Source organism: Heptranchias perlo, chromosome 2, assembly GCF_035084215.1.
Source record: "Heptranchias perlo isolate sHepPer1 chromosome 2, sHepPer1.hap1, whole genome shotgun sequence".
In the NCBI taxonomy this organism is placed as follows: Eukaryota; Metazoa; Chordata; class Chondrichthyes; order Hexanchiformes; family Hexanchidae; genus Heptranchias; species Heptranchias perlo.
This window is the reverse complement of record NC_090326.1, coordinates 64,162,665-65,285,994: the sequence shown is the minus strand read 5'-3', so window position 1 is coordinate 65,285,994 and position 1,123,330 is coordinate 64,162,665. Positions and strand designations below refer to the sequence as shown.

The 1,123,330-nt window shown below is 42.7% G+C and overlaps 7 protein-coding genes and 1 long non-coding RNA gene across 17 annotated transcripts; 3 read left to right on the top strand and 5 right to left on the bottom strand.

Annotated features, from left to right (window-relative positions):
• Positions 1–19,506: 19,506 nt before the first annotated feature.
• Positions 19,507–149,785, bottom strand: bcl2b (BCL2 apoptosis regulator b). The gene is made up of 2 exons (XM_068001949.1): positions 148,046–149,785; positions 19,507–25,941 (listed from the first exon to the last, which is right to left on the bottom strand). Exons 1-2 carry the CDS (start codon positions 148,526–148,528, stop codon positions 25,807–25,809), a joined length of 618 nt encoding a protein of 205 aa, XP_067858050.1. The 5' UTR covers positions 148,529–149,785; the 3' UTR covers positions 19,507–25,806.
• Positions 149,786–174,066: 24,281 nt separating this feature from the next.
• Positions 174,067–212,651, bottom strand: kdsr (3-ketodihydrosphingosine reductase). Of its 6 annotated transcripts, none has more exons than XM_068001928.1 (11): positions 212,302–212,651; positions 208,457–208,546; positions 203,711–203,767; positions 202,368–202,433; positions 201,144–201,239; positions 198,845–199,036; positions 196,760–196,843; positions 195,542–195,625; positions 193,942–194,043; positions 186,419–186,514; positions 174,067–174,964 (listed from the first exon to the last, which is right to left on the bottom strand). In XM_068001928.1, exons 1-11 carry the CDS (start codon positions 212,476–212,478, stop codon positions 174,872–174,874), a joined length of 1,137 nt encoding a protein of 378 aa, XP_067858029.1. In that variant the 5' UTR covers positions 212,479–212,651; the 3' UTR covers positions 174,067–174,871. The 6 variants fall into 6 exon arrangements, 5 of the variants coding, with proteins under 5 accessions (XP_067858029.1, XP_067858033.1, XP_067858032.1 ...); XM_068001932.1 differs by having other exon boundaries at positions 174,067–174,846; XM_068001931.1 differs by having other exon boundaries at positions 186,423–186,514.
• A 15,149-nt stretch (positions 212,652–227,800) lies between these two features.
• Positions 227,801–259,332, bottom strand: LOC137339830 (vacuolar protein sorting-associated protein 4B-like). Its single transcript, XM_068001927.1, has 11 exons — positions 259,123–259,332; positions 253,585–253,696; positions 248,396–248,543; positions 244,201–244,262; positions 241,242–241,361; positions 239,796–239,952; positions 238,702–238,850; positions 236,720–236,801; positions 235,227–235,446; positions 230,974–231,114; positions 227,801–228,639 (listed from the first exon to the last, which is right to left on the bottom strand). Exons 1-11 carry the CDS (start codon positions 259,147–259,149, stop codon positions 228,538–228,540), a joined length of 1,320 nt encoding a protein of 439 aa, XP_067858028.1. The 5' UTR covers positions 259,150–259,332; the 3' UTR covers positions 227,801–228,537.
• Positions 259,333–259,441: 109 nt separating this feature from the next.
• LOC137333662 (uncharacterized) lies at positions 259,442–266,919 on the top strand. Its single transcript, XR_010965957.1, has 2 exons — positions 259,442–259,506; positions 265,811–266,919. It is a non-coding gene; the product is annotated as an uncharacterized lncRNA (long non-coding RNA).
• A 94,658-nt stretch (positions 266,920–361,577) lies between these two features.
• dnah5 (dynein, axonemal, heavy chain 5) lies at positions 361,578–588,842 on the top strand. Its single transcript, XM_067995817.1, has 78 exons — positions 361,578–361,772; positions 368,098–368,182; positions 372,396–372,559; positions 374,403–374,621; positions 379,077–379,214; positions 381,502–381,678; positions 385,233–385,346; positions 386,306–386,413; positions 386,674–386,796; positions 393,370–393,585; positions 394,454–394,561; positions 395,333–395,418; positions 396,429–396,750; positions 397,660–397,866; positions 399,178–399,349; positions 404,232–404,377; positions 407,619–407,793; positions 408,094–408,336; positions 408,940–409,130; positions 409,233–409,332; positions 409,962–410,104; positions 413,307–413,508; positions 415,840–416,075; positions 416,749–416,967; positions 417,315–417,377; positions 418,506–418,744; positions 424,025–424,265; positions 425,701–425,900; positions 426,171–426,324; positions 427,457–427,620; positions 431,061–431,217; positions 433,796–434,008; positions 434,679–434,903; positions 435,879–436,051; positions 439,624–439,802; positions 443,552–443,739; positions 449,399–449,593; positions 450,271–450,405; positions 450,845–450,952; positions 453,024–453,177; positions 455,161–455,307; positions 463,717–463,958; positions 464,652–464,828; positions 472,534–472,738; positions 474,456–474,598; positions 475,771–475,905; positions 477,040–477,162; positions 487,098–487,311; positions 488,127–488,350; positions 490,200–490,398; positions 492,005–492,177; positions 494,936–495,066; positions 497,202–497,355; positions 500,753–501,020; positions 502,203–502,434; positions 503,222–503,336; positions 505,336–505,512; positions 506,303–506,506; positions 508,065–508,244; positions 509,553–509,690; positions 513,193–513,328; positions 520,426–520,742; positions 523,767–523,922; positions 535,238–535,420; positions 536,767–537,010; positions 543,127–543,241; positions 545,951–546,141; positions 548,038–548,159; positions 552,061–552,210; positions 553,877–554,122; positions 561,650–561,869; positions 565,935–566,140; positions 567,164–567,367; positions 567,928–568,143; positions 571,369–571,581; positions 578,158–578,310; positions 586,032–586,266; positions 587,987–588,842. Exons 1-78 carry the CDS (start codon positions 361,578–361,580, stop codon positions 588,136–588,138), a joined length of 13,917 nt encoding a protein of 4,638 aa, XP_067851918.1. The 3' UTR covers positions 588,139–588,842.
• An 11,043-nt stretch (positions 588,843–599,885) lies between these two features.
• On the bottom strand, positions 599,886–700,557 carry LOC137339773 (RING finger and SPRY domain-containing protein 1-like). Of its 5 annotated transcripts, none has more exons than XM_068001922.1 (14): positions 699,949–700,556; positions 658,953–659,005; positions 654,528–654,640; positions 644,819–644,945; positions 639,059–639,117; positions 634,865–634,931; positions 631,815–631,946; positions 631,251–631,366; positions 627,685–627,828; positions 621,848–621,959; positions 619,355–619,457; positions 614,129–614,281; positions 609,678–609,782; positions 599,886–604,644 (listed from the first exon to the last, which is right to left on the bottom strand). In XM_068001922.1, exons 1-14 carry the CDS (start codon positions 700,152–700,154, stop codon positions 604,545–604,547), a joined length of 1,590 nt encoding a protein of 529 aa, XP_067858023.1. In that variant the 5' UTR covers positions 700,155–700,556; the 3' UTR covers positions 599,886–604,544. The 5 variants fall into 5 exon arrangements, with proteins under 5 accessions (XP_067858023.1, XP_067858025.1, XP_067858024.1 ...); XM_068001924.1 differs by having other exon boundaries at positions 699,939–699,957; XM_068001923.1 differs by lacking the exon at positions 627,685–627,828 and having other exon boundaries at positions 699,949–700,557.
• An 8,294-nt stretch (positions 700,558–708,851) lies between these two features.
• Positions 708,852–730,358, top strand: cfap90 (cilia and flagella associated protein 90). Its single transcript, XM_068001921.1, has 3 exons — positions 708,852–709,208; positions 725,761–725,877; positions 730,127–730,358. The coding sequence occupies exons 1-3, from the start codon at positions 709,089–709,091 to the stop codon at positions 730,283–730,285; spliced, it is 396 nt and encodes a 131-aa protein (XP_067858022.1). The 5' UTR covers positions 708,852–709,088; the 3' UTR covers positions 730,286–730,358.
• Positions 730,359–738,819: 8,461 nt separating this feature from the next.
• LOC137339741 (adenylate cyclase type 2-like) lies at positions 738,820–1,107,746 on the bottom strand. The gene is made up of 25 exons (XM_068001920.1): positions 1,107,549–1,107,746; positions 1,100,110–1,100,307; positions 1,049,237–1,049,398; positions 933,170–933,319; positions 911,513–911,667; positions 888,343–888,454; positions 885,871–885,998; positions 878,561–878,719; positions 846,823–846,955; positions 843,315–843,491; positions 834,080–834,123; positions 832,373–832,453; positions 815,208–815,277; positions 814,600–814,697; positions 809,174–809,258; positions 805,299–805,436; positions 788,239–788,355; positions 780,001–780,185; positions 778,893–778,977; positions 773,249–773,407; positions 769,535–769,681; positions 764,967–765,074; positions 748,296–748,410; positions 746,848–746,972; positions 738,820–739,032 (listed from the first exon to the last, which is right to left on the bottom strand). Exons 1-25 carry the CDS (start codon positions 1,107,744–1,107,746, stop codon positions 738,880–738,882), a joined length of 3,282 nt encoding a protein of 1,093 aa, XP_067858021.1. The 3' UTR covers positions 738,820–738,879.
• Between the last annotated feature and the right edge of the window lie 15,584 nt (positions 1,107,747–1,123,330).

Genomic DNA, 1,123,330 nt, shown 5'->3' with positions numbered 1-1,123,330 from the left:
AGCCAGTTCAAGTTCCATTAGAGTCCCATGTACTCCATTGGCTGCAATTTGCATTTATTAATGAGACACCTGCTGGAGCTCCTTAGGGGCCTCAACCACCATTAAAACCGGGGTGGTTAAAATCGCAGGTCATCAGGAATGGAGCAGGAAATGGAGCCACTCCATTTTAACTGGTCCCCTGCTTCGTTCCCGCCAATCAGGGAGGGTTAAAACTGCCCCTCAATGTTGGCTTGTTGTGAATTCCCAATTAAACATGAAGAACTAGAAATTCCAATGGTTTTTAGGGCAGAAACCCAATAGATCAATAGTTGTGATTGGAATTCGGGAAGTAGCTTTAATCCGCTTGCTTTGTGCCCCATTTAAACTCCGCCGTTAGTTTCCCTGGAAGTGAGGGCTGGAGGAAGATCTGCTTTACCAATAGTGCAGCCATGCAACTGAAAGGTTTAGCACTGGATGACGTCCTAAATTCCACCACTTCTGTTCCAGGAACTGTCCATCTAAGATCTGAAAAGTGAGCAGATGGGAGCGAATGTCAGTCAAGGAATCCGCACAATTTTCCTGTTAATTGAAATAGAGGAAAATCAAGTAAGTTCATTTAGAGGCGTGCACTCCAACCTGCCTGATTTTCCAATATTCACCGTGCCCAGGCTATACAGTGCATCTGGGCAAAGAACAGAAAAATCTCCCCGATAAAGTCATTACATTACTATGGAGAGTTTTCTCAGCTGATGAATCAGTCCTCCTCCATGTTGACCACCACTTGGAAGGAAGCACTGAGGGTAGCAAGGGCACAAAATGTACTCTGGGTGGGGGAATTCAATGTCCATCACCAAGAGTGGCTCAGTAGCACCACTACTGACCGAGCTGGCAGAGTCTTGAAGGACAAAGCTGCCAGACTGGGCCTGTGGCAGGTGGTGAGCGAACCAACACAAGGGAAAAACCTACTTGACCTCGTCCTCACCAATCTACCTGTCGCAAATGCATCTGTCCATGACAGTATTGGTAGGAGCGACCACCGCACAGTCCTCGTGGAGATGAAGTCCCGTCTTCACACTGAGGACACCATCCAACATGGTGTGTAGCACTATCACCGTGCTAAATGGAATAGATTCAGAACAGATCTAGCAGCTCAAAACTGGGCATCTATGAGGCGCTCTGGGCCATCAGCAGCAGCAGAATTGTATTCTAGCACAATCTGTAACCTCATGGCCCGGCATATTCCTCACTCTACCATTATCAACAAGCCAGGGGATCAACCCTGGTTCAATGAAAAGTGTAGAAGAGCATACCAGGAGCAGCACCAGGTGCACCTAAAAATGAGGTGCCAACCTGGTGAAGATACAACTCAGGACTACATGCATGCTAAACAGTGGATGCAACATGCTATAGACAGAGCTAAGCGATTCCACAACCAACGGATCAGATCAAAGCTCTGCAGTCCTGCAACATCCAGTCGTGAATGGTGGTGGACAATTAAACAACTAACGGGAGGAGGAGGCTCTGCAAACATCCCCATCCTCAATGATGGCGGAGTCCAGCACGTGAGTGCAAAAGGCAAGGCTGAAGCGTTTGCAACCATCTTCAGCCAGAAGTGCTGAGTGGATGATCCACCTCGGCCTCCTCCCAATATCCCCATCATCACAGAAGCAAGTCTTCAGCACTACAGCCGGGATGTTGTCTGGGCCCAAGGCTGAAGACTCGTGCTCCAGAACGAGCTGCGCCTCTAGCCAAACTGTTCCAGTACAGCTACAACACTGGCATCTACCCAACAATGTGGAAAATTACCCAGGTATGTCCTGTCCACAAAAAGCAGGACAAATCCAATCCAGCCAATAACCGCCCCATCAGTCTACTCTCATTCATCAGCAAAGTGATGGAAGGTGTCGTCGACAGTGCTATCAAGCGGCACTTACTCACCAATGCTCAGTTTGGGTTCCGCCAGGACCACTCGGCTCCAGACCTCATTACAGCCTTGGTCCAAACATGGACAAAAGAGCTGAATTCCAGAGGTGAGGTGAGAGTAACTGCCCTTGACATCAAGGCAGCATTTGACCGAGTGTGGCACCAAGCAGCCCTAGTAAAATTGAAGTCAATGGGAAACAGGGGGAAAACTCTCCAGTGGCTGGAGTCATACCTAGCACAAAGGAAGATGGTAGTGGTTGTTGAAGGCCAATCGTCTAAACCCCAGGACATCACTGCAGGAGTTCCTCAGGGCAGTGTCCTAGGCCCAACCATCTTCAGCTGCTTCATCAATGACCTTCTCTCCATCATAAAGTCAGAAATGGGGATGTTCGCTGATGATTGCACAGCGTTCAGTTCCATTCGCAACCCCTCAAATAATGAAGCAGTCCGAGCCCGCATGCAGCAAGACCTGGACAACATCCAGGCTTGGGCTCATAAGTGGCACGTAACATTCACGCCTGACAAGTGCCAGGCAATGACCATCTCTAACAAGAGAGAGTCTAACCACCTCCCCTTGACATTCAACGGCATTACCATCGCCGAATCCCCCACCGTCAACATCCTGGGGGTCACCATTGACCAGAAACTTAATTGGACCAGCCATATAAATACTGTGGCTAAAAGAGCAGTGATGTGGAGATGCCGGTGATGGACTGGGGTGGACAAATGTAAGGAATCTTACAACACCAGGTTATAGTCCAACAATTTTATTTTAAAATCACAAGCTTTCGGAGATTATCACCTGACGAAGGGGATAATCTCCGAAAGCTTGTGATTTTAAAATAAAATTGTTGCACTATAACCTGGTGTTGTAAGATTCCTTACAAGAGCAGGTCAGAGGCTGGGTATTTTGTGGCGAGTGACTTACCTCCTGACTCCACAAAGCCTTTCCACCATGTACAAGGCACAAGTCAGGAGTGTGATGGAATACTCTCCACTTGCTTGGATGAGTGCAGCTCCAACAACACTCAAGAAGCTCGACACCAACCAGGACAAAGCAGCCTGCTTGATTGGCACCCCATCCACCACCCTAAACATTCACTCCCTTCACCATCGGCGCACCGTGGCTGCAGTTGTACCATCCACAGGATGCACTGCAGCAACTCGCCAAGGATTCTTCGACAGCACCTCCCAAACCCGCGACCTCGACCACCTAGAAGGTCAAGAGCAGCAGGTACATGGGAACAACACCACCTGCACGTTCCCCTCCAAATCACACACCATCCCGACTTGGAAATATATCGTCGCTGGGTCAAAATCCTGGATCTCCCTTCCTAACAGCACTGTGGGAGAACCTTCACCACACAGACTGCAGCGGTTCAAGAAGGCGGCTCACCACCACCTTCTCAAGGGCAATAAATGCCGGCCTCACCAGCGACGCCCACATCCCATGAACAAAAAAAAAATAAGCACCCGTACTGTCAACTAACATTGTGCTTTTAAGCATTTCTCTCCCTATCTGTTAAAACAAAATAAAACATGGCATGATTAGTAGCCCTGGTTCCAAAAGTGGAAAACATTCCCTATTACAACAGGTTAAAAGTAAAACAGTTTCTTACCTTAAACAAGGTCAAGGGTTCCTGGAGACAAACAGTATGAATGCTGCAGAGGGATCAGTGAGTTGTAACTCAAAGATACGAGAAGAATAAATAGAGAATTGCAGATAGAACAAGAATGCTGAAAGTCCAACTACAGGAGATACTGGAGGAAAGTGAGCCTTATACACCCATGAAGTGCAGTATAATGATGTTATGGGCTATTTTGTAACTTTTCCAGAATCTAATCTGGTTAATGTTTTACTTCTTTGGTAGCGAGTTCAACTAGCTTTTAACGAGTAAGATGAACTTCTTATTTCAGGGGCCCCATGATGCAGAGAGGAGGGTGCTATTCAGCTAATAGTGGGTTTGCTCTACCATCAATTTGAGTCTCTCTTTGGTGCCCGAAGCTTCCCTTCCTCCCCGGCTGCATGACTCTGCAAACACCAATCCTCCTGGACTTGCCTTGCTGCCAGCGGCCTTTTTCTGGAGTTCTCCCCCATATAAATAGCTTGGGGGGGGGGGGGGGGGGGAAGAACATGTGTAGCTACTTCCTCACAGGCACAGCTCGCAGTGTGTGTGTGCTGCATCAGGCGTCCAGAGAAAAACATCTCTCACACCGCATTATTTGTCTTCATGTTTATTGGGGGATGGCACAGGTGGATGTTTGAAGGTTGGTGTATTCACAGCAGTAGCAGTAGATTTTGCTGCGTCTGACAGACTGGGCCTGCAGCAGGTGGTGAGCGAACCAACACAAGGGAAAAACTTACTTGACCTCGTCCTCACCAATCCACCTGTCGCAAATGCATCTGTCCATGATAGTATTGGTAGGAGTGACCACCGCACAGTCCTCGTGGAGACGAAGTCCCGTCTTCACACTGAGGACACCATCCAACATGGTGTGTAGCACTATCACCGTGCTAAATGGGATAGATTCAGAACAGATCTAGCAGCTCAAAACTGGGCATTACAATGGTGGTGGACAATTAAACAACTAACGGGAGGAGGAGGCTCTGTAAACATCCCCATCCTCAAGTCAGCCCAGTATTGGAAAGGTGCTCAAAGTTTAGTCTTTGGGGGTAAATTTCCACGTAGGTTCTCCCGCTCGTCTGTTATAACATTGGTGAAAGAGCCACAGAAACGGTGTTCACAACACTTTTCTCGGGGTTTCCGCAGCTTTTTCACCGAAGTTACTGCGGACGAGTGGGAGAACCCAGCGGAAATTTACTCCCCGGGCGCATAAATGAGCTATACTACTCATTTTCAAATAATGGATTGTACAGCACCACAAGTTCACCTCATGTTTAAGCACAGTGAAGAAAATTATGCTGTTCTTCCTCAGTGAAATAATCAAACGACATTTTGAATAAAAGTTGAACTAAATTATAAAACTTGCACTGATAATCACAGATCAACAATGCTGGAAAAAAATGTTTTCTGTAGATAACCAGTTACATTTAGGTAGGATGTGCTCAAAGAATATACTTTGGAGAGACTTATAGAACCAAACTTATAAAAAAGATTGAGAGGACAAATCATGCTGATCTTTAACTTGCTGGGATAATGATGGAGAAGAGGTAAGCAGGCAAATTGATTCATCGACTTGGGCTGTCAGCACAAAACTATTTAAAAATTAACAAACCTCAAGCAAGGCCAGAGATTACAGGTGCAGATATGCTGCCACTTTTGTGCTGATGCAGTGATTTTAGGAGTGCATCAAACATAAAAGTGACTCAGGTGTAAGCTCCTGATCTGGTGTTTGAGTGCACAAAGGCCAAGTAATGTGAGACCCCCCCCCCATCCCCCAAAAGACCTTTTAGTACGAAATTAAACGTGCACCAAACTACAGTATAATGCCAGTCCAGTGCAAATTTTGTGTGGAATCATTTTAATGTTAGGACAAAACAAACACTCCCACAATAATGCAGACCTGAAGCTCAGTGCTGGTCAGACTAAAGTAGGTCTGCAATATAATAAAGGTTTTCAACAGCAGGTTTGTAGCTGCTCCTTCACCTTCTTCTGTCGCCTCTCTCCCATGGTCTTAATCATCACCAAGGCCGTCTCTGACCACTTCCTTGTTTGTCACATCACACATGTCCCCCTACCCTCCTTCAACTCCACTTCCTTCAGCATCCGGTCCTGGAAAAAAACTATCCTCCAAGTAGCTTACAACTGCACTTTCAAATTGCCAACATTATAGCCTTTCAGCACAATATCACTGCTATTGATTTGCTCAAACATTCCCACACCTCTACTTTCAATGCTATCAATCCCAACAAAACCTCAGTGTCTCCCATTCCTGTCGTTCTCCCTGGCACATCCCTTAAGTTTGGTCCCTCAAGCACAAGGGGTGCAAACTTGAATGTACCTAGCACATGGCTTAGCCACCCATCACAAGAACTCTAGGGACTTGAGCACAAATTCTAGGCTAACACTCCAGTACAGTACTGAGGGAGTGCTGCACTGTCGGAGGTGCCGTCTTTCGGATGAGTTGTCTGCCCTCTCAGGTTTTTGTAATAGATCCTATGGCGCTATTTTGAAGGAGAAGGGGCGTTGTCCCCAGTTTCCTGACCAAATTTTATCCCTCAACCAACACCTAAAAACAGATTATCTGGTCATCATCACCTTGCTGTGGGCATATTGGCTGCCACAATTTTTTTTTAAATTCGTTCATGGGATGTGGGTGTCGCTGGCGGGGCCGGAATTTATTGCCCATCCCTAATTGCCCTTGAGAAGGTGGTGGTGAGCCGCCTTCTTGAAACGCTGCAGTGCGTGTGGTGAAGGTTCTCCCATAGTGCTGTTAGGAAGGGAGTTCCAGGATTTTGACCCAGCAATGATGAAGGAACGGCAGCATATTTCCAAGTCGGGATGGTGTGTGAATTGGAGGGGAACGTGCAGGTGGTGTTGTTCCCATGTACCTGCTGCTCTTGTCCTTCTAGATGGTAGAGGTCGGGAGTTTGGGAGGTGCTGTCGAAGAAGCCTTGGCGAGTTGCTGCAGTGCATCCAGTGGATGGTACACACTGCAGCCACGGTGCGCCGGTGATGAAGCGAATGAATGTTTATGGTGGTGGATGGGGTGCCAATCAAGCAGGCTGCTTTGTCCTGGATGGTGTTGAGCTTCTTGAGTGTTGTTGGAGCTGCACTCATCCAGGCAAGTGGAGAGTATTCCATCACACTCCTGACTTGTGCCTTGTAGATGGTGGAAAGGCTTTGGGGAGTCAGGAGGTGAGTCACTCGCCGCAAAATACCCAGCCTCTGACCTGCTCTTGTAGCCACAGTATTTATATGGCTGGTACAGTTAAGTTTCTGGTCAATGGTGACCCCCAGGATGTTGATGGTGGGGGATTCGTCGATTCCTACATTTACAACGGTGACAATACTTCAAAAGTACTTTATAGGTTGTAAAGCACTTTGGTACGACCAAAGGTCATGAAGGTGCTGTATATATGCAAGTCTTCCTTTTCTTTCCTTTTTTGCTTATCCACATCAAGCTCTCCTGTGCTTTACTATCCTCTGTCAAAACTGCCCATTATAGGATCATTCTGGAGGACAAAGGTAACCCCAGGCTTCTTCTCTGTACTACTAACGTCCCTCTCTACCCTCACCTCTAACAAGTATAAAGAACTCTTGATTTCTTTGATACCAGGATAGAGACAGTCCATTCAGCTGCCTCCGCTACATCACCCCTTCCCCTTTCACAACTAAGTCATCCCCCAACCCCATCCCACTCTAACCCTGAACTTCTCTCTAGTTTCTGCTCTATCTCCCTGCCCCTGTCATCTCCAAGATCATCTCATCCAGGAAACCTCTGCCACATTGCTACTAAACTCCTGATTACCCAATTTCCCTGACCCCATGCCAGCTGATATTGTAAGTGGTTCACCCTCCTCAGGCACTTCACCCATCCCCCCGCCCTTCCAAAACCACTTACATTAATGCCATCTTTAAAACAACACCCTCGACCCCTCTGTCCATGCTAATTACTACCCCATCGACAACCTCCCTTTCAAGTTCCTTGAATGTGTTATTGCCTCCGAGCTCTCTGTCCATCTTCAATGCTTTTCCTTCGTTATCCAATTCTGTGGGATCGGTTTCACTCTTACCTGTCCAATCATAGCCAGAAGATTTTTAACAATGACAACTCTATCAACACCCAGTATTCTCGCCTCCAGGATCCATCCCTAGCCCCTTCTCCTCATCTACCTGCTGTCCCTTGACGATGCCACCCACAGACATGGAGTCAGCTTGCACAAGTATGCTGATAACACTCAGCTCGACTGCTTTACCATTTCTCTCAATCCCTCCACTACCGCTGTGCTGCCAGACGGCTTGTCCAACATCCAGTCTTGGAGTTGTCTGAAATTCCTCCAGCTAAACTTTACAGAATACTGAAGCTATCAACTTCAGGTCTCACCACAAACACTTACCTTGCCATTGACTCCGACCCTTCCCTAGCCAGTGTCTCGGGCTGAACCAAACTTTTCACAATCTCCTTGTCCTGTTTTATCTTGAGCTGAGCTTCTGATCCCATATCCTTTCCATCACAAAGATTGCCTACTTTCACCTCTAACATCGCTGGCCTCTGCCCTTACCTCAACCCATCTGCCACTGAAACCCTCATTCATACTTTTGTCACTTACAGACTAAACTATTTCATTGCTCTCCTTGCCAGCCTTCCATCCTTCAACCTGTGTAAACTTCAGCTTATGCAAAACTCTGCTGCTTCTATCCCGCACCGTCTGCTCACCCGTCAACTCTGTCCTTGTCTTTAAATCCCTCCATGACTTTGCTCCTCTGTATCTATGTAATCTCCCCCAGTTAATCATACCGGGAGATTGACAAATCGATGCCCAGTAGCATTTTTCGACATTCATTGTGTTTATCAATGATGCGTAACATGAGCACCACCTACAACTCGTGAGGGCAATCAAACCATGGCCAACTTGAACTTACCAATTCATGAGGATATGCAGATCCCTCTAAAGACAGTCCTGAAATCTCACAAACCTTTTTGGGATCAGTCTAATGCTCTTAAAGCAGCTTCATTGAATCCTGAGGCACATCAAAAGGAGTTCGGGGATAATGCTAATGTCCCAAGCAATCACTTGATTGCAAACCCCACAAAAGAACTTCCAGGCTGCAACCTACCCGGATTGAAACATTTCAGAACCTCTCATGACACATGCAGTCATTTTTTACACCTCTGGAAAATGGGAGACAATGTACAATGTGACTGTGGACACCAGTTGCAAACTATGGACTACCCTACAAATATTCTGTGCCAGAAGCATTTTAATGGCCTCACCAGGTTAGACAACGTGTCCATGAAATTGTGAGAATAATGCTAGTAACATTAAGACCATCATCCAAGATGATATATTGTAAAAGAGACGAACGAGGTAGTTGGTAAGCACAAGATACTCTCACCAGTCTGCAAGGAATGGTCACAGATGCAGCTGTTTTTCACGAGAGATAATATGGCTACATTGAAGCAACCCCCTCCAATGAGCTTCTGACTGGACCCGGAAGACATTGGATATCTATATGTTTGTGTACTATTTTCCATGGAGGTCTCCTACTGTCTGTTCTATATGGTGGTTCATATTTGTAACTGTCCTCTCTGAAAGAGGATATTAGAGATATCACAGATTTGCGGAATGGTTAACTGAGAGCAAGGCAAGGAATCATGAAGGGCTTTGTTGTTATGCAGATGGAGAGCACCCTTTTCATTGGAAGCAGTAGGTGATGATCCACTGCCTGATGGCACACACTGCTGACAGCTGGATTGCCAGCCTCACCTCTTCTGTCTCCTAGGCATCTTTGTCCTGATCAAGGGATTGATTTCCTCCCTCTTGAAATCCTTGTACTGTACTGCGGGCACTCTCTGATCTGTCCAAGCAACAGAATTCCGCTAATCTGGTCACTTTATTCTGGTAGTCCACAAGGCTTCTTTTTAACCTGATTTCAGCCTCTGTCCTTGGATGAGGCAAAGGAGTCATCAGCCAATGTTGAAGCGGGTATCTCGGGTTCCTATCAGCCATCCTGTCACATTGCTCTGGCTGAACACTGCAGGTATCGATGGATTGTCCGAGATGAAATCATGGCTACTTCCCAAGTAGAAAACTTTGGCATGCAGAATGAGATACCTTACATCAATTCACTAGCTGCACATTCAGTTGATGGAGTGGATGGGGCTTTCAGACAGAGGCTTTATTGTCACATGGATGGCATCAATGGCACTTGTGGGAATCCAGCCTCTCTGAAGAGGTTCATAGCTGGCTCTCTCTCTCTGCTTTGCCGGGTCCATGTGGAAGTGAATAAACTCAGATGCGTCCCTGAACATGGTATCCGTCACCTGCCTAATGCAGTGCGGAGTGATTGATGGGACTAATGACACCAGAGACCACCTGGAGATTGAGTAAATACCTTTAAATACTCAGATACTGCAGCTTTTAAGTATTAGAGATGAATTTCAGCCAAAACAGTGTTGCAGAACCGCTTCCTTGTGTAACCTTTCACCTTCCCCATCCTTTCCAGCCTCTGGGATACCGTACTGACCCATTGGTGGTAATTTGTAAGGGTGGTAAATGGGCAGAAACTCAGGGGAATCCAAGGAGGTAAAGGTCACACCTCCTCTTTCATCTATATCCAGCAGGCCACTCAGGGGGGGTCACCGGAGGTAAATAATGGTGGTCAGTTTTTAGGACAGAGTTTCAGCCGAAGGCCTCTCTGCCCGATTTTACTTGTCAGACTGTCTCTACATGACAAAACAGAAACTTTTTGTGAAGAAAATCCAGGCCTAAAAGTCAATGTCTTGTAAACTTTCAAATACTAATTATTACATTTGGATAGATGATGCACTCAACCCCCTGTGGTGTGCAATTGTCACAGAAAGCTTCTAGTGGACTCTGCTAAATCTCTGAACATCAGCAAGCAGTCAGACAGATTCCGTCTGGCAATTCTTCAGATCCTGGATTTGAATATGGCTGATTTCACCAAGCTCAGGAGCAGATCCACCAGGAGATATTGTAAACTGCTCACCACGAGTATCGGGTGTCCAAAATATGTAATGCTTATGGACAGGGTCAGTGCATCGCCCACGGACATGGCTGCAATACTGGAAGAAGTTCAATGACCTCACGAGAGCAGCAAAGGTGAGTACACCTCTTCATTTCTCCACCTATCTCAGCTGCACTTCACAACACTCCTATCACCCACCACTCTCAACAATTAGAGAACTATAGAGTAGTGATAATGGGGGACTTCAATTATCCCAATATAGACTGGGATAGTAACATTGTAAAGAACAAAGAGGGGGAGGAATTGCTGAAATGTATACAAGAGAACTTTCTTGATCAGTGTGTTTCTAGCCCAATGAGCAGGGAAACAGTGCTGGATCTAGTTCTGGGGAATGAAGTGGGGCAAATGGAGCATGTTTTAGTCGGGGAGCATTTGGGGAGCACTGATCATAATATCACTAGGTTTAGAATAGTTATGGGAAAGGACAAGGAACAATCAAATGTAAAAATACTTAACAGGAGGAGGGCTAATTTCAGTCAGTTATAAAGGGATCTTGCCCTGGTGGATTGGAATCAAAAATTGGTAGGCAAAAATAGTAATTGAACAATGGGAGGCCTTCAAGGATGAAATGGTTCAGGTGTAGAATAGACACATTTCCAAAAGGGAGAAAGGAAAGACATCCAAAGCTAGAGCTCCCTGGATGACTTATAGATATAGAGATTAAATGAAACAGAAAAAGGAGGCTTATGACAATTGTATGATTCACAATACTGTAGAGAATCAAACTGAATACAGAAAGTACAGAGGAGATCCAAAAAAGGAATAAAAGGGGCAAAGAGATTATGAGAATAGATTAGCAGCCAACATTAAAGGGAACCCAAAAGTCTTTTATAAACATAAATAGTAAAATGGTCGTCAAAGGAAGGGTGGGACAGATTTGGGACAAAAAAGATCTTCTTGTGGAGGCAGAGGTAATGGCTGAGGCACTAAATGAATACTTTGCATCAGTCTTCACTAGAGAAGAGGACGCTTCCAATGTAGCATTAAAAGGAGGTAGGAGCAATATTGGATAGGATAAAAATAGATAAAGAGGAGGTACTTAAAAGGTTGGCAGTACTCAAAGTAGAAAAGTCACCTGGTCCAGATGGGATGCATCCTAAGTTACTGTAGGAAGTAAGGGTAGAAACTGTGGAGGCTCTGGCCACAATCTTCTAACCCTCCTTCGATATGGGGGCGGTGCCAGAGGATTGCAAAATGACACCCCTATTCAAAAAAAGGGGAGAGGGATAAACCCGACAATTACAGGCCAGCCAGTCTAACGTCAGTGGTGGGGAAACTTTTAGAGACAATAATCCAAGACAAAATTAATTGGCACCTGGAAAAGTATGGGCTAATAAATGAAAGTCAGCAAAGATTTGTTAAAGGAAAATCATGTTTGACTAAGTTGATTGAGTCCTTTGATGAAGTAACGGAAAGGGTTGATGAGGGGACTGCAGGTAATAGCGTATATGGACTTGCAAAAGGCATTTGATGAAGTACCACATAATGGACTTGTTAGCAAAATTAAAGCCCATGGGATTAAAGGGACAGTGGCAGCATGGATACAAAATTGGCGAAGGGGCAGAAACCAGAGAGTAGTGGTGACCGGTTGTTTTTCAGACCGGAGGGAAATATAGTGGTGTTCCGCAGGGGTCGGTATTAAAACCATTGCTCTTTTTGATATATATTAATGAACTGGACTTTTTTTTTTAAAATTCATTCACGGGATGTGGGCATCGCTGGCAAGGCCAGCATTTATTGCCCATCCCTAATTTCCCTCGAGAAGGTGGTGGTGAGCCGCAGTCCGTGTGGTGAAGGTTCTCCCACACCGCTGTTAGGTAGGGAGTTCCAGGATTTTGACCCAGAGATGATGAAGGAATGGTGACATATTTCCAAGTCGGGACGGTGTATGACTTGGAGGGGAACGTGCAGGTGGTGTTGTACCCATCCGCCTGATGCCCCTTGCTCTTCAAGGTGGTAGAGGTCGCGGGTTTGAGGGGGGGCCTGTCAAAGAAGCCTTGGCGAGTTGCTGCAGTGCATCCTGTGGATGGTACACACTGCAGCCACTGTGCGCCGGTGGTGAAGGGAGTGAATGTTTAAGGTGGTGGATGCGGTGCCAATCAAGCGGGCTGCTTTGTCCTGGATCATGTCAAGCTTCTTGAGTGTTGTTGGAGCTGCACTCATCCAGGCAAGTGGAGAGTATTCCATCACCCGTTTGTGCCTTGTAGATGGTGGAAAGGCTTTGAGGAGTCAGGAGGAGTGTCACTCGCCACAGAATACCCAGCCTCTGACCTGCTCTTGTAGCCACAGTATTTATGTGGCTGGTCCAGTTAAGTTTCTGGTCAATTGTGACCCCCAGGATGTTGATGGTGGGGGATTTGGTGATGGTAATGCCGTTGAATGTCAAGGGGAGGTGGTTAGACTCTCTCTTGTTGGAGATGGTCATTGCCTGGCACTTGTGTGGCACAAATGTTACTTGCCACTGATCAGCCCAAGCCTGGATGTTGTCCAGGTCTTGCTCCATGCAGGCATGGGCTGCATCATTGTCTGAGGGATTGGGAATGGAACTGAACACTGTGCAATCAGCGAACATCCCCATTTCTGACCTTATGATGGAGGGAAGGTCATTGATGAAGCAGCTGAAGATGGTTGGGCCCAGGACACTGCCCTGAGGAACTCCTGCAGTGATGTCTTGGGGCTTAGACGATTGGCCTCCAACAACCACTACTATCTTCCTTTGTGCTAGGTAGGACGCCGGCCACTGGAGAGTTTTCCCCCAGATTTCCAATGACTTCAGTTTTACTAGGGCTCCTTGATGCCACACTCGGTCGAATGCTGCCTTGATGTCAAGGGCAGTCACTCTCACCTCACCTCTGGAATTCAGCTCTTTTGTCCATATTTGGACCAACGCTGCAATGAGGTCTGGAGCCGAGTGGTCCTGGCAGAACCCAAACTGAGCATCGGTGAGCAGGTTATTAGTGAGTAAGTGCCGCTTGATAGAAAGTGTCGACACTTTCTATCAGCTGAATATCAAAATTGATGCCCTGTACTAGTTAACAAAATATTGTTCTTTGATTTACATTTACATACAGCATTAACTCCTTACACATCAACTCACACTCACCAACACTCAACGCAACTTCAATCAGATCAATTCACACTCACCAATACTCAACGCAACTTCAATCAGATCAATTCACACTCACCAACACTCAACGCAACTTCAATCAGATCAATTCACACTCACCAATACTCAACGCAACTTCAATCAGATCAATTCACACTCACCAATACTCAACGCAACTTCAATCAGATCAATTCACACTCACCAATACTCAGCACAACAAACTTCAAATCATTTCATCATTTAAGAAATTCAAAATGCCAAGTTTTAGGTGATGATCTCATTTGAATTTGAAATGGTCATTTTCTATAAGAACCAGAATTTTACTTGGCCACAGCAAAAGTCTGGTTTCCACAATTTAATTTAATGCATCTGTGCACATTGGATTGATTAATGTTGCTGAAGTTCCACTGGTAGATTGGAGCAAAGGACAGAAAAGTTCAAGGCTGTGGTGATCTTAGCTGCCACTAATAGTCCCATGCCTGTGGTAGAGGTTGCCTGGAGTTCAGATTCAAGTGGGTGCTATAACTATCATGGCCTCCCTGCTGCAACAGAACTTGCAATGACAGCTTTTCTCAGTTTTTCCCAGGTAGATGTGCCTGCATTTGTAAACACAGTTTGTGTTACAAAAATCAAAAAAAACTTTACATTCACATTCGCAAAACCAATGTATGTCCATTGGCAGGATGCAGTAGTCACTGACCTTCAGCTTTATTGAAATGAACCTGTGTGACAATGACCAGAATAAACAGTACAAAAGTCCATTTGCACAGCGGTGGTAACCGTGGCTCATTCAGGCTTGTCTGTGTATAACATGGCAATAAAGGTCAATGGGCAACATGTTATTTTCCTCAAAGACCTTTAAAAACTGAATTGCTTCTCAATGTTTGCATGAGGTACACATATAGCTCATGATTCAGTTCCCCATCCTAGAAAATTTAGTTACATTTCATGTCTTGGCTCTCATAAAATGCTCTCCAGATCAGGTGATCTGCTTGTAGGAAAATGATAAGCAGGAACATTTGGCATTTGGCAATCCTCCTGTTCTTTGAGCCAGGTCTCTGTTATTGCAACTATATCATGGCGACATGTGCCTGCAGCTCACCAACCTTATTTACCACGCTGCATGCATTTAGGCACATGCACCCCAAACCCATCGTAGACTCGCAGTTGTTCCTCCTATTTCTGAATTATTCTTTATTCTAGTGCTATTTGTCTCTTCCAGTCCTGTGTGCACCTTGTTTCTCCCCTCTAATGTTTCACCTAGTGCCCATCCCTGGCCAAATTAGTTTAAAACATCCCCCACAGCATTAGTTAACCTCCCCGCAAGGACATTGGTCCCAGCTCTGTTGAGATGCAACCCATCCGTCTTGAACAGGGCGGTCCTGCCCCGGAACTGGTCCCAATGCCCCAGGAATTGGAAGCCCTCCCTCTTGCACCATTTTTCCAGCCATGTGTTAACCTTTCTTATCCTACTATTTCTATGCTCACTAGCGCATGGAACTGGGAGTAATGCAGAGATTACTACCTTTGAGGTTCTGATTTTGAACTTCCTTCCAAGCTCCTGAAACTCTAACTGCAGAACCTCAACGCTTTTCCTTCCTAGGTCATTGGTTCCCACATGGACCACAACTTCTGGCTGTTCCCCTTCCCCCCTCAAAATGTTCTGCACCCTCTCAGTGATGCTTCTCTGGTGCCAGGGGACAACACACTATGCGGGTTCACAGGAGTGGTTGCAGAAACACCTGTCTGTCCCCCTGACTCTTGAATCTCCTATACCCACTACATTCCTACACTTCGCTGTACCCCACTGTGCAGTCCTTTGCCCCACAGTGCCATGCTCCAGACTGAACTCCTTTGAGGTGTCGTCATCCTGATCGGTATTCAATACTGAAAACCTGTTAGTGAACGCCACACTCCTGGAGGATTCCTGCACTGCCTGCCTCTTTCTACCCTGCTAGATGGCCACCCCCTTACTGTCCTGAACTCTCTGTGGCTGTGGGATGACCAACTCCTGGAACATACAATCCAGGAAATTCTCAGCCTCCTGTATGCCCTGCAGCGATGCCAGCTGCTCCTCAAGCTCAAACTCTTCAGTTTGAGTTCAAGTAGTCATATTGTGCTTTCTACTCTGCCTCAACTGTGTTCATTGACAGCAGATTTTTTTTTCCCTCTGTCTACCATCTTTTTCCTTTGGGAGTATATTAGAATTTAATTAGTAAACTCCATTGAATTTACAACAGCCTTTTACATATGGTGTTAACATATCTTGTAATTAGGAAAAACATACTGGTGTAAACATCAGTGCAAGCCGAATATCACATTTGAGCTGATTAAGGAAGGCCTGTTTTCTTTGCTACATTTTAACAAACATCTGCAATCAAATGGTGTTATCAATTTGATGTAATTTGTTTCAACCATTACACATTGACGCCGGTTCAAATTCACATGGATTATTCAAGCTAAAAATATGCACTAAACCTAGCTGCACATGTAACCAATCTATCATTTGAAATCAATGCGTGCCTGTTGATTGAGATAATTAGAACCTTTAATTTTAAAAAGGGACAGTATTTACTTCTTCAATTTGCTGGATACTGGCATCTATGATGGTGAGGACCTTAGCAGGAGGCCTAGTAGGATCGCCCATAACAATTTTGGCTGAAAACACTTGCAAACACTTCAGCCTTGTTTTTTGCACTGACATAAGGAGCTGCACCATGGCTGACGATAGGAGTCTCCTCTGTGAACATTCCAATTAGCTGCCTGGTTGTCTACCACCATTCATCACTGAATGTGAAAAGGCACTGGAGCTTTGCTCTGATCTGTAGGCTGTGGTACCACTTAGGTTTGTCTACAACCTGCTGCTTCTGGTGTATAGCATGCAGTTAGACCTGCGTTGTAGCTTCACTAGATTTCATTCTAAGGTATGCATGGTGCTGCACCTAGCATGCTCGTCTATACTCCCTTAGGAATCTGGCTTGATGGAGATGGAAAAGTGAGGAATGTGTTAGATCACGAGGTTACCAATTGTTGTGGTGTACAATTCTGCAGCTGATGGCTCACTGTACTTCATGAATGCCCAGTTTTGGGCTGCTAGATCTGTCCATAGTCAGTCCCACTTAGCATGGCAATAGTGCCACACTACATAATGGATTGTATCCCCACGGTGAAGATGAGACTTTGTCTTCCTAAGGTCTGTGCAACGGTCACTCCTACCAATACTATCATGCAAAGACATGTCTGCCACAGGTATGTTGGTAAGGCAAGTAGATTACTTCATAGTGGTTTTTTCAGCACCAGAGGTACTCCTTCTGGATTTGGTCAACAGTAGTACTCCTAAGCCATTGAAGTCCCCTTTTATGCATTTGTTGCCCTCAGTGCTTCCTCCAAGTGTTGTTCAACGTAGAGGAGTACGGATCTGTTGGGGGGTGGGGGAGGGGGAGAAGAGCGGGATGTGGTAGGCGGTAATCAGCAGGTCTTTGACCTGACGCTGCAAGATTGCAAGGGGTCCAGACTCATGTGAACTCAAGTCCAAGCTCACCCAACTGTTTCTCACCGTGCCCACACCTCTAGTAGGTCTATCCTGCTGGTTTACTAAGACAGGGGTGAGGATGGAGGAGCCTGGGGTGTTAACAGATAGTCGTAATCACAGACAAAGAGAGAGAGAGCGCGCAAGAGAGAGCGAGGAAAAGCTATTTAGTTCCTCTGTGCATTTCTTGTACATTAAATGTTGCTTCCTCTAGTTGAACCACGGGGCAGGTTTTGCACACTGAATCACAGCAAATATCAGAAGTCAAGTCAGTTAGAACACACATCTATACAATTCATGGAGGAAAATCCGATGGGTTCCTTCACAGGCGTGTGCTCCCACCCACCTGACTTCCCGATATTCTCTGGACCCAGGCAATCCAGTGCAATTAGGCACAGACCCAAGAAAATCTCCCCTAACTAGTCCTATTATAAGAGTGAGGAAAAGTCAACTGAACACAAAGGCTACACATGCACAAAGCTCCTATTGAAATAGATTACCCCATGGTGATATCCCTCCCCCTCCCCAATGGAAAAGTGTGTGTGCACACGCGCTGAACTTCTTTCTACCAGTACTAATAAGCTTCTCCTTCCAGCTGCAGTGCTTATGCTGTGGGTAATTTTACTAACGGGAGGAAGAAAATATCTCTTGGTTCTTACCCAGCTCAAGCCTTGAATGCAAATAAAGCAGTTTCTTAAAAAAAAATCTGCATGGCACCTTTACTCTATACATTGCATTGTGTAGGCACCTGCATAGCACTTCAAAAAAAAACACATTTTTGAAGCGTGCGAAAGATACGCAGTTCGGATCAGAAGGCAGTCCTATTGTTATACCTGTGGGTTATGCTACTGTACAATTAGTTATTTGGCAGCAAGGGCACACTCCTGAATCCATGTGGGGATCACAAATTCATAAAACATACCCACCCTGTAATGATTACTTTTTCAAGCTTTGCATTCTGTAAAATAAAACACTCCTGTAGTGATGAAAGGCTCCCCATTTTTGTGCAGCGATGAGAGTACACATGGCTGTATCTTTGCACTTTTCATCTGATGTCAACAATTTTTTTTAATATAGTCACAGGCCATTCACCTGCACGTTTTAAGAAGCTTAACTTATAAAACTACATCTCAATACAATTGAAAATTAAGGAAGTCCTAGTAGCTGGGAAACAGGCCATTTTTTTAAAAAGGGCAACAAAACAGATCTAGCCAATTACAGACCAATTAGTCTTCCATCAAAATAATGGAATCGAGCAGGAGTAACCTTCCACATTACCTGCCCAATGATAGCCTGGTAAACAGCAGCCAACATGGAGGGGGAAGGTCCAACCTAAGCAATTTCTATTAACTTTTTTTCCCTGAGAAAGTGACATTCTAAATGGATTGTAGAAAGCTCTACGACATGATGTATCTTGGTTTCCAAAAAGAATTTGACCGACTATTTAAGCTCAAAGATAGCACCGAGGACTGAGTTATGAGGGAAGATCGGAGAAACATGGGCTTTTGATTGTGAAAGGAGGTGACTTGAGAGGTGACCTTACAGAGGTACATTAGATAGTAAATGATGCAGGAAAGATGAATCTGGAATATTCTAACTAAATCATGTAAATAAGATGAGGACACTGGTTCAAACTAGTAAAAGGCAAATTTAGAACTGATAGCAGGAAGTTTTGGGTAGAGTGGTGGAGGTAAAAACCCTGGAATAATTTAATAGTTGAATGTGGAGATGGTGGTGGCAGGGGGGAGGGGGTTGAGGCAGGAGGGTCTTTCTGGATGGTTGAGATAATCATCATAGAATTATAGAGCACAGAAGGAGGCCATTCAACCCATTGTGCCTGTGCCGGCTCTTTGAAAGAACTATCCAATTAGTCCCATTCCCTTGCTCTTTCCCTGTAGCCCTGCAAATGTTTCCTTTTCAAGGAAAGATTAGCCAAATGGCATTTCTCATCTGTATATATCTTAATATATGAATCAAGTAAGAAAAATATAACAAATAAATTGGGAATGGCTAGTAAGGATTATTCAGCCTTCCACTCTCAAACTTACATTTCTAAAATCAATGCCAAAAATACTCAGTACAACATAGTGTAATCTTTCCTCACCAGCTGGCTTTGAGATGCAGCAAATCAAGCACCGCCATCCTTCCTTGCCCCCAACTTCACATTTATTTTAATCCCGAAACTGTGCCCCATCAAGGCTTCAGACCTTCATTTTTCTCCAATCAGACTGGATGACTATATACTCTGCTCAACAACTTTAAGAATTCAAGGAAATGAAGGCATCAATAAAAACTTAAAAAGCAACATGAAACAGTTTGATTTTATTCTGTGCAAAAACTTCTATTACACTAATAAAGTGAATGGAGTAGCTTTAAGCAGATGTCTGCAGTGGCAAGTTTTTGACAGCTATTACAAAACAATCACACATAAGTATATTAAAAAAATGTAAGTATTTTTGTTTACAAACTCAGTCTGTATAAGCATTTACTACACAGAAATCACACATGTTTCAGATCTTTGAACAGAATTATGGAACTTTGACACTTTTCACACTATATTTTATAGAAACTTATATAGGTCATATGTAGCTTATAGGAAGTTTAGGCTATATACATGTCAGGTGGCCTTTAAAAATATTTTTCCCCCATAAGTTACTGTAAAATGTAGGCCCAGTTACTGAGCAGCCAAAGGGAGCCTGTGTACTTTATCCAGGCGTGTAGCATTCCCAGGTCTATGAAGATTTTCATATTTAACAGGATAATGGACAGGAAGTAACACACCTAATATAACATGGGATTTCACAATGCTGTTTGAAAATGGCCACCAAAACTGTATGAGCATGTCTGTGCTAGGATTATTCTTCCTTGGCACACAGGACTGCAGCTACCTCTAGTGCCTGAGAACACACTTCTTTTCTCATATATACTTTTTCCTCCTTATATTTCCTACTTTGTATTATGTGTACAGACACAGGCTTGAAACACCGAAAGTTTGATTCTGACCATAATCCTTTTGGTACATTTTCAATCGTGTGCACAGGAATGTATATAGGAAAAGCATTTTTTTTTAAACAAAATGCAGGAAAGAATATAGTTCACCAAAGGAAAAGTCTGATTGCATATCTGGCAACACCATATCAATCTCCTGTGAGTCCGTTTTTTTTTTAAGTATAAAGCACATACTTGAAAGGATTACAAACTCTCAAACTCTAATAAATCTCATCAATATTTCGAACAAAATTGGGGCTAACTTTTCAAGATATGTTTTTCATGCATTTAGTTGGAAACACTGATCTAACGTGGGGGCGGAGGTCACACTAAAATTTGAATGTTGACCCCTTTCAGCCTTCTGCTGCCATGGTGTTGTGCTCAATCGTCCACGGAGAGGGCAACAATCCTTAAATATGCTGCAAACAATATTACAAGAAAAGACTACATTGACACAAAGCCAATGGCTCAACATGTGAACTTCTGAAAAATTTAAGTTCTACCTAATGTACAAGTACATCGCTCTACAATGTCTGTTAAATACTTCATCAGCTGAAAAATCTAGTTGTTTGTGGTTAAAAACAAAAAAAAAGATTGAATTAACATTCAATTTATATACAAACCATTTACATCCAAAGCAACTTGTAAAGTACCAAAAAGGTGTTTTTTGTATATCAAGAGCATGAATAAATGAAACCCATTTTCAAAATTTGAATAACCAAACAAGGAAAACCCACAGAAACCACTCAAGGGCAACATAGTTACAAAAAAGTACTCAACAACTGCCATCTTTCATTTGTGTGATGTCATTTTCATTACAAAAAATATTTAAGTCATCAATGTGAGCAATAATAAAACACAGCCAAGCATATAAAATGTTTAAACGTACTATAAAAATCAATATTGATCAGGTTTTGATTCTTCGTACCTGGAACCATGATATATCAATTCTATAGCTACCTATGTTCCATGTACAAACAATGGATTATCCCATTCACTATTACATCTATCAATTACTGATATGGGTATGTTCCCATTACCAGTGTGCATTTAGATGCTTTGCTAAAACATTCTAATTGAACTTGCATGTTGCTTCATTAAACTACTTTAATGAAGTGGCAGACAACCCACTCAATCACAAATCGCTTCTAGCCTCCTTAATGCTCAATCTGTTGGATTAAACAGTGGCTTTCAGTTAGAAAAACATCTTCCCACGTTTTTTTAAAAAAAGAAATATCCTCCACATAGTAATCTCTTCCAACTCGAGCAACATTAATACCACCAAGAGACAAACAAGCATAGCAATGCTTAAATCAATCATCTTGGATTACAACTGGATTAGCAAAAAAGGAGCCAAATCAAACTAAGCCATGTAACTTGAGTTTAGTTTGGTGCCTTGGACTAGCCACCTAACCAAATTCTCCATGAAAACAAGTGCATACCTAATGAAAAATCAAAAATAAAATATAACCCTTGTTTTTTTTTTAAAAAGCCAGGATACCGACACTTTTTGAACCTAAACCTGTCAAAGTGCATTCTGTCAGAAAAAGACTGTTCATCATATAAAAAGTAGATATCAATGTGACTTCTAAGAAAAAATAATAACTTAATGGGAAACCAGTAATTTTGTCAGAATCACTTATCCAATTGCCATCTCTTGGCTGTACTACAACTGGCCTCAGCATTGATGGACTAAGATGGGGAATTAAAAAAACAGCAAGATTTTTTACTTCTGATCTGATAAAAGACCCCTTACAATTCCAGTTGGAAGTACATTTGATTGAGAATCTTTTGGTTTAAAAAAAAATCCATCAATAATTTTCTATATGCTGTTGACGCATCCAACAAAATAATGCATTTGATGGAGTGTGCTAAAATCAAATAAATTTCAGGACAGGGAACAAATGCAATAAATGTACTAGTTGCAGAGGGCATATCCATTTTATCCACAATGGTGAACATGCGAAATGTCATTAACTATTGAATTGTGCTTAATAAAAATTATTGGTAACAATTAAGGAAAGATTTCCTCCAATTATATAAAAAAACATTACTTTCTACAAAGAATTATTGTAGAAGTTACAGCTATTGTGAACACTTGTGTCCAGAATTACTGCATATAGAACAGATATTTGCATACAGGCTCGTAACGCCATATTTAAAGGACCACTGAACCCTTTCAGAAAAGTAGATCTGAGTATTCCAGATGCTGGGAGACAATATTTTCATCAACATCAGTTATATAATTTATTTTCATGTTCCCCGGGTGGCTCAGACATTGTTTTGTGGCATGAGAATAACTGTGCACATTTAATAGACTAGAAATCAAGTAGTACTATGGTATAGGGTAGAAAAGGCTGCTTAATTGGTGCTGTACATTTTGTAGCAAGGATTGTACTATATTGTAACGGAAAGGTATACTTCTACCCAAGATCAGACCTGGGCATCCTGACTATTTTGCATACTGGAAAAGGGGTTAATTTGATATTGTCACTCCTAGGCATCTAGGTTGAACCATGACGGTTAGGAACATTCCAAACAATAAATCTAGCCTCTTTTCCTAAATTAAAGCAAATGCATACTTTGGGCTGGGTTGGATTTAGATTTCAGAAAAACAAGCCAACACCTTGCATATCTGACTTCCCAACTGAACTAAGCTTTTTTTTCTGCTCATTTCCCCACAAGCTATTGTCCAGATTTGTAATTTTATCAAATAATTAGGACTCACCATGGTGAAAAAGTGCACACAGCGGTGAGTGCAACAACACAAGAGTATATAAAAATTCTACATCAACAGTAAGTCACAGAAAACATCGGGGCAGAACTTACTCAGTTCATGCGCCATTCCTCAATAGCGCATGCGCATTAAAGCCCCGAAATCATGAACTTGCTCCGATTGGTTCACCGGCGTTCTGACAGTTCCGAATTTAAGGGCCACCTATGCTACAATCACCAAACATTCGTAAACTTACCCATCTGCCCAGCTGGAATGAAGATCTTTATGCCACGAGAAGGTATGCTCAAAAATACCAGCCCTACACTACTTTTTAAAAGCGCAGTGACTTATAATGTCAGCAAAAGAACAAAAAATTAAATTTTAAAAATGTGGAATGTGTAATCATTCTTTTTAATATTTTTTGATCATTAAAATTAAAACAAAATTGAACTTTTAATTTATGTACGTTTCAGTACATTCTAAATTATTTCCTTGCCTTTTTATAATCATGTATGTTTTGTTAAATTTTTTATTTAGACTAACACAGGGAATGTCACTTTAAATGAATGAGTATTACTTGCCGGCTTGAGGGCGGGGCTTGCAATCCCACAGTTTTTGCACGTGCACATGGCCTGCGCTGATCTCGGAGCGCACCACTGGAGAAGATTTCAAAATTCAGCCTACGCAGCGAGTACATTCGTACTTTTTATCCGCAGAATGTGCGGAGAATCGCCACGTCGGTCAGAGCAAGTTCTGGCCCATTACACCCAAGACACAAAAGCATAGCTTCTAAAATGACACGGTAGCTTCCATCCTGTAATACAAATAACAAGTGCACTGAAGGTGCACAAACACACAATACAATCCTCAAAACAGAAAATTTTTTTACACCCACATGCTTAAAAAAAAACATTTTTCTAAAATGTGTTTAATTTTCTTGACAGCTCTATCACTCCATATGAAATTACAATACTGTTAGCTTACTGATGATTTCAGTTGTGCTCATTCCTTCAAGTTACATTCACTTTGTCTTATGAAATGCTGGTAGGTTGAAGTTGGTTGTTGTCAGTAGATGGAGCACTACTGCAAATACAGTTCGCTTTTTCTTTTGCATCTGTTCATCATTAATGACCATAATTTACTCATGTTTCAGGCTTTTTGGTGGATGCATTAGAAGCAAGTTCATGAGCTGGAAAGCATTAAAACACAACAAAAGTTTTGACATTTTAGGAACAGGAGTCACCCAAAGAAGTTTAGTCATACTGTAAAGGATGGTGAACTTTCCAAAAGGTCCCTGAAATCAGTTTCTATTTGAGAATGTCACAAAAGCAAGCTTGCTGGTGTGGTATTTTCTACGAGACAAAAATCACAGCCTTCCTTGCATCCTGGTATCTTTGAAGAGTGAGAATGTTCTAGATTTCATTTGAGAGCAGAATTTTGCAAAATCATGTCATACAGCCAGATGTTTGGAAGTCAGTTCTGTTTGGGAAACTATCTGTATGTCACCAGCACGGTCAGTAAGTTCAAAACTAGCTGCATTATCCAAAGCAAGCAGATCAATAGTATCTTATAACCTTTCCACAGCAGCTATTTTGGAATTGCCCTTTGGTATTTACTCGATTTAGAACTGGTTAATTATTCTACGACACTTACCTAATAGCAGCCTTTCTGTTTAGTAAGAATTTGTAAACTTTAAATAAAAATAAAAAAAAACTTTAAGTTAAAGTTTAAGAGGAACTGGAATGAACTTTCTAGGGTATGTTTTTTTAAAAAAAGCTCACACCTATACAGTGACCATGGTTAAAGTAACATTAGAAAAGCTTTGTGCTGATATCTAGAAGCTCATTAAATATGTTCTTCACATTAAATCATAAAATATTCGACAAAAATGACATTTCAATCAGACACTGGAAAACAGTTACAGGCTTTTCAGTTCACTTTTAAAAATTAAATTTTACCATGGCGGCCTTTGGTAATATTAGCAAATTACATGAGCAATCAATCATTTTTGTGGGTTTTTTTCCTTAAGTGCCGGTGTATATTTGCAAAACTGATAAAAGCTATTCTTCCTCCTGTCCCTCCCAGTTTTAATTTTCTTCCTGAATTGTTCAGTACTGGTATCAGGTACAATTCCAATTGCAAGCAGCTCTAAATACAAGCTAAGTATCATGTTTCTACTCTATATAAGAAATCCTGTAATGCCCGTTTGCGATTCAGTGACATGATCAATACATTTCCATATGTTCAAGTCACAGCACGTAGAATTTCTCTTCAGCCATTCCAGGAAGCTCTGTATATTGGTAAGTCTTGGAGGTCATGAGTGATTTCTAAGTGGAATTTTTTTTTAAAAGCCATGAAATCCCACTTTCATTAAAAGGGTTTTGGTCAACTTAAGCCTCGGCTCCCAACACTTTCTGTAAGTAGGTTATCGTGCAATCCCTATATTATGTCGTACACTCATCATAATTCATACAGTGTCCAATTGTCAAGCACTACATTATAACCAGTGACAGTGTATTACAAGGCAGGGCCAAAATCAGGACTCTTGCTTCACACTTCCATGCAGGCAACATCCCAACGCCCTTAGTCGCATCACTATCTTGTAACGCATTCCTTTCTATACGTTATGAAATGTAGATTCCAGCCAGCCTCAGGAAATCCAACCCACGGTGAAGTGTACTTTTAGGATTTGCTTCACATTAACATTTTCATGAATCAACTCATCACAAACTCCACCACCAAATATCATAAACATATCTGAAATATTTCTAAGGTGTCAAAAGGGCTGATAATTTGATCCCATTAGATAAAACAACCTGTCTGTAACATGAAAGCAGCCTAAGAAACTTTTGCAAGCAGTTCTAATAAAAATAAACTCGAACAATCGTGGCTAATACTGGTGGGCTAGATAAGCAACGGTTATACAAGCCCCCACAGCAGCAATGCCCAAGACAGTCCGAAGAGAAGGCCATGGGATGTCGAAGAGAGGCTGCACATTGTTTCCATAAAGGTCCACAAAGGCATCCTGAAAAAAAGGAAATAATGAAAATTAGTGCAGAAACAGTTCCAGAATCAATAAGAAATTTAAAGCACTAAAATAAGATTACAGTGTGTCCCATAGGATGTTAATACAGCTTCTTGTACAACGGGTAGAATTTAAACAGCCAGAGGTCACTCTAAATGCACTCGTCACAAGATTTTGGGTGCTGAAGTCAGCTCATAACATAGTACTGTAGTGGTTATGGTAGTGGACTAACAACCCACAGGCTGAGAGTTCAAATCCTAATTTGGTAAATTGTGAAACTGAATTCAATAAATGTGCTAACCTGTGGGCAATGAAAGTTGCTACATTGTCATAAAAATAGTTCACTAATGCCCTACCTAATGATCTGACCTACATGTGACTCTAGTCCATACTATGTGGATGATTCTTAATATCCTCTGAAGTGGCCTAGTTGCCACTTTGTTGTACAAAACAATCACTATGCCAGAACAACTAGGAATGGGCAATAAATACATCACCCATATCTGGAGAACATCTTTAAAAGATACATTACAGCAGCCTCACATTTAACATGGAGTCAGTTTTTAAAATAAAAGAATTATATAGCGCCTTTCACGACCTCAGGACATCCCAAAGCGCTTTACAGCCAATGAAGTGTAGTTATGGTTAATGTAGATTAAAAACAGATAGAAAGAGTTTCTATAGTTATATAAAAAGAAAAAAAGGGTGGCTAAGGCAAACATAGGTCCCTTAGAGGATGAGACCGGGAAATTAATGGTGGGAAACATGGAGATGGCAAAATTGCTGAACAAATATTTTGTTTCAGTCTTTACGGTAGAGGACACTAAGAATATCCCAACACTGGACAAACAAGGGGCTCTGGGGGGGTGGAGGAGCTAAATACGATTAAAATCACTAAGGAATTGGTACTCAGTAAATTAATGGGACTCAAGGTGGATAAATCCCCTGGACCTGATGGCTTACATCCTAGGGTCTTGAGGGAAGTGGCAGTAGGGATTGTGGATGCTTTGGTAATAATTTTCCAAAATTCTCTGGACTCGGCAAAGGTCCCGGCAGATTGGAAAACTGCTAATGTAACACCCTTATTTAAAAAGGGTAGTAGGCAGAAGGCTGGAAATTATAGACCAGTTAGCCCAACATCTGTGGTGGGTAAAATTGGAGTCTATTATTAAGGAGACAGTAGCGGAACATTTGGATAAACATAATTTAATAGGACAAAGTCAGCATGGCTTTATGAAGGGGAAGTCATGTCTGACAAATTTGCTTGAGTTCTTTGAGGACATAACGTACAGGGTGGATAAAGGGGAACCAGTGGACGTAGTGTATTTAGACTTCCAGAAGGCATTCGACAAGGTGCCACATAAAAGATTATTGCTCAAGATAAAGAATCACTGGATTGGGGGGTAATATTCTGGCATGGGTGGAGGATTGGTTATCTAACAGGAAGCAGAGAGTTGGGATAAATGGTTCATTCTCGGACTGGCAACCAGTAGCCAGTGGTGTTCCGCAGGGGTCGGTGCTGGGTCCCCAACTCTTTACAATCTATATTAATGATTTGGAGGAGGGGACCAAGTGTAAGATATCAAAGTTTGCAGATGATACAAAGATGGGAGGGAAAGTAGAGAGTGAGGAGGACATAAAAAACCTACAAGGGGATATAGACAGGCTGGGTGAGTGGGCGGAGATTTGGCAGTTGCAATACAATATTGGAAAATGTGAGGTTATGCACTTTGGCAGGAAAAGTCAGAGAGCAATTTATTATCTTAATGGCGAGAAACTGGAAAGTACAGCAGTACAAAGGGATCTGGGGGTCCTGGTGCAAGAAAATCAAAAAGTTAGTATGCAGGTGCAGCAGGTGATCAAGAAGGCCAATGGAATGTTGGCTTTTATTGCTCGGGGGATAGAATATAAAAACAGGGATCTTTGCTGCAGTTATATAAGGTATTGGTGAGATCGCACATGGAATACTGGATACAGTTTTGGTGTCCATACTTAAGAAAAGACATACTTGCTCTCGAGGCAGTACAAAGAAGGTTCACTCGGTTAATCCCGGGGATGAGGGGGCGCACATATGAGTCGAGGTTGAGTAGATTGGGACTCTGCTCATTTGTGCTCAGAAGAATGAGAGGCGATCTTATTGAAACATATAAGATTGTGAAGGGGCTTGATCGGGTGGATACGGTAAGGATGTTCCCAAGGATTGGTGAAACTAGAACTAGGGGGCATAATCTTAGAATAAGGGGCTGCTCTTTCAAAACTGAGATGAGGAGAAACTTCTTCACTCAGAGGGTAGTAGGTCTGTGGAATTTGCTGCCCCAGGAAGCTGTGGAAGCTACATCATTAAATAAATTTAAAACAGAAATCGACAGTTTCCTAGAAGTAAAGGGAATTAGGGGTTACGGGGAGCGGGCAGGAAATTGGACATGAATTTAGATTTGAGGTTAGGATCAGATCAGCCATGATCTTATTGAATGGCGGAGCAGGCTCAAGGGGCCGATTGGCATACTCCTGCTCCTATTTCTTATACTTTTGCATATTTCATACACGCCAAAGAATGATTGTATCCATCTATTCCAGTAAAGAGGAACAAAACAAAGTCCTTACAAGTCTCACAAGTCAGTCTTCTCAAATAAGTTAAACTTTGAAGAGCAAAAATGTATTTTGATAGAATTCTCATGAAGAAAATCTTTCAACCAGTAGAGGGCCTAGGGGATTCATGAAAATACTGTCACTCAGGTTAACTTAAAATATATATAATGGAATTATCCAAAAGTTACGAGTTATAGCCATTTATAGCCAAAACCTTTCAGCAAGTTCCTTTGTCTCTCAAGTTCTCAATATTTGAGGTCTATAAAGACAGAACAGAAAGCAATAAGACCTTAAAAATAATGAATTCCATTCACGCATAAATAAAATCAGGCAGATGGCAGTATAATGGAAAGGTGAAGGACCATAGTGTAGAGCACCACCAAGGTTGAATAGAATAAAAGACAAAGAGGTAAACTAGGGAGCACTGATTAGGTGGTATCACACTTAGGTCTTCCTTTTCAGTATTATTAAAATAATGGCCCAGAACTTGCTCTCAAAATAACAGAGACTAATGGCGCTTACCGTTGTTTATGCGCAAACCACGCAGCAACTTCAGGCAAGGGCAGATGCGCAGTTAAACGCAGAAATCCAAACGTTGCTGTCCGAGATGCGCTGCTCCGCCTTTAGCTTCGTAAAAACGGGATCTTACTGTTTGCCTCACCATTGAAATGCATTGAATGGCATGAAGTTCCTGTATTTGCGCGGTAGATACGAACTAAACTCGCCACAGAAAGTTAAGTCAAGTCATTTCAAGTCCAAGTAACCTTTCAATGATGTGATAAGTGTTAATTACTGTCAACCTCTCTGGCACTGAAAATCAACAAGTGTGGAGTCTTATTCCTTCAGTTTTTAAACAGTTGGAGTTAAAAAAAATTAAAATTATTTTTTAAAAACTTTTTCTTTCCCTCTTTTTTCTCTCTCTCTTAATCCAAACTTTCATTCCCTCTCTATTTCTCTTTCTGTACCTGATTTGACATTGAATTCACCCACTCTAATTTACACTTCCTTCTCAGTCCTTGTGCTGGTAATAATCAATCAATCAATCAGATTGAAGGATTGTGACAAGGAGATATACAGTTGCTTGCCCTGTTCACTACGATCCCAGATGCCCTGTAGAGAGTGCCAGGCCATTTCCATCTCACATTTTCAGCAACTTGCAGTGCAAAATATCATTGAGATTAAACGGGCAAGTCTAACTAATGGCAGGCAGCATTCATTGACTGGCTACAGCAAATTCTGGGCCAATAAGGGAGGCAAGGAGTTCCACAGTTCCAAGATCCTGGAAAAAATTAATTATTGCAGAAGACTGTGTGTAATGAGCAAGGCCACCGACTTGCAATTTTCCAGAAAAATGGAAGCAGCGCAGGATGCAATCTCCAAATCATCAGTAAAAATCGTAGACAATCCAATAATCCCATGTAATTAAAAAGAAACATGACTGATAGGGTCTTTGGTTTATGGTGACTAATTATAAATAAACAGAATCCCAATAAACACCAATCGGGTGAAAGTCTCCTCTATCTGCTGACCGTAAGAATCCTATGTGAAATGAGTTTGCTCCGTCTCAGTTCATTCCTAGCAGGTACAGGCCTTCAGCATAGAAAGGTCTCAACAACTTGAATTTATATAGCACCTTTAATGTAGTAAAATGTCCCCCGTGCTTATTTGGGTCTAATTGGCAATGTCAGGCCTAAGGATGGTTAGTACATGAAAATGGGAAAATGCCACCTGGCACTGTAGAGAGGTGTCTCTTCTGAAGTTGGAACTGAGGAACATTGTTGAAGTAGTATAGAGGAAGCTTTACTCTGCATGTAACTGGTTGTACCAGGCCTGGGAGTACTGCATACAGACAATACCCTGGGTACCTCAAATGTTCCGTACCGCAGCACCAAAATCCCTCACCGTGATAAGCATAAAAGCAAAAAAAACCCCACAAACTTTGACTTACAATCACCATAAAACAGCAATCTTGTTGATGGGTATTGATTTCAACATGGTTAGGATATAGAAGACGAGGAGTGAGTGGGTTTGTGTATTTACAACTTAAAAGGAAGAGAGGCAAGTTCAGAGATCACTGATCAGAGCAGTATTGATGCCCACCAGTATTAGCCACGATTGTTCGAGGTGTTTTTTTATTAGAACTAGACAGAGAAAAAGTTTTATAAACACAAGGAAAAAAAAAGAGGCTTTTCTCAGAGCATTTTTAAAAGTTTTTCTCTTGAAGCTGATCCTTCCCCCAGCGACGCCCACATCCCATGAACGAATAAAAAAATATTCTCCTCATCCACCAGATTTCAGGCATTAAGTGGATTTGGGATGGCACCTGGATTTCGAACAGCTAAATAGCAGTAATTTAGAAACTGCTTGCTATAATTTATATATCTCTATAATACTTTTAAAAAGTCTGTTTTAATGTAGTGACATGCATCAGTGCCATATTTTCCCTTCAACCAATCATATCACAGAGCCAGAGAGAGAAAAACCCTTCAGCCTTGACTCAGTGGCAGCACTCTTACAACTGTCAGAAGGTTGTGGGTTCAAGACCGAGCACATAATCTAGGCTGATACTTCAGTGCAGTACTGAGAGAGTGCTGCGTTATCATGTTAAACTGAGCCCAAATCTGCCTGTTTAGGTGAATGCAAAAAGATCCCATGGCACTATTTGAAGAGTAGGGGAGTTCTCCTATTGCTCTGGCCAACATTTATCCCTCAACCAACATTAAGAAAAAAAAAGTTATCTGTTCATTTATCTCATTGATGTACACAAATTGGCTATCATGTTTGCCTAAACAACACCAATGACTAACTACACTTCAAAACTAATTCACTGATTATAAAGTTCTTTGGATGTCCTGTGACATGAAAGGCACTATATAAATGCAAGTTTGTTCTTTCTTTCAACCAATTAAATCTCAACCAATCAGAACCTAGAGTCTACCTACCCTTCAACCTGCCCAATCAAATCTCAGAATAGCGAACCAATCAGATCCCAGAACCATCTCTTTTCTGATTGGCTATTACATTCTACCAAAGTAAATTTCTGTCGCATACAACCACTCTGACAGTTCCTCACCCACCCACCGTACAGCCTGAAAAATAAACACAGCACATAATTAACACAGTAAAATAATGAAAACGAAAGCACAAAGTTACCCATAAATTTACCCCTCCTATTGTCCAATCACTGACATCTAGTTCCCTCCCTCTCCTGCCAACAAAATTAACAGCCTCAACCCAGGTACAACCTCCTTGCCCCCATATCAGACAGCAACACATTTGCCAACACTACTACTCTCCAGGCCCCAGGCCCCCTCTTCCTAAAACAGCATTCTAAAATCATGTGCACACAGAAACCTCCATCCCTTCACGCGCTGTCTCCCTCTTTGTACCAACTATGGCCATTATGCTCTCTCTAGCTTGCTGCCCCCCCGTTGCTCTCCACTACCAATGAAACCTCTGTTTATGTCCAGCCAGCTGCCCACAGCCCTTTACTCAAAGGTCCAATGGCTTTTCTGCTACACACTCCCACCACTTCAGCCTCACTCCCAAGATTCCAGCCCAGCCCTACCACCTTTTGTTACATTTTACTTGCTCAGCAGCTCCTGAGTTCAGCCTCAAGCCTATCTAAACAGAACCTTTGACCACCCCCCCCAGCTCAGATTCATTTAGTCCCACACTACCAAGGACTTTAATAAGTACGGGTGAATCTAGAAAGACTCATCAAATTTTGGCCCAATTTTTACTAACTGTAAAAATGTCAAAGATTGTACAATTAGCAGAACATCATTGCAGAGACGCAAGTGGCAACATATTACTCATTATCTTCAATCCTGAGCGTGCAAATGGCCTATTAAAAAACCTAATGTGTCATGTATTCCAAAATGGAATTATTAAGTTGGGAAATTCTTCAACATTGGCCCAAAAAAACAGAAAACCAGCAAAACAGTGACAGGCTAAAAACACTGAATTCAAATCACTTTGCTATGACTCCTATAGTGCTTGGAGATTAAGAGAAAAACAGGGAAGGGAGAGAGACCGAGCACATTACCACCTTTCCTGCCCTGCACCATCATCCCTTTTGTCATTTAATCACTCGTGCCCTCTACCCTATCGCAGACCTTCCCTTTTGTTCTTGCCTCCCCTCCCCTCCCTTCCCTGGCTCTGTACTTGCTCAAAAACTTTAACTCTTAACATCTTCCAGTTCTGACGAAAGGTCTTCGACCTGAAACGTTAACTCTGTTTCTTTCTCCACCAATGCTGCCTGGCTTGCTGAGCTTCTTCAGCATTTTCTGTTTTTATTACATTGCCACCATGTCCCATTGGCTACACTGCCGAACAAAAGAATTTTGTAGCTACATAGTCCTGAGCCATCCTCTTCCCCATGTTATGTGCACAGATTTATTCAGGTATGTAACTGTGGGGGTTGACAAGAAAATCCATTTCCTTGTCTACCTGCAGTGGGAAAGTAAAGCTCTTGGGCTGGGAAATTCCTTGGCGCTGCTCCCGCTACACGGCAATACTCTGCCGGACATGCTCACGTAAATGGGGATTCTGCCCCACTTCTGCCACAATAACCATTTCCTGCATTAAAACAGCGGCCACACTTCAAAAAGTACTTCATTGGCTGTAAAGTGCTTTGGGACGTCCCAAGGTCATGAAAGACGCTATATAAATGCAAGACTTCCTTCTAACTTTATTTTTTAAACCGCCAGCGGAGTGGGAGCAGCTTTGAAGAACTTCCCAGCCTTGTTTTCGAGGAACCAATCAGAAACACTTGCCCCACTGTCTCTGAGCACATCTCCCACAAACTTTTGTCAGAAGCTTCTTTCCAAATACTAGTGAAAACGTGTATCCATTCACCCCTTTCCACACCAACAACTATGTAACCCCTGACTCACAATGTACAATGCAACTGGAGATCTACTAGGTTTTTTTAAAAAATAACAACCTTCAATTAGATACCAGCCTACTTTGAAATCACTAGTTTCACATGAATTTTCCTACTAAAGGGAGCTTTTTTGGTTCACTGTTCATTTCTATGGACTTCTTTTGTTTCAGAAGTCCAAGAGAGACAGATGTACAGGCCAATAGGTTTTAAAGCACTAAACAGTCTGGTAATATTTATCACTATACTACTGCTCTTTAGCGATCTTATATTGGTTTATTTTCCTTTAGTAAATAATCAAGTAAGATGTGTTTCTGGGTATAAACTGAAATAGCTAGTCTCTAATTCCTCAGTCTTTTACCAGTTTACAAACTACAAAAATTACTTCTCTATATACTAAGGGGAAATTAAGAAATCATGAAGGTAAAGACTGTTTAAAATATGCTCCTTTAAGAAACACTTGCTGTTTAGTTACCACAATTCTTTTCTAATGTCCTGAGTTCCTAGTTCACCCGATTGCATCTTGATTTTCAGAGTTGTGGTTTCAATTTTCTCTCCTTAAGCGGCCTTCCATCCATTTTCTCTCTCATCCTTCCACATTAGGGCCAATTTTCCTCTGCCATTCCCTGCTGATTACAACAACTTGCATTTATTTAAAACGTCCCAAGGCACTTCACAGGAGGGTTATCAGACAAAGTTTGGCATCGAGCCACATAAGGAGATAGAATAGGTCACCAAAAGCTTGGTCGAAGAGGTAAGTTGAAGGAGTGTCTTAAAGGATAAGAGAGAGGTAAAGAGACAGAGGTTTGGGAAGGGAATTCCAGTGCTTGGGGCCTAGAAAGCTGAAGGCACGGCCGCCCCTAGTTGGGTGAAGGAAATCGGGGGCGGGCAAGAGGACAGAATTGGAGGAGTGCGGAGATCTAGGATGGTTGTCGGAGGTTACAGAGATAGGGAAGGGCGAGGCCATGGAGGGATTTGAACACAAAGATGAGAATTTTAAATTCGAAGCGTTGCTGGACCTGAAGCCAATATAGGTCAGCGAGCAGAGGGAGGGGTGATGGGAGAATAGGACTTGGAGAGAGTTAGAATAGGGGATGAGCGTTAGAATACGGGATGAGCTCAAGTTTACAAAGGGCGGAAGATGGGAGGCCAGCCAGGAGAGCACTGGAATAGTTGAGTTTGGAGGTAACAAAGACGTGGATGAGGGTTTCAGCAGCAGATAGGCCAAAGCAGGGGCAGAGACGGGCGATGTATTCGAGAGGCACTATGCCTGTTCAAGGAACAGAGAAAGGACACGTGGCCCCTCCCACTTTTCCTCTTCACTGCATCCAGGAACTGAGCGTTCCCCAGGTGCAAAAAAGATGAAAATCCACCCTACCTAATATACAAAACGACAAACAGAAAAACACAATGGTCCCAATTTTAAAAGGGGTGTGGGAACAGAGCGCACAATCACCAAAGCGGGCGGTGCAACCAGAGAGCCCGGGGATATGGAGGCCCTGCCGATCTTATTGACAAGAGGTTGTTGCTATGGCAAACTGCCTTGCTAAAAAGGCTGTAATCAAAATAAACAGTGTAACTAGTTAATGATTTACACATTTCAGAAGATTTCATTCAGTAACTGAATGTCCTGTTGTATTATTAGCTCACCATTAGCAACGTAGGTGGGTAAAGTGAAGCAAAAAGGAAGTGAGAACTTCCTGATGAATTAAGCGTTGAGAACAGCTGGTCAGGAAGTGACTTTATTTCCCTGGTTATCTCTATTGGTTCAACAGGATATCCTTGCTGCATTGTGTTGAATGAAGCAGAGCGAGGGTTCCATTTAATGAACGGGAATGCCCTATTGTTTGCTTGTTAAAAAAAAATATATATACACAGTCTGCATCTGTTAGACCTGTACCACATGCTTCTCCAATTCCAAACACTGACCCCAGGCTTTTGGAGAAATCAAACTTGCTATAATTCGAACAAACACGAAAAACAAGGAGGAATTGAGGTTTGAGTAGTCGTCTTATAACACGTGTACAGGGGTTTGTACAAACGTCAAAAACTGTGGAGGGCAAAAAAAAATTCTGGGAAGTCAAACTGGCTTTATATCCTTCGGTGCTTCGCTAGATAGGAGGTAAATGAAGCCAACATTTACCCAACAACAGAGTGCTCCTCACATCATCAGTTTGAAAGACGCACAAGTTCCTGCATTGAAGGTGAATGTCAGTAGCATACAATTTAGGTACTCTCATCGCTGACCTCTGCAGGGTCAAATAAAGTACAGTGTATGTCCATGCTTTAGACAGGAGATGGTAACACTGTACGCTCCTATTTTATTGTAAACTGTACTGCTTACCAAGCCGCTTGTCTGGCTCATTAATATGACCTGGAGTTGTAAATCCTCTCATTGTGGTCGGGATTTTTTCCCACTCAGCTACATAAAACGCTGGAAGCCAATGCCCTAGTGAGCAAGGTGATCCTAGTTAGCCCAGCAGTGGTCCTAGCTGACCAGTGCACAATGCTGGTAAACAGTCTGATTTTAGCTAACTCAAGAAAGAAAAAAAGAAAAATGAATTTGCATCTATATAGTGCCTTTCACGACCTCGGGACATCCCATGTCTTTACAGCCAATTAAGTACTTTTGAAGTGTAGTCACTGTTGTAATGTAGCAGAGGCGGCAGCAAATTTGTCCACAGCAAAGTCCCACAAACAACGTGATAACGTCCAGATAATCTGTTTTAGTGCTGTTAGTTGAGGGTAACTCTCCTGCTCTTCGAATAGTGTCATGGAATCTTTTACATCCAACTGAGGGAGCAGACAGGGCCTCAATTTAATGACTCATTTGAAAGACAGCACCTCAGACAGAGCAGCACTCCCTCAGTACTACACTTAATTGTTGTTGTTTTCTTACAACGAAACCACCTTTCTCATCTGAACTGAATATCGGTGCCTTTGCATATGTATTTCTTCAATTCCTCCAAAAGAAACCCAAATGAACATTAGATGAGGCAGCGTTTGGTTCAAATCATTAAGCTGCTTTATTCCACAGTAAGGTGAGCATACAGTGCTTTAGTTTGTTCAATGAATATAACCTTTCTCTGCATAAACATGAAAATAATGAATGCAGTATGTTACCCAAATTCCACGAGTCATCTTACTTGACTTAAACAGACCAACTCCTCGAAACCTGGATTTTCTGAACCTGCCTCTCTTAGGGCCTCAGCTGCAGCTTCTGTTGCAGAAGTTAGACTGACTTTGGAGGTGAGTGATCTTCTGCTTTATTTTCTGACTGTGAACAGTCAGGGAGAGATCAAAACCTTCCAACACAACGTAATTGATAAAACACCTCACATCTAGAGACAAGCCACCAAAATTCCTTATTATTTACAGTCTACGAGGAAACAATACCAAGGCTAGGTCATCAGCATCTTAACTACCTACCATCTTGGACACCTTTACTTTTTACTTGCAATAATATATTATGCTTCAAAAACACAATGTTTCAAATAACTTTCTCCAATTCTTTTCTATGGAAAAATGGACAGAAACATGTGTGTCTCACGTGGGAGGAGAACTTGTAAGTGAGGTGTTCCTGTGACATCACTGTTCTTGTCCATCTCAGTGGTGAAGGCCCTTTGGCTGGGAGGTGCTGTTGAAATAAGCTGGGCGAGTTGCTGGAATGTGTGGTGTAGATACTACATACTGCAGCCACAGCCTACTGTTGGTGGAGGGGCTGAATACTGAATCCAGTGGTAGAGCAGCAATCAAGCTGACAGCTTTCTCCTTGATGGTGTTGAGCTTCTTGAGTCTTGCTACAGCTGCACCCACCTAGGCGAGTAGGGAGTATTCCATCATGCTTCTAACTTGAGTCTTGTAGATGGTGGAGGGGTTTTTGAGTGATCTGCATTCCTGCCATTGGACTCCCCCATGTGGAACAGACTCCCAGCCAAAGCAGTTTAGATGGAGATAATAAACCGGGTATGGAAGGGTTGTCTTATGAGGAAAGATTGAACAGGTTGGGTCTATACTCATTGGAGTTTAGAAGAATGAGAGGAGATCTTATTGAAACATACAAGATTCTGAGGGGACAAGATAGGGTAGATGCTGAGAGGATGTTACCCCTCATGGGGGAATCTAAAACTAGGGGGCATGGTCTCAGAATAAGGGGTTGCCCGTTTAAAATGGAAATGAGGAGGAACTTCTTCTCCCAGAGGGTCGTGAATCTTCAGCATTCTTTACTCCAAAAAGCTGTGGAGGCTGAGTCATTGAATACATTCAAGGCTGAGTTAAACAAATTTTTGATCAGCAAGGGAGTCAAAGGATAAGGGGAAAGGGCAGGAAAGTGGAGTTGAGGTAAAAATCATATCAGCCATGATCTCATTGAATGGCAGAGCAGGCTCGAGGGGCCAAATGGCCTACTCCTGCTCCTATCTCTTATGGTCTTATGGTCAAAGAAGGGTCCGGATAAGTATATAAGCTCATGGATTGAAAATGCAATTGAAGGCTACAGGTTTAAATTGAAATAATTAAATACTCCAAAGAGCGCAATGATTCATGTACCGCTGGGGCTGAGGGAAGGTAAAGTTGAAGTCTGTCGAGGACAACCAGCCAGAGTTGAATAGCAATAGAGGTTGAAAAGATGCAGCTGGAATTTTTATTATTCATCATAGAAACAGTAGTCGTCCATTCAGGCCCTCAAGCCTGTTCTGCCATTCAATGAGATCATGGCTGATCATCTTTGAAATTAAGAATATTTGCACAGAACTTTCCTTAGGAGATTAAATAGGTGGGACAGAGACATTGTACATGGTTTATGGAATTTGTTCCACGATTTATGTTCTTCAGCTCCTACCTCAACAATGGAAAATGGAATTGTGAAGCACAGCAACCTTGCTTTCACTAACCACCTGAAATGACCTGCCAACTGCTTACTACATATTAAGTATAAACATTTTGGTTAACATAGGAGGGCATGGTAGAAGCATGGAGATAATGCATGATCCATGTGCAAGCACATTCAGTTCAAACAGTGGATGAAAGAATCAATTTACTAAATTTAGTTGGGACTTCAAAATTATTTCAACCTGTGAATATCAACCCAGTTACCACAATGTTGACACTGACTAATGTCAAACAAGGTCTGCCTGCTTAATTATATTACTAGGTTAAACTAGTTCAAAAAGGTATAATTTTTTTAAAAATTGACAAATCAAGATAACAGCCCCAATGCCCCACAATATCAAGGCTGAACGAGTAAACGAGAAGAGCTAAATCAGAAACTACTGATGATGTTGCTGTAGTTTTAAAAATTTGAAAATTGTAGGAGGGAGGACAGGCAGATGGTGTGCTGCCAGTAGTACTTGGAGTACAAAAAATACAATTAGCAGCACAGGCGTTAACCAACTTATTTTAACTTAGTTAATGCATCCACTACAAGGAGTGTTCAGCATTTGCCCGCTAATGTTTCCAACAGTAATTTCTAAGCTATGGTAAATAAACTCGATTGTTGTTTACGTTACAATGCTCGTGCCACTCGAAACGGTGACCGTAGTAAGTGCAGATTACCTGGGACGTGGGAAAACTCTTGGGCGGGTCTGTCATTAAAACATCACCGCAATGGACAATTACTAACAAGTAGAGTTGAAAGCAGGTTGGGATACAAAATAAAACATTTGTAATTCACTCCGGTAGTTTAGGATCGCATTGGAGCCCCTTATATTTTTGCCTAGTAATTCCTTATTATTGAGTATAGTATAGCAACATTTAAATTATTGGTTAGCTCAGAGGATGTGTATATCCTACCTGTTGTATTTATAATTATTTTAAAACTAGCATAACAGGGTACCTGTTAAAGGAAACTGGAACACAAACTCTCTGCCTCTCACTTTCCTGCATATCATCACCTTTCCTCACTTCTTTCCTATATCTTTCTACAGGCCATTCCTTCCCCACCCCGAGCCAAATACAGGAATTTTCATAAATTTTGGAAATTTTTCTCCATCAATGTTAATAGCACTATGCAGACACATAAAAACCTCCATATAACAAGACTAAATAGCAGTCAATTAAATCATGCACTATAAACAATTGGGGTTGTTTAAACAATTTGAGGACACACCTCATCATTTCCTTAAAGTGGTTGTTTCCTCTGTCTAGTATCTAGCTCTATACTCTTCAAAACCAACCTCCTGGACTAAAATAAATCTTTTTTCATTCTCTTCACAATGTGCAAATCATTAGATGAATGATCATCCCACTTGTGTTTGAAAATGCAAATTAATTAACTGTCCGTCTAAACATGGAGGTCAGTTTAACCTGTTATTTATAGAAACAACTATTATAAATGATTGTAAGGACTTGCACAACACCAGGTTATTGTCCAACAGTTTTATTTTAAATCACAAGCTTTCGGAGCTTTCCTCCTTCCGTCAGGTGACGAAGGAGGAAAGCTCTGAAAGCTTGTGATTTAAAATAAAACTGTTGGACTATAACCTGTGGTTGTGCAAGTCCTTACATTTGTCCACCCCAGTCCATCACCGGCATCTCCACATCATTATAAATAATATGTAACTAGATTTTCAGACTGCCTTTATCAAAGTTCTGAACAAAAGGCTGCTACATAATCTTATAGTGGGAATGTAAACAGGTTAAAAAAAATTGGAAAAATGTAGGAAGCAGTGTGCGTGCGTGCAAAAAAAAAATTCACTCTCGGGATGTGGGCATCGTTGGCACGGCTGACATTTACAGCCCATCCCTAATTGCCCTGAAAAGGCGATGGTGGAACTTCTTGAATTGCTGCAAACAGTTTGATACAATGATGCGACTTGCTAAGTCACTTCAGAGTTCAGTTAAAAGTCAATCACATTGGTGGGGTACTGGAGTCACATATAGGCAAAACTGGGTAAGGACGGCAGCTTTTCTTCCCTAAAGGATATTAGCGAACCAGTTGGGTTTTAATGGCAATCCAACAGCTTTATAGTCAATTTTCTTTTTATTTCTAGACTTTGAAAACTGAATTCAAATTCTCAAACTACCATGGTGGGATTTGAACTAACATTCTCTGGATTACTAGTCTAGTGACATAACCACTACATGGCCATATCCAGAGTGTTAGAAACTCTCTGGTTTCTAATTTTCATTCACAACTCAATCAGAAATCTAAATTGGGCAGGGGGAGGGGGAGGGGGAGGGGAAGGGGAAGAGGTGACAGTCAAATCCGATACAGCCACCAAGTAGCTACGTTTGCCTTTCCTTTCCAGAAGATGGTCAAAAACCATATGACCAGAGGTCTGGTCCGAAACGTTACACTGAAGCCCTGTCTGACCTCTCAGATGAACCCATGGCACTATTCGAAGAAGAGCATGAGTGTTCTGGCCAATATTTATCCTTCAACCAACATCACAAACAGATGATCTGGTCATTATCTAATTGCTATTTGTGGGACCTTGCTGTGTGCAAATTGGCTGCTGTGTTTCCTATATTACAACAGTGACTTTGTAAAAAGAAGTACTTCGGGACATCCTGAGGTCGTAAAAGGCGCTATATAAATGCAAGTTCTTTCTTACTTTAAAACTCAAACTGAATCGAACAAAGTAGCTCGAGAAACACTGGGATTCAATCTAACAACTTTCTTGTTAGCAGTGATACAAATTACTGGGCCTTCCAGGAAAAAAAATCTAATCTGCAACTTGGTCAGTGACCAAGTCCTTCAGAGGTCAAATATCAGGATGCATTTCTAATGCAATTACAGGGATAAAACTCTTCCCCACCCCCAGGAAGACAAAATGTCTTAAAATTGAATGCAGCACTGAAATGAGTGAAATTAGCATCCTTGAGAGTGCCCTGTATACTCCAAATAAATAACTTGTACTAAGGAATCTTAAGCAGCACTACAAAGGAGCCATCATTATTACTATTATACTATTGTTTAAGAACAAACAGTTTCAATTATGCAAACAAAACAAAGCAAAAATTCAGGTGCAGTTTACTTCAGGGACGAAAGGTAACCTTGTACGAATTAATGGCCCACAGTCCCATAATATACAATTGCTAGAACATGTGAACAGCTCGAGACGAAGCAGATCACATGCAATTTTGCCAAGGATTTCCCTAATGAGTCAAGAATCATTTATGGGGTCACCATTGACCAGAAACTTAACTGGACCAGCCACGTAAATACTGTGGCTACGAAAGCAGGTCAGAGGCTGGGTATTCTGCAGTGAGTGACTCACCTCCTGACTCCCCAAAGACTTTCCACCATCTACAAGGCACAAGTCAGGAGTGTGATGGAATACTCCCCACTTGCCTGGATGAGTGCAGCTCCAACAACACTCAAGAAGCTCGACACCATCCAGAGCAAAGCAGCCCGCTTGATTGGCACCCCATCCACCACCATAAACATTCACTCCCTTCATCACCGGCGCACAGTGGCTGCAGTGTGTACCATCCACAGGATGCACTGCAGCAACTCGCCAAGGCTTCTTCGACAGTACCTCCCAAACCCGCGACCTCTACCACCTAGAAGGACAAGAGCAGCAGGTACATGGGAACAACACCACCTGCATGTTCCCCTCCAAGTCATACACCATCCCGACTTGGAAATATATCGCCATTCCTTCATTGTCGCTGGGTCAAAATCCTGGAACTCCCTTCCTAACAGCACTGTGGGAGAACCGTCACCACACGGACTACAGCGGTTCAAGAAGGCGGCTCACCACCACCTTCTCACGGGCAATTAGGGATGGGAAATAAATGCCAGCGACACCTACATCCAATGCACGAATAAAAAACAATGAAATGCTGAGACACAAGTTATTACTAAGAAATGCCAACATAAATTCTTAATCTAAGGTTGGTATTGAAGGAGATGTTAAGCAGCAGTCAAACATTTCCTAATTAGAGAGGTGAAGGAAAGGAGAAAACAAGTTATGTTGGGTCATTTTTGCACCCATCTCATCACACAAATAAGGATGCCTGGGAATAAGTCAACTTTCTGCTCTCTCGGGGAGTAACCTATCTACACCTCCCACACACACAACCTCCACCACCTAGAAGTACAAGAGTAGCAGGTACATGGGAACACCATCACCTCCAAGTCACACATCACCTTGACTTGGACAAATACCACCATTCCTTCATCATTGCTGGGTCAAAATCCTGGAACTTCCTACCTAAAAGCACTGTGGGAGAACCTTCACCATACGGACTGCAGCAGTTCAAGGCAGCCGCCAGTTTTAATGGGTTGGGGGAGCAGGCAATTAACCTGTTCTCGGGTCTGTAATTTAAATATGTTAATGAAGCTACATGCCTCAGAGTTTAGCAGACTTTTACATATAATGGCTGTGAGCCGGGTTTCCCAGGTGAGGACAACCAGATCCAGCAAGTGCCTTTCCAGCACTGCTTGTGGGCCAGGAGGAGGAGCAGGAGTGCTTCCCCCCAGCCCCCCAAGCTGACCTGCTTCCCTCCTTGCGATCTGCCTCCCTCCCCGCGATCGGGACTTCGGCACCCACACCCCCCCCCTCCACGATCGGCACCTCACCCCTCACCACCCCCCCCGCCCCCCCCCAGATCGGCACTTCATCCCTCACCCCCCCCACCACCAAACGATCGCCCTTCCTCCGTGATCTCTTTCCCCGCCATCTCTCTCTCTCTCTCTCTGGCTGCAACCTTCTAGCGCAGGCCTTCCCGCCCAACAGCCAGCCAGCCTCTCAACATCCCAGCTGTAGTGCTGAAGACAGTACGCACTGCAGCCATGGTGCGCCATCTACAAGATGCATTGCAGCAACTCGCCAAGGCTTCTTCAACAGCACCTCCCAAATCCATGAGCTCTACCACCTAGAAGGACAAGGGCAGCAGGCACATGGGAACACCACCATCTGCACGTTCCCCTCCAAGTCACACACCATCCCGACTTGGAAATATATCGCTGTTCCTTCATCGTCGTTAGGTCAAAACCCTGGAACTCCCTTCCTAACAGCACTGTGGGAGAACCTTCACCACACGGACTGCAGCTGTTACAAGGCGGCGGCTCACCACCACCTTCTCAAGGGCAATTAGAGATGGGCAATAAATGCCGGCCTTGCCAGCGATACCCACATCCCATGAATGATTTAAAAAATTTGCAGAAGCCCTAACTATAATCTTCTAAAATTCTCAATTCAGGAATCGTTCCTTTAGATTGGAAAATTGCATGTCACTCCGCAATTTAAGAAAGGTGAGAGAGGGAAACCAGGGAATTAAAGACCAAATTTAGACCTGTTGTTGGGAAATTACTAGAGTCTATAACGATAGAGTGACTGAACACCTTGAAAATTTTCAGCTGATCAGAGAGAGCCAGCATGGATTTGTAAAGGGTAGGTCATGCCTGACGAAGCTGATTGAATTTTTGACGAGGTGACTAAAGTAGTGGACAGGGGAATGTCTATGGACATTGTTTATATGGACTTCCAGAAGGCATTCGATAATGTTGCTCATATGAGACTGTTAGCTAAAGTCGAAGCTCATGGAATGGAGGGCAAATTATTGACCTGGTTAGAAAAATCGGCTGAGCGGCAGGAGACAGAGTAGGATGGGCAAGTATTCAAACTGGCAGGATCGACTCATGGAGTCCCACAGGGATCTGTTTTGGGGCCTCAACTATTCACTGTATTTATTAAGGACATAGATGACTGGATAGAGAGCCACATATCCAAGTTTGCTGATGACACAAAGATAGGCAGCATTTGGACCTAAAAAGGATAGATCAGAAGACTTTCTAAATGCTGAAAAGCTCAAAACAGTGGAGGTCCAAAGAGACTTTAGGGGTCCATGTACATAGATCATTAAAATGTCATGGACGGGTACAGAAATTAATCAAAAAGGCAAATGGAATGCTGGCCTTTTTAATCTAGAGGACCAGAATACGGGGCAGGTAGAAGTTATGCTGCAGCCATACAAAGCCCTGGTTAGACCACACCCAGAGGCGTGTGTTCAGTTCTGGGCACTGGATAGAAAGGATATGTTGGCCTTGGAGGGAGTGAAGCGTAAATTTACTAGAATGATACCTGGACTCCAAAGGTTATATTACGAGGAGAGATTACACAAACTAGGGTTGTATTCCCTGGAATTTAGAAGATTAAGGGGTGATTTGATCAAAGTTTTCAAGGGGAACTGATAAGGTAGATAGAGAGAAACTATTTCCGCTGGTTGGGGAGTCTAGGACTAGGGGACATAGCCTAAAAATTAGAGTCAGGACTTTCAAGAGTGAAATTAGGAAACACGTCTACATACAAAGGGTGGTAGAAGTTTGGAAATCCCTTCTGCAAACAGCAGTTGATGCTAGCTCAATTGTTAATTTTAAATCTGAGATGGATAGATTTTTGTTAACCAAAGGTATTAAGGGATATGGGGCTAAGGTGGGTATATGGAGTTCGGTCACAGATCAGCCATGATCTCACTGAGTGGTAGAGCAGGCTCGAGGGGCTAAATGGCCAACTCCTGTTCCTATGTTTGCAAATGACAAGGAAAATAATGACATATTGTCTCGGTGCTTTGTCGTATCCAAAAAAAGGGCACAATTGAGTGACAGTTCATCAGGTTATGCTCACAATTCCCCATATTGCAGAGCTACAAATCTTATCTAAGCCACTATGTATAAATGTCGAGTGGCAGCCAGGTATTCCTCCAAAGCAGGAGAGGAAGTTCTGGAAGGATAGTAGTCACCAGGATCCTCTCGCAGACCTTATAAAGGCAGCACTGATGGGGAGCAGAATGAATAACTTAGGGACAAAATAAAAGACTCACATCATAAAGATGTAATTTGCAGCAGACTGTTTTTACTGCTATGAGCTGCAAGTCAATGTCTAGGGCTTTAAAAAAAAAAGTTTAAAAGAGTACTGTTGTCCTTGAAAAGTAATATGGAAAGCTTTGTTTTTAGATATGCAATAAGGTTTATGCCAATATAACATTCTTCTGTTGAAAAACATAAATTACAAAAATGCTACAAGGTACTTCTGTACTTTCCTTCACCAACATCTTGATCATTTCCCTTTAATAACGTCCTGTCATCCATTTACTTCCTCAATACTATGGATACTATCAACATTGCAAGTACAGAAAGCAATGTTGCAACCAACAACGGGAGAACTATCAACTAGAATATGGCAAAGTGACAAAAGTAGCATTCCGAGGCAAGATGTCCAAAAAAGGAAGTGCACCGTACATTCAGAAAGTAATTACATAACAAGCTTGTCCTCGTCAAATTATTCTTTAAATGGCTCTCACAGGTTTACATTTGAAACACCAATAAAAACAGACTTCAGCATTTTGTTACTCAAACAACCTTGAAATCTGTACCAGCCGTACAGTGTAGCCTGGATAAAAGTTTTAAAAAATAAAAAGGTTGGTTTGTAGAACTGGTGGGGAAAGGGGAAGTGAATGTTGTTCTTTGATAAGGATGACCCAGGGAGCTCAAAGTTTGTTAAGTGCATCAATTCATCTCCTGTTTAGATTCATGTTGGCTTTCCTTTACAATCTTTATTTTCCTATAAGCCACTTTTATAGTGATGGGAAAATAAAAGCAAAGGCATCATCAGTAACTGGTACATTATCACTGCATTCGCAGAATGGAATGGAATAATGCCACCTTTTCCATTTATCAGTACAAAAATGATACACAGTAGCTTTCCAACAGAAAAAGTATTGATAACAGACTCCACCACCCCCCCCCAACCCACTAATCCAAGATATTTTCCACTGCTGCACTTTTAAAAGGGGTGCTGAGATTCACCAGGAGAGAATGTATGAGAAAGTACCCATTTTAAACTGGACTTCATGCTTTGGGACAACGTCCAGGTGAATGTCTAGAAAGATTAAAGAAGCCAAGATTAAAAGTTTACTGGACTACATTCCGCAGGCACTGATCACACTCTGGTATTTCACCCAAGTACTTGTTCTTCCTGTGCGGACATAGATAGTGAATGCCGATAGTCCAGTCAACCATGATGCACAGCACATAATCTTGTCTTCATCTGACATTCACGCACATCAACTTTCTAGCAGAGGTCACCAGGCAGCAGTCACCTTCCTGAAACAGAGGCATTGAGGCCTTTTTAGCATCCCTATCACCACCTTGGCTAAAATCAGATAACTTTCCTGGTCTAAATGGCTCTGTTCCAAAGGGGACAGTGCATTTGCCAATCAAGCTATCAGGAAGCTCGAGAGGCAAAGATTAAATTTTCTCATCTTTGTTTCAATGTGATACCACTTCAACAACCTTACAAACTGCATGCAGAGACTGTAACAAGTTAGTTTTCATGGGACCTAAGTTCCGACAGCCCAATGTTCTGCTCCTTTGGGCCTCAAAAATAATTTCAAACTTACTTTTGCTGGGCCTCTTTGGCTCTCTTTCCCGTGGAACTGATCGGAACGTGTATAGTGCACACTCCGACCAGTTCGAATCTAAAGTGGCAATTGGGGTCCTAAAACCCCAATTTGTATAATAAAAGGGGCCTACCACTTGAAACAGGCCGGCACTTTCGGCCCCTTTCAAAATATCACCAGCAGTAAGGCTGCCAACCCTGTTTTGAGGCTGTTAGTGCCCTGTTAATGCCAGGAAAAACAAGTTAAAATCGACCCCTAAGTGTCCTATCTGGTGCCAAAATTGAAGTAGTGGAAATCAGAAACCCATGGCAGAAATTTAAAATAGATTTTAAAAGCTGCAGGCTAACACGCAAGGTGTATTATTAAGCTCGTAAATATGTGGGCAGAACACAGAGTCAGTAAGGATTAAACCATACTGAGAAACCAAGCACTCAGGAACCCAAAGAGACACTATGTCACAAAATTTTTGTTTGCCTGTTGTGGATTTTTCAATTTATAAATTGCTATTACTTCTGGTGGTGTCATGTAAAGGGTTAAATGACGGGGCATGCAGTGGTGGCTACCCCGCCAGGCAAAACCTAACGGGATCAGCAGCCAGGGCCAGAAGAGGTCCAGCAAAGTAAGTTTTTAAAATTTTATTTTTGGTTCCCTTATGTGCTAAGAGGAGCAGTTGTACCCCTCCGGGTTCTACAAGGAATCCTTGGGCCTCCCCTGCACCAGGCTTCCTCTCCCATCCCCCAAACAAGAGTCCCCTCCTACAGCAGATATCTTGTGCCGGAGACTGTAAACTTACTGGAAGTGCGAGCTGATAACAGCACGGAGAGGGCAACGGGGCACCTGGGACCTTAATGAACAACAGGACCAATAGTGTATCTCCCTAACCAATGAGATTTAAGGATTAAGAAACAGGAATAATGGAGAAGGAGGGTGAATTAGAGCAAATCAGGTACAGAAAGAAAAAAATAAAGTGAGGGAAAGAAAGATTGGATTTAGAGAAAAGAGACAAAGGAAAAATAGCAAAGAAAAATTTTTAAATATCTCCAAGAAGAATTTACTACATGCAAGAATGAGACTCAATAGTTTAAATTGTTCCCTTTCTGGGCCGGAGTGAGTGATTGATTGGCATTGCATTAACAATCACATTGTTAAATGGGTACTTACGCTGTTAATTATGAGCCCTAACTTTCTGCGGCAAGTTTAATGGACAATTAATATGCAAATCCAGCAAGTTCTTAAAAATAATGAGGCAGCTAAGGGCGAGATGCCGTTTGAGGGAGGCAAATGACGTAGCGGCGTAAATCGACCAGCAAGTACTGGAGATTCACAACTCATGCTGTATCTCTTCTTCCCCTGAACTTGCTGGCTGATTTGCGCGTTAATAATGGCGTGCGTCGTGAACTCACCGTTATTTTTCCAGGAAGATTTGGCCCAATATGATCAAGAGGGATACAGGTTGCAAACCCATTTAAATACATAAAGCTGTGCTTTTTTTGAGCGAAATACTAAAACAGGTTGCATTTTAAACCAAGATGATCAATTAACAATCCCACTAACTGTTGAGCAGTTCTGTTAAACGAGCTGTAGAACATGTTTTTCAGCCAATCACAACCCTTTGTCTCTCCCTATCCGTTTGTAGTGGAACAAATCAGATCATATTTTCATTGTACTTTCAAATACTATCAAAGTTTAATAATAGGATGTCAAACCTATAGTGAAGCAGTCTAGGCAAGAAACAAAATGACATTTTTAAAGCACACTTTACATGTATATCACTAAAGGTTGTGATTTAAAAAACTTGGGATAGAGAAGGAAACTTGGCAGAACAAAGTGAAAGATGATAATGAAGTTGAGCGAGTACACCTGTTTGGATCACTGCAGAAGAATGTGTGTGACATTGTTTTTTTGATACTTTGGAAACAGATCCATAATAGACAAAACAATAGTTCCACACATTTCAATTTTATAGCTGAAAAAAAATCAGTACATATATTCCATAACTTCAGTACTGCAGTACATTTGATCTAAGTCTTTGCATCCAGGATTTCTTAATCTTACCTGTGCTGTCAGAATTTGAACTGAGGACAGATGCTGCCCAACTGGAAACAAGAAAAATAAACTGAAAGGAGTTTCAGTCCAGATCACCTGTGTGCCTCGCAATGACTGATTCAACAGTAATGGTTTGCAAAGAGGTCGCCTGCCTGCTTGCTTGGACAAAAGAATTATGTGCAACACCAGAAAATCAAAAGAAAAAGGGCAAAAATAAATAAAATACATTTTTTTTTTTTAAAAGTGTACAATTACATTTGATACTTAATCTTTTAGCAACAGGATAACTTTCATGGAAGGGGAAGAGGAAGGAGGACAAGTATGATAGAGCACGACAGAGAGGGCAACAATTTAACAGCAACAGCCGAAAGAGAAACGTTTTTATTTGAATACCACCCGCCTACATGTACAGTTATGACTGCTATGTTGAACCACAAACTCAATCATAACTAAATCAGACAAGGGAAAATTTCAGAATGAATTTTATGAAAACTGGTAGAAGAAAACAGTCCCTTCGAAGTACAAAATGACAGATCATGTGGTGACAACAAAAAGTGAAACTCATCACTTTGAAACGATGCTGCACATTCTACACTTAAAAACTCACAAATCGATACAGGGAACTTCCAGTAAAGTTTTCTTCAAAAAAAAAACATCAATTCAAGAGGCACGCTTGGATTTGAATTTGCTTGCAGTGTACACATGAGAAGGTAGCATCTATGGCATTAGGCCTAAAAAAATTACAAAACATTCAGAACATGTATTTCACACATAATCAACATTCTTGAAAGTGTCACACTGATTAAACAATCAAGAGAAGGATAAAACCATGTCACATGCAGATAAGTTCTGCTGCTAAGCAATTTAGAGGCAAAACGTGACGCATCAATAACTTGCATTTACAATTGCTTCTAAAGTAGAAAAACATCCCAAGGTGCTTCACAGAGACAGTCAGAAAAATTGGTGCTGAGCCAAAGGAGGAAATATTAGGAGGGGTGAGCAAAAGCTTGGTCAAAGAGTTGGGTTTTAAAGAGGGTCTTGAAAGGAAATGGGAAATGGAGGGGAGGAGTTTAGGGAGGGAATTCCAGAGTGCGGGAGCTAGGCAGCTCAAGGCACAGCCAATGATACGGCAAAGAGAGTGGGGCATGCACAAAAGGCATGCACAAATTCAGATGAATGGAGAGCTTGTGGGGGATTGTAGAGTTGGAGGAGGATACTGAGGCAGGAAGAGATGAGGCCATGAAGAGATGAGAATTTTAAATTTAAAACATTGGGGAATGGGGAGCTAATGTAGCTAATATGGGCAGCAATGTTCTGGATGAACAGAAGTTTACAGAGGGTGGAGGATGTGGAGCCAGCCAGGAGAGCATTTAAATAGTTGAGTCTTGAGGTGACAAAGACATGGATGAGGGTGTCAGCAACAGATGGACCAAAATAGGGGTGGAGGTAGGCAATATTATAGAGATGGAAATAGGTAGTATTTGAGAGGAGGGGGAAATCACAGAATTATAGAAAGTTACGGCACAGGAGGAGGCCATTTGGCCCATCGTGTCTGTGCCAGCCGAAAAAGAGCTATCCAGCTTAATCCCACTTTCCAGCACTTAGTCCGTAGCCCTGTAGGTTACAGCACTTCAAGTGCTCATCCAAGTACTTTTTAAATGAGTTGAGGGTTTCTGCCTCTACCACTCCTTCAGGCAGTGAGTTCCAGACCACCTTCACCCTCTGGGTGAAAAAAATTCTCCTCAGCTCTTCTCTAATCCTTCTACCAATTACTTTAAATCTACGCCCCCGGTCACTAACACCTCTGCTAAGGGAAGTAGGTCCTCCCTATCCAATCTATCTAGGCCCATCATAATTTTATATACCTCAATTAAATCTCCCCTCAGCCTCCTTTGTTCCAAAGAAAAAAACCCAGCCTATCCAATATTTTCCCATTCCTAAAATTCTCCAGCCCTGGCAACATCCTCATAAATCTTCTCTAGTGCAATCACATCTTTCCTGTTATATGGTGACCAGAACAGTACGCAGTACTCAAGCTGTGGCCTAACCAATGTTTTATACAGTTCTAGCATAACTGTCCTGCTCTTAAATTCTATGCCTCGGATAATAAAAGGAAAGTATCCTGTATGACTTTTTAAACCACCTTATCTACCTGTCCTGCTGCCTTCAGGGATCTGTGGACATGCATGCCAAGGTCTCTTTGTTCCTCTACACCTCTCAGAATACTCCCATTTATTGTGTACTCCCTTGCCTTGTTTGCCCTCCCCAAATGCATTACCTCGCACGTCTCTGGACTGAAATCCATTTGCCACTTTTCCGCCCACCTGACTAGTCCATTGATATCTTCCTGCGGTCTACAGCTTTCCTCCTCAATATCAACCATACGGCCAATTTTTGTATCATCTGCAAACTTCTTGATCAAGCTCCCCACATTCAAGTCCAAATCATTAATATACACCACAAAAAGCAAGGGACCTAGTACTGAGACTTGCAGGACTTACCACTGGAAACAGCCTTCCTGTCGCAAAAACACCCGTCAACCTTTGCTTCCTGCCACTGAGCCAATTTTGGATCCGACTAGCCACTTTCCCCTGGATCCCATGGGCTTTTACTTTTTTGACCAGTCTGCCATGTGGGACCTTGTCAAAAGCCTTGCTAAAATCCATGTAGACTACATAAAAGCGTTACCCTCATCAACCCTCCTTGTTACCTGCTCAAAAAATTCAGTCACGTTAGTCAGACACGACCTTCCCTTTACAAATCCACGCTGACTGTCCTTGATTAATCCGTGCCTTTCTAAATGACGATTTATGCTGTCCCTCAGAATCGATTCCAATAATTTGCCCACCACCGAAGTTAGACTATCTGGCCTGTAATCACTAGATCTATCCTTTTCTCCCTTTTTAAACAATGGTACAATATAGCAGTCCTCCAATCCTCCGGCACCACACCTGTAGCCAGGGAGGATCAGAAAATGATGCTCCACTATTTCCTCCCTTGCTTCTCTTAACAACTTGGGCTATATATCATCCGGGCCTGGCGATTTATCTACTATCAAAGATACTAAACCCCTTAATATTTCCTCTCTCGCTATGTTTATCCCATCCAATATTTCACACTCCTCCTCCTTAACTACAATCTCGGCATTGCCCCCCTTCTTTTGTGAAGGCAGACGCAAAGTATTCATTAAGAACCATACCCACATCTTCCGCCTCCACACATGGGTTACCTTTTTGGTCTCTAATAGGCCCTACTCTTTCCTCAGTTACCCCCTTGCTTTTTATATATAAAACATTTTTGGGTTTTCCCTAATTTTACTTGTCAGTATTTTTTCATACCCTCTCTTTGCTTTCCTAATTTCCTTTTTAATTTCACCCCTGCACTTTCTATACTCCTCTAGGCCTTTGCAGTATTGAGCTCTAGGTATCTGACATAAGCTTCCCTGTTTTGCCTTATCTTACCCTGTATGCTCCTAGTCACCTAGGGGGCTCCAGATTTGGCAGTCTCACCCTTTTTCTTGTGGGAACATGTTTACTCTGAACCCCTTGAATGCCTCCCACTGATTTACCTTCAAGTAGCTGTTTCCAGTCCACTTTTGATAAATCACTTATCAGCTTAGCAAAATTGGCCTATCCCCAATTTAGAACTTTTACTTTTGTTTTATCTTTGTCCTTTTCCATAACTATGCTAAATCTAACTGAATTATGATCACTACCAGCAAAATGCTCTCCCACTGCCACTCCTTCCACCTTCCTGCTTCACTCCCTAAAACTAAATCCAGAACTGCACCCCCCCCACCAACTCTTGTTGGGCTGGCTACGTACTGGCTAAAAAAGTTCTACTGAATGCAATTTAAGAATTCTGTGCCCTCTATACCTTTTACACTGATTGTATCCCAGTTAATATTAGGGTAGTTGAAATCCCCTATCACTGCCCTATTGTTTTTGCACTTCAGAAATTTGCCTACATTTTTGCTCTTCTATCTCCCTCTGGCTGTTTGGGGTCTGTAGTATACTCCCAGCAGTGTGACTGCCCCTTTTTTGTTCTTCAGCCCAACCCATATGGCCTCTTGATCATCCTTCTAACATATCATCCCTTCTCACAGCCGTGATTGTTTAACCAATATTTCCACCCCGCCTCCCTTCCATTTTTATCCCCCTCTCTATCTCGTCTGTAAACCCTGGATATGTGGTAGGAAGTTCGGCTCAGGGTGGAATAGGACGCCAAGGTTGCAAACAAATGGCTCAGCCAGAGACTGTAGATAGGGAAGGGAATGGAGTCATTGGCAAGGATCAAAGAGATTGCTTTGGTCTTCCCAATATTTAGCTGGGGGAAATTGCAGCTTACCCAAGACCGGCTGTCGGACAAGCAATCTGACAGCACAGAGGCAGTGGAGAGATCATCATAGACACATGTTGGTAATATCAGGTTTGAAACTTACACCACGTAGGACTCACCATTATACAAGATAAATCAGGCTGCATGCAGCAAGGATCAAGATTAATACACAAATGCAACTGCTAATAACTACTTTTTTCACAATTGGGAATCATCATCTGATATTTATGCACTCAACCTATTTTCTCCTCAAAGTGCCAAAAATCTCTTTCAAACCCCCTCCTTTCCGAGAGTGGGAAACAAACATCAGACCTGCAGATTTCTTGGAATTTACAATCAATGCTATTGTGCAAGTATCAGACAGTATGCTTCAGTATGCTAATGTAACACCCTTATTGCTAATGTAACACCCTTATTTAAAAAGGGTAGTAGGCAGAAAGCTGGAAATTATAGACCAGTTAGCCTAACATCTGTGGTGGGTAAAATTTTGGAGTCTATTATTAAGGAGACAGTAGCAGAACATTTGGATAAACATAATTTAATAGGACAAAATCAGCATGGCTTTACGAAGGGGAAGTCATGTCTGACAAATTTGCTTGAGTTCTTTGAGGACATAACGTACAGGGTGGATAAAGGGGAACCAGTGGACATAGTGTATTTAGACTTCCAGAAGGCATTCGACAAGGTGCCACATAAAAGATTATTGCTCAAGATAAAGAATCACTGGATTGGGGGTAATATTCTGGCATGGGTGGAGGATTGGTTATCTAACAGGAAGCAGAGAGTTGGGATAAATGGTTCATTCTCGGACTGGCAACCAGTGGCCAGTGGTGTTCCGCAGGGGTCGGTGCTGGGTCCCCAACTCTTTACAATCTATATTAACGATTTGGAGGAGGGGACCGAGTGTAACATATCAAAGTTTGCAGATGATACAAAGATGGGAGGGAAAGTAGAGAGTGAGGAGGACATAAAAAACCTACAAGGGGATATGAGTGGGCGGAGATTTGGCAGATGCAATACAATATTGGAAAATGTGAGGTTATGCACTTTGGCAGGAAAAATCAGAGAGCAAGTTATTATCTTAATGGCGAGAAACTGGAAAGTACTGCAGTACAAAGGGATCTGGGGGTCCTAGTGCAAGAAAATCAAAAAGTTAGTATGCAGGTGATCAAGAAGGCCAACGGAATGTTGGCTTTTATTGCTCGGGGGATAGAATATAAAAACAGGGATCTTTGCTGCAGTTATATAAGGTATTGGTGAGATCGCACCTGGAATACTGCATACAGTTTTGGTGTCCATACTTAAGAAAAGACATACTTGCTCTCGAGGCAGTACAGAGAAGGTTCACTTGGTTAATCCCGGGGATGAGGGTCGGACATATGAGGAGAGGTTGAGTAGATTGGGACTCTACTCATTGGAGTTCAGAAGAATGAGAGGCGATCTTATTGAAACATATAAGATTGTGAAGGGGCTTGATCGGGTGGATACGGTAAGGATGTTCCCAAGGATGGGTGAAACTAGAACTAGGGGGCATAATCTTAGAATAAGGGGCTGCTCTTTCAAAACTGAGATGAGGAGAAACTTCTTCACTCAGAGGGTAGTAGGTCTGTGGAATTTGCTGCCCCAGGAAGCTGTGGAAGCTACATCATTAAATAAATTTAAAACAGAAATAGACAGTTTTCTAGAAGTAAAGGGAATTAGGGGTTACGGGGAGCGGGCAGGAAATTGGACATGAATTTAGATTTGAGGTTAGGATCAGATCAGCCATGATCTTATTGAATGGCGGAGCAGGCTCGAGGGGCCGATTGGCCTACTCCTGCTCCTATTTCTTATGTTCTTATGTTCACTAAATGTCCATCTAGTGACCCAGCTGAACACCCAGACTACACCTGTTTGAACCATTGGGCCAGAAGAATCCATTAAAGGGAAGCATTGCCTCTATTATTCAGTAGGTTTGTGTAATGTGCATTCAATTTAAATTACTCCTCTAATTAAGCTCATGTAAAACATCCTTACTTTTCTACTTGTAAGGAAATAAATTCCAGTCTCAAGATATGGACTGCTGCAAATCTTCCATACCAAGTCTCTCACCTGGCCGAGGGCAATTCCACTGATGAATGCCCATGCGAAACCAGCTCTTACTGTGGTGAATCTGATTAATTACCTGTCGATCCCAGCACACCGATGATTTGAAAAAGTTCAGCATCACATGGGACTCCAGTTAACTTTATTCAAATAAATAAAGTTAAGGCGGTGAAACCTGTAAACTACAGTCACTTTAGGGACTGGCTTCGGCTGTCCTTTTTTTGTATGTGGCCATATTTTCAAAATGGTCATTTTATGTACTGTTAAATTTTCAGTAGAATGGAGAGTTCCTTACCCAGCATCCATAGCGGCAGAGAAACCGCTCTAACCCCAGGATACAGCCCTGCAAGAATTCAATCCCAGAGATCGAGAGGTTTCTCTGCCGCTATGGATGCTGGGTAAAGAGCTCCCTATTCCACAAAAGCTGTTTCTTTCACAAAACCCGCTGCCGCCTTGTGCTAACCTGCGTGTCCCATGTTTTAAGTTGTAAAAGGGCTTAGTGCATTGAAGGCTGTCTGTAGTTCGTAATCTGCACGTGTCCATGGTTTCAGAGTGCATCTTGTATATTTTACCAAGTTATTTGGGCCTCCCAATAAGTGCCTGTTTTTTGGGAGTGTCCGGTGTACAGGTTACACTGCAGCTCTCACTCTGCACACGTAAACAAACGTAAGTACCATGAATTCCATTTCACTATTACTAAAGTAATAGTATTAATATTAAAGCAAGAACAGAGTAAAAAGTTTGAGTTTGTGAAGAAAAAAAGCCTCTCTCCTTCTCAGATCTGTGTCTGACAGAATCTGATTTCTAAGGGCTATAACATGGCACTGCTCCATTGTGCCACTTGCTCTTCACATTTTTTTATAGTTTTTTTTAAAAAGTTTTACAACGTAATTTTCGGAAAGAGCAACTTAGTTTTAAAAAAAACCACAATGCGGTAAAAATATTTCAAAATTTGTGAAGGTCAACGAGCAGACTCAAATTGAAAGCATGCAGTGGATAGTGTGAGTCATACATTGTTCACTTGCATTTGCATTTGGTGAAATCCCTGCACTGAGCCAGAATTAGCAACGAGTGCACCACCTTGGGCTCCCATGGCGACAATGCTGGTCTAAATTTAGACACTTTTGTGATTTTCTTAAATAAATTCAAGCGTGAGAATTATGAGTGAAGATTGTATCTATTCCTGTATTACTAAATTACTGGTGGACTAATTCATTTCACTTAAAAAAGAAATTGATGTCGAGAGTTAAATTTAGAAACACCGGAAACTAGCTTTGTTGTCTCTGAGTTCGATCTGTTGAATACAACCTTGTGCCCGTTAAAAATAAACTATCCCTTTCCCTTCCAAATTATGATTTTTTTTTAGGCTTCATTGGCACATTGAATAATTACTGAGCTGGGCAATTCTTTAGTTTTAGCCTAGCCACTGGGTTTTAAAAAAAATTAAAAGGTGCAAATAAACAGATCAGCTTGATTAAAAAAAAAATCAGCATGCGTCATCAGCAGCAAGTCAACCCCCAAAACAAAAGCAGTCTCAGCTGGTTTTGGGGGGGTGGGTGGGGGGCACTGCTATTTACCAACTGAAGTAGTACTGGTACATGGCCATTCCTCACAGTAGTACAACACTGGGTGCCCCAAATTCAACAGCATCACTCTAAGGCGCATCTGTTGGCACAAAGATGCACCTGGAGAGGTTGCTTTCTCCAACACCTTTGTAGGCAGTGGAACCATGTGACAAGGTAAACAATGCCAACAATGCCTCAGGATGTCCCACAACTGAGTGTTGCCGACTGGCACACTCCAAGGTCCAGGAGTACGTGGTGCGGGACGCATTGAAACGAGGTGCGACCTACGCAAAGGCCCTATGGGGAAAGGCCACCGCATAAAGCCATCCCCCTTGTATTGTGCAGAATGAATTAGAAAATAAGTACAGTGCTTTAAAATTGTAATAATGAGAACATAGTGTACACTATCTGCACTGTATTGCTTTGAACTGCTTTGCTGCATTTTGTGTCCTTTATTTGAACTAAGTATGTGTATCCTTAAATTTTAATGGAATTAAGTATATTTTGAAACAAAAAAATGTCTAAGGATGTGTGTAGAGGCCCAGTACGCAAACATCAAGTGTCACCACATTCTTAGTTTCTACCTGTCCAACACACTGAGAAGGCTGGGTCTAGCCATGCTGGCCGAGCAGGCGCAGGATATTCCGTCCAGCTGGACTGTTCCTTTCCCCCCCCCGCCCCCCCCAAACCTGTCCCAAATGGAGAAGTTCCTGAGGAGGACCCCTTCGACCACAAGTCCGTCAGACAGTGGTCGACATGAAATGTTTTGAGAGACCTGCAAGGAAAGGAGAGGGTGGACTCGATCAAGTTCTTCCCTGACCAGTCAATGCCATTTGGCAGAACGTCTCATCCCCAGAACTGACCAACAGGCACCAGGATGTAGCCCGGATGGTGCTAAGAAAAGGCCCTCCTAGTGCGGTCCTTCCAACACGCACAGAATCTCAGCACCAACACGAGCTGCCCTCGAGGCTGTGGTGGTGCTGAGACCTTCATCCACCTCCTGATGGGCTGCCCCTTTGCGCAGAAAGTGTGAAGAGAGATGCGTTGGTATCCGTCCCAGTTCATCCCAAACAGTTCGATAACACAGGACGCTGTGCTCTACAGGCTGTTCCCTGGGGCTCACACGGAGACAGATATCATTTTTTTTTTATTCGTTCATGGGATGTGGGCATCGCTGGCGAGGCCGGCATTTATTGCCCGTCCCGAATTGCCCTCAAGAAGGTGGTGGTGAGCCGCCTTCTTGAACCGCTGCAGTCCGTGTGGTGACACAGACCTCTTTCATAGCTTAACTCAATGTAACCTTCAGGAAAACACAATCAACTTGCCTTCTCTGCCATAACTTTCTATGATTAGACCATAAGAGATAGGAGCAGGAGTAGGCCATTCGGCCCCTCAAGCCTGCTCCGCCATTCAATGAGATCAAGGCTGATCTGATTTTTACCTCAACTCCACTTTCCCGCCTTTTCCCCATATCCTTTGCCTCCAATGCAAGTATGTTCTTCCTTAAATAAGGGCACCAGAACTGTACGCAGTACTTCAGGTGTGGTCTCACCAGCACCCGGTACAGTTGTAGCATGACTTCCCTGCTTTTATACTCCATCCCCCTAGAAATAAAGGCCAACATTCCGCTTGCCTTCCGGATTACCTGCTGCACTTGTATGTTGACGTTTTGTGTTTCACGTACGAGGACACCCAGATCCCTCTGTACCGCAGCATTTTGTAGTATTTCTCCATTCAAATAATATTTTGCTTTTTTATTTTTCCTCCCAAAATGGATGACTTCACATTTTCTCACATTATATTCCATCTGCCAAATTTTTGCCCATTCGCTTAACCTGTCAATATCCCTTTCCAGATACTGTGTCCTCATCGCAACTTGCTTTTCCACCTATCTTTGTATCATCACAAATTTGGCCACAAGACACTCTGTTCCTTCATCCAAGTCATTGATCTCTTGTAAATAGTTGAGGCCCCAGCACTGAGCCCTGCGGCACTCCACTGGTTACAGATTGCCATTTTGAAAATGACCCTTTTATCCAGACTCTTTGGTTTTTGTTAGTTAGCCAATCCTCCATCCATGTCAGTATATTACCCCCAACACCATGAGCTCTTATCTTGTGCAGTAATCTTTTATGTGGCACCTTATCGAAGGCCTTTTGGAAATCCAAATATACTGCATCCATTGATTCCCCTTTATCCACCCTGCCCGTTACTTCCTCAAAGAACTCTAATAAATGTCAGACACGATTTCCCCTTCATTAAACCATGTTGATTCTCCTTGATTGTATTATGAGTCTCCAAATGTCCTGCTACTACTTCCTTAATAATGGATTCTAGCATTTTCCCAATGACAGATGTTAGGCTAACTGGTCTATAGTTACCTGCTTTCTGTCTCACTCCCTTCTTGAATAGCGGTGTTATGTTTGTGGTTTTCCAATCCACTGGGACCTTTCCAGAATCTAGTGAATTCTGGAAGATTACAACCAATGCATCCACCATCTCTATAGCCACTTCCTTTAAGAACCTCAGATGCAAGCCATCAGGTCCAGGGGACTTGTCAGCCTGTTCTATGGAATCCCATCTCTCCCCACCCTCTCTCCCTCCCAGTAGTAGCAGAACTGAATTGGTAATTTACTTTCTGCTCTACCAAAACTATTAAGAACATAATAACATACAAGACTGGAAAACACCATTCCAGTCCATCTGGCTGACCCCAGAGTACAAGAACAAAATATGATCGAGGTAAGGCTCGCTGGCTTTCAATGGTTCATTGATTCAACGCAGTACACTCACTATTTTGATGTACTTGTCAGTGTGGATGGAACAAATCCAGTCATCTTTGAGTCAACAGAGTGTTGTGCAAATACTAAGTGGCAGAATACAAGTGGTATTTTATTTCAGGACTGGACAGTGCAATCAAATGTGGAGCCAGCTTGGATTGCCCAATTTAACAATTAGGCTTTTATTAAGATTTTTTTTGCAACTACTGTGGCTCATACTGCCTATGTGAAAAAGGGAAAAAAATCCCTTTTAAACTTCTGATTTAAAATAACCAACTAAATCAAAAAATATGTATATCATTTGTAAATACAACACAAACACAAATTCTTGGTGTGGTGGTGGGGGCAGCTGATTTTTTTCTGTTTGCTATTTGTAACAAAACTGATTCATTTATAATTGGATTCACATTTATGATTTCACAACAAATCATGAACAAAGTAAATTTCTCCCCCTTCATAACATTAATTTAAAATTGGAAAATCTGAACAGGTCAGCCAGTTTTCAACGATATAAACAGTAGATGATATTTAACTTGCAATATCCTTTTTTTTTGAAGCATGGGATGCGGTCAAGTCATTTTCTCCCCTTCAACTTTTGAATCTTCCCATGTACATACTCTCTCAGACTTCTGTTGATGCTGCTCTGAAGCTGGATGAAAGGTGGTGCATAAGAGCAGCCCAAGTTGACTGACAACAAACTTAAAATGTGAAAGAGTGCAGACGCAAAGCCATATCCTACCAGCCCATACTGCATGCTTTAGGACTCCTGCATGTGCACCACAAGGCATTTTTTTTATTATGGAGTATATTTATTTGTGTGTAGCAATGCTTTACTTCCAGCTTTAAATTTCATTTCTCGCTGCAATCACTTTTTTGAAGTTACTGAAACATTATTGATGGTCTCCTCATACAGCAATTGGAAAAAATTGTGACCAAGGTAAGTTTTAAGGCGTACGAGTGATTTTTAAAAAAGGCTAGGATTTACCAGTTTCCGTATGTTGCCAGATGCTCTAGCAAGTCAGTGGATACAATAATCTTAGAAAACAGAAAAAATGCATGCAAAGCAAATGGAGGAACTGACAAACTTCTCATGAAATTCAGCAGATTTTTTGATATCCAGAAAACTTCATTACATGAACAGCTTCTCTAATTCTGGGCTGCATTTCGAACATGAGTCAGTGACATCATCCAAGAAATAGGGCTGTTCCTAAAGCCGTAGAATCCAGGTGAAATTCTGCCCTTCAATTTAAGGACCCTCCTACTCTATAAAGCTTGATCAACTTGGAAGATTTCAATTTGACATCAGTGCCTCCGACAGGTGGTGAACTTGACAACCAGTAAATGTCAAAGGCAATAAATTGAGGTTGTTCGGCAATTGGGAGGCTCAAAACTGTGTTCTATATATATTGTCAAAGCTATATGCTGCACCAATGAATTTCTTGTGGAATCCCACACAGAACCACAAGAATTCCCACTAGATCATAAGGCACCTGAACACAACACCTGATCAGCCCCTATTTTAGAGGAAGGAGGTGATACAGAATGTGAAACAATAGACGAACTGCTCAGACTGAACAGCTTACAGCTTGTTGCCCACTTCTGTTACCTTTAAGAGGCTCCTTAAAACCCACCACATGACCACCTGTCTTAATGTCTTCTTTGGCTCGCTATCAATTTTTAAGAACATAAGAAATAGGAGCAGGAGTAGGCCAATTGGCCCCTCGAGCCTGCTCTGCCATTCAATAAGATCATGGCTGATCTGATCCGAACCTCAAATCTAAATTCATGTCCAATTTCCGGCCCGCTCCCCGTAACCCCTAATTCCCTTTACTTCTAGGAAACTGTCGATTTCTGTTTTAAATTTATTTAATGATGTAGCTTCCACAGCTTCCTGGGGCAGCAAATTCCACAGACCTACTACCCTCTGAGTGAAGAAGTTTCTCCTCATCTCAGTTTTGAAAGAGCAGCCCCTTATTCTAAGATTATGCCCCCTAGTTCTAGTTTCACCAATCCTTGGGAACATCCTTACCGCATCCACCCGATCAAGCCCCTTCACAATCTTATATGTTTCAATAAGATCGCCTCTCATTCTTCTGAGCACAAATGAGCAGAGTCCCAATCTACTCAACCTCTCCTCATATGTCCGCCCCCTCATCCCCAGGATTAACCGAGTGAACCTTCTTTGTACTGCCTCGGGAGCAAGTATGTCTTTTCTTAAGTATGGACACCAAAACTGTATGCAGTATTCCAGGTGCGGTCTCACCAATACCTTATATAACTGCAGCAATACCTCCCTGTTTTTATATTCTATCCCCCAAGCAATAAAAGCCAACATTCCGTTGGCCTTCTTGATCACCTGCTGCACCTGCATACTAACTTTTTGATTTTCTTGCACCAGGACCCCCAGATCCCTTTGTACTGCAGTACTTTCCAGTTTCTCGTCATTAAGATAATAACTTGCTCTCTGATTTTTTTCCTACCAAAGTGCATAACCTCACATTTTCCAATATTGTATTGCATCTGCCAAATCTCCGCCCACTCACCCAGCCTGTCTATATCCCCTTATAGGTTTTTTATGTCGTCCTCACTCTCTACTTTCCCTCCCATCTTTGTATCATCTGCAAACTTTGATATGTTACACTTGGTCCCCTCCTCCAAATCGTTAATATAGATTGTAAAGAGTTGGGGACCCAGCACCGACCCCTGCGGAACACCACTGGCTACTGGTTGCCAGTCCGAGAATGAACCATTTATCCCAACTCTCTGCTTCCTGTTAGATAACCAATCCTCCACCCATGCCAGAATATTACCCCCAATCCAGTGATTCTTTATCTTGAGCAATAATCTTTTATGTGGCACCTTGTCGAATGCCTTCTGGAAGTCTAAATACACTACGTCCACTGGTTCCCCTTTATCCACCCTGTACGTTATGTCCTCAAAGAACTCAAGCAAATTTGTCAGACATGACTTCCCCTTCGTAAAGCCATGCTGACTTTGTCCTATTAAATTATGTTTATCCAAATGTTCCGCTACTGTCTCCTTAATAATAGACTCCAAAATTTTACCCACCACAGATGTTAGGCTAACTGGTCTATAATTTCCAGCCTTCTGCCTACTACCCTTTTTAAATAAGGGTGTTACATTAGCAGTTTTCCAATCTGCCGGGACCTTTGCCGAGTCCAGAGAATTTTGGAAAATTATTACCAAAGCATCCACAATCGCTACTGCAACTTCCCACAAGACCCTAGGATGTACGCCATCAGGTCCAGGGGATTTATCCGCCTTGAGTCCCATTATTTTACTAAGTACCAATTCCTTAGTGATTTTAATCGTATTTAGCTCCTCCCCCCCTAGAGCCCCGTTTGTCCAGTGTTGGGATATTCTTAGTGTCCTCTACCGTAAAGACTGAAACAAAATATTTGTTCAGCATTTTTGCCATCTCCATGTTTCCCACCATTAATTTCCTGGTCTCATCCTCCAAGGGACCCTTTTTCTTTTTATATAACTATAGAAACTCTTGCTATCTGTTTTTATATTTTTTGCTAATTTCTTTTCATAATCTATCTTCCCTTTCTGAATCAATCCTTTAGTTACTTTTTGCTGTCTTTTGAAGACTTCCCAATCTTCTATCCTCCCACTAAGTTTGGCTACCTTATATGTCCTTGCTTTTAGTCGGATACTATCCTTAATTTCTTTACTTAGCCACGGATGGCTGTCATTTCTTTTACACCCTTTTTTCCTCAGTGGAATATATATTTTTTGAAAGTTGTAAAATAACTCCTTAAATGAACACCACTGCTCATGTACCGTCTTACCCTTTAATCTATTTTCCCAGTCCACTTTAATCAATTCCGCTCTCATACCATCATAGTCTCCTTTATTCAAGCTCATTACGCTTGTTTGAGAACCAACCTTCTCACCTTCTAATTGGATATGGAATTAACCATGTTATGGTCACTCATTCCAAGGGGATCCTTAACTAGGACATTATTAATTAATCCTGGCTCATTACACAGGACCAGGTCCAAGGTTGCCTGCTCCCTTGTAGGATCAGTTGCATACTGCTCAAGAAATCCATCCCTAATACACTCAATAAACTCTTCCTCAAGGCTGCCCTGCCCAATTTCTGTCTGATAACACTCCTGTGAAGTGCCTGGAGATGTTTTACTATGTTAAAGATGTTATATAAATGCAAGTGGTTATCACCACTCTAGCTGAGGCCCGAAAGGTTGTTGGTAAAGTATTGCACCCTGCAACAACGATCTTTCAACTTCCAGACCAGACAAATGTGAGTTACAGACTTCAGAAATGTGGAACAAGTGACTAAAAAGTCCAAGACACTTGTTTTCTACAAATATTTCTGGTAATATTTTAGCTATCATCATGAATCTAGAATAGTGGTTACCAAACTGGAATCTCTCATATAAACCAGTTGACCCAGGTCAGCCAGGGCTATCAGATTTCTGTCTGAGGCCAGTCATATCAAGTGCCAGGAGGACAATGTCTCAAACTCTCTATTATACATGTTTTGACTACATTTTAGGACTTACCAACACATTATTTATATTGTTGAATACTAATAAAAACATTTTCTGCACAAATAAGAGTTTTCCTTTGGGTACCTGATACAGTCTATCAGAAGTTAAGATAGGGGGTTCCTGGTAAGGCATTTTAATTTGCAGGGGATCCCCCATACAAAAGTTTGTAAACCACTGGTGGGAGTGTTAACATATTTGTGTTTTCTTATTTTAATGCCGTGCTGACCGATTCTACATGAAAGGACTGTCCCTGTTCACGCTCCTCCACCATTTCTGCAATGGGAATGGTATGGCAGAATTTCTATTTACAGGCAGGCCAAGTACAGGTAAGAATGGGGCCCAACAAAAGCGTCACTAAAAAGGCTATATACACAACAGCAAGCTCAGAAAACCAAGTCTGTAGTTTATGCTGTCCCGTGCAGAAGAGAAATACCAGCTGACTCATTTCTCACCTTTGCGACTCTGTCCAAGACCACAGGGACTGCATGGTGTCTTAGTCGGCAACAGTGGCTTGTGCTGAGAACACAAACCTCAACTCCGCCACACACTTTTTTTTAAATAAAACGGTAACTTGAGGGGAATTCTTGAAAATAGACAACATTGTACGATGAGCTGGTAGATATGCAATTTTTACAATACGAGCACTATGCCATCTAATACACAATGACCCCAAAATTCCCAATAGGGGAATCAGCAGAGCCCCAGAAAAAATGGCAGAGACCTGGTGCATTGTTTCCAGGCGTTTCCTGGTTGTTACATAGTGGGCAGAGCCTCAGTCCATCCCTTCCAAAGGCAAATGATGGCTGAGCAGAAGGAGCTTCAGGGACCACCTATGCCAGGTGCTTCTGTTCCTTAGACTGGACTAGGATCAGACATATCAGTGGAGGATAGTTTGCCATGTGAGCTGAGGCATACCAGCCTTCACAAGGGTGGATGTGGGCTCCATAGGTGGGATTCTGACAAGCAGCAACAGCTTCAAGCAATGTGCAAGAGACTGCACAGCTGAAGAAGCTTTGAAGATTTTTTTTTTAGATGGGGAGTGGGCTAGAAGTGCCCAAGAGCAAGAACAATTATACTTTGGCGATCACACCACTTGGGAGGAGCCCTAGATGGGTACACCTAACTATGTTGGAAGAAGAATATTGTGTTTTTATCTCTATGTCCATCTTCCTTCCTAGCTTGTTCCCACATGTCCATCCTTGACATAAGAAAGTAATCTAGCAATTCTTAAATTTTTGGGCCAACTCTCGCCAACATCTTTGGATCCATTTTTTGTTAGAAGAAACATTGGCTGTATAATTTGCATTTATTATTTTTTTCTAAAAAAAAGGAGGACCTGTATCATCTTTTGGTCAAAAGACCAATACTGCAGATGTTGGAAATCTGAAATCTTTTAGGCAATGCTATGAAAATATTTCTTATGCTACATCAAACATCAATCTTTCATTCCTGGTTAGATATGGGGCTAGGACAGCTGTAAACCGACACAGTGACTACACTGCTAGCCCCCTGAAAACTGAGGTCAAAGGCTTCCTCAGGTCATACACCAAGGCACTGTTTACTAAAAGCAAAATTACACTGATCCCCTTACACAAGCACTAGCATCATTATTTTGTATTATCCCACCATCACACTAGCAGGTAGGTGGTTAAAGCCACAATAAACATGGGTTCCTGAATTTTAATGATTCAAAAAAAATTTAAGGGTTATGGGAGAGTCTGATGGTAAGCCCCATAAAAGCGGTGTCAGTCAACTGTATAAGTAATTGTAGATTTTTATCTAGCTTGACTCTCTTTTTTAAAAAAAGTCCCTTGCTTGTTTTCTTCAGTTTTAGCAATGGGGTCCTATTCTCCCCCCCTCCACTGATTTTCTCCTGGTTTTATACACTGAAAATAAAACCTGAAGAAAGGCTCAAGTTTTTAAATTGGCAACAAAAACTGATTTTAATGATCCTTATATAAATGTTACTTAATCGTAAATTTTCAGATAGCTGAAAAATCAAGATGGTGGCTCAAATCATGTTCAGAATTTTATATAAGCAATTTGATTAGTCAGTTTCTGCTACTTACCATTTTGGGATTGGCTGATTTGAAAGAAAACTTCAATGATTTAATTGCTTTGTTTTCTGTTGCTTACCAACAATTGTATCAAACTCCTTTTAATTTATTCATGGATAGTCAACTGGGATGTTTAGTTAAATGGATATTTAATAACTTAACAGGTGAATGCCAATCATCTATGTCCTATGGGCGTGTGACGCTTTGCGATGTGGCACCCTAAAGTGTGAAGCCTCCGAGACTGTAATTCTCAGGTGAGACATGTTTAAAAGACATGATGCAATGGATGCGCACTAGATGTGAGACTATTATATAGGTTGTTGTCCCTGTCTGGTGCAGCCAGAGCTACTGCTTGATGCAAGGTACATAGCACTCACAGTAAGTATATCAACCATTTCTTCCTCCTAGAGGCAAAAAGGTTCAGTTTTAGATTGAAGGTGCTATTTTCAAAGAATTGCTGCCTCTTGTCTTCTTTATTAATAGCAACATAGAGTACAAAAGCAGGGAAGTTATGCTAAACCTTTATAAAACATTGGTTTGGCCTCAGCTGGAGTATTGTGTTCAAGTGTTCAATTCTGGGCACCACAATTTAGGAAGGATGCCAAGGCCTTAGAGAGGGTACAGAAGAGAATTACTAGAATGGTACCAGGGATGAGCGACTTCAGTTACGTGGAAACACCGGAGAAGCTGGAGTTGTTCTCCTTAGAACAGAGAAGGTTAAGGGGAGATTTAATAGAGGTGTTCAAAATCATGAATGGGTTTGACAGAGTAAATAAGGAGAAACTGTTTCCAGTGGCAGAAGGGTCGGTAACCAAAGGACACAGATTTAAGGTGATTGGCAAAAGAACCAGAGGCGACAAGAGGAAACTTTTTTTTAAAAACACAGCAAGTTGTTATGATCTGGAATGCACTGCCTGAAAGTGTGGAGGAAGCAGATTCAATAATAATTTTCAAAAGGGAATTGGTTAAATACTTGAAGGGAAAACATTTTACAGGGCCATGGGGAAAGAGCAGGGGAATGGGACTAATTGGATAGCTCTTTCAAAGAGCCGGCACAAGCACGACGTGCCGAATGGCCTCCTTCTCTGCTGTATTGATACCATGTGACAGTATTCTTGGCAAAGATATCTTGGTCCAGAAAAAAGAAAAAAACTACTTTGTTCCCTGGGTTCTAAAAGATACGGTCACATGCAGAGTTGTTGCTATTCCTCACATTCACAGCAAAAACTTAAAATCCACAGCAGCAACGATTTTTGTTCCAAAATTATTAAGAGTGGCACTCAAGACTCTGACTAGAAATGCTGAATCATCGAATTGAAATGGATTTTATACCACATGTAGTATGTAACTAGGTAATGGGTCAACTATCACTGCTACCATTTCTCGGACCTCACTTTTCTCTCAGGTGCTCTTTTTCTTTCAATCTGGCTCTCTCGTTCTTCAATCTGGGGAACGTCAGATAACAAAAACCAAAGTTAACAGTTGGACCCATAAATCCAGACAAAAGATTCTAAATCAGGAATCCTAAAAGACAACAGCACCAACTGTTGCAAGTAGTACTAATCTGATTAGACTATATTCTTACAGGATGGTGAATCCATTTGTCAGATAACATTACTTAATTTTCAATTATGTGATTATGAATCAGGCAGGATAAACACGTTATCACCAAAACTTAATGATCAAATACACTGTGTGACGGCTGTATGAAAATCTTCGACTGAATCCTCCAGTGGGTTCACACACATCTAAGCAAAACTGATGGAATACTGAACATAGCCAATGAAACACTATAGAATAGTCTCACAAAAGGAGATCTCTTATTAAAATGACATAATGCCTTTTAAACCAAACTGAGCAAGAGTCTTTTTTAGCGACTAGTTTGTGAGACAACCACATTGTAAACCACTGTTCTAGAAAATTCTCCAGTTTTAGACACAACAGGAAACACTTGTCGAATATTTTAAGCTTGCTACAGTTCTTGAGCCAAAGAATGCACAACCCATAATACAGGCACTCAGTAGTTTGTGGGCAGCCAGCTGCAAGTATTCAATTACACTGCATATGGACAGCATGTGGAAGAATTTTCTAGTTGAGTGATGTCATATTGGCTTCCTAGAGACAGTTTTCCACAAAGATGGTGGTTTTTGTGAAATACACTTTCTTGCTCGTGATATCCTCCACCCTCTTTGAGCTATCAGTTTCACAAACCAATACCAGTTGGTAGGTCAAGATCTTATCCCTTGAAAAACTGTACATGGTAACCCTATTCACTGAATTTTACTGGGCAAATACCAGGACAGATTAAATTACTTCTACATTATCTATAATAAAGACAAACAAGAGCATAAAATACCAAAAGTCTCATATGTAAAACAACTTTGAATTTCCTTTAAATAACCATTTCACTGGATCTTGGCCTGGTCTCTAGATGGAGCAGTGAAGTAGTAGAGTATTCCTTCTCAGGCAGGTGGGTGAGGGGAGGAGAAAAGAAACAAGCTGGAGAGGTTTAGAGGATCAGTCACAGCTGACAAAAATCAAACTCCTGTTGGCTGATCATAGAGCATCATTAACAGCTGTTGACCCGGCTCATGAAGAGGCAACAATGAGGATTTGGGGGATGGGGGTAGGGAAGTTGTAATAAGCTCAAAAAGGTCAATGAACAATTCAGTAAGAGTCTAAACTTTAAAAGCATTGAGCGACTTCATATTAACTTTAATATCAGTGACTTGAAAAAAAACTGAATATAGTTAAAGAAAATGATATATAAAATAGCCTATTACATACACCATTTTGACTGAAAAAAATGTCGAGCATCTGTCAGGAAGCCAAAATCTGGTTCGTACTTAAACTGTGATCTTATATTAAAGGATGTTGAGCATGTAAAAAATGAGTCTGTTTACAGAGTTAACTACATTATACCACAGGAGTGGATCATTGCTATAAAGACTAGTTCTTATAGGACTGAACATATGCTTTGGTCATCGACCTGAAATTTTAACTGTTTCCCTCTCCACAAATGCTGCCTGACCTGCTGAGTCTTTTTCCAGCATTTTCTGTTTTTGTACACTTTATCTACTTAGATTTCAGTTCAATAGTGAGGGAGTGCTATACTGTTGATGTTGCCGTCTTTCAGATAGGATGCTACATAAAAGCTCCATCTGCCTGTTCAGGTGGACAGAAAAGATCCTAAGGCACTATTTTAGGAGAACTCCCTACTTCTCTTCATGTCCTGAACAACATTTATCCCTTATCCAAAACAACCAAAAACGATTAACTTGTCATTCATTTGCTGTTCCAAAATTGGCTGCTGTGTTTGTATGCATAACCACAGTGACTGCACTATTGGTTGTAAAGCACTTTGGGATGTCCTGAAGAGGTGACAAGGCACTACATAAATGCATTCTAGTTCTTTATTTACTTACTGTTCACAACTATCACTACTTGGAGCAGATTTTTTTTTAAAAGGGTCACATTTGGGGCTATGAGTGAAGTTTAGAACTTTGTTTCCACTTCTTGTAGGAGGACTGAATACTCCTACATCAGTTATTGTTAGACCATGTTAATGTTAAAATGCAACGTCAACTTCAACCTCAAAGATCATCCTCATCTCAAGCAGATGTTATTTCCACTTCCTGCACATTCTACTTTCCACTGCCAGAGAACTAAAGCCTTGTTTGTGCTCTAGTTACAATTACCTGGACAGCACAAGACAGACACACAGAATAATGTTGGCTACAATGCAGTAACCACATTACATTACAGTTCCTGGCAGACAAAGCCAGACCAGTTTTCTCAAAATTTAGCCAGAAATGTTGTGTTGCACATACCTACTCACATGAATACAATCACTCCAAGTTTGAGGGGAAAATGAGAGAACTGAGTTACCGGGGCACATTTTATCTAGCTGTACATATCTAACATGTACTTGCTGACAACAGTCTATAACAATAATATAAAGTTGTCACAATTCCCATGGCTTTGTGCTAAACAGTCTCTTGAATTCAGTGTCACTAGTCACTCCCATAAGTGGACCTAGCGTCCTCCATGATCTAGAGTGTATTTTTTACTGCCCAATATCTAGTTAAATGATAGGGTGTCCCAGAACCCTTACTCTATACACCAGCTACTGAAATAGTGCACGTGCTGCCATGAGAACCCTCCTCCCTTTGTGGAAGGCGGAGTGAAAAACCATTCTATTGAGGCACAACACAACTTCAAACCGACAACTCGTTTATTTTACATAAAATACACAAACAATACACAATTCTCACAATATGAAAAGTCAATCATTCTAAGCTGCCCAGTTATGAAAAATAAAGGCACAAATTACTCCCTAAACATGAGATTTTAGCTTACAGCAAGCCTTCCCTGGAAATAAGATGGGTTTAAGTACATAGAATTAACAGCACAGAAACAGGCCATTTGGCCCAACTGGTCCACGTTGGTGTTTATCCTCCACACGAGACTCCTCCCACCCTCTTCATCTAACCCTATTAGCATAACCTTCTATTCCTTTCTCCCCCATGTGTTTATCTAGCTTTCCCCTAAATGTATCTATGCTATTCACCTCAACTACTCTTTATGTGGTAGCAAATTCCATATTCTAACCGCTCTCTGGGTAAAGAAGTTCCTCCTGAATTCCCTATTGGATTTATTGGTGACTGTCTTATATTTATGGCCCCTAGTTCTGGTCTCCCCCACAAGTGAAAACATTTTCTCTACATCTACCCTATCAAACCCTTTCATAATCTTAAAGACCTCTATCAGGTCACAATATCATAGTAGGTACAACACGAGGGGAAGCCATTTGGCCCATCGTGCCTGTTCCAGCTCTTTGAAAGAGCTATTCATTTAGTCCCATTCTCCTGCTATAGCATCACAGTAGGTACAGCACAGGAGGGGGCCATTTGGCACTATGCTTACAACATAGAAATCTGAAACATTTCAGGATACTTGCATCTAGTAATTGCACCAGAATAAAATACCTGCATAAACACTGCCCCCTTTGAGTGAGTGAGGTTTCATCAGTAAATTTCAGTACAGTGATACTTCCAGCAATTTTAAAAGCATCATAGCGGTTGCTAGAGAGTGAGTGCTAGCCAACTTTCTACAGCAACTGCATGACGTCAGCTTGTTCTGACTGTATACATACCGAAGGTCCCATAGTTCCTTCATTACATAAAAGCCAGAGATTAGTAAGTACATATTTTAACAGCTCAGGAAAGTTGTGTGTAAATTTTTATGAGCAATTTTCTTTGAAAAATCTGAAGTTACTGACAACTGAATTTTTTTTTCAGATGAGAAATGCACATAAGCAAGACTGACAAATGTCTCATGGCCACAGTGCAGATCAGACATAGGTCACCCCTCAGTATTCTTTTTTCTAGAGAAAACAGCCCCAGCCTGTTCAGTCTTTCCTGATAGGTATAACCTCTCAATTCTGGTATTAATGCACTTATCAGGAGGAAACAAAGGCCGGAACATCTAACTTTGGTGGGGGCATAAAACAGGCGATATCGATTTTCCTTTTTATTGAGGTTGAAAGTTGTCCAAAATTCCTTAAAAAGTGAAGTAATAGATTTTCCTCCGAGGAGTAGAATCATAGAATCTTACAACACAGAAGAAGGAGGCCATTCAGCCAGTCGTGCCTGTGCCAGCTCTTTGAAAGAGCTGTCCAAATTAGTCCCACACCCCAGCTTTTTCCCCCCATAACCCCGCAAATTAGTTCTCGTCAAGTACATGTCCAGTTGCCTTTTGAACTTTCCTATGGAATTTGATTCCACCACCATTTCAGGTAGTGCGTTCCAGATCTTAACTACCCTCTGTGTGAAAACATTTCTTCTCATTTCCCCTCTAGTTCTTTTGCCAATTATTTTAAATCTATGACCTCTGGTTACCAACCCATTTGCCAGAGGAAATCGTTTCTCCCAACTTGCTCTATCAAAACACCTCACAATTTTGAATACCTCTATTAGGTCTTCCCTTAACCTTCTCTGCTTTGAGAACAATCCCAGCTTCTTCAATCTCGCCACATAACTGAAGTCCTTCATCCCTTGTATCATCCTGGTAAACCTCCTCTGTACCCTCTCCAAAGCCTTGACATCCTTCCTAAGAAGTGTGGTGCCCAGAATTGTACGCAATATTCCAGCTGAGGCCTAACCAGTGATTTGTAAAGGCTTAACAAGACTTCCTTGTTTTTGTATTCAACGCCCCTATTTATAAAGCAGAGTATCCATATGCATTCTTAACCGCCTTATCAACTTGTCCTGCCACGTTCAAAGATTTGTGAATATGCACCCCCAGATCCCTCTGCTCTTGCACCCCCTCAGAATAGTACCATTTAGATTATGCTGCCTCTCCATGTTGTTCCTCCCGAAATGCATCACTTTACACTTATTCGCATTAAATTGCATTTGCCACGTGTCTGCCCATTTCACCAGTCTATCTCCTCCTGAAGTCTGCTACTATCCTCCTCACTTTTCACTACTTTGCCAAGTTTTGTATCATCCACAAACTTCAAAATTGTACTCACTATAACCAAGTTCAGGCCATTTATATATAAGAAAAGCAATGGTCCTAATACCAATCCCTGGGGGACCCCACTGCATACTTCTCTCCAGTCAGAAAAGCATCCATCCACCATTATTCTCTCCCTCAGCCAATTACATACCTAAGTTACCACTGTCCCAAATAAGTTTGTTATGTGGTACTTTATCAAATGCCTGTTGAAAGTCCATATATACACATCTACTGCACTACCTCTCTCTGTTATTTCATCAAAGAACGCGGTCAGATTAGTCAGACACGATTTACCTTTAGCAAATCCATGCTGGCTGTCCCTTATTAACCCATGCTTCTCCAAGTGTGAATTAATTTTTTCCTTGACACTGATCTCCAGTAATTTTCCCACCACTGATGTTAGACTGACTGGCCTGTAGTTACCAGGTTTATCCCTCTCCCCTTTTTGGAATAGGAATGTAGCATTTGCAATCCTCCAGTCCTCTAGCACCACTTCCATATCTAAGGAGGGTTGAAAGATTGTGGTCAGAGCTTCTGCTATCTCTACCCTTACTTCCCTCAGCAACCTAGGATGCATCCCATCTGGACCGGGTGACTTGTTAGCTTTGAGTGATGCCGACCTATTTAGCACCGCCTTTCTATCCATTTTTATCCTATCCAATATCTCTACTCCCTCCTCCTCTACTGAAACATTAACTTCATCATCATCTTTTGTGAAAACAGATGCTAAGTACTCATTTAGTACCTCTGTCATGCCCTCTGCCTCAGAAGAAGATTTCCTTCTTTGTCCCTAATCAGCCCCACCATTCCTTTAGCTTTCCATTTACTTTTTATATGTTTATAAAAGATTTTTGCATTCCCTTTTATGTTATCCGCTAATCTTCTCATAGTCTCTTTGCTCGTCTTGCATCGTTTTTCAATTTCACCCTGCACTCTCCTACTGTATTTTATACTTGACATGTCATAAAACTTCTTTTTCTGTTTTATTTTAACCTCTATTTCCTTTGTCATCTGGGGAGCTCCAGCTTTGGATGCCCTATTTTTCCTCCTTCCGGGAATATGCTTGGTTTGTATCCGAACTATCTCTACCTTGAAGGCCTGCCATTGCTCATTTATAATTTACTTGGCCAATCTTTATTTCCAGTCCACCTGTGCTAGATCCCTTCTCAAATCACTGAAATTGGCTCTCTTCCAGTTGGGTATTTTCACCTTTAATTTTTCTTTGTCCCTTTCTGTATCTACTTTAAACCTAATTATATGATGATCACTATTACCCAGATGATCTCCCACTGAAACACACGCCACTTGCCTTACTTCATTCCCTAGAACTAGAGTACAGAGTACTCCATATTCACATTCCTGAATCTCACCTTATTAAATAGGCAACATAATCACTATAATTTATTTGAGAATCCAGAGAATGCACAAAGGCTGTTCGAAAGGGACCAATCAAGGAAAAAATAAAGACACAAGCCAATCTACCCCCAGGCTTCCCAAAGTCACTCTGAATTGGCCATCAGGAGGAATAAAGCAGCCCTACTCAACCAATTCTGCATCACTGAAAGAAAAATATTAGCTTAGTCTCAAAAGGGACGTTTTCTTCATTGCAAGTCCACTAATGCACTTTTTTGTAGCAATAAAACAGCACAGATAAGACAACAAGATGACAGAATATCAAAAAAAGGGGAATAATGAATATATCAACTGGAAATATTTCAGAACAATTAATAGTGAATCATCTGCTATGATGGAAGAGTTAGGATGCCATAGGAGTCTGCTTCAATAGGCCAAGTAGCTTTTGCTTATGTTCTAAAAAAAATTAAGATGCAACTATCCATACAAGATGTACAACTAAAAAAAATTACATTGCAGTAAAGAATTTGTTGACTGGACTAGAACGCTAGCAGAGTGAAATAGTTAGATAACTCCGGTTAATTCGAAAATGTTTTTGCTCGAAAAAAAATTTGAATTAACCAATACATTGAATTAAACGATTTCAAAGTAAGAGTAGACTACTCATACCAACAATGTGAGCTCGCTTAAAGGTCCTTTCACCTGCAAGATTTCAGCTCCAGACGATGATATATGAAAGCTTTACCACTCTGCTGGCTACAGCTCTGTGAAATAAGTATGGGTAGCCCCAACCCAGTTCCAAAGCACAAAACTGCCCATAATTTGGGCCTAAATTGTCAATCTCACCTCACAAAATCACTGGTACAGAAAATGGAAATATCACACGAGTGCAGTAGATGGTGCTCTCCCAAGGTTGGGGTTAAGTGATATTGTTGGGACACAGTACAGGAAGCTGTATTTTGCATTGTGCTATTCACGACCTGGGCGTGTTCGATGTTGACACTGGGTGCAAAAGGGGAAAAATATTGGGGTGGAAATTTATCAGCATCGGGTTTCAGGTGCGAAGGCGGCGAACTGGCCGCAACTTGGGTCCAAACCAGGAGGCCCGAAGTCTAATTTCATGTAAATAATATGGATGAGCTGCCAGCGCCTGTCGCTCCTCCACAAGCACCTAGTCCAATCTTGCTCTACGCTTTGGCATGCAATAATAGCATTATTTCAGATCACCTACAATCTACATTAAAGTCCCTGTAGTATACTGCACCTTGTATAAATAGCTTTAGTTACTTCCACAACCTACTCACTACATGAGCAGAAACTCAGCGCGGCGAGTCAACTCAACCGATACACAAGATGGGCAAACAAAATAAACAAACACAGCCAACCACTGTGACCTCTGAGTGCTGGCAATTTCCGTCCCATAGGGTAATTATCAGTCCTAAGACTATTCAGCACGTGTAACTCAAAAATATCAGGGTGTGGTTCCATCTTTAAATACTCCCGGTGGTGGGTGGGTGGCATGCTTGAATACAGTATGACTCATGCCTATCTTCAGCAGGGAGGGGCAAATCCTCTCTTTTTCTCCCTCCACCCCACTATACACCATTTTGTCCATTCTTAAACAAAAAAAGGGAAAACTTTGGGAGATATAGAATGTATTTATGGAACTTGATCTAGTTAATGAAACCAGATGTTCCCAAACTGGATAAACAAAGATAGCTTGGACAGCTCAAGGGTCAAAAGGTTTGTTCATTATATTCATGCAATGTGCGCCTCACTTCAGTTAACGTTAAAGATTTAATGCTTTTCATTGTTCCTACAGTACAATGAAGACTAAAGTACATTGAGAATATATCAAAAGGCCTGATTTTCAAAGCTGTGAACTTTTAATAATGAACAGCTCAGAACCTAAGTCTGAATTCTGACACTTAAGCAGGGAGCAGATCCACTGGACAGTCAGCAAAAACAGCCATTAGGATACACAGCAATCACACTGCTTCCTAGCTCACCTCAGGCCCACATTATCCCATTAGACTACAAAACGGAAACAGATGTTTTTTCCACTTCCCGGACCAACCAGAGATGAAAATTTATTTTAAATCATTTACTTTGATTACTGCAGTTCTAGTTATAGAACACTAGTCAGCATGTTGGAAGTCAAACCGTGCAACATGATGATTGCACAAGTTCAGAAAATAATACATGGTACACTACTTTCGTGGAAAGACAGTTTTGCTATGCACGTAAGCTGCAATTTACAAGCGGAAAAAAAGGACACACAAAGATAAATGAGACACACCTTTCAGCTCTCAAGAAAAATAATGTTATTTAGAAACTACTTCAAACAAATGTGCAAGTTAAGACTTGGCCAGGAACTGAAGCATTTATAAAAAAAATAACTTTCCCAAACAAGTATAACAGAAGAAGTGTGATTCTTACTTGGAGTGCTGAATTTCCATTGCAACTTCTACTTGATAAATACAAACGTAGGCACCAACAACCACATCTCATTATTAGTCACTCATTAATGCAATGCTGCATTATTTTGAATAAGTCTGGGTTTCAGTAATTGAGCAGTTATAAAGTCTACTGTAAATTGTCAAACAGGAAGCAAGGCATCCATCGCAATTTATTCACTCAGCAGTTACAACTGCTAACACGCGTTAAGCACTGTAAAGAAGTTGTTGCATTATGTACAAGCTGGGTACAGTCACTTTTTTCTAGGCAATAGTTTTACATGAGCTCTGCAGGAAGCTCCAAGATGTGACAAATGATTGTATTGTAACAAAACCACCCCATTTCTTAGAACGAAGATATTTACCACTACCGGTGTTCTTAGAGTTCGAGTAATGCAACCTAGCACTTTAACTAATTATAGTCAATGAAAACCAAGGTTCCTGCTCACCTGGGCTTTAATTATTTGCATATTCTGGACCAATGGCGCAATAACGGACATAGCGGAGTGCAGGGTTTTGTAACATAAAACAAAATCTCAGTCATAACAAAAAAGGGTTTCCCCCCCCACCCCTCCCGCCAACCAGGACTGCAATGATACACATCAGTAAATCAGAAGAGTTTTAAAATCAGCTTGTGTAAAAAGCCCCTGTCCTCTATAAATAATTCTTCCTAGCTTAGCTACTGTTTCAGTTTGACTTTTGGTCAAGATTACTGAATATATAGGTTGCCAAAAACAAACATATTTGTAGTGAAATAATCTATAATTAGGATCACAGAGATTTTTTTAATAAAAGCTCTAGATCTCTGTGAAAGTTAAAAACACAGGAGATGTAAAAATTTCACGTCAATGTATCAGACAAATAAAAACATGCAAATGTTGTTATGTACAAAGTTAAAAATCTGTAGTTACATAACAGATAAATTTCACTGAATTATAATCTTTTTCTTCATACCCTATTTTGGGCACAATTTTTTTTTAAAACACACCCTTAAATTCTACTCCAACATACATACAACATCCTGCATTCTCCAGCAACTATTTAGCCAGGCTATGCCAAATAATACCACTCTGTAACTAGCTGCTAGAAGATGGGATAACAGCCAACTCAAGATCAGTAACAGATGCAAATACCTATTTAGATTAAGGGGCCAGCAGCTCAGAGTTACACTGCCAAAGGCATGTCACCTCCCTGCCAGGGAATACAATAGTTACCAGCCTCTGAATGCAAGTTAATTTTGAGGTAGCCGAAAGCAGACTGTTCTACTGGCTCAGTAAACATTTAAAACAATTACAAATTAAGTTTATGAAGGTTCTTGGGTGGGACAATCCATGAGTTTTTTTTAAAACTTTGTACTGCAACCAGTGTAAATCCAAAAGTGGGTCGACCTTTCAGCAACAGGCTCACACTGTATCCCTAAATTAGGCTTGGCACTGCTGAAACTGCTTTGCGTCAATGAAAAGTGCATAGTATAACTGGCCTATAAAAGACAGGTTGAGCCTTAATTTTATGCTTACAGTAGTACCACACTAATGCCATAATCATGCAACACATTTCAGGGCTAGTTTAGACACCTAGACCCAAGTGAGTGAGTCCCAAAAGTCAAGAATTAAAAAAACCCGTAAGTGCAGCACATGGGACAGCGAATAGCAACAGTGCATAAGGTTTTTCATAAAATGCATAACTGCCAACCATTCATTCTGCGAGTGATCAGCGTGTCTCGCTCTTCTTTGAGCGACTCACGTTGCCTCAAATGTTCACTTATACCCGAAGATTTAAATCGCCCCACGAAAGATCGTCATTTATTGCTTCTGCACATGCGCGGCATATCAGCACAGGCGCAGACAACGGAGGGGGAAAGAGAGAAACATTTGCAAATACAGCAAGTGCACGCTGCTCTGGCAAAACTGTCCCTTCCCCTTTTCACCTCCTCTCCCTTCACAGTTGGAGTTATTAAGAAGATTTAATTCTCGGAGATACCCACAGGAGTATAAGTTTTTTTTTTTAAGATTTGCTGCACAATCTACTGCTAATTAGGATGATGCTCTTAGCACAATGACATCTCAATATACAACCTCACAAAGATACTGCCATCAGTAGTTTCTCCAACGCACCTATAGCAGGACTTTAGCTTCTATTATGGTCAGTATGTTCAAAAATTCCCCATGATTGATAGTTGCTGACATACTTTCAACCTGCAGTAAAAGCCCTGAGCAACAGACTCAACACAGAACACAAATATGAATTTAGTTGCTTCGAGGAATATCACTGTCAATACTGTTGTAACATTTTCAGCTTTCAAAATGCTCAGTTCTTTTCTTTCGTACCTGTGTAAGTGATTTTCTGTATATTTCTAAAAGTAGAAATAGGGACTTGCATAATGTGTAGCCTACGTGAAGTAAAGTTGGCATTTTCTCTTCTCATGGCTGCCTTCCTTGGCTTCACAACATCAGGGCAGTGCTGTGGACAGGGACACAGTTTAATCGAACACGAAGTGAGCAGCAATGAGCCACGCTCACACTTAACAGCACAGAGAGGGCTTTAAATAGGAGCCCGAGCCCATCTTATGATTCTCACATACATGAGCCAAGGTGAGTGGCAACCCAGCCCTGAGGATTTAAAGAGGTCCTTAAATCCCGTTTTCACGGCTCCCAAACAGGGGCTGGAAAAGCTGATGTTCACTCCAAAAGTGGATGGTTGAAATTTACATAAGGCTATTGGATTTCAGTTTTCTCAGAAAAAAACTGCAGAATATGACACTAACATGCCAGTTTTAAAGCTGCATTGGTGATAACCTGGGAAGAGTCAAGTAGCCCAAGCAGAAACAAAGGCAAACTCTTTTTCGCCAATATCAACTGGCTCCTCAGACCTTCTCCCACCTCATCCCTCATCCTCACCCGACTCAAAATGTGAGGAACTCATAGGGGACAATAGCATGATGGGGATGTGGCTCATATTGTTGGGTGTTAAGGCCAGAGGTCTACTCTCTGCCCGATGTATCTAATGCATCCCAGTGCAGCTGGCCAGAAACTGGAAGTCTGTATACCAGATGTGTGCAAGCCTCATTAAGGCCCCAGAAAATGGTTAAATTAGGAAGCTTCCCCATAATGAGACTGGAGCACCTGAGTTACACTTCACATCGTGGTGTTCCAAATTGAAACACTCTTCAGGGAAGGTATGAAGTGTACCCTCACTGGCTACATTCCATACCCTCACTATCCCAGTAGTGGTAGGGATGGGATGAGTTTTGTTGCTGGATGGTCCTCTCCATAATAAAGAGACACCTTCCATTATTAACACACTTGGTTTTTTTTTGGCTTTCAATGACTCAAGCTTCAAGCCAGCCCATGGCTGCAAGAAGAAAAAGAAATAGTAGGAATTTTCAGGCAGCCAGGAGCCCCTCACTGGCTGCTGGCATTTCAACATTCCAGGTCCCGCCCATTGTGGCACTCCCAACATAGTGTGAAGGAGCGCTACTAAAATATTTAAGTGGACTGACCTTGTATTCTCATGTGAGGTAAACTAATTTCCATGCAGGAAGATGGAGCAACTAATGATTACATCAGCCCCCATGGATGTGTGTGTGTTCACAGCCTAGCCCTGAACATGCATCTTTCTCTAGTTTCTCTCCTATCTCCCCTCATGCCCTCTCCGAACTCATCTTGATCATGAGACCCACCTCCTGCTCCCTCGACCCTATTCCCACCAAACTGCTGACCACCCAACTTCCCTTCCTGGCCCACATGTTAACTGATATTGTTAACAGTTCCCTCTCCTCAGGTATTGTCCTCCTCCCATCAAATCTGCCATCATCACCCCACTATCCTTGCAAACTACCGCCCCATCTCCAAACTCCCTTTCCTCTCAAGTCCTTGAACGTGTTGTCGCCTCCCATATCTGTGCCCATCTTTGAATCCCTCCAATCAGGTTTCTGCCCCTGCCACAGTACTGAAACGGTCCTTAATGTCACAAATGACATCGTATGTGACTGACACTATGCTAAACTATCCCTCCTCGTCCTTCTTGACCTGTCTGCAGCCTTTGAACATAGTTGACCACACCATCCTCTTCCAATGCCTCTCCTCCGTCATCCTGCTGGGTGGGACTGCGCTCACCTAGTTCCATTCTTATCTTTCCAGTCATAGCCAGAGAATCACCTGCAATGGCTTCTCTTCCCGCTCCTGCACCTCTGGAGTCCCCCATGGATCTATTCTTGGCCCCCCTCCTATTTCTCATGTACATGCTGCCCCTCAGCATCATCATCCGAAAACATCAGGTTCCACATATATGCTGACGACACCCAGCTCTACCACAGCACCACTTCTCTCGACCCCTCCACTGTCCATGTTTTGTCACACTGATTCTTCGACATGCAGTACTGGATGAGCAAAAATTTCCTCCAACTAAATATTGGGAAGACCAAAGCCATTGTCTTTGGTCCCCGCCACAAACTCTGTTCCTTAGCCACCGACTCCATCCCTCTCCCTGGCCACTGTGAGGCTGAACCAGACCGTTCGCAACCTATTTGACCCAGAGATGAGCTTCCGACCACATATCCTCTCCATCATCAAGACTGTCTACTTCCACCTCCCTAACATCTCCTGACTCCACCCCTGCCTCAGATGTGCTGCTGAAACCCTCATTAATGCTTTTGTTACCTCTAGACTGGACTATTCCAATGCTCTCCTGGCTGGCCTCCCATCTCCCACTCTCCACAAACTTGAGCTCATCCAAAACTCTGCTGCCCATATCCTAACTCGCACCAAGTCCCATTCATCCATCACCCCTGTGCTCGCTGACCTACATTGGCTCCCAATTCAGGAACACATCGATTTTAAAATTCTCATCCTTGTTTTCAAATCTCTCCAGCCCTACAATCCTCCAAGATCCCTGCACTCCTCCAATTCTTGCCTGTTGCGCTTCCCCAATTTTAATCGCTCCATCATTGGAGGCCAAGCCTTCAGCAGCCTCGGCCCTAAGATCTGGAATTCCCTCCCTAAACCTCTCCGCTTCTTTACCTCTCTCTCCTCTTTTAAGACACTCCTTAAAACCTACCTCCTCGAACACACTTTTGGTCACCTGTCATAATATCTCCTTATGTGGCTCGGTGTCAAATTTTGTTTAAAAATCACTCCTGTGATGCAACTTAGGAGGTTTTACTACGTTAAAGACGCTATATAAATGCAAGTTGTTGTTGTTCAAAATTAAGGCCATCTGCATTACATCCCTGACTATCCCCAAACTCCCTTTCACTTTGCCCATCTGTTCTCCTTCTAAACATGCCCTCACCCAGTTTCTTTGCGGTTTCCCTTCCAGCATTCCCTCAGCTCACTTAACTCATCCTTGAAACTAACTATCTGCTCCCTTGATTCCGTCCCATCTTAACTCATGAACCAATTTCACCTCCTCACTCTCACATTTGCCAATATCAACCTGTCTCATCTTGCATTTCCCCCAACCTCATTCAAAACCAACAAATCCACTCCCCTCATTGAGATGCGCATCCTAAGCCCCTCCACTCTATGTCAATCTTTGCTTTCCTCTCAAATCCTGGAACATTTTGTTGTCTTGTAACTACATTCCCACATCTCCAATTTGACTTCTATCCTGACCATAGTATCACATTGGTCAAAGTCACAAACAACATTCTGTGCACCTATGACTGTGGCCACCCATCTCTCTTCAACTTCACTGTCGCCTTTCACAGAATCAACCACTTCATTCTCTTTCTCTGCAGTCAACCTCCGGGGCTCTTACCTGATTCAGTGCAATGTTACATTGCTGCTAACAGCTTCTCCTTCTCTACTTGCAGAGTGACCCGATGTACCTTCTCTTCGCTATCTACATGCTACTCCTTAACAATATCATACACGAATAGCTTTCATGTTTGGTGTCAACACCCAACGCTACCTCACAGCCTCCTCCACTGATCCAAAGGCTGTTGCCACACACTCATCCAGATCTTGATGTCATTTTGAAACAGAATTTCCTCCAGCTCAATGTCGGTAAAACTAAGGCCACCTTCTTGATTCCAGTCAACATTTCTGAGTCTCTGGCCTCGAGCCAATCAACCTCCCCAGCTACAACCTCGAACTGAGTCAGAAGTGTGGAACCTTGGCATCCTGCTCAATTGGAAGCTCAGCCTCCTCCCCTCATCGGCTCCATTACCAAAACCACATTCTTCCTCTGCAACATTCCTGCCTTCATCCTTTTTCTTCCACTCTGCTGCAGAAACCCTGATCAATTCCTTCATCACCCAAAGGCTCAATTTCTCCAATGCTCTTCTACCTGGCTTCTCCACATCAACCCTCCAAAAACATTATTTCATCCAAAATGCTACAGCCCACAATCTCAACTGCACTAAGTCACACATTTCCATCACCCCAGTTCTCTCCACCCTATCTTTGCAATCTCATCCTGCCTTACAACTCTGCACACTCTTCTAACACCAGACTTCTTGTCCAACCTCACTCCCTGCACTCCATTGCTGGCAATTGCATATTCAACCAATGAGTACCTACTGTCTGAATTCTCTACCCTCTTCCCTCCACCTTGCCACCAAGTTTCAAAAATATCCAAGCCCTCTATTCGACTGTGTTTTTGGACACCCATCTTAATCTCTTCATTCCCCTCCCATTGTATCGTGCTAAGACACTTACCCTGCAGCCCGAGGGAGGGAGAAAGTGAAATTTCATCATGGAGTGAAAAATAGCCAAAACGATAAAGAATCTTGCATCTTTAAACAAGAATCTGCTATATATTTTGCCATTGCTCATGAAGAGAACTTAGGAACCAAATTATCAAGTAAGCACAATACATTTTCAGTCTTATACAATTTTATCTCCAACAAATCATTTTTCTTTCCCTGGTCTCTAGAGAAAAATGAGCTATGTGAGCTTAAGGACTGGGCCATTCAGTGGATTAGCACAATCCTCTTTTAACCTAATACTTATGTTTCAGAACAGGCAGGATCAAAGGATAAAAGTCTCCTTTCTCTATGCTGGCTGCAGGGTTCCTTAAAAAAAAGTTGGGTAATATTCAATCTCAACCAAGTTTCTATTTGAAGTCAATCCATAGCACAAGACTGCCTATTGTTTACCACTCAAAAACCACTAAATTGTCAACCTCAGTCAGAGGCAACCAAGTTGGTTGGAGTGAGAAATGGAAATGACATACTGGTGCAGTGTTAAAATTAGAGTAAAATAGGAAATAAAGGTTTACGCACACTACACTTGGGAATGTTCAATGCTGATACTACAGAAAGTCCCAAAGTCTACTGTACCACAGACTTGATACCCCTCACCTTGAAAAACAAAAAAAAAATCACACAAATACTAGATGTATCTCATCAGACATTAACTTTTTTTCTTAAATGTAGGTCATTTTTAGCTACTATAAAAATGGGGAAAGTGCAAAAAAAAAGACTAATTTTGTCACTGTTAAATTGTAATTATAATTTAACAATTATTACATTTTACAAGGGCTAAGGTCCCTTGAAGTTTTGCTATTCCCATGATCATCGCAAATTTGTGACACTTTGAAGTCAAATCTGCAACAGTTTACTTTTCATTTGAAATAAAATATATTATCTTTCATTCCCAATTTGCTGCAGATCGATTATCTGGGGAGGAGACAAGAGCAGCTGTGCACCTGTACAATTACCTACTTGAAGATAATCAGGCAAATGACAGTTTTGCCACGGGAAAGTGAATTTTAAATATATTCATATTCTTAAGTATTATCGATAACAAGGACATTTTTAAATATACTAAAACTGTCACACATACATATATATATATATATATATAAAAAATACACATTTTGAACTATATTACCAACCATTCATAGTTAATCAGCCCAAAACTAGTAATGAAAATTGGAATTGCTGTTTAGTTTTGCATTCTGATTTATTTGCCCAGTTGGGCAACTTTTGGATATAACATCTAATATTTTCCATAAATGCAGTGCTCAGTCTTTTTGAAAGAAAATTGCATATTTATACAAACATGCAAAAGCATTTGATATTCAAGTCATTTCTCCATATCTTGGAGGAACATCAATACATTATATAGGTGTCTGAAAATCTGCATATGTAACTGGGCCGCATATTAGATTGAAAACAATTGTCCTTTCACTTCTGAATCTTGGTATGAATCTAGTCTGTACTGATGCAACAAAGGGTAATGACCCTACTTGAAAATCTCCTTTAATCCAGGTGACTTTATGGGAAAACACCTCAACATCTGACTTCTCTTAACCCACATTTTTGTAAATCTGAGATGACAGCACAAAATTATTCTTAACATGGCTGTGTGAAAATTAAATAAGCAGTTTCAGTTTCAGAGGTCACAAGGATAACTCAGTTAGGAAATGGAAAAATTCAGTCAAGCAAAGTAGAGGGTGCACTTCTGAAGCTGAGTTTAAAGCACGTGTTAGGCAGAAAGGAACCAAGTGGTATATTGGGTAACACAATGGCTTTTCACCTCTGGGAACTGGGTTAAAACCTTGCTCAGACTAATCTGTCTGCTGGCTGTAGAGTCCTATGTGAAGTGAATTTGGACAGTCTCAAATCAAGTTCTTAGTGGGATTGGGCCTACAGCATAAATCACCTGTAATTGTCAATGTCACTCAGATAGGCCCAAGAATAGTAGGTATAGGAAATGAAAGACATGCCATATTGGTGCAGTGGGGGGCACTGTTCTCAGTTTAGGCCAAGGCCCATTGTTGGGCCAGAGTAGAGTGTGTTTTACTCTAGCTAGCTATGCTTTAAGTGATCTAGGAATGCTTATATGTGCACTGGGTAAGTGAAATGGAAACTGTTCCATTCCACAGCACCAACATCCCTCATCAGGATGGAACAAGTTTATAATTTTGTTTCACAGTCCACAGAGGAAATCTTATCCCATTGTTGGGACAGAGTAGAGGAACTTTGCTCTGCATCCAGTCTATGGTATGCCTGACCTAGGAGTGTTGGATGGTGCTAATGGAAGTGGAAGACAACATAATTCTACTTCCCAGCACTAATACTCATCACTTTGATGAAAACAAAAATACAACACATTTTTGAAACAAAAGTCTCTGAGAAATATCATGGGAGATCTGCATATGTACAAAGGGAGGTTACACTGTAGGAAGGGGAGAGGACTACATATCTACACTGAAAGAATTTGGGGAAAAAAAACCTTGTAAGAGATCTCTCCTAGAAACAGATGTTTTTGATTGGTTCCTGAAAAACAAATGGTGCTTTCCTTACCCACTACAGCCAGATGAATAAATAAATACTAGTTATATAAGTCAATCGCTTTGTAATGCAGGGAGCAAATCTTTACTGTCCATTGGTTTAGGGTGTAGTTTTCAATAGGGAATGCCAAGTGATATGCAAAACTTAAGATTAAACTAATATTCACCAGAATGTCTTTACCAAATATCTCTGCAACAATACTTAGTTACTGAAAGGTTCCACTAAAATAAAGAATTTGCCACTCCATTTTTAACCAATCCCACTAAAATGCTTGTTTATCTTTCAGTTTTCAGTTCTGACTATGGATTACACCCATAAGATTAACCTAACTTTTCTCTTTACGGATACTGACGGACCTGTTGTGTATTTCCAGAATTTTCTGAGATTGTTTCTTATGTAGACAATGATTTGTTTTACATTTGGAATTACAAAACAAAGAGCACAAGTGTTCTAAACATTCAAGTCTGTCCCTCTCTCTATTAGACATTTATTGAAATTAAAAGTTCATAAACATACAATATTTTAGCCCAAGAAAGCTTCATGATTACTTCTCAGTTTGTTTTCAATTCATTTGGAAAAAGAAACAAACTGACATGCTATTACAGAGCAACAAACAGATTTCAACTTTTCCACTAGAAAAGTACAGTGGGGGAGAAATGTTTTGCCCATTATTCAGGTGTAAAACAAGGAGAGAAACTTAGCAAAATCGGGCCAAGACCTCCCAAGCCCGATCTGCACCAAAGTTTTGGCAGCCACCATTTTGGATTGGGCAACTCGCCCATCTGCAACAGGCATTAGGCCCTTTAAATATGGTAATCAGGAGCCTAATGCCTGCTTAAGGACCCTGATGCCAAATTGGGCAAAAACTGGGTGGAGCATGCGCTGAAGATGCTGTGCTCATTTTGTTCGTGTCTACAGTGGCCTAAACAGCAGTCCTTAAAAGGGACTGCTGGAAGCCACTGAAGAGGCAGCAAATTTTCCGGTTTCCACTTACCTTAATAGAGCCAAAAGGAGCAGGGGTGAGGGTACCAGAACTGAGAGGGTACAACTATCAGGAAAGACTGAACAGGCTGGGGCTCTTTTCTCTAGAAAAAAGACTGAGAGGTGACCTGATAGAGATCTTTAAAATTGTGAAGGGGTTCAAAAGGGTAGACAGAAAATGTTTCCACTTGTGGGGGAGTCCAAAACTAGAGGCCATAAATATAAGATAGTAACTAATAAATCCAATAAGCAATTCAAGAGAAACCCTTTTGCTCAGAGCGGTGAGAATGTGGAATTCACTACCAAATGGAGCGGTTGAAGTGAATAGCATTGATGTATTTAAGCGGAAGCTAGACAAGTACAAGGGAGAAAGGAATAGAAGAATATGCTGACAGAGTGAGATGACGTAGAGTGGGAGGAGGCATGTGTGGGGTATAACCACCAGCATGCTCAATTACTGTGCGGTAAATTCTATATATAAAAAAAGGAATGCCTTTCAACATTTCCTGATTTCACGGCGGTTTCCCCGCAAAAACCCAATTTGTCCCTCATTGTTGTAAACAATGTTTTGAATTTTAAATATAAACAAAAGAACAGGTTTTCAAATCATCTTTATCTGTCTGCTTTTCTTTCAGAGATACTCACCTATATCGAGAATGTTAAACTGTTAATGTAGCCTAAATGTGAAACTTTACAAAAAAAAAATTGAAATTAATTCTCCATCTTGTTTATAAACTATTTGGCAAAACAAAGGAACTCAGAAATAATAAAAGCATAAGGACAGAAACCCTGCCAGTTACAGTGAGAGAATCATATTCACGCATGTTCAAACATATTAAACATGCTTAAATAGGGCATCCAAGGAACTCACGCACAAAAGACAAATTTTAAGGCAGGATTAGTCATGTTGTTTGGGAAATATGTAATTTTGTTATGTGACAAACCTTATTTTGAGCTCAGTCAGCAAGCTCAGGAAAACAAAACGTTGGAAGAAAACATTTTCCAAGTGTTTCAGTGATTTGGTTTAACTTCACCTTTCCAACAAATCTGCATATGGCAATTATTAATGAATTTGGCTAATCGGGTGGAAGAAATTTGAATTAAAGTGGTACAAATTTGAATAAGAGCCACTCAGCTCTAATACAAAATTATGCAAAGTAGAGATAAGTAGAATACAAGAGGTATACTAGAATGCATCACCTGAAGTGTGATGGACTGGATCCACCACTTTTAATATATTACTAATGGACTACTCATGGCCTTGCTCACAGCGAGTTGGATTTGTAGTGGCTAAATAAGTCAAATTGCATTATTACATAGTATGCGGTGATTCTTATTGGTATTTTCAAGATCAAATTTTGCAACTCTATTTTTCCATGATAAATATAAATCAATAGCCTTGATTATTATTATATCTTTGTTCGCATATGCAATCAATTTTATCTCATACCTTTTACAAGGCCCAGGACACACACCAAGATGGTGAGTAACATGCACCGAGCTGGAGATTGGTGCTATTAAACAATCAGATACCTAAGAGGGGCTCATGGACTTTTGCAGCTGTGCTTGGGAGTGGGGGTTCTTGGCATTGATAGCACAGGGAGGTGGGCAGTCCTGAGTTCTGACTGACATGAGGTGGGGTACCTGGGTTTGGCAGCAATGTGGTGGGATTGGATAACAATTTTTATCTGAAACATTTTTGCTCCAAAAAGGTTCTAATATTCCCTTCTTTTGTTTTCTTTTACCCACACAGCTACAAAAATCATATTGGGCCACAATATGCTGTGGCAGGGCATCTAACGGCGTCGGCCGTTAGTTAGACTTGCCCGTGCATGTTTAGGTTTTTTAAATTTTTTGCATGGCAAGTTGCTGAAAGTGCGAGCTGATAACATTGCAGTGAGAGAAACAGGGCATCTGGGACCTGAGTGAACAGGGCAAGCATAGGTATCTCCATCAGGTCAGATTGAAGGATTGTAAAATTAACAGCATAAGGACTGAGAAGGAAGTGTAAATTAGAGTGGGTGAATTCAATGTCAAATCAGGTAAAGAAAGGGATTAAAAAGAGGGAAAGAAAGATTTGACAGAGAGAGAAAAAAAGACAAAGTAAAAAAAAAAATAATTTAAAATTTTACATTTTTAAAATCTCTAACAATTAAAACCTGAAGGAATAAGACACATTTGTAATAGTTAATTTTCAGTGCCACAGAGGTTGATTGGCAGTAATTAACACTTATCACATCATTAAAAGGATACTTAGACTGAAATGGACAAGACTTAACTTTGTGGCGAGTTTAGTTCGTATCTACCGTGCAAATACAGCAACCGTGCCATTTAATGCATTTCAATTGTGATGTAGACAGCGAGATGCTGTTTTCACAAAGCTAACGGCGGAGTGGCGCATCTCGGACAGCAAGGTTTGGATTTCCCATTTAACCATGCATCTGCCCTCGCCTGAAGTTGCTGTAGCATTTGTGCATAAATAATAGCGAGCACCATTAGCTTCACTGTTATTTTGACAGCAAATTATGGCCCAATGTTTTCAATTGAAGTATGAACATAGCACAGCTATTCAAAACTAGCCTTCATCTATGTAAAATGTTACCTGAAAAGCTGCCAGAATTCAATTCCATTTTGTTTTCGTTTAGAACTGAAAACAATCATTGTCTTCAAAGCATCTGTTTATAAAGAATAATTGTTTTTGAATTGTGACAAAATAAAGCAGACAGTGGTAAAGCCCCCCACCCCTTGTCTGGCTGGCAATTGTCTCTAACGCATACTCTGAACTAAAACTACAAAAAGTGATTAACAAAAGAAAAACTTTTCTGAAAAATGAATTTGGCAGATCATTTTCAAATCATCTGGCAAAACTAAAGAAACTCAGGAGGTCCTTAAACACCATGAGGAGACATACCCTTCCACTCACACTGAGAATCCTGATGATGAATGCTGGGAAACTGCATACTGCAAATGCTGAGATTACAGCTTCTCCCTGCAGCTGACATAATAATCGCTGTGGGGGAAAATATCAAGTCTAACGCCTGGCTTTTGAGAGGAGCTGAGATTTTCAACTAAAAACATTAATGAAGATATTCAATGACACAAAGACATTTTTTTATGTTTAATCATGTTATTGTTAAATATATCGTCAATTTAAAGTTTTATGATAGACCTTATTTTGACCCTAGTCAGCAACAATTTACATTTCTATAGCACCTATTGTACAGAGAAAAATCTCTGAAGGCTTTACAGGGTAACGGATAATGAGTGGACACCGATCGGAAGAGGGTCTGGAGGGGGCTAAAGCATCAAAGTTGATCTTAAGAAGGTGTTTGAAGGCAGTGGGGGAAGTGATAAGGCAACCTGTTTTCTCATGCCTCTAAAGTGCTACTGAGGGAGTACTGCACTGTTGGAGCTGTCATCTTTCGGATAAGATGTTAAAGCGAGGCCCCGTCTGCCCTCTCAGGTGAATGTAAAAGATCCCGTGGCACTATTTCGAAGAAGGGCAGAGGAGTTATCCCTGTCCTGGCCAATATATATCCCTCAACCAACATCACTAAAAACAGATTATCTGGTCATTATCACATTGCTGTTTTTGGGAGCTTGCTGTGTGCAAATTGACTGCCATGTTCCCTGCATTGCAACTGACACACTTCAAAAATGTTTCATTAGCTGTAAAGTGCTTTGGGACATCCTGAGGTCATGAAAAGTGATATATAAATGCAAGTCTTTCTTTCTTTACCTTTTTTAAAAAAAAAACATTAAAGGCATTATATAAATGCAAGTTGTTGATGTTGAAGGAGAGAGCTTCAGAGAGTGGGTGCAAGGAGCACAGTATGAGAAGTGGACCAACATCAGAAGACCAAAGGGTACATATGAGGTTTGGAGAGATTGTACAGGTACGGAAGAACAAACTCTGTTGAGGTACTTGAGGGCAGTGAAAAGGTCAAGGATGAGGAGAAACATTGAGCAACAATCATAGTCCATAAGGTGTCATTGGTGACTTTAACTAGTTTAGTTTGTGTGCTTGGGCAGGCAGAAGCTTGATTGGAGGGCTTTGAAGGGAGTAGTGATAGAAGTGGAAGTGTGGTTGTGAAGCAATTATATATTCTAGTACTTTAGAAGAAAGGGAAGGTTGGAGATGGGGTGATAGCTGGGGAAGATGGAGGGTTCAGAGTAGGTTTATGAAAAGTTAGTTAAGGAATGAGCATGAGGAATAGGGAAAGGTTGGTGTTATCTGTGTTCATAGGATGAGAAGGGGACGTTGGATAGCTCGAAGCTGGGACAGATAGAGGGGTTAACTGACCAGGTGGCGAGCGGTTAACTGAGCAGGTGGCGAGCTTTACAGAAGAGATATTTAGTGACAACCAGGGAAAGGAAACAAGGGAATGCTCATGGGAGGGTAAGAGAGAGGGCGGTTGGAGGGGAAAGAGGATAAGGAGGTGGTTTGAGGGATTGGCCCTAGGGAAGCAAGAAGAGGCACTAGGAAAGGTGATTAGGGCAATTAGGGTGATGGTTAGAGAAAAGCCATCAGTGGGAGCGGCGATGGACGAAGGATGTTTAGATGGAGGCTCAGGACAATAGTAAGTTTATCCAGGAAGGATAGAGAGTCTGAACCAGTAGAGGGCAGAATGGGATGATTAACAGCAAGTGGGGCTGCTATAACTGGATAAATATTTGAAGCAAGGCTATAGGGAGAAAGTAGGGCAGTGGGAGTAGTTTTGGATTGCTCTAGCAAAGAACCGGCATAGACACTATGGATGAATGGCCTCCTTCTGTGCTGTGAACATCTATGGTTGTAAGTAACACTGGGTGAATTCATCCACAAGTCAATTAAGAGACTGGAGACATTGTGGCTCGGTATGTTCTGCTGATTGAGAGTTTGCAAATGAGTTAATTTGTTTCTTTATACTCTTCACCACCAACCCCCCCAAATTTGCTTTAGACACAGACACACACACACACACACACACACACACAGCATCTGACTTACCATGAGCAATGCCCTCTCTATACTTGGATCAATCTATATTAATACTATACAACTAGGATGCACAAAAGTCATACTTTGTTACAGATGCAAAAGGAACAAAGAGGAAAAAAATTGTTTAACACTGGATGCTTCTAACAAGTACTTTACACTTTGTAAAGTACCCTGACCAAATAACAATTAAATCATAAGTGACCTGAGCTCACGTTTTACTTAACTATTAGCCTTTGTTGTTGTAAAAAAAAACACCGCTTGAGCAGAATAATACAGTGCATTACACTGTATAAAACTCCTACACTTATAAAACAGTTCATCATCTGACTTACCACCACTGGTAAGCAACACCAATGGTAGGTCAGCTACTCATAATAAAAACAATACATTTGCATGCATTTCCTCTCATGTCACACTGCCTGTGACACATTTAATTACAGGCAAATTTCTTGCAGCTAACTGGGGGAAAAAATTGTATGAGCCAACAATCTTTTTTTAAAAAAAAGAAAAAGAAAGCCAGTCATTTGGAATGTACAGGGAACTTACCCCAGTGATAAAAAGTACCTGATTAACACAAGATTTATAGCATCATAGAAAGGTTACAGCACGGAAGGAGGCCATTTGGCCCATATAGAGTCCGCGCCGGCTCTATGCAAGAGCAATCCATCTAGTCCCACTCCCCTGCCCTATCCCTGTAGCCCTGCAAATTTTTTCCTTTCAAGTACTTATCCAGTTCCCTTTTGAAGACCATGATTGAATCCGCCTCCATCACCCTCGGGCAGTGCATTCCAGACCCTAACCACTCGCTGTGTAAAAATGTTTTTCCTTATGTCACCTTTAGTTCTTTTGCCAATCACCTTAATTCTATGTCCTCTGGTTCTTGACCTTTCCGCCAATGGGAACAGTTTCTCTCTATCTGCTCTGTCTAGACCCTTCATGATTTTGAATATCTCTATCAAATCTCCTTTAGAGCAGAGAAGGTTGCGAGGAGAACAACTCCAGCTTCTCTAGTTTATCCACATAACTGAAGTCCTTCATCCCTGGAATCATTCCAGTTAATCTCTTCTGCACCTCCTTTAAGGCCTTCACATCTTTCCTAAAGTGCAGTGCCCAGAACTGGACACAATACTCCAGTTGTGGCTGAACCAGTGTTTAATAAAGGTTCCATCATGACTTCCATACTCTATACCTCTATTTATGAAGCCCAGGATCCCACTTGCTTTTTTAAAACTGCTTTCTCAACTTGCCCTGCCACCTTCAACGATTTGTGTACATATACACCCAGATCTCTCTGTTCCTGTACCCCTTTTTAGAATTGTGCCCTCTAGTTTACATTGCCTCTCCTCGTTCTTCCTACCAAAATGTATCACTTTGCACTTTTCTGTGTTAAATTTCATCTGCCACGTGTCCATCCATGCCACCAGCCTATCTAATCCTTTTGAAGTCTATCACTATCCTCCTCACTGTTCACTACCCTTCCAAGTTTCGAGTCATCTGCAAATTTTGAAATTGTGCCCTGTACACCTAAGTCCAAGTCATTAATATACATCAAGAAAAGCAGTGGTCCCAGCACCAAGCCCTTTAGAATTCAGAATTCAAAATATCTGTTGCTTATGACTTACAAAAAAACCTCCGCAGTAACACTTCCAAAAAGAATAGTTTGACATTTTTCCGGGTTCCAACTTGCAGTCTGAAGAACAATCAAACTCTGCTATCCCTCACCCTGCACCCCTTCCCTCACCCCCGTAACCTTAATCAGAAATTACTTGATAAGGAAAGTAAATCAATTAGACTTTGTGGCCTTAAGGAAAGATAGTTTCATCTTAGCAGGATAATGCATTGTGCATTACATGGTATAATACTCCTGTCCTTGTCTATCAGCATACCAACCGAATTACCACGAACAATGCTATGGAGGATCCACTATATTAGAAATGTTACACATGTTTATACTTCAGACTAAAAATACATTTTTCTTCCTTTCGGAGACCTCATGGTTCAGATGTCAAATTTGTACCAATCTTTTTCAAACCTATATAAGATTCATACCAAAATAAAGTATCAGCATTTCTAGCTTTTAGATTGGGTTATCCTGTCCACCATAAAATACAAAAGCCAAATCATTGCCATTGTCATGATAAAGATGCTGGGGCCAAAAATCCATGGGCTTTCCAGTGCACTCTTGGCACACACACACACACCACAAATCCCGCAGAAGGGCACAAATTAGGCCGGGACCCAATTAAGCTAATGTAGGAGTGAGTGTCCCCAGAATTAAGGGCACCCAGGCAAAGAGCTCCAACTCACTCACCAGCTAGAAGAGTGGCTATCCAGTATGCCAAGTGGGATCAGGCATACCAGCCCTTCCAACAGGAGAATTGGGCCTACTGGGGTCCAGGCCTGGATCATGATCTAAACCAATAGAAAAATTTTACCCAGATACATTTTGGCCCCCTTGCAAAGGGGGCCACATGGATTCTTGCAGGCCCCTGGCATCATTCACTGGATCCAGGTCTCTGCCAGGATTCACAGCCTCCTTTAAAGGAAGGTGACAGAGATGCACCCTTAGTGGCACCAGTAGCCACCAAGGTTTTTTTAATTTAAGAGTGCCCTGTAACCTGAAGAACTTTAGCGGAGTCAGCAGGTGCATCCCAGCACTTACGCCAGGAGGTCAACCCCATGGGCTTTCGGCCCCACTGAAAGAATAGTAAAATCAAATGATTAAACCCAAACTAAGTACGTCATGTCCTGTACACACACAAAAATGATGTGTTTGGCATTGGAATTGGCAGTACGTTCTCTAACCATACCATATCTGTCAATCATTATTGAGAAGCTAAAGTTTTGAATTACAGAGTTAATGTTCAAGTTCTAAACTATATTTATTTGTAGTCTGATGTATGCTAAGTAAAACATATAAGATATAATACTCCTCAGGACAGTCCCAGATTCTAAGTATAATGTTCAAATCTGAATGTGGTACAATGACTACTCCATCGACTGCTGTAGTCACAATTTCCAGCTAGTTGTGCTTTTACTGTAGGACTGACTCATTTCTAATGCTTAGACCCCCCATGGAGATATCCATCTGGCATGGAAACTAATAACACCAGCAGCCAATTGAAAGATTTTTGGATCAGAGCTGGAGGAGATTATGCCAGCCACAGGGAGCTTGCATGATTACAGAGCAACTCTGGGTTGATACATATCACAATTTTCAAGTTTTTAATGCTAGATACTCAGGTTCAGCATTGCCAGTCATTCCCATAAATGGGCCTCGTGTCACCTATGGTCCAGACTTCTCCTTGTTCTGTCCAATATTGAGTTAATGGCTAGCATGACCCAGGGATCATAAGAGAAGCCTTGTCCTGTATTACAGCTACTGAAATATAACATGTTGCCACATGAAAGAGAGAAAAGTGAGAGAGAGAAAGAGTAAGAGAGAAAGAGTGAAAGAGAAAAAGAAAAAAATATTTTCCTGTTTTTTTTTAAAAACTACCTCTGTGCTACTACGATCAGCATGTAAGGGGTTAAATTTATGTCGTTCAAGGTTTCCCGGGGAGGGGGTTTGGGGAGAGTTTCACGTGTCCCATCATAGACATGTCAGTAATGGCACTACTTATGCAAGTTACTGTACCTTTGAAACAATGGGAAGACCCCAGGAAGTCAGTTAGCTGAAATGATCACATAATTGATAAGGTCATGAATAAAGATGGCCTCCTTTGTCTTCATATGATACTCATGATGTGGAGATGCCGGTGATGGTGTTGTAAAATTGTTTACAATTGTCAACCCCAGTCCAAGTTATAGTCCAGCAAGACTATAACTTGGTGTTGTAAAATTGTTTACAATTCATATGATACTACAGAGGTAGCCATTCTGAGAGATTAAATAAGTCACAGAAACTATATTGTCTATACTCAGACTGGAGTGAAAGCAAGAGAGGGTTCTATCTAACTCTCATGCACAGAGTGAGTTGTGTTTCACAACAGCAGCAAGAAACAGTCTGTCTAAATGTCTGAACCCACTTAGCTTTGAAAGGCTTAGCTAGAGACATAAGCCTATGTTTAGAGAGCCAGTGATTTGCATCTTTATTATTTTTCATAATCGAGAAGCATAGGAAAATGAACAGTCAAAAGTTTAAAAAGTGCAAATCTTTAGCATGGATAATAATCTGTGTCCCAAGAGCAAGAATCACAGTGTTAAGGCTTCAATCTCGAAACAGCAAAGAAAACAAAATCTTGTAAAACTTGGGAAAGCTACTACATTAACAATAAGCATGAAGAATCATAACAAAATTAACTGGTGTGGAACAACAGTACAACTGCAGGAGGAAAAACGTCTGATCCCATAGCAGCAAACACCAGAGATCATCACAGGATCTGCATGACTATTGTGAGAATGTCAAGTCTCAAAGTGACTGATGAGATTTTCCCCCTTCTGGCTGCAGCCTAATCATTTTCAATTGAAAGCTGAACAAATGAGGAACAATTACATTGTTATTTTTATGTAGACTATAATGCAATTTTCCAGTTACTGTAAGTAAACTAGAATAATAATTATGCCTCACTTCTCGTGGTTTTCTTTGTAAAATGTCAGTGAAGCGTAAGTTTCATTATCTTGTACTGCCTTATCTTTATTGGTCGGTGTTTGACAGTTATACCTTCATGTAAATCACTTTCTCATTGGTAATATCTCAACTGCTAAGGTGGGCTAAAACTTTGCGAACAATTTAGTTAAACCCAACAGACTGAATTAGCGACTTGATGAACCGATAGCGACATAGCCACTAAGCTTTAAATACTAGGAAATGTGTATTCTTAGAAAAAAAACACACGCTTCTCAGCAAATTCCTGATAAAACCAACGACAGAAGAAAACCACAAGCCACCACTGCACCCAATATATATATATATACACACATACACACACATATTTAAAGAGACAACGTGCGACATAACTTGGCCTACATCCTTTAAAAATTCAAAAGCAATTTTTAAAAAAAATTCTGCAATACCTAGCTTACAATTGTTCATTGTAACCTAAATAACAGCTCAATAGTTAACACCAAGTGAAAGCTTTACAAAGCCATTGGGTAGGTAGCAACAATTTGCCTCAATGTGTACATCATAGGATTATAACTGCAGCATTGTAAATCAGTATGACTATGCGCGTGACCATGAGTTCAGTGACACAAGCCAGTAGTTTAGGCACCATAACCATTAACATTATAGCTTTCACTTCTGTTATCACATGGAATCTGAATGTTCTGTTTTGAAGTTAAATGATCGCATCTACAAATAAAGGACCCACCACTAAGACCTACCATTGGCAGCAACTAGGTTATTGTTCACATGTCTTACACATCAGTAAACATGAGGAAACATCACAAGACTAACTTGGTAAGAAACTGCTTTATTATTTTAGTAAGGGAAACAGAGGGGCAATAGTGGGAATCCTGTTTAAAAGGCATTTTGGGTAATTTTCCCCCCCTTCTTTGGTCATCGTGTACCATCCATGGCGAAGGGGATGTTAGGCACCATCCTTATATGCCTCCATCAATTCCATTCTGAAGCTAGCTACTAGGATATGTTTGAGCTTGGGGGTGACTTTCCTTTCCTTCTGACTCTTCCTCCCTCTCCATGGGGAAGTGCCCAAGTTGAGGAATCCAATGTGTAGGAGCGATCCCTCAGCCCTTTGATTTTCTCTTTCTACAAGGAAATGTCTGGCTTCTGTTTAGCTATGCAACTTCGTGCCTTGGGTACTAAAGCTGCATCTCCCCACTGGCAAGGTCCCATACTTCAATGCATGTTACCATCATGCTCCCTCCATGACAGCCCACTCCCACGTTAAAGCTTTGTTCTCAGGTTCCTGTTGGTCTCAGGAATGTGAATATGCAACCGAGTCTGCTTCAGAACCGGTGAGATCAGCATCTTCAAATTAAGAGTACAGATAACGGGAGTAATTTTAAAAACAGTTGACAATGGTGTAAAACGGACAATATTGAATCGGCTACCTGTTATAAACCCCATTCAATTGAAGTCAGTGGAAAGGGAAATCAGATATCGCCTGTTTTACATGTTGGCCAAAAGTTAAAATTACTCCCAACGTTTGTAATCTGGAAAATATTAGCTTGGTTTGAGTTCCAAAATTCCCTTTAAATTTAACCGCTGAAAAATCCTGCCACGTCTGGAAGTTGTAGTCAGATATTTGAAAGCATTTTACTATCAAGATACCAATAATTTAAAACCCTGTGATGCAGTATAATTAATGCAATTTACTCATAACTTATTTTATTTACAATTAACTCCAAGTTGTGCACCTACCCCTCTTCAGATCAAAACAAAATATTTGAGAATATAAATAGAGGCTTCAAGATAAAGACGACTGTGGGGGAAGTATATTACTACTACTTCCCCAAAGTAACCTCCATAAGGCCACATGGGCCTGACTAAGATGACTACAGGATGTTGTCTCACAGTATGGTCGACAGTTTTAAAAAGTAAACAAACAAACAAGTTACATTATAGCACAATAACTAAAAAGGAAACTGGTAGCAGATAGTTATTTTGGAACATTCTTCATTTTTAAAAAAAAACTGCAAGGTCATGCAGCTTAACTATTTACAATATGTATTTTCTGTTCCAATCTATGATTTTCTTTACTTCAAAATAGCAGTACTGATTTACAAAAATGAAAGGATTGGGGGCCAATTTCACTAGGGTCTTTGCAGTGAGTCTCAAACAATCAGACCCCCTCTTTGTACCTAGCTCTGCTCTAGTGATTTTCAAACTTCTCTCCAGGAGGGACTCCCTGCCAATACTGGACTCCTGCCCTCATTTCCAAAAAGACATCAAGAATGGTCATGGTGGCAGACAATATGTTTTATTATTAGCGTAAAGAAACAGAAACAACATGCTAATCAATGTAAATTTGATGAAATGTGCACAAATCTAATGACCTTGGGGATCCCTTCATGGACCCCATGGTCCAGGAAACCTCAATTTGAAACCTATATTGCACTTTTATAGTTATTTTTCCTTTAAGAAATCACAGTCAGTGATTTATAATATGCACCTCTTAGTCAATTCTTCCAAATTCTGTACAGGGCAGATTTCTCTCTTCATTGCACCTGGGAAACAAGCGCAGGGGAAAAGGGACAGAGACCCGTTATTTCAGGTCTCTGCACGGCCCTTGGATGTTCCAAAGGGCTCGCGGCAGGAAAATCACGATTTCCTCTGACAGGTTGGACTTCAATTGGGGTAGAAGTGCAGAGGGGCCTCGGTGGGTGGATACATAGGTCATTAAAAAGGTGGCAGCACAAGGAGATTAGGCCATAAAAATGGGATCTTTGGTTTGGTATTAAGAGGCACAGAATAAAAAAGCAAGATGGGGAGGTTGAATTAATTAATGTTAATTAGGCTCTGTTGGATAATAACTTTGGATGAATATAATCAACCAGAATGGAAAGAGTTAATCAGGTTAACAGCAGAATTATGAAGTTTACTAGTGTAATACTGCCAATGCTATGTTTTGTTTTTTTATTATTGTAATTGTGTAACTGTTTAACTTTTCATTTAAGAAAAATAACAGTTTGTCATTTTAAACCAAAATATTTTGAAAAAACTAATCAATGTCTGGAATGTTTGAGCAAATGCTTTTGAGGGAAATGCTGAGGTTGGATGTATGAAAGGGGTCTGTGTACCTGTAAATTCAATGACTCCTAAAGTTAAATGGCTATCAAAAAGGGAGAATATGCAGGGTAAAAAAGATAATTGGTGTTTACCAGTGCTGACTGCAAGTACATCAGAGCATAAAGTCAGCAACAGGGGTGCCAAATGCTCAAAGTGTAATAAAGTTCATATGCAAGCTGAGAGAGTTACAGCAGAGGTATCACATATTAGTGATAAAAAAGGGTATAATAGGGAGAAGGCCTACAGCTATATGGGGAGCTACAGCAAATCCTCCACAGAAGAAAGCTTCAACTGGCGTTGTTCCCAGGACAGAGATAATCACTGTATCTATGCAGTGTAATATTGCCCCATGGCAGGAATGTAGCGTGGTGTCTTCTTACTGTTATGGTTATGTTGTTGCTTTGCTGTTATACTTGAGGGTTTGTCACAAATAAAGATTGAATTGATTTTTAAATGCATACATATGTGTAGTCATGTCTGAGTCGAGAGGCCTGAACCCAAATTATATTTAGAGACTTGGTACATATCATTTGGCTAACAGCTGCAGTCGGAATACTGCATGCAGCTTTGGACAAGCAGTTATAGGAATCATGTAAAAGCAATTTAAAAAGTGCAGCAGAGACACACTAGGGTGTTAGCAGCAAAGAGGGGTTACAGTTATGAAGAGACTTGAGAAGCTCGGGCTTTTATTACTAGAGCCAAGTAGTTTAAGGGGTGACCTGATAAGGATCTTCAAGATTATGAAGTTACAATTAGGTAAAAAGAGACAGATTGTCTATTTGTCAGTGAGATGGTATAATAAAGACAAGTTAAGATCACAAAGCAAATTAAAGGGAAAAAGTGGCTGGAATGTGGAATTCTCTTTCACAAACTGTTGTTGAAGCAAAGCCCATAAATTCTTTTAAAAGGATAATATGAGAAGTTAACAGCAGAGTGACTAGGCAGCTCATGGAGAAAAACACCACTGCAGACTTGATGGGCCAAATGACCTGTTTCTGTGTTGCGACATTCTATGATTTTAAGTACAAATCATAAATCAGAAACGCTGCTTGAAATATTGCAAATCAGTGGAGTTGAACTACAAATGTTTTTTTTTGGCCAAACACACAGTGTGGGTGGCTTAATATTGTGAGGCAGAAAGAAAGGAGCATAGTTCTTCCAATAAAACGTTCAACATTAAAATCATATGAAAACAGAAAAATGACAAAAGGTTTTGCTCCAAGTAACAAAAGTCATAGCTGTGGTTTCCTCACAGTTCTTACATTGAAATCCTAATTAAATAACCCCTCTGCTAAATTGCTTAGAAAGAAAGACTCCTTCTCACCACAATTGTTATTACCACAGACCTGCTGAAGCCTGTGAAACATTTCAGGAATTCAGTGAAGTGTGCAGCGTGTTTGGAGTTCAAGCCAGAGCAACGCTAAGAGGCTCAGTTAAAAGAAAGGAGAACAAAATGAAAACAAACCTATGGACCTCACTTCACAATATTCTCATCTTTGTCTGGAATTTCACAGATAGCATTAAAACTATATTTAGTGTACAATACAGCATTTTAATTTGAATGATGCAATGGGCAAGATTTTCATCTTCACTGCCTTGGTGTCAATCTGGCAGAGTGAATTGCCTACTTTTATAGAACCCACCCGATTTTCATTCCATTGATTTCAATCCACCCTGCCAGATCTACCCAAACATTGCCATGTTGTAGAATTAACTTTCATTTGAGCTTACTTATATTGAAAGCACTGTGTATGGATAAACAAGTTTTAAAAAAGGCACTGGGATGAAGAGTAATTAAAATGCTAATGAGCCAAGCTTTAATGTTGGGTCCTATTAGACTAGATGATAAATAATTCCTTAGCCTGCCTCAACGATTGATAAACAAAATGCAGGCGATTAGTTAGGAATTATTTTGTTCTAAGATACGCAAGGTGATAACTCATTGATTGATGTGAGGAAACGTGGTGTGTTCGTTATTTTATATTATTGCACGGAGACAAGTTGCACTGATTGAACAAGCGAGTCTTATCATAACTGTTGCTCTATATATTCACTTGCTGTGAAATAAAACAACTTAACAATTTGTATCTGGCTTTGTCTTACCAGGTGTCTTCGAAAAAATTGATGCAGCACATGTGCAAGACACAAATATCCAGTACAAATCACAATATGGTACTAATGTTGCACCCTGGGTCACTATCATATAGTTAGGTATTAGGCAGTACAGCCTCACCCCTAAATGCCAGATCACTTACTGGAGTGACCAGCACTGCTGTACTTAAGAATGTTGAACGTAAAACCTAAACTTGTAGCAGTCAGTTTGGCTCACTTGGTAGCACTCTGAACCGAGTCAAAGTCATGGGTTCAAGCTCCATGAGCATTTAATCTCGGCTGACACTTCAGTGCAATAGTACGGGAATGCTGAATTATCCTTCATAATAGACATTAAAGCAAGACCCCATCTGCCTGTTTAGGCAGCCATAAAAGATTCCATGGCACTGTTCAAAAAAAGAGTTCTCACAGCATTGTGGCAATGCCCCCAACCAACACCACCAAGACTGGGTCAAATCCAAAACATCAACTTGTCTGTTCTCTCCAGAGATGCTGCCTAAGTGTTTCCAGCATTTTCTGGTTTTGTTCCACCAGAACCAAACCAACTGGCCATTCAATCTCATGCTTGTTATGGGGCCTTGTGCACAAATTGGCTGTTATGTTTGTCTACATTACAGGGATTGTACATTGTTCATTAGCTGTGAAGCTATATGACGTAGCACAACAATAAATATTTCATATCCTGTGGGGAAAATTTGGTGGAACCCAGGCTTGACTGGCTATTATGTCAATAAGGAACAATATATCCATGTATATATTAATAGAAATGAGTCAAATACAGATTCAAATTGCTTCACAAATTACTTAAAAAAATCAATTATAATCATACACAAGAATATATCATGGATTTATAGTTGGTGTATTTTTTCACTTGGTTAACATAATGAAAGTCTCGCCCATGTACACGATTCAAGAGTCTTTTCAAAAACAGTTACCCAACTTAGAATCAGAATCTATTGTATTTTTAAACTATTTTTACCCAGTGACTATTATGCTGCTCCAAATGACCTAAAAAAAACACACTACACAGGGCATGGCACAACCTTGGTTTCTTTCCTTCTAATTCACCCTGAACAAGATTGAAGGCTAGAAACGTCAGCCCCAGGGGGCGGCATTCCATGGGTAATTGTGGCAGGAAAAATGGGGCAGACTGCCACCACCCTGAACAGGTTAGTAGATTTTCTCACCGATATTTATCCCGTACCACGAGATGCTCCAACCAGTAACTTTGTTAAAAATCATGACTCTCACCAAGCCGTGATAAATAAGTTTGCATCTCAGTCAATGCTACAATTCAAAGCAAGATCAGTCACCACCGCAATCCATCACAGGAGCAAGCAGGCCAACCCAAATACTGGAACTTAAAATCATTCTTGAAAGCTGAGCAATTATGTTTAACCTGCAGACCTATTAAAAAATAAATATACCAAGAAGGCCATTAGTCTCCATCTGAGAAAGGATGCTACAGCTTTTAACAAATAGAAGGAAGAAAAACAACCTGTACTCCTGTAACAGTTTGTCCTTATCCTGGCAGCACAGAACTTCCTTTTTAGATTATAGAACAAATTAAGTTTCTAGATATGTAATTCTCACAACCTTGTTGTCAGATTAAGTGATATGGGTAGGGTACATGTGATAGATTAGTAATAATTCAAATCAGTGAGGTTTTGAAGACAATGAGACACTGCATCCTTTGTGGCAAAGATAAAGTTTAAAAGGTGGCACAGCTTTCCACCGCTGGATCATAAAATTCACACCCAAACATTGTGCCGTATGTACAGGGTGACATATTAAATATCTGTGTGGTTACTGGATTCGAAAGTTCAATCGCAGCTTTTGAGTACACAGTCTAACTGACAAATTGAACTCCCTATCTTCAAACTTAACTGAGGACAGCCTACAAAAAAATAAAAATTGTGGTCTCTATGCTCCCCTCTTAACCCGACAGTTGAAATGTGAGGTTATCGCCAAACTTGTGCTGCCCCGTTCCGTGGTCCAGCTTCCATCCCATCCCTGCTCCTTACTCTGCTACCCCAATCTCTGGCTCAGCTACTATCCCTGCTCCTTACTCTGCTCCCATCTCACTCCCTACTCTGCTCCCACACTCCCTGGCTTAGCTTCCATCCCTGCTTTTTAATCTGTTGCATCTCTCTGTGATCCAGCTTATTTTTGCTTACTTAAATGGTGTAGAACGGAGGATTGGATGGTCAATTGAAGGACAACCTGCATCATCAGTTCTTTAAGCTTGCAAGCAATTCCCCAGTACAGTGTATTATATGAAAATAAATATATAAATAGCTCGGTTTCCCTTCTCTCTCTTTCCATCCCTCCCCCCTCCCAACATACACAAAATTTACTGATGTGGTGAAATGGTGAATCCTCAAAGATCTTGTACACTATGCATATTGTGGGCTCCTAAGTAACTGAATTAAAAATTGCAGAAATGCAAAAAAGAAAGACAGGTGTTATTTGGTCAGCAGTGCTGGGTAATCCCCATATTCAAGTTAGTCCCCTTTTAAAGCAACCATTTTTGATAAGCACTGAATTGAATATCTGAAGGTGATGAGTAAAACCACCGTATTGCAATTAACTTTTGATTGCAGATCAAGACACAGAAAAGGGGACTTTTCCTTTCAATGATTCACTTAACAAAATGTCACAATCTGGGCAAATGCTTAGTCAAACAGAAACTTGTGGCATTTTACATTTCATGCGCTCGTAGAACAGCAGAGGTGAATGTCATAAGTATAATTGCACTACAATGTAAAAGTTCTGGTACAAAAGGAGCATATAATCAACATAAAAATAAATGCCGGAGAAGTAAATTCAATTAATGAACAAATATCAAGGTGACTTTGCACATAACTGTCTGTATTATTAAAAGCATTGTGTCTATTTGACATTATGCTGTAGTGTGGTAGAGTTCTTTCAACCAATCAAATTTCAGAACTTCCAATCACGACACAACGAATATTGCCCACCAACAGTATTGGAGAGAGGCAAGCGCCAATTAAAATAGTTTAAAGCCATTCAGTATGGTGCTGAAGGACCCTAGTTCTGTACAGTTAGTTAATCACAGCCAAAGTGGCAGTATAAACACTACAATTGACCTCAGCATTTCTGGGATAAGGAAGTTGAGAAATTAAAATCAGCCTGGGTTCCTGCTTCAGATCACTCGCCATGGTAGAAAATGCACGTGTGCGGACGTTTGGTGAGAACAGTATCATGTTTTGGTGGAACACCCTCAAAAGAAAAAAAATCCTTTCATTTATATAGCGCCTTGCACGGCCTCAGGATGTCCCAAAGCATTTCACAAACAATGAAGTACTTTTGAAGTGTAGTCACCATTGCAACGTAGGAAACACGGCAGCCAATTTGTGCACATCAAGGTCCCACAAACAGCAATGAGATAAATGAGCAGATAATCTGTTTTAATGATGTTGGTTGAGGGGTAAATATTGGCCAGGAAACCAGGGAGAACTCACCTGCTCTTCCTTCAACAGTGCCATGGGATCTTTTACATCCACCTGAGGGACAGACAGAATCTTGGTTCAACATCTCATCTGAAGGGCAGCACTCCCTCATTACTGCACTGGAGCGTCAGCCTAGATTTTGTTCTCAAGTCCCTGCAGTGGGGCTTCAACCCACAATCTTATGACTCAAAGGTGAGAGTGCTACCACTGAGCCACAGTTGACACTAAGGGGTTGAATACTGTACCAACATTCATTGTCTATGTGCACGACATGATGGATGGCCACATGGACTTGTTACTGGAGGTGCACTCTTCGGAAGAGGAGAGAAAAAAAAAAATCAGATTGGAAAAATAAAAGTACATGGTACAACATTAAAAATACTGTGTTGATCAAATGGCCAGGTTGCACAACATACTAGAGCTTTATTATTCTATACAATGGAGTAGTACGATGTTGATTTGTACTCTATAATCCATCACACGTTAGGGTTATTGAGACTGGAGGGAGATAATAAAATTGATGAGGGAATCACTTTGGACCACTATCGCAAGCCTCTTAGCGGACTAAGTTTCAGAATGGCGCCAACATAGGCCAAGGGGGCTTAGGATTGGGAGAAAGCATCATTCTTTTTGTCCAATCACTCCCTTTATTACTAGGCTTCATCCATTACAAGGTCTCTTTGATCGAGGCCAATGAGCAAGACATGGGGAGACACAGAAAAGGACAAAAAAAAAATCTGTTGAAAAGTGAGGGCTCTGTAGAGTGATAAACCCCTTTTAATTGAACAGTGTTACATTTGAAGGAAAAGGTTAACTGTGTCCCTTTTAAACATTAAACTACAGACATTGGAAAAGTTTTCAGGAATTTATAACAGGGCTTGTAAAAATAACTGATAAACCATTGAAGAATGAAACAGGACATGAGGCCATAAACAAAGTAAGAGGGGGGCCTCCCACATTCCGATGATTTGAGATCACTGCACGTGGCCTTAACTATACCAAAGAGACCGAGTAATGAATGAAGCCTGGTAATAAAGGGAGTGATTGGATATTAAGAATGACACTTTCTCCCAATCCTACGTCCCATTGGTCCAAAAAAAGGTAAAAAAGACTTTGCAATGAAAACAGTCTCTCTCTCTCTCTCTCTCTGCAGTCAAAGTGCTTATAGCAAGGTCCAACAGTAAGAAAGAATGACGAGCTGATCAACTTTCAGGAATTTTTTTTAAAAAATTCGTTCATGGGATGTGGGTGTCGCTGGCAAGGCCAGCATTTATTGCCCATCCCTAATTGCCCTTGAGAAGGTGGTGGTGAGCCGCCTTCTTGAACTGCTGCAGTCCGTGTGGTGAAGGTTCTCCCACAGTGCTGTTAGGAAGGGAGTTCCAGGATTTTGACCCAGTGACGATGAAGGAACGGCGATATATTTCCAAGTCGGGATGGTGAGAGACTTGGAGGGGAACGTGCAGGTGGTGTTGTTCCCATGTGCCTGCTGCCCTTGTCCTTCTAGGTGGTAGAGGTCGCGGATTTGGGAGGTGCTGTCGAAGAAGCCTTGGCGAGTTGCTGCAGTGCATCCTGTGGATGGTACACACTGCAGCCATGGTGCGCCGATGGTGAAGGGAGTGAATGTTTTGGGTGGTGGATGGGGTGCCAATCAAGCGGGCTGCTTTGTCCTGGATGGTGTCGAGCTTCTTGAGTGTTGTTGGAGCTGTACTCATCCAGGCAAGTGGAGAGTACTCCATCACACTCCTGACTTGTGCCTTGTAGACAGTGGGAAGGTTTTGGGGAGTCAGGAGGTGAGTCACTCGCCGCAGAATACCCAGCCTCTGACCTGCTCTTGTAGCCACAGTATTTATGTGACTGGTCCAGTTAAGTTTCTGGTCAATGGTGACCCCCAGGATGTTGATGGTGGGGGATTCGGTGATGGTAATGCTGTTGAATCTCAAGGGGAGGGGGTTAGAGTCTCTCTTGTTGGAGATGGTCATTACCTAGCACTTGTCTGGCACGAATGTTACTTGCTACTTGTCAACCCAAGCCTAGATGTTATCCAGGTCTTGCTGCATGCGGGCACAAATTGCTTCATTATCTGAGGGGTTGGAAATGGAACTGAACACTGTGCAATCATCAGCGAACATCCCCATTTCTGACCTTATGATGGAGGGAAGGTCATTGATGAAGCAGCTGAAGATGGTTCGGCCAAGGACACTGTCCTGAGGAACTCCTGCAGCAATGTCCTGGGGCTGAGATGATTGGCCTCCAACAACCACTACCATCTTCCTTTGTGCTAGGTATGACTCCAGCCACTGGAGAGTTTTCCCCGATTCCCATTGACTTCAATTTTACTGGGGCTCCTTGGCACCACACTCGGTCAAATGCTGCCGTGATGTCAAGGGCAGTTACTCTTACCTCACCTCTGGAATTCAGCTCTTTTGTCCATGTTTGGACCAAGGCTGTAATGAGGTCTGGAGCCGAGTGGTCCTGGCAGAACCCATACTGAGCATTAGTGAGCAGGCTATTGGTGAGTAAGTGCCGCTTGATAGCACTGTCGACGACACCTTCTATCACTTTGCTGATGATTGAAAGTAGACTGATGGGACGGTAATTGGCCGGATTGGATTTGTCCTGCTTTTTGTCGACAGGACATACCTGGGCAATTTTCCACACTGACGGGTAGATGCCAGTGTTGTAGCTGTACTGGAACAGTTTGGTTAGAGGCCAGTCTAGTTCTGGAGCACAAGTCGTCAGCACTACAGCCGGGTCTTGTCGGGGCCAATAGACTTTGTTGTATCCAGTGCACTCAGCCATTTCTTGATATCACGTGGAGTGAATCGAATTGGCTGAAGACTGGCTTCTGTGATGGTGGGGATATCGGGAGGAGGCAGAGATGGATCATCTACTCGGCACTTGGTAGCAAACGCTTCAGCCTCGTCTTTTGCACTCACGTGCTGGACTCTGCCATCATTGAGGCTGGGGATGTTTACAGAGCCTCCTCCTCCAGTTAGTTGTTTAATTGCCCACCACCATTCACAACTGCAGAGCTTTGATCTGATCCACTGGTTGTGGAATTGCTTAGCTCTGTCTATAGCATGTTGTTTCCGCTGTTTAGCATGCATGTAGTCCTGAGTTGTAGCTTCACCAAGTTGGCACCTCATTTTTAGGTACGCCTGGTGCTGCTCCTGGCATGCTGTTCTACAATCCTCATTGAACCAGGGCTGATCCCCTGGTTTGTTGATAATGGTAGAGTGAGGAATATGCCGGGCCATGAGGTTACAGATTGTGCTGGAATACAAATCTGCTGCTGATGGCCCACAGGGCCTCCTGGATGCCCAGTTTTGAGCTGCTAGATCTGTTCTGAATCTATCCCATTTAGCACCGTGGCAGTGCCACACAACACGTTGGATGGTGTCCTCAGTGTGAAGACGGGACTTCATCTCCACAAGGACTGTGCGGTGGTTACTCCTACCAATACGGTCATGGACAGATGCATCTGCGACAGGTAGATTGGTGAGGACAAGGTCAAGTAGGTTTTTCCCTTGGGTTGGTTCGCTCACCACCTACCGCAGGCCCAGTCTGGCAGCTATGTCCTTCAGGACTCGGCCAGCTTGGTCAGTAGTGGTGCTACCAAGCCATTCTTGGTGATGGAGTTTGAAGTCCCCCACCCAGAGTATATTCTGTGCTCTTGCTACCCTCAGTGCTTCCTCCAAGTGGTGCTCAACATGGAGGGGGACTGATTCAACAGCTGAAGGAGGGCGGTAGGCGGTAATCAGCAGGAGGTTTCCTTGCCCATATTTGACCTGATGCTATGAGATTTCATGGGGTCTGGAGTCAATGTTGAGGACTCCCAGGGCCACTCCCTCCTGACTGTATATCACTGTACCACCACCTCTGGTGAGTCTGTCCTGCCCATGGGACAGGACATACCGAAGGATGAATAAAATCCTTGGTTTAAAGTCGTATTTATTGCATGATGTTTGTATGAATTGTTAAATTACTAAATAATCACATTGCGAACTACTACGTGTATAATGGGTAGGTTAAGGTCATATGTATTGTTTAATTTTGCTTCATACATGCTTGGATGAATTAGTAAATAATTACTTCTGCTTAACAAAACTACCACGAGTGTGACTTTCTTTGACTTACTATTGTCCAGATTCAAGAATCACTGGAAACGAAAATAAAAGATGCTCCATGTTATAGCTCCACCGAGATCTGCTGGCATTTTTGACACTATTCATTGCAGTTACGTTATATCGTAACATACCAAGTATGCTCAGGTTCTCACGTAAGCAGACATAAAAAAAAGAGCAACAATTTATTTGTTTCTCAAGTTTTGGCAGATGCTCAACAGCAAGGGTGGTGATGGCATGATGAGCCTAAATAAAGTTGGGAAGAAATCCATTCTGGTGAATCTTGTCATAAGGGAATCAAAAGGAGGCATTACAATAAGAGAACATCATAGAAATATAAACTGGTTGAAGAATTGCAGGACACAAACCCACTTCCTACTTATGGGTTATTCAGGGTCCAGTATGTTCTGTCACCTTGCCATCTTATGAACACTGTATTTTTAAGGTTGCAATCCATACTTTGGTTTTCCCCTCCTAAAAGCAGTGATTCATAATAGGACTTAGTTCTTTGGACACAGGCAGCTCTCGAGTCCTTCTTCCAAGTATCCATTTTGTATTTTTAAGTATAGACATTCTTCAAATGCAAGTGTTGGCAAAGTAAAAAAAAAATCCATAACCAACATTGTTGCCTACATATATCCTAGATATTCCTTAAGGAAATACTACAAGGTGGTTGTGTTTTTGTTTTTAAAAACTGAGGTTACAATCAGACACATCTCACTAGAATGGTCGCGCACAAGCCAGTTAGATGGCGATATGTGAGCACTCTCAATGCACCATTTACTTTATGGGGTTATCTTTGATGCAAGAGCATCATTGTTTACTTTTACACTATTACCTCTAAAGTACAGTGACCTATTGCCTCCAAAAACTGTAAACTGCTACCGCCAGCAGCATGCAGATTGAGTCTGCTAATTTGGGTCTGGCTACCGGAAGGCTGAACTTTCAGGCCACCTATACGGGTCAGCAATGCACTTTCACTGGGAACAAGGTTATATTACGAACCACTTCCACTGGAGGTACCTCTGCTATACAAATGAAACTGTAATCACTTCCACACTTAGGACTGGATGGATGTGGGTTCCCATCAGAAATTATCCACAGTGACATGGCTGAGGTGCTGAATGGAAGTCACACATAGCCTTTTACGTACACACTAAAAAGAAGCAAATAGGCAGTTTTAATTCCAACATTCAATTGGCAGCTCACTCACTTCTGGGCAGAATGCAGTGGGTTCAAAGTGCACATCTGGTCTTGAGCACATAACCTGGGTTGAAACTCCTGTGCAGTACTGATTTAGTGCTGCATTATCAGAGGTGTTGTCTATTGTTGTTGGAAATTAATCAATATGGAACAGCTTAAAAAATAACAGGTTCGCCTATGTTTTAAGATCATTTATTGCTTTCCAATGTGTCCCAGCTTTGCCTACTTCAGCTAATTATATAAATTTGCCAGCAAATGGCCAACCAAAAAAAGCCACCCCAAATATGAAGAGGCGAATACACAACAAATCAAATAAATACACAACAACAAATCAAATAAATACACAACAACAAATCAAATAAATACACAACAACAAATCAAATAAATACACAACAACAAATCAAATAAATACACAACACCCTGCAGTGAATGAAAGAGAAGTCAGATGGATTTTTTAAAAGGCTGTTACAGGAAGAGGACGGGGTTGGTATTCGGAAAGTACGAGACCAAAAGGCCTGAACGACCACCTTCATCTGAAGCTACTTGTGATTCACATTTTCCAAGTTAAGTGATCAGTGGGCTAAAAAATTGGAATGTTTAAGGATAAGACTCTACTTTTACAAAAATGCGACAGCAATGGAAAACTTTGAAGCTGCAGATTTTACTTTTAGTGTACAACACAAACTAAATTAAACATATTCTCAACACTGCTTAATCCAGATTGGGGACAGACATCTACAAAACAATGCATTCAGTTTTAATACAAAGTTTAAATATTACTCTATTTCCTGTAACTGGTCAAACCAATCAAATATTTGAAAAGTTCACAAGTCTCTCATGACCTGTGAGACAGATCAGCAATCTGTCTTGTTTTATATCATGTAACAGGCTTGTGTTTTTGTATGCCTTTGAGTTCTTGAAGCTGGTTTCAGTAGCATAACCACTTTAATAGTGCAACTGCATGCTGGGAGAGCCTTTCTCAGCTGTCTGTTGCTCAGTATCAGGGAACAGATAAGTTATAGAACATAATTTTGTCATTTTATACTTAAGTGAATGGAACAATTAATAAAAATATATTAAATTGCCTGTACAGCAATGTGCACAGCATCCAAAATAAAATGGGGGAACTGGAGGCAATAATTCAAGGCGAGGAGCCAGATATAGTAGGGATAACTGAAACATTATTAATAAAGAACATGACTGGCAGTTAAATATTGCAGGATATAACATTTAGAAACAATAGGAAAGGAAGGGGGGAAGCTATACTAATTTGAGATAACAATGACAGTAGAATAATGACAGTAGAAAAGGGGACATAAGTAATATTAAGATAGAAAGAGAATCCAAATGGATTGAGACAAAGACTAAGGAGGGATCGATCACATTAATAGGGATTTTCTACAGACCTCCTAATAGTGAAAGGGAAGTGGAGGAAGAAATATATAGACAAATCTATGAAATAAGTAAAAGACATAGAATAATAATAATGGGAGAATTCAACTACCCCCAAATAAACTGGCCAAAAGAGGTAGGGAAAGGGGAAAAGGGAAAAGGGAATGGAGTTTTTACAGTGTGTTCAGGATTCCTTCCTTACCCAATATGTAGAAGTCCAACAGGAGAGGAATCACTGCTGGATTTAGTAATGGGAAATGAACCAGAGCAAATAAAAGAAGTAAGCATTGGGGAACATCAAGGCAATAGCGATCATAACAATACGGTTTAAAATAATCATTGAGAAAGACATAAGCAAGACAAAGACCAAAGAAATAGAGTGGATAAAAGCTAATATTGAGGGGATGAGAATGGAACTAAGGAAGGTAAACTGGAAAAAAAGACAGAGATAGAACAGTAGTGGGAAACATTTAAAACTGTGATCAAGAGAGTTCAGGAGAAATATATTCCTCTTAAAAAAACAAACTAGCCAATAATGCAACACCATGGATGAATAAAGAGATGAGGGTAAAATTGAAACTAAAAAAAAAAGCATATACTAAGTATATAGACAATAAAAGAGGATGGCAAAAGGGAATACGTAGGGGTTAGGAAAGAAGTCAAAAAAAGTTAGGAAAGCAAAGAGGAACTACAAAATTAAATTATCGAGGAATATAAAATGAAATAGTAAAGTACTCTACAGACACAAATAACAAAAGAAAAAAATCAGAATAGGGATAGGGCCACTAAGGAATGCACAAGGTAAACTCACAGGTAATGACAGCGAAATGGCAGAAATATTGAATAGTTACTTTGGGGGTGATTTTAAACCCCAAAACGGGTGGGTTGAGGGCGGATGAGAGTTGAAAATAGTTATTTTTTGGGTCGCGACCGCAACACGGCTTTATTTCCGGGTTTAATGTCGGCGCATAAAAGTACAGGCTTCCCTCTGGAAATGCCGAGTCCAAGAATTTTGCAGTTGCAACCCAAAAAAACAAACAATTTTCAACTCCCACCTGCCCCCAATCCACCCATTTTTGGGGTTTAAAATCACCCCCTTTGTCTTAGTATTTACTAACAAGGCGGGTATGACATTAGGAGAGATCAAAAAGGATATAAAGACATTTAAGATAGAAACGGGGGGGGGGGGGGGGGGTGGGAAGATAATTGATAAACTAATCAAACTTAGAGAGGATAAAACCCCTGGTCCGGATGGATTGCAACTGCGCATATTAAAAGGAAGTTTAAGGGAAGAAATAGCAGAGGAGATAAAAAGGGAATAGTGCCAGAGAACTGGCACACAGCTAATGTTATTCCTATATTTAAAAAAGGGAGATAGAACAAGTCCAGGGAACTATAGACCAGTTAGCCTAATGTCGGTGGTAGGAAAGATAATGGCATCTTTACTCAAAGATGTAATAGGAAAAAAAAAATCTAGGAAACAAAAGTAATAGACAGCATGGATTTCAGAAGGGAAAGTCATGGTTGACCAACCTTATTGAATTCTTTGAAGTAACGGAAAGAGTAGACAAGGATAATGTAGTAGATGTAATATATATATGGATTTTCAAAAAGCCTACAATAAAGATACCACAAACGCATGACTAAGGTCAGAGCAGATGGAGTCAGGGGACAGGTAGCAGAATGGATAGTAAATTGGCTACAAAACAGAAAACAAAGAGTAGGGGTTAAGGGAAGCTACTTAGACTGGCAAAAAAGGTGGGAAGTGGTGACCCACAGGGATCAATGCTGGGACCACTGTTGTTCATAATTTACATTAATGATTTGGACTAGAGAATGGGAAGTAGAATTTCAAAATTTGTGGATGACACCAAATTAGGAGGAGGTATAGTTAATACAAAAGGAAGAATGCAACAAAATATAGGAATACATTAACAGACTTGCAGAATGGCCATGTAAATTGCAAATGAATTTCAATATAGATAAGTGTGAGGTGGTACATTTTGGTAGGAAGAATAAGGAGGCCACAAACTGCTCAGATAATAAGTCTAAATGGGGTAGAGGAGCAAAGGGATCTAGGGGTAGATACACAAAAGTAGCGGTGCAGGTTAATAAGGTTATTAAAAAAAAGCAAACCAAGCATTGGGGTTCATTTCAAGAGGGATCGAATGGAAAACCAGATACCTTACGTTAAGCTTGTATAGAACCTTGGTTAGACTGTACACAGTTCTGGTTTCCATATTATTAAAAAGGTAGAGGCATTGGAGAAGGTGCAAAAAGGAGCCACAAGAATGATACCAGACCTGAGAGGATATACGTATCAGGAAAAGCTGAACAGACTGGAGCTCTTTCCTCTAGAAAAGAGAAGGCTGAGGGGTGACCTGATAAAGGTCTAAGATTATGAAAGGGTTTGATAGGGTAGACGTAGAGAAAATGTTTCCACTTGTGGGGAAGTCCAGAACTAGAGGTCATAAACATAAGACAGTCTCTAATAAATCCAATAGAGAATTCAGGAGAAATTTCTTTACCCAAAGAGTGGTAAGCAAATGGAACGCACTACCACAAGGTGTAGTTGAGGCAAATAGGCTTTTAAGGGGAAGCCAGATAAGCACGAGGGAGAAAGGAAAAGAAGGATATGACAATAGGATTAGATGAAGAAGGGTGGAAGGAGGCTCATGTGGAGCATAAATGCCGACATAGACAATTTGAGCTCAATAGCCTGTTTCTGTGCTGTAGACTATGTAACTCTGAAATACACGTCTCGTCTAATGTGTTCATGTGTCACTTCAAAAGGAAATTGTCCATGCCCTGATGAGGTGTGCTGCAAGTATATCACAGATAAATGGCATTATTGGTGCTGACTAGCCCACTAGAAAGAAGAGCGTACAATGGCAAGGGGCGGGGGGGGGGGGGGGGGGGGGGGAAAAGAGGAGGGCAGGGAAAAGTCAGGTGGCCACCCATCATGGCGGATATGCTGATCCATTAGGTATAAACAACACAATCAAAAATGTTTGTGTCTTTGAACCCAATTTTGATTGACAGACTAGCCTTTTGTGAAGGATTGCCTTGGGATGTTTTACTACGTTAAAGGCGTTATATAAATGCAAGTTGTTCCACTTTGGACTTCAAAGCAATGAAGGCATATAATTATTACAATGTATCAAGGCTCTTTAGTGAACCTCCACTTCACCAGGCAGCTGAATAAGCTGGGGCACTGTTTTGATGTGTGTTCCAAGTTATGAGAATTATTCAAGATTAAATAAATGTATTTTGAAACAGTTTTAATTACTGGTGAGAAATCAAGCACATTATGACAAGGTCTGCAGCAGTTCAAGAAGACCCACCACCACCTGCTCAGAGTAACTGGGGATGGGCAATAAAAATGTGGCCTTGCCAGCATCACCCACATCCTGAGATCAAATTAAAAACAGTTCCCCTACTGTAATTTAGTGAACTCTGCTGCATTTGCTTTAATGTGGAGATGCCGGTGATGGACTGGGGTTGACAATTGTAAACAATTTTACAACACCAAGTTATAGTCCAGCAATTTTATTTTAAATTCACAAGCTTTCGGAGGCTACCTCCTTCCTCAGGTGAACGATGTGAAAATGAAATCCTCGAAATGGAATTATAAATGCGATTTCATTTCGAGGATTTCATTTCCACATCGTTCACCTGAGGAAGGAGGAAGCCTCCGAAAGCTTGTGAATTTAAAATAAAATTGCTGGACTATAACTTGGTGTTGTAAAATTGTTTGCATTTGCTTTAATTTATTTAATTTTACTTCTTCATAAACTTAATTTGTAGTTTATAGCCTGATCTATATATTTTGCCAGAATATTGACCCATCTGTTGGAGAGAACCAGAGAGTGCAAGGTACAAGGCATCTCCCATGCATCCTAAATTATCAGATACTTTATGTATAAGGTCAAGCTTTAGTTCAAAGGGAATGAGGGAGCAGTCCTTTGTGCTAGGCACATGAGGAGTTATAGAAGGGTACTTGAATTGTAACAACAGGTGCGAATGTAATAGTTCTTCCTATGATGAGCATCATCTTTTTAGTGGGTTTCACTCTCACTTTTGCTGCAACACAATTTGTGGTACCTGTGCCCAAGTTGGAAAGAAAGCACTATTAAATGTAAAGTTTGTACAAATATACACATAAAAATCCAATTGAATTAAATGTCAAACCGGTTCAGTCTATTTCTCCCTTACCCCTCTCTTTTGAAAGGAGCAACTCGTCATGGAAGTACAGATTTATGGGCACCAGAAGCTATCCAATTCTTTGCACAGGTGTGCCTTTATTGTAGTCACTTATCTGCTAACAAGTGAAGTATAGGTGCACATATTATGCAGGCAGGATGCAGCGTAGGGATTAAAATTGGGATGCTTCAGTCCCAGCTTCACCACCACGTACACAAATCTTGATGTGACAGGTTAAGACCCTATCTTAATTTTTGCCACTTCACTCAAGTTCTTTACACATACTACAACGAACCACATAAAAGCAGCATACAAACAGCCTATGCTTAAATGTTCCCAATGAAAGAAACAGGTTACAACTGTGCTAGACCACCTCACTTCAATCCTCCACACCCAGAGGAGCAACTGGTGAAAGTTCAGTTTCTGCAGCACCGAGTCTTTCCCAGCTGCTAATTATTATATATGGTTACCTTGATGAAAAGGTTTTACTTTATCTTTTCTACTTATTATCTCCAGTAGAGCAGAAAATCAAATGCTGTGACTAGCATACAGTTGAATGAAATTGATTCCAAGTTATATAAAGTTATAGATTTTTTTTTAAAACAGGCTGCTTGCCACATATCAGATCAGAATGCCCTTGGATTCTTTGGCAATGTATTACAATTTAGTTCAAAGTTTAATATTTGGCCCATAGCAATTTTAAACTATTTATTTATGGGTCATTGTTTCACAGCAATTTCATTGTCTTATAGAACAATTTTCACATAAATCACACACCCAATTCCATGGGTGTTCACAAGCCAACTAAGCATTTGGAAAGAATTTGCCAAATGTGTCCATGACCATATTTGTTGTCCTCTAAACACAGCTGTGATAAAAATATGAAACTATATTCCAAAGCAGATAATAAGCACACCAAATTCCTATCACATGCTCAGAATGTTATACAACAACTTTTGGGCAGTTATGACTTGGTTTTCAGATTCATACATATCAAATGGTTTAAGATCATTCCCAACCTAGGGAGCCCACTTTCAGACTTCTTGTATTCACTAATTGCACAGATCCTAATCAAGTTTCAGCAGACTCACAATTCAGAAATATGCACATCTCTTAATTAGTTTCTGGCATGAACAAAAGGAAAACCATTTTTACCCCACTTAAAGTGCAGATCAAAACAACGCTTATAATTTGTCAGTTCAGCCCACCCACCTGATGTAAACACAGCTCCCACATATATACTTTTTTTTTAAAAAATGTATACAGCGCTAGAGTACACCATTTTTGGTATTGATGGATAAGAAAAATATCTTAAAAGGAAAATAAATAAAATCTGAAAAGACTTCAAAAAACAATTCCTTAAAGGCCAATTATTATCACGTTAACTTATTCATTCATATTGCTTACACAGTAATGAGACACTGAAATAAAAAAGGTGCAAAATAATAAAGTGAAATGACATTTTGCACAGCAATCTATTTTGATATGCTATAGTACAACCATTTAATGTTATGCTAAAGCTTTTTATTCAAAACAATTTGAATATTGCACTTTTTAAATAATTGATAATACTTGTGCAAACTAACGGCAGATTAATATTGTTCAGATCCTCAATACCTGCAGCTTCAGGAGATATCAAATATATGCTGCTAAATACAATACATACTTTATAAATCATACATTCTCACTGTAGATAGCCAAGATTGGACAGTATTAGTCTGTTTCCAACCAGAAAGTCATGCGTTGGAAAGTCTTAGTACTGACTATGACTCCAATTCCATTTCCTTAGCTAGGGAAGTATCACCAAAATGGAAGGCATTCTATGTCAAAAAGTACCAAAAATTGAAATAATGTGTCTTCGTCTCATTCTTGCAGAAGACTGTGACGTGGTGAACAGCCAAAAAAAGTACAGAATGAGAAAACGCCATTTGGTCCAACAAACCTGATTACTATCCATCCTACCATGGACCGTACCCCACTCATTTAGTAACTGGACACAAAAGTTCAGCAAAATTTCTGCCAGATTCCCAAAAGGTATCCAAATCAAATTCTAGACTATATTCCTCCTGCAATTAAATCCTGGGGTGGCTATTTTCCCACAGATAAAATTTCTTTGGTCAAGTGAGGGAAAAGTAAAGATGGAGAAAAGAAATGAGATACAAGAAAGTTATAAATGCTGTTTCACTTCTGGTTCTTGGGTATGAGTCCAAGCCAGACTGAATGTGATAATAAAGAAGCTTATCCTTCTCTGATGGCTCTTAAACAAAATTATCTGTGAGCAATCTCAACCTAACCTTTAGTGGGTAAAATCTCAACACAAAATCTGACAGTTTAGCACTAACGTAATAACACTAATTGGCTATTTCCCCCCAAGATAGTCCATAATGATAACTGAAGGAAATTGAAATGCTGCCGAGTGCAAGAGTGTCTGTTTATGAGGCTGAAGTTAAGCATATTGTTTGGGTAGAGTACATTGCATCGAATCCTATACCTGTAAGGACTTGCACAACACCAGGTTATAGTCCAACAGTTTTATTTTAAATCACAAGCTTTCGGAGCTTGTGATTTAAAATAAAACTGTTGGACTATAACCTGGTGTTGTGCGAGTCCTTACATTTGTTCACCCCAGTCCATCACCGGCATCTCCACATCAATCCTATACCTGATCTGGAAGCACTTAATACCAGCATGGTACCAAAAATGGAATATTGTTCTCATCAGCACTGACATCTTTCATTCACAAACACAAAAAGAAAAAAATGCACACCAAATCATAGCCATATTACAAATCACTGGGTTATTTAATACATGTTGAACCTATTTTCAGAAACATTTTATTAAATGCAATGTCGGGTAATGAAATATCGATATTCAAACAAAAATGCAGTATGAAAGAAAATGTCAGAGTACAGTTAACAATAACTGGATTAGTGAAAAATATCAAATTGCTGCACACAATTTAGCAAGATTTTGCCCCCAATGTAATCTTACCCATGACAGCAGAAAAACTGCAATTTCTTTTTGAAACCACTAAATTTTGTATTTTTTTAAAAATCATTTCACCAAGTAATGCCACACCAAATCGTTTGCAAATAGTGTTACTTGATTATAAGGCAATCATTTGGACCGAATAGCCAGAAGCCATGAAAAAGTTTTGCATCAAAGTTTCTTTTAAGCACAGGAAAATTGGAGGGTTCTTGCTTCTTTAGAGACAAGAGCTTTCCATTTCCAATTCTACGGTAGCATAATGGTTATGTTATTGGAATAGTAAACCAGAGGCCTGGACTACTAATCCAGAGAGTGCAAGTTTAAATCTCACCTTGGCCGTTGAGAATCTGAATTCAGTTTTAAAAATCTGGTTCCAACAAAAGTGACCATGAAGGTGTCAGATTGTTTAATAAACCAATTGGGTTTTTACATGTCCCTTAGGGAAGGGAATCTGCTGTCCTTACTCAGCTTGGCCTATAGGTGACTCGGATCCCACATCAGCATGGTCGACTCTTAACTGTCCTCTCAAGGAGCCTAGCAATAAATTCTGGCAACGCCCACATCCCAAGAATGAAATGAAAAAAATAAATACATGCTACTGACACAGCAGTTAATATCAGTTTCTTGCAGTGATCTTCTACAATAACATTCTCCTTCTACATTATACTGCAAACTACAAAAAGATACAATGACAACACCTTGTACAACAACAACAACTACTTGCATTTGTATCACGCCTTTAACATAGTCAAACATCCCAAGGCAATTCACAGGAGAGTTATCAAACAAAACTTGATGCCGAGGCACATGGAAATATTAGGACAGGTGGCCAAAAGCTTGGGCAAAGAGGCAGGCAGGCTATAAGCAGCGTCTTAAAAGGAAGAGGGAGATGCTGAGAGACTGAGGTTTAAGGCGGAAATTCCAGAGCTTAGGGCCTAGGCAGCTGAAGACATGGCCACCAATGGTGGAGCAATTAAAATCAGGGATGCGCAAGAAGCCAGAATTGGAGGAGCGCAGAGATCTCAGAAGGTTGCAAGGCTGGAGGAGGTTACAGAGATAGGGATGGGTGAGACTATGAAGGAATCTGAAAACAAGGATGAGAATTTTTTTAAAAAACGAGGTGTTGCTGGACTGGGAGCCAATGTAGGTCAGCGAGCAGAGGAGTGATGGGTGAACAGGACTTGGTTTGAGATAGAATACAGGGAGCAAAGTTTTGGATGAGCTCAAATTTATGGAGGGTGAAAGCTGGCTAGGAGACCATTGGAATAGCCAAGTGTAGAGGTAACAAAGGCATACTAAAAACAGTAAGTAGTTCAGTTTTTCACAAACCAAGTATAAAATTGGACCCACTGCGTTCACAATAAACTTTATGATAATAAATGGCACTTGAACAGGCGACAAAATATTTTTGCTACATTGCAAATAAAGTCAGCAACAAGGCCACCCAAAAGAAACAGTCCACATTACAGACTGGATGCTCAGGAAGGGTTCCACCCATGACCTTTTCAAAAATGATTTAGCTTTCACCACGGTGGGAGGATTACACATCAGACTGTGTTATCAAAGAAATAAAATGTAAGAAATACCGATAACTGCTTCACAGGGTGTGGATGTTCACAACAAAGGTCATCTCTGAAAGTGCCTAATCTGGTGATTTGTAGCTTACATGGCATTTGTGTGCCTTCCCATTCTCGACCTATTCTGTAAGAATCAGCGGAGTTAAAAAATTCCCTAGTCTCAATTACACCCACTTACTGCCTAAGCAGCATCTTTCCACTTACTCAGGCAAGGTGCATATCCATATGTATAAGTTTGCAATGCAAGCACACAATCAATCCCAATCCTTCACCAATAAGATACAGCAACTCTATGGTGACATAGTCTGAGTTGTTGTCATGGTGATGCAAGATCAGCATTGGCAGTTTTTAAACCTGCAAGTCTTTTTTCTCTCTCTCAATATGGCAAATAAACTAACATCATGACATGAAAACACTTGGTCAGTGATCATGTTGGGAAATGTTAGGTGTCCGTATCACACAGAGCATTGGTGCCTCGATCATGCTGATCCTATGGAATGGCAAGGTACATTTTTCTGCTCGCAATTTCCCATCAAGCAAATTTGTGCAGCCAAGACCATCAAAGCAAACAATTCAGAAGTAGCCAGGATTTTCTCCATTCAAGGAGAAAGGAAAGTAGTCTCAATACCCACAATTACTATAAGTTTATCCACATAAAGACAGCATTTTACACTGAAAACAGGTGGATGTATATGCAGTTTAAAAATATGAAAAATGACATTACTCTTTTACAGTTACTGGCAGCCAAATCAAGGGTAAAGGTCCAAGAACAGTTTGCCTATCAGCCCTCTCAGATGAAAGGGGTGTGGTGTGAGAAAGCAGCATTTAGATTATATGCGCTATATGGGATGTTCTCAAATTCTCAAGCCACATGTCAGTCAGAGGATCCAATGTTTAAATGGTAAGCTTAGCTCATACTTGGAACGGTTACCAGGCTGTAAGCACCCATGATACTAACACATGATTAAGCTGGTGGCACAAATGACTAAGTTGAGTGATTTTTTTTAAATTGCTATTTTAATTGTCATGTGAATTTGAAAGTTCAGGTAAACAGAGGCAATAACAGCATGATGCATTGACAGTAATTTGCAATTCATACACAATAATGAAGAAATTGGAAAATATGAAAAACAGAAGTTAGCCACATGACATACAACTAATGCATCATGAGATTAAGTTTTAGTGTGCAACTGCAGTGTAATTTTCACAATGAATTAGTTGAATTGTCTGGATTCTAACCAAAGGCTTTGATATGGCACAAGGACTGATCAGTCTTCCACCCCTTAATCCAAGTCAGAAACAGTATATTTCAATTATAATGAAGATATTTAACTTGCATCCTTCTGCAACTTCATTACTTCTATAAATGTATAATAAATACTGCACACTGACCATTATCTTGTCCTGTTGTTTATAGAGGGAGAAATGTCTATGTAATCTTGCAGCCTTTGACAAACTTATGAACGAATCCCAAGTAATTCCCCAATTTGTTTTGATAGTTACAATATATATGCACTGCTCAAGGTAAATTTATACTCTATTGACCTAGTTTGATAGAAAGTGACACTAAGCTACCTTTACATCTATGATCTAAAAATCTATGTTTAAAAAAAGTCTTGCATTTACTATGCCAGCATCACACTGTTAGATTCAAAACAACCTTTTAAAAAAAGGAAAAAAAGCCATCATTTCACCACCCTGTGTAAAGCAATTAAATCTGTCTTTTACCCTCTTAAGTTTAAAGCTATGCTCCCTTGTTGTAGAGTCTGTAACTATGTTAAATATATCGACGTTTATATCCTTTAAGATTGTGAATACTTCTATACAATCACCCCAAAGCCTTCTCTTCACTAGTATAAGCATTCACAGCTTGTCCTCATAACTCGGGTGCCTAATCCCAGCCATCAATTATCTACACTACGCCCTCTCCAATGCCTGGATGTCTCTCATAATAGTGACCATAACTTCACGTAATACTCCAGATGGGACTGGACCAGCACTCTAGAAATTCAGCAACACTTCCGGAGATTTGTGCTCTATTCCTCTAGTGAAAGAATGAACGAACTTGCAACTATATAGTGCTTTTCATGTCCTCAAGATGTCCAAAGTGTTTCACAGCCAATGAATTATTTTTGAAGTGTAGGCACTGCTATTATTGGATAGCCAATTTGCACACAGCAAGGTCCGATGAACAACAAAGAGATGAATGTTTTGGTGGTGGTATGTGAGGGATTGTTCAGGATACCCACTCTTTGAAAAAGTACCATGCAATCTTTTACATCCACCTGAATAGATAGACGGGGCCTCCGCATCATCTCAGCCAAAAGATGGCACCTCTGACAACAAAACAATCCTTCAATACTGCACTGAAATGTCAACCCAAGATCCTATTTGCTCAAATTACCGGTTGCCACACATTGTGCTATGGCTTCAGAAATTAGTACCAGCAAAGCCCTCTCCTGTATTGTGTCCAATAGAATATAATTTTGCTTATGCCATTGTTTATTATCCTTTCACAATCTCATGACACTGTACCTGTCTGCATTAAATGATGTGTGTCACTCATCAGCCCAGCTCCCCAATCTATCTAGGTCTTTCCATATTTGATCAGCAGTCCATCCCAATTTAATACCATCGGCAAACTTAAGAGTTTTGTTTCTATCCCCACTTCCAAAGCATTTAATTACCTTATAAAACAGAAATCGCCCCAGCACTGTTCCCAGGAGCATCCACTTATTACCTCCTTCAATGATAAAATCCACCCTTCGCTTATGCTAATTTTCATGCCATTTCAGAAGCAATCCACCTAGACCATGCCTTCTGATTTTTTGGAAGAATCTCCTATTTGGCACTCAAAAGCTTTGCTATAATCTTAAAAAAGTTAACTGAGTTCTTCCCCTCCACAAAAGGTTTTATATCTCAAAAGGAACTCTAAAAAATTTACCAGGCATGATCTCCCTCCCATAAAGCCATCCCGAGTCTCTCTTATGTTTCTGTATTTCTCCAGGTGGTTCACAATCCTCTCCATTAGGACTACTCCAGTATTTTCCCTTCAATAGGTGGCAAGCTGGTCAGTCTGTAGTTCCCTGCGTTATCTCTCTGGTGTCAAGTTCCCTTTTTTCTCCAATCTTCTGGCACAGTTCCTGTTTCCAATGGTTCCTTAAAGATGCCCAAATATATTCCTCAAATCCAAAACAATCGTAAAAAAAACCCAGTCATTCCATGAAGAATTCTTCTGGCTTGGATCCAGAAACTTACAAATAGTTACAACTATCTTGTGATTGAACTCAAGAGTTTACAAGCATCCTGCAATTACCTAGATCTGCCCAAGCCAACAGTGAGTGATTAAAAAGGGACAGGCCAGAACAGCAGCTAAACATCACAAACTTGTTCCTAACCCTTGGCTACCATTGAGTTTTGTATGAGATTACAGACAATTCATCAGATAAGATGAGAGCTTTTTGATCAATCATTGTAATGTAGGACAAAACTGCTGCACTCTCACATTCTGTCTCTGGTTTAATTTACTACAGGTATAATATTTTTATCCATTAGACCGTAAGACCATAAGAGATAGGAGCAGGAGTAGGCCATTCAGCCCCTCGAGCCTGCTCCGCCATTTAATGGTATCATGGCTGATCTGATTTTTACCTCAACTCCACTTTCCCGCACTTTCCCCATATCCTTTGACTCCCTTGCTGATCAAAAATTTGTCTAACTCAGCCTCAATCATCCCAATCGTCCAAAATAATGAGAACACACAAATGCATTCTGATAACATGAAACATGACTAGTCTCACAAATAAAGATGCAGCTTTCCATTTACCATAAATTTATATCGAGGCAAGCCGTTTTGTTTGCAAGAGTTAGGATAATAGAAGTCGACTTATCTAATAATGGTACACTCCCGCAAATATTCCATTCCCTCTAACATCAGTACTGCAGTACAAGTACTACACCAAAAGCATGATTTTTTTTTAATATATAAACTTAAAATTTTTATGAATTAACGTGACTAAACACCTATGCACATTTCTCCAATTCTACTTGCAATCACATAGGAGCTGAGTGAAGAAGAAAGTTGTGCATTGTTTGGAATCTAAAAATGTATGAAAATTAATACATTTCTTACTATGAAGATGGACTGAGGTACCTGCCTTCATAGGGTCTGTATGAAGTGCCCCAATGTTTATCTCTGGTATAAACGTTTTGCCAAGCCTGCAGCAACATCCACAATCTTAGAAAAAGCAATATTGACGACACTGAGTTACTTCATTCTCCAAACAGCCAGCTAGTGGGCCCCAAGTTCTAAGGCTGCCAAGACTTCCTCTTGCCAATGTGTCAGCTCCTTAGAGTAGCCAAAGAACTGTAGGGCTTTCTCACTTTTCAAAATAAAACATCTCTTACTTTCACAGAAAATATGATAACCAGTAAACTTCTAGTGATGTCTATTCAAACAAAAACAAGTTACAAAAACCTATGCTGCAGCCTCTTTGGGTGGGTCTGGAACATAGGAAAAAAAAAGTTACTGGCTACCTGATCAGAGGGACCTTGCTTATGTTCAGAAAAAGCAGGTCATGTCTCATCAATTTACTAGATTTCTTAATGAGATTATAGGTCAAAGAGATTTCTGCACTCCTCCAATTCTGGCCTCTTGCTCATTCCCGATTTTCTTTGCTCCACCATTGGTGGCTGTGCCTTCAGCTGCTTGGGCCCTATGCTCTGGACCTCTCTTTCCTCCTTTAAAAAGAGTGGGGGATTGCAAGGACAGGTTGGTCGAGGAGAGCCACCAATGTAACCTGCAACCTCTTAGCCAGTGGAGGTGCATCAAAAGTCTGAATTTCTAATCAGTTATTATGCACCAGAAGCAGGTCTGATTGGTCCAAATTCCACTGTTGGAAATCAGTGGGAATTCAAACACGTGCTGAGGTTGCTCTATGCGAGCCTGCGTCGGTGTGTACTTTTCCTTTGAATTTAAACTTAAATTTGCACAGTTTCTTTCAAATTTAACAAAATTCAGACTTTTGATTACTAGTCTACCATAGTAAAGCAGGAAGACAGTGAGTTTGCATCAGTGGCAGCTGCAGGTATTCACCAGGTAAGCAGTGTCTTTTCACAAGATTATAGTTTGTTACCAGTCCAGATGATCCTTGCCTGAATTAGTATCTGCACTGATCTACCATTTCAAATTAAGTGTTAAAATCAGCAGGGCCTCCATGTCCCCAACTTGTCCAGGTGCACCGTCCACTACCAGGCTTGTGCGCATCCTTCCCACCCCCCGTTAAAATCGAGGTCTTGGTGTTTGATAATTCCCACCCCACCGTTAAAATCGAGGCCTTGGTGTTTGATAATTGTGAAGGAATGGAGCCTTCAATTGAAACGTAAAGTTGAGTATATTGATCCTGAGGAAGGAAGAAGTAGAGCCGGGAAAAGGAAAAATAGGAAGTACAATCCTTCCTGCTTGGACTTGGGATTCACCTTTACTGGTTCCTGCGAAAGTTGGCGACCGCAATGTGTTGTTTGTGCTGAAGTTCTTGCTCAGGATAGCATGAAACCAAGCAAAACTAAAATGCCACTTGGAGACCAAACATCCTGCCCTCAAAGAGAAACCACAAGATTTTTTCAAACGAAAGCTCTTTCAACTTAAAGGACAGTTAAAGGTAATCGAAGTTCGATGGCTGTCTTGTGGTAAAGTTTTGGCAAGAATCTGCAAACTCAGGGAGCAGTGTTGCATGTTTTTGATTGACTCTGAATCACGACTTCACCATCATTTCCTCAACCAGCGCTTCCAGGTTATACTGGGCTATTTGGCCAACATATTTGACAAGCTCAACAAACTTAACCTTTCTTTACCAGGGAACAGTGAGGCCAACTGCAACATCCCCTGACCAACAGGCTACAACACATTCAGCCAATGAGCCAGTGAGCTGCTAACAGACTATATATGGACACATCCTTGCCGTAAATACTCCACTAGTGTTAAATTATCTGAATATTTGCGATTTCCCCAGTGCATCATACTGCGAAAATATTGACCAATATATCAGATCAGGTACAACAACAATTTGCATTTGTAAAGCATCTTTAACATAGTAAAATGTCCCACGGTATGACATAGTGGAAATGTAACACATTTTTTAAAAAATTATAAAGGGTTTTGATAGGGTGTATATAAGGAAAGCCTATTTCCTTTTATGGGGAGTCAGTGACGAGGGGTCATCAATTTAAAATTGTCACTAAGAGACAGAGGAGAGAGGTTAGGAAACATTTTTCAGAGAGTTAAGGCATGGAATGTTTGAGGAAGTAACCATTACACAGAGGTGGATTAACGCACAGGTGGGACCCCGTGCAAATATGGAGTTCCTGGGAAATCTCATCATAATGCTGAAAAACTGCATACAACTGCTGGAGCAAATTCTAGCACTAAAAATACTGTCAGGAGTAGACAAGGGAGAGCTGCCGGATTTGTTAGAATTTGAATACTGACACTGGCTCAAGGGGTTGAATGGCTTACTCCTGTTCTTATGGCACTTGTTGTTGCAGCTCATGTGTTTTAATGGATCGGCCGGGGTTGGGGGCGGCGGGGGGGGCGATGGACTGTGCAGGAGTATGGAGGGGACCCAAATGTTCTTGATGCCCAGGGCCTCAAGAATTTGTAAAAATTGCAATTTCTGAGCAAAAATTGGATAAATAAATATTTGAAGCAAAGGAGAGAGTGGGTAGTGGGATTAGTTCTGGATTGTTCTAGCAAAGATCCGATACAGATAGAATGGGTCATGTGGCCTCCCTTGATTTAATTTTCTATGTTTTCCAGAGGTGCTTTAAATCATAACATTGTTATTGGACTGAAGTTTACTAACATGCATCAGATATTTTGTTGACCATTTAGTCCGGACTTGAAAAATATTTTTATATCTTTGCATGTTATGCTTTATGGTATAATTAATAAAATGTTACAGTGGAGGTTCCTTCATGCTGTTTGGGATAATTAGAAAATTGGAATGAGGAGTCTTAAGTGGAAAAAGAAAAGCACAATCTCTACAGAGTTCCAAAGGTTTTCAAAAAGGAAAGCTACCTTAATACAATGAAGTCAAATATTGTATCTAAATATTACATTGTGTTCATTTTGAAAAGAACATTTTGAATCAAAGGATGTAAACTTTTAAAATATTTCAGAAAATAAGTTCTTGGCTCATGAAAATGTACAGCTCTGCCAAACTGCAAAAATAAAAAAGACACACACATTACTAATATAAAAAAAGGACCTTCACATCTATAAATATACCATTGTGCAGTTTCATGGCCCTCATGAGTTGGATAAGGTGGCAAAAAGTTGTCTTGAACAATATTTCAAGGTTTTCTATTTAGAGACTGCTTTTTGTGTCTTTACAGGGACTGTAGTTCAAACACAATTTAGCAAATATTCATTTAAAAATGTAAAGTCAAGCAATAAACTGCTCAGATAGTAGTCATGCCAATTAGTATCCCAGCAGATGGCTCCAGAATTCCCAGTATTAATTAGGGAAAACAACCCGAAGTACTGCATCACATTGAAATGCAGTTTTGATGCCCCAAGGGACAACCTTTAAACTCAATTTTGCATTTTCTGAATTGATTTATATCTCCAAAGATCAGATCATCAAAAATGCCTTGCGAGTTCCACTCACTCACCCAAGGCTTTCAAAACGCAATTCTTTTACCAAGAAATTTTATTAAAATATGTGTTTAAAAGCAAAAATAAAAAATCCACTATTTCAATTACTGATACTCATATTCCTTCAATAGATTTACTTTACAAATGAAGTAACTACTACAATTACTGGAATTCCTCCCAGCCCTATTAGTAGGTTTTACAAAGAGATACACAAAGGCTGGTTAGTACTGAGCTGATAGATACATGTATTCATGTGACCATTTCCACAAATTCACGTAACCATTTTCTACTCTGTCAAAACATCATTTTGTATCTAATTTGGCAAAAAAGTTAATTTAAACCTCAGCTCTAGACTTCTACTCCAGGTGCCAGACTTGGTTCTAATTTATTTTCCTGGAAGTGTTATGGAGATCTGGGAGTACCCCCAAGGCTAAAGACAAACAGCCAAGTGGATGGCAGCTGGATCATGAGGTCTGTATGTAGGGGTACCGCAAAGGGAGGCCTTGGAAGAAAAATTTTTGTTAGAAGCATTTTACATGAGCTAAGGTTTGCCTGCTACCCATTCTGAGAATTTCAGCAGTTGATCAAACTATTTATGTTCCAGTGCAAAATTTTAAAGTGAAGCTGTTATAAAGGGAGTCAAACAGCAGCCTCAATAACTGCCTGATACTATTGACAAAAAAAGTACACTTCAAGATTACAACTGCCAAAAAAAAAATCACCTATTAAGACAGTTACTCTGCCAAAGATTGTTTTTTTTAAAAACAGAACCAAACGAAAACATTGATTCAGAATTGCTGAACCTCACGCTGAATTAGTTTTTTTTTAAATGGAAAGCTGTGATTTAATACACTAATAATAAACACTGCATGGTAAATTGCTGCCAACACTTTCAACTCCAGCATTTGTGCATCACACTGGATACCTATAAGCATCATTATTACATAGCCACCCAAGGTCTCAAGGAGGCAATGCATTCACACAGACATTGTCACTTTCAAAAGCACACACCGCCTAGTGGCTGTTTTGTCACAGGCAATAGCAGAGGACTGGGAATTAGTTCACTGCCTGCCTCCTTGACCAGGAAAACCCACAGAAGTGAAGAAAATACTTTTAAAGAATAAAGCTTTTCTTTAAGTACACCAACATGAATCTCTGTTAAATAAGTTCATGTAGGGGAACAGTCAGGGGGAATTACATTCAAATATATGGGGGGTGATTTTAAGCCCCAAGAACAGGTGGGTTGGGGGCGGGAGGGAGTTGAAAATAATTGTTTTTTGGACCACGACGACAACTACGACCCGGCTTTATATCTGGGTTTAACGTCAGCGCGTGAAAGTACAGGTTTCCCACTGGGAATGCAAAGTCTGAAAATGTTGCGGTTGCGACCCAAAAAAAACTATTTTCAACTCCCACCCGCCCCCAACCCACCAGTTCTCGGGGTTTAAAAATCACCCCCATGATGTTCAAGGTTGGCAATGAATCGTTTGTACGTATAAAAAGCCCGAAACAAGATGGACCCATAAATGAGCAGCATTATTTGTTTGATTTATATTTCTCTTTCATTTAAAAGTGACTTCTCAGGGGTCATAAACAACGTGATTTGATGGCACTAAATAATGGAAGCCGAATGTTACCGGGTAACAGGCATCAGATATCCATTACCCGGTAAGCAAGCTACTGTCCTGAGCCACGACTATAATAGCAGACATTTGGATAGACTATAAGCAATTTTTTTCTAAAAATCAGATAGTTATTACTGTGCTATGGTCTGCTTCACAGTGGAATGGCTTCACTCAGCTGGTGTGTAGTGATCACTTACATCTAGCATTGACCAAGTCCCCAGTCACCTGAAAACAAAGTCAACAAAACACCATTTGCTTACATCAGACAGTATCCAAGCAGCCTTTCACTGAAATCATGAAAGAGTATGATGTACAACTTATATTTATATAGGGCTTCTGATGAGAACAACGCCTCAGAATGCTTACAAAGTTTGGTCATACTACCAAGCTAATTGAAACAGTCTTGAGCAGAAAGTTGCTGCCTTAGCATCCCATATACAAGTCAAAAGATCCAGATTCAACTAAGCTCAGACAAAGTAGATTATATTTAGTGATGCAGAGCATCCTATCAAAACAGCTGAACGTTGGCATTGACTCAGAGCCCTTGATTTAACAAAAGAAATGCCACAGCATTGGCCAAAAAAAAGGAAATGCTTCAGTGGATTTAGGGGAAAGTCATGGAACCTTACATATACACTATGCTTTATTCCAAAAAAGACCCAGAAGTTTACTAAAAGTACAAATTCAACATCAGCTCCAAACTCATGATTCACAGAAAGGTTCCAAGGGCTGGTGGAAATCTCTTAAGGATGGAATAGGTGTATAAGTCAGAGTTGTTGAGCAACATATTTGCCAAAAGGACATCTGAAATCCAAGATCAGGTACCAAACATTTCAAAATGTAGCAACCCAATTAGCTGAACCAAAGATTAGGCACAAAAAAAAGTGAAAGATCTTTTTCAAAAGCTAGATTAGAGGACAAGCGAGTGGAACTAACAGTATAGGTGCTCAAAGCCTACTGCTATTCCTACATTTTAACTAGTATTGTCATCTTAGTGAAACAAGAAACCAAGTCTATCCACAAGAAAGCACCAAACAGCGAGCTTTAAAAAGACAGGTATTCTGCAAACGATCATGGCAAACCTCACAGAAACTAGTGCGAGCACAAACTATTGCAATATTTCAATTACAAAAATCCATTAAGCTGCCAATTATGCATCAGAGCAAAACCCTAACTTGTAGAAAGGGAGCAATCCTATCTACCACAACAAATAGTAATACCCATCAATATTTGTAGCCTTTGAAAGAGATTTGTACCAATAAGTTGGCCACCTGTCACTCAACTGGTGGGCTACTAAACTGAACCTGTGACTTCCTCAGAGGATATAAACACCAGGTTATTATAAATGAATATCTTGCCTTATCACAGCGATGTCTTAGGTGACTTGACACCATTACAAACTCAGGTCCTACCATAGATACCTTTTCAGGTTCAGTAGCATCAGCCACTCCCGTAAGCATTCCGAATATCTTACTTTTATGAGTGCTGATGCACACGATGCTATATCTACTTGTATGATAGCAAAGCCCAGAGATGCAAAAATAGCATCACCTTCTGATTCGGACTGGATCCTTGAGTCTTCTGCACATGTATTTCTTCAATCTCTCTGTAGGCAGATCGAGTTAACACTAGATGAAATGAGGCTTGGTTCAAATCATTAAGCTGCTTTATTCCACAATAAGTTGAATGTACAAGACAAGAGTTATAATCAGATTCATAGTTCAAATGACACAACTTATCTTGGCGTAACAACATAATAATTAAACACGCTAAGCTACCCAACTTCAGTGAGTCATATTGCTTGACTTAGACTAATTACTCTGTATTTCAGTTATGAGTTAGCCTTTTCTCAGGCCTTTCTGCCTTAGCAGCTTCACTGTTGAGTGCAACAGAATAAACGAGGTGTCTGTAACTTTGCTTTCTTATGCTCACAGTCAAAAACAGATCAAAAACCCAACACAATGGGCATGAGGTTTTTAAATAAAATTGGAGGGAAGCTACTGAACTGCATATTTCTTTTGCCATCTAGTAGACAACATTAAAGCTACCTTTTTTGCCATAAAAAAGATCAGGAATACACTGTGCTTTTAACAAACATATAAAGTAACTTCAAAAACAATCCACTTTGTGAAAAAATGGTCAAAAGATCCCAAACTGCAAGTTACCAAAAGTGACACTGTTCACCCATCTGAAATGCAAACAGCACCTGAAATCACTGAAAACAGACAGACAAAACTGGATGGGGGCAGACAAATGGTACATCATCTTCCGCAAGAAGATCAAATCAATAACTCAGTCAAGAAAAATTGACTTCAGATTGTCCACGTACCTTTAGAAGAGTTGCAAACTTCACTTCTGCTGTTTAGTGATCACATCCGACTGACACCATGCTAAAAAGGCTAGAGTGTTCAGCTCTATCAGTTATCATCAATATCAATGTTCTACAAAGTCTACATTTGCCTTTTGTCTTTAACTACTAGGTTCAAATTCAGCCCAGATAGATAAGGGGATGAAGATTTCCTCTCACTTTTCTTAAAGGATGCCATAGGAACAAAAGAGTTCTTGCTTTAAGACTCAGTATAGTCCAATGTCGTGCAGAATCAGTGGATATCACGAGGATCATCTACCCCATTCCACAATCCTCTCTAATAGATGTGAAAGGGCGTTAGTTCTCTACGAGAATATAACCAGAGTAAAAGAGCAAAAAAAGTGATTAATTTTCAAGCTAGACTTGCATGTTTTTTTGCCAAAAATGCAACACTTGCTGCAACAGCACCTCAACATTCTGCACAAATCTAAAATTACTTCATATAGAATGTCCAACAATTTCCTTGTAGAATTATCTCCTGAACAATGTAGTCTTTGAACCAAGCACCTAACCCAGCAAAAGCCCAGGAGGCAAACTGAAAGTGTGCTTCTTTTATAAAATTAAAATATATTTGATAACCCTTCCTATTGAGGTAAAACCAGATGGCAAGATAAAGGTGACAGTACCACTCTCCACCTCTTTTGTAAATGATCTGACAGGTGTAATTTTTTTTTCTTTTACTTTTATTTTTTGGAGGAATTGCACTAATATTTTGCTCTTGGTGAAATGGCAAAGCAGACATGTATTGCTCTAGTATCCATTGTCCATAGCAGTAAATAGAAGTCTACTTCTAATGTGATTTCACCAGAGGACATTGAATCCTGGAATACTTTGCTAAAAACTGCTCAGATATGGAATTGTATTCCTATCCAAGAGTACACTGCCACAATGCTATCCTGTACATTTCATATCATGGGAAATTTTGCTGCTTGTTCAAAGTGTTGTGGGGGGAGGGGGGGAAAAAATCACTGGGCTCAATTGCAGCAAAGACTAGGAGCACGATACTGGGGAAAGCCCAGATATAAACCAGAGAAAATCTATCAGAAAATCCTGAGATACTTTATTAGCTGGTATGTCCCAAATCCACCAACTTGTGTGTTCATTTTGAGAGAACGATAAGGCCAGAAAACATGCTGATCACTAACTTAAGTGCGATGAGCTATGTTCTGATGAAAAAGTGAGCAACTGCACCAAGGAAAAACAAGATTTGAAGAATACTAGCCGTTATTTCCAGAGTTCAAATTGCAACAGAGGGACATTATCACAGACCACATTATCATAATTATACAAGAACGGACAAAGACACTCCATGAATTAACGGTGCCTGTGACGTGGATGAAGATCACCCCAAGCACTTTACTGCAGGCAGAAAAGGGGCAACAAAATAGTTTTGCATTATGAGAGTCGAGATTTTTGAAAGGCCTCAGGCTTACTAACTAAACAGCAGCTTTGATGAAATTCTGGTAATACCAAAATCAGAGATTCAATGTATAAGCATGGTCACAAGAAACTGAAGCCAGAATATGGAGACATGCTGGACATAATTTCAGGAAGGTAAAGGGAAGATCTTTGACTGGTCATTGTATGACCTGTCAAACCAAAAATCAGAAAATGAAAAAGCTGCTGCTCTTGAAGTCAAAAAACTGAGACATTAGCAAAGTTGATACTCACTCAATTGCTAAATTTAAAATGTGAGATAGATAGCTTTTTGGCAACCAAAAGGTATTAAGTGATATGGGCCAAAGGCAGGTATATGGAGCTAGATCACAGATCAGCCATGATCTTATCAAATGGCAGAGCAGGCACGAGGGGCTGAACGGCCTACTCCTGTTCCTATGTTCTGCAGAAAGAGGTCTTATATCTGAAATTGCTATCAAAGACCAAGAGCTAAAGAAACTAGCACACTACAATCCTGTTATGGGTAGCAATACAGTTTACTGGAGATGCATGAAAGCTTATAATCAGAGGATATTTACTCACACAAAAACCCTCCTTTACACTAACGTTTGACTCTTTTAAAAAATACCTTTATTACTTGTGCAAAGGTGCTTTTCGATAATGACAGTGTTGAGACACTGAGCAACAAGAAAGAAACTGCCTGTTGCACTGATCATCCACCTGGCCTATAAAACTGTGCTCTATACTCACTACCTGACAGCCTATTAAACACAGATGTCATTTTTGCCTACTGAGCACCAAGACGTTCAAGAATAATTTGAATCAGGAGATTTCTCTATTCAACTGGGGTACAAAATGTTTTTGGAAAAATTCCAGTTGACCAAGTATTAGAAGAAATGATCAAAGATACAACAGTCCAGGTGTCATAACAGAATTCAGTCTTAAACCACAAACCATCAGTAGGTACTACTACCTTACAAAAGCACCTTTCTAAAAGAGCTTTAAGATGCTAATCTTGAATCACTTATCATAAAGATGTTCAGAAAACAAGAGTTTCAAAAAGATAAAACTAATGTCAAAACTCTTGAAGGCAATTGAATCAACCCATTCAATGATGAGCAACAAATACCAATTGCCCCTCAACTGATTACGGTTGCACCACCTGACATTGCTGCAGATCTTACACATGCACATGATGCTGGAGAAAGGCACATCAGACAGAGGGAACAATGACTTGAAAGCAATCCACCAAAGTTGTGATATAATCTTGAATCTAAGGTGAAAAAGCATTCATCAACTTCAAGAAGAAAAGTCTTGTATAGATGGTCATTTTGAAGGCTGATCAGAATTTGTTTACGCACAGAAATTAAAAAATGAGAGATGTGTTGGCATATCCACTGTGTCCTCTGCTGTGGGCTTTAGTTATGTTGGACGAATCTGAAGATAGTCTCCAAGAAAACTGCAAAGAAATATCTTCACAGCAGAGTCACCTCTACAGCCATTTGCCTGTATAAATCAATGCACAAACCTTGTACAAAAGTTGAAAATAGACCATAGAACATTTAAAAGATTTAACAGCCAATTCTCTATTGCTAACCCTGCACAAAAGGACCAGGCAGTGAAAGATTAGATGTTTGATATGTACAGGGAAGAATATATCATGAAAACAGATGTAATAGAGGATCAGCCCCAGGGGTACAGTTCAGGAACATAGTCCTGTGTCAAAGTCTAACAAGAAGGAAGTTCCAAACAAGTAACTCATTAACTTTTTCCTTGGAATGTGGAAGCAACCAAAGCACAGAGGAAAGCTCTGAGGGAAGGTTTTGTTGTTACCTGTAGAGGTGATTTTTACAAGGTGACTGAAAGCTGCACTGAGGTGAATCTAAGGTTACATTTACACTACAAGCTTAGCATCAATGCAAAGTGGTTTTGGTATTGTACAAACTCTTAAATTTGTGTAATGCAAATTAGGAATTAAGATCCTCTTCGAGGGATTCTCATTCTGCTGCATTGGCCCGGATTCCAGTTAGGGTTGCATTTCAACTATAACTACAGTGTTGGTGTGAAGCAAGCTGATGCTACAGTTATAGCACACAGGAGGAAGCAGATACCCAAATCTTCTTCCATACAGCAGATGCATCCTGATCAGGCTATGAAGCAATAACAATTGCCTGAAGATACAGATGTCTTCCTCTTATGCCTGGCTTTCACTGTTAAGATTCTCTCAAACATAACAGAAAAATGGGGCAAAAAAAAATCTGTAAATATATCAAAAACATGGGCAGACATTTGTATGTCTCTAATTGCCTTGTATGCATTCACAGGTTTCATACCTTGAATGCCATTATTCGCCTTGGAATATTGCTGCTAAAAGGTAATAAGAATACCAAGAGACATTCCAGCAGCTAGGGGGAATAGGGCTTACTTCCTCAGGTTTATGAGAAGCTCCAGTCATTTACTTGCATCATGTATAGTTCCAAAGGTGGAAAGGATGAGTTAAAAGTACAAACTCTTCTGTACCAGGAATGGAAATATTGAATCCTACTACTTGCCTTTTTCTGCTCAGTGCCTGTGCAAACACTGCCTCTGCATCAACTATTAGGCTCAAATCTGGAAACAGTGCATTGAGAACTCCCCTGTAAACCCACATCCTGCTGGTCATGGCTGAAGAGATACAATAGGGGAAGTCTTGCAATTGACTTGGATAGATAAGTACTAGCGCCTGAATCTGTCCCAAAATTACTATCATGCAAGTTGGCAAGAACATGCAAGATGCCTGGTTGGCTAAGCCTTGTTAATGGAAGTATATGGAGCCATGCAAGTTACAAACCTACAGCAATCAAGTAAATGGGGTTGATGCCAAATTAACAGATGGAGACTGACAACTGAGTGACTAGACATCTTCACAACATTAAATGTTTAAACAATGGTTGTTAAAGTTTAGTTTCCAAGTTTAGAAGTGTTACAACAATATTTGTCTGCAATATACAAATGGTATTTGAAAGTATAAATGTAATGAGGTTGATGAATTATGAACATTAATTAGGAGGAAAAACAAACATGTGCCTTCATATGGTTTCATCTGTTCATATTTCATTCATTTTCTCTTTCAGTGAGGTCTAAAGCAATGTAAAAATACTTCTCCATGCACTATATGTAACAAAACTATTAACATATCCTTTATAAAGCAGATTTATGATTTTGTTCCACATAAGGAAAATCTCCTATTACAATCATGCTCAAAGATCAGGCATGGTACAATGAGTGCATACTCAGTTAACCTTTAATATAAAGTTAGTTTTTTTTAAAAAAAACTTTAAAAGGTTCAATTGCTGCCTATTATATAAAGGCATAAATTTCAGCCATACATCTTCTCAAAAGGGATGAAATTATGTCCCACAGGTGGCATCAATAGATCAAATTTTAGGCCAGGACTCAGACTAGTGCCATCGCCTGGAATTTGTAAACAGGAGTTGAAAGTAATAATAGCCATCAAATGGTGTGGTGAGTACCTTCATCACACTGACTGCAGCAGTTCAAGACGACGGCTTGCCATCACCTTCTCAAAGGCAATTAGGGATGGGCAATAAATGCTGGCCTTTCCAGCGATGCCCACATCCCATGAATGAATAATAAAAAAATGCTGAATGAGGGTTGCTGGTGCATTAGGCTATAGGTAACCTTGGTATTTGTTGCTGGGAGCACAGAGTACAAGATACATATCATTTGCTGGAGCCCGAGGTACTGATTTATCAGTTGAGGGGGCTAGTAGGTGATCAGCAGGTTTCCTGGATGTGTTTGACCCAAAGCCAAGAGACTTTATCGGGTCTGGAGTCAACATTGACAATTCCCAGGGCCACTCCCACCAGACTGTAAAGCACTGTGGCTGCTCCTCTGGAGAAACAGGTTATACCCAAGGATGGTGACGGATGAATCCAGGATGTTGACCAATAGATAGGATTCTGTGAATACGACTTTTAGGCTGCTGCTTGGCTCATCTCTAGAGCAGCTCTCCCAACCTAAGCACCCAGATGTTAGGCAGGTGGACTCTGCAGGGTGGACTGGTTTGAGATTTTCTTTAGTCCTGATATGAAGCCTTGGTTGTTGCAAATTTTCTTATTATTGAACTTTATAACGATTTTCTTACAAGTGAATGGCTCGCTAGGCCACTCCAGAGGGCATTAAGAGTCAACCACATATTTTGGGATTGGAGTCACATGTATGTCAGACAATAGGGCTGGCAGGCTCCCTTCTCTGAAGGACATTAGTGAAACATTTAGGTTCTGGCAATCTGGCAGCTTTCATGGTCATTTTTCTGGTGCTAGCCCACAAATTACCATATTTACTAAATTCAAGTTCACAACTTATGATTTGAACTCATGACCTCTGGGATGCTCATCAATTCCATGAGCATGAGGCTGCCATACCCGTTTTAGTATACTACTAACCAGCGAGAGAGAGGGGGCTTACAAACAGGAAATTGTGACAAGTTCCATGAATTACTAGTCTTGCTGCTTTAAAGATGCATCCATAAAAGAAAAAATGTCTCTCCCAAATACAGTCTTCTGATTGTAAATCAGATCCAGGGGGTGGGGGAAGATTCTCCCAGAGCAGCTGCCATCACAGTTCACCACATCTGCTGCTTTTCTCAAGCTCCAATGGTCATAATTTTACAATTCTGCACCCTGCTTCAACCCCCATCCCTGCTATACTGGCTGCCCCACCCACCCTCTGCTGTGCTCCACTCCTGCTCCTTCTGCTCCACTCCCCAGCCCAACACACACGGTGCTCTGCTTTCCAGCTTGGAATAGGCCCACACTAAAACATACAGCTGCACACCAGACCCCAGATTAAGCATGAGCAATACCACAGGTGATCAGTTAGTACATTTTATAATTAAATTTAATAAATATGTTATTCTGTGAGATCATCTTGTTTCTGGATGTGGTGCAGGGCACTACGCCATACGAAAGCAATAACTGTCTTGTTTACTTTTTTTTCCTATTCAGAGTAGTTATCTGTTCATCAAAAATGAATTGTTACAGATATCCAAAACTTTAAAAACATTTGTAAATCAGACCAAGAATACCAGTTTGTTCAACTGTGTAAGAACAAAGAAATCTAAAAACAGATTAGATTCGACCTAGATCACTTTACTGAGAGATGCAGGACCATTCGCTGGGTACTTGACCAAGTCTGAATGTGAAATATGGGACTGTTCACTTTGCCCTACAATTAAGGTTACTGTAGGGCACTCCAGAATAACCCAAAAGGAAAAAAATAACTAATCTGTTGTTGCTCTGCATATCTGGTAGGTCAACCCAAATCAAACAGGTGTCAAAGTTTTCAATGATGATGAAAAATTACCTAGGAAAGTTCCATCTGAAAAACTGCATTCAAAACATTGTGGTAATTCTGCAGCTGTGAACAATTCTGGATTACTTCCAGAGTTTTTCTGAATGCTTCCTTTGAAAACATTTGCTGCTTTTCCAGCTCAACCTTAACGAACATACTAGCATTTCTTTAATAAAATTAGTTACGTACAATCAATTTCTATTGAATACCTTATGAACAGCCTTATTCAAAGAGGCATTCTGTAAAGCAATAGAAAAAAAGTAAACAAAAACAGTTTAGTCATTGCTTTCACGTGGCATAGTGCCCTGCACCACATCCAAAAACAAGATGATCTCACAGAGTAAGAAAACAAAAATCAAATATCAGATGTAGGTGTTTTGTGGGTTGTTGAGCTGAGTAGGAGGTTCGCAGCAACAACCCACACTTTCTTTCCCAGTTATTTTATCTGTGGTTTCTTTAAATGTCCCACTAACTGCATATCTCAACACCTGCACATTTTTTTCTTCCTTCTCCCTCACTCCCCCCCCCACAAATACGCACACGCATGTGCATCCTCCAACCAGCTCAGCTGGTATCAACCTCCACACCCACTCCTCCTTTCCACAAAACCACTGCTGCTTTTTCTAAAAAAAAAATCTTAAGACAAGATTTGCACCTAATAGAGAATTTGTTCTAGTAAATGCCTGGTTGTTTACTTTCAGTTAGTATGAATAGCCTATGGCAGAGAATTTGATACTTGTGGGAAACAAGATAAAATTAGCTCATTGAATTGAAGCATTATGTTGAAAGTGCATTCTAGGAGGTTTGTTTCCAAATATAAATGTACATTCATATGACACAGTATAAAATCTTCAATATTAACAGCCAGATTACTATTGGGTATTCTTTAATAGTGAATAACGTGGTAAAATGCAAGCATTTAATAAAGTGTTCCCCAAAGATGCTCAAAGCTTTTGACACTGCCTTAAGCACACTGCAGACTGTGCATCACATTCAGAAGTGAACTCAGTGCAGATTATGCGATAGTCCATTTAACTCAATACAGAATATTAAGTATAGAATGAGATGACTGTGATGGAAGTAGAGCTCAATCTTGCTTCTACAGGTTGCTCAAACCATAAAATCTCAATAGGGCAGCTTTTCTTCTCTGGGTGCCTGATCAGGCGCACTGTATCGGAGATGCACTGTAGCCATGAAGTCTGGGGAACTCCAGGCACCTTGGGCTTGCATCTAAAAAAATGGGAGTATCTATAAACATAGCTGCAGGCATTTCTGGTCTATAACTGCATATTGAAACTCCTGGCTGCTGCTGGAGACCGGAAGCTAGAAGGTCTCGAGTTGCATCAAAACTCCCTGCGGATTTCCTAAAAAGTAATTTTTGACTTTCCCATTTTTGTCTTCAGCCTGCCTCAAGCACCTCCGCAAACCTTCTGGTCAGCAGAGGCTCGGGGCAGACTATAGTGCCAGGTTTTTAATGAGTGGGTTGCCATCAAAATGAGGTGAGAGGCTGGGCACACCCCATCCCACCTCATTATACAAGTTCTTTATCTTCTATGAAATTTTAGATGGGCCAATATATTATGAATCTAAATATGCTGTAAATTTAAAATTAAACCTCGCTACCTGTTTGAAAGAAATTCATGTGTTGGGAGCGAATTACATATTACACACATACTGTCTAGAGATGTATACATTTCTGTGGGGACTATATAGCCAGTCTCTCAGAGGGTAGGTATTAAATGCTTGAGAATTTCCCTCCTGGCTTTTAAATGTTGAAATCATGCAAAGCCAGCAAATGCATAAAGTTCATTAAAGGTTGTTCGCTGGAACCAGCTATTTGAGTTGAGTGTCAAAAGCAAACGTGAAACCTGTCAAGATTGAAAGGCTATAATTCACACTCTTTAACCTGAAAAGGAAAATTGATCGATAATAAATTGCCTGTCTAGGGAGAAGAACTGCTTTGACCTAGGGTGGCAAAAGCCTACGTGAAGAACTTGATGTACGTCAACATCACATTCTCCAAAAGATTCATAAAAGTACTAAGATTTTGAATACTTATTATTTTACCATTTAAAGTTATATGTAAGTCAAGCCTTGTATTGCAGACATTGTGTAAATAATGTGATCATTGGTTTTAGCCTGAACAGAAAGGATAAGAGTGCATGGTGTTTAACCCATGTTACAGCTCAGTAAAAGGATAATTGTTAATCCTGTGGCACACTACTCCCATTCATGGCACCAATATCATAGGAGATACGGGTCTGCCTCTGGAATCTGCATTTTCCTATGCACACAAATAAAGAGAGCTCGAATTGTATCTGCACCATTCAGCTCTGAATTTTCTCCTTCCACACGTCACAATTGATCATGTGCTCTATCCAATTTATTTGATTTCCCCGAAAGACGTTGAGAACTATAAAGTAAAACTCCAAGAAAATAAAGCTATGATAAATTTATTTATGGACACCCTCCTCCTAATGCAACTTTACTGAAACTCCAGCATCTCTTCATCTATAAATCTTTTGGTAGATAAAAATTACACCCCAAACCAAAAAAAAATTAATTCTGAAGTGTTTTCCAAAGATCTCACTAACAAGGGGAGGAAAGAAAAATCTTGTTTAAATGACAGATTGTAGTAACAATAAGTTTAATGCATTTGTTTACCTTTTAAGTGCTCACCCAGCCATTGGGTATGACTAAGTGACAGCAGCATGCTGTCTTAGTCACACACTCACACATGCATACGCAGCTGACTGTTCTAAAAATGTAAACAACTGTAGCAAACTTTTGTGTTACTTTACTCCCAAAATTGAAAACAGAATTGGAGACCAACAAAAGTTCTGCCAAGATTCTAATCTCAATAGCACCAAAGAAGAAAAAAAAGACATTGTGCTGGTAACTCAATTGGTCCCTTTTCAGAGTGGGGCTATGAACCCTGCAGACTACACCATAAGCAGCCAACCTAATTCAAAGAACATTGAATGCTTCAGATCTCATCTCTCTATGTCTCCAATAGTTTCAATGCCCCCTTCAGCCTGTTGGCTCTCAAGCACCATCTGCAACAAAATACTGTTCATGGCCAAATTAAGAACACTACTGTGCTTCTTCATACTTTATGCACACCTCTCCATGAAAAAAACACAAACCACCACATTTAATTCAACAATGTAAACATACTTTCTCCAGGTCCGTTTACTTTTTTTTACAAAAACCGTAAGTAATTTCAAATTTTTCCACTAGATGTATAAATAAAATACACTATGGCCAGTTTATTGTGAAAATCTCTTCACTCAGGAGACAGTTTTGGAGCTGGAAAGTTACTTGGTCAGCAGCTTCCTCACAGACAGAAGAGCATTCAAAACAGCTGGCAGTATGGCATCCTCTGCATACTATATTGGTGCATATCCTTTACTTACCTCCTTTGATCAATTTTTCCAACAGAGAACTAGGACAGTAAATACCAATTCATAAAATGTGAATTATATACTTGTAAATAACCCATCGTCTGGGCAGAATATCCTGCTCCACACCTATGCAAATTTTATACAAATATATTCTACCCAGGCTTTCCTAGATTTGTCCAGACTACATTTCCATGGAACAGGTCACAGGAAAATCTATTTATTCAAAACAAAAAGGCAAGGAAGCACATAAATTTGCAAACTTATATTTTGAATAAAGTGTAGACATTTCTTCACTCACTTGTACCTAAAATAAGATGTTAAATCTATACTACTGCTTTTAGTTTTTCTTTCAAATAGTGAAGAATGTCAGAGAACCATTCAGTGGTGTGCTTTTACTTATCACAAGATTTTTCTAAACTGAATTCCGTTTAAAAATATAAAAAAGGAAACATTGGATCAGAAATAACTTAGATCAAGGAATAATCAGATTTCTCCCCTCCCCTCCGAAAACAGTGGGCAACTTGCAATTCTATTCATGAAAAGGTAAAAATTTACAGGGCTGTGGGGAAAGGGCAGGGGAGTGGGGCTAATTGGCAGCTCGTTCAGAGAGCTGGCACAGGCAAGATGGACTGAATGGCCTCCTTCTGTACTGTATTATTCTATGATTCTGGCCCATTCCAAATAATTAAATAAAGCAGGAGACAGACACAGGGCAGATTTCTGCAATAAAGTCACCTGTCTACTGATTGTGTCCTAGTATTTTGATTTAATCAATCAGTAGGCAGGTGACTATATTGCAGAAATCTGCTCTGTTTTCTATTAAATCTACAAAAATTTGAATGGGGGGGATTCAAGAGAAAAAAATATAAATCTCAAGATGCTCTAGTTATAACAGCAGTCTGCTTAATCAGCAACATTCCTGTTGTATAAAACTGCCTCTTCACACCATCATATACACTGCACTGCAGCAACTCGCCAAGGCTTCTTCGACAGCACCTCCCAAACCCGCGACCTCTACCACCTAGAAGGACAAGAGCAGCAGGCACATGGGAACAACACCACCTGCACGTTCCCCTCCAAGTCACACACCATCCCGACTTGGAATATATCGCCGTTCCTTCATCGTCGCTGAGTCAAAATCCTGGAACTCCCTTCCTAACAGCACTGTGGGAGAACCGTCACCACACGGACTGCAGCGGTTCAAGAAGGCGGCTCACCACCACCTTCTCGAGGGCAATTAGGGATGGGCAATAAACGCTGGCCTCGCCAGCGACGCCCACATCCCGTGAACGAATTTAAAAAATACAAGATCCAACACTATATTGGGCCATAAATCCCAACATTCTTTACTATACTTTTTTCTGCACTCAAGATTTTAAAAAATAAATAAGCTTTTAATGTTATGAATTTTGTATATCTACATATTTCCAGTAAATAAAATAGAATACACAGTGGGTAACAATGATATTTGTTTACTCCACTTGTAGCTGTGTCACTTGTAGGTTATTAGATCTTCCTTATGAAATAAACAGCATTACTCAAGTCCTCATTGCACTCAATTGGACTACAAATGCAACTTGGGCTGATAACAGTTGGCTATAAAAGTATGGCATACATATTTAATATAATTATGTCACTGTGCTACAACCTTTAAATTGTCACACAAACACACCCTGATTTTGCTGCAAGGGCTGTGAAACCACCTTCTTAGTGGAGTCCTCTAATGGAATGTTCTCATGGCCAAAACATTGCCAATACTTCAGCTAAAAGCTCAAAAAGACTAAACATAAAAACAGTTATCATTTTCTTCTTGTGGATCATCCCACTTATTCCTAAATGACAATCTGTAACTTTACATTTTTATTTCTGTTGTATGTAATAATGCCTGTTGATTATCCTTGTTCAGCGGATTTGCAACAATCATTCAACACTCAAGTATGAGCAGTCTAACAAGATCACTTGATGAAACTGTACACACTGTAGGTAGTATTAAGTGGTTGCCACCAAGCAATGGCTTAGATAGAATTTACCACACCATTCCACCACTATCCACAGTAAAATTAATGATGAGGTTAAACATAGGAAGGCACTGTGGTTTGCAAAACAAATATTTACCTGTACACAAACTTAGAAAGTTTTAAAATATTTTTCTTCTAAGTAAAAATTTTGGCTACTGAAATGTTCCAAAGGAACTGATGTACTCTTACTGGATGCAATTGTCAACTTAAAATCAACACAAAAAAACTGAAGACACACTCAATCTGGTCAATTCATAATGTACACAACTAATACATATATGCAAGTTTTCCATGGTTTATTTGATTGTTCTGCTTGGATATCTTCCAGTAAAGGTGGGCCGTAATTGGAAAAGGCTTGACCTGATGTCTTTCCTTCATCCCATGCCAAAAATATAAAATTCCAGGAAATTCTATTGTCCTAATCTGAGTATCAGTTTTTGATCCCTAATCTTTAGACTATTAAGATATACTGCAAAAGCAATACTTAAAAGAGTAATTCAAACATAAATCAAGTAAACAATTTTAAACTTTGTTAAATTTAATATAGTCCTGTTCACAAATCTTTTGCCAAGATCCTGGAGTAAAACAGCAATTTTACAATAGGATGTGAGTAAAACAATTCACATACTGACATTTTTCTTTTAAAAAAAGGAAATTGTTTAAAAAAAACCTCAGGTAAGTACCTATCTGAAAATTTTTAGTCACACTAACATAATTGCTATCCAAGCTTAGATTTACCACAGTCAATATCTGTGGCACAGAAAGTTGCTGCATTAACTCAATGGGTCTTGAAATGCCATGGATCTTGAAGCTATGATCATTGTTGCACCATCAAAGGAGATGCAGAGAGCGCAGAGACAAGGGAGGGAATGGATTTGCATAGAGAGAGAAGTAGACAGATATCACCGACTACTATCACATAATTAGCGGCTGGCTCAAACATTGACTAGGTAAAAGCATGGCCGCTTGTCTGCCCTTGGAATTGGGGACTGGTAACATGGCAAGTAGATGGGGGGGGGAGGGGGGGTGATAGAAGACTTTCGTGCACAAGATTATTAGGTTCAATAAGTGGCAATGCCTCAATCCTGTTCTACTTCTATATCCCCTCACTCCCTGAAATTATGGGATCAGTGTACATATCCTAGTACTCTGCTGTAAAGCACTAATCAACACACACACACACACACACACACACACACTTGATAGTTGCTGTTTAATAATAGTTTTATTCCCTCTTTCAAGTAAAAGGAAGTCACAATACAAACCATGTAAAACAACTGAAAGTAATGGTACTGGCTGACTATGCTTGTAAGAAAAAAAAATCAGACAGCTTTTGTATTCATATAGGATCTGTGCAATGGTGCCTTGATGCTTGTAGTTCTTTCAGATGATCAAGCACTCAAGTCAGCAATACAGAGAAACTATGAGAATAAAACAGCTGGCCAACTCTTTTCCCTTATAAAACTTAACAAGGGAGCATCAGTGTTGTCTATGGCCTTGATTGTGGCTTTGTTCATTTGAAAACATTACTTTAAGAAGACGTGTTTCCTACATTAAACGGTGACTACACCTCAAAAGTAGTTCATTGGCTGTAAAGCACTTTGGGACATCCTTAAGTCGTGAAAGGCGCTATATAAATGCAAGTTTTTCTTTCTAACACACAGTCCCCTTACCAATTATTCACTCAAACTGGAGGCCAATTCCAACTAAATTTTAAAAAGGTGCTTACAATTATGTAAATATTTACACTTAGTATTTCAAGGCAGTTTTGCTGCACAAATTAAACTGAAGTTAAAGTTACTAAGGAAGTTCTCATTTGCAATTGTTAATGATGCAACCTTGAAACTGATCATCCATAATTGCTTTCTAAGATTTAACTGAAAGATTAATTATTGAAATCAAACATGCTAAAAGTCCAATATCCTGATATATCGTAACTACAACAACTGAATTGACTCATCAGAATTTTACCTTGAATTCATCCTTGGTAATACACTATGGTCTGATAATACATAAACAAGATATTTTGCAGAAAGATCTGGTGTGGACAGATGTCTAGACGTGGGAGGGAGAGGGCTCAAAGATTTACACGAGGGTGGACAATAATCCCCCAAAGCACATATGTTGCATTTGTTGTTGAGCAGAGTAATACCCAGAACCAGACATAATGCTGGCTTAACAGTAAATACAAGTGATTAAAATGAAGTCAATAGAAATATTAAACAGTGTTTTGTTCACATTTTTACAATTAGATTTTACAGCATTCAGACTGTTTGAAAACAGTTCTTAGTTTCTTTGTATGGCTACTTTTGGGGCAAAATATGGTTTAAATTTTACTGATTAGACTGTTGACTATTAATTTTAACAGTTAATGCACTCTGAAAATCTACTGATTTAAAATCAAGAGATCACAAGTGTTTCCTGGACAACATTCAAGAAATTTAAAGAGACAGGAGTGATTCTGCTACAGTTTCATTTCAAAGATTAATACATTCAGATTATTAAATTGCATCATTTTTAATTTCTAAGCAAACTTTAAAAATGTATTCCCATTAAGGACCAACATAAATTTTAAGATGTCCTGGCTTATTAAACAGATTGAGAGAGAGAGAGAGAGAGAGAGAGAAATTTATTGCAGTAATATTCTAGTGCACTCACAAAAGATTTCACTGACAAAAGATTCAGATATTGTGTCAATTGTTGATAACTTTACACAAAGCTACTCATTTACTGTAATCACTTAAAAACCATCATCCAGGCTATCCCACAGATGCTAAGTTATAGGTCAGCCAAAATCCTAACACGATTCTTGGAATGTGAACTGTTCTGTCAGTCTCTGTTGTATCACAACAGACCAAACTTATACATATAATGAATGAAGTCATCACTCCAACTTTCACCCAATGTGCGAAAAGTGGGTTGTAATATATCTTGCACGTGGAATATCTGGCTGCTATTGGTTTGGAGTGACACACTATAATTTATACTTTTATAAATAAATAAATACATACTAGAAAAGCTATCAACATAAACAGTAGAGGAATGTTTGTTTAGACAAATAGGAATGCATTCTATAGCTTTTGAAAGTTTTTACAATAAAACAAAATTGGTGGGGATGGATGACAATGGTCCATGTCCTTTCAATGCAAACTGAAGAAACAACATAGACTAAAGATCCAATAGAAATATTTATTTTTTGAACAAGCCAGCAGACAACAATGTCATGCAATAAGAAAAAAATGCATTTATGTAGACATACAAACAAATAAAAATAGATACAACCACATGGCTTCGCAGACATTTACAAAACCACACACAGGTGGATGGTGAAAGTAAAAAAAAAGTGGTCAGGCAAACGATACGTAGGTGAATGTAAAGGCAGCACTCATATGTAGTAGGTAGATATATATATGTAGGTGATGTAAGTGGGCAGGAAGGGAAACTGAGGGGCAAACATTTTAGTGAGTAGGTAGGTGGGTGGGTGGGTGAGTAGGTAGGTGGGTGGGTGGGTTAGGTGGGTGGGTGGGTAGGTAGGTGGGTGGGTGGGTGAGTAGGTAGGTAGGTGGGTGGGTGGGTAGGTGATACAAGTGGGCAGCAAACTGACCGCCACACACATTTATTTGCAGGTAGGGGAAAAGTCGTGCAGATGATGCAAGTGGGCAGGCAGACAGAGACAGAGACAGAAAGTCAAGACTGACTTCCTCGCAAACACACACACAGGTGGGTGGATCGGTGCTGGTCACTTTTACCTACCCAGTCTCCGTTGGCGCGGATCCAGTCGGTGAGGCTGCTATCCAGGTAAGCGGTCATCCAGGCGGCGATGTTGTCGACAAGCGATGCCATGTCCCTCCTCTTGACGCTCTCCACACACAGGGTGCCCCCGAACACGAAGAAAGCCACGACCCGGCCCCAGTTGACTCCGTCGCGGAACAGCTCCTCGGCCACTGCCTCGAAGCGCCCGTGGGCAGTGTCCGGCTCGAAGCGCATCTGCAACGCGATGCCGGCGAACTCCTGCTGGTATTGGCGCTCGAAGCTGTCGCCCACCTCCCTCAGGACACGGTGCGCTTTCTCGGCGGCGGCGGAGGCAGCCCGGGGGCGGCGGTGGGTGCTGCTGCTCCCGCTGCCGGGGGTCGGGGAGCCGCCAGCAGAGTCTAGCGGCTCCTCCCACACATAACCCTGCCGGGAGAGTCGGTAATACAGGTAATGACAAACCAACTCACGGCTGCTGTAAGACATGCTCGACCCAAGGGAAGGAGAGGGGGGGATAAGATGCAAATTCAAATAAAATGTTAAAATCCTATTTCAAAACCAACAGCAGCACATCCTTGGAACCGCCTTCGAAATCCACTTTATTGGGAAGTAGCTGTTTTCTCTCTCAGGTGATTGTTTTAAAAAGGAATAATGTGTCAGCTTGGCTACTTTCCGTCTCTTCGATCTTATTTAAATGTATTTTACTCCTCCAAACATGCTCCTTTTTTTAAAATTAGGGGGTTTTCAATTTTCTCCCAAATAAAATTCTCTCTCGTTTAAAAACTGTTTGCTCCTGATTTTTTTTTGTTTGTTTTAATTGCACCTTCCTCTGCTGGAGTAATAAATTCTGCCTCGGTTAGTTGCAAATTGTTCTTCTGGTTTTAAACACACATTGTCTCAAAACATTTACTGTCTGAATTTGTGACACTATCTCCGCAGCAATAAAACTGAGCCCGGTAGAGATGGTTGAGATTTCCAGCTCCCTCCGCTGAAGGAAAGAGGAATTGGGGGTTTTTTTTTCTCTTCCCCTCGTTGCTGGGGTTTTCCTGCCTGATTTCAGCCGCCCTCCTCCTAAAACCTGACGTGTATTTGTAGCAGGAGCCGAGGGGAAGAGGGACCTGGTGCAAGTCTCTCTCTGACAGTCACTCAGTGAGCGCTAATCCCAGCTGTCGGGGTTCCTCTTAGGGGAGGTGGGGAGGGAAGCGGCTGCCTGCTCCCCTCACTGAGCGGCTGGAGGTCCGGGTCCGGGTCCGGGTCCGGGTCCAGGTCCCCTCGATATTATCACGGGGCGTTAGTTTGCAAAGCAACGCCAATGCAGCCGGGGGGGGAGCTCAGGTACTCCCCAACCCCCCGAGCTTTTATTTTCGTTTCCTAAATCCTCTGCAAAAACGCGGATCACTGCCCACCCCCCGACTCCTGAAAATCCGGAAGAGAAGGTGTGTCCTGTGGATCCCAGTCACTTACAGAGCGGGCTGCAGACAGACAGAGAGAGGAGCCGCTGAATTACACCCGCCTCTCCTCTCCTCTCCTCCGCACGAACTCGACTCGACCCAGACCGCCGCCTCACCCTTCTCGAGTTTGTGCACAAATCTCTCTCATTTTCGCTCTCTACACCTCATTTTCTTCTTCAGAAGGCACGTAATTTCCTGTACGTCATCCTGCTGCTGCAGCATGTTCATTCACTAAAACATTTCTTTCAGTGAAAGAGTGGGAGGCGCCAAAACGCGCGGCCACATCGGTCCGACCCCGCTCTTTTCTTCTTGGTAGAGGACGCCGTCGAATCGCATCGTGCATTGCCGAAGCTTAATCGTCCTGATGAGCGAGTTAAGAGTTGGAAAGAAAGGAAAAGGACATGTGTGTAATTCACAATTTCATCAATGCTTTCGGGGGCGGGGCGGTCTGTAGAGAAGAATAGCGCAAGAAAATTGCATTCTCGATGATTACAAGCCAACTGTGAGTTACAAGGCTCCCCTTCATTGCAAGGACGCTGGTGTAAACTGCAAAAGGAAAGCTCCGGTGGTTTATGAACATTGTCAGCGGACTTCCCTAAACTCATTGATGTATATATGCGAACTGTATTTTTAAAAATAGTTTAATACTTTTCTTACCATTTCTTACTATTAGCCAACGGGGTTGTTGGAAACAGTTGCACAGAAGACGGTATAATATGGATGAAAGAGCAATAAAAGTGGAAGACAGTGAGCCTAAAGGTTCAGTTCTATATCAACGTTGTCATTATTATAGTGACAGTAAATAATCTATTCCGTATAAGTATAGAGGATAGGTACAAGAGGTAGGGGTTACAAGGTTAATCCAATCAGATAGTATAAATCACTTGAGTGGGTTCCTGACACCTGAACCCAGAGACATCAGTTCTACAATCCATGTTACCACTCAGTCAGCTGGGTGACAGAATCTGTATCATTCTCTCTGTACATTAAAAGCCTTGGCTCGTCTACGTGATTACGTAGTGTGGTGTCCCTTGGACCAATCAGATTGCCGTAATAGACAGCAGCCCCAGGACCATTGCCCATTCACCAATCACATCCCACAACTTTGGCCAATTAGATGACAGAGGAGCAGCCACCCATCAGCAGGGAGAGGGAAAAATCTAATTCATGCAAATCCACGATCAAATGCGCCTGAGGTCAACTTCTAAAAAGATTCTTGGAATGTAAACTGTTCTGCCAGTCTCTGTTGCATCACATCATGCTGACCACATACAAACAAACAACAGACCAAACTTGTATATATAATGAATGAGGTTATCACGCCAAGGTTTCACGCTGTGCTCCCATGAGGTCAACTTGTTACATTTATTTTTATTTGGTCCTAATTTATCGGCTCATGCATTATTTACTATGTATTGTACTCAGGATAACGCACTTAGCCTATGGGTACAAGGCAGCACGTTATTGACACAGTCCGGACAATTATTCTATATCTATAATATACTGAAAAAAGTTACATCTTCCTCTCTACAAAACCTTAATTCTTGTCACATTATGTTACAGTTTTTGTCACAATTTTCTCATTATAAATTCTTATGTCCACACTTAGAACGGTCACTGCCTATGTAAAGTAGGCACTACCACTGTAAATACAGCCTCGCACAAATGGTGCTGCTCCAGTGCCTCAGTCTTGCATCGTCCAATTCTTCAGCCTGCACTGCAAATAAACTCCTCTGCTCTAACCAACTATGTTTCCCAAATTGCCATAAACTTTGCTAGTTAATTCTAAATAATAATATAAGATCGAAGTATTAAATAAAAAAGGACAGAATAGATTACTTTAAAATGAGGACTGAATTACGTCTGATTGTCTCCACCCTCTAATCCCACTTCACCTGAAGAGTTGTTAGTCTTGACTCTCTATGTGCAATGCCAGGGGAAAGTGTCTAATATTAATATGATATATGCACCTGAGGAAATTGTACAATATTATTTCATTTTCAGCAATTATTTGTTTTTTTGCCAGGAGCAGTTTTCATAGCAAATAGCTGTGGACAGTTATCTCTCACATTCAAATCTTACGATTTAAACTTAAATACTATTGTATCAGATAATTTGAATTACAGTCATATCAGTTTGTATTTCACTGCATGTTCCAATTAAATAAAATAACCTCATCTTTTCAAGATTCAATGGGAATCCTTGTCTATGAAGGAAAAACAACACTTACAATTTGCTTTCTATGGAGATAACTCCTACGATCGCTGGCATGAGGCAGGACAAAGCAGCCCTCTTAATTGGCACCCCATCCACCACCCTAAACATTCACTCCCCTCACCACTGGTGCACGGTGGCGGCTACAGTGTGTACCATCCACAGAATGCACTGCAGCAACTCGCCAAGGCTTCCTCGACAGCACCTCCCAAACCTTGACCTCTACCACCTAGAAGGACAAGAGCAGCAGACACTTGGGAACAACACCACCTACACGTTCCCCTCCAAGTCACACATCATCCCGACTTGGAAATATATCGTCGCTGGGTCAAAATCCTGGCACTCCCCACCTAACAGCACTGTGGGAGAACCTTCACCACGCGGACTGCAGCGGTTCAAGAAGGTGGCTCACCACCACCTTCTCAAGGGCAATTAGGGATGGGCAATAAATGCTGGCCTTGCCAGCGACGCCCACATCCCATGAACGAATAAAAAAAAGAGTTCTTTAAATTATTGCAAGCACTTCAACTAATGGCCCAGAGTGTGATGGTTTTTCAGTCTATGTTTAACTGTAAATAATTACTGTCTGTGAAACAAGCAGTAGTTATTTTTTAGCAAATTAGCACTGCAATTATACAAACCTTACTTCCACTCATTGAGTTTTGGTCACGTTTTGCTATGTCAACATTTACCATTCAATTTTGCTGTTATCTCTCATAATGTAATGCAAACTCTGGTCACTAGATGGCGCTGCTGATGGCGTTTCTGAAGTCTCTTCCCCCAACTCTCACCTTCTTTATTTATACAATATGGATATATAAAAACTTACATCCATCAACTGATTGTGAAAAACACCACAGGCAATTTAACAGTGTCTGTACATTTTTAAGCTGGGAGCAGGAAAGAAAAATGGGGGTCTAAATTTAACATTGTTGCACCTGTTTTATGGGCCTAACCCAGGTGCAACGGTAACCATTTTAGCAGTGCAGAGGCCCGCGTCCGATCTTAAGTATTATCTGTACAGCAGTTATCTACTTAGCAGCAGTCAGTATGGATTCAAAAGGGGAAGATCCAGCCTGACCAATGTCCTCCACTTCTTTGCGGAAATGACAACCCAAATAAACTGTGGTAAGCCCTATGAAATGATGTGCCTTAACTTCCAAAAGGCTTTTGATAAAATTCCGTATGAAAGGATATTAATTACACTCAAAGTTGTGGGAATTCAGGGCAAACCATGGGAATGGATAAGAAGCTTGTGGAATAGTAGGAAACAACGAATACTTGTTAGTGGAGTTATGTCAGAGTTGGGGGGGTACTGAGTGGGGTGCCTCGGGGATTGGTGTTGAGACCACTACTGTTTCTAATTTACATAAATTACTTGGATTCAGAAACTCATAGCACCAAACTAAGAAGGGCAGTGGAATCTAAATAAAAGGAAAGCTTTGAAAGACGAATCACATGATATAATGATAAAACACAGTAACAGATTAGTGAAGCTTTTACTAGGTTCCCATCAAAACCACCAGTTCAAACTCGCAATTTTGTCGATGTGAGGGAATACCTTGAAAAAAATCTTCTGTATCTTTACAACCTTGAACAAAGTAATTAAGAAACATAATGGGCAAAAATCCAAACTAGAACAGCTAATGAGGCCCCTGTCCAGACTAAACAGTGGTCCTGAGGGATTTTGAGACACTAAAAATTGCATAAATCAAAAAGTATATGAGCCAAAACAGGATATGGTTTTATTTGTACGGGAACTCACTGAGGACAAACCAAGATTGTGGAGTTAGAACAGTGGTTATCTGCTGTGGAAAACTAAATAGAGACCACTCTGAAGGTAACTGATGCGCAAAAAAGGCAGGGCATTGGATAAACTGGATGATTTGGAGAACTGTTCCAGAACAGCAATCTCCTTTTAAATGCCTGGCAGAGAGGACACTTGAAAAGAATGCAATACCTATCTGCAAGACATTCTGCCCAGGCTTCTGGGACTTACAGAAGGGTTACCTAAGACCGAGTAGTGATCATTGGAAGATTTTCACTGATGTGTCACACAAGCAGCAAAAGCATCAAGCTTTTTGAATGACATCAAGAAGATCTTTGTAAGGATGGGCTTCAATATGACCTCCTCTATCTCATCCATCTGAAAGTCACAGGCTCTCATTAAGAAACATGGAAGAAACATTTAAGAAGTTAGCAGTGGATTTACCAAATCTCTTTAAAACAAAAGGGCTCGTTTTAACTACACCGCACCCAATGAGGACAGGACATGCAGGTGTTAAAATAGAGGCAACATTCTTTCCTCCGGGTTCGTGCACACCACTGCCCATGTCCAATTTAACAGACATTTCAGGCAGCATGTTAGGCCCTCGCTGCGGGTGGGTGAAGGCCAATAAATATGCAAAAGTCCCAGTCCTATAACGCAAATAGAACCCTGTTGTGATTTTAATGTGAAGTCATACAAGTGGTGCCCAGTGCGAGAGTCAGTAAGGCAAGCAGGAGCAGACCCAGAAGAGGGCTTTGAAGGTAAGTTTTTTAAAAGTTTTCTTTGGTTTCCTTGTGGACCAGAGGAGCACGAATGCTCCACTGGGCCCGCCCCATAAGGAAACGTTGGAGCTCCCCTGTCCTGGGGTCCCCTCTCCCCCAATCACGATCGCCTCCAGAACCCCCCACAATCCACTTTCCTTAATGCCGGGAACCATTACCACAAGTCTCCTGCAGCAGCCTTTTCTTTTTATTCATTCATGGTTTGTGGGCGTCGCTGGCAAGGCCAGCATTTATTGCCCATCCCTAATTGCCCTTGAGAAGGTGGTGGTGAGCCGCCTTCTTGAACTGCTGCGGTCTGTTTGGCATCTGCCACCTGAAATCCTGCTCTCGCCCGCCAGCCAGATAATGATTTCCTCTAGGATCAGGCGGGGAATCACCTGGGAGATGTTAATGAAACCCAAGAGTTAAAATGGCCCAAGTCTCACTCCAGTGCGTTCATGCAAATTTGACACTCCAAGTTAAAATCAGGGCAAAGAGTAAAGAAATCAGGCAATCTGTGTGAGTGGCATAGCAAAGTGTGGTTTGGAGATTTGGACTTGAGGGGTTTATGATAGTGTTTAGAGCGAACATTGATTTGGGGAGAAGGGAAAGAAAAGAGATAAGGCTTGGCAATTAAAAAGATTATTCGTTATTCAGCTATTCCCATTCAGGGAAAGGAAAGGGACAAGTGATAAATCCATTATCAATTTATATTGTGGAGATTGTAACATGTAAGCTTGGTGGTCCTTTATGAGAAGTTTGTTTGACATTCTGGGGAGGAAGGGAAATCTAAGGGTCAGTTCCTGGGATGTGTTGTGTAGATAGCTCGGAAATTAAACATGACTTGGTTTGAATTTCAAGGGAGGCTGGAAGGGTCTCTAGGAAGTATTCAGTCCATTTAATTAGCTTTGGGGCATTTATATATGTATATAGATATATAGATAGATATACACACAAACATGGGGTGCGTGGGAAGATTGGTGGCAGAGAATAAGATCTAGTAGCTCACCAGAGTAGCCACGCAGTCGCTGTTCATAAGATCACAAAATTGATACAAATATACCACCTCATTGATCCAGAAAAAAAACCTACAGATCCCATCACAGCATCCACCATTTCCAATCCCATGGTTTTTGTCTCCATAAACCTATCCAAGTCTCTTCCACGTATTGATCACTCTGTGCAAAGAAGTTGTTACCAACATCAGTCTAATTTTGCTTTGTGCCAGTTTGCACATGTGCTTCCTGTTCTATTGTCATGATTTAACTTGGGTTAGTGTTCACATTTACCTTCTCTATATCATTTACTATCCTATACCTTTAAGAAGTCACCTCTTACCCATCTCCTTTTAAGGTTGAAAAGTCTTTCCTCATATCTCAGTTCTCTGATTTTGCATGCGTCGGCTCGAGTGATCGCAACTGAATTGAAGGCCCTTAATGTTTCGCATTACCAAGCTGCGCAGTGGGCGCACTGCGCACCCGAATGACATCCTGGGAGCTGGAGTATTTAAAGGACCATTGCAACCATGGATTTTGAAGGAGAAAAGAGGAATTTGAAGAAATGGAGCTGTTAACTGTACCGTCTGCGTAGAGCCTTTCCTGCGCCTCTTGCGCAAGAGGTTGTCGGGACTGGCTCTGCGCGAGCCGGGCGTGGAGGTCGTCCTTTCGGCTTACGCCGACGACGTGCTCCTCATGGTCACCGATCCCCTTGACTTGCAGAGGATGCGCGAGTGCCAAGAGGTCTACTCTGCCGCGTCCTCCGCAAGAATCAACTGGGAGAAATGTTCCGGACTCCTGGTGGGTCAGTGGCGGGTGGACTCCATGCCGGAGGAGCTCAAGGCTTTCGCCTGGAGTACCACGCACCTCCGGTACCTGGGAGTCTACCTTGGCCCTGCCGAGGAAGCCTGGCCGGCGAACTGGGTAGAGCTGGAGGCCAAAGTCACCGCTCGCCTGGCGCGCTGGACAGGACTGCTCCGAGTGTTATCCTACAGGGGTCGAGTGTTGGTCATAAACCAGCTGGTGGCCGCCATGTTGTGGTACCGGTTGGTCCCTTTGACCCCCCCCCCTGATTTTGTCGCCAAGATTCAGAGGAAGTTCGTCGACTTCTTCTGGGCCAAAGGGATGCACTGGGTCGCTGCCGCGGTACTGAGTCTCCCGCTTAGGGAGGGCGGTCAGGGGCTGCTGTGCGTCCGCACCCAGGTGGCAACTTTCCGCCTTCGGACGCTGCAGCGATACCTGTACGCGGAGCGTCCTCTTAGATGGCGTGCGCTGGCGACGTATTTTTTCCGCCAGCTGCACGGCCTGAACTATGACACGCAGCTCCTGTTCGTCTCGCTGTTGGGCGGCCGCACGTCTTTGCAGGAGCTGCCTGTCTTGTACCAGGATCTGCTCAGGGTCTGGACCATGGTCGCCTCCAGCCGGAGCTCTCGCCCGTCGGGGGTAGCGGCCGTCCTGCAGGAGCCGCTGCTCGGGAATCCGTTCCTCCGCGATGTCGGCTTCGGCCGCTCGTGGCTGACGGAGCGGAGGGCTGTGGCCGGTCGGGTGACCAGAGTCAGGAACATCCTGGATGGCGGAGGGTCGGGTTGGCTCGAGCCGTGGGCGCTCGCCGCTCGCATGTCCTCGTGGCGTGCCGGGGACGCGGCCGCCGCCATCCAGGCGTTGAAATCGGCGCTCGGCCCTGACTCCACTCGGGGTGTGGAGGCGGCTCAAGCGTGTGGAGCCATCCTGTCCGACCTGACCCCCGTTCGGACGGAATTCCTCCTCGGCGCCAAACCCCGGAACCTCCCTCGGAGGGCCGCGCCTCACAACTTGAGCCGTCTCTCGGAAATTCCCTCCGTGCCGTTTCACACCGCGCGGAGGGATTTCCTGTACGGGCTGCTCCTGCGCACCATCCACTTCCTCGCCCTCGTCTCTCGGCCGGACACGCCCTGGCGTGCCATCCTGCTGTCCGGCGGAGACGGGGGTCCCCAGTGGGAGGCTCTCTATACGGGGGTCCTCCCGTGTTACTTTGGGGATCTGGGGTGGAGGGTGTTGCACGGAGCAGTCCCGTGCAATAGGCGGCTACGCCATTTTACGGACACCCAGGCCGCTTGCATTTTCTGCGGCCTGGAGGAGTCCGTTTTTCATTTGTACACTGGGTGTGCGAGACTGCAGCCCCTGTTCCATTATTTGGAGGGGCTGCTCCTCAAGTTCTGGCTGCACTTCAGTCCCACGCTCCTGATCTTTGGCCGCCCGGTGAGGAGGGGGGCGGGCAGGTCGGTGGACGTCCTCGTGGGCCTGCTCCTGGGCTTGTCCAAGGTGGCTATCCACAGGTCTAGGATGCTCGCGGTCCGTGGGGGCGGGCGCTCGGCCTGTCTGCCTCTCTTTCGCGGGTTGCTCCGTGCCCGGGTGGCCCTGGAGATGGAGCACGCGGTGTCTGCCGGCACGCTTGAGGCTTTCCGCGACCGGTGGGCACCGCAGGGGCTGGAGTGCATCCTGGACGAGGCTAATAAAGTTTTAATTTGAAAAATTGGTTTTGGTTTCTTTGGGTTTTTAGTTTGTAAGCACACCCCACACCCCCCTTCTTATAAAAGGGGGGCCTAATTTGGAAAAAAACAAGAAAAAAAAGAAAAAAAAAGAGAAAAAAAAGGACACAAGTCTCCAGCTGTGTGTTCTGAGAAAAAAAAATGAGTGAGACCTTTTGACTTATCTTTTAAAAGAAAAAAGCTGTTAATTGTATCCATGTGATTTATATCAATTATTGTTGATTGTATTCAGGTGGTGTGTATCAATTGGGAACTCTCTTGTATCCATTTATAAGAGAGCTGATCTAGGGTGTGGAGCTCTGTGAATAAAGGCTTGGAAGCAACTGAAGAGTAGGCTCTCGTATTCTATCCTTCACCACCTAGCTATCCAGTTTGTAACAGGAGCAACAAAGGACTAAGCCAGCACCCTGGTTTAATGACTCTTTGCTTGAGTTGCTACTGGCTGGTGTGAGGAGCAGGAGGGGCATATTGTACCTGGGTGATAGGAGGAAGTGCCCTGCCACCAAGAAGGCCTGGCTCAAGGTGGCAGAGGAGCTGAGCAGCAGGAGCACCGTGGCAAGGACGTGGGTGCAGTGCAGGAAGTGCTTTAGTGAACTAACCAGGTCAGGAAAAGTGAGTACAGTTATTGATTTACCTACATTCTGTGTTGCACATTGCCCCCCTTCTTGCTCTGTCTTGTCAAGCTCACTCCTCACACCCACTTAAGTTTCATCATCAACTTACCTTCACTTTCTGTGCACTTTCTCACCTCCCCATTTGTGAACCCACCACTCTCACTCACCCCAATCCTGATGCAATGTGATGAATCTGTCTGATACTCGCTCTCTGATGCATCTCTTTCATTGGCAACCTCACCCAAAGCATTGCATCCATCGGGTGACCATGTCACCCTCACTCACTCACACGTCTGTTCTTTCTCCCCTTGTAGGAGAAGAGCGCAAAATGCATGGGAGAGGAGTAGGACTGGAGGGGGGCTACCACAAATAGTGCCCCTGACAGAGGCAGAGGAAGCGACCTTGGAGCTCAGTATGGTTGAATGCTTGGCTATCGGAGATGGTGAGACTGGCAACCTGCAAATGTATGGTGACAGAACTTTAACATCCTTCAAGCACATCATGAATTGATGTTGTCAATGATCGACCTGTTGCACACCTCAGTATGTTGATCGCAAACTAACTTGTGCGATGATTCTTAATATTGCTTTATGTTCTCTTCCAGGAGCCTACCAGGATTGATGAAGAGGCAGGCACCATGGAAGAGGATGATTCCTCAGAGGAGCTCCATTCCTCTGAGGGTGCACCGTCACATCACATCCAGCCATGCATCAGCACAGGTACTGGCACTTCAGTGGGTCCTATTAGAGAGCTAGTTTGGGTTGTCACCTGGTTATTCATCTCTCACAATTGAGCATGAGCAGACACTGGTGGCAGGGGCAGCTGTGGAGAGTCCGCATTGGGGGGCGCACTCTTCTCCAAGCTCTGCTCAGCTGGACATGGATGCTGAACCCCGGGGGCCATCGTTGAGATTGAGAATGATAGAGGTACAGCTGCACTTTTGTGAGATACTGGAAGACGTGCTATGCACACACTCCGCAATAGCGGAGAGGATGGAGGAGTTCACCTCCAGCATTAGTGGAATAGTGACGCAGATAAGTGTAGGAATGTCTGCGATGGAGAGAATGGCAGCCTCCGTTGAGCTTCAAGCACGGCTCACAAATGAGTCCATTCAGGCCATGACAATGGCCATGCGGACTCAGGAGGTCAACTTTTTTGCAACCTTAAACAGGCAGACAGATACTTTAGCCATTGCCTTATAACACGTCACAGATGTGCTCCAAGCTGTTGTCCAGTAGAGTGGTGGGAGTGATGTGACTGTGCCCCTGGAGAGGGATAATGGTGAAAGGGGACATGGAGGTGGGGACTCCAATCAAAGCGCTCCCATGTCTCACCCGTTGTCCCCTCCTCAACCAGTACCCACGATGCTGCTTCCTCTCCCGATAGCCAAGTCTGCCCCTGCACAGGTGCAGGTGGAGCAGTCTTTGGTGGGGCCCTCATGGTCTCCAAAACCCAAAGGGCGTAGGGCGAGAGCATCTCAGCAGTCAGGGTGGGGACCTGAGCAACCTGCCACTACCTCTGCTGAAGCCACAGGGGATGCACCACGTGGAAGTAGTAGGAAGAGGAATGCTAAGCTTTTGTAATCACCAAGGGTATGAACAAGATGTCATGTTTTTCATTTATATTTGTTTTTCTCTTGCATGCACAATAAATGTTATAATTGTCACCACCACTGCCACATCTTGACCATTCGTGAGTCCCTTTTGTGAAAGTGTCCTTTCATGTGCTTCAACATGAATGCCAAGACTTGATGCCACCCATCGGGTGCGTTTACAATGGCTATATGTGTGGTTGAAGGACTGTTTTATGCAAGCAGAGGGCTGTGGACTGGTGGTGGTGGAGATTGTTCCAGGCGGTCGGAGTAGTTCACTGTCTTCCTTTTGCAGATCTCCTTATGAGAACCTATTAGATATGAGTGAATCCCTGGCATCACGAGCAGCCATGTGTGCCTCTGCTCTGCTGATGGGTTGCCCATCTTCATCCTCCTCCTCTTCCTCACTGTCTTCTTCAAAGTGGCCGGCAGATGCGGATGCTTCATGAGCTCATTGGAGCTCCTCCACCTGTAACCCTCTCTGTTGAGCGATGTTGTGCAGGACACAACACACAACTATTATTCTGCACACCCTCACTGGCGAGTACTGAAGGGATCCCCCAGATCGATGCAGGCACCTGAAGCGCATCTTCAGCATTCCTATGGCTTGTTCAATGACAGACTTGGTGACGATGTGACTGTCATTGTACTGCTGCTATGGTGGGGTTTCTCACGGGTGTCATGAGCCACGTCTGTGGGGGTATCCCTTGTCTCCAAGGAGCCAGCCCTTAAGTCTATCTTATGCGTGGAAGAGGGCTGGGATGTTGGACTCATGCAAAATGAAGGCATCATGGCAGCTACCAAGGAATCTGGCACACAGCTGTAGAAATCTCCTCCGGTGAGAGCAAACCAGCTGTGCATTGTTGGAATGATATCCCTTTTGGTTGATGAACAGGCCTGGCTAATCTGCAGGTCCTTGGATTGCTATGTGTGTGCAATCAATTGAGCCCTGCACCCGTGGGAAGCTAGCCAGAGAGTTGAAACCCACTGCCCTCAATCTGTCTGATATTGTCGCAGGGGAAGTTGACATATCGGATGCCCTGGAAAACCAGCCATCTGTGACCTGTCATATACACTTATGTGCAGACGACTGAGAGATCCTGCAGATGTCACTGGTAGCACCCTGGAAGAATCCGGAGGTGAAGAAATTGAGGGCAGTGGTGACTTCAACTGCAACGGGCAGTGCGTGGCTACCAGGCCCAGCCAGGAGCCGCTCTGCATGAAGGAGCCTGCAGGTGTCTGCGGCCACCTTGCAACTCAACCTCAGCCTGCATAGGCATGGCTCCTCAGAGGTCCAGGAAGCTCAGCCTCTGCCTGTAGACTCTCCCACGTGGGTAGGGTCTTCTGCGACCTCTGCCCCTCCGTTGGTCCCCTCTTTGCTCTTCCGCAGGTTCTTGTGGTGCTCCTTTGCCCTGTGGAGCTGCAACTCCCAGAACCGCACGCTGTGCCTGCCGTGGATGCTGATTTGCCTCCTCCTCAGATGTACTGCTGAGTAAATCCATTGGGCGTCCTACCCTGATGTTATCAGTTTGAGGGGGTCCAAAATGTAGGTAAATATGTGGGAACACAAAACTTCTGAGTATGAACAAAGAAATCTCAGTCTAAACACAAAGAACTCCCAGCCAAAGGTTTGTCTGAGAGAACTGATTGTCCTGCTGCAAAAACTCACTTTTTCTTCACGTGTCATCAATCACTGGTTTAAAAATCCAAATCAGGGCCGGCTGCAACTCACCTCCGTTTTCATGGCGCTTTTCAGAGGCCATGGGAGACACGTTCAGGTGAAGTTAAAATGGTTTGTGTAAGTCAGTGCACAAAAAGTTAACAGTATTAAGTACTTTAAATACCTCATATCGGCCTGTCAGTTTTAAGTGCCCGCTCTGAAAACAGGATTTTTACTACCCACCCGCCCCCATTCTTGGGAGTTAAAATTTACCCCCATATTTATTGATGGATGAAGATGCTTCCCAATGATATGACCATTTTAGCTAAGTAACCTCTGGAGTCTTTGCCATTGTCTCAAAGTTACAGAAACTTACACAAAGAAACAGGCTCAAGGTTGGCGTATCTGGTCTCCCTTGGGAACCATTCTATCACCATGATGTAAAATGCTGGGGAGGATATGCAACAATTCCTATTATTTCCCAATTACTACAGAAATAGTCTGGATTCCATGTTGGTTGCCTTTAATATTATAAGAAACATTATAAACTAACAAATTCCGTTCAAATAAACATACAAAACCCAAAATACTTCACACATTCTATAAGTCCCTGCCTGCCTCTTTGGATTCAACTACCCGACCCCCAAATTTGGTATAATTCGGGAATTTGACCAGTTTATACTGAGCTCCTGATTCCGGGTCAATAATGCGGTCGGGAGGAGGTGTTTGAGTCACAATCGGAGGGAGGGGGTCAGCGGTGGTCGGCAGAGGCCCACAGTATTAATGTGGGGTCGGGAAGAGTCCTGCTTCTCCTGGCTCCACGTTCAGGGAAGTATATTTAACAAGCTTACCTTTTTAGTGGAACCCTGCAGCGGTCCCTTCTAAGGACCGTCTGTTAGGCTGCATGTGGACCTTGTTTTCCAAAATGCAGCCAGTGCTGGCTCCAGTGCTGGCTGTGTCAGGACAAACCAATATTGGACATAAGCCTAACAACTGTTACAGGCCACATTTACATATGTAAAGGACCTGATGCGTCTTTACGATGTGGGTCCGATGCCTTTTTTTTTTGCCTATACCAATAGGTTGGGCGTTGCACCTCCGGTTTGTAATGAGCGTGCACCTCCTGCCCGCCATATTGGAGGCTCAGGCGCCCATTTAGTGCCCAAAAGCCGTGCGCAGTGAAATTGATTTTCTAGGCCTATCTGTATTGAATCTCCTCATCATTTTTACTTCAGGCATATGCCCTCAAAGACTGCGTTTCTCCAAAGTAAATAACTAACTCTTTGAGCCGATCCTCAAAAACACTAAGGTTTGGTATCATCTTGGTCACCCTTCTCTGCATCTTCTCCAAATCTTCGATATCTTTCACCATATGCAGGGACCAAACCTGGACACAACATTCCTAGTGCTTTCCCAATAACAATTGCTTGTGGAACTTGAATGAGTGAACTCTCTAAGTGATCTTTTGTCATATCCCATATAATGTTTCCAAAAGCTACTGAAGTCAAGCTCACTGGCCTAGAATTTCCAGTACCTAATTTATTCCCTTTCTTAAATAACGGGACCATATAAACCACCCTCCAGTTTATGGAACTAATTCAAGGAGCTACTGAATGTATAAGCCAGTGGCTCACATACAACCTTCCCCATTTCTTTGAGCCCTCTGGTCCTACAGTACTATGAATCTTATTGCTACTACTACAATAACTTGTAAGTTTCTGAGGTGTCTCTCCCAACTCTATCATCATCTTGTATACAAAGCAAAATTTATTTTCATTAACTGATTGTGGGCAATGCCTTGAGAAATTTAGTAGTAACTGAAAAAAAAAACCTCACCAGTACTATAGCAACTATCCACTGTCCTTTTTTCTAATGTCATCTTAGCATTCATATTACTGGATTTAGTTATCCTCAGCTGTTTTTTATACTTGTCCCTATTTTCTTGACAGTTGAACCTTTAATGCAAAATGAAGTGCCTTTTTTAGGTTAATTTCTCCAATAACATTAGCCATTTAGGCTTCACTTTATCTTGAACCGTCCTTTCTTCCCTAAGGATATACAAGGCATTCTTGTCCTTCAGCAGTGATAACCGTATCACAATTATAATTATCCAATGGCATATTCCAATGTAACTTCTCCAAATGTTAAAATGTAGCCCTGCTGAAATCAGGCACTAACATTTAATTATCAGCAGTATTGAGTCACCCCAGCAACTGAAATCTAACAATACAGTGATCACTATTGCCCAGATGCTTCTCCACATGAAGCTTAGATATCATGTCAAGAACACTAATTACTAAATTTAATAACTTATCCTTTCTGGTACACTCCCTAACATGTTGAATAAGGAAGCAATCATTAACTGCATCAAATAATAACTTCTGTCTTCTCTCCTCTGCACTTGGTTGCTCCACATGGGACCACTTAAGGGGAGGATAGTTAAAATCCCTCATGATAACAATGATACATTGTTCTGCTGTTCTTCTAATTTGTTCACAAAGTTCCTTTTCCTGTTCTACCTGTCACCCTGGATGCCTTTCACATGCGACAAGAGCCAACCTTGGACCAAACCCATGCTTCAGGTGCACCCAAAACTGTTTCAACTCCCTCCTGCTAACCAATATCTTCGACCTTAATTATAATTATATCCTGTACTACTACTAAAGTTACACCTGCTTCTTTATGACGCAACCTGCCTTTAACAGAATATTGTATAATTTTCCAACTGTATTTCTGCTCCATCACTATTATCCAATCAGAGTAACCAATTTTATCTCAACTCTATATGCAAGCAAATGGTTGTAATTCCAACATTTTATTTCTAATACTTCCGGCATTAGTATAAAAACATTTCAAGATATTCGATGAATGCCTTATTTGGTTTGCTGTGATGACCATTGTCCCATCACAAATCCCATCTTTGTCTCTTAGTATGCTACGATTAACACCACCCAGCACTAGGGATTTGTTTGTTTTTGATCCAATTAGCCTGTCTAGAAATTCTCTCTCGTTTATGTTGAAGTCACAAATCCTACTTGAATTATTTCTGATGTCTTCTCTAGTGAACACAAGGAGGAGAATTGACTAATTATAGATTGCAAGAAAGGGGAAGGGAGAAAAGTGAGATCAAACCAGAAGAGGGAGGCTGAGTTAGGGCTTTAGGGTTATCTTTGGTTTGTCTGATTACTATATAGGTTTTTTATTTTTGGCGTGGCATCTACTGTGTTCGGGAGAGGCTGTAAGTAGCTTGTAGGTTGATTTTAGCCAGAAGTGGTTCAAGAGTGATCAAGGGGTCTTCAGACTTTGAATAGAGTTATAGCATTCAGTTATTCAGAAAAAGTTGGATTAGATATAGTCTGCTTCCCTTAGTGTCAGTCTTGGATCGTGGTAGCACTATTGGCTCTAAGTCAGAAAATCATGGGCTTAAGCCCTAATTAAGAGCATGAGCACACAAAATCCAATGTAGTGTTGCATTGTCAGAAGTGCCGCCTTTTGGATGAGACATTAACCAGAGGTTTTGTTTGCCTGTTCAGGTGGATGTAAAAGGTTTGAAGAGCAGTGGAGTCATCCTTGCCAGCATTTATCCCTTAACCAACACCTCCAAAAATAGATTATCTGGTGATTTATCTCACTGCTGTTTGTGGGACCTTGCTATGTACAAATTTTCTGCGCTGTTTGCCTATATTACAACAGTGACTTCACTTCAAATGTACCTCACTGGCTATGAAACACTTTGGGGCATCCTGAGGATATCAAAGATATATAAATGCAAGATTTTTTCTTTCTTAATTTAAGAAAATGAAAGAGGGAAGGATGGCTATATAAACACGTGTCTATTTCATTTATAGTTGAACATTGTGAGATAGATTATAGTGGTATGGACAAAGTCACTCTCGGTGACATATATGCCACTAATGCTGGTCAGACAGATTTCTTGCAGGTGGTCTTCCTTTAAGATTGGAAAAATACCAAACATCTATTAATTGGATAACAGATTAAAATCCCCATCTACAATCAGTTTCTGGATGGAGATGTAAGGACCTTGTGGAGGTTAGCATGATTTTTTTGGAGCTTGGTGATGAAATGGGCCTAATAGGTATATAAAGGTTACAAACCCACCCCCCCCCCCCACCCCACTTCCCCAAGATTTTACCTATTAATCCTGTGCACGTCACTCTGCTTTTTGAGAGGGAAACCAGGGAATTATAGACCAGTTAGCCGAACATCTGTTGTGGGGAAAATGCTGGAGTCTATAATTAAGGATAGGGTGACTGAACACTGAGAATTTTCAGTTAATCAGAGAGATCCAGCATGGATTTGTGAAAGGTAGGTCGTGCCTGACAAACCTGATTGAATTTTTTGAAGAGGTGACTAAAGTAGTGTTCAGGGGAATGTCAATGGATGTTATTTATATGGACTGCCAGAAGGCATTTGATAAGGTCCCACATAAGAGACTGTTAGCTAAGATAGAAGCCCATGCAATCGAGGGAAAATTTAGGACTTGGTTAGGAAACTGGCTGAGCGAAAGGTGACAGAGAGTAGGGATAATGGGTAAGTAATCACATTGGCAGGATGTGACTAGTGGAGTCCCGCAGGGATCTGTCTTGGGGCCTCAGTTATTCACAATATTTATTAACAACTTAGATGAAGGCATAGAAAGTCTCATATCTAAGTTTGCCGATGACACAAAGATTGGTGGCATTGTAAGCAGTGTAGATGAAAACATAAAATTACAAAGCGATATTGGTAGATTAGGTGAATGGGCAAAACTGTGGCAAATGGAATTCAATGTAGACAAATGTAAGGTCATCCACTTTGGATCAAAAAAGGATAGAACAGGGTACTTTCTAAATGGTAAAAAGTTAAAAACAGTGGATGTCCAAAGGGACTCAGGGGTTCAGGTACATAGATCATTGAAGTGTCATGAACAGGTGCAGAAAATAAATAATAAGGCTAATGGAATGCTGGCCTTTATATCTAGAGGACTGGAGTACAAGGGGGCAGAAGTTATGCTGCAGCTATACAAAACCCTGGTTAGACCGCACCTGGAGTACTGTGAGCAGTTCTGGGCACCGCACCTACAGAAGGACATATTGGCCTTGGAGGGAGTGCAGCGTAGGTTTACTAGAATGATACCCGGACTTCAAGGGTTAAGTTACGAGGAGAGATTACACAAATTGGGGTTGTATTCTCTAGAGTTTCGAAGGTTAAGGGGTGATCTGATCGAAGTTTATAAGATATTAAGGGGAACAGATAGTGGATAGAGAGAAACTATTTCCGCTGGTTGGGGATTCTAGGAGGAGGGGGCACAGTCTAAAAATTAGAGCCAGACCTTTCAGGAGTGAGATTAGAAAACATTTCTACACACAAAGGTTGGTAGAAGTTTGGAACTCTCTTCCGCAAACGGCAATTGATACTAGCTCAATTGCTAAATTTAAATCTGATAGAGATAGTTTTTTGGCAACCAAAGGTATTAAGGGCCAAAAGCAGGTATATGGAGCTAGATCACAGATCAGCCATGATCTTATCAAATGGCGGAGCAGGCACAAGGGGCTGAATGGCCTACTCCTGTTCCTATGTGCTCCAATGTATATTTCCAAACTTATAGTTTGGGTGTCACAAGAGATCCTGAATATCACAGATAACACCCGAATAGCGATCTCAGCTGATGCCGATTCCCTTGTATTCAGTTTCTTTCCTGAAAACAAGAAATCTTCTTATTACAGCAGGGGGTAGCTGAGTAAATAGTTTTCCTATGGGACTTTCCAGCTTCAAGATTTCAATTATATTGCTCCAAGATTTATAATTGGGTCATTTGCTACATAGAAAATAATCCAGCAGTGCATTATAAGGTAATAGTCTAACCAAGTAACCATAAACAGTGAGAATGAAGCTTGAGTAATTCAAAAGTCAATTTTTATCTCAAGATTAGATTCTGGCGCATCCTGACATCTCTAGTATCTTTTTTTTAAGAAACAAGTATAGCACTTATACCCACAGCATTTTATTTAACTTTTTAATCCTTTTTATTACTGGTGATTGATGAAGGTGTGTGTAGCATGTCTTTGATGTATGTGAATCTTCACAAAAAGTTTTAAAGCAGAAAAATGTTTCATGTTGTGTCAATTATGTGCAATATCATTGCCAAAAAGGACACACAATTCTTTTGACACCCCACATAAAATAAAAGCTTCCCAAACACTTCATGATGGCATGGCAACACTCTGTTTTGTTGAAAATTTAAGTAACATTAATCTATCATTTAATGGCAGGGTTTACTATAGTCAGTGTATGTTGTAAAACAAGGCTGCTGGTCAGTACTGTTAATACATGCATCACACTCCATATGACAATCCGTAGAATGTAGATTATGCTACCCTTATATGGTCATTTACAGAGTGTAGGGAATAAAAAAAATAATTCTGGAGAAGAGCTGCAGTTTCACTTACTCGGTATAACAAAAGTTAGGCACTATGGAGCGACCGGGTGTGGGCGTGCCTGCAAGTCCGCACATATAGTAAGTTACCAATATCCACTGTACCGTCTGGAGGAGACACAAGGAATAGACATCCCCACACTGAGGAAAAGAAAATCTTTGCAGGCTGCTCTCATGTACCTTTGAGCAGCCAGTCACAGCACAACAGAAGCAGGGCACTTATCTACCCCCTTGCCTGGGGATGTTGCATGGCACAGAAAGAGCTGTGTGAGAAAGGGTTGGGGGAGAACACCCACAAAACAAGAAACACTTGCTGGAATCAATTAGAATAGAAAAAAATGTTTACTGACAATTTTAAATTTCTGTAATTACTGTTCGTAATCCATTAAAACTAATTGGTATGGTTGACTTATGAGTTAAAAAAAGAGAAAAATCCTTAACTCCAGAAAAGTTTGTTTTAAGATTTTAAAGTTTATAGATAAAATGAGATATTGTTTGAAAAAAATTGAAGGTTGGGGGTTTTACTTTAACTATATGAACAAGAGAACTCAAAACGGATATCAGCAGCTTCATTGGGTAAAAACAGCTGCTTAGAATCTATTCAATTTGTTTGCTGCATTGGTGACTTACAACAGCTGCATGAACACAGATGTTGACAATATCTTTTGGAGCTGTGTTTAATAGGTTACAATGTCATATATTAATATCTCTTTAGTATTGAATCCAAGGTCAATGTGCATTCCACTGATGGCTAAGTGAGTCAGCCTGCGATTTTATAGACCAAGAAAGTCCCAATTTTGAATACTAGTCCGTGCTGAATTAACTGACCTGAGTCTGAGAACTGGAGACACACAACAATTGAATGCAGCATCCTTGGGCGAGCAAAGATGTGGGGAGGGGAGAAAGAATCCACTAGGGCTCTTGCTTCTGATCACTATCCAGACCTGTGCCTGAATGTGGACATTGGGTGAGAAGAAAATTGGCTTGTCTGTACTGCATCTCTCCCCAACATCCCCCCCACCTCATCAAATAGCCTATTGACATGGAGGGTGAAACTTGACTTGGGCGGTAGCCACTGACTTCAATGGAAAAGAAAAGTGGTCGGTATGCAAAACAGGCTTGCAATTTGCCATCGCCAGCCTAATCGCTGGTGCCCAGGCCTCAATCTTGCAGTTGTCTCCTAATAACGTGCCAAACTTCCAGCTAGGTGTTAGCTTTGGCTCAATGGTAGCATTCTCACATCTGAGTCATAAGGTTGTGATTTCAAGCCCCAGTCCAGGGACTTAAGCACATAATCTAGGCTGACACTTCAGCATAATGCTGGGACTCTGCTGCACTGTCGGAGGTGCCGTCCTTCAAACAAAATGTTAAATTGAGGCCCCATCTGTCGTCTCAAGCGGACATAAAAGATCCCATAGCACTATTTGAAAAAGGGCAGCGGAGTCTTTCTGGACGATATTTATCCCTCAAATAACATCACTAAAACAAATTATCTGGTCATTTATCTCATTTCTGTTTTTGGGACCTTGCTGTGCGCAAGTTCCTTCTTTCATCTGTCCACTCACTTGTTGGGCCCTATGTCTGCTTACCCCTTTCGCAGCCCACCTGGCCAACCATCCCGCCAACGCAGTCACCCATAAGTTTGCACTCAACAACCTGCTCGCTTGCCCCGTCCACATATTATACCTTTTATTCTTCTTGCTGCTGAAATCCACTGCACCTCCCATCAACCACCCCCCAGTCAGCAGCATTTTTCTTCCCCTCCCCCCTCACTGAGCAGCCTTGGGTCCTCACTCCATCCCCACCCACCCTGACCTATCCCTCCCAACCCCACCATGCCCTAGTTTGCGTTCCCCAACCCCAAATATAGCAGCAATTGGCCACTTCCAACCTCTTGTGCTGCCATTTAACCCCCCAGCACCAGCCATTGTCCACCTTATCACGCGCTTCGCCCTCCCCACTGACATGCATTGAGCTCCCATAACCCCTTCCCCACTAAGCAGAGGAATGAATCAATCCATAACCCCCTCCCCCCATGACAAGGAAATTCTCATTGATGGTGGAGATATATCTGTCTTTTTGAAGTTATCAGTTTTGTTTTTTGCACCGTCCTGTAAACAAGGTTATCTTTTCAAACAGCTGCTGCTGTTCTGCTTCAAATGTTCAAAATATGAGTTTCTAATAGTGAGAGTTAACAAATCGTTATAAATCCTGAAAGGTAATATTGCATTCTATGCTGCAATTCACAGAATAAAATACTTAAAAGACACAAAACTTTCACTATTTTAGTGTTTACTTTATTTGTTCTCCATACTCTCTTGACATTGCCCATTGTAAGTCAGATAATGCATGGTTTTATAAGCATTGGAGTGTTATGCCATAATGTATTATTCTGTTAGTGTTACAGCTACAAGGTCTAATTGTTAAGTAAATGGAGGCTCAGCTCAGAGTTTAACTGTCATTTGACCAGGCAATTTGACGGATTGGAAATTGCCTGGAGATTGTTTTGCATCTTCAACAAAGTTTGACATCTGCATATGCTAGATGTTACTATATCACTAAGAAATCTTCAGTGGTTGTTATGGTAAATCAGATGTTGTGCTGCTTTCTAAGGATAGGAGGGGACTATGGTGTAATACATGTTTTTAAAAAAAGCTAGAATTAAACAGAGCTTTGAAGAAGTTAAATTCACAGGACACCAGGACTAGGAGATAGAGATTAGGATTCAGAGTGGATGTTGGAACTGGTGTGTTTCAATGATTGTTAGTTTGGACATTTTAGTTGTTCACATCAAGTCATCTGAGTTCAGCAGGTATCGTTGTCAGGGAAGTCTGGAGAGATTTTGCTTTCTGAGGCCAGAATTAACAAAACAAAAATCACATCCAGGGGGCAGCCAAATCTAACAAGAGGAGAGAAGGCAGGTCTGGACCTGGTCTGTAAATTCAGATATAGTGGTTTTGTTTTCCCAGATAAAAGCTGAACCAAAGGAAATAAAACAAAAAGTGAATATTCCATCTGCTATTGGGGATAGCGTGGTGTGTTTTTGTTATGGGGAAGTGTTGTAATTGCCACTTTTGTTCAGTCATATTTGTTCTGCAAAATAAACCAGCATCTTGATTTATCAACCTAGTCTTAGTATAGTGTTCATCAGTTCTGCCTATCAAAGATGGGAGAAGCATACGTGAAGAGACAACATACAGTTTGTACATTAAGAGGGACATTGTTACATTCCCTAGGTTATGCTGTTGCATAAATAGATATTAAGCAACACGAGTCAACTCACGTAATAAGTGTGGGATCCATTTTTGGGAGTGACCAACATCACAAACTGGGAAGATATCTATGGCAGATCTAAAATCTGTAACACCACATCATGCAGAATGTATTATTCTGCTGCTAAGATGAAACTGTGTCACTTGAAGACCACGAAGTCTAATTGCTATTAAATAAAATACTGGGTACGGTCAGAGTTTAAGTGTTGTTCAGGATGCAAGTCACAAACGTGGCTTTATTAATCTTAACTATGATTGCTGAAGACAGCCTTACTCTGGTATTTGCTGTAGCTGAGTACCTCTGAACTTAGCAATCCACTGCCACCGTTTCTTCATGCATTTTTTTTTAGAAGTCATAACATAAACTTGAACCTGAAACTTGGATGTGATGGACAGAAAGTGCGATGTAATGTTTTTACGATATTAGAAGTGAATATCCTGTGACACTGTTTACGGTGAGTCAGAGTAATGTTTTCTCCTGTTCCCCCATGCTCCAGGCTTCCATCTAATCATGACACCCCCCCCCCCCCATGTAAGATGGGTATAGAGGGATATGGGCCAAGTGCAGGCAATTGGGACTAGCTTAGTGGTATAAACTGGGCGCCATGGACATGTTGGGCCGAAGGGCCTGTTTCCATGTTGTAACTTCTATGATTCTATGTCCTCACTACATCAGCAGTACCACCTCACTCCCTACTTGTTATCTACACTATTGTTACTCCTATGCCAAGTCAACCAACCTCTATTGTTTCTGTCTTCAGCATCCTCTCAGTCTCCCCTCTTTGTTCCACATCTTCCAGTCTCCTACCACTCACTGCTCCACTACTGAATCCTGTGGTCATCCCTTTCTCCCAGTTCCTTCAGTCATTTCCTGCGTGCTTGTGCACACTCTAAAAATTTACATATAGAATCTTTTTCCAAGTGTTTACATAGGCAGTTTCCATTGTAAATGTTGACATAAAAAGCATTACAGGAAAGTCCTGAACTGCAAATTATCTGCAAGACTTTTAATATGTATAGATATATTTACAATTTAATTTGCTAAATATGAATTAAATAACATCTAAACTTTCTACACAACAGGCATGCAAATAATAAATGTGAATCATTTCCAGTGAATTAGATCTTGTTAAAAGCAGTTTCATATACCAGTTAACATTCAAACTTAAAATATGGATTAATGTAGGTAGTTTGATGTACAATAAGAAACATCACCTCACTAAGATAGGTAACTGTTAACACTCTGACCGGCCAACGAATTTAATAATGTAAAATGTTACTAATGCTGAGGGAAGACCAGTGACAGAAGTAGCAGCTGCTAATAGTGTAACAAAAGAATGAGAAATAGCCTGGTATCAGAGAAGCAGAGGATGCATGAGGCACATATAGCTGGAGATCACGGAGATAGGGAGTGGGGAAGGCTAACAGGAAGGAAACGGATCTTAAATCAATTTGCTGGGGCTTGGGGAGTCAGTGAAACTCGGCAAGGATGGGGCCGATGGGATTGTGGGCTTTAATATGGACAACAGAAGCCATGGCATTCTGAATGAATTGAAGTTTATGGAGGGTCAAAATAATAGGCCAGGAAGAGCATGAGCGAGAAATCCAGCCTTGAAGTGATCATGCTATGCATTAGTTTTGGCATTAGGGTAGGGGAAGAGGAAGTAAGGTCAAAAGGTGATAATTGTCTTATAATGGGTCAGATTTGAAGAATCAAATTGAGTTCTGGGTTGCACAGCATGTCAAGGTTCCACATCTTTGAGCTTAGCCTGAGGCAGCAGTCAGAAGGGTTGCTGGGAGTCAAGGCCAAAGCACATTGGTGGTTTCCAGGAGGATCCCAAGAGGATGGCTTCAGTATTGTCCACATGTAGCTGGAGGATGTTTTGGCTCATTCAGATCAATGACAGATAGCAGTCAGTGAGAATGGCAACAGCCCTGCTATTAAGAGATATAGAGCTGAGCACCACCAAAATTTGTATCCTAAAATATATGGCATTTGGATTTGCAACATTTTCACTACCTACAAATCTTGTTTGTATAAATTTAGGGACTTGCCACTAAAAATGTTTGAGAGTTAGAAAAACCTGTAAACTAGTAAATATACAATATCACCATCTAGTGGCTAAATACAGATTGATTTGAACAAGTTGCGATATGATTGTCCTAACTGTGCCTCGTCAGTATTCCTGCTGGTTGTCATGTCCTTTGCATGGGACAGAAGTGAAGTTACATGAGAATGTCATCATAGAACAAAAACAATGTTTAATACTGTTACACAATCCTCCTGCTTTTGGAACATGCCATCCTGCACAGTGCCCTGGTCAAATGACAAGGTGGCACAGGTTCTAATTAGTGAGATAAATTTAGAGCTGCCATCAGGAACTCTTTCTCTACATAAAGAGCAATTAACACAGAATTCTAGAGATAAAAACCCTGGAATCATTTTTTAAAAATAATGCTTTGTTAGGAGGACTATAGGTCCATTGTGAATGGGCTAGATAGCCTTTCATATTTGTATTTATCTTGTGAAAACAATTCAGAATTTAGGGCTAAATTACCATTTGCTTTTTTAAAAAAAAATTTTTTAATCTTTCCAATTTTTGAAGTTTTAGTAGAATATGGGTGTTGGCAAAAAGGAAAATACATAAATTAGTTATGAAAATTGGTGCTAAAAGATGAAATGAGATGCTACCAATGGTAAGTGGAAGAATAAACATTTTTAGACCACAATTCAGACTATAAATGACAAGACAGATTTATTGAACAGATGAAAGAAAGTTAAAAACATAACAGTGCGCAGTACAAACAGCAATTACAGAATTAGAGAGCAGGTTTGAGACACAAACCTAATCCAAACAGAGAATGCTAATTAACCTTTCCCATTATACTGCAGTCCTGATCCAAACATTAGAAACTTAAAAAGTCATGCATTTTTCCAGATATAATGGTCACAAATACAGTACATTGTTAGTATGGGTTAAGGGCTCTCATGCTTTTAAATAGTCAGTTTTATTCATGAACAGTAAAAATTTAAATCAGGATATTTAGGAAGAAAATTCTGAATTACCCAAAGTTTAAATAAGGAGTTAAAACAGCACAGGAAACAGAACATCCAAGATTTTATTTACTATTTCACCAAACATCAAAGAACATAAGCAGTAAATATTTGAAATGGAATAGCAACAATAGCAATTCAGTCTCATATTTTTAAAACAATATAAAAATATTCAGGGGTAACTGCCATTTACTATTGAGGTCTAAAGAAGCTATGACTCTCCTTGAGTTTTCTACAGGAATATTAACCTTCAAAACTGACTGCCATTTTACATTACTGCACTTTAAAAAAAAATATACACAAGTAAATGGAGAGCCAAATTAGGTTTGACTGTGCTTTGGTACATGAATGTAGTGAAGCAAAGGGGTTAAATACAGTTTATTCCTCCCTCTTCATTTCTCCTTTGGTGAGATCCCAAATCTCAGGCAGGTCATCTTTGGAGGTTCATCACCGGAGCCTCTGAGGAAGGAAAACTTAGTCAAAATCAGTGCGGTGCACCATCACACCTGGTAATGGACAGCTCAAGAGCAGCATAGAAGGAGCCTCTGGAACCAATCACCTGCCATGGCACAGTAACCTAAGAAAGCAGGAGGAAATAACTTAAGGTTGAGACAGGGCCAGAAGAACAAAAATTGGGTCTCCAGCTTTGCAATCAGTGTGAAGCCAATATGTGAATTCTGCAGTACTGAGTTTATGTTACCAAGCATAATAGGCTATATATAAAAAAAGAGCCTCCCTCAGTCAGCAATTTGATTTAGTCCACAAATCAAGCAGGCTTTGCTGTAATTTTCTGCAGGTTTTAGTACTCTTTTCTTCCACACCTCTTCCCAAGAAAAGGAAGGGGCATGCAAGTGAACCCAATTACATTTTTACAGCCCGCCGCAAAAATACTTCAAAAAGCCAAGACTTCGATACGCCATAGGTGGTTTATGCTCTAATTAGGCTGGGTTTTTTTTGTTAAATAGGTTGTTTTATTTTTCAAATAAGAGCATTAACAGAAAATCTACACAAGTGAATCACAGTATGAGTTTTAGTATATTTTCAGGTGCAATGTTTGATACACATTTACAATACATAGCTAGAGTGAAAATATAACTTCAAAACTACATACTGCAAACTTATAAATTCTGCCTCCTTCACAAGCCAAGTTTCTTATCTATAAAATGAGGGGGTAGAAAGAGAAGGGAAACAGAAAGCATAAATAGCTGGCAAATAACTAAATCTTAAATGCATCTTTCAATTGCTGTTTATAGAATAGTTTGCTGTACAGTATTCATATTCCTAGAATAAAACTTTGATAAACTGAAAACAAATTAACCCAAGTTCTATTGGGCTGAATTATACAAGATATTATAAATACAGTAGAGAAAGGAGGCTAGAGGAAACCCAACTTTAGTTATTCATTTGCTTAGCATCCTTAAGCACCTTTATTTCAGATACCCTTTAGGAATGGTTGCAACAAGAAAAAAGCCCGAGATGCTGCCATACCATTATAACAGAATATTTCTATAAAACTATCAATCTTGCAATATCTAAAGTGCAATTACCAGAGAGATACTCTGAAGTGTATATGGCCAAACATACTATGCCCAAAAATAAATTGATTCAGTTAATGTACATTTGATGCAGTTCATTCTTTAATTTAAAAAAAAAATTAATTTTTTAAGACCGGTACATAATTTGAGGTAACAAATGAAATAAAATTTGTGTTGCGATTCTTGCCTGGACATTATATAAATAAATGTAAACCAAATAAAGTGGAACTTCCCTGTACAATTTTCTGCTTGATATAATTGGTGCCTTATACATTAAAACGACAACAGCTTGCATTTAAAAAGTGCCTTTAATGTAGAAAAAACATCCCACTGTGCTTCACAGAGCAGACATAAATGGATGCTGATTCAAGGGAGGGTGACCAAAACGATGGGCAGATGGGTGGATTTTAAGGGAGGGCCTTAAAGGAAGAGAGGGAGGCAGAGAGGCGGAGGAGTTTATGGAGGGAATTCCAGAGCAATAATTGACTTCAGCATCCCTGGTTATGGAAGGGAAAATACCCCAGGTTTCCCACTCCTGGTCACTGTCCAGTGACCCCTCCTAGGAGTGTGCACGTTTGGATGTTTGTTGAGGACATAATTGGGCTCAGCTTTGATCCCCACAAGTGGTTAAATTGCCTGTTAATGCTGACTATCAAGGCTCTTACATGACTAGATTGTCTAGCTTTTGGATTAAGTCAATAAAGCCCATTAATTCAAAATCCAATCCTTGATTTTCCACATTGGCCCTCCTCAACTCTCCACTTCATGGCTTCCTTGTTTTAATGCTCGATTCCCCGGTTTTACAGTGAGGATTTTACTTTGCTTTGGCTCTAGATCAACACTGCTCCTCAAGAAAAAACAAAAAAGGAAGTGCTGACAAAATACCAAATTTGGTGCAAACAAAAAAAAAATCACCAGAAACCCTGCACATGAATAATGACTGCTTGGGTGACATCTATTATGGAACTATTCCCCAGCATGTAGTCCACACTTTCAGGAGAGGAGAAAGGGGAGACAATTGGCACAAAAAAAGGTAGCCAACAAATATATGCCCACATAAGAAAGAAGCTTAGCCCTAATAAGAATCTTGAACTCTTTACCTAAAAGTAGATACCCAAAACCTTGATATGATAAAGATCTCACAGCTGGAAGAGCCATTTTAAAATGCTGCTGCATTCAAGAGTGAATTGCATATGTTCACACATCAATAAAACCATGTGAAAAGTTCAGTTGTAATGAGACAAAATACAACAGCAAACAAAAACTGTGCAAGTAGTTTGTAACATTTTTCTGTAAGATTTTCGTGATCACTTTCATAAGTGTTATAAAATTTCACTCAACCATCGTATAAAATGCTCACTGCCCATGAAATAGATCTTGACTAGGTGAGCACATAAGGGCTTACATTTTGCTGAAAAAAATATTGGTGTGTGAACAACACATGCCATTATTAATGTGCAAATTGGCCAGCAACTTGTGGTGAGGAAGAGATACCACAAGTTGCTGGCCAATTCATGCCGCTCCACCCTTGGCCGCCCCGTGATTTTCATGAAGTTGATGCATTTGCACATTAATTGTTCATTACACTCACCACAGGAAGTTAAGTCTAGTAATTAACAACTTAAACAAACTTAACAACATGATAATTGTCAATGACTACCAATCAACCTCTCTTGCCCAGAAAGAGAATAATTAAAAGTATGGCGTCTCATTCCTTCAGGTTGTGAATTGTTGGAAATGTTTTAATTTTCTTACTTTTTCTTTGTCTTTTTCCCTCTCTATTTCTCTTTCTGTGCCTGATTTGACATTGAATTCACCCACTCTAATTCACCCTCCTTCTCAGTCCTTCCTGTGTTTATTTCTCAATCCTCTAATTTCACTGGTTAAGACTGTTTGTCCCGTTGTTCGCCAAGGTCTCAGATGCCCCGTTCCACTATCAGCTCACACTTCCAGCAACTTTGTGCACGTTTAGGTTTTAAAACTTTTTTGCTCACAAACGAGTCTACCTAACAGGGCACGCTGTGTGATGCCTCGCTCCAGCAAAATCTGGGCCTATGTCCGAAAGTTTGGTCAGTTAGCACAATTTTTTTTTGCCAGAATTGATTTTATCTGGATATGTACTGAACCAATAGTTTATCAGACCTAATCAGATAGGTCCTATAGTTGATATATATTTTTTAAAAACTATATATTGGATGCTGTAATCCGCAAGTGATTAGTGCAAGGCAAAATTTTTAATGTGTAAAAAATTCAACACATTGTTACAGTATTCAAAAGCAGAACAAATTGAAAATGTATTCACTTTTTTTTAAAAAAGCATACCTGTGTTAAATTGCAAAATTGCATTCTCAATTACTTAAATGAATCTTGCACATTTTGGTTTACCTGTAGGTATCTGCCAATATAGTCTACATATTCCCTCTAGCATAATCTCAATAGAACAGAGGCAGGCAAAAAAAAAAATTCTTCTGTCTACTAGCTGTAACTGTCTTGGAATTGAGCTTGGCAGTCTAAATGCAGGTCCTAGGTGTACATCAGCCGAACTGCACAAAACGGTCACTAATCGACAAGCTCATTCAAAGGCCACAGGATAGTTGGTGTGGAATGTTGTTGGGACAGAATAAATGGGAGCTTTAGGCTGCATCTGGCTGTGCTATACAGGACAATGGAGTACTTGATGCTACTGGGTGCTTAAAAGTTCCATTCTCCAGCACTAATAAGAACTTACTAAAATCTTGAACTTATACAAGATCTTAGGCTGAAGTATTGAGTTAATGTTTTCAGCACTAGATTATAAGAAGGATATAAAAGCAATGGAAAAGGAGCAATGAAGATTTACTATTAGGGATAAGGGGTTATGGTTTTGAAGAGACTTCTGAAGTTTTTTTTTCGCTAGAGCTGAGAAAATTAAAAGGTAACCTGATAGAAGTCTCAAGATTAAGGTGGTAGTGATGTCTTTCCACTGCCTGGAAAGACAACAAAAAGGGCACAAACTTAGAATAATCAAATAATTGGGGGAGATGTAAAAAAAATTCTTCTACTCAGAGGGTGGTTAGAATATAGAATTCTTAGCCACAACCCGTTGTAAACTCTCCGTAATTCTATGTAACAAAACAGAAGCAGGCCGATCGACTCAACTGGCCTACGTTGCCATTTATGCTCCACACGAGCCTCTTCATCTAACCCTGTCAATATATCCTTCTATTCCTTTCTCCCTCATGTGCTTATCCAGCTTCCCCTTAAATGCATCTATGTTATAAGAACATATGAAATAGGAGCAGAAGTAAGCCATACGGTCCCTCGAGCCCGTTCCGCCATTCAATCAGATTATGGCTGATCTTCGACCTCAACTCCACTTTCCCGCCCAATCCCCATATCCCATGATTCCCCTGGAGTCCAAAAATCTCTCAGCCTTGAACATATTCAATGACTCAGCATCCACAAGCCTCTGGGGTAGAGAATTCCAAAGATTCACAACCCTCTGAAGAAATTCCTCCTCATCTCAGTCTTAAATGACCGACCCCTTATCCTGAGACAATGCCCCCTAGTTCTAGAAAACTAGAAAAATTCACCTCAACTACTCCTTGTGGTAGCACATTCCACATTCTTAACACTCTTTGGGTAAAGAAGTTTCTCCTGAATTCCCTATTGGATTTATTAGCGACTATCTTATATTTATGGCCCCTAGTTTTAGTCTCCCCCCACAAGTGGAAACATCATCTCGATGTCTACCTCATCAAAACCCTTCATAATTTTAAAGATCTCTATTAGGTCACCCCTTAGCCTTCTCTTTTCTAGAAGAAAAAAAAGAGTCCCAGCCTGTTCAGCCTTTCCTGATAAGGATATCCTCTCAGTTCTGGTATCATTCTTGTGAATCTTTTTTGTACTTTCATCAGTGCCTTTATATCCTTTTTATAATATGGAGACCAGAACTGTGCATAGTGCTCCAAGTGTGATCTAACCAAGTTTAACATAACTTCTCTGCTTTTCAATTCTATCCCTCTAGAAATTAACCCCAGTGCTTGGTTTGCCTTTTTCATGACTTTATTAACCTGCATCGCTACTTTTAGTGATTTGTGTATCTGAAGCAGAGTTTGTAAATTCCATCACAAGGACTCTAGGGGAATCAAGGGATATGGGGATCGAGCAGGAAAGTGGAGTTGAGGTTGAAGATCAGCCATGATCTTATTGAATGGTGGAGCAGGCTCAAGGGGCCACATGGCCTCCTTCTGTTCCCATTTCTTATGTTCTTAAGAGAATTAGTTGTTTGAAAAAGAGGATTACTAAAAGGGTATGTGGAGCAAGCAGGAGTGCAATTAGACTACGTGGCTCACATGGAGAAAAACATTGGCAGAGACTTGATAAGTGAATTATAGGAACATAGGAACAGGAGTAGGCCATTCAGCCCCTCGTGCCTGCTCCGCCATTTGATAAGATCATGGCTGATCTGTGATCTAACTCCATATACCTGCCTTTGGCCCATATCCCTTAATACCTTTGGTTGCCAAAAAGCTATCTATCTCACATTTAAATTTAGCAATTGAGCTAGTATCAATTGCCATTTGCAGAAGAGAGTTCCAAACTTCTACCACCCTTTTTGTGTAGAAATGTTTTCTAATCTCGCTCCTGAGAGGTCTGGCTCTAATTTTTAGACTGTGCCTCCTACTCCTAGAATCCCCAACCAGTGGAAATAGTTTCTCTCTATCCACCCTATCTGTTCCCCTTAATATCTTATAAACTTCAATCAGATCACCCCTTAACCTTCGAAACTCCAGAGGATACAACCCCAATTTGTGTAACCTCTCCTAGTAACTTAACCCTTGAAGTCCAGGTATTATTCTAGTAAACCTACGCTGCACTCCCTCTAAGGCCAATATGTCCTTCCGAAAGTGCAGTGCCCAGAACTGCTCACAGTACTCCAGGTGCAGTCTAACCAGGGTTTTGTATAGCTGCAGCATAACTTCTGCCCCCTTGTACTCTAGTCCTCCAGATATAAAGGCCAGCATTCCATTTGTCTTATTGATTATTTTCTGCACCTGTTCATGACACTTCAATGATCTATGTAAATGAACCCCTAAGTCCCTTTGGACATCCACCGTTTTTAAACTTTTTACCATTTAGAAAGTACCCTGTTCTATCCTTTTTTGATCCAAAGTGGATGACCTCACATTTGTCTACACTGAATTCCATTTGCCACAGTTTTGCCCATTCACCTAATCTATCAATATCCCTTTGTAATTTTATGTTTTCATCTACACTGCTTACAATGCCACCAATCTTTGTGTCATCGGCAAACTTAGATATAAGACTTTCTATGCCTTCATCTAAGTCATTAATAAATAATGTGAATAATTGAGGCCCCAAGACAGATCCCTGCAGGACTCCACTAGTCATATCCTGCCAATGTGAGTACCTACCCATTATCCCTACTCTGTCGCCTTTCACTCAGCCAACCTCCTAACGAAGTCTGTACTTTTCCCTCGATTCCATAGGCTTCTATCTTAGCTAACAGTCTCTTATGTGGGACCTTATCAAATGCCTTCTGGAAGTCCATATAAATAACATCCATTGACATTCCCCTGTCCACTACTTTAGTCACCTCTTCAAAAAATTCTATCAGGTTTGTCAGGCACGACCTACCTTTCACAAATCCATGCTGGCTCTCTCTGATTAACTGAAAATTCGAGGTGTTCAGTCACCCTATCCTTATAGACTCCAGCAATTTCCCCACAACAGATGTTAGGCTAATTCCCTGGTTTCCCTCTCTCTCTCTCTCTCTTTTCTTAAAAAGCGGAGTGACATGTGCAATTTTCCAATCTAGAGGGACAGTTCCTGAGTCTAGAGAACTTTGAAAGATTAGAGTCAGGGCATCTGCAATGTGCCCACCTACTTCCTTTAAAACCCTGGGATGGAAACCATGTGGTCCTGGGGATTTGTCACTCTTTAGTGCTATTATTTTCTTCATTACTGTTGCTTTACTTATGTTAATTTTATCGAGTCCCTGTCCCCGATTCAATAATAGTTTTCTTGGGATTTCCGGCATGCGATCTTCTTTTTCTACTGTAAATACAGACGCAAAGTAATTGTTCAACATGTCCGCCATTTCCCCATTGTCAATGACAATATCCCCACTTTCAGTTTTTAAGGGGCCAACACTGCTCCTGACCACCCTCTTTTTCCTAATGTAACTATAAAAGTTCTTTGTATTGGTTTTGATATCCCTTGCAAGTTTCTTTTCATACTCTCTTTTTGTAGCTCTTACTATCTGTTTTGTGACCCTTTGTATCTTTCCCATTCACCAGGATCCGTGCCATTTTTTGCCTTTTCCTTATGTCTTATACTGTCCCTTACCTCTTTAGTTGTCCATGGCTGTTTTTTTTGGCAAGTAGAGTTCTTGCCCCTCAGGTGTATAAACCGATTCTGTATCTCTTTAAACATTTCCCACTGATCATCAGTCGTTTTACCCATTAACAGATTTGCCCAGTTTACCGTGGACAGTCTCTGTCTCATCCCATTGAAGTCGGCCTTACCCAAGTCTAGAATCTTAGCAGCTGATTCACTTTTTTCCCTTTCAAACACTACATTGAACTCGATCATGTTATGATCGCTATTAGATAGATGTTCACGCACAGTTAAGCCGTTAACTAAATCTGTTTCATTACTCATTACTAAATCTAGTATGGCTTGCCCCCTTGTTGCCTCTAGGACATACTGCTATAGAAAACTATCCCAGGCACACAAGAAATTCACAACCTTTGTGTCAGTTTCTATGCTGTAACATTCTATGATTCTATGAAATGGTCCCTTTGATGTTGACACTGTGCTGAGACAGGTCAGTGTTCATCTAGAATTTCAAAACAGTTGTAAAACTAGTGTCTTCTGTAGAATGTCAAGTAGAATGTCAAGCATCATGGAACTAGCAGATATGAGGAGCTAATGTTTATGGATTAGGCAAACTTTTCCTGTCTGATTATAGTTAATTCTCTGAAGATATAGTTAACGAGAGGGGAAAATATCACACCCCTCTAAAAATCTCAGGCTTACTGGATACCATAAGACTGTACTCTTGGTCACTGACACGCAACCAGAGATCAAATAGCTGGGCAACCCTCAATTAAATGCCAATGGCTATGGTCTAATGAATGCCTAAAGCAAGGTATTAGAACTGAAGAAAATTGCATCAAAAGGCAACTTTCCTTTTAAAATTAGCCTTATTTAAAAGGGTTTAAGAGAATACAGTACACCTAATTAAAATGGAAGTACTGAACTTCAATCTTCATATTTCTAAACTAAAATTAGATAGTCAAAGATAGTCAATTAAATCTCAGCTCCAGACGAAATGGCAGAATCAGAAAATATGGGTAAATCGCTGGGTAACTGAATCTGACTACATCACTTGTCAGTGTGTGATATAGTACAGAACGTCAATTTTTACGCTCTAAAATATAATAAACCACAGAATCATTATCTCAGAAAATATAATTGCAGCAGGGGGAATAAAACATATTTACTGTATACCTGCTTTCAGAAAGATATCTTTTAAAAAAAATGTTTTTGAGCAGATTATTGAAAACATTAGGCCTGTTTCTAATAATGTTGAGTGCATTTCCTCAGGGCTTTCTAATGGCTCCATATCCCATTTAGCTTTCTTACTACACATGCATACTTTTTGCTATTTTCTTCAGTTGCAGCCAAATATAAGTTTGTGAATATGTTTGCAGTGTTGGACTTGGAAGCATGTTAGCCAACAATGCATACTTCAGTGAATTTCATTCCAAAAGGTGGCAGACATTATATAATGGAAAACAGTTGGGCTAATTTTAATCAAATATCTAGATATTGGTGTTTTCTCCCCTTTCTTTTAAAAAAAAGTGGTAGGAGAGAGACAGCAACAGTACTCAAGGGTGAGTTTTGGGAATATTACAGTACTAGAAAAATAATGGATTCTCTGTTGCTTGATACTTTTAAAAAGAGAAACAATATAACATCCAAATATAACTGGGTCACCTATTACACTGGCAACTTTCCATAATATTATCTGTTTTTACCTCCTTCCCCACACCCAACTATATTCCTGGGGCTAATTTATACACTGATAGGAAAGAAAGAGAGAAATGGGATGGTAAAATGACTGCCTGGCACTAAAATTTAAAAAAAGCACATTTTGGTGCAATCAAATCATTACTCTTGCATTTAAATATTGAAGTGATATAGCACTGAAAGAACTTTCAGTAAAACAAAAGGTTTTTTGTTTCAGTACAAGGTAGAGTCCATTAACACTAAATGAGTATTGTGGTCATGCTGAACAAGCTCAGCTCATTTCAGATCACTTTAAAAATAGCAAATGCACCTCATCAACTGCTAGCTGTTAATTAAAAACTGAAACTAACAGGGTTTTGCTATAGAAACCCAAGTAGTGTTCTGAATCAACGGCATTGAAACTTGTGTTGGGGGGGGGGGCTCTCTACAAATATTGACATTCCTGGGGACCCTCTGTCCTCTCATCTATCTAAAAAGGAAAACAGTGCAGAAGATTTAAAATTATTATAGCAACAGAAGTAACATGTCACTGTCAACCAATACAGAAGCTGCAGAATTTTGATGACCTCACGGTCCCCTGCAATCACTTGAACCCCAGTTTCAAAACATGTGCTGAGGTCATGAAAGGCGCTATATAAATTCAAGTTCTTTTGCTTTATGTTTATGTCAAGAAAATGATCTGATAAACCAGATCATACTTGTGGATTCAATACTGTCCACTCTATGCCCATGTTGGCTAAATTGGGAAAAATAAATCACAGTTAAAATATATTGCTGATTAAGTGGCACAGACCTAATGGAATTGACTAACTAAATGCAACTTTTAAAAATAGGCTACATCTAGTAGCAATTTTTTTTTCAAAAAAAGTTTTAAAACATTCCAAGATATATCCTCTCTTTGATAATCATCACCTTATGGTTCAATATGGTATCAGCCTTGGCTCAGTGGTAGCACTATTGCCTCAAAGTCAGAAGGTTGTGGGTTCAAGTCCCACCCCAGAGACTTGCGCACAAAATCTAGGCTGACGCTCAACAGTGTAGTAGAGGGAGACGATAAACAAAGGCTCCATCTACCCTCAGGATGACGTAAAAAATCCTATAGCACTATTCAAAGAAGAGCAGGGGAGTTCTCCCCCGGTGTCCTGGCCAATATGTATCCCTCAACCAACATTAAAACAGATTATCCGGTCACAAATTGTTTGCCGTGTTTCCCTACATTACAACAGTGACTACAGCCAATTAGGTACTTTTGAAGTGTAAAGAGCTTTGGGACAACTTGAGGTTGTGAAAGGTGCTATATAAATGCAAGTTATTTCATTCTAAGTTCTTTCAATGTGCCAATTATGGCATTACCTATTTTTACAACCAGTTTTTTTTGTGGATTAACAAGACTTCTACAGAAACTGATTATAGATTTATACAGAAACAAAGACCACTATCAAGTGGGAATATTAGATTATAAGGCTGCTGAAATTATGATAGTGATCACGTGAATGCAAACAAGTTTAAAAGAAAAACTCTTACTTATTCAGCAATCTTGGATGATACATCATACTGCATTCTGATACACAGTTTGGCTACCTCACAGGAGAGAACAGTAACTGCAATATAAAGTATTTTATTCTTTTGTTTACGTAACTCAGTTTATGAACAATTACTCAATCTTAATTTCAAACTCTAATCAAATAGAAAATAAAACAGTTACCACCGAAGGGTCATGAACTTAGGGAAGACTTTTTAAATTGGGTTTTGATCAGGCTATTCACCAAATACAGTGTTGGGAGTCACAGCTGAATGATTAGTAACCAAAAAGCACCTCCAACTGAACATTTGGTCAACCTGTTTCCAAAACTGTGCCAACTGTCTATGGTTCTGGTACAACAAAGAACAATCTGGTTATATTCAGCCGGCTATCAGTTAGCAAGCTCTTGCTTCCCTCCTCCTCTCCTTCTCCCCCCCACACACAAAGTTGCAAGACCAAAAAGGGCAAAAATCACATTTCCTCGCTGAATCTAATGAAACACCAGAAGCAAACGGGTGCACATAAACCAACTAAAGCAGAACTTTCTGGTTTAATCCAGTTGAAGGAGGGGAGAAGGCGATTGATGACAAAAATAGCATGTGTCAGCACAATACATTTAAAAAAAATAGATGCTTTGTAGCTTTTCACATGCACTCCTGCCAATCCATGCTGGTTATAAATCATATTGCAATTCCCATTCTAGGCAACATCAGAGCCACACTGCTAATATACCATTAACTTGCATTTTGTGCTCTTCTCTCCCCTCCCTCCCTTCCTCCTCCCCCCAAGGCCTGTTGTCATGGAGACAAGGAATGGAGAGGCAAGGAATAAAATTATTGTTCACCGAAACATCTCCTTCAATCATTCATCTTTCAAAGTCTGATTCTTGGCCTCCAAATCAAAACGGAGGTTAATCCTTCTTTTCCAAACCTACACACTTTCTTTGCTGTATCATGCAGCGGCGTACAATGCTGTCGAAGCTTCCCAAGTAAAACAGAGCAATTGTGCGGAAAAGGCCCATGGTAACGATCTACAAAAAAAAAATCCATTATTATGTCAATGTTGAAAGAAACAGAACTGTTGCTAAAATTTTACACTGCAATTACATAAAGAGTTCCACCGCCTCCCCTCAATTTACTTGACTAGTTAAACTACACTGAATGGTCTGTCAAATTTCCATGTACATTTATTTTGACTGTCAGTACACTTCACTTGCTAAAAGAAAGATTCCACTCCCCAGGAAGATTAATCCAAACAATACAAACCATCCATAAATTGGAGAGGAAGAAAAAAAAAATGTAAAAAGAGCACAATACCACCTAAAGCAGGCAGGTTAATTTAATATATACGCTGACAAATGTAAGAACTGAAATTAGATTCAAGTTGGTGATTAAGTGAAGCAGAACAATGCTACAACTAGATCACATGGCACCTCCATTCCAAGAGATAACACTGACACCCAGTAGTCACCTCACTTACCCCTTCCACTGGGAAAGAATCTAGAAGGAACACTAAGTTAGGTTCAAGAAGACACACACCCCTCACTGTCACCAAGGGGTAGCAGCAGTGCAAAAGAAAATACATTCATGATACATACATACTTCTAAGGGGGAGGGGGGGGTGAAAAAGAGAGATCAGACTAAAGCTGCGACATCCACAGTAATTGAGGCAGTGCAAATGACGATGTTGTTGACAGTTTATTGGGAGACTGCATAGTGCATAATTGGATATTGGGCAGTTCAGGCAGCAAGCTGAACGTGCTGTCAATTAGTGCCTGCAACACAACTCTTCCTGGCTGTCATGGCCTTCGGCAGGGGTATCTTCTGATTCAATCTCGATACCGCCAAGTTCAGCCAGGCCTCCTCATTCATTGTCTCCATGATAAGACCTCTCTGACAAAACTGTGCAACATGCATCAGACTACTATTATCTTTGAGTCTGTGGCAAGTCTATATATGCTTCCTGATCTGTCCACAAATCTTATGCTCCACAATTATGCTGGTGGCCATGTGTCATTAAATTGCTTTTGACCTTCTGTTCATGGCAGTCTCATGTGGATCACAAGAATATATAGTATCCTTGCTCTTGTAGTTGTCATCTGTCCACTCCTTCAAATAATATAGGCATGGCGGTTTGCCTCAATGAATGCATTCTGACTCTGGCCAGGGAAGCAGGTATTCTCTTACATGATGTTAGTTCACACAACAACTGATTAAAAAAGTGAAAGATGATGCCCCTTTAAGACATTTTTAATCTCAGTGACAGCCCATGCAATTTTCTTGTGCCAATTAAAAATGGCTTCCAAATGCACTGCCATCAGTTGCTCGCCCTGCCCCCAGAATAAGCAGCAGATTACCAGAGAACAATAAAATATCTCCAACAGAAACAAGGTATGGTAGGATGGGATCTTGGTAAATGGAGGATGCTTGAATTGGAGAATGAAAATTGTACCAGGTACTTCATCTTTCTTCCCCAAGGTCATACAGAGTCCAACAACAACACAGGAGCTGGCAGAAGCTTGAACATGAGACATCTGCAGCTGGGATAGATCTCCCAAACTGAAAATCATTTTCAGTTGATAGACCCAGACTCAAACAACAATAATTAGTATGAGGATTGCTCCAAGTTCTTGATCTAGATTTTAACATTAGCCTAAGAAATCAAAGACAATTTTGCAGAATTGCTTTTAATCAAACCCTAGGGCATTCTGCCAGCCAGATGGCAATTAGGGATCATAATTGGTCTACAAAGCTCAATTACTCACTAGATATACTTACAGCTATCATGAGAGTTCTTTTGGGATCTTCATTGTAGGAACAGGATTCAAATCCTGAGCAGTAGCCTCTAAACCACTTCTCCACTTGATAAATAGCTGCCATGTCAGCATTTAGAGGCATTAAAGGACCAAATAAAAGCCAGTTTGGCTATAAACAGGGCTGTTGGCCAAAGTCCAATATTCCACCAGTTGAAGCCCAGATAGAAGAGGTAAGGGCAAGTGCTTCTCCCTCAACTGAGTTCCTTCCTTGTACTTTTTCTGTCATAAGGTTCCACAGGTTGACCTCCAGTATATTGCTGTATTGGTCTTATTCATAAGGCAAAGAACATGATGAGGCTATTTTACCATGGGGAGGCATCACAGCAGAGTCCAAACCTGTCCTCATGCAAAATGCACACTTCCAGCAGTGATTGGTGGATAGCAATCAGGAGTAGGAACCCAGCCTCATTTTCCCTTTCCCAACCTAAGGTAGCACGCTACCTACTGCCCCACCCAAGCTCAACCAACTCAGTAGAGTAGGAATTTCAATTAATATGTGAGGTTTTGTTACCCAAAGTGGAGACTGCAAGACAGATCCTCAAACTCTGTCACACTAGAACAAATAAATCCAAATCTCTGGTCAAAAGACTGAGCAGGTATTCGGCATGGTTGAGTGGGTTCTGTTCTCTGCTACTAAAATCCAAATCATGGTTCCCTCACGTTCGAAACATGATTCAATAGGTCACTTAGATTTCATAAGGTTACCAAGTCTCCCTTATTCTAGGAATTCATTCAAATGTTTCCTACCAGTTCCAAGATGCAGAAGATGAGAGCCAGAATCTACATGGGAATTTGTTCTGAGGTTCCACATGGGAATGGAATCAACTTCTCTTACTGCAATTATACAGGGCCTTGGTGAGACCAAATTTGGAGTATTGTGTGCAGTTTTGGTCTCTTTATCTGAGGAAGTATGTCCTTGCCATGGAGGGAGTGCAACGAAGGTTTACCAGACTGACTCCTGGGATGGCAGGACTGACGTATGAGGAGAAATTGGGTTGACTCGGCCTATATTCAATAGAATTTAGAAGAATGAGAGGCGATCTCATTGAAACATACAAAATTCTAACAGGACTAGACACAGGGAGGATGTTCCCGATGGACAGGGAGCCAGAACCAGGAGTCACAGTCTCAGGATACGGGGTATGCCATTTAGAACGGAGATGAGGAGAAATTTCTTCATTCAGAGGGTGGTGAACCTGTGGAATTCTCTACCACAGAAGGCAGTAGAGGCCAAGTCATTAGATGTATTCAAGGAGATAGATATATTTCTTAATGCTAAAGGGATCAAGGGATATGGGGTAAAAGCGGGAACAGGGTACGGAGTTAGATGATCAGCCATGATCATTTTGAATGACGGAGCAGGCCCAAAGGGCCAAATGACCTACTCTTGCTCCTATTTTCTATGTTACTATGTAACTGGACTGAAGGTACATTAAGCATACCAGGGGTAGAAGAAAAATATGAAGTACCTCAGAAAATAGGTTGTTCTATTGTCCCAGATGCTTGTCACTTTGCCCTCAGAAGGTAGCTCAGCAGCATATACACTAAGGGAATCAAGGGATATGGGGATAGGGCGAGAAAGTGGAGTTGAGGTAGATCAGCCATGATCTTATTGAATGGCGGAGCAGGCTCGAGGGGCCGTATGGTCTACTCTTGCTCCTATTTCTTATGTTCTTATACTGATCATCACCAAGGATAACAGTGCACCACTGGCACTGTTACCGAAAGAAAAGTCCTTAGTACTGCAACCCTTCTTTTTGCAAAGGAGGCAGATATGGGCCCCAGCAGGGAATCAAAAATTCTTTCAGGAAAACAGTCAGTAGCATCACCATTACTAGGCATTACTCATGATTGGCATACCAATGCTAAAGACTTTTTCTTGCCACTCCATCAATGCCAACAGGCAAGGCAAGGGACTTAATAACAAGGTATCCAGTAATTAGCACCAGTGATGATCGCATGGGAGCAGAAAGCTCAGTACTAAGTTTGCATTCGAGGTGGCATTGGTTGTTACGGCTGTGCTTTTGTAGGGACAACAGGATTAATCTAGAGCGATGCCTCTTTTTAGATGTGTAGTTATTGTGACGTCAAAACAGGTATCTTCTAGGAATATTGTCCTTCATGATTTTGCCCCAAGTTGGACTGGCCTCACTCCCGTCGGAAGCCTTTAAGAATGAACTACTGGTAAGTTGAAACACCTAGGATGTTTTCCTATAAGTTAAAAGTGCTATATAAATGCAAGTTGTTGTTCTTGTGTAAGTTAATCTGGTGCAACTGCAGCAAAATCTTGACAATAGTATTCAAAATGGAATAAAATATGATTTCTAGGAAAAAATATGCACAAATTGGGGTGGGGGGGTGGATATTAAAAAAGTCAGAGCATGTGGAGTCAGGGGACAGGATAGCAAGCTGGTTACAATACAGAAAACAGAGTAGGGGTTAAGGGTAGCTATTCAGACTGGCAAAAGGTGCGAAGTGGCATTCCACAGGAATCAGTGCTGGGACCACTATTGTTCACAATTTACATTAACGATTTGGATTCGGGAATCAGAAGTACAATTTAAAAATTTGCGGACGACACGAAATTGGAGGGTGTAGTTAAAACAAAAGGAAGAATGCATTAAAAGGCAAGAATAAACTTGCAGAATGGGTACATAACTGGCAAATGAATTTCAATATAGATAAGTGTGAGGTAGTGTATTTTGAAAGGAAGAATAAAGAGGCCACATACTGCTTGGATAATGAGAGTCTAAATAGGATCGAGGAGCAAAGGGATCTAGGGGTTCAGATACACAAATCACTAAAAGTAGTGCCACAGGTTAATAAGGCCATAAAAAAGGCAAACCAAGCACTGAGGTTCATTTCTAAAGGGACAGAATTGAAAAGCAGAGAAGTTTATGTTAAACTTGTATAGTACTTTGGATAGTGCTATGAACAGTTGTGGTCTCCATATCATAAAAAAGGATAAAGAGGCATTGAGAAAGGTGCAAGAAAGATTCACAAGAATGATACCAGAACTGAGAGGATATACTTATCAGGAAAGACTAAACAAGCTCTGGCTCTTTTCTCTAGAAAAAGAGAGAATGCTGAGGGGTGACCTGGTGGAGGTCTTTATGATTATGAAAGGGTTTGATAGGGTAGACGTAGAGAAATTGTTTCCACTTGTGGGGGAGGGGGGAAAGAGTCCAAAACTAGAGATCATCATCATAGGATAGTCACTAATCCCAGCAGATTGGAAAACTGCAAACGTAACACCCCTATTTGAGAAGGGAGTGAGACAGAAAGCAGGTAACTATAGACCAGTTAGCCTAACATCTGTCATTGGGAAAATGCTAGAATCCATTATTAAGGAAGTAATAGCAGGACATTTGGAGATTCATAAAACCATGTTGACTCTCCTTGATTGTATTATGAAGGGGAAATCATGTCTGACAAATTTAATATAGAGGTCTTTGAGGAAGTAACGGGCAGGGTCCGGATAAAGGGGAACCAATGGATGCAGTATATTTGGATTTCCAAAAGGCATTCGATAAGGTGCCACATAAAAGATTATTGCACAAGATAAGAGCTCATGGTGTTGGGGGTAATATACTGACATGGATAGAAGTCTGGCTAACAGAAAACAAAGTTGAGATAAAGGAATCATTTTCAAAATGGCAATCTGTAACTAATGGGGTGCTGCAGGGATCAGTGCTGGGGCCTCAACTATTTACAATACATATCAATGACTTGGATGAAGGAACAGAGTGTCTTGTGGCCAAATTTGCTGATGATACAAAGATAGGTGGAAAAGCAAGTTGCGATGAGGACACAAAGTGTCTGGAAAGGGACATTGACAGGTTAAGCGAATGGGCAAAAATTTGGCAAATGGAATATAATGTGGGAAAATGTGAAGTCATCCACTTTGGGAGGAAAAATAAAAAAGCAAAATATTATTTGAATGGAGAAATACTACAAAATGCTGTGGTACAGAGGGATCTGGGTGTCCTCGTACATGAAACACAAAAAGTCAACATATAGGTGCAGCGGGTAATCCAGAAGGCAAACGGAATATTGGACTTTATTTCTAGGGGGATGGAGTATAAAAGCAGGGAAGTCATGCTACAACTGTACAGGGTGCTGGGGAGACCACACCTGGAATACTGCGTACAGTTCTGGTGCCCTTATTTAAGGAAGGACATACTTGCATTGGAGGCAATTCAGAGAAGGTTCACTTGGTTGATTCCGGGTATGGAAGGGTTGTCTTATGAGGAAAGATTGAACAGGTTGGGTCTATACTCATTGGAGTTTAGAAGAATGAGAGGAGAGCTTATTGAAACATACAAGATTCTGAGAGGACTCGATAGGGTAGATGCTGAGAGGGTGTTACCCCTCATGGGGGAATCTAAAACTAGGGGCCATAGTCTCAGAATAAGGGGTCGCCCATTTAAGACGGAAATGAGGAGGAATTTCTTCTCCCAGGGGGTCGTGCATCTTTGGAATTCTTTACCCAAAAAGCTGTGGAGGCTGAGTCATTGAATACATTCAAGGCCGAGTTAGACAAATTTTTGATCAGCAAGGGAGTCAAAGGATATGGGGAAAAGGCAGGAAAGTGGAGTTCAGGTAAAAATCGGATCAGCCATGATCTCATTAAATGGCGGAGCAAGCTCAAGGGGCCGAATGGCCTACTCCTGCTCCTATCTCTTATGGTCTTATAATAAATCCAATAGGGAATTCAGCAGAAACTTCTTTACCCAAAGAGTGGTAAGAATGTGGAACACACTACCACAAGGAGTAGTTGAGGCAAATAGCACAGATGCATTTAAGGGGAAGCTAGATAAGCACATGAAGGAGAAAGGAATAGAAGGATATGCTAATGAAGTAAGGAGGGAGGAGGCTCGTGTGGAGCATAAATGCTGGCATAGACCAGTTGGGCCGAATGGCCTGTTTCTGTGCTGTAGACTCAATGTAAAATAAGTGTGAAAAAGCATTTGCTTGGTATTCTTTGCTCATTTCCCCATTAATTTCATTTCACCTAAACAAAATTAGAAAAATAAAACTTCATGACAAATAATTTATTTATTTAGATTGCTTTAAATAGTAGAAACAAGGTATTGAAACCTCAGTGATCAGAGGAGCACAAGCATTAATAATCTATTGCTGGGAAATATCTGGACAGATTAGAGGGGGGTTCAGGCAAGAGGCAGAGAGATCAAAAAAAGAGCAGCAGAAAGATGGGGGGGGGGGGGGGGTTGGGGAGGAGAAGATGATATGACAAATTGGGAATTTCAGCATGCTGAAATGGAATTTGGTGGCTAACCATTACATAGGCATCAGAGTTGTTAATAAAACTATAATTCCAAGTTATGAGTAGCCTTTTGATGCTTCACTGGAGAGGAAGAGGGAACACACTACAGACCACACCAGACATCATTTTTGTGTACAGCTGAAATCTTGTGAAACGTACAAAAACTGTGAGATTTCAGGAAATTGTCCAAGATTGCACATCTTGTCAATTTTTGGGCAAAAAAAGAGCAAAAACTGAAGAATATTTTCAAAATCTGGATGTTTAAAAAAAATTGGTCAAATAATTAAATCAAGGAATCTCACTCATCACTAAGTTCTATTTTTACTTTTGTTCTAAGAAAAGTATATTCACATACCTGCTGAAGACCCTCTGTAATAGTAGTGACAGGAGACATACCACAGGTGAGTGAAGACAGCATGTACCCATCAGAACCAACCGAACTGTTAAAGTTTCCTTGCTAGTTACGGGGAAGAGTAAGAGAGGGGAAAGACACGTTTAAAATTTTACGAAGTATTTAGCGATAGATATCTTTTCTACAATAAATTGAGCTCAGTACTTTAATTGTATAAACAGTACAATTACAGCTATCACACTTCAATATTTATGCAAGACAATACAGTAGCGACATCATTGTACTGCACGTTAAAATCGTGCCCACAAGTTTACAGAAATATCACATCACTGGCAGTCAAATGGCATCCTCTACACAATCCAAAAATACCATGAAATGTGAATTAGGCATGGCAAATCATTAGGATAGATATGTCCTGGTTGTAAACTGAGGACAGAAAGACAATAAGTGAGCGTCTGAAATTAAACTTGTCTGATTACACTCCTGTGAAGTGTCTTGGGATGTTTTTGTACGCTAAAGGCGTTATATAAAAGGCAAGTTGAGACGTGAATTGCTCAGCTCACATAAGCTCAGTCAGACACAGCCAGGCATTGTGGTAATTTTAGCTAATTAGTAGCAAATGTCTCTTTCCAGGTTAAAATAAAAAAATCACTAGATTATGAAAAACTAAAGATACCATTAAAAACACCAAACACAACAAAAAGTACACTGAAGTAAATACTTCTTTACCAAGTTTGATATTTAGGAAAGGAAATAACAGTTACTCTTTCTTTTATGTAATAATTTTACTGGTGTTGCCACACTGTTTCACCACACAATACATCACTAAGTCACTCAACCCTGCCTCCTTCCCCCAGACCTTTCAGATAGATCAAACTTTTTTTTGTTCTTGATGTGGGCAACATTGGCAGGACCATATTTATGCCCATCACCAGTTGAGTGGTGGCAGCGATTGTTTTTACAATTGAGTGGCTTGCTAGGCCACTTCAAAAGGGCATTAAAATGCGACCATATAGTGCGGGACTGGAGTCCCACGTACGCCAGAATGGGCAGGATCTCCATTCCCTACAGTACATTAAAGAACCAGTTGGGTTTTTAAACAATAGGCCAGTAGCTTTCTTGTAATTTGTGGCTGGCATCAGAAACAATTAGCCAGATTTGTTGAATTCTATTTCACAAACTGGGTGGTAGGATTTGAACTCAATCTCTGGGTTGCTAGTCCAGTACCTTAACGAGTACAAGCCCACAGCCTTTTCAAACATTACAAAGTATAAACTTACTGACAGAAGTGGTTGTGTTACACTTTTTTTTAAATTCCCCATGTCACATCACTTCTTGGCAGAAGGCAGACAGGTGGTCTTGACTTAGGCCTGACAATATCATTCTAACGGAGTACAGGAGATTTAAGACAGACATCAAGGGGTTCAGGCCAATTTTTCCCTCATCTTGTTTAGAGGAGGAGAGAAGAAAAAAAAGTGACTTTGCCTCCTCCTACCACCTTCTACGACAAAATTTTTTTAAACAATGGCATGTGGCCAAACTATAGCTATAATTTACAAGCTCCTCAAATAAATTATTCAGATTTGCCTGAAGAGACACTTACCACAGCATCTTTTACAATGGTTTTTGCCACTTGGTCTGGCTGACATAGTCCTGATGTTTCAGAGATCAATTTGGTCTCCAAAGGCTACAAAACAAAATATTATCAATTCATACACCAATTCTGAAGTAAGGAAGTGAGAAAAATACACAATTAATTGTTTATGGGAAACCAACAAGCCAGATAATATTCGAATATGATATTTAAGTGAGCAAGCAAAAAGTCCCAAAATAGTTTCTAATCATCCTAATTAAATAAATTTTTTTCTCATCTTCAAATTTTACATAGGAGTGACTTTTTCTCGTTAGCAAACTTCAGCTTTCTTTTGTTTTGTTAAACACACCCGAAAGTGAGATCATTGTACAACATTGCCAGTCACTAATGGACTACCTTCAAATTTTTTTAAAAAAATACAGGAACTGGAAATCTCACTACAGTTTCAATTCAATTCTTGAAGTGTCCAATATATGCAGGTGGTACACAAGACAGACTTTGCTGAATGCCACAATCCCAATATTAAAATCAATTCACTATTAATACAAAACACTACAATGCAGATAGTTGAGAAAATGTTGCAAGAACACTTGATAGTTGGCATTACAAATTCAGTGACAGATGGAAGTCATTAGAGAAGGTAACCTTGCTGAGGTTTGCACTTGACTGAAAAGGTGAGCTTGGGTTAGAACAAAAGATTTGTAATATAGTAACTACATTCCACTTACAGGACCGTTTTAAAAGAAGTCTTCACTTCTACAACAAATACATCACATTTAATACAAGCCTCAACACCCCCTCACCAAGAAAGATTAGGTTTGTATGGTATATTGTCCATCAGTGTCTGGACTCTGTGCAAGACAAGCAGTCGTCTTCTTTAGCACTAGAAAATCTTACATGTGCTCCGGTTCTGTTTGACTTTTTTTCTATGGGAAATTTGCTTAGAAACAAAAAGTCACTCCTATGGAAAATATGAGAAGTAAATATCTTATTTTTACTTTCAAAGTAAGAACAAAAAAGGAAGAGAAGAATCTCAAGCCACTCATGCACTTCCTTACAGGACTGCGTTGGGAAAGATCAGGAAGCAAATATCTGCTTTCTCAAGCACACTTGGTGCAGAAGTGATCGAGAAAGGGGATAGAGGAAATATATCAATCTTTCCTCCCCCCCCCCACCACCCCCCCCATATAAAAAAGGCCAGTTTCTTTTAAAAAATCAACTGTTTACCTTCCCTTTATTCTCTTCTTGAAAGCCAGGTGTGTCTGTGTCAGGAGGGTAAGCAACCGTAATATAGATATTGTATGGCTTCACCTAGAATTAAAAAATGTAAACAAGTAAAATGTTGGTTAGAACATGTATAATACTGTACAATCAAATCTGGCAAGCTTGATGATATAAAGAAACTAAATAACTGCACTCAGGGATTACAGTATTGGAGCAATTTATACATTTCTTCTCTACACCCAATAACAGCATTAAGATATTCTGCTTAAATACAGCATGATGCTCAAGATGCAAGGTAAAGCTTACATGGTTTCAAATGAGCCTCTATCAGAGCCATGGAAACATTATGGTGGTGAATTAAGTTGTATTCTTCTAATATTGTGCTACTATATTTTAGGTATTCAGAATAAAAAATTAATGTAAAATAGGGAAAGTGATAGAAATTAAGTTAATCAAAAAGTAACTGTACTTGAAGGTTTTTATATAATTGTAGAGTTTTGTGAATAAAGAGAATGAGAATTAAATTCTGAAACGTAGAAAATATCAAAATGCCTTAACATCTATATGACATATGAAACCTGTAATTCGTATAGAGTAAATATTTTTATACAGTGTCCAATGTCTTTACACACAGAAAATATGGTCTCTCTCTCATCTGTTTGTTACCTTCCTGTTTGAGTGACATCTACTGGCACAACAGGGAAACAACAGCCAAGTGTGGCATTTCCATAGGAAAGGTTTACTTAGTTTTCAATGGAGTGTGACCTATGCAAGAATATATAAAAATATACACATGCATTTTGTACGCACAAAATTTTTTTCATAGTATACAGCACAGAAGGAGGCCATTCGGCCCATCGTGCCTGTGCCGGCTCTTTGGTAGAGCTATCCAATCCCCTGCTCTTTCCCTATAGCTCTGCAAATTTTTTCCCCCATCAAGTATTTATCCAATTCCCTTTTGAAAGTTATTTTTGAACCTGCTTCCACCACCATTTCAGGTAGGGCATTCCAGATCATAACAACTCGCTGCGTTAAAAAAAAGTTTCCTCATGTCGCCTCTAGTTATTTTGCCAATCACCTTCAATCTGTGTCCTCTCATTACCAACCCTTCTGCCACTGGAAACAGTTTCTCATTATTTACTTTATCAAAACAGTTAATGATTTTGAACACCTCTATCAAATCTCTTCTTAACCTTCTACTGCAATAAGAAAAATCATTAACATGTCCATCTAGCCACCAAGATGGTTTGTTATTTTTCCTCCACTTATTTCCTTCTTTCCGACTCACGCCATTTTCTAGCTCAAAAGAAACAAGCAACAATCCTCTTCAAGTTCAATCTCATTGAAACATATAAAATTCTGACAGGGCTAGACAGACTGGATGCAGGGAGGATGTTTCCCCTGGCTGGGGGGTCCAGAACGAAGGGTCTCAGGATACGGGGTAGGACATTTAGGACTGAGATGAGGAGAAATTTCTTCACTCAGAGGGTGGCGTACCTGTGGAATTCTCTACCACAGAAGGCTGTGGAGGCCAAGTCACTGAATATATTTGAGAAGGAGATAGATAGATTTCTAGACACAAAAGGCATCAAAGGGTATGGGGAGAGAGCAGGAAAATGGTATTGAGATAGAGGATCAACCATGATCATACTAAATGGCAGAGCAGGCTCAAAGGGCTGAATGGCCTACTCCTGCTCCTATTTTCTATGTTTCTATCACCTTGTCAAAGTCACTTTTTAGCTAGTTGCTGTAGACACAAAGAATGGTCTGCAGTAACTTTCCCAATCTTCCCACCCCAAATTCCAGAGAGAGAAGTGGCTGAACTTCATTTGAATATTTGACTAAGGCAGCCCAAAAAGGAGAGAAATATTTGTATTAGGAAACAACATGCTCTAGAAAAAGGCTGGAAACAGCCCAGTAATTCTCTAGAAATCATTGAGGAGACAAACATCTGCTATTTAAACAGAAAGTTTTGGCAACAGCATTAGCCCTCAAACAGTGAGGTCAACATTAATTTGCCTTATCTGTAGAGAGAAAAAAAACAAAGTACAAGTAGATGTGAAACAAACAGAAAATTGATACACATACCTCCATTTGCAAAGATTCAGCTAATCCACGCAGAGCAAATTTGGATGGAGAGTAGGCTGTGTATCCGAATAACCCCACTTGTCCTGCCTGGGAGGACACAAACACTATCCTTCCCATCCTCCTTTCCTTCATGGTGTGAATGACCGCCCGAGTGGGATAAACACTACCCAGATAATTGATCTCCATTAACCTCTGGGAGAAGGATAGATAATACTAATCAAAACAGTACTCAACTATTTAAACTGTCCAGATAAATTAAAAATACAAAACTTTGCAAAAACTGGCACAAAAATAGACCTGTTAACCATCCACCTTCTACACTGACAGGGTTTTGAACCCAAAGTTTATGTTTAATGTTGAAAATGTGTGGAGCTGCCAGTCTAGTCACTTTCAGTCCAGTAAAATGCACGTACATTCCCAGCCTGTGCTTGGTGAGACAGGAAGAGAGTAATTCATGCACTGTTATAAAATGCCGTTACTATTGGCTAAGTTGCATGTCTGCCACAGACTCCAGGGCTGCACTGCATAAACAACATCTGGACTACAGAATGGACTATCCAGTAAGTATTTACAGTTGTGAGTGGTCATCTTTTTGGGGTGGCACCAGCTTCTTTAAAGCTGCTGAGTCAACCTTTGGTAGTTATCGAAGTTGGCATGTATGTGAATCGCCCATGACATGACGGATACCATTATACTTGCTGGTTGTGTCAAACAAAAGGATCCAAAAAGGATTCTTCATGAGTTGGAAACTCAACTATGCCACCATGGGTAGTCATGTTCAGACATTCCTAAACAAGGAGGGGCTAAAAAAAAAAACAACTTCTCTATGCACTTCTTAGCAGTCACTTCTAACCAGCAGATATGTTGGCAGCAGTTCACTTGCCATCCTTCAGGCTTTGGCCACAGATAATGTCTACATCAAGAAAAGAGAAGCAAACACAGCTAGTTTTACTTCTGACAGAGTTGATAGACTGTCAGTCATCAATCAGGGTTGGATTGGAACCCAGGTCCAAGAAACCACTTTCTAACCCACTGCACCACAACTCTTCAAAAGACTGAAATTTATTTATTTGCCAAGTGAATTTAATTTCTCGCAAATAGAATAAACATCTACTGAAAGACGTTTGGAAATGACTTAGCAGGATTCATTACAACATAATGTGAGAAAAACAGCAACAGGTTTAGATTTGCAAGTAAGGCAACCATATATTTAGTGAGCGACAAACCGACAAGTCATGCCCACAAGTGGAGTTAAAGAACAGTGTCACATCGATCTCTTGAAGGGCTCCATGTGTAATATTTCTAAGTTTTTTATTAAAGGGGGAAAAACTATTGCTTCACTAGTGATGGACGTGCAAAATGTGATTTCCCATTTCTTCTTGTTTTATTAAAAAAAAATCAAAGAAAGTCACAAACCATGTGTGATCCCTAATTGCAGAACAGTGAAATGACACACACCATTCATGATTGAAGCATTACACTGGAAGCAAGTCAAATTTTAAGCACAAAAATGAACAATCTTATCTTAAAACCAATTTAAATCAAAACTGTGTTTTAGAAAATGGTGTTATTTTGAATCGATGCATATAATAGCAAAAATTGTTTTAATACTAATTAAAGCAGTTGAGCCTGTCTTAACTAAAATGTAGCTACAATTCAATATTTCCATCCACACACAATACCCACACTTAGGAGACTCGGGTTCTAATTTTGCTACTCCACTTTAAAAAAAACAAAATTCTTCTCTTTAGATCGCTCTGAGCATTGATCTGGTCTTCTACCAAGATAAATTACTCTAATACCAGGCCTCTGCTGCTCTTGTCCCAGTCACTGGGAAGTGCGAGAATGCAGTCTGAGATTCGAGGTTTGTCAAATGGCACAAACAAATTAGAGGAGTGAATCTGCATACTACCAATTAACAGCACATTACGTTAGAGCACAAACACAATGTGCAATCATGCATTTTTTTTTAAAAACTGGTAGTACATCATATTTCAAAAATTTGACACCTTATTTTGTGAACCCCAAGCCATTTTATTATTCGTGCCCAAAATTATTCACAGTTGCACACTTTAGCAGACAACGAACACCTGAGGAATCAGAAGACCTTCAAACTATGCCCGTGCCTAAGGTAGGCATCCATTTTTTTCAAGGAAAAAAAGGGGAGAGAAAGGATATTAAGTATTAGGAGTTGTGCAGCTCTAAAATAGTTAAGTACAATGTAATTTGCAGTAAACGTTCCTAGAAATTGTTGCATTTTACAAAAAATAATTTTAAATTTAGTTTTTAAATTACTCACTCTGAATAAGCCAACTTCAACATCTTCAAACTTTGCAGCAACTGATATTCCAGCACAGTTTACGAGCATGTCTACTGGTCCCAGCTTCTCTTGCGCCTAGTGACACGTTAAATATTAATAGATTAATGCTTCAGGAAAAAAATGTTTGGTTGAGAAACGGGGAAACAGATTCCCATTTCTTTTAACTGTTTGGTTAAAGCTCACTTCAAGGATCACTAAAATAATCATTTTTCATCCAGACCCTGCCTGAAAAAAAAAGTCTCAACTATTGGTTTCTTTTTTTAAAAAAAAACTCACTCTCAGATTTATCAAACTTAAAGTAAGGTTAAAAAAAAAACTATGAACCTGTTGGTGGTGGGGGAAAATGAACAATACAATTAGAGAAAGTGTCGCTATTTTGTTCAGACTCTGGTTGGCTTTTAAACCATATTATTTAGCAAGTTCTCCTCACTAGTCTCATAACAGGGCTGCTCGGAATTTGCATAAAACAAGCAAAACAGAATTAGGACAATGATGTACAATATACAGTAGCAAACTTCAAAAAATAACATTTGTGGTTGACAGCAAAAATGGATCTACATTTAACTTCCTTCTGCTCTTAGCAAGGTATGGTTATTCCAATAGGCAATCAAAAAATATTAGTTTAAAAAAAATCTAAAGTTTGTTTCTTGGAGCTGTGAAGCTATCAATTCCCATACCCAACCCCAGTTGTAACTAACAGTCAGAGACACTGGTTTTACATGGGCTTCAGTAGCTTTCAGGCAGCATTCTGCGATTCCAACACCTTTGATATGCGGTAACTGAATAAGCCAAATTCCACTTTTACATACGATTACAAAGTTTTCTGGGATATTGCCAGTATTTTGGAGTTTGCTTTCTGCAATTCCATGCATTTTTCTGTGAAAGCTGCAAATCAGCAGCCTAATTGGTGTCTCATTTACATTGCAGCATCGGATTGTTCAAGACAGGAAGCCCCGACTTCAACAGCAAATGTAATTTAAACGAGGCCTAGAGAATTAAAGACATCAAGACAACAACGCGAGATCACGGCACGTGTGGCTGTCAATACATTTAGAGTGCACGGCTGTTTCCATAGCACTGTAGCACTAGCAGACCTAGTTACTGAACCACTTCTACTAAGCATAAACAAAGTATAAATAGGGTCTACTATATCGAAGTACGTGTTTAGTATGTTTGGAAAAAAGGAAACAAACGCAAACGTACTTGTTTAATCACACTTTGCACTTGTCCATAGTCTTTTGATACATCAACAGATATACACAATACTACCTGTGAAACAAAATCAGAAGATAGTCACTCTCAAAAGTGCACTTTGTAAACAAGAGCAGCACAGTACACAATATCAAAGAATACAAAAACAGTACAAATATCTCCTGAAACTATCATGCAAATGAAAGTCTATACAACTATGCAAGAAGGAATCAACTGGGAGTAGTTGGAAAACAAGTGACTACACTATGAAATTGATTGCATGGGGGGGTGGGGAGAAGAGGGCAAGACAGCAGGCAAAGAGGCACGCAAGTATACGGGGAGGTGAGTGCTGCATAGGAGAGTGGGAGGGATGCAAGGGAGCACAAGCGAGTAGAAACACAAGGGAGCATAAGTGGGAGTGCGAGACAGAGAGCATGCGGCAAGGAGGGTGGGGAGAAAGCAAAAACACTTCTGCTCAGCAATAGATTGCCTACTTCTGGGCAATGTGGAGTATAGAAAGGAGTCAACAGCATAAAGGGTAAGCCTTTCCCCAAAAAGGAACAAGACAAAATAAAAAGTGCAATAGTGACTGGCTACCCAAAGAGAACGCAGCAGCATACCCAGTAAATTTAAAGTGAATATGCCCCACTTGCAGTCACCTGGGCCTTTACACCCTGCAGAAATAAAAACCAAGAACCAACCTGGTAGAAATACTGATGCTATGGATGGTTAGTATTTAACTAGTCTTAAAACCAGCTATTAGAAAGTATATTTTAACCTTTGCTGACACTAGGAACATAGGAACAGGAGTTGGCCATTTAGCCTCTCGAGCCTGTTCCACCATTCAATAAGATCGTGGCTGATCTGTGACCTAACTCCATGTACCCACCCTAACCAAAAGGTATTAAGGGATAAGGGGCTAACAAAAAAAAACCATCAATCACAGATTTAAAATTAACATTTGAGCTATCATCAACTGCCGTTTGCGGAAGAGAGTTCCAAACTTCTACCACCCTTTGTGTGTAGAAGCGTTTCCTAACTTCATTCCTGAAAGTCCTGGCTCCAAATTTTAGGCTATATCCCCTCATCCTAGACTCCCCAACCAGCAAAACCATTTTGCCAGAAACTGAATTATATTCATATTTGCAGAGCTACGCAATTTATCCTGCCAAAATGAAAGCTTTCTCATTCCCCAATCACAAATGAACTGCTCGATTTCAATAAAATGTCAGTGAACAAAGAAGCTACTTAGAAATACAACGGTTGCATTTAAATCACAAGAATTCCACAACCAAACACGCACAAAATGCTCCAGTATACAGCACTCGAACAGCTTACTAGTCTTCTACGCCCACCTGCTTATCATTAATAGAATGCCTCTTAATTTCCTTCTTTGCCTGCAGAAGTTTGCCCTGGAAAACAAACATACAAAAACATTTTTAGACGGCCATTTTTAAAAGTTCAGTAAACATTCGTGACAGCATATGTTCAAGCGGAGCTCTGTCTCTAACTTCCTAAAGTCTAACTGTTAACCAAGCCGTGGGTGATTCAGAGTTTAACTCTTGTTTAATCAATAAACGTGGCAAATTGGAATGTGCTGGTTAATTTGTGGCTCCAATTCAAGAAGCATTTTAAGATTGTTTTGCATTATTTTTAAAAAGCATGGTGTTTGCACATGCAGACTTATACTTTTAATAGAAGATAATTGCTCCCCTCCAATAAAAGAAACTCAAAACAATTGTTACCATTTCAAACTGAATAATCTGTTCCAGGTTATAATGATGAAAATACAAACACTGACTAAACAAAAAAGACTGTATGTTCTCTATTGTATCTCTAATAGGATTGATTAGATTGGTCGAACAACATTTTCTAGTTTTACCCATAAGAGACTTAATCAGGACTGTTGACATTATTTGCAATTACTTATAAATTCCTAACCCCGTTCCAGTGAATTTTCTTAGGCATCCCAGCAGCCACCTCAGAGTTAGAGCAAGTAGTAACAGGCTGTAAACGAGTACCTGGTAAGGAAGAGCTTTCAAGAAACACTGGCTGAGCCACCCATTAATTTCTGCACAATTACTTTAAAATCTGGGATAGCTACCAAACTGCTGGAGAAATTTCTTTAAAAGCAAATTACCATCATTGTGATGGGAGGGGAAAAAAATCTTAAAGCTGAAAGATTTACTATAATGCCATGATTAAAAAGGACACAACTGCAACACGTCATTGACAGAGGGAGAAAAACCTTTTCCAAAACTTACATGTGGGGTGGATGACAATGCTCCTATAGAATAATTCTGCATGCTACAGGAGTTTTCCTTCATTTTAATGCATGGACAAGCAAGTATTCCTTGAAAAGTCTTCCTTATAATATGTGTTGTACTAAAGCTAATTCAAGCCATTCATACCATCTATCTAATATAGTAAAAAAATGTATCTACACACGCTTCCTGTCTATAAAATCTTACATCAGGTTATATTTTTGTCTCACTTGTGTCAAATTCCCTCTCCTCCCCCCACCCCTCCCTCCATCATCAATTCCTATGTCCACACTTATAATGGAAGCTGCCCATGTAAACTTTGTGATGTAATTACACCATCCTGACACTGGTGGTGCTGTTTTGCATCTCCCAGCTCCTCAGCCTGGAGAAACTCCTACTTCCCAAATAGTCAAGTTTTCCTACATAACTATAAATTCATAGATATATGCATATCTTATGTCAGCAGCACTTCCAGTCGTCATCACATTTTTGTTCCACTTTGTCAACTCCCCTCTCTCCCCCCCCATTATCAATTCCTATATCCACATTTACAATGGGGTTTTCCTATACTACTGCAACTTGCATTTATATAGCGCCTTAATGAAGCAGTCCGAGCCTGCATGCAGCAAGACCTGGACAGCATCCAGGCTTGGGCTGATAAGTGGCAAGTAACATTCGCGCCAGATAAGTGCCAGGCAATGACCATCTCCAACAAGAGAGAGTCTAACCACCTCCCCTTGACATTCAACGGCATTACCATCGCCGAATCCCCCACCATCAACATCCTGGGGGTCACCGTTGACCAGAAACTTAACTGGACCAGCCATATAAATACTGTGGCTACGAGAGCAGGTCAGAGGCTGGATATTCTGCGGCGAGTGACTCACCTCCTGACTCCCCAAAAGCCTTTCCACCATCTACAAGGCACAAGTCAGGAGTGTGATGGAATACTCTCCACTTGCCTGGATGAGTGCAGCTCCAACAACACTCAAGAAGCTCGACACCATCCAAGATAAAGCAGCCCGCTTGATTGGCACCCCATCCACCACCCTAAACATTCACTCCCTTCACCACCGGCGCACTGTGGCTGCAGTGTGCACCATCCACAGGATGCACTGCAGCAACTCGCCAAGGCTTCTTCGACAGCACTTCCCAAACCCGCGACCTCTACCACCTAGAAGGACAAGGGCAGCAGGCGCATGGGAACAACACCACCTGCACGTTCCCCTCCAAGTCACACACCATCCCGACTTGGAAATATATCGCCGTTCCTTCATTGTCGCTGGGTCAAAATCCTGGAACTCCCTTCCTAACAGCACTGTGGGAGAACCGTCACCACACGGACTGCAGCAGTTCAAGAAGGCAGCTCACCACCACCTTCTCGAGAGCAATTAGGAATGGGCAATAAACGCCGGCCTTGCCAGCAACGCCCACATCCCGTGAACGAATAAAAAAAAAACATAATAAAACGTCCCAAGGCATTTCACAAGAGCGTTATCAAACAAATTTTGACACCGAGCCACATAAGGAGATATTAGATCAGAAAGAGGTAGGTTTTACGGAGAGAGAGGTAGAAAAGCGGAGAGGTTTAGAGAGGGAATTTCAGAGCTTAGGGCCTACACAGCTGAAGGCACGGCCGCCAATGGTGTAGCGATGAAAATCAGGGACGCGCAAGAAGCAAGAATTGGAGGAGTGCAGAGATCTCGGAGGGTTGTAGGGCTGGAGGAGGTTATAGAGATAGGGAGTGGGTGAGGCCATTTGAAAACAAGGATGAGAATTTTAAAGATCAAGGTGCTCCAGGACCAGGAGCTAACGTAGGTCAGTGAGCACAGCGGTGATGAGTGAACAGAACTTGGTGCAAGTTAGGATACGGGCAGCAGAGTTTTGGATGATCTCAAGTTCATGAAGGGTGGAAGATGGGAGGCCGGCCAGGACAGCATTGGAATAGTCAAGTCTAGAGGTAACAAAGGCATGGATGAGAGTTTCAGCAGATGAGCTGAGACGGGGGCACAAATGGGTGATGGAGGTGGAAGTAGGTGATTTTGGTGACAAGAGCAGATATGTGGTCAGAAGCTCATCTCAGGGTCAAATAGCACGCCAAGGTTATGAATGGTCTGGTTCGGCCTCAGACAGTGGCCAGGGAGAGGGATGGAGTCGGTGGCTAGGAAACGGAGTTTGTGGCAGGGACCGAAGACAATAGCTTCGGTCTTCCCAATATTTAGTTGGAAGAAATTTTTGCTCATCGTCAGACAAGCAGTGTCATAGTTGGGGGGGGGTCAAGGGAGGTGGTAGTGAGGTAGGGCTGGGTGTCGTCAACGTACACGTAGAACCTGACGACGTCTTTTCAGATGATGTCGCCCAGGGGCAGCACGTTGATAAATATATAGGCTTATCATTCTGAATGTGCAATCACACCAAAAGTTTCCAACAAGTCACTGAAAATGCTTTGATTTTCTTCCCCACCTTCAGTAACTGAAAGCTCTAATGTCCAAGTTTAAACAAAAATAAAGAATTATATATTTCACAATAACATGTTTACATTTATCCACTGAATTCTCGTGTGCCTTCCAGTGACCAAAGATTTTATTTGAAGGCTTCATCCTCTTCCAAAAGCCCAGGCTTGGAGTTGATATTTTTGCCGAAGTCTATGACTCTTGAGCTGAATTTGAGTCGAAGCAGACAAAGACACCCCCCTTCTGATCTTCCAACTGCTCTTCAATTCCCAACCAACCAGAGAGGTGGAGAGGCAAAGTGGTTTAGGGAGGAAATTCCAGAGCTTAGGGCCTAGACTGCTGAAGGCACAGCCACCAATGGTAGGGTGAAGGAAGTGAGGGATGCACAAGATGTGAGGAGTTCTCGGAGGACTGTAGGATTGGATGAGGTTACAGCGATCAGAAGGGGAGAGGCCATGGAGGGATTTGAACACGAGGATGAGAATTTTAAAATTGAGGAGTTGCTGGACCAGGAGCCAATGTAGGTCAGCAGGCACAGGGGTGATGAGTGAATGGGACTTGGTGTGAGTTAGAATTCAGGCAGCAGAGTTTAGGAAAAGAATTAGCACAAAAATAGTAAGAAAGGGATAACTTTTTTTTGTGATTTATCTTCAAAAAAGTGTAAAATTCAAATTGTTTGTTTAAACAGAGCATTTTCCTTGCTATTGAAGAATCAATTATTCTATGGGTGTTTCTTTGACTCGGAAACATAACAGCTTCAGACAGTAATTTTTTTTGCATGTACATCTATTTCAATTTTAAAAGTTTTAGCCTTAATACAAAATTGTAACCAAATATTTAACATAATTAAGTTGTATAATGCTAACCCAATTAAGTTTGGGCAGGCAAATCCAATTCAAATTTTATCCTTATGCAGGCACTGCAGATCTAACCAGGGATACAAATACAAAATGATTTTAAAAACACCAGGGAGAACTATTATGATGATTGTTACTGTATACCATGATATCTGCTTTGTGTAAAGAAACTGGACCATCTACAACTAGTATGCACAGTGTCTATCGTTTTGGTGTTAAAATATTTTTCAGTATTGAAAAAGGTCAAGGTGACCCTTTTTCATTCAAAGATTTCACCTGTATCAATTCCCAACTCTATTCTGTAAATTGGAATATGTAAAAAAAAGTCAAAATCCTTCTCTTTCCCCGCCCACTTCCCCCACCCATTCACCCTTTCGTACAACCTGATTTAAGGAACAAATTGATTCAATCTCAATGCAAGTATATTTATCACTGGTTTGGGCAAAGGCATTTTACACCAAAACAATCCTACAACAATAAAAATATAGCATTCAGGCAAATTCCTATTAACTGTTCCAGTCACATACCTCATCCCGAGCCACCAGGGTTATAAAAGCACCATGCTTGAAGCACTCGATGGCAATGCATTTCCCAATACCACTAGATCCTCCTGTCACCTATATGTAAAAAAAAAATTAAGATTCACAGTAAATAAAAAAAACATTTCTTATGGATCAATGGGTGAATTCTATTGTAAGTCAGTCTTTCTGTAATTTATATTAAAAGCTATTCAAATACAGCCTCCCAGTAAATAAGGCAATATCCACAATCAAGGTACGAGGTTTCACGCTTGTTAACATTCTGGCATAAGGAAATGCAGTATATTAAAATGGGAGTGGGGTACTAAAACCTTGTAAACACATATGTTGGAATCTATTACCAACATATTATATGTGCAAATTGTTTAGTTTCCTTCATTTCTCCCCCCACCGACCTTTGATCTTTAGGTTTATTTTCAGCAACTATTTGCTTTTCTTATCTTCACAGCAACACTTGCAGAATAATGAAAGTATAAATGACTGAATTGAGTTAAGATTTTTTTGTACCTAGAGTACATTTAACATTCGTAGTTCAACATAAAAACAGTAAGCAAGGCATCAGTATGCTATTGGAGAAGAACCGACCAATAGCAGCACTGGAGACAATACCAGTGGTGGCACCAGGTTGTAGCAGAAAAACTACACTTGAAAACTGGCTTCTAAATTCAGATCCATTTATAAAAAAAAACCTCAAGTCTCATAATACACACTATTCCAAAACAGTACTAGGGGGTGGAGGGAGAAAAAAAAAAATCAAATCGAAGACATAGGTTTTTTTTTAAGGACGCTTTTGAAGGCACGAAAAGTGTTAATAAGCTGAAATGATTTTGGAAAAGAGTTCCAGAGGTCAGAGGCATTATGGCTGTAAGGCCAGCCTCAGATTTTAGGGAGGGGGGAAAAACAAAAAAAGAGGGCAGTGATCCAAAGTCAGAGGAACGGAGGGTGCAGGACAAATGGCTGGAAAATATTTCACCAATTAGAATGGGGTGAGGCTGTGGAGGAATTCAAAGAGTATCTTGAAATTGATGCTGTGGCACTAGGAACAAGTACAGTTGAACAAGGACAAGGGTGATATGTGTGTTTGCAAGTAGATTCAGGCCACAGCACTCTGCATTCGGTGAAATATGCAAAGAGACCATTTCAGAAATTGATTCTTGAGAGGGAAGGAAGTAAAGAAAAGAACATTTATATCACCTTATCATATGTCAACAATATATCAATAGCAATGTCCCAAAGTGCTTCATATAAATTAATTACATTGTGCAGTTACTATTATGTGGGTAAACATGGCAGCCAATATGTGTACAGCAAGGTCCCACAAACAGCACTCAGATGAACGACCTGCCAATCTGTTTTTGGTAGTGTTGGTTAAGGGAAAAATGTTGGGCAAGACAATTCTACTCTTTCAAATAAAGCCATGGGATCGTCAGCTGCCTGATCCACCTGAGCAGACAAATGAAGACTCAGTTTAATGTCTCATCCAAAGAATGTCACTTCTCTCAAGGCAGCACTCCCTCAGTACTGCAGTGAAAGCATGGAGGAGAATTTCAGCAGCAGATGAGAGTGTGAAGAACAGGCATAAGCAGGCAATGTTTACATTGGACAATTAAAGAGAGGAACTACAAGAATGTGGTGCCATTGAGGTGGATGGAGGGGTCAACAATGTCAAAGGCAACTTAGAGGTCAATGACAAGGAGGAACAGCAAGCCAAAGTCACAGTTACATGGGTTATCATTGGTAACTCTGAATCGGGGGTGGGAAGAGGAGGACGGTTGTGAATTTGGGGAGCCAATGTGGTGGGAGAGCTTAAGGGAGGTGCGAAAAACACCCAGAAATCAGAAGAAACAGGGCAGGGCATGCTTGGAAATTGCCAAGAATGAATTGATGCACATGGTTGTTCAGCCAGGGGAATGGCGGCATGTGTAAACAGGCAGGGTGATGTCAGGAAAGGGGCGGGAGCTAAACAGACCGTCCATGTGCCAGGTTTCAATCAGGTCCAGAATTGAATTGCTCTCTCCTGGATAAGATTGTGAATAGAGAGGAGCATGTTTGTAAGAGTGCAGACATTTTACATGATGGCAAAGAGGGGATGGGTAGCAACAGACTTCCTGGGGGAAGTGGAAAAGAAAGTCAGAGGACACATGGGTGAGTTCACTGGTGTAAAATCGGAGGGAATTTGGGATGGCAAACAGTTTGTAAAATCGGCCCCCCAAGGAACAAAGCAGGAAAGGCATGATGGAGGTTAGGCAACTCCGATGGCCACAGACCCAGTATCATGGTGTAGCTTAGAATATCCAAGTTGCAGCAGAGGGAGGCCATATGTCCAGGGCAGACAAGAACCTATGTGATGGCAGGGAAGGAGACGCAGCGATAGGTGGGGATTGGAATTATAAGGGGTGTGGTCAGTGAGTAACAGAAGGAAGAATGTGAGCAACAGAACAGAACAGGAAAAAGGAGAAATGCAGGACAAAGATACAGAGGACCTCGGATGAGAGTCAGCCAAATACTCATGCACAAGCAGACAACAAATTTTAGAACAAATCAGAACAGTGTTTTAATTTCAAAAATGATCAGGGAATTAGTTATAATACTTTATTGTGAAATGTAATACTTAATGCTCTATTCCAGGAGGCACATTAACTCTACATAATTAGTCCACTGAATGAAGCATTACAGTACCTTGTCACCAGTGCTATTACTTATAATCCCTTAATTATAATTACACTTTCAAAAACATTAAATATTTTTTGGAATATGAAAAACATCACAAAGAATTGTCCTTTCACTTCTTAGTTGAATCCAGCCCTTGCAGATGGGGCAGCCTTTTTGTAGTAGAAAATGGAAGCTCATCCAACATGTTACTACTAAAGATCAAGTATAGCTTGATAGATTAGAGAAATATAAACATCTAAGTTGAGGATATTATGCTCAGAACTGTGCTAATCACTAAGTACTGCTATACAATTACTAACTGACACCAGAAGGTATGTTAGAACAATGTGCAAACAGTTTATTTCAGCATCTTGATCTCAATTAGAAAATACAAATATACCAAACAATGACAGCACAATTCAGGCTCCAACAAGATATGACAAATCTGAAAGGTGCAAACCTTGCACCTACAATTCTCCACACAGTGGGTTCCTAAACTGAACTATTCCCTTGTGAACAAGTGCAAAGCACAGGTCTGGTATTGCTCGAATTTAAAAAAAAGGGAAGAATGTAGGAAAGGGTAACAAAGGGCACCAACTGTCCTCTCAGGAACATAATGACATGATCAGGACAAACTATAATATCCTCAAACTAAGTAATTTTAAAAAGCCTTTGGAGTCAACATTAAGCCGGAGGTTAAAAAAAAAACAGGGGAGGGGAGGAAAGCAAAGATCTGCATTTTTTTTAAAGTGGGGAAATAAGTAACAGGTGAAATATAGAACACTGCTTATAAGTAGTGTATAAAAGTTAAATTTGTAAAAAAAAAAGTGGCAGAGAGGGAAAGCAAGGGAGTAGAAGTTGTTTTCCTTCAGAGAAAGTAAACATTTAAGACAGAGTTTCTTGCCACATACAACATGTTTAGCGACTCCAGCTGAAGCGCTTATTATTTAGTCCCCTGTAGCTCTGGTTGTGCAATGTGCAGCAGGACTCCCCGGACAGTTCCCTCTCCCTCTCCCTCTCCCTCTCTCCCGGGGAGTGTTCGGATCCTCCTGCTCGCTCTTGTTTACAGAACACGGAGCGATTGTCTCATGGAACGTTCGCAGCGTCCCCGGGGATTCCCCCCACACTCTCTCACCGCGCGCCGCCCACTATCACCTGGATCGAGCAAAGCTCTCACTCACCACAACGTGCGACCCATTCAGTTTGAGTGGCTTGGGACTGATGAGCGGGGAAACCATGTACAACAGCAGGACGAAGGCCACGATGAAGGCCCCAACCACCAGCAACATGACGAGCAGTAGCGGCCTCCAGCCTGAAAGCTCACTCCACAGAGTATACCCCTCCTCCAGGAAGAACATTTATAACACACTGCAAGCGCTCTCAGTGACGGGAAGAGCCAGAGAGGAGGAGGAGCTGTTGGTTTAATATCAACCCGGTAACCCTCACGACCCTATGGGGAGGGGGGAAGGGGGGGAAATAACATGAAACTTAACGCCGAAACCACAGCGCACCAATCAACTGCCCGTGCTGGCTACCAATAGTCGCGGTCTGGCACCGTGCACATGCGCAGCAGCCCACGCCTGGGAGGAGTTGTCGTCTTCCCTGTATTTGCCTATTTTAAATAAACCAATAGGGGTGACGCTGGGTTGCTCCAGTGTCACTAACAGGAAGACAAGTGCCCCCTCAAACTGAGGAGGCACCCCATATACTAATAATTAAACAGAAAATCTGATTAAGCTAAAATAAGACACTCTATCACTTGCGGAGACCACCTACTTTGTGTCTTGCCAATTTTGTTCTCCCCAACTCAGGGGCAGCGGCCAATTGTGTGGATGAGGTACACTCTAAATTTTGCATTACTTACTTTACGTCATGCTCGGATTTTGTACCTTTTTGCCAAGCCTCAACGAACCCTCTTCTGTTCACTGTCATTTATAAATTTAAGTCTGAGCAAGTTTGAAACACAATGAAGTAGGTGGAGTCAGACTGGTACAGCATGGAACACTAGTGATTAAGGACCAAAGCAAGACAAGGTGATGGGGAACCCTGTAGTGCTGTTAACTGGGGAGCATCCAAAAATACTGGAATAAAAACACTGCTTTGCCCTCTCCTACAACATGTAGTGGAAATCAAACAAGAGTTACTGCATGGTGAAGTTATGGGTAAAAGAAAGAACTTGCATTTGTATAGTGCCCTTTGTGTTCTCAGGATGTCCCAAAGTGCTTCACAGCCAATTATTTACATTTGACTTGGTTACTGTTGTAGAGAAATATGGCAGTTAATTTGCACACAGCAAAATCCCACAAACAGCAATGGGATAAGTGACGAGATAATCTGTTTTTTTCATGATGTTAGTTAAGGAACAAATGTTAGTCAGGACATCAGAAGAACTCATACGCTGTTCTTCAAAAGTGCCATGAGATGTTTTATGTCCACCTGAAGGACGGACAGGGCCTCGGTTTAACATTTCATTCAAAAGTCAGCAGCTTCAACAGTGGAGCATTAAAAAAAAGGCGTCATTCTGACTGAACTTCCAGTCGAAAAAAAAACAGTGGAGCATTCCCTCAGTACTGTACTAAAGTCTCTGAAGGTCACCAGATTTTTGGAGACAAGTGTGTAATCTCAACTTAAGAGACATGGGAGAGAAGCTCCTTGACTTAGTAGTAAAAGTACCTAGATGAAGAGGTAAGGAAATACCAGAGTGTGTGGCAATTGCAAAACTCCAGCAAGCAGTAATGTTATTACCCAAAGAGATCTTTTTATAGAATCATAGAACAGCACAGGAGGAGGCCATTTGGCCCGTCAAGTCCATTGCAAGAGCAATGCAGCTAGTCCCACTCACCCGCCCTGTCCATGTAACCCTGCACATTTTTTCCCTTCAAATACTTAATTCCCTTTTGAAAGCCACTATTGAATCTGCCTCCACCAGCCCCTCAGGCAGTGCATTCCAGATCATAACCATTCGTTGTATAAAAAGTTTTTTCTTATGTTGCCTTTGGTTCTTTTGCCAATCACCTTAAATCTATGTCCTCTGGTTCTGGACCCCTCCGCCAATGGGAACAGTTTCTCTCTATCTACTCTGTCCAGACTCTTCATGATTTTGAATACCTCTATCAAATCTCCTCTCAACCTTCTCTAAGGAGAACAACCCCAGCTTCTCCAGTCTGTGCAAGTAACTGAAGTCCCTCATCCCTGGAATCATTCTAGTAAATCTCTTCTGCACTCTCTCTAAGGTCTTCATATGCTTCCTAAAGTGCGGTGCCCAGAACAGGACACAATACTCCAGTTGTGGCTGAACCAATGTTTTATAAAGGGTCTTCATAACTTCCTTGCTTTTGTACTCTATGCCTCTATTTATAAAGCCCAGGATCCCTATGCTTTCTTAACCGCTTTCTCAACCTTACCTGCAACCATCAATGATTTGTGCACTTATACCCCCAGATCTCTCTGTTCCTGCACCCCTTTTAGAATTGTGCCCTCTAGTTTACATTGCCTCTCCTCGTTCTTCCTACCAAAATGTATCACTTCACACTTTTCTATGTTGAATTTCATCTGCCACGTGTCTGCACATTCCATCAGCCTGCCTCTGTCCTCTTGAAGTCTATGACTATCCTCCTCAATGTTCACTACCCTTCCAAGTTTTGCGTCATCTGCAAATTTTGAAATTGTGCCCCTGTACACCCAAGTCCAAGTCATTAATATATATCAAAAAAGCAATGGTCCTAGTACTGACCCCTAGGGAGCACCACTGTACACCTCCCTCCAGTCTGAAAAACAACCTTCACCACTACTGTCTGTTTCCTATTACTCAGCCAATTTCGTATCCATGCTGCCACTGCCCCCTTTATTCCATGGGCTTCAACTTTGATGACAAGTCTATTATGCAGCACTTTATCAAACGCCTTTTGGAAGTCCATATACACCACATCAACCAGATTGCCCTCATCGACCCTCTCTGTTACCTCATCAAAAAACTCAATCAAGTTGGTTAAACACGATCTGCCTTTAACAAATCCATGCTGGCTTTCCTTTATTAATCCACACTTGTCCAAGTGACTGCTAATTTTGTCCCGGATTATCATTTCTAAAAGTTTCCCCACTTACGAGGTTAAACTGACTGGCCTGTAGTTGCTGGGTTTACCGTACACTCTTTTTTGAACAAGGGTGTAACATTTGTAATTCCTCAGTCCTCTGGCACCACTCCCCCCACCCCCACTCCCCCCATATCTAAGGATGATTGAAAGATTATGGCCAGTACCTTCACAATTTCCACCCTTGCTTCCCTCAGCAACCTAGGGTGCATCCCATCTGGATCGGGTGACTTATCTACTTTAATTACATCTAGCCTTTCTAGTACCTCCTCTTCATCAATTTTTAGCCCATCCAGTAGCTCAACTACCTCTTCACTTACTGTGATTTTGGCAGCATCTTTTTCCTTGGTAATGCAAAGTACTCATTTAGTACCTAAGCTATGCCCTCTGCCTCCACTTGTAGATCCCATTTTTGGTCCCTAATCGGTCCCAGCTCTCGTCTTACTACCCGTTTACTGTTTACATGCCTATGAAAGACTTTTGGATTCCCTTTTATGTTAGCCGCCAGTCTATTCTCATAATCTCTCTTTGGCCCTCTTATTTCCTTTCTCGCCTCCCCTCTGAACTTTCTATATTCAGCCTGGTTCTCACTTGTATTATCAACCTGACATCTGTCGTATGCCCCTTTTGTCTGCTTCATCTTACTCTCTACCTCTTTTGTCACCCAGGGAGCTCTGGTTTTGGTTTCCCTACCTTTCTCCCTTGTGGGAATGTACCTAGACTGTACCTTTCTCCCTCGTGGGAATGTACCTAGACTGTACCTGAACCATCTCCTCTTTAAAGGCCGCCCATTGTTCATTTACAGTTTTACCTACCAATCTTTCATTCCAGTTTACCTGGGCCAGATCCGTTCTCATCCCATTGAAATTGGCCCTCCTCCAAGTGAGTATTTGTACTTTAGAATGGTCCTTGTCCTTTTCCATATCTAATCTAAACCTTATGATACTATGATCGCTGTTCCCTAAATGCTCACCCACTGACACTTGCTCCACTTGGCCCGCCTCATTTCCCAGAACCAGATTCAGCAAAGCCTCCTTCCTCGTTGGGCCAGAAACGTACTGGTCAAGAAAGTATTCCTGCACACACTTCAAAAATTCCTCCCCCCTTACTTACGCTACAACACAAAAATTGCTGACGTGAACCTAAGCGTAGTTCTAGAACATATTTGGATTTTGGAAATAGAGATAAGATTTATATGCTCAGAATAAAAGGACTGTATTAAATGTTTAATCCCAGAACAGCAAACGCATACCTGTGGAATGCTCTAGTGATGTAAATCCTATTCCCAAGGAATCAGGTTTGAATGAAACATTTTGTGAAATGTCTAACTTTTGGAAAGGTCAACTAGTAGATTTGATAGGAAAATACTGCAACATATTTTACAAGGATAATTTACAATATGGCGAGGCCAGAAACATTACACTTCACATCAGATTCAGTTAAAAGATGAAAAACCATTTTGGCTGCCATACTGTAGAGTTCCACTTTGATCATTAGAAAATTAGACATTTCCTGAATACAAGGACGAAGGGGCATTTTTCAGAAATTTACCAACAAATAGTCTTTTCCTCTTATAACTGTTTGGAAGAAATACAGGACGTAAGAGTTTGTACAGACTTCAAGAAAAAGACCTTCAAGGGTGCATGCCCTATACCTCACCAGTGTCATGTTTCAGCTGCAATGGGAGGAAACACTGTATTCCATTTTTGAGATCAGAATTACATCAGCTTTCCCTATAATCTGAATAAACTTTTGGTCTTTGCGTCCAATGAAGGGGGAGGGAAGAGGGGAGGTGGAGATGAAAAGAGGGGGGGAGGCAAGGGAAGGAGGAGAGATGGCAATGGGGAGAGGAATGGGGATGGGTTGGCAAAGCCAAAGAAACAACCTCAGAGAGGGAGGGAGAAGACACCAGCAAACCAGGTCCACATTTTCATCTCAGTGGTTGGAGAGGTGGTGGGAACAGTGGTGAGCTGATTCTCCCACCGACAGGGCTGGAATTTCTGCTCAACAGAGGAAAACTCCTCTTTGTTTTCCCAGGCCTAGGTTTTCCTCTCAATGGGAAGATGGTGTACTCTTCCTTCCTGTAGGGGCAGATTTTCTGCTCTGTTGAGTTTGAGGGGAATTGCACTATCCAAAGGTCGGATTTGATACTCGGGCCTCATTTTCCTGTTGCGGGTGGGGACGGGGAGTTTAGTGTACAAGGGTTAGTTATGCTGCTCAATGGGGGATAACGGGAAATGACGGGCAGGTGGTACTCTGTACACATGATGGCTGAGGCAGAGGAGGATTTAAAATACATAAAACCAAGAGATTTAAGGTAGACAAAGGGTTGGGAAGGTCACACATTTACATCTTTAGAACTGGGAGAGGAATGGTAACAAAGTGCTAAATGCTGCTTCCTTCAGGTTCAGGTCTAGGTTGGAACAAGTAGGTGATCTTGGAATTCTTTCAGGTAAGTCACCAAAATTTCAAGGGGCCAAGATGGAGGAGTTTAGGGTCAGTACACAGTGGTTGTCGCCTAACATTAGTTAAGTCCCACTATTCTTAATAGGCCACATAATGCAACCCTCATTGCACCACATAGGGGCATAATACTAGTGAAACATTCTGACCACTTATCCTTTTAAATGGAACTAGTCTTTAGTCATTTACAACAGCATGGTAATAATCAGGCACCAAAGGTGTCACTTTCTGTGTCACCCTCTGAACTTTTTGGGACACATCATACATCTGCAAAGAGTGGTGATTGACTAAGATAAATTGACTTTCATATCAGGACTGTAGAGCCTAAGGAAATTCAGAGCAGTGGAGAAGAGGAGGTTCCAATTATGGGTGCCTTTATTTTTTAAGATTGAAGTACTAAAAAGAATCCATGATCAAGCAGGACATCAGAGCCAGCAAAGAACCCCCAACCTATGCAAGCAGATTCTTTTGGGCAACCTAGCAGAAAATTAACAAAGAACATGTGACAAGATTTATAACATGTACTGAGATAAAACTTGCAAGCCAGAGAGCAGACTCTACTGGAACTAATTCAAGCCACTTGCTGCTAGAGATGCACTGTTTGGACCTCTGGTCAGCAGAAAATAACACTTCTGGTAATGGACCACCTTACAAAAATGGTTCACGTATTTCCTTGTACCAATCAGACCATTAAGCAGGAGGTTCAGAAGCTATGGGACTACATCTTTTGCACATATAGATTCCCAGAATAGATACAGACAGAGGGACCAACTTTGAATCTCAGTTGATTCATGAGCTGTTGGAGATAGCTGATTTGGAGAAGTCAAACACCACTATTCATCACTCAGCAGGAAATGGAAATGTGGAACAATTTAACCAGATGTTTGCCATAGGATCGCAGCTCAGCCTCCTCGTTGCAACAGTAAGTGGCCTCAAATGTTAAGTACACTTCCCTTTGCTTAAAACTGTATGTAAAACAACTGGAATTACATAATTTTATTTTGTGTTCAGGCAGATTCCAAAACTGCCTGTAGATATTATGTTTGGTTACGTCTTGCAGGATGAGTGAGTGTAGGTTATGGTTCATGCATCTTGGGGTAGAGTTTCTGCTTGTTTACACTAGTAATATCAGCGCAATGTGGACGAAATCGGCTGAACCAGCACAAAAGATCGGGGAATCTTAGACGTAAGTGAATTACACCCAAAACCACTTATGTTCGCATTTTCCGCGATCTTTTACGTTGGTTTAAGATTCAATTTGCCTGGATCAGACCCCGCTCACAAAACCGGCCACACCTCCAGGTCAAAATTGCGAGATTCTGCTGATTGCCCTGGTTAGGAAAGACTCTTCAAATTTCATTCATTTTTTCAGGCATGTTTTAAAAGGTTTTTCATATCAGAAAATAAACTATGAAATGGTTCAGTATTATTTTTTAAAGTCATTTTCAGTTATTTTAAATCAGGTTACTCACAGGTGGAGGACTCATTAAAAATGCTTATTTTTGGTGATAAACCCAATTTCAGCTGTATGAATAAAACTACACCACGTTACCACTCTTGAATACATCAAGGAATACTTTTTAATGGAAAAAAAACAATTACATTCTATTACGCTGCCTGACTGCACTAGTTCATTGAAGATTTTAGGTGCAATTTCCCGATTGAGCCCAAAGTGGAAATTCTACCCCTTCAAATATCTACGCAAAAGTCTTTGTGAAACTTTGATTAGCCCAGAAGAATGATAGCAAGGAGTTTCAGTGTCAGAGAGAATGGCTAAAGGCAAAATGAGCTTTACTGGGAGTAGGCAATTAAGTACTTCTTGCTAATAAAATGAAAGAGGATAAACAAAGCTAGCTGAACAATGAGAATTGACTATGTACCAAATTCTAGTACAAAAAATAAAGGTTAGCTCAACAGATGAAGAGTGTATGGTACATAAGAATCTTCTGACCAGTTTTCATTGCCAGACTAAAGAAAGCACAATTCAAACAGAAGACGTCATTAACCACTCAGGAGCTTTGGAAGAGATCATGCCTGAAATAAAATCAGCAATGAGGCAGAAAACTGCTGTGACAAAACTCAAGAGTGACTCTGAATCTGACTCAGAAATTGAGTCCAAGTCAATGGCAATATCTAATGTTGCTGATACAACCTTTAATATTAAGGATTTGATTGACAGACTGAGGCTGAGGCATACTAAAACTAATTGGGAAATGCACAATGTAAACCCACCTCATAATCTTGAAGAGTCTCCCAGCTCCTAAGCATGTACTGCAGAGAACCTCCTAGGCTGCAACCAACTTTATTTCTCTGCTTCCCAAATTGCCATAAATCTTTGTCAAAATATAAGAAAGGATAGAATATATAACTTTAAAATAGGGATTGAATTACATCTGTACACCCTGTTCCAATTACCCGCCACCCTCTAATTGCCTTTCATCTGAAGACTACACTTGGTCTTCATGCCCCATGTCCAGCACCATGGAAGATCGACTAACATATATTAAATAATTAAGTGGTTGGTAGAACCTTTGATGCACTGCATTATGCAGTAGAGATGTATTGAACCTTCAATTCATTGTAGCGATGTAACTGATGAAAATGCAAGCATAGTTTATGAATTATGTTGTTTACATTTTGTTTTTCTTATTCTTGCAATTGTGCTTTTAAAAAAAATTCTGAGAAGCGGCAAGTGAAATTTTGCTTTTGAAATTTTGCATTGCTTGTTTTGTAACAAGTTGTGAGTTGGATTTCTTAATATATATTTGAGGGAAAACACAAAAGCAAGGACAGCAGAAAATGGGTCAATTTAAAACAGTGAAATCCTGGAAGGACTTTACCATTATTGGAGTAACAAGGGTAGTTCTAGATTTAAAAATTCCTGAATTGAGACATGAATTTAGGCAGGAACTCTGGTAACATTAAGTGCTATTGCAGAGACATTTGGTAAAGAAGGAAGGTAGCTTAATCTTTTCTTAAGGTTTATTTCCCAATATAAAAACCCATCGCATTAATGGAACAATTTTCTTATCCATTCCATTTCAGTAGGTAAGTCTGCTTTATTTAATCTCCCTTTGATCTGTGAAAGGTATCATACTTTGCATTAATTTTGCTCAGAACCTTGTATTTTGTGCCTCTAGTAGACAGAAGGAATTATAAGGCAGAATATTAGTATCCGACTTTCAGTTTGCTGACCAAATAACTATTTCCCAACAGCCTGCTTATTCAATATCTTTATCGTTGGCCTGGCCTTGATTAAACTACTTCTATGTAAATAAAAGTTAGCCAACCTTGGCAACATGTGTACCTAAGTGAAAGAAAGAGTGAAGTACTAATATAAAAACAACATCTTGCATTTATATAGCACCTTTGACATAGTAAAGCGTCCCAAGGCGCTTCATAGGAGTGTTATCAAACAAAATTTGACACTGAGCCACATAAGGAAATATTAGGACAGGTCAAGCTTGGTCAAAGAGGTAGGTTTAAGGAGCGTCTTAAAGGAGGAGAGAGAGGTAGAGATGTTTAGGGAGGGAATTCCAGAGCTTAGGGCCTGGGCAGCTTAAGGCACTGCCGCCAATGGTGGAGCGATGCGCAAGAGGCCAGAATTGGAGGAGGGCAGATATCTAGGTGGGTTGTAGGGCTGGAGGAGGTTACAGAGATAGGGAGGGGCGAGGCCATGAAGAGATTTGAAAACAAGGATGAGAAATTTAAAATCGAGATTTGCCGGACCAGGAGCCAATGTAGTTCAGCGAGCACAGGGGTGATGGGTGAACGGGATTTGGTGCGAGTTAGGATATGGGCAGCAAAAGTTTAGATGAGCTCGAGTTTATGGAGGAGAAAGGTAATAAAACTACAGAAAGACAATGCAAATACCCATTGAAGCCATCTGGTTTCATAGTGGAAAGTAGAAGGGCTTTCTTCCCCCTATAAAACTAGCTTATCTCAGCCAGAGCAGCAATTGAGCCATTACGGTTGGCCTCAGTGTCACTGGATTAGAAAAGGAGAACAAAATTAGCCATTCCTGAGTGCCAGTGATAGCTAGAAAGTTGAATTTTGCAATCCAAGCTTGTTTTTTTTGCAATTTAAAGTTTGTTTTGAAATTACACATGTATCATAAATAAAATACATCATCAATTCACACTGCACCTACTGTATATACATATTCAACTACATTTGAGCACAATGCATTCTAGAAATAGCTACTAAATATATACCATCTGTACTCCAGCTACATTATACATGTTCCCTATTCCTCTAAGGATCAGAACTACAAATTGATTGTGACAAAAATGGAACATTTTGTCTATGGCCCAGTGGTAGCACTCTAGCCGTTGAGTCAGAATGACATGCGTTCAAGCCCCACTCCAGAGACTTGAGCACATAATCGAGGCTGATACTTCAGTTCAATACTGAGGGAGTGCTATTGATGATGATGTCTTTCAAATGAAACATTCAACCAAGACCCCATCTGTCCTCTCAGGTGCATGTAAAAGGCACCATTGGAAGAAGGGCATAGGAGTTCTTGCAGTGTGCTGACCAACATTCATCTCTCAACCTTCATCACTAAAACAGATTATCAGGTCAGTTATCTCACTGCTGTTTGTGGAACCTTGTGCACAAATTGGCTGCCGTGTTTGTCAACATTACAACAGTGATTACATTCCAAACATCTAGTATTGGCTGTGAAGCGCTTTGGATATTCTGCAGTCCTGAAAGGCGTTAGTGAAATGCAAGTTCGTTCTTTCTTGTGTTAACTTGGTTGTGGTTCCTTTAAGCCAGTCACAGTGCATAGGGAGTTAAAACCAGCTGCATTCAGAATCATGTCCCCAGCCTAACTGGATATAATGTTGTAAGGATCACTAGTTGGTTCAGTCTCAGAGAAGATAGCTTCAGGAGAAAAATCTTACAATTCAAACACAAACAACTGTGTGATTTGCTTAGTTATGCCATAACTAGCAGCTCCTTTTGAATTTAGCTGACAGTTATTCAAATCCATGAAGCTCAGCCACTGTTTTGGAGGTAGTGCAGTCAGTCTGAAACTTTGAAGTGATCAGATCAAGTCAGTTAGCTCTCACAGTTGGTAAGAATATAAGAGGAAAAGAATAATTACATATAAAAGTTAGGTGTAAAATACATAATTTTGTAGGTGCTGTGAACCATTTATTATTTTTGTATTAAGGAGTTAGCGTAATCTAATAGCCACTGTAAATATATAGTTTATTAGTTATTTATTCACTTTTTGATCTATTGTTCAGAAACTTTGTTTGGCAGTTATAGCTAAAACAAGTTCTGGTATTGCGCTATTCATGTGCTTCTCAAAAGACATGAAGCACAAGATAGATTTCTTTAGCTATTGGGATCTAAGAAAAGATTCCGTTTGTTATCATGAACACACCATCAAAACTTGTCTGGATACCAGAACCAGTGAAGATGCTCTCAACTATGAGACTAATCTAAATATGAAGCTGAAATATGAAGAAGAAAAGCAGAAAGGACACACAAATGTAATAATTTTTTAATGCATGTGGCCAATCCAGTGACTAGACCTACTTTTCTGTAAGGCTGAACAGATGTGAATCCTTCTTCAATGCAGAAAAGTATGAGGTGATACATTTCAGTAGGAAGAACGAGGAGAGGCAATATGAACTAAAGGGTTCAATTTTAAAAGGGGTGCAGGAACAGAGAGATCTGGGGGTATATGTGCACAAATCAATGAAGGTGGCAGGGCAGGTTGAGAAAGCGGTCAAGAAAGCATACGGGATCCTGGGCTTTATAAATAAGGCATAGAGTACAAAAGCAAGGAGGTTATGATGAACTTTTATGAAACACTGGTTCGGCCACAATTGGAGTATTGTTTCCAGTTCTGGACATCGCACTTTAGGAAGGATGTGGAGGCCTTAGAGAGGATGCAGAAAAGATTTACCAGAATGATTCCAGGGATAAGTTTCATGCATAGATTGGAGAAGCTGATGTTGTTCTCCTTAGAGAAGGTTGAGAGGAGATTTGATAGAGGTATTCAAAATCATAAAGGGTCTGGACAGAGCAGATAGAGAAACTGTTCCCATTGGCAGAGGACACAGATTTAAGGTGATTGGCAAAAGAACCAAAGGTGACATAAGAACCAAAGGTGACATAAGAAAAAATCTTTTTACACAGCGGGTGTTTGTGATCTGGAATGCACTGCCTGAGGAGGTGTTGGAGGCAGATTCAATCGTGGCTTTCAAAAGGGAATTGGATAAGTACTTGAAGGGAAAAAATTTGCAAGGCTACGGGATAGGGCGGGGGAGTGGGACTAGCTGGATTGTTCTTGCAGAGAGCCGGCATGGAGTCGACGGGCCAAATGGCCTCCTTCCGTGCTGTAACCATTCTATGATTCTCCTTCTGTGTCCTGGAAGGGTAGCAAGACATTTTCATAATGTCCTTAAGTTTCCAAAATACTCCCCTTACCTAGGTATGAATTTCAACTTTATTTTCCAGTTATACCACAATTCCTTTGGAGGCTATAGGGTCATAAAATTCACAGCACAGGAGATCATCTAGTCTGGCATAGCTGTGCCAATGCTAGCTCTTAGACTGGAGCGGTCTATTATAATTGGATTTACCCATCCTTCCCCTGTATCCTGGTGTATTTTCATTTTCAAATACTTATTTGATTTCCTTTTAAATTAGGGTGGGCTCTTGTAGAATGCGCTTCTTGGTGGCATTGGATATACCTCAATGTCATCCCATTGGTCTTTTCAAAAGAGGAAGCTTCTACAGAAATGCAAGGACATTGACAATATCCGCAACAAAGGCAGATGTGTCTCACCAGGCTAAAAAATCTGATGTAAGGAATGTCACACCCAATCATTGTGCCCCACGGTAACCCATGACTTCCAATGAAGCAGGATCATTTTCAACAGCACTTCCCAAATCCACAACCTCCATCACCTAGAAGGATAAGGGTAGCAGGTACATGGGAACACCATCACCTCCAAGTTGCACACCATCCTGACTTGGACAAATATCGCCGTTCCTTCATCGTCGCTGGGTCAAAATCCTGGAACTCCCTACCCGATAGCATTGTGGGAGTACCTTTACCACACGGACTGCAGTGGTTCAAGCAAGCAGCTCATCACCACCTTAAGGGCATGGGATGGGATAGGCAATAAACGCTGGCCTCGCTAGTGAAGCCCATATCCCAAGAATGAACAACATTAAAAAAATCACACACCCCCACCCTCCAATTACATGGCAACATTAGCCCCCCCCCGCCCCCCGAGAGGGAAGAAAATATCAAGAGTCCTCTTCCAATAGCTGCGGGAAACGCCACCTTACTGTCACGGTAATGTGTCCATGCATAGACTACCACAGCAATGCAAATAGCACCCAACCCTCTAGCTAAGTGTGACACCCAAGAAAGTCCCCATCTCAGACATACCCCTGGTTAAACACTATACTGCCCTCACATGGACCAGGGGTAAGGATGCCAAGCCCTAACAACATTCAGGAAAATACATTGAACCTATGAAGTCACAGCAAATGGTCAATTACTGGGTGAGGAAACAGGGGAAAGATATACAGTCTACTCCTAATTCAAAACTGTTTAATTTAAATTATCTGGGAATTCAATTTTTTTAAGCACTAAATTTTCACTTTGCTGTTATTTATGTTGCTTAATTCAAATTATTGGATGATTCCATTTTTTTAATACAAAAAAACTTTGAATTACCAAGAGCATACTGTACACGCAAGGACACAGGAGTACTGCAGGGAGCAAACAGGCAACTCCTTTACTTGGGACATCAATGTAATAAACAGGAGCTGTCCCCTCTGTGGATAAACAGTCATTATAGGATACTGGGCACAACCAGGCCCAGCTATAGCTGAACACGAAATGATCACAGTGATGGGACTAAATCGTCCAATCAGTTGTATGAAAAAATTTGACTTACTTCAAAAAGAGCAAACAAACTTGGCATTTCTGCAGGAGACCCACCTCACCTCCTTAGAACATGCCAAGCTTATGAAGAACTGGGTGAGCTAAAAAGCAAATGACTCCTATTTATCTAAAAGCAGAGGAGTGGCATACTGATCAACAAGTATCTCCCCTTCAGCGTGGAGATGACCATCCCTGAAGAGGCGGTCATTCCATCCCAATAAAGAACCTAATAGTGGGAGAGCAGATCACAGTCCTCAACATACATGCCCTGAACGTGGGCTCCCCCAAATTCCAGACAGCAGCATTTTTCTCAATTTTGCCCCACTTGACAGGCACGATTGTGAGAGCAGACTTAAATTGTAATCTTTATCCTCAGGTAGGCCTTCCAGAAGACATGGGCTGGCCAGTCAGAACTATTGAAGAATGATGTAGGCTTGGTACGCATGTGGCAAGCCATGCACCTCAGAGAAGGGATTAACTTTCTATTCAAACTTACACAAAACACACTCCAGATTGATTATCTATTTTAGGAGCAAGCACACCTATCCCCAAGCAAAAAGCTAACAGAGCTCATAGACATTTAAAAAATAATTGTTCTTGGGCTGTGAATGACACTGGCAAGGCAGTAATTGTTGCCTATCCCTAATTGTCTTTACAAATTAAGAGTCAACCAGGTAGGGTTGGCAGGATTCCATTCCCTGAAGAACATTAATGAATTAGTTTTACAACAATCTAGCAGCTTTTCATGGTTATTTTTCCTGGTGCCAGCCCACAAGTTACCAAATTTATTGAATTCAATTTGATAACCTTGTCAGTAGGATTTGACCTCATGACCTCTGGGTTCCTAGTCCAGTACAGTAGCCACTAGGCTACCATATGCAAATCATGCAATCACCTTCCATCTCACCATCAATCTACCATCCCCACCTCCAACATTGGCATGTAAACCCCACACTCCTCAGTGTTCGTGTTTACATCCAGCCTGTAAGCACTGTATCTCAAAGAACAGGAAATTCAACACCCCACTGCTATACTCTGGGAAATTACCAGTCCCTAAGGGCCATTTGATTGTCTTCTCTGCCAAAAAGCACTGAGAAATGTGAGCCCAGAAAGATTATAGACTGAAGGAAAGCAGAACCCAAGAGGGTTGCCATAAAATACACCAATTGGGGAGCAATGAGGGTGCCCTGATACTAGCTACAGATGAACTGAACAGTCAGTTATCAGCAAGAGTTGAAAAACTCCTCCAAAACACCAGGGCTAAATATTATGAGCAGGGCAATGGAGAATCTCATAGCGTACATCCAGTGAAATCAAGTACAGAATCGAAAACTCATGTCAATTAAGGCAAGCTAACCTACAAACCACATAGATCAGCAGGGAATTAACAGACTTCTATGCTTCACTAAACACCTTGGTCACAGGCCATTGCACAGAAAACACAACCACCAGCTTGCAAACCTCTCCCTCCCACTCATCCAAGAGGAGAAGCAGTCATTAGATTTCCAATCTCAGCCGAGGAGATTCATACGGGAATCTGGGAAGTCACCAATGATTAACCAGCCAAATTCTACAAAGTCTTGCTTCCTAAACTAACATTTCTCCATATTAAAATTCTTCCACCACACTGAAGAAACATCATAGGTATCTTCCACAATCACATTAACAATCCTACCCCTTGGCTCATTTCATAGACCCATCACTGCTCAACACCAAGTACAAAATACTGACTCAGGTTCTAACACTAAGCTGGACACAGTCTCATCAGGCTTAGTCCATGCTGATCAATCAGGGCTATCTCTCAAACTAACAGTAGATGCTTATTCAATGTAATGTACCACCAACACCTCTGCCCTAGTACTCTCCCAAGAACCATGGAAGGCATTTGATCAAGTGAAGTGGGAATCCCTGCTCAATATACTCAGCCAGCATGTTCAACAAATGGATTAATATCCTATACATGAACCCAAATCTGCCTTCTGCACCAATGGCCTCAGCTTCCCCACATTCTCCCCTCCCAATGGGGGACCAGGTAAATTCATTATTCTGCACAAAAATAAAACACTTTCTCTCCCCCCACCCCCAACCATTATACAAACAGATTTAAATTGCTGGAACAACCTGCCCATATCATTCCTGGGAAGAAGAAAGTTCAAAGTTCAGTAAATAAAAATACTCAAATGAGAATTTCAAAACAGGATAGCATTAGGTAGATGTAAGTTTTATTTACAAATAAACAGAAATTAAACAGAAAATACAAGGATTTAAGATTCCGTGACCCTCAAACAGGTTTCTATTATAAAAAAATCTACATGTATGGAAGTTGCTCACTTCATTCATATTTATTTGAATACAAATAACTATGCGTAAGTAGTCTCCAATACAAAGCTTCAGGTTTATTTTTTATACACATCAGTAGGTAATTTTAGAACGCACCTGAAGTACGATGGAAAGGTCTAATCTTATGGGCAGTACAGTTATTAGAACTCATGTGCAAATAGTCTGTTTAAAATGCCCCGTTCACAAAGTGTTTAGAATGTACTACTAATATCCAAGATTATTTTACATTTCATAAGGCCAGCAAATTGGTTTGTACAGGGTACTTAGCTCATTTGAAAACTATCAATTGTTCCTGTAATGTTTAAATATTATTCTAAACCCTTGGTACCTGCATTATGTTTCTCAACATGTTAGATTTTTACATATGTAATGAGAACTAGTTTTATAATAGACAAATGTAGACTTTAAGATAATATATGTAGTCTTAAATCCAACTGTATATAAAGTCCCATGGCCTCAAACACAATAGCACTTCACCTTCCAATAATAAAATGATGAAAAAAATAAACTTTCACTATTGTATGCAATAGATTTAAGTGAATAGAAAAAAAGATGTACAAGAAAAGAAAAATATTTTGCAGTGCAAATTAAGTTCTTATGGTTTAGCCTTCCTGACCAAAGTCATTTGTGAATTTCTTCAATTTCCTCAGATCCTCGTCATTAACAGTTGGTTTTATGCTTGCTAACGATTGCACCATGTCAGGCTGTTGAAGAAAATGGAAGGGGAAAATGATAAAGCACAGATACAGACTGGCACAAACAATAATCTCTGCAGATAAGACTTTCTTCAGATACCAAGTTATTGTTAAATTGCAATTTTTAGGAGACTTTCACCTGCATTCTACTAAACTGCTAGAATTGACCAAAGTTCTTTGTAAAGCTGTTACGTTTCCAACATTTGTTTTTATAATTTTAATAGGAATTGAATTATTAAAGTACTCGACAGAATACTTCCTATGCTTTTAAAAAAAAGTATTCTCAAAATTTGTAGAGATTCAATCTAAGGGCAACAAATATTTCTATTACTGCACATATAAAAGGGTAAGAAAAACACAGGCATTTTACCTTAAAAGTTATCCCCATAAAACTACACTACTTGTTGAGACATGCTTCTCCATCATACCTGGCTTTCCTTTATTCTCCCAGACTGATACAGCTGTATCAAACACTGTACAAATGAGGACTAAGTGGAACTCCATTTCTTTCATGTTCTCTGCAGAGAGTATGACCAACATCAAATAGCAAGCAGAAACGCTCCTACTGCCTGTAGGATTGTGTGTTAATTAATGGCTGGAAGTCAACATTTCAGAGCACAGGATTGGCTAATGCAATACTGTGGGCTCAAAGAGCGCATGCACACTATATCCAAAACTAGCACTGCACAATTGGTGAGAAGCCAGATGTGACTGAAAGAGCTGAGCTCACCATCTCAAGTGGCAATCACGAGACCAAGGGGCAAAAACAGTGACTGAATAGTTTACAAGATGGATATGGATAAGGAAAACTATTTGGCCTATTCTATCTCATTCATTTGGAAAGAATCTCAGTTTCCACATTAAAGTACCTTGCTGTTTCTTTAATGATTCCAGGGGTTTTGCCTTCATTAGCTTACCTAGATATTAATTTTACACGATCATTTTTTTGTGAACTTCCCAATACTGGTCCTAAATTAGCATAAATACGTTCCTGTGAAGCGCCCCAAAATGTTTTACTATGTTAAATGCACTATATAAATGCAAGCTGTTGTTCATTGGTTTGAACTTGTACCTCCTTGTCCTATTGTCAGCTTAATCTGAAATCGTGGTCCAGATTTACCTTTTCTATACCATCAACTACCTTGTATATCTGAGATCCCCTTTCAGTTGCCTCTTTTCAAGTTTTGAAAGGCCATGGCTCTCCAGCTTTTATAGATTCTACGGCTCAGTTTTGTGCCTTTGTGTCACTTCCAATATTCAAGTTGTGGTCTGACTAGAGCACTATATAGTTTAAGCATGACTTTCTCTGATTTGTATTCCATTATTTTACTAAGCAGTTCAGCAATTTATTTGCTTGTTGAATACTGCTCTGCAGTGGTAGTAAAATCTCATGCATGCTTGTGTACAGTGGTCCTAAAGCATTGCAAAAGGCCGAAGTCAACACTGAGCACTTCAGGAATTGAACAAAACACAAGGCCGAGACTAGTAAGACAGAAGATGCGTGTGACAGGGGTCCTGAAAAAATGTCAGTGAGGAACATGGAAAATTTGCATATCTATAGTCCCTAAAATGGTGAGAATTTTAAAAGGGAGAAGTAACGGGGAAATGGAAAATTCCTGGCACCCAAAGTTTTGGCTTTTTTGAGGGATGTGATTAATTCTTTTCATCATGAAATACAGTCAGTTTGTGAAAAGTAGGCTTGCCTTTATGCAGCACCTGATCATATCTCAAAATATCTCACAGCACTTTATATACAATAATTACTTTAAGATGCGAGTAATGGGGGCAAACACACAGCCATTGTGTCATTTTTGACTGGCTCAAATTTCATATTTACTAAAAAGTAACCAATTAGCATGCTTCACATCCTATGCTTATTACATAGAATGTACAGCACAGAAACAGGCCATTCAGCTCCACATGAGCCTCCTCCCTCCCTACTTCATCTAGCCCTATCAGCATATCCTTCTATTCCTTTCTCCCTCATGTATTTATCTAGCTTCCCCTTAAATATATCTATGCTAGTCACTTCAACTACTCCTTGTAGTAGAGTTCCACATTCTAACCACTCTCTTGGTAAAGAAGTTTCTCCTGAATTCCTTATTGGATTAATTAGTGACTATCTTATACTTATGGTCCCTGGTTCTGGTCTCCCCCGCAAGCCAGCTGCCAAATTATTATAGATAGATATTGCAAACTCTTTCAATAAGATTCTTTTGGATAGCCATGGTTTTAAACACTTAATCTTCTTGACATGCTATGAGAGGGGGGACTATAAACAACCAGAGATCTATCACAGGCTAAGGCATAATAGTAAGTTCTGTAAAAATAAAGACCACTTGCCATGGAGACTACAGGTTCCAGAAGCTTATCCCCTGGAACATCGATCCACGTCATCTCCAAAGCATTGGGATCACCAGGTGAACATGGGGTTAGGAGGTCATCCATAATCACAGATGGATCTTCAGGTGAAGGACCTCTGACCTACAAGTTTTTAAAAAATGGCAATCTATACTTATCTAATATGCTGCAAGTTAACAATATGTCTAACATTATAAACTTGTAATGCTGCATCTATACAGTGGCTAGAGTAGAAATGTTAACAGGGCAAAATCTCTACGCAACAAGCAAAATACTGCGGAAATCTGAAATAAAAACAGAAAATGCTGGAAACACTCAGCAGTCAGGTAGCATCTGTGGAGAAAGAAACAGAGTTAACATTTCAGGTCAATGACCTTTCATCAGAACTAGCTGCTAGCCTATAGTAGTCAATTGCTGAGATGTTATGTGTTTCTGCAACCACTATTTCAGAACAGTTCTAAGACAGACATCTCAGGCCCTAACTTAAGATTGCTATGACTGCTAAACTTGATACGTCATAACTAACAATAAACAAAATTTATTTTGATTGGGCCAAGTCTGAACAGTAGAAATTACCTATTTCTGTTCAAACAATTCATCAAATAGTATTCACATTGGTGAGATGCTATGACCTAACCACAGAAATATGTATGTAAACATGGAGCATTCTAACAGTGAGCTATCACATGCGGCAGAATTTTGTGAATACAAATTTTGTTGCTTTGAATTGCAATAAAAATACTCATTAAATTTTAGCATTCTAATTTTTTTTCAAAAACTAACATTCTGAATTCATGTGCTTTCTCATAATAATCGATAATAATTAGAATTTAGTGGAGTTTAATGGAACAGCATGTTGGTGCATTACTCGGCTGCGACAAAATGGTAGATGCATTCTGCCCATAATTTCCTACACAGCAAATTCCTTCTCAAATCTTTTGTCAAAATACTAAGCAAAGGCTACAATAACTAATATGTCTAGAGTGCGCCTACACAAGAAAAGCACCTGTGCACATTACAGTGCCGAGGACGTAAGTGGCTACCAAGCAGGAGATAAATGGAAACTTAATGGGGATTAGGGAGGATAAAAGCCTGGTCAAAGAGAAGGGTTTTAGGAGATCCTTGAAAACGTGAGAGGAAGAAGCTAATGTTTCAATGGTGAAAGAAAGCAGCTGTGGCAACTGATCAGATGTGGGGGTTGAGCAAGATGCCTAGGCTTCTAACCTCCAGACTTAGCCTTAGGTGGCAGTGGGAGTTTGATTAGAGTCCAGACCAGGGCAGATAGGTGCTGGCTTGAATTGAAGGGAATGAATTCAATTTAACCAAACAGGAAGCTGGAAAAAATTGAGATTTATCTTAATATCTGATAGACAACTGGGAGTTTAGCAACAGTCTAGGACTCAATAGTAGAGGCAGAGGGGTAAAGCTGGGTATCGATGGTGCATGTGTAAAAACTGAATCATTTGGATGATGTCACCAAATGTAGCTTTGTAAATGAAGAGGAGGAGGGGTAAGGAATGGAGCTCTACGGCATACCAGCGCAATGTGCGAATACAGGAAGGGAAACCATTAGAGGAGATGCAATCCTTTTGTTGCAACAAATATGAGTGCTAAAAAATGGACAGCAGAGGAGAAGGGTTGGAGGCAAGGCAGCTCCTCATTGAAAGAGAATGTGGACGTGAAGCAAAAAAAAGGGCGGACGACTCATTTTGGGCACTATTCTCCAATTTCTAGCAGCTGATACACATAAGTCAGAGTTAACACCTATGAAGAAATGGGTCATGGCAATGAGAGCTGTCACCTTCAAAGATTTGTGTAAATACATCCCTCAGGTTCTCTACGCACATACGAATTAAGAGCAGGAGTAGGCCATTCGGCCCCTCCAGCCTGCTCTGCCATTTGGTAAGATCATGGCTGATCTGATTGTGACCTCAACCCTACTTTCCCGTCTGCCTACTATAACCGTTGACTCCCTTGTTAATCAGGAATCTATCTAACTCAGCCTTAAAAATATTCAATGACCCTGCCTCCACCGCTCTGAGGAAGGGAGTTCCACAGACTCACGACCCTCAGAGAAAAAAATTCTCCTCATCTCCGTCTTAAATGGGAGACCCCTTATTTTTAAACTGTGGCCCCTAGTTCTAGTCTCTCCCACAAGGGGAAACATCCTCTCATCATCTACCCTTTCTAGTCCCCTCAGGATCTTATATGTTTCAATAAGATCACCTTTCATTCTTTTAAACTCCAGAGTATATGGGCCCAACTTGTCCAACCTTTCCTCATAAGATAACCCCCTCATCCCAGGAATCAGTTGAATGAACCTTCTCTGAACCGCCTCCAAAGCAAGTATGTCCTTTCTTAAATAAGGAGACCAAAACTGTACACAGTATTCTAGATGTGGTCTCACCAATGCAGTGTACAACTGTAGCAAAATATCTCTACTTTTATATTCCATTCCCCTTGCAATAAATGACAATATTCCATTTGCCTTCCTAATCACTTGCTGTACCTGCATACCAACTTTTTGTGATTCATGTACTAGGACACCCAGATCCCTCTGTACCGCAGAGTTCTCCAATCTCTCTCCATTTAAATAACATACTGCTTTTCTATTCCTCCTGCCAAAGTGGACGAGTTCACATTTTCTCACATTATACTCCATCTGCCAAATTTTTGCCCACTCACTTAACCTATCTATATCCCTTTGCAGACTCCTTATGTCCTCTTCACAACTTACGTTCCTACCTACCTTTGTCATCAGCAAATTTAGCAACCATACATTCGGTCCCTTCATCCAAGTCATTGATATAGATTGTAAATAGCTGAGGCCCAAGCACCGATCCCTGTGGCATTCCACTCGTTACATCTTGCCACGCTGAAAATGACCCATTTATGCCTACACTCTGTTTCCTGTTAGCTAACTAATCCTTTGTCCATGCTAATATGTTACCCCCTACATCGTGAGCTCTTACTTTGTGTGGTAGCCTTTGATGTGGCACCTTGTCAAAAGCCTTCTGAAATCCAAGTACACCACATCCACAGGATCCCCTTTATCCATGTTGCTTGTTACTTCCTCAAAGGACTCTAATAAATTAGTCAAACACAATTTCCCTTTCAGAAAGCCGTGCTGACTCTGCCTGATTGCATTGAGATTTTCTAAGTGCCCTGCTATAACCTCCTTAATAGATTCTAGCATTTTCCCTATGACAGATGTTAAGCTAACAGGCCTGTAGTTTCCTGCTTTCTGTCCCCCTCCTTTCTTGAATAGAGGAGTTACATTCGCTGTTTTCCAATCTGATGGGACCCTTCTAGAATCTAGGGAATTTTGGAAAATTAATACCAATGCATCTACTATCTCTGCAGTCACTTCCTTTAAGACCCTAGGATGAAGTCCATCAGGTCCTGGGGACTTGTCAGCTTTTAGTTCTAATACTTTTTTCAAAACTCTTTCCCTGGTGATTGTAAATGTTTTAAGTTCCTTTCCCTTTCACCTCTTGATTCACAATTATTTCTGGCATGTTACTTGTATCCTCTAAAGTGAAGATCGACGCAAAATATCTGTTCAATTCATCTGCGGTTTCCTTATTCTCCATTATTAATTCCACAGACTCTCTTTTGAGGACCAACGCTCACTTTACTTACTCTTTTCCTTTTTAAATTTCTAGCTAGCTTTCTTTCGTATTCTAATTTCTCCCTCATTATTCTTTTAGTCATTCTTTGCTGTTTTTTATATTCTGACCAATCTTGTGGCCTGCCACTATTCTTCACGGAATTGTATGCTTTTTCTTTCAATTTGATACTATCTTTAACTTCCTTAGTTAGTCACAGATGGTACGTCCTTCCCCTGGAGTCTTTCTTCCTCACTGGAATGTATCTTTGAGTGTGTTATGAAATATCATTACATGTCTGCCACTGCATCTCTACTGACCTATCCCTTAACCTAAGTTCCCAGTTCACTTTAGCCAGCTGTTTCCATGCCCTCATAATTGCCCTTATTTAAGTTTAAAACACCAGTCTTAGACTTAGTCTTCTTGCCCTCAAATTGAATGTGAAATTCAATCATATCTGTCCTGCAGTCCCTTTAAAATTGTACCATTTAGTTTATATTGCCTCTCCTCATTCTTCCAACCAAAATGTATTACTTTTGCTTAATGTAATTTCTTTACAATTATCTGTCAATAGAATGGCTAACTCTTCCCTGAAAATTACTGCACTCTATTTTGGTGGTACCGTACCTTCTTGAAATGAGTAGCTGACTGAACCTTCCTGACTGGCTGCATCAAAGCATCTCGTACTATGACACTGATGTCAGCTCCAGAATACCCATCTGTTTTCTTTGCCAGTATCCGATAATCTTCATCTGACAGACTGTTTTGCGTAGTTCCGAGGTGCAATCTAAACATTGCAGCACGAGCAGCCTGCTCAGGTAATGGAATGTAGATGCGTTTCTCAAATCTGGAAAACAGTTTCAGTATAAGAAAGAAATTATGTTATGCCAAAGGCACCAGTGAGAGTGAGGTGCATTAACTACCTTACCAGTGCCAACACAATTTGGTTAGCAGTGGTGGTGATCACTTCCTGTAAAACTGAGTATCATTATGCATGCAGAGATGTGAGACTATCTGCATAATCCCATCCACGGGATCAAATCTATATATCAGCACTGTTTTACTAAGTTGGGGGTGAGGGGTTGAATTCACATTGGTAAGTGGTTAGACAGGACTCAATGCACATGATCATTTGCATGTCCCAACAGAACACGATTCCACCATCAAAACGTCAATTTAGATAGGCTTCACTAGAAACAGTTTATGTGCAATGATTTAGGATACTATGGTATATTAAGAATTAGATACCAAATTTACATTAATACTAGAGTGAATTCAGCACCAAATTCATTACATAGCAACAGCAAAGCCAAGTTACTATTAATCAGGGCTTTCTCAAAGTACCATAATTTTTTTAAAAAGTGAATAAATTCAAAAACAGGAACCTGAAAACTATTTAAGTATAACATATGCTTATAACTGATTTCCTTAAGATAAATTAAAAGGCCACAAATATCTTCAAAACACAATTAAAGATCTCTGCAGGGGAGAATCTCATTTATGATTGACAAGAATAAAACAGACCTTTATAGTGTCTGCCTTGCATGTTTAAATAATCAATCTTACAACAATTTTTATTTATGCCAAAAATGCATCATCCAACAGAAATTTGTTATTTTAAAACATAAAATGTGAACAATTTCCTTTTTGCACCTAGTGACAGCATCAAACATTTGGGATTAGGTAAAAGATTATTTTAGATGCAGGCATTTAGGATTTCCCTAATCTTCTCTCCTTTGAGATGGAAATGACAAAGGAGTACCTCAGGTGGTTAAACATATCATTTCATATCCAACAGTCACAGCTCTGTATACAATCACATTATTCAACAGCAGTATGAAACATGCAACAAAAAAAGTGAATGTTCTCCTTTGTTAAGAGATAATTGTGTTAGTGAAAGGCTGCTCTGTAATTCTTAGCAGTGCAGCACTTCACAAGGGGATGCTTTCAGTTGTCATGACAGCAGGTTTGTCAATCAGAAAAGGAAGCGGCATCATGTTTGTATGCATGCTAACTGAGTCGTAATTTGTTTACTAGTATGGCTAATCTTTTGACAGATATTACTTTCATTTACAATGCATTACTGAACAATATATAACAGTTGCAAAAACACATTTTACCTTCTTCTTATGGCAGAATCTAGAACCCATGGGATATTTGTTGCTCCAAGTACCAAGATTCCTTCATTATCTACTCCAACACCTGTCAAAAGTTATCAGTAGTTTTATTGTATAACATGCATTATGTACATAACAGGACATAGTAGGAATTTAGAATAGTGACAAGATGAATTTCATCTTTTCAGAAACTGGTCATGTTAGAAATTCCATAAAGTGAGATTTAGATTTAAAAAACTAGGGCATCAACTATATCCTAATGCTATAGTTAGACATGTACTAGTTAATGTTCAGGTTCACAACTCAGTGATGGGTCAGATGATTCATTAAAAAAAGATTGCAGTTCACAGGAAAGCAAATTTTCAGCAATACATATTAAGGTTAAAATATTTCAATAGAACACGTCAGTTTCTACTTTCACAAATCACAATAAGTGATCAATTCAGACATTGTCGATTTTGATATAAATTATGTGGTAGGGCAGGAGTAACGCTGTTGGATAGAAGCATTACTCTAGGGAAAGGACTGTAATTGAAAATGCTACACAGCAGTAAAATTAGATCAAGAGTTTTTCTAGCTTTTGATAAAGATGTACAAGTTTAAAGGTTTTCTAGTGGAGAGAAGTGTTGCATTAGATCTTGATGGGTGTTCTTGGTGATTACAGCTTTCATCTACTGATAGACTAAGCAAAATTAATATGAATTGTCCAGCTTTTTAGATGAAATGTTTCCTAGTGGACCATATTTATTAAATGAAAGCACTATAAAGCTGACAGTATTATACTGCAGAAAATGATAAACCTAAGTCACATTTAAACTGTAATGTCTTAGTTATTCAAACATTTTCACAAAACAACCTGGGAGCATAGGTGGTTCCCAGACTGGGACCTATAGTCCGACACACACATGGCAAACAGTTGCAAGCTCAAATTATGAAGTGTCGCAGAACTGAACTTGCTGCCAACTTTTCTTCCATATGCCATTTGGAACCCAAAATTAAACTGCAGCTTTGTAGTCCTTATCTTTTAATTTTGTAGTTTGTTAATAAAATAAGATACATTGCTGAACACTTTATACTGACATTACATTGATTTGAACACCGAGGAACTGTTGTGCTGTTTTAATATGACAGGCAGGTATAAGCAAGAACATTTTATGATGTTAAAGGTGCTATATAGATGCAAGTTGTTATCGTAATATCTACATAGTCAGTCACATAGGCTTAACTGGCTGATCTCACTGCTTTTTGGGAGACATTGCTATGTCCAAATTGGCTGCCATGTTTGCCTACATAACAATGACTACACTTCAAAAAGTAATTTATTGGCTGTGAAGCACTTTTGGATGTTTTGAGGAAGTGAAAGGTGCTATATTAATGCAAGTGCTTTCATTTCTTTATTTCAGTTTTTTTTAATAGATGGAGGCTTTGACTGCAAATTCAGAACATGACATGATAGACAAAATTAATAAGCCCCAAGTAGGACTTAATTAGGATTTTTTTCTCTTCCTGAAGTAGTAGCTAGGTGGAACAGACTCCCAGCAAAATCTGTTAATGCCCTGTTGATTAACAGCTTTTAAAAGAACTACATAAATATCTGGAACAAGTTTCAGGGTTGCAAGGATAAATAAAGAGGGGAATCACAGGCTCTGTATAGCACAATAGTTTTGCTGGCACCACAGAAACATAAAGTCAAAGAAAACAACCAATCAAGAACAAAGGATGTAATATTCGTCTGACATTCTGGAGTTTCACTTAATTTGCTTTTGGGACAAGTAGACAAAGAGAAACTTTAGAAACCTTTGCTCAGAAGGTTAATTGGTTGGATAGAGTCCACAATAAAGTGGAAGCTAGTGGAATGAATGGGGTTGATTGCCTGAATGAACTTTTCTGATGCTATGCTCTAAGTTCTTATATTCTACATACAACTTTACACTCTCAAACTACAAACAAGACTACTTCTTGACTAATCCCTAAGAGATGCTTACCCTGCATCTGAACCAAGAATTCAGTTTTAATACGCCTTGCAGCTTCACTTTCATTTTCACTCCTTGAGCCACAAAGAGAATCAACCTCATCAATGAAGATAATTGAAGGTTTGTGTTCTCGGGCAAGCTGAAATAAATTCTTTACCAACCTGGATAAGGCAAAAAATGTAAAAGTTGATTAAAAAGCTACAGTAATTACAGTTGGCAATGGTTTTTAGCAATAATTGTTCCTGTGGCGTAGCCACCAACAAATGCCCCGAGATGCACCTGATATTTGAAAGGTCTTACTTAGGGTATGCCCTTCCTATCCACAAATCATACTTCCTGTTTAATCGCATTTTTGGGTCAAGAGTTACCAACATAAATTGCTGTGTCAACATTCCCCATTCAATTTTGCCATGTCAACTGCCACAGTGTAGTTGCAGGCTCTAGCCACTGGCGGCTTTGTGGAGTGAGATTCTGAAGTCTCTCTCCCAATTCCATCACTATCGTGTATGTATGTGTGCTTGTATATGTATCTGCCACATACACAATATAAAAGTTAATCAACTGATTGTGGGGTATGCCCTAGGCAATTTAATATTGTGTTCCTTGCAAAGGAGAAGCACAATTTGAGAATTTTATTTAAAACATTTTTTTTAAACCTAATCAAAACAAAGTACAGCTTCAAATTAAAAAATAAAAACAATGGTTTGGAAGAGAAATGCACACAAATACAGCATAACATTGGAGAGTTCAGTGTATTCAATATAATTTATGCCATTTACTGAATAAACATCTGCTTCTTTATAGCTTTATTAGAATTTCAAAAGACTGTTGACTGGAAAGTAGCCTTCTGATACTATTACAAAGATCCACACTAACCCAACTAGCCTCAGAGAGGGCAATTGCATTAACTACTTTGACATGTTAATTTCACTTTGAATTTGGTAACACTTCTGGTCTGGATTGAAATGGCACAAAAGACATGAGGTGCAATATCCTGTTTGACCCGAGGTAGGAAAATATAAAATTGCCCATTATCAATTCGCAAGTAAGCAGTTATCAAAGTTACTGATTCAAAGCTTCATACAATGAACAGGAGTGAAACTCACTTTTCACTTTCTCCAAGCCATTTAGAGACCAAGTCAGAGGAGGAGATTGAGAAAAATGTAGAGTTATTTGCTTCTGTTGCCACAGCTTTTGCCAGGTAGGACTTGCCAGTTCCAGGAGGACCAAACAGAAGGATTCCTCTCCATGGAGTTCGTTTACCTGCAGAGAGATCTCTTTACATTTGAAATCTAAAATCCTGCTACAAAAAGATCATCTTTCCAGACGTAACTAAGTAAACATATGTGGAAGCTACATCAGGTATTACTCAAGAGTTGGAAACCTAATTTCATATCACCTAGTGAAATAACAGGTTATAATCATACTGGAAAAGAGCACAATAGTCCAAATTATCTTTTTAAGACACATGAGTGTAACAATTTGGTCTTTATCTGTATTGCCTGAATTGTTTTTTTTAAAACTTACAATATTTCTATAATGTTCAATTCATCAATTTTCTCAATAAGCTGGTAGGTTGGTGTACTGTGGTGATTTGAAGTGTTAATTATCAAACCAGAGAGGCTGTGATGGTTAGTCCATTATAGACATGCTAGCATCAATGTTGCTTACGTATGCAAATTGTTGTGGCTTTGAAACAATGGGAATCTCCTAGAGGTCTATTATCTGAAATTACACAGTCATTGACAAGCATCTCAAGTTATCAACACACATTGTCTTCATTTAGTGTTGATATAGACAGCCATTTTGGATTAAACAAACAATGAGAGATATGTTGTTTACCCACAGTTCTAAGGATAACCCAGTCTCGAGCCTTTGGGGGGCTGAAGCCCGATTCAATCTTCAGTTTCTTTCACAGTCCTTTGGAAAAAGCAAAAACTCAAACCCTAACAGGGTGAAGGGACACAGACCCCACCTTCAATTTCTCCTGATCCACAGATTGAATACTGAAATATTCTGAAAATTGCACATACGCAGAATGTACAGATGATAATGAAAGCACTCTAACTTTTGAGGTTGAAGTATTAGTCGAAGTATAGGCTTTTGAGACAGTCTGCGGTCTTGAAGTAAAAATTTAATAAAGGTATTAAAAATACAAAAATGAGCAAATGTAATCATGTTATTGTGAAATATGTAATTATTGACTTTTTAAATTTTATTTATTGGACTACAGAAATTAGAGAAAAGAATGAAAGAATTTTTTTCCTCCAGAGATCAGTGATTTATAGAGAAACAATAATACAGCACCCATTTAGTGATTTGACAGGTTATAGTGACAGGTCAGTGCTGTCACTTAACACCAATATTCCCATTAGAATGTCACTGTGGCATAGTAATAGTTATAGATAAGTGTGACAGGTAAGTGTTGTTATTTTAACATTGGAATTCCTATTGGAAATGTTTATATAGCATGTTCCAATGGAGCGCATGCCCTATGCACGATTTTTAAGAGATATAGATAGAGATGTTCAGTTCTGTGAAATGTTACCAACCTGTAAAGAGATGAGGAAACTTGATGGGCAAAATCACAGCCTCCTTAAGAGCTTCTTTGGCACCTTCTAGACCTGCAACGTCATTCCATCCCACATTTGGCTTCTCCATAACAATGGCACCTACACAGAGAAAAAGGAATTTATAAAGATAAAAGAAACAGGAGTTCAGCAGAGTTGCATTAGGGATCATCATCTTAAAAAATATAAAGCAGTTCAAAGAATGATTTTCTTCCTTAATATGTTTTATTTTGGATATTCACAGAATTTACGATTTCCATACTGTAAGGCAGCTGATATGGTAATTAGTTCTGTGTATTTAAAGAGTTAAATCAAACAAAGTAACAGAAACAAAACAATCTGCACTTATATCGTGCCTTTAACGTCAAAAACTTCTCCACAGAGGCATGAAGAAAATGAACACCGAGCCAAAGGAAGAGAAATTAGGAGGGGGTAACAAAAAGCTTGGTTAAAGAGATAGGTTTTAAGGGCGGTGTTAAAGGAGGAGAGGGAAGTGGAGAGGCCAAGAGGCTTAAGGAAAAATTTCAGAGTGTGGAACTTACATGGCTGACTGCATGGCTGCCAATGGTGGGGATTCACAAGGGGCTAGAGTGAGAGGAACGGGGGGGGGTGGGGGGGGGCAAAAAGGTGCATAGAGCTGGAGGAAGTTACAGAAATAGGGAAGCACAAGGCCATGGACAGACTTAAGACTAGAACATGAATTTCAAATGAGGCTTTGCGGTTCCAAGAGCCAATTTAAGTCAGTGAAGATGGGGCAGATGGGTGAGTGGGACTTGGTGAACAAGTAGCAGAGTTTTGGACGAAATAGAATTTATGGAGAGTGGATGATGAGAAGCCAGCAAGGAGAGCAGTATGAGTAATCGAGACTGCAAGTAGCTAAGACACACATGAAGATTTCAGTGGCAGAAAAGCAACTGGGAGCTAAAACTGATCCAGACTTTCTCCAATTGGTTAATTTTTGAAAAGAGGGCCCTTACGTGAAGCTTCTCTTACAAAGCAGGTTAGTCATAAACTTGCAGGATGCTGTGATATATTGTGATACAACCAGTCATTAATGGATAAAGAATTGATAAAGCCAGAATACCTGAATCAAAAAACAATTACAGCACTTTTAAACTAAAAAAAATCAAAGGAATCAGAACAAAAAGTGCAAGTAGTATGTGCAGAGAAAAACAATTCCTGCTTTTGTCTAGTGTTCAATTTATCTAAATCATAAACCTAAGTTTGAAAAAAGACGAAGAGTCAAAACAACTTTGATCTGCTCCTTTACGGAGGTGTTGAATTAGCATCCAACATTCCAGGTGCTGTCTAAATTTCAAATGCTCTTAATATATCCATTATATATTGGGCCTGATTTTGCTCTGAAAATAATAGCGAGCCTAACAGAGCTCACCGTTATTTCAGTGCATTGATAGAGCAACTTTCAGCGACCGCACATGTGCAGTTAAACATGGAAATCCGGAGGTTGCTGTTCAGATGCCCTGCTCCTCCGCAAACTTCGCAAGAAGCACATCTTGCTGGCTGATTCACCATTCAAATGAATGGAACAGCATGAAGTTCCTGCACTGACATAAGCACACTTTTAATTTAATTGAAGTTTTTTTAATTGAAGATCTGAGCCTCTCCCAAAAGCCTGGGCTTGGATTTGATATTTTTGCCCAAGGCTGTGACTCTGAGCTGAACTTGGATTTTGCAGGCTGAGCACATACAGGGTGCCAAATTTCAGAGTGTGTGAGATCTTTAGGCTCACGAGTATACCCACAATGAAAGTTCAGTCTGCCTCCACCCCCCCTCCCCACCATACCACTCAGCCCAAAGCCAGGAAGCCTGCAAGTTCTATCCCTGGTCAGTACTGAATTAGCTGATCTCACCCAAACCAATGGAAGGGCAGTTCAAGTGCCTCAGTGAGATTGGGCTTAAGATAGTGGGGAGGGCAATAAAGGAAATTAAATAAAAACAACCATGGCTCCCATCCTTGATTGGTATCTAATGAAACCTGGGAAATATGCATAGCCATCAGATGAAACACACATTGGACATGGCTGTAGTACTGTACATGGTGAAACACCTGCTAATAGAGGAATACTCTCAAAGTGCAGGTTCAAGTTTAGGTATGAGGTCCTCCTGCATTCTCTGTAAGCCTGATAGAAAACTAAACAAATTGCAGCTCAGACCCCATTCCCAACACCACTCTATTGGACAAAAGAATTATGCAGCCATATGATTCTGAGCCAGCCTATTTCCCCCTTCCTGAGCTGCCCATGCCTCCATGTATAAGGGGAATAAATTTCACCAGCAGAGCTTCTGTGGAATTGTTCAGTGAGCCAAAGATTATGGTGTCGCTAGGTGTTGGGTGCTGACAGAGTGAATAGGGCCACTGAAAAGGTTTGGAAAGATGTTTGAAAGATAGTGAAGTGTTTTTTTTAAAAATAGTTCCTCAGAAATTTGAGCCAATCAGCATAATCTTTGACTCACTGTCAATGTCATGGGAGAACCACCAAAATATAGATAGAAATAGATATAGCAAAAGAAGAAACAAAGGCATTAATTTACAGTACACAGAAAAAAACTCTCCAGGACAAGGAAACAACAGACATATCACATCTGCATGCTCTTAACTAACTTTCCCATAGAATTCTGATTTCTAGCTTGAACAATTAACTATTGGATTAATTCACCCAATGTTTACTTATTAATTAAGACATTGTAGCCTTAAAGAGTTACACAATAACACTTAAGCAGCAGAATAAGTGTGTTTTACATGAGTGTTCCTGAACTTATAAATCCACACAACCCCTGACTTACCGTGAGCAGTGCCACGGGAGATTTGCCAATAAAAAGTACATCTTTTATACCTGATAATTTCATACTCAAATCAGTAAGAAATTACAACTGAACAGGTAGGGAATGTAACAATCAATTCATAAGTTAGCCTAATCACCTTGTAGCTGACTCTGTAATTTCTTCTTTTCTGAATTGTCAGCCTCTCCATCACTCTCATTCCTGCAATAAAAATCCAAATAAAACCAGTTGAAAGGAGAAACCTATGGCTTCTTTTATACTATGCAGTGAATAATAAGCATACATTTTAAAACAAAAGAGGCATATAAATAAGAGGAACAATGTTTATATCCCAGAACCAACTGTGCCACAGTAGTGATGGGATGCAGGCTCAATTCTCCACTTTTCTGAGTCCTAACGTCAATGTGTACGATGAGGAGGCATCAACCAGCAGCCAAGCGCCCTCCAAGGATGAGGGAGAAAGCAAGAAGTTTCATGGCAATTCCTAATCCACATATACCTCTGATAGCTAATTCACAGTGACAAATGGCCTGTCCCTTAACCACTGGTTGTGTCATGCCTATGAAGGCCAGGAAGTCAGTAAATACTCTCAAGAGGAGAAAATATTAAATGTACTTTGTCATTTTGGCCCTAGTGCACAATCTTGTGTGCAAATGAATCAAAAGAAATTTTATTTTCTCGGTGCCCAGTTGATACCTAATCACCAGTACAGAATCATGCAAGTGAATGACAGCTTCCCTAGGAACTCTCACGATGTCTTCATTATAAGGCAATCATCTGTGCCATCCTTATTTGAAGGGGAAGGAAGAGTGGCTCCTGGAAGAGCTTGACTGATGCCACTCTTGCACAAACCATAAAAAGCACAGTCAAAAACTCTGTGCCTAAGCGTCTGGCACCATCCCCCTTCCTGGGTCAAGATCAACATGATGTGTAATTTCGACCCTGAGCGTAGCTCCACTCCGTCACCAAACCACTTACTTTCATCTCCAAAGCATCTCTAGTCTCCATCCTTCCTTACCCCCACTTAGGCTGACATCTTCATCCATGCCTTTATCACATTCAGATGACTTTTCCAATAGCATCTTCCCACGCTACAGCTCATCCACATCGCTGCTGTCCGCATCCTACCCTTCACAAGGTCCTGCCCACCTATCACCCCTGCGCTTGCCAACCTCCATTGGTTCTCTGTTCCTTAGCACATCAGTTTTAAAATCCTCAATGTCAGATACTTTTAAGGTTTACCTCCACCCTATCTCTGCAATGTTCTCCAGCCCTATGTCCCCGTTTGCATTCACCTCTTACAATCTTCCATTTGTGGATTATCCCCTTCCTCTGCTCAGTGTCAGACCCTTCAGCCATCTTGTTCCCATACCCTCACACTCAAATTCTCTCCCAAGCATTCCTAGTGGTACTTCAGCTGGTCATCCTGGCTGCTGGCCTTAGTGACTCCTTGTTATACTGAACAAGCTATGAAATAAACAAGCAGCAAATAAACTGTAGATGCTGCAAATCTGAAGCAAAAACAGATGATGCTGGAAACACTTTGAAGATCAGGCAGCATCTGTGGAGAGAACACACACATTAACTCCTCTATTCTCTCCACAGATGCAGCCTGACCTACTGAGTTTTCCCAGCATTTTCTGTTCTTGTTGAACGCATGAAGTGCCTACCTCTTATTCTGCTGCATAATGTGCAAAATTGTTTCACGTGCCAGGTTTTCATAGCTGAATCCTTACTGGAAGTTTCTGGAATTTGAGTCCATGTTACCGTTGCTCTTATGCAGCCCAACGTAAATAGCCAGATTTGTATTGTAGAAAAAATAAAGCTACAGAAGCTGATGTTAAGCAGTTGACTCTTACTGTATGAACAGCTACCACTTGGTTTTAATTACCCTTGATTTGGGCAGCAACGTTGACAGTGCATAGAAAAAAGACAGCTGAGGGGCTAGTCAAGTGCAAGAGCACATTTTAAGCTGCTTTTATACTGGTTTTTTAATTCTGAATCTAGGAACTGGCTTAATGCATTCTTAGACTGTTAAATCCGTTTTCTGTACAGCAGCAGACTCGCAGTTCGATGACTAAAAATATATTCCGGTCTTCAGTTAATCCCTAGTGCTGAGAATCATATGCTTCAGCAGTTATAGTCTTCCTTTCTGTACAGGTCACACATTGAAATACATATAGAATCTGCAGCACAGAAACAAGCCATTCGGCCCAATTAGTCTAAGCTGGTGCTTACATTCCACACATGCCTCCTCCTGTTCTAATGATCTCTTCCTGCCCTGCCCCCATATCCCTCTATCCCCTACTCCCTCATTAATGTATCGATCTTTCTTCTAAATATGTCAGTGCTATCTGCTCAAACCATGAATGTGGCAGCGTGTTCCACATTCTCATCACACCTGCTTAAACAAATTTCTCCTAAATTCTTTATTTGATCTGTTAGTGGCTACCTTGTATATATGGGTCCTTGTTCTGGACTCATCCACAAGTGGAAAGTTTCTCCACATCCACCTTGTCAAATCCTTCATAATTTTAAAAACTTCTACCAGGTCTCCCCTTCCAAAGAAATTAGCCCCAGCCTGCAGTTTCCTGCTAGCATCCTCTCAATTCTGGTAGCATCCTTGTAAATCTTTTCTGCACTCCCTCAGTGCTGCATAAATTGTCAGTCTACATTATACTATGGTTTTTTCAGTACTGTTCGCAATCCGAGCCGGAAAACTATAGCATTAAAGGTACGCATTCCTTTTAGGTGGTGGTGCCTTTACTAGAAATCAGTAACTAATTACATTTTGGAAATTAATTATAAATGCGTTATATATTTAATACTTCACCTTAAATGTTTTTGCTTTTTGCTCCAGAGCATACGTTCTAATTTATCAGGGTGCAAACGACCCTGACAAGGCTGCATTTATTACCACTTAGTTGCCCTGAGGTGGTGGTGGTGGTGGTAGTAGGTCGCCTTCTTGAACTACGACCGTGCTTGTGCTGATGGTGCTCCCACAATGATGTTAGGTAGGGAATTCCATGATTTTGACCCTGTGACAATGAAGGAATGGCAGTACCTATACATGTCAGGATGATGTGCAACTTTGAGGGGAACTTCGAGGTGATGCTGTTCCCATGATGTTGCTGCTTTTGTCCTTCAGTGATAGAGTTCATGGGGTTGCGAGATGCTGTTGAAGTAAGCTTGGCAAGTTGCTGCAGTGCATTGTGAATAGCACATATATACATGTCTGTGTATATAATTTTGATTAGTACCAAGAAATTTTACACCACTTACAGTTTATCTGTCAGTGTAGATTTATTGCTATAAACATTCTGAGCCAAGCTGTTCCAGTGCAGCCACACAATGGCATCTACCCGACAATGAGAAAAATTGCCCAGGTATGCCCTATTTGCAAAAAGCAGTAAAAATCTAACCCAGCCAATTACAACCCATCTGTCTCCTTCAATCACCAGCAAAGTGATGAGGAATCATTAAAAACGCTATCGAGCAGCACCTGCTCACTAATGCTCAGTTTGGGTTCTTCTGGAACCACTCAGCTCCAGACGTCATCACAGCCTTGACCCAGATATAGAAGTGCGGAGAAGGGAGAGAAACTGCCCTCAACATCAGCTCAAACTACAGAATGAGTTGGATAAAATAAGTAAGTGGACAGAACAATAGCAGATGAAATTTAATGCAGACAAGTGTAAAGTACTGCAAATAGGGGGGAAAAGTGACATTTGTACTTCGTGAATGGTGTTACAATAGCCAAGGAAGAAGTCAAATGAGACCCAGCAGTTTTAGAAAACTTGCGCTCAACATGTCCAATCAATGCAGAGCAGCAATCAATAAAGTCAACAGACTGTTGTATTCTACTGTTCTGCCTGCGTAGTTCAAGTCAGAGGAAGTCGTGATCAGGCTGCATAGTTCCCTGGTCAGACTGTTCTTTTGAGTACTGTGTCCAGTTATGATCAGCATGACACAAGGGGGCATCCAAGCTCTAGTTCCAGTGCAGAGAAAAGCCATGAGGAAAATTGCTTAATGTCAAAGGTTCAAGCGAGTAAAAGGTAAATTTACAAGTGATGTCAGGAAGTTCTGCTTCACACAGCTAAACAATTCAGATTTCCACAAATATTAATGCAGACAACACCCTGGAATTTTTAAGAAACATTTGGATGCTGAAATGGGGGAGGGGAACTTTAGGATCTCTCTGGATGGATGAATAGACTTCCTCATACATAATTATCTTGTGAATTGTAGTTACAAAATATTATACTGCATCTTGTCATGCAAAACTGCTGACAAACATTTCATAATAGAAAATTACAAGACACTTATATACATACCCTTTGTCATCATTCGTGTTTGACTCTTCAATAGGCTTTTTGACCTTTTGTTTTTTTTGCAGATATTCCTTTAGTTTTTCAGCTCGATCAAGGTATTCTGTACACTTTGCTCGAAGGCTCTCTTTTGCTTTAGCACCTTGAGCTTCATCTGACATTTAAAAAAAATTAAAAATTAAAATTCCACCTACTAAAATGAAAAAGCAAAACAATGTGGTTTACTACCATCAAGAAAACCAGTTTAATCAGTTCTGACGAAAGGTCTGCGACCTGAAATGTTAACTGTTTCTTCCTCCACAGATGCTGCCTCACTTGCTGAGCTTTTCCAGCATTTTCTGTTTTTATTTCAGATTTCCAGCATCTGCAGTATTTTGCTTTTGAAGAAAACCACCTACCTGCACTACAATTTTTTCAGCTCCTGTTTTGTAATTCATTGTGGTTTTCTAGAGTCCTATAAACCCCTATTTAGAGAAGTCTGCATGTGATGAATGGGAAAGTGCTCACTAAACCACTCTTTACTAATCTTGAAGACAGGCACAACTAATTATTTATCACCCCTCCCCTATTTTTTTTAAATGTCTAGTTATTGCTCAGAGACTTGGATGGGAGGCAAAGGGAAAGCAAAATAGGAAAATGCACCCAATGTCAATTTCTATAAGATTGACAGAGTTCAGTGTTACATAGAATTTACAGCACAGAAACAGGCCATTCGGCCCAACTGGTCTATGCCAGTGTTCAAGCTCCACACCAGCCTCTTCTCACCCCACTTCATCTAACCCTATCAGCATACCCTTATATTCCTTTCTCTCTCAGGTGTTTATCTAGCTTCCCCTTACATTCATCTATGCTATTTGCCTCAACTACTCCCTTGTGGTAGCGAGTTCCACATTCTAACCACTCTGAGTAAAGACGTTTCTTCTGAATTCCCTATTGGATTTATTAGCGACTATCTTATATTTATGATCCCTAGTTTTGGTCTCCCCCATAAGTGGGGACATCTTCTCTGCATCTAACCTATCAGACCCTTTCATAATCTTAAAGACCTCGATCATGTCACCCCTCAACCTTCTCTTTTCTACAGAAATAGGCCCCAGCCTATTCAATCTTTCCTGATAAGTATAACCTCTCAGTTCTGGTATCATCCTAGTAAATCTTTTTTGCACCTTCTCCAATGCCTCTATATCCTTTTTGCAATATGGAGACCAGAACTGTGCACAGTACTTCAAGTGTAATCGAACCAAGGTTCTATACAAGTTTAACATAACTTCCCTGCTTTTCAATTTTATCCCTCTAGAAATGAAACCCACTGCTTGGTTTGCTTTTCTTATGGCCTTATTAATCTATGTTGCTACTTTTAGTGATTTGTGTATCTATCCCTAGACTGCTTTCCTCCTCTATCCCATTTAGACTTTTATTTTCCAAGGAGTATGTGGCCTCCTTATTCTTCCTACCAAAATTCATTACCTCACACTTGTCTATATTGAAATTCATTTACCAATTACACACCCATTCTGCAAGTTTATTAATGTCTTCCTGTATTTTGTCGCAGTCCTTCTCGGTATTAACTACACCCCCCAATTTGGTGTCATCCGCAAATTTTGAAATTGTACTTCCGATTCTTGAGTCCAAATCATTTTAGGTAAATGGTGAACAATGGTGATCCTAGCATTGATCCTTGTGGAACACCATTTCCCACCTTTTGCCAGTCTGAGTAACTAACCATTAACCCCTACTCTGTTTTCTGCTTTGTAGCCAGCTTGCTATCCTTTCTGCTACTTGTCCCAACTCCACATGCTCTGACCTTAGTCATGAATCTACTATACGGTACCTTATCGAAGGTCTTTTGAAAATCCAAATATATTACATCTACTGCATTATCCCTGTCCACTCTTACTTTTTCAAAGAATTCAATAAGGTTGGTCAAGCATGACCTTCACTTTTGAAATCCATGCTGACTATTCTTTACTATATTTTCGGTTTCTAGATGTTTTTCTATTACATCATTGAGTAAGGATTCCATTACCTTTCCTACTACTGACGTTAAGCTAATTGGTCTGTAGTTCCCTGGACTGGTTCTATCTCCCTTTTTAAATAAAGGAATCACATTAGCGGTCTGCCAGTCCTCTGATGATTTTTTAATATACATAGAAAATAGGAGCAAGAATAGGCCATTTGGCCCTTCGGGCCTGCTCTGCCATTCAAAATGATCATGGCTGATCGTCTAACTCAGTACCTTGTTCCCGCTTTTTCCCCATATTCCTTGATCCCTTCAGCATTAAGAAATATATCTATCTCCTTCTTGAATACATCTAATGACTTGACCTCCACTGCCTTCTGTGGTAGAGAATTCCACAGGTTCACCACCCTCTGAGTGAAGAAATTTCTCCTCGTCTCCGTTCTAAATGGCATACCCCGTATCCTGAGATTATGACCCCCGATTATGAATTCCCCATCCATCAGGCACATCCTCCCTGCATCTAGTCTGTTTAGTCCTGTTAGAATTTTATATGTTTCGATGAGATCACCTCTCATTCTTCTAAACTCTAGTGAATATAGGCCTAGTCAACCCAATTTCCCCATATACGTCAGTCCTGCAAACCTTCGTTGCACTCCCTCCATGGTACAGACATCCTTCCTCAGATAAGGAGACCAAAACTGCACACAATACTCCAGATGTGGTCTCACCAAGGCCCTGTATAACTGCAGTAAGACATCCCTGTTCCTGTACTCAAATCCTCTTGCAATGAAGGCCAACATACCATTCTAATTCACCTTCCTAACCGCTTGCTGTACCTGAATGCTCGCTTTCAGCGACTGGTGTAGAAGGACACCCAGGTATCGTTGCACCTCCCTTTTTCCCCAATCTATCACCATTCAGATAAAATCTGCCTTTCTGTTTTTACAACCAAAGTGGATAACCTCACATTTATCCACGTTATACTGCATCTGCCATGTTCTTGCCCACTCACCCAACTTGTCTAAATCACATTGGAGCCTCTTTGCATCCTCCTCACAGCTCACATTCCACCCCAGCATTGTGTTGTCTGCAAACTTGGAAATGTTACATTCAGTTCCCTCATCCAAATCATTGATATATATTGTGAATAGCTGGGGCCCAAGCACTGATCCCTGCGGTACCCCACTAATCACTGCCTGCCACCCGGAAAAAGACCCGTTTATTCCTACTCTCTGTTTCCTGTCTGTCAACCAATTCTCAATCCATGCCAGTATATTCCCCCCAATCCCATGTACTTTAATTTTGGACACTAACCTCATGTGGGACCTTCTGAAAATCCAAGTACACCACATCCACTGGTTCTCCCCTATCTATTCTACTAGTTACATCCTCAAAAAACTCCAGTAGATTTGTTAAGCATGATTTCCCTTTCATAAACCCATGCTGACTTTGTCCAATCTCGTTAATGCCTTCCAAGTGTTCTGTTATCACATCTTTTATAATAGACTCTAGCATTTTCCCCACTACTGATGCTAGGCTAACTGGTCTGTAATTCCCTGTTTTTTCTCTCCCTCTTTTTTTAAAAAAAATAGTGGGGTTACATTTGCCATCCTCCAATCTGTAGGAACTGTTCCAGAGTCTATAGAAGTTTGGAAGATGATCTCCAATGCATCCACTATTTCCAGGGCCACTTCCTTTAGTACACGTAATAGTGCCTCTGCTATCTCATCCCTAACTTCTTTTAAATGGGTGGATGCAATCAATTCAGACCAGGAGTTATATCCTCTCTAAATTTGATTAATTTATTAATTATCTCCCCCTTTCTATCTTAAATGTCTTTATATCTTTTTTGATCACTTTTTCCAATGTCATATTCATCTTGTTATTCTCCCTGGTAAATACTGAGACAAAGTAACTATTTAATATTTCTGCCATTTTGCTGTCTTAACCTGTGAGTTTATCTTGTGCATTCCTTTTTGGCCCTATTCCTATCCTGATTTTTCTTTTGTTCTTCATGTGTCTGTAGATTACTTTATTATTTCTTTTTATATTCCTTGATAATTTAATTTCGCAGTTCATCTTTGCTTTCCTATTTGTATTTTTCACTTCTTTCCTAACCTCTTCGTATTCACTTTTGGCATCCTCTCCTTTATTATCCAAGTGCTTAGTGTATGCCTTTTATTTTAGTTTCAATTTTACCCTCATAACTTTATTCATCCAGGGTGTTTCATTATTGGCTAGTTTGTTCTTGCATTTTAGCAGAATATATTTTTCCTGAACTCTACTGATCACCTTTTTAAATATTTCCCACTGCTGTTCTCTTTGACAGTCAATTTTTTTCCCCAGTTGACCCTCCCTAGTTCCATTCTGATTTCCTCAAACTTAGCTTTTATCCCCATCAATTACTGTAATCTTTGTTGTACTTATATCTTTCTCAATTATTTTAAACCTTATTATATTGTGATCGCTATTGCTTATTTAAAACCTTATTGCGTCCTCTATGCTTACTTCTCTTACCTGCTCTGGTTAATTTCCCACTACTAGATCCAGCAATAATTCCTCCCTTATCTCTCTAATGAAAGAGCTTATTCATACTGCTTAAAAAGACTTGCTATCACTCTCTAACTTAAGGTGCTTCTATATTATACAAAATCCTTGCTAGCACCACTGGCTCTCAAATCAAAGATCTCGTGTAGCTAACTGCAACCTGAAGGCAAGTGTGTTTGATTCATTAAGATCAGCTGCTAGGATGACCTATTAAAAAATGGGTCTTCCTGGACATTGGCCGTGGCAAAACCAGGCAGGTTTATCTTCAGATTGCAACTTGCTGCACCAAAACTACTGCTGGCATGGGTCTTGCGTAATGCAAAAGCAGAATTAGTGATTAAAGAGCAGGTTCATTCTCCCTCATATAACTGCATGTTCTTGCTTTCTTTAATAAGGGTAAACTCCAATTCCATTAGCATGAAGATGACAATCTGTTCCAGTTTCCTCCATCCAACTTGAAAAATCTTTTATACATAGCAAATCTGTAAATGATTATAAAACATGTGATACCCATCAATAATGGACTTAACCACTGAGTTACTGTTCCTTAAAAATTAAGGTGACATTTTGTGCTTTAAAAAAAAATGTACTTTGTTTTGGAGTTGTAAAGATATGCCAATAGAAAAACCATTGTGAAAAACCTGCAGCGAAATGTAATGAGTGGAGATCCTTTGATTAAATTGCTTACATTTAACAACATGCAAAAAGTACTGCACTGCACATTGGTACAACCGTAGGGCTTCTTCATAGTTTCCTCCTTTATCTTCTTGAGCAGCCTTGCTTGCGAGGTCTATACCTTTCTATGAAGAAAAACAAATTTAAACAATTATCGTTACTACATTCTAAGGCATCATCCACTGTTACCTAAAAGCTAGAATAATTTAAACTGCCTAAATTTGAAAGATCATGGATCTTCAGGATGTTGATGAGGAATTACTACAAGTATCAAAACTTCTCCAAAATCACTAGACATGAACCTTTAAATTTAATCATAAGATCATTATGGACGAAGATGACAATTCAGCCCAAAGTATCATATAGTAGGTACAGCACCAGGCGGCTATTCTGCCCATCGTGCCGGCTCTTTTAAAACCTATCCAATTAGTCCCATTCCCTTGCTCTTCCCCATAGCCCTATAAATATTTTCCCTTCAAGCATTTATCTAATTCCGTTTTGAAAGTTACCACGGAATCTGCTTCCCCCACCCTTTCAGGAAGTGCATTCCAGGTCATTACAACTCGCTGCGCAAAAAATGTTTCCTTATGTGCCTCTGGCTCTTTTGCCACTCACCTTAAATCTGTGTCCTCTGGTTACTGACCCTTCTGCCACTGGAAACAGCTTTGCCTTATTTACTCTGCCACCTTCAAAGATTTGTTTACATACACCCTCAGGTCTCTCTCTTCCTGCACTCCCTTTAAAATTGTACCATTTAGTTTATATTGCCTCTCCTCATTCTTCTTACCAAAATATATCACTTTACACTTCTGTGTTAAATGTCATCTGCCATGTATCTGCCCATTTCACCAATCTGTATGCCCTCCTGAAGACTGTTACTATCCTCCACACTGTATACTACATTGCCGAGTATCGTGTCATCTGCAAACTTTGAAATTATACCCTCTATGCCCAAGTCCAAGTCATTAATATATCTCAAAGAGCAGTGGTCCTAATACTGACCCCTGGGAAAGACCGCTGCATACTTCCTTCCAGCCTGAAAAACAACCATTCGCCACATGTGCACCCATGCTGCTACTGTCCCTTTAATCCCATGGGCTTTAATTTTGCTAACAAGTCTATTATGTGGTACTTTATCAAATGCCTTTTGAAAGTCCATATACACATCAACCACATTACCCTCATAACCCTCTCCATTACTTCATCAAAGAACTCAATCAAGTTAGTCGAACATGATTTTCCTTTAACAAATCCAGGCGGTCTTTCATTTATTAGCTCATGCGTTTCCAAGTGTCAATTAATTTTGTCCTGGATTTTTGTCTCAAAGTTTCCTCACCACCGTTATTGGCCTATAATTGACGGGTTTATCACTCTCCCCTTTTTTAAACAGGGGTATGATATTGCAATCCTCCTGTCATCTGGCACCACTCCCATTTCTACGGAGGATTGGAAGACCGTGGTCAGTGCCTCCGCAATTTCCACCCTTACTTCCCTCAGTAACCTAGGATGCATCCCATCTGGACCGGATGATTTTTCTACTTTGAGTACTGCCAATCTTTTAAACTTCTCTTTATCTATTTTTATCCTGTTCAACATCGTTACTACCTCCTTTACTGCTACAATGGCAGCATCCTCTTCTCTAGTGAAGACCGATGCAAAGTATTCATTTAGTACATCAGCCATGCCCTCTGCCTCCACAAAATTATCTTTTTTGTCCCTAATCAGTCCCAACCTTCCTTAGACTACCCTTTTGCTATTTATATGTTTATAAAAGACTCTTGGATTCCCTTTTATATGAGCCGTTAATCTAGTCTCATACTCTCTCTTTGCCCCTCATTTCCTTTTTAGATCCCCACTGTACTTTTTGTATTAAGCTTGGCTCTCTAATGTATTACGAACCTCTCATTTGTCATAAGCCTCCTTTTTCTGTTTCATTTTAATCTCTATATCTTTAGACATACAGGGAGCACCAGCTTTGGATGCCCTTCCTTTCCCCCTCATGGGAATGTGTCTACTCTGTACCCAAACCATCTCCTCCTTGAAGGCCTCCCATTGTTCAATTACTGATTTGCATACCAATTTTTGATTCCAATCCACCTGGGCAAGATCTCTCTTTAACTCGCTGAAATTAGCCTTCCTCCAGTTAAGTATTTTCACATTTGGTTGTTCCTTGACTTTTTCCATAACTAGTTAATCCACTCAGAATGACCCTAAAACTCCCCCCCCCCCCCCCATTGCAGCATCCTGTGCTGGAAATAAGAACATAAAAAATAGGAGCAGGAGTAGGCCATCGGGCCACTCGAGCCTGCTCCGCCATTGAATGAGATCATGGCTGATCATCTACCTCAACTCCACTTTCCCGCCCGATCCCCATATCCCTTGATTCCCTTAGTGTCCAAAAACCTATTGCTCTCAGCCTTGAATATACTCAACAACTGAGCATCCACAGCCCTCTGGGATAGAGAATTCCAAAGATTCACAATCCTGAGTGAAAACATTTTTCCTCATCTCGGTCCTAAATGGCCGCCCCCTTGAGATTATGCCCCCTAGTTCTAGACTCGCCAGCCAAGGAAAACGGCCACTCAGCATCTACCCTATCAAGCCCTCTAAGAATTTTATACGTTTCAATAAGACCACCTCTCATTCTTCTAAACTCTGGAGAATATAGGCCCATTCTACTCAATTTCTCCTCCTAGGACAACCCTCTCATCCCAGAAATCAATCTAGTGAACCTTTGTTGCGCACCTATTAAGGCAAGTATATCATTCCGTAGGTAAGGAGACCAAAACTGTACACAGTACTCCCAGGTGTGGTCTCACCAGAGCCCTATATAATTGCAGGAAATGTTATACTTGGAGAGAATGACGACAAATTTTATAAAATATCACCTTTTGAACACGTTGTTACATTTTTGGGTTTTTATACAATATTTTCCTTGGAGTCAGCATCAAAGATCACCCTGGAAGTAAGCCCTCGCTCCTTATGACCTGGAGTGGGCATTTGCTTACACGATATCTAAGTAAATGCAGCAAGCCCAGGGATTGAACAGAGAATGCTTCTCATTCAGCATAATGGATAGATCATTGACCACTATGTGGTTTCCTCATCCTCAGAAAGGTGGAATAATCATTAAATCAGACTGTAGATTAAGTTATTAACAATGAAGAGTCACCAAGGTAGTCTCAATGCTGCGCCCACACAAATGGAGCTACTGGTGACATCCGTGATCATTGGGGTAAGGGAAGATAGTTGAATTAGGTAGGGAAGGGATCAAGGGAACATGAAGTGGATCTCAGAGGGGATTACCTAAGTGAGGATGGGGGATAAGTTACAGAATAATACAGGATGAAGTTGCAATTGAGGCTTAGACACCACAGATAGTCTGAATGAGATCAATAAGTCCATACAAAAATGCATATTTGCAGTCACAGACCCTTAACTGACAGCCTCTACTACCCTACCTAAAAGTCCATTATACATATTGATCACTCTTGTGGGAAGAATAACATCCTGCATCAGGCCTAAAGTTGCCTTTTATTAATTTGAACCTTGTTCCACTATCATAGTTTAGTTTGTAGTAATTTTCTGATTTACCTTTTACTATCATACAAACTTCTGGGAGCCCATCTTAGTCACCTCCTTTAAAGATTAAAAAGCTTAAATTTTTCCATTGCTCATAACTCAGTACTCTGATGTAGGAATCAGTCTCAATCTTCTCTGCACCATCTCCAGAGATTGAATGTCTCCCTTGGGTATCAGTGACCAAAGCTGTTCTCAGTACAATGATGTCAAGCGAGATGAGAGACTGGAAGAGACTTCCCTCCCCACACCTCAAATAAGCAATATTTATAGAGCAATTCAAAACTAATCCCACTTCTTTGCTCTCTCCCACAGGCTTGTATCTTCCTCCGCTTTCTCTAGAGATGGTGGGAATTGATGACTGTTCCGGAGCCATCACAAGGTAATTACAGATAAGGGAAGTCATTCAGCCCATCTTTCTTCATTCATCCAGAAGGAGCCTATAATCTCTCCCAACGCAAAATCCAACTATTTCTTAAATGATTACAGGGTTTTTGCCTTCGCTACTCTATGCAGAAGTATGTTCCATTGTGTTAATTATCAGTTCTGGTGCCCTTATTTAAGGAAGGACGTACTTGCATTGGAGGCAGTTCAGAGAAGGTTCACTAGGTTGATTCCAGGTATGAAAGGGTTGTCTTATGAGGAAAGATTGAACAGGTTGGGTCTATACTCATTGGAGTTTAGAAGAATGAGAGGAGATCTTATTGAAACATACAAGATTCTGAGGGGACACGATAGGGTAGATGCTGGGAGGATGTTACCCCTCATGGGGGAATCTAAAACTAGGGGGCATAGTCTCAGAATAAGGGGTCGCCCGTTTAAGACGGAAATGAGGAGGAATTTCTTCTCCCAGAGGGTCGTGAATCTTTGGCATTCTTTACCCCAAAAAGCTGTGGAGGCTGAGTCATTGAATACATTCAAGGCTGAGTTAGACAAATTTTTGATCAGCAAGGGAGTCAAAGGATATGGAGAAAGGGCGGGAAAGTGGAGTTGAGGTAAAAATCAGATCAGCCATGATCTCATTGAATGGCACAGCAGGCTCGAGGGGCCGAATGGCCTACTCCTATCTCTTATGGTCTTATTGAGTAAAAAAGAATTTCATTATATCAGTCCTAAATCTTCTTTTACTAGTTTGAACATGTGGCCCCTTGTCCTACTGCCACAATTGAAAGCAATATTGGGAATTATCCTTTCCGTATCCTAAAATAACTTTGCTTGACTACCTTTGGAATCAGGGAGTATTTGTATTTCAACTCTTCATTGATGTGTTACATACCTGTAAATAAATGAAGAAAGGCTCACCAAGTACCTTGCTTTTTTCATGAACACTGCCCTTTCTTTTAAAGTCCTCACTTACTAGCCCTTTCTGAATGTGAACATTTAAGATGAAGAATAAAGTAGTTTATTCCTTCCCAAGGAGAAGTAACACATTAAATGCACTCGGGAGGGAGGAGGCTGGTGTGGAGCACAAAGGCCGGCATAGACCAGTTGGGCCGAATGGTCTGTTTCTGTGCTGGGGACTCGGCCGTTCGGTTTTCGCAGTTTTCCAAAGAACTGGAGACTCGGATGTATACCAATCTCACTTTCGGTGTGCGTGTTAGTGTTTTAAGGGAGGGGCTGGTGGTTTCTCTCTAGTTTTTTTTTCGCCTCTATTCACTTTTCCCTCTTCCTGTGGCACTGCCTTTTTAGCAGTCACGTCATGCGTTTAATTGCAGGCTGAGCCTCTCCTCCCGCTGCAGCTTCCTTCTTCACTCCCTGTCCAGGCCGCTCACAGGCTGTGTGAACCTTCATTTCAAACTCGCTCTCTCGGCTGTTGACAGCAGATTTCTGGACTCTCACCCTCCTCCCTCCCCCTCCCCTCCCCTCCACCCCCCCCCCCCCACGGTTCAGGAGGTGTGAGGGGAGGGGAGGGGAGTGGGGGAGAAGCCCCGGACCCGCTCAGCGCCGCTCCGTCCCCCTCACCATCGTTTACCTGCAAGTTGTTACTGTGGGCGGCCATTTGTCCTGCCTGTGCGTCTGGAGGCAGCTGTCCGAGGTGGGACGGGGGGAGACGGGGAGAAGATGAAATGAAGCCTGAAGCCCCCCGGGGGCGAATCTGTACAAAGTTGGAGTCACTTTTCTCACCGACCACTTCTTCCGCCTCCTGCTGCAAACCCAAAACACCGACCACTTCCGCGCCGTCCGCAAAATGGCGACGCAATTTCCGGCAACAGGCCTGGTAACGGCCGCTCTGCGCATGTGCCGACTCCCATTGTGTGCCCAGACCTGGAATGAGTGGGGAGTGGGGAGTGGGGGGCAGGAGTCAGGCCTGGCTCTGAGTCATGAAGGTTTAATGGGTTCAAGCCTTACAGTCCTGGTAGGCTCTTTATAACCTTCTGCGCTTAACATTGATTGCAATGACTTCAGATCATAACCATTTTCTCAGACAGCAGGTGCTGCTAATGGTTTTGCTGTTGCCATTTGCAGCTCCTCTCGACCCATCTTTTGTTTCTTTACTTGTCCCATTACCACCCTCCTTGCCTTGTGCTCTCTCCCCTTTTGTCAATTAAGTAGTCCTGCCCACCACCTTATCACAGACTTTCCCTTTTGTTATTTCCTCTCCTCCCCCCACTTTGCCTGGCTCTGTACCTGCTTAAAAACTGTTAATTTTTTAACTTCTTCCAGTTCTGACAAAAGATCATCGGCCTGAAATGTTAATTCTGTTTCTTTCTCTACCGATGCTGCCTGACTTGCTGAGTATTTTCAGCGTTTTCTGTTTTTATTTTAGAAAGAAAGGCGTATTTATATAGGGCCTTTCATGAACTCCGAACGTTCCATAGTGTTTTACAGCCACTGAAGTACTTTTTGAAGTGTAGTCACTGTTGTAATGTAGAGAAACACAGCAGCCAGTTGGTGCACAGCAAGGTTCCACAGACAGCAATGAGATAATGACCAGGTTATCTGTTTCATTGATGTTGGTTATGGGATAAATATTGCCCAAGAAACGGGGGAAAACTACTCTGCTTCAAATAGTGCCATAGGATCTTTTATGTTCACCTGAGAGGGCAGATGGGGCCTCGGCTTAATGTCTCATCTGAATGACAGCACCTCCGGCAGTGTAGCAGTCCCATAGTACTGCACTGGAATGTCAGCATGGATTATGTGCTCAAGTCTCTGGAGTGGGGCTTGAACCCACAACCTTCTGACTCAGAGGCAAGAGTGTCTCTGAATCCTGGATTGACAACTGGGGTACATGTGCCTGATGGGAGTGGAGTAGCAGTCCCCCCACCCCCCTCATTACATCTGGTTCTCCTGATAAGGCTAATGACCTGTCCATATAAAAAGGGGCTTTGGTATGGAAGCATTTCAGAGCATGTTGGTTGTAGAGCAATTGAAGAAATAGGTTGACTCCTGCCAGTAGGCATCGAAGAGGAGAAGTACAACAGAAAATGGATGAAATTGTTCAGGTGTAGTTCATACATGCCATCCATCGGCTTTTTAAGCCCCTTTCCCCTCTGCTGTTTGCATATGCCTAGAAGGTAGCTGATTTCAGGCTGTCTGATTTCACTCTATAAGCCACACTACCTGTTCTGTGCATGTGCAGTATTTCAGCATGAGCAGGCAGAGAGCCAGATAAGTAGTGCTTTTTGGATTTTTTTTGTATCTTTTTGCCAAATTGTGCATAAAATTTAATAACATCCATCACAACAGCTGTTTAAGGTCTGGCACACAATGTAATGATATAAAATTTCATGTATGTCAACTGTTCATTTTTTATATGGGCATTAGCATTTGAGGTACCTGTTTGCAATTGTGACCTGAACTCCTTGTTCCCTCCCTCAGCCAGTGGTGGAAATACTGCTCAGTGGGGGAGGGAGTGTTTGTTAGCAGAAATTATACTCAGCATTTGAGGGGGATGTGATAAGCTTCGGCATCAGAAGAAAACGTTCGGGAACATTCAGCAATGCTAAGAATGTAATATTGGTTTCCAATTCTGAATCACGGTACATCTAAAAATGCTGGAACACGAATCAAAAAGTATCACAACTCAACATTTCTAGGGGGGATTGTTTGCCCCAGAACCTTCTAGTATATAAAATTGGAATGTCAGAACTCAATTATCCCCTTGAAAAATTTTTAAATTCACCACTTCAAGATTACAGCTTTGTGTACTTCTGTTGCTCCGCCCCCCCTCCATAATAATTCAACTGATGGGATATAGGGTACAGCTGCAGTTAATATCATAACAAGTTCATGTACTATTGCACTCCATTGTAACTACTTCTTTTCTATGTCTTAAATGAGCCCATTTACATTTCAGTTTTCAATAGAGAAAACTGAACTGTGGAGTGTAATTCCAAAACACTAATAAAAATCGTGGAGCCAATGTTATAAAGAAGGCAATTTACTTATTCAGCTGTATTAACCCAGTGGCCTTGGTCATAGGTGTTTATTCGGGATTGTTTTACAGTTGTACATTGTTTTTTGAGTTGTCAGCTTTTTTGAAGCTGTCTGCCAGCTTTTCTAGTTTTGTAGGTGGATGTATATGTCACAGTCAAGTCTCACTCGACACATTTTTGCTTTTTTTTAAATGTCTGAACTTTTATTGAAAGTGGTCCAGTGGTATCGGCATCAAAATTAGAATGATACACATTTCCTGCTAAATGCACCAGCATGAAAATCTCTGCGGGGATACAGGGATATGCTTTTAACTTTACATAAAAAATTGTATATTTTGGTTAACATCCCAACCAGAGGAAATAGTCTTTCTCTATTTACTCTATCAATATTCTTCATAATTTTAAAAACTTCTATTAGGTCTCCCATTTTTTACTTTACAATTGATTTTTTTATTAAAGAAATTGGAAAAAGAGGCCGTTTAGCATCCAAAAAACGGGCGCTGCGTGGTCAAATTTCTAGGCCTTCACTTTCAACACCACCACAGTCTACAAACTAGAATTGTTACTGATCATACGGGAAAAACAAATCACTCGAGTAAACACAGTGTAGCATTGTGTGCCATTAATAGAACAGGAGGAGGCCATTTGGTTCATCATGTGTCTGCCGGCTCTTTGCTAGAGCATTCCAAAAATAATTCCCCTGCCCTGCTCTCTCCTCATAGTTCGTATCTTTCTCTGTGTCAAATAGTTATCCAATGTTTCCTTAAAATAAGTGATTGTATGTGCCTCAACTACTCTCTGTGGCAAAGCATTCCATGCTCCATGCAAGACATTTATTCTCTCCTCACACTGGTTTTAAATTGCTGACCCTTCATCAAAACTTCCCCAACCAGAGGAAATAGTCTTCATTCAATCTATTAAAACTCTTCATAATTTTAAAAACCTCTGTTAAGTCTCCCCTTAACCTTGTCTGCTCCAGTAGAAATAGTCCCAGTATCAGAAGTCTATCCTCATAACTATAGTTTCCTATCCCTGACATTATCCTGGTGAATCTATGCTGTATACTCTTAATGGCTTTAATACATTTTCTATAATGGGGAGCCTAAAACTGCACAGTGCTTAACTGTTGCCTAACAAAACGCATCATTACTTTTTTACCCTTGTACTCTATCCTGTTATTTATAATCCTATTGGCCCTTTTTAATGGCTTTATCGACTTGCACTCAAATTTTCAGGCAATTGTTTATTTGAACCCCCAGGTCTCTCTGTTCATCCATACTATTTTCATTGAGTGTCTGCTCCTATTTCTTGTTTTTTTTTCTTTCAAAATGTAATACCTCACTCTTACTGATATTAAATTCCATCTAACACCTGTCAGCACATTCTGTTAACATGTCTAAGTCTTCATGAAGTCCATTACAGTCTACATTGTTTGCCAATCCTCCTATTTTTGTGTCATCAGTAAATCTTGAGATTATGTTCCATTTACCCAAGTCCAAATCACCTACACCAAGAACAAATGTGAGCCCAGCACGGGCCCCTGGGGCACACCACTTTCAACCTGTCTCCAACATCCATTTACCCTAAATCTTAGTTTCCTGTCTGTCAACCTGCAACCTGCCTGCAATTCCTGCACCATGTGGGAACTTCAGGATGATTCATGTGTCCTGGAGGGCCACATGTGCAGAAAATGCCTCCGGTTGCTCAAGCTGAAGCTGAGGGTTTCTGAGCTTGAGGGGCAGCTGGAGTCACTGCAGAGAATAAGGGAGGCTGAAGGTTTCCTGGATCGTACGTTCGAGGAGGTGGTCACCCAGCAGCCACAGAGAGTTCAGGATAGCAAGTGGGTGGCCATCCAAAAGGGTAGGAAGAGGCAGGCAGTGCAGGAATCTTCTGGGTGTGTGGCACTCTTAAACCGGCAGTGAGGGTGACGAAACCTCGAAGGAGTGCAGTGCTGACCATGGCACCAAGGGGCAAAGGACAGCACAGTGGGGCACAGTGAGGTGTAGAAATGCAGTAGTCATAGGGGATTCGATAGTCAAGGGGACTGATAGGCATTTCTGTGACCGCCAATGTAGTCCTGCATGGTGTGTTGCCTCCCTGGTGCCAGGATAAAGGACATCACGGAAAGGGTGCAGAACATTTTGTGGGGGGAAGGGGAACAGCTTTTAAGTTGTGGTCCATGTGGGTACCAACGACGCAGGAAAGAAAAGGGATGAGGTCCCATGGTTAGAGTTTTAGGAGCTAGGGAGGAAGTTAAAAAGCAGGACCTCAAAGGTACTAATCTCTGAATTACTCCCAGTGCCATGCACTAGTGAGTGCAGAAATAGGAAGATAAGGCAGGTTAATGCGTGGCTACAGAAATGGTGCAAAAGGGAGGGCTTCAGATTATTGGGGAATTGGCACCAGGTTGATAATAAAAGTGAGAACCAGGCTGAATATAGAAAGGATAGAGGAGAAGTGAAAAAGGGAATAAGAGGGGCAAAGAGAGAGTATGAGAATAGACTGGCGGCTAACATAAAAGGGAATCCAAAAGTCTTCTATAGGCATATAAATAATAAATCGGTAGTAAGAGGAGGGGTGGAGCCGATTAGGGATCAAAAAGGAGATCTATGCATGGAGGCAGAGGACATGGCTGAGGTACTAAATGAGTATTTTGCCTCTGTCTTTAACAAGGAAGAAGATGCTGCCAAAGTCACAGTAAAGGAGGAGGTAGTTGAGACACTGGGTGGGCTAAAAATTGATAAAGAGGAGGTACTAGAAAGGCTGGCTGTACTTAAAGTAGATAAGTCACCCGGTCCGGATGGGATGCATCCTAGGTTGCTGAGGGAAGTAAGGGCGGAAATTGCAGAGGTGCTGGCCATAATCTTCCAATCCTCCTTAGACATGGGGGTGGTGCCAGAGGACGGCAGAATTACAAATATTACACCCTTGTTCAAAAAAGAGTATAAGGATAAACCAGCAATTACAGGCCAGTCAGTTTAACCTCAGTGGTGGGGACGTTTATAGAAGTGATAATCCAGGACAAAATTAATGGTCACTTGGACAAGTGTGGATTAATAAAGGAAAGCCAGCACGTACTTGTTAAAGGCAAATCATGTTTAACTAACTTGATTGAGTTTTTTGATGAGGTAACAGAAAGGGTTGATGAGGACAGTGCGATTGATGTGTATATTGACTTTCAAAAGATGTTTGGTAAAGTGCCACATAATATGCTTGTCAGCAAAATTGAAGCCCATGGAATAAAAGGGGCAGTGGCAGCATGGATACGAAATTGGCTAAGTGACAGGAAACTGAGAGTAGTGGTGAACCGTCGTTTATTGGACTGGAGAAAGTTATACAGTGGTGTTCCCCAGGGGTCGGTACTAGGACCACTGCTTTTTTTGATACTTTTTTGTTCATTCGTGGGATGTGAGCATCGCTGGCAAGGCAAGCATTTATTTCCAATCCCTAATTTCCCTTGAGAAGGTGGTGGTGAGGCGCCTTCTTGAACCGCTGCAGTCCGTGTGGTGACGGTTCTCCCACAGTGCTGTTAGGTAGGGAGCTCCAGGATTTTGACCCAGCGACGATGAAGGAATGGTGATATATTTCCAAGTCAGGATGGTGTGTGACTTGGAGGGGAATGTGCAGATGGTGGTGTTCCCATGCACCTTCTGCCCTTGTCCTTCTAGGTGGTAGAGGTTGCGGATTTGGGAGGTGCTGTCGAACAAGCCTTGGCGAGTTGCTGCAGTGCATCTTGTCGTTGGTACACACCGCAGCCACGGTATGCCGGTGGTGGAGTGAGTGAATGTTTAAGGTGGCGGATGGGGTGCCAATCAAGCGGGCTGCTTTGTCCTGGATGGTGTCGAGCTTCTTGAGTGTTGTTGGAGCTGCACTCATCCAGGCAAGTGGAGAATATTCCATCAACTCCTGACTTGTGCCTTGTAGATGGTGGAAAGGCTTTGAGGAGTCAGGAGGTGAGTCACTCGCTGCAGAATACCCAGCGTCTGACCTGCTCTTGTAGCCACTGTATTTATGTGGCTGGTCCAGTTAAGTTCCTGGTCAATGGTGACCCCCAAGATGTTGATGGTCGTCCTCACAGAAGCAGAGCAGGAGGCTCTGGAACTGAGCCGCAGCCTTGAGTGCCTGTTCGTCGGGGATGCCGAGACTGGCACCCGATAAACGGCTGGTGACAGAACTTTAACTTTCAGCACACACAATAGCAATTGATGTTAACATGCCTTGCCATCTTCAGCACCTCAACATCTGTCATCATGCTTAATATTGCCTTCTGTTCTCTTACAGGGCTTTCAGCGCCCGCCATGACGGCGGATAGCGATTCCTCAGAGGACCTGCCGACCTCTTAGTGACATGGCACTAAAGGTACAGCTTCTAGTTAGATACTGAAAACAGGGCAGCCCAGGCTGTTGTCTTCTCCAATATTAGTACCATTCTACAAAAGCAAAATAGTGTGGATGCTGGAAATCTGAAATAAAAACAGAAAATGCTGGAAACACTCCGCAGGTCAGGCGGCAAATGTGGAAAGAAAAACAGAGCTAACGTTTCAGGTCAATGACCTTTTATCAGAACTGCCTATAAATATCATGGAGATTATCTGTGATCAAGGGTGGATCCGAAACATGAAGGTTGGAATTTAAATTGGAATCCATGTGGAATAAGTCAGAGCCGAAGACAGTTGCTGTGAAAGTGAGTTTTAGCAAACTCATGATAAAACACGAGAAGGGAAACAGATACCAATGAAGGCGAACAGGGTAAAAGAGACAAACTAAAATACCATCAGAAAGAAGAGCAGAACTTCTTCAAGGTGGGCATTCCTGGAAGAGAAGTGGCCGTGAATTAAACAATAAATCAAAAGCAAAATATTGCGGATGCTGGAAATCTGAAATACAAACAGAAAATGCTGGAAACTTTCAGGAGGTGAGGCAGCATCTGTGGAGAGGGAAACAGAATTAATGTTTCAGGTCGATGACCTTTCGTCAGAACTCAGTACTGTTCTAATCTGCTTGCAGGATGAAAGATTTAAGTGCATCAAGTTTTCTTTTCTTCCTTGTAATGGAACATTGTACTTTAACACAATCACTGCTTGTTCAATGCAGGCAGGTGAATTCTGAGAGTGACAATAAGCACATGGACTCAAAACTCATGCCTTCTGATTGAGGAATACAACATTACTGAGGCTGCTTTAGTCTGGAGCTGAACCCAATGTGTGTGAACAAGAATGAATATTCTAAGTTAAAACTGTTACTGTGTAACGTCTGACAAATTTAATGAAGTTCTTTGAGGAAATAACAATGTTTGGATAAAGAAAATGCCATGGATGTTGTGTATATGCATTTCCAAGAGGTGTTTGATAAGTTTAAGTCATGTGATATTAAAGGACATGTGGAAACGTGGATAGGAAGTTGAGTGTTAGGACCATTGCTCTTCTCAATCTATATAAATGATCTGGACTTAGGTATGGGCACAATATCAAAATTTGCAGAAAACACAAAAATATGATGCATGGTTAATTGCGAAAAAGACTGCAAACGACTTCAGGAGGATATAGACAGTTTGGTAGATTGGGCAGGTACATGGCAGATGAAATTTAATGCAGGGAAATGTGAGGTGATAGATTTTGGGAGGACATATATACTAAATGGAAACATTTTAAAAGGGGTAGAGAAGCAAAGAGACTATAGGGTTCTGATACTTTAAACACGGAAGGCCAAATTGATAAAATTGTAAAAAGGCATATGTTTTATAATTACGGACACAGAGTTAAATCGTAAATAGGTAATGCTAAACTTTTGCAAATCATTGGTTATACTGGTTAGAATATTGTGTCCAGCTTTGGCTGCCCTACTTTAAGATTGCAATGCCATGTAGAGGGGGCAGAAGAGATTTACCAAGATGATACCAGGCTTGAGAGGCTTTATTTAGGAGGAGAGATTAGAGAAATTGGGGCTCTTTCATTAGAACGGAGAAGGTCAAGAAGAGATCTGATAGAGGTGTTCAAAATTATAATGGGTTTTGATAAGGTACATAGTGAAAATTATTTCCACTGGTCAGTGAGTCAGTAACCAGAGGGCATAAAGTTAGGATCCAAAACAGCAACGCTAGTGTTTAGGAGAACTTTTTTGTAAATAAAGAATGAACTATTTAGCGCCTATCATGACCTCAGGACGACAACAACAATAACAACAACGACTTGCATTTATATAACACCTGTAATGTAGGAAAACATCCCAAGGCATTTCATGGAAGTGAAATCAGACAAAAGAAATCAATACTGCTCCAAGGAAGAAGATATGAGAAGGAATGACTAAAAGCTTGGCCAAAGAGGTAGGTTTTAAGGAGGGTCTTAAAGGATGAGAGAGAGGCAGAGATTTAGGCTGAAGGCATGGCCGCCATTGATGGGGCGAAGGAATTGGGGGACGCACAAGAATCCAGAGTTGTGGGATTGCAGAGTTCTCGAAAGTTATAGGGCCGGAGAAGGTTGCAGAGGTAGGGAGGGGCGAGGTCATGAAGGGATTTGAACAAGAGGATGAGAATTTTAAATTGGAAGCATTTGGGGACTGGGAGTGATTGTAGGTCAGCAAGCACACAGGTGATGGGTGAGCAGGATAGGATACTGACTGCAGAATTTTGGATGAGGTCAAGTTTATGGAGATGGAGGATGGGAGGCTGTCCAGGACTGCATTACAATAGTTGAGTCCGGAGGTGACAAAATCATTAGGGTTTAATAGCAGATGGGCTGAGGCAGAGGCAGAGATGGACAATTTTACGGAGATGGAAGTAAGTGATGAAAAGGATATGGGATTGGAAGCTCAGCTCAGGTTTAATTTGCATGCCGAGGTTGCAACCAGTCTGGTTCAGTCTGAAACATTGGCCAGGTTGCAGATTGAAATGGGTAGCGATGGAACAGAGTTTGTGTGTGGGGGGGAGGGCGGGGCGGGGCGAGGCGGGGGGGGGGGGGGCGGGGGGGTTGGCAAAGACAATGACTTTGGTCTTCTCAATGTTTAATTGGAGGCAATTGCACTCATCCAAGACTGAATGTTGGACAAGCAGGACGGGGCAATGGAGGGGTTGAGAGAGGTGGTGGAGAGGTAGATAGGGTGGCCAGCCCTCCTGGATTGTCTGGGAGTCTCCCGCAATAGGGCATGAATCTCCCGGGCACTGCAGTCCAGGAGAACTTCACCTATTAAATTTCTCACCACAGTAGAGCACTCACCCACCCTCGTCACAGTGAAGTCTCCGGCTCAGTAATGTCAGTGCCTCACCACTGCAGGTGACCTTCGCTTACTGGGATTTGCCAATTTTATAAGTATTACGACAGTTTGTTTATAGAAGGATTTTGTATGTACTTGGTCATAACCATATATAAATGTCAATTAATGAAATACTTGCTTCATGTGGTGCTAATATCAGAGGATAAATGTGAAAATAAATGGGAACAAAGTACTGATCGATACTCCAATGCACTACAACAATCATTTTCATTTATATAGCACTTTTAAACATAAAAAAATCCAAATGCTTCACAGATAGGCGTAAGAAAAATTGACACTGAACCAGGAAGGCAAAGATTAGGATGTGCTACCATTCAATGCACCTGCTAATCATGGTATTACTAACATGACACAATATACACATTTTAAAATGATGCATCAATGCAGTATGAGGGATTCAACTATGTTTTTTTATGAAATAACATTAGCATGCTGATAATATTTCAGTGAGATGATAGGAGCAAAGTAAAAACAGCAATTAGCAACCTGGAAAATCCATAGAAGTTTGGGGAGATGACATTGCATCCATCTCCTAATCTCAGTACTGGGAACTTTCAATACAGTTTCCATTTTCTGCAAGCTCAGTTACCTTTTTGGAAAATATAGTAATTAATATAATAAGCAATGAAGTGAAACATAAACTCAAACTGATTATGGACACATATGCTACGATGTGATACTTCTCATGTTTTTATAAATGTGCACTACTTGTTACATTGATCCTTTCTGAACTGGAACTGACCTTTCCTTCATTCAAAAAGAATTAGGTTTGTTTGGTATTGTTAACACTTAACATCAGCTTCCAATCTCTGAGGCTTCCACTGGTTCAGATCAAGAAGATTCATTCCAAAGCTGCTCAACAATAACATTTCAACTTGAATGAAATTAAATTAATAAATCACTTTATACAGTGCTAAAGTATTTTATTAACTCTCTTCAAAATTCATTATTTCCAGGAACCACATGAAGATGTAAATTGAAGAACAGGTGGAAATAGATTTAGATTATTTGACATATTTTCATGACTTATTTTTTAGAACCATAGAAAAGATACAGCACAGAAGGGGGCCATTCGGCCCATCATGTCCGCGCTGGCTCGAAGAACAACCAGGTGCCCATTCTAATCCCACCTTCCAGACCTGGTCCGTAGCCCTGCAGCTTACAGCACTTTAGGTGAAGGTCCAAGTACTTTTTTCAAGAGTTAGTGACAGATCTGACTGTAATAAGTGAACCAACATTAACAAACATATGTTCAAAATTCTCATTGTAGAGCATTGACTTTGGCATACTGTCTGCAGTGAAATGTTTCAAAATGCTGCATTACAAACAATTAGAATAAACATTTTGGATGTCCCATTCAATTGAAAATAAAACATAATCAAAGTGTAACACAACCAATGAACAAAATAAATTATTTACAAAACAAACAGAGGAAATGATCTGTTAATTTAATGTAATAGTTAGTATATATCAAAATACCAAGGCCCATTTCTAAATGCCACCAATGGCCTTTTTCCACTCCTAAGCAGTACCCAAATTCAGTGACAGACTTAGGGACGGTGTTGACATCATAACAGGCCAGCCAGTGATACTTTGGAGCAGAACCAAGTCCCCCAGTGGCATTCAGGGGAATGATCAAATTATGGGCAGCACTCTGGAGCAGGGCTAGTTTAAGAAGCAGTGCTATATAAACCGGAAAGGCTTATTGCAATGTTGTAGCCCACATTTACCACTAAATTCTATAATCAAATTGGCTCCTGTTGTTGCTGAATCACCTGATACGAACAGTAGGGCAAATTCACCAGCAGTAGGAAAGTTGCAAATGGTAATAGAGGTAATTCTGTAGTGTAAAAGATTTTAGGAGGCAGTGAGAGCAGTAGCAAGGCAAAATGGATTCGAGAGAGCAAGGGAGTAGTGGCTGAATGATCAGCCCAAAAGAGGACAGGGAACAAGCTATAATCCAGAGTCAGAGGAATGGAGGGATTTGAAAATAAGAATGAGGGTCTAAATCAACTGACTGGGGTGCAGAGAATCAGTGGAGCTTGGCGAGGACTGGGATGATGGGTGTGCAGGACTTAGTGTGGGAGAGGATTCAGGCCACCGAGTTCTGGATTAGCTGTAGATTGGGAACCACGAAGGAGGGAAGGTTGGTAAGAAGAGGATTTGGGAAATTGATTCTCGAGGTGATGAAGTCAGGAGTAAATGTTTAGGGAGCAATAGGGGTGGTCTTGTCAACGGATTGGGTATGGGGTTTAAAGTTTCGGGTCAAAAAGACATTGAGGTACCGCCAGAGCCAGGAACAGTAAAGGCTGAAGTGCCGGAGGCATGCAGCTGGTGAGAGCTAAGTACAAGAAGTCCCACCGTAATCTGTTCCTTGAACTATGCTTTGCTCACACCAATGGTAATTTGATTGCTGGGCCGGAACGATGCATCCACTCTGATAAAGCGATCGGATAGATTCTTGCTCAATATTGAGACTTGCTGCATTTCACACTTACGGTTCTCCAAACTTGCCGGATTTGCAGTCTATTTGAAGAACTACATAACTGCCAGAGTACTTGGAAGCTGCCTTATTAATAGCTCTGCATCACTTTTAACTCCCATGACCAAAAAAAAAAGGTTGAAAATGCGCTGTAAATCGGCAGAGAAAGGGCACGGAGCAGATTAAGGAGAAATCTCCGACTCTCATCAGTGCAATTCGCACAAGGACGTCTGGGAGAGCCGAGCCGTTTTATACGGCATCTTTTGATGTTGCACTAAAGCTGAGGGGACTGTCCTGGCGAGTGAGTGAGTGAGAGTGAGTGAGGTGGCGTGTACCCGAGGTCACTGCTTGTCCGTTTTGTCCCTTCAGCTCGGTCCCCAACCTCCTGCAGAGCGGCCGTTGCCTGGATACTAATCCTGTTGTATGGCCAGCTTGCCTGAGGTGCAATAAAGTGGAACAGCACGAAGGGAAAGAGAGAAGTAAACTTCCTTCAACACATCAGGAGGGGGGGAGAGAAAAACCCGAGCTGAACAAAGAAACAAAGTAAACTTTGTACCAGAGAGCTAACCAGCCGCCGGCCAGTGTAACTTAAAGTGAGTGGGAAACGAGCCAGTAAAGAAGGGGGAACATGCCCCCCCTCCCTTCTCCTCTGCCTTCAGAGAGTCAGTGAAACCATCAATAAAAGTGCTTAAGTTGTCAGTGCCCAGAGAATGGAGGAGACACGAGGGTCGCGCAGGATCATTCGCTCAACAACCGCGGCCAGTCTGTCCCTGAAAGCGGGAGTCGCAGGTCTCAAGAGCCAACCCTCTCACCCCATATCACCGGTGGAGAATATCAAAGAGATCAAGGTTTGTCAAAAGTTTCCCCTTTCTTTTAAGCATCAATAAAAAAAATGAGACTTTTTTTGTTTGAAGCGACTGAACTGCCGAATCACGTTGTCCAATTTTTCTCATAATGTTTATTAAGATGCCGCGTATTCCATATCTCGCCTTGAGAAATTCCCCGGTGATGGAAGTTTGCTTGTAACACTGATGATTTCTGGGCCCCAGGCAGCGCAGTTTATGCACAAGACTGCCATTTCACTAGCTTTGTGGCGAGGAAGGCTTGTACTTAGCTTGGATTAAATTTAAATATGTTAGATATATACTTGAAAAGGAGAAATTTGCAGGGTTATGGGGAAAGAGTAGGGGAGTGGGACTAATTGGATAGCTCTTTCAAAGAGTCGGCACAGGCATGATGGGCTGAGCGGCCTCCTCCTGTGCTGTATGATTCTATGATTCTAATTACTCTGTTACCCTTAAGAGAAGTGTACTAAAACCGTAAGCTATCAGCATTTAAATTTTGGTTACATTTTACAGATGGCATACTCATGTTCCCAACAGAACTAGGCCCAGGTAAACTATTGATGAATCTCAAGACCTGAATTGTACCCTTCTCAATCTTTTTTCCTCCAATGAAAGCAAGTTCAGTTCTGACCTCACCTTTCATAGATAATGCTTGGCTGGGGACTGATTGGGGGACAACATTGAATAATACATGAGCAAAAGTGTAACATTGGTATATACAGAAATAATTACAGATAGTACATTTTATACTGTAGGCCAGAAAATGAGAATCAAAATGTGGAAGGCATGCAGTGGATTAAGATGATTTAGCATGTAGTGATCGAAAAAATGTCTTCTGAAAGCAGAGAAAAAAAGATAATTGGTTCTGTTCTTGTTATGACTACGACTGCAGGGATATATTAATGAGTTAGTTTAAGACTCTCTGTTTGACTGTGGCAGTGTGGTTGAAACAAATATTTGTTCAGCACAGAATTAGCCACAGCACGTGGGTGAGGAGAAGATAGATGTTGGGATTTAAACATTTAGCAGCCCTTACAAAGAAAGGAAATCATAATAAAATCTTCCTTTTTATTAGAAAATGTTCTTTAGTGTACATAACAGTTATATATTCATACATTGTTTTCATGGTATACATAGTTGGTTAGCTATGTATAAAATGGCAGATGACACCAAATTGGGAGTTATAGTTAATATTGACAAAGTACAGGAAGACATTAATAAACTTGCAGAATGGGTGTGTAATTGGCAAATGAATTTCAATATAGACAAGTGTGAGGTAGTAATTTTGGTAGGAAGCATAAGGAAGCCACTTACTCCTTGGAAAATAAGAGTCTAAATGTGGTAGAGGAACAGAGGGATCTGGGTGTACATTAGTAGGTAAATAAGGCCATAAAAAAAGCAAACAAAGCACTGAGGTTCATTTCTAGAGGGATAGATTTGATTAAAAAGGAAAGTTACGTTAGACTTGTATAGAAACTTGATTAGATCTCACTTGGGAGTACAGTGAACAGTTCTGGTCTCCATATTATAAAAAGGATATAGAGGCGCTGGAGCAGGTGCAAAAAAGATTTACTAGGATGATACCAGAACTGAGGGGTTGCACCTATCAGTAAAGATTTAACAGGCTAGGGCTCTTTTCTCTATAAAAGAGAAGGCTGAGGGATGACCTGATAGAGGTCTTTAAGATTATGAAAGGGTTTGATAGGGTAGACATAGAGAAGATGTTTCCACTTGTGGGGGAGACCAGAATTAGGGGCTATAAATATAGGATAGTCACTAATAAATCCAATAGCAAATTCAGGAGAAACTTGTTTACCCAGAGAGTGGTTAGAATGTGGAATTCGCGACTACAAGAAGTAGTTGAGGCGACTAGCATAGATGCATTTAAGGGGAAGCTAGATAAACACATGAGGCAGAAAGGAATAGATATGTTGATGGGGTTAGATGAAGTGGGGTGGGAGGAGGCTTGTGTGGACCATAAACACCGGCATGGATCTGTTGGGCCGGATGGCCTGTTTCTGTGCTGCACATTCTATTTAATAAGTAATTTAGAATGACATGGAGTGAGCCTTTTGTAATAACTTACAGTCAATCTAGAAGACTTAATTCTAGTGAATAGTATTAGTATTTAGATGTACTGTTACAATTGCCCATTGCTTTGACATCCATTGGATTTTGTTTGGCTGTTTTGTCATACTTTTACGAACTTGCACCATCGGATGGTTTGGTGTGTGTTCTTCTCTTGTAGTGTCTAGCTATATTGGCATGTTGGTGGTGTGTTAGCCAGGCAGTGTTGATGGAAGTCATCTCCTGAGCTGAACAATGAAGCCGTTGTTTCAAGTAAAAGTAAGTGATGTAGACGTGGTGTCTGGTCACAGGAATAGATACAGATTGAGATGATCAAATACTCCATGGGACACAATGGTTCCTGTGCCACTGAGATATTGGCAGCTGGAGGAGGGGCTGTAATCTGCAGAAGGTAGTCAACCAGTTTTGAATAATGAAGATGTGGGGATGGATGAATACTCTTGAGTTTTACTTCATTATTTTTGGAGATTATGTAATATTTATGCTAAACGTTCCCACTGGAGATTAACTGGTTGAGGGAAACTCTGTGATAGTGGAGGCTGTATACAGTATGCAAAAGAAGAAGCCTTAATGGGCAAAATGGCCGTTTATTGTTTCATGCTTTATTATATTGTTATGATTTCCCCTTCACTCGGTGCCCTCTACAGGGCAGCTGGGACCTGTGTGAACGGTGCAAGCAACTGTCTATCCCCTTAACCAATCAGATTAAAGCATCTGATGAGCAGTGAAGAGTCAGAACTAGGAAGTGTAAGTTAGAGGGAGTGAATTCATTGTCAGATCAGGTACAGAAAGCGATATAAAGAGGGGGTAAGAAATATTGAATTAGGAGACAAAGATAAAAGAGAAAGAAAGAAAAAGTAAAACAGTAAAAATTATTATTTTTTTAAATGTCCAACAACAATTAAAATCTGAAGGAATGAGACCTCACACTTGTAAAAGTTAATTTTCAGTGCCAGAGAGGTTGTTTGGCAGTAATTAAGTTAAAAAAATAGTGCCTAGACTTAAATGACTTGACTTACCTTATTTTGGCGAGAATAGTTTATATCCATCAGGCCAGTGCAGGAACTATGCGCTATTCCATTCATTCATGGCGAGATGTTGTTCTCACAAAGCTTATGGAGGAGCAGGACATCTGGTAGAGCAACTTCCGGATTTCTGCATTTAACTGCGTATGTGCTCTACTATTTGTACATAAATAACGGTGAGCGCTGATAGCCTCATCGTTATTTTCACAGCAAAATCCGGCCCATTAATTTTAGATGATGCACCCCTCCTTTGTCCTTTTTCTCATGTACCTTGTGATGGGTTGTACTGCATTATTAAAACTAAGTGATCTTGTAGCGTTGGTGAAAATTTAAAAAATATCATGTCTTTTCTCCATGTAACAGTCTTGTTTCCCACCCTCACATTCCTTCGGGCACCTGTCTCCCACACTCTAATTATTTCAGGGCTCCCTATCTCTGTCTTACTTTTTATCTTTCATTCTGTCTTTTTCTCTGTATGGCTGTCACATAGCTTTTCTTATTGTCTCTGTCTATCTCTGTCTCTAACTGTCTTTCTCACTCTTTTTCTCCCTCTTTCTGTAAGTCTGTCTTCCCTCTGTCTCCATTCTCTTTATGTCATTCACTCTTTCTTTATACCTGTCACTTTTCCTCCATTTCTCTCTGTATGTCTCTTTCTGCTCTCTTTTTCTCTATATGTTTGTGTGTCTCTATCTCTTTTATTCTTTCTTTAAGGGATTTACAAATAAGGGTAGTGAAGATATGTGAGGAAAGATTTTCCTGGCTTTGCACCCAAGCTCAGTGGATCATCTGGACGGAGCGTCGGCCGGTAAGGAACACATCCAGTTTTCCAAAGAAAAATCCGTCAGGCTCCTTTATAGGTGTATGCTCCGACATGCCCAATTTTCTGACATTCACTGCATAGTCCATGCGATCTAGTACGCCTGGGTACAGACCCAGGAAATCTCCAATTAGACATAACCCATTGATTAGTTGTAACATTATCCAACAATGTAGGAGACATTGTTAACAAAAACAGAAAACGTTGGAAACACCTCGCAGATCAGGCAACATCTATTGATAGAATAAAAGTCAATGTTTCAGGCCTTTCCTCAAAAGTGATGATCAGATTACAGATTATCAGAATTTAAAAAGCAACAGAACAAGGGGGAGGGATAAAAGTACACAATGACCACACATGCAGGAAAATAAATACAATGGTCTGTAATACATGATCAAACACAAGAAGAGAAAGAGGTAGCAATGAAAGTAAACAGGGTAAAAGAGACAAACGGAAATCACGTAGAAGAAAGGAGTAGAACTTCCTCAAGGTAATAGGAGTGCTTCTGAAGTACTCAGTATTTCGGTTAGTCAGACATTTACATGTCATAGTAATGCCAATGAGGGTATGCTGGCATAGGTTCCTTTGGGGAGAAGAGCTTCCACCAGTGCTACATCTTCCAATGTGAGGTAATTTGACCTCTCTGTATGGATGCAGGGGTGCAGGAGCAGGCAGACATAGAGCACCTCTCAGGCAACCTGACCTACCTGTCATCCCTCTGTAGCTCCTCTTCCTTTTCTTTCAAACAAGTCAGCTCAGAGGATTCCAATTAGGAAACATATTGGTACCAGATGATGGAGGCAGAACAAATTAAAAACAACTGCCAGCTGGAAAAAATAGGTACAGAAATGCCCATAAAAGTATTTAACTTACCTCTGTCCTTAAACAACTTCCTGCCTGAGCTACCTATCCCTAGAAACACTGGACACTGTGGGGGCAATTTTTATATGTAGCGTAAATTGGGTGGATCGTGGCCAGGGTGGATGGAATCGGCATGGGCCTGTTCTGTTTTCGTGGCTGGGCTAAGTTTGAATTAAATTGCCGAGCTGCCTGTGCTAATTGCGCTCCCTATAGACAGCTTGCCAATTGGGATGGCAGGAAATCCGGCTGGCGGCCATTACTTACTGCAGCACCTTAAAGGGGAGATGCAGATCTTGATAATGCATAGAGGACAATGACATTCTGAAGAAACAGGGTCCCCAGATTCTTGTATGCAATGGTAAAGGTGATCGTAGACTAAGTCAGCAGTAGGAAGGAGGTTCTCTTCCTCTCCTATGGGTGTTGGGCGCCCAGAGAAATTTTTTAGCAGAAATGGCAGAGCAAGTAAATGCCACAAGTACTGTCCCCATGATCTGTAGTGCAGGAAAAAAATTAATAACCTCACCAGGACTACCAAGGTAGGAACCCCTTAACATTGCACTTATGCCGGGAGTTTCTTTGGTGGAAGATCAGCGGAAACCCATTTTTTGCGATGTATTCAGGGTTTCCTTCCCTTTCCTGTTTCCCTTGCCTCTCCTTAGGTCAGGAAGCAACACTTCACTGTGCCTCCTTCTCCTTACACTCACACCCTCAAAACCTACTGCCCGTACAACTACTGCTTCCTCTTGGCCGCACTTGCTGCTTCTTTCTGTCATCATGCTAAGCTGACTCATACACCTTGAAAACCTTTCAGCAGAGTACATACTAACCCAATTCCACTCTTTTTGCAGGATATGCTAGCACACAATAGAAGGGAGGGTATGAGAATAGGTGAAAGTCTTGTCACTATACAGATCTTGATACAAATGGAAGAGGCTGCCATCAACATCATTTGCAGAGAGATGGCACAAAACAACATAGATGAGCAGGCTGGGAGCCAGGTACAGCAGTGTGTTTGGGCATCTGCCCGTCCTTTTCTCTTTCTACTTAACTCTCTCACTCACACACTCAGCATGACAATCTGGTGCTGCATTGTGCTGCCACTCAGTCTGCTACTTCTTATTCTTGCCACTATGTGCTAACCATTGTCCCTCTTCCCTTTTGCTCAGTCCATCAGATGTCGCAGTCCTTGCAGTCGCAGAGACTGAGGAGGAGAACCCTCCTGAAGATGCATAGATGTTTTTTCCCTTCCAAAGCACATAAATCAGCATCTGTGTGGTATAGATAGCAAGTTAGAGGGATCTGACTCACCGAGCACAAGTGGGAGGTCGAAAGGACGGCACAGGAAATAGCTCACCGGTGGGCAGCTTGCATCCTGGCTTTGCTGAAGAGGACTGAGATGCAGACTTTAGGGGCCTCGCCTTTGAATAAAAGATAGTTTCTTTTTTTTAATTCATTCTTGGGATGTTGGCATCATTGGCAAGGCTAGCATTTATTGCCCTGAGAAGTTGGTAGTGGGCCTTCTTCTTGAACTGCTGCAGTCCACCATGGAGCATGTGATCATCTCAATGAATGCTGTAGCTGAACCTTCCCTACAGGAGTCTGTGGCACCAGTAATAGCATCTGTCAGGGATGCTCATACTGAAGCCATGAAGGCTCTGGGCTCAACCATCTCCTGTGCTTGGAGAAATCAACAGCCCCTGCAGCAGTGTGATTTCTCTCCCATTTCAATGGACAAACTCTTAATCACAAGTGTTTTCTATGCTTGAAGCTCGCGAACAACAGTAAAATTAGGCTGATCCTGGCGATATGCACAAGATCAGTGCACTATGGTTCGGATGGCCATGATTTACAGACCATTCCACTTCTAGCCAGGCTTGTAACTGGTTTGGAAATTGTATGCACATCTGTGTCAAAAATCTTTACTTTCAACATATTATAGCCTAAAGCTATTTCAAAAATAGTGCAGCCATATTTTTAAAAAATTGGATGTGGGTGACACTGGCAAGGCAAGACAAGGCTGCATTCATTGCTCTTCCCTATTTGCCCGAAGAAGGAGTTCAGTCTCCTTGAACTGTTGCAGTCCTTGTGGTGATTGTGCTTCCAAGTGTATTCTCTCACTGTGATGGTGCACCAAATTTAAAGTGAAGTGTAATTAAAATGCATTGTTAGCCAACCCTGGCCAGCTTGCATAGCCCAGTAAATTTCTTCCTCATCTGCTCCCAAGTGAGATAACATTAATGCGTTCAGCCACCTCCATCCAAGCTACTCTGCTGCTGCTCTTTATTACAGGTTGGCTCCCACCTTAAAAAAAGGGCCACCCTACTCTGCAGCAACATCTGTAGAAAGACCAGCAAAGCAGTGTTGCTGAATGGTAAAGTTCTCCTCAATTATCTGCTTCCAGTACATTTCCACCCCTCGGTTGCAGAACAGTTTTAAGGATGACCATCTGGCACCCGAGAATCTTTCTCCTGACCCTGTGCAACTCTCAGCATGTCATGTGTTGTGCACTAGCTGTTAGTCTTAGCTCAGTGATAGCACTCTCGCATCTGAGTCAGAAGTTCAAGTACCGCTCCAGAGACTTGAGCATTGACACTTAAGTGCAGTAGTGAGGGAGTGCTTCACTGTTGGAGGTGCCATCTTTTGGATGACATGTTAAACTGAGGCCCCGTCTGCCCTCTCAGGTGAACATACAAGATCCGGTGGCACAATTTGAAGACGAGCAGGAGAGTTCACTCATAGTCCCGGCCAACATTTATCCCTCAACCAACACCTAAAACAGATTATATGGTCATTTATCTCACAACTGTTTGTGGGACCTTGCTGTGTGCAAATTGGCTTCCACGTTTTCTACACTACATTACAACAGTGACTACACTTCAAAAGTATGTATTGACTATAAAGTGCTTCGGGATGTCCTGAGGTTGTGAAAGGTGTTACATAAAGAGAAGTCAGTCTTTCTTTCATTCACTAGGAGTACCAATTATTTGTTATAATGAGCTGACCCTGCATTATACTGTAAGTTCAGTAGGAAACATCACAAGCATGCTCAGCATTCCCAGCACATTATCTGTCCCATAGTGTCTTAAAGCACTTTGAAATACATAGAATTACATATAATTTTACATCACAGAAACAGGCCATTCGGCCCAACAGGTCAATGCTAGTGTTTATGATCCACATGAACCTCCTCCTATCTTACGTCATATCATCCTATCAACATATTCTTCTATTCCTTTCTCCCTCATGTACTTATTTAGTATCGCCTTAAATGCATCTATGCTATTCGCCTCAACCACTCCACGTGGTAGCGCGTTCCTCATTCAAACCACTCTCTGAGTTAAGAAGTTTCTCCTGGATTTCTTATTGGATTTATTAGTGACTATCTTATATTTATGGCCCCTAGTTTTGGTCTCCCCCACAAGTGGAAACATCTTTATGTCTACCCTATCAAACCCCTTCCTAATTCTAAAGACCTCTTTCAGGACTGAGAGGTCTTCTCTTTTTTAGAGAAAAGAGTCCCAGCTTGTTCAGTCTTTACTGATATTTGTACCCTCTCAGTTCTGGTATCATCCTTGCACTTTCTCCAGTGCTTCTATAATCATTTGTTATCAAAATAAATACAGTTGTTATTAAAATAAATGTGCAGCTATTTTGCATATAGCAAGATCCCAGCTTGAAATTCAAAACAGCTCTTGTTTATTAGGTGGGGTTGTTCTATAAATACAGCTAAAAACATCCAGGATAGGATTGATTCCGTTGTAATTGGAAGCTTTAATATTCAAACTGCATTATTTTTGCATTATTTTGCAATATTCTTATGGTTTGATGCTGTGTGGGAATCTGAGTGAACAATTGTGGCTAAAATATGCTGAATTGTATTTGTAACTGTCTTCAGACATTTAGCTATTCAGTTGCAGTACTTATTTTCTGCTGCTAGGTGTCACTTATGCACTTTGTAAAATGTTTTACAATGTATTTACAGAGCACATGTATATAATATCCACTGGAGACAGTTACAGTGTCTCCACATTCTGTAAGAGAAGACTTAATTTCACCAGTGATTCATTTGCAGTAGTAATTTATATTGGAACCATTAATTAAACTGTGCAAAAGTATGTTAATTCATTAAAGAGAAAACACTTCAGCAAGCACACTGGGGGAAAAATTGGATAAGGGCCGTTTTTGGGCATTTCCTAACTTCACTCCTGCATGTCCTGGCTCTAAATGTTAGGCTATGTCCCCGAGTCCTAGTATTCAAGTCTAGGAGACCTCCAAAAACTGTTACAAATGTCTCGGCAGCCAGAAGCAATAAACCAGCTACTAATCTGTAAATCCTGCAAGGTCCCTTTAAATAGCGCTGGCGGGTGGAGGTCCTCCAGGCACTCTAAGGCACGTTCAGATGTTCGGGGTTAAGACTGTGCGTTGAGTTGAGCGTTAAGTCTCAAAATGGTGTCTATCACTTTAAATCAGCATTGCATACTGATTGAAGCCATTTTCTCCCTACTTTACATGATTCCAGCATTTGTTATCTGCGCCTGCGCTAACTCCTATACCAAGATGTGTCCGGCACATGACACGCTGGAAACGTGTGCGCGCATCCAAGACGCCATCTTGGATGCCAGAGAGACCGTGTAGTGCTGAAACAACAGGTGCTACACAGCCCAATTCAGCACCCATGATGCATGCAGATACTCTTGTTATTGTAAATGCTTAATCTATTTTAAACAGATGAATAAAATAGAATTTTTGAAATATAACAAGCCAATGCTACAATTTTGTTTGCAAAGGTATATCGACAGACAAATAGTTAGCTAGAAATATTGCATATGGAAGTGTTGACACTGGAAATTGTAGAGGAGTCAGTGAATCATTCAACTGTTTCACCTGAAGGAAAGTGAAAGTGAATGATGACCATGAGGAAGGGTTTATAGAATAATAGAATCATAGAAAGTTATGCCATAGAAGGAGGCCATTCGGCCCATCGTGTCCGTGCCGGCCGATAAAGAGCTATCGAACTTAATCCCACTTTCCAGCACTTGATCAGTAGCCCTGTAGGTTACGGCACTTCAAGTGCATATCCAAGTACTTTTTAAATGAGTTGAGGGTTTCTGCCTCTACCACCCTTTCAGGCAGTGAGTTCCAGAACCCTAGCACCCTCTCAGTGAAAACATTTCTCCTCACCTCCCCTCTAATCCTTCTACCAATTACTTTAAATCTACGCCCCCTCATCACTGACCCCTCTGCTAAGGGAAATAGATCCTTCCTGTCCACTCTATCTAGGCCCCTCATAATTTTATACATTCAATTAAATCACCCCTTAGCCTCCTCTGTTCCAAAGAAAACAACCCCAGCCTATACAATCTTTCCTCATAGCTAAAATTCTCCATTCCTGGCAACATCCTCGTAAATCTCCTCTGTACCCTCTCTAGTGCAATCACATCCTTCCTGTAATGTGGTGACTAGAACTGTATGCAGTACTCAAGCTGTGGCCTAACTAGTGTTTTGTATAGTTCTAGCATAACCTCCCTGTTCTTATAGTCTATACCTTGGCTAATAAAGGAAAGTATCCCGTATGCTTTTTTGACCACCTTATCTACCTGTCCTGCTACCTTCAGGGATCTGTGGACATGCACTCTTAGGTTCCTCTGTTCCTCTACACCTCTCAGTATCCTCCCATTTATTGTGTATTCCCTCGCCTTGTTTGTCCTCTCCAAATGCATTACCTCACACTTCTCCGGATTGAATTCCATTTGCCATTTTTCTGCCCACCTGACTAGTCCATTGATATCTTCCTGCAGTCTACAGCTTTCCTCTTCACTATCAAACACATGCCCAATTTTTGTATCATCTGCAAACTTCTTAATCATGTCCCTTACATTTAGGTCGAAATCATTAATATATACCACAAAAAGCAAGGGTCCCAGTACAGAACCCTGTGGAACCCCACTAGTCACAAAATACCCGTCGACCATTACCCTTTGCATCCTGCCACTAAGCCAATTTAAACTAGCCACTTTCCCTTGGATCCCATGGGCGTTAACTTTTCTGACCAGTCTGCCATGTGGGACCTTGTCAAAAGCCTTGCTAAAATACATGTAGATTGCATCAAATATGCTACCCTCATCGACCCTCCCTGTTACCACCTCAAAAAATTCAATCAAGTTAGTCAGACACCTTAATAAATCCATGCTGACTGTCCTTGATTACTCCGTGCCTTTCTAAATGATGATATATACCGTCCCTCAGAATTGTTCCCGATAATTTGCCCACCATCGAGGTAAGGCTGGCTGGCCTGTAATTACTAGGTCTATCCTTTACTCTCTATTAAAACAACGGTACAACATTAACAGTCCTCCAATCCTCCAGCACCATGCCTGTAGCCAGGGAGGATTGGAAAACGATGGTCAGAGCCTCTGCTATTTCCTCCGTTGCTTCTTTTAACAGCCTGGGATAAATTTCATTCGGGCCTGGCGATTTATCTACTTTCAAAGATCCTAATCCCCTTAATACTTGCTCCTTCACTGTGTTTATCCCATCCAATATATTTGCTCTGAACCCTCACCATCTCCCCCTTGATTGTCTCCCACTGCTCTGACACTGATTTACCTTCAAGTAGCTGTTTCCAGTCCACTTTTGCTAAATCACGTCTCAGCTTAGTAAAATTGGCCTTTCCCCAATTTAGAACTTTTACTCCTGTTCTATCTTCGTCGTTTTCCATAACTATGCTAAATCTAACTGAATTATGATCACGACCAGCTAAATGCTCTCCCACTGATACTCCTTCCACCTGCCCAGTTTCATTCTCTAAAATTAAATCCAGAGTTGCCCCCTCTCTTGTTGAGCTTGCTACGTACTGGCTAAAAAAGTTTACCTGATTGCGCTTTAAGAATTTTGCGCCCTCTGTACCTTTTACACTGATTGTATCCTAGTTAATATTAGGGTAGTTGAAATCCCCTACTATTACTGCCCTATTGTTTTTACACATCTCAGAGATTTGCCTACATCTATCTTCTATCTCCTTCTGACTGCTTGGGGGTCTATAGTGCACTCCCAGTAGTGTTACTGTCCCTTTTTTGTTCTTTAGCTCAACCCATATGGCCTCATTTGATGATCCTTCTAACGATCATTCTTCCTTACAGCTGCAATTGTTCCCTTTACCAATATTTCCACCCCCCCCTCCCTTTTTTATCCCCCCTCTATCTCGTCTGAACACCCTGTAACCAGGAACGTTGAGCTGCCATTCCTGCCCCTCTTGAAGTCATGTTTCAGTAATAGCTGTGACATCATACTTCCACGTGTCTATCTGTGCCTTCAGCTCATCTGCCTTATTTACCAAACATCTTGCATTGAAGTATATACCATTAAGCACTGTCAAATTCCTTTGTTGTCTATTTTCTAACCTTTGTTTCCTCTGCCTTCCAAACTCGCTTACTAATTTTCTGCCTTTCATTTCCAGCTCTGCTTCTCTCCCTTCTGAATCTATGCACATGTTCCCATCCCCCAGCCAAGCTAGTTTAAACCCTCCCCAACAACACTAGTGGCTTGTACAGATCGCACCTCCACCAGAACAGGTCCCAATGCCGCAGGAATCTAAAACCCTCCTTCTTGCATCATCTCTCCAGCCACACATTCACCTGCACTATCCTCCTATTTCTATGCTCACTAGTGCATGGCACTGGTGCGAGCAGGGAGAGAGCGCGGAGAGAGAGAGTAGGGATAAAAGGAGGAGCGGCATTGGTACCGATATGGACCACAACCTTTTGCTGTTTACCCTCCCCCTCCAGAATGTTCTGCAGCCACTCAGTGACATCCTTCACCCTGGCACCAGGGAGACAACATACCATCCCGGACTCATGTCTGTGGCCGCAGAAACGTCTGTCTGTTCCCCTAACTATCGAATCTCCTATCACTATTGTTCTCCTGACCTTTCTCCTCCCCCGCCCTGTACAGCTGAGCCACCCATGGTGCTATGAACTTGGATCTGGCTGCACTCCCCAGAGGAACCCTCTCCCTCACCAGTATAGAATACTGGTTGGAGAGTGAGATGTATTCAGGGGACTCCTGCACTACCTGCCTGGTCCTCCTTGTCTGTCTGGCGGTCACCCATTCCCTCTCTGCCTGCCACTCCTAAGCTGTGGGATGACCACCTCCAGAAACATGCTTTCCACGTAGCTCTCAGCCTTGCTTTGCACTGCAGTGACGCCAGCTTCTGCTCAAGCTCTGAAACCCGGAGCTTGAGCTCTTCCAGCTGACGACACTTCCTGCACATGTGGTTGTTCAGGACACGGGAAGCATCCTAGAGTTCCCACATGGCACAGGATGTGCATTCAATGGGACTGAGGTGCCCTGCCATGCCTCGATTTATTAGATTACTACTAAGCCTACCAGGAACAAAAAAAACAAAAAAAAACCACTCACCAGCTACTCACCAATCAGCTCCCCTTGTGCTGACGTCACTTTAGGTTTTTTTTCTTGCAGCCGCTCGCCGCCGCTCCTCCTTTTATCCCCTCTCTCTCTCCGCTCTCTCTCTCTCCGCTCTCTCTCTCTCCGCTCTCTCTCTCTCCGCTCTCTCTCTCTCCGCTCTCTCTCTCTCCGCTCTCTCCCCGCTCTCTCTCTCTCCGCTCTCTCTCTCTCTCCGCTCTCTCTCTCTCTCCGCTCTCTCTCTCTCCGCTCTCTCTCTCCCCGCTCTCTCTCTCTCCGCTCTCTCTCTCTCCGCTCTCTCTCTCTCCGCTCTCTCTCTCTCCGCTCTCTCTCTCTCCGCTCTCTCTCTCTCCGCTCTCTCTCTCTCCGCTCTCTCTCTCTCCGCTCTCTCTCTCTCCGCTCTCTCTCTCTCCGCTCTCTCTCTCTCCGCTCTCTCTCTCTCCGCTCTCTCCCCGCTCTCTCTCTCTCCGCTCTCTCTCTCCGCTCTCTCTCTCTCCGCTCTCTCTCTCTCCGCTCTCTCTCTCTCCGCTCTCTCTCTCTCTCCCCTCTCTCTCTCTCCCCTCTCTCTCTCTCCGCTCTCTCTCTCTCCGCTCTCTCTCTCTCCGCTCTCTCTCTCCGCTCACTGTCTCTCTCCGCTCTCTCTCTCCGCTCTCTCTCTCTCCGCTCACTCTCTCTCCGCTCACTCTCTCTCTCTCTCTCCGCTCACTGTCTCTCTCTCTGCTCTCCGTTTTCTCTCTCTCTCCGCTCTCTCTCTCCACTCACTGTCTCTCTCCGCTCTCTCTTTCCGCTCTCTCTCTCTCCGCTCTCCGTTTTCTCTCTCTCTCCGCTCTCTCTCTCTCTCCCTCTCCCTCTCCACTCACTGTCTCTCCACTCACTGTCTCTCTCCGCTCTCTCTTTCCGCTCTCTCTCTTTCCGCTCCCTCTCTCTCCGCTCTCCGTTTTCTCTCTCTCTCCGCTCTCTCTCTCTGCTCTCTCTCTCTCTGCTCTCTCTCTCTCTCCGCTCTCTCTCTCTCTCCGCTCACTTTCTCTCTCTGGACTCTCTCCATTCATTCTCTCTCTGCTCACTCTCTCTCTCCGCTCTTTCTCTCTCAGCTGTCTCCACTCTCTCTCTCTGCTCTCTCTCTCTGCTCTCTTTCTCTGCTCTTTCCCTCTCCGTTTTCTCTCTCTCTCTCTCTCTGCTCTCTCTCTCTGCTCTCTCTCACTGCTCTCTCTCTCTCCGTTCTCTCTCTCTCCGTTTTCTCTCTCCATTCTCTCACTCTCTCCGTTCTCTCGCTCTGTTCTCGCTCTCTCTGTTCTCTCTCTCCCTGCTCTCTCCGTGCTTTCTCTCCCCACTCTCTCTCTCACCGCTCTCTCTCCCTGCTCTCTCTCTCTCTCCGTTCTCTCACTCTCTCCGTTCTCTCTCTCCGTTCTCGCTCTCTTTCTCTGTTCTCTCTCTCCCTGCTCTCTCTCTCTCTCCGCTCTCCCTCTCTCTGCTCTCTCTCTCTCCCCGCTCTCTCCCCGCTCTCTCTCTCCCCGCTCTCTCTCTCCCCGCTCTCTCTCTCCCCGCTCTCCCTCTGCTCTCTCCCCGCTCTCTCTCTCTCTGCTCTCTCTCCGCTCTCTCCCCGCTCTCTCTCTCCGCTCTCTCTCTCCCTGCTCTCTCTCTCTCCCCGCTCTCTCTCTCCCCGCTCTCTCTCTCCCCGCTCTCTCTCTCCCCGCTCTCTCGCTCTCACCGCTCTCTCTCTCTCTCCGCTCTCTCTCTCCCCGCTCTCTCTCTCTCACCGCTCTCTCTCTCTCACCGCTCTCTCTCTCTCACCGCTCTCTCTCTCTCACCGCTCTCTCTCTCCCTGCTCTCTCTCTCTCCCCGCTCTCTCTCTCCCTGCTCTCTCTCTCTCTGCTCTCTCTCTGGCTGGTCTCGGGCCTCTCTTGCCGCTGCTCCTCCTTTTATCCTTGCTTTCTCTCTCCGCTCTCTCTTTCTCTCTCTGCTCTCTCTCTCTGCTCTCGCACTGGTCTCCTGGTTATATGCTGTGTTTAAAACTTTTGAAAATATAACATCATTAACCAAATTGTAGATATAAAAAGAGAGACTGCAATTGCTGGTAATCGGAAACATACAGAAAATGCTGGAAATGCACAGCAGGCCAATTAGCATCTGAAAACAAACGGTAGATTAACATTTTGGATAGAACCCTTCATCAGAACTTACATGTTCACCATTTTCTCTCATAATAACACTGATTTAATTCATATGAAATAGTATACACAGCAAAAAATATTTATGTACATTAAATGTTTACTCCAGTGCTGGAAAATGCACCAAATAATGGTCAAAAATCAAAACTTTCTGTGGGTATGAGCATGTCCCAGGTCTGCCTTTTTAAAAAAAATCTTGCATCCTCATTGCTTGACTCATTCCTATTCTCACCCAATGGCTGCATGTTGGTACTTTCCAGCAGGGGGCACTGGATACCAATCAGGAGGAGAAATCCTGGATGATTTTCCTCTTTCTTGCTCCAGGACTACTGAGGCCAGTTGTAGCATTACAACTACCCCAGCTGTGATCAGCTAATTCAGCACAGACCAAAAATCAAACTTGTTAACTGGTATGTATGACTTTAGTATGACACTGGCAATGCTTTTTTCCTAACTCACTGCTAAGATAACCTATTATTATCATACTCAGCAGAATTTAAATTAAATAAATAATAGAAGTTTTCCAGGTCATTCCAGGGAAACCTTTGTCTATGCATTTGGGAATTAATTCTCTTCACTCCCCCCTCCCTTCCCCACTTTTGCCTAATGTCTGTTATTTTCTTCCTGGCCTGCTCACAGATCCCTACCACTGCTTCTTGCTGTTTCCTTTCCTAAGCATGCATATGCATTCCCATCCCTCTCCACCCTGTGACTTTTCACTGCTCTCCCTCCTAACACTGCTCCCTCCTGTGTCGTAATGTGTCAAGCCTCATGCCAAGCACACCTGCCATTCATCCCACTCCCCACTGCTAACTTGCCCCTGTTAGCGGTACCTCACAGCCCCACTTTTCTACTGTTCCCAGCTCTCACTCTCCCTCCCAAAATGTCCAACACCTTGCTATGCAATTTTACCACTACCACATCTAGCACCCCCTCCCATGGCTCCCGTACCCTGCAACACCCTTCCCACTCACATCAGCTCCTTATATCCAATTACCTGTGTTTCCAAAAAGCAGGAATGCCTTCATCAGTGCTTTCATATCCCACACCTCTTTCCCCTTCCTCTCACACCAAAGGATTCTTTCTCCTTGGTCTCCCAGTTCCAGTGCTCCCATGCTCTGATGTTGATACCAAAATATGGTACCCCTTTTTCAGTGCTCACAAACACCACCAATGCCCTCCCAACATCCTACAATCTGGTTTTCTCAGACCCTTGTGTCCTCTCCCCATGCTACCACACCCATGACCTCTCCATACTACTGCTCCACATGAGTCTCCTCCCTCTCTACTTCATCTAACCCCACTATGATACCCTTCTATTCCTTTCTCCCTCATGTGCTTATCTAGCTTCCCCTTAAATGCTTCTATGCTATTTGCCTCAACTACTCCTTGTGGTAGCGCATTCCATATTCTAACCACTCTTTAGGTAAAGAAGTTTCTCCTCAATTCCTGATTGCTTTTATTAGCAACTATTTTATATTTATGACCTCTAGTTTTGGATTCCCCCACAAGAGGAAACATTTTCTCTGGGTCTACCCGATCAATCCCTTTCATTATCTTAAAGAACTCTATCAGGCCACCCCTCAGCCTTCTCTTTTCTAGCAAAATTAAAGCCCATGGGATTAAAGAGACAGTGGTAGCGTGGATACAAAATTGGCTAGGGGACAGAAAGCAGAGAGTAGTGATGAACGGTCGGAAGGAAGTTTACAGTGGTGTTCCCCAGGGATCAGTATTAGGACCACTGCTCTTTTTGATATACATTAATGACCTGGACTTGGGTATAGAAGGTATAATTTCAAAGTTTGCTGATCACACAAAATTCGGAAATGTAATAAACAATGTAAAGTGTAGTAACAGACTTCAGGAGGACATAGACAGACTGGTGAAATGGGCAGACACATGGCAGATGAAATTTAATGCAGAGAAGTGTGAAGTGATGCATTTTGGTAAGAAGAATGAGGAGAGGCAATATAAACTAAAGGGTACAATTTTAAAGGGGGTGCAAGAATAGAGATACCTGGGGGTGCACATACGCAAATCTTTGAATGTGGCAGGACAAGTTGAGAATGCCTTTAAAAAAGCATATGGGATCCTGGGCTTTATTAATAGACGCGTAGAGTACATTCTGGAGGCGGGGGGGTGAACGGCCAGAGGTCGTGGTCCATATCGGTACCAACGATATAGGTAGAAAAAGGGATGAGGTTCTGCAGGCAGATTTTAAGGAGTTAGGAAAGAGATTAATAAGCAGGACCTAAATGGTAGTAATCTCCGGGTTACTCCTGGTGCCACGCGCTAGCAAGTAGAAAAATAGCAGGATAGAGAAGATGAATGCGTGGCTGGAGAGATGGTGCAGGAGGGAGGGCTTTAGATTCCTGGGGCATTGGGACCGGTTCTGTGGGAGGTGGGACCTGTACAAGCTGGACTGTTTGCACCTCAACAGGGCCGGGACCAATATCCTCGCGGGGAGGTTTGCAGTTGCTGTGGGGGAGGGTTTAAACTAGCTTGGCTGGGGGATGGGAATCTGAGAGTAGATTCAGAAGGAAGAGAAGCAGAGCTGGAAATAGAAGGCAGAAAATTAGTAAGCAAGTTTGTAAGGCAGAGGAAACAAAGGTTAGAAACTAGACAACAAAGGAGTTTGGCAGTGCTTAATCGTATATACCTCAATGCAAGGAGTATAATGAATAAGGCAGATGAGCTGAGGGCACAGATAAACACGTGGAAGTATGATATCTTAGCTTTTACAGAAACATGGCTTAAAGAGGGGCAGGAATGGCAGCTCAACGTTCCTGGTTACAGGGTTTTCAGATGAGATAGAGAGGGGGATTAAAAAAGGGAGGGGGGTGACAATATTGGTAAAGGAAACAATTACAGCTGAGAGGAGGGATGATATGTTAGAAAAAGCATCAAATGAGGCCATATGGGTTGAGCTAAAGAACAAAAAAGGGGTAGTCACACTGGTGGGAGTGTACAATAGACCTCCAAACAGTCAGAGGGAGATAGAAGAGCAAATATGTAGGCAAATTTCTGAGAAGTGCAAAAACAATAGGGCAGTAATAGTAGGGGATTTCAATTACCCTAATATTAACTGGGATACAATCAGTGCAAAAGGTATAGAGGGTGCAGAATTCTTAAATTGCATTCAGGAGAACTTTTTTAGCCAGTACGTAGCAAGCCCAACAAGAAGGGGGCAGCTCTAGATTTAGTTTTAGGGAATGAAGCTGGGCAAGAGGAAGGAGCATCAGTGGGAGAGCATTTTGCTGGTAGTGATCATAATACAGTTGGATTTAGCATAGTTATGGAAAAGGACAAAGATAGAACAGGAGTAAAAGTTCTAAATTGGGGAAAGGCCAGTTTTACTAAGCTGAGAAGTGATTTAGCAAAAGTGGACTGGAAACAGCTATTTGAAGGTAAATAAGTGTCAGAGCAGTGGGAGACAATCAAGGGGGAGATTCGAGGGGTTCAGAGTAAACATGTTCCCACAAAGAAAAAGGGTGGGTCCAACAAACCTAGAGCTCCCTGGATGACCAGGGTGAGATAAGACAAAAATGGGAATATTTCAGACACTAAGAGCTCAATACTGCAGAAAGCCTAGAGGAGTATAGAAAGTGCAGGAAATTAGGAAAGCAAAGAGAGGGCATGAAAAAATACTGGCAAGTAAAATTAAGGATAACCCATAAATGTTTTGTAAGTACATAAAGAGCAAAAGGATAATTAAGGAAATAGTAGGGCCCATTAGAGACCAAAAAGGTAATATATGTGTGGAGGCAAAAGATGTGGGTATGGTTCTTAATGAATACTTTGTGTTTGTCTTCATAAAAGAGGGGGATGATGCAGAGATTGTAGTTCGGGAGGAGGTGTGTGAAATATTGGATGGGATAAACATAGTGAGAGAGGAAGTATTAAGGGGATTAGCATCTTTGAAAGTAGATAAATCGCCAGGCCTGGATGAAATGTATCCCAGGCTGTTAAGAGAAGCAAGGTAAGAAATAGCGAAAGCTCTGACTATCATTTTCCAATTCTCCCTGGCTACAGGCGTGGTGCCGGAGGATTGGAGGACTGCTAATGTTGTATTGTTGTTTAAAAAGGGAGAAAGAGATAGACTAAGTAATTACAGGCCAGTCAGTCTAACCTCGATTCTGAGGGACAGCATAAATCGTAATTTAGAAAGGCACGGGTTAATCAAGGACAGTCAGCATGGACTTGTTAAGGGAAGGTCGTGTCTGACTAACTGGATTGAATTTTTTGAGCAGGTAACAAGGAGGGTCGATAAGGGTAATGCGTTTGATGTAGTGTATATGGATTTTAGCAAGGCTTTTGACAATGTCCCACAAGGCTGACTGGTCAAAAAAGTAAAAGCCCATGGGATCCAAGGGAAAGTGGCTAGTTGGATCCAAAATTGGCTTAGTGGCAGGAAGCAAAGGGTAATGGTTGACGGATGTTTTAGCGACTAGAAGGCTGTTTCCACTGGGGTCCTGCAAGGCTCAGTACTAGATCCCTTGCTTTTTGTTGTATAAATGATTTGGTCTTGAATGTGGGGGACTTGATCAAGAAGTTTGCAGATGATACAAAAATTGGCCGTGTGGTTGATATTGAGGAGGAAAGCTGTAGACTGTAGGAAGATATCAATGGACTGGTCAGGTGGGCAGAAAAGTGGCAAATGGAATTCAACCCAGAGAAGTGTGAGATAATGCATTTGGGGAGGACAAACAAAGCAATGGAGTACACAATAAATGGGAGGATACTGAGTGGTGTAGAGGAACAAAGGAACCTTGGAGTACATGTCCACAGATCCCTGAAGGTAGCAGGACAGGTAGATAAGGTGGTTAAAAAGGCATATGGGATACTTTCCTTTATTAGCCGAGGCATAGACTATAAGAGCAGGGAGATTATGCTAGAACTGTATAAAACATTGGTTAGGAACAGCTTGAGTACTGCGTACAGTTCTGTTCACCACATTATATGAAAGATTGCACTAGGTGGGGTACAGAGGAGATTTACGAGGATGTTGCCCGGGCTGGAGAATTTTAGCTATGAGAAAAGATTGGATAGGCTGGGGTTGTTTTCTTTGGAACAAAGTAGGCTGAGGGGAGATTTAATTGAGGTATATAAAATTATGACGGGACTGGATAGAGTGGATAGGGAGGACTTATTTCCGTTAGCAGAGGGGTCAGTGACCGGGGGCACAGATCTAAAGTAATTGGTAGAAGGATTAGAGGGGAGCTGAGGATAATTTTTTTCACCCAGAGGGTGGTGGGGGTCTGGAACTCACTGCCTGAAAGGGTGGTAGAGGCAGAAACCCTCAACTAATTTAAAAAGTACTTGGATGAGCATTTGAAGTGCCGCAACCTACAGCGGCTACGGACCAAATGCTGGAAAGCGGGATTAAGCTGGATAGCTCTTTTTCAGCCGGCATGGACACAATGGGCCGAATGGCCTCCTTCTGTGCTGTAACTTTCTATGATTCTATGGGCACTAAACTGGGCCGTGTAGCGCCCGTTGTTTTGGCGCTACACGGCCTCTTCAACATCCAAGATGGCATCTTGGATGCGCACGCACGTTTCCTGCGTGACGTGCACCAGACACCTTCTTGGAATAGGAGTTAGCGCAGACGCTGATAACGAACGCTGGAATCATGTAAAGTAGGGAGAAAATGGCTTCAATCAGTGTGCAACGCTGATTTAAAGTGATAGACACCATTTTGGGACTTAACGCTTAACTCAACACACAGTCTTAACCCTGACCATCTGAACTTGTCTTAGAGTGCCTGGAGGACCCCCGACTAGCGCTATTTAAAGGCACCATGCAGGATTTACAGGTCAGTGGCTGGTTGCTTGCCTCTGGCTGCCGAGACATTTGTAACTGTTTTTGGAGGTCTCTGAGACTTGAATACTAGGACGCGGGGACATAGCCTAACATTTAGAGCCAGGACGTGCAGGAGTGAAGTTAGGAAATGCTTCTACACGCAAAGGGTGGGAGACATTTGGAACGTTCTTCTACAGACGGCAGTTGATACTAGCTCACTTGTGAATGTTAAATCTGAGATTGATAGATTTCTGTGAACCAAGGATATTAAAGGATATGGGGCTAAGGTGGGTATATGGAGTGAGGTCACAGGTCCACCATGATTTCCTTGAATGGCGGAACTGGCTCAATGGGTTAAATGCCACTGCCACTTGCTGCCTCCTGATTATGCGCCACCTTCTCCTGCAAGAAAGCGGAACGTGTGTCTGGGTGATGTGCCTGTCATGGTTGAATAGCTGCCAGTGTGTGTGGCCTATGAGTTGTGGGTGGGCAGCTTGAAACAGTGGTAATGTGTAAGCGTGAGAGGAACCATCTGATTGGAAGAGTTGAGTACTGATGGAAAGAGATTTTTGGTATGTGGGTGTAGTGTGTGGTGCAGTTGGTAGGAGACGCCACTTGACAGTTGACCTCACTCACCTTGACCACTCATGTCAAAGCATTGAACTTCTTCCCGCATTGCATCCATGTTCATGATGCTGTGTGCCTGGAATTGACTTTGTCCCCCGCTGCCTTTTGAGTATATGTCTGGAGGGCCTCTTGCTCCACTGCCCCCACTCCCCAACCTGCGGACATAGGATGTCCCTCCTTCTGTCCACCTCTTGTACCCAAGGTCTCCAGTGCATCAGCAGGGAACCTTGGTGCATGGACTCTCGCAGGCCCGGTACCAATTCAGATCAGCAGATTGGTGAGGTCTGGCGTGCAGATTGGAGGATGTGGGATTTAGTAATGCACAACCTTTATTCAATGTTTTAACATAACTCATCAGTGTGTAAACATAGGGATAGGACCTGCATCTGTGTTTTACGTGTGCAATGTTTGATCTCTGTTCAGACTCCGTGCAGACAGTAGACTGTTATTTTCAGCAAATAACAGGTAGCAGCTACCTTTAAGAGATTTCTAAGAAACATCCTCCTTTTAAGAGATTGTGCTCCCTCTGGTGATCGAAAGTGCAAATTGCATTGAGTCCATGTGCAAGGCCTGGAAAGGAAGGCTGATTGCAGGGAAGTCCTCGGGTGAGTCCAAACTTGCGTCCTGCCTGCGGAGGGGACATCAGGTGCGGGGTACTAGTGCATCCCCCGCTCAAAACGGACCCTAATCCAATTTCTCCCCCTGAGAAGTTTTGCTACAGTTGTACAGGGCATTGGTGAGACCACATCTAGAATACTGTGTGCGGTTTTGGCCTCCTTATTTAAGAAAGAATATAATTGCTTTGGAGCGGTTCAGAGAAGGTTCACCCGACTGATTCCTGGGATGAGGTGGTTGCCTTATGAGGAAAGGTTGGACAATTGGGCCTGTATACATTGGAGTTTAGAAGAATGAGAGATGATCTTATTGAAACATATAAGATCCTGAGGGGACTAGAAGAGGTAGATGCTGAGAGGATGTTTCCCCTTGTGAGAGAGACTAGAACTCAGGGCCACAGTTTAAAAATAAGGGGTGTCCCATTTATGACGGAGATGAGGAGAAATTTTTTCTCTGAAGGTCGTGAGTCTGTGGAACTCCCTTCCCCAGAGAGCGGTGGAGGCAGGGTCATTGAATATTTTTAAGGCTCAGTTAGATAGATCCTGAGTTGATTAACAAGGGAGTCAAAGGTTATAGTAGGTAGACGGGAAAGTAGGGTTGAGGTCACAATCAGATCAGCCATGATCTTATCAAATGGCAGAGCAGGCTCGAGGGGCCAAATGGCCTACTCTTGCTCTTAATTTGTATGTACGTATGAATGCAGAAACGATGCATTAACCTATTCCTATCCCTGATCCGTTTCCTCGATTTCATGGGGCAACATAGGATCGACCAAATCCTTCTTGTTGGCAAAGATCAAAATAACAACATCCTTATTTCTTGGTAGCTGACAATCTGGTGCAGCTCCTGCCTGGCCTAGTCTATCAGTGAAATCCACTATGAAGATTAACCCCTCCATGCCCATTTAAGCAAAAATGGATCCAGTATTATACTTAAATAAAAATAAATAACCCTTAGGAACTCAAAGCATGAGCAACAGAACATTCAGTTTCAAAGAAATATTGTGTGTCCATTTTCCGACACTTTGATATGAAGGATCCAAACTGTTATTAACACCTCAAAGGAAGAATGTGTCACAATGCAAGAGGACATTAATAAACTTGCAGAATGGGCGTGTAATTGGCAAATGAATTTCAATATAGATAAGTGTGAGGTGTTGCATTTTGGTATGAAGAATAAGGAGGCCACACACTGCTTGGATAATAAGAGTTTAAATAGGATAGAGGAGCAAAGAGTTCTAGGAGTACAGATACACAAATCACTAAAAGTAGCGATGCAGGTTAATAAGGCCATAAAAAAGGCAAATCAAGCAATAGGGTTCATTTCCACAGAGATAGAATTGAAAAGCAAAGAAGTTATGTTAAACTTGTATAGAACCTTGGTTAGTCCACATTTGGAGTATTGTGCAAGTTCTGGTCTGCATGTTATAGAAAGGATATAAAGGCATTGGAGAGGGTGCAAAAGAGATTCACAAGGATGATATCAGAACTAAGAGGGTAATCTTATCAGGAAAGGCTGAACAGGCTAGGGCTCTTTTCATAGTATCATAGTAGGTACAGCACAGGAGAAGGCCATTTGGCCCATCGTGCCTGTGCCGGCTGTTTGAAAGAGTTACCCATTTAGTCTCATTCCCTTGCTCTTCCCCCATAGCCCTGTAAATTTTTTCCCTTCAAGTATTTATCCAATTCCCTTTTGAAAGTTACTAGTGAATCTGCTTCCACCACTCCTTCAAGCAGTGCATTCCAGATTATTACAACTCACTGCGTAAAAAAATGTTTCCTCATGTCGCCTCTGGCTTTTTTGCCGATCACCTTAAATCTGTGCCCTCTGGTTACCAACCCTTCCTTATTTACTCTGTCAAAATCGTTCATGATTTTGAACACCTCTATCACATCTTCCCTTAACCTTCACTGCCCTAAGGAGAACAACCCCAGCTTCTCCAGTCTCTCCACATAACTGAAGTCCCTCATCCCTGGCATCATTCTAGTAAATCTCTTCTGCACCTTCTCTAAGGCCTTGACATGCTTCTTAAAGTGTGATGCCCAGAATTAAACACTATACTCCAGTTGAGGCCTAACCAGTGTTTTGTAAAGGTTTAGCATAACTTCGTTCCTTTAATAGAATCATAGGGGGAAAAATTCGATAAGGGGCCGGCGCTAACACCCCATGGCCGACAGACCCTGTGCAGGCAGGACGCAAGTTTAGACCCAAGGGAGCACTTACGTGCAATCAGCGTTCCTTTCCAGGCCTTGCACGTGGAATCAATGCAATCTTTTGGAGGGAGGATGTTTCTTAGAAATCTCTTAAAGGTAACCGGTACCTCTTATTTGATGAAAATAACAGTCTACTGTCTGCATGGGAATGAACGGAGATCAGACATCGCACACATAAGACACCGATGCAGATCCCATCCCTATGTTTACACATTGAATAAAGGTTGCGCACTACTAAATCCCACATCCTCCAATCTGCACTCCCGACCTCACCAATCTGCCGATCTGAGTTGGTACCAGGCCTCCGAGAGTGCATGCACCAAGGTTCTGCTGAATCACTAGAGACCTTGGGTGCAAGAGGAGGATATAAGGAGGGGCAGCCTATATCCTGGGGGCGGGGGGTGGGGGGCGACGGCGGAAAGAGGCCCGCCAAACATATACTCAAAAGACAGTGGGAGGCAGTGGGGGACGAAGTCAATGCCAGGCGCACGGCATCATGAACATGGATGTAGTGCAGGAAGAAGTTCAATGCTTTGACATGAGTGGGCAAGGTAAGTGAGGTCAACTGTCAAGTGGCGTCTCCTAACAACTGCACCACACCTACACCCCCATCACCCACATACCAATAAACTCTTTCCATCAGTACTCAACTCTTCCAATCAGATGCTTCCTCTCACCCTTACACATTACCACTGCTTCAAGCCGCCCACCCACAACTCACAGGCTACACACATTGGCAACTATTCAACCATGACAGGCACATCACCCAGGCACACGACCCGCTTTCTTGCAGGAGAAGGTGAGAAGGTGGCGCATATCAAGAGGCGGCAAGTGGCTGTGGCATTTAGCCTCTCGAGCCTGTTCTGCCATTCGATGAGATCATGGTGGACCTGTGACCTAACTCCATATACCCGCCTTAGCCCCATATCCCTTAATATCCTCGGATCACAGAAATCTATCAATCTCAGATTTAACGTCTGCGCTAACTCCTATACCAAGATGACGTCTGGCGCACGTCACGCAGAAAACGTGTGTGCGCATCCAAGAGGCCACCTTGGATGTCGGAGAGGCCGTGTAGCGCCGAAACAATGGGTGCTACATGGCCGCCCCTCTACTTTTATATTCCATTCCCCTTGCAATAAATGACAACATTCTATTTGCCTTCTTAATCACTTGCTGTACCTGCCTACTAACTATTTGTGATTCATGTACTAGGACACCCAGATCCCTCTGTACCTCAGAGTTCTGCAATCTCTCTCCATTTAAATAATATACTGCTTTTCCATTCCTGCTGCCAAAGTGGACAAGTTCACATTTTTTCACATTATACTCCATCAGCCAAATTTTTGCCCACTTGCTTAACCTATCTATATCCCTTTGCAGATCCCTTATGTCCTCTTCACAACTTACTTTCCTACCTACCTTTGTGTCATCAGCAAATTTAGCAACCATACATTCGGTAATCATCTCAGGAAAATGACTCTGTGAGATAATGACCTGGCTAAATTAAAACTATGTATCATCACTTCAAAAGCAAAAATAGTACAATCAGAAATTTTGTTTTCTGAATTGATTCAATTGGATTAAGTTTTAGAAAATCCCATCCTGTACAAGACAAAAAAATACTTAATGAAAGTGATCTGTGCTTTTACAACAGGCTAATTCTGACTCCCAGATCCTAATGTCAAACTCTACGCAGCCAGAAATTCTCAGGGCATGGGATAAACAGGAGACCATGAGGGGGGAGGGGGGTGGGTGGGGAGAGAGGCGGGGTGGGTGGTGGTGGGAAACAAAGTACCCAGGCTTTGTAGGAAAGGAGAGATTCTGTCAGTTCTGTTCTTGGTGGAAATGCTACTGTTTTGTGACCAATTTCTCATTATGACTGCAAACTGCTGCTTACTGCTTTGTTTTGTTTTCAAAATATACAATAACACTTCCTTAAAATGCGATTCAAAAGAGGTCTTTTTATTTTTAAAGTATTTTAAATAGGAAATGTTGGAGACAGTATCTACATTCTTTCACTGCCCTGTTTTAATTGCAGTTACCTGTACTATTAACCGTAGCTAGTGAGTGTGAGAGACTTTGAGAATTTTTTGATGGAGCTCAGCCTGATAAAGTTTCAGAAGCACAGCTTTGCCGTATGATTTTCTGCTCTTGCCTTTTTGCAAAGGGTCTAAATGTAAGCTGCTTTCTTCAAAGTACTAAGCGTGTGATTCAGAGAAAGGCTTTATTTACAATAATGGTTTGTCAAACTGGAATCCACAGATCCTTTGGTCATCTTTGAGGGATTCCCAGGTGATTCACAAGGTAGTAACTACGAGAGGAGTTTGGGAACATGAGTGGAACTGAGAGGCGATAGAGCAAGAAGTGACACAGTAAGGGAGTGAGCGAATGAGGGCAGTGCCGCAAATGTGCGATCTGAAATTGTACTGAGGAACAAGGTGCAGAATAAAGCAGCCAGAAGAGGTTCACATGAAACTGACAATGAATTTTGAGGAGCATTTGAAGAAAACTCTTTGGCTCAGATAGTTATTGCCTCTGATGATGCACTTCCACGGCTTGAGTTCCTGAAATAATCCTTAATGTCTTACAACAGGAGCCTGCAACTCCACAGCAGCAGTGATTTCCCTGCCCAACACAATTCAGCTCCTTTAACGTCAGATGGCAGATTCTGATGAAATTCATAACTAAGATGACTATGATCATCACTATCATCATCATGGGCATAATCTGCTCGAATTTGCAGTAAGTCACAGAAACACCAAATGGAGGTGTTAATTTTCAGAATGTTTAAACAATTAAAAATGGTTAGAAAACACAGCTGCAGTTTTATTCAACACACCTGTAGATAAATAACAGTAGAAATAGAAATCTCATTACTAGTCGATGACACGTCACAGGCCACAAATCATGTTGCATTGTGCCCTTTTCTAAGTTTTCGGACAAAAGGTCCACACACTTGTATCAGTATTTGCAGGGGTTTCACTATACATTTAAGTTTGAATATTACTGATGTACAATAAAGTAGAGATTACCTGGCTGCAGATGGTTCAAATTTATTAATTGATCATGTCCTTGTTGTCCTTGATGATGTTTTTACATAATTATAATATTGTATTTGTGTGTGGACATTGAATTTCTTTTCAAGACTGAGGAAAACTATACCCACAATAGGTAATCTAACGTCATCAGGATCTTCTGATAAATATGCTGTTCAAACTCAGTGATGTACACATGATGTATTGATTAATAAGTAATTGATAAGGAGTCTGTTCATGATGAAGTATATATTGAAAATATTGCTGGTAACCACTCAGTTGTTTTGTTCAGAAAGATCTTGTCCTTATAATTTCACAGTTTTAATTTCCTGAAGAAATTTGTCAATCAGTAACCAAGTGACAGTGCTTTATTGCAGGCGTTACAGTGACCATCACTCTACATTAATGATCTTGTCTTTTAAAATATTATTTTTATTCTTCATATAGAACAAAAATAAGTTTAAAACTGTTTGAAATCTAGTAAATGTTTTTGAAGGAATTGCAGAGACCTTTCTGATGACATTGATACATAAATCACAAGTGAGCTGCTTTGAAGAAAGTAATACTCATTGAATGAAATTTATTCTTTCAATCTATGAAGATAAAATGGCCAAACTCATTTTATATTACTATGACGTGATTAACTGAAGTTTGTGAAGTGTGGAAGTAAGGACACTGGTGGAGAATATATGAGAAATTCAGATGATGCCAACATGGATTTTGGTTTCAGCAGTCAACAGGGAATGGTGAAATAGGGATATCCACAGGTGATGTTCCAGAGGTGGAAGAAGGTATACTTGGAGGCAGATTGGATGTGGGGTTGGTAGCTCAGTTCAGTGTTGAACAGAATGTGGAGGTTGGGCATCACCAGTCGAGCCTGACCAAGTAGCCAGGGAGGTTGATAGAGTCAAAGCAGAGACAAGTAGATACTGGTGAGAGCTGAACGGGATAGTTTCACATTTGCCAACATGAGATTTAAAAGCTTTGACTCATCCAGAGCTTGATGTTGGACAAGGAGCTAGGTATTACAGGAGAAGTTAGTGGTGGTGGTGGAAAGGTAGATTTGAGTGTTATTGGTGTACATATGGAAGATGACCCCAGGTTTCTGGATGATGCTACTGAAGAGAAAACGAGGGGGATCAAGGGTGAAGTCCTAGGGCACATGGGAGGTGACTGTATGGGCATTGGAAAAGCTTGCACACCTCCCTACTTTATGTGCTTCATATTTACAATTAGAAGATGGCAAAAGTTAATCAAAAATGTGGAAGGAAAATTCTTTACAAAGATTAAAACTAAAACATGACTAATATTTAAGAGGAAAAGACTAGACAAAAATTAGACTAGATTTCTTCTGAGGGCTGTGGGATTAGTTTTCATCGTTGTTGTTCCTGGCTCAGAGCTTCATGCACTGGGAATACATATTGGAAATTCATTAAAATGAATGGACAGAAAATCATGGGGGGTAGGAACGCTTTTCCAAATTTCTGTTATATGCTCTCAGTGTGGTATGCGTTACACTGGGAGTGCTAAGGACAATCATTTACTGTAACTAGAATAAGACTAAAATTTGAAATAGAGAGCGAAGACTATAACTTGTTTTTCCTACCGAAATGTATCACTTCGCATTTTTCTGTGTTAAATTTCATCTGCCACGTGTCTGCCCATGCATCAACCTGTCTATATCCTCTTGAAGTCTATCACTATCCTCCTCACTGTTTACTACCCTTCCAAGCTTTGTGTTGTCAGCAAATTTTGAAATTGTGTTCTGTACACCCAAGTCTAAGTCATATATATATATCAAGAAAAGCAGTGGTCCCAGCACTGACCCCTGAGGAACACCTCCCTCCAGTCCGAAAAACAACCGTTCATCACTACTCTCTGTTTCCTGTCCCTTAGCCAATTCTGTATCCATGTTGTTACTGCCCCCTTTATTCTATGGGCCACAATCTTGATGATAAGCCTACCATGCGGCACTTTATCAAACTTCTATCAAATTTCCCATTAACATTCTCTGTTCGAAGGAGAACAACTCCAGCTTCTCCAGTCTCTCTACATAACTGAAGTCCCTCATCCCCAGTATCATTCTAGTAAATATTTTCTGCACCCTCTCTAAGGCCCTGCTATCCTTCCTAAAGTGCGGTCCCAAGTATTGGTCACAGTACTCCAGCTGGTGCCTAACCGGTGTTTTATAAAGGGTTAGCATAATTTCCTTGCTTTTGTACTCTATGGCCCTCTTCCTGCCTCCATTTTAAAATTGAGCCCTATGCCTCTAGTGATAAAGCCCAGGATGGGTGGGGGGGGGGCATTGAAAATTGTCACCATTTCAGACCCACCTCCAATCCGCCCATTTCCGGTTTTCGGGCTCCCAGGAGGCGGGTTGGGCTTTAAAACCTTTCAAGGAGGCTTCAGGCCTCCATTTTTCACTAATTCCCGATTTCAATCCCGGAGGGCTGGTATTCCCAGACCTTCTGTTTTATGCCTCGTAAAAGGAGGAGAAAGGCCCGAGACTAACAGGTAAGTGCCTAGGAAGGCAAAGCTTGTGGGCCTGGAGAAGGAGGAGTACTTCTCCCAGGCACAACAAGCCTAACTGCACCAGCACCCCCCCGCCCCCCCCCCCCCCCCCCCCGATCACGGACCCCCAACCCCCGATCACGGACCCCCGACGACCCCGATCCTCCGACCCCGACTCCGACCCCGATCCTTCGACTCCGACCCCGACTCCGACCCCGATCCTCTGACTCCGACCCCAGTCCTCCGACCCCGATTCCAGTCCTCTGACCCCGACCCCGATCCTTCGACCCCGACCCTCTGACCCCGATCCTTCAACCCCAACCCCGATCCATTGACCCCGATCCTCCGATCCCGATCCTCCCCCTCAATGATCGCGTGCCCCCGCAATGACCCCTGATCCCACCCATCCCATGGCTCGTGACCCCCGTGCCCACCTATGCCCATGCGTACCCACTTATGCCCACCTGTTCCCCTTGCCCACCTGTGCCCCCGTGCCCACCCATGCCCCCGTGTCTCCCCCCCCCCCCCCCCACCATCCATACAAACAAAGACTTACCTGCAGACTTACCTGAAGACGTCCTTTTCCTGGCTGCTCTCCCGTCCGACTGAGACCAGCCTGTCATCAGCTGGTTAGTCGGAGGGGAACCGACAAAAAAAAAGACGTCCTTACGTCAAAATCGTAAGGACGTCCGGGAATCCCCCGTACTAATGGGTTTCCCGACCTCAATTGGACCCACCCCACCCCCTTTCTGGCTCCGTTTAAAATTGGGTCCTATGCCTCTAGTAATAAAGCCCAGAATCCCATATGCATTTTTAATAGCCTTCTCAACTTGTCCTGCCACCTTCAAAGATTTGTGTATATGCAGCCCCCGATCTCTGTTCCTGTACCCCCTTTAAAATCGTACCATTTAGTTTATGTTGCCTCTCCTCATTTTCCTTACCAAAATGCATCACTTCACACTTCCCTGCATTATATATAAAGTTAAATGCTTTCTAATGTGGTACACATCACATGCACTGCATGTATGCTGGGCTGTATTGGTGACATTTTATATAAGGAGTTCAATTTAATCAGTATGTTTGCTTTTTTCTGTAAAGAAACACTGTTGTTGCATGCCCAGCATAAGAAGTTCACTTCAGAAAGTTATTGGAACAGCAAGGGGTGAAGGTGACTATTCCTTAAAAGTCAGTTCAGGCCAAAGAGCATACAATGAAATATTTTGACATCTGCTAGGAGGAATCAAGTAACTGCAACTGAAACAACTCAGAATTTGTGTCACCAGGATGCAGATGATACTGTGAAAGCAGAGGTTAACACATAACACATAGACACAGTCCCACGAGGGAGAAAGGAAGGGAATCCAAAGTTAGAGCTACCTGGATGACTAAAGAGATAGAGATTAAAATGAAACAGAAAAAGGAGGCTTATGGCAAATATGCAGTTCACAATACAGTAGAGAACCAAGCTGAATACAGAAGGTACAGAGGAGATCCAAAAATGGGAATAAGAGGGGCAAAGAGAGAATATGAGAATAGATTAGCAGCTAACATAAAAGGGAACCCAAAAGTCTTTAATAAGCATATAAATAGTAAAAGGGTAGTCAAAGGAAGGGTGGGGCCGATTAGAGGCAAAAAAGGAGATCTTCTTGTGGAGACAGAGGGCATGGCCGAGGTACTAAATGAATACTTCGCGTCGGTCTTCACTAGAGAAGAGGATGCTGCCAATGTATCAGTAAAGGAGGAGGTAGTAGCGATAGTGGATAGGATAAAAATAGATAAATAAGAGGTACTTAAAAGATTGGCAGTACTCAAAAGTAGAAAAGTCACCCGGTCCAGATCTTAGTTTACTGAGGGAAGTAAGGGTAGAAATTGCAGAGGCTCTGGCCACAATCTTCCAATCCTCCTTAGATATGGGGGTGGTGCTGGAGGATTGGAGGATTGTAAATGTTACACCCCTGTTCAAAAAGGGGAGAGGGATAAACCCGGCAATTACAGGCCAGCCAGTCTAACGTTGGTGGTGGGGAAACTTTTAGAGACAATAATCCGGGACAAAATTAATTGGCACTTGGAAAAATATGGACTGATAAATGAAAGTCAGCACGGATTTGTTAAAGGAAAATTGTGTTTGACTAACTTGATTGAGTTCTTTGATGAAGTAATGGAAAGGGTTGATGAGGGTAGTGCGGTTGATATTGTGTATATGGATTTTCAAAAGGCATTTGATAAAGTACCACATAATAGACTTGTTAGCAAAATTAAAGCCCGTAGGATTAAAGGGACAGTGGCAGTGTGGTTACAAAATTGGCTAAGGGACAGAAGGCAGAGAGTAATGGTGAACAGTTGTTTATCAGACTGGAGGGAAGTATACAGTGGTGTTCCCCAGGGGTCGGTATTAGGTCCACTGCTTTTTTTGATATAATTTCAAAATTTGCAGATGACACAAAATTCGGAAATGTAGTGAACAATGTGGACAATAGTAACAGACTTCAGGAGGACATGGACGGACTGGCGAAATGGGCAGAAATATGGCAGATGAAATTTAACACAGAGAAGTGTGAAGTGGTACATTTTGGCAGGAAGAACGAGGGAAGGCAATATAAAGTAAAGGGTGCAATTTTAAAGGGAGTGCAGGGTCAGAGAGACTAGGGGGATGTATGTACGCAAATCTTTGAAGGTGGCAGGATAGGTTGAGAAGGCTGTTAAAATCATATGGGGATCCTGGGATTTATTACTAGAGGCATAGAGTACAAATACAAGGAAGTTATGCTAAACCTTATAAAACACCACTTAGGCCTCAGCTGGAGTATTGTGTTCAATTCTGGGCACCACACTTTAGGAAGGATGACAAGAATATAGAGAGTGTGCAGAAGAGATTTACTAGAATCGTACCAAGGATGAGGGACTTCAATTATGTGGAGAAATTGGTGAAGCTGGGGTTGTTCTCCTTAGAGCAGAGAAGGTTAGGGGAGATTTGATAGAGGTGTTCAAAATCATGAAGGGTTTTGATGGAGTAAATAAGGAGAAACTGATTCCAGTGGCAGAAGGGTCAGTAACCAGAGGACACAGGCAAAAGAACCAGAGGCGACATGAGGAAACATTTTTTACGCAGCAAGTTGTTATGATCTAGAATGCCCTGCCTGAAAGGGTGGTGGAAGCAAATTTAAAAATAAATTTACTTATTCTCGGCCGGCACTGACACTATGGTCTCCTGTGCCGTAAATTTCTATGATTCTATGAATAACTTTCAAAAGGGAATTGGATAAATACTTGAAGGGAAAAAATTTACAGGGCCATGGGGAAAGAGCAAGGGTGTGGGACTAACTGGATAGCTTTTCACAGAGCTGGCACAGACATGATAGGCCAAATGGCCTCCTTCTGTGCTGTATGCTCTATGAAACTAATATGTTACTTTCATCAAGAAAGATGAGATAATGTGAAGGCCAGAAAGTATATTAACAACTGTTTACAAGATATTTGTGATTCAAGTATATAAGCTTCAACCCCTGAAGTTATAGCTTATATACTTAAGTCACCAATATCTTGCATCTGAGCATCTCCAGTTTATATGGACAAGAATGGAGCCTGATTCAGTAAACAAGCCACCACACTTTTTACTGCGTGTCATTTATTTGATCTAGCGCAGGCTGGATGTAGAGTTGCCAGCATTAAATTTTTGATGTGATTCCCTGCCTATAAGATAACTGCAGCTAAATAAGTGAGCATTTACTTGGACAGCCTGCACAAACTTTGATCAGCAGCACCTAAATAGTATGGGAAAATGAACACAACGATTTCAAAGCTTTCAAAAAATGTGTTCATCTGTCTACATATTCCTGTGAAGTGATGTGCTGAATCAAGCTTTTCTAAATATGGAAACGTGGTGTAGTATTTTCTCCGAAAAGCTTTGCATGTATAATCACCTGCGCAAAACAAGGCATGCTTAAAGATAAATGTACTTGAATTGTACTTGAAACATGTCAATGTTTAATTTCCTTATTTTGACCAGACTGGATTGCTGTTTTTTGTGTATTAACATTATATTGATCACTGATTCCAATTGCTTAGCAACATTGCCTGGACCTGTAAATAAAAATATAAAATATTCAAATTGTTTATTTCTGCATTATATTGCATGTAGTTAAACTTTGACATGATGTTTCTGATTTTAGCCATAACTGCTCATGATTTCTGATAGAACTTGCCCTAACAGTTCACTACCTTTAGACACACTTAAATCTGCAATAGCTAAGAGCAAGCAGTTCAGGTCAGTAATTTCTTAAAAGAAATATAATGGTATTGATGACATTTAGGAAGTGAACATTGCTTGCAATGGGAAAAATCTTTAAACTATTTTGTATTTTATTCTTTACTAAATTGTTGACTTTTGGCTAACTGGATCAGAAGCTTTATACAATTCCCTCACTATTTAAACACAGACAAATACTATGTAATTTATCTTGGAGTAATTTATGAGGAAGCTGGCAGAGGATACAAAGTTCTCACCATTTTTCATGGTTGATTTTGTCTGTTTTACTGCTGCTGTTTTCACACCAGGCTAGTTTCATGAAGCTAACTGAGAGCAAAGAGAATTAGATTGGTTGAAAAACATCAATCTCATCAAGACAATAGATGCAAAGCTATAAATTTAAACTAGTCAAGAAATTGAATGTGAAAGTTCTCATACTTTATTTTGGTTGTTGCAGTACTTTTTCTGGGTTTTTTTCTGTTTTGCCTTTTTACAGTTGGAAATGCTTCACTGTTGCTTGACTGACTGAAAAGAAGCCTGAATACCAGTCAGCACTGAGTAAATCTGAGTAAGATTCTAACATTCTGTTAAACATAGCAGTAACTCTGCCTTGCTTCTGGGTAGTGATGATACTAACGGTTACTTTAGGATTGCAGAAGTTAGTTCTGGTTGGATTGTTAGGTATGGATGGGTGTTTTGAATGTGTTTCACGCTAGATCAAGAAAAGGTGAATAGGCACCATTGCTAAACATGACTGCTTACTTTTCTTTTTAAAAAAAAAAGCAGGTTGGAATATAAATGTCTGTTCGATGGCAAAAACTTCTCTCAATCTCTTGTCAAGAAATTGTTCATCTGAAGGCAAGTAAATTACTTTGGATACTGGACAGTTCGCTAACATAGAATGTCTCCAAACTTTTTTTTAGCTGCATCTTTCTGAAACATTTGATAGAACGTGTATTTTTCATGAAATGACCTACATGTGGGACAGCTGCTTTCTATTTGTTTTTTACTTGCTGAATTTGTTCTTGAAATGAACAATTTTCAAAACAGTGTTTTAATTAAGTTGTCTAATTTACTTTGCAATTATTCAAGTAATGTTGCATTTTTTCATGATTTTGATTAAATACTAATCTATAACAAAGCGCACTGTTTATATTCTTTTAATCACAATGTTAGTTTAGTTGCACTTGTGAATACACAACGTGCCTATTGCACTATATTTCTGGGCATTGGTTTTGAATTTAAATGCTGAGCTTGAAGTTTAGGAGTCAATATGCAGAATTGCTTTATTGCTTTAAATTGTTGTAGCCAATGATTCTTGCAAGCTTATTTATGGAGGGAAAGGAGGGTGGGGGGTGGAGGAAAATAATTCTATCACTGTATTTGTTAACATTTATCAGATTAAACTTCATTTGCTATTCGTTTGCTCAATTTCATGACTGATCTAAATTCCCCTAAAAATCATTAACGTCATCCTCTATGGCTATTGCTTTCTTTGTTTTGGTGTTATCTGCAAAATTGGTTTCAGCAGAGTATTGGTCACTCTCCTCCCAGATGATGAGCCTCCATTTCTCTTCCACAGAACATTCTAAAAGCATTCAGCAATCCCTTCTGTGTTGCCATCAGGGTTCATCTCTCAGCATCATACACAGGTATTCACTGGACAAGCCCCATACAGTTTTTATGTACAGCTGTTGTGGTCTATCATAAACACTTACATTTGTAGCAGCATGTCTCTTTCTCACATACCCCTTTACTTGTATAAAAGCTTGTCCAGCACCACCATCTCCTTATCAGCAATAACCACTTTCTTCAATCATCCCTTATGCTTCTATGCCCTTCCTCATAGAAGGGGAGTAATTTTGGTCTTTGGAAAGCTGATATTGAGCTCCCATTTATTTTCTGCAAGCTTTGTCATCATGGTGGTGGCAACCAAAAATCCACAAATTCATAACATCATCTACATATGCTATAACCTTCCTTAGGACCTGGCCTACCTATACATCTTTTATGCTTACTGCCTTTGGTGTTTCTGCTTCTCATTGCCTTCTTCGTGATATGATAGTATTGAACAAGATGATTGATAAGGGACCGGATTCTGCTGTGAGTGGCGAACGAACAGCACCAACCGTTCATTAGATTTGCACTTGCCCGTAGACTTTCTATGAGCTTTTGCACGGCAAATTCCTGTAAATTAGAGAGCCAAAAAGCGTGGTGCCCTCTACAGGGCATCTGGGACCTGTGTGAACAGGGAAAGCAACTGTGTATCTCCTTAACCAATTAGATTGAAGCATGTTAATAAGCCATACAGAGTCAGAACCAGGAAGTGTAAGCTAGAATAGTGAATTCAATGTTAAATCAGGTACAGAAAGTGAAATAAAGAGAGGGTAAGAAAGATTGAATTAAGAGACAGTGATAAAACAGGCAGAAAGAAAAAGTAAAAAAAAGCATTTACATTTTTTTTTAAGATCCAACAATTATTAAAATCTGAAGGAATGAGACTCCACACTTGTAAAAGTTAATTTTCAGTGCTAGAGAGGTTGATTGACAATAATTAAGACTTACCATGCCATTAAAATGGTACTTAGACTTGAAAAGAGTTAACTTGACATTTTTTGGTGAGTTTAGTCCGTATCTGTCAAGTAAGTGCAGGAACTTCACGCCGTACGGGAGCCAGACAGCAAGATGCCGTTTTTGCGCAGCTTTTGGAGGAGCATCGCATCTCATACAGCAACTTCAGGATTTCCACGTTTAGCTGCGCACGTGCGGTCGCCGAAAATTACTGTCCAATTTGCACATGGATAACAGTGAATGCTGTTAGCCTCACAGTTATTTTTACAGCAAAATCCGGCTCATTATGTCAGTCTGAGAGTAATTGCACTCTGCAGTAGTTAAAGACTTGAGACAAATGTTACTGATCTTTTTGATGTCATTCATCATGATTGGTCACAAAATGGCATTCAAACCTTAGGGAGAAGTATTATAGACCAGTTTGACAGGCAGTTGTGGATTATAATGGTAGCACTTGCTTGTTCTGATGTGATTATTTATTTTGCTTGGTAGAAAACAATTTCACAGTGGTCCTTCCACTATCACTACCCAGTTGTTCTCCAGCATCTGATTAAGTAATTAAAGTATTGTTGCTAGTTTTGGAAGAAACCAGGGTTAATAGTTCACATGGCTAATGAAAGAATGAGCCTGGGTCATATTACTAAGTGTTGCCACTTTGAAGGCTGTATTTAATGTGCTTCATGCTGATTATTTTCATGTGTACAGGAAACAATATCTATTATATATTTAAAAATGCTAAGTGGATTGCAACATTCCATTTCAAAGTGCATTGAAAACTGCTATGTCAGGCTCATTCGATGGCGAAATCCATTATAACAGTGGCAACATTTACCTGCAATACCTGCTATGTTTGTAGGTGGCAGTGTAGTAGGAGTTTCTAATGTAATTGTGCTTTGTTTGTCAACTAACGTTACGTGACAGCCTAACTCTTGGATTGGGAATTTCCTTAGAACTGCTCCCATTCTACTGCTGTAACTTCACCAGAAGTGCAGCAGAAACCCAATTTATGGGCTCGATTTTACCGTCGGGTTTCCTGTGGGTTTCCAGCGGGGGGGTCCCGAGAATCTCGATATCCAGTCACGTGACCGGATCGCGCCACGATCCCGACCACTTCCGGGTTCCCCGATGACGTGCGGGGCTGCGTGCGCGGCCCCCACTGGTGGGAATCCTGCAGGCAATTAAAGCCAGCGGGGTTCCACTTGAGTGTACTTACCTTGCTTGTTGAGGTCATTAAATGAGCTGAATCAGCTGTCAAAACAGGAAGTGTGGGATTTTACCTTCAACGCAGAGTGTTTCACACACTGGGGGAAACAGTCTCCCTCCAACCAGGCGTGTTGCAGCCAGCAGCCTGTGGCAGCTGCCAAGGTGCACTCCACGGGGGTGGGGGGGAGAGCCCTCACCCACGCAGGAGGCCACCGCGTCACATAGGGCAACCCCTGCCCCCCACCACCCCCCCGCCCCCCACCACCCCCCCGCCAAGCCAGGGGACAGACCGACGCGAAACCGCAGCCCCAGTCCGAGGAACCACCCACCTACCCTGCACAACCCCTCAGACCAACACCTGCCAGATGGGTGGTGCGTGGAAACCCTCGGAGGACGAACAGCATGACCAGCCCCAGCAGCCTCGCAGTCCATGCCGTCCGCCGCAGAGACGTGGATCCCCCCAACACGGTGTGGTTGCACGCCCACCTGCTCAGCAGGAGGGAGGGCAACCACAGAGAGAGATGCGTCGCAGAGGGCACTACCCTCGCCACAGGGTCCACAGACCGAGGCACAGCTCCCCGGACCTCTCCGAGCAGCAGTGCACACGGAGGCGCAGATTCACTCGACATGTAGTCGTGGAGATCTGCAGGCTCTTTCATGCCGAGCTGCTCCTGGCTGGCCCCAGCACCATCTGCTTACCTGTCGCTGCCAAAGTCACCACTGCCCTCCACAACTTCTCCTCCGCATCCTTCCAGGGTGCAGCCGGGTACACCGCCGATGTCTCTCAGTCGTCTGCGCGGAAGAGCCCTGCAAATACACCTGCACCTACTCTGCAGTAACACAATGGGTGGCATCAGTGGTGGGTCCTCATAGTGATACCCAGGAGCGGGCATTATTGGACACAACAGACAGGATTCGCGGAGACATGGCAGTGGTGGTGCCAATATAATGTGTGATGTTTGCTGCTCTGAAATTCAATATATGTAACACCCATGGCAAACCCTCAGACACCCTTGTGCGTCCCCTTCATGCTCACGACACGTTTGCCTTACGCTGCCTACTGCACATATGTGATGCATGCCCTGTGGCTGCAGCACAGGTGGTGGCAGGTTGAGTGAGGCTGGCCGTGAGGGAGATGCATGAGAGGGTGAGTATGGGATAGAGCCATGAGATTGTATGAGGATTGGGTTGCGTGTTAGTGGCGGGTGAGTACTGGCGAGGTGAGTAGGTGCAGGTAAGATGAGGATGGGGTTTGAGTGGGTATGAGGGGTGATGTGACAGAGTAGTGTTGGCGGTGCTGAAGGAGATGTGGGGTGGGGGCAGTGTTGTGGCAGACGGAGTGTAGGGGAAAGACTACGTGTTCTCACTGTGGCTGACCTACTGCGGTCATTGGAGCGCCTCCTGCACTGTATGCAGGTGGGCGATATGTTGGTGGCGCAGGTGACCCCCTCTGCCACCTCGAGCCAGGCCTTCTTGGTGGCAGAGGCAGGCCGCTTCCTCCCGCCTGCCGGGTGGAAGATCTCTGTCCTCCCCCTCCTCCTCACCCCATCTGATGATACCTGGGGTGAGGCATCATTGAACTGGGAGCAGCCTTCTCCCTGGGCTGCTCCATGCTGTAATTTGTTCCATTGGTTGCAGCATCTGTCAGTGGAGGACTGCCCCTTTAAGTAGAGAGCCTCCAGCTGACAGATCGTACTGCGCATGCGCAGCCCGCCCGACGCGCAGACCAGCAGCGCGGACCCCGGAGGAGCAGGTAAGTGGCTCCAATTAGTGGATTGCCTGCTACGATCGCGCGGGCAACCCACTAATTTCACCGGGCGCGGAGGCCACGCACCCGAAACCCAACCCGCTGGAAACCCGCAGACCTGCTAAAATCAGGTCCTATGTCTCTAAACGGGGTTTCCACAGTACTTCCTGTGAATTTATGTCAGGGGGAATGAGAGCAGTTTTGAGGAAATTCCCAGCCTTTATATTTTATTCCTACTCGTCAATCTGTTGCATTGCAGACAGTGAGTTGGAAAATGGTCTGTCTGTTACCCGCCTGTGCTGTATTTGAGTTGCTATTTCTTTCTCTGTCACTCATGCCTTCTGCTTTTGTCCCTCTTTCTTTTGCTTCTTTCTCCTTAACTCTTCCGTTAAAGACCGAATGTTTTTGTCTTTTTCTTTTTTCGCTTATTGGGAGGTGGTGAGTGACAAGGCGTGCTGCAGCATGGAAAGGAACCACAAATGGCCATAGGCTGCATTTAGGGTGAAGGCTATGGGGAAAATGTGCCCCTCAATGGCTCCTTTCCCATCCCCTCCCCCAATTGTGCATGCTTCCTCTCATCCCCTCACTCCAATCATGTCTCCTACGCCTTTACATTCTCACTATGCCTGCCTCTTCCTACTAATCCCAATCCTAACACTACCTGTATCTCTTCCTTCCTTATCTATTCCTGTCCAGAGAAAATTGGATATTTGATCAGCATGGTTAATTGAACAGATGCTGCCTATTCGAGGCAGTCATTAAAGTGTGACAGGTGATTTATAATGTCACAAACACATTTAAAATGTGATATGTGCTAGATTCAATAATTAATTATATAGAGCACCTGGTTGTTCTTCGAGCTGACGCGGACACGATGGGCCAAATGGCCCCCTTCTGTGCTGTATCTTTTCTATGGTTCTAGGTAGATACTGGATTTAATTGTTGCACTTTTATTCCTTCAGGTTGGTTTCAATGTTCCTTTTGGAGAGAATGTAATTAATACATTTGTATGACTCATACTGAACCCAAGCTAACCTGTACTAATGACTTTGTGAGGAGATGGGTGGTCTAAGGTCAACAGGATCGGTGTAATGAACATGAAACAGCTACTGGAAGTGCAAATTGCATCACACTTCCTCTAATTTCCATTGCATGACCCTTTTTTTGCACTGTGGTGATAACTTCTGGAGCTGTTAAAATAATCTCAATGAAAATGCTGAACCTCAATTTGGACCATACTTGAACTAGCTTGAATGCTATGATATGAACATTGGGTCCACAATGTTATAGATTGTTCAGTGTATATAGATGAAAAGTTCTCTTCTCCCCTAGGTAGCTCTACGTCACCATTCATAAGAAATTAGAAATTTCACTCAACCATTTCATTTAGTCCATAGGAGTCAAATCTGTGCTTATGGTGATGTGGAAAAGAGCATTTTAAACTTAGCAATGATGTCCTAGTCACATCTAAGACAACCTAGGTACTTCAGTAGGCTTCAGATTTTATGAAAACCATTTCTAGCATTTCTTTGATTCTGTGGGATAGATTATAATTTCAATATAGTGAAATAATGACAGCAGGTAACTTTTTTTTATCAAGTCATAGTTGTTATTTTGATGAAAGTAGTTGATTTTCCATGGTGTTGCACATGGGAAGTCAAGACCAAGGGCACTATTCAGGTCAAGCAGGGATATAGAGCAGGGGATAATTCGATCAAGGGGGTTTAAATGCCTAAGTGCTGCTCCATGGTTGAGGGGGGAGGTTTTAAGGTTAAAATGCAGGTCAGTGGGGGTGGGGTTCCTGAGGCCATAATGCTACTTTGTGAGGAGATGGGTGGTCTAAGGTCAAAACGGGATGGGGAGGTGGGAGGGGTGTTGGGGGGATGAACTGAGATGAGAATGCTTCTCCATGTGAGGGGAATTTAGGGCAAAAAATATGCTCCAGTGGGATTGGTCTGGGGAGAGCTGCGCTGTTGTCATCTGGATGAGATGTTAAACCGAGGCCCTATCTGCTCGCTCATAAAAGATTGCATGGCACTTTTCAAAGAAGAGCAAGAGAGTTCTCCTGGCATCCTGGCCAACATTTATCCCATAACCAATATCACTAAAACAGATTATCTTGTCATTTATCTCATTGTGGTTTGTGGGACCTTACTGTATGCAGGTTTGGCGTTGTGTCTCCTTACAATACAAAACAACTACATTTCAGAAGTACTTCATCGGCGCTGAAGTGCTTTGGGATGTCCTGAGGTTGTGAAAGGTGCTGTATAAATGCAAATTTGTTCTTTCTTTCTCTTGTAAAAGCCTTATTTATATTGAAACTGGGATTGAGTGAACCTGGAATATTCTGTATTTGAAGCCTGTTTAACTGACTGCAAATTTTGAATTCAACAATGTCTTTACCCTCAGCATGCAGTAATGCAATGATGTCATTACAACATGTCACTCTACTAGCAACAGAAATGATTAGCAAACTAGACTTGAGAAATCTGAGGGGCAAAAGACGTATCAAGGTTGTTCTGCAGGAACCCAGAGGAAGAGACTAAAGGGGTAATTTTCTAACCTCATGCCCCCAGCAAGCGAGGAGGCGTTATTTTAAATGGTCTGGAGCAGAAAACCAGACCAGTTCAGTAATGCCCACACTGATGATGTCTAGCAATTAGAAAGCAGATTGTGTGGAAAATTTAGAACACTTTGGTTTCCAAATTTCCAGTAAAACAGAAACATTAATTTAAAATAGCACATGGTAATTTCTGATTGTGCAGGATTGTGCAGTATCCTACACATCCAGTAGAAGGTGCCAACAGATTTCCCAAACATACTGGGCTCAATTTTGAAATGGTGGCGGGTTGGGAGCAGGGGAGGTGAAGGTGCGCGTGGCAAACCCAAATAAACTAACCTTACTGTTTCCGATGTGATCGCATCGTAATTGATGGTGATTAACAGGCTGGCTGTCATCAGGAGTTGCAACGCGGTGGGGGGCGAGAAGGAGGGAGAGCGAGAGTCATCCAGCGCTGGAATGGAAGATCAGGGTGGGGGGGGGGGAAGAGTGGAAGATCGGGGGGGGGAAGAGGGGAAGATCGGGGGGGGGATGGAGAGGAGGGTGAAGAAGGGGAGATCGGTGGGGGGGTGTAGAGGGAAAGATCAGAGAGGGAGACATCAGAGCAGGGTGGAAAGGTAGGTTGATTTTGGTGTTTTAACTTCATGCAATGGTTTTTTATGTAAATTATTTTGTTTCGTTTTGCCTGATCCGGCCCTTCATGCCTGGTTTCATCAGGCGTGAATCAGAAGCAGTGGGAAAGCCGCCCAGGTAAGTTAAAAATCGTTCTAAGTACGTAATCTGTCACAAGTAAAGTGTCTTAAGTACCTCTTTAACTATCATGGCGGGACTTCCGGATTCGGGATGCCCGCGTGCGCACAGGTGTTGGACGTCGGCGGGTTGGTGCCGGGCTCCGAACTCGTTCGGGATTTCCGTGATTTTCGGATCCCCCCCCGCCCCCAATGCACCCGCAATTTCCCAGGAAAATCGAGCCCACTGATTTCAGTGATTTAGTTAGTGTGACCGGTTGGTTCAGAGTGAAAATAAAGCAGAACTGAGGAAGCAATTGGAGAATTAGGAAGAATAAAATTCAACATTTAGTTTAAAAAGGAAACAATTAGAAATATAAAAAAAACAGAATAAATTCCAAAATCCTAGAATTTTAATTTTTCTTTCTTAGATCCCTACTCTACTGATGACCGTTCCTTTCTTCATTCCAAAATGGTGAGGCTGTCTGAGCTGTAGATTTCTCAGTATGCGCTGTGCAGTTTCCGACCATTTAAAATAACGCCTCCTTGCTTGCTGGGGGCACGAGATTAGAAAATTACCCCTTTAATCTCTTCCCCTGAACTGGAGCAATCCACTACAACAATGCTTCATCTCTGATGCAGTCAAGAATTTTGCCTAATGTTCAGTTGAATGTCAGTTAGATTGGAGTTTAAACTCACATCACAGATAGCAGGCCCGATCCCTTTTCAGTAGAGCTAGTGATTGTCAAGCAATTTGAAGAGCTATTTTGAAGTGTTTCATAGATTGGAATAAAAATGTTAAAGTAGTAGTGTACTGGTGTAAAAGAATGTGATTGATATCTACATAGGACTAGTGTAAATAGTGATCTTGTAATTTCAGTTCCTAATGTACAAAATGTTACTTTTGTAAGTGTTTCAGCTATCATGTTTGAAGGAAAATAATGGATGTAGCAGACTATAAGCATTTTAAAAATACTATTTATCCTCAGTTCATGAGATAGAAACATTCCTTCCAGCTTTTAACTTATGTGCATCTCATCCATCTTATAAAATTTGGAAAAAATATTTGCTATACTTTTCTATTAGGTAAATATTATAAAGTAGAGTAAAGCATGACTGGGGATTAGGTGGTACAGTAGGTTGCCACTTTCATATTTTGGATTAGGGATTTTAACAGGCTTGGTGAAAGGATGGACATCTCTTTCTGCTGGGTGGGGGAATCTACATGTAATGAGGTTGGGCATTCTTAACCCAGTTCCTAAAGAGTGAGGGCCCAAAGCACTGAAGTGTTCACAACTTGGGCATTGAACTGGTAATCTTTCCGATAACAGCCATAAGAATGGTGGGTGTTGGAAATGGAAAAAGTCACACTGTGGATGTTCTGGAGATTGGGGTCAAGGCACATTGATGGAGTAGACTGGAGGGAACCTTCTGCTGCAGCTGGCTGAGCTATTCCTGTGGGTGCTTGATGTTACCAAAAGTGGAAGAAATGTTCCATTGCCCAGTGATGCTATCCTTTACCTTCAGGTGCAGAAAATGAATAAAATTATAAAAGAGGTTTTCCACTTTGGCACTACCAACAGGTATCTTCAATTTGCCCCGGGACCTGCACTGACCCTCTGGTCATTAAGGATCTGGGGGCTAGCCATAGAACCAGATTTCACCAGGCACCTCTGCTCAGGGGAGCCCAGTGAGTGTAGCTTTAGAAAAATGAGTCTGGAGGCCAGCAACGGCCCCAACTTGCTCATTAACATTGGACTGTGGGGCCTTTGCCGACCACAGCCTGCTTTGGCTCCCTGGCCTGTATTGCCCCCAGTTAAAGGCAGCCCGGATGTGGCACTATGTTCCCCTTGAAGGCACTGTACAGTCAGAATACTGCATACACTATGAATTGGAAAGTATACTGTGATAAAATGTGAGAGATTGTACATAAAAATATACAGTGACTTCATCAAATTTATATAGGAATTTGCTCTTTATTGTAAACTGCCTTCATAAAATCTATGTGAATTTTGCCAATAACTTCATAAAATGTAAGTGTATTTTCCTGAGATCCTGATAAAAATAAATGTCGTCCTAGATATTGTTATAAATTTAGGAACATGAATAGGCGTAAGGATCCTTCTGTTTGCTGTTTTTTTACAACTTTTGCTACAAATAGAAAGGATATATTTTCCTCTGTTCACTACTAGTAGCAAAAAAAATGGTGTTAAATGGGAAATTCTGGTTTGTATTCATGACAACTTTTTTGCTGACATTAGCAAATAGCGGAAAATATACCTAATAAATTCCATTATAAAATGTGACCTGAAAGGGTCAACAGTGTGCATTTTAATGGTTAACAGTTGTATTACAAAGTGGAATGGTTGAAGGTTAGTGATGTGTTATAGGTCCCAAATGAAATATTTCCCATTGAGTTTCATGGGACTTCAAATTTACAAACAACAAATTGTTCTTAATGATTTACAGTGTTTGCTAAGCTGCAGGAGAACTTATGTACAAAGTCGGAATGTGCTTATATGTCTCCTGCACAGCAATAAAGAATCATGTTTTCCTCTCCACTAATCTTAGTAAAAAAGTTGACATGAGTAAAAAGTGATGTTGGGTGTAAGTATGAATGGTTACTCCCAATGTTCAACGCCACTCAGAGGATTGCTACTCCCCCACAAACGAATTAACATCATTAGCAAAAAGTGAGGTAATAAGACAATTTTTACTTGTTAAATCCTTTTTAAGAGCATTATTGATTCATAGCATTCTGGAATTACACAGTCAAATTAAAAATATATTTTACTCTAGGCCAGATCTGGAATTAGTTTAATGAAAGGGAAAATTCCTAAGTATCACATCAGCAGTGCAATAAGTCAATAGTATATAGATTTTTTTTTTCTAAGAGAATGAGTATAATGGTCATTGGAAGGTATATCATAGTGGAGTAGTCATGATGTGGAGATGCCGGTGATGGACTGGGGTTGACAATTGTAAACAATTTTACAACACCAAGTTATAGTCCAGCAATTTTATTTTAAATTCACAAGCTTTCGGAGATTTTCTCCTTCCTCAGGCAAATGTTTGCCTGAGGAAGGAGAAAATCTCCGAAAGCTTGTGAATTTAAAATAAAATTGCTGGACTATAACTTGGTGTTGTAAAATTGTTTACAATAGTGGAGTAGGAGTAGGAAGAGAGGACAGCCCAGGAGTGCAAATGATTTAGAAGGCGCATGACACATCGCAGGGTTGATCTCCTGGCTTGGAGGAGATGGAGGAGTGAGGGGTATACCATGCAGTGGGGTCAGAAATTGTGGTGGTGTATAGTTCTCCTGCTGATGGCCCAGAGCGCGTCATGGATGCCCAGTTTAGTGTTATATATCTGTCCTTAGTCTAATCCAGTTAGCATGGTGGTACTGTCACACTACATGATGGAGGGTATCCTCACTGTGAGGATGAAACTGTGTCTTCACAAGTACTTTATGGTGGTCACGTCTACCAGTGTTATCCTGACCAGTGTGTATCTGCGATAGGTAGTTGGTCTGGACATGGTCAAGCAAACTATTCCCTCATGTTGGTTCCTTCAGCACCTAAAGCAGGCCCAATTTGGAGTTATGTCTTCAGAACGAGTATAATGGCCTCCACCTTAAACAGTCACTCCCTCCACCACCGGTGCACTGTGGCTGCAGTGTGTACCATCTACAAGATGCACTGTAGTAACTCACCAAGGCTTCTTCAAAAGCACCTCCCAAACCTGCAACCTCTACCACCTAGAACGACAAGGGCAGCAGGTACATGGGAACAACACCACCTGCACATTCCCCTCCAAGTCACACACCATCCTGACTCGGAAATATATCGCCGTTCCTTCATCGTCGCTGGGTCAAAATCCTGGAACTCCCTACCTAACAGCACTGTGGGAGAACCTTCACCACACGGACTGCAGCGGTTCAAGAAGGCGGCTCACCACCACCTTCTCAAGGAAAAGTAGGGATGGGCAATAAATGCCGGCCTCGCCAACGACGCCCACATCCCATGAACGAATAATAAAAAGAAACTCAACCAGTATGGTCAGTGGTCACACTACTCAGACACTTTTGGCGATAGGTATTGAAGTCCCCCACCCAGAATGCATTTTGCGCCTTTGCTTCCCTCAGTGCTTCCTCCAAGTGGTGTTCAATGTGGAGGAATGCTGATTCTTTAATTGGGGTGGGGTGGGGTGTGGTAGGTGGAAATCAGCAGGATTTTCCCCTGGCCATGGCCATGTTTGACCTGAAGATGTGAGACTTCATGAGATCCAGAGTCAATGTTAAGGACTCCTAGATCCACTCACACATGACTGAATACCACTGTGTCCTCATCTCTGGTGGGTCCACCTTGCTGGGGGGACAGAACATACCCAGCAACGGTGCTGTTGGTTGAGAGGTATGACTCTGTAAGAACAACTGTGTCAAGCTGTTGTTTGACTCATCTGTGGAACAACTCTCCCAGTTTGGACGTCAGTCCCTAGATGTTTCGCACTGTTTCTGTTCATGCTGAGAAACCACTGGCATGGTGAAACAAACAAACAAGCACAGGCACACTTTGTTCAGTATTGCCTTTGTTCAATATTGCCCAATCCTATGTAAACAAATTACATGATATATAACCTGAAGCCTTTTGTTTCTGTTTCAATTTGTGGGAACCCACAGAGTTAAATTAATTACATCTAATAATTCATGCCTAGTTTAATAATACTGAAAGTGGACATGAATTCTAATTAGAAATTAGACAGCAATAGCTTTCATGGAAAATATAAATAAGGTGAGCATGGTGGTGTATACCACTGATTGAAATGCACAAATTCCATATTGCTTATTTTTGATATTAATGGCTATCACATATGCCACTTTCATGGTAGAAACAATAATCTTGCACCACAAACAGTTCAGAGCATCAGTTACTAAAATTACTTTCACATCATGCCACCAGATATAATGGCCCCGATATTTACGGGGAGACGGAGAGAGAGCGAGGGCCCGTGTCTGGACGGGAGACCCGGAAACTCCAGGAAGACAGAGGTCCCCCCGAATTTAATGACAAGACCTCATTAGAATCTTTTTTACTCTGTTTCCCACCCGGCAGCCGGCCAGATTGAGAGGCTGGCCGGCTGTCGGGCGGGTAAGCCTACTGTAGAAGGACCCCGACAATCGAGAAGATCGGGGGTTGGTGGTGGTGGGGATGGGGGTGCTCGGATCGTGGGAGGGAGCGAGGGAGAGATCGCGGCGGGGGGGGGGGGTGGGGAGAGATCACGGGGGTAGAGATTGTGATCGGGGGGAGGAGAGGTAGTGATTGCAGGGGCGAGAGATAGAGAGGGTCATCAGATCGCGGGGAGGTAGAGATCGCGGCAGAAGATCTGCTTGAGGGACTGCAGGGAAGCACTCCTGCTCCTTCTGGCCCACTAGCAGTTCTGGAAAAGCACTTACTTGCTTGATCTGGCAGCACTCGCCTCCCTTTAGCTGTTAGGTTTCCCGAGCCCAGGGAAACCCGGCCCGCAGCCGTTACAGGGAATTACAGACCAGTTAGCCTAACATCAGTAGCGGGGAAAATGCTACAGTCTATTATAAAGGATGTGATAACTGAACACTTGGAAGGTATTAACGGGATTGGACAAAGTCAGCATGGGTTTATGAAAGGGAAATCATGCTTAAAACATCTACTGGAGTTTTTTGAAGATGTAACTAGTAGAATAGATAGGGGAGAACCAGTGGATGTGGTGTCTTTGGATTTTCAGAAGGCTTTTGATAACGTCTCACACAAGAGATTAGTGCAAAATTAAAGTACCTGGGATTGGGGGGAATATACTGGCATGGATTGAGAATTGGTTGACAGACAGGAAACAGAGAGTAGGAATAAACAGGTCTTTTTCCTGGTGGCAGGCAGTGACTAGTGGGGTACCGCAGGGATCAGTGCTTGGGCCCCAGCTATTCACAATATATATGAATGATTTGAAGGAGGGAACTGAATGTAACATTTCCAAGTTTGCAGACGACACAAAGCTGGGGTGGAATGTGAGCTGTGAGGAGGATGCAAAGAGGCTCCAATGTGATTTAGACAAGTTGGGTGAGTGGGCAAGAACATGGCAGATGCAGTATAACGACGATAAATGTGAGGTTATCCACTTTGGTTGTAAAAACAGAAAGGCAGATTATTATCTGAATGGTGATAGATTGGGAAAAAGGGAAGTACAATGAGACCTGGGTGTCCTTGTACACCAGTCGCTGAAAGCGAGCATTCAGGTGCAGCAAGCAGTTAGGAAGGCGAATGGTATGTTGGCCTTCATTGCAAGAGGATTTGAGTACAGGAACAGGGATGTCTTACTGCAGTTATACAGGGCCTTGGTGAGACCACATCTGGAGTATTGGGTGCAGTTTTGGTCTCCTTATCTGAGGAAGGATGTCTGTACCATGGAGGGAGTGCAACGAAGGTTTACCAGACTGATTCCTGGGATGGCAGGACTGACGTATGAGAAGAGATTGGGTCGACTAAGCCTATATTCACTATAGTTTAGAAGACTGCGAGGTGATCTCATCGAAACATATAAAATTCTAACAGGACTAGACAGACTAGATGCAAAGGATGTTCCCGATGGCTGGGGAGTCCAGAGCCAGGGGTCACAGTCTCAGGATACGGGGTATGCCATTTAGAACAGAGATGAGGAGAAATTTCTTCACTCAGAGGGTGGTGAACCTGTGGAATTCTCTACCACAGAAGGCAGTGGAGGCCAAGTCATTAGATGTATTCAAGAAGGAGATAGATACATAATGCTAAAGGGATCAAGGGATATGGGGAAAAAGTGGGAACAAGGTATTGCGTTAGACGATCAGCTATGATCATTTTGAATGGCGGAGCAGGCCCGAAGGGCTGAATGGCCTACTCTTGCTCCTATTTTCTATGTTTCTATGTTAAATTTAAACGGCTGCCAAAATCTGAGGATTGGAGCCTCATTTAAATATTATAATCACTGATCCACCTCTCCAGAGCATGTTACTCAGCCGCCCCCCCAACCCGCCGCTGTAGGTGCGTTTGCGGCAGGTTGGGGTCGGGTTTCACGTTTCTAACGATTTAATCCCCTCCCCCCGCCCGACCCCCTCCTGTCTGTCGTGGGGGGTTAAAATTCCTCCAGCAGTGTTAAGAGTAAATTTTCTCATGAATCTTTAAATTTGATCACTTAGGTGGAGCTTGTGGAGATGAGGTTGGTCTGTTATAAGACCAAGAGGAAGTCTTGGGTAACAAACATAAAAGCATGTTGGACAGTTTTGTGGTGTTAACTCTGTTTATTTTGCTGACCAGAAAAATTATTGCACAGATATACCAAGTGCGATGTGATGACAACATTACCTTCTTCTCTGAGGATGCTGCAGAATCTGTTAAGTGATAAAATAATTCCATGTTGTTTGCTATCATTATTATGCATTTTCACTGTAAAGGAAATAGCCAGTTGAACCAAGCAGATCATCAGCCAACCAATGTTTGAAAATGTCACCTTGGAGAACGAGCGTGTGAAGGAGAAACACCAGAATCAGCTATCGGTGATCAAGTAACAATATCTAGAAGCATTTTTGTTTTGAACCAGTTTCTGACCAGGTCGTTCTTATGAGTAAGAAGGCTACGTTTTGACACAATGGTGTGTATTGTCACATTATTGGTGAAAATCTGTAATGCTGCAACTCCGCCCATTTACACATTGTGCGTAGCATATTCCTGACCAGAAATGTCTATGGAAATCAATTAGGTTAGCAATTAGTGCAGTGCAGACTGCACAATGAACCAGTAAGAAGAGCAGAGATTAATAGGAATTGATACAAAAATTCTTCTGTACTATTATATAGTGTTTTGATTTGGTAAAGTCACGAGGTTGAGTTTGCTCTAAAGAAGTTTATCAAATAATTATGTGTTTGATGTATGAAACACCAATGTGTGTTACTGATCAGTATTGTTGAAGAAAATGTGCTTAACTTGCACCAACTCCCGTTCACTCATCACGCCTGTGCTCGCTGACTTACATTGGCTCCCAGTCTGGCAATGCATCAATTTTAAAATTCTTATCCTTGTTTTCGAATCCCTCCATGGCCACACCCCTCCCTATTGCTGTAACCTCTTCCAGCCTTACAACCCTCCGAGATCTCTGTGCTTCTCCAATTCTTGCCTCTTGCGCATCCCTGATTTTCATCGCTCCACCATTGGCGGCCGTGCCTTCAGCTGCCTAGGTCCTAAGCTCTGGAATTCCCTCCCTAAACATCTCCACCTCTCTACCCCTCTCTCCTCCTTTAAGATGATCCTTAAAACCTACCTCTTTGACCAAACTTTTGGTCACCTGCCCTAATATCTCCTTATGTGGCTCAGTGTCAAATTTTGTTTGATAATCGCTCCTGTGAAGCGCCTTGAGACCTTTTACTACATTAAAGGTGCTATATAAATGCAAGTTGTTGCTGTTAAAATAAGAGATTTTAATGATCAGAAATCCAAGTGAGGAGGAAGATATACAAAATGGCCCAGAAATTCAGTGGCACCATGCCCGCTTTTCAAGTGCAAAATTGACGGCTAAGCATCGAATGTGGCGGGTGGGGTTCGTTTGCTCATTACACGCCAGCAGTGCACCGCCCACTATATTGGTAAAGGCAGAAAAAAAGGCATCCAGGGCCCACACCTGAAACAAAAAGGTGTTTGGCCCTTCGCATATGCAAATAGGGGGCCTAATGCCTGTTTGAGACCCTCTATGCAAAATTGAGCTGCCCTGAATGCTGCTCTGCTGGCTGCGTTCAAGAAAACGTGATCTACATGTTGCATAACCAGATGTCCTTAAAGGGACCTCTGGAGGCCAGCACCAAAAAGGTAAGTTTAAAAATATACTTACCTCAATGTGGAGCCGGGAGGAGCTGGACTTATCCGTTCCAGTGCAGGTATCACTGCCTGCATCCAGTTCGCACCGGCACAAATCCATTTCCATTGTTTTCTTATACTTTGTTATGACGTTCCCAGGAATACATTTAATACATCAGGTTTTTAGCAACTCTTAGTGCAAAAGCAATATATTTGCTTTTAATGTATTTTGCCTCCCTCAAGTTATTCGTAGTTGGATGTGTCAAGGAGACTGGGTAGCACAGTGGAAAGTGCACTAACCATCCTTTCATCTCTGGGACTGGGTGTGAATTTAACCTAGATGAAAGGGATGAATCAATTTCCCCTATCTCTATTCTCTCTCTCTCTCTGTTGTAAGCCTATCTAAAATGAATTGATCAGTCTCAACCCAGCTCCTAATATCGCTCCTCATACAGCTCCTCCTAATACAGCTCCTCACACTCGCTCACCTGACGAAGGAGAAAGCCTCCGAAAGCTTGTGATTTTTAAATAAAACAGTTGGACTATAACCTGGTGTTGTAAGATTCCTTACATTTGACAGCTCCTAATAGGCACGAGTACACAGCACAAGAATCTCCAAAATTTAGTAATCATTAGCACTGAGTTAGCAACCTTGCTCAGAACAACCACACCACCTCAGAATGGCTATTTTGGGAAAGGCTGCAGTGGGAGATACTTTTCTGAGACTGGTATTGAGACATATTGTTGGAGTAGAAGAGCAAGAACTTGAATACATAGTTAACCTGTGCTATTATACCTGGGAGTCATTGGGGCCGATTTTCGGGTGATGGAGCGGGTGCGTTGGGGGCAGGGGGGGCTCCGAAAATCGCTGAAATGCCGAGCGGGTTCGGAGCCCGGCTCCAACCCGTTGACTTCCAGGTTCCCCAGTGATGCATCCGGTTGCGAACGTGCCTCCCGAATGCGGGAGTCTCACCGGCAATTAAAACCAGCGGGATGATAATTTGCATAGTTTGTCCAATAGTTGAGGTACTTGAACTACTTGATTGACTAGACATTTTGGCAGGGGTACGATTTTGAAGCATCCTCAGTGTGTTTCCTGTGCTGTGAGAAACACTCCCTGTTGCAACAGACGTGTTTCTGCCAGCAGCCAGTGGGAGATGCAAATGCTAATTTGACAGGTGGGGAGAAAACGTCATTTATTGCAGCAGGGCACTCTGTCACTTCAGACAAAGTTTTGGCTGCAAGATCTTTGTGTTTTCACTCAAAATTCTTACTTTCCATCCAAAACTCTGTTGTGCAAACATATTTAACTACTTTGCGGACCCCCTCAAACTGACACAATCTGGATGGGGGGGGGCGCCATAGCTGCATTCACCACTACATCCGAGGACGAGCAACATCACCAGCCTCGCCAGGCACGCGTCCACCTCCGCCACGTGGAGCTCCACAACACAGCGCTGCCCCACATGCACCTGCATAAGAGCACGGAGGGCAACAGCAGAGAGAGCGACCGTCGCAGGAGGCACTACCCTCGCAACAGCGTCTACAGACCGAGGCTCAGCTTCCTGGACATCTCTGAGGAGCAGTGCATACGGAGGCTCAGAGTCAGTCGCCTGGTGGCCACAGACATCTGCAGCTTCCTTCATGCCGAGCTGCCCCCGGCTGGGCCGAGCAACATCTCCTTACCTGTTGCTGTCAAAGTCACCACTGCCCTCAACTTCTTCGCCTCCGGATCATTCCAGGGTGCCACCGGGGACATCGCCGGGGTCTCTCAGTCGTCTGCACACAAGTGTATATGGCAGGTCACCGATGGCTTGTTTCGCAGGGCCTTGCAGTACGTCAGTTTCCCCATTGATGACCTCAGCCAGACGGAGAGGGCAGTGGGATTCCACGCTGTGGCTGGCTTCCCACGGGTGCAGGGTCTAATCGATTGCACCTATATAGCAATATGAGCACCTCCAGACGAGCCAGGACTGTTCATCAACAGGAAGGGCTACAACTCCATCAACACTCTGCTCGTTTGTGACCACCGCAAGAGGTTCCTTCACGTGTGCGCCAGATACCCTGGCAGCTGCAAATATTCCTTCATCCTCTAGGAATCCAACACCCTGCCTCTCTTCCACGCAACAAACACCTGTAAGGGCTGGCTCCTCAGGGACAAGGGATACCCCCTGCACACGTGGCTCGTGACACCTCTGAGCAGCCCCATCACCAAGCAACAACATCGATATGACGACAGCCACATCACTACCAGGTCTACAATTGAGCATGCTATAGGGCTGCTCAAGATGCACTTCAGGTGCCTTGATCGTTGTGGGGGAGCGCTTCAATACGCACCAGACAGAGTGGGACGCATTATAGCCGTGTGTTGTGTCCTGCACAACATGGCACAACAGAGAGGGATGCCATTTGAGGGGGCCCCATCCACATTTGCCACCCACATAGAGAAGGAGAAGGAGGGGGAGGCGGAGGAGGAGGAGCAGGAGCAAGGTTCACTCGGTTAATCCCGGGGATGAGGGGGCAGACATATGAGGAGAGGTTGAGTAGATTGGGACTCTACTCATTGGAGTTCAGAAGAATGAGAGGCGATCTTATTGAAACATATAAGATTGTGAAGGGGCTTGATCGGGTGAATGCAGTAAGGATGTTCCCAAAGATGGGTGAAACTAGAACTAGGGGGCATAATCTTAGAATAAGGGGCTGCTCTTTCAAAACTGAGATGAGGAGAAACTTCTTCACTCAGAGGGTGGTAGGTCTGTGGAATTTGCTGCACCAGGAAGCTGTGGAAGCTACATCATTAGATAAATTTAAAACAGAAATAGACAGTTTTCTAGAAGTAAAGGGAATTAGGGGTTATGGGGAGCGGGCAGGAAATTGGACATGAAGCTGAGTTCGGATCGGTCAATGCCCTGTGGGTGGCGGAGAGGGCCCAGGGGCTGTGTGGCCGGGTCCTGCTCCTACTTCTTGTGTTCTTTAGATTTGTGGTTGGGATCAGATCAGCCATGATCTTATTGAATGGCGGAGCAGGCTCGAGGGGCCGATTGGCCTACTCCTGCTCCAATTTCTTATGTTCTTATGTTCTTATGTAACCCATGGGCAGAACAGCGGCTCACTTGGCTGCTCGTGAGGCCAGGGAGTCACTGATATGTTAACGGTTCTCCTAACATCAGACAGTATGAAGAGTCCAGTCCTCACCACTTGGATAGAGCAGTGCCCACACCAGCAACCCCTCCCCCCCCCCCCCCACCCCTCCCTGCACAAAATAGTCCTGCAACTACACATACACCCACTGTAGAGTGACACTGTAGAGTGGGTGGCGTCAAGTGTCGACGTTCATGGCGAACCTCATGAAAGGGTCTTATTACAGAAACCAGTCAAACATGGCCAAGACGAGGCAGTAGTGGTGACAATAATAATATTTAATGTGAGTTTAACAAAAAGCAAATATAAATAAAAAACATGACTAACCGCCAAACACCCTCGTGCATCCCTTTCGTGCTTACAAAACCTTCGCCTTTCGCTTCCAATTACTTCTACGTGGTGCATCCCCTGTGGCTGCAGCAGAGGTAGTGCCAGGTTGCTCTTGTTCATGCCCTGACCGATTAGATGCTTTGGGCCTACGCCCTCTGGGTTTTGGTGCCCTTGAGGGCCCCTCCAAAGACTGCTCCACCTGCACCTGTGCAGGGGCAGACTCGGCCACCTGGAGAGGAGGCAGCATTGTGGGTACTGGTTGAGAGGGGGGCAATGGGTGAGACGTGGGGGTGCTTTTAGTAGCATCCCACTTCCATGTCCCCTTTCACCATCTTCCCTCCCCTGGGCCAGGCCCACACCACTCCTACCACTGCTGGACGACAGTTTGGAGGACATGTGTGAAGCCTTGTAAGACCACTGCTAGTGTATCTGCCTGCCTGTTTAAGGCGACAGACTGTTGTTCACCCTGAGTCCGAACGGCCGTTATCAGAGTCGGAATGGACTCATTTGTGAGCCGTGCTTGAAGCTCCATGGAGGCTAGCCTTCCCTCCATTGCAGACATTCCCGCACTTACCCGCGACACTTATCTCAGAGATTCCCTCACGTCTCTGTGACACTATCTCAGAGATTCCCTCACATCCCTGTCACAGTATCTCAGAGATTCTCTCCCATACCTGTGCCACCATTTCACTCATGCAGGAGTTGGACTCTTCCATCCTCTGCGCGATTGTGGAGAGTGCGCATGGCACCTGTTCCAGCACCTCACAAATGTGCTGTGCCCCTCGATCATTCTCCTTTTAAAAGATGGCCCCCAGGGTTCAACATCTGTGTCCAGCTGAGCAGATCCTGAAGAGGAGTGCTCCCACTGACGCAGACTCTCCACAGCTGCCCCTGCTCGTGCTCACGTGTGTGGTAACTCACCATGTGCGACCCCAACTAACTGCGGAATGGGACCCACCGAGATGTGTGTATCTGCACTGGTGGATGGTTCGCTCAATTGTGACGATGCAATCTCAGAGGTCGGCAGGTCCTCTGAGGAATCACCCTCTGCCGTCACAGTGGTCGCTGAAGACCCTGTAAGAGAACAGAAGCCACTGTGATGAGCATACTGAGGTGCTGAAGATGGCAAGGCATGTTAACATCAATTGATATTGTGTGTGCTGAATGTTAAAGTTCTGTCACCAGACGTTTGTCTGGTGCCAGTCTCGGCATCCCTGACGGACAGGCACTCGAGGGTACGGCTCAGCTCCAGCGCCTCCTGCTCTGTGAGGACGATGATCTGTTACAGCCCCCCTCCAGTCCTCGCCCTCTACCGTGCTTTCTGGGCTCTCTTCTATAAGGGGAGAAAGTACAGACGCGTAAGTGAGTGATGTTGACCTGGCCAACCGATGAATGCATTGGTTTGGGTGAGGCTGATTGTGAAAGAAATGCATCAGAGGGTGAGTATGAGACAGAGCCATGATATTGTATGAGGATTGGGTTGAGTGGCAGTGGTGGGGTGACTAATGGGTAGGTGAGGATGTGCTGAGGATGTGCAGGTAAGTTGAGGATGAGTTTTCAGTGGGTGTGAGGGGTGATGTGATAGAGTAGTGTTGGCAGGGCAGAATGAGTTGGGGGGTGGGGGCAGTGATGTGGAAGTCAGAGTGTAGGAGCATGAGTAAGTGTATTCACTTTGGCTGACCTAGTTAGGTCATTGAAGCACTTCCTGCACTGGATCCGGGGCGGGAGATGTTGCTACTGCTGGTGACCTCCTCTGCCACCTCGAGCCAGACCTTCTTGGTGGCAGAGGCAGGGTGCTTCCTCCCGTCCACCGGGTAGAAGACATCTCTCCTCCTCCTTACCCCATCCAGTAGCCTTTCCCCTGTGTTGCTGCATTATGCTGTGTGGGTGTTTGCTCCAGGAGCAGCCATTGGAGGACTGCCCCTTTAAGTAGAGCTCCTCCAGCTGACAGCCTGTGATGCGGGTGCGCAGTCCGCCCGGTGCGCAGCTTTCAGACGGCAAATCTGGAAGCCATGTTAAGTGGCTCCAGTTGATCCGCGATCGCATGGGAAACGGATAGATATTATTGGGCGGGTTACCCACTCGCCCAGTCGCCCCCCACCCCTGCTGCTGTCCCGCCTCCCTGCTAATATCGGGGCCATTGACACTGATATTGGATTCAAGAAGTATTTTATTTCCCAGCGCAGACATCTCTCAAATTGATGAGCACAATGGAAAAATATTCACCAAAAAAACAAACTGAATGTATAGTCAAATCACTTTTGTGAGATAATTATGTTGCACAATGAGATGTATAATTGTACTGGGGTACATATGATGCTTTTTGTTATGTTTCTTTAAAAAGTTGTAGATCGCTAATAAATGTTTATCAGTTATGACTGCTGGAGCTCTAAATTGGGCCGTGTAGTGCCTGTTGTTTCGGTGCTACATGACCTCTCCAACATCCAAGATGGTGTCTTGGCTGTGCACGCACGTTCCCAGCATGACGTTCGCCGGACGCCATCTTGGTATAGGAGTTAGCGCAACTACCGAATGCTGGAACCATGTAAAGTAATGAGAAAATGGATACAATCAGTGTGCAACGCTGATTTAGAGTGATAGACACCATTTTGGGTCTTAACGCTCAACTCAACACACAGTCTTAATCCCAACCATCTGAATGTGTCTTAGAGTGCCTGGAGGACCCCCACCAGCCCTATTTAAAGGGACCATGCAGGATTTACAGGTTAGCGGCTAGATTATTGCTTCTGGTTGCTGAGACATTTGTAACTGTTTTTGGAGGTCTCCTATACTTGAATACTAGGACTAGGGGACATAACCTAACATGCCAGGACTTGCAGAAGTGAAGTTAGGAAATGCTTCTACACGCAAAGGATGGGAGAAGTTTGGAACGCTCTTTTGCAAATGGCAGTTGATGCTAGCTCAATTGTGAATTCTAAGTCTGAGATTGATAGATTTCTGTGAACCAAGGGTATTAAGGGATCTGGAGCTAAGATAGTTATATGGAGTTAGGTCACAGGTCCACCATGATCTCATTGAGTGGTGAAACAGGCTCGAGGGGCTAAATGCCACTTGCTGCCTCCTGATATGTGCCACCTTCTCCTGCAAGAAAGCGGGATGTGTGTCTGGGTGATGTGCCTGTCATGGTTGAATTGCTGCCAGTGTGAGTGGCCTGTGAGTTGTGAGTGGGCGGCTTGCAACAGTGGTAATGTGTAAGGGTGAGAGGAAGCATTTGATTGGAAGAGTTGAGTACTGATGGGAAGAGTTTGTTGGTATGTGAGTGATGGGGGGGGTGTAGTGTGTGGAGCAGTGGATGCGGCTACTGGTGTAGTTGGTAGGAGACGCCACTTGACAGCTGACCTCACTCACCTTGACCACTCATGTCAAAGCATTGAACTTCTTCCTGGACTGCATCCATGTTCATGATGTTGTGTGCCTGGCATTGACGTCCCCCGCTGCCTCCCACTGCCTTTTGGGTAAATGTCTGAAGGGCCTCTTGCCCTTCCCCTCCCTGCGGATATAGGATGTCCCTCCTTCTGTCCCTCCTTCTGTTGCACCAAGGCCTCTAGTGCATCAGCAGAGAACCTTGGTGCACGCACTCTGGCAGGCCTGGTACAAACTCAGTTTGGCAGATCGGTGAGGTCTGGCATGCAGATTGGAGGATGTAGGATTTAGTAGTGCGCAACCTTTATTCAATATTTTAACATAACTCAACAGTTTGTAAACATAGGGACAAGAGTTGCATCTGTGGTTTTGCATGTGTGATGTCTGATCTCCGTTCAGACTCCGTGCAGACAGCAGACTGTTATTTCCAGCAAATAACAGGTATCAGCTACCTTTAGGAGATTTTTAAGAGACAGCCTGCCTTTAAGAGATTGGGCTGCCCCTGCTGGTGGAAAGTGCTAATTGCATTGAATTCTTGTGTCAATGCTGATTCGGCATGCTGCTTGAAGGTAAGTCCTCAGGCCTCACAAAAGTCTCGTCCTGTCTGCACAGGGGCCATTGGGCGTGGGGTAATAGCGGATTGTGCTACCCCCGCCCAATAATAGGCCCTATCCAATTTCCCCCCCCCCCCGAATTTTAACTCGGTGGAAAGTCAATAGATATTGTATATATAAGTCTTTAGAGATTTTGGAAATGGAGATAGGCGTATAGACCTTGTTGGCTTGACAAACATAAGTAAGCAGTTTGCTATGAATTGTTTGACAGTTTGGAATTTGGGGCGTTGTGCATTGCAGCGTCTGAGTATAAAGGCACTGGAAACAATTAATGTTTTCTTTGCCTATGAATGCCATTGTTTTTGTTCAGTTTAATACATTGATTAAATAGCTATACTATTAATCTCTGAGATTCACAAAACATGTTTCAGAATGTGAAAAAGCCAGTTTGATTGCTCAGGCATTGCCAGACCTGACATCACTTCTAGGGACATTGAGGTTGCGTACTTTCTAACTGATTGAAAGTTCCAATATGTTACATGTAACACAGAATTTAGTTGCAGTATGATGTCGAGAGCTGGTAGAAAACATCTCTGGAGGCAAAGTATTACGCGAGTACTGAAGGTAAGAATATGTCTTGTTTCATGTGTCAGAATGTAAGTATGTGACTAGAGTCTCTTCAAGTTCAAGTCATGGACTATACATTTAAAATATGAGAAAAACTCTGAAAGGGAGCAAGTCGGTACCTGTTGTCTGGAATTTTCCTCCAAGCATTTCCATTATTTACTATGTGAAACAAGTACTTTAAGTTTTAGATTAGATTTTAATCTAACATCATTAATGATCTCTCATCAGACACTGGAACTTTTAACAAGTTTTTATTAATTCTTCCTTAGTACTAAATATCTTTAATGCTCCATTGATAAATTAAAAGCTGTAAAATCCATTATTGAAAAAAGATATGGGGTATATTTTCTGACTGACACTGTTCCCATAATAAATGCTTGTACTAAATTCCTCTGTGTGCTTTTTCAACGCAAGCAGTGAAATTTAGTACAAGTGATCAGAAAATATACCCCAACTTACCTAGAATTGTGCAGATCTTGGTGGTAGTAGCAAATATTCAAACGAGAACTTTGAAGGCCGAAGTGGAGAAGCGTCCCGTGTGAACAGCAGTTCAACATGGGTCAGTCTACCCTAAGACAAAATGACATCACCAATTAGCCAGGAGTATTTTACTTTTTGGCTTTGGTGATCTGAAAACTAAAAAATTCACCAATTTGCGAATAACAGCAGTGTATTTATGGCTCCAATTTCGCTCATTACTGCATTTGATTCTTTGTGGCTATTGCAGCTCTTCACTACCCCACTGATAAACTCTTAATTTGTTCTAAAAGTGCATTTCATTCATTTATTAGAATTGTTTCCTCTGGCTAAATTTCAAGTGACCATTTAAGTGAGATGCAATTAACTTAAAAGTGAGTAACCAGTGAGTAATTTTCAAATTTAATTTCTAGTACTAATTTGAACCCTGATCTATTTTGAAAATCTGTGCGTTGTTTAGAAAGGACGAAGTCACTAAAACCGCCTAGATTTCTAGTAAGGTAAAACAAAAAGATTATTTGAGGAAGTGAGGCAGCGTGTTGGATCATCCAACATTCAGTTACAGCATGGTGTGAGATGGGTTTGTGTCTGCAAGCCCTCGCACAGCTGATTCTCTATTTTAGCTGCATTGATGTGCTATATTGCTGAGCAGAGAAAAGGGGAAATTGGAGGAGTAATTATCCCCCATCTCATTCCCATGCACCTTCTAGTAGGTGGGTCTCACAACATTATGGAGAAAAGCTGGGGGGAGGTCAGCCGACGGCCTTCTTGGCCACAGATGGTGCTTGATTGGGGAAATCCAATTAGGAAAAGGGGTGAAGATTAACTTAATGTAGGGAATGTTACCTCACACACAAAAAAATATTTTTTTCAGTGGAAAGGCGACCTCAAGTTAACTTCCATCCAATAGCAATCATAAGTATTTCTTCTTCTGTTTTATTGGTTTAGCTCTTGCTAGATGCTCTTGAATTGCTCCCATAATGACAAACCACTATTAAATGTCAAGCCAGCAGACGTACAATTACCAAGATCATGCTCCAGGGTTTTTTATAAAAAAAAGACTGGAATCACATGGACGGCATGGTGGCCTTTACATCTAAATCTCTTGTCTGTTTAACCTTGTGGATGACCCAAAAGCTGAAGAAAGAGCTTTTCAAAGTGTGTGTGTGAGAGAGAGAAGGACCAATAAATAAAAATAGAAGAAAATAGAGACAGGAAAACTGAAAAATGGAAATGGAAAGAAATAAGCAGAGATGGTTGATGATGTGTGTGTGTGTGTGTTAGAGGGAGAAGGAGGGTAAATTGAAACAGGTGAAAGCTAGAACAGGAAAAAAGAACTGCGTACAGTTCTGGTTTCCTTATTTAAGGAAGGAAATACTTGCATTGGAGGCAGTTCAGAGAAGGTTCACTGGGTTGATTCCGGGTATGGAAGGGTTGTCTTATGAGGAAAGATTGAACAGGTTGGGTCTATACTCATTGGAGTTTAGAAGAATGAGAGGAGATCTTATTGAAACATACAAGATTCTGAGGGACTCGATAGGGTAGATGCTGAGAGGATGTTACCCCTCATGGGGGAATCTAAAACTAGGGGCCATAGTCTCAGAATAAGGGGTTGCACGTTTAAGATGGAAATGAGGAGGAACTTCTTCTCCCAGAGGGTCGTGAATCTTTGGAATTCTTTACCCCAAAAAGCTGTGGAGGTTGAGTCATTGAATACATTCAAGGCTCAGTTAGACAAATTTTTGATCAGCAAGGGAGTCAAAGGATATGGGGAAAAGGCGTGAAAGTGGAGTTGAGGTAAAAATCAGATCAGCCTTGATCTCATTGAATGGCAGAGCAGGCTCGAGGGGCCAAATGGCCTATTCCTGCTCCTATCTCTTATGGTCTTATACCAGCAAAGGATGACCAAAAAATTGATAAAAAGAGAGAAAATAGAATATGGAAGTAAACTAGCTAGAAATATAAAAACGGATTAGAATCATAGAATCATAGAAGTTTACAACATGGAAACAGGCCCTTCGGCCCAACATGTCCATGTCGCCCAGTTATACCACTAAGCTAGTCCCAATTGCCTGCACTTGGCCCATATCCCTCTATACCCATCTTACTCATGTAACTGTCCAAATGCTTTTTAAAAGACAAAATTGTACCCGCCTCTACTACTGCCTCTGGCAGCTCGTTCCAGACACTCACCACCCTTTGAGTGAAAAAATTGCCTCTCTGGACCCTTTTGTATCTCTCCCCTCTCACCTTAAATCTATGCCCCCTCATTATAGACTCCCCTACCTTTGGGAAAAGATTTTGACTATCTACCTTATCTATGCCCCTCATTATTTTATAGACTTCTATAAGATCACCCCTTAACCTCCTACTCTCCAGGGAAAAAAGTCCCAGTCTATCTAACCTCTAGGATTGTAAGAGCTTCTACAAGTATGTAAAAAGGAAGAGAGTAGCAAAAGTAAACGTTGGTCCCATAGAGACTGAGACAGGAGAAATTATAATGGGGAATCAGGAAATGGCAGATGCGTTAAACAAATATTTTGTATCTGTCTTCACAGTAGAAGACACAAAAAACATACCAGAAATAGTGGGGAGCCAATGAGAATGAGGAACTTAAAGTAATTAATATCAGTAGAGAAAAGGTACTTGAGAAACTAAAAGCTGATAAATCCCCTGAACCTGATGATCTACATCCGAGAGTTCTAAAAGAGGTGACTGCAGAGATAGTGGATGCATTGGTTATGATCTTCCAAAATTCCCTAGATTCTAGAACGGCCCCTGTGCAAATGTGACCCCACTATTCAAGAAAGGAGGGAGAGAGAAAACATGGAACTACAGGCCAGTTAGCCTGCCATCAGTCATTGGGAAAATGCTGGAATCCATTGTTAAGGAAATGGTAACGGCATTTCGAAAATCATAATATGATTATGATGTGGAGATGCCGGTGATGGACTGGGGTGGACAAATGCAAGGAATCTTACAACACCCAACACCAGGTTATAGTCCAACAATTTTATTTTAAAATCACAAGGGCAAAAGAGTAACTAGGGAGAGAGTAGGGCCTCTTAAGGATCAACAAGGTCATCTATGTGCGGAACCACAAGAAATGGGTGAGATCCTGAATGAATATTTCACATCGGTATTTACGGTTGAGAAAGGCATGGTGTTAGGGAACTTGGGGAAATAAATAGTGATGTCTGAGGAGTGTACATATTACAGAGAGGGAGGTGCTGGAAGTCTTAACGCGCATCAAGGTAGATAAATCTCCGGGACCTGATGAAATGTATCCCAGGACGTTATGGGAGGTTAGGGAGGAAATTGCGGGTCCCCTAGCAGAGATATTTGAATCATCGACAGCTACAGGTGAGGTGCCTGAAGATTGGAGGGTAGCAAATGTTGTGCCTTTGTTTAAGAAGGGCGGCAGGGAAAAGCCTGGGAACTACAGACCGGTGAGCCTGACATCTGTAGTGGGTAAGTTGTTAGAGGGTATTCTGAGGGACAGGATCTACAGGCATTTGGAGAGGCAGGGACTGATTAGGAACAGTCAGCATGGTTTTGTGAGAGGAAAATCATGTCTCACGAATTTGATTGAGTTTTTTGAAGGGATAACCAAGAAGATAGATGAGGGCTGTGCAGTAGACGTGGTCTACATGGACTTTAGCAAAGCCTTTGACAAGGTACCGCATGGTAGGTTGTTACATAAGGTTAAATCTCACAGGATCCAAGGTGAGGTAGCCAATTGGATACAAAATATGTTGTTTTTCAAACTGGAGGCCTGTGACCAGCGGTGTGCCTCAGGGATCGGTGCTGGGTCCGCTGTTATTTGTTATTTATATTAATGATTTGGATGAGAATTTAGGAGGCATGGTTAGTAAGTTTGCAGATGACACCAAGATTGGTGGCATTGTGGACAGTGAAGAAGGTTATCTAGGATTGCAATGGGATCTTGATAAATTGGGCCAGTGGGCCGATGAATGGCAGATGGAGTTTAATTTAGATAAATGTGAGGTGATGCATTTTGGTCGATCGAATCGGGCCAGGACCTACTCCGTTAATGGTAGGGCGTTGGGGAGAGTTATAGAACAAAGAGATCTAGGAGTACAGGTTCATAGCTCCTTGAAAGTGGAGTCACAGGTGGATAGGGTGGTGAAGAAGGCATTCGGCATGCTTGGTTTCATTGGTCAGAACATTGAATACAGGAGTTGGGATGTCTTGTTGAAGTTGTACAAGACATTAGTAAGGCCACACTTGGAATACTGTGTACAGTTCTGGTCACCCTATTATAGAAAGGATATTATTAAACTAGAAAGAGTGCAGAAAAGATTTACTAGGATGCTACCTGGACTTGATGGTTTGACTTATAGGGAGAGGTTAGATAGACTGGGACTTTTTTCCCTGGAGAGTAGGAGGTTAAGGGGTGATCTTATAGAAGTCTATAAAATAATGAGGGGCATAGATAAGGTAGATAGTCAAAATCTTTTCCCAAAGGTAGGGGAGTCTATAACGAGGGGACATAGATTTAAGGTGAGAGGGGAGAGATATAAAAGGGTCCAAAGGGGCAATTTTTTCACTCAAAGGGTGGTGAGTGTCTGGAACGAGCTGCCAGAGGCAGTAGTAGAAGAGGGTACAATTTTGTCTTTTAAAAAGCATTTGGACAGTTACATGGGTAAGATGGGTATAGAGGGATATGGGCCAAGTGCAAGCAATTGGGACTAGCTTAGTGGTATAAACTGGGCGACATGGACATGTTGGGCCGAAGGGCCTGTTTCCATGTTGTAACTTCTATGATTCTATGATTCTATGATTTTAAAATAAAATTGTTGGACTATAACCTGGTGTTGTAAGATTCCTTGCATAATATGATTAGGCAGAGTCAACATTGTTTTATGAAAGGGAAATCGTGTTAGACAAACCCATTAGAGTTTTTTGAGGATGTAACTAGCAGGGTAGATGAAAGGGAACCAGTGGATGTAGTATATTTGGATTTTCAAAAGGCATTCGACAAGGTGCCACATAAAAGGTTGTTACCCAAGATAAGGGCTCATGGGGTTGGGGGTAACATATCAGCATGGATAGAGGATTGGTTAACGGAAGAAAATAGAGAGTAGGGATAAACGGGTCATTTTCAGGCTGGCAGGCCATAACTAGTGGGGTGCCGCAAGGTTCGGTGCTTGGGCCTCAGTTATTTACAATCTACTTAAGGACTTAGATGAAGGGACCGAGTGTAATGTATCCAAGTTTGCTGATGATACAAAGCTAGGTGGGAAAGACAGCTGTGAAGAGGATACAAAGGGCTCAAATTTGAAATGGTGGCGTGTTGGCAGCGGTGGGGGAGTGGTGAAGGTGCGCGTGGCAAACCCGAATAAACAAAACTTACCATTTTTGACGCGATCGCATCGTAATTGATGGTGATTAACGTGCTCTCCGGGTTTCGTGCCATCAGGAGCTGCAAAGTGACGGGGGGGTGGGGCGGGGAGAGAATGGGAGAGATAGAGAGACGTCATCTGACACTGGAATGGGAGAGGGGAAGATCAGGGGGGGAGAGGGGACGATCGGGGGGGGGGGGGGGGGAGAGGGGACGATCGGGGGGGGGGGTGGAGAGGGGAAGATCGGGGGCGGTGGAGAGGGGAAGATCGGGGGGGTGGAGAGGGGAAGATCGGGGGGGGAGAGGGGAAGATCGGGGGGGGTGGAGAGGGGAAGATCGGGGGGGGGTGGAGAGGGGAAGATCGGGGGGGGTGGAGAGGGGAAGATCGGGGGGGTGGAGAGGGGAAGATCGGGGCGGAGAGGGGAAGATCGGGGCAGAGGGGGAATTTCAGGGGAGAGGGGAAGATCGGGGGGGTGAAATAAGAACATAAGAACATAAGAAATTGGAGCAGGAGTAGGCCAATCGGCCCCTCGAGCCTGCTCCGCCATTCAATAAGATCATGGCTGATCTGATCCCAACCACAAATCTAAAGAACACAAGAAGTCGGAGCAGGACCCGGCCACATAGCCCCTGGGCCCTCTCCGCCACCCACAGGGCATTGACCGATCCGAACTCAGCTTCATGTCCAATTTCCTGCCCGCTCCCCATAACCCCTAATTCCCTTTACTTCTAGGAAACTGTCTATTTCTGTTTTAAATTTATCTAATGATGTAGCTTCCACAGCTTCCTGGGGCAGCAAATTCCACAGACCTACCACCCTCTGAGTGAAGAAGTTTCTCCTCATCTCAGTTTTGAAAGAGCAGCCCCTTATTCTAAGATTATGCCCCCTAGTTCTAGTTTCACCCATCTTTGGGAACATCCTTACTGCATCCACCCGATCAAGACCCTTCACAATCTTATATGTTTCAATAAGATCGCCTCTCATTCTTCTGAACTCCAATGAGTAGAGTCCCAATCTACTCAACCTCTCCTCATATGTCCGCCCCCTCATCCCCGGGATTAACCGAGTGAACCTTCTTTGTACTGCCTCGAGAGCAAGTATGTCTTTTCTTAAGTATGGAGACCAAAACTGTATGCAGTATTCCAGGTGCGGTCTCACCAATACCTTATATAACTGCAGCAATACCTCCTTGTTTTTATATTCTATCCCCCTAGCAATAAAAGCCAACATTCCGTTGGCTTTCTTGATCACCTGCTGCACCTGCATACCAACTTTTTGATTTTCTTGCACTAGGACCCCCAGATCCCTTTGTACTGCAGTACTTTCCAGTCTCTCGCCATTAAGAAAATAACTTGCTCTCTGATTTTTCCTGCCAAAGTGCATAACCTCACATTTTCCAATATTATATTGCATCTGCCAAATCTCCGCCCACTCACCCAGCCTGTCTATATCCCCTTGCAGGTTTTTTATGTCCTCCTCACTCTCTACTTTCCCTCCCATCTTTGTATCATCTGCAAATTTTGATATGTTGCACTCGGTCCCCTCCTCCAAATCGTTAATATAGATTGTAAAGAGTTGGGGACCCAGCACCGACCCCTGTGGAACACCACTGGTTACTGGTTGCCAGTCCGAAAATGAACCATTTATCCCAACTCTCTGCTTCCTGTTCGATAACCAATCCTCCACCCATGCCAGAATATTACCCCCAATCCCGTGATTTTTTATCTTAAGTAATAATCTTTTATGTGGCACCTTGTCGAATGCCTTCTGGAAGTCTAAATACACTATGTCCACTGGTTCCCCTTTATCCACCCTATACGTTATATCCTCGAAGAACTCAAGCAAATTTGTCAGACATGACTTCCCCTTCATAAAGCCATGCTGACTTTGTCCTATTAAATTATGCTTATCTAAATGTTCCGTTACTGTCTCCTTAATAATAGACTCCAAAATTTTACCCACCACAGATGTTAAGCTAACTGGCCTATAATTTCCAGCCTTCTGCCTACTACCCTTTTTAAATAACGGTGTTACATTAGCAGTTTTCCAATCTGCCGGGACCTCTCCTGAGTCCAGGGAATTTTGGAAAACTATCACCAAAGCATCCACAATCCCTACTGCCACTTCCCTCAAGACCCTAGGATGGAAGCCATCAGGTCCAGGGGATTTATCCGCCTTGAGTCCCATTATTTTACTGAGTACCATCTCCTGAGTGATTTTAATCGTATTTAGCTCCTCCCCCCCGAGAGTCCCCTGTTTGTCCAGTGTTGGGATATTCTTAGTGTCCTCTACTGTAAAGACTGAAACAAAATATTTGTTCAGCATTTTTGCCATCTCCATGTTTCCCACCATTAATTTCCCGGTCTCATCCTCTAAGGGACCTATGTTTGCCTTAGCCACCCTTTTTCTTTTTATATAACTATAGAAACTCTTGCTATCTGTTTTTATATTTTTTGCTAATTTCTTTTCATAATCTAACTTCCCTTTCTTAATCAATCCTTTAGTTACTTTTTGCTGTCTTTTGAAGAATTCCCAATCTTCTATCCTCCCACTAAGTTTGGCTACCTTATATGTCCTTGTTTTTAGTCGGATACTATCCTTGATTTCTTTACTTAGCCACGGATGGCTGTCATTTCTTTTACACCCTTTTTTCCTCAGTGGAATATATTTATTTTGAAAGTTGTAAAATAACTCCCTAAATGAACACCACTGCTCATGTACCGTCTTACCCTTTAATCTATTTTCCCAGTCCACTTTAATCAATTCCGCTCTCATACCATCATAGTCTCCTTTATTCAAGCTCAGTACGCTTGTTTGAGAATCAACCTTCTCACCCTCTAATTGGATATGGAATTCAACCATGTTGTGGTCGCTCGTTCCAAGGGGATCCTTAACTAGGACATTATTAATTAATCCTGACTCATTACACAGGACCAGGTCCAAGGTTGCCTGCCCCCTTGTAGGATCAGTTACATACTGCTCAAGAAATCCATCCCTGATGCACTCAATGAACTCGTCCTCAAGGCTGCTCTGCCCAATTTGATTTGTCCAGTTAATATGATAATTAAAATCCCCCATAATTATGGCTGTTCCCTTATTACATGCCCCGACTATCTCCTGATTAATACTTCTTCCAGCAGAGTTGCAACTATTAGGAGGCCTATATACTACGCCCACTAATGTTTTTTTTCCCTTATTATTCCTTATCTCCACCCAAACTGTTTCATTATCTTGATGCTTTGTCCCAATATCATTTCTCTGTATTACAGTGATTCCTTCCTTTATTAACATAGCCACCCCACCTCCCCTTCCTTCCTGCCTGTCCTTCCTGATTGTTAAATACCCTGGCATATTTAATTCCCAGTCGTTGTCACCCTGCAGCCATGTTTCTGTAATGGCCACAAGATCATACCCATACGTAGTTATTTGTGCCATTAACTCGTCCATTTTATTACGAATGCTACGTGCATTCAGATAAAGAACTTTCAAATCTGTTTTGTGACGCTTAGTTCCTGCTTTTTCCTTTTTTAACACTTTACCTATTACTCCATACCTTCTGTCCCTTCCTGTTACGCTTTCCTCTCTCTCCCTGCTCAGGTTCCCAACCCCCTGCCACTTTAGTTTAAACCCTCCCCAACAGCACTAGCAAACACTCCTCCTAGGACAGCGGTCCCGGCCCTGCCCAGGTGCAGACCGTCCGGTTTGTACTGGTCCCACCTCCCCCAGAACCGTTTCCAGTGTCCCAGGAATTTGAATCCCTCCCCCTTGCACCATTCCTCTAGCCACGTATTCATTTGAAATATCCTCCTATTTCTACTCTGACTAGCACGTGGCACTGGCAGCAATCCTGAGATTACTACCTTTGAGGTCCTATTTTTTAATTTACCTCCTAACTCCCTATATTCTGCTTTTAGGACCTCATCCCCTTTTTTACCTATATCGTTGGTGCCTATGTGCACCACGACAGCTGGCTGTTCGCCCTCCCCCTCCAAAATGTTCTGTAGCCGCTCCGAGACATCCTTGATCCTTGCACCAGGGAGGCAACACACCATCCTGGAGTCTCGGTTGCGGCCGCAGAAACGCCTGTCTATTCCCCTTACAATTGAGTCCCCTATCACTATATCTCTGCCACTCTTTTTCCTCCCAGCCTGTACAGCAGAGCTACCCGTGGTGCCAGGAAGTTGGCTGCTGCTGCCTTCCCCTGATAAGTCATCCCCCCCAACAGCATCCAAAGTGGCATATCTGTTTGAGAGGGGGATGGCCACAGGGGACCCCTGCACTACCTGCTTGCATCTCTTACTCTTCCTGGTGGTCACCCATTCACTTCCTGCCTGTATACCCTTTACCTGCGGTGTGACCAACTCGCTAAACGTGCTATCCACGAGTTTCTCTGCATCGCGGATGCTCCACAGTGAGTCCACCCGCAGCTCCAGCTCCGAGATACGATCGGTCAGTAGCTGCAGGTGGACACACTTCCCGCACACATGGTCGGCAGGGACACTGGTAGTGTCCATGACTTCCCACATCTTGCAGGAGGAGCATATCACGGGTGCGAGGTCTGCTGCCATGACTTGCCTTAGCTTAGTTACCCCTTTTAAATTACGTTGAAATTAGAAAATGTTAACTATACTAGGGACCTAGGTTCACTAAAAAAAAAACACTATCTGCTATAAAACCTGCAGATCTTCCCTTTCTTATTACTTTACTTACAGTAAAATGGTAGAAATACTCACCTGAACCTACTCACCAATCAGCTGCCTCCCCTGTGCCGCGTCACTTTCTGACTGGTGACGTCACCCCGAACTCTGCCGCTGGTCTCAGAGTCGGGGGAGATCGGGGGACATCAGGGGGGTGAAGAGGGGGAGATTGGGGGGACTTCGGGGGGTGAAGAGGGGGAGATCGGGGGGACATCAGGGGGAAGAAGAGGGGAAGATCGGAGAGGGAGACATCGGACATTGGAGCAGGGTGGAAAGGTAGGTTGATTTTGTGTTTTAACTTTGTAGAAAGGTTTGTTATTTCATTTATTTAGTTTTTTTTTGCCTGATCCGGCCTGTCACGCCTGGTTTCACCAGGCGTGAAACAGAAGCCGTGGGAAAGCCGCCCAGGTAAGTTAAAAATCGTTCTAACTACCTAATGTGTCACAAGTAAAGTGCCTTAAGTACCTCAATGAGGTACATTTGGCTCTTTAACTATATATAGTTAATGTCCTTTTTAGTTCAACACTGTATAATAAATACTATCTTAACCCTGAGAATATTTTTGATTTAAGCCCTTTCAGCTTGTTAAAGACTTCCATCACATTTACAATGAAGTTCTGTATTTGCCTTGGTACTTTTTTTTGGGGAGGGTATATTGTTCATGCCTTCCTTGTGAATACTTTGAAGAAGTAATTATTCAGACTATTTACCACTCCACTTCTGCTAGAGCTTCCTTACTGGGTAACACAATAATGTGCAAAACCAAATCAGTTCTACATTTAGCCAAAGATTGCAAAATGAAAATTTGGATATGGTATTCTTTCAGCACAGCACTTATTCACAGGAGGCTCCTCACAGATATTTTGCAATCTTCACTCTGTTTTTCTTGGTGGTTACAATCATTGGAGTTCACCATGATTATTGTAGGGGAAAATTAGGCATTACAGCTATCATGGACTTTCCGTTTCTTCGGTGCAGAGCTTTATCCTAATGTGACAGTGGCCTGAATGACATATAGTTATAAATCATTGAATGCAATGTTACAGTAGAAGTAGAAAAGTCAAAGTTGATCTAAAACTAAATCTGGAAACACAAAACATGTGCAATCAGTTTCCTCATCAAATGTGGTTAGTAACCCGTCTTAACTCAAGACATGTTGTCAATTTAGAAATCTAATCCAGAGTGCTAATAGCATATGGTGCTTTTTTAATTTAGTTTTGTCACAGTTTCTGCACTCAACAAGTCTAGGCTTGTTTGCTGTTTTGTATACATCATTGTTGTTGACAAGCCTGACTTTAGAATATGTTTCAAAGCAGATTAATAATACTTAGCACATTCTCACAAATAAAGCTGTAGGTCATGCTGTTCTCCATGGTGGGTGGTAGCAGAATTTACCCTCTGGAGGTGGAAGCTCCACCACTGTTATTTCCCCTCACAGTGCTGTATAGATTAGTGTATGTATTTTAACGTTTGAATACATGCCAATCAGCCTAATGTCAGTGGTGGGGAAACTTTTAGACAATAATCTGAGACAAAATTAATTGTCACTTGGGAAAATATGGGTTAATAAATGACAGCCAGCTCAGATTTCTTAAAGGCAAATCATGTTTGACTAACTTGATTGAGTTCTTCGATGTAGTAACGGAGAGGGTTGATGAAGGTAGTGTGGTTGATGTATATATGGAATTTCAAAGGCATTTGATAAAGTACCACATAATAGACTTGTTAGCAAAATTGAAGCCCATGGGATTAAAGGGGCAGTGACAGTGTGGATACGAAATTTGCTAAGTGACAGAAAGTGGAGAGTAGTAGTGAACGGTTGTTTTACAGACAGGAGGGAAATGTGTAGTGGTGTTCCCCAGGGGTTGGTGTTGGGACCACTGCTTTTTTGATATATATTAATGACTTGAACTTGGGTGTACAGGGCATAATTTCAAAGTTTGCAGATGATATAAAACTCAGAAATGTAGTAAACAATCTGGAGGATAGTAACAGACTTCGGAAGGACATAGACAGACCGGTGAAATGGGCTGACACATGGTAGATGAAATTTACTGCCGAGAAGTGTGAACTGATACATTTTGGTAGGAAGAATGAGGAGAGGCAATATAAACTAAATGGTACAATTTTAAAGGGAGCGCAGGAACAGTATCTGGGGGAGTATGTGCACAAATCTTTGAAGGTGGCAGGAGAAGTTGAGAAGGCTGTTAAAAAAGCATACAGGAGCCTTGGCTTTATAAAAGAGGCATAGAGTACAAAAGCAAGGACGTTATGCTGAACCTTTATAAATCACTGGTTAGGCCCCAGCTGGAGTATTGTGTCAAATTCTGGGCACCATACTTTCGAAAGGATGTCAAGGCCTTAGAGAGGGTGCAGAAGAGATTTACAGGAATGTCACCAGGGATATGGGACTTCAGTTATGTGAAGAAACTAGAGAAGCTAGGGTTGTTCTCCTTAGAACAAAGAAGGTTAAGAGGAGATTTAATAGGGGTGTTCAAAATCATGAAGGGTTTTGATAGAGTAAATAAGGAGAAAATGTTTTCAGTGGCAGGAGGGTCGGTAACCAGAAGACACAGATTTAAGGTGATTGGCAAAAGAGCCAGTGGCAAGATCAGGAGACATTTTTTTACACAGCGAGTTGTTATGATCTGGAATGATCTACCTGGAAGGGCAGTGGAAGCAGATTCAATAATAACTTTCAAAAGGGAATTGGATATATACTCGAAGGGGAAAAAATTTGCACAGCTACGGGGAAAGGGCAGGGGAGTGGGACTATTTGGATAATTCTTTCAAAGAGCCGGCACAGGCTGTATCATTCTATGATTCTATTCTGTGAATACCTGATGAGTAGCATTTGTGCCTTGTAGTGACCAATTTACTCAACCATCAATGGTGTTCACTGGGTGGCCAGGCCATCAAAGAAGTAATTTTTTTAAAGTGCATTTTTATATGGACTATTTATGCTGAAATATGGCCTAGACCTTAATTCATCAGATAGGATTTTCATTATCTTCAGGCCTTCTCCTTGGAAACAGTAATTAGATGTTTCGTTGCTATTATTTCTGAACAAGTTAAACTCTAACAAGTTAAAATCGGCCCTCCTGTGTTCCTGAGTTTGCTACTGCTGACACTTGATAGATAAAAAGAGAAATTCCAGTATCTTTGAAATTTTTACCAGGCAGAACACCAGTTACTACTAAGAAGCAGATCTTTAGTGGTATTTCTTGTAGTTTTATTGCCCACTTATTACCTAGAAGAAAACTGCACTTTATGCAGTAAAGGTATTCATAGTGGAATTCATTTTCCAATGAGAGCTTAAACCCCTTGTAATCACTTACCACAAGTGAACTAAACCTATAAATTTAGCCGGTTATTAGGGAACAAGTCACAGTGGGAGAAAAATTGGATAAGATCCGTTTTTGGGTGCGGGTAGCGTGATGCGCTATTACCCCGTGCCCAATGACCCCTGTGGAGGCAGGATGCGAGTTTCGGCCGGCCCGAGTACTGACCTGCAATCAGCATTCCATTCCGGGCCTTGCACATGGAATCAATGCAATTCGAACTTTCCACCAGCAGCGGGAGCTCAATTTCTTAAAGGGAGGATGTTTCTTAGAAATCTCTTAAAGGTAACTGGTACCTGTTATTTGCTGAAAATAGCATTCTACTGTCTGCACAGAGTCTGAACAGAGATCAGACATCACATACGTAAAACACAGATCCCTATGTTTACACACTGATGAGTTATGTTAAAACATTGAATAAAGGTTGCGGACTACTAAATCCCACATCCTCAATGTGCATGCCAGACCTCACCAAGCTGTCGATCTGAGTTGGTACCAGGCCTGCGAGAGAGCATGCATCAAGGTTCTTTGGTGATGCACCAGAGACGTTGGTGCAAGAAGTGGACAAAAGGAGAGACATCCTGTATCCGCAGAGAAGTGTGGGGGGGGGGGGGGGGTGCAAGAGGCCCTCCGGACATATACTCAAAAAGCTGTGCGAGGCAGTGGGGGACGAAGTCAGTGCCAGGCGCACAGCATCATGAACATGGATGCAGTGCAGGAAGAAGTTCAATGCTTTGACATGAGTGGTCAAGGTGAGTAAGGTCAACTGTCAAGTGGCATCTCCTACCAACTGCACCATGCACTACACCCCCCATCCCCCACATACCAACAAACTCTTTCTATCAGTACTCAATTCTTCCAACCAGATGCTTCCTCTTACCCTTACACATTACTACTGTTTCAAGCCACCCACCCACAACTCACAGGCCACACACACTGGCAGCTATTCTTTTTTGCAGGAGAAGGTGGCGCAAATCAAGAGGCAGCAAATGGCAGTGGTATTTAGCTCCTCGAGCCTGTTCCACCATTCATGGTGGGCCTGTGACCTAACCTCATATACCCGCCATTGCCCCATATCCCTTAATACCCTTGGTTCACAGAAATCTATCAATCTCAGATTTAACATTCACAAGTGAGCTAGCATCAATTGCCATCTGCAGAAGAACATTCCAAACGTCTCCCACCCTTTGCGTGTGGAAGCATTTCCTAACTTCACTACTGCACATCCTGGCGCTAAATGTTAGGGTATGTCCCTGCGTCCTAGTATTCAAGTCTAGGGGACCTCCAAAAACAGTTACGTCTGTCTCGGCTGCCAGAAGCAATAATCCAGCCACTAACCTGTAACCTGCATGGTCCCTTTAAATAGCACTGGTGGAGGTGGGGGTCCTCCAGGCACTCTAAGACACATTCAGATGGTCAGGATTAAGAGTGTGCGTTGAGTTGAGTGTTAAAATGGTGTCTATCACTTTAAAGCTGGATTGCACACTGATTGAAGCCATTTTCTCCCTACTTTACATGATTCCAGCGTTCGTTATCTGCACCTGCGCTAACTCCTATACCAAGATGGTGTCTGGTGCACGTCACGATGGAAATGTGCGTGTGCATCCAAGACGCCATCTTGGATGTCAGAGAGGCCGTGTAGCGCCCGTTGTTTCGGTATTATTACAGTACTTATGTTAATACAATTTTAATTAAACAAAAACTAAATCATATTTATTCATCTTGCACTTTCCTCCAATTCTGTTTTCTGTTCTATTCACTCTTTGTTCTATTTTTTCATTTAAATTTAAATTTTACTTTTTCCGATCCAAATTGAATCTAATTAATTGTTTGTATACACGTTTTCCCTTTTAAAAAAAACCTTTAAAATGTTTACTTACCACCTTTCTTCTTAACCGGGTTGTGTTTCATTTTGGAGATGAGAGACATTTTGAAAAATTTATGCTTTAACTGCCTCCACCTTTTTCAACGATTACAATTCAAATGTTAGCGATTGACTTTGGTTGCTTTGGGGAAATTTCTAATACATAATCGTGCAGGAAAAGAGGAAGGGCTGTTCCCCTGATGGCTCAGCTGTTTAAATCAGTAAGTAGATGAATCATAAGGACCAGGAAGGTTCCAGGTTTGGTCTGTAGTCTGTGCTGAGTTATCTGATTTCATTTGGAGCAGCAGTTGCAGAGTTACAATTGGCTTCATCATCCCGCAATTTGGAGAGGAAAATTGGCAAGGATTCCTATTCCTCATTACTGTCCTGTGATCACTGGTGGTTACGTGTATGTGTGGGCATCAGATATAGGCAGTATTGGGGTCAGCTGTAATGCTCCTGAAGTTGTAAAGTTTGCCAACCCTTACTATCTAGATTCACATGTGAATAATAAATAGTTGGGTGGGAGAGAGGACAGTAATTGGACAGTGACTGGTGCAGAGTTCTGAATGATACACTTTGCTTTTATTTCCTATTGCTGGACATACTAGAATGGACATAGGAATTGTCTAAAGTTCACATTGATGTAATTTGAATTTAGATTTGGAAATTGTTTTAGAATTTCCCTTTAGCTATCGGTAAGAAAGAACTTGCATTTATACAGTGCCTTTCAAACTCAGGATGTCTCAAGGCACTTCACAGCAAATGAAATACTTTTGAAGTGTAGTCTCTTTTGGAATGTTGAGAAACACAACAGCTAATTTTTCACAGCAAGGTCCTGCAAACAGCAATGAGATAACTCACCAGATAATCTTTTTTTCATGTTGGTTGAAGTGTAAATGTGGGCCAGGTATTCAACATTAGACACCCATGAAACACTGACACAGTTATGACCTTCTAGTATTTCTAAATTCAATTTGATTATAATGACTTGACTGTTGTTTATAGCAGTACGTGCCCCTTTTTGAACAAAGCCCTGCATATCTGTGCCTAAAATTCTACTTCAGTGCTATTATATTTTTTCCAAATGATAGTTTCTTACAGGCAACACAAACATTATCTTGACTCGCAGCACTTCAGGGATAAAGGTCAGACATAATTTGTTGGGAAGCTTTGTTTCTGATAATTTATTGGCTTCTCTCCGTTACTAAGCAGCAATGTTATTGCAACTTACTATCCTGTTCTTGTTAAAAGGTTCAACAATGTGCTGTTAATTTGTGAATCTTTGCACTATTTGCTTGTCCATTTTGGTTTACCCGAACCCATTTACCGAGTGCTTTTGATTGGATCAGTACCTCAAAATATATTTGTTGTTTGATATTGGATGGAACACAAATCAACATGGGTCGTACACAGCCTGTATCATGCTGGGAGTGGTTGCTTTTATTACAGCTGCCATTTGTAAACTCCTACTGAGCAAGGCGAAATGAGACTGAATTTAGACAATGAATTAACACAAAACGGCAACCATTCAATGGCCATTATATTAATTTGTCCTCCCCGCAATAGCCAGGAATGATTATTGAAAATGCAATTATAGACCTATAATTACTTAACTACCGTAGAATTTACAGTTTATCAGGTGTTTGAAATGGAACACACAGTATGAGCGAGCTTTTCTGCTGGTTACATGCTGTTTTTTTAACAACAGGGAGCACAATGAAGAAAGATTAATCACAGGTTTCTTCAGCAACAGCTATTTTTGGAGTCTTATGTGGTATCACACAGTGAATGGCGTAGGCTGTTAATAGTGATAACTGAGCTATTGGTTATATAAAAATGTCTGAAATGAAGAAACAGAAGGACAAAGGGGAGCCACAGTCAACAATTATATCAAACACCCAGATAACAGCTTATAAAGTATGTGGTTAACAGTAAGCATTTTTAAGCTAAAATGTTGTACCAGTAATTTGAACTGGTTGTTGTAAGAAGTTTCTCGCTGTTGGTCTAAAAGACAAGACATTGCTGTACAGTGCACAAAACAGCATTTTAAGGGATTTTTATTTTCTGATGATCCACTGTAGATTCTGGTAATCACCTTATAGATTATTACTTGATAAAGTTCAGTGATTATATTGCAGTAGTTAATCCATCAGTGAGCACTTAGTTCCACATCAACAGCATGGGGTTTTCAGATTATTGACATCTGCCCAGATAGTAACCACGGTCAGCAAAAAGAAAACAAGGAAACTGAAGCAAGAATCCTCCCTAACATTAGAAAAAAATGACAGCTAAATGAGAATGATGTCAAATCTTTAATCTTATGTTGCCATCCAAAACATCCCGTTGACCTTTACATTTGAATGGGAGCAAGGTAATTGTATGCAATATTGAAGTGGTAAAAGGGATTAAGATAGGTGTGTTCCCTAAATATTAATAAAATGATGGGGGGTAATTTTAACCCCCAAGAACGGGTGGGCTGGGGGCGGGTGGGTAGCAAAAATTGTTGAATTCTTCAGTGGGACCGCATCCCGGCTCCAATGTGTCCACTGGGTTTAACCCAGGCGCCTTAGGATGCGCACGCAACAGAAACCCAGAAGTCCAGTCCCCACTTAAAGCTGGCGGGCTGATACTTAAAGGGGCAAAGTACCTCACTGCGATAGTTGAGGCACTTAATTTTTTGTGTATTAGAAATGTAAAACGCATTTAACCGTACCTGTTCAGGTTTCCCATCGCTTCTGATTCACGTCAGATGAAAGAAGGCGAGAAGGGCCGGATTCATTGGGTGAGAGCCTTTATTGCACTGCTTGTGGGCCCAGAGGAGCAGGTGTGCTTAATCCAGGCCCAACAAGCTCACCTGGCACGACAGGACCCCATGATCGCCCCCATTAATGGGAGAGATTTGGTTAAATAGTCGTACAATGTCCCACGCTGGAAGTACGCCGCCTGAAACATTGGATCAGGCTCCTCTGTAGGCGTCAGTGCACGTGCCAGAAGTATGTAAAACAGTAATTAAAATATTTAAATAAAGGTCCTAATGCTTGTTGTTGGATCCTTTTCTGAAATTTGGCTGCCCCAGCACTAGACTCACTATGTGATAAACTCACTCAGCAACTTGTGGCTCTAAAGGGCAGCTAGGACCCTTCAGCAGCACTATTTAAAGGGCTCATCCATGACATTCTGGTTAATTGCTGTTTTGATCTTTTAGGCAGCTGGTTAATTTCTTGGTGTTTTTTGGCCTATTTTCTTACCTTTACAACTTAATTCTGACATCTGAGAAGAAATTTATGCTGGTGATGCACTACTTTTGGTTGCTTTCAAATTAGTTTCGCTGCAGTCATGGGTAGGGCTGCCTTTGGGGCTAGGGGACGAGGGGGAGCAGCCAAGAAGATAAGAGAGAGCAGGAGCAGCAGGGAGATGAGGGAGGAGGAGCTCATTCCGTAGGAGGCCACACTCACAGTGGGTCTACAGGGGGCACTTCTCCTACCTCAACTTCACTGAGGTGCAACATCTCAGGTGCTTGCACTTTATGAAGGAGGCTGTCATCGAGCTATGTCACCTGCTGCAGCCACAACTTGGGCCTCGCACCAGGGCAAGGACAGCATTGCCTGTGGCTGTCAAGGTCACTTTGGCCCTTAACTTTTATGCAGCTGGCTCTTTCCAGGCTCTAGCAGGCGACATTAGTGACATCTCCCAGTTTGCAGTCCACTGTTGTATCAAGGAGGTCACTGAGGCTCTCTGTGCCAGGAGGAACACCTACATCTCTTTCCCCATGGACAGAACAAAGCATAACGAGAAAGCACTAGGCTTTGCCTACTTTTCAGGCTTCCCCAGGGTGCAAGGTGCCATAGACTGCACCCACCTTGCCTTGCGTGCTCCCCATCACCATCTTGGCAATCTTATTGAATAGAAAGGGATTCCACTCCCTCAATATCCAGCTTGTTTGCAACTACAGGCAGCGCATTATCAGGACTGAGCCTGGTTTCTTGGCAGCAATCATGATTCATTCGTCCTGTGCCAGTCCTCTGTGCCACCTTTATTCCAACCAGGTCACAGGCTGGCTACTGAGCGACAAGGGCTACCACCTTCAGACTTGCCTCATGACTCCTGTCAGGGACCTGGACATAGCTGCAGAGGTGGCCTACAATGAGAGCCATGCTACCACCAGGAATATTATTGAGCAGACGGTTGGCGTGCTCAAGCAATGTTTGTGCTGCCTGGACCATTCAGGAGGAGCTTTGCAGTACAGTCCTGAATGGGTATTTGATTTGTGGTCGTCTGCTGCATGCTCCATAACTTTGCAATCATGAGGGACCAACCCTTACCATCACCTGGGCAATAAGAAGTGTAGCAGGAGGAGGAGCATGAAGAGCAGGGGCAGCATCGACCACCAGTGCCCCAGCTGCCAGAACTCTGAGAGCAACTCATCCAAGAGCGCTTCACATGAACCATCCCTCCCATCTCCAACCCACCAACAGACCCGCAATCCTTATCACTGCCATCCTTACTACAACCATCCGATCACATTCCTTCAGTCCAGTCATTTGGATCTTGCTCTCATTTCACCACATATATTAACACTAAAATCAAATGCAGAAAAAACATGTTATCCAGAAACTCAGTTCCATCTGTGTATAATAGTTAACAGAAATAATTAAGAATCACCCTTGTGTGCAGGTACTCATTTGCTTATCCTAGTGCTCCTACAAAATGTTTTCCTAGTGTTTCCCCAGTGGCTACAGCTTGGGAGGTGGAAGGCAGCTGAGATTCCATTGAGGACATTTCAAATGGCCATGGTGGGCGACCTCGAGGAGCTCTGCTCCTTGAGGGCCCAGCTACCGACTGCAGCATCTCAGTGTGGGCCGGGGCAATCTGGCCCAGCGTCGCTGGCAAGGCTAGCATTTATTGCCCATTCCTAATTGCCCTTGAGAAGGTGTTGGTGAGCCGCCTTCTTGAACCGTTGCGGTCCGTGTGGTGAAGGTTCTCCCACAGTACTGTTAGGACGGGAGTTCAAGGATTTTGGCCCAGCGACGATGAAGGAACGGCGATATATTTCCAAGTCGGGATGGTGTGTGACTTGGAGGGGAATGTGCAGGTGGTGTTGTTCCCGTGTGCCTGCTGCCCTTGTCCTTCTAGGTGGTACAGGTCGCGGGTTTGGGAGGTGCTGTTGAAGAAGCCTTGGCGAGTTGCTGCAGTGCATCCTGTAGATGGTACACACTGCAGCCACGGTGTGCCGGTGGTGAAAGGAGTGAATGTTTAGGGTGATGGATGGGGTGCCAATCAAGCGGGCTGCTTTGTCCTGGATGGTGTCAAGCTTCTTGAGTGTTGTTGGAGCTGCACTCATCCAGGCAAGTGGAGAGTATTCCATCACACTCCAGACTTGTGCCTTGTAAATGGTGGAAAAGCTTTGGAAAGTCAGGAGATGAGTCACTTGCCACAGAATACCCAGCCTCTGATCTGCTCTTTTAGCCACATTATTTATGTGGTTGGTCCAGTTAAGTTTCTGGTCAATGGTGACTCCCAGGATGTTGATGGTGGGGGATTCAGCGATGGTAATGCCGTTGAACATCAAGGGGAGGTGGCTCGACTCTCTCTTTTTGGAGATGGTCATTGCCTGGCACTTGTCTGGCGCAAATGTTACTTGCCACTTATGAGCCCAAGCCTGGATGTTGTCCAGGTCTTGCTGCAACGGGCTCGGACTGCATGTCTTACTGCCGTGGTGACCCTTGAGTAAGATTTCCCTCTCATGCTGGCTGCTGCAGGTCCATGGGACTCTGGGAAACTATACTATAGGCTGGGGTGCAAATTTCCCAACCATGTTTCCTTAGGACCCTACATCTTCAAAGGAGACCAAATATTGACTTGAGGGTCTCCATGCAGTAAGAAACTTGATTATTTTTATTAAAACCTAAAAACAATTTTGCTTAATATTATTTTCTTGTATAAATGGGGAGAACGCTTTGAGCAAAAGTCTTTCCCTTTTTCTTTAAATCGTTTTTATTTTTGTGAAAATATTTTTTTTAAACAATAGATTAGTAATAGCAATCACTTCTTACTTCACGCTGTCCGGGACATTTAGTAGTGGGGTCTGGTCTCCCACAGGAAATAAATTCACTACCACCAACCTCCCTGCCTGGATTCTCCACCAACCATGGGCCTACCATGGGGTGATACTTCAAAAGCTTCTGATCATTAAGGTTTCCAAAAGATCTGGCCTGGAGCAAAATATTCACGTTTCAGTTTGACTGTGAAGTTGTGAAATAGTGCACGTCTCCCTCATTATTGAACTTAAGAAGGCCTTAGGTGGCAAAAAGCAGTTTTTTGACTAACATTTTATAAATGTGCACTATTGGAGGTGTAGAAATGGTGAGAGCAGCAATGAATATTGATACTTAGGACTTTCTATCTGCATGCCTTAATTTTCTACTATTTCAATAAAATCAACCAAGCAGGAATTACAGCCTGCTGGTGGGTGAATACTTGGTAAATTATTACATGTTAACAGAGAGTAAGTAAAGAAAGTAGAGTCATATCTTTTTGCCTCCTTTTTAAGCAAATTTCTTCCTCCTTTCCTTCTCTCCTAGAAACATTGAATTCTTGCTGGTTACTGTGTGTTTGGTTCTGCCCACCTCCCATTATCTTGCAAAGGTGGCTATCTTCATGTATGAACCAGACGATGAATGTCAGCAAGCTATTTAACCATGCATGGGTCATCTTTGCTGAGCTTGCTCCTACAGTTATCTGTCTTCCACATGTGCACAGCCAGCAGGAATTGCTGGATAGCAATCAGGAAAGAGGTTAGTTGTCAATTCTCCCCTCCCTAACCCAGGGCATTAAGGCCTATCGTGGTACACTGCCACTACTCCTACTGACATTAACCAACTCAGCACTCACTGAATACCAATGCTAGGACTTTCCTGTTCCATATGGTTCAACTACTCAGGCGTAACTAGATGAGCTACTGGGGAGTGGGGGGGTCACATTTAAATAACCTGGAGACATCACTGACGCGATGGACAAAGAAATTTTGAAGACATTACCGACACGATGGACGAGGAAATTCAATTAATGATACATACTTGGGTCTTTAGAAAGCTTTTGACGGGGTTGCACATTAGCGATTAATCACATAAGGTAAATGATCAAAGAATAAGACTGGATAGATAATTAGCTTAAAAAAGGGAACAGAGGGTAGACATAAGTGGGAACTTTTCAAAGCAAAATCTCCAAGTTTTGCAGATAATACAAAAATAGGAGGCAGATTCAGAAGAATTTACAAGCTAGAAATTCCAAGGTGGGAGAATATTCCTGCTGGCATAAATCTGTTGAGTGGGAAATGGAAAGCCATTTCTTCAAGAATTTGCTGGGTCCCCATTTCAAATGTGCACTGTGTCATTTCCCAGCCCATCTTTGTGTGTATAGAAAGAGACCCAATCTATACCATTGATAACATACATGGAGATATCCATTGGTTGGATCATCTTCTCATCTCAACCAAGGATGATAATGTGGATGAGAAGCGAGAAGAAAATGAAAAAAATGGCAAAATAAGATTAACAATTCAGAGCTTTTTCTTTGCAATGCACAGATTTCCATCCCTGTCAGCGTGATGATGATGGAAAACATATTTGTGTATGTGCGTGAAGTTAGCTAAGAATTAAAAAAGCCATCCATTTGTGTTGACTACAGCAGAGTTACTCAGCACGTCTACATTTAAACAAATCAGCAGTCATGTCTGAAGAGTGATTGGAGAGATAACGTAGTTTTATACCCACAGGATCAATGGTGTACTTTATTTTTGTTTATCAGTGTTTGACCATTACAACTACAACTAAGAACACATTGTATGCAGCCACAGACCTATTCATTGAGGTCAATGTGGTACAGTAGGCGTGGTCAAGAAAATACAACAATAAATCTTATGACCATTGAATATAAAAGGACTTTGTAAATTAGAAAATGGTATGGCAATTGAAGGGAATAAGTGGTGTAGTGGATTAGCTCAAGATAACAAGATGAAAGTCTCCTTTCTTCCAGTTGTGCGTGTCCTGAACAAAATGAGATTGGATATTTTTTCTTAAAGTGCATGGGCCTGGAACAGAAAGAAAAATGAGCAGACACCTACATTAAAATAACAACAGCAAGAATTTATGTAAATGCTAACAGGTGTGCCAAAAATAGAACACAGAGGAACCAAACACATAAGTTGGTAATTTCATTCAGAGAAGCCATAGTGTAAAACTTTCCATTTGTGGGAAATGGAAAGTTTTACACTATTGCAGTACAGGATGCCTTTTCTGAGACTGATGACGCATGTTGTGGGGGAACAGCAAGGAAAAAGAAAGACTTGCATTTATATAGCGCCTTTCACGATGTCCCAAAGCACTTTACAGCCAATGAAGTATTTTTGAAGTGTAGTCACTGTTGTAATGTAGGAAACACAGAGCCAATTTGCACATAGCAAGTTCCCACTAACAGCAATGATAATGACCAGATAATCTGTTTCAGTGATGTTGGTTGAGGGATAAATACTGGCCAGGACACCAGGGAGAACTCCCTTGCTCTTCTTCAAAATACTGCCATTTTGTTTTTTCTGTTCACCTGAGAGGGCAGACAGGGCCTCGGTTCAACATCTCATCTGAAAGACAGCACCTGCAACAGTGCAGTACTCCCTGACTCTTCATTACTCCCCGAGTGCTGCACTGAAGTGTCAGCCTAGAATGTGTGCTCAAGTATCTGGAGTGGGACTTGAACCCACAATCTTTTGTCTCAGAGGCATGAGTGCTACTCATTGAGTCACAGATGTGCTATAGCAAACCTGGGAGTTGTTGATGCAGACTGTGACAGATGCGGGATTCCGTCATTTTGGAAAATATTTTCCTATTAAACCTTTATACTTTGAATTTAAACTGGAGCTCTGTCAGTTTATTCTGAAAGAATCTCTTATGTCTTTGTTATGAGGCCTAAATTTAAGCAATACACAGTCCTGTCTGGGCAACAGTTGCTAACTCAAGGAGAAGTGACTCTTCTTGTTTATATCATTGGCTATAAACAAAACCTATCACGGTCAAGGTCGTTTATCTACTATCTCTCTTTTGTGAAATGATAATGTGAGCAAGTTTTCCGTTGTAAAAAGAAACAAAGCTTATTTTCTGTGATTGTCACAATCATTCTCCTTCTCTTCCGAGCCTGGTGGCACATGAGGCAAGCCATTTCTTCCACTGTTTTACATCCAGCAGATCATGCTCTGGGTTGTTTCCATAATGAAGACCCCTTCTTATGTGGACAGGTCTGACGAAGGGGGTCACAATCATTAAGGGATGAAAATTCCATTAGACCTAATAAACGTTTCTGTAATCAATGATGGGTTTGCCATCCACATCTCTTATTTGTTCGGGAGAAAGAAATAATTAATATAATTAGAATCATAGAATTTTAAAGTGCAGAAGGAGGCCATTCGACCCATTGTGGCTTTGAAAGCTATCCAATTGGTCCTGCTCCACTCCCCTTTCCCCGTAGCCTTGCAAAGTTTTCCTTTTCAAGTATATATCCAATTTTCTTTTGAAAGTTACCATTGAATCTGCTTCCACCACGCTTTCAGGCAGTGCATTCCAGGTCATAACGACTCGTTGCGTAGAAAAATTCGCCTCATCTCCCCTCTGGTTCTTTCGCCAATTATCTTAAATCTGTGTCCTCTGGTTACTGACCCTCCTGCCAGTGGAAACGATTTCTCCTTATTTTTTATATCAAAACCCCTCATAATGTTGAACACCTCTATTAAATTTCCCCTTAACCTTCTCTGCTCTGAGGAGAACATTCCCAGCTTCTCTAGTCCCTCCACATAACTGAAGTCCCTAATCCTTGGTGTTATTCTGGCCTGGTGAGAAAGAACCAGAGCTCCTTCAAAGAAAACTGGCCTCAACTTCAAAGGAAGTGATGGCTATATCTATAGAAGAGTGTTGGAAAATATTAATACTGCTGCTAAGAGTTGTTAATCCTTTTCAATAATATTCCACATGGTTCAGACATGAGTGTGCTCATAACAGCAAGCTTTATTACAGACCCAAGAACGATGTTCTAATTCAGTTATATCAAACAACAAGCATTTGTACAACCTGGTTTTTCCCGTGGACTTCAAGGTGATCAGGCATGGCCTCTGTAGGGTTGTGGACGTTCGACTGTTCTTAGAGCTCTAAAATTGGGGTCCCACATACCCTGTTGTTATATTATTCGGCTGCAATGTTCTGCTGATACAGTTCTATGGTGCTAGACTGCTTCAGCAGTCTTTCAACAATCAGTTCTATGGTGCTGTTTCAGCAGTCTTTCAATGATCCATGTAATTTCAATTCTTCTTAGTAATCACATCCCTTATCTAGCTGCAGACTTCATGACCCAGCATGTCTTTGTCAATCCAGAGGTGTGGAGCTCCAACTCCACTAGCACCGTCCTCTTGGAAAAGCTTTGGGTTTGTCAGGGTACTTGACTATGTTTTGGTATAAACCATATTCTTACAAACAGCCCCAGCATGCTTAGTTCAGTCAGTTTAACTGTTTATTTTCCATGTCACAGCAATGAGAGACAAATTATTATTTTGGATTTATAAACACTTTGTTCTAAGTTAAGTGCTAGAATCATAGAAAATTTACGGCACATTCAGCCCATCGTGTCCGCGCCGGCTGAGAAACGAGCCACCCAGCCTAATCCCACTTTCCCGCATTTGGTCCATAGCCCTGCAGGTGCTTGTAACAAATATGACTGGTAGTTTAGCCTGAACTATATGGCCCGAAAATTTTCCTCCACTTTGAAGAGATATGGGGAGTTAAATTGCATAATCCCCGAAATCAGACGCGGGGGTCGTGGTGTGCAATTAACCCGCGCCCGATCGTTGAGGTGCAGGCAGCAGAGCAGCCGAGCCGACCTGCGCTGTTGAGTGGCTGCTCACCAGCAGGGGGCCCCAATATTGCTAGTGGCTAGCATCACTTAAAGGCAGCCTGCACCTCTTAAAGGCAGCCTGTACCTCTTATTTGCAATACGGAAATCAGACATCGCACACGTAAAACACAGATGTAGGTCCCATCCCTATGTTTACAAACAGTTGAGTTATGTTAAAACATTGAATAAAGGTTGCACACTACTAAATACCACATCCTCCAATCTGCACGCCAGACCTCACCAATCTGCTGATCTGAGTTTGTACCGGGCCTGGCACCAAGGTTCTCTGATGATGCACTAGAGGCCTTGGTGCAAGAGGTGGACAGAAGGAGGGACATCCTATATTCGCAGGGAGACAAAAGGTCCTCCAGACATATGCTCCTGAGGCAGTGGGAGGCAGTAGGGGGTGAAGTCAATGCCAGGCGCATAGCATCACGAACATGGATACAGTGCAGGAAGAAGTTCAATGCTTTGACACGAGTGGTCAAAATGAGTGAGTTCAACTATCAAGTGGCGTCTCCTACCAACTGCACCACTTGCCGCATCCGCTGCTCCACACATTACACCTCACCATCACCCACCTACCAATAAACTCTTTCAATCAGTACTCAACTCTTCCAATCAGATGCTTCCTCTCACCCTCACACATTACCACTGTTACAAGCCGCACACCCACAACTCACAGGTCACACACACTGGCAGCTATTCAATCACGACAGGAAAATCATCTAAACATCTTGAAGAAAACTCACCGACATGCGTCCTGCTTTCTTGCAGGAGAAGGTGGCGCAAAACAGGAGGCAGCAAGTGGCAGTGGCTCCATGGAACATGAACCTGCTGTCCTCTCTCAGGATCACAACATTCCTGTCCCACCCCTGCCACTCTGCCAGTGCCCTTGCCTGTCAGCTAGTCAGCCCACTCCAGGTAGAGTATTGAAACTTTGTCATAGGAAGATAGGAACAGGAGTAGGCCAGTTAGCTCCTCGAGCCTGTTCCGGCATTCAGTGAGATCATGGTTGATTTGTAACCTAACTCCATACATACCCTGTAGCCCCATATCCCTTAATACCTTTGGTTAACAAAAATCTATCAATCTCAGGTTTAAAATTAACGATTGAGCCAGCATCAACTGCCATTTGCAGAAGAGCGTTCCAAACTTCTACTACCCTTTGCGTGTGGAAGTGTTTCCTAACTTCATTCCTGCAAGCCCAGGCTCTAATGTTTAGGCTATGTCCCCTGGTCCTAGAATTCAAGTACAGGAGACCTCCAAAAACAGGTACAAATGCATCAGCAGCCAGAAGCAATAATCCAGCAACTAACCTGTAACTCCTGCATGATCCCTTTATATAGTGCTGGTGGGGGGGTCCTCCATGCCACTTACGATCTGTTCAGCTGTGCGAGGTTAAGACAGTGCGTTGACTGGAGCATTGAGTTCCACAATCGCATCTGTCCCTTTAAATCAGCATTGCACACTGACCTATCGCATATTCTTCCTACTTTACATGCTGCCGGCGTTCATTATCTGCGTGTACGCAAATGCCTTTACCAGGATGGTGTCCGGCGCACATCACAGGCGCTACGTGGCCCAATTTATAGCCCATGGAGCACGTGATGGGCATGTCTTCTGGCATGAAATATCTTGGCAAAAGGGTAATTATAAACCTTGTAGCACACGATCCTATTCACTCCATCCATAAGGTTATAAGTTTTTGTTCACGGGTGGCACAGCTCTGCCTTTGCAATGTGTCTTGTTACTGTGAGCACAGATAAAACGAGCTGGGAGAAAGCCTGAATTGTAACACTGAAACTGTGTTTATACAAAGGGGAATAACTTCTGGAGGTGAATTTCCATAGGGATTCTCTTGCGCGTTCACAGCGACTTCACTGGAAGAGCTGCAAACACTCCAGAAAAATGGTGGATGATAGGGACACCCCCCGTGGAAATGCACCCCCTCTGTTTTTTAGCATATCCATCAATGTGATGATTGCATAAATTCACCCACCCCAAGACCGACAAGTGTGCATTTTTGATGTAGTATTAATGTATATTTAATAACTTTTGTTCTAATAATCTGTTAAGCTGCTATAGTATTATCACTTATATTTTGTTAATGTTGCAAAACATAATAAAATTACCATAAAGTTGACTAAATGCTACGTTATTCACCCTTCTTCCATTCAGACATCATAAACCTTGGGCTTATAAGCTTTTGTAATGATATATATACATTGAGAAAGATACAATATATGGTTATGGTGATTGTGCCATCTTGCTGGATATGTGCACTTTAACACTGTGCAAAAGTGTTGCCTGACTTCTGAAGTAAGAATCTACAAAGTTTGTATATTTTAGAAGTTAAAATATAAAGCAATTTTATTGTTTCTTTTGGTAGCTTATAATGAGGAGCGTCTAATTACACACCACTGAATGTTCACTTTCTGTGAAAACAGGCACCGTTTGTCATCCAAGAAGATGTTTGTGGTTTAACTAAATCATGAGACTTGCAGTTTTACTGCACCTTTGAACTATCATATGCAGGTTGTGTAGGAGGTGTATTACAATGTGAATAGGTGTCAAAGCAATCAGATAGGTGTAATCGTGTAACTTTAAACAAGGAGAAGGATTTACATTAAGGTAGCACAAATTCAAAATGTTAAATCTTTTTGGTTTTGTTTGCAAGTTTTGTAACTGCAGTAATTATCTCTTGCAGCAAAAGCTAAAAGAGGAGCGAGAAGCCAAGCGGGCTCAGTTGGATGGAAGACATGACTACATGTTGGGGGTTGTGGCCTCGTGCCTTGGACTGGAGAAAGCTGAGGTGGAAGATGCCATTCTGGAGGGTTCCCAGGTAAACCTAAGCATTATTGAAATGTTTTAAGCTAACAAGAAGAATAAAGTTTAAGACCTGGAATATGGGGGCAGAAATTGCATCCGAAATAACGGAGGAGCTCAACAGTGCTCTCCATTTTTAATGGCGAATCGAAGGAGCAAGTTCCCGCGTTTGCACATGCGCACTAAAATGCGGAAATCGTGAACTTGCTCCTATTGGTTCACCGGCGATTTGACAGCTGCGACTTAAAGGGCCATCGCACGCTGCAATCATTGAAATCACTGAAAAATCGCAAACTTGCTCATCTGCCCAGCTGGAAAGTAACTAATTATGCTACCAAAAGGTACGCTTAAAAATACCAGGTCTAAACTAAGTTTTAAAAGCTCGATAACTATGACTGCCAAACAACTAAAAATTAAATTTAAAAAATGTGGATTCTCATATACTCCTTATTTTGATAGTTTTTGGTCGTATAAAAAATGTAAAACTTAAATTTTTTTTAACTTTTCCCTTCCATCTATTAATTTAATTGAATTATTCTTTGACTTTCTATAAAAAAAAATTAAAATTTTTATTTACAATTACATACAGAATACTAACTTTAAATGAATGAAGTCTGCTTGCCTGCTTGTGGGTGTGACTTCTCTTCCTGACAGATTTTGTGAGCGTGTCTTCCAGTCTCACAGACTGGGCTAGAAATTGGTTCGTGTAGCGCCCGTTGTTTCGGCGCTTCGTGACCTCCCGAAGTTCCAAAATGGTGTCCGGAATGCGCAGGCACGCTTCTCGCGTTAGAGCGCCAGATGCCAACTTGGTAAAGGGTTTCACACATGCGCAGATAATGAACACCGGCAGCATTTAAAGTAGGGAGAATTTGTGTTAGATCAGTGTGCAACGCTGATTTAAAGTGATAGGCACCATTTTGGCACTTAAACCTCCACTCAATGCATTGTCTTAACCACAAACACCTGAACATGTCTTAGAGTGCCTGGAGGAACCCCATCAGTACTATTTAAAGAGATCTTGCAGGTGTTACAGGTTAGTTGCTGGATTATTGCTTCTGGATGCTGGTAGATTAGGACGTGTTTGTTGAAGCTTCCTATACTTACAGAGTTGCTACAGTATATTTGAGAGTGGTTTGGCAGGTACTGCCTTATGGTTGGTGTAATTTACAACAGTGTTTGAACAAGATTCCTGCGACCATGGGTGGTCTGCTAGGGCTCCTGCTGGGCCTAGAACATGACTGGGAGCCCACAGAGAGGCCACGCAGAGCAGGTCAAGCTGCGAGGAGAGGGACGAGGAGGAGGAGACGCAGGGAACTGAGCAAGAGGCCATATCCCATGAGGGCCTTCAGGGAACACTACTCTTACCTCCAGATGAGCGAGGATCAGTGCATCCGACGGCTGAGGTTCACCAAAGAGGTCATGACGGAGATCTGTCACCTGCTGAAGCCACAACTACAACCTCAGAGCAGAGCAAGTGCAGCATTGCCTGTGGCTGTCAAGGTAACTGTGGCACTGAACTTATATGGCTCTGAACCCTTTCAGGCCTCTGCTGGCGAGCTGTGCAACATCTCACAGTGTGCAGTGCACTGCTGCATAAGGGAGGTCATGGAGCCACTATACGAGATGTGCAATAGGTTCATCACATCTCCTCTTGATAGAGAGAAGCTGAACGAGCGAGCATGATGGTTTACTTGCATTGCAGGCTTCCCCATGGTACAGGGTGCCACTGACTGCACGCATATTGTCATGTGTGCTCCACATCTCAACTTGGCCATCTTCACGAACAGAAAGGGGTTCCACTCCCTCAATGTGCGTCAGGTGTGCGACCACTCGCAGCACATCATGCAGGTCAATGCCCTGGCAGCAGTCACAACGCCTTCACAATGCGCCAGTCCAACGTCCCAACTATTTTTGAACCGGCTTGGCAAGTCAAAGGCTGGCTACTGGGTGACAAGGGCTATCCCCTCATGAGGTGGCTCATGACACCGGTCAGGAACGCAGGCGCGCATGCAGAGCGGGCCTACAAAAGGAGCTGTGCTGCCACACGCAATGTCATTGTGCATACCATTGGCATCCTAAAGCAACTCTTCCCCTGCCTGAGCCATTCTGTTGGAGCCTTACAGTACTCAGCTGAATGGGTGTCAAGATTTGTCGTGGTATGCTGCATGCTACACAACCTCGCCATTATGAGGGAACAGCCCTTGCCACCGATTATCCAGCATGACCCTGAACCAGAGGAAGAGGAGGAGGAAGAAGAGGCTGAGGGAGAGGAGGAGGAAGAGGCTGTGGATGAGGGGGAGGAGACGGAGTGGGAAGTGGAGGAAGACGCATGGGGGCAACAAGGAACTCTGGCCCTGTCTGCCAGGGCTCTGGGAGCTGAACCTGAACCGTGAGCGATATCAATAACGTGAACGACATCTCCCAAGTCACCAACAGTCCTACACTCCCCACCTGTCCGCTCCCACATGACCATCAAATCGTCCTCCTTATGATTACACATTGCTTCCTCCCTCAGCTCATCGCAAAAATAAAAACCACCACCAACTGCAAATTCAAATTCACATTTAGAAATTAACACATGAAATTATGCAAACAAAAGGAGACTATTCACCCTTGTGCATTCCCTTAGTGCCTATTATTCGTGTGCCTTTTCCTTTCCTAGTGCTCCTATGAGGTGCATCCCCAGTGGCTGGAGCATGGATGGTGGGAGGCTGCTGGCCTTCAGTTGAGGAGCATGCAGATGGCCTTGGAGGACGACCTCGAGCAGCGCTGGACTAGGAGGGCCCGGCTTCAGACTGCACCATCTTGGCATGGGCTGCAGCAGTCTGGCCTTGCTGGCTGATAGGCAACAGCAAGGGCACTGGTGGAGTGGCAGGGGTGGGAGTAGGAATGCTGTCGTCCAGAGAGTGGACAGCAGGTTCAACTGCCATGGCACCACTGCCACTCGCACGGAGCAGTGCCTCAGCACTCCTGGTGATCTGCTGGAGAACGGATTGCTGGAGTGCTGTGATGCCCTGGTAGCCCCGTTCCACAGTGGTACCCAGATCCATGATAGCAGCAGGCTGCGCTTCCATAGCAGTAGTCTGAGCTGCTATTGCAGCAGTCTGAGCTTCAACCATAGCCTGCAGACCTTTGATCACATCGGTTTGTGCTGCCATGGCAGCTGTTTGTGCTGAAATGGAAGCTGCGACATCGGATATCAGGCGCTGCATCATGGCGGGTTCCACAGGTCTGCTGATGGAGGTGATCGCCCCTTCCATGTGGGAAAGGATGGGCTCCAAGCTCCACGCAAAGCCCTGTGCCAAATTCGAGGTGGACTCCTCCATGCCCCTTGACATTGTGCGCAGGCTTTCTGGCAGGCTTTCCAGTGTACCAAGCATTTGATGATGTACGCCCATCAGCCGTCTTCTGTAGCCTGGCCCATTGAAATCATCATCTGGCACCTTGGCAGCAGAACCATTGTGTGACCTCACCCTCCGGCGAGCTGGCACCTGCAATATCCAATCCCCCCGCCCCGGCTCCTGCACACTTGTGCTCAGTGACTCACCATGTGCAGAACCCTCCTCTAACCTAGCCTCTAAAGGATGCGCAGTGTCAGTCTCTGAGCTGGTGGAAGCAAGTGTCAGATCAAGTGACAGTGCGGTTTCAGTGTCCTCCTCCTCCCTTCCTCCTCCCTCCCTCCTCCCTCCTCCTCCCTCCTCCTCCTCCTCCTCGGATGGTGCCAGCTCCAGTTCTTGGGTATTTGCAGTGACCAATGGAAACAGGTTGAGCTGTGCAGCGGGGAGAGGAGCAAGTAAGACATGCGTACTGACACCATCTGCAGCACGTGAGTCAGAAAAGATTGTGGGATGAAGGAGATGTGGGAAACGAGTAGGAGCATTAGGTATGCAGAGACCCCCTTCGTCGGGACCTCCAGTGGCCACGGGTTCAGCAACAGCTCGGCCAATGATCCTGAGCACTGTCTCCTCCAGGGGTGTGAGGATGTGTAAGCGTGCCCGTCCTCCAGGGGTGTGAGGATGTGTAAGCGTGCCCGTCCTCCCTCAGGTCTCTCCTGCTGCTGGCTATTAAGTGCCACCTTCTCCTGCAAATCAGAGGGCAGTGTGTCAGTGAGTATCCTGCAAGGTGTCTGGGTGATGTGCTTGTCATGGTCCAATAGCTACCAGTGTGTGTGACCTGTGAGTGGTGGTTTTGTGGGCTGCAAATGTGGTACTATGTGAAGGTGAGGTGCAGCATTGCATACGGATGGGCAGCGTTTGTTGGTGGGTGGGTGACGGGGGGTGTCGTGTGTGGAGCAGTGGTGCACTTGGTAGAATGTGCCACTTGACACTTGCATTCACTCACCTTGACCACTCGTGTCAAATCATTGAACTTTTATCGGCACTGCACCCATGTGCACGGTGCAGTGCTCCTGGCGTTCAGCTCCTCGGCCACCGCCTCCCATTGCCTCTGCAGCTGGTGTCTGGAGGGTCTCCTATCACCCTGCAGGTACAGGATGGCCCTCCTTCCGTCCACTCCCTCCACCAGGGCCTCCAGTGCGTCGTCAGAGAAAGTTGGAGTGCGCTCTCTTGCCGGTCCAGCAATCCTTCCTGCACCCTGCATTGCTCTCATTGAGTGTGTGCACCTCCCCTTTAAGAGGTGCAGGCTGTCTTTAACTAGTGCTGGCCACGCCCCATTTCAGGCCTACTGCTTGTGTTTGCAGCCTCTAAACAGCGCGGGTAGCTCTGGCTGCAAGTAGAAATCATATTAATGACCAGGCAGCACGAATCTCAGTTGCCGCCTGCATCGGGAGCACCGGGTACTGGTTAATCATGGACCGCGATACCCGCGCCCGGTTTCAGGGGTTATCGAATTCAACCCTCACTGATCTATGCACATCACCTTACGCTGCTCAGAGGCTGAGTAGATCGTGCACAATTTTTTAAAAGTTCAAAATCAAGCAAGTCAATGCCACAGAGCCCGCAGTAAGTACATTCGTTAATTTAATTCGCAGGAGCTGCAGCGATCGTTGCCATGGCCCTCTGTGCAAGTTCCGGCCGATGATTTCTGATGTTTGCCAGTCTTGCTGCAGCCAGATTTTGACTGCATTTTTGCTCATCACCAATGCGGCAAATATACTTGAATAATATATTGCATGGCTGACATAATTGTACACTTTATTCATAATGAAAGATAAAAGGCCTAACAAAGGCCTACAAATTGGCTCTCATGGCATTGTGCGCATGGATTTCCACTGGAAGCATGGCTGGTTGTGACTTCCACCCACCCTTGTGATCCAGTACTGAACCAACTTAATTTTCTGTGGTCACCCTAATTTGAGTATCATGGATGGGATTACAGTGGTATTGCTGCCTGCTATTGGAAGTTTGTTGCTGGGGGCAGGGGGAAGAAACAAAAATTGGATGGGTTCTATAAAGGGTGGACGATCCGCTGCGGCAGGCAGCGAAGTTAAAATTTACCTTCCACTGTTCACTGCAAAGCTGTCAGCTTTGGTTCAGTGGTAGCATTCTCACCTCTGAGTCAGAAGGTTGTGGATCCAAGACCCATTCCAGAAACTGGAGTGCATAATCAAGGCTGGCACTTCAGTGCACTGCTGAGGGAGCTCTGCACTGCCAGAGGTGTCGTCTTTCTGAAGAGACGTTAAACTGAGGCCCCATCTGCCCCCTCAGATGGATGTAAAAGATCCCACGGCACTATTCGAACAAGAGCAGGGGAGTTCTCCTGGTGTGCTGGCCAACATTTATCGCTCAGCCAACACCTAAAACAGATTACCTGGTAATTTATTACATTGCTGTTCATGGGACCTTGCTGTGCGCATATTGGCTGCCACGTTTCCTACATTACAACAGTGACTACACTCCAAAAGTACTTCAACAACAGCAACAACAATTTGCATTTATATAGCGCCTTTAACGTAGTAAAACATCCCAAGGCGCCTCACAGGAGTTTTATCAAACAAAATTTGATATCGAGCCAAATAAGGAGATATTAGGACAGGTGACCAAAAGCTTGGTCAATGAGGTAGGTTTTAAGGAGCGTGTTAAAAGAGGAGAGAGAGGTAGAGAGGCGGAGAGTAAAACGCTTTGGGACATCCTGAGGTTGTGAAAGGTGCTTTCTTTCTTTCTTGCCATAAGTGGAGGGGAAATTTTTAATTTACTGCAGTCTCCTTCACGAATGGAATAAATGTTGCTTTCAACTTCTTAACAATGTCCTCGGTTTTTTAAATTCATGTGATTTTCCATCAGTTAAAACTATGTCCAAGAATATCTAGCTCAGAATACAATCGAATACTTTTATTTACAAATTACAATTTCTGGCCTCCCTGGTTTCTTTTCATTTTACAGGTTGAACGTATAGATTCATTTTTTGCCTCTGGAGGGCTTCCTCATCTTATGTTTTATTATCAAGAAATGGAACCAACTGAGACAGGTAAAGAAAATAAATAAAAGATTAAGTGAACTAATCCTGTCCCTTGCTATCTTTGTATAGTGATTTAAAGGTCAACAGTAAGCATTTTTATGTCCTCGTTTTCTTTCAGTATTACTGATAATAGAACGCATTATCTTAAAAAGCCATCCAAGTGACATTGTTGATAAACCGTTGCCTAGGAACTAAGGTTTGATACTTACTGCTCTTATGTGCAATTAGAAGTCTTTATCATTGCACAGCTCTCTGGTAGCTTGATACGATTTGAGCACTTAATCAATTAACTGAAAGTCTCTAATGTAATGATTCAATAGATGCTTGCATTGCTATCTATCACAATCAGTGCACAATATTGGATCCAGAGAGGCTTATGTTACGTTGAGAATTGAACTGTCTGTAATTAGACTTTCCTGGAAAGCAAAAAGATTTACTTTGATGGTATTAAGATGCATTTTGCTTGTGAGCAAATCTTTCTTTCCTATTTATTGGTTGATATTTCTGAATGACGTAAAGAACTATTATTATTAGAATTATTTTGATCTGTTTAGCATTTCTTATTCCTTTTCTTGGCAATTTTCTCCCCATCCGTCTTGAAAGCATTGATCCCTTTGCTAGGGTACAGTTCCATGTGTACTGGTTACCCTGTGATGGCTTGTCTCTAGTGCCCGTTATTCATGTGTGGGCCTTGACAGTGATATCAGCAGGCTATTCAACAACTGGAGGCATTACCACAGCACAAGTCCAATTCTGCCCTTGCCCAACTTCCATCCATGTGAACATTGGTGAATTAATAGTGGTCAGGAGCAGCAACATTGGCTAACTCAACACAGACCGGAAATCAAACTTGGGATCTCGGCCTGTATGACTCAGCTACTCACGAGATAAACTCACTAAGCTAACGTGAGCTATCCAGTACTTGCTAAAAAATTGTCACTGCTGTTGAGGAATTTTTAGAATTGTTGAGAACTGTAGTTTTTACATAGGCCATTTTAGAACAACCCATCAAACTTCTAAAAAAATATTTAAATTTTAAATCTCCTGTTTAAATGCCCAATATTTAATACCTGCCTTGTTAAATGTCCTGTGGAGCTGCAGTGTGTAATATTGAATATAGAGTTGTGGTGATTGTGCTGGAGTAGCAACCCAGATGTTTGGGAGTTCAAATCTTGCTGTGGTAAATTGTCATATTGAATTGGCACCAGAAAAAATTGACCATGAAAGTTGCTGGATTGTCATTGTCAAACTGAAACTATCACCTATGCTGGTATGGAACAATCTGGATCGTGAACTACAAATAATGAGATTTTTTAAAGTTACTCAAGACTCTCCTTCCACTTGGAGTCATTGGAGGGAAGCAGCTACTAAGTTGGCTGCTAGCCTGGATAAAATTGCACTCAAGCCATTCTCATTCTGACATCTTGTCCAGCTGGGCATGATTACCACAAAAACCCTGCTTATATCTGGTTAGCCAAGGCTAGTGGAGCACAAAGACTTATCACATTTTAAAACCCACTTCCAGGAAAATCCTGACAATGCTTCTTTTGATTTGATAACGTGTTGGTTTAACAAATAGTTGATACAGTATATTCGTACACTTTTGATATTAGGATCAATGGGGGGAAATTTGACTTCGGCAGTAGCACAGAACAGGTGATAGCAAATCGGCAGCCTGTTGTACACCTCACTCGAATTTCTCTTCCATTGCCTTCACTCCCAATATCTTTTCACTATGTTTTTTAAAATAAATTATTGAAAATGTTTTATGCATTCTGGTCATCTTGTAATTGGAATTAAACATTTAATATGAACACAACGGGCACAACAGATTATTGACAGAGCACCAAATTGTTATTTGAAGGGCTCAAGTTGCAATTTCAGTCTCTACTGATATTCAAGCTGCCCTCATCTGGTGAGTGACTTAAAACACTTTACAGTATTGGAGTGCTTCCTCACAGGGAGGAAAGGCAATCAAGGCCAGAGCCACATCACAGAAGCATAGGCCTGTCTGTGAAACACATACTAACATCGTTGGTGACTAAGGAGAAATCAGCAGCTTATGACATCCCATAATAAATAAACAAACAGAAACGGAAAAAATTACTAGCGGATCTCCCATGACGTTTCTCGTGGTGAATCAGAATATACATGATATAAAAACAATGTAGAGGATAACACCTGGACCACTGATTTACAGTGGCACAATTAGTCAAATTCCATTTTTATTAAGTGGTATTCTGGGATTTCTCCTGGTGCTTTGGGAATTGGATTCCATGGGGTAAATTTTAACCCCTAAGAATGGGTGGATTGGGGGCAGGTGGGGAGTAAAAATACTTGGTTTTCAGAGCGGAACGGGATCCTGGCTCCAACACGCCTACTTCTGGGTTTAACCCAGGCAGGTCTGTCTGCGTGTGGAGAGCAGACACCAGGAAGTCCTGTCCCCACTTAAATCCGGTGGGCTGTTATTTAAAAGGGCAATGTACCTCATTGAGATACTTGAGGTACTTAATATTTTGTGTATTGGAATAATAAAATGATTTTAACCTTACCTGTTCGGGTTTCCCATTGCTTCCCATTCATGTCAGGTGAAAGCAGGTGGGAAGGACCGGATCCATGAGGTGAGAGCCTTTATTGCACTGCTTGTGGGCCCGGAGGAGCAGGAGTGCTTCATCCAGGCTCAACAGGGTCACCTGGCTGACAGAACCCCTGCGATCGGCCAAACCCCCCCCCCCCTTGCTGATGCTCCCACACCCCCTATACATGATGGACCCCACCTACCTCCGGCTCTTTACCCGACCTCCAGCGACCCCTGATTTCTTCACGAGCCACCAGCTCTCACAGGCAGTTTGTTGTCCAAGGATGAGGGGCGGGGCAGGAAATCTAACAGCACCTATGCAGAGCAGAGTGGAAATTATAAGTTAAAGAGGGAAAGACAATTATGGTAGGGGTGAAATATCATGTTCCTCCTGGCCCCACAAAATTCTTTTAAAAAAATTGACCGTTTCCATTTTTGTGAGCGGCTTGCAGCGGTCCCTTTAAGGATTGGTAAGGTTGCTTTATGCCTATTACCAATGGAAGGAGCATGTGGTGTGCACACTCTGCCCATTTGTACTTCAAAATTGTGTTGGGGTCCTATGATGTCATACGACCCCGATTTACACATTACAAGTAGATCTGAAACAGGCAGGTGCCTGGGCCGCCCTTGCAAAGGCCCCAAAATGGCAATGGGTGGATCAGGAATGGGAACGGGATGGTAAGTTCAGCCCTGCAATTTTCAGAGTGCTACTGCCTCGCCCCCACCTGGCTCTGAAAATAGGTCCCTTGGTATTATTGTTAGCAGTGAGGGGAAGTCATGGGCTTGACAGCACTGTCTTGTAACTTTCGAAGAGAACTCTGTAAATATTAAATTTGGTGTTTTTCATCGGCTCTTGCAAGTTTTCCCTGTGTCTGAACCTTTGCCACTCTTTCTCTCTATCTCCGGAATTGTGTCTCACAGGTATCAGTAATTAGAATGTTTCTGTTTTCTAACTATCAAAAAACACAGATGAGAATTAGGTGACAATTAGAAGCTTTATATTTGTTTTCAAAATTCAATGCCTTTGTTTTAAAAAAAACTCAATTTAGGATGTGGAAGGACAATCTTTTTCTTTCTCTATCTTAGTCTTATTAACTTTCTTAAATTTATGACCCCAGACTGCTGGCCTTTGATCCCAGCATAAGTGGCCTGCTGGCGACGTTTGCTCCTGACTCTGCCAAAGTATACGAGGTCATGGGGAGGTCACTTCACCTGAATGTTGCTGGTGGGTGTCCTTGCCACTAGGAGTGCATCTCAGGCATTTGCCATCTGGGAGAGACACGGAATCCTAGGGTAGGCTGCCTACACTGGAATGGGGGTGGAGGGGGGCGGTGATGCAGGCCCCCTGGAAACATTCTGTAGTTGTCCCATTGGTCTTCTTTATACGGGGACGAAGTTATTTCAAAAATTTTGAAATCTTTGGGGCTCCAAGCTACAACTCAGGCCCAGTCCCCAGGTGGGCATCACTTGCACTGGCCAGGAGACCAGTATGCTGATTCTCAGATCAGTGATGAGGAACCTCTCTGCCATGCCCCCTAATTAGTAGTGGACCATGCTCGGGGCTAATGTCCAAGCAGAACATAAACACTGAAAAGTGATCTGTTGTCAGTAAATATTGTCATAAATTGTTAATTTATTTTCTAGTGCACATAGGCCTTCTTGGAGCAGGGACAAATCCTAATACAGGACGAAGCAAGAAACTAAAAATATTTGTAACTGAGGGGAAAGATGTAGCACTCACTGGTGTATGTATCATTTTTCTGCGAGCTAGTACCTCCAAAGCAATCACTGTAGACAACGTACACAAGGTAAGAAATAGAATAGATTCCACAAAGCACATGTTACAATTTTCTTTTGTTTTGGTTAACACTTCCATCCTTTTATGGTACTTCCCTCTCATTCCACTTCTGTTCCCTGTGACATGTCTTAATTACAGCCAGTGAGGCAGGCAAACTACTCACAAGCCTCGATCAATACTGCTTTCAGACCAGCTACTTGGAGGGTCTTAAGAGCAGCCCATGGAGGGCTATTCTTAGCTGTTCCACTATGGGAAGGGGTTTGACCTTTGCTCAGTGCCTCCTCATGGTGAGAAAGCAATGATTGGTAACTCTGCATGGGAGATTGTGGGCATCAACTTATGTCCTCCAAAGTTGACATCAGCTAGAAAGCAGTAAAACAGTGGTTTTCAGGGAATGTCATTACTTCTCTTGAAATCAGAAATGCGCTGTTGTGACAAATAGAGACCCATACAACAGCAAAAGATACCATAGATTTGGCCAAGGCAAACCTTTCACTGTACTCCAGAGATTCTGGTATTGCTGCTGATGCTGGGAGTCTTTACTCATTTGTTTCATAATATTATGCCACATGATAGTAATGTATCCTTTAGGAGCCAACAAAATGTTTTTTAATAGCAATTAAATTGAGAATACACAAATTAATCCATATGACATGATCTAAAAGAAGCTGAATAATCTAATTGAAAGCCCACGGGATCCTAGTCTTTAATTAGATGTCATAAGAAAAATGTTTCAGATGATAATTTTCTGTCTAGACTTCAATAATTCGCTGCATCCTTTCCTTACCTTTTTAGTTCCTGTTATTTTTCTCCCTTCCTCTCTTGAAAGGTGGTGAATTATGCTGAACATAAGAACATAAGAAATAGGAGCAGGAGTAGGCCATACGGCCCCTCGAGCCTGTTCTGCCATTCAATAAGATCATGGCTGATCTTCGACCTCAACTTCACTTTCCCACCTGATCTCCATATCCCTTGATTCCCCTAGAGTCCAAAAATCTATCCATCTCAGCCTTGAATATACTCAACGACTGAGCATCCACAGCCCTCTGGAGAAGAGAATTCTAAAGATTCACAACCTTCTGCATGAAGAAATTCCTCCTCATCTCAGTCTTAAATGGCCGACCCCTTATCTTGTGACTATGCCTCCAGTTCTGGACTCTCCAGCCAGGGGAAACAATCTCTCAGCATCTACCCTGTCAAGTCCCCTCAGAATCTTAGATGTTTCAATGAGATCACCTCTCACTCTTCTAAACTCCAGAGTTTGGTTCTATAGGTAGGACCAGCCTTCCAGTAACACAAAAAAGATTGTATTTTTCACGTGTAAGCCTAGATGTCAGCCTTGGCTCAGTGGTAACACTCTTGTCTCTGAGTTTGAAGGTTGTGGGTTTAAGCCCTACTCCAGAGACTTGAGTACATAATTTAGGCTGACATTGCAGAGTTGCTGTCTTTTGAATGAGATGTTAAACTGAGGTCCTGTCTGCAGTCTTAGGTGGATGTAAAAGATACCATGACACAATTTGAAGAATAACAGGAGTTCTTCTGGTGCTCTGGCCAATATTAATCCCTCAACCAACATCACTAAAACAGATTATTTCATCACTTTTTCTGGTCTGTATATGCATTTATACAGTCCCTGTTTTCAAGGGCTACAATCTTTGTACTCCTAACGCTCTTTCCAGATGTCATTTGCCATCTTAGAACATTTTTTCCAACACGACAGTCTCATAAGATTATGTGATTCCTGGAGTAATGCATGTGAAAACGATGTATAGTATGTTAAAGGAAAGTTCTAAATACAGACTCCATTTAAATACTAATGACTACAGCAATTCTTTGTGTTAAAAAATTCTTAGGATGTAAATTTCAATGTCCTTGATACATCTGATGTTGGGCTGCTGAAAGCTGTAGAACACCTCCTGTCAGAAGTGTTTGTTCCCGCTTTGAAGAAGATGAATGATGGTTGGGGAGAGCTGAGTAGTCCTCAGGCAAGCGCTGTACGCCAAGACTTCCTCAGCTCGTTGGATGGGTTTGTGAGCGTTCTGGCTAGTGCTCAGGAAAGCCTGATGGAAAAAGTAAGCGATTGCTCCAAAATGCATTTTATTTTCATATTAAAAAGTTTCATCACTTCAGTGTTTCTTTAAAGGGTCCTTCTTTGTCTACATGTTTTAACAATTTAATGTTGTAGACACAAAGATAAGTACAAATGATGGAGGCGATTCGTTCCCATCTAGCTCATCCTTCCATGTTTCCTCAGTCACGCTGTATAACTGCCACTGGAATGATTCCAGAGTGTTTTTGGGGAGGAATTTTAACCCCCCTGGAACGGGTGGGGTGGAGGGGGGAAGAGGAGGTTAAATTCTTAAAAATGTGAAACCCGATCCTAACCCGTCACGAACTCGCCTACTTCTGGTTTAACTGGGGCAGGTTGGGGGGGCGGGCGAGTAACCTGCTCTCGAGAGACGGGTCAGTGATTTAAATATGTTAATAAGGCTGCGTGCCTCAGATTTTAGCAGCCATTTAGATTTAACGACTGCAGGCCGGGTTTCCCAGCGCTCAGGAAACCCGACAGCTGAAGGAAGGCAAGAACTGCCGGATCCAGCAGGTAAGTGTTTTTCTAGCACTGCTTGTGGGCCTGGAGGAGCAGGAGTGCTTCCCCCCGGTCCCCCAAGCAAACGTGCTGCGATCTGCCTCTCCGCGATCTACAGGCCGATACCCCCGCGATCACCAGGCTAACCCCGCCTCCCCACTGCGATCCAATGCCAACCTGTGATCTCCAGGCTGATCCGTGATCTCTTTTCTCCACCCCCACCACCACCACGATCTCTTTTCTTTCCTCCAGCCATGTGGGTCTCGAGCCCCCTGCGATTCCTTCCCCCCCCGCGATTTCTTCCCCCCCGCGATTTCTCCCCCCACCGCGATTTCTTCCCCTCCCCGCGATCTCTTCCCCTCCCCGCGATCTCTTCCCCTCCCCGCGATCTCTTCCCCTCCCCGCGATCTCTTCCCCTCCCCGCGATCTCTTCCCCTCCCCGCGATCTCTTCCCCTCCCCGCGATCTCTTCCCCTCCCCGCGATCTCTTCCCCTCCCCGCGATCTCTTCCCCTCCCCGCGATCTCTTCCCCTCCCCGCGATCTCTTCCCCTCCCCGCGATTTCTCCCCCCACCGCGATTTCTCCCCCCACCGCGATTTCTTCCCCTCCCCGCGATCTCTTCCCCTCCCCGCGATCTCTTCCCCTCCCCGCGATCTCTTCCCCTCCCCGCGATCTCTTCCCCTCCCCGCGATCTCTTCCCCTCCCCGCGATCTCTTCCCCTCCCCGCGATCTCTTCCCCTCCCCGCGATCGCTTCCCCTCCCCGCGATCGCTTCCCCTCCCCGCGATCGCTTCCCCTCCCCGCGATCGCTTCCCCTCCCCGCGATCGCTTCCCCTCCCCGCGATCGCTTCCCCTCCCCGCGATCGCTTCCCCTCCCCGCGCCCCCCGCCCGACCTCTTCCCCCGCGCCCCCCGCCCGACCTCTTCCCCCGCGCCCCCCACCCGACTTCTTCCCCCGCGCCCCCCGCCCGACCTCTTCCCCGCCCCACCTTTTCCCCCGCGCCCCCCGCCCGACCCCTTCCCCCGCGCCCCCCGCCCGACCTCTCCCTCCCTCCTCTCTGGTCTCCCCTCTACCTTCGGTCTTCCTGCCCGACAGCGGCTGCCAGGAGGGAAACAGAGAAAAAATATTCAAATGAGGTCCTACCGCTAAATTCGTCAGGACCTCCATCTTCCCCGTATTTCTGGATTGGGAACAATTGTTAAGTAAAGCTTAGTGAGGCTCAACTCAGTTTGCACATGTGGAATATCGCCCATCCACTTCTAAGATGATGGGGGAAAAATTGGATAAGGGCCGCTTTTGGGCTCAGGTAGCGTGACGTGCTGTTACCCCGGGTCCAATGATCCCTGCGCAGGCAGGACGCAAGTTTCAGCCCGCCCCCAGGACTCACCTGTAATTAGCGTTCCATTCCATGCCTTGCACATGGAATCAATGCAGTTCACACTTTCTACCACCTGGGGAGCTTAATCTCTGAAGGGGAGGATGTTTCTTAGAAATCTCTTAAAGGTAGCTGGTTCCTGTTATTTGCTGAAAATAACAGTCTACTGTCTGCACGGAGTCTGCACGGAGATCAGACATCGCACACGTAAAACACAGATGCAGGTCCCATTCCTATATTTACACACTGATGCGTTATGTTAAAACATTGAATTAAGGTTGCGCACTACTAAATCCCACATCCACCAATCTGCATGCCAGACATCACCAATCTGCCGATTTAAGTTGGTACCAGGATTGCGAGAGGGCGTGCACCAAGGTCCTCGTCTGATGCACTAGAGTCCTTGGTGCAAGAGGTGGACAGAAGGAGGGACATTCCTATATCCACTGGGGGGGGGTTGTGGGGTCAAGGGAGTGAGGTCAACTGTCAAGTGGCATCTCCTGCCAACTGCACCACTAGCCACATCCACTGCTCCATGCACTACACCCCCATCCCCCACATACCAACAAACTCTTTCCGTCAGGACTCAACTCTTCCAACCAGATGCTTCCTCTCACCCTTACACATTATCACTGTTTTAAGCCGCCCACCCACAACTCGCAGGCCACGCACACACTGCCAGCTATTCAACCATGACAGGCACATCACCCAGGAGAAGGTGGCGCATATCAGGAGGCAGCAAATGGCAGTGGCATTTAGCCCCTCGAGCCTGTTCCACTATTCAATGAGATCGTGGTGGACCTGTGACCTATCTCCATATACCCGCCTTAGCCCCATATCCCTTAATACCCTTGGTTCACAGAAATCTATCAATCTCAGATTTAACGTTCACAATTGAGCTAGAAACAACTGCCGTCAACCGGAAGAACATTCCAAACTTCTCCCACCCTTTGCGCGTAGAAGCATTTCCTAACTTCATTCCTGCACATCCTGGCTCTAAATGTTAGGGTATGTTCCTGCGTCCTAGTATTCAAGTCTAGGAGACCTCCAAAAACAATTACTAATGTATCGGCAGCCAGAAGCAATAATCAGCCACTAACCTGTATATCCTGCATGGTCCCTTTAAATAGCGCTGGTAGGGGGTTCTCCAGGCACTCTAAGACACGTTCAGATGGTCAGGGTTAAGACTGTTCGTTGAGTTGAACGTTAAGTACCAAAATGGTGTCTATCACTTCAAACAGTGTGCCATGCTGATTTAAAGCCATTTTCTCCCTTCTTTACATGATTCCAGTGTTCGTTATCTGTGCTTGCGTTAACTCCAATACCAAGATGGTGTCCGGTGCATGTCACGCAGGAAACGTGTGTGCGCATCCAAGACTCCATAAATTGGGCCGTGTAGTACTGAAAGAACAGGCGCTACACGGCCCAATTTAGCACCCGATTTCTCCATTCATTCCCCAAAAAGTGAAAAAAAAATCTGGTCTGTGTATATTCGGTAGTCTTCAAGGCACATGGTTTTATTTTTTTTTAAATATCGAAACAAATCCAATATTTTTATAATTGAACATTTATAAATAGGCTTTGAGATTTTTAATACCTAAGGTTTCTGAGCTGCACATTTGAAATTTTAAAGCCCCTTTCAGTGAGTTCCATTCAAGAACTTTTCAAGCACAAACTGTGACAGAATTTTTAAAAAAAGATCTGAAGTATTGGTTATCTCACTGACACTGGAGAAAAGATTTGATATTACACTGCGATTATAATTTACAGACCAAATAACAGGAAAAAATAATGGGTCCTTTTTAATAACCATTTTATGATTTCAATGTTTCCTGTTACAAATGTTTCTGTTCTGGGGGATTGTTGGTTTTCCATTGAGCCTAAAGGTGACAATTCACAACAGTCAAAGTAAAAATCATGTTACACAACTTTGAAGGATCACCTAATAGTATAGAGTAGTTTGAGCATAATTCTAGGCCTACAAAAGTCGTAGATTGCACCAAGTGTTACAAAAGATCTTTCATTTAAGGGAAAGAAGATATTATGAATACATTGGCTTTGGTGGGTGAGGAAGAGCTGTTTGAACATTTTCCTCACTGACTGCATGGAAATAAATTTAAGGGCACGGAATATGTGCTTCACATTACAAATGAGCTGGAGACTGACCTTGCATTGCTTTCAGGTTATATGAGGCTTGGATTTGAAGGACTTGGTTGAGATCAGATCAGAATGCCAATGCTTTATTTCACTTTAAGTTGAACTATTTGTAACTTATTAACTCCAAATGACTACGGCTTTGAATTTACACTGTGTGAAGATTAGCATACAAACATTTACATCATTTTTATTAAATTATTGCTGGTGAATGCCTCCATTAAATTAGTGGACAAAGGAATATCATACAAACACATTAAGCATTCATATATGATCATTGTTGATTGGAAAATGTACCCCTTAATATGAATGTGTTAAGTGTTTGTACACTAATCTTTGCACAGAGTAAATTCAAAGGCCCTACAATGACTTGTTATATATTACTGTAAAATGATTATTTTGTTTGATTGTAGGTGAACCTGAAAGAATGTGAGACCTATGATTTGAGGCTCCTCAAAGGCCCTTCAGATTATTTGTCCGTAGCCAATAGCACTGAAGCCTTAGAAAAAATTGAAGCCTGTATTAAAGTGTGGATGAAACAAATTGAGCAGGTAGTGCTAACAAATCTTCTATCTATTCTTAAGAAAAATTCTGACAAGTTAAGAATCTTATCCAAAACGAGCAGATGCAATGGTGGTTGTATTCTGGGGCATATCTCCTTGGCACTCAAAATACCAAGCTAAATGGATGGATAAATGGATACTGTTATCATAGATACTTGCAATGAATAGAGAAAAATTTCTGTAGATTTTGAACTTTTTCCTTGATTTAACAAGTTATAGTCTCATATTCCATAACAGTCTTTACATGCAAAAAAAATTATGTGCTCAGGTATTTTTGGATAACATTATTTTGTGGTTAATTTTCTCCTGGAGCTTATTTAGGTAATTTAGCTTATTTAGCCAAAGTATGTAATTGTTTACATGTAGGAGTATAGGTGACTGGATATGACTAAGATCAAAAGCTTACCTTTTAAAATAGCATTTTTCTCAATTTTTCTTGTGTTTTCTTCCCCAACTTGATTCCCCAGCATGGGTTTACTTTTGACGGGAGGGATCAACCTGTCTTCGGGCCTCACCAAATCTGTCCTGCATCAGTATGATTGTGGATGTATATACATTATGTCAGCTAAATGTCAATTCCAATTTTCCCTCTATAAAGGCTTGGCTTTTCATCTCTCTAGCTGAGATCAAGGGCTCAATTTTGCAATGGAGGCAGGTTGGCAGCGGGGGGGTGAAGGTGCGCGTGGCAAAAACCCAAATAAAAAAAAAACTTACCTTTTCCAACGCGATCGCGATGTAATTGATGGTGATTAAAGTTCTTTCTGGGTTTCGCACCCGGCAACCCCCGAGTAACAGGCTGGCTGCCGACAGGAGCTGCAACGCCGGGGTGGGGGGGGGAGGGCGGGGCGAAGAGGGAGAGAGAGGCGTCACCCGGTGCTGGAACGGATGATCAGGGTGGGGGGGGGGGGGGCGAGGGGAAGATCGGTGGGGGGGGGCGAGGGGAAGATCGGGGGGGGGCGAGAGGAAGATCGGGGGGAGGGCGAGGGGAAGATCGGGGGGGGGCGAGAGGAAGATCGGGGGGAGGGCGAGGGGAAGATCGGGGGGGGGCGAGGGGAAGATCGGGGGGGGCGAGGGGAAGATTGGGGGGGGGCGAGGGGAAGATGGGGGGGGCGAGGGGAAGATCGGGGGGCGAGGGGAAGATCGGGGGGAAGAGGGGGAGATCGGAGAGGGACATGGGGGCTGAGAGGGACATTGGAGAGGGAGACATTGCACAGCGGAGCAGGGTGGAAAGGTAGGTTTATTTTGTTTTTTAACTTTGTGCAATGGTTTTTTATTTAATTTATTTAGTTTCTTTTTGCCTGATCCGGCCCTTCCCGCCTGGTTTCACCAGGTGTGAACCGGAAGCCGTGGGAAAGCTGCCCAGGTAAGTTTAAAATCGTTTTAACTATCTGCTACGTCAGAAATAAATTACTTTAGGTACCTCAGTGAGGTACATTTGTTCTTTAACTATCATCCTGCGAACTTTAATTGCCTGCGGGACTTTCAGATTTGGGAAGCACGCGCGCACACAGGTGCATCTGTGGGAAACCCGGAAGTCGGGGGGTTGGAGCCTGCTTCCGAACCCGCTGGGGATTTTTGCCATTTTCGCAGCCCCCAACGCACCCGCAATTTAATTTTAAAATTGAGCCCCAAGTGTTGACTACACAGGGACTTGTAGGATTAAGCTGCTCTATAGTACAGCATGCCAGCTACACTGCGCTAATGGGATTTCCGACCAAAATAATTAGACAGATATTTTTACTGGCTTTGGCAGTAAAACAATATTGAAAAAATTAGCATTTTCAGCAAGGATTTAAAAAAACTTTTAAATAAGAATTTGGAATTCTGCATTTATCCTATTGCTTTTTTTCAAATGTTTCTCTCCTCCCACCTTCTCTCCTGAAAGCATTCACTCCTTGCTGTGATATAGTTGTATTGTGCCAGGTGCCTCTACTGTACCTCATCCAAGGCGCTCTTATTTATAGCAGATATAATATGGTGCAAAAGTCTATTGAAGCTCAACACCAACAAAAAGGTAGCAAATCATTTGGAATCCACTGCTGGAATCGATTCGAAAGTTTGATCTTTTTTGTTAAATCGACCATTTATGTTGTGCCCGGCAGAAAACTGGACAAGACTACCTCAAAACATGATAGTATTGGGACTGAATAACAGAAGACTTCAATAATGGTAGCACAGTGAGCAGAGTATTGGTGAAATTGGTGTCACTGTATGAGCATTGTCAATATAATACTGAATTTGTACTTTCCCATTCAACATTACCCTGCAATTCTAGGTTCTTGCTGAAAGTGACCAATTGCGTAAGGAAGCTGATGATCTAGGTCCACGTGCAGAATTGGATCACTGGAAGAAACGAATGTCAAGGTTCAATTATCTGCTAGATCAACTAAAGGGACAGGATGTGAAGGCAGTACTTGGAGTTCTTACAACAGCAAAATCTAAACTTCTTAAGGTGTTTCCCCTCATTTTTCTCATTGCTTGAACTTCACGAAAAATTAGGAAATGGGTGATACAGTGGGTTAAAATTCTATCTTTTAAACCTCTGGTACCTATGTGAATTCAGTGTAGGCTAGTGTAATGAACATGTCCTCTCTCTTAACAGTGAGGTTCCTAAGTGAATTGAGTTCAGAGTAGTGTCAGTTTACCTTTTGCTACTAAGGGTAAATTGACACAACTTAATCCATAGCACAAAACTGTCTAAGTGCTTTTGAAAGTGCGCATTCTGTTGCAGCTGCCACGCCAGTCAAATGAAGTTATGTTCATCTTACGTGTGCCATTAGTGACTTTCTATAATTTGTTTTGTGCCGTTTTTTTCGATTCTGTGTAATATCATTCTGAATTCATGAAATTTGTGTCTTTATTTAATTCATTTTGCCAAGCTCCATCTTTATTTAATTAATTTATTAGTTGCCAACTGTGTCCCACTTTGTTTAATTTATTTTTCCCAATCTCGATTCCGTGTAATGCTGCTTTGAATTCATGAAGCCTGCATCTTTATTTAATTTATTTAGTCGAGTTGAGGAAGTAACAGAAAAGGTAGACGAGGGTAATGTAGTAGATGTAATATATTTGGATTTTCTAAAGGCCTTCGATAATGTACCGCATTGTAGACTCAGAGCATGTGGAGTCAGGGGACAAATAGCAGAATGGATAGCAAGCTGGATACAAAACAGAAAACAGAGAGTAGGGGTTAATGGTAGTTACTCAGACTGGCAAAAGGTGGAAAATGGCGTTCCACAAGGATCGGTACTGGGACCACTGTTGTTCACCATTTACATAAACAATTTGAACTCGGGAATCGGAAATACAATTTCAAAATTTGCGGACGACACCTAATTGGGGGGTATAGTTAATACGGAGGAGGACTGCGACAAAATACAGGAAGATATTAATAAACTTGTAGAATGGGAGTGTAATTGGCAAATTAATTTCAATGTAGATAAGTGTGAGGTGGTATATTTTGGTAGGAAAAATAAGGAGGCCACATACTGCTTGGATAATAAGAGTCTATAAACAGGATAGAGGAGCAGAGCGATCTGGGGTACAGATACAAAATCACTAAAAGTAGTGACACAGGTTAATCAGGCCATTTAAAAAAAAAAGCAAACAGAGGACGGGTTCATTTCTTGAAGGATAGAATTGAAAAACAGAGAAGTTATGTTAAACTTGTATAGAACCTTGGTTAGACCACACTTGGAGTACTGTGTACAGTTCTGCTCTCCATATTATAAAAAGGATACAGAGGCACTGGAGAAGGTGCAAAAAAGATTTAATAGGATGATACCAGAGAGGTTACACCCATCAGGAAAGATTGAACAGGCTGGGGCTCTTTTCTCTAGAAAAGAGAAGACTGAGGGGTGACTTGATAGAGGTCTTTAAGATTTGATAGGGTAGACGTAGAGAAGATGTTTCCACTTGCGGGGGAGACCAGAAATAGGGGCCATAAATATAAGATAGCCACTAATAAATCCAATAGTGAATTCAGGAGAAGCTTCTTTACCTGGAGAGTGGTTAGAATGTGGAATTCGCTACCACAAGGAGTAGTTGAGGCAACTAGCATAGATGCATTTAAGGGGAAGCTAGATAAACACATGAGGGAGAAAGGAGAAAGGAATTGAAGGATATGCTGATGGGGTTAGATGAAGAAGTGTGGGAGGAGGCTCATGTGGAGCATAAACACCAGCATGGATCTGTTGGGCCGAATGGCCTGTTTTTGTGCTGTACGTTCTATGTAATTCTATGAGTTTCATGTTTATTTAATTGCTGACTTTGTGTCCCACTTATTGAATTCATTTTACCTGAATCTGTGCCAAGCTGCTTTTCTTGCCCATTTTTGTTTTTACTCCTTCTTATAGGTTCACCCTGGCTGCTTTTAGTTTCAGAAGCCCATGTGTTTAATTATTTTATTTATTTCAGAATTTCATACCACATCTTATTTAATTCATTTCACCTATTTCTGGTAAGGCTACTTTTAATATTTGAAGTTCCCCTGTTTATTTAATTGATTTATTAATTGCCAAGTTCTATACCCCACTTAATTTTACCTGATTCTCTGGTAAGGCCACCTTTTAATTCATGAATTCCATCTTAATTCATGAATTCCATAAGGTACAAATGCAGGAATTTATAAATTGCCTGCATTTGTACCTTATTGTATTTAGTTAATTTCACCCTATTCTCTGGTGAGTCCTCTTTTACTTCATATATATGTTATAATATATCTCATTTACTGTTTCGCAGAATAATGGATGGTCACAAAATTCAACCCCAAAAGCGCTGGTAGATGTCCCACAATATTATGTAATAAAAACAGAATTTCAGTTAATCTGTACCATCAGTTAGTGGTCCTAATAATACATTGTACCTTTAATGGCATAACACCCCAACTGTTACAAAATAATATATCCTCTGACTCATCGTGAGCAATTCTGTGGGACCCCTGCTACTATATATAAGAATATTGTACATTTAGCATCTGTCACACTCCAGAAGTTAGACTTTGTTTTGCTTCTTTAACAATCTTAAAAAAGAGTAAGAAAACCAGTCTTTTTATCCTGGGTTCTTCTGACATGGAGCCTGTAATTTACAAGGAATTTATTGACCCCTAACTCACTGCAGAAATTTACAAGCTCCTGCAACCTCATAGACTTCCACAGGGAGTACTAGAGTAGTGGCCTTAAAGGGAAAATCCAGGGTAACAGATAAATGTCACCATAGTCCTCCAAATCCCACATTGCTCATGAGCAATGCCACGGAAGATCTGTTAGTAATAGTATATATCATTTAAAAAAAAACTATCAATGTTCATTAATTACAGCAGTTATAGGGAATGGGAGCATTTTCCTATATTATGCACCTACTTCCATGTTTTTTTTTCCTTTCTCTTTTTTAGGCTTCCAATACCACTTCTAAAGCCACTATTAGGAGGTAGATGAAAGCAGTGGGGGTTGATTTTTCTATGTTTTTTCTCCTCTCTTGGGGAAATAGCTTGGACTCTGTTCGATGCTTTAACAAAACAGATAGGCAGAGAGTGCGTGCTCCACATTTAATGACTTGCAGAGGAGCACCCAACATTTTGCCGCACAGCACATTGATGCACTAATACACTGTGCTATCATTTGTTCGAAAGTCATAAATCTATTTTCAGCAACACTAAAATAATCCCTTAGTTTTGTGACAGATAAATACCAAGCTCTTTAGTCTTACTTTTGTCTTTACTTTAAAAGGTCAACTTTGTTAGGGTTATGCTTTAGTAAGATGGAAAAAAAAATATTTTTTCCGCAAAATTTTTGATTTTCACAAAATTCGAAAGTTCTTTGCAGGATGCTGGTGTGCAATTTGCCATAGTAACGACATTTTTTTTGGAGTAGTGTCAGGCTATTTGAGGCTTACTCGGGAGGTTATCTTTTTGAAAATAGTAGGGAAGAATTTACTATAGTACAAATCACCTTTATCTGGCTTTCTTACTTAGTCAAAATAATTCTGTATTGTGTATTGTAATTCTAGACGTGGCGAGAGCTGGACACTCGAATCACTGATGCAGCTAATGAGGCTAAAGATAACGTGAAGTACCTGTACACACTAGAGAAATTCTGTGATCCGTTGTACAACAGTGACCCTGTAAGTAATTACAATCTCCTACTGCTTATAATAAATGGATAGTATTATAATTTTTTTTATGTTGCTCCACAGTTTTCCTTTACTTGCAGTCCACATGTTTCCTCTTTTATCCAAGAGCATGAGCTGTCTGGATCACAGATCTCTTTATTGTTAATACATTTTCATTGTGTATCAGATTACAGTTCAAGGGGAGCTGGAGGAAAAATGTCCGTATTTCTCTTTGCTGAGAAGAAATTCTTAGTTATCTTTGATGATTTACCTTGTAGTCTAGCTGAGAACTAACCAGATTTTCTATAACTAACATGCTTGTTTGAGTGACAGACAGTCATAGGGCTCAGAGTCATTGGTAGTCAAATTCCTCATTTGCCATGAGAGTCCCTTTGTTACAATAACATCTTTGCATCTATATTTATCCCACTCCTTTACTCCTTTGTAGTGGTTTGAATTTACACTTTGTTATGTGACATCTGTAAAAAGTGGTTTGCTATAAATTATGAATATTATATAGCAAAATTAGAAGAATTCAGACAAATATAACTTTTTAAAAAATTTGTTCATGGGATGTGGGCATCGCTGGCGAGGCCGGCATTTATTGCCCATCCCTAATTGCCCTTGAGAAGGTGGTGGTGAGCTGCCTTCTTGAACAGCTGCAGTCTGTGTGGTGAAGGTTCTCCCACAGTGCTGTTAGGAAGGGAGTTCCAGGATTTTGACCCAGCGACGATGAAGGAACGACGACATATTTCCAAGTCGGGATGGTGTATGACTTGGAGGGGAACGTGCAGGTGGTGTTGCTCCCTTGGACCTGCTGCTCTTGTCCTTCTAGGTGGTAGAGGTCGCGGGTTTGGGAGGTGCTGTCGAAGAAGCTTTCAATCAATGAATAACAATCTTACCATTTGAGAAAATTGGCACTGAACCTTAAAAAGGATTTAAACAGACTTGTGTTTTAAACTTTAATGCAGGTTTCCATGGTGGAAGCGATCCCAGGATTGATTAATGCGATTCGAATGATTCATAGCATTTCCCGTTACTACAATACTTCGGAGAAGATTACCTCTTTGTTTGTGAAGGTATGACACTAAAATTATGATGTATTAATTTTTTTTAGTTTATTGATGAAGTTCTCTTAAATGAGAATACAGAAGGAAAGCAAATAAAATAACATGCTCTCAAGTGGCCGTCATTTACAGTATATTGTTTTATGTTTATGTTTTTAATAATGCATGATTTGTACCTTAAAATAAAATTAAGGAAATGAGAATATCTAGTTCAATGAGAGTATTTTTTTCCCACTGAGTTGATATTAGCACCTTGATTTGTTGATTTGCAGGTGACCAATCAGATGATAACAGCATGTAAAGCACACATAACAAATAATGGGACAGCTATAATTTGGGATCAATCACAGGATGTGGTGGTTAAAAAACTGAAGTCTGCCATTCAGTTAAACCAGGTAATAATGCTATTCTAAAATAGTTTAACCTATTACTGAGAGAAATCATAAGGATGCTTGGGATTGGTAATGCTCTTCTGAGATTGGGATTAAGCCATTTTGTTAGGGTAGAGGACGGAGTGCTTTACTTTCCATTTGTCTTGTATTACACCTGTCCTGGTAATGTTTGAGGGTAACCATGAGTGACAAAAGTGTTCTAATCTCCATTTCCTCAGTTCCCCAGTATTTGGCACGCTTTTATGTCAACCTTTTCTCTTATAAAACCCTATGTTCACATTTATAATGGAAACTACCTATGTAATCTTGTCACTCTGTAATTGCACAATATAGCCCATGGGGGCTCAATCTTATCTGATCCCCATAAATCGTTAAAAATGCTTCCAGAGAGTTTATCATCTGCTCTTTTTTCATCAGTAACTGAAATTTCTAAATTAAGAGTGTAATTAAAATTTTAAAAATACCATATTTCATAATAACAGGAGTACATTTGTCCATTGAATTTTATTTTTAATGCCTTCATCCCAAAAGCATGGGCTTGCACTTGATACTTTTGCACAAGCTGTGATACTGTAAACTAGATTTGGATTGTGCAGTCTGAGCATGTACAGTATACCCATTTCTCAGTTTGCATCAGTAGTTGCATCAATATTCCAGTCAGTTGAACTGATGGAATATTTTTCTTCTGCTTTTAGCAGTTTCTGTTCAGTTATTTTTCAAAATTGTTTGAAGAAAAGTTAGAGGACAAATTTCAAAAACTTTATTCAGGCAAAGTTTATACTAAAACAGAGAGACTGTGTGTTTTTGAAACAGAGATTGTGTGTGTGTATGAGAAAGAGAGCAAGAGAGAAAATGATTGAGAAAGAGAGCGAGAGAGAAAATGATTAAAAAAGAGAGCACTGATCACATGCCTGTTGTTGCTTTTGTTTTGTGATCTACAAAGTTCAGAAAGCTCATTAAACTGTGAGAGAGACACACACTACTTTTTCATCTTAATTTGACTTAATTGTTCCAAAAACACAGATTAGTTGAATTTTGAAGCAAACAGCCTCTAATTATAAGAACATAAGAACATAAGAAATAGGAGCAGGAGTAGGCCAATCGGCCCCTCGAGCCTGCTCCGCCATTCAATAAGATCATGGATGATCTGTTCCTAACCTCAAATTTAAATTCATGTCCAATTTCCTGCCTGCTCCCCGTAACCCCTAATTCCCTTTACTTCTAGGAAACTGTCAATTTCTGTTTTAAATTTATTTAATGATGTAGCTTCCACAGCTTCCTGGGGCAGCAAATTCCACAGACCTTCTACCCTCTGAGTGAAGAAGTTTCTCCTCATCTCAGTTTTGAAAGAGCAGCCCCTTATTCTAAGATTATGCCCCCTAGTTCTAGTTTCACCCATCCTTGGGAACATCCTTATTGCATCCACCCGATCAAGCCCCTTCACAATCTTATATGTTTCAGTTTGTGGATGGCCCGACGAGAGAGGGGGCAAAACTTGACCTCCTCTTGGGAAATAAGGAAGGGCAGGTGACAGAAGTGTTAGTGAGGGATCACTTTGGGACCAGTGATCATAATTCCATTAGTTTTAAGATAGCTATGGAGAATGATAGGTCGGGCCCAAAAGTTAAAATTCTAAATTGGGGAAAGGCCAATTTTGATGGTATTAGACAGGAACTTTCAGAAGTTGATTGGGAGAGTCTGTTGGCAGGCAAAGGGACGTCTGGGAAGTGGGAGGCCTTCAAAAGTGGGTTAACCAGGGTTTAGGGTAAGCACATTCCTTATAAAGTGAAGGGCAAGGCTGGTAGAAGTAGGGAACCTTGGATGACTCGGGAGATTGAGGCCATAGTCAAAAAGAAGAAGGAGGCATATGACATGCATAGACAGCTGGGATCAAGTGGATCCCTTGAAGAGTATAGAGATTGCCGGAGTAGAGTTAAGAGAGAAATCAGGAGGGCAAAAAGGGGACATGAGATTGCTTTGGCAGATAAGGCAAAGGAGAATCCAAAGAGCTTCTACAAGTACATAAAGGGCAAAAGAGTAACTAGGGAGAGAGTAGGGCCTCTTAAGGATCAACAAGGTCATCTTGTGGCGGAACCACAAGAGATGGGTGAGATCCTAAATGAATATTTCACATCGGTATTTACGGTTGAGAAAGGCATGGATGTTAGGGAACTTGGGAAATAAATAGTGATGTTTTGAGGAGTGTACATATTACAGAGAGGGAGGTGCTGGAAGTCTTAACGCGCATCAAGGTAGATAAATCTCTGGGACCTGATGAAATGTATCCCAGGACGTTATGGGAGGTTAGGGAGGAAATTGCGGGTCCCCTAGCAGAGATATTTGAATCATCGACAGCTACAGGTGAGGTGCCTGAAGATTGGAGGGTAGCAAATGTTGTGCCTTTGTTTAAGAAGGGCGGCAGGGAAAAGCCTGGGAACTACAGACCGGTGAGCCTGACATCTGTAGTGGGTAAGTTGTTAGAGGGTATTCTGAGAGACAGGATATACGGGCATTTGGAGAGGCGGGGACTGATTAGGAACAGTCAGCATGGTTTTGTGAGAGGAAAATCATGTCTCACAAATTTGATTGAGTTTTTTGAAGGGGTAACCAAAAAGATAGATGAGGGCTGTGCAGTAGACGTGGTCTACATGGACTTTAGCAAAGCCTTTGACAAGGTACCGCATGGTAGGTTGTTACATAAGGTTAGATCTCACGGGATCCAAGGTGAGGTAGCCAATTGGATACAAAATTGGATTGACGGCAGAAGACAGAGGGTGGTTGTTGAGGGTTGTTTTTCAAACTGGAGGCCCATGACCAGCGGTGTGCCTCAGGGATCGGTGCTGGGTCCGCTGTTATTTGTTATTTATATTAATGATTTGGATGAGAATTTAGGAGGCATGGTTAGTAAGTTTGCAGATGACACCAAGATTGGTGGCATTGTGGACAGTGAAGAAGGTTATCTAGGATTGCAACAGGATCTTGATAAATTGGGCCAGTGGGCCGATGAATGGCAGATGGAGTTTAATTTAGATAAATGTGAGGTGATGCATTTTGGTCGATCGAATCAGGCCAGGACCTACTCCGTTAATGGTAGGGCGTTGGGGAGAGTTATAGAACAAAGAGATCTAGGAGTACAGGTTCATAGCTCCTTGAAAGTGGAGTCACAGATGGATAGGGTGGTGAAGAAGGCATTCAGCATGCTTGGTTTCATTGGTCAGAACATTGAATACAGGAGTTGGGATGTCTTGTTGAAGTTGTACAAGACATTAGTTAGGCCACACTTGGAATACTGTGTACAGTTCTGGTCACCCTATTATAGAAAGGTTATTATTAAACTAGAAAGAGTGCAGAAAAGATTTACTAGGATGCTACCGGGACTTGATGGTTTGACTTATAGGGAGAGGTTGGATAGACTGAGACTTTTTTCCCTGGAGAGTAGGAGGTTTAGGGGTGATCTTATAGAAGTCTATAAAATAATGAGGGGCATAGATAAGGTAGATAGTCAAAATCTTTTCCCAAAGGTAGGGGAGTCTATAACGAGGGGGCATAGATTTAAGGTGAGAGGGGAGAGATACAAAAGGGTCCAGAGGGGCAATTTTTTCACTCAAAGGGTGGTGAGTGTCTGGAACGAGCTGCCAGAGGCAGTAGTAGAGGCGGGTACAATTTTGTTTTTTAAAAAGCATTTGGACAGTTACATGGGTAAGATGGGTATAGAGGGATATGGGCCAAATGCAGGCAACTGGGACTAGCTTAGTGGTATAAACTGGGCGACATGGACATGTTGGGCCAAAGGGCCTGTTTCCATGTTGTAAACTTCTATGTTACTAATAAGATAATGGCTAATCTGATATGTTTCAATTATCACCTATCTCCTTTGGTATGTTGACAGCTAGAAAATATTAATGTCCAATTAGTAACACATGTGAGACCACAGGGAGCTAGAGAATTATCACCAGTGTTTTGTTGATAGTTAGAATGTTTACATTTTCTTACAGATGTGTGTGTGTCCATCCAGGATCTAACGATAAAATACCAAATGTCATATGTACAAAGATCTCTTTTTAAGTCACAAGATAATGCTGCTAGACATGGGTTCTCTCACCTAGTGCTGCCAGGTGATCGCATGCTTACTCCTCCCCTCATCATGACAAACACCAATGAGTCGATGGTAAACCCCCCACAACGGGCAGGAGAGGGTCAGGGAGGGAGGTTAAGAATTAAAAATTGGGGAACCCGTCCCCAACCCGCTGCGTACATGCCTGCCGCCATTTTTATGGCGGCGGTTTGCGAGCTGTGCTTGTGTCCCACCATGGAGAGGAGAGACGCTTCATTATAATATTTAAATCAGGCTTCTACAATGCAGTTGAGAGCCTGATTTAAATTTAAATGTTGCCGGCCGGGTTTCCCAGGGCTCGGGAAACCCGGCAGCGAAATGGAGACGGCAGCAGGCGGCTGCAGAAGGTAAGTGCTTTTTAGAGCACTCCTTGTCGGCCGGGAGGAACAGGAGTGCTCCCTCTGGCCCTTTAAGCAAACCTTCAGCCACCCTTGTGCCTCCAACCCCCGATCTCGAGCCTCCTGCCCTGCAATCAGCAGGCCCCCGCCCCTCCAACCCCCGATCTCGAGCCTCCTGTCCTGTGATCAGCCGGCCCCTCTACCAAGCCCCGTTCTCTTCCGATTGCTTGTCAATCTGGCCGGCTGCCGGGCGGGAAATGGAAGAAAAAAATGATAATGAGGCCCTGCCGTTAATATCGGCAGGACCTCCGTGTCCTCAGGATGTCCGGGTTGTCTCTCCGCTACCGCGCTCCCCCGCTCCCTCCCTACCTCCCCGTAAATATCGGGGCCCAAGAATCTATCAGTGAACCAAACCTCATATTCCACCTCTAATTGTGCCAATTTTCATGTTTACCTACCACAGTTCTGCCAAACACCAGATTCCTCTTCCACAGTAATACACATCACAGCCCCTCCCCCACTATCTTGCTACAAATCAGCAGCAGCTCTACAGCAATACTGTCAAACTCCAGGACCATTTTCCAATGCTATCAAAGCCCAGGACTGCCCTCCATTGCTACCAAATTGTAGGACTGCACCCATGTAAAACTAAATCCCATTCCCAAATTCCAGATATCTACCTCCATCTGGTGCATCTTGCTCACCATATTATTCTCCATTCTCAGCTTTAAAAATGATAAGGGATAAAAATTAAATACATAAGTAAAGGAATATATATATATATATATATATATATAAAAGCTCCTCATTTACAGCTAATGGGCAAAGCTGTGAAATTCAGTCTCCAAAGCACCAGTAAAAATGCAAGAATACTATTTGATAAAAATGGAATTTGATTTCTTTAGCCAATTTGTTCCCCTGACTCACCGCGAGCAATGGGAGATCTATTTGTAAGATATTTCAATTTTGAGCCTTCCCGTTGTTCGCGTATTAAAATATGTATGTCTAATGGATCAAGTTACTATCAAACCAATTTACATTCACAGAATCATGATGAGCAACAGCATAGGCAGTTTTCTGATTTTGTTTATATTGAGAATAAATCAGCATGGAGAAGAAACTCCACGTTACACCGTATGGTAGTAGATTATTGAAAAGATTAGAGAGTTAATTCTGCAACGGGACATTGTTAATGAGCATTTTGTTTGTAATAACAAATCCTAGCCAAATCATGTGATTAAAATGATCAACTGAAATTAAGCAGATCCATAAAATATCTACTCAAGCCCATTGACTGCAAACACAATTCTCACGTGCTGCTTAATTTGACAATTGTATCTTTAGTAATTGACCCTGTTGTAGCAATCCAATCATTGTAGGGAAAGTGTACAGATGCTGATATAGTTCCCACAAAAGTACTTAATTTGGGGTAGTTCCATGATCCCAGCAGGGAGGCACACTCACGGAGTATGGGTTGAAAAATTGAAACTACAGTGTTGTAGCTCTCACTCTCCAACCTGCATTCTCTTCAAGTCTGGCTCCCTGCAGGGAGTTTGAGAGTGTATCATTTACACTTTTATGCCTTTTTATAGTTTACAGACATCTATTAAAATGGCAACGAGCTCTTCCCTCCCCCATAAAAAGAGGGACAGCACATATTGCTATAAGTATTGTCTAGTGAGTACATATTTATATAGTTAAATGTAGGGGCTAACTTCATAAGTGGAAAGTTTAAGATTCGTGCCAGATGAGTTTTCCACCAACATCATGAGCAAGAAACCAGTATTGTCTTTTGGGTAGAAAATCAAGCTGAAGAACTATATATAAGTCCAAAATTGGAACAGCTTATCACCACTTCACATTCCTGGCTTTTGGGAGCTTCTTCCTATCTCTGTTAAATGACCTGTAGGATTACCATCATGACTGTTTTGAATTACTCCTAGAATTTAATTTGTTAGATGTCCAAACTGTAATCATGAGGTAGGTTAGTTCCATTCTAGAAATCTATGTAACCCACAAATGAAGTCATTCGCTTATTTCTATTCTGTGTTGTTTCAAATATTACAGATAATCTGCATTTTAAAATTCAGTCTGTTTCAAGGTATTGTATTTTATATTTTTCAGGAATATCAACGCTGTTTCCATAAAACAAAACAGAAACTGGAACAAAACCCAGCAGAGAGACAGTTTGATTTCAGTGAGATGTACATCTTTGGCAAATTTGACACATTTCAAAGACGCCTGAATAAAATTATTGATATGTATAGCACCATTACTGCATACACTGCTCTCCAAGACTCCAAGATTGAAGGACTGGAAGTGTTGGCTACCAAATTTCAGGTACTGCCTTGAACCCTGGTGTAGAGAAAGAAATGCTATCGGGAAATTGTTTTGTTATGACAACTAAATAATTGCTTCCATTCTCAATATGCAGTGGAGTAGAGGGATGAAGTACTGTGTCTCTGATTCCTTACAGTGAGTTACCAGTTTCAATTATTCTGTCCGGGGATGGGGTGGTGGTGGGGGGTGCAGGGTAGGGGGAGGGGTTGCAGCAGTAGCTGTAAGTAATGATCCTACAGTTGGAGATTGGAGGGATAGTAACTGGTTGCTCTTGTGTTCCACTTGCAGTGTTACATTACTCTGAAGCAAAGTCAGTTGTCCAATTTCTCAGCCAAGGAATAATGCATTGCTAGGTTGTTATGGAAAAGAAAAAAAATACAAGGCAGCTCTTCAAAATAAACAAAAAAGACAAGTATTTTGTCACCTTCAGAATTCCTTTTTATATCATTCTCACTCTCAAATATCATCCTTTTATTCAACAACTTGCCTGCTCTTACGGAGTCAGTATGGTTCTAATATGATTTTGCAAGCCTGCATGCATGAATATCTAAAAATAATGAGGGTTTTTCTGATGCAAGTAACTTGTGAGTACATGTAACAGTTTTCTTGCAAGAAAGCAGGTACACCAGATAGACCCATTGAAATATAGATATCCGTTGACTGTATTGTGTGCGTTGTCTTTGTCTTCCCAAAAGAGGAACTCTATGAAAAATGTAGCTACCTGAAGCCCATATTAAATTCACAATATTTTGCTTGGCTGAGGTCACATGAAAAAATAGGTAAGACAGAAATGTTACTGTTGGAGGCTTGATGGGGTCTGCTACCATCACAGCTGTTTAATAATGTTCAATGTTTGGTATTGTTTCAGAGTATTGTGATTACTTTGAAGAAAAAACAGTACAACTTCCTAGATCAGAGGAAAACTGATTTTGACCAAGATTATGATGAGTTTTGTAAGGAAACCAATGATGTACATGTAAGTGTCTCTAAGTTACATCAGTAAATTAATACCTAGTGTATTATGCAGAAAGCAATGATCTTTTTTCTATATATGGAGTTCCCAAATGATAGTCATCTAGAAATTTATAAAAATATTTTTTCAGATTCCTCTTTCAGCATTGTTCAGGTTGGACAGAAGTTCCTCTGAGATTTGCTTCCAGGACGGTCTATTTTTCTTGCTCTTTAAACCAATTGCGTAATGTTTGCCTTTTGCTTAGCAATTCAGCTCAATTTCCTACCTTGAAAGCCACCTAATTATCCCTGCCTTCCTAGTTCTTAGTGAGATTTCTTGTTGCTTCTAAGACCATTGAGAATCTCTAGTTTTGCAGAAATTAAAAATTAAAAATGCATTTAGAGTAGGAGCTGCCTAATTAAAAATTCTGTTAGTGAGGTGGCATGGCTGCTATAATACTAGGTTATAAGATGCAAATATTGTTCACATCTTTGCTTTATGCAGTTGATGTGTTGAACCTTTATTTCAACATGGATTTCACAGGAGGAAAGAACAAAGCACATTATTGATTGAGTTTATAGAAGCGATATTGTACATTGAGACTATAATTTATTTACATATACATAGGCGCCGTATTATGATTTTATGAACACGTGCTATATATTGTGTTTATGGGTACACATACTACATTTTCATTACTTTTTATTAATAAGTAACAATGAGGTTTTAATGGTTTTTCAAATTTTTCATATTCAATATTAAAATCTGAATTTAAATATTCTTTTTGGTATACAGTCCCAGCTAAGGACATTTATAGAAAACACCATTGAAAAAATACAGAATACAGAGCGAGCTCTGACGTTACTTAAGAAGTTTGAAAGGTAATGTAATGTGTTACAGTACCTTTGTGTGGACAGACCTGGTTTGTGCTATTTCAAAGGTAAGAAGGTAGCATTTCTACGCCATGGGAGTGGAATTCTGGCATAGTTGTAAGGAGAGGTGTCACAATTTGAATGGAACCCAAATAAGCTGCCTAGGAAATACTGGTCCAAGAAGTTTTGTGCCTCCACTATTGGTGGCCATGCCTTCAGCCATCTAGGCATCATGCCCTGAAATCCCCTCATAAATCCCTCCGCCTCTTACCACCCTCTGCTTTAAGACGCTCCTTAAAACCCACATCTTTGTCCAAGCTTTTGGTCACCCCATCTAGTACCTCCTTTGGCTCAGGGTCCATTTTTTTCAGATTGCACCTGTGTGAAGCGCTCTGGGATGTTTTTCTACGTTAAACACACCACATAAAACAAGTTGTTGTTGATTCCATCCTGTTTGTTAAAGCTGACCTGTAAAATTCCGGTGGGGGCTCAATTACTTTTGTAACACCAATGCCTTCCTTGGGAGCTGAAGATTATAAAAAGTCATCTTTAGCCTGAAAAGGCCTTGGCGTCCCGCTGAAGGGTTGCTATAGGCTGCTTAGATTACACTGATGGATTGAGGCAGGCGCTGCTGATGCTCTTACAGGTATGGGTTGCACCCCGACCATATAAATCCCTCTGTTCCCATAATTTGAGATGGGGGTCTGAGTGCTCGACTGAGTGGACTGCCCACTCCGCCGCACTTTCACTGCCAGAGAAGGCCCATTAAAATTTTGAACCCTCTATCTTCTACCCCTTGCTCTCCACACATCAAATAAGACAGTACCAAAAAATATTCACTTTGTAGCAAAATATGTCATTCTGCAGACACATTTGTTCTGTTATGTGAATGTAATAGAACTTAACCGTATTTAGTTAACAGCTTTCTTTTCCCCTTAAGCAGAGGTAAGAGCATTATACTTAATTAAAACAGGAACTTTGTTTTGGTGGTTAATTTTTTTAACATGCTATCTGTCCAGACTTGGAATATCAGATCTTGGTATAGATGAAAAATACCAGAAGATTCTTCAGAACTATGGACGTGACATTGAGATGGTGTCCAAACTTTACACCAGACAGAAAAACGATCCGCCTATTGCACGAGACATGCCACCAATAGCAGGGAAGATTCTGTGGGCACGTCAACTTTTTCATAAGATTCAGGAGCCAATGGAACTTTTCCAGCAACAGCCAAACATTCTGCAAACAGCAGATGCCAAACGCATTGTTCGCAACTACAACAAAGTGGCAAAGGTTTTGCTAGAATACGAGGTGTTGTATCACCGAGGCTGGCTGAGGCAGGTAATGAAAGTTAGACAACAAAACACTTCATCAAATCTGTGCTGCTTTTCAAACATTAAATAATGACAACAATGCGAACTATGTAGAGAATATATCGTTTGGAGAGCTGTGAGTACCGTATGCTTGTGTGAATTATGACAGCTGCAACATTAGTGTTTTACTTCATGTGAAGCTGTGGGCATTCATTATGATCTGTTCCTACAATATGTAGAGTGGGATTTATATATTTTTTCTATGCATAAAATGTAACATTTTAATCTTATTTTTTAGTCAATTTTGGCAGGATTTCTAGTGTGACTGTCATCAGTTTGATGGTATATCATCATGTAGTGTTTTCTGGATCATCATTTTGAGTTTGGAGCTTAGAGTGAAGTTGAATTGAAAATGTTATTAAATTCTGCTAGTGATGATCTGGTAATGCTTATTTCAATGGAAGGCTGCACAATAATTATAATTAAAGGGAACAAAGTGGGACTCATGAATTTTTTTTTGCAACACAATTGGTCAACATTGTGTGCTACTCAGCATGTTGTTTGAACCTGGGGCCTTGCTAGTCTTATGGCTCAGGTACTCAGTGGGTAATTTCACTGAACCATTAGAGGAACCTTATGAAGCAAAAGATGCAGCAGCAGTTCTATGGTGGCATAAACTTGCTGTTATGAACTCAACATACTGTATAAATTAAAGGCATTTGTCACAGTGATAGTAAACACAGTCTTCACCTGATAATTGAATAGAACCTTTATTGCAAAAAGAAAATATTTAGAAATTAATTTGAGCCCAAATCTAAAATGCTGATAATTGTCTTTAACGGGCTTTTTTGAGGTGATATAATGAGCTTCATGCAGAAATCGCTCCAAAAATGAAAAATGCTCTTTCTTTAATCTTTGCTTTCATCTTTTCCTTTAGATTGAAATAGCGAAAGCAGGATTGCAGGCATCATTGTTGGTGAAAGCTCCAGAGACAGGAGAACTGTTTGTGAACTTTGATCCTCAAATCCTAACTTTAATACGTGAAACTGAATGCATGGCTAAGATGGGTCTTGAAATTCCACCATTTGCCAAAATATTTCAGCAGAAACAAGATATCTTTAAAAAGAACTATAACAGACTCCAGGTAATGTCTTAAAGTGTAGCAGGAGATTAAAAATAGACATTTTTACAGCTTACTATATTACTTCCATGAGAGGAGATTTTCTTCTGTGTGTACCTAACAGGCACAGCATACCTGAGGTGCACTGGACCTGAGAGGAAGCAGCTGTCCCTGTTTTTTTTACCCTAGTCTATGCAAATGGATGGGGGGATCGCCAGCTACAGGCCCATCCCCCGATTTTTTAACTAGTTTGTGTATGTTTCAGCTTGCCACCAGGGCTCCAGCATACTCTTCAGTCTGGGGCAGGCTATTGCGCTGGCTTTCTAATGGTTGGATCAATTGGAAAATGGTGCAGGAGCCCTGTAATGCTTCTTTCCACCTCATTATAACACCAACACTGTGCCTGTGCCTACTACAGCTGCAGGCTCATTTACACAGGTTGGGAAAACCCCAGGAAATCCCGGGACAGCGCAATGTGAACGCCCATTCTTCTGGTGCAGGGAAGAGGAAAATCTCTCCTATGGTATTAATTACGCTCTAAATAACACTGCCAGGAAGAAAATGCTCCTTATGATATCTTTGGCATTTACATTTTTAAAAGAACTACAAAAAAGGACAGAAATAAAGATGCTGGTGTTAAAATTAATGATTGTTCTTTGACACTAAGGTAATTGTGACAGTCTTTATACATCTTTTGATAAATGATCATGGTATCAATCATGTGTAACCCAAAATTTTACAGATATGAGAGAATATGTAATGTTAGCAGCTCTTTTAGAAAAGTTAAACACAAGTGACTTCAAACCAAATTAAGTTGACTGTAATGATTCAGGAAGTGATTTTCTTTATTGTAATTTACTGCTGTCTATCTACAAACATACCCTTGCAGTCCAAGCAAATTGAAATGAAATACTGATCTCTTAGTTCCTCACCACAATTTGTTATTGCACACTTTTTTTTTAAACTTAGACCTAATTTGCCTTTTTTTTCCCCCTGATTGCTTGTCATCGTGAGGATTTGAAAACCCCTTATTACTAAATGTTACAGTCAAACCAAGAGTTTGCATTTAAAATGAAAATTTAGATCTGACTTTTATTGTCTCAATTGCTAATAACTTACCTACTTTGTGGTCTAAACAAAGATTTCTTTGCATGTCAGTCACCCCACCCTTACAATATAAATTGTATTCCAGTTTCTTATCATTGAGCCTCTATAAAGCATCTTGTTTTGTCTGTTGATTTTGTGTTTTCTTTATATCACCTTGCTTAAATGTAATAGTGCAACCTATCTGTATTTTGAAAGCTAAATTGTGCTTTCCTTTCCACATACCTTTAGATGACTTTATCAGAAAACAAAAGAGTAAGATCAAAAATTCAGAGTTCATTTGAGCAACTGATGGGTCCTCATTTAGTCAAAGTGGATAATGCAATACAGCCAGGCTTGACTTCTCTCAATTGGACTTCTCTGAACATCAACAAATATCTGAACAGGATTTCTGAAGCTTTAGGTGAGTTTATTTTGTTTTTGTAACACACCTATGACCAATAACTAAAAGTGTGGGCAGATTTCTAAGTGTGCTGCGTGTGGCGAAATTGTAAGCTCATTTATAAAGACTAGGTTTATGATTTTGTTACAGTGCTCAGAGGAAGCCTTATCCAAGCCAATTCAATGGTGGAGGGCATCTCTTCATGATGCCCATTGATCTATCTGAGCAGAAAACAGTAGCCATCTATAGCATTACAGAATCCTTTCATCATGGTTACCTGTAACTACCCTTCAAATTGATTGGACCATGATTGCATCTTAGAGTTGAGACTCAAAAATCTTCTTATCAATAGTAGGAGCATTCATAATAGATGTTTCTATTGGGCCTACAGTCTACAATAGTGACATCTGCACTGTATATGCCATTAATGTTGCTGTGTGCTTAACAGGAGACTTCAGTGCAGACAACCAGTACTGCATGACATCACTCATGGTAGATGACATTGCATAGCTTTCAGTATATGCACGAGGAGTTAAGTGACTGTTCAATATGTTCCTGCTGCTGTCCCAGCCTCCATTTCAAAGCAAGCTCCTAGGGCCTGTTATACCATACAACTCAGGATGGGTCCTCAATGTGCTGGTCATCGGCTTTGTACCAACTGGCCTCTCATCGTTTACCATCACCTCTACCTTTTTTCACCAATGCTCAATTCTTTGACAACATTACTATGTGTAGCTCTGTGTTGGTCCCTGCTTCAAGTGGAGGTGGTAACAGGTAGTCCGTTTTGGGTGCAGCTGGTGATTGACTGGGTTCATTTTGCTTTGTGAAGAGAGAAAACATCAATTATGAGTACGTAAACATACTTAACCATTTAGGTACTATATTGCACTATTATGCATTTGTGCACAATCAGTGTGTATGGACATATGTGATCACATGCAAATCATTAAATCTGGTTAATATGGCACTTGCCACTAGTTCTTTTCCTCCATGGAAATTCCTACAGGATATTCTCTGTCCCTTTGTGGCGTGTATGATGCAGTTTGCATAACCCTACTATTTCCACTTCTGATTCTTTGTTTGCTACATAACTTACTCGCATTCTTTGTGTTAATACAATGTTTTTGCACATATCTTTTCTCAGTACTGTAATCCCTTGTATGTGCTGTATGCTACTACATTAAAGCCATATTCATATTCTTGACTTTTTGCTCTTTCACTTATGCCCCTTCCACAACTGCTCCATAAGAACATAAGAAATAGGAGCAGGAATAGACCATAAGGCCCCTCGAGCTTGCTTCGCCATTCAATAAGAATTCAATAAGGCTGACCTTCGACCTTAACTCCACTTTCCCGCCTGATCCCCATAATCCCTTGATACCCTTAGTGTCCAAGTCCCATAAATAGTGTTAATGCTATTGGTTATATCTTGCCGTGTTTCTGCCTCCTTTGCATACTAAGGAACTGACTTCCCAACGAAATTTGTTTGTATAGCTCTGTTACTGAGCACTTGCAAGGACGACAGTAAAACCCCTTGTTTCTGCCGCTGTTCTGAAAATGGGCCAGTGCCGAAAAATGCTTGGAACTAGGCCCATTTCTATAAAATACATTTATTTTGCTCTGGTTTTAATTTTTGATTCCAGACTTTGAACATATTATTGTTTTAGAAAATTGTGTATGGAAGGTTTTGTTGTACTGACCTTGAAAGTATTGTGTTATTGTTCAGCAAGGGAACAAAGGAAAGATTTAGGTTATTGAAAGCTAATACGTGTGTGATCTTCATAACAAATCGTAGACACCTTAAAGTGGGTTATTACGAACTTTTAAGGGAACTGTTAGCAATTATAAGCCATTATCTTTATAGGTTGTGTAACCCAAATGCATTGTAATCCATAAAAAATGGTTAGTAGCCTTATTTTTTGCCAATCAAAATGGTGACTGGATGTTATTTTCTTGCGGTCAAGTTCATGAAACATATTCGATAGTGATACCTGCAGAAAACTAGCCAATCACAGCGCACGTGTAATGATGTTCCTTTCACATTTCTCAAGTAGCTAAATTGCTGCTTAATAGGCGTAACTGACAAAACATTTGGTAACCCAGTTGTGGAATGTCCAAAACCATTGCATATACTTTCAGTGCAAATGTAGATAATGGCAATATACTCACAAAGTTCTGTCTTCCTAAAAAGAAAGTCCCAGATCTAAAATAGATTTTGGTCCAGTTTAGAGGCTGCAAGATACACTTCCCTTATCAATTGCAGAAAACTCAGTAGGCCAAGTGATGCACATGTTACAGCTGTTTAATATCTTCATATCTACAGCTGTAACATGAGTTTACTATCAAATTACTTGTAGCTTTGTGATCCTGAACCAATATAGAAGAGGTGGGGCTCGATTTTTGGACGTCCGAGCCGGAGGGTTCGTGGCGGTGGGGGGGGCTCCGAAAATCAGGGATTTCCGGGGTAGGTCCGGAGCCCGTCTCCAACCCGCCCACTTCCGGGTTCCCCAATGACGTGCTTAGATGCGCGCGCAGTCCCCGCATGCGGGACTCCCGCCGGCAATTAAAGCCGGCGGGATCCCACTTGAGGCAATTAATGTGGGAGTGTTTCCCCCTACTGGGGGAAACACTCCCAGTTCAAATGGACGTGTTGCAGCCACTAGCCTATGACAGCTGCAAAGGTCCATTTGACAGGTGGTGGGGGTGGGGGGAGACCCTCACTCATTGCAGGAGGCCACTTTGTCACTTTGGACAAAGTTTGGCCTCCACCACCCTCCTCCTAACAATAAAATTCACCAACTTGGAACTTGGAACCTCAATCCCAGTGTGCAGACACATTTACCTACCTTGCGGACCCCCTCGAATGTGCATCGTCTGGATGGGGGCTGCCATAGCTGCAGTCATGACCTCCTCGGAGGACGAACAGCATCACCAGCCTCGCCGGCCACGCCGTCCGCCTCTGACACATGGAGCCCCACAACACAGTGCTGTGACACATCCACCTGCACAGCAGGAGGGAGGGCAACGGCAAAGAGAGATGCGTCGCAGAAGGCACTACCCTCGCCACAGGGTCCACAGACCGAGGCTCAGCTTCCTGGACCTCTCTGAGCAGCAGTGCACACGGAGGCTCAGAGTCACTCGACATGTATTCGTGGACATCTGCAGCCTCCTTCATGCCGAGCTGCTCCCGGCTGGCCCGAGCACCATCTTCTTACCTGTCGCTGTCAAAGTCACCACTGCCCTCAACAACTTCTCCTCCGCTTCCTTCCAGGGTGCCACCGGGGATATCGCTGACGTCTCTCAATCGTCTGCACAAAAGAGCCCTGCAAATACACCTACACCCACTCTGCAGTGACACAATGGGTGGCATCAGTTGTGGGTCTTAATGGTGATCCTCAGGAAAGGGCATTATTGCACAAACCAGACAAGATTTGCAAAGACGTGGCAGTAGTGGTGACAATATAATATGTAATGTGAGTTGATCAGAAATCAAATACAAGCAAAAACCATGACAAACCTTCAAACACCCTTGTGCATCCCCTTCATGCTCATGACACGTTTGCCTTACGCTTCCTACTACATATATGTGATGCATGCCCTGTGGCTGCAGCACAGGTAGTGGCAGGTTGAGTGAGGCTGACTGTGAAAGAGATGCATCAGAGTATGAGACAGAGCCATGAGATTGTATGAGGATTGGGTTGAGTGGTAGTGGTGGGATGAGTACTGGCGAGGTGAGTAAGTGCAGGTAAGATGAGGATGAGCTTTGAGTTGGTGTGAGGAGTGATGTGATAGAGTAGTGTTGGCAGTGCAGAAGGAGATGTGGGGTGGGGGCGGTGATGTGGCAGATGGAGTATAGGGGAATGAGTAAGTGTACTCACTTTGGCTGACCTACTTAGGTCATTGAAACGTTTCCTGCACTGTATGCAGGTGCGTGATATGTTGGTGGTGCTGGTGACCTCCTCTGCCACCTCGAGCCAGGCCTTCGTGGTGGCAGAGACAGGCTACTTCCTCCCGCCCGCCGGGGGGGAAGATCTCTGTTCTCCCCCTCCTCCTCACCCCATCCAGTAGGACCTGGAGTGAGGCATCATTAAACCTGGGAGCAGCCTTCCCCCAGGCAATCCAAGGTAAGTGCCTTCAATTAGGCTGCGATTGAGTGCGGAGCACCCCGAATTCACTGGTCGCGTTACCCACGTGCCCAGTCAACCCCCCGCCTCCCTCCTAATATTGAGCCCGCGATCTTGATGGGTAGCTTACAATATTAAGATTAACTATTGTAAGATGCTTATCAATTATTTTAAAAATTTCATTCCTTTCTATTCCCTTGTATAACTAACCTCTATTCTGAATGTGTGCTCAAGAGTCAGTTTTGATTTACATGGCTCCCTGGCCAATTTTCTCAGGAAAGATCTTCAACATGGCTTTCACAGTCCTTATCAAGCCAGAAGTAGGAGAGTAGCTTTAGATGGCTCACCTGCAGATTTACTTCCCCGACAAGGGAACAACAGACATATACCCTACTGACAGTAGAGATGAAGAATCCAACACATAGGGGAGATTTTACTGGATCGTCTGGGTACAGTCAATATCGGGCAGTCGGAGCTCAAGCCTGTAAAGGAACCCACCTGATCTTCCTCCATTTAAATTAATGAGGAAGATCAGATGTTTTTTTTTCAGGTGTGTATTCCGAACCACCCAGTTTATATTCACTGTGCCTGGACAATCCAGATCCAAGAAAATCTCCCCTAAAAAATCATAGGTGTGACCCTGCCATTCTGTGGCATATTGGAGCACCTACATGCTGTGCCATGCACCACATCAACAATGCTTACTTTATTTTTAGAAATTATCGACAGCCTTTGATAAGAACCTCTTTGGTTTTAACTATCTATGTGACATCCTGCAGATGAACTTGAACTTTTGTTGAATCGTGTGAATGATTTGATAGAATTTCGCATTGATGCGGTACTTCAAGACATGAGCACAACACAGTTATGTAAACTACCAGAGGAAGAGCCTATAATATGTGAAGAATTTGTACAGGCGTCTAAGGTATGTGTAACGCGCTTATGAACTATCCATGTTCAAATTGAAGGAGCCACATAATAGTTTGGTTAATTTTTCTAGGGCCAGGAATTTCTTCAGAGCTGCTCCTGCTCCGCTGCTGTAACTTCACTGGAAGTACGGTGGAAACACTGTTTACACACATAATAGGGGTTTCTTCCGCATTTCCAGTGAAGTTACGGCGAAGGAGCGGGAGCAGCTCTGAGAAAATTTCTGGCCTTGGTGTCTGGTCAGGATTTAAAGACTGCAGCAAGCATATCGATATTGACCTTTACTTTAGGTCATCAAATTGTGGATAACTTCCTGTTGCAACCACTTTATTCATGATATTAGGGGTGTATTACAAGAAATTCCTTCTTATTCTACCTAAAGACACCATTATTATGCTGCTTAATCAAAATAAAATTTTGATTAAACAGCATAAAGATAAAAAGGAAATATAAATGTTTCCAATAACAGTAAGGCTTAACAATTAAATGGAGACAAAACACAGAAGGAAAACGTGACAGGATAGTCCTTTCTAGGTGGCAACTCGTACCTTTTAGTTGCCAAACAACAACAATATGCATTTATATAGCACTCCTCATGTAGAAGAATGGCTCTAAACACTTCAGTAGGGAAAGAGGAGAGCCGAGCAGGAGACTGATAGATTGGAGGCCGGCTGGGTTGGGGGAGCCAAAAGCACAGTCCAAGAGTTAGGGTTTTTAAGAGGTCTTTGAAGAATAAAGAGAAGTAACAAGTCAAAGTGATTTTTGTAGAGTGTTTTGAAGACCAGGTCGTAGTAGCTGAAAGATCAACCTCTGGTGGTGGAGCCGAAGGAGTGGGAATAAGAATAAATCCAGCGTTGGAGAAGGAGAAGGTGCGGGCTGGGATATATGACTCTGATAAGATGAGGTGAAGCTGTTGAGAGATTTGAAAATAAGGCATAGACTTTGAAGTTGATGGGCTAGAGGACAGGGAGCGAATGGAATTTGGCAAGGACAGAGGTGATGATTGTGTGAGACTTTGCATGGAATGAGCCATTGTAGTAGATCTTGGATTTTCCCATAGTGAGGAAGCACCATTACTGTTTGAAGTAGTCAGCATTGATCTGTTGGTGGATAGCCAGGCCAGTCAATTGCAACATGTCTGTAGACCATAGTTGGCTATAAAATGGTTAGACCTTCTTAAAATAGACAAAGTATATGGTCTAGCTACCTTGCCACCATGAGTCTTTGCAGAGATTGGGAGCTTAAATTTTAGCTTTATTTACATCTTTTTAAATTAGATAAATTTGGTGGCGATTCCTGAGGATTTTGCAGTGGTTACTATAACTCTGTAATGCAATAAATTACTCTGAAGTGCAGCGACTGTTGTGAAAGAAAATACAGCAGTCATTTTGTGCGCAACAAGACTGCACAAACATTAATGCAACGAATTACCAGTTAAACTGTTGGTGGTGGTTGAGTGTGAAATGTTGGCCACAAAATCAGGAGAACAGTTCGCTATTCTTCAAATTGTGCAATGGGATCTTTAATCTCCTTCTGAAACACAGGTTTAAGATTTCACCCAACAGCAGCACCTCTGGTGATGCAGTGTACCAGACTGTGAGCTGGGGGTTTTGTGCTCATGTCCTGGAGTGAGGTTTCAAACCACAACCTTTTGGCTCAGAAGCAAGACTGCTACCAACTGAGCCAAGCTGACATTATAGGGAAAGCTTTGGGAAAAAATCTGAGATCTGCCCAGTGAACTGTTGGAAAATCATAATGATAGACTGTGAGGATTAAGGAAAGGGATGTTTAAAAATCAACATGGAGTTTTTTGAAGACAAAACTGGCATGGTGAACAGGAGCAATTTTGTTAATGTTACGTATTTGGATTTTCAGAAAGATTCTAACAAGGTTCTACATCAATGATTAATGGCTAGAGTAAGGAATCATGAATAGGAGGTAACGTAGGTTTTTTGATTGATAATTGGTTTTAAAATGAGAAATTAGATGGTTGCCATGAATATAAACTTTTCAGGCTGGAAAGAGACTATGAACAGGATACCCCATGAGTTGGTCTTAGCAGTCTTGCTATATTTTTATATAGAATTAATGACTTGAATGGCAGTAAGTAAAGTCTCCAAGTTGAATTTAAATCTTTTAAATCACTGGTCAATGGGGGTTATAGTGGATAAATCCTTTGAAACTGTTGATGCAGTACATAGTTGCAGCAAAAATGGCAAGTAGCTTAGTAGTCAGGAGTGGTAATCCTAGCCAATTTCCCCCTCTCTAGTCCATGGGTGCTGAGGCCAACAATATTACTGCTGTCCTGGCTGAGGTCAGCTAACGTGGCACAGGCCAATGATCTGAAACTACGACCTCACTGAAAAATGGCTAAGGTAGTTTGAGGGAAAAAGGGAATACTTGAAAGTGATTTCAGCAGTGTTTTCAGTAATATGAAGGGAATTGACAAAATGGATCCAGGCAAATTGTTCAGTAAGTTAAAATGAACAAATATGAGTTAATGCAAGTTAAAAGTGGGAGGTTAGAAATGAGAGAGGGAGTTAGGCAGAACTTTTTAACCAAACGGTACAAAATATGTGGAATAAATTACCAGGGAAAGCTCGTGAAATGAATGGTATAAATGGGTTCAAGAAACAAGTAGATGTGTTTCTTAAGACGAAAGGGATTGAGGGATATGGGGTGTATTTTCCAATTGGCAATGTTCAGGTGAGAACACTTAGCATGCTCACACTGCATTCCTCTATGTATGTGTGTTAGTATTAAGCAGGCAGTAACATGAAGTAACCGGTTAATGCCTGACTAAAAATCATACACAGAGGAATGTTAATAAGTGTATTAAATGTTTGTACCTACAACTCGTCAATTGGAAAAAATACCTGCTAGTGAGAGAGAAAGTGCATAAAGTTAATTATTGGAAAAGGGAACATACTTGTTGGACCTAATGGCCTTTTACCATTCTTAAAATTTCTTGTGCCCCTATGTTGTTATGTAAATGCCAGCTGATTAAGGGTGTGCAATTATAGCAATAATACACCTATATTACTGTTAGGCATATACTAGCTGATTAAGGGTGTGCAGGTATAGTAAAAATACACCTATATTACTGTCAGGCATATACTAGCTGATTAAAGGCATGTAAATATAGTAATAATACACCTGGGCACATACCAGGAGCAGCAGTTTCCCAATTCAGCACCTTTCACACATTAGTGATTTTAACGTATGTCATTTTGTGACAGGAATTGTGCGTGAAGGCTGCCCAAACACTGCACTGTAAAAGTTCTTTGGTTGAGGAAGCAGCTAATGAACTTATAAACACATTACTGGATTTGGAGCCTTCGAGTAAAGGGGAGGAGGAAAAGTCCAAAGGTGGTAGTGGAAATGGGCACCAAAAAGAACTTGATGATAATGAAGGTAAGAAATAAAAATATAAAGAGATTAAAGTTTGGGAGCAAATTCTACATAAATTAGGAAAAGGCAACAGGCCTTTATCACTTTTATTTTTCATAGTTCAATTGTGCAGGAATGACAGAAGATGTGGTATAGTTATAGTTTTTATTAATGCAGTTTATTGCAAACAATTTTTAAAGTTAGTATTTCATAAAAATTAACAAAAGACACAACATAGACAATAATTTGCACTATGATATTTGTGTAAATACATTGTTAGTGAAAAAAATAGAACAACTATAATCCGTCAAATATTTCTTACAGCTGAAGAAAGAAAATTTGAGAAACGCTCTTTCTCCCATAATGCAAGCCAGATAAGCAATGGCCCCCCATCTCCATTAACAAAAAGGAAAAAGAAAGACATGATGGAGATACTAGAAGAAGAAGCACAGGAACTGTTGTCCTACTTCAGCCACCGCAATGTGGATGCATTGCTGAAGGTCACCCGCAACACTCTAGAGACCATTCGCAAACGCATTCATTCATCATCACTCCCTTATTTTATAGGTATGGTGTCTGTCATTTTGTCTATTAACTATCTGATTTCTGCTGCAGATCCCAAAGGAATTTTAGATCTGCATATGGACTGTTTATTGTGGTTTGTCTGAGCTAAGCATAAGTAAAAACAAAGTAAAGACTAAGTCAGTGCGGTGCAAACAACATCCCATTAGCAGCTCAAGTGGGATACTGCAGATCCTGTAGCTGCTTACTTCGCAATGATGGGTGCTGGCAGATTTTTACACACATGCTCAAATACTTATACAGAGCGCAGGTTAATAGCTTGCATGAATTTGTTGATTTGAGAAAAACTGACAGAATACCAATAAAAATAGAGCAATGGGTGCATTTTATTAAAAAAATAATCTGAAATATATATTCAATTTAGATTATTGGCCATCAAAATTTGCAGATAAAGAGACAAAGTGATGTGAGACCACCTCTTGGTAATCTTGCTTTCATTAAGATCAGCCTGTAGCAGCAATGTTACAGTGCAGTTTTGTTGTGGAAATAATAAAACTACATAATTTCCAAAGCAGTTTTTAAAAATCTTCTTAGCGGCAGACTGGCCTCCTTTAACTTTTTCAATACATATTTTGATTTTTCAAATAGAAAATGGCCACTCCAGTAAACAGAAGCAGTCGAGCCATCCTATCTTCAGAACTAACATTACACTGTCTATTCCCAATATAACTATGATACCTGCACTGGATGAAGTACAACAAGCTCTGAATAGAACAGTGGAGTATATCATCAGTGTCTCCAGAGGAGTTGGCCAGTGGAGTAGAGAGAGAATTTCAAAGGTTTGCTTTGATCTTTATAATAACTTTATTTTCTGCCTGCTGAATAGTATTCTATATCAGTGTCCATTTTCTACTAATAATTGCTTCTTCTTACATGTGTAGAAAAAAATGAATGAAAGAAAGATTGTAGCAATGAGGCGTGGCAGCAGAGACAGTGATTCTGAAGATGGAGCACCAGAAACTACAATCAGAAGTGTTCTCGGTAACACAAATTTCAAGTGCTCCAAATTATTACAAAATGCATGCAATCATTGATTCGTAGAACGTAACAGCACAGAAAGAGGACTGAAAGAGCAATCCACTGAGTCCAAGTCCCATGCCCTTGCCCCATAAATCTTTGATTTTCAAATTATTATAACTTTAGAAGCATATGTGTTGGAGAATATCTTTAACTGCAGTCTCATGAAGTTGGGTCTGAAAATCAAAGCACTCAGCTTTGTCAGTGGCAGGTGCTTCAATGAGCAGCTGAAGAGAAACAGAAAGTATTGACATCTTTTCAGTTCTGTATTTGTCCACATTTTGGTAAAGTCATTAGTCATTTTCACATATCTGTACTAGCTGGTACAATCAAAAATAAAATTTCTTCCACCAGGTAAGACTGAAATCAAGTTGATGTTGGGACAGGGAGTACTTAACATGAAAGTGTTTCCACATGCAGTAATGTGCCACTTTATTAAACCTTATTTATTTACTGATATCTGGAATGCATTATTTAGTAAATATATATGTAGCTCATTTTAGTGTATCTTCCTGATGTGTATATAAGCTACAAGTGAACAAGAGCTGATTGCCACAATGTAATCTCCTTTAATTGGTTGTCTACTCTTTTAGATGGCAGCATCTCAGATATCTCTGCATCTGTGAACTTGCTCATCCCTGTCCAAATGAAGAACTACTACAAATGTGTTTCAGAGAACAAGGAGATCATTAAACTAGGATCTGTGCTTAGTACAGCCATTAATTCCACTAAAAAGGTAACTTTGCTTCTTTTGAGAGCTGGGTGGAGTGGAAGATTTATGTCAAATTTGCTATATATGCACGTTAAAAAGTGGTAAATGTTACAAATTAGTACACGTATCAGGAATTCAGATGTGGAGGTCTGCATGCCTGCATGGTTTTCTGTCCATTGATTTTCCAATGTGAGCAGCTCTGCACTGGGTGTGATGAATGGCAACATTTATCCTATGCAATTAAACTAGTGTTTACTGTGGGACCAATTATAAGTGGCATAATATTTTAAAACATCTTAGTAAGAATCATAGAATGCTTTAGTGTTCTGTGTAAAATGAGGAAATTTCTAGTTAATTATAACTGTAGGGGCAAAAGAGGGAGAAAACAGTAGACGGAGCCCTGGTTTAACTGATTAGTGAACTGTTAATGAAGTGTGAAAGTATTGGTGGCTGGGTGCGTTTTAATTGGCTTTTTTTTAAGTGATATTTGTGTTTGAATTGGCTGATTTAGAAAGCAGCAAAGCGATTAGCAAGAGTTTGACTTGAACTGGAGTTTAACACTGAAGCGCGTCTGGATTAGTCTGTTTGCGATGTGTACATGTTGTGTGAGAGATTGCAGTCCCTCTTCCACTATTTGAAGGTAGTCATGATGTGGAGATGCCGGTGATGGACTGGGGTTGACAATTGTAAACAATTTTACAACACCAAGTTATAGTCCAGCAATTTTATTTTAAATTCACAAGCTTTCGGAGGCTTCCTCCTTCGTCAAGTGAAGATCGTTCACCTGAACATCGTTCACCTGACGAAGGAGGAAGCCTCCGAAAGCTTGTGAATTTAAAATAAAATTGCTGGACTATAACTTGATGTTGTAAAATTGTTTACAACTATTTGAAGGGGCTGCTCCTCAATTTCTGGCTCCTGATTTTTGGCCACCCGGTGAGGAGGGGGGTAAGCAAGTCAGGGGATCACCTCGTGGGTCTGCTCCTGGGCCTGGCCAAGGTGACCATCTGCAGGTCCAGGTTAGACGTGGCCTATGGGGACGGTCGCTCCGGCTGCCAGCCTTTCTTCCGCGGCATTCTCTGCACCCGGGTGGCCCTGGTGAAGGAGGGCGCGGTGTCTTGAGGCCTTCCGTGACCAGTGGACACCGCAGGGACTGGAATGCATAGTAGACACTGATAATAATGTTGTTATTTAATTTGCTAAGTTTCCTTTGTCTTTTGTATGATTTGGGTGTTTATTAGTTGTCCCCCTCAGGTGCACTGTTGTTAGATTTCTTTTATTTTGGGTTGATGACACTGTGTCTAAAATTGAAAGACATAAAAAGCACTGAAGGGTAGTTGGCTTGAAGCAACTTATATTTAGTTTTAGAATCCATTTAGTACAGCAGGACAGTGGAAGCCAGTATTGTGTGAACTTGTGTGATGTGGGAGTTTCTGAAAACCATCAGTGTCCAGGACAAGCAAAGGTGCAACAAGGTAGACTTGATTGAGTTCAAACTCACTGAGCTTGAGAGACAGTTGGAGACATTTCACACGATATGGGAGGGGAAAGGTTTCTGGAGCACACATGGCAAAACGAGGACAACCCACAGCTAGAGTGGAATAAAGCAGAGAAAGGGAAGTCAGTGACCATTTGCTGGGAGGGAGAAAGGACTTGGGGTCATTGTACATTGGGACATATCCGGGGCTGTTTAAGTACAACTAGTGACATGTCATGGATTACCGTGGTCTCGTGGAGCTGATTGATTTAGAGAGTCTGGGAGGAATTTGCCAGGGATTTTCTGAAATTTGCCACATTTCCCTATTTTTGCCCCTCCCAGAAGGCTATGTAAGAGATTGCAGAGTCTAACAGATAAGGTGAGCAGTGAAGGACCTGACGGTCTTTTCTTACCTTTCTTTTCACATATTCTATATAACAACAACAACTTGCATTTATATAGCACCTTTAACGTAGTAAAAGTCCCAAGTTACTTCACAGCAGCGATTATCAGACAAAATTTGACACCAAGTCAAATAAAGAAATAGTAGGATAGGTGACCAAAAGCTTGGTCAAAGAGGTAGATTTTAAGGAGCGTCTTAAATGATAAGGGAAAGGTAGAGAGGCGGAGAGATTTAGAGAGGGAATTTCAGAGCTTAGGCCTAGGCAGCTGAAAGCATGGCCACCAATGGTGGAGCGAAGAAAATTGGGGATGCGCAAGAGGCAACTATTATTACCCATATAATTGTTTATTGTAACTTGATATTACTGCAGATGAATGTAATTGTTTACATGTTAAGATTTTCTGTGTGATCTACTGGTAAGAAAATGTGATAAAATATTGAAAACTCCTACCTTAGACATTTCTGTGTAATGTTTAGATTAGTCTAGCCAAGGAGATGAACACAGCAAGCAGTTGCAAGCTTTCAGGCTTCAGTTATTGTAGCTTAAGCTACCTAGTCTGCAAGAAGGTTATGCACACTGTAAATGAATACAGTGGAACCTCCACTTTTGACACTCCCAATCATCTGCTGTCCTGATCGTCTACTAGAATTTAAGGAGGCAAAGCCTTGGATGAGAGGTTGCTTCATTGTACAGCTTGTTTATACCAACTTACTCCTGTCTGATGCAAATCAATCTCTCAGCCCAAGAAAGATCAAATTCAATTTATGTTATTTGTACTGCGTTTATATTCATTCCTGTGCTTCAGTTATTGTACTACCAAAAACGCAAGACCAACATTTGGGCATACTGATTATCTATGAATTCACAGTATCAACCAGCAGGGTCCCCCCCCATTATGGTAGATAATAGACGTTTCACTTTACTCAAGGGAACACGCAAAAGAAAGCATATGAAAAAAGAATATGTATATGTAGTGCCTTTCACTTCTTCAGGATGACCCAAAGCATTTCACAGCCAATGAATTATTTTGAAGTGCAGCCACTGTTGTTATGTAGGCAAACACAGCAGCCAATTTGAGCCCAGCAAGATCCCACAAACAGCAGGGATAAATGACCAGTTAATCTGCAGTTGATCGAGGGATAAATGTTGGCCAGGGCATCAGGAGAACTCCCCAGCTCTTCTTCAAATAGTGCCATGGGATCTTATACGTCCACCTGAACGGGTAGATGGGTCTCTAACTACCTTTCTGTAAACTTTATCATAAATCAAGTATGTTGGAGAATGTAGTAGTAGCATTTCCTCAGCCCCTGTTTACTGACCATCTTTCTCACCTTTTCCACTAAAGGAGGTTCTTACCGCTCTGGAACAGTTCAATTGTTACCATCATATCTGGCAGAGAGAGAGGGAAGAGACCATTCAGGACTTTATGAAAGGGAGCCCTCTGCTGTCTGAGTTTGAATCACAGATTCTTTACTATCGGAATTTGGAATCAAAGATCAATTCTGAGCTGGAATACATTTGTGTTGGAGCATTGGCACTTTACACTGGTAATTAAAAATATTACAGTTTAATAATAATCCATTCATTTGCAGCAAACATCATAGTATTTTTTAAAAGGAAAAGCCCTGTGAATATGCATTATTTTATAAATTGTTTCTCCTGATGAATCTAAGATGGTGTGCGTTCTTAGTATATGGAAAGTTACCTGGAATAGATATTTTTAAGTGTCCCATTTCTGAGGTACCGTACTTGCTGCATTTTCTAATCAATGGAGCTTATATGGGATGCTTTTTCCTGTTCGATTATTCACCTAAGTTGCTCAGTGGCAAGTGGACTCGAGTTAGTGGATCAATGTTGGGGTAAGGAATTTGATATTTTTAAATCAATGTCAATCAATACTTTTATGGCAATATTTTTTTCAGTATACTGTGGGTAAGGACTTTTGAAAAGAAACCTCCCCTCCATATTTTTCTTAAGGAATATCCCAGGGAAGTTTTGCAAAAGTCATATTTGTGTTCTGAACCCTGGTAACTAAAAATAAAAAGGGAAAACTGTCTTCAGTTCTGATGAAGGATACGCATGTGCAATATATTATCCGGATTTTTCTTGTTCTCGGTACCTTCAAGTTTTTTTTGTAAAAACCTACATAGCTCCATGTACAAGCAAAAGTAAACTATAATGATGATGCAGATCCCAATATAGAGGATGGCTGTTGGTGCAATTAATGGGATAAGGCTCAGAAATACAATTTCTGTGAATGATAACAAAAATATTTATTTAAAGGAGATTTTTAAATGGATATTGGGCTATTAGCATGATGTCTAGAACAGTGAAATTAGTGAAACAGTGCACTATTTGCATCAGGACACATATTTCATCCACTGTGTGGAAATGCACATTGCTTGTCAGCAGCTGACACACCTCCAGAGCTTTATATGAAACAACTTCATGATATCAAGGCGAGTGTCTCACCTCCTGACTCCCCAAAGCCTTTCCACCATCTACAAGGCACAAGTCAGGAGTGTGATGGAATACTCTCCACTTGCCTGGATGAGTGCAGCTCCAACAACACTCAAGAAGCTCGACACCATCCAGGACAAAGCAGCCTGCTTGATTGGCACCCCATCCACCACCCTAAACATTCACTCCCTTCACCACTGACGCACAGTGGCTGCAGTGTGTACCATCCACAGGATGCACTGCAGCAACTCACCAAGGCTTCTTCGACAGCACCTCCCAAACCTGCGACCTCTACCACCTAGAAGGACAAGAGCAGCAGGTACATAGGAACAACACCACCTGCACGTTCCCCTCCAAGTCACACACCATCCCGACTTGGAAATATATCGCTGTTCCTTCATCGTCGCTGGGTCAAAATCCTGGAACTCCCTTCCTAACAGCACTGTGGGAGAACCTTCACCAAACGGACTGCAGCGGTTCAAGAAGGCGGCTCTTGGGCAATTAGGGATGGGCAATAAATGCTGGCCTCGCCAGCGACGCCCACATCCCATGAACGAATTTTTAAAAATGACATTATCACTTTGGGGTGTTTACTGGGGCTAAATAGCACACTGAATTCTGAACCCAGTGTTCTAAATTCATGGTGTTAACTTATTGAATAATTGAAATTGGGCCAAATTTGACACTTTGGATTTAAGTTTGTCAGACCCTATAGAAAAACAGATGGACAGCTCTCATGTTGAGAGTGATAATATTCTCTTGAGTATGTAGGGTGACATTTCAATCATGTATGTTTGCCTGCTGTCATTGCAGCAGACAGAAAGCAAGTGATGTGTTTTTTATTAAATCATTTGTTTTACAGTTTTAAGTCTATGGCTAACCAGCAGTATACAAATAATCAGATTTTAAAATGTTTTAAAACTTATTTTCAAAAAATGATATACTTTGTTACAGAAGGGAGCATTATTATACCAGTTTGGTCTCTTGAAGCTGATAGAGAGACCTTGAATGCCTAATGACGGGGGAGGATCTGTTATGGAGATATGGGGTAAATTTTCAACTTGCTGTCTGGGTGTAAAACTGGCGTTGTGGATCGATATTAAAAACTGCCCAATTTTAATTTCCATTTATTTCTTGGCACTTCAATCCCAACATCATAGAACAAATTAACCTAAGCCAAGGAGTACAGATAACAACCATTGTCATGTTGACTTGTTTTTTGCAGGGTTCAAATTCAGACTTTGATGCAAATTTCAGTTTCTGTGAAAGCAAATCTAAATCCAAGTCAGAATTAACAGCCAGCAATATAGGAAGGCACATGCATTTATTTGGTTAGCAAGTATGTCCTATTCATCTGAGGCCAATAGAGTAGTACAGTCATTATGAGTAGAGCATTACAAAGTTGTTGCATTTTTCAGCTGATCTCAAAATGGCGTTAACTTCAGAAACCAAAGCTTGGATGACTGATTTGGGTCGACATTGCAATAAAAAATATCTGACTGAGATGGAGAACATTTTTACATTCATAGAAGAAGTCAGTAAAAAACTGAATCGACCTATCAAGGACTTGGATGATATTCGAATAGCCATGGCTGCACTCAAAGAAATAAGAGAGCAGCAAATTTCCATTGACTTCCAAGTGGGACCCATTGAGGTAAATCTTTGTTTCAGTTTGGAATTGCTTGATTCCTTTTATCTGCTTGCTTATACGAGAAAAACAACATATAAAAGATGTTACTAGAAAATAACAGATGGTGAGGAACATATAGCACACAAAGATTTTTTTATCGATGTCAGCTGAATCCTATAAATGTGTTACACCAATGATTTTTCCCTGTTGGGGAAAGTATATATTGTACAATTGAAATTGTATCATACTGCAATTCTTGGTGCAGCATTGCAATGTAATGCTGCTGGTTCAGGATGGTATTGGAGGAAATCTAAGAACTCCCAAAAGGAAGGTTTTGCTTTGTTTCACTTTGCTTCAGTGACGGGTGCAAAGCATGTTCCAACCCCTTTTTTTCCAAAGTTTTTATAGAGCCTTTAACCATTTGAAAAGTGAGACTGTTACCATAATTTTTTTCAACTAGAAGAAACTGATGTGATGCATGCAAGCAGTGTGACTATGGCTCCCCGATCACAACACTGCTGAATGTTGTTGGTACTGCAGTTCTACGCCCAGTATAGAGAGCATTAATGAGCCCTCCCATTCAATTTCTGCCATTGGAGTTCTTCACATTTTCAGTTATTTTCCTGTCTTGTAGCTAGTCACAGCCATTATATTAAATCAAACTGTGCCATGCAAATTATTTCTGCCATTTTGATAGGAATCCTATGCGATGCTAAACAAATATGAATTGCTTGTGGCCAAGGAAGAAATAGAGAAGGTGGACACTCTTCGTTACACTTGGGAAAAACTGCTAGTGCGTGCAAGTGAGATTCAGAATGTACTAGTTGCCTTGCAGCCAAATTTCAGAGGAGAACTGATCAGCAATGTGCAGACATTCATCGAAGATTGTAATCAGTTTTATGTAGACTATGAAAAGGTACGCCTAAATAAAAATTAGTGCGAGTGAATCAACATCTATGCTTTGCTGACTTAAATATATATATTCTGTATTTAAAATTCATTTCAGTTTTACTTTCCATGTAATCTATTTTGAAAACCATTAACTGTTAAACATATTAAGGTTTTCAAATTGCAAGAAATGTGGAATGATATATTTTAAAAATTTTGATCTTATGGCAACAGCTCAAAATGTACAAATGTGATCACTTCGTGATAATAAGCATTTGGAAACTTTAACTATTATAACATTTCGTGATACTTAACTGTTCTACAGTGAAAAGATTGGCTCTTTAGTAAGTTTTATTTTTATTTACTTTACTACAGGAAGGACCAATGGTTATATGTTTGGCTCCACAGGATGCAAGTGACAGGCTCATAATTTTTCAGGTATGTTCCCACCTGTTATGGCCACAGCATTTATGGACATTTTCTATGTATGGTCCATAGATTCCTAGGTTTTATTGAATTCAGTTTCATAACTCACTATGGTGGGTTTTGAACTCTCAAATCTCCAGGCTGCTAGACTAGTACTCTAATCACTATAATGACAATTCAGCTCATAGCATAACAGAAGCATAAAAGGTGCTGGGGAGCATCACATTTTTACAAATTTTCCTTCCCTCCTTCTAGAGAAACATGGGCCCCAATATTTACAGGGAGGGAGCTGGGGAGGCCAAAGACGGCTGAAGAACCCGGCAAGGCTGAGGATGTGGAGGTCCTGCCGAACTTAATGGCAGGACCTCATTATCATTTTTTTTGATCCGTTTCCCACCTGGCAGCTGGCCAAATTGACAGCCTGGCCAGCGGCTGGGAGTGAAAACCAACGGCAGTAGGCCACAGCCGGGGACCCTTGGGGACCTCTCTGGCAATCGGGTGGGGTGGGGGAGGAGAGATCAGACATTGCGGTGTGGGTGGGGGGTTGGAGAGAGAGGAGATCAGACATTATGGCTTGGAGGAGGAGATCAGACATTGCGCCTTGGAGGGAGAGCGAGGCTGCAATGAGCAGCAGGGAGGCTGAAGGCTTCCTTAAGTGGCCGGTGGGGGAGCGCTCCTGCTTCACAAGGAGTACTGGAAGAGGCACTTACCTTGTGGAGCCGGCAGTTCCCACTTCCCTTTCATTGCTGGGAAACCCATGCAGCAACAGTGAATTTTAAATCGGGTTCCCAATTGCACAGTGGGAGCCCGATTTAAATGTGTTAATGAAGTGTCCCGCCTCTCCATGGTGGGACAATTGGACGCCACGATATCCACTGCTGTAAAAAAGGCGGTGGGCGCGTGCACAGCGTGTTGGGGACGCATTTCCCATATTTAACTCTTTAACCGCCCTCCCACCTGTCGAGCTCATGGTCTTTGCTCAATGCTTTTAGTATCATTGACTCATGTAGGGAATCTCTGGTGCACTCATTTTCTATCACTCCATAGCCCAGCTCATCAGTTCACTAATGTTTGATACTTGTGTGGTTTACAAAGATATATATATATATATATATATATTTTATTTTGTTTTGCTGCCAGAATCAATTTGACAACCTGTTTCGCAAGTATATCACATACACAGGTGGTGAGGAGCTGTTTGGTCTTTCTGTCACTGAGTGCCCTCAGCTGCTGGAAATAAAGAAGCAGCTGACTTTACTCCAGAAGCTATATGGGTTGTACAACAATGTGATCAATACTGTCAGCGGTTACTATGACATCCTGTGGTTAGAGGTCAACATTGAAAAAATCAACATCGAGCTTATGGAATTTCAGACCAGGTAACTATTAAGTTTTGGAGAAGCTGCTCATTATTGACGTACTTTGTCACCTAAAAATTGTCATTGTGCTGTGTTATTTTCCATTCACAGGGCTTCTCTATGTTCATATGGGGCTTTTTTTTTAAAGTACTGTTAAACTAAATGTTTCTTTACAACAACAACGTGCATGTATATATCACCTTTAACATAGTAAAACGTCCCAAGGCACTTCGCAGGAGTGATTTTCAAACAAAATTTAACACCGAGCCATCTAAGGAGATATTAGGACAGGTGACCAAAAGCTTGGTGAAAGAGGTAGGTTTTAAGGAGTGTTTTAAAGGAGGAGAGAGAGGTTGAGGGGCGGAGAGGTTTAGGGAGGGAATTCTAGAAGTTAGGGCCTAGGCAGCTGGAAGCGCAGCCTTCAATATTTCTTTGGCCACAAATATTCTACTTTCTGGCCATTTATGCCATTCTTAATTTTCCAGAACCTTCAGGAACTTAATTTTAAGTCATGGGCTATTAGTGTATAACGGCTTGCATGTTTGAAATTCCTATTTTAATGGAGGTGTTAAACATTTAAATGAATTAATTACTCCATTAAAACAGCAGAGAGAGGTACTTCAGATGAGTGTGCTAGTACCTTACAGCATAATTTCAGGGCCTCAAACCCCATGAATGATTTAAGTAGCAAGTTTGAGTAGTTAGAATGTGGCAAGTAATGCAAATTATTTTTTGATTTTACAATATTTAATTTGCTAGTAAGCACAACTTCGTACCCTTGCAGGAGCCAATATTAGCATTCCCTTTCATTTTGTGTAGTTACTCTCAAAGAAAATAGATTAGACAGTTCCCTCTGTCGCTGCTGTTTAAACTGTTGAAATAAATGTGCAAGCAGCTTTGCATTATGTTCTGATCCTAAATTGTATAATGTAGGATTTTGTTAGTCAAATGTACTGGGAAAGACCGTATGGTACAATATATTAGAACATTTGTCTTTTCACCACTAGGACTGGGTTTGAATCCAAGCTCAGTCTGAGGTGATGAAAGCTCTTTCTTTTATGGCTGTAAGAGTCCTAGGTGAAATGAGTTTTTACAGCTTCATTCCAATTCTTGATGGGTGAAAATTGATAACATAAATCTACAAATTTACCAATAAAATCGGTACCAATTGACACTAAATTGGCAGCTTCATTCTGCAGTGTTCAGTGCAGTCAACCACATCATCCTTTTCTGTCTTTGCCTTGTTGTCTAGTTCTGTGGGATTCCCTCACTTGGTTCCACTCTTATCTGTTCTATTATAGCCAGAGCATCTCTAGCAAAGGCTTCTCTTCCCTCCCTTGCATTGTCACCTCTGGAGTCATCCAAGGATCTACCCTTGGTCCCCTCTTATTCCTCATTTACATGCTGCCCATTGACAACATCATCCACAGATATGGGGTCACCTTCCACATGTACGCTAATCGCACCCAGCTCTAATTATCTTCCACCAATTTCTTGACCGCATGACCACTTCTACGCTGTCCATGCTTGGTGAATCTTAACTTTCTTCAGCTCAACATTGGGAAAACTGAAGCTGTCATTTTTGGCACCCACCACAAACTCTGCTCCCTTGCACTGATTCCATTTCCTTTCCTGCCGTTGTCTTAGGCTTAACCAGACTGATGCAGCCTTGGTGGTTCTGTTTGGGCCTGAGCTGTTTCCGAAGCCATATCCTCTCCATCACATGGACTGTTTATTTCCATCTCCCTGATATTGTCCAACTCTGTCCCTACCTCAGGCGATCTGCTGCTGAAACCCTCATACATGCTTTTGTCACCTCCAGACTCAATTGCTCCAATGCTGTCTCAATACCTGCTTTCATAAACTCCAGGTGCCCATGTCGACGTGCTTGTCAATCACCCCCATCCTTGCTGACTTACAATGGCTTACCATCCCTTAGCATTTCAAATTTAAAATCCATGTCCTTGTTTTTAAATCACCTACCATCATCACCTAACCCCACCCTATTTCTATAATCTCTTCCAGCTCTAGATCTCCTTCTGAACTCTCTGTTCATCTGACTCCATCTATGCATCCACCCAACCCTTTGTCTCACAATTGTGGTAGACCCATCTCTTCTCCACCTCTCTTTTCTCCTGTAAAAGTTACTAATCTTTTCTTGGCTTGGTATCAATTTTTCCTCATGCCTCTGTGAAGCCCTTTGGACGTTGTTTACATATAAAGGGCTATAAAAATGCAAGTTGTCATTGCTGAGAGATCATAAGGTGATCTTAAACTGACTAACTTTTACAGGAGAAAAGAGAGGTGGAGAAGAGATGGGTCTACCACAATTGTGAGACAAAGGGTTGGGTGGTTGCATAGATGGAGTCAGATGAACAGAGAGTTCAGAAGGAGATCTACCACAACTGAAATTAAAAAGGAAATTAGGAAAGCAAAGACAGGGCATGAAAAAATATTGGCAAGTAAAATCAAGGAAAACCCAAAGATGTTTTATAAATACATTAAGAGCAAGAGGATAACTAAGGAAACAGTAGGGCCGATTAGAGACCAAAAAGGTGACCTACATGTAGAGGCAGAAGATGTTGGTACAGTTCTTAATGAATACTTTGCATCTGTCTTCACAAAAGAGAGGGACGATGCAGAGATTGTAGTTAAGGAGGAGGAGTGTGAAATATTGGATGGGATAAACTTAGTGAGAGAGGCAGTATTAAGGGGATTAGCATCTTTGAAAGTAGATAAATCATCAGGGCCGGATGAAATGTATCCCAAGCTGTTAAAAGAAGAAAGGGAAGAAATAGCGGAGGCTCTGCCCATCATTTTCCAATCCTCAATGGATACAGGCATGGTGCTGGAGGATTGGAGGACTGTGAACGTTGTACCATTGTTTAAAAAGGGAGCGAGGGATAGACCGAGTAATTACAGGCCAGTCAGTCTAACCTCGGTGGTGGGCAAATTATTGGAATCAATTCTGAGGGACAGGATAAACTGTCACTTAGAAAGGCATGGATTAATCAAGCAAAGTCAGCATGGGTTTGTTAAGTGAAGGTCGTGTCTGACTAACTTGATTGAATTTTTTGAGCAGGTAACAAGGAGGGTCGATGAGGGTAGTATATTTGATGTAGTCAACATGGATTTTAGCAAGGCTTTTGACAAGGTCGCACATGGCAGACCGGTCAAAAAAGTACAAGCCCATGGAATCCAAAATTGGCTCAGTGGCAGGAAGCAAAGGTTAATGGTCGACGGGTGTTTTTGTGACTGAAAGGCTGTTTCCAGTGGGGTTCCACAGGGCTCAGTGCTAGGTCCCTTGCTTTTTGTGATATATATTAATGATTTGGACTTAAATGTAGGGGGCATGATTAAGAAGTTTGCAGATGATACAAAAATTGACCATGTGGTTGATAGTGAGGAGGAAAGCTGTAGACTGCAGGAAGATATCAATAAACTGGTCAGGTGGACAGAAAAGTGGCAAATGGAATTCAATCCTGAGAAGTGTGAGGTAATGCATTTGGGGAGGGCAAACAAGGCAAGGGAGTACACAATAAATGGGAGGATACTGAAAGGTGTAGAGGAAGTGAGGGACCTTGGAGTGCATGTTCACATATCCCTGAAGGTAGCAGGGCAGGTAGATAAGGTGGTTAAGAAGAAGGGTACAGAGGAGATTTATGAGGATGTTGCTAGGACTGGAGAATTTTAGCTATGAGGAAATATTGGATAGGCTGGGGTTGTCCTCTTAGGAACAGAGGAGGCTGAGAGGTGATTTAATTGAGATGTATAAAATTATGAGGGGCCCAGATAGAATGGATAGGAAGGACCTATTTCTCTTGATAGAGAGGTCAATAACCAGGGGCATAGATTTAAAGTGATTGGTAGAAGAGGGGAGCTGAGGAAAAAAATTTTCACCCAGAGGGTGGTAGAGTTCTGGAATTCACTGCCTGAAATGGTGGTAGAGGCAGAAACCCTCAACTCATTAAAAAAAATATCTGGATGTGCACCTGAAGTGCCGTGACCTACAATGCTATGGACCAAGTGCTGGAAAGTGGGATTCGGCTGGGTGGCTCAATTCCAGTTGGCGCGGACACGATGGGCCGAATGGCCTCCTTCTGTGCCGTAAATTTTCTATGATTCCATAAGGATGGCCGGTGTGGCAAATTAAAATGTCACATTAGTACATTAGTGGATATTAAGAGGATCTACATGATATAATTTATTTTGAACATAAAGCTGTAGTTAGAATATGCAGCATTATACTTTAATGACTTTGTGTCCTCTAATCACTAAGCATAATGATGATTTAATGAACAATTTGGAGAGCTCTAGAATGCTTGTTAGGTCTCCTATTTTAATTTGTAGCATAGTAGGAGGATAAGGCTCATATGAATCTATCACTATAGCTACATGCTGGGACTAGCAGACTTCATTTGTGTTTCAATTTCTGAGTGATGAAAACTACAGAGCTGGATTAGGGATGCAGCACTGGTTATGTACTGAGCAAATCAAAGAATCTATTTATTAAAGCAGGAACTCAGAATCCCTATGTTGATTTTAAAATTTAGTTGCACTAGCCCTGTGCGGTTAGATTTTTTTTTTCTTTGCTTGATGCACGTTTTTCATGCCGCTGCTGCTGCACGAAGTATAAATTCCCATCGACCAACCAGTGAAATTATCGCCACTGTCATTCTCATCCATCATGCCAATATTGTCATATTTTGTGATTTGGCAGAGTTTCAATAACTTATCTTGCAATATATTTCAAAATTAAATAAAGTGACTTTCTCCTGGAAAATGCAAGGATAATCATTCCAATTATTATTTCAGTTAGAAAATCCTTCAGCTTATTTCACAATACATAACTCCTTTGGGGCACATTGTTGGGTTAATTGAGATCAAACTTTAAGGTAATTTTACAAATTTATGTTCCCTGCATGGTGTTTTCCCCACTGGGAGTGCAACTCTGAACTTGGATGAAAGCACACAATGATGTTCTGTTGTAAAATCGTGGAAGTGGAAGCACAAATTTCTGATATGTGCTCCTAGAAGATGGGAATCTAAAATTCCCCCTTTTTATTCTACAGCTTAACTTGACTGTAAAGTACTTAATAATGGCACTCGATGCAAAAAGTGAATGTTCCATCCTCCAACACTAACATCCCTTGCCTTGATCATAAACAGAGAAGAAATTCTGAAAATATTCTATATAGAAAGTGATGGCTTTGATGTTATAAGTAACAATCTAAAATTAACATATTTCTGAGTGTTGCTCACCTTTTTATTTGCATTTCAATTTATTTTCTTATACTTCAGATGTCGCAAGCTTCCTCGTGCGTTGAAAGAATGGCAAGCATTCCTGGACCTGAAGCAGACCATTGATGATTTCAGTGAGTGCTGCCCACTCCTGGAGCACATGTCAAACAAAGCTATGATGTTACGGCACTGGAAGCGAATTGCAGAAACCACAGGGCACAGCTTTGATGTGGAAAGTGAAACTTTCAAACTGAGAAACATTATGGAAGCCTCAATACTGAAATACAAAGAGGAAATTGAGGTATTTGTTGTATGTTAAAAAGTGGAATGTTTTTGTAAGATGCATAGCCTTAAGGGAATGATACAAATATCCGATTTTGCAGTTGGATTACCATAAAATATTGTCTGCTGCAACTATAAACATCACTTGTATTTCACTCCAAGATTACATGCTGTTCAGATCTTCTGTTGGAGATATCTTTCAAGAAGTTGGTATAGACAACTTCCTTTCATTATACTCTTTGTGCTGTTAAAAAATGGGTGTATTGGAAGCCTGGCCTGTATCCATTAATTTGCTTAATTATCTTAATAGGATCTTCTATTCATGAAGCCATCAGGTCCTTTACAAAAGATAAAATAAACATGCAACAAACTCTAGTGGCAATCTAAAGTTATTTAAAACAGGGGACAACAAAGTAAATGATTAAGCATTTACTTGTTTTAAAAAAGGATGAACTATCTGGCACCATTTAATCTAAGGTCTAAAACCAGCATGTTCTTCAAAATTTGGGATTGTGCTAAGACCCATAATGATAAATATTGCCCTATGACCATAGCTCGAGGGGCCGAATGGCCTACTCCTGCTCTTAATTCGTATGTTCGTATCATTATGTTAGTATACATGTCATTCTATCCCTCTTGCAGTCAATATAGGAGAGTGCTCATGAGTAACTTTGTTTGACCAATGTCCAAATAAAAGGTTTTTTTTAACGAGAAGACCAGATCCATAAAAATATGATTAAGAATCAAATCAGATGTTTCCGATTTATTTTGCGATTTATACTTAAATAATAACATCACTGCTGCTTTGTATATAAAAGAATTTTTTTAAAAAAGTTAATGTGCAGGTGACTTGTCCATCAGGACTTCATGGCTCTATGCTGTGGCTGGTGAATGGGGGTAGGGCAAATGCAGGCTTGACTTCCCCCACCACGTAGTTGCCAATATTCGCTACATTGCTGTGGGCAAATGGAAGCCAGACATCTCTCTGCAGGGGGAAATTTGGGAGGGCATTTCCCAGATGTTATTATATGTACACTAATGCTGGCTTATAGCAGCATCAGTGAAGCCCTGGGAATATGTAAACCATTTCTTCATCAGCCACAAGTGGTTTGTGGTCTGGAGAGACCAAGCATGAAAGTATATTTGATAGAATTGACTTCAATTCTTATGATTTTAAGGTGCAGAATAATAGGTTATATTTACCAACACTCATCATCTGGTTCCACATGTCCACTAACTCACCATTCTTATTTTTAAATGCGCATTTTGAAAATTAAAAATGCTACCAAAAATTTATTCATGTGCACATTTGAATAAGCTGTTTTGATTGCATGATGGCTGTTTCAACCATTCATGTATTGTCTGTACTTAAATACTTGCAGCAAAATGGAGGAATTCCTCACAAAAAAAATCTTCCAGTTGAAACAACAGGTATCTTTGTTTGTTTATTGCAGGATATTTGTATTAGTGCAGTGAAAGAGAAGGACATTGAGCAGAAATTGAAGCAAGTTATAGCAGAATGGGATAGCAAAACATTCACCTTTGCCAGCTTCAAAACACGTGGTGAGCTTCTGCTGAGGGGGGACAGTACATCAGAAATCATTGCCAGTATGGAGGACAGTTTGATGGCCTTGGGCTCACTTATGAGTAACAGGTTAGCAGTGCACACATATCTTATTCATAATTTTGACTCAAATTAGATGGCTGTTCATTATAATAACAGATTTTCATGGGTTGTTTTAGATTTTTTTCAAACCATTCCATAATGTAGATTAATCGTTCTCTTTAAATATGCCTGATAATTTTTTAAAAATATTATCCACTATGTTGATAAAATGGATGGGTGTAGAAAAGGAATTATACAAATGTATTTCATATTGGGTGAATTCCATTTTGATTGTATTGTACTTTTGTTCAATGCCAGGTACAATACTCCATTCAAGGCACAGATTCAGAAATGGGTCCACAATCTTTCTAACACAACTGATATTATTGAGAACTGGATGACTGTACAGAACCTATGGATTTATTTGGAGGCAGTATTTGTAGGTGGAGACATTGCTAAGCAACTCCCAAAGGTATGGCAGTGGCTGGTATGGAGTTTTGCTTGTCTAAAATCATCAGGTTCCCGAGGATGAAGCCAATTCTCAAGCTTTCCCATGTGAAGGTGAAATTTCACCTTTGGAAGCTGCCAAAGTTCATGACATATAAATAAACCGATGGCAATGAAGATATGTGATGGGCATAACTAAATTTATTGATCTCATTTCTAAGGAATATAGGTCCTGTAATATTGTAAAAGAAGCTACTCTATTTTTAATGCTAATTTCTATAACACTGTCCTCTGCCTAGTGTTCTGAAGTATGTAACATTGTCTTGTGGAGAAATCCAGTTTGTAGTAGTATTTTCTATCTCCATGTGGCTGAGATATGCTTTCTCCTTCCCACTGTGCTTGGTGATTAATAGTGGATGGATTCTTCAGTAGAAGTTAATGTGGAAAGGACACAATCTTGAACGAGCACCCTGTGGCACAGTGTGGCAGATCTCTACTATGCTGTTTCATTGTGCTACCAGTCCAGAATATTGGCTTCCGACATATTGGGGTAGAAATTGGTATGTGTTGCTCCCGTTTTTCGAGTGTAAAACGGGTGTAGAGCATACCAATTTAGCAGTGGCACAGCCTGCATCCAGTCTACCCAGGCATTGGTCCCACTGCTAAATTCGTTGGGCTCTTTTTTTAGACATCTGGGACGAACACCTAAAGCAGGCATTAGGCCCTTTAAATATGTAAATTAGGAGCCGAACGCCTGTTGAAGAAACTCATTGAGAAATTCGTCGGCAATGAGTAGGGAAGACATCGGGCCTGCCCCGCTTAGGATTCTTCACTCCCCGCGGCCATCAACGACAGGTAGAAATAAAAGGTGTATAAAATTCTGAAAAATATATGGAAAAAACAGGATGTGAAGAACTATAAAGTCAAGCAGAGGAAGGCCAAGAAACACAAGAGTTACAAAGAGGGAAGATGAAGGTAATATAGTGGAAAATGTAAAGTTGCAAAGTTTATGTATATCACGAGCAAGAGAACATCAAGGAACATTGGACGGTTTACCAGTGACATTGGGAATATTGTTGAGGGATAGGGAAGGGTCAGAATTACTAAATCACTATTTTGCAATTGTTTTGACCATTGTCATTCTACTTTGCCTAAAGGAAGCCAAACGTTTTTCAAACATTGACAAATCTTGGGTGAAGATCATGACTCGGGCTCATGAGACCCCAAATGTAGTGCAGTGCTGTGTGGGGGACGAAACCATGGGCCAGCTTTTACCACATTTACTGGAACAACTGGAAATCTGTCAGAAGTCTTTGACTGGGTAAGACTTCAAACCGATGAGCTGCCATTATCTCAACTGATTCAGTCAAATTGATTCCGACCAGATTTTAAATTCTGAAATCTAACTCAGGTCTTTGAAATGTGCATAAGACTTATTTTAGTTTATTTATTGTTTGTATTCTTGAGAACTTAGTTTAATCTTTTGAGTCAATAGTTTTTTTTTGTTGCGATATTACACCTGTAAAATTATTTTCTTTAAATTTTAAATGTTAAATAATAGAAATACACAGCACGGCAAAACATTTCTATTAGTTTTCTCTAGTTGGACTAAAACCTGTTAACTGTTTAATTTGAATCCTCACATTGTGAGAAGCAGAAGTTAAATGTTATGGTTGTCTGTGTCTTCCTACCTTCTGTTCTTCCTATTGACCGCTGTTTTATTATCCCCACAACTTAAAATTCTTCTACTTTGTTTTTCAAATCTTCTAATGTTCTGCTGTTACAGCAATAAATTTCATTTGAAGAGAGATGTGTTAGATGTGTTGTAAATAGTCACAAGCATCGGGGGCTAAATTGGGCCGTGCAACACCTGTTTTGTAGGTGCTACACGGCCTCATAAGGACGCAAAATGGCATCCAGAATGCGTGTGGTCACTTATAGTGTGATGTGTGCTGGACGCCATCTTGGTAAAGGTGTTTGCGCATGCATAGATAATGAACGCCGCCACCATGTAAAATAGGGAGAATATGCTGTAGATCAGCGTGCAATGCTGATTTAAAGGGACAGATGCGATTGAGGAACTCAATGCTCCAGCCAACACACTGTCTTAACCTCGCACAGCTGAACAGGTCGTAAACAGCCTGGAGGACCCCCCATCAGCATTATTTAAAAGGACTATGCAGCATTTACAGATTAGTTGCTGGATTATTGTTTTTGCCTGCTGAAGCATTTGTACCTGTTTTTGAAGGTCTCCTATGCTTGAATACTAGGACTTTAAAAAAATTTGTTCACAGGATGTGGGCGTCGCTGGCAAGGCCAGCATTTATTGCCCATCCCTAATTGCCTTTGAGAAGGTAGTGGTGAGCTGCCTTCTTGAATCGCTGCAGTTCGTGTGGTGAAGGTTCTCCCACAGCGCTGTTAAGTAGGGATTTCCAGGATTTTGACCCAGTGACGATGAAGGAGCAACGATATACTTCCAAGTCGGGATGGTGTGTGACTTGGAGGGGAACGTGCAGGTGGTGTTGTTCCCATGTGCCTGCTGCCCTTATCCTTCTAGGTGGTAGAGGTTGCGGGTTTGGGAGATGCTGTCGAAGAATCCTTGGCGAGTTGCTGCAGTGCATCCTGTGGATGGTACACACTGCAGCCACTGTGCGCCAGTGATGATGGGAGTGAATGTTTAGGGTGGTGGATGGGGTGCCAATCAAGCGGGCTGCTTTGTCCTGGATGGTGTCAAGCTTCTTGAGTGTTGTTGGAGCTGTACTCATCCAGGCAAGTGGAGGTTATTCCATCACACTCCTGACTTGTGCCATGTAGATGGTGGAAAGGCTTTGGGGAGTCAGGAGGTGAATCACTCGCCGCAGAATACCCAGCCTCTGACCTGCTCTTGTAGCCACAGTATTTATATGGCTGGTCCAGTTAAGTTTTTAGGGGACATAGCCTAAAAATTAGAGCCAGGACTTTCAGGAATGAAGTTAGGAAACGCTTCTACATGCAAAGGGTGGTAGAAGTTTGGAACTCACTTCCACAAATGGCAGTTGATGCTAGCTCAATTGTTAATTTTAAATCTGAGATTAATAGATTTTTGTTAACCAAAGATATTAAGCGATATGGGGTTAAGATGGGTATATGGAGTTGGGTCACAGATCAACCACAATCTCATTGAATGGCGGCACAGGCTCGAGGAGCTAAATGACCTACTCCTGTTCCTATGTTTCTATAATAAAGTTTCAATACTCCACAGGGAGTGGGCTGGCTAGCTGACAGGCAATAGCAAGGGCACTGTCGGAGTGGCTGTCATCCTGAGAGAGGACAGTAGGTTCATGTTCCATGGAGCCACTGCCACTTGCTGCCTCCTGTTATGCACCACCTTCTCCTACAAGAAAGCGGGTCGGTGAGTATCCTGCAAGATGTTTGGGTAATGTGCCTGTCATTGATGAATAGCTGCCAGTGTGTGTGACCTGTGAGTTGTGGGTGCGTGGCTTGTAACAGTAATAATGTGTGAGGGTGAGAGGAAGCATCTGATTGGAAGAGTTGAGTACTGATTGAAAGAGTTTGTTAGTATGTGGGTGATGGGGGGTGTAGTGTGTGGAGCAGTGGATGAGGCTAGTGGTGCTGTTGGTAGGAGATGCCACTTGACAGTTGACCTCATTCATCGTGACCACTCGTGTCAAAGCATTGAACTTTTTCCTGCACTGCATCCATGTTTGTGGTGCTATGTGCCTGGCATTGACTTCGTCCCCTACTGTCTCCCACACCCTCGGGAGCATATGTCTGGAGGGCCTCTTGCTCCCTGCGGATATAGGATGTCCCTCCTTCTGTCCGCCTTATGCACCAAGGCCTCTAGTGCATCATCAGAGAACCTTGGTGCACGCTCTCTCGCAGGCCCGGTGCAAACTCAGATCAGCAGATTGGTGAGGTCTGGCGTGCAGATTGGAGGATGTGGGATTTAGTAGTGCGCAAACTTTATTCAATGTTTTATCATGACTCAACAGTTTGTAAACATAGGGACGAGACCTGCATCTGTGTTTTATGTGTGCAATGTCTGATCCCCGTTCAGACTCCTTGCGGACCTGTTTCTTATATTTTGCAAATAAGAGTTGCAGGCTGCTTTTAAGTGGTGCTAGGCACTTGCGCGATATCGGGGCCTCCTGCTGGTGAGACGCCACTCAACAGCGTAGCTAGGCCTGGCTGCTTCCAGCAATCGGGTAAAACAGCAGGCAGCACGAATGTTAGGTGCTGCCTGCATCTCAACAACTGAACGCGGGTTAATCGCGCACCGTGATCCCTGTGCCCGGTTTCAGGGGTTATCCAATATAACCCCCATCCTGTTTGTGAACACTAACACATTGGGGTAGAAATCCGTCTGGACGATAGTGCAAATCGGGCACTGTCGTTTCAGCCGCCTGTTATACGGCCCGCCCAATATTCAATTCCTTTGAAGTCATCGCTACTGAATATTGGGCATTTTGAGCGACCGCCGAATTTCTACCCCATTCCCGCTTTGCCAGATTTTAACAAAACTTTGTCAGTTTTAAATAAGATTGGGTATCTGTAAACATCCTGTAATTTCACACTGGAATAACTATTACAGCTTTGTTATGGACTTTAACCAAATCAGAACTCACACACTGTGCTACGTGTACCTCTACTGTAATAGAGGAGGTCCCTGCAGAAATCCAAACACTCAAAATTTTGGGCCACCTGCAGCCTCTCTTTGAGAGAGTTCATTGTTTTCACTTTGTTTTTCTTGTTGTATCACAGGTACCTGGAAAAGAAACGGCTGCTATTTCCTCGGTTCTTTTTTGTATCTGATCCAGCACTTCTCGAAATCCTTGGTCAGGCTTCGGATTCTCACACCATTCAGGCACATCTGCTGAATGTGTTTGATAACATCAAAACTGTCCGCTTCCATGACAAGGTAAGGTGAAGAAGCAGGGAATTAAAATGAAATCTGTTCATGCTTTTTATCATTCAATGTAAAAAAAGTTGAGTTTAATTCCCCTTTTTATCTGTATGAGGACAATGGAGGGCAGATTTTTCTGTTATTGCGCTTGGGCATAAAGGATCACCTAGGGGCAGCGCATAAAAGAAAATCAGGCAGGGAGGATAGGAACATAGGAAATAGGAACAGGAGTAGACCATTTAGCCCCTCAAACCTGTTCCGCCATTCAGTGAGATCATGGTTGATCTGTGACCTAACTCCATATACCGGTCAAATAGCATGGAGCCATCTAAATTTCTGTCCATTCATTTAAATGAATAGAAAATCGAGCAGTCTCTATTATGCACATGCAATTCTCCCCACCTGATTTTCATTTATATGATCCCCTGGTGACCTTTTATGCTAGATTGCAACAGAGGAAAATCTACAGAGATTTAGGGGTGCACAGATCGAAAAAATGTAGTAGTCAGGTACAAAAAATAATCAAAAAGGCTAATAGAATGATAGCCTTTATATCAAGAGGGCTAGAATATAAAAGGGAGGAGGTTTTGCTACAGCTATACAAAGCCCTGATTAGACCACATCTGGAGTACTGTGTACAGTTCTGGGCACTGCACCTTAGAAAGGATATATTGGCCTTGGAAGGAGTGCAGTGCAGATTCACCAGAATGTTACCAGGGCTCCAAGGGTTAGATTATGTGGAGAGATTACATAAACTAGGTTTGTATTCCCTGGACTATAGAAGGTTAAGGGGTGATTTGATTGAGGTTTTTAGAATTTTGAAAGGAATTGATAGGGTAGACGGAGAGAAACTTTTTCTGCTGGTGGGAGAGTCCAGGACAAGGAGACATTACTTTAAAATTCATAGCCAGGCCATTCAGGAGAGAAGTTAGGAAACACTTCTTCATGCAAAGGGTGAAGTGTGGAACTCTCTCCCAGAAAAAGCAGTAGATACTAGCTCAATTAATAATTTTAAATCTGAGATCGATAGATTTTTGCTAGCCTAGGGTATTAAGGAATATGGAGTTAGGATACAGATCAGCTATCATCTCATTGAATGGAGGAACAGGCTCGAGGGGCTGAATGGACTACTCCTGTTCCTATGTACAACAAATTTCAAAGAACACTTCGGCATTTTATAATGTGTGTTACCTTTAATGGGGAAATAGTAGTTGCTCATTTTTTCTGACTTTTGGTTATTTTTTTCCCCTCTTTCCTCCCCCTCCCAATCAAGCTGTACGAACCATTACTGAGCTGATAAGTTTTCATAAGAGGTCAATGCAATTGGCAACAAGGAGACAGATGATAGAAGTCTCATTTCCTCCTCTCACTTTCTAGTAAAATGTTTCATCTCTGTTCACTATCTTCCCCAGTGATGTGGCTGAAACTGAAAACTCGCCCTGTGGGAACTTCCTAGAAATGTTAATATCCCAGACTATTAGTATACCAGACTGTTAGTGTGCCAGTGTGGTGTGCCACCATGCTACTTCAAACAGTTAACACAAATTACATTTATTTATCCTGCATTACATACACATAGAATTAAACACGAAATGTTCATGAAAAGCTCAAACTGCCAATTAAAGCAAACTGCTCAAATTGAAGAAATGGTCCAAAAGCAAAATGTTTGAAAATGATAATTAGTGCATGTCTAAAGTTTGGTGAGTTTAATTCCATAATTGAGTTTTATACCCTATAAGTTGCAAAGTTGCTTTTCTGTGTTTTTAGTGTATTGTTAAAGTATAATTACTTTAGTATACTCTGAGGAGGGGAAAATCCTGCACGTGATGATCACTGTTCTGCTATGATTGGTTCAAAAACATCATTAATTTTGATGAATAAAGGGCACCATATGATGCTCACAGGAAACTTCAGTAATCTGATCAATTTGTTAATTCTTCTCAATTTTAGACAAAAGGGTTCATGACAGCACCAAATTTTCCCCATATGGTACCTCACCCTTTTTGTGTTTTTCAGATGTAGCTCAATTTTTTGTGCCTTCTGTCAACCTCAGTACTGTTCTATGAAGCCTGGGTGAAATGAGGTATGCATTATGGGGCTAATTAGGTCTTCCAGATTATTTTGTCCTTTTCCCTTCTGACATAGTGCTCTATTCAGAGAGCTGCTCCATCTTATGAGGCAAATTTCCAGAGACTGTGCTGCCAGTGGGGCTTTGTATGCAGCAAAGGTGCACTGGAAAATTGTATGTATAGTGTCCCTGAGTTTCAGTCCACTGAAGTAAATGGATGGAGAATTAGGGAAAACGGGTCCACGATTTTCCAATATGTGCTGCCTGCATGCAAGGCTCTATCCATAACACGGGGACACGGAAAATTAAACCCTGCATCTTTGCTGAGAAATGGGAAAACTGCCCTTGGACCGTAGCTGAGCTTGAGTGATCAACACAATTTGAAATCAATAATCTCTGAATCATTAAATGACTGGGCTTCTGAGAACTGTTATGTTGATTTGAAGTTATGGTTATATAGTGACCAGGAGACTTTACAGACTCAGTACTGAAAATCAATGTGTGTATGTATATGTATATTGACAGGCATATGACCGTATTTTGGCTATTTCTTCACGTGAGGGTGAAATCATTGAATTGGATAAACCTGTCATGGCAGAAGGAAATGTAGAAGTCTGGCTAAATGCTTTACTAGTGGAATCTCAGAAATCACTTCATCTGGTCATTCGTTCTGCATCAATGAGCATTCAGGACACCACCTTCCAACTGATTGAGTTTCTTAACTATTACCCAGCACAGGTATACTTCTGATTGAAAAGTTGCAATATGCTCTCAATTTATTTGCAGAAGCTGCAGTAATGATTTTATACCAAGCTCATTTCACTGTGAAAAAAATAATTTTATTACAATTCTCTCTTCTCACATTCTTTGTAAAATTAACCTTGTAAAATTAACATAATCAGGAAGCAGTTTATGTTTTGTGAGGATCGAGTGCATTTCAGTTTATCTGTTTTTTATTGCTCTTTCATGATCACTTTTTAAAGATACAGTTAGAAACATTTTAAGATAAATTTTTAATATACCGTTGCTGTTTAAATCTGTAACAGCTTATCTGTTTAAACTAAGGAGCTGGCTGTGCTGGAGATTGGACTTTTTTTTATCTTGCATCCCATGATGGAATCAACCCTTTGTGTACTAAAGGAGGATTTTAATCAAACTAAAAATTATAACAACAATTTGCTGCTGTTGGAAGAGCATAATGGGTCATACTTATTCATTTTAATGAAAAACATTAGGAGTAAACTTGCTGGTAAACTTGCTGGTAAACTTGCAGAAACATTGCATTTTTTTGTTTGATTTTAGAATTTAATATCAAACCCACCCTATCTGTTCAACATTAAATATATATTTTTTAAAAATCACTCAATTTCAGATTGTGTCAAACTTCATTTTATTTTCCTATCTGAAGGTTGGCTTGCTTGGAATTCAAATGATTTGGACAAGAGATTCAGAGGAAGCATTAACCAATGCCAAGTATGACCGAAAAGTCATGCAAAAGACCAATCAATTGTTCTTAGATTTGCTGAATACCCTAATCGACATGACAACAAAGGACCTGAGTGTTATAGACCGTGTGAAATATGAGACTCTTATCACTATCCATGTGCACCAGCGAGATATCTTTGACGACCTGGTAAGAATTAAGATTAATAGCTTGCCTCTTTATTAAAGCAGAATAATGAAATTGTTTGTCTGATGGAAGGTTTTGTAATGAAAGTTTGAAACCTAATATATTCTTTGGTGAGATTTTGACAGTGATGGAGGAATAAAGTATAATGGCAACAATGATTACCCAGGATAATCTATTTTTTATTATTTTGTTTTAGGAGAAACATGTAATGTGCAAAAGTATATCCAGCTATCTTTATTTGGTTAGCAAAAAAGACTGATAAGGCTTTTAAAAATCTTAATAGGAGAAAATTTGAAGACAAATTAATAGTTATATCTTATAATTTTCCTAGACACAACTTCTAATCTATCAAGACAATATTTGATGGAATGCAAATCATTCCTGTCTCTGTGTATTTTGACCATCACTGTGCATGTTTGATTCACCATTAGGATTTTTCAATGATCCCAATGTCTAATTTTTCACCATTGTGGTAAATTTGGTTAAAGACTGTAAAAGACTTTTTCAGATAATGTTATTTTCAATGTAAATACATCCAAATCTCCTACAGGTCAGTCCTTGTCTCTGTGGAGAAGATTATAGGAACAGGAGTAGGTCATTCAGCCCCTCAAGCCTGTTCTGCCATAAAATCAGATCATGGCTGATCTGTACCTCAACTCCATTTAGCTACCTTTCATCCATATCCCTTGATCCCTTTGCCTAACAAAAATCTATTGATCTCAGTCTTGAACGTTTCAATTGACCCAGCTTTTTGAGGAGAGAGAGTTCCAGATTTCCATGGAGATCCATAGCTTTTTGGGGGTGAGAGTTCCAGATTTCCACTACCCTTTTGTGTGAAAAGTGTTTCTTGATTGTCCCTTCATGTTAAGCTAGATGTAAAAAGCTTCTATTTTCTCTCTTCAATTGAAGAGGCAAAGATACAGAGGTCAGCATGAGCAATTTGTGGTCTGTAAACTATGTTAAAACTTTGTTTTGCAGTGTCGCTTGCACATCAAAAGTCGTACAGATTTTGAATGGCTGAAACAATGCAGGTTCTATTTCAATGATGACTCAGACAGGATGTTAATCAACATTACAGACGTTAGATTCACGTATCAGAATGAGTTCCTGGGTTGCACAGACAGACTGGTTATAACACCCCTCACTGACAGGTGAGGAGACTGAACAGCTTAGCACTCAATTGTCGGAGACTAAGAGGCCATAAATCCTTGGGATGAGATCCTGGTGGTTATGTTAGAATTGCACCTGCCAGTGGCCTCCAGTGCTGAACTCTGCTGGAGTTTGTGAGGTCATTGAAGGGTATCTAATTTTCATGGGGTAGGCGGGCACAAGCGTCACTATGGATGCATCTCCGGCGCCCGTCTGCCTCATGCAGCCAGAAACTCTGGCGTTCATCCATCATTGGGAAGGGGAGCAGGATGACCAACCGCCCCCCACCCCCCCCCCCCCCCCCCGCCTGACCTGTTCATGTTCCCCTTGAGCAAAGGGTTTGATGTTGAAATTTAAAATAAAATTACCTGACATCTCTTTAGACATCCTACAAGCATCCCTAGCTGGGATCCCACTGTTGGGGGCCCACATCTGTCCATGTGGTTGCCGGTATGCATCATCTTGCTAGGCATAATATCCTCCACAGAGATATGCCAGGTTCTGACTGAGGCCAGTGAGTGAGAACTCTGGCGTAGAGAGTCATCGCCCCTTGATCAGCCATCTCAGCGTCATTCATCTTGTAAGGGATGGACAGAAGTTTACCCAGTGAAGAATTATGGTAGTAGACTGACATAATCTTGAGGAATTTCAGACCCCAACTTCATTGCTTCTAAACAGAAAATTGTGAGATTAATTCCCAGCCCTATTTATTCCTGATTTAAATATAGAGGGCAATGTCAGCACTACATGTCAGGGTTTGAATCCAGTGTAAATTGATGGGAGGAAGGCTCCCCTGCTCATTGATTGTGATAATTCTATGAGAAATGACTGGGCAGTCCTAGTTCCATGTGACTACGGGCCTGCAGCACAAAACTGTCTCAATGTGGTACTAATTGGCAATTTCATTCATAGAGGATATCTTAAGTGTGAGAAACGGATTATGTCACACTGTTCCTCTGCAACTGGAGCTTAAGCATGTTGGGACAGAGTGGAAAGAGCTTTGTTATGCATCTAACCATGCTTTACTTGACTGGGAATGCATGATGCTGACATTGGATTCCTGAAATGGGAAAATATTCCATTTCCCAGCATTAACATCCCTCATCTTCATGAACAAAAAGTCCATTCCAAAAGAGTTTTAAAAATATGAGGTGTAGCTGTTCATTTTGAGTAGTGCAAGAATAGTGTTGATGATGACAAGCAAGATTTTGATTGAAAGTTAATATCAATTCTTTGTGCACATAGAATCATAGAAAGGTTACAGCAAGGAAGGAGGCCATTCGGCCCATCGAGTCCGCAATGGCTCTATGCAAGAGCAATCCAGCTAGTCCCACTCCCCCACCCTATCCCCGTAGCCCTGCAGTTTTTTTCCTTTCAAGTACTTATCCAGTTCCCTTTTGAAGGCCATGATTGAATCTGCCTCCACCACCCTCTCGAGCAGTGCATTCCAGATCCTAAACACTCGCTGTGTAAAAAAGTTTTTCCTCATGTCACCTTTGGTTCTTTTGCCAATCACCTTAAATCTGTGTCCTCTGGTTCTTGACCCTTTCACCAATGGGAACAGTTTATCTCTATCTACACTGTCTAGACCCTTCATGATTTTGAATACCTCTATCAAATCTCCTCGCAACCGTCCCTGTTCCAAGGAGAACAACTCCAGTTTCTCCAATCTATCCATGTAACTAAAGCCCCTCATCCCTGCAATCAGTCTAGTAAATCTCTTCTGCACCCTCTCCAAGGCCTTCACATCATTCCTAAAGTGCAGTGCCCAGAACTGGACACAATACTCCAGTTGTGGCCGAACCAGTGTTTTATAAAGGTTCATCATGACTTTCATACTTTTGTACATTATGCCTGTATTTATAAAGCCCAGGATTCCATCTGCTTTTTTAACCGCTTTCTCAACCTGCACTGCCACCTTCAACGATTTGTGCAAATATACCCCGAGATCTCTCTGATCCTGTACCCCTTTTAGAGTTGTGCCCTCTAGTTTATATTTCCTCTCCTCGTTCTTCCGACTGAAATGTATCACTTCGCATTTTTCTGCATTAAATTTCACCTGCCACCTGTCCGCCCATGCCACCAGCCTGTCGATATCCTCTTGAAGTCTATCACTATCCTCCTCACTGTTTACTACCCCTCCAAGTTTTGTGTCATCTGCAAATTTTGAAATTGTGCCCTGCACACCCAAGTCCAAGTCATTAATATATATCAAGAAAAGCAGTGGTCCCAGCACCGACCCCTGGGGAACACCATAGTATACCTCCCTCCAGTCCGAAAAACAACCACTACTCTCTGTTTCATTACACACTAACCCACTAAAGCAGTGGTGAAGTTGCAATTTTCATTAGAGTGCCAGGCTGGAAGGGCCAACTCTTTGCTTGTAAGTACAGGGGTAGTCCTCATCTGGTTTTATCAAATGGCAGTAATGGTTTGTTCAAGACACAATTCTACTTGCGTTTTTAAATTATCTATTAGGAGACAGTCCATTCATTCGTGCATCTTCCATAGTCCCCACCAAAACAATTGGCAATGTAGAGTATAAGCCACCAAAAACCTTGGGAATAATTTTCAACTTCACCACCTGGGCAATATTCTGGTAGAAAGGATCATCTGGCCATTGTGGAACCCGCCTAATTTTTGCTCCATTGAAATCAATGGAATGAGAATTGTATTGTTTCCATAAAGGGCGAGTGATTCGTTCCACCAGGTTACTGACCAGTCAGGGCATTTGAAAATTACCTCCTTTGTTTTAGTAAAGTCATTGCAAGGTTATATTTGCCAGTACTTAAATTGTAAAGTAATAGACACAGTGATTTAGTGTTGTGTGTCACAGAGCAAGTTCATGGTGTTAGCAATTCTTTTTGTCAATTTATATTTTTCTTTCTTTGCACTCGTTAAGGAGAGATTTTTGTGTGTTCATTATATACTTGAGAAAACGGCCCACTTCCAGTTTTAGCACCTAATGTTAGGATCAAACACCACCAGGTCAAGTATAACACAGCCAGACACTCCTCCTGATCTGCCTTGACAAGGTGCCTCAGCCACATTCTGAATGAAATTTGTATTGAGATGGCACTTTATTCGTTTCTCATGAATGTTTCATAGCACACCAAGAATTACTTTGATGTGCAGTCGTTGTTGTCATGTAGGCAATTGAATTAGCCATTTTGCACACAACAGGATCACACAAACATCAATGCTGTGAATGACCAGTTAGTCTTTTTTTGGTTTTTGAGGGAACATTGTTGGCCAGAACACTGGGAGAACTACCTGTTCTTTGAATAGTGCCATGAGATCTTTAACATCCACCGGAACCTCTGGAAAAATACACCTCTGGCAGTGTAACACTCCCTCGGTATCCCACTGGAGTATCAGCCTTGATCATACACTCAAGTCTTGAAGTGGGACTGGATCCCACAACCTTCTGGATCTGGGGCGAGAGTGGCAAGTCACTCAATTGGTAGCATTCTTGCCTCTGATTCAGAAGGTTTTAATAACACTTAACATACAACAAGCTGATTATTTGTCTAAACAAAATAGGAGAGCTTGTATTATTCTCTGTTTATTTCAGATGTTACATTACTCTAGCTCAGGCACTTGGAATGAACATGGGAGGAGCACCTGCTGGACCAGCAGGGACAGGCAAGACTGAAACTACCAAAGACATGGGCAGGTGCCTTGGGAAGTATGTGGTGGTTTTCAACTGCTCAGATCAAATGGACTTCAGAGGACTTGGGAGGATTTTTAAAGGTGACTAATTCAATTCAGATTTATGCTATTGCGTTATGTTAATGCTAGTTTTGTTTAGCTTAGTCTGTTTAAATTCAAAAAAACACTGACAAATAGTACAATTTTAAACTTACCTCATTTTGCTGCTAATGTGTTAATGGGATCATTACATATTTTTCTCCTTAACTGCTTCTTTCGTCTCCCTGTATTATGTACTATGCATGGCCAAGAAGACTGGTAGGTGATGATCTGCTGTAAGGCCTTTGTCCGTGTCTTTCTCAAATTGGCCACTAGATGGAACACAAAAACTCTGTCAATGATTTTCCCTTCCTTTTATGGGAAGCAACTAGCTTCTGCTTAGTAGCTTCTCACACGGACATCACAAAGCTCAGTCTGTCATGCAGGCCTTATTTTACAACTCAATCTAGCCATTGTTTATCCGTTTTCTACACCAAACTGACATTCCTCTACTCTTTTAGGGATTCATTTGGTTCTTTTTCGAATACTACAACTGTGATGGCGTAGTATTCTTCGATAGACTAAAAAGCTGTAATCTAATTGTGTTTTAGCACAAAATACTACTGTAACTCACAAATAGTTCAAAGCATGTTCTAACAATCTCTGCAAAGCTAGCAGAAAGCATTGAGTTTGAGATGCATTATTCCTGTGTAGATGAAATGGTGCAAAAGAATTAGTGCTCGGACCTGGATATTAGGGCAGTGTTATATATTAAGTTCAAGTTGCTTAGAGCATGCAATGTGCCTTTGAGAAACTGCAAAATTTTTATTATGTAAAATATACTGTATTTTATCTGCATCTATTTTCATTTGTAAAGAAAGAACTTGCAATTATATTTGTAGCCGAAAAATGTTAACAGAAAGTTTACTGTGCCTTTGGTTAGGCATTTGGCCACAGATGGCTTGTAATATTTTTTTTATTCGTTCATGGGATGTGGTCGTGATTGGCGAGACCAGCATTTATTGCCCATCCCTAATTGCCCTTGAGGAGGTGGTAGTGAGCCGCCTTCTTGAACCGCTGCAGTCCGTGTGGTGACGGTTCTCCCACAGTGCTGTTAGGAAGGGAGTTCCAGGATTTTGACCCAGCGACGATGAGGGAACGGCGATATATTTCCAAGTCGGGATGGTGTGTGACTTGGAGGGGAACGTGCAGGTGGTGTTGTTCCCATGTGCCTGCTGCTCTTGTCCTTCTAGGTGGTAGAGGTCGCGGGTTTGGGAGATGCTGTCGAAGAAGCCTGGGCGAGTTGCTGCAGTGCATCCTGTGGATGGTACACACTGCAGCCACAGTGCGCTGGTGGTGAAGGGAGTGAATGTTTAGGGTGGTGGATGGGGTGCCAATCAAGCGGGCTGCTTTGTCCTGGATGGTGTCAAGCTTCTTGAGTGTTGTGGGAGCTGCACTCATCCAGGCAAGTGGAGAGTATTCCATCACACTCCTGACTTGTGCCTTGTAGATGGTGGAAAGGCTTTGGGGAGTCAGGAGGTGAGTCACTTGCCGCAGAATACCCAGCCTCTGACCTGCTGTTGTCGCCACAGTATTTATATGGCTGGTCCAGTTAAGTTTCTGGTCAATGGTGACCCCCAGGATGTTGATGGTGGGAGATTCGGCGATGTTAATGCCGTTGAATGTCATGGGGAGGTGGTTAGACTCTCTCTTGTTGGAGATGGTCATTGCCTGGCACTTGTCTAGCACGAATGTTATTTGCCACATATCAGCCCAAGCCTGGATGTTGTCCAGGTCGTGCTGCATGCGGGCTCGGACTGCTTCGTTATCTGAGGGGTTGCGAATGGAACTGAACACTGTGCAATCATCAGCGAACATCCCCATTTCTGACCTTATGATGGAGGGAAGGTCATTGCTGAAGCAGCTGAAGATGGTTGGGCCTGGGACACTGCCCTGAGGAACTCCTGCAGCAATGTCCTGGGGCTGAGATGATTGGCTTCCAACAACCACTACCATCTTCCTTTGTGCTAGGCATGACTCCAGTCTTTGGAGAGTTTTCCCCCTGATTCCCATTGACTTCAATTTAACTAGGGCTCCTTGGTGCCACACTTGGTCAAATGCTGCCTTGATGTCAAGGGCAGTCACTCTCACCTCACCTCTGGAATTCAGCTCTTTTGTCCATGTTTGGACCAAGGCTGTAATGAGGTCTGGAGCCGAGTGGTCCTGGCGGAACCCAAACTGAGCATCGGTGAGCAGGTTATTGGTGAGTAAGTGCCGCTTGATAGCACTATTGACGACACCTTCCATCACTTTGCTGATGATTGAGAGTAGACTGATGGGGCGTTAATTGGCCGGATTGGATTTGTCCTGCTTTTTGTGGACAGGACATATCTGGGCAATTTTCCACAGTGTTGTAGCTGTACTGGAACAGCTTGGCTAGAGGCGCAGCTAGTTCTGGAAAGCAAGTTTTCTGCACTACAGCCGGGATGTTGTCGGAGCCCATAGCCTTTGCTGTATCCAGTACACTCAGCCGTTTCTTGATATCACGTGGAATGAATCGAATAGGCTGAAGACTGGCTTCTGTGATGGTGGGGATATTGGGAGGAGGCCGAGATGGATCATCCACTCGGCACTTCTGGCTGCAGATGGTTGCAAACGCTTCAGCCTTGTCTTTTGCACTCACGTGCTGGACTCTGCCATCGTTGAGCATGGGGATGTTTACAGAGCCTCCTCCTCCCGTTAGTTGTTTAATTGTCCACCACCCTTCACGACTGGATGTGGCAGGACAGCAGAGCTTTGATCTGATCCGTTGGTTGTGGAATCGCTTAGTTCTGTCTATAGCATGTTGCTTCTGCTGTTTAGCATGCATGTAGTCCTGAGTTGTATCTTCACCAGGTTGGCACCTCATTTTTAGGTACGCCTGGTGCTGCTCCTGGCATGCTCTTCTACACTTCTCATTGAACCAAGGTTGATCCCCTGGCTTGTTGGTAATGGTAGAGTGAGGAATATGCCGGGCCATGAGGTTACAGATTGTGCTGGAATACAATTCTGCTGCTGCTGATGGCCCACAGCGCCTCATGTATGCCCAGTTTTGCGCTTCTAGATCTATTCTGAATCTATCCCATTTAGCACGGAGGTAGTGCCACACAACACGTTGGATGGTGTCCTCGGTGCAAAGACGGGACTTCGTCTCCACGAGGACTGTGCGGTGGTCACTCCTACCAATACTGTCATGGACAGATGCATTTGCGACAGGTAGATTGGTGAGGACGAGGTCAAGTAAATTTTTCCCTCGTGTTGGTTCGCTCACCACCTGTCGCAGGCCCAGTCTGGCAGCAATGTACTTCAGGACTCGGCCAGCTCGGTCAGTTGCGGTGCTACCGAACCACTCTTGATGATGGACATTGATGTCCTCACCCAGAGTACATTCTGTGCTCTTGGTACCCTCAGTGCTTCCTCCAAGTGGTGCTCAACATGGAGGAGGACTGATTCATCAGCTGAGGCAGGACGGTAGGTGGTAATCAGCAGGAGGTTTCCTTGCCCATGTTTGACCTGATGCCATGAGATTTCATGGGGTCCGGAGTCAGTATTGAGGACTCCCAGGGCCACTCCCTCCTGACTACATCACTGTACCGCCACCTCTGGTGGGTCTGTCCTGCCGGTGGGACAGGACATACCCAGGGATGGTGATGGAAGAGTCTAGGACATTGGCTATGAAAGGAAATTGATGTCTTCCATCTATTGTGGATGTCTTGTCAGCTATGTTCAACATATGTTATAAAATATAATCATTTATTATTTATCTTTAATAGGCCTAGCACAGTCTGGGTCCTGGGGTTGCTTTGATGAATTCAATCGTATTGACCTACCAGTTCTCTCAGTAGCTGCTCAACAGATTGCTATAGTACTGACATGCAAAAAGGAACGGAAAAAGAGTTTCATATTCACAGATGGAGATTCTGTAGAAATGAATGCTGAATTTGGGATTTTCCTTACTATGGTAAGTGACATCCAGTTTATTAAATAATGCAAACGAAGAGGACTACACCAATGCAATTTGTAAAAGCACAGCTTGCTTATTTTAATATATGGTGCATTTAGCTAGTGTAGCATATCACATATGCTGCTCATTGCCTTCTGTGATACTGACTTGAATATATCCAGCACTCTGTAACTCAGGCCTGTACACAGACTTTCAGGAAAGGTGGTGGCAGTCAAGACTGTAAACTTTGACCTGTTCCTTTTTTTAATCGAGTCCAGAAATATTAAAACTGTTTGCAACACATTAAACCCATTTTGAATCTGCTGACTTAGGAACATAGGAACAGGAATAGGCCATTCAGCCCCTCGTGCCTGCTCTGCCATTTGATAAGATCATGGCTGATCTGTGATCTAACTCCATATACCTGCCTTTGGCCCATATCCCTTAATACCTTTGGTTGCCAAAAAGCTATCTATCTCAGATTTAAATTTAGCAATTGAGCTAGTATCAATTGCCGTTTGCGGAAGAGAGTTCCAAACTTCTACCACCCTTTGTGTGTAGAAATGTTTTCTAATCTCACACCTGAAAGGTCTGGCTCTAATTTTTAGACTGTGCCCCCTACTCCTAAAATCCCCAACCGGCAAATAGTTTCTCTCTATCCACCCTATCTGTTCCCCTTAATATCTTATAAACTTCGATCAGATCACCCCTTAACCTTCGAAACTCCAGAGAATACAACCCCAATTTGTGTAATCGCTCCTCGTAACTTAACCCTTGAAGTCCGGGTATCATTCTAATAAACCTGCGCTGCACTCCCTCCAAGGCCAATATGTCCTTCCGAAGGTGCGGTGCCCAGAACTGCTCACTGTACTCTCGGTGTGGTCTAACCAGGGTTTTGTATAGCTGCAGCATAACTTCTGCTCCCTTGTACTCTAGTCCAAGGCCAGCATTCCATTAGCCTTCTTGATTATTTTCTGCACCTGGTCATGACACTTCAATGATCTATGTACCTGAACCCCTAAGTCCCTTTGGACATCCACAGTTTTTAACTTTTTACCACAGTTTTTAACTTTTTACCATTTAGAAAGTACCCTGTTCTATCCTTTTTGATCCAAAGTGGATGACCTCACATTTGTCTACACTGAATTCCATTTGCCGCAGTTTTGCCCATTCACCTAATCTATCAATGTCGCTTTGTAATTTTATGTTTTCATCTACGCTGCTTACAATGCCACCAATCTTTGTGTCATCGGCAAACTTAGATATGAGACTTTCTATGCCTTCATCTAAGCCGTTAATAAATATTGTGAATAATTGAGGCCCCAAGACAGATCCCTGCGGGACTCCACTAGTCACATCCTGCCAATGTGAGTACCTGCCAATGTGAGTACCTACTCTCTGTTGTCTTTCGCTCAGCCAACTTCCTAACCAAGTCCGTATTTTTCCTTCGATTGCATGGGCTTCTATCTCAGCTAACAGTCTCTTATGTGGGACTTTATCAAATGCCTTCTGGAAGTCCATATAAATAACATCCATTGACACTCCCCTGGCCACTACTTTAGTCACCTCTTCAAAAAATTCAATCAGGTTTGTCAGGCACGACCTACCTTTCACAAATCCATGCTGGCTCTCTCTGATTAACTGAAAATTCTCAAGATGTTCAGTCACCTTATCCTTAATTATAGACTCCAGCATTTTCCCCACAACAGATGTTAGGCTAACTGGTCTATAATTCCCTGGTTTCCCTCTCTCTCCAATCTAGAGGGACAGTTCCTGAATCTAGAGAACTTTGAAAGATTATAGTTAAGGCATCTGCAATGTTCTCACCTACTTCCTTTAAAACCCTGGGATGGAAACCATCTGGTCCTGGGGATTTGTCACTCTTTAGTGCTATTATTTTCTTCATTACTGTTGCTTTACTTATGTTAATTTTATCGAGTCCCTGACCCCGATTTTCTTGAGATTTCCGGCATGCTATCCTCTTTTTCTACTGTAAATACTGACACAAAGTAATCGTTCAACATGTCCACCATTTCCCCATTGTCACTGACAATATCCCCACTTTCAGTTTTTAAGGGGCCAACACTGCTCCTGACCACCCTCTTTTTCCTAATAAAATGTCTTCGTATTGGTTTTGCTATCCCTTGCAAGTTTCTTTTCATACTCTCTTTTTGTAGCTCCCACTATCTGTTTTGTGACCCTTTGTTGATCTTTGTATCTTTCCCATTCGCCAGGATCTGTGCCATTTTTTGCCTTTTTGTATGCCCTTTCCTTATGTCTTATACTGTCTCATACCTCTTTAGTTGTCCATGGCTGTTTTTTTTGGCAAGTAGAGTTCTTGCCCTTCAGGGATATAAACCGATTCTGTATCACGTTAAATGTTTCTTTAAACATTTCCCACTGATCATCAATCGTTTTACTCATTAACAGATTTGCCTAGTTTACTGTGGACAGTCTCTATCTCATCCCATTGAAGTCGGCCTTAACCAAGTCTAGAATCTTAGCAGCTGATTCACTTTTTTCCCTTTCAAACACTACATTGAACTCAATCATGTTATGATCACTATTGGATAGATGTTCGCGTGCAGTTAAGCCGTTAACTAAATCTGGTTCATTACTCATTACTAAATCTAGTACGGCTTGCCCCCTTGTTGCCTCTCGGACATACTGCTGTAGAAAATTATCCTGGACACACTCAAGAAATTTACTACCTTTCTGACAGTTGCTAGTCTGCTTTTCCCAATCTATGTAAAGGTTAAAGTCCCCCATTAACACCACTATGCCTTTCTTACACACTTGTCTAATCTCTGCGTTTATACAATCTCGCACGTCAGATCTGCTGCCAGGGGTCCTATACACAACTCCCACAAAAGTGTTAGATCCTTTCCTATTTCTCAATTCAACCCATAAGGTCTCTGTTGGCTGCTTACCTCTCGTTATATCCTCCTTTATCATTGAAGTGATTTCATCTCTAATCACTAAGGCTACTCCTCCCCCTCTTCCATTTTCCCTATCTCTCCTGTGGACCTTATAACCCGGTGTATTTAGTTCCCACTCCTGACCATCCTGCAGCCATGTCTCAGTAATAGCTATCATGTCATACCCTCCAATTTGAATTTGAACCTGTAGTTCATTTAATTTATTCCTTATACTCCGTGCATTTGTATATAGAACTCTTAGTTGGGCCACACACCCTATCCTGACCTTCAGCTTTGATGCTGGGTTAATTGCCTTACGCCTTCTAGTTTTCACTTTATCTGTAGTGTCTAATGTACACTTTCTTTCTGCTGCTCTACGCTTTTCCCTTTCACTTGTTCTTGAACAACTATTTGTGCTATTTGTATTGTAAATTTCCCTGGGTCTTCCCCTCCCTTGCTGCTCTCAACTTTACTCCCTTCTGACTCCCTGCTCAGGTTCCCATCCCCCTGCCACTCTAGTTTAAACCTTCCCCAACAGCACTAGCAAACACCCCCATGAGGACATTGGTCCCAGTCCTGCTCGGGTGTAACCCGTCCCGCTTATACAGGTCCCACCTTCCCCAGAACTGGTCCCAATGTCCCAGGAATCGAAATCCCTTCCTCCTACACCATCCCTGCAGCCACGCATTCATCCTGTCTATTCTCCTGTTCCTATACTCACGAGCACGTGGCACTGGTAGTAATCCTGAGATCACTACCTTTGAAGTCCTGCTTTTTAATTTATCTCCTAACTCCTTAAATTCACCTTGCAGGACCTCATCCCTTTTTTTTTACCTATGTCGATCATCATGTAGGACTTTATCAAATGCCTTCTGGAAGTCCATATAAATAACATCCATTGACACTCCCCTGGCAACTACTTTAGTCACCTCTTCAAAAAATTCAATCAGGTTTGTCAGGCACGACCTACCTTTCACAAATCCATGCTGGCTCTCTCTGATTAACTGAAAATTCTCAAGATGTTCAGTCACCTTATCCTTAATTATAGACTCCAGCATTTTCCCCACAACAGATGTTAGGCTAACTGGTCTATAATTCCCTGGTTTCCCTCTCTCTCCAATCTAGAGGGACAGTTCCTGAATCTAGAGAACTTTGAAAGATTATAGTTGAGGCATCTGCAATGTGCTCACCTACTTCCTTTAAAACCCTGGGATGGAAACCATCTGGTCTTGGGGATTTGTCACTCTTTAGTGCTATTATTTTCTTCATTACTGTTGCTTTACTTATGTTAATTTTATCGAGTCCCTGACCCCGATTCAATTAGGTGAATGGACAAAACTGTGACAAATGGAATTCAATGTCGACAAATGTGAGGTCATCCACTTTGGATCAAAAAAGGATAGAACAGGGTACTTTCTAAATGGTAAAAAGTTAAAAACAGTGGCTGTCCAAAGGGACTTAGGGGTTCAGGTACATAGATCATTGAAGTGTCATGTACCGATATGGACCACGACTACCGGCTGTTCACCCTCCCCTTCCAGAATGCCCTGCAGCCACTCCGCAACATCCTTGACCCTAGCAACAGGGAGGCAACATACAATCCTGGAGTCTCGTTTGCGGCCACAGAAACGCCTATCTGTTCCCCTTGCAATTGAATCTCCTATCACTATAGCCCTGCCACTCTTCTTCCTCCCCTCCTGTGCAGCAGAGCCACCCGTGGTGCCACGAACTTGGCTCTTGCTGATTTCCACAGACAAGGGATTAAACCTGAGACGTTGCTGGTGTATATTATTAAAAGTTTTCTATCTGTAAGAATGTATGATTGCAGTATTCATTCAACAAATCAGATCCCAGAACCAAGGGGCCACTGTCCCTTTGGCCGGTAAGATCCTAGAACTATGCCACCGGAGACCAATCAGATCCCAGAACTATATCTGTGGTGTAATTTCTAATTGTGATAGGTTATTTTCATGAATTAACGATCCTATCCAACAAAAGAATTCCTTGACATACAACTGCCATGATAGTTCTGTCTCTGCCCCACTTTTGATGCAGGCTTAATCTCGTTACGATTCCAGTACCATGCCATTGTCTTACAGAATTAAAGCTGACATGGATGTTTTTCCGCCATGTTTATCTGACCCTTGGCTCAGTGCAACCTGATCCTAAGCTCATCCTGATGCACCACACTCCTATAACAACCTGAGGTATTTTCCGATATGGCCTTAGCCTAAGCCTTGTTCATTGTATGGAACCTCTTCTTTCCTACTTGTTCATTGTCCAACCATTACTACCACACTCGAATGCATCTTGCTTTGGTCTTGGTCCCAGCATGCACCTTCTACCCCAACTCCATGTCCCTACTTTGACCTGAAGTACTTTCCAATAACCTTTGCTCAGCCCAGGCCCATGTCCCAGCCTAGAATACCCTTCCCTGCATGAGCCTGAGATATTTTTAACCATTCATCTTACCCTTCTCTGAGCTCCAACCCCACACCTGCTACAGAAATACATCAGTTCCTGGACAACAGCTATCCATGGTTTAAAGGGAATAAATTTGAGGTGGATCCTTCTTTTTTATGTTCAGTGGGTCTTATATATTTTCTGTTTGCATTCAACTAATTGATCCAACATCCCTGGTAGTCATGTGGTTGTTTGGTCATATAAATAATGAGTACAGTAAAAAAAAAATGTGTTTCATCAACTGTGTTGTCAGATTCTTAAGAAATAGTCTGATGTTTGTGTCTCTAAACCTGTAGAACCCTGGCTATGCTGGACGCCAAGAGTTGCCTGAGAATCTGAAGATCAACTTCCGCTCTGTTGCTATGATGGTACCAGATCGTCAGATCATTATTCGTGTTAAGCTTGCCAGCTGTGGATTTATTGACAACATAACTTTGGCCAGGAAGTTTTTCACCCTGTACAAATTGTGTGAGGAGCAGCTTTCTAAACAGGTTTGTGCACCCCAGTCTAACCATGAGCACTGCTCAATAACATCCTTTATCAAAATAAAAGGGTAAAGTTGCAGTTTTTCACATCGTACTACAGTGTTTGTGTATATGTGTATATGTATCACATTCTAACTTGTTGCCCACTTTTTCTCCCCATGTGGGAGGAGCATCTTCTGCAGTATATGTATAACCTGCTGTCGAGCTTTCCCCTTGTGCTGCTCTGAGGTCGCCATTAAAAGGCATGTGACAGTTGCTTGATGATGGATTTCATTTTGATTCTGCCTCGTTCACCCCAAAAAATTGTTTTATTCTGAAACTGGTGTTTAAATCTACATGTTTGTGTAATCTTGCCTTACAGTGTTTAGCATTTAAAAGTTTCAGGAAATATTTTTGAAGCTAATAGACAACGCTGTCGTTATTGAAAGCTCTAGGAAAGCAATGGAGTATCTGCATAAGTTAGATTTTACATCATCTTCAAATTCTAAAGGGTAAATTCACTGCTTCTAGCAGGGAGCTGCATCGAATGAAGTGCAAGTCAGAGAATCTGCAATACAGCGTTGTAGCCCTATTTCTGACGCACCTTCGTTGGGAATGCAACTTCTCTTTGTGAATGCTGGATTGGTGAATTTACCCTTAAATATAACCTCTAAATAAAATGTTGCATTATGTGCCCGTACTAGGTGCATTATGATTTTGGCCTACGCAACATCTTGTCGGTACTGCGCACTCTTGGAGCTGCAAAACGAGCCAATCCCAATGACACAGAGTCTACCATTGTTATGCGCGTGCTTCGAGATATGAACCTCTCTAAGCTGGTAAGTCATGTTTTCTGTTGACACATTACAAAACAGAGCAGAAATAACTTTTACACACAACCCAAAACTGACCTTCACTGTATTTGTTTGCCAGAGTTTAATTGCTTTCAGCAAATATCAGTGCAAAAATCATGTACAATATGGCTAAGTATTAAAATTTTCTTGTATTTACTGAATATGTACTGGATCTAAAGACCTTTGATGGCTATTGGCCCATCAAAGTAAAAAGTGGTACAAAAATGATCAAAAAATGATGTTCTGTATTCAGCAGTGCTTCACAGTTATTCAGGAGCAACAAACAGAACGCTGGCAATCATTTAATTCAGATATCTTTGTGAAAATATTTCTGTGTTGAGTAATGTTTAATGGGGTTAATAATAATGTCTTCTGTTGTCCAGTAACACTGATTTACTGTGTCAAAATGTTTAATTTTTCCTAGATTGATGAAGATGAACCACTTTTCCTGAGTCTGATTGAGGATCTGTTTCCTGCTATTCAGCTGGACAAAGCAGGGTATCCGCAATTGGAGGCTGCCATAGACAAACAAGTAAAAATGATGTAGTGATACTTGGCCAATATCAGACATGAAGCACATTTTCAACTTTTGTTTTCAAAGCTACAGCAGTTATAAATTTACAAAACTATTGTCTAATTCTACTGTATCTACAAATACGAAAATGTAAAAGCTGACAAGGGTACAATAATGAAAGGAGTCATTAGTTATTATCCTAATTATGATAATTGTATCTAGTTACTGTTGTTGACTTCTCTTTTGGTCATTGCACATTTGGAAGTGTTAAAAACAGTAGCCTAGAAATTGGATTGTGCCCGAATTGGGGCATGATCCAGGTGCATTCCACTCTACGCGCACCTAATAAGGCAGCAGTACCATGGCAAATTGGTCCACCAGCCTGATTAAGATAGTACCAGAAAGCTGTAAGTACCAGTCACCCAGGAGGCAGCTCGCTGGTCGCGTGGGGGTTGGTAAGTGGGTGGGTAGCAAGAACAGCCGGGGAGGGGTGGGGAGAGAGGCAATTAGGAGGGGGAAGCGGTGGCCAGCAGCGGCACCTAGTTTTAATGTGGAGCCTGGAGGAGCACTCCTGCTTCTCATGGCTCCACATTAAGGTGAATTTTTAAAAAAACTTATCTTTTTAATGGCAACCAATTTCCGGTTTAGGGCATATCACAGCCGTTAGGCCCCTTTTTAGCCAATTCAAGTGGTTTAACACCTGTTTTAGGCAGCCTCCAGGGATGCCTCTGTAATGCTCGAACCAATATGCTGGTGGATGTCTTTCCTGCTCTTTTTGGACATGGGAAGTTGGCTCCCTAAATTGGACCTTTTTGCACCCGTTTTCCACCTGGAAAATGGGCACAAGGTCTAATTTAACCTCCAATGTTGCAGGATTTCTGTTGTATGCATGTTCTTAGGACAGTAGTCCCTAGAGAGCTTCAGGAGTAAATTTTAAGAATTAGAACTCCTGGCATGAAGCCTCGCTCAACAAGAAGGAAGATTGGTCAGTTCAGCATGAAGGTCAGCAGATCCCACAGTATTTTTTTTTATCCACAATGGAAGTTGTGTAAAAACGCAGTTTCACAGGATTTTTATAATAAATGACAGCGCCTAAAATTCCAATTTGTTTCCTGGTTGACAAACCCTGCTGTTTTCTTTGTTTTTTCTCCACTCATTATCCATCATTGTTTTCTGTGCTTGCTTTCTCTCACTACCATCTCTCTTCTCCCCATTGCAGTTTGTTTTCTAATGACTGGATTAAGAGGCAAGGAGGGTAGAGACCGAGAAAGAAAGCAAAGTAACAGTTGCACCAAGGATGGTTGTTATTGAGAGGGTTTGCTGCGTGTTATTTCACTGATGTCATAATAAAAAAGTGCCATGGTTTTAGCAATTACACAGTTGTTGTAACTATTAGAACAATAGCTATTGTACATACTCACATGTAAGAGTAGAAATGTATGCCCTTGTGTTGGGATAAAAATGGGGGTGCAGGGGTTGTCTCCTAATCTCTCCTTACTGCTCATCATCCGTTTTTCATACGCCTATCTGTTAAGTACCTTTGGGCATTCTTTATATTAACGGCACTATATAAATACAAGTTTCCATCCTAATTCATAACTTTATTCCATGATTCCACTGTGAATTTAAAATCGGAGGCAGACCAGCAGTATAGATAAAGAGAGAGGAGATTTAAAATTAGCAGCAGGTGCCAGGACTGAAGTTGAGAGAGAGTGTTACCATTTAAATATCACAGTAGAGTTATAGCTGTGTGGAATGCACTGGTTGGAATGAGAAAGAACAGAGAGAAATGATCTGTGGATATCAATTGACATAAAGGTGAGAGCTTTGGTGCCCAGCAACTTTATAGTGTTGGCCCTTATCTTAGTCATGGATTTATTTTTGTTGTATATATGTTATGTATTTATTAGTCTGTATGGCTACAGTTTTAAGTTAACTTCATATTATGGACCATTGCAGAAGTGTGAATTTGAAATGACTATGATCTGTTAACTGTTGAATTGCTGAGCAGTAAAATAAAAGTGAAAACAGTAATTTAAGCTCTGTTGTAAATTTACAACACTCTGAGAATATATTCGATTTTATTTAGGTTGAAGAAGTAGGGCTTGTCAGTCATCCTCCCTGGAAACTCAAAGTTATTCAGCTGTTTGAGACACAAAGGGTCAGGCATGGAATGATGACTTTGGGACCCAGTGGAGCTGGTAAAACCACCTGCATTCACACATTGATGAAAGCTATGACAGGTAAGGTAGAAATGGATCAAGAGTTAAACAAGTCTATGAGTCACTTTTATTTCTGCATAAAATTTATTTTATTTGGAGCTTTGAAAATATTGGGAATGCTGGGGTGACAACTTTATATTTTGAACTAAAGGACATGGTTTGAATCCTCGATTGTTCCAGGTGTAAATTTGAGGTGAGAATGGTATTACATCAAGGGCATAAGAATAAGAGCAAAATTACGTAGAGGATCACCTCAACAATGTTTGACTAATTCAAACAAGTTATTCTAACCTTGTCTAGATCATTGATAAGGTCACTTTTGGAATAGTAGGAGAGGTTTTCCAAATGTGTGCTCCCAATGGAGCCTTGCCCACCAGGAGTACATACAAGGAAATAGTGGACATAATCCCCACAATTTTCTGTCTTAGTATCAAAATTTCCCCAAAGGCATGTATTTCGGCCATTGTACCTTCAGAGGATCATCAATACAATGGAGAGATTTTACAATATACTGTGTCACAGTATAACAGTTTTGTAATAGTACAATTTAAAGGTATTGCTTTGATCAACCAGAACATGAAATAGTTCTGGCAGGTAATTCAATTATCAATGATCGTCACCTCGCAGGCCTTGACTCTAACTTTTTGATTCAATTCTAGATATAATCTGATGTGATGAAGCATCCAAATTATCCATTAAGCTTTCAAATGTTATTTCTGTGACACTGAAATACATTGAAAACAACTGCTTTGAATCTGCTTGCAGGCACAGGCCACCAGGTGGCACTGCAGAGCTCCTATTTGGTCCGCTTGGGCTTCCCACCGCTGTCATTTCAGACCATGGGTTCCCCCTGCCCCCGCCCCCACCCCCCTCGGCCTGTTTGGGCCTCAGAGACATGGGGGTGCAACGAAAGAGGGAATAGGATGACATTTATAAAAAGGCAGATGAGACAGTGCGAGTAGGGGACAGCAAGAGAAAGGGGATAGGCTTATGCTGGGGCCGTGCACGGAGAGGGGATAGGAAGCAGTGGGAGAAGGGGACAGAAGACAGTATCTTCCTGTCCTTATCAAATGACGTTGTCCAACTTCATGTGGTAAAATATTCTTTGAAGAGTCTTCTCTAGAATTATAATGAGGAATCAAACAAATTCTACAGCCTGTTATTACTTTACTAGCAATTCATTTCAGATTATGACAATAGTGTGTGAGGTTTTACAAATTCGCACTCCCAATTCGGAACTTTGAGCAAGTGGAGTGCAAATGTGGCATTCGAACACAGATGTCAGTGGGCCCTGCATAATTTCTCATCTATTAAAATTAATACTGATACCAGAATGATACCAGGGTTAAAAGGGTTAAATTATGAGGACAGGTTGCATAGACGAGACTTGTGTTCCTTTGAGTATAGAAGATTAAGGGGTGATCTAATTGAGGTGGTTTAAACTGATTAAACGAGTTGATAGGGTAGATAGAGAGAAACTATTTCCTCTGGTGGGAGAGTCCAGAACAAGGGGGCATAACCTTAAACTTAGAGCTAGAACTTTCAGGGGTAATGTCAGGAAGCACTTCTTCACGCAAAGGGTAATGGAAATCTGGAACTCTCATCCCCCAAAAAGCAGTTGAGGCTAGGTCAATTGAAAATGTCAGAACTGAGATTGATAGATTTTTGTTAGGCAAGGGTATTAAGGGTTACGGAACCAAGGCGGGTAGATGGAGTTAAGATACAGATCAGCCATGATCTAATTGAATGGCGGAACAGGCTCAAAGGGCTGAATGACCTATTCCTGTTCCTATGTTGCTATAATGAATGGGAAACCATGCAGGCAGCATGACCACTGTACCCTAATTGTGGATATGTGCTCATGTTGCACGAAGCTCTGCGCCAGGAGAGCTAATTCGTAAAATCTACTCCCAAATGGAAGTGCATAGAGAAAGAACAAATTGACGAACAGTATATGGATGTGTAGCATTACTTCCATTTCATAATTCTACTTTCACTTTACAGATTGTGGTCAACCACACCGTGAGATGAGAATGAATCCAAAAGCCATCACTGCACCTCAGATGTTTGGCCGGCTAGATGTAGCTACAAATGACTGGACAGATGGTATCTTTTCAACTCTGTGGAGAAAAACTCTCAGAGCAAAGAAGGGTAAGGTAGCAACCATGCATTAGTAGTAAGACCCAGTGGTGCCAAACTGTAGCCTCCAGGCTCATACACTTGCATTCCTCCATAGTTATTTTTTTTTCTGAGGGTGGCTGGAAATACAAGTGCTCATTTGTTAGAAGCCAAAGCCAATATGAGAAAGCCGGTGCCTTCTGCCTACTTCAGGTGTGAAGGCCCCTTGCTTTTCTGGGTTGGAGCTGCTTGTTGCTGTAGTTTCTCATGTTAGTGTTTTTTTTTCTAAATCCTGAATATAACATTGTCAAATGTTTTGAACCCTAATTGAACAGCTGTGCAGCATTGCATTCAGTCAGTTCCAAGGTTCTCCCTGCTTTATGATATCTTTAAAATGTTTTTTTTTGGCTCACCATAAATGATTCAATTTGGTAGTCTCTCTTCGCCCATTCTGATAACATGTTCTGTTCATTTCTGCTGTGCATTGATCAGCATGGACTCAATGCCTTGATCTTGTGCATGGGTGACTGCCTTGGCGTTCAGCATTTTGTCCTGCCATTTTTGTTCATGATGGTATGAAAGTGCCATAGAAGATTCTTATCCAGTTCAACTGTAGCATCAGTTACTGCTCCACATGTCAAAACAGGGTGGAACTTGGGAATGTACAGGACTGGAAAAGACGATTGCAGTCCATCTGGCCAGTCCCAGTTTCTAGACATGTCCCATGACACCTGATATACCTCTCTTATCAATTTTTTATTGAGGTACTTATCCAAATATCTCTTGAATTTGCTGGTACAATCAGCTCCCACTGCTTCCCATATATTGACCACCATCTGCGTCAAGTGGTTAAATCTAATTTGTCTTTTAATCCTCGCTCTTCTAAGATTAAGATTTAGAAAACAGAAAAAGGAGGCTTTTAATGAATGTAGGGTTTATAATACAGTAGAGAACCAGGCTGAATACAGAAATTACAGAGGAGATCTAAAAAAGGGAATAAGATGGGCAAAGAGAGAGTATGAGAATAGATTGGCAACTAATATAAAAGGGAATCCAAAAGTCTTTCATAAACATATAAATAGTAAAAGGGTAGTCAAAAAAAGGGTGGGACCGATTAGGGATAAAAGGGGAGATCATCTTGTGGAGATAGAGGGCATGGCTGAGGTACTAAATGAATACTTCGCATCCATCTTCACTAGAGAAGAGGATGCTGTCATTGTAGCAGTAAAGGAGGAGGTAGTAACAATATTGGATAGGATAAAAATAGATAAAAGATTGGCAGTCCTCAAAGTAGAAAAGTCACTCAGGCCAGATGGGATGCATCCTAGGTTACTGTGGGAAGTAAGGGTGGAAATTGTAGAGGCTCTGGCCAAATTCTTCCAATCCTGTTTAGATATGGGGATGATGCTGGAGGACTGGAGGATTGTAAATGTTACACCCCTGTTCAAAAAAGGGGCGAGGGATAATCCCGACAATTATAGGTCAGTCAGCCTAATGTCGGTGGTGGGGAAACTTTTAGAGACAATAATCCAGGACAAAATTAATTGGCACTTGGAATAGTATGGGCTAATAAATGAAAGTCAGCTCGGATTTGTTGAAGGAAAATCACGTTTGACTAACTTGATTGAGTTCTTTGATGAAGTAATGGAGATTGTTAATGAGGTAGTGCAGTTGATATTGTGTATATGGACTTTCAAAAGGCATTTGATAAAGTACCACATAATAGACTTGTTCGCAAAATTAAAGCCCATGGGATTAAAGGGACAGTGGCAGCGTGGATACAAAATTGGCTAAGGGACAGAAAGCAGAGAGTAGTGGTGAATGGTTGTTTTTCAGACAGGAGGGAAGTATATAGTCATGTTCCCCAGGGGTCAATATTAGAAACATTGCTCTTTTTGATATATATTAACGACCTGGACTTGGGTATAGAGGGTATAATTTCAAATTTTGCAGATGACACGAAACCTGGAAATGTAGTATACAATGTGAAGGATAGTAACAGACTTCAGGAGGACATAGATAGACTGGTGAAATGGGCAGACACAGAGCAGATGAAATTTAATGCAGAGAAGTGTAAAATGATGCAGTTTGGTAAGAAGAATGAGGAGAGGCAATATAAACTAAATGGTACAATTTTAAAAGGGGTGCAGGAACAGAGGGAGCTGGGGGTTCACATACACAAATCTTTGAAGGTGGCAGGACAAGTTGAGAAGGCTGTTAAAAAGGCATATGGGATCCTGGGCTTTATTAGTAAAGGCATAGAGCACAAAAGCATGGAAGTTATGCCAAACCTTTATAAAATGCAGGTTAGGCCTCAGCTGGAGTATTGTGTCAATTCTGGGCACCACACTTTTGGAAGGATTTCAAAACCTTAGAGAGGGTGCAGAAAAGATTTAGTGGAATGGTACCAGGGATGAGGGACTTTAGTTATGTGAAAAGACTGGAGAAGTTGGGGTTGCTTTCCATGGAACAGAGAAGGTTAAGGAGAGATTTGATAGAGGTGTTCAAAATCATGAATGGTTTTGATAGAGTAAATAAGGAGAAACTGTTTCCAGTGACAAAAGGGTCGGTAACCAGAGGTAACAGATTTAAGATGATTGGCAAAAGAACCAGAGGTGACATGAGGAAACATTATTTTACGCGGTGAGTTGTAATGATCTGTAAGGGTGGTGGTAGCAGATTCAATAGTAATTTTCAGAAGGGAATTGGAAAAGTACTTGAAGGGAAAAAATTTGCAGAGCTATGGGGAAAGAGCAAGAGAATGGGACTAATTGGACAGCTCCTTCAAAGAGCCAGCACAGGCACGATGGGCCGAATGGCCTCCTCTTGTGCTGTACCTACTATGATACTATGCTCTCTTGTTGAATCTGCGACTATGTTAGACATATTTATATTTATCTTATCTATTCCCTTTAGGATTTTGAATATTTCTATAAGCAGCGTGATTGCCTTATGTTTGGGATGTCCTCAAAATGCTGACTATCTACCTATACAATAGTGTAACCCAGGGTTGTAACAAAAGCACTCTCTTCTGATCTGCACAAGATATTTATGTCTTTCGCTGTAAGACCACCGCTGAGCCTTCTCTTCTCCATTGTACACATTCCCAGCTTGTGTAGCCACTCCTCATAACTCAGGTGGAGATGACTTCAGTATTTCTGACACTTGGGTTAAAAAGAATGCATTGTTATAGAATTTAAAGTTATAATATTTATTTTATCATCCTTTTATTGCCAAGTATTGAACATTTTTCACATTTTAGCTTTTCAAGAACCTGTTCAAAGTTAAATAGTTTGTAAATAGTATTGTGCAATCAAGTTGTTTAAGATTGTCACCCTGGCTTGCAGGTGTATAGCATACCAGAGTAAGCCAAGTCAAACTAAATTCAGAATCTAAAGAGGCCTGAATTGGTCCAGTTCCTGAATATGTAAGTTTGGCACTTGAATTGAATGGCTTTACAAAAAAAGAAGAAAATGGTGGCAGCTATGAACAGTCTTACTAACCCAAGTACAAAATTCCTAACTGTTGAATCAGTTGTCAGCTCAGTATTTGCTTCCTTGCCTATGGGTAAAATAGCATTTTTTTTGTCGTAGGCGAAGGAGATAACTAGTTCATCCTGACTCTTGTGTTTACTGGCAGGGCACTAGTGAGTATTTCTAGTTCTTGGCAGTTTAGTGTGAGGGGAGGTTATGTTTTTGATTTAAAATTATGTGTTAATGAGTCTGGCACTGTATTCTCTGGTGTGCATAGATACAGTCTGCTGCTGATGATTCAATGTCATGACACTAAATGCACTAAAATGTGAATTATCCAGTAATTTGAATTAACCAACTTTGAATTAAGTGTAGTAGACTTTATATGAGAGGCACCCCTGTATCATCTGGCAGTCTTTTTTGTTGTTTGGGAAGAGCTACTCTTTTTGTTGATCGCAGCGCAGGGCTAGCCTTGCTCCAGGAGACAGCCGCAGAAGTCAGAGTTCCATGAAGTATAGGGCTCCATGCACCTGAAGAAACACAGAGGGCCAAGGCGACTTCAGACACCATTGTGACTTGGATACATGTCACCATTCCTTCATCATCGCGGGGTCAATATCCTGGAATTTCCTACCTAACATCATTGTGGGAGCACCAACATCACAAGGACTCCAGCGGTTCAAGGAGAAGACGCACCACCAATTATTCAGGGCTGTAAATTCAGTCTTGCTGGCGTTGCCCACATCCGGAGAATATTTTCTTTAAACGAGGAGGGCTTGATGGGTTGGCTCCGAGCACTTTGGACTCGGGTAGGGCAGTGGCAAGCGGCACGTCAAATGATTCTAGGAGTTTCCCAGTCCAGGGAGGCCTGGATATTGGAAACCAAGGGGAGTTGGAGAAGTTGCAGCTGGCCAACCACATTTGTGGGCTCAGACAAAGGCAGACAGAAAGGTTCCATGTCACTTCACGGACAGAATTTAAAAGTGTACCATATTCTGGGAGAATATATTCAATCACAAAGAGGAGATGGCAGAGCTACACTACACCATGTGCAGGATGAAATTGCCTTATGTGGCTTACCTGCTCCAGGAGGTGATGTGGGAGGACTCGACCCATCTGGGGGCAGGGCAAGCTGTCCATTGGGCACAGCTACCTTGTCTAGGAGGCGAACAGACAGGTGGAGGCAGCCTGTGGTGTAACTAAATTCCTGACATGAAGCTGGGGGGGACATGATGATCTAGCCACAGATGCGGCACAAATGATTTGGGCCCACCAGAGGTCACAGGCATAACCCACCACCCAATACCTGGAACTGTAGTTGGCCCAAGGTGTCAGGCAAAGGGATTGTGTTCCCATGCAGCTCGTGGGCTTGTAGGGTTCGCAAGGATCAACAGTCAAAGTGAGGAACGCAGGGCTCACATGAGGGACCTATCCATGGGAGGTGAACACATCATGTTTCGGGACCTTTTGACCATTTTTCCACAGAAAATATTTGTGAAACAAATTGCTTTTAATGCTGGGTTTTTAAAAGCGTATTGTATTCACACTACATTTAAAAAGAGGCTCTGAAATGATAGGTTGTTAAGATGCCACTAAGCTAGCATTGATGTTTCCCCATGGATTATAAATATTAATCAATTAATTAAACAGTCTCAGTAATCAAAAAACACCTCACACCCATTGTGGTTAAAAGTCATTGATTTATTTTCTGGCTGTGAACAGTGAGAGATAAAAACACAGACACAAGCCAGGGTATTATTAGAAACAGAATGCTGGGAAGCAGTCAGGCAGCAAAGGCTGTGAGAAGGTTGGCGTGCAGGAGAGAATGGATAAAAATTATCTTGTTTATGTCAAGCCGGACAGCCCACTGACGCAGGAAAGCATGGCATTCTGCATTTCTTTATTTTGCATTATTACATGAAGATAAATTGTGCTTTCTGAATTAAGTGAGTTGAATCTTAACTGCTGTTTGAAATCTTCACCTCACTGTGAAATAAAGAAGGTTATTAATTCGTATCAGCTCTTGCCTCACTTAAGTGTTTGCTCGATCCTCCTTCCTAAAGATTGAACAAGTGCATTTGCAAAAGTAATGAATATCCTATTCAGGTCACAAGGAGGTACTATTGCTACACTCCTGAGTTATGCTATCATGCAAGTGAATATAGGGCAGTGTGAATCAACTCCCACAAAAACAGCACAGACTGCTTATGGGAGCAACTGGAACTACTGAATCCAAGAAAGCGTCTATGGTAGACCTGAATTTGTAACACAACCATTGTCAGCATCCACTAGCTTAAAGACCGGCCGGCGTACCATGGCTGCAGTGTGTACTGTGTACAGGAGGCACTGCAGCAAGTCGCCAGGTATTCTTAGACAGCACTTCCCAAACCCGCGACCTCCACCATCTAGGTGGACAAGGGCAGCAGGTGCATGGGAACACCATCACCTCTAATTTACCCTCCAAGTAACACACCATTTTGTCTTGGACAAATATTGCTGTTCCTTCATTATAGCTGGGTCAAAATCTTGGAACTCCCTACCTAACAGCATTATGAGGGTACCTTCACTGCAGGCCCCTCACCATCTTCTCAAGGGCAACTAGGGATGGGCAATAAATGTTGGCTGTGCCAGTGACATCCCACATTCCAAAGAATGATTTTTAGAATCCATTATTCCTGGGTCAAGTAGAGCACAACCACATAGAAGATATAGCTCCTGTGACAAGAATGGAATATTTTTATCTGTGATATATCCTGATATTAGCCTCTTCCTTTGCCATGTTATATATAGGGATAAGAAAGTCTGTTCACTCAATACCCTTTTTTGAAACAATTGGGTTGAATTTCTTCAGGGGTTCTCTCAATCTTCTGCTGCAACTTCAGTGAAAGATCTGCAGAAACCCCAGGGAAATTACGTAAATGCCCTTTATGCTGTTTCTTGACAGATGAAATTTAACGCAGAAAAATGCGAAGTGATACATTTCAGTAGGAAGAACGAGGAGAGGCAATATAATTTGGAGGGCGCAACTCTAAAAGGGGTACAGGAAACCGTCGGATCTGGGGGTATATGTGCACAAATCGTTGAAGGAGCAGGGCAGGTTGAGAAAGTGGTTAAAAAAGCATACGGGATCCTGGGCTTTATAAAGAGAAATGTACGGAGTCATACAACACCAGGTTATAGTCCAACAGCTTTATTTGAAATTACAAGCTTTCGGAGATTTGCTCCTTCGTCAGGTGAGTGCTGACCTGATGAAGGAGCAAAGCTCCGAAAGCTTGTGATTTCAAATAAAGCTGTTGGACTATAACCTGGTGTTGTACGACTCCGTACATTTGTCCACCCCAGTCCATCACCGGCATCTCCACATCATTTATAAAGAGAGGCATAGAGTACAAAGTATGGAAGTCATGATGAACCTTTATAAAACACTGGTTCGGCCACAACTGGAGTATTGTGTCCAGTTCTGGACATTGCACTTCAGGAAAGATGTGAAGGCCTTAGAAAGGGTGTCTTATCCATTTTTGCCTAATTATGCCTCTGAAATGTCTTGGGATGTTTTTCTACATTAAAGGTGCTATATTAATGCTTCTTGTTGTTGAATTCTCTCTGTTTCTAGCAACTTTGAAGCAAAAACAAGGCACTTAAGGGAAAGCAAGTCAGTCAGTTTAAACATTGCGAATCACTCTGAATCTTGTTGTCTTTGGCATTGCAGAGGAGAACTGATGATATCTGGATTGCAGACCAGTAGCTGGCCTTTCATTATTCAGTGGTAGATTGAATTGAGGGGAGAAATGTAGAAACAGGAGAAAAATAAAATGTGAAATGGAAGATAAGAGACAAAATCATCTGATTGTTTAAATTAGCAGCAGTTATTTGCTTTTAAAGAAGAGGTGAGGATAAAGTTATATTTGTAATTGATAATAATGGTAGAATTAACTGTAGGAACAAAGTTAGGTCTTCCCTTTTGTGTAAGGGTGATGTGGAGATGCCGGTGATGGACTGGGGTTGACAATTGTAAACAATTTTACAACACCAAGTTATAGTCCAGCAATTTTATTTTAAATTCACAAGCTTTCGGAGGCTTCCTCCTTCCTCCTTCCTCATTCACCTGAGGAAGGAGGAAGCCTCCGAAAGCTTGTGAATTTAAAATAAAATTGCTGGACTATAACTTGGTGTTGTAAAATTGTTTACAAGTGTAAGGGTGACAATGAGAACGCAGTACGGTGGATTCATGAATGATTGATTAGTATGTGTGCGCTGCACTGCTCAGTGTTACCATTCTCCTCTCTGCCTTAGAACGTTTGAACCCCATACCAGGAGTTTGATCTCATAATCTACGGTGACACTCCAGTGCATATTGAGAGAGTGCTGTATTGTTCGAGGTGCTCATCTACCTGTTCTAGTGGTTCAGGTGGATCCTGTAGCACTATACAAAGAAGAGAAAGGAGTTCTCTTGGTGCCCTGGCCAACATTCTTCTCTCAACAACATCACCAAAATTAGATTAACTGGTCATTTGTTGTCTCATTGCTGTTTGTGCGGTCTTGCTGTGTGAAAAATGACCACCTTTCTTGCCTATATAGCAATGTGCTAGGTATTTCAAAGTAATTAATTGTATCTGTAGAGCTTGGAGACATTTCTGAGAGGTGTGATAAAATGCTATCAAAATACATGTTGTTTTGTGATTGAGAGGTTAAAGATTGAGCACTTAGAATTCAGCAAAATTGCATTTTAGTAAATTGATAAACTTTCTGTTAAAGTATCTCTAAATAAAACAAATTTCAATTGAAAGCTGACTGTATACCACCCAATTTTTGTGGAAGACCATGTTGTTACTGCACATTACTGATTTAAATGAAAAGAAAACTAGTGGGAAATGCAGTTTTGGCAAAGGCTATATTTAATGTCATGATACTAAAATAAGACAATAGTACATGGACCCTGGTGTGTTAATTAACATTGTTTATACTGCAGGAGAACACATCTGGATTGTACTGGATGGTCCTGTTGATGCCATCTGGATTGAAAATTTAAACTCAGTGCTTGATGATAACAGAACCCTTACCCTTGCAAATGGCGATCGTATTCCCATGGCTCCAAACTGTAAAATTGTTTTTGAGCCGCACAACATAGACAATGCCTCGCCTGCAACTGTTTCTCGCAATGGAATGGTCTTCATGAGTTCATCAGTCTTGAACTTCAGCCCCATCCTTGAGGTATGTAAGTCATATCTCAATTTTCATTTTCCTAGACTGTGAATAAACTGTTGAAGTAATAAAACTTATTTAATCCTTTATTTAATTTAAACTGTTTTTGGTATAATATATGATGTTGAATTTCTGCCAGGGTCCTCCCAATCATCCGCTGGAACTTCATCGGAAGATCTGGAGGAACAGCGTAAAAGCTATTTACGCCCTTTCTCAAGGTTTTCCACGGATCTTCTGCCGAAGTTACAGGAACCCATCAGGAGACCCCTAGCAGAAATTTAATACCTTTATTGTTAAGATAGCTAACATTTAAAGTTGTAGTTAATGCCATATCTACAAACAAAGTAAGTAATACTGTACAGAAATCATTCACTGGAACTTTTAACTTCAGGAGGACATAAAATGGGCAGTAGCAGCTTGTATGCCCGTTATACACCCGGCCTAATTTTCCTTTCCAAATCGGCGGCATGTATAATGGCCAGCTGATCCACTATCGCCCATTTTATGTCCCCACCAAAGTTAAAATTTCCACCCCATTTATCTCATTACAAAGTTTGTGTCAGAATTTATAAAATGTTAAATATGGTGATTTGTGATATGTTTGCTTTTTGCACAGTTTAAGTACACATACATAAACAAAAGCTAAATTGTATCTTGCCTAGTAAATTATGGAAATATTTTTCTTCGACTTGTTCGACTTAGGGTTGGCTAAAGAAACAGTCACCACAGGCAGCTGAGATTCTACGAAAGTTATTTGCAGCATCCTTTGCTGAGCTGTATCGTTTTAGTATCCAGTCACTGGAGTATAAGATGGAAATGTTGGAGGCTTTTATCATCGTGCAAAGCATTAACATGCTTGATGGCCTTATTCCCCCAAAGGTGGGTAAATGGATTCAGTCTACATCATAATGATATACTTGCTCAGTAAAATTATATAAAAGTTCTGCTCAATGGTAATTTTGGTTTTCACTGTCAATGGGATACTTGGGTAATACATATAATGCTAAAATTTAGCTACCTATATAAGTAAAAGACTTTCACCTAATAGGGGCCACATCTTAAATGTATCTGAAGCATTGTAAATATCTGACACACTTTGATGATTGGTTTAAATAGCCACTATCCGTTCAGTGTTAATTGTATCCTTGTGATTTATATCAATTAGTGTTAATTGTATTCAGATGGTGTGTATCAATTGGGAACTGTCATGTATCCATTTATAAGAGAGCTGATCTAGGGTGTGGTATGGGTTTAAATGTGGATCTCTGTGAACAAAGGCTTGGAAGCAACTGAAGACCAGGCTCTAGTATTCTATCCTTCACCACCTGGCTATCCAATTTATAACATTCAATTAACCACATTCATTTGTTCAAATATCCAATTGTCATTAAACAGGTAGGAAAAATTACCACTATCAATAATAAACCAGCGATTTTCATCTTTGCAAAATCACCAATGTCCCCATCTAACCCCCATCACCTCTGAACCTTTATCCATGCCTTCGTTACCTCATGGCTTGATTTCACCAAAGCTCTCCTGGTAGATCTTCCACGTTTCACCCTACATAAATTCCAACTCATCCAGAACTCTTAGTAATATAGGAACAGGAGTAGGCCATTCAATCAGATCTTGGCTGATCTGTATATTAACTCCATCTACCCACCTTGGTTCCGTAACCCTTAATACCCTTGCATAACAAAAATCTATCAATCTCAGTTTTGACATTTTAAATTGACCTAGCCTCAACAGCTTTTTGGGGGAGAGAGTTCCAGATTTCCACTACCCTTTGTGTGAAGAAGTGCTTTCTGACATCACCCCTGAACAGTCTAGCTCTAATTTTAAGGTTATTTCCCCTTGTTCTGGACGGCCCCACCAGAGGAAATAGTTTCTCTCTATCTCCCTATCAACTCCTTTAATCATCTTAAACACCTCAATTAGATCACCCCTTAATGTTACATGCTCAAGGGAATACAAGCCTAGTCTATGCAACCTGTCCTTTCCTTTTAGGCCTGGTACAATTCTGGTGAATCTGCTCTGCGCCCCCTCCTGAGATGTGGTGCCCAGAATTGAATTTAGTACTCCAGATGGGGTCTGTTTATGTAACATAGCTTCCACCCCTTTGTATTCCAGCCCTCTTGAGAAAAGGCCAACATTCCATTAGCCTTCTTAATTTTTTTTGTACCTGTCCACCACTGTTCCCTCTAAGCTGTGTGCGCGCACGGCTGCCCAGCCATCTGCTCTGGGCCGCGCGCTTAAACATTCCCTCCACGCACCAAACCAGTGCTTTGGCTCCTCTCCCACACTGACCAGTCCCCAGGCCCCTCTCCCACACTGACCAGTCCCCAGGCCCCTCTCCCACACTGAGCAGTGCCCGGACACCATGCCCTTCTCCAGCTCTGCCTCCCCGGTCCCCAGTGCTCCAGCTCCAGACGGGCTGCTCTGCCTCTGGTACTGGGGAGTGTCCGGAGGTCCGATCCTGTGGCCTCAGTCCCAGCCACCGCATTGTTTACCACGTTGTTAGGAAATGCAGTTAGCGAGCAGCTGATTGGCTGCACAGAAACCAGACCAGGAAGTAAAATCAAAATCGATGCATTTGTCAGTGGCCAATCAAAGACCAGGCATCTCCACCCAATCAGACGAGACCAGACATATCCACCCATTCGGAGGAGACCAGGCATCTCCACCCAATCAGAGACCAGACATCTCCACCCATTCGGAGGAGGCCAGGCATCTCCACCCATTCGGAGGAGACCAGACATCTCCACCCATTCGGAGGAGGCCAGGCATCTCCACCCATTCGGAGGAGGCCAGGCATCTCCACCCATTCGGAGGAGGCCAGGCATCTCCACCCATTCGGAGGAGGCCAGGCATCTCCACCCATTCGGAGGTGACCAGGCATCTCCACCCATTCGGAGGTGACCAGGCATCTCCACCCAATCACAGATGAGGGGCCCATACATAGAGGCAGCCAAAACTAATGAGACCTGCAGGATGTATAATTGGAATGCAATAATTTGTTAAACCCTGCTGAGGATTCAATTGGGGGGGGGGGGGGACAGAGGGGAGAGCTTTAATTAAACTGTTCGCTATCCCCAAATTCACACTGACTGACTTGACGGCTGTTTTTTATTTCTGACTCAATTTAATAATTCTGATTGCAAATGATTTATTTCTGTTTGAATCAGTCATTAAGCTGATTCAACAAAAAGCTGATTGGATAATTTGTAATAAATTATAACGAGACTGGTCTGCTCAATCTTAATGCAACTTAAGAAATCCATTTAATAAATTATATAAATTTATCAGCCAAAATAACATTAAATTGTTACAATTATCCATTAGTTCTGTTTGTCATTTACCCTGAATAATGTTTTCTAAAAAGATGTTCGATTTAAAGTTGTGATTTTTTTTTTACTATGACGCACAAACCCAAATTCACTCTGCACATGGCTGAAATAAATTAGAGGGAACCTTGCTGTCCACTAGCTTTTAGTGATTTCTGCACTTGGACCCCTAAATCTCTCTGCTCCTCCATAGTTCCTAGCTTCTCACCATTTAGAAAAATACCCTGATCTATCTTTCTTAGATCCAAAGTGAATGACCTCACATTTTCCCACAATAAACTCCATCTGCCACAGTTTTGCCCACTCACCTAATCTATCAATGTCCCTTTGCAACTTTCTGCTCCCATCTACACTATTTACTATGCCACCTAACTTAGTGTTGTCAACAAACTTAGATATGCCGCTCTCCAGTCCTTCATCCATGTCATTTATAAATATAGTGAGAAGCTGAAATCCCAGTACAGATCCCTGAGGGACACCATTGCCAATTTGAGTACATACCCATTATCCCTACTCTGTCTCCTACCTCCTAACTAATTTCCTATCCAAGCCAGTAGTGCCTCCAATTCCATGCACTCTCACTTTTATTTACAGCCTCTTAAGTGGAACCTTGTCAAATGCCTTATGGAAGTCCATATAAATAACACATCTACCACATTGGTTACCTACTCAAAAAATTCAATTAGGTTCGTTAGACATGACTTACCCTGTACAAATCCATGCCGACTCTCTCCAATCAGCTCTTCTGTTCATAGTTACCCTGCAATCCTATTGCCCATGTCTTGGATGATCCCCTATAGCTCCCCCCACCACCCCCACAAGTGTACCACTTTTAAATTCTTGTTCTTGTTTTCAAATCAATTCATGGCCTTGCGCCACCATACCTCTGTGGTCACATCCAGCCTTTTACACCCCCCAAACCTTCTACTCTGGGCTACTCTCTCCTCTCCACTCCACCAACAGTGACAGAGTTTTCAGCTACCATGTCCCTGCACTCTGCCTTTCTTTCCCTAAACCTCTGCCTTAGCAGCTCTCTCCCCACTTCCAAAAACCTCTTGATAACCTACCTCTTCAACCTTTATTCACCTCCTGTAATGTCTGTCTAAGTGCTTGGTGTCCTTCAACTTCCTGTATAAGTGTACTCTGCTGTTATGGAACCATACTGCAGCAAGAAATTAACAACTTCAGGAGGAGAGGAGAAAATTGGCATTAAAAAATAAATCACAAGATGAGAAAACCTGAGGTCAAAAATGAAACATTTTTGTTTCTGTTAAATTATTTATTGGGCTTTTTATTGTTGGCCACAATGTACAAAGGGTTGCACTTTGATTGTCTGAGGGAGTTTTTCAAGCTGAGTGGAATTTACATGATAATCTGGCTAATATTGACATTCAAATGGCATTACCATCACCGAATCCCCCACCATCAACATCCTGGGGGTCACCATTGACCAGAAACTTAACTTGGCCAGCCATATAAATACTGTGGCTACAAAAGCAGGTCAGAGGCTGAATATTCTGCGGTGAGTGACTCACCTCCTGACTCCCCAAAGCCTTTCCACCATCTACAAGGCACAAGCCAGGAGTGTGATGGAATACTCTCCACTTGCCTGGATGAGTGCAGCTCCAACAACACTCGAGAAGCTCGACACCATCCAGGACAAAGCAGCCCGCTTGATTGGCTCCTCATCCACCACCCTAAACATTCACTCCCTTCACCACCGGCGTATTGTGGCTGCAGAGTGTACCATCCACAGGATGCACTGCAGCAACTCGCCAAGGCTTCTTTGACAGCACCTCCCAAACCCGCGATTTCTACCACCTAGAAGGACAAGAGCAGCAGACACATGGGAACAACACTACCTGCACGTTCCCCTCCAAGTCACACACCATCCCGACTTGGAAATATATCGCCGTTCCTTCATCGTCGCTGGGTCAAAATCCTGGAATTCCCTTCCTAACAGCACTGTGGGAGAACCTTCACCACACGGACTGCAGCGGTTTAAGAAGGCGGCTCACCCCCACCTTCTCAAGGGCAATTAGGGATGGGCAATAAATGCTGGCCTCGCCAGCGACGCCCACATCCCATGAACGAATAAAAAAAATATTTAGACTTGAGGGCAAGGCAGAGACATGTGTAGTTCTGCCAGTTCTTGGTATTCATGTCTTGTTCACATTATATCTGGGTGGGGACTCATTCAGCGGTCATTCGAAGTATTTGACACAGATCAATAAATCAAGCCTTCTCATTCAATTCCCAAGCATCCTAGTTAATTGACATCCTCAGGTAATAGTTTTGGTTGACAGCTGTGTGGGTCAGATCCGTGAGAGCAGCAGGATCTTTGATTCCTCGTTGACTCTTTGATGGACAGCTCTGAGGCCAGGGGCTTTTATTTGTTAGTCGTTGCTCAGGCCACCAGCCAGTCAGCCAGCAGGCAGACTATTCCAGCCCGTAAAACGAGAGCAGCCGGATTCCAAGGATCAATTTTATGGTGCAAGGTAGTGCAGGAGAAGCGCCTTTTGACAATTCAAATTGAATCGTACAGGCAGTAACTATTGTAAATATATCATTTATACTAACTACTTTTCATTTACCCATTTAATGTTAAATACATTAATTTATTGGTTTATAGCCTCATCCATGGTCTGAAGTCATATATTCAATATGCCAACCAAAGATGAGGAAGTTATGTTCCTATGTTCATGTAATAGCACTGTGACTTGTTACATTTACCTAAATTTCGGGCACACTCTGGTTCCAAGCAGATGCAAGTTCTACTTATGAGAGTGATAAAATTCTAAATCCAAGTAGTATATCTGGCGTAAAACCCAATAATGTAACAACCACCTTCTATTTTTGGCTTATACATTGAGCATTTATGTCAAGATCCCCGAACCCAGCTCCTGCCAACCTCCCGAAAATAAAAAAAAGGTAACTAAATAATGAATTAATAAAACAAATTGGAAAAAGGAAAAGACAAATGGCACTGATCCATTCTGACTCGGAAGGAACACCCCTCCCCCCACCGATCAAAGCACTTCACAGAATCAGGCTTTCCCTTTCTCTAATCCTCACCCCCACAAAGATGAGTATTCACTACTATAGTTTTGTAGACTTCAAGGATAGAGAAAATAAATTTATTGAATCACCCTTTTAAATATTTTCACCAGAATATATTTTCCACTCCTACCTATCTGATCATTGCCAGAGCATCTCTGCCAGTAGTTTCTCTTCCATCCCATGCATTGTCATTTCGGGAGTCTCCCAAGGATTCATCCTTTGCCTCCACCTTTTCCTCATCTACACGCTACGCATTAGCAACATCATATGCAGATGTGGTATCAGATTCCACATGTATGCTGATGACATCTGGATCTACCTCTTCATCAATTTTCTTGACCCCTCCACTGTTTCTCTGCTGTCAGACTGCTTGTCTGACATCCAGTCTTGGATGAGACACAGTTTCCTCCAGCTAAACATTGGGAAGACCGAAGCCATCATCTTTGGCTCTTATCACAAAATTTGTACCCATGCCGCCAATTCCATTCCCCTTCCTGGCCACTGTCTCTGGCTGAGGCAGACTGTTCACAACCTCAATGTCCTATTTGACCCCGAGCTGAGCTTTTGACCCCATTTCCCCTCTATCACAAAGATCACCTACTACCACCTTCGTAACATCATCCACTTCTGTCCCTACTGCAGCCAATTGCCACTGAAATCCTCATCCTTACCTTTGTCACCTCCAACATGATTATTCCAGTGCTCTCCTGGCTTTACCTTTCATAATCTTCAGCTTATTCAAAACTCTGCTGCCCAAATCCTATCCCACACCAAAGGAGTAATTTTAACCTAACTTGTGTGGTGGGAAACGGATGGGATTGGATTGGCCATCCGTTTTATAACCCGCCCGATTTTACTTTTCCTAGACTTCAATGGAAAAGTTAAAATCAAGTGAGGTGTAAAACAGGCAGTCGATCTGATCCTGTCAGTTTCCCGCAGGGTGGGCTAGATTAAAATTACCCCCAAATCCTGACTGATTATCATAAAAGAAAGTCACTCTCCTTCCTTGTTCTTAACCCCACCCCACCCACACCACCCCTGTTCCTGGGTCTGTAGCTAAATTCACCATATGGTATGAGCTGTACAGACCTAGGCAGTGAGGTTGCTACAATTGGCATTAAAATGTCTGGGCTAGGGAGGTTAAAAATTGGAGAAAGTTTCCAGTCCTGCTTATGATCCACTGATTCCTGCCAGAAGTGCACACATTTGTACACATGTTCCTGGTTAGGGCAAAGTATGGGTTTATCTGTGATAATCCCTAGACACTTGTACATAAAGAATGGTCACTTGGGCATAGTACTGGAGGGCCAGTGTTGGCTGCACAACTGTAACCCAACATGAATTACAGCTGTTAGATGAGGGGAGAAAATCAGAGGAAAAGTGGAAAGGAACAAAGCCACTTTTTTAAAAAAAAACAAGACGAGTCTTGCAGTGTAGACAGGAGGATAAGTTCACCCATCCCATGATGGCCCCAGCAGGAAACCATGTTCAAAGGGAGTGTGGGCTGGAGATAATGCTACAATACTGTAGCGTGGATTTTTTGTTAGGGTGAATTTACCATATATATATTCCTTTGCATAGTTCCTGAATAGAATGTGTAGCATTTCAGTATATACTGTAAATGGAATTTCCTGCTAATAATCTTAGTTTCTGTGAATGTTCCAGGATTTTTTGCCATTAATGAAACATTTCAGCATTGAAGGATATTCACAGAATGTTATTTAGAAAATAATTTGCTTGGACACTATTGTATAGTGCATGCACTGGTCATTTAAGTAATGTTAGAAAAATTACAAATATTCAAAGTAAAAAAACTTATTAAATGCCAGCTTTGTTTCTCGGGAAAACTTTTCTATGATTTCAACAAAATTGTATTGGAAAATATTGTTGAATTGTCAACATGTTCCACCAATACTGTCTTTAGGGGATCATTGACAAAGTTTAAAAACCTTTAAAAGGTTCTTGGAGAAAATGAAAATATCTGTATCACAGAAGGTGCAAGATACATCAGCCAGAAGGTGTCATATTGTGAGTGTACCATGAATCCCACTAAATTAATCAAAATTGCAAAGGTTTGTTTTGTTAATGATTAAGAGATCAACTGTAAACTGTTATGTAGAAAATACGTTGTAATAAAATATTTTGTATCCAACATAGTAACTAAATTATTAACTTTTTAGGAGCAAGCCGGGGAAGTGACTCGAGTACATTTGGAGAGACTGTATGTTTTCTCACTGATGTGGAGTATAGGGGCCCTACTGGAGTTAGAGGACAGAAGGAAAATGGAACATTGGCTGCGAACACATGAGGCTATTCAGCTAGATCTGCCGAGTATCCCAGCAGGGAGTGAGGACACAATGTTTGACTACATTGTACATTCTGATGGTCAGTACCAAGATAATCTAGTCAATGAACAACTCTAATTACTTAGGCTATTAGGTGGAGCATCTTGAAATAGTGGTGCTCTAGCATGAGAGCAAGAGGAGGAGCTGACCTAGCTGGATCTCTGGTGATATTCATAAGGAAATGAAAGGGTGCAAGGTCAGACAAACCTAACCAATTAACTGCATGCTGCACACAAACATTGAATGGGTTTATTTTTATTTTTTAATACATTTTGATATACTGTCCATTCATTAAACATCTTTGAACATTCAACATACTACGTATGCTGGTGCCACATTTGATATTCTGAGGAGTAAGCTTCTTCAGGCTTGCCATCAATGACATTCCATTATCAGAAAACAGGCAATGGACTTGTGCGGACCAAAATGTAGCTGAAAATTACTAAAAAATAATGCAGAGGGCAGTTGAGTTTTATGCCCCAACTTTAACTTGGGATCTGGTTTTACTGGCGGGACTGGCACTGGGTATCATTGCCCCAATCCGCAGTTAAAATCAAGTTGGGGTCGGAATGATAACATTGGGCCCCAACATTTAAATATTGATGAAGCCCCCCGCCTGCCTGCGGTGGACGCCTTCCCCACGACCAAAGCCGGTGGGTTTAAAATGGTGGAGGGTGCAAAAGCATCGGGAACACTGCGGGAAGCGCCCGGCTGCTATTTTAACCACCTGCCTGTTCCATTACCCCCTGGAGGGGGTGGAGCAGCACGGTTAGAATTGAGCCTTTAGTGTCTGTTCAATCTGGGATGTACCCTCACAAAGGATTACAATTTTGCATTCTGTTGCTCGTGCTATAGTTAGTGCGCTGTCTATTGAATAATATGTAATCTACCCTCTATCACTCTTTTTGGAAGCTGCACATTTCATGTCTTCTAACCAAGGCTTGCCAATAACATGGCTTAAAGTGAGGAGATAAAGTCCAGGTTTTATAACAATGATTATAGCTATTACTGAGAGTCATGTGCATAATATTTTACAATTGCCTCCCTGAAGAATGGCATGAATGTACTTGCTTAAAAAATCCATGAGTCGAGATCAGCCTGTTTCCATACAAGATTCAATTGCAATACTTTTATCTCTTTTACTTCTTTGGTTCACAAAAAATTATTGTTATTGTCATGAAACATCATAACAATTTGGGGAAAAATGAGTAATTATTCTTCATAACTATTCTCAAAAAATGTTGTTAACATGTTCTTAGAGCAGAAGAGACATTAGTGGGAGGTTTAATTACTCATCCTGATGTTGTTTGTGAATAAACCCGTCAGGCTTGAAAAGTAAGATGATTTATTTTACTGGCTTCTTATGTTTCTGGTTTTTTAAGCTTGGACTAATATCTTTGCATTCTTTCTACAGCATATTATATATGCTAACACTTTTGTCCTGAAAATTGAGGGCTATTATTGAATAAGGTTATTCTGTAAACCACAGCAGAGAATGCGTTGGATTAGGTCATTAATTTCTGATGATAATTGAATACATTTTCAATGATCGAGCTTCTCTTTATGTTATGATCCAAAATGTAGCTGATCAGTAGAAAGTATGAGGCTGGAGCAAAGGTTACCTGATAATTAATTGGTTGACTGGACAAGGCATGAATAAATTGATCAGAATTGTCAAAACTGTTCAATTCCAAAGAATGCAGTGAAACATTTGTTTCTTAATAAATAATTATTAACTGTATATATCTTTTAACTAGGTAAATGGTTGCATTGGAATACAAATGTAGAAGACTACATTTATCCCACTGACTGCAGTCCAGAATATGGCTCCATCCTTGTGCCTAATGTAGACAATGTGAGGACAAATTTCCTCATCCACACAATTGCCAAGCAGGGAAAGGTAGGATAATTTCACTTAATATTGATTTACTGTTTACTGTTCTACATCATATTTTCTGGCCAGTAAATAGGTGAATAACAAATTGGATCAGCTAACAGTTCATAAATGTTTGCTCTCCTCATTTTTAAATCCTTGCATTTTTTGGTAAGCTGGTTACATATATTTGTTGTGATTTTAAAAAAAATTCTTGGAATATGGTCGTTGCTGGCAAGGCCAGCATTTATTGCTCATCCCTAGCAGCCCTTGATAAGGTGGTGATGAGCTTTTTTCTTGAACTGCTGCAGTCCTTGTGGTGAAGGTGCTTCCACAGTGCTGTTAGGTAGGGAGTGCCAGGATTTTGACCCAGCAATGATGAAGGAATAGCGATAAATGTCCAAGTTGGGATGGTGTGTGACTTGGAGCGAACTTGGAGGACATGGTGTTCCCATGCACTTGCTGCTCTTGTCATTCTAGGTGAGAGGTTTGGGAGGTGCTGTCAAAGAAGCCTTGGTGAGTTGCTGCAGTGCATCTTATAGATGGTACACATTGCAGTCACGATGCACCGGTGGTGGAGAGAGTGCATGTTTACGGTGGTGAATGGAGTGAATGTTTACGGTGGTGGATGGGCTGCCGGTCAAGCGGGCTGCTTTGTCCTGGATGGTGCCGAGCTTCTTGAGTGTTGCAGCTGCACCCATCCAGGCAAGTGGAGAGTATTCCATCACACTCCTGACTTGTGCCTTGTAGGTGGTGGAGAGGCTTTGGGGAGTCAGGAGGTGAGCCACTCACCGCAGAATACCCAGCCTCTGATCTGCTGTAGTAGTTACAACATTTATGTGGCTGGTCCAGTTGAATTTCTGGTCAATGGCAACCCCGAGGATGTTAATGGTGGGGGATTCGGCAATGGTAATGCCATTGAATGTCAAGGGGAAGCGGTTGGACTCTGTCTTGTTGGAGATGACCATTGTCTGGCACTTCTGTGGCGCAAATGTTACTTACCACTTATCAGCCCAAGCCTGGATCTTGCTGCATGCGGGCATGGACTGCTTCATTATCTGAGGAATTGCGAATGGAGCTAAACACTGCAAATCAAATAGTCAAAATAGTCAAAAAAAAGTTTTCCTAGTGCATTAAAAAATATTGCTTAATATTGTGCTGGTTTTTCTACTACATCTCCTTACTTTTTTTTATCATAGGCCGTGTTACTGATTGGTGAACAGGGTACAGCTAAAACGGTGATCATCAAAGGATACATGTCAAAATATGACCCTGAGTCCCACATAGCCAAGAGTCTCAACTTTTCGTCAGCAACTACTCCACTAATGTTTCAGGTCAGATATCATTTCTCAAGTCGCCTGGTGCTACAAATAAACACAAAATTAATTGCATGAATAACTAAAACAAAAATATTAATGAAACAAATAATTGGGTATATATTTGAATTTGTTGTAATTGTATGCAGCGTGATGATGCAGTCTAATTTTATATTGTGCTGCTTTGTTTAATTACTTTTCAATAAATGATTCTAAGTTATTGCTTTCTTCTTTAAGTCTCCTTCCCATATAACATACACACTACCCAGTGGAGTCAGGCAGCCAGGTAATCAGCGCTCAGATCTCTGAAAGGATACTAGAAGGTGTGACAGTGATGCAAATCAACTCTATTTATGTTTTTTCGAGGAAGAGGGGAAGCAAAGGAAGGACAGCAGGCAGGGGAGGTTGTAGTACGTTGTTAACCTAGAACCCAGATACACAAGCTGAGGTGCACTTACCTGGATTTGTCAGACAACTATGCCTTCATAGACAGAATTGTGCTGCATTCTGGAGCCTGACCTCCAGACAAACTCCACCAAGGGCACTGCACAGCCAGGGTATTGTCAAGGGTCACCACAGCATTTGCGTTTTATGGCTTAGCCTCATTCCAGGGTGCCCCATGGGACATCAGCAACATCAGTCAATCTGCATGCATACAGCAAACAATTTCATCATAAATTCCATGGACATTGGCAACAGCATGAGAGAGTGCTGCACCTTTTCCAAATGGTAAAATTTCCCAAAGTCCACGGTATTATTGATGGCATGAATTTTGCAGGGCTATGTCCCATGCCCGAAGGGTGCAGGAAGCAAGTCCGAAGCAATATTGGGTCAGGCAATATTAACTACAAATTACACATAAATTTATTAAAAAACATAATAAATATGTGTAACTGGCATACATACCTTTTGGGTGAAATCATAGCAGTCTGTTTCCCTGTTCTCCTGGTATAGCTGAAGAAAATGATGCTGCAACTTGAAGAATCACCTCATTAGAATGAGTTACGGTTTTCTATCTGAGGGGAAATTTAAGATTTATTGTTGCCAAAACCAATGGAAAATATTCAGTGTTCTGCCTAAAAAGAGAAATCATGGCAAAGTATCCATTATGATTACATAGAGCATATTTAAACAGTTGACTTTGTGTTACAGCGTACAATTGAGAGTTATGTTGATAAACGTATGGGTACGACATATGGTCCACCTGCTGGGAAGAAGATGACTGTCTTTGTTGATGATATTAATATGCCTGTGATTAATGAATGGGGAGATCAGGTAACTAAGTAGAATTGCATGTTGTTAATCTTAAACCTAAAAAGATGGTGCATTGATTTGTCAGCCTACAGAGGCTATTTCAAAGTGAATAGTGTACATTACAGAATGTGTTTCTTGAAGGATCAATTTTTTGTTACGTTTTCATGCAGGTACAATAAATAAATATTACAAAACAAGTCACTTTTTGATTCAACTTGCCGAAATATAACCTTTAGCTATGCAGAAATATATAATGGAAATCAATTTTTAAAATAAAAATAAAACTTGGGTGGCATTAGACCATGTAATTCATCAGTGCCATTGGCATGAGTATTATATCACCTGATATGGTTTATTTTTCTCATGTCATGATTCCCTGTCATATTTTTAAATTATTCTGCTTTCACTGTTTGCTGCTCCAGCTGCACCTTTACAGGTGACTTCTTAATGGAACATTAAGGCTGGGAGACTTTTTGGGGATAACTTTAACTTTTAACGATAGTGTAAATGGGGTGATATTGTTATGACTTGTTATAATGGGCGGCCAATCCAATATCACCCTGCTAACACTCTCGGCAAATGTTGAAATGACCCCTTTGACTCATAGCTCGTTCTGGAGAGGGCAGTAATGGTTGGTCTTAATGCTTCAACTATGGTGAACGCCAACCATAGAACACTGTCTCATAACAAACATTCAGATTCTCTACATTTCTGATTATGGCGTAAGCATCTGTAGGGGCTGCATATAGTGTTTTGCCATCCATTATTGCATGTTTTATATAGATAAAAACTTTTATTTCCCTTACCTTATTTCCACAAAGACAACTAGATTTGATACAATGTATAATTGTTCTGCAGAAAATGTTTAATGCAATTTCCCAGTTCTCTCATCCATGGCCTAGGTAGGCTGTGCACCAAGCCGTAGGGGCTAATATTATTTGGAAACAATCATTGCTAGTACCACTCGGTGGTCAGGTTGTAAGATTATTTGGCCAATTTGCTTTCTTCAAGATAGGAACACGGGGTTAAATTGGACTGCATAGCATCCGATTCTCAGGCTCTATGCTGCCCCATAAGGCCCCAAAATGGCGGGCAGAAGCGTGTGCATACTTCCAACAGGAAGTGCGCCACCCGCTCTATTGGAAGGACAAACAAGAGGCGTCCTCCACTCACGCCTGAAGAAGGTGTTATCATATTTGCATATGCAAATAAGGGGCCTAACACCTGCTTCAGGACCCTGCTGCAACATTGGTTTGCCCCGAGGCAACCAGCGCCAGCACTGGCTGCCACTGGCAACCCTAAACAAAGTTAAGTACTTACTAAGTAAACACCCGAGCACTGCTGCTGCCAGCACCCCCGGCCTCGACCTCCGATCTCTCTTCTCCCCACCCGGCCTCAACCTCCGATCAATCTCCCCATCTGCCCCGACCTCCGATCTCTCTTCTCTCCATCTGGCCCCAACCATCGATCTCTCTTCTCCCCACCTGGCCCTGACCTCTGAACTCTCTTCTCCCCGCCTGGCCCTGACCTCCGATTACTCCCTGTTTTTTTCAAAATATTAGAAAATGTTCAGACTCTTACGGATTTCTTCTATAACAGCAGATGTGCTGGGATAAATACCTGCTGTAAATATGCTGTACAATAGTTGCTCCCATGTCTCTGATCCAATATCCGGGGCTTCTTGAACCTCACCACTTGTGTTAACAAAAATGGGCTTTCCCAAATTTTACCCCCAGATACCATTATCTGTCAGCTCTACCAAAAACTGACAGTATTCACTCATTTGGCTGAGGCAAATCATGGGCAGTTATGACGCAATCTTCTCCAGTTGGGACTTGGGCATTTAGTTTATTGAACGTAGGAAGGAAAAGTGGAGACAGAGTAAAGTGGGTTGGTAGATTAACCTGCCATCTCTGGGACACTGATTTGAATCTGTCTAGACTGATGGTGTGATGGATTCCTCCCTCTGTTGTGCATTGAATTTGGCCAGTCTAAATCTAGTTCCTAGCTAGTATCGGTCCACGGGTACAAACTGCCCTTAAATTTGAATGAATTGCCATCAAGTTAACAGCTCTGAATCAGAGGCCGTGGAAAGGCTGATGTGGGGGAAATGGAAATGTCATGATGCTGTGTTGAGAAGTGCTCATTTGATGTTGAAGCCAGGGTACTTTGTTGAGCGAGAACGGTTGGAGCTTCACTTTATATCCAAATGATGGTGTACCTAACCTGAGAAAAAAGAGTCTTGCATTTATAAAGCACCTTACCACATCTCTCAGAAACATCTCAAAGGTCTTCACAGACAATGAATTAATCTGTGTGCTGATTCGATGTTCTGTTTGCCTGGGCACACAGCAAGATTTCACACACAGCAATGAGATAGATGAATGACCACTTGATCTGTTTTTAGCCATTTTGGTTGAAGGAGGAATTTTGGTCAGGATACCAGGAGAACTCCTTACACTTTTTTGAATAATGTCACTGGATCTTTAATATCAGCAGAAAAGGCAGGTAAGATCTCAGTTTAATATCACACACAAAAGGACGGTGGCTCTGACAATGCCATGCTCCTTCACTGTCGCACTGGAGTGTCAGCCTAGAAGATTATAGAGTAAAGTTTGCACATTCACGCTCCCATAGGAACAGGAGTAGGCCATTTAGCCCCTCAAGCCTTTTCTGCCATTCAGTGAGATCATTGCTGATCAATGATCTAACTCCATGGGCTCGAATTTAGCAGGCCTGCGGGTTCCCAGCGGGTGGTCCTCCGGGAGCGTGGAAAACGCGGACGGCTAATCGTGTGCGTCCCCCACGCGATCGCGGGATAATTGGACCCATTAAGCCCTGCTTCCGGGTTCTGCGCTCCCCAGCTGCGTGCCGGCCGGCTGCGCATGCGCAGTACCGTCGACGCGATGTAGGAGCTCCAGTTAAAGGGGCAGTCTCCCAAAGCCCCTCCTGCTACAAGCAAGCGGTTTGAGACGATGGCTCAGCAAAGGGGAAAGGCTGCGCCCCGTTTTTCAGATCTGGCACTGCAGCTGATGCTGGAGGGCGTGAGGAGGAGGAGTGAAACACTCTTCCCAGAAGATGGGCGCAAGTTCCCTGCCGCCGCAACCAGGAAGGCATGGGCAGAGGTGGCGGCGGAGGTGAGCAGCAGGGGCAACACCCCAAGGACTTGGGAGCAGTGCCGCAAGCGCTTCAATGACCTGACTAGGTCTGGCAAGGTGAGTACACCAACGCACCCTCCCACATCCCGTCCCCACCATCACGCCAAGCAGATCACAACCCCCTCCTGCACAGCCACCACTGCGCTCCATCAGCAATCCTCACAGCCACTCATTCACCATCCTCACCGTGCACGCAAGCACCCACCGTCCCTGACCCCACCCGAACACTACCACACACCCCAATCCCCATGCAATGGGATGGGCACGTGGCCCACGCTTCCTCCCATCCGTTGCGCGCCACGCTCAACCCAACCACACCGATGCTCGATGCGTCTCACGATGCAAGACGCACCCACTCACACATCTGTGTTTTGCCTTCACAGGAGAAGAGAAGCAAGAACAATAGGGAAAGGGCACGCACCGGAGGTGGGCCGCCGCAAGTGGTGGAGCTCACCGACGCAGAGGTGGAGGCACTCGACCTCGCCCGCACGCGACATTGCCTGTCGTTGGCCGATGGCGAGTGTGTCGCTGCCGAAACGGCCGGTAAGGGAAAGCTGACACTCAACACCCATGATCGCGAGTTACCGTCTCATCACCTGCCATCAGGCGCACTGTCAAGTTGGTCCACATGCCTCAAAGTGCCCTCTGTTCTCTTGCAGGTCCGTCTTTGGGTCAAGCGAGCGTGGAGGGCGATTCCTCAGAGGACATGGCGGTCTCTGAGGGTGCATCGTCACATCAGAGCCAACCATCCACCAGCGCAGAGACACGCACCTCGGTGGGTCCCCCTCGCCAACTAGTTGGGGTAGCACTTGGTGAGTCACCGCGCACGAGTGAGCATGAGCAGACCCTGGTGGCAGGGGCAGCCGTGGAGGGTCCGCGACGGAGGGAGCACTCATCTCCAGGCTCTGCTCAGCCGGACCCAGATGCTGAACCCAGGGGGCCACCAGTGAAAAGGAGAGTCGTCGAGGGCCACCAGCTAATTGCTGAGGTACTGGCAGAGGTGCCGCGCGCATTGTCCACAATAGCGCAGGCGATGGAGGAGTCCAACTCCTGCATGTGGGCATTGGTGGCGCAGGCACAGGAGGGTACCGGCGACACAGTGTCGCGGGTAGGTGCGGGACTGTCTGCGGTGGAGGACAGGCTGGCCTCCCTCGAGCGTCACGCACAGCTCCAGATCGAGTCCATGCAGGCCCTGACAACGTCTGTACGGATTCAGGGTGAGCAACATTCCGACGCCACCAACAGGCTGAGGGATACACTAGGGGTGGCCTTGCAAGGCCTCACACATGCCATCCAAACTGCCGTCCAGCAGGGTGGAAGGGGTGATGTGGGCCGAGGCCAAGAGAGGGATGATGGTGACCGGGGACATGGAAGCGGGGACGCCTCTCAAGGCGTCCCCACGTCCCACCCGTCGCCCACCTCTCAACCAGTACCCGCAATGGTGCCTCCTCTCCAGGTGGCCGAGTCTGCCCCTGCCCCGGTGCAGGAGGAGCAGTCTGTGGAGGTGCCGTCACGGGCACCGAAACCCAGGGGCCGTCCGCCAAAAGCATCTACCCGGTCAAGGCAAGAAGACGAGCAAGCTGCCACTACCTCTGCTGGAGCCACAGGGGTAGCACCACGTAGGGGTTCCCGGAAAAGAATTGCAAAGGCCTTATAATCACAAAGGGAATACACCAGGGTGTTTATTATTTTGTACTTTTTTTCTTATATAATGTCACATTCCAGATATTAAATAGTCTATTCTCACCACTCCTGCCACCTCTCGTCCATTCTTCCGCGGCTTGTGCAATAGTTGCGTTCCGTGGAGGCCATCATGACGGCGAACACCTGCTGCCACCCATTGGGCACACTGCTGTGGGTGCAGGATTACTGGCAGCACTCTTCAGTGGAGGGGGCTGGTGTGGCCGCTCGCATGTGCAGGTGAGGAGATGCGAGCACCTCGCAGTGTCTGACTCTAGGAGAACCGTTGACGTATGAGTGCCTCCCTGGCCCGGCGACCATCCCGGTGAGTCGCGGCTCGGCGCATGGGTCGTCCAACATCCTCTGGCGCGTCCTCCTCCTCCGCCTCCTCCTCCTCCGCCTCCTCCTCCTCCTCCTCCTCCTCCTCCTCCTCGCCCTCGCCTTCCTCAATGTGGGTGGCGGGTGTGGATGGGGCCTCCTCCAGCGGCACCCCTCTCTGTTGGGCCATGTTGTGCAGGGCACAGCAGACAACTATGATTCGTCCCACTCTGAATGGTGTGTATTGGAGCGCTCCCCCAGAACGATCAAGGCACCTGAAGCGCATCTTGAGAAGCCCTATGGTCTGCTCAATTGTAGACCTGGTAGCAGTGTGGCTGTCATTGTACCGACGCTCCGGCTCGGTGATGGGGTTCCTCAGAGGTGTCATGAGCCACGTGTGGAGGGGATACCCCTTGTCGCCGAGGAGCCAGCCGTTGCCGGAGTTGGGTGCCTGCAGGATGGGCGGGACGGCGGACTCCCTGAGGACGAAGGCATCGTGGCAGCTGCCGGGGTATCTGGCGCACACGTGTAGGAATCTCTGGCGGTGGTCACAGATGAGCTGGGCGTTCATGGAGTGATACCCCTTCCTGTTGATGAACAGCCCTGGCTCATGCGGAGGTGCCCATATTGCGATGTGGGTGCAGTCGATTTCACCCTGAACCCGTGGGAAGCCGGCCATGGCATGGAATCCAACCGCCCTCTCCATCTGGCTGCGCTCGTCCATGGCGAAGTTGATGTAGTGGGAGGCCCTGTGGAACAACCCATCGGTGACCTGCCTTATGCACTTGTGTGCAGAGGACTGACAGACCCCGGTGATGTCCCCGGTGGCACCCTGGAAGGAACCGGATGCGAAGAAGTTGAGGGCAGTGGTGACTTTGACGGCGACAGGTAAGAAGATGCTGCTTGGTCCATCAGGGAGCAGCTCGTCGTTAAGGAGGCTGCAGATGTCGGCGACTACCTGGCGATTGACTCTGAGCCTCCATATGCACTGCTCCTCGGAGAGGTCCATGAAGCTGAGCCTCGCTCTGTACACCCTGTGCGGAGGGTAGTGCCTCCTGCGACGCATCTCTCTCTGCGGTTGCCCTCCCTCCTGCTGTGCAGGTGGGTGTGCCGCAGCACCGTGTTGGGGGGCCCCATCTCTCCGAGGCGGACGGCGTGGACTGCGAGGCTGCTGGGGCTGGTCATCCTGTTCGTCCTCCGACGATGTCAACGCACCACCCATCTGGCAGGTGTTGGTCTGAGGGGTTGTGCAGGGTAGGTGGGTGGGTCCTCGGACTGGGGCTGCGGTTTCGTGTCGGTCTGTCCTCTGGCTTGGCGGGGGGTGGTGGAGGGCAGGGGTTGCCCTATGTGACGCGGTGGCCTCCTGCGTGGGTGAGGGCTCTCCCCCGTGGAGCGCACCTTGGCACCTGCCACAGGCTGCTGGCTGCAACACGCCTGGTTTGAAAGGTACTGTTTCCCCCAGTGTGGGAAACTGACTGCGTTGAACCTAAAATCCCACACTTCCTCTTTTGACAGCTGCTTCAGCTCATTAACTGACCACAACGAGCAAGTTAAGTACTCTCAAGTGGAACCCCGCTGGCTTTAATTGCCTGCGGGATTCCCACCAGCGGGGCTTGCGCGCGCAGCCCCGCACGTCAGCACGGTACCCGGAAGTGGCCGGGATTTCGTCCGAATCCGGTCACGTGACCGGAGATCGGGATTTTCGGGGCCCCCCCGCTGGAAACCCGCAGGTAACCCGACCCTAAAATCGAGCCCCATATACCTGCCTTAGCCCCATTTCCCTTAATACCTTTGGTTACAAAAATCTATCAATCTCAGAATAAAAATGAACAATTGAGCTCGCATCAACTGTAGTTTGCGGAAGGGAATTCCAAACTTCTACCGCCCTTTGTGTACGGAATTGTTTCCTAACTTCACTCCAGAAAGTCCTGGCTCTAATTTTGAGCTATATCCCTTAGCCCTCGACTCCTCAACCAGTGGAAATAGTTTCTCTCTATCTACCCTATCAGTTCCCCTTAATATGTTGAAAACTTCGATCAAATCACCCCTTAATCTTCTAAATTCCAGGGAATACAATCCTAGTTGTAGGCTTGTCATCAAAGTTGAAGCCCATGGAATAAAGTGGGCAGTGGCAGCATGGATACAAAATTGGCTAAGTAATAGGAAACAGTGGTGTTCCCCAGGGGTCAGTGCTGGGACCACTGCTTTTTTTGATATATATTAATGACTTGGACTTGGGTGTACAGGGCACAATTTCAAAATTTGCAGATGACACATAACTTGGAAGGGTAGTGAACAGTGAGGAGGATAGAGATAGACTACAAGAGGACATAGACAGGCTGTGGAATGGGCGGACACATGGCAGATGAAATTCAACGCAGAAAAGCGTTAAGTGATACATTTCAGTAGGAAGAACGAGAAGTGGCAATATAAACTAAAGGGTACAATTCTAAAAGGGGTGCAGGAACAGAGAGATCTGGGATTATATGTGCACAAATCGGAGAAGGTGGCAATAAAGGTTGAGAAAGTAGTTAAGAAAGCATATGGGATCCTGGGCTTTATAAATAGGGCCATTTGGTACAAAAGCAAGGAGGTTATGATGAACCTTTATAAAACACTGGTTCAGCCACAACTGGGGTATTGTGTCCAATTCTGGGCACCGCACTTTAGGAATGATGTGAAGGCCTTACTAGAATGGGATGCAGGACTTCAGTTACGTGGATAGACTGGCGAAGCTGGGGTTGTTCTCCATAGAGCAGAGAAGGTTGAGAGGAGATTTGATAGAGGTATTCAAAATCATGAAGGGTCTGGACAGAGTAGATAGAGAGAAACCGTTGCCGTTGAACCAGAGGACATAGATTTAAGGTGATGGATAAAAGAATCAAAGGAAAAACTTTTTTATGCAGTGAGTGATTAGGATCTGGAATGCACTGTCTGAGGGGATGGTGGAGGCAAATTCAATCGTGGCTTTCAAAAGGGAATTGGATAAGTACTTGAAAGTATAAAAAATTGCATGGCTATTGGGAAAGGCGGGGGAGTGGGACTAGCTGGATTGCTCTTGCAGAGAGCTAGCACGGACTCAACGGGCCGATTGGCCTCATTCTGTGCTGTAACCATTCTATGATTCTATGATTCTAGTTTAACCCTTGGAGTCCAGGTATCATTCTAGTAAATCTATGCTGCACTCCCTACAAGGCCAATATATCCTTCCTAAGATCCGGTGCCCAGAACTGAACGCAGTACTCCAGGTGTGGTCTAACGAGTGCTCTATATAGCTGTAGCATTACTTCGATCCCCTTGTATTCTAGTCCTCTAGATATAAAGGGCAGCATTCCATTAGCCTTTTTGATTATTTCTGTACCTTTCCATTACATTTTAATGATCTATGTACATGGACTCCTAAGTCTCTTTGGACCTCCACTGTTTTGAGCTTTTCACCATTTAGAAAGTGCTCTGATCTATCCTTTTTAGGTCCAAGGTGGATGACGTCACACTTATCTACATTGAAATCCATCTGCCACAGTTTTGCCCATTCACTTAATCTATTAATATCTCTGTAATTTGATGCTTCCAACTACACTGCTTACAATGCTGCCTATCTTTGTGTCATTGCCAATCTTGGATATGTGGCTCTCTATCCCATCATCTAAGTCGCTAATAAATACAGAGAATAGATCCCTGTGGGACACCACTAATCACATCCTGCCAATTTGCATACCAATTTGAATGGGCCTAATTTTTAGGCCCATTATCCCTTCTCTGTCTCCTGCTGTTCAGCCAATTTCTTAACCAGGTCAACAATTTGCCCTCAATTCCATGAGCTTCAACTTTAGCTAACAGTCTCTTAGGAGCAACATTATCGAATGTCTTCTGAAAGTTCATATAAACAATATCCATAAACATTCCCCTGTCCACTACTTTAGTCACCTCTTCAAAAAAATTCAATCAGGCTTGTCGGGCATGACCTACCCTTTACAAATCCATGCTGGCTCTCTCTGATCAGCTGAAAATTTTCAAGGTGTTCAGTCACTCTATCCTTAATTATAGACTCTAGAAATTTCCCGACAACAGATGTTAGGCTAACTAGTCTATAATTCCCTGGTTTCCCTCTCTCACCTTTCTAAAGGAACGGTTCCTGAATCGAGAGAACTTTGGAAGATTATAGTTAGGGCATCTGCAATGTTCTTACCTACATCCTTTAAAACCCTGGGATGGAAACCATCTGGTCCTGCGGATTTGTCACTCTTTAGTGCCATTATTTTCTTCATTATTGTTAATTTGTTAATTTAATGGTGAGTACCTGTCTCTGATTCAAAATTAGTTTCCTTGGGGTCTGCAGCATGCTATCCTCTTCCTCTACTGCTCTCTTGATGCAGAGTTTTACTTGCTGGGATCACATATCAGGACTTCATGCATGGAGATCAGTGCTCTGAAATGAATGGACACAAATCCTGCAGGGCCTATATTGTTGGCAGGCAAAGCTTTGTGCGAATATATGACATTTACTTGTGTACTCAAGACATGGAGATGTGATTGAACCTACAATTTTCTGACTCAGGGACATAAAAGTATTATAAACTGAGCCAAGTTGTTTGATAGTGGGAGCATGAAAATGTTGCTTTCCCCACCATTTACATTCCTCACCTTGATAAGTATGAAAATTCACAAAAGAAAGACTGCTGCCCAGGAGCATCCAAATCATGATGACTGTTATAAATTACAATCTATATTCTGAATAGAGTTTGCATTGCCCTGTCTCTCAGTAAGTCCCTAGGACACTTAATATTGCTCTCATTTTAGGTCACCAATGAAATTGTACGACAACTGATGGAACAGAATGGTTTTTATAATCTTGAAAAACCAGGTGAATTCACAAACATTGTGGACGTCCAGTTCCTTGCTGCCATGATCCATGCTGGAGGAGGTAGAAATGACATACCCCAGCGCTTGAAGAGGCACTTCTCAATTTTTAACTGCACGTTGCCGTCTAACTCTTCAATCGATAAGATTTTTGGTAAGGAGGACAACAATACATGCATCTGGTGATTTATCTCCCCTTTTAATTAGTTTATCAATTGAAGAAAAATACATTTCAAAGTCTGAAACATTTGGGGGAGTTTTAACCCCCCCAATGATGGGCAAGAGAGGGTTGGGGGTGGGGGGTAGGTGTTAAATCGGTACAAATGTGAAATCCAACCCCAAGAACTCGCCTACTTCTGGTTTAACCGTGACGGGTTTGGGGGGACGGCCAAGCAACCTACTCTGGAGAGGCGGGTCCGTCATTATAATATTTAAATGAGGATCCGTTCCTCAGATTTTGGGAGCCGTTTGAATTTAACGGCTGCGGGCCAGGTTTCCCAGGGTTCGGGAAACCTGGCAGCTAAAGGGACAGGAGAACTGCCAGATCCAGCAGGTAAGTGCTTTTCCAGCACTGCTTGTGGGCTTGGAGGAGCAGAAGGGCTCCCCCCTCAGCCCCCGCGATCGGCCAACACCCCCCCCACCACAATCTTCAGACCCTCTCCACGATCTCTCCCTCGCTGCTGCGCTCCAAGCCCTCCCCACTGTGTTCCGATCTTCTCCGATTGCCGTGGACTGTCTCCAGCTGTCCCTGGCTGTGGCCTTCTACAGCTGGCTTTCTTGCCTGGAAATAGAGTAAAAAAAATGCTAATGAGGTCCTCCTGTTAAATTCGGCAGGACCTCGGCCTTCCCAGGATTTCCAGGTTTCCCGGCCACAAACATGCTCCCTCCCCTCCTCCCCGTAAATATTGGGGCCATTATTACCAAACCTAATTAGCAGAAAATCTGAGTTTCTGATGTTTGTCTTTTTAGGTGTTATTGGAACTGGCCACTACTGCACTGAGCGGGGCTTCCGTACAGAGGTGAGATCTCTGGTAACCAAGCTGGTATCAATGACCCGCAAGCTTTGGCAGATGACCAAGGTAAAAATGTTGCCCACACCAGCCAAGTTTCACTATATCTTTAACCTGAGAGACCTCTCACGGATTTGGCAGGGAATGTTGAATACCACTTCAGAGGTTGTCAGCAGTGAAAGCGTAAGTATTGTTTGAAAACTGTCTTCTATAAACGTTTTTCATTTCAAGCCAGGGGTGCTTATCAGGAAGTTGTGCACCTCCAGCCTATGATTTTCTGCCCCCTAAAACTAATGGACAGAAAACCATAGCTTGACGGAGTGCAATTTCTGACATCCGCTCTGAAGCAGAAAATTTCTGCTGGGGAGCTGATTTTTTTTTAATGTAGATGCTAATGCAACAATAAAAAGGATTTCTTAATTGGATAGAAAGACATTCTTTGTGCATCATTCAAAATAAGTAACATTCACGCCAGACAAGTGCCAGGCAATGACCATCTCCAACAAGAGAGAGTCTAACCACCTCCCCTTGACATTCAATGGCATTATCATCGCCGAATCCCCCACCATCAACATCCTGAGGGTCACCAATGACCAGAAACGTAACTGGACCAGCCACATAAATACTGTGGCTACAACAGCAGGTCAGAGGCTGGGTATTCTGCGGCGAGTGACTCACCTCCTGACTCCCAAAGCCTTTCCACCATCTACAAGGCACAAATCAGGAGTGTGATGGAATACTCTCCACTTGCTTGGATGAGTGCAGCTCCAACAACACTCAAGAAGCTCGACACCATCCAGGGCAATGCAGCCCGCTTGATTGGCACCCCATCCACCACCCTAAACATTCACTCCCTTCACCATCGGCGCACTGTGGCTGCAGTGTGTACCATCCACAGGATGCATTGCAGCGACTCGCCAAGGCTTCCTCCCAAACCCACTACCTCTACCACCTAGAAGGACAAGGGCAGCAGGCACATGGGAACAACACCACCTGCACGTTCCCCTCCAAGTCACACACCATCCCGACTTGGAAATATATTGCCGTTCCTTCATCGTCGCTGGGTCAAAATTCTGGAACTCCCTTCCTAACAGCACTGTGGGACAACCTTCACCACATGGACTGCAGCGGTTCAAGAAGACTGCTCACCACCACCTTCTCAAGGGCAATTAGGGACAATAAATGCTGGCCTCGCCAGCGATGCCCACATCCCATGAACGAATTTTTAAAAATATTAGCTACAGTGGCGTTTGATTCTAGTGATCAAATTTGTAGGATCCATCTTTGATCTTTACAACTGATTGATCATGACTCTTGAAGCACATGGATTTTAAAACCGTCCACCTGCTCTATGAGGCATAGGTTTAGAGAATGAATGTAACATTAGGTATTCCCCAGGAAATTCTTTGTGATGCACTGTGGTGCTCTTCAAGAAGACTTCAATTGGAATATAATTATTTTACTCTGATTCAAAGCTTTGTTGCTCAGTGATGATATTGACTCGTGGCCTTCATATTAGGGTAGAGAAAATGCAGCAACTGGAGTCAGGTACTGTAAACTGCAAACTTTATACTACAAATATCCCCTGCTCTCCAAGTTGCATGATTTCAAACCGTCCCTTCTGCTCTCTCAGGCACATGCACCGTTGTATCACAGTGCAGCTCCACACTTATATAGAGAAAACAGAGTAACTGGAACCAGACACTGTAACCTGCAAGCCTGTTCCGTTATGCCACTGACATGACATGAATGCAGGTAGTGCTTCTAGTGCAGATTACAGTTTCCCATCCCGAAATAATAGACTATGATCAGAAGTACAGTCGCATTAATCTTATCAATATGACCAAACCTCACTGATTACTATGCACAAACACAGCCACATACATACATTGGTGTTATGGTTTTGGCAAGGATGGATCTATGATTCAAACAAATGATCACTACAAGTTTAGATCATTAAAACCAACTTTTACTTTATTAATGAATTAAATCTAGCTATTAATAAAATACTTGCCTTCTATTATATGTTCAGGTGACACTAAAGCTGTGGAAGCATGAATGTAAGTGCGTTATAGCTGATCGATTTACCACCCAAGAGGATGTAGCTTGGTTTGACAATGCTTTAGCCACAGTAGTTGAGAAGGACCTAAAGAAGGAAGCTGTGGCTACAGTCGATGTTGGAGTCAATGCTTACTTTGTAGACTTCTTACGAGATGCACCCGAGGCTACAGGTAATCAAAATACAAAACATACGTAAACAGAAAGACCAGCTGGTCCATCAAGCCTTTGCCATAATGTCATGATGCAACTTAAGCATACCATGACCCCCATCGCCCCCCCCCCTCCCACTACCACCCCCAGCACACCAGCATCCAACCACACAATCTTCTGGGTGAGGAAAAGAAAAAAGGGAAAAAGCCGAGGCCAATTTAGGAAGAACAACTGAGAAATTCCTCTCCAACCCTCCATGACGATCAAGCAAGTTCTAGGAGACCACGGTAGGCTGGGAGATGCATCTCCCAATACCCACCTACCTTCTATACATGCTGATGTTGGCCACACTCAGGAACTCAGCCAGCTCCCTTTTGAATGTTTGTATTGAATTGGCATGTACTGCATGACCTGACAAAATTGCTCGATAGGTTGACGACTCTCTGTGAAAATACCTCCTGACATCTAACCTAGTTCTATGCTTACCTATCTTATAGTCATGGCCCCGGGTCCTTCCTAACCTATTTAACTCAAATAGCCTGTTCACATGGACTGAATCTAATCGTTTCATTATTTTAAAGAACTCAATCAAATCTTGTAGAAGTCTATGCTTTTCTAGAGTTAAAAAGGCCTAGATCTCTAAGCCCATCGTGGTAACTAAGGGCCTTTAAACTAGGTATCAATCTAGTGGCCCTCCTCTGAACCTTTTTTAGGGCCTCTATATTAGCCACCATATGAAGGAACCAAAACTGAGGCCGAATTAAGGTCATACAAAAACGGTACATTATTTTTTGTTTTATAATTAATCATCGTGGCAATATATCCCAACACACCATTTGCTTTTGCAAATATAGCACTACAACATGATTGAAAAATATGTACATACAGTAACTGAAAAATGCATTTCACATAAAAAGAAAAGGGCCCTGAAAATCTGTGTCCATTATACTTCTGCTGTAACTTCATCAGGAATCAACCTGAGCAGGCAGGACCTGAATATGCTGGGTCCCACACCTGCACCAAAGATTCCAGATGGCCTTGTGGGGGACAGAGCCTTTTCCCCACTCCAAGCAAAGCCATTGTTGTAAGGGACCAGGGCTCTGGGACAGATACTTCTACGCATCCAGTAACCTCAAAGAGATCCAGCGTTTGCTTGGTGGAGCTACCCACAAAAATAAATAATTTCCTCTCCAAAAAGTATTTCGCACAGTGGCAAGGGGACCGTGGGGGCAGCAAAATTATCTTTTTGGGAAGAGTTCAGACAACCCTTCCCTGCCCCCCCTCCACTAGCCAGGCCACCTCCACCTGACTTTCCAGCCTAGTTTCAATCACAGACACCCCAGACGTGCTCCTAGTGGCACGAGCACCCACCAGTTCATTTAAATTAAGGACCCTCCCCACTGACAATGTGGTAGTGGTCCCGGGGGTTCAGTGGCAGGGACTCCTTGGCACTTGAGATGCGCTCCTGCTACTAATTTTTGGGGCCAAGGTGCATTATGAACATCAAACCTTAAACGAATCCTGGTTTTATTAGCCTAACAGAGCTATCAGATCCTGATCTGGGAAGCGAAAATGAGAGAATGGGTTTAAGTATGTATTTTCATAAAATAAAATCTTTTGCTGCAGGAGATGAGCCAGAGGACACTGACTTCGATATGCCAAAGGTCTATGAGCCTATTGCGGGTTTTGATCATCTAAAGGATCGGCTGAATATGTTTTTGCAGCAGTACAATGAAAGTATCCGAGGAACGGGATTGGACATGGTGTTTTTTAAGGATGCTATGACTCACCTAGTGAAGGTAAAATCTCGAACTGAGTAATTAAGGTTTTACCAAGATGGCAGTTGGCAGGTTCAGAAAGCAAAATTTGAGGCAGACTGCTTCCATCAAACATGTCATGGTACTGCAAAGCTAAAACATAGGTTTAAAAAAAATTTAAAAATCAAAAGCAAAGTACTGCGGATGCTGGAAATCTGAAATAAAAACAGAAAATGCTGGAGAATTTCAGTAAGTCAAGCAACATCTGTGGAGAAAGAAACAGAGTTAACGTTTTAAGTCGATGGCCTTTCGTCAGAACTGGAAGATGTTAAAAGAGTTAAAGTTTTTGAGCAAGTACAGAGCCAGGGAAAGGGGGGGAGGGAGGGAAGGGGAGGAAAGAACAAAAGGGAAGGTCTGCGAAAGGGTAGAGGGCACGAGTGATTAAATGACAAAAGGGATGATGGTGCAAGGAAAGGAAGGCGGTAATGGGGCAAGTTAAGAAACAAAAGATTGATCAGGAGGAGCTGTAAATGGCAGCAGCAGAACCTTTACCAGCACCAGCTGACCGAAAAAATGGGAGCAGTGGTTATGATCTGAAGTTATTGAAATCAATGTTGAGTCCGGAAGGTTGTAAAGTGCCTAAACGAAAGATGAGGTGCTGTTCCTCGAGCTTACATTGAACTTCATTGGAATAGTGTAAGAGGCCGAGGACAGAGTGGGAGTGGGAAGGGGAATTAAAATGGCAAGCGACCAGCAGGTCAAGGTCATTCTTGCGGACAGAGTGGAGGTGTTCAGCAAAGCGATCACCAGTTCTGCGTTTGGTCTCCCCAACGTAGAGGAGACCGCATGGTGTGCAGCAGATACAGTATACTAAAAAAAACTGGATGCCATACAATCTGAGGGTGATGAGCAGGCCATGTCAGCTTTGAATCTACACATAACTAAATATCCCCAAGAAAACTGCAGAATATTTTAGCTTCCTTATGTTTTCAAAATTCCAACATAATTTCGAATAGTTCTAATAAAAAATATTAGAACTAAAAGCTGACAAGTCCCTAGGTGCTGACGGACTTCTTCTTAGGGTCTGCGGAGATAGTAGATGCATTGGTATTAATTTTCCAAAATTCCCTAGATTCTGGAAGGGTCCCATCAGATTGGAAAATAGCGAATGTAATTCCTTTATTCAAAAAAGGAAGGAGACAAAAAGCAGGAAACTTCAGGCCAGTTAGCTTAACATCTGTCATAGGGAAAAGGCTAGAATCTATTATTAAGGAGGTTATAGCAGGGCACTTAGAAAATCTCAATTCAACCAGGCATCGTCAACACGGCTTTGTGAAAGGGAAATCGTGTTTGACTAATTTATTAGAGTTCTTTGAGGAAGTAACAAGCAACGCGGATAAAGGGGATCCTGTGGATGTGGTGTACTTGGATTTCCAGAAGGCATTTGACAAGGTCCCAAATCAAAGGCTACTGCACAAAATAAGAGCTCATGGTGTAGGGGGTAACATATTAGCATGGATAAAGGATTGGTTAGCTAACAGGAAACAGAGAGTAGGCATAAATGAGTGATTTTCAGGTTGGCAAGATGTAACGAGTGGAGTACCACAGGGATCAGTGCTTGGGCCTCAACTATTTACAATCTATATCAATGATTTGGATGAAGGGACGAAATGTATGGTTGCTAAATTTGCTGATGACACAAAGGTAGGTAGGAAAGTAAATTGTGAGGAGGACATAAGGAGTCTGCAAAGGGATATAGATAGGTTAAGTGAGTGGGCAAAAATTTGGCAGATGGACTATAATGTGGGAAAATGTGAACTCATCCACTTTGGCAGGAGGAATAGAAAAGCAGTATATTATTTAAATGGAGAGAGATTGCAGAACTCTGAGGTTCCGGGGGATCTGGTTGTCCTAGTACATGAATCACAAAAAGTTAGTATGCAGGTACAGCAAGTGATTCGGAAAGCAAATAGAATGTTGTCATTTATTGCAAGGGGAATGGAATATAAAAGTAGAGATATTTTGCTACAGTTGTACAGGGCATTGGTGAGACCACATCTAGAATACTGTATGCAGCTTTGATCTCCTTATTTAAGAAAGAATATAATTGCTTTGGAGGCGGTTCAGAGAAGGTTCACTCGACTGATTCCTGGGATGAGGGGGTTATCTTATGAGGAAAGGTTGGACATGTGGGGCCTGTATATATTGGAGTTTAGAGGAATGAGAGGTGATCTTATTGAAACATATGAGATCCTGAGGGGACTTGAAGGGGTAGATGCTGAGAGGATGTTTCCCCATGTGGGAGAGACTAGAACTAGGGGGCCACAGTTTATAAATAAGGGGTCTCCCATTTATTACGGAGATGAGGAGAAATTTTTCTCTGAAGGTCGTGAGTCTGTGGAACTCCCTTCCCCAGAGAGTGGTGGAGGCAGGGTCATTGAATATTTTTAAGGCTGAGTTAGATAGATTCCTGATTAACAAGGGAGTCAAAGGTTATAGTAGGTAGACAGGAAAGTAGGGTTGAGGTCACAATGAGATCAGCCATGATCTTATCAAATGGCAGAGCAGGCTCGAGGGGCTGAATGGTCTACTCCTGCTCTTAATTTGTATATTCGTATTTTTGAAATGTAATTTTTAAGCGATATGCATTGTGTTATGACGCACATACCATGTCTACATGTTATATTTTGGGAGAGAAATTGTTCACCGCCACTTTGCCTTTTTCTGTCTATCAGAAATGTATTGGTTGTTCAACTCATTCATAAAACAAAATTATTTTAATTATTTATTTTCTGACTAGATTTCACGTATTATTCGCACACCTTGTGGGAATGCATTGTTGGTTGGTGTAGGTGGGTCCGGCAAGCAAAGTTTGACTAAACTAGCATCCTTCATTGCTGGATACAAGACATTCCAAATCACACTAACAAGGTATGGCACAGGCATTTCTCATTGCCCTTATCGCATTTATTTGGATATTTATTCCATAAGGAGACAAAGGGGAAGTTTTACCCCCCCCCCCACCCAGGACGGGCATGAGAGGGGTGGGGAATCGGGGTTAAGTTCTTAAAAATCTGAAACCCGCTGTGAACGCGCCTACTTCCGGTTTAACTAGGACAGGTTGGGGGAGGGGGGGGGGGGGCGGGTGAGTAACCTGCTCTCGAGAGACGGGTCAGTAATTGAAATTTGTTAATGAGGCTGCATGCCTCAGATTTTAGCAGCCATTTAGATTTATCGGCTGCGGGCTGGATTTCCTGGGGCTCGGGAAACCCGACAGCTGACGGGAGGTGAGAACTGTCGGATCCAGCAGGTAAGTGTTTTTGTAGCAATGCTTGTGGGCGTGGAGGAGCAGGAATGCTTCACCCCGGCTCCTCAAGAAAACCTGCTGCGATCTGTCTCCCTCCCTGCGATCTCCAAACCCCCCCAATCTCCGGGATGACCTGTGATCTCCAGGCCCACCCACGAACTTCTCCCCCTCCCCCCCCCCGATCTCGCCCTCCCCCCGCGATCTCGCCCTCCCCCCGCGATATCCCCCTCCACCCCGCGATCTCCCCCTCCACCCCGCGATATCCCCCTCCACCCCGCGATATCCCCCTCCACCCCGCGATATCCCCCTCCACCCCGCGATATCCCCCTCCACCCCGCGATATCCCCCTCCACCCCGCGATATCCCCCTCCACCCCGCGATCTCCCCCACCACCCCGCGATCTCCCCAACCAACCCGCGATCTCCCCCTCCACCCCGCGATCTCCCCCTCCACCCCGCGATCCCCCTCCCTCCCCCCGCGATCTCCCCCTCCCCCCCCCGCGATCTCCCCCTCCCCCCCCCCCGCGATCTCCCCCTCCCCCCCCCCCGCGATCTCCCCCTCCCCCTCCCCACCGCGATCTCCCCCTCCCCACCGCGATCTCCCCCTCCCCCCCGCGATCTCTCCCTCCACCGCGCGATCTCTCCTTTCATATGCGATCTCTTCCCCTTCCCCTCACTGCGATCTCTCTCTCTCCCCACTGCGATCTCTCTCTCTCCCCACTGCGATCTCTCTCTCTCCCCACTGCGATCTCTCTCTCTCCCCACTGCGATCTCTCTCCCCCCACTGCGATCTCTCTCCCCCCACTGCGATCTCTCTCTCCCCACTGCGATCTCTCTCCCCACTGCGATCTCTCTCTCCCCACTGCGATCTCTCTCTCCCCCCGCGATCTCTCTCTCCCCCCGCGATCTCTTCTCCTTCCCCCCCCACTGCGATCTCCACCCCCACCGCGATTTCTCCCTCCCCCCCTCAACAATCCCTACCCCACCTCCCCACGCGATCTCTCCCTCTTTCCCACCACCTCCCTCCCCCCCCCACGATCTCTCGCCCCCTCCCTCCTCCCCGGTCTGCGGCTGCAGCCTTCTAGCGCAGGCCTTCCCAGGCAGCCTTTCAATCTGACTGGCTGCCAGCCGGGAAATGAAGAAAAAAAATTCAAATGAGATCCTGCCATTAAATTCGACAGGACCTCATGTTCCCCGTACTTCCGGGTCCAGCCCCCCCTGCCTCCACGTAAATATCGGGGCCAGAATCTCTCATGGAGCACTAATGATGAACACAATCTCTGCCCGATGGAAAAGTGAGCAGAGCAGGAGTTAAAATCGAGCGGCAAATTTAGTGCCGGGCAGCGGGGGCTTCTGCCCGAGTCCAGTGGATGTCTCATTAATATATACTAATTCGGGACCTATCACATAGATAGACTCCGAGGCAACTTCCATGGCCTACTGGCAAGAGTGCTCTTCCTGTGCTCCCCCCAAAAAAAAAATTCTGGCCCCCTGCCGGCCCATCCAATGCTTACATATTGTATTGGAATTTCAAATGTTAAGTTTTAACATGTACGTAATTATAACACATATTGCTCTGTGCAAAACATACATTGAACTAAAATATTTTAGCCCTGAAAAGGGGAGGACAGGATAATATTAGTGGTCCTGTCATGTATTCTTTTGAGTGATTGAGAGTTTATTTTTGCTTAATACTTATATATTTCAGAATGTAGTTTTCCTTTGAAGCAGCTAATTGTCTTTGTTCAACCTACACTCAGATCATACAACAGCTCTAACCTGATGGAAGACTTGAAGGTTTTATATAAAACCGCAGGTCATCAAGGCAAGGGAATCACCTTTATCTTTACAGACAATGAGATCAAAGATGAGTCTTTCCTTGAATACATGAACAATGTTCTATCATCTGGAGAGGTAAGCTAATTTTAGGACTCAATGGCAGAAACACTTCCTATATGGTTTCCATAATGTTGCTCTTTAGCGTCTAGTCTGCAGGTAATTCACTCATAGTGCAAGTTGAAAACTTCAAGTTTCAAAACTGATACTTGATTTAATATGACATAGTACTTACCTCTTGTCACAATGGAATGCTTTGTGCACAGGTGTGTCTCTAATAAACAAACAAAGTGGAATTGAGAACCAGTTGCTCGTTTGCACACCATGGGGCAGATATTGCGACTCTAGCTTTGTTGCACTGGGACTACAACTCTTGAGAAGCTGGCCGCCTCTGCCCCGCAAATGAGCTGACCTTTACCCCTTTGTACAAGGTCAACTTATTTGCATATTTTAGTGGCATTCCCAGGATAGAGCATATGATGTGCAAGAAGTGCCGTGTGACACTTGGGCTGGAATGTTGGGAGGCAACAGTTAAGTCCAAATCTGCTGGCTGCCCATACAGTGCCACCATTCTTGCCTGCTCATTGAATAGGGTCCCCATTGAAGAATTGCCTGCTGATGTCCAAGTTACAGGTGGGTTTAAATGTAAGGGGTGCCCTCTAATCAGGACAGGGCCATGCAGAACTAAAATTCTCAAACTTTAAGTCACCCCTGTGTAGCATTCGATCCAAATGGGTGTTCAACAACTGGAGGGCTGCTCACGTATTCCAAACACATAATGGAGAGGCTCTGTAATTTAAATAATTCTACACCTTAATGAGCCATGCACACAATTTGTGCACAGGATCACTGTGCTATATGTGCTGATTGGCCACATTGGGGCATGCTAGGTGCATTGGGTATGGAGTAGGCCTCAGACTTCTGCATCCAATAATACGGTGAGCTGGCTGTCATGTATGGTACCATTAAAGTTTCTTCATTATTAATGCATCTTAATAAGTAGGTCTGTGTTTCTGTTCAAAATTATATCAGAATAACTAATTCTTTCTTCTTTTTCATGAGTTGATACATAAGCCTAGAAATTCCATGCAGTTTTTAGTGCAAAATTAGTGTAATCTATGCAGGGGGGAGGGGAGGAATTTGGCGCAGGTCCCATTTCTACTGTGTTTCCGCCCCTTCTTGGCCTCATTCAGAAATGGAGTGGTGGGGGGTGGGGGTGTGGGGGGTAGAGCAGGCAGGTATTGAAGCAGGTGTACTTATTGTTCCAAGGCTGTAAATGGGCCCCACAGTGCCACATCCTGATGGTGATGATCTAAAAGAAAGGTTTCCTCCAGGTAGGTGAGGAATCAACTGAAAGTGGAAATTGTTTAGCATTGACACTTAGGCCAGACAAGCCTGCCCCCCCCCCCCCCAACCCTTCCATTAGAGTGGCAAGGTGCCACCTCAAAATCTCACTGGCCTCTGTTGTGCTATTGTGGACATGGGTGCCCATCCCTGTTATTCAAATTCCTGAGATATGGGACCGGGTCAAGTTGAGGGAAAACAGATAGGTGGAAGTCCAGTCCCACCACCGGGCAGTGGAGCAGGACATCAGAATTTCCAGGTCATGAAGTTTATCAGATACACTGTACTGATAGGCAAGGATAAGAATTTGATTTTCCTTAGATTTCACTTCAAAGCTTCTAAAATTCAGGTATTTATAAAACTGAAGATCCATTCTAAGTTATGTTACTGGCCAGCACTCACCTCCCTTGACAGCCAGCAAAAATGAATGCAAGTGAGAGCTTGGTTTAGAGGTATACTCTCGCCTCTGAGTCAGAAGATCATGGACTTAAGTCGCACTTCAGGATTTAAGCATATAATCTTGGCTGAGGGAGCACTGTATTGCTGGAGATTCTGTCTTTCAGAAGATGCATTAAACTGAGGCCCTGTCTACCTGAAACAAAAACAGAAAATGCTGAACACTCAGCAGGTCAGGCAGCATCTATGGAGAGAACAGATGAGTTACAGTTTCAGATGTGAACCCTTAGTCAGACATTTTACCCTGTTTCCCTAATCAAGTGGCTGTAAAAGATTCCATGGCACTATTCCAAGTAACATGGGAGTTTTCTTGGTGTCCTGGTCAACATTTATCCCTTAGCCAACATCAGCAAAATAGATTATCTGGTCATTTATTTCATTATTGTTTGAGGGACCTTGCTGTGTGCAAATTGGTTGCCACACTCAAACATTCTTCATTGACTGTGAAGCATTTTGGGATATATTGAGGATGTGAAAAGTGCTATATAAATGCAAGTTCTTTCATAGTATTGCATACATATTCACTTATGCACCACGAAGGGTCAGATATTCACCTCCTTGTTAACAGGTGACTAAAAGCCAAGTGAGGGAGTATATTAGATACAATAAGAAAATAGCAGAGGCATATTTATGTTTTTAGTGATATTTGTGTGGGTAGTGGGGAGTTAGTATCTATCAGACTTAGCTTTCCTTACACCCTGGATTGACCTCAGTGTGAGTTGGGTGATCAGGAGATTTAAGTGGAGTTAGTTCACAGGAAGGAGCACATATAATTTGGTGTATTCTAGATTCAGATGCAGTTCATTATTACTTGCCTAGATTTGCACATGTTCCACATACACCTTGTCTATGTTTTTCTAGTGGGGGAGTCGGGTTTTCCCTATAGTTTGGGATAGGTCTTATTGTGAGCAGTGAGAACTGAGCAAACTTGCACATTTTATCCTGTCTCCCTAATCAGGTGGCTGTAAAGGATCACATGACACTATTCCAAGTAGTGTCCGCCCCAATTCATTTCCTTGGGTCGGGGATCATTTGATATACACAGCAGGATTTCCGTCACCAAGAGGGAGCCCACCAATACAAAGAAGGAAAATGCAGGTGGTGCTGCAGCGAGGATGCTGCTGAAGTATTACAAGAGGTGGACAGGGACCTTAAAAGGGCAGAAGCGCACCAAAGGCAAAATGCCAAATTTATTTTTCGGCCTCAGTTGCAGCCTAAACAGGTATAGCTTAAGGGCAGAAATGGAGGGAGAAAAAGTCTCTAATGGGCCATCTCCCTCTCTTTAAACAATCTTGGGGCCTTCCTGCCACTACTCCAGGCCTACTGACTCATTCCATCAGGCAGTCCCTGGGAGCGTTAATAACTTGGGACAGACAGGAGAGAAATGAGCCAAGAAACCAAGCTCCACTTCCCCTCCACCCTTCCCCCCGTTGGTATTTTCATGCAGTGGGCAGGGAAGGAATGGCCTGCAGCACTCCCAGCAGGGACTGTTGCCACTCATTTCACATACAACTGACAGAGGAGGGAAATTTTCATCCTCTGTATGGGCTGGAATCAAACCTTGTTCCCAGCAGTGAATGGATTTCATACCCATCCATATCACCACCTGGTCCACCATTTGATATTCACTGTTATTCTGTTAACATCAGCTTTACATTTGTTATTTTGATCTTAGGTCTCTAACCTGTTTGCTCGTGATGAAATAGATGAGGTAACAAGTGACCTAATACCTGTAATGAAGAAGGAATATCCTCGCAGGCCACCAACCGGTGAAAACCTGTACGACTACTTCATGACTAGAGTTCGTCAGAACCTTCACGTAGTGCTTTGCTTTTCACCAGTGGGAGAGAAATTCCGAAATCGAGCCCTGAAGTTTCCAGCACTCATTTCAGGCTGCACCATGGATTGGTTCAGTCGTTGGCCCAAAGATGCTCTCATTGCTGGTGAGTCTGTGCACAGTACAGCAGGTCTCCAAAATCATTATTTTGGCAGAACTTTATTTGGTTAAAATTTAGAAAGATTATTCCAAGAAACTATTTAGTGAGTAGTGAGGAACAGAAAAGGAAATTTTCTGATGGGTGAACTTTTGGTACGAGCACCCCTCCACCACCACTTTGTTGACTGCCAGGGTCTGATCCTGCAGGTCCCCTACTGTTTCCTCCTCCCGCCTCAATTCCCAGCTCCTGCCCACCGGCCAGGGAGTGTGGATCTGGCTGGGTCCAGGTGGGAGTCAGAGGAAAGATATGTTAATGAAGCCTGGCCGTTAAGATCGGCCGGGCCTTCACGCCCCAGACTCCCCAGGTTTGACCACGCTTCGAATTTTGCTCTCCGTACCCGCGCCCCCTTTAAAATTAGGGCCAGTATCTCTGTAAATTGGGTCTGAAGGGAGTAGAGTGCCTTTGTGAGCTGGGATAGAGCAGTGGGAGTGGTGAGGGGTGAGGGGGGGGAGTGGGTGGATGTGAGAGAGTTACTTCTGGGGAAGTGATGGTCTGGTTAGTCTGTTGAATATCCAAATGTCACTTTGTTTTTCCTTTTTTAGATTAAAAAATCTAGCAATTATAAAGTAAAAAAACTGCTTAAAATGAACCAAAGAAAACTTTTTCCTCTAAAACAAGTGAAGGAATGTTAGGTACACCCACAGCTTAAGTTACAAACCTGTGTAACTACTTATTTTCATTATTATGGGCCATTCCTGAGTTACCACCTTATTGGAGACTGTGTGATTTTTTAAAAAAACTTGTTCGTCAGCTTTTGCTAAGTTTTCTAAGTTGGCACATATGTGGTATTCGACAGACAAATGTCCACATTATTAAAAAAATCACTGGCAATCAGAGGCCAGTGCGTGGCATGCTATGCATGTATGACTGAGTATACATACATATTGCTGTTATTTCCTCAACAGTGACACAAGGAGACAGTGAAAATACAACTGGCTACTTGCACTAGTATGGAAAGAACCACTTCTGCAACTCTTTTGCAATATAAAATTGCAAATAACTTAAATAACTTAAAAAGTACACTATCTTATTTTATCTTTCTGAGTTATGCAAGGATAAGTCCATTTGCGGTGGTTTTTTTCATTATCTCTAATGACAAACTGGAGCTTTTTATTGTTTTTTTAACAGTATCTGAGCATTTCCTATCCTCTTATGGAATTGACTGCACCACTGAGATCAAAGGAGAGGTAGTTCAATGCATGGGATCCTTCCAAGACGGAGTGGCTGAGAAATGTGTGGAATATTTCCAAAGATATCGTCGATCTACCCATGTGACGCCAAAATCCTACCTCTCATTCATTCAGGGATATAAAGCAATCTACAAAGAGAAGCACTCTGAGGTCCAAACGTTAGCTAATAGGTAGGAATTTAATGCATTAAAACTTCTTCACATAAATGAATTAATTCATACTTTAAGATATTCCCATTTGAATCCGAACCTTGACTGACATTTACACTGGAGCTTCCCGTAGGTGCATTGTTTGTCAGTTATGCCAGTGGGTAGAGGGAAAAAGAAGAAGGAATAGGAACCAAGCAGGGAGGGACCAAGGCATAGTATCATAACATCTGTGAAGATGTTCTATGGGCTGGTCCATTTTTCCTGCCCTGCTGAGGAGAATAGCATGGATATTATTTCTAGAGTTTGGATGGAGGTACATGGGAGTTTTTTTAAGGAGCACATACATAACAATCGACAAACAGGCCACCTTCCCTACAAACAAGCCATTTTCTTGGCTTCATACCTATCATTGCTGCACTCATCACAAACACCAAAATACCACTGAGTTTTATTCTACTACTCTAGCATGCAATTGCCCTGAAATTTCATCCTGAAATCATAGACCGTCCTACCATTGAATTATTAACCCTAAAATCAAGAGGAAACTGTATTGTTATAATCTACTTATGCATTTGTGGACTGTTGAACAAGGTTGTTAACAAAATTATAATTTTCAAACAGTATTCCTAAGATACAGAAATTCCAAAATTACATAGAATAGCTCTTCGTTGTAAAACAGAAAGCAGTGCATAATTATTTCAAGCATGGCACTGAAGTTTATTTATCCTATTTTTTCATATTTCATAAAGTGTTAAAGGAAGGTGCTTTGTCAAACAGTTTGTTAAATATAGATTTTTTTTCTCTACAGAATGAATACTGGCCTGGAGAAATTGAAGGAGGCCTCGGAATCAGTGGCTGCTTTAAGTAAAGAATTGGAGGTGAAAGAGAGAGAACTACAAGTGGCCAATGAAAAGGCTGATATGGTATGTACTTTTCCTAAAATAATACTTCAAGGCAAGTTCTTGGTGCAAGTATTCAGATGCACCTTCCCCTGAACTTTGCTACTAACCCTTCCGAAGTTTGTAGTGTGAAGGGAGGTTCTGCAATTTGTATGCTTTCAGCAGGATAGGGATGTACATCGGAGTTTTTTTAAGGAGTACATTAATAACAATCCACAAACAGGCCACGTTCCCTAGAAACAAGCCATTTTCTTGGCTTCATATCTGTCATAGCTGCACTCGTTGCTAATACCAAAATGCCACTGAGACTTAATCTACTATTCTAGCATGCAATTGCCCTGAAATTTCATCCTGAAATCATAGTCCATCCTACGGGGCCTGCCCCCACACCCCCCCCCCCCCCACCCCCCGAAGAGTTCGGAAAATCCAGAGAGTCACTGGCTGGAAAGTGCTGAGATTCCCCACCCTGGAAGAAACATTTATATTGCTCAGTGTCAAATTTTGTCTGATAACCCTCCTGTGAAGCGCCTTGGGACGTTTTACTACATTAAAGGCACTGTATAAATGCAAGTTGTTGTTATTGTATGGTCTGTCAACTACTAGATTTTTTTTTTAGATCTTCATATTTATATTTCCTTATACCAGATAGCATCCTAGTGAATCTGCATTGTAGCTTCTCTAAAGTCTCAATATCTTTCCTATGGTGTGGAGCCTACAGTGTGGCACACAATACTTTAACAAGATCTTATTAAGGTTTCCTACGAGGATTTAAAATCAGCCCTTATGTGTCTCCTAACCCTTCCTTTTGTTCTTTTGTTGATGATCTTAAATTTATGCCCTCTAGTTACCGACTCACTGACCAATGGAAATAGTCTTTCCCTATTTACCTGTCAAAACCTCTTATAATTTTGAATAGCTCTGTTACATCTTCTCTTCACCTTCTCTGTTCTGGTAGCATGTGAGTAAATCTATTTTGTTATCTCTCCATTAATATCCTCCCTGAAGTAGGGATACATTCATGATTTTGCAAGAAATAGGGAGCATATGTGTATGCAGTATGTCTACAATGTTGCTACACATAACCATCAGAGGAAATTCTCCCCCATGGTTGCATGCATGCAGTTTGTCTTTAAGTGTTTGGGTGCTGCATTTTGTTTAAAAGGAATAGTCTGACCCAAATCTGGTGCAACCAAATTAGGAAAAATTTGGGTAGTCACCAAATTGCTCTAAACCAGATTATTTCTACTCACTCTCAGTTTGAAATCTGTGTTTTTTTCAACTTAATCTTGATAGTTCTTTGAATCCATCTTACATAAGAACATTAGAACACAAGAAATAGGAGCAGGAGTAGGCCATACGACCCCTCGGGCCTGCTCCGCCATTGAATAAGATCATGGCTGATCTTCTAACCTCAACTCCACTTTCCCACCCTATCCCCATATCCCTTGATTCCCTTACTGTCCAAAAATCTTTCGATCTCAGCCTTGAATATACTCAACGACAGAGCATTCACAGCCCTCTGGGTAGAGAATTCCAAAGATTCACAACCCTCTGAGTGAAGAAATTTTTCCTCATGTTGGTCCTAAATGACTGACCCCTTATCTTGAGACTATGACCCCTGGTTCTAGACTCTCCAGCCAGGGGAAACATCCTCTCAGCATCTACCCTGTCAAATCCTCTAAGAATGTTATATGTTTCAATGAGATCACCTCTCATTCTTCTAAACTCCAGTGAATAGAGGCCCATTTGACTCAATCTGTCCTCATAGGACAACCCTCTCATCCCAGGAATCAATCTAGTGAACCTTTGTTGCACCGCCTCTAAGGCAAGTATATCCTTCCTTAGGTAAGGAGACCAAAACTGTTCACAGTACTCCAGGTGTGGTCTCACCAGAGCCTTATATAATTGCAGCAAGACCTCCTTACTCTTTTACACCAACCCCCTTGCAATAAAGGCTAACATACCATTTGCCTTCGTAATTGCTTGTTGTACCTGCATGTCGTATGTTTTATCCCTTTTTCAGGTTTTAAAAGAAGTGACTGTGAAGGCTCAAGCTTCTGAAAAGGTAAAGATAGAAGTTCAAAAGGTAAAGGACAAAGCTCAGGCCATTGTAGACAGTATATCAGTGGACAAGGCCATTGCTGAAGAGAAACTGGAAGCTGCAAAACCTGCCCTAGAGGAGGCGGAAGCAGCTCTACAGGCAAGTAAAGGTCACCTGTTGTTGCTGTCTTTGATATCCAGAATATGTGTTTAAGAGGGACAGTTGCTCAAATGTTGTTTCATTCTCTGTTTGTTTAACAGAAACAGTTGCATTAAAAGAGCATTTAAACTGAAGGTACCACATGAACTGATGGGTGAAATTATGTGAGGCCCTGCACCATTGCTGGGGCCTTACAAGCAGCAGGCAGCTTATGGGAAAATTGTGATTTTACATCCACTTATTTCAATGGATGGAAAACTGTGAGCAAAGCACCCACGATTTTCTGCTAAGTTGTCCTTTTAAGTGCAAGGCCTCACTAATGGCAGGGGGCATCTGTCCCTTCCTAGCAGCAGGATGGGTTTAGCAATTGTATTAGTGATGTTGTATATTGAGACTGGGTGGCACAGTTGGTTAGCAAACACACATGAACTCAGAAGGATTAACACCTCTGTTAAAACACAGAGTTGCTACACACAGTTATAGTTATTCAGAATATAATTTATAGAGCTCCTTGCATTGTTTAATTTGAAAATTAGGAAAGAAATGGTAGGAAGATTGTACAAGCCTACCAAGTGGCTTCAAATCCAATATGTTGAGGAGCTTGGCTTTCTACAGGTTGGATTTCACAGACATACAGTAGTTCAACACCCCTGGAACCAAGCAAAATTTGAGTTAGAGCCTCTGTTAGCTACATGGCTTAAGCATGTCTATTAGATAAAAATGGATGCATCATCTCATTTTCTTTAGTTGTGCTTTGATACATTTATTTTTTCCTGTTTGTTTTATACAGACCATTAAGCCAGCTGATATTGCCACTGTCCGAACACTGGGTAGACCACCGCACCTCATCATGCGCATCATGGACTGTGTACTGCTGCTGTTCCAACGGAAAGTAAACACTGTGAAAATTGATGTAGAGAGGAGCTGCACCATGCCTTCCTGGCAAGAGTCTTTGAAGCTCATGACAGCAGGAAACTTTCTGCAGAATCTCCAGGTAGCCAGAATTATCTATAGACATCAAGGGGGGACTTTTAACCCCCAAGAACAGGTGGGTTCGGGGCGGGTGGGAAGTTAAGATAATAGAAATTTGCAGAGCAACCGCAACCCGGCTCCAAAGCACCCACTTCCGGTTTAACGGGGTGGGAGGGGGGAGCGGGTGACCAACCCGCTCTCAGGAGGCAGGTCGGTCAGTAAAGTCTTTGAAGGAGGCTGCATGCCTCCATTTTACCGAAATTTTTATTTTTAATCCATGGAGGCCAGGTTTCCCAGGCCATGGGATTCCCGGCAAGTAAAAGGAGGTGAGAAGGGCCGGGTCCATGAGGTAAGTGCATTTAAATCACTGCTTGTGGGCCAGGAGGCGCAGGAGTGCTTCCCCCGGCCCCTGCAAGCTAACCTCTTTACCGACTCCGTGATCGGACCCGGTGACGTCTGATGCCCCCCCCTCCCCCCATGATCTCCGATTGTTCACCCACTCCCCCGCAATCTCCGACTCCCCCTGTGATCAACCCCCCCCCCCGCCCCCCCACAAACTCCGACTTACCTTCCATCCGATCCCCGGCTGCTTTCCCGCACGACAGGAAGCCAGACTGGCTATTGGGCAGTAAACCTTTTGAAAATTTTAAAACAGGTCCTACCATTAAATTTGGTCCGCAAAACCTTCCCCCACCACCACTGTTCAATCTCTTCCCAGCTCCAAGTTAATATCAAGGCTCAAATCTTTCTTTCTTATGTGGATAAAACATACCACTTGGTTCTGTTTTATGTGTTCTCTCTGTAAAAGTATAAAATGCACATAATAGGTGTAATTTTCCAAGCACACACTGGTGATGTAGTCCACTGCTAATGTATATCAGAAATTTGCGGGTTTACTTACTCAAATTGCCAATAATCAATCAAAAGTTAAATATGTTTTTTGTCTTAGCAATAGTTGCAGTTTTAAAATAGTATTCTACTTTTGACATTGCCTGTTTTGCCTATTATGGAATATAGGAATATGAGAACATGCCTCTTTTTTTTCTTTTAAACTTATTTCCTCATGGCTAAATTGTCCTCTGGCTGGGCGGATAGGACAGACTGAGCTGTAGGTATCAATCACAGCCACTGTTGATGTTACGATGTATTGATCAACAGGAGTTGTATTTTCCTTCTCCCCCACCTCCCCACTTCCCCAACCTCATCCATGCTTCATTACTTCTGATAAGAGTTAAAACAGTTGACTTCAAAAGTGTCAGTGGAAAATCCGGTAAAGACACAAGTCCTGTGCCTTCAGTGTTACTTTGTAAATTAGGCTTGTCATTTAGCACATTATTGTAGCAGCTTTTAAGTATTTTATTTTCAAATATATATATTATACAGGTTACTAAAATTGCACTGAAAGAAAGACTGTGACAGAATAGCAAAATTAATGAATCATGTTTTCATGCTGAAAGCAATCATATCTTTAGTTTGAAGTAAGTTAGATTATAGTTGTGTAAAAAAATCACAACAGTATTTGAGACTACAATTAAAATTGTACCAGATAAATACTTAATCATATTATTTTACCATCCTAGCAATTTCCCAAAGACACAATTAATGAGGAAGTTGTCGATTTACTTCAGCCCTACTTTGAAATGGCAGACTACAATAGTGAAACAGCCAAGAGAGTCTGTGGCAATGTAGCAGGAATTTGCTCCTGGACAAAGGCTATGGCTTCCTTCTTCTCCATTAACAAGGAAGTGTTACCACTAAAGGTACATTAAGGTGAAAGTATTTAACGTTAAGGTGAAAGTATCTGATTGTTCACTCCAAAAAAGCCACACCTGCAGTAGTATTTTATGGGAGAGATTGCAGAAATACAAATATATGATCTGTTGTACTTTGCAGTAAAGATAAAAGAACAAGCAGGAAAAGTCTATTACAGGCAGTTACAACTTTCTAGCTATCAAGTCATTTCTATTTGCAGTAATCATCATATATCTATGTACGGATAATCCTCATCTGTGTCCCAGTAGATCAGAATAATTAGAGTAGTCAACCTCAACAATATAAGAATGTTCCATAGGGGGATGTGGAAATGAATGCTGAGCCAGGAAGAGAGACATTAAGAGATGTGATGGCAAACCTGTCTGAAGAGATGAGTTTTGAAGAGCTTTTTAAAAGTGGAGAGAGAGGGGGAAAGGTAGAGAGGTAGAGATGTAAGGAAAACGTTGCAGAGATCAGGGCCGAGACGTCCAAAAGCTCTACCGTCAATGGTGGAGTGCAGAGATGGAGGTGGGGGCTGGGGAGGGAGGGTGGGGGAAAATGAATAGAAGGCTGGAATCAGAAGAATGGAATTTTTGGGAGGAGTTACAGGACTGGAGGAACTTGCAAAGGAAGGGTGGGGTAAAACTACAGAAAGATTTGTAGAGAATGACAACAATTTTAAATTTAATATGTTGAAGGACAGAATGCTAATGACAGTCAGTGAGTATGGGAGTGATGGTCAAATGAGGCTTGGTGTGCAACAGAACACAGGTGGCAGTTTGAACAAGTTGGAGTTTATGGAGAGGGGAGGATGTGAGACCAGCAAGGAGCAAGCTAGCATAGTTGTTTAAGAGTCTCAGCAGAGGAGGGGTAGAAGTAGGAGCAGAGATGGGTGATGTTGCAGAAGTAAGTGATCTTAATGGTGGATAGGATGTGTGGTTTAAAGCTCAGCTCAGGATTGAACAATATGACAAGGTTGTGAACAGTCTGATCAGCTGGAGAGGGTGGCATGGCAGGGAGATGGAATCAGTGGTAAGGGAACAGAGTTTGTGGCAGGGGCCAAAGAAGATACCTGCCTATCAGCTGTAGGAAGTTGTGACTCATCCAGGATTTGATGTCAGACAAGCAGCCGAGAAGCCAAGTGACGTGGTGAAGAGGTAGCATTCGGTGTCATCAGCAAACACACAGAAGCTATCCCCGTGCCTGTGGATGATGCCATGTTGTAGAACAATTTATTTTATAGAAAAGAGAAGCCCTCAGCATTCATTACCCATATTTGAAATCATATCTTAAAAATGTATATATATTTCTTTTAGGCTAATTTGGCAATCCAGGAAAATCGTCTGGCCATTGCCATGTTAGATCTCCAGAAGGCACAAGCAGAGTTAGATGCCAAACAAGCAGAACTGGACATTGTACAGGCAGCATATGACAAGGCCATGACAGAGAAACAAGTGAGTATTAAATGATTATAGTCAAATTGTTTATTGTTTGTAAAACAATATCTAGTGCTTCAACCATGAGAAATAGTTTCACATCCTTAATTATGTGTGGGAAATTTCTACAACTAAATAAATTTTGGGGGGAAACATTTTAGGGGCACTGGCTACAGTGTACAAATTCATGGAATCATAGAAATTTACGGCACAGAAGGAGGTCATTCGGCCCATTGTGTCTGTGCCGGCTGAAAAAGAGCTAACCAGCCTAATCTCACTTTCCAGCTCTTGGTTTGTAGTCTTGTAGGTTACAGCACTTCAAGTGCACATCCAAGCACCTTTTAAATGCATTGAGGATTTCTGCCTCTACCACCCTTTCAGGCAGTGAGTTCCAGACCCCCACCACCCTCTGAGTGAAAACACTTTTTCTCAGCTCCCCTCTAATCCTTCTATCAATTACTTTAAACCTATGCCCCCTGGTCACTGACCCCTCTGCTAAGGGAAATAGGCCCTTCCTCTCCACTCTATCTAGGCCCCTCATAACTTTATACACTTCAATTAAATCTCCCCTCAGCCTCCTTTGGTCCAAAGAAAACAACCTCAGCCTATCCAATCCTTACTCATAGCTAAAATTCTCCAGTCTTGGCAACATCCTCGTAAATCTCCTCTGTACCCTCTCCATTGCAATCACATCTTTCCTGTAATGTGGTGACCAGAACTGTACACTCAAGCTGTGGCCTAACTAGTGTTTTATTCAGTTCAAGCATAACCCCTCTGCTGTTATATTCTATACCTCAGCTAATAAAAGCAAGTATCCCGTATGCCATCTTAACCACCTTATCTACTTGCCCTGCTACCTTCAGGGATCTATGGACATGCACTCCAAGGTCCCTCTTTTCCTCTACACTTTTCAGTATCGTCCCATTTATTGTATATTCCCTTGCCTTGTTTGCCCTCCCTAAATGCATTACCTCACACTTCTCTGGATGGAATTCCATTTGCCACCTTTCTGCCCACCTGATCAGTCCATTGATATCTTCCTGCAGTCTACAGCTTTCCTCCTCACTATCAACCACGCGGCCAATTTTAGTATCATCTGCAAACTTCGTAATCATGTCCCCAACATTTACGTCTAAATCGCTGAAATATACCACAAAAAGCAAAGGACCTAGTACTGAGCCCTGTGGAACTCCACTGGAAACAGCCTTCCAGTCCCAAAACTACCTGTCGACTATTACCCTTTGCTTCCTGTCATTGAGCCAATCTCGGATCCAACTTGCCACTTTCCCTTGGATCCCATGGGCTTTTATTTTTCTGACCAGTCTGCCATATGCGACCTTGTCAAAAGCCTTGCTAACTTCCATGTAGACCACATCAAATACACAATCTTCATCGACCCTTCTTGTTACGTCCTCAAAGAATTCAATCAAGTTAGTCAGACACGACCCTCCCTTAACAAATCCATGCTAACTTTGCTTGATTAATCCGTGCCTTTCTAAATGACAATTAATACTATCCCTCAGAATTGATTCCAACAATTTGCCCACCACCGAGGTAAGGCTGACTGGCCTGTAATTACTCGGTCTATCCCTTTGTCCGTTTTTAAACAACGGTACAACGTTAGCAGTCCTCCAATCCTCTGGCACCATGCCCATAGCCAGAGAGGATTGCAAAATAATGGTCAGAGCCTCCATTATTTCCCCCATTGCTCCTCTTAACAGCCTGGGATACATTTCATCCGGGCCTGGCGATTTATCTACTTTCAAAGATGCTAATCCCCTTAATAATTCCTCCCTCATTATGTTTATCCCATGCAAAATTTCACACTCCTCCTCCTTAACTACAATGTCTGCATTGTCCCCCTCTTTTGTGAAGACAGACGCAAAGTATTCATTAAGAACCGTACCAACATCTTCCGCCTCTACACATAGGCTACCTTTTTGGTCTGTACTCTTTCCTTAGTTATCCACTTGCTCTTGATGTATTTATAAAACCTCTTTGGGTTTTCCTTGATTTTACTTGCCAATATTTTTTCATGCCCTCTCTTTGCTTTCCTAATTTCCTTTTTAATTTCACTCCTGCACTTTCTAGACTCATGTAGGCTTTCTGCAGTATTGAGCTCTCGGTATCTGACATAAGCTTCCCTTTTTTGCCTTATCCTACCCTGTATGCTCCTTGACATCCAGGGGGCTCTAGATTTGTGAGTGCCACCCTTTTTCCTTATGGGAACATATTTGCTCTGAACCCTCACTATCTCCTCCTTGAATGCCTCCCACTGCTCTGACACTGATTTACTTTCAAGTAGCTGTTTCCAGTCCACTTTGTCCACTTCTCAGCTTGGTAAAATTGGCCTTTCCCCAATTGAAAACTTTTACTCCTGTTCTATTATGTGCATAGTCTGAATCCATAAATTCTGAATACAGATTATTACACAGAGTTTACATGTCATGAGGCAACTAATTACAGAAAATAGAACATCAATTGGCCCGTGCTTCATATCCCACAAGGTGCATCAACTATACACCACAGATGTGGTGTCAGCCATGTGAAAATCATTGTATCCCCCATAATTTATTGTTTTCTTCATTTTTGCAAATCTTCTAATAAGGCTGTTCTTACAGCCTTCTCTGTGGTAGTAATTTGCTGCAAATTAATGCCCTCAAAGAAGGGAGCCTATTATCCTTATCCGGTCTGTCTAACACGCGAGTCCAGCCCCAAGTGGATTAGCATGACACTTAGTTGTAAACAATTGCTACAAAGTTCAAAAATAAGGAAAAAAGCAGATGGATTCATCAGCAACAACCCAGATATCATATGAGGCAATCTCAGCCCATTTGACTTAACGCCTAAGTTAGGGAGCTGTCCCACAGATGAGTCAACTAACGACCTGATATAGCTGTGCTCACATTGCCTCTAGATCTCATGAAGTCTTGAGGCTACAGGACAAACAATGTCAAGGAAGCCTCCTGCTGATCAGCAACCGCTCAAGTGAAGAATCAGTACTGATCCCTGTTGAGCATTACTTGGTGGATGCTCTGAAGAAAGCCAGGGCACAGAATAAACTGTGGGTGGGGGACTTCAATGTCCACCACTGAGAGTGGCTTAGCAGTAACACTACTATCTGAGTCCTGAAAGACGTAGCTGCCAGACCGGGCCTGCGTCAAGTGGTGAGGGAAATCAACATGAGCAAGTGACCTACTTGACTTTGTCTTTACCAACCTACCTCTCACAGACACATCTGTACCATGGTATCATTGGTAGGAGTGGCCACCACACAATACTTGTGATGACATGTCTCATCCTTGTGACGACAAAGTCCGCAGTTTGCCAGAATTATTGAGATGAGGTCCGAGGCGCAATTTCAGACGAGCTTCTGATGCAGGCTCTACGTCATGCATACCTAAAGATCAAAGATTACTCAAGGATTAATCTGTTTTCAGGAGGTGTTCTGGTGTTTGATAATATTATGGAGCTGATGTCCATCACGTTTGGTAGTTATTGAAAAATTTCTTGTTGTTAGGCATTGTTGGAGGATGCTGAACGCTGCCGACACAAGATGCAGACTGCTTCCACCCTGATCAGTGGGCTGGCAGGTGAAAAAGAACGATGGACTGAACAGAGTAAGGAGTTCTCAGCGCAGACCAAACGGCTTGTGGGTAAGCACTTCCTCCACTTAGAGCTAAAATATGTTTTGTACTAGTACAGCTTGTGCTCGCTGCCCAGGGGTGACTCCCTCCACTAAATTACTTGACGTCATAAAAAACATAATTGGCTGAGTCAACATTCAGAATATTTTTAAATAAATAATAATATGAATGGTAGAATTTTACTGAAGTAAATCTGAATCTGACTGGAATCATGAAATTGGGCACACTCTGGATAATTGATTCTAGGCAAGATTAATCAACACAGAATCATAGAAAGGTTACAGCATGGAAAGAGGCCATTTTGCTCCATCAAGTCTATGCTGGCTCGATGCAAGAGCAATCCAGCTCGTCCCACTCCCCTGCCCTTTCCCCGTAGCCCTGCAAATTGGGAATTTTACTGCTGCTGTTGCAACTGATAAAATGAAACAACAAAGTGGTATTCTATAATAAGTATATGACAACTTTTATTTTAAACGAACAATAAAAGGAGTTTCAAACATAATTTCAGCTTATCATACTGTACTAAGAGCTGCATATGATTGTGTTATGGTGCATTATCACTACATGTGGTGGTGGTGGGGAAACTTTTAGAAACGATAACCCCGGGACAGAATTAGCAGTCACTTGGACAAATGTGGATAGATTAGGGAAGGCCAGCACGGATTTGTTAAAGATAAATCGTGTTTAACTAACTTGATAGAGTTTTTTGATGAGGTAACAGAGAGAGTAGATGAGGGCAATGCGGCTGACGTGGTGGCTCACCACCACCTTCTCAAGGGCAATTAGGGATGGGCAATAAATGCTGGCCTCACCAGCGACGCCCACATCCCATGAACGAATAAAACAAAATATGGACTTCCAAAAAGCGTTTGATAAAGTGCCGCCTAATAGGCTTGTCATCAAGAATGAAGCCCATGGAATAAAGGGGGCAGTAGCAGCATGGATACAAAATTGCCGATGTGACAGGAAGCAGAGAGTAGTGGTGAACGGTTGTTTCTCGGATTGGAGGGAGGTGTACGGTGCTGTTCCCCAGGGGTCGGTACTAGGACCACTGCTTTTCTTGATATATATTAATGACTTGGACTTGGGTGTACAGGGCACAATTTACAAATTTTCAGATGACACAAAATTGGAAGTGCAGTAAACAGTGAGGAGGATAGTGATAGACTTCAAGAAGATATAGACAGGCTGGTGGCATGGGTGGACATGTGGCAGATGAAATTTAACGCAGAAAAATGCGAAGTGATACATTTCGACAGTAAGAACGAGGAGAGGCAATATAAACTAGAGGGCACAACTCTAAAAGGGGTACAGGTACAGAGAGATCTGGGGATATATGTGCATAAATTGTTGCAGGTAGCAGGGCAGGTTGAGAAAGCAGTTAAAAAAGCATATGGGATCCTGGGCTTTATAAATAGAGACAAAGGGGGTGATTTTAAACCCCAAGAGTGGGTGGGTTGGGGGCGGGTGGAAGTTGAAAAGAGTTGTTTATTTGGGTCGCAACCACAAAATTTTTGGATTTTGCATTCCCAGTGGGAAGCCTATGCTTTTACGCCCCGACGTTAAACCCAGAAATAAAGCTGGGTTGCGGTCGCGACCCAAAAAGCATCTATTTTCAACTCCCACCTGCCCCCAACCCACCCGTTCTTAAGGTTTAAAACCCCCATAGAATACAAAAGCAAGGAAGTCATGATGAACCTTTATGAAACACTGGTTTGACCACACTGGAGTATTGTGTCCAGTTCTGGGCACCGCACTTCAGGAAAGATGTGAAGGCCTTAGCGAGGGTGCAGAAAAGATTTACTAGAATGATTCCAGGAATGAGGGACTTTAATTATGTGGATAGACTGGAGAAGCTGGGGTTGATCTCCTTGGAACATAGAAGGTTGAGAGGAGATTTGATAGAGATATTCAAAATCATGAAGTGTCTAGACAGAGTAAATAGAGAGAAACTGTTCTCATTGACTGAAGGGTCAAGAACCAGAGGACACAGATTTAAGGTGATTGGCAAAAGAACCAAAGGTGACATGAGGAAAAACGTTTTTACACAGCGAGTGGTTAGGATCTGGAATCCAGGGGTTTGGTGGAGGCAGATTCAATCATGGCTTTCAAAAGGGAACTGGATAAGTACTTGAAAGGAAAAATTTGCAGGTCTACGAGGATAGGGTGGGGGAGTGGGACTAGCTGGATTGCTCTTGCATAGAGCCGGCATGGACTCGATGGGCTGAATGGCCTCCTCCTGTGCTGTAACCTTTCTATGATTCCACAGGTTTAGTGTCCATTTCAGCTTTGCATTGGAACTAAACTTTCTAAATGTTCCCTGAACTGACTTTGAATCAATAGGAGTCTGACTATGCATCACTCCAGTATTAGGTCAGGCTGTTACTCCAGACTCAGGCTGCATTTTCACTGAGTGCAGTGTTGGTGTGGAGCAAAAACTGATTCGCATTGACACTACAGTTGCAGTGTGAATGCAGACATAATTGGTAATAATTAGCAATTATGCTCTCTCTCTCTCTCTCAGAATAGGAACATAGGAACAGGAGTAGGCCATTCAGCCCCTCGTGCCTGCTCTGCCATTTGATAAGATCATGGCTGATCTGTCATCTAACTCCATATACCTGCCGTTGGCCCATATGCCTTAATACCTTTGGTTGCCAAAAAGCTATCTATCTCAGATTTAAATTTAGCAATTGAGCTAGTATCAATTGCCGTTTGCGGAAGAGAGTTCCAAACTTCTACCACCCTTTGTGTGTAGAAATGTTTTCTAATCTCGCTCCTGAAAGGTCTGGCTCTAATTTTTAGACTGTGCCCAACCAGCGGAAATAGTTTCTCTCTATCCACCCTATCTGTTCCCCTTAATATCTTATAAACTTCGATCAGATCACCCCTTGACCTTCGAAACTCCAGAGAATACAACCCCAATTTGTGTAATCTCTCCTCGAAACTTAACCCTTGAAGTCCGGGTATCATTCTAGTAAACCTACACTGCACTCCCTCCAAGGCGAATATGTCCTTCCGAAGGTGCGGTGCCCAGAACTGCTCACAGTACTCCAGGTGCAGTCTAACCAGGGTTTTATATAGCTGCAGCATAACTTCTGCCCCCTTGTATTCTAGTCCTCCAGATATAAAGGCCAGCATTCCATTTGCCTTCTTGATTATTTTCTGCACCTGTTCATGACACTTCAATGATCTATGCACCTGAACCCCTAAGTCCCTTTGGACATCTACTGTTTTTAACTTTTTACCATTTAGAAAGTACCCTGTTCTATCCTTTTTTGATCCAAAGTGGATGACCTCACATTTGTCTACATTGAATTCCATTTGCCACAGTTTAGCCCATTCACCTAATCTATCAATATCCCTTTGTAATTTTATGTTTTCATCTATACTGCTTACAATGCCACCAATCTTTGTGTCATCGGCAAACTTAGATATGAGACTTTCTATGCCTTCATCTAAGTTGTTAATAAATATTGTGAATAATTGAGGTCCCAAGACAGATCCATGCGGGACTTCACTAGTCACATCCTGCCAATGTGAGTACCTACCCATTATCCCTACTCTCTGTCGCCTTTCGCTCAGCCAACTTCCTAACCAAGTCGGTACTTTTCCCTCGATTCCATGGGCTCCTATCTTAGCTAACAGTCTCTTATGCGGGACCTATCAAATGCCTTCTGGAAGTCCATATAAATAACATCCATTGACATTCCCCTGTCCACTATTTAGTCACCTCTTCAAAAAATTCAATCAGGTTTGTCAGGCACGACCTACCTTTCACAAATCCATGCTGGCTCTGTCTGATTAACTGAAAATTCTCGAGGTGTTCAGTCACCCTATCCTTAATTATAGACTCCAGCATTATCTCCACAACAGATGTTAGGCTAACTGCTCTATAATTCCCCGGTTTCCCTCTCTCTCCTTTCTTAAAAAGCGGAGTGACGTGCAATTTACCAATCTAGAGGGACAGTTCCTGAATCTGGAGAACTTTGAAAGATTATATTTAGGGCATCCGCAATGTGCTCACCTACTTCCTTTAAAACCCTGGGATGGAAACCATCTGGTCCTGGGGATTTGTCACTCTTTAGTGCTATTATTTTCTTCATTACTGTTGCTTTACTTATGTTAATTTTATTGAGTCCCTGTCCCCGATTCAATATTAGTTTTCTTGGGATTTCCGGCATGCTATCCTCTTTTTCTACTGTAAATACTGACACAAAGTAATTGTTCAACATGTCTGCCATTTCCCCATTGTCAATGACAATATCCCCACTTTCAGTTTTTAAGGGGCCAACACTGCTCCTGACCACCCTCTTTTTCCTAATATAACGATAAAAGTTCTTCGTATTGGTTTTGCTATCCCTTGCGAGTTTCTTTTCATACTCTCTTTTTGTAGCTCTTACTATCTGTTTTGTGATCCTTTGTTGATCTTTGTATCTTTCCCATTCGCCAGGATCTGTGCCATTTTTTGCCTTTTTGTATGCCCTTTCCTTATGTCTTATACTGTCCCTTACCTCTTTAGTTGTCCATGGCTGTTTTTTTTGGCAAGTAGAGTTCTTGCCCCTCAGGGGTATAAACCGATTCTGTATCACGTTAAATGTTTCTTTAAACATTTCCCACTGATCATCAGTCGTTTTACCTATTAACAGATTTGCCCAGTTTACTGTGGACAGTCTCTGTCTCATCCCATTGAAGTCGGCCTTGCCCAAGTCTAGAATCTGAGCAGCTGAATCACTTTTTACCCTTTCAAACACTACATTGAACTCGATCATGTTATGATCGCTATTAGATAGATGTTCACGCACAGTTAAGCCGTTAACTAAATCTGGTTCATTACTCATTACTAAATCTAGTATGGCTTGCCTCCTTGTTGCCTCTCGGACATACTGCTGTAGAAAACTATCCCGGACACACTCAAGAAATTCGCTACCTTTCTGACAGTTGCTAGTCCGCTTTTCACAATCTATGTGAAGGTTAAAGTCCCCCATTAAGACCGCTATGCCTTTCTTGCTCGCTTGTCTAATCTCTGCATTTATACAATCTAGCACTTCAGAGCTGCTGCCAGGGGTCCTATACACAATTCCCACTATAGTCTTAGATCCTTTCCTATTTCTCAATTCAACCCATAAGGTCTCTGTTGGCTGCTTACCTCTCGTTATATCCCCCTTTATCATTGAAGTGATTTCATCTCTAATCATTAAGGCTAATCCTCCCCCTCTTCCATTTTCCCTATCTCTCCTGTAGACCTTATAACCCGGTGTATTTAGTTCCCAATCCTGACCATCCTGCAGCCATGTCTCAGTGATAGCTATCATGTCATACCCTCCAATTTGAATTTGAACCTGTAGTTCATTTAATTTATTCCTTATACTCCGTGCATTTGTATATAAAACTCTTAGTCGGGCCACACACTCTAGCCTGACCTTCAGCTTTGATGCTGGGTTAATCGCCTTACGCCTTCTAGTTTTTACTTTATCTGTCGTGCCTAAAGTACACTTTCTTTCCGCTGCTCTACACTTTTCCCTTTCACTTGTTCTTGAACAACTGTTTGTACTCTCTTGCTGCTCTCAACTTTACTCCCTTCTGACTCCCCGCTCAGGTACCCATCCCCCTGCCACTCTAGTTTAATCCTTCCCCAACAGCACTAGCAAACACCCCCGCGAGGACATTGGTCCCAGTCCTGCTCGGGTGTAACCCGTCATGCTTGTACAGGTCCCACCTTCCCCAGAACCAGTCCCAATGTCCCAGGAATCTAAATCCCTCCCTCCTACACCATCCCTGCAGCCACGCATTCATACTGTCTATTCTCCTGTTCCTATACTCACTAGCACGTGGCACTGGTAGTAATCCTGAGATCACTACCTTTGAGGTCCTGCTTTTTAATTTATCTCCTAACTCCTTAAATTCACCTTGCAGGACCTCATCCCTTTTTTTACCTATGTCGTTGGTACCCAATATGGACCACGACTACTGGCTGTTCACCCTCCCCCTCCAGAATGCCCTGCAGCCGCTCCGTGACATCCTTAACCCTAGCACCAGGGAGGCAACATACCATCCTGGAGTCACGTTTGCGGCCGCAGAAACGCCTATCTGTTCCCCTTACAATTGAATCCCCTATCACTATAGCCCTGCCACTCTTCTTCCTCCCCTCCTGTGCAGCAGAGCCACCCGTGGTGCCCCGAACTTGGCTCTTGCTGCTTTCCCCTGCTAAGCCATCTCCCCCAACAGGTTCCAAAGCAGAATATCTGTTTGAAAGGGAGATGGCCCCAGGGGACTCCTGCTCTACCTGCCTAGTCCTTTTAATCTGCCTGGCGGTCACCCATTTCCTTTCTGCCTGCGTAATCTTTACCTGTGGTGTGACCACCTCACTGAACGTGCTATCCACGATAGTCTCAGCATCGCAGAAGCTCCACAGTAAATCCACCCGCAGCTCCAGCTCCGAAATACGGTTAGCCCGTAGCTGCAGCTGGACACACTTCCTGCACACGTGGTCGCCAGGGTCACTGGTATTGTCCATGACTTCCCACATAGTGCAGGAGGAGCATATCACAGGTGCAAGCTGTGCTGCCATGACTTGCCTTAGACTCTCAGACTCTCCTCCTGCTCTCGGTCTCTCCTTTTATACTGTGCTCATCTCTCGGACTCTCCTGCCTCACCTGTGACGTCGCACAGTATTTTTCTCTTGTTGCAGGTCTGCTGCTGCTTTTATTCCCCAATCTCAGTCTTCTACTGCTCAGGTCCACTGCCACTCTGCGGGAAAAGTTTGGAAAAGCAAGGCAAAGCAGCACCCAGAAGATTTCTTTGCCTGGATTGTTACCCTCTCTCTCTCTCCAACTGTACATTCTGACCTTCTCTTTGGTGCCATAACCATTCTGAACCATCAAATTCAGAATGCTGATCTTATCTTCTCCTCTAGACCCAGGTAGCCCCATAACCAAATTCCCTCCCTTAAAGCATTCACAAACTCTGTTGCTACCCTTCTCTCAAAAGTGTATAAGAACTCTGAAGCTATTAATGTATTATTAATGCAGCTGGAGACATTAAAGAATAAATTAGCAAAGGACCTGCACTGCTAATACTTTACTGTTTTTGGTTTTCTGTTTCAGGCGATGTATTGTTGGCCACTGCCTTTTTATCATATTCAGGTCCCTTCAACCAAGAGTTCCGTAATTTACTGCTGAAAGATTGGGAGAAAGAAATGAAAACTCGTAAGATTCCCTTTGCCAATAACCTGAACCTTACAGAAGTGCTAATTGATGTCCCAACAATTGGTGAATGGAACTTGCAAGGCTTACCAAACGATGAGCTGTCTATACAGAATGGAATCATCGTTACTAAAGCAGCTCGTTACCCCTTGCTGATTGATCCACAAAACCAGGGCAAGATATGGATAAAAAATAAAGAGGTTAAGAATGAACTTCAGGTATTATAGTGTTCTTTCCATTTTGTTACACGTTTCTGCAAACAGTTGGGTTACCACATGAGCTTTATCTATCTATATCATTAAAAGTTTTGCATCTGGTGCATGTCCAACTAAAACAACCAATCAAAAAACACCTATACTTCACTGTCTTTCAATAAATCCCACTCTCCATAAAGTAAACCAGTCACATTCCCTAATAAAGAATTTCAAGGTCCTTTGAACAGTCGTTGATTACCCACCCACCCCACTATATTTACCACTAAAAATAAAATTTACAACCTTATAAACACATAAAGGAGACAATGGGGTAGATCTTGACTTTGTGCCTATATTGTGATTGGTGATAGTGAATTAGCAGCCCGTTTTACATCTCTCCCAATTTTTATTTCCATTGAAATCAATGGAAGAGAGATGTAAAACGGGCTGCCGACTTGCTATCACCTGTTCCACACTATCGCACAAAGTCAAGATCTACTCCAATGAGTTTGAGAAAGATCACCAAAATTATTCAGTAGCTACCCATCCATAATCCAATGGAGGAAAGACATTGGAGGAGGATGGTGTGGTCGATCATGTCAGAGGCTGTAGAGAGGTCGACGAGGATAAGGAGGGATAGTGCACCATAGTCACAGTCACAGAGGATGATGTTATGACTTCAGTTAGAGCCATTTTGGTGTTGTGGTAGGGACGGAGTTGCAGAAAGATGGGCATGGATTTGGAGGCAATAACATGTCAGTCTGCAAGGACGGGGGCTGGGGTGAAGGGTGAATTTTTCGTGGAGGGGTATGATGATGGCTGTGTTGAAAATGAGAGGGACAGTACCTGAGGAGAAGGAACCATTTAACAAAGTCAGCTAGCATGCGGGCCAGGCAGGAAAGTTGGGTAGTTAGCAGTTTAGTGGGAATGGGGTCTCATGGCCAAGGTGAGCTTGAAGAGGGCTTGAGGGGTGATAGGAGAGAAACTAGAGAAAGATACAGGTTCAGGGCCAGGGTGGGAGGGGGGAGGTTTGGCTTGGTGGGCAAGTGGAAGGGGGGAAGCAGCAGAGGCAGCTGAACATATGGTCCCAATCTAGGTGAGAAAGAAGTCCATGAGATCCTTGTACTTGTTGTTGAAGTTAAGGGCGGAAAAGGGTTTAAGGAGACAGTTTGTAGTGGAGAAAAGAAGCCATGAGGTTATCATTGCTTTCCAGGATGTTCCTGGAGTGGTGGCCAATTTTGGCAGAGGAGAGTGAGGCCCAATAGGGCTTGTGATCCAGCCAGATCTGGTGATGGATGGCTAAACCAGTGGTGTGCTAGATTCGCTTACGTCTGCACCTCTTGGGTTTGAGCGAGTGAAAATGCTGGCCATACCGGAGGAAACAACTGTGATGAGAGAGAGTGAAGATTTTGCAAGGTCATCAATGTGGAAGTGAAAGAGTGATTGCACAGATTGATAGCTGCAGAAGTATCATGACAAATAGAGGCCAGAGGATAGGCAGTTGGGAGTTTGAAAGTGCAGTTGTAAGTGACTTGGGGGAGAGCTATTTCTAAGAGTAGATGGCCTTAACTGCAATCTAGATCAAGGGAGTAGAGAGGCTATGGGAGATGGAAAGGTCAAGGTCCGATTTTTCAAGTGCATTTATGCACAACTTCACATCTCAGTTCACCTCATTACTGCCATCTTATTTTATTTTTGTCCTCCAGCAACATCATGGGATACCAAATTGTAAGCTTAATTGTTATTACTGATGATTATTTAATACCATGTAATGAGATATCTCCAGGCATTGAAGTAATTATTGGCAAAAGATTTTTAGTGAGTTTATACTCATCTACAATATTAAAGTGATGAACTCTAATTCCCCTGATGGCTGTCAAAATTCATAATACCTTTGATGAGAAAAGATTTTGCTTTTTGTGGTGTTCTGACAAGCCTATGACAATTAATATGTGAGAGGAGGTTGTGAAGTGAGTGTTGCAATTTCTGTGTTTTTAAGATGAATAAAGGGATTAAACTTAAAATGGAATACCTCGTGAAAGGGTTTTCCTGTTCCAGTGCCTGGGCATATTGGATCGCCTGGGTGTAGCATATACATGAAAATCTGTCCGATTTTCTGCTTATTCATTTAAATGGACATAAAATCAGACAGGCTCCCTTACAGATGTGCGATCACCCTGTACAACTTCTCTTGTGTGCTGCACCCAACTGATCCAATGTGACCAGATGCAAGAACAGGCGACTCAGCCCCTATATTTATAGCAATAAAATCAGAAAATATTGCAAATGCACAGCCCATCCATCAACATCTGAAAAGTGATTGATGCTTTGATTGAGACACTTCTTCAGTTCTGATGAATGGTCTCCACTTGAAATTTTAACCTGCCGATTGTGTATTTCCAACATTTACAATTTTTATCTCAGATTTCCAATAGTTACAGTTTTCCTTTTTATCTTTCGTATTTGTAGCCTTTGTATGTGTACTGTGTCACTCATCCATTACACACTGCAATTTTAGTTTCACTTTTTTAGTCCATGTTGAGTCTATACAGCTGCAGTATAGCATTATAGTGTCTTTCTTGTATTGGGAACTGCAATTATGATGCATTTGGCCAAGGCTATACCTAAAGTGGGAGTGTTTGATGCAGACTTTAAACGTCACAGGTAACAAAGTGTTCCAAACCACACCATTGACAACCCTCTCCTTAATGAGCACATAAATTCACCAACCCTCTTTCCAACAAAAAAAGGTCTATAGCATTCTACAATAAGACTTTTTCACAACAAATGCACCCACAAGGTGTGTAAATCAAATGTACTATTCTCTCTCCATTTTACAGTAGTACATGATTGCAGTATGACCCTGTGAATTTGCCTGGTGACTTAGGTTGTGTGAATATCACACTGCAAAATATTAAGTGTGGGTTAACAAAGAATGCACAGAAATAGGTTTCAGTGTATCGGCAATTATTGTTTGAAAGTAATGGAAAATTAAATTCAAAATGTATATAATGTGGTTTAATGCACCTTTTGATGTCATATTCCCAGATCACTTCCCTGAATCACAAATACTTCAGAAACCACCTAGAGGATGGCCTATCTCTCGGCAGACCACTACTTATTGAAGATGTAGGAGAGGAACTGGACCCAGCACTGGACAATGTCTTAGAGAAAAATGTCATCAAAACAGGTTCCACGTACAAGGTAAAGTGATATTGATCATAGAGCTCAATACCAGGATGTGCAGGTAATCCTAAATGCCAAAAATGTACAGTTAGAATTGAATTCTTCACTCATGTCAACATTACTTTCTGAACTGAAGTCTGGATTTGTGTGATATATAGCTAAAATTATTCATATCTTTGTACACTCTTCCACCTTCCCTACTTTCAGCTGCCCTTCCCCTGCACTTTCCTATGCAACTGTCGGAGATGCAAAACCTGCCCATTTGCCTCCTTCCACACCACTATCCAGGACCCTAAATACTCCTTCCATGTGAGACAGCAATTCATGAATATTTTCTCTAATCTAGTATACTGCATTCACTGCTCATGGTGTGGTCACCTCTACATTTGTGGAATATCTTTGTTCTATCTCAAGTGTGACCCTGACCTGCCTGTGGTTCAGCACCTTAACTCCCCCCTTCTATTCCCAAGCTTACCTCTCTGCCTTTGGTTTCCTGCATGGTCCCAGTGAAGCTCAACACAAACTTCAAGGACAGTATCTCATCTTTCTGCTAGGCACTCTGCAATCCTCTGGTCGTAACATTGACTTTAGTAACTTCAGACCTCAGCCAAACCCTTCATTTTCTTAATAGCAGTGGATGCTTGTGCGATGTGGATAGGGTCTATCGTTGTGTGGTAGAGGTGAAGCGGGTGAACATTTGGGTTGGAGACCCTTCATCGCAACATAGCACTGGTAGGGGTCTAAGCCCGTGAGTCAGACCTGTTCTTTTTTATTTCTCACGATTCTCCGCGATGCTGAGACTATTGTGGATAGCACGTTCAGTGAGGTGGTCACACCACAGGTAAAGATTACGCGGGCAGAAAGGAAATGGGTGACCACCAGGCAGAGTAAAAGGACTAGGCAGGTAGAGCACGAGTCCCCTGGGGCCATCTCCCTCTCAAACAGATATACCGCTTTGGATACTGTTGGGGAGATGGCTTAGCAGGGGAAAGCAGCAAGAGCCAAGTTCAGGGCACCAAGGGTGGCTCTGCTGCACAGGAGGGGAGGAATAAGAGTGGCAGGGCTATGGTGATAGGGGATTCAATTGTAAGGAGAACAGGTAGGTGTTCCTGCGGCCGCAAACGTGACTCCAGGATGGTATGTTGCCTCCCTGGTGCTAGGGTCAAGGATGTCGCGGAGTGGCTGCAGGGCGTTCTGGAGGGGGAGGGTGAACAGCCAGTAGTCGTGGTCCATATTGGTACCAACAACAGAGGTAAAAAAAAGGGATGAGGTCCTGCAAGGTGAATTTAAGGAGTTAGGAGATAAATTAAAAAGCAAGACCTCAAAGGTAGTGATCTCAGGATTACTACCAGTGCCATGTGCTAGTGAGTATAGGAACAGGAGAATAGACCAGATGAATGTGTGGCTGCAGGGATGGTGCAGGAGGGAGGGATTTAGATTCCTGGGACATTGGGACTGGTTCTGGGGAAGGTGGGACCTGTACAAGCGGGACGAGTTACACCCGAGCAGGACCGGGACCAATGTCCTCGCGGGGGTGTTTGCTAGTGCTGTTGGGGAAGGTTTAAACTAGAATGGCAGGGGGATGGGAACCTGAGCAGGGAGACAGAGGGTGGGGAAACAAGGATAGAAGCAAAAGACAGAAAGGGAAGAAGCAATAGTGGAAGGCAGAGAAAACAAGGGCAAAAAACAAATAGGGCCATGGTGCAAAATAATACCAAGATGACTAGCAATCTTAAAAAGACAAGTCTAAAGGCATTGTGTCTTAATGCGCGGAGCATTCGCAATAAGGTAGATGAATTAACAGCGCAGATAGATATTAACGGATATGATATAGTTGTGATTACAGAGACATGGCTGCAGGGTGACCAAGGATGGGAACTGAACATCCAGGGGTATTCAATATTTAGGAAGGACAGGCAAAAAGGGAAAGGAGGCGGGGTAGCATTGTTAGTAAAGGAGGAAATCAATGCGATAGTGAGGAAGGATATTGGCTTGGAAAATCACGATGTGGAATTTGTATGGGTGGAGCTAAGAAACACCAAGGGGCAGAAAACGTTGGTGGGGGTTGACTATAGGCCCCCAAACAGTAGTGGAGATCAGGGGAGGGCATTAAACAGGAAATTAGAGACGCATGCAAGAAGGGTACAACTATAATCATGGGTGACTTTAATTTACATATAGATTGGTCAAACCAAATTAGCAATAATACTGTGGGGGAGGAATTCCTGGAGTGTGTACATGATGGATTTCCAGACCAATATGTTAAGGAACCAACTGGAGAACAGGCGATCCTAGACTGGGTATTGTGCAATGAGAAAGGATTAATTAACAATCTTGTTGTGCGGGGTCCCTTAGGGAAGAGCGACCATAATATGATAGAATTCCTCATTAAGATGGAGAGTGAAATAGTTGAATCCGAAACTAGGGTCCTGAATCTAAATAAAGGAAATTACGAAAGTATGAGGTGTGAGTTGGCTAGGATAGATTGGGGAACTTTACTAAAAGGGATGATGGTGGATAGGCAATGGCTAATATTTAAAGAATGTGTGCAGGAATTACAACAATTATTCATTCCTGTCTGGCGCAAAAATAAAACAGGAAAACTTACAAAAGAAATTAGGAATAGTATTAGATCCAAAGAGGAGACATATAAAATTGCTAGAAAAAGCGGCAAGCCTGAGAATTGGGAGCAATTTAGAATTCAGCAAAGGAGAACAAAGAGATTGATTAAGAGGGGAAAAATAGAGTATGAGAGTAAACTAGCAGGGAACATAAAAACTGACTGTAAAAGCTTCTATACATATGTCAAGAGAAAAAGATTAGTGAAGACAAATCTAGGTCCCTTACAGTTAGAAATGGGGGAAATTATAATGGGGAACAAAGAAATGGCAGAACAATTAAACACATACTTTGGTTCTGTCTTCACAAAGGAGGACACAAATAACCTCCCGGAAATGTTGGGAACCAAGGGTCTAGTGAGAGGGAGGAACTGAAGGAAACCAGTATTAGTAAAAAAAATAGTGCTAGGGAAATTAATGGGGCTAAAAGCTGACAAATCCCCAGGGCCTGATAATCTACATCCCAGAGCACTAAAGGAAGTTGCCCTGGAAATAGTGGATGCATCATCTTCCAAAATTGAGTTTTTTGAGGATGTAACTAGTAGACTAGATAAGGGAGAACCAGTGGATGTGGTGTACTTGGATTTTCAGAAGGCTTTTGATAAGGTCCCACACAAGAGGTTAGTGTACAAAATTAAAGCACATGGGATTGGGGGGAATATGCTGGCATGGATTGAGAATTGGTTGACAGACAGGAAACAGAGAGTAGGAATAAACGGGTCTTTTTCCGGGTGGCAGGCAGTGACTAGTGGGGTTCCGCAGGGATCAGTGCTTGGGCCCCAGCTATTCACAATATATATGAATGATTTGGATGAGGGAACTGAATGTAACATTTCCAAGTTTGCAAATGACACAAAGTTGGGGTGGAATGTGAGCTGTGAGGAGGATGCGAAGAGGCTCCAATGTGATTTAGACAAGTTGGGTGAGTGGGCAAGAACATGGCAGATGCAGTATAACATGGATAAATGTGAGGTTATCCACTTTGGTTGTAAAAACAGAAAGACAGATTATTATCTGAATGGTGATGGATTGGGAAAAGGGGAGGTGCAACGAGACCTGGGTGTCCTTGTACATCAGTCGCTGAAAGCGAGCATTCAGGTGCAGCAAGCAGTTAGGAAGGCGAATGGTATGTTGGCGTTCATTGCAAGAGGATTTGAGTACAGGAACAGGGATGTCTTACTGCAGTTATACAGGGCCTTGGTGAGACCACATCTGGAGTATTGTGTGCAGTTTAGGTCTCCTTATCTGAGGAAGGATGTCCTTGCCATGGAGGGAGTGCAACAAAAGTTTACCAGACTGATTCCTGGGATGGCAGGATTGACGTATGAGGAGAGATTGGGTCGACCAGGCCTATATTCACTAGAGTTTAGAAGAATGAGAGGTGATCTCACCAAAACATATAAAATTCTAACAGGACTAGACAGACTAGATGCAGGGAGGATGTTCCCGATGGACGGGGAGTCCAGAACCAGGGGTCACAGTCTCAGGATACGGGGTATGCCATTTAGAACCGAGATGAGAAGAAATTTCTTCACTCAGTGGGTGGTGAACCTGTGGAATTCTCTACCACAGAAGGCAGTGGAGGCCAAGTCATTAAATATATTCAAGGAGGCGATAGATATATTTCTTAATACTAAAGGGATCAAGGGATATGGGGGAAAAGCTGGAACAGGGTACTGAGTTGAACGATCAGCCATGCTCATTTGAATGGCGGAGCAGGCCTAAAGGGCCGAATGGCCTATTCTTGCTCCTATTTTCTATGATTCTATGATCCACTGTGTTTTGCTTTCATTTTCTGTTTTCATTTCATATCTGCTGGATCTGAAGCTTGATTTTGTGTAGATGAACCTCCCCTAACTATTTCCACATTCTTTTGTCAGTTTTATAGCCCTGATTTTAACAGGGTGAAAATCAGGTAGGCGGGGCGAACGGGAAGTCCCCGTGACGTCATCAGCATGAGCGATTTTAACTCCAGGTGTCATTTTAACTTAATTGATGGGCTTCCCAACTGATTGCGTCAGGAAACCAGCAGCCTGCCCACTTTCAGATTTTGCTGTTATACTGCTTCATGGAGGGGAATCTGAGAAATAAGTCAGAGGACTTCCCCCAGGTTTCCTGATGCATCTCTGGAGGTTCATGTGGGAAAGACTTCCATGATTTCTCACTACAATAGGGTTGAGGTCCCAATTGCATCATAGGACCTCGATTTACATGTATTCATGAGGACACTGCCTGCCTCTGGTGAGCCTCTTGGCCAATTCAGAAAACTGTGTGGTTAAAATGGCAGCCGGTGGGAATGCATTGGGAACGGAGTAGTAAGTACTGTGCAGTGATTTTAACTGCCCACCTGCCCTGTTCCCGCTGGGCGGGCAGGGTTAAAATCGTCCCCTCCATGGCTGCATCAATTACTGAAGATCTTTTATATCACTTGCTTTTTTATTAAGCAATTTGGATGAACTCTCAGTCTCCTTTTTTTTGCTCTTTTTCCTGTTTATCTCACAGCCTTCAATCTGATAAATTGTTAAAACCTATCTTTTTACTTTACAGATGCTGATTGACTTGCGGTGTATTTTCAACCTTTTTTGTTTTTATATTTAATTAATTTCTTTTGAAGTGTTGTTTTGCAGACAAATGTGGCAACTAGGCCCCACAAACAGTAAATGAGATAAATGACCAGCTAATCCGTTTTGGTGTTTTATTTATTCTCGGTATATGGGTGACACTGGCAGGGAGAGAGAGAGGGGGAGGTATGAGCAGGAAGAGGGGATCGGGGATAGAGAGGGAGACATGGGTTGGAGGAAGGGGACTGGGGGTGCATGTCTCTGATAGGTCTAGGAAATCCTCTCAACTAGGTGGCAAAAACAGGTCACCTGTCCGTGCCTCGGGGAAAAAAACCACAACATTGCCTCGGCGGGGTGGGAGGAGCTGGAGTGCTGAGGGTGAGAAATGGTGACGGGGTGGCAAGGGGGCGAGGGAGTGTAGGATGGGAAATACTGTGGGGGGGTGGGGGGGAGAAAGCAAGGCTAGGAAATGATGCCAATGTGGGGGTGGGGGGGGCGGTGGGAAGGAGTGGAGACACTGCCAGGGGAGCAAGTGCACATTCAGCGGTGGCGAGCTGTACTGTAGTGGGGATGTGCCATGAAAGATCAGCAAGGCCGTAAGGGTGAACCACAGCAAGACCTTGGAGCCAAAGTTTGATGATGCTGTGGGATGGACCTGTACTGAGGTTCTGATTTTCATTTGCTGAGAAATTTATGATTTTTATGTTTCTCTCACTATGCATTTCTTAACACTTTTACTTCACCCAATTTGAAGCTCACTTTGCTTTTTTAAATTTTTCTTGCAGTGGCCAATTTCTACAGTTACTGGACTTTTTAAGATTTTTACTCGGTGATTTTTACACAGACTCTGGAAGAAATTGGCCCCTGTCGGGCCTGTTATCTGGGCACGAAATGGACATTGGGGGGACCAATTTCCCTGCACAATCTCCCATGCCCCATTCCCCATGGAAATGCACCGGCTTCCAAATCGAATAAGCTAAGCAGGAACCTATTGCCTGTTTGAGGTCCCTGATGCCAATTTGGGCAAAAACTGGGCGGGGCACGCGCCACACATGCTCCGCTCAGTTTTGACGGGTCTATGGCCGGTAGCCATCAAAGAAGAGGTAACTTTTCCAGTTTCCACTTACCCAAATGTGAAGCCAGGAGGAGCAGGAGTTCACCTCCTGTCTCCATAGCAATACAGCGGGCCCCTGCTGGTCCACTCTTGTTTGCCTCCTCCCCACCCCCCACTTATCTGCGGGCAGGCTCGGCGTCTAAGCCAGTTGATTTTGGGAAGGCCCGGGCTGGTGAGCTACATTGGGACACCCAATTGGTATCCGCAGCTTGCCAGTATTTTACAGATAGGCCCGTGGCTGAATTTGGGGCAAGCCTTGGGCCTCCAACATAGGGTGAGCGTTTTAACACGTTGCTGATTGCGCACCACTTCTCAGCAATAACGCAATTTCTCCTCCATAGATTCCCTAATTTTTACACATACAAACACTTGATGGTCTGAACCTTTACACTTATTGACCCAAGTTTTACTAAGATCCATCTAGTACTACTCCTTATGTTATTTAGATGAGGTATCTCCTATTTCTTTGACCTCTTACTGCCCTTTTCTGGTCAAAAGTATCAGTGGATTACACTTACACAAAGTCAGTCTGCCACATAACAAGCTCAGAAGCAGAGCACTGGCAAAACACTTATATACATTGCAAATCCCTATCACAGCACTACCTGCGGGTGAAACTGGTGATGCAGATAAATGTTGTCATTTTTAAAATGGGTTTTCCCATTGACGGAGACTGACACAAGACTTTGCAATGTTTTTTGAGACGGATTGTTGTGACCCAGTATTCACAGGGAGGGAGCATATGCAACTTTTAGCAGCCGGAAAACCCAAAAATATGGTGAAGATGGAGGTCCGTTTAACGGCAGGACCCTATTTGAATTTTTCTTCTCTGTTTCCTGCCCGACAACTGGCCAGATTGAGAGGCTAGCTGTCCGTCGGGCGGGAAAGTCTGCGGTAGAAGGCTGCAGCCGGTGACCGAAGAGGAGGGAGGGAGATATTGCCATGGGGGTTGGGGAGGGGGTTGTAGGAGATCGCAACAGGTTTGCTTTGGGGGGCCGGGGGGAAGCACTCCTGCTCCTTCTGGCCCACAAGCAGTGCTGGAAATGCACTTACCTGCTGGATCCGGCAGTTCTTGCCTCCCTTTAGCTGCCCGGTTTCTTGAGCCCTAGAAAACTCGGCCCGCAGCCGTTAAATCTAAATAGCCTCATTAATATATTTAAATTACTGACCTGCCTCTCAAGAACAGGTTAATCAGCCGTCCCCCAACCTGCCTCGGTTAAACCAGAAGTTGGCACATTTGCGGCAGGTTAAGGTCCGGTTTTATATGTTTAAGAATCTAACTCCCGCCCCTCTCCCACCTGTCCTGGGGGGTTAAAAATATCCCCCCCCCCCCCCCCCCAAGTATTTTAGTCACAACAGTATAATGCCACCTTTAGGCTTCACTTAGAAAGATAGACTTGAATTGATTGAGCTGGAAGCCATTAAAAAGTAAACAAAAGCTGTTCTTTCTTGGGAGTTAAATGAAGTATAAAGCCCAAAGACATGACACAGTCAGTAAGTGATTTTTAACAGCATTTGTGTCAGTATTCCCTTTTATGAGAGTATTTAATGATAACAATTAGATGAGATTAGAGGATTGTAATTTGACATGTCTGAAACCATCAATTTAAGTTGTTTGTGATAAAATATCTAAAGTTAGAAAATTCTCAATGTGCAGTGATCTAAGTGAGTGTCATTCACCAGATTTTTAAAATAATGATAATTATAATATTGGCCTGGTTTTTGTATTGTCACAGACATAAAGTAGAACATTTAAAAAAAAATCTATTGCTGAGCAACAAATGTTATCGAACACTTTTAGAATTAGGTTGTCACTCTCATGGTGAAGTAATTTATTTTTAAGTGACTTGAGCGCTTACTCATGTAACTCCAATTTTTTTACCACTTTGAATTAAAATGTGACCAAGTGTGACTTTGCTAACATTAAAATATAATTTGCTTCATCTTAACCCCTAAGCTTTTTTACAAGGATACGAAAGCAAAGTGTCTTCAGTACGTGAAGTACAGTGCATCCATTCGATAGAATTTTTAATCTACATCTGTTTATGCTATGCAGGAATTGAAGTTGCATTTCCCATAGGTTCATTTGTTTCCTTGTATTAAATTCTCTCAATTGTGCAAGTTTTGAGTAAGGGCAAATAGAAACATAAGAAAGTGGATTACAAAGCTGCTCTGATTATTTACCCAGCATACCCAAAGATGCCGAGACAACAATTATATTTTTTCCCAGTGCTAATTTTCTGCTAAGAATTGTTTCAGATATGATGGCCAGGATTCTTCTCCGCGATAGCAGCAGGAGTGAAAATGCATACAGTGAGACCCACCGTCACCTCACTGCCCCGACCAGAACTACCCTCCTCCCACCCTCGCCAGAACTACCATTGGCTGCTCCTTTCTCACCTATGACATGCAAATTGTGGCAGGGATCGGGCTCAGGTCACCAAGTGATTTCCCTCCTGTCTGCCCCACTTACCACTGTTTTCCAGGAGCCACCATGGGAGATGTGGCAGTAGGACCCCGTTTCCCCCAGTGGAGGGAAAGTACCTTGTAGCTGCCTCCTCTTCCTCCACTCCAGCCCCCACTTACCACCTTGTGTAGTCTTGGTTTCTGCCAATATTTACCAAGATACTGATCATCCCACCTTCAGAGTGTTTCTGCCCGTTTAACCGCCCAGCCGCCTCTTCAGTAGTCCAGGTTCCAATCCAGCCTGGATCCACAGGTGGGCCCCACTTCCACTGGTATCGGCCAGGTATGCCTAGTGAGATCTACGCTGATGTTATGCTGGGTCCCAACTAATGGCAACTGTGCAGTAAATCCCAACTAAGGTAGTCCTCTCCCCTGGGCATGCCCCCCCTTACTTCAATAGCCTAATAGGGATGGGTGGTGACTGGCTTCCCACTGAGTGTGCAGCCATTCCAGCGGACTCCCACTGAATTTTCGATTGCAGATTTTCATGACTACTGTTTTATTTTGCGTTGTGGAGGTCAAGATTGGAAACCTTGGCGTGTACATACATACCACGCCTATGTACTTTTGTAGCCTTTTTATTAATACCACAAGATTTATTAAAAGTGACCTGATTTTAAAGCAGATTCTAATATACACATGTTAATATCGAGTTACATCATGTCTATAGCACAGAAACAGGTCATTCAGCCCAATTAGTCTATGCCGGCGTTTACGCTCCCCACGACCCTCCTCCAACCCCTCTTCATCTAACCCTCTCAGCATATCCTTCTATTCCTTTCTCCCTCGTGTGCTTATCTAGCTTCCCTTTAAATGCATCTATGCTATTCACCTCAACTACTCCTTGTAATAGCGCGTTCCACATTCTAACCACTCTTTGGGTAAAGAAGTTTCTCCTGAATTCCCTATTGGATTTATTAGTTACTAACTTATATTTATGACCTCTGGTTTTGGACTCCCCCACAAGCGAAAACATTTTTTCTATTTCTACCCTATCAAACCCTTTCATAATCTTAAAGACCTCTATCAGGTCTCCCCTCAGCCTTCTCTTTTCTAGAGAAAAGAAGCCCAGCCTGTTCAGCCTTTCCTGATAAGTATATCCTCTCAGTTCTGGTATCATCTTTGTGAATCTTTTTTGCACCTTTCTCCAGTGCCTCTATATATTTTTTGTAATATGGAGACCAGAACTGTGCTCAGTAACCAAGGTTTTATGCAAGTTTAACATAACTTCCTTGCTTTTCAATTCTATCCCTCTAGAAATGAACCTCAGTGCTTGGTTTGCCTTTTTATGGCCTTATTAACCGACATCGCTACTTTTAGTGATTTGTGTATCTGAACCCCTAGGTCCCTTTGCTCCTGTATTCCATTTAAACTCTTATTATCCAAGCAATATGTAGCCTCCTTATTCTTCCTACCAATTTGCACCACCTCACATTTATCTAGATTGAAATTCATTTGTCAATTACACAATCATTCTGTAAGTTTATTAATGTCAAACATAGTTCTTTTTCCCTTGGTGTTTTTGTCTCTTATTTCTTCCCTTGCAGTTTGTGTAGCAGTTCACGAAGTAGCACCATGTTCCTTAAATGCATCCATTTATCATGAAATAATGCTCACTGCCCTGACTAATCAGACCATACTTCATTGGTTGTAAAGCGCTATGGGATGTCCTGAGGTCATGAAAGGCACTATATAAAAAATTAAAAGTAAATAAATAGTTGTCCATCTACTTACACTATATTCAATATGGTATATGCTCGTTACATTGAAACACATAGCTTTTAATACCAAACAAGGAATTGGTAATATATAAGGCTAGTTTTTCCTTATCCAGCCCCATGGGACTTCCACTCATTTCCCCGACTCTGCTATGACAACTGGCCCAGTTTTCTGGACTGAAGGTACTTATCTATTCACGGCGGTCTCCTGGCAGAAGAAAGTTTAAAGTTGTCACAGTGGCCTGAAGACTGGGCGACGTCAACCACTGAAGGCCCGACGCCTTCAGTAGGTAAGCCATTGTGGCGAAATGCAGGGTGTGGAGGCTTCTACCGGGCCCCTCCCTCCATTTAAGGCCATTCATGCCATTACCCTGGGCCTACTACCGTGGGTCACCTGGCTTTCCCAGGGACCATCAGGAATGGGGCAGATGGGAGGGAAATGGGCCAGGTCATATGCACGAGGTGGATGAGGAAGGAGCAATGAGCAGCAGTCCCGGCATGGGCAGGAGGAGTGAAATTCAGGTTCAGCCCAGTGATCAAATTTCCTGGTCTCCTGCCTCAATCTTCCTCTCAGTTCATTCGTTGGGCACCCCATCAGAGGAGTACCTGTTGAAAGCTGTCACAAAGGCCTGTCCTCAAACCCCTGTGGATCGGAAGGTCTGCTGGAGTCCCGGGGATAGGCTGAAAACATGGTAGGCTGGTGCCTGGTGAATTATCATTCTGTTCCCCAAGCACAGGAAAAGGAAAAATGGTGGAGACCCTGTCCACCACCAGCCTAAAGGTCCCAATCTCTGCTTGTTATGTAGTTCAGGACTTTCCATTAAAGGTCATTTATTTATGAAGACTCTCTCAACAGGTGAAAGTGGGTGATAAAGAGATAGATGTAATGAACGGATTTAGACTTTACATCACCACTAAGCTTCCCAATCCAGCATACACACCTGAGATCAGTGCTCGAACCTCCATCATTGACTTTACCGTCACTATGAAAGGTCTGGAGGACCAGTTGCTGGGGAGAGTCATTCTAACTGAAAAACAGGTATGTCTGTGCTGTACACAATTGCAGATCTTGTGTAACTGTGTTTCAGTATTTACTATTAATAAGTGTATCAACAATGCACCTTTGGATTTTTTTATCACTAATTATATTAATGGCATATGATACCTGTAGAGTTGAAAAAGGTACAAAGTCATGAACATGAAATTTATGAAAGGGCTCATGTCCTTTGCTTTTAGAGCGTTATTTGAAAAGCAAGTGCTATAATAAAGATGATTGCTTGTAGTGAAGCTGTGGGGCAATATTTTGTTGTTGTCGTCGTCGTCATCAAGGACACAAAGGAGAAGGAAAGGATAGATTAGAGAAAAGGTGGAAATAAAAAAAATAGGAAAGCATGACACAATAAAAGGCCGTTCATCCCAATAAGCAACAATCTATAATGATGCAAATTATACTATTGACCATGATGGACTCAACTCAACTTATTTAATTTTTTATGGAAAGTGATCAGCCACAGTGTAACATTTCCAAGAAGACAAAACTGTGCAAGTCCTCACTGAGATCCTAAAGTTGCCTACTAAAACTGTGGACTATCAATTGAACAGTGCCATTTCAACTATGCATTTATGATTCACTATTTTGATCTGCAGCACTTCCCCATAATGTTCCATATACTGTTTGATCATCTATCATATCCTTATAACTTTCAGACTACTTCAAAACGAAATATTCATCCAGCTTCTTTAAATAACTGGGGAAAGAAATTTGACTTGTGCCCAAAAAAGGTAGCATGTCAGCAGAGCAATTGCTCTGTATGCCAGTCTGAGCCAAATTTGACCTTGGGCCCCAGTTAAATGGAAGTGGTGAGCTCAAAGGGTTTCTTGTTGCAGCTCACCATTTGGGGCCTGATGAATACTGGCTGGCTCCAACTTCGAGCCAGCATACAAGCAGGGCCTGGTGGGGGGGCGGGGAGGCAAAGCTGAGGAGTTGGGGGGGAGGGGCAACTATATTTATGTTTTACTTTATTTTCTAATTCCGTTTCTCACTTAAACTTCCATTTATAATAAGTTTGCAGACTGAGCCATGTTTTCAGGGAATGATAATGAGTGAACACTAGGTACTTCACTCCAGAGAGAGTAGAATAATCACTATGCACGTCACCATGTATTACTGTTGCATCCCTGATTGGAGCACATCATGCAACTGGTAAAGGGTCCTATCCATCCCCTGAGGTTGAAGAAGTTGCATTCTATTTGACAACATAGTGAGCCTCAATTTCTTAGCAATACAATGTATTTTCTTAGCTGATGCTTGTGGATTATAATCACAGATAAATGTAAACTGTTGTTTCAAATAAACAAATTGATCGTATGATTTATGGAAAATAGGAGCTGGAAAAGGAGCGAACAGATCTAATGGAGGATGTAACGTCAAATAAGAGGAAGATGAAAGAGTTGGAAGACAATCTACTGTACCGTCTGACAAGCACAAAGGGCTCCCTTGTAGAGGATGAAAGCCTTATCACTGTTCTAAGCAATACAAAAAAGACAGCTGAGGAGGTCACACAGAAACTACAGATAGCTGCTGAAACAGAGATACAGATTAATGCTGCCCGTGAGGAGTACAGACCGGGTGAGGACTACATTCATTGCAAATGGATTGAAATAATAATTTGAAGGGAAACTTGAATCCTTTATCTTTGCATTGTTGGAATATTGTCCAAAGCTCTTCAAATGATTTTCATTAAGAACTGGATTCCTATTAGAGTTTTCAATATATGCTAAAATTTAGACTTTTATAGCATCTTTTGTAAAGTATTCCAAGAAAATTGTGCGGGACTAAGAAATATCTTCATCTTCCACATGCACACCGATGACCTTATGCTCTACTTCTCACCTCTTCCATTCACTCCAAAGGCTTCTGCCACTCGCTCCCTCTACCTGTCCCATAAACACTTATGCAGCAACCTCTCTGGCTGTCACTTCAGGCTGAGCCTGGAACTGCAGAAATTTGGTGCACCGTTCGACCCCGGCTTAGATATCTTAATTGTCATCAAAACTGTCACCCGCACGAAGGCTCACTCCTCCATTACCCTTTCTCTTGCTAAACTCCGCTGGCATCCCACGCTCCAGCAAATTGACTTTAAGATCCACATCCCTCCATGGCTTTACCCAACACTATCTCAGAGATCTCCTCCAGTTGAATTATCTGCTCTGACACTAGCCTACTCTTAGTTCCCCACCAGTGGCCACTCCTTCAGCCACTATTCTCCTGCCTCTGGAATCCTCTCTCCCAGCACTTACCTTTAAAAGCCTCCTAAAAACTCTTCTCTTGAACTGTATTTTCACTCTCCCGCATTTTTTTCTTACCGTCTTTTGCTTGCTTTTTACTCTTTGCCATCCTTTTAATCATATTGCGATGTCTCTTGACACGCCAAGAATGCTGCAGAAATGCAAGTTGTTTTTGTTCCAATTATAATCGGAAATCCATGCTGGTAGGGAGGTCTGCACCCTTGGTGTCGATATGCTTTTTTCTTCTCCCAGACTCCTGAGCTGCTGGAGCCTGCTCTTTTTTGCCAGCTTTTCATGTTTCAATTTCAACCCACTTCATCCTCCACCTCCTTAGCTTTCATGTTCTCTGTGTCTTGTAAAAGTTTTTAATTTCTTTTATTTTTCTCATTATGTCTCTTATTTTCTCATGCTAATATCACTCCTGTTTTCCACTTAAGGGGGTAGATTTTGACTTGGTGCGATTGTGTAAAACAGGTAATCATGAGTCGGCAGCCTGTTTTACATTTCTCCACAATGGAAATAAAAATGGGGAGAGATGTAAAACCGGCTGCCGACTCACTATCCCCTGTTTTACACAATCGCACAAAGTCAAGATCTACCCCAAGCACTTTACAGTTTACAGGTCATTCTGCTTCTTTTCTCGTGTGCGTGTGCATGTGTGTGTGTGTGTGTGTGTGTGCGTGTGCGTGTGCGTGTTTCCCCCCCCCACTTTTTAAATGCTTTTCATCTGTAATGTCCTCTTTGTTTCTTGTTTTAATGCTTTTGTCTATTGTCTGAGATGATCTGTTACACCATTCCATTCATGATTGCTCTCTGGGTTTGTCAGTGTTTTTTTCATATCTATAAATTCTCCCCTCCTCTTTTTCTGATTGTATTAATAGGCCTGTCCACCTCTTATTTTTCAGTTTTAAAGAAGGCTGCACACTCAAACATGAACTCCCCTGCCTGACCTGAGTTTTTCCATCATTTTCTGTTTCTGTTTTTTGTTACAGTTCTAAGTAAACTAATGTTACATTTATACACTGAAAACAAAATATCGCTGTGTTCCTCAGGCATTTGACATTTGCCCTGTAAAAAAGTAGCTAAAATCATGGAAAATCTGTGGTTAGATAAATAATTAAAGACAGGAGGGGCAACTTTCTCCCAGTCCCTACAGCGGTGCAATCTCAGTGGAGTGGGACTCCCGCTGTACCTGAGCTTCTGACCTCAGACAATTTTTCAAGGTCAGTTTTGTTTTAATATGTTAAACGGGATTTTTAACTGGCCCTGGAGAGAGGGAAATCATTGCTGTAGGACCCGGGAGTGCGCAACAGCGCAGCTGAAGGTATTTTATATTTTCAAAAAATTGGGGTAATCAATTGTGGTCAATTACACTTCGTTAAGGCCTCTAAAAATTGAAGATACCACTTCTTCTCACCTCACAGCAATGCTGAATACAGGATTGCACAGTGTTCCTAGCATCCAATGTTGCTGTAGCGCAAATAATCGGAAATTGTTGTTTGGTGTATTCTGGTAATTTGCATCTCATTATAATATGCCTGCCTATATTTGAACACCTGAGACACCCATCATCACCTTCGGGCAGAAATCCCAGAAGTGGCAGATGGGAGTCGAGATATTCCCTGCCTGATTTTCCTTCCCGCCCTCTGGAGGTTTTTTTTATTCGTTCATGGGATGTGGGCGTCGCTGGCAAGGCCAGCATTTATTGCCCATCCCTAATTGCCCTTGAGAAGGTGGTGGTGAGCCGCCTTCTTGAACCGCTGCAGTCCGTGTGGTGAAGGTTCTCCCACAGTACTGTTAGGAAGGGAGTTCCAGGATTGTGACCCAGCGACGATGAAGGAATGGCGATATATTTCCAAGTCGGGATGGTGTGTGACTTGGAGGGGAACGTGCAGGTGGTGTTGTTCCTATGTACCTGCTGCTCTTGTCCTTCTAGGTGGTAGAGGTCGCGGGTTTGGGAGGTGCTGTCGAAGAAGCCTTGGCGAGTTGCTGCAGTGCATCCTATGGATGGTACCCACTGCAGCCACTGTTCGCCGGTGGTGAAGGGAGTGAATGTTTAGGGTGGTGGATGGGGTGCCAATCAAGCGGGCTGTTTTGTCCTGGATGGTGTCGAGCTTCTTGAGTGTTGTTGGAGCTGCACTCATCCAGGCAAATGGAGAGTATTCCATCACACTCCTGACTTGTGCCTTGTAGATGGTGGAAAGGCTTTGGGGAGTCAGGAGGTGAGTCACTCGCCGCAGAATACCCAGCCTCTGACCTGCTGTTGTAGCCACAGTATTTATATGGCTGGCCAAGTTACGTTTCTGGTCAATGGTGACCCCCAGGATGTTGATGGTGGGGGATTCGGCGATGGTAATGCCGTTGAATGTCAAGGGGAGGTGGTTAGACTCTCTATTGTTGGAGATGGTCATTGCCTAGCACTTGTCTGGCACGAATGTTACTTGCCATTTATGAGCCCAAGCTGCATGCGGGCTCGGACTGCTTCGTTATCTGAGGGGTTGCGAATGGAACTGAACACTGTGCAATCATCAGCGAACATCTCCATTTCTGACCTTATGATGGAGGGAAGGTCATTGCTGAAGCAGCTGAAGATGGTTGGGCCTAGGACACTGCCTTGAGGAACTCCTGCAGCAATGTCCTGGAGCTGAGATGATTGGCCTCCAACAACCACTACCATCTTCCTTTGTGCTATGTATGACTCCAGCCATTGGAGAGTTTTCCCCCTGATTCCCATTGACTTCAATTTTACTAGGGCTCCTTGGTGCCACACTCGGTCAAATGCTGCCTTGATGTCAAGGGCAGTCACTCTCACCTCACCTCTGCAATTCAGCTCTTTTGTCTGGAGTTCCACCAAGGTGTTGATGTAGCTAAAGAAGAAAATCTGCTCCAGAACCTTTATATACTACAATAAAATCACTAATGTCTCTGGTGTCATGTGACATCTTACAGTTTAGCAATGTATTACTGTAACTGCATATGTTAGACCAATTCATAAGAATGTGCCAGATGCTCTTATAACTGCCCAGTAGCAGGTAACTACTCTAAAAGTTCAATTAAATGTATATAGTAAGATATATTAAGAACTTGCACAAGTGGAAGAAGAAAAATTATTTTCAGACAATGAAAATCCTCGCCTCCATGGTTACCCATCTGACACAATGGCCCTGATATTTACGGGGAGGCGGGGAGGGAACAGGGGCGCTTGTTTGCGGGGAGTGAGGGGGAGGAACCTGGAAACGCAGGGAAGGCGGAGGTCCTGCCGAATTTAACAGTAGAAACTCATTATCACTTTTTTATTCCATTTCCCACCCAGAAGCCAGCCAGGTTGAGAGGTTGGCCAGCTGTCGGGCGTGAAAGCCGGCTGCAAAACGTCGCAGCCAGGGACCGCTGGGGATGGTCCCCGGCAATTGGAAAAGATCGAGGCACGGTGGGAGGGGTCAGCAGATTGAGGGGAGGAAAGGAGGGAAAGATCTAGGCATGGTGGGAGAGGTCGGCAGATTTGTGAAGGAGCCAAATGTCGCAGGGCAGAAGGGGGGGGACGGATCAGCAATTGGGAGGGTGGGAGAGATCGCGGGTTTGGATGGGCAGATTGGCAGATCGCGGGGGGTCAGCCAATCGCAGCAGAAGATTTGCTTGAGGGCCTGGGGGAGGCACTCCTGCTCCTCTTGGCCCACAAGCAATGCTCTAAAAAGCACATACCTGCTGGATCCGGCTGCTCCCACCTCCCTTTAGCTGCCAGGTTTCCTGAGCTCTGGGAAATTCGTCTGGCTAGCGTTAAATGGCTGCCAATATCTGAGTTACAGAGTCTCATTTAATCATTATAATGATGGACCCGCCTCTCGAGAGCGGGTTTCTCGGACGCCCCTAAACCCACCGCAGTTGAACTGGAAGTAGGCGAGTTCATGGCGAGTTGGGGCCAGGTTTCACATATTTGCTTATTAAAACCCCCCATCCCACCGACTCTCTCCCGCCTATCATAGGTGGGGCAGGGGTTAAAATTCCTCCCAGTATTTACAAAACTTATAGACTGACCTTGTGGAATTTGTTATTCATGTTATGCAGCCACAGGATAAGACTCTGTCTTTTGCACTCCCACATAGAACTTCATGGCCAGAAGCAGATATTGGGAATGCAGACATGTGTCCAAATTTGAATTAATATTTGGAAGCTTACAGATCCGCGAATTGGCCACATGCCCAAATTCCCAATATGCGCTCCCATTGCATGAAGATCTGCCCCTGGAACACCAAAGAGAAAGACATGTGATTTCTTCTATTTATTCACATCCTCGCAGGTATACGTGCTGCTGACCAATGGAGCTCATCCTGTAGTGGGGCACAGCAGGCATCGTTCCATGTAGCACCACCTCGACTTCAGCAGCCATCAAACAAGGGATTGTTTGCTCGCCTCCTCTGTCACTTGCCTGCAGACTCATGCCCGCACCTTGCATTTCCTTCCCTTTTCAGTCCTCTGCCTCTTCAGCCTTGGAAAAGGCTCCTAACAGGTTGAGATTCCTTTTGAGGCTTTCACAATTTTTGTCTTTCTCCTGTGACACTTGCCTTTAATTGTCCCCAGCCTAAATTTGACTTGCAAGCTGTTTTTTTCTTGTGTACCACCAAAAACAGATTAATTAGGCATTCATTTCATTTATTGATTGCAGGAGCTTACTGTGCACTAAATTGGTTTCTACATTTGCTTGGACAGCAATAGTGATAGCACTTTGAAAGTAATGTCGCTATATAAATACAAGTTCTTGCTTTGCTGCAGATTAACAATATATGATTAGTTCTTATAGTTTTAGGATTAATTACTGTCTGTGTTTTTTATTGTAATTTTGGACAACATGGGGCTGAAAATCCACAGGGTTCGCAACCTGGCATAAGGGCCTCAATCAAAGTTCGCAGGTCGGGGAAGTGCTTAATTTAAATAACAGTGGCATATGACTGTCTTTTCCCTGTAGCTGTAAAATTAGCTGTCATTGCTGGTCCGGGGAGGGGATCTACCCTGGAAATAAAGTACAAGTGCCCCATTGGCCTCCTTTATAAAGGGACTGCATTTAAATAATTTTTAAAAATAATTTATCTTTTTCCTTTGGGAGGTCCAGGCCACAATCCAGCCACGTGCACTTAAGTGGGAACCATGTCTGCCAATCTGCTGGCCAGTAGGTGTACCTGCCGCTGCTGGTAGCGCACACCAGGCTTCTGCTAGGTCAGGGATACAAGAAAATCTGGCATTGGGAGTCCCTGATCCCACACTCTCCTCCTCTTGCGTCAATGGCCTTGTTTGGGGCAGGTGGAAGTTCACAAGGCCAGTCAGAAATTCCGGGGCAAGGCTATGGTCTGGCATGTCCTGGTCCTGACCTAATTTGCGGAGTTACAGCAGGAGTGCGCTGGAAAGGCCATGGATATTTGGCCCCTTTTATACAAGTGTCTTCATCTTGTTGTTGTTTTTTCATAGTTGCAACCAGAGGAAGTATCCTGTATTTTTTGATTACGGAGATGAGCATGGTGAATGTTATGTATCAAACCTCTCTACGCCAGTTCCTGGGGCTCTTTGACTTGTCATTATCCAGGTAATGAAACTCTTCATGAACAGATCTCTTTTGATAGTAGTGCACTGAATTTTAAATTATACTATGCTGTATTTTCCTCTATGTGTAAGGTTGAAGAAAATCACTTAACAAATGACTGCTGGTTTATAATGACTATTTAATAAAAGAATATTTATCCAACTTCACGCACACACAAAATATCGGTGACTTTTTTTGTTTGCAAACTAACATAATTGTTTCTAATTTTAGAAAAAATAACGCTGATCTTGAAAGTGCATACATGGTTCAAAATTTAATCATTTGAAAAGCTGCCTGAAGCAGTCCTGATCTAAGCCCAATAACCATTGTAGATTACAGAATAAAAATATCATTTATTTTACTATAACCTGTAAAATTACAGTTATCTTACAAACAAGAACGCGTTCATGTTAAATTCCTCTCTCCACTATGTTAATAGTGTTTACCCATTTATTTTAAATGGATTAATGTCCTTCATTAAATTAGCAGAGAGAGGAACCTGAGCATTAGCATTCGTACAACTAGATTGCTCATAGTAGTTTCCAGCCTTTCATGTTTTTAAAAATAAAATTGAAGTCTTTGTCTCCCTCTTTTCATACCGGAGAGGAAATGGTAATGGGGAAAAGAAGGCGTGCAGATCAGTGCAGGATCTCGCAGTGCCCCAGAATGCACCACCGAGGTTCTCCTCTCGCGTTAGAGGATCTAGTGCGAGCACAGCAACTTTGAACCGTCAGTAATCATTTTTCCAAATCTTCCCAATCCAAATTTTCACATCTCCCCACTTCCCCCTCAATGTAACTGCCTGAACACCAGACAGCTGTGACTTTCCCCCTTGGAAATTCTATTTTTCCTGGCTGCCATGGAAGACAAGTAGGAGCAGATTTGAAGGGAGAGAGCACGGGTGTGTCTGTACAGGAGGTGTTTGAACTCCACACGACTGTACCACCGCACCCCCCCCCCCCCCAGAGATACAGGGGGTGATTTTAGGAGCAATTGCAGGTGCATTAGGGGTGGGGGGGCTCCGAAAATCCCGAAAGTCCCGTTCGGGTTCGGAAGCCGGCTCCAACCCGCCGACTTCTGAGCTTTCCAGGGCAATTAAAGTCGACGGGATGACAGTTAAAGAGCCAAATGTAACTCACTGAGGTAGTTAAGGCACTTTACCTGTGACAGATTAAGTATTTAGAACGATTTTTAACTTGCCTGGGTGTTTTGCCCACTGCTTCTGACTCACACCTGGTGAAACCAGGCATGAAGGGCCGGATCAGGGAACAAGAAACTAAATAAATTAAATAAAAAACCATAGACTAAAGCGAAAACACTAAATGAACCTATGTTTGCACCCTGCTCCGATGTCCAATGTCTTCGGCTCCGATGTCCCCCTCTTCATCCCTCCCCGATGTCCCCCCAAAGTCCCCCTCTTCAAACCCCTGATGTCCCCCTCTTCACCCCCCTGATCTTCCCCTCTACCCCCCGATCGTCCCCCTCTTCACCCCCCCCAATCTTCACCTCTCCCCCTCGACCTTCCCCATTCTCCCCGCGATCATCTCCTCTCCCCCCAATCTTCCCCTCTCCCCCGATCTTCTCCTTTCCCCGGACCTTCCCCTCTCCCCCGACCTTAACCCCTCCCCCCGATCTTCCCCTCTCCCCCCCCCCCCCCGATCTTCCCCCTCTCCTCCCCCGATCTTAACCCCTCCCCATGATCTTCCCCTCTCCTCCCCCGATCTTCCCCTCTCCCCCCTGATCTTCCCCTTCTCCCCCCCGATCTTCCCCTTCTCCCCCCCGATCTTCCCCTTCTCCCCCCCCGATCTTCCCCTTCTCCCCCCCGATCTTCCCCCTCTCCCCCCCGATCTTCCCCCTCTCCCCCCCGATCTTCCCCCTCTCCCCCCCGATCTTCCCCCTCTCCCCCCCGATCTTCCCCCTCTCCCCCCCGATCTTAACCCCTCCCCCCGATCTTAACCCCTCCCCCCGATCTTCCCCTCTCCCCCCCCCAATCTTCCCTTCTTCCCCCCCCCCACCCCGATCTTCCCCTCTCCCCCCCCCCCCCCCCCACCCCGCTTTTTCAGTCAAGCGTCGAATCTTCCAATCTCCCCCCCCACCCGGCCCGGTCTTCCAGTCCAGTGCCAGAGGACGTCTCACTCTCTCCCTGTCAATCAGACTGGCTGCCGGGTGTGAACCCCGGAGAGGACGTTAATCATCAGCAATCACAACGCGATCGCGTCAGAAACGGTAAGTTTTGTTCATGTGGGTTTGCCATGCGCACCTTCACCCGCACCCCCCAACCGCTGCCAACCCGCCACCATTGTAAAAATCGAGCCCACAGAGTCAGAAATAGTTTTGAAAGCCTCATGGACAAGCAGTGCTGGAAGAGGCTGAGGATCCCGACGGAAACCATTAGGGAGATATATAGAATGCTCTATGCGGATCTCTAATTTGTGTCCCGATCAGCTGCACACAGAGGTATACAGAGTGTAACAGATGCATTATTTTTTCCTCTCTTCTAATGCAGGAGTGTATTACAACTGCCTTCAATTGCCTGTCTGAGTTCTGGAAATTTTTATGTAGAAACTTATGGTGGAGAGTTTTTGTCTAGCCATTTCATGAAACACTTTATTCCCTCAGCCTTTCTTATATATAAAATTTCCAACTTATGGGCAAGCTGATAACAAAATGGGAGGTTGTCTCTTTAAACTGAATTCATATCCCATCTTGCAGATCCGTCAGGAGTCCCATTACCAGTAAGAGAATAGCAAATATCATAGAACATATGACGTATGAAGTGTATAAGTATGCAGCCCGTGGCCTGTATGAGGAACACAAGTTTCTGTTCACTCTTCTCCTTACACTGAAGATTGACATGCAGCGCCATAGACTGAAACACAAAGAGTTCCTCACTCTTATTAAAGGTCAGAACATTAAACTGTCATTGTCTCACTACAAAAATGTTTATGTATGAATTTAAAATATTTAGTAAAAAGTACCTACAAGGGAAATATTTGAACTGATCTATATCGTTTAATTTAAGATTCTTTTAACTGATTTTGCTATGTATTCATTAGTCTTTGAATATTACAAAATGAAGTAACAATAATTTATGATTACATATAGTTGCTGCTGTAAAATTGCATATTTCAGAAACAAATGGAACCAGACAATTAAAAGAATATGGCTTGAGTGTCAACAGAGCTCAGTAGTAACACTTATGCCTCTGAGTCAGAAGATTGTAGGTTTAAGTTCCACTGCAGGACTTGAGCACATAATATTCAGTGCAGCCTTGGGAGAAAGCTGCATTATTGACGAAATTCAGGTGATGTTAAACTGAGACCCCATCACCTGTTCAGGTAGATGTAAAAGAGCCCATGGCACTATTCAGAAAAGAGCAGGGAGTTCCCCTGGTGTTCTGGCCAACATTAATCCCTCAATCAAATCACCAAAATAATTTAACTCATCATTCATCTCATTACTGTTTATGGGAGGGTGCTATGCACAAATTGGCTTCTGTATTTTCCTACAAAAACAATTATGTCTAATATTCAAGAAGTAATTAATTAATTGTGAAGTGCTTTAAGATGTCCTGAGCATGTGAAAGGAGCTATGTAGATGCAAGTATTTTTGTTTATGAGCTATTTCTTCCATTGAATGTCTCAACTTGGAATTGCCTGTCTTTAATCTGACCTCATTTATGGCAACAAAGTGCTTAAATTTTGGAGCTGAAAGAAAAACAAAGCTCAGTGAACCTCATTGTTACATTTGAGAGGTTAGGACATAAACTCATTCTGGCTGTTTCCAAGTGGAAACTTATATATATTACAAGTTTGAAATTTATCCATTTCTTTAAAATTGAGCATTTGCTATAAGTTCATTACAAAAGAACATAGAACAAAAATAATTTACATTTATATAGCACCTCTAACGCAGAAAAACGCACCGAGCTATTCACAGAGTTGTAAGGAAAAAACACCAAGCCAAATAGGGAGAGATTAAGAGGGATGACCTTGATCAAAGAGTTAGGTTTTAAGGAGGGTCTTAAAGGAGAAGAAGGAGATGGAGTCAGAGGAACAGTTCTTGGGGGTTGTAGGGCTGGAGGAGGTTACAAAGATAGGAAAGAGCAAGACAATGGACAGATTTAAAATTGCAAATTATTAAAATTTACCCTGTGGTTTGGATTTTGTCTCACTGAAGTTAGATTGCTGTTGTGTCTGATGGAAGGGATCCTCTTTTAAAAAAAATACAGACGCAATTGTGGCGATCACTAACTTCATTACAGTCACTACATTTCAAAACTATTTCATTGCGTGAAATGCTTTGAGGTATTCTGACGTGATACGGCACTATATAAATGCATCCATTATTATTAGTTATCACAGGAAAAATTGAGTGTTCTACTGAACTGCCCGTCTCCTGAGCTTCGTCACTAAAGAGGAAGAAAATCAAAAACTTAGCAGCAGTTTCACTGTGGTCACTTCTGCCATATTAAAAAAACAAAAGCACTTTTTGGTGATATTGCAGCCAGTCACTGCCAGGATGAAAATCTAGTCCACAATGCAATGTTGCAAATCAATTTGTCACACATTCAAAACGTCCAATGGGCACCCCACATACCTTGGAGCAACAAAGTGACAGTTAAGGTCACATATTATGTTAGTTTCAGATTTTAACTCGTAGCTGCTTAAAATCAGATATATCCCTCAATCTAGATTTGACTTCTCACTAAAGAAATAATTTTTCATATGTGAAGCGTATGAGTGAAATGTTATATATATACGTAACATGAAACTTTGTAACCTTTATACATACTACAGGTGGTGCTTCATTGGACCTTAAGGCTTGCCCTCCAAAACCCGCTAAATGGATCTTGGATATGACCTGGCTAAACCTGGTGGAACTTAGTAAACTCGGGCAATTTGCAGATGTCTTAGACCAAGTATGTTAACAACTGATAAAAGTATACACAGCTGATTACTTTGTGTGATAAAGTTGATTTGAAGTATAAACAAACAAGATCCTGTTACCGCTGCCCTCAGACACCAACTCCCCATTGATCCTGCTCACATGCTCTGTGATTCACTCAAACTGACTGACCAAATCCCCTGGAGTGAATGTATCTATGCAGATGCTCACAGCCGATGGAGCGAGTGACGTTGGGTGCGGTGAGGTGCTAGCTCTTCAACTTCAGTGGTAGCTTGGGCTGGTTCATCAGTGGGATGTCAATAGAAACAGTGCTGGCTGCAAGGCACCCCTTCAGATAGTGCTGACTTGGCAGTACACTGTGTGTATACAGTGAATGCCTGTAATAAAAATGTGATTGAGTATGGGGAGAACATTAGCAGAAAAAAGGACAACTTAGGAGACAATATCAACTTAAAAGAAAAGGTTTATACAAATGCAAGGAAAAGTGGAAATTATCAATGGACTGGGAGAGCTATAAAAACAATAAAGGGATCTAAAGGAAGTAATAAGAGGTGCAAAAAAGGGAATAAGAAAAAAACAACAAAGGGATATCAAAGCTAACAGCAGAAGTTTTTATAAATATATTAAGAGAAAGAAAATGATAATGAGGAATGTGGGCTCATTAAAGACAGTTGCAGGCAAAACTATAATGGATAATAAGAAATGGGTTCTTGGTATCCGTTTCCAAACAGGAGGAAGGAGACAAAATACCAGCGGTACAAGGGAACCTAAAAATAAGTCAAGGGGAGGAACTTAGTGAATTTAATATAAGTGAAAAAAATGATAATAGAGAAAATAATGTGCTCGGCTCCCCATTATTTCTAATCTACTAAAGCAAACTGTAAATAAATTTGCCTTTGATGAAAAAATAGGGAGAACAATGGAAACAGATGATGCAGAAAAATATTTGCAAATTGATTTAGATCATTAATGCAAATGGGCAGACACATGACAAAGGAAATTTAACATTGATAAATGTAAAGGACTACAAATAAGTTTTTTTAAAAATGGGACACAAGTTTTCAATTAATGGAATTGAATTAAAGCACAGAGATTAGAAAGAGATCTTGGAAAATAGTTAACGATTCACTTTCAATTACTATGTAATGGTTGGGAATCAATCGTAAAAGGTAATGAAGTATTAGGATGTATAGCCAGAACAATAGAGAACAAGTATACAGAAGTTATTCTGAGGTTTTACAATAACTATTTAGAATGTTGTGTTCAATTTTCATCAACTCATTGCCTAGGCATTGAAAAGGTACAGAAAAGGGTGACAAGACCGATCCCAAATGTAAAGGGGGTTAAGCTATGAGGAAAGATCAGAGAAGCTAAAGCTTTCCCGTTCAGAAAGAACGTGCAGAGTATAAAATTGTATAAATAAGGTAAACCTTAATCATACATTTTATTTAAACTTCATAGTATGCCAAGAAAGTGGGAGCAAAGAGTATAAATGGAAATTAATGAAAAGTAAATTTAGAACAGATATTGGGTTAAACCTCTTTATTTAGTGGTAAGCATTTGGATACCAAATAAACATTGGGGTTATTCCACCAATCTATTGGTGATAGATTGGGAAGCTTCATTAAAAGGCATGACAGTAGATAGGCAATGGCTAACATTTAAGGAACAAATGCATGAATTGCAACAGTTATACATTCCTTTCTGGCGCAAAAACACAAACCATGGCTAACAAAAGAAATTAAGGATAGTATTAGATCCAAAGAGAAATCATATAAAGTTGCCAGAAAAAGTAGCAGGCCTGAGGATTGGGAGCAGTTTAGAACTTAGCAAAAAAGGACCAAGAGATTGATTAAGAGGGGAAAAATAGAGTATGAGAGTAAACTTGCAAGGAACATAAAAGCAGACTGTAAAAGAAAAAGATTAGTGAAGACAAATGTAGGTCCCTTACAGTCAGAAAAGGGGGAATTTATAATGGGGAACAAGGAAATGGCAGAGCAATTAAATAAATACTTTGGTTCTGTCTTCACGGAAGAGGACACAAATAACTTCCCAGAAATGCTAGGGATCCAAGGGACTAGTGAGAAGGAGGAATTAAAGGAAATTAGTATTAGTAAAACAATTGTGCTGGAGAAATTAATGGGACTGAAAGCTGTTAATTCCCAGGGCCTGATAATCTGCATCCCAGAGTACTAAAAGAGGTAGGAATGGAAATAGTGGATGCATTAGTTGTCATCTTCCAAAATTCTACAGATTATGGAACAGTTCCTGCAGATTGGAGGGTGGCAAATGTAACCCCACTATTTAAAAAAGGAGGGAGAGAAAACAGGGAACTATAGACCGGTTAGCCTAACATCAGTATTAGGGAAAATGCCAGAGTCTATTATAAAGTATGTGATAACAGGACATTTAGAAAATATCAACGGGATTAGACAAAGTCAACATGAATTTATGAAAGGGAAATCATGTTTGACAAACCTACTGGAGTTTTTTGAGGATGTAACTGGTAGAATAGATCAGGGAGAACCAGTGGATGTGGTGTATTTAGACTTTCAGAAGGCCTTTGATAAAGTCCCACATAAGAGGATAATGTGCAAAATTAAAGCACATGGAATTGGGGGTAATATACTGGCATGGATTGAAAATTGGTTAACAGACAGGAAACAGAGAGTAGGAATAAATGGGTCTTTTTCAGGGTGGCAGGCGGTGACTAGTGGGGTACTGCAGGGATCAGTGCTTGGGCCCCAGCTATGCACAATATATATCAGTTATTTGGATGAGGGAACCAAATGTAATATTTCCAAGTTTGCTGACGACACAAAACTAGGTGAGATCGTGAGTTGTGAGGAGGATGCAAAGAGACTTCAAGGCAATTTAGGCAAGTTGAGTGAGTGGGCAAATACGTGGCAGATGCAGTAGAACGTGGATAAATGTGAAGTTATCCACATCGGAAGGGAAAACAGAAAGGCAGAGTATTATTTAAATGTGATAGATTGGGAAATGTTGATGTACAAAGGGACCTGGGTGTCCTTGTACACCAGTCACTGAAAGCAAATATGCAGGTGCAGTAAGCAGTTAGGAAGGCAAATGGTATGTTGGCCTTCATTGCAAGAGGATTTGAGTACAGGAGCAAGGATGTCTTACTGCAGTTATACAGGGCCTTGGTGAGACCACATCTGGAGTATTGTGTGCAGTTTTTGTCTTCTTACCTAAGATAGGATATACTTGTCATAGAGGGAGTGCAATGAAGGTTCACCATACTGATTCCTGGGATTGCAGGACTGACTATGAGGAGAGATTTGGCCGACTCGGCCTGTATTCACTCGAGTTTAGAAGAATGAGAGGAGATCTCATTGAAACATACAAAATTCTGACAGGGCTAGACAGACTGGATGCAGGGAGGATGTTTCCCCTGGCTGTGGGGTGGAGGGGGGGGGGGGGGTCCAGAACGAGGTGTCACAGTCTCAGGATACGGGGTAGGACATTTAGGACTGAGATGAGGAGAAATTTCTTCACTCAGAGGGTGGTGAACCTGTGGAATTCTCTACCACAGAAGGCTGTGGAGGCCAAGTCACTGAATATATTTAAGATGGAGCTAGATAGATTTCTAAATGCAAAAGGCTTCAAGGGGTATGGGGAGGGAGTGGGAATATGGTATTGAGATAGAGGATCAGCCATGATCATATTGAATGGCGGAGCAGGCTCGAAGGGTCGAATGGCCTACTCCTGCTCCTATTTTCTGTGTTTCTATGATTCTATTCAAAATACAGTTAAGTTCAGTGGTGAGATGGTTAAGCACAACATGGGTGTGCACTGGTGAGCTGAGTGGCCTTTTCTCCTCCCTGATTTTTCTTTTACAATGTAATGATAATTCTTTCTGCTTGCCTAATCTTACAACAATATTATTTGAATAGATTGGGAGAAATGAGAAACTGTGGAAGAACTGGTTTGATAAAGAAGCTCCTGAGGAAGAAGTTGTGCCAAATGCCTATGACCAATCCTTGGACTGTTTCCGACGTCTTCTCCTGATCAGATCTTGGTGTCCTGATAGAACCATTGCTCAGGTATTCATTAGAATGTATATTGACTACAGGCTTTAAAAAATTATAAATCTGTTAAATTTAGAGACAGTACTATAACTCCTTTTTAAAAAACATTATAGATCTTGCTTATCATTTATCAAGGACGTAAATCTTGATTGAGCTGTATATCAAATCCATGTAGCGTAAACAAGCAGATTAATTTTGGTTTATGTTCCCTGAAATTGAAGGTGAATTTCAAGCAACAGTACATTTTAGGATTAGTAATATTGTGAAAGGTTATTGAGTGGTTTCATCTGAGAAGGAGCATGAGTAGTAATGAATACCACTTTGATTTGTGTGTTGCAAAACAGATACATCACCTCTACAAGGAACTTCCCTTTCCTCATTAAAATACGAAGGATTAAACATATACTCCCTAAGTGCTACCAGCAGCAAAATAAACAACTGGAAACTTGGCTAGGCTACATATCTGGCACCCTGACCTCTGTGCCCGATTATCTGATGTGCCTTCGTGTACAGTGAAGGTTTGCGTCAGGGGCATTAATTTCTAAAATTTACCCCTATTGCTCTTTCAGAGTTCTAGATTTGAAAAAAAATAGAATTTTGGACACCGCTTTGAGCAATCTTTAAAATGTAATGGTTGAGCCAAACCAAACCAAATTTTACTGCTAAGTTTGCAATATAAAAGGAAGCTACAAGTTCTATAGAATAGAATAAATTTTAAAGAAATAAAAAGAAAATGCAGTGGTGTTTTAGGTTAATTAATTGACAAAGCAAAATTGTACGAATTATACTTGATTCAACAGTAGTGTCATAATTTTATATAGATTGTTGTGTCATGGCACTCAGTGAATTTCACTATATCAAGCACAGTTTTATGGCAAAGTAACATTTGTGTAACACCACGGGATCGATTTTGAAGTGACTGCTTCCATCGGGCGGGAGGTGGGAAGAGCAAGCCTCCCACCCGCCCAATTAAAGCGGTTGGACGCCCAGAACCATTTTCATTGGCGAGTTGCTCATGCTTTTGGAGAAGCTTGCCAATCAGGGAGGGTGAGAGATCCGGTGTCTCCCCCGATCTACAAAAATCATTAAAAAAAATGTTTTTTTTGAGCAAACGTCTAACTGAGGCAAAAGCCTCAACTGCCCGCCGTTAAAATCACTGTAGGGCGGAATAAGAGCGGGATAATAGAGCCGTCTATATTAACTACCGTTCCACCTCGTTTCCGCTGGGCGGTGGAAGTTAAAATCCTCCCTCGAAAGTATTCAAACTAGTTGGGAACAGAGCTCACTTGTAAGCTCCCAAAAGCAGTATCCATGACTCTTTACCATTTTATTTTTTAAGCATTTTATCTTTCTAGATACAGTCCAAGTAAAATAAAGTGTCAAAATTATAAAGAAGGTCATTGATTTATTGGTTTGGAAAATATTTTGAGAACTGAAAATATGTAAGTGAAAACAGTGACTCACTCATTATTAAAAGTCAAAATTCAATTATCAGTACAAAAACAAATGTAATTTTTTATTATTAGAGATGGAAGTGAGAGGATTGAATAGCTAGGTATTTTATTAAGTTTCATTTATACAATACACCCTATGTTGTAATCTTACGTAATGATGAATGGAAGCTGATTTGCATAAGGAAGCTTTATCAAACAATTCTTTAATTTTGCCATCTGTTGTTCAGGCTCGTAAGTACATTATGGATGCAATGGGAGAAAAGTACGCAGAAGGAGTCATCCTGGACTTGGAAAAGACTTGGGAGGAATCAGATAGTCATACTCCTCTTATCTGTTTTCTGTCGATGGGTTCTGATCCCACAGATTCCATCATAGCTTTGGCCAAAAGGGTCAAGATAGAGACACGCTGTGTCTCCATGGGTCAAGGACAGGAGGTCCATGCCCGTAAGCTTCTTCAGCATACCATGACCAATGTAAGAGGAAACAACCACATGTTGGGTTTGAGAGTTATTTTGTATGATTAAATATTCCTATTTAAGAACACAACAACATATCTCCAAAGCTAGTCTTTTATTATTTCACACTGGGGTGCTATGTGAACCAGAGACTTTGGGGTTCATTTTAACCTATCCCACCCAACTGAGTGGATCGGGTCGGCCGCCAGTTTTACACCCCGACCGATTTTATTTTCCATTGACTTCAATTTAGAGTAAAATCAGGAGGGGTGTAAAACCAGCGTTGCACCCAATCGTGTCGTTTCCAGACGGGCAGGTTAGGTTAAAATTGCCCTCTATGTTTCACTTCTTTAGGGTAGGTGGTGGTTCAGAACTCAAAGCAGCCCAGTGTTCAGCAGTGTACCTGAATGCCCATTTGGTAGTGGCTAATGTGATGTAACATCAATAGATTTAATAGGAAGCAATGGAAAATACTGAATAATGTCAGGAAGTCAAAATCTGTGAATCCAAAGTGTGAGTGGTTTTTCAAAGTCATGATTATTTTTCTGTATTCCACTACTCCCAAGTTGGTGTTCCTATTTATGCCATTGTTATACTGAATTTTTTCCACCTGTGTTACACAGATGTTTTTGTGTGTGTTAATGCAGGAAGTGCAGTGTAAAACTCCTGGCACAGCTTGTAAGTATTAACATAAATAAGGCTGACCTCACAAGGTGATGTCGCAATGAATCTTCCTTGCAGCAGTCACAATTTATAAATTCTTGTCATAATGCCTCCAATTTATTTATTTTCATGTAAAAGTTAGGCTGCCTTCAGAACCGTTGTTTTATTTGATTGAAAAGAACTGATCCTGCTACAAAAGATCCGCAAAACCCCAGGGAAACGGTGCAAACACAGTTTACGTAACTTCTCCAAGATTTTCACAGGTCTTCTGCCGATGTTATGATGGACAATTGGGAACCCCCGCCCCTTCCCCCCACCCCCATGGAAATTCAACCTTTTAATTACTTACTTTCATATGTGATTGGCTTTTATTCAGGACCATTTTCTGATTGTCAGCTTTTTGAAGCTGTTGGTCAGTCTTTGCTGGTTTTGTAGTTTTTTTAAATTCGTTCACGGGAGGTGGGCGTCGCTGGCAAGGCCGGCATTTATTGCCCATCCCTAATTGCCCTCGAGAAGGTGGTGGTGAGCCGCCTTCTTGAACCGCTGCAGTCCGTGTGGTGACGGTTCTCCCACAGTGCTGTTAGGAAGGGAGTTCCAGGATTTTGACCCAGCGACAATGAAGGAACGGCGATATATTTCCAAGTCGGGATGGTGTGTGACTTGGAGGGGAACGTGCAGGTGGTGTTGTTCCCATGCGCCTGCTGCCCTTGTCCTTCTAGGTGGTAGAGGTCGCGGGTTTGGGAGGTGCTGTCGAAGAAGCCTTGGCAAGTTGCTGCAGTGCATCCTGTGGATGGTGCACACTGCAGCCACAGTGCGCCGGTGGTGAAGGGAGTGAATGTTTAGGGTGGTGGATGGGGTGCCAATCAAGCGGGCTGCTTTATCTTGGATCATGTCGAGCTTCTTGAGTGTTGTTGGAGCTGCACTCATCCAGGCAAGTGGAGAGTATTCCATCACACTCCTGACTTGTGCCTTGTAGATGGTGGAAAGGCTTTGGGGAATCCGGAGGTGAGTCACTCGCCGCAGAATATCCAGCCTCTGACCTGCTTTTGTAGCCACAGTATTTATATGGCTGGCCAAGTTAAGTTTCTGGTCAATGGTGACCCCCAGGATGTTGATGGTGGGGGATTCGGCGATGGTAATACCGTTGAATGTCAAGGGGAGGTGGTTGGACTCTCTCTTCTTGGAGATGGTCATTGCCTGGCACTTATCTGGCGCGAATGTTACTTGCCACTTATGAGCCCAAGCCTGGATGTTGTCCAGGTCTTGCTGCATGCAGGCTCGGACTGCTTCATTATCTGAGGGGTTGCGAATGGAACTGAACACTGTGCAGTCATCAGCGAACATCCCCATTTCTGACCTTATGATGGAGGGAAGGTCATTGATGAAGCAGCTGAAGATGGTTGGGCCTAGGACACTGCCCTGAGGAACTCCTGCAGCAATGCCCTGGGGCTGAGATGATTGGCCTCCAACAACCACTACCATCTTCCTTTGTGCTAGGTATGACTCCAGCCACTGGAGAGTTTTCCCCCTGATTCCCATTGACTTCAATTTTACTAGGGCTCCTTGGTGCCACACTCGGTCAAATGTTGCCTTGATGTCAATGGCAGTCACTCTCACCTCACCTCTGGAATTCAGCTCTTTTGTCCATGTTTGGACCAAGGCTGTAATGAGGTCTGGAGCCGAGTGGTCCTGGCGGAACCCAAACTGAGCATCGGTGAGCAGGTTATTGGTGAGTAAGTGCCGCTTGATAGCACTGTCGACGACACCTTCCATCACTTTGCTGATGATTGAGAGTAGACTGATGGGGCGGTAATTGGCCGGATTGGATTTGTCCTGCTTTTTGTGGACAGGACATACCTGGACAATTTTCCACATTGTCGGGTGGATGCCAGTGTTGTAGCTGCACTGGAACAGCTTGGCTAGAGGCACAGCTAGTTCTGGAGCACAAGTCTTCAGCACTACAGCTGGGATGTTGTCGGGGCCCATAGCCTTTGCTGTATCCAGTGCACTCAGCCGTTTCTTGATATCACGTGGAGTGAATCGAATTGGCCGAAGACTGGCTTCCGTGATGGTGGGGATATCGGGAGGAGGCTGAGATGGATTATCCACTCAGCACTTCTGGCTGAAGATGGTTGCAAACGCTTCAGCCTTGTCTTTTGCACTCACGTGCTGGACTCCGCCATCATTGAGAATGGGGATGTTTGCAGAGCCTCCTCCTCCCGTTAGTTGTTTAATTGTCCACCACCATTCACGGCTGGATGTGGCAGGACTGCAGAGCTTTGATCTGATCCGTTGGTTGTGGAATCGCTTAGCTCTGTCTATAGCATGTTGCTTCCGCTGTTTAGCATGCATGTAGTCCTGAGTTGTAGCTTCACCAGGTTGGCACCTCATTTTTAGGTACGCCTGGTGCTGCTCCTGGCATACTCTTCTACACTCCTCATTGAACCAGGGTTGATCCCCTGGCTTGTTGGTGATGGTGGAGTGAGGAATATGCCGGGCCATGAGGTTACAGATTGTGCTGCAATACAATTCTGCTGCTGCTGATAGCCCACAGCGCCTCATGGATGCCCAGTTTTGAGCTGCTAGTTCTGTTCTGAATCTATCCCATTTAGCACGGTGGTAGTGCCACACAACACGTTGGATGGTGTCCTCAGTGCAAAGACGGGATTTCATCTCCACGAGGACTGTGCGGTGGTCACTCCTACCAATACTGTCATGGACAGATGCATTTGCGACAGGTAGATTGGTGAGGACGATGTCAAGTAATTTTTTCCCTCGTGTTGGTTCGCTCACCACCTGCCGCAGGCCCAGTCTAGCAGCTATGTCCTTCAGGACTCGGCCAGCTCGGTCAGTAGTGGTGCTACCGAGCCACTCTTGGTGATGGACATTGAAGTCCCCCACCCAGAGTACATTTTGTGCCCTTGCTACCCTCAGTGCTTCCTCCAAGTGGTGTTCAACATGGAGGAGGACTGATTCATCAGCTGAGGGAGGACGGTAGGTGGTAATCAGCAGGAGGTTTCCTTGCCCATGTTTGACCTGATGCCATGAGATTTCATGGGGTCCAGAGTCAATGTTGAGGACTCCCAGGGCCACTCCCTCCTGACTGTATATCACTGTACCGCCACCTCTGGTGGGTCTGTCCTGCCGGTGGGACAGGACATACCCAGGGATGGTGATGGAAGAGTCTGGGACGTTGGCTGAAAGATATGATTCTGTGAGTATGGCTATGTCAGGCTGTTGCTTGACTAGTCTGTCGGACAGCTCTCCCAATTTTGGCACAAGTCCCCAGATGTTAGTAAGGAGGACCTTGCAGGGTCGACTGGGCTTGGTGTTTTGCCGTTGTCGTGTCCGGTGCCTAGTGGTCCGATGCCGGGTGATCCGTCCGGTTTTATTCTTATTATGACTTTTCGTAGTGAGATTTTACAACTGAGTGGCTTGCTAGGCCATTTCAGAGGGCAATTAAGAATCAACCACATTGCTGTGGGTCTGGAGTCACATATAGGCCAGACCGGGTAAGGGCGCCATTAATGGTAAGTGTAACAAATCCAACAACGTTATACCACACAGAAATGCACTACTATTCATGAAGGGTTTTGATAAAGTAAATAAAGAGAAACTGTTCCCATTGGCAGAAGGGTCGAAAACCAGAGGACACAGATTTAAGGTGATTGGCAAAAGAACCAGAGGCGACATGAGGAAACGTTTTTTTATGCAGCGAGTAATTATGATCTGGAATGCGCTGCCTGAAAGGGTGGTGGAAGCAGATTCAGTCATGGCTTTCAAAAAGGAATTGGATAAATACTTGAAGGGAAAAAATTTGCAGGGCTATGGGGAAAGAGTGGGGGAATGGGATTAACTGGATCGCCCTTACAAAGAGCCAGCACGGACTCGATGGGCCAAATGGCCTCCTTCTGTGCTGTAACTATTCTATGATTCTATGACATTCATACAGACATACAAAAATTACAGACAGGGAAAGACCTACTGGTCCGTCCAGCCTGTCCCACTTAGTTATGATGCCTCATGCATCACAACTACATACAGTCCCCACCCACCCGGAGCCATGTAAACAAATAAAAACCCAGGCCAATTAGGGAAATAAAACCTGGAAAATTCCTCTCCGACCCACTTAGGCGATTGAAATTAGTCCAGGAGAACACATTGGCCCTGATTTATATTACAGGATACCTATTTCTTGTACATGGTGATATTCGCCACAGCCAGAAACAAGTCCAGGTCTTGCTTGAAGGAATACAGCGAATCATCGTTCACTGCACGAGCCGGCAACCTGTTCCACAGGTCCATTATTCTGAGAAAAGAAGAACCGCCTGACATCCAACCTAGTTCTGCCTGTGCATAACTTGTCCCCTGGTCTTCCCTAACCTATCCAGTTGAAATAATTGGTCTACATAAACACAATCTAGTCCTTTCATCATTTTATAAACCTCGATCAAATCACTCCCAAGTCTACACTTAAAATATAGAGACCGAGCTCGTTAAGCCTATCTGGGTAACTAAGGTTTTAAACTGGGAATTAATCCTTTGGCCCTCCTCTGCACCCTTTCCAAAGCCTCAATATCCTCCATCATGTGAGGAGTCCAAAACTAGACACAATATTCTAACTGAGGCCTAACCACAGTCTCGTTTAAGGACAAAATGGTATACATTGTTTTATAGCAAATTTTCCCATGATTACACCCTAGAACCCTGTTTGCTTTAGCTATAACTTTATAGAATTGGTCATGAACCTTTAGAGATTGATATACTAAAGCTCCCAGATCTCTTTCTTTCACCACTGGCTTTAATTCTTTTCCCTGTAGAGTGTATGTATGTTTAGCATTTGATTTGCCCACTTATATAACGCTACACTTTTCTAAGTTAAACATCATTGGCCATCGACACAGGTCCAGTCCCCGAGCACATCTAGATCTGCTTGTAGTTGTTGAGCATCCTCTACATTGCTAACTCTCGCACATATCTTGGTATCGTCTGCAAACTTGTGAATCATTTCCCCAACATCTACATCTAGATCATCAAAGAAAATAGTAAATAGAAAAGGTCCTAACACCGATCTCTGTGGGACACACTGATAACCGGTCTCCAAGCAGATCCAAATCCAATGACAAGCACTTTCTACCTACGGGCATTCAGCCAATTCTCAATCCACCACAGTTGTTACCATTAATTCCACAAAATTATATCTTGGAGAGGAGCCTCTTATGCAATACTTTATCAAAAACTTTCTGAAAGTCCAGGTAGAAAATGTCTACCAGGTTACCCTCATCCACTAACCTGGTAATTTCTTCAAAAAGTTCAGTCAAGTTGGTAAGACATGATCTTTTATGGAATCCGTTTTGGGTGTCCCTGATACGGCCTTCTCTATCTAAGTGGTCATATAGTGCATTCCTAATGATGCCCTCGAGTATCTTACTTATTACTGACATCAAGCTAATGGAGGGAGAGAGAAATGTGAGGTTATTCACTTTGGTAGGAAGAATAGAAAAACAGAATTATTTTTTAAATGGTGAGAAACTATTAAATGTTTGTGTTCAGAGAGATTTGGGTGTCCTTGTACACGAAACATGGAAAGTTAACATGCAGGTACAGCAAGCAATTAGGAAGGCAAATGCTATGTTGACCTTTATTGCAAGGGATTTGGAGTACAAGATTAAAGAAGTCTTGCTACAATTGTTGAGACCACACCTGGAGCACTGCGTACAGTTTTGGTCTCCTTAACTAAAGAAGGATATATTTGCCTTAGAGGCAGTGCAATGAAGGTTCATTAGATTGATTCCTGGGATGAGAGAGTTGTCCTATGAGGAGAGATTGTGTAAAATGGACCTATATTCTCTGGAGTTTGGAAGAATGAGAGGTGATCTCATTGAAACATATAAAATTCTTAGAGGGCTTGACAGGGTAGATGCTGAGAGGCTGTTTCCCCTGGCTGGAGAGTCTAGAACTAGGGGGCATAGTCTCAGGATAAGGGGTCGGCCATTTAGGACTGAGATGAGGAGAAATTTCTTCACTCAAAGGGTTGTGAATCTTTGGAATTCTCTACCCCAGAGGGCTGTGGATGCTCAGTCATTGAGTATATTCAAGGCTGCGATCGATAGATTTTTGGACTCTAAGGGAATCAAGGGATATAGGGATCAAGCGGGAAAGTGGAGTTGAGGTCAAAGATCAGCCATGATCTTATTGAATGGCAGAGCAGGCTCGAGGGGCCGAATTGCCTACTCCTGCTCCTATTTCTTATGTTCTTAATGGGCCTAAAGTTACCCGGTTCTGCCTTATCCCCATGTTTTAAAATTGGAACTATTAGCCTTCTTCCAGTCCAAGGGAACAGTTCCCGACTCCAGTGAGCTACTAAAGATATGGGCAAGGGACTCACAGAATACCTGTCCCAACTCAAGGACCCTCGGGTGGATAGCATTTGGGCCGGCAGCACGATCTATTTTAAGGTTCCTTATTTTTTCTAAAACAATATCCTCATCTATTTTAATATTAACAATTTTATTGTTAACAGCACCACTTAATGCATTCAGTTGAGCATCATCTTCAAGAGTGAAGACCGATGCAAAGTACTCATTTAGTATCTTGCTATATCCCGAGAGTCCTTTCTAATCTGCCCTTGAGCATCTTTCAGTGGCCCAATATGGTCCTTGATGGTCTACTGACTTTTCACGTGGCTGAAAAAGCTTTTCCCATTGCTCCCACAGTTGTCCATGATCCTCTTTTCCATTAAACATTTAGTTGATCTGATAGCAGCCTTAGTTCTTTTTAACTGTGCATGATACGTGTGTTTGTGTTGCTGTGTATTATGTATTTTTAATTTATAGTTTTTTTTCTCTGATAGCACATACTAATACATTCTCTTTTTGTTAGGGTGGTTGGGCTTTGCTGCAGAATTGTCACTTAGGTCTAGATTTCTTGGACGAATTAATGGACATCATTACAGAAACAGAAAATATCCATGAAACTTTCCGACTGTGGATGACAACAGAGGTCCATAAGCTTTTCCCTATTGCACTTCTCCAGATGTCAATCAAGTTCACCAATGAGCCTCCACAGGGCCTACGGGCAGGTTTAAAAAGGACATACTGTGGTAAGCCAGCAATACTAATAGGTGTACATAGAAGCTTTCAACATCTTTGAATACAAATTTGAACTTACTGATTGTTTACAAGAAATAGTTCTTAATTTATAGGTGAAGGTACACTTGATGTGATACTTTGCCTGTGTACATTCCCAAAGCATGCTTCTACCAGTACGATCTATGCTCACTAAATTCAGGCACTGTGCAAATTTTATGGCTGTGATAGAGTTTCAAAGATTTGTCACCATTACAAAACCTTTTTAGTACACAGTTACAAAGAATTGACATAATATTGATTTTAAATGAACATAAACTAAATGAACTGCATATTTTTTGTTGACTGATCGATGTAAGGGAGTGTAATTAACACCCACAGTGTAAACCGAAGTATTGGAATAATGAGGAAATCTCTAATGATACTAAGTTAGCACTTAACCTGTTGTTCCAGTACTTCCTCAAAGGCAGTTTCTCAGATGACTATAAAAAAAATCCTTATAAAAATGAACTAAAATGGAAAGGAAACTAAAAGCAGAAGGATGTTAATGATGACCCTTCAAATTGACTTTTATAAAGGGTCCTGATGAAACCTTGATTGTCCGACAGCATACATAGTACACATGAAGGCCAATTTTGAGAGACTGAACTGCTGGTATCGTGCGTGTGTACAGGACATAAACTTGGGTGAAAATCAAGCCATGCCACAGGCATGCACCACCCTCATTAAATGATATAATTATTCAAATCAGATCCCATGCCAAATCTTGCAATTTTGGGCAAGGGTTCACCCATAGCATGCACCTTGCCTATTTAACATGGATAACTAGGAGTCCATGGACATGGCTGCTTAAGTAGGTTTTCCAAAGGGCACAATTTGAATTGGTAGAAAGGGTGCTTGTTGATCTTGAGTTTGCAAAACATGTTGCTGAATTATGCTCCATTCATTAGTTTTGCACTGTAGTTTGTCATTCTTACACTTCTTCCCAATACTTTCTTTCATTATTTTTATTGCAGCTACCATTTAATTAGCATCATACCAAGTGGTGCAGATAGATAATCCTTAGGAGATTCCCATAGTGCTACATGATTTAGATAAGGAAGATGAATTCATGAGGGGACAACAACAGTAGGTGTAATGACACTTGAGGTGTTACGTCCATACCTGTCACTGGCCCAAGATTTGCATTTATAGACCTCTATACATGTACCTGGACATGTCAGAGGAGGTCTGCCTTCCCTGCCTCCACCTCACAAGACAGGCTGTCTCAGACTTGCGCCATCTGCTATATGATGATCTGTAGACAACATTTGGAATGAAGGTTAGCACAACATAAAGCTTTCCTGCTACATGCTGTGTTAAACTTCAATGTCGTTCACCGGCAGGTCTGGCTCAACCATATCAAACTCTACTGGGCCTTGCTCTCCTCTGCTAAAACATCTCACTACCCTAGGATTATCCTGGAGGGCAAACATAACCTCAGGCTCCTTTTCTCTACTATCACTGCCTCCTTAAACCTCTTTCCTCTGCCCCCTCTACCCTGACCTCTAACAACAAATGTGTGCTTCAAGAATGTGGTGGCTCCAAACTTGGGTTTGTTCCTTGGTTGATGGGCCCCACAAAAAAATGTAAGAAAAATTGAGTACAGTTACCTTTACCTTCCTCTTTATACCAGTAAATTTGTTACTTATTTGCAGACAGGTACAAGGGATCTGAGTGTTGCCTTGCTAGGTATCGGGAAATGGGATTAAGTGGTTAGCACTTTCAGAGAATAGTATTGGTGCAACAGACCAAATTGGTCCCCTTCTTTGCTGTAAAAATCTTTGGCTCCAAAATTCCAATTGAGGCCAAGGCAAAATTCTGACAGATCTCCAGATCGAGGCTGGAAAATGGGGTAGAACCACATTCTGCCAGGATTCCACTTCATATTTCACAGAGAGCCATTTTCCAGGAGGGGAGGCCATTGATGAATCTTCTGCCTGTCCCCCAATATCAAGGGAGTATATCTGGGGTGGGGTGGAGTCTCTGGGCTCTCTCAGGAATTCCACCCTTGTAAGACAGAGAGCTGGTGAGAGTCCTATTGAGGCTAATAAAAAGCCCAGACCTTTAACAAGCAAAATAATCAGTCCCTTTAGCTTTAAAAGGCTTTAATCCTTTTTAATCTTTGGCTTCTGGGTTGGCCTCAGGCACACCCTAGTAGAGCAGCTTTTCACCCAGCCTACGCAAATGACCTCACCCCCGCAGTTCAGGAAGAGACCCAAGATTTGAGGCATGGATGCCCTTATGGCCCATCCTACTACACTTATGCCAGCAGAATGAGCCGATTAGAATTTTGGCCCCATCCTTCTATTTAACCACCAGTCAAGTTTGCCACAGGCCAAGCTCTCTAGGCAAGTTTTACACGTTCCAGTAGCCAATTCAAATCAGAAAGTTCAATGCAGCACATGTTCTGAGCTGCTGGTTTAGGCAAGCCTGTGCCATAAGCCTAACTTTTTCTGATTTTCAGTCTTTATAGTTTGTTTCAAAATCACTAATTTAGCCTGGTTGATAAGATAGTAATTATATGGGAGAGGCATAAAGAGTACATAGATAAGGTGCATCTAAGACTCCTGAAGGATGAAATTGCACTGCGTAATATTTGTAATAAATACCTTATTGCGTTTGTATGAAATTCCATTGTATGCTATTTTAACAATTTTGTTTTAAATGGGGTTGGTAGCTTTGTTAAGATAGCATACAGAAGAAATTGGCATTATCTTGTAGACATTCATGGTACTACTAATGAGTGTCAGGTTTGTTCAATTGGCAACACCCTTATCTCTGAGCCTGAAGGCTATGCATTCAAGTCCCACTCCAGGACTTGATCACATTATCTGGAGTGATGATGCAGGGTAGTACTGCAGTAGTGCTCCACTGATAGAGGTAATGGGCTTGATTTTCAAATGGAAGGGTGGGGGCAGAGAGGGGCAGCGAAAATCGGGATTTTCTGGAGCGGGCAGGATTCCCGGCTCCAACCCACTGAGGAATGCCCACGACCCAGAGCCATCTGGATGCGTGCGGCGTTCCAGAACCCAAAAGTCCCGCCAGCAATTAAAGCTGGCAGGATGATATTTAAAGAAGCAAGTGAACCTCATTGAGGTACTTAATGTACTTTATTTCTGACAGATTAGATGGTTAAAACGTTTTTAAACTTACCTGGGCAGCTTTCCCACGGCTTCCGATTCATGCCTGGTAACCAGGCGTCAAGGGCCGGTTCAGTAAAAAAAATAAACAAAACAAATTAAATAAAATTACATTTCAGAACGTCAAAAATTAAATACACCTACCTTTCCAACTATGTCACCTGCACCCACCTGCTCCGATGTCTCTTCTCCGATCTCTCACACCCCCCCATCTATGTCCCCCCCCCATTCTCTGTTCCAGCGCCAGATGACTCTCTTCTCTTCCTCTTCCTCTTCCTCTCCCTCCCCCCCACCCCCGGCGTTGCAGCTCCTGGTGACTGCCGGGCGCGAAACCCAGAACCAAGATCAATGAGCATCAATTAAGTCGCGATCGCGTAGGGGAAGGTAAGGATTTTTTTAAAATTCGGATTTGCCATGCGCAACTTGACCCGCCCCCTACTGCCATCCTGCCACCATTTCAAAATTGAGCCCAATGTCTTTTGAATGAGATGTTAAATGTAATTGTACCTTTCAAAGAAGACTAGGGAGGATTGCTGGCCAAAATTCTTCCCTCAAGCAGCACCATGATAAGCAGATTAATTGGTCCTTCATCTCGTAGATTGTGGGAGTTTTCAATTTTTAAAAATTTCTCATCTGTTGGTCAACCTCTTTTGCATTTTTAGCATCTTCTGTGTTTGTCTAGTATAGGTCAATAGTAGTTCGACAATATTTTCTGTGCAACTTAGTTTTTCGACAGCTAATGGGTAGATTATTTTAAGGCTTCGTCCAAAACCACTGTACAGTAACCACAAAGGTTTGTGTTTGAATCTCTCTGTTAGACGATTGCATAATTAATGTGAAAACTCCATGACAGTGTGTAATCCTGAGATCCTATAACACTTTATCTTTTATTAACAGGAATCAGTCAGGATCTGCTGGATGTTAGTAACATGACTCAGTGGAAGCCTATGCTCTATGCAGTGGCATTTTTACACTCAACAGTGCAAGAACGACGCAAGTATGGACCTCTTGGTTGGAATATTCCATATGAATTTAACCAAGCTGACTTTAATGCTACTGTGCAATTTGTACAAAACCATCTGGATGACATGGATATCAAGAAGGTACAGTTGGAAATTTTTCTTTCTCAGTTCTGCAGTGATTATTCTGCTCCCTGATGTTGAACAATTTAATAACTAAGGATAGAAAAATAAACAATTCCTAATTCTTAAAGGGACAAATTGATTTCAGATACTGTACAACCCTCTCAGTACCATTAAATTGTACCCGAGCTGCAGTATAGCAGCCTTAATGAACATTTCTAATTGTTCACACTTTCTTTGCAGAGGTTTCTCTCTGCAAGACTGTTAAATTAGCAGCAACATATTTGTTTGTACCAAGGGAATTGAACTAAAATGTTATGACCTTAACAGACCTCAGAGACTGAATTTGGTCTCTCTCTTTGGGGAGGATGGAACACACTTCAGAAACAAATGGACTGTGCTTGAAGACAGTGACCAGGCATTTCTACGGGGGTTTTCCAGTGGGAGATCAGCAGAACCCTCAGAGAAACGGCATAACTGGCTAAAAACAGCCATTTGCACCAATTTTCATGGGGTTCTGCCGATCATCTGCATTTGTTACAACAGGAAATCGGGATATCCCCAAGGAATTTAGGGCCTGTATCTTGTGATCCATTAAACTGCCCATCTCATCCCACAAATCAGTGATCCTTGATGTTTGAGCCACATTGAATATTGTAATATTGAATATTGGGGAATTGATAACTGGAAAATAATCAATATAAGTAAGAGGTGCAGCAAAGTATAAAGAATTGGGGGAACGTCTGTGACAATTCTGGCATTAGCAGTGGAGGGAGGGGGAGCATAATCTATGCCAAAATATTTGAGGGGATGTATGTCCCAAATTATCCTCCAGTGGTTACAATTAAATTGTAAGATGTCAAAAGATCTGACAGAGCAAAGAGAAATCTCAGCAACAATAAAATATTGCCAGTTGTAATCATTGTAGTTCAGTGTTTTAATAATCTCCATTATCATTAAAATCAATCAGGAAGTTGTTTGATCCTACATATTGGACACAGTATATGATAGTATTGTCCAATTTGGCTTCTTTTCTGTCTCAAGGGTGTTTCTTGGACTACAGTGCGATACATGATTGGTGAGATCCAGTATGGTGGCAGAGTCACTGATGACTATGACAAACGATTGCTGAACACATTTGCTAAGGTCTGGTTCAGTGAAAATATGTTTGCTTCAGACTTCTGCTTCTACAAAGGTTACAACATTCCTAAGTGCAATTCAGTGGATCAATACCTACAGTACATTCAGGTTTGTAAACCTTGAGGAGGCCCAGAACAATAGAGTTGTAAAAATACTGCTTACAAGATAAATAAAGCAGTTTTTCTATTTTCCTTATGAAATTAATTGTTAATTATATTTTCCTTTTTTCTAAATCATTGTTCACTGAGTTTTGCATGTTTTTGAATATAAATTGAGTTTCAGTTTTCTAGTATTGAGCAGAATATGTAGATATTTCTGCAATCCTTATAGAGGTATACATTTTTATTGAAGCAATCTGACCATCACATATATGCTCTGGAATAGGAAACTTGACCCATTGGCTATTACCGTTCATTTATGCTGTAATTAGTTCTGTATTTATTCTCTGCCATTAAACATTTGTCTTCTTACACTATGACCATATTATATCTTCTCTTAAACTGTTACCACATTATATCTGCTCTTATACCATTACCATGTTATATGTCCTCTTACATTATTCTCATGTTTTAGATATATACTTTCTACTTTATAAATATATATATTTATATATATATACACACTCTTTACTTTCTAAGAGATAACATCTAGCAATCTTTACATTGCAGAGTCTGCCTACGTATGACACTCCAGAAGTGTTTGGTCTGCACACCAATGCTGATATCACTTACCAGATCAAACTTGCCAAGGATGTCCTAGATACTATATTAAGCATTCAGCCCAAGGACAGTTCCAGTGGAGGAGGAGAAACAAGAGAAGCAGTGGTAGCAAGATTGGCTGATGACATGTTACAGAAACTGCCTGTGGACTACATACCGTTTGAGGTAGGCAATAAACCAGGTAAAGAAGACAGATCAATTAAAATTGCATTGGATGGTTGAGATACATACCTAATTGAGAAATTTGATGATTCTAATCCTTAGACTGATAAAATGGAATGCTTGGAGCTCACTAATAGAATATTATCAGATTAGACTAGTAGCTTCTTTGTAATTTTTAAATTTTCCTACTGAAAATGAAGTTTCATTGCAATTATCTAAAAGATCATGTTGTTTGCACATTTCTTACATCAGTTGAGTTTTTCAAGTGGTCCAAGAGATACATAAGGTAAAAATTAAGAGTTGCATTGATTTGTAATTTGTATTTACTGAGACATCTGTATAAAGTTGATGTTTGTATTGACTTAAGGGACATTTGAACAAGTGTCTGCTGTCTATTTCCGGCGGGCAGGAGGAAGCGGCCTGCCTCTGCCACCAAGAAGGCCTGGCTCGAGGTGGCAGAGGAGGTCACCAGCACCACCAACATATCTCCGATCTGCATACAGTGCAGGAGGCGCTGCAATGACCTAAGTAGGTCAGCCAAAGTGAATACACTTACTCATTCCCCTACACTCCGTTGGCCACATCACCGCCCCCACCCCACACCTCCTTCTGCACTGCCAACACTACTCTTCACATCACTCCTCACACTCACTCAAGCCTCATCCTCATCTTACCTGCACTTACTCACCTCGCCAGTACTCATCCCGGCACTACCACTCAACCCAATCCTCATACAATCTCATGGCTCTATCTCATACTCACCCTCTCATGCATCTCTTTCACAGTCAACCTCACTCAACCTGCCACTACCTGTGCTGCAGCCACAGGACATGCATCACATATGTGCAGTAGGAAGCGTAAGGCAAACATGTCGTGAGTATGAAGGGGATGCACAAGGGTGTTTGAGGGTTTGTCATAGTTTTTACTTATATTTAATTTCTGATCAACTCACGTTACATATTATATTGGCACCATTACTGCCACGTCTTTGCGAATCCTGTCTGGTTTGTGCAATAATGCCCTTTCCTGAGGATCACAATGAAGACCCACACCTGATGCCACCCATTGTGTCACTGCAGAGTGGGTGTAGGTCTATTTGCAGGGCACTTTTGTGCAGACGACTGAGAGACGTCGGCGATGTTCCCGGTGGCACCCTGGAAGGATGCGGAGGAGATGTTGTTGAGGGCAGTGGTGACTTTGACAGCGACGGGTAAGAAGATGGTGCTCGGGCCAGCTTGGAGCAGCTCGGCATGAAGGAGGCTGCAGATGTCCACGACTACAAGTCGAGTGACTCTGAACCTCCGTGTGCACTGCTGCTCAGAGAGTTCCAGGAAGCTGAGCTTCGGTCTGTGGACCCTGTGGCGAGGGTAGTGCCCTCTGTGATGCATCTCACTCTGCGGTTGCCCTCCCTCCTGCTGTGCAGGTGGATGTGTCACAGCACTGTGTTTGGAGCTCCACGTGTCAGAGGTGGCTGGCGTTGCTGTTCGCCCTCCGAGGAGGTCATGACTGCAGCTACGGCGGCCCCCATCCGGAAGATGCACATCTGAGGGGGTCCGCAAGGTAGGTACATGTGTCTGGACACCTGGGTAAGTGTGCAAGTTGGTGAATTTTATTGTTAGGAGGAGGGTGGTGGAGGCCAAACTTTGTCCAAGGTGACAGAGTGGCCTCCTGCAATGAGTGAGGGTCTCCCCACACACCTGTCAAATGGACATTTGCAGCTGCCACAGGCTGATGGCTGCAACACGTCCATTTGAACTGGGAGTGTTTCCCCCAGTACGGGAAACAGTCCCAGTTGTTTGCAAAATCCCACCCCTCCTAAAATATCAGTTGATCAGGTCTGTAAACGACCTGAAATACCATAATGATTGCTTTAAGTGGCACCCCGCTGGCTTTAATTGCCGGCAGGAGTCCCACATGCGGGGGCTGCGTGCGCATGTCAGCGCGTCAGTGGGGAACCCGGAAATGGGGCGTGTTGGAGCCGGGCTCCGGACCCGCCCCGGGAATCCCTGATTTTCGTAGCCCCCCAGAAACGCACCCAGTCGCGGGTGCTAAAATCGAGCCCTATGCCTCTATTAATAAAGCCCAGGATCCCACACACTTTTTTAACAGCCTTCTCAACTTGTCCTGCCACCTTCAAAGATTTGCGTACATACACCCCCTTTAAAATTGTTTATATTGCCTCTTTTCATTCTTCCTACCAAAATGTATCACTTCACACTTCTCTGCATTAAATTTTATCGTAAACAATTTTACAACACCAGGTTATAGTCCAGCAATTTTATTTTAAATTCACAAGCTTTCGGAGGCTTCCTCCTTCCTCAGGTGAATGTTGTTCCACATCGTTCACCTGAGGAAGGAGGAAGCCTCCGAAAGCTTGTGAATTTAAAATAAAATTGCTGGACTATAACTTGGTGTTGTAAAATTGTTTACAATTGTCAACCCCAGTCCATCACCGGCATCTCCACATCATTAAATTTTATCAGCCACCTCTGACATCTCCCAGCTCTGTCTCCAAGATTGCTAGGGTGCCCCAGGCCACTGCTGTTGCCCTTCTCTGCCTTGACTGTTTCCTGTCTCGCAATGACTTGACCTGTACCAACCTCAAACCTGGGGCCCCCCCCTTGCAGTCACAAAAGCCACATTACCAGCCATTGCTGAGAATTGGCTTAAAGTTCAAGTACTTATAAAATCATTGTTGATTTTAAATGTGCTGAAAGTGCTTAAAGAACTTTAAGCATCTTCTGTGACTGCCAGATAGCCTTGGGTCTTGGCAGTCAAGGCTTGAGGTCAGCTCAGGGTCCTTTCATGGTGGAGGAAACATACTGTTGAATATTGGAATCCAGGGCCTCTATAACAGCAGTCTTACACTCATGAGAGATGCTACAATTGGCCTTGGGGCTTCTATCACAGGGGGCTGCACTGCAAGAAATACTTGAATCCCTGCGGCAGCATACTTTGTAAAGCTTTTAAACTGAATTGATTGTTTTGACATGTTTTAATGTTATTAATATTTTGATATTCCATGTTACAACTAGGTGGTTTAACCCATTAGAGCTATTGAGAATTCATCACAGATACCTGCCCTTCTGATCCTTATTATGCGAAGTGTTCAAATGAATCCAGCTCATACCATGTACATTGTGCATGCCTTTTGGAGTTAGTGTCCATTGCTGTTGTATATTGTGCACAATAGATTTTGACAAGCTAACAAGTTGGATTGTTTGCCAGGTGAAAGAAAAGCTGCAGAAGATGGGAGCACTACAACCTATGAATATCTTCCTTCGTCAAGAAATTGACAGAATGCAAAGAGTAATTACTCTGGTGCGAAGTACTCTGATGGACCTGAAGCTTGCGATTGATGGAACTATCATTATGAGTGAAAACCTTAGAGATGCCCTAGACTGCATGTATGACGCTAGAATTCCAGCTTGGTGGAAAAAGGTAATTGTAAAACACTGGGTAGTTATCATAGAATATTACAACACAGAAACAGCCATGCATATGGTGCCTTTCAGTTTCTCAGCACGTCCCAAAGCACTTTATAGCCAATGAATTACTTTTGAAGTGTAGTCACTGTTACGTAGGGTAATGCAGCAGCCAATTTACAGCACAGTAAGGTCCCACAGAAAATTAGATAAATGATCATTAATCTGTTTGTTTTGGTTGAAGATTTAATATTGACCAGGCACCAAGAAACCTTCCTGCTTTTCTTCAAATCGGGCCATGATATTTTTTACATCCAGCTGAACAAGCAGCCAGGGCCTTGGTTTACTGTCTCATTGAAACTCAGCAGTATATTGAAACGTTAGTCTTGATTATGTGCTTAAGTCCTGGAGTGGGACTTGAACCAACAATTTTTTAAACTCAGCAGCAAGAGCTCTACCCACTGAGCCATGGTGATATTTGCCTATATAATTGATTAAACTTATCCATACAATTGTCTTTTATGTCTTTGAATACCTTCAGCAACATTTTTACTCTGAAGAGTTGAGTTTATATTCTTCTCAGAACGATCACTTTGTGAGTTGAAGAGAGCTAATAATGACACCTGTGCCTACAATTCCCAGCATGCCACAGTTTTGAGTGTGTTTACTGTGGAGAATCTCCCAGCATACATCATTATGATTTTCTCAAGTAATTTGTGCAACATGAAATACATCTTTCTTTAGACAACAAGAATAATTGTGCAGCTGTTTTGCTAAATGATTTTAAAACAAACCAGAGCATTAACTTTAGAACCTTTATGAGGTAAATTTCAGCAGGAAAACTACATGGTTGGCTGAGGAAAGAAGAGTTGCTGGCTGAGAGAGGGAGAGATTACTCAACAAAATTCAGTTTAATTTATCACGTAAAATCAATAACAACTTGCATTTATATAGCACCTTTTAACGTAGTAAAATGTCCCAAGGCGTTTCACAGGAACATTATCAAACAAAATTTGACACCGAGCCACATAAGGAAATATTAGGACAGGTGACTTCGTCAAAGAGGTAGGTTTTAAGGAGCGTCTTAAAGGAGGAGAGAGAGGCGGAGAGGTTTATGAAGGGAATTCCAAAGCTTAGGGCCTAGGCAGTGAAAGCACAGTCGCCAATGGTAGAGTGATTAAAATCGGGGATGCGCAAGAAGCTTGGATGGGAGGAGCACAGAGATCTCGGAGGGTTGTAGGGCTGAAGAAGGTTACAGAGATAGAGGGGGCCAGGCCATGGTGGGATTCGAAGACAAGGATAAGAATTTTAAAATTGTGGCATTGCAGGACCGGATGCCAATGTAGGTCAGCGAGCACAGGAGTGATGGGTGAATGGGACTACGTGCGAGTTAGGTTGCAGGCAGCAGAGTTTTGGATGAGCTCAAGTTTATGGAGGGTGGAAGATGGGAGGCCAACCAGGAGAGCATTGGAATAGTCGAGTCCAGAGGTAACAAACACATGGATGAGGGTTTCAGCAGCACGAGCTGAGACGGGCGATGTTACAGAGGTGGAAGTAGGCAGTCTTGGTGATGGAGCAGATATGGGATCGGAAGCTCTTCTCAGGGTCAGATAGGACTCAAGTTGTGACTGGTTTGGTTCAGCCTCAGACAGTGGCCAGGAAGAGAGTTGGAGTCGGTGACTAGGGAACGGAATTTGTGGCGGGGACTGAAGACAATGACTTCAGTCTTCGCAATATTTAATTGGAGGAAATTTTTGCTCATCCAATACTTGATGTTAGGCAAGCTGCGCGACAAATCAGAGGCAGTGGAGGGGTCGAGAGAGGTGGTGGTGAGGTGTGGTTGGGTGTCAGCATATATGTGGAACCTGACGTCGTGTTTTCAGATGATGTTGCCGAGGGGCAGCATGTAGATGAGAAATAGAAGGGGGCCAAGGATAGATCCTTGGGGGACTCCAGAGGTATCAGTGTGGGAGTAGGAAGAGAAGCTATTCCAGGTCATTCTCTGGTTACGACTGGATAGATAGGAATGGATCCAGGCGAGGGCAGTCCCACCTAGCTGGCCGATGGAGGAGAAGCGTTGGAGGAGGATTGTGTGGTCAACCATGTCAAAGAATGTTCATTATCTGTTCTTTACAAATCCATGCTGAGTATCCTTGAGTAGACCATGCGTTTCTAAGTCTTCACCAATCATCCAGTGTTACAGACTCTTGAAATTTACCCAAAACAGAGATGAGATTAATAAGATCTATAAATTCTGTCTTTTTGCCACCCATCAGACCTATGACACAATTATTGTTTCCAAAGACTTTTGGAAAATTATGTTTGCACTTTTTGCTATCTCCTCCCCAACTTCATTCAGGGAAAATAGCTAAAATCTCAGTTGTAGAAGATACTTTTCTCACAGTTTGTCAGTTTCTCCCCTTATGGGCACTTTAATTTTAATCAACAGGATGTTTTAAAATGCTTGTATTCTGCCTGTCAGCCTGGTTACCATAGAAGGAAGTTTCCAGCTGGTTGCTGTAACAGCTGGTCATACATTTGCCAAGCATTTAACTCATTGGCACTAATTAAAATCAGAATTTGAATTAAATTGTCAGTAAACAAAGCAAGTGCAAACAGCTGTTACAGTAACCAGCTGGAAACTTCCTCCTCTCTCTAGTAAGTTGAGAGACAGAACACCAGCACATCAAAACATAATGCTGATTGAAATTAAAATGTCATGGTATTACTGCAATACGAAAGGCGTACTGCATTGTCGGCGTTGCAGTATTTTAGATGAGATGTTAAACTGAGGCCATATCCGCCCTCTCTAGTGACCACCGCAAAGGATTCCATAGCACTATTTGAACAAGTTAGGGAGTTCTCCCATTGTACTGGCCAACATATATCCTGCAACCAACACCATCCAAAACAGACAAATTAGTCATTCACCTATGTTGTGGAATCTTGCTGTGCGCAAGCTGGCTGCCATGTTTGCCTGCAAAACAACAGTGACATAGTTCAAAAGGTACTTAATTTGCTTTAAAGTCCTTTGAGACCTACATAGGACATAGCTGCTATGTGAATACAATTTCTTTCTTCTTTCTGTCATTATCAAATATTGTATCCTCTAAATTATATGAGTAATGGCATAGGAGATCTGCTATAATAATAATTTTTATGTTTGGATTAAAAGCTTCACCTTAAACGGACCAAACACCTCATCAAAATGTTTGTAATGTCCAGTCATTAAGGGGAAGCACTTCATAGAATGATACAGGACAGATGGAGGCCATTCGGTCCACTGTGCCTGTGCCAGCTCTTTGAAAGAGCTATCCAATTATTCCCACACCCATGTTCTTTCCCTATGGCCCTGCAAATTTTTCTCCTTCAAGTATTTTTCAAATTCACTTTTGAAAGTTACTATTGAATCTACTTCCACCACCCTTTCAGGCAGTGCATTCCAGATCATAACCACTCACTGCGTAATTTTTTTTCCCCCCTCATGTCGCCCCTAGTTCTTTTGCCAATTACTTAAAATCTGTGTCCTCTGGTTACCAACCCTTCTGCCACTGGATACAGTTTCTCCTTATTTACTCCATAAAAACCCCTCATGATTTTGAACACTTCTACCAAATCTCCGCTTCACCTTTTCTGCTCGATGAGCAACCCCAGTTTCTCCAGTCTCTCCATGTAATTGAAGTCCTTCATCCCTGGTACCATTCTAGTAAATCTCTTCTGCACCCACTCTAAGGCCTTGACATCCTTCCTAAAGTGTGGGGCCCAGAATTGAACAAAATACTCCAGCTGGGGCCTAACCAGTGTTTGATAAAGCTTCAACATAACTTCCTTGCTTTTGTACTCTATGCCTCTATTAATAAAGCTCAGGATCCCTTATGCCTTTTTAAACAGCCTTCTCAATTTGTCCTGCACCTTCAAAAACTTGTGTATGTGCACCCCCAGGTCTCTCTGTTCCTGCACTCCCTTTAAAATTGTATCATTTAGTTTATATTGCCTCTCCTTGTTCTTCCTACCAAAATGCATCACTTTACACTTCTCTGCATTAAATTTCATCTGCCACTTGGCTGCCCATTTCATCAGTCTGTTTATGTCCTCCTGAAGTCTGTTATTATCTCCTCACTGTTTACTACATTTTCAAGTTTCATGTCATGTGCAAATTTTGAAATTATGCCCTGTACACCCAAGTCCAGGTCATTAATAGAAATCAAAAAGAGCAGTGGTCCCAACACTGACCCCTGGGTGACACCATTGCACACTTCCCTCCAGTCTGAAAAACAGCTGTTCACGACTACTCTCTGCTTTCTGTACCTTAGCTAATTTCGTATCCACACAGCAACTACCCCACTAATCCCATGGGCTTCAATTTTGCTGACGAGTCTATTATGTAGTACTTCATCAAATGCCTCTTGAAAGTCCATAAACACAACATAAACCAGACTACCTTCATCAACCCTCTCCATTACTTCATCAAAAGAACGCAATCAAGTTAGTCAAACACAATTTGCCTTTAACAAATCCATGCTGGCTTTCATTTGTTAACCCATTTTTTCCCCCAAGTGTCAATTAATTTTGTCCCGGATTATTGTCTCTAAAAGTTTCCGCATCCCCGACGTTAGGCTGACTGACCTGTAATTGCCGGGATTATCCTTCTCCCCTTCTTTGAACAGGGGTGTAACATTTGCAATCCTCCAGTCCTCTGGCATCATTCCCACATCTAAGGCAGATTGAAAGATTGTGCCTGGAGCCTCTGCAATTTCCACCCTTACTTCCCTCAGTAACCTAAGATGCATCCCATCTAGACCAGGTGACTTTTCTACTTTGCCAACCTTTTTAGTACCTCCTCTTTATCTATTTTTATCCTATGCAATTTTTCTAATACCTCCTCCTTTACTGTGACATTGGCAGCTTCCTCCTCTTTAGTGAAGCCAGATTTAGTACCACAGCCATACCCTCTGCCTCCATGAGATCTCCTTTTTGGTCCCACTTTTCCTTTGACTACCCTTTTACTATTTATATATTTATAAAAGACTATTGGGTTCCCTTTTATGTTACCCACTAATCTATTATTACACACTCTTTGCCTCTCATTTCCTTTTTCAGTTCTCCCCCTTTATTTTTTGTATTCAACTTGGTTCTCTACTAAATTTTGAACCTGACATTTATTGTAAACCTCCTTTTTCTGTTTCATTTTAATCTCTATATCTTTAGTCATCCAGGGAGCTCTAGCTTTGGATGCCCTTCCTTTTCCCCTTCCTGGGAATGTGTCTAGTCTATAACTGAACTATCTCCTCTTTGAAGGCCTCCCATTGCTCATTTACTGTTTCACCTGCCAATCTTTGATTCCAATCCACCTGGGCCAGACCCCTTTTCAACTCACTGAAATTGGCCCTCCTCCAATTGAGTATTTTAACATTTGATTTTTCTTTGTCCTTTTCGATAGCTATTCTAGACCTAATGATTATGATCACTATTTCCCAAATGCTCCCCCACTGAAACATGCTCTATTTGTCCCATTTCATTCCCCAGAACTAGATCCAGCATTGCTTCCTTCCTCGATGGGCTAAAGACATACAGATCAAAAAAAGTTCTCTTGTACACATTTCAGGAATTCCTCCCCCGCTTTGCCCTTTACACTTATTTTCCCAGTCTATATTAGGATAATTGAAGTCCCCCATTATCACTACTCTATAGTTCTTGCATCTTTCTGCAATTTCCCTGCAAATTTGCTCCTCTATCTCTTTCCCACTATAGATTCTGTCTATGAGCCCTCAAGTACATCATCCCTTTCTAATGCTGTAACAATATTTTTGATCAATATTGTCACCCCCTACTTTTATTCCTTCCCTATCTTTCCTGAATACATAATAGAAAATGCTGGAAAAGCTTAGCAAGTGATGCAGTATTTGTGGAGAAAGAAACAGAGTTAACGTTTCAGGTCATTCACCACAGACGCTGCCTCACTTGCTGAGCTTTTCCAGCATTTTCTGTTTTTATTTCAGGTTTCCAGCATCCACAGTATTTTGCTTTTGATTTCCTGAATACATTGTAGCCAGGAATGTTAAGTGCCCATTCCTCCCCTTGTTTGAACTAGGTCTCCATTATTGCCACCATATCATAATCCCACATGGCTACTTGTGTCTGCAGCTCACAAACCTTATTTACCACGCTCCATGCATTTATACACTTGCACTCCAAACCCATCTTTGTTTACCTTACATTTCCCCCCTCTGTCTGATCCCTCCTATTTCTGAACTACTCTTAATTCTAATTAATCCTTATCAAGTCATCTTGTTGGGATCAACCTTCTCTTCACCCAATCCCATTGTCTGTGGGTGTTATTAAAATGGAAATAAAGGTGAACACAATGTGCAAATTGTCTCCTAATTAGGAATCCAATTAGCAGAGCATACTGGTGCTATTAGGATTCTATTCCGGACCTACATCTATTGCTTAGTAACAAGGCATAAATTGTCATTCGCTGTGCTTCAAATAATGTGATTTACGTCTGTATGATGGTTGATAGTGTCTGTTTATTTCAGAGGAAGGTGAGTATTAGTTTAGTTAGTAATGAGAAAGTTGTTTTGTTCTCCAGACATCCTGGGAATCAAGCACACTTGGCTTTTGGTTTACTGAACTATTGGAGAGAAATCGTCAATTCCATTCCTGGATTTTTGAAGGGCGACCAAACTGCTTCTGGATGACTGGCTTTTTTAACCCACAGGGATTTTTAACAGCAATGAGACAGGTAATGCTAATCTTCTAGTATCAAGTATATTGGTGAGGTTTTGTATAATCAACATTGACCTCTGCTTCTAATTAATATTTTTTAAAGGTTGCACAGGTGAAACTATCTACCATGCTACTTTAAATTCAACCATACTTCTCAAAAATAACACATTCTGATTGCCTGTTAGTTCTTTGTTTAAAACTAATTGAGATTATCGTGTTGAAATTTCTAGTCAGGGCAACTAAAGACCTTGCTAAACTAGTTCACATGAATTGATTTGAATTATTATCCATTGGAATTTCGAAAAGGCTACTTTCGCACAATACCTCCACTTTATTTCATTTTTTTTCCAGTCCTCTACACATAAACTATACTGCTCCCAACAAATGTACATGAACATGGAAGAATACACAGGTCACACTGGAAGTCACTTTTGCACTTAGTTCATGGTTAAAACACTACAGATCCAAATTATATGCTGAATTTATCAATTAGATGCTCAAACTGGCAAGGGATCAATTGTACAAACATTTACATAGGAAAAGGAATAGGCCATTCAGACCCTCGAGCCTTATCCATCATTCAGTTAGATCATGGCTGATCTGTACCTCAGCTCCGTTTACCTGCCTTTGCTCTATTACCCTTGCACATCAAAAATCTATCGATCTCAATCTTGAACATTTCAATTGTCCAAATATCCACAGCCTTTTGGGGGAGAGAGTTGCAGATTTCCACTGCGCTTTGTGTGAAAAAGTGCTAAGTATTTTCCTCAACATCACTATTCTTCTTTTAATCTAAATGCTTATCCCTACTAGAAGCAACTAAATTACTTATGTAATTAAAAGTCTCATGTAATGCAAGGTAAATCAGGGAGGTTCTTTTACACAAGTGCGCTCCAATCCGTCCAGTTGTCCAATATCAGCTGCACCCGGCAATTCAGTGTACCTGGGCACAGACCCAAGAAAATCTCCCCTAAATTTTCATAGTAATCAACAGGAAATTGTTTCTCAACAAACCTCCAGTAGTAATATTGCAATTGTTAATTTTGTAGTGCAAATATCATTGCACAAGGACCATAAAGTACACTGATAGCTGGTGCTCAAGCCAACAACTACTACTGGTACCAAAGTTATAATGTATATCCAATAAAAGGGTGCACCCAATTGCTTACATGGTCTGGGTATTGTATTATAATTTCATCAGTATTTGTTAGGGTTCTATGAGATCATATTGTAAAATATAGCTGTTAAATATTGTTGTTGTTATAATGCCAAGAGTGGGGCTGTTCACTGATTTTACAGTGTTCAGCTCTATTCATAATTGCTCTGATAATGGAGCAACGCATGCCAGCCCACAGCAGGACCTGAACAACACCAAGACTTGGGCTGACAAGTGGCAGGTAACATTTGCACCACGTAAGTGCCAGGCAATGACTATTTACAACAAGAAAAGTTGTACCCACCTCCCTCTAACCTTCAGCAATGCCACCATCACCATGTCCCTCACCATCAGCATCCTGGAGGTCACCACTGACCAGAAGCTTAACTGGACCAATCATATTAACACTGTGGCTATAAAAGCTGGCAGAGGCTGGGTACTCTGCGACAGGTGGGTCAAATCCTGATCCCTTAATACCACTCCACCATTTACAAGGCTTGCCAGGAGCGTGATGGAATACCCACCGCTTGTCTGGATGGGTGCAGATGTAACAACACTCAAGAAGCTTGACACCCTCCAAAGAAAGTAGTCCATTTGATCAGTACCCAAGTCACTGAACGCAATGGGGGTTAAATTCGATAACCCCTAAATCCGGGCGCGGGGGTCACAGTACGTGATTAACCCGAGCCCGGTCGTTGAGATGCAGGTAGCACGTGAGATTCGTGCTGCCTGGTCATTTACTTGATTCTGGCGCGAGCAGCCAGGCCTATCTGCTCTGTTGAGTGACTTCTCACCAGCAGGAGGCCCCGATATCGCGTGAGTGCCTCACACCTCTTACAAGCAGCCTGCACCTCTTATGTGCAAAATATAAGATACGGAGTCTGAATGGAGATCAGATATCGCACATGTAAAATAATGATGCAGAGCCCGTCGCTATGTTTACAAACTGATGAGTTATGTTAAAACATTGAATAAAAGTCGTGCACTACTAAATCCCACATCTTCCAATCTGCACGCCAGACCTCAGCAATCTGCCGATCTGTGTTTGTACCAGGCCTGCGAGAGTGCGTGCATCAAGGTTCTCTGCTGATGCACTAAAGGCCTTGGCATAAGAGGTGGACAGAAGGAGGGGCATCCTATATCTGTGGGGGGGGGGCAAGAGGCCCTCCAGACACATGCTCGAGGCAGATGGGGACAAAGTCAACGCCAGGCGCATAGCACCACAAACATGGATGCAGTGCAGGAAGAAGTTCAGTGCTTTGACACGAGTGGTCAAGATGAGTGAGGTCAACTATCAAGTATCAAGTGGCATCTCCTACCAACTGCACCATTAGCCCCATCCACTGCTCCACGCACTACATCACCCACCTACCAACAAACTCTTTCAATCAGTACTCAACTCTTCCAATCAGATGCTTCATCTTACCCTCATACATTACCACTGTTTCAAGCCGCCCACCCACAACTCACAGGTCTCACACACTGGCAGCTATTCAACCATGACAGGCACATCACCCATATACACGTCCCGCTTTCTTGCAGGAGAACGCGGCGCATAACAGAAGGCACCAAGTGGCAGTGGCATTTAGCCCTTCGAGCCTGATCCGTCATTCAATGAGATCATGCTTGATCTGTGACCTAACTCCATGGGCCTTAACTCCATATCCCTTAATACCTTTGGTTAACAAAAATCTATCAATCTCAGATTTAAAATTAACAATTGAGCTAGCATCAACTGCTGTTTGCAGAAGAGCGTTCAAAACTTCTACTACCCTTTGCACGTAAAAGTGTTTCCTAACTTCACTCCTGCAAGTCCTGGCTCTAAATTTTAGGCTATGTCCCCTAGTCCTAGTATTCAAGTATAGAAGACCTCCAAGAACAGGTACAAATGCATCAGTAGCCAGAAGCAATAATCCAGCCACTAACCTGTAAATCCTGCACAATCCCTTTAAATAGCACTGATCGGGTGTCCTCCAGGCTCTCAAAGACATGTTCAGCTGTTTGTAGTTAAAACTGTGCATTGGCTAGAGTGTTGAATGCCAAAATGGTATCTATCCCTTTAAATCAGCATTGTACACTGATCTAACACATATTCTCCTTACTTTACATGGTGCTAGCGTTCATTATCTGCGCGTGCGCAAATGCTTTACCAAGATGGCGTCCGCGCACGTCACACTAGAAGCTTGCGCGTGCATTCCGGATGCCATTTTGGGTCCTTAGGAGGCCGCGTAACGCCTACAAAATGAGTGCAACGCGGCTGAATCTATCGCCCGCTATCTGCACCCTCCACCACTGGTGCACTGTGGCCTCAGCATTTACCAACTACATGATGAACTGCAGCAACCCGCCACACTTACTTAGACAGCACCTCCCAGCTCTGTGATCCCTCGCACCAAGCAGAAATTACATAGGAACACCATCACCAGCGAGTTCCCCTCCAAGTCACAAACTATCCTGATTTGGACATACGTTCCTTCATCACTGTTAGGTCAAAATCTTGGAATTCCCTAGCCTAAAACCATTGTGGGAGCACCAGCACCACAAGGACTGCAGCAATTCAAGGAGGCAGCTGTTTCTTAAATTTCAAAATATACGTTAGTTCATAGAACTTAAAGATGCACACAGTTCAATGTAAGTATCACAATTCCAAACCAGTACAATTCAAACTAATACGTTACAGATCGTTCACAAAGCGATCTCAATATTACAGTTCAAACACAGTATCTCTTAGGACTCATGGTGTACAATACAAGGTGAGGTGGCCTTACACGGTGACCTTTCCCCTTCGGGCCTTTGCGTAGGTCGCACTTTGCTTCAGTGCATCCCGCACTATGTACTCCTTGGCCTTGGAGTGTGCCAGTCGGCAACACTCTGTCCTGGACAGTTCCTTCAGCTGGAAGACCAGCAGGTTTTGGGCAGACCAAATGGCCTCCTTCACCGAGTTGATGGTCTTCCAGCCGCAGGTGATGCAGTTCGAGGAGAAGGCCCATCATTATCACCTCCTCAGTGCATCTAAGGATGGGCTTTTAAGGGATTTTGTCTTCATTAACCCACTCCTGTGCATTCCACATATAGATTACTCTTTGTATGAAGATTTCCTGATATCAGGCCTTAATTTGCCTTTCACCAATTTGATTCTGTGCCACCTTATCCTACATCATAGATTTAGTTGATGTAGTGTTCTTGATTTACCTTTTCTATACCATTCAATGGAGTGAGCCTTGGCTCAGTGGTAGAATGCCCAGTCAGAAGGTTATGAGTTCATGCCGCACTCCAGACTGCCCCATTGAGCAGAGACAAGAGTTGCTGTCTCTGAATATTGGGTTGACATCCAGCGGGGTACTCGCATCTGATGGGAGCGGAGTGGCGACCCCCCCATTGCATCTAGCCAGTCCCCCCTAGTCAGACTAACTACCTGTCCACATAAAAGATGGATCTTCGTTACGGAAACATCCACAGCATAATCTGCTGGATGTAAAAACAATGTAAGAAATGGGTTGCCTCGTGTCACTAGGCATAGAAGAGAAGAATATACCATTAACTATCTTGTATACCTCCATAAGGTTTCTTCTTAGTCCACATCCTTTCAAGACTGAAAAGTTTCTCAAGTTTCTCTATTTTCTTCTCATTACTCAGTCCACTGATAATAGGGTTCAGCCTTGTGGCTCTTCCATGCACTGTCCCCGTTGCTTCAATGTCTCCCCTGGCTCTCAGTGATCAAAAGGTTTCTGGTTCATTCCTTGGACTATGCTGAGTTAGTTGATCTCAGCCATGATGACAACTCAGTGGTACAATTGACATAGCTACAAACTTATAGCAGAGGTAAAATTCAACTTCAGCAGGGGTTATAGCATAACTTCTGCCCCCTTGTACTCTAGTCCTCTAGATATAAAGGCCAACATTCCATTTGCCTTCTTGATTATTTTCTGCACCTGTGCCTAACTATAATCTTTCAAAGTTCTCTAGATTCAGGAACTGTCCCTCTAGATTGGAAAATTGCACATGTCACTCCGCTTTTTAAGAAAGGAGAAAGAGGGAAACCGGGGAATTATAGACCAGTTAGCCTAACATCTGTTGTGGGGAAATTGCTGGAGTCTATAATTAAGGATAGGGTGATTGAACACCTTGAGAATTTTCAGTTAATCAGAGAGAGCCAGCATGGATTTGTGAAAGGTAGGTCGTGCCTGACAAACCTGATTGAATTTTTTGAAGAGGTGACTAAAGTAGTGGCCAGGGGAGTGTCAATGGATGTTATTTATATGGACTTCCAGAAGGCATTTGATAAGGTCCCACATAAGAGACTGTTAGCTAAGATAGAAGCTCATGAAATCGAGCGAAAAGTACGGACTTGGTTAGGAAGTTGGCTGAGCGAAAGGCGACGGAGAGTAGGGATAATGGGAAGGTACTCACATTGGCAGGATGTGACTAGTGGAGTCCCGCAGGAATCTGTCTTGGGGCCTCAATTATTCACAATATTTATTAACGACTTAGATGAAGGCATAGAAAGTCTCATATCTAAGTTTGCCGATGACACAAAGATTGGTGGCATTGTAAGCAGTGTAGATGAAAACATAAAATAACAAAGCGATATTGATAGATTAGGTGAATGGGCAAAACTGTGGCAAATGGAATTCAATGTAGACAAATGTGAGGTCATCCACTTTGGATCAAAAAAGGATAGAACAGGGTACTTTCTAAATTGTAAAAAGTTAAAAACAGTGGATGTCCAAAGGGACTCAGGGGTTCAGGTACATAGATCATTGAAGTGTCACGAACAGGTGCAGAAAATAATCAAGAAGGCAAATGGAATGTTGGCCTTTATATCTCGAGTACTGGAGTACAAGGGGGCAGAAGTTATGCTGCAGCTATACAAAACCCTGGTTAGACCGCACCTGGAGTACTGTGAGCAGTCCTGGGCACCGCACCTTCGGAAGGACATATTGGCCTTGGAGGGAGTGCAGCGTAGGTTTACTAGAATGATACCTGGACTTCAAGGGTTAAGTTATGAGGAGAGATTACACAAATTGGGGTTGTATTCTGTAGAGTTTCGAAGGTCAAGGGGTGATCTGATCGAAGTTTATAAGATATTAAGGGGAACAGATAGGGTGGATAGAGAGAAACTATTTCCGCTGATTGGGGAGTTTAGGAGTAGGGGGCACAGTCTAAAAATTAGAGCCAGACCTTTCAGGAGCAAGATTAGAAAACATTTCTACACACAAAGGGTTGTAGAAGTTTGGAACTCTCTTCCACAAACGGCAATTGATACTAGCTCAATTGCTAAATTTAAATCTGAGATAGATAGCTTTTTGGCAACCAAAGGTATTAAGGGATATGGGCCAAAGGCAGGTATATGGAGCTAGATCACAGATCAGCCATGATCTTATCAAATGGCGGAGCAGGCACGAGGGGCTGAATGGCCTACTCCTGTTCCTATGTTCCTATGGGTGCAAAACGGGCGGTAGCGGATTGGCTGTCCGTTATACACCCTGCCCGATTTCCTTTCCACTGGCGTCAAGATGTGTTTTACCAATATAAATTTAATGTTGTACGGCTAATATTTCTGCTTTGCTGTTGCGCATGAAAGGAAGCAGTGGTGATTGTTAGTTGAAACACGTCTTCAAGAACAGTTAACGTGCCAGAGGCTTTTGGTTCCTCACAGAAGTTCTTTCATAATATTCCCTTGAGAAGCAGTTAGCAATGAATTCAGCCAGTCTGAGCAAAATAATTAAGCTAAATCTGAAGAATTGAATCTTTAAATCTCTGAGGAACACTTTGTTCATCAATTCTTTCAAGCTTCAGAAAGTAAGTTGCAATATTATGTTTACGTGCACAGCAGGCACTGGTATCAGTAATCTCACACACAATTAAATGTGTAATTTTGCATAACATTTCAGATGCACAAGGAATTCTACTTTAAATTGAAACATTCAGAGGCATTCGACCTCCTGAAGATATCACCACCATATTAATATAATTAAATAATTTAGATTAATATTGACAGAGTATCCTCCTGTACATTGACTTGAATGACCTGAAACATTAACCAAGATATCATGGAGAAATGCAATGTTTAAGTGTGAACATATCAATATTTAAGAAAAGGTTAGCTAGGTCGTTGAAGAAAAGGGGGTAAAGGGATATGGGAACAGGGCGGCGGGCACATGGGATTAGGACTGCTGTTCGTTTGGAGGAGAAACACCAACACAGACTGGTTGGGCCGAACAGCCTGTATCCGTGTTGTAAATTTTATGTAATTCTATGTAAGTGTGTGAAATATTAATCTATACTTCACCTCTCATAATCTCATCATTTACATGTAATTATTGTGTAGGTTATTCTCACTAATGAGGTATTGGTAAGTGTGTCATACATGCTTGTTACATATACTATCAATTAAATAATAGTGTATTTGGTATTTTGTTGCCAAAGCCAGATAAAATGCTTTATGAAGTCATAAGAAAGCAACTGTGATGGAGATTTTACTGTGACATCATAAAAAGCATGATGATGAAATATCAATTTATACTTCATTAATAAAACTCATCACTTGTGATGATGCCTGTTTAATTTTTACTTAACAGGAAGTTACTCGTGCTCACAAAGGTTGGGCACTGGATAGTGTAGTTATGTGCAATGAAGTCAGCAAATGGATGAAAGATGACATCACCGCACCTCCTTCAGAGGGGGTCTACGTGTACGGGCTGTACCTGGAAGGAGCTGGATGGGATAGGCGAAATTCAAAGCTCATTGAGTCCAAGCCCAAAGTGCTATTTGAGTTGTTGCCAGTCATACATATCTCTGCTCAGAATAACCTGAGTAAGTATGCAATATATTTACAAATTTTTTAAGTAAATAAGAGCTGAAGTTAAAAAAATTAACCATGTCTTAGTGTATACCTAATAGATGTCGAAAAGTATAATTTGTTCCCTGGTCCAACGTGGTGTTTTGGGATTTTAGAGCAGTTTAAACTATGCCGAAGACAATAGGTAACAAACACATTTGAACTTACCAATTGTTATCCTGGCTGATACATATATCTCTGAGATCAATATAAAAATTATTTGCTGGAATAAATTATGAATTTTGACACATGCTTGCAGATTAATGAGAATATAGACAGCATTGTATGCAGCTTGCCCATTTGATTAATGGTAAACCCATCTCACACACTTTTCAATACCCCTTTTTCTGCATGCAGTTCTCTTTTCTGTGCATGTGAAAGGCAAACAGTCTCCTGCTTGTTATAAATTAGTAGTTCAGAAATAACAGCTTACTGTTGGTAAGGTTTCTTCTCTCCAAGGTTATGGGGTCCATCACTAAGTTGCTTTTTTTTTGGCATACCTCTTCCAGCCCTACAAGCCTCTGAAATCTCTACGCTCATCCAATTCTTGCCTTTTGCGCGTCCCCAATTTTAACTGCTCTACCACTGGTGGCCGTGCCTTCAGCTGCCTAGCCCCTAAACTCTGGAATTCCCTCCCTAAACCTCTCCGCCTACCTTTCCTCCTTTTAAGATGCTCCTTAAAACCTGCCTCTTTGACCAAGCTTTTGGTCTTCTGTCCTAATAGGTCCCTATGTGGCTTGGTGTCAAATTTTGTTTAATGACGCTCCTGTGAAGCACCTTGGGACATTTTACTACATTAAAGGTGCTATATAAATGCAAGTTGTTGTTGTTATTTGCACCTCTGCAATATTGCCTGCCTCCACCACTATCTCAACCCCTCTGCCAACAAAACCCTTATCAGTGCCTTTATCATCCCCAGATTTCACTACTCCAGAGCTCTTCTTGCTGGCTACTCATGCTTCACCCTCCATAAACTCCAATTTATCCAAAATTTTGCTGTATATATCCTGTTCCACACCAAGCCCCAATTTCCATCACCCCCATTTTCATCTTCTTACACTGACACCCCATCCCCCAACATATCACATTTACAGACCTTGTCTTTGTCTATTAATTCCTCCGTGTTCTTGCCTCACCGTGTTCTTGCCTCAAATTTATATTCCTCTTGAACACTCCATTCCCCTTTCCTCTAACTCTGGCCTTCTGTGCATGCTTTTGTCTCTTTGCCCATCATTGATGGCACAGCGTTAAGCTATCTCAGTCTCACATTTTGGAACCCCCTACCTAAACCTCTCCACTTCTCTCTTCACCTTTAAAACCTCCAAGACCCATTTCTTTGACCAAGCTTTTGATCACTCTTCCATCTTAGCGTACACTTTCCTTATACCTATTTGTGAAGCACCTTTAGATGTTCCTTACGTTCAAGGTGCTTTGAAAATTCAAGTTGTTGAACTGAGAAAATTATTTCCTTTATATTTATAATGTGTACTTTCTATTTTATACCTCTTAAATAGTCTGAGATTTAAATTTAGAATGAGGGGTTTGGAATATCTAATTTCTAAGCAACATTTTCTTGATTAAGAGTAAGTCTGCTGAATTCTTTAATATCCACTTCTAAAGATCCCGCGTATTACATATGCACAGCTTAAATTTACCCAATTCCTAATGATGCCATGTTTGTTCCCTGTCTTCAAGATGCAAAAGATCCCCGGTTATATTCATGCCCAATCTACAAAAAGCCGGTCAGAACTGACCTAAACTACACAGCTGCAGTGGTCCTCCGAACAGTTCAGTCCCCGGAGCATTGGATCTTGCGTGGAGTAGCACTTCTTTGTGATGTCAAGTAAACAGGATTGAGCAGTAACTGGGAAAATCATTCCATCGCCCTTTTTGGCATGTGGGCATTAATATTTAGTTTACATACCAACCTTTCAGCTTTACAGGAAATTAATTTTAAAATGTCTGGTTAATATACAGGAAAGAATGGATAATGTAATTTCTAGACTGCGATTGAAGATTTTTGTCTGATTTAAAGTGATAATGGATATTTATTGATTAAAATTTCTGTAATTTAATTGTTTCATTTTGACTAAGAATGTATCTTGCATTATCTGATGTATTAGTTTTTGCCCAGATTCATGTACAAGAGTAGAAAAACATTTTATTCTACTGTTAATGATAGCTATTTTCATTTCAGTTTACCTTTATGTGCACAAAGCTGATTTTTTTTTATAAGACATGCAGAAAAAATATTCAAAGCTAAGCAGTTTTCAAGCTTACATATCTTAGGGCACTGATATATTCTTAAAGATGTATTTTGTAATAGGTGCTTAATGTCTGTTACCATACTTACTTCAAGTTGTCTTGTACCAGAATTGTCAGCAAGTTTTATAAAAATATTGCAAAACCCTCAGATTCAGCAGGTGGTATCACAGATAGCCTATTTGTAACTACACACCTATGTCACATCTTTTGTATTATAAAAGTTTCGAGAGGGCCTATTCAAAGTGTCAAAAATATTACTTCAAAGTGTAAAAAGTATTTTTTAAAAAGCCAACGGCAGTCATTTGGTGCTGTTTCTTTCTGACCTGGAGCTGGAAACTTCTCCGAGTCTGTAACATCACTCATTAAACACCAGTTAAGCTTAGAGGGGGCTAAATTGGGCTGTGGCGCTACACGCACTCCTAAACACTGAAAATGGCGTCTGAGATGCGCGCACACTTTTGGTGGACATGCGCAGGACGCCATATTGGTAAAGGCATTATCGCACGCGCACTTAACGAACACCAGCAGCGTGTAAAGTAGGGAGATTATGCGGTAGTGTGCAACACTGATTTAAAGGGACAGATGTGATTTTGGAACTCTATGCTCCAGCCAAAGCAGTTAACCTTGCACAGCTGAACAGGTCTTAAATGGCACGGAGGACCCCCCCACCAGCGCTATTTAAAGGAATCCTGCAGGTGTTACAGGTTCATTGCTGCATTATTGCTTCTGGCTGCTGATGCATTTGTACCTGTTTTTGGAGGTCTCTTATACTTGAATACTGGGACAAGGGGACATAGCCTAAAATTTGGAGCCAGGACTTTCAGGGTTGAAGTTAGGAACCGCTTCTACATGGAAAGGGTGGTAGAAGTTTGGAACTTTCTTCTGCAAACGGCAGTTGATGCTAGCTCAATTGTTAATTTTAAATCTGAGATTGATAGATTTTTGTTAATCATATTTATTAAGGGATACGGGGCTATGGAGGTAGGTCACAGATCAGCCATGATCTCATTTTTAATGGTGGAACAAGCTCGAGGGGCTAAATGGCCTACTCCTGTTCCTATAATAAAGTTTCAATACTCTACAGGGAGTGGGCTGGCTAGCTGACAGGCAACAGCAAGGTCACTGGCGGAGTGGCAGGGATGGGACAGGAATGCTGTCATCCTGAGAGAGGACAGCAGGTTCATGTTCCATGGAACCACTGCCACTTGCTGCCTCCTAATATGCGCCACCTTCTGCTGCAAGAAAGCGGGACGTGTGTTGGTGAGTGTCCTACAAGATGTTTGGGTGATGTGGCTGTCATGGTTGCATAGCTGCCAGTGTGTGTAACCTGTGAGTTGTGCGTGAGCGGCTTGCAACAGTGGTAATGTGTGAAGGTGAAATGAAGCATCTGATTGGAAGACTTGAGTACTGATTGAAAGAGTTTGTTGGTATGTGGGTGATGGTGGATGTAGCGCGTGGAGCAGTGGATGAGGCTAGTGGTGCATTTGGTAGGAGATGCCACTTGAAACTTGAACGCAAGCACCTTGTGTCAAATCATTGAACTTCTTCCTGCACTGCATTCATGTTCGTGGTGCGATACTCCTGGCATTGAACTTATCCCCTACTGCCTCCCACTGCCTCGGGAGCATATGTCTGGAAGGCCTCTTGCCCTCCTGCGGATACAGGATGCCCCTACTTCTTTTTTTTTTTTTTTATTCGTTCACGGGATGTGGGCTTCGCTGGCAAGGCCGGCATTTATTGCCCATCCCTAATTGCCCTTGAGAAGGTGGTGGTGAGCCGCCTTCTTGAACCGCTGCAGTCCGTGTGGTGACGGTTCTCCCACAGTGCTGTTAGGAAGGGAGTTCCAGGATTTTGACCCAGCGACAATGAAGGAACGGCGATATATTTCCAAGTCGGGATGGTGTGTGACTTGGAGGGGAACGTGCAGGTGGTGTTGTTCCCATGTGCCTGCTGCCCTTGTCCTTCTAGGTGGTAGAGGTCGCGGGTTTGGGAGGTGCTGTCGAAGAAGCCTTGGCGAGTTGCTGCAGTGCATCCTGTGGATGGTGCACACTGCAGCCACAGTCCGCCGGTGGTGAAGGGAGTGAATGTTTAGGGTGGTGGATGGGGTGCCAATCAAGCGGGCTGCTTTATCTTGGATCGTGTCGAGCTTCTTGAGTGTTGTTGGAGCTGCACTCATCCAGGCAAGTGGAGAGTATTCCATCACACTCCTGACTTGTGCCTTGTAGATGGTGGAAAGGCTTTGGGGAGTCAGGAGGTGAGTCACTCGCCGCAGAATACCCAGCCTCTGACCTGCTCTCGTAGCCACAGTATTTATATGGCTGGTCCAGTTAAGTTTCTGGTCAATGGTGACCCCCAGGATGTTGATGGTGGGGGATTCGGCGATGGTAATGCCGTTGAATGTCAAGGGGAGGTGGTTAGACTCTCTCTTGTTGGAGATGGTCATTGCCTGGCACTTATCTGGCGCGAATGTTACTTGCCACTTATCAGCCCAAGCCTGGATGTTGTCCAGGTCTTGCTGCATGCAGGCTCGGACTGCTTCATTATCTGAGGGGTTGCGAATGGAACTGAACACTGTGCAGTCATCAGCGAACATCCCCATTTCTGACCTTATGATGGAGGGAAGGTCATTGATGAAGCAGCTGAAGATGGTTGGGCCTAGGACACTGCCCTGAGGAACTCCTGCAGCAATGCCCTGGGGCTGAGATGCTTGGCCTCCAACAACCACTACCATCTTCCTTTGTGCTAGGTATGACTCCAGCCACTGGAGAGTTTTCCCCCTGATTCCCATTGACTTCAATTTTACTAGGGCTCCTTGGTGCCACACTCGGTCAAATGCTGCCTTGATGTCAAGGGCAGTCACTCTCACCTCACCTCTGGAATTCAGCTCTTTTGTCCATGTTTGGACCAAGGCTGTAATGAGGTCTGGAGCCGAGTGGTCCTGGCGGAACCCAAACTGAGCATCGGTGAGCAGGTTATTGGTGAGTAAGTGCCGCTTGATAGCACTGTCGACGACACCTTCCATCACTTTGCTGATGATTGAGAGTAGACTGATGGGGCGGTAATTGGCCGGATTGGATTTGTCCTGCTTTTTGTGGACAGGACATACCTGGGCAATTTTCCACATTGTTGGGTAGATGCCAGTGTTGTAGCTGTACTGGAACAGCTTGGCTAGAGGCGCAGCTAGTTCTGGAGCACAAGTCTTCAGCACTACAGCTGGGATGTTGTCGGGGCCCATAGCCTTTGCTGTATCCAGTGCATTCAGCCGTTTCTTGATATCACGTGGAGTGAATCGAATTGGCCGAAGACTGGCTTCCGTGATGGTGGGGATATCGGGAGGAGGCTGAGATGGATTATCCACTCGGCACTTCTGGCTGAAGATGGTTGCAAACGCTTCAGCCTTGTCTTTTGCACTCACGTGCTGGACTCCGCCATCATTGAGAATGGGGATGTTTGCAGAGCCTCCTCCTCCCGTTAGTTGTTTAATTGTCCACCACCATTCACGACTGGATGTGGCAGGACTGCAGAGCTTTGATCTGATCCGTTGGTTGTGGAATCGCTTAGCTCTGTCTATAGCATGTTGCTTCCGCTGTTTAGCATGCATGTAGTCCTGAGTTGTAGCTTCACCACCTCTTGCATCGAGGCCTCTGGTGCATCATCAAAGAACCTTGGTGCACGCTTTTCCGCAGGCACGGTGCAAACTCAGATCAGCAGGTTGGCGGGGTCTGGCGTGCAGATTGGAGGATGTGGGATGTATTTGCGAGCAACCTTTATTCAATGTTTTGAAAGAACTCAACAGTTTGTAAACATAAGGACGGGACCTGCATCTGTGTTTTACGTCTGCAATTTCTGATCGCCGTTCAGACCGATATCTTATATTTTAAGAGTCCCGCAAAGTTTGAGCAGCCAAGTTGTTGCTCATTAAAAATTCCAGATTTCCCATCATCACCATGCTTCACTATATTGCAGCACAGATTCACTTCACCATTGACTTTCACCACTTCCTGCAGCCACAGTGCATCTTCCCTTTAAGAGGTGCAAGCTGCCTTTCAGTGGTGCTAGCCAATTGCGATATCTGGGCCCCCATGCTGGTAAGCAGAATCTTACGTGCTACCTGCATCTGAATGACCAGGCGCGGGTTAATCGCGCATCACGATCCCAGTGCCCGTTTTAGGAGGTTAACCAATTTAACCCCCAGACTGTTCTGACTTACAGCTCTTAGACTTTGTGGTTTTAAAGGGACAGGCCAAATAAGTACGGCTACACTTTAACATGAGAATGATACTCTACATTACATAGTATAACATTACTACTGTGAAACAGCATATTATCCAACCTTGTGTGAGCAATGCCATGGGAAATCCACTTAATTTCATGGAAGGAAGTCACAGATAATTTTGGCTATTTCCAATAAAACCTAATGAATAGCAGACACCTGGTTTAATCTGTTAGAACTGTTCTCTGATTATCCAGGCTGTGATTGTTGAATTTGTTCATTAGAATTACAATCATTATGTAACCCTTTAGGTCTGAGATTCAATTATAAATTACACAAAATACTTTTCACTGTATAAAATGTTACTAAAACATATTTTGTAAAGTAGTAGCATTGATTATTACAAAACTTTTTTTTCCCCTCAACAATTTTCTCCCCCCTCCTCCTGAAGGCATTGGCCTACAAATTGGTGAGCACTGGGAACAACCCCTGCGGTGGAACGGGTAGGCCCAAGGCATACCCAATATTGGGCCTCAGACCAGCGAGCTGCGGATTAAGGTAGGGCATCCCCAGGCAGCTCGCCGGCCAACCGGCAGTGGATTTCGGCCCGCTGTGTTGCTGGCAATGGCCTTCAGTTAAGTTCTGGGAGGGGGGAGGCAACTGAGAGAGCGGAAAGTGACTGAGAGGGAGGGAGGCAATTAGTAGGGCGGGGACGATCAGGTTCAACATTTTAAGGAGTATTAAAAAAATCTGATCAGAGTCACCATGGGGTGTGTGTAGGGTTCCCAACCCTCTCGAAGTGCCTCCAGCAGCTTGGGAGATCAGCGATTTAAATTACCCGCAGTGGACCTCCCCGGCTCCGTTACGTCACCGGCTGCTGTTAGAGAAGCTTCTAGCTCGGCGACGTCACCCGGCCACCATCGCAGAGAGCCGCGACCTCGTGGACTGCAGTCGGGAGGGGACTGGAGAGTCAGGAATCAGGGTAGTCTCAGCAATCGGGCGGGGGAAGGACTCTGAAATCGGAGGGGGGGTATTCTAAGTGAAACCTGGGAACCTTAATGTGGGTCAATAGTGAAAGATCATTTCCACTGGTGGGCGAGTGGGGAGCTAGGGAATAGAAACCAAGGATTCTCACTGGAAGAAACAAGGGAGAAGGGAGGAGGAAGATTCTTGAACTGAGAACTATTAGACCATGGGATACTTCACCACATGTGGCTATTGAGGTAGAGACTACAACTTCATTTTAAAAGGAATAGGATAAATATTTGAAAAGGAGGAATATAAAAGATCTAGGGTAGAATGGGGTTAAAGAGGAAAGCACCAGCACCATGGACCCAATGGCGGACACCTGTGCTGTAATTTCTATAATTCTATGAAAATCCTCCTTTATTTCATCCGAGCTCAGGGAGTGGTTTGGAAATGTTGGTGCTGAGCTGAGTTTAGGACAATGTGCTCTGTGAGAAGTGCCCCAAACACTGAGCCCACTGCCCTTTGTATGATCTCTCGGTTTGGTTCAGGTTGGTCTGTACCGCCCAGTACAGATCGACTCTGACTAAGGTTCCCAGTTCAGCGTTGTCACCTTCACATGGAACAAGTGTCCAAAACAGAGTCCAAGGAGATAGGGAGAGAGCGGGGCCTGTTAAAAGAGGCATTGACTGGGGAGCCTGACCACACCTTGTGCAGTGCATGGGGATTCTTGCTATGGTTTTAAGGTGAATATCAGTGGGTTATAGGATTACTACTAGTTACAAGTAGGATATTGGGGCATTACACCTAGTACAACCAGTTACATATAGATTATCAGTGAGTTATTGTATTACTGTTGGTTATGATGGGAATCTGAGTGTTACCAGAATTACTATTAGTTATCAGAGCAATTTCAGTGAGTTACCATTAGTTACTGGTGGAATCAAAGTTCCTCCCACCTCCGGTTTCCCCTCTGTGAATCGCTCCTCCACCTTCGGATTCCCCTCTTCCCCACCCTTGGAGTCGTCCTTCCCCTGCTCACGGATGGCCTCCTGGTTGTTGAAACTGGTCGCACAACAGCTGCTAGCACGAAACCATGAGCAAAAATATTCAACTACAGGGGACACAACCTTTATACGGTAAATGTCATAATATTTGTAGAAGTCATGTGATCAGATGTCGTGGTCAGAATGTCACATGATCAAACCTCCAGGAATGCCTCCAATCAAGGTTGGCAACACCAGATGTGTGAGAAGGAGGATATAGTGGTTGAGAGGGAGATAGAAAGATGCATGAACGTATTTCAAAGTAACTCAAATAGTGAAATTCTAACCATAAATCAATAGGCCACTGTTGTAAAATCTACATGTAGTGTAATACCTGTTAGAGATCAAGGAAGATAATTAGCACAATGTATGTTATAAAGTTGTCTAAGTTAAGAGCATCACATACAATATTCTAAACTACAAAAATGAAGAAACTAGATTAGAAAGAAAGAAATTCGATTTATAATGTAACATTTCTTACATTATAACAGTGACTTCACTTCAAAAGTACTTAGTTGGCTGTAAAGCGCATTGGGACGTCCTGAGGTCATGAAAAGCGCTATATGAATGCAAGTCTTTCCCTTTTATGATGTGCCTCATCATAAAACTGAAGTAATCAGCATTTCTCTTTGTTACACTTAAACTAAAGCAAGAAGTGGTGAGAATACCATCCCATCTTCCAAGTGGAAATTATCCATCTGATTTGGTTATTCTGAATATTTCATTTGTTGATGAAAAGGTGAAGTCAAGAGTCTATTAGCTCTACAAAATGTAAGTATGCAATAAGCAATAATGTGTGCATATGTATTTATGACATCACTTTTGTGTTGATGCAAGGTGCAATTCAACACAAGAGCAAACATAAGAGTTTGGTTGGTGACTGATTCCTGAATGTAAGAGGTGTGAGACTACCTTTTGCAGGAAGCCTCAGACTACCTGAGCTTTATATGGATTCTCTAGTCCAATTCAAAGCAAAGATTTAAACAGTTTGAAATCAGAAATCTTTAATATTAAAAGAAAATGAACACTTCTACTTGTCCCTCCGTAAAATCAAAAATTATCTGATTAGGGAGTAGAGTTCTGTGCAATGTTTCTTTGTCTCTGAACTGACAGAGAGATACAGCCAGCAGTATAACTCTGGCTTGCCAGCTGTGCAATACAAGTTACAGCTAATGGTATCTGTGGTATAATGAAAATCAATGATATTTACTGTTTATTTTCACTGCTACTCATAAATTACACAGGGCCAGAATTTGCTGTCAAAGTAACGGCAAGGCACACTTCATTTCTCATGGGTGAATGGTACAGCAACTTCAGGTGAGGAGCAGATGCATGGTTAAATGTGAATATCCAAAAGTTGCTGTCCGAGTTGCGCCACTCCACCGTTAGCTTCGCGAAAAAAGAATTTCGTCCTTAGCGTCCCCTTTTTTTAGGAACTTGCTGTATTTGCCCATTAATTACCCATTAAACGCATCGCAGAAAGATAAGTCTTGTCATTATGTCTGAGTACCCTTTTAACACCATGATAAGTGATAATGACTGCCAATCAATCTTTCTGGCACCGAAAATTAACTATTACAAGTGTAGAGTCTCAGTCCTTCAGGTTTTGAATTTTTCAGGGAGATTTTAAAAATGTCAAATTTTAAATTTTACTTTTTTTTTCCTTATTTTCCCTTCTGTCTCTTTTTTTTCTCTCTCTTAATCCGGTCTTTCTTTCCCTCACTTTATTTCTCTTTCTGTACCTGATTTGACATTGAATTCACCCCCTTTAATTCACCCTCCTTCTAAGTCCTTCCTGTGTTTATTTCCCAAACCTTTATATCTTATTGGTTAAGGTTGCCCTGTTCACTCAGGTCCCAGATGCCCTGTTTCTCTCACTGTGCCATTATCAGCTCGCACTTTCAGCAACTAAAGGGTGCGGGGGCGAGTCCTAACTAACGGCAGAAGTCGTTAGATGTCCTGCTGCAGCAAATTCTGGCCCACAATATATTTTGTAATTGCTGTTGCCCCTCAGTATTTTCCTCTTCTTGAAATTATGATGAAAAATGTTTTTCATCATAATTTATGATCCACTAAAAAAAAATTATGGCGATACAATTTTGTTAGTGGTAATGAAACTATAGCATCTTTAGTAATCATCCTATAACAATGCTCAAATTATATATGGTGAAAGTTTTGTTAATGCAACTTTGGAATGCAGAGTATTTGTGGATAATGGCTTGACAACAATTGGGAAAAAAGGAAATTTTACTAACCAGATCATGTACATGCTAGTAACCTTTGCAATGGAACATTGCAATCAGATTTTTGGTGTGAGAAGATGTCCTCCAAATATGCTAAAAAGGCAACAAGCATGACTGTCACTGAAAGAGGAAACTGAGAACTATTCAAGACTACCTGGCTGGAGGCCTATATGAAGTTGCATAACTTAAAAAATAGCTCAAGAATAAGGTATGGATATTATTGTAAAGCAACAGCACAGAACATATATGGATATGAAGGTAAGTAATTCTTGCTAAAGACATAGCCAAAAATAATGATGTACTGACACAGAAATGTTAGAAAGGATAGAGTAAGTAAGGAGTAGATATGAAAATAGCAGGGAGATTCTGGACTCACATGGACATTTGAGGAGTGCACAGAGCTATTGGTATATATCATATTAATATGTATTCTATGTTTTGTATGGATAATTGTATGCACACACCATAAGTGCATAGTAGTGTCGTTAATGACAAAACAGTACCCAAATGGACATGAGTGCTTAAGTACTTCTAACATCCCACCTGCTCTCATTACAAGGGCAAGATGAATTAGTGCTCAAACAAGTGAATATAAGAGCATCATTAACTTTCACTAACTCTACTTGGAGTAGGCATCAGCACATACACATGCTACAGAAGAAGCATTGTACATGGGCAAATAGACAGTACTTTCTAATAACATTACACCACTGCTTATGTCTACTTTTTGCTAAAATTAGTGAAAATTACAAAAGGCCCGATTGTAGTGTTCAGGCCTCATTCAAATAAAACAGGCAAGCTTCCAGCAGTAAACACACTGCTTATAGGTAGCTTGCCAGTTGGGAGGGTGGTAAATCCGACAGGCCTGCCACCTCTTAAAGGCAGTCTGCAGCTCTTAAAGGGAGGGTGCACATTTCAAAGATGGTCTTACTGAGGCAGCACGTTGCATGATGTTGGCCAGAGCACCCGATTCTCCGATGCAGTCATGGAGGTCCTCGTACACTACATGAAGAACAGGAAGGAGGTCCTTTTTCCTTCAAATGGGAAAATTATCCTGCAGCAGTGGAGAGGTGGCTGGACAGGTCAATGCCAGCAGCATAGTTCCTAGGGCCTGGCTGCAGTGCAGGAAGTAATTTAATGACTTCACTAGGATTACTAAGGTAAGACTCCTCTTCACATTTCTCTTATTCTCTACACAGCCCTGCGACACCAAACTTTAGTCCCAGCACTAGCAATCCGTCCCTCCCCTACTTCCACAAACTTCTTCAATCACAAGATTCACTCTCATATCTTATAACTACTTCCCTTTCTTTCCTACACTTGTTGCTTCTTCCTCTCAGCATACACACTATGTTAAGCTGCCTCATACACCTTCAGAATCCTTCAGCAGGGCACACACTCATTCCTACTCTTGCAAGTGAAGCTGACACAGAGTCAAATGGAGATGTCAAAGAACACGAGGAGGTCTCGCTACATTGCAAGCTTTGACTCCAATGAAGGATACCTCCATTGACATTGTCAGCAAAGAGGGAGGATATATGCAGCATTGGAGAAGGCGAAGCTGGAGGCCATGCACAGCAGAGTGTTTGGGCATTTTCCCTTCCTTTTCTCTTTCTGCTTAACTCTCCAGTTCACACACACAGTATGACAACCTGGGTCTGCATTGCACTGCTAATCACCTGCTACTGCTTACCCTTGCCATTACATACTAACCCTTACACTGTTTCTCCAGGGTTTCCATAACTTTCCCACCAAAGTTACAGCAGATAATTAGGAGAACCCCCCCCGCAGAAATTCAACCTCACCAAATGGACCAACCATGTGGCCTGCACACGTGCAAGTGTTTTTTTCTGATTTTGCATTTAGTTTACAATTTCTTCTTACAAAATGTGATTAAAGCGAGACAGCAGCTGTATGTTACTTGGTTTTGTGATCAACTTCATGAAAAGAATTCACGAAAGAGTAATCATCACATGGCTCCTGAGGCCACAGTCATTGTATAAAGTAATAATTCCAATTCCTGACAGCCAAAGTACAAATGATCACAACAGAAGAAACAATTAGTACATTAACACATGACAATGACTTTGTAATATTTAATTAAGTGCAATAATTTAACTGTTACATATTTAAATCTATTGCCACATGACAAATTGTGGAAAAAGTGCCATCATGTTTTTAAAACATCAACACGCTGATAGTAAAGTATACTGCCATTTACGAATGTAAAATTTACAAATGGGTACTTAGAAATTGTACTTTTTATGAAATTCATGGCTCCAAATAAAATACAAAAGCAATAAAAATAAGCTTTTGGGCATTAAATTTTAATACAGACTGTTGTTATTTTGGCTGGGGTGGCACAATATTTGTGTTTGAAGAAGAACAAATGGTTAGAGTGCCTTTCACATCCAAGATACTGGGAGAACGCCCCTGTTCTTCTTTAAATAGTACCATGGTCTTGATTTAGATCTTCTACATTTAGTTGAATAAGCAGACAGGACCTCAGTTTAACATCTCATCAGGAGATTTCACCTTTGAGAATGCTACGCTCCCTCATTATTGACTAGATTTATGTGCTCAAGTCCTGGACTGGGCCTTAAACCCACAACCTTTTAAGATGTGTGTGCTACCACTGAGCCAGGCTGACCCGTTTGGTATATTAATTAAGATATCACTATGGTATGAAACCTCTTCCTGTTGCAATAAAACGTTACATATGAGAAAAAAAATCTTATTTCTTTAATTCTTAACTTAAGAAAAATGTATATCAAAAGTTACCAAAAATAAATCTGGGCAAATTGTAAAAAGTTGTATGCGATTTCACAGTGAAAAGAAATAATTTATAGAGACTCCAGAAGTACAGCAGAGTGTGATATTTATTGCCACAGTATTTAGTTTCAATATTAATTCTTTAATCTTTATCAAAAAGTTTGAGCATTGGCAGTTTTTAAAATTCCACACAAGGAATGAAGCAAAATTAGACTTCCAGCTTGGGAGATAAAACGTTTCAGTGACAAAGCATCTTGGGAAGGGTTCCATAGTAGATAATGGGGCTACTGAAACTCAACATGTATCATATACAAGATGTATGAGAGTTACAAAATCTACACCTAATGATACTGCTTCTTTACAGCATCAATACACAATCTCAAAATTTTAGCTAAACAGTAACAGTATTTACTTTTGACAACGGCAAAGTATTGAATGCTACTTAATATAGATTAAAACACAGGAGAATTTTCTTAACTTGGAGATTGATAATGATCAAATCCAATACTTAAAACTGAGAACTGTCACAACAAAAAAGTAGGTATCAAGAATCAAATTAACTACATTCAATAAAGTCATCCTTTACTAAGCATGACATTTTACAAAACTTAAAATGAAAGTGGCAGAACCACCAGGCAGCAAGACAAAAAGCTAAGACGTATAATCTGTGTAGAAGCAGTGAAATGATACATGCCTTATTGTTGGAAGACAGTCACTGGTCCACTGGATCAGTAATACTTCACCATCACAATGCACCACTATAAGTGGCTGGCAAGTGTTAATTTAAAACCCTGCCTTTTAGCGATTAGTGTGTTGTATCCATAGCATGCTTAGGGGTTGATTTAATTCAGATTGTACAATCATTATAATTATTTCAATTTTTGCAGTTGAGCAAATCTTGCGGGCACTAAATACTGCCTAAAACTCACGCAGGATTATGAGCGAGCATATCACATCATTTTCCTCTATGGAAGGCTTTCTCAGTGTCCTATCAGACAAAGTATTTTCTTCCTGGTTGAAAGCTGTTTTGTTTCATTATACTGTACCACCTTACCTCCTAATAGCAACTTGAGTGTCACTGAAGACAAACTGGTACTCTTGCAAATCGTTTCTACTCTGCAAATATTTGTACAAGAGCAAGTATATTTTTTGAATGTGTGATTTCTTTTGTATGTATGGTAGCAAAAATAAACTTTTGTCTTCATTTGTTGTCACTCAAATGCTAAAGATTATCCCAGTCATACTCTTTATTCAGGTGCCACAAATTTCCACTTTCAAAATTAGGCTATCTGGAGACGGCTCTATAGAAAGAAAAACGCGCCTTTCACGACCATAGTACGTCCCAAAACGCTTTTTGGCCAATTAAGTACTTTTGAAGTGTAGTCATTGTTGCAATGTAGGAAATATTTTATAATAAATAATACTGGTGACCTTTTGCACCAGAAGGGCTACAGCACTTTTGGTTGAGGGCAGAAGACCATAAAGCAATGGTACCGAATGGCCTCTCATTCACTTGGGAACGGAGATCCTATAGATTCCTATAATTTTTTCTTATTTCTCCTGGATTTGAGGATCTTGCAGAAGATCCAATAGGAGCAGATATCGTCTTTATAAATTCTTGCTGACCACATGGACTGCAGCGGTTCAAGAAGGCGGCTCACCACCACCTTCTCAAGGACAATTAGGGATGGGCAATAAATGCCGGCCTCGCCTGCGACGCCCACATCCCATGAACAAATAAAAAAAACATTTCTCAGCCAACTTACAGTATCGACAACCTGGGAGATGGGGAATATAGACATAGGTTTCACTAGTGACAGCCATTATAGGTTTTGGGATACATCCCAACCACAAAGTCCTTAACTGGTAAAACAGGATTACCTTTTAGTTCTTTGAAAATGGCCTTTGTTTCACCTTCATGTTCCTTTCATCTTGCAGTATTTGTTCAAACAAAATTTATAACTTGTTACATTTGGGTTCCTACAAGATCTATTAAGAATCATTCACTAGCCTGTTTTCTGTTTGGGAAAAGGAAATACAAATCAAAACCATTTGGCTGTGGTGTGTGATCGATCTTAATTTGGTCTACGTTGTTATTTTTCAAACCTATTAATTCTTACAATTATAATTCATCCTTGAAAACAACTATGTTTCTGGCAACAATTTTAACCAGGACTGGCAGTGATCCACATGCTCGACTAATATGATTAGAACAAAGCTGTTCTCATCCTTTGCCCTCAATTTCTTCCTAAGTCAATCTCTTAGTATATTCAGTTCTTCATGTCTCTGAAGTACAATGTTGGTTTTATGGCATGGATGTTAGTTTTTATGTGTTTTTATGTTAATTTGATTAAACATATCAGAATGTGGAAAGCTTTTTGTTTTCTCGTGTGTATTAGTGTTAAAAACAGGTGAATGGCTGGGGAAAAGCCATTCAGCACTGCTAATAACTTTCAAATAGAAAACCTGGCTCAGAAATTTCTCTGCTTCTTGGAGCAGAATTTGGTTGTAGGTACAGGGGAGACATCAGGGTGGAACCCATCTGTGCCTCATTGATACTGCACCGGAAAATTCTGCTGTAGAGGGATTGGAGTGTTTTCCACCTTTTCCCATCCCTATTTAGTATGGGGGCATGTCCGAGAATTCTGCTAGATACCCAACTGTAATGCCCAGCAGTACTGATATCATTCTGGGCTGAAAGAGGGTAGCAGAATGCGAGAATCAAAGCAGCAACCCTAGAGAGATTTAGGGTGCACCAGCGTGGGCACAGCAAGAGGTGAAGGAATGGGTAGGAAAATTCCACTTCCAGGTCTGGACATTAAAATTCCAACCAGAGCATCAACTCGCCGCACTGATATTCTGCCACCTCCACTGGTTGGGTGCCTCTGTAGTGCTGCTACTGTTGCAGGTACCCACCCCATATAATTAAATGACCCTATTCCCAGGATTTGGGGTGAAAAATGTTCCACCCTGCCACAATTCCAGCACCAAAACAGCACTGCTAGAATTTCTACCCTCCTTTGTCTAGAGTCAAAGGACATTTAGCCTGATTTATGGTTCAATTTTAAAAAGTTGTCTTTCGATAGCATTTGTATCTTCAAATTTTGTTATAAGTGATTGTGTTAATTTATTAAAGAGCCCATGTAATTTAGCAGATTGGTCCTGAATGTAGGTCTACAGACCTCGGCTGTGAATTTCTGCATAAGTCCATGGGAATGCTATGGAGGGAATCGGAAATTGGCTGGGCTCACGATATGCCAGTTCTTAGCCTACACCATGAGTTTGCTTTGGGGCCTGCTGGAGGTCGAACCTCTGTCCACCCTAAATAAGGCCCATGGTGTGGTTGGGGTGGGGCTGAGGAGAGGGTATTTCCATGCTGGGATGAACCCAGTGTAAAGTCCCTCTGGATATGGACCCAGTGGTCCAAGTCTGGGCTCTGGCTTGGACCAATCTCCCCGCCACCCAGCGACCCCCACCCCCCCACCCCCCGATACCACCAAAAATAAATTTTCTTGCATGTAAATTAAAGCAGCCCTTCCCAAGGAGGATAATGAGACTGGCTGCTAAAATTTCTTGTTGTGCTAGTGATGCCGGCAAATGCACTAGTGCGGGCCAGTGCTACCTTTCCTGCCCCCACTTTTCAGGCCAGCACCCAGGATACACCTAGAGTGACAAAGCCACCTGCCAGCCATATGAAATTACCTCCTCATGACTCAGGATATTTCAGTGGAGTTGACAGCGGAAGTCAAAAGCACCCACTCTGACACATTTCTGCCAGCGGAGGGAGTCTGTATATTTTCAGTCCCGGGATGTATAGATCTGCCTTACTACTTGTGTACTAATGAATCAGAATGATATACCTTGATGACAACAAGTGAAGGAAAACACATTAGAGGAGACTTTCCTGAGTTTACTGGATTGTCTGGGAGCAGCAAATATCGGAAAATCAGGGGGGTGGAAGTGCATGCCTATTAAGGAACCCATCCGATTTTCCTCCATTAATTTAACTGGAAGGAAAAACTGGGCCGATTGTTTTATAGGCGTATGCTCCAACCTGCCCATTTCGACAATATTCTCTGTGCCGAAGCAGATCCAGGAAAATTTGGAGTAGAATGAGGAGAAATCATCGAAGGGGAACATTGATGGAAAAGAAAATCAAATGTGGTCTAAAATGGGATGGTAATTCGGTATGAGCTTTTGTTTGCACTACCAGCGAAGAACAATTTCACCCCCTCAGAGTTTTAATACAGTCCCTGTGATTTTCCTGTGCTCCCCAGTGGTTGTTTATTTTCTGCAATAATGTAAGTTGAAAACAAAGAGAGATTCTATTAAGAAAGGCAATCGATCTATAAAAGAAAATAATTGCAACAGAATTTGCTATCTACCACATGAAGTGCACAGATGGTTCTACCCTGAGTTACAACATCCCTTATCAACAAAGAAAATACAACACAAGCAGGGTAAAGGCCTCATGTGATTTGTACTAATTCCCAGCAACAGCAGCATTAAACAAATGGACAAATGCAAAGACGCACTAATAAGTTAAGTAATTGTAAGTTAAATTTCGCTGACCTTTAAGATTTGTCTGAAGGATATCAAAAACTAATAAAAAGTTTATTTTCATTGAATATTTCTGTACATAATACAGAACTGTGGTCTTCTTGCAAGCTATGGGTGTATCAAAGGTGCTCATAAGAAGATTTATAGCTCTTTAGTTTCAAAGGCATGAAAAAAATGAATAATGGAAATCAAAAAGACACAGATGTGGTGATTCTAATCCGGCTCTTGATAGGAGAACGACACATTGGGCATATCTCAAGTTGCAAGGCACAAGACATGCATATCTCTCTGAAAAGAGAAAAAAAATTGAAAACATAATTTAAATATATTTTTAGGGTTTAAAGCAGCTGTATTCCATGATGAAATATTCATTGTTGATTTAGTAACAATATTTTTTCTAAGGAGGTATAGAGAAATTGATGCTATGGGGTAAATTCAAGCTTGTGCACTGTCAGTGGGCACCTGTGCTTGAAGGGAGCGTGCGTCTCAGAATTAGGACTACAGTGTTTTAGCCCTATCTCCAAACTCTACTCCCTTTAAGCATTGCTCCCAGCTAAGAGTGCTAGAATTACCTATACTTTCTTTTCTGTTGAACAATATTTACAAAACTTTTAAGATCCACAGAACATTGTCATAATCTCCATTTTCTGAGTAGGCTGGCAAATGAGACGGGGAGAATATTCTCTGACACCACTGCACTGATATAACCATTTGTTTTTTGTTCTTGGTATGCAGATGATGCTGACAAGGCCTCATTTATTGCTCACCTTTAGGAGCCCTGAGAAGATATTGATGGTGAGCCTTCCCCTTGAGCCACTGCAGTCCCTGTGGTGATGGTGCACCAACAATGGTGTTAGGTAGGGAAATCCAGGATATTGACCCAGCAATGATGAAGGAATGGCAATATATGTGCAATTTAGGATGGTGTTTGACTTGAAGGGGTACTTAGAGGTAATGGGTGTTCCCATATATTGCTGCTCTTGTCCTTCTCAATGGTAGATGTAGCAAGGCAAGGAAGTGCTTTTGATATAAACTTGGCGAGTTGCTGCAGTGCACCCTGTATTTAGTACATACTGCAGCCAGTTTGCTGCTGGTTAAAGGGGTAGATATTGAGTTTAGTGGCAGGGGTACTGATCAAGTGGACTGCTCTGTCCTGGATGGTGTCAACTTCTTGAGTCTTGTGACTGCACCCATCTAGTAGTGAATATTCCATCACACACCTGACTTGAGCTTTGTCGATGTTGGAGAGAAATTTAGGAATCAGGAGGTGATACACTCATCAGAGTACCCAGCTACTGCCCTGCTCTTGCAACCGCAGTATTGATATGGCTGGTCCAGTTAAGCTTCTGGCCAATAATTACCCTCAGGATGCTGAGGATGGGGGATTTTGTGATGGTAGTGTTGTTGAAGGTCAAGAAAAGGTGGTTGGGCCTTTTCTTATTGTAGATGGTCATTGCCTGGAAGTTATGTGTCGTGATTGTTATTTGCCTATTGTCGGCCCAAGCCTGGATGTTGTCCAGGTCCGGCTATAGGCTGGCACGGGCTGCTCCATTATCAGAGGAATTGTGAATGGAGCTGAATGCTTTAGAATCATCAGCGAACAGCTCCACTCCTGACCTTATGACAGAAGGAACATCGTTGATAAAATAGTTGAAGATGATTGGGACAAGAATGCTGCCTTGTGGAACTCCGGCAGGAACATCCTGGGCTGCAATGATTGGCTTCCAACAACCACAAATATCTTTCTGTGTATCAGGTATGATTCCAGCCACTTGAGGGCTTTCCCGTTGATCTGAGTTTTGCTTGGGCTCCTTGGTGCCATACTCAATCGAATGCAGCCTTGATATCAATGACATGTATTCTCATTGCTCTCCTGACATTCAGCTCATGTCCATATCTGGATCAAGGCTATGAAGTGGTCAGGAGCTGAGTGGTTCTGGTGAAATGTGAACTAAGCATTGGTCAGCAGATTATTGGTGAGTAGATGTTGCTTGACAATACTATTGATAACTTCTATCACAGATGCATGAAGCAGATGACAGATGTATTATTTACCATAACCAAAACTTTCATCACCTGCTTTTGACTAGCAACAGCAGCATGAGAGGGTTTAACTATTCTACCACTCCAGGGAATTATCAGCTCCCATGTTGACATTCAGGCCCATGCAATGGCCTACATGGAGAATGTGTGAGACCACCAGCACAGAATCGAACAGGTCAATGCTTTAGCAGCATTCAAAATGATTTTATTTTATGCCAATCTTCTGGTCCGCCTTATTTGAAGGAGAAAGAAAAGTGAAAGGATGGCTCCTGGGAAATCAAGACTGCCCTCTGCATCATGCCTATGACACCCTTGGGCAACCATCAAAGAAGCTGGGCATAGTCACAACAAGGGTCGTGCTATCACCCAATTATAGAGGATAAACATAATTGGGATCTTTAAGCAACACATCTGATGTCTCAACAGATCGGGGATGGATTAGAATACAGCCCCTCCAGGGTCTTAAGAATCATTATCTGCTATATTGCTCTGCAATGAGGCCTCATCATTGATCAAGACAAGCATTGATAGAACAGGAGCATGACAATGACAACAGGGAAGTAGCTGCCAAAATACTTTGCAGCCTTGAAGACTGCTGTGTCGGGTACCAATTAAGATACATTCCAGTAAGTGTCTGAGCTGTCTTATTTCTAAAATCTCCTATCCACATATATCAAAACAACTTCCCTTAAACATCTGCTATACTTTCCTGTGGCCTTCCTCAACTAACATCCATCTCCATCTTTTGCCGTGGTCCTGCATTATTGCTACTTCAAATAAATCATCAGGATGATGTACTAATTAAATGTAGGATATTGATTGAAATAATTATACATTTTGTGAATGCTGTCAGCATGTTTTGGCATGGTTTGAAACATATGTCTCACGGACATGTTTTGAGCTTGTAGTTTGTTTGAATCTTTTGCAGTGATCACAAATGAGCTGAGTGTTGATGGATTGATACCCCTTCCTGTTGATGAACAGTCCTGGCTTGTGTGGAGGTGCTCTCATTGCTATATGCGTGCAATCGATTGCACCCTGCACCTGTGGGAAGCCAGCCACAGAGTGGAATCCCACTGCCCTTTCCGTCTGGCTGAGGTCGTCCATGGGGAAGTTGACATACTGTAAGGCCCTGCAAAACAATCTGTCGGTGACCTGCCGAATGCACCTGTATGCAGACGATATCCCCGGTGGCACCCTGGAATGATCTGGAGGCGAAGAAGTTGAGGGCAGCGGTGACTTTGACAGCGACAGGTAAGGAGATGCTGCTCGGCCCAGCCGTGAACAGCTCGGCATGAAGGAGGCTACAGACGCCTGCGACTACCTGGCGACTGACTCTGAGCCTCCGTATGCACTGCTCCTCAGAGAGGTCCAGGAAGCTGAGCCTCAGTCTGTAGACCCTGTGGCGAGGGTAGTGCCTCCTGCGACGTTGTTCTCTCTGTTGTTGCCCTCTGTGCTCTTGTGCAGGTGCCTGTGGCGCAGCACTGTGTTGTGAAGCTCCAAGTGGTGGAGGTGGACGGCATGCCTGGCAAGGCTGGTGATGTTGCTCTTCCTCGGATGTAGTGGTGAATGCAGCCATGGCGCCCCCCCCCCCACCACCACCCATCCTGACGGTGTGAGTTTGAAGGGGTCCGCAAAGTATTTAAATAAGTTTGAACAGAAGAATTTTGAGTGGAAAGTAAGAATTTTCAGTGAAAACGCAAAGATCTCGCAGCCAAAACTTTGTCTGAAAGAACTGAGTGCCCTGCTGCAATAAGTGACCTTTTCTCCCCATCTGTCAAATAAGCATTTGAATGTCTCACTGGCTGCTGACTGAAACACGTCTGTTGCAACATGGAGTGTTTCCCACGGGATGGGAAACACACTGAGAATGCTTCAAAATCGCATCCCCGCCTCAATGTGGAGAAAATTAAGTAGTTCAACGACTTAAAACTATCGAAACAACTGTGTAAAGTATCATCCTGCCGGCTTTAATTGCCAGTGAGACTTCCACATTCGGGAGGCACACGCGTCAGCGGGGAACCCGGAAGTCTGCAGGTTGGAGCCGGGTTCTGAACCAGATCAGGATTTTCCTGATTTTCGGAGCCCCCCGCCCCCAACGGACCCTCAGTTTCCTGGGAAAGTTGAGCCCAAGGAGCTGTGAAGCAAATGGATTTGGGTGTTCAGGTACACAAATCATTAAAAGCTATTGGACAAGTACAAAAAGCAATCAAAAAGGCTAATGGAATGTTAGCCTTTATCTCAAGGAGGCTGGAATACAAAGTTATGTTACAGTTATATAAAGCTCTGGTTAGACCCCATTTAGAGCAGATCGTTCGGTTTTGGGCACCGCACCTCTGGAAGGATATTATGGCCTTGGAGGGGGTACCACGCAGATTCACCAGAATGATATCGGGGCTAAAAGGGTTAAATTGAGGATAGATTTAATTAACTTGGCTTGTATTCCCTTGACTTTAGACGTTTGAGGGGTGATCAAATTGAGGCATTTAAAATGTTAAAAGGATTCGATAGAGTATACACAGAGGAGCTATTTCCTCTGGTGGTGGAATCCAGAACATGGGGGCCGAATCTTAACATTAGAGCTAGGTCATTCAGGAATGAAATCGGGAAGCATTTTTTCACACAAAAGGTAGTGGAAATCTGGAATTCTCTCTACACTGTGGACGCTGGGTCAATTGACATTTCCAAGACTGAGATCGGCAGATTTTTATTGGTTAAGGGTATCAAGGGATATGGATCAAAGCCGGGTAAATGGAGTTGAGGTATTGATCAGCCATGATTTAATTTAATGGGGAAATGGGCTGCAACAGGGCACTGGGTTCCGCCTCTGGAATCTGGGTTCAAGCCCAGCCCAGATTCGTGGGATGAAAGCCTCCTATGTGAAACATTTAGTCAGCTTCAAACGAATTGCCAGTGAGCACAGGACTCTAATTTGGCACTAACTGGCAATCTCACTCAGAAAACCCACATGATGACTGTGTGGAAAATGGAAAAAATGTCATACTTGTACGGCGTGCTCTTCTGAGGTTGGAGTGGAGGTACATTGTTGGGGCAGATTATAGGGAATTTTACTCTGCATCTGGCTGTGAAATACCTGAACTGGGAATGCTTGTTTTTGACACATAAAATGGGAAAAGTTCCATTACCCAATACAAACATTCCTCACCTTGATAAATACATTTTTAAAAAAAGAACACGGTCATTATAAAAGCCTTGAATTGTAAACTATGTGTCAGCAAAGTATGTCAGCAAGGGGCATAATGTAACGCAGGTGATACCTATGTCCACATGGCCTCAGTTCAGTGTTGACAGGATCACTGCAGCAGAGGATACAGGAATTCTCTTCAATAATAATCTTCTGCAGCAGAGCCAGTCTTTTGTGCCTGGAATTAAAATGATCTTTTATGGCTTTCCTATTGTTAATGTTGTTGAATTACAACATTTTACATTTATACAGCGTTCCTCATGTACAGAAAGATGTCTCAACACATTTTATATTGAGCAGGAAGGAAAATGGTAAAATGGAGAAGGTTAGGAGAGGTGAAGGTAAGGGTTCTGTGCAGGCTTTTTGAAGTAGTAACAGAGGTGGAAAGGCAGAGGGATCAAATGAGAGAGTTCCTTAGGGCAGTAGGGTAATAATTGAAAAAAGAACATCAACAGTGGAGAATGATGAGTAACCCAATATCAAAGGAGTGAAGGGTGTGTATGAGGATTGCTAAGGTAGGGTAAGGCAGCATGGAACTGAGGAGGTGACGTTGGGTGGTTAGGAGCAGGGACAGGAGAGTTTTAGGGACTGAAAGAGAGGTAGTGCAAAAGGGTCACAGGAAGCAGATGCTGCCATGCTATTAGCCTCAATTTTGGACACAAAAGTCTATCAATTTCTCATGTTTTGTATGGCAGGGTGCAGAGGAGGGGGGCTAAAGGAGACAGTTTGTGGTGGAGAAGAGAACTTTGGAATTGTTTCTGCTCTCTGGGATGATCCTGGAGTAGTGAACAGATGTAGCTGTTGAATAGTAATGATGGTGCAACTTAAGCTAGATCTAGTGATGGACAGTCAGGCTGGTCACTTGTCATATGCATTTGAGCCGATAGCCAATAGATCTGAGGGCATTGAGGCAGTTATTGTACCAGGTGAGAGGAGGAGGAACAAAATTGTCAAATGTGGGGTAAGAAAGTTTCAGAGTAGATCGACAGATGTGTCAATTTTGGAGGTGCCATTGCCAGAGAAGTGGAAGGTTGGAGTACAAGAGGGTGTTTGAGAGGGACTTGGGGATGTTTTTTCTTCCAGTTGAAGGGACTGATAATGGATGGGATCAAAGAGGAGTCAATGGGGAGGGCGAGGTTATGGAGGGAAACAGGACAAGGAAGTCTGGGATGGTAAAAGGTGGTGAGATCAGGTGAAGTTAAAGTCACCAAGGGTTAGGAGTTATTCAAAGCAGAGGTAGATGTTAGACAGGAGAAAGGAGAATTTGGTGAGCAAGGTGCCGTGGGGTCTAGGGGGCAGCAAATGAGGAGAATCTTGAAGGAAAATTGAGAGTAGTTACAGTTATAGAGACTGAAGTGTTTGAACATGGAAGGAACTATTATATATTAATTATTGTCTGAAAAATAACTAAAGCTTGTAATTCAAAAGCAGGTGGAATACCTTATTCAGCCATTTTAAACACCAGCATTAGCTCCAGTACAATAAGAATGTCTGTCTATTGAATAACTTGCATTCTTAGCATCAGAAAGATGTTCCAAAGTGCTCTACAGATTGAATGAATAAACACAGAAGGAAGAAGAAGGAGACAAGCAAGTGGGAGAATGGATTTAGTAGGCTTTTGAAAACAGGAAGGTGGAGGTAAGGTGGAGGGATTTAAAGAACTCAAACAGGAATAATTAAAACAACCATTAATCTGTACCACAAAAATGGATTTAAATATTTACTAAACTTACAGAAGCACAGCAGCATCCAAAATAATATTTCTATACGTCATATAATTAGTGGGATTCTCAAACATAATGATGTCACCGAGTGAGCTGAAAAAACATATTCCTGTGTTCACTGTATGTTCAGTGTCCTGGGGCCCCGTGCTATTAGTAGCTAATGATTTTAGTGAAGCCCAGGAATTAAGCTTTAGAAAACCTCACTGACTTTCACTTTGAAGCCATAAGAATTCTGGGAATCTGAAATGTTGCAGCACTGAATTAAAGTATCACATATGTATGCTTAAGCTTCCGTAACCTTAAAACAGGCTAAGACAGTGCCCAACAGCCCTCACTGTAGTTTGTTGCTAATTCAAGTAAATATACGGCCTTACTGACTTCTCCTTTTACATAAGAACATAAGAAATAGGTGCAGGAGTAGGCCACAATGCCTCTCGAGCCTGCTCCGCCATTCAGTAAGATCATGGCTGATCTTCGACCTCAACTCCATTTTCCCGCCCGATCCCCATATCCCTTGATTCCCTTAGAGTCCAAAAGTCTATTGATCTCAGCCTTGAATATACTCAATGACTGAGCATCCACAGCCCTCTGGGGTAGAGAATTCCAAAGATTCACAACCCTCTGAGTGAAGAAATTTCTCACCTCAGTCCGAACTGGCCGACCCCTTATCCTGAGACTATGACCCCCAGTTCTAGACTCTCCAGCCTCTCAGCATCTATCGTGTCAAGCTCCCTCAGAATCTTATATGTTTCAATGAGATCACCTCTCTTCCTTCTAAACTCCAGGGAGTATAGGCCTAGTCAACTCAATCTCTCCTCATAGGACAACCCTCTCGTCCCAGGAATCAATCTAGTGATACTTTGTTGCACTGCTTCTAAGGCAAGTATATCCTTCCTTAGGTAAGGAGACCAAAACTGTACACAGTACTCCAGGTGTGGTCTCAATAAAGCCCTGTATAATTGTAGTAAGACCTCCTTACTCTTGCAATAAAGGCCGACATACCATTTGTCTTCCTATTTGCTTGCTGTAGCTGCATGTTAACATTCTGTGCTTCGTGTACAAGGACACCCTAATCCCTCTGAACACCAACATTTAAGAGTTTCTCATCATTTAAAAAATATTCTGTTTTTCTATTCTTCCTACCAAAGTGAATAACCTCACATTTCCCCACATTATACATCATCTGCCACCTGCTCACTTAACCTGCAGACTCTTTGTGTCCTCCTCACAGCTTACTTTCCCACCTAGCTTTGTATCGTCAGCAAACTTGGATACATTACACTCGGTCCCTTCATCTAAGTCATTAATATAGATTGTAAATAGTTGAGGCCCAAGCACTGATCCTTGCAGCACCCCCACTAGTTACAGCCTGCCAGCATGAAAATGATCCTTTTATTCTTACTCTTTGTTTTGTGTCCATTAACCAATCCTCTATCCACGCTAATATATTACCCCAACCCCATGAGCCCTCACCTTTTGTGTGACACCTTTTCGAATGCCTTTTGAAAATCCAAATATACGACATCCACTGGTTCCCCTTTATCTACCCTGCTAGTTACACCTTCAAAAAACTCTAATAGGTTTGTCAAACACGATTTCCCTTTCATAAAACCATGTTGACTCTGCCTAATCATATTATGATTTCCTAGGTGCCCCGTTACCACATCCTTAATAATGGATTTCAGCATTTTTGCGACTACTGATGTCAGGCCAACTGGCCTGTAGTTCCCTGTTTTCTCTCTCCCTCCTTTCTTGAATAGCAGTGTTACATTTGCTACCTTCCAATCTGCTAAGACCGTTCTAGAATTTAGGGAATTTTGGAAGATCACAACCTCTATCTCATGCACTATCTCTGCAGCCACCTCTTCTAGAACCCTAGGATGTAGGCCTTCAGGTCCAGGGGATTTGTCGGCTTTTAGCCTCATTAATTTCTCCAGTACTTTTTGTTTATTAATATTAATTACTTTAAGTTCCTCATTCTCATTAGACCCTGGGTTCCCCATTGTTTCTGGCATTTTTTGTGTCTTCTACTGTGAAGACAAATTTGCAACTATGGCCATTGATGTGAATTTATGGTTCTAAATATTCCGTATTGAAAACAGGAGCAATGACAAAAAAAAATTCTTTTGGAGAGATTCTTGATGAAATCCTTAAAGTTTTGTCTCAGAGTCCCAACTAGAGACCTTGGGGGGAATTTTAACTCTCTCCACAAAGCGGGAGCAGATCAGGCATGCAGTTAAAATGGAGCGGCTCCATTTACCACTGAATTCTGATTTTATTGCTGGTGTTGGTGGCAGATGAGGCACCTGCCGAACTCAGGCAGGAGCCTCAATAGTAAATGATAATCGGGATCCTATGACATCAATAGGACTCCGGCGACATTTTAACCGGATCCTGAGTGGAGAAGCCACCAGGGTTTCTCAGCTAGGCAGAAGCAGGTATGCAGTTAGTTTGTACTGTAGTTTAGAAAATCTACACTTTCACATGATTTTAGAAAAGCTAAAAGAGAAAAAATAATCTGAGATAAGGGCAATTACAAAGACTTATATTGTAGGTGAGCTCCAGCAGAGGTCATACGTTAATGCTGCAATAAATTCAGAATGTGTAGCTCACCATCCTTAAGTTTTATGCACATTGTCTACCAGTGTGATCAGTACTCTATAACTAAACATGAACATAGACCTCAATGATAAGTGCTCTTCCAGGTGACCTCAATGTTTTGGGCTTCATGCACACTCATATATCTGAGCACATCATTTTCCTTTTTCGAGACAGACCAAGAACAGGAAACCTCACTTACCGTGGTAGTATTAACTTTTCACTTGCATCCAATTTAGCCTGCTGGTTGAAGGTGTAGAATTTAACAGGAGGGGAGTATCTGAAAGGTTTAACTCCAAAGTTGAACTCACATTGCTGAAATGACATGAAACTACCAGCTGCGAAAAAGCCAGACCTAGAAGTACAGTAAATTGAATATGAACTACGAAGTCCAAGTATTATAGTTAATGCAACCACATCAATTATATCTCATTAGTGTATCTGAATAGATGTTTTCATTGCAAGCTCACTAATGAACATTAATCTTGTAAAAACTCAAAAATCATTGTATGGGATAGAATAATTAAAATATCAAAGTTATTAAAGAATGTAGTGCAATTATTCAGCATAGGTCTAACATCACATACGCTGTCAGTGCATTACTGTTTGTATTGATTTTTAGTGTTGTACCAGTGTACAGTATATTCTCATGCTCATTATGGAAAGAATGAATTTATTGAAAAGGCTCTAAGCATCTTGTTTCAATTTATTATGAGTTTCCTCGTAGCTGGATCTGCCGCCATATCAGCTGCTGGTGACTTGCACCCCTGACTCTTTTGCACTTTGCAGGATCTGGGACATCTGCACGTATCAGATGGGCACCATTAATGCTGCAAATGGAACATCTGCCTTCAGGTGAAGGGAGGAGACTCGCAGCCAGGACTGGCCACAGTGTTTAGCTGGCCTGAAATTCTGCAATTGATTGCAGTAGGGAAAACCTAGCTTTATCAATCTTGTCTGCCTCCAACACTCTGGAATGCTTAACATCAAAGATGTACATGTTGTTCTTTGTGTTAGCATTGCTGACAGCACAAATGCAGGAATTATGTCATCTGATGTCACTCCTATTTTATCTTATGCCTGCCCATTTGTTGGCTGCTGTATGATGCATCCGCCTCCAAATGGGTTGGAAATGTCAACGGGTGCAAAGAAAGGTAGGATCCCAGCATAACTGGGTCCCACCACAATTCCCATCCCCAGCCACTTCAAACAAAGCATTGTTATGCCAAAAAAATACAAGGAAATCTGGAGCCACTGAATTTGAATATATTGATTTCTGCAACAATGTTACAAATTGAAATAACTTGGAACAAAAAGTATTTCATTGAGTGCATTTATGGTAAGCAGATAAAGGGGAGCAAATTTTAGAAATCAATTAAATCCCCACAAAAATTCGAGCCCTGCTATTTTACCAGTTATACAGAGCTGCCAAGGTTATGAAAATGCTGGGAATGATTCAGATCACAAAGCTGTTTAAACACATGGAAGTGTGCTTATTTTTAAAAGGTAAAATAGGTCATATTTGTAAACCAAAGTAAGTGACTGTCACGCATTAGGAGCAACACCCAGGTCTATGATACTGTGGATATGTTTGTGGCACACAAATCTGGTAACTTCATCACGGGATCTGAGGCGAAAAAATTTGGTGGACCTGGTGTCCGTTACCAGAAATTTTACCGTTACATTTTATTTGATTACGGCAAACAAATATGTCACTGCCACATAGGAAAAAAAAAATACATGATCCTAAAGACTGGGAGAGGAATATGCACTGGATGAGCTCGATATTACCAGGGCGGCGGGCTCGCGGCGGGGGGGGGGGGCAATTGGGCGCGTGGGTAACGCGCCCGGTGAAATCAGTCTGCTCCGCGCGCAATCGCAGGCTAATTGGATCCACTTACCTGTTGTTCCGGGTTCCCCACTGCTGAGCTGCGCGTTGGGTGGACCGCGCATGCGCAGTAAGGTCTGTCAGCTGGAGGAGCTCTATTTAAAGGGGCAGTCCTCCACTGACTGATGCTGCAAGAAATAGGAAAAATTACAGCATGGAGCAGCCCAGGGGGAAGGCTGCTCCCAGGTTTAATGATGCCTCACTCCAGCTCTTATTGGATGGGGTGAGGAGGAGGGGGAGGACAGAGATCTTCCCCCCAGCGGGCGGGAGGAAGCGGCCTGCCTCTGCCACCTAGAAGGCCTGGCTCGAGGTGGCAGAGGAGGTCACCTGCACCACCAACATATCGCGCACCTGCATACAGTGCAGGAGGCGCTCCAATGACCTAAGTAGGTCAGCCAATGTGAGTACACTTACTCATTCCCCTACACTCCGTCTGCCACATCACCGCCCCCACCCCACATCTCCTTCTGCACTGCCAACACTACTCTGTCATATCACCCCTCACACCCACTCAAAGCTCATCCTCATCTTACCTGCACTTACTTACCTCGCCAGTACTCATCCCACCACTACCACTCAACCCAATCCTCATACAATCTCATGGCTCTATCTCATACTCACCCTCTCATGCATTTCTTTCATGGTCAGCCTCACTCAACCTGCCACTACCTGTGCTGCAGCCACAGGGCATGCATCACATATGTGCAGTAGGAAGCGTAAGGCAAACGTGTCGTAAGCATGAAGGGGATGCACAAGGGTGTTTGAGGGTTTGTCATGGTTTTTACTTATATTTAGTTTCTGAGCAACTCACATCACATATTATATTGGCACCACTATTGCCACGTCTTTGCGAATCCTGTCTGGTTTGTGCAATAATGCCCTTTCCTGAGGATCACAATGACGACCCACACCTGATGCCACCCATTGCAGAGTGGGTGTAGGTGTATTTGCAGGGCTCTTTTGTGCAGATGATTGAGAGACGTCGGCGATGTCCCCGGTGGCACCCTGGAAGGATGCGGAGGAGAAGTTGTTGAGGGCAGTGGTGACTTTGACAGCGACAGGTAAGAAGATGGTGCTCGGGCAAGCCGGGAGCAGCTCAGCATGAAGGAGCTGCAGATGTCCACGACTACATGTCGAGTGACTCTGAGCCTCCATGTGCACTGCTGCTCAGAGAGTTCCAGGAAGCTGAGCCTCGGTCTGTGGAGCCTGTGGTGAGGGTAGTGCCCTCTGCGATGCATCTCTATCTGCGGTTGCCCTCCCTCCTGCTGTGCAGGTGGATGTGTCACAGCACTGTGTTGTGGAGCTCCATGTGTCAGAGGTGGACGGCGTGGCCGGCGAGGCTGGTGATGCTGTTCGTCCTCCGAGGAGGTCATGACTGCAGCTACGGCGGCCCCCATCCGGAAGATGTACATCTGAGGGGGTCCACAAGGTAGGTACATGTCTCTGGACCCCGGGGTAAGTGTGCAAGTTGGTGAATTTTATTGTCAGGAGGAGGGTGGTGAAGGCCAAACTTTGTCCAAAGTGACAGAGTGGCCTCCTGCAATGAGTGAGGGTCCTCCCCCCCCCACCCCCCACCTGTCAAATGGACCTTTGCAGCTGCCACAGGCTGATGGCTGCAACACGTCCATTTGAACTGGGAGTGTTTCCCCCAGTACGGGAAACAGTCCCAGTTTTTTGTAAAATCCCACCCCTCCTGAAATATCTCCTTAATCAGGTCTGTTAACGACCTGAAATACCTAAATAAATACTTTAAATGGCACCCCGCCGGCTTTAATTGCCTGCGGGAGTCCCACATGCGGGGGCTGCGCGCGCATGTCAGCGCGTCTGTGGGAAACCCGGAAGTGGGCGGGTTGGAGCCGGGCTCCCGTCCCGCCCCGCCCCGGGAATCCCCGATTTTCGGAGCCCCCCCGCCAGGAACGCACCCGATAGCGGGTGCTAATATCGAGCCCGATCTCTCTATTCCAAGAATAAGCAGCTGCTATTAATACAAAGCATTGTCACATGATTAAAGCAGCACAGCTCTACTGACCATATTGGTATTGGAAAGGATCTCCTGTAGTACTTCTGGTGAAACAGGATTAAACTGACACTGTTTTTTACCTGACACATCTTTGAGCTTTAAGAAAGGACTTTGATTTATACAGCACTTTATCATGTCCTCGGAAATGAATTAATTTTGAAGTATAGTCACTTTTGTCATGCAGACAAATATGGCTCCCAATTTGCACACAGCAAGGTTGACAAATAGCAAATAAGATGAATAACCAGTTAATCTGTTTTGGTAGTGTTGGTTGAGGGACAAATGTTAGCCAGCATACTAGGAGAACTCCCTGTTCTTTTTTGAAAGTTGTCCAATGGGATGTTTTACACCCATATGAATCGGCAGATGGTGCCATGGCTTAACGTTTCAGCCGAAAGATGGCATTTTTAACAATGCAGCATTCCTCTCAGTCAGCACTGAAGTGTCAGCCTAGGTTATGTGCACAAGTCCTGAAGGAGGGCTTAAGCCCACTGACTCAGAGGTTAGAGAGCTACCAACTGAGCCAAGCTGACACTTGGCTAAAACTCCAAAACATTGCTGATGAATATGTGTTTACTGACCTTTATAATATTTTAATGAAATTATTATATATATGTTGTTCACAATATCAAATGAAACCCATTTACTGGATGATATGATTAGCCATATAAAGGAGTTGGTATAAATGTTATAATGGCTCTACATTAATGAGTTTTTGAGATCCTCTCATGAACTCTACAACTGCAGGGTGAATATTTCTGGCTTGCTGGAGTGTTGAGTGAAGGCACTGATCTTCAGGTACATTCTGGTGTTATGCAATCAGTCCAGAGATGCTACGGGAACTGAACATTCTCTGGTTGACAGCACAGATTCCAGCCACCTGTGAGTAACATCTGAGTTCTGCAATTTGCAACAGTGATTGGACAGAAGCCCTGTGATACATCACAAGAACTTAACAAGCAACACACCAGAGCCCCCACCTGCTGCACAATACAATGAAAGGATGTTAACTTGGGTCGATTTTAACTCTGCCCCACCTAGTGGAAACTGGGTAGTTGGGCAGTTAAAATCGCCCAGGTTACTTACCCACTGGAAAGCTGCCAGGATCCCACCGTCCGCGATTTTTACCCCCTCTCCTGAGCAAGCGACAAGAATACCCGCCCAAAGTTAGCAGGGTCCTTCTTTACATATGCATTGGGACCTGACTGTTTTAACTGAGACCTGAGTAAGGAAGCCTGCAACGTAGGAGAAACGCCAGAGACATGTGCATTTTTGTCACCACATCAGTCACAAGTGGAAGTTTATTTTAATGTGTTTTAAGTCATGATATGCGTTTCTAAACTAAAAAAAAGATTTTACAAATACTTTTTAATGAAATTGCTCTTTTGAGTTGTGAAAGAGTACACAGTGCAGTAGAGATTTCACTACAGCACTACTCCATCTTGCTGAAACACCACTAGATGAACAGAATATCCACATTTATAAAACACTGCAGAAATGGCCAAAATAAAACAACATACGTGGCTGAAGAAAAGACCTGCTTTTCAGGTGGGAGGGGCTGTCCATTCAAGTAAAATATCAGAATTTTCTTATTCAGATCCAACAGGAATCCAACTGTGTCACCTAGTGAGAAAACATCATTAGAAGCAAAATCTGAGACTGAGAGAGTTATTGAAGTAGATTAACAAAAAAAGGATTGATGTATCATTACAATCATTTATTAAAATACATATGGCTGCAAATTTAATTGGAGCTGTTCCCGCTCCGCCATCGTAACTGTTTCTGAAATCCCGTTTACGCGGGTAGACAGGGTTTCTGCCAGACTTCCGGCTAAATTACAGCGGCGGAACGGGGGCAGCTCCAAGGAAATTCCTGGCCTATGACTCTTCCCATACAGTGACTCTGTTATCATGTTCTGGATTCAAGGGTAAGGGGGTGGTTATCATGTTCTGGATTAAAGGATAAGGGGGTCATTATTGTGTTCTGGATTAAAGGGTAAGTGAGTCGTTATCGTGTTCTGGATTAAAGAGCAAGGGTGTCCTTGTTGTGTTCTGGATTAAAGGGTAAGGGGTGGTTATCATGTTCTGGATTAAAGGGTAAAGGGATGGTTATCATGTTCTGGATTAAAGGGTAAGGAGGTCATTATCATGTTCTGGATTAAAGGGTAAAAGGGTCATTATTGTGTTCTGGATTAAAGGGTAAGGGGTGGTTATCATGTTCTGGATTAAAGGGTAAGGGGGTGGTTATCATGTTCTGGATTAAAGGGTAAAAGGGTCATTATTGTGTTCTGGATTAAAGCGTAAGGGGTGGTTATCATGTTCTGGATTAAAGGGTAAGGAGGTCGTTATCATGTTCTGGATTAATCGTGTTCTGGATTAAAGGTTAAGGGGATGGTTATCATGCTCTGAATTAAAGGGCAAGGGTGGTCGTTGTGCCTCTTTCTATTGACCCAAAAAATTGATTGAGATTTTCAGTATAACTTTGTATCTTCCAAAAGGACAAAGTTTATTCACGGGTTTCAGTGGGTCCACGCAATACATCTGTTATCTCAGCACAGTTATAGTATAAGAAATACTGGCAGAAACTGCCAGGAATTGAAACAAGCACATATGATTTTCCCAAAACATAAAAGAAATAGAGCAAGTCTAATTCTTTGACTAATTCATGATCTGGGCAGTATCCTGCTGTATGGAAAGTGAAGCTAAATGACCTTTAGAAAATGTCAAAGTTCCTACATCTTTGAAGTATCAATCCCCTAGGAGAAAGGTCAACAGATGGATCACTGCATCTGAGTCTGAAACAGTAGCCTTTTGATTTGGCATTTCCAGTCAATGAGATTTAACTAACTTTACATCCCTAAATGGAAGCAGCAATAAAGTGAGTTGCAAAGATTGCTTACTGCAAATTCTTATTCTGACTACTAACATTTGTTCTATAATGACATTTCTTGAAATTGAACAGTCAATTCAATAATATCAAAGAACAATATTGGAACAAATATTTTTACATTAGCGATCATTTGGACATTTTTAAAGTAATATATTAGATTTTTGTACATCCACCGTGGATGATCCAAAGTAATACTGATTTAGAAAGTTGAACTTGGTCTATTATTGCCTGTTATACTACTGAGAAACAATATCATTTATTCTCCCCTCCTCTCTTCGCTGGCCAAATTTCTGAATTATCAGGCAGAAAAGTCTGACAATTTCAAGCCACTGAGTGTTTGAACTGCCAAAGCTGTACAAATCCTGCAGGTGAGATTTTTAATCACAAGCCATATAACTGGGGAATCGAAAAAAAAGCTAAAATAAAAATGGCAGGCTGCATCTGCTTTTGTGTAATTTCTCTACTCTAGGCAAAATCACATCTTCGTCTCAATGATTTAGGGTGGGAATACGATTTAGCGAATGCCAGGTTTTGTATATCCCTAATTGTTTCCCTCCTGTATCCGATAATCTCAGAAGTCAGGCAGAGTACTTGTGCTGGGAATAGATACATTCAAAGGCCATGCACATGCAGCAGGAGCGACATCGCCACACTTCCCACCTCAGTTTCTTGGGTCTCCACTTAGTGAAGGCCCGAGCAGAACAGCATCACAAATAGTGGGGCTTAATTCTTGTGCTCGGAGCCAGAGGATTTGAGAGGAGCAGGCAGCAAAGTCCTGGAGGCCAAACAAAAGTAAATCCCTTTTTCTTTCATGACCAGTAGGACAGGGGTCAGAGAGCGAGGTCTTCTAACAGCTGTTTTTGGACAGCCACCAGAAGGTCCAGAGAGTCAACAGCCATTACCATTGTTGCACACCTCTCAGGCCTGCAGCAGAGGTTGGCTTTCCTCCCCCACGACTAAATACGAGGTACTACTAACTGGTAGGCCTATGCTGGGTGGGGCTTAGGTCCTAGGTAATGACCTAAACCTGGAAATATTGTATAGGTTCGGGTCAGGTCAAGCAGTGAGTCATTAAAAAGAGAGTCACTATAACTATCACTACCCAGAGCTCAATCTGAACTTACCCTCTTTCCAGCAGGGGTGAAGATGAATCTTGCTTTTGGAATTGTACCATATCAATTGCCGACAACCATCATAAGCGCAGGAATACTCATCATCTCCAATGCCATAACCTTCCTACATTTAAATAACACAGTGGTTCATTCGGGGGTATTGAGGGCTGGAACAAGTTGAAACATTGTTAAAGCTGAGAATTTTACTGTGGAACAGTTCCAAAAAAGAAATAATTTTTGAAAATGTTTGAGGTTTCCATTTTTATATCATACTTTCCAATAGCCCACTATGCATTTCACAAGATAATTATGAATGAGGGAGGCTTTTCAGCCCATTTTAATTCATCTACCCAAAAGTACCCTATGTCCCCTCATTCAGCATTCAATGGACTCTTAAATTATTCCAGGGTCTTTGCCTCCACTGCTCTATGCAGGAATCTGTGTGAAGATTCATATCCTGATCAGTTCTAAATTTGTCTTTTACTAGTTTGAACCTGTGTCCCCTTGCCCTACTCTTGCAATAATATATAACTCAATCTTTGATAAAAAGCCCTGACAAATTATATCCAGAAGTATTTTTTATTTGTATTTTGCAGCTAACAATTATTTTTTGCAAAAATTGCAGTCTATATATTTGCAGCCTATTTTCTCAACTTTGCATATCAATAACAGTCAAAATCCAATGGAACTTTTTACAGGAGGTATGTCCAGCATTATAAATTTGCTCATGACTGAGATGTGTGGTCAGGTAACCAATGTAAAGTAGATTGATAATATTATCAAGGAATGCAAGGAAGAACTTTTCCTTCAAGTTTTGCCACCCTGTGCTGAATGTGGGCACAAGTAGGGCACCTTCTGTGATGACTCTTTCATTTTCATTTTCATCACCCCAGTTTCCCTGAGCCATGAACGAAACATAGGCACTGCAGTTCTGAACGAACTATCAGGGGGCATAAAACACAAGGACAGCTCTCCCTCTGATAGTTGTTATCTGTGCTGGCCTTGGCAATTTTATCATTTACACTGTAATTCACTGTTGAAATTGATCTATCTGCTTTAATATATTTAAATCCTGTCAGTTTTTTTTCCTGAAATAAAAATACTTACTGAAAATGTAAGAGTTTCTTATGTTCTTATGTTCTAGTTCTATACATTACTAAGCTGTAAGTCTGATTTTTACAAATGTGCATTCAAGCACACAGCCTCACTCAGTGGGAGTGTGATTTTGTAAAGACGATGTAATAGTGTCAGCTTGACTTAGATGGTAGCATTCTCGGCTTTGAGCTAGAAGGTTGTGGTTCAAGCCCCACTCCAGGACTTGAGCACATTATCCAGGCTGACTCTCCATTGAGGTACTGAGAGAGTGCCATATTGTCAGAGGTGCTGTCATTTGGATGAGATGCTAAACCAAGGTCGGATATGGTGGATGTTGAAGATCCCACGGCACTGTTCAAAGAGTAGAGAGCTCTCCCAAAGTCCTAGCCAGCATTCCTCCCTCCACCAATACCACCAGAAATAAATTAATTTAATTTGCACAAAATGGCTGCCATATGAACTCATATAACAATAACAAAAACTAATTTATTGCATGTGAAATGCTTTGAAATGCCCTCAATGATGTGATAATATGCTATATAAATGCAAGATCCTTCTTTCTAAGCATATAATTGACAGGAGACAAAATAGTGTCTTGACTGAGGATTTATAGATGACCAACACACACAATGCTCATTTCAAGCAACAATAATTCTGATACAAGAATTCTTAAGAAAAACAAATCAGGAAAATTAAATTAGTTGCAAGTTTTTGCCTGCCCTATTTACCTCTAGTGATACAAAGATAGAGAGTCAAAGCACCAAACATTCTAGTTCACTCTTATATTAAAGTAGAGTCAGCACAAGTGCCATGGGCCAAAAGACTTCTTTCTGTGATGTAATTTCTATGATTTCTACAATTGTCTACTTATTTTACAATTAGCCTAGCCAGAATAACTTAATTTCCACTTCAAATCAAATGAAAGACTGATGTGGATCAGTAATATCTGAATTAAGTGAGCTGATTATAGATGAATGATCCAGCATGCTTTATATTACAATTGGATGCAGGATCTCTCAGCATCTGTGGAATATCTGCTGAAGTGCTGAAAGGAGGCAGAGAGGCATACACTAAAGCCCTACATCAGTTGATATACGATGCCTGGGAGCAAAAGGTCATACCCGAGCTTTGGAAACGTGGAGTAATAATCCCAATCTGGAAAGGCAGAGGCAACAAAACCATATGTGGAAGCCACAGAGGAATCACCCTTCTGTCAGTTCCAGGAAAAGCCTATGTCCACACAATTAATGGAAGGATTAAAGATCTACTCTTAAGTAAGAGACGAAACAGCAGAGTGGAATCACACCAGGAAGGAGCTCCACCGACCAATATTGGGACACAAAATCACGGCCCAGACGCGCAGAGAACACCAAAAACTACCACGGGTAGGCAACATCGATTTCAAGGCAGATTTAACTCAGTGGACAGGAACTCAATTTGGTTACTTCTGAAATGAGTGGGTGCTCTGAATAAATTGGTCTGACTCATTCGCTCCTATACGAAGGTACAACCAGTTGCATGTGTGTAGGCAACAATACCAGCACCTTCTTTGAAACTGGATCTGGAGTTCGACAAGGATGCATCTTTGTCCCTGATCTGTTTCTGCTACCCATGGATTGGACCTTGGAACTCACTTGGTCCAAGCATGAACAGTGCTGAACTGGGTTTGGAAGGATTCACTGACATCCACCAAAAGGATGACATTGCCCTTCTGAAGGAGAGATATGTCAGTGAATAGGGATCACGATAGACACTTGGCAAGAATGTGTGGAATTCAAGAACCCAACTAGCAACCAAGGACAGATTATATAACTGTCTTATTATCCCAGTCTTGACATATGGAGCAGACACATGGGCTCCTACAGTTTGCGACCAATCAAGACTGGATGCTTTTGACAAATGGTGTCTCCAATGAATGGAGCCCGCTGGTATAACTATATCAGGAATGTGGAGAGCACAATCTTTTGTCTCCGAAATCATAAGTCTTTGACGATTGCAACAATTCGTGAATATTGCCTGGTGAAGAGAGCCTTTCAGACATCCCATTCAAGGTTCCCTCCAGATTGGCGTAGACTTCAAGGTCCAGCTGGACCTAAAAAAGTTCAGCTCATGCTTCCACACTGCATGGCACTACACGCAGGGCAGAGAAGGCTGGAGATGTCACACCTGCATCGCCATGCTCCCACTGGTGGGGTAGACAATCAGTAGTAGTAGCATCTAATTAAAGAATAATGGAAGTTCCGACCTCTGCTCCAGAGATGCTGTGGTCCTGCCCGCAAATAAGCTGAGCATACAATAACACTTAAATGTTGCTTCCAGTGCATTACTCATGCCACAGTGGCAGATTGCCAAGTTTGTGGGGTGCGATTTGCAGGCATTTTGACTGCATCTCTCATCTTGGGAGGGGGGGAAGGGAGGGAAGAGGACAACAGCAGCAGATCAGCCTGTTGAGGCCAAACCACACAGCAACAGGTAATTTAAATGACGTAAGTGGAAGGTCAGAGTCACCCTTCTTCCTTTCCCTGCAGCTCTCCCTTGCAGTAACCATTTATAGTGGGCAATGAGTGGCTGGGGCAGGTGAAACTGCTGTGTTATGGGGAGGAGGCTCCATTTGATGAGCCTTGCACACAATTGGTACACTGCCTGAATTGCCCAGTGCTCATCAGCCATCAGGTGTGGAGTAGGCCTTATGTTCCCAGGTTTGTTTTCTTATCTGTACTGAGTTGGTTGATCTCAACTGAGGTGCTATAACTGGCATCTGCACTTATGGCTTAGGGAGGGGGAGAAACTAGGCACAGTTCCCATCGTGATTGCTACTGAATGACTCCTTCCAAATGTATGAAGGCCTTTGGCCATCTAACAGGCGTAAACTTATATTTAGATTAACAAAATGCACCTGGGACAACTTTACCCTACATTTCCGGTTGCAGTATAGTGCTCTGGCATTTGCAATCAGAAACATTTTTCATCTTTTTACAATTTTAAAGGGATGGAGAGACCTGTATAGATGTACACAAATCTTTAAAGGTGGCAGGACAAGTTGAGAAGACTTTTAAAAAAAAGCATTTGGGATCCTTGATTTTACAAACAGTACAGAGTACAAAAGCAAGGAAGTTAGGGTAAACCTTTATAAATCACTGGTTAGGCCTCAGCTGGAGTAAGGTGTCCAAATCTGGGCACCACACTTTACGAAGGATATCAAGGCTTGTAAAAGGTGCAGAGAAGATGTATTAGAATTGTACCAGGGATGAGGTACTTCAGTCATGTGGAGAGACTAGAGAAACTAGGATTGTTCTCTTTAGAGCAGAGAAGGTTAAAGGGAGATTTAATAGAGTTGTTCAAAATTGTGAAGGGTTTTGATAGAGTAAATAAGGAGAAACTGTTTCCACTGGCAGGAGGGTAGGTAACCTGAGGACATAGATTTGGGATAATTGGCAAAAGAACCAGAGATGGAGAGAAATTTTTTTACGCAGCAAGTTGCTATGATCTGGAATGCACTGCCTGAACGGGTGGTGGAAGCAGATGCAATAATAACTTTCAAAAGGGAATTGGATACACACTTGAAAAGGAAAAATTTACAGGGCCATGGGGAAAGCAGCAAGGGAGTGGGACTAATTGGATAGCTCTTTCAAAGAGCTGGCACAGGCATGATGGGCTGAATGGCCTCTTTCTGTGCTATATATGATTCTATGATCTGCATCTTGTGAAGAAACAGATGCAATTCAGTTGGAAAACAACATTACTGTGAAACACAGCAGTTCTGAATTTCCATAGGATTCTCCCAATCTCCTTGGCAATATCTCGGTGGGAGATCAGTAGACCTGCCGGAGAAACGGCCGTTTTTTAGCCACTTATGCCATTTTTCCAGGGATTCTGCCAATCCCTGACAGAGATCCCCCACAGAAATTCCAGGCGACCATTTTTGAGAGATTCAATTGAATTTCGTTTTGAGTATTTTTGCGACTTAGTAACATACCTTTTAACAAAACTAAAATTCAGTGGTTATGTCAGCATTTTTGAAGTGGGTAAATGCTTTCTGCATTGCAGTACAGAAATACACAGAGCAAGAGGGAACCAGGTTCGTTTGCTTGTCTGTACTGAGTTAGCTTATCTCAGTCAGAGTCTGTGGAGGGGAGAGAGGAGGCTAACACGAGGAAAAATCATTCAAGGTTCCACTCCTGATCACTATCCAGTAACTTAGCAATGTCCAACGTTTGCAGCCTGGGGCCAGACACACATCAAAAACCAGTGAGTTGGCCGTATATGATTACACAGAGATGTAAGCCCCAGCACAGGAAATCCAAACACTTCCGTTCACAAAAATTTAGACCTCTATAGACAAAGGGAACAAATTTCCATGGTGATTCTCCCTCTCATCTGCTATAACTTCGGCGGAAGAGCCACAGAGACCCTGGAAAAACGACGTAACTTGCCACTGCATACAAGCACACTTGGCCCGCAGACTGTACCTTGGGCACTCCATTTTGGAAGTGCACATGCACACTTGTCATTGAGGGCAGGATCAGGTTTGGCTGTTGTATCTTCCCATAAAAACAGGGTCCCTTTGAATCTGACAAAATTAAGGCATTGTACAAAGCCATTAAACCCAAATCATAACACAGTTCTCCACTGGCCATGAGGCTTTCGCACAAGAATTACTGGCCAATGGAAATGTTCAAATTCTAAACTAAATGAAATACCAGGTTGTCTAATCTCTCTGGTGCTGATACTGTAGTAACTGAATAGTCACTCACATGGGTAAGAAATTTGCTGTCTTTTGTGGCCCATCCGATCTGCATGACCCCAGAGGTGATGACTGTGACTTCATAATACCACACTCCTGAATAAACACAGCATGTGCAGCGAACACTTTCAAATGATGATGCATCACAACGTGCCTTCAAATTAAGAAACCAACATATGTGAAGACGATTTCACATGGAACAATGTGTAACAAAAGAATATTTTTAAAAGATAAATAATAACAAAAAGGATTAAAGATACAGAAGAAGCCAGTAATGCACTCATTTCAGATCCTTGTGGTTGCAAATTTAATTCCTAGTTTAGATACTTGAATTTGTCAGCTTTTCTTACTGTTCAACCAGACCACAGGATAAGATGTTGTTTGGAAATAAAATATCCCCACAGGGTTGGGACTGCAGTATGAACATAAGGGCAAAAAAAAGCTACTTATGAGCTCTCTAACTCCCCCCAGCCTGGCATACAACTACATTTTGAATGCTCCTAATATAATTTATCTCTATTACTTGCCTGAGAAGTTTACTCCAAACATTCATCATCATTGAGCAAACAAGTTCTGTAATACCTGTTTTAAATGTATTTTTCACAAATTTAAAGTCTCTCTAATCTGACTAATTTGAAGTAATATCCTGTTTTTATCTTTTCTATACCTTGATGAGGTCCCCTCATGGCCTTCTCTCTGGACTATACATTGTGACCTTCTCTAGTATCATAGCTCACCCCCTGTACATTTGGGATTATTCCAGCTGCTCTTCTTCACACCCTCCCCAATGCATATATGCCCATCTTGTAGCTTGGTGACCAAACTTAAACACAGCCCTCCAGATTTTGACTGACCAGTGCAATACAAGCCTTAGCACAATTTTTGTATATCTGTACATTACTGCGCTAGTTATGTAGAGGCAATTTTCCAACTTTGCACTATCAGCTGGGAATCACGTCCTGTGATCATACAAATTGGAAATTTGGGTGCATATTCCACATGTTTTTCACCCATTATTTTAAAAACTGTCACACCTGAATTTCTGATTGCTGCTCTCAGCAGGTGAGACTCCCCACCAGCTGTGCAAAATCAGAAAAATACCCTTTACATCTAACTTTGTCAGCTTTATTAATCGCTTTTACCACATTATCTAGACATTGAAAGTGATGAGTCTACTATTACTCCAGATTCCTCTCTATATCTCCTTGTGCTAATTCTGCTCTATTCATGTACACTTATGAACCACGTTTTTGCCCAGTGTGCAACAACTTACATTTGTCAGAAGTAAATTTAATTTGCTATTTGTCTGCCCAGTTACATGACTGGCACTCTTCAAATCATGAGCTGCATTCTCTGTCTCTACTACTCTCTGAATTTCAAGCTGCAGTAATATCGTCATTTTCATATCAATACTAAGCAGTTTCAGGCGTGCATCAATGCAAAGGTGGCAGTATAACTCCGGAGTCAGGTCTCATTTTGACTCCTCAGCACACTGGTTGGGAAGTGTGAGAGTCCCAGCAGAAGACTGCCTAACAGCAGTTTTTATTGCACCAGGTGTATTATAATTCCAACTCACAGATTAACGTGCCTAGGTGGTCATTCTAAAATTACTTTTCCATGTATTTGTATTAGAAAAAAAGGCAGGAACTCCCACCCACTCATCCAGTATTTAAATATAGCCATCCCAGCGGTACCCTGTGCACAGATCCAAGCACACATATGCAGAACATTTTTCTGTCTGACCTCAGTCTGACCTACACTGACATGCAGTCAGCAGTATAACATATCTGACTGTGCATCACACTCTACAGCTACTAGTTAGAGCAGTGGTTGCAGTATAATTGCAATGACACTTGGTGTCATCAGTAAATTTGACACAACTACAATTGGATTCAGCATTCAGGTTATTTATCTCGATCAGAAACAACAGGGTTCCAAACACTGACCTCTGTGGGATTCTACCTTCTGCTAATTGGCACTATCCCTCTCGCCAGTACTCTCAGGGTCTGATTTTACAAATATGTGCTATTGTCGGGTGAAGCTTCCACTGACCACACATATTAGGAAATTACAGGTGCAGTCTGCATAACTTTCCATCCATTCATTTTAATGGACATAAAATTGTAGGCAGCGCATTCATGGCTTCCTGGTGGGTGAAGTTTGCACCAGAAACAGGCATTCGGAAATGCTCACCTTCTGTCTCCTGTCCTTAAACCAACTTCTGATCCTCCCACATGTTCTAGTTCTTATCCACTCCCCCGTTCTAATTCTTATTTTCTCCAATATTCTAGTTTTTATTCTCTCTGATTTTCTACTTCTTATCCACTTTGCATTCTAGTTCTGATCTATTCCCATGTTTTAGTTCTTATCCCCTCCCAAATTCCAGTTTTTATCCACTCCAATATTCTAATCATTATTCTGTCCCACATTCTAGATCATATACATTCCCGCATTCTAGATCGTATGCACTCCCGCATTCTAGATCGTATGCAGTCCCGCATTCTAGATCGTATACACTCCCACATTCTAGATAATATACATCCCCACATTCTAGATCGTATACACTCCCACATTCTAGATCATATACATCCCCACATTCTAGATCGCATGCAGTCCCACATTCTAGATCATATACATTCCTGCATTCTAGATCGTATACATTCCCACATTCTAGATCATATACATTCCCACATTCTATATCGTATACATTCCCACATTCTAGATCGTGTACATTCCCACATTCTAGATCGTATACATCCCCACATTCTAGATCGTATACACTCCCACATTCTAGATAATATACATCCCCACATTCTAGATCGCATGCAGTCCCACATTCTAGATCATATACATTCCTGCATTCTAGATCATACACATCCCCACATTCTAGATCATATACACTCCCACATTCTAGATGATATACATCCCCACATTCTAGATCGTATACATTCCCACATTCTAGATCATATACATTCCCACATTCTATATCGTATACATTCCCACATTCTAGATTGTATACACTCCCACATTCTAGATCGTATACATGCCCACATTTTAGTTCTTATACACTCCTGCATTCTAGTTCTTATTCTTTCTCATGTTCCACTTCTTATCCAGTCTCATGAGAAACAGAAACAAGTTTGGGTATTTGTCCATTTGAAACACTTTGGGTTTTAAATTTAATTTATTTGAATATTCTCAATCCAAAGTAATGGTGGTTATAGAAAATACATCTTTCCCTGTCTGTGTGTTCTTCCTAGCTGAGAGAGGGCATGTAATAGGCCTTAATTTTTTTTTAAACAGTGAATAGCTTATTCAGCAACATTAGCCTATGCTAGTGTAGCCTATACTATTGACTTCATCGAAACAAGTTCTTTTGGTGGGATGTTTTAGTGATCAGGGCTTGTACACTACTTTGCAACTGTATTTCATATCTACCCACATCCTAGTCTCCATTGGGTTTGTGCCGATCCATTCAAATGAATGACATTGTTTTGTTTCATTGGTGCTTTTTCTTAAAAAAATGGAAACAATCACAACACATAGTTAAATGTTTTAAATAGCGCGCAGACCAACCTCGTGGCCTGCAGCTGAAATCTTGAGATATTCGCTGACATCCTTACTATTCAACATGGCATTAGTGTTACAAAGGTCCACTCTCTCATATGTAAATAATCGTCCCTCTTTAATAACTGAAAAAAATAACATACAAGGAGGAATTACTGAAAGACATGTATAACCTAAAGGGTATTTTATGTTATAGATAGTTAAGAAGTTTCCCATTCAAAATTAAAATATTACAGGCATTTTCGTCATGGTTACTAAACCAACTTTTCATTTGTCATGAGCAGGAATGCAACATTTTTCCACCCAGTGAAAGCATTAAGTAATATGAGGGAAATAGCCTCTGAATCGCTCTATCATACAAAGGGAAGATCCTTTACATTTATTGGTGTTTCTCAGTCATGTATTGTTGCTCCATTTCATGCTTTAGAGCATCTCATGGAGGCACCTCACCCAACACTGACACAGATATTAGTACTGAAAGCTCAACATGTCAATGACCTACTTGTCCAGACAGACACAAAAATTAGGATAAGGATAAATGTTGGAATGGATGAAACTCAGTGAATCACTCACAGAGGTTATCAAGGCACCACTGGGCACAGAATCCCACTTGTCTCTTTAAGTAATCCTTATGATTGGCCCATGTTTCCAACAGCTTTAGCTGGTCACAGATTCTCGACTGACAAATTGTTTTCTTGTTCTCACCTAAAAGGAACAAAGGAGATGTCAAAAAATGTCAACACCACCACTTTCCAAATCTAAATTCTGAATGACACAATATGGGGTAGATTTTGATTTTGTGCGATAATGTAAAACAGGTAATAGCGAATCAGCAGCCTATTTTATATCTCTCCCCATTTTTATTTCAATGACGTTTTGTGGTCGAAGGGACAAGACGCAGAAGACTATCAAGACAGCTGAATGAAATGTTATAATAGTGGCGTGTGGTAGCCTTGTGGTTATGGCTTAGCACCCCACAAGTTGTGAGTTAAAATCCTAACATGGCTATTTGTGAAACTGCATTCAATAAATCTGATAATTTGTGGGCTGGCACCAAATAAAATGACAATGAAAGCCGCACAAACTTAAGTGGTTCACTAATGTTCGAGCAGGTGCCATGGGCACCTGGACAGCCGCCTATGACAATATGCCTGTAACTCTGGAGCTGATCAGACATGGATGCTCCCCAAAACTGGCCCCTGTTGCACCCAATTTACGCCCGTTATTGTTATCACTTAATATTCACAATGGACTCTCCGACAGGAGAGACGATGATCAATAGTGGGATTCCTGGCTAATGTTTTTATCTCCTTAACCTTAGGGATTTCAAGCCAATTATAGGGTCCAAATGTCATCTTGGTTTAAATTAGTTAACAATGACCAAGGATAAAACCTGGAATCTTCAACACATGTAAGTGCAGTTACTCACTAACCCATAGGGGACCTGAGACTATTTCTGATTTTAATATTAGTCCTATATATTTTCTCTAAAAATGCCTTGAGACTCACTCCCATTGCCTTAGTGACAGCACACCACTAAAGTCACATATTCCGATATGTTTTGTACATTGTCCACATTCCACACATTCATAATAGGGGAAGTGAAAAGGGAAATAAGAGGGGCAAGAGAGGCAAAGAGAGAGTATGAGAATAGACTGGCAACTAACATAAAAGGGAACCCAAAAGTCTTCTATAGGGATATAAATAGTAAACGGGTAGTAAGAGGAAGGGTGGGGCTGATTAGGGACCAAAATGAAGACCTACTCATGGAGGCAGAAGGCATGGTTGAAGTACTAAATGGGTACTTTGCCTCTGTCTTTATCAAAGAAGAAGCTGCTGCCAAAGGCACAGTCAAAGAGGAGATAGTTGAGATAATGGATGGGCTAAAAATTGATAAAAAGGAGGTACTAGAAAGGCTGGCTGTGCTTAAAGTAGATAAGTCACCAGGTCCAGATGGGATGCATTCTAGGTTGCTGAGGGAAGGGTGGAAATTGGGGAGGTACTGGCCATAATCTTCCAATTATCCTTAGATACGGGAGTGGTGCCAGAGGACTGGAGAATTGAAAACGTTACACACTTGTTCAAAAAGGTGTAAGGATAAACAAAGCAACTATAGGCCGGTCAGTTTAACCTCGGTGGTGGGGAAGCTTTTAGAAACAATAATCCGGGACAAAATTAACAGTCACTTGGACAAGTGTGGATTAATAAAGGAAAGCCATTACGGATTTGTTCAAGGCAAATCGTGTTTAACTAACTTGATTGAGTTTTTTGATGAAGTAGCAGAAAGGGTTGATCAGGGTAATGTGGTTGATTTGGTGTATATGGACTTCTAAAAGGCGTTTGATAAAGTGCCACATAATAGGCTTGTTAGCAAAGTTGAAGCCCATGGAATAAAAGGGGCAGTGGCAGCATGGATACGAAATTTGCTAAGTGACAGGAAACAGAGTAGTGGTGAATGGTTGTTTTTCGGACTGGAGAAAGATATACAGTGGTGTTCCCCAGGGGTCGGTACTAGGACCACTGCTTTTCTTGATATATATTAATGACTTGGACTTGGGTGTACAGGGCACAATTTCAAAATCTGCAGGTGACACAAAACTTGGAAGTGTAGTGAAGATTGAGGAGGATAGTGATAGACTTCAAGAGGACATGGACAGGCTGGTGGAATGGGCAGACACATGGCAGATTAAATTTAACGCAGAGAAGTGCAAAGTGATACATTTTGGTAGGAAGAACGAGGAGAGGCAATATAAACTAAAGGGTACAATTCTAAAAGAGGTACAGGAACAGAGAGACCTGGGGGTATATGTGCACAGGTCGTTGAGAAGACAGGGCAGGTTGAGAAAGCGGTTAAAAAAGCATATGGGTTCCTGGACTTTATAAATAGAGGCATAGAATGCAAAAGTAAGGAGGTTATGATGAACCTTTATAAAACACCGATTCGGCCACAACTGGAGTATTGTGTCCAATTCTGGCCACCGCACTTTAGAAAGGATGTGAAGGCCTTGGAGAAGGTGCAGAAAAGATTTACCAGAACGGTTCAGTTATGTGGATAGACTGGAGAAGCTGGGATTGTTCTCCTCAGAGCAGAGAAGGTTGAGAGGAGATTTGATAGAGGTGTTCAAAATCACAAGGTGTCTAAACAGAGTAGAATGAGAGAAACTGTTCCCATTGGTGGAAAGGTCGAGAACCAGAGCACACAGATTTAAGGTGATCAGCAAAAGAACCAAAGGCGACATGAGGAAAAACTTTTTTACGCAGCGAGTGGTTATGATCTGGAATGCACTGCCTGAAAGGGTGGTGGAGGCAGGTTCAATCATGGCTTTCAAAAGGGAACTGGATAAGTACTTGAAAGAAAAAAATTTGCAGAGCTACAGGATAGGGCTGGGAAGTGGGACTAGCTGGATTGCCCTTGCAGAGAGACGGCACGGTCTCGACAGGCCGAATGGCCTCCTCCTGTGCTGTAACTATTCTATGATTCTATAATAGCCACTGGCAACAAAAACACCACTTTACAGAAAACAACTACCAGTGAGCTCCATTAAAATTACTCAACTGTCACTTTTTTTACAATAAAAGCTGCATTGTTGTAAAGCTAAGTATAAGATAATCAATTTACTTACTTGTTTGGCCAAACTTTTCTAGTGCAATAAGTGAAAACAGCATGGTAGCTGGGTGAGACTGAAGACTCTAAAAAGCAAGTGTCAGTAGTGAGAAATACAGGAGATATGAGGCAAAGCGGTAAGTCCTGTTATTCAACATAACCGTTAATCAGATGTTCTACGATGTAAGCTACAAGCATTCGTTTCTTTTTTGAATTGTACTAACTTGTCTTCCTGACCTCCAATTGTGGAGATGCCGGTGATGGACTGGGGTTGACAATTGTAAACAATTTCACAACACCAAGTTATAGTCCAACAATTTTATTTTAAAATCCACAAGCTTTCGGAGGCTTCCTCCTTCCTCAGGTGAATGTGGAAATGAAATCCTCGAACCTATCGCATTTATAAATCACAGAACAATGCCTGGTGATTACAGACAGTCTTTTCAACTGCCCGTTGCCAAGGCAACCAAAGTGTTCAGACAGATAGGTGTTACCTACAGGGCCACCGGATATACAAACGGCCAGAACTAAAAAAACAGATGATGTGGAGATGCCAATTAAAAAAAACAGAGCGAGAGAGGCAGAAACATAGAAACATCCGGAAGGAAAAGACAGCAATTGACCCGTTATATTAAAAACAGATAACATTTGTTCGCTGGTGGGGTAACGTGTAGCATGACATGAACCCAAGATCCCGGTTGAGGCCGTCCTCATGGGTGCGGAACTTGGCTATCAATTTCTGCTCGACGATTTTGCGTTGTCGAGTGTCTCGAAGGCCACCTTGGAGTACGCTTACCCGAAGGTCGGTGGCTGAATGTCCTTGACTGCTGAAGTGTTCCCTGACTGGGAGGGAACCCTCCTGTCTGGCGATTGTTGCGCGGCGAAAAATCGCATAGACCTCCTCAGAAGACTAACGCGGGACGCAACCAACAGAGTATCCTTCGTCGTCTAGTACTTCCCCGGAGCGGAGAAACTACGCCATGTTCTCCGCAGCCTTCAACATGTCATTAATGACGACGAACACCTCGCTATGGCCATCCCCACACCTCCACTACTCGCCTTTAAACAGCCACCCAACCTCAAACAGACCATCGTTCGCAGCAAATTACCCAGCTTTCAGGAGAACAGCGTCCACGACACCACACAACCCTGCCACGGCAACCTCTGCAAGACATGCCAGATCATCGACACCAGGTGCATGGTTCATACTCCTGTGACTTGGCCAACGTTGTCTACCTCATACGTTGCAGGAAAGGATGCCCCAGAGCATGGTACATTGGCGAGACCATGCAAACGCTGCGACAACGGATGAACGGACACCGCGCAACAATTGCCAGACAGGAGGGTTCCCTCCCAGTCGGGGAACACTTCAGCAGTCAAGGACATTCAGCCACCGACCTTCGGGTAAGCGTACTCCAAGGTGGCCTTCGAGACACTCGACAACGCAAAATCGTCGAGCAGAAATTGATAGCCAAGTTCCGCACCCATGAGGACGGCCTCAATCGGGATCTTGGGTTCATGTCACGCTACACGTTACCCCACCAGCGAACAAATGTTATCTGTTTTTAATATAACGGGTCAATTGCTGTCTTTTCCTTCCGGATGTTTCTATGTTTCTGCCTCTCTCGCTCTGTTTTTTTTAATTGGCATCTCCACATCATCTGTTTTTTTAGTTCTGGCCGTTTGTATATCCGGTGGCCCTGTAGGTAACACCTATCTGTCTGAACACTTTGGTTGCCTTGGCAACGGGCAGTTGAAAAGACTGTCTGTAATCACCAGGCATTGTTCTGTGATTTATAAATGCGATAGGTTCGAGGATTTCATTTCCACATTCACCTGAGGAAGGAGGAAGCCTCCGAAAGCTTGTGGATTTTAAAATAAAATTGTTGGACTATAACTTGGTGTTGTAAAATTGTTTACTATTGACCTCCAATTGCCACTGGATTAGGAACTCAGGCCGCTCAAATTCGTTAACACCCGAAATCCGGCACAATTCTGTTGCCGCACAGCGATGGCGCGGTGTAACGGAGAGGCCCGAAGACCATCCTAAATTCATAATTCACGATTCATAATTATCATAATGATTCAAGTGAGCTGTGGGTGCCAAACAGGTGCTCCGAAACACCTCGCCTGTTGAAGCTTTACCAATTTCACCACATGCTGAGCTCCTCAGGTAAGTCCGGGTTTGGGGGTGGGGGGGGGATGGGGAGCAGTGAGGGCGGCAGTTGTTTTGTGACGCCAGGACCGATTCCACAAAAACGTGACATTTTGAAAGTTTTGGGGTCTTTTTTTGAGCATGCTCCAGCAGTCCCTTTAAGGAGGTAAACAAATTTTGTAATCCTGGTTTGAAATGTTGCAATAAAACTCCTGTGCCCATTTCAGGAGGCCACCAGAGCCGCCTAAAACAAAAAGGCCCTGACCAATTTAGCAGTTGCCGAACACCCATCCAGATTGGGCATGGGCCTTTGCCCAGCTAAATTGGTGATCGCTGCGTCAGTTCTAGGTCTATAAAACGGGCACAACGATGATGAATGTAGGCCCCTCAATGTATGGACAAGGCCAAACTTGTCCTACCATTCCCTGGCAGATTGCTGATATATCAATGAACTATGACATTATATTTACCAAAAGTGCTGGTAACGATAGGTTGTTGACTTGTTTTTAACATTCACTCCTATATTTTTAGCACCTCCTGGGGTAGAAATTGAAACTCATTGCGCCGGGCTTATGGGCATAAAATGGGCACAATGAGGCCCAATTTCAGGGATTAGTGTCCTGCACCCCAGGGGTGCCTGAAAGCCATTTGACCCGAAATTGGGTCAGGCCATATTTTAGGCGTCCCTGATGGCTACCGAAAACAGGCATTAGGTCCCTTACATATGTAAATGAGGGGCCTATCGTCTGTTTAAGGTCCCCTCGCAGAAATTGGGTGGCGGTGAGTGGGGCAGGCATCGGGCCTGCCCTGCTCAGGATTCTTCGGCAGCCGCCAAAAAACTGTTAAAACCTTCCTGTGGAGCCAGGAGGAGCAAGCGTGCTCCTCCCAACATTACAGCACTCCTGACAACTGCTGCTGGCCGCGATCGGTAACCCCCCACCCCACCCTCCCAGCAAGGCAGGCGGTCTGAAATTAGTTACTGCAAAAGGGTGAGCTGCCAGTAGAGGCACGACAGGCACCGGCAGCTTGCCTACATTATTTAGATGAGGTCCAAGGCCGGCCTGAAGTTAGGCCTCCTGGTTCGGGTGCATGCTGCGGCCGCATTGCTGCTTTCACGCCCGAAACTGAGCGTCGACGTATTTCCATCCCCCTAACTGTTCCAATCCTGTCCTATTCTAACTACCTTGGCCTTGCAATTATACTATGTAAATATCAGCATATGACTGCTTAAGGCATTCATTATGAAATTCTTATGTCTGCTATTTTAATAGATTTAATGACTCATTTAAAATAAATGGGTTAGCACCTCTCCTAAGATTTCAAAAGAATTTCACAAGAGTATGTTAAGCATTTCTCTTTAATCTTGGGTCTTGTGAGGGATGTTCCCTACCTTTGATGATTTGCTGACTATTAACCTCTTTATTTGATAAATCCCATTTAAAGTTACTTGGAACGTTATGGTGAACTCTCGCTGTAACAGTGGAGTCCACTGGATCAGCCAGAAACTAGGCTGGGTCCTGGATATACCGGGTCTCGGCCTCGTGCTGAACAAGCTATGATGGCCAATTGAGGCCAGAGCCTCTGCCAGCCCCAAACATGGCCACTTGCATAAGTGGGAGCCTTCAGCGGCACCTAATACATGGTCTTGGAGGTGGGCCTGGTTGGACCTGGCATACCTTCCTGATAGCTGGCAGTTGTGGGGCCCACTTCCAGGTTCAGGCCTGCAGCCCTGAAGAGGAGAATTTTTAAAAAAAAATGTGGCCTCCATGGTAAAGGGCCTGCTGGGGGTACCACCAACTTGTGTCCGTGGTGGGACCTGTCACTGGCCCGGCCCAGACTTTCTGACCTTCTGCCTATGGCAGGCATCCCGGTTGTGGCCCCAGTTGTGAGGAAAACCGGCATTGGCATGATAATAAAGAGATCTCCTCCCTGACTGCGAACTTTGACGGAGTCAGCAGCAGAGATTCTGGCAGACGCACCCTCGCACTTATGCTGGAACTCCCCCCACCATATGGATTTTCGGGGCAATTATTGCCAACTCTATTTTTTGATACTGACCAGGTTTTCCAGCAGATAGCCCAGAGTCCCTGGTGTCAACAGGCTTACACTAGGTGGACCTGTAATAAACAAAGAGATGTAAATCCTTTGGAATTCCACGATGGCCTTGTAACTGCTGCCCATACATACTGTAGTACGTTAATTATGTTCATATCAAGGACTCTGCAAAACAAATGCAGCAACTTGTCTGTCTCTTCTCACAGAGGCAACATATTATTAATATCCAAGTATGCATCAATTTCACCTTCGAAAGGAAAAGAATCACTAGGGTTATGACTTCATCTGTAAGATTAGAAGAGATACGAAACCATTTCATTTTTCACTTATTTATGTGAAATGAGTATGCCTGCATTTAACAGCAATGAACTGACTGTAATGTATTTTGTATAACACAGAAATGTACTGAGATTTATTTTTCATCTTATAAATATTCACATAAGCTGGAGTTTTAGGCACTGGATAAAGGATTATTTCTGTCAAGTAAATCTGTAAGCAATAGAAAGTCAAAGCAAAATGATATGGGAGGCACCATTAGGACCCTTCTGACTCATTGTATAGGATGGTCCTGCTTGCGCCTGCTCCAGATACAAGCACTCTACTCCCTCTCAGTGAAAATACTGGGTAATGAAAAGGGACCAGAAACCAAGGGTAATGGGTCTCCCTCTCCTTTTCCTTGTGCTTTGCACCTGGGGAATAAGCATTCCCTGAGAAAAGCAGAGGGAAATTGTTCTTCAGGAAAGAAGAAAGTTGGAAAAATAATAGCAAATAAATATATATGATAATATATATTATCCCTGGGGTCTACCCACCTTGCTCTGCCACATCCCCGGACCTTGGGAGCTTTTCTCCTCTTTGCCAGATTTTCCATGCTTCCCTCCCCCCTCTGCTATTCTGCTGTAACCATTTACACCTCCTCTTTTGTTTCTTTACTTGTCCCATTATCACCCCCTTTTTCCTTGCACCGTCATCCCTTTTATCATTTAATCACTCCTTTCCCTGGCTCTGAACTTGCTTAAAAACTGTTAATCTCTAACAACTTCCAGTTCTGATGAACGGTCATCGACCTGAAATGCGAACTCTGTTTCTCTCTCCTCAGATGCTGACTGACCTACTGATGTTTTCCAGCATTTTCTATTTTTATTTCAGATTTCCAGCGTCCACAGTATTTTGCTTTTGAATATATGATACTATATATTGGCTAGTAGCACGATGACAAAGACACATATTTTTTATTTGCCAGCACAAATGCAATGCACTTTGTATTGTACTTGAGCCAAGTGTAATGCTGGTGACAGGTTGATAATGCTAAAATAAAGGACAAAAAAATGTAAAACTTCCTTTGCAGTTGTTTCCTTGGCTTTGAAATGATGCTTGTGTATGAACATTTTATATGTTCCCATGAAATTCCTTAAAATAAATGGGTTAATGTCTCTGTTAAAATAACGGCAAAGGGGTTTCATATAAAGGCATTCACCATTTCTTATCCTAACATCTGCACAGTGTAATTCCAAAGTCCTTGCTTTCACAGAGAAAAGGTCCTACATTTGAAGTCCTTTTTAAGGTACTAAGCATATTTCATATTTGAGTCACACGAAGCATTGCTGCAATTGTAAACAACTAAAATAATAGTACTTACTAATGCAAGTTGTAATATGTTCACTTAAAAGCCATATTTGAAAAAAAAATGCATGCATGATTAAGAAAACATTTCAACTCTTTGTCTTCAATAGAATTGAGGTTACTACATTTTGCATTTGGTTATATTTAAATTACTCAGATATTTATATGTGGTGAGGGATTCTATGATTTTTTAAAAGAAAATAGGCACCGGTGGAATCAATGATAATATAAAAAACTGAGTGAAGCAGTTGGCTGGCAAACTGTACTTTTACTTCTGGCATAGGATTTTGTTCTCTGCTTGTTCAGGGATCCTACAGTAAATAGATTTGGACAGTCTCAGTCAGTTTCTGGTGGGCATAAGCCCACAATATATAAAAAAAACCTGCCAATTTTCACAGTAATTTCCAGGCTGTCGGGGTGGTGCAGTTTGTGAAGCTCCTTTAAAGCCGAGAGGCACATTTTTGGGCAGAGTAAAGGGACGTGTACTCTTTGGTTAGCTTGCTGTATCTGATCTCGGAATCCTTGCTGTTGACAGCAGTTCCCAAAATAGCAGCAATCCATTTTCCAGCACTACCTTCTCTCACCTCGATGAGCATGAAAAAAAGCAAACAAAGTTCTAACTGTAAATAAATACTGGGAAGTCTGCAGCAGGAGAACCAAGTACATCAAAAGCTGGAAATAAGCTTATTGTTTCTAAATATCAATGGCTAACAGTTGCCAGATTTTGTTAAGTCCTAATTGCTGCAAATTCCTGCAACTTTTGAGCAGAATGTACAGGAACATAGGAATGTACAGGATAAGAAAAGACCTTTATGGTCCCTCAAACCAGTCACAGAGTAAAGAAAAGAAGCTCTTCTCTCGGGGTGATTCCATGATTCAGCATTCCGAATGGGGAGTGCCCCTCGTAGGGAGCACATCTCAGGATAATGCAGGCATAGAGCCTGTCATTTTCTGCCTATTAAAATTAATGGATGCAAAATCATTCACCAGATCTTTCAACTTCGGCCATATCACATCAGATGCCCGTTATACACCCCGCCTGATAAGGGATGGCCAATCAAATATTGCCCCTTTTACACCACCCCGTCAAAGTTGAAAATTCCGCCCATTGGCTGCATACCTGCAATTTCCTCTGCGAGCAGGAGCACCAGGTCGTGGAATTACCCTTTATTCTCTTCTACCCCTTAATCACTTCCTTTGGGAACAAACCACCCAGCTGCCTCTTGATTCTAGTAACATTATAGGAGTAATTTCGCCAGGTTCTGCTGTCAGCCTGGAACCTTACTAGGCACAAGCAAAGATCAGAGCTAGGACTATAACTCCATGGCCTTAATGTTACTAGGCTCTGCTGGTGGCATGGAGCATCATTGAAAGTAAGCATAGATCGGAAATTTGGGCATACAGTTGTATGCACCTGATTCACAATCTTTGGCATTTTGCTGCAAAGAAAATTGATAGTCAAAGGGAGGTTGCACTTCTGGCCAGCGAGAGATGAATTTTAAAACAGAATATATTCAAATCACATCTTACACAGAATTTCATATTCTTCTAGTGAACTCTACCACAGTACTCACCTCTCACATATAAAACGAATGCATGACTAATCCACTGCCTAACCCACTGGAGTTGAACCCTAAAGCTAGGCTTATGTTGTAAAAGTTGACTCCAAAGTTACTTTGTTTTACTTTTCACAGTTGTATTGGTTTCTGTTGCTGCAAAGGGCACCATTTTTGCACTGTAAGATTTTTTCTTAACAATACTTTCCTATAATACTTTACTAGAAGTAAAGGGAATTAGGGGTTACGGGGAGCGGGCAGGAAATTGGACATGAAGCTGAGTTCGGATCGGTCAAGGCCCTGTGGGTGGCAGAGCGGGCCCAGGGGCTGAGTGGCCGGGTCCTGTTCCTACTTCTTGTGTTCTTTAGATTTGAGGTTAGGATCAGATCAGCCATGATCTTATTGAATGGCGGAGCAGGCTCGAGGGGCCGATTGGCCTACTCCTGCTCCTATTTCTTATGTTCTTATAATATTGTGCTTGCTGCTGCAATTGAACTTACAGTAAAGTGCTGAGAATGGACATTGCGATTCTTATTGCACTACAAGATTTAGATGAGGATGAATTCACGAAATATGGGTGCGATGACATCTGAGGCACTATGTCCGCATCCACCAATACCCAAGATCTGCCTTAACAGATCCTGAGCACTTAAATGGGCATGTCAGAGAAGGCCTGACTTTGCTGCGTCTGCTTTACATGAAAGGTGGTCAGTAAATTATTCCCATCTGCTCCAAGGTGGTCTTCAGACTGCCATCTCTGTGTGCAGGCAATATTCCTCCTTAAGTGAGTGCATTACAATGCAGCATGCATGTGGTTTTTGGATAGGAAGTTGGTTAGGACAGAAAACAGAGAGTAGTGGTTAAATGATTTTTTTTGGAGTGGAAGAATGTAAATAGTGATGTTTCCCAAGGCTCATTCTTGGGACCACTGCTCTCTCAGTATTTGTAAATGACCTGGGCTCAGGTAAAGGGGCGACAATATCAAAATTTGCAGGTAACACCAAAATAAGGAGTGTGGTTAACTGTGAAGAGGACTGTAGATGGCTTCAGGAGGACATAGACAGGTTAGGAGATTGGGCAGATAGATGGTAGATGAAACGTAGTGCAGAGAGATGTGAGATGATACACTTTGGAAGGGACCAGAGAACCATAACGTTTTATTGCACAGAAAGAGACCATTTGGCCCAGCTCTTTGCTAGAAAAATCCAAAACTAATCCCACTGCACTGCTCTCTCCCCATAGCCCAGTATTTTCCTCCTCTTCAAATATTTATTCAATTTTTCCTTGAATGATGCAATGGTCTTTTCCTCAGCCACTCCCTGTGGCAAAGCATTCCATGCTCCAACAAACTTCTGTGTAAATAAATTTCTCTGATACGCTCTCGCCACACTCTCTTAATGACAATTTTAAATTGATGACCTTTCATCACTGATTTCCAACAATGGAAATAATCTTTCCCTATTCACTTGATCAAAACTCTTCAACAATTTAAAACCCTCTATCCAATCTCCTCATAGCCTCCCCTGCTCCATTGGAAATGGCTCTAATATCTTAAATCTTTCCTCATAACTATAGTTTCCCATTCCTGGCAGCATAAGAATGATAGAAAATATACACTAATTGGTAAAAGATCTGACATAGGCGTTAATATGATGAAGGGTTCTGTTAAGATAAAGAAGTATTTCTACTGATCATTGAGTTGGTAACCAGAGGCCATAACTTTAAGACCATCATCAAAAGCACCAACGGAGAGGTTAGGAAACATTTCTTACACAAGGTTTGTTGGGATGTAAAGAGTCTTACCAGAAACAACAGTGGAAGCAGAATCCATAATTTTTTTTAAGAGGAAGTGAATAAATATTTGAAGAAGAGGAATTTAAAAAGGTTTGAGGAAATGGCAAGGGAATGGGCCTAAGTGGTTAACTCTTTCAGAAAGCTGGCATGAGTGCAAAAGGACAAATGGCCTCCTTCTATGATTCTATTCTACGTGTTTCTGAGCACATCTTTTAACGATTGTGTGTCACAATCGCAGCTGTTTGTATACCTCGCAGAAAGTGCGCCCTACTTCTTTTCTGCAATAATAGTGTAAATAGGTTGTTGCTATGCTTTACATGATACCTGCTTGAAGATGTTGCACCTCACAATATTGGACCTCCAAGGTGTCCTCTGTAAATGGGGGAGTCTTGCCAATATTTGTCATGGTGCACATTTTTCCCATGCAGAATTCCAGATAATGAACTAACAGCAATGAATACTTGTTTAACTTAAGATACAATTTTGCCCCACCTTAACATCCCTGCCCCTTTAATGGCAGGCAGTTACACTTTAAGCACTGCTGCTTCACTAGATTTTCTTCATCCACACCTTTAACCATTAAAATTAGTTGGGGGGGAGCTCCGCTAAATTCAGGTAAGGCTCTCCACTGTTAACTCCAATTTTCTGACCTGCACTCACCAGAAGCGATGCTCTGTGTAGCCAGCAAAGATTTTTTGAGATTTCATTAGCAGGTGGTTAATTATGGTGAGGATCAGGTACTCTCCAGTTTTTCTTTAAAAGAGGAATCTCAGGCCCAGATTTACTTTACCTGACAATTTCTCAGCAAGACAACCCAACACAGCTGCAGTGTTGCGATGCCGCGCTGGATTGGCTGGATCCTGCCTTGCCACCAAACCATTCAGATCAAGCGTTTGCATCAATTTCTGCAAAGCATACTGCAAGGCAAAAAGACAGAACTTATATTACACTATGTTACTGTACAGTTCATTTTTACTGTTAAAAGATGAAGCATTTGAGTTCAATTTTACAGTGTGAAGTCACTCATCCAAACAACACTTACCTTAACTGATCAGTCATCCAAAATAGCTTGACCTGTCAGCTTGCCCTCTGCCTATAATTATTTTATTGGCTATAAGTTTCCATTCTGAATTAATGTGCTATAGTATCATACAACACTGGAATCAATACTTAATCTGGTTAACTGTATTGTTCAGGCAGAAGGTCTGTGAATGCTGTACATACATAAACAGCAAAAGAATAAAAATAATTTGGATTATATTTACATACAATTTACACAACCAGGTAAGGCTCTCCACTGCTAACCCCAATTTTTTGACCTGCACTCACCAGTAGCGATGCTCTGTGTGGCCAGCAAAAGTTTTTTGAGATTTCATTAGAAGGACATTAATTACGGAGAACATTTGTACACAATACAACCAATTTTAATTTTATTTGCTTATAATTTGAGTTGGAAGGTTATGGGTTTGAGCCCCACTCCAGACAGTCCTGGCGAGTGGAGACAAGAGTTCTGGGTTGTTAGCCAGCGGGGAACTTGCGTCCGATGGAAGCAGAGTGGCCCCTCCCCCTATCGAAGCCCCGGCGAGCAAGAGATCAGAGCTTCGGCCTCTGAATACTTGGTTGACATCCAACGGAGTGTTCATGTCCGATGGGAGCGGAGTGGCAACCGCCCACCTATAGTATCTAGCCAGTCCTCCAAGTAGGGGTTGTGAGTCAAGGTAACGACATGTGCATGTAAAAAGGGTCTTTTTCACAGAAAACAAAGGCAGTGGAAGAAATGGATTGTCTCATGTGTCACTAGGCACGGAAGAGAAAAAAGATAATGTGGATTATATTTACATACAATGGAGTAGATAATACAACCCATTTTCATTTTATTAGTTTATTGCAGCAAGCATGAAGCTGAAGGCTTTAAGAATAAACAATACTTTAGGTCGATGCCGCACATGGCACATCACATGTCAGAAATTACACTAGTTTATCCCTGTGCTCCTTACTATATTCAGTGGGAGACTGCTGGATATCCTCCAAGAAACTGAAGCAATTGGAAGGTATGAGTGAAAAGTATAGTTCATTTGTGCTTCGTTTTGTGTTATTTTGCAAGATTCCATATAATAGGAGGGAGAGAAATAGACAATGTAGAGGCTAAACTGCACCACGTAGCACCCCCGACACCTAAGCCCTGAAAATGGCATCCGTGATGCACGCAGGATACCATCTTGATAAAGGTGGTTGCTCACGCGCATCTAATGAACGCCGGTCGCATGTAAAGCAGGGAGATTAAGACGTAAATCAGCGTACAACACTGATTTAAAGGGACCGCTGCTATTTTGGAACTTCACTCTCCAGCCAACGCACTGTCTTAACCTCACTGAACAGGTCTTATATGGCATGGAGGACCTTCCACCAGCGCTACTTAAAGGAATCATGCAGGAGTTACAGGTTAGTTGCTGGATTATTGCTTCTGGCTGCTGATGCATTTGCACCTGTTTTTGGAGGTCTCCTATACTTGAATATTAGGACTAGGGGACATAGCCTAAAAATTAGGGCCAGGACTTTCAGGAGTGAAGTTAGGGAACGCTTCTACATGCAAGGGGTGGTAGAAGTTTGGAACTCTCTTCCGCAAACGGTAGTTGATGCTAACTGAATCGCTAATTTTAAATCTGAAATTGATAGATTTTTGTTAACCAAAGGTATTAAGGGATATGGGGCTAGGACGGGTATTTGGAGTTAGGTCACAGATCAGCCATGATCTCAATGAATGGCGGAACAGGCTCGAGGGGCTAAATGGCCGACTCCTATTCCTATCTTCCTATAATAAAATTTCAATACTCTACAGGGAGAGGGCTGGCTAGCTGACAGGCAACAACAAGGACACTGGCGGAGTGGCAGGGATGGGACAGGAATGCTGTCATCCTGAGAGAGGACAGCAGGTTCATGTTGCATGGAACCACTGCCACTTGTCGCCTCCTGTTACGCGCCACCTTCTTCTGCAAGAAAGCGGGACATGTATCGGTGAGTATCCTGCAAGATGTTTGGGTGATGTGGCTGTCATGGTTGAATAGCTGCCAGTGTGTGTAACCTGTGAGTTGTGGGTGTGTGGCTTGTAACAGTGGTAATGTGTGAGAGTGAGATGAAGCATCTGATTGGAAGAATTGAGTATTGATTGAAAGAGTTTGTTGGTATGTGGGTGATGGGGAGTGTAGTGCGTGGATCAGTGGATGAGGCTTGAGGTGCAGTTGGTAGGAGATGCCACTTGAAACTTGAACTCACTCACCTTGACAACTTGTGTTAAATCATTGAACTTCTTCCTGCATTGCATCCATGTCCGTGGTGCTATGCTCCTGGCATTGACCTCGTCTGCTACTGCCTCCCACTGCCTCGGGAGCATATGTCTGGAGGGCCTCTTGCCCCCTGTGGATATAGGATGCCCCTCCTTCTGTCCACCTCTTGCACCAAGGCCTCTAGTGCATCATCAGAGAACCTTGGTGCACGCTCTCTCGCAGGCCCGGTACAAACTCAGATCAGCAGATTGGTGGGATCTGGTGTGCAGATTGGAGGATGTGGGATGTAGTTTTGTGAAACCTTTATTCAATATTTTAAAATAAAACAACAGTTTTTAAACATAAGGACGAGACCTGCATCTGTGTTTTACGTGTGTGATTTCTGATCTCCATTCAGACTCCGTTCAGACCCGTATTTTATATTTTGAAAATATAACAGTTCCGCAAACTTTGAGCAGCCAAGTTATTGCTCATTAAATTTCCAGAGTTCCCATCATCACCATGCTTCACTATAATCCAGCACAGATTTACTTCCCAATGGACTTAAGCACTTCCTGCAGCCACAATGCAACTTCCTTTCAAGAGGTGCAGGCTGCCTTTAAGTTGTGCTAGCCACACACGATATCGGGGGCCCACTGCTAGTGCGTACAGTCAATAAATAGCACAGCGCTGGCTGCACGCAGCAATCATAGAAATCATCAGGCAGCACGAATGTTACTGCCTGCATCGCAACCAATGGGTGCTGGTTAATCGCACACCGCGATCCCAGGGCCCGTTTTTGGGGGTTATCCAATATAACCACCCTGGAAAGAGATCTGAAATATTTGACATGGTCAGGGCTCCATTATGGGAATCCGCATGAGGGTAATCCGCCTACAGTTTTGGTTCTTCTATCAGAATGGCTTGGTAAGTAGGTTGCTACTGTTTTTTCTTGTTTTTCACATGTATCTATTGAGTTATTGTCAAGCCTAACACCCCACCACCACCATCACACAAGAGCTCAGAACTACTTCACCTCACTGTGTTAGTGACTTGAGGCTGGACTGTTGGGACCATAGCTGCTTCAGTTCACATGTTCAAATGACAGTGAGAACCCAGAGTGAAGGGCCAAGGCCCATAGAGCAAGACGCTGCCAAGGTTGAAAAAAATAAAAGGGCAAATTCACTGATCTCACGCTCCTAGCAGGAAGCCATGCAGGTCAGAGAATTGGCACTACAGCATTACCCCCTATTTTCATTCCCTTTAAGTCCTGGAACAGTGAATTTTACCCTACGGTGACATAATTCAGGAAGTAATGATTAGGTGATGCCAAATTTGGGTTTTAAAACCTGAATATTGCAAGAGGTAACAAATACAGAGAGGAGTAAGGAGTTCCACAGTTTTAAGGCCCTGGAAAATAATGAGACTTCAATGGATATATAAATCAGGAGAGATGTGAAACGGGCTGCCGTTTCGCTATCATCTGTTTTGCACTATCGCACGAAGTCAAAATGACCCCCAGATATCCTATATCAATACTAAAATCAGCAATAAATATGCAGTAACATTACCCACACAGGATAATCCAGAGCCTGTTCATAATGGAGGTAATTCTAAATAGCGTTGGCAATACAAAACCTTGCCTGCTACAACCGCATACTACAAATTTGCAGGTGCAGTGCTCGCAATTTTCTGTTATGTGTTGTTGATGGGGGAAGGTTCCAACCTCCCCCACCCACTCCCACCAGTGCGTTCCCAGAAAATCACATGTAGATAATCAGTGAGCCTTAGTATGTGTGTAAAGACAAAAGTGAGCTTATGTGGCCAATTTCCCTGACCTTAACACCCATGTGCGCGAGTTCCCAGGACATTAGAGACAGGAAATAGGGTCAGAGAACCATAACACCTGGAGCTATAAATTGGGCCGCGTAGCGCCAGTTTTCTAGGCGCTACACGGCCTCCTAAGGACCCAAAATGGCATCTGGAATGCCCGTGCACACTTCTAGCGTGACGTGCGTGGACACCATTTTGGTAAAGGCCTTTGCGCACATGCAGGTAACGAACGCCGGCACCATGTAAAGTAGGGAGAATATGTGGTAGATCAGTGTGCAACGCTGATTTAAAGGGACAAATGCGATTTTGGAACTCAATGCTCCAGCCACACACAGCTGAACAGGTCATAGATGGCCTGGAGGACGCCCCACCAGTGCTATTTAAAGGGATCATGCAGGATTTACAGGTTAGTTGCTGGGTTATTGCTTCTGGCTGCTGATACAATTGTACGTGTTTGTTGAAGCTTCCTATACTTGGAGAAAATTGCAATATTATAGAGTGGTCAGGCAGGTCCTGCATTACTGCTGGTGGCATTTAAAACAGCGTGCTGAACAAGGCCTGCTGGGGCTCCTGCTGGGCATTGAACACGACTGGGAGCATACAGAGAGGCCACGCAGAGCAGGTCAAGCTGCAAGGAGAGGGAGGAGGAGGCAGCACAGGGCACTGAGCATGAGGCCATATACAATGAGGGCCTTCAAGGACCAATTCTCTTACCTCAACCTGAGTGAAGAACAGTTCATCCGACGGCTGTGGTTCACGAAAGAGGTCGTGACAGATTTACCAACTGCTGCAGCCACAACTGCATCCTCAGAGCTGGGCAAGGACAGCATTGCCTGTGGCTGTCAAGGTAACCGTGGCCCTGAACTTTTACGGCTCTGGCTTTCAGGCTGCTGCTGGGATATGTGCAACATCTCGCAGTTTGCAGTGCACTGCTGCATAAGGGAGGTCACTGAGGCACTGTATGAGCTGTACAACAGATTCATAACGTTCCCTCTTGACAGAGAGAAACAGAGTGAGTGAGCACGAGGGTTTGCTCGCATTGTAGGCTTCCCCATGGTGCAGGCTGCCATGCGTGCTCCACATCTCGACTCGGCCATCTTCATGAACAGAAAGGGGTTCCACTCCCTCAATGTGCAGCTGGTGTGCGACCACACGCAGCGCATCATGCAGGTGAACACCCGCTATCCTGGCAACAGTCATGACGCCTTCATTATGCGGCAATCCAACATCCCACCTATCTTTCAACTGGCACGGCAAGTCAAAGGCTGGCTACTAGGCGACAAGGGATATCGCCTCATGATGTGGCTCATGACTCTGATCAGGAACGCATGAACACATGCAGAGGAGGCCTACAATGAGAGCCATGCGGCCACATGAAACGTCATCGAGCACAGAGTAGGCATCCTAAAGCAACACCTCTGCTGCCTGGGCCATTCTGGAGGAGCCCTGCAGTACTCAGCTGCGCAGGTGTCAAGATTCGTCATTGTATGTTGCATGCTGCACAACATAGTCATTATTAGAGGACAGCCCTTGCCACCACCTATCTGGCAAGACAAAGAGGAGGAGTAAGAGGCATAGAGGCAACAAGGTGCACAGGCCCTGCCTGCCAGAGCTCTGCGTGCTCACCTTATTAATGAGCGATATCAGTAACCTCAACGACACCTCCCAAGTCACCAACAGTCCTACACTCCTCACCTTTTCTCTCCCACATGACCATCAAATCGTCCTCCATATGATTACACATTGCTTCTTCCAGCAGCTCATCGCATAAATAAAAACCACCACCAACTGCAACTTCAAATACAAATTTATAAACCAACACATGGATTCATGTGTATAACTATTCACCCTTGTGCATTCCCTTAGTGCCTGTCGTTCGTGTGCCTTTTCCTTTCCTAGTGCTCCTATGAGGTGCATCCCCAGTGGCTGGAGCATGGGTGGTGGAAGACTGCTGATCTTTAATTGAGGAGAGTGCAGATAGCCGTGGAGGATGACCTCGAGCAGCTCTGGGACGGGAGGACCCAGCTTCAGACTGCACCATCTCAGCCTGGGCTGCAGCAGTCTGGCCTGGCTGGCTGACAGGCAACAGCAAGGGCACTGGCGGAGTGGCAGGGGTGGGAGCAGGAATGCTGTCATCCTGAGAGAGGACAGCAGGGTCGACTGCCACTGCCACTCGCATAGGACAGCACCTCAGCAATCCCGGTGATCAGCTGGAGAACGGATTGCTGAAGTGCTGTGATGCCCTGGAAGCCCCGTTCCACGTTGGGACCCAGAGCCACAATAGCAACAGTCTGAGCTCCATACACAGCAGTCAGACCTTGGATGGCAGATGTTTGTGCTGCAATGGAAGCTGTGATATCAGTCATCAGACATTGTATCATGGTGGGTTCCACAAGTGTGCTGATGGAGGTGGCCACCCGTTCCATGTGAGGAAGGATGAGCTCCAAGCCCTGCGTGAAACCCAGTGCCAAGTTCGAGCTGGACTCCTCCATGCCCCGTGACATTGCGCACAGGCTTTCTGGCAGGTTTTCCAGTGCCCCAAGCATTTGGTGGTGTACGCCCATCAGTCGTCTTCTGTAGCCTGGCCCTTCAAAGTCCTCACCGGACTCCTTTGCAGCAGAACTAGTGAGCAACCTCGCCCTCCGGCGAGCTGGCACCTGTGGTATCGGTACCTCCCATCCCAGCTCCTGCGCACGTGTCTCACCACATGCAGAACCCTCCTCTAAACTAGCCTCAAAAGGACGTGCAGTGTCAGTCTCTGAGCTGGTGGATGCGAGTGTCAGATCGAGTGACGGTGCGGCTTCAGTGTCCTCCTCCTCCACCTCCGACGGTGCCGGCTCCAGTTCTTGGGTATCTGCAATGACAAAGGGAGACGGGTTGAGTTGTGGAGCGGGGAGAGCAGAAAGTAAGACGTGCGTGCTGACACCATCTGCAGCTTGTTAGTCAGAAAAGATTGTGGGATGGGGGAGATGAGTGAAACGAGATGGAGGATTAGGTACACAGAGACCCCCATTGTCGGGACCTCCAGCACTGCCAGTGGCCACGGCCGCAGTGACGGCCCGCCCAATGATTCCCAGCACTGTCTCCTCCATGGGGGTGAGGACATGTAGGTGGGCCTGTCCTCCCCCAGGTCTTTGTTGCTGCCTGCTGTTATGCGCCACCTTCTCCTCAGTGAGTGTCCTGCAAGGTGTTTGGGTGATGTGGCTGTCATAGTGAATAGCTGCCAGTGTGTGTGACCTGTGAGTTGTGGGTGTGTGGATTGCAAGAGTTGTAATGTGTGAGGGTGAGATGCAGCATCTGAAGTGCAGAGTTGCATTGGATGGAAAGCATTTGTTGTTGGGTGGGTGACAGGGAGAGTGGTGCAATTGATAGGATGTGCCACTTGAAACTTGAATTCACTCACCTTGACCACTTATGTCAAATGATTGAACTATTTCCTGCACTGCATCCACATGCACCATGCAATCTCCTGGCATTCACTTCCAGCACCACTTCCTCCCACTGCCTCCGCAGCTGGTGTCTGGATACAGGATGGTCCTCCGTGCGTCCATCTCGTGCATCAAGGCCTCCAGTGCATCATCCGAGGACCTTGGTGCATGCTGTCTCGCAGGTCCAGCCATTAGACTTTTCTTTCACCACCGATTGAATTGACAGTGCACCTCCCCTTTATGAGGTGCAGGCTGCCTTTAAGTAGTGCTGGCCACGCCCCATTTCGGGCCCCCTGCTGGTGCGTGCAGCCACTCAACTGCACAGATAGCACTGGGTGCACGCAGAAATCATGGAGTTTATCAGACAGCACGAATCTCACATGCTGCCTGTATCTCACTGGCCGGGTACGGGTTAATAGCGCACCGCAACCCCTGCGCCCGGTTTCGGGAGTTATCCAATTTAACCCCCAACGTCTCTGCCCTTTCTGCACATGATGGGCAGGGGGGGTAAAGCTCCCACCTGAAACAGACAAGAGCACTTAAATCAACAACAACCACAACAATTGTATTTATATCGCGCCCTTAATGTAGAAAAACTTCTCACGGTGCTTCACAGAAACATAATCAGATAAAAATGGATGCTGAGTCAAAGAAGGAGATATTAGGAGGGGTGACCGAAAGCTTGGTCAAAGAGATGGGTTTTAAAAAGGATCTGAAAGAAGAAGAGGGAGGAGGAGAGCCGGTGGCATTTTGGGAGGGAATTCCAGAGTGTAGGGTCTAGATGGCTGAAGGCACCAGCCTCCAATAACGGAGCAAAGGGATGATGGATTCACGGAGTAGCCTAGAATGGAGAAACACAGAGTTATTGAAGGATTGTAAAGCTGGAGGAGGTTACAGAGATAGGGAGGGCGAGGCCATGAAGGGATTTAAGTACAAGGATGAGAATTTTAAATCTGAGTCATTTGGGTACTGGGAACCAATACAGGTCAGCGACCACAGAGGTAATGGATGAGCAGGACTTGGTGCGAGTTAGGTTACAGGCAGCAGAGTTTTGGATGAGCTGAAGTTTATGGAAAGTGGAGGATGGGAGGCCGGTCAGGAGAGCATTGGAATAGTCGAGTCTAGAGGTGACAAAAGGCATTGATGAGGGTCTCTGCAGCAGATGAGCCAAGGCAGGGGTGGAGGCGGGCGATGTTGTGGACGTGGAACTAGGTGAAATTCTATTTCATTGACACAAAAGTGACATCACAACATCTACATCATTTCTGGGGATAGTAGTAGTGCATAATTTCCCACCCTCTATTTGAGGCCAGCGCCACATGTAAGGCCTGGAGCTCGCCCAATGTATGTAAATAAGCTGAACCCTGATAACAACTGGGTTCAGTAAAGGTCAAGTTGGGTGGGTGCAAAAAGCTTACTGTCCCTGGTAAGCTGGGGTGGAGTGGGGGTTGGGGGGGGGAGGGTGAAGTGTGGAAGTGTCCCTGTGTGTCTGTAAGCATATCAGATAATTCAAAGTCAGTTAGTAGGAAGCGTACATAAGTGAACTCACATCAGCTTTCAATTTTGTGATAAAGCCATGACAAACCAACATTTAAAATCATCACAAGCCTCAAATTATTCTCTAACAGTAAGCACGCACCATGTGTACTTTGAGAATAATACAAATAAATCATAACGTATTTGCAACAAAGTACTGACACTATGATAAATTATGTACACTGCTGTTGTTGATTTTAGTCAATCCATGAGTCTAATGCGGGGTTATACAGCCAGTTACAATCATCACAGCAAAGTGTTCTAGCTGAACCTTTTCCAAGAAACTGCAATTGATTAGGTATCTGCAAGCTTGTAAATCAATTTCAATCCTCGGGTGGTGTGCTGCATAACTAACAGGCAGACAAAAAGTGCTTTACCTCCATTTTATAAGCTGATGAAGCTCTGAAAACACAGCACAGAAACTAAATCTATTATTTACCTTAGTAGGCAGTGGACATTCATCCAGTAATAAGGTGATCACGGCAGGACCCAAAGGGTCTTCTAAAGGGATGACATCAATCAGTGAGAGGACTACATCCAGCCAACCAAGATCTGGAATAAAAATCCATGTTAATATAAAGTTAGTCGTTACTGGAACACAAGTCAACTTGGTGTCACTGCTACTGTGGTGACTGACGCAGACACACGTGTCTCATGGTGACATATTAGGAATGCACACTCCCAACAGGGAACCTCACTCACTGGGGGTGCACATTGGCATGCACCCACAATTTGTCCGTCTATTATTTTAACCCACTTCCAATCCTACAGTAGGGGCTTACCGTGTGAACTCTGGACTTACCATGTTTCCCCTACTATCATCTCAGACTGCAACACAGAAACATTGTGACAACTGGAAGTTTATACTGCTTTCACATTTTGGGAAACAGAAAGGGAACTCAGTCGAGCCTCCAAAGGTAGTCCTGAGACCTGTTGGGAAGGTAGAATGATAGAGGGAAGAGTCTCAAACTAAAACATTGGAAAAGACCCAAAAACTTAGTTTAGTGAATGACAATTTCCATACCTGATACCCACTTGCAGTAGACCGCTATGCTTTGTTAACAATGCAGACTTGGTGCAGGACATATCATTTAAATAAACCAATTTTGCAGGGATCAGGCTGTGCCAGTTTTAATTGAAATTAACTGAAAACTGTATGAGAAACACTTTCAGGACAAGTTTTTTACTTAAACAATTGATGCAAAATTTCAAATGCAGGGGTAAAGAGGGCTGATGGGCACTAGACTGAAGGATTGTTCCTTTATTTGAGAGGTGGAGAAGGGGATAAGGCAGTGATGACAAAGGGAGACTCCATTTGCGCCCCGAATAATTACTGCCACTGAGTCAGTGCAGCAAGGAGCATACAGGGTAAGCTAAGGCAAAAAAGAAAAGCTTATGTCAGACACAGAGAGCTCAATACTACAGGAAGCCTAGAGGAGTATAGAAAGTGCAGGGGTGAAATTAAAAAGGAAATTAGGAAAGCAAAGACAGGGCATGAAAAAAATACTGGCAAGTAAAATCAAGGAAAATCCAAAGATGTTTTATAAATACATTAAGAGCAAGAGGATAACTAAGGAAAGAGTAGGGCCTATTAGAGACCAAAAAGGTAACCTATATGTGGAGGCGGAAGATGTTGGTATGGCTCTTAATGAATACTTTGCGTCTGTCTTCACAAAAGAGAGACACAATGCAGACATTGTAGTTAAGGAGGAGGAGTGTGAAATATTGGATGGGATAAACAAAGTGAGAGAGGAAGTATTAAGGGTATTAGCATCTTTGAAAGTAGATAAATCGTCAGGCCTGGATTAAATTAACCCCAAGCTGTTAAAAGAAGCAAGGGAGGAAATAACGGAGGCTCTGACCATCATTTTCCAATCCTTCCTGGATGCAGGCGAGGTGCCACAAGATTGGAGGACTGCTAACGATGTACCGTTGTTTAAAAGGGAGAGAGGGATAGACTGAGTAATTACAGTCAGTCTGATCTCGGTGGTGGGCAAATTATTGGAATCAATTCTGAGGGACAGGATAAACCGTCACTTAGAAAGGCACAGATTAATCAAGAACAGTCAGCACGGATTTGTTAAGGGAAGGTCACGCCTAACTAACTTGATTGAATTTTTTGAGGAGGTAACAAGGAGGGTCAATGAGGGTAGTGCGCTTGATATAGTGTACATGGATTTTAGCAAGGCTTTTGACAAGGTCGCACATGGCAGACTGGTCAAAAATTAAAAGCCCATGGGATCCAAGGGAATGTGGCAAATTGGATTCAAAACTGGCTCAGTGGCAGGAAGCAATGGACAATGGTCGACAGGTGATTTTGTGATTGGAAGGCTGTATCCAGTGGGGTTCCGCAGGGCTCAGTACTAGGTCCCTTGCTTTTTGTGGTATATATTAATGATTTGGACTTAAATGTCGGAAGCATGATTAAGAAGTTTGCAGATGATACAAAAATTGGCCATGTGGTTGATAGTGAGGAGGAAAGCTGTAAGATATCAATGGACCGGTCACGTGGGCAGAAAAGTGGCAAATGGAATTCAATCCGAAGAAGTGTAAGGTAATGCATTTGGGGAGGACAAACAAGGCATGGGAATACACAATAAATGGGAGGATACTGAGAGGTGTAGAGGAAGTGAGGGACCTTGGAGTGCACGTCCACAGATCCCTGAAGGTAGCAGGACAGGTAGATAAGGTGGTTAAGAAGGCATACGGGATACTTTCCTTTATTAGCCGAGGCATTGAATATAAGAGCTGGGAGGTTATGCTAGAACTATATAAAACACCAGTTAGGCCACAGCTTGAGTACTGCGTACAGTTCTGGTCACCACATTACAGGAAAGATGTGATTGCATTAGAGAGGATATAGAGGAGATTTACGAGGATGCTGCTTGGACTGGAGAATTTTAGCTATGAGGAAAGATTGGATAGGCTGGGGTTGTTTTCTTTGGAACAGAGGAGGTTGAGGGGTGATTTAATTGAGGTGTACAAAATTATGAAGAGCCTAGATAGAATGGATAAGAAGGACCTATTTCCCTTAGCAGAGAGGTGAATAACCAGAGGGCACAGATTTAATGTGATTGGTAGAAGGATTAGAGGGGAGCTGAGGAAAAAGATTTTCACCCAGAGGGTGGTGGGGGTCTGGAACTTAATACCTGAAAGGGTGGTAGAGACAGAAACCCTCATCACATTTAAAAAGTACCTGGATGTGCACTTGAAGTGCCGCGACCTACAAGGCTACGGACCAAGTGCTGGAAAGTGGGATTAAGCTGGTTGGCTCATTTTCGGCCTGCACGGACACAATGGGCCAAATGGCCTCCTTCTGTGCTGTAAATTTTCTATGATTCTATGATTAGCTGCAAGGTATTCCTAAGGTAGGTTGAGGAGGCTATTTTGTGCGATGATACCGAAAGTAGTTGTTTCTTTGCCTGCATAGTGATCTTTTTAGCACTGTGAGGGTTGAGTCAGGGGTTTTGCTGCCAATTTTTACTCTGTTCTGCTCAACGTACTGCTTTGCACTTTAGATATGGATTTTTCAATAAGAATGCCTTTATTTTGATGTTATAAAGAGGAGGAGGATGAAAAATGGAAAAGGCTAGCTTGGAGGCTTTTAGAGTCAGACATCACTGAGGGTATCTCTTCCCTACATGTAGACACTCACTCAACATGTGTAGAGACCAAGAAGCTCTTACTTAGGTTTCCCGACATCATGAGGAGAAGGAGAAGGAGAGGAAGTGAACCAGGAGACGGAGCAGTCAACTGCCAGAACAAGGAGAGCACAACTGATAGCCTAGAACTTTCAACAAATAACAGTCATGAGGAGTCCTCTGTGTGCAGGTCATCATGATGCTCTCTTCCATGTATTCCTACTCTTCTTCTTCCCCCTCCATGATAATGGCATGCAAGGGTGTGCCCACAGGGACTACCATACCTGCACCAGAGAAACCCTCACTGTGAGTGAGGAGAGGGGGGGGGGGGGGGGTGAAAAATCTCCCAGTGGTCTCACAATCAGAAACAAGTCCAGGTCTGTGTAAGCAGAAGGCCAAAAAAATTGCTGCAAAAAGTTATTCCCAGCTGCAGAAATCGCCACTGAAATTCTCCACATTCCTCAGGCTCACAAACTGCTGACTTCTGCCTGTATCAGCTGATCCTGACAGCCCCTGTGCCTTATAATTCTCAGAATAACACACCCCAAATGCATTGTGTACGTAAAAGCAGGAAACTCGAAGCTGCATCGCCACCGGCCCATATTATAATATATGTAAATGAGCTCGTCGAGCAGGTCATGGGATGGGCTGAAAAGCATAAGGGAGTTCAGGGGGAATCAATTTTGGGGTGTAAAATCAGCGTAAATGGCTTCTTCCCCATTTTGCTGCCACGAACAGTCACTTGTCTCGATTGTGCACTGAAATGATGTCAAAAACAGCGTGGAATTTTTAGGCCAATAATTTTAAATCTCAACTGGCAGTGTAGTGGTACACTGTTTTTGTATTCAAGTGTGCTGTGCTACAAATTAGTTGGTCGTAGGTTTGTAAGTATGATTTTCAACAGTGCAAATTCCCATTCTTGACTGACAGCAGAACAAGAAGATGCCAGCCACTATCATATTGGGATGGGGGAAAACTGGAGGGTATTTCACACTTGCAGATGCTGACACATGTGCCTGCAGCCAGCACAAGAGGCACTGCTAGAAACATGACAATAATCCACTTCCTAAACTCTCAGCTAGAGAATGGCATGTGGTATGTGAAGATTTAAAATACTCCCCCTAGACCTTTCATTCCTTAAAAAGAGAAGGGAAGGAATGCATTTTAAAATGGAGGAGGGAAGCTTATAAAATGTTTACTTTTATCTTTACAATGAAACAAACCTTTTTCTGCCAGTTCATGAAGTACCATCACCGAATAGGGTGGCTCCAGGTCACTAAAAGAGGAAAAAACATTAATTACTATTTGTTTGTACAGAAGTTACAGATATTTAAAACATGCTGAAATCTGTTTCGATCTATAGGGGGATAAATTGGCTTTCGGTTGCTTTCGGGCATGAACCGGGTGATACGCACGCTGTATATGCCACAAGAGGCCGGCCCGAAGACCATTCAAAATTGTTCCTTGGGCCTCTTCTGGTCCCCTCCAATTAGAGTCCACCTGTCTCGCCGGCAGCAGCTCCAAGGTAAGTCCCGGGAAGAGGGGGTCAGCAGCGGCCCGCAGTAGTGCTAAGGGAGGAGCACTCCCACTCCATTAAGGTAAATATATTTTTTAAACTTACCTTTCTGATGGCGGCCTCCGATGGTCCCTTTAAGGACCGCTGTTTAGGCCATGTGTGGACATGATTATCCTGTACACCGCAGGCCCGATGCCTGCTCCACTCAGGGAAAACTAATTTCCGAAATGGGTCCAAAAATAAGTATCAGGTTACTTATTAGTATATTCAAGGGGCGTAATGTTTTCTTTAGGCAGCCGGCAACCAAGCCCCTACAAAATCCAAACCAATATGGCGTCAGACGCTGACGCTGTTGGGACTCAGGGGTTGGCCGCCTAAATTGGACCTCTGTATCCCCATTTTCTGCTTGGAAAACGGGTGCAATGTTGGTCCAATTTTACCTCCACATTACTCTGTGAACATATATTTAATGTTTACTAAATGCTTCAGGTAACCAAACTTCCCTCTAGTAAAGAAAACAATAAGGTAAACTGTCTAAACTATAATTAATAAGAATCAGCAATCTCAGATTACAAAGCCTAAAACAGAGTTTATAGGGATTACAGTATTGCTCAATATTTAGACAGATTGTAAAACTTGTAGATTAATTTTTACTGTAAAAATAGTTTGTAAATAGTTTGCCCAGGTTTCTATGTTAAATGGGATCTGTTTGTTGGCCTCAGTCTGGATTTATAACATTCCAACAATCATTATTTTCTTTTAAAAGTTAAAGTGTATTTGTTTTTAATTTAATCTCACTTCCATTATTGATTAATACAAATGGAAATTTTAAAATTCATCGGGAAAGACGCCAGCAAAGCTGTTTATTCACACCTGCTGTTGTTGAAATGTTGATCAAGCACCGTGACAAACTGCTTTCAGCTTTCAGCAATCCAAAACTTTACCAGTGATAATAAACGGGAGGAAGTCTGATAATGATTTCACTGTCCTTATACATGCTGCAGCTTTGAGAATTCTCAGCCTTAAATTTTATTCTGTAGCAGTGTGTGAGCATGATGTTGACACTTCTTGCCGTTCAAGTTTATTTATAAAGTTCTATTAAAATTGCGAATAGAATGACATACAAACAGGTTAAGCGCTAATGTGCTATTTACAGCACAAGCAATGTGTAGCCTCTTTTTACAATGCAGATTGAATGACTTAATTGTTGTTACCTTATAATCAGTAGCTTTTCTAACCTTTCACTGAATGTTACTTCTATAAATAGAAGTAAAATAAGTAGCCATAGACCACAAGCTGGTCACAGTAAAATGAACAAATTGCTGTGCCAAAAACACAAGAATCATCTTGTGAAGTGTGAAACAGTTTGATTAGTTTTGAAGCCTGATGTACAACAGAAAAACCATTACTATTTCTAAAGTGTATTTAACACTTTACGCACTATGGACAGGTAATCTTATCCATGACACGCTCTTTTTATGGGGGCCTGCTGAGAAGTCTATTCTTTGGTCAATGGCTTCTTCCTGTTAGAGGTAGAAAATACACCAATGTCTCACCTGGTTAATAACATTTTATTGGCTGACAAATCAACCGTTGAGCTGGATTTTAGCCAGTTTTCTTTCCAAAATGGCTGCCAGTTTCAAAATGGACCATTGGAACAGGCGGGCAAAAGGAAAGAGACATATAATTATTTTAAACCATAAAAATAGAAAAATAGGTAGGACAGATTATATTCATAAAAAAGAGCAAAACTAAAGCTGTAAAGGGAGACAGAGCAGGTTAAAAGAGTGTAAATGGCACTGCATAGAATAAAAGTTTCTTTCAGTTTTAAAAATCTTTATTTGTTTTCAGGCGATGGGCTACGATGGCAAGGCCACAGTTACTGCCCATCTGAGAAGGTGGTGGTGAGCCTTCTCCTCTAACTGCTGCAGTCCTTGTGGTGATGGTGCTTCCACAATGGTTTTACGCAGGGAAATCTAGGCTTTTGACCCAGCGATGATGAGGAACAGTGGTGTATGTCTAATCCAGAATGGTTTGTGACTTGGAGGGCAACCTGGAGGTGATGGCGTTCCCTTGATTTTGCTGGTCTTGTCCATCTTGGTGGTAGAGGTCATAGGAGAGACAGCTGCTGTTGAAATGACCTTGGCGAGTTGCTGCAGTACATCCTGTGGCTCGTACATACTGCAGCCACAACAAACTGCTCTGTCCTGGGTGGTGTCAAGCTTCTTGAGTACTGTTGTAGCTACACCCATCCAGGCGAGTGGTGTGTTTTCCATTACACTTCTGACTTGAGCCTTATAGATTGTAGAGAGGTATTGAGGGATCAGGAGGGGTGCCACTCATCGCAAAGTACTCAGCCTATGCCCTGCTCTTGCAGCCAAAGTGCTGATATGGCTGATCCAGTTAAACTTCCGGTCAATGGTGACCTCCAAGATGTTGATGGGGGGGGACTCAGCAACTATGGTTTTACTGAAGGTCAGAGGGAGATAGCTAGGTTTTCTCTTGTTCAAGATGGTCATTACCTGGCACTTATGCAGCCAAATATTACCTACCACTTGTCAGCCCAAGCCTGGATCTTATCTAGTTCCTGCTGTAGGCTAGCATGGATTGCTTCATTATCAGAAGAATTGTGAATGGAGTTGGATACTGTGGAATTGTCAATAAACAGCCCGACTCCAGACTTTATAATGGAGGGAAGGTCACTGATAAAGCAGGTGAAGGTGGCTGAGAACATTGCCCTGAGGAATTCTGGCAGTGATGCCCCCACACAGACTACATTCTGAGCCTTTGCTTCCCTCAATTCTTCCTCCAAGTGATGTTCTATATGGAGAAGTACTGATTCATCAGCTGAGGAGGAGCATGGTAGGTGCTAATCAACAGAGGCTTCCTTAGCCTTCTTTGACCTGAAACATTAAGACTTCAAGGGGTTTGGAGTCAATGTTGAGGACTCCTGAACCAAGCCCACCTTATTATGTACCATTGTGTATTACGTACCAGTGTCAACTATGGCTCAGTGAGTAGCACTCTCGCTTCTGAGTCAGAAGGTTCTAGCCCCACTCCAGAGGCTTGAGCACAAAATGTAGGCTGACACTCCAAGGCTACTGAGGGAATGCTACACTGTCGGAGGTGCCATCTTTCAGATGAGATATTAAGCTGAGGCCCCGTCTGCCCTCTCAGGAGGATGTAAAAGATCCCATGGCACTATTTCGAAGAAGAGCAGGGGAGTTCTCCTGGCCAACAGTTATCCCTTAACCAACATCACTTAAAAAAAGATTATCTGGTCATTATCACATTGCTGTTTGTGGGGCCTTGCTGTGTGCAAATTGGCTGTCATGTTTCCTACATTACAACAGTGACTAAAGTACTTAATTGGCTGTAAAGTGCTTTGAGACGTCCTGAGGTGGTGAAAGGTGCTATATAAATTCAAGTCTTTCTTTTCATTTTATTATGCCATGACCTCTGCTGGATCTATCCTGCTAGTGGGACAGAACACACCTAGCGATGGTGTTGGAGAAGACTGGAATGTTGGCAATAAGGATACGACTATGTCTGGCTGTTGCTTGATTAATCTGTGCAATAGTTCTGGTAGTTATCTGAATAATTGTCCTGATAGAATACCTGTGTTTTTACAATAGGTCCATCTGATATTTTTCCTTATTTTTGAACTTGGTAGCAATTACTTACAATTGATTGGCTTGCTAGGCCACTTTAGAGGGCATTAAGAGTCAACCACTGAGTGTGGAACTGGATTTCTATTTTAGTTTTTAAGTTTATATGACACTAACAAAACTATTCAGGATGATTGAATTGAAAGTAGGATGGTTAATTGTCTGGTTTCAATTAGACAGTCTGATTTTGGTTGGCTGCCTAACAATTTTGATATTTGCAAACTGGACACCTGGGGCATAATTTTAGCCCAGAACCAGGGGTTGAATCACGGTCAGGAAACCCGGAAGTATGGGTTTTGACGATTTTGACGAAAGGACATCTTTTACTTTTTTTTGTCGGTTTCCCGTCTGACAGGCCAGCCTGATTGACAGGCTGGTCTCAGTTGGACGAGAGATGAGCAAGAGGTAAGTGAAATGCTAAGTCTTAGATTGTATGGATGGGGGAGGGGGACGGGGGGTCAGGGGATCACCGGGGTCAGGCATCGGGGGTCAGTCATCAGGGGGGGAGGGGGGAGGGGGGGACGCGGTCGTTGGGGAGGGGTCGCAATGGTTGGGGGGTCGCGATCGTTGTGGGAGGTCGCAATCGTTGAGGGGTCGCGGTCGTTGGGGGGGTCGCGGTCGTTGGGGGGGTCGCGGTCATGGGGGGGTCATGATCATTGGGGGGGGGTCATGATCATTGGGGGGAGTTACGATTATTGCAAGGGCATCGGTGATCGTGGGGGTGCTGCAGGTAGGCTTATTGGGCCTTGGGGAATGAGGGGAGGCATGGGTGGGCCCGCATGGGGGCATCGGTGGGCATGGGGGTCACCGGGGTGGGGGGGGGGGAGTTAGTCATCCAAGGTCAGTCAACGGTGGGGGGGGGGGGGAGAGGGGGAGGGGTCAGTCATCAAGGGTCAGTCATTGGGGGAGGGGGTCAGTCATTGGGGGAGGGGTCAATCATTGGGAGTGGGATCAGTCACGGGGGGAGGGGTCAGTCATCAGGGGGTCATTCACAGAGGGGGGAGTCGGGATCGGGGTTCACGATCGTTGGGGGGTCACAATCATCGGGGGGGGGTCGCGATCGATGGCGGTTGCTGCTATCGTTGAGGGTGCCGCGATCATTGGTGTGGTCGCGATCGTTGGGGGGGTTGCCGGTGATTGTGAACGGGTTGGGGGGGGGGGGGTCGCTGCAAGTAGGCTTGTTACGCTGGGGGAAGCACTCCAGCCCCTCCGGGCCCACAAGCTGTGCTATAAAGGCACTTACCTGCGCTTTCGGACCTTCTCGCCTCCTCCCAAGTAGCGTGAAGGAGAAGACTCGGGAATCCCGGCCTCCAGGGGTTGAAATTGCAAAACCTTTCAAAATGGAGGCCCGCAGCCGCCTTGAATGGTTTCAGTGACCAACCCGCCTCCTGAGAGCGGGTTGGTTGCCCGCCCCTCGTCCTGCCCTGGTGACAACCTGAAATGGGCAGGCTGGAAGTGGGTTGGGGTTGGGTCTGAAATTGTTGCAATTTTCAATGCACCCAACCCACCCGTTTTTCCCATTTAAAATCCTGTCCCTGAAGTTTGGTTTTTAATTGCAGCTTTTAAAACATAACTGTGCGCATGTTTGAGCTGTCTTGTTTTGCATTTGTGCATAATATTTTCAAATGGAGTTTTTCCCATGTCCTGTAGCTGTGTAGTTGTGGACTGGCTTAAACATAGTAGCCATTGCTAATAGTTTACAATACCAGTTGGTCCAAGGAACAAGGAATTTTTAGTACTTAGTGGAAGCCTAAGGGTGAATTTTTCTGCACTCTATGATTGGTAACACTTAAACCATTGCAAAATCCAGCATGATTATAATCATTTATGTATCTCATGACTATTATTTTTGTTATATGAGCCGAAGTTCACCAGCTGCAATGGCTGCTCAAAAAATGTCCTTAGCACTGCTCCACCCCCACTCCTCTGGTGGGCACACAATTTGGGCAAATTTAACTTTGGTTTTACTTTTTTCCCCCTCTAGTATCATCCAACCACATTGCCCCTATGTTTTCAAGTTAAAACCACTTACTTACCTTGTTTTTTCTGCACCTTTGCCTCCCTGGTCAAAAAAATTGGCCATTTGTTTGGCTAAAAACAGTTCCAAAAGCAATCAAAAAGCAAGTACAAGCGTAAATCTAAAAAACATGTTATGCTGAATCTGCCCTTTAATAATTACTTTAATTGTTATTTTAAACAATGCATGGTATCCTAATAGAAGCCATTTAATAACAGAGAATGCACAATAGCAATAATTACCAAAAGTTTTGGGCTACTATCATGCTATTCGAATCAGTAATGAATATATAGTAACACATAACCACATGCAGCAAAAATAAAGTCTCCAAAATCGATTGCAAAATAAGGATTCTGTAAAGCTTCAAAACATATCTGCTGGCCTTCTGCCTTTTCATCAGCTCCTAGCAACCACAAAGACCTGTTTTAACACAGATGTGAATATGATTGGGTACAACTGAGACAGTGTTAATGAGAAAAGGGACGTACAATGTTACCATGTCATTATTACATCATTTTAATGTGCCCACCCAATTTCCTGCCCCTCCCGCTTGAGAAACAGACTGTAAAACTCAGAATGTTCGGGCTTGAGTTTCAACATTGTTCAATTGCATCACAGTTGAGCACATTCCTGTTTTCACCCAGCATCCGTGCCTGCGCACCTGCAGGGCGACTGCTGATTAGCAATCGGAAAAAGAACCCAGACCAAATTTCACCTCCCTAACCCTAGACTCCTGATGTCAGTGTTAGTGTCCTACTGCCATCTTGATTCACATCAGGAAATTCAGCAAGATTAGAGATCAAATATGAGACCTTCCTGGTCAGTATGGCTCGACTGTTAATTGTCTTAACCTGCTAAGCCATCAGGGGAGTCATGTTTAGGCATTCTACATTCAGTTTCTCGTCAGCATCTAGCCACTGCAAAGAAAAAGCTACCCAAAAGGTTGTAATTCTACAGGTTGTAATTTTTCCCAACAGTAGAACAGCACCAAGACCATGCTGTGTTTTTTCTATTGTTAGAAATGGGAAAGTGAAGATGCTGTGATAATGCCAATTAGGTTATTTGCTGATGTTGATCCCATTAAGAGGGCCATGTTGTCATTTCTGCACAATTAAGGGGCCTGTAGGCCTGTCATGTCCAGCTTGGAGCTATTACAAAAGAAATAAACTCTTCTATCAAACCCAGAAGCAGCACTGCTGCCGTCATCTTTTCTGATGAGAAATCAACTCTATTATGCCACTTTTAATTTTGCAGATTCATCAAGGTGAGGGATATTAGTGCTGGGGAATGAAACAGTTTCATTTTTCGGCACCCAGTGTCAGCATAAGTATTCCCAGGTCAGGTATAGCATGATTAAATGTAAAGTAAAGCTCGGTTTACTCTGCCTCAACAAGATAGAGAGCCCCTACCTTAGAATGGCATCCCCTGCTGCACCATTGTCACATTTTTCCATTTCCCACACCAACCATCCTAGGACCTCTCTTGAGTGACATTTGTCAATTTAGTGCAACTTGCACCAAACTAGGGGCAGTTTTGTGCTTGGGCTCATGCTCACTAGGAACGAGATTCAGACTGCCCCAAAGTATTTCACATAGGACCCTTATAGCCAGCAAACTGAAGGAACTTTCTTTCCATCAGTCTGGGCTGCCTATAAAATGTTATTCCTGAAAACAAGTTTCGGAGAAACCAAATTTATTTCTGAATGTTTTGCAACTGGTCACTGTGATATCAAGAAAAGACAAATGAAATAAATTTCATCTGTCACAGATTTTCTGTTACCATTTAATGTAGCTCTGGACTGTTGTTTTAAGATATCAGCAAAAAGTACTACATATTGGAAAGAAAAATGGACAACACACATACTCTATAAATTGTGTTGAAATAGCTAAGGACGAAATTGAAAAAGAGGTAAGAGTCTTAGTAGAATGAACGTTCAAACAGTCCAACCAATGCAGAGCAGCAATCAACAAAGCCAATCAAATGTTGAACTATACATAGCCAAAGCAGCAGAATACAAGTCGGTGGAAGTCATGATCAAACTGTACCGCGCTCTGGTCAAATCACACTTTGAGGACTGCGCCCAATTCTGGTCACCAAGACACAGGGGAGACATTCAAGCACTGGAGAAAGAGAACAGCCACAAGGTTAATCTTCAGTCATAGAGATCTCAATTATGAGAGAAAACTACAAAAACTTGTGTTGTTTAGCCTTGAAGGAGGTGGAGGTATATATGTTTGTAAACAGCAAGAGAAAGATAAACCTGGAAAATTAAATTAAAATGTGAGAATGGAACAAGGGGAAAGGGGTTTAAACTAACAAGAAGCAAATCTAGGACTGATATCAGCAAGTTTTTCTTCACATAAAGGGGGATAATTTTAACTTTTGGCGATGGTGTAAAATGAGCACTATGGGATGGTCCGCCCATTATACAACCCGCCCAGTTTTCCTTTTCATTGACTTCAAGGGGAAGGAGAATCAAGCAGATGTATAACAGGCGGCTGAACCAATACCACCCATTTTACATCATTGCCGGAAGTTAAAATTACCTCCAAGAAGTGACAAATACATGGAATAGACCCTCAGATAGAGTAGTGGAAGTGAATCATTTAAGAACCAACTGGATGCTGCAATGGGCGGACTTTAGGATCATTCTAGATAAATGAGCTGAGATGGGCTGAATGGCCTTGCTCATCTTATGATCTTCATTTTGAGAATTGTTTGTATGGACTTCAATTTTGCTATTGTATCAAAATGGGTCCACAATGATAATGCTCCTTAATGGGAGTCTTTTGAAATTCAATTAGTTTCTTTTTCCTTAAGTGAGATTCTGATCACTAACATGTCTTTTTTTTCTTGGTTATTTGAATTTTCATGAATAATTATAAAATGATTCTTTTATACATTTGTAACATGGTAGTGATATGTTTATCAACCTTGCAGAATATTATAGCATAAGATATTTTGCCGGAATCTAAATCAAGCTTTCTGTATGTACACTGCGAATTCCTCATTGAAACTTTATACCATTTCAGTAGCCTTCTTTTGCAAATGACTCCATTTTCAAGTTTTTCAGCCTTACAGTTTTTTTTGCTGAAAATACCTTCTCATTTACATGGTTTATTCTCTCATAATTCTTAAGGATTAATTTTAAAGTAATATAGAAAGAAAAGTTTGCAATATCGAGTTTAAAAGAAAAAAGAAACACTACAGCAGTCAGAACGTTGTAAGCCAAAACAGAGGAAAGTGTGTTAACATTGTAGATGCGCAAATTTAAAAATGTCATCCATGAGATTGCACCAGACTCCTACAGTGTCCACTGCTTCTGAATGCATTTGTCAGATAAAAATGTTTTTGCAAATTTGCCACCAGAGCGAACCAATCTTATATGAAAATGGATTCAGGTGAAGCAGTTCCATTGTTGAGATAAGTATCTGAACCAATGTAGTAATCAGAGATAATCAGCGACTCAAAACTGTGTACTGTTTTTGAGGAGTAAAGGTAAAGGATAGGATTTCTGCGCAACAGGGTAATAGGGTACTTGGGGGGGGGGAAAGAAAAAATTGGATAAGGGCCGTTTTTGGGCGCGGGTAGCGTGATGCGCTATTACCCCGCGCCCAATGACCCCTGCGCAGGCATGACGTGAGTTTCGGCCAGCCTGAGTACGAACCTGCAATCAGCGTTCCATTCCGGGCCTTGCATGTGGAATCAATGCAATTCGCACTTTCCACCAGCAGGGAGAGCCCAATCTCTTAAAGGGAGGATGTTTCTTAGAAATCTCTTAAAGGTAGCTGGTACCTGTTATTTGCTGAAAATAATAGTCTACTGTCTGCACGGAATCTGAACGGAAATCAGACATCATACACGTAAAACGCAGATGCAGGTCCCATCCCTATATTTACACACTGATGAGTTATGTTAAAACATTGAACAAAGATTGCGCACTACTAAATCCCACATCCTCCAATCTGCACTCCAGACTTCACCAATCTACTGATCTGAGTTGGCACCAGGCCTGCGAGATTGCATGCACCAAGGTTCTCGGCTGATACACTAGAGACCTTTGTGCAAGAGGTGGACAGAAGGAGGGACATCCTATATCTGAGGGGGGTGGGAGTGGGGGGGGGTGGAAGAGGCCCTCCATATATATATCCAAAAGACAGTGGGAGGCAGCGGGGGACAAAGTCAATTTCAGGCGCACAGCATCATGAAGATGGATGCAGTGCAGGAAGAAGTTCTGCAGATAAAGGATCAACCCTGCTTCAATGAGGAGTGTAGAAGAGAATGCCAGGAGCAGCACCAGGCATACCTAAAAATGAGGTGCCAACCTGGTGAAGCTACAACACAGGACTACATGCATGCTAAACAGCGGAAGCAACATGCGAAAGGCAGAGCTAAGCGATTCCACAACCAACGGATCAGATCAAAGCTCTGCAGTCCTGCCACATCCAGTCGTGAATGGTGGTGGACAATTAAACAACTAACGGGAGGAGGAGGCTCTGCAAACATCCCCATTCTCAATGATGGCGGAGTCCAGCACGTGAGTGCAAAAGACAAGGCTGAAGCGTTTGCAACCATCTTCAGCCAGAAGTGCCGAGTGGATGATCCATCTCGGCATCCTCCCGATATCCCCACCATCACAGAAACCAGTCTTGAGCCAATTCGATTCACTCCACGTGATATCAAGAAATGGCTGAGTGCACTGGATACAGCAAAGGCTATGAGCCCTGACAACATCCCAGCTATAGTGCTGAAGACTTGTGCTCCAGAACCAGCTGCGCCTCTAGCCAAGCTGTTCCAGTACAGCTACAACACTGGCATCAACCCGACAATGTGGAAAATTGCCCAGGTATGTCCTGTCCACAAAAAGCAGGACAAATCCAATCCGGCCAATTGCCACCCCATCAGTCTACTCTCAATCATCAGCAAAGTGATGGAAGGTGTCATCGACAGTGCTATCAAGCGGCACTTACTCACCAATAATCTGCTGACCGATGCTCAGTCTGGGTTCCGCCAGGACCACTCGGCTCCAGACCTCATTACAGCTTTGGTCCAAACATGGACAAAAGAGCTGAATTCCAGAGATGAGGTGAGAGTGACTGCCCTTGACATCAAGGCAGCATTTGCCTGAGTGTGGCACCAAGGAGCACTAGCAAAATTGAAGTCAATGGGAATCAGGGGGAAAACTCTCCAGTGGCTGGAGTCATACCTAACTCAAAGGAAGATGGTAGTGGTTGTTGGAGGCCAATCATCTCAGCCCCAGGATATTGCTGTATGAGTTCCTCAGGGCAGTGTCCTAGGCCCAACCATCTTCAGCTGCTTCATCAATGACCTTCCCTCCATCATAAGGTCAGAAATGGGGATGTTCGCTGATGATTGCATGGTGTTCAGTTCCATTTGCAACCCCTCAAATAATGAAGCAGTCCGAGCTCACATGCAGCAAGACCTGAACAAATCCAGGCTTGGGCTCATAAGTGGCAAGTAACATTCGTGCCAGACAAGTGCCAGACAATGACCATCTCCAACAAGAGAGAGTCTAACCACCTCCCCTTGACATTCAATGGCATTACCATTGCCGAATCCCCCACCATCAACATTCTGGGGGTCACCATTGACCAGAAACTTAACTGGGCCAGTCACGTAAATACAGTGGCGACAAGAGCAGGTCAGAGGCTGAGTATTCTGTGACGAGTGACTCACCTCCTGACTCCCCGAAGCCTTTCCACCATCTACAAGGCACAAGTCAGGAGTGTGATGGAATACTCTCCACTTGCCTGGATGAGTGCAGCTCCAACAACACTCAAGAAGCTCGACACCATCCAGGACAAAGCAGCCCCCTTGGTTGGCACCCCATCCACAACCCTAAACATTCACTCCCTTCACCACCGGCGCACTGTGGCTGCAGTGTGTACCATCCACAGGATGCACTGCAGCAACTCATCAAGGCTTCTTTGACAGCACCTCCCAAACCCGCGACCTCTACCACCTAGAAGGACAAGAGCAGCAGGCACATGGGAACAACACCACCTGCACGTTCCCCTCCAAGTCACACACCATCCCGACTTGGAAATATATCGCCGTTCCTTCATCGTCACTGGGTCAAAATCCTAGAACTCCCTTCCTAACACCACTGTTGGAGAACAGTCACCACACGGACTGCAGCAGTTCAAGAAGGCGGCTCACCACCACCTTCTCAAGGGCAATTAGGGATGGGCAATAAATGCCGGCCTCGCCAGTGACGCCCAAATCCCATGAACGAATAAAAAAAAACTTTGACACGAGTGGTCAAGCTGAGTGAGGTCAACTGTCAAGTGGCATCTCCTTCCAACTGCACCCACACTACACCCCCCATCACCCACATACCAACAAACTCTTTCCATCAGTACTCAACTCTTCCAACCATATGCTTCCCCTTACCCTTACACATTACCACTGTTGCAAGCCACCCACCCACAACTCACAGGCCACACCCACTGTCAGCTATTCAACCATGACAGGCACATCACCCAGGCATACGTCCCGCTTTCTTGCAGGATAAGGTGGCGCATATCAGGAGGCAGCAAGTGGCAGTGGCATTTAGCCCCTCGAGCCTGTTCTGACATTCAATGAGATCATGGTGGACCTGTGACCTAACTTCATATACCTGCCTTAGTCCCGTTTCCATAATACCCTTGGTTCACAGAAATCTATTAATCTCAGGTTTAGAATTCACAACTGAGTTCGCATCAACTCCCGTTTGCAGAAGAGCGTTCCAAACTTCTCCTACCCTTTGCATGTAGAAGCATTTCCTAACTTCACTCTTGCACATCCTGGCTCTAAATGTTAGGCTATGTCCCCTAGTCCTAGTATTTAGGTATAGGAGACCTCCAAAAACAGGTACAAATGTCTCAACAGCTAAAAGCAATAATCCAGTCACTAACCTGTAAATCTTGCATGGCTCCTTTAAAAAGCACTGGTGGGGGTCCTCCTGACACGTTCAGATGGTCGGGGTTAAGACTGTGTGTTGAGTTAAGCGTTAAGTCTCAAAATGGTGTCTATTACTTTAAATCAGCGTTGCACACTGATTGTAGCCATTTTCTCCCTACTTTACATGATTCCAGCATTCGTTATCTGCACCTGCACTAACGCCAATACCAAGATGGCATCCGGCGCATGTCATGCTGAAAACGTGCATGCGCAACCAAGACGCCATCTTGGATGTTGGAAAGGCCGTGTAGCGCCGAAACAACAGGCGCTACACGGCCCAATTTAGCGCCTTCGTTCTCTGGAAATACAGAAAGACAGTGAAAAAATATTTTAAAAGTTCAAACATGCACAAAGGCTGGAAGGTTTTGCATTCTACGGAATGATCCCCTTTATTTTGTTTATAAATTTGATTTTCTCAGGCCTACTGCTGTTTAAGGCGACCTTTAAAAGACCACAAAGGCCAAATAGTTCTGCCTTTCCTGAAGGAAGAATTAAATCAGCTAAATAAGTTTCAATACAGTGGTAAGCACAGGCTGAAGTAATTGTAATCATAGAATCATAGAATCTTCAGCACAGGACGCAATTCGGTCCATCATGCCTGTGCTGGATCTTTGAAAGAGCTATCCAATTAGTCCCACTCCCCCACTCTTTCACCATAGCCCTGCAATTGTCTCCTTTTCAAGTATTTATCTTTCAGGAGTGAGATTAGAAAACATTTCTACACACAATGGGTGGTAGAAGTTTGGAATTCTCTTCCGCAAACGGCAATTGATGCTAGCTCAATTGCTAAATTTAAATCTGAGATGGATAGCTTTTTGGCAACCAAAGGTATTAGGGGATATGGGCCAAAGGCAGGTATATGGAGTTAGATCACAGATCAGCCATGATCTTATCAAATGGCGGAGCAGGCACGAGGGGCTGAATGGCCTACTCCTGTTCCTATGTTTCCTATGTTCCTATCTAATTCCCTTTTGAAAGTTACTTTTGAATCTGCTTCCACCACCCTTTCTGGCAATGCATTCCAGATCATAACAACTCCCTGCATAAAAAACTTTCTCCTCATCTCACCTCTGGCTCTTTTGCCAATTACTTTAAATCTGTACCACAGGTTACCAATTTTTCTCCCACTGGAAACAGTTTCTCCTTACTTACTCTATCAAAACCTTCATGATTTTGAACACCTCTATTAAATCTCCTCTTAACCTTCTCTGCTCTAAGGAGAAAAATCCCAGCTTCTCTAGTCTCTCCGGTACAGATGTTTGAAATTGTAATTAGTTAACCCGTTATAATATAAATAGTTACTGGGTATTTGTGTCGCTAATGCCAAGTGGTGTAACTAATAGAATAATTCTATGATTGATTTATTCCCTTAATAATTCCTGATTAATTGTCAAATTATATTGTCCACCATACAGCACTATAATTTACTTGCAGTGTGTAATTGTGAATTGTCCAGAGCTAATGACTAATGTTGTATCATTATGTTAAATGTTAGCTTGTTTCAATGTAGAATAGCCCGAATAAGCATTTCCTAATGTAAAACATATATATTAAAACTAATTCTGCAGTAGTTGCAACAGGTCACACACAGGACGAGGTCAGGCCTAGTGTATAACAGACATTACTCACTAACAGTTCGTGGGAAGAGATGAGAAATGTAATGGGCATAAGGCCAGATGGAGACAAGATGGGAATGCAACAGTGTAAATAGAACTAGCTATATGATGTACCAAAAGGAGATAAGGAAGTGAAGGCCATGACCGATATCAATGGTTTCTCATGCAGAAAGAACAATGAACAAAAGGTAGATGGTATTGCACCGGCACATTGAAGGGAAAAACGTAAGGAACGTCACGTGACATGATGATGTAGTACGTTACTCATGTATCAACTAGATGTAGATAGGATGCATTGACATAATAACATCATATTAGGAGGACATAACTAACCCAATAAAAAATATGACACATGGCAGTTCCTTGGGGACTTTGACCTAGTCTTGCTGAGGCTAGTGTGAACAGTCAAGACCACACGCTTACGACATCCCGATAAGTCTGCTGCATTTGAATTACCTTCTGCGCCAGTCTCATGAGCACTGAATGTAATGGGTTGTGTTGTATCATTGATTTAATAAATAAAGAATATTAATCAGACGACTCAGTATTTCCCAGTCCTCGAACTTGTATTAAGGGTAAGGATAAATGACTATCCTATAAAAAAACGAACAGAGTTCTCTTGGTGTCTTTCCCAACATTTATCCTTCAATTAATATCACTAAAATGGATTAAATCAAATTTTTTCTTTCTTTATTAAACAAATAGGTAATTTTCAGAGTTCATGCCCTCAGTTGGGAGCCTCGCCTGCCCAGAGTGCATTTTGGAAATTTAAATAATGGTTGGAAAAATGGGAATTTCTGATCTGCTTACTCAGTGGGTGATGCTCCCTACTCGGAGTGCAATGTTGGAAACTTACCTCCATGGTGATCTTCTCTTTGAATTTCCCCTATATGTGGATTTGGTACTTACGTGTATATGTAGCTAGAAAACAGCTGATTCTAATCTCATCAGGGTACAGCATCATTCAACAAATTTCTTTCTCATTCAATCGTTTCTCCAACTCCCTGCCAGTACCTTATGAATCTGTGTTTTTTTCCCACATTTTACTTCAAGAAATCAAACATTACAAACAGATTAGAAATTGAAACAGGAAAATTGACAAACAATTAACAATTCATGGTGCAGGTATAAACAATCTTTTAAATTTAAAGTTTTCCGAAACTTTTTTTTCAAACATTGGTTTTCATACCATTACAGTGTACTGTATATTCTCACCCCAACATTTATAGCAGTTCCATTAATGACCGAAATGTGCATATTTATACAGTAATTTCAGGTCTGAGGGAGACACAAGTTGGAGCAGCAGAGCTGGACGGGGCACACAGGGGTTATCGCATCCTGTCTAGGGGTGTTTTTCAGTTGAGTCACTTTTCCTGTACAGCATGGGGACCAGTGGTGTATGTGTGTTCTCACCGGCATTACCCATCCTTCCCTCTGTGTTGTGGGGTTTGTGAGAAGGAACTCCAGGAAGGGGGTGCAGACTGCTTAATATCTTCCCTGTACTAGGCTGGGTCCATACAATTAACACCCTGGCATGTTTATGGTAGGGGAAGTAGGGGTTCTGCACAGTAGAGGGATGCACCTTCTTGCTACTAGCAGTGGAGAGTTGTGCTAGTCTTTATATCTCAGGAGGATCTCACACCCCTGGGATGTGGTCAACCAACAGGAGAGTGAGCCTCAGGAGAAATAAATGCTGGTAATGGCCTTTATGGCATCAATAATCATTTCCCAAAATGCTAGGATTCAAGGGCAGGTCCAAATGGTGTGTGTAAGTGTGCCATCCTGGCCACATCCTCTCCAACATTTAATCGACCAAGACAAGCAGAATCCATGAAGCTACTGTGAAGTGTGGCACATTTGATTTGTGAGTTGGAATTGGCCCTCACATAGTCTACTGCAAGTGATGATTGTAAGGGCTTGTTCCCAGATTCCCTTTCATTTTCATGCTGAGATTTGATGACTTAGATCTTACTCCCACGTTCCTTTTAGATTTTCAGTGAGTTCTGTCAATGTGGAGGTTAATGCAATGCATAGGGCAGAATTATGGTTATAGGTATCATGAAGGTTAAGAATGAGGAGCTCGAGAGGGGTTGGCTCTCACTGAAATTTGTAAATTGACGTTGGCTCCTAGAGGAAGTGATTTGGAGCTACTTGAATGTAGTCTGCTGAGTGAGATGGAATTTTTCCATTAATTGCTAAAAGGACAAGACCTCACCCTTGTGAAGAAGCTGGCCAAGTCTGTTGATACCATACCGATGCAAGGTTCTGATGCGCCAGGTTGGAGAGAGGGCTGACAGACCCAGTGGTGAAACACACGTGGTCAGAGATTATTTTTCAGATTTTCAGTATCGGCAGTATTTTGCTTTTTGTTTATATGTGGACAAAGCACCTGTGGAATATTGACCACCTGTGCCAATCAGAGCAAGTGATGCACAGGCCACATTTGAGTTACTAAAACACCAAGAGATTTGCCACACCCTACCCCAAACTCCCACAGCCAAATAAATGCCAGGCCAATCACTCATCTAGCTGATCTATCACATAAGAACATAAGAACGTAAGAAATAGGTGCAGGAGTAGTCCATACGGCCCCTCGAGCCTGTTCCGCCATTCAATCAGATCATGGCTGATCTTCAAACTCAACTCCACTTTCCCATCCGATCCCCACATCTCTTGATTCCCCTAAAGCCCAAAAATCTATCTATCTCAGCCTTGAATATACTCAACGACTGAGCATCCACAGCCCTCTGGGGTAGAGAATTCCAAAGATTCACAACCCTCTGAGTGAAGAAATGCCCCCTCATCTCAGTCTTAAATGGCCGACCCCTTATCCTGCGACTATGCCCTCTAGTTCTAAACACTCCAGCCAGGGAAACAATCTCTCAGCCTCTACCCTGTCAAGTCCCCTCAGAATCTTATATGTTTCAATGAGATCACCTCTCATTCTTCTAAACTCCAGAGAATATAGGCCCATTCTACTCAACCTCTCCTCATAGGACAACCCTCTCATCCCAGGAATTAATCTAGTGAACCTTCAATGCACCACCTCTAAGGCAAGTATATCCTTCCTTAGATAAGGAGACCAAAACTATACGCAGTATTCCAGATGAGATCTCACCAAAGCCTCGTACAACTGTAGTAGGACTTCCTTACTTTTTTACTCCAACCCCCTTGCAATAAAGGCCATTTGCCTTCCTAATTGCTTGCTGTACCAGCATGGTAATTTTTTGTGTTTCTTGTACCAGGACACCCAAGTCACCCTGGACACCAACACTGAATAGTTTCTCACCATTTAAAAAATATTCTGTTTTTCTATTCTTCCTACCAAAGTGAATAACCTCACATTTCTCCACATTATACTCCATCTGCCACCTTCTTGCCCATTCACTTAACCTGTCTATATCCCTTTGCAGACTCTTTGTGTCATCCTCACAGCTTACTTTCCCACCTAGCTTTATATCGTCAGTAAACTTGGATACACTATACTTGGTCCCTTCATCCAAGTCATTAATATAGATTGTAAATAGCTGAGGCCCAAGCACCGATCCTTGCGGTACCCCACTAGTTACAGCCTGCCAACCTGAAAATGACCTATTTATCCCTACTCTCTGCTTTCTGTCCATTAACCAATCCTCTATCCATGCTAATATGTTACCCCCATTATCACCATTGCTCTCCTGACCTTGCATGAATACCATTTACTGCCTTAAATCAACAGTCAACAAGACGTCTTCCTGTTTCTCTCCCACACCTTCCATGACTTAAGGCCTTGACAAGAAATTATCCTTGACTTGTCAACAAATAAATTCATCCAATTATGTAAAGGTTGTCGCTTTAACAAACTGCCAGAAAACTAGAGCTGAAAGTTAGGATCCATACCCCCATGTCTCCAGCCAAGGATCCACAAAATGGGAATCTGTAACTTTTGGCATTTGTGTTTTAATCATTCACAAAATGAATAATGGCCTGGATTTTTACTCCCAGCTGTGGAGAGCAGGGGTTGGAGCCTTTCCGGACAAGAAAACTGGAAGTATGGGTTTTCCGGATGTCCTTAAAATTTTGACCCCCAATGACCGCGACCCCCTCCAATGTCCGACAGGACATTTGGACATCTCAGATTGACAGGCTGTCTGTCTGTCAGATGGGAAAGCAGCCAGGGAGCAGATACCAGTAGGCAGGTCTGTCATCGGGGGCTTGGAGTCAGTCATCCGGTGCGGGGGGTGGGGGGTCAGTCATTGGGGGGGGTCAGGTCATCAGTGGGGGGTCAGTTCATCAGTGGGCACTCGGTCGGTCATTGGCGAGGGTGGTCAGTCATCGGCGGTAGGTCGGTAATTGGGGGGGTGGTTTGGTCAGTCATCGGCAGGGAGTCTATCATCGGGGGCTGGGGACAGTCATTGGCGGTAGGTCGGTCATTGGTGGGGGGCGTCAGTCACTGGGTGGGGGGGGAATCGGTCACCTGGGAGGGGAGCAATCATCTCCAGGAGCGATCATCGGTGGGGCGGGGGGGAGCCAGGCACATCGTGGGGGATTGGACATCGGGGTGGGGAGGGGGTTGCAGCCATCGGGCGTCGGCAATCATCGGGAGGGGTGTCAGACTTTGAGGGGGGGTTGGACATCGGGGAGGGGGTCATACACCAGGGGGTGAAGGGGAGTGTCAGACACCTGGGTGTTGGGGGGAGATCAGACACGGGGGGGAGGCGGGGGGGGGGGGGGGAGGACGACCACGCGTGTGGGATCACGGCAGGTAGGCTTGTTGGGCCTGGAGGAAACACTCCGGATCCTCCAGGCCCACAGGCAGTGCAGTAAAGGCATTTACCTGCTGATTCAAGCCTTCTCGCCACCTCCTACATGGCTTGCAGCCTCCTTATGTATTGCACTGACCGACCCACCTCCTGAGAGTGGATTGGTCGCCCGCCCCTGGACCCGCCTCCGCTAAAACCAGAAGTGAGCGGGTTGGGGTCGGGTTTTACATTTTTACCTTCCCACCCGCCCACAACCCACCCATCCTTGGGGGTTAAAATGTGTCCAAAGCAAAGGAAGTATTGCTTGTGATATATTTATGGTTAATGATAGAAAAATTTAAAAGCAGTGAAAATACCTCCAACACAGATTCACCAAAAGTCAATTGTCCAAATTTATACACTTTTAAAACACCTTTCAGGTTTCAAAATAGTTATCCTTTGTATTAAACTGGATAACATGTCAAGTGACTACTGAGGACCAATTAACAAAGCAAACAGAATACTTAGTTTTGTAGCCAATTCAGTACAGTACAAGCTGGAAGATATAATGGTACTTAGTGCCACAGCTTAAATACCATGTCCAGTTTTGGTCACCAAGACAGAAAGGAGATATTCAAGCCCTGGACGTGGTGCAGAAAAGAGCCAGTTTAAATTATACCTATAAATATAAAGGGTAGATGTAAAGATGTTTCCACTTGTAACGGAGTCCAAAACTAGGGGCCATAATTATAAGATAGTTACTGTAAGAAAAGCATTGTACAAGCATTCCATATTACTGTAAACCTCGTTAGGGAAAAGCCTTACGTTAGTTTACCTGTGAACAAAAGGCTTTCTGTCTATCCAAAACAAGCTTTTTATGACCTTGTGAAAGAGAGGGCCTCTTTAGGTAATGAGCATTTGATGCCATCCTCGTTGCCTTGTTTATAAGTTAGGAAAGGGGAGTTGTCTCTAGCTTTATTATGTTTTGTGTGAACATAAGAGCTATTGACATCTCGGAGGCAACTAATCATGAGGGAGGTGGTAAAGCTAAAATGTTGTGTGTATAAGGGAGTAGGACCAATAGCAGCCCCATGGGACAGAGAGGATGATTGATGGGAGGTCCATGTAGAGCTAGTTGTCTCTAAAACATATAAAGATGGGAGCTTTTTAGTATTGATTAGAATGTTCTTGGTGCGAGGCTGGTCCGCTCAACTAATCAAAGACCTTCGAAAGGTGCACCTCCAAACGTTATACAAGTGATAAACTTTGTCAGGTTGTATTCATCTTATTTGCATGTTTAATTGTACTCTTGTATTTTAACATCTTCGTTACTTATTATAACTTCTTCATAAAGCTATTATATTTTGGAGCAAACTACCTTGCAGCCTTTTTGCTTAAAGACACTGACAGTAAAATAGATTACTTACATATTGGCGCTCCAACATAAGGCACGAGGTGTTGTTTTGTACAAAGTATAAATATCTGGGTTGTTGTACTTGGTAAACAGGCAAAGTTAGGATCACACATTTTGGGTCGTGGAAGACCTGTGTAATAGTCCAGAGGCGGTACCGCGGTGGGCTGTTTAACTCACGGTTTTGAGGGGTGGGTTGGTTAACGTGGCGAGCAATTCTCGCATGGGCTCACAGTTCATTTTAATTCTTTTTTTTAAAAAAAAATGGGAGTGTTCAGCCATGGCAGATGAGATAGATAATTGCGGGAAGATGGAAGGAAAGCCAGTAAAAACTCCAGTGGATAAAACAAAGACATATATTCAGAAGAACCTAGGAACTTGTGCTTTATTAATTAAAAACTGTCAGACATTGTGTGAGGTTGAGAATCAAGTGTAGGAGTTAACTAAGGAGAGAAAGATCAAAGGTAATGGTTGGAAAGCAGGGAAGCTGCTATTTCAGCTTCAGGAGGTGGAAATGTTAAAGGACGAACTGCAGGAGGTTCAGACTGAGAATAAAATGCTGAAAAATAAAACACAGTTACTGGAGGAAGAGCGTAGCAAGACTGAAAATGAAAATAGAAAATTTACAGAGATGCTGCAGGGATTGGTGGCATACATGCAAACGCAGGTAGCAAGCAAAACACATGAGGTTACTCAAAGACAGGCAGAGTCAGAGGAACATAAATATTTATTAGAAAAAGCGAAAGCTAAAACAAATGAATTGACTGCGGCCACTAAAACCATGGCCGATATTATGAGGAAGGAAAAAGAGGCAACCCAAAAGGGGCCTGACCACGATAGATGTAATAAAGAAGTAGAAAAGCTTAAACAACAACTGAAATCCCACAGGGGGATGGTACATGTCATAAGTCAGTGTGGTATAGCTGAGGGAGATGATAGTGGGAACGAAAATTTGATTGGGGTGACCTCGCAGAAAGGGCACAGCATTACTGGGAAGCGGAAAACGACCGAGATCGTCATCATGATTGAGGTCCAAGGGATACCCACACGTATGGTCAAACGAGAGGTCGGGAGAGTTAGGGCCCAGGGGGAAGTCCCACCACTAGAGGGTGCAGAGGCAGATGTTGCAAACGCTGGAGGGAATGTGACGCAGATCACAGAAATCCCTTACATGGGTATGCAATTACAGGAACTAGTGAAAACTATTCCTAAAATAGAAGTTAGGGAAGACCCAGGAGCTTCAATAGCAGTAATAGATCAAACTGCTCAACTGAACGGGTGTGACGATAGAGAGAAGGTGCCAATGGTACTACATGCCTGTAGCCCCGAGGTATCCAAGTGTCTGCCATCAGGGCTACGAGAAGGCAGGCAGGGATGGGCAGATACTATAGCTGCGGTCTGGAAAGCAGTGGGGATCGGAGATAGTGCAGGTCAGGCTGCTATGCAAGCTCTGATGAATTGTAAGCAAGAGAAAGAGGATCCGCTGTGGAATCCTTATAAGCATGTGTTCACGATTGGACCTGCTGTACCAGAACGGAACACATTGGACGGGGCGGAGGTGCGAAGGTGGCTGAGGGCGATCAGAGGCGGTAGTAATGAGTTGTACGAGGCAATTGGGGATGTATATGACCCCACCAGTGACCTGCACAGCGAGACACGGGTTCTTGCCTGGATGGATAGAAAATATGAACAAAGTAAGGGGAAAGTCAATATGGTACAGGGGGCTGCAGATCACAAGCAACTTTGGGAGAATGAGGGCAATGCCGGAGGGCAAGGAGGGGAAATAGAATGTTGGAGGCGTGGAAGAAAAGGACATCTGTTCCGCTCCTGCCCCACCAGGGCAGCAGGGGGACAAAGAGGGGTAATGGCTAAGGAAATGCCTGACAAGTCCCGGGGATAGTGAGTACATCACGCTCGGAATGTTATGAAAGGAATTGCAGAAATTACAGTTTAAAAACAGTGCAGGAGGGGTTACACCGGCCCCGACAGCTTCGCTGGTCCCACGGCTGGAGGGAGATTCCCCCTCCTGTTGATGGGGACAGGCCTTGGTAAAGCTGGAGGGATCCCTTGAACAACTGCAGTATGACGCGTAAGGAAGACCTAATGTGATTGTTCTGGTTAGAGGCCGCCAGAAAAGATTTTTAGTCGACACAGGAGCGTCCCGTACCTGCATATGGGGGTCCCCTCCTAAAGGGAGTAAAATCATGGGAACGATTGATTTAGGCGGGTTTGGGGTGGGGTAAATACCGGCGTTTTGACAGAAACACCCCTGAAGGTAAGCAATATTGAGAGTCAGGATCAGGCAACATGGGTACGGGGTAAGTCGGAAGGTATGGACCGAATATTAGGGACAGACTGGCTGGAAAAATACGTGTAGCAGTAGACGTGGCTAACCACTGCATGTGGAAATTTGGAGTACTCGGTTTGGGATATGTGAGAATAGAGAAGGATGTATTCATTCAGTCAGAATTCAGAAGGGATATAATTTAGAGACCCTATTAGAGATCCTCCTACAGACAAAATATTGGGCTGCTCACAATGTGGAAAGATAGAACAGGAGGTGATAGTACAGGGCCCCAACCCTCTGCGTCCTGCCCGACAATATTGATTCCCAAAAAAGGCAGAGAGACCGGTCGCTGAGATTATACAGTCCCTAGTGCAGCAAGGGTTTTGCGAGAGACAGTCAGGTCTACCAACTCCCCAATAGGGCCGGTTAAAAAAACAGATCCTGGCGACTAACTATTGATTACCAAGAGATGAATAAGTACACGGCCTCGGCAGCCCCTAGCCTGACACCCTCATGCACACCTCAGCCAGCTCCAAGATATTTTCAGTTCTCGATATATCGAATGGTTTTTGGTCAGTGCCTTTAACCCCTGAATGTCAGTACTAATTCCTTCTGTGAACGACAATACAGTTGGAGCTGTTTACCCGAGGGTTTCCACAACTCACCCTCTATATTCCATCAGTTACTGAATAAAGTGTTACAAGGGTTCAGCCAACCGGAGGCTCTTGTCCAGTATGTAGACGATATATTACCCATACGGAAACTATAGAAGAGCATTACACTCTGCTCAAAGAACTTTTAACTCTCTTATGGGAAAGCAGGATAAAAGTAAACCCAAAGAAGACTCAGATAGCACAGCTCACAGTGCGGTACCCAGGAGTAATTATAACATATGGTATACGTAAGGTCAGTGAAGATAAAATTAAGGCTGTGGGTCAGAATCCGATTCCCAGAGATGTCTCCTCCCTTGGAACATTCTTAGGAATGATTGGACACTACTGAGATTTTATAGAGAATTTTGCTGCCCGTACAGCATCATTATACGCCCTCCTGCGGAAAGGGCCAATATTGGAATGGGGCCCTCCACAGGAGCAGGCAGTGAAAGATTTAAAACGGGCTCTGGCGCAGGCACCGACATTAAAGATTCCAGAGAATGGTAGACCCTTCTCCATGGAGGTCGGGGCATTGGACATGCCCTTGTCTGCCATCTTCCTCCAAGAGAGCCATGCAAAGCTTACGCTTCCCGAGTATTGGCACTGGTGGAGCAGACATATACTGCCAATGAGAGACACTTGTTGGCAGGTGTATTGGGGGACAGCGAAGTTCTCCTACATTACGGGACTGGATAAGATCATTCTTTTGACCGCTCACACCCCTACGGAATTATTGTAATCAGGGGTCTTCAGGGATGGGTCAGCTTCTAACAGCCATATAGCAAGGTGGACTTTAGGTCTGCAGGAGAGAGGTCTGGCATGTCTGCACTCCTTTATATTTGGTGGCTGGGATGTTGCTACCTGGAAAGCCACATGGGTGGGCTACAACCATCCCTGAGCCCAGTGAAGGACCCTTTGTCCCGGGTCCTATGGAAGGTTCCACGCATGTTTTTGTGGATGGATCTAGTCACCTCACTCCAGGAGGATCGATAGTGGGGTTTGGGATCTATGTTTCCAGGTTGGGAATTGAAAAATCAGTGCAGCTAAAGGGAGGTAGCTCTGCCCAACAGGCAGAGCTGGCAGCAGCAGCTTATGTGTTACAGACGTCGGAGCTTCAGTGCCCTCTCACTATATTCTCCGACAGTGATTTTACCTGTTTGTCTTTAACTGACTACCTACCAATTTGGAATAAACGGGTATTTACCTCTGCGGACAGTAAGACATTGTCTTCGGTAGGGCTGATCCAGTGGATACTGGCAGAGGCTGAAAAGAGGCAACAGCCCTTGGGGGTGGTTTAAGTCTGAGCCCATTCTGAAATGGCCCCCTGGGCCAGTGAAAATGACAAGGCAAATCAGCTAGCCAAGACGTTCAAGGCTGCCCTAGAAGTGTGGAACCTCCCTTAGCCTTGCAGGGCCAGATAACTAGAGTTCAAAGTGAAACACCCACTCTGGATCTTGCAGAGGGGCAGGATCAGGACCCCTTGGATTAAATCAGTCCAGGTGGCCATCAAAGGTGAGGGCTCATAGCCCAAGATGCCTTTAACAGATGGGATGATTTTACAGTACAGAATAACTTGTTGGTTTATCAGGGTAAACGGGTAGTCCCGCAGTCATTTCGTAATAAGGTGGTACGTTGGACCCACACCTCTAGTGGACACCAGAAGGGAGACAGCCTGGTCCAAATGCTAATGCAGCAGATGCGGTGGCCTTGTATGGATCAGACCGTGAATGCCATTATTATAGATTGCCTCACGTGTGTCCAGTATGACCGCTAGCCATGTGCCAGCATCCCATGGCCAGTGGAGAAATTTGCAGATTGATTACATTGGCCCGTTTCAGAGCACTCAGATGGGTAACCAGTATGTCTTGGTTATAATTGACTGCTTTTCTAAATGGGTTGAGACTATCCCTGTGAGACGCGTCACTGCCACCCAAGCTGCAAAGATACTTATTGAGCATGTTTTCACTCACTGGGGATTGCCAAATACAATTGAGTCCAATCAAGGGACTCATTTCACTGATCAGGTCATGAAGGAGACATTAAAGCTCCTAGGAATCAGGCAATAATTCCACATTCTATATAACCCTCAGGCAGCTGAGATGGTTGAGCGTATGAATCGTCCCCGAAAGCAGCGAGTTGCCAAGGCAGAGGCTGATAAGACTTGGGATGTTGTTCTGCCACTTATATTGATGGTTATTCGCCGTACCCCCTCACGGACGACGGGACATACTCCATTCAAGGTCATGACTGGAAGCCGGGTGTGGTTGCCAGAGCTTTGGCTAGGCGGTGCCCTCCGGACCTCAACACAAGGATGTGACCACAAACACATATATGGAGCAGTTACACGCTCATTTGCGTCAGATGTACCTAAGTTCCGCCCTATCAATTGGCTACAATAATAAGTGCCGGCACAAGTTTGGTCCTTATGTAAAGGGTCTTGAAGTGGGGGATAAGGTGATGGTAAAACTGAACAATGTCACAGGAAAATGGGCAAAGAAATTTGAAGGACCCTTCTCCACAATAGACAACTTGAGTAATAATGTGTACAATATTCAGGCTGATAAAAAGGATAGTGGGTATACATTAACCAGATAAAGAAGTGGCAGGGACAGGATACCGCAAGGGTATACATTCCATCGTTCCTATAATCCTTTCATGGATCATGAACAATGACAATTGAGAAGGACGAGACCGACTCCAGAAGGACATTACTAGGCTATGAGTCTGATGAGCCTTTAATAGCATGGGACGAGGAGTGGGGATCTGAACATCTTGAGACCTGAGCATAGTCAAGTATCCCAACTCACAAAACATCTACACATTTAGCAAGAGGGCAGTGCCGGGGGAGGCGAGGCACTGTCTCTGTGTGAACAAAAGCAGCTTGTAAGTACACAGCAGAGATAAAAGATGAAGTAGTCACGTTACGTGGTACGGTTCATCTAAAGCTGTTTAACACAGAGTCAGCATGAGGGGTGGGATAATTTACGACTAGAAGATAAGAGCAGAGCTGCGTACGTGCAGCCTTTTATGGATGGCAGACAGGCTGCAAGCTACGATGGGAAAGAGAGATCAATCTGTTTGTGGGATAGACAGGGTTAATTTCAGACAGGCTGCGAGAGAGAGAGTGAGAGAGAAAGAGAGAGATAGGACAGAGAAGCTAGGCAATCTCTCTCTCTCACACATTTGTTTCTTGAATCTGTTTTTCTGGATTTGTTACAGCCAAAGGGATTATTCTTTGAAATTTAGTAATTTGGTAGTAGCACAACAGTCAAGCGATTAGATATTTTATGCTTGCCACATAATTGAATAAATAATTGTGTCGGGTATAAACCAAGAGCATATATTACATTTTGTAGGTATATTACATATTACCAAGGTTGCACCATGAGCTGTCGTGTTGGGCTGCGTGTTGCCCCTCGGTGAAGCTGGACACCTTCGGGACAGCTGGTACTGTGTCGTCATGAGTTATATCACCAATAATACCAGGCCATGGTCAAGACTGGACTTTTTGGCACGTGTGCCAATTCAGAGGCAGTTCAGAGAAGGTTCATTAAGTTAATTCCGGGTTTGGAAGTGTTGTCTTATGAGGAAAGATTGAACAGGTTGGGTCTATACTCATTGGAGTTCAGAAGAATCAGGGGAGATCTTATTGAAACACACAATATTCTGAGGGGACTCGATAGGGTAGATGCTGAGAGGATGTTACCCCTCATGGGGGAATCTAAAACTACGGGGCATAGTCTCAGAATAAGGGGTTGCCCGATTAAGACGGAAATGAGGAGGAATTTCTTCTCCCAGAGGGTCGTGAATCTTTGGAATTCTTTACCCCAAAAAGCTGTGTAGGCTGAGTCGTTGAATACATTCAAGGCTGAGTTAGACACATATTTGATCAGCAAGGGAGTCAACGGATATGGGGAAAAGGCAGGAAAGTGGAGTTGAGGTAAAAATCAGATCAGCCATGATCTCATTGAATGGCGGAGCAGGCTCAAGGGGCCAAATGGCCTACTCCTGCTCCTATCTCTTATGATCTTATGGTACCAGCAGAGAAAGGGCTTCGATTAACATGTACCTGTATCGGCAAGGGAAAAGAATTAACTGCTATCTAGTGGTATCGGATGAGTGCAAACACCAGTAAAGACAATGACATTGGGCCTTTTGGCATATCCTATAAGGGTGATACTGAGAGCACATTTGCGTTCCCTAATGGGACATGGGCAATGACTAACTGTCTCAATTTCCCTCAGATCTGGAAGCGATTGCTATGGGTGCATATCTAGAGAGGCCAGAGTGGGATCATCCTGGTCCTTCTGCTTTGAAGTAATCAAGAAGGGAAGTCGTCAGATGCAACCGCCCATTCGGCCTCTACTGGATGCCCGGTTGCAGACAAGGGCCCCAGCAATGGTTTATTGGTTTTCAAAACATATCAGACCCTATATAACAATGTGAGATTTGAAATCTTCCCTGTTCTGTTTAATTTTTCAAAAATTGCTTTGCTATCAGTTTGTGTAATGACACATATGAGGGACTCTACCAACAGATGTTGTCTCAGAAACTTAAGACAGTTTATGGAGAGAAATTCAGGTCGAGATATAGATGCAGACCCAAAGAATAACACCACATCCCCCCATTAGAGAGAGAGGAAAACAGGAAGTAGCGGAATGGTTGAGGATAGGGGCTACAGCAGGAACGGCTGCTTGGAACAGAATAGATATAGAAAGCATGTGGGAACATGATGAAGCCATGCAAAAGTAATTAAAGGGTATTATGAAAGGGGAGAATAGGGTAGTCTAAGGGTCGTTGGATGAACGGCAACATGTTTTAGTGTCTTTGAAGTAGATGGTTGACAACTTTCGGCAGACTCAGAAGAAAATGAATGAAGTGATAAGTTGCACAATGACATCTAAACTCAGCTCGCCAAAGCGATCACGTGCAGTATGTACGGTGCGTTTATGCTGTCTCAGGTGCAAAAGGGATTGAAAGATGTCAAGATTAATTGTATTCCTTCTTTTATAACTGATGAACAGCTAGATATATGGACTGAAATGGCAGGAAACCATTGTAACATTAAGTGACTGGGATCTGTATACCCAGTGAAACACACCTGTGAAAGGCGGAGAATAGGACAAGTTTTCACTGTGACTGTTGCCATCCCATGCCTTTCACCAAATCAGAAAGTTTTAGAAGTCTTCAAGGTGGAGTCCATAGGCATCCTTGAAGGTGACATACATAATGAATTGGTTAATTATCCAAAGGTATTGGTCAAGAATGGGGAAACCTGGGCAGTACCAGATTTATCTTGCTGTAATCGGATCAAAGGCACGTGGACGTGTCGATGTGATGTCACCAGAACAGTGTCCTGGCTTGTGATTTCACCCTAGATGAGCATTCCCCCAATTGTACTGTTAGTATTCAAAGATGAAAATCAGGATGAGCAAGGCACGGAAATACTGGGGAGAGGTTGTTACTGTATGACGACATCGGACTTGGTTTACCGCTATGGGAAAAGGAGTGCCCCGTATTAACTTCATCATTTTGCTTTACTCCTGAGTTACCTACGAGAATTGCAAGTTCAGTCCTGATCCCAGTGAACGTTCATAATGCTACGGAAATTCAGATGGAAATCAGTTTAAAGGAGAAAGCCCAGAAGGCGATTATACAGTTTGGACATCCGATTCTACCACTGTCACTGAATCTTAAAACGATACTTGACCGGACAATCACATCAAAGCATTACCTAATTGATCTACAACAATGAAATGCGGCCGTAGAAAGCAATATAGGACAGCTAGGAGAACCTAAACAGTGGGAAACTATATATAATGTAGGATAACATCCTTGGGTTAGAATTCTGTCACAGGTTTTAATCCTTGCTCAGTTTGTTTTCATTGTAATTGCTATCATAATGCTTTGTGTAGTATCCTCAATGTATAAAAAGCTGAATAGGCAAATGGATGTAGTGTGCTACCAAGCTGTGAACTAAAGATGGGACAGGAGTGTAAGCCTAAAGGGTTTCTCCTGTAAGCTCAGAAGAAGGGAATGTAAGAAAAGCATTGTACAAGCTTTCTATATTATTGTAAACCTCGTTAGTGAAAAGCCTTATGTTAGTTTTCCTGTGAACAAAAAGCTTTCTGTCTATCCAAAACAAGCTTTTTATGACCTTGTGAAAGAGGTCTTTGGGTAATGAGCATTTGGTGCCATCCTCATTGCCTTTTTTATAACTTAGGAAAGGGAAGTTGTCTCTAGCTTTATTATGTTTTGTGTGAACATAAGAGCTATTGACATCTCAGAGGCAACTAATCATGAGGGAGGTGGTAAAGCCAAATGTTGTGTGTATAAGGGAGTAGGACCGATAGCAGTCCCATGGGACAGAGAGGATGATTGATGGGAGGCCCATATAGAGCTAGCTGTCTCTAAAACATATAAAGATGGGAGCTTTTTAGTATTGATTAGAACATTTTCGGTGCGAGGCTGGGCCGCTCAACTAATCAAAACCTTTGAAAGGTGCACCTCCAAACTTTATACAAGTGTAAACTTTGTCAGGTTGTATTCATCTTAATAGAATGTTTAATTGTATTCTTGTATTTTAACATCTTTGTTACTTATTATAACTTCTTAATATTAATAAAGCTATTATATTTTGGAACAAACCACCTTGCAGCCTTTTTGCCTTAAGACTCAAACAGTAAAATATATTACTTACAGTCAGTAATAAATCCAATAAGGCATTCAGGAGAAACTTCTTTACTCAAAGTGTGATGAGAATGTGGAACTCGCTACCACATGGAATAAATGGGAGGATACTGAGAGGCGTAGAGGAACAGAGGGACCTTGGAGTTCAGGTCCACAGATCCCTGAAAGTAGCAGGACAGGTAGATAAGGTGGTTAAGAAGGCACATGGAATACTTTCCTTTATGAGGCGAATAACATAGATGCATTTATGGGGAAGCTAGCTAAGTACATGAGGGAAAAAGGAATAGAAGGATGTATCGATAAGGTGAGATGAAGTAAGGTGGGAGGAGGCTCGTGTGGAGCATGAACATCGGCATAGACCTGTTGGGTCGAATGGCCTGTTTCTGTGCTGTAAAATTCTAGGTAATTCTTTGTAATATCATTTAATCTGCAATGTTACATTCATTTTATTTTGTACCATGACCTGATAAAGCACGTCCATTTTTATATTGTTTTGTGTAGTAAGAAAGTTATACACATTGTTCAACCATGAAATATTTTATAACTCACCAGTTGGAATTCAATCCGGAGAAGTGTGAGGTAATCCATTTGTGGAGAGCAAACAAGGCAAGGGAATACACAATAAATGGGAGGATACTGAGAGGAACAGAGGGACCTTGGAGTGCAGGTCCACAGATCCCTGAAAGTAGCAGGACAGGTAGATAAGGTGGTTAAGAAGGCATATGGAATACTTTCCTTTATTAGCTAAAGCATAAAATACAAGAGCAGGGAGGTTACATTAGAACTGTATAAACTCTAGTTAGGCCACAGCTTAAGTACTGCATACAGTTCTGGTCACCATATTACAGGAAAGATGTGATTGCACTAGAGAGGGTACAGAGGAGATTTACGAGAATGTCGCCAAGGCTAGAGAATTTTACCTATGAAAAAAGAGTGGATAGGCTGGGGTTGTTTTCTTTGGAACAGAGGAGGCTGTGGAGTGGTTAAATTGAGGTATATAAAATTATGAGGAGCCTAGATAGAATGGATAGGAAGGACCTATTTCCCTTAGCAGAGGGATCAGTGACCAGGGGGCATGGATTTAAAGTAATTGGTAGAAGGATTAGAGGGGAGCTGAGGAGAAGTTTTTTCACCCAGAGGGTGGTGTGGGTCTGGAACTTACTGCCTGAAAGGGTGGTAGAGGCAGAAACCCTCAACTCATTTAAAAAGTACTTGGATGTGCACTTGATGTGCCATAACCTACCGGGCCACGGACCAAATGCTGGAAAGTGGGATTAAGCTGGCTAGCTCTTTTTTGGCCGGCACGGACACGATGGGCCGAATGGCCTCCTTCTCTCCCGTAACTTTCTATGATTCTATGACATACGTAACTTACTTGCAACTACAGAGAAAGCTTAGGATTTGTTTTACACACAGCGCAGAGGAAATCTGTCCCCGATGCCATTTGTGAGTTACTGCGTTCTCTTCTCAATTACTGACTAAACACCATATTTCTAATAATTCAAGGTTGAAAATTCTATCACTTAATGATGTGTTCTATTTTCCACTGAAGAGGTGCAGATTTAAGGGGGGTGAAATTGGTCAACGTCAGTAAAGCAAAACAGTTCATTTCACACCAGCGCCTGATTTTCTTTTCCATTCCCATTTTGCGCTACTGGCTTGGATCAATTTCACTCCCAAGTTGTCTATATTGTGCTATAGCTTAAATAATAACATTTTCAATAATATTAGGCATAACAAGTAAAGTAGGCACTGGCAGGTTTTAAAATAGTCTAATGTATAAGTCAATGTTTGACCTAAAATAAACTGAGAGTCATAAAATCCTAATAAATGTCACAATGGAAAAACACAAGAGACACTCAGTTTGCTGTGCAGTTTTATATCCCGCTTGCTAATGTACTAGTTTGCTTTAGGCAGCACAGAGCCTGCAAAGCTCATATAACTCTTACAGTAATACTGGTTTATTGTGGTGGCTTCCTCTCAAGCTGGCTGTACATTGTCCTATTTCATACAAGGCCTCTCAATGGATTGCCCAAGTGCTGGTATCCACTGCTTTGTCAGATGTGGCTCCAGCAGTTGCAGGGACATTGCATGTTCTGTACCCAGAGGTTCAAGACCCCAATCATCCCAACAAACATACCACCCACCCTGAACCTGCCATCGCAAAGGTGCCTCCCACTCAATAAGCACTCTTAACTGCCTTTTGAAGTGGCCTAGCATACCACTCAGTTTGGGCAACTAAAGATGGGCAATAAATGCCAGCCTTGCCAGCAATGCCCATATCCCCAGAATGAATTTTTAAAAAGACATGGATTTAGGTTAAGAAGTAGGACAAGCACATCTTATAGGGTTACCAAGGGGGTGCACATTTGCAAATGTAAATATAACAATATAAATAGAGATCTGTTCATTTCTCCTTTGTTTGGACAGTTGGGTAGAGGCTGTGGAAAGATGGCATTTCAGCTTGAGCAGATAGAATGTGTAGCACATTTTTGGAGTGACAAGTTATATGAGTTCTTTGCAAAAAAAACTGGTCAGTGGTAGGAGTCATCCATACGGAAAGTAGTTTGCAATCACAAAGTTCTGTACCAATCACCATGCATGTACATCATTTCCACCAATGGTGCCCTGCTCCTCCTCATCTTTTTCCTGTGGGCTGGCAACCCCACGGGCCTACTCACTGGATGGAACAATTGTGCATCATGCAGCAGATGGTGATGATTTTGGAGGCTTTTGCTGGACTGCAGATCAGCACCCTGCCCAGGCGATAAAGGCAAATAACTACTCCAATATTTTCAAGTCCTAAGGAATAGTTGCTTCAGCATCATTATGGTGTGAGCCACAGTGTCTTGGGTGCTAGCATGGGCCTCATAGTATCGGTGATCTGCTCTGCATGGGGGTTCCCAATTGGGCTTATCAGCCATGGCTACTAGGGCTTGTCTCTGAACAGCCATCAGCTCATTCTCTTGGAGACTGTCAAATAATGCAGGCACCAGTGCATAATGAAAGACTTGTAGCACTCGCCGGTTAACCCGCATTAACGTGCAGGATCACGTTTCTGTGGTCTGAAGTCACCTGCACATTTATGGAGAAGTACTGCTTCCTGTTCATGTGTGCATTTGTGTTAATATGTATTGAACATCTTGCACATGGGTTCCATCGGCTGGACTGTGTGGAAATCTGCCAACTGGTAAAGATTCTATGCCCTCTCCACTTGGTGTTTTATTTCCACTGGGAAAGTGATTAAGGCTGTTTGCTCTGGCAAATGTTGCATCAGTCACCTGGTTTATACAGAAAGGAACTACAGACAGATTTATCTGGCGGATATCTCCTGTTGTGGCCTGTAAGGACCCTGTTTCATAGAATCACAGTTGTGTCAGCTATGGCTCAGTTGGTAGTACTCTTGCCTCTGAGTCAGAAGGTCATGGGTTCAAAATCCCACTCCAAAGAATTGAGCACAAAATCTAGACTGACACTGCAGTACTGAGGGAGTGTTGCATTGTTGAAGGTGCCGTCTTTCAGGTGCGACATTAAACCGAGGCCCCGTCTGCCCTCTCAGGTGGATGTAAAAGATCCTGTGGCACTATTTCGAAGAAGGGCAGCAGGGTTATCTCTGGTGTCCTGGCTAATATTTATCCCTCAATTAACATCACTAAAATAGATTAACTGGTCATTATCAAATTGCTGTTTGTGGGAGCTTGCAAATCGGCTGCCACGTTTCCTACATTACAACAGTGACTGCACTTCAAAAATGCTGTAAAGTGCTTTGGGATGTCCTGAGGTTGTGAATAGCGCTATATAAATGCAAGTCTTTCTTTCTTTTTCATAGAATGATACAGCACAGAACGAGACCATTTGGCCCATCGTGCTTGTGCTGGCTAATTGAAAGAGATACCCAATTGGTCCCACTCCCCTGCTCTTTCCCCACAGCCCTGCAAATGTTTTCCCCTTCAAATATTTATCTAATTCCCTTTTGAAGGTTATTATTGAGTCTGCTTCCAGCACCCTCTCAGGCAGTGCATTCCAGGTCATAACAACTCAGTGCATAAAAAAAATCTCCTCATCAAGCCTCTGGTTCTTATGCCAATTACTTTAAATCTGTATCCTTTGGTTACTGACCCTTCTGCCACTGGAAACAGTTTCGCCTTGTTTATCAAAACCCTTCATGATTTTGAACACCTCTATTAAATCTTCCCTTAACTTTTTTTGCTCTAAGGAGAACATCCCCAGCTTCTCTAGTCTCTCCACGTAACTGAAGTCCTGCATCCCTGGTTCCATTCTAGTAAATCTCTTCTGCAACCTCTCTAACACCTTGACATCCTTTTTAAAGTGTGGTGCCCAGAATTGGACACAATACTCCAGCTGGGACCTAATCAATGTTTTATAAAGGTTTAGCATAACTTCTTTGCTTTTGTACTCTATGCCTCTATTTATAAAGCGAAGGATCCCGTACGCTTTTTTAACAGCCTTCTCAACTTGTCCTGCCACCTTCAAATATTGGTGTACATACACCCCCAGGTCTCTCTATTCCTGCATCCCCTTTAACATTGTAAATAAGAAAATAAGAAATAGGAACAGGAGTAGGCCATATGGCCCCTTGAGCCTGCTCCGCCATTCAATAAGATCATGGCTGATCTTCTACCTCAACTCCACTGAAAATAACCCGTTTATCCCTACTCTTTGTTTTCTGTCTGTTAACCAATCCTCAATGCATGCTAATATATTACCCCAATCCCATGAGCCCTAATCTTGTGGAACAGCCTCTTGTGTGGCACCTTATCAAATGCCTTTTGAAAATCCAAATATATACTACACCCACTGAAATTAACCCTCTTCCGGTTGAGTATCTTCACCTACCTTGTCCTTTTCTAATGATACTGTGATCACTATTTCCCAAATGCTCCCCCACTGAAACATGCTCCATCTGCCCCACTTCATTCCCCAGAATCAGATCCAGCAGTGTTTCCCTCCTCACAGGGCTGGAAGCATAGTGATCAAGAAAGTTTTCTTGTACACATTTCAGAATTTTCTCCCCCTTTTTGTCCTTAACACTGTTATTTTCCCAGTCTATATTAGGATAATTGAAGTCATCACTACTCTACAGTTTTTGCATCTTTCTGAAATTTGCCTGCAAATTTGTTCTTCCATCTCCTTCCCACTATTTGGTGGCCTATAGTATACACCCAACAGTGTAACAGCTCCTCTATTGTTCCTTAATTCTAACCAAATAGATTCTGTCTTTGAACTCTCAAGTACACCATCCCTTTCCAATGCTGTAACAGTATCGTTGATCAATACTGCCACCACCCCCTCCTTTTTCTCCCCTTCCCTATCGTTCCTGAATACCTTGTAGCCAGGAATATTAAGTTACCGATCCTCCCCTTTTTTTGAGCCAGGTCTCTGTTTCATAGAGGTATGATGGTATAGTGCCCTTCACAGCAATGGGAAGACGCATCTCAGTCCTTGAAGTTGTCTGTAAATCAGCCTGCAGCAAGTGGCTTAGCTCAGTCACTATCTCTGCAGTGAAGCAGAGATGCTGTCGCAGGTCTCCTGTGACGTACTGAGGTAGGAAAGAAATAGGAGCAGGAGTAGGCCAATCAGCCCCTCGAGCCTGCTCCGTCATTCAATAAGATCATGGCTGATCTGATCCTAATCTCAAATCTAAATTCATGTCCAATTTCCTGCCCACTCCCCGTAACCCCTAATTCCCTTTACTTCTAGGAAACTGTCGATTTCTGTTTTAAATTTATTTAATGATGTAGCTTCCACAGCTTCCTGGGGCAGCAAATTCCACAGACCTACTACCCTCTGAGTGAAGAAGTTTCTCCTCATCTCAGTTTTGAAAGAGCAGCCCCTTATTCTAAGATTACGCCCCCTAGTTCTAGTTTCAGCCATCCTTGGGAACATCCTTACCGCATCCACCCGATCAAGCCCCTTCACAATCTTATATGTTTCAATAAGATCGCCTCTCATTCTTCTGAACTCCAATGAGTAGAGTCCCAATCTACTCAACCTCTCCTCATATGTCCGCCCCCTCATCCCCGGGATTAACCGAGTGAACCTTCTTTGTACTGCCTCGAGAGCAAGTATGTCTTTTCTTAAGTATGGACACTAAAACTGTATGCAGTATTCCAGGAGAAGCATGGTCTATGAGAACGGATATTGTTAAAGCAGTGAACATACTCCATGAGTTGTTGTTGAACTTGGAAATGTTGCGGTAGATTTTTGTCTTTACCCCTTGGGCATTGAGCAATACTTGGGTGGAGCGCAGCGAGGAAATTTGGGCGGCGGGATCATATACCGTAACAAGGACCACCTAATTTTCCTCCCATTCATTCATTACGGGCATCCAATCCTCCTAGCCTGATATTCCTCTCTATGGTCCACCCAAGTATGCTCTGTCATGTGCCAATTTTTTATGGGCAAAGTCCATGGTGGAGCCAAAGCCTTGTTCAAAGTCATAAAATTCAGTGCGTGAGCTAATTGCCCTAAATATGCTGGCCGAGAAATTCCTCGGGGTTTCTGCTGCACTTCCGGCAAAGTAGCGCCGGCAGAGTGGGAACAGGCCTTAGGAAATATTCCCGCCCATCATTTAAATGAGGCCTATGTATGCCTGTAATGTAACCTCATTTAGCACCCCCCCCCCACCCCCTCATCCTCCTGCCCCCACCCCCCTCCCAAATCACATAATGAAAATTGAGCATACTGCAAATTGGGCATGCTAGGTCAGGAGCCCGATTTTCCAACCCACGCCCAGCACCAATAAGGCTCCATGCTGCCAGCGGAGCTTCGTGAAAAATGGAGTTGTTATGTTCTCTTTGGTTAAGGCTGCAACTGTGTCAACCAATACATTTCTAGATGGGTTTGATTAAGTGGCATGATTTCAAGAAGCCATTAAGACTACCTTGAATATGCCTTAAAACTCTTCTGCAGAGTAAGATTGATAGGCTGTATCCTGATGCTTTCAGAAAGCATCCTTCAAAATCACATGAACTTTACACTTAAACGAGTAATGGTGCTTTTTTTGCTGGTATTGTCTGAAGAGAAATGAAGTTTAAGAGGTGAGATAAGTGAACATTGCACACGGTGAGCTTTCATAATTCACGTTACAAACTTAAGGGCAATTTAAATCAGGCCTTTGTAAACTTTTTTTTGGATTGCACAGAGCAGCTACATAGAATTATAGAATTGTACAGCACAGAAGGAGGCCATTCGGCCCATCATGCCTGTGCCAGCTCTTTGAAAGAGATATTCAATTAGTCCCAATCACCTGCTCTTTCCCCGTAGTCCTGCAAATTTTCTCCCTTCAAGTATTTATCCAATTCCCGTTTGAAAGTTAGTATTGAGTCTGCTACCACCACTCTTTCAGGCAATGCATTCCAGTGTATTCCAGATCATATTCTTGAATGTCAACATGCGTAGTAAGATCCCATTGATGATTTTAATGAAAAGGACATGAGTTTAAAACAGGATTCGTAACTCTGTACCATACCAACCTTTTAAAGTAAAATTATCAGCAGGAGGAGTTTTACACCCAAGTTAGATCAGTTAAAAGAAGTTTGAATCTTCTATTTTACTTTCCAAATGCACACAAAGTCTGCAGGTGATTCCACAGGAGTGCAATAAATCCTAGAAAATCGCTTGAGTGATTCTGGAAAACACCTTCCATTGTCAAAGTCTTTAGTAAAATAAAAAGTTTTTCATGTGACCAGAAATATTTCACACGGTGAGATCAATCACTTTTCCTTATATTGAAGAGCTAAATTCAAGCCCACGTTATTCCTGTTAAAATAGCATTTTCAGTAATCAAACGACCTGTTAAGGTTAATACTATCTTACAATTTGGACCAGACAGCAAACCACATCATCAAGAATATATGATGTTGGGGAGAATGGAATTTTCTCCTCTTACTGTTCCTCTTTTGAAGACAGTGAGTGTGCCAGAGTCCAGTTTCATAGGTGCCAACAGCACTCCACTATCTCACCCAAACACTTATTCTTTCTGGGTGAGCTTGAACATCAAACATTGAAAATGGATAACTATTTAACTATGATAACTATTAGAGCTGTGCCCAATCCCGTCCTCACTTCTAGCAGTGGTCATTGGATAGCAGTCAATACTAGGAAACCATGGCTGATATTTCCCCCCTCTCAAGACTGGGAACACTGGCCAATTGTAGCACTTATATCTACACTTTCAGCACAAATCATAGGTCATCCTGGTCTCTATTGTTTTACTCCACACGTTATGTTTACCCCACTGAACTGCCAGAGAACTCTAACTATACATTAATTAAATTTTATAGTCAATTAATCACTTTCAACCAAAACCTTAGGACTCTTAGGCAATCCACAGCAGCTAAAAAAAAGTGTGCTTTTATCAAAGTCCCACCTCTAATCTATTAATAATGGGATCATGTGAATGATCATGGATCACTCATATCTCTATCAAACATAAGTCTGAAATTTCCAATTGGCATTATTTTAACACTGGCAGTAACCCAAATAACACCGATCAGAAAACTCAGACTATAAGGTGTTTCACTGATGATGGAATTGTTGCAATTCGTTATCACTGGAGAGAGATTCTTAATACAACTTGTATCTTTATCAGATGCTACAATTTGTGAAGAATGGTGTTCTCAGATGATAAGATGTATTCTATTCAACCCTCACTGGCTATGTTCCACAGATAATATTTCCATTGACCTAGCAGCACAGTGTTCCGTACAGCATCTTATCATCTATCGCTTTATTTACCCTTGTAATTTCAAATTCCACCCCAGATGTTCCTCCAGCAACTACAGGGTAAAGAATTAACTGTTTTTGTTGGCAATCTATTCCACATATCATGATCACTCTGTTCCTACACACGCAGTAGTTCCTCCCATCCCAGTATTTTTTCTGTTATTTTCCCAATCTTGAGTGTTAGCCAAAACACCCCAAGGAAAATAAGAAATCACTTATATATTGCTAAATTGTAAAGATATATCTATAATGCCTCAAATATTTAATCACTATGACATTATCTGAGTGATGTAAGCAAGTTCAATCATCATTTGAGTTAGCCATTGAGAAATGAAGCAGAAAAGGACAGCAGAAAGTGAAGGTCATTTGGCCCATTGAAATCCATGCCTCTACTACACCAACTCCCCCATTTTAATATTCAAATATATTTTCAATATCCCTAACAACATTTTTGTCTCTACCACCCTGCTGGAGAATTATTTCAAATATTTATCACTGTGTAAAGTTCTTCCTTACGTCTCTTTTAAATTTATGTCCTCTAAATTTAAATTTATTTCCTCTAGTCCTATTCTCCTGGCTTGCTTTAAAGTAATATCCTGCATTTATTGTTACATTTAACATTCATTATACCTCAACGAGGCAGACTGTTAATCTCCCTCTTTCTACACTTGCTGTTTCTTATTATTATTACAGAGATTCCACTTTGGCCTGTGCTTCACAGCAGTTCCATGCTGCGAAGATTACTGCAGAATGTTCTTCAATGCTAGCCGGGTGCAATAAAATCTCACCAAGAAAGGGTGACGCAGAGTATTTACATGTTTTTATAATGCAGTAAAGATATATTGATGGGAAAAACATGTTGACACAAGTACTGCATCTAAATGTATTGAATGTTGTCTGGCATTACATCAAAAGCCTAGGGTCCTGATCCCTCAATGAGTTTGTCCAGTGAATAGCTAAGCCATGCAGACCGGTTCAATCCATGATCTGTGCTGAGATGACTGAACTCATCCAAGAAGGCAGTACAGGGTGCCACAATTGGCCTTTAGCATCCCTAAGTTAGGGAGACAATAATCAGTCAGGATTGCTGCTCCTGATTCATATCCAGGAAGTTCGTCTGTGTGAACATTGAGTGAGGATTGTATATGACTGTGACTCCCTGTGACTGAATGGCTTTCTAACACTCACTGTCAAGGGTCATGCATGAATAATGGCCACTTCAGCAACGTACCCTATGGAACTGTACCTCAGCAAAGGGTCTTCAGTGGGAGCACAAAATGAGCCATAAGGAATCAACAGCCAGCATTACACCCACCTGATTTCATCTGCAATGGAAAAGAAGATTGGACAGGGTGTAAAACAAGCTGATGATTTGTTATCACCTGTTTTGTGCTACCACCGAAGACCAATTTCACCCCAAAGAGTTAGTGGAAGGGGGAGGGAGGAGGGAATAGTGAGAAAAAGAAATTTAAAAAACACACATTCAATTTTCGTTAACCTGTCTTTTTATATTATTAGGACTCTGGTCATTGCTTTTAGTTAACAAATTATATCTGTGTTACCTCGTTGTGCAAGATTAAATCTTTGCAATGATACAAAGGGCAATGGAAAACAGGGGAAACTCGGTTAATACAATAAAAAGTGCCACTTTTAAAAAACGTAATTCTGGTCATCAATTGATTAAGTATATTTAGATTTGATGAACTGTATTCAATTTCTCCACGCATCATTACATCACATTGAAAGTGAGGTGTTGTTTGGTAAAATCTATTTCAAGCATTAAATTTGCGTTGATTTTAATACAGAGCTAACCTGGAAAATTACAAATCCAGGCTGGAAAAGAAAGAACAAAATCTAGTCCATACAAAATACTATTCTATTCCAAGTGAACACTGGCTGCCCCTTGGGGTTGAACGTACAGTGACTTACTTGTCCACTAATGTCCTAATGACCGAGAGGGTGTCCAGAACCAGGTTGTCCACGGTCTGCTTCTTTCTCCTGGAATCGTGCGGACCCCTGCTTCTCCTCAGCGGTCTGAAGAGATGCCCTGACCTTAGCTCGCCTTCTGGTCCTGTAAAGCGAAGCGCCCTCTCGTCCAAATCCAGCTCCGATTTACTGACACACGAGTTCCCCATCTTCAAAGAGCACGAACACTTTTATGAAATATTCAGGTCCAGGCCAACCTTTGCACTTGGCATTGGAGAACTTGTGATCGGGGCAGAAGCGGAACTAAACTCGCCTCACATCGCGACGCAATTAGTGCGCCACAGTTCAAACTCTGCCAGCTCTCAGACCTTGTGCCTTTATATGACAACATATAAAACGACAACTTCTACACGAATGCATTTTCCACAGAAGTGCGCAGAATAGTGCTGATTTCCGCTAGTCATTGCATTATTATCTTCAGTCCCTTATACGGATACAGTATAATACATCTTGTGATTCACAGTTATCGAACTCTGGATTTAGAAGCATCAATCGCAAACCTCGGCCGCCTACAATGCTCTGCTGAGAGTTTACATAAGTTGAGATGTACGTAGCCCCAATCCAGTACTGAGTAATCTACTACTGACGCAACGAGATAGAAACGCCCCCGAAAAAAGCAATGATGGTAGTGAAAAGCCAGAAGTTCCACTCAGCATCAGGGGGGTCAAAGATCTCTCAAATACTGCACAATCATTCTTCACTCTCCAAGAGATATCCCTCCATTATAATCTTTTTTACAGTAATACTTTTTATAATATGTAAAATACATGTATACATGTTGGGATTTCCAACTATCAAATGGAGTGTGAGACTACCATGTGCTTATTGTCACATTACATGGCCTAATGTATGAAATAAAAGCAGAAAACGCTACAAATCTACAGCAGGGTTGATTCAAGTGTGAAAGGGGAAGAAAGGTTAATAATTAATGTTAGACGCCACCAGCTCCCTTCATGTTCCTGGGCTGATAATTTACAAAAAAAATCTTCATTGAAACATATAAGATTCTGAGGGGACTTGACAGGGTAGATGCCGAGAGGTTGTTTCCCCTGGCTGAAGAGTCTAGAACTAGGGGTATAGTCGCAGGATAAGGGGTCGGACATTTAAGACTGGAATTTCTTCACACAGAGGGTTGTGAATCTACCCCGGAGGGCTGTGGATGCTGAGTCATTGAATATGTTCAAGGCTGAGATAGATAGATTTTTGGACTCTAGGGGAATCAACGGATATGGGGGTCGGGCAGGAAAATGGAGTTGAGATTGAAGATCAGCCATGATCTTATTGAATTGTGGAGCAGGCTCGAGGGGCCAGATGGCCTACTCTTTCTCCTATTTCTTATGTGCTCATGGTTCAGCGAGTTACATGGAAACTACAGCACAGAAACAGGCCATTCGGCCCAATTGGTCTGCCGGCATTTATGCTGCACATGAGCCTCCTCCCTCCCTACTTCATCTAACACTATTAGCATACCCTTCCATTCTTTTTTCCCTCATATGCTTATCTAGTTTCCCCTTAAATGTATCTATGCTATTTGTCTCAATTACTCCTTGTGGTAGAGTAGTCCACATTCCTACCACCAGTTTCTCCTGAATTTCCTATTGGATTTATTAGCGACTATTTTATATTTAGTTTTGGAAGTGGTAACATTTTCTCGACATCTACCCTATCAAACCCTTTCATTATCTTAAAGACCTCTAACAGGTCACCTCTCAGCCTTCTCGTTTCTAGAGAGAAGAGCCCCAGTCTGTTCAGCCTTTCTTGATAAGTATATCCTCTCAGTCCTTACATAAGAACATAAGAAATAGGAGCAGGAATAGGCCATACGGCCCCTCGAGCCTGCTGCGCCATTCAATAAGATCATGGCTGATCTTCGACCTCAACTCCACTTTCCCGCCCGATCCCCATCCTTGTGAATCTCTCGCACCCTCTCCAATGCATCAATATCCTTTCTATAATATGGAGTCCAGAACTGTGCACAATACTTCAAGTGTGGTCTAACTAAGGTTCTAAACAAGTTTAACATAACTTCTCTGCTTTTCAATTCTATCCTTCTAGAAATGAAACCCAGTGCTTGATTTGCTTTTTTATGGCCTTAATAACCTGTGTTGCAACTTTTAGTGATTTGAATATCTGTACCCCTTGTTCCCTTTGCACCTCTATCCTATTTAGGCTCTTATTGTCCAAGGAGTAAGTGGCCTCCTTATTCTTCCTACCAAAATGCACTACCTCACACTTTTTTTTAAATTCGTTCATGGGATGTGGGCGTCGCTGGCGAGGCCGGCATTTATTGCCCATCCCTAATTGCCCTTGAGAAGGTGGTGGTGAGCTGCCTTCTTGAACCGCTGCAGTCCGTGTGGTGACGGTTCTCCCACAGTGTTGTTAGGAAGGGAGTTCCAGGATTTTGACCCAGCGACGATGAAGGAACGGCGATATATTTCCAAGCCGGGATGGTGTGTGACTTGGAGGGGAATGTGCAGGTGGTGTTGTTCCCATGTACCTGCTGCTCTTGTACTTCTAGGTGGTAGAGGTCACGGATTTGGGAGGTGCTGTCGAAGAAGCCTTGGCGAGTTGCTGCAGTGCATCCTGTGGATGGTACCCACTGCAGCCACAGTGCGCCGGTGGTGAAGGGAGTGAATGTTTAGGGTGGTGGATGGGGTGCCAATCAAGCGGGCTGCTTTATCTTGGATGGTGTCGAGCTTTTTGAGTGTTGTTGGAGATGCACTCATCCAAGCAAGTGGAGAGCATTCCATCACACTCCTGACTTGTGCCTTGTAGATGGTGGAAAGGCTTTGGGGAGTCAGGAGGTGAGTCACTCGGCGCAGAATACCCAGCCTCTGACCTGCTCTCGTAGCCACAGTATTTATATGGCTGGTCCAGTTAAGTTTCTGGTCAATGGTAACCCCCAGGATGTTGATGGTGGGGGATTCGGCGATGGTAATGCCGTTGAATGTCAAGGGGAGGTGGTTAGACTCTCTCTTGTTGGAGATGGTCATTGCCTGGCACTTATCTGGCGCGAATGTTACTTGCCACTTATGAGCCCAAGCCTGGATGTTGTCCAGGTCTTGCTGCATGCGGGCTCAGACTGCTTCATTATTTGAGGGGTTGCGAATGGAACTGAACACTGTGCAATCATCAGTGAACATCCCCATTTCTGACCTTATGATGGAGGGAAGGTCATTGATGAAGCAGCTGAAGATGTTTGGGCATAGGACACTGCCTTGAGGAACTCCTGCAGCAATGTCCTGGGGCTGAGATGATTGGCCTCCAACAACGACTACCATCTTCCTTTGTGCTAGGTATGACTCCAGCCACTGGAGAGTTTTCCCCCTGATTCTCATTGACTTCAATTTTACTAGGGCTCCTTGGTGCCACACTCGGTCAAATGCTGCCTTGATGTCAAGGGCAGTCACTCTCACCTCACTTCTGGAATTCAGCTCTTTTGTCCATGTTTGGACCAAGGCTGTAATGAGGTCTGGAGCCGAGTGGTCCTGGCGGAACCCAAACTGAGCTTTGGTGAGCAGGTTATTGGTGAGTAAGTGCCGCTTGATAGCACTGTCGACGACACCTTCCATCACTTTGCTGATGATTGAGAGTAGACTGATGGGGCAATAATTGGCCGGATTGGATTTGTCCTGCTTTTTGTGGACAGGACATACTTGGGCAATTTTCCACGTTGTTGGGTAGATGCCAGTGTTGTAGCTGTACTGGAACAGCTTGGCTAGAGGGGCAGCTAGTTCTGGAGCACAAGTCTTCAGCACTACAGCTGGGATGTTGTCGGGGCTCATAGCCTTTGCTGTATCCAGTGCACTCAGCCGTTTCTTGATATCACTTGGAGTGAATCAAATTGGCTGAAGACTGGCTTCTGTGATGGTGGGGATATCGGGAGGAGGCCGAGATGGATCATCCACTCGGCACTTCTGGCTGAAGATGGTTGCAAACACTTCAGCCTTGTCTTTTGCACTCACGTGCTGGACTCCGCCATCATTGAGGATGGGGATGTTTGCAGAGCCTCCTCCTCCCGTTAGTTGTTTAATTGTCCACCACCATTCACGACTGGATGTGGCAGGACTGCAGGGCTTTTATCTGATCCGTTGGTTGTGGAATCGCTTAGCTCTGTCTATAGCATGTTGCTTCCGCTGTTTAGCATGCATGTAGTCCTGAGTTGTAGCTTCACCAGGTTGGCACCTCATTTTTAGGTACGCCTGGTGCTGCTCCTGGCATGCTCTTCTACACTCCTCATTGAACCAGGGTTGATCCCCTGGCTTGTTGGTAATGGTAGAGTGAGGAATATGCCGGGCCATGAGGTTACAGATTGTGCTGGAATACAATTTTGCTGCTGATGGCCCACAATGCCTCATGGATGCCCAGTTTTGAGCTGCTAGATCTGTTCTGAATCTATCCCATTTAGCACGGTGGTAGTGCCACACAACACGTTGGATGGTGTCCTCAGTGCGAAGACGGGACTTCATCTCCACGAGGACTGTGCAGTGGTCACTCCTACCAATACTGTCATGAACAGATGCATTTGCGACAGGTAGATTGGTGAGGACGAGGTCAAGTATGTTTTTCCCTCATGTTGGTTCGCTCACCACCTGCCGCAGGCCCAGTCTGGCAGCTATGTCCTTCAGGACTCAGCCAGCAGTGGTGCTACCGAGCCACTCTTGGTGATGGACATTGAAGTCCCCCACCCAGAGTATGTTTTGTGCCCTTGCTACCCTCAGTGCTTCCTCCAAGTGGTGCTCAACATGGAGGAGGACTGATTCATCAGCTGAGGCAGGACGGTAGGTGGTAATCAGCAGGAGGTTTCCTTGCCCATGTTTGACCTGATGCCATGAGATTTCATGGGGTCCAGAGTCAATGTTGAGGACTCCCAGGGCCACTCCCTCCTGACTGTATATCACTGTACCGCCACCTCTGGTGGGTCTGTCCTGCCGGTGGGACAGGGCATACCCAGGGATGGTGATGGAAGAATCTGGGACGTTGGCTGAAAGGTATGATTCTGTGAGTATGGATGTGTCAGGCTGCTGCTTGACTAGTCTGTGGGACAGCTCTCCCAATTTTGGCACAAGTCCCCAGATGTTAGTAAGGAGGACCTTGCAGGGTCGACTGGGCTTGGTTTTTTGCCGTTGTCGTTGTCGTGTCCGGTGCCTAGTGGTCCGATGCCGGGTGGTCCGTCCGGTTTTATTCTTATTATGACTTTTCGTAGTGAGATTTTACAACTGAGTGGCTTGCTTTGCCATTTCAGAGGGCGATTAAGAATCAACCACATTGCTGTGGGTCTGGAGTCACAAAAAGGCCAGACCGGGTAAGGACGGCAGGTTTCCTTCCCTGAAGGACATTAGTGAACCAAATGGGTTTTTACGACAATCGGTAGTTTCATGGCCACCATTACTGACACTAGTATTTTAATTCCAGATTTTTATTTAATTAATTGAATTTAATTAATTGAATTTAAATTCACCAGCTGCCTTGGCGGAATTTGAACTCATGACTCCGGATTTTAGTCCAGGCCTCTGGATTACTAGTCCAGTAACATAACTACTATGCTACCGTACCCCTACACTTAACTATATTGAAATTCATTTGCTAATTACACGCCCATTCTGCCAGTTTATTAACGTCCTTATGCATTTTGATACATTCTCCCTTTGTATTAACTATAGCCCCAATTTGGTGTCTTCCACAAATTTTGAAATTGTACTTCTGATTCCCGAATCCAAATTGTTTATGGAAATTAGGAACAACAGTGGTCCCAGCACCAATCCCTGTGGAACACCACTTCCCACCTTTTGCCAGTCTAAGTACGTCCCCTTAACCCCTACTCTCCGTTTTCTGTTTTGTAGTCAACTTGTTATCCATTCTACGGGTTCCCTGACTCCACATGCTCTGACCTTAGTCATATGTCTACAATACAGTACCTTATCGAAGGCCTTTTGAAAATCCAAATATATTACATCTACTACATTACCATTGTCTACTCTTTCTGTTACTTCTTCAAAGAATTCAATAAGGTTGGTCAAAAATGACTTTCCCTTCTGAAATCCGTGTTGACTATTCTTTATTATATTTTCATTCTCTAGATGTTTTTCTATTACATCTTTGAGTGAAGATTCCATTATCTTCCCTACCACCAACATTAAGCTAACTGGTTTATAGTTCCCTGGACTTAGTATCATAGTATGTTACAGCACAGAAGGAGGCCATTCAGCCTATCGTGCTTGTGCCAGCTCTTTGAAAGAAATATCTAATTAGTCCGACTCCCATGCTCTTTCCCCATAGCCCTAAATATAGGAATAACATTAGCTGTCTGCCAGTCCCCTGGCACTATTCCCATTTCTAATAAATTATATATATGTAATAGTGCTTCTGCTATCTCCTCCCTAACTTCTTTTAATATTATGGATGCAATCTATCCGGACCTGGGATTTTATCCTCTCTAAGTTTGATTAGTTTATCAATCATTTCCCCCATTTCTATCGTAAATGTTTTTATGTCTTTTTTGTTCTCTTCTTCTAATGTCCTGCCCACCTTGTTAGTCTCCCTGGTAAATACTGAGGCAAAGTAACTATTCAATATTTCTGCCATTTTGCTGTCATTATCTGTGAGCTTATCTTCTGCATTCCTTAGTGGCCCTATCCCTATTCTGATTTTTCTTTTGTTATTTATATGTCTGTAGAATACGTTACTATTTCTTTTTATATTCCTTGATAGTTTAATTTCATAGTTCCTCTTTGCTTTCCTAATTGTTTTTTTTTTACTTCTTTCCTAATCTCTTCATATTCCCTTTTGTTACGCTCACTTTTACTGTTGATGTACTTTGAGTATGCCTTTATCTTTAATTTCAATTTTACCCTTAACTCTTTATTCATCCATGGTGTTTTATTATTAGCTAGTTTGTTCTTACTTTTTTTTCACACACTAACTAGCTGACACAAACCTATTTTACATTAATAAAGCTACTCAAACACCAGGAGTTTTAATTTTGTTAATATAACATTAACACTATATAACTAAATTAAATATTAAAAACACAAGTCTAGTCTTTAACCCTACTTCGGCTTGCCGTCTTTTCATTCCAATTCTCTTCCCTATTTTCTCATTTACTTTTATTATTTTGACTGTTATTTTACTCTTCCCATATGATATATAACCCATTTTTTTCACTTTTGCCAATTTTCTTCTCTGACCTCATCTGAAAGTACTGACCTCTAGCTGGGGGGTATAGTTCCAAGAGTGCCCGTTGCTCTCTGGTAACTTATCTCAAATGGCCATTGTTTATATGTAAGCCTTCACTGTGAGTGTTGGCAGACTGCTTGCCACAAGGACATCATGTCCAAGTCCAATCCTGTACTCACCCAATATCCACACTGCACTTCCAGCAGGAGTCAGTGAATAGCAATCAAGAGCCAAGTGATGCCAGTTTTGTACTGTGGGCCCATGTCCACAAGGAATCACTCTGACTGAGATTCTTCTTTTAGTTTACAAATTCAATTTTCCTTGTTTTCCACAGATAACCTATAGCAGATTAATTAGTTAAAAACTATAATCATGGAAATTGATGGGCTTTCTGGGAATTTGTGTGCACACTCCCCTTGACTTTCCATACCTTTTTTAATGGTCAGAAATTGTGGGCAGCTTGTGGCTCGATTCTCAGTGTGCACCCCAATAGGCAAGGTTCTGGGCTGGGAATGTAAATTCATAAAATTATCCCTCTAGTCTTTTTCTGGAATCTCCTTTGGTGGCATGGAAAACTGCATATTGTTGGTACATGTGTTGATTTCAGCTTACTTGAATTATTATTTTAAAACATATAGGCCACTATTAAGATAAAAGGCTTAACTAGTTCCCTAACCAATAGTAAAAAAATAAGTTTGTAGTTGGGGCTGTAAGTCTGTAACTAAGAATGTAAACAATTGTATTAACATCCAAATGTCATGGACAACATTCATTGAAACATCAGATTAACAGGAGTGTAAAAGTGAAATATACTTTCCATCGCAAAGACCGCTTACTTTCAACTCTGTACCATCACCTGCCTCTGCCACAGCCTATCTGCTGCTAAAACCCTCATCCACACCTTTGTCACTATCAGACTCAATTATTCCAATACTCTCCTACCTGACCTTCCATTCTCTGTAAACTTCAGTTCATCCAAAACTCTGCTTCTCATATCCTATCTTGCACCAATTCCCACTCACCGTCACCCCTGTGCTTATTGGTCCATATTAGCTGGATCCCCAGTACTGGAAATTAAAAATTCTCATCCTCATCTTTAAATTCCTCCATGGCCTCATCCTCCCTACTACCTCTGAGAGAATTCTGTTTTACTCCAACTCTGGCCTCTTTATGCCTCCCCCTACCTTTGCCCCACCATTAACGATTGTTCCTTCAGCTGTCTAGGCCCTAAGCTCTGGAATTCCCTACCAAACCCGTCCGCCTTCCCACCTCTCTCTCTCTGTCCCATTCAAGCTGCTCCTTAAAACCCATCTGTTTGATCAAGCTTTTCATCACCCCATCTAATATATTTTCTTCGTATGGGCATCCATTTCCATCCGTGAAGCGCCTGAGAACATCTTCTACGTTAAGGTACGATATAGACGCGTCATATAAAATGCAAAAGACTTCAGCTTCCTGGGAACAGTCCAAAAAGAAACTCCAATTATTAGCGTGAACTCAGGTGACCAACCAGCCAGGTGTGAGCCAGGTGTGGCAATATTCGCGCCGGATCACGTAAGCAGCCTGCTGTGACCTCATCAGCGGACAATGGCACAATCGAGCCTTTGTGACGTCACAGCACATGATGCCATAAAGGCTGTGCTCTGACGTCATGCCAGCACCGACTCAGCACCCTTTCGAGTATCATTAACTTCAGCAGATGGTTTGTGCTGGATCCACTCCTGAGAATGTGAGCTGCCGCTGTCCGTCTCTGAAGGTAATTCACTTTAAAAGAGAGACGGAACTGGTCACGAGTCCCAGGGTGTTTGTAACTTAGCAACGAAAGGACGCGAGGAGCCCCGGGGTGGGGGCCGCGGATCCCTGCTGCTGCTGCTGCTTTCACTCTGTAAACAGATAAATAAAAGGACATGACGGAAATAACCAAACGCCTAAACAAGAAAACGCCAGTGTCGGCGTTATCTGCCTTCAGTTTCATTCCCGAGAGAAGAGACCCAAGCGAGCTGACTTACTTCGGTAACCAGAAGAAGGTGAGTGCTCGTTCCAAACGGGAACTTTTCAATAATCGTAAACATATTTTCCTGCTTCTCACAAAATGCCCCTTGATCGACTGCTAATATGCAAAGACATTCTTGGGGAAGAAGCAGGGAGTGACTCTATGGGAATTACACTTCATTCATGGATTGGCTATTGGTATTACTACCGTTTCTAATAACTAGTTTGGAAATGGTGGATGCGCTAACTATCTTCATACTACCTCATAACTGTCAAGTCAAAAAGATGATGATGTGGAGATGCCGGTGATGGACTGGGGTTGACAAATGTAAAGAATCTTACAACACCAGGTAATAGTCCAACAATTTTATTTGAAAATCACAAGCTTTCGGAGATTATCTCTTTCGTCAGGTGAACCTGGTGGTGTAAGATTCTTTACATTAGAATCATAGAATCATAGAAGTTTACAACATGGAAACAGGCCCTTCGGCCCAACATGTCCATGTCGCCCAGTTTAGACCACTAAGCTAGTCCCAATTGCCTGCACTTGGCCCATATCCCTCTATACCCATCTTACCCATGTAACTGTCCAAATGCTTTTTAAAAGACAAAATTGTACCCGCCTCTACTACTGCCTCTGGCAGCTCGTTCCAGACACTCACCACCCTTTTAATGAAAAAATTGCCCCTCTGGACCCTTTTGTATCTCTCCCCTCTCACCTTAAATCTATGCCCCCTCGTTATAGACTCCCCTACCTTTGGGAAAAGATTTTGACTATCTACCTTATCTATGCCCCTCATTATTTTATAGACTTCTATAAGATCACCCCTAAACCTCCGACTCTCCAGGGAAAAAAGTCTCAGTCTATCCAACCTCTCCCTATAAGTCAAACCGTCAAGTCCCGGTAGCATCCTAGTAAATCTTTTCTGCACTCTTTCTAGTTTAATAATATCCTTTCTATAATAGGGTGACCAGAACTGTACACAGTATTCCAAGTGTGGCCTTACTAATGTCTTGTACAACTTCAACAAGACATCCCAGCTCCTGTATTCAATGTTCTGACCAATGAAACCAAGCATGCTGAATGCCTTCTTCACCACCCGATCCACCTGTGACTCCACTTTCAAGGAGCTATGAACCTGTACTCCCAGATCTCTTTGTTCTATAACTCTCCCCAACGCCCTACCATTAACGGAGTAGGTCCTGGCCCGATTCGATCTACCAAAATGCATCACCTCACATTTATCTAAATTAAACTCCGTCTGCCATTCATCGGCCCACTGGCCCAATTTATCAAGATCCCGTTGCAATCCTAGATAACCTTCTTCACTGTCCACAGTGCCACCAATCTTGGTGTCATCTGCAAACTTACTAACCATGCCTCCTAAATTCTCATCCAAATCATTAATATAAATAACAAATAACAGCGGACCCAGCACCGATCCCTGAGGCACACCGCTGGACACAGGCCTCAAGTTTGAAAAACAACCCTCTACAACCACCCTCTGTCTTCTGTCGTCAATCCAATTTTGTATCCAATTGGCTACCTCACCTTGGATCCCGTGAGATTTAACCTTATGTAACAACCTACCATGCGGTACCTAGTCAAAGGCTTTGCTAAAGTCCATGTAGACCACATCTACTGCACAGCCCTCATCTATCTTCTTGGTTACCCCTTCAAAAAACTCAATCAAATTCGTGAGACATGATTTTCCTCTCACAAAACCATGCTGACTGTTCCTAATCAGTCCCTGCCTCTCCAAATGCCTGTAGATCCTGTCTCTCAGAATACCCTCTAACAACTTACCCACTACAGATGTCAGGCTCACCGGTCTGTAGTTCCCAGGCTTTTCCCTGCCGCCCTTCTTAAACAAAGGCACAACATTTGCTACCCTCCAATCTTCAGGCACCTCACCTGTAGCTGTCAATGATTCAAATATCTCTGCTAGGGGACCCGCAATTTCCTCCCTAACCTCCCATAACGTCCTGCGATACATTTCATCAGGTCCCGGAGATTTATCTACCTTGATGCGCGTTAAGACTTCCAGCACCTCCCTCTCTGTAATATGTACACTCCTCAAGACATCACTATTTATTTCCCCAAGTTCCCTAACATCCATGCTTTTCTCAACCGTAAATACCGATGTGAAATATTCATTTAGGATCTCACCCATCTCTTGTGGTTCCGCACATAGATGACCTTGTTGATCCTTAAGAGGCCCTACTCTCTCCCTAGTTACTCTTTTGCCCTTTATGTATTTGTAGAAGCTCTTTGGATTCTCCTTTGCCTTATCTGCCAAAGCAATCTCATGTCCCCTTTTTGCCCTCCTGATTTCTCTCTTAACTCTACTCCAGCAATCTCTATACTCTTCAAGGGATCCACTTGATCCCAGCTGCCTATGCATGTCATATGCCTCCTTCTTCTTTTTGACTAGTGCCTCAATCTCCCGAGTCATCCAAGGTTCCCTACTTCTACCAGCCTTGCCCTTCACTTTATAAGGAATGTGCTTACCCTGAACCCTGGTTAACCCACTTTTGAAAGCCTCCCACTTACCAGACGTCCCTTTGCCTGCCAACAGACTCTCCCAATCAACTTCTGAAAGTTCCTGTCTAATACCATCAAAATTGGCCTTTCCCCAATTTAGAATTTTAACTTTTGGGCCAGACCTATCATTCTCCATAGCTATCTTAAAACTAATGGAATTATGATCACTGGTCCCAAAGTGATCCCTCACCAACACTTCTGTCACCTGCCCTTCCTTATTTCCCAAGAGGAGGTCAAGTTTTGCCCCCTCTCTCGTCGGGCCATCCACATACTGAATGAGAAATTCCTCCTGAATACACTCAACAAATTTCTCTCCATCCAAGCCCCTAATGCTATGGCTGTCCCAGTCAATGTTGGGAAAGTTAAAGTCCCCTACTATTACCACCCTATTTTTCTTGCAGCTGTCTGTAATCTCCTTACATATTTGCTCCTCAATTTCCCGTTGACTATTTGGGGGTCTGTAGTACAATCCTATCAAAGTGATCTCTCCCTTCTTATTTTTCAGTTCTACCCATATAGACTCAGTGGGCGAACCCTCGGATATATCCCCTCTCACTACTGCTGTGATGTTCTCCCTAATCAAGAACGCAACTCCCCCTCCTCTCCTACCTCCTGCTCTATCTTTCCTATAGCATCTGTACCCTGGAACATTGTGCTGCCAGTCCTGCCCCTCCCTTAGCCATGTTTCAGTAATAGCTATAACATCCCAGTCCCATGTACCCATCCATGCCCTGAGTTCATCTGCCTTGCCCATCAGACTTCTTGCATTGAAATAAATGCAGTTTAATCTTGGTCTTTGCCCTGCTTTCTCAGACCATCTGTCCGGTCATGTTTTGTGCACTCTCCCTTACTGCCTTTTGTTTCTGTCCCCACTTTATTTCCCACTGACTTCCTGCATCGGTTCCCATCCCCCTGCCACATTAGTTTAAACCCTCCCCAACAGCACTAGCAAACACTCCCCCTAGGACATTGGTTCCAGTCCTGCTCAGATGCAGACCGTCCAATTTGTACTGGTCCCACCTCCCCCAGAACCGGTTCCAATGGCCCAGGAATTTGAATCCCTCCCTCTTGCACCATCTCTCAAGCCATGTATTCATCCTAGCTATCCTGTCATTCCTACTCTGACTATCCCGTGGCACTGGTACCAATCCTGAGATTACTACCTTTTGAGGTCCTACTTTTTAGTTTAACTCCTAACTCCCTAAATTCAGCTTGTAGGACCTCATCCCGTTTTTTATCTATATCGTTGGTACCTATATGCACCACGACAACTGGCTGTTCACCCTCCCCCTCCAGAATGTCCTGCAGCCGCTCCGAGACATCCCTGACCCTTGCACCAGTCAAAAAGAAAAGATGCCACATTATTTTTGTAGTGTTCCTCACCTGATGGTTAAAGAAATACTTGTACTTAGACAGTGTCTCATCAAGTCCACCAGAAATATCTCAAAGTGCTTCACACACAACTAATTATTTTCACGTACAGTCATTTACAGGCAGTTTTACGCACAGCAAGATCTCATAAAGATGTGACCAGTTAATTTGTTATTTTTTGATGGTGTTGACCAATAGGCTCAAAAAAGCTGATGTAGCCTCAAAAAAAACCTGACAACTCAAAAACAGCTCTGAATAATAGGTTGTAACACGTGAAAGTAACTAATTACATGGCAAGTACACTAGGACACAGGTTTGTAACTTTAACTGTTGGTATGCCTAACACTATTTCATTTTAAATGGTGTACAGTGATGTTCCCCAGAGGTAGGTACTAGCACCACTGCTTTTCTTGATATATATACTAATGAATCAGACTTGGGTGTACAGGGCACAATTTTCAAATTTGCAGATGACTGGAAGTGTAGTGAACAGTGAGGAGGATAGTGATAGGCTTCAAGAGGACATCGTCAGGCTGGTGGAATGGGTGGACACATGGCAGATGAAATTTAATGCAGAAAAATGCAAAGTGATACATTTCAGTAGAAAGAATGAGGAGAGGCAATATAAACTAGAGGGAACAACTCTAAAAGGGGTACAGGAGCAGTGAGATCTGGGGGTATATGTGCACAACTTGTTGAAGGTGTCAGGACAGGTTGAGAAAGTGGTTAAAAAAGCAAAGGGATCCTGGGCTTCATAAATAGAGGCATAGAGTACAAAAGTAAGGAAGTCATGATGAACCTTTATAAAACACTGGTTCGGCCACAACTGGAGTATTGTGTCCAGTTCTGGGCACTGCACTTTAGGAAAGATATGAAGGCCTTAGAGAGGGTGCAGAAAAGATTTATTAGAATGATTCCAGGGATGAGGGACTTTAGTTACCTCGATAGACTGGAGAAGCTGGAGTTGTTCTCCTTGGGACAAAGGAGGTTGAGAGGAGATTTGATAGAGGTGTTCAACATCATGAAGGGTCTAGACAGAGTAGATAGAGAGAAACTGTTCCCATTGGCAGAAGGGTCAAGAACCAGAGGACATAGATATAAGGTGATTGGCAAAAGAACCAAGGTTGACATGAGGAAAATCTTTTTTACACAGCGAGTGGTTAGGATCTGGAATGCACCACCAGAGGGGTTGGTGGAGGTAGATTCAACCATGGCCTTCAAAAGGATAAGTGAAGGGAAAACATTTGCAGAGCCAAGGGGACAGGGCGGGGGAGTGGAATTAGCTGGATTGCTCTTGCATAGAGCCGGCACATACTCAATGGGCTGAATGGCCTCCTTCCGTGCTGTAACCTTTCTATGATTGTATGATTCTAAATACTTGACATATTAAAAAGGGACACATTGTTGAAGGTACAAGATTTAACTTGGGGGTTGGGGGGGGGGCTCTGAGCATGTTCCCCAGAAAAGTTTGATTTTTGAAGCTTTATTTGCTTCATTTTCCATTATTTCGGAATCTACTGTGATCATAGGCATTGTGTTTTTTCATTTTAAAAGGAAGACCTTTGCTCACTTTCATTGAAAACCATTTTATAAACTGGCTTATTGGCAGTGATCTGTTTGGATGAACACATCTCCAGTAATGGCTTTTCCTCCCTTCTCTGCACCATCACCTCCAAAATCCTCCAAGGATCTATCCTACTCTCTCTCCTCTTCCTTATCTATATGGAGCACCTTGGCGATATCATTCGTAGGCTTGATGTTAGCATCCACATTTATGCTGATGATGCCCAGCTTTTTATCTCCACCACTTCTCTCAACTCCATGACCATTTCCATGCTGTTGAACAGCTTGTCTCTTGATATCAAGTCTTGGATCATTTGCAACTTCCTTCAGCTGAACATTAAGACGACTGAACACATTGGTTTTGGTGACCACTATCAGCTCTATTCCCTTGCCACTGATACCATATCCCTGTCCCCAGAATTCATTCAGGCACTCTGTTCTCCTGATTGTTCTTTTGTAAAGTGCCTTGTGATATTTTGTATGTTGAAGGCACCATATAAATGCAAGCTGTTTTTTATCCAGGCATTGTATCAGGATAAGACTGGGCAATCTTAACCCAGATAACCCTGCAAAGTTCTACTTACCCAAACACTAGTCAAGCAACAGCCTGACATAGCCATACCCACAGAATCAAATCTATCAGCCAACATCCCGGACACCTCTCCATAACCATCCTTGAGTACATCTTGCCCTACAGGCAGGATAGACTGCCAGAGGTGGAGGCACAGCGGTATATAGTTCGGAGGGAGAGTTTCATGGCTTCAGGTCAGAGATGGCTAAGGAAGCTTCCTGCTGATTACCACCTAACACCCACCTCACTTGATGCATCAACACTCCTCCATGTTGAAACTATTTGGAGGAGCACTGAAAGAATCAAGGGCACAGAATATGCTGTGGATGGGAGACTTTAATGTTCACCATCAAGAGTGTCTCAGCAGTACCATCACTAACCAAGTTAGCCAAGTCTGGAAGAACATAGCCAATGGACTGGGCCGACTTTAGGTAGTGAAGGAACAAACATGAGGGAGTAAGCTTACTTGACCTTTTCCTCACCTACTTGTCGCTTACATGTCTGTCTACAATAGCATTGGTAGGAGTGACCACCACACTGTCCTTGTGAAGACAAAATTTTATTTTCACACTGAGGACACTTTCCATCATGTAGTGTCACACTACTTCCATGCTAAGTGTAGTAGTCCAAGGAAAAATCTAGCAGCCCAAAAACAGTGCTTTCATGAGGTACTGTGGGCTATGAACAGCAGCAAAATTGTATACCACCATAATCTGTAATCCCATGGTTTTCCACAACCCACGCTTCTCCATCACCATCAAGCCAAGAAACCAACCTTGGTTCAATAGGGGGTATAAAAGGGCATGCCAGGAGTAGTACCAGGGACACCTTTGGATGAGGTGCTACCCTAGTAAAGCTGCAACACAGGGCTACCTGCATGCTAAACATCAAAAGCAGTTTGCTATAGTTAGATCTAAGTGGTCCCATGACCAACAGATCAGAGCAAAACTCTGTAGCCTACACATCTAGTCAAGAATAGTGGTAAACAGTCAGGAAACTAATGGAAGAAGGATATGCTATGAACATGGTGGAGCCCAGTATATGAGCAAAGAGATGTGTTTGCAAGATCTTCAGCCAAAAGTGTTGAGTGGATCATCCTACTCCACCTCCTCCTGCAGTTCCCACAAACATAGGTGCCAATGTCCAGCTAATTTGGTTCACACCATATTACATTAAGACACAGCTGAGTGCACTAGTCACTGTGAAGGCCATGGGTCCTGACAACTTCCTGGCAGGGTGGTGAACCTGTGGAATTCTCTACCACAGAAAGCAGTGGAGGCCAAGTCATTAGATGTATTAAAGAAGGAGATAGATATATTTCTTAATGTTAAAGGGATCAAGGGATATGGGGAAAAAGTGGGAACAGGGTACTGAGTTAGATGATCAGCCATGATCATTTTGAATGGCGAAGCAGGCCCGAAGGGCCGAATGGCCTACTCTTGCTCCTATTTTCTATGTTTCCATGTTTCTATGCTCAATACCTGCACACTGGAACTAGAGCACCCCCCCTCCCAACCCCAGCCAAGCTGTGACCATTGTGGCTAGAAGAGCACGGCAGTAGCTAGGTATTCTGAAAGAAGTGGCTCACTCCTGATCCCTCAAAGCCCCTTCACCATTTATAAGACTAATCTCAGGAGTGTGGTGGAGTACTCACCACTGGCTCAAGAAGTTCAACACCATTCAGGAAAGGACAATCTGCTTGATCAGCACCTCTGTCACTGGACTCCATCCTCTCTATCACTGTGGCTGTAGCATGTACTCTCTACAGGATGCATTCGCGTTTAGCAACTCGCCAAACCTCTCAGCCCCACAAGCTCTATCACCGAGAGGGACAAGAGCAGCAACATTATGGGAACATTATGGGGGTGAAATTGGACCTTGTTGCAACCATTTCCCGGGCAGAAAACGGGTGCAAAGAGAACCAATTTAGGGGTCCAACCTATCGCACATGAATAGCGTTGGAAGCACGTCCAATGCAATATTTGTTCAGGTACTGTAGAGGTGTCCCTGGCGACCGCTGAAAACAGGTGTTGGGCCCTTGTATATGCTAATGAGGAGCCTAATGCCTGTATTAAGACTTAAACTGGAAATTGATTGCCTGCTGTGTTCAGGATTACCTGGTCAACGTATGGCGTAGGTCATCACCGAAAGTTTTAAAAAAGATATTTACCTTAATGTGGAGCCAGGAGGAGCAGAAAATTACATTAAAACTGTGGGCCGCTGCTGTCCACTGCTCATCCCTCTCCCGACTGCCTCCCATCCTCCTCAGACTCACCTTAGGTCCTTGGCCGGTGTCCCAGCCGGGCGTTCATGCTGCTCTCTGCTACTGGGGGCATGACTGGTGCTCGCAGCTCGCCGGTATTGTACTAATGATGTCAGCTAATTTGCCATGGTCCTGTCAAAACCTCATTAGGAGCGTACAGTGTGCGCTGTACCCAGATTCAATTTCTAGGCCCATCACTTCCAAGATACTATCCAAGTCATATATCGTCCTGACTTGGGCATGTATTGCTTTTCCTTCACTTGGGTCCAGCAAATTTCTTACCTAATGCCATTGTGGGAGCAAGGATTGCAGCGTTGGTTCAAGAAGAATGCTCACCACCACCTTCTCAGGGCAACTGGAGATGGAGTAGTGTCACCCACATTCCAAGAACCAATCAAAAAGAAAGTTGTCATTCATAGGAATTTTAAAAAGCCAGTAACTGCAGAAGGTCTATTACTGGGGGGATAAAAGTTTTAATTTCTTTTTTTAAAAAAAAATGCCTAATAGCAAATAAAGAATTCAAACTCTGTCTTATTGACCATAGGAACATTCCAGTCAGGGCTGTAGGCGGCAAATTTAGAATTGTAACAGTTCTTTCAAATGCTGCCTCCCTCCCAACTGGTGGTGCAATCTAGTGGACTGAAAATTTTAATAATTTTTTTCATTAACTTTAAATATTTTTTAACTTCACAAATGATTGTTTTTCATTTTTTATGAGTAAGATTCCTGACATTTGGGATTTCAACAGATCAATCAGACCCACTTTCCCCAAATTACTGCTCCCACCCTTCCCCAAAAGGTTGGTCCATCTCTTACTATCTCCCCAAGCTGTTCCTAGCTTCCCCCTACCTCTACCAATTGCTGCAGTTGACTTTTCTCTCTCTTTCCTCCCATCTTCCCAAATGCTGCTTCAGACTTTGCTCTTCCCTTCCCCCTGTTGTTGATCTTATCTCTTTCGCCCCTCCCTGCTGACTTCTCTTCTTCGTGCCCAAAAGCTGGTCCTAGCATTTCTGTTCTTTTTCTCCCCTTCTCCCACCCACAATGCTGCTCTTTCTTTCCCCTCCCCACTGCCTCAAAATGCCACCGTCCCTTCTCCAAATGCTGCCTCCTCCTTTTTCCCCAAGTACTGCTCCAGACCTTTAGCCTGCTCATGTTGTACACTGTGAGGAGGAAATACCAATTGCACCATCGATCGCAGTGGGAATGTGAGCAGGTCAGAACCAGGAACTACGCTGTGCTGATTTTGGTCTGTTGTTATGAGCGGGAGCCCCATACCACTGACTGTCCACATCAAACAGGAAACAGTGGATGAATGGGAGAACCCTAATGGTAATGTACCCCCAAAATATCAACACCCCTGAATTCAGTTTCTAAATGTCTCTGCTGATTATTAACCTATATATCCTTTATATCGTATAACAACAAAGGTTATATTCTGGAATGTTCTTATGTAGTGTTTTCTTCATTGATGGATTAATCTATTCTGAATGTAAATTTTAAGGTGGGTACTTGCTTTTATTCTGTTGAAATCAACGGGAATGAAAATCGGGGGTTCTATAATGGGCTGGCAATGTGCTCTGCCAGATTACCATCTGGGGCTGAACGTGAAAATTTACCTCATAGATTATGCTAATTTTCTGAGGAATCAATCAAAGAAGTTAGAGACAGGTTGAAGTCCTACTGGGAACCATCCAGCCACAAAAGGAGAGGAGAAACAAAATGTATTTCTGAGATCTTGTGCATTCAACATCCCCACTGCGGATTTCCTTCACAGTAACCATTCCAGAAAGTGCTCAAAAACAATAGGAAGGTGACAGATCAACCATTGTCTGTGATACAAAACTTAATCTAAGTAGAACATAATCACATCCCTGTCTTGCACCAGACCACTGAAATTCATGCAATTAGTCAACCCAACCATCCCAAGATCAAAGAGGAACTTCATAAGACCAATGTGGGGCAGTTAAAATCTATTCTTCTCTCAACGAACATTTTCAGCAGCATTGTTTTTTATGTGAAATGCTAGCACAATCAATACAAAGCCTATGAATAGTGCAGATTATACATATCTTGTCGAGTGCTGTACCACTGGTAAGAAATAATCACTGGGTGCGCTGAAACACTAGAGAGGGGGAGATTTTCACCGGGCAGGTGTTCAGTTAAAATACTCCAGATTACTTACCTGCTGGAAAGCTGCTTGGATCCTTACGTCTCCGATTTAAATGGATGCTTTGGACTAAGCATTTGCCCAATTCACATCTACTAATCGGGGGTCCTAATTCATATCTACTAATCGGGGTCCAACGACATCATCAGGCCCTGATTGTGATTTTAACTTCGGCCTGAGCGGGGAAGCTGCTTTGACTTTCCCGCCAGGTGAAGGCCAAAATGAAGAGGATCTGGAAGCTGAAGATGCCCTCCAGGTAAATTTTTTAATGTCCTTTGTGGGGCCAGGAGGAGCAGGAATGTTGCTCCGGGCCACACAAGGAAAGTTTAGGCCTCTCTTGCCCCAGAGTCCCCCCCCCCCCCCACAACCACACCTCCCCTTGTCTATCACAAGACCTCACCGGAACCCTTTCCCCACACTTATCTGGGTGCCGATGGGTAGCCCTTGGCTGCCTGATTTTCCAGAGGCTGGCAGCCACTTTGGGTATGTTCCAGGCGGGATGTGGACCGACAGGATGTTAAAATCTAGCTAAAATCGGTGTGGCCTCTTACCAGCGCCCCCTTGCAGTTAAAATTTCTCACCATGTTCATACACTTAGAGTTCTCAATGACAGTGAAGTCAGACACTAAGTGGAGGCCAAGCATTTTCCTAAATGGAGGGAGAGAAAATCAGTCACTGCAGTTACGTTGTGCAGTGAAAAAAAAATCACTTGGCCACAAATAACTAGTTAGAGAGTAGCTTTGACAGGCCAGAGTCCAAGGTCAAGATTTTATACTTCAACATTGAGAAATGCTATGCCCTTGCCCATGAGCCCACTGGAGCCTCAGCTTTTCACTATATTTAAAATGACTTAGATGAAGGAATAGGGAACCATGTATCTATAGGTTTTCTAAGTTAAGTGGCACAGTAAATAGTGTAGATAGGAGCTGAAAGTTGGAAAGGGATATTGATAGATTAAGTGAGTGGGCAAAACTGTGGCAGATGGAGTTCAACGTAGGAAAGTGTAAGGTCATCCACTTTCTACCTAAGAAAGGTAGATCAGAGTATTTTCTATATGGTGAGAAGCTAGGAACTGTGGATGAGCAGAGAGATTTGGGGGTTCAAGCACAGAAATCACTAAAAGCTAGTGGACAGGTACAAAAAATAATTTAAAAGGCTGGTGGAATGTTGGCCTTTATCACGAGGGCTGGAGTACAAAGGGGTGGAAGTCTTGTCACAGCCGTACAGAGCTCTGGTTAGATCCCAGAGTATTGCATTCAGTTCTGGGCACTGCATCTCAGGAAGGATATATTGGCCTTGGAGGGGGTACAGCGCAGATTCACTAAAATGATATCGGGGCTAAAAGGGCTAAATTATGGGGACAGGTTACATATTCCCATGAAAATAGAAGATTAACGGATGATCTAATGGAGGTGTTCAAGATGATTAAAGGATTTGATAACGTAGATAGAGAGAAACTATTTCCTCTGGTGGGAGAGTCCAGTATAAGAGGGCAGAATCTTAAAATTAGAGCTAAAGGGGACACAACCTTAAAATTAGAGCTACGTCATTCAGGGGTGATGTGAGAACATAAGAAATAGGAGTAGGTGTAGGCCATATGGCCCTCGAGCCTGCTCCGCCATTCATTAAGATTATGGCTGATCTTCTACCTCAACTCTACTTTCCTGTCCAAGAGAAAGCACTTATTCACACAAAGGGTAGTGGAAATCTGGAATTCTCTCCACCGAAAAGCTGTGACGCTAGATCAATTGAAAATGTCAAAACTGAGATAGATAGATTTTTGTTAGGCAAGGGTATTAAGGGTTACGGAATCAAGGCAGGTAGATGGAGTTAAGATACAGATCAGCAATGATCTCATTGAATGGCGGAACAGGCTCAAGGGGCTGAATGGCCTACTCCTGGTCCTACGTTCCTATGATTTTTCATCTGTTAATTTTAACGGTCAGAGAATCATGATTCGGGGTGCAGAATTTGCTGATATGCGCTCCCAGCAATCCTGGCCAAGGTTACCAGCCCTCCCTCTGAGGTAAAGTACAGTTCATGGCTAAGAAGAACATAAATAACTAATAATGCAAGAATAGGTTGCTCATGAACAGAAATTTAGAACAACACCGACCAAAATAAAAACAGTCCTAATATCTGAACTAATCAATTATCCTAAATCCATTTATCTATGCAATTCAAATTAAGGGAGTATTTGCAACAGAAACTGAAAATTTGGCTGAGTATTGGCTTTTTATTATATTCAAATGCACGATTGTGTGGAAAAAGTAATTCAAGATAAAAGCATTAATGTTTCAATAGTTCATTCAGTAAGTATAGATAGAAAATGGCTTTGGGTTTGTTTTTTTATTTTAGACATACAGCCATTTCCCTAAGTGGAACTGAATGTGAATTATGCAAGGCCTGCAAATTTCAAAGTGTCTTTCCTTTATAAGATGAGAATGACAGCTCAAGAATTTCCACATAAAAGGAATGAAACCCTGCAGTGGACCTTTGGTTTTATGCAAGTCAGTTGGATGGGTACTATTCATGTCTTGTAAAGGTACATGCTTTTAGCACTATATAAACACTTCTGAAAGTAGTCTTTGGTAAGCAGTCTTTTCGTAAAATAATAAATGATTTTAATCAGTCATCGCATGTTTGTCTTTCATTCAGTATTGCTGCCACTGGTAAATCTTAACATGAGGGAGTTGCTTCTCACCCAGCTGCAGTCCTGGCAAAACTACAGAGAGTACTCCTTTCTTATGTCTCTGAACTGGACGGGAGATAACCGATGGAACTGTGTACAGCTGGCTATAATGTATTCTTCTTCAAAGTTTTCTTTGCCCCATTTGGGCCTTGGGAGGATTCTATTCCACCATAGAAAGGCAGATCGGCCTGGGACGGCCACTGCTAACGTGCTTTTCCAGGCGTTGGCAGCCCATCCCGGTGCAACATGACCCCATCCCTGTGATTTGGGTCCCAGTCTCTGGTCTTTGGGCGAGTACAGATGGGGGTATATCCTAGTCAAATTTAAAGAATATGGTTGTGCATAACTCTGTATACTCAATTAGTGCTACTCTGGGAATTGTTTTTTTGGAACAAATAAACATTCTACATTATTTAACTTACTTGATGGAAAATAGAATGCTTTAGTGGTAAAGCAAGAGACTTATTTACATTGTTGGACCACTCTGATATCCTCTGGAAGTGACAAGGATATTACGGCTTTAAATATTCCAATATGCTCTCTGTGTTATTTATCTTATTAAAATTCACAGGGTAAGAGCAATTTAAATACCAAGTGCCATGCGTGCAATGCATGTTATTGCAATACAAATCATGTTAACACCAGCATCATTTGAAAATCAGGCCTGTAATCCTTCAGGATATTGTGCTATGGACATGTTGCTCCAACAGCAGCCTTTGTGGTGTTTAACCTGACTACTTCCAGGGAAGACCATAACCCATTTTAGTTTCTGTGCTAGTTGTCCCCAGTTGTCTCCATCTTCTAATGTGCTCCACTGTTTAGCAGTACCACATCCAGGATTGCTCATATAAGCTCAATTATCTATTTTTTATTTATCATGACTTGAACGAAGCTGCCAAAGTGACATTTATTGCCTAGCCTTAGTTGCTCTGAAAAGGTGGTGGTGGGCCTTCTCCTTGAACTGCTGTAGTCCTTGTCCTGATCTGATACCTGGGTCATTGCTAATGGTCCATCCAATGTTTTTCACAATTAAACTCACAACACAGTGAATTGGGAAACGATTCTTCTGTTGCGTGATAATATCTGTAATCTTTTTTATTTTTAAAAACTAATTGAGTGTATGTCACTTTTGTGCTTGCTGATTGATACATGGGATATGAGATATAAAATGATCAAACCACCATTTTACTTTTTTTGGTGGTGGTTTCAATAAGTGTTATTTTGTAAAGATGTATATAACTAAGCCACGAAAATATCATTACATTTATCAGATTTTATCAGGAACGAAAGACCTTTCTAGACTATCAGTTTCCATATCTCTTTTTAAAAAAATAGAATAAGAAACTCCCCCAGTGGCAAATTTGCTCCATAATCCCAGCATGACAGGGGGAAAAAACATTAATGAGGTCAAATAAAGTAATATTTATGGATATGTGGGCATATCTGCTGAAAATAAGCAAACACTTAAACAATAAAATACCACTTTCTGAGTTGACTGCATTCAGTCACATTTTGCTTGCAACTATTACCATAGGAACTCTAACCAGATTGCGGCAAGGTCATAATAGATTTATTGAAAAGGAAACATCTGCATATTTTTCTTACAGTAAGAACAAAAAAGAATAGAAAGTAAGTTGGAGACAAACAGAGAGATACTGAGATTGCAATGAAAGACTGCTTGTCTGACATTCAGTTCTGGATGACCCGCAACTTTCTCCAGTTAAGCTTTGGGAAGACCAAAGCCATTGTCCTCCGAACCCACCATAAACTCCATACCCTCACCAACGTCTCCATTCCGCTCCCTAGCCACTGTCTCAGGTTGAACCAGACTCTTCACAACCTCAGCTTGTTTGCCCCGAGCTGAACCTCCAACTCATATTCTCTCGAGCGTATGAATTGCCTACTTCCACCTCCACCTCCACCTCAACCTCAGCTGATCTGCCACTGAAAACCTCATCCATGCTTTTATTACCTTTAAACACGACTATTCCAAAGCTCTTCTGCCCGGCCTGCCATCCTCCACCCTTCATAAACGTCAGCTCATCCCAAGCTTTGCTACTTGTATCCTTTCCCACACCAAGTCCCACTCGCCCATCATCCCATCCTCACTGACCTACAATGGCTCCCGTTCTCTTAGTGCGGCCAGTTTAAAATTCTCATTCTTGTGTGTAAAGTCCTTCATGACCACAACCCTCCCTATCTCTGTAACTTCCTCTAGCTCTACAATTTCTCTGAATTCTCCGTTGCGCTGACTGCGGCCTCTTGTCCATCCCCACTTCCATCACTCCTCCATTGGCTGCCATGCCTTTAGCCGCCTAGATCCTACTCTCTGAAATTCCCTCCCTAAGCTCCTCTGCTTCTGCATCACCCTTTCCTTCTTTAAGACGCTCCTTAAAATCGATCCCTTTGATCAAGCATTTTGTCACCCAACAACAAAAACTTGCATTTATATAGCACCTTTTAACGTAGTAAAATGTCCCAAGGTGCTTCACAGGAGCGTTATCAAACAAAATTTGACACCGAACCACATAAGGAGATATTAGGATGGGTGACGGTCAAAGAGAGAGATTTTAAGAAGCGTCTTAAAGGAGGAGATAGAAGTAGAGAGGCGGAGAGGTTTGGGGAGGGAAGTCCAGAGCTTAGGGCCTAGGCAGCTGAAGACACAGCCACCAACAGTGGAGTGCTTAAAATCGGGGATGTGCAAGAGGCCAGAATTGAAGGAGCGCAGAGATCTTGGAGGGTTGTAGGGCTGGAGGAGGTTACAGAGATAGGGAGGGGTGAGACCACGGAGGGATTTGAAAACAAGGATAAGAATTTTAAAATTAAGGCGTGGCTGGATGAGGGTTGAGGGTGCCAATGTAGGTCTGCGAGCACAGAGGTGATGAGTGAACTGGACTGGACTTGACGGGAGTCCCCTCCTAATCTCTCCTTTAGCTCAGCGTCCATTTTCTTCACTCCTTTCTGAAGCACCTTAGATGATTTCCTGTGTTAACAATGCACATAAATGCAAGTTGTTATTGTTGAAAGTGTGTGAGCCATACAGAGAGATGCAGACAGAAAGATTGAAGATAAACAGGGACATAGGTCTGGATTTTCCTCCGATCTGCTCTGACTCCGCCACCATAAATGGGGTTTCAACTGCACTTCTGGTGAAGTTACAGTGGCAGAGCGGGAGCAGCTCCAAGGAAAATCTAGGCCTTAGATAGGGAGACATAAAGATTATAGTGGAAAACTAGTAGAGAGATATTTTCAGGAAGAAATGCATTTATTTTAGATTTGTTCATGAGCAACGCTATGGGAAATCAACTAGTGATTATATATTTTTAATCAACCAAATTATTTGAAGTGCTATTACATTGAAATGCAGGTTGAACAAGATTTTATATAGCTATTAAAATAATGTCTTTTTTTTTAGGAAGTGTCAGTGCTGATTTATGACCAGGTTTTTAAAGTACAACAAGGGTATAATAATAAGATTCATCGTGACGATCGAGAGCACAGCCGTAGCCAAGGACTTAATGTGATTGCTGAGGTATGTTACCACATTTCTCAAATAAAAATGACATTTCCATTCTCCCATTCATTGAATTGTTATGTGCGGATGAATGACTAGCATTCAAATGGTGGGGGAGGGGGAAGCAAACAGACATTGTCCCTTCAAAAGGTGGATGCCCAGAAAAAGTGGTGTAAGTATGCAATCTGCCCCTATTTAGGTAATGTTATTCTGGTATAGCATCTCAGTTCTTTTTGTCCCATCATCAGTAGCAATTTATTCTTTTGTTAAAATATGAGGAGAAGTTGTTCACCATCTGTTAATTTTAATCATGGAAGAACTCTATGTTGAATGGTTTTTAATGATTTTGAAAAATTTGTAAATCTCTTTTGGCTCATTAAGAACACATTGGGTTAAATGTTCCCCTGCTATCCTAACCGAAATCAGGCAGGATATCGGGAAAATGGGGCTGAGGCCTGCAGCTGCCTCATCACCTCCACCTTGATTTCCCTGCCCGCTGCCCCTTCCTCGTTTGCCACATGTAAATGCCAGCCTGGCTCCTGTTGCATATTCCTCCAGCCCGCCCCTATTGTTGCCGGTCACCGAGAATGCCTGATAGAAGGTGGCAGTGGGCCCAGGGTAGCAGCAGTATTGGTCCTAAAGTGCAGCAATGGAGGAAGAAGACTAGTAGATGCCTCCTCTAACTCTATTCTTGCCTCCATTCACTTTCCTGGCTAGACCTCAGATTCTACCAAGGCCTACAAGCCTGGAGTTCCTACCATCTATGGGGCTCTTCTGCCCCATTTAAGGTCTTTTGCTGCCTTCAGTGGTGCTTTTGCTGATGGGCTCCCTCTTGGTGACAGAAATCCTGCTGAAGCCTGGTTGTGCATGCCCTAAGTAACCCTGAACCCAGAAAATGGAGGGGGGGTCATGGTAGTGTTAGAGGGGTATCTGGAAGTCCTGCCATGCCACTATTCTACACCAAAGAGGGAAATCTTGCCCATTATTTTGATTTGAATTTGTTTTTTAAGTTATTTTATTTCTCCCTGCCATGAACTGTACTTAAAATTTATGGTGACTGTAGTGCCCAAGGAAGATAACATTCTCCAATATGCTGCAACAGAACCCAACCAGATCATAGTAATTCCCTACAGTTTAGATCTCTTGCCACAGACAAAGAACAAATCTGGCACCACTTCTCTAAGAGCTAAGCTAAGCTTGATCTCTCAGGAGCCAAGGTTTCTACAGTTCGAGATATTTTATCGGCATTGCAGAAAGTATCTACTTTAAAAGCTTGCAATGCTAAGTGGGAAAGATTTGTTAATTGGTACCAGGATAAAAATACAACCATTTGGACATTGACAGCTTGACTGTCCCAAATTATTTCCAATTATTGCTGTCTCTTGTAGACATCAAGCCTTTAAAAGGGTTGCACGCCAATGGTTCACCTAGCCCATCATATGAATGAGGAAGTCCTTTTCGGATTGAATTACACTCAAAGAATGAGTAAAAGGAGATAAATGATCTAACATTAAATTCTTCTTATATTGATGATTTGATATAATTTAAATATACTTTTTGCCTAAAGGCCCCTTAATGTTCCTTGTATCATAGCAACTGAAATGGAGGGAATGGGGGCTATCAGATTTATCCAAACATTTTTTTCCCTTTGATTTTTGGAATTAAGACCAGAATAGCTGTGAAGTCTCATGAATGGACCGCTTCCCTTGTGATTTATCCTGGTTGGATAATATGTAACATGAACCATCATTCAGTGAATTATTACCTTTTTTTAATATGTACGCAGGTTAAAGAAAGAATTAACTTATACTTATACAGCACCTAATCACATCCTCAGGGCATCACAAAAGGCTTCACAAACAATGAATTACTTTTGAAATACAGTCACTGATGTTAGGTAGACAAACTGTGCATCAAATCACTTCCCCAATTTTTGGGGTGTTTTTGGTTTTATAAATCCCTAAAAGTTGCACTGGAATACAAAGCACTTATTTATATTTAGAGGCAAATGAAAAAGATGCGAGTTATACTAAAGAAGTTATGGGATATGTTTCTACATCCGATTAAATGTGTTCTAACTTCTTTCAAAAGGCTTTGCTGTAATGTTTTTGAAAATGCCAAAGACATCTATTTGTAAGAATCTGTTAACAGAACATACATTAGCTTCCCCAATAGCCTAGTGAGTGAAGGCATCTCCTGATGCAATGCTAAGCTTTACAGACAATCTTTACAGACACGGACAATCTCACAATGCTCCACTTTTCCAGCTTCCACCCTAACCACGTCAAAGAGGCCATCCCCTATGGACAGGCCCTGCGAATACACAGGGTCTGCTCAGACGAGGAGGAACGCGATGGACACCTACAGACGCTGAAAGACGCCCTAGTAAGAACGGGATATGATGCTCGACTCATCGATCAACAGTTCCGACGGGCCACAGCGAAAAATCGCGTAGACCTCCTCAGAAGACTAACACGGGACGCAACCAACAGAGTACCCTTCGTTGTCCAGTACTTCCCCGGAGCGGAGAAACGACGTCATGTTCTCCGCAGCCTTCAACATGTCATCAATGATGACGAACACCTCGCTATGGCCATCCCCACACCTCCACTACTCGCCTATAAACAGCCACCCAACCTCAAACAAACCATCGTTCGCAGCAAATTACCCAGCCTTCAGGAGAACAGCGTCCACGACACCACACAACCCTGCCACGGTAACCTCTGCAAGACATGCCAGATCATCGACACAGATACCACCATCACACGAGAGGACACCACCCACCAGGTGCACGGTTCATACTCCTGTGACTCGGCCAACGTTGTCTACCTCATACGTTGCAGGAAAGGATGCCCCAGAGCATGGTACATTGGCGAGACCATGCAGACGCTGCGACAACGGATGAACGGACACCGCGCAACAATCGCCAAACAGGAGGGTTCTCTCCCTGTCGGGGAACACTTCAGCAGTCATGGACATTCAGCCACCGACCTCCGGGTAAACATACTCCAAGGCGGCCTTCGAGACACACGACAACGCAAAATCGTTGAGCAGAAATTGATAGCCAAGTTCCGCACCCATGAGGACGGCCTCAACCGGGATCTTGGGTTCATGTCACACTACACGTAACCCCACCAGCGAACAAATGTTATCTGTTTTTAATATAATGGGTCATTGACTGTCTTCGTTCTGTCTCTCTCTTTTTTCTTTTTTTTTGGGGGGTTGTATATTCAGTGGCCTTTTAGATGACACCTTTCTGTCTGCTCACTGTGATTGCCTTGGCAACGGGCAGTAATCACCAGGCTTTGTTATGTGATCTTAAAATGCGAAGGATTCGAAGTTGTCACTTCCACACCGCCTGAGGAAGGGGAAAGCCCCCGAAAGCTTGTGGGATTAAAAATAAAATCGTTGGACTATAACTTGGTGTTGTAAAATTGTTTACAAAGCTTTACAGAATACAAGGTCCTAGATTTAATTTCTGGTCTGTACTGAATTAGCTGATCTCACCTGGGGAAGCTGTTGGGTTGCTACGGTTGGCTTCAATGCCTCGTGGATAGGGGAGGGAAAATTCAGCCTGTGTTCCCACTCCTTATAGCAATCCAGTGACTCATGCTGAAAGTGTGTGTATGTGGGTGTCAGTGGAGGACAAGTTTGGGGCTAGCTGTGGGATTCTCCACAACTGAATAGTTTGATGAGGGTCACAATCTAGGCTGATACATTAAGAATGTTCATTTGGGTTCATAGTGCCAGTGGCACCAGACTCCAACATGACAATGGGGTAATTTTATCTTCACCATCTGGGCAGTAATCCAGCAGAATGGGGATGAAAATCGGGCAGGTTCTACAAATGGGCAGGCGATCGGCTCCACCAGAATACCGTCCGGGTGGTGAAGGTGAAAATTATCCCCAGTGTGTTTAGTAGTGGAGAGGAAACAATTGACGATTATTATTTGAATAATAATTAGAAAAATGGCTTTCAAATTTGAAGAGCTATAGGCTATTTTGAACAGAAAGAAAAATCAGTTTACCAGTCCACAACTTAAGATACTGCAGGAATTAGAAAATATTTCAGAATTAGTTTTATATTCTGAGTAATCAGATGTACTAAATTTAAAGATTTCAGGAGAAAAATCTGAAAACTAAGTGCACCAAATGAATAAACTGTTAAAATAAGATATTTAAATTTTCTATTCTAAATATTCTTAATTCAGCATTATAATTTTATTTCTCAAAACTTCTGAGCACTATCTACCCATTTGTCTTGCAGGAAAATGCTCGAATAGTTCCAGTCTTGACGTCAACATACTATGGTAAACGTCCCCAGCTTGAGCCAACAAATCGGTCTTTTATCAGAGTTGCTCGAGTCCAGGCAGAATTTTACAGAAGAAATGGCATTGCCAATTATTTGGAAGAGGATCAGCAATGAAAAACATGAGAGTAAAATCAGACTGATTGTTGCCTCCTTTCCTCTGGAATTTTAATAAATTCCTTTAAATATAGATGTCTCTTTTTTTTTATGGGACTTCTTTGATTAAAAATTGAAACTTATTTCAAGCTTGAAGATTTTTCTGAACCGTTAGAGTTTGCTTTTTTTTTAACTTTGCAATCTCTCCACTGACGGGGAGGTTATTCTTGTGTATTATCTGTAGCTAGTCTTCATTGTAAACACTATATAAATGCAAGTTAAAGGCGCTATATAAATGCAAATCGTTATTGTAGTATTGAGCTGAGAGAAATCAGGAAAGTCTCTTTACATATTGCCTATTACATCAAGGCCCCAAAACGATGAGTCTCAATGCTCTGGTTCAACTCTTGCTTGACAGGATTGCAGATTGGAGAATCTAGAGCGGAGGTCAGTATGCCGATTTTTTTTTTTTTAAATTGCACTCAAGTCGATCAAAACTAGAAGCTGGGAGGGAAGTCTCAAAACAAAGGCTTTACACTTTTTACTTTTTGGGAATTTGAATTACATACCCCTAACTAAAACATAAGTTCTCATGATAATTTTGTCCTGAGAAGGAGCTACTTAAGGCTGTCAGCCACGGCTCAGCGGTAGTAGCACTCTCTCCTCTGATTCAGAAAGTTGTGGGTTCAAGTCCTACTCCAGACACTTAAGCACCTAATCTAGGCTGACACTCCAGTGCAGTACTGAGGGAGTGCTGCATTGTCGGAGTCTGTCGTCTCAGGTGGACGTAAAAGATCCCATGGCACTATTTCGAACAAGAGCAGGGAGTTCTCTCCAGTCAATGGCCAATATTTATCCCTCAACCAACATCACTAGAAACAGATTAACTGATCATTAGCACATTGCTGTTTGTGGGACCTTGCTCTGTGCAAATTGGCTGCCGTGTTTTAGTGAACCATGTGATTCTAGTGACTCTAGGCCTGGTTGCCATCTTCATTCTCCTCATCATAATCGTGGAAGAAATTTCTTCCCTCCTTCTCATTGTCATCCTCGAGGTCATTTTCCTCTTCTCTAAGCTGCTGTGATGGATTTGCAGGAAAAAAGAGCATGAGCTAAGAAATGGGTATGCCGAAGACTTAAAAGGCTGAGAAGACAGTAAAGCATCATGATTTATCTACTGGAAAGTCTTTTTCAAGAACTGCTACAGGTGAATGTCTAGGTCTGCATGCACTAACCACCAATCTGCATGGTGGGCTATGCTATGCTGGGGGAATCAGAAAAGTGTCAATTCAGTGCCTTTGTCACCTCCCTCCACATAGCTCAATACAATTTTTTTTGAGTTTTCTACCAATGCAAACCAGTCTTTCTCTCCTATTAAGATCTGAAGGTCTTGAAGTTATTTGCTTTCTTTTCCTGTCTCTTTTGCAGTGGATTGTTCCATTATTTGGATCCCATTGACTGCTGAAGTTGAAGCCATTCTTACAAAATTGAACGAATTATCTGTTGATCACTTTTTACTGCGTGATTTCCTCACTTTTTACTGGGAGAATCCATCACTTTTTATGGCGAGAATCCATCTGGTTTATCAGTTTTTACTGTGCGTGTTCATCACTTTTTAACTGAATAGTTCATCACTTTTTACTAGAGATTCCATCACCTAGTTTATCAATTTTTTCTACAAGAGTCCATCACTTTTAACTGCGAGAATCCATCACTGAGTTTAACAATTTTTACTGCAAGGGTCCATCACTTTTCCCTGTGGCAGTCCATCACTTTTTACTGTGTAAGTCCATCATGTTTTACTTGAATAGTTCATTACTTGCAGTAAAATTTGGTGGATTCTTAGATCTTTGCATGATAGGTGGACCACCAATTTTGAAACTGAGGGAGAAAGCCAGCTCAAAGAAGTGCATGAACATGGCTATACATCATGACAGTCCATGGACTGATAAGGGTCCATAACTACTCACACACATGCACGATTCATTAAGTGGTTAAGTCTCCTCAGTTTCAGAATTGTCGTTCACACCAGTGCTCCCTTGCAAAAAATAATGTATGCAATTATGTACCATGTGTATTGCTGTCTATGCCCATGGGTTCTGATAATGGCACAAGGCAGTAACAGAGGATCTCAGGCACATGAGGAATATCATCCGAATTTAAAAAAAATCCTATTACCTTCAACCTTGGAGTACTGTGTACAGTTCTGGTCTGCATATTACAAAAAGGATATAGAGACACTGGAGAAGGTGCAAAAAAAGATTTAAAGAAAGAATGAACTTGCATTTATATAGCGCCTTTTACAAACTCAGGACGTTCCAAAGCACTTTACAGACATTGAAATACTTTTGAAGTGCAGCCACTGTTGTAATTCATTTACAAGGATAATACCAGAACTGAGGGGTTATAACTATCAGGAAAGACTGAACAGACTGAGGCTTGTTTCTATAGAAAAGCGAAGGCTGAGGGGTGACCAAATAAAGGTCTGTAAAATTATGAATGGGTTTGATAGGGTAGATGGTGAGAAGATGTTTTCACTTATGGGGAGTCCAAAACTAGGGGCCATAAATAAAAGATAGTCACTAATAAATCCAATAAAGAATTAAGGAGAAACTTCTTTACCCAGAGAGTGGTTAGAATGTGGAACTTGCTGCCACAGGGAGTAGTAGAGGTGAATAGCATAAATGCCTGTAAGGGGAAGCTAGATAAACACATGAAGGAGAAAGGATTAGGGTTAAATGAAGTTGGGTGGGAGGAGGCTTGTGTGTAGCATAAACACGGACACAGACCAGTTGGGCCAAATGGCCTGTTCCTGTGCTGTAAATTCTATGTAACTCTATGTAATACACAATCCCACCTATTGATTATAAAGCCAGTATTAAGGAGAATTACTGGCCATTTCATACTTACGAACAATGATGGATGGAAAAGACCCTCTGGTCTATCCAGCCTGCCCCACACGATTGTGATACCTCATGTATACACTCTCCAAAACCATGTGATCTCCTGGGAGAGGCAAAAAAAGATGATAACCCAGGCTACTTTGGGGAAAAATATCTGGGAAATTCCTCTGAAGCTTGCACAAATCTTAGTATCATCTGCAAATTTGCAGATCATGCCCCCAACACCTACATCTAGATCATTAATAAAAATGGTAAAGAGCAATGGTCTTAACACCAATCCCTGCGGGACACCACTGGTGACTGGTCTCCAAACAGATCCAAATCCACCTACAACTACTTTCTGCCCATGGCCTTTCAGCCAGTTCTCAATCCAGGTTAACATATTACCACTGGATGCTTCAATCTTGTCCAAAGATTTTTGAAAGTCTAACTAAATAATGTCTACTGGGCTTCCCTCATCCACCATCTTGGTGACTTCTTCAAAAAATATAATCAAATTTGTAAGACAAGACCTTTTTTTGAAGCCATGTTGGGTGTCCTTGATATGTCCCTCTCTAAGTAGTCATATATTGAATCCCTAATGATTCCCTCTAACATCTTTTCTATCACTGATGTCAAACTAATGAGCCTATATGTTACCTGGGTCCGTCTTGTCTCCCTTTTTAAAGATGGGGACTTTATTAGCCTCCTTCCAGTCTATGGGAACCGTCACAGAGTGCAGTGAGCAATTAAAAATACGGACAAGGGGCTTGCACTGCAGGTGTCCCATCTCCCCGAGGACTCATCCAGCTCGGTTGCTCTATCTACTTTCAGGTTCTTAATTCTAGCTAAAACAACGCACCAGATTTTGCTGTAGCAGGGCATCTAATGGTGTCTGTCGTTAGTTAGACTTGCCTTTGCACGTTTAGGTATTAAAATTTTTTGCATGGCAAGTTGCTGATAACAGCGCAGGGAAACCTGGCATCTGGGACCTGAGTGAACAGGGCAAGTAACTGTGTATCTCCTTAACTAATCAGATTGAAGGATTGTGAAATTAACAGCGCAAGGATTTAGAAGGAAGTGCACAGTGGGTGAAATTGATGTCAAATCAGATACAGAAAGAGAAATAAAGAGAGGGAAAGAAAGATTGGATTATGAGAGAGAGAAAAAAGAGACAAAGAAAAAATTTTTAAAAATGTAAAAATGTAAAATTTTACATTTTGAAACTTTCCAACAACAATTGAAACCTGAAAGAGACTCCATACTTGTAATAGTTAATTTTTAGTGCTTTCAAGGTTGATTGGCAGTAATTAACAGTTATCATGTCATTAATAGAGTACTTAGACTGGATTGGTCAAGACTTAACTTACAGTGGCGAGTTTAGTTCATATCTACTGCGCAAATACAGCAACTTCAAGCCGTTCAATGCATTTCAATGGTCAAGCAGACAGCAAGATGCTGTTTTCGCGAAGCTAAGGAGTGGCGCAAATCGGATAGCAACTTTTGGATATCCTCATTTAACCGCGCATTTGCCCCTTGCCTGAAGTTGCTGTACCATTTGCGCATAAATAACGGCGAGCGTCACTAGCCTCACCATTATTTTGACAGCAAAATCTGGGCCAATATTTTCATCAATGTTAATATCACTAGTTTTATCAACATCATCATTAAATTCTAACAGCTGAAAAGTAAATTTGGATAAGGAAGAGCTGAGTAAATGTGAAGCCAAGCACTGAAGCTGTGCATATGTCTAATGTAAACAATTTTACAACACCAAGTTATAGTCCAGCAATTTTATTTTAAATTCACAAGCTTTCGGAGGCTTCCTCCTTCATCAGGTGAACGATGTGAAAATGTTCACCTGACGAAGGAGGAAGCCTCCGAAAGCTTGTGAATTTAAAATAAAATTGCTGGACTATAACTTGGTGTTGTAAAATTGTTTACAATTGTCAACCCCAGTCCATCACCAGCATCTCCACATTATGTCTAATGTGACATGAAGCTTTATTTCATAGTTTAATAACAGAAAACATGCTTTGAAAGCATGATGTGCCAAGAAGCCAAATCTTTCTTCTATCTCTGACATAAAAAACCAGTCCCACCTAGTGCATCATAGTAATACTGTAGTTAAACACATGATTCTTCTAAGCAATACTTCAGAAATTATTAAATTGATTACACTTTTATTTTGCTGATTTAGCTTTCATCAGTATTTTCCTTTCCCTCATAAGTCTATTTGATCTTCTGATGATTATGCCCTGCTGCATAAGTCTACATAAATAAGTACAGGATTGTGGCTTTGATTAGGCTGTATTATGATATCTTTTAAAGTAAACTTCAAATGCTCAATGCACTGAATTAATTTCAACGTCTTTCAATCAATGGTAGCAATAGCCCTGATTATAATAAGCGCAGTTTCTGAAGTAGATTATCAAATTCAATGCTCAGTATGGCAATACGCTAATGAATTTTGTGAATCATCCACCACTGATAAATTTCTCATTGCTATGTGAAAAATTGCTTTGGTTTGTTCTTTTCTTAGAGGAGCTTTGTTTGATATCTTTTGAACATACATTAACAGTTCCATTAATGTTGTCATAGAAAAAATGGTGTCAGTTTTACTGACCATTGAATTGTGCTTATTTCCCAAGCATAAACATTGATTTTTGGTGCCTCCCCAGGGAGCAGAGCTGGGCCTGCAACTACTGTAGGCACAGGCCCATCACAGACATGCAAATGAGGTAGATGGGGGCATTCCCGGCCTCACTTTGGGCTTGTGCTAGGACCCCCGCAGGCCAGAGGATACTGGGCACTTTGAGGCAGCCAGGAAAATCGCCTCCAGTATTTTCCTGCAACGCTGAAATACATCTCCTGGCAGATTGATGAAGGAGCAGCTCTGATGACTATGGGGTAGATATTTGTCTGGGCCCGTTTTCAGTATCAACCAGTGCACGCCCATGCTGAGAGGCCCAAGGATCGAAAGAAATTGGTCCTCTGGACTCATCAGCTTACTCGGTGTAAGCTGCTGGTGCAAGTCGCACCACCACAGGGAACTCGCCCGAGCGCAGAGATCAACATCAGGCCACCTGTCTCGCCGGAAGCGGCCCTCAGTTAAGTCCCGGGAGGGGGCATTGGATTGGTCTCGGACACCTAAAAAAAATGGCCCCCACAAATTTAGTAGCGGGGCAAACGCCTGTGCAGATTGGGCATGGGCAGTCCCACCGCTAAATTGATATGCCTTGCGTCTGTATTACGCCTGAAAAACAGGCATAAAACATACCAATTTCTACCCCTAAGAGTATACAGATTTTCCTTTACAAATATAAACCTTTGACTTGACATAAACTAGCTACTCCATTCACAGTGAGTAGTTTTACAAGTCCAAGAGAACAAGATATCAGCACCGAGGTCTGTTTGAGAGGCAGCATTAACAATTAATACTTTCTTATGTGAAGCTAAAGTAAAGAGACAGTATCATCTTGCTAAAATGAACTATATGTCGGTGGCAGTGGGTTTCTAAAATGGTACTTGCAGACTTATGCCATATCTTGTAGGGTTTTAACAAAATATACTCAAACATTCATTCTTTGAAGCTGAGTTAATAGAGTCATAGAGTCATAGAGTTATACAGCACGGAGAGAGGCCCTTCGGCCCATCGTGTCCGCGCCGGCCATCAGCCCTGTCTACTCTAATCCCATATTCCAGCATTTGGTCCGTAGCCTTGTATGCTATGGCATTTCAAGTGCTCATCCAAATGCTTCTTGAATGTTGTGAGGGTTCCTGCCTCCACAACCCTTTCAGGCAGTGAGTTCCAGACTCCAACCACCCTCTGGGTGAAAAAGTTCTTTCTCAAATCCCCTCTAAACCTCCCGCCTTTTACCTTGAATCTATGTCCCCTTGTTATAGAACCCTCAACGAAGGGAAAAAGCTCCTTAGTATCCATCCTATCTGTGCCCCTCATAATTTTGTACACCTCAATCATGTCCCCCCTCAGCCTCCTCTGCTCCAAGGAAAACAAACCCAATCTTCCCAGTCTCTCTTCATAGCTGAAGCGCTCCAGCCCTGGTAACATCCTGGTGAATCTCCTCTGCACCCTCTCCAAAGCGATCACATCCTTCCTGTAGTGTGGCGACCAGAACTGCACACAGTACTCCAGCTGTGGCCTAACCAGTGTTTTATACAGCTCCATCATAACCTCCTTGCTCTTAACCTTCCACATGCCTCCAATCAGAATTGATAGAAACTCATTACAAAATATCTTAAAATGTTTATATTTATTTTAACCCTGTAGACTGATAAAAGATGTGCCTCATCACATACTTGAAGGGAAACTTTTTTGACTGATTGAGGTATTTTTTTGGGGTCATTTTCTATTTCATGAACTACATTGAACTTTTCATTTTCTAAGAAGTCTTACAGCTATATAAATGCCATTTACAGCTTTTACATAAACAAAGAACTACAAAAAGTTAGAGTTGAAATTTATACTCTGGGCACTGTCGACAGATTCACAATCCCCGAAGAAAATATTTTATGCCAATGAAGATAAAAATGTGAAAATATCCTTTGGAATTTTATGTTGAGTTCCACATTTTACCCTAGTCCATCAATGATTTTGACTCAACAGTGTGTTTCTACAGATAGTTTAACAAATTGTTGGAACTGGGTATTACATATTCATGACGGAGACAACAGCTTATAAAATGGTTTGCTCTTCACCCATTTCACAGGTACAAAATGGGTGCCTAAGAGTCCAATATGGTGGGCAGCGTGTGCCCACTCATCCTGCGCTGGAAGTGCGCCGCTCGCCATATTGAATCGGGTTGTTCAGTAGGCCACGCGCCTGAAATTGACTGTAATGCTGTGGTCAGTTTGTCAGGCGCACAGCTGCAGGCTGCCATCCAAAAGGTAAGTTTCAAGTTTTTCACTTACCTTATTGTGGAGCTGACAGGAATGTTCCGTGTGCCGGCCACTGCTTGTACCCCTCATGATTGCCCCCCTGACTGGTATCTGAAGTGGCCGATCTTGCTGCTTTCCCCTCCCCACCCCACACCGTGACTTGCTTTTGGGGCTGCAACTGGAGTCCGCAGCTCCGCGGACCAATTTCCCATGGTCCTGCCGTCGGCCTCATTAGGCGCATGCACAGGGATCATGCCCTGATTCGGGCTCCATCCAATCTTTAGACCAGCAACTCTTCTCTAGTCATTCTAATGTGCACAGGAATGCAAAGACAATTTACAATCAGTTTCATGAGTGGAGAAGGTGGTGGAGGGAAGTTTAACTCGTAGTGAAAAGCTGACCCCTGGTGGCAGAAGCTTATCAAGGTAAATGAGGTCAACCTTAATGTGTAAAAACATTATGTTTTATTTTTCCATGGAATAACAACAAATGACAGATTCTGTAAATAAAAGTACATACAAACTTTTAATGAATAAGTTATTACAAAACAATGTAACTTTAAATGCGAGACATATTTGTAAAAACTGCTCCTTGTAAGTAATTATTTTAGTTTGCTCATTTGAAGTAAATAAGGTGTCCACAGCACATGTGAGTGTTTCTAAACCTGAAGTGTTTAGATATAAGTATGTCTACATATCCAAAACATAGGCAATGTATGTGCAGCTAAGGACAGAATCAAACCTATGTACAAACTTTTTTTTCAGATCGCTCCTTCAGAGGCTTGTCTTGCTTTGCTGTTCAACATATGATCATTGATGTTGAGCCTTCTGTTCTTCAGGTCATCAGATTTCCTTGTGACAGCGATCGTGTCATTTCTGTATTTACGTAGTATGTTTTCAGCTCTCCTTTCCCTTTGACATTTATTATTCCCCTGCATGTGCAGTTGTAGCCAAGTGTTTGTAAAATGTTACTGGTTTCTTCTGTGACCTAGGAAAGGTTAAAAATTAACATAAAAAGAGACTCGTTGTTATCACAGTAATCTAACTTGCGCATGCAGTGATGTATATTGCTATGTCATGAGGTTTGAGACTCTAACCTAGTGTTGTCAAATATTACAACATAAATAGCATTTTGATATTTGGATCTGCGATTTCCTTCCAATTACTGCCTATTTTTGGGTGGTTTTGGGGCACAAAAAGAGTAAAATGGGGTGGTAAGGCCAACCACCTCTATTCACTCCAAAAAAATTGCATCAAAATTGACCTCTAAAAAGTCTGCCATTCACCTTAATTGCCTGCCTGGAGCCCACTCACCACGTTTAAATGGAGGTGGGTATGTGGCCAACATTCCTGCTCCAATTCCCACTACTTCTGCCCCAAATCTGACCCAAATAAGATACGTCACCATATAAGTGGCGGGATGAGCAATAACAGCAGTTTCCCTCAGGCTGATACTGCATTCAGGAGGCTATTATGTTTATTGGAGCTGCATATCGATTTTAGCTGTTTGGTGATCTGGAGGTTCTGTCAACACTCTTCCTGCCATATCTAGTCAGCTCTGTAGAAAGTTTAGTTTTGGACTGAGGAGATGGATTTCCCAATGTAAATCCCTTTATTCTTATGTTTCGAAGAAGAGGAGGATGAGGATATGGAAGAGGCTGTAATGGAGGCAATTAGAGGAGGCATCTCAGAAGATGTTTGTTCCTTATATGCAGCTATCTACTCACCAGGGTTTACAGACTTAGCTTTCTCAGCATGTCACTTCCTCAGAAGGCTGTGCTTCGTCTTAGCGGCAACTGAAGAGCTACCGCCCACTTCCACTACTGGACCTGTACTGTCTGTACCAGTCAAAGTCACTACTGCCTTGAATTTCTTTGCAACTGGCTCCTTCCAGGCAGCATTTGGTGACCTTTGTCACATTAGCCAGGCAGCAGCTCACCACTGATGCTCTCTTCAGACAGGCCATCCAGTTTATTTCCTTTTCAATGAAACCAGCTAAACAGAGAGCTATCCGATTCTACAGACTGACAGGGTTCCCACAGGTGTGAGGAACAATTGATGTTCCTCACACCTAGTGTTGTCAAATATTACAACATAAATATTTTGATATTTGGATCTGCGATTTCCTTCCAATTACTGCCTATTTTTGGGTGGTTTTGGGGCACAAAAAGAGTAAAATGGGGTGGTAAGGCCAACCACCTCTATTCACTCCAAAAAAATTGCATCAAAATTGACCTCTAAAAAGTCTGCCATTCACCTTAATTGCCTGCCTGGAGCCCACTCACCACGTTTAAATGGAGGTGGGTATGTGGCCAACATTCCTGCTCCAATTCCCACTACTTCTGCCCCAAATCTGACCCAAATAAGATACGTCACCATATAAGTGGCGGGATGAGCATATGGTATTCAAAACCCCATATGAGAACCATCCTCAATTGCATGAATATAAAGGTCTTTCACTTGATTAATATACAGTTGAGTGTAATGCCTATCACCTTATCCTGCATTTGTTTGCACATATGGTGGGAGATAATGAGGCCCTAGAGAAAGTTCAGTGGAGGGCCACTAAATTAATACCTAGTTTAAAAACCCTTACCTATCACAATTGGCTCAGAGAGCTGAGTCTTTTTACTCCAGAAAAGCCAAGACTTCAGCGAGACTTGATTGAAGTATTTAAAATGATGAAGCGACCAGACTATGTACATTTGGCCAAATTATTTGAATTTGATAAGTTAGCGAGAATGAGGGGACACGCGTACAAGCTGCATAAGCATAAAATTAGATGTCAGGAAGTTTTTCTTTTGCCAAAGGATCACTGATCTTTGGAGTGGGTGCAGATTTGCTGCAAATGTTCAAAAGGGAGCTGGACGAGTTCCTGGAGGCTGATGGCGCTGCATACAAAAGGTATGTGGGATGTTGGGTGATGGACCTTTTAGTCACTGTTGTCTCCTAGAACTCATTTTTGGTCGCCTTCAGGGGACGGAGAGGGATTTCCCGAATTCTTGTTTTCCTTGAATTGGCCTAGGGTTTTTAAATAATCTTATTTTGCCTCTCCCAGGAGATTATATGGCTGTTGGGAGTTTTGGGGCTCATGTTGCTTAGTTGCAGTATAATGGAATGGAGCAGACTCGATGGACCAGCTGGTCTTCTTTTGTCCATCTTTTTCATTTATTCATATGTTAATTCCCACTCCCCGGAAGCTGTCAGGACAGTTTCATCTTGTGCCAATCTAAGAAATCAGCCCTGATAACTCAAAGCCATGTAACAGATGTTTGCTTGGTGATCAGGGCTATTCCCTGCAGTTTCATGACTCCAGTAAGGCTTCTGCAGACGGAGAGTGAGAACAAATATAATGACACCCGTGGGACTATGAGAAGTGTTCTGGAGCAGACTATAGGCATTCTGAAGTCTCATTTTAGATTCCTGGATAAATCTGGTGGGGCCCTGCAAGACAGTCTAGCAAGAATATCTGACATCATTGTAGCATGCTCCATATTACATAATATTGCTATGAAGAAAGGCTTGCTGCTTCTGGAAACTAAAGGGGACTATGAAGAAGCTGGAGGGGAAGGACCTCCATCCCCACATCAGGAGGAGGGTACACAGGAAAGAAAGGACATAGAACACGACAGCCAACAGCTGGAGAAAGGAGGAGACAACTTATAGCCTGGAGATTTCAATGAATATAAGTTGATACACCAAATAAAATCATTTCACACCTGCCTTGTAACCTACCAGCCTCACAAAGTCCTTCACTTATCCTTCCTAAAACAGCAATCTACATTTTACAAGCCATCATCCAACTGCAAGCTTACACAGGAATAAACGCAGAACTCTATGTGGTCATGCCATGTCTACTTTCCAGAACAACATTCACCAAAAGGTGTCCAAAAATCCATTCACTCCATTTATAACTACTTCTCACCTTTGCGCCAGCTACTTTACTTTTTCTAACTTCTAATCTACTGTTGGCTAGGGGCTGCAGAAGGTAACCTGAGACGTCAGCTGCTGATACACAGGCAGGAACGACTTTTGAACTAAAGTAACCTGAGTTCAGTCACTGGCCTTAGCTGCCTGGAACCGGTTTGAATTAACCAAGTTTTGTGAAAGACAAAGGAAATGTGATAAGACACAAGTCCTTATTTAGGAAAGGAGTAATGAGGTAATGCTACCTAAGTCCTTGGGACAGAGCCAATGAGGAGAAGACCCAGGCAAAAGTGAGCAGGCCTAAACCAAAGGGAGAGAGACAGCACAGTTTGAAGAGATAAGATTCGGAATAAGAATGAAGGATCTGAGGCGTGGAGCCAGAGCGAAGAATCCGGAGACCAACCATCGCAGAAGTGAAAGACCCTACGTCAGGGACGTAGAGACGACGTCGAAAGAGAGAGAGAACGGAACGCCTGGCCAGCGTCAGCTCTCCTTTTTGGGTATTATCCTTTATATTCTGTGACCACTCAGGGAGTGTCAGAGAAACCTAGTGGGCGTGCGTTTAGATCTTAGTTTGGGTATAAGACTGTATAACCTGGTGTAAAATGCATGCCTATATCTAACCAGACGTATAAGCTATTTGTATATGATCTAAAGGCATGAATAAAGTGAATTAAGAGTTAAGACAGAATTGAGACTTCTCCTCTGTGTACTAAGCCAGTAACCTACTACATCTATGAGATGCTCCCTAAGTGAGATGAAGCTAAAAAGTGGATGGCTGGGAAGTTACCCCTGCTGCCTTATCTTAGTGAAGTTGCTGTACCCGAGGGGCCAGCTTCTGGCGGCTTTTCTCTTCATAGTGTCAAGGAGTGCGAGGTCAATGTCTGAAGCTTCCTCATGTGCAGGCATTTAAGGGGACCTCAAGGAAGCAGGTGCATTGCCACTCTCTGGAGAGAAAGTGACATCCGTGATCACTCCTTGCAGCCCACTGGTGCAGGACACAGGCTCAGAGGTGCTACTGGTTGGTGTTCTTATAGACAGAATTGCACCAATCAAGTCTTGGAAGCCCTGTGAAAATATTGTTTTCAGGCTGACGTTCAAAGCATCTATTGGAGAAGTGATAGCTGTTACTCCCGTAGACACCACTGCTCCTCCTGCTGCCATGTTGCCAGAGAAACCTCCTGAACTCCCATTCTCTCCAGAATTTTCTTCATGTCATGAGAAACTTCTTGCAATGTGTTGGAGTGGACTCCTATTTATCAAGCAGCTCAACCATATGCATGGAAACCATTTCCCCTGCCCACACTTGAGATCGATGCTCCTTAATCGTAGCTCTTTTGAACACTAGGACCCTGAGATCTAGGATCCAAACTCCTCAGACAAGGATGGTCATTTTGCCACCTTCTGTGAAGGAACGGATCTCTCGTCACTCTTCCACTCCCAGGTCCTCCTGCTCATGACTGCTCAGTGCTTCACCCATTGAAAATCCTTCTGACTCACTATTTCATCCCGAGTAGGTGTGTTTGGGCTGGTGCTGGAGTAGGTGAGATGTCATGATGGAGTTGGCGTAGGTGTGCAGAAGTTGTGGTTGTGGAAGTGCTTGGGTGGTCATTGGAGTGGCAAGGCACCAGTATGATGTCAAAAACAGAAGAACTCATTCAGCTGTGCACACATTGACATATCCCCTTTAATAAATAAAGGGCATTGCCTACTAACAGAAAGCAATGATATGGTACATAAGGACATAAGAAATACAAGCAGGAGTAGGCCATATGCCCTCTCGAGCCTGATCCGCCATTCAATAAGATCGTGGCTGATCTTCGACCTCAAGTCCACTTTCCCGCTTGATCCCCATATCCCTTGATTCCCTTAGAGTCCAAAAATCTATTGATCTCAGCCTTGAATATACTCAATGACTGAGCATCCACAACCCTCTGGGGTAGAGAATTCCAAAAATTCACAACCCTCTGAGTGAAGAAATTTCTCCTCTTCTCAGTCCTGAGACTGTGCGCCCCCTGGTTCTAGACTCTCCAGCCAGGGGAAACAGCCTCTCAGCATCTACCCTGTCAAGCCCGCTCAGAATCTTATATGTTTCAATGAGATCACCTCTCATTCTTCTAAACTCCAGAGAGTATAGGCCCATTCTACTCAATCTAGCAGCAGTCTAGGATTTTTATCTTAAGTGAATGCTAGCTTTCAAAGTGTGGAGTGAAATGGAAGGAGCTATATTGACTCTGGACATGGTAGGTGACCTTCAAAGGGCTAGCATGCATGGCAGGATGTGAGACTTGAAGGGAGGAGATACACGTGAGAGACACATTAGAGCATGGAGCAATATATGTTCTGTGAAACCCAATAGTGCAGTTCCTAATCACTGAGGGTAGAGAGTAATCATTTCCCTCCGAGGGTCTGTCCAAATGCTGCCGGCACTTAGTTGACATAACACTTACTTTTACTAATGGTGTCAGGTAATTACATTTCTTCCAACATTGCAAGGGATCTTGGGGGCTATGGAGGTGCCACTGACACCTCCTTCCACATGAAGGGAGAAGCTGCTCTGGCAGGTACCTTGTCTCCAAAACCAAGAACATCATCGCTTCTCCTTCTCATTTCACCCAGCATTGCATCCACATTGTGCCTTGTAAAGTTTGAGGTCCTCTTTGTTCCTTTTGTAGGTGGCGTCTTTGTGTATCCACTGTGCTCTGGTCTTTTTAACGTTGTGCAGTCCTTTAAATATGGCTTTGGGCCTTGAATTCTGCCCTCCTCCACCCTCCCCCTGATTTTTCCATGGTCCCGTGGAACTAACTACCCTTTTGCTGGTGGGACTTTCATCTATGCCGCATCAATATTCTAACAAACTGATCCCTGGGACACACCCTTAAGCCATAGCTTCCAGGATGGCCTTGTGGTGGTGGAGCATCCATTCACCCCCTACAAAGCCATCAACGTAATCATTAGATGGGATTAGAGGCGGGGATCCCTAAATTGGGAGTTCCCACTCCTTGGCCCTCATTCAGGACTTGTTGCAGCACTGATGCAGGTGTATCTCGCTAAAACCGGCTGGATATGGACACTTATTGCCCATTCCTAGCTGCTCTGAGAAGTTGGTGGTGGGCCTTCTCCCTTAACTACTGCAGGCCATGTGCTCACGGTGCTCCCACAATAGTTTTAGGTAGGAAATTGCAAGATATTGACTCAGCAATGATGAATATACAGACATATATATCCAAGTAAAGATGCTGTGTGACTTGGTGGGAAACTTGATAGTGATGGTTTTCCCAAAACATTGCTGCTCTGGTCTTTCTTGGTAGAAGAGATCACAGGACTGGGAGGTGCAGTCGAAGTATGCTTGGTGGGTTGCTGCAGAGTATTCTGTAGATAATATATGCTGCATTCAGTGTGCCAGAGATGGATACTAAGTCTAGTGGCAGAGGCACCGATTAAGTGAACTGCTCTGTCCCGGATGGTGTCAAGCTTATTTAGTGTTGCAGCTGCACCTATCCAGGTGAGTGGTGAAGATTGCATCACACTCCTGACTTGAGTCTTGTAGATGGTGGAGTAGCTTTGAGGGGTCATGAGGTGAGCCATTTGTCACAGAGTACCCAGCCTCCGCCATGCTCTTGTAGCCAAGGTGTTAATACAGCTGGTTCAGTTAAGTTTCTGGTTAATGGTGACCTCCAAGATGTTGATAATGGAGGACTCAGCAATGGTGATGTTGTTAAAGGTCAGGGCGGGGTGGTTGGGTTTTCTTTTGTTCAAGATGGTCATTAACTACCCATTCTGTGAAAAAAATTCCCCTTCATGAATTAGGACTCCTAGGTGTGCAACGGAAGTGCTTCCTCTGACCCATCTGCAACATCCATGGCCAATCTGTGAGGTAGGTTTGTGGCAAAAGGGGGAAAACAACTGCAGCAAGGAAGGGCTCCAATCTACACCGGTGTATCACTGCATGACCTGCAGGGGAAGTTAGCATCACAATGGGCCTGTCTATCTGACAAAGCCCTTCACATGACAACCTGGATTAAGCTGTTAATGATGATTAAGCCTGGTACACGGTATTTGACATTGTCTAGAATATCAAGATTGGCTGACACACTTTAAACTGCCACGTACAGGTCTTTCTACCACACTGAAGGCTGTCATATAGTTGATGAGGAAATATTGAGACTTCAGATGACTTTGTGATTGAATTTTCCAGTAGTTTGTCAAATGGTGACTATTCCCAGTTATCATCAGTTACTGTGGCTTTGGATGTCAGTAGCTTTTGCACATTTTAGTACAAGCTGAATTCTCACATCAACCAATTCCTGATTAAAACAGGGTGTCATTAACAGATCATTCACAAAGCTTTCTGTTAATTTTTATCATGATAATTCTGCATGTGATGTTTTATCAGCAAAAGTAACATAAATCAACATTTAAGGGTAAATTTTCTAATCCCTACAGGCAGCCACGCTTGGAGGAAGCATGGATCAGAGATAAGCACAACAAAACTGTGGATTTGATTCTTTGACCTGTGCTCTATCGTGTGCAGCTTCCTGCTATGAGTGTGAGATCAGTGAATTTATCCTTTAGAAAAATATTACAAAAAGCAGCTTTGAAAATCAGCAATCTTTGGTGACCAGGTTTCAGTTAGTTCTGTTACAATGTCTCTTGCTTATGCCAATGTGGTTAGATAAACTTTTTTTCTATCCTGAGACACTACATATAACTGGATTCCATTGTAACTTGAGATTGAAAGCTTTTGATACACTAATTGTTCGTTAAAAAATGACTGTTACAAGGAATTGCAGCTATTTGTGGCACATGAAGGACAGTGTAACCATTAGATACTTGAGTCTGGAGAACCATGCAGAAAGAATTTGGATAAGGCTACCTGTATCTTGCCAAGGACTCCTGTGCTGTCCATCCTGCTGGCCACATTAACACTATTTCCCCAGATATCGTACTGTGGTTTCTGAGCTCCAATCACTCCAGCAATAACAGGGCCGTGGTTAATACCTGCCAGAAAATTAAATGATCACTTTGCAAACAACGGTATAAAAAAATATTTTAGCGCTGTTACTAAGTAAAGATGGGGCGAGGGCAACGACAGGTCAGTGTACTTCAAAAAATACTATATCTGCATGGAAGGCAGGACTGAGGGAAACCCTTTAATTCCTCCATGACTATAACATACTGATAGCAAGCATGTGCAACTCCTGTGCTTTGACTGGAAGGTTTTGTTTCGCATTTTCAGATAGAACAAAAATACAATTCACTGACTGGATCTTTTGAATCAAAAAGGAACATTTTCTAGTGGGTTAAGTGGTTACAGGACATCGCTCCATTTACCAATTTTTCAACATAATACTATTTTTTCTTCTGGCAAACTACCTGTTTTCAGGCAGTGCAAGGAAAATGGGCATGAAGAGGCCTATCTCTGAACCCTGGCCCCTAAATCAGGCCACAGAGATTTCTCTGCCCTGCCACTAGCAGAGATCTCGGCAGCCTGGTCTTTAGCTGTTCTGCCGCATGTAAGTGATGGTAAGGAAGCAGGACCTTACTGTTGCAAAACCGCCAACCTATAACTAGACTGCTACCAAGGTATCAGTTTACCGACTTTAGCGACAGAAAGAGCGTGCCATCCAGGGAAGGGGGAGGGGAAGACCAAGTTTTGGCCACCTCTCCTTCTCTTATGCCCCCCCTAAAACTGACAGGTTGCTGAGTGCTCATTCGGAACCATTTAAAAAAAATGTTTTGAATATCATCAGGGCACTTCTGCGTTCTTTAACAGTTTTCTGGATTTTCCTAGGTTGCAACGCTGGGCTCCCTCTGCAGGGCATAAATAATTGATCCCGACTCGGGAAAATGAGAAGTGCTCCCCCAATTCATCTCCAGTGGCAACATCATCCCAGATGAAAGTGCAGGTCCATATATCAGGGGATTAAAAGCTCTACCTAAAATAATGAGTCGATGAAGGAATAGACCTTTGAAATAGTAATTTGTTTATTTGAGCGTCAACAGTATGCTTGATGCCTAATTCTAATGAAGCTTTTTTGTTCTGCACTATTTAAAACTGGGTGCTGCAAGTACTGGCACTACCAACTGGAGTCAGCATTAGTCTACAAATCTAGACTGAATAACCCCCTGCATGTGTGTAAGCATTCATGTATACAGCTTCACTTGTCTGATTAGATAGAGATATGGAACTATAAGTATAACGCAGTGTCACCAGCTCTGCATCATTCAAACTATATCTACAGCATAACATCACCAAAGGAGTACTTTGTACAGGCAGTTTCACCAGCAGATCATGAGAGCAGACAGTATAAACACACATACCAATACGCAGCTTAAAGTCATTGAAAGAATGTTTGTTGATCACATCAAGTTTTGCCATGAGTGCGAAGGCAAACTCTAACATGGTTCCAATGTGCGTGTACTGTCTGTCCGCCTCCTGCAAATCAACAGAAACTTTGGATCAGATCAAATCATATAGTGACACAGTTCACAATTGAAAGGCATGTTGGAAAGCATTTAGAAATTGTTTTTAGAACTGAGAAAAAATAAATCTATGGATGTTGGTTAAAAATGCAGAAAATGATGTTAAGCAACATGAATTTTTTTTTGAAGAAAAATATAGGCCAACACTCACACTGATGAGTAAGCCATACAACCAATATATTGAACAACATGGAGCGATAATATATTTAAAATAATCTACCAAAGGGCATTAATCTACATAGCTCTCAACCCCAAATTTAAATATTTTAAATATTACTCCACTCCAAAATTATTTGCTATAATTTTCCACTTGTGATGTAGAATTTCAAAAATTAAGATCATACTTTTATTATGAAACATATCACAGATGTATCTGTTTTTATGTTGTTGAAGCATTGATGATGTGACTAACAGTTCACAGATCAAAATAATACAATGGTGTTAATTTACTTGTTTTGCCTGCTAAATCTTGCACATCATGTTTGCAATTTACCTACTATTTGTAGCATCAGCTACTGAGCTTTCCTGAAAGTGTTACTGCCAAGTGTAGAATCACCACTTTATCTAACGGGGTGGGGATGGCTGCTGATTTATGTTAATTCACATTATTTTATCTTGTAATTTATTGGTGTTATTGTGCTTTGCGGTCTAATAAAATTGTCTGCTCTGACACAATCAAGTAGCACATTTAATTAAAAATAATTTAATTGCAAGATTAATATAGGAACATAGGAACAGGAGGAGGCCATTCTGCCTTTTGTGCCTGTTCCGCCATTCAATGAGATCATGGCTGATCTGTATCCTAACTCCATCCATCCACCTTGACTCCATATCCCTTAATACCCTAGGCTAGCAAAAATCTATTGATCTCAGATTTAAAATTATTAATTGAACTAGTATCTACTGCTTTTTGTGGGAGAGAGTTCCACACTTCTTTCACCCTTTGTGTGAAGAAGTGTTTCCTAACTTCTCTCCTGAATGGCCCGGCTCTGATTTTAAGGTTATGTCCCCTTGTCTTAGACTCCCCCACCAGCTAAAAAGTTTCTCTCCATCTACCCTATCAATTCCTTTCAAAATCCTAAAAGCCTCAATCAAATCACCCCTTAACCTTCTATATTTTAGGGTATACAAGCCTAGTTTATGTAATCTATCCTCATAACCTAACCCTTGGAGCCCTGGTAACATTCTGGTGAATCTGCGCTGCACTCCTTCCAAGGCCAATATATCCTTTCTAAGGTGCGGTGCTCAGAACAGTACACAGTACTCCAGATGTGGTCCAACCAGGGTTTTGTATAGCTGTAGCAAAACTTCCTCTCCTTTATATTCTAGCCCTCTAGTTATAAAGGCTAACATTCCATTAGTCTTTTTGATTATTTTTCGTACCTGACTACTATATTTTAGTGATCTGTGTACATGGACCCCTGAATCTCTTTGGACCTTCATTGTTCCTAGCTTTTCACCATTTAAAAAATACTCGGATCAATCATTTCTTAATCCAAAATGGATGACCTCACACTTACCTACGTTGAAATCCATCTGCCACAGTTTTACCCACTCACTTAATCTATCAATGTCTCTATGTAACTTTATGCTCCCGTCTACACTACTTACTATGTCCTTGGCAAACTTGGATATATGGCTCTCTATTTTGTTACCTAAGTCATTGATAAACATAGTGAATAGTTGAGGCCCCAGCACAAACCCTTTTGGGACACCACTTGTCACTTCCCTCTAATTCAAGTGCATACCCATTATCCCTATTCTCTGTCTTCTACCACCTAACCAATCTCCTAACCAGGTCAATAATTTGCCTTCAATTCCATGAGCTTTAATTTTAGCTAACAGTCTCTTATGTGTAACCTTATCGAATGCCTTCTGGAACTCCATATAAACTACATCCCTAGACATTCCCCTGTCTACTACTTTAGTTACTGCCTCAAAAAATTCAATTACGTTACACATGACCCTTTACAAATCCATGTTGGCTCTCTCTAATCAGCTCAAATTTCTCTCAGTGCTCAGTTACTCTTTCCTTAATTATAGATTCTAATAACTTACCCACAACAGATGTTAGACTAACAGGTCTATAATTTCCTGCTTTCTCTCTGTCACCTTTCTTAAATAATGGAGTTACATTTGCAATTTTCCAATCTAAAAGGACAATTCCTGAATTGATAGAGCTTTGGAAGATTATGGCTAAAACATCTGCAATTCCTCAACTACTTCCTTTAAAACTCTGGGGTGGAAACCATCAGGTCCTGAGGATTTGTCAGTCTTTAGTACCATTATTTTTTCTAATACTGTTTTCTTGCCTACGCTAAGTTTTGTGAGTTCCAGTCCTTGATTCATTATTAGTTTCCCTGGAATATCAGGTATATTATCCTCTTCATCTACTGTGAAGACTGACACAAAGTAACTATTCAACAAGTCTGCCATATCCTTATTTTCATTTGCAATATTACCTGCATCTATTTTTAAAGGGCCCACATTACCGTTGACTATCCTTTTTCTTCTAAAATAATTGTAAAAACTTTTTTTGTGTTAATCTTGATATCCCTTGCTAGTTTCTTTTCGTATTCCCTTTTTGCTGGTCTTACAATCTTCCTCGTCTTCCTTTGCTGTTCTTTATATCTTTCCCAGTCCCTGGATCTACACTATTCTTTGCACTTTTGTATGCTCTTTCCTTTAGTTTTATATTATCTCTCACCTCTTTCGTCAACCATGGTAAGTAGTGCTCTTGCCCCTTAGGGGTAGATACTGGTCCTGTATTAAGCTAAATTCTTTTTTGAACACCTCCCACTGTTCATCTGTAGTTTTACCAGATAACAGTTTTGATCAGTTTGCTGTCGTCAGTCTCTGTCTCATCCTATTAAAGTTAGTCTTAACCAAAATCTAGAATCTAGAATCTTAGTAACTGTGTTAAGTTTCTCCTTTTCAAACTTAACATTGAATTTGATCATATTATGATCACTGTTAGACAAATGTTCCCTTACTGTTAGATTATTAAGTCTGGCTCATTACTTTTTACTAAATCTAGTATGGCCTGCCCTCTCATTGATTCTAGAATATATTGCTCCAGAAAACTATCTTAAATGCATTCAAGAAGTTCACTACCTTTCTGACTTGAGCTACTTTGCTCTTCCCAATCTATACGAAAATTAAAATCTCCCATTAAAACAGCTCTGCTTTTGCTACAAGCCTCTCTAATCTCTGAATTGATACATTCTGCCACTTTAGCTCCTAACTCCTGATACTCCCTCAGCAGGGCCTCCTCCCTTTTCTTCCTTATGTCATTGGTTCCGACATGAACCATGACAACTGGATTTTCCCCCTCCCTTTCCAAATTGCTTTCCGGTCGCATTGAGATATTTCTTACCCTGGCACCAGGTAGGCAACACACCCTTCGGGACTCTCGAACGTGGTTGCAGAGGATGCTATCTATCCCCCTAATTATTGAATTCCCTATAACTATTACATTGCTATTCTACTCAACCCCTCTTTGGACAGCCCTCTGCACCACAGTGTTTAAGTCAGCATTGTAGCTGTCCTCCCCGCAGTCTTTCTCCTTATCCTCACAGGTATTAAGTGCACTGAACCTGTTCGACAGGACCAGTGTCTGCGGGACCTCCTTCTTTATCTCCCCTTGGTTCCCCTTACCCTGCAGACTAACAGTCACACTCTCCCCTTCCTGAACCTGTGGTTTCCTCTGAGGTGTGACTGTACTATGGAGAAAACGATCCAGAAATTTCTCCCTCTCTCTTATGTCTCGGAGAGTCTCCAATGCGCACTCCTGCTCAAGGACTCTGAGCTGGAATGTCTCAAGCAGAGACATTTCCTGCAGTTGTGGCAATCTCTGACAGTCTCACTGACCACAACTCCCACATATCACATTCTCGACATATAGCCTGCACTGCCACTTGTGGTTTTTATTTATTTACTTATGTCAGTAGTCTAGATGAAATAGAATTACTTGAGATCTAGATTATATTTAGTAAATAGATTTATTTTAGTATCCCTTTCACTCCTGCTTATTATTTATGTACACCAGATTGTTATTTAGTGCAGTTCGGATCCTTTTAATGTTGGTATCCTCTATGCAGTTAAATTTAATTTTATCCCCTTAGATTTAATTAATTACTGTGATTATTTATTTACTTATTTACTGTTGCCCCTTGGTTTAAATTACTTAGTACCTCCTTCTCCCTTTGCACCGAATTCCCACTCTCACCAAATTCCGTCACTCTGTTAAGCAAGCCACTCCGTTTAGCAGATTCACTCAACTCACGCCCAGCTCTGTGCTGCAGCTCTATGTTAGCATGAGTGATCAGAATTTTTAGGAAGTAGGAGAAGCTACTAAGAAGATTCCATTATATTACAAAACTGATATTACTAATATCATTTTTGATGAAGTAAATTAAAATATATAGAAGTCGCTTTCAATTATTAATGCTATTGTGAGAGGGTAATGCTAGTTTATCCTCACACTCCTTAATCATGGGGCTGATTTAGATTTTGTTTAAAGGCTTAACAGCTTATTTTGCAGAGCACCACTGATGGACGAGGACAGTAAAATTGGACGCGTGATCTTGTATGCTTGATGTGCTGCTCACCACCTTTTGTGCCGTGCAATTCTGGCTGGAAAAATTAGGCCATGCAACTGGCATGTATAAGCCTCATTTCTTTGAGTTTTTATTCTAATTGGTATCCATGTTGACCCTTGCAGATGCGGGCGAGGCTCTACCCAGAGTACTCTGCTCGCCAATTTAAACTCGCACATGGGGAATCTTGGAACCTGGGAACATCCAATACAACTGGGACTTGCATGCACGGCGCCTGCTACATCTATTTTTACAACGATTGCAATTGGGATCCTACAACTGGCACAGGACCCTGATTTGCATATTTAAATAGCCTCCTGCCAGTTTTGCACAGCGGCATTGGTCGCTCATTTAAAGGTTGCTTGAAAATTGAATTAGGCGGGCAAATGGGTGTCCAAGGTGCCCACCAGATTTTCCTCTGCTGGTTGCCCATTTTTCAGGCAATAAACGGGCATTTGGCAGTTGAAAATCCTCCCCCCCACCGTCCCCCCAGGTCGCAAGTGCGTATCTACAGAGAAGGAAAAATAAAATTAACTGGTGAGACAGATCCTGAATACTGGCTCAAATTATTCATTGTTAGATGCCTGGTAACAGGTTACCTGTCTATTGGCAGAATAATGAGTGTTATGGGAATTGCACAGAGGGAGGAAAAATAAACTATGCACTGATACAAACAGATTAATGTTCTCTTGTAAAGCAGTCAATGCTTGTGCGGAAAAGGTTATTAACCTTGTTATTATTTTGGATTCCAAGCTGTTTCGTAGTTCCCAATTACGTATCCCCTTTTTATAGTCAGCACTTTGGAGGCCTGATCCATGTCAGTGTTTGTATGACAAACATCAGTGTAGGCCAAGCCTCAGTCCTCACAGCACTGCTCCTTCACGAGCCATGCTGTGAAGTAATTCTCAGCACTACATACTGTAGGTGGGAATTCTCTTGAGGACAGGTGTTCTTGCCTATAGCATGCAGCAGTCAGAATCACGTTACAGCAGGATGGGGGTAAGAGTGGCATTGAACGGAGGAGGGTAATAGATGGCATCGAAAGGGAAAGAGGACGGGGGAAATGGATAGCAATGACGGGGAAAGGGAAAGAGCGCCAGCATGAACTGTGGCATTCTGGTGGCGGGAGGGTGGGGGGTGGGGGGGGTATGTGGTGGTGGGGAGAAAGCCAGCTTGAAGACAGGGGAAGGGGAAGAGTAGTGCCAGCTTCAATGGCAGTTTGGGAGATGAGTACCAATTTGAACTAGATTGAAAGGAAAGGACAGTGTCAGGTTGCCTGGATGAGTGCAGCTCCAACAACACTCAAGAAGCTCGACACCATCCAGGACAAAGTAGCCCGCTTGATTGGCACCCCATCCACCACCCTAAACATTCACTCCCTTCACCACCGGCGCACTGTGGCTGCAGTGTGTACCATCCACAGGATGCACTGCAGCAACTCGCCAAGGCTTCTTCGACAGCACCTCCCAAACCCACGACCTCTACCACCTAGAAGGACAAGGGCAGCAGGCACATGGGAATGACACCACCTGCACGTTGTCCTCCAAGTCACACACCAACCCAACTTGGAAATATATCGCCGTTCTTTCATTGTCCCTGGGTCAAATTCCTGGAACTCCCTACCTAACAGCACTGTAGGATATCCTTCACCACACGGACTGCAGCGGTTCAAGAAGGCGGCTCACCACCACCTTCTCAAGGGCAATTAGGGATGGGCAATAAATGCTGGCCTTGCCAGCGATGCCCAGATCCCATGAACGAATAAAAAAAAAGAATGGAGGAGGGAGAGGGAAAAAAGTGTCAGCTTGAATTGGGGTGGAGGAAGTGTGCCAGGCTCAACTGAGTAGGGAGGAAAAGAGTGGCAGATTGAAATGAGGTGAGAGAGGGAGTGCCAGGTTGAATTGAGGAGGGTAGAAAACATGAAACTGGGAGAGTTGGAGGAGGAGAGAGCTGGCTGGATTTTCCTTCAGGGTGGTTTCCTGGCAGAAAGTGGGTCGGAGTTGGCCTTCTACCCACTGTTCCAACCATGCCATGAATGCAACTGATTTTCCGGGGTCAGGTCTGATTAAGGATCTTAGCGGGATCTCCACCACACGAAGGGAGCCCACCACTGCTGTGCAGCAAAATTCTGGCTAGAAGGAGGAGTCAGCATTAAAAGGGGCAGAATCACCCCGAAGACTTTAAAAGCAATTATTACAAAAGGAATGAGGAACAGCCATCTTTTGCAACAATGTATGGGACAGAAGAGAGGGACAGGTGTCCACTACCAAACCTCTTACTTTCAGTCCATCAAGACCTTCAGCGAACGTTTTGGCACTGCCTCCATGTTACCTGGGGTTGGTGGTACTGTAGCAGAAAGGCAGCGAAATAGGATGATTTCCTTAGTCCTGCCCTGCCTTCATTTAAATGCAGTGCAGCAGTCAAGGGTTGGGTGGTTGTGTTTCCTGTTTGGGGGGAGGAAAGTTTGAGGGGCGAGGATTCAGTGATAAGAGGAAAGAAGCTGCAGGCAGTGCTAGACAGGAGAGAGAAAATGGTATTCTGGGGGAGGATGGGATGAATGCAAGTTTGAATTGGGGGAGAAAGCAGAGTGCTGGGTTCAACCAGGAGTATGGGCACTCGAACTAGAGTACCAGCTTCAACTGAGGGGAGGAGGGGGAGAAGATTGCCCCCATGAACTGGAAGAGTTGGAGAGGGAGAGAGTGAACTGGATTGAGAGGGCAGTGAGTGTCTCAGTAAACTGGGAGTGTGGTTTGAGGGGAACAGTGCCCCTATGAAACAGGGAGAGTGACTACTGAGGTAGGTTTTGAGGAAAATCCAATGACATTGTATTTTTCCTTTCATTAGTTTAAAAATCTATCAGCTGTGAAGTATAAATGGAGGGAAAACATTTGGAAATGTGTACATTTCTAAATTTACTGCCTACGATCCTGATTCAGATGATCCTATGGTCAATAAGGACACGTTTGAGTCCCCTATTTGCTGTTAGGCAATTTTTAAAAGAAAAGAAAATTAATTAAAAACTTTTTTCTGCCAGTACATATATAGATTATCTTCTGTTGAGAGAAAAGTTCTTAAATATAAAGAAAAATAAGGAATCACCAAATACAAATACAGAATACTTTTCAAATAAAATTGAGCAAATGTCCCATCCTTTTTAGGTGAATAAATGCAATGCACTTTTGCATTGTAGATTCCAAAATACTGAAAATTCACAAAATTAAGTCTTGAAAGCAACAACTTCCATCTATATAGCAGCTTTAATGTAGAAAAATGTCCCAAGATACATTTCAGAGGTGTAATCAAAAATCGGATGCTGAGCTGAAGAAGGAAATATTGGGAGGGTTGGTTAAAGATGTGCGTTTGATGGAGGGTCTCAAAGGAGAAGAGGACATTGGAGTGGTGAAAGGGTTTAGGGAGGGAATTCGAGAACGTGGGGCCACAGCGGCTAAATGGGACAAGGTAGGGGCGGTGCACAAGAGGTCTAAGTGGGAGGAAGAGTGTTCAGGAGTGGGGGTTGTAAGGCTGGATGATGTTACAGAGATAGGGACAGCAAGGCCATGAAGGGGTTTAAACACAAGATTGATAATTTTAAATTTGAGATATTGGGGGACAAAAAGCCAATGTTGGTTGGCGAGGACGGCAGGACTTGCTACGGGATAGGATACAGGCAGCCGGATTTTGAATGAGCTAATGTTTATGGAGGGTGGAAGATGGAAGGTTTGCCTGGATAGCATTGGAATAGCCAAGTCCGGAGGTGACAAAAGCATGGATGAGGGTTTCAGCAGCAGATGGGCTGCAATAGGGACAGAATCATCAATGTTATGAAGGTAGAAATAGGCGGTCTTTGTCATGGAGAGGATATAGGGTCAGAAGCTGAGCTTGGGGTTGAATAGCTCGCCAAGTTTGCAGTCTGGTCAGCCTGAGACAGCGGCCAGGGAGTAGGATGGAATTGGTGGCAAGGGTATGGGTTTTGTGGCGGGACCAAAGATGATTGCTTTGGTCTTCTCAATTTTTAACTGGAGGAAATTGCATCGGACCCAAGACTGGATATTTGGACAAACAGTTTGAGGACCCAGAGGCAGTGAAGTAGTCAAGACAGTTGCTGAAGGAATAGAGTTGGGTGTTGTCAGCGTACATGTGGAAGCTGACCCCCTTGTCTATGGATGATGGCACCAAGGAATAACACGTAGATGAAGAAGAGGAGGGGGCCAAGATAAATCCTTGGGGAACTTCAGAGATAATGGTGCAGGGGCAGGAATAGAAGTCATTGCTGGAGGTGCTCTGGCGACAAAATTTTCTGGGGGGTGGTGGGAAGGCATAACCCCAGACCCTACCCCCCTAAAAAAAAATCTTGTGCCCTCAACATTTGTATGCCCTCAGGTTTTCATGCACTTATTTGTTCCCTCCAATATAAGTGAAGGAATGTGGGTATACCAACAGCTTAAGTTACAAGCTCAGGTCTCACTGCATTTTAGGAACATAGGAACATCGGAATAGGAGTCGGCCATTTAGCTCCTCGAGCCTGTTCCACCATTCAATGAGATAATGGCTGATCTGTGACCTAACTCCATATACCCGCCTTAGCCCCATATCCCTTAATACCTTTGGTTAACAAAAATCTATCAATCTCAGATTTAAAATTAACAATTGAGCTAGGATCAACTGCCGTTTTCAGAAGAGAGTTCCAAACTTCTACCACTCTTTGCATGTAGAAGTGTTTCCTAACTTCATTCGTGAAAGTCCTGGCTCTAATTTTTAGGTTATGTCCTAGTCCTAGGCTCCCCAACCAGTGGAAATAGTTCCCCTTAATATCTTGAAAACTTCGATCAAATTACCCCTTAATCTTCTAAATTCCAGGAAATACAACCCTAGCTTGGGTAATCTCTCCTCATAATTTAACCCTTGGAATCCAGGTATCATTCTAGCAAATCTACACTGCACTCCGTCCAAGGTCAATATATCCTTCCTAAGGTGTGATACCCTGAACTGAACACAGTACTTCAGGTGTGGTCTAACCAGGGCTTTGTACAGCTGTAGCATAACTTCTATCCTCTTGTATTCAAGTCTTGTAGGTACAAAAGGCCAGCATTCCATTAGTCTTTTTGATTATTTTTTGTACCTGTACCTTTTAATGATCTATGTACATGAACCCCTAAGTCTCTTTGGATGTCAACAACAACAACAACAAACAACAACAACAACGCGTAGGAAAACGTCCCAAGGCGCTTTACAGGAGCGCTATCAACAATATTTGACACCGAGCCAAATAAGGAGGTATTAGGATAGGTGACCTAAAGCTTGGTTAAAGTCGTAGGTTTTAAGGAGCGTCTTAAAGGAGGAGAGAGAGGTAGAGAGGCGGAGAGGTTTAGGGAGGGACCTTCAGAGCTTAGGACCTAGGCATCTGAAGGCACGGCCGCCAATGGTGGAGCAATTAAAATTGGGGATGCGCAAGAGGCAAGGATTGGAGGAGCACAGAGATCCCGAAGTGTTGTAGGGTTGGAGGAGGTTACAGAGATGGGGAGGGGCGAGGTCATGGAGGGATTTGAAAACAAGGATGAGAATTTTAAAATTGATGCATTCCCAGACTGGGAGCCAAAGTAGGTCAGCGAGCACAGGGGTGATGAGAGAACGGGACTTAGTGCAAGTTAGGATACAGGCAGCAGAGTTTTGGATGAGCTCAAGTTTATGGAGGGTGGAAGATGGGAGGCCGGCCAGGAGAGCATTGGAATTTTTTGAAGAAATGGCTAAAGGAGTTGACAGGGAAATCTCTATGGTTGTTGTTTATATGAACTTTCAGAAGGCATTCGATAAAGTCCCTCATAAGACACTGTTAGCTAAAGTTGAAACTCATGGAAATGAGGGCAAATTATTGACCTGGTTTCAATGTGTTGAGCTTTTCAGCATTTAGAAAATACTCTGATCTATCCTTTTTTAGGTCCCAAATGGATGACATCATACTTGCCTACATTGAAATCCATTTGCCACAGTTTTGCCCATTCACTTAATCTATTAATATGTCTCTGTAATTTTATGCTTCCATCTACACTGCTTACAATGCTGCCTATCTTTGTGTCATTGGCAAACTTGGATACATGGCTCTCTATCCCGTCATCTAAGTTGTTAATAAATACAGTGAACAGTTGAGGTCCCAACACAGATCCCTGTGGTACACCACTAGTCACATCCTGCCAATTTGAAGGCGGCAGGGCAAGTTTAAAAAGTGTTTAAAAAAGCAAAGGGATCCTGGGCTTTATAAATAGAGGCATAGAGTACAAAAGTATAGGAGTCATGATGAACCTTTATAAAACACTGGTTTGGACACAACTGGAGTATTCTGCGGCGAGTGACTCACCTCCTGACTCCCCAAAGCCTTTCCACCATCTACAAGTACAAGTCAGGAGTGTGATGGAATACTCTCCACTTGCTTGGATGAGTGCAGCTCCAACAACACTCAAGAAGCTCAACACCATCCAAGATAAAGCAGCCCGCTTGATTGGCACCCCATCCACCACCTTATACATTCACTCCCTTCACCACCGGCGCACTGTGGCTGCAGTGTGTACCATCCACAGGATGCACTGCAGCAACTCGCCAAGGCTTCTTCGACAGCACCTCCCAAACCTGCGACCTCTACCACCTAGAAGGACAAGAGCAGCAGGCACATGGGAACAACACCACCTGCACGTTCCCCTCCAAGTCACACACCATCCCGACTTGGAAATATATCGCCGTTCCTTCATTGTCGCTGGGTCAAAATCCTGGAACTCCCTTCCTAACAGCACTGTGGGAGAACCGTCACCACACGGACTGCAGCGGTTCAAGAAGGCGGCTCACCACCGCCTTCTCGAGGGCAATTAGGGATGGGCAATAAATGTTGGCCTCGCTAGCGAAGCCCACATCCCGTGAACGAATAAAAAAAAAGTTCTGGGCACCGCACTTTAGGAAAGATGCGAAGGCCTCAGAGAGGGTGCAGAAGAGATTTACTAGAACGATTCCAGGGATGAGGGACTTCAGTTACGTGGATAGACTGGAGAAGCTGGGGTTGTTCTCCTTGGAACACAGACGGTTGCGAGGAGATTTGATAGAGGTATTCAAAATCATGAAGGGTCTAGACAGAGTAGATAGAGAGAAACTGTTACCGTTGGCGGAAGGGTCAAGAGCCAGAAGTCACAGATTTAAGGTGATTGGCAAAAGAGCCAAAGGTGACATGAGGAAAAACTATCTTACACAGCGAGTGTTTAGGATCTGGAATGTACTGCCCAAGGCGGAAGTGGAGCCAGATTCTATCATGGCCTTCAAAAGGGAACTGGATAAGTACTTGAAAGTAAAAAATTTGCAGGGCTACAGGGATAGGGTGGGGGAGTGGGACTAGCTGGATTGCTCTTCCTAGAGCTGGCGCAGACTTGATGGGCTGAATGGCCTCCTTCCGTGCTGTATCCTTTCTATGATTCTATGCCCATTATCCCTACTCTCTGTCTCCTGCCGCTCAGCCAATTTCCTAACCAGGTCAATAATTTGCCTTCAATTCCATGAGCTTCAACTTTAGCTAAAAGTCTCTTACAAGGGCCTTCTGGAAGTCCATATAAACAACATCCATTGACATTTGCCTGTCCACTATTTTAGTCACCTCTTCAAAAAATTAAATCAGGTCTGTCAGGCATGACCTACCCTTTACAAATCTATGCTGGCTCTCTCTGATCAGCTGAAAAATTTCAAGGTGTTCATTCACTCTATCCTCAATTATAGACTAGTAATTTCCCGACAACAGATTTTAGGGTAACTGGCCTATACTTCTGTGGTTTCCCTCTCTCTCCTTTCTTAAATAGCGGAGTGACATGTGCAATTTTTCAATCTAAAGGAACAGTTGCTGTATCGAGAGAACTTTGGAAGATTATAGTTAGGGCATCTGCAATGTTCTCACCTACTTCCTTTAAAACCCTGGGATGGAAACCATCTGGTCCTGGGGATTTGTCACTCTTTAGTGCCATTATTTTCTTCATTACTGTTAATTTGCATACATTAATTCTGGTGAGTCCCCATCCCTGATTCAAAATTAGTTTCTTTGGGGTGTCTGGCATGCCATCCTCTTCCTCTACTGTAAATACTGACTCAAAGTAATTATTTAACATGTCCAGCATTTCTTTGTTTTCATTTACAATATCACCATTATCAGTTTTTAAGGGGCCCACATTGCTCTTGACCACCCTCTTTTTCCTAATATATTTGTAAAAATTTTTGTGTTGATTTTGATATCCCTTCTTTTCATACTCCCTTTTTGTAGCTCTCACCATCTGTTTTGTCACCCTTTGCTGTTCTTTGTATCTCTCTCAGTCACCAGGATTAGTGCTATTTTTTGCATTGTTTATGCCTTCTCAGTATAATTACTTGTTTTCACATGCCATAGACATATTCAGGGTTGCTTTTGAGATGTCTGATTTTTGGAAACACATAGTCAACATTTTTGAAGCTATTGATCAGCTTTTGCTACTTTTCTAGGTTGGCAATTATGTATATAACACTGTCACAACTAAACAACACAGCCTAATTCATTTTGATAATTCACATGGAAGGTAAGCAGATGGTTGCACTTGTCTAACAACAGCCATCTTAGTGGAAATAGTCCGCATTCACAGGAGATGCTGTTTTGAAAAGCAAAATGTCGTTTTGAAAAGCAAAATGTCAAATACTGTTTAGCAATGAAGAGTTCACTATAGGGAAGATTATGGTAGATTGCAGCATTGGCTATACTTTTGAGATATACTAAGTAATGAAGAGAGCGAATAAAGGGTCTTCATATTATTGGTATTCTATGAAACTACAGTAACTAATTTTAATCAGTTGTTGTCATTAACACAAGTCAATCACAAGCCATAGTTAGAATTCTAATTAGCAATTCAAATTGCTGCTGCAATTATCAAATTAAGCCTCATCTACAGATCCTATTAAAGCTCTTTCACTCTGAAAAGTTTAGATGCTAAAGCATGCCACTCATTTTTTAAAAATGGGCACAGATGTATCAATTCCAGCGTAACCATGGCAATACGGTTAATAGCCGACACAAAGCATTATAATGTACTCTTGTTTAGTAGAAGCTTGTGCTGTAAATTTAAAATAAAAGCATGTCCTGCTAAAGATACTTCAATATGACTGAGGAAAAGTTCAGATGTTTTAAAATGCTTTACAAGTCAACCAATGACTATGATAGAATTTTTGCCGTAAAATTAAAAACAAAAATGATAGGTGTATGTGTGGGACTGGGCCCTGAATGAAACTGCATGGAATCACTCCTTATATATCCATATCTCTCTTTTCAACAGCATCATATTGTAACTCATTGATCCTTTACCTATCAACCATGAACTTACCTCATGAATGACACCATTACCTCCCTGGGCTATTCCCTCCACTGGATACATATGCAACTATGTGAAATCGTGTTAAACCTTACTGTGATTCTGAACATTTGTATCATTTCATAGTGCTGAAAATGTGCATGTGATACATATTTTACATTAAAGTGGAAACTGAGGATTAGGAGAATTACAGCTATGCTGATACAATCATTCATCCAAACAAATTGTTTGATTAACTGGAAAATTTTAGGGTCAAGTGTGAGTTAAGGCTCTGCATAAGGGTAATTTATACACTTGGCAAATACTTCAATAGAGTGTGCTTTAGCTCTGTGGTCTCGTTTTACCAATTATTTCCCAAAATTATTATTTTTTTTATATTGGGTATTCTCTGATTCTAAGTCCATAGACTATCTTTTCATTATCCATAGTTAGGAGAGACAGTAAATAGTGCAGAAGGGAGCAGGAAGTTTCAAAGGAACATAGACAGATTAAGTGAATTGGCAAAACTACAGCAAATAGAATTCAATGTGGGCAAGTGTGAGGCTATCCACTTTAGATCTAAGAAAGATAAATCAGACCATTTTTTAAATGGTGAGAAACTAGGAACCGTAGAGGAGCAAAGAGATTTGAGAGTCCAATCATTAAAAGCTAGTAGACGGGTACAAAAAGGTCAATGGAATGTTGGCCTATATCTCAAGGGAGCTGGAATACAAAGAGGAGGAAGTTATGCTCCAGTTATATACAGCCTTGGTTAGGCCCCATCTGCAGTACTGCATTCAGTTTTGGGCACCGCACCTTCGGATGGAAACATTGGCCTTTGATGGGGTGCAGCACAGATTCACCAGAATGATACCAGGGGTTAGAGGGTTAAATTATAACAACAGGTTGCATAACCTGGCTTGCATTCCCTTGAGTATTCAAGATTGAGGGGAAAAGGTAGATACGGAGAATCTATTTCCTCTGGTAGGGGAATTAAGAACAGGGGGACATAATCTTAAAATTAGAACTAGGCCATTCAGGAGGGAAATCAGAAAGTACTTTTTCACACAAGGGTAGTAGAAATCTGGAACTCTCTCCCCCAAAAGACTGAGATTATTAGATTTTTGTTAGGTAAGGTTATCAAGGAATATGAAGCTAAGGTGGGAAAATAGAGTTGAGGTGCAGATCAGCCATGATCTAATTGAATGGTGAGGCAGGCTTGAGGGGCTGAATGGCCTACTCCTGTTCCTAATGGTCCTATGTTCCACAGGAATCTAAACATAGATCATATCTGTGTAGTGAGTACCCATAACCCCTTCCATGGGTGAGAGTAAAATTATACCAGCCTTAGCTTCTCAAGACCCAACTATGAGCTCCCAGCACCACCTCAGCCACAAGTTGGTTTCTCACTTACCACCCTGACTCCAGTTTCAGCCCAAAAGTAACACTTTCCTTTAGAGTGAGGAGCAGCAGCATCGGTGACTGTGGCATCGATGGCAGTGACATTGCATCTTAATGCGGTTACTGTTTGGTTCACAGGAAATGTGACTCCTCTGATTGTAATGGGTTGGATTTTGCTGTAAAAATAACGGTGAGGCTAACAGCGCTCACTGTTATTCATGTGCAAATCGGACAGTAACTTGCGGCGACCGTTCAGGCGCAGTTAAATGTGAAAATCTGGAAGCTGCCATATGAGATGCGATGCTCCTTCAAAAGCTGCGCAAAAACGACATCTCGCTGTCTGGCTCCCCATTCAAATCTATTGAACGGCGTGAAGTTCCTGCACTTACACTTGACAGACACGGACTAAACTCACCAAAAAAAAGTCAAGTCAAGTCTTTTCAAGTCCAAGTACCCTTTTAACGGCATGGTAAGTCTTAATTACTGCCAAACAACCTCTCTCGCACTGAAAATTAACAAGTGTAGAGTCTCATTCCATCAGATTTTAATTATTGTTGGACATTAAACAAAAGTATAAATAATTATTTTTGTTCCCTTTTCTTTTTGTCTTTCTGAAAAAGTACAATAAGTTAAAACTTAAAACAAGTGCGACTGCACTCTGTCTTTTAATTCAATCTTTCTTACGCTCCCTTTATTTCACTTTCTGTACCTGATCTGACAGGTATTCACTATTTTAACTTACACTTCCTGGTTCTGACTACGCTGTTATTAATGTTGCTTCAATCGGATTGGTTAAGGGGATACACAGTTGCTTGCCCTGTTCACACAGGTCCCAGATGCCCTGTGGATCTCTAATTTCCAGGAACTTGCAGCTCATGGAAAGTCTATGGGTAAGTCCAAGTCGAATGAATGGCTGTACGTTCACCGCTCACAGCAAAATCCGGCCCATTATGTTTTCAGTGGCAACAGTGCCACTCTCCACAATGCTGCTGCCCTGCACCCTCACCTTTGCTGCTGCTCTCCAAAGGACATATGTATAAAAATATTCAAATATTTTGTGCAGGTTTATTTCAAATATTATGGGGATGTCCTTGTGAATTTTAATCTGAACACTAATGGGCACTGAAATCTTGCCATTAGAAACTAATTTTAATAAAAGAGAAATGAATATGACTTACTTGGCTGTACTCCTGAACCGTAGCAGCACTTAACCCAGTTGCTGCCATATAACTGCTCCCAATAGTTTTGATTTTTTCTACTCCGCTGAATTTAGGTTTGGACAATAACTGTAGGAAATAATAACATAATATTTTTGTGAACATCTAAATGGTAATTAGGATAATCAGATACCAGATAAATAGAGTCTTGGACAACAGTGATGTGTATGTATTTAGGGGGTTAAAATGCAATGACTGTGTTAACACAAGACAGAAACAAAAGATTGTTTTGATGTAGTACAAAACAAGCTAACAGACAGGCATGACTTCAAGTACATTACAAGGATTAAATTCAATTCAAAATCGCTATCATTCATTCCAAATAATGGAGAAACGCAGCAACAACACAACAGATTGTATAAATGTTTATTATCTTTGAATTTTGCTATCAACTGAAAGCAGGAACATACTGAATAAGGGTGACCAGTGAAAGTGCTTCAAGGTTATTCTATAAGCCAACCTGAGGGGCTGTTGCATCCCCATCATGATCTGGGAGAAGCAAATGAAATGTTGCACAATGTACAAAAGATAACCGAAAGCATATGAAGAAAAATGCATGTCTGATCTAGCAGAAAAAAGGGCAAAATGTAAAGCAGAACTATTCACCAAGAAGAGTCCATGATGAATTTACTGTGCACTAAATGTGACTATGCACACATATCATTTGTTGTATTTGCATTCATCCCGGAACTGAAAAAGCATTAATTCCACACCAATGTGACTTGACTGTTATGACTATTGTTGATCTGACAACAGCTGAGCTAAATTTCTAAAGGTAGCCTGTTCTAGCACATAAAAAGTGCGTCTATATTTCAAAGTCCATGTTTCAAGAGAAAGTGAGAGGGGAATGCATCAAGAAGAGTAGAGAATGTGTTTATTGTTTATTCATCTGTCTTATATAAATAAAACCACTTATTGGTTTAAAGCCTTAGTGTTGGACTGGTATGAGCACATATTCAGTCCACTTCTGAACAGGAGAGTCATGTGACAACACATGATATATCCCATTAGCCGGGAATCTCTGCTACAATCCATGGGTCTTGCTATCATTCACCTAAATATTGGGCAGAAAAAGAGGCACTGTGGATCAAGGTCTGCTTACGGGAGTGGTCAGTGAAACTGAATAACAACAACTTGCAATTAAATAGTGCCTTTAATGTCGGAAAACATCCCAAAGCGCTTCACAGAAGCTTAATTAGATAAAAATTGATACCAAAGAAGGAAAAGAAAGAATACATTTATATAGCGCCTTTCATGACCTTAGGACGTCCCAAGGCGCTTTACAGCCAATGAAGAACTTCTGAAGTGTAGTCACTGTTGTAATGCAGGAAACACGGCAGCCAAATTGTGCACAGCAAGATCCCACAAACAGCAATGAAATAATGATCAGATAATCTGTTTTAGTGGTGTTGAAGGAGGAATAAATATTGGCCAGGACACTGGGAAGATCTCCACTGCTCTTCGTCGAAATAGCGCTATGGGATCTTTTACGTCCATCTGAGAGGGCAGATGGCACCTCGTTTTAACGTCTCATCTGAAAGACGACACCTCCCTCAGTACTGCACTGCAGTATCAGCTTAGATTTTATGTACATTACATGAACTCTAAGCTGGAGTGGGACTTGAACCCACCAATTTCTGACTCAGAAGCGAGAGTGCTACCACCGAGCAAGAACTGACACCTACTATCAATGAGATATTAGGAGGAGTAACTAAAAGCTTGGTCAAAGAGGTAGGATTTAAGGAAGGTCTTAAAGGAGGAGAGGTCGAGAGATTTAGGGAGGGAATTCCAGTGTTTAGACAGTGGAAGGCTGACCGCCAGTGGTGGGGTGAAGGGAATGCGGGATGCACAAGGGCCAGAGTTGGAGGAACGGAGAGTACTCGGAGGGTTGCATTGCTGGAGGTGGTTACAAAGATAAAGAAGGGCGATGCCATGAAGGGATTTGGACAGGAGGTTGAGAATTTTAAATTGGGGACTTTGGGGAACTGAGAGCCAATGTAGGTCAGGGAGTACAGGGGTGCTTGGTGATGAGGACTTGGTGCGCGTTAGCATATGGGCAACAGAGTTTTGGATGAGCTTATGTTTATGTAGGGTGGAGGATGGGAAGTCTGCCAGGAGAACATTGGAATAGTCAAGTTTGGAGGTGACAGAGGTATCAATGAGGGTTTTGGCAGCAAATAAGCTGAGGCAGGGACGGAGACCGGCCACGTTACGGCGATGAAAGTACGTGATCTTTGGGATGGAGGGGAGATAGGATCGGAAGTTTAACTTGGGGTCAAATAGGACACTGAGATTGTGGAAGTTGGCTTCAACCTGAGACAGTGGCAGGGAACTGGATTGGAATCGGTGGCAAGGGTACAGAGTTTGTGGTGGGTTCGAAGAGGATGGCTTTGGTCTTCCAATATTTAGCTGAAGAAAATTGCGGCTCATCCAGGACTGGATGTCGGACAAGCAGTGTGACAACACAGAAGCAGTGGAAGGGTCGAGAGAGGTGGTGGAGAAGAGGAGCTTGGTGTCATCAGTGTACATATTATAGAAAGGATATAGAGGCATTGGAGAGGGTGCAAAAATGGTTCACAAGGATGATACCAGAACAGGGAGGATATCCTTATCAAGAAAGGCTGAACAGACTGGGACTCTTTTCTCTAGAAAAGAGAAGGGTGAGGGGTGACCTGATAGAGGTCTTTAAGATCATGATAGGGTATGATAGGGTAGTCATAGAGAAAATGTTTCCACTTGTGGGGGAGTCCAAAACCAGAGGTCATAAATATAAAATAGTCGTTAATAAATCCAACGAAGAATTCAGGAGAAATGTCTTTACCCAAAGAGTGGTAAGAATGTGGAACACGCTACCACAGGGAGTAGTTGAGGCAAATAGCATAGATGCATTTGAGGGGAAGCTAGATAAGTACATGAGGGAGAAAGGAATAGAAGGGTATCCTGATAGGGTTAGATGAAGTAGGGAGGGAGGAGGCTCGTGTGGAGCAGACTGACTGAGCAGATCGACAGCTACAGAAGTATTGTGGTGAATGCAGGCCAAAGTCAAGACAGTTATGAGTTTCAAAGTGCAGTTGTAAGTAACTTGAGGGAGAGTTTTTTCCAGGGACACTGAAGGAAGTGGGGTTTGAACGGCTAGGGGAATGAGTGGTGAGGGCTACAAGAAAGTCATCAGATGTGACCTTGTCTGTGATCGAGAGGATGAAAGAGGCCACATGAGAAGGCAAGGTGGAGGGGTTAGCCGTGATTATGGGTAAGAGAGTTTATCTGGAGGGAGAGGTTAAGGGAGGACAGGAGGACAGTGAAATGGTGAGTTGAGATGAAGAACCTGAGAAAATATCTAGTGTAGCGACTCAAAAGTGATGGTCGCCCTGCACCATCCGCAGGCAAGGAGATGTTTGACAATGTGTCTTCAGGTCTTTGTCAGTGCCACTTTGAAACTAGTTCTAGGTAGTTTGTCCCCTGATTTTCCCTCCCTCTCTACCTCTGGGAAAATGTCTGATCTCTGGTCAATGTCTTCCAACTGCAGTATGGTTGAGATTGGTTATTATGTGAAGGATCATAGCTATCATCCTTCATTCTGAGGAGCTGAAAATATAAGTGTATCATTGTGCTATGCGATCACGTTATCCTAGGATCCTAGAACATTTTAATGTTTGGAAGTGATCTGTGACTCATAGGCCAGGATTATCCATCCTCCCAATCCACCCAAACCCTGATGCATTTTCTTATGTCGGAGCTTGTTACGGATACATGGTGGGCTTCTGGTGGGATTCCCACTTAGAAGAAGGAAATATTGACAATGCTACTACAGGGATGCTGCTGCAGCATCAGAGGAGCTGGCAGGGGACCTTAATGGGGAAGAAGTGCCCTGAAGATCAGACCAGTGTCCCGCTGAAGGCCCCGGCTGAGACCAGGGCCTACCATTGGGGACAAACTGGAAGGAGAGGAGGCTTCTACAAGACCCTCTTCCTCCAAGGCAGGACCTCAAGGGCGGTGCCACTGCTTCCCGGGGCCCAACTACTACCTCCCCCATGGCAGCCTGGGAAGCAGTGGTGAGTAGGGTGGAGAGGAGGAAAATCTGTTGGGGATCCTGCTCCTACCACTATTTATATGCAATGGGCATGGAAGGAGTGGCCAGTGGCAATCCCAGTGGGAGCGGCCGGGGAGAAATCTCAGTCGACGCTGTGAGCAGCAGTAGGCCTCACCGCCCACGTTTTTTATCATTCTCCTCTTGATTCCATCCAATTTCGGGCAGGAATTCTGAGTGTATATACCGGCCACAATTATTTTGTACATGACTCTAAATTTGCTACTACTTTTTACTTTGTTGTTAAAAATGAAAGTGTGAATGAAAAAAAATGGTTTATGTGAAGAAATTTACAATGCAGTAAGTTAGATTATTGCACTTTCTCCATCAAGGGCTATCAGTCCATCCTCATCTGAATATTAGTAAGGAGTTCCACTGCTTTTGGAAAGATCACACCATCATATCTACAGGTTAACAAGTGACTACGCTGCTGTATACTTACGTCATCAAAGTCAGCAATAATTTCATTCAGTAATCGGAGACATTCCAAGCCTTCTTTATTCACATCTGACTCTGTGTAGAATTCTTTGAAATCTGGGATGGATGCAAACATGACACAGACACACTCGTATGACTGATGGTAAAGGTCCTGCCAAGCAAATAAGAGACTTAACATTAGGAACATGCAGGCTCATTTTTTTCCTCTGAAAGTTTAAATCCATCATTCAGTCTGCACATTTTCTAAGTGTAATTACAATCATGCATTTTTTCAAAAATATCTAAGAATTGAAAAAAACATTGTTAACGTAACAGTCTGCATACTGGCTAACCTAGCTCTCTTTTGACAGTATATTTGATTAAATGTATTTACCAGCACAATGTGTTGTGAAAAATACCCTGAAATGACTATATCTTGCTTAAAGGTGTAGGCCCTGAAATTCATTGGAATCGTGCCTGTGAATGCCGTTCAGTGCTAACCCTGACAGAGTATGCAGGGTCATGGGGGAGGGCACCTCACTAACCTGGAGCAGAGTGATACAAATTCCACTTTGGATACATCTCTGGTGCGTCTCTTCACTCTGCCCACAGAAACTGCGACCTTCCTCCATGGACGGAAGGGGAAGGGGAGGGTTGCCCCGGTCCTTCCTGGCCCCAGCAAGGAGGCCGATCTCCAAAACATTTTACCAAAGATTCTGGGTCATCTTCAGGGTTCCAGGCTGCTTATCCACATACACGCCTGTGTGGCCGCCGGTATGCCTCCACTCATTAGGTGTACCAGTGGCCACATGGACGCCACATCCCGATTGAGGATCAGGAATGGGGAGTGCCGGCCCCAGACCCTGCCCCCTCCCTGCCTGTCATTCCCCTGGTAAGAGACAGACAGAAGTCAGTGGGGAAACTCCCATAAATGGCAAAAACCCGGCATAACTCGGTCCTACCATTTTCTTGGGAATTCTAACGGTCTCTTGTCAGAGTTGCAGAAGGAGACATGTGGAACCCAGACAGAATTTCAGGGCCATAGCATTTTGGAGTCCCATTGATAGGGACAGATTTGGACCCTGAAACATGAATACATATAATCGGCAAAGTTTACATATGAATATCACATTCCTCTGTGTGCTACTTTTAGGCAGGCATCAACCATTTTACGAGTACATTAAGCATTTCTATCTGAATTTCACCAATCAGAAAATATAACTTGTACAGCCAAAAGAATTTTAAGAACTCTTGGATGATGCACTAGTCTTAGAGCAACTAGGTAGAGAAACTACTGTGTTGTAATTTCCATATATAGCCAGCAACATTGCAAAAGTAAGTACTGTATAGATGTCAGTCCCTGACATGGCAAGGATTGTGAATATGTTTTGTGCAGTTTTTGAACTGGATAATTGGATGAATGGTCCCTTTAAATATAGATGGGTTGTGTGGGTGGTAACCTCCATCACACTAGAACAGTGGTTGCATTGTGAAAGCACTCTGAAGGTACTTGTACATCACAATTTACAGATTTATCTACAGTGGTATTCAATGCCACTTCCTGACACCACATGCAAAACATTTTTCTTCCCACAGTACATAAAATTATTTACTGCGTTTCCATTAATATCAACCCTAACAGCAAGTATAGAATCAGGTGTAATAATTCTCAAATAGATAAACATATCTTGGGCATAAAGAAATTAGTAGAAAATAAATGCTAAAGTTTCTAAAACTTACAAAACCTTGTTGCATTTTTACATTTTTGGATTTTTTCACTAAGTATTTTCATTGGGTTCAGCATCACACTCAACCTCATAAGTAAGTACTTGATCTCTATGTCCTTTACTCAATATCTAGGTAAGTGATGTGAGTGCAGGGTTCCAACAGAGGTCCCTTGTCACTGTACTCTAGCTTACTGTATATATTATGAGCTGCCATGTGACCTCCTCAACTTCAGAAAGATGGAAAAATAAACACACTATCAGACTGTGGTTTAAAATGACTGCTTACTGGGAGAAAGTCAGCCTCAGATATGCCTTTGAAGATACACAAAAATGAAAAACATTAAAAAATGTATCTCTCATAACTACATTAGGTGGTCAGCCACTCACAAAATTCAAGGTGGTGGAGTACCACATTCAGTTCTGGGCGCCGCATCTCCAGAAGGATATATTGGTCTTGGAGATGGTGCAGCGCAGATTCACCAGAATGAGACCGGGGCTAAAAGGGTTAAATTATGAGGACATGTTGCATATACTAGGCTTGTGTTCCCTTGAGTATAGAAGATTAAGGGGTGATCTAATTGAAGTTTTAAAGATGATTAAAGGATTTGATAAGATGGATAGGGAGAAACTATTTCCTCTGGTGGTGAAGTCCAGAACAAGGAGAAATAACTTTAAAATTAGAGCTAAGCCATTCAGGGGTGATGTCAGAAAGCACTTCTTCACACAAAGGGTAGTGGAAATCTGAAACTCTCATCCCCCAAAAAGCTGTTGAGGCTAGGTCAATTGAAAATGTCAAAACTGAGATTGATAGATTTTTGTTAGGCAAGAGTATTAAGGGTTACGGAACCAAGGTGGGTCGATGGAGTTAAGCTACAGATCAGCCATGATCTAATTGAATGGCGGAATAGATTCAAGGGGCTGAATGTCCTACTCTTGTTCCCATGTTCTTAAACAAAATTACATTTTCTGTGTATTTATAAGTCTTATAAGAAGTGCAGTCTTTGAAAATAAGTAATACGCAAAAAAAGTCCAATAAGACTGTAAATTAGTGACTGGAGTGACCGTAAAATTCCACTTTCTGAACAAGAATCTCACCAGAACTCCATGTAGAGTTTTATGTTATAGCCAGTACTGGTGGGAATCCTTCAGGCAAACAAAATTGCTGACTATAATTGTCACAGAATGCAATACTATATAATGGATGAAAATGTGTGCATTAAAGGAGCTTCATTGCCATATTGCGTGGATGGGCACATTAACAAATCCAGGAACAGCCTGTTCTGAAAACTCAGGTCAATGGATGCCATTTTGGCCAGAGGGAAGTGATTGCTTTACAGTAGAGTCTTTAGTGCAGCACAATATTCCCAAAATTCCATAATGTAATCTTCAGATATTGGTTTTAATTTTATGCAAAAAGAAATTTTTACAAAAAGAAAACTGCAGAAGTTGTGACCGGTGAAAGTGGTGTTCACCTTGTTCTCTTTTGCAAGACAATATCGCCCCTCCAAAATAGTGCGTAAAACTAGGTGGACAAGGAACTTTTGTTTTGCTCATTTTCTCCACTTAGTTCTTCAGAGTGCTGAGCCTTGCTAGGGAAAGATTTCATCGGGAGCAGCAAGCCTCTGCCACCATTTTCACATACGAGCCTAGACATCTATTCATGCTAGGCATCACTGTCTGCTTGATCAAGTCTTCAACTGGCGTACACACACACACACACACACACACACATATACAGCAGGGCTTACTGGATATAGAGTTCTGGTGCTGTTTTTTGCCTGTTTTGAGAGATACTGAGACCAATTGTAGTGTTCCATCTCTGTTCCAGCTGAAATTACCCAGTACAGCACAGACTGAGGATCCAACCTGGGAACTTGATAGTCTGTATAGTTCAGTTCCATTCCATATATTTAAACACTGAGCCATCAGTTATTTTAGATTTTACCTAATATATAGACTTGCACCAGAAACCATTGAATCTTTTGTTGGTTTAAGTCAGAAAAAACACTTACTTCGTTTTTCCAGTTTTGAGCCAAGAAATGTTCAGCAACATGAGCAGGAAGCACATTTTCTAGCAACACTCTGTTGAGGTTTTCCATGGTTTCTATCTCCTCACATTCTCTTTTGAATTTGTTCTTCCACAGGAAGTCTAACCTACAGTAATATTCATTCTGTTACAAGAGGACACAGAGGTAAAGAAACAATAGACAACTTATCATCTGACCGAATTACACAAGATATTAAAAAGATTAGGCCAAAAGAGATTTGGTTTCTAAGGCAAATGGAATGCATGTTAATATACATCAGTTTATAATATGAAAGCATTGATTGTATAAAATTAATGGTAGATGCCACAGTAAAACTCTCAACATCACAACTTGCATCTGTATAGCATTCTTTACATGCAGGAAGATGTCTCAGAGCATTTTAGAATAAGGAACAAAGGGATATCATAAACACTAAGCTTGGGGAAAGGGGAAAATTGCATAGCTGAGAAAGGATATGAGGAGTTTTTTAAAAGTCGGGAGACAAGGGGCTAGGCAGAGGCAACTAGGTAAAGAATCTCAGAAGGCGCCCCAGAGGGAGAAATTGGTGAGTACCTGTTAACGGGCAGCGCCATTGCAACGCACGCCCGAAGAGGATGGCCCAAGGATCGCCCGAAATTGATCCTCAGGCCTCATTACCATGAAACCAGCAAGATAAGGCACCAAGCGGGCATTCCAATGCAGCTCGCCGAACGGGCCCGGCGTAAAATTGGCTGTTTCAGACACCTGCAGTGGCCTTTGGGTAGGTTCCGGGAGGTGGGAGAGAGCAAGCGTGGGCCAGCAGTGGAAGCTCCACGTAGTTTTTGACTAATTTCAGATCGGGGTCCTAAAACAGGCGTTAGGCCCCTGATTATCATATGCAAGGGGCCTAGTGCCTGTTTCAGGCGGGCGCACGGGACGCCTAAATACCACCTGATCTAAATTAGCATTTGCCGCACTTCGGGTGTGAATCGGGCATGGAACATAGTGCCATGAAAATGGAAGGTTTTGCGTCTGTTTTACACCCAAAAAATGGGTAGAACACATAGCAATTCCTCCCCTATTGTGGCTGACTCCCGACTTTCAATCTAATATCTAAATATTAATCTTTGTGTTCAGAAGCTGAGTAAATACAAAGAATCTCCAAATAACAATACTTTTGGATTTTACATTTTATGTACAGTTTTAGATTTCCTGAAATTAAAAAAGAATATTTGGACTAAAATTGACCTTTAAAAGTGTTATTTTTGCTATGGGAACCTTCAGTTGAAAATAATTTCATGATGATTTTGTAGTGTGAAGATTTATGTTAGAAACACTACAAGCTCATATTTTGTTAATAGCTTAATTCCCATGTTCTATAAATTCAACTAGCTACAATTATCAACTGAGGATTACCATTAAGAATTACACCAAGAACCCCAAAAATTGTAGCATTTATACAGGTTCAAGGGGACCAGTTAAAATTCTTCCAGCTGTCTTTCTTCGCTGCATGAGTCATTGTTGCTAACAGGGAGCTCTGCAGTAGCAGACTTTGCTGCTAGATGGCACTAACACAAGCATGACTCAATATCAAAAGTAATACAGTCCTTTATAAAAAGGTATTTTTCAAAAAATACATTATTGGTGAGGTTTTGTGCTCCACTTTTGCATATAACATTAATGAAGGACTCAGAGGCCACATATGGTACAGCCAGGTGTCAAGTCAAAATCCTTCTACTACACCCCAGGTATGAGCTTTAATATTCCATCTCAAAAAAAATCCCCAATACACCAGTGTGAATTTTTCCACTTCAGCCATTGTTAATCTCTAGGTAAGCTGGTTAATTAACGCTGAATTATTGATGATGTGTCTGCATAGGAAATGGGTTAAGCGAGCCCAAACTGATTTCAGGCAACTTTTTAAAAAATCATCCTTTCCTGAAGGAAATGATTCCTTACTGCATGATGGTTCTACAGACATCTGATACCAGACATCAAACGGGTTACCATACTTTGACAGAAATAGAAAACATGTTTGACAATGTGGAAGATGCATAGACTCATTAACAAAGTGTACATTGAGAGTTGGTACTGGGTCGTATCAGAGGCAAAAACGAGGAATTGTTGAGTGTGAACACTTGGCACACAATCGTTGAATGGAAAAAGGCCAAGCTCAAACTACTCAACGTATCTGATCCTGATGATATAACGCAGAATAAAGAAGAATTCAAAGAAAAAGACAAGGCAGTTAAATGCTCAGCACCTAAAGACAAAAGAAACAACATCGACAAACTCAATAGGCAGAAATGGCTGCAGCAAGAGGAGATCTGAGGAAAAAGAGCTGAATTCCAGAGGTGAGGTGAGAGTGACTGCCCTTGACATCAAGGTAGCATTTGACCGAGTGTAGCACCAAGGAGCACTAGTAAAATTGAAGTCAATGGGAAATGGGGAAAAACTCTCCAGTGGCTGGAGTCATACCTAGCACAAAGGAAGATGGTAGCGGTAGTTGGAGGCCAATCATCTCAGCCCCAGGACATTGCTGCAGGAGTTCCTCAGGGCAATGTCCTCGGCCCAACCATCTTCAGCTGCTTCATCAATGACCTTCCCTCCATCATAAGGTCAGAAATGGGGATGCTCGTTGATGATTGCAGAGTGTTCAGTTCCATTCGCAACCCCTCAGATAATGAAGCAGTCCGAGCCCGCATGCATCAAGACCTGGACAACATCCAGGCTTGGGCTCATAAGTACCAAGTAATATTTGCGCCAGACAAGTGCCAGGCAATGACTGTCTCCAACAGAGAGTGTCTAACCACTTCCCCTTGACATTCAACGTCATTACCTTCGCCGAATCCCCCCACTATCAACATCCTGGGGGTCACCATTGACCAGAAACTTAATTGGACCAGCCACATAAATATTATGGCTACAAGAGCAGGTCAGAGGCTGGGTATTCTGCGGCAAGTGACTCATCTCCTGACCCCTCAAAGTTTTTCCACCATCTACAAGGCACAAGTCAAGAGTGTGATGGAATACTCTCCATTTGCCTGGATGAGTGCAGCTCCAACAACACTCAAGAAGCTCGACACCATCCAGGACAAAGCAGCTTGCTTGATTGGCACCCCATCCACCACCTTAAACATTCACTCCCTCCACCACCGGCGCACTGTGGCAGCTGTGTGTACTATCTACAGGATGCACTGCAGGAACTCGCCAAGATTTCTTCGACAGCACCTCCCAAACCCGCGACCTCTACCACCTAGAAGGACAAGGGCAGCAGGCACATGGGAACAACACCACCAGCACATTCCCCTCCAGGTCACATACCATCCCGACTTGGAAATATATCGCCGTTCCTTCATCGTCTCTGCGTCAAAATCCTGGAACACCCTACCTAACACCACTGTGGGAGAACCTTCACCACACGGACCGCAGCGATTCAAGAAGGCGGCTCACCACCACCTTCTCAAGGGCAATTAGGGATGGGCAATAAATGTAAGAGACTTCAAGAAGAGCAAACTGGTTTTCTGCAGAACAGATCGTACATTGATCAGATATTTCCTGTTTGTAATATAATTGAGCAAAGCAAAGAATAGCAGTTACCAGTGGTGCTGAATTTCGTTGACTTTCTGAAGGCATTTGATAGTGTCGACTGAAATTTACTATGGAAGATTCTCAAAGCATATAGGTTACCTAGGAAAGTCATCATTAAGATTCTGTATCAAGAAGCGCAGTGTGCGGTGAGAACAGGTAAGGAGCAATCCAACTTGTTCAATATAACAACCAGTATCAGACAAGGTTGCATCTTTTTCCCTATACTTTTTGGTAGATTTTGTGATGAGACGTTCATCATCGAATCAGGAATTGCATGGGCCAGTGGAGAACTTGGGGACCTAGACTTTGCAGATGACATCTGCCTCATCAATAAAAAATATACAAGACATGCAAGAAAAACAAACAATCTCAGAGACAAAACCATAAAAGTTGGATTATGTATCAATGGTACAAAAATTCATGTCATGAAAGTTAATGTTGACTCTGATGAAGAAATACACCTGAAAGGTTAACGACTGCAGGCTGTACATTCTTTCATCTACTTAGGCAATGTGGGACAAGATGATGGAGGCTACATGTTAGTTTGCAAAGCTCGCATCGGGAAACCTAGCGGAGCTTTTCAAATGCTTCACTCAATCTGGAAATCAAATGTGACTGGAGAAAAAGCAAAGTCGAGAAATTTTAAAAGGAGTGTGCTGGCTGTGCTCCTATATGGAATCAGAAATGTGGTGGTCCAACAAAGCCATCCAAAATAAGCTCAACAGCTTCCATTGTAGATGTCTGCAACGGCACTTTAACATCTAATTAACACCCACGGCCAGATTCTTGCTTACAAAGGGGGCCGCCTTAAATTAAGTTTAAAAAAAAAATAATCTTCAGGGGTCCCAATTCCGCCAGTTGTTCTAGCTGTTCCACACCAGGCATACTAACATCAACCATGCGCTGGGCCCGGAGCACGGGAACTCTGATGTTTGCAATCCAAGCCCCCCTTATGTCAATGGTCTTCTTAGAAGGCAGGCTTAGGCTCTGCTCCCCCAAAGCCATCCCAGAAATCTTGATTCTACAATCGGAACCAATGTAACCAGCTTAGCTTCCAGCCATTCTGGAGGAATCTGATCAAAGTTATGTTAGAATTCTGCTGGGATGGCTACGGATTTTTGGTTCCTAAGTTTTCTAATACAGCATTAGAAAAAAATCAATATCTGCTCCAAATTAAAATACGGTCCAATAATTCTACCAATATAGTCTCAAAGCTGATTGACCTCAGGCCAACCTGCCCTCTTCCTTCAGAGGGTTGCCTCTTGTCAGCTGCTATGAAGCAGCAATAACCTGAGCTGTGGAGGATTCTGCAACTCAGATTATTCCCCATCCTGGCTAAATAAGATGAAGGAAGAGGAGAGAAAATAGAAAGAAAAATGTTTTTTTTTTAAATTCCGTACACTGTACATTATTGGATAATTATTGCAAGGCTCCATTCCTGGCATATAAGCTCTCTAGATTGGAGAAGGGGAGGGATAGTCTTGAACCTATACCAGCCTCTTCTTCACTTCCCACCCTATGAAGATGGAGTGCTGTATAACGCTCCATTTTGCAACCCAACCAAGAATAGGAGAAATCTGATCAATGAGGGTTGGAGACAAGGCAACACAATAGGGCTGATTCTGTGGCCCATGCTCCCACCCATACCGGGCGAGCTGAGCCTTACAAAATGACCCCTTATTTATAATATAGTATTCACTACCAAGAAAACGTTTCAAACTGTTTAAGTTTAAAACTTTTACAGCTCTAAAAACAATTTATATGACACTGTACAAAATTTAGCTGAAGCCAAAAGAGTTTCAACTTGGGTACCAGAAAAACAATCAAAAATTAGTGAGTAAGCTGCAGGTTAATACCGTGGAAAATGTTATTCCCTGTACTAATCACTTGAGTGTTAACAAGGTCAAGTGAGTCTAGTGTCATTGAATCTGTTTCTCATTGCTGTATTAATTTAATCATCTTTAAAATGATTTCAGCACATTTGTATTGATCAGCCCTTTTCTGCCTATTTTACCTTTTTTTGTTATAAAATCAAATATTAAGAAAATGTTGTCCTCACCTGTCTAGCCAGAACAAGAAGAGTGACGAAGAAAATAAAAAGAGAGATGGAGCCCATTGTCTTCAGATCCTTCAGCACACCAGGCCTAGCAAAGAAATAGAAATTATAATACATTAAATCAATATTAGAATAAAATTCGGGCACCAGAGCAGTGTATAACTGTTAAAAAAACAGATAAGTGATCAATATTTCTTTGGGTTATTGATCTATGAACAAAATTGATTCAATTTATTGGTATAAGAGTCATCCTTTTTATTCCATGATATCATTTTTTCTTACTTCCACTTTTTTCTTTCTTTATTTAATATTCATTGCAAGTTGTAACATTTTCATCTGTTTCTTTTAAAGTTATTGTGATAAACATAAAATGATGGAAAACATGATCAAAAGATTATTTTTTTTCATATTCACCATGAAAACATTTATTTCAAGCTGATCTGAATTGGTTCCATCATACTCTTTGTATTCATATGCATAAATTCTTTGTCACTTTCATTTTTTAAACTTCTTGATTTCTTCAACTTTTTCTATCCACAGTATCATTCAGCCAGGAGCATGAAATAATGTGCAAAGTTAACACAGTAGGATGCATAATGAGAGTTCTACACTTCCTTGAATAAAATAATGATATCAGGAGGAACTCCAAGGTGGAGCAGAGAATGCGAAAAGGAGATTTAATATATCTTTAAAATTGTGACAGGGTGAATAGGAAAAGAATATTTACCCTGGTTGGAGAGTCAGTGACAAGGGGTCATCAATTTAAAACAGTCATTACCAGAGTGAGAATAGTGGTTAGTAGGAATTTCTTTAGGCAGAAAATTGTTGGAGCATGGAATGCTTTGCCACAGGGCGTATTTGAGGCAAAGACCTTTTAATGGAAAAGTGGATAAATATTTGAAGCAGAGGAAGATAGAAAGCTATGAGGAAAAACCAGGGTGGTGGGATTAGTTTTGGATTGCTCTAGCAAAGAGCTGGCAGCGACGTGATGGGCCGAATGGCCTCTTTCTATGCTGTAAACATCTACGATTGAATAAGTCACACATATGATAATGAATAGGTAAAACAGTTCAAAACTCTATAAACTACTGCAAACTTGGAGAGAACTTACCTTTCTATCTGTACAGTTGTGTATAGCATCTTGCTGTAATCATCAAAGAGCGAGGAATGGGTTTGCAGAAGAATTACATTGTAAACCACCACAGCAATTAGCATCATCATCATTTTCAGCTCGTAGTTTACTCGTAGGAACACAGAACATGACATCAATCCCAGAATGCAGCTGTATAGAAAATACTATGGTAGAAAAGTAACACATTGAAACCCTTTCATAGTGAACTCTATTAAAATTAATTTTCCTTTATAAAAAAATTGGAAAATCACACTTCTGATATAGTAAAAAGCCTTTTACAGGGAAATGTCTCCAAATGTTCAAGATCAGTGCCGCAAGGCTAAGTGCATTTGGATGTATTGCTAGCACGATCCAATATAAAACAAAACAAAAAGCAACATCGTTCAAAACCTTAGTTAGGCCGCACCTAAAATATAGTGTCAAGTTATGATCCCGTGACATGGTAGGTAATATAAAGTCCCTGGAAAAGGTTCAGAGGAGGGCCACTAGATTGATACCCAGTTTAAAAGGCCTCAGATATCATGATAGGCTTAGACAGCTGGGCAAACGTAACACCCCTATTCAAGAGGGGAATGAGACAGAAAGCCTGTAACTATAGACCAGTTAGCCCAACATCTGTCTTTGGGAAAATGCTAGAATCCATTATCAAGGAAGTAGTAGCAGGACATTTGGAGACTCATAATACAATCAAGGAGAGTCAACATGGTTTTATGAAGGGGAAATCATGTCTGACAAATTTATTAGAGTTCTTTGAGGAAGTAACGGGCAGGGTGGATAAAGAGGAACCAATGGATGCAGTATATTTGGATTTCCAAAAGGCATTTGATAAGCAGCCACATAAAAGATTACTGCACAAGATAAGAGCTCATGGTGTTGGGGGTAATATACTGACATGGATAGAGGATTGGCTAACTAACAGAAAACAAAGAGTCGGGATAAAAGGGTCATTTTCAAAATGGCAATCTGTAACTAGTGGGGTACCGCAGGGATCAGTGCTGGGGCCGCAACTATTTACAATATATATCAATGACTTGGATGAAGGAACAGAGTGTCTTGTGGCCAAATTTGTTGATGATACAAAGATAGGTGGAAAAGCAAGTTGCGATGAGGACACAAAGGGCTCGAATTTAGCAGGCCTGCGGGTTCCCAGCGGGTGGTCCTCCGGGAGCGTCGAAAACGCGAACGGCGAAATTAGTGGGTTGCCCACGCGATCGTAGCAGGCAATCCACTAATAGGATCCAATTACCTGCTCCTCCGGGGTCCACGGCGCTGGCCTGTGCGTCGGGCGGGCTGCGCATGCGCAGTACGATCTGTCAGCTGGAGGCTCTCTAGTTAAAGGGGCAGTCCTCCACTGACAGATGCTGCAACCAATGGGACAAATTGCAGCATGGAGCAGCCCAGGGGGAAGGCTGCTCCCAGTTTAATGATGCCTCACCCCAGGTATCATCAGATGGGGTGAGGAGGAGGGGGAGGACACAGATCTTCCCCCCGGCGGGCGGGAGGAAGTGGCCTGCCTCTGCCACCAAGAAGGCCTGGCTCGAGGTGGCAGAGGGGGTCACCTGCGCCACCAACATATCGCCCACCTGCATACAGTGCAGGAGGCACTGCAATGACCGCAGTAGGTCAGCCACAGTGAGAACACGAAGTCTTTCCCCTACACTCCGTCTGCCACAACACTGCCCCCACCCCAAATCTCCTTCGGCACCGCCAACACTATTCTGTCACATCAGCCTTCATGCCCACTCACACCCCATCCTCATCTTACCTCCACCTACTCACCTCGCCAGTACTCATCCTGCCACTAACACGCGACCCAATCCTCATACAATCTCATGGCTCCATCCCATACTCACCCTCTCGTGCATCTCCCTCACGGCCAGCCTCACTCAACCTGCCACCACCTGTGCTGCAGCCACAGGGCATGCATCACATATGTGCAGTAGGCAGGGTAAGGCAAACGTCTTGTCAGCATGAAGGGGGTGCACAAGGGTGTCTGAGGGTTTGTCATGGGTGTTACCCATATTGAATTTCAGAGCCACAAACAGCACACATTATATTGACACCACCACTGCCATGTCTCCGCGAATCCTGTCCATTGTGTCCAATAATGCCCGCTCCTGGGTATCACTATGAGGACCCACCACTGATGCCACCCATCGTGTTACTGCAGAGTAGGTGCAGGTGTATTTGCAGGGCTCGTCCGCGCAGACAACTGAGAGACATCGGCGGTGTTGCCGGCTGCACCCTGGAAGGATGCGGAGGAGAAGGTGTGGAGGACAGTGGTGACTTTGCCAGCGACAGGTAAGCAGTTGGTGCTGGGGCCAGCCAGGAGCAGCTCGGCATGAAAGAGGCTGCAGATCTCCACGACTACATGTCGAGCGAATCTGCGCCTCCCTGTGCACTGCTGCTCGGAGAGGTCCGGGGAGCTGCGCCTCGGTCTGTGGACCCTGTGGCGAGGGTAGTGCCCTCTGCGACGCGTCTCTCTCTGCGGTAGCCCTCCCTCCTGCTGTGCAGGTGGGCGTGCAACCACACCGTGTTGGGGGGATCCACGTCTCTGTGGCGGACGGCGTGGACTGCGAGGCTGCTGGTGGTGGTCATGCTCTTCGTCCTCCGAGGGTGTCCACACACCACCCAACTGGCAGGTGTTGATCTGAGGGGTTGTGCAGGGTAGGTGTGTGGGTCCTCGGACTGGGGCTGCGGTTTCGTGTCGGTCTGTCCTCTGGCTTGGCCGGGGGGTGGTGGGGGGCAGGGGTTGCCCTGTGTGACGCGGTGGCCTCCTGCGTGGGTGAGGGCGCTCCCCCGTGGAGCGCACCTTGGCACCTGCCACAGGCTGCTGGCTGCAACACGCCTGGTTTGAAGGGTCCTGTTTCCCCCAGTGTGGGAAACTGACTGCTTTGAACGTAAAATCCCACACTTCCTCTTTTGACAGCTGCTTCAGCTCATTAACTGACCACAACGAGCAAGTTAAGTGCTCTCAAGTGGAACCCCGCTGGCTTTAATTGCCTGCGGGATTCCCACCAGCGGGGCTTGCGCGCGCAGCCCCGCACGTCAGCGCGGTACCCGGAAGTGGCCGGGATTTCGTCCGAATCCGGTCACGTGATCGGAGATCGGGATTTTCGGGGCCCCCCCGCTGGAAACCCGCAGGTAACCCGACCCTAAAATCGAGCCCAAAGTGTCTGCAAAGGGATATTGACAGGTTAAGCAAATGGGCAAAAATTTGGCAGATGGAATATATTGTGGGAAAATGTGAAGTCATCCACTTTGGGAGGAAAAATAAAAAAGCAAAATATTATTTGGATAGAGATATACTACAAAATGCTGCGGTACAGAGGGATCTGGGTGTGCTCGTACATGAAACACAAAAAGTCAACATACAAGTGCAGCAGGTAATCCAGAAGGCAAACGGAATATTGGCCTTTATTTCTAGGGGGATGGAGTATAAAAGCAGGGAAGTCATGCTACAACTGTACAGGGTGCTGGTGAGACCACACCTAGAGTACTGCGTACAGTTCTGGTGCCCTTATTTAAGGAAGGACATACTTGCATTGGAGGCAGTTCAGAGAAGGTTCACTTGGTTGATTCCGGGTATGGAAGGGTTGTCTTATGAGGAAAGATTGAACAGGTTGGGTCTATACTCATTGGAGTTCAGAAGAATCAGGGGAGATCTTATTGAAACATACAAGATTCTGAGGGGACTCGATAGGGTAGATGCTGAGAAGGTGTTACCCCTCATGGGGGAATCTAAAACTAGGGGGCATAGTCTCAGAATAAGGGGTCACCCGTTTAAGACAAAAATGAAGAGGGATTTCTTCTCCCAGAGGGTCGTGAATCTTTGGAATTTTTTACCCCAAAAAGCTGTGGAGGCTGAGTCATTGAATACATTCAAGGCTGAGTTAGACAAATTTTTGATCAGCAAGGGAATCAAAGGATATGGGGAAAGAGCAGGAAAGTGGAGTTGAGGTAAAAATCAGATCAGCCATGAGCTCAAGGGGCTGAATGGCCTACTCCTGCTCCTATCTCTTATGGTCTTATGGCCTCTTTACTCTTGAAAAGCACAGGCTTTGAAGAGATTTGATTGAGGTATTTAAAATAATGAAGGAACTACACTGTGACCGGGTAAATAGACTATTTGAATTTGATAGGTTAGAGAGAACTAGGGGACATGCATACAAGTTATGTAAGCATAGCTCTACGTTAGGTGTCAGAAGTACTTCTTTTCGCAGAGGGTCATCAATCTCTGGAACAAGTTGCCGGCTTGTGCAGTGATTGCAGATTCACTGAAACCGTACAAAAGGGAGCCGGACAAGTTCCTGGCTCAGGCTGATATCACTGTGTGTAAAAGGTACATGGGATGGGTTGGATGATATGCCTTATGATCATTGTGGTCTCTGGAACTAGTTTTGGTTGCCTTTGGGAGTTAGAGAGAGATTTTTTAGAATGCTTTCCCCCTTGCCCCCCCCCCCCCCCCCGCAACCCGAATTGGCTCAGGGGTTTGTTAAAATCTGTTTTTTTTTGCCTACCCAGGAGAGTGGGAGCTTTGGGAGTCAGGTTGCTTAATTGTAGCATGAATGTATGGGACAGGTTTGATGGATCAGCTGATCTTCTCCTGTTCATCATTATTGTATGTTTGTGTGTTGGGACAAGCAGGACTTTGTTCTAAGAGGGTTTCATTAAAGATGTGCAGTAGAAATTTTTTTAAGAAATAGAATCTAATAAAAAAAAATTAACTTCACAAAAATACAACAAAGAATCAGAAATAATACAAATGGTTACAGACTTGAGTTGTTAACATAAACAACTGAGCGATACCTACATTGTCGAGATTTCAAAAGGTTTAAATTGTGCAGCTTGCAGCATTAAAATCAGACAGCAGCAAGCTGACTGTAGTACTTTGATGTTTCTATAGAACCACTGCTGTGCACATCAATCCATCAAGTATCATCAACCAGAGCTGCAAAACTAAAATTGTATAATTTCCCTACTTCCTAAAGGTGAATCAAGCAAAAATCTAAAAAACATCCATTTAATGTTATGGCAATGTGAAATTACATCAATTAATCAACAGATAAGCCTGCGTTTCTCAGGTACAAAATAAATTGGTTGATCTCTGATGAGCTTTTTTTAAAAATGTGTCTTTCTTGTGCTGTAAATGATTTTCTGCTTGCCTGGTATTGTGCAATGCTTTGACCTAGGAATAATCCGATGAATAATCAAGAAGGGAGATAATCAGAGCATGAGTAATGGAGGTTCCACTGCAGATGGAAAAATAAGTATAATTTCAGATCTTTGTATGTGTTGAGCTGGTTGCTCTTTTCTTGACATGAAGTTCTACATTTCCTTTTTCCACTGTGATACTTCTATCTTATTTCTCTGGTTGGGAAGAGAATTCATAACCACTGTCAAGATGATATAATAAAATAAATATCAAACATGGTCTTCTGACAGTCATATGGAAATGTGCCCATTGGGTGTAATAAAACGCTTCCGTTGTGCTTTTAGGTGTCCTTTGGTGTTAATTAATCTTGAAACATTTCATTAAAGGTACATTCTTACTGCAACTGCTGACTCGGCTTTTGTTCAGAGAATTTCACTTTAACACCAAATATTACCCATTAGGAAAATGTTCACTCAGCATAAAGCTTCCTGTGGAGTTTCACGTTATCAGATCAGTTTGCTTTTCAATATAAAAAAATTCCAAACAATATGCATCACTAATCACTGATAACATTGAAATATTATTGATGAACATGCAGCACAACCAAACAGGCATTAGTGAATTAATAAATTAATAGAGCACCTGCAAGCAGTGAATCAATAAATTCAGAGATCAATGGGAGCCAAAAATTAATAAATGAATACAGCAGCAGATAAAGCAGTAAATTAAAAAAAACATTGGAGCAACGGGCTCAACAGTGCGTACCAGCCAATTAATGTAGAAATGGGCCACAGTGAACTGCTAGACCAGCGGAAACACCAGCAAAAACAAGAAATGAATGAATAATTAGGCAAAAAATTAATAAATTCCAAGAGCAGTAGGCACACTAATAAATCAATAAATTGGTGGAGCACTGGGCACTAGAGAATTAATGAATGGAGTAGCAGTTACACAAACAAATTAATAAATTAGTGAAGCATCAGCCACTAATAAATACATAGAACAGCAAGCACACCAATAAATCAATGAAACAGCAGGCACCAGCAAATTAATTAATGTAGTAGTAGACACCAGTGAATGAATAAATTTACAGAGCAGCAATTACGCCAACAAATCAATAAAGTAATGGAGCAGAAGCAAAGTAATGAAAGAAAGACTTGCATTTATATAGCGCCTTTCACCATCTCAGGACATCCCCAAGCGCTTTACAGCCAATTAAGTACTTTTTTAAAATTTATAGTCACTGTTGTAATGTAGGAAATGCGGCAGCCAATTTGCTCATAGCAAGCTCCCACAAACAGCAATGTGATAATGACCAGATAATCTGTTCTTTTTTTCGTGGTGTTGGTTGAGGGATAATGGTTGGCCAGGGCACCGTGGAGAATTCCCCTGCTCTTCTTTGAAATAGTGCCATAGGATCTTTTACATCCACCTGAAACATCCAAAAGACGGCACCTCTGACAGTGCAGCACTCCCTGGAGTATCAGCCTGGATTTTATGCTCAAGTTTCTGGGACTTGAACCCACAACCTTCTAACTCAGAGGTGAGAGTGCTACACACTGAGCCACAGCTGACACATGCACATGCATTGGAACAACATGCACACCAACAAATCAATAATGGGTATACCAACAAATCAATAAATTCATACGGCAGCAGGCACCAGTGAATTAATGCATACCGATAAATAATTCAATTAATGGAGCAGTGCTAATCAGTGAATTAATCAATTAATGCAGAAGTGAGTATCAACTAATGGATAAATTCATAGAGCAGCAGGCACACCCGTAAATCAATACATTAATGCAAAAATGGACACACCAACAAATCTATGAATTAATGGTATATCAGGCAGAAATTCATTAATAAATTTGTAGAGCAGTAAGCACACTGATAAATCAAGAATGGAGTAGTGTGCACTAATGTTTAATTAATTAATGGAGCAGCAGGCACACCAAAAAATCAATAAACTAATAGAGCAGCGGGTACTAGTGAATTAATACACCCTTCCTACTTTTACAACTGCTATCTACTGGCCCTGTAGCTGCTAATTTACTTCCATTGGTTTCACCTCCTGTTTACTTTTCAAAGCACTATGAGTGGTTTTAATGTGTTTAACAACTGTAATGGTAAGTTAAGAAAACTACAAGCCTTTAATATTTGAAATAAGAAGAAGCTTTTAGTTTGCTAGAGCACTTAAACAATTATTACTATATAATATGAAGTCTGAATAAGGTGTCCGCAAATGATCCATGGGGGTGGGGGCAGAGTTGCAAATGGTCAGGGGGTCCCAAGTGCCCTGTTTACTGGATGAAAAATGTGAAAATAGGGGGAGTCATTTTCACCTTCATCACTTAAGTGGTAAACCGGTGAAATGGGTCTGCCCACCTATTTTAGAACTTGCCGAAGTTGGATTCTATTGAAATCAAGGGAACAAAAATCAGATGGCTTGTAAAATGAGCAGGCAATCTGCTCAACTCAAGCGATGAAGGTGAAAATTACTCCCAAGGTTTTAAATACCTGATATGCGGGGAAAAATAGCCTAAAAATGCTTTAAAAATAAAATAGTGGGTGGGCCTAATGACTTCTTTTCATTATCGGGATGTGGGCATTGCTGGCATTTACTGCTCAACCCTAGTTGCCCGGAGAAGGGGTGGTGGGCCCTCTTCTTGAAACGCTACAATTATCCTTTGTAGTAGTTTGATACAGCTGAGTGGCTTGCTAGGCGACTTCAGTTGGTATAGGACTAGAGTCACATATAGGCCAGACCAGGTGAGGACGGCAGTTTTCCTTCACTAAAGAACATTAGTGAACAAGTTCCGTTTCTACAACAATCTGATAGCTTCTTGGTCACTTTTACTGGTCCAGCTTTTTATTTCCGGATTTGCAGAATAGTGCCATTACTGGGGGGAGGAGGAACAGTACTTTTTATTTTAAATGTTACAATTGGTACAGTGAAAAACAAATGACCTCAACAGACTGCTCCCTATTAGCTAAAGAATTGACATGCATATAGAAGACAATTCATAAGGGAGAGAGCTGTCAAGTATAATTGTACTTACTGGTAGAAAGAAATAGTCATTGTGCACAAGCCACAGTGCCTGCCCATTTGTAAATTGTAAACTTGCATTTGTGCTGTTAATAGAGGCAGAAGGTAACACTGAGTTCTTCAAGAAAAACTAAAGGAAAAAATAGAAGTTTTCATTTAGTAGAATAGAATAGTAACATCTCTAAGACTATCAATGTAAAACATCTTCTCTCAGCTTATGTATCTTACATTGTTTCAGCGCAGGAAGCAGCTGAAAGTTTTTAATGATCAATTAGACTTCACCTAGAGATTCAGTGAATATGTTTAAACCATTTGTCAATGTTATAAAGTCAGTTTTTTTAATTGCTATTACATATGAGCATACTTCCATCAAAAAACTGTATTTTTTGTCCTTTGAAATGGATATCTCCCCTGACTTATTCTATGTTCCATCTATCATGTACTAGTTCCATGCAGGATGGGGTTGGGTGGGGGGGGGGGTGAGGAAGAGGGGTGACATGCTCCACATTGTATCATCAGAATATGTACAAACTATGCTTTACGTTTGGTGGTCATTTGACTGGTTTGTTACAAATGCTGTTATTAACGTTGAAAATATATTTTCTTTTGTGACAGATTTGAATATGCAAAGTGTCTTCTTCAAATGGAGTAATGTTTAGGCAAAGATTTAACTTTGTTAATTGCTTGCTTTTAAAAACAAAGGGGGAAAAAAATTGGATAAAATCTATTATAGGGCGTGGATAGCGCGATCCACTATTAACCTGTGCCCGATGGCCCCTGTGCAGGCAGGACGAGACAGTCGTCCGGCCTGAGTACATGGGCTCGATTTTAGCATCCGTGATCGGGTGCGTTCCTGGCGGGGGGGCTACGAAAATCAGAGATTCCTGGGGCGGGTCCGGAGCCCGGCTCCAACCCGCCCCATTTCCGGGTTTCCCACTGATGCGCTGACATGCGCGCGCAGCCCCCGCATGTGGGACTCTCGCCGGCAATTAAAGCCGGCGGGGTGCCACTTAAGGTATTTATTTAGGTATTTCAGGTCGTTTAGAGACCTGATTAACGTGATATTTTAGGAGGGTTGGGATTTTGCAAACAACTGGGACTGCTTCCCATACTGGGGGAAACACTCCCAGTTCAAATGGACATGTTGCAGCCATCAGCCTGTGGCAGCTGCAAAGGTCCATTTGACAGGTGGGGGGGGGGGGGAGACCCTCACTCATTGCAGGAGGCCACTCTGTCACTTTGGACAAAGTTTGGCCTCCACCACCCTCCTCCTAACAATAAAACTGACCAACTTGCACACTTACCCCGGTGTCCAGACACATGTACCTACCTTGCGGACCCCCTCAGATGTGCATCATCCGGATGGGGGCCGCCGTAGCTGCAGTCATGACTTCCTCAGAGGACGAACAGCATCACCAGCCTCGCCGTCTACCTCTGACACATGGAGCTCCACAACACAGTGCTGTGGCACATCCACCTGCACAGCAGGAGGGAGGGCAACCGCAGAGAGAGATGCGTTGCATAGGCACTACCCTCGCCACAGGGTCCACAGACCGAGGCTCAGCTTCCTGGACCTCTCTGAGCAGCAGTGCACACGGAGGCTTAGAGTCACTCGACATGCAGTCGTGCACATCTGCAGCCTCCTTCATGCCGAGCTGCTCCCGGCTGGCCCGAGCACCATCTTCTTACCTGTCGCTGTCAAAGTCACCACTGCCCTCAACAACTTCTCCTCCGCATCCTTCCAGGGTGCCACCGGGGACATCGCCGATGTCTCTCAGTCGCACAAAAGAGCCCTGCAAATACACCTACACCACTCTGCAGTGACACAATGGGTGGCATCAGTTGTGGCTCTTCATTGTGATCCTCAGGAAAGGGCATTATTGCACAAACCAGACAAGATTTGCAAAGACGTGGCAGTAGTGTTGCCAATATAATATGTAATGTGAGTTGATCAGAAATTAAAAGAAGTAAAAACCATGACAAACCCTCAAACACCCTTGTGCATCCCCTTCATGCTCACGACACGTTTGCCTTACGCTTCCTACTGCACATATGTGATGCATGCCCTGTGGCTGCAGCACAGGTAGTGGCAGGTTGAGTAAGGCTGACTGTGAAAGAGATGCATGAGAGGGTGAGTATGAGATAGAGCCATGAGATTGTATGAGGATTGGGTTGAGTGGTAGTGGTGGGATGAGTACTGGCAAGGTGAGTAAGTGCAGGTAAGATGAGGATGAGCTTTGAGTGGGTGTGAGGAGTGATGTGACAGAGTAGTGTTGGCTGTGCAGAAGGAGATGTGGGGTGGGGGCGGTGATGTGGCAGACAGAGTGTAGGGGAATGAGTAAGTGTATTCACTTTGGCTGACCTACTTAGGTCATTGCAGCGCCTCCTGCACTGTATGCAGGTGTGCGATATGTTGGTGGTGCTGGTGACCTCCTCTGCCACCTCGAGCCAGGCCTTCTGGGTGGCAGAGGCAGGCCGCTTCCTCCCACCCGCCGGGGGGAAGATCTCTGTCCTCCCCCTCCTCCTCACCCCATCCAATGATACCTGGAGTGAGGCATCATTAAACCTGGGAGCAGCCTTCCCCCTGGGCTGCTCCATGCGGTTATTTTTCCTATTTCTTGCAGCATGTCAGTGGAGGACTGCCCCTTTAAATAGAGCTCCTCCAGCTGACAGACCTGACTGTGCATGCGCAGTCCGCCCGCCGCGCAGCTTAGCAGTGGGGAACCCGGAACAACAGGTAAGTGGATCCAATCAGCCTGCGATTGCGCGGGAAGCAGACTGATTTCACCGGGCGCGTTACCCACGCGCCCAATCGACCCCCCGCCGCCATGGTAATATCGGGCCCCATATCTTCAAGCAGCATTGAAATTTAAGCCTTACATGATGATTCAAGTAAATGTGCACTTTCCACCAGCAGGGGGAGCCCCAATCTCTTAAAGGGAGGATGTCTCTTAAAATCTCTTAAAGGTAACCAGTACCTGTTATTTGCTAAATGTCTGCATGGAGTCTGAACGGAGATCAGACATCGCACATGTTAAAAACAAATGCAGGTCCCGTTCCTATGCTTAAAACTGATGAGTTATGATAAAACATTGAATATAGGTTGCGCACTACTAAATCCCACATCCTCCAATCTGTACGCCGCACCTCACCAATCTACCAATCTGAGTTTGTACCAGGCCTGCGAGAGTGCGTGCACCAAGGTGCTGATGCACCAGAGGCCTTGGTGCATGAGGTGGACGGAAGGAGGGACATCCTATATCTGCGGGGTGGGGGGGGGATGAGGGGGGGCAAGATGCCCCCCAGACATATGCCCAAAAGGCAGTGGGAGGCAGCGGGCGACAAAGTCAATGCCAGGTACACTGCACTATGGACATGGATGCAGTGCAGGAAGAAGTTCAATGCTTTGACGCGAGTGGTCAAGGTGAGTGAAGTCAACTGTCAAGTGGTGTCTCCTACCAACTGCACCACTAGCCGCATCCACTGCTCCACACGCCAAATCCCCCATCACCCACCTACCAACAAATTCTTTCCATCAGTACTCAACTCTTCCAATCAGATGCTTACTCTCACCCTTACACATTACCACTGTTTCAAGCCGCCCACCCACAACTCACAGGCCACACACAGTGGCAGCTATTCAACCATGACAGGCATATCATCCATACACACATCCCACTTTCTTGCAGGAGAAGGTGGCGCATAACAGGAGGCAGCAAGTGGCAGTGGCATTTAGCATCTCGAGTCTGCTCCGCTATTCAATGAAATCATGGTGGACCTGTGACCGAACTCCATATACCCGCCTTAGCCCCATTTCCTTTAATACCCTTGGTTCACAGAAACCTATCAATCTCAGATTTAGAATTCACAATTGTGCTAGCAAAAGCTGCCATTTTCACAACAGTGTTCCAAACTTCTCCCGCCCTTTGCGTGTAGAAGGGTTTACTAACTTCACTCCTGCATGTCCTGGCTCTAAATGTTAGGCTATGTTCCCTCATCCTGGTATTCAAGAATAGGAGACCTCCAAAAACAGGTACAAATGTATCAGCAGCCTGAAGCAATAATCCAGCAACTAATCTGTAAATCCTGCATGGTCCCTTTAAATAGCGCTAGTGGGGGGACCTCCATGCACTCTAAGACATGTTCAGATGGTCGTGGTTAAGACTGTGCATTGAGTTGAGCGTTATGTCGCAAAATGGTGTCTATCACTTTAAATTAGTGTTGCATGATAATACCTATACCAAGACGGCATCCAGTGCACGTCACACTGGAAATGTGCGTGCGCAGCCAAGCTGCCATCTTGGCACTTCGGGAGGCTGCATAGCACCGATAAAACAATTTCTAGCCCAAAATAATGATATCACAAATAGAGTAAAAACTTGAACAAATTTCCCCTGCTGTTTCACCAACTTGGTTGAATATTTTGAGGAAATTGCTAAGTTGGTCGATGTCCAAAGCTGAACGACATTGTACATCTTGATTTTCAAAAAGCCTTTGACAAGATTCTGCATAAAGGCTGCTAAATAAGGTTATGTCTGGAATTGGCGGGCAGATTTTGGGTTGCATAAGAAACTGGTTACATACCCGTAGACAGAAAGTAGTTATTAATAGTAGTAGCTCTGTGTGGGGAATCAGTCACTGTTGGAATCCCACAGGGATTAGTGTTAGGGCAATCATTCTTCACCATCTTTACCAATGATGTGGATGAAGACGTAGGGGGAACTGTCCATTAGTGCATCGATGACACAAAGATAGGCGTAAGGACCTCAGATGAGGAAAATAGATTGCAGGCAGATTTAGGTGTGATGAGGGAATGGGTCTGTATCTGTCAGATTTTTTTTTATTCGTTCATGGGATGTGGGTGTCGCTGGCAACGCCAGCATTTATTGCCCATCTCTAATTGCCCTTGAGAAGGTGGTGATGAGCCACCTTCTTGAACAGTTGCAGTTCGTGTGGTGAATGTACTCCCACAGTGCTATTAGGTAGGGAGTTCCAGGATTTTTATTCTGTATTTTTAATACAAATAAATGTAGCATAATAGACTTTGGTAAGATTTGGCAAATCCAAGCATGTGTACACCATACAGGGCTGCTGCTCAAGGCTGTTTGGTGGGAGAAGGAGTTGGGTGTTTTAGTGTAGGAGTCATTGTAGTCCATGATCAATGCTGTGAGGTTATTGCAAAAGCAAATATAGTGTAAGGATATATTGCCAGGACAATTAAATATAAAGAAGAAATACTGGGAATGAATGTACTGTTGCATCCTGCATGCTGTACTATCTGAACTGTGCAATGAGTGGAGGTATTGGGGATGAAAAATTACGGCCCTTCCAGCATGCTTCCACTGTAACTCTGGTGGGAGTGTGCTAGAAAGGCCACAAATTAGGCTGAAACCTGGATACACCAGGTGTCAGGCTTACTTTGGTGGACTCTGCGAGGTCTTATCAGGGGCAGATCCTCCATACACACCAAGCAAGGTCAGTGACATAGGATAGGGTGGGGCTGGGAGTGGGAAGACTCAGATTTCCTGTGCCTCCACCCTCTCAGTACATGGGAGGATCATCAGTGGCCGGTATGCTGAGTAAAACCGGGCATAACGGCCAGTTGACTGACCCTGTAGGACCCACCTGAGCTTCCAGGCCTGGATCATGGCCTGGACCCCCAAAGGTTCAGGCATTTTTTAAAATCCATTTTTGGCCCCTTACAGAGGGCGCCAGGAGGGTAGTTTCTTTCCAGGGAGGAGGGAACTGGCACCCCGTTGGATCGAGCAACCTACGCTGCAGTTTGCCACCCTTAGTGGCATAGGATCCCGTCATTGGCGTGGAAATGAAAGAACCTCCCCCTGACTCCACAAACTTTGACAAGGTCAGTGGTGGCACATCTCAGCACTTATGCCTGGATGCTACCCACACAGATTCTGTGTCACTAAAATACTTTTGCTTTATTCAACAGTGCTTATTATCCCCATCAAAAACATGATAATGAAAAATGGCTACGATCTGTCATGGAAAGAATTAAGGTAGAGGCTAACAACACCTATAGCAATAACATGAGTTAGAAGCAAAATGAAGATTGCTTTACTTTTTCCCAACAAGGGATCTTTGAAGCAACAATTCCAATGTCTTGACAGATCTGGGGACTTCCTCCAAAACAGCCCAACCAGAGTGTCATATGTTATTTTGGTTTGTTGTGCAACGCGGAATACATATGGAGTTGCCCCAGGAGAGGAGAGCCTTTAGTCTCCCAAGGGTGAAGTCACACACTGATGTTCCCAATTTATTTCAGATTCTAACCGTCCGTTTCTTAACCTCCATGTATATCCCACAGCCAGTTCTCCTTTCCCCGTCTTGTACTGATGAAGAGCCATCCACAAAAATTTTAAAATAGGGTTCTTCTTTTCCTGTTTCCTTTGTTTTTCTGCTTTCAGGCCCCGTCTTACCCGCTGGCTGGAACCGGTTCGAATTAACCAAGTTTTGTGAAAGGCAAAGGAAATGTGATAAGACACAAGTCCTTATTTAGAAAAGGAGTAATGAGGTAATGCTACCTAAGTCCTTGGGACAGAGCCAATGAGGAGAAGACACAGGGTAACCAGAAAGCCTAAACCAACGAAATAGAGAGACAGCACAGCCTGAAGAGATAAGATTCGAAATAAGAATGAAGGATCTGGGGCGTGGAGCCAGAGCGAAGACTCCGGAGACCAACCATCGCAGAAGTGGAAGACTCTACATCAGGGGCGTAGAGATGACGTTGAAAGAGAGAGAGAACGGAACGCCTGGCCAGCGTCAGCTCTCCTTTTCGGGTATTATCCTTTATATTCTGTGACCACTCAGGGAGTATCAGAGAAACCTAGTGGGTGTGCGTTTAGATCTTAGTTTGGGTATAAGACTGTATAACCTGGTGTAAACTGCATGCCTATATCTAACCTGACGTATAAGCTATATGTATATGATGTAACGGCGTGAATAAAGTGAATTGAGAGTTAAGAGAGAATTGATTCTTCTCCTCTTTGTACTAAGCCAGTAACCGTAACCGGTGACCTCCGGTCAACACTGAGAATAACAATTCCAGTCACCAGAGCCATTTGTCAAGATCTGATTAATGAGTCCTTCACATAGGAAAACCTTAGCTCCCTTGCATCTACCGTCCTCCCAAAATACTTTCATCGTTTCCTGGTTCCCTATAGTCAATAACTGCTCCACAACTGCCAAACAGAGCATTTATCTCACCTTAGGTTCCAATCTACGTTGTGGTTACACGACTGCTCTCTTAACACAATTTCAATGAAGTACCACTAAATTTTATTGCTCAACACTTGGATTTCTTGCTAATGTTTGCCACCCCAGTGTTTATCCTTGGTTCTTGAGTGCTGTGTTCCCTAATCTTGTGCTTCTATGAAGTGCTGCCCCAGTGGCTGGAGCATGGAAGGTGGATAGTTGCTTTGATTCAGCCAAAGGCTCCTGAGATGATGATAATTGTTCACCTCTGTGAGCAGGGGCTTGAGGCAGCCCAGCTGCAGCCTACACGCTCCAAGGTGGACTGTGCATTAGAACGCTATATATGTGGGTTGTAGAATCCTCCACACTAGCCATCATACGCTGAAAACTCCAATGCACACTCTCTGAACCTTGCAGAAGTGTGTCAATGCTCAGAAAGCATTGTTCTTTCAAGAGCTTTTCAACGACCTTTTCAACAGAAAATGGATATCAGCTAGCCTTCCGAGCAGCTTGTTCCTTTCCCTCATTGCCACCGCCACCGGCTCCTACTCACTCGTCCTCCATGTATCATCCAATGTATTCTTTTAAATGTCACCATCTGAATGCTGCAGGTGGATGTAGCTATGCTCATACTTGGCAGTGTAAAAATCAGTAGTGGTGCATCTTGATGTGATAACAGAACACTCGGAAGGCATTAACGGGATTGGACAAAGTCAGCATGGGTTTATGAAAGGGAAATCATGCTTAACAAACCTACTGGAGTTTTTTGAGGATGTAATTAGTAGAATAGATAGGGGAGAACCAGTGGATGTGGTGTACTTGGATTTTCAGAAGGCTTTTGATAAGGTCCCACACAAGAGATTAGTGTGCAAAATTGAAGCACATGGGATTGGGGGGAATATACCGGCATGGATTGAGAATTGGTTGACACACAGGAAACAGAGAGTAGGAATAAATGGGTCTTTTTCTGGGTGGGAGGCAGTGACTAGTGGGGTACCGCAGGGATCAGTGCTTGGGCCCCAGCTATTCACAATATATATCAATGATTTGGAGGCGGGAACTAAACGTAACATTTCCAAGTTTGCAGACGACACAAAGCTGGGTGGAATGTGAGCTGTGAGGAGGATGCAAAGAGGCTCCAATGTGATTTAGACAAGTTGGGTGAGTGGGCAAGAACATGGCAGATGCAGTATAATGTGGATAAATGTGAGGTTATCCACTTTGGTTGTAAAAACAGAAAGGCAGATTATTATCTGAATGGTGATAGATTGGGAAAAGGGGAGGTGCAACGAGACCTGGGTGTCCTTGTACACCAGTCGCTGAAAGCGAGCATTCAGGTGCAGCAAGCAGTTAGGAAGGCGAATGGTATGTTGGCCTTCATTGCAAGAGGATTTGAATACAGGAGCAGGGATGTCTTACTGCAGTTGTACAGTGCCTTGATGAGACCACATCTGGAGTATTGTGTGTAGTTTTGGTCTCCTTATCTGAGGAAGGATGTCCTTGCCATGGAGGGAGTGCAACAAAGGTTTACCAGACTGATTCCTGGGATGGCAGGACTGATGTATGAGGAGAGATTGGGTCGACTAGGCCTATATTCACTAGAGTTTAGAAGAATGAGAGGTGATCTCATCGAAACATATAAAATTCTAACAGGACTAAACAGACTAGATGCAGGGAGGATGTTCCCTTTGGCTGGGGAGTCCAGAACCAGGGGTCACAGTCTCAGGATACGGGGTATGCCATTTAGAACCGAGATGTGGAGAAATTTCTTCACTCAGAGGGTGGTGAACCTGTGGAATTCTCTACCACAGAAGGCAGCGGAGGCCAAGTCATTAGATGTATTCAAGAAGGAGATAGATATGTTTCTTAATGCTAAAGGGATCAAGGGATATGGGAAAAAAGCGGGAACAGGATACTGAGTTAGACGATCAGCCATGATCATTTTGAATGGCGGAGCAGGCCCAAAGGGCTGAATGGCCTACTCTTGCTCCTATTTTCTATGTTTCTATCTTGATATGGGCTTTCTGCTGCCATATCACTGGACCCTAACTCCAAGTCATTTGACTGACATTGGGAAAGAAAAGAGACATATGGGTTAGGATGTCGCTTTGATAACAACGACATCTCAGTTCACTTTCCACACAGTGAAGGAATTGATGTTCACTTTCTGATTGAGTTGCAGTGAGTGAAGGATAGGGTAAAGAGAGGTCTGGAAAAGTCTCTGGCTTCCCATCTCCTGCTCCCTCCAAATTATCCCTGCCCTGGATCTCGAGGGCTGCCTCCTCAAAAGGGTCAGGTTGAGGGAGTCTCTTCTTGTGCAGCTTCTCTCCCTCTTGGCACTCTTCTCTTGCAAGAACAGTACAAGGGGTTAGATAATTGACATGGGTTAGAAGGCAGTCAGCATTGACCATGTATTAGCCTGCATACTATAGTGTATATGATGACAGGAACAATCGTTATGCTGTTATAGTATGTAGAAGTTGTCAGGGCGAGCAGAATTTCAGATATACAGAAAGACACAAAAGGAGGTGCATAAGAGTCTACCTTGCTGCATATTGCGCCAACATGGGAATCTTCCCAGGTACTGTCAGACTGTGTGGGGGTGAAGGCATGGGTCCTACCCTTCAAGGCCGAAACAATGAGAGATGTGAGTAGGATTTTCTACCTTCTGCACCTAGTGAAATCATTGAACTTCTTGCAACACTGTAGCCAATAGCTTGGAACAACGGTGTTGGCATTCACATGGATGGTTATCTCTTGCAAAGAATCTTGCCCAACTTGCTGTGGGACACATCTGTAGGGAAGAGGATGTCCCTTCTCAGATGCAGTTGCACCAGTTATATTTCCACAGCTTTTAAGATTTGCAACAGCAAACAATTTCCCAACCCCAAATGTACGTGCTGCCAATCCTAGACATTACTTATGCCTGCAGCTTGCCAAATTTATGTTAATTATACTGAACCAAGAAGCTTAGCTGGGATCAGCGCTTATTGACTCAGGCGGGTGCTATTTCTGTTGCACCTGCCTCCCTCCAGTTCCAGGATTGGACATGCAAATCAGCCCAATGCGTTCTCAGAAATTCAATTAGATGTTTCATTTTGATGTAGAAAAGCTCAGCAGATCTGAAGGGGTTAAACTCATTTAGGCAAATAGAGAACCAGAATTGATTTCTTTTTCTGTCCTGTTTTAAAATGAGGGAGTGTAGTCAAAACACGTAGCTTTTATTCAGTTTGCTTCGTCATGTACTTTCAAAGACATAATAAATTATTTTACTTTTGTTAAGATTTTTAACCATCATGTTCTCGTCATCTTCAAAGTAGTTCTCTGAAATACTAATTGCTCAGCTCACTGCAACAAAAACATGTCGGAGGCAGCTTTGAATGCGTCAGCATCCTCTGTGCTTTCAATTCTGTGCTTGTCAAGGGCATTTTCTTTATCAAAATAGCTGGAGTATTAAGAGATTTTGCTGTAAGCAAGGAAAAGACAGTATCTTTTTGATCACAAGAAGTTTTTTCTCCAGGCTATTATGTGCACAGGCATACATTGCTACCATACTTCCATATTTTGTAGCTTGACTGTCTTAAGCTAGAATTCAAAATCTGAGGTAAAAATGGTTAACAGTGTACTTGCTAGATTAAAAATTGAAAATTTTAACTAATTTTTTATCTGTGCCCATTGCATTCACTCCTGTTAATGGTGTAATTTTAGCTGTAGATTCTTGTTAAATGAATATTGTTTTATTTACCAGGTTTTCAGCCTGTTACACCCAGTCACCATCAGAATACAGGTTATAAACAGTCACCATTGTTGGTAACTCTCTTTGGGAAAACTCAGAGAACTCTTTTTGAATTGAGAGCCAGAATTGATCAAGAGGCATGGCTTTAAAATGATCTCTCAAAACAGAGTCACCAGCATCGATCAAATTCTCTTTTAGACGCTCGGTAATCTTGGCCTTTGCTACAAAGCCCTCTGAAAATGCATTTCGAACCCAGGCAAAATCATAAAATTCATTTGCCTTTCTTTCAGGAAAATATTGGCTAAATGCTCCAGAATTATATCTTTAACTTCTAGGACTGACATTTTGCAGAAGACATTGTCAGGAAAGTAGTTACATTGTCTTGCAGCACATCTACTTCATAGAAATTTTCTTTTGACAAAGCTCTGTACTTTTTCGTGCATGGGATGGCATCTCTTGGAAATACAAGAGAATGGCAATCAGAAGTAATTCCCTCAGGGACTGCAGCTTCACTGAGATGAGAATCACCTCAGTCCTCAAAAGTTCCAGAGGAATCTTCCCTGTGGCTCACCTCTCAATCTCCCATCACTCAACGAACAGCTCATTGAAGTAGTCGATTAGGAGCGAGAGTAAGGTAGCTAGCACCAAGGGTAGACACAGTGATAAGAAATTGTTGCAGTTAGAGTGTAATAAATTATTGGAAATTTTTGATGAATTTGTTCTGAAAAGTAACATTTATTTGACCACAGACTTCAGAGTTCATTTCTGTGGATGCCTATAACTTAATGGACTACAACTTATGTAGGAATGTGACTTCTCTATTATGGAGGCTCAGGCTGCAGGCTCCACCTCCAATCCTTCCTCTGCACTCTCCTCCATCTTCATCATCATCATTATTTCAGCTTTAAGAAGTAACAAGCCTTTCTGCATAGCAATATTGTTTAGGATACAGCAAGCAGCAATAATTCTGGAGATTCTTGCTGGGGTGTACTGCAGGGCTCTACCAGATTTATCCAGGCATCTAAAACAAAACTTCAAAATGCCTATGATCTGGTCTATTAAGGTTCCTGGAAGAGCTGAAATTTTATCCAATTAAATAATGGAAAGACATAAGCCATTGTCATTGGCCGCCCCACAAACTCAATTCCTTAGCTACCAATTCCATCCACAGACTCAGGCTGAGCCAGGCTGTTTGCAATCTCGTCATCCTAATTGACCCTGAGCTGAGCTTCCAACCCCATATCATTTCCCTCACCAAGATCAACTACTTCCATTTCTGTAATATCTCCTGTCTCCTCCCCAGCCCATCTGCTGCTGAAACACACCCACATTTTTGTTACCTTCAGACTCAACTATTCCAATGCTCTCCTGGCCGGCCTCCCATCTTCCACCTTCCACAAACTTGAACTCATCCAAAACTCTGCTGCCTGTATCCTAACTCGCATCAAATCCCGTTCTCCTATCACTCCTGTGCTCATTGACCTACATTGGCTCCCGGTCCACTAATGTCTCGATTTTAAAATTCTCATCCTTGTGTTCAAATCCCTCCATGGCCTTGCCCCTCTATATCTCTGTAACCAACTCCAGTCCTAAAACCTTCTGAGAGCTCTGCATTCCTTTAAGTCTGGCTTCTTGCGCATCACCCTCCCTTCGTTTGCCCCACCACTGGTGGTCCCGCTTTCAGCCGTCAAGGCCCTAAGCTCTGGAATTCTCTCCCTAAACCTCTCCGTTTCTCCACCTCTCTCTCCTCCTTAAAGATGCTCCTTGAAACCTACCTCTCACCTGTCCTAATGTCTCCTTCTTTGGTTTGGTATAAATTTTTGTCTGATTACACTCCTGTGAAGCACCTTGGGAAGTTTTATTACATTAAAGGCGTTATATAAATGCAAGTTGCTGTTGTAGTCCCATGGGCCTCATCATATTTGGTCTCCCCCTCGGTCTGTGGATGCCTTACTGGAGTCATAAGCCATGACTGCAAGGGAAATCAATTAACCATCCTGAAACATGGTTCTAAGTCATCAAGGCTGGTGTGGGGATTGTTGCATGATAAAAGCATCATAGCAGCTTCCTAGGTAGCGGGCAATAGCATGTATGATAAGGTGATTGACAACACACACTAGCTGGATGTTTAAGGTGATTGGCATCACACACTAGCTCGACATTTATTGAATAAAAATGTTTTCTATTAATGAAATTTGAGGGGTTGTCGTATGGGAATTTCAATATCATGTGCTCCAACAATTGTTCCTTGAACCTCTGGGAATCTTGACAATCTTCAGAATTGGACTGCTCTCTATTTATTTCACAAGTTCCATGGAAACAGTAATAAATTGCGAGGCCCACCTGAGTAGAGCATCAATGATCTTCTTTATACAACTGTGTGCTGATGCCTGACTAATGTGATACAGGTCACACGAAACTGCCTGGAAAGATCCTGTGGCAAAATATTTCATGAGTGGTCATTTTCACTGTTACAGACAATGCTCTACTCCTGGTGGAAGTGGGCGGCAGATCTTCAGCCAGCAGCTGGCATAACTCCCCAATAGTCAAACTGTCAGAAGGAGTCTTCAAAGAAGTTCCATGGCAAGAACCAACCAAAAATCACTGTGTAGGCAAATTTACTGCAAGCTTCACTCAGGAAATCCAAAATCACCATGCTCATACCACCACTTTTAGAGTGGCCATTTTTTGGGGTGGGTTTGTGGCGGTAAGCCACACATGCCTCATTTTACTTCATTTTATGCCTTAACAATGCTTGTTTTTCACAGAACCATTTAGGTCTGTATCTCCCTACAATCGAGGGACCAGAGGTCCTGATTTTAACATGCACTATTATGAATTACTTTGCAACCACCTACACAAGCAGATGTGACAAGGAAGAGTAACAGATGTTGGATTCATCAGAATCAGTAATAAAATATAATCTATTTTCTTGCTGGTTTGGGAAGCTGATTTAATTATTCTATAGGGCAGTTTGATGAACTGGCAATATGAAATAAGTGGCACTGTACTTACCCTTATGTAGTTAGCTTGCCCTCTCACATAGCTAGCTAAGGTGGTTAAGAAGGCATATGGAATGCTTTCCTTTATTAGCCGAGGCATAGAATATAACAGCAGGGAGGTTACACTGGAACTATATAAAACCCTAGTTAGGCCACAGCTTGAGCACTGCGCATAGTTCTGGTCACATTACAGGAAGGATGTAATTGCACTAGAGAAGGTGCAGAGGAGATTTATGAGGATGTTCCCAGGACTGGAGAATTTTAGCTATGATGACAGATTGGATAGGCTGGGGTTGTTTTCCTTGGAACAGAGGAGGCTGAGGGTTGATTTGATTGAGGTGTACAAAATTATGAGGGGCCTAGATAGAGTGGATGGGAAGGACCTATTTCCCTTAGTGAATGGGGTCAATAACCAGGGAGCTTAGATTTAAAGTGATTGGTAGAAGGATTAGAGCGGAAATGAGAAATTTTTTTCCCCCAGTGGGTGGTGGGGGTCTGGAACTCACTGCCTGAAAGGGTGGTAGAGGCAGAAACCCTCAACTCATTTAAAAAATACCTGGATGTGCAACTGAAGACCCATGACCTGCAGGACTACGGACCAAATGCAGGAAATGGGATTAGGCCAGGTGGCTCGTTTCTCAGCCAGCGCAGACACGATGGGCCAAATGGCCTCCTTCTGTGCTGTAAATTTGCTATGATTCTATAGCAGTTTTTCTCATTTTTAGTTCATTTGCATGGATAACGGCAGAATAAATCCCAAATAAAAATAAATGGACAAAAATTCTGTGGAGGCACTTTTTTCCATTCACCTCTGAACTGATTCTACTTTTCTATGATTAGCTATCAGAGGTAGTTTGGTTCATTCGGAAGGATGAAGTTCAGATCAATTATTTTGCAAAATGAATGCTGGATTCTTATGAACATGGTTTAAAAAAGGCTGAGAGAAAATTCAGATGTCTGCATAAACATGGATTCTGTGCTAGGCTCTGACTCCCCCCTTTCTCATGTTCCTTTATCTCTTTTCTCTCACATTCACATTTGCTTTTATCAATTTTCCATATTTGTATAATTAAACTTAGCCTCTTATGTATCCCATAAAGAGTTACACATCATTACATAATACAAAGACGCTTAATGGAGAGAGACATTCCTGAGCATTCATGCAACACTAAGCAACGTATTGTTCCTTAGCAGTTGTACTTTTCTATGTGCATCTTTTCCACTATCCAGTACTGCTTACATTGGGCCGAAAAATGCTCCTAAAATAACGGTGAGGGCTCACCATTATTAATGGGCAAAGCGAAGAGCAAGTTCCAGCACTCACATGTGGAGTCAAAGGCGAAAATCCGGAACTTGCTCTTCCTGATTCACTGGTGATCTGAAAGCTCCGAGGATTGACAGCTCGCTGGCTGGCTGGCCTTTGAAATCAATGGAGGAGCGCGAACTTGTGGCTGGAACGTGGTAAGTACTCAACAAAATAGACTAAAAAAGTTAGGGCTGCTCTGAGCTTGTTAATCTCGTGCATAATTAATGAAGCCAGAATTCAGCCGGAAGGAGCTTTTTAGCTGTCAGAGTTGTTTATAAAGTCTGAGAGCCGGGTGTCAGAATTTTCAAATGTGGACTCTCATTCTCCCGATTTTAATCATTTTTGGACATTTAAAATTTTTTTTAAATTAAAGCATTTAAAATTTTAATTTTTTTACCTCTTCTTTCTGCCTCTTTTACCTCAGTCTTTTAATCTTACCCTCTCTTTATTTCGCTTTCTCTATCTGATGTTATAGTACATTTACTAATCTTATCTGACTTAGTCTGGTTCTTAGTCTGCGCGGTTTGTGAATGAGCTTCACTTCCTGGTTCTCACAGTGTGGCTTGCTTCAAGCTGATTGGTGGAGGGGAGAGAGAGATCCTTTCCTCCTCTCACTGCTCAGGGAGGCCCAGGAATGACCGCTGCCCTTCTTGCAGCTCTCAATTAAAGTAAGTTGATGCCCAGAAGACCGCAAAAAGTTTGTGGGTGAGTTAGTTACTTACTAGCGGCGGGTGACATCCGTTCACCGCTCACAGCAATTTCTGGCCCATTATGTTTTCTCCAAAATACAGCTTTGAAATTTGTAAAACATGGATAGTGTACAAGAATGTATGACACCATTACATATTCAGAAGTGGGATATAATTAGTGACGAGGAACAGGAAAACAACCATCCAAAATCAAATCTTCACAGTAATTTATGCTACACAAGATTGATCTCTTTTGAATCTGTGTACAATGAAGTTGATCTCAGCCTGGTTCGACACTGTTACCACTGCTATTTGTCTGAACTATGGGTGCTCCAAGTAAATAGCACCAAGATATAGATTATTATAGGGAGATATGCTTGTTCTCTTATTAAGCATTATTTTAACGCTTAGCCCTATGATTTGAATCTCCCTAAACCAGGTGCAATAGGAGGACTTCAATCACCAATTAAAGTAGGAAATTTAGTTCACTGTCATAGAAAAGGTTAAGACACAGAGTTAAATGATCCACAGAAAAAAATGCAAGACCTTATCACACAGAGGAAGTTCTGTTTGATCCAAGTATATTTTGGAAACAAGCAATTTACTGGATTTGCACGGTTTGAAGAAAAGTATCAACACTTCCATTTTCATAATTTCATACTTTCTTAGAATTACACATTAATAATAATTGCAAAGCATAATTAATAGTTGGATTTCAAAGGGCGAAAGGGTGGCACAGCATGTTAGAACACCTAAACACTGTGCTATAGAGTGGTAGAATGTGGGCATATAATGTCCCTCCTGCCGAGTTTCCAATATCAGTTGCACCAAGTAGATGCAACATGTTTATCTGCTGGGCAGTGAGAAGCCATCAGAGAGCAAGTCAACCGTGGCTCATTCTTACACAAACCTTGATGACTGACTCAATACTGATTCTGGCAGAAGCCTGGGAGCAAACATTTGTTTATACTCTCATCTGTGAATGGTTCATGATACAAGAGGAAAGAAAAATAAATATAGATGATATAATATAGCAGTACAAAAAATGAATTTAATAAAGGAAATTAATCCTGCAATGTTAAAAAGAATTACAGTCTATTTGGTTTCATTATATAGTAACATACTTACCATGTTAAATATGGCCATGACTAATATAACTGTGGTGGTAGACATTGTGAGTGTAAGACGTGGCAAAGGTCTGTTGGCAATTATCTCAGATGATTTCAAAATCCACAACAAGGATGCTGAAGCCTTCTTGCTACACTTCTGGATGCAAAAGAAACAACAATACAATTATTCTTTAAAAAAAAAATTGCATTCAGTGCTTGCAGTCCAAATTAACAATTTCTGTCAGTCTAAATGCTTTTGGTTTTGCTCATTTCAAGTATTACCTGCAAAAGTACAAAATTAGAAAACTACATTTTTGTCAAATAAACCATTAATTATGTATTTAACAAGATTCAATTGCTGTTCAAGTAATAGCAGGAAGAATCTCCAACCTCTTTTGATACCAATTAAGTATTTGAATGCATTATTCCTGTATTAAAACATATGACACTTTAAAACTGCGGAAAGAACATCTTTCAGATGCAGTAGTTATATAAAAATATACTTTTTGAGAAAACTGAGTATTAGGACTAACTTATTTCCTTGAAAGGTGAAGAAAACAGAAAGACTAATTTTCTATATCTTTGCAGAAGTGGATGCAATTAACAGTCAGAGATTTTTTTGGTTCAAAAAAATCTTGCTGTTTCAATTTGATCTGCAAGTCCCACACATCATTGACACTTACTTCAAAAACATTTGAGAAGGCATTACCGGAACCATGAAGATGTGTCCAAATGTGCAAAGGCAAGATCATAATTTATTCATGATTTATCAAGCACAGATTTTCCCACTGTCATCCTATTCAACATGCAGAATCCTAAAATAGCCATAATCATGTACACTTCAGCTCATTCTATTTTAAGTTCCATGCTCAGTGATCTTTACAAATTGCTTATTTGCACCATAAATTGGAAACTATTTAAATGGGAAGATGACTACAGGTAAGGTGCATTAATCGCTGCAGGAGTTCCTCAGGGTAGCATCCTAGGCCCAACTATCTTCAGCTGCTACATCAATGACCTACCCTCCATCATAAGGTCAGAAGTAGGGCTGTTTGCTGATGATTGCAGATTTGTTCAGCTCCATTCGCAAATCCTCAGATAATGAAGCAGTTCAGGCCTGCTTGGGCATCCAGGCTTAGGCTGATAAATAGCAAGTAACATTCACGCCACACAAGTGCCAGGCAATGACTATCTCCAACAAGAGACTAATCACCTCCCCTTGACATTCATTGGCATTACCATCACCAAGTCCCCAACCATCAACATCCTAGGGCTCACCATTAACCAGAAACTTAACTGAAACAGTTATAGTTTTGAGTGCAGGTCAGAGGTTGGATATCCTGTGGTGTGTGGCACCTCCTGACTCCCCAAAGCCTCTCCACCACCTACAAGCCACAAGTCAGGAGTGTGATGAGGTACTCCCCACTTGCCGGGATGGATGGAGCTGCAACAACACTCTAGAAGCTCAACACCATCCAGGACAAAGCAGTCCGCTTGATTGGCAACCCATCAACTAGTTTAAATATCCACTCTCTCCACCACCGGTGTACCGTGGCTGCAGTGTGCATTATCCACAGGATTCACTGCAGCAAGTCACCAATGCTTCTTCGGCAGCACCTCCCAAACTCGCGACCTCCAACACCTAGAAGAACAAGGGCAGCAGGTGCATGAGAACACCACCACCTGCACGTTCCCCTCCAAATCACACACCACCCCGACTTGGACATATATTACCATTCCTTCATTGTCACTGGGTCAAAATCCTGGAATTCCCTAACAGCATTGTGGGAGTACCTTCACCACATGGATTGCAGCAGTTCAAGAAGAAGATCCGCCACCATCTTCTCAAAGGCACCTAGGGATGGGCACCAAATGCTCGCCTTGTCAGTGACACTCACATCCCGGAGAATTATAAAAAAATTTATTGAGGCACTATTTTATGACATGAAGCTGAGGTTACCTGAGAAAATAATTTCAAACTTTTCTTTCCATTTTAACCTTGGGACAGAGAAAAGGTTTTGCTGCTCCAGCTTTCAGCAGCCTCTGGGTTGTATCAGGGCCCCTATCTGTAGGCAATGGGGTAAAAGGGAGTCTATAAACTGGACTTTTGTGAGAATCTTCGATATAGCTGTGTAAAATCTAGTGACCCTTGCAGGAAATTGCATGTGTAAGAGAACAGGACTGTGATTTTCCCCCTCAAGGCACCGTCAAACAGCTTGTCAACAATCACTATCTTCACTCACACATCAAGAGTGGCCACTTGTCTAAGGTACTTAAGAATTGCGAATGTCCATGGAACCATACTCCAGCAAGAGCCAACACCTTTGGGGAAAGGCAGGAGAAAAATTGAATAAAGAAAAACAAAAGTAGTACACCATCAAGTAACTTGGAATGTACCATGTATGAAACAGAAAGATTTATTTGATTCAAATTGCCTTGTTTAACTGGATACACTGTGAGATCTGATGAAACATGCTTGATTATAACTAGTGTTCAGATTGTGTTCAACACACAGTATCAGACAAACCTGTCACATAGCATCTGGCTTGAGCTACATTAAATAAAATCCTTTTTGTGTCTCAATAAAATGTACCAAATTATGTTCACGACTCCATCCAAATTTATTGATGAAAAGAGAATCAGGATCTGTACTGGATTAATGATGCAATACAGGGTAAGTAATTACCCACACAACACTGCCCAGATTCTAGGTTATTTTTACAACTATTTATCTGTAAATTTTCATCACAGTAAAGCATTGCATATATTATGGCATGAGAAAAAAATATACACATATACTATATTTAATATCCCGAGTTTGTCAACATACGAATCTGAGCCTCAGGCACCAGGGGAGCAAATATAATGGAATCCCATAGGGCATCCACTGAGAACCATTGAAATCAGGATTTACAGTCTCTTTGATTGCATGGCAATAAGGCTATCTGGAGAATGGAATACAAAACAGAAGGTCTGCTATTATTTCAAGAGATTGTTAATATTGACCCTCTAGCTTCAGAATGGTTGAGCTGCATGTTGCCCCCTTTGTTACTCTTGAATGTCCACTCCACTTAGTGCTAAAGCAGATTAATGTATATGTCTCCTGCGGCTTTTCCACAGTTAATACTACATAGTGGTACAAATGCATTTCTATTTTAAATTCTAAATTCTATGAATTTGCTTTAGTTGTTGGCTAATTGCGGTCTCCCTCCGTGGTGGCTGGACTCAACTGTGATATTGCCCATGGTCAAAAAAACCTGTCGGCACTCATTATCTAGGCTGAGATATAAAAAATGGTCATTTGAGAACAATAGCACGGTATGGCCAACATCCATTGAACTATACGCCACTTTGAGTTACCACCTTAAGAAGAGGAAGGATGAAAGGAGAATATAATTTTTAAAAAGAACAGCTTGCCTAAAGATGCCATTGTTATTTTTGATGTGGAGATGCCGGTGATGGACTGGGGTTGACAATTGTAAACAATTTTACAACACCAAGTTATAGTCCAGCAATTTTATTTTAAATTCACAAGCTTTCGGAGATTTTCTCCTTCCTCAGGTAAACATTTACCTGAGGAAGGAGAAAATCTCCGAAAGCTTGTGAATTTAAAATAAAATTGCTGGACTATAACTTGGTGTTGTAAAATTGTTTACAATTGTTATTTTTAGCACTGGTTTCTTGAATCAAAGTTGCATTACATTTTAAGAAAATTAACCAGTTTTCCTAACTGCTGTGGGTGATCTCTTCATCACAGACATACGTATATATATGTATATGAGATATTATCTAACTGATCAATCACATGAATATAAATAACCATCAGTTAATTTATTATTTTAGCAGAATAATTTATTGTCATCTCTATCCTAAATGAAAGACATGAACACCCACCAGAAGCTGTCCTGCAAAGCAGGTAAAGAGGATGAAGACGAGTGTAAGGAAAGCAGTTCCAAACGAAATCCCAAGAATAGAAGTTCTACAACAAATCAAAAAAATTCATTTTAAATAAACTTATTTTTGATCACTAACACAAATAACATTTACAGTTGCAGAATTAACCAATATGTGTTTCAACTTTTGCCTGCCATCAAAACAGCACCTCACATCTCCCAAGATATCCCGAAGAGTGTGTCATATATATTGAATTACTTTTTGAATTGCAGTCACCTTTGTTATGCAGGTGAATGTGGTAGCCCTTTTGCACACAACAAGGTTCCACAAATAGCAATGAGATGAATGGCAATTTATTTAATTTTGGTGGTGGTGATTGCGAGAAAAACCAGGAGAACTCCCTGCTGATCTTTTAATAGTGCCATAGCATCTTTAACATCTACTTGAACCACTGAACCAGGCAGATAGGACCTTGGTTTAATGTCTCATCTGAAGGACACACTTCCAACAGTGTAATACCTACCGTACTGGAGTATCAGCTTAGATTTTGCAGTTAATTACTGGAATGTAGCTTGAACTCACAACCTTTCTGACTAGGGAGTGAGTGTGATTCTAAGTAAGCCAGCTAACACTTTAAGAGCTTCTGCTGATGGTAATGGGGTAGTACAGCTCGTTATAGAATCATAGATAGAATCATAGAAGTTTACAACATGGAAACAGGCCCTTCGGCCCAACATGTCCATGTCGCCCAGTTTATACCACTAAGCTAGTCCCAATTGCCTGCACTTGGCCCATATCCCTCTATACCCATCTTACCCATGTAACTGTCCAAATGCTTCTTAAAAGACAAAATTGTACCCGCCACTACTACTGCCTCTGGCAGCTCGTTCCAGACACTCACCACCCTTTGAGTGAAAAAATTGCCCCTCTGGACCCTTTTGTATCTCTCCCTTCTCACCTTAAATCTATGCCCCCTCGTTATAGACTCCCCTACCTTTGGGAAAAGATTTTGACTATCTACCTTATCTATGCCCCTCATTATTTTATAGACTTCTATAAGATCACCCCTAAACCTCCTACTCTCCAGGGAAAAAAGTCTCAGTCTATCCAACCTCTCCCTATAAGTCAAACCATCAAGTCCCGGTAGCATCCTAGTAAATCTTTTCTGCACTCTTTCTAGTTTAATAATATCCTTTCTATAATAGGGTGACCAGAACTGTACACAGTATTCCAAGTGTGGCCTTACTAATGTCTTGTGCAACTTCAACAAGACATCCCAACTCCTATATTCAATGTTCTGACCAATGAAACCAAGCATGCCGAATGCCTTCTTCACCACCCTATCCACCTGTGACTCCACTTTCAAGGAGCTATGAACCTGTACTCCCAGATCTCTTTGTTCTATAACTCTCCCCAACGCCCTACCATTGACGGAGTAGGTCCTGGCCCGATTCGATCTACCAAAATGCAGCACCTCACATTTATCTAAATTAAACTCCATCTGCCATTCATCGGCCCACTGGCCCAATTTATCAAGATCCCATTGCAATCCTAGATAACCTTCTTCACTGTCCACAATGCCACCAATCTTGGTGTCATCTGCAAACTTACTAACCATACCTCCTAAATTCTCATCCAAATCATTAATGTAAATAACAAATAACAGTGGACCCAGCACCGATCCCTGAGGCACACCGCTGGTCACAGGCCTCCAGTTTGAAAAACAACCCTCTACAACCACCCTCTGTCTTCTGTCGTCAATCCAATTTTGTATCCAATTGGCTACCTCACCTTGGATCCCGTGAGATTTAACCTTATGTAACAACCTACCATGCGGTACCTTGTCAAAGGCTTTGCTAAAGTCCATGTAGACCATGTCTACTGCACAGCCCTCATCTAACTTCTTGGTTACCCCTTCAAAAAACTCAATCAAATTCGTGAGACATGATTTTCCACTCACAAAACCATGCTGACTGTTCCTAATCAGACCCTGCCTCTCCAAATGCCTGTAGATCCTGTCTCTCAGAATACCCTCTAACAACTTACCCACTACAGATGTCAGGCTCACTGGTCTGTAGTTCCCAGGCTTTTCCCTGCCGCCCTTCTTAAACAAAGGCACAACATTTGCTACCCTCCAATCTTCAGGCACCTCACCTGTAGCTGTCGATGATTCAAATATCTCTGCTAGGGGACCCGCAATTTCCTCCCTAACCTCCCATAACGTCCTGGGATACATTTCATCAGGTCCCGGAGATTTATCTACCTTGATGCGCATTAAGACTTCCAGCACCTCCCTCTCTGTAATATGTACAATCCTCAAGACATCACTATTTATTTCCCCAAGTTCCCTAACATCCATGCCTTTCTCAACCGTAAATACCGATGTGAAATATTCATTTAGGATCTCACCCATCTCTTGTGGTTCTGCACATAGATGACCTTGTTGATCCTTAAGAGGCCCTACTCTCTCCCTAGTTACTCTTTTGCCCTTTATGTATTTGTAGAAGCTCTTTGGATTCTCCTTTGCCTTATCTGCCAAAGCAATCTCATGTCCCCTTTTTGCCCTCCTGATTTCTCTCTTAACTCTACTCCGGCAATCTCTATACTCTTCAAGGGATCCACTTGATCCCAGCTGCCTATGCATGTTATGGCCTCGTTAGGTCCCTAAATTGCAGCACTATGAGAAGTGAGGATTCCTCACTTCTCAGATTTCAAATCTCAGCTACTGTGGGAAAGCACTGATCAGAGGTCCAGCCTTCCTTCAAAAAGGGAAAACTTAGTGAAAGGGTTGTCCCAAGCTGCTGTCAACACATATTACACATCCTAGCACCCAATTCAAGTGTGCATGGGTGGAGGCTGTCAATGTAGATGCTGCTCTCTGTACTGTAGTTGATGTGTACCATGGCATGGAGAAAACAAAATAGATGTTTTCACTCCTATTTAAAAATAAAGTAGCTCTAATTGACTCTATTAACATGCATTACATAACAGCCGCTTAACAAAGCCAAATCTGTAGCAAGTAAAAGACCCTGTTTGTCGTACGAGCCTTGTATTAAAAGTCCATTCAATTCACTGGTAATATATCAGTGTCAGGTGCACACAATCATGCAAAACAGGAAAGCATCAAACAATGTTACAAATCAAGTTGAATATATTATTACTGAATAAAAAAGCAAAGACATAGAAATCAAATACACATGATAATCAAAGAATAGCTATTTTTATTGCATCATTAAATACTCGCTTTTTCACATGAAATATGGAGGCGTTTGTAAAGTTTTATCTTGTAGCTCCCCCCCCCCACCCGCCTGCTTGTGTATTTCAACCCTGCTCCATTAGCATATATCATAGATATTTTTATGCTGACAGCCTCAATGTAATTTCTTGGTCAACCAGCGAGGGTTGGAATCAAGCCTGGGGAATGAGAAGAAATTTTGTGACAATTGCCAAGTCTACCAGGATTTTTCCTAGAATCTCAGCAGGCCAGCTTACCACTGGTAGCTTGGTTCCTGGATTGATGTGGGTAGGGATTCCATATTTTTTTTCTTCTCTTCTCCTGATGACACAGTTGACAATAGCAAAACAAAGTCACTAAGGAAAGCATAATGTAAATGATGGTATAAACCATGATTTGAACTCAGGTTCACCAGTTAAGAATGAAATTCTTCAGCATCTTAGCTGCTGAAGCATGATTAAATTGAGTTTTATATGTGAAAAATCATACAGAGGATTAACAATTTTGTTGATGATTTGCATTCCAATATCTGCTTGAAGCAGCATCTACAGATGTAATGTGTCATCATAAAATAATGCTATTCATTGCAGAAGGATTTTGGGAAGAGAAATTAAATTCAATTGCAGAAATGTCAATTATCACTTCTGTTAATGCGTATAACAACCATGTCAAGTGCAAGTCACAAAATTCCATTTTCACAAAGTGAAGAATATTTTTGCAATATAAATTAAGTTACACATTCATAATTTTAGCTTCACAGCGTGAAATCTTTACAGGGGTGGCAATCCACTTAAACAGTGGAAGATTTAAAAGGTACTGGGGCATAGCCTACGTCCTTCTCATTTCTGCCTGTCTACCAACTTATCCATTATTTATCAGTTCACATCATGAAATTGCATCCTGTGTTTCCCTTCAATTTTCCTTTTTAGTTTTTTTAGACCCAATTACATTATTTAATTCCCATATTAGTTCAAAAAATGTATCCATTAAAGGTGTATTAATTATGATGGGTAGGTATCATGGATGATATGTAAATCATGCACTTAATTAAAAATATGAATTTCTATCCAAATAATATATTTGTATACATATCTGTAAAGCAAACATGTGCTGCAAGATGCACTGTAGCAACTCACCAAGGCTTCTTCGACAGCATCTCCCAAACCAGCGACCTCTACCACCCAGAAGGACAAGGGCAGCAGGCGCATGGGAACACCACCACCTGCACGTTCTCCTCCAAGTCACACACCACACTGACTTGGAAATATATCGCCGTTCCTTCATCATCGCTGGGTCAAAATCCTGAAACTCCCTAACTAACAGCACTGTGGGAGTTCCTTCACCACACAGACTGCAGCAATTCAAGAAGGCGGCTCACCACCACCTTCTCAAAGGCAATAAATATTGGCCTCGCAAACACAAGCCCCTTGATAGCTATTCGCCTCGGCCTCTTCTGAACCTCCTATTCTTGTATAATTATTCTACATATCCACATTTGTTTGCTCTGTTCCTCCACCTATGGTTTGGCACCACAGTGCCGTCCCAGCTCCCTCCAAAGCAGACTTCAGTGGCGTGTGGACTGCCGCTTGGGGTACTACTGCCTTCCCAGTTATGGCACAGTAGCACAAGCTTTAAATAAACACGAAGATCATACAATTGACATACAATTCCCAACTTCTGGCGCACATTCAGTAACTTAAGAACTTAGCATTCTTCATCAGGAGGTGTGAATGACCACTGGAATCGTGTCATTCTGGATGCTATCCAAAAACAGCAGCCAAAAGGCCTTCAACATTGATTCCTGTTACTGGAAGAAAAGAAAGGACTTAGCTTGGGCCCTGTTGTCTTTGCTGCCTGCCTCTCTGTGATCATCGATTGGAGAGTGGCTTGGAGCAGGCCCTAAGGCTTATTTCTACAGGGCGCCTTTCAAAATGGCACCCTTTCAGTGTTGGAGAGGAAAATGAAGCAGGAAAATGAACCACTCCTGTCTCATTACAAAGGCAGCCCTTAGCCTGTGCCTACTGTGGACAGAGGCACTCTCTCCCCTTTTTGGGGGAAGCCCTGAAAGTCTTAGAGAAATGTAAAGGGGCGGAGAATAAGCATCTTCTGGATGCAAAGCCCAGGGAAATTGTTCCTAGTATTACAAGCACGTTATTACATTCACAGAAGTGAACTGTGTACATATACTTACTTTGGCAACACCAGAATCTGAACGATGAAGATGCAGAAAAATATGAGGCAAGCGCAGGTGACATAGTACTTGAAGGCTGGAAGTGTAGTTGCTCGGTACTATAAGAGTTAATGCAAAAATATTAATTAATCGATGATCTAATGTTCAAAAAAAATTCTGCATGTTACTGTAAACTGATAATTTTCTAAGTACAGAAAGTAAGACAATGGCCTCAAATTCCTGGGGGAGGCCTTAGCAGGGCAAATCTGGAATAAGCAGTCTCCCTATAAAACGACCTGTAAAACGTTCCCAGTCAGTCATAGTTGGCCCACTTGGAACATTTTAAATGCTGACAAAGAGTTCTGTCAGCTTTTTTCTAACGGTAAATAACTTGACATGCAGATGCCGATGAGAGAACCTTTTCACATATAGTTAAGTATGTATGCATAGAATATCATATTGCCACAGAACAATGTACATTTGGTAGTATAATTTAACATTGCAAACTCCATGTCTAAGCAGGTACCAGTTTCAAATGGTAATCTGTAATATATCAGTGCCATAAAAGTGCTTATGCTAATTCTTTAATCTTTCACCATAACACCAATATTTGAATAAAAGTGACTCACCTCTTTCTCTAATTCTTGATTATGAAAGAAAAGTGAAATTCTTTGAATATCTTCAGATTTTAGCCATTGTCTGTAAAACAAACACATTTTCTATAAACTGTCCGGTTAATTCTCAAACAAATACAACAGATTTTTTTAAATTAAAAAGCAAATATAGTAATCTGGGGTTGATTCCAGATAAATGCATAATCTGATCCGAACGAGGAACACCAGTGTAGTAAACTGGGAGTGTCTAACCTCAGGCCACTTACCAACATTATCTGGTACATGGAGCTCTGACTTCTAACAAATCCCTCTGACAGAGCTACTGATAAGTGCAGCATTACTGTTAATGAAAAAAGCTCTCTCCTAAAAATCCACTGACAGAAACAGCCGATTTACTGGTGAATTTTGAGAGTTTTAAAAAAACTAGTATCAGCATTGCAGCTTAATTAGCAGGAGCGCAGCACACTGAGATCCAGGTCAGGAGGAATCTGTTAAAAGGCAGAGCTCCACAAGCAGGAAAAAAATGGGAAACAGGCTGGATTCGATTTGTGGGCTGGGGGTTGGACACCTTCACCCACATGCCAGAGTTCCGATGTCGCCTCTTTTATCTGCCTGAGTCCTGATGCCATTGCCTCTAACTTGTTGTGAGAAAGTAATCCAGTATCATTATCCAGCATGCTTTGAGAAACGGGCTAACTGAGGGCGGCTAAGGCTCATTGGAAAACTGTAGACTTGTTGCTTTCATGGGAACAGGGGTGTGTTACCAGCTTCAAGATCTGAAATGTCTTGTGATGAAATGGCCTTGTGGTTGTACGCATCCATTGTCTGGTGGATGAGATAAAAATTAGGGGCAACATTTCTATATTGAAAATGATGGTGTCGCACAAATGCACTAAATAGGATGACAGTGGGTGGGGATGGTGTACAAACCCAATATAAGAACAGCCAAAGACCCCAGTTAGTTAGAATTCTTACAACTCCGTGACCTGGGTGCTGATAGGAGGAAGAGTGATCACCTTCTCTCTGGCACAGCTATTAGGTTGTATGCTTAGGTAAACCTATGTATGTCTTATATCATTGCTAATATTGTTTTAAACCTATGTATTGCTTCAAAACTATGTATGTCTTATATCATTGCTAGTAAATTGTAGTTGCATTTATGTTTAAATAGGTGAACAAAACTATCTCTTTCGAGTTCAGTGGCCCAGGCTGTTTTTTTAAGTTACAAGAGTGGAGGAGTAAGATTTAAACAACTCTTACTGTTTAAGAACACTCACATAAATTGGTGCTCAAAGAGGTTCTCAAAGAGATAGGGTTATTGATGGTTTAACTTTGATATTGATGGGGGACAGGGTTTATACCTCTTGGGACTCAGCAGCCGGGAATTCAGACGTGAATCTGTGAGGTTAACGGTGAAGTTAAATATTCATACAAAACCAAAGCATACACCAGACAAATGAGTTATTTAGATAACTGGTGAAAGATTTTAAAAAATCAAGGCCATTGATTGGAAAGCAGAGGCCTTTCTCTATCTTTTTGAGGAGAGAGAGAGAGAGAATGGGTGACAAACTTAAAAAACTAAAACAAGACAATCAGGAATTAAAAATGAACCTCAAATATAAAGCAAAATTCACAAACTATTGTCAAGGGTCAATTTTTAATTCAGAACAGAAGGCAGTCTCGTTATGGACCAAAAATGAGGATAACAAAGCTAAAAACACCCAGCTAGAAGGGAGGGTTCAACAAACTAGAATCGAGCAATAATGAACTTCAGGTTGCAAGTAAGGTAATGAGAAAACAGGACCAGAAAAGGGTGGGAGGCCCAGACCACAGAATCTGTCAGACGGAAATTAATCACCTTAAACAACAGGTCATTTACGCCATCCACAGTACTGGCAAGAGCCACTGTGGGGGAAGTAGATCGGGGTGAACTAGAAGAACCGACCTCCCTGTATGAAGAAAAAAAGATGGAGGAACCGGAGGGGAGAACATAGACTGTGAGCTTGGAATTTTGAATATGTACAGAATTGGGTAAAGTAGCAAATATCAGAAATTGAAAATTGATTTAAGTGAAAAACGAATCCAGACCCTCGGCAGCCATGTAGATTACTTTCAAACTCAGGCTTCCAGTTAAAGGAAATAATTTGGCCCCAAATCAGGCAGCCATAAAAGCCTGACAAATGATCTTTCCCACACGAGAATTTAAATCGGTACAATATTGAATTAAGTAGGAAACATTGGAAATTGAAAATTGGTTTAAGCGAAAAAGGATTAATTATGCTAAGATGGAATATAGGAAAAAGGTAGAAAATTACACGCTACAGAATATGTTCTTTTGTTTTCAGTGTACTGTCTCTTTAAAAGCCTGTCCTCATTGTGAGTGCTCTCCTTTCGCTGTTGCAGTCTACGCTGTCTTTTAAATACTTGTTATGTGTAATGTTACGAAGATTTCATTTAGCTGTGAAAGCTTACTTTTCCTTCAGTTATATTCAGTATTTTTACAATCTTTTGGAAAGGCGCCTCAAGAAAGAATGGAATGAAATATGGTGTAATTCATTGGGTTTTAGTAAGCACATGCTATGTTGATAATTTTATCTATTCTGTCTTGTGTTTAATTTTGATATTGCTGAATTAAAATTGGAGTTATTGAGGTTAAATGACCCATTAAAGTGTGAAAATCAGATTTTTATTGTGGTCACTGTGAAACTCTGGTTATAGTAAATTTAAATGTGAGAGTCTCAAATTCCAGACATGAGATTAACACATGTAAAAATTGGCATTTTGAATTTCTTAAATGCTTAATGTATTGAGTACTGAATTGGAGTTGTGTTAAGTAATGGTGAGCGTGAATTGATGTGTTTGGAGTTGTGTTGAGTATTAGTGTGAGCGTGAATTGATGTGTTTGGAGTTGTGTTGAGAATCGGAGAGCGTGAATTGATGTGTTTGGAGTTGTGTTGAGAATCGGAGAGCGTGAGTTGACGTGTAAGGAGTTAATGTTGCGTGTAACTAATCGAAGAATGATATCTTATGATCTAAGAAGACTATTTCAGTACAGGGCATCAATTTTGAACATTTTGAGATAATCATCTTGGTTGTACTGATAGCTTTTAGCAAACTGACAGCACCCCTTTTATCTTGTGATTGACTGTGATCAAAACAACAGAATGAACCGGAAAAAAAGAGATTAAATTAAAGGATCTCTATCTGATATCTCTATGACAAGAATTGGGAAATGTCATGTGGTTGGACTATCTAAGAGTTAATAAATTAAATAAATGCGAAATGTTGTAACAACAATTGGAATTTAATCTGCAACATTTGTAGATAAAAAGGTCAGGCACAAATACTCTTTTTAAAAAAAAACTGAGATGAACGAATTGAAATGCTATCTTCCCTGACACAAATGTTCTTTTAAATTTAGGTGAAAGATGTGTTGATGTATGGTGCGTGAGTTGTTTATTTTTCTGCAACGAGGTTAGCCCCTTCCAAGGACATCAACATCTGTTTTTTAATTCACCAAGCAACAACCGTTGCATTTATTTAAAATAATTGGCATAATTTCATTGGCTATTTCCCCATGGTGACAGATTGAAATCATGAAATCATGAATTGACAAATTAACCCCTTGGGCTCTCAAGAAAAGCCACAGTGGATTTTCTGTGTTTCTTTTTAAACAGGAGTCCATGGTTTTTGGGACCACAAAAGTGTTGGTGCAGGAAATGATCCAGTGGTGTTAAGAATTTAAGATCTTATCTGCAGATATCAAATATCACAGCATGGTGTTGTTTTGGACTAAGACTTAAGCCCTATCAAAAATTCAAAATTACATAGAGAAGGAGAAGTAATCATCAGTCTTGATAAAATCACTTCTATACTTAACTAAGAATAAACCAAGTAGTTTTTCCTCTTTTGAAATCATTTTGATTTGTTTTGCTTTAACCCGAGACAGAGTGCTTAACGGGGGTGGGCGGGATATATCCAGAAGTAATTACAAGCACTTCTGTCTCTACTGTAAAACCTTGGACATAATTTGTTCCTGAAATTGGAATTGAAAAGATAAATTGGTATGAGTTGCTATTCAAGTACTTGAGAAGGGGAAATCTACTTGAAATTAAGGGGATAATCAAATTTGTTTAAGATAAAAAGGAGTCCAGTCTAAGTTGTTCCTGTCCAATTCTGTGTATCAAGGAAGAAAGTTTGAACATTGACATGTCCTGTCGGTTTAACAATACTGCTCTCTGGATTGGGATAATTTTGAAATGATAAAATGGACTCAAGCACAATATAGCGGGGTATTTTGGGAAATAAAATGTAGTCCAAGAAGAGTTTAAGTAAAATAATCAAAAATAATTGGGAGAAAAAAATGTATCGAGACTGTAAATATTGGACACTAAACTGCCTCCAGGGATCATGAATGAGATTAAATGGTTAATTGATAAGTTTTCACTTGGAAATGTGTGTGTCCTTACCTATACTGAAATTGAGAAAACTGCATTTGATAGCCTGGCCACTACCCAAGACATCAGGACCATGCAGGGAAAGATGAAATGATTAATGTGGCTCAGGAGAGTGAAAAAACCTTTTAACCAAGGCACTGACAAATGTTCCATAGAAAAACCGACTAATTAATGGAACAATCATTTTGGAGTTAAACACACTGGTACCTACAAGAGGGATTGAAATTAAAGTAAAGAGGGACACAGAAATATTGATTTCCAAATTCAGGGTTGGGTACCTTTGAGTTAACAATGAAATTGGGACCGAGGCTGGGGAGTCACCCTGCCCAACCCTAAACGCAGGGCCTGGTCTGGTTATTTTTGAAACTTGTAAATGGTCATATAATGACATAAGATATGAAATTTTTCCTGTAATTCTTGATCTTTCAAGGATACATTTACCCAATGGTCTGTGTAACGAGACATAAGAGCATTTTTACCAACAGATGCTGTCCATAATTAATAAACAGATTTTAGAAGGGAACTCTGGGAATGGTAACTAAAGAAAACCTTTACAGGAATGTGATAGCCATAGGAAAAGGGATGTGGGAGAATGGCTAGGAATAGGAGCTGTAATTGGAACTTCAGCCTGGAACCAAGTAAGAGAAAGCTTGTACGAGCACGATAAAAGAATGAGGAGGTAATTGAAAGATATTCTTAAGAGGGAGGTTAAAAACTGGGGAGACCTCGTTAATGAGGAACGTCAGATCCTTCTAACAATAAAAGACCTAGTGGAGGCCTATGGTCAGATACAAGATAAAATCAACAAGATTATCAACGATTACACCAAGGTGAAGGATAAGATCTCTAAGGCTATAACCTGCAGCATGGCTTTCATGTTAGATCAAGTTCAGAAGGGCGTGAATGATATTGAGAACAATCAAGTTCCAGCCTTTATTACTCAGCAGCAGTCGATTAAGTGGGGCATTCCAGCTAACTACAATTGTCGAGCCAGACAATTGGGCTCAGCATTTATGGAAAAAAGGCACTCTACCACTGTTTCCCCGAGCCTGCTTATTGGCCTTATGGTCATGTTACTTATGATCCAAGATGAGGCACATGTCCCATTGCCTGCGTATGCAGTTGAACCCGTAGGAGGCCTGGAAGGAAAGATACACAAGGAACTTGTGGATTATCTATGTGTGTCGATGGGATATGTTTGAAGCAATTGTATGTGATTTCACTCTCAAAAAGGAGTCTTCCAGCTGCACTGTTAGTGTGGAAAAATGGAACTCTGAAAGCGTCAGGCATGCCTACAAAGGACAAGGAGAATGCTGCATGCCTACTTCCAACTGATTTATGACAGCAATGTCCGATCACTATCCCTTATTTCTACTTCTCGCCCAGTGAGACAACCTGGATAGGTAATGCCATATTCATACCTGTCCTGACTCACATGTTACCAAGCTAACTGTAGAGCTAGGTCTACAAAAGTAGGCACTACAAGCCGTTCAGCAGTTCAATCATCCCATACCTCCACTATCCCTGAATCTTAAACATATTTTGGAACGTACTGCTACATCTGAGAAACATCTGGTACATATGCAACAGGACAATGAAAACACCAAAAAGAGGGTAGATTCCTTGGTGCCTTTCGTTGGCAGAAATCTATCAATCTCAGATTTGGAATTAACAATTGAGCTAGTATCAATATGAGCCCCAATTTTGTGAGGTTGCAAAATTGGGGATGCATTTGTTGCAGTGCAGTGTACCTGACGCAGCAATGGTGAGGCCTGAGCTGGTCTCACCAAATTATGTGAGGCTAGCCCCCCCTGCAATTTTCATAGGCTCCCTGTGTATGGAATATATGCAATTGGCTGGAAGTTGCATGTAGCATTTTGGGCATTTCATGAGCAGAATTTTTTCAGTTTATAATATTTCTGATATACTAGTCGATTTCCTGTGATGATGAATATTGATATAGGAATTTACAATCGAAAAATTGTGAAAAAAACATGGCAAGAGGAAGTAAGGTTCTCTAGGCAGCAAGTGCACACAAATGTAAGATTTTTCATATAGATTAAATGCAATATTTTGTTGACTTAACAAAACCTGCAGACATGAAATCTAAATTATTGCTACATCCATTTAGAATATTAATTAGGAAGCAAAGGGAAATTCTTGAGTACATTCCATAGCAGTTCATACACTGGTGAAAGTATGGTTCACAGATGGGGCACCAAAAAAGCTAACCAATGGACTATTTACTTTTGCTTGTTATGTCAGCTTAGAGAAATTGGTTAAATGGCAAAACAGAGTAGTGGTTAATGGATGTTTTTCAGATAGATAGATTTAAATTGAAACATAGAAAATAGGAGCAGGAGTAGGCCATTCGGCCCTTCGAGCCTGCTCTGCCATTCAATATGATCATGGCTGATTCTCTATCTCAGTAACATTTTCCTGCTCTCTCCCCATACCTTTTGATGCCTTTTGTATCTAGAAATCTATCTATCTCCTTCTTAAATATATTCAGTGACTTGGCCTCCACAGCCTTCTGTGGTAGAGAATTCCACAGGTTCACTACCCTCTGAGTGAAGAAATGTCTCCTTATCTCAGTCCTAAATGTCCTACCTCATAACCTGAGACTGTGACCCCTCGTTCCAGACCCCCCAGTCAGGGGAAACATCCTCCCTGCATCCAGTCTGTCTAGCCCTGTCAGAATTTTATACGTTTTAATGAGATCTCCTTTCATTCTTCTAAACTCCAGTGAATACAGGCCTAGTCGACCCAATCTCTCCTCATACGACAGTCCTGCCATCCCAGGAATCAGTATGGTGAACCTTCGCTGCACTCCCTCTATAGCAAGTATATCCTTTCTTAGGTAAGGAGACCAAAACTGCACACAATACTCCAGGTGTGGTCTCACCAAGGCCCTGTATAACTGCAGTAAGACATCCTTGCTCCTGTACTCAAATCGTCTTGCAATGAAGGCCAAAATACCATTTGCCTTCCTAACTGCTTGCTGCACCTGCATGTTTGCTTTCAGTGACTTATGTACAAGGATACCCAGGTCCCTTTGTACATCAAGAGCACCATGGGTGGCTCAGCTGTACAGGGGGGGAGAAGACGGGTCAGGAGAGCAATAGAAGTAGGAGATTCCATAGTTAGGGGAGCAGACAGGTGTTTCTGCAGCCGTAGGCATGATTCCAGGATGGTATGTTGCCTCCCTGGTGCCAGGGTTATGGGATGTCACTGAGCAGCTGCAGAACATTCTGGTGGGGGTGGGGGGTGAACAGCCAGAGGTTGTGGTCCATATCGGGACCGACGACATAGGTAGAAAGAGGGATGAGGTCCTGCAGGCAGAGTTTAATGAGTTAGGGAAAAGATTAAAAAGCAGGACCTCAAAGGTAGTAATCTCTGCATTACTCCCAGTGCCACTCGCTAGTGAGAATAGAAATAGGAGGATAAAGCAGATGAATGTGTGGCTGCAAAGGTGCTGCAAGGGGGAGGGCTTTAGATTCCTGGGGCATTGAGACCGGTTCTGGGGGAGATGGGACCTGTACAAGCCGGACGGGTTGTACCTCAACAGGGCCGGGACCAATATCCTTGCGGTGAGGTTTACTAGTGCTGTCAGGGAGGATTTAAACTAGCTTGGCAAGGGGATGGGAACCTGCGTGTGGATTCAGATGGGATAAAGTCAGAACTGGAAATGGAAGGCAGAAAATTAGTGAGTGAGTCTGGAAGGCAGAGGGAACGAAGGTTAGAAAATAAACAAAAGAGGAGTTTGGCAGTCCTTAAATGTGTTTACCTCAATGCAAGGAGTATAGGAAATAAGGCGGATGAGTTCAGGGCACAGATGGACACGTGGCAGTATGATATCTTAACTATTACAGAAACATGGCTTAAAGAGGGGCAGGACTGGCAGCTCAACGTCCCTGGTTACAGGGTTTTCAGACGCGATAGAGAGGGGGATAAAAAAGGAGGGAGGGTGGCAATTTTGGTTAAGGAAACAATTACAGTTGTGAGGATGGATGATATTTTAGAAGGAGCATCAAATGAGGCCTTATGGGTTGAGCTAAAGAACAAAAAAGGGGCAGTCGCACTACTGGGAGTGTACTATAGACCCCATAATAGTCAGAGGGAGATAAAGGAGCAAATATGTAGGCAAATTTCTGAGAAGTGCAAAAACAATAGGGCAGTAATAGTAGGGGATTTCAACTACCCTAATATTAACTGGGATACAAACAGTGTGAATGGTATAGAGGGTGCAGAATTCTTAAATTGCATACAGGAGAATTTTTTTTTAGCCAGTAAAAAGCAAGCCCAACGAGAGGGGTGGGGGGCAATTCTGGATTTAGTTCTAGGAAATGAAGAGGGGCAGGTGAAAGATGTAGCAGTGAGAGAGCATTTTGGTGATAGTGATCAAAATACAGTTAGTTTTAGCATAGTTATGGAAAAGGACAAAGACAGAGCAGGAGTTAAAGTTTTCAACTGGGGAAAGGCCAATTTTACTAAACTGAGAAGTGATTTAGCAGAAGTAAACTGGAAACAGCTAATTGAAGGTAAATCAGTGCCAGAGCAGTGGGAGACTGGGTGATTCAAGGGGTTCAGGGTAAACATGTTCCCACAAAGGAAAAGGGAGGGGCTGCCAAATCCAGAGCCCCCTGGATGTCAAGAAGCATTTAGGGTAAGATAAGGCAGAAAAAGAAAGCCTGTGATAGACACCGGGAACTCAATGCTACAGAAAGCTTAGAGGAGTATCCAAAGTGCAGGGGTGGAATTAAAAAGGAAATTAGGAAAGCAAAGAGAGGGCATGAAAAAATATTAGCAGGTAAAATCAAACAAAACCAAAAGATGTTTTATAAATACATTAAGAGCAAGAGGATAACTAAGGAAAGAGTAGGGCCTATTAGAGATCAAAAAGTAAACTACGTGTGGAGGTGGAAGATGTGGGCATGGTTCTTAATGAATACTTTACATCTGTCTTTACAAAGGAGAGGGATGATGCAGGGATTGAAGTTAAGGAGGAGGAGTTTGAAATATTGGATGGGATAAATATAGTGAGAGAGGAAGTATTAAGGGGATTAGCATCTTTGAAAGGAGATAATTCACCAGGGCCGGACGAAATGTATCCCAAGCTGTTAAAAGAAGCCAGGGAGGAAATAGCAGAGGCTTTAACGATCATTTTCCAAACTTCACTGGATACAGGCATAGTGCCGGAGGATTGGAAGACTGCTAACGTTGTACCGTTGTTCAAAAGGGGAGTGAAGGATAGAGACCTAGTAATTATAGACCAGTCAGCCTAACCTTGGTGGTGGGCAAATTATTGGAATCAATTCTGAGGGACAGGATAAACTGTCACTTAGAAAGGCACAGACTAATCAAGGACAGTCAGCACGGATTTGTTAAGGGGAGGTCGTGTCTGACTAACTTGATTGAATTTTTCGAGGAGATGACAAGGAGGATTGATGAGGGTAGCGCAATTGATGTAGTCTACATGGATTTTAGCAAGGCTTTTGACAAGGTCCCACATGGCAGATTGGTCAAAAAAGTAAAGGCCCATGGGATCCAAGGGAATGTGGTAAATTGGCTTAGTGGCAGGAAGCAAAGGGTAATGGTTGACGGGTGTTTTTGCGACTAGAAGGCTGTTTCCAGTGAGGTGCTGCAGGGCTCGGTGCTAGGTCTTTTGCTTTTTGTGGTATACATTAACAATTTGGACTTAAACATAGGGGGCATGATTAAGAAATTTGCGGATGACACAAAGATAGGCCATGTGGTTGATAGTGAGGAAGAAAGCTGTAGACTGCAGGAAGATATCAATGGACTGGTCAGGTGGGCAGAAAAGTGGCAAATGGAATTCAATCCGGAGAAGGGAGAGGTGATGCATTTGGGGAGAGCAAACAATAAATGGGAGGATACTGAGAGGTGTAGAATAAATGAAGGACCTTGGAGTGCATGTCCATAGATCCCTGAAGATAGCAGGACAGGTAGATAAGGTGGTTAAAAAGGCATATGGGGTGCTTTCCTTTATTAGCCGAGGCATAGAATATAAAAGCAGGGATGTTATACCGGTACTGTATAAAACACTAGTTAGGCCACAGCTTGAGTACTGTACACAGTTCTGGTCACCACATTCCAGGAAGGATGTAATTGCACTAGAGAGGGTGCAAAGGAGATTTACGAGGATGTTGCCAGGACTGGAGAATTTTAGCTATGATGACAGATTTGATAGGCTGGAGTTGTTTTCCTTGGAACAGAGGAGGCTGAGGGTTGAATTGATTGAGGTGTACAAAATTATGAGGGGCCTAGATAGAGTGGATGGGAAGGACCTATTTCCCTTAGTGGAGGGCTCAATAACCAGGGGGTATAGATTTTAAGTGATTGGTAGAAGGATTACAGCGGAAATGAGGAAACAATTTTTCACCCAGAGGGTGAAGGTGATCTGGAACTCATTACCTGAGAGGGTGGTAGAGGCAGAAACCCTCAACTCATTTAAAAAATACCTGGATGTGCACCTGAAGAGCCGTGACCTGCAGGACTACGGACCAAATGCAGGAAAGTGGGATTAGGCCGGGTGGCTCGTTTCCAGGCCGGCGCAGACATGATGGGCCGAATGGCTTCCTTCTGTGCCGTGAATTTTCTATGATTCTATCAACATTTCCCAATCTATCACCATTTAAATAATACTCTGCCTTTCTGTTTTTCCTTCCGAAGTGGATAACTTCACATTTAGCCATGTTATACTGCAGATGTCATGTATTTGCCCACTCACTCAACTTGTCGAAATCGCCTTGAAGCCTCTTTGCATCCTCCTCACAACTCACGATCCCACCTAGTTTTGTGTCATCAGCAAACTTGGAAATATTACATTTGGTTCCCTCATCCAAATCATTGATATATATTGTATAGCTGGGGCCCAAGCACTGATCCCTGTAGTACCCCACTAGTGACCACCTGCCACCCCAAAAAAGACCCATTTATTCTTACTCTCTGTTTCCTGTCTGTTAACCAATTTTCAATCCATGCCAGTATATTACCCCCAATCCCATGTGCTTTAATTTTGCACACTAACCTCTTATGTGGGACTTTATCAAAGGCCTTCTGAAAATCCAAATACACCACATCCACTAGTTCTCCCTTATCTATTCTACCAGTGACATCCTCAAAAAACTCCAGTAGGTTTGTCAAACACGATTTCCCTTTCATAAATTCATGTTGACTTTGCCTAATCCCGTTGATATTTTCTAAGTGTCCTGTTATCTCATCCTTTATAATACTCTCGCATTTTCCCTACAACTGATGTTAGGCTAACTGGTCTGTATTTCCCTGTTTTCTCTCTCCCTCCTTTTTTAAATAGTGGGGTTACATTTGCCACCCTCCAATCTGCAGGAACTGTTCCATAATCTATAGAATTTTGGAAGATGACAACCAATGCATCCACTATTTCCATGGCTACCTCTTTTAGTACTCTGGGATGCAGATTATCAGGCCCTGGGGATTTATCGGCTTTCAGTCCCATTAATTTCTCCAGCACTATTTTTTTACTAATACTAATTTCCTTTACTCTCATACTCTATTTTTCCCCTCTTAATCAGTCTCTTGGTCCTTTTTTGCTAAGTTCTAAACTGCTCCCAATCCTCAGGCTTGCTACTTTTTCTGGCAACTTTATATGATTCCTCTTTGGATTTAATACTATCCTTTATTTCTTTTGTTAGCCATGGTTGGGCCGTTTATCCTTTTGTGTTTTGCGCCAGAAAGGAATGTATAACTGTTGCAATTCATGCATTCATTCCTTAAATGTTAGCCATTGCCTATCCACTGTTTAGATTTAGGACCCTAGTTTCGGATTGGACTGCTTCACTTTCCATCTTAATGAAGAATTCTATCATGATATGGTCACTCTTCCCTAAAGGACCCAGCACAACAAGATTATTAATTAACCCATTCTCATTGCACAATGCCCAATCTAGGATAGCCTGTTCCCTAGTTGGCTCCTCAACGTACTGGTCTAAAAAATCATCTTGTACACTCTCCAGGAATTCATCCTCCACAGTATTATTGCTAATTTGGTTCAGCCGGTCTCTATGTAGATTAAAGTCACTCATGATTTCTGTAGTACCCTTGTTGAATGCATCTCTAATTTCCTGTTTGATGCCATCCCCTACATTACCACTACTGTTTGGAGGCCTATAGACAACTCCCGCCAGTATTTTCTGCCCCTTGGTGCTTCTTAACTCCACCCAGATTATTCTATATCTTGATTTTCTGAGCCAATACCCTTTCTCACTATTGCTCTGATTTCATCCTTTACTAACAATGGCACCCCACCTCCTTTTCCTTTTTGCCTGTCCTTCTAAATATCGAATACCCTTGGATATTCAGCTCCCAGCCTTGGTCACCCTGCAGCCATGTCTCCGTAATTGTAATTATATCGTATCCGATATAATTCGTATATAAATAGTGCTGTTCTCCAGCAGTCGGGGCCATTGCTTTTCTCATTATATTTATATATATAAATGATGTGGACTTGGGTATACAATATCAAAATTGGCAGGAGACAAAAGCTAGAGAGTATGGTTAACTGTAAGCAACCCCAGAAAGATATAGACAAGTTAGGCAGATAGATTTCAGGAGAAATGTAATGGGGTTATATGTAAGATCTATTTTGGGAGGAAGAATAAGGAGAGAACATAGACACTAAATGATAAAACTTTAAAAGAAGTAGAGGAGCGGAGAGATTTAGCAGCTCAGAGGCATAAATCTTTTAAAGTGGAAGGACAAGTTGATAGGCCTGTTAAAAAAGCATACGGGATCATAGATTTTATAAATAGGAGTATAGACTCCAAAAGCAAAAACTGATACTTAACGTGTAAAATCGTTGCTTAGACTGCAGTTAGAATGTTGGGGTATAAATTCGTTAACACCCAGTTTCGGGCGCAGAGGCAGCAATGCAGACACAACAGATTTATAAAACACTGGTTCGGCCACAACTGGAGTATTGTGTCCAATTCTGGGCTCCGCACATTAGGAAGGATGTGAAGACCTTAGAGAGAGTGCAGAAAAGATTTACTAGAATGGTTCCAGTGATGAAGGACATCAGTTTCATGGATAGATTGGAGAAGCTGGGATTGTTCTCCTTAGAGCAGAGAAGGTTGAGAGGAGATTTGATAGAGGTGTTCAAAATCATGAGAGGTCTAGACAGAGTAGATAGAGAGAAACTGTTCCTATGGCAGAAGGGTCAAGAACCAGAGGACACAGATTTAAGGTGATTGGCAAAAGAACCAAAGGCGACATGAGGAAAATCTTTTTTACACAGCGAGTGGTTATGATCTGGAATGCACTGCCTGAGGGGGAGGTGGAGGCAGATTTAATCGTTGTTTTCAAACGGGAATTGGATAAGTACTTGATGGGAAAAAATTTGCAGGGCTATGGGGAAAGGGTGGGGGAATGGGACTAGCTGGATTGCTCTTGCAGAGAGCTGGCATGTGCACAACGGGCCGAATGGCCTCCCGCTCTGCTGTAGAATTATAGAAAGGTTACAGCATGCAAGGAGCCCATTCGGCCCATCGAGTCCGTGCTGGCTGTATGCAAGAGCAATCCAGCTAGTCCTACTCCCCCACCCTTTCCCTATGTCCTCTGGTTCTTGACCTTTCCGCCAATAGGAACAGTTTCTCTCTATCTATTCTGTCTAGACCCTTCATGATTTTAAATACCTCTATCTAATCACCTCTCAATCTTCTCTGTTCCAAGGAGAACAACCCCAGCTTTTCCAGACTATCCATGCAACTAAAGTTCCTGATCCCTGGAATCATTCCAGTAAATCTTTTCTGCACCCTCTCTAAGGCCTTCACATCTTTCCTGAAGTGCAGTGCCTAGAACTGGACACAATCCTCCAGTTGTGGTCGAACCAGTATTTTATAAAGGTTCATCATGACTGCCTCGCTTTTGTACTCTATGCCTCTATTTATAAAAACCGAGGTTCCCGAATGCTTTTTGAACTGCTTTCTCAACCTGCCCTGCCCCTTCAACGATTTGTGCACATATACCCCCAGATCTCACTGTTCCTTTACCCTTTTTAGAATTGTGCCCTCTAGTTTATATTGCCTCTCCTCATTCTTCCTACCAAAATGTAACACTTTGCATTTTTCTGCATTAAATTTCAACTGCCACGTGTCCACCCATGCTACCAGCCTGTTTATAGCCTCTTGAAGTCAATCACTATCCTCCTCACTGTTCACGACCCTTCCAAGTTTTGTGTCATCTGCAAATTTGGGAATTGTGCCCTGTACACCCAAGTCCAAGTCATTAATATATATTAAGAAAAGCAGTGGTCCTAGTACCGACCCCTGGGGAACACCACTCTACGCCTTCCTCCTGTCCAAAAAACAACCGTTAACCACTACTCTCTGCTTCCTGTTACTTAGCAAATTTTGTATCCATGCTGCTACTGCCCTCTTTATTCCATGGGCTTCAATCTTGATGACAAGCCTATTATGCGGCACTTTATCAAACACCTTTTGAAAGTCCATATACACCGCATCAACTGCATTGCCCTCATCTACCCTCTCTGTTACCTCATCATAAAACTCTATCAGGTTAGTTAAACATGATTTGCCTTTAACAAATCTGTGCTGGCTTTCCCTAATCAATCCACCCTCATCCAAGTGACTGTTAATTCTGTCCCGGATTATCATTTCTAAAAGTTTCCCCACCACTAAGGTTAAACTGACTGGCGTATAGTTGCTAGGTTTATCCTTACACCCTTTTTTGAACAAGGGTGTAAGGATAAACCCAGCGTAAACAAATGTGTCTGCACTGGAACCCGCCCTGAAGCTGGTGAGAATGACAACATGGCCAGTGGGGAGAAGCAAGAAATCAGATGGGAGGCCGACACTGCCAGCATAAGGATAGTGCTGGGGTGGAGATCGCCAAAGACCTGGTAATTGGGGGGGGGGGGGAGAGGATAGGCCGAGCAGAGTCCATCTTCTCCCGGCAGGGATCCTCACAAAAATGAAAAACATATACTTACTTTGGTCTCTTATAATCACTCTGCTGCCTCCCTCCAAGCTTCACTGGTGGGTTTGGCGCCGTGTGAGCCTCCTGTGATTTTCAGTTAAAATAGCAGTATGGAACCTATGATGTCATTGGCCTGTGACTTTCACATTTTAGTTAGGCCTTCGCTGGTCTGCCTCCACACCGCTGGGATGGGGTGAGGGGGGAGGGACCTCCTGCCTGGCCCGTTCCTGCTGGGTGGCCGGGCTTAAAATCGGGGCTATAGATTGTGTGGTAAGTCTATCCAGAGATTGAGTATCTTTCAATCAAAATATAATAAAGATTTTAATGCTGTGAAAGCAATGTTAGATTGATTGCTTTTGCTAGGCATTCTAAATGATTTTAAAAACAATTTACTGCGCTTAGCTTTTGAGGCACCTGTGATGCTCAGCTGTTAATAATTATGGCTGCCACTTAACAGCTAGCTGTCCTTGCCAGATGAAATAGGTAGGGACTAAGTGCCAGTTAGTAATAAATAGCAATATCGGGTGCACCAAAACCTGGGCAGAATTTTCTGAAGCCCCTCGCCCCAAACATGACGTTGCATGCAATGGGTGGATTAGCAGAAAATTGTGGGTGCAATGCCTGCAATTTTGCATTCATTGACATTAATGGCCAGAAAATCTCAGCCAACACCCTCCCGATTTTCCAATTACCCTCCTGCTGTGTGCAAAGACCCACTGGTGGCATGGGACCTTGGAAGATTCCACCTGTGGTGTTCTGAGTCTGAATCAAATCAATCTTCTAATTCCCATTGATTTGCTATTCCTTAATCCCCATGCATTTCACGCCCTGCATATTTCATCTGCTAGCCTGCTAGAATGCCGAGCTTCTGTACCGTCAGTCCATCAAAGAGCTGAGATCAATGAAATTACATTAAAGTGCACAATGTGTGAAATGCAGAGTGATTAATGACCTGTAAATCAGGGGGACTAGAAGATTGGTTTTAATTGGCTCCATTTGGTTTCAGACAACCAGGTACTGCATTAGAATCAGAAAAACTGTGGGGGCAAGGAAAACAATGTGAAAAAAGTAGCAGGGAGGAATCCAATGTCGAGGACAAAATTCTGTAGCACTTTTGATGGCTGTTGATTTGCAGAGCAATACAGACCCTGAGTAAAATGTATTGAATCATGGTCATGGAGGAGTGTGCTTTTTGATGTATTTTTATTGGTCAATAAAAGTATTTCCACTGCTTTGTGATAGATGATCCAATCCCTAGTTAGCTGGTAGAAATGGGGCGGCGGCGGCGGCGGCGGCGGGGGGGGGAAGAGTGGTCTCAGCCAGTCACTGCCTAATTCCTATGGCGTAGGAGAATGTTGGAGATGGTACCTGTACTTTATGGCACATAGGTGATCTCTGATGCACTCGGTGCTGTTTGGGGTATGTGTGATCTCTGGCAGGCTAGTGGCCATACGATTGTGCACTCATCTTTGGGAATCAGCAGCACACATTGATGAGTTTCTTACACTAATTTTTGCTCATCCATGCTATCTTTCAACAGAAATGGTGAGGCAGTCAAGGCTTTAAATTTCTCCACAGCCATCAAGAGTATTCTAACTATCCCATCAGGCACAAATCTACGAAAAATTGAGTGGCATTAATATTTAACTCTGTATTTTAAATTATTACTAATTTGTCAGCCTCCTCTTTCTTTGGGGGTAATACTTATTTTCTTTAATATAAACTTACTTTTGTGAATTAATTCCGTCAATAGCTCGAATCATCCTTTCATTTAATTCCTCCTCAAATCTCCTTTTCTGTGACTTTGTTCTGCAACAGTAAAAATAGTTATCTGTCAATGTAGAGTGGGATCCTGTATCAGCCAAAAATAACACCAATTAATTCTGAGAAAACCTCTGAGGCTGCCCATCATGTTGTATTTATCACCACGTCATAGAATCATAGAATGGTTACAGCACGAAAGGAGGCCATTCGGCCCATCGAGTCCGTGCTGGCTCTCTGCAAGAGCAATTCAGCGAGTTCCACTCCCCTGTCCTTTCCCTTAGCCCTGCAATTTTTTTCCCTTCATGTGCAGAACTCTTGCATGTAGTTACTTGCTGACATACACTGGCTTTGAAATTGTTCTCTAGGATAATAAGGGCCATAACTCCAAAAGTAGGCTAGGACCTAGATACGTCAGTTCCTGTGGGACCTTGCAGAGGGCAGGAGCGATGGAGGGGGTTTACATACAGTTGGAGTCTTCCTCAGCAAAAGTGGGGCCCACCTTGGTGGGGGTGGGGGGGAAGGGGTGTCTAGGCCTCGATGGTAGTCTGGACCCCTGAAGAGATAAGACGCAGAAATTGTTATGCGTTTTGCTTGTTTTTCAGGTAAAATGGGTACAACATATATCAATTTCTGGGTGCGAGATCTTGTGCCCGATATGCAGAGGTGGCTTGCCCACTGCCATATTGAACAACGCTACTTTCAGGTGCCCCTAGTGGGCCACCTAACCATTGGGCCTTAAAGGGGTCGCTGGAGGCTGCAGAAGATACACAAAGGTAAGTTTTTAAAACCCACCAGGAATGCTTCTCCTGTCTCTACATCAAAACTGTGGGCTGCTGCCGGCCACCACCTGACCCCTTTCCGATCTCCTTGCCCCCCTCGGACTAGGATCTGTAGATCTTCAGCTGGCATCCCAGCTGGCTGATTTTACTCCTCCCTGCAACCGGTCAACTGCTTCCTGGGGTGTGACTAGTGCCCACAGTATGCCGGTCCCCTCCTGATGATGCAAGAGGACCAATATCGTGTGGTCCTCTTGCCCATCAGTTAAGGCACGGCAGTCATCGCCGTTGCTCAGTTTGCACCTGGGAACAGGCGTGCACGAATTTCTAGGCCACGATAATTCATAAGAATTGTTTGGCCCCCTTATAAGGGGATTGATGGGGCAAATACTGACAACTTTCTGGGGTGGCTCCAGCACCCGCCTAAACTGATACAATCTCTAACACTTTGCAGTCTGTGGGAGCTGGCATGTGCATGCCATGGCTATTCAAATGAGTTGACCTCACACTGACCCCATGTACTTGAGGTCACCAACAGGTGCGATCCTGGCATTAATTGTTAGGATCAGCATCCATGGATTTTCCAGGCCATTATGTACAAATGCTTAAGGCGTTCATATCAAATTTCTCTCTGATAATTTAGTGGAGGAGTTAGCCATTTAAAGTAAATGGGCTAATGCCTCCGCTAAAATAACAGACAAGGAATTCCAGATGAATGCATTAACCATTCCTACACTATTACCATATAGCATAATTTCAGAGCCACTGTACAAAACTTCAACAATCCCAAATATTAGAGAAGAGCAGATGTAGGCTTTTACAGAGTGATCAGGATAACAGCTGATGGATGTAATGAATTAGAAGCTGTCTTTGAAGAATGATAATTGACACTAACCTTTCTGTGCGTCGATGGAAATGGTACTGAACCATAGGTACGTCCTGCAAAAGTGGAATATTATTTGATCATTGTTCTCTGGAAAAAAATCAAAACAGTAAGAAAACACACCATTTCATGGTGTTGTCACACATATAATTAAGTGTTCCTGTTTCACTGTTTCTTTAAACACTCTTAGCTATATGGGGCCAAATTTCCGGGGGCCTGAAATTTGCAGCGGAAACCAGAACCATCATTTTATCACTCCATTTAAATAATGTCACAAATTCCATTGGGGATGGGGCGAGCGAGCCGTCTGCCTGCTCCCTACACCTTGGGGACGTGGTTTGGAATTTCAGGGGGGATCGATTACTTCTCCAAAAATGGCCTCTTGCACTCTTAGGAACATTAAAAAAAATTCTAGCATTTTCTCTTTGGCCTTTCCCGGGGCTCAGTTCCGCCATTGGCCCTGCAAGGCTCCTCTCCAAATTTCCTGGCAGCTGTTGGGACAGCATCTGTACAGGGATGGGCCATCTGCATCTGGCATTCAAAAGATCCCATTCTCGTGATTTGGGACAGGGTCTACAGCGATGGATGAGAGCGGATGGGAGTCCCACTCTGTTGCACTTCTGCTGCCGGAGCGGTATTCCTGTAATTTTGACCTCTATTTCTCAGTCTTAGCAGCGATTATTGTCTGGAGCCGCATATGTTTTTGATGTTGAATTCACTCGGGATCACTATTATTTTCTCCAACCACCTTTTTGTTTTTAAATTTAGATTCAACTCTCCCCGCCCCCAGCATGCTGTGCACCAATTCCTAGGTAGGCAGACAACATGCTGCAAAGCTACTAATTCTCTCTCCGTCCCTGAAGTGCTTTAAACAAAATCTTGTGTGGGATTCCTAAGTGCAAACTCACGTCTCATTGCTTCACAGCTCAGCACAAATAGAATCATAGAATCTTACAGCACAGAAGGCGGCTAATCGGCCTGTCGTGCCTGTGCCAGCTCTTTGAAAGAGCTATCCAAATTAGTCCCACACCCCAGCTTTTTCCCCATAATCCTGCAAATTAGTCCTCGTCAAGTACATTTCCAATTGCCTTTTGAAAGTTCCTATGGAATCTGATTCCTCCACCCTTTCAGCTAGTGCATTCCAGATCTTAACCCTCTGTGTGAAAAAATTTCTCCTCAATTCCGCTCTAATTCTTTTGTCGATTATTTTAAATCTATGACCTTTGGTTACCGACCCACTTGCCAGAGGAAATAGTTTCTCCCTCACTTGCGCTATCAAAACCCCACATAATTTTGAATATCTCTATTTAGTTTCCCTTTGATCTTCCCTGCTCTAAGGAGAACAATCCCAGCTTCTCCAATCTCTCCCCATAACTGAAGTCCCTCCTCCCTTGTATCATCCTGGTAAACCTCCTCTGTACCATCTCCAAGGCCTTGACATACTTCCTAAAGAGTGGTGCCCAGGATTGTACACAATACTCCAGATGTGGCCTAACCAGTGATTTATAAAGGTTTAGCATGACTTCCTTGTTTTGTATTCATTGTCCCTATTTACAAAGCCAAGTATCCCGTACGCTTTCTTAACCGCCTTATCAACTTGTCCTGCCACCTTCAAAGATTTGTGAATATGCACCCCCAGGTCCCTCTGCTTTTACACCCCCCTCAAAATAGTACCATTTAGATTATACTGCCTCTCCACATTGTTCCTCCCAAAGTGCAACACTTCACACTTATCCACATTAAATTGCATCTGCCATATGTCTGCCCATTTCACCAGTCTGTCTATGTCCTCCTGAAGTCTACTACTATCCTGCTCACTATTTACTACTTTGCCAAGTTTTGTATCATCTGCAAACTTCAAAATTGTACTCACTATACCCAAGTCCAGGTCATTTATATGTAACAAGAAAAGCAATGGTCCTAATACCGACCCCTGGGGGACCCCCACCGCATACTTCTCTCCAGTCAGAAAAACATCCATTCACCACTAATGTCTGCCTCCTATCCCTTAGCCAATTACGTACCCAAGTTACTACTGCCCCTTTAATATCATGTAATCCTATTTTCCGAATAAGTCTGTTACGTGGTACTTTTTCAAATGCCTTTTGAAAGTCCATATATACAATATACCGCCGCACTGTGGCTGCAGTGTGTACCATCCACAGGATGCACTGCAGCAACTAGCCAAGGCTTCTTCGACAGCACCTCCCAAACCCGCGACCTCTACCACCTAGAAGGACAAGAGCATCAGGCACATGGGAACAATACCACCTGCACGTTCCCCTCCAAGTTACACACCATCCCGACTTGGAAATATATCGCCATTCCTTCATCGTCGCTGGGTCAAAATCCTGGATCTCCCTTCTTAACAGCACTGTGGGGGAACCTTTACCACATGGACTGCAGCGGTTCAAGAAGGCGGCTCACCACCACCTTCTCGAGGGCAATTAGAGATGGGCAATAAATGCTGGCCTCGCCAGTGACGCCCACATCCCATGAACGAATAAAATAAAACATCTACTGCACTAGCTTCGTCAACCCTCTCTGATACTTCATCAAAGAACTCAATCAGGTTAGTCAGAAACGAGTTGCATTTAACAAATCCATGCTGGCTGTGCCTTATTAACGCATGCTTCTCCAAGTGAGATTTAATTTTGTCCTTGACAATGGTCTTTCGTAGTTTTCCCACCATTGACATTGACTGATTGGCCTGTAGTTACCAAGTTTATCCCTCTCCCCTTTTTTGAACAGGGGTGTAACATTTGCAATCCTCCAGTCCTCTGGCACCACTGCCATATCCAAGGAGGATTGAAAGATTGTGGTCAGAGCTTCTGCTATCTCTGCCCTAGCTTCCCTCCGCGACTTAGGATGCATCCCACCTGGACCGGGTGACTTGCTAACTTTGAGTGATGCCGACCTATTTAGCATCCCCTTTCCATCTATTTTTATCCTATCCAATATCTCTACTCCCTCCTCCTCTTCTGTGACAGTAACTTCATTCTTTTTTTTGTGAAGACAGATGCAAAGTACTCATTCAGTACCTCAGTTATGCCCTCTGCCCCACAACAAGATTTCCTTTTATATCCCTAATCAGCCCTACCATTCCTTTAACTATCCTTTTACTTTTACTGTTTACAAAAGATTTTTGGGTTCCCTTTTATGTTACCCGCTAATCTTTTCTCATATTCTCTCTTTGCCCTTCTTATATCCTTTTTCAATTTCCCCCTGCACTCTCTGTATTCTGCCTGGTTTTCAACTGTATTCTGTACCTGACATTTGTCACAAACCTCCTTTTTCTGTTTTATTTTAACCTCTATTTTCTTGGTCATCCAAGGAGTTCCAGCTTTGGATGGCCTATCTTTCTTCCATATGAGAATATGCTTGATCTGTACCCAAACTATCTCTGCCTTGAAGGCCTGCCATTGCTCATTTAATGTTTTCTTGGACAATCTTTGTTTCCAGTGCATCCCTTCTGAAATCTCTGAAATTGGTTCTCATCACCTTTGATTTTTCTTTGCCCCTTTCCATAACTACTTGAAACCTAATTATATTATCACTATTACCCAGATGTTCTCTCACTGAAACACACTCCGCTTGCCTTACTTCATTCCCCAGAACTAGATCCAGCATTGCTTCCTTCCTCATTGGGCTAGAAGCATACTGATTAAGAATGTTCTCCTATACACATTTCAGGAATTCTTCATCCTCCTTTCCCTTTACTCTATTTTTTCCCCAGTCCACATTAAGGTAATTGAAGTCCCCTACTATTACTGCTCTATTATTTTTACATTTTTCTGAAATTTGCCTACAGATTTGCTTCTCTATCTCCTTCTCACTATTTGGGGGTCTATAGTAAACACCCAGCAATGTAACAGCTCCTTTTCCATTCCTTAACTCTATCCAAATAGATTCAGTCTTTGAACCCTCTAGTATATCGTCCCTCTGTAGAACTGTAATATTATCCTTGATCAATACTGCCACCCTTCCCCCACACACTGTCTTTTTTCCTTCCCTATCCTTCTTGAATACATTGTAGCCAGGAATGTTTATTTCCCATTCCTGCTCATGTTTAAGCCAAGTCTCCGTTATAGCCACTACATCATAACCCCAAATGGCAACTTGCGCCTGTAGCTCGACAACCTTATTTGTAATGCTCCTCACATTAACACATATGCATTCCAACACCATGCTAGTCTGCTTTGCTTTCTTTCTCTATCTAATTCCTCCTCTTTCTACACTATTCTTTGTTCTGTTGCTGTTTGTCCCTCCTAGTTTTCTACGCACCTTGTCTCTCCTCTCTGCTGCTATGTCCTGGTTTCCCTCCCCCTGCCAAATTAGTTTAAACCCTCCCCCACAGCACTAGTTAACCCCTCCCCGCGAGAACATTGGTCCCAGTCCTGTTCAGGTGCAACACGTCCGGCTTTACAGGTCACTCTTGCCCCAGAACTGGCCCTAATGCCCCAGGAATCTGAAGCCCTGACTCCTGGACCACTTCTCCAGCCACGCGTTCACCTGCACTATCTTTTTGCTCCTGGTACGCACTAGCACGTGGCACTGGGAATAATTAAAAGATTACCACCTTTGAGGTCCTGTTCTTTATTCTTTTTCCTAGCTCCTGAAACTCTACCTGAAGGATCTCAACCCTTTTCCTACCTATGTCATTGGTACCAACATGGACCACGACTTCTGGCTGTTCCCCTTCCCCTCGCATAATGTCCTGCACCCGTTCAGTGATATCCTTTATCCTGACAACACACTATTCAGCACTCATGTCTGCAGTTGCAGAAATGCCTGTCCATCCCCCTGACTCTTGAATCCCCAAAAACTGCATTTCTACACTTGTGCACCCCGCCTCCCCCCACCCCCCACAGAAGCCTACTGTTACTGAAATGAAACGAGCGCTCTAGCAAGTTCATGTATTTATAGTTTTTTGTTGCTCAGTAGGTTTGATCTCAATTCATCTGATATTATTTGTAGCTCTCCAGATGACAAACTGAATTTATTAATGAAGTTTGTTGGAAATGTGTGATTATCATGTGATACACAGTACAATGTACAGAACATCACAAAAATAAACCACTTCAGTTGTGGTGAACGAGTTGCTGAAGGTTTGGCCGTTCAGTTCAGTGAAGTTTGGCTGATTTTAAAAAGTTAGACTTTTTTTTAAAGTTCCAAGAAAAGAAAAATGGACCATTGCAGATCTTTGTATTTACATGCAATCTGGCACTTTTTTAAACATTCATTTCAAGATGGCACTTGGGCAAATTTCTGACAAAAACTTATCAATATATATATACTTTTAAAAGACTAGTATATCTCCCCTGTCATTTTTCACAGGAGGTAGGAGGATATGCTGCCTGTCCTTCTCCAGGCTCTCCTGCCCCCACCCCTAGGCATCATCTCTTATCTTCGCTAGACTTCCAACTCTGCAATTAGAATATAAGAACATAAGAAATAGGAGCAGGTGCAGGCCATACGGCTCCTCGAGCCTGCTCCACCATTCAATAAGATCATGGCTGATCTTCGGCCTCAACTCTGCTTTCCCATCTGATCCCCATATCCCTTGATTCCCTTAGAGTCCAAAAATCTATCGATCGCAACCCTGAATATACTCAATGACTCAATATCCACAGCCCTCTAGGGTAGATAATTCCAAAGATTTACAACCCTCTGAGTGAAGAAATTTCTCCTCATCTCAGTCCTAAATGGCCGATCCCTTATCCTGAGACCAAGCCCTCTAGTTCTAGACTCTGTAGCCAGAGGAAGCAGCCTCTTAGCATCTACCTTGTTAAGCTCTCTCAAAATCTTATGTTTCAATGAGATCACCTCTCATTCTTCTAAACTTCAGAGAGTATAGACCCATTCCACTCAATCTCTCCTCATGGGACAACCCTCTCATCCCAGGAATCAATCTAGTGAACCTTCATTGCACCGTCTCTAAGGCAAGTATATCCTTTCTTAGGTAAGGAGACCAAAACTGTACTTCAGTTACGGTCTCACCAAAGCCCTGTACAGTTGCAGCAAGACCTCCCTACTCTTGTACTCCAATCCCCTTGCAATAAAGGCTAACATACCATTTGCCCCTGTTCTCTTCCCCTGTTAACCCTCCTCCTACCTCTCCACTCTTTAACCTCTCTGCTAATTTTTTTTATTCGTTCATGGGATGTGGGCGTCGCTGGCAAGGCCAGCATTTATTGCCCATCCCTAATTGCCCTTGAGAAGATGGTGGTGAGCTGCCTTCTTGACTGAGTGGCTTGCTAGGCCATTTCAGAGGACGATTAAGAATCAACCACATTGCTGTGGGTCTGGAGTCACATATCGGCCAGACTGGGTAAGGACGGCAGGTTTCCTTCCCTAAAGGACATTAGTGAACCAGATGGGTTTTTACGACAATCCAGTAGTTTCGTGGCCACCATTACTGATACTGGTTTTTTTAAATTCCAGATTTGATTTAATTAATTGAATTTAAATTTCCCAGCTGCCGTGGTGGGATTTGAACTCATGACTCTAGATTATTAGTCCAGGCCTCTGGATCACTAGTCCAGTAACATAACCACTATGCTCCCTCTCTGGATTTCCTTGTTCTCTCCTAGTCTTTCACCCACTCTCTCTCTCTCTGCTTTCTTGGCTATGGAAAAAGTATTTTCCTCGCTTACCTTCCACCCGCCATCCAGGTGTCCCATCAGGTTGAGGCCTGCTGCCTGCTATTTGCCAGCCCCGGCTGCTTGTCATCTTTCCAGCTCACTTCCCGCACCATTCTGTGTGATCATTGGAAGTAAACTGGCATAACAGTTCTGTATGCGCACTGAGCGCTTATAATGCAGGCCACCAGCTTGGTGAGAAAGCAGACAGGAAAGCAGTGGCAAATAGGAGGCAACAGTTCAGAACCTAATGGTGCAGGGTTCAAGGCAGGTCCGAGATGCGAAATGGGAATAGGAGGTCTAGGAGCAGGAAGAAAGGCAGCGGGCGAAAATGAAAAAAATGTAACAATTTACCTGGAGGAGAGGACAGGTGGTACGGCCCAGAGGTCCAATCTTGGAAAATGTAATAATTAATAAATGTGCGAAAAATAGATGGAGAAGGTTAAAAAGATGTTTAAAAAATTGAACCAATGGAAGCGGTGAAATGGGAGAATGGAGGGTTCTGGAGGGTTGACATCAAGGGGTGATTGAGGCAGAAGTTGGGGTCGGCAGTCCATATTACAGATCCTAGAGAAATTAATAATTAAGAACTTGCAAAAAATGATTAAAAATAGAACGAAGAGCAGAAAAGAATGAACAGAAAATGAAAGATTTTGGAAAAGCCAAATAGGCACCAGGAAGGGCTCTGGAGGTTCATTGTTGAGATCTGATTGGTGGGGGAGGGGGGGTTCTGATACAATTTACCATTGAGGCCAGAGGAACCTGAGGACATGTAAACAGCTGGACAGTGATGTGCTATGGGTTGGGCCACTCTGGGAGAATGGGTCAAACTTACACATTTTCAAGTAGAGGTGAGAAGTAATTTTTCCAGATATATTTAGTTTGTTTCCGTACAACAGATTTTTGATCCTATCGCCGACGATTAAAGTTGAAAGATTCCTATGCTGCTACTCAATGCCTTTGTAGTGCAATTGCATGCTGACTCTCAGGCCAATACCAGTAATGGGGTATGCAGCTAACATTACAGCAAAGGTCTTTTAATATCATAACGGCTAAATTTTGCTATTTATGGACCCTGACATAGGAATTATCAATTTGTTTTGAAACAGAATGTTGCAAACCAGTCTGTTTTTAAAATATATAATAGATATATTAGTAGAGGGGTAAAGGACTATTAACCTAAATTATTGTTATAATGGGAGAGGAGTCTACTCATTTTTAAATAAGTTTTCAACTTGTGGTATTACAGCAGTACCAGTTCTCAGCTGGTATTGATTCAAATCTTTCTGGTATTGTATCAATTTTGTGGAGAAAATCAATAATCTCAGGGCTATTAATGTTGCCGTGAGATTATCATAATTGCTCACTACTACTATTTGCTATGCTCAGGTTTAAAATGCTTAGGTATGTAGCAACAAGGTTAAAACTCAGACACTAGTGTTTTAACTAACTTATAACTAGGATGAGGTGTCTTCATTCCTTGTACAGTTTTTCACATACTCTGTTAAACTCTTAATTCACTTATAATCATGATTCAGTGCTGCACAATTATTCCATTACTGTCATCTGATTTAGAGGATAGATCATTATTCCAGAGCAGTCATATCACAATACCCTCTCACAGATTTCAGTCTTTTCCATTTAATTGAGACTATTGTTATAACTGCAGCAACAAATTATAGATTGCACAGACACTAGTTAATCATGGGATTTAACAGCACCCATAAAGCACTTATGTGGCTTAAGGGAGTCCTCTGAAGCCCTGGAGCCATAGTACACCCTCAACCACCCAGAGCTCTCTCTATGATTTTACAGAACACATAAATAGTGTAGATTAATCTGGAAAATTTCTGATGTGATGGCAGCTTTGAGCACTAACTGCCTGAGAGGTGTTAATGCTGAAGAATGAATAGCTTTCCACCATTTACATGTTCAGTATCAAGCACTGCAGGCCAGGTACAACTCAGGTTAAATTTGAAATGTAGCATCCTCTTCTATGTACTGCACAAGTGTGACATTGTAAATCTCCCACACCATCTGTGTGGCTTCTCTGGGTAAGAATATCAATTTGGTGCCAAATAATGCTGAATTATAGATAGGTTTAAGCTTGGACCTTTCAACAACATGAACCGTGTTGAGACCAATTGGATCATATTTCATGTTGTAACCTTGTTTTCTTTTATGTTGAAAGGTGAATTTCCTCTCATTGATTTGAGCTCTAGAAAAGGACAGCGCTCTAACCCACTGCAACTCCCACCCTAAGCCCCTTTTAAATAATTGCATACATTCTCTGTAACCCATGGGAAACTCATCATACAGGCATGACTGAAGTTGTCACCTTTGATTTCATGGACTTTCAAATCTACATTTGCACGCATCTCCCCAAAGCATGTAAGAACCATTACAACTTCCCATAGGTTCATTCCACAATACAACAAACTACACATATGTAACACAATCATGACACAGGTTAATACAATGTATACATAAATGGAACTTATGGTTTTCTTTCTGAAAGTGTTACTTTCTTTTGAAGCTTCTGAAGCTTCTGACTGTACAAAGTCAAAACAATCTCCCAAATATAAAATACACCAGCTCCTCCTTACAACAGTGTTGATTTTGCCATTTTCAGTTGTCATACTGTCTCGATGGTGTAAGTGTGCAAAGGGTTTGGCTGCTCCCCAGGACTCCAGGTATCTGGTCATACGAACAGAGGCTCTCATCTTGGCTCCGTCTGCAGTGTGTCGATGTCTGTAATGGTGCTGGGGGCTACGTCTCTCCACCTGTAATTTTTAAAATAAAGATGTTAAAAATCAGTACTTTGTAAAGGTCATGTAATCAAGATGTTCTATAGCCTTCATGAACTCCATAAAAAAATACATATGATCAGAATAGAAAGTTAAAGTGATGCCTTAGGATCACACTCACCTTAAAGAAGTCTCGCTACCAGCACTCTTTCCAAAAATCAAACTGTTACAAAAATTAAGATTAACTTTCACACCTTTTTTTCTGTCCATTCATCTGTTCATAAGTTATTTTGGTTTACACAAAAAGATTTAAGGACATATATAAGGATAGTTTCAGCAAGTCCTCCCACGTAGTGAGGATTTGAAAAATCTACCCAAAGTGATGACATCATGGGAAGAACAATTCTGGAAAAGCTTGACCATGAAAGAGAGCCAATTACAATCAGTAGGTACACTCATTATTAAACTAATGTTCTTCAGCAATTTTGGTCATTTCAAGTAATTGGGCTCCCTGCCTCTCAAATTCAAAAGTGTGCACTTTCCAATTGGTTACACGCGATTAACGGGCATAAGTGGGTGTAACCAACTTGGAAAATAGTTGGAGATCTGTTCCACAAGAGTTCCAACCATTTTAGGCCTCATTGAACTCATACATTTTCCTGGTGTTTGCGTCGGTGTAACATTCAATCATCCACCCACGCATATAAAATGGCTGTCCAAAGTTGCTGGGTGTGCTGTTTCCAGAAGTACAATTGAAGAGCCATATAGTGAGATTTATAGCAACATATCAGGATATTTCCAAACTTTTCTTCTTATCTATTTTATGTTTCTTTCCTGTTTCACTTTAGTTTGTAAGGTAGCTTTGTACCATCTCTACTGGCACTTACATTTTTGGTATGTCCACAATATTTGGACAATGGGTTCCCCAATAGAATTCCCCTTACTTATGTCTTCTGGAGGAAGAAAAGGAGGAGCAATCGAGGATGCCAGTCAGGTTAAACTGCACCATAGGCAGACTGTTCCCATTTGCCAGTACATTTACAGGCTACTTGACAGTGTGTCTACTTGACAGTGACCACATAGAAGTGGCAACACAGGTTATGAGCCCGAAAACAGGCAGGCACAGAACTGTGCTATTTCTGCAAGGACATTTGTGGCGACACTACCACAGGCAGTGCCATCATTATGGTGTGCAATGGTCAGCTATGCCCTCAAGTCCTCTTCATCCATCCCTTTTGAACAGTGTTCTGAGTTAACAATTAGGGCCATCCTCCTCACCTCCATCTCATTCTGAACCACTTGCACTTTGCCAGCCATCAATGTGGGTGGGAGTGTTGTGTCACTGCATCACTTGGCCACAGACTTGGTTTGTTACCTCCACATTTGTTGTGCTTATTGTGCTAAACACTGGGTCGCTAAGTCTTGCATATAAGTTCTCTAGATTTAATTAAGTTGGGTATGTCTCTATGGGAGAGAGTGTGCACTCTCCATATTGGAAAAACACAAATTTCACACTGTAAACTTTTTAGTTGCTTGGTTTGTCGAATCTTAAACATGGTGATGGGTTTCCACATGTGGCACACACCTGGCTGACAAAGGACGTTAAAATTAATATTTTTAAGGCAAAGGAGTAGAAAGCATAATAACATCCAATGAAAACTGTTAGAAAGCAAAATAAAATATAAAACAAACTGCAACTATCAAATCTACTTGATTAAAATATTTGAAAATTAAACTGATTCTCGTGGTACAAATGTAAATTCAAAGTTTCATGAACATAATTTTTTTCAAGGACAGGGTAAAGATAATGCATTGTGCAGCTACATCTAGAATCAGAGGATCCAATGAATAAATAATAAAGCTTATTCCTATTCTTCTGAGTCATTCATTTCCCCTGACATTTTTTTCTTATCAAACCAACTTTTCCATTTAAATGGAATGCAACTGCTCTCAGCATCCCCTGTAATCTGTGCGTGTTCCAGGGAAAAATTCATATTAAAATGTTCATACAAAAAAATTAGCAATTAATAGGAGGAAATGTTGGGTCAAATCTTGCTGGAAAAATGACGGCCAGTTCACGACACAAGTCGTTATTAACGCGCAAATTGGCCAGCAAGTTCAGGCGTAGAGATACGCCATGAGTTGCGAATCGCCATAACCTGCTGGTTGATTTATGTCACTCCGCAGTTTGCCTTGCATGAACTTCCCGGTTATTTTTAAGAACTTGCTGCATTTGCACATTAATTGCCCATTAAACTCGACATAGTAAGTTTGGGCTCGTACTTAACAGTGTAAGTACCCTTTTAATAATGTGATAATTGTTAAAATAATGCCAATCAACTTCTCCGGCCCAGAAAGGGAACAATTTAAACTGTTCATTCTCATTCCTGCACGTAGTAAATTCTTCTTTAGATTTAAAAAATTTAAAATTTAAAATTTTAAATTTTTAATCTTTTTCTTACTTTTCCTTTGTCTCTTTTTTCTCTCTTTCTTGCTCCAGTCTATCTTCCCTTCTCTTTATTTCTCTTTCTGTACCTGATGTGATGCTAATTCACCCACTCTAATTCCCCCACCTTCTCCGTCATTCCTCTGTTTCTTTCTCAATCCTTAAATCTCATTGGTTAAGGAGATAGACTGTTGGTCCTGCTGTTCACTAAGGTCCCAGATGTCCCACTGCCCTCACAGCACCGTTAGCAGCTCGCACTTCCAGCAATTTACATGGCAGAAATTTCTCGAGCTGAAGAGTGCAGGAGAAAGTCTAACTAACGGCACACGTTGAGAGATGCCCTGCTCCAGCAAGATTCGGCCTATTTTTCTTCCTCAGCCTTTTGCCAGTTCCTGGAAGAAAAATTTCTTCCACAAACATGTCACTGGCGATGCTGTTGTCAGTGAGGATTGGATTTTTTGCAGCCAATGGGGAAATATTCCACCCTATAAGTTTTATCAATTACATTTTTGAAAGAATTTCACTGAAAGAAGATTTCAAAAGACAACACAATTCACAAAATTTAAAGAGGGTGTGTCCAACCTTTCTCTTTGTGGGCTGCATGGAGCCTTGGGAGTAACACACAAAATTTAAATCCTCATTCCCAATAATCTCCAGTTTCTGATACTAACAGATCTTGGTCTATTGATTTAGGATTTATCCAGCAATGAGGCAACAATGCTAAGAACAGCCCTTTCCGAACCTCCAGGCTCACAAAATTCAAACAGGATAAATAAGAATTATAAGTGCAAATAGGACTGAGCTGCCTGGGCTTTGAAGGCCACATTGCCAGAACTGTGGTCCAGGAACCATGCCTTGGACACAGACAGTTGAAAGAATTATACCATAAAGAAGACAGGAGGATAACCAATCAACACTTACCTTTGGGTTAATCACTAAGTGGGTCCTGATGTTGTGGTCCTTCAGATAGGGGTCTCTGATATGCCCATTACCTTCCTCCGCTTTATAAGCTCCATTCAAATGCTCCAGTGTGACAGAAGTGATATGTACACGACTAGCATGGTCAAAAATAAGACAAAGTCGTAAAATATAAGTGTAAGATTGTATAGTACTATGGAAAGTAAATATTAACAAAATGGCTGAGAGGTAGTTCAAAATCAGCCTCTGGCCATACACGGATTACAGCCATTAATCTTTGAAAATAGATGCTCATTGCCCCAGTCACCCATGTAAGAATGCCAGGAAATTAAATGGTGAAGGTGATAAGCAGACAAATCTCAAGTTCTGCAGTTCACAATCAGGAAATTATAGAGCTATTACTGGCAGCTGAGATTTGGAAGCAATAGATCCTGGGAAAAGAGAGAAGGAAAGAATGGGCAATCTTGTCAGTTGTTCTGGTGAATTTTGAGTGACAGCCTATAGCTTACTCCGAGTTTTAAATGCAGATGCAATGCTTGAGCTTCTCTTCTTCCCCCTCCTGTACCAGTTTGGTTCAGTTGATAGCACTCTCAGCTAAGTCAGAAAGTTATGTGTTTAAGTCCCACGGCAGGGCTTGTAGATGAGATGTTAAACTGAGGACACATCTACCTGTTCAGGTGGACATAAAAGATTCCATGGCACCATTTCAAAAAGAGCAGGGAAGTTCTCCCTGTATCCTGGCCAACATTTATCCCACAACCAGCACCACCAAAATAAATAAACTGGTTAATTGTCTTGTCGCTGTTTGTGGAGCCTTGCTGTGCAAATTGATTGCCTATAAAATAACAGTGACTACACTTTAAAAGTAGTTCACTAGCTTTGAAGCACTTTGGTGCTATATATAAATGCAAGTTCTTTCGATCTCCACTGTCAGAAGATGTTATACTCTGTAAAGTTTGAGAAACACTGAACTAGTAGCTGAATATCTTACTGCATATAGGAGCGTTGGAACAGAAATAGGCCATTCGTCCCAATGGGCCTGCTTCATTATTTTGCCATGACAGGCCTAACATTTAATTCCCAATTCCCTATCATTTCTTCATATGCCCTAATAACTATGTTTTTCATGTAAATATCTACCTTCCTTTCAAATACCTCAATTGATTCAGCATTTATGGTCTTCAATGGCAATATATTCCATATTCTCATGACCTATTGTGTGAAGATTTTTTCTCTAAACTCATTTTTAAATAATTTAGTTCAAATTTTATGAAAAATAAGTCAAGCCTAAAAACATAAGTTCCATTAACTGTATCAATCATTATTCCAACAACTTGTTTAATCCATGTTCTTTTGCAATTTGCAGCTTGCTTCTTTACAATTCACCATGGGGTGATTCCATGATCCTGTATTTCAAGTTGGAAGTCATGATCAATGAGAGCAAAGACGGAGATAGGGTGACAACATTAGCTCTGATTTCCTCACCCATACTTCTACTGAGCATAGCTCCTTACTGAGAGCATGGTATCACCCATTATATCTCCTTGTTTGGTAACATCTGCAGTTTTGGCTATAATCCTGTCTATTTACAAATCTAGGTTGTTTATACACAGAGGGAAAAGCGAGCACTGATTCCAGGGGAACACCAATGCTGCATCATACCTCTTATCAATTTCTTATCCATGCCATCAAGTTACCTCCAATTCCATGTGCTTCATTTTAGTTCACAATCATTTGTGTAGAGCTTTATCAAATGCCTTCTGATATCCATGCATACAACATATATTGATCCTCCTCTATTCACCACCTCAGTGACTTTGTCAAAGAACTCTGTTAGATAGAGTCATAGAGTCATAGAGTTATACAGCACGGATAGAGGCCCTTCGGCCCATCGTGTCCGCGCCGGCCATCAGCCCTGTCTACTCTAATCCCATATTCCAGCATTTGGTCCGTAGCCTTGTATGCTATGGCATTTCAAGTGCTCATCCAAATGCTTCTTGAATGTTGTGAGGGTTCCTGCCTCCACAACCCTTTCAGGCAGTGAGTTCCAGACTCCAACCACCCTCTGGGTGAAAAAGTTCTTTCTCAAATCCCCTCTAAACCTCCCGCCTTTTACCTTGAATCTATGTCCCCTTGTTATAGTACCCTCAACGAAGGGAAAAAGCTCCTTAGTATCCATCCTATCTGTGCCCCTCATAATTTTGTACACCTCAATCATGTCCCCCCTCAGCCTCCTCTGCTCCAAGGAAAACAAACCCAATCTTCCCAGTCTCTCTTCATAGCTGAAGCGCTCCAGCCCTGGTAACATCCTGGTGAATCTCCTCTGCACCCTCTCCAAAGCGATCACATCCTTCCTGTAGTGTGGCGACCAGAACTGCACACAGTACTCCAGCTGTGGCCTAACCAGTGTTTTATACAGCTCCATCATAACCTCCTTGCTCTTATATTCTATGCCTCGGCTAATAAAGGCAAGTATCCCATATGCCTTCTTTACCACCTTATCTACCTGTTCCGCCGCCTTCAGGGATCTGTGAACTTGCACACCAAGATCCCTCTGACCCTCTGTCTTGCCTAGGGTCCTCCCATTCATTGTGTATTCCCTTGCCTTGTTAGTCCCTCCAAAGTGCATCACCTCGCACTTTTCCGGGTTAAATTCCATTTGTCACTGTTCCGCCCATCTGACCAACCCATCTATATCGTCCTGCAGACTGAGGCTATCCTCCTCGCTATTTACCACCCTACCAATTTTTGTATCATCAGCGAACTTACTGATCATACCTTTTACATTCATATCCAAGTCATTAATGTAGACCACAAACAGCAAGGGACTCAGCACCGATCCCTGTGGTACCCCACTGGCCACAGGCTTCCAGTCACAAAAACAACCTTCGACCATCACCCTCTGCCTTCTGCCACTAAGCCAGTTTTGTATCCAAAGTGCCAAGGCACCCTGGATTCCATGGGCTCGTACCTTCTTGACCAGTCTCCTGTGGGGGACTTTATCGAAGGCCTTACTGAAATCCATGTATACCACATCCACTGCGTTACCCTCATCCACACGCCTAGTCACCCCCTCAAAAAATTCAATCAAATTAGTCAGACATGATCTTCCCTTGACAAAGCCATGTTGACTATCCCTGATTAATCCTTGCTTCTCCAAGTGGAGACTAATTTTGTCCTTCAGAATTTTTTCCAATAATTTTCCTACCACTGATGTTAGGCTCACTGGCCTGTAGTTCCCCGGTTTTTCCCTACTCCCCTTCTTGAATAATGGTATTACATTAGCAGTTCTCCAGTCCTCTGGCACATCCCCTGTGGCCAGAGAGGTTCTGAATATATGTGTCAGAGCCCCCGCAATCTCCTCCTTTGCCTCACACAGTAGCCTGGGATACATTTCGTCCGGGCCTGGGGATTTATCCATTTTTAGGCCTGCTAAAACCGCCAATACCTCCTCCCGCTCGATGTTAATATGTTCGAGTATATCACAGTCCCCCTGCCGTATTTCTATGTCTACATCGTCCTTCTCCATAGTGAAAACAGATGCAAAAAATTCATTTAGAACCCCTCCTACATCTGCCGGCTCCACACACAGATTGCCATTTTTGTCCCTAATGGGCCCTATTTTTTCCCTAGTCATCCTCTTACCCTTAATATACTTATAAAACATCTTAGGATTTTCCTTTATTTTGCTCGCCAGTGTCATTTCATGGCCCCTCCTTGATCTCCTATGTTAGACATGAGCACCTTTTTCACAACATCATGCTAATTCTCCCTAATCATTCTTATATTTATCGATATGTTAATTTACTGTCCTGAATTACAGATTCTAGCAATTTTCACTACTGAAATTAAACTCACTGCCTGTAGTTACCTGGTTTGTAGCTTCCTTCTTTTTTGAACAAAGGTGTATTTGTTACCTTTAAATCCTATAGTACTATCTCCAAATCCAGGAAGCTTGGAAGATTATGGGGTGAATTTTCTCAGGACTTCTTCCACTCTGCTGCCATATCTTCAGCAGAAACCCCATATACTCGGGTAAGTGGGGCTTCTGCTAAATTTCTGCTGAAGTTACGGCGGCAGAGCGGGGGAATCCCCAAGGAGATTCACCCCCTCCAAATTCCTTACCTATTTCTTTTAATTCTCTTAAATGGAATGCATCTGGATCTGTAAATTTGTCTTGCTTCATTCATTTAGTTTATACATTTATACTAATAAACAGGAAAATTATAATAGATAAACTAATTGAATTGAAAAGTTCCTTTGCTTCATAGATCTCTACCCTTCTTTGTACCTCTAGCATCATATTTTACTTCTCCAGTGAAGCAAAATAGTTATTTAACAATTATACAATGCACTCTATTCCCAAGTCATAAATGAATCTGTTTTAATGGACCACCTCTTCCTTTACTAGTTTCTTTTTCTTGATGCATCTATAAAATCTTTGCTGTGACTGTACTGTGCTTGCACCAAATCAAATACTTCAACACCATTTGCCTGCTTTTTCCCTGCTTTATTGCCATTCTGTTTAATATTTTTCTGCTGCAAGTATCTATATAGCTCCCTCTTAAATGTCATAATTGACTCAGCTTCAATAGTCACTTGTGATAATGTATTCCATATTCTAAAAGGCCTTTGCATGAAAAATTGCTTCTAAACTCCCTCTTTAAGCTTCTATTACTAACCCCAAATGTATACCCCTTTATTACTGAATCAGCCACAAATGGAAATAATCTTTCACTGCTTACTTTTGCAAACACTTTCATAATTTTGAACATGCTGATTAGATCTTTCCTTAACTGTCTCTACTCCAGTGAATGCAATCTTAACTTTTCAAGCCTCTCCTCCTTGCTATTATCCCAGTTAATCTCTATTGCACTTTTCCCGTGGTTCCTTTTTTAAAGGGGTGCCCAAAACTGCATATAGACTCCAACTGTAGCCTAACCAATGTTTTGCACAGGTTCATCAACATTGCTTTGCTTTTGCATTCAATACCTTTATATGTAAAATCCAAAATCCCATTGCCCATGGCTTTTCCCACCTGCAATCATGCTTTTAACAATCTGTGTATCTGCACCATTCGACATTTTATTCCTCCACTCCACTGAAAATTTTAGGGGATATTTTCAACATCTGCTCTTTTTTCATAAAGGTGTTACTTCATATTTATTTACATTGAATTGCATTTGCCACATTTCTAGCCACTCCCCTAGGGTTATTCTGAGTTCTCCTGTGCATGATGATCCAAGCTGCTGCAATGAGAGATCACCAAAGTTGAAATGAGTTGGCAAATTGCAAAACTTGGAATTTGACATCCAGATCCGAATGAATTTTAATTTAATAAAATTATTAAATGAAATAAAATACTTTTTGCAGAATTTACCACAATATTAAAAAGTTTCGCTAATTGCGACTATAAATAGGCCACAAAAATTCACAAATGTAAGAATGAATAAATAAAAATTCATCCATTAACAAACAGCAACCAAATTATTTATGCTGTGCTATTACAAGATCTCTGTTTCAGAAGGTTGTAGGATTTTTCCAATTTTTTAATATTGCAGGATAGTTTGATACAAATAATAGTGGAGATGCTTAACTACTCCCTTTTTCTTGAAAAAAGCAAAAAGGAGCATTTGTCATAGCATCACATTTTTGGTTCACAGGGGTTCCGCCAGTCTTCCGCCATAACTCCAGCGGGAGAATGGTGGAACTTACTGGAAAAGGCAGGGACCCGGATACGCTGGAAATCTGCTGTTTCCTAGCCTGCCACACCAGGAGATCCAGCTTTCCTGGCTGATTTGGGACCCAGCATAGCACTAGAATCCAGCACACTTTGTGAGATAAAGCGTAAATCTGTGAGATAAAGTGAGATAAGAGGCCTGAGAATGGGAGAACAAGAGGTGAGCACAGCCTAATTGGAGGCCCAAGAGCGGGCGAGCGAGAGGTTAGTGGATCAAGAAAGGAGGCCCGAGATTAGTAGAGCGAGAGGTGAGTGGATCATAAAAGGAGGCCCGAGAGCGGGAGAGCGAGAGGTGAGTGGATTGTAAAAGGGGGCCCGAGAGCGGGAGAGTGAGAGGGGAGTGGATTGTAAAAGGGGGCTCGAGAGCGGGAGAGTGAGAGGGGAGTGGAGTGTAAAAGGGGGCCCGAGAGCGGGAGAGTGAGAGGGGAGTGGAGTTTAAAAGGGGGCCCGAGAGCGGGAGAGTGAGAGGGAGTGGATTGTAAAAGGAGGCCCGAGAGTGGGAGAGTGAGAGGGGAGTGGATTGTAAAAGGGGGCTCGAGAGCGGGAGAGTGAGAGGGGAGTGGATTGTAAAAGGAGGCTCGAGAGCGGGAGAGTGAGAGGGGAGTAGAGCCGAAAAGGAGGCCCGAGAGCGGGAGAGTGAGAGGGGAGTGGATTGTAAAAGGAGGCTCGAGAGTGGGAGAGGGAGAGGGGAGTGGATTGTAAAAGGGGGCCCGAGAGCGGGAGAGTGAGAGGGGAGTGGATTGTAAAAGGAGGCCCGAGAGTGGGAGAGGGAGAGGGGAGTGGATTGTAAAAGGGGGCCCGAGAGCGGGAGAGTGAGAGGGGAGTGGATTGTAAAAGGGGGCCCGAGAGTGGGAGAGGGAGAGGGGAGTGGATTGTAAAAGGGGGCCCGAGAGGGGGAGAGTGAGAGGGGAGTGGATTGTAAAAGGAGGCCCGAGAGCGGGAGAGTGAGAGGGGAGTGGATTGTAAAAGGAGGCCCGAGAGTGGGAGAGTGAGAGGGGAGTGGATTGTAAAAGGGGGCCCGAGAGCGGGAGAGTGAGAGGGGAGTGGATTGTAAAAGGGGGCCCGAGAGCGGGAGAGTGAGAGGGGAGTGGATTGTAAAAGGGGGCCCGAGAGTGGGAGAGGGAGAGGGGAGTGGATTGTAAAAGGGGGCCCGAGAGTGGGAGAGTGAGAGGGGAGTGGATTGTAAAAGGAGGCCCGAGAGCGGGAGAGTGAGAGGGGAGTGGATTGTAAAAGGGGGCCCGAGAGTGGGAGAGTGAGAGGGGAGTGGATTGTAAAAGGGGGCCCGAGAGCGGGAGAGTGAGAGGGGAGTGGATTGTAAAAGGGGGCCCGAGAGTTGGAGAGTGAGAGGGGAGTGGATTGTAAAAGGAGGCCCGAGAGCGGGAGAGTGAGAGGGGAGTGGATTGTAAAAGGAGGCCCGAGAGCGGGAGAGTGAGAGGGGAGTGGATTGTAAAAGGAGGCCCGAGAGCGGGAGAGTGAGAGGGGAGTGGATTGTAAAAGGAGGCTCGAGAGTGGGAGAGCGAGAGGGGAGTGGATTGTGAAAGGGGGCTCGAGAGTGGGAGAGCGAGAGGGGAGTGGATTGTAAAAGGGGGCCCGAGAGTTGGAGAGTGAGAGGGGAGTGGATTGTAAAAGGAGGCCCGAGAGCGGGAGAGTGAGAGGGGAGTGGATTGTAAAAGGAGGCCCGAGAGAGGGAGAGTGAGAGGGGAGTGGATTGTAAAAGGAGGCCCGAGAGCGGGAGAGTGAGAGGGGAGTGGATTGTAAAAGGAGGCCCGAGAGTTGGAGAGTGAGAGGGGAGTGGATTGTAAAAGGAGGCTCGAGAGCGGGAGAGTGAGAGGGGAGTGGATTGTAAAAGGAGGCTCGAGAGTGGGAGAGTGAGAGGGGAGTGGATTGTAAAAGGAGGCCCGAGAGCGGGAGAGTGAGAGGGGAGTGGATTGTAAAAGGAGGCCCGAGAGTTGGAGAGTGAGAGGGGAGTGGATTGTAAAAGGAGGCCCGAGAGCGGGAGAGTGAGAGGGGAGTGGATTGTAAAAGGAGGCCCGAGAGCAGGAGAGTGAGAGGGGAGTGGAGTGTAAAAGGGGGCCCGAGAGTGGGAGAGGGAGAGGGGAGTGGATTGTAAAAGGAGGCCAGAGAGGGGGAGAGTGAGAGGGGAGTGGATTGTAAAAGGGGGCCCGAGAGCGGGAGAGTGAGAGCGGAGTGGATTGTAAAAGGGGGCCCGAGAGCGGGAGAGTGAGAGGGGAGTGGATTGTAAAAGGGGGCCCGAGAGCGGGAGAGTGAGAGGGGAGTGGATTGTAAAAGGGGGCCCGAGAGGGGGAGAGTGAGAGGGGAGTGGATTGTAAAAGGAGGCCCGAGAGCGGGAGAGTGAGAGGGGAGTGGATTGTAAAAGGAGGCCCGAGAGTGGGAGAGTGAGAGGGGAGTGGATTGTAAAAGGGGGCTCGAGAGTGGGAGAGTGAGAGGGGAGTGGATTGTAAAAGGGGGCTCGAGAGTGGGAGAGTGAGAGGGGAGTGGATTGTAAAAGGGGGCCCGAGAGCGGGAGAGTGAGAGGGGAGTGGATTGTAAAAGGGGGCCCGAGAGCGGGAGAGTGAGAGGGGAGTGGATTGTAAAAGGGGGCCCGAGAGCGGGAGAGTGAGAGGGGAGTGGATTGTAAAAGGAGGCCCGAGAGTGGGAGAGTGAGAGGGGAGTGGATTGTAAAAGGGGGCCCGAGAGTGGGAGAGTGAGAGGGGAGTGGATTGTAAAAGGGGGCTCGAGAGCGGGAGAGTGAGAGGGGAGTGGATTGTAAAAGGGGGCCCGAGAGCGGGAGAGTGAGAGGGGAGTGGATTGTAAAAGGGGGCTCGAGAGCGGGAGAGTGAGAGGGGAGTGGATTGTAAAAGGGGGCCCGAGAGCGGGAGAGTGAGAGGGGAGTGGATTGTAAAAGGAGGCTCGAGAGCGGGAGAGTGAGAGGGGAGTGGATTGTAAAAGGGGGCCCGAGAGTGGGAGAGGGAGAGGGGAGTGGATTGTAAAAGGGGGCCCGAGAGCGGGAGAGTGAGAGGGGAGTGGATTGTAAAAGGAGGCTCGAGAGCGGGAGAGTGAGAGGGGAGTGGATTGTAAAAGGGGGCCCGAGAGCGGGAGAGTGAGAGGGGAGTGGATTGTAAAAGGGGGCCCGAGAGCGGGAGAGTGAGAGGGGAGTGGATTGTAAAAGGAGGCCCGAGATGGGGAGAGTGAGAGGGGAGTGGATTGTAAAAGGGGGCTCGAGAGTGGGAGAGTGAGAGGGGAGTGGATTGTAAAAGGGGGCCCGAGAGGGGGAGAGTGAGAGGGGAGTGGATTGTAAAAGGGGGCTCGAGAGCGGGAGAGTGAGAGGGGAGTGGATTGTAAAAGGAGGCCCGAGAGCGGGAGAGTGAGAGGGGAGTGGATTGTAAAAGGAGGCTCGAGAGCGGGAGAGTGAGAGGGGAGTGGATTGTAAAAGGAGGCCCGAGAGCGGGAGAGTGAGAGGGGAGTGGATTGTAAAAGGAGGCTCGAGAGCGGGAGAGTGAGAGGGGAGTGGATTGTAAAAGGGGGCCCGAGAGCGGGAGAGTGAGAGGGGAGTGGATTGTAAAAGGGGGCTCGAGAGTGGGAGAGTGAGAGGGGAGTGGATTGTAAAAGGGGGCCCGAGAGCGGGAGAGTGAGAGGGGAGTGGATTGTAAAAGGAGGCCCGAGAGCGGGAGAGTGAGAGGGGAGTGGATTGTAAAAGGGGGCTCGAGAGTGGGAGAGTGAGAGGGGAGTGGATTGTAAAAGGGGGCCCGAGAGCGGGAGAGTGAGAGGGGAGTGGATTGTAAAAGGAGGCTCGAGAGCGGGAGAGTGAGAGGGGAGTGGATTGTAAAAGGAGGCCCGAGAGCGGGAGAGTGAGAGGGGAGTGGATTGTAAAAGGGGGCTCGAGAGCGGGAGAGTGAGAGGGGAGTGGATTGTAAAAGGGGGCTCGAGAGCGGGAGAGTGAGAGGGGAGTGGATTGTAAAAGGAGGCTCGAGAGCGGGAGAGTGAGAGGGGAGTGGATTGTAAAAGTGGGCCCGAGAGCGGGAGAGTGAGAGGGGAGTGGATTGTAAAAGGAGGCCCGAGAGTGGGAGAGTGAGAGGGGAGTGGATTGTAAAAGGAGGCTCGAGAGCGGGAGAGTGAGAGGGGAGTGGATTGTAAAAGGGGGCCCGAGAGTGGGAGAGTGAGAGGGGAGTGGATTGTAAAAGGGGGCCCGAGAGCGGGAGAGTGAGAGGGGAGTGGATTATAAAAGGGGGCCCGAGAGCGGGAGAGTGAGAGGGGAGTGGAGTGTAAAAGGGGGCCCGAGAGCGGGAGAGTGAGAGGGGAGTGGATTGTAAAAGGAGGCCCGAGAGTGGGAGAGTGAGAGGGGAGTGGATTGTAAAAGGGGGCTCGAGAGTGGGAGAGTGAGAGGGGAGTGGATTGTAAAAGGAGGCCCGAGAGCGGGAGAGTGAGAGGGGAGTGGATTGTAAAAGGAGGCCCGAGAGCGGGAGAGTGAGAGGGGAGTGGATTGTAAAAGGGGGCTCGAGAGCGGGAGAGTGAGAGGGGAGTGGATTGTAAAAGGAGGCCCGAGAGTGGGAGAGTGAGAGGGGAGTGGATTGTAAAAGGAGGCCCGAGAGCGGGAGAGTGAGAGGGGAGTGGATTGTAAAAGGAGGCTCGAGAGCGGGAGAGTGAGAGGGGAGTGGATTGTAAAAGGAGGCCCGAGAGCGGGAGAGTGAGAGGGGAGTGGATTGTAAAAGGAGGCCCGAGAGCGGGAGAGTGAGAGGGGAGTGGATTGTAAAAGGGGGCCCGAGAGCGGGAGAGTGAGAGGGGAGTGGATTGTAAAAGGGGGCCCGAGAGCGGGAGAGTGAGAGGGGAGTGGATTGTAAAAGGAGGCTCGAGAGCGGGAGAGTGAGAGGCGAGTGGATTGTAAAAGGGGGCTCGAGAGCGGGAGAGTGAGAGGGGAGTGGATTGTAAAAGGAGGCTCGAGAGCGGGAGAGTGAGAGGCGAGTGGATTGTAAAAGGGGGCTCGAGAGCGGGAGAGTGAGAGGGGAGTGGATTGTAAAAGGAGGCCCGAGAGGGGGAGAGTGAGAGGGGAGTGGATTGTAAAAGGAGGCTCGAGAGTGGGAGAGTGAGAGGGGAGTGGATTGTAAAAGGAGGCTCGAGAGTGGGAGAGTGAGAGGGGAGTGGATTGTAAAAGGGGGCTCGAGAGTGGGAGAGTGAGAGGGGAGTGGATTGTAAAAGGAGGCCCGAGAGCGGGAGAGTGAGAGGTGAGTGGATTGTAAAAGGGGGCTCGAGAGCGGGAGAGTGAGAGGGGAGTGGATTGTAAAAGGGGGCTCGAGAGTGGGAGAGTGAGAGGGGAGTGGATTGTAAAAGGAGGCTCGAGAGTGGGAGAGTGAGAGGGGAGTGGATTGTAAAAGAGGCTCGAGAGCGGGAGAGTGAGAGGGGAGTGGATTGTAAAAGGGGGCTCGAGAGCGGGAGAGTGAGAGGGGAGTGGATTGTAAAAGGAGGCCCGAGAGCGGGAGAGTGAGAGGGGAGTGGATTGTAAAAGGGGGCCCGAGAGCGGGAGAGTGAGAGGGGAGTGGATTGTAAAAGGAGGCTCGAGAGCGGGAGAGTGAGAGGGGAGTGGATTGTAAAAGAGGCTCGAGAGCGGGAGAGTGAGAGGGGAGTGGATTGTAAAAGGAGGCGTGAGAGCGGGAGAGTGAGAGGGGAGTGGATTGTAAAAGGAGGCCCGAGAGCGGGAGAGTGAGAGGGGAGTGGATTGTAAAAGGGGGCTCGAGAGCGGGAGAGTGAGAGGGGAGTGGATTGTAAAAGGAGGCCCGAGAGTGGGAGAGTGAGAGGGGAGTGGATTGTAAAAGAGGCTCGAGAGCGGGAGAGTGAGAGGGGAGTGGATTGTAAAAGGAGGCCCGAGAGCGGGAGAGTGAGAGGGGAGTGGATTGTAAAAGGAGGCGTGAGAGCGGGAGAGTGAGAGGGGAGTGGATTGTAAAAGGGGGCCCGAGAGCGGGAGAGTGAGAGGGGAGTGGATTATAAAAGGGGGCCCGAGAGCGGGAGAGTGAGAGGGGAGTGGAGTGTAAAAGGGGGCCCGAGAGCGGGAGAGTGAGAGGGGAGTGGATTGTAAAAGGGGGCCCGAGAGTGGGAGAGTGAGAGGGGAGTGGATTGTAAAAGGGGGCTCGAGAGTGGGAGAGTGAGAGGGGAGTGGATTGTAAAAGGGGGCCCGAGAGTGGGAGAGTGAGAGGGGAGTGGATTGTAAAAGGGGGCCCGAGAGGGGGAGAGTGAGAGGGGAGTGGATTGTAAAAGGAGGCCCGAGAGCGGGAGAGTGAGAGGGGAGTGGATTGTAAAAGGGGGCCCGAGAGGGGGAGAGTGAGAGGGGAGTGGATTGTAAAAGGAGGCCCGAGAGTGGGAGAGTGAGAGGTGAGTGGATTGTAAAAGGGGGCCCGAGAGCGGGAGAGTGAGAGGGGAGTGGATTGTAAAAGGGGGCTCGAAAGCGGGAGAGTGAGAGGGGAGTGGATTGTAAAAGGAGGCCCGAGAGTGGGAGAGTGAGAGGGGAGTGGATTGTAAAAGGGGGCCCGAGAGTGGGAGAGTGAGAGGGGAGTGGATTGTAAAAGGGGGCCCGAGAGCGGGAGAGTGAGAGGGGAGTGGATTGTAAAAGGAGGCCCGAGAGCGGGAGAGTGAGAGGGGAGTGGATTGTAAAAGGAGGCCCGAGAGTGGGAGAGTGAGAGGGGAGTGGATTGTAAAAGGGGGCCCGAGAGCGGGAGAGTGAGAGGGGAGTGGATTGTAAAAGGAGGCCCGAGAGCGGGAGAGTGAGAGGGGAGTGGATTGTAAAAGGGGGCCCGAGAGCGGGAGAGTGAGAGGGGAGTGGATTGTAAAAGGGGGCCCGAGAGCGGGAGAGTGAGAGGGGAGTGGATTGTAAAAGGGGGCCCGAGAGCGGGAGAGTGAGAGGGGAGTGGATTGTAAAAGGGGGCTCGAGAGCGGGAGAGTGAGAGGGGAGTGGATTGTAAAAGGAGGCCCGAGAGTGGGAGAGTGAGAGGGGAGTGGATTGTAAAAGGGGGCCCGAGAGCGGGAGAGTGAGAGGGGAGTGGATTGTAAAAGGGGGCCCGAGAGCGGGAGAGTGAGAGGGAGTGGATTGTAAAAGGGGGCCCGAGAGCGGGAGAGTGAGAGGGGAGTGGATTGTAAAAGGAGGCCCGAGAGTGGGAGAGTGAGAGGGGAGTGGATTGTAAAAGGAGGCCCGAGAGCGGGAGAGTGAGAGGGGAGTGGATTGTAAAAGGGGGCCCGAGAGCGGGAGAGTGAGAGGGGAGTGGATTGTAAAAGGAGGCCCGAGAGTGGGAGAGTGAGAGGGGAGTGGATTGTAAAAGGAGGCTCGAGAGCAGGAGAGTGAGAGGGGAGTGGATTGTAAAAGGAGGCTCGAGAGCGGGAGAGTGAGAGGGGAGTGGATTGTAAAAGGGGGCCCGAGAGCGGGAGAGTGAGAGGCGAGTGGATTGTAAAAGGGGGCTCGAGAGCGGGAGAGTGAGAGGGGAGTGGATTGTAAAAGGAGGCCCGAGAGGGGGAGAGTGAGAGGGGAGTGGATTGTAAAAGGAGGCTCGAGAGCGGGAGAGTGAGAGGGGAGTGGATTGTAAAAGGAGGCTCGAGAGCGGGAGAGTGAGAGGGGAGTGGATTGTAAAAGGGGGCTCAAGAGTGGGAGAGTGAGAGGGGAGTGGATTGTAAAAGAGGCTCGAGAGCGGGAGAGTGAGAGGGGAGTGGATTGTAAAAGGGGGCTCGAGAGCGGGAGAGTGAGAGGGGAGTGGATTGTAAAAGGGGGCCCGAGAGTGGGAGAGTGAGAGGGGAGTGGATTGTAAAAGAGGCTCGAGAGCGGGAGAGTGAGAGGGGAGTGGATTGTAAAAGGGGGCTCGAGAGCGGGAGAGTGAGAGGGGAGTGGATTGTAAAAGGGGGCCCGAGAGTGGGAGAGTGAGAGGGGAGTGGATTGTAAAAGAGGCTCGAGAGCGGGAGAGTGAGAGGGGAGTGGATTGTAAAAGGAGGCGCGAGAGCGGGAGAGTGAGAGGGGAGTGGATTATAAAAGGGGGCCCGAGAGCGGGAGAGTGAGAGGGGAGTGGATTGTAAAAGGAGGCGCGAGAGCGGGAGAGTGAGAGGGGAGTGGATTGTAAAAGGGGGCCCGAGAGCGGGAGAGTGAGAGGGGAGTGGATTATAAAAGGGGGCCCGAGAGCGGGAGAGTGAGAGGGGAGTGGAGTGTAAAAGGGGGCCCGAGAGCGGGAGAGTGAGAGGGGAGTGGATTGTAAAAGGGGGCCCGAGAGTGGGAGAGTGAGAGGGGAGTGGATTGTGAAAGGGGGCCCGAGAGCGGGAGAGTGAGAGGGGAGTGGATTATAAAAGGGGGCCCGAGAGCGGGAGAGTGAGAGGGGAGTGGAGTGTAAAAGGGGGCCCGAGAGCGGGAGAGTGAGAGGGGAGTGGATTGTAAAAGGGGGCCCGAGAGCGGGAGAGTGAGAGGGGAGTGGATTGTAAAAGGGGGCCCGAGAGTGGGAGGGTGAGAGGGGAGTGGATTGTAAAAGGGGGCCCGAGAGTGGGAGAGTGAGAGGGGAGTGGAGTGTAAAAGGGGGCCCGAGAGGGGGAGAGTGAGAGGGGAGTGGATTGTAAAAGGAGGCCCGAGAGCGGGAGAGTGAGAGGGGAGTGGATTGTAAAAGGGGGCCCGAGAGCGGGAGAGTGAGAGGGGAGTGGATTGTAAAAGGGGGCCCGAGAGCGGGAGAGTGAGAGGGGAGTGGATTGTAAAAGGGGGCCCGAGAGTGGGAGAGTGAGAGGGGAGTGGATTGTAAAAGGGGGCCCGAGAGCGGGAGAGTGAGAGGGGAGTGGATTGTAAAAGGAGGCCCGAGAGTGGGAGAGTGAGAGGGGAGTGGATTGTAAAAGGAGGCTCGAGAGTGGGAGAGTGAGAGGGGAGTGGATTGTAAAAGGAGGCGCGAGAGCGGGAGAGTGAGAGGGGAGTGGATTGTAAAAGGAGGCGCGAGAGTAGGCTTAAATGTGAAAGAGTGATGTCACAGGACGGCAGGTCGGTGATTGGCCGGTGAGCAATCCTGTTTCTTTCCTAGAATCATAGAATCATAGAAGTTTACAACATGGAAACAGGCCCTTCGGCCCAACATGTCCATGTCGCCCAGGTTATGCCACTAAGCTAGTCCCAATTGCCTGCACTTGGCCCATATCCCTCTATACCCATCTTACCCATGTAACTGTCCAAATGCTTTTTAAAAGACAAAATTGTACCCGCCTCTACTACTGCCTCTGGCAGCTCGTTCCAGACACTCACCACCCTTTGAGTGAAAAATTGCCCCTCTGGACCCTTTTGTATCTCTCCCCTATCACCTTAAATCTATGCCCCCTCGTTATAGACTCCCCTACCTTTGGGAAAAGATTTTGACTATCGACCTTATCTATGCCCCTCATTATTTTATAGACTTCTATAAGATCACCCCTTAACCTCCTACTCTCCAGGGAAAAAAGTCCCAGTCTGTCTAACCTCTCCCTGTAAGTCAAACCATCAAGTCCCGGTAGCATCCTCGTAAATCTTTTCTGCACTCTTTCTAGTTTAATAATATCCTTTCTATAATAGGGTGACCAGAACTGTACACAGTACTCCAAGTGTGGCCTCACCAATGCCCTGTACAACTTCAACAAGACATCCCAACTCCTGCATTCAATGTTCTGACCAATGAAACCAAGCATGCTGAATGCCTTCTTCACCACCCTATCCACCTGTGACTCCACTTTCAAGGAGCTATGAATCTGTACTCCCAGATCTCTTTGTTCTATAACTCTCCCCAACGCCCTACCATTAACGGAGTAGGTCCTGGCCCGATTCGATCTACCAAAATGCATCACCTCACATTTATCTAAATTAAACTCCATCTGCCATCCTCTCTAAGTTAGGGCAGTGGGTTAAACTAAGAGCTTAAATCAATAACTTAAATTAGATAAACTAATTAGTTAATAAAATTAAGAATAGTGAGTGAATAAAAACTCTAATAAAGTAAATTAATAAAAAAGGCATAGATAGAGATGGAAGGGCAGGTGGTGTGTTGTAACTGCAGCATGTGGGAGTTTGTGGAGACCAGCGAGACTCCCGGCAACCACATCTGCAGTAAGTGTCGACAACGCGAGGAACTTTGGCTCAGAGTTGTTGAGCTGGAGTCTGAGGTGCAGACATTGCGATGCATCAAGGAGGGGGGAGAGTTATCTAGACATTTTGATCCAGGAGGCAGTCACACCCCTTAGATTAGATAGTCGTTTAGATTTGGTCAGTGGTCATGGACAGGAGGGTGTGACTGCAAGTCAGGCAGGTATGGGGACCCAGGATGTAGTGATGGAAGAGCCTCAGCCCTTGATCTTGTCCAAAAGGTATGAGGCACTTGCGACCTGTATGGATGAGAACAAGGAAGGGAGGATGGGCAGACTGACCACGACACCGTGGTATAGGAGCACATTGAAGTGGGGGGAGTAAAAAGGAATGCGATAGTGGTCGGTGATAGTATCGTCAGGGGGATAGATACTGTTCTCTGCAGCCGCGACCGAGAGTCCCGAAGGCTGTATTGTCTGCCAGGGTTAAGGATATTTCCTTGCGGCTGGAAAAGAACTTGGAGCATGAGGGAGAGGATCCAGTTGTCGCGGTCCACGTAGGGACCAAATACATAGGTCGAACTTAGAATGAGGTTCTGCTGAGACAGTTTGAGGAGCTAAGGTCTAAATTAATAAGCAGAACCTCAAACGTAATAATCTCTGGATTACTACCTGAGCCACGTGCAAATTGGCATAGGGACAAACAGATCAGAGAGTTAAATGCATGGCTGAAAGAGTGGTGTGAGAGACAGGGGTTTTGACTCAATGGGCATTGGCACCAGTACTGGGGAAAGAGGGAGCTGTTCCTTTGGGACGAGCTCCACTTAAACCGGGCTGGGACCAGGGTCCTGGTGAATCGAGTAAGTAGGGCTCTAGGTGGGGCTTTAAGCTTAAAAGGGGGGTGGAGTGGTCAGGTGAGGGGAAATTTAGAAATCTAAAGAGAAAAGCCAAGGCAACAGAGCAGTATAGTGATTTTGGTAAAGATAAGCAAGACTGTGGCAGGAAGGGACAGAGAGTTTAACGGTAATAGTGCATCAGCGAATAAAGTCAAAGCAGGGAAAAATGGTAAAAAGTTAAAATTAAAGGCTTGTTATCTGAATGCACGAAGCATTCTTAGCAAGATAGATGAATAAGAGGCACAAATAGAGATAAATGGGTTTGATCTTATAGTCATTACAGAAATATGGGTGTAAGGATAAACCCTGCAATTATAGGCCAGTCAGTTTAACCTCAGTGGTGAGGACACTTTTAGAAACAATAATCCGGGACAGAATCATGGACGAGTGTGGATTGATTAAGGAAAGCCAGATTTGTTAAAGGCAAATCGTACTTAACTAACCTGATAGAGTTTTTTGATGAGGTAACAGAGAGGGTAGATGAGGGCAATGCAGGCGATGTGGTGTATATGGACTTTCAAAAGGCGTTTGATAAAGTGCCACACGGTAAGCTTATCATCAAGATTGTGGCCCATGGAATAAAGGGGGCAGTAGCAACATGGATACAGAATTGGCTAAGGGACAGGAAGCAGAGAGTAGTGGTGAACGGTTGTTTTTTGGACTGGAAGGAGGTATACAGTGGTGTTCCCCAGGGGTCAGTGCTGGGACCACTGCTTTTCTTGATATATATTAATGACTTGGACTTGGGTGTACAGGGCACAATTTCAAAATTTGCAGATGACACAAAACTTGGAAGGGTAGCAAACAGTGAGTAGGATAGTGATAGACTTCAAGAGGATATAAACAGGCTGGTGGCATGGGCAGACACGTGGCAGTTGAAATTTAATGCAGAAAAATGCAAAGTGATACATGTCGGTAGGAAGAACAAGGAGAGGGAATATAAACTAGAGGGCACAACTCTAAAAGGAGTACAGGAACAGAGAGATCTGGGGATATATTTGCACAAATCATTGAAGGTGACAGGGCAGGTTGAGAAAGCCGTTAAAAAGCATACGGGATCCTGGCCTTTATAAATAGAGGCATAGAGTACAAAAGTATGGAAGTCATGATGGGACCTTTATAAAACACTGGATTCGGCCACAACTAGAGTATTATGTCCAGTTCTGGGCACTGCACTTCAGGAAGGATGTGAAGGCAAAGAATTTACTAGAATGATTCCAGGGATGAAGAACATGGATAGACTGGAGAAGCTGGGGTTGTTCTCTTTGGAACAGAGACGGATGCGAGGAGATTTGATAGAGGTATTCAAAATCATGAAGGGTGTAGACAGAATAGATAGAGAGAAACTGTTCCCATTGGCGAAAGGGTCAAGAACCAGAGGACATAGATTTAAGATGATTGGCAGAAGAACCAAATGTGACATGAGGAAAAACTTTTTTACACAGCGAGTGGTTAGGATCTGGAATGCACTGCCAGGGGAGGCAGTGGTGGAGGAATATTCAATCATGGCCTTCATAAGGGAACTGGATAAGTAGTTGAAAGGAAAATATCTGCAGGGCTACGGGGAAAGGGTGGGGGAGTGGGACTAGCTTGATTGTTCTTGCATAGAGCTGGTGCAGACTCGATGGGCTGAATGGCCTCCTTCTGTGCTGTAAGCTTTCTATGATTCTAAGGTGACCAAAGTTGGGAATTAAATATTCCAGGGTACTTGATGTTTTGAAAAGACAGGCAGAATGGAAAAAGAGGGGTTGTAGCGCTGATAATAAAGGATGACATAAGGACAGTGGTGAGAAAGGATCTTGGCTCGGAGGATAAGGAAGTAGAATCGATATGTGTGGAAATAAGAAATAACAAGGGACAGAAAACACTGGTGGGAGTAGTTTATAGGTCCCCTAACAGTAGCTATACCGTTGGACATAGTATTAATCAAGAAATAATAGGAGCTTGTATCAAAGGTAATGCAATAATCGTGGGGGACTTTAATCTTCATATAGACTGGATAAATCAAATTGGCAAAGGCACTCTGGAGGACGAGTTCATAGGATGTATTCGAGATAGTTTTCTAGAACAATATGTCATGGAACCAGCCAGGGAACAGGCTATTTTTCATCGTTTTGTGTAATGAGGCAGAGTTATTTAGTAATCTCATGGTAAAGGATCCTCTGGGGAAGAGTGATCATAATATGATAGAATGTTACATTGCGTTTGAGAGTGATGTACTTAAGTCAGAAACCAGAGTCTTAAACTTAAATAAAGCCAATTATATAGGTATGAGGGGCGAGTTGGCTGAGGTAGATTGGGGAAATAGATTAAAAGGTATGAGGGTAGATATGTAATGGCAAACATTTAAATAAATATTTCAATATTCTCAACAAATGTACATTCCATTGAGAAATAAAAACTCCACAGAAAAAGTGATTCATCCGTGGCTAACTAAAGAAGTTAAGGATAGTATTAGATTAAAAGAAGAGGCCTATAATGTTGCGAAGAAGAGTAGTAAGCCTGAGGATTGGGAGAGTTTTAAAAACCAGCAAAGGATGACCAAAAAATTGATAAAAAGAAAGAAAGTAGAATATGAAAGTAAACTAGCGAGAAATATAATAACAGATTATAAGAACTTCGACAAGTATGTAAAAAGGAAGAGAGTAGCAAAAGTAAATGTTGGTCCCTTAGAGGCTGAGAAAGGAGATATTATAATGGGGAATAAGGAAATGGCAGAGATGTTAAACAAATATTTTGTATCTGTCTTCACAGTAGAAGATACTAAAAATGTAACAGAAATAGTGGGGAGCCAAAGGGCTAAGGAGAGTGAGGAACTTAAAGTAATTAGTATCAGTAGAAAAAAAGTACTGGAGAAACTAATGGGACTAAAAGCTAGCAAATCCCCTGGACCTGATGGCCTACATCCTAGAGTTCTAAAAGAGGTGGCTGCAGAGATAGTGGATGCATTGGTTGTGATCTTCCAAAATTCCCCAGATTCTAGAACGGTCCCAGCAGATTGGAAGCTGGCAAATGTAACCCCGCCATTCAAGAAAGGAGGGAAGAGAGAAAACGGGGAATTACAGGCCAGTTAGCCTGACATCACTCATCTGGAAAATGCTGGAATCCATTATCAAGGAATTGGTAACGGGGCACTTAGAACATCATAATACCATTAGGCAGAGTCAGCATGGTTTTGTGAAAGGGAAATCGTGTTTGACAAACCTATCAGAGTTTTTTGAGGATGTAACTAGCAGGGTGGATAAAGGGGAACCAGTGGATGTAGCATATTTGGATTTTCAAAAGGCATTCGATAAGGTGCCACATAAAAGGTTGTTACGCAAGATAAGGGCTCATAGGGTTGGGGTAATACATTAGCATGGATAGAGGATTGGTTGACTGACAGAAAACAGAGAGTAAGGAGAAACGGTCATTTTCAGGTTAGCAGGCTGTAACTAGTGGGGTACCGCAAGGATCAGTGCTGGGGCCTCAGCTATTTACAATCTATATTAATGAGTTGGATGAAGGGATCGAGTGTAATGTAAGTATGTTGATGATACAAAGCTAGGTGGGAAAGTAAGCTGTGAGGAGGACACGAAGAGTCTGCAAAGGGATATAGACAGGTTAAGTGAGTGGGCAAGAAGGTGGCGGATGGAGTATAAGGTGGGGAAATGTGACGTTATTCACTTTGGTAGGAAGAATAGAAAAACAGAATATTTTTAAATGGTGAGAAACCATTAAATGTTGGTGTTCGAAGAGATTTGGGTAATCTGGTACAAGAAACACAAAAAGTTAGTATGCAGGTACAGCAAGCAAATGGGAAGGCAAATGACATGTTGGCCTTTATTGCAATGGGGTTGGAGTACAAGAATAAGGAAGTCTTACTACGATTGTACAGGGCTTTGGCGAGACCTCACCTGGAGTACTGTGTACGGTTTTGGTCTCCTTATCTAAGGAAGGATATATGTGCCTTAGAGGCGGTGCAATGAAGGTTCATTAGATTGATTCCTGGGATGAGAGTGTTGTCCTGTGAGGAGAGATTGAGTAGAATGGGCCTATACTCTCTGGAGTTTAGAAGAATGAGAGGCGATCTAACTGAAACATACAAGATTCTGAGGGGACTTGACAGGGTAGATGCTGAGAGGTTGTTTCCCCTGGCTGGAGAGTCTAGAACTAGGCAGCATAGTCTCAGGATTAGAGTTCGGCTATTTAAGACTGAGAAGAGGAGGAATTTCTTCACTCAGACCATTGTGAATCTTTGGAATTCTCTACCCCAGAGGGCTGTGGATGCTGAGTCGTTGAATATGTTTAAGGCTGAGATAGATAGATTATTGGACTCTAGTGGAATCAAGGGATATGGGGATTGGGCAGGAAAGTGGAGTTGAGGTCGAAGATCAGCCATGATCTGATTGAATGGCGGAGCAGGCTCGAGGGCTCGTATAGCCTACTTCTGCTCCTATTTCTTATGTTCCTATGTACTGACTTCCAGATGGGTTCCACTGAGTGGGACCAGGGAAGGCAAGTGAAGAATGAGGTGAGTAATTTTTAAAAAAATATCTAAATGTCCCCCTTAAATAGGGAGCTAAGGGAGACATGGCTGGAGTCCACAGTGGGCACATGCAGGATTTTCCTACTGCAAGGGTCAGGCGGGCACCGAAGATGTGTCCGCAGAGGCACTTGCATCCACCTGTCCCATGCAAATTATATGCCTTCTCACTGACCTGACAAACTCCAGCAGGGACAGCACTGGAGGGCACAAGACTGGCTTAAGTGCTGGGATTGGGTCCTGTTTTCAGGGTGATAACAGTTAAGTCATTAAAACTTTAAATTAAAATAAAAACCTTTTTAAGCAAAAGAATAATTATCACATTGTTTTTTATGGATCTCAGCAAGTTTGTCAAACTGTCACCATTTCGAAGACAGTATGCTGCTCAGCATCAGATGTTCACATCTGTCACAGTGCCTAACCCTCGGGGAGCAGAAGGCTGGCAGGACCAGCCTAATTGAGGGTGCACGTCATATTAAATTTGCATTCAAAAGAAGAAAGGAAAAATAGATAGCCAAGAACAACCTTCAGCAAGGACAGGGATAAAAATAGTGTATTTTCAAAATATATTTCATAGTTAGAATTTGTGTGTAGATTAATTATCTCCATTATTATTTGTATCAAGCTATCCTGCAGTATTAAAAAAATGGGTAAATCCTACAGCCTTTCAAAACAGAGATCTTATAATAGCATAAATAATTTGGTTGCTGTTTTTTAATAGATTAATTCATATTTATTCATTATTAAATTCATCAGCTTCTGTGGCCTATTTATAGCAGCAATTAAAGCTCATTAGTATCACGGTATATGAAATCTGGATGCCAAGTTCTGCAACTTGCCTACTTGCTTCAACTTTGGCAATGTTCCTTTTTGGCAGCTGGTTCATTACCCATAGGATATCACAGAATAACACTAATAATATTGCATGAGTTCTAAGAGTTCCATGTTATTGTGGAGTGTTAATTGCAATGAGTTGGACAATACACTTGTCACTAAAGTGAAAACAGTAAAACTTCATAAATTCCTCCAAGAACTCACTAAACATATAGATCTAGAAAGTTTGACATAAGCATAATAGGGTCGAAACTCCTCAATTCTGTTGGCAGAAAATAGTCTGGGACTTGAATACACTGAGTTCCAGCCTGTACAGGGAGTTTCTGCGGGGACTTGCAAAGGGAGGAGCATCCACCCACCTCATACAAGGCCAGTGATGCGGAGCGGGCAGGGACTTCCTACACTGGGAGTCTCCATGATCTCAGCCTTGCAGAAGCTTGCCGGATCTTCAGAGGTCAGTACACCAAAAAGAAAAAGACATACTGACTTCTCTTCCAGGAATGCCATTTTCAAGCTCGACATGATGCTGAGCACTTCTTCCACTGCCCTCGCCTCCACGCCCACTTTTTTGGCCGGGAGTCTTCCTCCTGTACGGCAGACCCTTTCTCCTGTCTTCAGAATTCCCGTTCTACCCGGACCCCTCCCTCTGGCCTCTTACCTTCGCTTGATCTTTCCATTGAGAACAGCTGGCGTTGACACCAGCCGTGTCAGTTTCTCTACTCCCCTCACTCACTCAAATCTGTCTCCTTCTGAACTTGCAGTACTTTGTTCTCTCAGGCCCAACCCTGACACTGTTGTCATTTGACGAAAGCACTTCTACCTTGCTCAGGCTGAACTCCAACTCTCTGACAGCTCCTCCTACCTCCCCCGGAGCATGACCCCATTGCTGAACATCAAACCATCATCTTGCAGAGTGTCACTGACCTCATCTTCTCTGGAGATCTGCTCTCCCCCCACACCATGGCCTCCAAACTCATAGTCCCCCAACCCCGTACAGCTTCCATCTACCTCCTTCCCAAGACCAACAAACAGAACTGTCCAGGTGGACCTATCGTATCAGTCTGCTCCCGCTCCAAACAACTTATTTACCCTTATCTCAAACCTATTTTTTATCTCCTCGTCCACTCCCTACACACCAACATCCGTGACTCTTCTGATGCCTTCCGCCACTTTAACCAATTCCAGTTTCCTGGCCCTAACCGTCTCCTTTTCACTATTGACAGTCAGTTCTATAACTCTAACTCCATCCCCCACCTCTTTTTGCCTTGCACCATTAACATTTCAGTCATATAATAATTTCCTGTCTTCCATTTAATCACAGACCTCTCCTTTTTTTTTTGCTTTTCTCCAGTCCTTTTTCCCTGGCTCTTTTCCTCCTAATAAGCTGTTCATCTGTAACATCTTCCAGTTCTGATGAAGGTTCATTGACATGAAACATTAACTCCACATTTCTCTCTGTATAGATGCTGCCTGAGTGTTTCCAGCAGTTTTATTTCAGATTTCTGGCATCTGCAGTGCTTTTTGTTTATAGTCCTTTCATATATTCATACATTTTATGGTGAGTTGTGCCGTGCACTACGCAGTCCGTAAGGAGCTCCTGGTAACTGCTGTCCACCTAGTGAGGGTTTAAACTTGTGCTTGTCAGTTGTTGAACAACTAACCAGTGACTATCTGCCTGGGAGGGGTCAGTAAGCATTGTCTCTTTGGGGTTGAAGTGATTGAAAGATGAAATGTCAGGTGATGGAAGTTTGAAATCTTTCTGTGGCTGACTCGGTAATCTGATACCTGAAACAAGGAGGTCCGCAGTACCCCAATCAGGTTGCCGCACTAGTGAAACCCGGAAGTTTAGTCCTGTCACTGGGGACTGGGACACTTTCTACTCAGTTTCCAGATAACCAATGCCTTAAAAGATAGGAGGTGCTAACTGGGCAGTGGGAAACTTACCAGTGCTCTGTACGGATAAGCTGTATGATTTTAGCTGGTTCAATTCCAGCAGTACCTAAAGTCATAGAATCATAGAAAGGTTACAGCAAGGAAAGAGGCCATTTGGCCCATCGAGTCCGTTCTGGCTCTATGCAAGAGCAATCCAGCTAGTCCCACTCCCCCGCCCTATCCCCGTAGCCCTGAAAATTTTTTCCTTTCAAGTATTTATCCAGTTCCCTTTTGAAAGCCATGATTGAATCTGTCTCCACCACCTCCTCAGGCAGTGCATTCCAGGTCCTAACCACTCACTGCGTAAAAATGATTTTCCTCATGTCACCGTTGCTTCTTGTGTCAATCACCTTAAAACTATGGCCTCTGGTTCTTGACCCTTCCGCCAATGAGAACAGTTTCTCTCTATCTATTCTGTCTAGACCCTTCATGATTTTGAACACCTCTATCAAATCTCCTCTCAACCTTCTCTGTTCCAAGAAGAACAACCCCAGCTCAAGAACATAAGAACATAAGAAACAGGAGCAGGGGTAGGGGTAGGCCACATAGCCCCTCAAGCCTGCTCCGCCATTCAATCAGATCATGGCTGATCTTCGACCTCAACTCCACCTTCCTGCCCAATCCCCATATCAGCTTGATTCCCCTAGAGTCCAGAAATCTGTCTATCTACGCCTTGAATTCAATGAATCCGTATCCACAGCCCTCTGGGGTAGAGAACTCCAAAGATTCACACCCTCTGAGTGAAGAAATTCCTCCTCATCTCAGTCTTAAATGGCCGACCCCTTATTCTGCGACTATGCCCCCTAGTTCTAGACTCTCCAGCCTCTCAGCTTCTATCCTGTCAAGCCCCCTCATAATCTTATATGTTTCAATTAGATCAACTCTCATTCTTCTAAACTCCAGAAAGGATAGGCCCATTCTACACAACCATGCCTCATAGGACAACCCTCTCATCCCAAGAATTAATCTAGTGAACCTTTGCTGCACCGTTCTTAGATAAGGAGACCAAAACTGTACACAGTACTCCAGGTGAGGTCTCACCAAAGCCCTGCACAATTGTAGTAAGACTTCCTTACTTTTATACTCCAAACCCCTTGCAATAAAGGCCAAAATTCCATTTGCTTTCCTAATTGCCTGTTGTACCTGCATGCTAACTTATTGTGTTTCTTGTACGAGGACACTCAAGTCTCTCTGAACACCAACATTTAATAGTTTCTCAACATTTAAAAACATTGTTTTTCTATTCTTCCTACCAAAGTGAATAACCTCACATTTCCCCACATTATATTCCATCTGCCACCTTCTTGCCTACTCACTTAACCTGTCTATATCCCTTTGCAGACTCTTTGTGTCCTCCTCACAGCTTACTTTCCCACCTAGCTTTGTATCGTCAGCAAACATGGATGCATTACACTCGGTCCCTTCATCTAAGTCATTAATATAGATTTTAAATAGTTGAGGCCCAAGCATTGATCCTTGAGGCACCCCACTAGTTACAGCTTGCCAACATGAAAATGACCCGTTTATCCTACTCTCTGTTTTCTATCTGTTAACCAATCCTCTATCCATGCTAATATGTTACCCCCAACCCCATGAGCCCTTATCTAGTGTAACAATCTTTTATGTGGCACCTTATCGAATGCCTTTTGAAAATTCAAATGTATGACATCCACTGGTTCCCCTTTATCTAACCTGCTAGTTACATCCTCAAAAAAACTCTTTCAAACATGATTTCCCTTTCATAAAACCATGTTGACTCTGCCTGATCATATTATGATTTTCTAAGTGCCCTGTTACCACTTCCTTAAAAATGGATTGTAGCATTTTCCTGACGACTGTGTCAGACCAACTGGCCTGTGGTTCCCTGTTTTCTCTCTCCCTCCTTTCATGAATAGCAGGGTCACATTTGCTAACTTCTAATCCGCTGGGACTGTTCTAGGATTTAGCAAATTTTGGAAGATCATAACCAATGCATCCACTATCCTTGCAGCCACCTCTTTTAGAACCCCCGGATGTAAGCCATTAGGTCCAGGGGTGGATCAGCTTCTAGTCCCATTAGTTTATCAAGTACTTTTTCTCTACTGATATTAATTACTTTAAGTTCCTCACTCTCATTAGACCATTGGTTCCCCACTATTTCTGTTACATTTTTAGTGTCTTCTACTGTGAAGACAGATACAAAATATTTGTTTAACATCTCTGCCATTTCCTTATTCCCCATTATAATTTCTCCTGTCTCAGCCTCTAAGGGACCAACATTTACTTTTGCTACTCTCTTCCTTTTTACATACCTGTAGAAGCTCTTACAATCCGTTTTTATATTTCTTGCTAATTAACTTTCATATTCTATTTTCTCTCTTTTTATCAATTCTTTGGTCGTCCTTTGCTGGTTTTTAAAACTCTCCCAATCTTCAGGCTCACTACTCTTCTTCGCAACATTATAGGCCTCTTCTTTTAATCTAATACTATCCTTAACTTCTTTAGTTAGCCACGGGTGGATCACTTTACCCGTGGAGTTTTTATTTCTCAATGGAATGTATATTTGTTGAGAATATTGAAATATTTCTTTAAATGTATGCCATTACTTTTCAACCATCATACCCTTTAATTTGTTTTCCCAATCTACCTTAGCCAACTCGCCCCTCATACCTATTTAATTGGCTTTATTTAAGATTAAGACTCTAGTTTCTGACTTAATTACGTCATTCTCAAACTCAATGTGAAATTCTATCATATTATGATCACTCTTCCCCAGAGGATCTCTTACTGTGAGATTACTAATTAACCCTGTCTCATTACACAACACAAGATCTAAAATAGCCTGTTCCCTGGTTGATTCCATGACGTATTGCTCTAGGAAACCATCTCAAATGCATTCCATGAACTCGTCCTCTGAACTGCCTTTGCCAATTTGATTTGCCCAGTCGATATGAAGATTAAAGTCCCCTACAATGACTGCATTACTTTTGTTACATGCTCCTGTTATTTCATGATCAATACTCTATCCAACGGTATTGCTACTATTAGGGGGTCTATAAACTACTCCCACCAGTGTTTTCTGTCCCTTGTTATTTCTTATTTCCACCCATATTGATTCTACTTCCTTATCCTCCAAGCCAAGATCCTTTCTCACCACTGTCCTTATGTCATCCTTTATTATTAGGGCTACACCCCCTCGCTTTCCGTTTTGCCTGTCTTTTCGAAACGTCATGTACCCTGGAATATTTAGTTCCCAAACTTGGTCACTTTGCAAGCATGTCTCTGGAATGGCTATTAGATCAAACCCATTTATCTCTATTTGTGCAACTAATTTGTCTATCTTGTTACAACTGCTCTGTGCATTCAGATCTCCAGTCTATCCAGGTAACTAAAGTCCCTCATCCCTGGAATCATTCTAGTAAATCTTTTCTGCAGCCTCTCTAAGGCCCACATCTTTCCTAAAGTGCGGTGCCCAGAACAGGACACAATACTCCAGTTGTGATCGAACCAGTGTTTTATAAAGGTTCATCATGACTTCCTTGCTTTTGTACTCTATGCCTCTATTTATAAAGCCCAGGATCCCATGTTTTTTTAACCGCTTTCTCAACCTGCCCTGCCACTTTCAACAATTTGTGCACATATAACCCCCAGATCTCTCTGTTCCTGTACCCCTTTCAGAATTGTGCCCTCTAGTTTATATTGCTTCTCCTCGTTCTTCCAACTGAAATGTATCACTTTGCATTTTCTGCGTTAAATTTCATCTGCCACATGTCCGCCCATTTCACCAGCCTGTCTACATCCCCTTCACTATCACGATCCTCCTCTCTGTTCACTACACTTCCAAGTTTTGTGTCATCTGCAAATTTTGAAATTGTGCCCTGTACACCCAAGTCCAAGTCATTAAAATATATCAAGAAAAGCAATGGTCCTAGTACCGACCCCTGGGGAACACCACTGTATACCTCCCTCCAGTCTGAAAAACAACCATTTGCCACTACTCTCTGCTTCCTGTTACTCCTGTTACTTAGCCAATTTTGTATCCATGCTGCTACTGCCCCTTTTATTCCATGGGCTTCAATCTTGATGACAAGCCTATTATACGGCACTTTATCAAACGCCTTTTGAAAGTCCATATATACCACATCAACTGCATTGCCCTCATCTACCCTCTCTGTTACCTCATCAAAAAACTCTACCAAGTTAGTTAAACATGATTTGCCTTTAACAAATCCGTGCTGGCTTTTCCTAATAAATCCACACTTGTCCAAGTGATAGCTAATTCTGTCCCAGATTATCGTTTCTAAAAGTTTCCCCACCACCGAGGTTAAACTGACTGGTCTGTAATTGCCTTTTTTGAACAAGGGTGTAACATTTGCAATTCTCCAGTCCTCTGGCAACACACCCGTATCTAAGCACGTTTGGAAGATTATGGCCAGTACCTCCGCGATTTCCACCCGTACTTCTCTCAGCAACCTAGGATGCATCCCCTCTGGACTAGGTGACTTATCTACTTTAAGTACAGCTAGCCTTTCTAGTATCTCCTCTTTATCAATTTTTAGACCATCCAGTATCTCAACTACATTTTCCTTTACTGAGGCTCTGGCTGCATCTTTTTCCTTTGTAAAGGCAGATGCAAAGTACTCATTTTGTACTTCGGCCATGTCCTCTGCCTCCATGAGTCGATCTCCTTTTTGGTCGCTGATTGACCCCACCCTTCCTCTTACTACCCATACTGTTTACGTGCCTATAGAAGACTTTTGGATTCCCTTTTATGTTTGTCGCCAGTCTATTCTCATACTCTCTCTTTGCCCCTCTTATATCCTTTTTCACTTTCCCTCTGAACTTTCTATGTTCAACCTCTGCAAACACAGGGGGTCCCCGAGTCTTGTATATAAGTTCTCTAGATTTAATTAAGTTGGGTATTTCTCTATGGAAGAGACTGTGCACTCTCCATATTGGAAGAACACAAATTCCACACTGCAGACTTTTCAGTTGCTTGGTTTGTTAAATCTTAAACATGGTGTTGGGCTTCCGCGTGTCAGTCACCTGGCTGACAGAGGATGTTAAAATTAATATTTTTAAGGCGAAGGAGTAGAAAACATAATAACATAGAATGAAAACTGCTAGAAAGCAAAATAAAATACAAAACAAACTGCAACTATCAAACATACTTGATTAAAATATTTGAAAATTAAACTGATTCTCGTGGTACAAATGTAAATTCAAAGTTGCATGAACATAATTTTTTCAAGGACAGGGTAAAGATAATGCATTGTGCAGCTACATCTAGAATCAGAGGATCCAATGAATAAATAATAAAGCTTATTCCTATTCTTCTGAGTCATTCATTTCCCCTGACATTTTTTCTTATCAAACCAACTTTTCCATTTAAATGGAATGCAACTGCTCTCAGCATCCCCTGTAATCTGTGTGTGTTCCAAAGAAAAATTCATATTTTTTTCTGCATTTGCACATTACTTGCCCATTAAACTCACTTAGAAAGTTAGGGCTTATACTTAACAGTGTAAGTACCCTTTTAACAACATGATCATTGTTAAAGCAATGCCAATCAACCTCTCCAGCCCAGAAAGGGAACAATTTAAATTGTTCATTCTCATTCCTGCATGTAATAAATTCTCCTTAGAGATTTAAAACATTTCAAATTTTAATTTTTTTCTTACTTTTCCTTTGTCACTTTTTTTCCTCTCTTTCTTTCCCTCTTTATTTCTCGTTCTGTACCTGATTTGCCGCTAATTCACCCATTCTAATTCCTATTCCTTCCCTGTCATTCCTCTGTTTCTTTCTCAATCCTTAAATATCATTGGTTCAGGAGATAGACTATTGGTCCCGTTGTTCACTAAGGTCCCAGATGTCCCATTGCCCTGGCAGCACCTTTATCAGCTCGCACTTCCAGCAATTGTTTCTGGCAATTATATTTCATATTTCCATCATCTGCAGTGCTTTTTGTTTTTAGTCCTTTCATACATTTGGCTGGGAGGAACCACAAAGAATACCGATTCGCCAGGGAGACTTGGTTTATGCCAGAACAAGCTCTCCCTGTTTCAGTGCCAGGCTGGAAATATGTTATGGCTGCTGCAAACAAGACTGGCATTGTGACAAGGGGAAAATTTTGTTCCTTGTATGCTCAAGACCTAAAACCTCCATTGGGAACAACAGCATTTTTAATTAAATATTTATATGGGTTCCATAATTTAATATAGCACAACTTTATGATAAACCATTAATTAGATACAACAGACTCTTGCAATAATGCAATATTTGACAGGCATCCAAATAATGGATAATAACTAGAAAGTGTCCTAATTGAGTTGTATTCTACCTCACTATTTTTCCCTAACCATGTATTTAAATTGTAAACAATTTTACAACACCAAGTTATAGTCCAACAATTTTATTTGAAATTCACAAGCTTTTGGTGGCTTCCTCCTTCCTCAGGTGAATGTTGTGGAAGGAGGAAGCCTGAGGAAGGAGGAAGCCTCCGAAAGCTTGTGAATTTCAAATAAAATTGTTGGACTATAACTTGGTGTTGTAAAATTGTTTACAATTGTCAACCCCAGTCCATCACCGGCATCTCCACATCATGTATTTAAATGGCAGCTTTTTCAAGTTTTAAGGGGGCTGTAATTGGTAGCCTATTGTTTTTTTCTTCAAATGTTGCTACAGATTCCCACAAACTGCAGATGAGAGATGGGCTGCCTGAATCCCAAAGGGCGGAATATTTAGCTGTGACTTTGAAAGTCACATCTTTGAAATTCATATAATCTGAAGCCATGTGTAAAGTCAAACTTTCGGTTTTCTAGATTGATTCAGCCCTTGCCCACCATCTTAATTGGAATCTTGGAATCACATTTTAAATCAATGTGAAGAATGCAATTATTTCAAGTTGAACAATTTTTACTGCAATTGACCCTAAGGTTATCACTTTATCAGACTATCAAATACTGTGTCAGCTCCATATATAGTGAAACTCCTATAAAATGAAGTTTTGTTTTGGATTACAAACTTTATTATAAAGATGGCATATTCTATAATGACAAAGTGCAATTGCCTAAAATGTAGCAATTTGCACACAGCAGAATAAATTAAGCAGTTTTGCATCACACATATGAAAACTTGTTGAACATTAAATATACTGCCATATGTCAATTATATGGTGTCAAATATTACAATTATTCAGATTTATAAGTCTCTGAATTACCAAATTACTCAAGTGTGAGGCAACCCACATGTAAGATGGCCTACCAAATTCCACCAAAAAAAACATGACCCTTTTATAAGACAAGAGTCAACACAGCTTCTATTCACCAAAATGTCACCTTCATGTTGGCTGGTGTGCACACATACAATTGCTCTCTTTTTTTTCTTTACAACTAGTGCAACCTATCAGATGGTCCTCCACTCTTCCAGTGCAGCAATCTGCCATCTGCTGCTAAATTTAAACCTTCTCTCGCTGTATCTATCTGCTGCCTTCAATTTTAAAACAGCAGCAGAAGCCTGGATCGAAGGAGCAGCGTGGAATAACAACTGACAGCAACAGCTGATCAGAATAGACTGCCAATGTGCTGTTGCTGGGTCCACCGTCTTTGAAGAAATTGTTCCACTGGGAGGGAAATCAGCCAGGAGGGAAACCGTGTGCAGGATATGATCCTTGTACAAGACAACCTTGGTTACTACCCTTCCCCCCCAAATAAGGATATAAATAGAAATATGGAAATATATATACTTTTAAATTACAAACATAAAAAATAGTGATGCAATTGGAAACTTGCTTACCCTGGAACACCTCCAGCTTCCATGTGATTTGCAAGAGTAACATCATGTGACCAGACATCATATTGCCATTTCTGTAATCCAATGACTCCACAAAGAACATTCCCTGAATGCACTCCTACACGCATGTTTATGTCAACTCCTGTGGCATCCCTTACCTTCCTTAAAAATAAAAGATAAAGATGAATATGAGCAACTTTTGTTCTAGAAAATGAGAACAAATTGAAAAATAAATCCCAGCTACGGAATTCTAGTGCTAAACTGCTTTTCAGAGCTGTTGGTCGGATGTGCGGAGAATTTTCACTTTTACTGCTGGCTGGAAAATGATTTTGCCAGCTGCATTGGAACGCTCCAATTGGCGTCTGTAGCTTGCCGGTATTATGTAGATGAGGCCCGAGGCTCGATTGCAAGCAAGCCTCACTCCTTCGTCTTCAGGAGCATGTCCCAGATGCACTTTGCGCCAGTTTCCCGGCCACTATATTCCTCAACCAAATATAATCAATATTATAGAACCACTTTAAATTTACTTATTCATTCTACCAATGCTTCCTGGAATGAGTCCATTCTATCTCAACAGAATGAGTTTCCTACTTTCACATACAAATTGCAAATGAATATCAAGTTTTTCGAAAACTAATAAGCTGATGGAAACATCACACTTCAACAGTTTATAATGATTTTATCAAGTATTTATTCATGTATTAATTACATTTTAACACCACCAGTCACTTCCTAATTTTAATATCCAGTGTCTGTTGACTTCAAAATGCCGGTGATAGTTGAGATGGGTGGGGAGGGGGGCAGCATCCCATAAGGGCTGGCTCAAAAAGAGGGTAAAAGTCAAGTATTTTATTACGAACAGAAAATTGGGTTCACATTGACATAATAAAGAAAAGACGTGGATGTATATTTACTGTTGAGCTCGCTGCTGCGTTGATTCCAGATCTGTCCATATTACTGGGGGACAGAGACCAGGCTCTTTGGCAATATAATGGAAGCTCATCACCCTCCCCCAGAAATGAATGGCTGGGAATTTCCTTGGAGCTGCTCCTGCTCCGCTGCTGTAACTTTGCTGGAAGTGCGGCAGAAAACCCATTTAAACATGTAAACAGGGTTCGTGGTGAAGATGTGGTAGAGAAGTAGGAACAGTTCCAAGAAAATTCCCAGACAATAGTTTTGTATACTTCCTAATGACCATAATAGAAATGGCAGAAGTGTCGGAACAGAGGTTAAAGAAAGAAAGAACTTCCATTTATATAGCGCCTTTCACAACCTCAGGATGTCCCAAAGCGCTTCACAGCAAATGGAGTGTAGTCACTGCCGTAATGAAGAAATCGCAGCAGCAAATTTGCAAGCAGCAAGGTCCCACAAACAGTAATGAGATAATGACCAGATAACCTATTTTAGTGACATCACTAAATTATTGGCCAGGACACTGGGGAGAACTCTCCTGCTCTTCTTCGAATAACGCCATGGGATCTTTTACGTCTACCTGAGAGGGCAGATGGGACCTCAGCTGAACGTCTCATTTGAACGACAGCACTTCTGACAGCGCAGCCCCCCCTCAGTACTGCCCTGGAGTGTCAGTCTAGATTATGTGCTCAAGTCTCTGGAGAGGGACTTAAACCCACAATCTTCTGACTCAGAGGTGAGAATACCACTGTGCCTTGGCTGACTATATGTCCTATAACACTCTCCCTGATTTGTCTAAGCAATGGAATTGCTGTCCCATTATGATCCTGGTAGAAGTACGTGCTCACTGCATCTCTCCTTAGCTCACGTCCATCAGTGACACAGTGGTATCATGAGTCATGACCACAAAACATATCATTGGTTTCCACCTAAGCCATATCCGGAGTCACCTTGTCCCTTCAAATAACACTGCCACCATTGACTGCCACATGATAAAGGAATCATGGGAATTGCCAGAGAAGAGCATTGACATTAATGATTCTATTCCTATGTTGCAGACCATCTGTGTATTCATGTGTTGGTAGCCCTTTCTAATCGTGAATAGAGTTGTGCTGGCGCATATAGCTACATCGGTACAGTTAATGATTCCCAGTACTTGTGGGAATCTCCCTACACAGTAGAAGTAGAGCTTCTGCTGTCCATAGTGAAATAGATAAAATTACTCACCCTGGCAAACAAATGACCTGCTTGGTGCAATTGTGAACTGAAAGTTCGGAGATGTGACAGAGATCTCCTGGGCTTGCCTGTAAGGAGCTTGCTACATGAAGGTTCAATGCAGCTGTACCTTGATAACCACTGACAGAGCCATCTCTGTTTTGCAACTGGTTTCCAAATCTGGCTGCAGGGGTGGACATAACTCAATTATGGAATCCTTCAGGAATTTTAGTCTGTGCAACCTATCTTTAGACAGGTATGATAGCCTGGGGCTGGAAACAAGTGATGGCATAAAGATGTGTTTGAATAGAGTGTCTAAAATGAAATTGGATCATTTTGCCATGCCTCCTCTGATCTCCCTCTTCCTTCAGAACCTGCAAATAGAGATGTATGCCTATGGGGATACCCATAGCTGCATGCAAATGAACTGACCAAGAGCTGCAGCTGTTCAAACACACAGCTTTAAGTAGCTGTCAGGAGTGCACTAAGATGTTTCCCCAACTTCCTTGTCTAACAAGATCAAAATGGTGCATTAAGTTGCTAAGACATACACAAATAACAGCACTGTACCTTTAACAATCAGAATTCAACTGAAGGGAACAGCTCCTCCCCCTTGCAGCACTTGTTCTACACAGGCACTCAGGCTAACGGGCAATGCTCAGGCCTCGGGATGGCATTGTGGGGAAGACCTATCATTTAAATAAAAGTTGGTCCCTTAATAAGCTTTGCACACAGTCGGTACACAGAGTCCAAGAATGTAAAATGCCTCTTCACTACATAGACATGTGCAGAGCTTATGGGGCAGGGACTAGACCTCAGGCCTCCAAATCTGAATATGGGGCTCCAGCAACCAAAACACTGTGCAGCTTTCCACTGCATTATCAATCTCTACAATTTCTTTTCAATGCAAAGCTGCTTTCAGTTATAAATTATTAATGATCTTGCAAAAAGCACCATTTTTTAATAAATAAATTGTCTGCAGGCTGACATCAAGAGCAACTTATTACATGAAGAAATGGTGGCAGAACATCCATTGTCAATATAATGTGGGACTGCTAGTACAGTAGCAAAAAGATCTGAGAGACAGCCTGTTACAGGGGGGAAAAGGCTGCATCCATTATTCTCACAAATAGCTTGCTCTCAGACTAAAGAACTAGCAATGCAAATTATTATGGACCTTTCATTCAGCCTTTTCAATTCACACTTAATAGCCAAACTATTTGTTCCCACTAGAAATGATTAGAGATGATGTAGTACAATTAGTGTTCAGTTCTTTAAAAATTAGGCCTACTGAAACCATATGATATCACAGTTTAACAGCCTCTATAATATTACACAGTCAGTATGATACTTTTGTTTGTACCTGTTTCATAGAAAGTTTCAGATTCAAATCTCAAATTTCATCATTTTTACTAAAGGTTACAATGTGATATATTTTCTCCTTGCAAGCACTGTTTTATAACTCAGCAATTTTTTGAGATAGGCCCAAAACTGTTTCAGTCCCATGAAACTGAACAATTCAGGAATTGGGGCAGACTACAGCTTCAAGTGATATGTCCTGTTTGTCTCTTTTCATGTATTTTAGTGTATGAACACAATAGGTATTCTAAAATAATGCACTTTTATTCCTGATATTGAAATTATTATTAAAAGTATTTTCATCCTTAGCTAATGAGTGCTAAAAAACAAAGCATAAATATTTTTATTCAATAAAATGAGCGTGGTGAAGTATAATTAGAGAAATGTAAAAAAAAAATGAATAATTAATGATATCTCCTAATAAGACAAAAACTTATAAATTAGTTTCTTTCTTGAAGGTTTAGTTAAAAAATTCTATTGTACCATTGCATTATCAGCCCCTAGATATTTTGGGGCACTAAATACTATATAACAAGCACCGTGTTGGAATCCTGGCAAGCTTGATTTTCCACTTGAGCTTCATTTTTACATTCAAATAGTGCTTATGTGCCACTCCTGCCTCTAAGTCAAAAGGTTGTGGGTTCAAACCCCACTTGAGAAACTTGAGCACATATTCTAGGCTGATACTTCAGTACATTAGTGAGGGGTGCTGTCTTTTGGATGAGATGGGGAGGGGTCTCTGAAATGGGGGGAGGGCTCCTCAGTTTCCCCTCTTCGCCACCTGGTTCTTGGAACTTGTCACACAACAGTTGCTGGGGTGAAACCACGAGCAAAGATACTCAACTACAGGGGACCAAGCCTTTATAAAGTAAATGCAATAACATTTATAGAAGCTATGTGATCAAATAGCACCTGATCTGGTCACACAATCAGATGGCACATGATTAGGGATCACATGGTCAAATGTCATGTGGTCGAATGTCACGTGATGAAACCTCCAAGAATGCCTCCAACTGGAGTTGGCAATCCTAATTGGGGCCTTAGTAGTCCGAGTAGAGCCCGATAAAATTAAGATCTGTGAATGTATTTCATTGGCCTTTTAGCCATCATTGAAAAACTAATCTGAAGCTGCACTTTAATGAGAACAGACAGAGCGACTTTTCTGAAGATATGCCAAAAGCCATAGAATAGCTAATATTGTTAAAGCTTTGTGCAAGCATTTAAAGTTCTTCTTTAAAACAATATGCACATGGGATTTATTTGCTACCATATGAAACCTCCAGTAGCTGTTCTGATTGATGAAGAGATATGTGAATTAGCATTATTAGTTCTACCAACATTGATCACTGATGTTGAAGTGAAATCAAAATTTACATTTGACAACACATCATCAACTAAACAGTGCAACAAAAATACCCACAACTAACAGCTAGATTTGTGGGTTTCAATTTTAGTGGTAGACTAGTCAAGCATTTACTGCTAAAAGCTGATGTTAAGCTAATGCTGCATTCAGACAGAATGCTAACATGTAATTTATTATTAGATGATTATTAGATTCAGTGATCTGCTGTCAAATAAAGAAGCAGGAATTGAATGATATTTTTTAAGCTTCTAAAGTCATAAGTAGCAAAACTCAAAAAAATCCATACGTGATCAATGATATTTCAATCAAGCTGTCATATATCAATTAGTGTTGCACTGATACTTATTATTGCACTAATACTGGCAACAAGGATAAAAGAAAACTTTTAATATCAAAAAAGTGGTAATTTATCTCTTTGCTATCTGTAGAATCTTGCTGTGTGCAAAATTAACAGCAGTGTTTCCTACATTACAACAGTGACTACACTTCAAAAGTGCTTCATTGGCTGTGAGCCACTTTGGGACATCCCGAGGTCATGAAAAGTGCTATATAAGTGCAAGTTCTTTCTTATAACGTAAATAGGGATACATTGTTTTGGTTGCTCAGCAAGACAGAGGGCACAAGGTTAAGATAATCACAAAAAGAATTAAAGGGGAGGTTTAGAAAAATCTTTCCATAGAGAGTGGTTAGTATTTGGAATTCTCTGCCACAAACTGCTGTTGAAGCAGAGTCCATAAATTGTTCCAAGAGGGAATTAGATACTTACTTGAAAAATAATAATATTAACAGTAAGGGGTGTGAGCAGAAGAATGGGATTAGACTAGGTGACTCGTGTAGATAAAAACACCAGGGCAGACTTGAGGGGCCAAATAGCCTAATTTCTTTGCAAAATCATTCTATTGCTAGAAGTTTCAGTCTTTATATACCAAAAAAGATATTGCTATCATCTCATGAAGAAAACACCTAAAAACACTGTCCATTCAAGAAAGTCACACTCTATACATTCAGACAATCTTCCCTCACTCTACTGTATGAACTGCCATTCTGGATCACATTCTTAGATCTTTGGCTTGAAGAGGCCGTGTTGAAACCTCAAGTAACAGTAATTGCACTGAAACATCGATAGTAAATGATAGAAGAGCTCCAATCCATTCTAGGTCAGCAAGAGAAATGTGAAGGTTTATTTTTTTATTGCTATCATCTTCTGTTCTCAATTGCAATATTACCTCTATGAAAAACTAAAAAATCCATTGAGATGATATGTGGTTTAAAAACAGGATACATGAAGAAGGACCGTAGACGTAATTTATATCGCACCCAAAACATTGATTATAACTCATTTTGATTTTTTTTCCCCATTCATGCATGATCAGGTCAGCTCACTTGTGGGATATAAATCTTATTTTACAGCTCATCAACACTCTGTAGAATTGTTAAGTTTGCTGATTAAAAAACCAACGAATGATAAACATTTATTCAATACTTGGGATTGTCCAATGTCGTTTATACTCAGTGTTTATCATAGTTTACAGTCTTGTTCGTAAACTTATGAGGGCATTTTCATGAATGTGATGAAGACTGATTTACCAAAACATCAGTACTAAAATGTCATAGCACTCTTCAATGATCTCCATTTGCACAAGAAGACATTATTAGACTATTAACAGTGATTGGTAAAACAGCCTGAATATAGTACAAGATCAACCAGGTAATTTTGGCTGGAAGAATCTTTTAGCAGTGAATGGGAGACAGAGCTTTTCAACTTAAAGTTTATAATCACTTAAATAAAAAATCCGTGAACTTTTTTTTGCTGCTAATCCCATTGTCACACAATTTTACTCCTACTCTGGTCTCTCCAATTATCACATCAGCTACAGCAGATAGGATCATCTGACAAGCCTCTATCAAATTCACTGTTAACTGGTCAGTATTCGTGAATGACTCTCCAATTCGTGTTCCCTACAGGAACTCTCTAGTCTTCATTCAATATCTCCAACAACCCCCTCCCTACACACAGACACACACTACTGGGAAACAAAGATGAGATTGTCAGCTCAGCGACATGGGAAAATCAAACTTGCGATCCATCACTTTGTGATGTTGCAGATTTGTATTCCAATGGATTGTGTCATTCTGCAACTGCCAAATTTGTAGCAATTTTTAATAACTTATAAAATGTTGTTTGTCAGCATTTACCTCTGTCTTGTGTATATTTCTTGGTTCATTCATTAAAAGAACTTTTATAAATCACTTCCTGTATACAGGAGGGAGTTTCAAGGAAGACACTCTCAAAACGGAAGTATATACCTCCTAACAATGTTAGGCACATATACAAACTTACAACAAGCAGCACAGATTAGTATTCAGGAATCCAAATAGACTTCTCGTAGTAAGATTATTGCTCGAAAATCAATCTTAGATTAATTCTATTCCTCAAGATGAAAAAGCTTTAGATGTGACTTACTTTATGGCTTCACACATGTCCAAACCCATTTTCACGCAGTTTTTGGCATGATTTGGCAGGGATATTGGTAAACCGGAGACACAGTAGTAGCAGTCCCCTAAAATCTTGATCCTCATACAATCATTTTCCTGAATAAAGCCAAAGGTAAAAGTCACTTGTTAATTCCAAAAACACATGATAGTGCATGTAACCTTTAGTTAATCAGAAATAAAAACAGAAAATGCCGGAGAAGCTCAGCAAGTCAGGCAGCATCTGTGGAGAAAGAAACAGAGTTAACATTTCAGGTCGAAGACCTTTCGTCAGAACTGGAAGATGTTAAAAGAGTTAAAGTTTTTGAGCAAGTACAGAGCCAGGGAAAGGGGAAGGGAGGGGAGGGGAGGAAAGAACAAAAGGGAAGGTCTCTGATAGGTAGAGGGCACGAGTGATTAAATGACAAAAGGGATGATGGTGCAATGCAAGGAAGCCCATCCATTTTGTCATTTAATCACTCGTGCCCTCCACCCTATCACAGACCTTCCCTTTTGTTCTTTCCTCTCCTCCCCTCCCTCCGCCCCCCCCTTTCCCTGGCTCTGTACTTGCTCAAAAACTTAATGGGGGAAAAATTCAATAGGGGCTGTTTTTGGACGCGGGTAGCGCGATGCGCTAGTACCCCACGTCCAATGGCTCCGGCGCAGGCAGGACACAAGTTTGGACCCACCGGAGCACTTACCTGCAATCAGCGTTCCTTTCCAGGTCATGCATGCGGAATCAATGCAATTTGCACTTTCCACCACCAGAGGAAGCGCAATCTCTTAAAGGGAGGATGTTTTTTTAGAAATCTCTTAAAGGTAGCTGGTACCTGTTATTTGCTGAAAATAACAGTCTACTGTCTGCACAGAGTCTGAACGGAGATCAGACATCGCACACGTAAAACACAGATGCAGGACCCATCCCTATGTTTACTGATGAGTTATGTTAAAACATTGAATAAAGGTTGCACACTAATAAATTCCACATCCTCCAATCTGCACTCCAGACCTCACCAATCTTCCGATCTGAGTTGGTACCAGGACTGCGAGAGTGCGTGCACCAAGGTTCTCTGCTGATGCACTAGAGAAGGAGGGACATCCTATATCCGCAGTGGGGCCGGGGGGGGGAGGAGAGGCCCTCCAGACATGTACTCAAAAGGCAGTGGGAGGCAGCGGGGGACGAAGTCAATGCCAGGCGCACAGCATCATGAACATGGATGCAGTGCAGAAAGAAGTTCAATGCTTTGACATGAGTAGTCAAGGTGAGTGAGGTCAACTGTCAAGTGGCATCTACTAGCAACTGCACCACACACTACACCCCCCATCCCCCACATACCAACAAACTCTTTCTATCAGTACTCAACTCTTCCAATCAGATGCTTCCTCTCACCCTTACACATTACCACTGCTTCAAGCCGCCCACCCACAACTCACAGGCCACACACACTGGCAGCTATTCAACCATGACAGGCACATCACCCAGACACACGTCCCACTTTCTTGCAGGAGAAGGTGGCGCATATCAAGAGACAGAAAGTGGCAGTGGCATTTAGCCAGTCGAGCCTGTTCCGCCATTCAATAAGATCCTGGTGGACCTGTGACCTAACTCCATATACCTGCCATAGCCCCATATCCCTTAATACCCTTGGTTCACAGAAATCTATCAATCTCAGATTTAACATTCACAAGTGAGCTAGCACCAACTACCATCTGCAGAAGAGTGTTCCAAACATCTCCCACCCTTTGTGTGTAGAAGCATTTCCTAACTTCACTCCTGCAAGTCCTGGCTCTAAATGTTTGGCTATGTCCCCGCGTCCTAGTATTGAAGTCTAGGAGACCTCCAAAAACAGTTACAAATGTCTCAGCAGCCAGAAGCAATAATTCTGCCACTAACCTGTAAATCCTGCATGGCCCTTTTAAATAGCACTGGTGGGGGGGGGGGGGGGGGTCCTCCAAGCACTCTAAAACACGTTCAGATGGTCGGGGTTAAGAATGTGCATTGAGTGGAGCGTTAAGTCCCAAAACGGTGTCTATCACTTTAAATCAGTGTTGCACAATGATTGAAGCCATTTTCTCCCTATTTTACACGATTCCAGCGTTCGTTAACTGCGCCTGCGCTAACTCCTATACCAAGATGGCGCCTGACGCATGTCACGCAGGAAATGTGTGTGTGCATCCAAGATGCCATCTTGGATGTTGGAGAAGCCGTGTAGTGCCAAAACAACGGGCGCTACACAGCCCAATTTAGCACCCTAACTTTCTTAACATCTTCCAGTTCTGCAAAAGGTCTTCGACCTGAAATGTTAACTCTGTTTCTTTCTCCACAGATGCTGCCTGACTTGCTGAGCTTCTCCTGGCATTTTCTGTTTTTATTTCAGATTTCCAGCATCTGTAGTATTTTGCTTTTACTTTAATTAATTCGATTCACAGTAGAGCCTTGCTTATCAATATACTTACTGCTTACCTTTGCAATTTGATCGAACTTGCCAAATAACTCATTGAGCGTGTGCACAAGCTCCCCAGGTGAACACTCACTGGCCAGACGTGTGAAACCCACAATGTCAGCATACAATATACTGCAGAAACATAAATATTTGAAGTATTTGAATTCCATTGTAAATCATAATAAAGCAACAGCATGTTCTACCCATTGATGAGAATAACCTAGAGAAATTTAAGAGTGCATTCATTCCACAGCTGGCAGACCTAAGTTAGACTGCTGAATGTGTCCTCCATTGAATTCTGTAACAAAGCAGCTCGGTGCATGTATGCTTAGATGCATGCTCAGAATTCCACTTTCTGAGTGTTGTAACTACAGCAGATGTTACACCTGCTTATTAACCTCAACTCACACCATTTCCCATGGTCCCAAAAACTCTTTTCATGTGAGACTTTTAATTTACGTGTACCTGAGGAAGCATCTGATTGGAACCTGAGCAGGGAGAGAGAGGAAAGCGTAACAGGAAGGGACAGAAGGTATGGAGTAATAGGTAAAGTGTTAAAAAAGGAAAAAGCAGGAACTAAGCGTCACAAAACAGATTTGAAAGTTCTTTATCTGAATGCACGTAGCATTCGTAATAAAATGGACGAGTTAACGGCACAAATAACTACGTATGGGTATGATCTTGTGGCCATTACAGAAACATGGCTGCAGGGTGACAACGACTGGGAATTAAATATGCCAGGGTATTTAACAATCAGGAAGGACAGGCAGGAAGGAAGGGGAGGTGGGGTGGCTATGTTAATAAAGGAAGGAATCACTGTAATACAGAGAAATGATATTGGGACAAAGCATCAAGATAATGAAACAGTTTGGGTGGAGATAAGGAATAATAAGGGAAAAAAAACATTAGTGGGCGTAGTATATAGGCCTCCTAATAGTTGCAACTCTGCTGGAAGAAGTATTAATCAGGAGATAGTCGGGGCATGTAATAAGGGAACAGCCATAATTATGGGGGATTTTAATTATCATATTAACTGGACAAATCAAATTGGGCAGAGCAGCCTTGAGGACGAGTTCATTGAGTGCATCAGGGATGGATTTCTTGAGCAGTATGTAACTGATCCTACAAGGGGGCAGGCAACCTTGGACCTGGTCCTGTGTAATGAGTCAGGATTAATTAATAATGTCCTAGTTAAGGATCCCCTTGGAACGAGCGACCACAACATGGTTGAATTCCATATCCAATTAGAGGGTGAGAAGGTTGATTCTCAAACAAGCGTACTGAGCTTGAATAAAGGAGACTATGATGGTATGAGAGCGGAATTGATTAAAGTGGACTGGGAAAATAGATTAAAGGGTAAGACGGTACATGAGCAGTGGTGTTCATTTAGGGAGTTATTTTACAACTTTCAAAATAAATATATTCCACTGAGGAAAAAAGGGTGTAAAAGAAATGACAGCCACCCGTGGCTAAGTAAAGAAATCAAGGATAGTATCCGACTAAAAACAAGGACATATAAGGTAGCCAAACTTAGTGGGAGGATAGAAGATTGGGAATTCTTCAAAAGACAGCAAAAAGTAACTAAAGGATTGATTAAGAAAGGGAAGTTAGATTATGAAAAGAAATTAGCAAAAAATATAAAAACAGATAGCAAGAGTTTCTATAGTTATATAAAAAGAAAAAGGGTGGCTAAGGCAAACATAGGTCCCTTAGAGGATGAGACCGGGAAATTAATGGTGGGAAACATGGAGATGGCAAAAATGCTGAACAAATATTTTGTTTCAGTCTTTACAGTAGAGGACAGTAAGAATATCCCAACACTGGACAAACAGGGGACTCTCGGGGGGGAGGAGCTAAATACGATTAAAATCACTCAAGAGATGGTACTCAGTAAAATAATGGGACTCAAGGCGGATAAATCCCCTGGACCTGATGGCTTCCATCCTAGGGTCTTGAGGGAAGTGGCAGTAGGGATTGTGGATGCTTTGGTGATAGTTTTCCAAAATTCCCTGGACTCAGGAGAGGTCCCGGCAGATTGGAAAACTGCTAATGTAACACCGTTATTTAAAAAGGGTAGTAGGCAGAAGGCTGGAAATTATAGGCCAGTTAGCTTAACATCTGTGGTGGGTAAAATTTTGGAGTCTATTATTAAGGAGACAGTAACGGAACATTTAGATAAGCATAATTTAATAGGACAAAGTCAGCATGGCTTTATGAAGGGGAAGTCATGTCTGACAAATTTGCTTGAGTTCTTCGAGGATATAACGTATAGGGTGGATAAAGGGGAACCAGTGGACGTAGTGTATTTAGACTTCCAGAAGGCATTCGACAAGGTGCCACATAAAAGATTATTACTTAAGATAAAAAATCACGGGATTGGGGGTAATATTCTGGCATGGGTGGAGGATTGGTTATCAAACAGGAAGCAGAGAGTTGGGATAAATGGTTCATTTTCGGACTGGCAACCAGTAACCAGTGGTGTTCCACAGGGGTCGGTGCTGGGTCCCCAACTCTTTACAATCTATATTAACGATTTGGAGGAGGGGACCGAGTGCAACATATCAAAATTTGCAGATGATACAAAGATGGGAGGGAAAGTAGAGAGTGAGGAGGACATAAAAAACCTGCAAGGGGATATAGACAGGCTGGGTGAGTGGGCGGAGATTTGGCAGATGCAATATAATATTGGAAAATGTGAGGTTATGCACTTTGGCAGGAAAAATCAGAGAGCAAGTTATTTTCTTAATGGCGAGAGACTGGAAAGTACTGCAGTACAAAGGGATCTGGGGGTCCTAGTGCAAGAAAATCAAAAAGTTGGTATGCAGGTGCAGCAGGTGATCAAGAAAGCCAATGGAATGTTGGCTTTTATTGCTAGGGGGATAGAATATAAAAACAAGGAGGTATTGCTGCAGTTATATAAGGTATTGGTGAGACCGCACCTGGAATACTGCATACAGTTTTGGTCTCCATACTTAAGAAAAGACATACTTGCTCTCGAGGCAGTACAAAGAAGGTTCACGCGGTTAATCCCGGGGATGAGGGGGTGGACATATGAGGAGAGGTTGAGTAGATTGGGACTCTACTCATTGGAGTTCAGAAGAATGAGAGGCGATCTTATTGAAACATATAAGATTGTGAAGGGTCTTGATCGGGTGGATGCAGTAAGGATGTTCCCAAAGATGGGTGAAACTAGAACTAGGGGGCATAATCTTAGAATAAGGGGCTGCTCTTTCAAAACTGAGATGAGGAGAAACTTCTTCACTCAGAGGGTGGTAGGTCTGTGGAATTTGCTGCCCCAGGAAGCTGTGGAAGCTACATCATTAGATAAATTTAAAACAGAAATAGACAGTTTCCTAGAAGTAAAGGGAATTAGGGGTTATGGGGAGCGGGCAGGAAATTGGACATGAAGTTGAGTTCGGATCGGTCAATGCCCTGTGGGTGGCGGAGAGGGCCCAGGGGCTATGTGGCCGGGTCCTGCTCCGACTTCTTGTGTTCTTTAGATTTGTGGTTGGGATCAGATCAGCCATGATCTTATTGAATGGCGGAGCAGGCTCGAGGGGCCGATTGGCCTACTCCTGCTCCAATTTCTTATGTTCTTATGTTCTTATGTTCCTCCAATATTGTACTTGCTGCTCATGATGCAGCCTTCTCTACATTGGGGAGACCAAATACTGTTTGGATGATTACTTTTCCAAATACCATTCTGCTTCCAAGTGTGATCCTGACCTCCTTGTAGCTTGTCATTTTAACTCCCCCTCTCATTCTCCCTTTGCCCTCTGGCTTTGGCCACCTACCCTGTTCCAACCAAACTCAACAGAACTTCAGGAACAGTATATCACCTTTCTTCTGGATAGACTGCAGGCCTCTGGTCTGACCATTGCTATAGTAGGGAGTGCTGGGATACTGGGTGGGTCTACTGGTATCTGGCAGGCAAGTGGGTAAGGTGAGTTGTCATTTTAGTTGCAGATCCTCTTTCAGAACTTAGTTCTGCCCTGGGGAGGGGACAGGGAGTTTCTGCCCACTGTGTTGACCTGTCTTTTCTCTTTTTGGAAGTGGCAGATCCTCTTTGTGTTCCCAGCATTTCTGTTTTCATTTCAGATCTCCTGCATCTACAGTTTGTTCCCCCTTTTTTCAATTTCCTACAATGTTCCTGCCTGTTTCTTTGTGTTAACCTATTCTATGCCTTTACCCCATTTTAGACATTTGCACGTTCTTTTGTTCTTTTAATGTTTTTTCAGTGCCTCACTTTTCAGTTTCCTGCTTTTCTTTAAAGCAGTTTGCAAATCATTCAACCCATTAACTTCTTCTCTGTGATTGGACTACCTGTAGTATCTTTTGCACTTTCTTTTTCCAATCCTGCTAAAATGTTTACTTATCTTTCCATTTTCAGTTCTGACAAAGGGTTACACCCAAAATACTGACCCATCCTTTCATTTTACAGATGCTGATGAATTAATGTGTATCTTTTTCATAATTTTCCAGAATTTGCAGTATTTTTCTTTTTACATTTAGGTACTTTAGTTCGCTCAAGGCCAAGTTATACTGGCACTTTTACGCCAATGCATAACTAAAATTCCTCCCACTGGTTTCAAAGTGCCAGTATAACTGCTCACTGAAGGTCAAATTATACACATCTGCTACAAGCAGATAACGAGGCAATATAGAATAGAATCATAGAATGGTTATGGCACAGAAGGAGGCCATTCGGCCCATCAAGCATGTGCTGGCTATTTGTAAGAGCAATCCAGTTAGTCCCATTCTTCCGCTCTTTCCCCGTAATCCTGCAAATTTTTTCCCTTCCCCATTTATCCAATTCCTTTTTGAAAGCCATGATTGAATCTGCTTCCACCACCCTTTCAGGCAGCGCATTCCAGATCATAACTACTCGCTGCGCAAAAAGGTTTTTCCTCATGTCACCTTTGATTCCTTTGCCAATCACCATAAATCTGTGTCCACTGGTTCTCGACCCTTCCGCCAATGGGAACAGTTTCTCTTTATTTACTTTATCTAAGCCCTTCATGATTTTGAACACTTCTATCAAATCTCCTCTTAACTTTCTCTGCTGTAAGGTGAACAACACCAGTTTCTTCAATCTATTCACGTAACTGAAGTCCCTCATCCTTGGAACCATTCTTGTAAATCTTTTCTGCACCCTCTCTAAGGCGTTCACATCCTGACTAAAGTGCGGTGCCCAGAATTGGACACAATACTCCAGCTTGGCTGAACCAGTGTTTTATAAAGGTTCATCATGGTGCCTTCATTAAAGAAAACATCTGTGCCACCCTTATTTGAAGGTGATTAAGGAGTGGATGCATGGCTTTAGGGAGACTGATGCTACAATGGAGCTATGGCTCAAGGCACCCATGTGCCAACCATGCTGCTCAGTGGCCAAAATGATAAAGCTATGGCAGAGTACAAGTGTGAAGTTGCCAATAAGGAATTAGCAGTGGTACCAGTAATGCAGCAAGGGAGAATGGTGCACCAGGCACTAATTCCAAGGAGTGCCACGGCTATACCATTTCTTAAAATAGAAAATCACATCTGAAAGTAATCCTGTGTAAACCACCTCGTTCTGCACTTTCATGCTCAGTTCTTCAAATACCATCTTCTGTCTTCTGCTGGGGTCCGACTATAACAACAACTTGCATTTATATAGCACCTTTAGCATAGTAAAACGTCCCAAGGCGCTTCACAGGAGTGTTATCAAACAAAATTTGAAACAAAAGGAGATATTAGGACAGGTTATCAAAAGCTTGGTCAAAGAGGTAAGTTTTAAGGAGCATTTTAAAGAAGAGGGAGACAGAAACTTCATCTGTGGCCTTAGAAAGCACCACATCTCCTCACCAGCCTGCTGGCTAACAGTGTGGTAGGAGTGATGTTGCGCCAGCCCAGGAGAGGGATGATGGCAAAAGGGGACATGGAAGTGGGGACTCAATCAAAGTGCTCCCATGTCTCCCCCCCCCCCCCTTGCCCCCCTCCCCCACCTCAAGCAGTACCTCAATGCTGCCTCCTCTCCCGATGTCCAAGTCTCCCCCTGCACAGATGCAGGTGGAGCAGTCTTTGGCAGGGCCCTCACGGACTCCAAAACCCAGAGGTCGTAGGCCGAAAGCATCTAAGGAGTCAGTGCATGAATTTGAGCAACCTGCCACTACCTCTGCTGAAGCCACAGGGGATGCACCACGTAGAAGCAGTAGGAAGAGGAAGTGTAAGGTTTTGTAATCACGAAGGGTATGCACACGGTATCTGAGAGAATGTGATGCACACAGCATCAGAAGTGTGAGAGTTTGGCTGGATAGACCAGTAGGTCTTTACCTGTCTGTCATTTTCGTATGTTTGTAATTCCATAAAGAAAATCAAGAATGCATAGTGTTAACAGCATAAGTTTTAAGCACCAAGATTAAGACTGTGCAACTGTCAATAGAAAAAGTTACAGAACACGTCGGCTTAGCTAAGTTAAGAAGATTGAAGAAAGACGATAACAAGAGTTTACTACAAAGGCATCCCAGAGGTGACCCCAGAATACAACCAAAGAGAATAACATTGTACAATGCAATATCCAGCCTGCTATTCAAGGAGACATCCCTAGACCTACCAGTAATACACTGAATATAGCCTATGAACTTAAACTCATTAAAACCATACTTTAATTTTTTTACTAAGAAACAGCTTACATTTAGGTTACTGTTGTAATGATTTAAATTCTGTTGATTAATATTAAGAAACAATTTGCCTTTAACTGTAATCATCAATACTTAACTGTATAATGGCAATTATAGTTAAATAGAGTTGCATTAGTAATACATCTCTGTATCTGCCTTGGTTTATGATGTCTCTGGCAATAAGAATTAACTAATTGTTTTACTGTGGCTCTGCTATTGCATGATTTGGTTTGGCAACAATCAATATCTTTCAAAATAGGTTACGGAGCAGTCTTAAGTGAGCCAATTTAGGCATTGGATATGAAACTCTAGACATAAAACTGTAGATCTCATTCTAATCCTTGGATGTGGGCAGATTGATGGAGGAACGATTTGTCTAACAGCTTTTCATTAAATAAAGACTGCATACTGATATTTGTCAGTGCAATACTTCCGATATATTAGGGTATTGTGAGGAACGTAAAATCAGCAAAATCTACATATCTATTATATCTTAATTTCAGTACATGGAATGCACATTTCATTGAAAACTCATTATAACTACCTAGTACTCCTGTATATAGCGCTATAATACAATGCTGTTCGACGTTAAAGGTATGATGACTCTGTTGCACATTAGCTGCTAATTTATAGTTAGGGTATAACAATTTGTCCATGGGCTTCCCATAAATCACTCAAATTGCCTCCAAATTTTTTTTAAACCACCTTTTTTTTAATCAGTAACTGAGACACACCAAGATGCATTTCACCCCCGCATTGTCTTTCCCACTTCATTTATATTTTTCAAATAAAAGAGAAACAAGTTGAATTTTGAACGCTCAAATTACCAAATGTGTTTTGTTGATTGTTAGTAATTAGGATGTTTACATTTTCTGATGTCTGTGAGAGAAACATAGAAAGATTGAGGGGGAGAGAGAAAGAGAGTGACAGACAAACATGGTATGAAGATACACATCCAAGAATCAATCACAAAACATCAATGTTTACAGAGATTCCTTACAAAGTCACAAAGCCACCAATGTTGTTCAGCCCATACCCTGCCCACTCCCTTCACTGTTGAAAGACACTAAGAATTCACCAAACTTCACATTCCACTGTCAGGTTTTCCTTCCACAGTTCTGTCAGTCCTCCATAGTGATATCAGATCAAAGAATCCCCATGCCACTAAACTCCAGCAACCCCACTGCATTTCTGCCAAGCTCCAAGGCCATTCCCCAGTCCTACCAAAGACCAGGACCATCCATCAGTGATATTAAAGCCCAGGCTGCCCCCATAGTTACCACAGACCAGCAATGCCCCGAGTTCAATTGAACCCCATTCTCCCTTCCCAGTGCAGCTAAATACTAGCACCAGGTATTTCCTTGGGGGTTTTCCTGATTGGCTGCCATAACTTTGGTAGAAGATTAACGAAAATCCTGTTTATGCATCTTTCCAGAGTTTCCACAGATTTTCCGCTGAATCAGGAAAACCCCGCAGTAATTCCTGGCGTAGATATCTAGCTCTCATTGATGCATCTTGCTTTATACCCTCAGCTTTAAAAAATGGCAAGGGATAGTAATTAAGTATATAGAAAAAGGAATATATTTATAGAAAAATAAACTATTTCCGCTGGTTGGGGAATCTAGGACTAGGGGACATAACCTAAAACGTAGAGCCAGGACTTTCAGGAGTGAAGTTAGGAAACACTTCTACACGCAAAAGGTGGTAGAAGTTTGGAACTCTCTTCTGCAAACGGCAGTTGATGCGAGCTCAATTGTTAATTTTAAGTCTGAGATTGATAGATTTTTGTTAACCAAAGGTATTAAGGGATATGGGGCTAAGGCTTAGGTCACAGTTCAGCCATGACCTCACTGAATGATGGAACAGGCTCGAGGGGCTAAATGGCCTACTCCTGTTCCAAGTTCTTATATAAATAAAATAAACGTCACTCATTTTCACTTTTGAGAATAGCAGAGATGGCTATGGAATTTGATTCCCAAAGTATTGAATCACAATCCCAGAGTGCCATGTAATAAAACAGAATTTGATATTTAGTTCCTGTAAATCAATGGTCCAAATGTTATGCTCTACATGGTGTAACACTCCTATCATTACAAAACAACATGTCCTCCCACTTACAATAAGCAACATACATGGGTGACTCTTTGTCTTTGATGAAAAAATATTGTCAAAGCTATCCTCAGCTTATTGACGTAGATTCTGCAGAACACCAGCAGTATGAGCTGTAGCCCTGACAACAGCCTTTAATGGATTGTCTGAATTCTGACAAATGCCAGTTCCAGAATATACATACTGCAGCATTGAGCAACTTCAAGTTTGCTCAATTTGTGACAACTGAAATTTCACAGGTTGATAGGAATAAATAAGAAAATAAAACACTACATTAACACATTGGACATCTTGATTCTGGTATAATGATGCCCATTTATTGTAGAAAAATATGTATATCACTATATCCAAAAACACTATTATTTGAGATTGTTACATAAATATGACATGCTAACTTTGTCAAAAATACTGATAACCTATCATTTTGAATTCATATAATTAAAATCAGACAAATTTAAATCTCATCTATCTAAAATAGTTCAGATGCAGAAAGCAATCGGTGTTGGTGGGAAACAATAAAAATAAAACAGGGATGTCCATTTACCCCTTCCTTCTCCTTTCAGAAAATTGGTTTAGAAAGTGTATGAGGAAAAGGCAGTCCATAAAGGTTAAAGAAATAGTAACTGAATTCTGCTTTTGTCAAATGCTTTGAAAAATTTATATGGGTAGGCTTTATGAATTTGCGCTCCTGGTGTGGAGCTTTGTGTGGCATGACCACTTTTTGGGATATTAATATTATTGGATAAAAAAAATCCTGTGAAGCCCACTGAGTTCCACACCCAAGTGCCCAATATGTGCTCCCGACAAGCAAAGCTCTACGTCGGGAGCACAAATTCATAGAAGGTACTGTATGGTCCAATTACAGTCACTTCATATCCTCTCAAAGGTACTTACCCCTGTCACCGATGTGATTTACTTATCCACTGCACAGAATCCTATTTCATTTAAGTGATCTTTAATTTCCTTCTTGGCCAGGATTAGAAGAACTTGTTTCTTCTTTTTAGAAATGTCATGAACTTTTGAGAACTGCCCTGGGACTCTTAGTCAGGAGTTGCTAAACTGAATTAGTCAGACACTATAATATTACATGCATTGCAAAGTAGGTTGAAACAGAACCAAAAAAATGGGTTAATCCTCAAGGCACCATTGTCATGTGATAAAGTGTATGTCAAGATAGCAGTAGAGATTTGAGCAAAATAAGACCAAACAGGGATGCTCGTTTAGACACTGAGTTGGAGGATATGCTACTTTATAACAATAGGGGTGTTATGCCCTGTGTCTTTCACGACACTTTATCATGTTAGTAAACAGAAGAGGACACTGTCTCATTGATCATGCTTTCTACCACTTATTTGAGCAATTTAATTACAAACTAATATAAAAACCATTAGAAGGAAGTTTATGCTGCAGCAGAAAATCTGGTGGAGTACAGATTTATTGCTCGCAGCCAAAGTGAAGCATCGGCCTTTAAAATTGCAATCTGCACATCTGTCTGAATGAAAATGTCATCATGCTTTTAATATGTGACAGTTACCATAACAAGGACATTTCTTTATTGTGGCTGGATACAACTGATGTACCTGTTTCCCGAAAAAGCAACATTTCTTTCCATAACTGTTTATGATATTGACTTTGAGTGAAATTTTCAGAACACACTGTTCTTGCTCATTCCACCAACTTGGCATACCCCTAACTGATTTCTACACACAAATAGTTGTAGTGCTAGTCTTAGTAGTTGTTCCTTACTTATACAGTGTCATAAGGTCTCATTTTTCTGCTATCAGTGCTATCATCCCTATGCAGCCCCTTCCGGCATATGCAGACTCAAATCCAGTGGTAACAATGTAGCATTTTAAACTAGGTCATCCTATCAGAACTGCTGTATTTACATCATGAATATTTCTACATATACATTTCCATTGTTCATCACCAGTGAATATAGATGAATTTTTGTATGCCACTGACCACAGCACCATTGCGTATCTACACTTAACAATTTATAGTAACATTTTTTCGTTCTTACCAATTTTCTCCTCTTCCCTTTTATCCCAAAGAAACCGATTCCTTTTGGTGGTATAGTTGCATTGGCACTGGTCACCCTCCAATAGCTCACCCAAATGGGCTCTATTCATTTGTGAGCCTCAACATTGACCACTGGCAGGATATTCAACTATGAGGGAGCCTGATTTGTGTCCTCAATTGATGTCTACACAATCACTTCCAGCAGGGGCTGCTGGACAGAGATCAGAGGCATGATTTTAACTCAGAAAACCGGGTGGGTTGGGGGCGGGGGGAGCAGTAAAAATTTAAAAAATCTAAAACCCGGCCCCAACCTGCCCATTTCCAGTTTTAACGGAGGCAGGACGAGGGGCGAGCGACCAACCCGCTCTTAGGAGGCGGGTCGGTCACTTAAAGCTTTCAAGGAGGTTGTGGGTCTTTTTTTTAAAAACAGCTTTTTTGTTTTTAACCCCTTGGGGCCGGGATTCCTGGGCCTTCTACTTCATGCCACAAGAGAGGAGGCAAGAAGGCCCGAAACAGCAGATAAGTGCCAGCTTGTGGGCCCGGAGGATCAGGAGTGCTTCCTCTAGGCCCAACAAGCCTACCTGCAGCGACCCCCCTCCCTCCCCCGACGATCGCCGACACCCCCCTCACGATCTCCGACCACCCCCTCACGATCTCCAACCACCCCCTCACGATCTCCGACTCCCCTCTTACAATCTCCAACTCCCCCCTCACGATCTCTGACCCCCCTCCCAAGATCTCCGACCCCCCACTCACGATCTCGTGCCTCGCCCTCATGATCTCCAACCCCCCCTCACGATCTCCGACCCCCGCAATGACCCCCGACCCCACCGATGACTGAATCCCCCGATGACCGACCCTCCAATAACCCCCGACCCCCCCCGATTACTGACCCCGCCCACCAGTGACACCACCCCCACCAATCTAACATGTACCTGTTCACGTCCTTTCCTTCCTCTCCTCCTGTCTGACTAACCAGGCCGGCCTGACGTACAGAAAACCGTCAAAAAAAAATAAAAGACATCCTTACATCAAAATCGTAAGGATGTCTGGGAAGCCTGTATTTCTGGGTTTCCTTCAGGAATTCCAACCCCCGCCCCCTTCCCGGCTCCCCGATAAAATCATGCCCCGGGAGTGGAAACAGTGGCCAATTTTCCCCTACCTAATACAGGGCACTGTTGCCAAATGCCTTTACCCTTTCTCAGATATTCTTAGCTTGAATTCTTTTCTCAAAACTATTGGGTAGATTTTCTAGACTTGATATCCAATAATTATCCAACTCAAATGTCATCATTCTCAAAAATCTACTTCTTTAAAATTAATTTATTTAATATGTGTAATACAAAATAAGGGTATACTTTCCAGATTTGGAACAATTTGACTTCCTTACTTGAACTAATTTTCATTCAGTCTGTTTGGTTCCTTAACAAATCCTTATCTCACTGTTTGCTAACAACACTAAGATATGCACCCTTGCCTTTTTCAAAAAATCACAATAATTGTCTATTCACTGGCAGAAGACTAACTAACGGTAATTTCTTTTCAATCATCTATTTTATAATGAGAGTAAATGAAAACTTTAGAAATTGATAATTCTTAACTTTTTTTGATATCTGGATTTATAGTGAAAAATTAAATTTGTATAAATAAATGCCTTAAATATGGGAAGTATGATACGTCATTCATTAAGGTCCAGAAGATCCAGGAGTCCTGCTGCGCTACTGTAACAACGACGGAGCAGGAATTAGATGTCCTGGCTAGTTGTGCACCTGACCTCATCCAAATTTCCAGGGTTGGGCGATTTTGCATAAAGTAGGCAGTCGCCCACATGGTGGGGAAGGAGGAAATTTGGAACGGTACTGTGCCACTGTGTTGGAGTGACAGCAGCATCAGATGAAGTTTTCCCAAATTCAGAAGAAATAGGCCCGTTTCCAGAAAGGCCATTTTCTTATTGCAACTGATCACTCTGTGGATACCTTGAGTAAGGAAACAGCCTTTTAAAGTCTCTTTGGCTCCACTTCTGTCGGTGTGAGGTCCTGACACGTAATGCACGCTTGCTTCATGCAGGTGTACAAGACATTGGGGACAACTAAGGCGGAACTGGAGAGAATTCTGGTAGATGATGTCATTCCGACAGTCCTGCCTATTTCACTGATGTCAGGACTGAAGAAATTCGATGCAAGAATGACCAGTCCCCACTCTCAGTGGAAATGGTAGCACTCGTCAGATGGGGTGGAGAACCTGCAAACTAGGCCCTACCCCAATTTTTAACCTTGCACTCCCACACCCACATCAAATGCAACATGTTTACGCTGCAGGTATTATAGATTTTCAGGCCTTAAATGTGTAAAATGGGGCATTAAGTGCATCCACAGCATGAAATATCACCTGTCCCATTTTTCTGATTAGCTCACATAACCACTATCAGTTAAGTTAACTATGCTGCTTCACTCAAGCACAAATCTACCTATTAGGAACAAGGAACTTGCTAATTAAAATGATCAATTCAGTTGTTATTTTTTTCTGTGAAGGTACCAATCTTACAGCAACAATTACCACACAATGAACCAATCACATTGCTCGATTTTTCCCTCACTGGCTCCAGCCACCATCTTGACCTCAGACTTAGCTGAATATATAGTTGTATATAATTAAATAATTCTGGAAAAAAGCACTAAACTTACCCATAAAGTCAGTGACTGTATGTTAGAAATGATTCCAAGAACATTCTACCACAGATTTTTCCCTCTGGAGTCTGGAGCATAAATTCTGCTGTATTCCTCACCCTTCCTTTTATGCATGTTATACTGCACCAATGGCACAGTGCTATCATTCTGATCAACTACAACACCTGGAATGCAACTTAAGTCTGCTGCCTTTTACTGAGTCTAAAGCCGTACTGGACAGGGAGAGTAGGGCTTACAAACAGGAAATTGTGGCATATTTCCTGAATTGTCAATTTTGCTGTTGATCACATATATGAAAAAAAATCTAGTGATTTGAAGGCACATCTTTATTTTCTGATCAGACAAACAAAAGAATTTCCACTCAGATACATGTTTCCAATTAGACCCTGGGAACTCAAAGTACCATGATTCCACTCCCCCCCCATTCTTTTGTCCTTATAAATATCACACCTATTAAATTATTATTTAATAAAGGGTTGTGATAGGATTCATGGATGCGATTCCATATAGTGAGGTTCTGATCTTGGCCATGTCTTTGTGACAGGAGGGAAGGAAAGATCATTTGAGCACCACACAGCAGATGCCGGCAATACAATGATATTGGAAGAGGCCTGATTGCTTCCTACTCTTTTGGCTTAATGATATGGAATATGCAGCCCTAAAAGGAAAAAAAGAAATCTGTATTAATACCTTGTTATGCCTTTTATTTTGGAAATCTATTGATAAAAATAAGTAGATTTCAGGGGGAGGTGGTACCTAGAGTAGATATACATAGCTTTGGGCGCAATTTGCTACGAACGAGCACAACAAATTAACAGTTACTTTTGGTGGTTTCTATTGATTCCCCTAGAGGCTTATCCGTTGAATGTATTTAAAATGAAACGTGCCTGCTTCCACAGAACATTCAAACATTGGATAGGGTTCAGAGCAGAGCCACAAGGATAATTCTAGGACTTCGATGTCCAAGATATGAAGAGAGACCCACAGAGCCAAAGCTTCTTCAATTAAAGAAAATTGAGGGGGCATAATCCAGGTTTTTAAAATGTTGAGATGCATAGATGATATACTCCTCTCTGCATTCTTAAACCTGGATCAAGCAGAGAGTATTTGATTTCGAGCATGAGTACAGAACTGGAAAATATGGCACTAAAATTCCACAGGTGTTCTCCTGATCTCCTGGTGTAACTCTGGTGGAAGACCAGCAGCACTTCCAGAAAAAATAGCAGAAATCTGGCATAACCTAGGTTACGTCGGGTCTCTGACGTTCCTCTGGGGATTCCACCGGAGTTACAGTGAGAGACCGGAAGAGGCCTTGCAGAATTTCATAGATTTTAAAATAAACCAGCCTTAAATGAGACTGGAGCTTAGATGACACCCCCCACCCCCGCCCGCAACCAGAGTAGTGGTGATATGTGGGACTAACTCTTAGCAAAATTGTTTGAAGTTATGTTGATTAACTCTTTCACAAAGAAGATGGGAAACATGATTGGATGTTTGGGGTCTCTATCTTTGGGAGAATCTGAAGTGATTGTTCTTATTAATAGCCCTAAGACATTTCATAGATAGGAGTATGGAAAACAGGACAATATATGGCAGTGTTTGGGAAAGTCTGGTACACTGAAATTTCTCAACGTAACAGTAATATCACAATATTGTGTAGACACAGCCTCTTTGTATAATGCTTTTGTTAAAATTTATAGTTATTACAAATGTTTGCATGTATTTGTGAAATGGCACAATCTATAGTATGTGCTACACTGATATGTAAATTGAAACTAGATTGATTTCTGGGATGAGAGGGTTGTCCTATGAGTAAAGATTGAGTAGAATGGGCCTATATTCTATGGAGTTTAGAAGTGATCTCATTGAAACGTATGAAATTCTTAGATGGCTTGACAGGGTAAATGCTGAAAGGCTGTTTTCCTTGGCTTGAGAGTCTAGAATCAGAGGTCTTAGACTCAAGATAAGGGGTCGGCCATTTAGGACTGAGATGAGGAAAAATGTCTTCACTCAGAGGGTTGTGAATCTTTGAAATTCTCTACCACAGAAGGCTGTGGAAGATTATCTGTGGAGATTAAAGAACAAACTTTGTTTACTTGTTGTATTGTAAATTGACTGAAGGACTATGTGACAACAACCTTTACAGACATTTTGAATATTGAAGAAGACTGGGTTGAACATATGACAAAGTGACTGGTTATGGAGAAAGGATATTTACATAGGTTTTAAAGATCTTGCATTATATATTACTATAATGCATGTTATACAATATGTAATGGAAATACTTGCGACTATAAGATGCGAAGTATTATGGGTGATTTCATTTTAAAAAACTAAGACTTACCAGAAAACAAGTCAAATTCCAACTGTCACAGGTGAATTTTGATTGAATATCTTATTTATCTGAGGAGCTGTCATTGTAGGTGCTTCACCAGAGATTGGCAGGTATTTTTCCCCTCAAAACTGATTGAAAATCTACTTGCACTTGTTTTCAGCCCACAATCTGTCAATGGTGTTCCACACATGCACTGTGATAGGTTATTAGTTTCCATGCCAGGAAACATCTGCCACATCAGACAGTCTGCAGTGCACAGATGCATCAGGAAAGTGACAATGCCTATGTTTGTAAGAGGCAACATCTTCATCACCTTTCCTGTGAAAAGGAAACAACAGCCGGACAGGATGCTTGGCTTTCACCAGCTGACAGAGTCCCCTCAAGGGTACGGAGCTGTAAATGGTACCAAGTGGAAATCAGGGCCCTTCATATCAACCCATTAGCTTCATGAAGAGAAAAAATTTGCACTCAGTTAATGTTCAGGTGGTATCTACACCACAGAAACATTATTATGCATGTCAGTAGCCATTATGCAGCAAACTGCCATAATTTCTTCATTGTGTGGCAGTGCACGGTCCCGCATTATTTGAAGAATAAACATTGACTGGCTGGCTCTTAGGACAACAGAGTTATCCTATTGTAGTTATGACTGTTGAACCCACTGAAAAACCCATCAACAGCAGAAGAGCACCGCGGCCTGGATGTCTCAGCATTCGTTTGTTAGGAACATAGGAACAGGAGTCGGCCATTCAGCCCCTCGTGCCTGCTCCGCCATTTGATAAAATCATGGCTGATCTGTCATCTAACTCCATATACCTGCCTTTGGCCCATAGCCCTTAATACCTTTGGTTGCCAAAAAGCTATCTATCTCAGATTTAAATTTAGCAATTGAGCTAGTATCAATTGCCATTTGCGGAAGAGAGTTCCAAACTTCTACCACCCTTTGTGTGTAGAAATGTTTTCTAATCTCACTCCTGAAAGGTCTGGCTCTAATTTTTAGACTGTGCCCCCTACTCCTAGAATCCCCAACCAGCGGAAATAGTTTCTCTCGATCCACCCTATCTGTTCCCCTTAATATCTTATAAACTTTGATCAGATCACCTCTTAACCTTCTAAACTCTAGAGAATACAAACCCAATTTGTGTAATCTCTCCTCGTAACTTAACCCTTGAAGTCTGGGTATCATTCTAGTAAACCTACGCTGCACTCCCTCCAAGGCCAAAATGTCCTTCCGAAGGTGCGGTGCCCAGAACTGCTCACAGTACTCCAGGTGCGGTCTAACCGGGGTTTTGTATAGCTGCAGCATAACTTCTGCCCCCTTGTACTCTAGTCCTCTAGATATGAAGGCCAGCATTCCATTAGTCTTATTGATTATTTTCTGCACCTGTTCATGACACTTCAATGATCTATGTACCTGAACCCCTAAGTCCCTTTGGACATCCACTGTTTTTAACTTTTTACCATTTAGAAAGTACCCTGTTCTATCCTTTTTTGATCCAAAGTGGATGACCTCACATTTGTCTACATTGAATTCCATTTGCCACAGTTTTGCCCATTCACCTAATCTATCAAAATCGCATTGTAATTTTATGTTTTCATCTACACTGCTTACAATGCCACCAATTTTTTTGTCATCGGCAAACTCATGTGTCACTCCCACCTTCAAGAAAAGTTTGTCATGCCGCTTAGGCACGTTGAAAGATTATGTGACAAAGAGCAATGCTTGTGCATAATGCTTGAAATGGTACCTTCCTGAGAGAATGGAAGTTTCCAATTTAGGTTTGTACCATATTTGATGGACCCCGCAAAAAATGTGTAAAAGTGAGGAGTGTACTAACCGTCTCCTAGCTCCTGATAGCAGCACACTTCTTTCTCATCTGCACCCAGGTATGAGGGAGCTAGGGGACTGCACTGACTTGGCCAGCAATCTTCCTCTGTTCACTTGGAACCTGTGCTTTTACTGGAGGGTGGCCTTCAACTCCAAGAAGGGCCATCTTTCTTTGTGCACCTCCTGCAGCAGGACCTCTAATTCTGTAACATCAAAAAGAGCAGTACTGCCTACCTGTCTCTGCTGTGCTATTGTGAACAATTAGTCCACATTTTTGCTACCATCACAATTTCCCCTTTTGTGCTGAACTACAGCCCTTTAAGAGCTGCTGCCTCCGCCGATTTTGCACTGTCAAACCAAGTATCCTATGGGCCAAACTCACAGGTCAAACTTTTCCTGTAATTTTAGCCTATTGAAAATAAAGAGCAGGCCTTATGTCACAAATTTTCACACAGTCTGCTCCTTGCACTTCCAGTGCAGGTTTGCCTGCCATGGGCACAAGTAGCACAATTTTCCCAGAATTGCAAAATTCGGGCTCTCACGTCAGCACCTGGAATAGAGTGACCGCCAGGAGTATGTTGAAGTTGATGAGATCTTGTCCAAATTCACTGGTGTTGAAAATAGTTGTATTTCCGTTTTACCTGAAAGTCTTTTGGGTGTATATGTCCAAAACTATTTAGTTTAGTAGGTATCTAAATTTATTTATTTCTTTGGCAATCTGGGGTTACCATCTGAGGCAGTCATATCCTTGGTCGTTTACCCATATTTTCCTTACTGACCTTGGGGACTATTCTTGTATTTATAATTCAAATTTGGAGTTATAAGAGAGTCTGGTATGAAATTTCAATTTTTTTATCCCTGACAATCTCTTCTTTCTGTTGTTTGGGGTTCTTAGGTGGAATAAGTTAACCAACTGAAACCATATCCCCAGTTGATAGAGTTTTAAAAAACTCACATAAAATACCAATAATTGTTACTAAAAAATGAGTTCTTGTAAGTTAAAACTCTATATAACACAATGTCCTGACTGTTCACTTGATTTCAAAGCATGTATTATAACATACAGAGGTTTCTTTTCAGTGACAGCTGAAATGAACTGAAGCTCTTCAGTATCTGTAAAATTATCCCAACTCATCCTCAGCACATTAATACTTCCATTATCTGACCTTTCAAGAATCCACAGAATGATACACCTCCAAAGGAAAACTGCACTGTACCCAAGATGTGTGAACAAACATTCAAACACTTCTAATCCACTGTAGTCACACAGTATCAGAGTCACTGCAAGACCTGGTCATGTTTTGCAAAGCTTATTTTCTTCTCTTTTGTAATTTAAAATGAGTTCAATCAAAAAAAGCGTCACATCGAGAATACCTTTTTGTTGGTGTCAGTAGTCATCATCTTTGCATCGAGGTCCTGGTATAAAGTGTCAAATGTTACTGTTGAAAACATAGCTCAAAACTGAATGCAGAGCCCACAAAACAATGCAACAGCGTGCATCATAAATTATAACAGATACATCGGAGTAGGTCCAAGGTGGTAAATTAATCTCTGTTGGAAGGGGGAAGGGTTTCAGAAAATGAGTTATTAACCACTAATGCTTTGTTGCTAAAACTTATTGTTCATTGAACACTTTGAATGGATCACAATCATGTAATTCTTTGATGTTTATTATTTAATATGGGATGTCTTGTTTCCAGTTCTTCATTAGTAAAGCCAAACGTGAGTTAATACCGAAACTTTTGCAAGGTTTCTTTTAAAGCAGTGGCTAGAATACTGCACAATTTTTTCATAGGCAGAGCAAATTGCAAACATGAGCCTTACAGACATCCATCATTTCCTTAATATAATAAAAATAACAAGACCGTATGTTAATTAGTAGCTCAATTATGGGATGTATTGCCACTTAATATACTTTGCTTGCAGCTCTTCTCCCTCTAGCTCCTAAATTGCTCTTTAAATTACTCTCAATGTATAATACTTACAAGGGGTAATTTTGCAAGGCTCCACTGCAGGGGCAGATAATTACTATTGTGAGTACAGGTCTAGTAAGGCTCTATGCTGGCAGTGAAGTCTTGTGAAATTAACCCTATAATTAAAGTGTAGGGGACAATGTTTAGTTCAAAGTACACTGTCAATTTTACATAGGAAAATTAATTTTGTTTGCCATTTTTACAAAAGCACCAGCCTTGACTTTACCCCCTGCAACAAATGAGAACAGGGCTTGCAGGGGGTTAAAATGCTTACACCAATCTACTCACTTGATCCCTGCTGGCCTTGCGCTGCATGCCATTTTAACAGGTGTGTTCTGGTGATCCAACGACATTCTTGCACCATGCAGGTGACGACCTCATTGAAATTCAAATGCCGGGGTCTGCTGACGTTTTTCAGACTCCAACTAAATTTTAACTCTCGCAGCCACAATCAGTGCCTGGTGCCAACCTTGCCCAGTACTGGCCTCCGGGCCCCACATGAGGAAACCCATGATCTCGAGCTTCCCTCTCCCGACTGCGATCCCTACCACCTCCCCACCCCCCACCACTTACCTGTCTGCTGGGGAACGTTCCCATGGGTCCCTGGCAGCAGCCTTCGGCCATGTTCGCCCACTGGCCTCATGTAATTGACACCGAGTTCGGGCAGGAGCTTGGTCTGGTATATTTAAATGGGGCCCACGAGTTAAAATGGCCTGGGCCTCACATTGGTGAGACAGGAGAGCCTGACACTCGTCATGCCAGACTTATGCTCCCCCCCCGCCAAGTTAAAATCAGGGCTATAAATTTTAATACCAGAATGGTAAACAAATTATTCAGTCCAAGATTCCACTCACTTTTGATCAACAATTTTATTGAAGGGAGAGATTTTAAGAACTAGCACTTGAGGTGCAGAGCTTTATGTGACAGGAGTTCACTCATTCACTCCCTTCACCACCGGCGCACAGAGGCTGCAGTGTGTACCATCCACAGGATGCACTGCAGCAACTCACCAAGGCTTCTTCGACAGCACCTCCCAAACCTGTGACCTCTACCACCTAGAAGGACAAGAGCAGCAGGCACATGGGAACAACACCACCTGCACGTTCCCCTCCAAGTCACTCACCATCCCGACTTGGAAATATGTCGCCGTTCCTTCATCGTCGCTGGGTCAAAATCCTGGAACTCCCTTCCTAACAGCACTGTGGGAGAACCTTCACCACATGGACTGCAGCGGTTCAAGAAGGCGGCTCACCACCGCCTTCTCAAGGGCAATTAGGGATGGGCAATAAATGCCGGCCTCGCCAGCGACGCCCACATCCCATGAACGAATTTTTTAAAAAGTACATATCAGAATTTGGGCATGGAGGTAATTACATCCCATAAGATCTTCATGAATGGAATTCCTGATATATCCTTCTGTACTGGCCATTACTTTCATTTTGGAAGGGTTGATTAGCTCCCACCTTGTGAAGGAGGCTGAACAGAAAACTGAAATCTTCGGGGCCCAGGCCAAAATCTAGGCCCAGACCTCTAGAAGGGCCCTAGATCTGCCACAGAATGGACTGGTGCACTTGCTTTACCCTGGCGTACTGTCCACATGGTGGATTCCAAGATGAATCACTGATGAGGGGAAGTATAAAATGCCTATTAATTTTGTATTATTAAGCAAAGACAAGTTGCACTGATTGAATTAAGTGGGTGGGATCATTACAGTTGAAATAAAGCATCTTAACGATTTATACTTGGCCTTATCTTAACGGTTATTATCTTGGTCCATCTGAGAGTAGATTGGAGCGGCATATGGGGGCACATGCAAAAGACACAAATATGTGTTGAGATCATAAAGGGGGATCATTATTGCACCCCTGCCTTATGTTGTTGTATAATTACATATTGAGCGGCACGAGTCTACTCCAGCATGTAAGGGGCATGGGATCCACTTACGGGAGCAACTGATGCCACTGAACTTGAGAAGGTATCTACGGCAGACCTGGATTAGTAACAATTGGTGGCAGCTACCTGGGATACTGGGTACACTGAGTACAGTGAGATTTAAAAAGATGAAGTTGAATTAGCAAAGTTGATCGCCTAAGAGAAAGTGAAGGAAAGAGAGCGCTCCAGACAGGAAGAAGAGCAATATAAATGGGAAGAACAATCAGAATAAGAGCAATGCAAACAGGAAGAAAAGTGAGAATGAGGATGCAGATTGTGGGAATAGAGGGAATGATGTAAATTCAAGCCCAACTAATGGAAGAAAGAGCAGCACCATACACTTGAACTGACAACAACAACAACAACAACAACTCGCATTTATATAGCACTTTTAACGTAGTAAAACATCCCGAGGCGCTTCACAGCAGCGTTATCAAACAAAATTTGACAACAAGCCATATAAGGAGATATTAGGACAGGTGACCAAAAGCTTGGTCAAAGAGGTAGGTTTTAAGGAGCATCTTAAAGGAGGAGAGAGAGGTAGAGAGGCTGAGAGGTTTAGGGAGAGAATTCCAGAGCTTAGGACCTAGGCATCTGAAGGCAAGGCCATCAATAGCAGAGCGATTAAAATCGGGGATGCGTAAGAGGCAAGAATTGGAGAAGCACAGAGATCTCGGAGGGTTGTAGGGCAGGAGGAGGTTACTGAGATAGGGAGGGGCAAGGCCATGGAGGAATTTGAAAAGAAGGATGAGAATGTTAAAACCGAGGCGTTGCCGAATCAGGAGCCAATGTAGGTCAGCAAGCACTGGGATGATGGGTGAACAGGACTGGATATAGGCAGCAGAGTTTCGGATGAGCTCAAGTCTATGGAGGGTGGAAGAGCATTCGAATAGTCATGTTTAGTGGTAACAAAGGCATGAATGAGGGTTTCAGCAGCAGATGAGTTGAGGCGGGGCGGAGACGGGAGATATGATGGAGGTGGAAGTATGTGGTTTTGGTGATGGTGCGGATATGGGATCAGAGGCTCATCTCAGTGCCAAATAGGACACCAAGGTTGCGAAAGGTCTGGTCCAGCCTCAGATAGTGGTCAGGGAGAGGGATAGAGTCGATGGCTAAGGAACGGAGTTCGTGGCGGGGACTGAAGACAAAGGCTTCTGTCTTCCCAATATTTAGTTGAAGGAAATTTCTGCTCATCCAGTACTGGATGTCGGAAACATACATCAGCAGCAAGTCTGGTAAACGGGGTGGAGGGCCCACAATTTTATTAAGTCAAATCTTCTTCCAAATTTTAAAGAGAGAGCTGATACTGATAGTTTTATCGAGGCATTTGACTTGTTAATCACAAGTGGAAGAAGAAGAAATGGGCCACAAAGTAACTAAGCAGAAAAATGCTCTCTTTGTTTCCTCATTTTAATCCTGATGATAGTATGAACTGTGATATTGTAAAGTGTGCTATTTTCAAGGCTTATGATTTAATGTTTGAAGCATACAGACAGAAAACATAACAAATGTGAAAATTAATCATGAGCAAATGGAGTGACTGTAATTTTACAAAGTGTGTCTTGTGGCAACTTACTAGTGTAACTGTGTCAAGATATGTTTTTCTTACATCTTTTTCATACTTTTGAGAAGAAAGGAAAAGTACCTCACATTTGTGTGCCTCTTCACATACAAATTATGAAAGTTATTTGTATTTTCCAGCTGGCAGTGACCAGACTTAGGTCCTTGTAATCGCTGAATGATTTCAGCCTTCATCTCCATGGCAATATGTGCAGGAAGCAACGACAGTAAAAGACGTTCCTTTGGAAAGAGAGGGAAAAAAATACAAATTAAAATGTTATAACGCTATACTTTCTCATCTCTTGCATATATTGAAGTCATTTGCATCGAAACAGAGTGAATACCCGTGACACAAATGAAAACCAATGTATCATAAGAACATAAGAAATAGGAGCAGGAGTAGGCCAATCGGCCCCTCGAGCCTGCTCCGCCATTCAATAAGATTATGGCTGATCTGATCCTAACCTCAAATCTAAATTCATGTCCAATTTCCTGCCCGCTCCCCGTAACCCCTAATTCCCTTTACTTCTAGGAAACTGTCGATTTCTGTTTTGAATTTATTTAATGATGTAGCTTCCACAGCTTCCTGGGGCAGCAAATTCCACAGACCTACTACCCTCTGAGTGAAGAAGTTTCTCCTCATCTCAGTTTTGAAAGAGCAGTCCCTTATTCTAAGATTATGCCCCCTAGTTCTAGTTTCACCCATCCTTAGGAACATCCTTACCGCATCCACCCGATCAAGCCCCTTCACAATCTTATATGTCTCAATAAGATCGCCTCTCATTCTTCTGAACTCCAATGAGTAGAGTCCCAATCTACTCAACCTCTCCTCATATGTCCACCCCCTCATCCCCGGGATTAGCCGAGTGAACCTTCTTTTTACTGCCTCGAGAGCAAGTATGTCTTTTCTTAAGTATGGACACCAAAACTGTATCTTCAATGACATTTTCATTGATTTACTCTGTTGCTTTAAACAACTTTTGTACATATTACATTTAATTCATCTAAATTTCTGCGGGTGATATGGCAATCTAAATTTGCTCCTTTTTGTTGTATAGATGACATGATAGAAGATCCCAGTTTTGAACTGAGGAGAACAAACTAATTTCTCTAATGGGTAATGAATACTTTGTTTGAAAAGCACATTTGATTTCTGCTTTCACATTACTTTTGATCTCTCTCTCCACTTTGAACATTTTTGCTACAATTTTAACATTAAAAAAAGTATCATGGGAAAGACCAATAGCTGTCTTTCATCTTAACAATGAAATTGCACCAAAAATATTGGGCCAGAATTTACTGTAGCCGGCAAACGAACGGCACCCGCCATTCGTTAGACTTGCCCTTGCCCATAAAATTTCCATGAGCTTTAGTGCTGCAAGTTGCTGGAAGTGCGAGATGCTAATGTCGTGGTGCCCTCCACAGGGCATCTGGGACCTGTGTGAACAGGGCAAGCAACTGTGTATCTCCTTAACCAATCAGATGGAAGAATCGTTAATGAATAGCCCAGAGTCTGAACTGGGAAGTGTAAGTTAGAATAGTGAATTCAATGTCAAATCAGGTACAGAAAGCAAAATAAAGAGAGGGAAAGAAAGATTGGATTAAGAGAGAGAGATAAGAGACAGAAAGAAAAAGTTAAAAATAATTTTAATTTAAATTTTAAAAAAAATCTCCAACAACAATTAAAAGCTGAGGGAATGAGACACCGCACTTGTCAAAGTTAATTTTCAGTGCCAGAGAGGTTGGTTGGCAGTAATTAAGACTTATCACACCGTTAAAAAGGGTACTTAGACTGAAAAGGACAAGCCCTAACTTTCTGTGGCGAGTTTGGTTCATATCTACCGTGCAAATACAGGAACTTGATGCCGTTCAATGTATTTCAATGGTGGGTCCGACAGTGAGATGCCATTTTCGTGAAGCTGATGGTGGAACGGTGCATCTTGGACAGCAACTTCTGGATTTTTGTGTTTAACTTCGCATCTGCCCTCACTCGAAGTTGCTGTCCAATTTGCGCATAAATAACGGTGAACGCTGTTAGCCTCACCATTACTTTGACAGTAAATTCTGGCCCAATATGTTTTTAGAAATATGATAGTACATTTTAAGGCTTAACATCAAAACAAGCTAATCTTTTTCATGTGGTTATTAGTGATGCAATGCACGCAGAGCTGTTTGATCTGACACAAAATCAATATCCTGCTGTGCTGGTCCATAACAGCTTTAGTTATAATCTTGAATTACTTTTCCTGCAAATCATTTCTAATTTTAATGCATAGTGAACATAGGATATATGGAACAGAGTAGAACAATTCCACGTTTATTGCAACCACTGACAGAATGACCTAAAAATTCGATGGCACTGCGTTGGTTTCTCAGGCGCTTAATCCTCCAATATGGCAGGCAGGAAGCACGTCCTTATTACGAGCAGGAAGTACACTGCCCCCATTTTGGTATAGAGGCCCCTGTGCAAAATTGGGTTGCCCTAACACAGCAGGCGTTGGGCCAGCTATGTCATGAAGACCAGGTCCACATGCGGCCTAACCATCAGTCCTTAATGGGAGCGCTCGAGGCCGTCACCAAAAAGATAACTTATAAAAAATACTTACCCGAATGTTGAGCTGGGAGGAGTAGGAGTACATTAAAACCACAGGTCGCCGCCGGCCACCGCTTGTCACCATCCCCCCAGCCCCCATCTCCATCTTGACCCCCCTCCCTATCGCTACCTCAATCCCCATCCTGATGTCCTGATCCACCTCTCCCGGCCGATCGACTCTCTTCCGGTTGCCCTCCATTTCCCAGTCGCATCCCCTTCCCCTTTAATGACCTACATGAGGGACACAGTGGCCCGCAAGTCAAAGCCTCTTCGCCGGTGAGCTGCCTGGGGTCCCCAGCAGGTGCCGCACCTCACCGGTCCCATTTAAATGAGGCCTGAGGCCCAAATGAGGTACGCCTCAAGCCTGCCCATTCAGGTGCAGGGATCGTTCCTTACCCCCAGTTGATTAAGTTCAAACCAGTTTAAATATCATAATTCACACATATCAATACTTGGAATCAGCTCATCCTGCATTAACCTGATATTAATCTACTATTTGATAGGAGAGAAACCAACCAGATATTCAATGCAAAAGATAAATTTTTATTTCCCCTGACTGAAAGATTTTCAATGCATCCTTTCTTTTAACACAGATCATGATTTATTTTACAAGATTGAATGAGACACTAGTACCACGAGTATTTTCCTTTCTTGAAAAAAAAATTGCCTGCCAGATTATGTTCTTATGTTTATTCTCAGAAGACTTGGTGACTATATACAGTCAACCATGAAGCAGGGCTTCTCTAATCTGACTTGCTTTCCTGCAGATCGGCGGCCATGACGAGCTAGTGCCAAGTACTAACAGTATGGCAGAAATGCACACAGATGAGGGTGCTGTCTCTCAGGGGAGGAGCATATGCTTGCCCTCCCGCCGGCTCTTTCCGATGCTTTCATGTGTGTCAGAAAAGATGGAGGGTCAGGCTGTCCATGCAGCAACACAAGAGGCACAGTCTACAGCAGGCCCATTCAAGGACTTAGCTGCTGTAAGACAAGGGCCACTTCAATGCCCAGACGCTCCCACTGAAATGCAGCAGCCAGCCACTTCACATACTCCTACCACTCAGGTAGCGTATAGGAGAAGCACAACATTAGGTTTAAGAGGTCACACATCATACACTGGCATCAAAGGGAAGCCAAGTATAATTACACATATGTATCTGGCATACAATTGGCTTAGACATCCACCACCAGATTTGGCTGGACCACATCAAGCTCTACCAGACCTCACTCTCCTCTGCCAAAATTGTGCACTCCTCAAGGATCATTCCAAGAGCAAAGATACCCTCTGGCTTCTTTTCTTCATCCATCTCCTTAAACCTGCCCCTTCCACCTTCACCTTTAACAATAAGTGCGAAGAGCTCGTGGATGTCTTTGTCACCAAGATAGAGACCATCCGTTCAGCTGCCTCTGCTGGTTCAATCTCCTTCCAATTGCCTATTCAACTTATTCTTCTAAATATCTTACTATCCCACACAAGTAAATAGATTTAAACTAATGGGTGTGAAATTGGTGGTGGACGGTTGCGCAAAACGGGCGATAATGAATCGGCAGCTGGTTTTCCATTCTGCCCCATTTTCTTTTCCATTGACGTGAGGTGTAAAACCAGATGCCGATTCACTATCACCCATTTGCACAACCGCCCACCACCAATTTTACCTCCAGTACCGTTAAAGTTAACAGCTTCATTGAGATCATTTCTAAATATTGTAAACAGAAGAGGTACCAAGACTAATCCTTTGGTTTTGCTGCCATTGATAACTTTCCTTAGTTTCCTATTAATTAGCTTTTTATCATTGATTTGTCATTTTCTTTTTTATACCATGAGCTTTCACTTTAGCCACAAATTTCCAGTGAGGCCTATTATCAAATACCATCTAAAATCAAAATATGCAAGTGCTGACTCCTGATTGAGAACTCCCAGCGAGCAGCAGCTCTCACTGGGGGCATTGGTTGGGAAATTGCAGGCCTGCAATATCTGAATTTCTATCCGTTAATTTAAATGGATGGGAAATCAAGCTCTACAGGCCCATGATTTCCTGAACCGTGCTGCCTGCAAGCACTGCTCCTCATAATGAGCACCCAATCAGAAAATCAGCTCTGTAATAGCCACAAAATCTGTTGTAGCTTTAAAAGGTTTCAATGCGTCTGTAAGGCATGACTTTATCGAAGGCTTTTTATAACCATGTTGACTGCAAACTGTTGTAATTCACCTGTGCTGAATGCATTCAAAACCTTTCTTGTAAAGCAGACACCAATGATTTTCCTACCAGTGATTTAAAGCTAACAAGCCTGCAATTACCAGTATCACCTTTCTGTTTCATAAAACTATGAGTTCTTCTACAGTCTTCTGGCACCGCCCCTATAATTAAAGAGCTGTTAAAAATTTCAGACACAACTTTCCCTACTTCTTGCTTAATACCTCTAAGAAATCTGGAAAACATCAACCTCTGCAGTTTTTCTCCCCAAATCCACATTATCGATCATTCCTATTCTGATCTTTTGTTTTCTTGAGTCGCTTCCACCTTTTGTTTCTCACTGCAACAGTCAGTTCTATTTAAAGAACTGTTACTCAACCAGAGCACAATGCTGTAACTGAAAAATCAGAATGGCCACTTCTTGGTAACAAGTCCAGATTCATTTTTGTTTTCCAATCAGTTGCTACAATTAACGTGACTAATTATTTTTATTGTATTTTTCAATGCCACCGTTTTCCGTGTGAGAGGTGCCTGTAAATCAGATTACTTTTAACATAAAATTACTGCCTCCTAAACTCAAAACCAAACTAAATAAAAAACGGGTTAAAATGCAGTTTCTGGAGGGGGGGCAGTTGACCTCTGTGGTCAAACCCCCGAGGATGAACGTCCATGCCAGAAGCACAAAGTCATAAAATATATCCTGTAAAACTCTAATTTTTAGTGGTTTTTTTTCCATAATAAGGATATGTATGATGTAATTCCTCTTAATTTTTCTTACTAGAACTGAGAACACTTTCATTCTTCAGGTTCGTACTCTTAGGGTGATTTTAAACTGCAGTTGCAGATGAAGCCAGGCAGAATCTCATTTATGTTGCTTGGTTGGATCTGTAAGTGTTGTCCAGAAGACAGCTGCGCGCATGTGAGGTAGGCAGTCCAAAATCCGTTCATGCAGAAGGGCGAGCTGCCTGCAGAGGTGAGACAGGCACTGGCAGCTTGCCCAGATTATTTAGATGAGGCCTGAGACCCAATTTCGGTCCAGTCTTGGGCTTCCTGGTTTGGCTGTGCGTTGCGGCCGCATCGCTGCCCACGTGCACAAAACTGGGCGGCAACAAATTTGTACCCCACACTGTCTGGAGTCTTAGCTGGCCTTAGCGCCTCAGTCTATGCAGCCACAGGATTACAAGCCCTGCTGACAAAACCGCATCCATTAACTCCTGGATCAATCAATTATGTGGCTGCAATGACCGCAATCTCGCTCAGAAGTCATTTTAGGTACATATATTAGTCTCAAAATTCCTCCCCCTCCCCCCCAGCCTGGGCTTAAGTCAGGAAGTCAGGCAGAGCTGAACCCACCTAGATGGCTTTAGGTCATTGTGATTGGGCCATCGTTCCACAGGTGCAGGCCTACTCAATGATTTACACCTGAAAGGGCAACAGTAGGCCGTCTAGTTGATGTCGAAAAGCAAAAGCCAGAAATCCTTCAGCCTGAGTATCCACCGAGGATTTATTAAAAGAAAAGATGCTGCCTACCTTTTTAGCCTCCCTGGCCTTGCTTCCTGGGATCCGTCAATTTCAGAGGGGTCAGATACAAGGTTTACTGACAAAGGTGGGAAAATTGGATAGGGCCTGTTTTTGGGCGGTAGCAGCACGATCCGCTATTATACTGTGCGCAATGGTCCCTGCGCAGGCAGGACGAGATTTTCGTCAGGCCTGAGGACTAATCTGCAATCTGTATTGGAAATCAGCGTTGAACGAGCATTCCATGCAATTTGCACTTTCCACCAGCAGGGGGAGCTCCAATCTCTTAAAGGCAGGCTGTCTGTTAAAAATCTCTTAAAGGTAGCTGATACCTGTTATTTGCTGAATATAACAACCTGCTGTCTGCACGGAGCCTGAACGGAGATCAGACATTGCACATGTAAAGCACAGATGCAGGTCCCATCCCTATGTTTACATACTACTGAGTTATGTTAAAACACTGAATAAAGGTTGTGCACCACAAAATTCCACATCCACCAATCTACCGATCTGAGAGTCCGTACAGCAAGGTTCTTTGCTGATGCACCAGAGGCCTTGGTGCAAGAGGTGGACAGAAGGAGGGACATCCTATATCCGCGGTGTGGGGGGGGGAGGGGAGCAAGAGGCCCGCCAGACATACACCCAAAAGGCAGTGGGAGACAGTAGCGGATGAAGTCAATGCCAGGCACACAGCATCATGAACATGGATGCAGTACAGGAAGAAGTTCAATGCTTTGACATGAGTGGTCAAGGTGAGTGAGGTCAACTGTCAAGTGGCATCTCCTACCAACTGCACCATGAGCCGCATCCACTCCTCCACGCTCTAAACCCCCCCAACACCCACCTACCAACAAACTCTTTCCATCAGAACTCAACTCTTCAAATCAGATGCTTCCTCCCACCCTCACACATTGCTACTGTTGCAAGCCGCCGAACCACAACTCACAGGCCACACACACTGGCAGCTATTCATAAATGACAGGCGCATTGCCCAGACCCACATCCCACTTTCTTGCAGGAGAAGGTAGCGCATATCAGCAGGCAGCAAGTGGCAGCGGTATTCAGCCCCTCGAGCATGTTCCGCCATTCAATGAGATCATGGTGGACCTGTGACCTAATTCCATATTTCAGCCTTAGCCCCATATCCCTTAATATCCTTGGTTCACAGAAATCTATCAATCTCAGATTTAGAATTCACAATTGAGCTAGCATCAACTGCCGTTTGCAGAAGAGCTTCCCAAACTTCTCCCAACCTTTTCATGTAGAAGCATTTCCTAACTTCACTCCTGCACGTCCTGGCTCTAAATATTAGGCTATGTCCCTGTGTCCTCATATTCAAGTGTAGGAGATCTCCAAAAACAGTTGTAAATGTGTGGGCAGCCAGAAGTAATAATCCAGCCACTAACCTGTAAATCCTGCATAGTACCTTTAAGTAGCGCTGGTAGGGGGTCCTCCAGGCACTCTAAGACACGTTCAGATGGTCGGGGTTAAGACTGTGTGTTGAGTTGAACGTTAAGTCCCAAAATCGTGTGTATCACTTTAAATCAGCATTTTACACTGACTGAAGCCATTTTCTCCCTACTTTACATGATTCCAGCGCTCGTTATCTGCACCTGCACTAACTCCTATACCAAGATGGCGTCTGGCGTACGTCACGCTGGAAACGTGCATGCACATTCAAGACGCCATCTTGGATGTCGGAGAGGCCATGTAGCGCCGAAGTAACGTGCGTTACACGGCCCAATTTAGTGCCCAATATCTTCTCGGTGTGCCTGCGTTTGGTCACCTATCAGCAAGCAGGGAGGAAAATGAAGTGGAAGGCCTTATTAAGGCCCTCTTGCCTCATTTTCATTACTACTTCTTGATTACTCCTACTCCAGATGCAAGCATTCCCAACCCTTAGGATTCCAAGGAGATCCCTAGGCAACATAGAGAGGAAGGAGAATCGGCATCATAGTCTCCGCCTCTTTTTGCTCTCCTTTCTGCCTAGGAACTGAGCATTCCCCAGGTCCATGAGACAGGAAAATCTATCCTATTATGTCAAACAATTTGGTCCATTTTACTTCACCAAACTGACCTGAGTGTTCTAGAAATGGCAAAATTCATTGATGTCCACAGGGTTTTCAGTTTTTATTCCCTGTAATATTACTTCACAGGAAGCTAAATAAAACAGAGTGTTCTAGTATATTAGTCAATTTGAAGTACAGAAATGAGTTTGCTAACAGAACAGACATTAAGCTTTAATGACCCTGTAAAGCTGATTAATCGTGGGTGATTAAATCATGTTACAACAGCTTTTCTAAAATCAATTTCAGTGTACAAATTCATCTTCATTGTATACAGCTCATGATTACTCTTCCATTTCTCTTTGACGTACTCTTTGTAGAATTCCACCACTCTCACCTCCCTCCTTCTCCCCGCACCAACACCATTTAGAAAAAACAAAAAGAATTTTTATTAGGCGAGCAAATGCTTGTAAGGCCCAGCTGAAATGTCATAATATATTTTATCCTGAAGCAATGCAGCCAAGGCTTGCTTCTCACTGTTCAGTCAATGATGTTGCTAACCAAGTAAGACTGCATTCACTCTACTGTGAAATGAATAATTGCCCATGATAAACAAAGCAAAGCTGTCAAATCGGTTATAGCTGCTGGCATATTTTAAGTCAAGCTAAAACATTTAGGGGTAGAAATGCGTTTGCATTTCGCAGGGTTTTTGAGCAGCAAATCGGTGTTCCACTTACCAATTTTGCAGTGGGACGTTCCGCGTGGAGGTGTGCACAAAAAGTGGCCACCACCATATTGCTTAAGGCGCACATTAGGCATCCCTGGCGGCTGCTTGTAATGAACACTGGCATCAAATATGCAAATAGGAGTCCTGCGCTTGAATTAGTACCCCTTTTGGAAATTGATGCCTGGGAGCCTTTCATTCCCTCATTCTTATACCTGCCCAGAAAAACATGGCGCCAACATTCGGGAAGCTGGCTGCTGCAGTGATACTTAAAGGGATCCCCACCTCCATTAAGGTAAGTCTCTGGAAAGTCATTTTTGACCACTGAGGATTTTTGGAGAGATTTTTTGGCTGTTTTGGCTGACTTTTGGGTAATTCAAAGATTTTCTGGAGTGAGAAAACATTGAAGGAAACTGTGAGAAACTGAATCGATCAGAAAGGGATAGGATTGTTGAGCTTAATAAGTTACTATTCCCAAAAATCAGATGTATGTTCTTATATCTTAGGAATGAGCAACTCTCCACATGTGGATGTGGAGTAACACTGCCCAATTTGAAGTTTTAATTCTGGCTATGGAGGTGATGTAAAGCCTTAGTGATGTAAAATCTCAGTGATGTAAAACCTTGCCCCACCAGATCGCAAATGGATCGATCTGAAGGAACAAGCCTGCTATGTTATTTTACTTAAGGCAATATTATTTCCTGTGATCAAAGATAGTTCAATAGTTGTAATGCCTTAAAGGTCTGGGCAATAACAAGTTTTTTTTTTAACATTCTTGCCTGCTTGCATTGACATGGGATTTTATTTTCCCACAAATAAGATGGATGTAGGAATTCTGGAGATGAGAGCTCTCTCAAAATGATGCCGTGTATTTAGCTGCATAGATTCAAGATAAATTAGGATTTAATAACAGTTGCTGAAAACCTCTAGGTACAGTTATACAGCCATTTTTATACTACTGCAAAATAATTTCCGGTCCTAACCTGACTCTAGAATGGAGCAGTGTGTTACCGCACCCCTCCCACCTCACTCGGAGAGGCTGTCTCACATCGCTTGGGATTGACACTGCATGAAGTATAACTCCCGGCAATGTTAAACCCAGTTTATAAGGTGTACAAGGCATCCATGGGCCTCTTTGACACTTTATAAACTTACAGAGTTAAATTAAAATTTATCAGCTGGGTGTGCAAGTTTACACAAACATTAGGGGGATTATAACTCCACAGAACGGGCGGGAAGTTAGAATTTCAAAAATTGGAACCCCTACACCAACGGCCCCCCAAGCAAACGTGCTTCCCTCCCTGCGATCTGCCGACCTCCCGACCCACGATCACTTCCCCCCTCCACGATCTCCCCCTGATCTCTCCCCCCGGCTTCCATGATTACCCGCGCGGCCCATGATCTACACCCTGACCTCCACGATCTACAGCCCTGACCACCACGATCTACAGCCCTGACCACCATGATCTACAGCCCTGACCTCCATGATCTCCCCCTATGACCTCCACAACCATCCCCCGACCTCCAACTCAACCTCCATGACCTTCCCCCGACCTCCACGACCTTCCCCGGCCTACACGACCTGCCCCCCATCCTCCGTGATCTCCCCCGCGACTTCCACGACCATCCCCCGACCTCCAACTCAACCTCCATGACCTTCCCCCGACCTCCACGACCTACTCCCGACCTCTGACCTACCCACCGACCTCCATGATCTGCCCCCCGACTCACAATCTCTCCCTCCCTCCTGTCTGATCCCCGGCTGCAGCCTACCAATGCAGGCTTTCCCGCTCGACAGCCAGCCAACCTCTCAAATTGGCTGGCTGCCAGCCAGGAAACAGAGAAAAAAAAATTAAATTCGTCAGGGCCTCCGCATTACCCATTACAACATCCCCCCAACAACCCCCGTAAATACTGGGGCCACTGATTTCAATTTGGAACTAGGCAGTATAAACAAGGCACTGTCAGGCTGGAATCAAATCTGTCTTTAATACTGGCCTTTAAAAAGAGTGAAGGAGAGAAAATATTTTTAAGAGAGAAAATCACCTTGAATAAAGCAAAAAGAGGGAAGAAGCTGTGTTATTGCTCCGCTAATGCATTAAAAAATTGTTTGCTGCATCCGCAGAGATGTTTTTTGGAGGATGCATTTGAAAGTAAATAATTTTTTTCTAAATACCTGAATTTTGATTCAAAGGTCCTGAAATTCCTGGGGTTGGCGAGGTCAGAAAGCTTGATTTCCGCTTTGAGGCCAGGGGCCGGAAATTGGGATGGAACCTGCATACTCTGGGATTCTGTTGTGTTTAAACTGGCCCATTAAATTCCAGTAGTGGGGGCCATGGGTAGATCATCCTCTACCCCTCCACTTCAAAAGGGCATAGCAGGAATTCCTCCTTTTACGCCCTTAAAAGGTCTCAGCATAAATTCATACCGGTTGAGAGCTTCTGAAAGGCTCCAAACCTTGACTAGTTTAAGGTGATTGATCCTAGAGGAGGTCGATTGCCTTGTCTAGAAGCTAAGGGGCTCCTTTTGGAGCTGAAGACAGAGGTAGAGGTAGTCCCCATGCCTCTCCATTCTGGCATGCTGCCAAGATTGTGCCTGGTTTCAGCAGCTGTCCAATTTCTACCCCAGTGTTTTTATTTTTACATCTTATTCCTAATGCATATTCGCCATGATGAAAATAAAATTACCAAGAATTGGATGTAAATATTATATAAAGGGCATAATATTCATATAGTATTTTGTTGTCTTCAGGTCAGCTGATGCATTTTTCATCAAATGCAGTTGCATTTTTATTTTAGGCTCCGTGCATAATTAAGAGAAAGCCTTAAAATTAGACTACAGTTTGGCAGCATATTAGAATACTCAGCCTCGAGGTGGAATGCATAAATTCTTTCAGCATTTAGCCCTATTTTATCAATGGTGAGCACAGAATCACGGTTCAAATTATCCTTTGACATAGAGATGAAAACCTGAGGGCCCGAAGTCCTGGTGTAAATTCCAGAATATGCTCACCCGTGACCTCCTGCGTTGACCCTATATCTCAGGTAGCTGTTCCAGGAGGCCACAAAATGTCGCAAGTGGTGCCAGGAACCACCTGCAACCCCCCCACCCCCCCATCCCTGCAAAGAGCACACAAGAGTCCCCTCAGTAAAGGTCCCAGGTGGGCTCCATATCAGTTGTTGGATGGGCTGGTATGCATGCTCTCACTTGGCCCCCTGGCTTGTTGATAGCCTTTCAGGTCAAGGCTGTGGAAATTCTCAGCCTGGGAGTTCCCACTCGCCTGGTCACACCCACCCCTATGCAGCTGGTCTTGTTTGGGAAGGGTGTATACTCCTCAAGCTCCTAGAGATGCTCAATGCCCCGTGTATCTGGGTCCTGACCTAACTCGTGCCCCTTTTGCCGTACTCCTTTCGGAGTTATGGCGGGAGTGTGCTGGAAGAGCCCCTTATTTTCGGCCCCAAGATCTTTCCTGGAAACAACAACTTCTCTTAATTAATCTACGGTTAAAACAATAATGAAAATTTAAAAAAAATACTGAGTACCCTGATCTTAACTGGAGCAGATGCTGAAATCACTTCTAGATGCCACATTTACATAACATAGTAGTCTTATCTTTTAGTGTTGTACTTCATTAAGACCTCTTACCTCTCACATTTTATCATTTCTCCCTAATGTAGAATCTAAATAAAGAATTCTTAGTTTAGGCTACAACACCTCGCCACCTTATCCCCCCCACCCCCGTGTCTTTTTATAGTTGTCAAAAAGATAACATTAATTCAAACAAAATTCCACATTTGAATTTTTCTTTTTGCTTTTTTTGTAAATCACAACTGAAAATCTAAAGGACTCTTTTGAACATCAATGGAAGTCAAAACGAAACAACCTTCACATGTTTGTTATTCTTACCAAAGTATAAAAGTATATTAAAAGAACATTCCTCCACTCTGTCCTTTTTAAGAGTTTGTAGCTGAGCCAGAGCTTATTACATTTTATGGTCTTGAGTTTACTGAAATTTGTGGAAGGCCTATTTTTTAAATCAAGCTGTGCTTTTACCCCATATTCGCAAAAACTGTTTTTGGTGATAATTGTGCATGTTTGTATGTCGGGGTGGAGTGGTGGGGTGGGTACTATTTTGTATTTTATGCAAACTAAAAAATAGACCCTTCTTCCATATGTTTTCAGAAAATGTTCAACCCTTAAATGATCTTTAAAAAGCAATTTAACATTCCAACTTGGGGAAAACACTCTACTTCCCAGTAGTAGCACAAGGGCCCTGTGGGGTTTACTTGTAAGCATTTCTCCCCAGCCCCTACCACCCCTGATATGATTAACATATTTTCACACAACATGGATTAATACACATTTAAAAGATAAGTATTTCAATTCTCAAACCACAGAATGTTGTACAGAATGGCTGCGGGGTGGGGGAGAAAGGGGTGTTCAGTGCTATTAAAAATGCCAGTACCATACTGGCACCCTATAATCTCCTTGCCTTCAGGCTCAGGGGTCAGAAGTTTCAACATCACTTGAAGCAGATCGAGGATTATTGATAATTTCCTACACAATGTTTTATGCTCTATTGATTTGTTATTAACATTACTATCAGAATCCAATTTCAAACCTATAGCGATGTGTCTTCCTGCTGTTGAATACCCTTTCTGACTGTTGATCTGTTGCCTATTTGAATAGTTGGACCCAATCTTATTTTTTTTAATGTGTAACTGGACAGTGCAAATATAGTTGGTGAGTGGATTATAATAGTCAAAGCAAGTTAAATTGGACAAGGCCAATAATCGGGTGCGGGTAGTGTGATCCGCGACTAACCCATGCCCAATGCTTCGTGCGCAAGCAGGACTAGACATTCGTCTGGCCTTGGCACTTTGGATACAAAACTGGCTTAGTGGCAGAAGGCAGAGGGTGATGGTCGAAGGTTGTTTTTGTGACTGGAAGCCTGTGGCCAGTGGGGTACCACAGGGATCGGTGCTGGGTCCCTTGCTGTTTGTGGTCTACATTAATGACTTGGATATGAATGTAAAAGGTATGATCAGTAAGTTCGCTGATGATACAAAAATTGGTAGGGTGGTAAATAGCGAGGAGGATAGCCTCAGTCTGCAGGACGATATAGATGGGTTGGTCAGATGGGCGGAACAGTGGCAAATGGAATTTAACCCGGAAAAGTGCGAGGTGATGCACTTTGGAGGGACTAACAAGGCAAGGGAATACACAATGAATGGGAGGACCCTAGGCAAGACAGAGGGTCAGAGGGATCTTGGTGTGCAAGTTCACAGATCCCTGAAGGCGGCGGAACAGGTAGATAAGGTGGTAAAGAAGGCATATGGGATACTTGCCTTTATTAGCCGAGGCATAGAATATAAGAGCAAGGAGGTTATGATGGAGCTGTATAAAACACTGGTTAGGCCACAGCTGGAGTACTGTGTGCAGTTCTGGTCGCCACACTACAGGAAGGATGTGATCGCTTTGGAGAGGGTGCAGAGGAGATTCACCAGGATGTTACCAGGGCTGGAGCGCTTCAGCTATGAAGAGAGACTGGGAAGATTGGGTTTGTTTTCCTTGGAGCAGAGGAGGCTGAGGGGGGACATGATTGAGGTGTACAAAATTATGAGGGGCACAGATAGGATGGATACTAAGGAGCTTTTTCCCTTCGTTGAGGGTTCTATAACAAGGGGACATAGATTCAAGGTAAAAGGCGGGAGGTTTAGAGGGGATTTGAGAAAGAACTTTTTCACCCAGAGGGTGGTTGGAGTCTGGAACTCACTGCCTGAAAGGGTTGTGGAGGCAGGAACCCTCACAACATTCAAGAAGCATTTGGATGAGCACTTGAAATGCCATAGCATACAAGGCTACGGACCAAATGCTGGAATATGGGATTAGAATAGACAGGGCTGATGGCCGGCGTGGACACGATGGGCCGAAGGGCCTCTATCCGTGCTGTATAACTCTATGACTCTATGACTTACTTGACAGCAGCGTTAAAAACCAGGCCTGACACGAGGATTCAAGGAAATGCGCACTTTCTGCCAGCAGGGGGCGCCCGAATCTCTTAAACGGAGGATGTCTTTTAAAATCTCTTAAAGGTAGCCGGTACCTATTATTTGCTGAAAGTAACAGTCTGCTGTCTGCACGGAGTCTGAATGGAGATCAGACATCGCACAAACACAGATGCAGGTCCCGTCCCTATGTTTGCAAACTGATGAGTTATGTTAAAACATTGAATGAAGGTTGCGTACTACTAAATCCCACATCTCCAATCTGCATGTGAGACCTCACCAATCTGCTGATATGAGTTGTACCAGGTCTGCGAGAGAGCGGGCACCACGGTTCGCTGCTGATGCACTGGAGGCCTTGGTGCAAGAGGTGGGCAAAAGGAGGGGCATCCTATATCTGCAGGTGGGGCAAGAGGCCCTCCAGACATATGCTCAAAAGGCAGTGGGAGGCAGCGGAGGACGAAGCCAATGCCAGGCGCATAGCACCATGAACATGGATGCAGTGCAGGAAGAAGTTCAATGATTTGACACAAGCGGTCAAGGTGAGTGAGGACAACTGCCAAGTGGCATCTCCTATCAACTGCACCACAAGCCGCATCCACTGCTCCATGCACTACACCTCCCATCATCCACATACCAACAAACTCTTTCCATCAGTACTCAACTCGGCCAATCAGATGCTTCCTCTCACCCTTACACATTACCACTGTTTCAAGCCGCCCATCCACAACTCACAGGCTACACACACTGGCAGCTATTCAACCATGACAGGCACATCACCCAGACACAAGTCCCGTTTTCTTGCAGGAGAAGGTGGCGCATAACAGGAGGCAGCAAATGGCAGTGGCATTTAGCCCCTCAAGCTTTTTCCGCCATTCAATGAGATCATGGTGGATCTGTGACCGAACTCTATATACCTGCCTTAGCCCCATATCCCTTAATACCCTTGGTTCACAGAAATCTATCAATCTCAGATTTAAAATTCACAATTGAGCTAGCATCAGCTGCCTTTTGCAGAAGAGCATTCCAAACTTCTCCCACCCTTTGCGTGTAGAAGCGTTTCCTAACTTCACTCCTGTACGTTCTGGCTCTAAATGTTAGGCTATGTCCCCTCGTCCTACTATTCAAGTATAGGAGACCTCCAAAAACAGTTACAAATGCATCAGCAGCCTGAAGCAATAATCCAGCCACTAACCTGTAAATCCTGCATGGTCCCTTTAAATAGCACTGGAGGGGGGTCCTCCAGGCACTCTATGACATGTTCAGATGGTCGCAGTTAAGACTGTACGTTGAGTGGAGCGTTAAGTCCCAAAATGGTGTCTATCACTTTAAATCAGCGTTGCACACTGATTGTATCCATTTTCTCCTTACTTTACATGGAACCAGCATTCGGTATTTGCGCAGGCGCTACTACTTTTACCAAGACGACGTCCGGCGCACGTCATGCTAGAGAGGCTGTGTAACGCCGAAACAATGGGCGTTAGACGGCCCAATCTCTCTACAATGGATAAGCTGGGGGCTATTCTCCAGATATGTTACTTTCCTTTTATTTAAGGATAAGCTCTCTCAATTTTTTCCCTGATTTTTTTTGTTGTAAATTTTGTGCTCAGCATGGTGAGGGAATGGAGCGTTTTCCTATTTCATGCTTTTAGTGTTAGCATCAACACATCCAGAAAAGAGACAGCAAAATTAGATGTACAGTTAGGCTCCCTCTACTCCACCCAAACAATATGCCTCAACCTTAGCAGAATATTGTACAATGTGTCATTTTCTATCTCTACAACACCCATCCTACGACCCTTTTAACAATTTAATGCAAGGTGGGGCAGTTTTGTGCTTTAGCCTCGTGCCAGCTGGGAACTGCCTAAAACAATTTCAAACAGGTTCGTGACAGCAGCAGACAGAAACTTTGAATAATTTGTCTTGTTAAGCCCTCACTAAAGGTGAATGCACAAATTTACTCATGCTTGCCTTTCATCTCGCATTGTATTAATCACAGAGGAAGAATGAGGGTAATTTTGCAAGTGCGTGTTGAGATGGTGGTGGGTGGGGGGGGGTGGAAGTCACCTTCTGTCAATTCTTATCAGAAAATTGCTTTTCCAATGTGCACTGAAGGTGGGCGAGATTTCCTGCCACTGGCACAAGCTTGGAAAATTACTCCACATATGTGCAAAAGATATGGCTTAGCAAGGAAAAAATAGATGAATTCTGCTATTTCCTGGAAGTAAATCTGTAATCAATGAGCAACATGAGCACTGTACAACAAGTAGTAATAAAAGTGAAAACAGCATTCAATTCTTTCTGCATTCAGTCTCTTTCCTAGCAAAGACAGGAGACTTGGCAAAGATCAGTCAGTTTGCAGTTAACCATTACGTTACCCAGGTCAAATGTGCTCTGTTTCAATTGGTGAATACATTAAGATCAGCACTTTTTTTGAAAGATACAACGTGCCTTGACAGCTCCAATGTGGCCACTCAAGCAATATCCCAACAGGTTCAACAGAGAAGGTTACCATTTCATGAATGTTCAAATGGTGTGTGACCACAGCCAAGTCATTACGCATATGAATGCATGATTTCTAGGGAGGGCCACGGCACTCATGTCTTAAGGAAATCATGGAAGATATTGGCGGGTCTTTCTTTAAATATGCAGATCGGGCTCCAATTGTGTCATTGGGGCCGGACTGCAATTTTAACCCAATGCCTGAGCGAGAAAGCCATTGTGCCTTCTCTGCCAGGCCAACTTGGCGACAAGGGGAGCTGGGGCCAGAAGATTCCCAGAAAATTAAGTTAATTTAATATTTTTTTTGTTTCCTTGTGGGCCAGGAGGAGCTGGATTGCTTCTCCAGGCCCCATAAGAAAATTTTGTGCTTCCCTGCCCCTCCCCACCATTTACCGTTCCTTCAGGACCCTGACGGTGGCCTCCTATCTCCCAAATTCCTGCTGACCAGTTAGCACTTCCCGCTGGGTTTGGGCAGGAGACTGACAGGACCTATGCAGATGAGACCCGGGAGGTGAAATCTCCTGGGCCTCACCGCAGAGGGCCGGATGGTATCCTGTCCACCTCAGCCCCCACCCGCCGACTCCCACCGGGTGTTAAAATCGGCCCTATGATGTCATCTGAATCCCTGAATAAGATATTTAATACGATCAGTCCACACCCCCACTAATTATTCTCCACACAATGGCATGAATTGTGCATGGCCCAAAGTACAAAATAATATACAAAAGTAACTCAGTCTCAATTATTTTATCTATATCCATTACCACTGATCATAAAAGGGTGGAATACAGATTTGATTCTCTTCCTGATATGGAACTAGGTAAATGCGGAGGCAAGATTCATCATTGAAATGGGAGAATGACAATCAGACGAATCAGAAAAAGAATCTTTACAGGGTTCCTCTTGAAAACTTCCTGGCAGCAGGCCAAAAACCATATTAGTGGTACTTTGGGGACAAGCAAACTAACCCACCATTTTACCTGCAGGACATAAACAGTGAAAAAGGGAAAGGGGAAATAGGGGGCATATAACCTAATAAAAATGTAATAGTAACACAAATGGAAGAAAATCCAGGTCTTGTTGGAACAATTTTTACCTAATAAGTGTATTGCATCCATTGGGAACGTGACATGTCTCAGTTACACATATTGTAATGAAGAGAGCCCAATTCTCTGTTCTGTGCTACTTCCTATAGTAGAACGAAACCAGCCTGATGTAAATGCTGTGAAACTGCAACGTATTTGCAATCACAATAAAGAACACTTTGAAAATATTGACCCCGATTTTTTTCTTCTGATGTACTGACATAAATACTATGGGTAAATTTTGATCTTTAGCCCTCTCCATGCACGAAGCTTTGCTCTGAGAGTAATAAAAAGACACAATTTAACACATACATTTCCTCCCATCACAGGTGCAATTGGAGTGGAAATAGCAACAATGGGAAAGTCGCCCCCAATCCCTGCAGCACACTTGCTCTGTTCCTATTGCATTACTCTGCACCTGCTATTGTCCTCACTATTACTTCCTTCACCTCCTCACAACTCAACCATCTTTCACACACCAGCATCACATGCACGTCCTCAAAATTTCTCGCTACTGTAACAGACACACTTCCTTCTTTCTTGCAGGCCAAGCTCACACACAATAACAGGGAGCAGGCGGCCACAAGAGGAGGGCCACGCTTCATCAATCTGCTGCCCCCACTTGAAGAGTGGGTGATGGACATTGTGGGCAGGGTCGTGTCAGGACTGTGGCCTGTGGCAAGGCTGGAGGAGAAGTCCTGCAGGATTTTAAACCATCTTTCATTTCTCACTAAAATGGCATCCTTACACATGATGCATGACAGATTGCTGCTGCTTTCAGAAGTCAACCATCTGTCTCTGCTTACTCATGCCACCAAATGCTAACTCGTGTCCTTTTTGTTATGGGGAAGAGCAGGATCGGGGGTTTCAGAAACAATGGCAAAGCATTTTCCTTACTACTACAGGTAGGATGAATAACGATCATGGTTATAGAAATAAATCTCTGCGTGTAATATGAAGAAGTAGTTCTTTAGGTAACCTCTTCAGAGGCTAAGAAATAAAACTTTAATTCATTTTTTTCTTTTTTGCATCTTTTCTTCTTTACCAAAAATCTCTGCAACTGTACTTAAACACCAATTTTACAACTGTGTACTTCCAGCAGGGAACTCTGCCTGCAATGCATATTGGGAAATTGTGGGCAGACTTGCCAGGTAGATAGAGTCTTATTTAATGTCTCATCTAAGAAACAAGGGGGGAAAAAATTGAATAGGGGCCGTTTTTGGGCGCGGGTAGCGTGATGTGCTGTTACCCTGCGCCCAATGACCACTGTGCAGGCAGGGTGCAAGTTTCTGCCGCCCCCAGGACTCATCTGCAATCAGCATTCCTTTCCGGGCTTTGCACGTGGAATCAATGCAATTCACACTTGCCAACACTAGGGGGAGCTCAATCTCTTAAGGGGAGGATGTTTCTTAGAAATGTCTCAGAGGTAGCTGGTACCTATTATTTGCTGAAAATAGCATTCTATTGTCTGCACGGAGTCTGAATGGAGATCAGACATCGCACACGTAAAACACAGATGCAAGTCCCGTCCCTATGTTTATACACTGATGAGTTATGTTAAAACATTGAATAAAGGTTGCGCACTGCTAAATCCCACATCTTCCAACCTGCACTCCAAAACTCACCAATCTGCCGATCTGAGTTGGTACCAGGATTGCGAGAGTGCATGCACCAAGGTTCTCTACTGATAGACCTTGGTTCAAGAGGTGGACAGAAGGAGGGACATCCTATATCCGCCGGGGGTGGGGGGGGAGCGGCAAGAGGCCCTCCAGACATAAATCCAAAAGGCCAGGCGCACAGCATCATGAACATGGATGCAGTGCAGAAAGAAGTTCAATGCTTTGACATGAGTGGTCAAGGTGAGTGAGGTCAACTGTCAAGTGGCGTCTCCTACCAACTGCACCATGCACTATGCCCCCCATCACCCACATACCAACAAACTCTTTCCATCAGCACTCAACTCTTCCAGCCAGCTGCTTCCTCTCACCCTTACACATTACCACTGTTTCAAGCCGCCCACCCACAACTCACAGGCCACAGACACTAGCTATTCAACCATGACAGGCACATCACCCAAACACATGTCCCGCTTTCTTGTAGGAAAAGGTGGCGCATATCAGGAGGCAGCAAGTGGCAGTGGCATTTAGCCCCTCGGGCCACCATTCAATGAGATCATGGTGGGCCTGTGACCTATCTCCATATACCTGCCTTAGCCCTATATCTGTTAATACCCTTGGTTCACAGAAATCTATCAATCTCAGATTTAACATTCACAAGTAAGCTAGCATCAATTGCTGTCTGCAGAAGAGTGTTCCAAACGTCTCCCACCCTTTGCATGCAGAAGCATTTCCTAACTTCACTCCTGCACGTCCTGGCTCTAAATGTTAGGCTATATCCTCGCGGTCCTAGTATTCGAGTCTAGGAGACCTCCAAAAACAGTTACAAATGTGTCAGCAGCCAGAAGCAATAATCCAACCACTAACCTGTAAATCCTACATGGTGCCTTAAATAGTGTTGGTGGGGGTCCTCCAGGCGTTCAGATGGTCGGGGTTAAGACTGTGCTTTGAGTTGAGCGTTAAGTCCCAAAATGGTGTCTATCGCTTTAAATCAGCTTTGCACACTAATTGAAGCCATTTTCTCCCTCCTTTACATGATTCCAGTGTTCATTATCTGCGTCTGCGCTGACTCCTTTTCCAAGATGGCATTCGGCACACGTCACGCTGGAAACGTGCGTGCGCATCCAAGACGCCATCTTGGATGCCGGAGAGGCCGTGTAGCGCCGAAAGAACAGGTGCTACACCGCCCAATTTAGCACCCAAGACCTCTAACAATGCAGCAATTCCTCAGTCCTGCAATGAAATATCAACCTAGGTTATGTGCTCAGTGTCTAGTGGTCTTTGAGCACACAAGCTTCTAACTCAGAGTCAAGATTACTATCAAATGAGCTAGGCTGACACACAGACAGATAAACATTATCAAGGGGCTTTAGTGCTACAATAAACTAATCAAAATCAGTTTGAATGGATTGTATGTTATCTTCACCACAAAGCCAAATTTCGAGATAGAAAGGTGGTGTTATGATGCAAAATACACATATGCAACATAAATATTTACCTGTTGTCGCTTTTCAAATTCTAGCTTGATACGTGACTTAATGCAGTTGCATGTGTCTTGATATGTCTGCTGCAGGGCCAGTTCCATCAGGTGCTTGTGATAGGCTCCTGCCAGATTTCCACAGATGAAAATGATGACATTGGCCAAGATCTGGATAAAATTAAATCAGTAAATTTAATATAGCAATGAAGTTGACTTTTAATATCTAAAGAGTACATTTTTAGGGATTCCGCTCGACATGATTGCAGCTTTGGAGAATTGAATACAGAGGTCAGTGTATCTGATTTGCGACATTTCTGACTTTCCAGTCGTTGAGGGAGATTTTGAGGCCTCTTGCCGGTGGAAATGCAGCACCCCAAAAATGGCAGGGTATGACTTAAGATCTAATTCCCATCAACGGTGTTACCGACACTACCTGCTCAAGGTCCTACCACTGGGCGGCCGGAGTGCACACCTGAGTTAGGCGGTAGGCCCTTTTAGTATACAAATTGGGGTCCCACGAGATACATAACAATGATTGCCTTTTAAGACTCAACTGGGTGCTCTGCACTGTTTCAGCTGGCCGTCCATCCAAAACGTAGCCGAGAAGGTAAGTTATTATTTATTTTTGTGGGGCCGGGAGGAGTAGGAGCAAGGCTTGAAAGCAAAATACTGAGGATGCTGGAAATCTGAAATAAAAACAGAAAATGCTGGAAATACTCAGCAGGTCAGGCAGCATCTGTGGAGAAAGAAACAGAGTTAACATTTCAGGTTGATGGCCTTTCGTCAGAACTGGAAGAAATTGAAGATTAAATAGTTTCTAAGCAAGTACAGAAAGCGGGGGGCGGGGTGAGGAGGGGAGGAAAGAACAAAAGGGTGGAGGGCAGGAGTGATTAAATGACAAAAGGGATGATGGTGCAAGGCAAGGAAGGTGGTAATGGGACAAGTAAAGGAACAAAAGATGGGTCTCCCTTAAAAGACTACAATACAATTTTGGCTATTGTAGTTCCACAGAAGGAAGGTATAAACTAAAACTTCTCTCCCACAGACACAGAATTTGTCCACAGTAGTTGCAAATCTCCAGCTTCAAGGCCCATGTGAAATATGCAGAAGAAGCTCCAGACACCAGACAAAAGTAAAGGCCTTCCCACAAAATCATTTTACAGGCATTTTGATCACTAAAAAACTGATTTCATGGGTAAATTCAGAATTGTGTAATTTTTTATGTTTGTTTTATTAATGTTCATTCTAGCTGTATATTGTCTCTACCTAAAAAGTAAAATGACACAAAAAAGAGTGTGAAGAAATTATTTGAACAATTTGATTGGTGGGCTTTGCAGTACTTGCTAGTTTGTGAATAGCAGCTTCGAAAGATTTGATTGCTGGATTCTCTACTGGTTACTGGTTAATTTAGGGATCTAATTCTTCAGTTGGTTACTGGTCCTTCATTGCTACCGTTGATTCATTCATATTTAGTCAATTGGATATCTGATTGATAACTTAAGCATTTATTTGAACCAATCAGGGCTTTTTATCAACCATATTTTTTTTGCCCGTAAAGAAAAAAACTTGCATTTATATAGAGCCTTTCACAACCTCAGGACATCCCAAAGAGCTTTACAGCAAATGAAGTACTTTTTAAGTGTAGTTACTGCTGTAATGTAGGAAACACGGCAGCTAGTTTGCACACAGCAAGGTCCCACACAGTAATGTGATAATGACGAGGTAATCTATTGATGTTGGTTGAGGGATAAATTTTGGCGAGGACACCGAGGAGAACTCCCCTGCTCTTCTTCGAAATAGTAACATGTGATCTTTTACGTCCACCTAAAAGGGCAGAGGGGGCCTTGGATTAACGACTCATCTGAAAAATGGAACCTCCGATAGTGCAGCTCTCCCTCAACACAGAACTGCAGAGTCAGCTTAGATTTTGTGCTCAAGTCTCTGGAGTGGGGCTTGAACTCACAAGCCTTCTGACCCAGAAGCTAGAGCATTACCACTGAGCCAGGGCTGGCGCCTATGAACACATGACACTTTACCATTGTTATGATCTGAAGTGTAACACTTTTGAGGTGTGACACTTCTGAGACCATCATTTTTTGTACATTTCCTTGGAAAGGTGTGACGTAATGGATGTGTAATAGATGCAAGACTTAACTGTATAGATGCAAAAAAGGCTTGAATGTGCCTTAGGCATAGTAAATTAGAAAAGAGAAAGAAGTTAATAGGAACTATATTACAAAGCTTATAATATAGTCAGGGTATGGGCCAATAAAGAGAGAAACAGTCTGTTATTGAACTGGGTGCATTTGTGTGGAGAGAAGGGTTTGATGAGTTATTTGTGGCAGCCTTAAATTCCTACAGCTCGACTCAATTATTTAATTAAACAACCACTGGATATGTGGCCTCATAAAAAAATTGAGACGTAAAAGTTTTTGTTTGCTTGTCAGTTCTCTTGAAGTAATTGACTTCTTGCTAAGGTACTTCCCAAGGTGCTGATGGGTCTCCTTGGGACCTGCCTGAGCTACTCAATATTTAAACTCACTGAACTTTTGGGGGACCAGTAATATTAAAAACTGTCTTGAAAGGTTCTTCAATATTTGTTTTGAATCTAAATAATAAGTTCTGATATTTGACACTGAAAATTATTTTCTAAGGTTATGTCAGAAAGGCTCCTAACTATATATTTTATACAGTGATGATTCAGCAACACTTTTTGGAGAGAAATTACATTTCAGGACAGATACACTGGGCGATTATTTCTGAGTACATTATATGTAGAGTGCCACTTGAGATTCCTTGTGACATTCAGTAAAATGCCACTATTTTTTCCAAACTTTCAATGTGAAAATTAGGCTTTAGAATTAGGGTGCTCAACTGTAAAATGGAGTTTTAACTTGATTGGCATGTCCTGAGTTAGATAATGCTTAGGCACACATACGAACATACGAATCAAGAGCAGGAGTAACAGGTCCATGCTGGTGCTTATGCTCCACATGAACCTCCTCCCACCCTCCTTCATCTAACCCCATCAACATATCCTTCTATTCCTTTCTCCCTCATGTGTTTATCTAGCTTCCCCTTAAATGCATCTGTGCTAGTCGCCTCAACCACTCGTTGTGGTAGCGAGTTCCATATTCCAACCACTCTCTGGGTAAAGAAGTTTCTCCTTAATTCCCAAGTGGATTTATTAGTGACTATCTTATACTTAGGGCCCCTAGTTCTTGTCTCCCCTGCATGTGGACACATCTTCTCTACGTCTACCCTATCAAATCCTTTCATATTCCTAAAGATCAGGTCACCCATCAGTTTTCTCTTTTCTAGAGAAAAAAGCCCCAGCCTGTTTAATCCTTCCTGATAGGTATAATCTCTCAGTTCTGGTATCATCCTAGTAAATCTTTTTAGCACCTTATCCAGTGCCTCCATAATCCTTTTTATAATATGAAGACCAGAACTGTTCACAGTATTCCCAAGTGTCGTCTAACCAAGGTTCTATACAAGTTTAACATAAATTCTTGGCTTTTCTATTCCATCCCTCTAGGAAAGAACCCCAGTGCTTTGTTTGCTTTTTTTATGATCTTATTAACCTGTGTCGCTACTTTTAGTGATTTGTGTATCTGTATCCCCAGATGCCTCTGCTCCTCAACCCCATTTAGACTCTTATTTCCCAAGAAGTATTTGGCCTCCTTATTCTTCCTACCAAAATGTACCACCTCACACTTATCTATATTGAATTCATTTTCCACATGTCCGTTCTGCAAGCTTATTAGTGACTTCCTGTATTTTGTCACAGTCCTCCTCAGTATTAACTATAACCCCCAATTTGTTGTCGTCCGCAAATTTTGAAATTGTATTTCCGATTCCCGAGTCCAAATCGTTTATGTAAATAGTGAACAAGAGTGGTCCCAGCAACGATCCTTGTGGAACACCACTTTCCACCTTTTGCCAGTCTGAGTAACTACCTTTAACCCTACTCTCAGTTTTCTGTTTTGCAGCCAGCTTGCTATCCATTCTGTTACTTGTCCCCTGACAACACATGTACTATGTTGTACCTTATCGAAGACCTTTACAAAATCCAAATATATTGCATCAAATAGGAACATAGGAACAGGAGTAGGCCATTCAGCCCCTCGTGCCTGCTCAGCCATTTGATAAGATCATGACTGATCTGTGATCTAACTCCATATACCTGCCTTTGGCCCATATCCCTTAATACCTTTGGTTGCCAAAAAGCCATCTATCTTAGATTTAAATTTAGCAATTGAGCTAGTATCAATTGCCGTTTGCTCAAGAGAGTTCCAAACTTCTACCACCCTTTGTGTGTAGAAATGTTTTCTAATCTCACTCCTGAAAGGTCTGGCTCTAATATTTAGACTGTGCCCCCTACTCCTAGAATCCCCAAACAGCAGAAATAGTTTCTCTCTATCCACCCTATCTGTTCCCCTTAATATCTTATAAACTTCGATCAGATCATCCCTTAACCTTCGAAACTCTAGAGGATACAACCCCAATTTGTGTAATCTCTCCTCGTAACTTAACCCTTGAATTCCAGGTATCATTCTAGTAAACCTACGCTGCACTCCCTCCAAGGCCAATATGTCCTTCCGAAGTTGCGGTGCCCAGAACTGCTCACAGTACTCCAGGTGCGGTCTAACCGGGGTTTTGTATAGCTGCAGCATAACTTCTGCTCCCTTGTATTCTAGTCCTCTAGATATAAAGGCCAGCATTCCATTAGCCTTATTGATTATTTTCTGCACCTGTTCATGATACTTCAATGATCTATGTACTTGAACCCCTAATTCCCTTTGGACATCCACTGTTTTTAGCTTTTTACCATTTAGAAAGTACCCTGTTCTATCCTTTTATGATCCAAAGTGGATGACCTCACATTTGTCTACATTGAATTCCATTTGCCACAGTTTTGCCCATTCACCTAATCTATCAATATCCCTTTGTAATTTTATGTTTTCATCTACACTGCTTACAATGCCACCAATCTTTGTGTCATCGGCAAACTTAGATATGAGACTTTCTATACCTTCATCTAAGTCGTTAATAAATATTGTGAATAACTGAGGCCCCAAGACAGATCCCTGCGGGACTCCACTAGTCACATCCTGCCAATGTGAGTACCTACCCATTATCCCTATTCTCTGTCACCGTTCGCTCAGCCAACTTCCTAACCAAGTCTGTACTTTTCCCTCGATTCCATGGGCTTCTATCTTAGCTAACAGTCTCTTATGTGGGACCTTATCAAATGCCTTCTGGAAGTCCATATAAATAACATCCATTGACATTCCCCTGTCCACTACTTTAGTCACCTCTTCAAAAAATTCAATCAGGTTTGTCAGGCCTACCTTTTACAAATCCATGCTGGCTCTCTCTAATTAACTGAAAATTCTCGAGGTGTTCAGTCACCCTATCCTTAATTATAGACTCCAGCATTTTCCCCACAACAGATGTTAGGCTAACTGGTCTATAATTCCCTGGTTTCCCTCTCTCTTCTTTCTTAAAAAGCGGAGTGACATGTGCAATTTTCCAATCTAGAGGGACAGTTACTGAATCTAGAGAACTTTGAAAGATTATAGTTAGGGCATCTGCAATGTGCTCACCTACTTCCTTTAAAACCCTGGGATGGAAACCATCTGGTCCTGGGGATTTGTCACTCTTTAGTGCTATTATTTTCTTCATTACTGTTGCTTTACTTATGTTAATTTTATCGAGTCCCTGTCCCCGATTCAATATTAGTTTTCTTGGGATTTCCGGCATGCTTTTTCTACTGTAAATACTGATGCAAAGTAATTGTTCAACATGTCCGCCATTTCCCCATTGTCAATGACAATATCCCCACTTTCAGTTTTTAAGGGGCCAACACTGCTCCTGACCACCCTCTTCTTCCTAATATAAGTATAAAAGTTCTTCGTATTGGTTTTGATATCCCTTGCAAGTTTCTTTTCATACTCTCTTTTTGTAGCTCTTACTATCTGTTTTGTGATCCTTTGTTGCTCTTTGTATCTTTCCCATTCGCAAGGATCTGTGCCATTTTTTGCCTTTTTGTATGCCCTTTCCTTATGTCCCTTACCTCTTTAGTTGTCCATGGCTGGTTTTTTTGGCAAGTAGAGTTCTTGCCCCTCAAGAGTATAAACCGATTCTGTATCACGTTAAATGTTTCTTTAAACATTTCCCACTGATCATCAGTCGTTTTACCCATTAACATTAATTAATGCATTACCCTTGTCTACCCTTTCTGTTACTTCTTCAAAGAATTCAATATGGTTGATCAAACATGACCATCCCTTTTGAAATTTGTGCTGACTATGCTTTATTATATTTTTGGTTTCTAGATATTTTTCTATTACATCTTTGAGTAAGGATTGCATTATCTTTCCTACCACCGACATTAAGCTGATTGGTCTCTAGTTCCGTGGACTTGTTCTATCTCCCTTTTTAAATATAGGAATTACATTAGATGTCCGCCAGTCCTCTGGCACTATTCCCTTTTCTAATCAATTTTTATATATATGTAATAGCGCCTCTGCTATCTCTTCCCTAACTTCTTTTAATATGCACGGATGCAATCCATCCAGAGCAAGAGTTTTATCGTCTTTTAAGTTTGATTAGTTTATCAATTATTTCCTCCCTTTCTATCTTAAATATCTTTATATCTTTTTTCATCTCTTCTTCTAATGTCATACCCACCATGTTAGTCTCCCTAGTAAATACTAAGGCAAAGTAATTATTTAATATTTCTGCCATTTCGCTGTCATTACCTATGAGTTTATTGTGTGTATCCCTCAGTGGCCCTATCCCTATCCTGATTCTTCTTTTGTTATTTATGTGACTGCAGAATACTTTATTGTTTCTTTTTATATTCCTTGTTGTTCTTGGAATTGGGCAAGTTATCTGGTGGCTATAATAGAACAATGAAAGTGTGATGAAACAGCAATGAAATAGTGGCTGCTTTTAGAAAGAGCACAGCTTTGGAACTAATTTCTGTCTGAGTTTCATTTACACAATTTACCTTGTGTGTCATCGCACAGAATGATCTAGTGCTGGCCTATAAATCAGCTGTAAAATGGACTCACTTTACATCTCCCCCAGCACCTTTTTAATTGGTTTGATAACATTTGCTCCAAAAGGTTCATTTTGCAAGGCAAAGTTCTTGGTGTGGAGGCTTGTTGAATGAAAGCATGGATTGGAGAATTAGCCACAGTGTACCTGATTTGTGCTGCCCCTGATATTCCCTGTGATTAATTTTATTCACCAGAAATTAGTAAGCACCGTGAAAAGGAAGAGTTTAATCTAATTGAAACGTATAAAATTCTGACAGGGCTAGACAGACTGGATGCAGGGAGGATGTTTCCCCTGGTTGGGGAGGTCTAGAACGAGGGGTCACAATCTCAGGATACAGGGTATGACATTTAGGACTGAGATGAGGAGAAATTTCTTCACTCAGAGGGTGGTGAACCTGTGGAATTCTCTACCACAGAAGGCTGTGGAGTCACTGAATATAATTAAGAAGGAGATAGATAGATTTCTAGACACAAAAGGAATCATGGAGTATGGGGAGAGAGCGGGAATATGGTATTGAGATAGAGGATCAGCCATGATCATATTGAATGGCGGAGCAGGCTCGAAGGGCTGAATGGCCTACTCCTGCTCCAATTTTCTATGTTTCTATGATCTGGGATTCTCTGATCAGTGCACCTCTTGACTGAGGCTCCATGCTGTGAGCACAAACTTGCAAAATTTACTCTGGCATGTAATGTTACATCTTGAAACAGTTAAAAATTCAAGACAATTTGATTTTAGGATATGGCTTTGGAGGCTCTAAAATTCAGAATTCTCCAAATTTTAATTGAAACCTAAAATATGAAGGTTAGAACCGCAGTATGTAGCCTGGTCCTACCATTGGCACTTTTTTCTCAGGTAGAATGGGAGCCCTTCACCCACTCCTGAGGCATATAACAGGCAGATGCCAAGCAGCTACTACCCCGTTTACACCCAAGTGGAGGGAATCAAATCTACTCTTCTTCCCACTGTGACACTCCTGGTACATGCTCTGCTTTTTACTGTGACGATGTATCATAGTAGGTACAGCATAGGAGGAGGCCATTCAGCCCATCATGCCTGTGCCGGCTCTTTGAAAGAGGTATCCATTTAGTCCCATTCCTCTGCTCTTTCCCCATAGCCTTGTAAATTCTTTCCCTTCAAGTATTTACCTAATTCCCTTTTGAAAGTTACTATTGAATCTGCTTCCACCACCCTTTCAGTGCATTCCAGATCGTTACAACTCGCTGCATAAAAAAATGTTTCCTCATGTCGTCTCTGGCTCTTTTGCTGATCACCTTAAATCTGTGTCCTCTGCTTACTGACCCTTCTGCCACTGGAAATAGTTTCTCCTTATTTACTCTATCAAAACCCTTCATGATTTTGAACACCACTATCAAATCTCCCCTTAAGCTTCTCTGTTCTAAGGAGAACAACCCCAGCTTCTCCAATCTCTGCACATAACTGAAGTCCTTCATCCCTGGCACCATTCTAGTAAATCTCTTCCGCAATCTCTCTAAGGTCTTGACATTCTTCCTAAAGTGTGGTTCCCAGAATTGAACACAATACTCCAGCTGAGGCCTAACCAGTGGTTTATAAAGGTTTAGAATAACTTCCTTGCTTTTGTACTCTGCCTTCATTAATATAGCCCAGGATCCCGCATGCTTTTTTAACAGCCTTCTCAACTTCTCCTGCCACATTCAAAGATTTGTGTACATACACCCCCAGGTCTCTCTCTTCCTGCACTCCCATTGAAATTGTACTATTTAGTTTATATTGCCTCTCCTCATTCTTCCAACTAAAATGCATCACTTCACACTTCTCTGTGTTAAATTTCATCTGCCATGTGTCTGCCCATATCACCAATCTGTCTATGTCCTCCTGACGTCTATTGCTATTCTCCGCATTATTTACTACATTTCTGAGTTTCATGTCATCTGCAAACTTTGAAATTATACCCTCTATACCCAAGTCCAGGTTATTAATATATATCAAAAAGAGCTGTATACCTTAATTAAACCTATAACGGTAGATTTTTATGATCCTACAGGATACATTTTTCAAACAAGGTTCTGCATCACTTGTTTAATATACCAAGCAGATAGGCAGCTAGTGAGAGAAATTCCTTTACAAATGGTAGTACTGGTATAAACTGTTAAGTTGCAGTTGTTACTTTGCTATCACAGCACCTCAGGGAGGAAGTTAAAGGGGTAATTTTACATAATTACATTCCATTGCAGATGTAAAATTATAAAGAGTGCACATCAGATTTCCCAATATGCTCTCCTGATAAGTAAGGCATCGCGATTTTGTAAAGTTACCACTTAAATGATTAAGTTACCCCTTAAATCATATCTAAGGGTATTTTAGGGCCAATTTTCACTCCTCTTGAAGAACATAAGAAATAGGAGCAGGAGTAGGCCAAATGGTCCCTCGAACCTGCTCCGCCATTCAATAAGATCATGGCTGACCTTCGACCTCAACTTTACTTTCCTGCCCAATCCGCATATCCCTTGATTCCCCTGGAGTCCAAAAATGTATCTATCTCAGCCATGAATATGCTCAATGCCTCAGCATCCACAGCTCTCTGGGGTAGAGTATTCCAAAGATGCGCACCCCCTGGGTGAAGAAATTCCTCCTCATCTCAGTCTTAAATAGCCAACCCCTTATCTTGCAACTATGCCCCTGGTTCTAGACTCTCCAGCCACGGAAACAACCACTCAGCATCTACCCTGTCACGCCCCCTCAGAATTTTATATGTTTCAATGAGATCACCTAGAATCGTAGAATCTTAGAAAGGTTACAGCACGGAAGGAGGCCATTCGGCCCACCGAGTCCACGCCGGCTTCACGCAAGAGCAATCCAGCCAGTCCCATTCCCCCGCTCTTTCCCCGTAGCCCTGAAAATGTTTTCCTTTCAAGTACTTATCTAGTTCCCTTTTGAAGGCCATGACTGAATCTGCCTCCACCGCCCCTCAGGCGCTGCATTCCAGGTCCTAACCACTCATTGTGTAAAAAAGTTTTTCCTCATGTCACCTTTGGTTCTTTTGCCAATCACCTTAAATCATCTGGTCCCTGACCCTTCCGCCAATAGGAGCAGTTTCTCTCTATCTACTCTATCCAGGCCCTTCCTGATTTTGAATACCTCTATCAAATCTCCTCGCATCTGTCTCTGTTTCAAGGAGAAAAACCCCAGCTTCTCCAATCTATCCACATAACTAAAGTCCCTCATCTCTGGAATCATTCTAGTAAATCTCTTCTGAACCCTCTCTAAGGCCTTCACATCTTTCCTGAAGCGCGTTGTGTCCAGAACTGGACACAATACTCCAGTTGTGGCCGAACCAGTGTTTCATGAAGGTTCATCATGATTTCCATACTTTTGTACTCTATGCCTCTATTTATAAAGCCCAGGATCCCATATGCTTTTTTAACTGCTTTTTCAACCTGCCCTGCCACCTTCAATGATTTGTGCACATATACCGCCAGATCTCTCTGTTCCTGTACCCCTTTTAGAATTGTGCCCTCTGGTTTATATTCCCTCTCCTCGTTTTTCCTACCAAAATATATCTCTTCGCATTTTTCTGCATTAAATTTCATCTGCCACGTGTCTGCCCATGCCACCAGCCTGTCTATATCCTCTTGAAGTCTATCACTATCCTCCTCACCATTTACTACCCTTCCAAGTTTTGTGTCAATGGCAAATTTGGAAATAGTGCCCTGTGCACCCAAGTCCAAGTCATTAATATATATCAAGAAAAGCAGATGTCCCAGCACTGACCCTTGGGGAACACCACTGTACACCTCCCTCCAGTCCAAAAACAACTGTTCACCACTACTCTGTTTCCTGTCACTTAGCCAATTCTGTATCCAAGTTGCTACTGCCCCCTTTATTCCATGGGCCGCAATCTTGATGATAAACCCACCAAGTGGTATTTATCAAATGCCTTTTGAAAGTCCATATACACCACATCAACTGCATTGCCCTCATCTACCCTCTCTGTTACCTCATCAAAAAACTCTATCAGGTTAGTTAAACACGATTTGCCTTTAACAAATCCGTGCTGGCTTTCCCTAATCAATCCACACTCGTCCAAGTGACTGTTAATTCTGTCCCAGATTATCGTTTCTAAAAGTTTCCCCACCACCGAGGTTAAACTGACCGGCCTGTAGTTGTTGGGTTTATCCTTACTCCCTTTTTTGAACAAGGGTATAACATTTGTAATTCTCCAGTCGTCTGGCACCGCCCCTGTATCTATGGACGTTTGGAATATTATGACCAGTACTTCCACATCCAGACCGGGTGACCTATCTACATTAAGTACAACTAGCCTTTCAGGTACCTCTTCTTTATCAATTTTTAGCCCATCTTGACCTCAACCTGACCTCTCTTTCTTCTAAACTCCAGAAAGTATAGGCCCATTCTACTCAACTCCTCCTCATAGGACAACCCTCTCATCCCAGGAATTAATCTAGTGATCCTTCATTGCACCACCTCTAAGGCAAGTATATCCTTCCTCAGATAAGGAGACCAAAACTGTACACAGTACTCCAGGTGTGGTCTCACCAAAACCCTGTACAATGTAGTAAGACTTCCTTACTCTTGTACTCCAACCCACTTGCAATAAAGGCCAACATGCCATTTGCTTTCCTAATTGCTTGCTGTACCTGCATGCTAACTTTTTGTGTTTCTTGCAAAAGGACACCCAAGTCTCACTGAACACCAACATTTAATAGTTTCTTACTGTTTAAAAAATATTCTATTTTTCTATTCTTCCTACCAAAGTGAATAACCTCATATTTCCCCACATTATACTGCACCTGCCACCTTCTTGCCTACTGACTTAATCTGTCCATATCCCTTTGCAGACTCTTTGTGTCCTCTTCACAGCTTACTTTCCCACCTAGCTTTGTATCGTCAGCAAACATGGATACATTACATTCGGTCCCTTCATCTAAGTCATTAATATAGATTGTAAATAGCTGAGGCCCAAGCATTGATCCTTGCGGCATCCCACTAGTTACAGCCTGCCAACCTGAAAATGACACGTTTATACCTACTCTCTGTTTTCTGTCCATTAACCAATCCTTTATCCATGCTAATATGTTACCCGCAACCCCATGAGCCCTTATCTTGGGTAACAACCTATTACGTGGCACCTTATCGAATACCTTTTGAAAATCCAAATATACTACATTCACTGGTTCCCCTTTATCTCCCCTGCTAGTTACATCCCCAAAAAAACTGCAATAAATTTGTCAAACACGACAAAACCATGTTGACTCTGCCTAATCATATTATGATTTTCTAAGTGTCCTGTTACCACTTCCTTAATAATGGATTCCAGCATTTTCCCGATGACTGATGTCAGGCTAACTGGCCTGTCGTTCCCTGTTTTCTCTTTTCCTCCTTCCTTGAATAGCGGGGTTACATTTGCTATCTTTCAATCTGCTGGGACCGTTCTAGAATCTAGGGAACTTTGGAAGATCACAACTAATGCATCCACTATCTCTGCAGCCATCTCTTTTAGCACCCTTGGATGTAGGCTATTAGTTCCTGGGGATTTGTTGGCTTTTAGTCTCATTAGTTTCTCAAGTACTTTTTCCCTACTGGTAATAATTACGTTAAGTTCCTCACTCTCATTAGCCCCTTGGTTCCTCACTATTTCTGGTATGCTTTTTGTGTATACAACTGTGAAGACAGATACAAAATATTTGTTTAATACATCTGCCAATTCCTGATTACCCATTATAATTTCCCTGTCTCAACCTCTAAGGGATCAACGTTTACTTTTTACACACCTGTAGAAGCTCTTACAATACGTTTATATATTTTTTTGCGAGTTTATTTTCATATTCTATTTTCTCTCTTTTTATCAATTTTTAGGTCATCCTTTGCTGATTTCTAAAATTCTCCCAATCCTCAGGCTTACTAATCTTATTTGCAACATTATAGGCCTCTTCTTTTAATTTAATATTATCCTTAACTTCTTTAGTTAGCCATGGATGGTTCACTTTTCCTATGGAGTTTTTACTTTTCAATGGAATGTATTTGTTGAAAATATTGAAATATTTCTTTGAATGTTTGCCATTGCTTATCAACCATCATACCCTTTAATCTAATTTCCCAATCTACCTTAGCCAACTTACCCTTCATATCTATGTAATTAGCTTTATGAAGTTTAAGCCTCTAGTTAATGACTTAAGTACGTCACTCTTAAACTCAATGTGAAATTCTATCATATTATAATCACTCTTCCCCAGAGAATCCTTTACTGTGAGATTACTAATTAACCCTGTATCATTACACAATACAAGATCAAAAATACACTTTTCCCTGGTTGGTTCCATGATGTATTGTTCTAGGAAACTGTCTCGAATGCATTCCATGAACTCGTCCTCCAGACTATCTTTGCCAATTTGATTTGACCAGTCCATATGAAGATTAAAGACCCCACAATTACTGCATTACCTTTATTACAAGCATCTATTATTTCATGATTAATACTCTGTCCAATGGTATAGCTGCTATTAGGGGGCCTCTGAACTACTCCCCAACAGAGTTTTCTGCCCCTTGATATTTCTTACTTCCACCCATATTGATTCTACTTCCTTATCCTCCGAGCCAAGTTCCTTTCTCCCCACTGTCCTTATGTCATCCTTTATTATCAGAGCTACATCTCCTCCTTTTCCATTCTGCCTGTCTTCTCTAAACGTCATGGACCCTGGAATATTTAGCTCCCAACCTTGGTCACTTTACAAGCATGTCTCTGTAATGGCTATTAGATCAAACCCATTTATCTTTATTTGTGCAACTAGTTCGTCTATCTTGTTACGAATGCTCCGTGCATTCAGATAAATAGCCTTTAGTTTTGACTTTTTGCCGTTTTTTCCTGTTTTGACCTTACTTGCTGATGCACTATTATTGGTAAACTCTCTGTCCCTTCCTGCCACACTCTACTTAACTTTACCCAAATCACTACACTGCTCTGTTACCTTGCCTTTCTCATTAGATTTCTACATTTCCCCATACCTGACGCCCCCCACCATCCTTTTAGTTAAAAGCCCCATCTACAGCCCTAGTTATTCGATTCATCAGGAAGCTGGTCCTAGCCTGGTTTAAGTGGAGCCCGTCCTAACGGAACAGCTCCCTCTTTCCCCAGTACTGGTGCCAGTGCCCCATGAATCAAAATTGCTGTCTCTCACACCACTCTTTGAGCCACGCGTTTAACTCTCTTATCTGTCTGTCCTTATGCCAATTTGCACGTGGCTCAGGTAGTAATCCAGAGATTATTACCTTTGAGGTTCTGCTTATTAATTTAGATCCTAGCTCCTCAAACTGTCTCAACAAAACCACATTCTTAGTTCTACCTATGTCGTTGGTTCCTACATAGATCTCGACAACTGGATCCTCCCCCTCATGCTCCAAGTTCTTTTCCAGCCGTGAGGAGATGTCCTTAAGGTGGTGACTCTTGCTGGGGTGCAGATCCATGGGTTCCCCTGGTGCTCTTGCACATCACTCAAGTGATAATTTTTAATTTTTGAACTGAATGTCCACAACATAATTTCCGGCAAGAGCCACTAGATACTGATTAGAAGTAGGAACCCCGGCTGTTTTTATTTCCCCTTCATAACACGGACCCAAGTTACTGCCCCAGCAGTGATCATCTAACCAAGTACAAATCTGGATGAACCTAAGACGTCTGGTCTGAATGGCTTAGGTCTTTAACTGGGACTGTCTCCTATTATCTTCTCTCTATTCTCCGTTTGTTACCAGGACATATCTGCCTTAATCTTTGCCATTCATGTGTAACCTGAGTTTCCCCATGTCCATTTGCGTGAGCATTTTGACTGCCGCTCTGGACCCAAGCCCATCTCCCTTTTTTCCCCCTCTTCTCGTTACCCCTCTTGGGCCCTTCTCTCCTCACATTTCTGTTACCCAATCATGACTCCTTTCATTCTCTCCTCTCGGAGACTTTGTCCCCTAAATCCCTACCCCAACCCATCACTAATCCTCAACCTTCCGACTCACCTGCCCCCGTCCCAGGCTTGACTCCCACTTGGATAAGCTCAGCCTCCCTCTGTGCCTCTCTCGGCATCCTCCAAAAATCTCATTGAGGCACTTGTCACTGCCTCCTTAAGAGCAGCAACTCCAACTGCCCCATCCTACTCTCTCATCGACGTTCCCATCCAGTGCGCCTGCTGGGGGCTAATCATACCAACCTCCTTCCCGCTCCATTCATCCCTCCCACCGTTGACCCTGTGAACTCTGTCAGCGGATCAATCAACACTGCCCCTCTCCACAGCTCCCTCCAGAATATCCATTCACTTGTATACAAGGCTCTTGCCATCCATGGCCTTACTGTGGCCTTCATGAAAACTTGGCTCATGGGTGATGACACCTTCCTTCTTACTGAAGCCTCCCTGCCTTCCATCACCTGTTCCACCCAAAACGCCACGGTGGTGGTGTGGTCCTTATCACCAAATCTCACCTTGGTCTGTCCCCCTCCTCCACTGGCACCTTCTCCTCACTTTGTTCTTCCCTTCTCGCCTCTCTCTTAAAATCCTTGTTCTCTACCATCCACCCAAGCCCCACATCAAGTTTATTACCGAGATATCTTCCCTGTTTTCCTCCCATCCTCTGACCGAACGACTTCTCATCCTTGGTGATTTTAACCTCTATCTCAACTCACCTTGCCCTCTCTCCTCTGAGTTCACTGCCCTCTCTTAACCTCTCGCTCCATATTAACTCTCCTGCCCATATTCATGGCCACTCCCTCGACCTTGCCAACTCAGGTGGCCGCTCTACTCCATCGTCTCAACCACAGATAAGGCCATCTCTGATCACTTCCTTGTATTCCTCACCATTCACATCCCCTTCCCCCTTCCAATCCCACCTCCTTCTGCATCCACCCCTGGAAAAATATCTCCCCCAAGTCACTTACAACGGCACCTTCAAATTCCCAACCAATCCGTTGGCCCTCTATTGACCACAATATTTCTGCAGCTACCAATCTGCTCAATCATACCCTCACCTCCACTTTTGATGCCCTTGTACCCATTAAAACCTTTACTCTCACTACCTCCACTCCTTTAAGTCCAAGAGATGCAGACTTAAATGTTTATGGCAGACAGCTGATTTAGCCATTCATTGCCATATCTGGCTGGACTGAATCAAGCACTATTGGGTCCTGGTCTCCTCTGCCAAAACTGCTCACTACTCCAGGATCATCCAGGAATACAAAGATAATTCCTGGCTTCTTTTCTTCACTACCAGCCATCTCCTTAAACCCCTCTCCCCTGCCTCCTCTCCCTCACCTTCTACATGTGTGAGGAGTTCATGGACTTCATTGTCACTAAGATTATGACCATCTGTTCAGCTGCTTCTGCCTCAAGTTCCCTCCTGCCCTAGCCCTGAACTTGCACCTTTCTCAAGTTTCTCCCCTATCTCCCTTCATGCCCTCTGAGCTCATCTTGAGTTTGAGACCACCTCCTGCTCTCTCAACCCTATTCTCACTAAACTGCTGAGCACCCAACTTCTCTTCCTGACCCCCATGTTAGCTGATATTGTAAATGATTCCTCTCCTCGGGTACTGTCTTCCTTCCTTTCAAATCTGCCATCATGACCCTCCTCAAAAAACCCACCCTTGACCCCTCTATCCTTACCAACTCTTCTTAAACCTCCCGTTCCTCTCCAAAGTCCTTGAATATGTTGTTGCCTCCCAAATCTGTGTTCATCTCTATGTTTGAACATCTCCAATCAGGTTTTTGCTCCTGCCACAGCACTGAAGCAGCCCTAATCAAAGTCACAAGTGACATCCTATGTGACTGTGACCATGGTAAATTAGTCCTCCTCATCCATCTCGAGCTGTCTGCAGCCTGTGACACAGTTGACCACACCATCCTCCTCCAACACCTCTCCTCCATTGTCCAGCTGAGTGGGACTGCCCTCGCCTGGTTCCATTCTTATCTATCCAGAAAAGTGGAGAGTGGAAAATTCATGGGGAGAGGAAAGTGGGAACAAAGGTTACCTGGTTTTATCGGATGGTTGGTTCAATAGCCAGAGAATCTCCTGCGATGGCAGTAACAGCACACCATGTGGGACTTTCCCTCGTATGTCAAAAAGTGGGAGAGATGAAAAAACGGGATGAAATCCGGAATAAACGGGATCTGCCCAATTTTCTGGTTGGGTCTGCCTAATTTATATCCCTACGGTGAGTTGAGTCAATCAGATAATCCAGGCTAAAATGTAAAATTTTGTATTGAGAGGGGTTTGGGTTTCCTTGTACACGAATCACAGAAAGTTAACATACAGGTACAGTAAGCAATTAGGAAGGACAATGGTATATTAGCATTTATTGCAAGGGGGTTGGAGTATAAGAGTAAGGAGGTCTTGCTGCAATTATATAGGGCTCTGGTGAGACCACACCTGCAGTACTATGTGCAGTTTTGGTCTCCTTCCCTAAGGAAGGATATACTTGCCTTAGAGGGGGTGCAACAAAGGTTCACTAGATTGATTCCTGGGATGAGAGGGTTGTCCAAAGAGGAGAGATTGAGTAGAATGGGTCTATATTCTTAGGAGTTTAGAAGAATGAGAGGTGATCTCATTGAAACGTATAAAATTCTTAGATGGCTTGACAGGGTAGATGCTGAGAGGCTGTTTCCCCGGCTGGAGAGTCTAGAACTAGGGGTCATAGTCTCAAGTTAAGGGTTTGGCCATTTAGGACTGAGATGAGGAAATATTTCTTCACTCAGAGGGTTGGGAATCTTTGGAATTCTCTACCCCAGTCATTGAGTATATTCAAGACTGAGATCAATGGATATTTGGACACTGAGGGAATCAAGGGATATGGGGATAGGGTGGGAAAGTGGAGTTGAAGTAGAAGATCAGCCATGATCTTACTGAATGGCGGAGCAGGCCCGAGGGGCCATATGGCCTATTCCTGCACCTATTCCTTACATGGAAATATTTGCCACTAAATTGTGTTAAACCCACAACTGAATCCAATAACAAAAATACAGAAGGAATTGTTAATATGCTACTAGTTTAAATTAGCACAATTTTACTTTAAGTACAATAAGAACAGAACAACACAAACCAGCATCAAACTGTGTAATATTAGCATATGAATATTGCAATTCCTATATCCACTATTTTGTCCAAGGGATACCCTGTTTAAAACTTTTAATATTGCACATCAACTCATTAGTTTTCAAAAGAAAACACATTAAAGTAATGCTGATTTTACATAGAACAGCACTACAATATTAAGATATTCATAATATCTTTATTATAGTCTACTATTGGGAAACAAGCACAGCAGTTTGTTGTGTACTGCTGTAGCTGACAGTTCCATTGATTCCCTGCAAATGCATTGTGTAGAATGGATTGAATAGAAATTGAAAGAATGCTCTGAATTCTTTTCACTCTTTTTGAATCTCAGTGACAACAGCAAGGATTATGTAACCGGTTCTGAGGTCATTGTTCGTACAGTTTAGTCAAATCAGTTTCTCAGGGCCATTCACGAAAAGCAGCTGCATTAGTTCCCAGTCCTTCAGTCTGCCTCACATCCTTCCTGGGCTGTCTTTCACTTTCTTTTGCACTGCACTGACCCAGATTTTTTTTATTCTCTCCTCCGTCCGCTCCATCTTTCCTGAAGGCACTGACTGTGGCCAGGTATTATTTCAAGGGCACCTGTGGCCCCTTAGTGCCTTGCCCATGAGGCAATCATTCATATATGAGTCTAAACAGTGACTGTCAGCAGGCAATTCCACCATTAGGGGCATAACATTCAAGACTGATCCCGTCATCATTACAAGTCCATAAATAAGCACTCCTATCAAGGGTCATGACCATCATATTAGTAACATTGCTTTAACAATGCCCTAGGATTGTTGCAGCTTGACTAGGTGACATACAGCATTGGTAATCTACATGCTTTGCTTAAGTACAAACCAATTATGGACTGAGTTCAGGGACGTAGGCCTGGGGAGGGGCACTCCCAGCAGTTACATTGAGAATGCACCCACACTGGAACTTACCCCTGAAGTTTTCAGGATCAGGGACTGGGTCTACAAGAGTGGGCCTTTGGTGATGGGGAGGTGCATTTCGGGACCTCCAACTGAAGACCCTGAAAATGCTGGCAGTAGTTTGGAGTAGCCCCCTTACAAAGGAAGCAGAGATAAACCCCCGCCCCACGACTTTTTGGTGTCATCTTCAGGGTCCAAGCCTCGACCATGGCCTGAACCCCACAGTTAGGCCCCACTACTGGTGAGACCAGGTGTACCTGCGCTGATTATACACTGGGTCCAGACACAAGGCCACAGCGTGGAAACTCCTGACAGGGAGTTCCCACCCCCACTAATGTCAATGGCCTTCTAGGGGTGGGTGGAGTCTCTTTCCCAACAAAGTCATTCTGGAAATGCGCACTTAAGGTCAGGCCCAGCGTAACCACATGATTTCAGAACCATGGGTGAGGATTTTGACCCGGAGCAGGGAAGGGGGCGGGGGGGATTTTGATGTAAGGACGTCTTTTAATTTTTTTTGTCGGTTTCCCGTCCGACAGGCTGGTGTCAGTCGGACAGGAGCAGAGCAAGGAAGAGGACGTCTTCAGGAAGTGTTCAGGTAAGTCTTACATTGTATGAATGGGGGGGCAGGGGTGGGCACAGGGGCATGAGTGGGCATAGGGAGCACCGGTGGGCATAGGGTCGGGGGGGGGGGGGATCAGTCATCTGGGGTGGGGGGGGGGAGGTCAGACATCAGAAGTCAGTCACTGGGGAGTCAGTCATGGGGGGGAGGGAGGGGTTAGTCAACAGAGGTCAGTCACCAGGAGGTCAGTCATGGAGTGAGGGGGGATCGGGAGTCATGTGCGGGAGGATGGGGGGCCATGGGTGGGGGCGATCAGGTGTCACCGGGGGGTCAGTCACCGAAAGGGGGGGGGGTCGGGATCGGGGGTCATCGCGGGGGATCCGCGATCGTAAAGGGTGGCCTGCAATTGTTGGGTGGGTCCCCGATCGTTGAGGGGGGTCTGCAATCATTGGGGGGGGGGGGTGCCACGATCACTGGGGGGAGGGGGGGATCACTGCAGGTAAGCTTGTTGGGTCTGGGGGTAGCATTCCTGCCCCTCTGGGCCCACAAGCTGTGCTATAAAGGCACTTACCTGCAGTTTCGGGCCTTTCGCCTCCTCTCACGCAGTGTGAAGGAGAAGGCTCGGTAATCCCGACCCCCAGGAGTTGAAATCGCGAAACCTTTTAAAATGGAGGCCCACAGCCTCCTTGAAAGGTTTTAGTAACCAACCCGCTTCCTGAGAGCGGGTTGGTTGCCCACCCCTTGTCCCGCCCTGGTGAAAACCGGAAAAGGGCGGGTCGAAGGCAGGTCTGCAATTGTTGCAATCTTCAATGTCCGTCCGCCCCCACCAACCCATTTTTCCCAGTTAAAATCCTGTCCATGGTCTCTAACTGAGACTGAAATTTTCCTGACAGAGGTTGAGGAGATGTATAAGCATATACTGCAGTTTCTGTGTAATTCTTTATTAGCATGCCTCTACAAAGCACAGATATTACAATAGTGATGAAGATGCAGCATAGCTGCTGAGAATAGATCAGAACAAAAGGGAGAAAAAACAAGAAAAAACGTTGATCTGGAGCCTGCAGAAAAATCACATCCAGCAGGGTGAGGAAAACAATATAATCTGGTAAGCACCGATGCCTTTTCTGAACTGCCTTCCTTCCCTGCCTTTGAGGTTCATCGCTTTCAGCATGAAAGATGGATGAAGAAATTTGAAATCTTACTCAGAGCCATGGATATGAAACACGGGAGGAGAAAATGTGTAATTTATGTCAATGAAGAAAAGAGGTATCTCCAAATCATTTCTACACCATAAGATATCTGGTTCAGCAACACACAGGGGAAAGTATAGATCAGTATCATCCATGCTGACTGCTACATGTGAGTTCACAAATATTGAAAAAGAGATTAGAATAGAAATACTACAAGGATGTTTATCGGAAAAATTGAAGAGGCAAGTTTCAAGAGATCCTGAAATTACTTTAACCAAAGCCATTAGATACTCCTCAAGCAAATTAGATGTGAGAAATACAGGCATAACAGTTTAAGTTATGCAGCTGAAGTTCCAATGTCCATAAAGGAGATGCCAACAAAACAAGGATGGGTGCACAGATTCGTTATCAATGCTAAGCTTAAAACCATATGCTATAGTTGTGATGCTGAATACCCACACAACACTGTTTATCCTGCAGTGTGCCAGAGTTGCCGGAAAAGTTGATCATATTGCAATAGTGTTGCAATTGATCCAAAGGCATTTAACAACAGAAAAACATAAGACCATCAAAAAGGAACTGTCAAGCACCATGTAAACCAGGTCCAAAGTGATGAGTCAGATAATGACACATACATCTTTATGGAGTTCTGTAATGAGTCTCAGGGGTTAAAGCATCTAACAAATCCTAAATGGATAATATTGGGACAAAGACATCCACTAGAAGTTCTTATCAGTAGGTGTGATAGCAAAAAGCACTTATAAGCAGTTTCCCACTAAATTACCACTCAAACTGTCCATATTTTATACCCATACGCACACCGACACATCCCCTCAACCTCCAGCAGGAAAATATCAGTTATCAGTGCAATCTAGAGACAAACACATAATATTTAGTGTACTGGCGCACGGCAATGACACTCTGCTTAGATAGAACACTGCAAATGCGCTAATCTTATCCAGGTGATCTTTAATATCACTAACAAATGTACAACAACTTGCGTTTATGTAGCGCCTTTAATGTAAAAAAATGCCCCAAGGTGCTTCATGGAAGCATAATCAGACAAAAATTGACACCAAGCCAAAGAAGGAGATATTAGAAGCGGTGACTTCAAGCTTGATCAAAAAGGTGGGTTTTAAGGAGGGTCTTAAAGGAAGAAAGGGAAGTTTCCAAGGCATTAATAATGGAAGAACTATCAAGATAAGTACATCCATGCAGTCCCATAGGTGTGTTCTTTTCTACATGTTCAAGCTGGTTGAAGAACCATTGGTGCAACTGGAAGATCTCAACATCATTGTTCTGGCACCAAAGCTGAAGCAACAGAGCAAGACTTGGCAATGTGTTGGTATGCTGTTAAACCAAACAATCAAACATGATAGACATATTGGCCCCAAAATTCCTCGTCCTGTGATCTGCTGCTGGAAGTACGGGAGGACAGATTTTCCACCCGCCCTATGGTTCCAACATTGACTCTCTCAGGCATCCCATGGTCAGCTCATTTCAATAAGGGTCAGCTCATTTTACTAAGGGTCAGCTCATTTTAATATTGCTGGGCGAGGGGGTGGGGTAGGGGAGGCATTGCTAGGGTGCATCTTCAGCATTTAAACCTGGACTGAGTTTAAAGGCAAGACAAAGAGAAAATGGCACCAGGCAAAGTAACGAAAAGAACAGCTGCAAATTTCAGAGAGAGTGATGTTAAACATCTAATAAATAAAATATGGCAGAGCAGGAATGGCATTGTGGCAAGACAGCAGCAAATACAGCAGCAAGAACCATATGGAATGAAGTGTCACAGAGAGTGAGTGGCAACTCCCTAGAGGTTCTACCTATCCCCGATGTTGTGAAGGATGGGCCTGGCCACGCTGCCACGGAACATTCCGTCCAGTTGGACCGTTCCGCCCCACCTGTCCCTCGTCGAAAAGTTTATGCAAAAAAACACTTTCGACCACGAGGCGATCAGTAAGTGGTCCGCACGTAACGTCCTCGCGACCCTGCGGGAAAAGGAGACGATGGATCCTGTCAGTTGGTTCCCCGAGCAGACTGTCAATGTCATTTGGCAGAACGCCTCATCGCCAGAACTTTCAAACAAGCACCAAGACATAGCTTGGCTGGTGGTGAGAAGGGCCCTTCCTGTCAGATCATTCATGCACTCTCGGACTTTCAGCGCCACTGCACATTGTCCCCAAGGAGGCTGCGGTGCAGACGAAACCGTCACCCATCTCCTTCTAGAATGCGCCTTTGCAAAGAAGGTCTGGAGAGAGATGCAGTGGTATCTGTCCAGGTTCGTCCCGAGCTGTTCTGTAACACAGGCCTCTGTGCTCTACGGGCTGTTCCCGGGGACACACACTGAGACAGACATCAACTGCTGCTGGAAGACCATTAACTCGGTGAAAGACGCCCTTTGGTCTGCCCGAAACCTGCTGGTCTTCCAGTGCACGGAGCTATCCTCGACCGAGTGTTGCAGATTGGCACATTCCAAGGTCCAGGACTACGTGCTCAGGGACGCAATGAAGCAAGGTGCGGCCGCTGCAAAGGCTCTGTGAGGAAAGGCAACCATTTAGAGCCTTCCCGCCATTGTATACCGAGGGGCTACAATCAGGGAAAAACCCCACCGGGCAGAATGTAAAATTCAAATTGCTGTAATGTACCTGTAATGAATCTGTAATGTACCTGTAATGAATCTGTAATCAATAATCTGTATTGAGTATAATGCAATGAGACACCCCAGAGTGTCATGAACTGTAATTATGTACAATGTGTTCATTGAACTGTACTTGATTTAACCTGCAAATTGTATAATCTGTATTGTGATATGACAACTGTATTGTATGTTTTGCTACAAATTTTATGAATAAAGTATTTTTCATGAAAAAAAAAGTGAGTGTCAACTCCCTAACCCCCAGGAACCCTTACCAATGCAGGAAGAGGTTTAATGATCTCATAAGGTCCAAAAAGGTAAATGTTATGGCTGCAAGCTGCCATTAATGTACATTTGGGACATTTCAGACAGTAGACCAATATTTACCCTAAAAGTACTAATCATCTTGGTGGGAATTACATAAAGAAGTTAGAAGAATTATCAATAGTTGTCAAATGAAACAGTCTCTGACTGACAATAACAAGATTTTTTTTCATGCAACAACTTGCATTTATATAGTGCCTTTAACGTAGTAAAATGTCCCAAGGTGCTTCACAGGAGCGTAATCAAAGAAAATTTGACATCACGCTACACAAGGAGGTATTAGGACAGGTGACCAAAAGCTTGGTCAAAGTGGTAGGTTTTAAGAAGCGTCTTAAAGGAGGAGAGAGAGGTAGAGAGGCGGAGAGGTTTAGGGAAGGAATTCCAGGGCTTAGGGCCTAGGCAGCTGAAGGCACGGCCGCCAATTGTGGAGCGATTAAAATCGGGGTTGCACAAGAGGCCAGAATTGGAGGAGCGCAGAAATCTCGGAGGGTTGTAGGGTTGGAGGAGGTTACAGAGATAGGGAGGGGTGAACCCATGGAGGGATTTGAAAACAAGGATGAGAATTTTAAAATCAAGGCGTTCCCAGACCGGGAGCCAATGTGGGTCAGTGAGTACAGGGGTTACGGGAGAACGGAACTAGGTGTGAGTTAGGATACAGGCAGCAGAGTTTTGGATGAGCTCAAGTTTATGGAGGGTGGAGGATTTATGGTTATGCAGGAAAAGATTGTGCTCAATTCCCAATAATAACAGCTACAAGAGAAGGAACAGCAGACATCTGCATCTTAACGTCACAGGAGGAGGCAGGTATAATCCTGGGAACTCACTAAGCTAATGCTGTAGGGGATGAAGACAGGGGAGGGCCTGTACAGTTTGTGCTGACCAGATACTAATGGTCAGTTATAGTTTCTCTTTTTTGAGTGTCATACTCTGAAGAGATGCTTTCATCAGCCTAACAATGGTAACTAACATAGGTAATATTAACTAATTAACCAATTAAGTACTTTTTTTTAAGCATAGTGTAGTGATTGTTGTAATGTAAGGAAACATGGCAGCTAATTTCCACAGAGCAAGGTACCACAAACAGTAATGAGATAAATGACCAGATAATCATGCTGTAGTGGTGTGAATTGGGATAAATATTCGCCAGAATACCAAGAGAATTCCGCTGCTCTTCTTCAAATAATGTCATGGGAATATTTACATCTACCTGAGAGGGCATTTAGGGCCTTGGTTTAACATTGCTATTGAAGTTCCAGCCTAACATATGTCCAAGTCACTGGCATGAGGCTTGAACACACAATTTTCTGAGTTAGAGGTAAGAGCCAAAGTTGACTGCCAAAAAAGCACTTGCGAAAAAGCTTACCTGACTACTGGCAGAGAAGGATTTTGATCTATTGACCTGTGTGCCACTCTACTCAAGCACCCACTGTCTATATAGATAAGTATGAGGTATTACATTTTGGTAGGAAGAATAAGGGGGCCGCATACTTCTTGGATAATAAGAGGCTAAATGGGTAGAGGAGCAGAGGGATCTGGGGGTACAGATCCACAAATCACTAAAAGTAGCGATGCAGGTTAATAAGGCCATAAAAAAAGCAAATTTCAGAGAATTGAAAAGCAAAGAAGTTATGTTAATCTTGTATGGAACCTTGGTTAGCCCACACTTGGAGTATTGTGAACACTTCTGGGGCATCATTCTAACATGGCGGCAGGAAGTCACTGGGTGGGTGAATAGTCGCCTGGGAAACCCGGAAAGATTTTCTGCACGTTGCTCTCGAGCGATCGGGACGTAATTGAAGGCCATTAATTTTACTTCCGGGGTTCACGTCTCCAAGCTGCACAGGGGGCGTACTGCACGCCCGAATACTGGAGTATTTAAAGAGCCATTGCAACCATGGATTTTGAAGACGAAAGGCGGAAACTTCAGAGATGCAGCACCACAGGTGTAAGCCAGCAGCCTGTTCTAGTGACTCCTTTCTTGAGTTGCTTCTGGCTGGTGTCAAGAGCAGGAGGAAGCGACCTCTTTCTGCCACCAAGAAGGCGTGGCTGGAGGTGACAGAGGAGATTAGCAACAGGAGCACAGTAGCAAGGTCATGGGAACAATGCAGGAAGCACTTTAATGATCTAACCAGGTCAGGAAAAGTGAGTACAGTTACTGATTTACCTATATCCTGTGGTGTACAATACCCACCCCTCCCCCCCCTCACTCTGTCTTGCCAAGCCTACACCATCACATCATTCCTCACACCCACTTAAGTCTCATCAACAACTTACCTTCACTTTCTGTGCACTTCCTCACCTCCCCATTTGTGAACCCACCACTCTCACTCACCCCAATCCTGATGCAATGTGATGAATCTGTCTGATACTCGCCCTTTGATGCATCTCTTTCATTGGCAGCCTCACCCAAAGCATTGCATCCATCGGGTGACCATGTCACCCTCACTCACTCACACGTCTGTTCTTTCTCCTCTTGTAGGAGAAGAGAGCGCAAAATGCACAGGAGAGGAGTAGGTCTGGAAGGGGCCCACCACAAATAGTACCCCTGACAGATGCAGAGGAGGCAGCGTTGGATCCTCAGCCGCACAGTTGAATGCCTGGCCCTTAGAGATGGCGAGACTGGCAACCTGCAAACAGCAAGTGGCAGAACTTTAACATCCTTCACACACATCATGAATTGATGTTATCAATGATTGACCTGTTGCACACCTCAGTATGCTCATTGCAAACTATAACTTCTGTGATGACTTTTAATATTGCTTTATGTTCTCTTCCAGGGTCTTCAAGGATCGATGAGAAGGCAGAAGCCAAGGGAGAAGGCAATTCCTCAGAGGAGCTCCATTCCTCTGAGGGTGCACCGTCACATCACATCCAACCATGCAACAGTGCAGATACTCACACTTCAGTGGGTCCTGTTAGGCAGACAACACTCACAAGTGAGCATGGGCAGACACTGGTGGCAGGGCCAGCTGTAGAGAGTCCACGTCGGGGGTGGCGCACTCGTCTCCAAGCTCTGCTCAGCTGGACCAAGATGATGAACCTCGGGGGGCATCGTTGAGATTGAGAATGATAGAGGTACATGGAAAAGGTGTCATGTACACTCTCCACACTAACGGATAAGATGGAGGAGTCCAACTCCATCGCTAGTGGATTGGTGGTGCAGGTAAGTGCGGGAATGTCTTCAATGGAGAGAGTGGCAGCCTCCATTGAGCTTCAAGCATGGCTCTCATATGAATCCATGCAGGCCATGACAACGGCAGGATGGACTCTGGATGCCAACATGTCAGCCGTCTTAAATAGGCAGACAGAAATGTCTGCGGACTTAGAAAGTGCCACATCTCCTCACCAGCCTGCTGTCCAGCAGGGTGGTGGGAGTGATGTTGCGCTAGCCTGGGAGAGGGGTGATGGCAAAAGGGGACATAGAAGTGGGGACTCCACTCAAAACGCTTCCACATCTCACCTTGCCACCAACCCCCCCCACCCCCAACTGGTATCCGCAATGCTTTCTCCTCTCCCGATGTCCGAGTCTGCCCCTGCACAGGTGCAGGTGGAGCAGTCTTTGGCGGGGCCCTCACGTGCTCCAAAACCCAGAGGTCATAGGCCGAAAGCATCTCATCAGTCAGGGCACAAATCTGAGCAACCTGCCACTACCTCTGCTGAAACCACAGGGGATGCACCACGTAGAAACACTGGGAAGAGGAAGTGTAAGGTTTTGTAATCATCAAGGGTACACACAAGGGTGTCTGATGGAACATTGTGTTTTTCATTTATATTTCTTTTTTGTTAAATGCACATTAAAGGTTATAATTGTCACCACCACGCCCATGTCTTGCCCATTCTTGATTCCCTTTTGTGAAACTGCCCTTTCATGTGCTTCATCACGAATGCTAAAACTTGATGCCACCCATTGGGTGCATTTACAATGGGTGTATGTGTGGTTGAAGGACTGTTTTATGTAAATGGAGGGAGGAGGACTGGTGTGGGTGGGTGTTGTTTCAGGCGGTCTGAATGGTTCACTGTCTTCAATTTGCAGATCTCATTATGAGAACCTGTTAGATATGAGTGACTCCCTGGCATCGCGAGCAGCCATGTGTGCCGCTGCTCTGCCGATGGGTTGCCCATCTTTGTCCTCCTCCTCCTCATCAACTTCTTCAATGAGGATGCTTCATGAGCTCATTGGAGCTCCTCCACCAATAACCCTCACTGCTGAGTGATGTTAAGCAGGTCACAACGCACCACTATTATTCTGCACACCCCCGCTGGTGAGTACTTAAGGGCTCACCCAGATCGATCCAGGCACCTGAAGCGCATCTTCATCATTCCGATGGCTTGTTCAGTGACAGACCTGGTGGTGCTAAGACAGTCGCTGTACCGTTGCTGTGCCTCGCTAGTGGGGTTTCTCAGAGGTGTCTTGAGTCACGTCTGCAAGTGGTATCCCTTGTCTCCAAGGAGCCAGCCCTTAAGTCTGTCTTGTGTGTGGAAGAAGGCCTGGATGTTGGACTCACGCAAAATGAAGGAATCATGGCAGCTGCCAGGGAATTTGGCACACACCTCCTCCAGTGGTCGCAACCCAGCTGTGCATTGATGGAATGATATCCCTTTTGATTGGTGAACAGTCCTGGCTCATGTGGAGGTCCTCGGATTGCTACGTTTGTGCAATCAATTGCGCCCTGCACGCATGGGAAGCCAGCCAGTTAGTTGAAACCCATTGCCCTCTCATTCTGGCTGATATCGTCGCAGTGGAAGTTGACGTAGTCGGATGCCCTGGCAAACAAGCCATCTGTCACCTGTTGTAAACACTTATGTGCAAACGACTGAGAGACCCTGGAGTTGTCACCGGTGGCGCCCTGGAGGGATCCGGTGATGAAGAAATTGAAGGCAGTGGTGACTTTAAGCGCGACAGGGAATGCCTGGCCACTAGGCCCAGCCAGGTGCAGTTCTACATGAAGGAGCATGCAGACGTCTGCGACCACCTGGCGACTCAATCTGAGCCTGCGTAGGCACGGCTCCTCAGGGAGGTCCAGGAAGCTCAGCCTCTGCCTGTACACCCTCTCACATGAATAGTGCTTCCTGTAACCCCGGACCCTCCGTTGGTCCCCTCCCTGATCTTCTCCAGGTCCTTGTGCCACACCTCTGTGTTGAGCACCTGCACTCCCAGAACTGCAAGCCTTTCCTGCCGTGGATGATGATTTGCCTCCTCCTCAGGTGTACTGTTGAATAGATCCATTGCATCCCCCATCCTGACGTTGTCAGTTTGAGGGGGTCCAAAATGTAGGTGAATATATCTGAACTCAAGAATTCTGAGTGTGAACAAAGAAATCTCAGTCTAAACACAAAGAACTCCCAGCCAAAGGTTTGTCTGAGAGAACTGATTGCCCTGCTGCAAAAACACACCTTTTCTTCACGTGTTCTTCACTAGTTTAAAGGTCCAAATGAGGGTCGGCTGCAACTCGCCTTCATTTCCATGGCGTGTTTCAGAGGCCACGGGAGACATGTTCAGGGAAAGTTAAAGTCAATTGTGTAACTCAAAACACGAAAAGTTAATCCCCTTAAGCCCTTTAAGTACGTTAATTTGACTTTTAAATATCGGCACTTCCGGGTGTCAGAAGCGCGCGCGCATCCAAACGCATCAGGGTCAAATCTGGAAGTGGGTGCGTTGGAGCCAGGATGCGGTCCCGATCCGGTTTCTCAGAATTTTCACCGCCCACTCGCCTGCTCTTGAGGGTTAAAATTACCCCTCTGGTCTCCATATTATAAATAGGATATAGAGGCACTGGAGAAGGTGCAAAAAAGATTTACTAGGATGATACCAGAACTGAGAGGATAAACCTATCAGGAAAGATTGAGCAGGCTGGGGCTCTTTTCTCTAGAAAAGAAAGATTGAGGGGTGATCTGATAGAGGTCTTTAAAATTATGAAAAGGGTTTGATAGGGAAGATGTAGAGAAGATGTTCCAACTCGCGGGGGAGACCAGAACTAGGGGCCATAAATGTAAGATAGTCACTAATAAATCCAATGGGGAATTCAGGAGAAACTTCTTTAGCCAGAGAGTGGTTAGAATGTGGAACTCGTTAACACAAGGGGTAGTTGAGGCGACTAGCAAAGATGCATTTAAGGGGAAGCTAGATAAACACATGAGGGAGAAAGGAATCGAAGGGCATGCTGATTGGGTTAGATGAAGTAGATTGGGAGGAGGCTTGTGTGGAGCATAAACACTGGCATGGACCTGTTGGGCCGAATGGCCTGTTTCTGTGCTGTACAGTCTATGTAATTCTATGTAATAAAATGTATATTTATCCTCTCGTACTATTGTTCATGATTTGCATTACAAAAAGCTACACAGCTTGCTCAAAGAAAGAAATATTGCATTTCAAGTGCTGCAAATATTTGGTTGTTTTCAGTTCCATTAATTATGGAAAATGAACAAAGGATACAAAAAGTAATTGCAAGGCACCAATCTAATTGAGGGTTTCGATTACAAGAGAAACCATTTGAGTGAAGCTCAGGCAGCTTATAACTGTTATCTCAATCCTGACATTAAATTACTCCCTGACAATCACTCCAGACTATTGTGCCTTTCGTTTATAGCATATACTCTAGTTTCTGTATGGTAGTTTAATTTAGTTTTGGGTCCAAACTGTCAGTGAGGATACAGACTGCCAGCATCCTCCGTGTTGATGCATAATTAATAATTATGACAGCATTATTGCAACTTTGTCCAGAAATAATTTTCAGTTAATTAATGAAAAGTTGTGCAGCTAATATAAATTCTGCAGTAGTAATATAGTAGTTATAATATTAATTCATACTTGAATTTCAATAATTCATGTTATTCATTACAGTATATTAGAAAATTAAATGTTTTTAAATGTGTTTTTAACTGTAGTGCAAGAACAGTGGCTTATTCCATGGCTTTGCAATGCTATTAGGTTATTCTGTTTCTGTGATTTTTTTTCCAGAATTAGTGACAGAGAACAATGTAGAATTATGCCACATATTCTACATAAAACCAAATTTCTCAAATAAAACAATAAAATTATTTCTAGATAACTTTACTCTCCATGCTGCGTCTCTGACTTCTAACTACTTGTATGTCCCACTAAAAATAGCTAAAAGCTAAGTAAAAATTTTTATACTCTACATATTATGTGAACAAAATACACATAGGGAAATCAGATGGGCTGGCAGCAGCCAAGAATATTTTTGTGGGCCCAGGAGGAGCACTCCCTGGCCCGATCAAAAAAAAATTAAAAGCTTCCTGGGATGTATTGTGAGCGGCCTCCAGTGGTGCATTAAGGATTGTTGGCTCGACTGCTCAGCACCTGGTACAACTGGGTGGCGTGTGCGCTGTGCATGCTCCACCCATCTGTACCTTGAAATTGCATTAGGGTCCTATGTACATCATAGGACCCCTATTTACATCATTTAATGAGGTTCCCGCCTGATTCAGGCAGGTGCCTGGGTCACCCTTGTAAAGGCCGTGGGCAAAATACCAGCAGGCAGGTTCGGATCAGGAACGGGGCAGTAAGTGCAGCACTCTGATTTTATGGCTGCCGTTCCTGTCCGGTGGACCAAGTTAAAATTAACTCATATATTTTCCCTCCCTTTTCCTGATGGTATTAATACGCCTGTCCACATCATTTTTTCAGTTTTGAAGAAGGGTCTGCACCTGAAACATTAACATGTGTGTTCCCTGCGGGGATACTGCCTGATCTGCCATGTGGGTGTGCAGTTTTTTGCCTTTTCTATTCATTGGTAATTGCTCGTTTAAAATTAGCCATTTAAAGCACAGTCACAGCTATTTGCTGGTATATTTTGTGTAAATCAGAAATCTCCAACAGTTATCTTCTATATAACATTACTTCAAATTATTTTTATTTTCTTTCTTTTCACTTTCCCCAACTTTCTTATTTCCTCTTTTTGAAGGCATTGACTCCTTGGGGGAATTTTAACTCCCTCCCTCTGGCAGAAACCGGGCTGAATGGCAGTTAAAATCCAAGCTTACTGCTCTTATACTGCCCCGGGGCAATTTTCATGTTGCTGTTTTCTACCTGACACAAGCGAGAGCTTTATGAATAAATGTAAATCAGGGTCCTAGGATGTCATTAGGAGCCCGATGCAATTTTAACGGTTAAAACTTGCCGGACACCTGGCAGAGGTAAGCTTAAAATTTACTTTTGTGGGGCCAGGAGGAGCAGGAATTCTCCTTTGAGTCCCACAAAAAAAAAGTTAGGCCCGCTGCTGCCCTGGGCTCCTATCTTTACGTCCTGTGAAGCTTTCCCGAATGCCCCGCCAGCAACTTACCCGAGTGCCAACCAATTGGACTCTGGGCTGCCTGATATTCGCGGGCCACAAGCCAGTGCAACTGCCTCTGTGGTGCCCATTTTGGGCAGGCAGCCGTCCGGCCAAATTCAATGAGGCCCAGTCACTAAAATTGACTGGGCCTCCCACTACACCTCACGGGCAGGCGGCCTGCTTTGATTCAACAATCATTAGTTGACCTAAGTGTTCATTGTTCATGTATAAGCTTTGACAGTGAATGCTGGCGGGCTATCTGACCATAAGGGAGCATCACAGCTGAGCCTTATGACCCCCACCCAATGTATAGACTGCAGGAAGGGGTACTGGATGATCAAGAGCAAGAATCATGGCTCAGTTAGCTTTCTTTAATTTGGGGTTGGAAGCCAGTTGTAGTAACCCTGCCAGAGATTAGCTGACTCAGCACAGAACAGGGATCAAGCTTGGAACCTTCCTGTTCTGTATAGCTCAGCTACTCACTGGATAAACTTGCTGAGTCATAGGGAAGCTTGCATTGTTTTATCTATTTTTCTCTCTTGCATCAAGCCTGGCGCAGCTTATTTTTTGTATTAATATTATTTTGGCTTTATACAGTAAGTGTTTTGATGGAAAGCATTTTATTTATTAAATGTGACATGACATTTATTACAATGTAAGTTAACATCACAAGCATCTACATTTTCCTTTCAAATTACTATCACAAATTTGCTGCATTCGGGCACTTTACAGTAGCGGCATCCTTACACCTACGGTTGGGAATTTAAATACGTAAGAGTGCAGCTTCTTTGCCAAGGGTGGAATTATCAATATAATAATTTTTTAAATTTTATTTTATGTTATGCTTAATATTCATGCTGCTCCATTATTCATTCCTGAAAAAAATAATATTCAAGACTGTAAACGTTAAGGGATCGAAAGCAAGTGAGGAATCCATTTTGTATTAAGCCCTAAGGCTAAAACCTTGTAAACTTCACAGATGTCACAAATAGACTGATCTTGAGATTAAACAACAGTGAGTACATTTAGATCTGAACCTTCTCACAATTCATGCATGCTTAGAGACTAACATATCTGTAGTATAGCCGCAATAAGTACATTCCATGCTTTGCTTAACCTAAACACTAGCAGCCCGTTGGCCTTGGGACCACAGATGACAGATGTTTAGAGAGCCTGGAACTTCTTGATAAAGACAAGTACGAGCTGGTGCAAAGTGTATAAAGGTCATGGAATGTAATGTAATTAGAAAGATATAAAAAAGGTGAGATTGTAATGTGAGGTCAGAAGATGAAGCAGAAGGAAGAGATTTAGAAAGTTGAGCTCAACAACTGTAATGTGTCATCTTCTACAGCAAAGCATCGCCCTGTGTTCCGGGGCGTTGTCTGTGAGTATGTTCTTTTATCATAGTCATAGTAAGTACAGCATAGGAGGCGGCCATTTGGCCCATTGTGCCTGTGAGAGCTCTTTGAAAGAGCTATCCAATTCGTCCCATTCCCCTTCTCTTTCCCCATAGCCCTGTAAATTTTTTCCCTTCAAGTATTTATCCAATTCCTTTTTGAAAGTTATTATTGAATCTGCTACCACCACCCTTTCAGGAAGTGCATTCCAGATCATTACAACTCGCTGAGTAAAAAAATGTTTCCTCATGTCGCCTCTGGCTCTTTTGCCAATCACCTTAAATCTTTGTCCTCTGGTTACTGACCCCTCTATACTGGAAACAGTTTCTCATTTACTCTATCAAAACCGTTCATGATTTAACCCTTAATAAACTTGTAAGTGTTTGACTTCTGCATCTAGAACTTCAATTTCTGCTACATAGACAAGGACAGCAGCCTTTGTTTATCCTTACAATAAATATAGATAAAGAAGGCCATTTGGCCCCTCTTAGCTCATTCATGAAGACATAACCATGTCCCCATCACATCTTGGAGTCTCATACATAACTCCAAGGTTTTTCTCTCCACTACCCTACCTGAAAGTCTATTCTATGTGGTAATCACTATTTACATGAAGAACTTACGAATATTAGCCCTAAGTTTGCCTTTTGTCAGTTCAGTCTGTGCCATCTTGTCCTATTTTGACAGTATACCTTGAAGTAATGCTCCAGATTTACTATATCTATATAATTTAATACCTAATATACTTCGATAAGGTCATCTCTCAGTCACCTACTTTCAAGGCTGAAGTGCCAAATTTCTCCATCTTTTGTGATAATTTTATCCTCTGCCTCCAGGGCTTGAATATCACCACAGTATCTCAGTTACCAAAGCTGCATTATTTATGTTTGAAAAGTGACAATTGGCAGCTCCATGGGAAGTATGAATAGACAATACAAAATTCTCTGATGGCTCATTGAGCTTATTTATCACTTGGAATAATCCACCTTCTATTGTAAAACAGGAATAAATCTTAAGGCCCGATTTTAACTCGCGATGTGAGTTCAGTGTGGCGACAATGGGGCGAGTGTGAAGCTCACCTGGTCACGTTGGAATGAGGCCTGGGCCATTTTAACTCCCTGGCCTCATTTCCATCTCCTAGGTTTCTCCCACCAATCCTGGTGAGGAAGCAGCGGAATTTCAGGTGGCAGGAGGCAGCCAAGTAAGGGCGTGGGTAGGTCCGGATGTGACTGCAGTCGGGGGAGAAGGGGAAGCCCCGGGCAGGGGAGGCCCAAGGTACCTTCTCGGTCCTAGTCTGGGCCTGCTCATGCCTGCCGCTAGCTATCTATCTCTGGTCTCGGGGAGGGCAATTGCCCGTTAAAATCTTGTTCGGGGTCCTACTTTTGCATATTTATGAGGTCCTCACCTGCCTGCGGCGGGCCTCATACTGCCTGAAAAATACCAGTTAAACTGGCAGCGGGCATTAGTGGGGCCCTAACCTGGAAGAGAGGAAGCTGCCTCCATTTTAATCCCCCCCGCAAGCCCTGTTCTCATTATGCGCGTGGGGTTAAAATTGGCACTTTAAAGTTGCTCCACAATCCTTTGCAGTAAATAGTCCATACAGAAAAATCTTAGGCCCCTGTAACTACCATTAAGGAGCCATAGGTGTCACTGTTCAAGGTAGATTTGTGGTAGGCTCACTTCATTGGAGGCGACGGAAAAGGGACGGCTTGAGAGCAAGAATGGAGAGAAATGCCGTAGGGAGCAAAGCTTCATCACTTATTATTCAACCAACAGAATTGAAAAAGGGAATGAACAAATTAGTAAATGAAAACATGAATGATGAATTTGATTAAAATATTTGTATTATTCATTTTTACCATTTTAAAGAAATGTCACTATCGGAATGGGTTTTGTGTAGAAATTTCTGTTTATCATTCATTGTCCTTTGCAGCTAACGTTTGCTACTTTGATCATTTCTCTAATGAATGGTACAAACAAAATACATACTGAAGATCCATGGAATATGAATTACATCCACATATGACTGTGACCAGAATTAATGCACAACTTTATTGCTCATAAATTGGGGGTCATCATCTTACATGTACGGGCATATGGTATTCAGTGGCCTAGAAATTGGATTGAGGCACAAACAGGCGTCCAAGCCTCCAATATGGCAGGCAGGAAGCGCACGCTCATTACGAGTCAGAAGTGTGACGTCCGCCATCGAGGCATAGGCAAAAAAAGACATCCGGGGCACATGCCTGTAACAGGCGTTAGACTCTTTGCACAATCAAATAAGGGGCCTAACCCTGTTGGAAGCTCCCTCTGCAATACTGGGTTGCCTGAACTCAGTGTGTGCTAGACTGGCTGCATTCAAGAAAACCAGGTCTACATGCGGATAACAGGTGGTCCATAACGGGACCGCTGCAGGCCATAACAAGGTCAGTGTTTAAAATATACTTACCTTAACGTAGTGCTGGGAGGAGCAGGAGTGCTCCTCTCAACCCCACATTCAAACCAAGCAGGCCACTGCCAGAGATTAAGTCAATATATATTATGACTTGTTCAATAATAATTACCTCCCAGCTTTGACCTCTGTTACTATTTGAATCTAATCACAAGGTCATAGAATAAATACTTCACACCTAATTTTCATCAGGTATAGAATAACTACAAATATATTTCATATGCTGGAGGGGTTGATCAAAAGCACAGTTCTTATCAACATCCCTTGTGCATTATAATTTCCATAGTGCAGAAATAGGTTTTAGATGATTCAGAAAACTGACAGCACAAATGAGGAAAATCATTTGCAATTCATATATCTGACCGGTATCCTGCTTAGAATAGCAGCAATTGTATTCTTGTGATCAACCCACTTTCAATCCAACTAGTTATTATTTTTAACTGTTAAGTTAAAAGGGAAAATAAAAGGAGTCAGAGTTACCGTAAAGATGGTGCGGAGCCGGTAGGCACAAAAGGGACTGATTTCCCAGTAGGAAGATCCTGGAGAGTAAAAGCTCTTGCGAGGATTGTGGGTGGGAAATCTTGGGCCTGCAGCCCCTGATTTTCTTTCCATTAGTTTAAGTGTTTGGAAAGTTAGGGGCTGTGGCAGTTGCCCTTCACTGGGAGTGCCCAATTGAGCAATGTGCCCCAAAATGACAATGCCATAATGGTGATGTTTATCTTGGTCCTGGCGAGGAGTTGGGAGACAGAAAACCCCAGGTCGTAGACCCATTACTTCCAACTCCTCACCAGGAAAGCCCAAACATGGAATCAGCCTGATTTGGGAAATAAAATTATACATTTAATAATGAATACAACTTCAGAGCGTGTACAGACATTAAACAGAATTAAAATTCAACAAACCATCTTTCTTTCTACAATTACTATTCATGAATTCTCTTTCTATCACTTTGATAAATGTAGCACAGACGAGGTTACAGCTCAAATAGCTACTTAAAATACAAAATGGTCTAAGTTATAAACTGGACAAATTACATGAATACATTTCCTTGGCGATCAAAGAATCATAGAATCGTTACAGCAAAGAAGGAGGCCATTCAGCCCATTGAGCCTGTGCCGGCTCTTTGTAAGAGCAATCCAGTTAGTCCCATTCCCCCATTCTTCACCCCTTGCCCTGCAAATTTTTTCTCTTCAAATATTTATCCAATTCCTTTTTGAAAGCCATGATTGAATCTGCATCCACCACCCTTCCAGGCAGCGCATTCCAAATCATAACTACTCGCTGCGTAAAAATGTTTTTCCTCACGTTGTCTTTAGTTCTTTTGCCAATCACCTTAAATCTGTGTCCTCTGGTTCTCGACCCTTCCGCCAATGGGAACAGTTTCTCTTTATTTACTTTATCTAAACCCGTCATCGTTTTGAACACTTCTATCAAATCTCCTTGGACAAGTGTGGATTAATTAAGGAAAACCAGCATGGATTTGTTAAAGGCAAATCGTGTTTAATTGATTTGATTGAGTTTTTTGATGAGGTAACAGAGAGGGTCGATGAGGGCAATGTAGTTGACGTGGTGTATATGGACTTCCAAAAGGCGTTTGATAAAGTCCCACATAAAGGCTTATCATCAAAATTGAAGCCCATGGAATAAAAGGGGCAGTGGCGGCATGGATATGAAATTGGCTAAGTGCAGGAAACAGAGAGTAGTGGTGAACAGTTGTTTTTCAGACTGGAGGGAGGTGTACAGTGGTGTTCACCAGAGGTCAGTACTAGGATCACTGCTTTTCTTGATATACATTAATGACTTGGATTTAGGTGTGCAGGGCACAATTTCAAAATTTGCAGATAATACAAAACTTGGAAGTATAGTGAACAGTGGTGAGGATAGTGATAGACTTCAAGAGGATATAGACAGGCTAGTGGAATGGGCGGATACGTGGCAGATGAAGTTTAACGCAGAGAAGTGTGAATTGATACATTTTCGTAGGAAGAACGAGGAGAGGCAATATAAATTAAAGGGTACAATTCTAAAAGGAATGAAGGAACAGAGAGATCTAGGGTTATACATGCATAAATCGTTGAAGGCGGCAGAGCAGGTTGAGAAAGCAGTTAAAAAAGTATACTTGATCCTGGGCTTTATAAATAGAGGCATAGATTACAAAAGCAAGGAAGTTACTTTGAACCTTTATAAAACAATGGTTTGGCCACAACTAGAGTATTGTGTCCAATTCTGGGCACTGCACTTTAGGAAGAATGTGAAGGCCTTAGAGAGGGTGCAGAAGAGATTTACTAGAATGGTTCCAGGGGTGAAGGACTTCAGTTACGTGGATAGTCTGGAGAAGCTGGAGTTGTTCTCCTTAGAGCAGAGAAGGTTGAGAGGAGATTTGATAGAGGTGTTCAAAATCATGAAGGGTCTAGGCAGAGTAGATAGAGAGAAACTGTTCCCATTGGTGGAAGGGTCAAAAACCAGAGGACATAGATTTAAGGTGATTGGCAAAAGAAACAAAGGCAACATGGGGAAAAACTTTTTTACACAGCGAGTGGTTATGATCTGGAATGTACTGCCTGAGGGGGTGATGGAGGCAGATTCATTTGTGGCTTTCAAAAGGGAATTGGATAAGTACTTGAATGGAAAAAATTTGCAGGGCTACAGGGAAAAGGAGGGGGAATTGGACTAGCTGGATTGCTCTTGCAGAGAGCCGGCATGGACTTGATGGGCCGAATGGCCTCCTTCTGTGCTGTAACCATTTTATGAAACTTTTGAATCACTTATTTATGTCTGTAGTCAAACTGTTCAGTTTAAATGTAAAACACTGGGATCGATTTTAACCCCCCTCGCCCAGCAAGAATGGTGCCTCGGAGGAGTTAAGATTAGGTCGAGTCCGCTTACCAGCCTGAGGCCACACCGATCCCGCCCAGCGACATCTTATCTTCACTGACATTGAAGTCGGCCGAGGTTCCCGCTGCAGGTAAGCGAGGGCCTAATTTAAATGTAAATGACACCTCCTGATGACATCATCAGTGCCGCACCATGATCTTTATGAAGACTCGGGGAGGCCCTCCCAGTGTCAAACCCACCAGTGAAACCTGGTGCAATGCAGCAGAGTGGCCTGAAGAGGCCAATAAAAGTAAGATTTTTCATTCTTCAGAGGAGCAGGAATAAATCCTCGGGCTGCTCTTGCCCTGCACCCCCTCCCCCCACAGCACTTACCTTATGCCGGGGCCCATTCCCTTAGGTCCCCGACAGTGGCCATCTCCCACCTCAATTCCCGCTCCCGCCCGCTGGCTTTGATATCAATCCCACCAGCTTCGAGCGGGACACCAAGCTCAATTATTCAAATGTGGCCCTTAAGTTAAAATCAGCTGGGCCCCGCTTCCTTCCTAACTGCCAGGTGTGCTATCCGCTTCGGGCCTCCCACGTATCGTGCCCGACCTCCCCCCCACACCCCTTTAAAATCGGGGCCACTGTTTCTGTATCTCACCTAAGTGGTTATTTTTCATATGTGAGCCATGATAATGAGTCTCACCATACCATTTAACCGGGTTTGCGGGAGAGTGGGCGGGGGGGAGAAGGGGGACAATAGAGTTGAGCCTGATCTTGTTATTGTTCAACAACGTGCATATGCCCATCAATCTTGCGGTTCACTGGATAGGATTCAGGAACGGGAACCCTGGTCAATTTCTGGATCCATTCCTCAACCCAGAAACAGCGAAGCATCCTCATCATTACCCTAGCAAACTCTGCAAAGACTGGGAATCAAATCTGGTACCTCCTTGGTCTCAGTATCGTGCTACAGAGTATATTTCCTATCTGAGAAAATAACACTTTGAAGTGAGGCATTTTAAGTATTTGGAACATTGTCCATCTATATACAGAGTGCTAGAAGTGACATTGCACATTTGATTGCAAAATTAAAATGCACTAAAAGGATTAAACAATCGCATTGGAAATTATATTAAAAAAAGGAACAATTGAAGGTCATGCTTACTCCAATACGCACGCCATTTCTCAGGACTAGAAATTACCATATTCATCGTTCCTAAATGCAAACATATCTTCACTCCGTAACTTTTGTTCAAAGGAATGCATTTTACTGCTTCCATGCACAGTCATTCCGGCTGTGCCACTGGTAGGTGCTTAACAAAGGCCAGGCCTAGCTCAACAAAGAGAGAAGATACAAAACACAGGACCAGTTGTCACAGTGGCTTGTGATAATTCTGGTAACCACCTAAAGAACAGCGTTGGTAGGCCTGGGAGATTTTCAGTCTGTCCTCTCAGCTAGTAAAGGTACAGGCCACGGACCAACAAAAAGGAAGAAAAGGACACAAAAATATTTAAATAAATTCAATATAAAGGAAACAAAAATGTGCCTTATAAATACAGCGAAGTAAAACAAATTTGAATTAAGCCTTCTAAGAAAAAAATGACAAAATAATATCAGATCACACAATATCACATTCTGTATAGAAAACCATTCTATATGTGTACTTATCTTTGTTGATGGTTGAATTACATATCTCTGCATACTTAGATTTTAAAGTAAAGGGAATGCCGCACCTCCTCAATATTGACTGAAGAATAGGAAAGCAGCACTTTTTCTTTTAATAATTGATTTTGCTTCCTTCCTATTAAACTGCTTCCATGCAATATTGATTATCTATCTAAAAAAGTCACTGAGAGATAATAGGAAGTTCTCCAAGACATCCATTGTGTATAATGCCATGTGAGCTGTTCAGCAAGTGGCACCTAATTCTGGTAGCAAATCTGACCGGAATAGTACTAATAAAGCCTCCATCTAGAGCTGATGTTCAAGTAGAATGACAATCACCTCTGGAATCGTGTCACCACAGAGTCGAGGTCACATCCATGACCTGCACAATGAACCACCTCTTTTTTTTAAAGGCCTAAATCATTTATATTTTCAGGTATAGGGATTGGCTGTCATATACATGCAATTAATTTATTAACATGTGGGGGGTTATATTTGATATTACCCGAAAACGGGCGCTGGGATTGCAGTGTGTGATTAACCCGCGCCCGGTCGTTGCGATACATAACATTCGTGCTGCCTGATGATTTAAATGATTGCTGCCTGCAGCCAACGCTAGCTGCGCTGTTGATTGGCTGCATGCATCAGCAGGGGACCCTGATATTGGGAGTGGCTAGCACTACTTAAAGGTAGCCTGCACCTCTTAAAGGGGAGGTGCACTGTGGCTGCAGAATGTCCTTTGGGAAGTAACTCTGTGCTGGAAGACAGTGAAGAATGGGAGAGAGCGTGCACCAAGGTTCTCGGATAGTGCACTAGAGGCCTTGCTGGAAGAGGTGGACAGATGGAGGAGCGTCCTATATCCGTAAGGGGCAGGAGGCTCTCCAGACATATGCTCAAGAGGCAGTGGGAGGCTGTGGTGGACAAGGTAAATGCCAGGAGCATCGCACCACGCATGTGGATACAGTGCAGCAAGAAGTTCAATGATTTGACATGAGTGGTCAAGGTAACTGAGTTCAACTGTCAAGTGGCATATCCTACCAACTGCACCAGTAGCCTCATCCACTGCTCCACGCACTACACCCCTGTCCCCCACCTATCAACAAACATGTTCAATCAGTACTCAACCCTTCAAATCAGATGCTGCATCTCACCCTCAGACATTACCACTCGTGCAAGCCGCATACACACAACTCACAGGTCATACACAGGCAGCTATTTAACTATGACAGCCACATCACCCAAACATCTTGCAGGACACTCACTGACACACTTCCCTCTTTCTTGCAGGAGAAGGTGGCGCATAACAGCAAGCAGCAGGAAAGACCTGGGGGTGGATAGGCATGCCTATACGTCCTCACCCCCATGGAGGAGATGGTGTTGTCCATCATTGAGCAGGCCATCGCTGTAGCCGTGGCCACTGGCGGTGCTGGAGGTATCGATGATGAGGGTTTCTGCATACCTAATCCTCCTTCTCGCTTCCCACTTCTCTCTCAGCCCACAATCTTTTCTGACTCACGTGCTGCAGATGGTGTAAGCATGTACTTCTTACTTTCTTCTCTCCCCTCACCAGAACTCAACCTGTGTCCCTTTGTCATTTCAGATACCCAAGAACTGGAACCGGCACAGTCAGAGGAGGCAGAGGAAGATGACAGTGATGATGAAGAGACATTCGATCTTACACTCACAGCCACCAGCTCAGAGATTGACACTACGCGTACTTTAGAGGCTAGGATAGAGGAGGGATCTGCACATGGTGAGACACCGGGCACAAGTGTGCAGGAGCCAGGGCGAGGGGAATGGATACTGCAGGTGGCAACTCGCTGGAGGACAAGGTCGTTAACTAGTTCTGCTGCAGAGCAGTCGGATGATGCATTCAATGGGCCAGACTGCAGAAGAAGGCTGATGGGCGAACACATACAAATGCTTGGTGTACTGGAAAGTCTGTCAGAAAGCCTGGGCACAATGTCAAGGGGCATGGAGGAGTCCAGCTCCAACTTGGCACAGGGCTTTGCGCAGAGCTTGCAGCTTATCCTTTCCCACATGAAACGGGTGGTCACCTCCATCTGCAGACCTATGGAACCTACCATGATGCAGCGTCTGATGACCGATGTCACAGCTTCTATTGCAGCGCAAACATCTGCCATCCAAGGTCTGACTGCTGCATTTAGAGCTCAGACTGCTGCATTACAGGCTCAGACTGCTGCTATCGTGGCTCTGGGTACCACTGTGGAACGGAGCTTCCAGGGCATCACAGCAGTCCAGCAATCTGTTCTCCAGCAGATCACCAAGATTGCTGAGGTGCCGTCCTGTGAAAGTGGCAGTGGCGCCTTGGAAATGAACCTGCTGTCCTCTCTCAGGATGGCAGCATTCTTGCTCCCACCCCTGCCTCTCCACCAGTGCCCTTTCTGTTGTCCGTCAGCAAGCCAGGCCAGACTGCTGCAGCCCAGGCCGAGATGGTGCAGTCTGAATCCCTCCTGGCCCAGAGCTGCTCGAGGTCGTCCTCCAAGGCCATCGGCACTCTCTTCAATTGCAGGTCAGCAGCCTCCCACCTCCCATGCTCCAGCCACTGGGGAAACACCTCATAGGAGCTTTGGGATAGGCACATGAACGACAGGCACTAAGGGAATGCACAGGGGTGAATAGTATCAGTTTGTCTGAATCATTTAATGTGTAAATCTATAAATGTGGTTATAAATTTGTATTTGGTGTTGGTTTTCATTTCTGTGGTGAGTTGAGGGAGGAAGCAATGTGTAATCATAACAAAGTGTCTGCAAAGGGATATTGACAGGTTAAGTGAATGGGCAAAAATTTGGCAGATGGAATATAATGTGGGAAAATGTGAAGTCATCCACTTTGGGAGGAAAAATAAAAAAGCAAAATATTATTTGAATGGAGAAATACTACAAAATGCTATGGTACAGAGGGATCTGGGTGTCCTCGTACATGAATCTCAAAAAGTCAACATATAGATGCAGCAGGTAATCCGGAAGGCAAACGGAATATTGGCCTTTATTTCTAGGGGGATGGAGTATATAAGCAGGGAAGTCATGCTACAACTGTACAGGGTGCTGGTGAGACACCTGGAGTACTGCCTACAGTTCTGGTGCCCTTATTTAAGGAAGGACATACTTGCATTGGAGGCAGTTCAGAGAAGGTTCACTTGGTTGATTCCGGGTATGGAAGGGTTGTCTTATGAGGAAAGATTGAACAGGTTGGGTCTATACTCATTGGAGTTTAGAAGAATGAGAGGAGATCTTATTGAAACATATAAGGTTCTGAGGGGACTCGATAGGGTAGATGCTGAGAGGATGTTACCCCTCATGGGGGAATCTGAAACTAGGGGGCATAGTCTTAGAATAAGGGGTTGCCCGTTTATGACAGAAATGAGGAGGAATTTCTTCTCCCAGAGGGTTGTGAATCTTAGGAATTCTTTACCCCAAAAAGCTGTGGAGGTTGAATCATTGAATACATTCAAGGCTGAGTTAGACAAATTTTTGATAAGCAAGGGAGTCAAAGGATATGGGGAAAAGGCGGGAAAGTGGAGTTGAGGTAAAAATCAGATCAGCCATGATCTCACTGAATGGCAGAGCAGGCTCGAGGGGCTGAATGGCCGACTCCTGCTCCTATCTCTTATGGTCTTATAAGGAGGACGATTTGATGGTCATGTGGGAGAGGAAAGGTAAAGACTGTGGGACTGTTGGTGAATGGGGAGGTGTCGTTGAGGTTACTGGTATTGCTCATTAATCATCTGATCACGCAGATCCCCGGCAGACGAGGCCTGTCTACCTTGTTGCTTCCCTGCCCCTTCCGCCACTTCCTCCTCCTCCTCCTTCTCCACTTCCTCCTCCGTCTCCTCCTCCTCCTCTTGCTCAAGTTCTCACCGGATAGGCGGTGGCAAGTACTGTTCCCTCATAATGGCAAGATTGTGCAGCATGCAGCATACAACGACAAATCTTGATACCTGCTCAGCTGAGTACTGCAGGGTTCCTCTGCAGTACTCAGCTGGTCCAGGCAGCAGAACTGTTGCTTGAGGACGCCTATGGTGTGCTTTATGATGTTCCGTGTGGCAGCATGGCTCTCGTTTTACGTGTGCGTGCGTTCCGGATCGGAATCATGAACCACTTCATGAGGGGATAACCCTTGTCGCCCAGTAACCAGCCTTTGACTTGCCATGTTGGTTGAAATATAGATGGCACGTTGGGCTGCGGCAGAACGAAGGAATCATGACTGCTGCCTGGATAGCAGGCACTGACCTGCATCGTACGCTGCGTGTGGTTGCACACCAGCTGCTCATTGATGGAGTGGAATCCCTTTTTGTTCATGACTATGACCGAGTTCTGATGTGGAGCACGTATGGCAATATGCATGCAGTCAATGGCACCCTGCACCATGGGGAAGCCTGCAATGCAAGCAAACTCTCATGCTGCTTGTCTCTGACAAGAGAGAACATGATGAATCGGTTTTGGAATGTGTACAGAGCCTCAGTGACCTCCCTTATACAGCAGTGCACTGCAAACTGCGAGATGTTGCTTATATCTCCAGCAGCAGCCTGAAAACAGCCAGAGCTATAAAAATTAAGTGCTACGGTTACCTTGACAGCCACAGGCAATGCTGTCCTTGCCCTGCTCTGAGGCTGCAGTTCTGGCTGCAGCAATTGACAAATTTCAGTCATGGCCTCTTTCGTGAACTGCAGCCAATGAGTGCACTGGTCATCGCTGAAGCAGGGGTAAGAGAATTGGTCCCTGAAGGCCCTCGTTGGATATGGCCTCCTGCTGAGTGCTCTGCGCCTCCTCCTCCTTCCTCTTCTCGCAGCTTGTCCTGCTCTGTGAGGCCTCTCCGCATGCTCCCAGTCATGTTCAATTCCCAGAGGAAGCCCTAGCAGCCCACTCATGTCTGGAAGCAACCTTGTTCAGCACAATATTTTAAAATGCCACTAACAGTACTGCAAGACCAGCCAGACCACTCTCTATATAATATTGCAACTTTCTCCAAGTATAGGAAACTTCCACAAACACCCACAATTGTACCAGCAGTCAGAATAACTAATCCAGCAGCTAACCTGCAATTCCTGCATGATCTCTTTAAATAGCACTGGTGGGGTGTCCTTCATGCCGTTTAAGTCCTGTTCATTTGTGCGAGGCTAAGACAGGGCATTGGCTGGAGCGTGGAGTTCCAAAATGTCGATGGCTGCTTCAAATCAGCATTGCACACTGATTTCCATCGTAATCTCCCTACTCTACATGCTGCCAGTATTCAATAGATGCGCATGCACAACCACCTTTACCAAGATGGCGTTCTGCACACTTCATGTCGGAAGTATGTGCGTGCAATCTCAGTCCCCATTTTCGGGGCTTAGGAGTCCGCGTAATGCCAACAAAACGGGCGCTAAACGGTCCAATTTTGCCCAATTTACTTATCAGATGAACATTACATGTTTTTGTAAAGGCCCCTGCAATTTGATTAGTTTTTTATTACAGCATACCATGAAACAAGACACTTTTACATCCAGCTACATCACAGCATAACTGCTATCCAACGTACGCTACTTGTCATGTAAGAGTTTTCGTCAAATTATAGAGCAAAATTCATCTAAAAAATGCGGCTATGAAACCTAGGATCATGGGACAGTATATAGCATAATGGTAGAAGACTGGGAAAAGTGAGAATCTACAATGAAGCTCAGCTCCACTTGTCATTGTTGACTTCCATGTTCTGCAAAGCCTTCTCTAGCCGATAATAGTCCGGTTTGGCAAGATACAGTGATAATCAATTTTTTTCTCATGGACTCTGCAGTGTTCAAGGGCATGTAGTCCTGTGGATTTGTTGAGGATGGCTTACTCACACCAAAGTCTACCCTCCCCCATACTGAAGAAATGTGTTACTTCTCTACTACAGGGTTACTGAGGAACCTTATGTTCCTGAGAGGCACAATCTCAATCTCTTGCTTTCTCTCTATATCCTTATCCAGGCTTCAACAACAGTTCAGGCCTGGTGGGCTGTGGTTGAAGCCCAAAAGCAAATGGATGAGGGTAGGTGTGCAACATTGGCATCTGAGCAACATTCTAAGTATCACTGCTCTATAAGGTTATGACTCGATTAGTACTATAAGAGATACTAGCACTCCATGTTCAGATCAAGAACAGGGAATGCCAATGATGAAATTTCACACACCACAGGGCTAATTTTCACATATAAGTGTAGCTGTTGTCTTGTTTGGCAACATACAGGGAAAACCCATTTCCTGCTCATGGACTCAAAATAACAACAACAACTTGCATTTATATAGCGCCTTTAACATAGTAAAATGTCACAAGGTGCTTCACAGGAGCATTATCAAACAAAATATGACACTGAGTCATATAATATTAGGATAGGTGACCAAAAGCTTGGTCAAAGAGGTAGTCTTAAAGGAGGAGATGTAGAGAGGCGGAGAGGTTTAGGGAGGGAATTCCAGCTGAAGGCACGGCCACCAATGGTGGAGTGGTGAAAATTGGGCAAGAGGCCAGAATTGGAGGAGCACAGAGATAGGGAGGGACGAGGCCATGGAGGGATTAGAAATAAGGATGAAAATTTTAAAATTGAGACTTTGCCGGACCGAGAGCCAATGTAGGTCACTGAGCACAGGGGTGATGGGTGATCAGGACTTGGTGCGAGTTAAGATACGGGCAGCAGAGTTGTGGATGAGCTCATGTTTATGGAGAGCGCAAGGTGGGAAGCTGGCCAGGAGAGCCTTGGAATAGTTGAGTCCAGAGGTAACAAAGGCATGGATGAGGGTTTCAGCAGCAGGTGAACTGAGGCAGGGATGGAGACGGATGATGTTACGGAGGTGGAAGTAAGAGGTCTTGGTGATAGAGAGGATATGTGGTTGAAAGCTCAGCTCAGGGTCAAATAGGATGCCAAGGTTGTGAACGGTCTGGTTCAGAACCATCCAAGGGGATGCATGTAAGGAGTCTTACAACACCAGGTTATAGTCCAACAGCTTTATTTGAAATCACAAGCTTTCGGAGGCTTCCTCCTTCGTCAGGTGAGTGTGGGATTCCATAAAGGTACAGTATATATAGTCATAGAACAATGCCTGGTGATTACAGATAATCTTTCCAACTGCCCGTTATCAAGGCAATCAAAGGAGTTGAATACTGTTCAGACAGAGAAACATTACATACAAGACTACTGAATACACAAACGGTCAGAACACAAAGACAGAGAGAGAGAGACAACCGAAAGACAGAGAAAGAGAGAGAGACAACCGAAAGGCAGAGAAAGAGAGAGAATGACCAGTTGTATTAAAAACAAATAACTTTTTTCGCTGGTGGGGTTACATGTAGCGTGACATGAACCCAGGATCCCGGTTGAGGCCGTCCTCATGGGTGCGGAACTTGGCTATCAATTTCTGCTCGACGATTTTGCATTGTCGTGTCACACGACATGTAACCCCACCAGCGGAAAAAAGTTATCTGTTTTTAATACAACTGGTCATTCTCTCTCTTTCTCTGCCTTTCGGTTGTCTCTCTCTCTCTCTCTGTCTTTGTGTTCTGACCGTTTGTGTATTCAGTAGTCTTGTATGTAATGTTTCTCTGTCTGAACACTATTCAACTCCTTTGATTGCCTTGATAACGGGCAGTTGGAAAGATTATCTGTAATCATCAGGCATTGTTCTCTGACTATATATGCTGTACCTTTATGGAATCCCACACTCACCTGACGAAGGAAGAAGCCTCCGAAAGCTTGTGATTTCAAATAAAGCCGTTGGACTATAACCTGGTGTTGTAAGACTCCTTACATTTGTCCACCCTAGTCCATCACTGGCATCTCCACATCAAGGGGATGCAGACAGTGCATTTGATTAGGATGGCTTAGTCACAGCGGAGATAACCATTTCCCACACCCAATCTAAATGGTTAGGAAATGGTGCAAATCTTGCCAGATTAGTGATGTGCTAATAGCACTCAATTTTTCATAATTACAAATTCAGATTTGGAAGGATGCATGGAGGTACTTATGTGATGGGACTAGCAAATTGTGTGTTGGTGAAAATTAAGAGGATTTGGACAATTAAAGGGAAATGGCAGAAGAGAAGGACAAAAATTATTTTTACCTTAGGAAAGATTAAAAAGGCACTTCAATTAGTTGGCAGTTTTTGTCATGGCTGAAAGGGGAGAGAGCTAAGAAGTGACAGGCAAAATGAAGTGAAAAGAGACTCAATATGCAGACACAAGTCTGCAGGCAGTTGCTGAAGCAGCCCAGCACCCAACCCTCTATTTGATGGTTGCTAAAGTACAAGTGGTTGCTGCATGGGGTGGTTGCATGGAGGTAGCCCTATTTGCTACTCAAAGACACCATCCCTATAGGTCAGAACTGTTTGCTGGAAGGACATGGAGGCTGGCAGGAGGTTTCAGTTGACCGTTACTGTCACTGATTGTGCCAGCCCTATGCTGCGTGTTAGCTGAAGGTGTCCTTGCAGCAGGTGGCATAGCTCTGCATCTGCCTCTCTGCTGACCTGGAGCCCATTAAGACACGGTTGTTTCCAGGCAGGCTCTTGAATCATTCTGGCATGCCTTTTATCCTGCAGTATCACTGAAAGCATCATATATGGTGGTTGGGTACTTCGAAAGTACTATCCAGCATTATGATTATTGAGTCCTTCACATATCTGTGTCATTGGATGTACTGTAACCATTTATCTTGGGTACAGGAGCATGCACATTTAACTGCGGGTTGGAAAGTTGGCCGATATTAACGGCCAGGCCTCATTTACATCCCATTGGCCAGCTGTCTGCCTGAAACGGGTGTAAAGAGACAGCTGGCCTGGAGGCTGCCCGCCGGCTATCAGGTAAGTCACAGGGGGTGGGGGGGGGGGGGGGTTGGTAAGGTTTCGTGGATGGGAAAGGGGGAAGCCCGGGGCAGAAAAAAAAAAAAAAATTCTTGTGGGGACCCAGAGGAGCACTCCTGCTACATCAAGACTCACAAAGATAAGTTTAAAACTTACCTTTCAGGGCCTCCACTTCTTCCCTGCTCAGGACGCCCTTAAAATGCCACTGGGTTCCTATGTATGTCAATTAGGATATATTAAAGAGGCTCCCACCTGAGTCAATTGGGCACCGCAGCTCCCAGCAAAAACAGCAAAGTCAAACCTGTTCCGGGTGGGAATGGAGCTGCAAATAGCACCACTCGACTTTAACTCCCATTCCGCCCAGTTTCTCACTTATTCTGTCCTCTGACCTCTCTGTCTCCCTTTCACTCTCTTCCCCCATATCTCTCCTGATCATCCTTTCTCTCTGCCCCAATCAGTCTCTCTGTCCCTTAATCCATCTGCACGATGTTTCCTCCTCTGGTATCGCCCTCTCTTTCTCATCTCACACTTTCTTTGCCCCAATCTCTCTCTCCCTGATCTGTCTCTTCCCCTCTTTCTTCACCCTTCTAATTCATTCCTTTATCTCTCCTCTGATCCATTAGCCATATCTCACTCAATCTTGTCCATATCTCCAATATTGCTCTCTCTCTCTTTCAGTGATATTCTTTCTTTGCCCTGATCGCTTGCTCTCTATCCGCAGTCTCATGCCCATTTGTCTCCCCGATCTTTTATGCCTGTCTGTCCCCTCTCTCGACCTTTGTCTCTCTCTCTCTCTACTCCATGTTTCCCCATCTCTCTCACCAATTTCTTCTTAGCTCCCTTTGCCCCAATGTCTCCCTTGTTTCTTTCTCCCCCCCCATTTCTCCTTTCTTTCTGCCCCATCTCTCCCCGTCTCTCTCTGCCTCTTCTTTCCAGTCTCTCTCTGCTCCATTTCACCCTGTTCCTTCTCCCCCATCTCTCTCTCCCCAATTTATCCTGTCTCACTCTTTCTGCTCAATGTCTCCCCGGCTTTTTTGCCCAGATCTCTCACCCCACACAATCTCTTCTTTCTCCTGGGAGTGGCAAGCCAGAATGGCCAAAAAATAAATAAAATAAGGAAGATGCAGGGACAAGGTACACCAGAATGGCTAAGAAGGCAGCAGGAAATATTCTAAATGGCCTGTAGGACCAGGCAGAAGGGAGGAGGGGCAGCAATGAAAAAAATTAAATGACTCATAGCTAAAGAAACAGGAAGTGTGGGGCTGTAAAGGAGCAGAGCTGAAACAAGGCTGAGCAACAGGCGGGGCAAGGTCAGCAACAACAACAACAAAGGCTGTGAGAGATGGGAAGCCCAGAGTGCCACAGGTTGTGGAAATAGAAATGGGGCCTCTGGGAGCTGAGGGAAAGGATATAAAATTAAAAATAAGTGCCTCATAAAGTAACAAAATTGCTCCTGCTCCTCCTCCTCCTCAACGTGGGTGGCAGATCTGGATGGGGCCTCTTCAGGCTGCACCCCTCTCTGTTGTGCCATGTTGTGCAGGGCACAACACACTACTATAATGCATCCCACTCTGTTTGGTGCGTATTGAAGCGCTCCCCAAGAAAGATCAAGGCACCTAAATCGCATCTTGAGCAGCCCTAAAGCATGCTCAATTGTAGACCTGGTGGTGATGTAGCTGTTGTTATATCGACGCTGTTGCTCGGTGATGGGGTGCTTCAGAGATGCCATGAGCCATATGTGCAGGGGGTATCCCTTGTCCCCTTAAGGGTGTTCGGTGCATGGAAGAGAGGCGGGATGTTGGATTCCCGGAGGATGAAGGAATTGTGGGAGCTGCCAGGGAATCTGGCACGCACGTGAAGGAATCTTTTGCGGTGGTCACAAACGAGTTGAGTGTTGATGGAGTGATACCCCTTCCTGTTGATGAACAGTCCTGGCTCGTATGGACGTGCTCGGATTGCTATATGGGTGCAATCGATTGCACTCAGCACCGGAGGGAAGCCAGCCACGGAGTGGAATCCCACTGCCCTCTTTGTCTGGCTGAGGTCATCCATGGGGAAGTTGACGTACTGCGAGGCCCTGCAAAACAAGCTTTCGGTGACCTGCCTTATGCACTTGTGTGCAGACGACTGAGAGACCCCGGCGATATCCCCGGTGGCACCCTGGAATGATCTGGAGGTGAAGAAGTTGAGGGCAGTGGTGACTTTGACAGCGACAGGTAAGGAGATGCTGCTCGGCCCAGCTGGGAGCAGCTCGGCGTGAAGGAGGTTGCAGATGTCTGCGACTACCTGGCGACTGACTCTGAGCCTCCGTGTTCACTGCTCCTCAGAGAGGTCCAGGAAGTTGAGCCTCGGTCTGTAGACCCTGTGGCGAGGGTAGTGCCTCCTGCGACGTCGCTCTCTCTGTTGTTGCCCACTGTGCTCTTGTGCAGGTGCCTGTGGCGCAGCACTGTGTTGTGAAGCTCCAAGTGGTGGAGGTGGACGCCGTGCCTGGCGAGACTGGTGATGTTGCTTGTCCTCGGATGTAGTGGTGAATGCAGCCATGGTGCCCCCATCCTGACGGTGTGAGTTTGAGGGGGTCCGAAAAGTAGTTAAATAAGTTTGAACAAAAGAATTTTGATTGGAAAGTAAGAATTTTCAGTGAAAACACAAAGATCTTGCCGCCAAAACTTTATCTGAAAGAACTGAGTGCCCTGCTGCAATAAGTGACCTTTTCTCCCCATCTGTCAAATAAGCATTTGAATGTCCCACTGGCTGCTGGCTGAAACACGTCTGTTGCAACATGGAGTGTTTCCCACAGCATGGGAAACACGCTGAGGATGCTTCAAAATCGCACCCCGCCTCAAAGTGAAGAAAATTAAGTAGTTCAACAACTTAAAACTATCGAAACAACTGTGTAAAGTATCATCCCGCCGGCTTTAATTGCCAGTGGGACTTCCACATTCGGGAGGCACACGTGTCTGTGGGTTGGAGTCGGGCTCCGAACTCGAACGGGATTGCCCCAAAAGTCTCAACAGCCCTAAGTTTTCAGTTCTGTTTAGTATTGAAATCAATGGAATGAAAATTAGTTGGTTCTGTAAAGGGCAGGTGATACACTCCGCCAGATCACCGCCCAGTTGGTGAAGGTGAAAATCTACCCCATTGACGTTGCTATCTCTGGAAAATGATTCCCAATGGCAAAATATGTGTGTGGTTTTTATCTAATTTTAATGTCATTTGAGGGTATCATTTCCCTAAATTCTGATAGTTGCACTCGCCTGCAGCCGCCTGCCCCTTTTAGCTGCTCTTGCTGATCCCTTTCATTTACTTTTATCCTAAGTACCTGCTGATTTAAAATCCCTGCATCTAGCTAAGTGCACATCATGATAACTTCGGGTAGTAGAAATCTGGAACACTCTCCTCCAAAAGGCTGTAGATACTGGGACAACTGGAGCTTTCAAGACTGAGATCGATAGATTTTTTTTAGCTAAGTGTATCAAGGGATATGGAGCAAAGATGGGTAAATTGTGTTGCAGTACAGATCTGCCATGATCGAATTGAATGGCAGAGTAGGTTTGAGGGGCTGAATGGCCTACTCCTGTTCCTAATATTCCTGTGACTATGGAAGTAGTGTTGTTTCTCAAGTGTTATTGTTGAAAATCAAATGGAGTAAGGGTATGTGTCAGAGACAGTCACCCACAGACAACCTTAGCTATTTTTAAAAAAAACTTGGTGAATAAAATTGTTACATTGCCACATAAAATGTAGTCAGAAGCAATTCATTTTTTAACAATTGCTTAAACATAAAAAAATTTTTTAAACTGTTGGTGCCACTCCTGACATGTATAACCAATTTTCTCTATACAGCATTTATATATATAATGCTAACTAATTGGGGAGGAAGAGAAATTAATGTCTGTTTTTTGGGTATAATAGTTCTTGTTGAAGTAGCATTGCGCACGTTGGATCGCCATTTGGTGTCAGGAAGTGGTGGGACACAGGTTTGACTCCTTGCATCCTGCTATTTTATACAAATGCTTGCCAGAGACCATGAACATCATAGGGAGGAACTGAAAACCAGAGACACTTGTCTTTGGAAACAAAAAGCAAAATACCACTGATGCTAGAATCCAAAAAACTAAAGCAGAGAAGGTTGGATATACTCCGCAGGTCAGGCAGCATCCGTGGAGAAACAGAAGTCAGTCACTCAATGTTACAGGTCTAAGATCCTGTTCAGCCCTGACTGACTTCTGTTTTTCCACAGATGCTGCCTGACATGCTGTGTATTTCCATCCATTTCTGTTTTTGTTTATGGTTGTCTTTGGTCTGTCCTCAAGCATCAACCAAGAAATGACTCAGAGCACTGCTGGTGGAGAGCTGGAGGCAGGTCACTAGGTTGGTTGCATTTAATGTGTGGTCCAAGGAGACAGTGCAGGTAAGTTACAACCTTGATGACTAAGAATTAATAGCTTCTGCAAATATTTAGAAAAATATTAAAAAACATTATTTTTTCTCTACTTCTTTATACCTAACCTCGGTGGTGGGCAAATTATTGGAATCAATTCTGAAGGACAGCATAAACTGTCACTTAGAAAGGCATGGACTAATCAAGGACAGTCAGCACGGATTTGTTAAGGGGAGGTCATGTCTGATTAACTTGATTGAATTTTTCGAGGAGGTGACAAGGAGGATCGATGAGGGTAGCGCAATTGATGTAGTCTGCATGGATTTTAGCAAAGCTTTTGACAAGGTCCCACGTGGCTGATTGATCAAAAAAGTAAAGGCCCATGGGATCCAAGGGAATGTGGCAAATTGGATCCAAAATTGGCTCAGTGGCAGGAAGCAAAGGGTAATGGTCGACAGGTGTTTTTGCGACTGGAAGGCTGTTTCCAGAGAGATGCCGCAGGGCTCGGTACTAGGTCCTTTGCTTTTTGTGGATACATTAACTATTTGGACTTAAACGTAGGGGGCATGATTAAGAAATTTGCGGATGACACAAAAATAGGTTGTGTGGTTGATAGTGAGGTGGAAAGCTGTAGACTGCAAGAAGATATCAATGGAATGGTCAGATGGGCAGAAAAGTGGCAAATGGAGTTCAATCCGGAGAAGTGTGAGGTAATGCATTTGGGGAGAGCAAACCAGTCAAGGGAATACACAATACATGGGAGGATACTGAGAGGTGTAGAGGAAGTGAGGGACCTTGGAGTGTATGTCCACAGATCCCTGAAGGTAGCAGGACAGGTAGATAAGGTGGTTAAGAAGGCATATGGGATGCTTTCCTTTATTAGCCAAGGCATAGAATATAAAAGCAGGGATGTTATGCTGGAATTGTATAAAACATTAGTTAGGCCACAGCTTGAGTACTGCGCACAGTTCTGGTCACCACATTACAGGAAGGATGTAATTGCACTAGAGAGGATACAGAGGAGATTTACGAGTATGTTGCCAGGACTGGAGAATTTTAGCTATGATTACAGATTTGATAGGCTGGGGTTGTTTTCCTTGAAACAGAGGAGACTGAGGGGTGATTTGTTTGAGGTGTACAAAATTATGAGGGCCCTAGAAAGAGTGGATGGGAAGGACCTATTTCCCTTAGCGGAGGGGTCAATAACCAGGGGGCATAGATTTAAAGTGATTGGTAGAAGGATTAGAGTGGAAATGAGGAAAATATTTTTCACCCAGAGGGTGGTGGGATCTGGAACTCACTGCCTGAGAGGGTGGTAGAAGCAGAAACCCTCAACTCATTTAAAAAATACCTGGATGTGCACCTGAAGAGCCGTGTCCTGCAGGGCTACAGACCAAATGCAGGAAGGTGGGATTAGGCTGGGTGGCTCGTTTCTCAGCTGGCGCGGACACGATGGGCCAAATGGCCTCCTTCTGTGCCGTAAATTTTCTATGATTCTATACCCACCCATGACCTATTTTGAAAGTGCACAAAGAACCTCAAGGACGATTTCTGTTTCACATCGATGGTGGTGGGGGTTAGAACCCAGAAATCGGGAGGGAGTGAAAGATCGGGGCTTGGGGGAGGATTGGTGGGCAGAGCCCGGCAATCGGGAGGGCGAGATCGGGGGTTGGGGTCAGGCAATCGCGACAGCGAGGAGAGGCCGTGATCACCATAAGATTTGCTTGGGGGCCCAGGAGAAGCACTCCTGCTCTAAAAAGCACTTACCTCCTGGAGCTGGCTGCTTCCGTCTCCGTTCTGCTGCCGGGTTTCAAGAGCCTTGGGAAACCCAGCCAGCAACCGTTAAATTTAAATCAGGCTCCCAATTGCACTGTGGGAGCCTGATTTAAATATTATAATGTCTCCAAGACAAGGCACTGGCATGCCACACAACCCGGCACCGTAAAAATGGTCGCAGACGCATGTGCGGCGGGTTGGGGTCACGTTTCACGATTTTTAATTTTTATATTAGAGCTCTTCACAATGCAAGCAGCAACTACCGAAATTGTGTGAGGAACACTATTGTTAACTGAACATGCTCAACATATATATTCCACTTCCATTTTCTATTTCCACCTCATAAATTTATTAAAATGTCTTTTCATAGCATCATAGTAGGTACAGCACAGGAGGAGGCCATTCGGCCCATCGTGCCTGTGCTGGCTCTTTGAAAGAGCAATCCATTTAGTCCCATTCCCCTGCTCTTTCCCCATAGCCCTGTAAATTTTTTCCCTTCAAGTATTTATCCAATTCCCCTTCGAAAGTTACTATTGAATCTGCTTCCACCACCCTATCAGGCAGTGCATTCCAGATCATTACAACTTGCTGCATAAAAAAAGTTTCCTCATGTCGCCTTTGGCTCTTTTGCTGATTACCTTAAATCTGCGTCCTCTGTTACCGACTCCTCTGCCACTGGAAACAGTTTCTCCTTATTTACTCTATCAAAATCATTCATGATTTTGAACACCTCTATCAAATCTCCCCTTAACCTTTTCTGCTCTAAGGTGAACAATCCCAGCTTCTCCAACCTTTCCACATAACTGAAGTCCCTCATCCTTAGTACCATTTTAGTAAATCTCTTCTGCACCATCTCCAAGGCCTTGACATCCTTCCTAAAGTGTGGTGCCCAGAATTGTTCACAATACTCCAGCTGAGGACTAACCAGTGTTTTATAAAGGTTTAGCATAACTTCCTCGCTTTTGTATTCTATGCCCCTATTAATAAAGCCCAGGATCCCATATGTTTTTTTAACAGCCTTCTCAACTTGTCCTACCACCTTCAAAGATTTGTGTATGTGCACCCCAGGTCTCTCTGTTCCTGCACTTCCTTTAAAATTGCACCATTTAGTTTATATTGCCTCTTCTCATTCTTCCTACCAAAATGTATCACTTCAGACTTCACTGCATTAAATTTCATCTGCCATGTGAGATTCTAGCAACGTGGAATCAGAGACCCATTTATGCTACTAAATCTGGTTTCGACAGACCAGCAAGAGTCTTCAGAGACCAGCAGATTCATGGATGCTGAGCTCCCAGAATCCAAAATAAAGGAAGACCAATATTGAAGTGGTTCATAGTTGGAGTTCAGGTATGTGAATAAGGGGATTACAAATGGTGACAATATGACAAAGTAAATTAAAGTCAAGTTGTGAAAAAGCCAGAAGATATATTTTCGGCTTTTTTAAAACACCGCATTCTATTTGTCGGAGGTAGCAAGAAAGTATTCAAAATAATTTTTTGATGTTCACATGTTTTATAACCTATTAACAGTCATCTATACCTCAACTACTTACTGTTATGTAAATCAAATAGAACTTTTTTTGCTTGATAATGTGTAACTGTTCTACCTCAGAGAGGGGGGAAAACAGTCTAAGTTTTAAATCGGTTATTTTAAAATTTTGCACCAGAGTGAGAGTTTACATGATTTCTCTCTAAGGCTGTCTTTGCCCGCCATGTGAAATGCATTAGGTAGTGGGTATTTTACATGATTTCTGTAAAAGGGAAAGTACCATGACTATCAGTAGTGAATGCTGTTAGGGTAGATCAAGAAGTGTTGTTCTGAGACACTGGTGTATTTCACGTTGATATTTTGTAATTTCTTTCACCTATTGGGGATTGTTAAAGTACAGTAGCAGTGACTAACATCAGATTGAATAAATAAAATAGACTTCAAAGACCAATTGCAAACAGCATAAATGTGCTTTTGTCGTTACAAAAGAGTTGCACGGTATAATATATAGTTTAATGCAAAATGAACTTGAAAAATGCTGGCTTTATACTTATAACCAGACAATATGGCTTAAAAAATTGAGAGACTTACACAATTGATGGTTAGTAAATAATGAGGTGCACAACTGAAGTGTTTCGATAAAAATTTAAAAGGCAATGTGTTATCAGTGAGAATGGGGCATGGCTGTATAAGTGCACATTAAAAATATGCAATTATGCAGCCTACTTGAGTTTTTTGAGGATGTAACTGGTAGAATAGATAAAGGAGAACCAGTGGATGTGTTTTTTTGGATTTCCAGAAGGCCTTTGATAAAGTCCCACATAAGAGGTTAGTGTACAAAATTAAAGCACATGGGATTGGCGGTAATATACTGGCATGGATTGAAAATTGGTTAACAGACAGGAAACATAGAGCAGGTATAAATGGGTCTTTTTCGGGGTGGCAGGCAGTGACTAGTGAGGGACTGCAGGGATCAGTGCTTGGGCCCCAGCGATTCACAATATATATCAATAATTTGGATGAGGGAACCAAATGTAATATTTCCAAGTTTGCTGACGACACAAACTAGGTGGGATCGTGAGTTGTGAGGAGGATGCAAGGAGGCTTCAAGGTGATTTGGACAAGTTGAGTGAGTGGGCAAATACATGGCAGATGCAGTATAATGTGGATAAATGTGAAGTTATCCACTTCGGAAGGAAAAACAGAAAGGCAGAGTTTTATTTAAATTGTGATAGATTGGGAAATGTTGATGTACAAAGGTACCTGGGTGTCCTTGTACACCAGTCACTGAAAGCAAACATGCAGGTGCAGCAAGCAATTAGGAAGGCAAATGGTATGTTGGCCTTCATTGCAAGAGGATTTGAGTACAGAAGCAAGGATGACTTACTGCAGTTATACAGGGCCTTGGTGAGACCACACCTGGAGTATTGTGTGCAGTTTTGGTCTCCTTACCTAAGAAAGGATATACTTGCTATAGAGGGAGTGCAGCGAAGGTTCACCATACTGATTCCTGGGATGGCAGGACTGTCGTACGAGGAGAGATTGGTTCGACTAGGCCTGTATTCGCTAGAGTTTAGAAGAATGAAAGGGGATCTCATTGAAACATATAAAATTCTGACAGGGCTAAACAGACTGGATGCAGGGAGGATGTATCCCATAAAATAAGAACATAAGAACTAGGAGCAGGAGTAGGCCAATCGGCCCCTCGAGCCTGCTCCGCCATTCAGTAAGATCATGGCTGATCTGATCCTAACCTCAAATCCCCTGGCTGGGGAGTTCAGAACGAGGGGTCACAGTCTCAGAATACGGGGTAGGACATTTAGGACTGAGATGAGGAGAAATTTCTTCACTCAGAGGGTGGTGAACCTGTGGAATTCTCTACCACAGAAGGCTGTGGAGGCCAAGTCACTGAATATATTTAAGAAGGAGCTAGATAGATTTCTAGATACAAAAGGCATCAAGGGGTATGGGGAGGGAGCGGGAATGTAGTATTGAGATAGAGGATCAGCCATGATCATATTGAATGGCGGAGCAGGCTCGAAGGGCCGAATGGCCTACTCCTGCTCCTATTTTCTATGTTTCTATGTTTCTAATAACATTATTATTCATATCAGAAATTACTTCCATAAAAATGATTGGGGGATATTTTAAGAATCGAGTTAAATGGAATATACATTTTGAGCACAGTTCAGTTAACAATAGCGTTCTTCACACTTTTTCAGGAGAGGCTGCTTGCATTGTGGAGAGCTTAAATATGACTAAATTGATATTCACAAAGCTTTTGAAAACTCTGGAGATCTGCAACCTAATGAAACAGCATAATAAGGAGCCTGATAATAAAGTGCACAAGCTGCCTCCACAGTTACCTCAAGCCTGTGGTACTTTCGATTTTCTCAGATCTGACAAAGCTAATCAGACTTAAAGAAAGCTTTTGAAAATTCCAGCAAGCATCTGCCCTCATGGTTTAGTCAGTAAATGCACTGCACTATGGGATGTAACCATGCAGAGACCAGAGTGTTCTCGGAATTCAATTCCTGATCTGTACTGAGCGAGTTGAACTCAGGTAGAACGACACTTGGGTGCAAGAAGTTTGCTTTTGCTCTATAGACTAGGGGCTGCAACAATCAGCCAGGCATCTAGCTTCCAATTGATATGCAGTGACCCTACTTGAAATTGTGTGTTGAGCAAGGCGAGCACTAGGCTCAGCTCTGATGCTCCCCTAATTGAATACTCTGCTGACACTCAATATATAAATTCACACATGAAGAATAGCCAATGGATAGGTACCTGAGGGTGGCTGAGATCCCAGCATAAATCAGCTCTATATGAGAGGAGTGCATTAAATTGTGGAGCAGAATTTACACAAAATTACAATTTCTTACTATTTCCACAAGAACTGCAATAGTTAAAATCAGCATGCTCATAAATCAAGAGGGCAACTGACAAACCAGTATGCATGTGTTTAAATAACTAAAACAGCTTTAGTCATCTTAACAGAAAGCTGGTTTTTTTTCTGAATGAAAGGCCAGAATGCATACACAGCTGATACAGGAATGCATTTTAAATTACTGGCCCCAAAAATCTCCTGGGACAACATCCTGGCATAAGTGTCAGAATGTGCGTGCTGGGAACTTATGACCCTGACCCTGTCGGACATACGCAGGATTAGGGCGAGGCTCCATCATTTAAATATCAATGGTGGGTGCCTACATCACTCAGGGCACATCACAGGTGCCTGCCAGTCGGTGGAGGCCAGTCATCCTGCTAGAGGCGGCTCTACACTAGGCTGGGAGGGGGGGTTGCACATCCCGAGATGTGACTCATTGGCCTCATTTATAAGGGAGCAGGGAGAAACTCTTCAGGCTTGGGTCATGGCCTGGACCCTAAGGTGGGCCTGGTTTCCACAGGATGGTATGCCTTCTCTCTTAAGAACATAAGAAACAGGAGTAGGAGTAGGTCATACAGCCCCTTGAGCCTGCTCTGTCATTCAATAAGGTCATGGTTGATCTTCTACCTCAATTCCACTTTCACACCCTATCCCCATATCCCTTGATTCCCTCAGTGTCCAAATATCTGTCGATCTCAGTCTTAAATGTACTCAATGACTGAGCAGCCACAGCCCGCTGGGATACAGAATTCCAAAGATTCACAACCCTCTGAGTGAAGAAATTTTTCTGGCCTGACAGTGGATCCCCAGGCTGCGGCCAAGGAAATTTCTGGCTTGGGATGCCTCTTCCCTTGCCACGTCTCCTCTGACGTAGGTGACCTTCATAGGGGTGGGTGGAAGCACCAATCCAAACAATTTCCTGCTGAAACCGATAGGGAAGGCCAGGACCCAGATACAATTTCTGGTCCTCCTGCCACCACTCCGACTGGATTTACAGCAGGAGTACGCCAGAAGGGCCATGGACTTTCAGCCACACCTTTTACTGGATTATTCTTCGTTATATTGGTGATACTCTCAATGTTATTAGCTACAGATATCTGAACACCATTGTTAATTACTAGACCTTGGATGACAATACATCACCTAAACCTGTTCAGTGTAAGGCTCTTGAATTGATCAGCCTTCATGAAATAATTAAATCTTTGCTTGAAGCATGTCAGAGGAATTTACTTTCACATACATTGTAATTTCTTAAGTGTCATTATAACTTTGTCCTCATTATGTTAAGGTGAATGTGCAAGGGAAATCTCATTAAAAAAATCTTAAGTGTAAATGTGATGTTTAACCCTTTAATTCAGAAGCATTCATCTGTATGTAAGATAATTGTGGCCGATCAACTCACATAATATTCATTTTCAAAGAGACAGTGCTCAAAAATAATGCAAGGTGACACAGTAGTCCTGATAGTCGAGGGTTTCACAACTGGAAATAAAACCTTGTAGCAATAAAATTACCTCCCCCACCCCATCACCCCACTCCGAGAGCAATGCTTTTACACTTTTTCGGAGATGAAAGGTGTAAAAGGCATGTCCTGTGGAGGTCAGCATATTTTTTCCATCAAATTCTATTTACAGTCAGAACTCAACAGTGAGGACAGAAGTGCTGGATTCCATATCTAGCACCCCTTCATTTTTGAGTGCTACATGCTGGATTCTAGATTAAAAAATTAAGGGGTGAAATTTTGCATTCATGATGACTTTTTAGATAAAATTATCAGTAGGAGGGATTTTATCCCTTACAATATGTACATCAAGCACTTATTTTTTTTACATTATAAATAAAACTCTCAAATATGTTTTTTGTGACAATGTCCCAGCGTTGCAAACACTCATGATTTTCAGCAAGTTTTACAATGCTTGCAATTCAAGTGGGAAATTTAAACAAGTATAAAATGCCATTTAAGCGTCAGCTTGGCTCAGTGGTACCACACTTACCTCTGAGTCAGAAATTTGTGGGTTCAAGTCCCACTCCAGAACTCAAGCATATAATCTAGTCTGATACTTCTAGTGCAGTACTATGGGAATACTGTATTGTCAGAGTTAATGTGTTGAATGAGACATTAAACCATGCCTGTTCAGGTGGATATAAAAGATCTGATGACAACATTCCAAGGAAAGCAGGGTGTCCTGGCCAACATTTATCCTTCGACCAACATCACCAAAACAGTTTTTGCTGTTTGCAGGGCCTTGCTGTGCACAAATTGGCTGCCGTGTTTACCAACGTGATTACACTTCAAAAGTGATTCATTGGCTGTGAAGTGCTTTAGAATGCCTTTGAATGTAAAAGGCACTATATAAATGCAAGTTCTTTCTTACATGAACTGCATATGTGCAAAACTTCTCAAATTGTGAGAGTTCACCACGCTGCTTTCCTACAGCATTTAATTTTTAAAGTTATTTTCTAGCCTTCCTTGTTTCAGGCAATTTGGCTGAAAAGGCAGGCAAGTGACCCTCTCCCAGGCCTTTACCAATGACACTCTGAAGAGGAGGTGCAGAGGGCCTGCATGGAGTGACTCTCTATATTTTTTCCATTCCCACTGGTAACTGTGCCACACCATTTGGCACATCTCCAGGGTGCAGCAGGTCCTCCACTTAATCTCTTAATAAAAGAATTTCTGCCAGTTAATGAGCATCATAAATGAAGAACCTGAATTGTGTGATCTGAAGTGTAAGAGCCTGTTGTATTCCATTGGTTATCAGAAGGTAGAAGGAGTCTGTTAGTTGGTTCAATTTAAAAAAATACTGGAACTGTAGACAAACTCAAAATGACAATGCACTCCTTGTTATCACTATACAGAAAGACTTTCACCTACTTTTGCAGAATAGGAGGTTCATTCAAATACATGAAACAGAATTGTAATGATTAGAAAAAGTGAATTAATGATTTTGAACCAAGGATAATCTATAGCATAAAACTATTGTATTGCCAGGCTACTTAAAGGACTTGGACACCTTAATTGCCAATGCTGACAATATAATCATCCTAAAATCTTGTCACACTACTAGTGTTGCCAAATAAAAATATTTATTAAACCATTTTTGCAGTGGTTTTTAACTGGCAACTAAGATACTTACAAAAGAATTATTTATCCTTGAATTTTCTTCTCTCTCATAACTGCACAGCTGAGCTCAGAAGCTTTGAGAAGCCAAAGGTTAAAACCTGTGTAATTCATCCTGTGGTGGAACATATTGAGGCCCCACTGAGCTGCACCACTAATTGTGTTATTTATGTACTTGCTAATGCAATTTTAATTACTATGGCATCGGAAGATATCAAAGTTTCAGCTTTCTTGTCTGTAGGTTGTTCGTTTCTTTTGGCAGAAGAACTTGGGGGTTGGTGGGGGAGAAGTGAGTCAAACATCAAGTCTACTACTGTGAAATGAAGTGAGTGTTACTACACTGCTACTTGCTAAAAAAAAATGATTCTGAATAGCATAAAAATAAAATTTACTTACAATACCCATCTAGATTAGGCTATGGGTTCCAACAGTTGTTTATCCTTTTTTTGTAGGGAGATCATAGGAACAGCATTAACCATTCAGCCCACTGAGCCAGCTCCACCATATCTTTAAACTCTCTGCACCCTGCATAACCATTTGCCCCTGGTGCTTGGCCATAACTCCAGCATTATGTAAGGATAGAAATACTTTTAAAATAGTACATTTAAATTAAGCTACTGCAAAATATCTGTTTTATTTTTAAAATGGGGGCACAAATTGTGTTTTCACTGACACTGACAACAATAAAATTTAGCCCAACAAGCTTGCGAACATAAGTCTAGAAATTACAGTCTGTGCAGCATTAAAGGGTTAATTGAGCATTACTTCAGCTTTTTCAACATAATTAAGCTTGCTCAGGAACCTGCAATGTTACTGGTTTACTTATCTGTGAAGTAGTGAGCAATATAACAAACGCACAATGGTGCTGCAGTGGAGCAGAAGGATCAATAATTGTGGCAGGACCTTTAACAGCATTAAAAAATCAATTCAACCGTTGAAATAGCTAATTATTCTGTGAATTTCCCACATAATGGAGTATAGAAAGCAAAGAAAATATGTCACTGTGGTGGCCATGAGTTGGAAACACTACTCGAGGAAGTATGAGCAATGTACAAGAGAATATATAATATGAAATAGAAACAGAAAATGCTGGAAATACTCAGCAAGTCAGGCAGCATCTGTGGAGAAAGAAACAGAGTTAACCTTTCAGGTCGATGACCCTTCATCAGAACCGGAAAAAGTAATAAGAATGGCTTCCCCCCCACCCCCCCGCCTCCAGAAGGACTTGGTGCAGCAGAGATGGGAATGAATTTCTGTGGGCAAAGCTGTCTCCCAAACCTGTTCGGTCTGACAGGATGTGAGAAAAAAAGTAGCAGATTTGAAGAGGGCTGCCGAGGTCAACTCAATACTGTTAATATCACACTGAAGAACAACTGCCCTGCTACTTTTTTACATTCTTGCCTGCTTGCCCATGCAATTCAGTATAACGATGTTAAATTGTGCAATGCTGGCATATGAGAAACAAGGCAAAGAATGCTTAGCATGAATGGGGATACTTATATGGGAAAGGTACAACGAGGAAGCGAATATGCCAATCTGTGTGCACACCAATAATTCTAAAAGGGGATTCGCACAAGGAATTCTTGAAAGAAAACCTAGTAGAGTGATAACTATTGAACTGAAGCATGCAATGCAATTGTAAGTGAAACTGTGTAGCTGCTTGACACTGGGGGGAGAAATTTGACTTGTGCCCAAAACCGGCTCCAAAGTCGGCAGAGAAGCAGCTCCATGCTCGGGTCTGTTCTGAGACAAATTCGGCTTTGGGCAGCTTGCCAGTCGAGAAGGGCAGGTAATGGACCAGCTGCTCGCAAGTCAGGTCTACCGGGGGTGATTCCGGAAAGGGTTTTGAATGGGCTGGCAATGAGCCGTAGTTTTTTTTGTGCTGAAGTGCTCTTCCTGTGCCCACAAAAATAAAAACTGAAAATTTCCTGGGCTGCTTTTTGAGCTGACTCCAACGGTCCGTAAGGATCACTGGTTAGACTGCTCAACGTCTGGTATAACTAGGCGGAGCATGTGTGGCGCAAACTCCGCACATTTGTACCTGAATTTCGCATTTGGGGACCAACTGCCGATTTGCACATTTAAGGTGCCTAATGTCTGTTTCAGGTGCCCAGGCCAGGAAGTTAATTAATGCTGTGGGGGAGCTAATTTGGCAGTGGATGGGCACCAGGATGAAAGATTAGAGAGGAGAAACAAGGTGCACAGAGGATTGGGAGGGACAAATAGAACCAGAGTAAGGAATAGTTCAGAAATTGGAGGGATCAGACAGGGGGCAAATGTGAGGCAGCCTAAGATGAGTTTATAGTGAATGTGTGTAAATGCACGTAGCGTGATAAATAAGGTTGGTGAGCTGCAGGCTCAAGTTAACACATGGGACTATGACATAGTGACAATAACAGAGACCTGGCTCAAAGAAGGGGAGGATTGGGTATTTAATATTCCTGGCTACAAGGTATTCAGGAAAGATAGAGAAGGAAAGAAAGGGGGGGTGGCACCCCATCCACCACACTAAACATTCACTCCCTTCACCACCGGCGCACAGTGGCTGCTGTGTGTACCATCCACAGGATGCACTGCAGCAACTCGCCAAGGCTTCTTCGACAGCACCTCCCAAACCCGTGACCTCTACCACCTAGAAGGACAAGAGCAGCAGGCACATGGGAACAACACCACCTGCACGTTCCCCTCCAAGTCACACACCATCCCGACTTGGAAATATATCGCCGTTCCTTCATTGTCGCTGGGTCAAAATCCTGGAACTCCCTTCCTAACAGCACTGTGGGAGAACCGTCACCACACGGACTGCAGCGGTTCAAGAAGGTGGCTCACCACCACCTTCTCGAGGGCAATTAGAGATGGGCAATAAATGCTGGCCTCGCCAGCGACGCCCACATCCCGAGAACGAATGAAAAAAAAAATTGATCAAAGAAACCATTTTAGCACTGGAAAGGGATGATGTAGTTGAGGGGTTAAAGACAGAATCTATTTGGTTAGAATTAAGGAACAATAGAGGAGCTATGACGGTGTTGGGTGTACACTATAGGCCACCGAATAGTGGGAAGGATATAGAGGAGCAAATTTGCAGGAAAATTACAGAAAGTCGCAAAAACTATTGAGTAGTGATAATGGGGAACTTCAATTATCTCAATACAGACTGGGAGAGTAACAGGTTAAAGGGCAAAGAGGGGGAGGAATTCCTGAAACGTACGCAGGAGAACTTTCTTAAACAGTGTGTTTCCAGCCTAACAAGGAAGGATGCAGTGCTGGATGTGGTTCTGGAGAATGAAATGGGGCAAGTGGAGCATGTTTCAGTGGGGGAGCATTTGGGGAACAATGATCATAATATCATTAGGTTTAGAATAGTTATACAAAAGGACAAGGAACAATCAAATGTTAAAATATTTAACTGGAGGAGGGCTAATTTCAATGAGTTAAAAAGGTATCTTGCCCAGGTTTTTGATTGGAATCAAAAATTGGTGGGCAAAACAGTAATTCAACAAAGGGAAGCCTTAAAGGAGGAGATGATTCGAGTACAGAGTAGACACATTCCCATGAGGGGGAAAGGAAGGGCATTCAAAGCTAGAGCTCCCTGAATGACAAGTGTCAGAGCATTGGGAGATATTCAAGGGGGAGATTCAAAGGGTTCAGAGGAAACATGTTCCCACAACAAAAAAGGGTGGGACAGCAAAATCTATTGCCCCCTGGATGACAAGGAGCATACAAGACAAGATAAGGCAAAAAAGGGAAGCTTATGTCAGACACAGAGAGCTCAATACTGCAGAAAGCTGAAACGAGTATAGAAAGTCCAGGGGTGAAATTAAAACGGAAATTAGGAAAGCAAAGAGAGGGCATGAAAAAATATTGGCAAGTAAAATTAAGGAAAACCCAAAAATGTTTTATAAATACATAAAGAGCAAGAGGATAATTAAGGAAAGAGTTGGGCCTATTAGAGACCAAAAAGGTAATCTATGTGTGGAGGCGGAAGATGTGGGTATGGTTCTTAATGAATACTTTGCGTCTGTCTTCACAAAAGAGGGGGACGATGCAGAGATTGTAGTTGAGGAGGAGGAGTGTGAAATATTGGATGGGATAAACATAGTGAGAGAGGAAGTACTAAGGGGTTTAGCATCTTTGAAAGTGGATAAATCGCCAGGTCTGGATGAAATGTATCCCAGGCCGTTAAGAGAAGCAAGGGAGGAAATAGCGGAGGCTCTGACCATCATTTTCCTGGTTACAGGTGTGGTGCCGGAGAATTGGAGGACTGCTAATGTTGTATTGTTGTTTAAAAAGGGAGAAAGAGATAGATGGAGTAATTATAGGCCAGCCAGTCTAACCTCGGTGGTGGGCAAATTGTTGGAATCAATTCTGAGGGACAATATAAATCATAATTTAGAAAGGCACGGGTTAATCAAGGACCATCAGCATGGATTTATTAAGGGAAGGTCCTGTCTGACTAACTTGATTGAATTTTTTGAGGAGGTAACAAGGAGGGTCGATGAGGGTAACACATTTGATGTAGTGTACATGGATTTTAGCAAGGCATTTGACAAGGTCGCACATGGCAGACTGGTCAGAAAAGTAAAAACCCATGCATGGGATCCAAAGGAAAGTGGCTAGTTGGATCCAAAATTGGCTCAGTGGCAGGAAGCAAAGCGTAATGGTTGACGTGCATTTTTGCGATTGGAAGGCTGTTTCCAGTGGAGTTCCACAATGCTCAGTACTAGATCCCTTGCTTTTTGAGGTATATATTAATGATTTGGACTTAAATGTGGGGAGCTTGATCAAAAAGTTTGCAGATGATATAAAAGCTGTAGACTGCAGGAAGATATCAATGGACTGGTCAGATGGGCAGAAAGGTGGCAAATGGAATTCAATCCGAAGAAGTGTGAGGTAATGCATTTGGGGAGGGCAAACAAGGCAAGGGAGTACACAATAAATGGGAGGATATTGAGAGGTAAAGAGGAACAAAGAGACCTTGGAGTACATGAACACAGATCCCTGAAGGTAGCAGGACAGGTAGATAAGGTGGTTAAAAAGGCATACGGGATACTTTCCTTTATTAGCCGAGGCATTGAATATAAGTGCTGGGAGGTTATGCTAGAATTGTATAAAACATTGGTTAGGCCACAGCTTGAGTACAGCGTACAGTTCTGGTCACCACATTACAAAAAAGATTTAACTGCACTAGAGAGGGTACAGAGGAGATTTACAAGGATGTTGCCAGGGCTGGAGAATTTTAACTATGAGAAAAGATTGGATAGGCTAGGTTTGTTTTCTTTGGAACAAAGAAGGCTGAGGGGAGATTTAATTGAGGTCTGTAAAATTATTATGGGACTAGATAGAGTGGATAGTGAGGACCTATTTCCCTTAGCAAAGAGGTCAGTGACCAGGGGGCATAGATTTAAAGTAATTGGTAGAAGGATTAGAGGGGAGCTGAGGAGAAATCTTTTCACCCAGAGGGTGGAGGGGTCTGGAACTCACTGCCTGAAAAGGTGGTAGAGGCAGAAACCCTCAACTCATTTAAAAAGTATATGGATGTGTACTTGAAGTGTGGTAACCTACAGGGCTATGGACCAATTGCTGGAAAGTGGGATTAAGCTGGATAGCTCTTTTTCAGCCAACACTGACACGATGGGCCGAATGGCCTCCTTCTGTGTCATAACTTTCTATGATTCTATGACTAAAGATATAGAGATTACAATGAAACAGAAAAAGGATGGTTTTGAACAATTGTAAGGTTCATAATACAGTAGAGAACCAGGTGGAATAAAGAAAGTACAGAGGAGATCTAAAAAAGGGAATAAGAGGGGCAAAGAGAGAGTATCAGAATAAAAACATTTATTCGTTCATGGGATATGGGCATTGCTGGCAAGGCCAGCATTTATTGCCCATCCCTAATTGCCCTTGAGAAGGTGGTGGTGAGCCGCCTTCTTGAACTGCTGCAGTCCGTGTGGTGAAGGTTCTCTCACAGTGCTGTTAGGTAGGGAGTTCCAGGATTTTGACTCAGCGACGATGAAGGAACGGCGATATATTTCCAAGTCGGGCTGGTGTGTGACTTGGAGGGGAACGTGCAGGTAGTGTTGTTCCCATGTGCCTGCTGCTCTTGTTCTTCTAGGTGTAATGTCAAGAAGTCATTTAATCTGAATGTATTATTTAATCTAAAGTAAATATCTATATTACTTCTAATAAAGTAGCTTTACTATAGAAAGTGAATCCATTTATGATTTTTTGGGAACTTTGCGCTCATCAAGTTGGGGGATGTTAGTGCTGGGGAATGGAACATTTCACACTTTGGGTTCCCAAACATCCCCAGTTCACCTAAATTAAGATAGATGCAGAATAAAGCTCTTTCGACATTATTCCAACAATCTGCCTCAGACACAGGACAAAGCAGCCCGCTTGATTGGCACCCCATCCACCACCCTAAACATTCACTCCCTTCACCACCGGCACACCGTGGCTGCAGTGTGTACCGTCCACAGGATGCACTGCAGCAACTCGCCAAGGCTTCTTCGACAGCACCTCCCAAACCCGCGACCTCTACCACTTAGAAGGACTATTGTAAACAATTTTACAACACCAAGTTATAGTCCAGCAATTTTATTTTAAATTCACAAGCTTTCGGAGATTTTCTCCTTCCTCAGGCAAATGTTTTCGGAGATTTTCTCCTTCCTCAGGCAAACATTTGCCTGAGGAAGGAGAAAATCTCCGAAAGCTTGTGAATTTAAAATAAAATTGCTGGACTATAACTTGGTGTTGTAAAATTGTTTACAATTGTCAACCCCAGTCCATCACCGGCATCTCCACATCATGACTTAGAAGGACAAGAGCACAGGCACATGGGAACAACACCACCCGCACATTCCCCTCCAAGTCACACACCATCCTGACTGGGAAATATATCGCCGTTCCTTCAGCGTCGCTGCATCAAAATCCTGGAACTCCCTTCCTGACAGCACTGTGGGAGAACCTTCACCACGCGGACTGCAGCGGTTCAAGGAGGCGGCTCACCACCACCTTCTCAAGGGCAATTAGGGATGGGCAATAAATGCCGGCCTCGCTAGCGATGCCCACATCCCATGAACGAATAATAAAAAAACACAACCACAGAAGAGAACATTCGCTGTACCAATGTGACATTTTTTTCCCATTTTCCAGACAAGCCGCTCTAAGGCCTCTCTGTGTGAAACTGTCAATTTAGTGTGAATTAATGCCAAATCAAAGATAGTTTTGTGCTGTGGGCCCATGCTACTGATAACTAGATTAAGATTGCTATGAAGGAATATTAACACTGACCTGAAAAAATAGATTTCTGAAAAATATTAACTCATTTAACTGCATGGCATTTCCTGGGATATATCAGTGAATGTTGTAAACAAAATAGATCCAGGCCCAAAACAAAAAAGATTTAATTGAAAGTACTAAATAGTATAAATCTGCGAGTGAACAATGTATTCTGGAAATTAAATAGAGATTAATCCACTTTAAAATCTATTTTATGGATCAGTTAGCAAAGGCATCATGAGGAATGGATGCCTACACTTAATTTTTAGGTTACTTGTGTTCTAATGTTTGCAGATAATGTTCTTTCTTTGTATTTCTGTGGGCTTTGAGTTGTTATATTTTGTAAACAGTTTTATATAAAATTCATCAAACCAGCACTTGATGGATAAACATTGAAACATCCAATGCACATTACAAATCCAAATACAGCTTCCTAAGAAACACATTGATTAACTTTAACAAAAATAAAAGATAATAAAAAATGTGGCTGGTTGGTATTTTAGCACTTCCCTAATCATTCTACACAGAATACAAATCTATCATCTAAAAAAAATCCTGTCATTTGTTTGTCTCTTACCTTGATCTACAAGGACTAAGGAAATGATAATGAATTGAGGACGCTGCATATTATTAGGCATGGAGACTCGGGGATTACAATGTGCCCAAGTCATCTAGCACTCCATAATGCAGCTAATACTACTTTACTGACAAATTCTCAATGCCACTCTTCAACTTGTGCAGTCACCCTTACACATAAAAACTCACTTTGTATAAATTAAAACACAGCAAATAGGATTTTTCCACAACTGCTCCCCACTCCATTAAAATGTCCTTGCTGCGCAGTTCTCTTAATGTGGACAGGTATTAAAAACAACTTGGTCTGTGTGTGTAGGCCTGATTCAGCTTGTGATGAATGTGTGCATCAGTGGCCGATATCATGCAATATAATTTCCTCCATAATGTTTCTGTCCCTGGTGAACTCATCCCAGTACGGAATTTCTCCTCCCCCAAAATAAACTTGCTGCTTCAATAAAGTAAGGGGTCTGCCCCAAGTAATATCATCCTAAATCTAACCCTAAACCCAAATCTAAATCTAATCCAACCCTAAACCTAAATCCATTCCTAAAAGTAAATCTAAGACTAAATCTACTACTAACCCTAACCCTAAATCTAACCCTAACACAGGGAGACTTTTTGTTGGGCTCCATGGTATTTGTTTGGCACAATTGAGATTGCTGATTCTGAAACTGAGTGAAAAAACCAGGTCAAAGTGCACAACCATGAGCAACCTGTATGTCATGATGCATCAATCAGCACGTTGTTGTGCTCATGTACGTTTTTCAGGTGACTTTTCTGCTCAGTTTCACAAACAACGCTTCACCATTAATGGAAAGAATGAAAAGCTTGGGTGAAGAGATATAAATAGATTTTTCTCATCATACCGTCCAGAGAACATTCAATTTCTGGGCACTGTTAAGAGGAAAAATGGGTAGAGACCTGTTACATCAGGTTTCCAACTCCAGCTATGCAGACCTGGGATTTCCTTGGCCTCCCAAAGTTATTCTACTGGGCCTGCATCTCGAGAGTTGATGCAAGCTAGTGTTATAATGGAAATGAGGTAAGAGAAAGCCTTCTTACTCACTTTGCTGATTGTCAGACCATCAAGCACTGTAGCAGAAGTGCACCTGAAGAAACTTGGCACTACAGCTTTCGCTGGGATCTGGGGGCCAGGTCGAAGATCAAAGTGAAGCCCAGGGTCAGGTACTGTCCTCCTGTCCTGATGTTAAGACCTCAGGGCCTTCTGGCTGTTGCTCAGCAATAGCCTGCAACTGCACTCCTGTTTCTGACCTCAGTCCTTAATGCAAGGCCCTGACATGGGGCAGGCCTGAGTCGGGATTATGGCCAGACCATGAAATAGAGTCATAGAGTCATAGAGTTATACAGCACGGATAGAGGCCCTTCGGCCCATCGTGTCCGCGCCGGCCATCAGCCCTGTCTACTCTAATCCTATATTCCAGCATTTGGTCCATAGCCTTGTATGCTATGGCATTTCAAGTGCTCATCCAAATGCTTCTTGAATGTTGTGAGGGTTCCTGCCTCCACAACCCTTTCAGGCAGTGAGTTCCAGACTCCAACCACCCTCTGGGTGAAAAAGTTCTTTCTCAAATCCCCTCTAAACCTCCCGCCTTTTACCTTGAATCTATGTCCCCTTGTTATAGAACCCTCAACGAAGGGAAAAAGCTCCTTAGTATCCATCCTATCTGTGCCCCTCATAATTTTGTACACCTCAATCATGTCCCCCCTCAGCCTCCTCTGCTCCAAGGAAAACAAACCCAATCTTCCCAGTCTCTCTTCATAGCTGAAGCGCTCCAGCCCTGGTAACATCCTGGTGAATCTCCTCTGCACCCTCTCCGTGACAGAAATCCCAGCAGGTTCCCAAAAAAGGAAAATCTTAATGATGTTTTTTTTTTAAAAAAGGGGTTGGGAAGGGAGAGTGGTAGTAAGATCAGGTGGTTTTGGGAGAAAGCTCTAAAGAGCAGGGACACAATGACTGAAGAATTGACCTTGGATGGAGGAGAGCAGAGTTAGTAATCGTCAGGAGTCGGAACAGTGGAGACTGTTGACTCGGACATAAGGCTGGAGAAAATCACAGAGGTAAGGTAGAGTGGAGGAAACAAGGTGAGGAACTTTGAAATCAGTAGACAGGGGGATGGGCACCCAATGAAGCTTGGCAAAAAGTAGGGTGATGGGTGTGTGAGAGAAGCTGCAGAGCTTTGGATAAACTGTCATTTTTGAAAGGTGTACGAGAAAAGGCTAGCAAGGAGAACATTTGAAATCTCAGTCCTTGAGATGGTGAAAAAATGGATTAGGGTTTCCCCAGTGAAGTGGGGGGGATAGAGCTGTAGCAGCCAATGTATTAAATAAACGCCATCTTGATGATTAGCTGGATATGGGGTAGGAAGGACAGATTAGAGTCAAGAAATACACTGAGGTCGCACACCACCTTTCAAATTGAGCTGAAGTTGAAGAAATTAATTAAGCTGGAGTTGGAGGAAAACATAAATTGAAGAGGATGGATTTGGTTTTGAGCTGAAGAAAACTTTGACTTACCAGGACTTAATGTTTGCTTTAGAATCAGCCATAATCTAATTAAATGGTGGGGCAGGCTCAAGGGGCTGAAAAGCCTACTCCTGTTCCTAAAGTTCCTAATCAATAGTGATGACAGAAAGACAGAGCTGTGTCTCATTGACATATACGTGAAAGCTAACCTTGTGGTTTGTGGGTGATGTCATCGAAGGGTTCATGTAGATCATAAATGAGGTGAATAGTATAGATGCATTTAAGTGGAAGCTAGATAAGTACATGACACAGAAAGGAATAGAAGGATATGTTAATAGGGTTAGATGAAGTAGGGTGGGAGGAGGCTCATGTGGGGCATAAAAACACCGGCATTGACCAGTTGGGCCAAATGGCCTGTTCCTGTGCTGTAAATTCTATGTAATTCTATTCTATGTAATAAATAAGAGGGGACCAAGGATGGAGCCTTGCTGCAGGTCACCATGCACACTCAGGAAGAGAAGCAGTTTCAAAAGAAGTAGGAATATATTTTTCAATCACCAAGGCCACTGGCACAGGAGTAGAACAAGTGATCAGGGACCAGAAAATTGGGTGCAGGCCCACTTGGCAGCATCTGAACACTGTTGAAAAAAGTGCAATATACCAGCTTGTCTTTTACAGGCCTAATTTGATAGAAAGCTTCAATGAAATCACCCTAACAGAAGCTCCATGTGTGAAGGAGTTCTTGAAGGGGCAAAGGCTATTCATAGAATCATAGAAAGATTACAACGCAGAAGGAGACCATTAGGCCCAATGAGTCTGTGCCAGCTCTATGCAAGAGCAATCCAGCTAGTCCCACTCCTCTGCCCTATCCCCGTAGCCCTGCAAATTTTTTCCTTTCAAGTACTTATCCAATTCCATTTGAAAACCATATTTGAATCTGCCTCCACCACCCCCTCGAAGCAGTGCATTCCAGAACCTAACCACTCATTGTGTAAGAAAGTTTTTCCTCATGGTTCTTTTGGTTCTTTTGCCAATCACCTTAAATCTATGTCCTCTGGTACTTGACCCTTCCGCCAATGGGAACAGTTTATCTCTATCTACTCTGTCTAGACCCTTCATGATTTTGAATACCTCTATCAAATCTCCTCGCAACCTTCTCTGTTCCAAGGAAAACAACCCCAGCTTCTCCAGTCTATCCATGTAACTAAAGTCCCTCATCCCTGGAATCATCATAGTAAATCTCTTCTGCACCATCTCTAAGGTCTTCACATCTTTCCTAAAATGCGGTGCCCAGAACAGGACACAATGGGCCCGATATTAGGAGGGCGGCGGGTTCGCAGCGGGGGGTCGACTGGGCGCGTGGGTTTCGCGCTGGAAAGCTGCACGGCGGGCGGACTGCGCATGCGCAGCATAGGCTGTCAGCTGGAGGAGCTCTATTTAAAGGGGCAGTCCTCCACTGACTGATGCTGCAGAGAATAGGAAAAATTACAGCATGGAGCAGCCCAGGGGGCAGGCTGCTCCCAGGTTTAATGATGCCTCACTCCAGGTATTATTGGATGGGGTGAGGAGGAGGGGGAGGACAGAGATCTTCCCCCACCGGCGGGCGGGAGGAAGTGGCCTACCTCTGCCACCAAGAAGGCCTGGCTCGAGGTGGCAGAGGAGATCACCTGCACCACCAACATATCGCGCACCTGCATACAGTGCAGGAGGCGCTGCAATGACCTGAGTAGGTCAGCCGAAGTGAGTACACTTACTCATTCCCCTACACTCCGTCTGCCACATCACTGGCCCCACCCCACACCTCCTTCTGCACTGCCAACACTACTCTATCACATCGCTCCTTACACACACTCAAAGCTCATCCTCATCTTACCTGCACTCACTCACCTCGCCTGTACTCATCCCACCACTACCACTCAACCCAATCCTCATACAATCTCATGGCTCTATCTCATACTCACCCTCTCCTGCATCTCTTTCACTGTCAGCCTCACTCAACCTGCCACTACCTGTGCTGCAGCCACAGGGCATGCATCACATATGTGCAGTAGGAAGTGTAAGGCCAACATATCGTGAGCATGAAGGGGATTCACAAGGGTGTTTGAGGGTTTGTCATGGTTTTTACTTATATTTAATTTCTGATCAACTCACATAACATATTATATTGTCACCACAACTGCCACGTCTTTGTGAATTTTGTCTGGTTTGTGCAATAATGCCCTTTCCTGAGGATCACAATGAAGACCCACAACTGATGCCACCCATTGTGTCACTGAAGAGTGGGTGTAGGTGTATTTACAGGGCTTTTTTGTGCAGATGACTGAGAGACGTCGGCGATGTCCCCGGTGGCACCCTGGAAGGATGCGGAGGAGAAGTTGTTGAGGGCAGTGGTGACTTTGACAGCGACAGGTAAGAAGATGTTGCTCGGGCCAGCCGGGAGCAGCTCGGCATGAAGGAGGCTGCAGATGTCCACGACTACATGTCGTGTGACTCTGAGCCTCCGTGTGCACTGCTGCTCAGAGAGGTCCAGGAAGCTGAGCCTCGGTCTGTGGACCCTGTGGCGAGGGTAGTGCCTTCTGTGAAGCATCTCTCTCTGCGGTTGCCCTCCCTCCTGCTGTGCAGGTGGATGTGTCACAGCACTGTGTTGTGGGGCTCCACGTGTCAGAGGTGGACGGCGTGGCCGGCGAGGCTGGTGATGCTGTTCGTCCTCTGAGGAGGTCATGATTGCAGCTACGGCAGTCCCCATCCAGAAGATGTACATCTGAGGGGGTCTGCAAGGTAGGTAAATGTGTTTGGACACTGGGGTAAGTGTGCAAGTTGGTGAATTTTATTGTTAGGAGGAGGGTGGTGGAGGCCAAACTTTGTCCAAAGGGACAGAGTGGCCTCCTGCAATGAGTGAGGATCTCCCCCCCCCCACCTGTCAAATGGACCTTTGCAGCTGCCACAGGCTGATGGCTGCAACACGTCCATTTCAACTGGGAGTGTTTCCCCCAGTATGGGAAACAGTCTCAGTTGTTGGAAAATCCCAACCCTCCTAAAATATCATGCTAATCCGGTCTGTAAATGACCTGAAGTACCTTAATAATTACCTTAAGTGGCACCCCGCCAGCTTTAATTGCCGGCGGGAGTCCCACATGTGGGGGCTGCACAAGCAGGTCAGCGCGTCACTGGGGAACCCGGAAGTGGGCGGGTTGGAGCCGGGCTCCGGACCTGCCTCGGGAATCCCCAATTTTCGCAACCCCCCCGCCACGAACGCACCCGATCGGGGGTGCGAAAATCGAGCCCAATACTTCAGTTGTGGCCGAACCAGTGTTTTATAAAGGTTCATCATGAATTCCTTGCTTTTGTATTCTATGCCTCTATTTATAAAGCCAAGGATTGCGTATGCTTTTTTAACCGCTTTCACAACCTGCCCTGCCACCTTCAACGATTTGTGTACATATATCCCCGGATCTCTCCATTCCTGTACCCCTTTTAGAATTGTGCCCTTTAGTTTATGTTGCTCTCCTCATTCTTCCTACCAAAATGTATCACTTCACATTTTTATGCATTAAATTTCATCAGCCACGTGTCCACCCAAACCACCGGCCTGTCCGTATCCTCTTGAAGTCTATCACTATCCTCCTCACTGTTCATTAGACTTCCAAGTTTTGTGTCACCTGCAAATTTTAAAATTGTGCCCTGTACGTCCAAGTCCAAGTCATTAACATATATTAAGAAAAGCAGTGGTCTTAGTACCGACCCCTGGAGAACACCACAGTGCACCTCCTTCCAGTCCGAAAAACAACTGTTCACCAGTACTCTCTATTTCCTGTTACTTAGCCAATTCTGTATCCATACTGCAACTGCTCCTCTTATTCCATGGGCTTCAATCTTGATGACAAGCTTATTATGCAGCATTTTATCAAACGTCTTTTGAAAGTCCATATATGCCACATCAACTGCATTGCCCTCATCAATCCTTTTTGTTACCTCGTCAAAAAACTCAATGAAGTTAGTTAAACACTATTTGCCTTTAACAAATCCATGCTGGCTTTCCCTAATCAATCCACACTTGTCCAAGTGACTGCAAATTCTGTCCCGGATTATCATTTCTAAAAGCTTCCCCACCACCGAGGTTCAACTGACTGGCCTATAGTTGCTGGGGTTATCCTTACACCCTGTTTTGAACAAGGGTGTAACATTTGCAATTCTCCAGTCCTCTGGCACCATCCCCGTATCTAAGGATGTTTGGAAGATTATGTTCCAGTACCTCCGCAATTTCGACCCGTACTTCTCTCAGCAACCTCGGATGCATCCCATCTGGACCAGGTGACTTATCTACTTTAAGTACAGCTAGCCTTTCTAGTACCTCCTCTTTATCAATTTTTAGCCGATCCAGTATCTCATCTACATCTTCCTTTACTGAGACTCTGGCAGCATCTTCTTCCTTGGTAAAGACAGATGCAAAGTACTCATTTAGTACCTCGGCTTTGCCCTCTGCCTCCATGCGTAGGTCTCCTTTTTGGTCCCTGATCGGACCCACCCCTCCTCTTACTACCTGTTTACTGTTTAGATACCTATAGAAGACTTATGGATTCCCTTTTATGTTGGCCGCCAGTCTATTCTCATACTCTCTCTTTGCTCCTCTTATTTCCTTTTTCACTTCCCCTCTGAACTTTCTATATTTGGCCTGGTTCTCACTTGTGTTATCAACCTGACATCTGTCATACGCCCCTTTTTTCTGCTTCACCTTACTCTCTATCTCTTTTGTCATCCAGGGAGCTCTGGCTTTAGTTGCCCTACCTTTCTCCCTCGTGGGAATGTACCTAGACTGTACCTGAATCATCTCCTCCTTAAAGACCGCTCATTGTTCAATTACAGTTTTGCCTGCCAATCTTTGATTCCAATTTACCCGGGCCAGATCTGTTCTCATCCCACTGAAATTGGCCCTCCTCCAATTGAGTATTTTTACTTTAGAGTGGTCCATGTCCTTTTCCATAGCTATTTTAAAACTTATGATACTATGATCACTGTTCCCTAAATGTATTTAAGCATATTTTTTTATTTTTCAAATTTACAGTATGTTTTCAGTACTGATTTTTGAATTTTTAAAAAAAATAATTTGTTTAAAAACTATTCTTGGACAATTGTCTTTGCCCTAACAGTTGGTAATATTTGTGTGAACCTAAATAAGCAAATATTTATTAGGCTATAAAAAAGAAAAACTGAATCCTTAGTTTTATATCAAGGAACACAGAATACAAAAACAAGGAGGTAATGTCGAACTTGTGCATGACCTTAGGCCACAGTTGGAGTAATGTGTACAATTTTGGGAACTCTATTATAGGGAGGATACAAAGGCAATGGAAACTTTGGAGCATGGATTCAGGATGACCTGATAAAGGTCTTCAAGATTATGAAGGATTATGTTAATTCCATTGGTTGGCAACATGCAGACGAGAGGCCAAAGAATTAAGATAATCAGGAAAAGAATTAATGGGCAGATTAGTAAAATCTCTTCATACAGAATGGCTAGAATGCGAAATTCTCTTTTACAAACCACTGTTGAAGCAGAGTCCATAAATTCTTTTAAAAGGTAATTAGTTGATTCAAAAAGAGGAATATTAAATGGAAAGGTAACAAATAGCAGAGTGCGATTGGATTAGTCAGCTCATGAAGAGAAAAACACCAGCGCAGACTTGAATGGTCAAATGATCTGGTTCAATGCTGTAACATTCCATGATTCCCAAATTGAATCTATTCCCTTTATCACCACGTTCTACTTTTTGTTGCTGAGCAAATTTTTCAATCCAGATAGATAAATTACCAGCAACGCATCAATTCTCTTTAAAGGGTTCGCATGAAGAACTTTATCTGATGCCTTATGGAAATCCAAGTAAATATTTTCCACTAATGAGATCTAGGAGACTGGCCTCTCGCCAAATGACATCAATATCACACTATGTCTAGCTAACAAGAGATAAACTGTACTGTTTTCATGTTTAAATTTATTATTTAATTAAATATCTACAGTATTATACTGAAGCATTGTTTTGAACAGCAGCATAGAGAAGTAATGGCTGCTTAGAACACCAATGTATATATATGTGTGCACATATGTATGGGGGAGATCTTATACTAAATTTTTGTTTTGTGATTATTTTTTCAAACTAATACTCTTGTGCAGCATGGCAACATAACCATGCCAAAATGTGACCTTAGGAGCAGCTGTCAAAAAAAAGAATTAGCAATAGTAAAAAATACAGAAAATTGATATTTGAGCAGCAGTAGCACCCACTAACTACAAATATAAATTCTCCCTCACCCTAAAAACATCTGAAAAAAGCATTTTCGTAGAACATCAACAGGAAAAGATTAAATTGAGTCCAGAAGCAATATATGATCTTATCCTTTTCAGTTATTCCCTCCCCGTACCAAACAGATGGACTAAAATATGACAGGTTATGAGGTAGGACATAATTTGTCATATTATGATCGTTTCAGAATTTGACTATCCCAACTGTCTCTTCCTTCCAAGAATTACAGCTAAATTTACTTCATAATCACTGTGAGCTTTTGAAAAAGAATTCCCAAGATCAGTTGAATCACAACATGACCAGCAATGGCTCTATAACTCCTGACAAATATAGAACGTTGGTGTGACTGGTATCTGTAACACTCATCAACATAGGTAGATTTGAAGAGTAACTTGAAGAATCATAACAGAAGTTCCAGAACACTGATATCCAGAACCAACACCTCCCTCTCACAGTCAGATGGACCTTGGATTCCAGCAGAAATGGAAACTCAGAACAGCAATCCATATCTAGAACTTCACCATCAACAGGAACATGTATAATCATAAATCAAAGTTGTTCTGCAGTGTAGTACAAAGATAGGCACTTTAGTCCTTTATTCTCTGAAGTGGTTTAGGACTTGAACTAGTCGTATGTATCCTGCAGTTGCTTTTCTGCCATCATCAAATGAAAAATTGTAAACAATTTTACAACACCAAGTTATAGTCCAACAAATTTATTTTAAATTCCACAAGCTTTCGGAGGCTTCCTCCTTCCTCATGCTCAAGTATAAAGATATTGGGCTCGATTTTAGGGTCGGGTTTCCTGCGGGTTTCCAGCGGGGGGGCCCGGAAATTCCCGATATGAGGTCACGTGACCGGATCGCGCCGCGATCCCGACCACTTCCGGGTTCCCCGCTGACATGCGGGGCTGCGTGCGTGGCCCCCGCTGGTGGGAATCCCGCAGGCAATTAAAGCCAGCGGGGTTCCACTTGAGAGTACTTACCTTGCTTGTTGAGGTCAGTTAATGAGCTGAATCAGCTGTCAAAAGAGGAAGTGTGGGATTTCACCTGCATCGCAGCGTGTTTCCCACAATGGGGGAAACAGTCTCTCTCCAACCAGGCGTGTTGCAGCCAGCAGCCTGTGGCAGGTGCCAAGGTGCACCCCATGGGGGAGAGCCCTCACCCACGCAGGAGGCCACCGCGTCACATAGGGCAACCCCTGCCCCCCACCACCCCCCGCCAAGCCAGAGGACAGACCGACACAAAACCGCAGCCCCAGTCCGAGGAACCACCCACCTACCCTGCACAACCCCTCAGACCAACACCTGCCAGATGGGTGGTGCGTGGACACCCTCGGAGGACGCACAGCATGACCAGCCCCAGCAGCCTCGCAGTCCACGCCGTCCGCCGCACAGACGTGGAGCCCCCCAACACGGGGTTGTTGCACGCCCACCTGCACAGCAGGAGGGAGGGCTACCGCAGAGAGAGACGCATCGCAGAGGGCACTACCCTCGCCACAGGGTCCACAGACCGAGGCGCAGCTCCCCGGACCTCTCCGAGCAGCAGTGCACACGGAGGCGCAGATTCGCTCGACATGTAGTCGTGGAGATCTGCAGGCTCTTTCATGCCGAGCTGCTCCTGGCTGGCCCCAGCACCAACTGCTTACGTGTCGCTGTCAAAGTCACCACTGCCCTCCACAACTTCTCCTCCGCATCCTTCCAGGGTGCAGCCGGCTACACCTCGGATGTCTCTCAGTCGTCTGCGCGGAAGAGCCCTGCAAATACACCTGCACCTACTCTGCAGTAACACGATGGGTGGCATCAGTGGTGGGTCCTCATAGTGATACCCAGGAGCAGGCATTATTGGACACAACAGACAGGATTCGCGGAGACATGGCAGTGGTGGTGCCAATATAATGTGTGCTGTTTGTTGCTCTGAAATTCAATATAGGTAACACCCATGGCAAACCCTCCGACACCCTTGTGCACCCCCTTCATGCTGACGAAACATTTGCCTTACGCTGCCTACTGCACATATGTGATGCATGCCCTGTGGCTGCAGCACAGGTGGTGGCAGGTTGAGTGAGGCTGGCCGTGAGGGAGATGCACGGGAGGGTGAGTATGGGATAGAGCCATGAGATTGTATGAGGATTGGGTCGCGTGTTAGTGGCAGGATGAGTACTGGCGAGGTGAGTAGGTGGAGGTAAGATGAGGATGGGGTTTGAGTGGGTATGAGGGGTGATGTGACAGAGTAGTGTTGGCGGTGCCGAAGGAGATGTGGGGTTGGGGCAGTGTTGTGGCAGATGGAGTGTAGGGGAAAGACTTCGTGTTCTCACTGTGGCTGACCTACTGAGGTCATTGCAGCGCCTCCTGCATTGTATGCAGGTGGGCGATATGTTGGTTGCACAGGTGACCCCCTCTGCCACCTCGAGCCAGGCCTTCTTGGTGGCAGAGGCTGGCCGCTTCCTCCCGCCTGCCGGGTGGAAGATCTCTGTCTTCGCCCTCCTCCTCACCCCATCTGATGATACCTGGGGTGAGGCATCATTAAACTGGGAGCAGCCTTCCCCCTGGGCTGCTCCATGCTGAAATTTGTTCCATTGGTTGCAGCATCTGTCAGTGGAGGACTGCCCCTTTAACTAGAGAGCCTCCAGCTGACAGATCGTACTGTGCATGCGCAGCCCGCCCGACGCGCAGACCAGCAGCGTGGACCCCGGAGGAGCAGGTAATTGATTCCTATTAGTGTGTTGCCTGCTACGATCGCGCGGGCAACCCACTAATTTCACCAAGCGTGTTGACCACGCTCCCGAAACCCAACCTGCTGGAAACCCGCAGGCCTGGTAAAATCGAGCCCATTGGGTGGAACTTTTGACTTCGGCGGGGGCGTATAACGAGTGGTAGCGTATTGGCTGCCCGTCATACACCATGCCCACGTCAATGGAAAGAAAAAACAGTCAGAGTGTATAATGGGCAGCCAACCCGCTACTGCCAGTTTTAAGCCCCTGCAGAAGCTGAAAGTTCATTTTTTGAATTCATATTTTTGCCTTTGACAGTCCAAAGGAACTGAAGGGCTTTACAAGGGGCGCCCTGATATATTGCAAGAAGAGGAAAGTCAGACAACACTGTGCAAAATGTTTGTAAAATGATAAGCATATATGATTTTATTTTCTAATTCACCATCATTTGGATAAAGTACTCAGGCATCTAAGTTTTTTTGCACTCTGGTCAGATCAATTTTTGAAAGACACAACTAGCATTTTAAGTCTAGTCCTGGTACTCTCCTTATAAAGGCAGTTGAAACAGTCATACCATTGATTTATGCCAAAATATTTCTCACACTGATGTAATCTTATTGTAATTAAGATCACACATAAATAATTCAATGCAATTTTAAGGCACTTGCTTACATCATGCAAAACCTCTGCCAAAATAATTAAACAAAGGCAAACAGAATGTGTCACACATTCACTGGCTTTCAGTACATGAAAATGCACATTTGTAGATAAGAACAGCTCTCTTCTGTAAGCTGGGGATTTACAGCAAGCCATAATAAACAAATGTATTACATGGTGAAAGTAGGTTGTGCCATTTTCTAGACCAGAAATGTGAGGGAATTCTGTCTTTACTGGGAATTAAATGGGAGTTTTCAGCTGCTGAGGGTGCATAAGGTTTCAATTCAATGTATGAAATCATGTGCAGGTAAAGATATTGGATTTATTTCTGAATTATTATGGAAGCTGTATGAAGAGTGATTGTTACATCTGTGATTATAAATAATTTCTTGTACAAACTGAATTTCCATTATGTTTTCTGACAAACATGGATTTTTCTAAATGCTGAAAATATGTACAAAATGATTTGAAATACTAAGACAAATAAACAACTCAAAATAAAGCGGTATTGTTTAGAAATAGGGGCCAATCTTTGACATCTGCCGGAAATAGATGAGAAATCAGTGGAATGACCGCACTATCGACCTGATGCTGAAGTCGGGAAGCATAAACCATTTTTTATTTGGGCCTTATTTGAGTGCCACTGGCAAGCTGCAGCTCGCTGATTGTGCGAAAGTGGGAAGTTGGCTGGCTACCATGCTGAGCTGACTGACAGGTCAGGTCTTGGGGAGGGAAGGTGATCCGGCAGGAGATGGGGGGACGGGTGGGGGCGGTGCCTCACATGGGCCAGAGATTTTTCATGGGCCCAGGAGAAGGCCCCCACAAAAATAAAGATTAAACATTTCCTGGGCTATTATTTGAGCGGCCTCCAGCAGTCCCTTTAAGGGCCACTAGTTAGGATGTTCAATACCTGATACAAATGGGCGGAGCATGTGGAGTACGTGCTTCACCCATTTGCATTGGAAAATTGCAATCGGAGTCCTATAACTGGTATAGGACCCCAATTTGCAGATTTAGATGGCCTCCCATCTATTTCAGGTGGGCAGGTGGGTTGCTTGAACATTTACAGGCCAGCCTGAAATATTGCATTAGCTGGGCCTTTACCATCAATGGGGTGGCTGACATTTCTCTCTACCATAATTTTCAACTGCTGGTCCTGTTTTTCAGGTGAGAAACAAGTAGCCAGCAGTGGAAAATTGTAGAGATGCAGAAAATTAGAGTTAGTCCTTAAAAATATTACTGTACATATCTCACACTAATTGCTATTTGATTACATCTCACTTTCTTTTTCAAGTCGTTGATAAATTTGGTTAGAAGGGAAGGAGCATAGTTTGTTTGAAATTCTTTTGGGATTTCTTCAGTATGCAACCTACCAACAAAAAAATCATTGGAGGTGAAGTACAATATTTATTATATATCGCAGCCATTTTTGTTTGCTCTTCGTATGTAGGTGACACTGTTAATGCAGTATTCATTGCCTGAGGGCATTAAGAGTCAACCACAGTGTGGTTCTGGAGTTACATATAGGCCAGACTAGGTAGGTTCCTTTCCCTGAAGGATATTAGTGAACCAGCTGGGTTTTTAGCAACAGTCCAGCAGCTTTCATGGTCATTTTCTGGTGCTAACTCACAAATTACTAACTTTATTGAATTCTATTTCACAACTTACCACGGTGGGTTACTAATTCCAGAACCATAACTATTAGGTTACCGTATCGATATTTGCGCAAGCTAAAATAAAGGAAGAAGAAAGAATTTGCATTCATATAGCACCTTTCACGACCTCAGGATTTCCCAAACTGCTTTACAGCTAATGAAGTACTTTTTGAAGTGTAGTCACTGTTGTGATGTAGGAAACGCAGCAGGTAATTTGTGTCACAGACAGCATACAGTGTAGACGATGCCAGGGATTGGAAACTATTGTTATGAGGGGAGACTGAGATAATGAAACTATTTCCACTGGAGCAGAAAAAACAAAGATTTAATAGAGGTTTTTAAGTTATAAAGGGCTTTGATACAGTGCATACGAAATGCGTATTTCCTCTGATTGGAGAGTCAGAAGAGAGTTCATTAATTTAAAATTGTCACTAAGAGAATGAGGAGATAAGTTAGGAGAAAGTTCCTTATACAGAAAATTGATAGGGTATGGAATACTTTGCCCCTGGTTGAGGTAAAGACCATTGCATAAGGAAAGAGTAGATGAACATTAGAAGCAAAGGAACATACAAAACTATGGGGAGAAAGCAGGACAGTGGGATTAGTTTTGTATTACTTCAGCAAAGAGCCCACAGACATGATGGACTAAAATGGCCTCAATCTGTGCTGTAAACTTCTACGGTTAAGAGTTGGCATATTATTATTTTTGACACAATAGAGACAAATATAATGGGCCAAATATAATGGAGCGGGGCATCTCACGGCCTGTCCCGTTAGTTTTTTAAAAATTTGCCATGGGCATTTGAGACCTCGGTGAACAACGCGACAAACAGTGTACCTCCTTAACCAACAAGATTTAAGGATTGAGAAATAAAGTGAATTCAATGTCATGTCAGGTACGGAAGGAGAAATAGAGGGAAAGAAAGGTTGAATTAAGAGAGAGGGGAAAAAAAAGACACAAAGGAAAACTAAGAAAAATAAATTAAATTTGACATTTTTAAAATCTCCTAAAACAATTCACAACCTGAAGGAATGCGGCTCCACACTTATAATTGTTCACTTTCTGGGCAAGAGAGGTTGATTGGTAGTCATTAACAATTATCATGTTGTTAAGGGGTACGCTATTAGTTATGAGATTTAACTTTCTGTGGCAAGTTTAACGGACAGTTAATGTGCAAGTGCAGCAACTTCATGAAAATCATGGGGGGGGGTAAAGCGTGAGATGCCTTTTATGCGAAGTTAACTGCGGAGTGGCACAAATTGGCCAGCAACTTGTGGCGATTTGCAATTCACAGTGGTTCTCTTTCTCGCTATAAGTTGCTGGCCGACTTGCCATGCGTCATTCAGATGCCGTTATTTTTTCAGCAAAACCCGGCTCGTGGTAGCTGATATTTTTAGGACTTGCATATTGTTAACTGAACACTGGATGGCCTCCTGATGGGAGTAAGAACATAGTTTGTGTAGGGGAGGTCAGCCTAGATTATGTGCTTAAAACCTGGAATGGGTCTCGTATTGACACTCCTGATTTTAGTCGTATAACACTGACATCTGAGCAGCAGTATGACGAGGGTACTAGTGGATTTTCCATGTCATTGTGTGAGTTGGAATTTTTAAAACAACTAACCAGCTCAGGATGCACAGAGGTTTCTGCATCTGCCAACAGTCTAAAGTTTAATTCCTTGCAACCTGCTTTAAACTAGTAAATGGCAGGGGTGGGGGGTGGGGGGTGCTCAGGTGGAAAAGGTAGTATAAATAATAATTCTAAAACAAATGAAAAGGAAGAGAGTAGAGTAATAGTCAGAAATTATGCTTTAGGCACCACAGGTAAAAGGAAAACTAAAAGATGTAAAGTAATTAAATTAGGAGAGAGAAATAAGAAATGTGTGAGAAAAACAACATTAGAGCAGAAGGACAGGTTAAGATGTGTGGCCCAAATAAGGGTTCTTTATACAAACACACAGAGTATAAGGAACAAATTGAATGAATTGCAGATGCAAATTCAACTTAGAGGGTACGACATGGTAGCCATTACTGAGACATGGTTGCAAGACGGTCAGGACTGGGAACTGAATATACCAAGTTACAAGGTCTATAGGAAGGATAGGGAAACAGAGAGGTGGAGGAGTAGCCTTAGTGATTAAGGATGAAATTACTTCAATGATAAGAGATGATATAAAGAGAGGTAAGCAGGCAGTGGAGACTTTTTGCGTAGAATTAAGAAAAAGAAAAGGATTTAAGACGGTAGTGGGAGTTGCGTATAAGCCCCTGGTAGCAGCTATAAAGTGGCAGAATGTATAAATGCAGAGATTAGACAAGCATGTAGCAAAGGCAGAGTGGTTTTAATGGAGGATTTTAACTCTCATATTGAATGGAATAAGCATATGAGCTCATGTCAGAAAGGTAGTGAATTTCTAGAGTGCGTTCAGGACAGCTTACTGCAACAATATGTCCAAGAACCAAGAACGGGGCAGGCCATATTAGATTTAATAATGAGTAATGAGCCAGATTTAGTTAACAGCCTAACGATGCATGAACATTTATCTAATAGTGATCATAACATGATCGAGTTCAACGCTATGTTTGAAACCCATATCTACTAAGGTTCTAAATTTAGGTAAAGGGATGAGACAGAGACTGTCCACAGTAAACTGGGCAAATCTGTTAAGAACATAAGAAATAGGAGCAGGAGTAGGCCATACGGCCCCTCAAGCCTGCTCCGCCATTCAATCAGATCATGGCTGATCTTTGGCCTCAACTCCACTTTCCCGACCGATCCCCATATCCCTTGATTCCCCTAGAGTCCAAAAATCTATCCATCTCAGCCTTGAATATATTCAATGACTCAGCAGCCACAGCCTTCTGGGGTAGAGAATTCCAAAGATTCACAACCCTCTGCGTGAAGAAATTCCTCCTCATCGCAGTCTTGAATGGCCGAACCCTTATCCTGCGACTATGCCCCCTAGTCCTGGACTCTGTAGCCAGGGGAAATAATCTCTCAGCATCTACCCAGTCAAGCCTCTTTTTTTATTCGATCATGGGATGTGGGCATCGCTGGCAAGGCCAGCATTTATTGCCCATCCCTAATTGGCCTTGAGAAGGTGGTGGTGAGCCGCCTTCTTGATCCGCTGCAGTCCGTGTGGTGAAGGTTCTCCCACAGTGCTGTTAGGAAGGGAGTTCCAGGATTTTGACCCAGCGACAATCAAGGAACGGCGATATATTTCCAAGTCGGGATGGTGTGTGACTTGGAGGGGAACGTGCAGGAGGTGTTGTTCCCATGTGCCTGTTAATCTTGTCCTTCTAGGTGGTAGAGGTCGCGGGTTTGGGAGGTGCTGTTGAAGAAGCCTTGGCGAGTTGCTGCAGTGCATCCTGTGGATGGTACACACTGCAGCCACAGTGCGCCGGTGGTGAAGGGAGTGAATGTTTAGGATGGTGGATGGGGTGCCAATCAAGCGAGCTGCTTTGTCCTGGATGGTGTGGAGCTTCTTGAGTGTTGTTGGAGCTGCACTCATCCGGGCAAGTGGAGAGTATTCCATCACACTCCTGACTTGTGCCTTGTAGATGGTGGAAAGGCTTTGGGGAGTCAGGAGGTGAGTCACTCGCCGCAGAATACCCAGCCTCTGACCTGCTCTTGTAGCCACAGTATTTATGTGACTGGTCCAGTTAAGTTTCTGGTCAATGGTGACCCCCAGGATGTTGATGGTGGGGGATTCGGCGATGGTAATGCCGTTGAATGTCAAGGGGAGGTGGTTAGACTCTCTCTTGTTGGAGATGATCATTGCCTGACACTTGTCCGGCGCAAATGTTACTTGCCATTTATCAGCCCAAGCCTGGATGTTGTCCAGGTCTTGCTGCATGCAGGCTCGGACTGCTTCATTATCTGAGGGGTTGCAAATGGAACTGAACATTGTGCAATCATCAGCGAACATCCCCATTTCTGACCTTATGATGGAGGGAATGTCATTGATGAAGCAGCTGAAGATGGTTGGGCCTAGGACACTGCCCTGAGGAACTCCTGCAGCAATGTCCTGGGGCTGAGATGATTGGCCTCCAACAACCACCACCATCTTCCTTTGTGCTAGGTATGACTCCAGCCACTGGAGAGTTTTCCCCCTGATTCCCATTGACTTCAATTTCACTAGGGCTCCTTGGTGCCACACTCGGTCAAAAGCTGCCTTGATGTCAAGGGCAGTCACTCTCGCCTCACCTCTGGAATTCAGCTCTTTTGTCCATGTTTGGACCAAGGCTGTAATGAGGTCTGGAGCCGAGTGGTCCTGGCAGAACCCAAACTGAGCATCGGTGAGCAGGTTACTGGTGAGTAAGTGCCACTTGATAGCACTGTCGACGACACCTTCCATCACTATGCTGATGATCGAGAGTAGACTGATGAGGCGGTAATTGGCCGGATTGGATTTATCCCGCTTTTTTGGACAGAGCATACCTGGGCAATTTTCCACGTTGTTGGGTAGATGCCAGTGTTGTAGCTGTACTGGAACAGCTTGGCTAGAGGCGCAGCTAGTTCTGGAGCACAAGTCTTCAGCACTACAGCTGGGATGTTGTCGGGGCCCACAGCCTTTGCTGTATCCAGTGCGTTCAGCTGTTTCTTGATATCACGTGAAGTGAATCGAATTGGCTGAAGACTGGCTTCTGTGATGGTGGGGATATCCTAATAATCTTGTATGTTTCAATGAGATCACCTCTTTTTCTTCTAAACTCCAGAGAGAAAAGGCCCATTCTACTCAACCTCTCCTCATAGGACAACCCTCTCATCCCAGGAATTAATCTAGTGAACCTTCAATGTACTGCGTTCAAAGCAAATATATCCTTCCTTAGAGAAGGAGACCAAGACTGTACGCAGTACTCCAGGTGTGGTCTCAATGGGTCTTAATGGGTAAAAGGACAGAAGATCAGTGGGAGGTGTTCAAAAAAGAATTTAACATGATACAGAACCAATTTATACCCCATAGGGGCAAGAGCTCTATTTGCCAAAAAAAACAGCCGTGGATGACAAAAGAGGTAAGAGACAATATAAAACTAAAGGAAAAAGCATACAAAATGTAAAATATAGCACAGATCCTGGCGCCTTGGAGAGATACAAAGGACAGCAAAGGTGACAAAACAGATAGTAAGAGCTACTAAAAGGAAATACGAAAAGAAACTTGCAAGGGATATCAATATCAACACAAAAAATTTTTACAAATATATTAGGAAAAAGGTGGTCAAGAGCAATGTGGGCCCCTTAAAAACTGATAATGGTGATATTGTAAATGAAAATAAGGAAATGGCAGACATGTTAAATAATTTCTTTGTATCAGTATTTACAGTAAAGGAAGAGGATGGCATGCTGGACAACCCAAGGAAACTAATTTTGAATCAGGGGCGTGGACTCATCATAATTAACATATTCAAATTAACAGTAATGAAGAAAATAACGGCACTAAAGAGTGACAAATCCCCAGGACCAGATGGTTTCCATCCCAGGGTTTTAAAGGAAGTAGGTGAGAACATTGCAGATGCCCTAACTATAATCTTCTGAAGTTCTCTCGATTCAGAGTCTATAACTAAGGATAGAGTGACTGAACACCTTGAAAAATTTCAGCTGATCAGAGAGAGCCAACATGGATTTGTAAGGGGTAGGTCATGCCTGATGAACCTAACAGAATTTTTTGTAGAGGTGACTAAAGTAGTGGACAGTGGAATGTCTATGGATGTTGTTTATATGGACTTTCAGAAGGCATTTGATAAAGTCCCTCATAAGAGACTGTTGGCTAGAGTTGAAGCTCATGAAATTGAGGGCAAATTATTGACCTGGTTAGGAAACTGGCTAAGCAGCAAGTGACAGAGTAAAGATAATGGACAGGTACTCAAATTGGCAGGATGTAACTAGTGGTGTCCCACAGGGATCTGTGCTGGGGCTTCAACTATTCACTGTATTTATTAACGACTTAGATGATGGGATAGAGAGCCACATATCCAAGTTTGCCGATGATACAAACATAGGCAGCACTGTAAGCAGTGTAGATGGAAGCATCAAATTACAGAGAGATATTAATAGATTAAGTGAATGGGAAAAACTGTGGCAAATGGATTTCAGTGTAGGCAAGTGTGAGGTCATCCGCTTTGGACCTGAAAAGGATAGATCAGAGTACATTCTAAATATTGAAAAGCTCAAAACAGTGGAGGTCCAAAGAGACTTGGGGTCCATGTACATAGATCATTAAATGTCTTGGACAGGTACAGAAAATAATCAAAAAGGTTAATGGAATGCTGGCCTTTATATCTAGAGGACTAGAATACAAGGGGGTAGAAGTTATGCTACAGCCATACAAAGTCCTGGTTAGATCACACCTGGACTACTGTATTCAGTTCTGGGCACCGCATCGTAGGAAGGATATATTGAGCTTGGAGGGAGTGCAGCATAGATCTTCTAGAATGATACCTGGACTCCAAGGGTTAAATTATGAGGAGAGATTACACAAACTAGGGTTGTATTTCCTTGAATTTAGAAGATTAAGGGGTGATTTGATCGAAGTTTTCAAGATATTAAGGGGAACTGATAGGGTAGATAGAGAGAAACTATTTCCGCTGGTTGGGGAGTCTAGGACTAGGGGACATAGCCTAAAAATTAGAGCCAGGACTTTCAGGAGTGAAGTGAGGAAACACTTCTACACACAGAAGGGTGGTAGAAATTTGGAACTCTCTTCCGCAAATGGCAGTTGATGCTAGCTGAATTGTTAATTTTAAATCTGAGATTGATAGAATTTTGTGAACCAAAGGTATTAAGGGATATGGGGCTCTGGAGTTAGGTCGCAGATCAGCCATGATCTCACTGAATGATGGAACAGGTTTGAGGGGCTAAATGGCCTACTTCTGTTCCTATGTTCTCATGTTTTTTTTTGTCAGTGGCTCATGTGGTTGGCAAAATTCTTAGTTGATTGAGTAAACTATAAACATATAACTCTATTAATTAAAAATTGAGTAGAACTTGAAAATATGCTACTGGTCTAACTACTTCAAACAGTTAGATTTCACTATACTATCTAGAAATGCGGCTTGCCATTATAAACAATATAGTACATTATTGGTTTGTTGGAATTATCTAACGATTCTAAATCATAATGGGCCAGAAATTGCTGTGAGCGGCGAACACACATCGCCCGCCGCTCGTAAGTAACTAACTCACCCACAAATTTTTTGCTGGCTTCTGGACGCCAACTTGCTTTAATTGAGAGCTGCAAGAAGGGCAGCAGTCATTCCCGGGCTTCTCTGAGCTGTGAGAGCGGGCAAAGGATCTCTCTCTCCCCTCAACCCCATTCAGCTTGAAGCATCGACAAGCTGCAGAGTCAGAATCACGAAGTGAAAACCTCCTTCACAGGCACGCAGACTAATAACCAGGAAGTGTCAGGTAGATTAGTAAATTCTCTATAAAATTAGTTAGAGAAAGAGAAATAAAGAGATGGTAAGATTAAAACACAGAGGTAAAGGAGGCAGTAAAAAAATAATGATTTTAAATTAATTTTTTTTCAAGTGTCCCCAACAACAATTAATATCAGGAGGAATGAGACACCATATTTTTAAAAGTTAATTCTCAGTGCTAGAGAGGTAGTTTGGCAGTCATTAATACTTACCATGGTGTTAAAAGTTAGATTAGACCTAAAAAAAACCAGCAAACCTTTTTTATGGCGAGATTAGTTCGTTTCCAGCTGGGCAGTGCAGCAAGTTCGTACTGATCCACTCATTCAGCTGGTGAGATATCTTTAATGTGAAGCTTTCAAATGAGCAGGGCAAATGGTAGAGCAATTTCTGGATTTCCACATTTGACTGTCCATGCGCACTCGTTGGAACTTGTTCTTCCATTTGCCCTGAAATAATGGTGAGCCCCATTAGCCTTGCTGTAATTTCATGAGCAATTTCTAGGTCTTTGGGCTCAATTTTAGCCCCCAAGATTGGGTGGATTAGGGGCAGGGGAGCAGACCACATCAATGTTTTTGGGGGTGGGCAGACATTCCAGCTGGAAACTGCCCATTTTTGCATTAGACTCAGGCAAATCTGTGTGCGTGCGCACAACAGTCACCAGGAAGTCCCGCCCCACTTAAATCCGGCAGGCCGATACCTAAAGGGGCAATGTACCTCATTGAAGTACTTAAGTTACTTTATATTTTGTGTACTGGACACTTAAAATGATTTTAACCTTAACTGGGCAGCTTTCCCATTGCTTCCGATTCACACCTGCTGAAACCAGACGGAACGGGCCGGATCAATGAAAAATACACTAAATGAATTAAATAAAATGATATTTTCCATTGTAAAAGGAGTTAACAAACATACCTTAAAACCAATGCTGCCTGGAGCCCCCACCTCTCCGATCTCTGATGTCGCCTGGACACCCCTCCGATCTCCGATATCTCCCCCTCCCTCTGATCACAAATGTCTCCCCCCACTCGATCTCCGATATCTCCCCCACCCCGATCTCCGATGTCCCTCCTACCCCCAATCTCTCTCCCACCCCGATCTCTGATGTCTCGCCCCCACTCCGATCTCCCCCTCACAAACCCTGATCTCTCTCCCAATGGCTGATGAGGTCTCTCTCTCTCTTCCCCCCATCCGCCTCGGATGTGAAGCTCTTCTCTGCCGATGGGCACCCTTCCTGTCAATCAGGCTGGCAGCCGGGTGAGAAACCTGGAAAAGGCATTAATCGGCCTCGTTCACCTACTTCCCTTCCGGGTTTTGCACCTTAAAACCCCCGCACCACTGCACTCCTCCCACCAGCATGACAAAATCATGCCCATTGTTGCTGTGAACCAACTGCATTGTACCTCGATATTTGTCAAAAAATGCATAAAACAGAACATATGCAGCAATGCAAGAAATGAACAGTTCCATTTCACAGCCAGCACTCTGGGTGCTATAAAATGCCAGCTGTCTTTTGTCTATTGATACAACATTTTTGGCATTGATGTAGTGTGATTATTTGCTAAAAGTGTAATATAACGCTGCTGGTTTTGCAGTTTTGACATTAATATCTGGAAGAGGTGATTGCAACAAAAATGTTCCCAAGCGCATGGGAACACCACCATCTGCACGTTCCCCTCCAGGTCACACACCATTCTGACTTGGAAATATATCGCCATTCCTTCATCGTCGCTGGGTCAAAATCCTGGAACTCCCTACCTAACAGCACTGTGGGAGAACCTTCACCACACAGACTGCAGCGGTTCAAGAAGGCAGCTCACCACCACCTTCTCATGGGCATTTAGTGATGGGCAATAAATGCTGGCCTTGCCAGTGACACCCACATCCCATGAATGAATATAAAAAATTGTTATAATATACCATGGAATTGGCTTCTTTCTTGCTGTCGCTGCATATATAAAGTTAAAACCAAGTTTATTCATAGAAAATATGAGTTTCTGAGAGAGGGGCCAAGTCACTCATTTCAAATACAGGCATTTTGTTAGTTTTATTTGTATATATGTTTGATTGGTAGCTCTTTTTGAATTTGAGACACATATTTGAATTACTTGAGGGGCAGGTACTGCAGTTTCACCCCAGGATCTGCATAACCTGCCCACAGTGAAAAGCAGTCCCTGCCCAAGGAATGGAGACTAAAGAGGTGGGGCAGTTAAATGTCAAGAGGGTTAAATTGGATAAGACAACAAACCGGGTGCAGGTATCGTGATCTGCGATTAACCCGCTCCCGGTGCTTCCGTCGCAGGCAGGGCAGCACTTACCTGAGCGCACCCTTCGACACCAGCTTTGCCATAAGGGTTGAATGACATTTGCACTTTCCACCAGCAGGGGGAGCATGAATCTCTTAAAGGCAGGCTGTCTCTCTGACAGCCAGCCAAAATCTCTTAAAGGTAGCCGGTACCTGTAATTTGCTAAAAATAACAGTCTGCTGTCTGCACGCAGTCTGAATGGAGATCAGACACCACAATTCACAGGCCATACACACACTGGCAGCTATTCAACCATGACAAGCACATTACCCAGACACACGTTCCACTTTCTTGCAGGAGAAGGTGGCACATAACAGGAGGCAGCAAGTGGCAGTGGCATTTAGACCCTCAAGCCTGTTCCGCCATTCAATGAGATCATGGTTGATCTGTGACCCAACTCCATATACCCACCGTAGCCCCATATCCTTTAATACCCTTGGTTCACAGAAATCTATCAATCTCAGATTTAGAATTCACAATTGAGCTAGCATCAACTGCCGTTTGCAGAAGAGCTTCCCAAACTTCTCCCACCCTTTGAATGTAGAAGCATTTCCTAACTTCTCTCCTGCACATCCTGGCTCTAAATGTTAGGCTATGATCCCTTGTCCTTGTACTTAAGCATAGGAGACCTTCAAAAATATTTACAAATGCATCAGCAGCCAGAAGCAATAATCCAGCAACTAACCTGTAAATCCTCCATGGTCCCTTTAAATAGCGTTGGTAGGGAGTCCTCCAGGCATGCTAAGACATGTTTAGATGGTCGCGGCTAAGACAGTGCGTTGAGTGGAACGTTAAGTGCCAAATGGTGTCTATCCCTTTAAATCAGTGTTGCACATTGATCAAACGCATTTTCTCCCTACTTTACATGATGCTGGCGTTTGTTATTTGCACATGCGTTAAACCCTTTACCAAGATGGCGTCAGGTACACATCATGCGTGTGTATCCAAGACGCCATCTTGGATCTCCGGGAGGCCGCGTAGTGCCGAAACAACGGGCGCTAGACGGCCAGTTTAGCACCACAAATGTTTGAAGGAAGTTTTTTGATTTTATTCAATAAAAAAAATGAACCCCGAACTGTTCTTAGTTAAGATAGGTTCTTGTAGGTTAATTTAATTCTTCATGAATTGCATGTTCCAGTATGATACTGTTCCACACCCCTATGTGTTTATATTGGTAGAATATGTTAAAAAGCAAAAGTAACTATTAATAGATAAAGGGACAAAAATAAGTGAGTTGCTGGGTCTGTCACTTTCGCCCTTTTCCCTATGATGGTGGGACATAGCAATTGTCTATAGCCAGGCTCTTTAAAGGTGGCATTCTTATCAATGTTCAGTTTTAGGCAAGGTGAAATAAGGAGATGGGCAAAAAAGTATGTGCCATTTATGCTGTTTCTCTGGGGATTCTGTTAGTCTCCCACCGAAGTTACAGTGAGAGATCAGAAGAACCCCCTATTGAATTTCAGGGCCTGTCTCTGTTCACTTAGAGGGCAGCCAGGCCTAGGCACTGGGATGTTTACAATGGAAGCCTAAGCTGCTGCTTTTGCTTCCAATAAGCTTTCCTTTGACCTGGTGTGAAAACCTGGGGGTGAGCAAATGCACACATGCTGTCTTACATTGAGATTCAAGAGGGCAGTTTGCTTTTGTTTATGTTTTTGCCTCTAAACACCAGGCACCTCAGGCTTGTGTAATATGAATATAGGCAAGATTTCCACTATAAGAGGAAACGTGTAACAGTCACTTTGCACCAACATATTTGTAATAATTGTCAAGTACTAGAAATAAAGAAACAACTTGCATTTACATAGCAACTTTTATGTCTTCAGGACATTCTAAAGTCCTTCATAGCCAATGAAATACATTTGAAGTGCAGTCATTGATCTTGTGTGGGCAAATGCAGCAGCCAATTTGTGCACAGTGAAGTCCCACAATAGCAATGAGATAAATGATCAGATAATCTGTTTTAGCTAGCTGTGGGATAAATGTTGGCCAGGACACCAAAAGAAATTCACTGCTCTTCTTCAATTAATGCTATGGGATCTATTACATCCACCTGAAACGGCAGATGGGGCATCAATTGAATACCTCATCTGGAAGATAGCATTTCCAACAATTCATCACTCCCTTTGTAGTGCATTGATGGAGGAAATTTTCATAGAATCACAGAAAGGTTACAGCACGGAAGGAGGCCATTCAGCCCATCAAGTCCACACCGGTTCTATGCAAGAGCAATCCAGCTAGTCCCACTCCCCCGCCCTTTCCTCGTAGCCCTGAATTTTTTTTCCTTTCAAGTACTTATCCAGTTCCCTTTTGAAGGCCATGGTTGAATCTGCCTCCACCAACCCCTCGGGCAATGCATTCCAGATCCTAACCACATGCTGTGTAAAAAAGTTTTTCCTCATGTCACCTTTGGTTCTTTTGCCAATCACCTTAAATCTGTGTCCTCTGGTTCTTGACACTTCCGCCAATGGGAACAGTTTCTCTCGATCTACTCTGTCTAGACCCTTCATGATTTTGAATACCTCTAACAAATCACCTCGTAACAGTCTCTGTTCCAAGGAGAACAACCCCAGCTTCTCCAGTCTATCCACGTAACTAAAGTCCCTCATCCCTCATCCCTGGAATCATTCTAGTAAATCTCTTCTGTACCCTTTCTAAGGCCTTCGCATCTTTCCTGAAGTGCAGTGCCTAGAACTGCACACAATACTCCAGTTGTGGCCGAAACAGCGATTTATAAAGTTTCATCATGACTTCCATACTTTTGTACCCAATGCCTCTTTAATAAAGCCCAGGATCCCGTATGCTTTTTTAACCACTTTCTCAACCTGCCCAGCCACCTTCAACGATTTGTGCATATATACCCCAGATCTCTCTGTTCCTGTACCCCTTCTTTTTTTTTTTATTCGTTCACGGGATGTGGGCGTCGCTGGCAAGGCCGGCATTTATTGCCCATCCCTAATTGCCCGCGAGAAGGTGGTGGTGAGCCGCCTTCTTGAACTGCTGCAGTCCGTGTGGTGACGGTTCTCCCACAGTGCTGTTAGGAAGGGAGTTCCAGGATTTTGACCCAGCGACAATGAAGGAACGGCGATATATTTCCAAGTCGGGATGGTGTGTGACTTGGAGGGGAACGTGCAGGTGGTGTTGTTCCCATGCGCCTGCTGCCCTTGTCCTTCTCGGTGGTAGAGGTCGCGGGTTTGGGAGGTGCTGTCGAAGAAGCCTTGGCGAGTTGCTGCAGTGCATCCTGTGGATGGTGCACACTGCAGCCACAGTGCGCCGGTGGTGAAGGGAGTGAATGTTTAGGGTGGTGGATGGGGTGCCAATCAAGCGGGCTGCTTTATCTTGGATGGTGTCGAGCTTCTTGAGTGTTGTTGGAGCTGCACTCATCCAGGCAAGTGGAGAGTATTCCATCACACTCCTGACTTGTGCCTTGTAGATGGTGGAAAGGCTTTGGGGAGTCAGGAGGTGAGTCACTCGCCGCAGAATACCCAGCCTCTGACCTGCTCTCGTAGCCACAGTATTTATATGGCTGGTCCAGTTAAGTTTCTAGTCAATGGTGACCCCCAGGATGTTGATGGTGGGGGATTCGGCGATGGTAATGCCGTTGAATGTCAAGGGGAGGTGGTTAGACTCTCTCTTGTTGGAGATGGTCATTGCCTGGCACTTATCTGGCGCGAATGTTACTTGCCACTTATCAGCCCAAGCCTGGATGTTGTCCAGGTCTTGCTGCATGCAGGCTCGGACTGCTTCATTATCTGAGGGGTTGCGAATGGAACTGAACACTGTGCAGTCATCAGCGAACATCCCCATTTCTGACCTTATGATGGAGGGAAGGTCATTGATGAAGCAGCTGAAGATGGTTGGGCCTAGGACACTGCCCTGAGGAACTCCTGCAGCAATGCCCTGGGGCTGAGATGATTGGCCTCCAACAACCACTACCATCTTCCTTTGTGCTAGGTATGACTCCAGCCACTGGAGAGTTTTCCCCCTGATTCCCATTGACTTCAATTTTACTAGGGCTCCTTGGTGCCACACTCGGTCAAATGCTGCCTTGATGTCAAGGGCAGTCACTCTCACCTCACCTCTGGAATTCAGCTCTTTTGTCCATGTTTGGACCAAGGCTGTAATGAGGTCTGGAGCCGAGTGGTCCTGGCGGAACCCAAACTGAGCATCGGTGAGCAGGTTATTGGTGAGTAAGTGCCGCTTGATAGCACTGTCGACGACACCTTCCACACTTTGCTGATGATTGAGAGTAGACTGATGGGGCGGTAATTGGCCGGATTGGATTTGTCCTGCTTTTTGTGGACAGGACATACCTGGGCAATTTTCCACATTGTCGGGTGGATGCCAGTGTTGTAGCTGTACTGGAACAGCTTGGCTAGAGGCGCAGCTAGTTCTGGAGCACAAGTCTTCAGCACTACAGCTGGGATGTTGTCAGGGCCCATAGCCTTTGCTGTATCCAGTGCACTCAGCCGTTTCTTGATATCACGTGGAGTGAATCGAATTGGCCGAAGACTGGCTTCCGTGATGGTGGGGATATCGGGAGGAGGCTGAGATGGATTATCCACTCGGCACTTCTGGCTGAAGATGGTTGCAAACGCTTCAGCCTTGTCTTTTGCACTCACGTGCTGGACTCCGCCATCATTGAGAATGGGGATGTTTGCAGAGCCTCCTCCTCCCGTTAGTTGTTTAATTGTCCACCACCATTCACGACTGGATGTGGCAGGACTGCAGAGCTTTGATCTGATCCGTTGGTTGTGGAATCGCTTAGCTCTGTCTATAGCATGTTGCTTCTGCTGTTTAGCATGCATGTAGTCCTGAGTTGTAGCTTCACCAGGTTGGCACCTCATTTTTAGGTACGCCTGGTGCTGCTCCTGGCATGCTCTTCTACACTCCTCATTGAACCAGGGTTGATCCCCTGGCTTGTTGGTAATGGTAGAGTGAGGAATATGCCGGGCCATGAGGTTACAGATTGTGCTGGAATACAATTCTGCTGCTGCTGATGGCTCACAGCGCCTCATGGATGCCCAGTTTTGAGCTGCTAGATCTGTTCTGAATCTATCCCATTTAGCACGGTGGTAGTGCCACACAACACGTTGGATGGTGTCCTCAGTGCGAAGACGGGATTTCATCTCCACGAGGACTGTGCGGTGGTCACTCCTACCAATACTGTCATGGACAGATGCATTTGCGACAGGTAGATTGGTGAGGACGAGGTCAAGTAAGTTTTCCCTCGTGTTGGTTCGCTCACCACCTGCCGCAGGCCCAGTCTAGCAGCTATGTCCTTCAGGACTCGGCCAGCTCGGTCAGTAGTGGTGCTACCGAGCCACTCTTGGTGATGGACATTGAAGTCCCCCACCCAGAGTACATTTTGTGCCCTTGCTACCCTTGTGCCCTCTAGTTTATATAGCCTCTCCTTGTTCTTCCAACTGAAATGTATCACTTTGCATTTTTCTGCGTTAAATTTCATCTGCCACGTGTCGCCCATGCCACCAACCTGTCTATATCCTCTTGAAGTCTATCACTATCCTTCTCATAGTTACTATCCTTCCAAGTTTTGTATCATCTGCAAATTTGGAAATTGTGCCCTGTACACCCAAGTCCAATTCATTAATATATTTCAAGAAAAGCAGTGGTCCCAGCACTGACCCCTGAGGAACACCACTGTATACCTCCCTCCAGTCCAAAAAACAACCGTTCACCACTACTCTCTGTTTCCTGTCCCTTAGCCAATTCTGTATCCATGTTGCTACTGCCCCCTTTATTCCATGGGCCGCAATCATGATGATAAGCCTACCGTGCGGCATTTTATCAAACGTCTTTTGAAAGTCTATATACACCACATCAACTGCATTGCCCTCATCTACCCTTTCTGTTACCTCATCAAAAAACCCCTATCAGGTTAGTTAAACACAATTTGCCTTTAACAAATCCATGCTGGCTTTCCCTAATCAATCCACCCTCATCCAAGGGACTGTTAATTCTGTCCCGGATTATCGTTTCTAAAAGTTTCCCCATCACTGAGGTTAAACTGAGTGGCCTGTAGTTGCTGGGTTTATCCTTACACCCTTTTTTGAACAAGGGTGTAACATTTGCAATTTTCCAGTCCTCTGGCACCACTCCCCTCGCCCGGTTTCAACCTCCTGGGGTAGTAAAAACTAAGTGGATCAATTACCCACTCTACAGAAATTTTAACACCACTGTTTTTAATAGATTTTACCATATTTTTTCTACCTGTGGATAATCTGGCACTTAACAGTCTTTTAAAAAAAATTATATAGCAGTTGTCAACTGGTACTTTTGCTATTTCTGGAATGTCATCATAATAAAGTATTGTGAATTATGCAGATTTTGTATTTGAAAAACAAAAATTAATTACAGTAATTTACATTTTTTTAAAAGCAAACAGGCTCAGGTAGAAGCATATGTAACACAGATGGATTTCTAAGAAATTTAGCCCTGGGAGTTGCTAACAGCAGAGAAACTGTATTAAGGTGATATGAAGCCTAAGATTTACTATCCCTTAAATGGATTAATGTTTCCATTAACAAACAGAGGAATGAGCGTGTTAATTGTTCACATGTTAAGAAAAAAAGAAAGAAGGAACTGGCAACCAAGGCCAATGCTGAAAACAACTTTTATTATCTTTTGCAAATCTTAGGAGACTGTGGGAGAAATTTTCCTCCTTTGCCACTTTATTACCCGAGATCAGGTGGTATAGTGGTGGATGAGGAGAGAAAATGGGAAAGATCCCAACTCCTGAAAATTGTGCCTCAAATTTCCCTCCCCTCACAGCAAAGATACTATTGGTGAGGCTTATCCTACAACCTTCCTCAGACTGGAGGGTTTGAGAGGCCCCCAAGAGCAACCTGAAGATGTCCACTGAAACCAGGTAAGCTGCTTTTCTTTCTTCCCCAGCAGGACTTACGCGGCAGACAACAGCAGCCAGAAAGCTCTGGCCCCTCAGATCTATGGCTGCAAACTTATTTCCACCCGGGGTCTCAGCACAGGACCTTACCAGAGGATATGCTTCCAAAAGGGATGTATTTAGACTATGGTTAAATGGGTTACTGTCTGCTTTATAATCAGAAATAGATCAGGAAGTTTGGGTGCATATAGGACTTCACAGGCACTGTGCAACCTTGGGGACACTGCATCTGTCTGGTGCCCAGTCCGGAGGGGGAGGGGAGAGGAGAATAGGCCCTCTATAGTCTTATGTGAAAACTGACAAATAAAGTTTGTTATCCTTACTTATTTAATAAGAAAACTGCAAAATTATGATTTGCAAAAACTAGATATTCTTAAAATCTGTAACACCAAATGTAAAAAGCACAAATATTCATACATAATTTAAAAATTAAAAAACATTTGCTTCCTTATTATGAAAAGCATGATTACTACTGAAACTGGAAGTTATATCAACAATCAAACAGACATTGGTTACATAAGGGTTTCACTGTAGCATGTCCTCCCTTGGTTGTGAGGTTCGGGCAATTTAATTGGTTTTAAAGCAATAGTGTGTGCACAATTTATTTATATATGATTTTGATAATAATTGAACATTTGTTTAGAACTTTTTACATAACTATGGGGGTAAGAATTGCTGTTTGTAGTGAATTCGTAAGCACTTTATTTTTAAATTAATTTACAATACATTATACATAGTGACCGATTTCTTCCTATCTATTTTCCCCAAAACGTGCCAACAGATGATCCAGGGCCATAAGAGGCCCAGCAAGGTAAGTTTTTAAAACAGTTTTACTGGTTTCCTTGTGGGCCAGGAGGAGCCAAGCTTTCTCCCTCCCGAGTGCAATCTCCTCCTGACCCGTTCCCTCGGGTCCCCAGCAGCGGCCTCCTGCCGCCCAAAATTCCGCTCCCGCCTGCCGGCCTTCTTGTCATTCCTGCCAGGTTCAGGCGGGAATCAGTTCTTCAAGATAGTAATGAGGCCTGGGGGGGAGAGGGAGGGTTAAATGGCTAGGGCCTCCTGCTGGTGTGGTGTGCAAGCTTGTCACTCGCCCTGCTCCCCCCATCGCCGCACTTACAGCCCGAGTTAAAATCAGGGCTTAAAAGTTTACAATATTCGGAAATGGAAACTTCTTTTTACCTTTTTAACTGAGGGCCAAATAACTGCATCAATTACTCCCACAGTAGATTGGCACCCATCAGATTTTAGGTCTTAAATAAATCAAAGCTATAAGAACATAAGAACATAAGAAATAGTAGCAGGAGTAGGCCAATCGGCCCCTCGAGCCTGCTCCGCCATTCAATAAGATCATGGCTATCTCACAAATCCACTTGTTAAAAAAAATGTACTCTTAAACAAGTCCCTGAACATAGACATATCAGTATGTGGGTTGGTGAATATCGCACTTGGGGACATCATACTATAAAAGTTTTAAAAGGATTTAGTCAATAACTACATGTAAAGTGGATAACATCATTAATATAATTTTCTTTCTTTGAAATCTTAGTAGTTACATAGCTATTCTAGATACATACAGACTAATAATGGATGTGAATTGTATTGTGTGTATATGGTTCTAAGATTCTTTTGAGCTAATGTGCTATGAAGCAAACATAAAAGGCTGAATGTAATGAACTTGAACTCTCGACGAGGAGCTGTGCTCACTTGGAGTGCAGATCAGGAGTTTGGATGTGGAAGTAAGTGGCCGCTGCAGGATTTTTCTATCCATTAAAATTAGTGGATGAAAAATTCTCTAGGGTTTGCTGACTCCCATGCTTGAATTTCCAATATACAATCCTTGGTGGGAGCGTGAATTCTCATCAGTTACTCCGTAGTCTGAGATTCAATAAAGTCCTCCATACACAAGTGTAATTCATCCCATCCCTCTCCAATTTTCCCCTAAATGCTAACTAATATTGGGGAATGGCTCTACTGGTGCTGGCAGCTCTGCGGCACCTCACCTAAGTGGTCATGTATGAGCCATGCCAATAAGTGTTGATGGGATATTTGTCCATGGAAGGGCATCGCGGCTGAGTGCAAATCTATCTACATTTAGTGCTCATATATGCACTTTTCTCAGCAATGATCATTAGATAGTGATCATGCTTTTCTTTTTCCCTGTCTTCGGGACACTGCAGTTAATTGTAGGCCATCTTCCCGTATCAGCTGAGATCAGGTAACAGTACAGATGAATGTGTAATGACCACCCTTTTGTTACATAGGAAAACAGTACTTTTCCCTTTAATTCCATTTATGCAATAAAAGTTGACATTAAGTTGAGGTAGTTCACAATAATGAGGTTGATAGAAATGATGAACAAGATGAATGTGATATCATACATACAATAAAACAATTAACCTCTGATGCAGGAAGTTCAAAATTATAACAATGACCATCTCCAACAAGAGAGTCTAACCACCTCCCCTTGACATTCAACTGCATTATCATCACCAAATCCCATACCATCAACATCCTGGGGGTCACCATTGACCAGAAACTTAACTGGACCAGCCATATAAATACTATGGCTACAAGAGCAGGTCAGAGGCTGGGTATTCTGCAGCGAGTGACTCACCTCCTGACTCCACAAAGCCTTTCCACCATCTACAAGGCACAAGTCAGGAGTGTGATGGAATACTCTCCACTTGCCCGGATGAGTGCAGCTCCAACAACACTCAAGAAGCTCCACACCATCCAGGACAAAGCAGCTCGCTTGATTGGCACCCCATCCACCACCCTAAACATTCACTCCCTCCACCACAAGTGCACTGTGGCTGCAGTGTGTACCATCCACAGGATGCACTGCAGCAACTCGCCAAGGCTTCTTCAACAGCACCTCCCAAACCCGCGACCTCTACCACCTAGAAGGACAAGGGCAGCAGGCACATGGGAACACCACCACCTGCACATTCCCCTCCAAGTCACAAACCATCCCGACTTGGAAATATATCGCCGTTCCTTCATCATAGCAGGGTTAAATCCTTGAACTCCCTTCCTAACAGCACTGTGGGAGAACCTTCACCACACGGACTGCAGCAGTTCAAGAAGGCGGCTCACCACCACCTTCTTAAGGGCAATTAGGGATGGGCAATAAATGCCGGCCTTGCCAGCGATGCCCACATGCCATGAATGAATAAAAAAAATGTTGATGCATATGTTGCAAGGTCAGTTGAAGCTGGCTTTCAAACTATAGGCTTGAAGAGAGGAATCAGCCTACCTTTGAACAAGTACAGGTGGTCACCTTGGTATCCTAGTCTTCTCTCCCATCTCTATAATGACCTTGTACCTCTGCTCCATATCTCTGCTTAAATGCGAGACAGCCAATTATTTTGAATCTGATTGTCAGTTATGAAGAACACAAATAAACCACAGGAACCAGTGAAAGGGAATTTAAATGGTTTGATCTGTTGATTGAATTACGTTACAGAAGGCGGTTGCACTATTAGAAACTACATAGCAAATGTAAGGCAGACCAGCTCATTTCCATACTCAGAAAAAGTTGCAAGAAAAAAATGACTTTCTAAAAGTTATTTATAAAAGAATTGCTCATATTATCTATTTGAGGAGTTCAATGGGTATCACTTAAGGCTTTGAATTGAAACAGTAGTAGTTACATAATAGGTTACATTCCGAAAAATGAAAATACAGAATAGATCTCTGGCCATAGATCCTTTTTCAGGTAGGACTGGTGGACAAAGAGTTAAGAAAGGTGATTAAAGAGGAGGGAGAGAAAATTAGGATACCAAGGTGACAACGTGTGAAATAAAATGAAAATTAAGGCTTTAAGGGAAATAATTCAGATGAGGTGGTATAAGCAACAATAGGCATACAGCTGACAAAGGAGATTGTAATGAAATGTAGAGGAAAGGGACCAAAGCAAAGCATGGTGACATGGGGATAGAGATGGAGAAGCAGAAGACTGAACAAAAGAACATGGGGCTCGAATTTAGCAGGCCTGCGGGTTCCCAGCGGGTGGTCCTCCGGGAGCGTCGAAAACGCGGACGGCTAATTGTGTGCGTCCCCCACGCGATCGCGGGATATTTGGACCCATTAAGCCCTGCTTCCGGGTTCTGCGCTCCCCAGCTGCGTGCCGGCCGGCTGCGCATGCGCAGTACCGTCGACGCGATGTAGGAGCTCCAGTTAAAGGGGCAGTCTCCCAAAGCCCCTCCTGCTGCAAGCAAGAGGTCTGGGAGAATGGCTCAACAAAGGGGAAAGGCTGCGCCCCGTTTTTCAGATCTGGCACTGCAGCTGATGCTGGAGGGCGTGAGGAGGAGGAGGGAAACACTCTTCCCAGAAGATGGGCGCAAGTTCCCTGCCGCCGCAACCAGGAAGGCATGGGCAGAGGTGGCGGCGGAGGTGAGCAGCAGGGGCAACACCCCAAGGACTTGGGAGCAGTGCCGCAAGCGCTTCAATGACCTGACTAGGTCTGGCAAGGTGAGTACACCAACGCACCCTCCCACATCCCGTCCCCACCATCACGCCAAGCAGATCACAACCCCCTCCTGCACACCCACCACTGCGCTCCATCAGCAATCCTCACAGCCACTCATTCACCATCCTCGCCGTGCACGCAAGTACCCACCGTCCCTGACCCCACCCGAACACTACCACACACCCCAATCCCCATGCAATGGGATGGGCACGTGGCCCACGCTTCCTCCCATCCGTTCCGCGCCACGCTCAACCCAACCACACCGATGCTCGATGCGTCTCACGATGCAAGACGCACCCACTCACACATCTGTGTTTTGCCTTCACAGGAGAAGAGAAGCAAGAACAATAGGGAAAGGGCACGCACCGGAGGTGGGCCGCCGCAAGTGGTGGAGCTCACCGACGCAGAGGTGGAGGCGCTCGACCTCGCCCGCACGCGACATTGCCTGTCGGTGGCCGATGGCGAGTGTGTCGCTGCCGAAACGGCCGGTAAGGGAAAGCTGACACTCAACACCCATGATCGCGAGTGACCGTATCATCACCTGCCATCAGGCGCACTGTCAAGTTGGTCCACATGCCTCAAGGTGCCCTCTGTTCTCTTGCAGGTCCGTCTTTGGGTCAAGCGAGCGTGGAGGGCGATTCCTCAGAGGACATGGCGGTCTCTGAGGGTGCATCGTCACATCAGAGCCAACCATCCACCAGCGCAGAGACACGCACCTCGGTGGGTCCCCCTCGCCAACTAGTTGGGGTAGCACTTGGTGAGTCACTGCGCACGAGTGAGCATGAGCAGACCCTGGTGGCAGGGGCAGCCGCGGAGGGTCCGCGACGGAGGGAGCACTCATCTCCAGGCTCTGCTCAGCCGGACCCAGATGCTGAACCCAGGGGGCCACCAGTGAAAAGGAGTGTCGTCGAGGGCCACCAGCTAATTGCTGAGGTACTGGCAGAGGTGCCGCGCGCATTGTCCACAATAGCGCAGGCGATGGAGGAGTCCACCTCCTGCATGTGGGCATTGGTGGCGCAGGCACAGGAGGGTACCGGCGACACAGTGTCGTGGGTAGGTGCGGGACTGTCTGCGGTGGAGGACAGGCTGGCCTCCCTCGAGCGTCACGCACAGCTCCACTTCGAGTCCTTGCAGGCCCTGACAACGTCTGTACGGATTCAGGGTGAGCAACATTACGACGCCACCAACAGGCTGAGGGATACACTAGGGGTGGCCTTGCAAGGCCTCACACATGCCATCCAAACTGCCGTCCAGCAGGGTGGAAGGGGTGATGTGGGCCGAGGCCAAGAGAGGGATGATGGTGACCGGGGACATGGAAGCGGGGACGCCTCTCAAGGCGTCCCCACGTCCCACCCGTCGCCCACCTCTCAACCAGTACCCGCAATGGTGCCTCCTCTCCAGGTGGCCGAGTCTGCCCCTGCCCCGGTGCAGGAGGAGCAGTCTGTGGAGGTGCCCTCACGGGCACCGAAACCCAGGGGCCGTCCGCCAAAAGCATCTACCCGGTCAAGGCAAGAAGACGAGCAACCTGCCACTACCTCTGCTGGAGCCACAGGGGTAGCACCACGTAGGGGTTCCCGGAGAAGAATTGCAAAGGCCTTATAATCACAAAGGGAATACACCAGGGTGTTTATTATTTTGTACTTTGTTTCTTATATAATGTCACATTCCAGATATTAAATAGTCTATTCTCACCACTCCTGCCACCTCTCGTCCATTCTTCCGCGGCTTGTGCAATAGTTGCGTTCCGTGGAGGCCATCATGACGGCGAACACCTGCTGCCACCCATTGGGCACACTGCTGTGGGTGCAGGATTACTGGCAGCACTCTTCAGTGGAGGGGGCTGGTATGGCCGCTCGCATGTGCAGGTGAGGAGATGAGAGCGCCTCGCAGTGTCTGACTCTAGGAGAACCGTTGACGTATGAGTGCGTCCCTGGCCCGGCGACCATCCCGGTGAGTCGCGGCTCGGCGCATGGGTCGTCCAACATCCTCTGGCGCGTCCTCCTCCTCCGCCTCCTCCTCCTCCGCCTCCTCCTCCTCCTCCACCTCCTCGCCCTCGCCTTCCTCAATGTGGGTGGCGGGTGTGGATGGGGCCTCCTCCAGCGGCACCCCTCTCTGTTGGGCCATGTTGTGCAGGGCACAGCAGACAACTATGATTCGTCCCACTCTGAATGGTGTGTATTGGAGCGCTCCCCCAGAACGATCAAGGCACCTGAAGCGCATCTTGAGAAGCCCTATGGTCTGCTCAATTGTAGACCTGGTAGCAGTGTGGCTGTCATTGTACCGACGCTCCGGCTCGGTGATGGGGTTCCTCAGAGGTGTCATGAGCCACGTGTGGAGGGGATACCCCTTGTCGCCGAGGAGCCAGCCGTTGCCGGCGTTGGGTGCCTGCAGGATGGGCGGGACGGCGGACTCCATGAGGACGAAGGCATCGTGGCAGCTGCCGGGGTATCTGGCGCACACGTGTAGGAATCTCTGGCGGTGGTCACAGATGAGCTGGGCGTTCATGGAGTGATACCCCTTCCTGTTGATGAACAGCCCTGGCTCATGCGGAGGTGCCCGTATTGCGATGTGGGTGCAGTCGATTACACCCTGCACCCGTGGGAAGCCGGCCATGGCATGGAATCCAACCGCCCTCTCCATCTGGCTGCGCTCGTCCATGGCGAAGTTGATGTAGTGGGAGGCCCTGCGGAACAACCCATCGGTGACCTGCCTTATGCACTTGTGTGCAGAGGACTGACAGACCCCGGTGATGTCCCCGGTGGCACCCTGGAAGGAACCGGATGCGAAGAAGTTGAGGGCAGTGGTGACTTTGACGGCGACAGGTAAGAAGATGCTGCTTGGTCCATCAGGGAGCAACTCGTCGTTAAGGAGGCTGCAGATGTCGGCGACTACCTGGCGATTGACTCTGAGCCTCCGTATGCACTGCTCCTCGGAGAGGTCCATGAAGCTGAGCCTCGCTCTGTACACCCTGTGCGGAGGGTAGTGCCTCCTGCGACGCATCTCTCTCTGCGGTTGCCCTCCCTCCTGCTGTGCAGGTGGGTGTGCCGCAGCACCGTGTTGGGGGGCCCCACCTCTCCGAGGCGGACGGCGTGGACTGCGAGGCTGCTGGGGCTGGTCATCCTGTTCGTCCTCCGACGATGTCAACGCACCACCCATCTGGCAGGTGTTGGTGTGAGGGGTTGTGCAGGGTAGGTGGGTGGGTCCTCGGACAGGGGCTGCGGTTTCGTGTCGGTCTGTCCTCTGGCTTGGCGGGGGTTGGTGGAGGGCAGGGGTTGCCCTATGTGACGCGGTGGCCTCCTGCGTGGGTGAGGGCTCTCCCCCGTGGAGCGCACCTTGGCACCTGCCACAGGCTGCTGGCTGCAACACGCCTGGTTTGAAGGGTACTGTTTCCCCCAGTGTGGGAAACTGACTGCGTTGAACCTAAAATCCCACACTTCCTCTTTTGACAGCTGCTTCAGCTCATTAACTGACCACAACGAGCAAGTTAAGTGCTCTCAAGTGGAACCCCGCTGGCTTTAATTGCCTGCGGGATTCCCACCAGCGGGGCTTTCGCGCGCAGCCCTGCACGTCAGCGCGGTACCCGGAAGTGGCCGGGATTTCGTCCAAATCCGGTCACGTGATCGGAGATCGGGATTTTCGGGGCCCCCCCGCTGGAAACCCGCAGGTAACCCGACCCTAAAATCGAGCCCATGATCTTTAATGAAAGTGAGCAGTCAGGCAGTAGGTGAGCTTAATTTCCACTGATCTGCACTGAAGAGTACCTTGAAACTACTGAACAGAGAGATCATGAAAGTTGCAGCTGGATGAATTATAATGGGTGACAATGTCCTTGGAAGGTCATTTGTCTTCACAGCGCAATGGCATTCTTTGAGTGTATCCAAGGTTCCCTCTATTTTTTTTCGGCCATGTGCGGAATGAATTTGGGTTTGTGCACCGATGTGTGCATCACCGTAAAAAAAAAATCACAACTTTAAATTGAACACCTTCTTAGAAAACATTATTCAGGGTAAATAACCAACAGAACAAATAAACAAAATAATGGATAATTGTAACAGTTTAGTGTTATTTCGGCTGATAAATTTATATAATTTATGAAATGGGTTTCTTAAGTTGCACTAGGATTGAGCAGACCAGTCTCATTATATTTTATTAAAAATGATCTGATGGGAACGATTCCAATCAGCTTTTTGTTAAATCAGTTTAATGACTGATTCAAACAGAAAAAAATCGTGTGCAATCAGAATATTTAAATTGAGTCAGAAATACAAAACAGCTGTCAAATCAGTCAGTGTGAATTTGGGGATAGGGACCAGTTTAATTAAAGCTCTCCTCCCCTCCCCTCCCCTCTCCCCCTCCCTCTCCTCACCCTCCCTCTCCCCCCCCACCTCTCCCCCATTGAATCCTCAGCAGGGTTTAACAAATCATTGCATTCCAATTGTACATCTTGCAGGTCTCATTAGTTTTGGCTGCTTCTGTGTCTGGTCCCTCATCCTTGATTGGGCAGAGATGCCTGGTCTCTGACTGGGTGGATAGGCCCGGTCTGTGATTGGCCACTGACTAACGCATCAGTTTCGATTTTACTTCCTGGTCTGGTTTCCACGCAGCCAATCAGCTGCTTGCTGACTGCATTTCCTAGCAACGCGGTCAACTGGGGCCGGAGCCACGGGATAGTCATCGAATCTTACAGCACAGGAGGCCACCATTCGGCCCATCGTGCCTGTGCCGTCACTTTGAACAAGCTATCCAATTAGTCCCATTCCCCTGCTCTTTCCCCACAGTCCTGCAATTTTTTTTCACTTCAAGTATTTATCCAATTCCCTTTTGAAAGCTATTATTGAATCTGCTTCCACCACTCTTTCAGGCAGTGCATTCCAGATCACAACAACATACTACGTAAAGTGTTTTTTCCTCATGTCGCCTCTGTTTCTTTTGCCAATCACCTTAATTCTGTGTCCTTTGGTTACCGACCGTTCTGTCACTGGAAACAGTTTCTCCTTTTAAAAAGAGGGTTGTAGGGCCGGAGGAGGTTACAGCCATAGACAGGAGGGATTTGACGAGAGGATGAGAATTTTAAAGGCAGAAGCCACTAAAATAGACAGCCGTTTCCCCCGGTACAGAATGTGACTCAAGACTATTAGAAAGGATGTTACTTTAATTACTAAAGGTGCAGAAAAGGTGAGACATTGTCTGTCCCTCTAAATATTACAGATCGATGCATAATGAGGGGGAAATCAATCTCTGAACCTTTAACTAACAGCATATCGAAAGAGGGAAATGAATGACCTTTAAACACCTGGTCCACTTGGCACTAAAGTGTCTGAAACTTATAATAGGAACTCCAGTAAAACAAAATACTGACAAATGTTAATCTGTTTTCTTGACAAAAGAAATCTCGATTTAGCTTTTAAAAGATGAATTGTTTAACAGGGGTTCACACGAATTCACCTGACCCACCGACTCAGGTTCCACTCCTCAAGCACCGCGATTGGTGCAGAACATGCTGCTCCTTGGCCCTCTGGCCTGAGCTCTATTCCTGTTGGTTCCCAGGGCAATCAATCACCACTTGCCAATATTACGCTGCCAGATGAAGTTGAAGGGCTCAGGAAGAAAAAAAATGAGACTTTGAATCTGCCGCCTCCCAGGGCCGGAGCCGCGGGATCGGATACTCCCCAGCACCAGAGGCAGAGCAGCCCACCTGGGGCTGGAGCACTGGGGACCGGAGAGGCAGAACTGGAGAAGGGCCTGGTGCCCGGCCACTGGTCAATGTGGGAGAGGGGCCGAGAGCACTGGTTTTGTGCCCACAACAGACTACTGCGCAGCCGTGCACGCATGCAGGTTAGAGGGAACAATGAGTGTATCCCTAAGGTACTTCATTGTAGATGTCTAGCTGTTTTACAAGAGATAAAGTAATAACAAACATAATTCCTCTTTTCTGAGCTCATGGAAATAACCATGGGCAGACTCCCTGGGGCAGAAGTTGAATTTCTGGAGCAGGGCAGAGGTGATGGAAGTACCAAAAGAATGAAGGTAGAAATTTTTGTATGTAAAGGGTTGTTAAGCCATGGAATGCCCTACCAGAAACAATGGTTGAAGCAGAATCCATAACAGTTTTTATAAAAGGAAAACGGATAAATATTTGAAAAAGAAAAAATTAAGAGAGTATGGAGAAAGAGCAGGGTAATGGATCTAAGTGGAGTGAATGGCCTTCTACTATGCTGTAAAATTCTATGACAACATAAATATTACATAGACATTTCACATAAAGTGATCACTGACCACAGTATGAACATAACACCATAACCAACTGAATGGTAATTTCACCAGTTGGAGGTGCACAACTTCCACAGCAACTGCTTGCCACTCTGCAACCCAGTCATTATAGTCACCCGAAGCATTCCAAAGGGACCGATCCCTCTGCGACACCCTAGTCCACTCTTCCATCACCTTCAACACCCACTCGCCTCGCCACGGCACCTTCCCATGCGAGCGCAGGAGATGCAACACTTGCCCCTTCACCTCCTCCCTTCCCACCGTCCAAGGACCCAAACACTCCTTCCAGGTGAAACAGCGGTTTACTTGCACTTCTTTCAATTTGGTATACTGTATCATGCACACAATGTGGTCTCCTCTACCATCTTCAGCTGCTTCAACAATGACCTTCCCTCCATCATAAGGTCAGAAATGGGGATGTTCGCTGACGATTGCACAGTGTTCAGTTCCATTCGCAACCCCTCAGATAATGAAGCAGTCCGTGCCCACATGCAGCAAGACTTGGACAACATCCAGGCTTGGGCTGATAAGTGGCAAGTAACATTCGTGCCACACAAGTGCCAGGCAATGACCATCCCAAACAAGAGAGAGTCTATCCATCTCCCCTTGACATTCAACGGCATTACCATCGCCAAATCCCCCACCATCAATATCCTGGGGGTCACCATTGACCAGAAACTTAACTGGACCAGCCACATAAATACTGTGGCTACAAGAGCAGGTCAGAGGCTGGGTATTTTGCGGCGAGTGACTCATCTCCTGACTCCCCAAAGCCTTTCCACCATCTACAAAGCACAAGTCAGGAGTGTGATGGAATACTCTCCACTTGCCTGGGTGAGTGCAGCTCCAACAACACTCAAGAAGCTCAACACCATCCAGGACAAAGCAGCCTGCTTGATTGGCACCCCATCCACCACCCTAAACATTCACTCCCTTCACCACCGGCGCACCATGGCTGCAGCGTGTACCATCCACTGGATGCGCTGCAGCAACTCGCCAAGGCTTCTTCGACAGCACCTCCCAAACCTGCGACTTCTACCACCTAGAAGGACATGGGCAGTAGGCACATGGGAACAACACCACCTGCACATTCCCCTTCAAGTCACACACCATCCCAACTTGGAAATATATCGCCGTTCCTTCATCGTCGCTGGGTCAAAATCTTGAAACTCCCTACCTAACAGCACTGTGGGAGAACCTTCACCACGTGGATTGCAGCGGTTCAAGAAGGCGGCTCACCACCACCTTCTCAAGGGCAATTAGGGATGGGCAATAAATGCTGGCCTCGCCAGCGACGCCCACATCCCACGAACGAATAAAAAAAAACATTGGGGAGACCAAACGCAGACTGGGTGATCGCTTTGCTGAACACCTCCGCTCTGTCCGCAAGGGTGACCCTGACCTGCCGGTCGCTTGCCATTTTAATTCCCCTTCCCACTCCTACTCTGACCTCTCTGTCCTCGGCCTCTTACACTGTTCCAATAAAACTCAACGTAAGCTCGAGGAACAGCATGTCATCCTTCATTTAGGCACTTTACAACCTTCCGAAGTCAACACTGATTTCAATAACTGCAGATCATAACCACTGCTCCCATTTTTTCAGTCAGCTGGGGCTGGTAATGGTTCTGCTGCTGCCATTTACAGGTATTCCTGATCAATCTTCTGTTTTTTAACCTGTCCCATTACCACTTTCCTTGCCTTGCACCATTATCCCTTTTGTCATTTAATCATTCGTGCCCTCTACCCTATCACAGAACTTCCCATTTGTTCTTTCCTCCCCTCCCTCCCTCCCTCCTTCCCTGGCTCTGTACCTGCTAAAAACTTTAACTCTTTTAACATCTTCCAGTTCTGACGAAAGGTCTTCGACCTGAAACGTTAACTCTGTTTCTTTCTCCACAGATGCCGCCTGACTAGCTGAGCTTCTCCAGCATTTTCTGTTTTTATAATCGTCACCTAACCCTGGACATATAAATGCAAGTTCTCATACGTTCCAGCATGTGTCACCTCAAACCTCACAACTTCTAGATCAGCTATAAGTTGGACATTCAAAAGCAGAGAAGCTATGTTAAACTTGTATTGAACCTTGGTTAGGCCACGTTTGAGTACTCTGCTCAGTTCTGATCTCCATATTACAAAAGGGATACAGAGGCACTGGAGAAGGTGCAAAAATGATTTACAAGGATGATACAGAACTGAGAGGTTATAACTATATGGAAAGACTGAACAACCTGGGGCTCTTCTTTTGAAAAGAGAAGGCTGAGAGGTGATCTGATAGAGGTATTTAAAATTATGAAAGGGTTCAATAGAGTAGATGTAAAGATGTTTTCACTTGTGGGGGAGTCCAAATCTAGGGGTCATAAATATAAGATAGTCAGCAACAAATCCAATAAAAAATTCAGGACAAACGTCTTTACTCAGAGACTGGTTTGAATGTGGAACTCGCTACCACATGGAATAGTTGAGGCAAATAGCGTGGATGCATTTAAGGGGAAGCTAGATAAGTACATGAGGGAGAAATGAATAGACAGATATGTTGATAGGGTGAGATGAAGTAAGGTGGGAGGAGGCTCATGCGGAGCATAAACACCGACGTAGAATTGTTGGGCCGAATGACCTGTTTCTGTGGTGTAAATTCTATGTAATACATCAGCCTTCAGCATGGTGGAAGGACCTTTCAGAACAACTTGCAACATTCCAGCCACCTTTTTATAAATATCTGAGTCTAGTGTTGCATCGCAAGCATGGTCATCACCATCTCGTTAATCCAGTAGTCTGCTGCACTTTCTTCTCATATCTTAATCAGAAGAAAATAAAATGATGCTATTGAAGGCAGTGCAAGTTTACAAAACACACATGTTAAAATGTGGATAATGTGCAGGCCTGCCACTGCAGTTTTACTGGAAGGGGTATGAAAAAAATCTGATGTTTAATCATCATTTGCAAGTCAATAAGAATGGAAGTTGAACTGGCATCAGTAGTGCTATATTATAAAGCTGGGATAGCATAAAGAAAACTCCATTGAAGCACAAGAATTTCAGTATAGCGGGTTGTAACAGCAAGTTATTGGGATAACTTTTAAAGTTTATTCAGCAGTTGTGACTCTTGCATGTCACAAACAGAGACAAGGCATTCATCAAATATATGTTAACCAGCTAAATCAATTTCAATTGACCATCTGGCACTTCCAGGGATTGGTAACAGTGTTCCCATTTTATCAAATTTACAGCTCAAATTAACCAAGTTATTCATATGTAAACTGCTTAGAGACTGTCATTATTAATTTATCTGCATCACCAGAAAAGCTTTTACGCCAGAGGCTTAGATGTCTACTGAGGATTACAGAAAAAACAATATCATTTGACTCTTTTTCACACATTGGGATCATATCTATTACACCAGAAGCATCTCAGATAAAATTAAAGAGCACTTACGGTGTTGAAAAGATGCTTAAAAATGGCAAGAATGGAATTTTCACATTACATCTGCAACAAACTGCCAAATCTCTTTACCGTTTATTAGCATTATTTTGACAGTGTCCCTTGTGAGTTACTAGGAAAGATAATTAAGGCTAGGTCAGTAAGCCCGGTTAAATTATAGTTGGCTTATGCTCCATTATATGTTTAAATATATCTCAAGCAATACATCATGTGCAATCTAATAAGTGAAGTGTGGTTAAAATATACTATAATCATCGTTCATCATTCATACTTTGACATCAATCTTGATCTTGGAAGCAAAACATTTTATACAGAAATGGGAACGATCATGTATTGACTGCACACACTTGGGTGCTTTTCATTAGACCTTATCAGTTATCAAAACACACACAAATCTGAATTGTAAATCTCAGCTTTGTGTTATAACAGATAAATTCAAGCTGACACAATACTGGTGGCATATTCCAAAAAAGTCTGACAAGAAAAACTGCAGTTTCTGTGTAACACATGCAATGTGTAGAATGGGTTTCTAAGCACATATATAGTTCACAACTGAAAAAACGATTCACAGAAACAACACAATCAGTATTTCGCATACTGCTACCAAGTTCCATTTCTGTTTGTTATTTTTTTTAAATAAAGCTTATGAAGCATCCAGATTTCACTTCTAGTACCTCTGAACTCTTGCAACTATCTTACTGAACACTCACCTGCCAGACCAAATGTTCCTTTATGACAGATGTTGCTGATAGGCAGACGCTGAGCACTATAGTATGGGAGGATGATGTCAGCACACTGGCAACTACGGCATCTCGCATACGAAAGGGCAGCATGGTGTAGACCACAAAGATAATGAATAAGAAGAAGGATACCTGGAAATAAAAGAATAAGTCATTCCTGTCTCAGAGCTTAAAGGTATCACTCACTAAATTATCTAAAACAGTTATTTGGGTTGAAAATGTGATTGGAGATGTCCAAAGTGCTGCAGTGCTTCAGTCACTGCAGCTCATTATATTAGACGTAAAGGCCTGAGGACTCCTCTATGCTTGGCAAGCGATATACATGTCTTTGCAATCAGGAAGCATTTTGAGTTCTAGGAACAAAACAGACAAAGAAATATGCATAATAGCCATATTTCAACTGGTATGAAATAACAAAGCAAGTTCTTAATTGTTTTTCTAGGGCTACAGAATATTCAATAATATTCACTTTTCTCACCTGACAGCAAATAAAATATGTAATAGCCAGTTATATAATACAATAAATAATCTTGCATTATTTAATTAATGGTGAATTCTGTAGTCTTTCTCTTTTGAGAAGATATTTACCATACCATGCTTGACCATGTTCTATTATTATTAGAATTGTGAATGCTTTACTACAAGTGGTCATTAAGGCAGAGACTGTAACACCATTAACAAGAAAATTGAATGAGTATTTGAAAAGGAAGAATATAAAACAATATGGGAAAAGGGAAGGAAATTGAGATTTGAGTGTATAGCTCCAGTTGAAGAGCTAACAGTGATACAAGTGTGCTGATCTTTGTGTGTTGTGGTTTCAATGCTGTCCAGACAAGATTGTTAAAGATTGGTATTACACTAACTATGTCCTACACTTTCCTTGCAAAATCTTAAATTGGTATTGTGAGCTTCTTTGCTTGACTGGCTTAGGAACACAACATTCCAACTGTGATTTTCAAAAATGTGTTAAAAATTGGGCATACCGCAGCCTGCTGACCTTGACGGGGGGGGGGGGGGGGGGGGGGGGAAGCTTAAACTTTTGTTACATTGATTTGGCCACCAAGCTGGAGAAATATAGTTAGGGATTTTTTTTTGCTTAATTTATTTCATTCAACCATCTAACACTGGCATATACCCTTTATTATGGTACATAAGGAGAATTTGAGGTCTATGGGTCTAAAAATAATGAAAGAAAATTACATTTTGTTACTGGTTTGGAAATTTGGTTGCAATCTGCCAGATACATGCAGAAAAAAAATCTGCAAATGGAGAAAAAAATATCTTAAACATTAATTTATGTTCTCATATTCTTGGTTCCTTTTCTTCTCTTGTCGATTTGTTTTGATTTTAAATTCTTATATTACCCTTTCCCCATTACCTTCAAATGTGTGTGAACAAAAACAAGCATGCAATGTGTTTTTTTTATTCACTTTATGCAACGAATTACCAAGGTAATTTTGAGCAGCGCTTATTGTAAAATTTGGACTATAAGCCACGTTTTAATTTTTTTTAAATAGAAGGTATTAAATTGCGACAGCAGGGACTCAGATTGGGTTCCTTCAGGCATCAATTGGGAGAGACAGGAGAAAGCCTGAGATCCAGGAGAGCAGGTGCACAGAGAAAATTCTTTGGGGAAAGGATGAGGGACAACATCTGCAGTGACAATGAACGGTCCCAGACCGGGCCACGAGCCAGGACACCACCGGTGAGCAGCAGCAGCGCGAAAAAGAGCCACAGACTGGAAAGAAAGAAAGTCGTGAAAGTGGCCAACACTCAAAGCATGCAAGGGAGGGAGAACACACAGATTGAGTGCAACAATAATTTTGGAACATAAGAACATAAGGAATGGGAGCAGGAGTAGGCCATATGGCCCCACGAGCCTGCCACGCCATTCAATCAGATCGTGGCTGATATTCAACCTCAACTCCACTTTCCCGTCCGATCTGCATATCCCTTGATTCCCCTAGAGACCAAAAATCTATCCATCTCAGCCTTGAATATATTCAATGGGGTCAATTTTAGGATGGCTGAGTGGGTGCGCTCGTGGCGGGGGGGTTCCTGAAATTGGGGAATCCCGGAGCAGGTCCGGAGCCTGGCTCCAACCCACCTACTTCCGGGTTACCCAATGACGCGAATTGGTGCATGCGCAGCCCCCGCATGCAGGACTCCCACCGGCAATTAAAGCCGGCCGGATGACAGTTTAGATAGTTAGGGAGGTATTTGAGGTCGTTGACAGACCTCATTGGGAAGAGATTTTAGCAGGGATGTGATTTTGGACTCTCCTCAGCGTGTTTCCCATACTGTGGGAAACACTCCCTGTTGTTGCAGACGTGTTTCAGTCAGCAGCCATTGGGAGATGCAGAGGATTCCTTGACTGTTGGGGGGAATACCTCATTCATTTCAGCAGGGCACTCTGTCACCTCAGACAAAGTTTTGCCTGCCACACCGTTGTCTCCACACTCAAAATTATTACATCATACCCTAAACTCTGCTGTCCAAACATATTTACCGACTTTGCGGACCCCCTCACACTCACACCATCAGGATGGGGGGAGGGGGGGGTTCCATAGCTGCAGGACAAATCCAATCCGGCCAATTACCGCCCCATCAGTCTACTCTCAATCATCAGCAAAGTGATGGAAGGTGTCATCAACAGTGCTATCAAGCGGCACTTACTCACCAATAACCTACTCCCTGATGCTCAGTTTGGGTTCCGCCAGGACCACTCGGCTCCAGACCTCATTACAGCCTTGGTGCAAACATGGACAAAAGAGCTGAATTCTAGAGGTGAGGTGAGAGTGACTGCCCTTGACATCACGGCAGCATTTGACCGAGTGTGGCACCAAGGAGCCCTAGTAAAATTGAAGTCAATGGGAATCAGGGGGAAAACTCTCCAGTGGCTGGAGTCATACCTAGCACAAAGGAAGATGGTAGTGGTTGTTGGAGGCCAATCATCTCAGCCCCAGGACATTGCTGCAGGAGTTCCTCAGGGTAGTGTCCTATGCCCAACCATCTTCAGCTGCTTCATCAATGACCTTCCCTCCATCATAAGATCAGAAATTGGGAAGTTCGTTGATGATTGCACAATGTTCAGTTCCATTCGCAACCCCTCAAATAATGAAGCAGTCCGAGCCCGCATGCAGCAAGACCTGGACAACATTCAGGCTCCTGACTCCCCAAAGCCTTTCCACCATCTACAAAACACAAGTTAGGAGTGTGATTGAATACGCTCCACTTATAATTTTTGGTCATCCTTTGCTGGTTTCTAAAAACTCTTCCAATCCTCAGGCTTACTACGCTTCTTCGCAACATTATAGGCCTCTTCTTTTAATCTAATGCTACCGTAACTTTTTTAGTGAGCCACGGATGAATCACTTTTCCCGTGAAATTTTTATTTCTCAGTGGAATGTATATTCATTGAGAATATTGAAATATTTCTTTAAATGTTTGCTATAATCTACCGTCACACCTTTTAATCTAATTTCCCAATCTACCTTAGCCAACTTGTCTCTCATACCTATGTAATTGACTTTATTTAAGTTTAAGACTCTAGTTTTGGACTTAAGCATGTCACTCTCAAACTCAAAGTGAAATTCTATCATATTATAATCACTCTTCCCCAGATGATCCTTTACTGCGAGATTACTAATCAACCCTGTCTCATTACACAATAGAAGACCTAAAATAGCTTGTTCCCTGGTTAGTTCCATGACGTATTGTTCTAGGAAACTGTCTCAAATGCATTCCATGAACTCGACCTTCAGACTGCCTTTGCCAATTTGATTTGTCCAGTCTATATGAAATTTAAAGTCCCCCACGATTATTGCATTACCTTTGTTGCAAGCTCCTATTACTTCTTGATTAATACTCTGTCCAATGGTATAGCTACTGTTAGATGGCTCATAAACTACTCCCACCAGTGTTTTCTGCCCCTTGTTATTTCTTATTTCCATCCATACTGATTCTACATCCTGATCCTCTGAGCCAAGATCCTTTCTCACCATTGTCCTTATGTCATCCTTTTTTATCAGGGCCACCCCTCCTCCTTTTCCATTCTGCCTGTCTTTTCGAAACGTCAAGTGCCCTGGAATATTTAGTTCTCAACCTTGGTCACCTTGAAACCACGTCTCAGTAATGGCTATTAGATCAAACTCATTTATCTCTATTTGTACCACTAATTCGTCTATCTTGCTACGAATGCTTCGTGCATTCAGATAAACAGCCTTTAATTTTAACTTTTTACCATTTTTCCCTTCTTTGATCTTATTCGCTGATGCACTATCACCATTAAACTCTCTGTCCCTTCCTGCCACACTCTGCTTATCTTCACCCAAATCACTACACTGCTCTGATACCTTGGGCTCGATTTTGGCGTCGGGTTTCTGGCGGGTTTCCAGCGGGGGGGCCCGGAAAATCCCGATATCCGGTCACGTGACCGGATCGCAACGAAATCACGGCCACTTCCGGGTACCGCACTGACGTGCGGGGCTGCGCGCGCAAGCCCCGCTGGTGGGAATCCCGCAGGCAATTAAAGCCAGCGGGGTTCCACTTGAGTGTACTTAACTTGCTTGTTGAGGTCAGTTAATGAGCTCAAAAGAGGAAGTGTGGGATTTTAGGTTCAAGGCAGTGAGCTTCACACACTGGGGGAAACAGTCTCTCTCCAACCAGGCGTGTTGCAGCCAGCAGCCTGTGGCAGGTGCCAAGGTGCACTCCACGGGGGACAGCCCTCACCCACGCAGGAGGCCACCGCGTCACATAGGGCAACCCCTGCCCCCCACCACCCCCCGCCAAGCCAGAGGACAGACCGACACGAAACCGCAGCCCCAGTCCGAGGAACCACCCACCTACCCTGCACAACCCCTCAGACCAACACCTGCCAGATGGGTGGTTTGTGGACACCCTCGGAGGACGAAGAGCATGACCAGCCCCAGCAGCCTCGCAGTCCACGCCGTCCGCCGCAGAGACATGGATCCCCCCAACACGGTGTTGTTGCACGCCCACCTGCACAGCAGGAGGGAGGGCTACCGCAGAGAGAGACGCATCGCAGAGGGCACTACCCTCGCCACAGGGTCCACAGACTGAGGCGCAGCTCCCCGGACCTCTCCGAGCAGCAGTGCACACGGAGGCGCAGATTCGCTCGACATGTAGTCGTGGAGATCTGCAGCCTCTTTCATGCCGAGCTGCTCCTGGCTGGCCCCAGCACCAACTGCTGACCTGTCGCTGTCAAAGTCACCACTGCCCTCCACACCTTCTCCTCCGCATCCTTCCAGGGTGCAGCCGGCTACACCGCCGATGTCTCTCAGTTGTCTGCACGGACGAGCCCTGCAAATACACCTGCACCTACTCTGCAGTAACACGATGGGTGGCATCAGTGGTGGGTCCTCATAGTGATACCCAGGAGCGGGCATTATTGGACACAACGGACAGGATTCGCGGAGACATGGCAGTGGTGGTGTCAATATAATGTGTGCTGTTTGTTGCTCTGAAATTCAATATAGGTAACACCCATGACAAACCCTCAGACACCCTTGTGCACCCCCTTCATGCTCACGACACGTTTGCCTTACGCTGCCTACTGCACATATGTGATGCATGCCCTGTGGCTGCATCACATATGTGGTGGCAGGTTGAGTGAGGCTGGCCATGAGGGAGATGCACGAGAGGGTGAGTATGGGATGGAGCAATGAGATTGTATGAGGATTGGGTTGCGTGTTAGTGGCAGGATGAGTACTGGCGAGGTGAGTAGGTGGAGGTAAGATGAGGATGGGGTTTGAGTGGGTATGGAGGGTGATGTGACAGAGTAGTGTTGACGTTGCCGAAGGAGATGTGGGGTGGGGGCAGTGTTGTGGCAGACGGAGTGTAGGGGAAAGACTTTGTGTTCTCACTGCGGGTGACCTACTGCGGTCATTGCAGCGCCTCCTGCACTGTATGCAGGTGGGCGATATGTTGGTGGCGCAGGTGACCCCCTCTGCCACCTCGAGCCAGGCCTTCTTGGTGGCAGAGGCTGGCCGCTTCCACCCGCCCGCCGGGGGGAAGATCTGTGTCCTCCCCCTCCTCCTCACCCCATCTGATGATACCTGGGGTGAGGCATCATTAAACTGGGAGCAGCCTTCCCCCTGGGCTGCTCCATGCTGCAATTTGTTCCATTGGTTGCAGCATCTGTCAGTGGAGGACTGCCCCTTTAACTAGAGAGCCTCCAGCTGACAGATCGTACTGCGCATGCGCAGCCCGACCGAAGCGCAGGCCAGCGCCGTGGACCCCGGAGGAGCAGGTAATTGATTCCTATTAGTGGGTTGCCTGCTACGATCGTGCGGGCAACCCACTAATTTCGCCGAGCGTGTTGACCACGCTCCCGGAGGACCACCCGCTGGGAACCCGCAGGCCTGCTAAATTTGAGCCCCTTGTCTTTTTTCATTAGATTTCGAAATTTCCCCTCACCTGACCCCTCCCCTGTTTTTAGTTTAAAGCCCTATCTACAGCCCAAGTTATTCGATTCGCCAGGACACAGGTCCCAGCCCATCCCAATAGTACAGCTTCCTGTTTCCCCAGTACTAATTAATAATGTCCGAGTTAAGGATCCCCTTGGAATGAGTGACCATAACATGGTTACATTCCATATCCAATTAGAGGGTGAGAAGGTTGGTTCTCAAACAAGCGTACTGAGCTTGAATAAAGGAGACTATGATGGTATGAGAGCGGAATTGATTAAAGTGGACTGGGAAAATAGATTAAAGGGTAAGACGGTACATGAGCAGTGGTGTTCATTTAAGGAGTTATTTTACAACTTTCAAAAAATATATATTCCACTGAGGAAAAAAGGGTGTAAAAGAAATGACAGCCATCCGTGGTTAAGTAAAGAAATTAAGGATAGTATCCGACTAAAAACAAGGACATATAAGGTAGCCAAATTTAGTGGGAGGATAGAAGATTGGGAAGTCTTCAAAAGACAGCAAAAAGTAACGAAAGGATTGATTAAGAAAGGGAAGATAGATTATGAAAATAAATTAGCAAAAAATATAAAAACAGATAGCAAGAGTTTCTACAGTTATATAAAAAGAAAAAGGGTGGCTAAGGCAAATGTAGGTCCTTTAGAGGATGAGACCGGGAAATTAATGGTGGGAAACATGGAGATGGCAAAAATGCTGAACAAATATTTTGTTTCAGTCTTTACGGTAGAGGACACTAAGAATATCCCAACAGTGGACAAACAGGGGGCTCTAGGGGGGGAGGAGCTAAATACGATTAAAATCACTAAGGAATTGGTACTCAGTAAATTAATGGGACTCAAGGCGGATAAATCCCCTGGACCTGATGGCTTACATCCGAGGGTCTTGAGGGAAGTGGCAGTAGGGATTGTGGATGCTTTGGTAATAATTTTCCAAAATTCTCTGGACTCGGCAAAGGTCCCGGCAGATTGGAAAACTGTCAATGTAACACCCTTATTTAAAAAGGGTAGTAGGCAGAAGGCTGGAAATTATCGACCAGTTAGCTTAACATCTGTGGTGGGTAAAATTTTGGAGTCTATTATTAAGGAGACAGTAGCGGAACATTTGGATAAACATAATTTAATAGGACAAAGTCAGCATGGCTTTACAAAAGGGAAGTCATGTCTGACAAATTTGCTTGAGTTCTTTGAGGATATAACGTACAGGGTGGATAAAGGGGAACCAGTGGACGTAGTGTATTTGGACTTCCAGAAGGCATTCGACAAGGTGCCACATAAAAGATTATTGCTCAAGATAAAGAATCACTGGATTGGGGGTAATATTCTGGCATGGGTGGAGGATTGGTTATCTAACAGGAAGGAGAGAGTTGGGATAAATGGTACATTCTCGGACTGGCAACCAGTAGCCAGTGGTGTTCCGCAGGGGTCGGTGCTGGTTCCCCAACTCTTTACAATCTATATTAACGATTTGGAGGAGGGGACCGAGTGTAACATATCAAAGTTTGCAGATGATACAAAGATGGGAGGGAAAGTAGAGAGTGAGGAGGACATAAAAAACCTACAAGGGGATATAGACAGGCTGGGTGAGTGGGCGGAGATTTGGCAGATTCAATACAATATTGGAAAATGTGAGGTTATGCACTTTGGCAGGAAAAATCAGAGAGCGAGTTATTATCTTAATGGCGAGCAACTGGAAAGTACTGCAGTACAAAGTGATCTGGGGGTCCTGGTGCAAGAAAATCAAAAAGTTAGTTTGCAGGTGCAGCAGGTGATCAAGAAGGCCAACGGAATGTTGGCTTTTATTGCTCGGGGGATAGAATATAAAAACAGGGAGGTATTGCTGCAGTTATATAAGGTATTGGTGAGACCGCACCTGGAATACTGCATACAGTTTTGGTCTCCATACTTAAGAAAAGACATACTTGCTCTCGAGGCAGTACAAAGAAGGTTCACTCGGTTAATCCCGGGGATGAGGGGGTGGACATATGAGGAGAGGTTGAGTAGATTGGGACTCTACTCATTTGAGTTCAGAAGAATGAGAGGCGATCTTATTGAAACATATAAGATTGTGGAGGGGCTTGATCGGGTGGATGCGGTAAGGATGTTCCCAAGGATGGGTGAAACTAGAACTAGGGGGCGTAATCTTAGAATAAGGGGCTGCTCTTTCAAAACTGAGATGAGGAGAAACTTCTTCACTCAGAGGGTAGTAGGTCTGTGGAATTTGCTGCCCCAGGAAGCTGTGGAAGCTACATCATTAAATAAATTTAAAACAGAAATAGACAGTTTCCTAGAAGTAAAGGGAATTAGGGGTTACGGGGAGCGGGCAGGAAATTGGACATGAATTTAGATTTGAGGTTAGGATCAGATCAGCCATGATCTTATTGAATGGCGGAGCAGGCTCGAGGGACCAATTGGCCTACTCCTGCTCGTATTTCTTATGTTCTTATGTTCTTATGTACTGATGCCAATGCCCATTGAGTCAAAACCCCTGTCTCCCACAGCACTCTTTGAGCCATGCGTTTAACTCTCTGATCTGTCTGTCCTTATGCCAATTTGCACATGGCTCAGGTAGTAATCCAGAGATTATTAACTTTGAGGTTCTGCTTATTAATTTAGATCCTAGCTCCTCAAACTGTCTCAGCAAAACCTCATTCTTAGTTCTACCTATGTCGTTGGTCCCTACATGGACCACGACAACGGGATTCTCCCCCTCATGCTCCAAGTTCTTTTCCAGCCGGCAACTCTCGGTTGAGGCTGCAGAGAACAGTGTCTATCCCCCTGACTATACTATCTCCTATCACTACCACATTCCTTTTTACCTCCCCCCCCCCCACCCACTTGAATGGCCTCCTCTACCACTGTGCCATGGTCAGTTTGCCCACCCTCCCGGCAGCCGTTCTTCGCATCCATTTATCCATGCTGCGATGTTTTATATGCTTCTTCCACTTGTTTGCGCTAATCATGAGGGAAAAAAGATTTCAGGTAGGCAATGCTGTTGCGCTATTGAGTGTTCAGTCGAGGATGTCATGTGACAACCCACTGTATTGAATGTGTCACATAGTGTGACATTGATGGTATCATCTACTGATGCAGTACCTTTAGAAATTGGAGACCACTCACCATTTTTAATATATAAAATATTCTGAATATATTTTAAAAATAAAAGTGCATTTTCTAACCTGTATTTCTTGCACCCTGATAATTTTTTAGTTTAAAAATATCCTTATTATTTCATCAACAATCTACTAATTATCCTTCATTTGACCTAATTTTATGGGATAGTAGTTTGTTGATTTGAAACACTGGAAATTCATCAACTTTTAACATTCATATTGTCATGGAGGAATATTAAGATTTTCAATTGTTTGCAGTTTATATGTTGTGCTCTTGCAAATTATTCATGTTGCTCTGAGCAGAGGTCGTGGTCCACCAAGTTTTATTGCAGTGACAAAGAGTTTCTCCCTAAGAATTTCTCTTTTTTCGGGCATATTTGACCGGTTATTCAGGTTAATGTTCCTCCCTCACAAATTCCCAAAGTTAGATACTTTGAGATCTTTAAATGCTGATTTCTTCTGCTGCCTCAGTTAGGTGTTCAGGTCAAAGTATTGTTGCATATGTTTTGTCTGTAACGTTTAAGAAGTAACGAATGTTACTTTTTGGTGGGGAGGTAATAGAAGTTCAGAACAACTGCAAGTTAAAAATATTAACTTGATTATAAAGTAATTATGTAAAATTGTTATTAAGAGCTACTTTTAAAATACTGCTCAGGAAACTACTCATATCGCAGATAGAAAAGGTCACATTTCACTTCATGCTTCAATATAGTTTACAGTCAAGAAAAGGCTCATTTGTACCAGCAGACTGATACATACGTGGGCCGGCAACTTTCATACAACTTAATATGATCACAATATTTTTCTCTTCTCAGGAGCAGCACACAAAGGAAACAATATACGAGTACAATAACTGTGAGGGTTGATGATAATTATTTGTCATTTATTACAATTGGCATATAAAGGCTGATAGGAACTTAGGAACATCGGAACAGGAGTAGGCCATTTAGCCCCTCGAACCTGTTCCATCATTCAATGAGATCAAGGCTGATCTGTGACCTGACTCCATATACCCACCTTAGCCCCATATCCCTTAATACCTTTGGTTAACAAAAATCTATCAATCTCAGATTTAAAATTAACAATTAGCATCAACAGCCATTTGCGGAAGAGTTTTCCAAACTTCTATCACCCTTTGCATGTAGAAGTGTTCCCTAACTTCACTCCTGAAAGTCCTGGCTCTAATTTTTAGGCTATGTCCCCTAGTCCTAGACTCCCCAACCAGCGGAAATAGTTTCTATCTATCTATCCTATCAGTTCACATGAATATCTTGAAAACTTTGATCAAATCACCCCTTAATCTTCTAAATTCCAGGGAATACAACCCTAGTTTGTGTAAGCTCTTCTGGTAATTTAACCCTTGGAGTCCAGGTATCGTTCTAGTAAATCTACGCTGCACTCCCTCCAAGGCCAATATATCCTTCCTACGATGCGGTGCCCAGAACTGAACACAGTAGTCCAGGTGTGGTCTAACCAGGACTTTGTATAGTTGTTGCATAACTTATATTCCCGTGTATTCTAGTCCTCTAGATATAAAGGCCAGCATTCCATTAGCCTTTTTGTTTATTTTCTGTACCTGTCCATGACATTTTAATGATCTATGTACATGGACCCTTAAGTCTCTTTGGGCCTCCACTGTTTTGAGCTTTTCAACATTTAGAATTAACTCTGATCTATCCTTTTTAGGTCCAAAGTGGATGACCTCACACTTGCCTGCATTGAAATCGATTTGCCACAGTTTTGCCCATTCACTTAATCTATTAATACCTCTCTGTAATTTGATGCTTCCAACTACACTGCTTACAATGCTGCCTATCTTTGTGTCATCGGCAAACTTGGATATGTAGCTCTCTATCCGTTCACCTAAGTCGTTAATAAATACAGTGAAATGTTGAGGCCCCAACACAGATCCTTGTGGGACACCGCTAGTCACATCCTGCCAATTTGTGTACATGCCCATTATCCCTACTCTCTGTCTCCTGCCGCTCAGTCAATAATTTGCCCTCAATTCCATGCACTTCGATTTTAGCTAACAGTTTCTTATGAGGGACTTTATCAAATGCCTTCTGGAAGTCCATATAAACAACATCCATAGACATTCCCCTGTCCACTACGTTAGTCACATCTTCAAAAAATTCAATCAGGTTCGTCGGGCAAGACCTACCCTTTACAAATCCATGCTGGCTCTCTCTGATCAGCGGAAAATTTTCAAGGTGCTCAGTCACTCTATCCTTAATTATAGACTCCGGTAATTTCCCGACAACAGATGTTAGGCCAACCAGTCTATAATTCCCTGGTTTCCCTCTCTCACCTTTCTTAAATAGCTAAGTGACATGTGCAATTTTCCAATCTAAAGGAACGATTCCTGAATCGAGAGAACTTTGGAAGATTATAGTTAGGTTATCTGCAAAGATCTCACCTACTTCCTTTAAAACCCTGGGATGGAAACCATCTGGTCCTGGGGATTTGTCACTCTTTAGTGCCATTATTTTCTTCATGACTGTTAATTTGCTTACGTTAATTATGGTGTATTTTCTTCATGACTGTTAATTTGCTTACGTTAATTATGGTGAGTCCCCATTCCTGATTTAAAATTAGTTTCCTTGAGGTGTCCGACATGCTATGCTCCTCCTCTACTGTAAATACTGACACAAAGTAATTATTTAACATGTCTGTCATTTCCTTATTTTCATTTACAATATCACCATTATCAGTTTTTAGGGGACCCACATTGCTCTTGACCACCCTCTTTTTCCTAATATAATTGCAAACGTTTTTGTGTTGATTTTGATATCCCTTGCAAGTTTCTTTTCATATTCCCTTTTTGTAGCTCTTACTATCGGTTTTGTCACCTTTTGCTGTTTTTTGTATCTCTCCCAGTCGCCAGGATAGTGAATCAAACTGTGACTGAGTTCAGCTTAAATTAGCAGATCTGCCATGGCATTGCTCATGATGAATTGGAGGATATATATGTCTATATACATTATGCCATACATGATATAACAATCCTGGCTGTAAGGAAAGGGTTAATTAAACTGTCTTGAAGTCTCTTTATATTGTAGTAATATTAACTTTTAGCTTTTGCCTGTTAAGTGAGTCTCTGTTAGAAAAATGAAAGCAATCATAAGACAGGCTTGCTTCATTTTTATTAATACAGAATGTAGTGAAGGGCAACGGTCAGTTTGGACAGTAAACCGAATTATAAAACATTCCAGTGATTAGTTGATAACAAGTTCTGCACTATAAAACATGGGAGAAACAGCTGAGAGAAGCACAATAAAGCACGGGAGAAGCGGCTGAGAGGAGCACTATAAGGCACAGGAGAAACGGCTGAGAGGAGCACTATAAAGAGCAGGAGAAGCGGCTGTGTGGAGCACCATGAAGCGCGGGAGAAGTGGCTGAAAGGAGCACTATAAAGGGCGGGAAAAGCGGCTGAGAGGAGCACTATAAGGCACAGGAGAAACGGCTGAGAGGAGCACTATAAAGAGCAGGAGAAGCGGCTGTGCGGAGCACCATGAAGCGCGGGAGAAGTGGCTGAAAGGAGCACTATAAAGAGCGGGAGAAGCAGCTGTGTGGAGTACTATAAAGCGTGGGAGAAACGGCTGAGCAAAGCACTATAAAGGGCGGGAAAAGCGGCTGAGAGGAGCACTATAAAGTGGGGGAGAACCGGCTAGCTGTAAAACAACATGTTTTACTCTGTAAAACAAATGCAGGGAAAAATCTGAAAAAAATATTCTGAATCTGAAAAAGTGATGTAAGAGCAGAGGGAGGAGCTGTGGAGCCTGAGGAATTGCAGATAAATGATTAATTTATTATATAATTAAGTCGTGTTTAATTTATTATATAATTAAGCTAAGTGTTTAATTAATTAATCAGATCTAATGGGATAAAATTAAAATTAACTAAATAGAAGATAATAACATTAAAAGATTCTGAATTTTATTAACTTAAAAATTGGCATTTATAAATATTAAATAGGGGTTAAGGAACTAATAAAATAAAGTTAGTAAACAAGAAACAAGGCAAATTAGCTATAAATTAATCTGAAAACAAGCTAAATCCATCTACTAAATATTATTTAGATTTCTAGTAGTTGTATTATATCAAGAACTAATTTAATACTAATAAATAAATATTAGAAATGGCAGTGCAGGCTATGTGTCGGGACTGTAATATGTAGGAGATTGTGGACAGCGATACTGTCCTGGATTGCCACATCTGCAGCAAATGTTTCTGGCTTGAGACACTCAGGCTCAGAGTCTTTGAGCTGGAGTGCGAGTTAGAGACACTCCGACACATAAGGGAAGGGGGAGAATTTTTCTAGTTTACACCAGAGTACAGTCACACCTCAGAGGAAAGCACAGGTACAGGAAGGGGAGAGTGTGACTGTTAGTCAGCAGGATAAGGGGAACCAAGGGCAGGTAGAGAAGGAGGTCCCGCAGACACTGGTGCTGTCCAACAGGTACTATGTATTTGCTACCTGTGAGGATAAGGATGCGGGCTGCGGGGTGGACAGCCAGAATGCTAACTATGCACTGTGGAGCAGGAGGCAGTCCAAAGGGGGGGGCGGGGGAGGGGGAGAGCAGAACAGAAAGGTTGCAATCACAGGGGATTCGATAACTAGGGGGAATAGGTAGCATCCTCTGCAGTCACAACCGGGAGTCCAGAAGGGTATATTGCCTACCTGGTGCAAAAGTAAAGGATATCTTGGAGCAACTGGAGAGGGACGTGGAAAGGGAGGGGAAAGATCCAGTTGTCATGGTGGGATAAAAGGGAGGGAACATCAGGTTAGGAACTAAATTAAAAAACAGGACCTCGCGGGTGGTAATCTCGGGATTACTACCCAAGCCAAGTGCTAATTGGCATAGGGATAGGCAGATCAGGAAGATGAATGGGTGGCTGAAAGACTGGTGTGGGATGGAGGGGTTCCATTGGAACACTGGTACCAGTACTGGGACAGGAAGGAGCTGTACCGCTGGGACAGGCTCCACCTGAACTGGAATGGGACCAGTGTCCTAGCGGAAAGGATAAATATGGCTGTCGATAGGACTTTAAACTAGTAAGATGGGGGTGGGGGGGGGGGAAGGGGTAAGGATCTGGAGAAAATAACATGAGTCTGATGATGGAAGAAATAGGAGATGAGAGTAAAGGTCAGGCCAAGTTAAGGAACAAGGGTAACATAAACGATCAGGGAACAAATACAATTATAGAACATGAGTACAAAATGACTGTTAAAATAAAGTGAGGAGAACAATTATTAAAAACAAATTAAATTGCCTGTGCAGCCATGTGCACAGCATCTGAAACAAAACAGGAGAACTGGAGGCAATAATTTGTAGTGAAGAGCCAGATGTGTTAGGGATAACTGAAACATGGCTACATAAAGAACAGGACTGGCAGTTAAATATTGCAGGATATAACGTATTTAGAAAGGATAGGGAATGAAGGGGGGATGGAGTAGCTATACTAATTAGAGACAACATAATGGCAATAGAAAAAAGGGATGTAAGTAATATTAAGATAGAAACAGAATTCATATGGATTGAGACAAAGGAAAAGAAAAAAGGGATCCATCACATTAATAGGTATATTCTACAGACCACCTAATAGTGGAAGGGAAGTGGAGGAAGAAATATGTCGGCAAATCTATGAAATGAGTGAAAAAACATCAAATAATAATCATGGGAGATTTCAACTACCTCCAGATAAACTGGCAAGAAGAGGTAGGGAATGGGTAAAAGGGAATAGAGTTTTCATAGTGTGTACACAACTCATTTCTTACCCAGTACATGTGAAGCCCAACAAGAGAGGAATCACTGCTGGATCTAGTAATGGGAAATGAACCAGAGCAGTTACAAGAAGTAAGTGTAGGGGAACATCTAGGCAATAGCGATCATAACAATATGATTTAAAATAATGATTGAGAAAGATATAAGTAAGACAAAGACCAAAGTAATAGACTGGAAAAAACACTAATTTTGAGAGAATGAGAATGGAACTAGGGATGGTAAACTGGAAAAAGAATTGACAAAGAGATAGAACAGCAATGGGAAATATTTAAAATGGTGATCGATAGAATTCAGGAGAAATATATTCCTCTAAAAAAAAACAAGAACAAACTAGCCAATAATGAAACACGATGGATGAATGGAGAAATAATGGTAAAATTAAAACTAAAAAAAATATACTCTAAGTATATAGACAATAAAAGAGAGGATGACAAAAGGGAATATGAAGAGGTTAGGAAGGATGTCAAAAACACAATTAGGAAAGCAAAGTGGAACTACAATATTAATTTATCAAGGCATATATAAAGAAATAGCAAAGTATTCTACAGACACATGAATAAGCCAAGAAAAATCGGGATAGGGATAGAACCACTAAGGGATGCGCAAGATAAACTCACAGATAATGACAGTGAAATACAAAGGCAGAATGCCACAAAATGCAAGAGGACATTAATAAATGTGCAGAATGGGTGTGTAATTGGCAAATTAATTTCAATATAGTTAAGTGTGAGGTAGTGCATTTTGGTGGGAACAATAAGGAGACCACATACTGCTTGGATCATAAGTCTAAATGGAATACATGGGATCTAGGGATACATGCGAGAAAATATAGGTTTAGAAGGTATTCAGGGGAACCAGGCTCAAAAGGGTTAAATAGTCAAGGCTTTAGCTGAAGCTACTGTACCATAACATAGACTGCTTTTAAATTAACTTACTGCAGCCGCAGGCACTAACAGCCATGAGAATCTTGTTATTGCAAACTAAGGGAGGAACATAACGGTACCCCCACTCCTTCAGACATACTGAAATGCTGAAGCTAGCTAGTACTCCCATTACCTTCAAGGCCTATAAAGTGATTAATCAACTGCAGGGACAGGAAAACATTGTGCTAAGAATCTTGTTATTGATAATAAGGAGAGATAAGGGAGCCACAAGGCACTCTCATCTGGACAAGTCCATATGATTGGGTAAATTAAGGGGAGTATTTTGGAAAATATCTGATTGGATGTATTTTCCTGCAGTTCTGCTTTTTGCAGTATAACTGGCGGGATCTGAAACTTGTTAGTGTAGAGGACAGAAAAGAAAGTAAATGAGAACAAGGATATGTGAATAAAGGAACAGGGAACAAGGTCATGGCTTCTACACAAAGGACAACGGGATAATATAATTCTCAATTGTGTTTTGTAAACTGCTGCTTAAATACTGTAATGTATTGATTCTTGCTTGTCCTAAATAAAGTCATATGGCTATTACCCATTATGGTGTCAGTCTCGAACAATTCTGTGGAACATGCAAATTGCCACGTCCCAGTTGTGAAAAAGAGTATAATAAGTGGGTGTACCTTACCCAGCCTAAACAATGAATGCCAGCAGGTTATCCACTTTTGGAGGAATCACAACAGGGATCACTGGGTAGTGATTTGGAATAAGAACCCTGGATAATTTTTTCCTTGGTACCTGAGTCAGGAGGATTGTTACCTGGGTCGGGGGGATCAGTAGCCGGGTCAGGAGGATCGGTAGCTTGACAAACTTGTTTACTACACTATAATAAACAAAAAATATGAACGTCCCCTGATTCAAAGGCAACCATCTTGTTAAGTTTCTGACAGCAACAACTTGTAATTACATATAACTTTTAACATATAGGGAAAAAAAAGGAATAGACACTGAGTCATGGTGGGAGAGTTAGGAGAGGTGACCGAAAGCTTGGTCGAGAAGACTGGTTTCAAGAAGGTTTTTAAAGGTGTAGGCAGAAGTATAGAGGTGGAGTAGTTTAGGAAGAGAGTTCCAGAGAGTTGAGCCAAGGAGGCTGAACGCTTTGCCAGCAATGGTAGGTTGAAGAGAGGAAGGTTCATATAAAGGTCAGAGTCAGAAGACCAAAGTGCATGGGAAGTGGCATAAGACTGGAGAAGGTTGCAGAGTTAGGTGGGAAAAGGCCATGTAGGCATTTGATGAGTACAATGACTTAAATTTTAATGCACTGGGAATAAGAAGTCACTGTGAATCAATGAGGACTGGGGTGATTGGCAAGTAAGACTTACTGTGGAACAGGATATGGGTGGTTGATTTTGGCCGAGTCTAGACATGACAAAAGCACAAGTAAAGATTTTGGTAATGGTGAGGGTGAGATAGTGGTGGAGGCAGGCAATGTTGCAAAGGTGGAAGTGAGCAATCTTGGTAATGGATAGAATGTAAGGTTTGAAGCTTAGCTCTGGATCAAACAGATTGCAAAGCTCGCAAGTCTGATTCAGTCTGAGCAATTGGCTGGGACGGGAATGGAGTTAGTGGATTTCTGGTAGTGGCTGCAAACTATGGCTTCAGTTTTCCTAGTTGGAGGAAATTTTGATTCATCTACAACTTCATATCAGACAAGTAGTCAAACAAGATGGTTGTGGGTTGAGGGAAGTGATGGAAAGGTAGAGTTAATGTCAGTATACATATGGAAGCTGACTCTGTGTGTATGTTACTGATGGGCAGCATGTAGACAAGAAACAGCAGGGGCCAAGAACTGATCTTTGGAGAATGCTGAGATGACTGCACAGGGGCAGGAAGAAAAATCAATACCAGTGATGCACTGACTGTATTGGAACAGGTAAGAATGGAAATCTCACAGAGTAGGACACAGAGGAGAAACAATGAAGAAGGATGGCATGGTTGACCATATCTAACGCCAGGAAGAAGCTGAGCTGGACAAAGTGGGGGAATAATGCACTGGGCTCAGTCACAGAAAATGTAGCTTGTGAATGTGGCTGGGGAGTTTTTGATGTTAAGAGCAGGATGGAAGCCAGACTGAAGGGACTCAAACTGGGAGTTTTAGGAGAAACTCCTAAATCATTACTTCTTCCAGTTCTGATGAAAGGTCTTTGAACTGAAACATTAATTCTGTTTCTCTCTCCACAGATGCTGCCTGACCTGCTGAGTATTTCCAGCATTTTCTGTTTTTATTTCAAGTTTTAGGAGAAATAGCCACAGAGATGTACAGCAACATGTTTAAGGATATCAGAGCAGAAAGGGATGCTAAAGATGGGACAAATTGATCAAAAGTGGATTTTTTAAGGAGAGGGATGGTGACAGCAGATTTGAAAGGGAGAACAAATGTGTCTGACCAAAAGGAGCCATTAACAATGTTCTACTGCAGAGGGTGCTGGATGTGTGGAATGGACCAGCGAGGGAGGCGGTGGGGCCTGATTGTGTCAGCGAGTTCCAGAGAGTTGGCTGGGTGCCTGATAGCGGTACCTTGGGATATAACAGATATGATCTGGAATGCGCTGCCTGAAAGGGTGGTGAAAGCAGATTCAATCGTGGCTTTCAAAAAGGAATTGGATAAATATCTGAAGAGAAAAAATTTTCAGGGCTACGGGGAAAGAGCGGGGGAATGGGACTAACTGGATTGCTCTTACAAAGAGCCGGCACAGACTCGATGGGCCGAATGGCCTCCTTCTTTGGTGTAACGATTCTATGAACAATGTCAACAAGAGTGGTGGCTACAAAAGGTAATTAAATGGTCACGGATTGGGTGGGAAGAAGATAGAGAGAACAGGAGGTGGGTTTCATGGACAAGACCAGCTTGGAGAGCACACAGGTAAAGATGGGCAGAGATGCCAACCACTCGTTTTTAGAGCGAGTGTCAGGATTTCTGGCCCCTATTCACACTGTGCCCAAAATGTCTGCCTTTTCCTGGAGATTTTAAACCACCCCATAATAAATTGTGTTGTATCTCTTCTGCACAGGTGCAGAAACATCACACATGTGCAGAAGGGATAAGGCATAATGTATTATGGAGCAAGATCATCACTCCCAGGAAAACATTGGTGGATATGTTCAGCTAACTTGCTCAACCATTTCAGATTTTTTTGATGTCAATTAACAAAGGTTTCTTGTTGCAGTGTTTAAAACTTGATTCCTCAGGATTCTTCCAGGCTACTACTGGGGATATCTCCCACACCTCTCAGGCTGCAGTCCACAAGTGCATCAGGGACGCCCAATTTCTCACAATCACCACCCATCTCCCCACCCCCGGGCAGGCTGCCAATTAGCAGTGTGAATGTTTTAATATGCACACAAACACAATCAGTTGCTTCAAATCATTAATCATCTAAGTGTCAGCCTTTTTTAAAATCTTTTTTAAAGAAGATTTACTCGCACAGCAACTTCTATTAGGTGCTATCCCAGTGGCTTCAGCATAGCTGGTGGGTAGGCTGTTGTGGATGATTTTGAGACCTTTGAGATGCTTGTGGTCTCTGGAAGCTCAAACCCGTGGGAGCAAGGGAGCTCCTTGGCTGCTGCCTGGACAGTCTGGCCCAGCCGGCTTTCTGGCACTATGGTGGGTATTGGTTGAGCAGGTGGTGAGGCAAAAGACGTGCTGACATCCTGAGAGAGGGCAACACTTGCCTGTCCCATAGCACACCCATGGGGCTACAGTTCATCATTCTCACTGATCTGAGGTAGAGCAGATTGCAGGAGATGAGCACCTCGAGAAGCCCCGTTCATATGGTCCTCCAGCCTATCCATCTGATGCACTAATCTCTCCAAGGTGGAACAGACATTAGAGCCCAAACTCTGGATGGTAGCCATCTGAGCTTCCAGCAAAGCTGCAAAGGCAGGTGACTCAGAGTCCTGCTGTGAGACCTGGCTGCAATATCCCTGGAGATGGTCACAGGCTCCAAGGTAGAATGCAGAGTGAAAATGCTATGCAAGAGAACTCCATGCATGCTGGAATGGACTCAAAATGTTTGGCTTCGCCTCCAATACCTCATATAATCGCTGGTATGCCGCGAGCTGGGCCCTAGAAGTCCACCTCTCTGTCCTGCTCAGCAGAGCTGGGAGAGAACATCGCCCTCTGTCGAGCCGTCTCCTGTGTTGTCCCTGAAACCCCCCACCTGCTCCTGCTCACTTGTACGGTGTGTTTCACCAGGCACAGGTCCCTCAATTTCACTATCTATTCCACCCAGGGTGCCAATCTCTGCGCTGGTGCTTGGGAGGGATGAGGCATGTGATGCTGCTTCCTCAGGAGAGATGTCCTCTTCCAAGATGCCTTCTTGAGGAGATTCTTGCTGCTGAAAGGATCTAAAGGAAAGAGGGAAGGGACAAGAGATGGGATGGCAATGAGAGGCTGGACAGTAGCACATGAAAGGCTTGACCATACTGGATAAGGTTCTGAAATTGACTGAAGGTGAAACTGCTTGTAGTACATCAAAGTGTACAAGTTGTAAGCTGTCATCCAGCTCAAAGAAGCCGCCAGCCTTGCCATGTCCAATGCTGCTAGCTCTTGCTGTTTCACTGATTTCCAGTGCTTCTTGCTCCACCTGGGTGAGGGCATGATGTTGGGGGCTTCTCCCACCATCTTATTTCTTTCCCTCCTGTTGTGGGCTATCTTATCCTGCAGAAGGAGAAAGAGAAAGTTATGAGTGGCTACTGAGAAGGCAAGTACATATGTGTGGGGCATCTGCATGTTGTGGAGAGGGAGACAAAACAAGATGCTAGGAGAATGGGGAGTTGTTGAATGGGGAGTAAGTTGCTTGAGTGTGAATTGAAGAAGGAGTCATAAGATCAGTTGTAGGTTTAGTAATTGACACGAGGTGAGAAAGATCATGCTGTGAAGCAGTGAAGGCAACAAGCAGCAGGTGAGTGTGTGTTAGGCGTGAGAATGAGGTACCATGGTGTGCCACTGTGATTGGCGGCGAGTGATGTGATACAGGGTGGCAATTGCTCTGAATGCTGGGGAAGGGAGGTGACCCCAGGTGCAATGCAAGAGATGGGGAAAGGAAGAGCTGTACTCACCTTTACTGATCCTGTGAGGTCATTAAACTTCTTCCTATATTGTATCCAGATCCTTGGGGTGATGCTAGTGCAACTCACTTGATCTGCCACTTTTCTCTAGGCTTTCTGAGTGAGAATGTTGAGAATCTTCTTCCCACTTTGTGCGAAAAGCACTTCCCTCCTGGCCCAGGCCTTGGCCAACAACAACTCCAGGGAGGAGTCTGAGAACCTGGGGGCAACTTTTCCTCTCAATGCAGCACTCTCCAATAGAATAAAACTCTGAACTCAATACAGCGAACACAATCTCCCTTTAAGAGGTGCCTCAGGAATCCTGCTGGAAAATGTGCGGAAAATGGCGGGTGGGGGGCAAGCTGCCGACGTGATCGGCCAGTCATCCCACCAATCATATGATAATGAGACTCAGCTATTAAAATCGTCCAGGCTTCTAGCCAATGACGTTGCTTGAGTGCGCTGCCCACCTCAACACTCATCCACATGGATCCCACTCTCCATTAAAATCGCCCCCAATGTGTCTGGTTCTGCTGCTTTTGCTGGTGCTAATAGCTCCTGTGCCTTTATAGGCTTATGACTGCAATGTATCTTGTCCTGGAGGATAATTTCCCATCTGTAAATCAGTGTAATCAGTATTGATGTATGTGGGCAGAAAAACCGAGACAGATGGAGCATCAATTCATATTATTCTTGGACAAGAGAAGATAGAAGCATTTCTGTGTCTATCAACAATGGTGACTGCCAAGTACACTTAATGAAATAGCTGATAAGGTGATTCTTCTTTGCAGTACATAGATGGCCTGACTGTAAATATGAAAGAAGATGGCAGAACGAAGGAAAGGTGCCATTAACTACACCAACCTCTTCACCTATCCTCCTCCCTTTGCTTCACTGTCACTCATCTCACCCTTAACTCTCCACCCACTCCCCTCTCATCCCCCTCAAGGTCCGTACCTTCCCCATACCCTCCCATTCTATCTGTTTCCCTCGAAGAGGCTTTGTTTGTTTTAAAAATTTAACTTACTTGTGTTTTTAAAAAAACAAAATCAAATTAGAATGAGGTAAGACATTGTCTGTGCTTTTCTCTCTCACTTGCTCAAAAGTGTAAGCAATTTGCATTAGGACTGAACAGGAAATGGCATTGTTGGGGGGAGGGCAGTGGCGGTCAGGCTCCACTGGTGGTAGAGGGGCAGGCCCAGACACATGTGGCAAATGGCAGGGGAGGTTGTTGCAACCTGTTAGGAAATAAATTATTGTTTTTGAAAAAAATTATAAGGTTTTAAAATATATTAAAAATTTTAAAGAAAAAACAACTGAAGGTTGCAGTATCTTGAAACTGATTGCCACAGCACCATTTAAAGTGGAGATGAACCTGGGAGGGGTCAAAGGTATGCAACAGCACTAATTAGCTTGGAGATAAGAGGACAGAATTTTATGCTGAAGTTACACTGGTTTTCCGATGTTTCTTGGGTGGGCAGATGCAGAAAAACAATCAGTGACCTGTGCTGTTGTTCCCTTCCCGCTTCTGTAGTGCAACAGAGAGCAAGACACAAGCATGACAATGACAGAAAAAAGCGTGACTGAAAAAGTGATACAGTAATAGGTGTTACACTGCAGGAAATCCATGCATATGGAAGAACTTTAATATATTACTAGCAGATCCCCTGTGGCCATACTTAGTGAGTTGGAGATTATACTGTTTTCTAAATATAGAGTCGTTATGCCATGCACAATTTATCAGGGCCACTGATTTAATGTGACTGAATAAGTCAATTTCCATTTTTATTACGTTATTTTATCAGTGCTTTGGAGATCAAATTCCAGGACTCAAGATGGCACCTATATCTGTGGGCAATCCAGGCTTTGGTAACACTGGGGGAATGGTACTGGGATTTAGTAGAACTAGGAATTTTGGAGTTTGCCAGCGTTGCAGTGAATGTGCTGGGGTTTGGCAGCACGGGTTGTCCTTTGGCTTGATATCATTGTGGAAGAGGAGCCTGGTCAGGCAGAACTGGAGAGTGGAATGTAACATTTGGTTTACTGATGGATTCCTGGTGCTTGTCAGCAGTGAGGGGAGGCAGAGAGCACAGACCTGTTAACAAGCAGGGAAGGGGTGGTCCACGGTCTGGCGGCACTGGTTTGTTAGCTTCTAAGAGCTAAAAACAATGAATTCACTATTTTGTGTTTGAGTCGTGCGTGCTTGTTTGTCTTGCTTCCTGTCTCATAGTTGTCATCAATTAGAATGTTTACATTTCTATCAACAAAATGCAGTTCACGCTAATCGCAAGTTATTTGCTTGAAAAGCTTTATAAATACAACTCAATTCTCATTTCTTTAAAGAAAAAGCATTCAGAACTGCTGCCTGGATTTTCTAGTTCTGCGAAACTGAGGCTCAACTCCAGCTGGGCTGGACATCTGCCTGCTGCACAGATGCTCCTCTGACACTGACCAACCTTCCAGCTTTGGGTTCATTTGAAAATTGGAGCTCCATCCCCTCCGGCTTCTGCCAGGGAATTCCGTTGATTTGAGGGAGGCCCTACCATCCTGACCTTAGAACGGTGCATGCCCTGTAACAACATCCAGTGTCCAGACATGCAAATAGAGGGAAATATATCAAAGGATACATTTCCCAGTGTTAGCCTTAGCTCAGTGGTAGTACTGTCACCCCTTAGTGTGAAGGGTGAGGGTTCAAGTCCCACTGCTGAGACTAGAGCACATAATCTTGGCTGACACTTCAGTACCGTACTGAGGGAGTGTTGCTCTGTCAGGAGGCTACTGCTAGCCTCCAAGCTGCTGGTCAAACGGCAAAAAAAATTCTAAATCTTTACAACTTTTCAAGGAGCTTGTGCAGAACAATGTTCTGACAGCAATTGCACAGGCCTTGGCTGACATTTTTCTTTTGCTCCCTCAACCTTTGAATGCTGGGTACTTGGACCTATCAAATGGTCCTTGCCTTCAGAATGCTAATGATGCAAATTCTGTGAAATACGTCAAGGGATTTCTCTCATTTGCATGAAGTTTACATGCATCCGCTCACAAATGCGGCAACACATTCAGTGATGATGAGACCATCCTCTGGGGAATAGGGGGGAAGCACACAGAGACAGGGACACAGCATGACGTACCCCTGAGCAAGTTTCCAGCCTCATCGGTCCCAGGTCAAAAATCATGATACAGGAAGTAAGGGTAATGTGTACATGAAATACCTACCATATACAAGACTTTCAATATATTAGGTAGATACACATGTTTGCAAAGTAGAAAGCTTCTTTCAAAGAAACTGTCTGCACTCAAACATTCAATCTGGACTGTCTCCTATAGAGAAGTAAATTTAAAATATAATATAATAAAGAAGTCAGCACGGATTTCAAAAGGGAAGGTCATGTTTGACCAACCTTATTGAATTCTTTGAAGAGGTAACAGAAAAGGTAGACAAGGGTAATGTAGTAGATGTAATATATTTGGATTTTCAAAAGGCCTTCGATAAGATATCGCATAGCAGACTCATGACTAAGGTCAGAGCATGTGGAGTCAGGGGACAAGTAGCAGAATGGATAGCAAGCTGGCTACAAAACAGAAAAGAGAGTAGGGGTTAAAGGTAGTTACTCAGACTGGCAAAAGGTAGAAAGTGGTGTTCCACGAGGATCAGTACTTGGACCATTGTTGTTCACTATTGACAGAAATCATTTGGACTCAGGAATCGGAAGTACAATTTCGAAATTTGTAGACGACACCAAATTGGGGGGTATGGTCAATACCGAGGAAGAATGACAAAATACAGGAAGAAATTAATAAACTTGCAGAATTGGCATGTAATTGGCAAATTAACTTCAATATAGATAAGTGTGAGGTATTACATTTTGATAGGAAGAATAAGGGGGCCACATACTGCTTGGATTATAAGGGTTTAAATAGGGTAGAGGAGCACAGGGATCTGGGGGTACAGATACACAAATCATTAAAAGTAGCGATGCAAGTTAATAAGGCCATAAAAAAAGCAGACCAAGCACTGGGGTTCATTTCTAAAGAGATAGAATTGAAAAGCAGAGAAGTTATGAAAAAGCTATATGGAACCTTCATTAAACCACACTTGGATTACTGTGAACAGTTCTGGTCTCCATATTATAAAAAGGAAATAGAAGAACTAGAGAAGGTGCAAAAAAGATTTACTGGGATGATACCAGAACTGAGAGGATATACTTATCAGGAAAGATTGAGCAGACTGGGGCTCTTTTCTCTAGAAAAGAGAAGACTGATGGGTGACCTGATGGAGGTGTTTAAGATTATGAAAGGGTTTGATAGGGTAGACATAGAAGATGTTTCTACTTGCGGGGGAGACCAGAACTAATAACTATAAATATAAGATAGTCACTAATAAATCCAATAGGAAATTCAGGAGAAACATCTTCACCCAGAGAGTGGTTAGAATGTGGAACTCACTACCACAAGGTGTAGATGAGGAGACTAGCATAGATGCATTTAAGGGGAAACTAGGTAAACACATGAGGGAGAAAGGAATAGAACGATATGCTGATAGCGCTAGATGAAGTAAGGAGGGAGGAGGCTCGTGTGGAGCATGAACACTGGTATGGACCTGTTGGGCCGATTGGCCTGTTCCTATGCTGTATTCTATGTAAAATGCATCAAGTTAGTCTAGTATAATGTCCAGTTTTCTTTATTTGTTCCTGGGATGCGGGCGTCGCTGGCGAGGCCAGCATTTATTGCCCATCCCTAATTGCCCTTGAGAAGGTGGTGGTGAGCCGCCTTCTTGAACCGCTGCAGTCCGTGTGGTGAAGGTTCTCCCACAGTGCTGTTAGGAAGGAAGTTCCAGGATTTTGACTCAGCGACAATGAAGGAACGGCGATATATTTCCAAGTCGGGATGGTGTGTGACTTGGAGGGGAACGTGCAGGTGGTGTTGTTCCCATGTGCCTGCTGCCCTTGTCCTTCTAGGTGGTAGAGGTCGCGGGTTTGGGAGGTGCTGTCAAAGAAGCCTTGGCGAGTTGCTGCAGTGCATCCTGTGGATGGTACACACTGCAGCCACTGTGCGCCAGTGGTGAAGGGAGTGAATGTTTAGGGTGGTGGATGGGGTGCCAATCAAGCGGGCTGCTTTATCTTGGATGGTGTCGAGCTTCTTGAGTGTTGTTGAAGCTGCACTCATCCAGGTAAGTGGAGAGTATTCCATCACACTCCTGACTTGTGCCTTGTAGATGGTGGAAAGGCTTTGGGGAGTTAGGAGTGAGTCATACGCCGCAGAATACCCAGCCTTTGACCTGCTCTTGTAGCCACAGTATTTATATGGCTGGTTCCAGTTAAGCTTCTGGTCAATGGTGACCCCAAGGATGTTGATGGTGGGGGATTCGGCGATGGTAATGCCATTGAATGTCAAGGGGAGGTGGTTAGACTCTCTCTTGTTGGAGATGGTCATTGCCTGGCACTTGTCTGGTGCGAATGTTACTTGCCACTTATCAGCCCAAGCCTGGATCTTGAAGCTGCACTCATCCAGGTAAGTGGAGAGTATTCCATCACACGCGGGCTTGGACTGCATCATTATTTGAGGGGTTGCGACTGGAACTGAACACTGTGCAATCATCAGCGAACATCCCCATTTCTGACCTTATGATGGAGGGAAGGTCATTGATGAAGCAGTTGAAAATGGTTGGGCCTAGGACACTGCCCTGAGGAACTGCTGCAGCAATGTCCTGGGGCTGAGATGATTGGCCTCCAACAACCACTACCATCTTCCTTTGTGCTAGGTATGACTCCAGCCACTGGAGAGTTTTCCCCCGATTCCCATTGACTTCAATTTTACTAGGGCTCCTTGGTGCCACACTCGGTCAAATGCTGCCTTGATGTCAAGGGCAGTCACTCTCACCTCACTTCTGGAATTCAGCTCTTTTGTCCATGTTTGGACCAAGGCTGTAATGAGGTCTGGAGCCGAGTGGTCCTGGCGGAACCCAAACTGGGCATCGGTGAGCAGGTGATTGGTGAGTAAATGCCGCTTGATAGCACTGTAAACAACACCTTCCATCACTTTGCTGATGATTGAGAGTAGACTGATGGGGCGGTAATTGGCCGGATTGGATTTGTCCTGCTTTTTATGAACAGGACATACCTGGGCAATTTTCCTCATTGTCGGGTAGATGCCAGTGTTGTAGCTGTACTGGAACAGCTTGGCTAGAGGCGCAGCTAGTTCTGGAGCACAAGTCGTCAGTACTACAGCCGGGATGTTGTCGGGACCATAGCCTTTGCTGTATCCAGTGCACTCAGCCGTTTCTTGATATCACATGGAGTGAATCAAATTGGCTGAAGACTGGCTGCTGTGATGGTGGGGATATCGGGAGGAGGCCGAGATGGATCATTCACTCGGCACTTCTGGCTGAAGATGGTTGCAAACACTTCAGCCTTGTCTTTTGCACTCACGTGCTGGATTCCGCCATCATTGAGGATGGGGATGTTTGCAGAGCCTCCTCCTCCCGTTAGTTGTTTAATTGTCCACCACCATTCACAACTGGATGTGGCAGGACTGCAGAGCTTTGATCTGATCCGTTGGTTGTGGAATCGCTTAGCTCTGTCTATAGCATGTTGCGTCCGCTGTTTAGCATGCATGTAGTCCTGAGTTGTAGCTTTACCAGATTGGCACCTCATTTTTAGGTACACCTGGTGCTGCTCCTCAATGAACCAGGGTTGATCCCCTGGCTTGTTGGTAATGGTAGTGAGGAATATGCCGTGCCATGAGGTTACAGATTGTGCTGGAATACAATTCTGCTGCTGCTGCTGATGGCCCACAGCGCCTCATGGATGCCCAGTTTTGAGCTGCTAGATCTGTTCTGAATCTATCCCATTTAGCACGGTGGTAGTGCTACACAACACGTTGGATGGTATCCTCAGTGCGAAGACGGGACTTTGTCTCCACGAGGACTGTGCGGTGGTCATTCCTACCAATACTGTCATGGACATTGTATATACAGACTTAAAAGAATTCTTAAATTATGCTCATTGTAAACAATTATAAGAGGATTATAAGAGGATGCAAAAGGTGCCAAATTACTTTAAAATATTTTTTCTTCTCCAGTTTTCTCCTCTTATCCTTCCTTTCCCTTCCCTTCCGTCATGCTGGAGTCCTCAAGTCCCTCACCTAAAAGGCCATACTTCATGTATGAGCCTCAATAGTGAGCAATGACAGGCTATTCAATGACCTGATCCTGTCTTCACCTGACATGCACTCATGACATGGATTGCTGAATGGCAATCAGGATCAGCCAATGGCCAATCTTCCCTTCCTTAACCCAGGGAGACTGAAACCAATTATAGAAATTCCATCAAGATCAGCTAAATCAGCACAGACCTAATCTGTATGACTCAGTGTCACACCATGTCATATATGTACCCACTAAGCCATCTAATCGAGGGAAGGGATAGGATAATTTGAAGAACATTACATTACCTCTCTTGTCATCACCAGTTTTTTCTTTTGACATTTTCCTGATGTATAGATGAGTTAGATGGGAATTACTGACAACTGAAGAAGACAAATCTGAGTTCTCATACTCTGTCCTTTAATGATTTTACCATCAAAGACATTGCTTTCTTTCACGTGCTGTGCTCAGTCATTCACTGCTTCCATTATTAATCCTCCTGCAGTTTAATAAGTGTGACTGAAAATACAAGCAGTAAGAAAACAAGGGAGTTGACTTAAAACAGTAGTGGAGGTGAATGTGCTAAGCTTTTATCCGAATAACCTCTGCTTCTCTGAACTCTAACGCAACAAATTTAATGTTGAGGGCGGGGGATGGAAAATATGCTGAGACTCACAATAATATGAGGTCCTCATGTGTATTGCTTCTTCCTACCAATCAATTACTGTGTAAATTAATTCCCTATCACCCATCAGCTAATGTGAAAATTGTCTTGTTATCAGAGCACTTCATTGCCTAACAGAAATCTTTTCCCTAATTGTTTTAATAATATTCAAATTTACTTTAAATATATGAGACCTTATAAAATATACAAGACAAAAATCTGTCTCTAATCAAATGCAGATTATTTCTCATTAAACATGCAAAAGTAACAATACAAACTTCTTAAAGCCCTTCTGCGAATGTCATGTAGCACCACTCTTAGCTGTTAACTTCTCACAGAAAACTGTAAAGGATTAAAAATACTGCACCTCAGGAACCTGTTAAATTTTTTTTAAAACTCAGCATCTGACAACACTTTTTTTAAATCATTGTCATCTGTGATGAGAAAGATATTTTCGTCAACACAAGGCTGCAATGGAGACACATTCCCAACAGATACTGACTGCTGCGAAACTTCCTCACCTGACGTATTTCCAGACACAAGACATTTCCCAAAATCATAAAACTAATTGTAGTCTAATCTCAGGAGGAAGAATTCAGATGGTTTTCATAAACCATTCTGTTTATTAGATTACTAGCTGGATAATGGTTGGGAGAGAGTGCTTCTTCAAAACATTATTCTATATACCAATCACTTGGGAGTAATCATTTTGTCTGTGTGAACAGACTATATTTTACAATGAAATGATACCTAGTCTATAAGCCAAATACCTTTCACATGCTAACAAGTAACAACTGGAATGCCACATTTTGCCTTTCTGTGAAAAATGAATATTTTTGGCAATTTCTAGATTTTATTAAAGATTTTACCATGAAAATAGTTTATATTATTGCATTTTTATTAGAGTCAATTCACAAATGCTTTGCTGTTTTCAGTAAGCTGTCTACCCATCCAGATGAGAGCTGGTAGTGGAGAGAAATGGAGCACTTTCCCATTTCTGATACTAAATATTGACACCAATCATTCCCAGGTCAGATACAGTAACCTGCAACACAGAGCTCCCATACTATCCTTAATCCTATGCTCTCAAGGCCACCCCATTGCAGAAATATGATATGCTCCAGCTAAGCTGTGGCCTCCGTGAATGAATTGCCAATTTAAAACTGGTTTTGTCTCATGGTCCCATATCCACTAATAATTGTGTTGAGACTACCCAAACCTATTTCATAAATGACCATTACAACCAGTAGTAAAGGAGGTTTCCATCCTTGAAATTTTATTGCTATGTCTTTCTGAGATCATCAGATTAGGTAGTGTCAGAGAATTGGGACAGTTTCAAAAAAGTTTGGCAAGTGTTTGTTCCTCTGATTTTGTGCCAGTTCTGTTAACACAATGCTTTGTATGAGTTTATGACTTGTTTAAGACTTTGTGTTGTGTGAACGACTGTATTGAACAGTAACATTACACATAATCTACCAAGGTCCATACAAAATATTATCAACTAATAGAGTTGGAGCAAATGGAGTTCAACACCGAGAAGTGTGAGGTCATGCACGTAGGGAGGGCAAACAGTAAAAGGGAATACGCAGTAAACGGGAATATATTGAGAGGGGTAGAGGAAGTGGGAGACTTGGAGTGCATGTGCACAGGTCCCTGAAGGTGGCAGTACAGGTAGATTAGGTTGTGAGGAAGGCATAAGGAATGCTCACCGTTATTAGCCAAGGTATTAAATACAAAAGCAGGGATGTAATGATGGAACTGTATAAAACGCTGGCAAAGCCACAGCTGGAGTATTGTGCACGGTTCTGGTCACATTACAGGAAGGACGTAATTGTTCTGGAAAGAGTGCAGAGAAGATTTACAAGAATGTTGCCGGGGCTTGAAAATTGCAGCTACGAGGAGAGATTGGATAGGCTGGGGTTGTTTTCCTTGAAACAGAGGAGGCTGAGGGGAGACTTGATTGAGGTGTACAAAATTATGAGGGGCTCAGATAGAGTAGACAGGAAATACCTGTTTCCCCTAGCGGAGAGTTCAAGAACTAGAGGACATAGATTTAAGCTGATTGGCGGAAGGATTAGAGGGGACATGAGGAAAAACTTTTTTACCCAGAGAGTGGTGGGTGTATGGAATTCACTGCCCGAAAAGTAGCTGGACCTGCACCTAAAGTGCTATAAGGTGCAGGGCTACGGACCGGGTGTTGGAAGGTGGGATTAGACTAGGCACCTGGTTGTTCTTCGAGCCGGCGCGGACACGATGGGCCAAATGGCCCCCTTCTATGCTGTATCTTTTCTGTATGCTGTATTACTACTATATACATGCAATAGATCTTGGTACAGAAATTCTTGAAATGAGTAAGTTACCTAATACTGTAGATTCTACTGAAATGTGGTAAAAAGATTAAACTTCTCTTATTGAAAAATGGGAGACTGTCTGTTTTTCCCCTAATTAACAACTAGGCAAATGTGTGGCTTTGAAATCTGTGATTTCGGAGAAAGAAAATTCCCTGTTTTTGTTAAACAATTTGCTTCACCCCCAGAGAGTTCAAATGTTTTGTTTTCTTCATATTTCATTTAATTTTAAATTCAAGCTGTTCCATTCCATTTTCAAAAACAAATCTTAAACTGTTCAATGACTATATTGATCTGCAATGTCTTTAAACAGTTCCTTATTTATCATTGTCTTTACATTTTTTTCCTGAAACAATACGTTGTCCTTACAACAAGAAAATGCTACAGAGAATTCATCCAGCACATCTCACAACATCAACAAGAAAAATGATTGAATTAAAAATTATTAATATAACTGGGGATAAACTCATTACAGAAATTAGTTGTGCACTGTTTTTCCAGAATTTAATACAGATGAAAGAAGGGTTTCAAGCTTACATATTGTGAAATTAAACTATAGCAGTTGAAGTATTTGAGGAGCTTCAACTAAATAATCTTAAATTGTTTTGGCTTAAATACAAATGCTGCTCAGCATTTTTAATTTGATTTGTGAAGACTTATAAATCCATGGAGTACTTTGATTAAAGACCACTTTCCAAAATGTGCAATGTGCTGTACCACAGAATGGTAGAACATCGTTTGGTGCCATGATTTCTTACACAATGAGCTTCTGATCTTCGCCATGCCTCTGTGGGAAGGCTCTCAGCAGAGGCCAAGCTCATTTCTCATGGTGAGGTGAAAAAATTAGATAACTGGTCACCATGATCCACTCTGAAACACCTTTTAGCAACCAACTACGGAACGGCATTGGCAGAAGCATTGAACAACTTGTCATCCTAGGCAGACAAGGCATGTATTGTGCTGGGGAAAAATAGGAAAGAATAATAAATGAATTACTGGAAGATGGATGATAATGAAAATCATTCATTTGCTGTTTAAGCTAGTGCACAAGTGCAAAAAGTAATCAAAAAGGCCAGTGGAATTTTGGCTTTTATCTCAAGGGGGCTGGAATACAGAGGAGAGGAAGTTATACTTCAGTTGTACAGAGCCGTGGTCAGACCCCATACGGAGTACCACAATAAGCATTGGGCACCGCGCCTCAAGAAGGATAGCCTTGGACAGGGAATACAGCACTGATTCACCAGAATGATACCCGGGGCTTAGAGTGTTAAATTATGAGGACAGGTTGCATAAACTTGGCTTGTATTCCCTTGAGTTTAGAAGGTTGAAGGGTGATCAAATTGGGGTGTTTAACATGATAAAAGTATTTGATAGAGAAGCTATTTCCTCTGGTGGGGGAATCCAGAACAAGGGAGCACAATCATAAAATTAGAGCTAGGCCATTCAGGAGTGAAATCGGGAAGCACTTCTTCATACTTGGGGTTGTGGAAATCTAGAATTCCCTCCCCAACAAGACTGTGGATGCTGGGTCAATTGAAATTGTCAAGATTGAAATCGACAGATTTTTATTAAAGGTATCAAGGAATATGGATCAATAGCAGGTAAGTGGAGTTGAGGTGCAGATCAGTCTGATTGAATGGCGGAATTAGCTCAATGGACTGAATGACTGAATACTCTGTTCCTATGTACTGCTTCTCTTTTATGAAGTATTTCCCTCCTTTTGTTTGAAGCTTTTTTCCTCCTTTTTACAGTCTCTTTCTTCCTTCTAACAGCACGACGTAAGTGTCTTTGTGAGTGTGAGTGAGCTGAATTAATAAGAGTAGGGGATAGAAATAATTAGGCTAGTGGTGTTTTGGTGATTGTGTTGTTTCAAGTGGGTGCGTTCAGCCTCCTCACAATGTCAGCTGCAGTAGCTTCAAGTCGGTTTCTACCTGCAAGGAAGTCGTCAGCAATTATTATTTATCAAAAATATATATTTTTTAAAAGTGCTTTTGTAAACGAGATATTGTAATGATTATAGATATTGCCAATTCCCTCAGGTAATGCTGTGACGGAACCTTTTCTTCTAACTTAAATATCAGATTTTGTTAGTGAGAATGTTATTGTATTTCAATGAAAAGGTTATTACAGGAACAAATGTAGCACTGAACTGTGAGTCACACTGTTCAGACTGCCATAATAAATTGTCAAAGTTTTCATTAGATCAAGATTAATACAGGTTTGAATCGCATAAAAAAATATTTTTCTAAATAGACAAACCATTCTGAAATACTGATGGCACTAGAGGGCTTGCTCTTTATTTATATACTTACACAAGCAAAATTCTGATGCTTTGGAGCAAAATCATATTTTATTTTTTAAGCCCTTGTTTTCTCACAGCTCGCTGATGCAACATCATCCTTGCAGAAAATACAAGCAAAACAATCTAGTTCAGCAGTTCTTCCAGAAAACTCAGCGGCCCCAAATCTCCTCGGACTTTCTGCCACTGCGCCGCCTTAACTTCACGCAGTGGAGCAAAAACCCCATTTCATGCCCACATAAGTAGTGATACTAATACTGGTGTCTGAAAACAAATATTCTCCATCTCTCTCCTCCATTTGTTTCTATCTCACTTTTGTCCACTTCCATTCTACTCTGTCTCTCTCCTCCTTTTGTCTAGCTCCTTCCCTTCTGTCAACTTCCCCTTCCCTGGTATCCCATATCTCTACTCCTTCCCTTGTTTCTCTCTCTAGCCTTCCTCATTTCTCTCTCGCCTCCTTCATTTGTTTTCTTTTCCCTTCTGTTTTTCTCTTTCCTCTTTTGTTTCTCACCTTTCCCTAATGTTTCAATTGGGTACAGTTCTGTCTTCACCTCCAGAGTGATAGAATCCACCTGATTTTTATTCCATTGAAATCAGGTGAAGACAAAAATTTACCCCATGTCTCTGCTTCTGTTTCTCTCCCGTTCTGTTTCTCTCCCTCTCTCTTCTGATTTGCTGTCTCACTTCCTTTGTCTAGTTCACTCTCTCACTCTCCTTTTCTGGTCCGTGCTCTCCCTTCTTCTTGTTGCATGCTCTTCCCCTCTTCTAGTTCTCTCCCTCTCTCTTTCTCTCCATGTTCCCTCTTCTGCTTTATTGTCTTTCTCTTCTCTTTCTCTTTTTCCACGTCACTCTGCTGTCATCTGTGTTTGCAGATACTTCAGGGTAGAAAAAATGTGAGTCATTAAAGAGAGGCAATGGGAGTAGATCTAGGTGGCTATTGAAGAAAGTCAGACAGCAGGTCTGAAGCAGATGAGAGTGTTCGCTGGAGCATGGAGAACGGGAGGTATCTAGCTTAGCTGCTACAGCAGTACAGGGAACATGGCCTCAGCTGAGCTTTGCAGGATGTGAAATGCTGCAGGGACTAAAGAAAAAAAAATTGAACATGCACAGCTAGAAGGCAAAGTTGTGACAGGATTAGAATCATAGAATCATAGAAGTTTACAACATGGAAACAGGCCCTTCGGCCCAACATGTCCATGTTGCCCAGTTTATACCACTAAGCTAGTCCCAGTTGCCTGCACTTGGCCCATATCCCTCTATACCCATCTTACCCATGTAACTGTCCAAATGCTTTTTAAAAGACAAAATTGTACCCGCCTCTACTACTGCCTCTGGCAGCTCGTTCCAGACACTCACCACCCTTTGAGTGAAAAAATTGCCCCTCTGGACCCTTTTGTATCTCTCCCCTCTCACCTTAAATCTATGCCCCCTCGTTATAGACTCCCCTACCTTTGGGAAAAAATTTTGACTATCTACCTTATCTATGCCCCTCATTATTTTATTGACTTCTATAAGATCACCCCTAAACCTCCTACTCTCCAGGGAAAAAAGTCTCAGTCTATCCAACCTCTCCCTATAAGTCAAACCATCAAGTCCCGGTAGCATCCTAGTAAATCTTTTCTGCACTCTTTCTAGTTTGATAATATCCTTTCTATAATAGGGTGACCAGAACTGTACACAGTATTCCAAGTGTGGCCTTACTAATGTCTTGTACAACTTCAACAAGACATCCCAACTCCTGTATTCAATGTTCTGACCAATGAAACCAAGCATGCTGAATGCCTTCTTCACCACCCTATCCACCTGTGACTCCACTTTCAAGGAGCTATGAACCTGTACTCCTAGATCTCTTTGTTCTATAACTCTCCCCAACGCCCTACCATTAACGGAGTAGGTCCTGGCCCGATTCGATCTACCAAAATGCATCACCTCACATTTATCTAAATTAAACTCCATCTGCCATTCATCGGCCCACTGGCCCAATTTATCAAGATCCCGTTGCAATCCTAGATGACCTTCTTCACTGTCCACAATGCCACCAATCTTGGTGTCATCTGCAAACTTACTAACCATGCCTCCTAAATTCTCATCCAAATCATTAATATAAATAACAAATAACAGCGGACCCAGCACCGATCCCTGAGGCACACCGCTGGACACAGGCCTCCAGTTTGAAAAACAACCCTTTACAACCACCCTCTGTCTTCTGTCATCAATCCAATTTTGTATTCAATTGGCTACCTCACCTTGAATCCCATGAGATTTAACCTTATGTAACAACCTACCATGCGGTACCTTGTCAAAGGCTTTGCTAAAGTCCATGTAGACCTCGTCTACTGCACAGCCCTCATCTATCTTCTTGGTTACCCCTTCAAAAAACTCAATCAAATTCGTGAGACATGATTTTCCTCTCACAAAACCATGCTGACTGTTCCTAATCAGTCCCTGCCTCTCCAAATGCCTGTAGATCCTGTCTCTCAGAATACCCTCTAACAACTTACCCACTACAGATGTCAGGCTCACCGGTCTGTAGTTCCCAGGCTTTTCCCTGCCGCCCTTCTTCAACAAAGGCACAATATTTGCTACCCTCCAATCTTCAGGCACCTCACCTGTAGCTGTCGATGATTCAAATATCTCTGCTAGGGGACCCGCAATTTCCTCCCTAACCTCCCATAACGTCCTGGGATACATTTCATCAGGTCCCGGAGATTTATCTACCTTAATGCGCGTTAAGACTTCCAGCACCTCCCTCTCTGTAATATGTACACTCCTCAAGACATCACTATTTGTTTCCCCAAGTTCCCTAACATCCATGCCTTTCTCAACCGTAAATACCAATGTGAAATATTCATTTAGGATCTCACCCATCTCTTGTGGTTCCGCACATAGATGACCTTGTTGATCCTTAAGAGGCCCTACTCTCTCCCTAGTTACTCTTTTGCCCTTTCTCAACCTTGTGGAAGCATGTTATTAAAGATTTTTTGTGGATTTTCAATCTTTTTAGCAATAGGCAGCTTACCCCATTTTTAATCATCTTTGCATTATTCCCAAATGGGCTACCTCCATATCGTGTTCTTCAGCTAAGAGAATATACGAGTAAGATGTTGGCTGGCCATAGTTGTGGCCAGGTTGCATTTATAAAGAAATGAAATGGCTGTGAACTTAACATGAACTACAAGTTCTCTTGAAGAACCTGAGCTATATGTTGAGCCTATGCATCAGTACTCTACTTAAAAGTCAATGGGTTTGATTTTCACTTCAGGTGTTGTGGGCAGATTGACAGCCATTTTGATGGCTGGGCCCTATTTGAATCTCATTGGTGAGCTTCCCACACATTTTCCAGCAGGCCTATTTTTCACAAGGTTGTGTAAGAATAGGTGTACCAGGTAGAATAGCCATTGTAAGATTTTCTTATATATACATATATATATTAAAAAAATATTGTAATAGAGTGAGAGAGGGACGATATGTAAGGCATAGGATGTTGAGAGCTCTGTATCCAAGATAGGGATACCATTTTAAGAAGTTATATAAAAGGCAGTATAGCTTTAAGAAATTGTTGAGCTTAATTGCCTTTAACGACTCCCAGTCTATAAGAATAAAAGGCTGGGAAATGGTTCCGTTGGAGGAGCGGGAGCTTGAAGAGGGAGGAACGTGAAATGCTAGAAAGTAGTATATCACTGCACGTGAAGACCCCATGTGGATGAATAAACCTCACTTGTTTTAGGATCCAGTCCGTGTGTCTAATTGATCACTGGGTCCTGGGCCTGCATCAGCTTGTTACAAATATATGCACATATTAAAGACTAATTCTGCAGTAGCATAAGGTCAAGCCTGGAGTATAGCAGACATTACCTCTTAACAGTGTGTAGGAAAAGATAAGAAATATAGCCAGATAGTTAGGAGAATGTAAGGGAGTAACTGGTATGAATAGTCAGTTATGGATGTACTGGAAGGAGATAAGGAAGGCCATAACTGATAGCCATAGTTTCACATTAGTGAGTATGAGAAACAGGTGGTGTTGCACAGACTATTTAGAGGGGATTATTTAATAAATGTTGCTTTATGTGGTGACATAGTAGATTAGCATACTCACATATTTAACCAGATGTAGATAGGATGTGTTGTAATATTAGCATCACATTAGGGGATGTGATTTAACCTATGACCCACTGGAGCTCCTTTGGGACTTCGTTGTAGACTTGCCGAGGCCAGTGTGAGCAGTCAAGACCATGTGCTTACGGTAATCCTGATAAGTCCTTTGCACATGAGTGACTATTGATACCATTCTCATGGGCAATGCATATAAGGGGCTATTATATAATTGATTTGATAAATAAAGAGTATTAACCAGAAAGATACTCATAGGCTGTGCCATTATTCACAAGTTAATTACCTTTATTAAATGATTTTTGCTATACACTAGTTTTCTACTAGCTCCAATAAAGTTGAAGTTCATGGAATTGAGGGCAAATTATTGACCTGGTTAGGAAATTGGCTGAGTGACAGGTGATAGAGTAGGGATAGTGGGCAGGTATTTAAATTGGCAGGATGTGACTAGTGGTGATCCCACAGGGATCTGTGTTGGGGCCTCAACTATTCACTGTATTTATTAACGACTTAGATGATAGGAGTGAGAGCCACATATCCAAGCATTGTCAGCAGTGTAGATAGAAGCATCAAATTACAGAGATATTAATAGAGTAAGTGGGCAAAACTGTGGCAAATAGATTTCAATGTAGGCAAGCATGAGGGCATCCACTTTGGACCTAAAAAGGATGAAAAGCTCGAAACAGTGGCAGTCCAAAGAGACTTAGCGGTCCATGTACATAGATCATTAAAATATCATGGACAGGTGTAGAAAAAAATCAAAAAGGCCAATGGGATGCTGGGCTTCATATCTAGAGGACTAGAATACAAGGGGGTAGAAGTTATGCTACAGCTATACAAAGCCCTGGTCAGATCACACTTAGAATATTACGTTCAATTCTGGGCACCGCACCTTAGGATGGATATATTGGCCTTGGAGGGGGTGCAGCGTAGATCTACTAGAATAATACGAGCACTCCAAGGGTTAAATTACGAGACGCGATTACACAAACTAGGGTTGTATTCCCTGAAATTTAGAAGATTAAGGAGTGATTTGATATATACTTGATACTGAAGTGACAGATATCCTGGCAGCATTATTAGATACTTAACAAGTTGTACATGATGTTATTGATTGTATCCACTAATGTCAAGAAGAGTAATAATAATCTTCCTTGTATTTGCAAAGGACAATTATGGTACACAGATCAACTTTTTCAAATAGCTTCATGACTTCAGTGGAAGGATCCTCCCTGCAGTATCTATACTCTTATGTTCATACAGGTCTGGATGGTTCTGGACAGGCCATTATACAGCATTAAACCCACACTAATATGTATAATCTAATAAAATGTCCACCACAGAGTGTAAATAAAAGAAAACAAAAAAAGCTGCACCATATTTTAATCACATGCTGATATGAGGTGACTGGTCTCTTTAATCAGTCTCCATTCAACTTAAAACATCAAATTTAAAGTGCTAACTAGGAGCATGCAATTTTGCACAGCACCATACTGGAGCAACAGGCATACAGACAGATAAAGGTTGTTAGACATACTGGGGGTCAAATTGGTCTTTGCCACTAATGCAAAACACGTTCATAGCGAATCGGCAGCCCGTGTTACACCACGTCCAATTTTCATTTCCACTGAAGTCAACGGGTGGGTGATCCGATACCGCCGGTTTGGCCCGCCCCTCAGTTCGGCCCGCCCCCATCCCTGCCCCTCGGTTCGCCCCGCGGTTCGCAACGCCCCCGCTGAAGTTGAAAGTTACCGCCAGTGTATTTTTTGTTTATTTTGTTATAAATTGTTATTTATACATATTGATCTGAGTGAGTCATGACTGAAAGCAGTTTGAAAAAAATTGTTTGGAGTTAATTTGGTTTATTTTATGACAGTTGCTGGTTCCTATAACTCAGGAATCAGCTTTGCAGATAAAATTAAGTGATTTAATTAAATGGGTTTATAGGATTGCTAGATTGTGATTAATAGCTTTTCTTACCTTTCTACAGGTTCATGGTTGTTAGTTTTTCCTACCTGTCTATATTTGTGTGAATCATCCTGGTTAATTTAAGAGCTGGTGGTTATTTGAGCCAAACTGGTTGATGTGACACTTTGAAGTATGATGAACAATTTCTCATGTACTCAAAGCTTTAATTATATAGGTAGGTTGTAATGTGTGAAAATGACCATGAAATGTCTAAACAACCAATAGAAAGTTAACTGGAGAAGATAACATCAGTCTGAAGAAAAAAGAAATAGGAAATGAGAGTAAAGGTCAGACCAAGGTAAGGAACAAGGGTAACATAAACGGTCAGGGAACAAATACAATTATAGAACATGAGTACAAAATGATTGTTTAAAAACAAAGGAAGGGGAACAATTACTAAAAACAAATAAAACTGCCTGTACAGCCATGTGCACAGCATCTGAAACAGAACGGCAGAACTGGAGGCAATAATTCATAGCGAGGAGCCAAATGTGTTAGGGATAACTGAAACATGGCTACATAAGGAACAGGACTGGCAGTTAAGTATTGCAGGATATAATGTATTTAGAAACGATAGGGAATGAAGAAGGGGGGGTGGGGTAGCTATACTAATTAGAGACAACATAATGGCAATAGAAAAAAGGGACATAAGTAACATTAAGATAGAAACAGAATCCATATGGATTGAGACAAAGGATAAGGGGTTGATCATGCTAATAGGTACATTCTCCAGACCACCTAATAGTGGAAGGGAAGTGGAGGATGAAATATGTAGGCAAATCTATGCAATGAGTAAAAAAAATCAAATAATAATCATGGGAGATTTCGACTACCCCCAAATAAACTGGGAAGAAAAGGTCGGGAACGGGGAAAGGGAAATGGAGTTTTTACAGTGTGTACAGGACTCCTTTCTTCCCAGTATGTGAGAAGCCCAACAAGAGAGGAATCACTGCTGGATCTATTTTTTTTATTTGTTCATGGGATGTGGGCGTCGCTGGCAAGGTCAGCATTTATTGCCCATCACTAATTGCCCTTGAGAAAGTGGTGGTGAGCCACCTTCTTGAACCGCTGCAGTCCGTGTGGTGAAGGTTCTCCCACAGTAGTGTAAGGTATGGAGTTCCAGGATTTTGACCCAGCGACGATGAAGGAATGGTGATATATTTCCAAGTCAGGATAGTGTGTGACTTGGAGGGGAAAGTGCAGGTGGTGTTGTTCCCACGTGCCTGCTGCCCTTGTCCTTCTAGGTGGTAGAGGTCGCGGGTTTGGGAATGGGAAATGAACCACAACAGATAAGAGAAGCAAGTGTAGGGGAACATCAAGGCAATAATGCTCGTAACATAATGAGGTTTAAAATAATGATTGAGAAAGATATAAGTAAGACAAAGACCAAAGTAATAGATTAGAAAAAAAGCTAATTTTGTGTAGATGAGAATGGAAGTAGGGCAGGTAAACTGAAAAAAATAGAACAGCAGTGGGAAATATTTAAAACGGTGATCAATATTGTTCAGGAGAAGTATATTCCTCTAAAAAGCGAGAACAAACTAGCCAATAATGAAACACCATGGATGAATAAAGAGATAAGGCTAAAATTGAAACTAATGAAAAAGACATACACTAAGTACATAGGCAATAAAGGAAAAGATGACAAAAGGTTAATAGGAAGAGTTAGGAAAGAAGTCAAAAAACAATGAGGAAAGCAAAGAGGCACTACGAGATTAAACTTAGTAAGGAACATAAAAAGAAATAGTAAAGTATTCTACAGACACATAAATAACAAGAAAAATCAGAATAGGGATAGGGCCACTAAGGGATGCACATGATAAACTCACAGGTAACAACAGCGAAATGACAGAAATATTGAATAGTTACTTTGCCTCTGCACTTACCAGGGAGACTAACCAGATGGTCAGGACATTAGAAGAAAGGATCGAAAAAGATATTAAACATTTAAGACAGAAAGGGGGGAGATAATTGATAAACCATTCAAACTTAGGGATAAACTAATCACCCTGGTCCGAATGGATTGCATTCGTGATTAAAAGAAGTTAGGGAGGAGATAGCAGAGGCGCTATTACATATATATAAAAATTCACAAGAATTGGAAATAGTGACGGAGGATTGGCAGACAGCTAAGGTTATTCCTATGTTTAAAAAGGGAGATAGAACAAGTCCAGGGAACTATAGACCAATTAGCTTAAAGTGGTAGGAAAGATAATGAAATCTTTAATCAAAGATGTAATAGAAACACATCTAGAGAACAAAAATAGAATAACGAATAGTCAGCATGGATTTCAAAAGGGAAAGTCATGCTTGACCAACCTTATTGAATTCTTTGAAGAAGTAACGAAGAGTAGACAAGGGTAATGCAGTAAATGTAATATATTTGGATTTTCAAAAGGCCTTCGATAAGGTACCACATTATAGACTCCATGAATAAGGTCAGAGCATGTGGACTCCAGGTAGCAAAATGAATAGCAAGTCGGCTACAAAACAGAAAACAGAGTAGGGGTTAAGGGTAGCTACTCAGATTGGCAAAAGGTGGGAAGTGGTGTCCCACAGGGATCAGTGCTGGGAACACTGTTGTTCACAATTCACATTAACGATTTGGATTCGGGAATCGAAAGTATAATTTTAAAATTTGCGGATGACACCAAATTACAGGGTATAGTTAATACAAAGGGAGAATGCGTTAAAATGCAAAAGAACATTAATAAACTTGCAGAATGGGTGGGTAATTGGCAAATGAATTTCAATATAGATAAGTGAGGTGGTGCATTTTGGTTGGAAGAATAAGGAGGCCACACACTGCTTGGATAATAAGAGTCTAAACAGAATAGAGGAGCAAGGAGTTCTAGGGGTACAGATAAACAAATCACTAAAAGTAGCGATGTAGGTTAATAAGGCAATAAAAAAGGCAAATCAAGCAATAGGGTTCATTGGTTAGACCACACTTGAAGTATTGTGCACAGTTCTGGTTTCCATATTATAAAAAGGATGTAGGGGCATTGGCAAGGGTGCAAAAAATATTCACAAGGATGATACCAGAACTGAGAGGATATACTTATCAGGAAAGGCTGAACAGGCGAGGGCTCTTTTCTCTAGAAAAGAGAAGGCTGAGGAGTAACCTGAGAGTTCTTTAAGATGATGATACGGTTAGACATGGAGAAAATGTTTCCACTTGTGGGGGAGTGCAAAACTAGAGGTCATAAATATTAAATAATCATTAATAAATACAATAGGGAATTCAGGAGAGACTTCTTTCCCCAGAGAGTGGTGAGAATGTGGAACGCGCTACCACAGGAGTAGTTGAGATGAACAGCATAGATGCATTTAAGGGGAAGCTAGATAAGCACATGAGGGAGAAAGGATTAGAAAAGTATCCTGATAGGGTTAGATGAAGTAGGTAGGGAGGAGGCTCATGTGGAGCATAAACGCTGGCACAGACCAGTTGGACTGAATGGCCTGTTTCTCTACCGTAGTTTCGATGTAACTCGATGTAAATGAAAGAACAACTTAACTAAAGCAGACGAAAAATGTGTTTTTGACTCAGCTCATTATCATTGATCATCGGCACCTGAACAATCCAATAAGACAGTTCCAGTTATTTTTGTGGCCTCTACAGTGTCTGTACGCGAATGTCTTTAACATCAATTCAATTTCCTAAAGTGTTTGACGGTAGGTGCCTCTACTACTGATCAATATTCCATGTAATGCAGAATAGAGGCTACTAATAAAGGTGAGGCAGGGAAAACAAAAGTTGCACAAAGGATAGATGGTCAGGTCAGAGAGAGATGTCTCTTGTGAAAGAGCTGTGGTCAAGCCAGAAGATGAGAACACTGCAACAGGAAATTTAGTGGAGTCAGACCAGAATATAGATAACACCCTTTGTGGATTATTGGATACATTAGAGATAAGAAGCCTCCTCCAAGAGGGAGGGAAAATCAGATGAGGGCCCAGAAGTTCGGGTGCAAGGTACATAGTACAGAAATAGGAAGATAAGGCAGGTTTATATGTGTCTAAAGACACGGTGTGAGAGGAAGGGCTTCAGATTCTTGGGACATTCTAGGGCAGGAGGTACCTGTTCAAAATGAGCTGGGACTAATGCCCTCATGGGGAGGATCACTAGTACTGTGGGGGAGAGTTTAAACTAAATTGACAGGGGGATGCACACAAGGATGTAGCATTAGAAAGGAGAAACAAGGTGCACAAAGGATTGGGAGAGACAGATAGCACTAGAGTAAGAAATAGTACAGTATTTGGTGGGGTGGATAGAGAATGATAGAATGGTTACAGCAAGGAAGGAGGCCATTCGAGTCCATGCTGGCTCTATGCAAGAGCAATCCAGCTAGTCCCACTCCCCTGTCCTTTCCCCGTAGCCCTACAATTTTTTTCCCTTCAAGTGCTCGTCCAATTCCCTTTTGAAAGCCATGATTGAATCTGCCTCCACCATCCCCTCGAAGCAGTGCATTCCAGATGCTAACCGCTCATGTGTTTAAAAATACATTTTTCCTCATGTCGCCTTTGGTTCTTTTGCCAATCACCTTAAATCTATGTCCTCTGGTTGTTGACCCTTCCACCAATGGGAACAGCTTCTCTCTATCTACTCTGCCTAGACTTTTCATGTAAGGAGTCGTACAACACCAGGTTATAGTCCAACAGCTTTATTTGAAATCACAAGCTTTCGGAGCTTTCCTCCTTCGTCACTCACCTGACGAAGGGGGAAAGCTCCGAAAGGTTGTGATTTCAAATAAAGCTGTTGGACTATAACCTGCTGTTGTACGACTCCTTACATTTGTCCACCCCAGTCCATCACCGGCATCTCCACATCATAGACTTTTCATGATTTTGAATACCTCCATCAAATCTCCTCAACCTTCTCTGCTCGAAGGAGAAGAACCCCAGCTTCTCCTGTCTATCATCGTAACAAAAGTCCCTCATCCCTGGAACCATTCTAGTTGACATCTTCTGCACCCTCTCTAAAACCTTCACATCCTTCCTAAAGTGCGGTGTCCAGAACCGGACACAATACTCCAATTGTGGCCGAACCAGTGTTTTATTAAGGTTCATCATGACTTCCTTGCTTTTGTATTCTATGCCTCTATTTATAAAGCCCAACTTCCCGTATGCTTTTTTAAGTGCCTTCTCAACCTGCCCTGCCACTTCAAAGATTTATGCACATATACCCCCAGATCTCTCTGCTCCTGCACCCCTTTTAGAATTGTGCCCTTTAATTTGTACTGACTCTTCATTCTGTGTACCAAGTGTATCACATTGCACTTTTCTGCATTAAATTTCATCTGCCACGTGTCTGCCCATTCCACCTGCCTGTCTATGTCCTCCTTGAAGTCTATCACTATCCATCTCACTGTTCACTATTCTTCCAAGTTTTGTGTCATCTGCAAATTTTGAAATTGTGCCCTGTACATCCATGTCCAAGTCATTAATGTATATCAAAAAAGGCAGTGGTCCTAGTACCGACCCCTGTATAGCTTTCTCCAGTCCGAAAAACAAACGTTCACCACTACTCTGTTTCCTGTCACTTAGCCACTTTCATATCCATGCTGCCACTTTTATTACATGGACTTCAACTTTGATGGCAAGCCTATTATGTGGCACTTTATCAAATGCCTTTTGGATGTCCATATTCACAACATCAACCACATTGCCCTGATCAACCCTCTCTGTAACCTCATCATAAAATTCAATCAAGTTAGTTAAACATGATTTGCCTTTAACAAATCTGTCCTGGCTTTCCTTTAATTAATCCATACTTGTCCAAGTGACTGTTAATTCTGTACTGGATTATCGTTTCTAAAAGTTTTCCCACACTGTGGCTAAACTGACTAGCCTGCAGTTGCTAGATTTATGCTTACACCCTTTGAACAATGTTGTAACGTTTGCAATTCTCCAGTCCTCTGGCCACCACCCCTGTATCCAAGGATGATTGGAAGATTATGGCCAGTACCTCCGCAATTTCCATCCTTACTTTCCTCAGCAACCTGGGATGCATCCCATCTGGACCAGGTGATTTATCTACTTTAAGTACAGCTAGCCTTTCTAGTACTGTCTCTTTTTCAATTTTTACTCCATCCAGTATCTCAACTACCTCTTCTGTTACAGTGACTTTGGCAGCATCTTCTTCCTTGGTGAAGACAGATGCAAAGTACTCATTTAGTATCTCGGCCATGTTCTCTGCCTCCATGCGTAGATCTCCTTTTTTTATACGAATATGAGAAGGTCTAAGATAGGTTTAGAGTGCATATGTGTAAACGCACGAAGCGTGGTAAATAACATCAGTGAGCTGCAGCTGTAAATAGCCACATAGGAATATGATGTAGTGGCGAGAATGGAGGCCTGGTTCAAAAAAGGGCAGGATTGGGTACTAAATATTCCTGGATACACGGTGTTCAGGAAAGATAGGGAAGGACAAAATGGAGGGGGGGGGGTGTGACAGTATTGATTAAGGAGAATATAGCAGTATTGGAGAGAGAGGATGTCCTTGAGGGGTCAAAGTCAGAATCTATTTATTTAGAGTTAAGAAACAATAGAGGTGCCATTACACTTCTGGATGTACTCTATAGGCCACCAAGTAGTGCGGAAGGATATAGAGGAACAGATTTGCAGGGAAATTACATAGATGCAAGAACTATAGAGTAGTGATAATGGGGGACTTCAACTATCCTAATGTAGACTGGGATAGTAATAGTGTAAAGAGCAAAGAGGAGGAGGAATTTCTGAAGTGTGTTCAGGAGAATTTTCTTGATCAGTTTGTTTAGCCCAACGAGCATTGCTGGATCTGGTTCTGGGAAATGAAGTGGGTCAATTGGAGCAAGTGTCAGTGGGGGAAGATTTAGGAAACAGTGATCATAGTATCATAAGGTTTAGAATAGTCATGGAAAAGGACAAGGAGCAAAAATACTTAATTGGAGGAGGGCCAATTTCAGTAGGTTGAGAACGGATCTCGCCCGGGTAAATTGGAATCAAAGATTGGCTGGCCAAACTGTAATCAAACAATGGGGGGCCTTTAAAGAGGATATGGTTAGGGTACCATCTAGGCACCATTAGGGGGCAAGGTAGGGCAACCAAAGCCAGAGCTCCCTGGATGAGGATAGAGAGTATGATGAAGCAGAAAAAGGGGGTGTATGACAGATGTCAGTTTGATAATACAAGTGAGAATGAGGCTGAAGATAGAAAGTACAGAGCAGAAGTGAAAAAGGAAATAAGAGGGGCAAAGGGAGAGTATGAGAATAGAATGGCAGCCAACATAAGAGAATCCAAAAGTCTTCTATTGGCATATAAATAGTAAACAGCTAGAAAGAGGAGGGGTGGGACCAATTAGGGACTAAAAAGGAGATCTAATCATGGAGGCAGAGGGCATGGCTGAGATGCTAAATGAGTACTTTGCATCTGTCCTTACCAAGGAAGATGATGCTGCCAAAGTCACAGAAAAAGAGGAAGTAGTTGAGATACTGGGTTGGCTAAAAATTGATAAACAGGAGGTACTTGAAAAGCTAGCTGTACTTAAAGTAGATAAGTCACCCAGTCTGGATGGGATGCATCCTAGGTTGCTGAGGAAGTAAGGATGGAAGTTGCAGAGATGCTGGCTGTAATCTACCAATCCTCCTTAGATATGGGGGTGGTGCCAGAGGACTGGAGAATTGCAAATTTTTCACTCTTGTTCAAAAATTGTGTAAGGATAAACCCGGCAACTACCTCGGTGGTGGGGAAGCTTTTAGAAACGATAATCCAGGACAAAATGAATAGTCACTTGGACAAGTGTGGATTAATAAAGGAAAGCCAGCACAGATTTGTTAAAGGCAAATTGTGTTTAACTAACTTGATTGAATTTTATGATGAGGTAACAGAGAGGGTTGATCAGGGCAATGTGGTTGATGTGTATATGGACTTTCTAAAGTCATTTGATAAAGTGCCACATAACAGGCTTGTCAGCAAAATTGAAACCCATGGAATAAAAGGGGCAGTGGCAGCATGGATACGAAATTGGCTAAGTGACAGGAAACAGAGCAGTGGTGAACGTTTGTGTTTTGGACTGGAGGAAGGTATACAGTGGTGTTCCCCAGGGATCAGTACTAGGATCACTGCTTTTCTTGATATCTATTAATGACTTGGACTTGGGTGTACATCACACGATTTCAAAATATGCAGATGACACAAAACTTGGAAGTGTAGTGAACAGTGAGGATGATAGTGATAGACTTCAAGAGGACATAGACAGGCTGGTGGAATGGGCGGACACATGGCTGATGAAATTTAAACGCAGAGAAGTGCAAAATGATACATTTTGGTCAGAAGAATGAGAAGAGGCAATATAAACTAAATGGTACAATTTTAAAGGGGGTGCAGGAACAGAGACCTGGGGGTATATGTGCACAAATCATTAAAGGTGGCAGGGCAGGTTGAGAAGGTGTTAATAAAGCATACGGGATCCTGTGCTTTATAAATAGAGGAACAGAGTACAAAAGCAAGAAAGTTATTTTGAACCTTTTATAAAACACTGGTTCGGCCACAACTGGAGTATTGTGTCCAATTCTGGGCACCACACTTTAGGAAGGATGTGAAGGCCTTAGAGGGTGCAGAAAAGATTTACTAGAATGGTTCCAGGGATGAGGGACTTCAGTTACTTGGATAGAATGGAGAAGCTGGGGTTGATCTCCTTAGAGCAGAGATTTGATTAAAGTGTTCAAAATCGTGAAGGGTTTAAATAAAGTAAACAAAGAGAAACTGTGCCTATTGGCGGGAAGGTCGAGAACCAGAGGACAGAGATCTAAGGCGATTGGCAAAAGAACCAAAGGCGACATGAGGAAAAACCTTTTTACTCAGCGAGTAGTTATGATCTGGAATGTGCTGCCTGAAAGGGTGATGGAAGCAGATTCAATCATGGCTTTCAAAAGGAATTGGATAAATGCATGAAGGGAAAGAATTTGCAGGGCCACGGGGAAAGAACGGTGGAATAGGACTAACTGGATTGCTCTTACAAAGAGTTGGCATGGGCTCGATGGACCGAATGGCCGCCTTCTGTGCTGTAACCATTCTATGATTCTATGATTTCCTGCACCTGAATGGTGATCCCTGAGACTCCCCAGAAATTGGGCATCGGGCCTCATTAAAATGGAGCAGGTGCGGCATCAGTGCCTGTCAGCAAAGAGCAGTGCAAGATCGGGCCACTGCTAGTGTCACAATGGCCCTTGGGTAAGTGGGTCCAGTCCAGGATCAGGGGTCAGGTTGGGGGCCGAGGCCAGAGAAATCGGGGGTCGGATCCAGGAGCGGCGGCAATGGGTTCTTTTTATGTGGGGTCCTGAGCAGCATTCCTGCTCCTCTTGGCTCCACATTCAGGTAAGTGTCTACAGTGGGCTATTATTTTGTACCACCTTGTGGCAGTGCCTCTTGATCTCATTAAAGGATAATATTCCCTCAGAAAAACAAGAGAAACTATCCTAAAATACAGCAGAAGGATGCCTTCAACTTAGATACACCACTTATTTTGTGGAATCTATTTTAAAATGACTGCACATGATAAACTATCAGACAGTTCAGAACAAAAGCTAAACAAAGAAAGAAACAGCTTTCACCTAATATAGTGCCTTTCATATCCCCTGCATATCCCAAAATGCTTCACAGCTCATGAATTACTTTTCAGATGTAGGCAAAGCAGCAGCCAATTTGCATAGAGCAAGGTCCCACAAACAGAAAATGAGATAAATGACCAGATAATCTGTTGACCAGGACACCAGATGAACTGATTGCCCTTCTTCAAATAATTCCACGGGATCTTTTATACCCACCTGGAAGAAGCATATGAGGCTTCAGTTTAACATCGCATCCAAAACATGGCACAATGCAATACTCCCTCAATACTGCACTAGATTAAACCCACATGTCCCTTTGTAATGAACACCACACATACACATTTAACCAATTGAAGATAATAATCACTCTAGGCTACATAAGTAGTATAACACCCATCAATGATATGGACTAAAATCTCCAATTGCTGATCTTTACAGTTGACCTGCAGTGATTGTACATCATATATCAAACAGACTGGAGAGCTCTGTTTCCTACCATTTAGTAAATCACTAATAGACAGAAAATGTTCCATTATTAAGGCTGTTTTCATGTCGAAGTCGGGTCTACAACTTCTAAAATGGAAATATTTTAACAGATTTCAATTGAAACCCAAGTGTTGACTAGTAATGCACTGAATTATAATTTTTTTAAGTGCATTTTTTTCATTGGCCATTACAGCATTATGCAAACTGTGAAGTGGAATTTTCTCTTAACAGCTATGTTAAAATTAAAACTAACACTGATTGTCTCTGTGGTTGGAGTGATCTAGATCAATCCACAAATTATAAAAAGTAAGGCTATGGTATGATGGCATAGTGTTTTGGAACACCAATGCATTGCATCATGGAGTGGTGAGGAATAGAGGTTCAAAGCCCCATTATGTTGCATTCTGATCTCATCCATATCACTGTATGGAGATGCTAAGCAGACAACTCGTTGAAGGGAGGAAGAAAAATCATCACAAGGCTTTTCTTATATGCTGTCTTGGGGCTGGTTTAAGAGCAGCATTGGCAGGTGACTAGAAGTAGGTCACCCCCTCAGCTGCAAAAGTTGTATGACCAGGGTAAAAATAGATAGGAACAGCCACCAACCATGAACAAAAGATTGATACGAAAGATAATAATGACAAACCAGAAATCTCTCAAACCCAACTATTAAAATTTCACATCACTTCATTTTTTTCAAAGCTGTTACCTGTCTAATCAGGAACCAGCAGCTGCCATACAATAAGCCAACTGAACCACTCATACAGTTTTGTCTTTCAGTTATCACTTACTCAGGTCAGTATATACAGTTAACAATAATATTTCTAAAAAAAACTGGAGCAAAATATTGCATTTGAACATGATTTGGGAACTGACACTCATCTTATTTCTTTGCAGAATTCTTACCTGGTCCCATGGAGAAATGATCCCACCAAAACACATGAAGAGGTAACCCATAGCAACCAGACACGCCCAAACTACAAGGGAAAACACGTGCAGTAGCTTTCTGAACACTGACTCCATGCAGACCAGAACAAATATTGCGAAGAATATAGCCAAGGCTGTTGGAACAGTTATTAGGAAGGCCACATGGTCTTCAATATCCTGGGGGAAAAAGAAATGAAAAGCTGGCTAAGCATATCACCACGGTATCTCTAGGATGATTTATTCATATAACAATCTTAATTATATGTCAAAATCATCTGATAAAGCAATATTTTTCATCAGTTTCAGAAGCTTGCAGTCTCTGATCATCATTCACCATTTCAAATAGTAGATTAAATGAACTCAATCTAATTAAGTCTATACCTTCAATCGATTCTGTTTATTTATGGTAAAGCATTACAAATCAGTCTGTAACAACAAAAAATAATCTTTTGTTCTGATGAACGTTCATTGATCTGAAATGTTAACCCTATCTTTCTCTCTTCAGATACTGCCTAACCTGTTGAGTGTTCCCAGCATTTTCTGTATTTATTTTTGTCACATTTATTGCTGTGTTGCGAAACAGACATTATTGACTTGCTCCAAGCACAATTAAAATTTACATTTATAATCCTGCGATTCAGAATATCTAATTAAATGGCTATAATTAGTACTGTGTCCAGTGGGGGTTAGTTATTTCTGAAAGAACTCTAAGTACTGAACTTCCTCTGCATTATGTTGCCAATAAATGTTTTCCATTACACAATATATGTGCAATAACAATATTGGCTCACTGGGGTTTCAGGCACCCCCTCTGTTTCCTGTCAAGGTTACACAATTATTACCTTCAAAACAAGATGTGCCTCACTGACTACAACCTTTGTAATATGTGCAGTTTTCTACCCCTATCAAAAAGTGCCAACCTGTGTTCCCCTTGATTGACAAGGACAACACAAGAGGGCAATAAAAATACATTTTACTTCAGGCTGAATGCACATTTGCAAGCCTGTTGTTTCCAACAGGAAAAGAAGACATTAGAAAAATCTTCCCCTGTGACTTAAACACCTGCACATCTGCCTTTTTGTGTGCTGTGGATGTCACCATTTACTGTTTTCCTTGTATGCCTTTGTTTAGTGCTCATGCCATAATGACATGTATCCTTTTTTCTTTGTTTTGTGTCTACGTACAGGTGTTTGGAATTCCCTGCCACCAGTGGTTGTTCCTATTTTCACCAATTCAACAATAGAGATCTTGGTTTTAAAAAAAATGTAAGTAGTCATACATAGAATCTTCATAACCTAGCTAGTTCACCTGTTTATACACAGAGGAGGGAGTTTACATAACAAGTCACCAAGACGCACCACTCTACCAGTAAGGAGGGCCATTGCACTATATACTTGATGTTATTCGTTATTCAAGAATGGAGGGAGAGAAAACAAGGAACTACAGGCCAGTTAGCCTAACATCAGTCGTCGGGAAAATGCTGGAATCCATTATTAAGGAAGTGGTAACAGGGCATTTTGAAAATCATAATATGATTAAAGAGAGTCAACATGGTTTTATGAAAGGGAAATCGTGTTTGACAAATTTATTAAGAGTTTTCTGGGGATGTAACTAGCAGGGTAGATAAAGGGGAACCAGTGGATGTAGTATTTGGATTTTCAAAAGGCATTCAAAAAGGTGCCACAAAAGGTTGTTACACAAGGGAAGGGCTCATGGGGTTGGGGGTAATATATTGGCATGGATAGAGGATTGGTTAAAGGACAGGAAACAGAGAGTTGGAATAAACGGGTCATTCTCAGGTTGGCAGGCTGTAACTAGTGGGGGTGCCGCAAGGATCGGTGTTTGGACCTCAACTATTTACAATCTATCTTAATGACTTAGATGACGGGATTGAGTGTCATGTATCCAAGTTTGCTGACTATACAAAGCTAGGTGGGAAAGTAAACTGTGAGGAGGGCACAGAGTCTGCAAAGGGATATAGCCAGTTTAAGTGAAGGTGGCAGATGGAGTATAATGTGAGGTTATTCACTTTGGTAGGAAGAATAGAAAACTGAATATTTATTAAATGGTGAAAAATTATGAAATGTTGGTGTTCAGAGAGACTTGGTATCCTCGTACAAGAAACACAGTTAGTATGCAGGTACAGCAGGCAATTAGGAAGGCAAATGGAATGTTGGCTTTTATTGTAAGGGGGTTGGAGTACAAGAGTAAAGAAGTCATACTACTTTTGTCCAGGGCATTGGTGAGACCTCACCTGGAGCACTGCGTACAGTTTTGGATTCCTTATCTAAGGAGGGATATATTTGCCTTAGACAGTTCACTAGATTAATTCCTGGGATGCGAGGGTTGTCCGACAAAGAGAGGTTTTTATTTATTTGCTCGTGGGATGTGGGCGTCGCTGGCAAGGCCAGCATTTATTGCCCATCCCTAATTGCTCTTGAGAAGGTGTTGGCGAGCCGCCTTCTTGAACTGCTGCAGTCTGTGTGGTGAAGGTTCTCCCACAGTGCTGTTGGGTAGGGAGTTCCAGAATTTTGACCCAGCAACGATGAAGGAACGGCGATATATTTCCAAGTCGGAATGGTGTGTGACTTGGAGGGGAATGTGCAGGTGGTGGTGTTCCTATGTGCCTGTTGTCCTTGTCCTTCTATGTGGTGCAGGTCGTGGGTTTGGGAGGTGCTGTCGAAGAAGCCTTAGCGAGTTGCTGCAATGCATCCTATAGATGGTACACACTGCAGCCACAGTGCGCCGGTGGTGAAGGGAGTGAATGTTTAGGGTGGTGGATGGGGTGCCAATCAAGCGGGTTGCTTTATCCTGGATGGTGTCGAGCTTCTTGAGTGCTGTTGGAGCTGCACTCATCCAGGCAAGTGGAGAGTATTCCATCACACTCCTGACTTGTGCCTTGTAGATGGTGGAAAGGCTTTGGGGAGTCAGGAGGTGAGTCACTTGGTGCAGAATACCCAGCCTCTGACCTGCTCTTGTAGCCGCAGTATTCATATGGCTGGTCCAGTTAAGTTTCTGGTCAATGGTGACCCCCAGGCTGTTGATAGTGGGGGATTTGGCGATGGTAATGCCATTGAATGTCAAGAGGAGGTGGTTAGACTCTCTTGTTAGAGATGGTCATTGCCTGGCACTTGTCTGGCGCAAATGTTACTTGCCATTTATCAGCCCAAGCCTGGATGTTGTCCAGGTCTTGCTGCTTGCGGGCATGGACTGCTTCATTATCTGAGGGGTTGTGAATAGAACTGAACACTGTGCAATCATCAGCGAACATCCCCATTTCTGACCTCATGATGGAGGGAAGGTCATTGATGAAGCAGCTGAAGATGGTTGAGCCTAGGACACTGCCCTGAGGAACTCCTGCAGCAATGTCCTGGGGCTGAGATGATTGGTCTCCAAGAACCACTACCATCTTCCTTTGCATTAGTCATGATTCCAGCCACTGGAGAGTTTTCCCCCTGATTCTCATTGACTTCAATTTTACAAGGCTCCTTGGTGCCATACTCGGTCAATGCAAATACGTTGAGTAGAATGGGTCTATACTCTCTGGAGTTTAGAAGATTGAGAGGTGATCTCATTGAAACATATAAGATTATGAAGGGGCTTGACAGGGTAGATGCTGAGAGATTGTTTCCCCTGGCTAGGGAGTCTAGAATTAAGGAGCATAATCACAGGATGAGGAGGAATTTCTTCACGCAGAGGGTTGTGAATCTTTGGAATTCTCTACCCCAGAGGGCTCTGGATGCTGAGTCATTGAATATATTCAAGGCTGAGATGGATAGATTTTTGGACTCTCGGGGAATCAAGGGATATGGGGAGCGGGTGGGAAAGTGGAGTTGAGGTTGAAGATCTGCCATGATCTGATTGAATGGCGGAGCAGGCTCAAGGGGCCGTATGGCCTACTCCTGCTCTTATTTCTTTTGTTCTTATGTTTTAGAATAGGAAAATGGATGCCAAACACTAAACGAGAAATAGGAGCAAGCCTTTGGCTTAGTGGTAGCATTCCCCCTTGAGTCAGAAGGTGTAGGTTTCAAACCCTGCTCCAGACAGTCTCGGCGAGTGATGACTGGAACTTTGGCTCTGAATTCTGGGTTGACATCCAGTGGATAACTCGTGTCCTGTGGGTGTGGGTGGCCCCCCCCCCCATCATCAACTGGGGTGTGTAAGCCCAGAAAACCCTCTAATTTTATCGGACTAACCACCCTAACGGCTGGTATAAAGATGTTTACAGCCGTGGAAGGAGCCTTCACGTTGCAGCCTGTCAGATTTTTAATCAGCCTCCAAATCCTTCCATTACGTCACACTATTGTCCAAAGAAAGCGTGTGAAGATATAACAAGATCAACAAAGAGAAATTAAAAACTATGAACTATTAAAAGGCAAATAGTACAGTGAAAATGAGACTGAAAAATGGAAACAACAAAAGGTCAAATTGCAAAAATGAGAATAGATACAAAGGGTAAGAAACAAAAAAATGAAAACAGATATAAAAAGTCATGAAGGGAGAATGAAACCTTATAAACTCAAAGAATTAAAGAAAAATACAAAGGAGTAAAATGGGTAGTCAAATTTCCTTTGTGCTGTGTAACAAAATCATAAACTCATTTTATAACAGTGCATAGGGGAAACCTTTCCGGCGACCTCTATCACCTAGAAGGTCAAGGGCAGCAGGCACATGGGAACAACACCAGCTTCGTGTTCCCCTCCAAGTCACACACCATCCTGACTTGGAAATATATCGCCGTTCCTTCATCGTCGCTGGGTCAAAATCCTGGAACTCCCTACCTAACTGCACTGTGAGAGAACCTTCACCACACGGACTGCAGCAGTTCAAGAAGGCGGCTCATCACCACCTTCTCAAGGGCAATTAGGGATGGACAATAAATGCTGGCCTTGCCAGCGATGCCCACGTCCCATAAACAATTTTTTTTTTTTAAATTTTAAAACATAGAACAGCAATCTTTAACTTGAGCTCAAGAAAATGGATCATGAAAATTCCCTGAGGAGTCTCATTTCAAACTGTAGGATCTGACCTTTGCCTGGTCTTTTAGTTCAATGCTCTTAATGCACTTAAAATGCTGACGCAAATGAAGCACTTTAAATAATGTTGCAAATCAGCAGTTGCGTTACATCACATACATGAGTCTGTATGCAGAGAGGTGCTCTAATTTTTGGAGTAAGCCAGAGAACCCAGTCAGTACAGCCAGTATAACCTGACGGCATACATTATCATCCACTCACTCACGCATTGTTTACCAACCCAAAGAGTCAAACACACTCTTGTGCATAATGATGTAACTTTACAATATGCATTGAATTTCAGGAAATTGTGAGCTCTAGGTTTTAGAATGGGGCCAGTATAATACTGCTGTACCACTGCCTTGAAGGGGGTTCAGTGTCACTGACTGGGTGGAAACCACTTTGGATTTTGCAGCTCAGCATTGAGATTTTTGTACCACATTTATGCTACTATGAACACAAATGGGATGTTAAAATCTTAGTATAACGACGGCGTTTGAGAGATTAGGTAGTGTGCACCATTCATAAGTCTTAACTATCATCTTAATTCTCAGTCTTGGTCTGAGTCCAGTCTCATTACCAGAAGGTTGTGCAATTCTGTTTCTTTTGTTATGACTCCAGTGTTGGTTCCTTAGAGCCCTGAAGGTTTCTTACGTTTGCTCAGACTCAATAACCTTTTCTCTGGTTCAAATTGCAAAACCACTTCTTGGCCCTTGGTGCTTTGGAATTTGTTTCATGTGCATTGAGAAGGGGATCTCTTGAGTACAGAGCACATGACACACAAGATCAAAGACTGCACTTCTAAAAGCAGTTCATTGGTTGTGAAGAGCTTTGAGATGTCCTAAAGATGTGAAGGGAGCTATATAAATGCAAGGTCTGTCTTTTACTTTTATCAGAAAAACAAGATGCATGTTCAAGTTTGCATATGCATGGTTGTTTAAAAGACACAATAGCGCCTTTAATTTTCTGGCCATGGACCGTCCACAATGCACCACTATAACATATTGTTTACTGCAGAAAGCATTTGTAAATCTGGAGATTTTAACTGTCAATTTACAAGTTTCATGAATGTTCCTTTTAGGTGAAAAATTATGCTTTTAAAGACTCCTCTTGCATCAGGAACACTCTCTTTCCTTGCCTTTCCTAGCATGTGTTTTTAAAAATGTTACGCAATGATGTAGCACAACTATACTCTTGCATATGTTGCTTAAACTGCAGTCTAGCTCTATATTTTGCAAGGACACATTTTCAGCAGGATAGTATCAGTGCCACTCGTCACAGCAAACTTTCATGCATTAGAATGTTCCTGCCCTCTCCACTGGAGGCTAATGCAAATCCACAGTGTAGCCAGCAGTGAAAAATATTAGGTCGAAGCAAATCAGGGCACAATTGTTTCTAGCATCATTACATATAAACAAAATTCTGCCTAATAGTCGGAGTAAGAGTCAATAAGGAATGAGACACCTTAATTTTTTTTCAGAGATTATTGTAAGAGTTGACGTTTAAGAACAAACAAGCGGGGGAGTGGGACTATTTGGATTGATTTTGCATAGAGCCGGCCTGGACTGGATGGGCCGAATGGCCTAATTCCGTGCTGTAACCTTTCTAAGATTCTATGATGAGGAGGAAATTCAGTTCACAGACGTTTTAGTTGCAATCATTTTCTAAAACAGACTGTTTGTTCTGAATGTCCTCGTGAAAGTGTTAATATGTTGAGCACATTAATGTTTTCTTTACTAACAAAATCTTGAAGAGCATTTTCAAACATTCAGATTTTTAAAATTCTCACATTATAGTGATTCAATGTTTAATAAAACTGAAACTTAAACAGCTTTAGAGTGTCAATGTGAGCAAGGACTATATAACCGGATCTAAGGACATGAACGTAGCAGTTCTTTTACATAGTTCTCACAAGCACTTACACTCTAAAGTTGCATAATGATGCTTTCAAACAGTTTTATAAATGCCATTGTGAGATAGCATTTTGTTTTTCCTTTCTACATAATACAAAAGTTGTAAGAACTTGGAACACTTTGGAATGCGCAGGGATGTTGCAAGCAGCAGAGGTGCACTCACACTGCTCTACATACTTTCTGACTGGCTTCAAATCAGGTAATGATTATTAGGTGTCACCACAATCTGACAGTAAATTTTACTCCAAGCTGCTTATAATTTTCACTGCTGAACAATTGTATGCAATGATCCTCATTAACAATTACAAAGAAATAATAACACTGACAAAAATGTGTACAAATGATGTAAAATATACAGTTTAAACACAAAAAAAGACACATTTAATATATGATCACAATCAAGTTGATTTCTTTTTTAAAACTCAAAATAATGGAATTTGAATTATTTTGCAAATAATTTCAGATATTGTTCAGACAGAAAGGATCTTACCAGCCCTGAAGCAAAGAAGACAGCCAGTAGTGACAAACAGGCTCCCATCACAATCAGCAGCAAAAAAACAATCAGAGGATGTTGCTGGCTCATGCAGTAATACGACTCATACAGCCAGTCGGTTGACTTTTGTTTGGTAGGGACATCATCAGTTCTATTAAGCAAATAGCGTCTCCTCCTCATTGCGTCTTGCCACATAGATATCAGCAATTATGCTTTTCAATTCTCAATTAACTGGTACACAGTCAGCAAGGTGCAGCTGAGGGAGCACACTTAAACTGTATCGCTGAAACAACATGTTGAGCTGTGATGAACTAGAAGCAGACTGCAGCTAGACCGGTGTGCAGAGAGACTGTGCACTCATCTCAACTGAAGTGCATCATCCTAAAGAACTATTTCTCCTCTCATAATTGATGTCAAATATCAACAGCAAGTGGCTTTCAGTCGATGGAAGGCTTTACTCTCATTACAAAAAACATTTAGTTCCTATTTTCTTTTGTGGCAAATCCCTCATTTATCTGCAAAAATATAGCCTAGAAAGAAAAAAAGACATCTACAATTAGTTAACTCATTATTGCATCACAAGTAGCAACATGCAGGAGAAACTGTAAATTGGATCATGAACCTAATGGACCTTAGAGATTTTTTTCCAAGCCAGTAGAATAATTAAAATATAATCCTATAAAAAGAATTACAGTTCTCAGTTTTCCCTCCAGTATTTTCAGAATTTATCCACAAAATCTGAAGCAACCCGAATAGACATAACACATAGCACACAAAAACTTAGTCGCGCAGACTGCACGTGTGCAATAAAAGAACCATATGACATCTGCACAGGAGAAGTATTACTTGTAACATGGGATCGTGTGTCATTTCCACAGCTGCTGTAAGAAGCTAAGTAAATAGCAACTCATCCATCACCAACACAGCTTGTTCTGCTTTCAAATATTCAATCCTCTTCTATTGGGGGAATACAACTTACAATTTTACAGCATACATATACTGGAGATCTAAAAGATGAATACAGCAGCCATACCGTACCGGATGAGTGATCTGTCAAATTTCACTCAGGCATTTATTACAGTGCAGTTCAAATGCTTTCTTTTAAATTGTTCAAATAGATTGTTTTAATTTACTGATTTGATTATGTTGATTCTCATTTGTTTTTCATGGAAATCTACAAAGTAGTTAGGTTTAAAAGCAGTTATGTTGTCTGAACTTTTTAGAATTCTACCTGCCTTGAATATAAAACCTATAGTTACATGTGCTGTGTGTGATGGAAAGATGAAGAAATTTAGATGATTCAACAATTTCAAAGGTCAAGAAGTACTGACCTGGAAAATTTCTTATTGTTGCATTAATTTTGCTTTAGTTATTGTATTATTGATTACTTTATATTTTTCTCTCTTGCATTTCTCCTCATGCCCCTCTTTTTCTGATGGCACTGACTGGTGTACAATGTTATAGGTGTCAGCTGACCCCTCAGTTTCTCACCTAGGTAGTCAATCTTCAACCTAAACAGTGAACAATGGTAGGCATTTACCATGGGGACAACACTGACAAATGAGATGTGTTTTTCTCCTCTCACATCATCCACACATGTGCACTTTCAGTTGGAGTCAGTGGATAGTAATTAAGAGTAGGGAAGCACACACATTTCCTGCTCCAGGCTATTTTCATGGTTCGAGTGCACTCCTAGCACAGGCCCATCCAATGGCTGGGATTTGTACCTGAAAATTCAGGAGGAAACAGGAGTACAGCTACAGACCTCTCAGCTCTGCACCTGCCTTCTGGTCACCACTATTGGGCCTTTTGGTAGGCGTGTTAAAATCGTCTTTTGGAGGAGTGGGGGGGTGTGGGGCGCGGGGGACTTTAACAAAGATCAGTCGCTTGCTTACGAAACCTTTGTCTGGCCCCTGGTACTTTCACAAATCCTCCATTGGATCCCACGGCAGGCTTTGGCACCAGATTTCTTTAGATGCCCCTCCACTGGGGCACCCACAGTCATGGGATAAGCAAACTAAGACAGAACACTGGAAACGCTCAGTAAGATCTTATCGCTCGGCTGGTGTCTAGTTCAGGTGTAGGCCTAATAGAACTGGGAACTTCCCAGGAAATCCTGGTGGGACACAAAGAGGACGGAGCCCTGACATATTGTGTCTCTGCTCTTTTTTCCTGGGAAACACTGATGCCCCAGGTATGGTCAAGAGGAGAATCTACTCTTCCCATCCTCTAGGCTTCTTGACATCAGACAGTATATTTCAGCCATGTGGGCTTCTCTAGTGCTGTTCTATAGCTGGCTGCATGGAAATGCCAAAAAGGTTCCTCCTCCCAGAGCTGTTCAGAAATAATTTGGCTGCAGTGCACCAGAATCACGCTGCACTGGGACGAAAATCTCAGCACCTTAACTTACTGAATATTCCAGGCACACCAGGAGTGTACTATTGGACACAGGCAGAAGGTAAGAGGAAGTATGGGCATTTCTGGGGCCTTGGAGGCTGCAGCAACCTTAAAGGGGCAAGTACAATGGAAGCGCTATGACAAAATCTGAAGGATTTGAATTTCAGTATTTATGGAAGCAGGATTTTTATTTTCTGAGCTTCTTATAAACAGTGACAAGTTTTTAAATCCATTCATGTCAGACAGAAGCTGTAACTTGCATGTATCTGGTCTTCACATTTATTTAAATGTGCCATCCCCTGTGAGTGTATTTGTGTTGTACCATGACTGGGATTGCAGCAGCAACCCAAGCAGGAATCTGGGTGGCCCTGTAGTCTGCCTTGGAAGGAGTTGGTAAAAGGGCAGCACTGTGGTGCCAAGCAGTAAGTGAAGGAACCAGGAAAACAAGTGTGGGTATGAAAATTGATGGAATGGGAATAGGAGTAGAGTTCTGGCTTTACTGTGAGGCTCTTCTTTCCAGTCAAGATGGAATGGAGCAGTTGCATGGTTGGGAGAGGAAGAGTTTTTGTTCCGTGGTTGATAAAGACAATTCCCCTTTGACAATGCATCTCATCCTTCATTGTTTACTTAGGTATATTTGGAAATATTTTTCATCAAATTCCACTTAGACTTTGCATGAACTTTTGAAATTTGATTATGTTTTGACCAGTGAAAATTAGGTGAAATTGGTTGTAGAGGTGTAAAATTTTAGTTGGGTGGAGTAAATGTAAAGCTCCAAATTAATTGCTAGTTGGATTTATCATTCTTAAGCAGGTTGTTCATGGGGACCAATGGGCAACTTTGAGTGATTATGAGGCAGTAAGTTTTTCAAGGAGCTTATCTGCAAACCACAAGAGTGAAACTGTTACCTGAATCTCAAAATTAGATCACAGTCTTAAAAATTACATTAAAAACTTAAATAAAGCATGTAATTCTTGTCCACAAACTTTACTTCCTGTTGTCACAATTTCAAATTTTAACAGTTCTTTCACATTTTTATAACAGATAAACTGGCCCCGATTTTAACTCTGGGCGAGTTTTGGGCGGGTGGATAGCAAGGCAAATTGGTAAGTCACCCACTGCTCCAGAAATGAGGGCCAGGCTATTTTAACTCCCAGTCCTCATTTAAATCCTGCTGGCCAACTTCCTACCCGGAACGGCAATAAGTGGTGGAAAATCGCACGGCCTAGAATTCACCCGCCGACACAAGGTGGGTGGTGCGATTGGCTTCCGGGGCCATCTCGGGGAGGCCTTGTGTTCGGGGAGGGTGCATGCCTGCTCCTCCAGTCCCCACAAGGAAAGTTTTAAAAAAAAGCTACCTGGTTCAACCTCTTCTGGCTCCGGCTTCTCTCCCCACCTTGGTGGGAAAGCTACAGCAGCTTCCCCACTCAGGCAGTTAAAAATGCAGTCGAATCCCCATGTCTATTCCTTGAGTATTTTTTTCATTAAATTGAAACTTTTCCTTCCATTTAAATGTTGCAACCCCCCAATGCGTAGCTCTAGAAGTTGGAAAGGTGTGATGCTAAAAGCAGAGTGCTTCCAAAAATCATGGGAAAATGAGTTGATGTTACTGTGCAGATTCTTTAGCTTCTATAAGGTGGGAGCAGAAGGTCATGTGTGTCTTGTGGCCAGATTGATGTAATGATGCTAATTTTTATGGGTGTGCTTAGTACAATGTTTCTCCAGAACCAAATAAAGCTTAGTTAAGTTTCTACCGTGTGTGAAGAATGAAGAAGAATTAATCAGCTCTAATTATTGAAAGGTTTATGAAGGGACAAAAAATTATGTCAAATTGATATTGTTGGGTTTTTTAGGGCTTACATAACATAGAACGCATCCCATTTCATTGATCCGGCTTGAGCTGTACTGCTTACATTTCCATAATAAATATATAATACTAGTCAATCTCCCACGGTGCTGCACACAGGGAGTCAAATTTCTCAATGGGGGGAAATTTCACATCGAGAGGAGGGGGGTTTCTGGGCGTCAGACCACTTCACTGGTGAGGATGGACTCTCATTACATCGTGGGTTGTTGCCATGGTTACTCTTTGCTGCACAAGGGACTTGGGTTCAGGCTCACTCCAAGACTATTGCAGCGGGCAGTTTTAAGTGGTCACCACAAGGATGAAGCTGGAAGACAACAGTTTTTTTTCCAGATGGGAGTGTTTACCCCACCCCCACCTTTCCAGAAAATCGACTAGAAGTTAGGGTCATATTGAGGGAAGAGGGGGTGAGGAGACAGAAAAAGGGGACAGGGAGGGCAGGAAAGGAACGGAGAGAGAGGAATTTGGGAGGGGGTGGGAAGTGGAATGGAATAGATGGAGGGGAACAGGGGAACAAAGGCAAAGAAAGGATGGAATAATATCTCAGTGGGGGAGGAAGTGCAAAACTCGCTCAGCAGGGGATTGGGTGATTGATAGGGCATTAAAATATCTTAGCTGGGGAGTATGGGAGGATACAAGGCCCCTCTCAGTTGGTGGGGGGGGGAAATGAGTTGGAACCTCTGAAAATTACTGGAATGACCCCTTTGCAATGCAAACTATCCAAATGCCAGGTTAAGAAAGTCTCTTGGCAGGGAGGCAAAAGTGCTTGACATAATCTCTTAGTGTGGGGAGGGGGGAAATATACCTGACACCTGGCAAGTCTTCCTATTTTGGGCAGTTCATGCAGCTGAAACCCTCTGATGCCTCCTCTCTCAGGACTCTTCTCTCTTTGGTTGCTTGAGGGTTTTGAAAAATTCTCTTATTCCCACCCTTCCCCCCCCCCCAATAAGTTCAACCAATATTTCACGATTCAATATTTTGCCAAGCAACAAAAGTCTTTGAGTGGGTGGAGGGACTCAAGGATTCATGAGTTCTGCTGTGTCAGCATCGCAACCTATTTCAGGTGTCAGATGTGACAAATGTAGTTGTGTCTACTGCCAAAAGTAAATAATCTAAGGCTGGCTCCTACAACAATGGTAGCGGGCGATTGAGGTGTGTTACTCTGTACAGTGGTGGCAAGCAAATAATTGAAATTTAGGGGAGGGCATCAAATTATTTGTTGACATCACAGGTGTCCTACTTAACTGGCTGCTAATCTATTCAGAATCTATTCACTTCTCATACCTTAAAACTTGCTTTAAATCCTGCGTCTATGGATTTTCATTATGGATTGAGGAAAACATATTGCAGGAAGAACGCCCAGTGGAGATTAAATGCTGGCTCATGTCAATACTGTAAAATAGGAACTTCTGTTCTTTCTGCTAATGTTATGTGACAGTTTAACATTGAAACTGCCTATCACAGTACCAGCTACTAGTGTAACTGGTACTGCAGATCAATGTTGACAATGTTAAAATAGGTTTTTCATTGATAGAAGCCTGACACTGTATTTTGAGACAGAATGTTGCTACTGACACAGTATTTTTAATGATAGATATCACTTTTCACCTTCACATAAACAATATCTGTTAAGCATCCTCAAAGATCCAAATCTGTATTTTAACAGTATTATTCTCTCTAAATTCATTAATTTAATATATTATTGTAGTTAATATTTAATCTATGCAATCTACTCCTGGAGCTAGATATTATGTTCCCAAAGTAAAATATGCAAAACTATTCCATAAATATTGATTTATTTTTTCCTTAAATACCAGGCAAGAACATTGCAAACGACAGTGACTAACATAAAACATTCCAAACGTGTACAAAGTAGTGTTAAAAATAAGAAAGCTTGTATTCCTGACTTCAGATAAAGCACTCTATTACTAACATCCCACTGACAGAATGGGAACACAGGCTGTAACAAGCATTCAGTTATCCCACTTGAAACAAAGCAAAACAATCTATAGTGTATCTGTATAAAATGAAGTAAGGATTTAAAATTAAGTTAGGTATAAGTTGCAGAACTTAGGGGGCACTAGAGAGGTGCTAGAGTGTAATGTTGTTGGAGGATAAAAGGATTGTAATCAGAATCAAAAGTATGATATACTTTCCATCCTTTCATTGGAGTGAGACAATCATAGAGGAAGATATTAAAAGAAAAACAGAGCTGACTTGCACAAAAAATGGACATAAATCCTGAGATTGGAATAAAACATTAGATTTCTTCATAGGCAACAATTATGTTTTATGATTTTTAGTGGAATGATTGGGGCTAAAGGGTAAAATTTTGGAAAAGAAAGCATGATGCCGAAATGAGAGCTGTCACCATGTCCAGAGATCTCCCATTGTAGGAGTTGCAGAGATAATTTATCGGAGGAAAGTATGTGCAAAATCAGTGAGGAGAGCAGACATCGAGTACACGTACAGAGGCCTTAAAAGGAGGCAGTGAGATGCATTAACCTTGCACACGCAAAGAAGACAAAAAAGTATCAGAAGCCTCAGATAAAAGCTGGAGGTCTGGGAATGGAGGAGTTTGCAAGGTGAAGGTCCTCGAGGGATGAGAAGCTCTGTCGAAAATTGGAGAAACTTTTTTAATATTATTTAATTCATGACAATTCACTAGACTTCAGTATTGATGCATTAATTGTTCAATATTATTAAATCATTTTATTTTCAAATCCTTGGTACCATTACATTTACATGGTGTGGATTCAGTATTGACAAACAAAAGTGCAAATAAAAGATCGAATCAACAGGAGCCAGTTTTGTTGCTAAAAGTTTTATGACATCTTTTTGAACTAACAGCAAAACCCAGGTTTGGGGCCAAATCCTTCTGTGATTTGGCCACTGTTTCAAAACACTGAGATATTTTGATACCACATCTTGTTTAGTTTCCACCATTGATTCTGGTTTCTGTTTGATCCTTGATTTTTCATCTGTTAGGTAAAGAACAGTGGAGAGAGTTCGACAGTACTTTCTTTCCTCACTGAAATGATGGATAGCAAAGAAGCACGTTCTCTGCACCTCCACCTTTCAATTGTGTGCCTCTGCTTTTCACACTACTAATTAAAATCAATGTAACAGAACATATCCATTGCTAACAAGCAAATTAACTGTTGTATTTTCCTCATTTTTACTGATGATTTAAAACAAAAACGTAATATTGGTTTAACTTAGAAAATCCTCTTTACTACTGAAATGCATTTCTTTTTCTTCTGAATAAAAATTACCATGCAGAACAGAGGTAAGGTTTGTGAATATTCCAAGCTTTTTATATCATTGGTGACGCAGTGGTTAATACAACTTCATGGCAACAGTACTTAAATGGCATCAATAAAGTAGATGACGATCCTTTGTAAAATGTTACTGTTAATTTGTGACGAGGAATAATGCAAATACAATTGAATGATTGACGTTCTCAGTTAGAATATCATCTATGAAAACAATCACTAATGCTCAAAATATCTTATTAGCTATGTACACGAGTTATGAACAAGAAGAGACTATATGCTAAATTCTGTGGTCCCACTGCAGCTGTGGTGGGATCATTTGTAGGCATATCGACTTTGCATTGAAATTGCAGAGTGCACATCTCAGCATTGCTCAATTAAATATTAAATCTTCTATTCCCTGTGTAGATGAGAGCTGTGTGGGGAACATAATTCCTGTGGTCATGGGATATTCAGCACCACAGCAGAATTAAGGACCCTTATAGGAGAACTAACCAATATGTAACAAGTGGGGGTTGGGGGGGGCTGCTCCATTTATAGGGAGGTATTTGCAGCTAATGCTGTAGGAGTGGTAAGGGATGGGCACCCTCCTCAAAAAAAAATGCAGCATGGCATGCATGGGAAGGGGTCGCAGAGTGTGTCCACACAGTGTCCTGGAGGATGGCAACTAAGATCCAGATGACATTTTCTACCTTCAGGAAGTTTGCTGAAGTAAATGAATCCAGCATTTAGCCGCATCAATTTAAAAGGCATGACTATCCAGAGCTTGCAACAAGCTCTTTCACGTCCACCAGCAGCACCTTAGCTTTCTATGCATATGTTTCTCATACGGGAAACGTAGTCTTACGCACAACATCACAAAGCATCCCATGTTGACATGTGATATACTATGTATCTTTCAAAGAAACCTTGTATTGCTGTAGCTCACTTAACAGAAAATTTAGGTCTATTAATGTTTGCACCAAAAGAACTTTCATGCTGCATACTCTTGGGCCTAGAAATTCAGGCTCGATCCTGGAGCTACGCACACTGCACGTGCCTAATGAGGCCGGTGGCAGGACCACGCTAAATTGGCCTGCCGGCCTCATTTGTTTATTGCCGGCGAGCACCAGTCACGGCCCCAGAGGCAGCTTGTCAGTCACAGAGGGGGAGCAAATTCGGCCAGCTCAAACACCTACCAAGGGTTCTGAACAGAATCCAGGGGCGGGGGGCCGCAATTGGTAGTGGGGACAAGCACGGCTGCTCCTCCTGGCTCCACAATAAAGTTAAGACTTACCTTTCGGGTGGCTTCCAGTGGTCCCTTTAAGGACCATTAGTTTGGTTGCTAAGTGCCTGAAGAAACTGACCATAGCATGCATGGCATATGGTGCGGTCAGTCACAATCAAATGTTGCAAAGGGAGCCTCAAACAGGTGTTAGTATTTGCATGTGCAAATGGCCAAGCACCTGTTTCAGGTGCGTACCCTAGAAGCCTACAGAGGAGCCATAACCAATGACGGTGTACTTCAAGCATGAAATGACCGTGTGCATGCTCCCCACAACACTGGATCTTTAGGCGCTTGTTTTACACCTGTAAAATTGGTGCAGTGAGATCCAATTTCTAGGCTCCGATCTCAGACATGTTTTGGGAGGCAAGATGGTTAATTGCTAATTCTTCAACTTTGCAGCATTTCAGAAAATTGTTTCCACTGCAGGAAAAAGAAGCCAATTAATAGATGAGAGAGGCAAGCAACTGGTGGTGACCAACTCAACCTGAAGCTTCTCAATAAGTTTGAAGAAATTCTGAAAATAGTGGAGCCAGAATGTGTGGAAGCAAGCAGCAATCATGCAGGAGGGTGTTGTGCAGTTGCAGGCTAGTACTCACACTGGTGCTTATTCTACCTGCTCTTAACCTTTCACACTTTCGAGCAATTTGCCATTCGCTAAGTTCGCCTACACCCCAGTTTCAAATCACACCATGTATTCTCAAGTCACATTTTGTTTCTATGGGTGTACACAAGGTGCAGGTAGTAGTTGCCGAAGAAGAAGTCTACCACCTCACAGCATCACTCACTCCAGCTACAGCAGTCACAGGAGCATTTAGTCCAGGGGAATTACACTTAAATTTTCAGAGGCTGTATCAAGTGAAGCATAGAGCATGAGTGAGGAAGTTCAAGTACAGGTGGCAGCAAAGGAGCAGGAAAGTGCTGGTTGGAGAGCTAGTTCAGATCCACCCTCAAATGTTGAGATCTGGGACTGGTGTCATCCAGGGCCTGAATACAAATAAGAACATAAGAAATAGGAGCAGGAGTAGGCCAATCGGCCCCTCGAGCCTGCTCCGCCATTCAATAAGATCATGGCTGATCTGATCCTAACCTCAAATTTAAATTCATGTCCAATTTCCTGCCCACTCCCCGTAACCCCTAATTCCCTTTACTTCTAGGAAACTGTCTATTTCTGTTTTAAATTTATTTAATGATGTAGCTTCCACAGCTTCCTGAGGCAGCAAATTCCACAGACAAATGTTGCCTTATGAGCACCTACAATTCTTGGACTCATTTGAGAGCATGAGAAGCGCTCTGAAAGGCAAGAGGGCTGCTGTGCAGGAGTCCACTAGCAGCATTTGTGCAGTGGTGAGTTATTGCTTCTCAAAACTGCAGTCACTGTGGAGCATGTTGCACTTCCACAGCCATTTGCAGTGCAGTCTCTATAAATGGAAGTCCTAAGCACAGCTGTGACTTCTCTCAGGAATGTTTTAACTGATGCTACAGAGCTATTGGACTGCAGTGTTTATGGGGGAGAAAAGGTTAGCATTTCAGGCACAAAATAGCACATGCCAGAAGAGTTGGGCTTGACAAATGCCCAAAATTGATCCTCAAGCCTCGTTACCATGAAACTGGCAAGCTGCAGGCACCAATCGGGCATCTTGATGCAGCGCGTCTATCGGGCCCAGGGCAAGCTGCCCACTCCTGCTCCTCCTGGCTCCACATTAAGGTAAGCGAAAAAAAATTACTTACTTTGTCTTCGGCAGCCTCCAGCAGTCCCTTTAACGAATGCTGGTTAGGTTAAGCTGCTGTAGAGCTTGAAAAACTAGTCAGAGCTTCTGCAGTGCAAGGTCTACTAAGTTCTTGGTCATTTTCAGAGTGGGGTCCATAAACAGGCTCCTCATTAGCGACTGTCAGTAATGCCTGAATATTGCCTGAACCAATAAGGGTTTGGACATATTTCAGGCATTCTTGGGGTGCAGGACATTTCCTCGTGAAATTGGACATTTTTGCCCCGTCTTGCGCCTGAGAAATGGGTGAAACAAGGTTAAATTTCGCCCCCTATGAGTCTATCCTGTCTGGATTCACAATGTTGGGGAATTGACTGGACAATATCCTGACATGGGGCTTCAATAACCTCAGTGCAGCCCTGAAGTCTTTCCCCAAATAAATCACAGGACATGCTGAGGGAAGATCCAGCAGCAGGGACATGGCAGCAACAACCATGCCATCCAGATGCTCCACTAAAATGACCCAAGCTGAGCCAGACAAAGGGCAGCCCAAGCAGCCACCAGAGCATCAGAAGTAGCATCAGCAGTTGCAGGACCATCTTATGATCCAGCAGAAGGAGGTAAAGAGCCACCTCCAGCCCACGAGCAACTCAGTTATATCCATCTGCCAGCCAACTGACTTACTTATCCCACTGGAATAACAACTAAAAGGAGCACTACATTAGGCAGTAGGAGACACTCACCATATACAGTCACAAAGGCGAAGCACCAGGTGAAAAAAACACTAATTTGTACAATAATCATCATTCCTACCACAATATATTATTTGATCTGCATTTCCACTTTATTCTGGGAGCTATTTTTTACTGGGGTAGCTCTACAGTGGGGGATCAATTGATGGGCAATGAAGTGAATGGAAAAGAAAACTGGGTGGAGTGTAAAACAGACTGCCGATTCGCTATCGCCCATTTTGCACTACTTACAAAGCGAATTTAAGCCCCCATATTTTTTGTTTTGAAATAAAAACAAACGTTGTGAATATTCACACCTTTATGCAACCACATTGTACTTCATGGGTTGTTCATGACAAGATACCCATAGAGGGGGTGCAGAAAAGATTTACTAGAATGGTTCCAGGGATGAGGGACTTCAGTTACGTGGATAGACTGGAAAAGGTGGGGCTGGTCTCCTTAGAGCAGAGAAGTTTAAGAGGGGATTTGATAGGAGACTATTAGAAAAGATTAAGGGGTATAGAATTAGAGCAAGGGTAGCAAATTGGTTTTAAAATTGGTTAGAAAGGAGAAAACAGAGAGTGGGGGTTAAGAGCAGTTTCTCAGTGGTTGGAAATGGGTTGTGGTGTCCCGTAGGATTCTATTCTGGTACCACTTACGTTTGCTGTTTACATCAATGATTTAGATATAGGGCTAGAGGAAGTGGTGTCCAAATTTGCAGAGGATATGAAAATAGGAGGCATTGAAATAATTCTGAGGACCAAAGAAAGCATGAAGGGAATATTGATAAGATGGTGTAATGACAAATAAGTGATGCATGGAACTCAATGTCAGTAAGTGTGAGGTGGTACATTTTGGTAAATAAAGTAATAATTATGCTTTGAATCATTGAATGGTCAAAGCACAGAAGGAGGTCATTTGTTCCATCGAGCCCGTGCCGGCTCTTTGTAAGAGCAATCCAGTAAGTCCCATTCCCTGTAGCCCTGCAATTTTTTTCCCCTTCAAGTATTTATGCAATTCCTTTTTGAAAGCCACGATTGAATCTGCTTCCACCACCCTTTCAGGTAGCGCATTCCAGATTATAACTACTCACTGCATAAAAAGAGTTTCTCCTCATGTCGTTTTTGGTTCTTTTGCCAATCACCTTAAATCTGTGTCCTCTGGTTCGCGACCCTTCCGTCAATGGGAACAGTTTCTCTTCATTTACTTTATCTAAACCCTTCATGATTTTGAACACTTCTATCAAATCTCCTCTTAACCTTCTCTGCTCTAAGGAGAATAATCCCAACTTCTCCAGTCTATCCAAGTAACAGAAGTCCCTCATCCCTGAAACCATTCTAGTAAATCTTTTCTGCACCCTCTCTAAGTTCTTCACATCCTTCCTAAAGTGCGGTGCCCAGAATTGGACACAATTCTCCAGTTGTGGCCGAACCAGTGTTTTATAAAGGTTCAGCATAACTTCCTTGCTTTTGTACTCTATGCCTCTATTTATAAAGCCCAGGATCCCATATGCATTTTTAAACACTTTCTCAACTTGTCCTGCCACCTTCAAAGATTTGTGTACATATACCCCAGGTCTCTCTGTTCCAGCATCACCTCTAAAATTGTATCATTTAGTTTATATTGCCTCTCCTCATTCTTCCTGCCAAAATGTATCACCTCGCACTTCACTGCGTTAAATTTAATCTGTCATGTGGCTGCTCATTCCACCAGCCTGTCTACGTCCTCTTGAAGTCTATTACTATCCTCCTCACTGTTTACTACACTTCCGAGTTTTGTGTCATCTTCATATTTTGAAATTGTGCCCTTAACACCCAAGTCCAAGTCATTAATATATATCAAAAAAAGCAGTGGTCCTAATACTGACCCCTGGGGAACACCACTGTATACCTTCCTCCAGTCCGAATGGAGGAAGGCGGAATGATATTGATGAACAGAGGTACAGAGTGAATGGTTATGATATTGCACTGGTAATCCAGAGGCCAGGACTAATAATCCAGCGAATGTGAGTTCAAATCCTAACATGACAATGGAGTTAATGATTTCACGAAGCTGTCGGATTGTCGTAAAAACTTGTTCACTAAAGTCCATGTGGGAAGGAAGCCTGCCATCCTTAGCTGGTCTGGCCTATTTATGACCCCAGTCTCACACTAGTGTGGTTAACTCTTAACTGCCCTAGCAAGCCACTGAATTGTATCAAACAGCTACAAATAATAACAAGCATTGCAGTGGGTCAAGAAGTCAGTCCACCACCCACCTTCTCAGGGCAACTCGGAGTGTGCATCAAATGCCAGCCTTGCCAATAATGCCTACATCCCAAGAATGAATTAAAACATGAGAGATGTGGCAGTTCAGATTCACACGATATTAAAAACAGCATCACAAGTGAATGAGGTCATGAAAATGCTGATGGAACATTGGGGTTTATGGCAAGAGATATAGAACATAAAATTCAAGGAGTAATGGTGAATCTATATAAAACCTTGGTGTGATCACAATTGGAGTGCTGCGTGCAGTTTTTGGCATGACACTATTGGAAGGACATTGAGGCAATTGAGAGGATACAGCGTAGATTCACTAGGATGCTGCCTGGTATGAGAAAGTACAAATATGAAGAAACTCTTGAAAATTTGGGGCTGCTTTTATTAGAACAGGAGGAGATCAAGGGGTGATCTGAGACAGGTGATTAAAATCATGAAGGGATGGGAGAGAAGATTGAAACAGACTTCTTCCAATGGTTGAGAAGTATAGAACTAGGGAATATAGATGTGAGATTAAATGTAATGGAAAGTCATGTTTGTCCAACCTTATTGAATTCTCTGAAGAAGTGACAGAAAGAGTAGGCAAGGGTAATGTAGCTTAGATGTAATATATTTGGATTTTCAAAAGGCCTTCGCTAAGATATCGCATTGTAGACTCATGACTAAGGTCAGAGCATGTGGAGTCAGGGGACAGGTAGCAGAATGGATAGCAAGCTGGCTGCAAAACAGAAAACAGAGAATAGGGGTTAAGGGTAGCTACTCAGACTGGCAAAAGGTAGGAAATGGTGTTCTACAAGGATTGGTGCTGGGGCCATTGTTGTTCACAATTTAGATCAACAATTTGGACTCGGGAATCAGAAGTACAATTTCAAAATTTGCGGATGACACGAAATTGGGGGGTGTAATTAATACAGAATCATAGAACGGTTACAGCATGGAAGGAGACCATTCGGCCCATCGAGTCCGCGCTGGCTCTATGCACGAGCAATCCAGCTAGTCCCACTCCAGCGCCCTTTCCTCGTAGCCCTGCAAATTTTTTCCTTTCAAGTATTTATCTAGTTCCCTTTTGAAGGCAATGATTGAATCTGCCTCCACCACCCCCGTCAGGCAGTGCATTCAGATCCTAACCGCTCACTGTATAAAAAAGTTTTTCCTCATGTCACCTTTGGCTTTTTGCCAATCACCTTAAATCTATGTCCTCTGGTCTTTGACCCTTCCACCAATGGGAACAGTTTCTCTCTATCTACTCTGTCTAGGCCCTTCATGATTTTCAATACCTCTATCAAATTTCCTCTGTTCCAAGGAGAACAACCCCAGCTTCTCTAGTCTAACCACGTAATAAAAGTCCCCCATTATTCTAGTAAATCTCTTCTGCACCCTTTCTAAGGCCTTCACATCTTTCCTAAAGTGTGGTGCCCAGAACTGGACACAATACTCCAGTTGTGGCCAAACCAGTGTTTTATGAAGATTCATCAACACTTCAATACTTTTGTACTCTATGCCTGTATTTATAAAGCCCGTATGCTTTTTTAACCACTTTCTCAACCTGCCCTGCCACCTTCAATGATTTGTGCACATATACCCCCAGATCTCTCCATTCCTGTACTCCTTTTAGAGTTGTGTCCTCTAATTTATATTGTCTCTCCTCGTTCTTCCTACCGAAATATATCACTTTGCATTTTTCTGCAATAAATTTCATCTGCCACGTGTCCGCCCATGCCACCAGCCTGTCCATATCCTCTTGAGGTCTATCACTATCCTCCTCACTGTTTACAACAATTCCAAGTATTGTGTCATCTGCAAATTTGGAAATTATGCCGTGTACACCCAAGTCCAAGTCATTAATATATATCAAGAAAAGCAGTGGTCCCAGCACTGACCTGGGAAACACCACTCTACACCTCCCTCCCATCCGAAAAACAACGGTTCACCACTACTCTCTGTTTCCTGTCCCTCAGCCAATTCTGTATCCATGTTGCTACTGCCCCCTTTATTCCATGGGCCGCAATCTTGATGATAAGCCTACCGTGTGGCACTTTATCAAACATCTATTGAAAGTCTATATACACCACGTCAACTGCACTGCCTTCATCTATCCTCTCTGTTACTTCATCAAAAAGCTCTTATCAGGTTAGTTAAACACGATTTGCCTTTAACAAATCCATGCTGGCTTTCCCGAATCAATCCACTCAACCAAGCAACTGCTAATTCTGTCCCGGATTATCAATTCTAAAAGTTTCCTCACCACTGAGGTTAAACTGACTGGCCGACAATTGCT

What these genes read in the sequence shown, in the direction of transcription:
- bcl2b (XM_068001949.1), bottom strand. Translation starts at nt 148,528, where the DNA reads ATGTCTTACAGCAGCCGTGAGTTGGTTTGTCATTACCTGTATTACCGA. An exon ending in TCCGCGCCAACGGAGACTGG is followed by an intron (nt 25,942 to 148,045) that starts GTAGGTAAAAGT and finishes CCTTTTTTTCAG; the next exon opens with GATGCCTTTGTGGACCTTTA.
- kdsr (XM_068001928.1), bottom strand. Translation starts at nt 212,478, where the DNA reads ATGTTCTTCCTGGAGGAGGGGTATACTCTGTGGAGTGAGCTTTCAGGC. An exon ending in TGAATGGGTCGCACGTTGTG is followed by an intron (nt 208,547 to 212,301) that starts GTGAGTGAGAGC and finishes TTTTACATATAG; the next exon opens with GTGACAGGAGGATCTAGTGG. An exon ending in TGCAAAGTGTGATTAAACAA is followed by an intron (nt 201,240 to 202,367) that starts GTACGTTTGCGT and finishes ACGTGTCACTAG; the next exon opens with GCGCAAGAGAAGCTGGGACC.
- LOC137339830 (XM_068001927.1), bottom strand. Translation starts at nt 259,149, where the DNA reads ATGGCCGCCCACAGTAACAACTTGCAG. An exon ending in ATTCTTGGTTCAGATGCAGG is followed by an intron (nt 236,802 to 238,701) that starts GTAAGCATCTCT and finishes AACTTTTGACAG; the next exon opens with GTGTTGGAGTAGATAATGAA. An exon ending in GATTCTGCCATAAGAAGAAG is followed by an intron (nt 235,447 to 236,719) that starts GTAAAATGTGTT and finishes ACTGTTTTCCAG; the next exon opens with ATTTGAGAAACGCATCTACA.
- dnah5 (XM_067995817.1), top strand. Translation starts at nt 361,578, where the DNA reads ATGTTAAATCTTTTTGGTTTTGTTTGCAAGTTTTGTAACTGCAGTAAT. An exon ending in AGCATTGGCACTTTACACTG is followed by an intron (nt 413,509 to 415,839) that starts GTAATTAAAAAT and finishes TGCATTTTTCAG; the next exon opens with CTGATCTCAAAATGGCGTTA. An exon ending in TTTGACTTGTCATTATCCAG is followed by an intron (nt 543,242 to 545,950) that starts GTAATGAAACTC and finishes CCCATCTTGCAG; the next exon opens with ATCCGTCAGGAGTCCCATTA.
- LOC137339773 (XM_068001922.1), bottom strand. Translation starts at nt 700,154, where the DNA reads ATGGGGAACTCGTGTGTCAGTAAATCGGAGCTGGATTTGGACGAGAGG. An exon ending in AATGTCCACTGCCTACTAAG is followed by an intron (nt 644,946 to 654,527) that starts GTAAATAATAGA and finishes TTTGCCTTGCAG; the next exon opens with TATGCTTTGCAGAAATTGAT. An exon ending in TCACCCCTGCTGGAAAGAGG is followed by an intron (nt 619,458 to 621,847) that starts GTAAGTTCAGAT and finishes TTTTCTCACTAG; the next exon opens with GTGACACAGTTGGATTCCTG.
- cfap90 (XM_068001921.1), top strand. Translation starts at nt 709,089, where the DNA reads ATGACGGAAATAACCAAACGCCTAAACAAGAAAACGCCAGTGTCGGCG. An exon ending in ACTTCGGTAACCAGAAGAAG is followed by an intron (nt 709,209 to 725,760) that starts GTGAGTGCTCGT and finishes CTTTTTTTTTAG; the next exon opens with GAAGTGTCAGTGCTGATTTA. An exon ending in GACTTAATGTGATTGCTGAG is followed by an intron (nt 725,878 to 730,126) that starts GTATGTTACCAC and finishes TTTGTCTTGCAG; the next exon opens with GAAAATGCTCGAATAGTTCC.
- LOC137339741 (XM_068001920.1), bottom strand. Translation starts at nt 1,107,746, where the DNA reads ATGTGGCAAGACGCAATGAGGAGGAGACGCTATTTGCTTAATAGAACT. An exon ending in TCATTTCTCCATGGGACCAG is followed by an intron (nt 1,049,399 to 1,100,109) that starts GTAAGAATTCTG and finishes TTTTATTTCCAG; the next exon opens with GTATCCTTCTTCTTATTCAT. An exon ending in ATGGCAAAATCAACACTGTT is followed by an intron (nt 834,124 to 843,314) that starts GTAAGGAGGAGC and finishes CCACTTTTGCAG; the next exon opens with GACGTACCTATGGTTCAGTA.